We start from the raw sequence: 1153433 nt of genomic DNA on the forward strand, positions 1-1153433 counted from the left end.
AAAACAAGAATGTTGATCTAGGAATCTGCTCATATCACATTTCCACAATTAAACATAGATTGTGAGACAGCACTAGACAATCAATTTCACTTTACACTGCCTCTACTTTCCAAAAAACCCCACGTGGACATCTGTGTCATCTTTCGTGCAGTTGACAAAGACAAGAATTTCACTGGCTTAGGAACGATAAATAAGTAGGTGACTCATTAACACTAAAGTATTTTTTTTGTCTGCCAGAAGAAATGGAAACTGATCAGTCAATCAAGAAATATCAAAAAGACGACTGGATTTTCATCCATTTGTAGGGTTGGTCATCATCTAGTAAAACCAGCATTATTTACTTCTTCAGTGAACCTTTGCATACAGAAGACAAAACCTTTGGTTTTGATTACAAAAATGAAGCACAGAAAAACATTTAAATAAAAACCTAAACCCTCTGCAATACATATTTCGTACTGCCAAATACATATGCAACCATTTGGTGTTTCCTTATTGCTATAAAAAAGCAATTTATGGAAAGTGACTGCTGACGCAAAAAAAAAAGCCAAACAAAAAAACCAAAACACCACTGAATAACAAGAACCACACAAAAAAATGCCCATAAGTCCCCCATTGAATCACAAGCTCACCATAAAAGATATCATTCTCAGTTTATTTACATTCCTAAGCATGAACATTTATTTTCCCTTATTTCATTCAGAACTCTTCTATAACTAAGGCCCCAAATCGACAATCAATAGAGTATAGGCACAGAAATTCCCCTCCATGCTGCTGTTAGCAAGACTAGAAAGACCTATGACTTGATCCAAAGTCCAATGTCAGTGGGGAGTTTTTCTACTTCCTTCAGTGGGTTTAGAAAGGGCATCTGAGGTCAGCAAATTGCACTCCTTATTCTGTCAGAAATTCCACTGAGGCAGTGCAGTATCAGTCTCCACATAATTACATACATCTTCTTCCTGAAACTGAGGTTAGTCACATTAATCGTATTTTCATGAGAAGATGACTTTTGGAATCAAACTAGCTTTGTAAAATAGAAATAAAATACATACTATACATCGGTTATGGCAATGTTTTGCACTACTCTAAAAAGATGCACTTTTTAGTTTTTAAACTTTTCTATTACTAGAGCTGGAGTTGTTTATAAATGACTCAAGAAATGCCTGTCAACACTCTTATGTTTCAGTACTGACTCTTCTGTTATACATCAAAAGTAGTAAGAAATAGTAAGCTCCTCAGGCTCACCTGAGGCAATGCACTTAGGAACATACTTTGAAAATAGAGATGGATTTGTATCTATATTCAATTAAATGTTTTTCTCCATTTTTTAAAATATCAAATATACTGATAAATTACATCAACACATGATCCAAATTTAAAACAGACATAACAGGGAAACATTTTCATCATTGGTGCAGTTATCTAGAACTTCAATCATGGGCTACTAGAAAATATAATGAAAGAAAAATCATAAATAAAAATAATTTTTTCCAGGGATTTTTTCCCTCCCATATTTGCAATCTGATAATAGTAGCTAAATAAATAAATACATAAAAGAACATCATCCACAAATACTTCTATCAAGCATAGTTTCAGATCAATCTTGAATCAATGGTACAATCCCAAAAGATTAGAATATATTCATCATTTGCTGGATCGAGATTTGCAGCTTCACAAATCACACTGTATCAGCGGTACTGAGAATGTCAGTCTCTGTTTTCTCCTGTAGTGGCTGGCTCTTCCTTTAATAAAATGCTTAACTGTTTCTGTGCACATGAGAGGAAAAGTTCCAAACTATGCAGATTTCTCTGACGGACAACTTGATCAAGCTGTTGAAATAATAATAATAAAAAAGACAGATCAACTTTAAGAAAACCTGGAAATAAATGCCAGGGTTTGTCAGCAAAAATGCAACCATATTCAACAACAAAAATTCAACAACAAAAATTCAACAACCAAATGCGACAACAAAAAGAGCCTAAGTAACTTCTATGCATGCAATTTAGTAACAACTTTTTAATGAAGTATTTGAGTTTCTTCAAAACAAAATTTACATAAGGCTAAAAGTAACTTTCCAACAGCTGTCAGATTCTACACAAGAAATTTGAAAAAACTAAACAGCCTAGCTGCCACACTAGATAAATTCTCACAGCATCTTTTAAAATTGCAGCTGTTACTTTTATGAAAGATTCTGCTTCTGCTTTAAAATGAACACTACATACAACTGCATATTCAAAAATTCAAAGTCTACTGTTAATTTAAGTGGCAGCATGTTTAAATAGTTCCCAGAGGAAAAGTGGTAATATTTTCTGCCTACTTTGTTTATTCCAACATTTTATTGGAGTCCCCTAATGTCAAACAATGTGAACTATATACTTACTTGCAGTAAAGACAACGGCCCTTTCTTTCTCACCAGAAAAGATAAGAACACAATAACAAGACTTGGTAGGTTATGTCATATAAATGACATTAAAAAATGGTTTACTGAAAGGTATTTGAATTTTCTTAATAGCATAACATTAATAAATAAAATGCACTGCAGAATTCCTTTCATTTGAATTTTAAAGTTCAAATGTCAAACAAATAATATCACAATTGAGAGATGTTTTCAACTTGACTACTCTTTAATCACCCACAATTTCAACTAAATACACATATAACAATAACATAGGGTGAGGCTGAAAGGTAGTAGTACAAGGCTAATAGGACATAAAAGTTATGCCATTCAAGAGAAAGGAAGTAATGGAATTTGGAAGAAGTCCAGCTCCACACTTCTGTTAAACCATTGTGCACAAGTCCATAAGCAATGTCTTGAACTCTGTAACACCAGCAAAATGCTAATGTGAGGCCATGTGGCCCTAGCAGACTAGAGCAACCAGTCTAGCAGACTGGTGGCAATCATCTGCAAATGGCCATATTTTGTCAAAAAATATATCGTGCCTCATGTATCTAGCACTCACAGCTTTAATTATAGCTTTCAACAAAAATTCTGATCCTATGGTATCTCTCTGCACATACATGCTCATCATTCAGCAGTCCAGCTAGTTGCTAACAATCACTTGAAAGGACATTTTGTTTTATAACAGATATACCCTTTTAAAAATATTAATACAAGGCAAAGTTAGTGATACGTTCCCACTTCACTTTGAAAATGCACTCAGGGTATAGCTACAGTGCTGTGATTGAATACACAAAGGAAAACATCTTTATGACCCTGTGCTTTGCTGCTCCTTTAAGTTCCTCTAACATGCAAAACCAGGCTCTGGTAGTTTGAATATTTTGGCATTTTGTTTCAACAGAGATGAATGTGTCAAATCTAGTCACAAGCAGAATACACACATATTTTTTAGAAGCCACACAATCATAAAACTCTCCTTCAGTAATATGTCTGCTTGTACTTCTACTTCTGCAAATTTCCAGCTGTTGTGCAAATTTTTGCTTCTCTTAGCAAAAGCAGATATTAGTGCTCCATACATAGCCTGATGTGAACCTAGCCCACTGATTTACAACGGATTTTAAAGCAGATCTAGTTCAAATAAATTTCAGAAAAGTCTGCTCTTGATATATTTAAGTAACAGCTGCTACTGACAAGAAAATGAAAGACTTAGAAACAGCAAACTAAGCTCTAAAGAATCTGTATCTAGAAAAGACAGTCTGGAACAAATGAACAACATAAACACACTGTTGTGATGGTGCATTTCTTCTGATTTGAAAGGTATCTTGCCTCCTTCCTCTCCTCTGGTCCAAAATACAAAGAACATTTTGCATGGGGAAGCTTGCAGATGTTTTTGTGCTTGTGACCCATATTTCTCTGGGGAATGGGCAGATACAGTGCAATTCACATAATATCATCTGTTACCTCTTAAGAAAGAACTTGAGAAACCTCTTTCTCTAAACATATTATGTCATCAAATTCTGATGCTTCTGGTAGATATATCATTTGGAGGAGCTTAGCACGAAACTGATTTTCAATGGTTTCCTTTTATTGCATATTATATCATCTGTACTCCTAGATAGTTCTTTATTGAGCTTTGACCAAGAGCTTTGGCTAAACTCTCCATTTTCTTTTCTTGCAGCCTTTCCTTGCAGATTCTGCTTTAAAGAGATCAAAGTAGCTCACCAGATGTGTGTTCTAATATGCTGCTGTTAACTTTCTTTACCAAGGCAGCAATCTCAAATTGTATACAGTTAAATTTATTTCACCAAGTACTAATGTAAATGTTTAATGTGTGTAGTGATTGGCTGCAATACGAACAAAACAGAATTTCTTCAGGCTTGAGAAAGATTTTGAAAGTCTCAAATGAATTAAGTACACATTTGAGGAGTCTTTGTTGAACTCAAGTGGTTAGTTGGTAGTCTCCCTTTGTGCATAAGAAATGTTTATTGCTTGTTAAAAGTTTATGTAAATTCAATAACATAAAAATTCAGAATTCAGTTGCCCCTTGTCCGCTCAGTTTATGTATAAGCTTTGCCTTGAGCAGTACATTTTAAAATTTGTCCATGCTACAGTAAATGACAAAACATTCTGAAAAGACTTGGGATCTTCACATAACACAAAACGAGAAGTAGGAAAATTATGCTGGCTTTGAAAATGGTACATTTGAATGTATTCAGAAGGAGAACATTCCCATTAATGGAGAAATTGACTGGGAGATAGAAACAAATCCAACGAAGCTTTGTTATATAATTTATTGTTTAATGAAGTGTTAGCAATGGACACATTTTTTTGAACAGTGCCTCAACACTGCTGTGCTTCTGCTTGCATAATATACCATGAGATGTGAAAATATGTAAGTAAGGCATTTTAAATCTTGTTTTTCTAAACAGTCTTCCCTCTATATTTTTAGGTCTTGTTCACTTCATGGAATGATCTCATTATTTAAACAAACATAAATGGACATCTGGCAAATTCAAACTGAATGTGACTCATATGCAAATGTAATCAGTATGAATAACGTATTAGGGACAGAGCATTCACACAACCAAACCAACCCAACTGTTCTAATTCTATAGATTCTGAAAAATACACCATGTTGGTCCAGATCTACCACAAGAGGGAAATTTTCTACATCACACCATCACTGTTGTTATTACTAATCAATGTTTCTCTTCCACCATATGAAATCTATCCAGTTCAAAGTTCCCAGTTCCGTACATTGTGTCCTATTGGCCCAGCTTTAATTAGCTCAAAGTTTCAATGTTCCTGAACTTCATTATTTTAAGTTACTCAACAGTATCTTTTTAACTCTGTAGAGATTTTTTTTTTTTCTTTAAAGAACCAGAAGTTGCCTCTCTATGTACTTGTATGGAACTTACTGAGGAACTGGTGATATAAGATTTGGAAAAGCAGTTCCTGAACACCATAGGGTCTATACCACTCCTGAAATTCCCACAATCATTGAGAGACATTCATTGTCCAAAAATGAGCTGATTCTTGCAGGACATTCTAAGACATTCACTGCTGTTTTTTCCCTTCTGTTTAAACCTTCAGTCCACTTTTGAGGTCTAAGTGTGACTCCACTATCCTTCTGGCAAAAGATGACTGGATGAGACTCCCTGTGGGGTTCCGCCTCAGTCATATCCCTAGACCACCCGGAATGATGCGCCTTTGAGCCATGCAAGGCATGCCCTGAAGGGAGGCACAGGCCTCAGCAGAACTACTATCACTGGATGCAAGAATTTGACTTGGGAAATAAAAAGAAAGGCTCACACATAACTGTGCAGAATACTGCCACCAGGTGACTGCTTTCATCCCAGGCTGCTCTATTTTACTTTAAGTCAATCCATCTTCCCCTGTATCACTTCATAAACCCATAGCTCAAACCAAAGTTAATAATTATTCTTAGCTCTACATTTTCTTAGCTTTTATCATACAGCTTAAATTTTCTGTAAAATGGAATGAAAGTCTACATGGCCGATGCCCAAAGTAGAAAATAATTTCTTACGCAAATAACGGAGCATGCACATCCTCCGTATTTTCCCCTTGTAATACCTACCTGCAAATAGATATATTTTCATGGCATATGTGCTTAGCTTTCTCTATTGAATATTCTCCAACCCATTAAACATTTCAAATTGCTAGAAGAGAAACCCAGTCAGAACTCTATAAATAACTACTATATGTCAGAATTATATTATCCATTACTAGTAAATAATAAAATATCCTATGGAAAACATAATTTCAGGTTTAGCACTGAAGATTTAAGGATGAAATTCTGATCTCACCATAGTACAGATATGGTTCATTATTAATCTCACTGTGGCCTGAAGTTCACCCAGAAAAGTGAAGAAAGCAAAAGTAATGTTACATATGGCTCTTCAATTTTGCCTTTTGTATAAACATTAAGATGTTTAAAAGTGTATTTTTCAAAACTATTTCTCAGATAATACCATTTTCCAACACCAAATATATTTGTAGCTGTAGAAAATGGTAGCTACATTTTTACAGATATGTATCGAAAAATTCACCTGTACTTCAAATGATAACCTGATGTTTAATGTATTCAAATGCAGTTCAGCTCACTATTCTGGCTCTGCAATACTAACACAAGTAAAAGTTGCAATCTTCTTTGTATTATGAGATTCAACCAATACAATGACCAGAGATTAAATAAGAGCAAAGATGTTGAGTAAAAAGTTTTTAATTTTACTTTTTTTACCGGTATTTTTCATAGTTGATCACACATATGTACACTGTAAAATAAATAAAAAATAAACATATCATAATTTAATGAAGCAGGGCAGTTTCCCTTACAGATCATAAAATCAGAAAGCTTTTGAGTCCTGATGATTTCTTATGAAACTCATGCAAAGAAGTACATCAAGAAAACATTCTAGCGCAGTGATATCTATGTTTATATTCATCCATAAAGGGGCAATCAGTGGGAAGAGACTTCAAATCCTGAAAAGTATCCTTGTCACTCAAAGAAAATCATGTTCATGCAAAGACAGGAAATTTCAAATACAAAATGAATGTTTTGGGGAATTGAAAACACAGAGATTGATGTGTAAGAGAATGTGTTCTGAAGATAGAGTTTGGCAGGTCTAGATTAGTGAGGTTGCTATAAAGGCTTTCCATTTATTTAGTGTTTACAAGTACCTGCTTGTTAGCTGTTGAATAGGATTCATTGCCAAGGTAATTCTTTGAAGTTGAATATTGATTAGCCAGAAGTAATTATTTATAGACATCATCATGGCATCATTACATTTTTTTCAAAAGACTAGTAGTATGAGCTATCCTACATATTTCCTGTCCCCTTTCTAAGTAATGTTCAGTAGAATGGGGACATTTTAACAATGTAGGTAAAAGCAATCGAGATTTTGTTGTAATATTTGTCAAAGTTTACCTTCTTTTATTTAGTCTTCATTTCTCTACGTGTTTTCATTACTGACAAATATACCAAAGCTTTGTCTATGCGCTGTTTGCAAACTAACTATAACTAATTTCTATTTCTTATTTTTCTATATGGTTTTGTATTATATGAATTTACTAACTAAATAACTTTTTTTAAAAAAACAGTAAATATAAATTAAAGAACGATAATAAACATACTTCAGATTATGATTTTTTCATTATTTCATTAAATGTCCTCCTCTTTGCAGAAAACTAATATAAGCCTAAACTAACAATAAAGTGATCTTACATTCTTCCATGAAAAGACTCTGGAATAATTTTTCATTTTATTCTATAGTTCTAACTTAGCATTGTTTGATGAACACTTAGATGGATATATCCATGGAGAACAGAACACTAGTCGAAAGTGCTGCTGATGAAAGACTGCTTTTCTAAATATTAATGTACTTAATAATTAAGGACTAGAGGAAAAAAATCGACTCCTTTTGAAATCAGTGGAATCAGGAATATACTTAAGTATAAGGAAGAACTTATTATGACTCTTCATTTGTTCATGCACGTAAATAATTTACCAAAAAATTCTGTCAGTGGCACTCATTCTTCTGTGCAGGGACTCATTCCACATAGCCAATAATATGATGTTAAAAATATACTGGGTTGCTTATGGAGCAGTTAATCCAGATGTAACGCCACCACTTGGTTAGAGTCAACCATTGATGTTGCAATTGAATTCACATTTAGGTATTTCTGTTTGGCCTAATTATATGTACATCTGTAATAATATGTAATATTTTCTTCAAATCATTTTAGCATCAGTCTTCATTATAAAATACAGTTATGGTCCTTCTGAACAATGGTCTGAACTTCAGTGCTAAGTGAACAAACGACTGCATTTGAAATCCGTAGCCACTTTCTACACATTTTTAGAAAAAAATTATTTCTGAAAAATTGTGGGTTTTCCTGTATGATTAAAACCTTAGCTTTCACGGACTCCTCCTACCCCCATTCACGGTGCGCAATAATCCATTGAAATGGACTATTGCAACTTCGTGTTAGGATTCTTCTCATATACTGTACTGGATATTGGCTAACAAACTCAGCGTTCAGCAGAACATTACAGTGTAATTACAGATTCATAAATGTATTCTCATATTTTGATTGGTAGATGTCCCTCTTTGAGGAAAAGTCAAAGATGAGGGGTTTGTTTGGTACAATTTTTATGATGTATAGGTTTTGTTGGGATTTTTCCCCACAACTAACCCACACTAGTGAATGAGCCAGACATGATTCTGAAAAATTCCATAGTTGCAGAGGTTCAGCTATATGATTATATTTTCTAGTAAAACTATGGGCTCAGAACTCTTTCCCAGTGCACTAACATGAACTTCTCCCCATAGATTCAACAGAAGGCTTTAAAAAATTCCCTAGCACATTAAATAGACCATATAAAAAAATTATTACCTTGAGGAACCTGCAAATCTGTGAGTTGGATGAGGAAACAATGAACTACTTCCTCTCATTTCTGTAATGGATGAGAAGGAAAACAGATCCATATGGTACATATGTGTAGCAGAGCTTATTTTAGAGTTAATCCCAGAACAGGACATTTTTGTCTGTCCACCTGTGAATTTCTACTATTGATAATGCTTACTAAGTATATAAAAACAAGGTTCTTCATGGCTGTAATTTATACAGTATCTGCTACACATTAGAAAGCCATCAGTGTTCAAGACTGAACCTCTAGGAAAGAGTGATGTTTAATAAATTACATTGCCATGTGAAAATGTTTCTTTCTCCTTAAATAAATAATGCTGCAACTTCTAAACCTTAAGGATTTTATGCTCTGAACTTGATCAGTGAAACCATTAAAATAATACCATATGTTGGACACATCTTTAAAACAGATTTGCCTAGTTTGCTGAAGGTGGTGGGAAAACACCCTGTCAAACCTCTCAGAATCTCCACTGTCTCCCAGCTGGACACAGGAATGTAAGAAAATACTAACTTTCCTTCATATAAATAAGAGAAGGAAATTTGCTTTCAATCAAGGAAACTAGTTGAGTGCATAAAGGAACTAAAAACAGTTGCAGCACCTGCTCAGACTACTGTAGAAGGTGAAAAATGGGCATTATCTAAACCCACAAAAATAATAATGGAAATATTTATGTGCAGAAACACATGAGCAACCTCTAGGGTGACCCACCTACTTAACAGTTTAGGAACATAGGATTCCTTGACCAAGTTATTCATAGACTATTGCCATACACTAAATATATAGTTACCATAATTGCTGCTATAATTGCTGATTAGTCTAGCAATCAGATTCAGCATACTTAAGACAAACATACAGAAATATAGGCAAACAGTACTTAAGCATCTGAATATCTTATACAATGAAATGCACTTGTGTAATCTTACAAATTGAAGTCCTGAAGCTGCAAACTTTTGGATGCAGGCAAAACTTTGACCACAGTAGGGCTTCTCCCACTATTAAAGTCACCCACGTATATTATGTGGGCAGAAATCTCATTGATTTTTAAAGTTTCCAAAACAAAAGCTTTTGCAAAAACTTGTTGAATTTGTAGAAAACAAGTGTCTGTCTTATGGCTTAATATCAGACAAATGGAAAATGCTGATTAAATATAAGAAGGAAGTCAGATTTTTTTAATACTGATATTTCCCTTCCTCCTCACTGTTGAGGAGTGAAATTCCACTGTGCATCTACTGATATGCACAGCCTTTGACTGTTCTTTCCAAGATCATAGGATTTTATAATGCTGACATGAAAGCTACAGGGAATTGTGAAGTTGTTAAAATTCACTTCTATTTACAGGCATTGAAACAAAGTGCACTCTGCCATTTGTGGTTCCATCTTATGAGGAAATCTCTACTAAAACACACGCTATCTTCAGTGTCAATATGCCCTGCTTCTCTTTCTAAATAAAAAAAAAAAAACCAACAACCTACATCACCACCTTGTAGCCTTCCCTTGTTTAATGATTGAAGAGTATTAAATAGACTACTTAAAAATTAGGAAAGTAAAGATCAGTTCCACTACTAAAATAAATAACAAAACAATTAAATTTGGTACCTGTACATTAAATGAAAAATGCATATATTTGAATTAATAAAGGAGTAGAACAGGGAATTATTTTGCATACTGTTTCTAATGATTTACAGACTACAGGCTGAGTAACGCTGGCTTAGACTGGGCTGGTTTCAAATAAACCCAGCTTCCCACGTTATGCCACACAGGACCAATTCATATTTTCCTCTGGGCAAGATATTTTCTACTGGTTGTGAGAACGAAAAAAAAAGCAAGAAACTGTTTGAGGTGGACACAAATCACAGAGATACTGATCTTCCCCTATTTATTCAAAATACTTTTATGTTATCCCTGTTGATACTCAGCATCTTAACTCTCATTATACTTCTGTGAATGCTATTATGTTTGTTTTACAAATGGAGCCATGCGAGTGAATCTATGCTGTATGTCTTCCTGAGCAAGATCTGATTCTACCCAGCATGGAACTCAGCAGTGTCTGCAAAATCTCTGAATGATAAATGGTTAACATTTGGTTCTGGCAAGCGTCTGTATAGCGTCTGATATACACTAGATTACAGTCCCCACAAGGCAGGCACAAAGCAGAAGACTAATCACAACGTAACTAAGGGCCAAATTCATCAGATCACCTCCTCCGATATGGAAGAAGGAGCTAGAGATATACAACAGCACCTAAATAAAGGAATTGTAAGCGACTCAGACTGCTTTCTATCCAGGCTTGTCAGATCCTGAGTCCTCATAGACGGTAGAAGTTCTTAATAGTTTGGGGTTTTTTTTAATCTTGAACTGTTTTAAGTACCCAAGTCAGTCTTAGGCACCATCACATGCTGTTTTAATATGGCTACAAATGACTTGGCAGAGATTACACAGGGCTTCTGTGGAGCTTCATAACCACAAATTACCATCTCTCCAGGAAAGTGCCTGAAGACTATCAGACTATGCTTCCTGGAAAGCCCTGATTGCAGGGTTGGGTGCTAGATCTGGTACCAAAGATCTGCTTCATTTGTTAGTATGCATACATGTTCCAAATTAATCCAGGGTAAGCATGTTTGGTTAAAAGCAACAGCAATCTTCCCACATACAAAAATTGCTATTGTTATCAAACCAAATAAAAAAAATATGTTATCTGATGGGCTCATGGTGAGTCATGCTCACAGAATTGCCTTGCAGTATTAAGATGATATCTACAGAACAGGACTAATTAAGCCTAATTGAAAAGCAAACAGCAAATAAAGGCATTAATAAGAACAATATTTTTTATTACTGTGAGAATGTATTTTACACTATCAGGGAATAAGTATGTAAAATAGAAATAATCATTGCATTATAAGTGTTTGCAGTGGATACAAACTGAAAAAACTACCCTAATAATGTGCACGACTGGGCAACCATAGGGTAAATCTTTCCACAGTTGTGTAACTGTTATTCCATTGCCATGAGTGCTTTTTAAATAACTATCTCTAATGTGATTCTTCATTAATAGGAGATTCACTAGGAGCACAATTTCCTTGCCTCTAAGAAGAAATATAACAGGTGGTTAATAATACACATCACAGAGAATCACTGTTTTAGACTGAGAGGTGAAAAACAATGTTATATACAAAGCTGAAACTACAGATAATATAAGGAGTCAGACTGTAGTTATTCTACTTAGCTATCAAGGAGACTGGAGTTATATCATGATTATCTGAAGGTTCCTGTGAAATTGTGATACTATATGCCACTAGCTATTTCTAAAGCAAGTGTCCCCTAACAACACACTGGAGTTTAGTACATACTGAAGTAGCATGAGAAAAATCCTACCTCTTAGTTTTGAGGAACACTTGATTTAACAGTTTTCATTTTAATGAAACTTTAATTATAAGATGTGACAGGATGAAAGAGTATATACTTGAAGGTATAGGCAAAGATGATACCACACGAAATACAGATATCTTTCTAAAATTACCATTGTAGATTAAAGTTGATGGATTCACACGAAGAAATTCAACAAGGAAAATCAGCCTTCAGTGAATCTGTGATAAATTTAGCGTTAAGTCGGTGGTAAGCATATATATGCATTAAAATAAGTAATTAAGCATTAAGGTCCAGGGAACAGAAAATTTATTTTCTACTATTCAGATAGGCGTTTTTGAGATCACACTTAATAATGGACTTCTCCTTCAGTATTGAGAGGATTGCAGCTTTTGCAAATGCTTTTCACTGAGACACATTTTACTGGAAACCTCAGTTTGGAATTTGAAGCCAAACTACTGCAGCAAAATTCAGGACAGCTGCTGGAGAAACACTTCATAAAGCTGCAGCTACAACAATGTCATCAAAGAAAAGACCACCTTGTTTCAAAACATACACAGATTGAGTACCCATGGCTCTCCACAGGTCATCACTTACAACACCACAAGCAGAAGACTCTAAAGGAGGAGGAAAAACATCACCAGCAAACATCATAATCTGCAGGCTTTATGCTCTACACAACTCCAAATTACTTCTGCAACTGCCAGCCAGTGGAGACTTCTCAACAACACGAGTATAGTATATTCCCCAAGGCAGCTTCCTTTGGTTACTAGACTAGCTATTCTGCTTCTTCTCCTGTTGCAGATTTGTATTAAGGCTTTGGAGTGAAACAACAACATCAAGGACATACAACCACAAATAGAATAGTAGGTTTTTTACCTTGGCAATACCTTATTTTACATTATTAAAAAAAAAGACAAGAAACTGTTGCTAAGCAGGGTGGGGCAGGGGGGAGGGCAAGGAAGGGAAAAAAACACTTGACCAAATAATGAGTCAGTAGTCTGCAGCCAAAGCAGAAAAATAACATATATGCATATTAAGTGTGTATATATATATAAGAAGTCATTGAAGCATCTTGCTAAATTTCTAACGCATAGGTAAAGACTGCTTAGTCTTTTTATCATTCACACTGACTTGAATACAAAAAGTAAACAGGAAACCACATCATGTTGCTTCATCTATCTAATCTTACTATTACTGTAGGTAAAAAAATTTACTACTTTACATGTTTCTCTAGCTTCATAGACAACTTGATTAAGTCTCAAATTTTGATCCCACTAGCTTTGCTGCAGGAATCCAATTGCAGGAAATAATCATAGGAAAGATTCATCAAAACACGTATGGGTAAGGCCAACTTTCCCATTTACTTTTTAAAATCAAAGTTCAGCAGAAGGGTAAAAACAGTAAAAGAAAAATACATACCTGAAAAATAGAGCAAAGAAGCTGCAAGATTTGGGATAAAAATAGCTTGAAAATTTCTGCATATAACCAGTTCCGAAATGTTTCCATTAATTCCCCAGCTAAAAACCCAACAAAAAAAGTAAGCAGATAAAACTACTGAGGTTAAAGTATCTCCACATAAAAGGACTTGGGTGTAAATGAGAAGCAGTACAAAAAAACCAAACAAACACTGAACTCTGAATATTCCTCAGCTGTAGCAAAACACATTTAGGAACAGAATAAACCATCCTTATGCACAAAGTTATCTACTCATTTTATTTGTGCAGTGAACAAAAGAAAAAAAATAATTCCCTCTCAAAACTGTACAGCCAAGAGAATCTGTTAAGTAATGGGACTTTGTGGTGGCCTTGCAATTACTCTAGGCTTATCCTATCCTCGTACATGGACAGAGAAATTCTACAGACTGCAACTTTTTTTTTTTTTTTTTTTTTTTTAATTAAGATACATGTGAGTTTTGGATCTTCACAACACAAATCCAGAGACACAAGAGTGTCCTTGCATGTCATGGACACACAATGGAAAAAGGGCCTTCTGTATTCTATCCTTGTCTCTTTTGGGCTCAATTCTAATGTAATTAGAATGGTATCACAGAAATCCAGGGATGGAAGAGACCTTGACCCAACTTCTGATCTTTGCACTGAGAACTCACAGTAATGTCAACCAGAGTGGAACAATTGCTTCTTCTCTCTTGTAATTTGACAGCCTTGCAGGTGCATGCCAAAATGCCTTTGCTGAGCACGTCCATCATTAACTTTCTAAGACTCTTTAGGATCCCCTTGGTGCCAAGAGAATGGTACAATAGGGACTTACAGAAAGCCAAGAAGCTGACCTATGACTAAGAAAATAAAATCGCAGATGATTTGCTTAGTTTTAATTAATCCAAGTTGATCATATTGAACTGATTAAACTTTGCACCTAGTACAAAGTAACATGGATTACACTAACTTAAAAAAGAAAATTTGTAACTGTTGCTGTGTTACCAAAATAGCTAATTATACATACTCAAAAATTCTGAATTAAGAAATGTCAGTGAAATACAAATGATTGGAATACAAATTTGGTTGCAAGCATGTAGATGAATTTGAAAGAAAAAGACAGCAAATGAATAAAGGTTTTATTTTAATAGGAATGACAAAATCTTCACCAAGTTCTCCTCCTCAAAGCATTCACTTATTCAGTCTAATAGAATATTAAATGTCTAACCTTCAAAATTCAGCTGACCTAACTTTCTCACTGGGATGGTAAAATAAGGGTATTCATGTTCATTCATACACAAGGATCCATAGTTTTTTCTGTTTTTTTTTTTAATTAGCTTCTTTTAGTCAATCTAAAGCTCTCATGAAAATGCTTATGGACAAGAGTCATGAGTTGCATTAAAAATGAGTAATTCCACACATCTAATTAAGAACTTTGAATTTTTTCTCTACTTAATCTCAAAACAGATTTGAGAAAGTTGTATAGAACACAAAATGACCAATCTCAAAACAAATGATTTGGTTATAATTCTCAGATTTCCAGAAGTACAGTACAAAATACTGTTCAATTATAACACTGAAGGATGAATCAGGAATAATACAGGAGAGCCTCACTTACAGGGGACAGGAGGTGTGTAAGGACGCATCACTTCCTCCTGTCACACACAGCCTTCCTAATGGACAACAGAAAGAAATATGGAAGTCTCTTCTGTTTCCTTATCAAATATTTGCAGAATAGAGGGACCCTGGATGACAGATGTTGTACTTCCTTGGACCTCAGGTGTTGCTTAATTACCTAATGATGTGAAAAACAACACCACTATCCACTGATGGATACATCTGGGTGACATTAGTACACTGCACACTGCAAATCTTTATTAATGTGAACAGTCTATATCCACAGAGCAAGCTGAATGATTATGTGACTGCAGACCAAATCTAAAGTTGATATACCTCTTACAGTAATTATAGTAATGCACATTGGGTTAAAAACACAATACATCTAAATCACAAGCAGTTTTGAAATAGTGTAGTAACCAGTCATCTCACTGTTGAACATTATAATTCATCCTGTTATTTTTTCCCCTTTTGGCTTTGATAGCACAATATTTTCTCAGCAATAACACCACTTGATTTCAGTTTCAACTGGAATCTTGCCTGACTAGAGAGTACAGGTATAATCTCGGTCTTTGTAGCTTTATACAGTGAGGCACAAAAGGATATATGAAACAGTTTTAACTTAAAGAATTTCAAACTCTGGCAATTTTACTCTAATGTAATTGCAAAAACCGTACGATAGATTATGTATGTAGTTTCAACTAAATTGCTTTCATCAGCATAAATGATTATTCAAGGAGTTTGAAAATTATAATTTTGGTTATTTAACAATTTCCTTTGGATTTTAATGAGTCTAAGTGGCAGAGAATTGTATTTTTTCCCCTTTCCATTTTTAAAGACAGAGTACTATAATTTCCAGGAAATTAAAAATTCTCTTAAATGCATGATGTTTCAGTATTGAAAAGTGGCAGAAAATGCCGTAAGATCCTCTGAAGAAAAATGGCTAACAGGATCTATAGATTGAAATACTATATTCCTCCATCAGAAACTACCATTTCATTTTAATACTTATAAACAATAATTTCAAAGCTTATAGAGACTTAAAAGTTCAGGAAAAAATGCCAAGCTCGCTTCTGTATCCCATGCAGTACACTGCTTCAGTATGCCTCACTCATAGAGGAGAAAAAGGAGAGCCAGGTGCACCAACTCATCTTACACTACAACTTTACATAAATCTCTTATTTAATCCTTTGGATTTATACTGCTCTTTGAGTTGGGTAAAGGAGCAGTGTGAAAATGCTCCTAAAGCCTCAATGTAAATGTTCCTTTAATCCTATTAAAGCCACAAAACAGGCCCAGCTGAGGGAGCAGGAAACTGAGCTAAGGAACTCTCAGTGACCCTATCACTACTGTCTCTCTTGGCACTGACCTGTTGGTCACAAGTTCATCCTCGGCATGGCACAGATGTTCTGACATCAGGCTGATTCAGGACATCAATATGTGGACCCCTATAGCACATATGTATATACAAGATGGTGTTGTGTTTTGTAGTAACATGAAGTTTTGCATTGGTAACTTAAAACTGAATTATTAAAATAGTTGATACAGAAATAGAAGACAGGATTAAATGTTTTTAAATGCGACTTTGTTGCATTACACAGAACTTCATGTTCCCCAAACATGACATTGAATTCAGCCAAAAATGATACAGCTTTATTGCTTTTCTTTTAAAGTCAGAAGAAGGGGAAAAAGTTAAAAGAAAAATACTCAAGGTGACACCACACTTTAAAAACTGGGAAACTGGTCTGTTAAAATGTGTTGGTGGTAACATTTAGGGTTTGGACTCTCATTAATGTGGCCCCAGGGAAAATATAAACACTCTTTCTGAAATTAAATCTTCAGTTTGCCCACCGCAGTCTTGTTTTCAGATTCAGCTGCTGGCACTTCAGCCTGCAATTGAGGCCTTGCATCAAATGCCAAGCCAAACATTCAGGAACAAGAATGGTAATGACACCCTATTTTGTTCTAAGTCATATTAAAATATAGCAAGTATTAAAAGAAAAAAAAAATCACTCATTTGAGATTAATAACTAAAAAGACACTGATTTTCATAACCTCTCCCACTTGCACTTGTCTTCAAATAATAAACCTTCAGAAGAAAGCTGTGCTTGATGCTTGAAATCAAGCACACTTGCAAAACAATAACACGTATCAGAATTCTGATAACAACTGGCTAACGCTGAAGGGCATAAGTTTTACCTACAAGAGTTCAAAAATAAATTCTCTGGTTTTGATGCATGATTTTGCAAAGTGACTTAACATAAATGGATCAACAAATGAAAGTCACCAAAATGTAACACAAGTTTTTCAAGAAGGGTCCTTCCTATTCACAGTGATAAGATATACTAATGTCATAACTGTTACTGAAACATTTCATACCAGCATCTGTTTAAGTTCTCTCTCTTATTCCCACCTTCTTTTCCTAAATACGCTGCATTCAAGGTGAGTGTGCCGCTCCACCTATTAGTTTTTCCCTCTCTCTCTTCTGAGACTCTAGCAGTAGCCTTCTGTAATCCCACAATGTAGATGAATTGAGAGTACCACATGAAATGTAAGATATACCCTCTGTCCCAGGTAAGGAATTGGGATCTCTTGGCCAAGAAAGGAATGGTCAGCCCTGCCTATCCTACCCCCAGCTTCTATAATGTCCCATGATGCATAGATACTATCCCCTATATGGGAAAAATCACAGTCTGGATCTACATGGGATGTATGGAGCATCTTATATAACCATTGCTCTAATACACTTCTCCCACATGGGAATCTGAGTTGCAAATTCATCTGACTCCAAGAGCAGACTGTAACTGTGACTCAAAGCAGTGATTAAAGATAGCTTACCTGCCACTGGAGAAATGGAAAATTTGTAGAATGTGAAATTACCAATTTACCAAAGAGACAGAGGAAAGGGTGTGCCAGGACTTCTAACAGGACTCATTCCACTGCTAACTCACAGTGGTCACCTGAAGAATGTGAGATTATGATCTACTCTAGACTGCTACCCAATATACTGAGTGAATTTCAAGCTTTTTTTGGTCTTTATTTTGAAAAGTAATCATTAAAATCTGCTCCGCAATATGAATGACAAAGTGTGACCAAGTAGGTGCCAATTCACGGCCTAGCCTACATCACTGTGTAGAAACCTCCGACTTTCATTTGCAGACTTCCTGGATTTTGATCTGACAGCACTGGATAAGCAGATGCTGTGTGCTTGTTATGCCTTTCCTGAAGTAAATAATTGAAAAGAAGGCAGAGTGCTGGATCCTTAATACTGTTCTCAGCTATAGCTGAAAAGGGTTGGCAGCGAACACTTTTTAACCATGCAAGCACATCAGTACTCAACATGAACCACATCAGCACTCTACTTGGAACCATAAAGTCAACTATATATTTTAGAAACCTGCAGATTATATGTGTACAGTCTAGTTACTGAAGTTGCTGCAGTAGTTTATAGTAACAGTTATTTTCTGTTCAATCCAAGACATTAGTAGGTATTTTAGAAGCCTTTCAAAGCACGTCATGTCACATTCACATGTAGTACATTTCTGAAAGGCAGGTAAAGGGTTTCTTCTTTTACTTCCACTCATCATCATGCCAGTCAGTTGTATAAATATATACTTTACTAGAAATAGTGAATAATTTTGCAAGTTTACTTCTGAGTTAAAAAAAAAAAAAAAAGACTGGATAGGCACAGTTGAGAAGTTTAGGCAAAATAAAGTAAAAGAATTAATTTATAATCTAAACGTGATTATCACCCCAAGAATCTGAGCTCTTATAGTGTAATTATCCTGGACTTAAAGCTACATTAAGATTCATGTTTCAAGAGGAGATTTTGCCGAGTTGCAATGGTTACTGCCAATAGATGTATCACAAAAGCAGATACCATCATGCATGCATACAAGCACAGAGAGGAAAGCAAAGGTGCAGTCAATGAGAAAATGTCAAGGAATTCTCAGCGAAATAAAAGCTGAGAGATGTTACCTATGTAATAAATGTCTAGAAGGTAACCAATTTAATAATTTCAGGAAAGACAAAATATAGATAAGCAATAGCTGAACTCTGTGTCAACTCTTAGTTGGACAGAAAGCCAAAATGCTATAAAAATTGCTTTAATTGTAATGTGCCACAATTATGATAATAAGCTTGAAGACTGATGTATGGGTAAGATGAAAATGGTTCCAGCCTTGTGACACTTGCTCAGTGGCAGAAACACCAATTACATATATAGATTTTTCTACAGGGATAATGTCACCTTTGAAAGTAGAAAATTAAAAATCATTAACAGATATAGCGAGAAAAAACCATAGACTTTTATCTGTCTGATAACAGGGGCCAATAAGCCATTGTTATTTTCTATTAAAGTGATGTCTGGATGTGTCTTCTGGTAATAACATTGTTTTCAAATTACATTTTACAATCACAGTCAGTTTCAGCTACCAGACAGACATCTTATTTCTTTTCTACTGTGTTGATCTTCCCCATTAATTTGATCTAATTCTTAATATAAAAAGGGGTATAAAATACAAGGTCCTTATGAAGACTATATGACCTATATGCTAACTAAGGCATTTTTGCCGATATTGTAAAGAACTAAAACATTATTTCAACTGCAGCACTCATATATGTAAAGGGAGAACTTTTAGTCTGATTTGTTTAAGAAAAACTTCATTGACCATTTTCTGTGATGATTTTGATGCATAACAGAGCAACTATGTAGAGGTACACATATCTTCTCATATGTCCAGCCTTTAGAAGTGAATTACAGACAGTTCCTCAGACAATTTGTACAACTCAAAGGCATTTGCTGCCTCTCCTCAACATGGTGATAAATCTAATTAAAGTGAACATTTACCCTGAATTTCAAGCATTCTTTTGCAGTCTTCACCTTCAATAATTGAATGCAAGATATTAGTTTTCACCACAAAATCTTCCCTTAAAATATTAAAGAATGATGAACCTTGTAGACAGAGGCATCTCTCTCCATATCTTCCAAAACTAGCTCTTTCTGAAAAAGTTTGAGATGTCTTGTCAAGAAATGTTGCTATCTTCACTATCTCAAATTATTTTTTAACTGATGAATGTTATTTGAAAAAACAGCTCAATCCTTAGAAGATTCCCTAACAAACTCTGGCCTGCGCCAGTATTAAATGTGCTCTTAAGGAAGATCCACTCTTCCCCAGGGAGTATGAACTGAGATAGGAGGTAAGCAAATCTGAAAATCTAGTTTACAAATGAAGAATGAGTGGGCATTTATACTTAATGTCTCTAAAGATTATTTTGAGAGTGATTTTAATGTAAGGTAACATTTGTTTAGTATCAGGAGAAATACCAGCGCTTCTTTTCAGTTTTAAGTCCTTTCATTACCTTTTTCCATTTCTATTATTTTACTTTACTAATAAAAGTGAATTAACATTGGTTAATTCTTTGGTCCTGAATCTAAACAAAGCTAAAAATGCAAAATCAGAATTGAAAATACTTGTAATAACTTGTTTCACAGTAAAAAGGAACCCCAAAGATATGCAAATTTTACATAATAAAGGCACAAAAATATTCACTGCCCTGCTTTGTTGGACAAGTTCACAACTGTTAATTAAAAGCCACATGCAGTAACCCCAACCCACAGAGTAAGTTACTTTTTGCAACAGAAGTCAAAGGCATAAACCTAAAACAAGACTATGTCTGACATAACTATGACAATATCTAGCCATTCATATTTGATTTCAGAGACTTTATAGGTTCTTTAGCACATCACTACCCTTAATACACCATGCTTTTCTGAACTGACTGATAAGTCAGGATACCAACCAACACCACCTTTAAAAAAAGGCCTGATTTTGTTTTAACAAAGGCCTGATTTTTGTTAACAAAGTTAAATGCTTCAGTTTCTGAAGTCAGAAACTGAAATCTCAACTGGAAATCTTGGTCTGAACACTAAATACATGGTAACTTTTCTGCATTGAATATTTTTCCTCGTCCACTTCTATGGTTTTTACTGCTCTTAGTTAGCCTGTTTCCTTTATTGCTTTTGTAAAGAAATCCTCCTCCTTCTTGTTCACTCTCCTTTCTGCACTGTTAGACAATTTTGTTTGTTGGAGAAAATGTGTGTTAAACAGCAAAAATAAGACTTGTAGTTCCAGACACATTATTAATGGAATCATCTGCCTATAATAACCTTACTCAGATTTTAGAACAGTTACATGATGTTGACAGTACATATGGAGAATCATTAATAAAAACATGTAATTGATACTTGGGTTTAGATTTTTCTTTTTTATAGAATACTTCAGTTTTGTTTTGAAAATATTAGATAATCCTAGACTCCTCTAGAACTCCAGGTCTTTTAAATTTTCCCTGATCTACAAGCAATAAAAACAATCATCTGTGGTGCCAGCAAACAACAAGTATTGAACATAAACTACTATTACATTCTTTTTTACAAGCTTATGACTCAAATTATAGCCAGGTGATGGGAGTTGAGAAGGCAGATAGCTTTGCAGAATATCCAGTCATCCATGTATTTCTGATTTGAAAGAATACAATAAAGATATTCTCTGTGAACACTGCAAAGAAAATACTTCACATATTAGGAAAAAATCTACATAGATAACAAGGGTTATAGCAATTGTAACATAGATCATCTTCCACAATCTATATTGGTAAAAGTGCTTTCAAGATAGATTTCATAGGCTTTGTAGCTGAACTACGAAATCAAAGGTAAAAAAAAAAAATCAGTTCTAGAAGTGCATTCATGATAAATCAAATCTGTATGACTATGTAATTATGAAATGTAACACATGGAACTTCAAAAATACTGAAATGGGATTTTGTACCATAACCAAACCCAAAAAACAGTGTACCATATAGAAGACTACTCAAAAGGCCAAAACAAAGGTCTAGTTGTTTTCTTCAGACAAAATAAAGATAAAAAACACACTCCACAAATCTAGTACAGTATTAAAAATAACCCTGATACACAAGAATGGCCATGGAGGAAATTAGTGGTGTTAATCTGACTTACTCATAGATATTTCCTGCTGTCTTGGGTATAACTTGATCACTATTTTTCTTCTCTTAAAAAGCATTGTGACTACAATTTATCTGTGCGCAGAACGAAGCGCACAATTCCCTCTGCAAATGTTAAAGACTTGTTTCTTTCCAGAATAATCCCACTGAAACTGGGAAAATGTATGACTTGCACATAAGGTACAGCCCAAGATGAGCTGACCCTCTATAAATGTGTGTTAACAGGATAAACTCTAGTATTTTCCAGATATTCCAAGTCTTTTTCAGAAAAGAGCAAAAACATTTCCAGTTCTTCTAGTTACACGGTAAAAAGCTACGCTGACTGTCCTAGCACATACCAAGACCCCATAGAGGTAACCTCCCACACATCCCGCTGGCTGGACAAAACTGCACAGAAAGCACCTGGTCAGGGAAGCAGGAAATGGGCCTGGAATTCTAGTTTCCAAAAGTAATTGTATTATTGCCAAACTAAAGGAATAATTTCTCTATACAAAGCCAGAACAGAAACTTGCCAGCTTTTTCTTCACTTTACAGTAAGACAGACATAGCTTATACCAGCTTGCCAGTGATTCTTAAATATAAATAAAATACTGTTGTTGAAATAGGTCCTTAGTTTCCCTAATATCGGAAAAAATGTTCTGTTAAACACTAAACCCCAAAAATATCTCATTTGGATATTTGCAATTCTGAAGTGTGCACTTATATTTTGGTAAATATTAGTCAGAGAAACACAATGTTTAGTTATGCTTTCTTCTAAAGGTTATGAGGCACAGCTGCACAAATCATATGGGAACACACAGTAGTACAGTGAATTTCATTACAATGGTTATATCTTTGCTCCCAGCTTCTGTCCCTTAAATCAGGATGGGAGGGCATTTATGACAAGTGTCTGTGTCTTTCAGGGAAACATGGGCTGCATAAAAACAAGTCTGTCATTCAAATGATTACTCAAGTCCTAACACGTAAGCTTTCCCCTGTAGGCCAAAACATGCCCTTTAAAGTCAGAGCGAGCTGTGTACAATGTAGCAGACAAAATGTGACTCCTTAATATAATTAGTTTTGTTGTCAGAAAACAAGCAGTAAATTTTCCTGAAGGAAGATGAATGTCTATGTAAATAGGAAAAATTAAAATTTGCTTGCTGGCTGGCTATGTGGGTAGTAGTTCAGGAGCTACAAATATAAGAAATGCTTACTCTAACTACTTATCTCATGAAGTAAATCTTTGTCATTTAGAAAATTTCTTTAAACAACCTATTCAGCACAAGATTTATTTGGTAGAAAACTTTCTCTCTTGTGGCTTATTTTCTCCTATGTACGCCAACTACCAGAATTTTTTTTTTTTTCTCTGCACAGCTAATGGTCACAAAAATTAAAAAGTACATAAATAATAGGCACAATATTAGAGTACTGCATTTTTGTCTGCTATAAACATTCAAACTATAACATATTGAATGAATTTTTTTTAAGCCCTCAAAAGCAATGAATATGCAGTAAACTACTGAACTATGAGATTTATAAACAACTTTCAATCTGTAGCACTGACGATAAAAATACTGGAATTGGACAACAGAATACTTTTGTAGACCTCCATTCCACAAAGATTCCTAACATTTGTGTGACTTTAAGAGTTAACAATGCCTAGTTTTTAACAAAAGACAAATGACATTTGCAGATTATGTAGAAGCCTGAACACTGTCCAAGTTCGAAAAAAATATGAAGCAGAGCAAAGAATTTCCTGACCTTTCTAACAACAAATAATTGGAAACAGATCTTAGTTTGAAGTACAGTAGTGACCAATTAACTGCTTTGATCATTAGAATTTTTATAAGACACCTGGAAATATTTTGGTTTTTACTTTTATTGACTTCAGCCTCACTCAGTTTCTGGACAGTTTACAAGGACACTGTCAACGTGAAAAACCACATTTCTGTCTGAAAGCTTCCTATCTACTTGTAAGTAACCCTTAAGGTGACTAAAACTGAAGTGCATTTGTAAAAACAACTCAAAACACTATGCTATTTCTCTCAGTTTGCCTACTTTTCACTTACTGAACATAAGTGAAGGAACAACAGGAGACTGGAAGGCGAATTGTCTTACTTTCCTCAGTTCAGCGTGAATCAAAAGAGTGGCTAACTGCTGCACAATGTATGAGTTAAGTTCTTCCTTTCCCAGCTCTACATCTTCACTGATGAGGCAGGTATTTTAGAAGTTGTGAGACCTTACTTAATCTGAGGTAGCACTGGCAGAGAGGCAGGCATACACAAAACAGGTAGGAAGCAAGTATGATGGTGATATTCTTGAACTTTCTCATGCAACTGAGTAGTAGATACTAGGAGGAACTAAAACTCAGCCTGAACTCTCTGGATGGCATTCTAGTCTGTACAGATGTCTCCTCTGACAGACATATACTTGCGTAAGTCAGTATTACACAGCAGCTTGAAATTGGTAATATTTAAATGATCTGATGTCCTGAGTTAGGAGCCTAGAAGAACAGATTCTTTGAGTGACCAGTCTCCAGGGGGAAGATACCCTTTGGGAGCACAAATATTCCTTGAGTCTATCTCCTGCTGTCATAATAAAAGAATTTTACTGCTTTTGGTTTTTTTTCCCTTGTTCTTTCTAAGGAAAGCTCAATGCAGCACTGTATATTTTCCTCTGAGTAAGGCTGCCTTCTGTGCAACTTTCACATCTCAGAAAGGAACTGTATTTTTTCAGTTGTGGCACTAAGCTTATAATGAAAGTAATTTTGAAAACAGCTCCTGGGAGGTATTTTTTACCCTGAAAAAATCCTCATTATTTTCCACCAAAAAAAATTGGTGTAACACATGACAGCTACAGAGCTTGTGGGACCCACAGCATGGGTAGCATGAACAGGGAACCAAACAAGGATAACAACAGCAAGCTCTACTTGCTGCTACAGCTGCTGACCAAAAAAAGAAGACAGCGGTGAGGCTGACAACTTGGAATAATATCAAGTGCATTTAGTCATCTAATCTTGCTATGGCTCTGTCTCTTCCACTGAAAATACACAGAGTATATAGAGAGTAAAATTATTGAATTCATAGGAACACTTATGGTAATCCTCCCAAACACAGGTTCGTAGAGTTGGTCAGAGTTGTTATCTTCTCTTTCAAAGTAAATCTCATTTACATTGCCTAACAAGATGTATGTTTCACAAAAAAATGTATTTCAGGAAAATATAATATCTAAAACAGGCTGTCAAACTGATAAGCTTTTGACATTGTTATTTGTTTTCATTCCTAAAAATGTTTACAGAAATACTTTAAAGTAACATTTGACTCTCCTGGCCTGGATGATGTACTGAAGGCTTGCATATTACAAGTAGTTTTTACTTTTAAGTATCAGGTTTTAATTTCATAATTTCATTTTTAAAAAGTCTTAATGAAGTCCATGCATGTATTACTTCATTACATGAAAGCATAATGGACTTATTAAGAATGCAGTTCTCCAAGCTTCCTGAGACAATTAAAAGCAGAAATATTTGCAATTAGACCTTGAGTCATAATTTAATTTTTAGCATCCTACCACTCTTCAAAAATCCTTCTTTTTTTTCTTTTCTGGTAGACACAGAAGAGTTGATTGCACATATGCCAAAATAAGAACTCAAATCAGAAATGTCCATACTTAGTACTGAGGCAACAAATGGTACATGAGGCACAGGTAGGTCCTACGAATGTGGTAGGTGCTGCTACTACACTGGTCCCCTTGAGGAAATGGAAAACAACGAAGTGCCTCTTTTTGTACTTCCCCATGATGTAGCACACAGCCAGTGGATTTGGCATTTCTTACAGACATTACTTTGGTTTTTTTTAAAAAAAGGTACAGTCGTGTAAATTATTTTTATTCTCTATTCACTTTGTTTTCATAACAAGAACATAAGAATAGGCTGTACACAACATGTCGGTACATGTCAGACCAATGTCCATCTAGCGCAGCATCTATCTTTACCAGAGGCAAACAGCAAGCACCTAGAAAAGAGTATAACAGGACAAGCATGCACTGACGCAGTTACTACCTTAGCCAGAGCAAAATACGTTAAATTGCATTTAACAGCTCTTGATGGAATTTTATTCCAATAAATTTATGTAGTTTGTTGTTTTTTTTTTTTTTTCTAAAATAATCATTTAGGCTTTTAGCATCTACAACGTCAGGTGGCAAGGAGTTCCATATTATGGGAAGAAGTATATCTTCCTGCTTGTTTTGCAGGTGACATCTTCTAACTGTATTTACTAGACTACTTTATAATCATTAATGTCATATCTAAGGATTGTTAATTGCAGAATTTCATTAATTGTATGATGAAGTGTGCAAATGCAAACATGTGTTTGCATGCAAACAGAATGAACTGTGTCATCAGAATACTCTTTTGTATCGACCAAGTTAGAAGACAGCAGTTTTGAGGCTTCTGATAAAATAAGATCACAGGAACCTCTTGGAACAGACATAACAGCACCTAGCTTAAGAGACAAACACTTCTGAATGTTTGTATTTTTCCTTGGTTTTTATAAAGAATACTTTTACAATATGATATCTAAACAAAAACTATCAACATGATGAAGGAAAATTGAACCGTGTCCACAAAGCAAGTAAAAAAAGTATAACTTTTACTTAAGTGTTTCAACTGCACAAAAGATCAGGTCAAATACAAAGTAGGGGGTAAACCCAAGACATGCTCTTGTGTACTGCTGCTTCATGAAATATGCAGAAAACAAAACCATATGATGGTACTTTTTTTTTTTTAAACAAGAAATTCCAATAAAATTGAAACTAATGGAAAATATTAACTTGCATCTTTGCAAGTGCCAAACATCTGTTTCGGAGAAATCCCCTCTTAAGTATTTAAACAATGTCTTTCAATTAAGATGAGAAAAAGTTAGAAAAGTGCTGAGAGTACCACTAATATTGCAAGATTTATGAGTTATTAATACAACAATGGTAATTTTGATAGTGTATCTTTAAATGTAAAAATTAATATCAAGCAATAATTGCTTTATGAACACTTTATAAAGAAACTGAGACATACCTAGTATTCCATACTTTCAGAAACAGAAATGGTAGCAATTAATTTTCAACCTGTCTTAAAAAAAATAAATCATATTCTAGTTTGAGTGATTTTTTTTTTTGTACTGAACCCCTCATGTTTGTGTTTATTCTTCTCTGCAGCAGCCATGTTGATTCAAATGATCCAACAGGTACCAAAATAAAGTGAATGAGAATTTGAACGTATTGAATATTAAATACAACTAAATCAAGTTCCTCTTGTGACCTAGAAAAAGAGGAAATAGAACAAAATATCCAAAACAAAGATATGTTGCAAATTTGTAAATAATACCAAGTTCCTTAATATATGGTTGGTATGCTGAAGGCAAGGGAAAGATTAAAAATCATTCACAGTTAACTTTATGCTAAAATGTAATTTAATGAATTTTCTACTTGAACTTTCTCTGAAAAGCAGCTTTATCCATTCAGTTGGGAACTAAAATTGTTGAGGGACTAAATGATGGGGACTAAACAATTGTTGGGGACTAAAATGCATTGAAGGACAGCATCTGTTATTATTTTTGAGATTGGCTTCAGTTACGTTAAATATTTAACATTGTTGCCCTAGTGCATGGTTCAGCATTTATAAAACTAGCTCTATATGGTTCTGGCAAAACATTGGTATTTTAAAGATTAATATTTTTCATTTTAAATCTTAACCATAAACAACTAAATATCAGTCAAAGGTTAAAAAAACCATAGTTGTAAAAAGAAAAAAGGTGTGAAGAAAAGTGACCTACAGAGAGGACTACCTGGCTCCTATAGAAAGATCCTTTTTTAAACATAAAATAATTAAAACAGAATAATGATATATAACTAAAAATATAAAAATAGAAGGGCATTTCAGATGACACATGGAGAATAAGTTTTAATTTACCTTCAACATAAAAAGGAAAAAAAAATAAATCAAGCAAGACGTGCTCTCACCTCAACTGAACTGAGGTGAAACTAAGCATGTGATTGATAGATACTCAGTGCAACACATCTTCATGCTCTTCTACTTATTTCAACCTTTAGTCTCTAAGACAGCAGATCCTATATACCCATTCGAATTAGTCAAATTTCTCTCAAGCAAATTTTCCTACAAAATTTAGATATTGGAACAGAAAATTCTAGGCTAAATATAGGTTTTTCAATAGTTTTCCAGTGTTTTGGAATTAGGAAGAATATAAGTTAGAATCTCCTACTCCTCTTGGCTTATTTAAAAAAAACCAAAAAACAAAAAACCAGGTTTTATACACTTTATACATGAAAGATTGGTAGAAAAGATGTCAATAAAGAAATATGAAAAACTACAGGAAACAAAAATTTCTGCACCAGGATATTATTTCAGATCACACTGGATCTAATCTATTCCAAATTAATGTGAAGTCACTCTTTCAGAACCCAGTTCAATTATTTATTTGACACTACTGGAAATAATTATTTTAAAACACAAAATGCACAGTACTGTAGACATGAAAAAGTCAACCACAGGAATGGAAAAAAAAATTAAGCATGAAGAGAAAATAGTGCATAAATGTCTTGCACAAAATCTAGTATGACTAAGTAACCATAAAGAGAAAAAAATCCAAGCAATTAAATTATTTGAAATGTCAAATGACCCCATAGTAAAAACCCCAAAACGGATAACTGAAAGAGTAAGAATTCCTGTTAAAAATCTAGGAAAATTCAATTAAAGTTCTACATTCCAGGATAAAGCTGACATTTTTGAGGCACTTGTATTCACACAAAAATCAAATGGGACTTTTACTGTTTATTTAAAGGGGTACTGGATAAAGCTCCTTATGCAAAAAGGGTCATAAAACACTTCACTGATGATTACAGAAAGAAATTCCAAACAATTCCGTATGCAAAAATAATGAACAATTACACTAAGGCCACATTACAGAATAGAACAAAAGTTAGAAAGGCGAAAAATCTCTCAACTTTGTGACCACGTTTTAATTGCTCTGTACGGTTGCAGAACAAACTAACACAAAATTATTACTACAGCATTATTTTGTCTCCTAATACTTTTACGGATATATACAATGGACAGAAATACCAACTATTGGGAAAGTCATATCTGCACTGCTAGGACTAAATGACCCTCTACTAAAGAAAGCAGTAAAGAAGCAGAAATGAGAAGTGGTTGACCTTGTGACCAGAGGACTAGGCTAGAAAATACGTTAGGTAAAAAAAAGGCCCATGCTGCCAAAGATCATCCTGGCCCCTACAGTATCTCCATCTGAACGGCAAATTCATGAACTGACCGATTCCTAATACAGCTCATGCCATAAATTGGAAAAGGATTACTCTAAGTGCTTCAAAATGACACTTCTATGACCACTTGGGAAAGGAATTATGTATAACGGCAAAAGATTGGTTTGATAATGCAGAGTCCATTCTAGTCTTATAACCTTCCTATTCCAGAAAATCTAGTTATAAATAAAAGTGCTTTCAGAAGCCAATGTGCAAAATCAGAGAATCTGACACAGAATGAACAGAACACCCACAGCCATCACTGCATGTTTTTTAATAAACCCTGGACTTGTGAAATACCATATTTTAATCAATAATTACTACATTGCTGGGGGACTTTTGCGGTGTATGGCTAAGCTATGCATTCTTGCTTCAGTTCTCACTGATGAAAGACTAATGAGAGACTGTGGTAGAAACTTTAAGTTCTCTTTTGAATCCTGGGATGCAGTAGGTTAGAGTGTTTCAGAACATGTACTTTATACCTGTTAGAATAAAGATGGTTTGAATTTGAACTTAAAAATCAAACTTCATATTTCCTACTGTTCCTCCACTCCCCTACAAGATTTTAAGTTTACTAATCTTCATCAGGAATGTGTAGTAAAAAAAAAAAAAAAAAAAAAAATTAGTAGACTTATACTGGCAATAGATTTACCACAGATTTTTTTACTGGACTCATTTAGTACTTTCTGATTTTGAGGAACAACTGAATTGGTCTTATTTTGTTTGTTTTTTAAATACACAATTCTGCCAGAAAAATGAAGCCTGCTTGCATTTCAGTTGTCAATCTTAAAATGTGATACACCCTCCTCAGAATTAATAAATTTAACAATAACTGTAACATAGCTGCATATGAAACCGTAACTGGTCTTTTCCTGGAACTCACCAAGTTTACATTTGTAGTTTGAGACTTGAACTGAAAGCAGCAATTTAAACATTAAATATATAGCAGGGAACTGAGTGTGAGACCACTTCTACATTTTCTTTGTCTGAAACTGAAATAATTTTTGTGGCAAAATTTTACAGTTCACGCTATCTGAAGTAAACAGGATCAATTACAGTGCATAAAATAAAGTATGCAAACATATTTCTGTAAGATCAGGTCTACAAGGATATTTTCCACTGGATAGTCCATTTGGACAACTAGACCAAAAGGTAACAGGTAATTTACTTTTCTTTCACATTTATTGCAGGAGAATACAGCATGAGTTTTTCCCCTAGCTACTGTACAGCAGACCTTTGGCTCATAATAAGTTTAACGATACTAGTATATGCAACCAACAGGAAAGAAAAACAAAAAATACACAGAAGCTAATTAAGTATAAATATTAATAATATAATGAATGCCCATCTTTTTCTTTATTCTATATGCAGTTATGGTATATAAAGCCTCACAGAAATTAGTAAAGGAATGTATAGGCAGTTGGACTAGAGACAGTTGGACTAGATGATCATTGTAGGTCCCTTCCAACTGAAATATTCTATTCTATTCTACAATTCATATGGAAACATTTACTTCCCAGTATGTTTTACTGCTGGAATGCAGTTGGATCCATGCACCATTTCACTTGCTAGAAACACAAAACAGTGTGTGACTACCCAGCTAAAATATTTAAAAAAAAAAAAAAAAAAACTTTAAAAAAATCCCAACTCATTAGTTGTTGGCATTGAAGATCTCAACTATCTCATTTGAAAACATTTAATAGACTGGAATTCACTGAATTCAATCTTTTCAGACTTTTTGAACTATTTAAAAACTTTTTATTGAGTTGCTTTTCTTGTTTTCTATCTGCAAATTAATTAAAAAAAAAAATCACCTCAGCCAGTCATATAAAATGTAAATATCTTTCAGAAATTGTCTTCATAGAACAGCAGGCACTAAACTCAACTGCATAAAAAGAAAAATCTGTAGTTCCACATTGTGAATACAAAGAAAATGTCAAAACATGGCCTTTAGGAACGCTTTCGTTACTTCAAAATAAGATTAAGAAGCAGGGAAGATGAATATACTCCAAGACTGATTTTATTTTATTCAGATATTAATTTCCTGCTAATTTACCATTTATCTTCAAGCTTAGTTCCTGTTCAGAAATTAACTGTTACTTCTGTAAATCAGCTGGCTTGGCTTCTCTCAGACCAATGGCTTCTGAAAATTCACCTTTACTATCTTATAACAATTCTTATCTTCCACTCCACAGCTTCATGGACTGGTGCATCTGGTACAGGCTGCACCTTGTTTTCTTCACATCTTGGATCAGTGAAAGGAGACAGAGCATAAGCAAATGACTAGGGCAAAGGTGTTGTCCAAACATTACACAGGAAGCTAACATACTTCTCTTGTTGTTCCACTCACGTATTTGGAAAACTTTAACATACCTACAAAATTTCAGTCAATCTTGTAATTACATTGCACACAGGAGCAAACAACAAACGTCAAAGTTCCTTGGAACTGCTTACACTACTTGCAATTTGGGACAAAGCTATGTTTCTATTCACTTAATTCAGCACTAGCAAACTGAAGCAAAGAGTGTTCAGTGAATGGGCCAAAGCCCCACATGAAGTCCATGCAAACTGGAGCAGGGATGGGCCTAGCCTGTCTTTATATTCCTAACAGAGCAGGATGTACCCATTAATCAAGTCTTTAACCAAAAATATTACAAAAGCAATACAGTTCTACAGGTCAGTGGTAGGACACTGCTATGCCTCTGTCTCATAGTCCAGGGATCACAGTTTGGGAATTGTAATACTAGGCCATAGTTTACATGACATTAGACTCTACTTCTTGCCCTGATCTCCAGGTAATAAATACAAATATGAATGTATACAGACGCATACATGTAAAAGCCTACATACAGACATGCAAATGTATGCTACCACATCTGCATGATGTTTTAGCAAAAAAACCCTGTTAACCCTTAAAAAACCCCAGAGCTGTTCCACCTAATAACGGGGAACCCCTTCACGTACATTCAGTATAAAAACGAACACCAGAATTTTTAAAGAATTAATGCAAAAAGCTGCTAAATGCTTCCCAGTCCAATCAGTAACACAGGCACAGTGAGCCTCAATGGCTGGCCTATGTGATTTATTGTATCTTGGGGCACTTAATATGCTGGGGCCTGTCACAGTACTGGCCATTTTCAGAGCAGTCAGATGACCAAAGACCGCAATGCAGGGCCAGAGGTTATAGGATTATGAACATTAGGCAACAAAAGACAATACTGACAAATGAGTTGGTGAATCTTGAGCTTACATCAAAATGGATAGACTTTGAATACTCATGGACAAGTTCTTCCTTACTCTTTGCTCAACTCACTCTAACTAAACTGAAAGATTTTGCTTCCCTCTACATCCGTGTCTCATGGATATAGGTGGCACACAATACTGCGCTGTATCCATGCACTGGATACAAACCAAGAATAACATTTATTTTCATGACAAAAGTGAAAGTAGTGGCTTGCCATTTAATCGTACTTCAGTGCCTATCTCCTTTTTACCTGTGTGCTACACTTCACCTCTCTCCCATGATTTCCCACCCCACTAGCAGGAAGGTAAAGCATTGTTTTGCCTTCCTGATACTAATATGTAAACATGGATATATCAATACTACATGGTCAAATATACCTTCAGGAAATTAATAAAGATAACTTTCTGGACATAATGTGGATGTACCTTTGCTGGAGAAAGCAAGTCTGGCTAATAGCTGTAGCAAGTGGATTCAAATTTGACTCAGAAGAATTCTTCAAGGTGTTATGAATGTTTATATAAACCTCCACAAGTTTGATAGCTATGGAAGATGTCTTTGAACAGCTATGACAGTCTTATTCTATTTCAGTTTTGAATCATGCTTCAGAATGGTGGTGATTATGAAATAATCATGAAATAATAAAGACTCAAAGTCTTGATTGAAATTTCCTTCACATCTTAGATATCCAGGTTCTTAAGCTGTTACCTGTGGCAACATAAAAACCCATTTTTCTAGTATAAAATTCTTCATTTAATACAGAATAGAGAAAATAAAACTAAGATTGCAGTACATATGTTGCACTGTTACCGATATTGTGTTATATATCTTTAAAAACTTGGGATTGTATTTGAAGTATGAAAAAGGCATAACCAAAATGCATTGCCCATCTTTCATTTATTGCGTGAAAATGTATGTTGCCATCGCAGTTTCTTTTTTTTTGTTTTAGCTTGCAGTGTCCTTTAATCAAAGGTGAAGAATTGCCAACAAATTCTCCGCTAGCTTTAGAGACTTTGGCTTGAATACAGAGCAAGTTACGTTTGTTCTTGTCTTACGTTGGACATTTAGCACGACAATATTGTTGCATTACTTTCCATTTCCTCCTCTTAATTTTAATCTTACCAACCTCTCATTTTTAGTATTAAAAAAATGCATTGAAGTTTGCACATGAGAAAATATGAACAAAGAGACTATAAATCACTTTTTGTTTCACTGATACTGAATGTGACTCATTTGTGGGTAACAATGTCAAACATGTATAAAACTACTTAGTTTAACTCTGAGTTATTTATCTGTGAAAGGCTTTGAAATACGGTGGATCTATAAACACCCTAGGTATGGAAAAATTTTATGCATATGACATTAAATTATTTAGATAAGAATTTTATCAAAGGCAGGACATTTAGTTTCCTCAACTCTAAAGAATTCCCATTGAAAGATTACTGATCAGGAAAGAAAAGGGTTGAAAAGTGCTGTGTAAGGACAAAGGAACATCAATTACTTGCTTTTTGCTAAGTAACTTTCTACTAATTCAAATAATCCCATGCATATGTCCTATATACTAAGTGACTGTTAAACTGTACATAGTCTCACTGATACGCTGGATACGTGGTTGGTAAGTCGCTGTACACTTAAATCGTATAGCGTCTTGGCTCTTCAAAAGTAACCACTATTTCAGTGCTAGCATAGCTAGAATATAACTGAAGTCAGTTTTGGAACTGCAACAGGAGATTTTTATGGTTTACTTTCAATGTATATGTCATGTTGACACAAATGATTTCTACAAATCATTATCAAATCAATCTATTTTTGAAAAGACTCATTCACAATCAATTCTTTCTAACTCGAAGTAAATATTTACTATTATACATAGTACAGTATAATGCTGGACTACATTCATAATGTACTGCAAAACTTGTGGGATTACCAGATCCAACTTTTATAAACTGTTATAGAAATTATTATAAGAATCCAAGCACAAATACAACAGTAAATGCTCATTAATATTTTAAAATATTTGTAGCAAATATGTAACTGGCCAAATACGCAATTGATTTTCTTAAACTGATATCACAACTACTATACTTTTGCTAAAAGAAAGCTTTACTGGAATAAATGACTAAGCAAGTTACAAGCTACTTTGAAAACTGCTATATACTACATTTACCATGAGGGATGAAATGTACTTTGTACTATTACAAAATAAGCTGGATAAGAATCTGTTTATGAGCCTTTTCCTGAAGCACTTAACCACTGCTAACCAAGTACAAATACTGTTGTGCCCATGTCCCGTGGTTTGAAGGATTCTACAAACTTATTTTCAAAACAAGGATGAAACATATATGGTGTACACTACCTTTGCAAGTGTGCAACAGGGACTCCCCCTGTCACTCAAAGAAAAAAAACATCACTGAATCTCAGCCAGGAAAGCAAGGCATTTTCCCTGAGTTCTTTCTAGGAATTCCTTCCATAAGCTGCTATTTTTTAATATAGTCCATAAAGTATATTTATTACTCTGACAGGTGCATGGGCTTTGACCAAGGTCCATTTACTCTGCCTCTTATGTAATCATATAAAAGCTATTATGCCAAATGATTTGGAGTTAAAAACATCTCCACTCTCAACTTAAATACAGTCAGACTTTATAAATCTTATGCCCGAAAAAGCTAGCTGTCCTTATATATGATTTTTTTTTTAAATGAATGAAGATCTGCGTCAATTGATCAATAAGGGAAAAAAGTTGACTGAAATACTTTGATATTCAAGAATTCTATGAAATGAATGGAAACGATGCTCCTACTATATAAACCAAAGAGGATTTTGTTTCTTTGAAGATGATATTTTCATTGTTTCACTGATTTGTGAAAACTTCTCAAGGACAAGACAGATTAACAGTAATCAGACAATGGAATGATGGCAATGAGCTCCAACTGTGTGTGTAGGTGGACAGAAAATGGAAGAAAGTCTTCATTGCTGATGAAAATGGAAATCTAACAGATTAAGGACAGATGAGTTGCTATTGAAGTGCCTGCAGGAAATTACTGTCAATTCAAAATGGTGTGATCTAGCTGTCAACAGTGAGGAGTCTGCATTAGACAGACTAGATGATCCGCACCAGTGGTCCTATTAACCAATTTATTTATGATACGAGCTATTTTAATAGTAGACCTATTTTCACTTTCCTCACAGCTTATCCTTTGTAAATGACCAACTTCAGATATAAACCAACTCAAATATCCTTATGGATCGTGTTTTGCCCTGGACTCTGTTTAAACGTCTTTGCCAATAAGACCCATACTGCTAAATGGAAACTTCTCCATGCACAACATAATGGAAGAGAGCTCATCCAATACTAATCTTAATTAGTAGTAGAGTGAAACTTCTGAATTTAAATCCTATTTCCCATAATACTATTCAGCCCATAAAATCAGGGAATAGAAGAGGACCAACGCATTATTTCTACTTCCTTCTCAGGACAATATTATGAATTAGATTCAAGCTTAGTGATTTTGTTTATTGAGAATCTGAAATCACTGAATTTGATCTTGGGCTGCTACCACCATATGAAAAGGGTTTTTTAAATTATTTTTTTGTTTTTATTTTTATAAAGAGCCTCAAAGGGGAGAAGTGTGTTAATTTTTTCTCCTCCTACTAAAAGCAAGTCAAACCGTCTTTTAAGTTACATTTTACTGTTTATACACAAGCATTAAACTGCAAGTATATAGCATTAACAGAATACCTGAAACCAAGTTTCAGTACATTACAACATTTCATAACAAGAACAGTGCACTGGCTATAAATCACGCTCAATAGAATACCAATACATTTTCAGGCTGTCATATAATATGGGTTGATAGGAAAAGTTAATCACCTTTGTGTGCATGCAAACTGCACAATAAAGTTCATTTGTGAACATAAAATAGCATCTGTTATTGATACTGAAATGCTTTCAATGAACTGAACTCAGATCATAATTTGAATTTGACAGACTGCATTTATGCCCCATCTTTAAGTTACTGTAATAAGAAATACTGTAAATGTCAACCAATGTATTCATTTCTGCTTTTTTGCTCTTTGGCTTGTGATGAACTTAAAATTCTATAAATATATATGAAGAAATATACCATAGTAAGAAATTGTTTGAAAAAAGGAGTGACAAATCTGAGACATAACTCCTGATTCTATTTTCTTGTGCATTTTAAGACAGGTTTCAGGATTAATAAACTTCACCAATTTCTCACTGCATAAAGTGAAACCCATTAGCCACTGGTAACTCACCCTTTTCTGCTCTTTAATATATTCCATCAGTTCCTCTCTTGTCCTTTTCACTGCTTCTTCGATTGCCTTTTCACTTCGTTTTTGCTCCTCCATTAATGCTTCCTTGACAATTTCCTATTTAAAAGGAAAACATGTAAGTGTAAATATTAAAAGTATTTCAAAAACGTAATAGAGGTCATCCCTTTCCTTCCTACTAAAATTTTATCATGACCACACTCCTTTCTCAATGATAGTTATCCTAAATGTATGCAATATCTTTACAAAAATTTATAAATTCAGTACTTTAATCACTAAATGGCCTAAAGAAGAGCAAAATAATCACTTTAAAGCTCTGTTAATAGATACATAATGTTCTCTGAGAGCAGAAGAAAAGAAAGCAATACAGGTATTACATTCCAACAGAAGCAGGGATGTACTAGTACTAGTTGCTATTAATAGAACAAAATAGAATATTTCAGTTGGAAGGGACCTACAACAATCATCTGGTCCAACTGCCTGAGCACTTCAGGGCTCACCAAAAGTTAAAGCATGTTATTAAGGGCATTGTCCAAATGCCTCAAACACTGACAGTCTTGGGGCATCGACCGTCTCTCTAGGAAGCCTATTCCAGTGTCTGACCACCCTCTTGGTAAAGAAATGCTTCCTAATGTCCAGTCTAAACCTCCCATGGCACAGCTTTGAACCATTCCCACACATCCTATCACTGGATCCCAGGGAGAAGAGATCAGCACCTCCCTCTCCACTTCCCCTCCTCAGGAAGCTGTAGAGAGCAATGAGGCCACCCCCCAGCCTCCCTTTCTCCATATTGCGTGGCTGCTCAGAACTTATGTAAGGGCTGTTCTAACATCACAGTAAGCAGAGTCCTAATGACAATAAATCTGTTTCCAAACCTTGGGAATTGCCAGGGACGTTCTGTACACAGCAGTAAATAGCAACAATGGATACCCCTCCCCCCAAATTAGCATTACCCTACTTCAGTACTAGAAATGCATCAGAGTAGAGAAAGCCAGGAACCACTTCTTAAAACACCTCTATCACCTCCAGTACAACTTGTGTAAGTTACAGCTCAGGAAACAACTTCCTGGACCAAAGTCACTGTCCTAAAACTTAAGTCTCAGCATCCTAAAGCCACTCATGACATAATAACATTATTTAGCCAAGTGTTTTGTTTCCAAAATTCAGGAAAATGAAGTGACAAACATAAGATTCGAACCATACAAAAATGTGACATTTCCAGAAAACTACAAAATACCCAGTAAAAATAATCCTACAATGTTAAATGATTTGGAGGTGAGGCTGAGAGGGAGACTGGGAGTGTCTCAGAGATCAGGTAGTGGCCTTTGCAATTCCTATGCTTTCGTGCTAGATACTCAAAAATGGAAGCAGCAGAAACACCAGTAGTGCAGCTGCAGAATGAAGCAGGGATTTGTGACACACACTTCTATTAACAGTATCACCAAGCTTACTTAATGCATTCACATTTAGCATAAACAGTAAGCTGTAATCAGAATTTCATAGGATGAAATTTATTTTTTTTAAATAATAAAAATATAGCATATTTGTATTCTTTATAGCTATTGAGAAATATACTTCTTCAGAAAAAAAAAAGGTTTGCGTTGTTTTTCTTTTTTTGGCAAGAAGCTCCACAGTGCTTCAAAAATACATATGTGAAATTGGAGAAAAAAACCCCTGATAACTGTTGCAATACTCATAGAAAACGTAAATAATGTTGTTACATTATTTTTTTCTATGGGCCAAAATTCACCTCCCCTGTTACTGCACCACAGAGATAGCTGAACTGAGGATCCGGTGCATAATAAAGTAAATGGGTAAGCAAAACAGCCATCGAGGCCATGTTGCAGCTGCTCTGAGGGAGGGTTTGGAGGGCAGCAGATGGAAAAGAAGAATCTCAATTTCCCCTCTAAGTGCAGACTTTCACAAAACTCAAAGCAATGCAGCCATTGAAATTAAAAAAAATGGAAATAATGGAAAAAACCTATGGTTCAAAAAGGAACACACCAGGACTTCTAGTGTATTTATTCACATATATGATTTTTTGTTTAATCAAAACTTTTTGAAAAGGAAAAATAAATATACATGGACCATCTTCCTTATTACTGTTCGCTGATTAGACATAACACTGCGTTACTAGCAGGTGCTGAAAAGATTTGTCTATAGGTTGCTTTACTGCAGAGTAATACAGACATTTTATGATACATATTTACAACTTGGATTTCTGGGAGTAGGGAATGTTGGTCTATTCTTTGGTTTGGGTTTTGTTGTTTGTTTTTTTTTTTACCCCCCCCCTTTTTTTTTTTTCTTTTCTCCTCTCTCCCCGCCCCCCCCCGCCAAGATCTCTACTGGCCAAGGACCAAAGATCTAAAGAAAGTTCAAACTGTTTCTTTTGCCATATGCTACACTATCAGATATCATCCATCATCCATTATTAATGAAATATTAAATCAGAGTAATGCCTACTAAGCAACACAGTTTGTACACAGAAAGTAAAACTAAAAAACATTTTTCACCACTTCAGTAAGAAAAAAGATAAAAATCAAGGACAGCTTAATTTATTTTTTTGATTTAATTATTCACAGGCTTTCAGGGTCTTGTCAAAATGATTGAGTCTACCTTGTACATACACTGTCAGGCTGAGAAGAATTCAATTACTTTGCTGCAGTACTTAAAGTATTCAATTTAAAGTATTCGGTTAAAGCATCATACTTATTTATATGGGAATAATGACTAACATAAGGAGAAATACATAACTTTACGAATGCTTGTGAGATAGAATGACAATCATTTTATTGCTTTGTTTACCGGTTTAAGAAATATTTGCCAACCTACAGTGACACCTGCTTTAAATACAGAATCTCAGAATGCTAACTTATGCATTTGGTGCTTTACAATTCTGTCTTCTTTGCAGAAAGTATTTTTGCAGGAACTCAATGGTATTGAATGGATTCACTCTGGAGGACAGGTGGAATTCTAAGGTTCTGAAAGTAGAAGATATTTATGAAATTACATAATTCATCTGTACATATAAGAGTGGCATTTTACCATATGCTATTAGTGTACAAAATGAAGAATACCACCACCGAATTGGACCAAACCCCATTTTTTTTTTAAAGACTCTTCAGTGGAAGTGTTTCAACTGAAAAAGAAAGTGTTATTTCTTACCTTTAGCTATTTACTCCTTTTCAGCCAAAACTGAATAGTTTCTGCAAAACTATACTTTCGCTATCTTTATAACAGAAAAAGTCTAAAATCCCAAATTTGAAATGCGCAACTATGTAGTCCCCATTGTTCTGGAATACAGCAAATACGAAAATCATAGTTGTGAAAAGTCATTATCATTTTTTTCTATTTTAATTCAGTTTACCAAAGACAAATCTTGAGACAAAGGTCTCTTTCACTACAGAACTCCGGCAAGACTAACAGAAAAAGTAGCGGAAAGTTACATATTATAGAAATATGCTGTTGTCATAATTATATTCTCATGCCAGTTTAATTTGTCAAGAGGTCCCAAAATACTGTCTTTTATTCGAACGGAAAAAAAATCCCATCATTTACCCCATTAAACTCTTCAAAGCAAATTACAGAACTGATAAGGTGCTATATCGTAATACGTAGAAAATTTTACATCAGTAAAATACTTACAATCAATTAAAGTATGTAAACTTTCTTTGATACCATGCTACTTGAAACACTATATAAGCAAAAGTCCAGAAAACAATACAATTAAATTCTACAAGTCTATTAAAAAAAGCAAGAAAACAGAAACCACTAGCAATACTTTTATGGAAGACTATTTTATTACACCAAGATTAAAACAGAAGAAACAAAATTGGAAAGAATTCTTTTTCCATTCAGAATGGCAAGTTCCCAAAATTAAGACCCGTATTAATTCTCTGAAGAATATACAGTTACGGGTAACAGTGAAAGCTAAGTTGTATAACATCCTGTTGAGGCAATAAGCAAAGCGTACCATAACTATGCTAGTTTTTACTCTTTGTTATCAATACTTATTTCAAGAGCAAAAAGTTGTTAAAAAAATGTTATTTTCTAACATCGTATACCCTTATTTATTTTACCACAAGGAACAAAAGATTACTGATTACTTCTATACTATTAAATGAAAAAGTTGCCTTAACTTTTTACTTTTTTTTTTCCTTTGTCACATTCATAATACTTATAAAGTAAGAGTTTTATGAAAAGGAGATTCAAGGGTCCTCTTAGCTTCCCTAGAAATTAAAAAAAACGGAAGATTTAAGAATTCAGCCAAGTCCCTCATTATTTTTCAATGCCTCACTCTACAGCATAAATGTTAGTTTTTCTATATATTCCCAGCATCCAGCAGTTCAGAAAAAATTGAATAATCCTGAATCTGTGGATATTCCAAAATCCCAACATTTCAAAAAGCAAATACTTATTCCAAAAGGTACCAGGAATAGCTAGTATGTTGAACAGCTATTCCCATTTCTTCAATCCCTGTGCTTTCTTTAGTCTTATATAGATTTTCTAATTACACAGTGGATTACTCAAAATTTGCGTGAGAACAACTGCCATACCACATACTAAGTTTAATTTTAAGTGAACATAGTAAACAGAGCTTTACTTTACTAAAGCCTTTGACACTGTTTCCCACAGCATTCTCCTGGAGAAAATGGCTGCTCATGGCTTGGACAGGCATACTCTTCACTGGGGAAAACACTGGCTGGATGGCCAGGCCCAAAGAGTTATGGAGAATGGAATTAAATCCAGCTGGCGGCCAGTCACAAGTGGTGTTCCCCAGGGCTCAGTATTGGGGCCAGTTCTCTTTAATATCTTTATCAATGATCTGGATGAGGGGATCAAGTGCACCCTCAGGAATTTTGCAGACGACACCAAGTGGGGCAGGAGTGTTGATCTGCTTGAGGGTAGAAAGGCTCTACAGAGGGATCTGGACAGGCTGGATGGATGGGCCGAGGCCAATTGTATGAGGTTCAACAAGGCTAAGTGCTGGGTCCTGCACTTGGGTCATAACAACCCCATGCAATGCTACAGGCTTGGGGAAGAGTGGCTGGAAAGCTGCCCGGTGGAAAAGGAGCTGGGGGTGTTGGTTGACAGCCGGCTGAATATGAGCCAGCAGTGTGCCCAGGTGGCCAAGAAGGCCAACAGCATCCTGGCTTGTATCAGAAATAGTGTGGCCAGCAGGACCCGTGATAGTCCCTTTGTACTTAGCACTGGTGAGGCCACACCTCGAATACTGTGTTCAGTTTTGGGCCCCTCACTACAAGAAAGTGCTGGAGCGCGTCCAAAGAACAGCAACGAAGCTGGTGAAGGGTCTAGAGAACCAGATCTCTATGAGGAGTGGCTGAGGGAACTGGGGTTGTTTAGTCTGGAAAAAAGGAGGCTGAGGGGAGACCTTATCACTGTCTACAACTACCTGAAAGGAGGTTGCAGTGAGGTGGGTGTCAGTCTCTTTTGCCAAGTAAAAAGTGATAGGACAAAAGGAAACGTCCTCAAGTTGCGCCAGTGGAGGTTTAGATTGGATATTAGGAAAAATTTCTTCACTGAAAGGGTTGGCAAGCACTGGAACAGGCTGCCCAAGGAAGTGGTATTTAAAAGATGTGTAGACATCATGTTTGGAGACATGGTTTAGTGGTGGACTTGGTAGTGTTAGGTTAATGGTTGGATTCAATGATCTCAAACATCTTTTCCAACCTAAATGATTCTATGATTCATCTACCACATTCTAGTTAACCAAAAGAAGTACTGATATATCTTCCAAATATATAAACACTTACTACTTCATAATACAAAATTAGTATAGGGTACATAATGAAACCAAAACTGAAATCTCACTATTTCAGATACATATTAACTATACTTATCATCTGAAAATTATCTCAACAGTCACAGTCTGCCATGACAATGGTAATTCAACAGACAGATCATGTAGCCATCAGACTGGACAATCTCATATGACTGTAGACAAAGACTTGTACTTTAGTGGCCTTCATCCCAACAATTGTATTTACCAGACTCCTGGTGATACTCCAGAACACTTATTTTTGATGATTACTTATTTTTGGCAATTAAACTTCACCAACCATGCTCTAGGATGAATCATATGGTTCAATTTCTCTGTAATTTGAATGTCTGTTTCTCAACTGAGTTTAAACATTATCCTGCTCGTTAAATTCAGGAGAAATGAAACAGTACAAGAGAACACACAGCTTTCTTCCCAGGCTTACGTCTTAAAAAACAGACACTACAACCATGAACAACACTACTGAACTGGCTGATTTAGTTTGCACTGTCCCTAACTCCCAGCTCACAATGGGCAAACATAGACCTCTGTGTAACAATGACAGACCACTCAAGACTATCAAAAGACAGCTTTGCTGTGGTATCAGTGAACTGGGAAGAAAACTCCTTTCCGTCCAGTTTTCAGAAGGCTTCAAAGAGCAAACATCATACAACACCCAGTCCCCTAGCCAACTCAGTCATGTATTTTTGCCCTGTCCTTCGAACTAATCAGTGATACTAGTTTTTCCTTCTGTGAAAAGAATCTTCACTCCTTCTTCTATATGACCTTTCACAAAGTGCTCTCCTCTAAGTTCTCAAAGTCTTTGCTCTATTCCTATCAGTCATTACAGTAAATTATCAACTGATATGAAGATTATTTAAATTCTGATATTACTTATTACTACTGTTTAACAAAGTCTTAGCTGCATGTAGATCCTGTCAGCGTATGTGCTTATTTTTCCTTCATCTCTTTCTTTGCTCTTTCCTGTTATATCTACATTTAAATTTTATTCTAATTTAGATTTTGGTTGCAAAGGTAAAAATTTGCCCTTAATTCATCTTTAGCTAGAAAGGGTACAGCATTATCTGAGGCTCTTAGTGTTATTTTAATAGATTCAAGAAAATGGGAAAGCCCAGTTTCCCATAAGAAGCTGAGGAAGAGCACTCACAAATTGCACTTGAGGTGCAACTCTTTCCTCCCCCCCCCCCCTTTTTTCTTTTTTTTTTAATATCTGATCAGAGGCTGGAGTACTACATCATAGTCATGAAGTTAGCTTCTTTACAGGACTTTACATATATGTGCTTGACACCAGTTAGAAGATTAGAATAACTAATAAAAAAATAAAATAAAGTTATTCAAGTACTCAATTGACAAATCATATTCAACCATATATTAGGAATCAGAACCACATAATCACAATATATATATCTGCAGGAAGACAGAAAGAAAAAACAGTGTACTGTATATACCAGAGAACTCCAGTCAGTATTTAAAAAAAAAAGCCATACGATGGTTTGCAATTTTATAGGAAAATTCTTTTGTTTCCACACAAGGATCAGGTGGCAGTACTAAATTTTATCTAGGAAATGCAACCACACACTGCAATGTTAGTGGTTTTTCAGAAAATAGTAACCCTCAAATTATAATGTTTGTGGTTATAAACTACTACAAACCACTCCTGAAGTCAGACATGGTTAAAGTCTGCATGCAGTGGACTACTCCTCTTCCAGACTTTGCAAGCATATTAAAAATAAACTGATTTAATGGCAGGGATCTGTTTCCGCTCAGTGCTACTAGGTTGTGTGCTTCCTCACACACTCAAGATTACACAACATTTTCTTTTAATGAAAAATGCTTTTCCATGTCCTTATGGAATCACCATGGTCTCCATAAGCACTGGACACACTAGTGTTTCTGCAAGGTGCAAAAACATGAACAAAGTGAAACTGAAAATAATGGTCCGCTATCCTCTTGAGAGAAATGTAAGCAAACACTCCCACTGAAAGTTGAACAATATGGTAAAGGCAATGGAAATTGGAGAAGATGTCCTTTGAAAAGCAAGTTCTTCTCCAGCATATTACGTGATACTACATTATCAATAGCCTATTTGGGTATGAATCATGATAGTGAGAAAAAAATGCAACAACTTCTTGTGTGAATCCACAAGATATTGAACATGAACAGCAATGTTATGATAGTCCAAGCTTGTTGCTTAAAAAATATCTTTTATTCTTCCAAACATTAACACTCTCCCACCCAATCAAAATCCTACAAAGTCTAACAAAGTTATTCCTGGAATTGCAATACTGAATATGCCATTTTGCTGGGTACTTCAGAAACACAGAATAAATAGAGTATTTCAAACTCTGCCTCTGCCATAGGATTCTGTAACCTATGTATACAATGAAACAAATAACAAATGGACAAAGAAAGATTGATAAATCGATACTATTCTGTATTCCCTTAACTGGCAACGCACTCAATGCTCTGTATATCACAGATGAGAAAAGTTTTGCGGATGTATTTAAGGAAGTGAAATTAATACTGTGTGTCACATGGAAATCCTCCCAAGTACAAAAGCATCATAAAAGAAGGGAAAGCAATACCAATATCATGAATATTTTATAGGTAAAAGTTGATCTCCTAGTAACAAATACTATAAATAGAGTGAATAATGATGAGAAAGAGACAAAAACAAACTCTGAAGCAGAGACAAAAAGCATTCTATAGCCTATTTAACAAAGAAAGAGTGTTGGAAAGCCCAAAGTAAAGGGCTGGAAAATGATCATTATGGCAGTATTCTGAAAGGACAAACTATAATTGTTAAGACAGGAAAAAAAGATGCATTAATAAAAATAAAGGAAAAGTGGAAGCTTGGATGAAGATTGTACCTATGTTGTTAGATATGATATGTCATCTCTTACAGATGCGATGACTAAATGACCAGCAACATGTAAAGAATTATATTTATAATTAGGTCTGAAACAAAACCATGATATAGTCCAGAATAACAAGCAACATGGTACCAGAAAGTATTTGGAGAGTAGGAAAGAAGAAAGGAAAAACTGAGAGACCTACTGAACTTCAAGTGACAGCGATGCATTCATAAAGTGATATCAAAGAGATTTATCAGTGTGTTTAGTGTAGACAGAAATAGCGCTCAAAGTGGGCATTGAGAGAGAAATGAGTTAGGCTTCCAAATTCAATATGAGCCAAGAGGCAATCGTGCACAGAAAGCATAAAGCAACTATCTAAACCTAGGGAGGCAATAGTTCCTGATCTTGCTAAAGAAGCATAATATCATGGAGTACCACAGAAAACTACTGCCAAGCAGCTACCCAGTGGTATCTTGCCTCTCTACAACATAGGGGTTCTCAAACTAGCCTATCTCCTGCCTTGACAAAATGACCAGATCGCCTGTTGCATCACACAGAACCAAGATGCAAGTTCTGCAAGTTACAGGAGGCACAGATCATTGGAAAACAGCTCTATCTTACAAACAGTATGATGATTTCATAATAAAGTTGTAGGGAATATCATAATACCATGTAGCACATCACTTAAAGTGGTAGAAGAAGAAACAGATTTTTGCACCATCATCATGGGAATAGCAGTTGAATGTTTACACATAAGCAGTTCAGGAGAAAGCGTATGTATGAAAGAGATGAACAGACAGGATAGAAAGAGATTACAGGAGATCAAAGGAGAAAAGTTCTGCAAGGACAACCCTGAAAACTACTGTGTACAACAAATTAGGAAAATAAAGACAGATAAGTAGATTCAAAATATGAAATTCATTCACAGATTTCAAAATCAGGAAAGGCGCACGCACTTGCACTCAACATTCTCTATTTTTTTAAGGTAAGGAAACTGTGGTGCCAATAAACAAAATCCCATAGTTTTGATGGTCTTATAGGGAATGTATATGCAAAAGTAGTCTTACTGGACAATAAAAAGATAACGTGAATGTATAATCCCCCATATATTTTCTTTTTTCCTCATACTATCCTCCAAAATATTCATTATACACCTACTGATTTGACACACAAGAAAAAAAAAGTGTTTTTTACAGATTATAGGGCTAAGAAAGGGCCATTCTACAGCTAATAAATCTGACTGAAAGCTAGAGTGGGAAATAAGTTTTTAGACACATTTTTTTATTTATTAGTTCTTCTAACCTTCTCAAATACAGGGCAATGATGAAAAAATATTTAGACAAATAATAATTTTCAACAAAATTTTAATAGTTAAGCAACAGTAGAAAAGAAACAAAAGCCAGTTCTTTAAGTATACAGCCAACGCCTTCATGTTTTCATTTACTTATCTTTTGTTCACTTACATATGACTGGGTGTGGAAATCCTTAAGACATTCGATACAAAATTGATTCCAGCTTGCCAAAACTATCAACAGAAGCACTCCCTCAAGCAGATGAGCATGAATACCAAAAAAGTTTTAATAATGTAGCAGGCAAGTAGCCATTCATTTTTTTAGGATTAAGCACCGTGTGTTCTAGACATTTTGCTTTTACCTTGTAAGCAATGGCATATACTGGTATTCATAAATTCATGGAAAAACATTAAACATACTTTAAAGCCCATACAGTACAGAAGAATCACATTTTTTTTCAACTATTTAGATGTTTGCCAGTAAAATAATATTAATACATTCCAAGACCATAAATTACAAATTTATTGTTCTGCAAAGAACACCACCACATGAACCCTCAGGAGTGTGAGCATATTCAATTGTCTTGAATGCTTAGAGATTTACTCAGCAAAGACTATTGGGAGGTTCACTTTTTTTTCCCCCATAAGTCTTTTAGTTAACTTTTCTTGCAAAAATATTTTTTCTTTGTATATCTCAGTATATCTCTGTTGTGGCTTGGCTGAATGAAACACTGCAGCCTCAGTTTTCCTGAAATACTTTCCCATTGGTAAGATCATTTTGCCTTAGTGCCTTTGCTCATGTCCAAGAGGAAGCTGCGTTTATGTTAGTTCTTTTAATAAATTAAAGGTGCTTTTTTTTCTAATTATTTGCAGTGTGCAGAACACTTGAGTCTCCAATGTATCTGCTCTGTGGATTATGGCAATGATGAACTCAGGCTCTTTTTCCCTTGAGAATTAGAGTAAACTACAGTAGATTATACACAGTATTTTAAATTTAAGCCTTCAGGAAATGGCAAAGGTGATTCTTTGCTTCAAGTGCTTTAGGAGAGTTATTAATTTCAAGCTATGACATGGACTTAAATTTCCAGGGCTCACCCCGCAGCTGCCAGCTTTCATTTTACTTTCAATGAATTTTCTTTAAAACAAAAATTGTGGTGCATAAATTCTCTTTAGCTTCTTTTGCTACTTCTCTCCCCTCTTGATTTCACCTAATTTATGTAATTATTTAGCTTTGTAAAATGATAACAACTATGATGCAGAGAGCTCTGTGCATAATAGCATTATAGCTACAGCAGCTACTGCTACAGCTACTCTGCATTGCCCACTAATTATAAATACAATATATCATCCTTCTATTTTATCCAAAATTGTATGGATCTCACCATCCTATATCCCCAAAGAATTTTTGGATTTTAGGTTTTTCAAAGAGTAAAAATAAGTGGAAAGAAGATGACAGGGGAAAGCACTGTCCACTGTTTTTTCACTGAAGTTTATAGTTGTACCCCAGGAGCTTCACTGCAATTTTGAATTCTGGGGAAAAACCTTCTGCTTCAGCCACATTATCTGTTATAGTTTCTCCTTATATAGAGGGTAACTACTTCTTTATTCAACTAAGTGTTCTAGAAAAAAAATTCAAGTGGAAGAATTTCACCAAGTATTCTCTCAACACTGACAACTACCAGACATATTAAACTCTCCTTGCAGGGAAGTTGCCACTGTAATAAACGCCATAATGTATCAAAAATGGAAAAGAAAATACTGGAGACATGCCAGGCTACATCTAGCCTGCTGAATATATGGGTTCCTCATCTATAATGACTTTTCAATGTGTTGTAAAAGCATCATGAGGTTACTGTGCAAATTAACATTATCTTTAATCAAAAGACTACTCATTTCTTTGAAGAAGGAGAGCTTATTCTCCCTGATTTAAAATGCAAGCCCATCCTCTCCAAAACTAAGAATCCTCTTCTGAATTAAAAAAAAAAAAAAAAAGATTTCTTTTATAAAAACACTAAGCACCTGGATAACACATGTATAAAACCTGACGATGATGCCAGTCTCAACCAAAATGAAAGTCTTTTGGACTCCTAATACCTTACAGCCTCTTGAGACAGTGCTCTAGAAAAACTTTTACCATTTCCTTGGTGGTGTAATGTATCTCAGTTATCCCTTCAGAGTCATAAGGCTTCAAAGAATAATATCTTCAATTTAATTAAAAATCCCATGTCTCTAAGTAAAGACCCCAAGTCACTGGAACAGTCAAAGTTTTCATGAAAACAAATGCAATATTCATGTTACTTTAATCCTTTAATTTCTTAAAAAAAGGAGAAGGGGGTATGTCAAGGTTGCTCCATCAAGCCGAAACGTTAACTCAGTATGTCTTAGTTCCTACTTTCACTATAAGTTTATCTTTACTCTGCTGTTTCATATTTGGTAACAAAATATTTGATATTAATCATGAGCTATTTATTAAACTGTGCCCAAGTCCCGAGATTTTTCTCTGGCAATGTTAAATTAATAAAATAAATCTTATATAGAAGTAGCATCTCCTTATCTGCAGACTCAACATCTATCTGACTGAGGACAAACAATTTTTTAGGACTAAGTTTTGTCAAGCATGAATATCTAACAAGTAGAAGCAAGCTGCACAAAGCTTCCAGATTTGCATCCACTATGGCTCTCCTTTCTGGCCCCTCTGCAACAATGACAACAAAAAGAGTCTAAAAAAATACCTGTATCATCCCTGCACAGTAAACATTCATCTTTACTTCTTTTAAACAAATTATTTAGAAGATGAAGGGAAATCTCACGACCTGATTCAGCAGAACTGCGATCTTCAAAGCTTTATTGTTCTTATACTAAAATTGCCTGACCGAAGAAATGTTAACTAGCATACTTTAAGGTTTTTTCCAATTGCTTTCTCATATACAACCAAGCTCTACAAGGTCCTTCTAGTGCACGTGTTTAAAAACTGGTGAAAAATATAACATCTTATATTTTATAAAGAAAATTAGTGGATAGTAAATTCCTCCTTTAAAACAAAGAATCAAAACTCTTATTTTCTGGTTTAGAAGGCAAAGGAGAAGCCAACAATTTTATACCATTACGACACAGAAATCTATTTTCCCTCATTTTCATCACTTAAATGTTTTACAGATACACAATGGTGCTGCAGTTTTTAAAATATGTCTTTCCCATCTAGTTTATCAACTCTTGCCCCATGCATATGACAGTATCCTTTTCCCTAATGGTTCGTCTAGTTTTACTTCTCAGTGTTTTACATTGATGTGCGTCTTCTCTGTTCTTAATTTATAGCCACTTGGCAGAAATTCTTTTTCTTAATGTCAGGGTTGTAGATTCTTGGTTATGATTCTCAGTGTCTGCTGACACTGTACCCTAGCTTCTACTATCAGATTCACAATTCTCTTGAGGTCCTGTTTGGCTGTCAAATTTGGGGTCTCAATTTCTTCTGTTTTGTTCTTATTCAACTCTTGACACAGACCAAAATATATTTAAACCATATAGATTATAAAGTGAGCTTGTATCTCAAAGAAAATTATAAAATTTTGAATGTGTTCAGATTTTTCCATTAATTATTCCTAGAGTTACTTATGAGTGCCATGACTGCAAGTCATTCTGCCTCACCTATTTGCAAAGGCTACGCTGACCCTTTCTGATCTTTCAGTTTTGCAGACTTACAGTATTAGTGAAGGAGAATTCCTTCTCTTTAATACTATGCTTAATTTCTTTGTTGTAGTTCAAACCAGTAAAGCAAATCTCTTCAAATTAATTTACAGCAGAATAAAGTTAAATTTTAATCTAGGTTTCTATGACAATTACTAGTGTGAAACAAGACTGAAAAAGACAGAGAAGTACATACAAAGATATCTTTTCTTTCTCACACACAGATTATTTCCTCTGGTGATAAATTGAAGAAGATAAACTAAGAGAAGAGAGATTTTGTTAAAAACAAGTCAGGCTTCTCTTTCTTAGTATTATGTTCCAAAATCATGTGTTAGTCAGAAAGAAACTTCTCTCTTGAAATAACAGTACTGCTCTTAAAGCTGCTCTTATATGTCTGATACCAAAAGATTATTTTGCATGTTCACTTACATTCAGCTACACTCAGTTGTTTCATTCCTTGGTGCTAAACATAATAATAGTATGAGGTGACAATTTTGAAGTAGAAAGCATGTAGAAGTATACAGCACAGCATAAAGAATTAAATGAGGCAAGCGTTACACGGCCACAATTTTACTTTTCATTGTCTAAAATATTAGACTGTATGTTTTGGCCATTACAGAGCTGACTTGACAGATTATGGTGTCTAAATAATTGCAAGACAGTTAATAGTGCAGTTATAGTGCTTGAAAGAGAAATCTTATAGTAAAAAAATATAAATAAGAAACAACTCTGAGTGGAAGGCTCTACCCAGAAAAATTAATGTCCACACACAATCTGCCTGTAGTCCCAAGTGTTTTTCATTGCTAAACCAAAGTCACATCTAACACCATATGTAAGCTATCAGTTGGAACATTAGCTCTGCAGGACTACTTTTGTTGTCAGACAGAGAATTTTAGTAGTTGTCCTATGTTTATAATAGCAATGGCCTAAAGGAGGCAGGCAAATTCTTGGCAGAGCTAACAAGTGAAAATTTCTGCAAGAAACAAATTTCTACATGAAAGTCTACCCTCCCCAAAGAATTTGTACTCATTAATCAGAGAATAAAGAGTGTAACTTCAAATATGCTATATATTTACGTGACAGAATTTTGGAAATCTCAAGAAAAATCTGCATTTTCCTTAATTGAAAACAGATTAGGTATTTGAAAAATGAACCTAAAGGTTCATTTTCTCAAAGGAGAAAACATCATATAACTGAATAAGATAAATTATTCCTGTTACCATCAAAGTTGTCAGAGCTATTCAGTATTAAAAAAGATGGAATTAACTAATGCCACATGACTACATCAAGAGCAAGATATTTACAGGAGAATTAATCACAACACTCTCCAATACCTCAGTGCTACTCACCGTCACAAGTACACCACTAGAAACTCCAACACTGTCAACTACTTGATCAACTAGCAGCTTGAGCTGAAAAACCTGTCCTTTTGAAAGGCCTGAGTTTCTTCCTCAGAAAAGCACTGACAACTCAGTATATTCTTTGTCTGAAAGAATAAATTTATCAATATTAAACTTCTTCTAATATCATCCTGTCTTGTGACAACCTCAAAGGCAATATCAACAACAACAAGAAACTCTGGCAGTACACTCCATAGGGAAGGTAAACCTACCCTGAGTCACTACGTCAACTTAATCCACCACTCTCCCACCCCTGAGATATTTTACACATTCCCCAAATCCGTAAATATAGAACCCTGGCCAACCTCATGCATCCAGCTACAGGACTCCTTTACCAAAAATCTTCAGGATTCATCAAAACTCTCCTCAAACTTCATTACCATAGTCATCCTCCTATTAATCTCTTCATGTTCCACAAGCTATAAAATTGCTGTCTTTTTCTTTACTGTAGTAAAGAACTACTTTATTGCTCTCCCTTCTATTAACAGATTCTCTATACCACTGGTACCAATTCTCATTCTGGATAGTCTAAATGATTTGTATCTAACTAAACCCTGAGCAATTGTTCTTAGCCTGAATTTAGCTTTGAAGTCAGCTGCTTATCTTTTTGTTGTAAAGAAGAGTTTGAGCACCTGAAGGCTTATCGGTATAGTAAAGTTACAGTCTTGAAAACTGACATCTTACCACTTGATACCTTTACACTCAAAAGAAGTAAAAAAGCTATATACAAAGTAAAATCATTCTATTTACCCTAGAAATGTAAGCAACACAGTATAATAATGGTTTAGCATCAAAAACCAACTTATTGTGTAGTTGATTAGGTATGAGATTAATAATTCTGTTTAATGCTAGAAAGGGAAATGGAGTCTGTTTCCAAAGAGTTGATTTTTAAACTTCTGTGATATGCTATTTTACTTCTATTTTACTTCAAATTCTGAAGATCTTTTTTTTGTTGTTGTTGTTATTCAGGACATAGAAAATACACAGTAACATCAAATTCCAACACCCAAATGAAACATATCTTGTTTAAAATTCTTAAGACTATAATATTCAAGTACACCACCAAGAAATCAGTGAATTTACAGGCTGTTCCCCCAAATATTTCCAGCATCAGAAACTACAAAATTCCACTTTCAGAAGAGTAATTTAACTGCTATTATAACATATTTCATTTGTAATTCCTACAATTGTTAAAAGCAATGTTGGGAATGTCCCTCTCAATTTGTGTTAAGTGACATACAATTATCCTTATAGAAGCACCTCTCTAAAAAGTAACTCTAGAAACATTTCTGGTTCATTACTGGTTTAGGTTTCCAATTTTTTTAATCCTCTCTTTATTTTGTACATATTCTATTTTTTGTCTTAGAAAAATATCTTTTTACTAAGAGACATAATGGCATTCCAGCAGAATAAGGAACAAATGTAACATCTTTTCTTTTCCATAGGTATAAAAAAGAAAAAGTCACCTAAACTGTCTACAACATAAATGCCACCTAGCTAGTCATCTTGGGCTCCTTTTGAAGTCAGTGGACAAAACCAGGCACTTACAGGGCATGATTCATCTCATTTCAATATATGTACCTGAAAAGGCCGTAGGAATTTTGTTCTGTATGTGCCAACCTCTCTCCATACACATAGTCTAGATGAAGATAAACTAACAAGATCACTGTGCATTGCAAATATCAACTAGGTGCAGTGATGAATGACAGATGTCACAAGAAAATCTACCACAACATTAGGAAGACATTCAAAAGAAAAAATAAAATACACAAAGCAGGTCCATGGAAGGATAAAATATACTAACTTGATCATGCTTTCTTTGCTCTTGCATGGCTTCCCAAACAGCCTGGGCAATCTTCTCTTTATGTCTGTCACGTTCTTCTTCCCACATTTTTCTTTCTTCTGCATGAATCTTCTCCAAATTTCTCCTCTCCTCCTCTACTGCTTTCAGAACAGCCTCCTGCACTACTTCTTTTTCAGCCTTTGAAACGAATCAAGCACAAATAAATGACCAAAATACCTAACATGGGTGCCTAACTCATATATACTACTACTTCTAATAAGATCTATGAGCTGACAAGATATGGGACGTGAATATTTTCACTTCTAAACTATGAGCTTACATTTATCTTAAGGTGCTACCAAGCAGGTATTACCACTGGACAATGACTTTGTAGTTACAGAAAGAAAAAGAAAGTTACAAGCAAGGATCTTGAATTCCCACCTACTGAAAGCACAATATATCATAACTAGTTTGCTTAAAGCCAATACAAAAAACATGCAGCAGAAACCATGTAAGAGTCGGTACATCATGGGCCTCCCTACACTGCTTGATATTCCCATATATGAGATATTCCTGCTTTTATCTACAAGTATCTGAAGTCCAAAACAAGTCTGAGCGCTTTCTGTGGCAAAGTAGCCAGCACATACCTAAAACAAATGCATCTTCCCTCCCAAAGCTCCTTAGCTATGCATTCTACAAGAAGTACTTTCACCTTTTTTTTTTCCCAATGTTTATATTCAACCATTACATGAAATCACCAGAAGACACACACTGAATTTCAAGTAACAAGGACAGCCCTACACATGCTGAGCAACACAAATATATTTATCAGCAAGACAATCATTGCATAATATCTACAAATAAATAATGGCAGGCTGAAGTTCAAAATAAATGAAATGATAATATAGCTTAAACAACTGTGCTAGGTAACACACATCACTAGTTTTCCCAGATCATTATATGCAACTGAACTTTTGTACTGGATCCTACATCAGTATTAGAAATGAAAGATAGCTTAACATTTACAAAATTACTGTCCTAACCCCAATGCACTTAATAATGAAATAGACTGAAGAAATCATATTTTAAAAAATGAATACTCACTTTTAGTCAAACATCAACTTAAATCATTGAAAACCTGTTAAAATGTCCAAATTTTTTACACGATTTATAAAATAGTTCTGTCCTCATTGAAAATGACCATATTTAACAAAAGTTAAATAAGACACAATGCTAATCGTCTTAAGATCATCAGTTGACCCTGCTACCTAGCTCTTCAAATCAAGGTGTATTGATGTTGTTCACTGAAAGATCACGAAACCAGATATTTAGGCAACACCAACAACTGAATGCAATATTGTGACTTGTTGCTATAAACTAATTCAGAGGCTATCTGACATAGAAGTTATATAGACTATCTGTATTAAGGCATAGGATATAGCAGATATGTTCATGATTTATAGAACTAGCTTCTTTTAGACACATATGAGAACACAGAGTTTGACAAATTTAGGTATGAAAAAAGAATGAGTTGCTGAACTTGACATTTGTAATGACACACATGGAACCCACATTGCATGTCTACTACTTAACAAGAGATACCTTTGCAGCAGCTGCCACAGCCTCCTTACTTCTTTGTCTTTCTTCATCCAAACATTTGTCAAGCACTTCCTGTAAATGTTATGAAAAATTAAAGTGGAATACACAATAGAGGAGTGGCTAAAAATCATTTCAAACAGTCAAAGGGCTTGAGAAAGCTTCCTCTTCCTGTTAATAATTGTGACAGGATCATTCCCAACGTACTCCATGGTGCAGATCAGACCCCCTTTTTTTTGTAAATAAAAGCAATACCTTGTGTTTTTGCGACTGCTGCATCAAAGCTTCTTCTATCTTTTCTGATAACACTTCCTTCTCTGCTTCCAAAATGTCGAGAAGTCGCTGATGCTATTGGGAGAAAACATTCATATCTGTGTAACCACAGTCTGCTAGTAAAACAGACAAAAATAACTCATCCAAGACACTTAGGTTTGTCAGTCGCTTACAAAATGACTTAAAATGTAGATTCAGTTAAATGACATATACAGTACTCCTTTAATTGATTTCATGTCATGAAAAAAACTTACAATAATGAGAAATGTTTAGCTTCCTGATTATCTAATACTTCCTAATATTCTTCAGACCGAGAGGAAAGAAGTTGAAAAAAAAAAAAAAAATCACTACATAAAAACAATACTTAGAAAATTTATAAAGATGGTCTAAGCAACACCACACTTTAAACATTTCATTTAAACAGCCGTAGAATTTAAATTATGCTTGTACTACCTCTCAGTTATACGTATAGAGGGCAGAAGGCAAACGTATTTTTTTCAACCCTTTGTGATACTACGAACTTTGAAAGCCAGGAAACAAGACTAAAAGAGAATGCTGCTTTCTTCTAATTTTCTTGTAATTTGAAACATTTTTTCAGGGACAAAATGAACTCTGAAGTGATCAGGTAGTCTATATGTAGACGTATAATCTGTCACTGTTCTTAATCACAACTCATTTATCTGTTTTTCACTAAACTAAGTAAAGCATTTGAAAGATGTGGGGTTTGTCTGTAAGAGCTAAGCTGTTTTCCAAAACTAAAAATTATTACTGGAAATTATTGATGTTGGGTATTTGTCATGAGATAATTGCTAGCAAGTCAGTACACTACTTTATTTGTTATTTAAGAGATGATATATTACAACCTTAAAGCATAGTATCAATACATAATAATATTTTATAAGATCACCAAAGGAAAGCGTAACAGCAGTTTTATATTAATAAAAGTGTATATAACGAACATAAAATTTTTACACAAACACTTATGCAGGCAAATACCCCTTTCACCAGCATTTCTAAGAAACAGTCATTTCTGTTTCATGAATTTTATTATGTTTTAATTATAAATGTCTCTAATGGCAGCTAGAAATACATTACCAAACTGCAATACTATGTTCTGAAAAATATTTTTTCATTTGAAGAATAGAATAGAAAACTTCTAGACTGCTTTATAAAATAAAACACCTATCTGCCTTTCCAGGATAAACATGCAAAGAGGCATTTCCTTGTGAATTTACTTAAAATAGGTCTGAATGGAGCAGACATATTCTAATGGAAAACACCTGTGGAAGGAGTGGTGAAATTCACATCATGGTTATACTTAATGATGTGTAACTCACTTTTCTTGTGGACTCAGTATTTTCAGACACGAGCTTTAACTATCAGGGCACTTATAGAAATTATTTTTTCCCAGTAACTCAAAGGTGAAACAATAAATGGATTTTATTAGTCAAATGATCTCCATGACTCTTTGTTCGACTGACTGCACAGACTACAAACCTGTTATTTCACTTTCATTTGAAAGAATGACACAATAGAAGACAAACATATGCAAATATTTTATCAGACATATGCCACAAATCAAAGTTTACTAATGTCAATTAAAAGACTGAAACTTTATTTGCTTCAGTCAAGAATCAGTAAGGGACTTTCTAAGGAGAGCTCGTTAGAGAAAATCACCTCTATCTTTAAAACACCTACAGTAGAATGGCAGTCAACTTGTTCAGCAAGATTAGAATTTCTAGTGTAAGACTTGCAGGCAGTTAATTCCCATTTGACCTTCAGACTTCTAGGTTAGATATCTTTCAAGTTCTAACATCTTGTTCTGCTTCTTTTAAGTTGCTATAATGGGCCAGCTACCAGATGTATTTTACAACATTCTCCATGGGACTACAATTTTCAGCCTTTAAACTTCAAGGCAGTTTTAGAAATTTTATTTTACATACATGTATAAGAAGACATTCAAGACCATCCTGGAAGTCCTGAAACAATGCAGACATTTGCATTAGTACAATATAGAACACGTATACATGGCCAATGGAGACAACTAACATCTATTCTCCCTGCAGACAAAACAATTTCATGACTACAGCCTTCTGCATGACCCTAATCTCACTACACAGCAGTTTACTTTCCATAAACCTGTGGTAGACCTACAATCCTGAAAAACACAGATAGCAGGACCAAAACTTTTTTATCATACAGAAACCTGAAAAGTTCTGATCTTTAATACATCTCTGAAGTGAAAAAATGTATCTCCTTCACTGTGAAGAGTGCACAGCTAAATCCAGAGATCAACTCTTTGTACAAAAACGAGAAAATGTTATGCCAGTTAGTTGTTACAGTAATAAGGAGTTTAACAACACCTGGACAGATCAGTTCCATGGAGATACAGCATAGAAAACAAATGGAAATATAGACAGCAGTATAAGATAAATCAGTTTGCTTCTTCTGGAAGCAGAAAGAGAAGTCTTTAAAATACAATATACTGCTTTTCTTTGCCACTTTAACTACAAAAAAGGGTGCCTACTAAGTAAACAATTACCATAAAAAAGAAAGCTGCTGTGACTGCCATTTGCAGCACGATTACTTTGCTTGAGCTTAGGATCTCTTATTTCCTTGGTAGATTAGAAAATCTATATGGTATCACATTTTGAGTTTTATAGAATTCACAGAAGTTCAGTAAGAACTGTATTAAGAATTGTATCTGTGTATAAAAACACACTAGTTCCTATTTTTCAAGATACTAGAGGTAACTGTGAGCACATTTAGAATACTTTCAAAATAAAAGCTAATGACTTCTGGCATATTTCAATGCAACCTCTTTTACATTATATAGCATCCCCATTTCTCATGGAAACATAAAATTTATAATTTCAAGATTGTAAGCCTCTTGTGAATAGCTTGGCATGTCCTTTGCTATTATAATGTAAACGTTTATTCATGTGGAATAATCCTTCCATAAATGGTTACCTTCATATCGGAACTTCCAAAAGTTCATATATCATCACAAGTGTTGCAACAGCTGTCCATACAACCCAGTAAAGCAAATTCTCTTGTACTAGTCCTAGAGAAATACCTTGAAGAACTGTTTATTTGGCTTCAGAATTTATATTTGGCCAAATAGTTTTCTTTTTCAGAGAGAAACGTACCTTAAGCTGTTAAATTACATAAATCATATAAAAAGAAATAAGTAACTGGAAATAGACAAAGCAGAATAAAATATTATGTGAACTGCTTCTCCCTGAAACAGGTCTTGAGTCCAGAAAGCCCATATTGCATAGTTAGCGTAGATACAACAAAAAGGATGAAAGCTTCCATTCTGCATGTAATTAATAAGAAATTTAATTACTTATCAAGAACTTTTATTTTTTCCAAGGTACTGTGCCCCACATTAGTATCAGCCCTCATATGGAGCCATGGAACCTCCTTGAAAGCTGTGCTTATTAAAATGATGTAAAGTGAGCTCAGTGGTATTATTAATCCATTTTATAGAAAAGAATGCACCACCTTGTCATCTGAATTCCTTTTTACAGAAGCACAGATCTTTCAAAGGCATACTCAGGTATCTAGGTTATGCATAACACTTGAGCAGAAAATGTGGGAATTTATGGATAGTAAAGGTTTCTGTGCATTCACTCTTCTAACAGTGATCAAGGAAAGTTTAGCTATTTCTGTATAATGACAGCATTCTGACAAACTTTGAAAAAAGCAGTAATGCAAAGGAAATGATTAATGAACGTATGAACAGAATTCCAAGCTGTTAGTTCAAATGTCTCTGCACAGCAAGCTACTCTAACCCCTCTGGAACTAGTCTTTAAATTAGGGCAACCAGCTTTGTACTTCAGATTTAAAAATAATCCATATACCTTCTAAGTAGAAGTTATTATATAGAAGCATGAGGTACATTAAGTTTCTAGACATATGCAGAATGACTTTGGACTCTGGTACTAAATGGCCACAATGAACTTTATATACAGTCAGTGCTTCCTCAGTTGGTCTTTCAGATGAAGTTATTAAAGGGAGTTGAAGGTTAAAAACATATAAAAGGTGACAGTTTCACTTCAGCACTTATACATTTGAGAGCTTTCAAGTGCTCTTGTATTTCTAGTTAACAGGAAATAACAGGATGTTTTAGGTTCATTTACTTGGCTTGTAGATTTTTGTTCAGCTATAGTAAAGGTCTCTTAACAATACAGACCACTGCTGAATTAAAGATCATATACACTGAGATAAATGCCTACAGCTAAGCAAACTTACCTCATAACTCCCTCCCCTTCTCAACAGGAATAAAAGCTATAGAAAGGATGCAAGTTGAATGAATCTCATTCAGCATTTCCAGTTTCCACAGGTAAGAATTATGAACATGTTCCTCTCTCTGTTAGACAGTATTAAAGGAATAAACGAAGAGTGTCGAGACTTAAGGCACCACTCTGAGCTATCTATACACTGAATTTTGATTCCCAAGGATTGTAGAGGCCACTTTCTCTTAGGCTTATCTGGACGTCAAAGTTGGAGGTCTCCTGGTAATTGTACCTGTCAAGAGGATATTGCCCATGCTTCAACAAATAAACCCAATAAAAGCTTTAAAGAATGATCAGCCTCCTGTAAGTAGGCTAATGAGTTCATCAGACCTAACAGTCCTATGAAAAATAATCAACTCTATTCCATTTTTCCTGTGAAAGTTATGATGGACACCTACTTATGGAGCCTTACGTTTGGAAAAAAGCACCTAACCCACGTAGACTATAAGACAGTGGCCATCAAGTTTTTAAATGGAAGTTGAAGTGACGGTTTCCTTTATTAATCAACAATCAGAACCAGAAAACAGGTAAGAAAATTCTAAACATGTTGGGGCTTTGAATCCGATTATCCAGCTGTTATTAAACAAATATACCTTACTGACTTTCTGAAGTGCAAAAATGGAAATTGATGAAAAAATATGGCTACAGATAATCCACCACCCCCCCCGCCAAAAAAAAAAAAAAGTGTCCTGAACTGGAAATATGGTGCATAAATCAGTGTGAGGCCAAAATAAATCTCACTGAAAACTCCACTTTAGTGCAACAAGAAAGTTTTCAGCCAGTGTAAGTTTGCTAGGTTGCACATTCACATTGTGCATGTTATCTATGAGGCACAGTAGACAGTACAACACTATGCAGAGATACTCAGCCAGATCTAAAAACCTTTAGCTTAGGTACAACAAGTAGTATAGCTCTTTAATGCATCATTTTGCCTGAACTAACTTCCATAGCCCAGCACCCTCACCTAGCCCTCTTTCTGATAAAGCTATAATTTGCTTCCTTTTATTCCTTAGACAGGGACTATAGGGTTAAGAGTGCAAAATTCTGATGTGTAAAAATCCTGAGGAGCAAATTGTAGTGGGACATGATGGTCCAATGTGACACCATAAAATGTTTTCCAATAAAAGAAAAAAACCTAAACATTTTAGAAAAGTGGTATTCCAAAGTGGAGAAAGATACTAATATTTCTACCCTACTCTCTGGAAAGGAGCAAGAGAGGGTCAAGAAGAGTCTTCTGAAAATCAAGTTAAAACAAAAGGCATTCAAAAATAGGTTATAATGTTTTCCTCCCTGCAAGAAGTTCTCTAGGCAATGGTTCCAAATGAAAATCGTTTGATGTAGATTCAAATATAAATACAGAGGTCCTGTGGTTTTTCTTGATTCCTGTAAAAAAGAAATCAAAAAAATCTTTCTTTTTTTCCTGGAATGTGAGTCATAGAAGACATTGTAAACAGATTTAATCACAATAGCAACTAGTCAGTATTTTTTGTTATTTTTATATATTAAATTTATTTCTGAGGAATCATGACATTTTTCTTTCAGGTAAGCATCTTTTGAAGGATTACATAGTATATATTATAATAATTCATGGAGTGAATGAAATAATGCAGGATATGAGCTATTTTACAGCTAAAATGCTGTATTAAAGTATTAATAACTAATTCTAATTTATTACAGTTATAATTCTTTGCATATTCCTATTAATCATAAACTGCAAATTTAAAGAAAAACAGAGAATAGGGTGTCTTGCATGAATTGAAATGCATTTTAAAAAATATAGACAGTTTCTTCCTGGGCCCTGTACTGTTTTATTTAAAAAGAAACGAGTACAGGATTTCATCCACAAATGATGATGCAATTCTGTTGCTACAACAAATAGGCATCCAATTTATGTTTCTGCAGATTGGTTCCTTCACAATATTGAGTAAAGCATCATGCATGGATCACCAAATTCAGGATGGATAAATTCATTCTGTTAGCTGCTATTCATAGCTTATGTAAAAGTAGTCAGATAATCATTCAGAAACAAAACAGCAAACAACATCACAGAACAACCAAAGTTGATATGAATGTCCTAATATTAAACAGAAAAAAAAAAAGCTTGCATTATTTGTAGTATCACTGCAACAAAATAATGATATTTCACACTTTCACAGATCTTTCATCTGAGGAAACAATTTTCATACACGAATGAAATTACACTTGGAACCTTCTTTTAATGGCATCATTCTGAAAAACAGTATATTAAGACATACGTATGTCTAATTCACCCTCAGTGAATGACCAGTTCTTCTTGTAACAAAAGTCTACTGAATTTTTTAATCTAATGAAACTGCATTGTAGTTAGTAGTTTAACAGAAAAAACACAGGCATCATAAGACTTTCTCTCTCATCTCCAGTTTTTTTTTTTTTTTTTGTACCTTCATTACATATGAACATAGAACAATCCCCGTCCCTCGAGATTTGGGAAAAAATATCTTCAGAAACATTTAGCAAGTGTTTCAGTACTTCATTCATCAGCAGGAATAATAAACCACGGGATTGGTCTTTTTAAAAATTCACCAATTCAAATTTGTTCACCTATTTTAACAAGAAAACTTCTTAACCCACAAAGTTCTACTTTTATTTCTGTCTCTCACGAAGGAATCTAACGGTAGGAAGAAATAACACAAGTTGCGGGAAACATCTTTATGGGAGAGGGAGATGACATAACAAAAATACACAGTTATAGCATTATGATTTTGTAATGTTACCAAAATATGCCCATTTCTACATCCTATTCAAAATTTTATCCTGAGGAAAAAGGCAACCTTATTAAAACACTAATAATAGTTTTCTGCTCCTGTAGAAAGGCTAGCTATATTTAACAGCATATTCTTTTATACTGCACCTTTTCTTCACTACTGCTAAACTATGCCTAAGTCAAATGACAAGATCTGGTAATCATAACTGGTTTCCTATACTGTCCTCACTATCTGTGGCATCTGAGTGTTTGGCAGCGCAAGGTGGAAAATCTGTCTGAAGAATTCCAACATCTGTTACATATTTCCACTTCCTCAAATTATAACTTATTACTGCATGGTTGAACTGTATCTTTTTGCCAGTTTGAGGTCCAAGAGGCTAACAAAGCAGCAAAACTTTTCTAAGAGAAAGCTCACGAATCAGCAAAACATTATTAAACCAGAAAAGTTAAAACAATGAAAATATAAAGAAAAATAATAGCAGTAATAAAGTAATTAAGCCTATACTTGTACTCAGGGTTCCACTCAGCAGTATACAGACAGCATGCAAACTGTATAATTTGAGGCACATCAGAGGCTGAAATTAAGCTTAAAACATTTTGCTGCATATGTGCTTCATTGTTTTTATAAATAAAGTAAGAAGCTATACAAAGTCATCTAATAATGAAAATACTTTTCTCAGAAAGTGTACACAGTAATAGAGACTATTAAAAACCCCACGAACTTCAAGGTCCTAAGGATAGAGATAAGGAACTTCAGTAAAAAGATGAAGGAAAAAAAAAAAAAACAATTAATTAGCCCCTCTGTTTTTGTGATCTAATTCATTTCACAGCCTGTATGAGTTCTCACAGAATTGCTCCATCTCTCAGGAAAAATAGAAGGAAATGAACTCCTAAAATATGAGCAATATAAACAGCAAAATGTTCAGTAATGGAAGATAGCAAAACAGAGGAAAAAAATAATTTTTCAACAATAGCTGAGAGAAAAAATTGAGGAGAACAATCATACTATATTACTTAGTTGTTCAGTATTGACAAGAGTTGATGATATAAATTCATAACAAGTAATGAAGATTGTAAGGAAACTTGTTATATAAGCAAAAGGCAGAAAGCAAAAATCACACTAAAGAGCTACTTTCAAGTGGAACTTGACAAATCCAAGGCAGCAAATGCAATTTCCAAATAAGATTTTTGGTTGAGACTCTGAAAGTATCCTGGCTGAATTAACAGTGCAAAGGGACTGCAAAATCATCCTCTAACTAACTTGCAATAGTGGGCAGATTCAAATGAAGTTAGAAGACTCTGGTAAGGATTTACATTTTTTTCAAAAAATAGATATGCCTTTTTGGATCTTAGCAATGTAACTTTTGGGGAGGTAAATACTAAGCAATACTGGATACAAAGTCAACACATACAAAACCAAAACACAGAGTGAGGATGAATCAAACTTTTTCAAGATTTAAGGAAAACAAATAAAAAAAAAAAAACCCACAAAAAAAGCCTTCCCTGCACAGGAAGAGCTGCTTCTTGATCTTTTCACTCTAATTCTCTCTATATACACAGAAATCAAGGAGGTATTTTAAATTTAGGAATAAGTGACTCAAATTGACAACAGGATTCTAATAAATACTTTTTTTCTCCTTTACATAATCAGGAACTACCAGAGAATAAAGAAGTTCTGAGAAAGTCTAACTTCACTCTTGGCAGAAGAGTGGCAGACCCGAAAAGACACATCTAGATGAACCATGTTTAAGGATGAGAGGTTAGGTGCAAAGTGAATTAGATGAAAATGTAATGGGAATGACTGATACGAAATACTTCGTTTTGGAGGGAATGAATAAACAATTATTCCCACAGCAGCAAACTGCAAGATTTCTGAGAACTGAGAGGAAATGCTCAAAGAAGGGGACATGATAAATACTCTCAAGAATTTCCAAACTTATCATAGTTGGAATTAATGAACCAGAAAGGTTATGTCCACCACAGTCTTCATTTTTTCAGTCTGCAAGTCTTCAGGATTATTCAAGTCCCTACTACTCTCACTGCAAAAATTGGCTACTGTCTCCTAAAAATGCAAATATTCAAACTCTCTAAGAATCTAGTTTGTATATGCTCCCTTCAAGATCAAGCACTAAATAGATTTCACAATTACTACCATTAGATGGGAAAAACATAGAACCTCTTTTGTTTACAAGAGGGGAAAAAATAAATAATCAAAGTTCATAAAATAAGCATTATTATATAAACATGCTGCACATTATGAGTAGATATAAAAATCAGATTTGAAATAATAGAAAATTATACTTCCGACTGTGGAACTAAGTTGCTGAATGAAATAAACGTTCTCTGGCATACAAACAATCACTTGCTACACAAGACAAGTACTTTTTACATTTGACATTTTAGGAATTGTCGGGGCACTTACTGGTACTCTTCACAGAAGGCTATGCAAAACACATCAAAATGTATCATCCAAATACTGGAGAAGGTAAGGTATCTAATCACATTCCAGCAGCTCATTACTATTGTCACACCAGTTTTCTGCTTGTCTACAAGCTGTTCTTGGAAGCATCATACACTTCAAAAAACTGAGTTCTAGCAAATGGAACTTCTATTCTGACTGACCTTTCAGCACATTGTTTTCAAATTGAAGCTAAATCAGTACTTCTCTGAGCGTGTCTCAAAAAAAAGGGCACAAGATTTCGTGCACCATCCAACAGATTTCGAACTACTATTTATCACAGAAATGACAGCCAACATTATGATAGAGTGGAAAAAGAATTAAGGACATGAGCCTAACTCTACTTATCTTAAATGTTGCTGCATCTACAAATGCGAGATTTGTTTCATAGCTTCACAAAATCATCATGAAAAATATCAACATGCAAAAGTGCAGAGGAAGCATTTAACTGAGTTCTTTCCTTTTTGTGTGACACTTCCAGTACTGTTCTGTCTCAGCAATTACACTAGCAGCTCCTTTGGCTTCTTAAACTATGGAAAAAATTTCAGCATAATGTACTCTATACAAAGGAAAACTGCAGGCCACACATCCTTAAGGGTTTACTGAGTAGAAGAAAGGAAGTCCAGCCCAGGAAAGGAATATGCATGCAACTGAACTACAGAATTAAAGACTTCTATTCCTTGTCTGTCTTTATTCTTCTTTTATATAAATCAAAATGGAAAATATGCAGACTAACATAATTAAGGACCACAGTAAAATATATCCCCCTTAACTACATCCAAGCATGAAAACACTACACAGAGTGTCCAGTTGTATCTCTCTGACTGATACTGTTTCCTCAGGAAGGCATAGAGAGAAAGAGGAATATTGTCAAGTCATAGTTTAGAGACAGAAATGTGTGATCTGAGCCTCACTTCACATATACTTCAACTGCTCTCCATCCAAGAATACCTGTTTCACACTGTTTAGAAGACAGTAAGGAAGGAGACCATCAAGGTAAGGAAAGAAAAGTGCAAGATAAATAAATAGAGGGAAAATGATTTCTCATAAATGAGAAGTGATTTGCTGCAGGTATTTAAGATTTTATTTTACCTTAATACACAGATCATTGACTGTTTTAAAAAGAATATAAAAATCAACCTCAATATAGTCTACATTTTTAACACCATCTACTTTGATTGAATAGTGAGAGAAATTTCTGATACATCATCATTTCTAGGGCTTCCAGTGAAAACAGGTAATTCCTTTTACATTATCATGCTCATGGTCTAGCAACCTTAATGAGAAAATTCCTTAGAATATCCTAGTCCTACATAGTAAATACTTTAAAATAACAGATGTTTACTTACTCCATCTTTTTATGGTGCCTTTTATGGACCGTGCCTTTTAAAGTTACTCAGTTCAGAAGAAAAACCTACTTTGATGTTTGAACATACTACTTCTATTTACACATTGGAAAACAGGGGAAAGCCGAAAGACACTCTATTCCACATATTGAAGTATGGAACAGCAGAATATTGCCAATGATACCTGCCTCTGCTAGCTGCATCCAGCCCAGGCAATTGCTGCTCTTTCCCACTAAAAATCGAAGTAAGTGCACAGCCTGCAGACCTTTTCCATGCCTCATTTATCATAAAAGATTGCTAGCACTTACTAAAGAAGGTAGAACTATGACCTAAATTTGTCAGTAATCTCAGAGAGAGATAAATTTTACTGTCAAATGCCTGGTTTGGTTTTGGGTTTTCTTTGAGGGTTTTTGTTTGTTTGGTTTTGATATTCATACTTTACAAGATACATATTGTTCTACCTCATGTGGCATCTCCCTTCTAGCACTGAACAATACCTGACTATACTGAAGCACTTTTATTAACTTGCTGTTATATGTGCCTTCATTTTCTGAGCATTAAAAATTTCTATTCAAAAGTTTATCATGTTTTTCAGTATGTATTTTCATACAGCACATGAGTTAAACCACAAGATCAAAGCTGGTGTTCATTTTCAGGAGGCAACATCAAATACGTTCGTGCCTCAGAAAAAGATAAGGATGAAATTTGTGATTTTCCAACTTGTAATAAACTGATATGTGTTTTCCAATGACATTTTCTCTGATATCCTCAAATGCTAGAAATGTACAACTGACATGCATTGCTTTCCTAAATATTCAGTATATGACGTAACTGATTCCTGGCATAGAGAAGAATTCTCATTGTCCTGTTCATGATGAAGGACACCATGACCCTGGTGCCCCTGAATATGTCACGAAAATGCCTGGCTTGCTTTTTGAAATGTTGATATGAGAGTGTATTTCCTTCAAAAAAACCCAGCAACCCTAGAGATTGTTCCCCAGGAAGCATCCATTACAGTGATCATCAATTTCTTTGAGGGAACTGGTCCTTTGAACACATTCCAGGAAAGGGGGAAGGGGACCTATAAGCTCCAGACCTAGGGGACATTTGAGATCAGATATTCAAGACAAGTGACATTAATGGACTAAGGAAAGGGTAGATGTAGAAATACTTGGCATCTGTTGGCAGTATCTGAATAGTAACTGATACTGCCAGCTCATCTCTCAAGTGTTTGTTTCAAAAGCAATGGATAGTGATAATGATTAATACATATGGACACTTCACTGAGAGGCAGTTTAGTATAGTATGTCAGAGTATACTGAACTTCAAGCAGATTAAACTAAACTAGAAAATAGACTAGAACTTTCTTACTTTAGGATTGGTGGGGAAGGCATCTGTCAGAAGGGCCAGAATAGAAAATGGCTCAGAACTTTACTTTGGAGAAGTTTCTGCAATTTTAGCAATGTCCTAAACCGCAGACCTATGGAGTTAGATCTAGTAGAAGAGTACAGTGAAAAGATAACTGACAGACCTGAAACAAGATATAGAACTGAAGACAACTTGTGTTGATGGGCTGATGGTTCCCTCCTGTAGATGATGTTACCTATAGCTAGCCAGTATGCTGCAAAACCTCACATATAACAATCAAAGATGAACTGCAGAAATTTGTCCAGCAGGAAACTGAGATAGAACCATAGAACTAGGGCTTTCACATCTTCCCCTATCCTGGAAGATACAGCCTTGTACACTGACAGCAGTATGGTACCTCTCTAGACAGACTTTTAACATGCATTTCCATCACAGGCACAACACCCTGATAAAATACAGCTTCAAAATCAGAAACTTAAATAAACTCTAACAATAGGTTAAAGACAAGCAGAGAAAAACAGCCTTTCCTCCTTCTCAAAGAGATGCTTTTGGGAGGGAAGGCTATCGGAATTTGGGGGGAAAATGGGATTAGGAGAAAGCATGAGAAAGGATTTATTACATGAGATAATCTTGATTTTCTGCAACTGGAAATAAAACAGCAGAAAATTTAGCAGGAATGGCAAATGAGGACAAAAAATTATGTGGGTTGACGAAGTTTTACATGGGCTTAGAAGTTTGAAGGCAAAATATTGCTTGTAAGGCAAGCATATTGGGGGGGGAAGAAGCTATGTTTGTGTACAGAACATACTTGCACTGTGTGATTACTGCTGCAGTAAAAAAAAAAATTCTTTACAGTGATATAGATACTCATAAGTCTCCATGTAAAGGTGGATATGCATGTACAATCCCGTAACACAGAATAGTAATCAACTTGATGTATAATCATCAGTAATCATTTCAGCAATCTTAACTGTTAGCACAGAACAAAATCATTTGAAGAAAAACAAATGTTAAACACCAAAGCATATATTTAAAAATAGATGTATTCAAAAAGAATAAAAACATACTACACATTTCTCAGATCTCTTCCAACAAAGATTTATGAGTGAACAAGATTTGCCAGTATAAATCCTATCGTATTAAATCTGGTAGTTCTACCATAAGCACTCACACTTGTCTACTTGATTAGGCTTCAAAATCTCAGTTTTATATTACAATTAAAGGTGATAAACCTTGATTGACTTGAATGAGAAATGACTTGGAAGTTTATGAACAAAATGTAAACCTTCTCTGGGATCCAAAGCGGATGCTAAATTGTGTTAAATGTAGACATGATGTGAACTGGGCACTGTTATGTCATAAGTACTCTCTTGTCCTACGACCAAAAATAGGTCCCTTACATTGTTGGGTTCTCCCCAGGTAAATCTGAACCTCTTGAACATGTTTTCACATTTCTGTCTCCACCTTTTGGTTTGCGATGCAAATGTAACAGATCACAGGAGCAATATTTTTGCTCAATCTGTAAGTACACCCCCCAAAAAACTTCCTGTAATTCTTCCAGATTTCATGAGATTCACTCCTTTTTAACATTCAGAAAATGATACCAAGTCAGTAAACAATATGTTCATTTCAGAAACACAAAACATTTTCTTAAAATTCATTTTTTACTTGCTTTTTAGGCAGACCTTTATGGTAAGCATTAAATAACTGTAATTCTGTGCAATAAACTCCTCATTCATGATGGAATCGATTTCTCAACTATTACATCTTTCCTTCATACTGTTTATACAGATGCTTATATATTTAATACATGTTTGCACTAAGTGTTAATTGATATGGTCAGAACAGTGAAATGCTCATAAAACACTGTTGGAAATGGTGGAATACTTCAAGTGGACTTTTGATGTATTTAGGTCTCATATATCCCAAGAAAATTAAATAAACAAACTATTATCCTTTGTATTTTTAGTAGAATTGTTGCTAACGCTACTTAAAAGGTAACTGTTAATATTGTTAATTGCAATGTAAACAACTTCAGGATGCTATTAGCAAATTAGCTTTTTTTTTTAAACTTATGTACTAATGTTCATTATTATTTTGATTGAAGAGCTGTGCTTAAGTCAAATCAAGACATTTTCAATAACAAACCAGGTTTACGCTGTTCAGATACTCATCAGTAATCGATGTGATTCCAAATACTTGCTATGCAGTGTGCTTTTACTCAAGTCATGTTAAATGAGCCAATATAGGCCTATTTATGTATATATATTTCTGAATATTATGTAATTCCTCATAGCTAGTTTTTTATTTTTTATGTAAGATTTCTATGAAATAAAAATAGGTTTGGACAACAGACGTTTGTGTCTACCATCTAAGAAGCATCAAAAAAATTTGGAGCAAAAATTTGTGCAAATCCTGTACAATCAAATCCTGCATTTAACTACATAAATTAAAAATAACTGCATGTTTTCTCCAAGACTACAGAAAATGGCAGCTCTTAAAGGAGTAAGTATTGAGTTGCTCTGAGACTTTTTCTCAGTGCTACACTCTTCTGGAATCTGTTCTAAGTAGGTTTAAATGTTATAAAACACCTTTGATCCCAACAGATGAAGAGTCATTATTTATTTTGTATTTTTAAATACTTGTGTTTACTGTTATGCCGAGGACACAAGAAGAAAGATGTATTAATTTTCTTTGGTGATCATATAGGTTAATATTTTTTCAAACAGAAAAGAGTTGAAACTAAAAGAAAATCATAAAGATTTTTGTATGTGCACATCCGTACCTGAGCATTAAGAAGTTCTTCACATTTGTGAGACTGTTTTTCAATTGCTAGGATATACTGTTTTTCAATAGCTGCTTCTTGCTGTTGAACTGTAGATTGTAGCAGTGCCTGCAAAAAGAAAGTACAGAATATTCAACAAAGATATAACTGGGATGTTTACTGGTAACTGCAGATCTACTAATACTTGTGTATAACCAGAATGTGGAATGCTGTTATAAATTTGGAATGTGCAACTATTAAAGTACCTTTCTATGTAACACTACCTTGTTTTCAGTCAGGACTAAAATTTTTGGATCTCAGATTTCTTATACACAGTCTGCTTAAAAAAGAGCAGCACAAAGAAGATAAAGAGGGAGAGTATTTCTGTCAAATATACTCAGTTTAGTGGGGCCACACAAGAAGAGAAGCATACGAAAGCTGCTGAAGAAAAAAAAAAAAAGCAGACATATTTCCCTGGCTGACAAAACTCCACATCCTCTCGGCACAGTGTAAGATCCCATGGGCCAAGCATGATCTTCACAACCACAAGTCAAGTAAAAGCAGATGGAAATTCTGAGTAATTACAACATAAAAGAACGCCCCCCCAGGAAGTTCACACTCAAATGTGAAGCAGTGGAAGTCAAAGTGTGGAAAGTCAAAAGTACCAAGACAGTAACAAAAAGATGATGAAATTAGGAATTCTCTGTGTGTGACCATGTGTGCATGCACACATGTGTATTCCCACGCACTTGAATGAACTATGCAGAATTTCCAGCATCCGAACGCAAAATGAGAAATAAAAAAATTTTAAGATATATGAAAAACCAAATTACCATTTGAGGAATTACATTCAGGCTTCCTTAAACAATGATGGTATTTTAACACAAGATTTACTTAACTCATGCTATGCAAGTCTTTTTCCCTAATATTATAAAATATTCATGTCACTTTCCAAATATTCATTGGGCTATTTATACACAATGTAGCAAACTATTTTTAACTAGTAATCAATATAGTGAAGTAGTTAAAATTACTGTGTAAGTTAAAACAGACAAGTTTTATAGAAAACAGACCTTTGGCCCAAATGCAAAGAAAAAAATCCCATCTTTCAAACAATTTTTATTTCAGAGATATATTTACTTCATGGAACATAACACATACATTAAATACAATTTTGAATACTTTTAAAAAAACAAAAAAGTGTATAAAAAAAAAATCTTCTGGCAGTTTTTGAACTACCTTTCCAAATTTTTCACTAATTAGCCTCTTATGCCAAAATCAGTGTTCTTCAGTAACGCTATAGTATGGTGGTAGTAGTTTTCAGCACAGGTTCAGAGATTTAAAAGGTAAAAAATGGTGCTTAACATATACTTTAATCAAAGTGTAAGAATACGTTTACTGGTATTTGCAGGGGATTTAGCTAGCCATAAGTTTACTTTCAAAAACGCCAATTTCTTTCCAACTAAATTTAGTTCTTTTATTGATATAAATTCAGGCAACCACAACAACTGAAATCTCAAAGAAGTATAACTTCTGTATGTGAAACTTTATATGCTAAATCCTGCTGCGTAAAAACTAGAATTGCCACTTATCACAGGCAAAAATTAAGTCTGTACTTTGGGATATGGAGTTTTTTTGCCTAAACTATTGTGGCAAGAATTGTTTCATATAACTGGCACAAAAGAAAAAAAAATTGAATTCTGATCTTAGGGAAAACAGTAACAGAATGGTCATTAAGTTGCAATGCCGTTTCTCAGATAGCTTCTTGCTCACGCCAAGGGTTGAGTCACTTTACGCACTTTGCTATGCAAACTTAACTGGCGACTGCAAAATTCCTATTAAATGGTATAAAGAACTTTCAGTTTTCAAGGAAATAATTATTATTCATTGGATGGCATGTAGAGGTTGTTAATTTTTTAAATTTATTTTATTATTATTATTATTTTCTTTAGAAAATACATAAAATTCCACATTCAGAAACAAAAGACTTCCTTTTCTATCATACACATTACTAATATAGTTTAAATAGTACCACAGAATTGATCCTGTATTTGACTATTCCACTAGTTGGCCGAGTAAGGAGACAGAGAGGAAAGTCCCCCTGTGTGGCACAGTGCTTCAGAGATAGCTTCCATGTTGTGCCATAAAAAAATCTCCAGACAAAAATCTTTATTTTCCATGGAGAGATTCAGTAGATCAGCCGGTCAAACAGGCCTTTCAAATACAGAATAAATGATTTATACCAAGGCACAAATCTTTTCAAGTCACTTAAAAGAAGATGAGGTGTGTCACATAATACCCTGAAATAGCAATAACTCCTTATTATAAAAATAAGATTTCCCCTTTCAAGAGGAATCTGAAGATTCTCAGAACCTTATGGTTTTAAGATATGCTTACAATCAAAACAGAATGCTGAGTTCTAATTTATTTTAAAGTGCAGAAAAATATTTTCTCATGAGAATAAAAACTATGTTCAGGACTGATCATAAGTAGTACTGTCAGATAAGGCACTTCTATAAAACAGAAAGTCTACTCTTCTGAAGTATGAACAGACAAGTGTCAGAGAACTGGCATGACTAGACAAACATACCTTGCCCTTTAAATTGTCTTTCATTATTCTTCATTTATCATTGAAATCATGTCCCGTATTTAATAAATTATCAGAAATAAGGCAATTTTTAAAATAAAATAAAAGCCAAACTTGACAATTTCCTTTAATTCTAATCTAACATGCAGTTGTTGCCTAGGACACTCCTATGTTCATTGCATATATCGTACATCTGCCTGGCTCCAGCTGACTATAAAAAGTAAATATGAACATAAAGATGTCATAAAACAATGTCTTTCCAAGACTGTAGAAAAGGACAAAAAAAAAGAAAAGAAAAAAGAAAACATGGAGTTAAAAAATGAGGTCATTTTCTTCTTTGTCTGATCACAACCACCATTTAAGGTTTCTTGATGGGGTAAATATAGCAGAGATGCATGACATCCATCCAAAGCTTTTGCAAAATTCAAGATAATCAACTACTTAAATTACTAATGAAAAAACCTAATTTACTAATTAACTACACAAAAACATACATTTAGCTACTTGATGATAGGCATCTCTAACTCTTATAGTTACATACTTCCTTCAGTACAATGATACTAAAAGTCTTGACTAATTGCTATTCTGGGCAACTACTTATCACTGCTGAAACACCACTTTCTTCCTTAATTAATTACACAATTATCCTGGTGGGCTGATGTTCCATAGATCTGTGGCCACTGACCTAATATCAAGCTGGCATTCTTGAAGCAGTCTCCTTTTAATAGCTCATTAAATCATTTCAAGTAAGGTTACAGCAGAATGTAGCCTATGGCATCTGTTGCATGAAGTCAAAGGGTAGGATTTCAATATGGGTGCTCTTGGTAATTCATTTCTTCTTCTATATATTGTGCAATGAACTTCCTTGACACAGGGTGGCAAGGGTCATCCTGTACCAATAGCCAGTTTCAGGACTGTGATGGCAAGAGACGTCAGTCTTGATGTGGATCTGTTTCTACACTCCTATCACATTTGTTGCCTCAGTCTACACTTGTTATAGTCATAAAGGAAGTGGTGAGTTCAGATTTTCAAGATTTCTTTATATTTTTTAACTAGTCTTTACTTCTTTTTGGCTTTTTTTTTTTCCCCTCCTTCCTCAGCACAACACACTTCACAAACCCTAACTACATCTGTCTTTAACCATAAGTGAGGTCGCCTTTTAGGTCTTTACTAAAGCCAAATAAACAGTCATCTTTTTCAGGCAGTTACTAGATCTTGTTTTCCCATTTGTAACTTCCTTGGCTTTCAAAAAATCTTCTGCCTCCCAATCACTTACGTAAGTTGTTGTATCAGGGAACAGTTTAAAGGACTGTGGTACCTTAGATAAAAAACTACTTAAAGCAGTTTGCTTAAAATTCAAGTACAAAGCCATGCATGAATATAAGAATGAACTGCAGCCACTATAGTGGCTGTATAACCATAGTTATGATCGTAAGTACATCATCATTTGAACTGATGCCTTTCCACTAATCAAAGACAGAATTTACAAGGCTTATGTACGAAATAATCAAAGTATATTTAGGTATAATAAAATAAGAATAGTAACATCTGTCCTCTGACTCCTGAAAAGAAAACGAAAAATATCACCACAGCTCCAAGTAATCAGACAAACTTATATACATGGCCTTTTAACATTTCCTTCTTCCCCATATCTCATAATACACTTTTACCATTACTAAACTGAGCAAAAAAACATTAACAGAGAAAACCAAGAATTAATGTCTACACTGACATTGTTTTACTAAATTTGGTTCAGTTATAATTCATTTTCAACTCGGCATAATCTTCTTAGCTAATCAAAGCTAAAATTCGGTCACGTATTAAGCTTTAGACTTTAATCTATATCTGTTTTGGCTCGTAGATCAGAAAAAGAAAATGATAGTAGAAAGTAGCACTGAGAAAGTTATTAGGGGAAGAAAAGGGTGCCAAATTAACACATCTATATTTAATTCCTCTAAAACCAGAATTATTCCAAAAATTACATGGACTTAAGGTATCCAGTGGGTTTTATTTGGTCAAAAAAACCTGGGACAAGAATAAAATACCTCCTATTTTAACAATTAACCTAGCTCAGTATTGTCAGTTTCAGTATTGTCAGTTTCAGTATAGGAACTTAAGATGACTCAAAGAAGTGACAAGAAACTATCAGAGTCAGATATGGAATAGCAAACCTTTAGGTCCCTTTCCAAAATCAATCAGGTATCAGATGGATTACAGTCTGATGTACAGTTGTATTTTCTTCCTTTCAAAAACAAATGAAAGAAATCATCATATGCTCCTCTCATCTTATCAGGACTAAAACCAGTGGAATTTAACCAAAAAGGAAAATTAGGAGTCTGCACTCTGCCTCAGTCCTGATTTTCCTTTCCCAGAGAATAGGGCAATGGCTCTTGAACCACTACAGATGAAGCCAAATTCTAAGCTCTAAAATTTCAAAGATTTGTTGATTATAGTTCTTATTCTAATATCCGTGTCTCTAGATTCTTGCCAGTAAAGCAGCCTTTATGGTGCAAGGAATAACAAAATAACCTTGCAGAACCTTGCAGTGGAGGGTGGAACATGTTCTGGTGTCTGTAAACTATATGGTTTAGTTGTATGATAAGGTAGTTTAAATACTACAATTCATTTGGGAGTTCTATCTTCTACTTGCTATTTTGCCACTTGGAATAATTCATATTCCCAATGCACATTATACTCCATCACCAAACTGTTATGTTTTCTGTTCGTTGTTTCTGGACATATATACATGAACAACTTTGTGGAGGTTTTTAAAGAACAAATTCACATGGTTAATGGGAAAGCTAAGGAGTAACATGCATGCTTACATTTAACAGTAACTATATACGGTGTGGCTGCTCCAAATAACAGGACTTGCAGGATGACAATGACAGCAAAGCAAGTCTTCTTCTGAAGCTTAAACTATCAGAAATATTCCAAACCATTCAAGAAATCCTGCTTCTTCCCTCCTTTCTCATCTCTCTCCTAATCCAAAAAAAGCTATCAGAGAATTGATCCTACTTTTCCGTCACTAACCAAAAATGCTTGGTGGCTTCTGACAGAACAAAGAGAATGAAACCCCTTAAGAACAAATTCTCTAAAGAGTCTTCATACCCATTTTAGTTTTATATATGAATGCTTATAAAAATCACAGAAACCATTATTTCCTCAAACCGTTATCAAAACCTTCACATATTTAAATGACAGTACAAAACATTTTTAAATTAGTTTGCAGAAAGATTAAAAGTGAATCCATCTTAATTTTATAAATAGGACTTTTACCAAAACAAAACAAAACTAAGTAAATTAGTCCCTTGTTTAAGAGCTAACCTTAGCTTTAAGTTTCATACATTAGAATAACTTCGGAAGACCCTGAGTTGAAACTAGATCCAAACTTCATAAGAACTTTATCCATAATCACCTTGGGGTGTCCTTAAGGGAATACACATCTTAATTACTCTATTGCATACTTTAGCAATGGTCAGAGAATTAAGTAGTCCTGGAGTCTAACTGACAGCACACTACATGTACGGTAGGAACACTAGAGAACTGCATCACTGCATATAGACTAGAGATTGAAAAAACTGTACTGTACCCAATCTGAGAAGAAAAATTTAAAAATCAGAAAATATAAATGATCACAAAATTTTATCCTTTATTTCTACAGGTTGTGTTATGTATAGAGTATTAGATGCTTTCTAAAATCCATCCTCATCCTTGGAAAGGCAAAAGTGCAATGATTATTGTTTTGCCAAAACCATAGCACAGACACTCCGACCCATTTTTAATGCAAACCTATTTGCCCAGCCCTAGCGCATACTGTCTTCATTCTATTGGCAATAGAAACCACAGCTGCTTGCCCAGAACAGGATTTATTGTATGGCCAAAAGCTAGAATTTATGGGAATTCTTCTTGAATTATATAGCCAAAATATAGACTGTTACCCTCAAATTCATCCCAAATTCCCTAACAGTAACAAATTACCAAATCTTTTTCTCTCAACTCCCTCTTTTTATGGGAGGAAAAAACTAGTCAGGAAAAAAAAAAAAAGGCAAGAGGAAAAGCAGAGCAGAGTTTATTATCCCCTCTCATCTCTTCTGAAAAACAGAATAAAAGCAATTCCAATCCATGCAAAAAACAGACTTCTCAGATGTGTAGTATTGTTTGAAAATGTTAAACCAACTCACATGAAACATCAGTATGAAACATGCATCATGATGTACAGGCTGCTGCATTATGTTCTATAATGTTACTTAAAAGCACTGCATCAAAACCCTTAGTCAATCCAAAAGAATATCCTCTCTGCTCAAGCAATATCCTCTCAATATCCTTTCCCCTGCTCAAGCATCATTAACTTGCTTAAGTAACTAAATACAAGCCAGTATATCAAACATCATCTTTAATTCAAAATTGCTGAGTCAGGATGTCCAAAACAAGTCATCTTTAAAAATAAAGCTACCTAGTGAAAAGTATAGTTACCATACCACTTCAAACATATGAACTATATTAAATACCAGCATTAGCTTCAGCAACAGTACATAAGAATTTCTATGCTTCATAGTATTAGACAATGATTTACCTAATTCAGCATCCTGTCTCCACCATTTCTACTACTTTTCTACTGCTAATTTCTACTACTTTATTTAAGGGTAAAATATAATTAGCCAATCGTTGAATGATAAAACAGAGCAGAGGACACAATCAAAATTCTTTCCTGACCCTTAGAGAAGATATATTAACTCAATAAAACGTACTATTTGACTGGTTGTGTTATAACTCTGTTATTAGCTAGTACACATACTATATAAATAAAACTCTTCAAAAGATTTTTGAAAACGTCTTTTTCAACAGAATCCAACTTATGCACTTCAGCCCAAGATACTGTATATTTTCAAGATCAGGCTATTTTCAGGTGAGCCTCCCTTTAAGTGAAAATGAAATATGTCCATTTAGGTGCTATGGAATAAAGCGGTTTTTTGTACAAGTGAATATTAACCAAAATGAAAGCAATTAAACTCCTGCTTAGGTCAGAGTCAACTTGCAATTTACAATGAAGTAGGTTCTAAATGAAGTAAAACAAAATGTTGAGTTGAATTTCCTGAATTGTTTCCACTCGTAGTCATAGTGTGCTACCAAAGCTTTAAACAGAGCTCGTGCTGTGAAATTTTACATATCAAGTAAAAAAGTATTTTCTGTGGAAAATTCTTCTCATAAGTTATTCTTTACAAAAAGGTCAACACATTTTGATGTGCATCAGGGTACGAAGAAGCTTCATGGTTTCATTAACCACTGTCCTGTTTACAGTGTGAACTGAATTTTAGGTGTTTCAAAGACATAATGTAAAAGATATTTGCATCAAATACAAGAACAGAGCAATGTGGTTTTTGTGAAGTGGTATAACAACTTCAGTTTCATTTTCAACTGCTTTTGGTATATCAGTAATGATCAACAACTTACAGTTTGAATACTATGCTCAGTTTACCTAGGTATCTCAGTTTTACTGGCATGGAAGCTTAAATGATTTATTTTCCACAAAACATTGTTCTCCCAGACTCTTGCCAGAAACAAACTGTAAACTCACTTTTAATCCAACCTTTCAATTATTATAATATTTAACACTGTATTTATTGTTCTATAGTCAGAATCACATATAAAAAGTCATCCTTACTAAAAAGGGAGGGAGAGATATCTTGTAATTTTTACAATTACTTTTAAAATATCAAGATGCTTTAATCAATAATAAAATATTTTTGATAGCCAGATCTTTGGAAGATTGAGACTTGATTGTACCTTGCTTTTATCAGAATTCTGTAGAAAGATTTTAATAGTAGCATCACTGTTGTACATGAGTACTCCTATACTGTAAAAATGACAAGGAATCTCTCCTTTTCTAGCCATCAGCTCTTCATGACAAAAAACAATACTGTATTATATTCAAGGCCCGCTTGAATTCTAGTGCAACTTACACATGGACAAGTATAGAAGTTGGAAGTGAAATACAAGCCCTTGCAACAACTTTTGAATTTATCCTTTTCTTCATGTGTCAGGCCTTTCTGAGCCAGTATGTCATCTTGGAAACTTAATAAGCTAAGCTGGGGTTTTAAAGAGCTGAGAACTGGCCGCATTTCAAGAGTTTTCCCTCCTCACTAGGGATAAACTATGTCTAAAAAAAAGATATCCTGATTCTAGATTAACTTCTTTTGTAATGAAATCTTTTAAATTTTCATTTGTTTATTAGAGGGTAACCTTTCAGTTCAGAGGTCTATTATTGACACAAATATTTAAAAAAAAAAAAATCTGATGGCCCCCACATATCCCGTACTTTGCAAATCTGTCTGTCCTTATGTTCTGGAAAGCTGAAAAAACCCAACCACCTAACACTGAAGACTGATAGACAAAACTCTCACTGTAGGAAGGGCTGGAAAGGACTTTGTATCTTGACATTAATTTCCATAAAAGGAAACACCTTTTATTTATTATATAAATAAATACCATCAAATAAATACACCTGCCTGTAACCTCATATTCTTTAAAGCTCACATTAGAGGATATTTTATACGGTGAGAAATATAAACAAAACAGATTAAAAAATCTTAACTCGTCTATTTACAGAACTATGACAATTTCAGAACAAAAGATTGATTAAACAAGCAGAGAAAAAATCCTTATGTTGCTTGCGGTAAATATCTGAAAATGTGACATGATCCCACAAGCATGATTTCCAAGATCTACATTTACTTTTCTTTACTGTAGTCAATTACGAGGGATAAAAGTTTAAAAAAATAATGACGTGAAAGACAGAAATTAAACAAAATTAGGTAAACATAAGGGGAAACTTGGCCTACACAGAACACTAAGTTCATTTTTAATTTGTTTTCCCATGTTTTTTAATACAAATTTCATACTGTGTTGTAGATGGTTTATTTGTTGAAAGGAAGATAAGAATGTGAGACGCTTAACAATGGCCAAGGTTTTTGAGGGTTGTGCTACAAAGTGCCTAATGGTCTCTGTTAATAGGTTTCCCAGCACATTTGGCAAGCTAATATTCCAAAGACAACTGCAATAATTCTAAGGGCTTTGGTATATACAGGTCCTTGAAATTAGATCATTCAGCATTTGACTTCTTGTGTAAGCTCCATTTTTGACACTGTTGTCATATTAAAAAGGACCACTCACAACAGGGGTAGGAATTGAGAGGGTTTGGTCTTAAACTTGAATGCCTGGTCTGCCTAGGGATAACATAATAATGAAAGATCAACGTGGAGAAATATTGTCCCTTTTACAACAAATAATTCCCCAAAATACAGGAGAGTGATTATCAGAAAGTGTAACCCATTTTCAAGCATAGAAAAATACAACAACAACAAAGTCTGCTACAGTAAGTCTGCAAGGAGCAATAATTAGCTCTAAATGTAAGAAAAATGTGAGCTTTTGGTTACTAACTTGATGACCTTGTAGACAGAAGTGGAAAAAATCGCAACTCTCTTTTCCTTTGTATGTCAAAAGAAAGGCACTTTCACAAATCTACCAGTAGGAAGACTTACATATGCCGAGAATACAGAAAAGGCAAGTAGTCAACTCTTTTTCATTGTTGTTCAACCCAGAGTTTCAATGCCTAATTTAGGGGATTTGGGGCTTGACGGATTCTGGGGATTATTTTCTGGGGCTAATGGATGAATGGTTCATAATCTTTACATAGCTATCCTTAAACAACCAATGATGGGCATTAAATTCACTCATGCTACAACTCTGCTTGGAGTGGCGTTACAAAATTATAATTGGCTGGTATCAGAGAGGATTAGTCATAATTCCAACAGTCACGACTGCAACAGAACCTAATTTGGGCCATGAGCAAGCACTTGATTGGAATAATCTGCACCAGTTCATTTTATTAAAACCCAAGGAATGCAAAATAGGACTGTATTCATCACAAGAAAGATTTTCCTTCCTATGCCTTTTAAACAATTCAGTAGACTTGCTTAGGTGAATTTCCACATTCAAGGTAATTTGGGGATTAATTAGATAGTACTTACAAAATCTACTGAAAATGGAAATCACTTCTGCATATAAATGATACGTATTAGTGTAACACAGTCTTCAATAAAGACGACATATTTCAGCACAAAATTAAGCATGGCTAATCGTAAGTGAATTAAGAGAGTCAAGGAATTCCACAATTCTGTATTTCACTAAAAGGACTAATCAGATTTACTTTACATTCTTAAACAAATGTAGGACTCCTTATTTGGTTATCTGACTACTAACTCCCAACATGTCTGATAAATGTAATAAATTCCTAAAGACATGAGTAGTTAAAAACTCCCCAAGATGTAAAATATTACTTTTACAATTACAAAGTCACATTTGATTAATTTACTTAAGAAAAAAAAAATCCTAACCCTGTTCCATATTGAAATATTAACCATGAATTAACATTTCTAAAGAATCCATGAGATTATTTGCTCAAACAAAACTACAGAACAGTTTTTGCCTTCACTGAATCCTCTGATGATTCACTGTTATTCCTTTTTTTTTTTTAAGTACATGGCAAAGGGTTTCTTAAAAGGTTTTTAAGCTATAAACCAACAACCAAAAAAAGTTTGATTTTTTTTAAACCTAACAAACTTTTTTTATTTTTCCCGCTACCCTGAAGAATACTTGCTGCATGTTTGCAGACAAGGTTGCTTGCAGTATTTTACTCGGAGGCTGGCATATCCGATGTTATTTCTCCTCAGAGTACTGTGATCTCATTGACCAAAATATGGCAACTAACCACATGAGGCAACATGAAGACTTGTATGAAGTAAATTCATGCCATGCTTCCCTGGTATTAAAGAATGTCTTTATATAACTTGAATATAAACAGTCTATGAGAAATAATATGTTAAATATAAATATTGCTGAGAATCACAGTATTCAATTAAATCCCTAATCTTTTGTGCCAAATCATAGAAATTGATAAACATAAATCTTCTTTTCCAGATGGTATATCAGATCTTCCCAGCTGCTGTTGACTGGTAAAATAGTTTTCAAAAAATCAATATGGCACATTAGTATATTCCTTTACCCAACTACACATGAAGAAATTATTCCTTAAAAGGGACAATATCATCCATGCAAACCTCTCCGTTAGCTCACACAAAAGCATTAAGATGGTGAAAAATCATGTCTAGAAAACATACAGAACTTTCATTCAATACAATAAAATTGTTGCATTTCACAATTTGTTTATATTTTCAGAAATAAAAAAGAGGAAACATAAGCACAGCAATTACCAATAGCTCACTGGGTTTTCAAAATATAAGCTCACATAGAAGCAGCCAGATATTTTATACACATCTAGCACAAAACAGAAATGAAAAATGCTGATACGCAACATGTTCAGTGGCCCATTCAAAGTGGGACAGTCCGAAGAAAATTCCCATTTGAGAACTTCTATTGCAAAGTGGTCCTCAAAGAAGTAAGGGAAAAGAAACGCAATAATTCTCTTCCAGAATTGAAATGAGGGAGGTATGGAGAAACAGGACATCACAAGTGGCCATGCTTAACTTCTCTCAGGAATGAAAACTTTTGAAACTTTTTTCTGGATAGGTTCCCTTTAGATAAAATTAATATAAATTGTATTGATGGACACAGACATATTACTACAGATAGTCCAATTTCAATATTAGCTAGAACACTACTAACAGTTATTAGCAAAATTATTAAAAGGCTTTCTTATTATGAGTTGTTGCAAACATGTACAATGACTAGAATTACTTTATACTTTTCTGCAGCCTACGACATGGGCTGCCTTCAAGCAGAGGTTCCTAAAAGCATCATCAGGTCCCCTACAGAGTGGTGCTCTCTCAGACTGGGAACTTGGTAGGCCTACCTTACACGTGAGGAACAGAGTCTATAAGCCCCATAGAACCTAATTTAAAAAAAAAAAAAGTTTTGCATAACATTAAGATCCCATATTTTGGAGCAGACTTGGAATCTGGCACAGATAGCTCTCCTTGAGCTGCAGATCCTGACACCACCAGAAAGAAACACACATTGCACGTAAGTTTTGGGTATTTGCTGAAAACAAACCAACCAACCTGCCTACCCTCCCTAAGCCCTGAGGAATTTTTATCATACCCTTCGAGGCAAATTAAACATGTTTGTGCTTAAACATAGAAAGATTTAATGAACAATGGATTGGACAGTCCTACCTCCATAAGCAGCTCTACAAGGAGTCTGCAAAGATGCAACATGAAACAATTCCTTACATACACTTGCACCAGCAACAATCATGTGAGCATCAGCATGGGGCACCTTAGCCCAGTGTTCAGTTCATCCCCCAGCCTCAGCTCTGTTTATCAAAAGTGGCCCCTGAGCACTCACATTCCAGGATGGATTGCTACAAGACAACGCTGTGACATTTCTTCTCTCTTTACCAAGGGAAACCTCACTCCCTTACATGGAGTCCTTCTGTCTCTGGCATTCCTGCTTCCAGCAAGTTTAAACCATTCTGCAGTTGGGCCTTCTTGCCCTCCATGCCAGATCATTCCTTGGTCACAAATTACTGTTGCTGAGCACTTACAATTTGAACTTTCCCTTCACTAACTACATTGTCAGATTTGTGTTCCCAGCTCACTGTTGCCCACCAGGTCTTATGTCTCCCTTCTCATTCTCAAAACCAGCCTTTTTTCCATTTCCCATTATCAGTTTTTTCCCCCCCCGTCAGATCTTCTTTACCTCTTTAAGTCTAATTAGAATTCTTAGCTTTACCTACTCCTTCCCCTAACTTGATTCAGTTTTTGTCCTCTGTGCATTTCTTACTAGAAAGTTTCCACAACAGTACAAAAGACACAGATTTATCCTCCATAGTAACATCCAGTTTTTTCATCTTATCAGCTGAGAGGAACTAGCAAAAACATGAGAGAAGAATTACAGATTCAGCCTTATTTCATCCATAACTCCTTCTTTTAGTGCTGTGCAGATAAAAACCTGCTGAATTGCTCTGTGAGGCTGCTTTCCTGCAAGTGCGGTTTGTTGAGACTGAGGAGGTCCAAAATGTGGATATTTGATAAATAATCAAACCCAAAGTTTACCACAATTAACTGAGCATTTTTGTTTTGTTCTGGTTTTAAGTTCAATTACTGAAAATGGCTAACCTACTTTATCTGAAGTTTCCCAAAGTGCAGAGTGAGAAAACATGTCATGCAAAATTTCAGGCCAAACAGTCTAAATTGGAAGCAACAAAAAAGACAGTCTTAAAGTGAAAGAGGTTGAGCAACCAGAACAAGCAGTACTGAAGAAGACTGCATGTAGTGCATACTTATATACTATTACAATAATATTATTTGGAAATTGTGTTATCTTGGCAACTCATTTACCTTGAATTCTTCAACAATAATACTCAAGGCTTCATGTCCAGCTTTTCTCATGTCTTCTAACTCCTGCTTATGCTTTTCCTGTACAAAAACATGGAAAGATTATATACAACATAGGCACCTGACATAACAATTTTAATTAGGAGAGTAAGACCAATTATTTTCCTCATTTTTGGTATCTTTCATGAAGAAATGCACACATCTTGGCTCTTTAGATATTATATATATGCTCAATTCAAGTTGGTTCTAGTATTAAACTTATTTTTATTTCTTAATTTTACTTTATTAGTCCCCAGATAATTCTAAATGGTTCTCCAACTTTTTTTAATATTTTCTTTGTTACTCTGATTTTTCTGGTTTCTTGGTATACCTGTGGATGGCAGGACTTCCAAATCACTCTCCTAGTAAATGTTATTTACTGCCTATATTAATAAAAATGTTGAAATAGACCAGTAACAGATTCAGCTTCCTCAGAAGAACACACCCTTCTACTTATTACATAGCTCCTTTTTTATCTTTTTTTATTCTTAAGGTTACCAAGAAAGTGTTTTTGCATAAGACATCCTGAATATGTTTTTCAAATAAAGCTCTACTCTTTATTTTTTATTTTATTCACAGTATTATGTAAAAATAACATGGACAGGCACATTCTAATATTTTTGCCTTTACATAAAAATGCTCACCTATAGTTTGCTATCTGAGTCTGTAATGTGAACACCTCATTAGATTCACATCAGCATTTCATGCTTATCAATGAGCAGCACCACTTTTTCAAATCACCAGTTAGTAATAAGATGAAAAACTTTCCCTCCTCCCTCATTCTTTGCTTCAGGGATCTGTTCTTAAATCAGCTAGTACAGCAGGTCATAGGTGCTTTAAATCACCTTGGAAAACGTGCAGAAAACAGAAAGACATTCATCACAAATATTACCTTGCAGTGATTACGGGGCAAAACTATACACAACTTACAGTACATATTTATTGCTTTTTTTGATGGAATTCAAGTGGAAATTAATTAATACAATTCTACATTTTCTAAAATCTGTATGTTACAAACAAGCAAAAACTAGTGTCTAACAAAGTATGTTCAATTTTATTATGAAAGGCCATATAACACTATTAAAAATAATCAGCTTGTAACTCTATATTTGATTAGAGGTTTCTGCTTTGTCATTCAGTTCCTTTCTCCTGAAAGGGTCATCTCAGCAAAAAGTTTGAAATTATAGCTATACAAACTTCTTATCATTGGCCCACATATAATGAGACATTCAGATTCTCTTGAATAGAACTGTGTTTTGTTGTGAAGTCCTGCAAGAACAATTGATATGAAGCAGAAGAATTGAAGACAGAAATATTTTGACATGTAAATAAACTACTACATCAGATAACAATGCACAACATCTGGGTACATCAGTTTAATCACATTGTGATGCATAGGTACCATTGACACCACAAACTAGTTAAACTCAGATGTTATATATGTAAAAAAAAAAAGTGCTAGAAATATTTTTACAGTACAAAACTACAGAATTGGTATAAGGAGGAAAAATGTGATCCAGTGCTTAATTCCAAAACTTCACAAATCATTAATATGTTTCCTGTGAAAAGTGAACGGGGCGGGGGGGAATGAGAAAAATGTAATTACTATAGTAGCATATCCTGGACTCACAAATATGAAAAAAGAATTATATAGAAAGAGGAAGTTAATGGTCACTAATTATTCTAGCTAGAAAAAAAGCAAAGCAACAAAACCAAAACTGAAGAGAAAGCATTCCATGTTGAGAAAAGCCTTTAAATGAGAAGAGCTGAAACAGTAAGATTTCCATCTAAGATCTGTCAGAACTACCTTGAACGCAACGATGAGACATAGTGGATCAACTGTGTTGATCGAGGAAGTAACATATTTCATTCTGGTAAAAGTACAGTGCCTCTCACTAGCATTACCACGCAAATCAAGACACAAAGCAAAAAATACAGTTTGTCCTCTTACAATAAATCTCTCAAGTTTTTCAGCATTAGTGAGTTGTTCAAAGTCACTGTACTAAATGCAAACTGGTAACACAAGTTGAAGCATCAACACCAAGGTATAACTACCAACATGAAGATTCCATCCAACATATTTTAGAGTACTTACTTTCTTAAACTATTTCCTAAAGTAAAGGAAAAGAGTCATCAGTAAAGAACTAATAGCAAGGTATCAGTTTTGCTTGTGTCAGGTCTAGCAATCAATTTCTACAACAGAGGCAGAAGAGAGAATGAAAGGCCTTTATTACAAGCACACAGACGAAAAGTTTAAGGTCACTTTGCAATGCTCCTTCCAAGTAAGGGCTTCATCCAGTCTGATGAACACTACACTGCCTTTTTTTCTGTGTCTATTTGCAAGATTTTTCAGCTAAGACAGCAGGCCTGTAAGTTTATTTCTTTTAACTTGTAAGGGTGCATTTCAATTCTTTTGATGATGGCTAGCCTTTTCTTCTGGAAGTCTGTAAAATACTGTTTCAAAATCTTATAGATACATCACTCAAAGGAGTGTGTGCTTGGTGCTCGTAATATCCGATAAAGAGAAGACACAAAGTCAAAGTAACACATTTTGGAAGCGTATGCATTGATTTACTGTCTAACAATGAAGATACATCAAAGTTCCTGAGTTTCATGATTTGGCTATGAACACAACAGAAATGTTCCAAGAACAGCAGCATACTCATTTGGTGAACAATGGTCATGTCAGTTCTTCACAAATCCTCGATAAAATATGCACTTTCCATAGGAAAATGAGTTTAATGAAGTGACTTAACTACTCTTAGAATTATTACTCTGCTTGTAAGAAAGAAAAGGGAAGCTCTATGAGAAGTTCTGAATGGTGTAGACCTGAAATTAAAATGTAATCTTCAGATTTCCTATCAAAGAGAGAAGAATTTTGTGTTTTCTGGCTCTTGTAGAATTCTCCTGCATGGTTTGCATGACTTGAGAGAGGTTTTTAAAAAACGTTGTTATTCCCTTCCTTTACTTAATAAATGATTTTAAGAAAGGAATCAAACATGAGTTGAAAAATTTGAAATTTAAGTAAAATCATCTTCAGAGGACTTTCACCCCCTCCTCTTGTGCCTTGTGATGGACAGAATCTCACATCAGAACACTCACAGTAATTAAACGTAAACTTGGAAGACAGAGGGGTTTATTTTATTTTGTGGTCAAAATCTTGATGATCATTCCAGAGAACATGAGGCATTCTGTATGGACACAGTATGAAAGTAACAGGCATTTCATTGCTCAATGGTTATCAATGTTTCAATTTTTTCCATTTAGTGACTCTTATATGAGGAAACATGTCATTGCAAACAATTTATGCATAAGAATACATGCTTTAATGCTACCAAATGTATGTGCCTTCAGAAATAAGTCAAATAAAACTTTAACGATAAGGATGAGAAAATGGGATAGAACTTTGAAAGTTTTCTTACAATCTAAAATCCAAGTGACTCCAGACTCTTCTTTTGTTAGGCCCCTGTCAATCAAACCACTGCAGAGGCAGACGGATCAAAATGCCTGGTGAGCTTCTGAGAGGTGCAGTTCCCAAGGACACCGCTGGGCAGAGAAGCCTTCTGACATGGCTGTGACAGCAGGCAAGGTTACTGACCACCCACCATCCAGTTGCTTGTCACTGCCTGCCAACTGCGTTAGCTCTTTTTAGATCTTTTAGCTGAATTGCTTCCTAAATCATTTCAGTCCAAGTGAACCATTATTAGCATAACAGTTTAAACAGGTTTCTTTGCTGACATCTGACATTTTGACAGAAATGCAGGGCATGTGTTTGCGCATACTGGGAAGTGTAAGGGTAACACCTCTCAGAGTACTATGTAAGATCCGCGATAAGACTATTTGTGAGATCTGAAGGGGGAAGAAGAGAAGGTAAAGACCTCAAACTTATTTTATTTCATTATATTTACTTACCTTTAAGTTGATACATTTTTCTGCTAACTTTTTAAGTGGCAGACTGTCTTGAATTGTTGGGGAAAAATGCATGCCACCCACAGACTCTGCACAGATTCCCTACTAACCTTCCACTCTGGCATGCCTACACGTCACACGTTGTAACAGCAATAAGTGAAAGCATATACAAGAAGGGAAGAAAGAGGCACTTGCTGTCTCACTTCCTTCTCATCTAATTCAAAGCAAATGCAATTATTCTCATTATCAAAAGTGGATGCTCAGAAAAATTTTGTGTCAGTGCTCCTAACACGTATCAAAAACAGCATCAAAAAGAGACTTGATACTGCAAATTAGGGCCACCAAACACAGCCACCTGAAAAGGAAGCAAATGGCTGCATATCAAAATATCTTTTGATAATAATCAGCCCACAACAGTAAACACCATAATAATTTCACAATCCCAGTTCTACAGCGGGCATACCTAACTCCAAAAAAAACCCCAAAGTTTTTTAAAATAACTGAAGAAATTAATTTATATCATGCCTCTTGAATTTATGACATTTTCTCCACAGGTATTTTTTTTCCCCACTGATTTTTCTCTTGTGATCAAAGCAAAGGAAACTTAATTTAATTCTTCCTCTTTTTTTATTAGGTTATCAATAATCACAATTTATAACATTAAAAAAAGTTCAGACCAGTAATACACAGATAAAGCAAAAGCCAGTACTGCAAAGAAGCACTATGAGATCACATTTATATGTGGGGGAAAAAAAATGATAGAAGAAATAAAATCAGTTCAGGAAGAGATCCCAAATTTTTGCCCACTTTCACAAATAATCAAATATGCTCCATAAAATAAAATCCTGTATTTTGGGGTCAACTGATATTATGTGCTTTTTACATTTTACATTACTTATTCATAAACCTTGTTTAAAAAAGAGTCAGGAAAAACATGCCAATAAAATGGTAAGTTAACACAAAGCACCCACGTTTTAACTCTACAAATGTTTCTGTAACACCTGTTAAGAGTCTTATATTACTATATATAACATGCAAGCCAGTTATTTGAGTTGATGACTGCCTATCTTCTGTAAGGCTGTGGTATCTTCAGAATTAGCTGCAAGTCCGAGCCAACATCTTAGAAAGTGATGTACTCTCTTCCCTCCTAATATCTGTACTAATGCAAAAAGGCAAACTGTAGTTCCCTGCAGGCAACTAAATTAGAAGACAAATTTCAAATCCATCTTACACAGTTTTGCCGTATGCAATTACATCATTAAGACTCTTCATATTGGACTCAATTCCTCCATTACATCAAGATTTTCCTCTACACAAAAATTATCAGCTCTTTTTTTCTTTCAAAGCATCATTTAAAAAAATAATAAATAACATTTAGTATCATAATGATTCTGTTAAGAAAGTGGTAACTTCTCATTTGAAGATGTAAATTTCCTCCAATTCACCCAAGTATAGAGAAAAAGTAATATTACTAAATACAACAGAACTAAATCACTGAAAAATTGAGTTAAACATGATGAGAATCAGTTCATAATGACTAATTAATATACACACTAGAGTGTGCTATTGTATATAAAATACAGATTGGTCACTATTTCTGTTCATGCGAAATAAGAATGTGAGCTCTCCAGAACTAAGACACAGGAGTGCCTCCAGGTCTTATACCAAAGCAAGTACTTTCACTTGGTCATATCACCAACATTCTAGTGAAAGATACAGCTGAGAACCTAAAGATAAGGATAAACATTTTTATATGAAGGAAAGAAAGATTTCAGATTTCCCTATATAACAAAAAACCCATGCAGTATGCGGAACCTTAAGCCCACCACAGGAACCAAAAACATACTATCGTTTATTTTATACAAGTAAATATCATTCCTACCTGGAGTATAGAACAATAGAAGACTTTGAAGTGAATAATGAAGTGAGGTAGCAAACAAATTTTCATGAGCAATTTCCTAATATAGTGGTGAGGACATTTCCTGCTGAGTTAGAACTGAGCTGAGCCAGAACTGAGTGAGTGTGAACGGACCAGTCTGCTGGGAGACATTATGACTGATTAAATGTGAAAAACTATGTAAAGGAAATAGTATGGAAGAGCCTGTACATGCCCAAAACTGAAGCATAATTATAGTTCCCATACCACATGTAACTAAACTCTTCAAGTATTTGCAGCGTATAACATGCATCTCTACCCCGTCACATTTAAGTGTGGTGGGTTGATCCTGGCTGGATGACAGGTGTCCACCAAAGCTGCTCTATCACTCCCCTCTCCTCAACTGGACAGGGGAGAGAAAATATAACAAAAGGCTTGTGGGTCAAGATAAGGACAGTTTAATAAAGCAAAAGCAAAGGCAAAGGCAAAGGTCACACGCGAAAGCAGAGGAAAACAAAAGATTTTATTCTCTACTTCCCATCAGCAGGTGATGTCCAGCCACTTCCCTGGAAGCAGGGCTTCAGTACATGGACCGGTGGCTCTGGAAGACAAACATAAATAACGAATGCCCCCTCTTCCTCCTCCTTTCTCCTAGCTTTTATTACTGAGCAGACGTCATATGGTATGGAATACCCCTTTGGTCAGTTTTGGTCAGCTGTTCTAGCTATGTCCCCTCCCAAGATCTTGCCCACCCCCAGCCTACTGGTGAGGCAGGGGAATGTTGGAGAGACAGCCTTGATGCTGTGCGAGCACTGCTAAGCAGTAGCCAAAACACTGGTGTGTTATCAACACCCTTCTAGCTACCAATACAGAGCACAGCACTATGAGGGCTGGTATGGGGAAAATTAACTTCATCTCAGCCAGACCCAATACAAAGACATTAATATTGTGTGAAGAACAACTACAGTTTGTATCTGCAGATTTATTCTACAGGATGTATATACAGAGACTTTCCACTGAGGAGGACGTTTAACAAGAAAAACAAGAGCTAACGCACACATAGAGCAATCTGTTAATTAATATTAAGTGTTCTTAGTAGTAATATACATTTTGCTAGCAAAACTGTATGATATGGTAAATAGCACAGTACATTTGGCTCAGGAAGCCTTCTCTGACTGCCTTCAGATTTCTAAAACATTATATAGATAGTTACTTCTTTGGGATAGGGCTACAACTGTGCCAGGGCATCTTATACCACTGATGCTTTCCTACTTCCCCACATAATCTAAATGATGTGAAATAATAGCAAGAGAAAGCAAAGAAGAAAGAGCAAACAGGAGAGCAATCCTAGGGAAGCTGACAAAAGAGAATGCTTCCATTAAACACCACAGTAAGCATGAAAGGAATTCTTATCTTCATTAGGACATGCTCATGTCTTATCTCAAGAGCATCAGTCTTCAGATTAAATTAAATTCCACCATTGTTCATAAAGAACAAAATATTAACTGGGAAAGGGTTGCCAGCTGTCATCAATAGCTACTGATACTGAAGCCAGTTATAATGCCCAACACAATTTTATATACTACATATATTTAAAATGTAGTAGTATTTATGTATTACTCTACTATAGTATACTATATTACTATATATAAACATGTATGAAAAAATATACAAGGAGAGTTTTCCTTCTTTCTCTAGGTAGGAAACTGACCTGCAGACTGCAAAGGGACAAAAAAAGACTGCAGAAGATTAGGTTAACCCAACGAGTAGGAAGTCAAGCAAAACTGCCAGGAGGCCTGCGTGGATGAACAAGGAGCTCCTGGCAAAACTCAAAATCAAAACAGGAAGTATACACAGGTTGGAAGCAAGGACATGTAACCTGGCAGGAATACAGTGACATTGTCCGAGCATGCAGGGATGAGGTAAGGAAAGCCAAAGCCCAGCTGGAATTGAATCTGGCAAGGGACGTCAAAGACAACAAGAAGGGCTTCTATAAGTAGAAAAGACAAAAGGAAGGCTAAGGAAAATGTGGGCCCACTGCTGAAGGAGATGGTGGACCTGGTCACAGAGGACACAGAAAACGCTGAGGTACTGAATGCCTTTACTAGCAAGACCAGCCTTCAGGAATCCCAGAGACCAGCTGAAAGTCTGGAGCAAGGACGACTTACCCTTAGCGGAAGAGGATCATGTCAGGAAATACTTAAGCAAACTGGACATAATTAAGTCCATGAGGCCTGATGGGATGCACCCACAAGTGCTGAGGGAGCTGGCTGATGTCATTGTGAGGCCCTCTCAACACTCTTAGACTGATCATGGCGATTGGGAGAAGTGTCTGAGGACTGGAGGTAAGAAAATGTCACTCCTGTCTTCAAAAAGGGCAGGAAGAAAGACCCAAGGAACTACAGGCTGGTCAGCCTCACCTCAATACCTGGGAAGGTGATGGAGCAGCTAATCCCGGAAACCATCTCCAGGCACAGGAAGGACAAGAAAGTCACCAGGAGTAGTCAGCATGGCTTCACCAAGGGGAAGTCATGCTTGACCAACTTAATCACCTTCTACAGTGAAATGACTGGCTTGGTAGACGAGGGGAAAGCAGTGGATATTGTCTACCTAAACTCCAGTAAGGTCTGTGACACTGTCTCCTGTAAGATTCTCATAGAGAAGCTGTTGAAGTGTGGGCTGGAAAAGCAGAAAGTGAGGTGGATTGAAAACTGGCTGAACCACCAGGCACAGAGGGTGGCAATCAGTGGCATGAAGTCTATAGCTGGAGGCCAGAAACTAGTGGTGTACCCCAGAGGCAAATGTTGGGTCTGATCTTGTTTAATACCTTCATTAATGATCTGGATGATGGGGCAGAGTGTACCCTCAGCAAGTTTGCAGATGACACCAAACTGGAAGGAATGGCTGATATGCCAGACAGTCAAGCTGCCATCCAGAGGGACTTGGCAGTTGGAGAAACAGCCTGGCAGGAACCTTGTGAAATTCAACAACGGGAAGTGCAAAGTTCTGTACCTGGGAAGGAACGACTCCATGCACCAGTATATGCTAAGGTCCACCCATTTGGAAAGCAGCTTTGCAGAAAAGGACCTGAGGGGTCCCAGTGGACAAGAAGCTGAACGTGAGCCAGCAATGTGCCTTCGCCACAAAGAAGGCCAACGGTATCCTGGGCGGCATTAGGCAAAGTATTGCCCCCAGGTTGAGGGAGGTGATCCTTCCCCTCTACTCAGCACTGGTGAGGCCATACCTGGAGTACTGTGTCAAGCTCTGGGGCTCCCAGTACAAAAAACACATGGACATACCGGAGAGAGTCCAACAAAGGGTCACAAGGATGATGATGGGACTGGAGTATCTTTTACATGAGGAGAGACTGAGAGAGCTGGGACTGTTTAGCCTGGAGAAGGGAAGGCTCAGGGGAATCTTATCAATGTATATAAATACCTGAAGGGAGGGTCCAAAAAGGACAGAGCCAGGCTTTCTTCAGTGGTCCAGATGACAGGACAAGAGGCAATGGGCACAAACTGAAACACAGGAGGCTCCGTCTGAACACCAGGAAATACTTTTTTACAGTGAGGGTGATCAAGCACTGGCATAGGTTGCCCAGAGAGGTGGTGGAGTCTCCCTTCTTGGAGATACTCAAAAGCTGTCTGGACACAGTCCTGGGCAACTGGCTCTAGGTAGCCCTGCTTGAGCATGGGCGTTGGAGTAGATGACCTCCAGAGGTCCCTTCCAACCTCAACCATTCTGTGAACTGCAATCATATTTATGAAGCCCTAATCTACTAGGTATTAACCACGAGGCTACTTGTTTTTCCTCAAAACTTCCACAGAGAGTACTAAAAAGAATTTGCTATTGTAATACAAAGCAAACAGCAGTGGAGTGCTGCATATTTATGGATGTATCACAGGTGAACTCTTCCAACGGACCCATTGCCTACAGTTCACTACAGCAGATATGCTGTTTTCCAATATTTATTCTGAACACAACCTTTTATTCCTAGTTTCAAACATGAAACTTCAAACCTCACAGTGAATAGTAATCAAAACCACCATTTATATTAACAAAACTATAATTGAACTAAAGATACCTTCTGCGCCAAAAATTGGTAACATTTCTATCTGCAGCTTTGTTAACCTTTGAGAAGTAATCAACATATGTTTTAGAAATATAACTAATTGAAATAATGCATATTGAATTTTCATAGAGTTGTACTATTCATAACACATAATGATGTTCATAGCACATTCCTAGAGGATAGCTTTAGTCTTTTCATGGATGTTTAAAAACCCAAGACGACTACAAAGAAACTTGACACTCAGTCCAATAGCTTCAAAAGCATGCAGGCAGAAATTCCACTTAAGCATGAATAAAAACTTTCTATGATTTAATTCTAGAAGATATAAAATAACAACTCATGGCATCATTGTATGTAAAGACTCTAAGATTAACATACCTTTGAAATTTTTCCAATGTAATAAAAGAACAAATTATTGTCTTCCTTCCTTGTTTTTGCAGTATAGAAAATAAGTTAAAGTATAATGTAAACAATCCTATTTACTACAAAATCAACAGAAAAAGAAGTTACATCTTTATATTTGAATCTCCATTTCATTTTCAGTATCTGAACCATTTTCTTTGGCTGCCTCTTGATACAAAGCTCAGGAAGCAAACAATGGTGATGTACTTACCTCTTCTTCCAATCTTAACTCCTTTTTCGATTTGTAAATACATTTTGGAACACTAAAAACATTCCAAAGTAGACATACTACCTGAAAACCAGCTGATCAACAGCTATTTTCCCATCAAAGTACAAGCAAAGAAGCTCCAACACAAAGTGGTTGCCTTATTTATTCAGAGCTACAAATGCTTTTTCTTTGTTTGTTTCCTGAAGACAATGGATGAAGGGTATGATGTGCGAGTTGAACAAAAATGACAGAACTTGCAGGACAACCAGAGACAAGTAATCATCTTTTCATCAAGCTGTTGTATTTGGTCCATTAGAAAGGTGACAAGAATTTAGATCAGAAGACAAAATGAACAACAGTTTGGGAAACTGAGCATCAAATCAAAGGAGTTTGGGATAATACAAGTGCCAAGAAAAACAGGTACTGAAGAAGACGACAGCAAAGCCTTATATAGACTTGCTTAGCTGAAGATCTGCAAGACAAGCTTCTCTTGACCTTGTTGTTCAAAAGAGGTTTATGAAATAAAATTGAACACTTGTCAGTTAGACCATATCCCCCAACCCAGAATGCCAACTGCGTCTGCAACTTACCCTACCATTTTCCTTGCATCCAGAGAACGGCTATCAAATTGTAAACTTCTAGATCAAGTTGTTGGTTATTTGTTTTACATACCTGACAAATTCATAAATAATCTAAGCGGGGGGGGGGGGGGAACCAGTCCAAAGAGACACAAGTTACACCTTCACCAGAGACAACAAAAAAGTAAATGAAGAAAGCAAAACTAACTTCTCCCTTATTTTAAGATACAATAGTACTACTATGGTTTCTGAAGGAAAGGGTTTGTTGCCTAACCTCAGAAAAATTCCAAGTAGAAGGAAGCATCTCCCACAGTCCAGAAAAAGGTACCCAAATCACAGATACACAGATTTTATAAGAAGTCCTTCTCACTTCTTGTACTGTATCTTAGGGAACTAGTCATGCAGTTCCACATTCTGAATGACTATATTTTGCGTACTGTAAAACCTCACACAGAACACAGATACATTGCATAGTATGAGCTCCTATTCTAATAAGGCAGATATATTTAAAAACACCAAAAATGTTATATTCCATGCAACAGTGATTTCAGTTTACAGTAACTGATATTCTGAATAGGTTAACATTTCAAATACTGCACTAATCAGATTTTTGGTTCAGGCATTCCTGGCCCCGCCCTTAACTGCTAATGTCTTTTTGCTGGCAATGAGGTAGGCCAGATTGGAGTAAAATATTCCAAATAATTCAGCCTGGGGAGTATCCCCTGGATTTGAGTTATGACTTTAGTGACTGGGAGTGGGCTATTTATTTTTCTCAGTTTATGACCAAGGTATTAAATCACAAAATCACACAATCATTCAGGTTGGAAGGGACCTCTGGAGGTCATCTAGTTGAACCCCCTGCTGAAAGCAAGATCAATACTGAATTCAGAGCAGATTGTTCAGATTCTTGTCCAGTCAGACCTTGAAAACCTCTGGGGATGGAGATTTCACAATCTCGCTGGCTAAAACATCCCAATGTGTATCTTCATCACAAAAATATTTTTTTCCTTATATCAAGTTGCCACTTCCCTTGTTTCAATTTATCACCATTTCCACCCATCCTCCTGCTATGCATCTCTACAGAGCCTGTGTGGCTCCATTTTTCTGACAACCTTGTAGGTATTGGACATCTGCTTAGGGTTCCCCTAAGCCTTCTCTTCTCCAGGTTGAGGTCAAGATATACGATGTCCACTGCATCCCTCTCATCCACAGTCTAGGTGTTTCATCACAGAAGGCAATCAGGTTGGTCAGGCATAATTTATCTTTTGATAAATTCATGTGGCTATTCCCAATCACCTTCTTCATGTGCCCAGAAATGGCTGCCAACAGCACTTGTGCCATGATTTTCCCAAGGACCAAAAGGCTGGCAAGCCTGGATCCATACATCATCCTTCTTGTCTTTTTCCAATAATCAGAGACTTTCCTCAGTCTCTGAGTTGATCCAGAACCCTCTCATAGTGACAGCCAGCTCTCTCATCACCTAACCAAACCAGTCTGCTCTCCTGAACTCTGTGGTCTGAAGCTTCTTGTTTTTATAAATGACGAACTCACCTCTTCTTCCTCCCTGCCTTTCTAATGAGCTGATATCCATCATCCATACTAGCGATCCAGCCACACAAAGTACTCCAACACATCGCAGTTATTTCAACAATGTCGTAGTTCAGACTCTGCACATGGAGCTCCAGCTCCTCCTGCTCGCTTCCCAGATTGTATGTATTTGCATATGCACATTTGACATGTGCCCCTGAAAATCAATTCAATTTTTGTGTTGCTTGATGAGTGGGAGTCTGGTTTTGGTTATTCCTTTCACCACCTCCCACCTCTGAGGTGACTGAACTCACATTTCTTAAAAATAAATAGATGTTAAACTCATACATGAGACAAGAAAGATAATCTTGCTTCCCTCCCTTGCAAGCAACACATAAGATGGACAAAAAGAGATAACAGTATTTAGTTCCTAAGTCTGTGTTTAAGAACTTTGGCTTGATTAGCAAAGATGATGACAATGTCTAGTTGCTTGTCATCAATGAAGTTCCAGTTGTACAGTATTTGCAACAAACAAACAAGAAACACACACCCCACACACACCCCCCCCGAAAAATCCCTCATACTTTGGAGCCTAGATACAGACCTAGACATCTAAAGAGCATTCCCATGTGAAAACTGTAACATGCATTTATTTATTTCTCTATTTTACTTACTGTGAAACACTGATGTCACTGAACTAAAAGCAAAACTACTTACTCCAGAGGAGAAAAGTTACATTTCTGGGGGTGGGGTAGGTGGAAAATCTAATAAATCTATTAAAAGGATGATATATTTAATCTATTCTCTTCCTCTAAGCAAAGAAGTCTCTTAAATAAAATTGTTGATTTTTCATAATTTAAGCTAGAACACATCAGATGTAGCATTCTGAAAAAGTCAGCAATGATTGATACCGCCTTAAGTTACTTATAGGTAACTAAAAGTTATTATAATGTTGGGGTTTAATTAGTTTTGTTTTGTTTTTAAATTTAATTGCAAATTGAAAAACACATAGACCTGCTAGATTTTAAAAATTACAGATCATTAGGCTATGTCATCTAATCCATTTTTTAAAAATGTTACTACTGTAGAAATTGACCACAAAAGGCAAATAGATTCATATAGATAAATATTCAAAATTTTAAATCTATAGTGAAAACAAAAAAAATAGACATATACCCATGCTTTTCAAAAGATACTCTAAGAGGAATAAAATGTAAGATTCTTGACAGCAATGTGGCTGTTTTATTTATGTTACACACTCCACTTAATTCTCAATCTTGATGATATCAACACTTAAAAAAAGAAACTGTGAGAAATATTCTTTGAGAAACAGTACCATTTCTTTTTTAACAGGAGTCAGTCTTCTTGAAAGCAAAATAGCAGAGCATTAATTGAAGGATGAAACATGAAATTGGGGACAATGTTACAAAAAAATATTTAAGTCAAATCTGGCCTTCAGCTGAAACCTTTATTTACTTCAGTTGAAGCTGTACATGGATATGCAAAGAACATTCCCACTATAGAAAGTCTTCAACAAGGAAATAACTGAGGGGGGGGCGGGGGGGGGAGAAACCTGCCTAACAACTTCTCTCCTGCCCAAACAAGGAACAGAGATAAAGTGACATGAACACAATTAACATGGATAAAATTTAATTTTTGTCGTCTTAGAGTCTTTCCATTTCCCATTGTCTCAGTTTGAGAACTGCACTCCCATCCAAGACTTGCACATACATACCTTTGAGGCAGTGATTGACTTTTCCATTACTGTATCTAACACTCATTGACTCTCTAGATCTTTTTCACTTTGCCATTATATTGTGTCTAGAATACACTCTTCCCCCCCTCACTCTCTCCTTCCATCCAAGGATGGTAAAACCATGGTTCTCATCTCTGAAATTTTTTTCTTTGGACAACAGTAAGTCTCTCCACAGCTCCCTTCTTTAATCTATTCAATATGCTGCAGTTAAAAACAAACAAAAAAAACCCACAGGAAAAAAAAAAAAAGAAAGAACAGAGATCACACTTTTCCCCCACAAAATCAAGAGTAGGACAAAATAACAACAGCAAGAATCCTCCTGTTGCTGAAAAAGTGAGAGGGAGAAGCAAAGGGATTCTAATTTGGACACAAATATCACTTCCTCTAACTCTACAAACTAAGACCATACATATGCCACCCCTTTTGAGAGTCCCTTGGTTCCTTTCTACAAGCCGTCTAGCAGTGATGCAGAAACAAGCTCATGCTTTCTTTGTTGTATAAGACAAATTAAAAAGTAAATAGATTTTAAAACACTGTAGAGCATTAGGACTGAATTTGACGGAAAGCTTTAGCTGTATTTTAATTCTGTCTGAAAATTCTTAGTATTTTACACTATATCAGAGCTCCCAGAAATTGGCTAATTCAGATGAGAAAAATCATGATTAAGACAGGTTTGTGTTCTGAGCAGCTCCCTCTTCAGAGGGGCACAAACTTTGCTTACAGTAAGGCTCTTGGCTAAAAGTCTTTTCAAAAAGTGAAAGCAAATCCTGCTGGAGTATAGCCTTCCTCAACTGGATGCATGCAGATTTATTAAGCATATGTAAAGGTATTTAAAAGACTGGAGGCCACATTTAAAAACCTAAAGTAGTGCAGCAGAGATTAAAAATACAAAATATCAAAAAACAAATAAAAAATTGTTTCTTCCTTAAAAAAATACTATTGGGTTTCTATTGTGTAATGGAAGATTCATCAGCTATGGCAGTGATTGGTATATGATAAGATAATTTAATTGGTGGTGACAGAATAGGAATGTGTTGAAAGTTTATGAAATACTGTCATAGGAATTGCAACATGTCTCAAAGAGTTGCTATTTTTATTTAGTAAATATTCAATTCTCAAAAGAATGTGCAAGTAAAGACAGAACCTTGATGTAAGAAGGGGGGCAAGTGCCACGAGATCCTCATCCATGTGAGAACTATCTCATCAAAATATTATGCAAAATATTAGATATCTTCAGACTACTCCTGTAGTCTTTGTTACAGGATAGCTACAATATCCTCCTTCTCCCTGCATGTGAGATGTCCACTGCATTTTTGGCTGAATACCATAAAGCCCTAAATAAATTTCCTCAGTTAACACTGTCCCCATATTTTTAGTAAATAACAACAGTATAGGATATCTAAGACCTGCTTAATCTAGCTTAAAACAATAACACTGAATGTGGTAAAGTGATACATGGCTAAAATTAATCTTTATAAGCCATGGATCTAAGTCCCATTCACTGAAGCAACTTCTCGCCACTCCAACTGAATGCAGCTGCTTTCTGGCTGGTCATCGGGGAGTTCTGTGCAGGTAATGGAATTCCCAGGTGGCAGAGATATAATCACATTCCATACGAAACCCAGGAATTGTTCTCCTCTAGTGACCAAAATCACATTTATCTCTACTTACAAGGGGGAAATTCCCAAATTAAGCAGATCCAATGGAAGTGATAATAATAGTGAAAAATACCCCATAAACACTGGAAGACTCAAGAAGGAAGGAAGGAGAGTAAAATCTCCCTAGAAGCAGCTAATTTCATCATAATGTAGTACTGATTTTCTTGTGTTCAAGCCAACGTGTTTAGCACAACTCACTATTAAAAACGTCAGTGAAAATTGCAACTGCTACATAAAAAGAAGTATGAGATTAAATATTCCTTAACGGAAACAAGCATCAAGTGTTTTCTTACAAAAGTAATTACAAAAATTAAACTATCATAGAACTGTAATAATATCTTCTTAGTAGTTTTAAATAGTAGTTAATAAATAGTACAAAGAGTTGTTTCTGGGGTTTGGGTTTTTTTGGGGGGTGTGGGTTTTTTTTTTTTTTCTTAAAATATTTCACAAAACAGTGCCACAAAATCAGGCAACAAACTGAAACACTGCCTGAAATTATGGTTTAGTTCACAACAACGGAAATAGATATCTCCTTTTCTTCTTTATCACTAACAAGAAGGCTCTTCAATCATAAAAATGACTTTTCCAGTTATACAGTTTGAATATAAGGGAGGTGCAGAATATTTTTCATTATTTCTTGCTTATAAGCTCAAACTATGTTTTTCCTTCTTAGCTTCCCTGAAGTTACCTAGCCTTATTTGAAACTCTCTACCTAGCAGATGAATGGAAATTCACTTTCAATGACACACTCACTTCTTTCTATATACTTATCTCAAAACTCAGACTTTACCCTCAGCCCTTTGAAAACCTAGCACAGGAACTTGTATTGTTCTCCCTACATAAAAAGGAACTATACTAAGCGCAGAATTTCTAGCTGAAATTATTCTTAATATATAGAAAAATATTATAATACATGAAGAAATTCAAAATTGCTCTCAGGCCCTTATCACAGTATCTTGCGTTATTTTTTAAGCATTAATCAGACTTGCAGTTTCATATTTTAAGTTAAATTTCATTATGGTATTTATTTCTGGAAACTAATGTTGATCATCCTAAACAATTATTTGCTTGAGGATGCTTAAATTTGTATTGCATATCCAAACCCAAAATAGTCTGTCTAGCAATACATTTAAGTAATAGGTTTATTTTTAAGGAATTGCATAGGACTAGAAAAGTCTGTTTTATCTCAACATCCTTCAGGTTTAAGAACAGATGTTCTAGTTTTCATTAGTATCAGTTTTCTTTAAATGATAAAACTTCAGCCAAGAAAAGTAAAAAGTTCTCAGTAGTTTAAGTACATGATTATTTTAAATGTCACATGCTGTTCTGGACCTTTTAAGCCTTTAATGAGGAAAAAAATTATACAAGTCTCAGCAGCAAACTTTTTTTTTTTTTTTTTTTAAGAACAGTGAAGTAACTAAAAGTAATTAGTGTCACTATGGTTATCTATAAGCAGAATCAAAAATAATCAGTGTAAGAATATACACTAGAAAACTGCCTTGACCTTATAAACACGTATTTTTATTTGAAGAAAAAAAATTAAAAATGGAACAGCAATCTAGTTATGTTGGTATATAATTAGAGCTGATTTTTACTTTCCCTTATCTCCTCCATCTCCCAAACATTATTTTATCCTTTAAAATTTCTCATCATCAGATGGAAGTTTTAAAACCTTGATGATATAAAGTTGCTATACTTATATTCTATTGTGATCACTGCACTAATACTTTACCACTGTAACTGCTTTCCCAATATCAGGAGCTATATAAAAATGACCTGTTACAGTACCTTTGCAGTAGTTTACAACACTAGTTATTTGTTGAAATTAAGATGCTATGCATTTTGCCTACATATCACAATTTCGGCAGTTTACTCAAGTAAAAAGAGCCTAAATCTTAAAGGCTTTATTAATAAGGAAGTTTCCAAGTTAACAGAGAATGTATGAGTAAATTTAACTTTGACACGTAAGTCACAAGAGTTTTTCTTGGTTATGTATTAACCTCCAGTGTATGAATTAAATTAGAATACATTTATATAAATAAGGTTGTTTAATACTTGACAAATTATACATTTCAACTGACCAAACTGTTCCAACACCAAGTGTGTACTATATATAAATAAAATTTAATACAGATTGAAGTAGTAAATTTAAAGGTGTTTAAGTAATAGGTTAATTAGGCAATAAAATTTTCACTAATGTAGTAAGCTGTATTCTGCCACCATTCATAGTTTATTAATGAACTATGAACCAAATAAGATGATTTAGCAGTTAAAGGGCAATGAAGAGACAACTCTTCAAAATTGTTCCCAAAATATCATCCTAATATTTGCTATGCATCTTATTTGTCCCAAGTATATAAACATGAAATACAAAAATGCTGTTAAAAGTATTGACTAATTTTGACTAATATTGGCTAAGATTCAGTATTTTGATAGTGAGCAATGGTCAAGTACTCACAATAATTACACTGTCTCAGATGCCTTACATTGAACACAAACAGGACTCAAGTGGATCCAGAGACATGGAGTTGCTTTGGCATGGTTCCCCACATTTTTTAAGAAAGTGCATGCCAAGTAACAGATAATTGACCTAGAAGCATTGCCTGAACAGTACAATTATCCAAGTTCTACTCTACATGGATTTCTCAATTTTGAGTACATTTTGCACATTACCATTATCCCCCCAATAATCCAACAAGATACTATTTTTACAAAAGTTAGATCCAGTGAAAATCTTGATGAGACAAGCTCGGTGATAAAGAACTCCAATTCATCAGTGTTAAACATATTTGGACATTTCACAACCATCTCAATTAGAATTTCCATATTTAATAGAAAAAAGAAAAAGATGAATCATCCTGAACACACTCACTGTGAATGTACAAATGGAGATGTGCAGTAGCTGTGATGGACTTGTGACACACTGAACATAAATTAGTCAATGCATTCAAATAAATCTAGGATACGCTGGCATAAAACAGGTCAGGCCAATCAGAAAGCCATCAGTACAGGAATCTTGGTTCCAAAAAAACATTTTTACTTCCACATACTTACACACTAGAAAAATGAAAGTTGTCTAAGCACAATTTCTTGCATATCTTTAAAACCAGAGAGCCAAAGGAGGCACATAACTATAAAAGAATAAATGGTAGGCACACTATGACTGTAACTGAATACTACAGTACAAGGCAAGTTAGGCATTCAAAGCTGTTAAGTAACAGCACAATAGCTTAATAGAGGTATATTTTGAACACAGTATATTTTTAAAACAAAATTAGCATGCTTAGTTTTATATCCACTCTTCTAATTAATCATTCTAAAACAAGACAATAAAATAATTAATAAAAAAAGAATTTAAGTTTAAAAGGAAAGCATAAAGGCAAGGGAGCAGAATCTTTTCCTAACAGAAATAAAAAGTTATTCTTCCTCATACTGTGGAAAAATAATTTAGAGGAAAGACAACATCAAAACTGGGGGAAAAACAGGCCAAAAGATAAACAGCTCTGAAATTATTAATAAAATAGAGACTTTGAATAAAAATGAGTGTCTGAAAGAAGAGTACATACAGTAACATCAAAATTTTTTAAAAGGTGAATAAACAAACATGAGGTATCTGGCACACACTTGAAAAAGAGGTGGGCAAGGGATTGCTGCCATATCCATAAATACCTTTAACAGTTTAGCAAAAAGATACATTGTTATCTGTGGAAGTGCCTTTTCCAAAATCCCCAATTTTCAGTGTTTCACAATTTTAAAACCTGCTGTGACCTGTGAAATTTCCTGGAATCTCATTTATAAATTTCATTGTAGGTACAGTAGATAACAAAAAATAGGTGTGAAAAAAGTTATTAGCATTCTGTCTCCTCTACGTCTGCACCTAAAACCAACCTAAATACTTTCTTAGAAGATGGTATTTAACAGGATGTCATACATTAGTTTTGTAAGAAAACATACATTTTCTAGTACTCCAGCCACAAAAAGCACCTACCTCCAAGACCTGTTTCCAGTCTCCTGCAGAACACCTTTTCCAGAATCATAAACGCACTCTTCTGGAAGGAAAGATCAGGAAGGTGTGACAGGGTGTTGCCTTTTATGTGAGAGAGGAGTTGGAACGCACGGAGCTCTGTTTTGGGGTAGGTGATCAGTGAAGAACTTACGGGTCAGGATTAGCAGGCAGACCAGCATAGTGGACATTGCTGCATCTGCCTGTAATAAACCAGATGGTCTACAGGAAGATGACATAGATGAGTCCTTCTTCAGACAATAGGAAGAAGCCTCACATTCACAGGCACTGGTCCTCATGAGGGATGCTATCCACCCCAGTATTTGCTGGAGGGACAACACAGCAATCCAGGAGATTCATGGGGCACATTGATAACAACTTCCTAACACAGGTGACTGAGGAGCAATCTCTGAGGCACTCTGTTGGACCTGATACTTAAAAACATGGAAGGACTGTCTTGGGATGTGAAGATCAGTGGCAGCCTGCCTTGGCTGCAGCAACCATGAGATGGTGGAGTTCAGGGGAGGTGAAGGAGCAGGGCAAAAAGCAGGATCACAACACTGGACCTCAGGAGGGAAGACTTTGGTCTCTTTGAGGGTCTGCTTGGAAGAATCCCATGGGATACAACCCTAGAAAGAGGGCTCCAAGAGAGCTGGTTGCTATTCAAGGATTACCTCCTCCAAGGTCAAGAATGGTCCATTGTGACAAGCAGGAAATCAAGCAAAGCCAGCAGGAGACCTGCACGGATGAACAAGAAGCTCCTCACTAAACTCTGGCATAAAAAGGAAGTGTACAGGAGATGGAAGCAGGAACAGGTGACCCAGGAGGAACACAGAGCTGCTTTCCAAGTGTGTAGGGATGGGGTTAGGAAAACCAAAGCCCACTTGGTTTTGAATCTGGCTAGGGACGTGAAGGGCTACAAGAAAGGACTCCACAAGTGTGTCAACAGCTGAAGGAAGACTGGGGAAAACATGAACCCACTGCTGAGTGGGGCAGGGGCCCTGGTGACAAAGGACATGAAAAATGCCTTCTTTGCCTCAGTTTTTACTGGTAAGACTGGCCTTCAAGAATCCCACCCCCCTGAGACCCAAGGGAAAGTCTGAAGCAAGGAAGACTTAAACCCTCAGTGGAAGACGATCAGGTTAGGGAACATTAAAACAAAGTGGACTTATTTAAGTCCATGGTGCCTTAAGAGGATGCAGCCACAAGCACTGAGGGAGCTGGCTGATGTCATTGTGAGGCCACTCTCAATTATCTTTGAAAGACTGTGGTGATCAGGGGAGGTTCCCGAGGACTGGAAGAAAGCAAATGTCATGCCTGTCCTCAAGAAGGGCAGGAAAGAAGATCTGGGGAACTACAGGCCCATCAGCCTGACCTCAGTCCCCAGGAAGGTGATGGAGCAACCGATCCTGGAAACCATTTCCAGATACACTAAATACAAGAAGGTGTAGTCAGCATGGATTTATGAAGGGAAAATCATGCTTAACCAACCTGATAGCCTTCTATGATGAGAGTGGTGGATACTGTTTATCTCTACTTTAGCAAGGCTTTTGACACGGTCTCCCATAACATCCTTACAGACAAGCTCACAGAGTATGGGCTAGATAAGTGGACAGTGAGCTGGACTTCAAACTGGCTGAATGCCTGTGTCCAGAGGGTTATGATCAGTAGCAAAAAGCCCACCTGGTGACGAATGGTGTACCCCATGGGTCAATACTGGGGCCAATACTGTCTAACCTCTTCTTTAATGACCTGGATGATGGGGCAGATGCACCCTCAGCAAGTTTGCTGGGAGGAATTGGTGATACACCTGATCACCCTGCCATTCAGTGGGTCCTTGACAGGCTAGAGTTTAACAACGTGAAATGCTAAGTCCTGCACCTGGGCAGGAATAACCCCATGCACCAGTACACACTGAGGGTCAAGTGGCAGGAAAGCAGTTTTGCGGAGAAGAACCTGTGGGCAATGGTGGACAACTAGTCCACTAGTGTATTGACCACACTACTCAGCTTGGTGTCAACCGCAAACTTGCTGAGGGTGTACTCAATCCCACTATGTCATTAATGAAGATATTAAATAGTATTGGTCCTAGTACGGACCCTTGAGGAGCAACCACTTGTTACTAGTTTCCATTTGGACATTGAGCTGCTGACTGTAACTCTTTGGATACAGCCATCCAGCCAATTCTTTATGCATCTAATAGTCTATCCATCAAATACGTATCTCTCCAATTTAGAGGCAAGAATGTTGTGGGAAACTCTATCTCAAGAGGTCCCTTCCAACTGCAATGATTCTGTGAATGAAATAAATGTTTCAGATGGAAGTTTTCTACTTCATCACAATTATTTTTAGAACAGTCTTTTTCAAACTAAGAACTGATATATTGGGGAAGCAAAAAGCTCACTATAAAGCATCATAGCAAAAATATAATGTTGACATAACTGTCAAATACCATCAGATGTCTTCTGTGAGTCACTAACCTTTTGACTGATATTTATTAATTAAATAAAGTAGCACTGAGCTTTCATATGTGCTTCACTGCTAATGTTGAAATCAAAAGCAGCAGTTGCAGCTATACACCGGATACCATTTACTCCAGGCCAAGACTCTGAATCAACTGTAAGTCTGCAGTTTCCATTAAGAAATGCAAGACATTTTCAAATTTGAGAGATTTATGAAGATTCTCACGTGAATTAGTTAATCAATTCCCATTTAAAATCCCAGATAGATTGTATTAAAATTGCCTACATTATTTCTACCATCCATGTGTGGGAAAACTGAAATAGTCATTAAACCGGTTCAACACAGCTAGTGTGCAAACAGAAGCAGTTACGTTTAACCTACTTCAATAGTTCAGAAACAGAAATAGGAAAGACAGCAAAACAGTATGGTATTTTTGCTGTTTACACGATCCAGATATGTCAGTCATCCCTAAATCTCCAGAGCCAGCTCAAGAAGAGAAAATCTGTTTCACAACCTATGGTTGAGTTCATACTTTCAACCCTCCTTCCCCAATCTGAACTGAAGTTAAGGTGAAATTATTTAAAACCTAATTGAAACTGTAGCACAAAACTATGCTTTTTTTGCTATAAGCATTCTTATACACTATCACGTTTCAGTAAAAGAAAACAATAACTCTTCTCAAATTCATATGGAGATGTTGGGGGGACAAAATATCTCAGAAAAGCATAAATAATTTCTTCCTTTCAATTACCAAGTTCACAGATTTGTTGTAATAAACACACCAAGGTATACTTAGCTTGCAAACAGAAGTAAATCTGTCAGCCCCTGCTTCATCAGTTTCTCTGGAATGGAGATAACCTTTGCAGTAAAAATGATACAAAATTAATTTCAAAGGTGAACTGCAGTTTGAAGAAAGCGCATAATTACTCATGCCGTACTTTATTTGAGATTCAGTATAATGGCAACAGACAAATTCTTGGATGTTATCTTCCATCACTATCATCATTTTTTTTTCCCCTCAAGAGCTACCCCCCCAACAGAAAAATTGGTCTCTTTATCAAAACAGGATAAAGACATATCTGCATGGGGGTACGCTATATTTACTAGAGTATTAACACACAGGGAATACTTCCTCTAGAGAAAGTTATATCTTCCAATACAGGATACAAAATTTATTCATCATATGGCCAACTAGCATTAGGAAACATGACCATTTCACCCTGTCACTTCAACCACAAGTGCTTCCAAGAGCTTGTTTTGCTAGACATCCAACTGCAAGATTGCTTCTTGAAATTACTTTAGGAAATGAATGTTCATACAAGGCCAGAATTGCTTACATACATTAAAAGCATAATACAGGGGTCTTCCAGAACAGGAAGCCTTCTCTCTGGGATCATCTATGTTCATTCCAAATACGCAAGCTTTGACACCTTCCCATTGTCAACATGAACAGGCCTATTATTCAAAGAAGATATGCATTTCAGATTTCTCTCATGTGTTCTCAGGTTTCAGCCACTGAGACTCCTCACAACATGGACAGCTGATGGATCACATATTGTAGGTCTACCACTGCCTAGAAATGGACAGTGTTCCTGTATCAACAACAAAACAGAGGCTGGGGAAGTTAGAGACCCCAGTTCATTCTTCTCTCGAATGCTGGTAAGTACCCATATTAGAGGCAAAATTATACTCCCAATTTGTCAACACTGGATAAGAAAGGAAGAGGTGAAGGCAGACAGAAGGCACAGAAGGGCTGAGTTTATCCATTAGGTAAGTAAGGTCAGGAACAAGTGGAGAAATAGAAGCAGCAATAAAAACAGAGAAGGAGGAGGGGACAAATATCCAATGATGCAGGGAACTGGGAAGGAAGAGGTGCCTCAGGAAAGGCGCAAACCAGAAGAGTTACCCCTAACTCACAGTCACCTGTGCCCTATGCACACCAGCCATTCTGCATCCAGATCAGTGCCACATGGCATCACCATTATAGGACAAGGTCCCTTAGAAGAAGTACTAGCCCTTGGACAAGATCACATTGGGAGTAGTGAGGAGGGGTGCTACCTACGATTAACTTCCCACTCCTCAAACCCTATTAGTACCTTCTGTTCACTTTTAACTGCTGTCCTCCTCCCTTTCTTGGAACACCACTGAACTTTCAGCCCTCCAAACCACAGCTCTCCAAAGCTGCTCTACCCTTCTCAGGGACCAACATCCCTACTTACTTCTGGAACATCTTCTGTCATCATTGCAAAACTGAATTTTGCTATCTTCAAGACAAAATTAGTTACCTTGTTTCTTGTTCTTGGAATCGCAAAAATGTAATGTCAACTGTCCTCCAAGAGAAATTATTTTCATTATAGGAAGTTTAGCATGTAACCACTAGAGCTAGTATTTACTTATTCAGCCATTTATTTCATTAATATTGAGATTACTATGACATTGTTTGAATCTAAAATCAAAGATCTGAAGATACATTATGAAATATTATGATGCCTAATTCAATTCTGAAAGCAAGAAACTACATGTAGTGTGGTGGTGGGGCAACAGTTAGGACGCATCATTTTAAATACTAAAAGAAAGAGGAAAAAAAAAATCAAAAGGATCCATACACATAAAATCAGGCATCATCACATTAAGCCACATTATTTAACATTCCTTTTTCAACACCTTGTGAATACAAGCAAATTTTTTACATGTATTAAATGCAATTTTTGAGATTCATATTATGTTCAGTCCTAAATAAGTACATCAAAATCACTGTTTGTACAATTCTACTTAATTTAAAGGCAAAATTGTATGATGAATCTAGCATTAACATAAAATTTTAATTCTTATATACCTTACAAAATATATTGAAGTTTTGAAGCATCATCTCCAAAAACAAGAAGACAGACACAAGCAAGTATGCATTCTGTTTTATATGTGTGATATGGGTCTAATATACAAAAAAAACCAAAATTAACAAGCAATATTAATCAGAATAGAAATAAACTCATCCCTCAGAATAGATGGGAAGAAACTAGCCCAACATCTCACGTTTATCTTTTCCTGTCTTTACTTAACTGCACTTAGTCTTTTCCCCATAATTTGAAGCTTTATAATTTAATGTGACATTTGCACAGGTACTCAAATGAACAATTCCCCAAACATCAACAGTTACAGAAATAAATAAATGAAACAACATCTAATACCAGCAATGATTGTACTTAGTTTACCATGCCATTTAATCCCAGCGAGGTGTTACTGCATGACCTAGTGAAGTTTCTTTGGATCATTATGTACTGATCTGTCAATGTTTTCTTCAGTATAAGTTTCCTCTTACCTTTCTAAAACATCATTTAAACAGGGAGTCTACCTGACCTGCTTTTTTTACACACAAAAGTATCATTCAAAATGAAATTATAGTACTAAGCTAATTAATTTTTAATTATGACTTCTTGCAACAACAGGAATGTTGCTAAACAAAATAAGCACATTAAAGTCACTTTTTCAATAAAAATTTAGAATATATTCCCTAAAAAAAGGTGGAACAGAAGCAAAGGATTCAAAAAAAAAAAACAAAAACCAAACCCCAACATTTTTGGTGCTTTCAAAACAACTATAGATTAGTTAAATTAGAAGAACAGATGTAAGTTGCCAAAAGAAAAAAAGAGTCTATTTCAAAAAGGATCACACCCCATCAACTATATTGTTCTTTAAAAAAACAGCCTGCTTAACTTCCAGAAAGGGTTGATGATGGGAAAAAATGTGTATAACCACAACTAGAATTTTCCAGCAGCAATGCAGTATTACTTCAAATGCGACTGTGTGGTAAATCAAAGAAATAGCAGAGGAAAAGTATGATTCAGTTCTTAGTGAATCATGAAAAACAGTTGTCTGTAGATAGACCAAACATCAGAAGACTTATCAGCTAAACAATCTGTCCAAAGAACTAAGTTCCTACTAAGAGTGCTAGAACCCAGGCACTATTTTCCCTTCTCAAATTAAATGTTCCCTCTCTGATTTGCAAATAAGAGAACTTCACATACTAAACAGGAGTATTCATTTCGCTATTGATGGTTTTTCACTATATTACAAATTGGGGCTTGGTAGTTTTAAAATGCAGCATTTATTCATTTCTCCAACATATTGCAATGGGGCTGCAGCAGAATTTTAGATTTATAGGATTAGAATGACCATTAATTCTACATTATAGTCAAAAACATGTATTACCTACTAGCACTAAATGTCTGGAAAATATGCAGCACCTCACATTTAGAGAAGAGCTGAGGTGTTAAAAGTTGAGATGAATATATATGACTATGTGATGAAAAAAGGGAAAAAAATAAGACTGACATACCAACAACAACAACAAAAATCAGACATACAGTTGCACCTGTTTCCTTCCTGTTTAAATAAGCAAGGAATTATAATGCTAACATTGCATTTATGCAACTTTATGGTTGCAACACTGCACACAAGTCAACAAAACTAAAATTATACTTCCAACAACAATTTTAACTGAACTACATTTTGTATGTAAATAAGTTAGAATTACAGTATGTTATTCTGCCTCTTAAATACGACAAACACTGAAGCGGGAATGTGGGAATCATAACTCTAATTTTACCAGCTTGTATCAATTGAAGATCTCAAAGAGACCTTTGCACTAACTATCCAAACAACTCTATCATATTAGTTAATAGCAATTTGTTTATTCTACTTATGAACCCACTGCTGCCCCTTGCCTGTCTCTGGTTGTTGTAGTAACATATGGAAACAACATTAAGAATGTAAAAATACTACACACTGTTCAATCTTGATTTTTGAAAGATAATTTTATTTAGATGAAACACAGAACTCTACCTTTCTCTTTTACACAAGCATTAATGTGGCAACACTCCATTGTCCTCCACTGGTTAAATGCTAACACTATACCAAAGACTTGGAATTCTGCCCCACCCCGATTAGGAACAGTGATTATCACTCCCCTTCAATTCTTCCATTTTCAGTACTACCAAATTAAGTATAAGGCTTTTTTCACACCTACAATGAAGAAAGTTTGTGACTAGTCCAGAACACAATTCACTTCATCAGCATGCTAAACCAACTCAGAGAAAACACATGTAATATGCTTTATGTTCCTACCTTGTCTTTCAAAATATTTTTTTTATATCAAAAAACCAGAAAGCATATTTTATTGAAATACTTGTGGCAACAAATCTGCGGTAACATAACTGTCACCCTTGACTGAGGCAGAAATCAATAGGAAACGAGCTGGGGGGGGGGGGGGGGGGGGGGGGGGGGGGAGGGCGGGGAAGAATTACTGGCTTAGTTGAACAAAGGTTAATGAAATCTCTCTCAGAACTAAGCACAGTAACTTCACAAAAAAAGAAGAAAAGAGTCTAATCTAAATATCACCTTGTTAAAGATCTGACTGGCTCTATTACCTCCAAACCACCTTTTGAGAATTCCCTATGTCACAAGTGCCATAAGTCAGTTAATTAGTAAATATAAAGTTGCATGAAATAATGCATGTTGATGTAAAAAGCAGTTAGAACCATCTCATGAGGCATTCGTTTTACATATTATACTCAAATACTAACACAGAAATTTCATTTAAAAGGATTTAAATCAACGCACAGCTACAGCTTACGATGCCAGAATCAGTTCAGTTGGAAGTCTTACTCTAAGAGTTCCCAAAGCTATGCCAGAGTCACCACTATAGTCTGCTTTTAAGCTTTTCAAGTCAACAGCACTAATAACCAGCTGTTTCTACTGGAAAAAGAAATGCTAGCGAGACAGACATCTGTACTGTGTAGCTGCCAGATTTACTCAGTGTGTGGCCACAGGTGTCGACCCTAGTGTTGTAGGAGCCAAAGGAGAAAGACAAAAGGAATTGGCATTAAAATCCGTACTAACAGAAGGCATCCAATATTCAAGTTTCATAAAAGTAATTTTAACTGTCAGCTCTTAGAAGCATGACTCACTTTTCTTCTCTGATTTGATGCTGGCTATATCCAGAAGACAAGAGGAAGTACATGAGTTTTTCTACAAAATAAGTTAAAGGTTATGACCCTTTCATTGCCATTCTTGAAAACTGTAGCACCTGACTCAAAGAGGTATGATACAGTCTGATACTTGCAAACCTCAGTAACATTTCCACTCCTTAAATACTTCTGCTTGAAGAGTATCGTGAAAGTATTAAAAAATAAAATCCAGTAGTTCTATTGTCAAGAGTTTATGATGGTCATTAACTTTAGCCAGTATGATACTCCATAAATCAGATGGTTTTTAAGCAAATGTTATTTTTATAACATAGCTAAGCAAACATTTCTTTCATTGAGTAGGATGTTACACACATAAACAAGAAAAAAAAAAGATTAGATGATTATATTACCACAAATTCTAGGAAGTACTGCAGCCGGGAATTCAATACAAATTATTACAGCAACCCTTAAGTACAAATGGGAAACAATGCAGTAGCTACTTAAAAACCATCCACAGCAGCAAAAAAAAATTAAGTGAAGCTGAATTACCAATAAGAAACTTTTGAAATGTTGTAAGTCTGTAGCATTTAGTTTGTCAACTTGTTGCCCTACAACAAAAGGGCTCGTGAGTCGAGACAAGGACAGGGAGGGATCACTCACCACTTATGGTCACAGGCAAAACAGACTCAGCTTGGGGAAAAAAAAAAATCAATTTAATTTGTTACCAATCAAATCAGAGTAGGATAATGAGAAATAGAACCATATCTTAAAAACACACCTTCCCCCCCTGCCCCTCCTTTCTTCCCGGGCTCAGCTTTGCTCCCGATACCTCTACCTCCTCCCTGTCAGTGGCACAGGGGGGGCGGAAATGGGGGTTGTGGTCAGTTCGCCACATGCTGTTTCTGCCGCTCCTTCCTCCTCAGGGGGAGGACTCCTCACACTCTTCCCCTGCTCCAGCATGGGGTCCCTCCCACGGGGGTCAGCCCTCCACGAGCTTCTCCAACGCGAGTCCTTCCCACGAGCTGCCGTCCTCCGCAAACTGCTCCAGCGTGGGCTTTCCCACAGAGTTATGGCCTTCTCTGGGCCCAGCGACTTGCCCCGGCGTGGGGTCCTCCACGGGCTGCAGGGGAATCTCTGCTCCACCATTAACCTCCATGGGCTGCCGGGGGACAGCCTGCCGTCTCACCACGGGCTGCAGGGGAATCTCTGCTCCGGCACAACTCCTCCCTCGCCTTCGTCACTGACCTTGGTGTCTGCATGGTTGTTTCTCTCACATCCCACTCCTCTCCTTAGTAGCTCTTCTTCCTCAGCAGCCTTTTTCCCCTTCTTAAATACGCTATCCCAGAGGCGATACCACCGTCGCTAATGGGCTCGGCCTTGGCCAGAGGTGGGTCCGACTTGGAGCTGGGGAAGCTTCTAGCAGCTTTTCACAGGCTGCTTCTAGCAGCATCGTTCACACATGAACTATGTTGGTTTTTGCAATGGAAGCAATTTTAATTCCATTGTCTCGCGTCTAATTACACTTTACAGATTTTTATTATGCAACACAAACTATTCCATTTCAAATAATTGGCTACAGCTACTCTAGAACATGTTAAGTCATATTGTTAAACACACATCTACTGCGCAAAGTGTTGTTCTTTTCATCTGTTCTATGAAATAGATCATAATAAGGATGAGTGATCCGAGTTACAATAATGTACTTACACAGGTGGGCTAGTAAACCTATATTCCCACTAATGTCAAAAGTCAGGCTCTGATCTAGAGAACTTAGAAATTCTTTAAATTCAAAAGGCTTTGGAGCACGCCTGTAGATACTTAACAGAGTATTTGTTGGACATAAATATACTTTATACAAAACCCTCCTGAAAAAATGTAAAATATTACAAGAAAGAAATTACCTGGAGCATGTTGTAATGATCTTGATGTGAAATTACTTTTTCTTTTTTGTCCTTCAAGAAATTCATTTCTAGAATACTATGTTTTTCCAGTAAATATTCTAATTCCTATAAAGTTTACAAAATAAAATATGTGAAGTTACAAACATTTGTGTATTGTGAAAATACAGATTAATTATTCCAACTAATTTCATTTCTGAAGACTAAGACATGTGCTATCATAATATACACAGAGACAAAGGGTTGTGCAAGAAAACTCTGACTGCAGTCTTTAAATTGAGGCAATATTTTCAAGAAGCATAAGGTATTTAAAGTCAAAGGCATGTCCTGGAAGGCATGTCCTATGAGAAGCGGCTAAGGTCACTGGGTTTGTATAGTTTGGAGAAAGGGAGGCTGAGGGGAGACCTCATTGCTCTCTACAGCTTCCTGAGGAGGGGAAGTGGAGAGGGAGGTGCTGCTCTCTTCTCCCTGGGATCCAGTGATAGGATGCGTGGGAATGGTTCAAAGCTGTGCCAGGCGAGGTTTAGACTGGACATTAGGAAGCATTTCTTTACCAAGAACACTGGAACAGGCTTCCTAGAGAGACAGTCAATGCCCCAAGCCTGTCATTGTTTAAGAGGCATTTGGACAATGCCCTTAAAGCATGTTAATGCTTTAACTTTTGGTGAGCCCTGAAGTGCTCAGGCAGTTGGACCAGATGATTGTTGTAGGTCCCTTCCAACTGGAACTATTCTATTCTAATTATTTCCATATTTTTAATAGCTTGTTCTGTATTTCTGCACATGAAAAGCAGCATATTAAATGTACTTTTAGCAAATGGTTTCACTAAGAAGGCACAAATCCCATTACATACAACCCTTACGATATCTAGCTACATCTCCAAAAGGAATAAAATTTTAAAATATTCTGTGATCTTGCAGAGAGCCAGTCTAGAAGCCTGCCCAACATGAACTAATAGAGAGGAAGGAGAATGACACTACTGACAATAAACTTCAAAATTATTTGCTATACAAAGAGCTAAAGATTTTTATTTTTTCTTAATGCAGCTGTTGCTCCTACCAAACTCATTCCTACTATACATAAGTTGTTGGCACCTTTTCAGTTGTTCAACTATTTCTACAGCCACACAGGAAGCCAGTATAGAAACAAATGACCTGCCAGAGCACTGTACAGCTATTCAAACAAAGGCACAAGTGAGAGGGTCATAAGGAGGACAGAAAGAGCAGGTCTGCTTAGTTCAACCTGCTTGTGGATGAAATAATAAAAACAGTTCTTGAGATTCAAAGTCTTTGATTCAACTGTAGAGATAGAAACTGATTGTGCACCACTTCTTGAATTCAGAGCCTAGCTCTCAACCCATCTCCTCTTATAGTCTGTATTCATGCTTCCCTTCCAGCCCTTCTCTATACACTTAATTCCTAGCAAATCAATCCATTCCAGACCTCCTCACCTTTGGCTCCAGTTACTCATCTTCATTTTCATTTCCAACAAGCCATTTCCTCCTTCCCTAGCACACCTTGACAGCTATCACAGTATGAAGAATAGCAGAAACTAAACTTACTTTCCCATGCTTCAGTGACCTTTTGCTAACTCAGACACATAACTACAGGCATAGCCCTGCTTGGTACTCTATCATATTCAGGTCAGAAGAAATATGAAGAATTTAGTCACCAGAGCTCCCAGAAAAAAAAAAAAAAAAAGAAGAAAAAAAAAGAGTGTTATGTGTTATGTTCATAAAGATAGACAAAAACACTTTCAACTTCAGTGACCACACACTCACTCCTAAAACGTGGGGGAAGCACTATACCTTCTAACCACACGGCTTCATGCTAAGAAAACTTGTCTTTTTTTTTTTCTTGTTTTTTTCCCCCTCCCCCAGGAAATTTTTTTCCCTGAAACTTTAGAAAAATTCAGCCTAAAATAGACACCAGACTGGGGGGGGGGGGAGTATTTTGGCTAAATTTGGCCAATTTCTCTGGAATTTGGCTAATTTCTACAAAAAATGCATTGCAAATCTCTGCCAGCTCCAATTATATTTAAATCCTATATAAATGACAAACATTTTCATTAAAAAAATATTCATACCTTTTTAATTTTTAATTTTTCTTCTTCAGCAGTGCAAAGCTTGATTTCTAGGTTTGCAACAGCTTGTTGAAGGTAGCTCTTCGGTTCATTTGTTCTCTGTGTCTCAGCATCAATCAAAGCAATGGGTGATGTAACTGAAGTCTTGTCTTCAATTACATTCAAAGAGGCAACTGGAATATCTGCTTGAACCTAATTCATACAAGAAACAAAATGGTAAAGGAAATGGTAAAGGGAATCTAACATTCCAGTCAAGTCAAATTTCATTTCCAGATGACATTACAGAACTTAAGAACTGTAAATGCTAAGGTTACTTTTTTGAAACCACACTTCTCTGAAATTGGCCACGCATCCTCTCATATGGAGGATGTGCTGGCCAAAAAGAAAGCTCCAACAGTGGAACAGTAGCTAGTAATTCTAGATGCAGTCACATCAATCCTTCCGATCTCCTTGACTGCTTTTCAAGAATACTTTAGGAGAAGGCTTTAAGAAGGAGGATGGCACAGATACCTCAGTTTCCAATGAGGTCAAAATACTCAAAAGAGGTGAAAAGAGACAGAAGTGAAACTGAATCATCTGCCTCAAAGCATCAGGCTTACAGGGAAACAAATTCTCCTTGGATTAGTCACTCCATGTTTTCACCCAATGCAGACTGCAAACAGTAGCCATGGAAAGGGAATACAGATTTTTTGTGCTAAAATAAATATCTCATCTTGAGGCTAGACCAACAGAAAAAGAGTAATTGGGACATGTCTACAACATTTACTTAATGCTATTTCAGTGAACCATAGAAGTACAAAAACTGAAATGGAGGCTTCTACAATACACAACCCAAAACAGATGAAACACTGATAATAAGCCTACATTTTCAGAAAAGCACAGAAATAAATTAGGTGAGGTTTAAAATATTTTGTGGTACAATTAACAAAAGTCAAAGCTTTTTTTTTTTCTTCGAAAAAGAAAAAAGGCAAAAACTTGTTTATATCACAGCAAAGGAACTTCAAAGGAAAAAGCTGGTAAATTAATTTCAGCTGCCACTTTTTCAACAACAATTTGAAAGTAAAGAGCACTTGAGATTTGGGGAGGGGTGGTGAAAGGAACATCTCAATGTGTTTATTGAGAGGTTTGACTGATCTGATTTAATTCATTCCCTTAAGACCTCTTAATCCAAGCACTCAAATAATAGATTGACTTTTCAATAAATAAGTATCTCTCAAAGGATTCAAAGAAACAAACAAAAATAGCTGAGATCTTGACTGTACATGCATACATAAGATCCAGTAAACAAAACAGCCAGAAAGTGTGCTCTGAATTCCCCTTCTGTAAGGAGCAAAGAGAAGCTAGATGTGCTAATTCTACTTCTGAGTACTACTTAAGATTAGAGTCTGGCAACTGCCAAAAATTGTGATGTTGGAACCTGAAACATTGAAGTTTTTTTAACATGAAACCTCAAGAGGCTCTGGAGATACAATTACAGAAGAGTACAGCTCTCCTAACATCCTCCTCTAACAGGTGTAAGAATATTTTATTACAGTTTTATGCCCACCATTTTCCTTTTGTTTTATCCACAAGTGCAAAGTCTGATCTCCATTTCAAAATAATGTTAAAGGACCTCCTTTCAACTCCTTTTCTCCCTTTAGTAACACTTGCTAATGTTGTATTCTTTAGTTTGTATTATTTCCTGCATTTAAAAAAGAGAGTTTATGGAACCATGAGTCTGTCAGTAGCTGACCAGAACAAGATGAGAAAAACTGAAATATGGCCTACAACTAGAATTTGCACACGTAATTATTCAGAAGTAACAAAGTGTATTTCTTATTTTTAGTAAGATTATCTAACCAAGTGACTTTTTAGTTTTAAAAAAATACAACTAAGCTTTAGTATTCTGGAGTATCCAAAGTGCTCTTTTCAGAGAACGCACAAGCTAAAGTTGCTGGCCCAGCTCAAACAAGAAAGGATACAGGTTATTCACATTTCACTGTTAGCCAAAATCAAAAAGGGTAGGATCTGTTGTGGCTGAAGAAAAACATATTTTGATCATCCCGCCAGTAATAGAAATTTACTTATCAAAACATTGTCAGAGAGGCAGATGAAGAGCTTTCAACACAGAAAATGACCCTGGTGAGCATTAGTCAAAAAAGAAAACAAACACTCCCCCCTCCCAAGAAAAAAAAAAAAAACAAAACCCACAACTTTTGGATTTCTAAGAAAATTTCTTTGGTATCATTTGCATCTGGGTACATCTCTTGTTTACTTTTTACAGGCTTTCCCCAGAACATTAGGCTGGGAAGAAATACAAAACAGTAACTAATTCATTACTAAGACTGAACTATTGGAGCTGTACTAGCCACAGTCTTTCTGGAAGTGTGAACATACAAATATTGCTCAAAGGAAAACCAATCAGAGTCAGTTTAATCAAAACAAGTATTTTGTACAAGTTGTTTAAATAGCTTTAGAGAAATGCTTTTAAATGGTCAGATTATGGAAATCTGACTTAATCATGAAATTCAGCTTCCGCCATGAGTAGCCCTAGGACTTGATGAGACTACCTAAAGAATAAGAAACCAAGTAAGTACTGAAAATGGGAGGGTCGCAAACTAGCCCAAAATATTGATTGGTTCAGAGAAAGACAAGAGCATTTTCTAATTCAAGTATATACTGCTATGCATCCTGAAACAAGGAACTTTACAATCAATAAACTTGTTCAAATAGGTGTCACTGCAATCAATGGCAATAAAAATTCACTTGGGAGGGTAAATCTATTTAATTCTCATCCACAGCAATCTAGCATTCTTGTGCTAATCTCCAGGCAGAAATTCTTTTCCCTCCCTTGCTCACCTAATCATTTAGTTAAAAACTAAACGATTTCACCCCCCAAAAAGAAGCTAAGATCAGTTCTCAGCAGTATTGCAGCCACAAGAAGAGATCAAGATCACACAACTAGGATCGTGTCAGATCACAAAAAAAAAAAAATTAAAAAATCAACTTTAAAAGTAATGAGGGAAAAAAAATAAAGTAAAATAAAAACTAAAATTAATTTAATTACAATTAAGTAGAGATTAAACGTTAATTCTGTAATCCTAAAACCACTTGAGAAAACATACAAGTATGACATATATGCATAGCCGTAATCTTTACAGCTTTAACAGTAACACATTTTTTTGAGAGAACCTTCCTGCTATGTTTCCTACTTTCATGCCTAGCACTATCAGCATGCCTTTAACTTTTAATAACTCTAACACACTTATCTCTCTTGCAGTCCATACCAAAGTAGTATGGTGTCTCCCAGTTATCGGATTTAAACATAAGTTAAAAATTATTTTACTTCTAAGTCTGTATCACAGAAATCCATGGACCTTTTGCACTTAAAAGGCAATTCAATCTAAATTCGCACAGAAAAGATACAATGCTAAGATATTTAATACATCAGGTTCCCATACTGAAACACAAAAATTGCGGTTTTACCTGTTCTTCAAGAACAGCTGGGTTTATAACATTGTTGGCTGTTTGAATAGCTGTTGCCACATTATCACTTGACAAACTGAATGAGTCAGAAGGAACCAGGCAGGAAGAAGGCACAGAGTGCTCCAGAAGAACATCCGGAGAGATATGGACTTCAGATACTAACACAAGAAATAAAAACAGAAAACACACACACACACAATATGAAGAAGCATTCAAAAATTGTTTCTGAAATCTATACCTAGCAAAACCCGTCACACTAGCAACAAGTATAGTCATACTAATGTAAGGTCATGTACCTCTTACAATCTAATTGCACTGAAAAATAATTCCATACAAATTTCCTGTATTTTTAAGCACTGTCAACTTAAGGACTTTCAAAATTGTACGGTCACACTAAATTTAGACTTGTAACTTACACAGAGGTTCCACAAGACAACTGCCATAAAAAGCAACAGTTTTAACTTTTGTCTCTTTCCATTCACATAACCTTTCAGCTTCAGTATGATCTTTAATCAGTTTAAGCAACTGTAAAACCATACTTACCATTTCCTAAGTTTTATAAATTTTAAAGGTAAAAAAATCCTCAGCTGTCTTAGAAGACATATACAAACAGCTTACCAAGACACATGATAAAAGCAGTTTTACATTTTATAAGAGATCAAAAGATAACAAAGTAAATAACTCTCTAGCTAATAAAACTTAAGTGTAATTAATACTGGAGTGAGAGCTCTTCCATAGCAATTTCCAGTTATGCCATAAAAATCCTCAACAGTGAATGACCATTACCAACCCGGCACAACAGAAACTTGAGCACTTTTATGAAATATTCAGACATAAACTAAATAAAAAGAAAGGAGAAGAGAAAGCTTTGCATACATTTTTAATTTAACAGCAAAGTCCTGCAACCTTTGATATGGTCAGCTACAGGTATGCCTTTGCAGTAGACAAAAAAGTATATCCAATTGCTTTAGAAAAAGCAGCTCACGTTATCATCACAAAACTGGTAAAATGTAAAAGATGCCACTAGCCCGGAGTAAGGCTCAGCCTCTCAATATCACTGTTCAATACTGCACAAGTATACACACACAGTGCAAACAAGTGTATACATTGGCCTAAAGGCATTCAAAAGGACACACTAATCCTTGAATCCAGGCGCTCTGTGTCTCATCTTCTTTACCTCCCAGTTCTAGGATTCAGGTTAACATTGAGGAACATGCAAACCTCATCTAACAAAAAGAAGAAAGAAAACAGACCACGAGACAGAAAAATATCAGGATGCTAACTGCAGCAATAGTAGATTTGGACATGTGGGGGGAAAAAAAAAAAAACCACCCAGCTGAACAGAAAATGGAAACTTGGATGAAAAGCCTAGAGGACAGTTCTTCAGCAAACAGAATAGGAACCAATTTAGGTAACCAGGATAAAACAAAAGACTGGGACACAACTACATCTTTAACTGTAAACTCTTCTCCAGAATTGGAAATGGGACTTTTTAGGCTTCCTTTATGTACCATAAGATGTCTGTGAAATGCTCCTCCCCTTCCAAATGTCTGCTTACAAAGGCAGCTTCCTATAAACATTACCTACTCTGTTAGTTCAAATGACAGTGAGATGACAAAGATGATGACCTTTTTGCTTCTAAAAAACCAGTGAAGTCTCTGTTTTATGCTATCACTTAACACCCTGAATTTCAGTTTGAAATCAATTTCCAACAGATGGAAAACCAACTAAAAATAATGTACCAGGCAATTCTGACTGAGCAGACAAGCTGTTTCTCTTACTAAAACTGTCAACTTACAAGGAAAAAACCTAGCATGACACTGATCCTTGTGGTGTTAGCATTCATTCTTTGGTGATGAACACCATGGTATAGGCATAGTTCACATATAAATAATTTATCACTAAAGTAAAAACAGAAACTGAGTCTGGATACAGATGAGGAATGGAGACTCACAGAGATTAAAGCTTAAGGTATTCACTTATTTTGGGGTATCCAATACTAGACATAAGACTTTGTTTTTCAGATAATACAGTTCTGTGTGGAACCTTCTACAATCAAATTGAGTTTTCAGTGATTCCAGTTATAGTAATGAATGCTTACCATTTTGAGGGGGAAGAAAAAACAGAAACAAAAAACCCACCTCAAGTTGTCAAAATAAAGCCTAGGAAATGAGGAACAACTGGTGACCACCCCTGAACACTGTGGTTTAAAATTATTCAACTAAATACATGTCCTTGCAGAAGACAAGAAAAGGCAGCAACTCTCCAAGGTATCATTCAAATATCTTTTTTACAAAACCTTCTTTTCACTTTCAGCAATGTCAAAGATTCATAAATTAGACATTCCTAGAATTACATGTGCTATGTCTGTAATTCAAGCTCTCTTAATTCATTCCTCTTGTGTATATACTGAGCATTTTAGTTCAGCTCAAAATTCACTTATGAAGACAACCCTTCAATCATTCCTGTTTACCATGCCTTAGTTATCATAATGGAACAGTTTCAGAACCCCTGAAACAAAAACTTGCCTCTGATAAAACTACCTAACTGGACTCCAATAGCTAACGGACGTTCAAGTCCACAGGACCAGGCTAACGCTAGTCTGAAATAAAACTCCTGAAGCACATCTAGTATGGATATTGGCTTTTCAGCACCACTTTACAGATCCTCTCCTCTTCAACTGCTGCACCACCTGCTACGATACACAGCCATTCTGATAATAATGACGAAATATTTTTCCACAGTATCCTGCCCTGATGCAATATATCTCCTCTAACTTCTTCAGTAAGCAAGGCAGGAGTCTGATAGCTCTGATGAATTTTCAAATACAACTGTCATTGTTCATTGATCAAAGCTGCAGTACTATAACGAAAAGCAGCATGTACTCACTTACAGGTATATCAAAAATCTTATGCCCAAGAAGGCTGAAATAAGATGCAAATATAAGTTATTGCCAGAACTATACTTAAAAAAAATCTCATAATTTCTGAACCCTCAACTTCCCAATATTAAGAATATTCTATCATAGGTTTGTATGTAAGAACTGACAAAACCATGCAGTTTGTTAGTAGAAGCAGAGATCAGTAACAGCCTGCAATCTTGCTCACGCAAGAAAAATTCTATATCTTTATCCTAGTAATGAACCTCAAACAATTTTTAAAATCATTGGGGGATCAGAAATTCTGAAAACAAAACCAAGTGGATGAACACGAACTGTTAAATCAACATTCCATGTGAGTCGTATACTTCATACTGAGCTTCAGAATGAAGAAATTAGATATGAAATATGCCACTGAAAAAATAAACGAGTGACATTTACTAACTGGATGTTATTTATATCCAGCAATTAAGAGATGATACGTCAGCAGGGCTCTGAGCAAAAGACCTATAATAATTCTTTGACATACTTTTGTAGAACGTTGCAAACTACTTGCAGCACAGTTTCCCTACATGTAGGTTTCGGCTGTTAAAAATAAAAAACACAAGAAACAAAAACTAAATTTCCATCCTCTACTACCCATGTCTTCGACAATACAATTCAACGACCCTTTAAATTATACTGTATACACTGTAAAATGTATCACTGAACATTTTCAGTTAAAAGTAACATTCAGATAGAAAGTTTAAGACTGGTTTTGTGTGTCCAAATTTCAGTGATCTGCTTAAATCCCAGCCCCACAGACGGTTGCTCAAGCACAACTGTGAGAGACAGGAAACCGTATTCTACAAGGCAGGAATTTCTGTCAACTGTAACGTCAGAGCTAGAACACAGGGATCTACAGCCTGCATAGTGCTGAACAAGCAGCTTAAGAAAAAATAAACTGTAAATTACTGTATCTACAAACATCAACCAATTTACTTTTGCCAATGCACAGCAAACCAGCATACAACAGAATATGTCAAATGCATTCTAAAATACATAACAAACACCCAATAAAATTAACCTACCATTGTCTGTGAAAAACAACTTAATTTATGAAAGAACAACAGAATCTGTTCCAAAAAAATAAATCTTCTTTTCCCACGAAACAAAAAGCAACAACTAATAAATTTAATTCAAAATAGACGAAGTATTTCCTGTACTTACACTACTTTTAGCTCAATGTAAATGGATAACTATTAGAAAGGGTTAAATTGCTTAAAGAATGAGTGGAGGGATACATTAATACATATCAATTGACACCCAGCATGCCCATAATAAATGTTGTAAGAGTCTCAGTATGCATAGCATTCTGCAAAGCTGTCAGAGTTCTAGTAGTTTCCTTAGCAATTTCTCCTTTTTTTCCCCTTAGCAAATTTCCCAATTTTTCTCTTTCCAAAACTAATACTTTTAAACACTGTATTTGCAGATCACTGATTCACCAGAATGAGGTGCATTTCCACTTCTGTTGGGGAATTAGAATTAGGATCAACAGGTAAATGTCTACATTATGCTGAAGTTGATAGCAACCTCTCTGTTGACTTCAATGAGCATGAATGTCCTCCTATCAGCAGGAAACACTTGGCTGCTTCTCTGCACGTATCAGTTTACAGCGGTACATCAACATATAGAGAGGAAGAAAAACCACTCTAATGTACTTTCAAGATGATTTCTTATAGTTCACAGCAGAAAGCTCTTCCCCACATTTTATTCTTCCAAAGCCAAACTATTCTAGAAAATAAATAATTACATACACTATTCCAACGTCTTAAATCTAAGGCCATATGGAAATACTAATTTTATTTCCTAACTTCTTGTTTAAGTAAAACTGATATACAGCTACCAAAAGTTTACAACACTGCAATCATTTAGTTGAACCTCAGAAACAATTCTTTCAGTATTCAATGACTACACAACATAAGAAAACTGAGAACTCACTCCCATCAGTTTTGTTTTTTAAAAGAAATTGGTTTCCAGAAAACTGCCAAAATATTCAGTCAATATGACTGTCTTTTAAAGCAGTTTGGCAACTGTAAGGAAGAGAGAGAAGAGTTATGTAATCTAATAAACATGCAACAAGACAATCTTTTAACCATATGTAAATTCTAGATAGCCAAATCTGAAAAGTTATATGACTTATTTTCAAAGCAGCATACCCCAGGTAATGGAAATGTTAGCAAACAGAAAACAGGACCATTCCAGAGTTAAATGAGGCTGTATACCATTATCAACAGAGACGTTTGAACCCTGTCCAATCACGGCAAGGCATGAAACCAGTTCCCTCCAATCTCCTTAGAGATATATTAGTTTTCTACTACTATTTCCCACCCTTCCACCACCCCTCCCAAGTCAAGATGTTAGTATTCTGCAGAAAATCAAAATTCATTATGAAAAGAAACAACTGCAAACAACCATTTCAGCACATCAGCTGAAAACAGCACCTTTCAAGCCATGCAGATGTCTGCTTACATGTCTGCACACTAACACAGATCACCCCATCTCATATTGTATAGACTTCAAAACATCTGTTCTTTCAACGCTGCAAACAAGACCATCAGAAATACTGAATTCTTAGTTGAAACATGAAAAATAGGATTTGCATACATACAGTCCATCTGCATTGTTAATGAAAGAACATTAGAACAAGGAGAAATATCTTCTCCAGTAATTTGGAGGATGTTCCGTTATTCAAGCAGGCATTGAGAATTCTCACTATCACACCAAACATAAAACTTGGCCAAATTAATCCAAAGAGTAAATCAAGAGCTTCAAAATTATATATGGTACCTCCAGATCTTCTTACAGAAGGTAAGCATATTGACATGACACAAAGCATAGAAAAGATTCCCAAAAGAACTTAATAAATAAACAAATAAACAGAGCTCCTCTGACACACCTTTGCTCCAGGAAGTACAGAAATAATGTTTCAGTCAAAAATTAATAAGTAAAATAACCTTGGGTCAATACAGACCGGACGCCACATATAAAAACTAACAATTTTTCTAATGTATGTGGCCAAAGGATAGAAGAAAATTAAAGAAAAGTGTTACCCTGTAAGCAGCCAAACCAATGAAACTTGGGAATGCAATATGGCTCCACATTAAGACATTTAAACTTACCTGGTTACATGAGCATTACAGTCAGCAGAGACTTAGTCAATACAACTGATGGACACAAAGAAGCTACTCAAGCTCACCCTAAAAGCTGAATGCAGCTTTTTGGCGTCTGAATAGCTCTCCAGTTCATGGACTGAACCAACTACATTTCCATTAAACAAATGGAGGTCACCTAGGTCAGTGAAATTACAATGTTTATACTTTAGTGCTGGCTTTCATACAGTTGTGTTCTTGTCCCCTAGTTCTTTTAGTTCCATCATCTCCCATGGTCCTAGATGGGAGCTATAGGCTATAGCTCTTCTAAATCTCCAAATATGGTTTCAACACCAGACAGCTTTCTATAGAATCTACACCGACTGGATTCAACCTTCCTTTTCTCTGGTAAAGCATGAGGTCAAACTCTATCATTACTCAGTTCCTGACTAAAAAAAAAGAAGTGTAATTAACTGAGACTATAAACAATTTCACTAAAACTAAGCAACATATTCAAAATCTAGAACAGCAGAACAGGGACTGAAAGCAATAGCATAAACCTCATTTCCTCATGAAATGAAGCTTAAAAAAACCCCTCCACCTCATCCACAATTAACACTACCATGAATCTGGCTTCACCTAACACTTGTAAACAAAATCATTCTGAATCCGCACAGCTTGAACTAGAAACACCTGCTCAAACTGCATTTCCAACCCATTCTCAGATGGGAATTCTGTCTTAATTTCACTGAAAAAGCATCTCTCGCCCTGTTTTGTTTTGGTTTTTTAAACAACTTCTGTTTTACTTAGAACAATCCACAACAGATAGATTCATGAGGCTCCATCCAAAACAGTGCTTCTTTGGTGAACATCTGCTTGGTTTTTCCATCTGCGCCATTACATGAGCTCCTTCTGATGTCCAGAGAAGAATTCCTTCCAAAATGAAACACTGACACAGCATGTAGAGACCCAGATCCCGTTCCTACTATTCACTATAAGCAACAGATATATTATTCATAACGTTAGAAAAGCAGAGATAACACCAGAATCTGTTGACATGCAAGCACAGTGCTAAATTTCAAGATCCTCCTTACAGGCATAAAGGTACACAACCTGACACCTACAGAAGTGCAAGAAAATTAACAGTTTGTACATCTCTTCTTCAGGAAGGAAAAAAAAATCCTAAAACAAATAAATAAAAAAAAAAAAAAGTAGGCACTTCAACATTCCAGTACACACTTACTGAATTGCAAACTGACATCAGCTCTTAAAACCTTATTTTTATTAAGTTGCATAACAATGTGCTTCTACTACTAAGCATCTAAAGAAGAAACAAAGCAAAACTGACTTACAAATAATTATTTCTTTCATTGAAGTATCTTCCTTATCAGTTGCAAGGACAATTCTAGAGTCTAAAATACTTGAGAGTTACTGTCTTAAATAAAAAAGTGTATCAAGTTACCCCCACTAACATCTCTGAAGTCAATAACACCACATTCAGTTAGATTTGGCCAATGTATTAAAAAATAGCTCAGTTTAAATGTTAATATTAATGTTCAATAAATGAAATTATTTGAGAACAGCATAACTGTTACATTTTTTTCCTCAAAAAAACTAGGTTATGAATCCAAAGAGCAAAACCCCCTGAAAACTGTCTTACAATAACAAACCAAGAAAATATCATGAGTTTTCTGGCCAGCCATAATTATTAATAGTTAGCTTCTTTGAATCTCTTCTGGGAACCAGGTGGACTAGTATTACATAGAATATGCCATAATTAATTTCAGAGTTCTTAAAAACTTAAATTTTTGTTTTCAGTTCTGAACTATATTTAAGTCTGAGGCTTAAACATAAGACTTAGTACTCCATTACCGTTCTTAGAGAGATCTCATCTTTCCAAAGAACAACTTTTTATTACCAAAGTGTTTTGTTGTGGTTTTTTTTAAAACAGATTTTCCTCTTTTTCAACTTTACAAATACATTTACTGAATCCAAGCTAAGAAAACACTGATGTTTGAGTAGTTCCCTCACATCTCTCCAAAGCCCAGACATTGGGCATACAGTAGTGATTCTTTTTAGTACTTCCTCATGTTAAGGCTAAAAAGAAAAAAGGAAATCCATCACATATATAATGACACTATGTAAGAAGGACTACTTGTTTCTACCTCAGTTAAACAATCAGAAGGAATAGATCCAATACAACAGGCGGTTCTTCGGAATTTGCTAACAGTAGTAGCAAAGACATCTAAGTAACAGGACTGCACAAATGCACGTTATTTTTCTTTCGCCACTTGCTCATTCCTTCATACTCATAATGCATACTTTCTCACAGAGCTAAGGTCTTCAGACCAGCCCTACTTTCTATTTCCATGTTTATACAGCATCTGGTATGATGGGTTCTAATTCAAACTTGCAACCATGAGAGATAAAAAAATAAATAAATTTGTTCTCACTTTTACCACTTAGAATAAAACTAGTGTTTTCCTGTTAGGTGACACTGCTCGAGAAGCCTAATAGAAAGAGGTGCATGCTCTCTGGTAATTGTCCTCGTGGAAGGGAAAAGAATGGAATAATGTTTCTGCTGTACAATTCTCCCTTTCTGAACCAGCAACTACAATTAATAAACTTTATCTGATTTGAAGTACTACACAGAAAAGACTATTTGCACATACCAATAAACATTTTACCATACTGTAAGTCTACTGAAAAAGTGAAATCAACATTCAAAAAGATAGTAAGAAGCCCAAGACAAATTTCAAGGGCAAAATTGCTCACTGTAATCAATACTAGGGCCTTAGAAATAATTTCTGATTTCTGCCTGCACGCTGAGAAATACTGCAACAGGTTTCACTGTTTTGTTTTATAACTTTTTATATCTTACTGTCATGGTTTAACCCCAGCCAGCAACTAAGCACCACGCAGCCGCTTCCCACTCCCCGCTCCCAGTGGGGTGGGGAGGAGGAAAGGAAAAAAATGTAGAACTCGTGGGTTGAGATAAGAACAGTTTAATAACTAAAGTAAAATATAATACTAACAATAGTAATAATGAAACATAATAATAATAATAATAGTAATGAAAAGGAATATAACAAAAAAGGAAGCGGGGGGAAGCAAAAAAAAAAAACAAAAAAAAAAACAGTGATGCACAATGCAATTTCTCACCACCCGCTGACTGATGCCAGAGCCACGATCCACCCCTCCCAGCCAGCTCCGCCCTGTTTATATACTGGGCATGACGTTCCATGGTATGGAATATCCCTTTGGCTAGTTCAGGTCAGCTGCCCTGGCTATGCTGCCTCCCAGCTTCTTGCACACCTGCTTGCTGGCAGAGCATGGGAAACTGAAAAGTCCTTGGCTTAAGATAAGCGCTACTTAGCAACAACTAAAACATCAGTATGTTACCAACATCATTCTCACACTAAATCCAAAACACAGCACTGTACCAGCTACTAAGAAGAGAGTTAACTGTCCCAGCCAAAACCAGGACACTTACAAACATCAGATATGCAGGAAATTGATGAGATGAGTAACATACTCCTCCTCCATAAAGTTCACCGAATCTTGGGTGCATATAATGGTATCACACTCCAAATTTATCAAAATCATCTCCATAGCACCATAACATATTTGAATTTCTGACATTTTTCAGCAAACCTTACTGACTGACAAATTTCTAGGGTAAGACAAGAACAACTTATATATAAATAACATTGGGCAGACAATTCAGTTACTTCTGTTACTAAAAACATTAACTTACAAGTCAATGCCTAACAAGCATTTTGATCAATCCTATTAAAATCTTGCCTCTTGCAAGAAGTTAATTTATTCACAGCAACATTTGCATGAAAAAGTCACGTAAAGAATTTACAATAACAAAATATTCTGAATGCAAGGGGTTTTCTTTTAATTTTGAAATACCTAAAATATCTTGGTATCACCTACCCTAAGACTTCTGTGTCACTTACAAATCATACAAAAAACTTCTGTGTTACTTACCAATCATTTAAATTCTACACACCTTATTAGATTTAAATTAGACTTCATGAGATAGACACCACACAGCTATAGTGGATTTAATTTAAACACATTCAAATATGCTAATATATTTAAGCAGTATTTTTGAATAACAGTCAAAATGACAAGATGAATAATAAAGTTATTTGGGAAAATATAGTTTCCTTATTATTTGTTTTCCTTTATTTCAATGAGAAATTGTCCTGGTTTCAGCTAGGATAGAGTTAATTTTCTTGCTAGTAGCTGGTATAGTGCTGTGGTTTGGATTTAGGACGAGAATAATGTTGATAACATACTGATGTTTTAGTTGTTGCTGAGCAGTGCTTACACTAAATCAAGGACTTTTCAGCTTCTCATACTGCCCTGCCAGCAAGCAGACTGGGGGTGCACAAGAAGTTGGGAGGGAACACAGCCAGGACAGTTGACCCAAACTGGCCAAAGGGATATTCCATATCATATGATGTCATGCTGAACAATAAAACTGGGGGGAGTTGGCCAGAGGATGGCAGCCCGCTGCTTGGGGACTGGCTCGGCATCGGCAGCCCGCTGCTTGGGGACTGGCTGGGCATCGGTCAGCAGGTGGTGAGCAATTGCATTGTGCATCACTTGTTCTGTATATTCTTTTATCATCATTATTATTATTTTCCCTTCCTTTTCTGCCCTATTAAATTGTCTTTATCTCAACCCATGAGTTTTACCTTTTTTCCAATGCTCTTCCCCATCCCACTGCAGGGGGGGAGTGAGCGAACAGCTGTGTTGTTTATCTGCTGTGTTGGGTTTGTGTAGTGTGGGAGGGGCTACAAGGGTGGCTCCTGTGAGAAGCTGCTAGAAGCTTCCCTGGCTCCAAGTCGGACCTGCCTCTGGCCAAGGCCGAGCCAGTCAGCAACAGTGGTAGCGCCTCTGGGATACCCTATTTAAAAAGGGGAAGAAGACTCCTCATGGGTGAGAGAAAGATGGAGGAGGAGGAAGAAGAAGAGCTACAGTAAAAAAAGGAGGAGAGAAAGAAGATGGGAGAAGAAGAAGAGGAGCTACAGTGAGGAGAGGGGTGGGATGTGAGAGAAACAACCATGCAGACACCAAGGTCAGGGAAGATGGCAGAGAGGGAGGAGGTGCACCAGAGCAGAGGTTCTGTGGTGAGACGGCAGGCTGTCCCCGTGCAGCCCATGGAGGTTAACGGCGGAGCAGAGACTCCCCTGCAGCCTGTGGAGGACCCCGCGCTGGAGCAGGTGGCTGGGCCCGGAGAAGGCCGTGACTCTGCAGGAGAGCCCACGCTGGAGCAGTTTGCAGAGGACTGCAGTGCGTGCAAAAGGACTTGAGTTGGAGAAACTCATGGAGGACTGACCCCCGTGAGAGGGACCCCACGCTGAGGCAGGGGAAGAGTGTGAGGAGCCCTCCCCCTGTGGAAGGAATGGCAGAAACAATGTGGGATGAACTGACCACAACCCCCATTCCTGCCCCCTGCACCGCTGGGGCGGGGAGGAGGTGGAGGTATCGGGAGCAAAGCTGAGCCCGGGAAGAAAGGAGGGTGGAGGGAAGGTATGTTTTTAAGATACGGTTCTATTTCTCATCATTCTACTCTGATTTCGTTGTTAACAGATTAAATTGGTTTCTTTTTCCCCAAAATCGAGTCTGTTCTGCCTGTGACCATAACTGGTGAGTGATCCCTCCCTGTCGCCTCGACATACGGGCTTTTTTTGCTGTATTTTCTCCTCCCCATCCTGCCGCGGGGAGGAGTGAGCGAGCGGCTGCGTGGTGCTTTCTTGCCGGCTGGGCTTAAACTACGACATCTACCGACTGGGTTAAACAACAACTAATTATTCTATAATGGATGAAAGCCAGTAGTACCAGAAATAAATAAATAAAAACATTTGAAGAACATGATTTATGGAGAGCTCGTATTGAGACAAATCCCTGTCTTATTTTTAAAACTATAATTAGTTTGCATAATTTATTCAGCATAATAATATAATAACAGGCAGAAATCTTTAGTTCCTGACCAAAGAATAAAATGTGGGTTGTTTTTTTTTCCTAATGCTGCTGAAGTGATGTTTCTTTTTGTGAAAGCAGTGAAATCTAGACTAAATTCCCACAACAAAATCAACTGCCAATCAGTAACACATCCTTAATCTTTTACTTCCACTGATATTGTACATTTATCCACTATAATTTCTTAAAATCCAGACAGGCACCAGGCATTTGTATAAATTAATAAAAGTAGCTCCATAATGTTTCAGTTTCTGCTTGAGATAAAGGATGTGTAGTGTATTTTCTAACTTTAAAAACTGTTTAAGTAAAAAAGCAACTAAAAGACTTTATCACAAAGAAATCTAATGGAGGAAGAAACACGTTCAAGTCCTATTAAGTTTACTTCACGTAGGACCGCCTCTCACAGGACCTCAACCTCTTAGTTGAAATGAATGACATAGCAATATATATATATATAAAAAAAATTATTATTTTTTGGTCAGAACTCTATTTGCAGTGATATATAGTTGAACCATTTTAAGTTATGTTAGTTAGTCTGAATGCCTGGCTCTCAGGATCTTCATATCCTTTTCAGTTGCTTCTTACCTTCCTCCTCTCACTGTCTTCCCCCCCATTTATTTTTTAGATGCTTTTCCCATCATTTGCAACAGACCTTCCATACTCAAAATTAAGAATATCCTTTGAGTGAAGAAGCTCTGTTTCTTCACCCCATGAGATGCCAATCAGCCTTTCAACTGGATAAACTGTACTTCTCTTTCATTCCTCAAGAAAGTTTAACTTTGAGAAGTGCAGCTTCCCAAAATAATTACTCAGGAACATTCTTATGCTAGGTTTTCACTGCTACCTATTCTTTTATTGTATATATACACCCTTCTGGGTACTAATATGTACAGTGAATACAGAAGGACAGCAATACATTATTAAGAATTTTTATAGTGATTTTATCAATACCTGTAGGAAATGCTGCCCAAGCAATAGCAGGGGATGTAGTCGGCTTTTCACCATTTCCAAACTCGTAAGTCTCTGCTGCCTAGAAACACAAAAAAAATTGTTACCTATTTTACAAAATGCTATAAATTCCTTTAAAAATAGTTGAACATAGTTAAATTTCAAAATTAAGTCATCCAAATAACATACCTCAAATCCTCCAAAGTCATCGTCATCCATCTTTCAACTGGTACTAGAATATAGCAGAAAACTTGATTTAAAAACAACAACAAAACCACTAAATTGTTATATCCCCTTTACTCATAAAATAGCAATAAAAACTTTGTAAAACCAAAGGTATGGTGTTAGTTTTAAAGGACAGACTCTGGTAGAACAAGTCACTGTGGTCAAATCCTAAAAGCCCAGCAGTATGAAGTAATACAATGCTCTGCGCTGCAGGAAAATGGGTATATTTCACTGGCCGGTCTCATATGAGAAATGTGCTGATTTTATGATCAACTAGGAGTCAAAAGACAAAATGACTTATGTATTTGTACTTCAGTTACATGACAGATGAGTAGAGACTTTCACTTGGATACAACTGCTACTTAGCTCATCTATGTGCTTTTCACAACCTCATCACCTTCTCATTTAGAGATGAGTATTCAGCCTTTCATCCAAGTACTCATCTCCACAGGTTACCTGAAGTCTTCCTAATTTACAAGTTCTACAAAAGATCAAGGGACCTTAATAAGAACTTTTTCACACAGAGGATGCAAGGGCTAGAACTGCAAGATCTCTCTTAAGAAGCACTTTTTTATTGATCAAGATAAATGAAAAAATTGGGTATTTTACGATGGAATTTGAATATCTTCAAGGGAAAAGATAAGCACTGCCCATCAATATTGTCAAATATCTTTTGAAAGCAAGAATGTAGAAAAAGCTTTCCACGATAGGAAAACTGAAAGACAGTACTTTAAAAGCTGTATCTATTGCTCTCAAGTATAGCAGTCAAGTCCCCAGTACCTCAACAAATGGTCGTGAAAACAGCAAATAACCTAGTCTGGATATATATATATTAAAAAAAAAAAAAAAAAAAGGCCAGGAAGTAGGATTTCTGACCATCAGATTCCAAAATGAAGAATCTTCTTCATTAGTAATGAAGACGATCCAATTTAATGCAGTCACGATCTACCATGTACTTCATAGTTTTGTGTTTACGATTTAAAATATAAAAATATTTTCCATTGTTAAGTTGCTTTTCCAAATCAGCACTGTGATTAAATCCAAAAAGATTTCCTGCTTTTCCCATCTCTTCTTAGCTGTCTGGCAACATCAGCACAAACTGCAACTTAGAAAAAGACTGTGGTGAATTTCTGGAAATTTTTCTGCTACCACAGAGGTCCTTCCCTAGGTTTCATGGAGGGGCTGATTTAGATTTTACAAACTGATCAGCATTTTTGAGTTGTAGCCCTGAATTCTGTGGCATTTTGATATATTTATAGTTAAATTGCAGTTCCTTTTACAAAAGTGCAGGATAAGTTACTCAGCTAATGAAAATAACTCAAGATATACATGGCTGTTCAAAGAAGGGTATTATATGTATTTAAAAAAAAAAAAAAAATCATTCTGATACGTGAATGAAGGATGATCCAAAAAACTTTTAGGGTCTTTATAGAATGTCAAAATGTTTGTAAAGTTAATTGACTTCAGTTAAAATAGACTACAGGCTGGAGAAACTTTTGTTACTGTGAAAGCACATGCTCAGAAAAAAGGAATTCAACGGGTTTGGAGGAAATCTCCAAATTAAAGTATTAGAATGTCAGAAGGGGACACTTTCAGTTTATATCCACTGCTGAAAATCACTACCAAGAAAGACTTCAATTCAAACACACATCTTCCAAAGTTTAACAAATTAATTTCCAAGTTCTTACTGATGAACTTAGTTCAAATCACCACTATCACAGTGTAAGCAGATAGATTTGGTTAAATTAAAGAGTTTTGCCCAATATTCACATGTGGTATAAGAACTAAATATCTTTTTAGGGACTGCAAGGGGTTTTGCTGGGTTTGTGTTGGTTGGGGTTTATGCTGGTTTATTTTTTAAGAGAGAAAGAAGGTAGTTGGGTATTTTTCCCATCACTGTTAACCTTAACCAGTCAAACATTCATGCATTTCATTAACATTCACAGCTTTAATATATAACTCAAAAAAATAACACATGCACACACAAATGATGTGATTTATACAGGTACTGCAAAATGCAGCATCCAAGTAGCCATCAGAGCAGTCAGTTGGAGAAAGAGAGGCTTTAGAAAGGCAAATAGGTATCTTATCTATACACTATGTATCACATCAACAGGTCCTACAGGCTCTACTCAAAGTTACTTCAAAGGACCACAGCAGATTTTCTCCCCAAAGAGCAAGAGACATTATTCTCATCGTCTCAGAATTGGTTATGTCTCAACTGGAGAAAGTACATTCCATATTCAGCACTATGTTTTAAAAAGACAAACTGGAAGAAGTTCAGAGGAGTACAACAGGAATTAAAGCAATTTTGGAAAGGCACACTAAAATGGAGAGGCTTTTTTTTTTTTAATTAAAAAAGGTAAACATATCTATAAAAAATGAAAAATAATGTTCTAAGCAGTGATTAACCACTTTCATTTATCATCAAATGCAGCACTGGCATAAGGCAGTAAACAACAGAAGCCTCTGTAGGCAAAACGTGTGTTAAATACTAGTGAGGATTTCCAGGAAGGCAACATAAACCCCTACAAGAAAATTTATAAGAACCTATGTATACATAAAACAGAAGTAGCTTTTGATAGAGAAAAAGGATGTAGGGCAGAAGAAAAAATGAAAACAACCTGTTATTGAATCCATCATCTTTGTTATTACATTTCATATACAGTTTTCCTAAGTCTAGTAACTATCACAAGACTACTTTGACCTAAGATTACTTTACTCCACAAATTTTAACACAGACATTTCATGGCTGTAACAGCATGATTAATCTATGAATTATTCCACACATCATTTAAATGGAATAAAAGAGAAACAGACTCCAAGCAAGCCTCAGTAGTATCAATGGTGTTTTCACGCCTAACTGCTAATCCTCCAACTTCCAGTTCTTCGGAGATCCCACAGGAATTCTAGGCTAAGTGATTCTCAACCAGCTAGGAAGTACTGTTTGCTATTTGGCTATGTATAACATATATTCATACATGTACACGCACCTCTCTTTTCAAAGACAAAGCTAAGTTTTTAGTCCATCAAAAAGAAATCCTGATTTGTTTACATGCTTTTTTTGCTGTAGGCAAAAAAAAAAAATATCAGAATGAAACTGGCAAACTTAGCATGTATCACAAGTAAGCAGGAAGCAAATTAGGATAGAAAGCATGGATTAAGTCCTGAGGGACGCTGACATAGGGCACTTCAAAAACTCAAAGGCTGAGGTGTTCTTTTCAAAGAGTGTTAGTGCAAGAGCTCTTACTAGGAGATGTCTTTTTGGAAAGATGTTTCTTCCTGCATAAAAAGAAAAGGGTGCTTTGTGCAAGGAGAAGGGAACAGGGCCACATCAATGTTTTAAGAACTGTTTAGAAAAAAGTTAATCAAGCCTATTTTTAGCTAGGAGTTTTTCATAGCCCTCAGAAGTACACGTGCATTTAGCTCTAAGCAATGTTTGAATAATTTGTTATAAACTTAATTGATAACAATGCCAAAAATATGACCAAATACACAATTTCTCAATTCCACCCCTTATTCTGGCGATGGAAATGCTTTTCTGGTAGAAATAAAGAGCAGAACTAGCCTAACACCTCACATAGAACTGCAAAAATTTTGGGAACAGCATTTTTTAATCAATCATCTATTCCAAAATGGGTAATCAGACTTCTCTTTCCTCACAGACTAGGAACATTATTTGTGGCACCGGAATAGGAAAGAATACATTAAGTGCTGACAATCTGCAGAATGATTTAAAAAAATAACACAAAAAAACTGAAACAACCCACACAGTCTTACCATGACTAAATGTGGTCTCTTAAAATATGCCTGATACTGGAATTAAGTAACTGTAAAATTGGGCAACAAGAAGTCAACCTCAAAATTACAGATTCATAGAAGTTATGGTTGGAAAAGACACAGTAGGTCACCCAGTCCAGGCCATTTCCAAAACATTACAGTTCTCAAGACAGTCATGTCCTAAAAGGCTTGAGAAGCTCTCCATTCACACTCCTGTGAAAAGAAGGAAACTTTTCATGGATCACAAATATGTAAGCCACTGCATTTTCAGTAGATTTTATCAACAAGTTTGTATTCATCAAATCATACAATAATTTAGGCCAGAATTCAGACCATGTCATACAATCCAAGCTCCTGCTGAAAGCAGGGTCAACACTGCATTCAGATCAGGTTGCTCAAGACCTCCTTCTCTATAACAATGCATGATGAATATATTCAAGCACAGACAGCTGTGCATATCTGAGATGCCTGCAAGCTTTTCTACATAAAATGCAGTCACCAAAGCCTGACCATCAACTTAACATAGGTCATGAGAACTTTGTGAAATGCACTTACCTAACAGATATACCAAAATCATGGTTTTATATACAGGAAGATCAGGAGCCATTCACAAGGAATAAGACAGAAAAATGTAAGCTGGGAAAAAAGCCCCTCTTCCCCATTGCAACTGTTAAGAGAAGGAATGTTGTAATCCCACCAGAAATCCCAGTATTCTTCATATCCAAAAGGCAAAAGTGGTACAGAGACCAAACAGTGAATTAAGGATTCTTCATTCACTTGAATTCTTACTAACCAGAGTTAGACTTTTAAATTAATCGAGTCCTGATCTATTACTTGATAAATCAAATATAAATTTGCCTCAGTAATAAAGACAACTAATTTTGCCAGGTACATTCAACTGGATGATATATTACTTGGACTGTAATTTTGAGTAAGCAGCTAACTTACTTGCAGAATTTTGTACATTTTAAAGGAACAACTTACCGAGCATATTGCTGTTTGTTTTGTCAGAACAGTATGTGTGGAGCTGGCTGAGGGTGGGGCTGCTGCACTTGTATTTCTGGCAAACACCGTTGGTGGTTAACCCCTACCTATGACAACATATCAGTTTTACTTGCATGTTTATGCTTACTAAATGACTTATCCAATGTGTTCAATCTAGGACAGGCTTATTAGCTGTTTCTTCACCGGACATAACATAGACCACATTATTTGAAGAATACATCTTTGGCCGAAACTGCAGGCTCCAAAAAGCCTATCCAAAACAAGCACGAGATTAAAAAAAACAACAGTAAAATAAAATAAAAAAGTAGTCATTTAGAAAGCATATATACTGGCAATACCTTTGTGATAAAGAGCTGAACAGATGATAAATTTCTGTATCACAAAGTTCTAACCAGCTCACATGCACTTTTCCTCATGGCTCTTCTGCCAAAACTCCAAGCACCTCTTAGCACTTTTAAAACAGGAACAAACTTTCTTCATTTTACCCAACTGATGCAGACTTTTCTCCTGATCTATACCAATTACAGCTGCAGGATAAGCATGTGGCATCTTAACAACTAAGCTACTAAGCTTAGTAGCTATTTAGTCTTTTAATTAGAAATTTCTGATTAGAGAATACACATATCCCAAAGGATACATAGCCCAAGAAAGACCAGAATATGAATGTACAGCATAATGGAAACTAAAATAAATTTAGAGCATCTGTAAAATTTTCTAAAAAAACCAAAACTTACATTTCTCACTTCACTCCTGCTTGAGATCTCAGCACTAAAAGTAACCTGTTTAATAACACTTAGACCATAAACAGAGGAATACTTTTCATTTATTGTGGCCAGGAATTCAGTGGCATGAAAAACAATATAAAGATTACCGAAGACCACTGTCAAAAGAAAAATTAAACAATAGCTACTCACAGATTTTTTTTTGTTTTTTTGAGATTGAGGAATCCTAACTTCCCTTCCTAGCAGTAAGGCTAAATTCTTGTAGCATATCTGTCCAGTATAAATTTCTAAAAACGGTCACTGTAACGAGGTACTGAAATGTAGACGAATTTCATTTCTTTCTTCAAAAAGAATGAAACAATATGATGCAGCAATTCTCAATCCTTCAAATCAATGGAGAGTTCAATCCTGTTAGTGTTTTATTTTTCTAACTTCCAATTCTGTAATTTGCCTCATAGCAATATCTTGTTTGCAATGAAAAGCTTCTGCAGACTTTTTTTTTTCCGTATTAAAGCAGCTGACTATACAGTAAAATTGAATGGAAAAATTTCCTACAAAGATAGTATGACCCATGTGGTTAAAATTCACTTAGTGGTTTATTATTCAATGAATAGAGTTTACAGTCTTGTTACAGAAAAAGAGTATTCTGTATTAGTTTTAACGGGAAAGCTCTTAACAGCTCCTAAATTCTGCATTAAATTTTCAGTATTTATCATCTGTACCTCACAAGGAAAGTATACAATTGAGCAAGGACTATCATCACAAGACCATGAGGACATGAGACCAGAGGGAAATTTAGGACTGTCTTTCAATTTGGAAAATCAGACTGCATTAGTAATTACAATAAACATGATTTTAAAAAAAATAATCTTGGAAGTAACAAAATTAACACAAGACTTCTATAAGAAATTAAGAGTTTGTGCCAAAAATATAATAAATTTGTTATATAAGAAGAAATTAGGCTAATTATTTCCTCAGAGATACTCGAAATTCTTCAACTTAAGAAATATGTTACTTCAAGTGCTCATAAATGAATCTTGGATAAGCTATGATTTTTTAATGATATCTAAAGATATATCTATAAGACTTCTGGCTGGAATTAAAGGTAAACGTTAGGAAGACCTTTTACGAAGACATAGAAATGCAAGCTTTTTATCATTTCAGAGAATGAAATGCCCAAATAAACTTGGAAATTCAATTAAGTTTTCTACTTTTAGAATGGTGGGGGGTTTTATGGTTCTCAATTTTTGGTTTGGGTTGGTTTGGGGTTTTTTTAAGTCATTTTTAACCACAATACAAGGCAAACACAGCTTCAAAATTTTAAGAAAAAGGAGATAATTAACTACTTTGGAAAGTACCATTTAACATTATTCGAACCAATGAACTGTTGCCAAATGCATATAGCATCCACATCTCTCTATATTAAGAGATGCAAACTTTGATTTCATGCTACATTAGAAAAAGAAAGCCTACTTTTTTTTTTTCCGTGAAATAGAGCATCTAAATCCCTGTAGGTATACAAACTCGTCTGTCTGTACATGCCAGTTGTTAAAGAAGGTGGTTAGATGAGGGGACTGAGAACCTGTAACATCCAAGATGCAAGGCTGAGGCTGAAACAAGAGTATTTTTCTTCTTCACTCAAACAACGGCCCTTTATCTTTCAATCAAGCAGACAATACCACCCCATACAAAGTTGTTCAAGGGCTGTATGCCCTACTCTATCATGAGATAGTGAAAATCAGGCATCACCAAAATGCCAATGTTCTCCATCATGTTACAGTGTTTAGTCATATAATGAGATATGTAGGAAATCCCCACCACCACAAAGCAGTATGCATAATGAAAGGCACAATAATATGGCAGTTAGCACCTATATTTGAACACAAAACAGAAGCATGCCCAACCACATATTAAAGGAAGAGACTTCGAGGTTATGGGGAAAAAGATGACAACACAGAACACATCACAGCAATCTTCCCCTGGGAAGTGAGGCTGGTTCATTTCAATCCCAGTATTGACTTAATACACTTACTAAATAAAATACCTTTTTAATAAAAAAAAACAACAAAGCGAGCACATGCAAAACCACCTATTTTACAGTAGTAGTTGCTTGTATTACAATTGATTCAACTGAAATCCATGGGACTTTTAAGAAAAACGCAAGTCTGGCCCTTTGTAACTAATCCTTTTCCACAGCCCAAGTAAACCAACGCAATTGAATATATTCAAGGAATCACAGAATAAATGTAGTTTGGGAAGCATTTCAGGAGGGCACCTGATGCAACCCCATCTAAAAGCAAGGCCACCTTAGACACTATATCAGGCTGTTTAAGGCCACATACAAGTCAAGTTTAGAATATCTGCAAGGACTCCAGTCTAACAAGACAACAGCTGTCAAACACTAGAGCAGATACCCAGAGAACTGTCTTTTCCTGTTCACCTTTGTCATCTGTTCATTTATCCATTTATTCTGAAGAGTCTCCAGAAAGTTTCAATGCTTAGAGATGAGAACAGCACATTAAGGAATGTGACAATAAAAGTCAAGGATAGATTTACACAAAATAGATTATGTAAAATAAAAATAAATAGCTAAAACTTCTGTCAATTCCTAAAGTGAATTTAAGAATAAAAAAAAAAAAAACAAAAACCAAAAAAACCCCCACAACATACACCCCCCCAAAAACAACCAAGAACAAAATTTCTTTTACCACTTAGTCCTTTTCTCAGGAAACACCCCCAGACCAAAAGATCCATATCCTGTAAGAAGCATGTAAGATTCTATATCCTATGATATGATATTTCATACCTAGCTTCACAAGTAATTTTGAAATAACATTACTTACATGTAACAGTGCTGCAGTGGCAGCAAAAGCTGTAGCATTTGAATCAGTTTCACGTAACAAGAACATCTTATGCAATCTGCAAGACTTCTATAACTGCCTTTCCCACTTTTATTTAAAAAAGCATTTTTAGAAGAACAATGAACCACAGCATATGATTAAACACCAATAAATATACCTTTTATAAGCATCATAAGGGTGACAAAAGTTTCAACTGCATAAAATCACAAAACAAAACTTCTTCTTTAGTTGGATATAGTCCTTCTTAAAGAAATTAGAATAAAAATATTCTTTACAAATCATATTCTCATCTGAAAGGTACTGAGCTAATATGAGCAAAAATCTCTGAAATTCCACAAAAATAGGTATTAAGATAATCTGCAAAATCAATTCCACAAAAATTTCTGTTTTAGAACTTGTGGGTCCTCTTCTTCAGTATACACTTTTGCCTTTTTTAAACAGTGCTTAAAGCAAGAAAAAGCAATAAAGTGAAAATGCCAAGTCCATTTCACTTCCCTAGATCAGATACAGCTTCATAAAAAAGAAAGCGAGAGTTCCATTTTTACCCACAAGAAGAAAAGGGGCTCTGATAGCTCCTACCGAGAAGGCAGGTACTGGTTTTCAAATTCACCTAAGACATAGGAGAGAAAAAAACCACCACAGCCTTGTGTGGAAAATGCATTCAAGAACTGGCAATTCCTCAGACATATCCTAGAATAAACTGACATCAGAAAACTACCAAAACCATGTTCTGTGAAATCTGATCTCTGAGAAGCTATTAAGAAATATATTTGTAAAAGGTATGGTGCACTGAAGTAATTTAGAATGGTATTCTGTGAGTGACAAAGAAGAAAAGGATATAGATTGTGAGCAAAATAAATTACTAGTGGGGAAAAAAGGTGCAATATTAGATAGAAACTGCATGACTTTCACTCATTGTTCCTGAACTCTATATATATGTAAAATCACCAGATACGTGATGTGCATTTATGTATAGGAAAGAATGAATATAAATTGGGCGAGAAGTGCTTTCTCCTAGATCAACAAAAAGGTGCAAACCCTAGGCCAACGTCTAAAATACTACTCTGCTTGTGATTCAGAAGTAATTGCCAAGGTTGACTTCAGAGTATTTCCTGAGGCAGAGATCTACCACATGCATGTACCATTTTTGTCTCTACACCAGACCACAACCCATGGACCACATGGGGATTCCATGCGTAACCATAAGTACTCAGAGGATAGCATCATTCAGAAGAAAAGACTTTGCAAGTATGATAGTGCTACTTTTAGCACATTTTCAATTAAAAGGCTGAAGAGAGAAAAGGTCTGTATACTTTGGCTTCCAAATGTCTTGGTCACTGAGATCTATCTATGGCCAGGGGGAAAAAAAAAAAAAAAATCTCTAACAAGACAAATACAGATTTAATTCCAGAAGGTTACCTATTGACATGAGTAATTACAGTAACACATGTACTTCTTGACTGAGAATCTTTTTTACATTTTTGCCCATGATTCTTTGTCAGCTTCTGCCAACTTTAAGAATTTTCCACTTAGAAAATACCAACTTTTTCATTCTAGATATTCAAAGATGAGTTCAAATAAAACGTTATCAACTTCAGCAGCAGTATTATATTACCATATTATTCAGGTTATTTCTTTGTCTCCAGAATCTGTAGACACTTTCTGAAGACTTAATTCTAACAACTTCAGTAACTCAAGATTTTATAGAAAGTCCTTCCGATGTCTTCAGTCTTCATAATTGGTTTCTTGTGACCAGAACACGGAAAGACTAGTTTTGGTTTCATTATAAAAATAAAGAATCACACAGTTAACTAATTTTTAAATTTCTCTAATGTCCCTCTATAAACTTTCTCTATCACAAATATCTTTTTACTTCAAAAGCCACACACATTTACAAAATGTACATAAACTGCTGTGAGAAGCCTGACAAAGCTGATCAATTCAAACATATTGTGCTTTCTGAAGGAAAAACCTCTTCCCTCACCAAGCCTTTTCCCCATCCACCCCCAAAAACTCCTCAAAAAGTAGCTTGAATTAAACTGGAATTAACATTTCTGTTATGCACTGCTAGGCAATACAATATATCTATAATTAATCAACATCAAGTCCAGATCAACAATCTCTGTAACTCTTCTTCAGAATAACGATAATCAGAAGCCCTGTAAATTAGTTTGTAGTCTACAAAAGGTAAGAAAAGCGTGACTTGTCATCTGCTAACTAGGTTACAAAGATCAGATACCAACGGCCCTGCAAATGTCTTAGCAAAAGTGACCACAGTAGGCTAAAAACTAACTCTCATATTTAAAGCATTCTTATTGTACTAGAGACCATAAAATTGGACACAGTCCTCTAAAAGACAGAGCCAGGCTGTTCTCAGAGTTGCACAGGGATTAGGACAAGATTCCTAGGACAAAAGTTGGAATAGTGAAAATTCTGATCAGATATTGGAACAGGCTGCCCACAGACATTGTGGGCTCTTCATCCCTGAAGATATTCAGAACTCAACTGGACAGGGCTCTGAGCCACCTGCTCTAACCAGACCTGCTTTAAGCAGAGGTTTGGACTAGAAAACCTCCAGATGTCCTTTCCATGCCTGATCGATTCAATGCTTTCAGTTTTATCCAGAATAGTATAGTAAAAAAAAAAACCAAACAAACACAACAATCCAGAATCATAGAAGTAGAGGCTGTAAAAAAGCAAATCCACCTTTGAGATTGTTCTTCAGTTGAACTGTACTAATAACTACCAACATCTGCCCAGGATCATTTTAGGATTGGGTTTGCTAATGACAAATGAACCAATTTCAAGAGAGAAGCATGAAAGAGAGAGTACCTCTAGAAATCTTCACTGTTGTAAGAGGGACAAAAGTAGCGAAAACCTAATGAAATATTTTCATTATGAGTTAAAAAAAAAAGAAAGTCTTACATAAATCTCTGTACTCAACAGAGATGTTTCTTGAAGAAGGCTGAGGTAAACTTAGCATTAAGAAAAAAATCTTGACAAGAAAGAAAAATTGCATGGGGACGTTTCTTCTCTGGAAGTAACAGAAAACTTAGTTAATTCATTAATTTGTTCAAAACCCTCCCTAAAAATCATTAAAGTACATGATTTGACAGTGAATATGGTAAGACATCTACAAATAGCAATTCTTTTTTTCAAAAAGAAAAGTCTAACGTTTCATAATTAATGAATGGCTTTTTGAGCCGGTTTTAGTAGTCTCAGTCTATATCTTCCTCTTGGCCTTGACAGATATAGTGCTTTGCTACTCAGTGCTTCCCTCTCAAGAGAAGAGCTGGATATCAGTTCCAGACAGTTCATGCAACTGGGCACTCCAACTATATGCTTAATTTTTTTTAAAGTGCTTATTCACGTAACACAATCTTTTTACTTAGAAGCAAAGAAATTAATCATACAGAAACATCCACTGTTAAGGGTTTGGGAATACTAGGACAAACAGTGGTCTTTCTTCTATAGTCCATGTTTGATAAACTTAAGAAATGGAGGGTTTAAAAGTAAAATAGAAGGGTCATAGGTATTTCAAATGTATTTCCACTTAAAATATTATTAGGCTTCAAGAACTCAGACTAACAACTGAAATACTTCTGCTTCTCTATTCTTTTCTGTTAATATCCAATGTTCCTAAATGCAATCAATTCTTTTTACTCGCAAATCACACTAATGTGTTTTACTAGAACTTAGAAAGAGGTGTCTGTATAATGAAGGGAGAAACTTTCCAAGAGTAAAAACCACCAAGTTCTGCCTCAAGGGAACTTTGTCACAGAATTAGATATCTGAAAATAAAAGGTTTGACAGAATCTTAGTTGGAGCATCATAGCAACACAATTTAATATAACAACATGTCAAACAAAAACATAACTCTTTGAATACATGCTCATACGGATGTGTGGTAACTTGTACAAATAGATGTCAGTAATGCTAATAAAAGAGTGCTCAAATCCTTACATATTAAAAAGGAATATATCCTTTATAGAAAAAAAATTATTTTTAAAAAACCAAGAAACAGGATAATACTAGATGATGCACTGCCTAGGAAAATTTGGTGCTGAGTGAATCACTGATTCTAAAAACCAACACTACTTCCACTGGAAAAAGAATCTTTCACGTAAAGAAAATAAAGCTTAAAAATTCAGTAGATCACCTTGATATGTAGTTAAAATGAGGCTTTTTCTCTTAATTAAAAATAAAATAAAATAGTAAAGGTCCAAATATAAAGGATGCTCAGTAAACCTGGTAGTTAAATAGTATGAAAGGGATATTTTTTCCTTTAACTTGTGTATAGACAGTTTGCAAAAACTGCAAAATGTCAGAGTTTAGAGAATATTATTCTATCTTTATATTAGAAATGCTGACAGGTGACCATGGATACATGAAAAAAAAAGATCACTAGCACATAGTAACTCTATTATGCAAAACAGGATGTGATACCAATTATACTAAATAAAAATAAATAGCATTCCTTTATTATTACAGTATGTCTCCTAACAGACAGGAAGACTCACTTTTCCAATTAATAAAACTCCTCCCCTCAGCTTCCTCCAAACCCTGGAAGTACAGTACTTCTCACAGGGACATGGTACTAATTTGAGGCAAGAAAAAAATATTAACCTATTTCTCTGACATGAGATGATATTATCAAAAAGAATAAGAATTATGTCTCAGATTTTCAAGTCTTAATGATTTTACATTTTACAGTTGCTAGTCTTGAAATAAAACACCTCAAATAACCGTAATAATATTCTTCCCCCTCCCCCCCTCAACCACCTACTGGAAATTCATATTCTATGACAGTTTAATCCAAACACTGAAATAAAACATGACTGGTCATTTTAAAAACTTTTAATCCTTTGTTTTGCAAGCTCTGGATATACTGTTATAAGCAGAAAAGACCAGGCATTACTCCTTCGCGCACAGAAAGAAGAATGCGTCACCATTGCACCTTTTCCTCCCTTTACTAATAATTGAAAAGAAGACTTGATGTTTTGTTCACACATCAAACAGATGATTTTGATTTTTCATACTCTCCTAAAGAGAAGGTTCAAGTCATGGAGAAGCAACTCAAGACATGATTTTAAATGCATTTTCATATGACTTATGAAGCAAACTGGAAAGGTTTCACATTGTCCAACTCCCAATCCTTAAACAAGTAAAACGAAAATGCTAATTTGCTTTCCAACAGAAAACATTGCTGCCAGAATGTCTGTGCACATTATCTTTCCTTTTTTCTTATTCATTTTTGGTCTACTCCTACCTAAGCATGTAACACAACACTTTCATCACATGAACTTTGACTAAATGGATATTATCATAATTGTATGTTCTCTGTTGCAATCAAGAAAAATATATTTACTTCTCACGGAAAAGGCTGACTTCCATTGATGCCTTTGTAATATGATGAGGAAGCTAGGAGCAGAGATCACAGATCAGGCCAGAATGAAAATGGGATTAGGGCTCAATACCTAAGTCCTTTTCAATCAGAACACAATGCTTTAAAATAATTTCTTTCTCCAAGTTGATTCTTTATACCTACTACGCATTTCTAGAATACTCTTCTTCTCTAGTTCCAAAGTTTTTGACAAAGATGGGTAGGCACTACCGTGCCCATTTCAGAAAGAGGAAGACATTTTCTAAGAGGTCCTATATCCAGCAAATTATCAGGACATTTAAGTAATTTAAGTGCCAAGTATGTGATGAGGGCACTGATATCAAGAATATTACTCATCAGTTAACAATTAAGGAAAAATTATTTCTCATTCAAGAGGAGTTAAACTCCCCCCACCCCCAAACAAACAGGCAACAACATACCAGCCAGATTCTTCATCGATCCTATAATCCATTCAATTTTGTCTCCTTCCCTAGCTAGCCTACAAAGCTAGGCAGGGAGCATGACAGGCACACCCTAGAAGCACAAATCCAACAATTTCTTTTCCAAGATCTGCACAACTTCTCAATTCTATTAGCAGTTAAAATATCATCATGTAACAAGGCTTAGCAGGCAGATCCTTCCAGAAATAGAAAAAAAACCCAAAACATATTCTGCTATGCCACTAAGCAGACATTGATCACCTTCAAAATGCCTCTGCCTTCAACAGTACTTCTCTCTGCAGCAATGATGGCATTGATGGCAATGTGGTATTAGAGGAGTAAGGATATCCATCCCTGTATTACACTAGCAAGCACACACACAAAAACCAGATAATTCATAAAACATATATTGCCTCACAGCTAAAATGCAGAATAAATTGGATGCACAAAGTTTATGAAGTATAGGCAATATATGCAGACAAGCCTCCATTCATCACAGTGTGCCTAATTCAGAATGCTCCACATCTTCCCAGTCTAATGGAAACTAATTGTTCTTTCTCTCATGTAATTTATTTTAAATCACAATTCTGTATATCCTCCAAGACCTCTGTTAAACTGGAAATAAATGCATGCCCTTGGAAATAAACACATGCCTAACAGATATTCATCCTAAAGTATAAAACTACCATGCATGTAGAATACATATACAAGAACAAAATAATAACAAACTGTAGTGGACATTTATTTATTTATATATGTATATAGTGAACTTGTATATAATATACATGAGAATTCATGGAATTATTTAAGTTAACAAGGATCTTACATATTCACAGAGCTTAATAGCTTTTGAAACTGGCACTGTTTAAAGAGAACTACTGAAATTTATCCAAAAATTACTATGCAGAAGTGATCCGTTCTAGCAACACTGAGAAAACAGGCAGAACACTCAGGTTCCAAAGAGTAAACGATGCGTAGCGGTATCTTTGAACTACATTAATTACTGGGCAATTACATAGTCTTTAGTCAGCAAAATTCCTAATGAAGACAAGTTTTGCTTGACTAAAGTCAGCAAGAAAAAGCTTGAATATTTGAACAATAACCATTAATACCCTATACTTACACTCAATAATAATAAAAAACTCAATGCATTTAACAATTAAAATTTTCAGGTAATTACTATAATTTCTGTAGAGACTTTAAGAAAAAATTTATGTGAATGGACAACTTCAGCTAATCCAGTCATTTTCTAAAATATCAGATTGTTAAAAAAATATTAACAGAAAAATCACAACTATTTTCCTTCACTCATTATGAGTAGTACGTGAGGCTACTTCTATAAATCAAACCGCTGTTTTCCCAGGACAAATATTGCTGAGTGCACAACTTATATGGAAAATTATCATAAAACATTTCACTAAATAAGAACAAAGAAAATCCTTTTCTAATCCAAAATGCCAAAATAATTCTAAGAAATTCAAGCCTAGTGCAGTTAATGAGAGCAGCTCAGAACACAGCCTAGCTGCCTGTCACCAGGATACTGAATGGGAGGTGCAGTCTGCCAGAAGACCATAACTAAATTCAACTCTGCAAACTGTTGGTCGTCTTTCACTCTTCCCTCACTTTTTTATTTAGCGTGTGGTTCTAGAATTCAAACCTAATGGAGGAACTAGGATTGGATTAATAAGCAAGAACTATACAGTAGCCCCTGCTATAACAAAGATACTGCCAGTGTTCTATCCTTCATCTCTTTTACTAACTCCAGATGTTCCACAGTCATTTATAGTTTAACCAGGTTAAATACACATGTGTGCATTTTTCCATGGAATCCAATGTTGACATACAATTAAATAAATTTTCATATTTTTAAAATAAACTCTTATTTATTATCTAGACTTCTAAACTAGACACTGTAATCAGATCACAGTGTATTTTACACTATGAGGAAATTTGAACAATTTAAGCATAGCTGCTACCCGAAGACAACCATTTAAAATAAAAATGTGTTATGTTTTTTGCAACCACTTTGTTAACTTTTTTTTTAAGAAAAACAATTCAGATATGTTAGAAAGATAATAATTTGAGTGTGTGTTTTATATAGACCATGTAGATCAGCAGTAATAAAAAGTGACTTAAATTTTTTTTATAACTATTTTTGAGCACTCTCACTACTCAGTATTCTTTACTCAACTTTGATATGCATCCATTTTACTAAAATGTATCTTTAATACTCTTCACATCACTATAACTGGATAAATTAACTTCCTAAATCCTTCTTAAACACACTCTGGAATACATTAAGGCAATCCAGCAGGTCAGTATCTTTACCCTTGTAAAAACATTTTGAAACCTCTTATTGATAAGTTCATTTTCTAACAGTATTACCTTGGCCCCTTTCAAATGCATGACAAAGGTGGTTTACTTCTAAAACTGTGCACTGAAAGTATTAAGGATTTATATGACATATTTTCTGCTTGCTATAATTTAAAAAAAAAAAAAAAAACCCAACTCATAACTTTGCTCAACCATGCACATACCACTGGGGCAACATATGTGTGTTTGTGTGTATACATAGAGAGAGAGAGAAAGCGCGCACACTTATTTTCAGTTAGTAAAACAAAAAGCATCTATGTATACCAAAGTCTTCAGGGCACACAGTCAATTTAAATTTAATAGTTTCCAAAAATAAATACAATTTGTCTCTATTTTTGAAATTTTCAAGCATATTAACTCCTGTCTCTTCTTTTAAAGAAAGTATGGTTCTTAAACCAATATTGCTCTTTCAACCCCAACAAAGGGTAAGTCAGGGCTCTTTATAAACATTAAAGGCAGTTCATGCATGTATTGATAAGGATAACTCCAACAAATCTCAGGTATCTTTAATATAAATAAAGTTAGATAGCTGTATCACACACTTTTTAAGCACTTATTAACCAGAAAAAAAGTATACACAAAAATCCTAAAGCAGAAACTCTTTTTTTATCTTCTAATAATAAAATTAATCTGATCCTGGAGTATCAATATCTCATTTTATCATTCATCATACAGTAATTAATATTAAATTTCTGTATGAATCATTTTTAAGTGCACTGTAACTTTTAAACAAAAGTACTTTTAAATTCAGTTTCTGAGACTCTTTCCACAGTCATTTTACAATGTTCCTATACATTAGTGCTAATCAAGTGTGCAAGAACTTGGGGGGGGGCGGGGGGGAGTAAACCAAACTGTTTAAAGTTTCCCATGTAACAGATAGAAACATGAGAAAAAATTGAGAACCCACCAGCAGAACATATTACAGGCCACAAGACTTCACTGAAAACCAGCATTTCAAACTAAGTACAACTTTTGTTCAGTCTATAGTTGATCAGCCCAAGATCCTGATTTGCACACTGGCAGCTTACAAACTAAAAGCAAGTCGACTGTGGCATGTATATCACATGGAAACCTCTTTAGAAGCTTTGCATTATTTCAGAAGTTGCACCCCATGGAAAGTCCTTTTAAAAGCTTAACTGGCAAGTGTATGCTAAAATATTTTGTTTTCCATCTAAAACGACACTAAATTCCAATCCTCAGAGACAGGATTTCCAGTTTATTTCTCTCCATACACACATACTAAACTCAAGAACTGTAACATAGGAAAGCGTTGTTAAAGTTTTGAAAAAAAGAGTAAGCCTAGTGCAAAGAAGTTGACTGTAGGTCTCTTTCTCAGAAATTAAAAAAAATAAAATCACTGCCTTGTGTTCTGCGATAAAGATATTTAAGTGAAAACGTAGGTATTTAATATAAAAGGATACTAAAACAAATTCAAAGCAATGCAATTCCAATCTTTCTCTCAAGCCCACCTCAAGATGAATGAAATCAATCCTAGCTGTGTGTTCTGGCAAAGTATTTAATGAGGAAAAATTCAACTGTAAAGAACTATAAGACCAAATTTTGGCCACAGTACACAGAATATCAGATAGCTTTTATCTACATTCACCTTATTCAAAAACCTTAAGATGACATGGAATGAACTTATAATTATTTAGTACATTATTTAGTATATTTAGCAGTTATTTAATATATTTATTTATTTACAAGCTAACAGAACTTGAGAATCTAGAGCATGTACAGAAAGCACTGTAAGCAACAAAATGTCTTCATGGTACTAGATGACAGGTTTCAAACAGATCTAACTCTATAATCAATATTTTCCTAATTACTTTTTATATGTACTTATTGGCGTCCCCCATTCTATGAAAACTTCAACTGCAATTAAAATAAGGAAAGACGGTTCTTTCTTATTCTTCTCCTTACAATGTATTGTGTTCAAAACTAATTTACAGCCAAATAATTATGCTGATTAAAAGTAGGCTCTTGCATTGGCAGCATGGTTCAACACTACCTTCTTATTTACCAATCAATCAATTCTGTGCAAGAAATTACACTGTAGCAAAAACTAAAGCAAATACAACCAAGAACAAGCAGAGCATATAAGTAGTCTGCTGACTTCTTTGGCTCTGAAACATTTGAAAATAAACCATTCCATAGGACCTCTTTTCCTCTAGGAAAGCAGAAGAGGAGTGGCTTAAGAGTGAATTTAGCATTTGTCTTTACTTGTCAAGGGCATTTATACATATTTACATAGACACCAAGACTATTTCAAAAGTATATTGTTAGTATTGACTTCTAAATCAATATTCAAAGCACTTCAGTTTTGGTTTAGCAGTTTTGTACCTCAATCTGGCTAAGTCTGCCATTACCACTGCAAACTGAGCTAAGGATTCATTGTCACATTCACTAAATAGCCTCTAGCTGCAAACTGTCTCAGAGGTTTTTCAGAAATATTAGCAGAAAAGCACAGCCAGTGCCATTTTCCTTTGTATAAAAAGCTACCTTTTTGCTGGCCTGGAAGAGAAGAGAGTTGACTAGCAATGAATAAGTACTATTTTCATGTCCCCTATTCAAATTAGTTTGGTCGCTCAACTATCTACAACAACCTAGCATCACAAAACCATTTCCAAACCTTTGGAAGTTTTGTATTTTGAATCTTCAAATTTTAGCTGCAGCCTAGCTCAATTAATCAGTGTCATCTATTACAGTTATTACCTACTCTCTCACACACATTAATTCTCACAGATAATACTTACTTAACATCCAAACTCACTTACTTCTCTGATCTAGATGGTACTCTGAATATAAATTTCACCAACTATTATACCAAGGGATGTCTTCTAGCAAGCATAATCACAACTGTTCATCTCTTCAACACCTAACAACTTTATGTATCACTCAGTAACAGTGTCTTTTAAATACAACCTACACTTGTAGCAAGGCATGGCTTTCATGTGCCTTTCAAAGGACTGTGATCGGACACAAACATCTGTAGGAAGTAGATGGTAAAGCATGATACACAGTAACTTAAATTAGTTATACTGTTCTTCATAGCCCATACCTTGCAGATACCATCACAATCAGAAGCAGATTAAATCCGCAACCTTTTAGTACCTTCCTCTACTGCAGGGGCCAGCAGTCAGAAAAATAATACCCACATATTCAGCTTGAATACACAGAACTAAAAATGGAAAAGAAGTTTGCTCCTTGGACAAAGTTCTCAGAGGAGAAGAGCATGAGAAAAAAGTTGTAACTGCAACAGTGATACTACCTGTTGACCAATGTCCTCTGTCCAGGCTTAACTGCAGCCTAATGACACAACAAAGAATATGCTGCCTGGCTTAGCAGACACACATTAACTAAGGACATTGACAGTCCCTTGCACAAACCATCAGGAAATTGCTGTAGAGAAATATAATACGTAAACAAATGTGTTAGATGAACCACTCAGAAAATTTTTTTTTTGTGTCAAGCCTCCCCATCCCAGCTTAGGTCAATACTTACCTGTTTCTACCATATGCAGTTTTATTTTCCTAACAGGTCTATTATCAGTCAATGAATTCAGATTCCTAGGTTTTACCCATTATAGCCAAAACCATATGCAGAAGATTAGGCTAGTTTTCTGACAGCTCCTTTTCCGCTAACTTTACACCCCAGTAGAAAACAGAAATCTAAACAATGTACCAGTGGGACAAAGGCTCGTTTTATCTTGAATTATTTCACTTGAATACAATCCCCAGGGAAGGAGATGAAAAATTGCTTATGAAATTCTAATTTTAAGGCTGGTAACACATCGTTACAGAGAACCCCTTCATAATCTTGTATATTGAATTCAAATTGTTTATGAGTTGCTGCAATTGGTTTCTGCTTTTCAGATGAAGAGGGTTTGTTTGGTTGGTTTTTTTAAATGTTAAACTACTTTCAGGGCTAGGTTAAGCAACCTGTTTTGCTCTGCATTTAAATGAAGTAGGGGATTATATTCACTTTTCACAATTGGGTTAAGAGAGTAGCCACCGTTAACCGAAACTGAAGTCTGCTGCTGCTTAGAGAGTAGAAAGGCATAAAACATTTCAAAAGTGCACCAGTTGTCCTCAGTTTTCTCTGATCAGAGAAGACTATGCAATGTATTTCTTCCCTTACCTCTAAACTTAAGATGTTTGAGGACACAGGATCTTTACCTTACTGAAAAAAATAATTCAGGAAAAACCTCACCGTCTTCCTTTTCTTTGTTAGAATATAAAAGCAACTGAAACTGCTAAGTCCTACATCAGGTGTGCCTGGAGCTCTTCACCAAAAATACACATAAAAAGACATTAAAAATACAGTCTTAGTCCCAGCTGCTATATCACTTCCGCCCAACTAAACATGTACTCAAGTCTGATATCTTGGCCATAAGGAAGTGACTACTTTAAATAATGCCCAAAAAAAAACCCCAAAAATCCCAAACAAAAGCCACCCAAAGATAAAGAACACTGAACAGCCAGTCCTGAAACTTTAAATTTATCTTATAGCTACTGACAAAGCAGCAGTTCGATATTAACACAAATGGAAATCATAGGTGTGTATGACCTGGTCAACTCCCCAGCTCATTTTACACAAAATAATTTGTCTGCTAACAAGCTAGACTGAATTTGGACCAGTGATTTTGAACTGATAGATTCTGGACCTCCATCACTATTGTCCCCAAGGCATTCTGATCTGCCCTACCTTCACCCTTTTAAAAGATCATTATAAACGTTCTTAGTAAAAAACATACAAACTGCAACACTTCTAAAAAACTTCGGATGGACACCAAATAAAAATCAGTGGTTTGTGCTAACAGATCAGAATGCATGCAGTCTGTTTTGCCTTTTTTTTTTAAATAAGGAACGGTATGTTCATTATCACAGATTTTGCCTTAAAAAAAAAAAAAACAAGCTGTCAATAGTGAAGATATTTTCTAAAGTCATCACTGTCTTAGAAAATGCTTCTCTCTAAAGTCAGTCTGTAATTCCCCTAGAAGTGAAGCACAGAAAGTTTTCCCTCCCACACAGAAGATTATTTTTTTTTAAACAGGACTGTCATTGGCCGCAAGCTGCTACCACATCACAGATCAAATCTTTTCCATTTTCTTACTACTACTCATACAGTAATCACAAATCTAATGTGGAAAAGGAATGAAAACTGACTTTCAAAGACCTCAGGTAAAAACACTGCCTTTCTGAAATCCAGGCATTCCAAACAAGGGCTGCTGTACCAAACAAGGCAAAAGGTATACCTACAAGAAGATAAAGACCTGTCTCAACAACAGATACAACCCAATCTGAACATCTAATTATAAAATCATATTATAATCTGTTCTCACCTTATGAATAAAACACATTTACAAAATTCCAATATAAAATTATTCATTCTATTCCATAAAAAAGAACTTCCATTTGATAGAGAAATATTTATACCTTCTGCAGTAACATTTATCTGGTTTCAAATATTGAGAACATTTTCATCACAACCATTTTATAAAAACTCAATGAGCATCAGAAATACAAAAAAAATCAACTTAGAAAACAAACACTCTTAGAAAGATTTGAGTCCCTTAATTATTTTTCAGAACAGGATCTGCATGACCACAATGACGATATGATCCTACTAATGCTTTCCCATATCTCCACAGGCTGTTAAATGCAAATTACAGTCTGTATCCTGCGCCTTTCTAACATGAGTGGCCCTATAAGTTTTAAAGAGTTTGTCAATTGGCAAAACATTTTTTAATTTTTTTTTACATTTAGTTAAAAAAATAAATTAAATAAACATTTTAATAAAAATTAGTAAAATGTTTAATTTTTTTTGTTTTACATTTCATTAATTCATTATTAGTAACTTTAATGATAGATAAAAACATTAGAAAAGCATACTGGAAACAGTGACAATAAGTACAAACTCTGCAATAACAAACTGAAAAACGAAATCCACCAGACTCTCAGGGAACAACTACTAACTCTGTGGGACTCCATAACCCATTTCTAAAATGGAGTCAGCTCATCTCAGAATGAATTTCTGTGGAAAAAAAAAAATTAAACACATTTTTGCCTCCTTTACATTTTTCTTAATGCTTTACCATATAGCCTGAATCAAACTGGGATCAGTTTATATAAGCATGTACTGCAGAATCACATTGCCCTGATGTTACTGTTCCCTTTAGATGCTGACCTAAAGCCAAGAAAAAAAACCATTTATCCGTTGAAATTGCCAAAGCTTTAAGCTTTCTTCAGCATTACAGAAGATGTGTCTCACGTAAATATGTGGACAGAGAATTCAGGAGCCCAATTCTTCATTTGTAGGAGGCACCTACACACCATAATCTTTAAGAATATACTTTGCCCAATGAAGGCGCAAGGCAATCCCTGAGCAATTTCCAGTACTTTAAAAATAGCCTTTACAGACTGTAACAGTAATCCTCTGCAACCAGGCCCAGGGGGTAGTTCCTGACAGAGACACCCCCTGTACATAATGAAAAGCCCCAAATAGTACCAGGGAAAGATGGGCCCCAACCTCAGCAAGGATTAATGACGAGATTTTCCCAGGAAGCAGGTACCTATTCTGGGTATGTAACAACAGATGAAGCGTCTCTAAGCCTGCTCACCTTCTTACAGATTTCCCCTACCTTCATTCAGTGTGCCCAAAAGAACATGTGCAACAGCAAGCATGTCTACTAACAGTTACTTTCTTGAAAAGGGTAGCAAATATTTGTCATCCCTTTCAGCTCACATTTATTCAGCATCCTCACCCACAGCTGCATCTCTTCCCCAGAGCGTTCATAGAATAAAACAGAATATTTCAGTTGGAAGGGACCTACAATGATCATCTAGTCCAACTGCCTAACCACTTCAGGGCTGACCAAAAGTTAAAGCATGTTGTTAAGGGCATCGTCCAAATGCCTCTTAAACAATGACAGGCTTGGGGCATCGACCGTCTCTCTAGGAAGCCTGTTCCAGTGTTCTTGGTAAAGAAATGCTTCCTAATGTCCAGTCTAAACCTCCCCTGGCACAGCTTTGAACCATTCCCACGCGTCCTCTCACTGGATCCCAGGGAGAAGAGAGCAGCACCTCCCTCTCCACTCCCCTTCTCAGGAAGCTGTAGAGAGCAATGAGGCCGCCCCTCAGCCTCCCTTTCTCCAAACTAGACAAACCCAGAGTCCTTGGCTGTTCCTCATAGGACATGTCTTCCAGCTCATAATATTCGTATTGAAATAAGTATGAAATTTTCATTACATTTTCATACACGTTTATCATCACTTGAAACAGATGATTGTAAATTGTATATTTTTCTGCTTCTATTCAGATCAAGACTATAGTGCCTTGGCATGGCTGTGTTGTCACACAACAGCTCTTAAGAATGCAATACTTCATAATCAGAGTACAATTCTTCAATACATACAAAAACTGAAACACAACCAATAAGCATACTCAAACATTGATATTCTCTGTGGTAATGTCACTGTGAACTGCTTTTATAGAAATAAAAAGGGATTTAATGTGATGTGTTAAGTCCTTTGTTGAAGTAAAAGCAACAGCTCTAGTAATAGACTCAGGGCTACAGCCTTGAAATTAGTAGTTTTCCAACTGGAAGAATTTCAGTTTGGATGTTTTGTACCTTAACATGTGCTTGCACACCCTATATCCTTTGTTTCCAAAGGAAAAAGTTTTTAATATTGTCAGCCCTTAGTGCCAGTTTCGAACTGTATTCCATGGACTACAAGCAATCTACTCTCCAGTACAGCTTGCTTTGCCCTGTACAGTATCTGCTACAGCCTTATAATTCAAAGGTAAGATGAACAGAAGCAAGAGTCACAATTTGGAACCATCCTTGCTACCAGCATAATTATTTAACAACTACTTCCTAAAACAAACAAACAAAAAGCCCCAACCATTATTGTTGCATAATCACCCAAAATTAGTTTACATATGTGCACAAAAACCTGCCATCTTTTCCAGAAGGACTCCACTAAAATAAGAGAAGCAATATTCCTGGAGTCTAAAGGCGGAAGAATTGGACAAGACCTGACTTATGTTTCACTGCACCTGAAAACTTGCCTGACTAGTTAATATTGGAGTTAATGTTGGAATGTTATCAGATAAGGAGATTCACAAAATTAGCTAAAACATTCAAATTTGGTTCTTTGATCAAGAAAAGTGCTGAATAGGTGAAAACTTTACATTCTAAAACTATTACCAGAGTTGCTAATGGGAACCTTAAAAATCAGAATTTAATCCTGTATCATTTTCAGCAAGTGGAGGTTTTTAAAGCCAGTGTTCCATAAATTGCCTGAGTTTTTAGATCTTTTTTTACTAAGTTAGCACCATAGTTTGGACATGTTTGATTTTCTTAAAACTAAAACTTAAACTTCGTGCAAATATAACAAGATATATTTTATATCGACTGAAATTAGCAACTTAAACTAACACCATTTCCAGATTCTTCTCTGAAAGACATACAAAAACTGAACTGTGATCACTTTAATGACAAATAGCAAAAACTGCTTTTCTTATATAGGCATTATACAGGCATGAGAAACATTTTTCTTTCTGAGGATCCAAAACACCTTTATAAATATTATGTCCATTCCTCTAGCTCTGTTTCAAAGGCTTGAAAAGTTTACTAGACAATATCTGTAACAAGGTGATCAACAGGAAATATTAGCCTCATGTACGCAAACAAAAAGGCAGACAGATGCCACATCCAGCTGCTGAAAAACTACAGAAGAGTTCTATAAAAATGCCTTCCTTAAAAATCTCTTTAGGAATACCCATCACCACTTTAACAAACAAGTACATGTAAAGTAATAAATTTAATTCACTTTCTTTTAATTCAAGAAGTTCTTTGTGATTGCTTAAAAAGAAATTTATGGGTACATAATTCTGCTTCTCCAACCATATCCTATAATGGAACTTGCATTTTTAAGCCTTGACAGAACCCCCAGAATTCATTTCAGTCACTCCAAAAATAAATGTCAACTGAACAATGTAAAGGAAAAACAGCTTGCTATGTCAGAAAAGCAAAATTCTTCATGTTGGTCAATCCCAAACTCTTCAGGAAGAAAGAATATGAATCCGACTGTATGTTAAGGAAGTTTAGATACTGTTTTATTCTACATTAAGAAAATTACAAATTACTTAATTCATTTCTGTAAAAATAGCACCACTTCTGAAGACTCAGGTCTGGAAAGCAGGTACCATCGCTTCAGGGACACAAAGGGATAAAGGAAGATTAAGGTTGCAATAGGCCTTATCAGAAAAGCTAAATCCAACTTTAAAATTTAAGGTATTTATTTTTACTAACACAAGCAAGGGTTATTTCCACATAAATCTTAAGTCTTCAGAAGCATGAGATAACCAAAACGGAAAAACAACCCCGACCTCGAATTTCTGACGCATTCTTATGATTATAAATATCAAAGTAACAAAGCAGTGAAATGTGACAGATGTTAGAATACAATGCCTGAAAGTCACCTTGCAATACTTTTTAGACAATCTACCACTTAAAATGCTCTTAAAGGTAGATTTAGTCTGCATGACTTAAAATTTACACTGTCTGCAGCCTGAAACCTCTAGTGCGCTAGGGAAAAAGCCCTACGAAAAAGAAAAAAACATAGCTGAAAAAGTAAAGATTGGTTTAACAAGAGTTTTTCCCTTCATTATTAAGATCAAATTAGTTTTACATAAGCAGAAAGAACTTTCTTGTAAGTGCATTTAAGCATCAAAAACTGCACAAATGGACAATAGCAGATTACAAAACACACAACATATCACACCATTGCAGACTGAAACAATCACCTTGTGAACCTGAATGGACTCAAATGAACATGGGCAAGAAGGTATTGTGAACTTTACATTTAAAGATTCACAAAAAGCTTGTTTCCATCACACCACAAACTTTTTTCCATTTGGTGTTGCAAGCTTTCCTGGAAGTTGGTTTTCAGTAAGCCAGGAGGAATCAAGCCAACTGCTCAGATACACACCATACTTAGATGTCTCAGCAGTTCTGTAAACATTTGGAGAATGCCAGTTATTGCCCTTAAGATTGCGATCCAATTGTTCCTCTGGACCAGAAATATGCATTATAGCATAATTGTATTTTGGCACCTACAAATCTATGCAGCTATTATCATCCTGAACATCAGCCTGACACCACATAAGCAGCTAACATTGTCTAGACGACATATATTCTTCACCAAGCTCTAGCAGTAGTTGTGTCACTTGGAAAGAAATGCAACAGAGCTGGTCTAATAGTCCATGGTGTTCAAAGACATGCAGAAAACAATCAAGGAGGATGTAATTAAATGCAAAAGTACTTAAACTGCATTGAGAGTTTTAGTGAGACACTGACTGATCAATATGTCTCAAAATCCTTGTGGAGGTTTATGTATGAACATCACAGATGCAAATGTGTCACCAGGTATACTCAAGTTTTCAACCGTTTCTATCTCTAGGTAGAATTAAACTGGAAGGAAGCCTTAAACTTAATTATTAGCATTGGTCAGAATAAAGATTTGGATAAAAACATGTCCAAAGGTGACAGGCTCTATTTTAATGTCCACTGTCTCAATCTGGTCTGTCCAAAATCCACCTACCTCCTCAGATGAGCTACAATAAAATACCATCTCAGCTGTAAGGCAGAAAGAATCAGCATGTGGAGGCTGTGATGTCCCACACTAACAGCAGAAGGCATTATTGGTGAAGCTACTCACAAAGACACATTGAGGCACAAAGCATATAAGTTACTCTACTAGTCTCCTGTATTTAGCATCCAGGCGTCACCTGTTTGAACACCGCTGTGATTTTCTTTCAGATCCTACCAGCATGGAGTTCACTACCGCACTTGTTAACAGACATTGTCTACCCTGCAAACTCTGTTTGAAAATGGTCAACAGTCTGCTTCCTGTATTAGTGACTGAGAAACTGACATCCCCAAAGAAAAAACAATGAAGTACTAGAACGCTAGCACCAACAGTTACTTGGACATTCAAGCCATGCATATGGAGGCACTCAGAACAAAGTCATCAGTTTAAAAAAATGTATGCAGAAAGGCAAAATCTGAAGAGCAGGAGAAAGCAAAACAGCCAGAAAGCACTGAGAACAAAAACAATTAAGCAAGTCTACAGAAACAGGTGTTCAAGCACTGTGACAAAAACTACCCAAAGCTCCACTAAAATGCTGCAGTAAGATGGCAAGAAATGCATTCACAATGTGTACTTGATAGGCAAAAAGAATTGCAAGAAGGAAAGGAAAATTGCTTGTAAGATAAACTATAGTCTCCTGACAAGAACCAAAGCTGCAGAGAAAGTTCATCAAGGGAGTATCCCAGAGCAAAAGGTTAAGCTCAGGGGCTGAGCTATCAAGGATATAGTCAACCCTATTACACATACGAGAAGCTTCAAACCCCAAAATGTTTAAAGACCAGATTTATAGAAAACATTTTAGATGCCTGAAGATTCAGATAGATTTTCAGAAATACTTCAACACCTAACTCCATTTATAATAACAGATATTGGGCACACAAGCACCTCTGAAATATCAGACTAGGTATTTCACCACAACTTAAGATTCCAGACAATGTTTGAAAATTTGGCCATGCACAGTTTGGCCTCAGAAGCGGAGCAGCAGGGAAGTCATAGCCAAGATTTCCAAACCTCTGGGCTAGAGAACTACTCACAAGGTTTCTCCTTCCTGTTGACAGGGATATCAATTTTCTGGTGCAGGGAAGGAAGGCTCCTACTGTTCCTCTAAACTACTTTTAAAATCTCCTTTTGTAGCCACCCTCAAGTCACATCACTAAGAACAGCCACCACAGCACACGGATATCAATACTGCTGGGCCGTAGCTGTGGCACAGGTAGGGCCTGGACCTGAGGGCAGCACCGGAGGAGTCAGGCAGACGAAAGCAGGCCTCGCAGAGACAATCACCTGCAGCAACTGCTGCAGCCAGGCTCCACCACCGCCGGTATCAGGCCAGCTCCACGCCCCGCAACCCCGGGGAGGGGAGGGCGATGAACCAGCTGGAAACAGCGCCTGCCTCCCCCTGCTAGGCTTACTCGGCGTGGGTGGGCAGCCTCTACAGAGGAGGGCGGGAGGCGGCTTCCCCCCTTCACTTCAGCCCGCTCCGCGGCCGCCCCTGTCAGAGACCCCGCGGCCGGTGGGACCGTCGGCGTTCCGAGCCTGCCGCCACCAACCGCCGCGCCTCGCTCCCGCGGAGGCAGAGAGCGCGCGCGCCTGCCGTTCAGGGCCGCCCCCCGCCCTCCCCGCCACGGGAAAACCGCCCCCACGCGCGCGAGCCGGACACGCACGCAAGCCCCAGCCAGCACGGCCTCACCCGGATGTGGATTTCTACGCCGCTCCCTCCGCCCGCCCGGCACCCCGCGAGTCACGTGGTGTCGGCCCCGCACGCGCGCGTGGGGAGCCGGCGGTCGCTGATTGGGTGCCAGAGAGGGCCCGCGCGGGGGCGGGCGCGGGCGCGCGGGCGCCGCCGGCTGAGGCGGGAGGAGGCGTGCTCCCGGTGCCGGGCTGCTGTGACCGCCGTAACTGCCGCTCGGGGCCCAGCGCCGGGGCACGGGGCGCCGCCGCCGATGGGTGCCTCGGGGAGTGGCTGGTCATCCTCGGACGGCTCTCTGGCCGCCACGGCGCCTTATTGTTCCTTACCGAGCCAGTCACGGAAACCCGACGCCACTGGAATCACCGGCTGGCGCCGGCCCCTGGATGGAGCCTTTGCCTCTTGGCCTTTGGTTCTGCAGTCAAAACGAAGCTGCTCGCCCTGCCTGCCTGCTGACCTTAGGCTCGTTGCTTCAAGCTTTGTCCTCAAACGGCAGCTGCATGTTTAGTTAGCACCAGCTGCCACCCTTCTGCGTCATCACAGAAAAGGAATCAAGAACTGACTGAACAGTGAAGATCAAACCACCCCCCGGTCTGGACAGAAGGCGAAGATAAGCTTTTGGGCAGTTGCTTGAAGGTGCTGAGAGGACATGGCGTAAACTGGCAGAAACTAAGGCGGAGCATCCAAGTCATGAACGACATACCATAGTGTGATGAACTGGGGAAACTTCACTGGTTATTTTCACTACTGAACCTATCCTGTGAACAAAACAGTTTCAGTATCTAATAGAATAGACGCTTATTTAATGAACAGTGCATTAAAAGACATAGAATGAAAACAAATTAGCATTATGGCACTGGAATAGTACACGGCAGTAATTTTCATATTCCGTACTACATGAAGAAACAGAAAATGCAACGGTTTAGGCTGTGTGTCCCATTACACCTGACTGCAGTGTTCCCAAAGGTGGCAATAGAACATGATTTTTTTTTGTAAATAACATATACACCTTTATCAGTCTTTTTACAAGTTATGCCATGCATTAAAAAAAAAAAAAGGCTTGTGCCTGAATCACTATAAAAGTTGAAAGTTTGATGGACATTTCTGAAACATTCATCCTCAGCAGACAAAAACAGCAATTCTAAAGGCTCTTGTTTTCTGCATTCGTTAATCTTCCACTGCAGTATTATCCCAGCTAAAGACCATTGTATAAGTCAGATGGTAGAGTTTCTTCTTGGATGTACAAGGGAAAAAAAATCTTAAGAGAACCTTTTGAATATTCTATATTAATATGTGGACATTCAAGAAGTTCTATAAAGTTTTAGTGAGTAGTTATCTCATTGTTTTCTTTAATACTAAAAGTGAAAATTCAGATTCTCAGGACTTCAGGAGATCCTTTCCAGAATGATGTTCAAACACGCTGTCAGGCCAGGACTGCCTGCTCCTGTTCCATCAATAAACTGAAGATTTCACTTTTTTGACTATCAAGGTATTATTCTCTTTGTACAGATTAATGCAAATTTCTATTACTGATTACTGAAGGCAGTAATCCTTAAGTATGTTATGTTTATAATGAACGTATTCTGTTTTGCCTCTCTGCAACATGTTCCTTTTCTTTTTTAGAGTTTGCCATACTGTTTTTGAAGAAGGAATAAGCATATTCTGGGAAAAAAGCCAAGAAAAAGTAGCTCTTACCAAGCTAAATTAGGTAATTACATTTTCACTGTGTTTTTAAGGCACAGCTGTATCTTTTGGGTTATGAGAATTAGTATATAATATACTTAACTTTATACTTTTCTTCTTATGTAAGGGAAAATATCCCTTCAAAATGCAGACTTGTCTAATTAGCTCATTTTCTCCATTTTGAAAATCAGTAAGAGTAAATGCATTGCTTATTATAATTTTAATTTTTTTTATTTTTCCCGAGTTTAATGGTTTATAGTGACCATTATCAGATGTCTCTTACTTTTTTCTGTGTCAGAATTTGGTAGATGACAAAAAAATGAAATCACTTCTATTTTTATTTTCCACTAAAACGATTACATTAATATTGTATCTCAATACTTTTCAATACTATTTTAATGACAGGTAATAAGTATCAATGAAAGATGACATATAGTTACTCAATTTTCTCTGTGCTAAGAAAATGACACCACTAATGCCATTCTCTCAGTAACTGAAGAAGTCTGATAAAAAATATGCTGTGATTTTGTTAAGTAGATACGCACTAAGATTACAGTATCTTACAGAGTTCCTTGAAGCCTACAATCTAAATAGTCACTAATATTCTAAGACTTTTTTAGTGTCTGTAAAAATTGGGTGTGCAACTTCTATCTGCATGTGTAGTAAACTAATACTAGTCTAGAAAACAAATTCATAAACTATTAAATGTATGTTTCCTTAATTTAAAGTGCTCAATAATTCTTGAAACAGTATGTAAAAGTATCTTCTATCCTTAATTCATGTATCGGCATCACAAGAGAGGAAAGTGTCCCTAGTATACTAAAACAGTTCCAAAAAGAAATCAAATATTAAGGTTGTTTCATGGATGATAATGTTTAGCTTGTCCAAAAATCAATTTCAACATCGATTATGCACAATTCAGATTTTTGTAACACAAGCCTCTATCTCTGGTTGTTTATTTTTTTTCCCAAATTAACTCAAGTGGGAAAAGTCCTTCAAGTCTATAATTTTCTAAATATCTGTATTTTATGGTTTCCTTGGGGTCTGATGTGGTTTTGTTTTGATAATCATCTTCCCTGCTGAGTTGCCACACTGTAGCCCTTGAAATATGCTGCTATTGGTGAATCTACTTCGACTTTTACTTCAGCGGACTTGTGTCAAGGGACTCGTCAGTTAATTTTGAAAATCTCCCTGGATAACGCCTCTTATTTTTTAGGAATATTTCCTATTGTAATGCACCCCAAGGAAACAGAACAAAAATTTTCTTACTGTCTAACACTGCAGTTCATTGAATACCCCAATTTGGACAGACCATCAGTATAAATTGTTGGCATTCTTGCAAAGTGGTACTTATTCTTGACAGCCACCATATTTTGGGAAGCTAAAGGATGAAGACACAAAAGGAAACAAGAAAATCCATTTGTCTCACTCTCAGATGCATTCCCTGAAGCCTGAAATGGACAATTTAATAAATGTAAATTCAGCAAGTAAAGAAAAAGCAAGAGGAGGAAACACATTGCAAGCTATACACTGATTACAGTTTTTAAAAGGAATCAGGAAGTAGAAGCTGTATAGGAGGCTTATATTTGACTTAAGATTGAATGTAGCAATTAGCAAAAGGTTGGTTGTTTATGTTTGGTAGCTGTACTGAACTTTATGTTTCTCTCTAGAGTTTTATGAAATGAAAAAAGACCTTTCATAATACTTAGATTACTGAAAAACAGAAAGTCCAGTATAATTGCACCCAAAATAGTTTGAACCAGTCTAAGACCAAAAACTTCTTAATTTGGGCTGAATGTTATTGTTATGTCTCCTAGAGAGCAAAGTTTATAGAGATTCCTGTTAGTTCTGGAACTTTTTTTTTTAATTGATTCAGCCTTACATGGTAACATTAGGTGGTTATAAATAAGTGGGTAATACCACCCTTCAGTATAGCAGTTTGTGTGGTATGAAGCCAGTCATATTTGTAGGTCTTCCAAATCAAACAATGTTTGTAATGTTATTGGACTGGATGCTTTTTTAAATCTTTGTAGAGAAATAAGAAAAACTCTGTTGAAGAAGCGTGGTTTATAAAGTAGATATGGATTGATTTACCACTATTAAATGCCATCATTAACCTAAAGAGCTGACTTCCTTACTGAGGGAAATTGGTAGTATAACTGACCACAAAATGAAGTATTCACTTTACTTATTCTGAAGCAGATTGAGACAATGGGACGTAGGACAGTAAGCTTCTTTATATGAAAGATTACTATTTTAACACTGTGCCATTCAACATTTTCAAATACAGTCAAGGCTTATAGCATCTAAGGTCTTTATGATCTGTTGTTTGGTGATCAGCAGGAAAGAATGGACCAAGTTCAGCTTGTTAGCAAGCTATCATTTCCATGATAAGAACCAACATACTCTCTCATTCTTGTGGTCAATATTAGGAGCAAGATCCGAACAGTTAAACAGTTTGAATGAGCAGGAGAAGAAAATACTGTGTCAACCCTGAAACTAGCCATCATATGTAGAATAATTTAGTCTGTTTCATCAACTTAAATCTCTGATTTCTGCCATATTGAGGTCACTACTCCCATCACCACCTAGTTCAGTCCTCACTCGTATTACCACAATTGGCAATAAAGCAAAAAGCATATTTGTTGCTAGACCACAATCCGCCTCCTTAGAAAAATTCTGCCACCCTTTTCTACCCACTAAAAAAACCCACAGTCAAAGCATACTACACTTGTTTGCCTTTTAAGGTTTTATAGGAGAAATCATGGTATAGAAATCATTACGATTTCCTTTCAAGAAAATTTACTAAAAAGTAGACATTTAAAGCTCCTGCTGTTAAACAAAAAGCCTGCTATAGAGTGCCTTTTTTCCCAACCTATTGTAATATATTTCTCCTTTTGGATGACAGTAGCAGAACCCAGAGGCCAAGTTCTAAAGTGTTTTTTCCCATTTATAGAATCTGTCTATTGGCAAACGCTTTAGGCAGTTATAGGCAGAAATGTAAAGTTTTCTCCAGGTTCATCAAGTAGGCATTCTGATAAAGTATTGTACTGTACCTGCCATCTCAAGTCATGCAATCCTGTGCATGCAGTGAATTAGTAGTATACACTTTACTAACCTTCTCTAATTGTTACAGCTTTTATGCATCTAAATAGACACTGTACTAGGTGAATTGGGGTTTTTCTGGATTGGGTGTTTTTGTTTTAAATATTTGGTCCTGCTGTTTTTTAAATGCTATGGAAGTACTTTTGAATTTGCAATCAGTGATCTGTTTTTCAGCTACTGTTTTCCAGGATTAATTGATTTGTATGTTAAGTGCATTTGTATAAGCAGCAATGCTACACTGGAGACTTCTTTGTGAAATCATGTTAAAAGGTTTAAGACAGATTTTTGATTCACAAGAGCAACTCTTTTTAAATCAGTTTTTGCATACATCTGCAAGAGCAATTTATGAACAGTGCTCGTCCTTCAAGTGGTATTTTCCTACAGTATTTTAGTTTCCCTTATTTAACGTTAAAATAAATAAATATTTGAGTTCATAGAAATTCTAGAGAAAACAATATTGCACAAAGAAATCACCTAGTTAATCACGGAAAACTGCACAAGTGCTGGGAGTTTGGTTAAGCTGTGAGGGAAATGTCCAAGTAGTCCTTTTTAAAGCCATTACAAGCATACTTGCAGTACTTTAAATCAGTCAAACCTCGTCAACAAGAACTATGGCTGTATTCTTCAGCTGGTAGCTAATGTACACACATTTTGTAGGGATTTGAAAGAGTGGACAAACAAGGTCCATAAATTTTCTCAACACCAAGTTCAAGAACTCTGAACTTTACCCAAAACAAATAGTTTCTGAGGACAAAAGTATTGCCATTTGAAAAGAATTCTATTTTTCCACTTGGCTTTCTTAGAACTTCAGTATTCAAGACTTCTATGGATCATTCTGAAACGTAATTTTATTTCTAATGTAATCAGTACCTTCTCTGCAAAGTTGCCAAGGTACATAAAGTTAAGCGTATGTTGTGGGTTAACCCCAGTAGGAGATAAATTCAATGGGGCAAAAGTTTTCCTAAAGCTTTTGGTTCTCTTCCTAAGTTTTTGCTGTGTTGTTGTTTTTCTGTGTTTATTTTAATTTTTAATAAACACATGAAAAGAAAAGGACAGGCTTTGCAGCACTACTGGATTTGTCCCATCAACATGGTTTTGTGGAGACAACCTCAAGGAATGAGAGAGCAGTTAAATCATGCCATTTCACTTACGTTTAGTACCTCTATTCAGAGTACCAATTTTTGAAAGGTAGAGCTTTATCATAAGGATTTTGTTTGTTTATTTGTATTTTGCTAAAATTACAGAGAAAATTTATAATAATAAGTTTGCTGTATTAATAGCAACGACTTGATACAGACATTAAGTAATCTAGGAAGTCATGCAGTCAGTCCTGAACTTCCCTTAAGCAGGAACTGACACAATTCTCTCTAAGCTATGGAAATCCAGAGCTGACAGTGTAAACAAATGTGTCCTATGAGGCATCTGGGAAACTTAGTTTTGCTTGCAGTTTTACCATAGGTTTAAATTCTGGCATTAGGACTCAAGAATATGAAAAAATACAGCCTTCAGAATCATTCACCAAACATGGTACAGGTATTGCTTTACAATATCAAGCACTTTCTTAAATGATGCACAGTAACATGTGTATCTAGCCTATACTCATTATTGACCTTAGACTCTTCGGCAAGATTTGATATCTCACTGCCCCCTACCCCAAACCATAGAAACGGTTTGCAAGATTTTAATCAATAGAATCTCAGAAATCTCAGGTGGATGGTCAAACAACTAAAAGCTAGGCACAGAATTTTTCAGAGAACTTCAGTGAGCAACTGTCCCAATTACTGAGTCAGGGGCTAAGCCAGAAGGCTACAAGTGAGCAAAGACAGGATTCTGTAAACAAAGTCATCATCTGAGCATCAAAGAAGGACAAATCCTGTTGTTTTTGAATGACTACTTTGGCATTGCATGTCCTATAGTGCAAAGCATGACTCTAGTACAGTAGATGAACCAGATGCAGTACCACAATAGTCAGTCCTGGAATCCTTTCTCACCAGATTTGCTGGAACCAGGTACTGCATTAGATTGGTCAGCATATTAGCATATCATTCCTTATGAGTAATTTAATATCCACTCTTAAAAATAACTTGCAGTAAGACCTAATTGTATTGCAGATGAACTCCAAAAATTATTCCAAGAAAGTTCCTTACTATCTCACATTAAAACCTTCAAAGTAGCCTCTTCAGAATCCTGGAGTTATTTATAATTGACTGTCCTGGTTTCGGCTGGGACAGAGTTAATTTTCTTTTTAGTAGCTGCTATAGTGCTGTGTTTTGGATTTAGTGTGAGAATGATGTTGATAACACTCCGATGTTTTAGTTGTTGCTAAGTAGCACTTATCTTCAGCCAAGGACTTTCCAGTTTCCCGTGCTCTGCCAGCAAGCAGGTGTGCAAGAAGCTGGGAGGCAGCAGAGCCGGGGCAGCTGACTTGAACTAGCCAAAGGGGTATTCCATACCATGGAACGTCATGCCCAGTATATAAACAGGGGGAGTTGGCCGAGCGGCGCGGATCGCGGCTCGGGAACTAACTGGGCATCGGTCAACGAGTGGTGAGCAATTGCATTGTGCACCACTTGCTTTGTATAGTTTAATTCTTTTAGTATTGCTATTGTCATATTATTATTATTATCATTATCATTGTTTTTCATTCCTTTCTGTCCTATTAAACTGTCTTTATCTCAACTCACGAGTTTTTTTCCTGATTCTCTCCCCCATCCCAGGGGTGGGGGGGCAGTGAGCGAGCGGCTGCGTGGTGCTTAGCTGCTGGCTGGGGTTAAACCACGACATTGACTATGACTTTGTTCCATTTGAGACAGATGCAGGCAAACAGCCAGAAATGTTCTGGAACAAAAATTCCTCAATTACTTCTCTTTGTAAAAAGTTTGTATCCTTTTCTGAGTCCTGGACTTTGTCAGCAATGGTGGCTGCACCCGTTACTGTTGGACAGCTATTACAGAGGGAATGGCATTCTTTCCACTGGCAGTCAGAGGGGACTGACCATTCCTTTCTTCAGCAGTAAACCAACAGTGTCAGACAATTGAACCAAATGGGAGCCCTGAAGGAATTTCAGTCTGGTTTTATGTATCCATGTCTAGATATAGTCAAAGATCGAGTCTGAAATTACAATACTAAAAGGAACATAGATTTCTGTTCCACTCCTGTTTCCTGAATGAAGGCATATTTTTTCTGTCTCTTCACACTAAAGTTGAGGGAGAATGATCTGTTTCTGGAATTAGAAGCAATCAATCATTTTTGCTGGTTGACCACTTACAAAATAGCTACAGTAGGGATTCATTCATATTAGAGTTCAGAATAATTTATTTAAAAATGCAGATAGCTGAAATGTAGCAATGGACAATTACATTTCTCTTTCAGTCCTAGATAAATTAATCTCTATTTTATTAATGAAAGCAGCTTTAATGCTGCTAATTGAAGTGGTTTAGCCAAGAACTTACATCACCCGTGTAGTTGTGTTTCATTATGGAAGGAAAAAAAATTGTGGAATGAACACCTGAAATAGTAATTTTTTCTTATATTACTGTCCGATACAGAAAAATCATGACATGCACATAGCAAATGTTTTGTGTAAATTGCATCTTCTCATTGTGCAACCACGTGATAAGCCCTTCTTTGGAATAGCATTGTAGTAATAATCGTCGAGCAAATAGGCAATTATTATCCAAATCCTGATTATTTATCCACCTACTGGAGCTTGTTTTTCCATTAGAAGCACTCCCAAGTAATCCAACTGCTATGCAAAAATTTAATTAAAAACATAAAATGATAGTTTGACTAGATATTTTTAGTGAAAATAGATAAAGGCTCAAATGTTTGCTAATGTGAAAGTGTAGCAAAGAAACTGCCTGACTAGCAAAGAAACTGCCTGACAAGCAAAGGAATACAAGTAGCATTGAAGACTTTTGACAGTCATAAACCACATTATCACCTTGGGGAAATTATTACAAGATACCCTTTAGTTTTCTTTTAAAAATAAAAGTTCATTGGGCAAACCTGGGAAGTTGATGAGCAGGTTATAAGTGCTCCCAACTCTTACTGCTTTCAGTGGAACAACTAGCTGTTAAACACATTAAGATCTGGTATTATCCTGCATTTAATTTTCTTATATTGATTTGCTCTTTTTTCCTCAAATCATAGAATCATAGACTAGAATCCTGGAATGATTTGGATTGGAAGGGACCTTAAAGACCATCTAGTTCCAACCCCCCCACCATGGGCAGGGACACCTTCCACTAGACCAGGTTGCTCTAAGCCCCATCCAGCCTGGCCTTGAACACTTCCAGGGATGGGGCGTCCACAACTTCTCTGGGCAACCTGTTCCAGTGCCTCATCACCCTCACAGTAAAAAATTTCTTCCTAATCTAAATCTAAATCTACCCTCTTTCAGTTCAAAACCATTAACCTCTGTCCTATCACTACACTCCCTGATAAAGAGTCCCTCCCCATCTTTCCTTTTCCCTTTAAGTACTGGAAGGCTGCTATAAGGTCTCCCTGGAGCCTTCTCTTCTCCAGGCTAAAAACCCCAACTCTCTCAGCCTGTCCTCATAGGGGAGGTGCTCCAGCCCCCTGATCATCTTCATGGCCCTCCTCTGGACCTGCTCGAGCAGGTCCATGTCTTTTTTACGCTGGGGGCCCCAGAGCTGAACACAGTACTCCAGGTGGGGTCTCATGAGAGCAGAGGGGGAGAATCACCTCCTTCAACCTGCTAGCCACACTTTTGATGCAGCTATCAAGCTATTGCCACTCCAGAAAAAAACCTGTTGACCATTTAGCAAGTATTTTAATTACAAAGACAAGATAAAATGTTTGTTACACTATAAACTAAGACTGCTTGCATCTTATCCTCAAAAAATGCCAATATAACATTAGAAATAAACCTCTACTTATAATCTGCCAATGGTACTTTAAATGCTTGGCAATTTTTACCAAAACAAGCAATTGAAAAAATGGACTGTTGGCTTTCTGGTGAGATGTTTCAGTTGGCAAAATTTGATGGCCACTACTGTTGATGGTTTTCATTAACCAACATTTTCATTTCATTAATAAGCAAAGGAACATTCACACTGCAAATACATTCACAGCACCAGAAAGTTATGTCCCAATATTTTATATTATCATACCCATTAAAATGCCAATATTAGTTGCATTGAATTACTTTGGGCAATCAAGGAACTTATGAGAAAGTACTGAACACCTGGTATGGCCTGAAATGTTACAGACTTTGAGAGTTTACTTGCAAGATGTTTGTGAAACAACTTATGCATATATACAAAATTTGCATTTCTCAGTTGCACGAACTATTATTAAACCTTTAAAGTAGTGGAAACATCTGTCTTTTGAAAATACGTATTAAGAAATGTGTCCATATGTTGAAAAAATTAGATGAATATTCGCAAAATTACTCAGGAGAATTTTGACCTTAATCCATTGATCCACATTTTAGTATACTATATACATTATAAATAACATTATTTATTAGCATATTATAATGGAATATCACAACAGTATATTATTTGAAAAACTGAAGATTTTTCTGATTTATTTTGAGTTGCCATGTATGAGAGAGAGTAATTGGTTTTACATTTAAATAATTTAGACAAATATGTACATTTCTTAAACATGGAGAAATTAGGCCTGTACTGACTTTCTTTTCCAGATTGCATATTTGTTTAGAAATAGAACTTCTACTTGGTAGAACAGTAAACTGACATTAATACTTAATGTAAATAATGTAAAGATTTTGAAAAGTTAATTTATATACTACAAGTATTTTTTTAAGATACTCATTTTGGAAAAACACAAATAACAAAAGAAAAAACGTACTTAGAGGACTGTACTTGTGAAAGTAAATTTACATAGTCTCAATACAACATGACAGATAATTATGGCAGAGATTAAAAGGAAACTAGTTTTCAGTTTTCTGATTTTGTGTATTTTGTGGACTTGATAGAATTCCATACTTAATCAGTTTTATTATCCTCAGTCATTCATCTTGCTGTTTGCATGGCTCTTTCACACAATGGTCAGCAAAGAAATATTTAGAGAAAGAAAATAATAGTCTGGAAGAATTGGTAAACATGCTAAATTACATTTGTAACTCATTTTTAATCCATTTCATTGGCCAGACATCAAGATTTAAGATGCCTGATCCTGAATGACATTTTTCTCTTTTTGATAGATAAAAAACACTGCATTGCCATATCTTCTTTTCATGGCCTTCACGCAGATAGCTAGAATAGAAAGTTCTAAACTATGGTCTGGTGATAATTGGTGTCATCCAATGCTAAATCAAATCAATTGTTTTAAAATCAACTAAATCCTTTCCATGTACTTCAGTGCACATGGAATTAACCTTAAACTGGAATAATTTAGATGGAAGATCTTGGAAAGCATTTTTAAATTATATGATAGCCTGTATCATAGATATATTAAAGGAAGTTGTCATGTATGTTAGGTACAAAAATTATCCCTCTGCTTGTTTCTGACAAGCTCTCTACAACTACCTGAAAGGAGGTTGTAGCAAGGTGGGTGTCTGTCTCTTCTCCCAAGTAGCAAGTGATAGGACGAGAAGAAATGGCTTCAAGTTGTGCCAGGGGAGGTTTAGATTGGATATTAGGAAAAATTTCTTCAATGAAAGGGTTATCCAGCGTTGGAACAGGCTGCCCAGGGAAGTGGTTGAGTCACCATCCCTGGAGGTATTTAAAAGCCGTGTAGATGTGGTGCTTAGGGACATGGTTTAGTGGTGGACTTGGGAGCATTAGGTTAACAGTTGGACTCAATGATCTTAAGGGTCTTTTCCAACCTAAATGATTCTATGTTTCTATTCTATGACATGGTTTTCAAAGATGGAATAATAAATTGAGGTGAAAAGAGTTTTCTAACTACTTCTTGGACCAAAAGTAGCAGATTACTATTGGACTGATGCCTTTTATGAACAGTTGGAACAAGCACAAAGTATCTAGTAAAATTCTATGTAATCTCTCTCTTGCTGTGTTGAGGAAATTGTTTGGCCAAGATAGCTTCCTATAATGTGGTAGGTACACACTCAAGCTAATGGCACAAAATTTTTTTAAATGTCTGAGTAATACAATAAATATGTTAACATTTTAGGACGATGAGTCTCATAGGTTGCCAAAACCTAATTACTGGAAGTATTTTATAAATTTAACAATATAAAATATTTTAAGCAATTATTACATTTTATTTATCTCGGTAGGGAAACCGAAATAACGTGTAAGTAAGACAAAAATGTCAATAAGACAAGATTACTCTAATTCCAGTTTAACTGAATAAATAATAAATCCTAAACAATCTAAGTAGTGGCAAGTAATTTAGTTCTAAAACATTTTCAGTTTTGATCAATTCAAAGTCCTGTAGTACAGATAAGGAAGGGTTTTTTGAGACATTATTTTGAGACATATCTTGATAATGTCATCTTCATTTAATAAGCAAAGACAGACCAACAGTTTCCATAACTGGAAAACTAGACCAGCTATACAGTAGATAATATAGGAGTCTTCCGACAAGTGTAGGTCATATACAGACATCATCTTTCAAATACCTTTGTCAAAATGCCACTAAACAAGTCACGGCAGCCCTCACACCATGTAGGTTTCAGCCAGACCATGTTGCCAAATGTCTTTTGTGTTTGTATTTAAAGCTTATACTTTTTAAATGTTGCACTTTGTGTAATTTATTTATGTGACTAATTATTAGATGAGGTACACAGTAAAGTGGAAGTTGTATGTACAAAGTATCTGCTGAGCAACTTTTTTGATATCTGAAAATACTATCTTTCAGTCTTTTCCCATCTGAATTTCGATTCCTTACCCACAAAGAGTGGAGTAGAGCTTGAGCAAAACACCTTTCAATTGCTACCATGGGGTTTAAATCCCTCTCAATTTTCAATCAGTTTGACTTGACTGTTATTCTGTACTGTGGACACATTACTGTATCATTGCATAGCCTCAGGAAAAAAAACCCTCATTTTATGCATCTGTGATCCAGTCACGAGTCATTCTTGTCACTGCACAACTTTGTAGCGAGGCTTATTGTCATCAATACCATGGTCATACTACTGTCAATTACATCATTCTAAATTGTCTACAAATCTGGCCTCTGTGGTACTCTGTGGGAAAAGCTAACTTACAGAAACTTCAGGAATTTTTCCTCAGTTATTATCAGAATAATTGAGGTTGGAAAGGACCTCAGGAGATCACCTAGTCCAACCTCCTGCTCAGGTCAGGATTAACATCGATTTCAGATCAGGTAGCTCAGAGATTTATCAAATCAGACCTTGAAAACCTCCAAGGACAGAGATTCCACAACATGTTCCAATGCTTATCTGTCCTCTCATTTTCTACTGTTCTGCTAAAAAGCTCTGGAAAAGTCTGTTCTCTTTTATCCTCATCTGTCAGCTTTATAGTCTTGAAAAGCAGAAATCCTATTGGAGCAGATAGGCTTTTAAAAAAGATGCACCAGAGAAGATAAAATTTATAAAGCAACTGAGGTAGAGCATTGCTACAGACATTAGAACATAATGAACTGAGCTTCATTCTCAGTTTTCTCCTGCTAGTGCAGTCTAAGATCAGCACAAACCACTCATTACCAAGGAGAACAGAGAGTCCAATCTGATATATCTTATGCCAAATCACAACCTTCTTACAGTAATGCCACATCACCAAAGTTTTTTTCCTCCTGTGAGTACTGTAGAGTGTCCTTCCTACCCAAGAACAGACAGGCAAGAGTAGGGGGAAGCAGCAGGAGGGGAGCCAGGAGTCTGCTGCACAAGAAACAGAGAGGAAGGAAAGTGGAACATTATGCAGGGATGTCACTCATTTTCTGAAACAGCAAATTTGATTGACCGCAAAATTCAAGCATTCTTCTTGACACTACACAACAGCGTTAATCTGAGAACAAATTTGCTTGCTGTGCATTTTCCCTGCTACATCTCATACATAGATGCAACAGCCACTCTTCAAATGTCGATTTCCTTTGGGTTTTATATTTCTCTTACATTCTTTTATTGTTCTCTCAGGATCCTTGCTCTTTTCTATTGTTTGATATGACGGTTATTTAAAATTTTTGATCTCCATAAATAGATATTTCCATAGGAGTGTGCTTCAGTATTGGCAGATTACCTATACATATAAAAAATGTAAGTGCATGAGGCACAGGTAATGGTGACATAGTGACATCCTCAAGACTTCTAGAATGCTGGGGTGGAAGGGCAGGCTAAGAACCTCAGAAAGACCCTCCCAGTATCACCTACGTATTGGTTAAACAGCTTCTGTATCTCATACAAAACCATGTCTAAGACTGCCCAATATTAGTCAGATTGCTCCAAGGGAATCAGTGCTGCTTACTGTAGTGCTAGTTTGTGCAATACGGACTTCCAGAACACTAATGACTCTTCTGTTGACCATGGTTCTGTCAACATTTGCAGATTATATATTAAGTGACTGGAAAAAGGGAAACATTGCACCTGTTTTTAAAAAGGGTAGAAAGGAGGACCCTGGGAACTAGGGACCTGTCAGCCTCACCTCTGTGCCTGGGAAGATCATGGAACAGATCCTCCTAGAAGCTATCTTAAGGCACATGGAGGACAGGGAGGTGATTCAAGACAGCAAGCATGGCTTCACCAAGGGCAAACCTTGCCTGACCAACATAGTGGCCTTCTATGATGGAGTGACTACATCAGTGGACAAGGGAAGAGCTACAGATGTCATCTATCTGGACTTCTGTAAGGTCTTTAACATGGTCCCCCCCAACATCCTTCTCTCTAAGTTGGAGAGATATGGATGTGATGGGTGGACTGTTCGGTGGATAAGGAATTGCTTGGATGGTTGCATCCAGAGACTAGTGGTCAACGGCTCAATGTCTGGATGGAGATCACTGACAAGTGGTGTCTCTCAAGGGTCCGTATTGGGACCAATACTGTTTAATATCTTCATCAATGACATAGACAGTGGGATCAAGTGCACCCTCAGCAAATTTGCAGATGACACCAAACTGAGTGGTGCGGTTGACACGCCTGAGGGACGGGATGCTATCCAGAGGGACCTGGACAAGCTCAAGAAGTGGGCCCATGTGAACCTCATGAGGTTCAACAAGAACAAGTGCAAGGTCCTGCACCTGGGTCGGGGCAACCCCCCGTATCAATACAGGCCGGGGGATGAAGGGATTGAGAGCAGCCCTGCAGAGAAGGACTTGGGGGTACTGGTGGATGAAAAACTGGACATGAGCACTTGCAGCCCAGAAAGCCAACCATATCCTGGGCTGCATCAAAAGAAGCATGGCCAGGAGGTCAAGGGAAGAAATTCTGCTCCTCTACTCAGCTCTGGTGAGAGCCCACCTGGAGTACTTGCATCCAGCTCTGGAATCCTCAGTACAAGACATGGACCTGTTGGAGCGGCTCCAGAGAAGGGCCACAAAACTCATCTAAAGGCTGGAACACCTCTCCTATGAGGAAAGGCTGAAAGACTTGGGGTTGTTTAGCCTGGAGAAGAGAAGCCTCTGGGAGACCTTATTGTGGCCTTTCACTACTTAAAGGGGGCTTATAAGAAAGATGGGGACAGAATTTTTAGTAGATCCTGTAGCAAAAGGACAAGGGGTAATGTTTTTAAACTAAACAAGGGTATATTCGGACTAGATATAAGGAAGAAATTTTTTACAATGAGGGTGGTGAAACACAGGAACAGGTTGCCCAGAGAGGTGGTAGATGCTCCATCCCTGGAAACATTCAAGGTCAGGTTGGAGGGGGCTCTGAGCAACCTGATCTAGTTGAAGATGTCCCTGCTTATTGCAGGGGGGCTGGACTAGATGACCTTTAAAGGTCCCTTCCAACCCAAACCATTCTGTAATTCTATACTTCTAAGTACTGATGCTGTTGATACTTTGTGCAAAAGACCATCAGTAATGGTACTTTAAACAGCTTTAGAGTCACCAGATTCTTATTTAGATCACTAAGATCCAGAATCTTTTTCTTGCCACTTCCCTGACTTGAATGGAATTTTAGAGTTGCATTGTTACAGAGATAGGTCCTTTGCTAGGGACAAAAATCATTGGGGTCTTCCATACCAACCTCTGAGATCCTATTTGTATTTTTCAGGTCTTAATGAGTCTCATGGAATGTATTTCAAGCTACAGTGTTTGCTTCCAGCACCTGGTCAAGATCATAGGATTTCCATTCCCTCAAGGTTCTGAGAATGATGCTATAGGTGTGTCCATATTAGCATTTTAGTTTAGATCATGAGTGTGCTTTTGAAATGAATCTCTCGAATCTCCCCACTTACAGCACTTCAAGTCACATCGTGGAATAGTCTTGGAACACGAGCTGAATTCCTTTTGAATGAAACTAAACTGAAAGATGCCTGCCAGGTAGCGCACCTGATATCCCCAGCTGTTAATAATTGTTTGGTGTATCAGACCAGATAGAGCTAGTCATAGAAACATAGAATCATAGAATTATTTAGGTTGGAAAAGACCCTTAAGATCATCAAGTCCAACTGTTAACCTAATGCTCCCAAGTCCACCACTAAACCATGTCCCTAAGCGCCACATCTACACGGCTTTTAAATACCTCCAGGGAAGGTGACTCAACCACTTCCCTGGGCAGCCTGTTCCAATGCTGGATAACCCTTTCATTGAAGAAATTTTTCCTAATATCCAATCTAAACCTCTCCTGGTGCAACTTGAGGCCATTTCCTCTCATCCTATCACTTGTTACTTGGGAAAAGAGACCAACACCCACCTCGCTACAACCTCCTTTCAGGTAGTTGTAGAGAGCAATAAGGTCTCCCCTGAGCCTCCTTTTCTCCAGACTAAACAACTGCAGTTCGCTCAGCCACTCTTCATAAGACTTGTTCTCTAGACCCTTCACCAGCTTTGTTGCTCTTCCTGGGACACTCTCCAGCACGCAGTAAACACACTGGTAGTAGTTGTCTGAAAAAAATCATGGTTTTGCACCTCTTGCCTCTACTCTTAAACAAGAGTCTCATAGAAGCAGTTGTGCTGAAAAGGATCTGGGAGTCCTGGTGGGCAAGAAATTGAACATAAGCCAACAGTAGGCTCTTGTGGGGGAAAAGGCCAACTGCGTACTGGACTGTATTAGCAAGAGTGTTGCCAGTAGATTGAGGGGCACTTTTACACAAATCTGATTTTATTAATTGGGATTAATGGAATCACTGAGAAGTTTCATATAATAGTGAACTCAGACCAGGAAAAAACTACGCTAGCTGCCACTGCTGACATTCAGTAGGTACTTTTCTGTTATGTAGATTATGAGCTAAGTATTAGGCCAACGCTGAAATTTTCTTCATTGTGACAAAATGGCTCCACTGCTTTCTTTGTAGCTGTGGATGGAAGATTTCTTCTTCCAATGCCCCTGAGCAAGTAATACAGCATAATGGTTTTGTGGCCTATAGCTGAGATGGAAACAGGACTTGAGTCTTAAGTACAACAGAATCAGATCTTGTAACACATAATCACCTCAAATATTTAGTTACTATCAAATGTCTGTGTATTGCTAAAGGAAGGGGATTTCTGCTCATTTGTTAGAGAATGAATGAATGAGTCTATTGTTAATTAGAATCAGATTGCAAAAAGTGTTTGCATTCGTATGAAGAAACTTCAAATTGAAAAGTCACTGTTCAGTCTTGCCCACAGTTGTGTGCACATACTTTCTAAAATCAGCAAGTGTTGGCTAGCATTGTAGCAGATAAATGACACATACACGTGTGTCTAGGGGCAAGATTGACCCCACAGGCTGTAAGATTTGCCACCACCTAACTTTTCACATTCCATAGACATGGTGTGGGTAAACCTAATTCACACTAATAAACGTGCCTGTACATTTTAAAATTCTGGTAACATTATTATAAATGTTCTTCTACATAGTTTAAACACCTATTTATAAAGCAAAATGTGACTTCCATTTCTATGTACATTTTCTATTCACTCAGGTTTACTTTGTGAGGGTTTTTATTTAATAATGGTATTCTAACTAGAATTATAGAAAATTCATTTTCAGGCACATGTCAAGGAAATTAACAAAGGTTAAAAGATAGGGTTTTCCATCAGATAGATAGTTGTTTAAATATCTGTTTTCTATAGTATGATACCTATTCTCTTGTACTTTACCCTTCTGATATGTCTATATTTTTGTGTGTTTCTTGGAGATATGAAAGATCTGCAAAGGTACAGCCTCTGGAGTTATGCACAGACTGTCCCGATAGCTTATGTTTAGACTCATCCTAGGCTCAAACAGTTAGAGAATTTTCACAGGCTAGTTCACAGTAGGAACTTGGACTTGCCAGTTATTCCATATGTGCTGCACCTTTCATGACAGACCCTCCATCTCTGCTCACCACTGCAAACATCTGCATTATGCCTGTGTAGTCAGCTGGATTTGATCTACAAGACCTTCAGTAATGGTCTACAACTGAAGCATGTATAAAATACACATCTGTGGCAAGGATATTTCCAAAACCAACCTTCTGGCTGGCGGATTAGGGGCCGATGCCTTATGGCCTTACACCTTGAATGCATCATGGAGGCTGTGGCCTAACTTGCCTATTTCACTTGCAGTCATGCAAGTGAATCACAGGTGCTCAAGAATTATGTCATGTGGATTACATCCAGTCTGCTTGTCATGGAACAGGCAAGTGTGTCCCTGCAGGGCTAGTTGAGGTTGCGTATGTACAAGTATAAATTCTTCGGGTTTTCATCTTGTAGTTGTATTCTCCTGTTGCATCCAGATCGGAGTCATATTCCCTCTGTAGCCTTCTTTGTATGTTGGCTAGAGATTTGTTAGAAGAAAACCTTTTCTTCCTTTAACTATTTCCAGTAATTTTATTTTTCTCCTAAGCCCATATAGTTCCCTTCTATATTGTTATTTACTAACCCGTTTCACGTAATAGCTACGTAATTATATAAGACTCTCCCAGGAAGCAAAAGTCTGTTTCATGCCTAACCGATTTTTAGTAGAACACTGAGATTATGTTGATATTGAGTCATGGTGGAAGGACATGGCAAGCTGATAAACTTTTGGAGGACTGGAGCCAGGACAACTTAATTCAGCCATGCCCATTGCCTTCTGTAACAATAGAGCTGAAGCATAAATCAGATCTCAATCCTTTGTTCTTGTTCCTTCTCCAGCATTGAGTTTCTCTGTCAGTGAGCAAGCTGGCATATGCTAAAGTTGAGTCTGAACATGCATTAACATGTAGATAATCAAGGTGTTACAGGAACTAAATTTTAAGCTTGAGATTGTGCAAACATGACAGTGCAGATGTATCCCAAGGAACCAGGGAATTCTATGCTCCAGAACAGAGGCTACTGACAGAAAACATCCTTTATTTAGGAGGTGACTGTCATTCTGAAGCCCACTGACACATTTCAGGTCTATTGCTTTGTTTTAGCAGGTATAGTAAGAAGCCATCAGAGTAATTATGTGGTACTGATTGAATCTATCCAGCTTCAGGAACACAGGACCAAACCTGTTCTTAGTTTTGGGAAGGGATTCATTCTCAGGGATTCCATCTTGTTTAGAGTGGGTTGGTTTTGGCTTTTCTCCAATAAATATTGTGAGGTTTGACTGAAGTTTCTCTTCAGTCAAAATTCACATTAAAAAAAAAAAGGCATTCATTAAGCACATTCTTTTGAAACAAATTATGAGACTACATCAACACTGCCAGTTATGATTCTTTGGTGAACCAAAAGATGAAACGAGAGAAGAAAACCCTCATGAATCATGTGTTAAGTGTAGACAGTGTCTGGCTGTGAAAGATTGTCAGTGGCAATCATGGCTTCTTATCAGGGCTTTGAAAGGAGGGGAATTATCAAGTTATGATAGTCATACCGTGGATATTCCCAGATAACTGTCAAAGGTATAAGGCAAGTTTTTTTAGGGAGAAATTACATACGATTTCCAGAAATGGGTAATAATCTTACTCTACTGAAACTGAAGATTCTTCAAATTACTCATCTTCTGTATTGTTTGCACTACTTATCTACAATTAAATTTTTTTGTTTTTAAAGATTACAGAGCTGGGTAGTTGAAAGAGGCCTTTCCCTTTACAGGAAAGCAAATACCCTGCCCACAATCCTTCAAAAGATGCTCTTCTTCTATGTAAGACTTATAAATAAGATAAGACATTTGTAAGACAGACAAGTAGTGGCTAATGATACTAGAACTGCTGTTTTTCTGTAATTAGTTTGTCTTAACAGCATGGAACCCAGATAACATTAATTATGATTAATTAGTGACCAGCTGATTATGCTGCCCTGATCAACCTCAGTGATCAGCTATCAGTGGTTTAGCAGCAAATAACATAGTGCTGTAATAATGATTATATCTACCTACACTTTAAAACATTTATTTACCGTTAGATATGTTTCCCTTACAAGTTACTTCAAAGGAGTGCTATTCTTGTAGACAGCTAGAAAAGCAAACATTTGATGTGTGGGTGTGCCATAATAAAGATATTTTATATTATTAGACCATTCTCTAGCTAAACTCTAGGGGTTTTGAGCTTAATTAAAATAGATAATAAAATATGCTGCTGCAACACTAGTAAAATAACTTCATTTTTTTCAAAGGGAGGGGAAGTGCTATTATGCTAAAGAGGTATACTGTCATTCATAATGCATTTAACATCCATTTGTATGTAATTACTGTCCTTGACTGCTTCTACAAGTCTTTAAGGGAGCAGTGAAAGAGAAAAACACTATCAAAACATGGCTATGAATCATTATATTTAACTTAATTAAATTATAGGATTTCAAGTTCATTTTAGAAGCACACTGAATTTCATTGGATTTTGCATATGGCACATTTAGCTTTTTGTTTCCCCTGGAAGACAAAATAATCAAGCAGTTTATGAAATGCTTTAAAACAAATCTGTAGTTCCCTGCAGTTTCCTGCAGCAAAATTGCAGTTTCCTTTTCTGAACCTCTTTTCTATTTTCAGTGGGTGTGTTATCAAGTTACATTTCATTTTGGATACATGAAAACAATTTTAGCGGCTACTTTCTACCAAAATAAACAGCAGTAGAGCTAATTTGCCATAGAATTATCTACTTAGCCCACCCTGTTATCTGTGTAGAAGATGTGTCTGAATGGCTTCCGTAGAGCTTGAGAACGCAGCATTTGTCTGCAAATATTTTAGTTAAGGTTTTAATTGAATATAAACATGAACTGCGTGAACTTTGGCACTTGAAGAACTCCTGAGAAAAAGCTATCACTAGTAACATAGGACTGTAAGTACTCATATATTGTAAGGATATTGCATCAAAGCTGCCACTTGGTAAGCATATCAGCCTTCCACTTCTATCTTAGAAACCAACAGGATGCTATCTAAGTGTGTTTAGCCAGCTGAAAGCTATCAGAGAGTTCCTCCAAACAAACATTGTTTGAATTAATTCGTTATTTCCAAATGAGTTACATTGGCAAGGTATAAGGTAACATGGTTTAGAAAAATAAACCTAAATAAAATGAAAACAGAAGCAGCAGAAACTCAATTTGAGTCTTGTATGAACTCTGTGTGGATTTTATCTCATATGGTAAATGACTGGAAATTAGAATTAATATTCTAAGGAGAAAAGGTCAAGACACAAAGGAAAAATTTTAATATAGTGGAAGCACCCATTAAATCTTAGTTAAGTGTGGAAGTGAACATTTGGTAACATGTCAGTGAAATTGCTATACCTTATTATATAGGTGTTATTCAGTTCTGATAGTACTACTGGCATCTGTTTAAACAAATTTCCTTTACATGTGAGACCTGATCCAAAGGCCAACAATATCAATGGGCTAGTTATCAATTCTGTGATTTCTAAATGAACAAAGGTGAAGATTTGGAGAAGCTGGGAATATTAGCTGATGATCAAGAATGAATGACTGAAGAGCTCATGGAAGAAAGCAAGCCAAGCATTGCTGCAGTCGAGGCAGTTGGGTTCTCTGCAGATTCTCCAGTCCTGCCTTTTCCAGTTTTATTTGATACATGGTATTCTCTGATAAAGCACTTGTTGATCGGAGACTACTCATGCTGGTAGCTTTGAGATATGAATAAAATGGGGCTGTGATAATAACAGGAAATTGCTTAGGTACAGATTACAGATTGGTTTTTTTTAGAAAGCTCATCACCATGGGATCTGATCATGTTCAAGATCTATTCTCAAAACATTCTGTAAGTTAAGAAAATGCTGCCTGTATTTTTCAAATGAAGGGGTGAGGCTCATGAAAAAAAGGTGAGGATGCTGATAGGTGAGGTTTAGGCATAACTGTGGAATGAATCTACAAGTCCACATTTCCTTCAAGGTATTTATTCTATGCAGGTACAGCTCATTTAGAAAGACTTTGAGCTCTGATCTTTTGAGCTGCAACTTGCAGAATCAAATCAGTAAGTAGTGCAAGAAGTATGGGAGGTGAAAAATATGACATATCTCCCTTTCTTATTAAAAGAACATTAATGTGGAAGAGGTTAATGAAATGAGAAATTTCACTGGGCTTAACTGATTTTCTGTTTGCTTGTAAACTCACATTGATGCTAAACATTAATTTGTAAAACCTATACAAATACTTAAATTTTGAAAGGTTCACTGAAAATCATTCAGGTACTCTGAAAGTCACTACTCATTTCTTTTTAAGAAAATCATATTATTTCAGTATTTTTCATTTGGTGGAACCTATTGGTCAATGGCTAGACATCTTTAGCAGTCAATATATACTCAGAGTTCAGTTACTGATAAATATGTAAAAGCATGTTTGTCAAGAGCAAGACACAACATGGTCTTCAGGACCTTTTTGGATTTTAATTACATCTAGTAAGCCACAAAGTTTTCCTCTTCTCCATTTCTTTGTGAATTACATTTTTTCATGGCCATGAAAGTAGACAATACAGATGCATCCTCAAAATGATCTGTAAGAAACCATCTGTTAAGAAAAATTTGTGTTTGGTTTTCTTAATTCACAGACCCATACAGACCAAATGGATATTTGTCCTTTTTTAAAAAATCTTTGATCTTCTCCATATAGCATCTCCTACCACAAATAGATGAAACTTAGATACAAAACTGTTTCCAGAAATGATTAGGATCCCTGGATGAGAAATTGTGTTCAAACATTCTTAAGCTATTAAAATCTACTGTAATCTGTTTAATCTGTTGATTAAAAATTGCTTCTTTCCTCTATCTAGAAATCAAATCAATGAAAGTATGTTTTATTTTGGTTTGCTTTGTTTTTTAAATGATATTATTCCTTGTTTAATAATACCACAAACTGGTAAAGGATTAGTCAAAAAAGGTTGAGAGAGCAAGTTAAAATAAACAAAGAAGAAAGAGGTGTAAAGTTGTATAACACAATTTCCTTAAAGTTGTTTAAACACTGTTATGCCCCTTTAGGCCTATTTGGAGTTATACAGCAGGTGCTAGAGAGGATTGACCCCTCAACTTCTGATTTACACTAACCTTTAGTCTAAACTGAAGTCTAGAGGGAGCCCGAGTTTCGTTTAGACATTCCCTTGATTGACCTTATCTGTATTTATCTAAAGAATAGCTCATTGTCCAAGTTATAGGCATGCCACTTCCTTTCCCTGCAACATTTTCCCCCCATGAAATCCTAGGAGCTCCAATTCACTAGATGATAGAAATGTGTGATCACTAAGTTTTCAGCAAAACTGTCCCCGGGAACAATCTTAGTATAAATTACTATCAGAGGGATAAGAGAACAGGTTTCCAGTGTCCCCTTATCCTGCCAGGTAGTATCTCCATTATTTTTTACACTTTCAGTCTTAAAATATCTCTCCTGTGTACAGACTAGATAGCCATGATCCAACTACTGAAGAAGCCAATTAAATACTTCACAAGCTGAGAAAAACCTATAGTTTCAGGTAATGACAAAGAAAATTGTTCTATGCCAATGCTGTAATTATTTATCCAACCTTTATAGACATGATTGTATGTCCACACAGATTTTACATACCACTATTTTTCATACCATCAGTAATTTAAGAATTCTCTGGTAACTAATTGTAAACAATTTATCGAGCATGGCATGTTTATAAAATCTCCTTCCTTTCTGGCTCATATTTAGTATTCATTCACTTTCATCAACTATTAAAAAATAAATTTTGGAGAGATCTACGTCAACCAGGTAAATTCTATTAAAATTTCCAGCATCTTTTCACTCTAGGTCATCTCAGTTTAATACTGTTGCACATTATAATCTTCCTTCAGTTACTGTGGAAGAGGAAGTGCATAGGTAATTCCATGTCGTCTGGTACGTATACTGTGGTAACAATGTGCATCTAATATTGAAGAAATAAAATAATTAGTCCTTTCCTGCATATGCAGGATCCCAAGATCTCTGGGACCTGCATATATGTAAGGCAAATTTTCATGTTAAATGCTTATCTCCACATTTAAAGAGGTAAAAAGGGGCTTGGAATGAATGACCAGAGTCATTAGAATTGTACTCAGCAACTAAAATTGTAGCCGATCTTTTTTTTCTAGTCAAAAATTGTGAAAGCTTCAGTTTGACTGCTGCAAGTCTTACTCTTCAGAACACTGGTTTGAGTCATATCTTTCTTTTTTAGACAAGTTAAAACACATTGCATATTGGAATCCACATATTTAAGCATATTGCTGCCATCATATGGTTATATACTTATTTGTCAGAATGGTATAATGAAATCAGTTCTCCATTTTAAAAGAAATACTGTTATGTAAAGAAGTATAAAGTTGCACAATGAACTAGTAATGAGTGCAATAAAGTTTCTAATCCTTTTTCATGTTTAGGCTGTAACAGCTCTGCCTGTCTCTGAATATGAAATACACTGTCTCCTGAAGCTAAATGAGTAAGATGATGTTCTGTGTGATCCATACAAGACGACATAAAGATAATGTACTTAAATATTAGTCAGAAAAAATACCGTGGGAGAGAAGTTAGTGGGAGTTTTGCCTGAGTAAGGAGTGAATAAAAACTAGGAAAAGCTGTCAGAACGTATCCCAGGTGATTACAAAAGCAGTCATATCTGTGTGTTACAGTATGTTAAATCAAATTCAGTCTTACTCCTTTTGTCTCTGATCATCTACTTTTTGGAGCTTCTTAGGCAACCTTCAGCAATTAATATGTTGGCTGTCCCTGACTGATTTTTAAAAATGACATAAATTGTCTTTTCAATCTTAGGCCTATATTTGTGCTGGCAGGCACAAGTCATGTTGAAGCAAACGCTCTTTCCTTTCTGCTTGCTTGTCCCATAGAGATCATAAGCCTAGCCAATCTGACAAACACACAGTAACAATGTGGCTAGTAAAAAAAAAACAAAACTGAAAGGATGGGATAGGAAAGGAAGAATATACCCATATGAATATATTATTTTAAAACTTTACTTGGGTAGAGAAAACTAGTGCTAAAATTAATGCCATTTTTGAACACTTTTGGAAATAGTAACCATCAGTATGATGAAAACTGTCAATATTTGAAGACAAAATTGCATTTTTTCTTTTAACTTTCAGTAGTATAAAACCTCACGCGATCAGACCTGTTCAATTTACCTCAGATCATCCAGCCTGCATTAATTTCTACAACATATTATTTACTTTGAAATAATTCTACAGGAAGTGACAAATCTGTACTTACATATTTGTACAACGTTAACTTAGGGTTAAAATAGCTTATTCATAGTGTTGTAAGAAATATAGCTAAGACAGCTTACTCAGCCACCATAAAATGGATTCTGACCCTATAATCATAATAGAGGAAAACAGCAGAAGAAAAAGGGATAGAAAGGACAATAATTAAATATTCTGGTCAATTAGTGTAATGAACTTTACTAAGTTCAAAAAGATGTGTATCTTCCTCAGCTATAAAACAAGGATGTATCATCATTTCCAGGTGAGCTTCATTGTATTGGTCCAAAATTTCAGAGCAGATCAGCAAAATGGTATATTCAATAGAGATTTTAATCCTAAGTAAAACTGCCAGACTGCACTAGACAACAAAGATAAACCTAGTTCTCATATATATTGAAACAGATGTTGAAGGGATGTAACAGTTTTATAAACATGAGTTTGGAATTACTACATTGCTCATGAGTGATGAAATAACAAGTGCAAGTTCTCATAACTATGCAGGGTTTTATTGATCCAAAGGAAGAAATGACAGAAGAAAAAAAATCTCTACAGTGGTGTTCTCTCCCTATAGAAGGATTTCTTTCACCTTTTTTTTTTTTATCCGTGGGCTTGCAATATGAAAGTGGTTTTGCGCCTTCTGTTGCCCGAGGATGCTCACATAGTGGCACAGGCCAGAAGTCTTCTGTTTCACAGGTATCTTCAACATTTGTGTTTAATAAGACTTATAGAAAAGCAGAAGAGGAAAAATCTAAAGTCTCTGGCTATCCCTGCCATATATTATACAAATAAAAGTGAAGTCCCAAATCTCCCTCGAAATTCCACTTCTGTGGCAGCCAGCTGCGTACTACTTCTAGCATACCATGGAGGTCAGTAGAAAAGGAAAATAAGTAATTCCAAAGCTGAAGCATGCTAACAGAGGATACTCTGTGGCTAGCCTTCTGTCTTTCAAGTCAAGAAAGATTTAGAGTATTTCCACTGAGACAACTGGTGGTGAGTTGGCACAAAGAGACAATGTGTTTAGTCAGGTCACAAGAACCCAGGCACTCAGGGCTCACTACCAATACCTTAGAGCCAAAACCAATTTCTTATATTCCAATTAGGAACCATTCCACAGCAGGGAACACCAGGGGCATATATTGCTGCTACCAACAGCAACTCTTCTTTTGGTATTCTGTGTTTTGTAGGATTTTGGATTGCACCTTGTATAGTTCACTTTGAAGTAATCCAGTCCTGAATTATGAAAGCAAGGATCCTAACAGCAAATTTCACAGTCAAAGGCAATGTTTCAAGCACAGACAATACAGCATTTTTGGTAGCTTCTGCTACATGATCAGAGAGCAGCTGGTATCCAACATAACCACAGATCTGCAAACGTAAGTAAGAAATAGTGAAACAATGAAGGATTTAGTGGTTTTACAATTCAGTTACTATGCCCAACCATGCCATCAGTTTAATCCCAGTTGCACTGGATGAATCAGCAAGATTTCATCCTTCTGCAGTTTCCCCAGACTTTTGGCAAGACACTACTGCACTGATTGTTAGAGGAGTGATAAAATTGTGATAATATCCTAGAAACAATACCTGGATCCTATTACTCCCACTCACCGAACAGTCTCAAATATACATTGAACAGGAAAGATGACAAGGCAGATCGCCAGCATCCCCCATCAGAGTGCCTTAAGGGGAAGGAAGTGAATTTCACACAAGACACTCTGGGAAAAGCAAATTAGGAGAGAAAACAGCAATTCAAAAGCAGTGTTCACAACTGTTGTGTAATATGAAAATCAGTGAAACTTGGAAGAGAAGTCTAGCAGTATTACCATAGACATACAGTCATAATTCATTCTCAGATCAATGGAACCAGTGCAATTTCTGTCCCATACCCATGCAAATAAAGGGACTGAGAAGGATCAAGGAGCTCTGAGATAAGTAGATCTTTGGGAATTTTCTTTGCCACAGGCTCTGCTGTGATTTTAATGAAAAATAGAATGCAAATAATAGGTTGATAGTTAATCAAGTCACTCAGCATCAAGTGTCCATTGTTCTTTGTTAAAAAGCCAGTTATTACATATATCTCACACATGTAGAATTGAGTTAAAAGGCTTAAAAGATCATGTAGGATTGTGAAATCATAAAGTACTCAAACTAAGGGACTGTCAGAATTTTGGGTTACCTTTTGTATATCCATTGATAACATGAGATTAAAGACCATATTGGTTTTTATTTTCTCCAGGGGAATCTCTGTCTCATTGAGTACACAGGGTGGACAGTCTTCAGTTAATGAACAGGCATGGAGCATCTATAATGTTTTTTTTTTTCAGTATGTGAGTTTATGCCCTGTTTATTGCAAACTGTTGGATCCATGATGTAAAACCAGAATTGCTCATTTCTCTCTGGCTTTTTCTTTAATATCCATGTCTACAGTTTATGAATGCTTCACAAATATTTGTGGTATTATTTTCACAAGACAATCTCAGGGAACACAGTATTATAGGTAGAGAACAGAAGCACAAAGATCTCAAAGTCAAAAGTTTTCACTGATTGCATGGGTCAGATCGTGCATGTCTGGGAGCAGATCTTTTCAGAACGTAAAGAATTATCTACCACTTAATGTGCTCAAAGCACAGGTCCCATACATGTCAAATATTGTCCTGAGCTTTAGTCATTTCTATAGATCAGGCCTAAGGCAGACACCTAGAAAATGGAGAATATGCTTACTGATCATCTGGGAAAGACATTTAAGTCAGCTGTCTGTTATTACATGGGAAGTAGTAGAGTCTCGAAGAGAATCCTCCAGGTCAGTATCTGATAGCCGTGAAGACATTCTTTCTCTTACACTGTGTTCTCTGCCTTATGACTCCCTTTGCCTTGGACTTCTGCTATAGCTAAAATTTCCTTCATTATACTGAAAAAAAACTGGGATCTTGTGTATAAATAACTCTTTGACTATGTAATTAAAGATGATATTATGACTATGTATGTGGTGGCCAAACTGAAGGCGCATAAATAATTCTAATATGGGCTTTTCATAAATGTTAACATTTGACTTTACGATCGTAATGCATAGTTCTCATGTAATGTTTTATTTCTTCTTAACTTTTTAAGAAATGAACTGGAAAAAAGTACTGTATTCTTGCAGCATGTGAAATGTCAGCAGGATTGGAATCTAGATCCACTGTACTGCTTTGTCCTACATAAACTAATAGAGTAATTGACTGCATGATGACTAACCGTTGTCTAGGTGAACCAGCACAACCAGAAATAATACATTTTTCTACCAAAGTAACAACATGATGCCTGGTAATTCCTGGTTCCACTCAGGACTGCATTCTGCAGTTTCATCTTTCCAGTCCCAGTCTTTTTGCCTTCCCCTAGGATTTTTTTATCCCAGACTTAGTTTCCTTGTACAGCTACTGAAAGACCCAGCTGACATTCACTGGACAGTTGTCCAGCTCTTCTTTCTCCCCTCATTCTTGCTTGTCTACATGCAGCAGACTGGGAATGTCTAAGCCCAGCTTTCCTGCTAAGCACTTTAGCTGTAGCTTCAGGCAGTTCTAGGTCCGAGTTGATGAAAATGACTGCTTATCAATTTGTTCTTCTCCTATGCCCAGACCTCACCACTATCTCCCAGTGTCTCTTTCCTTCCTGTCAAAGGCTGGTTCAATTCTACTCCCTCCTCCAAGCTCTCACAACTTGACCCCTATTCTTCTCCTCCCCATGTATTCAAACATCCTCCTTCCCTCTCCCTGCCTTTCCTTTCTAAAGGGACAAAATATTTTGGAGTGTCTCTCCAGATACCTGAACCTGACCTGTATGACTCACACAAAGCAATCCTGGCAAATGAAAGAATCTGGCCACTGGTTTTCTTTCCAGTGCATCTCTGTTTCCCATAAGATCTGTAAATAGATAAGCTTAGGGGTTTTTTTCCCCTATGCATTTTGATCAGCTGCTTTCTTGTTTTACTACAGTTGAGCACTATTTTAGTTTATCTGTTTTCAGACCTGTACAGAACACTTACTATGCTGTGAAGTGGATTATATAAGGAATAAAAATGAATTCTCAATTAGATATAATCAAAGTTTGATTTCTGCCTCATGCTGTAAGTTTGAGCAGGGCTGGTTCTATCAGTCCTTCTAGTCCCCACCCTCTATCACTTTACTGCAACGAGAATAAGATTTTACATGCTGAATAATTGTGTGTTAAGTTAGAGGCAATGGAATGTTTTGCCATTATGGGATTATGTTTATACGGAGGTGCAAAGAACTCCCACACACAAAACCTGGTGATTAATTGGGTATTGTGGGTGCTTGATGTTTTTAATTTAGGCTTTTAGAGATTAGTAAGCCCTGCCGCCCTGTGGTAAATAACCTTTCTTCATCACAAAATAGTAAGTATTCCTAGCTTTTGAGCCTAGATACTGCTTAATTATGGTTTCATTTGAGAATTAAAACAAAAGAAATGTTGGACTCTGTAACTAGGAGCATTAGCCGCTGCATTTAGACCAATTTTCAACACAATTGAACTGAGTAACTCTCCTTACCTAATTTTTTTTTTTATTTTTAAGTGAATGTAGTGTTATTCATCTGCTTTGAAATGCTGTATGTTGTTAAATGGCTGCATTTCAGTGGGCTTGCTTTATGAACTCGGTTTCTTTCCAACAGCAAAAGTCTATGAACAGCTGGTTCTCAGCAACAGGAAGGCCTTTTGGAGAAAGCTGGGGGCAGAGAACGGAAAGAGATGTCAAAGGTACTCAACACGTTCCTCTCCTCCAGGGGACCAGCCAACTCACCCTAGAAATTGCACAGCAGAGTGAGAAAGCATACTGATTCACTGTACATCCTGGGCAGTCTTGGCCAGAGCAGGTTCTGTGGGACCCCACCCCTTTTTTTATTCATGGCAACATCTAATTCGCTTTTGATTGCCTTTCCACATTAAGCAGATGTTTTTATTAAGCTCTCCAAGGTGACACACAGGTCATTTTCTTGGGTGGTTACTGTTAATTCAAAATCCAACAATGTGTATTAGTAATATCCTTCCAACACACCTTATTTTGAATTTTCCATCATGAACTTCCTCTGCCATTGTGCTGCTTAATTGCCTAGGTTTGTCTTAACTAACTTAAACAACAGCTCAGTTAAATAATTGTTACTTGTTAAAAAAATAGTTCCATGGCAGATCTTGCCACCATGCTGACTGAGCCCTTTTTCAGAACATTAATGAATATAGTGAAGTTCTGTCAGTGTTCTGCTGCTAACCACTGCCATATTGAAAACTGACTATTTTATTCTATTCTGTTTTCTTTTAGCCATTTTGTGATCAAACTCAGCTACACCTCCCACCTTACAACTTCTTAGTTTCCTTACTAGCCTCTTGTGAGGTATACTGTCAAAAGCGCTTTAAAAATCCAAATAAATTATGTCAGCGAAACAACTCTTGTTCCTCGTCCAGCTGAATTCTCTCAAATGTTCTCTGAAAACTCTCAAAATGTACTAATCTAATTCAGAAAAAGAGTCAGGAATGCTAGTAAATTATGGTTGATTTATTTGTTTTTAGTAGTTGGCAATAACTGTATTGATGCTATGTCTGGCCCTAAGCCATTTATATTCATGTCAGAAAAATTAGTAGCATTAATTGTTGCTCTGGGATTCCACTGAACCCCAAACAGTTTCCGGTACCGAAGGGAGGCAAAAAGCTCTCATTGCGCACCTGGTCTGTCTGGGAACTGTGTGTTCAAAAGTTCTGGGCAGTAGTAGGAATGGAGGTGCTGGAGGTCAAAGAGCACTTTTAGAAACTGGATGAGGTCACAACTCTGTGTGAAGTGAGTCCCATCACATCCCACAGTGTCTGCCTTCCTGCTGCCAGAAAGCTTTAATTGATTCCATGGAAATCCTGTCACAGCTGACCTAACCTCTTCGCTGCCAGTTTTATATGTCTGGGGGACAGGAAATATTTTTGGCAAGGAGAAGACAGAGAACATGCTGAAGGTAGTAGAGAGAAAGCACGATCACAAAGGGCTGAAATTATTTTATTGGAGTTTGTAAACTGACTGGGGGGGGAAGTAACCTGATTCTGCAAAGATAAGATGTTAGATAAGGATGATGGTATGATATTTATTGCTAAGACATATAGTAATCTTTATGGAGAATGCCTCTTACTGTCTACAGGATTAAGTTCCATTCAGCCTTTCAGCTTCCAGTATTGAATTGACATTGCACATCTCACCTCAAGGATCTGGCCTGGAATACCAGCATCGCATCAAAGTGATCTGAAGAAACAGTCACAGTTCTTTCTTTTACAATTTCATTGTCACTCAGCAGTATGCACATTTGCTCAATAAACTTTCCTAGCTGCACCAAATACATATATTCTAAGCAAAACTCAAAAGGGAATAACTTAATGTCATGGAAATAATTACCAGAAAGTCATGTTATGCTTCCTGCCAGTTCACAAGAACCCTTTTTTCCAAAATGTGAATGTTGTATTGCTGCTTAATAGAGTCTAAACTTCAAAAGAAATAGTGAAAATCTCTCTTTTATCTTCGCAGAGAAGGACAGCAGCACTGCCATACTGCCAAGCTACAGTCTAGAAATGGTTTAAACCAAAGTGTATGGTCCAAACACTTTTAAAAACTGTAAGGTGAAAATTCGCTAGACTGGGAAACTGTTTCATATACCTGTAGTTTTGGTGATATCAGGAAACACCTGCTCTCACATTTCATATGTTTGCAGTTCATATTAAGTAAATTTCCCTGCAGATGGAAAATGATCTTTAATTTAATGTAAATTTGGATGATAAGCTAGTCAAGTTTCATCTCTTTTGGTTTCATCTATCACATCACTGAATCGCTTATGGAAGCAGTTAAAAACGTGTGGGTTAAAGCCTGGCCTCTCTTATGCTAAGGGGAGTTGCACCATCAATTTCTTTTGAAATGGTATTTATCGGGGGATCAGACTTTGAGTGATTCTTCTGCAGTGATGTCAAGCAGGAGCAATGCACTGAAGTTCTTAACATAATGCTAAAGCAAAGTGAATGAAAACGACTGCAAAGCACAGCTGTTGACTCAGTGGCATTTCTTTTTTTGACTAACGCATCTGTAGCTTTGTCAATAAGAAGCAGGATAAATTAGCGTTTGTTGAAGTATTTGTTACCCTGTGTTACACATTGCTGGCACAGAAACTGAAGTGCCACTAGTTCTAACAGCTAGGCAGTTTAAAACCAGCTTGGGAACATCTATGTCATGCTGCAAGCAGTAGCTACAATGGATTGTTCAATGTCTTGTATCTCTTTTATTCTTGTTTTAACATAGACTTATTTCATACAACGCATGGCCCACAGATGGCACCTGAAAGTACAGTATCTGTTCCAAAAGAAATTCCAGGCTCATTTTTTTTCCTCATCTTCTTCCAAGAGAAAAAAACACACATACTTTTTGTGTGTTATGGCCTTATGTAGGACACCACCCACAACCTCACCCTTTTTTCCCCTTCCATGGATAATCTTTTCACAGGGTGGAGAGGGGATGGGATGGGATGGGAAAAAAAGAGTTGCTTTCATGTTTTCTAGCAATGATTTTGTCTACAACTATTTCCTTCTTGACTTCTTACTCACTGTTTATGAAATTTCCCTGTACTTTAACAATAGTATTGTTGCCACAGCTGCACTGATTATATTTCCCTAACTTCTCTCATTTTGGGGCTTGGAATCAGTGTGGTTTGTTTTCATACATGGTAACTTGGAACAGCCTATAATAACATTACAGAAAGCCTTGATAATATAATTGTAATGTGCACACACACTACTTTCTCTGCTTTTTTTGACTCCATGATCAAATACCTAATTTGTTGGGGTTTTTTTTAATATTCTGTCTACAACAAAAAGTAAAGTGCTGATTCCAGATAGGAACATTACAAAATGTAGATCTTTAATAAGCATATTAATAAAGGGTCAGTGAATGTTTTAAGTATTTCATTGCACAGCCATGTATCTCTATGTGGTTTTTTTTTAATCTGTTATATCCATTCTCCTCTTTAAAATAAAACAAAAATACCAAGAAAACCATTCCAAATGTATAACATATTTTGATTAGTTTTATTTTAGGTTATCAAAAATCTTGTGCCCTTCTCAGCTGATACACAAAATAAAGATTTGGTTCTTGTTTATGCTAAAACCTGTAGGAGCACTTATGCAAGGCAAAGGATCCTGACAGTGCAGGGTTCATCCCCACTCTGCTGAAGTTCACCCTTTGAACTTCAGGGCAAGACCCTCTTTGCTGGAACACCACTCAATATTCTTGGTGTCCTTAAATAAGAAGGACGTATATTAAATATGTCAGTTTAAAAAGTCCTTCATTTGCTGGATTATCACCTGGAGACATATAGGTGTATGTAATGAACAGCTACTGCAATCAGCAGTTCCCCAGCATAAAAATATGGGTTATGGGACATTCATTCAGACATATTAAGTAATGCAACAGGACTGTCTCACATTTAGATTGCATCAGATACCTGTGCAAGTCTTAACACACTGTACACTTTCCATTGTTTCCAGGGCTGATTAGTGCTGACAAAAGATGGCTCACTGACAGTCAGAGACACAAAAATTCCCTTAACCTGCAAAACACAGACAGGATGAAATGTGGAAGTCAGGACATCACCCTCCTGTCCTGCTTTGCTGCACAGATACTCTCAGAGAGTTTTAAGGTGTTGGGGCAGAGCATGAGTGATAGCGCACATGTTCTGGGTTGCCCTGCTGCAAGCCAGCCACTGAGAGAGGCACTCTGTGACAAAAATCTTGAGCAAGCAGGGCAGGCCCCTTGTTTACTGCAAGCAAGACAGTAGAAAATATCTTCTAGAGTTGTCCTCCATTAAAAAGTTCTCTCTACAAAGACCTATACACTAATGTCACATAGAAAAGTAAAAGGAATTGGACACTAATGGTATTCCATTGTTACCACTGAATCAACTAGTCTCAAACAAATAGCTTAGAAGCAAAGCAGACTGTTTTTTTATTATTATTCCATTAATTATTCCATTCCTCATGTTCTACATAATCCATCCCAATTACAATATTTTTCCTAGCATGTGGGATATAAATAAGGTAGTTATTAAATCCAGAGTCGATGAACAGCCTTGGCTGTTTGCTTGGCACCGTTTGCTTTTATAGATGTTCCCTATACGACAACTTCTAATGAACTAGAATTGCAGCATTCATGGTTTCTTTTTCTGGTATCACTGCATATATTTAACTGATAAGAAGCAGGAGGCAGCATGCTCAGATTCCTAATACATTAAAGAAGAAAGTGAATTTAAAATCCAGAAGGTGAGTTTTTTTGCAGCTCCCTAGTAATTGCTTTTTGGCAAATTATGTTTGAAAGGAGAGCCAAAAACCCTTTAGAACCAAGCCTGGGAACCAGATTACATGTTTCAAGGTTAATCAATGCTCTCATCATCAAATGCTCTCATGCATTGTCTAGCACATGCAGAAAAACCTTAACACAATTAAAAAGTAGGACTATCTGCACAGACCGCAATAGATTTTTCTCTCAAATAAGTAGACGGTTAAAAAAAAATAAGTGTCTGATGTTGAAAGAAAGTGTTTGCACCAAACAAATTAGAGAGGTCATCAGTCAAGACTGTTTAATACTAGTCAAAATAGCACCCTTGCAATAAACTGGCAAATTGAACATCAGTTTAAGTTATCTTTTGTTGTGAGCATACAAGTTATATATGCCTAAGGGAGTCTGTTGTAACTTGCATATACTTAAATCTGTGTCAGATGACGTTTTCATTTTATTTTATGAACAGTTTTCTATTTCTCTTCTTTTCACAGATTAGCTTGCCTCTTACCTTATCAAACATGTTTGTAAGCTACCAGATGCATGTCTGAAAAGAAAGCTGGTGACTGCAAGCTAAGGCCAAATAATAAACCTCTTGCGAAATTGGTGTGATTTTAAGGTATACCTTATACAAAGTTGCTCGACTTTTATTGAAGTCAAAAGCTTTCTCTTAATATGGCATCAAAATTTACAACTGTCCTTTGAATGCACTACTGGTTTTACTCCAGTGGAAAAAATCCCAAGAGCCACATGTATGTTACACTTGTAATTTGAGTATCAACCAATTGTCATGAGGTTTGAGCATAGCCTCGGTTCTCCTGTAAGCTCTGAGCAATTCATTTCCATATTTCTCTTGTTGATCTCTATTTTTGCAAGCATCCGTGCTTCCTGGCTTCATCTAATATTAGAAGCAGAAATACTGAAACATGGCAGAGGAAATCATATAGATTTGTCTGGAAATACTACTATAATTTTTTTTTGTTTCCTGAAATTTCAAAATGCATGCCCAAGAAATTTGGGAAATGTGTACTTGCTTAAGTACTTTCATGAACCTAAACTACCAAACTCTCTGATACTGACCAACTGGAATAACATAAGAGAATTCATCCAGTAGAGATGTTCTTGCAGAGGTTAATATTTAGGTCAAGGGGCATGAAGATCTCATTCCTGTTTCTTCCTCTTCTGATGTGCTGAAGAGAAAGCCATGTGACCTCTCTAGGCTATGTTCTGTAACTCTGATGTTGAGAAGTCAGCGGAACTATTGCAAAATAAGGTATGGCTCAGTGTGAATAAAAGGGCATCAGGAAGTTTCTCTTTACCACTACATTTTTAAAGGCATTCCAGCACTTTGATTCAGTGAAAGTTAGGTACCTTGGTCCCTTTTCTACTCCCCAGCGTGCCTCTCTGAATTTTTGGGTAATTACACCACTTAAAAGAAAACATTGATATCTTAGACTTTGGGGCTGTAAATATTTCTGCATGTGCTCAGCTTTAAGCACATGAGTTGATTCATTTATGTTACTTGATCCCAGATCTAGCAATTAAGAGGTTTATGCGAAGATATAAATATTTGCAGGTCAGGAGTCTTATTTTCCCAAAATCAAATATTTAAGGGATTGGGGGGGGAGTTATGGATTCATTTGCAGCCTTCTTAAAGTGTGATGTGATCCTCACACACAGAAGCAACATCATTTGGTGTAGCTCTTAAGAAAGGGGTTCAAATTTGAACTCAAAGGTTCTACATAAAAAGGTAACAACTCTTGCTATTCCGTGCTTCTGCTTAATGTTAAGCAATTAGTTGTATTAGTTTATGTCTGTAACAGGTCACTTGGTGAGGAATACCCTGCTTGCTAGTCAGCCTAAAAGGAATATTCTCCATATTTGTCTCTTTTGATAATTGAATGTATTAAAATAGTTACCACATGATAACAGGATTGCCAGTTTTAGAATGAAAATGGCTACTACAGGGCAAGGAAGAAATGTCTTTTTTAATCCATATTACTGCTGAGTCAGTCTAATCTATGGCACAAGATGGCTCTTATGCTCATATAAATGAGTTGGCCAGGGAAATATCCTCCCCCTCACATTACAAATGTCTATCAACAAGAAAAAAAAGGTTACCTAATATGTCATTCGAAGATCAAGTCAAGATGTTCCAAGTATATTGTTTTTTTCCACTGAAAATGGGTTCTGAGTTACTAGATCGTTATCTTTTCCTACATTGTTTTGGCACTCTGTCCAATATTAAATGTACATTTTGTTTTCTCCAGAAAATACATTAATAAATTTTAAATCTCTTTTCTTTATAGCTGTAAAAATTGCACAACAATTTGGCTTTGCAAAACAGTGAACTAGTGCTTTGCATCTTTTAGTGCTTTACCTCTGTACCTGAAAATATCCTTAGGAAAGACAATTGTGCAGTCTACATTCCTGCAATTACTGTATATTATATTTAATTGGAAAGAAGCAATCTACTGCTTATTTGAAATAGACATAACACACTTTGTCAGATTATTTTGAAGCACATACACAGAGAGGTTTTAATTTTTTTTGTAAATTGTAAAGACAGAGAATGGCATTTTCATGAAAAGATAGGTTTAGATTTCCCAGGAGGACTGTGAAATGTGGAAATTGCTAGCAAAAACTTTAGCCTTTAAGAAATAGTCACAATGAGTAACATGTCTTTTGCTTTGCAAAACATGGGGAAGCAGGTGATGTTCACACAACCTAGCAAAGAGGAATTAAATTGGAACATCTCTCTATGAGAGAGGATAATTGCATTTTAGAGAAGTTTGTGCAGAGAAAAGAAAAATCTGAACTGACTCTGTTGTATGCTTTTAGGAGGATACTATAGCTACTGCTGGCAGCCTATGGGAAGCTTGACAGTCACCTTAATCAACGTTCCTCTGTATTTCACTATTCAGGCATCCGGGCTTCATCAGGAGAATGTTATGACTCCTTTGCTCCATCATTACCATTTACCTTTGCCAGACTTTCCTCTATCAAACTATCTGTCTTGTATTTTACACTGAAGGAAGACAAAAGCCAGGGAAGAGTCTAGTCACTAGAAATCTATCTTATTAATCTCTAGCTTGTTTCAACAGGAATCTGCTTTCCAATAATGTTACCACTGGGTCTCGTTTTTTCATGTCATTTATCTCGCCTGTAGCAAAGAATATACTAGAATTTAGACATACTACAGAGGTAGATCTCTCAGAGCAGCTTGCAATACACCAAAGTCACAAAATAATCTTGACTGATTACTTTAGAGCATGCTTCTTTTTGAAGAAAAGCATCATTCGTCTGTGCTGTCTTTATCAAGTTAAGGACAGTAGAGGCAACTGGTATTTTGATAGCTACGTTTTTTTCCTTCTTTGTCCAAAACAACGTGGTTAATAGTTCCACCTTTCTCCCATCTTTCCTTCACTGATGTAAAACAGCACTGGGGGATCTAGGGTGGTCAGGCAGGGTAGTGATTATATTTTCATATGCCATCAATAAGCATTAGTTCTTTTTCTGGAAAAAGAAAGATGGTGAAAATTGGAGATGTTAAGAAAACTTAAATACTTCTGTAGTACTGAGAGTTTCCTCAGACATACCCCACATTGGGTCTAAAAAACGTAAGGAGAGAGGGCATTACTCAGCCCAAACATTGCCAGACTACCTGCTGCCTTGCAGAGGGCTAGCTTACCATCAATAAGTGAGGGCTTAACTTTTTGCTGAAGTCGTCAGTTGCCGTTACACATGGATATGAATGTAACTTAGTAAATAGGCTTAACTATTTTTTTTCCTACCTGAAGAAATATATATTAAGAAGAATAAGTCTCTCTGAGAATTTATGGCACCTACCCCAAATGGGTCTGACAAGAACCGTTGAGAGATCAGAACTCTTCCACATGCACATCCTTTCTACTCCATATCTGGTAGAGATCTCCCCTTGGCTGCATCGGGCAGATGTAAGATGAAAGAAGATACAAGACTGTATCTCCTTCACTAATTATTTGTGTTCTAGTCTTTCTCGCTACCCCAATGAAAGGACAACTTGCAGAGGAGCCATGAACACAGGCCTTCTCCAGGTTCTGGCTGTTTTCCAGCCACATGGCTACCTCACAGGCAGCCGACGTCAGTTGGCAAATTGATGTATTTGTGCATTTGGACATGAGATACAGAGAGGGGTCTCACATGCTCTGGAGGACTGACTTTGGACATATCTAAGGCTGTGATTTCAGGTGGGAAATACCAAATAGGTGATTTTAGTTTGAGGAAGGAGATTGTTCTTAAGAAGCAATGCAAGCAATGCAGTGCAGTGATTTCAGGGTTTGTTTTTTTTTAACTCCAGCTCTAGTTCAGATATGTTTATAATAGTGATGGAGTAGGATGATATCTGAGTAAGAGACTCGTCTTTGTTTCCACATCTCCTGGCATGGATCAGGTTTTCAGGAGTTCCTGTTCCAGCACTGTCAACACTGGCCTCATCTTCAAGGTTTTTTAGTCCTTCATGACGATCATGGAATATACTACTCGCTCGCTCTCAGTTCTGTGGGAGGAAGAGTGAAATCAGAATGATAAAGACTGAAGGGATATAGTAACAGAGACGTAATGGTAGGATAGAGTGAGGAGAAAAAGTAGAGCAAATGTTAGATGCAAGAAGCCTTCACAGTGGAGTGGGAAGGTCTGTGGAATCACAAGAAAGGACTTAAAAAATAAACAAGTTTGGAATATTCAAAGACATAACGAATTAGATTCTAATAATTAGCCTAAGGAAAACAAGCCCAAATGGGGGAAAAAAAAAACCAACAACACCAAAACAAAAAAACCATCCCCCTACCCCCCAAAAAAGCAAGGACTAATAGCACAGCGAGAGTAGGTTATCTATAGCTGTCATGCCATGTAAGTCATGCTGCATACCTTAATTTGCATTTAATATTTAAGAAATAGTGCTAGTTTCTAACCCACAACAGTTTCCTCCTTTGCTTGGAGGGGGTGGGTGTGGTATGGCCACTCATCACCTAAGATCTGAATACTTTCTGAACAGAATCAAAAACAATAGTGAAATTCAGAGATTTTCTGACATTTGCTTAGAGTCCTAAGGTAACCTAAAACACTTTTTTGGGTACAAATTTTACTTTTCCCACACATCTTCTAAATTTAAGTGAGGAGAATCAACATCCCTTATAAGACCTCACCTCCTTTTTTGGCTGCAGATATTATTATTATTCATTAGTTATTCTACTCCAGCAGCTCTCTGATGGCCCTTTCTATGAGATACTTCACGAACACAGAGCCCTTGTCCTAAACAGCTTCCAATCACTGGATATTTGGACTAACCCCAAGTAACAAGGAAATAAAACCACCACTTAGAACACTGATGAAATTCAGAGCAGGAGCGCTGGTATAGAGTCATTATCAGATTTTGCCCCTAAGCCTGCACACATATCCATGATTACATTTAAATACTTTTAAATGAGATAAACTTCTATAAAATAAAATCAGAGAGAAGCTTTTTTCGAATGGAATTAGGACCCATCCAATACTGAAACATCTAGCATGCCTGTATCTTGACAAGTATTTCATGATTGGTGTACAAAAAAAGCTTTCATGTTACTCAGAGCATCTTAAACAAGAAGGACATCAGAAAATAATAGTAGACTTGTTCATATTAGGGCAGAATATATAAACCACAGTATCTCTGTGAGGAAATAGACTTCCTGTCTGCTGGTTTTTGTGTGTCTAATTAAGTACAGATTTTTGGCTACTAAAACATTTTTCCAGAGGTACCAAGAAATAAAATCTAAACAAGTGAAGTAAAGCCATGAATGGATAAATACTGTGGTACTCCCACAGTAAACCTGGAAACCTCCATATGCAGGTAAGCCCAGCTCTTCTAACATGGCTATTTTTCAGCCATGCTATTTCTAACAAGCTCTTACTTAGCTGTCCTGGAAAGACCATCTCTAAGCAAGTGTTGTCTTCACTTTCATGTGCTCAAGAAAGTCACTGCAATTCACCTTTTGATCTTGTAACTGGCTCCATTTAAAAAGAAGTGTTTGTACCAAGCAGACAATCACGCAAGTGTCTCCCAAGCCACCTAGCTGCTAAAAAAGACAGAAGGGATAGAAAGGGGCAGAGAGAATGAATGGAGCAGAGAATTAGGATCCACAGTACTGAAGACTGAGGTTCTGCCTCCACTTTGTGAATTCCTAGCCAGGGCTCCATGACAGCAACTACACTCAAGTTTGCTCTCTTTAATTGACTGACATCACATGGTAGGCTGTACTGTATGACTCCTGCAAAGAGCTACGAAGGGCGCAATGTTGCCTGGTAGATCCACACAAGTTCCTGTGCACTTTTGACAGTGGGACTTTCACTGCACACCACATTCCCGCAGCACTTCTGCACATATATTTTGATCCATAAGTAAGGAGGCTCACATAGCTTACAGCAGAATTTTCTGCAAGTCTGTTCCTCCCCGGAGCTTTGCCTATGGCCCTCTAGGCACATCTGACTTACAGATGAAGCTGGGGGGCTTATATGCAGAGATTTTCAGTGATGAGGAACTGGCAGTGTTTCTTCATGGTGTTGTGGGAAGCTGTGGGGTTTCCAAGGGGGCATGCTATATGTTAATAGCTGACATAAATCAAAGGAAACAATTTACACACATTTTAATGGTACTATAAAACTTGGGAACTCTGCTACCAATCCTGACCACCATCTACTGGCAACTTATCTATTCCATTCAGATAGCTGTAGAGTACTCATGCAACACATAGAGACTCCCTTTCCTGGCTAACAAGTAACCACCTTCATTCCCTTCAAAATAGTTGAAGTGCTTTTTGTACTGTTTTCCTTGCCCTCTCACCATGCAACAAGGACACCCTAAGGTAAGAAAAACTCAGTGAATAGGTCTCCAGAAGTTGATTACTACCATTGGCTGATGGGATTATTTCTTATGGAAGGAAATGAAGCAGCAAACTGGCTCAGAAAACATCTGAACTCACCAGTACCTTTTCCAGGAACTCACACAGAACCCAAAGCAAAAAGGCTTAAAATACTGGAAATGGCAGTAGAAAGCCCAATCTTGGGAGATTCTCACTGAAGTTTCCGAAAGGAAGAGGCTTACCAATGAGGTTGGACTTGATTTTGCAGCGGGATGTGTGAAGTGAAACATACAGAACCTCAGACAGGAGACATTTCTTTAATCCAAATGATATAATGACTATTTTTAGAGTTTATGCAAACTGGCAGATCAGGGATATATTTAATGCTTACGTTAAGAAGTCAAAGGATGCTGTCATAAAGAAGGAAATGATAGCAAGGTCCTTTTCTTGCTAGTTAACCACCTCTCAATGTTCTGGGACATCCTTGCAGACCTTGCTACAGCAGCATAGTGTTTTATCCTGTTACACAGTTTCACAAGGGTCAGTTACTACTGTTGCTCCTTAATGAAATGTAGTAACAAGTAGCTGCTTCTTAACTCTTCCATTTCCAAATCCAATTTCTTTAGAATACGATGTGCTTTAGAATGAGGTAATTTCTCACTTTTACAAGACTTTCACAACTGGCTAGAGAACAAGTTCTTAGATGAAAGTTTGCCTTGCTTGCTCTATTGATGGACTGAGAACTTCATCACATCTCTAGCTCTCAGTTTTTACAGATGGGAAAACTGTAAATAAATAGTTTATCCTGAAATTTGGAATTTATCTATTCTGCATCCAGAGGACATCAACAGGAGAGCAGTCATAACAGCCAAGCTACTAATTTCATTTTCAGATAGGAGTAAGTTGAGAAGTTGGATACAAAAACATGGGATTTTGAATACATGTGGTTAGTGCAAGAGTGAAATAAGATGAAAGATTCATCTTATTCATCTTAATAAATGCAGGGAAAGCCACAAATAGTGTTCTCATATGCTTTTATTTTTGAGCCATGGGCCTAAAGGGTATTTTTAATGGAGAGGAACTAAATCATGCTTGTCCAATGTATTTTCCATCAGCTTGAAGTTATATATCACTGTGCACATTTACGTGTATTGAATATTTCTGCAATATCTTTATGGCTGATAGCCAGTGGGATTAATGGAATGTATGAAATACCAGAGAAACTGTGTAGGATGAATCCCTAAAACAAAAGTAAGAAAAAAGGGTGGTCCTCTGAGTTCAGTTTTCACTTAATCTACTGAGTCATTTGGTGACCTTGAACAAGCAATCTGAACTTCGGGCACTGTGGTGAGGCCAACTGTAAAGCAGTGTAAAACCAAACGTGGAAGATTAATTGCTACAAAAAGAACTGAGTCATTTTGGTAGGATAATACCCCCTAAGCACCCCCTCTGCTCATCAGAAGAATCCTAGATAAGGCAATACACTAATATGTGTTTCCTTGTGTCTGTAGTGATCAAACTCGGAAGAACAGTTATTCTTTGAAGGTATTTGCCAAGCCATACCGAGCTACTTCCTCCCTCTGCAGTGTTTCTTTTCTAGACTTCTCCATTGCCAGATTGAGTTATAGGCTCAATGAAAAAAAAAGATACGTATCTACCACCAGGCCTTTCAATGATTCCAATTTTTCTAAGCTTGGGAATCAGAAAAGCTATTTCAGAGGAAGCTAATCACTAGGTTCTGAGCCTATTCCGAAAGCAAAATTTTGAGGTTTGAAGGGTTCCTCTGGTTTTACTTGTTTTTGATTTTGTTTTTTAATGTCTGTGAGGTGAGCCCAAGGCCAGACTGAGGATTGCATCAGGAAAGTGGAAAGACGAAGAGAAGAGAGAAAGAATGGCCTCAGCCCTAAAATAGCACTGTGAAGGGCGTTTTACTTGGAACTTTCTTTCAGCTGACATGAGTCAGGGTAAGAAAAAGATTTTAGTTCAAAAGTGTAAAGCTAAAACAGAGCATTTAAGGCCAGATGTAACACTCAGATCTATTTGGTGTCTTGAAAAAAAATGAGGTTCCACCTGGACCAGAAGTTTAATGTTTTTTTCAACTTCAGAAACATTTGGTTTGTTTTGATGTCTTTGACCCTGGATAAGACAAAGGCAGTACACAACTCAAGACACACTCTGAAAAATAAAAGGAACTGAAGTGCAACAGCAGCTACTGAGTTCTTTTATTCCTGGTGAGCTGGAAATTTCAGGAAAAGCCAGTTTAGAACAGTGGGTTTTTAAGCCAGGCTTCTGATAATCTCTGATGTCCAAAGCCAATGCCAGTGGGAATTTTCTAACAAAGCCAACCAACAACACTGAAATTTTTTAGTATGATGTATAAGCAAGAGACCATTCCTTTTTGTCCAAAAGCTACAGTTTCATCAATGGAGCTCCTTCAGCCATGGCTTGTAAACCAAAGTAGGTTTTTATGCATATTTTCACTAAGCAAAACAACATAGCAAGCCTGGGAGCCACATAACCATGGCTGTGCTCTATCAGTAAGAAAGAGGTTTGTCTGAATCAATACTTGCAATGATGCGTCTTAGGTCTACCATGTACTCAGAAAATTCAGTGAAACTATCATGTTACCCAGACCAAGTAATCCCCTTCTTCCACCAAATTGTCTGTCACAGATTCAGATGTCAGTGCATAAAATTGACAGCAAGCAACTTGCATATGAAATTTCACCTAAACTTCAATAGTGAACATCCTTCCTCCAAATGCAGAAATGGGTGGGAAAAACAATGCCAGCATCAAGTACATAATGGGAAGAATATAAGTAGGATCTTGGGCCAAGTGATGAGACCCCTCATTGATGAGGAAGAGGAGGATTTGTTACTTATTCATTCTAGTTGTTTGTGTTTCTCATATGCTTTTATGCAACTAGAGTTGATTTTCAACCCTAAATAACTCTCCATAGACTAACCCCAGCAGTAAAGGGATGTTGGAACAAGTGTTCTCAGAACAGTATCAGACATATACCACAGTTCCTTATTATAAAAATTAATGCTATCTCCAAGAGACTGGCTTCTTTAATTAAGATGACTTGTGTGGATGAAGTGGTCCACTGGCAAGTGAACAGATTGATAGTCTGCTAATCACTTTCCCTAATTCATAATTCTAACCACTATGCTACTTAAACTGTATTTCATATTTGTACTAACATTAAATGGAAAAGAAGGGGTGAGGGAAAAGGAAAAACAAGTCTTTTCATCAGGCAGGTTTGTACATGCTTAGCCAGCTCTTCTGTTCTGGTTTTAAGGCAGAAGAAAAAAAACACTGAAACATAAAGCAGTGTGGATTGTATGGAAAATTTGAGTCAGATCAAGTGCCTGGCCAACACCACAAAATGGACTGGAGACAAATCTGATAATTAGAAAAAGCAGTGAATAACAAAATAGTTTTGACTCATGCCATATCAGGCAGACTCTGAAAATTCTCAGAGGCAACAAAACAGGATTTCATTCCCCGCAGCTTATTACAGTTTTATGGTAGAGCAATGCCACTGATTTCAGAGGCATTATACTGGTGTAATACTGGAGTTGGGAATTAAGCCCAAATTCACCTTATTCTGCCATGACAGTTCATTTTCATAACTATTTACTCAAATTGCACAAACAACCAGGTAAACCAGGAGTGACCACACTTACGTCAATTTTGTACAACTGACATAAACAAAATTAGAAACACTCCTATTGTATTAATCTGATTTACAGTGCCTGGGATTTGTTTTAGTTTTCTTTTTAGACCAACTGGCCAGGGTAAACACATATGCTGACCAGTCCACAGCAAGGGTGGGATAAACATCATGACCATCACATAAGGGATACCATATAGGGGTAAGTATGTCTGATGCCTGTTTTTCATCTCCTGCTGCCACTGCCACTGCCAAGTCAAGCAGGTAGTGGAGGCTGGAAGGCACAGTGAGAAGGGCTGGAAAAGAGAAAAGATTTGCCAGAAAGTAGTCAAATAAGAGCAAGAGAAGAATAATGCCTGTGAAGGAACCAGGGCACAAAACAAGGACAATACCAGGTAAAAGAACCCAGGAAATAGCTGGACCAAGCAGTAAAGTGGAGAGATGAGGAAAGCCTCCAGAAGAAGCCAAAGCTGAGAAGAGATGAAGCAGGAGGAGCTATGAAAGGGGAAAACAAGTACCTGAACAAGAATCTGAAACGAGGTAAGAGGATGCACAACAACCTCATCACAGCTGTTGCGCAATGTATTTAACTCCATTCAGAGAAGCAAGATGACAGTAGTCATAACGAATATAAGTACCTTCACTTTTCTTACCTGGATACTTTAAATGGCTACAGAAGATTAAGGTAGTCTTTAGAAAGCAGTTCTGTCTGTTACACCCTTTTTACATATAGCATGATTGCTGTTTCTGCCTAAAGAGAGTCTGAGGAGTTATTGGAAACATCCAGTGTGGTCTTACATGGCTCCATTTTTTCATTGGAGGTATATGAGGAAAGTCAGGTGAGCAGAGAGTCAGTTTGTGCTGTCCCTCTCCCCAGAATGTTTGATTCTCATGGGATTTTCAACTAGATTTTCTCACTTCCCTGAATATTGATGAACAGCAAACAGATGGTTCGTGCAACAATTCTAAAACATATTTTAAACAGGCCAAAATTCACTTGCAGGAGTTTGTGGAGTGAGGAAAATAAGTGTGAGATACGAGCCTGTGAATATCAAGGTCAGAGAAGAAGGAGGAGAAGGAGGTGCTCTAGGCACCGGAGCAGAGATTCCCCTACAGCCTGTGGAAGAGACCACAGTGGAGCAGATATTCCCTTGCAGCCGATGGAGAAGACCATGTCAGAGCAGATTTCCACACTGCAGCCCATGGAGGATGCCATGCTAGCGCAAGTTTATCTTGAAGGACTACAGCCTGTGGAGAGGACCCACAGGGGAAAAGTGTGAGGAGGAAGCAGAAAGGAACTGTTATGGATTGGCCTCACAACTCCCCACTCCCCATCCCTTTGCACTGCCCTGGGGGGTGAAGATGTAGAGGATTTGGGACTGAAGGAGTGAAGTTGAGCCTGGGAAAAAAAGGAAGGGGGTGGGTTTTTTAATTTTTGTCTTTGTTTCTCACCATCCAACTCGATTTTTATTTGCAATAAATCAAATTAATTTTCTCCAAGTCAAGTCTGTTTTGCCTATTGACAATAACTGGGAAGTGCTCTCTCTGTATTTATCTCGACCCACAAGCTTTTTCGTCTTATTTACTCCCCCTGTCTGCTGAGGATGGGTAGCGAGAGAGTGGCTGGATGGGCATCTGGCAGCCAGCCAAGGTCAACCCACCACAGTGATACACATTTTTATTTTGCCACCCCCTTCTTCATCTCATTTCCTTTAACTTCCTTCCTCTCTAAGAATACTGAAGCCTAATAAATAAAGAAAGGTACCTCATGATGTCATCCACAATGACTCTGCTCTAAGCAGCAGGTTAGCTGAATGAAATAGCCCAGTATGTAAAAGCTAACGGAGATTTTGAAGAAGAGGAACACTATCAAAAATAAAACATAAAGCAGAAAATAACAAATATCAAATAAAACTTTTCTCCCTTTGTGATTCGTGTGCTTCAGTTGTTGGATAAAAGGGAAAGCCTTGTTTCCAAATAAGCCATAACTAACAGTTACCTGCAAAGAGCTAAGTACTTACTGCTTGTGTATGCTCATTTGCATAGCAAACTAAGCAGATGTAGCAAAGCTCTCAACTTTCAAACTTTCATGTGCTCTTCTGCCATCTACATCATACATAGAAGCAATGCCAAATTTGAATAGAGTTTTGGTTCAGAATTAGGGAAAAAAAAAAGAATAGAAAGCTTTATATGGAATTCAGCAGCACAAAATTGGATCCTTTTGAAGCTCTACCTTAACTGCCAATGCTGAAGTCTTTCTATGACCAGTCTTCTTTTGAAAGCATCAGTAGTGCTGAGAAAGTAGCCACAGGAATTACAAAATTCACTCATTTTAAACCCTTTGGTTTCTGGATTTCTCCATGGCCCTGAAGCTGTTGTCAGAGGCCCAGTCCACTGAAGGTGTTTATAGGTTGACTCTAGTATCAACCCTGTGGCAGCTTCATTCGTCCTACATATTCTGATTCTGATTCATGATGCTTTCAAGGTTTCAGTTCAGAGCATGATATGCCTACAGCCATGTTAGGTTTCTTCTACCTGAACTAACCTGAAGTAGGTACTTCTATCAAGTTAACTAATGACTGAATGATTATCTTTAAAAAAATCAATATTTTCCATCAGCTGCCATAAAAGGATATCAGAAATGTATTTTTATTCCTATTTCCAATTATTCTTCGTTGGATGACAATGCTGCTGTAAACATTTTGCTGGTGTAGGATCACTGCTAATAATTTAGGTAATGACTACAGAGTACCGAATCATAAATTGAGAGAATTAAAACCATTCAGACCTCCATTTATGAAGATCATTGCCATTTCTCAGTGATACAATTATCTACTAACTTGCTTAAACTGCACAAAGACTTATGGCTGAAAAACTGATTACCAGCATACGCCTATGGTTCCTTATTCCTAGACGGATCTCCTTATATGTAGTGAACTTTTTCTGAAATCTTTAAATTCGCTGTCCAGAAGCTGTTCTAATGCTGTTCTGATGTTCTAAAATAACATTTTTTTCATGCCAGTCTGTGTTATTAGAGAGTTCACTTAGAAATGTTTAACGAGCTAGAAGAATCTGCATCTGCAAAAGAAACACAATGTTTGTTAAAATACCTTTTACAATTAAAACAATTTGAAAACTGTTTAGCAAGCAGCTATTTATTTAAATAAAATCAGTTAACTCCAAAATTAACCTGGAATTTTTTCCTCATTTGTGCTTCTGCCCTTTTTTGAATCTCTGTTAACTCTTCTATAATAAATTATCAAAACAAGAAAATTTAAATTAACATGAATAAGTCGTGTGATCATGTGCTTGTATTCTCTATATTTTTTATGTAGTCATATATATGCACACATATTTCTATAGAAGAATTATATATACTTTCATCTGTAAGTGACATGCAATGTCTTACACAAAACAGGAAAACTATGGAGTCATAGTTTTAATCTCTCCAGTGTCTGAATCTTGGACTACATTGGTTTCATGATGTGTAGTAGTTCTACACATCAGACATTGACAAATATTATCAGTGTCATGAAATTATCAAAACTGTTTGACTTTATTCTGATTTGGATCAGAAACTAAACGTGAAAATTCTACATGAAACAGAAACAACTACAAAAACGATTATTGGAGAAAAGTAAAGTTTGAAATCTAAAAATGCTCTCTGAATAAAAGCTGTCCAGATTTATGCAATGAACATTACTCATGTAACATCCAAAACTCACTGAGGTCACTGAAATTGTGGGAGTTTTTTCACTTATGTCACTAAAATTTGGATGACACCCATAACACTCTATTAGCGTCTATAAAATGCTTTAAAAATAGATGATGTAAGGAAAATGGTCAGTTGTGGAGCTTTTCTTCTCATTCTTTGTGCCAGAAGCAAAGAATGTGTTTCTATGTCAAGAGGGTTTTATTAACATATGTGAGGGGTAGATGGAAGCAAAGGTTTTAAAAAGCAAAGACATTGTACTAGTCTGGAATCAGGGATCACGGTACAGAAAGTGGTTTCTTTGTGACTGGAAGGACAAGTTGTACTAAATGGTATAAATGAGGTCCAGTTCACTATGAAGAACAGTAGCGAAATTAGGTTAATTACCATTTGTGATTTGGCACTATGGCACATTTCAGAATCATAGGAACTTCTGAAAGAGGCAGCATTTTGCAAATATTACTGTACTATTCAGATTCTTGAAATATTGCAGCCTTTTACACGTTAGGCTGTATATTCCCAATGCAGGAAGAGAACTTTGAATCTACAGCTACTGGTACGTCAAAGGTAAAACAGAAGGTGGAAAGAGATGGCTTCTGTAGACCCTTTATCCTCAGAAATCCATAGCTTTCTGGTATGCATCTAAATGCTGAAAGGGCAGTCATACCTGCAAAAGAGTTTCTCTGGATATAAAGGCAGCAAAGAGGCTAGCAGAACTACTGAAGACCTTTCCTTGTCCTGTCTTGGCTCCTGACTTCCTCATCTGTCAGTTTTCATTCTCAATACAGCTGTAAATGTCTGTCAGCTAGAGAAGTACTTCATCCAGTCTGTGAGCTCCTTATATTGTCTAATGGCTAGATATACTACAATGCCAGCCCATGTTCTAGGGTAGATAACACTTCTTAATCCTGCTCATATGGTCACAGAAACTGAAAGGCAGTGTTTATAATAACCTCTACAGCAATTGCTTTAAATAAACTGAGAAAAATAAAACCAGTAATCCTGCCCTGAATCTATATTCTACTTAAGTAGAGACAAGAGTTTCCAGATTATTCTTGGGGCAGTTTTACGCCATGCAGATTTTCAGTGCTTTTTAGAGATCGTATTTAATCTGGTCAACAATATTTTGGCTTTTTAAGGTATGTCTAGTATATAAGAAAGCTGCTGAATTCTGATCTGTGACACTTCTGCTATTCTAATCTTTAATCCTCACATGGCTTTGCTAGAGCGTCATAATTTTAACCAACAGCTACATTAGCTGCCATTGAAGAGTCAGATACGACCCGTGGATTCTCAGATGGCTCTTTCTTACATTATAAAGAAAAACGATGCACAAACTGTATACATATGCCACCCATGTTACTACTGCTTTTTTCAGCACTTTGTTTTTGCTGCTTGCTGCCATTTCGGTTATGATTCAGTGAACTACTTTAAGTGGATGGTTCCATGTGCCCAGCTGTGGCTTGACTAATCTCAGTAGAGCTTTCTGTTGCCATGAAGATCTGTTCATCTGGATCATCTTAGAGGAGATGAGGCTGAGAAGTACGTAAGAGCCTTACATGAAGATGTATCTTTTCCTGGAAGTTTGTAAAACACATAACAAGTTGACAACCTGGTTCTACACGGCTTCTCTGGAAGCTGCAGCAGTGCAAAACCCAAGAGTTATGGAAATGGAACCATCTATCTGTCCAAATAGTTACAATTATTAGGCATGATTTCTTTTTTTTTTTAATACTAGACGTTTGCAGAAAGTCAAAACAAAACACTTTTCTAAAAAAATTCACAACTGTCAACTTTGAAAAAGTTGCCAGAAGGTGGAAACGTGGAAAAAACACTCTAAGGTCTGTGTCACCTGAGACAAGGAGATTTATGAGAGTAAGATAATAGAGTCAAGATGTTCCAAGTTCACCTTCTCACTCCTTTAGCTACCATTCTATTTCACTAATGCCCAGCATTAACTGAATATGTTAGAAATGTTATCTAATTATGCAATACAAAATCTTAACATTGTTTACATTGCATTGTTTACAGATGGTAACTTGATTGGAAAGGACAGTTATGATGACGTATAAAACTAAAGCTAGTAAAGTGAGAATTGAAAAGCTGAACGTTTTTGATATATATTTGCACAACCTTTCTTCCTACCAGTTGTTTCCAAGTTCTGGTTAAAGCACCTATTTTTATTTCAGCTTAAGACTGGCCTTTTTCCTGTACAGAGATTGCCAAATGTGACAAACCATAAACTGTTTGTCAGCAATTTAGAGCGTGGTGAACACGGTGCTCCATGCTGAGTTTATGGATGACTTACGCTGACTGCTCTATTAAAGAAGTCTGTACTCAATCATTTAATCAATTGAAAAGAGAAACACTTTCAATTTTCATGTGATCAAGCCCACAGTTATGTCAGACTGACAGCAGTATTTGGCAAGAAACTCTTCCTTCTCTTTGGAGAACTGTAAAGGAAAAATGAAGCAAGTTAAAGAGCAGGGCTTTTTTCATTGTCAGTGAACAATGGAAAAACAAGGGTGAATTCTATGCCTGAGATACAAGAATGACCACAAGGGAGTTCTAGATGAAGATACTCTGCTTGCCTCAGCTAAGATTGGAAATGAATTCTTAAATAATAGATTAAAAATCTATTTCTGGCATAGAGTGTATGGAGATCACAGAAGATGCCATCCATAGAGGATCACCCTGGAATTTTATAATGACACTGTTGGGACAGGTCTGTAGTTGCAGTTTGTGACCACTCAGCACAGACGCTATCAGTAGCATTTAGACCTCAAATCTTTGTGTGCTCGTTTAAGAAAACTCATAACTGGTACCCGGCAGTTTCAGTTCATTTACTGATACAATACTGTAGCCTGCTAGATTGCATAAGTAAGTACAGCTGTTTTACTGTAAAGCAAAAAAAAGTCTGGAAAAGTCTTGGAATAAAATACCCTGGAGCTGAAAACCTTTCATCGGTTAGCAGTAATATTTTAGACTGATATTTTTAAAGTATTTCTGTTTACCTATCTGGTTCTTCACATTACTCCAGCATATCCTTACAATTGACTTTCATTTTATGTTTCCAGTTATACCTTGAGGTCAGAGTCTGATTTATTAGCTTGTCCTAAATAAAAATTGAAAATGTTTGGCGGCTGGAGCCTTTCGTGTTTATGCTTCACTATTATGGAATCAGCTTCTTATTTGTATTAGGAAATCAGAAACCAATTTTGTTTTTGAATCAAAACTGAAGAGGCATGTGTTTGATGCTGGTTTTAATTAGGTCAGATCTGTGAAGTTTACTGGGACTTTTTCTGAATGATGATGTAGAAAAACTGTTATGAAAGATCATTACCTTCTTTTAATGATTAGTGCATTGTCAGACCTTTGAAAACATAGAGCAATCTAGAAATCTCAAGCATTTATTTGCATAAAGCTTGTTTTATGCAGGAGGAGGGGGTGAAACGATACAAGAACTCTAATACATAAAAATTGTATGAAATATAGCCCCTTAGTACATAGATGGAAAAGTCTCTGTAATTCTGGGTCGTTCTGACACAAAATTAACCTGTCTTTACAAATAAAACCAATATATCAAACCTTAGCAAAACCTTGCCCTAGATCTTATCTTCTTGTTAGCTACCTCCACCCCTACTGACTTCTCTCCTCAGAAGATTTCCTGGCCTCTTGTTTTTCTCCTCAACTTTCCTGTTTTTCTGTTGGTACAGAATTGAATAGTATTGAACAGCTAGAAAGTCTTGCATGTGAACCTAATCTGCTCAAGTACTGACTTGCAATTTCAGCATAAAATTTTTATCTTAGAATTTAGTACACATGTCATTAGGGTTAACTTTTTTTTTTTTTTTTGAGAATTATTCCACCCTTACTGGTTGATGATCCTCTGTGTGGGAGTCAGTGGGCTTTCAGAGGAACAGAAAAGAGAGAAAGAACAGTGGCACTCACATGACCCCAACACTCCTTCTCTCCGCCATTGGAGAGAAACTGAGTTGTAAAATAGATGTCCAAAGGCTAACTAAAAAGGATCAAGTAATGATAGTGAATAATTGCTCTTTCTGCTGTGGAAGGGAATCCCCATCCAACTTTGCAACTGCTGCCAGGGACTTGCCTTAAGCTTTCTGTCTTCTTGTAAGAGGGGAAGTGGAGAGACTAATGACTAATTCCAATAAGGTGTTTACCTCCATTTCTGCTACCCCATTTCCAGGCATTAAAGCTAAAACAAAATTTGCTTTCAAGGTAATATACTTCTCTCTAGCTCTTTTCCAATGCAGGGGTTTTTTTAGCCTGGAGAATAAATTCTTTAGCCCTTTTCAGAAAGCAGCCCCTCAAAAGAAAAGAGTGATTAGACCTGACAGAGAGCAATGTTAAATAGAAATGTAACATATAAAAAACAGATGATGAAAGAAACAGCTGTCACTGGGCTAGACTAACTAAGCCCTTGCAAAATGGCCCCAGGCAGGCCTTGCTGGGAGTATACGAGGGTATAAACTGAGCTCACTGAATTCTCTGAATTACCCTTTCCTTCTCCATGAGAAGCTGTAATTGCCTATTGGAATCATCATCGGGTGGCAGCTGGTGGTAGCAGGGGGGAAAGGCAGAAAGGGGAAGGAGCTCCTTCAGAGGGTGCATGATGTACTTTTGCTAAGATCAATATTTCAGCTTTTCACCCCAGTGCTTTTTTTCAGCTGAGGAGAATAAGCCTCATTGTTCCCAGGCTCTCATTTAGGTTTGGTGTAACTCAAAGACTGAAGTTGGTGTTTTCAAAAGAATATTTGAAGTGTCTTCTGTAGGCTGTGAAATAAAAAATGACTCTTGAACACTAATGTCCTCTCCTTATGCAGAAGGCAATTGCTACATATGCAACAGAAGTCTAGCCAGGACTGAAAACAGCGAAGAAGAAAAAAGGAATCTTTTACATCCTACTACAAATTTCCAAGACATCCATTCACCCAGCAGAAGTGTGTTTATTTTCACCCTCCTGTCTTAACAAGACCTACAGGAAAAAGCTGAAGGAGACTGTAGGAATGATGACAACGTTTACTCATGGAAGAACATTGTTGGTAACAATTCACAAGGAGAGAAAAAAAAAAGAGCCCATGGTAAATGCTCTAGACTGAACCATGTTTTGGTTTTGCTAAGCTCTACATGCAGCTAGACCTGGCTGATAAGGTCAGAGAACCAAATGATGTGCAGTATTGTTCCAAGATGCCAGGAGCAATGGCAAAAGTACATTCTTCTCCTAAGAAGCCATGATAGATGGGTGTTTATGAAAGATTTTTGGATGCAACATGCATGCCCTGTTTCTTAATAGCTTAGTATTGCCAGTCACTCAAGTACAGCAAAGAGGTCAGCGAAAGGGCAACAATGTCATTTCAGAAAAGTCTACTGAGCTTTGTCTTCCTTGCTATCATTTTGTGACATAAGCTTTTGGAAAGAGAAGCGATAGCTTTCACCAGCAGCTTACTTGCAGCAATGGCAACTCACTCCCTTGCAGTCGTATGGCCATGTTCCTTATAACACTAGTCACACATCTGACATACACAAACAATGTTGAAACCATGGAAGTTAGTATGTACATATTGTTTCTATAAGCATGTGTGTATGTGTATAAATATGTACATGTATGTAATAATACTTATATAAGTAAATATATCTAAAACTACTGACACTGAACTTTTGGACTGGAGTGAGCTGTGGCAAAAACAAGACATCCAAAAAGCAGAAGGCAGGTCTTTGATTTGGCCTCTTGAGGAAGGAGACAACAGAGTATTTAATCCCTTTGCCCTTTCTTGCCCTGAGCTCACTGCAGTCAGAAGGGTGTGCAGACTCAGGCATGTTATGATTCATTCTGTATGTGTCATCTGGTAGAACTTAGCTGTAAATGCAGCAGTCCAAATTACCACATAGTTTATAACATGGCCTAAAGTGCGATCTATACTATTCTTGCTCCCTTCTTTTCCCCCTTATGGCATGTTGTAGAAGTTCTCAGCAGTCGGAGGAAGACAGGTGATCATTAAGCCTACTGGAAGTAGGTAAGTAACTTAAGGTACAGGTATTATCCCACTCGTGACCACCTGACAAAGGCTCAGTTTGTTTCCCATCAAGGACAACTAAGATATAAAACCAGATCAAAGATTTCTCAAAAGAATAAATGAATGCCCAGCCCTAATTCATGACAGGAAAATTATCCTGTCTAATGCTTACTTCCTTTCATTTGGTTTCTCAAGATCTTTGAAAAACAGCAGCAGTCAGTCTGCCAAAGTAGAGGATGTACCTGTAGGATAAGAAAGAAAGTGATTCACGATCACCCAACAAACTGAGCTCCTAAAGGCCTCATGAACCTGATCCAAAGTCCATGGAAAGGAACAAAATCCTTTCCATGACTTGCTGGATGAGGAGTACTGAACTAGTATTCACATTCTGTTCAATATCTGGTTCTTACTGGAGAAACAGAATAGCAAAATACTTGAACAGAATACCGCACCAAAGCACAGTGCAACTGTCTAGCCATTGACTCAGCCTCTCAAATTCTGCAGTTTATCTCAAACGCTGGATTAAGCTATGCCCTTAAACTAGGAGCCTGCTCTACTGTGGCTTGCTTTCAGGTATCTGAGTTTGGCCTCAGTTCTCACTAGCTGGGGTTCATTAGCCAGGATCAAAGAGCTGCTCTTTTCAGCTTGAGCTTTGGTAACCACAGCCTAACCACAGGTAACCTTTGGAGCAGCCCACATTGTTCCCTAGCTAGCTGGTGCTTCAACCCTTCATCTGTAGCTTTTGGTTCCTACTGTACTTTCAGACTTTGTCTTTTGACATCAGACTTAGACGCTTTCTGATTCCTGCTTCATTTGTTCCATTTCCTATTTCTGCCTTGACTCTGAGCCTAAATATTGTGAATTAAAGGGTTCTTCTTCCTTTCATGATTTATTTCTGCTGTCTTCCTTTCAGCTGACACCTGTATGCAAGGGTTTTAATATTTCAAATCAGTTCACTGTTTGCCAGGAGCCTTCGAAAAGCTCTACATTTGCAGTGGTAGAAGACTTTTCATTAACAATGAGCTGAAGCACTCTGGCACAGCAGTGGCAACAGGCTCAGGCTATGTTTTTATTGAGTGACAGATATCCCTTGAGCAGAGAAACAGTGGGACTATGCCTCAGAGTGCCTTAGGGAGAATCTTTCAGCAATACTATCCACTTTAGAGGAACAGAGATTGGCAATTTAAGCACTGATATTTCCATGGTTTTCTCTAAAGAAAAATGAAGCTGATATTCCCAGTGAAAGAAGACAGTCTGAGAAGTCCCAGTAGTGAACGTACCTATTTGTTCACAGGAGCTGTGTGACACAGGGAGCAAAAGCATACACTCCCTCACCATTGTTTTGACAATCCACTTGAAATTTGCCATGACAGACCACATCCAAAGAGTAAAAGAGTCATTTATTCCCCTTGCTCATTAAATCGTTGTTTTCTCTAAGGCTGCCTGTGGAGAAACTAGCTGATTTCAGCATGGATCATCTTATTTATGGTACAGACAACTTTGTACTAGAACTTAAATAACTTCTTGCAGGCTCCCAAATAGTTGTGAAGCAGTGCTTGATATAAGAAAGGAAGTATCAAAACAGAGGTGAAAGCTCTCTGGTCTTTTGATAGACATAATAATCCATCATTTTCTAATAGGTGCCTTTAAATGCTGTTTTAGATTCCTTTCCTCCTTGAATTCCCAATCCCACTGCTGGTTTCTAAATTAGACTGACATTCTAAATCCGATTGTCCAAATCTGAAATACTTCAGACAGATATCTTCTTCAAGTGTGCAGTACTCAGCGTCTTTGCAATGGTTTCATGAGCATCTAGAAAAATTATTTGAATCAGATGCCTGCCTTTATTTATCTGCCTTAGGAAAGAAAAGTCGAGTTGTTTACAATAAGTAAGTAATGGCCAAGCACTAGTGTAACTGGTCTGCAACCAGTTAGAAGTCAAGATCTGTCTGCACTTAGATGTGACATGGACTTGAACATTGCCATTTACAAGGTACAGTTCAGAGTTTATAAAAATGCTGGTTCAAAAGGGTAACATTGGAAAATCCTCCTTGCTTTATCTTGAAATGTGATCTTCTAGTCACATGGCCTCAGAGAGAAGTGAGGCACACTCATTCTTGAAAAATTGTTGCTTATTTTCATTCCAAGAGGGGGAAGTCAGGGCTGACATATATCTCCAGAAGCTGTAGTAAAAGCTTTCAACTGGTAGGACTAACTACAACTTTGTAAACTGAAGGTGTTCTTTCCCCTCTCATAAATAACTGATATTCTTCCATTCCCTCTCATACCGTAGTATATAGCAAACCTGGCATTTCTGGTTGCACACATAAATTTGCCCTTCCCTATTAAATCTTTCTATTGACTCTCTGCAGAGATTTTTGTGGCAGTATTTATTATGCATTCTGTATAAAAATAAAATGTATTTTTTTAGTATTCTTAGCTTTAACCTCAAATCATTCTATAATGATATTATGGGTTAACATGAATAAGCAAGTCTAGTTATAATTGTTTCTACTGTTGACAATAATGTGTAGTTTATACATCCTGAAATAAAATGGTATATATTGCTTCAAGGACTCGTGCCAAGCACAAAAGTAAATTGTGTCACCCCTTTAGCAACAGTGGTTCCAAGAAAGCACTTTTATGGATTTAAGTTATGTGTCTAATTACCAGAAAAAAGCCCTTAAGGCCTGTGTGTTTAATAAACCCCAACCATTCTGTTTCAAAACTGAGTACCATAAAAATGGAACAATATCCCATACCTAGCATAGATTGTACTTAAAGAATGATTTTATTTATACTTATTTCATATTAGGAATCTATCTCATGCAAAATAATTTTTAAAAAAATCACTGATATTTCTTTCAAAATAAAAGTTCTTAAAGGTCTATTCAGCTTCACATATGTTGAAGGTTTATGGGTAGGTCCTGCTCCTGAAAACGTCTGCCCATGGGTGGTACTACTCAACCACAGAGATTCAGTAAGGTAAAAGAGTTTAGCCAAGCAGATCCAGCAGCAAGTTAAATCATCAGCTTCCATGTTATAAGCACACACATAATTCCTTGAAATTCCCACAAATGATGACACTGTGAAAGGAAGTATGGACAATAACAGCAAAAGCTGTTTAGAGGACTCCATTAGGCGCTGCCTTACCAGCCTGGGAGGGGGATTCCTTCCCAAGCTTCCAGGCACACATGGGAATTACAAGTTCACTGCTCTGACTGTTCTTCATGTGCAACTTATTTGTCAAACTATAATGGGACTAGCTCCACAAACTGACTCAAAAGATAAGTCTGATCGGTCACCTCTCTTCTGACCCTCTCTGGCTTTCCCCCAAGGTTATTAACTCCTCACAAAGCAGTCTTTCATTGATTATATCCTTTACAGCAACCTCCTTCCTTCCCCCAAAACAAAGAAGCACAATCTATCTGGTCCATGTGACCACAGATTTGAAGGAATTATTTTTTGAAAGATTAAAAAAACTATATAGAGTGTAGGACTGGGTAATGTGTTGATGTAGTAACAGTCTATGAATAGTCAGAAATTTGTGAATAAGGTCAAAGATATAGCTCCCATTTCTAGGACCTGAATGGTGCATGAAATACCTGACTTATAATCTCTTGATTTGTATTTGCCCTCTCCAAATGAGAGATTGTTTTAATTGTGAGAGAAGGAAAAGAGGAAAATTCCAAATTTGGGAGAAGTGACGATAAAGAAGAGGAAGTGGGGAAATTCCCAAAGAACTGTGCAGCAGTAACCCAGGGCCACTTCCACAGAGCCATAGGACAGTTGAGGTTGGAAGGAACCTCTGGAAGTCTCTAGACTAACCTCCTGTTCAAAGCAGGGCCTATTTTGAAGCTAGATCCAGTTGCTCAGGGACTCATCTGACTGAGTTTTAAAAATTTAAGGAAATCCAACAGCCTCTGTGGGTACCTTTTCCAGTGTTGCGCCTCTCTCAAGTGAATACATTTTTCTTATGTCTAACCAGAACGTCCTTTGCTGAAATCCCTTGCATTTCACTGCAAAAGTTTGAGAAGAGTCTAGTTCTATTTTCTTTATAATCCTCCTTCGGGTAATTGAAGACAAAAATGAGATTCCCTCCCATCCTCCACTTAGTCTTTTCTTCTCCAAGGTGAACAAATCCAGCTCTTATAGCCCCTCTCATACATCATGTGCTCCATGGACTAACTGCAGTATGCCAACATTTCTCTTGCACGGGAAGCCCATAAAGGGACACGGTACTGCAGGAGCGGCCTTACAGGGGCTAGGCAGAAGGGAGGAACCACTTCTGTTGGCCCACTGGCAACACTCTTGCTAATACAGCCCTGAATGTGTTTGGCCTTCATCATCACAAGGACACACTGCTGACTCAGGTTCAACTTACCACCATGACGTCTCAGACATTTTCTGCAGAGCAGCTTTCCAGCCAGTGAGTCCCAGCCTGTACTGAGGCATGGAATTATCTTGTCCCACGCGCAAGTATCTGCATTTGCCTTTGTTGGGCTTCATCGGGTTTCTGTCTGCCATTTTCTCCAGCCTGTTGACAATGTGCTGAGTGGCAGCCCTCCCCTCCAACACATTACCCACTCCTCCAGTTTGGTGCCATCTATGGACTTTCTGTGGGCACACTCCATCCTGTCAGCCTGGTTGTTGATGAAGATGTGGAACAATATCAGCCCCAGCAACCAGCCACCAGTTGATCTTCAAACCTCTCACTGCTGCCCTTCGAGCATAACACTCCAGGCAGATTTTTACCTACCTTGTAGTCTATATCCAGTCCCTTCTGCTGCAGTTTACTAACAAGCTTGCTATGGGAGGCTATATGGAAAGCCTTGCTGAATTCAAGGTTTCACCTTTTGTTGCTTCATCTCAGTGTTTTCAAGTTCCCTGTGTGAACTCAGCCACAGCGATACCACCCCAAATTTGGTATGGGGGTGGGAGGGAGTGGTTAGATACCTAATAAGAGATAAATGTTTGAGCTATTCTATTGCTTAGAAAATTTGAGACATGAAGAATAACTAACAGCGGGCATTGCTACGGACCTGCCAGCATACCTTTCTCTTGTATGGCAGAAATATCAATTTCTCCAATCAAGCCGAACTGTACAGCAATGAAGACAGATGACTTCTCTGGAGACACATAAGCATGTCTTTCTTCTGAGACAGATCTATTTAAGACAGAGGTTCCTCTCCAGTCTCAGGAGGTAACAGTTAAATTCATTAATTCCCTGCATGAGTTCCCTTTCCCCTACCCAGCTGCATATGAATTATTTGTGCCGAGTCTGGTTATTCCATCTAAGTGTAAACCTTAAATTAGAATAACTGAAACTCAGGAAGGATTATTATCTCAGGCCACAAAAATAAACATTTCCAGCTTTTTTGTTTCAAGACTTACTCTAAGCTTTTTAAACACAAAGACAATAACCCTGAGAGGCCATATCTGACCTATAAACTAAAGGCTGTAGTGAATTAAGTGTATATTTGCTTTGTTCTGCAGATGTTAGAAGAATTGCCCACAAAATATGACAGGTTCAGTTACTTTTATCTTAGACAAATGTAATGAGCATCTGTTTTGATTTTTCTCAGTCATTAATATGATTTCCTTTTAAACTTGATACTAGCCGCTTTATACAAGTGTGCAAAAGTTGTAAACAGCCAAAGATGAAGCTATTCCAATGCTGAGGAACATTTATTCATTCCACTGTTATCTTTATAGTAATAATACCAAAAAAGTCAGGAATATTTCAGAACACAGCAGGATATTTATGTATAAATAGGGTCCTATTTACAGAAGTATTTTATGTGTCCATGTAAATATTATATACAGCATATGCATAAATATATGGATGGTGTTATCCTCACGGTAAGCTTAGAATCATAAGATAAACTGCAGAACCATGCACTAAATAATATTTATTACATGGCTTCACAATTTATTATGTGCTTCTGAACACCTCATCTGGCCTTTCCCTACTAACCTGCCTCTTCTGGGACTATTTCTACCATTCCATACTTCTCAGCACCTTCAAACAGCTGTTCTTTTCTCTCTGGGCAATGTACCACAGCAAAAAGCTTTTTTTCTCAGAAGATACATCTGTAAAATTCTCATTCTTGCCTCTCAGCTTATTGGGGTGAGATAGGCAGGCGGCACCACTAACCTCCTAAGAGGTTTCTGAACCCAAGTGCCAGCACAGCCTAGTTCTCTCATCACTCTTCCACTCACACACCAAGATGGAAACTCAGTGTCATCTCTACTGCTGAATACTTGTCAGCAGTCCACAGTGTATACACACAGAAGGAAATGGAGGGGCCATTTGTCATGTAGCCACAGAGTCTGGACTCTGCTAAGATGGGGATGTGAAACACCACAATAGGGCATGCTTAGTGCTACTGAATGTAGCACAGAAGGGTTTTGACATGTTTCCAATCCCCCCCTAAAAAAAAACCCCAAACCTCCTATACTATTCAAACTGTGGGCTGAAAAATGCCTGTTCCACAATTATAAATCAACCAAATGTAAACTGACATTTTTGGAACCCACAAAAGGCACCTCCCTAAGTCCAGATTTATCCTTCCAGGAAATTTTCAATCATACTGTGAATGATAGAAATATTAGGATGATAAAAAAAGGATAAGTTTATGTGTGCTTGCATGCATGAAGATGCAACAGTAAATACCACTCTTCTAACAACAAATACAGTGAAGAAAAAGCACTAAATATCTTCCCAATGACTTGTGATGCAATATCAGCTCTGGCATTAGATATTGCATTTGTTTGCCTAGCATTTCAAAAGCTCCTGGCTAGAAATCCTGACCGCATGGCCATTTTCAAGTTTCTTTGTTCCTTATCTTTGGTGTAAGGAAGGCTCATTCAGCTTGCTTGAATGCACTCAGCTGTTGTGAAGAGGTACCATTTTTTCCCCCTTTAAACTCCAGTGGATCTTGAGTATAGCTCAGAGGTAAAATAAAAGATAAAGAGAAGGCAGGGAGATAGACAAGTAGCAGGAAGATGGACAGAATAGAGAAGTCAAGGGAGCTAAATTCAAAATTTGGCAATATGTTGCCTACTAAACTCCTGTATTTTGTAGAAAACATAGATCCCAAAATACTCTTGCTTAACATTGGTGGAAATACATAATAAAGCCACTGGTCTTCAGGGAATGTATCTACACCTATAAAGGTCTTATCAGTCTTATTGTGATAAAGCCAAAGAGGACCCTCAATGGATGAAGAGCCACTATGCTTGATTTCTACTTATAAAACAATAGAAATAGACCCAAACTGCATTGCAAACAAAAATTTTCTGATATGCTATCAGATGTCTTAAAAAGCCACTTTAAATTGTTTCTTTGTATTTAGTTGTACACTAAACATCTTTTGTGAAGGTGTTGCTTGCTTTCCTTGCTCAAATGACAGCAAAATAATGTAAGGTAAGATGTTAGGATTGTTTTAAAAATTGTCTAGTAATTTGCTTTCTCCTTTGATGCTAATAGGCATAATTGAGACATTATTTATTTAGTGAAATATCTTTCAGCATACTCTGTTTCCTTCAGTTGAGGCGGGTTTTCTTCAACATGTTTATTGCATATGGCATGGATTTTGTTTATTTGGGACAAGTACAGTCTCGCATAAGGAGGCAATCTGAATCAGAATTGGGTCAAAGGGAAAAGATTGTGTAGTATTTATTTGTGTATTTGTTATGGTTAATTACTTTGGCATTACTTTTCATCTGTATGGTTTTTTTCTTTATATTAAACTCAGTGTGTAATAACTGCCATCTATACCAGCCACAATTTGTAATTATGCAAGTAATCATGCTTATTGTTGAGGAACAAGGAATATATGGGTTGAAAGATCAACAGATTGACTGGCACAGATTAACTACCTGAAAAGGCTGTGGTTCTTCTGCTTTAACACATATGGGACAACAGAAATATATAATAGAAACCTATATAATGTACAATATATAATCCTCTCCGTATAGTCTAACACAAACAGTAACAGTCACGACACTCGATTTTATGTATCAGCATAACCGGTTTAGATTCTCAAGGGAAAAACTAGTATTTGTTTGTGATTATGTCCCAGATGATAATTCCTCAGAAGTTTTATAGGAATGGTAAAAATACTTCTTTCCTCCCTGCCTACAAAGCTTTTTTTTCTTTAACTGGGGAAGTCTTGTAACTGGTCTGAAGTGATTACAGGCTGATATACCTGTTAACTGGTTGTATACTTGACAGGAGTTTGAAAAGTCTGGAATGTGAAATAATGAACCTTCATTTTAGTAAAAATGTAAATACAAGTAGCTGAACCAGGATCCCAGTCCTGCAATCAGATCTATGCAGGTGGTCAAGTGCTCTTGATATGCCTCTGTGGAGGAAAAAAAAAAAGTGGCTTTGCCATTCAAGTTAACAGGGCTCTCCAGACAAAGAAGACACTTGATAAAGAATACAATTATATGATCAGATCTTCTTCTAAGAAGCAAGACAATTTTTCAATGTGTTTCATGTCATATTTCACTAGTCTGTGGATAAGACATGGAACATAAGAATATATCTTGATTCTACTTGGACCATCCTTAAGATTAATAAATGTTACTGTGACGAAAAAGCCTATCGTGTCATCTAGGGGCATAATTCCTCACTGTTACAGAATGCAAGCCTTTTGAAATAGTTCTGACTAATCAAAATTTTCAAGTTAACAATCAGATTAGTGAAAATAGTGGCATCGTAAAGTCTCTGTTTTAATCACTGGCAAATGTTACCTGTAAACACTGTAAAACCTAACAGCTGTTAGGGCAGACCAATGCTACTACAACTTTTTATGATTTATAACTGTAACAGGCCCATTCCCAGAACAGCCAACTTGTTTTAATGAAATGTAGCTTTCAGTTTCATACTGTAAAGCAATCAGCCTCTTCAATAAATTATAAATTTTTTGGAGTAGAGACTTAAATTTCCTACAGGGGGTGTGCTGAAGGAAACATATCTGGAAAAGGTATTCTCTTCCCGTTAGTGGCACTGCTTATGTGAAATTAGTAAGAACGTAAATCTTTAGACAAGTTTAGCAAGCAGATTCCAATTCTTTGTATTGAACTTCAGAGGTTGATAAGAACAGAGATGCTACAATATTGATGTTTCAAATAGCCATGTGAAATGAGGAAGGAGAGAGCAATATCCAGCTCTCTCTCTCTTTATAAGGACTTTTGACTGATTGTTATCCAATGATTTACACAATTCCATCCACAGAAGTCTTGATATACTGTTTCCAAAATTCACACTTAGTTTCCAGACTTCATTCATATTTAGCTTCATCACATTAAAATGCTATATCTTCAGGAACATGTTCTTTCTATTAGCAAATCTCTTCTCTCCATGTAGGTGCGTATAATCTGTTAACAAGTCTTTCCAGATCATTCTTTTTGTTAAACTGACCAATATGAGATCCTTTGTATTTACTATTCATCATTCTCCTGGCTCCTTTCTGAACCATCTGATTTATCAGCATAGTTTTTGATTTCTGGCCTAGACATAGTGGCTGTGTCTGGCCTCCGCTGCTAGAATTGCCTTAGTGAATGTTTCCAACCTGCCTCTGGTGGCCTCTGTCCCCCAGCAAGCCTCAGGCATGACAACACTGCATCAAAGCTGAGTTGCCCTTGGGAGTACCTACTGCTCTGTAAATCCTTGCAATACGCTGAACACAGACCTTCTGGCACTCATACTTAGTAGTCTACTTTGTCTTCAGCTGCTAGGTCTACTGCATAGCCCTTTATATGAAGTCCCATCCAGTGCCATCCTTCAGCATTCACAGTGCTCTTGTTACCTCAGTACACTGCAACAGGACATTGGCACCAAGAAAGCACACCGAAGAAGTTAGAGTCTTCACAGAAGGTCAAACAGGGGTACAAGCATCTCAAATACTGTGCTGCCCTGGCCTCTTCCAAGGCCACTCTTTCATATGTCAAAAGCACAACTAGGTTGTTCAAGGTGCTACCACCAAGCTGACATTCACCGTGTCCCAGTAGTTGTGGTTAAATATCTAGCACAAATATATAACCCCACAGGCATGCTCATACAGACCAGAGGTATGGCAGCTGGGCATTGCCAGTGCATTTTGCTGTAATCATTATGGAAGTCTTTGTTGGTCACATGCTGGCAGGTCTGCCTGTGAGTGGCTGCTCATCAGGAGAGCATCTTGCCATTCAGCACACTCAGCTCTGCAGCAGCCTTAAACAATTCATATTTGCTGTATGTCAGAAGGGTCCCCAAATTATTCTAACTATTCTAACAATGCCATCTTGCTTCAGAGTCAGAGTCTATGCATCTCAACAATCTATGCTTCTCAACTGCAGCAAGCTGGCTCACCTTTTATAAGGCATTTTTTCCCCCCCAAACCCAGGCCCCATTGTTGGTATCATGTTTTAAACCCTGTGGTTAGAGGTACCTGTATGTCTGCCAATCCTCTGCTGCTTTTTGTTTGTGGGCTTACTGTGACAACCCTGACACCAATGTGTAGTGCAGCTTGGTCCTCAACTTCTGTCTATTGACCTCTGAGTACACCTGTGGAGTCTTCAAGGATAGCTGTTGCTTTCTAATGTTGCTATCTAAGCAACATTAAGCTGTTATTAAGCTGTTACTTAATCAGCTGGACATCAGCACGGAGGGCACTGGTAGGATCACAGTGACCTGTTTATCTTCTCTCTATAATCCACATGAGGATAGCAGCAAACCTGTCCAACCTGAGCAAATAGTGGAAGTTTGAGTGCTTTGGAGATCCTCTGGTAGATGTAGCTTTGCTCAAGAAAGGATTTTGCAACATGTCCTGTATGTGCTGGTGGGCTTGCCTTCGCCTTTCTGTCATGGCCCCATAACTTGGCTCTGCCTCACCTCTAGACTCTTTTCTCTCCTTCTTCTCTCTCCCTACAGCAAATTTCCCTAAGCTTCTCCATACTCTCTCCTCCATTGCCATGATGTTAGGAAGCAGGTTAGTTGCACTGCTCATACCACAGTTTCATGCTTCCTCCATCAAAATTCTTCTTGGTTTGAAAAATGTTTGCCACCTCCTGGACTCTTTATTACTTGAATAAAACTGGAGAAAAAGATTTGCTTCTCATTGCCATCCCCAGCTTAGAGAACATGCTTGACAACACATCACATCATTGACACACACAACATTTGGTTATACCGTCAGTGTAATTCTTTCAGACATGCCTTCTTGCAAGTCCTAACCATGGATAAGGGAAGGAAGAGCTATGATTCTGCTTTGTGTTCAACATGCCACAAGGTAGGAAGCATCTTACATATCTGCCAGATAATAAAATCATCCCAGAAGATGCGGTCTTCCTGCTTTTCAGTCACATAGACCTTGAATATTAATTAACTTTACTTCTTATTTGAAAGCAAAGTGGTAAACATGAATATTTTAATGTATTTTCTGTTGTGCAGTTAGATCTGCATTTGTGTTTATTGGTTTTTTTCATGAAAACTGGGTTTCCCCAAAATCAACTTATTTCCCCTGAGAGAGAGTGGACAGTCTCTAGAGGCATTCCCTGCCTGGCAGGTCCTTGATTTCACAGGGAGCAGCCAATAGTGGCAGGCACATCTACCTCTGCCAGTCCTCAGGTGAGTTTCAAAACAGCTGGAGGCAGCTCCCGCACTCCTGAGATCCCAGTTTTCATATGCCTCTCAAATTCAAACAGCAAAGGGGCTCCCTCTTTTCTCAGCTCTAATATCATGGGTTGGGGCGGGGAGACTGCATCAGACTTCACACTTACCAATGTGGATGCCCACAGCTTAAATCATATGGGTGAAGAAAGTTTCCTAAGACTTCTAGAATATTTTCTCAGTAGAACTAGTGTATAGGATTTAGTGAAAAGGACTGCTGTGAACTCTGCAATCCACGTTACCATTCCTTAGTAAGGACATCTCACTGGAGTTCATAAGAAAGTCCACAATATCTCTGTAAATTTAGTTAAGATGATACATTTTAACAACTTTCCCTACATAACACCTGCAGCCTCAGGGATTCACAGGTTTATCTCACTCAGCAGTTGTTAAATTCTTTAACGAGTTGCAGTAATTCCACAAATCAGTGGAACTTCTATACGTGGTCTGATGAAACCACCAGCAAGGCAAGGTCATATGCTCCATGAAGTCCCTTCTATGAAAACTACTTTTCCAGTTACTACTAATTGCTGGAAAAGTGGAGCAGATGAATTTGCTCCTAGGCCAATCTCATACTGTGTTTCATATATATGAAGTCTTGCTCTCACTTCATATTGCAGGTCACCACCCAATATGGAGGTGTCAAGGACTCTTTTTATTTACACAGCCATTGTAGACTGTAGCTAAGGAGTTCAGGTTCAGGAATTTCCACTCTGAAGATCTGATTCATTTATGTGAAACATTCTTTGTGCTTATAGATGAAATTTATATTATTATACCTTTTTTTTCTTACTTGAAACAAGGTGTGATGTAAATGGCTATATTAAATGTCTTTTGCTATTGTACAATTAAATTTACAATCAATGTGTATATTGTTTTATAATGCATACAATTGTGCCCAGTTTTATACACTGATGCTGCACAATAAAGTACTGTTAAGTCTAAGAAATTCTAACAGTTGTGGGACAGATGTTTGTTGCAAACCCCTTTCTGGATGACAATATAAACATTTCCAAAGAAAAACACATTTTGTAAGAGTCAATACTATTCAGTTGCCATTAAGCAACACAATAATTATTATAATAAAGAGCGTCTTACACCAAGTGATCTTGTGGTTCTTAAATGTCTCAGTCTTGCTTTAGTAGTTAGAGCCAAATTCTGCTTCCACTCAAATCAATGGGGAATTCTGCAGACTTCAATGAGAAAGAGACTAGAGCCTTCATCAGCTGCAAAAGCCATTTCTTTGTGTATGGTAACTCTTCAAGTATCATCCCTTTCAATTATACACTTACGCAAACTTGTAGGTTTCCTAACCTTAGTCAAGCAGGAAACACTACCTCAGAGGACTTAAAGATGTCTAGTAATTATCTTCACTGTATTTTTACTCTTGAAGCAAATTTGAACCCCTCCATGGCTCATAATGCAGTTTTGAGACCTTTTGTTGTGAGTCAGTGGAAAGCAGCAACATCTAACTTTTGGTTCTTATGTGCTGCACTTTGCTGATTACATTTCTAACATTCAGTTATTCATTGAAAGAGTTAAACTTCTATAGTCTACCTGATGTAAAACAGAGGAGACTTTATGTCTGGAGAAATGGCCCAAATTCAACTATCATCTCAATAGCAGCTCCTCTCTGCTGCCCTCCCAAAGGAATAGTGATGAAATGCACTTCTGCTCATCAACGTTGAGTTACACAACAGAAGTCCGATAAACCTTTCTACATTCTATGATTTTCATACATTAATGAGAGGGTGATGATAAGGTATTACAACATACGCGTGCAAGACTGGGCACTGTTTGTTACGACAGAAGGATTAACTAGATTCGTTAGAAACAATCTAACCTCTCCCTAAGAGAAGAGCAAGCACTTAATTAGCATGATGTGCCCAAGTATCAGTCACCACCTTGTAGATTTACAGAGCCTGATGCTTGTGCAGGTACAGCAGTAATTAAAGAGCCAGGCTTGCAAGCTGGGTAATGTAACAAAGTGATACCACCTGTGCATTGGCCAAAAAAGGAAATATGTAATACAAAATGACCAGAATTACTTAGAGATCCATTTTTTTCATCATCTGGAAGTGGAGTTTGTCTGTCCATATGCTTGCCTTTGAGTTCAACAAGAGACAAAAAATGAACTGGAATGTATTTCAGCTGGAAGAAGATGTGTGGGCGGGCTAGGGAACTTTGTTGTTCCTTAGTATTCACAGGATTCAACAGAGGGTTGGTAGCATCAGATCCAACTGTACTACTGTCCTTGGAGCTGGCTTTTCAAAAACCAGTATTTACCAAGAGATGCTACTTCGGAGGTATATCAGACCTACGATGGTAAAGTTTGCTCTGTTTTCTCACTGCGATTAGCTTTGCCAAACATCTGACTCCTTAATGTCAATCAGCATATTTATACCATTTTCAGAGGGCTGATTAACCCTTTTATGGACATTAAACTTAATTCAAAAGCAGCTTTAGTCATCAGGTAGTCTAGGCAGAGCACTAGTACTCAGCGTACTGGAATCTGATGAGGTACCCTAAAGGCTCTTTCTTCTCTGGTAGAGGTGCTGCCATGGGGCCACAAGGTCACATCAGAAAAATTTACATCTGCACCTTCTGCAGGTGCATTGGTGGTGTTCATTGTGTACAAGCAAAAAGAAATGGAAGCTCGCTCAAGAATAAAAAATCTCTTGAGGACGAGGGACTAGACTCGTTGCTGAGCCAAGAAGCTTTTGTGTGAAAGAGGAAGTAGGGAGCAATGGAGGGGAGGGGCATCAAATCCAGACATTACCTCAGGCATTAATGCCCTAAGGGCTAGCTAGAGATATATTAGCATGTTTATAGAGGCAGATTAAAATCAGATTTCACACATAGATATCTAGCACACCAAGGGTTATGAAAATCGTCCTTGACTGGTGAAAGCACAATAGCATAGTCGTTGGTTGCCCAGCAAACCTGAGGAAGCTTGGCTCTGATTCATGCCAACAGACAATAAAGAAACCACACAATGAACAATTGCTTTTGTACCGAACTCAGATCTTTTCCCCTCTGAGGAAATCTTCTCAAGTGAAGGAGGACAAGATCTAAAGGGTAAGCTTGTAGTTACACAAATCCACCCTATCTTTAGGTACACCTCAGTAAACTATTACTCAGACTATGAAACCATGCGTTCACCTTCTGTGCCTTTTCACAGCAAGCGTTAGATACAGTCAACCACTTCTTTAAGCCTTTGAGCAATCTTTTTTTTTTTTTCCCCAGTGCCCTAGCCGAATATGGTGGGAATGCCGACATGACATTTAGTATGCAGACAAGAGCCAGGATTGCATGTGCCTTGACCAACTGCCAGCCCAGCCTGCTTGCTCTCTGAGCTGCCCAGACCAGAAGCAGTCAGTGACCAGAATGTGGTCAGTGCTGAGCTGGAGCTAACGTTGCTGTGCCAAAGCTAATAACGCTTCTCTCCCAGCTGAGATAATGGAAGCTTCATGGTGGCTCAGAGAGCGGCTCTCGGCAGCTTGGAAAATACCACGTAGATAAACCCAGTGTAGCTTTCAAAGAAGGCAAGAAATGTATGTGCTTACAGGCAGAAGAACAGGGCCTTTACATGCCACCTGTATCTCCAAAGAATTTAGCACGTGTGATGCCAACCAAGTCGCTCTAGCTATCTGAACTCTGTCTCACTCCAGCAGTCATGCATTTCCTATTATTGACTGCATTTAAAACACTCTAGCATGCAGATCTGGGCACTCTCAGTGAAGCAGTGAATCAGTAACTTTTTTGCAGTCTGGATCTCAGTTATGCAGACTATTAGAAACTTATTAGGCAAAACTAGCCATTTCAATGCTGTCTCCCAAAGGAACACTTTTGGATGTTTTCCATTAAATAAAATGAAAAGGTAATATTTCTTCTTTGTGTTTTTATGTCATTCCAGCTCAAGGATACTCATAATCACGAGTCTCACTGGGGCCAAAAAGCAGGTATGACAATGTCTTGAACTGTAGGGACAATATTCATGTCCCATAGGCAAGAAAAAAGAGCATGTTACTATCAAATTACTGAGTGTTAACAAAATTATGCATGTATGGAGATGTATTTACAGACAGTCATATCACAAAGCTTAACTCAGCTGAAGCTTAGGGGAGCATCAGTGAAGGCAATGGAAGCACTTACGTATGGTTAGATGCACAGGAACACTGCATTATAGCTATAAACTATCTGACTATACTTTAGCCAAAGTTTTATTATTAAGACAGCATGTTAGCTGACTTCCCCTCCTGTTTTTGTGCTCTGAATAAATACATTTATTAACCCCATTCTATACTGCCTTCAAGTACACTGGATCTTCTGTGAAGAAAATACAATAAATCTGTGCATGGAGATTTGTGTAGCTCTGGCATACTAAAAATAGGTCATAAATGAGTGACTCCCCATAGGCCCCTTTCACTACCTAGGACCAACTCACTATAAAGCACCTTACAGAAAAATTGTCAGGGGATTACACATCAAAATGTTAGTAAAATCATACAAAAATAATCCTGGAAGAGGCCTCGGGGTTATATAGTCTATCCTACTGCCCAAGACAAGACCAACCAACTTAACCTTGACTGAGGTGTCTCCAATCTCTTCTCATAGTCTGTAACCTCCCCAGCAACTCTTCTTAATATTGGAAAGATTTTTCCTAGTATCCAGATTAAACACTCCTCCCTCCAGTTTGGCCTATTACTTTTAGTCCTATCCATCATAGACATAAGAAAATAAATTATTCCCTTTGTCTTTGCAGCAGCTTTTTTATATATCTAGATGAGCTGCCTCATTTTTTTTCTGTAGACTATTCATTCAATTTTTCTTTACATGACATTTTTTCTAAACCTCCAATAATTTTTGCTGCTGTCCTGTTGACTTTCTCTGCCTGTGCAGAGCCAAAGAGAGCAGGAGATGTAACATACTGGTTCACACAACCTAGTAGGACTTTTGGTTTTTTTGCAATTAGATTATTATTGACTTATTTTCAATCTGTAACATATTATCTATGGCACCTCTGCAATCCTTTCAAATGCCAAGTTTATTTCATTCTTCAGAAAACATTCTGAAGAATTTTCTCCTCTATTTTGAAAGGTGTGGCAATAGATATACTAATTTAATTTCAGTCACATGGTTTGCTCCCAACACACTAATCCATCTTCCTTAATATAGGAGATGGAAACCACAAAAAATTCTGATATTCTTGTAGGAGGCTCGGCTTGGGCAAGGTTCTGTTGCAGGCCACAGATTTTGTACCTACATGTACATATATATATACACATAAACATTTAATTATCTTAAAGTTTGATAAATTAAAGCCCTCCAGGGTTAGATAAGGGAACTTTATATCTTTTCGAAGAGGGAATTTCCCAGCATCCCAGTGAAATGCACAACTGTTGCTTCCAGCTATGTAAGGGCCCAAAATAAAACTAATTAAAGACTAAGAAGACCAATGTAAGTAAAATTCCTCTAAAAATAACCAAAAATAGCCTAGCCTGAAAGAGCTGTATTATTTTATTCTGCTCTTGAGTTTCACATGTATTTACAATATCTAGGGTATTATATGCTCAAAATAGAAGAAAAAAATATGTATTTCAAAGCTTTTTAAAAATTCATTTTTGTAATTTGTGCACATATTTACAAATTTTTTAATTACTCAGCTGAGATTATCTAGACACTTACTATTGCTTATTCTCCCTGATCCAACCTTAGATTTACCCACATACTTGATCATAGCATATATGCAAATACTTTACATAGATATTCATACATACAATTGCTTTACAGGAAACTGATGTGCTACAGGTAAAATTTTCTGAAGTGCTGAAACATGAAAACATGAGTATTTTGAAAACATAATCCAATAAATTTCAACATGTGCAAACTCCAGTAGCATTTCTCTGGGGACTGGTTCTTCTGGAAACACTACAACTAAATGTATATACATTTTAATCTGCCTTTTGCCATACTAGGTATAAAATGTTTCCCATTTCTCTGGTATGCCATCTTCACAACTGCCATTTGCAACCCTGCAGTTTAGTATGGTGTGTCACTTTTGCATGAGCACTTCTTATTCATAATTAACAATTGCATTCCAACTTAGTACTGTTCTAATCTTTTCCTCAGTGACATTTTAGGTCTTTACTTTCTACCTCTCTTTCCTTCCATGGTAATTTTAGCAATTTATACAGTAGAACTAAGAATTTCCAGCTGCATTATATTAGTATCAGTTATTAAATTATACTAAAGAATGGGGTTCTTTAAACAACAAAAGATTTCCTTAGAACGGTGCATCTCCAGCTTTTGGAAGCACAGACTATATCAAAGTATCTGTGTACTAATTTCACTTTGCAACTAGTTAGTGCCCACAGATTTCAATATGCAACTGAGTATATTTCACAATCCTGTAAGAAATATTCATGGACTATAACTCATCTCAGGCAATTAGTCTCTTCTTTTTTTTTTTCTTTTTACACATGAGTTGGAAAGGATGTGAGGAGAAAGCAGAAGACATGAGAGTAAAATCAGACCTTCAGCATGAGAAGAATGTACTGAATTGCTTGTAACTTTTAGTGACAAAACAAAGATAAAGAATAAAACAAAGAGCAGGATCATAGCAAATATTCTCTAAGCTCTGATGTTTCCACTTACTGTGTTTGAGGAGCAGGACTAAAGATATTAAAGTCTTTCTGTGCAGTACATCCTTTCAGAGATTGGAAAAACTGTTAGCCTGGCTCTTTTGTTTTGAGATTACTTTCAGAGAAAGGTGAAAATAGAAAAAAACCCAACATGACAATTTATCTGAACCATGGTGAATATCAGGGATGCAAATCAGCTGTTCTGTCTTTAAAAGAGTTTTAGTACAGTGCTGCTGAATGAGTTCCATAATGGTTTGCTCTTTTCAGTACAAAGGACATTTAGGGTCAATAAGAGAAAGAGTTAATTATGGTAGATCAAATTTAGCAAACAGTTGCTCAAAGGCATCTCCAGAAACCTTTCAGAGGGAAAGGAAGTGCACAACAGAAATGTAGTACCTTACTTTTGTCTATCCTGACATACATTGTGTTTGAGGTGTAGCTTCATCCACTTCTAGAAAAGAGACCTGACCTCAGAAGATGATTTGGAAGGTGAGAGAACTGGGAGTCAAGAAAGTTTACTTGAACAGAGACCTGTCATATGTTATGTCTCCAAGCTTAAACCCTTACTGAGAGATACTTGCATAGGAAGCAAGTAGGGTAGGAAACATCTAATCTGTCCTGCATATCAATCAATCCTCCCTCTTCCTTCCCTCCCTTCCTCTCTCCTTTGTTTCCTTTCTTGTTCCAGGTTTCAATAGGATAGAGCTGGGAACTTCTCCAATATGTTTTGAAAACGAACTGCTTTGCTCAGTGATCATGAATTTCACACGGAGACTGCAAGGTCCAGGAGCAGATCCCTGCCTTGCTTACTTCAGATCAAGCTCTTGAGCCTGGCTCTCTGGTAGGAGCCACGTGGTCCAAGTAGTCTCATCCTTCCAATCCTTTTTTCTATTCCTCTTTCAATTTCTGAGAATTTTTTCCTGTGTCAGATTTCCTCACAACTGATGTAGTTCCATGGAAAGGTTAACTTCAGCAGGTCAGCATTTTCCATAAGCAACAAAGATAATTCTCCGCTAGCACTGTATATGTTTCTCTTGAAATCTCTTCTTGGATAAAAGATATTCTCCCTGTGACTCCTTGGAGGGAAGCTTTGGGTTTAGTTTGTACAATTACTTGGAGTATGGGAGCAGAATTTGGCCTTTGCACCTGAGTGGAAAGGAAGTCTGCAGCAAAGTACTTGCCTCTCTTGAATAATACAGCTACAGCTCTGAACTAACAGTGTCTTCATTAACCAACAAGTCAAGCTCCAAAATTTCTTCTTGCTCCTCAAACTTAAACACTGCTACAAGGAAACATCCCTTCTTTTCTTCTGCCTGCAAATGCCATGCAGAAAGGTGAGGTAGCAACAAATGGTGAACATACAGGTGAAGAGAAGTGGAGATTTATTTTTTTTGATGGACAAGCTGACAAGAGGCAGTGGCAGTGTCAGAGGAAGAAGAAAAGCAGGAAATCTGGGAAGGATACCAAATCCTTGGGATTGTATTCATCCAATTGCAAGCAGAACTTACCTAATAGTACAGGAAATGTATTGTGTAGAAATCCCATTTATTGCACATATCAAAGTGAAGTTGCATCAGTTATGAAATTTCCCATACCACTATCCTATACTCATTCAGAATAGCAATGACTTCAGCCATGTTTTAAGAAATAGCCACTGTGATGTTTAAAAACTTTCACAGTGGCAAATTTAAAGGGGAACTGGATTACTTCAAAACATGCTAACCCTTCAATCTGTATTACAGCCACTTGAGCATTGAGCAAGCTGGACAATAAAAACAGTTTTCAAGCCTTTATTTTAAACGGTGCTCTAATGTGTGGCCACAGCGTTAGTCATGTTCTCCCAGTTATCAGTCCCTAGGAAATACCTGTGCACATTGTTACTCAGTTCTGTATCTCAGTTACTTAGTTTGCTAAACCATTTACTACAGAAAAAAAATGGTGCTCTAAGTTTCAGTTCCTACAGTTGGTTTCTTCCTTGATACTGCACAGAGGTATGCTTAATGAAGCATAGAGGTATGCTTAATGAAGCATAGAGTGAAGCATAGATTAATGTCATTTTATTCATTCAAGGAAATGGGCAACTCCGTCTGCTCTGACTGAGATTAAGTGAAACAGTGACAGCAAACCCATATTGCTAGCCCATTTTTTATATAGTGGGAAATGGAAAACATAAAATACAAAAAGGATAACAAACCTGCAATAAATCAGGACGGTTCTGAACTCAGCCTAATAAAAGTATCCATTAAGTCTTTTTTTGTTTCCTTCCAGTCTTTTGAGTTCACCATGTACTAGATTGATGAAGTCTGAGCACTTATTATTACTTTATCAACACATTCTCAGAGGGGAAAAATAAAAAGATAAGGGGCATGAAACAAAAATAAGTTTTCTACTTTTTTTATTTATATCACATTGCACAGTTAGTATACTTCTTTTGTTTTAAGGAATTAAAAGGTTAAGCAACATATTTAATGCGTAAGGAAATAACTTATTGGATTGAGCTCCCTTGAAATATGATAGATGGCAATTAGATGTATTCTAGCCTACAGGATGTTATGTTTTATTCATTCTCTACCAAACAAACTCAAGAGTTGAAAAGATATGAAAGAATACATTTCGCAAAGCTAGCACAATCCTATGTGAAGCTAATCTTTTCTAACAACCTAACAATGTTATCCAAATTGCCTAAGGTAAAGAATGAATACAAAGGGAGAATGCACATTATGTTTCACTAAAGAGAATAAATGTTAATTTAATTAAATAAAAAGTCTTCATAGTGCTTTCAAAGTAACCACAAATGTAAACACATTTAATCCCTGGGAAAGTGTCTATTATAGTAGATGGTACATCTCAGCTAGTGAAACTGCAATGGAAATATGACTGGAGCCTTCACATGGAAGCAATACTGACCCAAATCCCCCTTTGCAAAGACTTGTTTTGACCCCAGCTTCTGGAGTTTAAAATTACCACCCTCATGTCTCTGCCATGACCACGGCGCACTGCTGTTGTAATGCTTGACAGGAGCAAAATCTCTTCTCAGTTACATAAAGCAATACCCATACTTTTAAAAGTTATTTTGAATTAGCCCTTATGTATCTGAAAGCCAAATATGACTGTATATCTATAACACAGTAATGATAATTTTTTATGTCAGAGCCAAGACAATACCCACTGGTTCTAGAAATCTGGTAAATGTCCTTCATTATATTCCAGTTTAGCAAAAATGACCCAGCAAAACTTGGGTGAAATGCATACCTGTGCAATGGGCCAACATAATCCATTTAAGTTCCATTAAATATTCAAATCCAGTGTGAACAGAAACGATACCTTTACTTAATATGCCCTCTGTGTAGGGATTTAAGCAAGAATTGCTAAGGCAAACCACTAGAGGAAACATAAACTTGACTTGGACAATCACAGTTTTTCCTTAGGTGTTCCCTTTCCTTTCTTTTTCCAAAACATTTTTAGTGTGATTAGCAAGGACCAGATGTCATTATCTTTATTACTGCTATCTCTAATTTGGTGGGCCCTACTGATTCTCTCAACTGTAGAAAATAATATTTCACAAGGTGCTCTGTACACCCCTAGAGTCACGAATGTAATACTATGCCTGTCTACACCCTTGCAGAAAGCCTTCAAAGAAGAGGGTGAAAGCGCATGTGAACTTGTCTATGCACAAACGTGTGAACACATACATGAGTGAGCAATGCTTGTTCCCATTGTCATAGCAGGCTATAAGACAAAGAGTTATTTTCCGTCATTTCTTTAAGTTAAATCAGTGAAGTTACATGTGTCTATGGCATCTTAGGAAGAAATACATGGTGTATGAAAAAAAAATTAATTTAAAATGTTTGAGAATTAAACAAATAAAACTGATCAAATGACAACTAATAAAGCTCTTTAAGAATGGGAAAAAAATCCATTAAGAGTTAATTATAATCAATAGTAGCAGCCATACTGAAATTTCTAGGACCTTCTGAAATGCAAACAATGAAAGGCAGCTGTAGGTTACCTTCAGCACTTTCCCTCACACACAGACATACACACATTTTACTAATGTCCCTTGACTATTACTAAAAGCAAACAGATTTCAAAATGAATGCAAACCTTATCTGGTGGACAGCAAAATGTCATTACTAATTTCTGCATTGTACAGCTTACAATGGGCATCTTATGCAGAAGGACATTAAAGGGTAGTGGACAGCTCCTTTAGCACCCTCAATAAATCCACTCCTGGTTATCCAACAGTGCACGGGGCTATCAAATATACATCCTTTCTAATGCCTTTACTTTCTAATAGAATAGAATCATTTGGGTTAGAAAAGACCCTTAAGATCATCGAGTCCAACCGTTAACATAACACTACCAAGTCCACCACTAAACTATGTCCCTAAGCGCCACATCTACATGTCTTTTAAAAACCTCCAGGGATGGTGACTCAACCACTTCCCTGGGCAGCCTGTTCCAATGCTTGCCAACTCTTTCAGTGAAGAAATTTTTCCTAATATCCAATCTAAACCTCCCCTGGGGCAACTTGAGGCCATTTCCTCTCGTCCTATCACTTGTTACTTGGGAAAAGAGATGGACACCCACCTCGCTACAATGTCCTTTCAGGTAGCTGTAGAGAGCAATAAGGTCTCCCCTGAGCCTCCTTTTCTCCAGAGTAAACAACCCCAGTTCCCTCAGCCACTCTTCATAAGACTTGTTCTCCAGACCCTTCACCAGCTTTGTGGCTCTTCTTTGGATGCGCTCCAGCACCTCAATGTCTTTCTTGTAGTGAGGGCCCCAAACTGAATACAGTATTCAAGGTGTGACCTCACCAGTGCTGACTGCAGGGGGACAATCACTCCCTTAGTCCTGCTGGCCACACTATTTCTGATACAAGCCAGGATGCTGTTGGCCTTCTTGGCCACCTGGGCACACTGCTGGCTCATATTCAGCCGGCTGTCAACCAACACCCCCAGGTCCTTTTCCACCGGGCAGCTTTCCAGCCACTCTTCCCCAAGCCTGTAGCATTGTATGGGGTTGTTGTGACCCAAGTGCAGGACCCAGCACTTAGCCTTGTTGAATCTCATACAATTGGCCTCGGCCCATCGATCCAGCCTGTCCAGATCTCTCTGTAGAGCCTTTCTACCCTCAAGCAGATCAACACTCCTGCCCCACTTGGTGTCGTCTGCAAAATTCCTGAGGGTGCACTTGATCCCCTCATCCAGATCATTGATAAAGATATTAAAGAGAACTGGCCCCAATACTGAGCCCTGGGGAACACCACTTGTGACTGGCTGCCAACTGGATTTAACTCCATTCTCCACAACTCTTTGGGCCTGGCCATCCAGCCAGTGTTTTCCCCAGTGAAGAGTATGCCTGTCCAAGCCATGAGCAGCCATTTTCTCCAGGAGAATGCTGTGGGAAACAGTGTCAAAGGCTTTACTGAAGTCCAAGTAAACAACATCCACAGCCTTTCCCTCATCCACTAAGTGGGTCACCTTGTCGTAGAAGGAGATCAGGTTAGTCAAGCAGGACCTGCCTTTCATAAACCCATGCTGACTGGGCCTGATCGCCTGGTTGTCCTGTACGTGCTGTGTGATGGCACTCAAGATGATCTGCTCCATAATGTGGTGTTTTGGACTTTCTCGTTGTCATAAGTTGGATCACACATACTTAGGTACTTTTTCAGCACTACAGACGAACAGCAATGGAAGTCTTTATTTACAAAAATTTCTCTGCTTTATCTTCTAGGCTCAAAATAGGCAACATCTTTTCACAGAAGATACCTCTTACTTGTTCTCTTTTATGCCTCTCGGTGCTGTTCCATGCTCACTGAAAAGGCTGAAGCTCAGCAGTGGCAGACCTTTTCTAGGAACCAAGAAAACTGAGCAGGACATTTTTCCAGCATCCTAAATTTTGCATTTGATCATGTTCTGAACTAAGTGAAACACGACTGCTCCACCCTTCACCTGAGACAGGGAGTTAAATGCTTCCTTTTGTCAAGTTTGCTAACATGTCCATATAAATCAAAGTGGGTGCCATCACCTTGAGGGAAGTGTTCACTGTCCATTTCCTTTGAATTCTGACATTTTGCACTCTGCGGTAAATGCAGTAAAGCATTATTAGTGGAAAAGGGAACTGGGCACAGTTTCCTGAGGACTTGAGAGTCCTGAACTGGTCTGAAGTCATGCTGAAGTTCAAAAAAAATGTGAAAAGGGAAAGAAAAAAAGGGAAGAAAAAAGGAAAATAATAAATGATAAAAAGAGGAGAAAGTGGGGGAAAGGGAGAACAAGGTGGGGAAAGGGATGAAGGGTGAGAAAAAGTGAGAAAAGAGGCAAAAAGGAAAGGTGGACAAAGAGAGGAGGGAAGCAAGAAAGAGGAAAAATGGAGAAAAGTGGGAGGGGAAAAGAAAGAGAGAGGAGGGAAAAGGGAAGGAGGGAGAAAGACTGGGGAAGTGAATGAATGGCTAGAGTTCCAGTCAAGACGAGATGTAAATCTGTAGAGCTTCAGGTCTCACCGGTTTTAATGTTTATGTATAACTATTTGTAGATCTTGACTGCTCTTTTCTCTAGTGCACCAGTTTCTTATTCTTTTAAAATCAGTACACGTATTAAAGCATTGCACAGTCTGGGAGTCAAAATGAAACATAAAGCCCTTATCAGTCACCAAGGAAAGGGGATTCTTCCTGCTGTAAAAACAAGATGCCATTTTGATAGCAGAGCTTCTGCCTAGAATACAAATAGCATGTAGGCACCTTCTTCATTTTTCCTCAGTCAATTAATTATCACGTATGGTTTACTGGTGAAGGCCGGTCATGTGAGGAGTCCTCATTTAGCCCTCCATGGTGTTGTAGAAGAAATCATTTCTTTCATCGTATCTTTCTACAAAGTGTTGGTTTAGAATATAACCTGCCAGAAAATTTAGAATGAGTTCTGATTAGCCCAGTACAACTAATTGTAAGCAAGGAAATATCTCTGTATTTTTATTATATATTTATATTGTTAAATCTCACTTAAATCCTACCTTAAGTTTATTTTTGAGAATCAGGTGTTGCATGAGCCGCCTTCTGACTTTCAGCACAGATATTAATTCCTTTCTCAGTGCTAGCAGTTCAATTCGCTGCATTTTAAATGTTATTTATAAAATGGTTTCCTTCACATGTTTATCTTCATATACATATGCAAATGCACACACATTTATAACTATAGTAAATGCCAAACATTAAAGGAAATATGCATTGATTAATTCTTAAGTGTGGCCACAAAGCAGAGTTTCAAGAGCGATTAGTTGATGCAAAGACTAAGACTTGAGAAGACAAAAGCAGAATTCAGAAGAGGTGTGGCAAAAAGGAATAAATAAAATAATTCTCCCAGACTTTCATGTGGGTGGACCATGGCCAGAGGCACCTCATTTCCACCTCCTCCAAAAAAAAAAAAAAAAAAAAAGTCTTCTGAAAGCAAATAAATACCTTAACAGAAATCAAGACTCAGCATGTATCCATTGACCTAGCCATGAAAACTTTAGCAATGGCATGGTTTAATAAGCCTATCATATACTGGTTTTCTTTTCCTGTTAATAAAGTTTGATAGATTTTATTTAAATTGTGTAAATGTTAAAAGAAGTTATAATTGGCATTTCAAGAGGATTCTTCACAAATTAACCATATAAAGACACGGGATGATGGGAAGGTGGCAGGAAAGTGAGAACTGTACAACGAAGACCTAGGATTTACTATCTCCCACTCCTACTAATTTTCTTTGTTCAAAGTGTGGGGAACAGTGATCATACCAAAAATAAAGGAAGCTAGCAACCGGCATGTACTTCTGTGCTGAAATAGCCATGGCAGCATTCACTGGAATCCTATAATTCCCCATTGTATTAGGAAGGTGTAAAATAATAGTGCAGACCTGGTATAATTATGACAATTGTGTTTCTTCAGTGAAGTATTAATTCTGACGCTTTTCATAAGGCTTTTTTTTTTTTTTGAACAGTGAGTAATGTCCCAGACCATACAAATCCTCTGTCTCCATCACCTCTTTAGATCAAGATTTCTGTTAGGACACATTTTATATTTAGCAATAATGATGTATATAGTCACAGGAATCCATGAATGAACATGGGCAGACAAAGTTTTCCCCTACAATCATGCTTGCCTGGGCAAAGAACCTGAATGTAATAGAGCTACATAAAATTCTTGTGCTACATGTTGCTTGAAAGTCAGGTTTTTTCAGCACAGAGAAGATGGCATGTGTAGATAGATATTTTCAAACATACCCTCATTAACACACCAAGAGTTAGTTGGAAATGGTTTCCCTCCCCTTACTTACCATCTGTTATCACAGCATTTCCATAACCTAAAACCCAGCAGACTGAGGAGTACTGCTGGAAAATTCCCTTCCCCTTGAAGGTGTAGATTTCACTCTCTGCCAAATAAAATAAAATAAAAAAAAAAAAAACCAAAAACAAAACCACCAAACAAAAAAAGCAGCTTTGGACCTCACCCTGTACATCTGGATTGAGGATATTGGCAGATACTTCATAGGGATGCAGAGCACCAGTAGCCTGCTATTACATTCACAACAGCTGGAATTGCAGACCCTAATTTGGAGTAATAATGTAATACCATAAAGGCAAATGCTTATTTGGGTTTGGTTACAGCACTTCAGCTTTCACAACATCTGACCCCACCCACACAGAGAGTTTCATCTTACAAAAATGGGGATAAGCCCTATTACCTGTATAATTGTGTCTGTAGACATCTGCGTGGCTTACATTTCCAGATTATGTTCTGGTAATAGTTCTTCTAGACGAAGTTCTGTCCTCTTCAAGGCTTAACTGTAACTTCAGCAACCTGTTTGTCAGCTCTCTTCTTAGACAGTCCACCTTCTAAGACCAGCTCATTTCCTTGGTATCATTCCTTCTCCTGTGGCCCCAATCCCCTTTTGATATTTTGCTTTGCTACCCTCCCCAATGGCCTCCATCCCTCCAGTACTAACTCATTCCACAGTAACAGCAGACAGCACGGTCCTCCAGCATGGGGACCATGTTTAATATGGCAGAGTGAACCCTTCTGATCTCACCATCACTTTCTTAACAAGGGGCTCTTTAGCACTTGAAAAACACCCTAACATTAAAAGCAAACAAACAAATATCTTCCTTGAAATTTTAATAGCTCACTCAGTGGTGGTGACAGATGTCAGATTGACACCACTGGAGAAGAGAGTTTTCAGTGATGCATGCACAGGTTCTGGTTAGGCACTGATAGTCCTTTTTGCCTCCTGTGCCACCCCCCAGACCTCCCCTCATGAATACAAGGTGGTGCTGAAGCCATCACCTGGAGAGAGCACCTTGAAGAACAGTGTAATCCCCACGCCAAATTAATGCTTAACTTCCTAGTGGACACTGCCAAGAGAGGTGCCAGTCTTGATGGTCTTTGTAATGTAGATACCTGCCACCCACTGAGAGCCAGACTGAGAGACCATCAATTCATAAATTTATTCTATTTATTTTATGACATCACATCAATTAAACTTCTATTCCGAAACCTTGGGTTGTAGCTGAAAATACCTCCAGGCAATACCTTCACATTTAAATTAAAAAAATATCTCACTTCATCTGGCTTCTTCTGTTCCTTCTTCCCCCTCATTGTATCTCGGAAATGACATACAACAGAATGAAGGAGTATGGAAATAAACTTAAAATCATCATTTTAGACATTATCCCAGCAGGTGTGCATGTTTTACTTGGAATTTATTAGAAGTAGTAAATATTGCTAACTCAGCTCTGCCCATCTTGCTGCAAACTCTTTCTGGCCAACTTATATTCAGCATCCCATTGCCACTGGTGGCAGTGGACATGGCTATCAGAACCCACTATGGTAGACTCTAAGGAGCTAACACTTTCTAGTATTGCCTCCCAGTAATGCTTTAGAGTTGTCATAAAAGCTTTTATATTTTATTTATTTGAAAGTGTATTAGCAAGCAGCAGAACAACTTTACTCCTGGTAAAGTAATGTTTTGGGCCCCTTTCTGTTTCAGATGCAAATCACTTGGCCTAAATAAGCAGCCTGTCACAGCTGAATTTCATTACTCATTTCCTGTCATTAAATTAGATGAGATTAATAAATAGAAACTGAAAGACAGTCAGCCAAATTCAGCTCTCCAGTGAAACTCATCCCCAAATGAAACTTTGAAGAGACCCTGGTCATTCACTGCATGTACTATGGGGTCTTTTTTGTTCATTGTGGAGATGCTCAAGTATAGTGGTATTGCTTCTCCTAATCTCTTTGCTTAACTCCATTTGTCCCAGACAGGCATCCCAGTCGTATACTTGTTAGGAAGTACTCCTAGACACCAGGCAGGTTTTGAAATAAATAAGAAGAGAATCTAGTCACACAGCAAAAGCCAGACAAATTAATGACATCTCAATGAAACATGATAGTCATCCTGTCCTAATGAGGCCAGAGAGGAGAAAATATTCACAAAGAGAAGCACCAAGCAGTCTACACAGCCTTTGAAGCTGTTTTCTCTGCAAGGGTATCCTATTCCACACGCCCCACTAGAGCCCATTCTTCTGAGGTGCTGACCTGAAACTGTCCCCCACATCCCTGTCTCCCTACTTTCCTCCTCAAGATTAGACCACTTGGTCAAGCAAAGTGAGCATGTGAGAAAAGCTGAAAGAGAAATAAAAATCAGACTGCAATTGACACTTTGCCCTGAATCTGATCCTGTTGTGCCTGGGCATGGTGAGACAGAGGAGACTGTTATTGTAGTGGGAGCTGGCACCAGCCCCTGTATGTAAGTTGCCTGATGCTTTCCATTATAAGATTATTGCACTCAATTTTTGAATAACGTTAACACCTCTATTGTTTGTCTTTGAAATCTGGCAGAAGCAGGGATTGCCTTAGGGCCAGTGTCATGCCTTTCACTGGTGCTGTTAATAAATTCTGACTTGGACAAGTAATAGAGGTGTTGAAAATCACCATTTTTTTACTGTATTTTCCAGAACTCAGAGTTATTTTGGCAACTAGCTAAACCCCCCAGAGATTTAATGCATCTGCCTTCATGCTGCACCTACAATATCTCCATGAATGGCTATGTCTTGGGCTGGTACAGACAAAACGGCTCTGCCAGTCCACCAAGGGGACTCATTGTAATAGGCACTGGATTATAATGGCCAGTGTGGGGACATGTTATGGTGACAGCTACATCAGGAAACAAGGAAGGAAGAACAAGTCACTGGGATGAGAGATCCAGAGTGTGGGAGCAGTTGATGAAGAACAGAGATCAAAATGAAAGGAAGAGGGAGGGTTATGGGCAAAGATGTGATGAAGACATCACTTCAAAGGAAAATTAACTCAAAGAAATAGAACTCACTGTACATCTCCCTCAAATGTCCAGTTCACATAGGGAATGACCATTTTAATGAACTGAATAACCTGTTTCTGTTTGATGACTCTCAGTTGGAAATTGCTTGTGTTTTTATGCCTGGACATCAAATTTTATCAATGGAGAATGATAAATGACTGTTAGAGTAGAGCTTTTTTTGTTACATTTATTAATTAAAATCCTGCAACTAATGTGAAATGACATACATAATGACAGAAGGCTGTTATTATAGTTGCCATTTAGCTGCCATCCAAAGGTAGAGAAACAACAAATTTACAATTGCATTCTGTAAACCTATGTATTGCAGACCTTAATGACAGGAAAACATTTATATTTTCTCACAGGAACCCTGTGTCAATCTGGAAAACAAGTTAGCTCCTAGTCACCCTGAAGATGTGGCAACTTGAACCTAATACACCAAAGGAATTTGGACCTAATACACCAAATGCAGAGAAAAAAAAAAAAAAGGAAAGAAAAGAAAAGAAAATAGATTGAGGGAATACAGCATATCTCCTTAGGTCACGTATGTGGTCTTAGTTCCCTTCATTGGTTTAAATTTTTGTGCTTAAAGGTAGACCCCAAAACAGTGACAGAGAGTGATGGGGAGGAATAGAGGAGCACAAGGTTACTAGAAAGCAGTGAACTGTGAGGCGGTCACATTGCTGATGGAAGGTGGAGGCAATGGCAAACCCTCAAGGCATCATGAACGAGGCACAACGCCTATGCTGAAGAAAATGGGAAGCAGGGTTGAAATCTGGTCTGCTCTGAACTAGGCAGAACTACTGCTTTTAGCTCAATTAGCCACGTAGCTGAGCATCCTAGCACAGCCCTGGGGACTCACATCCACCTTCAGCCTACATGCAGTTTTCTAACCTTTGTCTTCCCAACATCCGAACAAGCACTGCAGTTGCACTTAGAGTGCTCCCAGGCCCAGCAGTCTGGCACGCACTACTTGTCTGCTACTGTCTTCAAAATTGAGGAGCTCCAGCACTTCAACTGTATGTTTCCAACTGCAGAGTCAGTTATGGAGTTGTTATAACAGAAGTTATAGTAATTGAGTGCTACATCTGGCTTAGCTAAGATTTCTAGATATGATGATAGCCTGCAGTAAGGTTTTGCAGTTGTTCAGCAGGGGTTGAACACAAAGCTTTCCAACAAGGCAGAAGTAAGAGTGGCCTTCTTTGGCAGGGGAGGGGAAAACTCTATGCCTATGATTTCCATGTCATCTCTAGACCCATTTTTATAAAAATCTCAAACTCAGCATGCTGTATAAGCACAGATTCAAATGACTCTTGTGAGGCCTTCTGAACTTCCTCGGTCTATCTAACAAAAGGGAAGAATTCTGCAAATAAGAGTGTGGAAACTAACCATACCCATTCCGGCTGAGACTATTAGGATTACCTCTGGGATTACTGTTTATTCATTTCCCAGCAATGCTTACATATTAATTATCTCAAGGCAATGTTCCAAAATTTTTCCCAAGGGGCCGTGTTAATATAACTTTCCTGAACTACTCTTTTAGTCAGTATATGCCAAACAAAGGCTGCACAAACATTTGACAATGTAGAGGTAAGCTCTTTTGTTATACAAAATTCCACAGCGCCTGTAAGTAGACTAGGAGAAGATAATGTTCATGTCCCACTTAAATGCCTCTTGAGGTATTGTGTCTTAATTGCACTGCAGCTTTTGATGGGTGTTATACTCTTTTTCTGTGTGTATTTTCTTCAAATATTACCAAGTACTGCCACGCAGTGTTGAAATGCTTTTCTATTCCATCCCATTTTAACAATAAGTAAAGTTACAATATCTGAGACAGAGCCATCAAAGCTAATAGAAGTCATTCCTTGGGCTTTAAATCAAACTCATGTTGAGATTTGCAAGTTATATTTTAAGTCTGCACAGTATTTTTGAAAGTTCCTGGAAGAAGGGTGTTCTGGAAAGAGGAAAAATCATTTTAAGGTGTAGCTGTTCCTGCAGGATAAATTATTCTTCAAGAATAGAATTGATAATGTAATTCTCATAGAACTGTGTACAACAAAATAAAAGAAACCCCAAACCCTCCAAATCCAAAACCAAAACAAACAATTTGTTACAATACACATTAATCACAGTTTCACAACATAACAAAACAGTCATTTTTATAATTATAAATTAATTTTTTCCATTTAGCAGTCAGAGCATAGCGGGAGAACTGAATCAGTTATGACATGGAAATAATGTTCAAATAAATATATTTAGCTTTGGGGAAAAGGCTTGTTCATCTCTGCATTAAATGTAGAATGATTAATACTTCAGCTATTGTTTTAATACCTAAAGGGCGACAACTACTATTTTCCCATTAAACGTTAGTACTGACTCAGCGTGCGGTTATATGAGGTGTTCCTCTTTGGATGTGTCAACTGAAAAGGGAGCCTACTGCAATTGCAGCGCAACTCTGAAGTCAGAGTAAATGAAAAGAGGCACGTAGTCAGAACCTGATGATGTTGGTAAAAATCTTTTTTTTCCCTGTCAATCTACCTTCCCATTCAATGTCAGTTTTGTTTTAAGATATTATTACTTAATCATACGTTATAGTCACACCTGTTAATCTTCTCACTCACCAGTACTATATACTGCTAGGTGTGTGGCATACTGGGAGAAATCAGGAAAACCTCACAATGGATGCTTTCGAGGTGCAGACGTGCAGTTTACAGAAGTACAGTTTTGCATTTTGGATAGTAAAAGCTAAAGTTCATTTAAAGTGGATTTACTGAGAGAAAGGAGGGAAGGAGAAAGGACTTTCAGCTCCCTCCAGTACACATTGGTTGGTGTGGTAAATGTTTCCCTACCACAAGATACAGTCCCAGACATGAGGTTTCATAACCCCTTGCCAACCCTTTCTCACTAACCAGATCAGTCCCAAGTCCTCTCCTCCTATACACATTTTTAATCTTGGATTTTCAGTTGCTTAAAACTTTCCCAAACCAATTCACTTCGGGAATTGGGAACACCCTGTGCCCACGTTCTACCAGAAGGCGATTTCTTCTTCAGCTTAGTTTCAGTCTGAGCAAATCTCATTTATGTGTATCTGCACTCTCAACTCACATGCTTCCCATATGTTCCAAGTAAGGTCTTGCACTCGCATAGCTAAAAATCACAACCAAATCTGTAACTTTTGCATGTGGATACCTGTAAAGGTTCCTGCATCTCCTACTGACATGAATAATGCTACCAAATAATGCTACAAATTTCATGGGACAACTCAAGTAAATGGTGTAACTGACATCCACCCTAACAAGCCAGAAGCTAGGAATAAAAGAATACCCTAAATTAGGAAAAAAATAACTAAAAAGAGACAGGAGAGAACATGAATGTAGTGCAGGGCTGTAAGGCACTCAGCACCAAACCACAACTCTGTTGAGCAACGTGTGAATTTATGTCAGGTTCTCAAAAGTGGAGTGAACATAAACAGTATACCTCAGCTGTTTACCTCAAGGAGGGTCTCCCTAGACAGAAGAGCTTCCTGTTACTCCCCAGACTTACTGCTGTTTGCAAATAGATAGGTCTACATATACATACATATATAATGTATATATCAAATATAGGCGTATGTACACATATGCATATGTATACTATATACATGTAAAATAAATATTAAAAAATATTTTTTCTATTACATACAAAGCACAACCTATCTAGACACATGTATATGTATATATGAATAATCACATTTTCTTTTTTTATATATTGGTCCCATAAATTCAGAGGATTAGTACGGAGCAACCTGAAGTATAGCACTTCATTCCATGCCCACATCTCTCTGTGATAAGTGGGCTCCTCACGAAAGTTGAGCTTTTCCCCAGCAAGAGACAGCTTAAAATGCTGAACATGGCTTTTTTTCTCTAGCCAGACCACAAAACCCTTTCTCAAGAAAGAATGACCTCATATCTTATTAACCCGAGCACAAAGTGAATGAGCTCACACACACACCAGCATAGACACACACACACACACACTAGCACACATATACACATGCAACCAAACAGCCAAGCAAAAGCTAAGAGACAGACTTTTAGGAACCGGACTTCCAAGGAAAGGTAACTAAACATGGATTTTGGAATCTAAGTTCTTTTCTAAAGGTAATGCCTGCTGATGGTTCTTCAAGAGCTTTGAAAACCATGTAAAGAATTTGCAGACTTGTTTTATATTTTCTCTTTTTTTTCCTTCTCTTATTTGAATCTAACAGGCAAATAAATAAAAAATCCATATTTGCCATCTCTTTGGGTTGCATAGAGGGGAAAGCAATTTGATATTTTCTTTATAAATACTCCAGTAGGGCAGAATACGCAGAAACCATTCAGGACAAGAAGCACTAAAGCTGCATACAAAAGCTGCAGAACAACAGTAAGTAACTGGACATTACTGTGGAAATGAAATACTATAAATATACGAGGGAAAAGCAATCTGAGTTCTGCATATTCATACATGGTGTGTTTGCACTCCTTGAATAATTTCCTAATTCTGATTGTCCTTTTTTGATAATGATACAGTAGAAGTGGAAAAGATACAGAGCATAACTATTCTGAGAAAAACAACTTAAATTAAGGAAAGGCTTGCACAGGAAGAGAAACGAAATGGACTACAACTTCCCTGCTGGAAAAAGAGATGACAGAGGAGAAATATAATAGGGTCTACAAAATTATGAATGGCAAAGACAAGATGAGCAGAAAATGACTATTCCCTATTTCTCATAACATAAAAAATTAGGGAGAATTCAGTTCCCTCCGCATTAAAAACAAACAAAAGGAAGTACTTCTTCACGCAACATAATAATTAAACTGTGGAAGTCCGCCACAGGATGTTGTGGAGGCCAGCACTGTAACCGAGGTCAGAAAAGGTTTTAGTAAAACTCAGGAAGAATAAGTCTATTGGTGGCTATTCAAAATGATGGTACAATGCATCTGCCAGTCACTCTGTAAATCAGCGATTGCTGAGAGATGGGAGAATTTAACTGGAGATGATTCACTTTATATTAGCCTGTGCGCCTGCTGCTGGCCCCTGCCACAGGCAATCCAATGGGCTAGCTGCACCTTGATCCTGACCTAATATGGTTATTCTTAGCCTCTATGAAACCTTTAGATATCAAGGTCTGTATAAGTGTAGGTCCTATGAAATAATACACATAACAGAGAACTATGACATTTTCCTTTCATTTTCATTGCAGTGTAATACCCTTAAATTGATGAAGAGATGAAGTTACCAAACACGTTAACATGAATCAGCAAAAGACTTCCGAATGTATGATATGGGGTCATTTTTCCCCTTGATCTCTATATAGTTTCACTTTTTCCTTTCTTTTGATATGTGTGCATGTTTTAACATGTGAATGCTGGTTTAAAAAGGACTACTTGCAGGCTTAATGCTAAGCATATGCTTAGGCCGGTTTGTATCATTGATTTCATAACTGTAACATCATCAAAGAGTTGGCTTCTTTATACAGTTAACAAATATACAGTATAGATTAATGCAGGGCATTGTGTGACCTTAATGTTCATTGAAGAGGCTAATACTGTCTGAGGCCGGGCATGCACTAGAAGTTTTCCATGTAGTCCTGCAATGCCTCTCAATCCTGACATAGGTTCCAGCCCTCTTAGTATTTTAGCCCCTGTTGTGCTTGGTTCTGAACCAGAAAACTCAGCAGCCTTTCCTTAACTCAAGCACTTCGGTAGTCTCCGTGAAGTCAGTTTGGCTATTTGTACTTCCTACGTGCTTTGTTTTCTCATAGGTCTAGTGCACAAATCTGGCTTTCACCACACTTTCTGTTCCACTTCTCTGGACTACTTCAAAGTATGGATTTTGTAGCAGCTGTATCTTTGTTATTCATTAGGTATCAAGATGAAGAAACCAAACTCATGTCAACTTATTCAGGATGTTAGCCAAACTCTCATGAGATGAAAAGTCAGTCAGGGCATAACTAAAAGGGCACTGTCCCAAATTCATAATTTATTCCTAACAAATCCTACTGCAGTTTTCTTAGGATTGCCATAAATTTTCAAGGATCAACATTACTTCTGGAGGGCAGACTAGCTAAGCAAGAGTCTTATATGAAAAATGGGAGGGATAAGTGGTAATTTTTAAATTGGTTTCCTTTGAACTTCTGCAAGCACTTTATTCTGTTACATTCTTCCCATTTGCATTGTTATGTGAAAAGTTGGTAAGTTTTCTGCCAGCCTGTAATCCATAGTAGCTGCTCATATGTAAAACACGTCACACTCCTGACATGTTCGGAAGTATCACAGCCCAGTATAATATTTGGCCTTCAAATTTTTGTTTTGCAACAAGAGGACCAACAGTCTAGATCAGCAAAAGCGACTTTGGTTATTAGAGTTCGGACATGAACTTGGCTTGCTAATGCCAGAGAAATACAAGAGCCTCCTTTCATGCTCTTAATGAAATCATTAATTATGTCAGCAGCTCAAACGATACATCTCCAAACACTTTACACTACTTTGCAAATGGGTAGTCACATAGAAGTCTTAGAAAAAATATTCTTAAATTCTAAATTCATAAATTCTAATCATAAATAGATTTCTGGTTGCAGGGATTTGTACAGTCATTTTCTCTCATCTTATTCTGCCATACTGCGACTGAAGATTCTGTTATTGCTTGTGGAAAAAAAGTAAACTGAACAATATATCTATACATTGTTGCCTTGTTGCAACCTAAATGAACTTCCTGAGCCTGAAAATTTGCCATGCTTCTGATTAGCAAGGAAACCATCTCAATAGACTTCTTTCTTTTTAGCTAAGCATTTACTGTACATGTGACCCTTGCTATATTTCCTATAATTACTAAATAATTTGTTTTGAGTAAATAATCAACCAGTTGACAATACTATAAATAATAATTAAATTCTTTATCTTTATTTAAGTATGCATAGCTTCATCTTTTAAAACAGCCTCCATTACAGAAATGAGCTTTTATGTATGACAAATAAAAACAGATTTCAACCCTTAAAATCAAAAGTGGCCTTGGGGAAAACTGTTTCTAACCGCAGAGCTAGAATAATGCTGGCTGTGCTTTACTCTGTAGTACACTTACAGAGACAGAGAACTTGTGAAGTAAAGCAAGGACCAACATTCAGAGTCTTTTTGTTAATCTTTCACATAAAATATATGATGTAATTCTTTATTCCAAGAAGGCCAACTCCACCGGTACTGTTTGTTTCAGTAAACAGTCATTCATTGTCTTTCCCACATCACTGAAAGATGGATATTATCTGTTCTGTGATGGCATAAAAAGAATAAAAAGCATAGTAGCATGACGAATAAAGCAAAATAAACAAGATTATATAAATAAATCAAAATTAATACATTTTGTTACAAAGTCTGTCATTATGTTTATGGCTGAGCACTGTATTCACATGCCTTGTCACAACATGATGAAACTTATAATGAAACTTCTGCAAAAGAGACTGGAAAAAAACCCCAGTATTTCTTCACACAGCAGTGTTTTCACGGAACCCTGTACATGGAATTTTTGGACTTAAAGGTGTGATTACATAATTTATAAAGTGCTTCCAGCAAGACCCTGGAAATAATGACAGAAATGCAGAAAAACTTCAGATATGTCCCCTGGCCAATATTCTTAGGGAACCTTCCAGTACAGAGGATAGATTAAGCAATCAGCTTTAACTGGGATTTGAGAAAATGGTTTCAGGTCAGTGAACTGGCTGGCTTGGTTTGGTTCTTTGGAGCAACTTGAAAGACTCAGTATCTTCCATAAGAATTATTTAAGGAGGTAATGTAAAACTTAAGATATTTCTAAAATAGGTATGATAGCAGAGGAATACAATCAAACTGTACACAAAAATAAATAAGCCAGGATAGAAAAGCTTGGGGATCAGGGTAAAAAACAACTGTAGGAGGCAAACTTATTACCAAAGTGAGACATCCACAAAGGACCATGATGGATCTGAGGGATTAAAAAAAAGAAAGAAAAGACATACTTTTCATACTAAGGTAAAAGTTCGGGAACAGGAAGACTGAAATATGCGATGTTGTAACCCAACTGAAGCTGATTGAAGTTCATTATAAGAATTACAGTATACAAGCAAAATTACGTACCTGTGAACTTTGCACTTGGCAAAATATTTCTGTCCTACACTAATGGGATGAAATAAGACAGAGAAAGCCACAGCATTGTTTTAAACACGCTGTAGTTCTTCCCGTCTTTAAACAACCCATACTTGATAACATTCCCATTTTCTTTCTCCCCTCAAATGAGGAGGCATGCCTTTTGCAACACCAAAAAAAACCCCTAGAATCCTTCTAATACTATTCACAGCTGTCTCTAGTTTGACTTCTAGCCTCTTCTTTTGACTAATGCAGCTCTCAGATAAGTTTCCAACCTCTTTCACTTGGCTAAGTCCCAAATCTCCTCCTCTATCCACATCCTCATAAACTGTTCAGTTCTTCTGTTCAGCAACACCCTGTTTAAATTCCACATTGCACTGGGCATTGTGTTTCATTACGTTTCTTTACTTGGCCATTTAGAACCTTATCCAGATGATCTTTCCTCTTTCCCCGCTTCCCTTTCTTTGGACTTTACACTGTGCTGTCGTTGAACCCTTCCTTTATGATTATTATGTGTTTGCATTACCATAACAGCTAAGAGCTTAACTATGGACCAAGACCCACAGTATGAGGCCTCCCTAAACACAGAACCTTTATTCACTCTCAAACTATCTTTAGGATGATGACATATGAAATTGCCTACATCCAATTCCATCCTTTATTCCATCTCTCATTTGTATAGGCTTGAGCTTAAGCTAAACATAGTTAAGATCTCAGCTGAGCTCTTCTCCAAGTCCACACTCTTTTTTTACTATTTCTCCCTGTTGGTAAGAGTCTTGTCAAACACGCAATCCCTTGCGTCCATGGTTCTAGATTTTGATTTGGGGGGTTTTTTGAGGCATTTTGATGCTTCCAACACGGCTTATACCCAAATATTTTCCTCTTTCAACATCTCCAGAATGTATCCTGAATACAAACACTTTCACCTGGGTGTTTCACCTCTGCATCTTAACCTTCAGCCATTGCAAGTTGTTCGCCACCTGATCTGCTCAAAGAATTGCCCAAATCATCCTCTTTCTTTGCTAGTTATTTCAGTCCTACAATTTGTACCATTCATGGCCTTCTGCTTCCTCCCTCCTTCTTCCCTAAAATGACCAAAAAAAAAAACCCCAAAACCCCACCACCACCACCTTTTACCCCTCCCTTTAAATCTTTTCACAACTGAACTGCACCTTACCTGGCTGTTCAGTTCTTGCCATATTCCCATCTTCACTCTGCCAGCACTGCCAGTTTTCCCTGCCTGTTCATCCACATCTACCTCACAACCCCCTGTGCCTTCTCCCCTTGTGTGCCTTACGCCATTAAGCCACTTCCTTACACACCTTTAAATTCCACCTGAAGCTTTATTTCTGCCTTGACGTCTAGGAGTTACTGCCTTATAGACAGTGGGCTGGACTGATACAAAGCTAGCTGAAATGGATTTGGGTTTATTGTTATCCCATTTGTTCTCTCCCTATTTGCTTTTTTTGTTTACCTGTTGCAACTTGTGCTTAAACTGGATTGTTAAGCAGAAGCTATTCTTGTACCACAGGACGGTATAGCACCGAATGCAGCAGAGCCCTTATGCTCATTTGCAGCCTGTAGATGCTATCTATTGTGCAAAAGCTCTGTAGAACATGCATGGGATCTCGGAGGCCCCAACGCTTGGCAAAACTTAACAAGACTGTCTTAGCTCAGCTTTTGTGTGTTTATGGAAAAAGGCCCTAAAATTTAACAAAAAGACGTTGTTTTGTGCATTCTTACATGCACATTTTTTCTTTTTTTTATTTTCAGTAAGTGTATTTTGAGACATAACAAGTAAACAGCTCACACAAGCCTGGGCCTGAAGCTGAGCACCTGCAACTTAAATAAGATCATCATTGTTCGAGTAGGGTTTAAATAATTTAGTACAAATTGGCTTTCCTATAGGTGTTGACAAGCACATCATCACTACTTACTAATGAGTACAGGATTCCAGAGGACTGCACAGATATCACACTCCTCCTCAGACTGCGCATGTGTCCCTCGAAACAAAGTATTTCATAAACAAGCACCTGGAGACCTTGATTAAAAAACACCTGCTCTGAAGCTGTTGGGAGGACAGATTGCACAGCGTGCAGATGGCCTTCGCAGCATGGGTTGCTGATATTTCTGATATCTGTAGTCACTGAAGTAAAGTTTGTTTCCCTTCCTCCCCACACAGACCCGACCTTTTGTGCTGATAGTTTCATGAAAGGAGTTTATGAGCGTGCCCTCAAAGAGGTGGTTGAGGGAGAGTCTGACACAGTCTGACAGTGACTGCAACCATGGACATGATGAGTCTAACAAACCCTGCTTCTGTGACAGGGCAGACTGTTGTTATCACTGATTACCTTTTGGCCTGATATTGCAAAAATAGTGATATTTGGTGAAAAGAGGATAAAGGCATCCCAGGGGTATTTAGTGATAAGCAACCATCTGATAAGCCTCACCACCTGTTGCACATTTTTTCCCTATTCATGCCTGTGACTCCGTGGATTGTTAGCGAAAAACCATACAGATTTCATCAGGTCTGACATTCCCCCCTGAGTCCTGCAAGCTCTTTCTCTCCATACAAGTGGGATCCCTCAATTTTAATGTGAGTTTTTCTGGTCTACTGGTCCTGGCGCAATGTTCTTGTGGGAGTTTCAGTGCTGTGCTTTCAAAGATGGAAAATAATAAAGTGAGGAAGAGCTCTCTCTGGTCTGGGCACATGTGAGGAATTTCTGCAATGACTAGGGCCTGAGAGGGTCTCTGAAAAGGACTGGAATAGCCACATGCTCTGAATGACTTAACTCTTTGTGGGAAGCCCAGGAGCCTTTTCTGTCTGTGTGTATGCATTATTTCAGAACCGATACATCACTCAGGGCTGGAAGCAAGAAGCTTGTCACATTTCCATGCTCAGCTACTGGCCCTTTCCAAAAAGCAACATCAAGCAGGAACTTTTTGATTACTTCAGGCATGCTTGTCATACTGCAGGTGCAAGGCTTATTCAAGAGTGTACAGTCAGCCAGACACCAAGTGCAATACTCTGACGGGGCAAAGATGGGAAAACCACTTAAAGATTTTGTTTCTAATCTGGTAGTCTGCAAAGCAATCAAGAAATTGAAATATTTCCAATAAAATAGAAGCCAACCCCTTGCTGCTATTCTGATCTACAGGTTGAAATGATGACTACAGCCTCCTTTTGTCAAGGCAGTGTATTACAACCTTGGATCTCAGTCCTGCCAGCATAGCAACCTAGAGTTCCTTCCTAGAGCTGTCCTCAGCCTGCACTAAGTATAGCTTGCTTTGTTTTTACATGCGTTATGACTACAGAGGCCACCCCTGAGTCATACGGGCTGCTCTCAGAAAACTCTCCCATGTGTCATTCCCTCACTTGCCAGCTCAAGAACCTGTACAAGACTCAAGTCACCTCAAGGACTCAGAAGAGAGAGTGATTTCAGTAAGGGCAGCAGAACCCAGGAACCTTGACTGTCAATGTCCAGTCCTGCTCAGAGCCAAAACTCTAACTCCTTTTCGATTTTTAGCAGAAAATTAGACCTTGCCACCTTGGCTTACTAAAGCCAAATATTGCTTTACCAACTTTTTGGCACCTTTACACTTCCATCTCCCACAGCCACTGAAATTGCTTCAAACATTTGGCAGAAATAAAGTAGTCAATATTCCTAAAAAACAAAAAAACAGCTTTTAGAGAGAACCATTGATAGGGCAGACCAAACACACAGAGTATTGTTTCTGTTTTTAAGAGAGATGAAATCTGGAGATGAAGGAGCAATTAACTTAATCTCAGTGTAAGACAAGGTGTTAGAATGATATAAGAAACAGTTTAATCATCTTGGGATAAACAAATAACAGCTAGTATATAACTTTTATAGTTGATCCTTATTTATTTCTAAAGGTTAATTGAATTTTACATTTGATAAGCTAGTAAATTTAGAACCCTAACCTGCAAGGGTTAATTGAAGCTTCTCTAAAAATGTGCTTGCTCACATCTCCTGCTGTCCAAGCTGATTATGCACCATGTCATGGGCAACTCTGCAGGCTACATTTCACTATGCATGGCCTGCTTAAAGCAAGTCAGGTGGTCATTCCACCTTGCTTATTATAGCTTAGGCTTCATACCCTATGGAGCATCATGTCTAAAAAAGTAACCACACTGTGAGATCAAAGAACATTCAAAATTTGGAGAAAAGATGGCCATGTAAGATGCTGACCACCATCCAAATAAAGTGAATGAAGAGAATCAGTTTGGCTTCAGTGAGAGCTGGACCAGATCCCATGACTTCTGGGAAAAGTTTAAAGATGCAGTTTGTTCCACTGGGTATTAGGGATATGAAAATGGATAATTAATGTGGTATGAAAGGAGAGAACACAGGATCATTTTACTTGCATAGGAGGAAAGGAAGGAGCAAAGCACATCTGAGTCAAAGCAGAGGATGTACGTAACGGTTCCAGTCATTTCTGTTTTAAAACAAACAGCAAGAAGCAGCAAAGTTCCTGGAAGGCAGACTGGAGATTACCAAAAATAATTAGATTAATAAAACCAAAATGCATAAACCAAAGATATGTATTTAAGAAATGCTAGCAAATAAAGGCTATGCTCATGGTAGAGCATGTTACGGTACCGTGCTGTCCAGATTCACAGGCATGACTTCAAGCTTCACACGAACAGATTACTTCCATCAGCCCAGGTGCAGAAAGGCAGCCTGTCTTCTGAGCTGAGAAATCAAATGAGGCTAGATATGATCCTAGGTGCAACTTTCTCTTGTGTTCCATTTGCTAAAGAAATAGAAAAAAAATCAAACAAAACTAATATCTAAGGAAAGCATACCTTAACCATACTAGCCCCGTGTGCCCATGGGGAAGGACAGAGTCCTCCTTTTTTCAAAATAATCTGCAAACCTAAACCTAAAGAAAGTATGTCTTAGCCACACTAGCCCTGTGTGCCACCAAAGAAGGAGACTCCTTCCTTTTTCCCAGCACACCACTTCTTTGCACAACTTGCAATTCCCTGCCATTGTTGTATGATGGCAGTCTGGACTTCTCCTTGTTTAACCAAAAATCCCAGGCTGCTCAGAGTAACTGTTAGATGGGAATTTTTCCTTAACTAAACATTCATTTTTCACCCATTGGAAAATATCCATTCATCACAAATGTCATCAGAAAGGTTTTTAGGTCTGGGATGGAACTGAGAGAAGCCAACAGCCCAGGGATTAGGGCTCTGAATCAGAGAAGGGAAGGACTATGAACTCTGGTGTCCCACATCCCAGATGAGTACACTAACCACTAAGCTATTCCAAGGCAGGAGGTGAGTCTGTCTCCTCTCAGAAAAATGTCTAAAGGGCTGGATTTTGTTCCAACATAGTGCAAAAACAAATTGCAAAGCTTCTTCCCCCCCCCCCCCCCCGCCTTTAAATTGAATTCTTGTTCTCCAGCCAGCCCAGCTTGGTAATAGTTTTGTGTAAGTTAAATAGACCAGACACGTTTGTTCCTGTTGGTATTTAATAGATATTCCGTCACAAAAAATGGAACAAAATAGAACAGCCCAATCTATGTTAAGAGATATTTCAAGCTGAAGTCAAGACCAGACCTAGAGAGAGGCAATTTAACAGCTTAAGGTTTCAGAGCACTAAATGAAAATACATACATCATTGAAAGCGTGGTTACCATTAGCATTTCAAGTGCCGTGAACATTTGGAGCAGGTATGTTTGTAAGCCTCCCTCCAACAGGGGTCTACAATAGCTGCCTGTTGCTTCCAGGTTACTTACCTACAGAGTAGGATTCAAGTGGAGGCCTTATGCGTAGAAACGACACGGATCGGCGAGATCGCTATACCTGAGGAGAAGGCAGGGTCCGGGAGCCGGCATGACAGGGCGTGAGGGCCTGCGGGCCTGCGCCCCCACCTCCTCCCCGAGCCGGAGTCGGAGCCGGACCGGCAGCGCCCCGCCGGGGCCGGGGCCGGGGCCGGGGCCGGGGCCGGGGCGGGCGGCGGGGGGCGCCCGGGGGCAGGTGGCCGTCGGCGGGCGGGCGGGCGGAGCGGGGAGCCGGGGCCCGGCGCCACCATGGACAGCTCACTGGGGCTCACCGGCCCCGCCGCCGCCGCCGCCGCCGCCGCCGCCCGCTGGAGCCCGTCCACGCTCCGCCGCCTGCGCCGCCGCGGGGTGCCAGCCGCCTGCACCGCGGGGCTATAGATAGTAGTAGGGACAGGCTTTATGAATTAGTAACTGACTCTTTGCCCTCAAATTTGAAAATTATTCCTTTCGGTGTCTACTGGATTCTAGGAACCAGACAGAAGATTTGGCAAAACCCTCTTCAGTTCCACACAGACTTTTTTCTCCCCCCCCCCCCCCCGCCTTTCTCGAGCGCGTTAAATTAAATGCATATTGTCTAAATAAACCGCGCATTGTGTCAATAGCTGAACTTGGGGAGCTCCGGCCGCCTCTCGGGTGGGAGAGGCAGCTCTGCTCAGCTACTCCATCATTGTTTAATAAAGGAGATTAACGTGCGCAGATGGAGTGCCACGAAACGTCTGGGTCTTGCTGGTGGGGAGGAAAAAAACCGGTTTTCTCTCTCTCCCCAAGCAATCTTTTCACCCAATTAGAAGATTACACCACGTCAGACGTGGACTAAGGAGTTTCTCATCCCTGACAGCCACGGAAGAGTCAGAGAGGAGGAAGGCAACGTTTATGAGAACTGGGGACAGCAGAGCGCACCAGGGCTGGGTTGCGGGCAAGAATGAGTATGTGCTAGAAAGTCTGCCTAAATCTGCAAGCAACCGCGTTTGCTGCTAGCTGCGTAACAGCCTTGCTCTCAAGACCACCCTGGGAGCTTTGAAATAAACACTGGGACTTCGCACCTCTCCTGCACAGAGCTGCGCTCGCTGGCTTTGAACCTTGCTAGATCACAGGGGTTGTGCAAGTCCCAGGGGATTTCTGGTCCTCGCAGGACGAGTCCAGCAATCGCTGTTGCGCCGCTCCCTTCCCTTCCCCGCCAGACTCTCAAGCAGTCAGCACGCCTGCGTTTTTTTGCTGAACACCATTTTTTCCACCCTGGGAAGACTGGGGAGGTTAAACTCCCCGTCTGAACCGAAGCCCTGGACGAGTGCAACTGAGGTTATAGAAATCCGGGAGGGGAAATGACGAAAATGCTTTATTGTGAATAAAACAAGAGGGAGGAGGGAGAGGCGGAACTTCACAAAGGTGAAGGATGGGAAGTTTGCAGAGCTGAGGATTTAGCCTGTCTCTGAGCACCGGGCGGGGGGGTTAGTCATTATTTCCTTCTGTCTCTCTGAGGCTGCAATGGCACCTCCTCCCCAATTAGCTGAACCTGTCCCACTTTGTCGGCTTTTGTTTCGGGGGAAGGTTTCGCTCCTGAGCAGTTTTTGGGGGGAGCCCGGTGACCCACCCGCCCGCAGCCCCTGGCCCTATTCCCCGCTCGGGAATTACGTGCCAAACCTGGAACAGGGACTTATCTTCCTAGCCAAGCTCCCAGGTCAACTTCCTCGTAGGAAAGCTGATTTATGCCTGTTTATACGTATGGAAAAAGGAGGCAGAAGCCAAGCGCGGCATCCCTCCAAAATCTCATTGTCTTTGAGGCGGGAAGAGGGGAGAGAAGGGAGGCAGAAAACCTAAAATGATAAGGTTTGCTTTGTCGCGGCAGGGAGGGCTCGACCAGAAAGGCAAACACAAGAGTTTTGCCTCACGTCCCCCCGGCTGAAGCCTTTTCCAGGTCCGACAAAACGACCGGTCCCTCCGTGGCGTCCCGGCTGGGAAAACAACCCGCCCGCCGCAAGCGCCTCGCCTTGGCGGGGAGCTCTGCAGTAACCGAGGCCCCGGCAGGTGAAACCCCAACAAAACCGTGGCTTTTCCCCGCTCCTAAGCACAGGGCCAGCCGTGCCCGGGGGCGCCCCACGCGCGGAGCGATGCCTCGGCACAGGTGTGGCCGAAGCATCGCTCACACACCTGTGCCGAAGCATCGCTCCGCCGGTCCTTCCTCTCGTCCAGCCTCATCTTCTCATCCCCCCGAGGCCAGGGGACACCTGGAGCTGGCAGGGAGGAGCGGCCGGGGGCCAGCGGTGTGAGATGCTGCAGGTGGCTGGCGGGTCCCTCCCGGGAGCCGCTTCCCCGGGTGCGCATCCCCCGCTCCGCGCAGCCGGCGGGGCTCCATCCTGCGGGGAAGGGGGGCGGGTAGTGGGGGTTTAAACCCTTGTTGAGGGGATTTTTCGCCCCGTCCTGCTACGGAGGAGGGCTCAGGCTTGCGGTGAGGCTAGGTACCAGGAGGAGTTTGCTCACGGGTTAAGCATTTGTGTAGGTGGCGGGAGAAAAAGCGCTGCGCCGGTTGTTGCAGATGACAAACAGCCTTCAGCGGGGGGAGAGGGGGGAAGGGCATGGTATCATGGTATGATAGTAAGTCTACTAAACGGGTTTGGCACTACTCAGTTCCTGCCATATTAGCAAAGCCATAGTTGGGTTGTATTTTTTTTCTTCTCTCTCTCTCTTTTTTTTTTTTTTTCCCCTAAGCCCACTGAGGCAGAGATGAGGTAAACTCAGCCATAGGAAGGTGGTTAGTGATGTCACAAGTTTGGTCTTTTCAATAAAAGCAATAGAGAAGGGTCTCCCTCACTATATATATTAGGAGAAGCTTCTGTTCTTCATAATAAAAAGAGCAGCAAGGGAGAAAAGCACCTGCTTTTAACACCCTTTATTTAGCACTAATCTGTTGCAGGTAGAATAAAAACTCTGTAGGGCTGGATTTCTTTTGAAAAATATTACTTTTTTGATTTATTTCACTTTTTTTTTCTTTTTCTTAAGGATAGAACATAGTTTTGGAAGCGATTGCTGAGAAGATCAACCACTGTTGGCCAGGGTGATCTCTGAGAGGCACAGAGGGCTGTAACTCAAGGAAAAGGTGAAGTAATAAATTGTGAAGAAACTTCAGTATTCCAAGTTTATAAAGGCTATTTATTTTTCCTGAGTCTGTAAGGGTTGGGGCATGGTTTGTTTTTTTTATTTATTTTTTTATTTCTGGGGGAAAGGAAATTCTAAAAATATTTGATGGACGTTTTACCTTTAACATGAGCAATAGACCTGTGAGTGTGTGGGGGCTGTTTTCAGGGGATCTCACAATTATTTTTAATTAGTCGAAAGGGCAGTGTAAATCAAAGAAGCCTATTAGCTATACATTTTAATTTATAGCCTACCAGGTGTTCAGGGAATTTATTTACAGCATAAACGATTTAATGTTTTCAGCATGATTTCTATTTCAGCTCTTATGTTTTCGGTTTTATTTGCCTGCGTGGTATGAAATTTGGCTAAGGAGCTGGGCTTTTAAATTGTGGCAGCAAGTGTCGTTTAACGTAAAATAACCTGCAGGTTGAAAAATGGTTTGCTTTGCACCTAAACTTTCTCCAGAAAGCGTCCCTTAATAAGGGGAGAGGATGAGAAGGAGCAACCAGCCGGCACGCCTCGGTGTTTTGTTGCGGCTTGTGAGGGTGTTGGGAAAGCATTTGCTGTAAATCAGGCTGTCAGTGGCAGAAACCAGCGACCCCTCCGTATCTGGGGGCAGCGGCGCTGCCCGCGGGCAGGTCTCTCCGGGGAGGTTTCGGCGGGGCGCGGAACGGAGCCCCGCGGAGGGTGCGCGGCCGCGGAAGGATGAGGGGTCCCGGGATGCTACCGGGACGGAGCCGGCGTCCCCAGGTGTTCGTTTCTGCCCGCCTGGGCAGGGCCACAGCGTGCGGGAGAGCCCATCCTCTGCCGTCAAACAGGAGATTGGCTTGCAAGGTATTTCCCTTTCGAAGAGCCGCCGGGGGGTGGGGGCGAGGGGCGCACCAAACCCCCCAGGCTTTCTCCCTGCACCTTACTTCGTAATAGCCGGGGACAGTTTCTTGCGCAAGCAGGCTGTATAAAGGGGCGGATTGTGTTACCTTTGGTTTTTACATAAGTGTTTTCGTGTGATGGAAAAATTCGGTCCCTCCGCCGGTGGGGGTGCGGGGCTGCCGGGGGGGCGCGGGGGCTGGCCGCGCTCCCGCCGCCCCGGGCGCCGCCGCCGTTGCCCCCGCAGCCCCGCGCCGCTGCCCGCCTCGCACGGCAGCGCAACCTGACACAGACATTTGCAACGCCCTGGCCAGACTGACGGAGGGCGAAGAGGAAGGCGAAAGAGGGAGAGGAGGAGAAAACTTTCCACTAATTTACTTTTTTGGCCAGGAGCGCCTGTGTTCGTAGACTGCGAGTCCTTCCCCCAGCCCTCTCCCTTCCCCCCGCCCCCCTTTACTAGCCTACAATTAACATCATTAGGAATCAAACCTCCAGCTAATAGGGGAACTGCGACGAACAACGGTAGGTGTGTGAAAGGAAAGGCGGCAACGATCCCAGATGGGGCTTTTGGGCTTGATCTACGAAGTGCCCACACTGATGGGGGGGATCGCCCTTTCCACTGTGCTACGGCAGGGGAGGCGCTGACCTAGGAGTAAACACAAAAAGGGAGAGGTGGCGGCGGGGGGAGGGAGAGAGAGAGAGAGAGAGGAGCCCGGCTGCAGAAGATGCGAAGAGCTTGGCCGGAGTCCTTAGGGTCTGCTGAGTGCATGTGCTGTCGGGTGTTTCCCTTTCTTCTCTCCTTTTTGATTCCGGTCCCGGGAAGCGCTGATCTCTAGTCTCCTTTTTGGCTGTGGGTATCCCGCCCGGGCTCTCGCTCTCTCCGCACATGTTCCTAGGGCGCCATCTCTTTGCAAAACCCTCCGTCCTCCCGCAGGTCTCCCAGAGGCTGCTTCGGAGCGTGTGAACATTGCAGGCTCCAGCCCAATCCAACCTGCGGAGCCAAGCATGCTTCCCAGCCCCTGAGCCTCCCCGGGCTACCGCTCCTCTTAGACCTCTCGGGCTCTCCAGCTAGGCAGCGCTCTTTGCTTGAGTTCCCTTTCCTTGTCACAGTTGGGGACCCAACTTTCCGGAAGCAGAGGACGTGAACCTGACCTTTTTTTTGCAGAGGTATACTTAAAGACAGATGTAGAGATGCATCCCCCGCTCCCCGCCTGAATCTGTGTGTGTGTGTGTGTGTGTGTGTGTGTGTGTGTGTCCGCGCGTGTGTTTACAGAGAAAAGGGTAGCTGAGCTGACTTTTGGGAATCTTTCCTTATCTGCAGAGGGCTTCTGTAACATAAAGCCCTGAGACAGCGGCTTAGCGGACTGGAATTGAACAGGGCTCACGGAGAGAAATGGATGCGCTCTCTAACCCGATTCAAATATGAGCTAGATGATTTCTTAACTAATATTGAGAGAGATCTTGCCTCCGGGAAGCGAGAGGCAGAGAGAGAGAGAGGAAGGGAGGGAAGGAGGGAGGGAGAGGCAGACAGCAAGGAAGGGAGAGAGACGGAGCGAAGTTTGGAAGAAGTGAGCCGCTGCCGAGAGCTCAGAAAGTTTGTTTTTCCTTCGCAGCCTCGGAGCTGGTAGAGCCGAAAGCGGGGACTGCTTGAGGACGGCGCTGGCGCATGTGTCCCTCGGGACTGATCTCCCTTTCCTTGCAGGTTTTAAGACCCGGAGGATACAATGTTCACTAAACTCTTCCAGCAGTGGAGTTTCGCAGTGTTTCTGCTGAGTTATTCCGTGCCCTCTTACGGGAGATCGGTAGAGGGGATCAGCCGCAGACTGTGAGTTTCTCTTTTTTTTTTTTTTTTTTTTTTCCCCCTCGCTTCGGTGATGGTGCGGGTGAGGAGGGAGGTGGCCGCCCCCCCCCCCCCCCCGGGCCGGCAGCGCTGGTGCCGGCGCCGGGAGCAGGCCGGGAGGTTTTGCAGCCTCCAGCAGCGCTCCCGGCGCGGCTTTGCAGCGGAGCGGCTCCGGGTTACCTGCCCCAGGTGCTCACTGGTGGTGCCTAAGCGATAGGCAGAGGGCCTTTGGGGCAGGGAAAGGGCGCTTTTCAGCCGTCTGACTTTATAGAGCCTTTGGGAAGGAGATGTAAAAGCAGAGGGTCCCTTCTTCCGAAGGGAGCAGCAATGCAGCTGTGTGCTTGTTCAGCATGTGCTATTGCCCGTGCACCTTTCTGCGCCCTGGGAGGGTCCTAGCAGGGAGCATCCCGTTTTAGCAAACTGCTGTATGTTACGCTAAATAACATATACTTCTTTGGCACTGGCATGGCGCCAATATTGATAAGGGTAGGGGGGACATGCAGTAGTGAGGGCCATCATGAAACCGAGGTACTGAACAATTTCTTTGGATTTCTGCCACTTCAGAAAAAAAAAAAAATTCCAAAGGGAGTCCAGAATCTGACTTGGAGGCAGAAGCATATTTGTTGATGAATGATAATGTAACTTAAGAGAGTCTGTTCAGGAAATGACCTTTTTGCTCCTTCCAAAATAATCAGCATGGTTTATACTAATACCCCTACGCAAAGTACAGAAGAGAAGCCACTGGGCTGATGTAGGAGCAGCTGTCTCACACATCTAACTCACTGGCTTTCACTGGACTTGCATCAGATTTTCTGAGGAAGAAACACCTCAGTCATACTGTGGAGGGCTGTATTGTTACTAAGTTCAAAAGGAAGTCAGGTTGGAGAAAGAGGGTTGGAAAATCCAATCACAACTTATAGGGAAACATGACACAGCAAACAATTTCAGATGGGTTTCCTTGTAAATGTTTTATTACATGCATAAGGACAAGATCTCCAACTAGCACTTCCTCTGCCATTTAAGCAACAAAAAAAAAAATCCCCCAGGTGAAGTGACTTCAGACACACCTAAACTTTGGCACCAGGCAAACAGCTATTACAAATCTCCTACAGCAAATTGTGTAGAACATGTTATTGCTGATAATGCTACAGTGTATTCTTCCCAGTCCATTAATGCTTAGCTGTTTTGTACTCCTGCGAACTATTGTTGAGCTATTTCTTTCATGTGAGACCATTTTCTTCTCTTTGGATATAGAGGAACCAAATTTCAGTTTCAGAAATAAAAAATGAAAATAATTGAAGTACAGTCAAATGCTGTTACTTTCTTGGCTTGGAAACTCTGAATTGGATCTAAGCCAAATTTGTTGTTAGATTTGCTAAGAAATAAGCTCTCTCTTTTTGAAGTTAGCATTGTTCTAACACTTGTTTTTAAAGGTCAGGGTTAGAGGTCTTCCCAACATCCCCATTCCGTCCTGACGGGGGGAAAAAAGTGGAATCTAAAAAGTCAAAATGCATTTCTCAGGTCCTTCTTTGCTATGGCATGTAAAACACACACAAGAAACCAGTCAGCTGTCAGTTATTGGCATTCACGTAGTTTTGTTTGTGGGTACAGCACAAACACAGACACCACACTCAAACATGTGTCCTGTTTTAATATCACCACAAACCATTCCTAGAGTTAATGGTTAATAACTCACTTAAGCCTAGAGATATTTTTTCAGTCAAAGGCTTAAACCAGTAACGGATGAAAATACTGAAGCACGTTATTATAGCCGTGCAAAAATAATGAAAATGACATAGGCCTGATTCTACAGACTTTACTGAGGCAAATCTCCCATGGAAAGCAATAGCAAATTGTCCCAAGAGAAGATTGCCAGACATATTATTTGTTATAGAAATGCTTTAGCTGCTAAAGAACTTCTGAGAAACCCAGTAATGCCTCAAAGTGAAATTAGATATTTTTATCAGCGTGCCCAGACACTGCAGCATCATGTCCTCAGATCTGTTCAAAATATTTTTCCAAACTCTGAGATAGGTTGAGCAGCTTTCGCTCCCTTTGGAGCCAGTGGCAAGGGCACTCAGTCTTGCAAAATCCAGACAGAGTGCTGACTGAATCCTTTCCAGTTATTTTGCTGAACTTATGATCAGACCCAACGTGAATAGTCAAGGATAATAACGGTTAAATAAGAGCAACTGTCTGAGACAGAAAGTTGTCACTTGAAGAATGTTGCCTCTCAATGACGCTAGATATCGAGGGAAAAAAATGAAGAAGGAATGTGCCTGAAAAGAACAGCTTATCTGGAAGTACATGAAGTCAGGATAGTCACATGTCATGGATTTCTACTGTTTTCCTCATAATGAGACATTAAGTCTTGTATGTGCACAGTATACTTGGATACAGTAATTAGTTTGGACACTCTGGTCAAATACAAACCATCAACATCCTTCTTTCAAAAGTGCCTACCACATGTAAGCTTAGCATTTACTGCACTTGGTTTGGGTACAGACACTTTTTCCTTGAATGAAAGGTGCATTTTATAGAAGGATGGAAGGGACCTCTAGTGGGTCATCTTAACCCTAACAGGCTAATATTTTTTTACGTATCATACCCAATATGTGAATGCAATCATTCCAGTTTCCATTGCCTTCCTACTCTGTGTGTGTGGGTGAGATATTCTTGATATCTCCATTATGAAGCACTTCTTACATCAGCCTTCTTGGGCAAGCTATTTTTCCCCGATTTACAAACACAGGAGTATGAATAACTGAGGCAGAAGGAGGCAGAAGGTCAAAGAGATATGTATCTACCACATCTTCTTTGTTTTAAGGAGATTTTTGATCTAGAGCATACAAAGGAAGTTGGTAGGCAAAATGTAATCCTTAAGCCTGGCTGAGTAATAAAAGTCACGTGAAATGTAACACTACGTAATGTTATACAATCATCTGGAATAGCAGAATGTTATTTGGGGCCAGACTTGATGCTAAATATCATACAGACATTTAAACAGAAATCCACCCTCTTTGGCACACTAACCCCTCACACGTCAATCCCTGCATTATTTTGGAAATGCACGCTCACTCAAGATGTAGATCTTGTAATGCTCTTTGACTGCCTTGTGTGTACTGGGCCCAAATCTTTAGGTTTCAGCTCTGTAAAATGGAATAGCTTTTCAATCAAGAGTACTTTAATAACAGGCTTTAGAGATTCAAGATTTTGTCACAGTGGGTAAATTGACCAAATACACATTACAGGATTAAGGCAGCTTTAGGTTGTCTGTGATAAAAGGAATTATCCTTGGTAGTTTACAAGAGGCAGTAGGAAAGCTTTGCTCATCACGAGACATACTGTTTTAGACTCAGTAAAGCACTGAGATTTTGTATGCTTTTTATAAACTAGAAGAGTGAAAGGAGAACTGCATTTCCCATGCAAATGTACTGGGAAAATAGATTACTGAAGCTAGGAATGTAACGTGACCCACAATGGACAGCTTGACAAGCAGCACAGAAGTATGCCACTCAGAGGAGTCCAAGATGCTAGTTTTATTAGCATACTTGCAAATCAGACTGACCTTAATGAGAAGGTTGTTAGAGATGGCTGTTGGAGAGCTTCAGGGAGTGCACTGGTCAAAAAAATTCTCCTGGGGGAGATCTTGAGCTTGCGTTAATGGTCACAGCTGCACTGAAGAGAAAGAAACAATATGGGTTCAGCTCAGTATTATCACATTGCATTTTTGCTTAGGGACATTGAGCTGAAGGGCATAAAATATTTGCCCTAAAGCCTGAAGTCATCCAAAACTGATTTTGGGACGCTTAAAACATAGACAATGTTTGGTCAAATGTGTGCTCACAAACCTGAGTATATCTAGGCCTGATTTTGAGCAAGTATCCCTACTGTATGACTTCATGCAAAAACAACAGTCTTCTTTCAGTCTTATTGTGGAATGGGGGAAAGCTGCTGTTTGAATTTTACACTGAGTAATAGAGATGTAGTATCACTTGGACCCATCACTTGAACCCAATACTGAAAAAGTGCAGCTCTACAAAGACAAAAAGCAAAGGGGATGCTCTTAAACCAATGCTACTTGAAGTTGCCAATTTCAAATAGCTCTACTGTTCATCAAACCACAAATCTAAAGAGTTTGGCTGAAGGGACTGAGAAAGGTAAATTGCAGAACACGCCCAATCATTTAGCATACTATCTTTATCCACCACATTTTGAAACCTGGTGACATAGCAGGGTAATTAGGGATGGGACGGAAGGAAGGAATGTTCACTCGCAGTTGTATGTCTTCTCCCATTTCACCCACATACAGAAACAACTTCTTATCCAGCTAACTGACCAAATGATTATACGACAGGCAAGGCAGTGAATTCATTTTCTTTGGCCACTAAGAATCCAGTCACATGCAGTACCCTGATGCAAGATGAGAGGATACATAGCCAATCTCTGCACACTGAAGTAGGGCAATTGGAAGGATAAACTGTATTATAGCATTCATGGGAACATAGCTAAAATCCCAGCGTGCACTCTTTCTGTGGTTCACAGTGCAGCTGTGCATCTATCTTACATCAAGGAAAAAGCATGTATTTTCTCACAGTTATTTGTTATCCAGGTGCCACTTGTATCTTCTTTCCTCAGAAGTTTCATACCTTCTTTGCCAGTACAACATCTCTAAAAGGCAGATAGCTAACCATCTCCCAGTTCCTCGAAAACAAGGCAGAGGTTAGTGAACCAAAAGGTCACAAACTCTGGAAAAGTACCGGAGACCCACTCAAACAAATCAGGATGCTCTTGAAGAAGATCCAGTGAAGAGGGCTAGTGTAAAACTCAGAGAGCACAGCAGACAAGAAATTTGGCCCCAAAAGTTCACGCTTAAAGGAATACTAGAAAGGCATCTAAAACCATAATTAGACACAACTGGCCAAGCAGTAAAATCAACAGGAGTGGCCGAGGCTCGTGTCTGCTGATGCTCAGAATGCCTCTCTGGATAGCTCATTGTAGACTGAAGTGCCTATGTTTTAGGCACCCGAATTTGAACAGTTTTCCATTACGCTCCTGCAATTGCACTTATTTAAATTTAGAAATGAAATGCACTTTCATGTACTTATTTATGTTTTTGAAGTACATGACTGAGCAGAAGAAAATTATTTAGAATGATGTTGTATAAACACTGCTTCCGGCTTCAGTGCAAGTACTTGTTATTCCCTCTCTTGCTTGACAGTAGTGCTCCATTATCTGACCCTTTAGTTTTCCTATCTCTGACAACTGTCTTCCTGCTTTTACTGCCTGAAGTGTGATATATTAAGAGTTGTAATGCTTTCCTAGAACAGAGCAGTGACTAATCCAACTCCAGGTCCAGTGGTGTGTGATCGGTCAGCTGAGAATTATTACCCGCTTAGGTCTTTCCCTTCTCTGTAGGGAGCAGCTACTCTGAGAAGCAGGACTTGCTCCAGCAGTCTGACTTAACTGGATGTCTCCAAGCCTGAGAGCTGGTACACAGTCACTGTGGCCACCAAATGCCAGAGGAGAGAGGAGCTCTGCCAAGTACTGGGCAATAACCAAATCCTAAATATTTTTTTTCCCCCTCCTCTCTTCTCTTTCTTTAGCAAACGGGCTGTATCAGAGCACCAGCTATTGCATGACAAGGGCAAGTCAATCCAAGACTTACGAAGAAGAATATTTCTTCAAAATTTAATTGAAGGTGTCAACACTGCAGAAATCCGTGCAACTTCAGAGGTTTCACCTAACCCTAAGCCTGCTACCAACACGAAGAACTACCCTGTCCGGTTTGGTAGTGAAGATGAGGGCAGATACCTAACTCAGGAGACAAACAAATCACAGACCTACAAGGAGCAGCCCCTGAAGGTATCAGGGAAGAAAAAGAAAGCAAAGCCTGGAAAACGTAAGGAACAGGAGAAGAAAAAGAGGCGAGCCCGCTCGGCTTGGCTAAATTCTGGCGTGTACGGAAGCGGCGTGACTGAGAGCCCACTCTTGGACAGCTCTGTTACTACACATAATCACACTTTAAGGTAATTCTGCTATATCCTTTGGGGGGGCATACCATATATTTACTGAAATTGTTATCCTTTGGTGTGAGAGGCCAAGGCCTCCCTCAAACCTGGAGTAATAGCACAACTTCATGCTTGTAACTGGGCAGTGGCTTTTCAAGCAGTGCACAGTCTCAAGGTGCTTTCTGGAGGTAAGTAAGTACCCTTTCCACTTTGCACTGGTGACAAAGTCTTTCTTTCCTATGACAAACAATTCAAGTAAACCACTTATTGCCAAAATGAGCTTCCTGAAGGTGAGTGAGTAGTAAGTAAGGTTATTTCTGCAAAAAGAGAGCGCATCATAGCCATTAAAATTTCCTTTCCTGTTTTAACTGTAGTGTCTCTCACATCAGATCTTGGTCCCACACTTGGGCCTCAGCAGATTGAAAGCTTTGAGTTTTATTTAAGGCTCTGCATCTATAAAATGGCGAAGTTTTCTTTCCTCCCTCTCAACGCCTCCCCTTTTTGGCAACTTTCCTACCCTTACTTTACAGTTTTTCATTTTACTGTTTAACCTTAGGGGAGAACACGGAAAATTTCTCTCTTAGTAATATCTGCAAACAACGCAGACCAGCCTTTCACCATAAAATTTTCCCTGCCATTAGGACTTTTTAATTCAGCTCCATCTTTTTGCCAGCTCGTGAAACAATTACGTTGCTGCTGAAAAATGTTGAGCATTGCTTTTGGAGAGAGACGTGCTTCCCTCATGTATGACAATGAAGGGTTTTCAGGGCAGTGGCAGGCTGGAGACTTCAGCCTAGGTGCCCCAAGCGACTCATCTGCTTGCAGTCATCTCAGCTTGAGTGGAAGTCTGCACACTTGCAGACAAAGCCAAGGAGTCCACTCCTCAGTTCTCAAATGTTTGCATTTTCAACAGCAAAACCCCCACCCTTTTCTCTCCTCCTCCCCTTCACTTTGGCAGAATAGAGACATAAGAGAAGTGCCACTTGCTCACAGTAAATCCCTTAGAAAGAGACATCAGTTGTGGGATTTACTAAAATCCAGTCTTGGTTTAAGCTTTACAGCCCACAGTTTGCAACGTGCTCCATCGCCTCAACTTCTGCTTGCATCTACAGGAGTTACCGGCATTTGGGGGTAGGCATTCAGTGTCCCGGACCACAAACCAGTTAGCATGTCTGTAGCAGTTAGTAGTGAAGTAAGAGAGGCTGGTTTGTCCCAGCACCTTAGGAAAGGCATGCTCCGAGACTCCAGTCAGGAGACGCCCGATGTTGCAACAGATATTAAGGAACTGTGGTGGCCAATACATAACGCCTATCTTCGGCACACAGAAATCTTGAATGTAGGGAAAAAACATCCTAGGGCATTTCAACTGTTATTTCTTTTTCTTAGTACTCTGTCTTTAGTTGTATATCCAATGGGATATGTAAAAGAATTACAGGTACAACCCTGCTGATTTTCCTAGTTCAGCCTTTCTGTTTCAAGTATGGTTGGATGGCTGAAGGTGGTCAGCTTTACTGTGGAGTCCAGACTGCTGAAGGTAGTCCAGCTTTACCCTACTGATATTATTGCCCAAGAGAGAGTATTTCTCCAGGGCGAAAAACAGATTCCTAAAGAGGGCCTATACTTTAGATACTTAACTGAAGATGATTAAACAAAGAGAAGCCATAAAACAGGAAAACAAAATTCGTCCTTCAGAAACTGCTAGTATACAAGCTTGTGGTTATCCCAGTAGGCTGGCAAAAGATATAATTTCTAAACTTTAAATGAAAGCAAGTCCCAACTCCCTGACATGTACTTTAGATAGGGGGAGTCAGGTTCAATGCAGTTGTCTATGCGGTTGTTGGCACAAGGTGGGCAAGCACATTTTAGATGGAGGGATGACAACATCTGAGTAAGGTTGATTCCTCAGCTGTACTGAGCTGAATCAGGAACTTCTACTCTGTCTGCTGGTGGGGGGCAAGGAAGGTGTATGCAGACAGGATTTCCATAAGCTACACCAGTAGAAGCTGCTTTTGCAGCACCCCTAAGGCTATCTGCAGCTTAGGAGAAACATCATTACAGTGAAGAAGTGGGTATGCACAATGCAGCAGGGTAAAGGTCAAGGAAGTGCACAGATAAACTTTAAGCATGCTTTTCACTGTATCTTTGTGCTTCTTTTCTGCTCAACACACTGAATTAAAATCCTCATGACAATTCCCTCCGCCCAATCTTGATCCCCAAATTTTGGGTTTAGGTCAGAAAAAAGACCAAGAATAATGTGCTCTCTAGATCTTTTGACTTACTACAGTGAGTATCTCATAAAAGAAGCCAATCTTGCAAAATCTGAGACCAAATTACAGAAAGCAGCTTGCAAGTAGTCATTAGTACAGAGCCCATTGTCAAGATGTGGCTTAGCTTAAACTCTAAAACAAAGCCTAAAATCCAAGCCAAAATGAAAATGTCACCCTCTTAAAAATAGGCCTGTGTAGTGCACACACACATATACAGTCGTGCTGTATGAATTGCCTGCCATTATTATACATATTGTAATATAGCCTGAATACACCCTAATACTGTTAGTTAATTATTAAGGAGCTTCATCCTAGCATTTCCATTCCAGGCACTTAAAAAATTCTTTCTCATGGACATTCCAGTTATATTCCCATTCCAATTCAATTAAGCTGTTATTACCTAATTTCCTAAGAAACCTTTCAAATGAGTAAACTCCCTAATGTTAAATGTAGTCTCACTTTCAATGTGCACATAAAAAAAACCCTCTTGAACTCTCAAGGATTTGCTTTTTTTTTTGTGTCTTACGCCCACACACGTCTGCCATGTGGAACGCTACCCGCAGCTTCGGTGATCAGTCCAGCAACAGAGCGAATCCCGCTCCATCCTATAGCTTCGCATTCCAGCCTATAGCTGTTTCCCAGGGAACCGATGTGCATTACAGAAATGTGCCGTTCACAGGGACAGAAGGGAAAAAAGCCCAACCCTTCAGCATTTCCTGCAACACTGCTAAGAAGTAACTTAAAATTATATTGTAGTATAAGTGATATACTGACAGGATAGGAGCAGGCTCTGCTTTTGTTCTCGTGCCTTCACAAGGAAGGGAGGAGTAGAGGACTCACATCAGGCTGCCAGCATCCCTTAGAAAACTCCCAAATCTTAGGACTGTATACAGCTGACAGTTTCAGCTTGGGCTGAATGCAACAGGAGTCAGAGCTTAACACGATGAGATGCTTGTCTTCTTTCAGGACCAAGCTCTTTGGCTCACAGAGGGAAAGTTTCAGGATTATAGTCTTCGCATTCATTCAAACACTTAAAGAGACATGCTGTCAAGGGTCATTTCAAGACCTGAGCAGCCTTTACTGCATGAGTACTGCATAGACTCATGTACATGACACCACAGAAATATATACCTCTAAGATGAACAGACCCTCGTCTAACAGGTGGTCTATCAGTGGGAAAGACAGAGCAAATAAGCCCCATGGAACTGTTTTAATCAGAAGCCTGGCATCACACCCAAGCGGTTAGCACAGCAGGGGCATGATTGCTACAGTGCTCAATAAGGACTTTCTTCTTATCTTCAAAACAAATTTCTCATTTCTCGAACTGTATTTTTTTCTTTTTGGCATTTGGCATATTTATTACAGGTTGATACAATTTTTCTACCTGTAGCACTCAGGAATCTTCTTGCATAAGGCTCTAAAGAAAACTAAAGCCCCTTCCTATTTCTCTGAGTGTACAATACAGTGGAATAGATGGCCTCAGTGTCGTGACAAACTGCCGATCTTCATACTGCTAGCTGAGTTGCATTGAAGAAAATATAGTAGAAGTCTTGAAAAGATGTCTAAAACAGTAGCATTGTTAAACAGGTCCTATTATTGCACATGTTTACTAGCAAGGCATACCCGTTATAATCTGTGGTACTCGCTATCAATTTTATGTCCATGTATTTGAAGTGAAAATTAATTTTTCTATTTCTTCTGTCCTTTTTTTCTTTGCAGGAGGCGCTGACATTTTCAGCAAGAGATTTCTGGAAGACATATTGCAGTATTCTGTAATAGTGAACATATGGGAAGTATTAAAATATTTATTACCTGTAAATATTGTAAATGCTCAGAATAAAACCTTTTCCCCCCATTGCTCTCTGAAACTGCACATTTGGTTATTGTGAATTTTCCTTTTTTTTTTTTTTTTTTTTTTTTTGGCTAAGGCTAAGACAATTATTATTGTCACATTTACCGTAATTTATTTTGTTGACTGGTGTATTTATTTTGTGAACGTATCTTGGTGCTGCTGACTTTCTATATTTTTTGTAACATAATGCACTTTAGAGATACACATCGAGTACATTGATAACTGACATAAAATGTTCCTGTTTTGTGGTTGACTTCAATGAATGCCTATGTACCATTGTTCAAACTGATTTTCCTTTGTGCATGTATAATAGCAGTATTTTAAAATTTGTAAAGAATGTCTAATAAAATATAATCTAATTAAATGACTCAGAAGGATGTGTCCTTTAGGAATTTCAAGAGCAGGAACACTATTTTTTTCTTTACTACATTTGAAAACTGTTTTAAATTTAATGTGTTTACATTGGTTCAAACTCCCACATTTTCACATTAGCTTTTACTTAAAAATCACTCAGAACATATTTTGTTCCAGTGCTCTATTTCAAGTCAGCTAAGTTGCTGAACAACCTGGAGGTACTGTCATATAGCTCAGACCCCATTACAGGGAAAGCATGATTCCCAACCTTTCCAGCCTCCAGTCCTGCAAAGGCTGAAGCATTACACTCTCCAAATGAGAGGATGTGAAAAGCAGCCCCAGGGGATGCATCACTTCCTACACTCTTGGAAGGTGCTCACACGTCACACTCTGTAGTCTTGTTCAAAAACAGACAGATGCTCAGTGTCCTCGGCTCCCACCAACTTTACTCAAAGATGCAAATGTCTACCACATGAGTAGAGTCTCAGCACTTTGCACTTTGGGACCACCTTATGTTAATGTGAGGGGGAAAAAAAAGAGTGTTTCCTGGGTGAATATATAAAGGAATGAAAAAATGGAAACCGCAGTATGTGACACATCACTAGGTACTGTTGCATTGCTTGAATAACTTTTCCCCTCTCCCACCACAAAGATGCCTCACATGGCTCTGTTTCTGAAAAACATCTGCATTAATTTTATTTCTGTCTTAAACCCATAGACAATTGCAGTTAAGGGGGAGACTACCTTCATTACTTCATGGCTGCTGGCTGAAGAAAACAACAGAAAAAAATTATGATCTATCCCTTTTTTAAAAGTGAACATATGAGTCCTGCTTCCTATCCCTTTTGCTACCACCCACATGTTAATCACATCAGCTGCTGTGGGGGCAACCTGAGTAAAGGAGATGATTGTTTCACGGAGATATCTGTACTTTGTAAAATCCTACTGAATTTTCTCTGTCTCACTCCTTTAACATCAGCAACATCAGAAAAATACAAGCTTGGAAAAATAAATTACAAATCCTGGGAATTTTAAGATAGTTCTTGTAATTGTTGCTCCATTATGTAGTTGCCAAGCTTTTCTTTTTTATTCTTTTTTTCCTTTTTTTAAAGTGCCATCTTTTTCCATTGCCAAAATACAGCCATCATATAATAGAAAACAGATGTATTTCTGCTCTCTACTCAATCTTGTAGAAAACTACCTCCAAGAAGGCACTAAGAGCAAGAAAACTTGAGAAAAACTTACCCATTCTCCCCCATCCACTTCTCCAAAGTGTGAAATTCAGTGCTTCCTTATGTCCAGTTAATTACTACAGCCACAAAGCACATGCATATCATTTCGTTTTCAGATGAAAAATATTACACAAGATGAAATGTAGCACAACTTCAGGGTTGCATTAAAGAAAAAAGGCATGGTTTCTGCACATTTTCAACTTGGCCTCCTTGTACATCCTGCCTATTTATAGTATCCAGCTAATGCTTGGATTTATACAACTGAAGTTAACTGCAATATATTCAGAAGACGATTTTGTATCTCAGGATTACCAGCATATCCCAGCTGGAACTAAAACCTAAAGCTATGGTGGGCAGAGGCAATTTATCTTCGTCAGAAAGGACGATCCTTGGCAGACAGGGGGCCCAAAGAGCATAAAAAAAACCCCATACACCCAAATGTTAAACCTTGGCTCCATAGAGTTGGCCACTTCATAAGAGGAGGCCTGATTTTGAAGTGCCTCCGGTCTCCCCCATATCTTTACACTGTCCATTCAGGACTCAATTTTTTCCTAGTTTCTATATGTAAAATTTGCGATTGTAGTGAATTTAAGCAAAAGTCCTGTTTTTCTTAAAGATCTTTACACAGGCCTTATAAAAGCTGTCTATGGATCCTGTGGTTCACAGACTATGGTTTGAAAGTCACTGCTGCAGACTGTTGGATTTAACTGTGCAAAGCTGAGTGCAAGTTTTTTTGAGCGCTCAGCTTTGCAGGAAAATAAATCCTGAAGACCCCTATTTCTGAGACAAACTACAGCAGCTTTGCATTCCTAACTGTGGGGGGCTAAAATCTTCCAGAGATTTCAGTTGCTCAGACAGTTCAACCCAAATGATTCAATTTGTCTCAAAGACCCTGCAGTAATCAGGACTTATCCTGATGTTTTCTGATACACATGATGTCAAATGTAACAGGAGGAAAAAAATGGTGCTAGAGCTTCAACCTTTGCATTGTATAACCTCTTGGAAGACTACACTTTTACATTCATGTATGTCTGCCCACTTGATGTTCTACATGGCACATGTGCACACCTAAACATGCCTAAAATGGACACCATTATGGGTAAGGATGCCCTCCAAGAGTTAGGAAGTACCAGAAGGCAGGTTGCTCATGCAAATTTCATTTGGCCTCTTTGCTCCCACATTACAGTCAGAGCTAGGATTACACAATCAGATGTTACACTTCTTACTTCTGCCACCTATTTTCTCTTCCCTCTCTCTCCTCCCATCTCTGCTTCCCCATCCATGCCTCATTCCTTTTCCTCTGCTGAAACCAAAATCCAGCTCTCGTCTTTTCATCCAGCGTCAGCTGCCCTGTACTCTCCTTGGCTCCCTGTTTCTGCTCCCACCATTTCTGTCACCATCCATCTACTCACTCCTCCTTCCCTCTCCACACCCCAAGTCCTTTCAGCTCTGTTTCTCCTGGTCCCCACCATCCCCAGCAACACTCCATCTTCCCTCCTCTTTGGCCAGCTAATCCCAGACCTCACCTCACCCACGTCAGCTTCCTTCACCAGTCTCCTGGCTCAGCAAGTCCTTCCTCCACACCATGGCTCACAGTCACTGACCTTTTGTTTCTCCAAGCTCTTCATCCCAGCTTTTCTCCTGGTGGGTTATGCCGTCCCCTCAGCAGCCACACCAGCTTCCTCCTGCTCTCTACCCACCTGCCAGCAGGAAAACCAACCAGAGCAGAGCGGGGAGGCTTCCTCCTCACTGTTGCTTTACGCCTCCCTATCCCAGTGCCTTTTCCCAATTTCCTGGCTAAGGAGGCATTGTGGGGAAACTCTGCCTTTGCCCTCATAGCCTCTGAGCATGAGCCTGCTCAGATGGCAGGGTCTGCACTCCTGGTGGAACATGGGACCTGGCGGGTGGTGGGGTACCTTTGGTTGTTCAGTAAGGGATGTGCACTCAAAGTCTAATCATGCACAGGAGTTGGACCATGATCAGTGATGAAGGCTTTTGCTGATAAAGGAGCCTTCATTAAATCAGTGTGAGCTTTCAGAGGGTTACAACATGGCCACGTGTTTTTCAAGGTGATAAAAGAGCATTCCCCATGCAGAGGATGCACTTCCAAATTTCCTTTTTTTCCCATGACTCACAAAGGTGCTAGGGCTTCTCAGAAGAAATTCCAGAATATTTTTAACATGGATAATACAATGGGTTTTCCTTGTTTTGCATTTAAAAATGATATGACTATTTTGGCTGAAATTTTCTAAAAGACAGTTTACAAGTTTTTAGCTTGAGACGTCAAAGATGAGTCAGAATTACAAAGAAATGAAGCCAGGGTGTCATAATAGGAGATGGTGGACTACCTCAGAAGTGCACTGAACAGCAATCCTGCCTCTCAGATCCAGCTAACACAGTCAGAAACATTGTCACTGCCCAAGACCTCCAAGGGGAACCTACATTTGGCACCCCACTGCTGCTCTGGTTTTAAAGTAGTCACCATGTTTACTACAGAACTTAAAAGCTGTTAAGAGACATCAAATGATGACAGCTTTTCACAGCAGCTACCCTGTGCTAGACCTCAATAACAGACCTTTTTAGGCTGTGTGCACTTGGCAGTGGTAGCTAACTAACAGTAGAGTTTCACTCACAGAGTTTGTTTCGTGGTCCTTTATAAATACAGACATTCATTTGGCATTCAAGACACACAAAAAAAGCCAATGTAGTTTACGCCTATACTATGAAATGACTCTGTGCTCTCAAGGAAAGGATTTCAGGCACAGGAACTATTTGGCTTAGTTTTAGGCATTCACCATCTCAACATGTGGACAGCACTATTCCCAATACAATGCACCTACAGTGTAGTAAACATGAGTGTTCACTTATGAGTAAGTGCCCTTGATCTCCTGAGCCACCACAGAGAATTTGGCTCTCTTGCAGTAATTCAGAAAGCAGAGGAATGCTGGCTGTATTTAGTTACAGTCTTTGAGAGTTTAAAACATTTTGTTATTTGGTCATAATTTACTGCAGAGAAAAGGTGCTGGAATAGTTTCTCTGGAGTCTGAACATCTTTATTTAATTACAAAATAGATACAAGTAGAGGAAGCACAAACTACCTTTTAAGCACCACACCACGATACCTCCCATAATAAAATGGAAATCATCAGCGTGAGGAGTCAGGTCATGTGAGCGACAAACTCATTAAAAAGTATACATTTTGTGCTCTACTGAGACCACCACCAGTTTCTTCTAAAGGCTTCAAGAACAAAGCAGGGAAAGAGGTACGTGCATTCACCCTCAATTTTAACAACGGGAGCACTGCGACTCCTTGGAGAAGACATTTTATTTCTTTATCCCAGTTATTATTCAAAATGGGGTCAGACTTGCCCACTTTTCTAAAATGTTTCGAGCTGTACTGAAAGCTTGGTGCAGAAAGGCAAAACATTATTGTATAGCCTGCCCTCCCCACCCCTCCACCCCCCCGGTTTTTGTTGGTGGGTTGGTTTTTTTTTTCATGGTTGGTTATCCCAGTTCTTTCACTCAGGCTATAAATATAGGCATCAGATAGTAAGTCATAGGTTTCAGTATTCACCCAGATAAAGGTGACCACGCTTAAAGACAGTTTCTCATCACCCGTCCTCCACGATGCCCCTCTAGACATTGACTTCAGTGGAAGTTATGCACACAACTTCCCACGCAATTCTTTGAATATATACCCCCTAGAGTCCTCTCTTTTAATTGGTTTCCTGGACTCTTCTCCTCACAAATAATTTTTTCCTATAGTTAATGTTAACTAATTTACTGTGGAAAATATCTATGATCTAACCCTCTCCATGCCTCTCCTTCTGAATGAGTTAGCGATCCAACAGAGTGGTTTGCAATGCATATGCCATGGACTGTCCTTTTCCAGCAGCTGGATCCTGTTCTCTGACAATGCAGGTGAGCATCCTCTACCTTACTGGGTGCACTGCTACACTAGAGTACATGTTTGGACTTTAGAAAGCATGTTTAAGACTACTCTACGTATTGTGGACAAGCTTCCCTTAAGAAAAAATTCAGAAAATTTGAAGAGATTTTTTTTTCCCAGTGGAACTACAAGGTAAGCCCTACACATGCACTAATGAAAATCTCTCATTAGCAGCAAGATATTGGAATGGCCTTTCTTGCCATGACTGTGCATGTACAAGCATGTTAGAGGTGGGAGGGATTTGTGAGGATTAATGCCATTAGAACGACATTTTATAAGATCTGGATCACTCAAACAGAAAACTAGGGCACAACAAAAGGAAAAAGTATCCCACCTTGTAACCTGAGTTTTCCAGTATGTACCCAAATTTTCCATTTTGTCACTACACTGGAGGAGTGAAGAAGACCTACTCTGATATATTTCAAGTTTTCACACTGTTAGTCACTTTATCTGTGTTCAGAAACTTATTCGTGCCCTCTTTCACCCTCTAGTAGCTGAAAGGACACAAGCACGTCAGAGTAAATCACAGAGTGCATTACTCTGGTCCAAATAAGACCAATTCTTTTCCCAATAAGAAGAAAAAGTCACTGTATACCACTTCATCAATGGTTCAGCCCTGCAACCAGATCAACCCTCAGCCTGAAATGCGAACTGCCCCAAGGCTCCTCTCATCCAGGCTGGGGCTCATAGGAGTGGTGACTCATCAGTGTGAGAACTGGGGGTATTAGTAACCAATTCCTCAGTCAGGCTTTTAGGCCAGTCTGCTTTTGCAATTCTGAGACAAAACAGGGAAGATTTAGTGCTTTGCTGTACCCACTTAAAATGTCTACAGTTTTCAATGCCAGCAGGCAAGAAGTGTCTGTAAATAGACTCTTTTCCTTTCTACCTTTTGCATCACTCCAGTTCCTGTTCCAATAATAACCGAGAGAGATTTACCAGGAAAGCACATAGACTTATTAAATTTTTCGTAAGACAAAATGGGCTTATCATGCTTTTGGGAATAATGATGAGTCTTCTCATTGTGTAGTGATGACATTCCACTCACACATATGAAATCACAAGAGATGAAGGACAAGTCTCCTTGCAACTCACTATACCAGAAGTTAGCTTAAATGTACCTCGGGTTGACAGGCTTACTTTACAGCCTCAAGCAGTTTGAGTCCAATACACCAATATGAGTCCCACGATTGCTTACAACCAATAAATAAGCAAGGATTGCATGGTCTCCTTGACCACAGAGGGGTTGTTTACATACACGAGTGCTTGGTATTACAAGCACTGATCACAGAGAGGTCCTACATGTTTGTTGGATATAGGATCTATCAGTTGCACACAGCAAAAGCGTGACAATGCACAGACTCTGCAAAGCTGATGTACTCCTGGGAAGAACAGGGGCAGAGCCACCACCAGCGGCTGGGAAGATCTGAAGGCTCAACTCTCAGTACAACTGGGCAGCACAGGACAGCGTTACTGACAATTACTTGGATGACAGTCAGTTCCAAATGATTTGCTGTGAGGAATTGGCATCAGTATAAAAACTTGACAAAACTTTGGGTTTTTAAGTGTGAAAGATACAGAGAAGCTGTTCTTTAAAAGGCCTCTTCTAAAGTAGCCTAGCTGTTGTGCAATGGCTACAGGAAGTTCCTTACAGGACAGAGTAGATTTGTTTATATTTGAAACACCCGATCATGAAATAAGATACAGAAAATGCTATCTACATTAATGAAATGCAGCTGACGTTCACTGATTTTTTTTTTTTTTTTTTACATTGCACTTACTCTCACATCAGGACTCCGTAGGGCGAAGCAGATCCAGAGCTCTCAGCTTTGCTCAGTTTCAGAGACTCACTATTGGCAAGAGAACAAAACTTTAAATAAATATATCACAATCACTATGACTGTATTCGAGTTATTCAGATAATGATAAGATGACATGGGTTAAATACTTGGAGTTAAGAGCAGCTCTAATGACAGATGATCCGTCATTTATATTTAATCCATTTAAGAGACGTTTTTATCAGACAAAGATCAACCCACTGGGACCATTAATAGTTACACTTATAAAAAAAGCCAGCAGCCAGAGACCAACAGAGACAGACATAACAAGAGTTAGTCTCACAGTCCAAAATAATCAGTAAATTTAGAACACACTTATATGAACAATTTGCTGTGCATGTTATTTAAAGAGCATTGTAGTAAGAACATATGCATGCATAATGAAAAACAACTACAAGGATCTAATTAAACTTCTCTGAAAAAAAGACCTCAGGAAAATGTACGGCTTATCCTAGGTGATTTTAACACATTAAGAGGAAAGAGTGCACAATGGCAAGTCACCTGAAGCTGGGAAAGAGCAGTCCATGATGTGCTCTTATTTGTCAGAGCCTAGGTAGGATTATGTGGAACAATCTACAGTGGTATACACAATGTCTGTTAGGTATTGTGAAAGGAATGCTTGTCTGGGTGCACTATAAACACCCTGCAGAGCTTTTGTTGATGTTAGCAGGAGCTATCCTTGGGACCAGCGCACATGCATCAGACGTGTTGCAGGCTGTGCTCATCATCTGCCTCGTGCACAGGCAGATCCACCTTGTCTGAGGGCAGGCTCTTCATCCAGCTGGAAAAAAAATATCAGTAGCTAGCACATAAACCAGAGGTTGATCTCACACTGGATTCTTGGGAGTCATCTTGAATTTCACCAATATTTTCCCTTTTGCCGCTAGACAGGGCTAGCAAGAATGAGAAAGATCTCACAGCAGATGAGATGCATAGCTAGCTCAGAACAAAAGTGAACACCGCGGGCACTTCCAAGCAATGAAATTTATGTGTAAATTTTCCCTGATACTGTTTTCAACAGCAGACTACAAATTCATTCATGGTCATTTTCTTTAACACTCAGACTTCTGCTTTTTTTTGTTGAACTTGGGCAGGTGTGTGGGGGGATGCTCTAGGGCTATATTCTGCCCTTAATCAGGCAAACCTTCCATTGAGTTCACTGGTAGTTTTGCCTGCATAAAAATATTCCCAAGGGCCCCTTGGAGTTTGACAGTATTTGACTTGTTTTCAACACAGTTCCTCTTCTAGTCTATAATGATCTGTCTCTTCTTTGCTTACAGAGGTGTCTCAGTCATAGCCTCTGATGCCCTTCCTTTTCATTCCCATCCTCCAGGACTGTCCCATCAGCCCGCTTTAGAGTACAGATTTATATGCTGTACATATAAGGTGAGCAGGCTTATAGCTTCAGAGCTTCTGGCACAAGGTACAAAGTAATAGCAACAAAAACACTGACATATGCAGCTGTTTCTTTAAATAAGGGAAGGCCAAGCAAGGTGACCACTGCCAGCCAAGTCTGAATGTATAAAGAGAACCACTTCCAGAAAGAGGGCTCACAAAGTTCTTGAAAGTGGGACCACCTCAGAGATGAAGTTAGTCCCTTCCCCTCCCCCAGTCTTCCCTGACCTGTTTCAAACTTCAGCAAATCAGTTTTTCCAAGCCTCTCACCCACTCCCTCCCCTTGAGCAGTCTGATTTTTCTATGTGAACATTTTGGCAGATCTCGGAACAGTTTTACTCATTCATTTAATAGTCACAAATAATGGTTCTGTTTCACCAGCTAACTATTTCACCGTTCTCACAGATGCATGCCTTTCCTGCACGTTCAGTGAGGAGGAATCCAGTGCCCATACAAGCAACAATAATAATAATCTGATTAAAAACCTGATGCGTTCTGATTTCTTCCCTTCAACAGGTTTTGCTCTGTGGATGTTTAAAAGAAAAGAAAAAAAAGGAAAAAATTAGCCCAATTTCTGTAGGACACAGCATGAGGGACATAAATTAAGAGAACCACTGGAGGTCACTGTGACAGAAAAGGAGAAAGAGTCAGATGAAAGCAGGACCTCCAATGCACCAGCCACCCGTTTGAGGTGGTGGTGGTGGCGGCAGGGGCTGAAAGGTTGAGAGAAGAGACTGCATCTCCAGTCTGACTTTACTGGAACTTGGGGGCACTGGCTGCAGAAGCAAGGCAGGAGACGAGGCTCGTGTCCACATCAAAAGCTTGAATTCTGACCAGGTTTTCCTCCAAAGAATCTCAAACTTTTATCTTCTGTATGTGTTTACAGTCTTCAATCTGACTGTGAAGTGTCCTGCCCTGCTCAGAGCCTCCCAGCTCTGCACCGCGCTGAATAGGAGCTTTTGTAAAAAACAAAGTTACGTTATATCTTACATATATAATACCATCTTGCTTTCAGAAATACTGTTTTTCCCAGCACCGAGGGAACTTTAACCAAAGGCTGCAGATGCTTTGCCTCTGCCCCAGCTGGCAGCGAGGCTTTTGCGCCCCAGCCCTGTACACAGCGCATGGGACTCATTCCTGAAAGGAGAATCACACATCGGTTACAGGGCCGCCGGCTCTCCAACCTATTTCCAAGAACTGCATAGCTTGAAATCCTTATTCGCTTTATTAATGTATGTGTAGGAGGGAGGGAAGGAAGCGCGGCGGGGGCGAGGGGGACAAGGCAAGAAACATCACGCTTTTCAAATGTAGGGGCTCATTTTCTCCTTTTTCCACCCTTCCCCCCGCCAGCTGTTAAATCCCACGTTTCTCCAGCGATGCCTGCTGCCTCTGCGACAGAGGTATGCACAGCAATCATCACTTGCAATGGCTGAAATCACTTGGCTGGACGCACAGGAGAAGAGGTTTGCAAGTTCATTTGGAATAAGAATCCAAAAACCTATACAAGCTCTTTTTTTTGCCCTTTAGAGGCCCACACTTTAGCCTGCAGCTTCATTTCCACCCCATAGTCTCTCTCTCAGACCAATTTCTGCTGTGCCCTTAATCCAACCTGTTGCCCTCCATAAGTTTCTGATAATTTCACATTCAGCACAGAATACTTTATAAAAGCAGAAGAAAAGTGAAATATCTGCTATCAAATAAAAGAATGAAAATGAAGCTGCAAACGCTACATCTTGCAAATGATGTCCCTTCAAGAGCAGCTTTCCTTTCTGCCTTGTTTTCTGTGTATGTCTGCATGTATTTTTGACTAATAACTATGCATACATGCACATGCACGTACGAGTGTGTGTGGGAGTGAGAGCCAGAGAGCATATAAAGGGTATTTGGGGATTCTTTGGTTTTGGACTCTCACACGCAGTTGGGGGAGGCAAGTTATAAACATATAGGTAGATCCAAGAACGAATACTTTAATATTTGCAGATCTTGATGGCTGCCAAATGTTAGCATTTCAGGGATGCATATTCACATGCAGCTGGCGACACACGTTGGAAGATACCCAACATTTTGCCAGTTAGGTTCCAGACTTGAAATATCTCAGCAGACCCGTATGTGTATCTTAACACCGAGTAGGGAATGTTTCCCCTTATTCTCCATACTCATTAACTAATAAGCAAACAAAATGGTTTGCTGAGAATAGGAGAATGGAAATAAATCCTTTACTAGAAATCCTGGCCTTTTAGAAAGAGCAAGTTATCCTTCCCAGGGCCTCCAACTCAACCTGTTAGCTCCCTAACCTGGACAAAGACACCAAAGCTTATTAGGCTCAATAAAAATCAACCCGCAGTCATCCCCCTTTGGGACGCCTCACCTTCATGATACTTTCTAGGCATTTGTGCTAAACGGTTCATTGCAGCTGGACTTTTTATTTAATTTCATTTTCTTAAGGCTATCACACAGCTCCAAAATTCCCCAGCTTGTTTACTGCTAGTCTCACCAGTAAGCTGGGTGCCAGTTTTATTTAATTTGTTTTTCCAGTGGCAGCAACAATCTGTGTGGAAAGCATAAACAGAGGGAAAGAATCTGGAATCAGCAAATGGTGTGCACAGCTGCACACCATAATTTCTGTTAGTGAAAGTTTTAATTCAGCTCATCAGAAGAAGAGCAGAAGAGTTGGAGGCAAAGAAGAGGTGGAGTAGTGGAAGAAATACAGCAAGAGGAAACAGTAAAATCCAAGGCAGCTGGAGAATCTTGGAGTCATTATAATTAAGGCCCAACAGGTTACATTTTCTCCAAAAAAGAAGTCAAAACCAGAAACCAGCCAACAGGTCTTCAGGAGGGATTGCTCAAAGATGTGATTCTAAAATACATTGTAACGGAAACAGGAAAATTGCATTCTGCCTTCATTTCTGCTGCAGATAAGAACATTTCACCAACACACAAAATAAGGGGGAAAAAAGCCATAAGAGGAAGAAAACTACAACAATCCAAAATAGGAAGTAAATAAATTTGAAAACCAGAAGTTAAGAAGCATTACTATTGGAGGTGAAATGTCCAAAATGACATTTCAAACCCCTCTTTAATAAGAGTATGACAAGTAAATGGTGAAGTTGGAAACCATGGCAAAAAGCACGTGTAAATATAGAAATGACAAGAAAACATACCCATCACCTGTTCCTCAAAGGCACCACACAGCAGCCATTATTGGTTGTAGAAGCAAGTTAGCTAGTGAACAGACTGAATTGCCAATAGCTATACTTTGAAGTAATTAGGAGAGGTAATGGAAAAAAGTATAAAATCAATAGCGCTATTTAAACAGAGTGGAAGGAAGGAAGAATGTTGCCAATTAACAGTCAGGAAATACCATTTCAGCCTATAATTAGAACAAAACTGCAAATGCTCAGAAAAGCATCTTCAGCATTTAGAGGCTCGTAAGTGAGTCAGGAGTAAGAAGTATGGCTCCTAGTTTGTTTCTGGCTAAGTATCTTCTGATGTCAAGTCTTTCCCTTTAAAGTTTTTGTACTTTATAGACCATCACATTTTAATCAATCCATTCATCCAGAGGGATTCTGTCACTTGCCTTGCTGACAGCTTATTGTAGACTATGTTCATACCTCCACGGTCATAACTGCCTTTTATGCCCCTACTCGTGAGATACTATTAACTGGCCCGTGTTCAGAGGCAGGGGATGATCATGACTTGCTATTATTAAGACTGAGGTCAACAGAGTAATTTAATCCTCCGTGAGCTTGGATGATTCCTCCACCCCCACAGCAGGTCTGTTTCACAGGAGCATGTAGGCTTTCATCTGACCATCCATCTTGTAATTTTTTTAATGTCTGTGTTTGTGTGAGCTTGGGGAGGCTTCTACAATGCTTTGGGCTGCATTTGAATGCCCAGTACATCTAACTGTTGTTTCTGGGTAAGATCTAGTCATGTCACTGCTTCCAGATGAGAAGTTCAAAACAAAAGCTGTTAGACCAAGCTGGAGATGACACAGGTGGAAGGATTTGGAGTTACCACCAGGAGCCATGTTTCATCCTTCCTTTGTGAGACACTGCACTTCTGTTCGAGGAGCCGACAGCAGCAGCAGTCCTGCTCTTCTCCTGGTGGGTCCTGAATTAGCACCGGTGTCTGGATGGGCCTCCTCTTCCTCACAGTCCTTGCTTTCCTGTGGCTGATAAACCTGCCAGGAGGTCACCACTCTTTTCTCTTCCCTGGTGAGCATTTATTAACAGCTAGCAGAAGACAGGGAGAAGAGAAGAGAGAAGGCGATGTCCCACAGCTATAACCTCCCAGTACAACACTTTCTGCCCTCATCCCCTTTCCAGATAACAGCTGCAACTGGCCTTGTCAGGCTCAGATTATTGTGCAAATAATGCTTCTTGGCAGCCATTTAAGCGCTTAATTGACTGCAGATATCAGCAAATTGCTTGTTTTGGTGATGGCATTAGTACAGAAGCACAGCATGCTTGTGTTGCATGTACTCCACAGCTACCTGCTGTCTGTGGGGGCAACTGGAGACTTCAGCTTAACCTCGGCTTAGGGCAGGTACTATCAGGCTGGTACCCATTCATATTTTAAAGTCTGCCTCCTCCCCTGCATAACCTTCATCAGCTGAAACAGAAACAACCCAGATAAACCACACAATACTTAATGGAAGAGCCAAGGACCAGGGCCATGGTTACATGCCTACTTTAATTAGACATTGGTTTGTGCTGCATCAAAGGAACAGTCCTGCCCACACTCATCCTTGTTCCAATGCTAGAGTTTATGCAGCCATGTGGCAGAAAGATTAGGCTGAAGAATAGTGCTAGTGCCAGCACAGGAGAGGCAGAAAAAAATAGTAGCCAAGGGTGCGATGGAGGGGAGGATGGCAGAGATATCCCTTTCAGCTGCATAGATTTATGCCAAATTAAAGTGACCATTCAATAACTGGGTGAGATCTCAAAACATGTGATTGTTGAATTTGTTCAAGAACTGACATATTCTCAAGCTTTTTAAAAATGTTGACAGCCCTTGCAATTTTCTTTTAATCCACCATCACACGATTGAAGACTTCTCCCTTTTAGCAGCGGCTGACATTCATATTAATGAATTTAAAAGAAAGAGTGTTAAAATATATATGTATAAATGCCTGAGTACCAGATGTGCAAAAAGAACTCTTAAACACACAAATAAGTACAATGAATATAAAATAAAGTCTTTTCAGACAAACAATATATTTTTTTTATTGTGTACTTTAAAAGAGTTACAGATGAAGCAAACAGTGAAAACTCTATCTGAGTTTTAGCAAAGATTTCAAGGTATTGCTATTGAACTTTATTCATTTATTTGAAAATTGACTTGAACTTCTATACTGTCAGACTGGAAATTGGCTGAAAGACCATAAACAAAAGGGCAATAAGAAAGACTGCATTTTTGTCACAGCTGTCATGTGAGTCATGGATTTTCATGTGCTTTCAAAGTATCCGTGACTTTTGACATTTAGGGATTTTGCATGTGGGCTGGTAAACGTGATGGTTAAAGAGCTGAACCAATTTCTCTGAAAGCCTTGAGTTCTGCCAAGTTAAACCCTAGACTGCACGGGAGGCTAATAGAGAGCAGGAGCTCAGCAACAACACTGTGGTTACACAAAGGATCAAACCAGTGAATTCTCACTGAGAGCTTTAATTCCTCCAGGGATAGAAAGATTTCTCTTTCCCCACAACATTTGCAGTTAGGTTGAATTTGCAAAGGCCAGCTCTGGCAAAACAATGACTGAAGCTAAACGGCTTCTCACAGCAAAATATGGCATGTTAATTACTTGGGGGAAAAAAAAACCAAAACACAAAAACAAAAGAAAGAAAAAAGAAAAGAAAGAAAACAAAAAAAAAGATGCATTACTTATGACAAAAAAAGCACTTCTTCACCTGCATCCCTGCATCTGTCACGTCTCTCTCATGACACTTTTGTAAAGTTGTAATAGTACTGAGTCAGACCAAAGATCCGTCTGGCTCAGTACCCTGTCTCCAACTCTGGCCAAAAGCAGATGCCCAGGGAAAATTACAAGCAAAAGATACAGTGATACTTCCTTGGAACACTCTTCCAACTTCCAGCAATTTGCAGTTTAGGGACTTTCTGGTTTTGTATTTAATAGTCTTAGTAGATTTTTCTGCCATGAATTTGCCCACACAGTTTTTGAAGCTGTGTAATTTTTTCTTGAAGTTACTGTCACTGAAGATTAACCAGAAAATTCAGTACTAAACAATGATACTAAATAAATATTCAGAAAGCACAGGCAAACTTGCCAAAGGAGTTGCCCTTGGTCCTGTGGTGAACATTCCTTTAAAAAAAAAGGAATGGGGAGAAAGAAATCTTTCTATCGCTCCATCAATTGCCTGGTCACATAACCAGTACGAAAAAGTGGTCGAGTATCTCAGGACACACTAGAGCTAGTTATACACCAGAACTTCTCTATATACAAAACATACGAACGAGAAAAAAAGATGGAAAAATAGTGTTTACAGTAAGAGATGCTGTGAATAGCTATTATAGCATGGAGAGAGATTTCAGACAGACAGATGATGGTTTCCTTAAAAAGCAATGATCAGTCTATTCATCCTTTTCCAACTGCACTTGTTCAAGTAAAAGATGAGTTTGAAAGGGACACTGAGTTTTCTTCTCTGCAATTTTTTTTTTTTTTTTTTTTTAATTCAGCCAGGGCACTCAAGGCTTAATTGATCCAGCCAAAAGTCTTAGGACCTGTTGTTCCTCCTTTACCTTCTGTGCTATAAACAAAATAGCAGGAGCTGGAGTATGGTTGATAAACCGTACACTTTTGAAAACTCCAACCCTGAAAGACCTTACCACAGTAATTCATTAATTTATCATAAGACTGATAAAAAAGGCCCTGTATCTTCCTCGTAAAGCTCTCCCATTTTGTCAGAAGTGGAATCCTGTGCACATGCGTCTGTACATAAAAGCGTCACGTTGTCTGCTCTGACACGCCAAGTTCCTTGCAGGAGAGATTATGCACTCCACTAGCAAACATATCAACTCTGATGTCAAATCAGTTAGAAACAAAATAAGATTACTTTTTTTTTAAGGTGACATTTTATTTTCATAAACACAGGTAAGGAGAAAATCATGGCAATCAAAAAATCAAGCTGCAGAAAAGATTCTTATGGACATTGCAGGAAATCTGTTGTACAGGCCTTTAAAACCAGATAAATTACACTGAGCAAATTAAAATTTTGCATTGAAACTTAGTTTTTGAAAATGCCAGGGCAATTACATGTCCTTGATTTGCATGCACAATTATAGCATTTATGCATACGAAGGAATATTTGTAAGGGGAATTATTGCAATGACATACCAAAATAAGGCACTTGGTATGGCATTGGGTATTATGAAAAAGCCAACCCCATACAGCTTCCTTATTCCCTATATCTACTAGTCACTGTGGATACAATAAAACTCAGAAATAATCATGTGCATTGAGCCAGACCTGTGGTGTAGAAGATGTCAATTGAAAGAAGATGTCAATCTACTGTCTTGCAGATGATGTTTCCTTGGCCTCCAGAACCCCACAGGCCTGAGACTGCAGCGTTGTGGTCCAGTTGGAAACCCATCATGGAGCAGTTTTGCCCAGCTTTGCCTGCTTCTGCCATTCAGAAATCATTAGTCAAAATAAAGAAAGGAGTTTCTTTTTTTATGCTGCTTTCTGAATCTATTATTTATCTTTTGATATGAATTATAATATATTAGTTTTCTGTTCCTTATACAAATCACTGAGACCCATATAGTGTCTTTAGTGCCTATATGATAGACAAAAAAACCTGCTTCCCATTCAGTGTCTGCTTTTAAGGCTACTTCCCTTTAATGTTTTGTGGGTTTGTGTGGAGTTTTTTTTTTAAAGTACACATTTTCTATCTTATTTTCTATCAGTTCTTATTAGGTTAATTTTTATTTCTAATGTCCTTGATCACATCCCTTGAAGAGGAAAAGAAAGATTTTTCAATTACTCCTGCTTCAGTTTCATAAACCGTAGTGGCCCATGGGAATTCCACAGTGCCATCTACTGCAAGGTACTAGAATAACTGATAATGCAACACGTTTATTTCCAGTTGATCTTACCTTCCTGACTTGTTCCAAGGTCTCTTTTCCTTCTGCGCAGATCCCAGCACATTTTGTTACCATGCCAGTTTCTCTGGCTCTCTTCTGTGCTGTACTTGTGGTCATAGCATTGCACTACTTATTTCCAACCCCAATTTTACCATTCATATTATTATTTTTTTTGTGGTTTGTTGTGGTAGAGCCATGTTGGTTTCTGAGGCATGACTATCCCCCCTTGCCAGATCACTGGCATCATCTTTCCTTCAAGAATACCTCGAGAAAATTCCCTTCAGAGTCTGCCTATGATGATTGTTCATTGGCTAAAGGGTGAGGTGAGAGATTCAAACCAAACAAAGCACTAACATCCTTCCGGAGGGAGCCAAATATGCTGTCTCTGCAGCTTCTGCTGGCCTTGGAAGCAAGAGATCGGGAGAGAGAAATATACCACTGCTCTGAGAGCAATAGAGCAGAGCCTGTGTTGACTGACAATCTGAGCATGGCCTGGCACAGCTCATTGCTTAGCAAGGATCAAAGCAACTAAGGTTCACAAGAGCGATTTTTTTCCTTTGACACTGTGAGTTGTTCCATTAAGGTAAAATTTGGAAGCCCAATGCTTAAGTGGGATATAAGTGGGCTGTAGAGGCCTTGGGTTAACACTCTGTGATGGTCTGATTTTCAGGCTTTCTTTTTGTTTTAGGGAAACTTTAGGGTGCAGTGAGACACAGTAAGAAATGTTTATCAGTTAACATAATCACCAGCTGACAACATAAACCCATATTTGGAATAAAAGTTTCTTCAGTATCTCAACAGTTGATTAGCTTTAATATGTGTTACAATAAAAACAATATTAAAAAATGAATATTTGATATCATCAGACTCCACTACACTCAGGCAATTATTCTATCCTGCATAGTTCTGTTGATGGGTAGATCAAGGGAGCTTCATCTTTGACCATGGACTATGTAGCCAGAGAGGCACTTACCTAGCACTTGCCTAGAATCTGGCTAGATTGTATTAAACTGAATGCTCTTCACTGCAGCTGCCAGTAACTGTAGTCTAAAAATCCCTGTAGAATAACAAAAAGGAAAAAGAATAGAACAGAATGGGGAAAATATTAGGCTGCAAATCGCAATATCCCTCCAAGACAAAGTAAGGCATGTTTATTCCCCAGACCAGTTCTCACCTCAGATCTGATTGATTACTGTCATGTTCTGACCAGATTTGAGAGATAATAATGAATTACGCGTATTATGTAAACACAGTAGAGAGAATGAAGTATGGTTATCTATTTATGTGTTTCTTTAAATTATAGGCTTTTGTGTACACTGGTCATATACAAATGTTTGAACATTAGTGTATGTTCGACAATTCCAGGCAGAAAGATTTCCTTCATTACTATAAATAGATCTGTAGCCTGTTAAGCACTAGCACAGTCATTAACAAGTTATGTTTATTCTCTGATCAGAAAATAGATCTACCTAGCCATGCCAAAAAGACATCGATATTTCTAAAATTAGGCAGGGGAGGTCAGTAATCTTTTAATAGCACTGTTAAAAATTGGCATCCTAATTAAGTTATGAATTACAAAAGGTTTTTCAAGCTGGAGCTACTTGCTCAAGGACTAAATAGATATATAAGGAGAAATTCCTCATTGAGTCTCAATTCCTTTCTATACAAGTAATGCCCAGGAATCTTGAGTATGGATTGATCCCAGCTACGTAAGTGTCTTGAGAGCTGGTTAGCTGGTTAATAGGTGATCTAAGGAAAGGGTAATTGTAAGTGTGGTTTTGTTTTATTTTATTTCTGTGTGTCTGTTTTGTTAATCTTGGAGTAAGAAGAAATTAATTCTTTGCTTTCGCTTGGGTTTTTTTTTTGTTTGTTCCATGGAAAGGGCAGTTGGCAAACCACAGAGGAATTTCAGCAGAATTAGAGTATTCCTCAACAGGGGGGACAGGACCACGGCTGTAATGACCAACATTTCCAAGGAATACTCGAGGTTACTGAGGAGGTAATGAGGTGGTTCTTTGCTAAGCAGTATGGAGGCAAGCCTGGTAGTGCTGCTATTAGGAATTGCTGTGGAACTGGGGGCCTTACCAGGCCGCCCCCACAGCAGGACAGTGGCTTCAGCACCTGAGCCTTGATGGTCACTCAGAGTTTTCTAGCACACACAGAGGAAACTGGATGGCGTGACCCTGTTTACCACAGTCCTAAAATGGTTTTTAAAGCATTTTAAAAAATATTAAATTACAGCATCCTACCCTAAAACAAAGGATCCCCTTGGAGTGCTGATGGTCCACCCCTGCAATTCAGTCTAAATGACCACAAAGGCCACTCAAGCTCCCCCCTCTGCAGAGGAGTGCAACTTGTCATTGGGTTGGGGGCTATTTTCCCATGCAGAAACAACATCCTGGGCATTATAACATATGCTCAGTTCATATTTACCTGATCTATTAGAGGCAAAAGCAGTTCTGACAAGAACAGTAATTACAAGAATGTAATGTTCATTTCTACAGAAGGCACGGTGTCTGCATGTCTGGGAAGGGCCCAAGATGCTTACAGCATTTCTATTTTCCATGCTGTGGTGAATTTGGAACCTTTACACAGCTTAAGACAGAATAAATTTCACTCCAGCACAAATCTCTTGATCATTTCTCCTTCAAATGTGGGAAAACAACACTGAGAATGTGGAAAGTGTAGAGCACATCATAAATCCATGGACACAGGAACTCAGAAAGCTGCATAAGGCACATAAGGTCTGCTATAAAGGAAGCACTGTGCTTTCATATTATTTTCTGTTTAAAATCTACATGTGTGGTTTGGGACAAAGGTCTTTTAGTGTGGAAGAAAGAAGGTTCAGTGTTTTTCTTCTTCTTCTTTTTTTTTTTTTTTTTCCTAAAGAGAGGTACGTCTCTGGAGAGACAGTGGAGAGATATGCTCCAGTCCCTAGCAAATGCTGCTGCAGGAAAGGTGAAATTTTTGAAACCACAGAAATAATACTGAGGAGAATTCAGCACCCAGGATATAGTTCATGTCTGAATAACTAACAGGTGTTTAAGCAAAGATAAAGGTTTGCATGCTGGCTGTCATTTGGTGAGTTTCATTACGGATTTCTGATCCTAAAATTGGGGTGTCTTGAGGAAGTCTTCCTCCACCACCTGATCCTATCAGAAAGCATGCATGTTCTTTCCCTCTCTGTTCTCAGGAAGGCAGAGTGATCCTAACAGACTCACTCTGTTGCTGCTTCTATCTCAGCAGTGCTAGAAATGCCACCTGCATATTCCTACTGCTGCTTTAGAAAACAGATCCCTGACACCGAAGAAGAGTTTATATATCTGTGTAGCCTGGTTTCTTAGGGCATCTGACTCTGTGTTTCACAGAGCCTGGGAAACCTTGAGGTTTCCTTTTTGCATCTTCATATGCTCAACATGCCTGCCCTTTTCCTTGTCACAGATGAAATGCAGAATTAAAATCCCCAAAGGACTTTAAGTACACATAACCTAGACAATCTAAAAACAAATTGTAGATGAGTCATCTATTTAATGGAAGAAGTCAAATCATCAACATCAGCTGTCACAATGAATGCTACTAACTCTATTTTTGCTAGCATATGCTCTATATTAGGGAGGGACATAGAAGCTGAATTTTGCAATTCACATTCACTGTGCCTATCAACGGCAGCAGAGTTTAGGTGGGTCTCATCTCCCCTCACTTTCAATCTTTACACAGTAGATTTCATTCACTAGCCAAATGAGTCACTCCGAGCTCCCTTGATAAACAGTGAAGAGAAAGTGGCACTTTTAGAGACCCATTTTAGTTGTCTAGCTTCGGATGGGACAGATTATGCTCTAGGCATCATTAATTATACTGATTTGATCCTGACTGTAAATGGAGCCCGGTGTGACCAGTTCAGATATGGTCTTTGATACTGCAGCCAGGTACACCTGGATGAGCTCACCCTTTCATACTTGAAGCAAGGGAGATGTAGTTCTCACAGTGCTGCTGGCTGCAGACTCACACAGCTTCTACTAACTTTGTTGTAAAGTTAAATGAGAGATAACTGAAGTTTCACGCATGATGAAGCCCAAGTTTTGCCCTCATTCACACCAATCAAACCTCAGAGATGGTTCCCAACACAACCATGGAACAATCACCAATGGAAAAAAGTGGTCATGCAGTGGAAATGCACCAGGACAACATTCTGCTAATAGGTTTCTAACCTTTCCTGAAAATATACATCAGGATATATTCTCACCTACCCTGTGAAACTGTCAAAGGAGTATCAGTAGGACAGTTATAACCACAGTGTGGGGTGACTGAGCTGGAACATCTGAGACCCCACAGACCTTCACAAGGACAAAACAGCCTGAAGCTCAGGTTGTTTTAGGAGCAATCTGGCCTGACTTTTTTGAAAGAAATCATAAGCTTCATATTATCTGTGGCATCTTAAAACCTTTTTTCCTAATTCAGCCTAACTTTCATCATACTACATTTTCCTTATATAAATGCACTTTTTGCTCATTCAAACAAGTGTTTTAAAAACTACATGCCTAACAAGCAAGATTTCTAATCCAAATAAATCTGTACAGTATACAGTATAGATATTTGTTTGTAAATTTTTGTTAAATTGTGTGTTGCAAAGGAAAAGTAAGATAATATTTTCCTCAAGGGAGGCTTGTTTAGGTGCAATGAATTTAAAAAGTTATTATTACTGCTTTAGGAAAAAATTATTTTTGCTTGTGGCACAAACATACAGAAATGCCAGAGTGCAACAAGAACTAAAACTACATGAAAGATTAATCAAATTCATGGACATCACAAAGACTGTTTCACTGTTCTTTATGCAGATATTCTACAGCACTGCAAATTGCAGAGCAGTGAGGTAGCTTGTATTTGGCTACTGCTGCTCCTGTGGGCTGCCATGGGAGAACAATTGCTCTTCTCTGCTCCATAAATGTGGGTTTTCACAAATTGAGGGACTGTAGAAAACCCAGGTTCCCTATTCAAAGAGGTTTGTTTGTGCTGTCTTTCATGCCTGGCCATTTATGATTCAGAGTTACAGCCATCCCAACAGCATCTCCCATTGTGAGAAGCGAAGTCCTCAGTAGGCTCCACAGAGGATCAATGAGAAGCCCTCATATGCATGGGATTTTGATACCAGTAGCAGCCATTGTACTACCTGATTCCAGGCACCCAGTTCCCCTGGGGTCCTTCTACAGGTGCTGCTGGAGGTAGTTATGTCCCCCTTGCAACAGCCTCAGGAGAATCCTGTCACCCTTGTCTGTACAAGGAGTCCAGGGACACCGCTAACTTAACCAGCTCAGCTCAGTTCCTAAAACTGGACTCTCCTAAATATTTTCATTTGACTTCTCAGCAAAGAGAGGAATAAAAGCTGTTGCACAGCTGTGAGGCGCCAATTTTCTGGTGGTCTACAAGGATCTGACTGTTCATCATAGTGCCATTTCACCTCTTTTTCAAGAGATTTGTAGCAGAGAGTGATCCAGGAAGGCAAGATCTCACCCTAAATTTCTACATGTCTCTGGATTCTGAAAGAAAGCACAGTGATGGTGCAGATACCAGGATTAAATGGATTTATTCATCCTTGCTGATATTGGATTGGAAAGCACTTGTACACACCTTAAGATTCACCATTAAGATGATGATTATCTTCAATTACAGGTAAAAAGCTATAGCCACAGAGCAGATAATGACAGCAGTAAGAGTAATTGGGCTATCAATGTCTTTATAATACCTGTGCCTACACATAGACATTTGCCTACACATGTACAGTACCTTCTGTGACAAAGCATCTTTAATTCTGCATAAAGTCAACACGGGAGTCTGTGTCAAACAAATGTCATGGTCTCTCACACATGCAGAAATTTCTAAATGCTAATGCAAGCTTTTATTGCATTGTGTGTAAAGAGGGAAACAAACAGATAGCGTATTTAAAATTCTGCCTTAAAATCCAGGCAGATTCCAGCAGGCACCACAAACCTGTGTTAGCACTGCAAGCTGCAGGAGACAGGGGGTTGTATTGAAAAATTTTGTTCTACCATACCATGTAATAAACAGCTCTTTAAAAAACCTCTTCTGGTTACTGGCAGTGTAGGTAGGAGAGCTAACCTCCCACCTACTGGAACTCTCTCAAATCCATGGAAAGAATATCAGTGATTTTACTTTGGAACTGGCTTTAAAAGCCTGCATATCTTATATAAAATCAAAGAAGTTGCCTTTCTGTGAGACAAGAGTATATATATTGTCAAACTTTTCTGAATAGAGCTGGCTTGTTTTTCATTGAATTCATGCCCATCAAATATCTGAAGAAATTTGTTCCCGTGATGAACTTTGTTATCCCTAGAATCCACAGTTAACCCCTACTGAGAATTGCTATATTTCCTATAAATTCTTAAAAGTAAATATATTTTTTCCTAAAACTGTTACCAGGTTATCATAGTTGACTGTCCTCTGTGGTTTTCCAAGGAATCTTTGGGATCCTGTATGGAAAAGTACGGTGTGTTACATATGGAAACATGTTTGCAGTACGTACTGGGCTTGGAAACTTCCATGGCTTGGAAACTTCTTGACACTGAAGGATTTATTCTATCATCAATAGAAATAGTAGATCCTTCTGAGAATCTTTCATGGATGTAGGCTCTTTGGATCTATAAAGAGAGTGAATTTTCATCTCAAACAAGTGCCCAGCATTAAAATCTCCATCTTGAAAGGACAGAGTGAGTTTTAATAGGCATTTCAGTGCCAAGACATGTCAGTCAAATTATTATTGGCTCTAGCTGCACTCTCACAAGCTGTTACATTCTTTACCTGCAGCAGAGTGGCACTCAAAAAGGTGCAAAATTCTTCTTTGCTTTTGAAAACACCAATGAAAGTTAAAAAAAAAACAAAAACAAACCAACAACCCAAACCCTCCAATCTAGTTCACACAACTGAAAACCTCTGATCTTCATACAAGAAGGGTAGACCCACAAACTTCAGTAGGAGTATCCTTTGAGAGATAGACGTCCACAAAGCCAAAATATTTAATAATTAATGTGAAATCCATAAAAATATCTGATTCCTGACATAAACTGAAATAGACATGAATTTTAGCCTTATTACTCCTGTTACCACACATACATGTGTGTGCATGTACGTACAGTATTACATAAAGTTGCACAAGTTACAATAGTCTCAGGCTTGCTCTTATCCCAGTTCCCAATTTTTTAAATCATAACTGCATCTTGCAAATAAAATCAATCATCTCACTGAAGTGTTACATGGTTCATATATTCCCAGGATGGGAATTTTCTTTAGAGAAAATGAACTACATTGAGAAGAAGGGGAAGGGGGAGAGAAAGAGAGGGAAGGGGAAATCAGAATTGTTATTTTTAGATCACAATGTTTTGAAATGTGATCTGCCCTTTAGTCTAAGATTTCCCAGCTGCCCTGTCTTCTTTTTTTTTCCACTCTTTTTTATTTTTTGTGAGGGAAGTGTTGAGACAGGAAGGAAAATCATATATACACAAAATAGCTTTGTTTAGAAACTCTAAAAGTGTGTTTGGCCTTGCAGAAAAGAAGTCCTATATGAATTTGGGGAGTGGAGGCTAGAGGGTGTTTTGTGGGGAATCACACTGCTATGTAATTACAGATCTTGTATATGTATAAACAAATTCCACCTTAAGATCAGCAGAGAAAAGACTTGCTTATTTGTCTGATGGCCAAGATAAATTAAACTAGAGCAGGCTATAAATAGAATGAAGAAGAAACCAGAAAAAAACTGATGGCTGAGAGAAAATGTTCCTCCTTGCAAAAGGGTTAAAGCTCTGCTTACGAACTTTGCTAGACCTGCTATAAGCCTCTTTTTCTTTGGACTTCGTAAGAGCTATCATGACACAGATCTTTCCTGTAGAGCTTTTAGACCATCCCTTGGGCATGCTTCCAAATGAGTGTCAAAAAGTTTAATTTCAAGACTAGGCTCAAAGTGCGTTTCAGATAACATGAAATGACAACGGCAAGAAATTCCACAAACAAAAACCTGCAACCATTCCTTGCCTGTGTCCTTTTTTCCAGGTCAGGAAAGTACAGCCTGTTATAGTTCCCAATCTTCCACAGCTCCAGACTCAGCTCACTGTGCTGATCCACGCTTGCTGTGACAGTCTCTAAGGGGTGATCTGCCACCTGAGAACTTCCAGACACAACTACATCATCTGCTTACAGCTCTCCCGCCTCCCGACATAGAGCTGGAGCTGGAGCCAGGCGGCAGGAAGCACCTGTAAGTATTTTACATCCACCAGGGACAACACCTCCCAACTTGCAGACTTCTCATCTGGCCGAATACAGTCAGGGACCTACCCCCTCCTCCTCAGGTAGCCAGAACCCTGGCCAGGGTGCTTGTAAGCGGCCACAGCTAATGGGATGAAGGCATTTCCTCTCTGCCATAAAATGCATCATTTACTATCACAGCCTTTTTCTCCATCGGGAATGGCTGGCAATGGATATTTGCTCCTCTCACCCTTCCTCCTCTTCTCCCTCCCTTTTTCCACCACCCCCGCACATGCTAAGCCCCAGGAGGTTTCACAGGAAGGAAGAAGGAGGTTGTACGTTGTCTGAGAAGGGTTTATAAGCTGCCCTTCTGGCACAGAACTAGAATCAGGACATTGTTTAGCTACATGTCTGAAGTAGAGGAATAGGCACGATGAAGCTGGATGCCATTGGGTGGTTCACAACGAGTAAATTAGTCTGCAGTACATTAACCAGCACATCACCACAGCTGCAATTCTCTCTCCCTTCCTCTCTGACTTGACTATGCCAGGTAATATCCTCACAGCTACAGCGCAATGCCGAATGTACTTTGGATTATTCCATGTTTACTGCATAACACAACAGTTTCTGGAGATAGAGCTGGAGACAGAGCTGGAGACAAGGCTACCTACGTGGTCTGGGGTCCATCCAGGAAGTTAAGTCATCTAGTCAAGATAGGAGACAGAACCAGAGACAAGACTACCAACTTGGTAGCTCAGACCAGAGCCAGGATCAGAAACAGGGCTACAACAGAGGCCTGGTGTCCATCCTGGAAATCCACTCAGCAACTCAGGACAGCAAGAGACAGGCACATCCGCAACACCCCTCAGGCACTCTGAGGGCCCATGACTGAGCTTAATGGAGCTTGTGAACCGATGGGCAGGGGCCGCATGGATGGAGGCCCTAGGTAAGGCTGGTCAGGGCAACTAAGGGCTTTTGGTGCACTCAAGGCCCTGACTGCTGTAACTTGGCAACAGAACTTGTAACACAAGGGAATTACTGTCCTTTAGTAATCTAGTAGTGCTCTGTCCCGTTGCTCAACTCACCTCAGCACACAGAGTCTTAAAGGGATGGTCCCTCAAGGGATTGGTAAGGTCGGTAGATCCACATATTAAATTTCCAGATAGTAGTTGTTATGCAGATAGCTAGTGCTTGTCCAGCTACCTCCACCCAAGAATCCAGTAGTGCACATGAAAGAACCTAGCATCCCTATGCAGACACCCAGATCATTAGGGAGATACAGTGTATTTCATGTATTCATACCTTGCCCTCTTTAAGAATAAAGCTGTGAATGGAGTACAGAAATCTGCAGAAGTCTGGAAATAAAAGAAGCATTTAAACTGGGTTTCTCAGCCCTTTATCCTGGTCTTTGAGATCAGCACATCTAACATCTTGACTGGCTCCTTGAAGCCAACTGGAAGAAAAGCATCACTTGCTTTTGTTTGGGTTCAGCTAGACCTCTTAGTAACACTTGTGGTTACATTAATCATTCAAAGCAGTCAGAATGTTCTCCTTTTTTTTAAACTCTGTGAGATAAGACCATCAGATGCTCCTGCAAGCCTATCTGAAGACACCGTATCTCTGCCTGAAGAGAGCCACTCTTTAACCCTGTTTTCTAATGTAACATCTTTACCAGCAGTACTGTCTCTCTGCTCTCCTGCAGCCTAAACATAGTTTTGCAGTCTAAATCCAAAGTTCCACTTCGGTACAACCAGGCATTCAAAGTTTTAATCTTAATCTTCAAGTCTGAGAACAAAAGCCCTCATCTAACTGGTGCCATTCCCAGTCAGAACCACCCTTGCTGTATAGTGTTCCATTTTATAAACTCCAGTCCTTGAGGGCAAACAGCTAATTGTTTAAATGGTGTTGTGCAAATATTCTAGAGGTGAATGATCCCCCAAACACCTGCTGCTGTAGTTAATGCCTGTGCATTTACTTCTAGCCATAACATGCATATGTATAATCTGTCTGTGAAGAAACATTACAGAAAAAGTTTTAAAAAGGCAAGAATGTTCAAGCCACCTTCTTCTAGCTTTTCTTTACCAAAACGACAGAATGAGAATGTGCAGATAAGTGTGATCTCAGACCAAATGGTGAGAGGATTTAATTCCTTTTAATATATTCATGTGTCAGAAGACACACATACATAATGGAGGGCTTCTATTTTGTATGGAAAAGTGGCCATGCAGTGACTGGACGATAAATCACTTCCCAGCCTCGACAATTTTCTGTGAACAAGATTTAATATAAGGCAGCCCACTGGCTGTGCTGCTTGCCTCCCACACGGGCTGTGGAATCCCTCAGAAGCGGAGGGTATCAAAACCAGCGTGGCAGCCCCTGCTCCACAGTAGGGCTATTGACCGTTCTGGTTTGCTGTCCTCCCCGCTGGCACCAACTTACTCGGGTGCCCCACACCCTGTGAAAGCATCCCACAAATGGCTCAGAGCAATAAGCAAGAGCAGAAACGAGTTCTTTCACAAGTTGAGATGGCAGTTTATGCCCAGAAGGAAAAGAACTGATAAACCTCATAATACTTTAACATCACAAGTTAACTGCAGGTATTATTCCTATTCAAGTGCTTAATCCTACCCTGACTCACAAACTGTTTGCCTCCATGTCCCACAGCAACAAATTCCACAGGTTGATTAGATGCCACTTTAAAGTTCACTGCCTTTCAAGTGCTTTAAACACGTAGTCTTCATTTTACCATGTTGATCCAGCATGAAGAGATAAATGGAAGTGTCCAGTTAATTACAACCCAGTCAGCTCTCATCCTAGAAGAATGAGAGCTGGCCAGGTAACCAAGAGCTCCTAACGGCAAGGATGTTCTTAAACTAAGGAGGTAAGGGCTGAGGTTCCAACCACCTAGATGGATGTGAGAAATGACAAGGAAAGTGAGGCTGGGTTTTCTGAAGTGGCCTACCCTTGTTCCCAGAGAAATTTTATAACTTTGTTTAGTGGGAGCACAGTGATATATTGGAAGAATCCTCACTTTAATTAACACCTGAAATCCAGAAGTTTATTCCCTCTATCAAAAACAAGTTAGGATACTATCATAAATGTATTTTTCTGTCAGAGGCAAATCAGGTCCCACAATAATCAGTGTATCTGGACCTATTTGGTTAAGAAGGAGCATTGCAATGGTGGTTTAAAAACTTAGAATCAGTATGTCAAGTTCTTCAGTACAACAACTCCTGCTCTTTTGCTCAGGTCAGTATGTTCACCTCGCACGAGTCTGCAGAAAAACACAAATATCCGTTAGTATGCTTTTTACCATACATTTTAATGTCAAAAATACCAGTTCCATAAAACCAGAATTCTTAATGGGAACACGTTAATTTAGAATAACCTTGTATCACAAAATCACTTCTAAATTTTGAATGGAATTTTCTGCAAAGTTTAGTTTCAGTAATTTGACACTCACCTGGAATACAGGCCAAAACCTTGTTTCATTGAAAAAATACTTATTTATTTAAATAAGCAGGACTGCTCTGAGATCACAGAAAGACTAAGCTACAGATCTTCCAGTAGACTCACAGCCAGCAATCATCCAAAATAAACTATAAGTATCTAAGTCTCAAAAAAGCAGAACAAAACTCCAGTGGAGTGTTAGGCCTAGCCAGCCACTGTATAGTCAGGACCTGGGGGGGAGCCTGAAACAGATTAAAATTATGCCATTTTAAAGCTTGGTAGAACTTCTTTTTTTCTTTGTGCAAAAAAATTAACAAGGAAATCCTCTTACCGTGTGTCAGAGATTAGACTGCCTGGGAAGGAGGAAAACCAAGGACTACACTGATCTGAGACAGGAGAGAGACACACAAGAGGCTGACCAAATAACTTCAGTGTAGATGATACCTGTAGATTGGGGCTGTCAGCTGGGATATAAAAAACTGGATTTAAACCTCTGCTAAGTCATTCTCTGCCAACCCACACAAGTGCCCTAAGTAGACTGCTCTTAGCTGTCCCAAGGTGTCTTTGCACATGTGTGTGAAAATATTTTACAAGGTCTTTCAGTTTTCCTTGGCCTCGCCACTATACAAGTAAAGAACCTTTCTTGAACCTCAAACACTTTCACAGGATGAAGCACTCATCTTTCTGCTGTTGAAAGCTGTGCACTTTTAAAGCTCAACCTTCTGAAAATTTTGACACAAGGAACTGGCTGTATTAGTTCTGTAGAGGATTCTGCTATGCAAATGGTCACTGAAGTAATAAAATCATCAAAGCAATGCTAGCTATTCAACAATGAGCTGCCATTTGTTGCCAAAGAAACACTGTGTTGAATGAAATGCATTTAGAAAAACATTACTACAAAGGGAAAACATGAGTAATCAACTTAAAGCAATGAGCCATGGAAGCATGTTTTATGAAATGTCTTCCGGACTGTCTCAAAATATTAGACATGCTGACAGAGATATCAGAGAGATTTTCTGTTATTTCTTATAGAGGTGGTTTCAATTTCAGATCCATCACCCCAAAACTATTATCACCTTGGTCTACCTGTCACGTTAAGTTTTTGAATGGAGGAGACTGAAAGTCTGAATGTCATGAGAGAACCTGAAAGAACTTCATTCCAACCAACATGCTCATGGTTATGCCTTTTTCTGGGTTTTTTTGGTGGGTGTGTGAATGTCCTTCTCCGGTTCTTCCACATGACTTCCTCTCCCTTCCTTGAAGACAGAGAATTAAATCCTACTCCTTGCACCATATAATACAGGCAAAGAAACTCTCATTCGAGTACAGAGAAGGAAAATTACATTTCAGGAACTTAAGCTGAGCTCTCCAGAATGATCTCCAACCTTGAAGCCTCTTGTTTTATTAAATCCATAGACTTGAAATATAACATAGCCTAACTGACTTATGATGAACCAAAAATTCAGTTTGCACATAAGCAACTTTCTTTACGGCATGCCATATTCTGCACGGAGGGTTGCAAAGTAATCTGCTGATAGTGTGGGCTGGTACAAAAGCAATACTTTCTCCAGCAGGAGCAAGAAGACAGCACAAAAGGAACTGTGCCTCTTTAAAGCACACATTTTTTTCCCCCAGGTGCTCCTGGAGTTACACAATTTTGGTTTTGCTTAGGTTGAGAAAATATACTGGGAATCACATAGAAACACACTGCAGGCCTCATTAGCCTGCTTGGTGATTTTAATAACCTGCAAATACTTGATTAGGAAAAAATATCTCCTTACAAATGAAATTAAGGAGATATACAAGCAAGTCTGGTCATATTGGCATTCCATATATCGGCATACAGATGTGATTTTGGTCATCTGCATGGAATAAATAAGTGTATTGGCATGTTCTCTATCCTATACAGATAAACAGTGCCTACAGTATCAACACCAAGAGGCCAAGAGGCACGGAAGCTTGAATCCATCGCATTTGCCTTTTTTGTTTCAAGGGTATAGGATGAGTTGCGAGTTTAACAAAGTACATTTTCAAGTAAAACATGGAGGCAAAAAGAAAACACAAGTGGGTATGAACTCCCACCTGGGCCTGGAGCTTTCTTGATTAGCCAGTCAACAGACCAGGGAGGTAGAATAAAACAAATAAGACCTAATCCTCTTACCCTTTGTATCTTAATTGGCTGTGAAAACACAGACTGCAAAACACTCATCAAAAACACTGATTTACAGCAAATCTTTTTCTTTCCTTTTCATTTTAGTTTTTTTCCATCTTGTTTCAGGCCTTCTTAGCTAATTTAGGTGTCAACCTACCTTGTAGAAATGCTGTCAATTTTATGACATTGTTTCCATCAGAGTGTGCGCTTTTCCATTTTGACGACCCTCCTTAATAAGAAGTGTCATTAGAATTAAAACACTTGAGGCTAGGATTGTGTCTAAGTATATCCATTACTTTTGCTCGAGGAAAATAAACTGGTGTTGTCACTTGATAGGTACTTAATCTATTACAACAGGATCTTTTTTTTTCCTGTAATTCTGCTTTTACTGACTGATGCATATTCTCCTATGACACTTTCCTGGAGAATTTTTCCTCTGGCCATATGTATTGGTCATCAGCAAAGAAACTAACATTCCAGGCATGTGGCTGGTTCTAACACATTGCAGGCACAACATCTGAACCCTTACCAAGCCATCACGTCCATTCTGTAGTGCCATCATACCTCAAGGACCTGCCCTACCTCCTCCGAAGTAACCCAGATGCTAATCCAGATAGCTCTGAGGACAGATGAGTAGCCAGCCTATCAAAATGAAGTGAAACAAAAAGACACGTTCATCTGACCAAATCTTATTGCCTAAATACTCTTGGTAGAGAGCACGCAAAAAGTCAAGCAATTCTAGATGTGATCTTTCTCCTGCACTTGGAGTGCATCTGAATAAAAGGCTTTAGTATGACCTTTCTGTTACTACCCACCTAGTTGAAGGCTACAGCCCAGGGAAAGGTTGTTGATAATACAGACACATTTGACAATGCCTAGAGAGGGATGATAGTTAGAATTGTGGACCAAAGGACAGCAGCAGGGCTAAATGGAGATCCACTATTCAGATCTTTCATTGCTTTTCTCTCTCTCTCCAAAACCCTTCATTAGAGTTCCTTTCATGCTTATCAATGACGTGGGAATTTTACTGATATCCCAACAGTCCACTGAATGCACTCCACTTCTTGTTCCTGTACCAAGTGGAGCCCAGCCCAAAATTCAGTCATGCCAGATGCAGTATTGTCTCCTAAGCGTCTCTGAATGGATTTAGGCAGCTGAGGGAGACGGATTATTCCAATATTCTCATTACACTCATGCATATTCAGTGCCGCATGGTCACTCTCAGGCATCCAAGAACTATGAGTAAGCACTCTGCTGCCACACAAAATGGCGAGATTTAGTTTCTTTGAAAACAGAAAAGAGTAACAGCGGGTTTTGTCCATATTCAGTTTTTAACTCTCACTAGCTCGCTTGTGATATTTAGTTTTGCCAACTCCTGAAAAATTTGTATAAAGTGACCTTTGGCCCCAGGATCCCCTCATGAATTAATTATGCACTCCTTCAGCCCTATGACAATTCTTCAGTGCCCAAAGAAATCTGCCCTTCGTGTCCACTACACATCTGCTGTTTGTGCATCTGCAACAGATCTTCATCTTCTGACCAAACCTGGGAATGGTAGTTTCCAGAAGATTTCTCTACATCTTACTCAATGCCAAGGCAGAAGTAATTACCTGAGAGGTATTTTGTCCCATTTATTTCCTGGAATGGAAAATAAAGGAGGATGGTGAGGAGGGAAGAGAGAACCAGAGTGTAAACTGACTCATTTTTATGTATAGTGATGGACCCAGCTCAGCTGTCCTAAAATAGCGGGTAGTTTCTGTTCCATTCCCTTCCCAGGAAAATAACATCAAATGCTGTCTCTCCTTTAGATTCTCTGGTAGCCTGAGCAAAATGAATAGAGGAAGGCATGGCTTAGCCTCCTGCAGAAACCCTCACTGACTGCTCTTCCCCACAAGGCAGCCAGTCAGAAGTGTCCTGTGAAAAAGCCAGCTGTAGACTGCAGCTTGGCACAGTTACCTGACTGCTAGCAGCAGGGGTCAAAGACATATGATTAAGGTGAGAGGTTCACCAGCTGGCACTGCTGCTAGAATGAGCTCAGAGACCAGGGCGGCTCCAGATGGAAGTAGTTGCTGATGGTATTAATAAATCCTGTGCTTTCTGTCCAACCCTCCAGCTCCATTCTACTCCCCAAATATCCAACTAGACTAAAAAGTAGATTCGGGCTTCTTTGCACAACTCCAGTGATAGAAAGGAGCCAACCCTGCAGAGTATTCTTGGCCTAAGGAACTTTCCGGAATGGCCAAGGGAGGGCATCATGACCCAAGGCTCTCCCAGCCTTTGCATGACAGACATGGCTGAGGAAGAGGCAAGTGCCTTGGGCCGAGGCAAATTAATTTAGTCTTGTGGCTGTTCCAGTTCACCTTGAGCCAAGCGGGGATCTGGCCTAGCTGGGAGTATCAGCATGTGGCATAAAGCCAGCTGTGCCATCCCCTTCCCTAGGGCTCCAAAGTTGGAATTCAGATTTTATTTGTCTGGGTTGCTGTGCTCCAGCATCGCTAGGCCGGACATCTTTTTTAGATATTACATTTTACATGTATGTTTTAAATAAATAGCCTGTATTTTAGGAGCACTTAGCCATAAGTATATAAACTGCTCTGAGGTTTACCCCATTGGAATTAGAATGAACCTAATTCATAATTCAGACATCAGGCTAGAAACAGTTCAGCTTCGCTCCACAGACCTATAGCTTGATGTCTGAACTGCCCACGAGACGCCCTCTAATCCCAATAGCTGTAACCTAACCTCAGAGTGGTTTCTAAACTTACTAAATAAATATACTTTTTAAAGAGGAATGCACCATATTTATTAGGGTTTTTGCTCCGTTCAGGCAGACTATCATTTTAGAGCTGTTCCTGTGAGAGAGGCTGTGGAGAGACACAACTATATTCAAGAAAAATTTCAGAGCATACTTCTTTTTTTTTTTTTAAAAGGAAAAATCCAACCTACTCTATTTAACTGAATACAGAAAGTATCTGAAGATAGAAATTCTTAAGCTATAGAGGGCTACCTCCCATAAGCAGTCACCCATGCAAAAACTCTTCTTGCATGGGTAGCCATACTGAATTCACTATGACTGCCCACTTCGGAAGGTCACCAAAGAATGGGCCTAAGCTGTCTACTCTTGTGTTCATTCTTCAATCAACATCTTTTTTGCGTGCTCACACATCGTACTCAGGTAAATAAAAAAATATCTTCCCAGTTAAACTGGAGTGACCACATTTGGTTTTTCATTGAAGTGTGTATTCAACCTTCACTCCCACTTTATATCAAAACCTTGTTCATTACAAAGAATTATAAGTATCAATGTATGAAGACAGAAAAGCTGAATTTTCAAAATAGCATTTTTGCAAGAAGAAGGAATACATTAATAGCATGAAAGTCTGGCTGTCTGATCAGATCATGGCTTTCAGATTTGATCTTCATTGATAATTTTTCAACTTCACTCAACACTTCGTATACTAGAAAAGGGCTGTGCAGCAGGGACTTTTCTGAATGCCTTAATACCACAAACTGTATCTGGTCAGTCTGTCTGCTCTCCATGTGTGCCTGGCTTCACAGCAAATAAATGCCAGAAATAGCATTTCTACAGGATTTCCAGTTCAAAAGCCACAAGAATGCTCTTTCTCATGGTATGGCACTGTGCAATAAAATGGTGTCATCTGGAAAATTACAGTCTTGGAAACAAATGTTTTTCCCTCTTCACTGATTTAAATCATCTAAAAATAGATGGGTTGTCACATAACTTTTATATTTGTCAGGGGAGCCCCTCATTTCATCTTGTGACAGAACAAGAAACGTATCCTGTAACAAGACAGACAGATCTTCCTAGGGAATCCCGTCGGAATATCTTTTTTCTTTAATTGTGCAAACTCCTCAGAAATAAAACCTGAGAGCAATTCATCAAAGGTTGAGAACCCATTCAAGATCACTCCAAGCAATGATTTCAGAGAGTATTTATATAGTACAAATTTAGGGGGAGAAGGAAGGAAATGTCACGGACTAAACTTTTCTTCAGTTCTTCTTTCTGTTTTCTTAAGTAAGACTTCTTAAAATTGACTCTACGTAAAAACAGACTGTTACATTTGTTGGCTGAGAGAACCATCATCTTAATCCGTCTCCCTGATCAGCACAGCTGAGCCGCTCTTGAATGATGTTTATCTCTTGACCTCAAAAAACAGGAAAACCTAGCAGGTGAAAGTCATGGAAGAATTTAACTTAAGAAACCAAGGCTTCTCAATGTTCAACTGATCAAGGAAGAATCCTTTTGGTTTTTAACTAGGATAACAGCTCAAAATTATTAGGATGGATTATTTATTGTTTAAGGAAGGTCACCAAACTATCAAATCCACTGGTATGTTCTTTCCTATCCATTATTTCTGACTTCCTTCCTCAAACTTCCCATAAAAACAGCTTCTCAACACTTTTGTCACCATTTGAAGCCAGTGTAAGCACAGATGTTTTTGAAGGGGTTTCAAAACATCACCTGCTCTTCCTAAAATCAACCAGTCACGGACCAGCAATAGTTCCAGTCTCCATGTGCTTGCTGACTTTTGCAGAAGCTCAAAGAAAAAGCATGATCCCTGTTTTGAAAGTGTCTTATTCCCATCTTTTTTTGACCGTTTTTGCATGATCAGCAAAAAAGCTTGAACTATAAACTACCTCATTACAAGTCTAGCTCTTTATTTCCATCTGACAGGATTCATGCTTTCACTATTAAGAGTTCAAGGGTTCAGGCCACACTGATGGTCTGAAGCTGTGCAGACACAGAAACTCTGGCTGTCTCTTGAATACTACATTTGCAATTCTATATATAATCTATATCACATCAAGGATCAGAGATTCCTTAAAAGCAAAGCAAGCAATAAATTGCAGTGTCTGAATGTGTCTTTGCAGTTTTTAATGACTCACTTCTGAGAAATGATGATGATGGAGAAAAGAACAAGTTTACAGGTAGAGAGCAGAATATCAATTATCATGACTGGCATGTTAAATTTCAGGTAATGAAAGCGCATTGCAACAATTAAAAAGAGCGTACATCAGTTAAAGGCTGAATTGTTTTTCTTCTGGTGAAAATCCTGTAATTACCTCTTTCTACCCTACCAAACTGATTTATGCAAGCAAAACTCCAATACACCTTACAAAACGTTTAGCCTCTCTTTCTCTTAGAAAAGGATGCTGTTTTCTTCGTTGGCACCTAGCTTTCTGATAGCAGCTCTATACTAGTTAGTAATAATATACACTACAAATTGCCCTATAAACTCTAGAACCAAAAGACATATTAAAAATTAATTTTTCTAAGTAAGTGGGAAAACCTGTCATTCCTCAGAGCAAAAGTCCTTTGCTGAAAGTACTTCCTTGCCCAGCCCCAATAATTAACATCTCCTGGACTCAAAAGAAAACACCTCTATTTGGCACACATAGAAGAGAGATTTGCATGCAAGCTTTCTTCCACATACTTTTGTTCAACAGCTGTATACAAGATCAGGCAGGACAGGCACATGACATGCTTTCACATGAAATACACATGTGAGCCATAAGCCTGCTAGAAATTCCCAGAACCACAACATTTTACTTGTCATATTACTTGGCTTCATTCCTACACTGATAGAGTATCAGCTTCAGAGACTCACTAGGAAAAACAAGCATCTTCTTACATTTTGGTTTCAGGCATTTGGTCACCCGCATTAACAGCAATATTGTAGCCATGTTTTAATCATATATCATTATTTTTCTTCATCCGTACTTATGCTTTCTGAAAGGTTACCTGGCAGTTATGAGCAGCGGACATATCCTTTGCTTACAGGTGACAGCAAAACAATGGCTGGTGACAGTTCCAACACAGGAAAAATTGCCCCAAAAACTGTGTGGAAAGAAAGCTCTGATGACCAGATTTTAAAAAGTAATTAAGCACCTGAATAAGCAGGCAGACACCTACCAGGATTTTTAAATGACTAGATTTTTAATCATCTAAAAGCTTTTAAAAATTGAGTCCCCTTTAAGAAATGGAAGATATCATCAAATAAGCCTAAGAGCTTGGTTACTTTTTGTGAATATTCTTTCTGTTTGACTGTGTTCCTTTTCTGCAGTCCATCTGTAATTGTGCCTTGGGGCATGTCCACTCATCTGGGAAAGACTGACGGCAACGAAGTAATGAGCAAAAATGGTGTTGCTAAAAGCTTGTGAAGGTCAAAGCACTTCCACCACAGCTTCCCACCCTCCCAAGCCAAAACTCGAGAGTATTTGTGCAGGAGGACAACACCATTTGCAAAAGCAGTAGACTCAACTTCTCAGCCTCTCAGAGCAGCATAGCTTTGGAATAGAGGGCTAGGGATGACAGGAAGAAAAAGAAGAGACATTGAGCCATTCCCTGCTCCTTGACCTACAGCACAGAGCCCAGCCCCAGCTTACAAACTTGAAATCATCCATAGAGTTTCATTGCCAGATCCCACCTCATTCCTGAGCTCCTGCAAGGTCACCTCTTTTCTTTCTGCCTTTCAGTCACTGTGACACAAGGGCTCACCATCTGCACGAGGCTGAAGTAGCAGCAGGACTGGTAACTAACTGATGGGAGGATGAAGCTCCAAGCTGGCAGACAACATCAGGATCTCCTAGAGGGCAAAAAGGAAGAAATTGTGAGAAAGAAAGGAAGTTCTCTGCCACTCTGAGCTATTTTCTTCACCAGAAGGAAATATCCGCAGCGGAGTAAACATATCAGGTTGCATAAATCAGCACCAAAGAAGCTACGTGTACAGGTGGACCTCGAAGTGGATGGAGTGCCTTTGTGAGGGGCCTTTCCATGAAGATCAAGCGCTGGATTCAGTTGGGATTTTTCCGGTCAGAGCACGGAAATATCTCAAATGCAGATGTTACATAGTGTCAGTCACAGAATGATATTGTGCTAGCTGGAATTTATGAGCATTTCTGAGAGTAGCCACACACACACCATTTCTCCCTGGAGCAAACGGCTCCCTGCTAACAAACGTTAGCCTGAGGGCTTCCTGCAGGGAAAAAAGGAACATAAGGTTTGTATCGGCATCAGGAAGGGAGCTGCTGTTGTCCATATAAGTGTCTAAGCATTAAATGGTTAGACTGAGCTTGTATCTTTATTTTTATTCCAGGTCCACCATAATCAGCACAAGTCTCACAGCACTGAATTGCCACTTCATTTCCTAATACAGGTTACTTTAAGCATCATGACATGCTGTGACAGCACTGAGCATGCTCAAGCAGTTACTATTACTTGGAAAACAATATATTAAAAATGTATTTTAATTATGGGGTTTTTGCATCTGCTTCACAAGAAAGGCTGTAGTCTGAGTTGTAGATTCTGTACCAAGTGTTCATATCAGAAGTATTGCTACTTCAGAAAATGCTGTTCCCTACTTATTTGAAAGCAGGCATCAGTCTACTCAAGAAAGTCAATAACTACCTTATCATAAGTCCCTACTGGGCTGACATAATTTTGTCTTCATGTAGGCATTGTTGTTCAATAACTTAGTGCTTGCTACCAAATTTAAGATTAAATATATATTCAGCTCATGTCCACACACATCCTGCCAATGTGAAAAACCATGTACTCTAGAAAAAAGCAGAAGGAAAGAGCATTAAGCAGCAGGAAGAATCCCGTACCAAAATAAATGTTTTGCTCATTAGGTTATATTTTTGTCCATGTTACTGAAAAATGGAAACAGCAAAATGCAGCTTGTTACAACACTTTCAAGCTTTCTGCGTAATTAGATCTCCTTGAAGAGAGGTATGCTAGTGAAGAAATGGCTGAAATTTTCAGAGCATTTTCAGAAATCTAGAAATATGTTTAACCAGTGGTGGACTTGTCTGTCTAAAGAATCCGAATTTATCAGAAATGTCAATCAATAGCTTATAGTTTTGTAAATTTTAACTAATAATAACTGTTGCTATGGACAGACCAGAGTCCACTTCAGCTTTCAGTGATGACAGTGAAGGATTTGATATCTTTTAGTGGGAACATGACTAGGCCATGAGGACCACATTCAGGTGGTCTATAACCCACTTAAGTCCCTGTGCTTACTCAGTGGAGAAAGCCAAGCACCTCTGAAGGCCTCTGAACTGTGGTTCAGGGGACTGAAGTAAGCTAAGGATGGAAACGTTGAAAAACAGCCGATAGGAAAAAATAGGCACAGGCACTCATGGGATTTAGGCTGCCTGATTATGGCCTTAGTGTGTAGGCACCTTGCCATTTAGTTTGTATGCATATTTCTGCAGACTGTCAGTGCTTAACAGAAGTCTTCTCTTAATTGTCTTCTTTTAAGTCTCAGGGACCTCTGTTTCGGAGCTGCAGTACCAGAGTTGTAGCCCTGCTCTTCCAGGTGCCTGGGTTGTCAGTTGCTTCCTCACAGGTATAGAAAAGTTAATCATTTTCATAACTTAAAAATAAGAGAAGTGCACACTCCCACACTCAGTGCAATATTACTGACCACTTGAATGTTTTCTGAATATTTGCAACAGGCACTTTTTAAATTAAGAGTTCTTATAATTGTTTTTAATACATACTTGGATGCCTTCTTCTGTATATCTAATAAAGATCTTTTGGACTAAAAAATTGGGAACAAAGACAGACCAGGGAGGTTTTCAAAAGTAGAAAGCATAAAATGTAAACAAAATTTACATCACTGGAAAAAGAGACAATTCTCTTAAGAACTGCAATGGAGACATTCATTGTTGGTCTCAGAACTGAATTGGCTAACCTTCAAGAAGCAAAAGAGACTCCAAATCTGGTAAAGTGACTCCTCATCCTGCATTCCCCCAACAAAATGCCCCCCTGAACTCAGAGGAATTTTCCAAAGGAAGGAGCAGAGGAAGAGAAAGTTTGCCAGAGGTTACATAGGGAATTTGCAGCAGAGCCAGGAACAGAGTTAGCTGCTTGCTAAGGAGTTAGATGCAGGTCCTATCCATTAGACCGCAGCAATCTCCATATTTAGTTAGACCAAGAGTAAAAGCCGTCAAATAACATCCATCTCCTCACTTTCCTAAAGGCACTGAGATTTCCAGATGAAAAGTATAACATGTGCTCAAAACATTACTTGCCATCCTTTTCAGAGATGAAGCTGTGCAGGTTTCTGCCCCAGCTAAGGATTAAAAACACAGCACGCCATTTTTTCGGCTGTATTGTATTTTACTGAGTTTTATGCATACCTTTTTGCTGCGTTAGGTAGAACTCCTGTCTTCTCCTCGCACTGCCACAGATCTGTAATGGAAACCAGAAGTCATAATCTGACAGCCTAAGGCCCGCCTTAGCCTAATGATCCCCATTGGCTTGTGCCACTAAATATTTAGAGCCAGCCAATAGTAAATACTAGGGAGAGGGATTTAGATGGAATTTAAGCCTGTGTGAACACGGTCTAAAGCGATGATCTGAAAGAAAAAGTTAAAAAGTATGTCTCCTGCTGCGGTGAAGATAGCTATTGAGTCTTGAACCCATGCCATCACTTTGAAACAAAACTAAGTCACTGACAGCAATAAAAAAGGGGTTAAAAAGAGCTAAGCTCTTCCAAACCTGTATGTAACTTTAAACCAAATATTAACAGAAAAAACCCCTGGCATTTAAGTTGGCACTTAACTCTAGTTAATGAGGAGTTCAGATTTCCATTCTAACCCTCTTTTTCTGTTGCTTGTAATTTTCTCAAATAAACTCCATTTTGGGCTGAAATTTTCCATGCTTGAGATTTTTTTGGAAAGTTTATACAAAATCAGTTAACAGTTTATTTATGTTAGCACTGAAAACAAAAAAAGCCACACAAAAAAATTTTCCGTGTATGTTCTGATCAGACATTTTCTGCTCAATGAACTCGAAATCAGACACAGTAAGGCATTTCTAAACTTTGCTTGTATGCATCATTGACCTCAATAAGTTTAGGAAAAAAACCAACAACAACCAAACAAAAAATCCTCAAGCCAAATCTGGACATTAACAAATTTAGTGTTATAAGTCTTTTAAATTTCATCTTCAGGATATAACTTAAGTACTTTCTGTCTTTCAAGATGCAGTGGGAAAATTTATAAATACTTAGAATGGCATCATCACCATTAGCCTAACGATGTTCATTGGATATGTTCACACAGCTCTGAAAGGAAGTTTTAAAAGTGTCTGTTAGTATAATATGCCTTATATCCTGCCTCTATGGGTATATCATGGACTGCATATTTTTTTCAGCAATTGAGTTAAACTTATCTGAGAGTGTGCCAACCAGCCTTGTGGACCTAGGCAAACTGAATTCCACTTGTAGGGGCTGTGCTTTGGCTGCACCAGTCTGCAAGCTGTCTGGTAAGTCCATAAATCTAGTTTTAATTATCTTAAAGCCACTGATTTCAATGGGAAAAGATAAGGTCCAGTAGTACAAGTTCTCTGAAGTCCTGCTCTCAGAAGCAGTAAGCCTTCCCATGTGTCAATAATTCATCCTTGAAGACTGTATACAAAGTCAGTGTTTACACACTTCAGTGTGGTCCTTTTTGGAGAAGCAAATAAGTTTTTCAATCTAATTCATCAAAATACCTAAACACATGCATAACTATATATATATTTATATGTATGTATACATACATATATATATAAAGGATATATGTTAATTGCCTAAACGTACTTTACTGAAAGTGGTTGTTTCCTTGCTGACACGAGGTCAAGAAAAAGATGCCAAAAATACAGTCTAGAAGAGATTTTGGTATGGCAACACACAAGACACTAGCTATGCAAAACACTTTGAATATGTGTGACATTTCTTAATGCAGACAACTAACCAAAGCAAGATAAATCAATTTCTTACTGGCAATGTGTAATATCCTTTGTTTTATTCACCACTAAAAATTTTGTTATTAATGGCTGGGTATGTTCAGCATGCTTGTGAAGAATGTATTTCAATCCCCCTGATGAACGATCTATACATAGACTAAATAGCTTATTTCCACTGAGAAATCTTGCTAGTTAGTAACAACAAAAAAAGAAAAAAAGAGAGGAAAAAAAAAAAGAAGAGGTCATTACTTGCAACCTCCAGCAGTCAGGAAGAGTTCACTTCCTTTGTATTGTACTTTCTTACTGCAGGCATTCCATTTCTGAGAGAAAAAAAATCACAAACGTTATTCTCATGAATGAAAATTCTGTACTTCATTGTAGACTAGTCTGTATGAAGCTTCTCTCTTTCTCTCATATGCACCGTGATTAAAGCCTCATTTTACCAGTGGGAATACTGAACAGAAATATCACACTGGACACAATTCACAAATTAAGTTACTGGGTCATAGTTACACAGAGCACATCAGTGGCAGTATCACAACCTTGGCACTAGTTCAGCTAAATACTTAAGCACACATGTGGCATAAGCACAGGCATTTTTGCTCAACTTTTCTGCTCATGCAGATATTCTGTTGTTTTTAACTAGGAATCTTATTACAGTATGTCACTGAGCAGTTTGGAAGAAAACAAAGGGGAATGGTGCTGCCTTTGGGTAACCTGCTTTCACAGTACTAGTAAGTAAATGATGTTTGGCAAGATCTGATGTGAGGGAAATGTATTAACTCAAAACACAAAAAGCTCCTGTAAAAAAATCCATATCAACATATTTTGCTGCCTTCAGAGAAAAAAAGAAAAAAACAGGCAGACTGTCTGAACCACAGACTCCCCTCAGTCTCTGAAGCCCACAGACACACACTTTGTACAAATATATGATCTTATATACAGACACACAGATACTCCCCCCCTTTCCCCTACTACATTGCTGCCATACTTACTCACAAAGGCGGTATGTAGGCTGTACATAGTAAATACAGACACTATAACGTATCTTGGCACACACAATATTGAGTGTTGGCACAGACACACATGAGGATGTGCACATTATTCCTGAAGCCAAGAAGTGAATAACACATTAAGAGGAAGCAAAAAACCACCATATTCTCTTTACATTAATACTACTTGACACTTCCAATGGGACCTTGAATCCAAGAAACTAAAGCTTTCTCCAAACACAACGAACACTTCAAGTGTTCTTGATAAGCACCACTAGCTCCATTGCACAGACAGGAAAGCTGAGGACCATGGAAGTCAGAGTAACTGGTTTCCCTCTCAGTGTAAGCAAGTCAATGGCAGGGCTGGAAATAGAAGATTAGACTCCTAATTCTTCATTCAATCATCTCATCCTTACAAGACATTCTCACTTGACCAGCTGAATGCAGATCTGAAGCAGTGTGATGCCCAATGGTTACCTCCTATGTCACAGAGCATACCCAAACAGGTGGTAAACAGCACGGGCAGCAGTGGAGTAGTGATTAGGACACAGGAATTTTGCCCATGAATCAGCCAGTCCTGGATCCACAAAGTTTCCTTTGTTCTGCAATTCCTCCCACTCTATATCAGCTTCTAGTATGGGCTGAACTGGAAGAGGAAACACCTCTTAAAGGGTTGGGAGAAGCTCAAAGGATCAGGGAGGGGGACAGGGAAGGAATGCACCTTATATGCAGGGACCAATTTGCTCAACTCTGCCCATCTAAACTGCACAGCTTCCTGACAGTTCACAATAACTGTACTCTGCTCGCTCCCCTCACACTGCTCTGGAAGCACCAGCTTCTATTCATCCACTTTTCTTCTCACATGTCCTTCTGTAAGCCTTACGTGGTAGAAGACGTGGCATTTTTGGTACCTAGGAGAAATACATATGACTATGAAAAAATCAGGTATTAGCAACAGCACCAAGACTTTTAATAAATAGCATTTTCCAGCAACAAAATATGAACAATTTTCTTTCTCTCGATCAGTTTTATTCTGTATCACAATTTACAGGTTGTAAAATACAGTAACATATCTAAATGGGTGTTTAAAATTCTTTATTTACCCACTCTGGTTGATATCAGCAACTCCTTCTTTACTTCATCTCCTTTCCTGCCAAAGATTCTCCACATTGCAGCCTGAATCAGGGGTGGGAGAGGTAAAACTGCCAGCTCAGCATTTACTGCAATGGCAGAAACAGTGTGCTGGTAGCAAAGATGATATTAGAAGATCAGGAGTTCAGGTGGAAAAGGGTTGGTATTTTTCATGGTGGACAATTGCCTGGTGTTTCTTGTGCCATATTGAAAAGTAATAAATTTCAGTAGATAGTATTTATTTACAACAAGTCATTCTGCTTTCAGAAGAGAAAAGCTTTTTTCCCCGCCCATCCTTTTTAGGGATATATTTCTACGCACGTACCAGCAAGACGGCTGTACATCTAGTGGTGGCAGTGGTGGGGTGTTACCAAAATGTAGTGCCTGTACACCTAGTGATATGTAAATTACTTCATTCTGGAGATGAGGAATGGTTGCTTAATTCTGAGCATGTGAATGGTCCAGCATGGAGCAGGTGCTGCTGGTGGGCCACAATGCTACAACACAATTCCCTTTACTGTGGTGGTTCCACAGAGATTGAGATTGGCTCCCACCTCTGGTATAATATCTAGTCTACTTGAATGGATTACATGTCTGTTTGGGTGTGGGACAAACCACAAATTGGGTACTGAGGCACCAGTTCACTTAAGCAAAAAGAAATTTGCTGCTGAAGTCACTTTATATTGGTGGGTTTCTACAGTACTTAAAAACTAAAACTAAGTAGGCCAGCTATCATCTAAAGCTCCAAACATGATAAACAAACAGCACATGGATGCCAAACTTTATGGGTAATTAGTTTATTAAAGTTAACATGCTTGTTCACAAGATGTAAAGTTAAGCACATGCCTAGGTCTCTGCAGGACCAGGACTAAGCTGTTGCATTTCGAACAAAGCTGAGGGGTCAGCGTGGGCCACAGCAGTTACTGAGATCCAAGAACAACAAAGAGATCTCCTGCTACTTGGGGATCCTTGCTGAAGTCAGTGCTCCGATGCCATCAGATGCAGATTTAGCCCAGAAGAACCCTGACACTGAGATGAGACCCACACACAAGAATGTCTGTTAAGTTGATGTTTTTAATTTGTTCAGGGATGGAAATCCATAGTGTCACAGAGAGCCCCGATGTCCCTTAGTGGAACAGGCAGTTAATTCCACATTACAAGAGGTCTGCTTGGAGACTTGAGGTCAAAAGGGCTCCTAAAAGGATTTTGTCTCGTAAATGCTGAATGTTTAAGTTATGATTAAGTCATGTTTATCCGTTAATTGTGCAGTAAATAAAGCTGTGGCTTTAACCTTCCAGTCATAGCACGGCAGCGTGTTAATTAGGACTGAGAGACGGGCAGCCTGCCAAAGTTACGCTGTATGGGAGGCTGAGAGGTACAATTTGGTTATCAGTTATGTTGACATGTGCTGAGCGTTATGTGGTCACACTGCATACCCAACAGATCTAGCGCTAGCTCTCCCGGTTATGAAAGGGCTGCTGTTTGAAATATTTGGCTCTCAGTCAAAGTCTCTGAGTCTGAAGATCAAGAGTTGGTTGTTTGTTTTTTTTTTCTTCCCTCTCGTTTCTATTAGTTTTTATAGATCCACTTTCCCACTTAGAGGGGGGTTGCAGAGGGAGAAACAGACTGACTCATATAACAACAGTGTATGAGGCAAGGTTGTGGGGAGAGGGAAAAGAAAGGGTGTAAAGATTTGACTTGCAGCTCTGCATCTATTTACTCTTTTCCCACTATTTCTAACCTCAGCCATTTAACAATACTTGCAGCTTAGTCCTAAGATGGGACTTGAAACTTTCCCACGGGTTGAACCTCCTTGGATTCAGATATCTGCACAAGCCATTGCTAAACATTTACCAAAGCTGCCTACTTTCAAGCTCCCAAGATGTTCCTAGAGCACTAAATGGAGATACAGGATAAAGAGATGGAAGGGACAGATAATTAGGAAGTGTGAGGAGGAGAAAGGTGAGAAAAAAAAAAGTTGGTTGTTCATAGAAACACTGTTGCAAAAATGGTTCCTCGACAGAAAACAGAAATCTAAAGATTCTCATGTGAACTCTGCCATTTGCATCTGCATCTCAAATTTCTGCCACTCATGCAAGTACCTTTTCTCTGTACCTCTATTCCTTCTCCACAGCACATTTCTTATGAACTTGTCAGGATACTAACACATAAAAATCCTATGATCTGTTACAGTAGTAAGACAGTTCTTCAGTCCTGATTCACCAACCCAACTCACAAACAAATTGCGCAATCAAAATCCAAGGAAATTCTGAAACAAAAAGGAAGAGATGTCAGTGGCTGAAAAATTATTACCTGGTGGGGAGGAGTGGATGGATCTTGAAATAATTCAATATTGTGTGGTTTGTTTTTTTCCTAGTAGTGTAGATTTTTTTTAAAGAGACCATAGTACTTGAGATATTACAGTCCTGCAAACAGAGCTCTAGACTAGAACCCAGGAACTACAGATCTAGTTCTCTGTTCTGATTCATTATGTCACTTTCTGCCTGTTGTCCCCTTGTTTTTTTCTGTCAGCAATATTTGTTATAATAACAATCAATATTTTATTATAAGCTTGTTGAAGAACAGATTATCTCTTGCTATTTTGTTTGCAGAATAAGCACAATGAAAATATTAAATCCAACTGTAGCAGAGAGTGATTTTTCCATAAATGCATAGTCTCTGTCAGAAAACACAGCTCATTTAATATTTATTCTCTACATACATTAAAATAATAGATTTGCTTTCTCATTCCTCCAACAACGAATTATCATTATATGCCCGCTGTTTGCAGAGTAATGAATGGGATTCTATCCAGATGATCCTCAAGCAATAAAAAAATGTGGATGTAACTTGTTCCAGTATGAGAGCCATCACGTTACTTACGAAGAGTTTCCACCCAAGCTCCAGAAACCTATAAAATTGACGCAAAAATGCTCACTATGCCATTCAGATGAGAACATCCACATTAAGTATGTGGTAGTATCAGCAACACCAGAACAACATACATAGACCTATTTCTAATTCATTCAAAGTGGAAATCAACCAAAGGGAGGTTAAACACCTTGCCTGGTCAAACAGCAGGTTATTGGCATAGATTAAATTAGAATAGAAAATTCTCCGATCCTCATATTTGTCCTAAATCCACTCAGTTTTGTTGGCCCAGAAACTGCAAACTGGATGCAAGGCAATTACTTTTATGTTTCTCACTTTTTAATCACCCATAATAGGGGCTTTTTGGTCTCTTTCAAGATAAAGCTTGAAATCAAGGACAATCTCTCTTGCTATTGTTTGTCTGTCAAGGATATCATTTTTGGAAGACAAATTCCATGGACTATTTTGACAGTGCAAATTACTGTAGGATCCATGCAAAGAATGAAAATCAATTTCTCATTCCCCAAGGGTGTCTCCACACATGGGCATATTAAATTAAAAGGCTTGAAGCAAAAGGTCCCTTTTACTTCATCTTGGTACAACTCTTATTACTTGAAAGAGATATTTTGAAATACCTCACGCTTACATGCAGTTATGCATGAGGGTTGCAGACACAACTTTAATTGCTCCCCAGGACCTTGCTTTGAAGTGATGACTCACAAAGAGTATTTTGTCAAGCCAACTGTGCCGTAAAAATATTAAGTGTGGTTTAAAACAGTAAAGGTTTTATTATCCTGTTCACTTCCTGTCATGAAGCATTGCATTAAATTGTACTTTTAAGGGATTAATGACCTATTTGCTTCATTCCATGCTGCATCTGTGGTCATAAAAGCTATAAAAGCCATGTTATCAACACCAGTGTGAATGAAGATATTGGAAAATCAGTCAAGCACAAATATATTCTAATCCATAGTATTAATCCAATTGCCTTTCCCTAGGAGATTTTTTTAGTGTTCCCTGGTGACCTTGCAGCATTGTCACCGTTTTGTGGGCACAGTCAGGGAAGTTAAATGCTTGAGAAAGAGAAAACAGAGAAGCAAAATCTGAACCTATGTTATATAAGTCTAAAGCCCTCTCACTTATGAAAGACCATACAGAAGCATAGAAAATGTCCACATCAACACAGAAAACAAATAGCATGATGTGTCATTACCACAGCTGAAAACAAATTCAAAACTATGAGAAACATTCAGGATTTTTGGTTTTGTTATTTTGAACAGACACACTACAAGACTGAAAATTAATCCAATTTATTCAGTAAGAAACAAGTCTGCAAAATAAGCTCCGTAAAACAATGATGACTTCTTAAAGTTTTTGTTTATAAATAGAACCGAGTAGATTGATTTCTTTGCTTTTTGGCAAATACCTTATTCACAGTACTATGTAGTTCTGGGAAGGCTGAAACCATTCATGAAGTTGTGCTGAATTTCACAAATACTTTTGACTAAAAAAGATTAAAATGTAGGAAGGTTGAAATGTTTTGCACTAACACTAATTTAAATATTTCAAAGTTTTATTTCAAAACAATATTTTCACTTTTTAAAAAGCAGAATTTGATAAAAAGAAGTTAAAAGTAAAACTTTTCAGGCAGACTTAAAACTGGATCACATTTTCAGTATCACAACAAACCAAAAAACCCATTATTTGTATAGCTTAACACATATCTTTTTTTTTAGCTATCAAATTGTCAACCATAACAAAACAGCAACAGACTGCTTCATACTGATATACTGATTGCCATCTCAGTGGATCTCACACCAAGTTGCCACCACCCACAGTAATAAGGACACTAGGAAATTAGTACAGTACACTTATAAACCAATACACTGATGAGACATCAGTGAAAAACACTCTACGTTCACCACCAGCAGAAACTGCACAGCAGAGGAAAGGAAGGTCAGGAAAAAAAAAAGAAAAAACAAGAAAAGTAGAAACAAAAAAAAACCCCAAAGTCCTGTGTTGTTTTGTTGTACAGTGATACAGGAGGATAGGTCACTCAGTCATTGACACCCTCCATATGTGACGACTTTTACCTCTACACCCTCAAGTGCTTTATTGGGAGAGGGGCTGTCACAAATTGGGGCTCCAAGGCTCAGCAATTTTCTTAACCCCACACAGCCACTCGGAGAGAGAACCTACACGAGAACCCAGCTCAGCCAGTTCCCAGTCTGGTCCCTCATCAATGGACCTATTATCTACACAATGCAGTTTTTAACATCTTATATGAAAGACCCATACATATTAAGACGCATGGCACTCAATTTATTTACCTCAGAAAGGTGAAGAGATTCAAAAATTCTGACTAGTGAGTAATTTGTGCCAAAGTAAGGAAATAAATGTGAGCTTTTCTTCCTTCTAGGTTATCTTGTTATTTTTAGTGACAGCATGCAGTTACTGACAGAAGAAAATTTGAATGTGACTCTGCAAAATATTGAAAAACATTTGAAGACACTGCTCTCACGAGCTGAATTGTAAAAGGGGCCATCTCTAATACAAAGTGTATATTTAGTAGATCATTGCTTATGCATTGCAAATTAGGTGAGTTCTTTCTTTACTTCACCATTTAATTGTAAAAGCACTAGTGTTGCAGAGAAACGTATGACAAGTTTTCCTTCATGTCTGTGTTCAGAAAGCAAGCGGGGGCAGTGTCACTGGTTTCTCTCTTGTGAATGAGCAGGGCAGGAGTGCGTGAGCACCCACGGGGGGAACCCTCTCCCCTTTGGGACACCAAAAGCTGGGAGAAACAGAGGTTTCTCTGTCTCCAGTTTGGCTGCTATCATCCCTGCACACAAGCCAGCTATCCCAACATGAGTAAAAGCTGACCTAGAAGACACAGTGGGCAAGGAAAGCCTCTGCTCCTCTGCTATGATTTCTTCTATTCTTCACTCTTTCCTTTGGGAGGTTTCCATAAGTTCTATTCTCTTTCAGCATAAGTGACACTCCTCTCTCACAAGAGAAGAACATGTAAATGTAGGTACATCCCCAACAATCCTGTTATTTTAACACAGTGGCTCCATCAGACATAAGATCTGGTAGCCAAATTCGTTGCAGCGAACCAGGAAACGCTTGCAAACTCTTTGCTTTATGCAGGTGTCTGATTTTATTCTGCAAGTAATGGGCATAGGCTACTTAAGAATGCCTACACAGGCTCAAAACTTTGTTTAATACTCCATTAGCACACACAAAAAAAAAAAAAGAAGAAGAGTGAGGAGCATTTTCAAAACTATTTCCAAGGTTAACGTTTCCAAGGTGGTGCAATTTACTATCATCAACTGTGTGTGGCTTAAGAACAGCTTGATACCTGAGTGATATTAGAAGCATAGGTATGTCAAATGAACTGGTTCCTTGCCTTTTGTACTTCCCTTTTATTTCTCTGATTTTTCCTCTCTTTTAATCTCTTTTTTATTCCTCTCTCTTTCTCTTTTTCTCTTTCTTTTTTTTCTCTGATTACCTTGGTAATCAAAGACCAAGACCATTGCTCATCTATTTCTCCCTCCTTTCTGGACAGTCATTGTGCCCTCTTACTGTATATTTCAGAACACAGAAGAAATCTATAGTTTACTTGGACCAACAAGTTTGGGATATGCAGGTTGTCCATCATGCAATCGTATCCTTAGGAAGCATTGACTGCCAAAGAGGAGCAGCCTTCAGTAGACAGCACATTGAACACCCAGACGCCATACCCATTTCCAAAGCTTGGATGTAGACCATCCATCAAGCGATACCAAATGTTATTGATGCAAATGTTGATACAGGTTGACAGTAATTTGCCAGAAGTTTTGGCTCTGTATAATTTGAATTGACTGTACACAGCTCTGAAAACTATTGGAAACAGAAATCTATATATACTTTACAGGTTTAAAACAAAGCCAACAGTTTATCAGGGAATGCTCTGCATTAAGGAGCTTTCGGAGATGTTAAAGAAAGGCTTTTGTCTCAAATTTCTAGGGAGAAGCTAGGGAATTTTTTTTTGTAAGTTGTTTTCTATAAATTTTGTGTGCTATACCCCTAAAAATCCCAAATGACCATAAACTTCTAAAGCTTTCAGCCAAGACAGAGGTGGGGAGAGAGACAAAAAAATACATGCCCACAGCCACGCACACACTTTGGGAAATGCACATAGAGCATAAGCCATAGCACTAAAAAATCCATACCAGATCAGCTCATCTAGTGTCAATGAAACTAAAGCACATCAAGATTTATTATTTGATTAAAAGCACTCGGGGAGCAAATGCTTGTATCTAATATTACATTTCTCAATTACTCTGATATATTTGATATTTATAAAAATGAAATAATTCTACATACAGGGAGAATAGAGGTAAATATAGGCTAATATAATACTGGCTGTTGATTCTGATTGACAGCTGTGAAGTAAGGCCACATATGGTGGTTGAAGTTTAAAAGGATTTTAAAATTAGAAGTAGCGTTTCTGAGCCTAGTGCTGAAAAACCCTGACATTTGCAGTGCTGGGAGCAGGCTGTGAGAGGGATTTCTATCCTGGTTTCCCACCCAGAAGAATATATTTACTGTTCAAACATTTTGAGGCAGGCACCCATGGAAATCAACGGGAACTCTGCCATTGGTTTTAATGGGAGCAGAATCTGTCCCTGTGTGTAAATATGCAGCAATATTTTTTTTCCTCTGACTGTTAAAAACCACCATCACAACTGGATGGAACCTGGTTTTAAACATTCAGACATGGGGCCTCTTTACCGCAGGAGTCTCCAACGATGTCCATCCTTAACACCACACCAGCTGCCAGCTGAAGGCTCTGAAATGCTGATTTTAATCAAAATCTTTCCTTTCAAATCTAGCTTACAGTTTACTCATAGCGCAAAAGTGCTTCTCAGCACTGGAATTTTCAGGATGCGATGCTGAGCCAAATACTGCAGGCACAGCTTGCTCATAAGACAGCAATCTTGTGGCCCACCTTGGAGGCTGTAATAGGGCTACTGTACTCAGCCTCCCACCCTTGGTGAAGCCCACTAATAACATCTGTTTTATAGCATTCACTCCTGCAACCTGCTAGTTCCTTGGCTCTACTGCTGTCATAGAGAGGATGTGCTTTACTATGCTGCAGGTCTGGTGGAAAGTTGTCAGACTTCAAGCCAAATGTAAAAGCAGCCAGTGCTGAATAAATGACTTGAAGTGCTTTCTCCAGGGACCCCTTCCAGGTCCCAGATAGGCAGATTTGGCCAGTGTTTGTAGACAGTCTTGCTCAGAGGCAAATTAAAAATCAAAATACAGACACCGTTTGAAAAACATCGAAAGCTAGACTCAAACATCCACCATGTATTAAGACATTCTTATATAAAAATAACCACAAGGTTGCAAATTCATACTTTCCTACTTGGTGAGACCAACTGCAACCAGGAATAAACCTGGAAATGTGTGGGGCAGACTGCGGCACTGCCTTCAGAGAAAGCATAAAACTGGAGGTGGAAAGCTGGAGCGAGAAAAACAAGACACTGTGAACCAGGCAATTGAATTGAGCAGTGGGTGGCACATGGGGTAGGACCCTCACCAGCGGTGCCCGTGGGAGTTGCCCCACTCAAGTCGATGGAAGCAAAGCAGGACACTCGCCAACTAAATACCCAAGCTTTAACTGGGTAAGAAGTCCATGGTATACTCAAAACCTGACTCACAAACACAAACTAAGTACGCTCCTCACCTATTGCACTGGCTCTGCTGTGACTGAAGCCCCCACTGCAGTTTAGGAATCTGGATACCAGCCCTCGGTACCACAACCGCAGCAAGCCATCCTGCTTCTGCTGTGCAGGGGTGAGAAACGGGAGGGGAAGGTTTGCCAGCAGACTGGCAGGATCCTGAGACCCGGGTCAGGAGCAGACGCAAGGTAGGGCTTCTCCGCACAGTTCAAACTGATAGGACAAAGATCTCCAATTGCCATGTGGTTTGACAGGAGAGACCAACACCTTTTGTTCCAATAGGGAGCCATTAGTAAATGCCACCTCTCTTATTTTGTTATTGGTTTTTTGTACATCCAGAGCATTAAGAAAGCCTGCACTCCAGCTGGACGGCTTGGCTGCATGAACGGCTGTGCTGACACAACCGAGGGGACAGGGCACCATAGAATGAGTACAGAAGAGCTGTAAGGTGGGAAAAGTGGAGAGGTGAAAAACTTCAAGCCAGTTTTGCTGCCAGACTTTATCTCAGAGAGCTGCTACCTCCGACAAAACTAGCTATCCATCTTTCAAATCATCAATGCCTTCACATGTCCCTTTTTCTTGTCAGTCTCTTTTTAAGATTCTCTGACCGGCTTTATAGCATGGCTATGTAAGTGATTTATGGGCACAACCGAGTGGGTAGTGTGCCGTGGTACAGGGGCAGGAACATGCGGTGAGGGCTGTAAGCCATGACTGCCACCAAAATCTTGATACTGTCAGAACACAGGCTGTGGTTGCACACACATGATTTTGGCAGTAACCCTGGCTTCTGCAGACCACGCTCGCGAGCACCCAGTCATGCCCCAGCATCGCACCCTTTCTTGTGCTGGCAGCCTGGCACTTTCCAAATCTGAACTGCCTCATGACACCATGAGAATGGTGGCAGTCAGGAACGACTTCGAAGCAACCATGCAATCCTTACTACAGGAGCATGTTTACAGCTATCACTTTCCACAACACAGAAAGAGTAAGCTCAGCATATATCTCCATGAACCTCCTTTTACATCCTTCTGCTCTCCTTCACCGGTCATCCTGCCCTATAGCAGGATCATATATCACAAGTCATCTCCCTTTTCACAAATCTGGTTATCACTGCAGATCTTCAGAGATCCAGGAATTGATAATTCTGCCTCTTTATGTGACTCCTCTTGCTATATGTGACTCCTCTTGCTATACGGGACAGCCAGAACCATTGTGAAACCTTACAGGTCTCCCCTAAGTGCACTTATGACAGTACCACTGTGTTGATGCTGACTGTGGTTTGGCCATAGCTTGGTCATCAGCTTATCATTGCGAATCCATGCCACAATCGAAACAGAACATCCTGCCAGTCAGCATTCTATCAGCAACACCATCTGATTCTTCTTATGCAGCTTATTCTCTATTTGATCCCAGTCATGGTGATTACTTTCAGCTACATCTGCCTAGTTCTTTTCCTGCACAAAAGTCCCATGATGTCCTTGCTGAGTTACAGGAACACCCAAAGAGCCTCTCTAATGAAGCTGCTGCTACTTTCTCAGTGTGCTGGCTTCCACTGTACATCCTAGAGCTACGTATCTACTGAGAATCTTACGATCATGATGACACTTGGGATACCTTTCATTTTGCCTGCACTGTTCTTCAATATTTTCATCCACTCATCAATCTTTTTTTGTATGTGTTACTGTCCCAATGATACAGAAGCAGCAAAACAAAGAGAAGCCTATGCTTCCATTAAAATAAAGTCCATCCTTACATCCATATTTTAACAGAATCTCTCTAAAACACTTTATACCTCAAAGTTAAAATCTTAAATAGGTTATTGCAGGATGTACTGTTTGTACAGTTATCATAAATGTTCTCGTATTATCTGGATTTGGGAATAATTTGAAATGTGTTAAAAATGCTAGTGAAGGAAAAAAAATAATCCCCTAAGCAGTAAGGAGAAGGTCAAAATTTGGGGCATGTTTCCAAACTGATTTTTAACATAATCTTCAGGGAACTCAAATCCCGCTGTGAGACAATATTGCCTGCTTTAAAATGTTTGCTTATGCACCAAAAGTTAAATTCTGCCAAACAACATCACAGCTTCACTACAATGTAGTGGTGGCAGGAGATGTTGTTCGCAGCAACTTATTTTAATTATCGTCTTCATGAGAAAATGGTGAAAACTTGAGTTAGGAGACAAAAGGAAGAAATAGCCTGGAATTAACCACATTCTCCAGCTGTTTAGGCACCACAGAGTTTTCTAGGGCAGGCAAGCCCTTTGAGCTGTTTAAGAGCCCAAATTTGTACTTTAAAAAATAGCATCAATCTTGTTTCTTTTATATTCATTAGGCATTGATAGTGCTCTTCATACTGTATCATCTGAGTGTTTTTGTGAGTGGGTAAGTTAAGAGTAAATTTCTGTAACCATCAGGAAAGGAGATGGAAAGAAACAATCTCTTTCAAAGCTGAAGCAAGAAAGTGAAGATACTTTTCCTGTGCTGCCCCAGTTAACCACACAGTTACTAGACATCAAATAATTAGTCAAAGTGGTGGTATTTTTATCTTTCTTGAAAGTTTTTCTAAATTTGAAAAAAATAAAGCAAAGCTTCTCAAGCCCTTTAATGCATAAAAGAGCCTGAGAACCCCAGAAGATGCAAGGAGAATTTCTTAACATGCTCACTCACGAACAAATTGCTTTAAAAGGTTACACATGAAAGTCCTTTCTTCAAGAAACTGCTAGGACCCCATGTCAGTTCTGGAGTACCTTTATTATTGAAAAGAGCTGCCAATATTTATTATTTCACATCCAATTTGTTGTCATAAACAGTTCAAAAGAACGTGATTAGCTTCACATTAAAGAGACTTCACCAGCAAGCCAGTAAGGGAACAGAGAGCGCCAGGGACGCCAGAGCCTGGGGCTTTGCTCTTGGCCCGTTGGGAATGCTTTCAAATCATACAGCATCAGACAGAAGTAGTGCTGGAGGCAAAAGCAGAATAAACTTAAAAGTTAAACAGAGTGTGACCATGCGTATATGTGTTATTATTGTGTCTTACTGGAGTGCTGTTATCGCAAGCCTATAATGACATCATGATAAAACCACAGGCAAACACATCATATTTTTGTAAGTGATCTCTAGTCTCTGGAATATTTTGACTAGAGGGGAAAGCAAAGTTGATCTCCCATCTTCCACAGCTAACAAGAACCGATCTTCTCTGAATTTCCTTTGAAGACTGTACAGTCCAGCAATAAACATGTTTCATGCAATACATGTATCTTTAGTTGAGGAAAATCAGAGTCCTACCTTTAAATACAAGAGGTGAAATGGAAGTGTAGGACAGGGAGAACAGACATACAGTTAAACCCAGGATACAGTCACAACAGTGCTAACACAAGTGCCAAAAATGCCAATAACTTATTGCCCTGGGAACACGGGATTTGAGAGGCCAGGTCATACCCTGTTCAGCAGTCTGTGCCTTCCAACCCTGCTGGTGTGCTTTAGTGCAGTTTGGCTCTCTCCTTAAACAGGGAATTATTACTGTTACTGAAACGCCTAAGAACAGAGATTTCCATTATGATCAAGAGCTGCATAAACATACAGTTAAAATAAGCCTCCACTCATTGAAGCTTTTTATTTCATACAAATAATCTTCTAACAGAGTCAAAACCATGTATTTATTCTAGATAACAGATGCACCGCTATTGCAAAAGCAGGTTGTGCACTTGGTGTAGCACTTAGTATAGCAACACCTAGCAACATCTTCTCCCCCCAACCATGGGGAAGTCTGCATCTGTGTTGGAATAGGTTAGATAGCTACTCAAATATTTACTAAAGGAAATGTATTATACGATAAATGTTTATAGAATGCATGGTATGCTTCTCAAAAGCAGTACACTAAAACTGTGGAATAAGTGTGTTGGGTTTATCCTAGGTATATAAGTTTTATTTTTTGAAATGTTCTTAAACAATGCAAAGTATGACATTTTTATAACATTTGACAAATGGGAGTTGGTGTCAAAATCACATTTGGAATTGTAAGTTTGTGTGGGGCAGAGTACATGCATCATTAAGTCATTAAATCCATCTTACCTAGGGTGTGTAGAGCCATATAAAATTTGAGAATTTATAAGTTTTTATATTTCAAATGATAAGATTATTTTAGCTTCTCTGTATTCTATGTGCTGGAAGTGTTAAGTTTGTAATTAGGCATTCAAAATCAGCTTGAGTGAGAGGGACTATGTGGAAACGGATCTCTTTTAGATTAAACTTCCCATAAAGTTGAAGGACAAGCTTTGCAGAGATAACAGTGTAAGAAAGATTTTTGGAGCAAGGGCCTGGATGAATGTGTACACAGACTCATCTATACACATACACAGAGACCAAATGCAATGAAACCACAACCTTCCTACAGACTCTCACCAGCTGGACAGCTGAAGATATCACAAACTCTGACACAAAAGGTACCCTGGCGCCATGGATACCAAGCAACTGTTTTTCAACTGAAAAAACCAGCAGAGCTGGTTGAAACACATACAGAAAAGGGAGCTTTCACTCCTAACTTCACTGGGCTGCTTCCACCAAGGCAGATTAATTCCTATCTGAGCCTGCTGAGTAACATTTCTTCATACCAAAAAGCCCTGAACGCTATGCAACCCATTTGACCCAGCACAGATTAAACTGTCAACTATCTGGAAGAAGTCCACTGTGAAACACTTACAGGGTTATAGGGAAGGAAATACATCTTTGCCTCCCCCATCCAGCCACCTCTTACTACTTTAAAAAAACACTCTGTGGTGCAAATTAATATGATTCAGCCTGAGACTTCTGCTGTGGGTACTCCATACTGGCTCCTTATTCATATAGCTCATCTGCAAACCATGGAGATTTGTGATGGCAAAGCCTGGGAAATGGCTTTTCTGAGGTCACCAAAAAAATACTCTGCAATATTCTACAACCCTGCCAGGTCTTCATAGCAAACTATCAGCTAAATAATTTTCACAGTTGTTGGCAGTTCTGGGATTCCATCAGTGTCATAACACATGACATCAAAACTGATATTTGTTCTGCAGAGTTGAGTCACAAATTAATAGATTATTCCTTCCAACAGAATGGCAGTTCTAAGTGAATAATGCTAAAAAGTGCAGTAAAGAACTTTGGGTCCTAAATATTCCCTAACGGCTACTGCTGTCAGAAAATAATGGAGAGATAGAAGTGCAAGGCTGCCCCCTCTTCCCAAAATCATCTATAACATGCAAGGAGTTTCCCTGCCACAGAAAACACAAGAGATGGGAGAGGAAATGGAAGGGTGAAAAAAGAAAAGACATCTCTCAGCATTTGATAAAACAAACTCTGGCTTAAAGGAAGTACAAAAATGGGTGGATGGGTAGACAGACACCTGCACAAAAGCAGTGTGCATCCAAAACCAAAAGTCTGTTTATCACTTTGTTGTACAGATATAGACCCTTTATTTCCAGGTACTTCCATTTGTCTGTCTCTTCCTCTGAGTATGCACTCCCTCTCTGTTGCTTAGCTTAATGCTTAACTAAATCAACACTGAGTGGTTTTCCTGCGTCACGCTATTCTTGTTTACTGACCACTGTTCAATAGCGCTTAATGGACAGTACAAATACAATATATTTTGCAATCTCTTATCTAGAATACATTGCACAAAAACTGTGGAGATTTGAACTGGAAGAACCGCACTTCCACACTGGCAGTGAGGCAAGTGCCTCAATATTTCTGTCCGGATAACATGGCTTGAGGGAAGCCTACCCAATTTAATTTGTTCCATTGAGCAAATAGTGCTTTCAAAGTTGCAAAGCATTCAAAAGAGGAAGATACAGAAAGCTCGTTAGTAAAATTTACAGAAACGGCTCAGTGATTGACTATAACTTCTAGATGCCTAACCAGAAACACTTTCAGAAAGCACTTAAGCACTGAACTTACGAAACATGAGTCCATCCTGAAGTGCCTGAAATTTAATGCCCCAATGCTTAAGGCATTGTAATCCGTGCTGAAAAACTTTCACCCCTTTTTTCCAAGTCTATGTCTGTGTCACGTACCTGTGAACACTGCAATTACCAGTGTACTCTGTACCCCAATTCACATTTGCATTGCACCAGAACATTTTCTTGATATTTGTCTTCCTTTACTTTTAAAGCACAAGCGCATTTTAATTCTGATAAAAAGGCAGGTAGATTTTAGTATTACTATGCACGGTCCACACTTGCTACAGAGGGTAGAACTCAAATCCCAAACTTGCTGCCTCTGAAGAAAATCTTGTATTTCTGTTAAGACCTCCCACAGAAATCAGGAAAGAATTAATGGGCTGCTGAGTTCCTAATACGTCCCACCCTATGGCACCTGAAGGAAGTAGGTGTTAGACTGGCAGGGAAGAGCTTGACAGGTTGAGTATCCAGCTATTAATGATGACTAATCGAGAGGCCTGAAGCCAAGGGAGACTGTTCCCAATTAAAGCCTCCCTTTGGTGAAGAAGGCCTGGCAGAAAATGAGTGATTTTTCTGGCTGCCAGTGACTTAGGGGTCCCTGATCCCAGATGGGATAGAATTATTTGCCTTTTTTTTTTTTAATTCTATTGACCATTGGAGGGGTGAGGAGTCCGCTGAGTGTTGGGCCCAGAAGGGGTGAAAGAGTTTATGTTCCTGCATGTTTATTTTGGACTTCAGGGGCCACATAGAGAGTTGAACTTTTTATGCAATGCAGCTGGTAGAAGATCTCTCTGATTTGAAGGTGTTGGAGGGTAGATGGATCAATGTCGTGGTTTAACCCCAGTCAGCAACTAAGCACCACGCAGCTGTTTCCCAGCCGAAACCAGGACAATCAACCAAATATCCAGAAGGAAACAATGTCATAGTTACTATTACATTACGCTGCTTGGAAAGGGGATGTTCTAGGGGCATTATGGCTACACTGGTCAACAACAATCACTCCTCAAAATCACAGACAGTCTTTACAACTAGTCTTGAACAGCTAGTTCAACCCACTCTGACCGACTGCCCTAATGAAACCATGGTGCCAGTAAAGCCCATGCCCAATTCCCTGTAGATAGGTACATTTATACCAGGTTGGTGGAGAGAGAAACACTCTTGTTTCACGAGCTGTTTTGCAAATATGCAGGGGACACAGCATTAACAAGATTCATTTGAATACTCTGGTAGCTGAAACAGATTTAGAGAAAAAACAAGGGAATTAATACACAGGAAATGCAAGTTGAACACTCTGATTTGGGGGTGTTATATGTAGACAACTTGGGGTAAATATTCTATTTTCTGAAAAAACACAGTTGGATTATCCCAAATAAAGCCTGACAAAAATTTTTTGGCTTAAGCAAATAACAAAAACTAGTTACATATACAAACTGAAGAGAGAAGGGAGTATTTTTCCTGGGAAATTTGCCAAGACATAAGAGATTTGGGTTCAAGTCCATCTTGTTCCTCAAGGATTTTAACTCACTACTTGGGACACACCCTTGTCTTTCCTATAAAGGTGTAGCCCTGAGGTGGTTTGCTCTCAAACAGTTCCTGGAGCTGTTTCACCTTGCGTGGAACATCAGCCAAAGTTCCAATCCTTGTGCAAATAAATCTTTTGTATTTGTATATATTGACAATGTAAAACAGGAATGATGCCTGTCTGTTCCACATGACCACACTCTGCATTTTGTTGGGTATGGCATTATTACAGCATATGACAGAAGGATCCAAATGCCTATATACAAGGTGGGTTTTTTTTCTGAGGGGCCATTGTGGAAACAAACAAACAAACAAACAAAGAAAAAATCTCATAGTACCATGATCTAAAGTAAAACATTTCAACCTCCCATACCACATTTCTTGGTACAAGAAAACATAGACTGGGATACATAACAGTGCTTTGCTGCTCAGTCATGAAGTATCAGCAATGTTTTCCCACTGACTCCCCAATAGCATAATTGCAGACATGTTCAAGTTCTCCCCAGATATTCTTAGGAAAACATCATTCTCCTGACTACTTTAGAGCCAGTATATTTAAAAGACTTGTCTTAGCTGAGATGGACAACTTCACATTGAAATTCAATGCAAAAAACACAGATGGGGCATATCAGAGATCATACTGTAACAAGATTCTCCAAGTCTTCAGTCTATGCCTCTTCTTTCATCAGCCAGTTGTACAGTTAACATCTCCTTCAGATTCTTTCAGAATTATCTAATTCACTGAAATATGTGCCTAATTCAAAGCTGGTTCTTTTTATTAACATCAAAAGGCTTTGGATCAGGCCCCATTAAAAAAAAGTCTTTCTACAAGCCTGTTATGCATTTGCTGTTAGGTACACAATAGGGCTTCTGTGATTCCTCTCCCTGCCTCACCTATCATTATACATACGTTAGCAGATAACATGTCATTAAAGAGTCATAAATGTCAGTCAGAGAGTCATCCAGAAAAGCTGAAGGAAGGTTTCTTGGTCTGCCAAGTAGTAGTTCTGATAAGGGATCACCTGCCCAAGCATTGCATTCCTACCGCACCACTGACATTTTCTTCCAAATACACAGATGCCTTGCCACAAATTATTGTGGTTGAAAGGGTTTGAGTTGCAGGGGGAGAATGGGAAGAGGGAAAAAGGAGTTGTTATTTTAAAACCATTTAAAACTTCTTCTGCCTGCTTCTGCATTTGAAAATTGCTTATGCCTGGAGGTTAGAGAATGGCTGTTCCTAAGCATCTGTTTTCTGACTTTATCTCCACCCCTACCACCCAAAATCATATTTTTATGGGCTTCAAAGCAGTTCTCATCAATCGATAATTTACAACTGCAAAATACACATTCTCAAATGAGACAGCTCTGGTCTTCACAGTAAATCAAGGCCCTACCTATAAAAGGGCAAAATTTCCCTTACAGCCAACTAAAAAGGCAATACAATGTGATACCAGACATATATAATATCCCTAGTAGAAAAAGAAAATTATAATAGCAATATCCAAAGATGAAAACAGAGCCCTTCTAACATCACCTCCCAAACCACTGTTCAGTTGCAAGTTTTTTAACCTCAGTGAATATTGTAAATCCTGAAAGTATTCTAAGTTCCAAAGGAGACTAAGTAATGCCACTTCTTACATTTCAAACCTTGCATAGCTGAAGTAACATCCTTGAAGAGCTAGATAAGATTTCCCTACCCTTACACTGCATAAATCTCTTATATTGTGAAAACTTGCTAAGTACAAGAAAGTACTCAAAATTCTACAGAATCATTTTTCAAAGCATGACCAACAAAAGCAAACCAGAAAGTTTATTGGCTAAGTAATTCTGAAGATGCAAGAACTTAAATTAGGAGGATTCTTGGAAAGAGGATTTTAGGTTTTTCTAATTGTAGAAGGTGAATGGAGAAAAAAGGTATCTTTCCTTGGAAAACATTATCTGAGCAAAAAACAGCACACAGAAGACATGGATGGATCTGTGTATCCTTGGATAAGTCGATGGGGTATCACAAAGGGGACGAATGGGAAGATCAAAACCTACATAGCAGTTAATTTTAATTTTGAGGTGTAATATTCCCAGGAATTCCCTACAGTAGGGGTCTTTATCACTTGACTTGTACTTGTTTACAGGAATCTTGAACAAAAAGGGTTGGGTATAACTCCAAAAGAGACAGGCGGCTTCCAGCATAGAGGAGGTTGAGAGTTGCATCAGAAATCTGATTTCTGCAGTGATTTGTGGACTTACAGTGTCTCATAAGTCAAAGCTGAGTTACTGTACAGTAGAAGCAAGTGCGTTAAAGGTTTGTCCTGGGAAAGGAATTTGGGACTTGCAGTACAACATAAGCTATTATACGATCAGCTTAGCCTCATCCAAGAGTGCTATCAGTTTGGGGTGCTCATAGAGGATAATATCATGATCAGGGCAAATGTGGGGCAGCATCAGACCAGCATGTTGGCAGAAAAAAGACAGAGCTGTGGCTGGGTAAAATCTTCACAGGCAAAAGACGGTGAGTCAGAGTAAACTAATTTCTGAAAATTATTTATAAAGGGTGTCTTATCACAAGGCACACCCTTAAAAACATCTGGAAAATATCAGAGAGTGGAAAATCAACAACAGATCAAATAATCATAGATTTCAACTGAAAACCAGAGTGAGGGAAGGAGGATTCAGAGAGTTTGCATTCACTGCTGAATCTTAAATAATGGTATAAGTACCAACAAACAGGTGCTATCTTTGCCCAGGTGCTGAACATTTTTCTCTCCTACTGAAGCACATATGAGTTGAAGATGTGCAGCACATCATATAACTGGATACCCTAAAACTGGACACTCTCTAATCTGCCTTCCACTAGAAAAATACAGTAATTGCAGTGACTCCTTTTCTTTTATAAGAGACAGTTTGTATTTCAGAAATGAAATATGTTTCACTCTTCTAATTACAATAAAGAAACTGAAACTTACTTTAGAAAATACTGATATTCATAGGACATAACAACATATGTTTACTGATAATGTCAATGCTTTTAGAAAAAAATCCACATACCATATATAATTGAGATAGCAATTTTAAAGCTGTGAATGCATGATTCCTATCAGTTCACAAAACCCAGACTCCTTTTCCAAACTCTGCTCTCCTTTTGGGGAAAAAAAGACAGAGATTACACTAAAATAGGCTCTAAGTTGATTAGATAGAAAACATACTCTGAGAATGGTAGTGTTAATATTGTAGAGAAAGATGTTTAAACTTTCTGTATGTTACAGCATTTGTTCTGGTTCCTAAGACTTACTGTGGGGATGGGGAGCCACCCTTCGGTCATTATTGCAAATGCAAAATCAATATAACATACCACAGATGCTGACGGTTTCTGCCCTTTGAGGAGGGTTTTTGGTAACCACCTATAAATTCATTGGCCATACTGACAGAAACTCCAAGGATCGTCTCTGGTTTAACACCATTTACAGTATGTATCTTACCTTACAGGGACGATAGAGATGAGTAATCTCTGCTTGTGTAGGGGTTTGAGCATTTTACATGATAAATGTTGTCATTACACTCCGTGCCTTCCGTTATCTATCACATTACTGACGCAGATCAATTTCCACAAACTGAATGTCTGTAGCGTCATTTCTCACTAAAATGAGGATTAAATGAAACAAAACATTTGTAGCTTTGTAGATTTCTCTTCCAAGAGCCCAAAATTTAATAAATGAAGAGGTTCAACGTGAATTACAAATTACTTTACTTTTTCATCATGGTGATTGACAATCACAGATCAGTGTGAAAAGCAGACTAACAAATAGAAAAGACCAACAAACTGCTACTATATAATTTCAGCAAAACAGGCTGGACACTGATGTAGAAAGGCAAAATCCTCAAAGAATGGAAAACACAGATATTAAGCCCAAGAAAGGTCAACTGACAGGGTAGAAAGGGAAACCTATGGAAACCGGCCAGGGAGATTAAAGTTAAGCCCCACACAACTCTTATTTCACATTGAAAACCACAAACCATTCCCGGAAAGGAAGAAACTATTATGCTCTCTCTTAGCCTTGATATGAGCAACCTTCTTAAACGCTTCTCTATTTTATGAGAAGGGACTAAGTTCCCAGAGTTTTCCATTTACTCATCCCTCAGGACTTTGCAGGCTGTTGTTCTTTCTTTCGACTTGGGATCATCCTCTACCATAGTCAGCTTTTGCTGGTCAGTATCAAGTGGAATCAGTCCACGAGACAGAGAAGATGAATAGTGGATATGTAAGCACTGGATAACCCAGACACAGCAGGAAAGTAGCAATTTTGAATTTGGATACAGACTTGAGAACACCAAGACTAAGAAACTTAGATGAACTACAGGCTATTAGGTGACCAAAAAAAAAAAAAAAAGAGAAAGAAAGAAACAGACTGGAAATAGCCATCAGTTCAAAACAAAGGTAATTAGCAGAGACCACAATGAGATTACTAGCTGCCTTCTATCCCACCACTTGTCATGAAGCAGTTTGAATAATCAAGTAAACAGTTACAACAATGAGAATATATGTACTTCTTCACATGCTCAAGATGTCTTACAAACACTACGCTACTACACCAGACAAACCATTTGTGTTCCCACAAGACGAACGTTCCTGCTCACGTGTTACATTTGGGGATGAAGATGCAAGAAGGTGAAGTGATCTCTCCAAGTCCACATGGTAAGTTAGAAGTAACATCAGGATAACACAGGAATTTCCAGTTGATCAGACTGCAAGGCCCCTTGGTCTACGCTTGTATCATCGTCATTTAAAAGAAGCTTATTTGTCCTTAAGTTAAGGACCTTTTTCCTCCCACCACCAAAGAGAAGAGAGCACACCGAATCAATGAACAACAGTTCCATTGGCTAAAAAGCAGCTTTTTAATTATTCTGCTAGGACCTCTCAACCAGTTTTCCTTGCCCCAAAGGGCAGAAGCTGCCCAGCAGTGTCTTAAGTGAAATGTTAAAGTGTTAGAAAGAAAATGAAAAGGGCATGAGACAGTCATTACAGTGTTTGAGTTTTTTCCTGAGGTATGGGGGCCATCCACATTGCATACTTTTCTGTAATGAATTTTGTTTAAAAAAAATTCTCTTTATTTCAGCCTGTAGTGATACAGTCCATTTAGATTATCACAGTCTGGTGCTACCACTAAATTCAACACCAGTTTTGACTTGTGATTGCAGTACTGTTAGATGTCAGTATATGAGGAATTTGCACCATAGATTCACAAAAGGGTCTGTATTTACAGTCTGAGCCATCTTTCTCTTCTACATTTGAGCAGGTTCTCCAGATTTTCAAGGTGGTCACTTGATCACTGGAAGCTGAAACCAACACGTAGATAAACCCAGTGTGGAAAGGCCTCTTGTGAAAAAGAGTAATCACACATAAAAGATATTGTCATAGCTTTTGGAATTATGACTGCACTAAGAAATGAATGTGTTTGAAAGGACTTGATGAGATATACCACATTGCAAATCTGAGAGTGACAGGTTTTCACAGTTCATTTGCTAGGCAAGAGAATGCCGCAACTCAGATGTGACTCCCTCCACCAGTATCGATCTGAGTTGACTTATGGATGACTGTAGGGTACTGAATCTGAAACTGAAAAATGATGGAAAGCAAGTAACATAATGTGACTGAGATAATTTATCATCAGACAATGACACCCTGCTTATATTTATTCTAAAACACTTCCGAAAGAAGAATCTTATGAAAGTCACCTTATTTCTTCATTGTAGAAGAGCCATTATTTGGTCTGATACTGCTGTCAAAACACAGCAGCTGCTCGATGCATTTTGTTTTCAAAGGAATAAACACTAACACACAGACATGGACTTAACTAATTAGATTCACGCATACAGCTGAATGGTAGACACTAGTTTGGGCTGAAGCATAATGTACTCTGCCAGGCTGCAAAAATTCCACTCAAAAGGTAAATCTTGGACATCCAAAATACCTTGCTTCCTGTCCGCCTGTATCCTAAAAGTGTTCAAACCCAAATGCCCTCTTTCTGGACAAGTTTCCTGGGATTTTCTGTTTGGGTTGCTATGCATGATCGGAAGCACCAAAATTATGCACCTAAGCACTGAATGTGTAAGCGGTAAGTGGCAAGGCACTTCAAGTCTGATGATAGCTCTTTTAGTCAGCACTGATTTCATTCAAAACCATGGAAAAGCAGGGAGTTAAAAGGACCTTGAGGGAACCATTGCTGCCTCCTCCTCCTCTGTACAACAGGCACCTATCTTCAAAAGAAGATTCAGATTCCTGAATTCCAATGAAGAAAAAAAAAAAGACATCTCCACATACTAGAAACCTGTTCAGGTGAATTATATCTCTTGTCTTCTCATGTGGCAAAACAGCTGGTGAAGAACCAGCATCCCTGCAATGTGTTCAGCATATGTCTAATCTGGTTATCTCTCCCCTAAAGGTAGCTGCAGTGAAACCTTCCCATGGTGACCAAGACCTTCTCCTTTTCATGTCGCGAGGACACACATTCCATACCTGAGCAGGTGCCTTCCAAAGACGCTTATGAACTTGTCAGCTACAAAAAGAAAAGGGGCTGATCATGACTATAATTCTCTCAGGCAATAGGCAGAAACTGGGAGAAGCTCCCAGAATATCTTTTCCTGAATCCCCACAAAGGAGTATTCATGGTGACCATCTTACAGTGCTCTTTGTAGAGACTAACAAATCTGGGTGGCAAACTTGAGGTAATCTCTATCAAGCTCCTGGTAACACAAGAAAGAGCCAACATTCATGTGCACCTGATTTGGGTGGTGTTGGCAGGAAGTCATTTACATGAACAAACCCTTCCATACCAAGTGATGGATGTCCTGGATGACTGTTATCAAGCAGGATGTGCCTGGTGCAGAATCACCATTGCATATGCTCCTGCACATTCTCCTAACATGCATCCTTGTTGCCAACTATAATTTGATCTTTAACACTCAGTACTACAGAATACAAGGTAACTAAAACTTAAAACCTTTCTGAAGATGAGCAAATTTCTCCATTTGAATTCAGAGCCTTTTTACCTCTATCTTAATAGTAGCAATAAACACTGCCAACTTCCATTAAAGGAGCATCTAGTATCCAGCCAGCAACCGTAAGCCTCTAGGCAATTCCTCCCAGTCCCTGGCAAAGCATTTCATTACAAATAATTCAAGGAAGTTCTTATTTCTTGATGGTACCCCAACTGCCAGCACCTTTGAGAATCTCACTTGTTACCATAGAAGAGAGAAAAATGTGATAGTATAAACAATTTTAAACATTGTGCATTTGACAGAACATAGTTTGAGAAAAAAAAGTATTTTAAAAGAAATCATACCCTTTGTGATTTTTATTATACATATTATTTACTTTATTGAATTATTTCCACTTTTACCATGTATACTTCTTGCTCACCTTCTACACTGTCTATTAAGAGGGAGAATAAAACTAGACTGATCAGTTTTGCCTCTGGAATTCCTTTATCAGTTACCAACACAATAATGTTATGTTTAAATTGCAAACAATATCTGGTGAAATTTTAATCCAAAACAATAAAATTTTTAAACTAAAATCTTAAAACTGTTTCTGGAAGCATTTCTCTTAATATTGGATTTTGCAACTTTTTTAAAGGACAGAATCAGTATTTTATGCCTATGTTATGCAAACACATTACATTCTGAAAATGGAATTATTTAGAGGGAGCAGTATTTCTTCCAAGAATGATTAATGAGCTGAAAAGAAAAATCTGATGCTGTTACACTTCTTGCACATCAGGCAAATACATGGAACAGATCAGCATGTTTTGTCCAAAGGCTGGAAAGCGTCTTAGTGATTCCCAACTGTCCGTAAATATATTATACTTAAGAAAAACACGGTGCTCCAAGCTTGTAGATAGAGTAATATCTCTACTCAATATATAGACTCCATCATTGTGGAGAGTGCAAGTCAAGTTAAGACCCGATTTTGATGTGTTCTCTTTGAGGTAGAGCCATTCTTTGGTAGCAATGTTGTAAGACTGCACAGTTAACACGTCCTCACTTTGGCTGGATTTTTGGTTTGGTCCAAGTTCATGAATACAACCCCCTACCATATATATAGTTTCTTCAACAGAGAGCATCTGTTGTTTGCGAACATGGACATCACAAAGTTCAAAGTTGGTCCAGGAATCAGAAGTGGGACAGTACTGCAAAATGTTCATATTCCTATCTGAAACAGAGGAGAGATATTTACAAATAAATAAATATATTAGAAGGTACTCATGGAGGAGGATTCTTCCTCCCTACAAACTGTATCAGCCATTATTACAGATTGCTAATGTATTACAGTGCAAAAGCATAGCAGACCAGGGAAGAAATATTGATTATTGAGAACTGCAACTCTTTGCCCTTGACAATAAAGGTTGAACGTTCTGTTCCTTTACAGAGGGAAAAATTAAGCTACTTCTGGCACATTACATGATGTAAATGGTCTGGGGATGCAGATTTTAGCAGAATAATCCCTACCTTTTAACTTACACTTTTAATTTTGTCTCTGATTGATATGTAAGAATTTTTTATGAAAAGGGAAATGAAGCAATATTCTGCTCTCCAACAGTGATTACAGATGAATCAAATTACAATGAAGACAGTATGCTTTGTTAATGGCTGTCAAGTGAAGATTTATCATCCAAGCTTAACTTTGATACTTTGCATTTCATTCCATAAATCAAAGTTTTATGGAATAAAATTCATAAAGCTAGTTACGTTTCAGCAAGTGGCATGGATGACCTAAGGGTACATGTTCAGTACCTTATAAAGAGAGCAGCAGACATTGTCAAAATCATTTAAGAACCAGGAACTCCATGCTCCAGCATCAGACAGAGGCACAGAAAAAAGCTGAAGGCATATCTATACTTCAGTTACAACTCAGTGGATGCATGTGTTTGCAATACCGTTATTCTACAAAATTATCACAATACCACCCTGATTTATGGTGCAGTGGAGACCCTGGCTGTGTCCAAGGCTTCACTAAATTAACAGAATGCACAGGACTCGTTAGCTAGTAAATTCGGTTTCAATCTCTGGAGACCTGAGCTTAAATCCAAACTCAAGTGACAAGCGGCAACAGGTTTGCAGACTCCAGCCTGGTCTTTTAATAAAATCTGCTCCATATTACAAGTCTATCCTGCATGACGATCTCCAGATGAGCTCCCAAGTGAAACGGCAGACGGTGACATACTGACAAGTTATGTAAGGGCACAGGTATAAATAGCCGTAAATATAACTGGATTGTCATGAATGAAGTGCATTAGCAGCATGATTAGGGAGGCGCTGCTATAGCATTTGCTTGCACTCTGATGATTTTCAGTCATTGTTTATTACTTTACATTGCCTTCTTGAATACCTAATCCACTTTAAATAAAGGAAAAAAAGAAGGAAAATATCATGGCAATGCTCTATGAAATTGCTGATCAAAGCTCTACAAATAGATGATCTTTGTCTACAAACAATGTATCATTCTCTGACTCATTTTGGGGGGGGGAAATCCCAATTACATTTCTATGTCTATCTATAGCAGTAATCTTTCCAGGTAAAAAGTGCTATGGTTTGAGAGGGGGCATATGAAATGGAAGTCTATTGTGATATGGCCCTCATTTGCTCAGTCCAGGGCCTGGGTCTTTTACATTCACTGAAACTAAAAAAAAAACAATACAAAACACGAACTTTATAGTGCCTGACATGGAGTTTCTATTAGGATTTAGGTTCGCAAGTGAGAGCTGAGAACTAGAAGGAGGGTCTTTATTCAATAAGTGTCATTATAGTTTACAGTGGGAAATTCCAGATCCTACCATCTTTTGGAAAGTGCAGTCTCAGGAGAAAGCTCTACACAGATCAAAAAAATAGCCCACAAAACCTACCAAAACTGAGGTATATGCAGAAATACTAAAAATAAAATAAAATAAAATAAAATAAAAACTTACATATTAATTGCTACATGTGTTTTATATAGTGAATGTAGTGAAATAGCAAATGAACCTCAGTGCCTCTCAGATAGTTAGGCCTTAACACTCTCCGACATCTGCATAACTTGGAAGGTGAACCACCAGTTTAATTGCAGCAGTTCTGGTTTCTAAGTCTGATAGCTGTCCTAAGCCAAGGTGTCACAGAAAAACTGATTGTAGACCCTTGTTCAGGAAAGGATCTTTATTTATAACAAGCACAGGTGCTCGTTGTCCTGAACAGTGTTGGATTTAAACATAAGCCTAAATGTGCTAGTTATCCACTGCTCACAACTTTATACTGTTTTACTATCCTGTTTCCATTAAAAACAGCTTTTAGGAAAAGACCTAGGAAAAGATCTAGGAAAAGACAGAGGCCTGAAGGTCAGTGGCAATCCCCTCAGGTGTGGAAGAAGCAAGAGGTAACTCACTGACTATCCTCCTTCAGTTGAAACCACAGATAGTAAGTACCGAATAAGGAGCTCGACACAGGGCAGCAATCCTGACTACACACGCTTTGTTAATGAATTTTAAGGGAATAGGATCTGCATCAGCAACATGCTGATCTTCCTATCCATGACACCAGGAGTAGGCAGACTGAAAAAAGAACCGCACAAGTGCCAGAAAAGGAACTTGCAAAGTGCAGGGGATGTAGGAGAAAAGCTGGTACTCCCATAATCTTGTAGCACTATTAACCAAATCAGAGCTTTTTCTTCTTATCTCTTCTTTCTCTTTCTCTAGATAAAAATGACAAAACCCTAACTGTGGTCTCTAGAGATAAGTCTTCCCATTACTCTGTTTCAGTCCCTTCTCCTTGTTCTCTGCTCTATTGTCTCAAAGGATGTTTCTCCTTGGGACTGACTTCTCAGCACAGCAAGTGTTGTGTGCCAGATATCTTTCAGTCCTAGTGCCGGCCATCAGGGAGTGCAATGCACCCCAACAGATCCTTTAGTGGGATGACCAGAGGACTGGGACTGCAGAGCACATCACAGCATGGCCCTCCATATGGACACAGGCATGCCGATATCTTTTGTTTTCCTCAGTCAAGCCACCAGGTTCTGGGTCAGAATGGACCAGACAAAATGCTTTTGAAGGTTATCATTATCACAAGGACCATGAGGGGTGGAAGTGTGTCCTTTATAAACCTCATAATGATTCAGAGCTAAAATCTGCTCAGACACTAGAAGGCACGGTTTGTTCTAATGTCAGTTTAGCTTTGCTTGCAGTACTCTCTGTAAAAGCTGATCTCTCTTCTAATTTTATTCTCCATTTGGAAAAAAAAATTAAAACTACTGTGGTCAAATGAAGTGGGCAAAGGCCTAGAGATAGGAATCCAAATTTAGGAAATCCTGGTAAATACTGAACATTTGACATGAAAAAAAATTGACTTCTAAAACTCTGAGAAAATGGTATTCCTCCCAAAGAATGGCACTATGTGCTTCAGGAACGAACAAATGGGAGCTATTTTTACATGGCTTGCTTTTCCACTGGATAAAGAAAAAGTAATTGTCAGGGGAGAATGCAACTTCAAATCCTTCCCTCTGTACAGTATCCTCAGAAAACAGGGTATAGAAAGGAAGTAAGTAAAAAATGTTGGTTCTTGCTTAACCTTTTGATTAATTATTCAATTAAGTTATTTCAGCACTGAAAATACCTATAGGTTGAATTTGCCTGTGAAACACTGAAATGCTATAGTGAAAGGATCATGACATCTATTAATACATGAGAAATAGTAATGCAGGCAGATATTTTCTTCACATTTTTCCTTTTGACAGTCTAAAACAGGTATTTAAAAAGTAAACAAAGTGTATCTGTTGAGACCTCTCTTTCTACTGTGTGATCAAAATCTAAAAAAAAGTGGGCTAAGCTGGGTGCTGAAGTACCCATCAGTCTGTTTCCACTGAATAATAGAGCCCCAGGTCCATGTAGGCCCTGGAAAACAAAAAATCTGATTCCTCTATGACAGAACTAATTTTTTTTGTTTCATTTGTCAATTATTTTCTACCAGTGATTTATTTCTACATGTTTTAATGAGTATTATGCAGCTTTCTACATCAGTTCAAAAGATTCTTCTCCCGAAAAAGAGAAGAAAATGATCTGGGCCTTAGAAGCAATCAGGTTAAAAAAAAAAAAAGTAAAAGCAAGCTTTCTACCTCGTGTAGTGTACCCTCCGATAACATAGATCTTGCCCTTGCATTCGCAAGCTGAGAATTCTGCAAGAGGGTTTGGCATGGATGCGACGAAATTCCACCAGTCATTTTCTGGGTTATAGCACTCCACGTTGGAAAGGGATTGACCACCAATGGCATAGAGCTTTCCATTTACAGCCAAAAGCTTAAAATTGGACCTGAAAGAAAAGATTGCAGCATTGAAATAGGTTGCATAGATGTACAGAAATATACGGAAAAGAAAGTTCTTCCTATCCAGGCTCCAACATACTCATCATCACTTACAACTTGTACCATCACTTCATGTATTACAGCATCTGAACTCTTCTGTGCAAGGCCAAATTCTGTAATTACACTGTAATTACGTAGGACAGTAATCAGTGACATTCTGGATGTTAATGATGTTGATGCTGAGACTGATGAATATTTTATTTTGGATTTCAATCTGTCACAGTTTGAGATCTAAACGTTTAGTTAACTAATGTGTTCAGTAGATATCTCATTTTTACTAGGCTTTTAGTAAAGTACCTTTAGTAGAGAAAAACGTATTATATATACACACAGTCAAGGATATTATTTTAGCTAAAATTGCAGAAATTTCAAACAAGACTTGATGAATGCCTAAAAATTTGTACTTGTCTTAGTCTGTAACAGACTCTCTTTAATAACCCTCATAAACAGAAATTTAAAGCGTTACACACTGAATCATGTTCTGCAAAAGAAGGAAGAGAGAATCTCCTGTACCTTGTTCAGCATTAAACTACTAAATACATCCTCCATCCCACTGAAGCAAGATATATCTGTAAATTAATGTTTCACCCATAGCTGAACAAAATACATTGCACACCACAGGCAATGCCCTGTTCTTTTATTTCTTATTCTGTTCCATTATGCTGTTATATTTCAAGCATGGCAAAGGGCAACTTTATAATTACTGAAGCGCAAGAAGCCTTGTATCTTACACTTTTAAGATAATACAGGCAGAAACAAATGGTCTATGGATATTAAAGGTGCAAGTCTGTAGGAAGAAATTGGGGGACTTGAAGATAGACGGCTTGCATGCTCAGCTATTCCTTCCAGCTATGGAACCTGGTCTAATAAAAGATGAGCTCTTCCTCTCCTCAGAAACAGTCTCATTGCCTAGAAAGGTTGTTCCTTCTATACTGCTGAGCCAAATTGAGATTTTACCATGCAGTATCCCAATTAACTAGATGTGTGAAAGTCACTGGAGTGCACCAGCTCAGCATAAAGCCAAACGGGGAACTGCGTTATGTCTGTAAAACCGAAGTGGCGCTTCAGACTTGCATTGGCCTGCTGAGCAGTAAAGTGAGTTTCACTCTGCATGAATCCAAGATTCAAAACTTACCGCTAAGTAGTTTTGCAGGGTTTTGTCTGGACAAAATGAACCCTGCCTAGCAGCAGACTGCCCTGCAATTTCTTTTTATTAAATATATTTGGAAAAAGAATTTGTTTCCAGATGGAATCATTTTGTTCTTGTCATCCTGATATAGCTTTGGAAACTAAAATGCTCCTTTGAAGGAATTAATTGCTTTTTATTCATTTTTTTTGCTGACATTTACGATTAGGTCACTCTGTTCATCTCCTCTCTACAGCAATTATGTTTTCCATCTTAGAGAATCCAAAATAACATGGCACTCAATAGTGGGTATGAAATGAGGATAATTACTTGCAAAACATTATGATTTTCAAAGTAATGTACCTGTTTCTAAAAGTTATGGTGGGAAAAAAAATCCACAAATTAACAAAGGGACAAAACCACAAAATGTAAATGCATTTTCCAAGCAATCCTTTAAAATCGAAAGTATGTTAGAAAGTCTGTAACTCTGTGCCTATGATGGAGATTGTGCAGGATTTTTGGCTTATAAAATGAGTTCACACGCACACAGATAGCGTTTCCCTATTCTAAGATCTTCTAGCAACTTTTTAAACATGCTAAAAGTTCTGCCACAGAGGACATGAATTAACTAAGCAAGACTGTAGTGTCAGAACATTAAAGAATTCAGGTTTCCTAATTCACACATGGTTCTCTAGTTACCCTCTAATTGTAGCCTCTTACTATTTTATCAGAATGGAGGTAATTTATCCAGTTTTTGCTTGATGGCCTTCATATCACTGAATTGTTTCTTGCAGCATAGGGAAAACTATCCAGTGAAAGATGTACAGCACAACTTTCAATTTCAATTATTCTGGGAGGAGGCCACGTACATTTGTGTCTGTCATTTAACCACCTCCAACACTTGTTAAAATGGATGACATTCAGTGGAAGTACCTCGGATTTATGGAACCCATTAACTGTAAGGTTCATTTTACTCAAAAGTAGCTGTAAGTATCCATCAGCGTACTTTATATGAAAGTTTGGACAATGGCTCAATATGTTATGAAAAACTTCTGCCATTCACCTTTCCATGCCAATAACAGCAGGTGTTTTCATGGAGAGTGAACATTAGGAAATATTTAGTGTATTTTTACACTCTTTTAATGTGTTGGAGCAGCTGGAAACAAGGAAAGCAAACATTGAGCAACCAGCCAGCTCTCCACAACTAACAACTGTTCCATGGACTACAGCTTGGAAACAACGGAGCTGAACAGTCTGTCAGATTCAACTGCGATATAACTCCACTCACACCCAGTGAGTTATCTAAACTTGGGGGATCAAAAGTGCTTTCCAAATGCCAGGCCTAGTGCGTATCCTTCTTGTTGGGACAAGAGCGGGTATGAGCTGTCTTCTGATGTCCCTTGTTCCCTCTGAAAGGAACCCCAGGAACACAAGCAAGAGCGAGCTGTGGAGTTTTACCATAGTTCAAAATATATGTTTCATTCAATAAAGACAAGTGCAAAGCACTATATGTGAAAAGGAAGAAAAATATAATGCACAAATGCAAAGGATCTAGGGGTCAGAGTGCATAGCTTTCTGAATACAAGACAACATTCAACAACTTGCAAAAAAACCTGCATTGTTCTGGATTGCATTAACAGCCATAGATGTATCTGTAGGAGACCACTATGAAAGTGGCTATAAAGAGGACAGCAAGCATTCTTCTTGTTCACTGACAGATATCATTCACTTAGTATACCACAAGAAAAAGTTAGCATAGATATTAGAGAGGACTTCCTGATCAGAGGGGTGGCTAAACATGGGAACAAGTTACCTGGGAGGAAGGAGGTTGGAATCTACATTGCTGGACGGTTTCAAGAACAAGTTAAATGTGTATTTGCAAGGTAAGCATGGTCCTGCTGTAGAACAGGAGGCTTGGACTAACTAACCTGTGGTTCCTTCCTGCCAAATGACCAACTTTAACCTTAAAATTTCTCACAAATCGGATGATTTCTTTATTCTAGAGTTAAAGCATTTACAACAGAAACGAAGAATCATGAAAGAACAGTTACAAAGGCAATTCCAAAGCATTTTACATTTTTTGCATGAACCACTTTTTTTACATTCCTTATATGAGTCTGCAGAGCACACTGCATCCAACATTCAGCTTTGGAAGCGTGTGATACATTTGTGATAAATATGACATTAATATTTCTAACTTAAAAATTTTTGAAAAGTCTATTTTCCCCCAACACAGAGGAATTTTGAGTGAAAAAAAATATTTTAAAAAGTGGAAAGAAAAGGTCTCATGAACCACTACCATTCCCCAGGAGCATCCTCTCCTATATTTCTGTAAAGTCCTCAGAGTGGCAGCAGTTCAGGCACAGATTGCTCACAAAAACCATGTTCCACGTGCATGTGTATAATCCCAGCCAGGGGCTTACAAGGGTCTTCCAAGCCTGGAAGATTTACCTGCCATGAGTAGGAAGGTTCTGAAGGAAAATAAAAGTGGAATATACAGCTGTAACTGGCACATGCAGTAGAAATCCTATGAGTATATTACTTTTAAATAGCAAATTTCAACTGACAGCTTCAATTTAAAGAAAAGTATGGAAAGGTATTCAAGGGCATTACTTGAACAGTACCCAATGAACTTTGTTACCTTCTCGTCCCCAAAGACCACAAGTGGTCTTGGGCAACCCTTACATGAAGTTTCTTCCACAAAAAAGTCCAGGTCGTTCTCTGAAGACATCATTCCAAGTACAGCAATATCCCTAGAATGAAAAGATCTAGAAACTGATCTGTTATGGACTATTTGTGACCAGCACTAGATTTAGTCCTCAGATAATGAGAAATTCCAGGCTCAGTCACAGGCTTCCTATATGAGCCTGAGCAAATGATTTTATCTCCCTTGTGTATGCATAAATAGGGAATAACACCTGCTAAAGCTTAGGTGGGCATCACAAGAATAATATACAGGAGGTACCTATTGCGAACAAATTTGAAACTACAGTAATAAGACCTCTACATCTAGAAAGAAAGCTAACAGCTATAACCTAAACCAGAATGACTGCTAAGTATTCAGTATACACCTGATGGCTTTTGTCTTCTACTTAGAAATAAGTTGGGACTATTTCATCTGTGCATGTGCAGAGAAACCCAGCATCCTGGGATTTTATACTACAATAAAGGAAATAATCAAAGATAAAAATATCATAGAATTTACAAGGTTTGTTGAGGGCAGAGAACTTCTTATATTAACAGCAAATCAGCACAATTATTTCCATAACTCCTCAGCTTTCCCTTGAGGCCAACATATGCATCCATTCATATAGGCCAAATCCAGATACTCTGTTGTCTGAAGTCAAACCAACTTCAATGGGAACCAGAACCTTCCCTCAAGGTATATAAAAAATTCATCCCTGGGATGTAATTATATCAGCTGACATAAATTCATTTGGCAGACAGTCACATGACTAATTCCTAAGCAGCACGCTGGGCAACTGCCCTGCTTATTTTACTACAGCATAACAAACTAAAAATACAATGCTGAGCAAACCGCAGATGTAACTGCACCACATCTGTGCGGCAGACAGGCATCAGTGCTGTTTGTGTTGAATGCAAAATCCCTGATCCTAAAAATCTCCCTGCTGTTGGCTCCTACAGCACAGGCCATCCCTTCCTGAGTTCTGGCCACAAAATGTCAAGCGGGTCATCAGAGAGCTGAAATGTTATGTCAGATAGAAAAAACAATAACTAATAACTTCAGAGTTGAGACTCCATGAAGATGTTAAAGTCAAAATCGTGTTTTGTGAAGGGGTCAGCAGAGTTTCCATGAAAAAAACTTCCCCTGATTATCATTCAGGGAGCAACGTACTCACTTGCTGCTACCTTTCAGTCTAGGGGCAGATGTAATTCTGGGTTCTTCTTGGCCTACAACAACTACCATGACATGTAAGAATAGAGACTATTCCAAAAATACCCATTCACATGCTACTTTTCCGCACTAAATGGCCAATGTGAAATACTATGTTAAGGAATACCTTGCTGTCACCTGTGATGGGCTTCAGGATTAAGTTGGTATGGCAGTGCAGTTGAAAATAGTAATATAAGGAGAAAATATCCATGTGTTTATTTCAGATATAATGATTACATGTCCGAGAAAAAAGGGAAAGTGGGGGGAAAAAGGCTGATCTAGAGTTTGAACAGCCAGGTTGTAAGGTGAAAAAAGGGCCTCGAAAAAACATTTTTTAAAAAAGCCCTCATTCGCCATGCTGCAGAATGATCACACGTAATAACAACTCTCTTGCTATACACATCACACAAACCAGTGCCAAAACCTCATAACTTGATCAACATGGGACTTCTATGTTTAAGTTAATTTCCACAGGAGACACTGTGTGGGCTGACACCATCATCCTTTTCTACCGAGGTCAATGTGCTCTCAATTGTGCTCATGTAGGCAAGACTGCTGAAGCGAGGTCGGCTAAAACATCTCAGTTCCCACAGTTGCCTCGGTGAGGAATGCTTATAGGCTCAGTCTTTAAGAAATATGTCTGTAAGAAAAGGTGTTTGCAGTGTTTAAAAGCTAAACACTCATTTTACAGAAGAAATTTTTCACACCACCATTCCAAGAAGCCAGAAATACTGAAAAAAATTGTTACTAATCAATTCCGATGACTGACTATGGAGGCAATCATTTCAGTGAAATTCTCACAATACAAAAAGTGGAAAAAAAAAAGGGTGAAATGGGAAAGAACTAATTTTAGGTCAAACCCCTGTTTTGAGGGGTTTTAGCTGGCGAGAGCTACATAGAGACTGAAATAGAGACTACAGTTTTACTACTCAGATACAAAGCATTTATGCCAATGGTTTAGGTCTCTGCATTTGCTTTGAATTTACTGGATGGAGAAGAGAATTTCCATTCTATAGTGAATTTTGGCCTCTGTACTTGTTCTTTTTCAGTCAGAGAAGATAAAAATTTAAACACTTTTTCTAAAATGGAAACAATGAGGAAGTTCACAATAGAGAACAGAAACATTTTGTTTCAGTGAAGTAAAAGGCTTTGTTTTGACAACTCTGCAGCATGATTAAGGTAGAGTAGCCACAGCCGTGGCCAGGGAGATGGCCTCTCTTCTTTGGTCCCCCTCAAGGCTAGCTCTTTATTATTCTTTCAAACGTAAATTATAAAAGTGTTTCTGAATACTAACTTAAACATAAATGTTAAACAAACAATTCAAAAGGATAAAGAAAAAAAGCAAAATGGTCAAAATGATGAATGATTCCCAGATCCAAATATTCTCATAAAGTGAGAAATTTCTCACAATCTTCCTGACATTTTTCTAGTGAATATTTCACTGAAATGCAGGTCTACAAAACATTCAGATTTTTATGAAAGTACAAACCAATGAAAAATTGCTCCAACTAAGTTTTTTCAGCCATCTCCAGCTCTGAAAGATTGTACATCCCTACTAAGAGCAGGAAAACTTGTCGCTTACAGTACTGGAGCTAAAATATACCACAAAGAAAGTAGGAGAAGAATTTTATCTTTGGGTTTTTTTTTAAATCTTTGTTATTTCAAAGAGAATTTCTACTACCAGTGAGACAGCTATTTGGAGAGGCTGGCTCCTTGTATACTGCAATTTAAAGGAAAAGTGGGAGCCCACCACCATTCCACACCAAGGTGAATGATCACACATGGTGGAGGGCCATAGCACAGTCCTCGTCTGCTGACGCCTAGCTCATGTTCTCCCACAGCTGAGGCCTTAACCACCAGCATTTACGCAACAAAGTCCCGTCCCCCTCACCCTTCCCTTGCCACAGCAGCTCCCTGCTCCATGCAGAGGGGGCCCTTAAGCAGGAGAGAGGCAGCAGCATTGCGCTGCGTTGGGATGACTGTTGCTGGTAAAGACCACGTTTGCCAGGCCTGTCTGGTGGCGTGCTGCCAAGCCATCGCCAAGCACCACAGTCCTTCCCACCACACGATGCAAGAGACGCGGGTGATTGACGGCACAGAGACAGGTCTGAATCACTTCTCGTAAGGCTGAGTCCAGTCAACACCACGTGACTCAACAGGGTCTATTTTGACAATATACATGGACACACGTGTATTTCAGGGAGCAAGGGTTACCTCTTCTGGTTCATTGAAGCCAGCTGACTCCATTCGTTTAGGCAAGGGTTGTAACAATGAGCCGCCGAAATCTCCTGGCTGGTGATCCTGTAGCCCCCGACGATGAACAGGTAGTTGTCCAGCATTGCTGACCCGTAGCCTCGGACGTTCACCAGATCAGGGGGCAGGTTGTTGGCCAGGGGGAGCCACCTCTGCGCTTCATCATCATATCTCAGCATAGACCAGGGGGCTTCCACCTGAGGGTGACAGCCTGGAGGCAGTCCCAGGGAGGAGGCCCCCATGAAGTCCCCAATGGCCACGAGGGTGGCAGTGCCCCTCATCCGCCTCTCCTTCAAGTGCTGCTGGAGAGCATGGGGCAGGAGGAGATGTGGCCGGGCATCGGGCCTCCGCAGCACCTGATGGTAATGGGTGGCCATGAAGTCTAGACAGGCATCGTGCAAGTCCTGGAGACCGTAGACCTGAGCCAGGCGGTGCAGCTCGAAGCAGTTGCCCAGCCTCACCTGGGAGAGGAGCAGGCGGAGCAAGGGGGTGACCTGCAGGTAGGAAGCGGCCTCCACCAGCTCCTCCAGCAAAGGGGGCTCCTCATCGCCCCCCTCCTCCTGCTCCAGCCTGGCCAGGCAGGAGGTGTTGATGAAGTCCAGCACCAGCTCCAGCCCCAGAGCGCTCAGCCCCCCGCGCAGCAGCTGCTCCTCCTGGCCCTGCCCTGCCTCCCGCATGCCCGAGCGGTAGAGGGCTCGGAAATAGTCACTCTGCTCGATCAGCTTCCTCTTGCACACTGGGTAGCACTTGTCCCCCAGCCGGATCTGCACCACCTCCTCCCCCGCACCGGCCCCATCCCCTTCGTCCCCTTCCCCCTCCTCTTCCTCCTGCCGCCGCCGCTCCGCCAGGGACATCGCTCACCCCCTCCCCTGGCTGCACTTCAGCCCGGCCGCTGCCGGCTTGCGGGCAGGCTCCTCCTCCGCCCCGGCGGCCGCTGCCGGGGTGGGAGGAGCGCAGCGGAGCGGAGCGGAGGAGCGGCGCCGGGCCGGGCCCCGCCGGGCCGGGCCTCGCCGGGGGAGGCGGGCTGGGCGGGAGGGAGGCGCTGCCGCAGCTCCGCCGCCTCCGTCCCTGCAAGGAGAGAAGAAGGGGAAGGGGGAAAAAAAAAAAACAACAACACAGAGAGGAGAGAAAAAAAGCCCTAAAAAGGCAATGTTGAGCGCTCGGGAGATGGCCGGGCCTCTCCGCGCTGCCCGGCTGCCCGCCGGGGCCATCAGCGCCAAACGGGGCTGCAGGGCACCCACACACCCGCCCGCCCGGGCCCTGTGCTGGGGAGGGGGGCATTTTCAAGCTCGTGTGCGTGTCAGGGAGGCGATCAGAAAGGCCAAGGGCTCGGCTGCAGAGCGCGGTAACAGGCAAAACGCGCAGCGATTCCCCCGCCTCCCCCCCCGGCGCTGCCTGAATTGGGCCGGGATCGCAGCTCCAGCCGGCAGCTCTAACCTCTTGCCGTAAATGTACTTCTGCATCCCCGGAGAGGGGGAATATTCTCGAACCACATACGCAGGGGGAAAAAAAAAAAAAATAAAAGGTATGTGTACATGTATTCGTGCATAGCCAGCGAGGAGGAGGGAGCACTACAGTCAGCCTGATGCCACAGCATCTTGACACTGTGGCATTCACTAACAAAAAACAACAAAAAGGATCACCTTGCACGTCTAGTGCAGCAGTAGGATTTAGGAACGGCAAGTACGATACATAATTCTGCTACGACCTTCCTGATTCCTCCTGCCTAAGTTCCTCCGTGTCTCAGCTCCTGGTTTGGCATATAAAGATACTATATAACCTGTTCTGCTACTCTCTCTGTTCTATTTAAACTGAGCTCCTGCAATAGGACATCTAGGTTATTCTTGAGAGCGATCTACATACCAGGGCCCTGAGTTTGTTTGACATGAACAAGGAAAGAGCAAATTAACGACTGAGCATCTTGGGCATGGATGAAGTGACTGTTTTGCTGTTTGCTTTGTTACATTCTTGAAACATAATGACAGTCCTTTTTTTAAAAAAAAAACCTGCTGAAACAGATGAGGAAGTCTGCCATCCTGTGTATTCCTATATGATGATGCTTAATATAAAGACTTTAAAAAGGTATTTTATATTTTTTATCTTTATAAAGATATTTCCTTCACCTTGTGTATTGCAGATCATAGAAAATCTTTCCCCTTAGCAGTAATGTGACTCATCTCCAGTTATTGCAGATTGCTTAGTTTTCAGACAACTCTCTGTTTCCACTACTCAGAAGGGATCATTTCCCCCAACTATTAAAACTCTTTCAGAGTGGTATTAGGCTGTTTCTTTTCTTTCTTTTTTTTTTCTTCTCTTTTTTTTTAAGGAAGACAGGGTTGTTTGCTTTTTAGCATTTCCTCTGTGAAATGATACTCTCTCACTGTTTTGTTGATCTTCAGCTTCTTAACTCTAGCCCATACAGATGACATGAATGTCAATCTCAGAGTTACAGGTGTCCTTTTCTGCTGACTTTTATAAAATCATTTGTTGAGGTGAGGTAGATTTCTGTGCATTTTTTTTTTCCACCTCACTTCAAAGCATTTTCATCATCTTGCTTTTGAAGGTCCCATTTCATGTTCTGAAATCCTTTTATATAGGATTTCAGTGAGTTCCAAAGAGCTCTCTTCAGCAGCCTCAGTCCCTAGCTAGGTCACTCTCACCTCTCATTTTCTCTTTCCTCCTAATGAGTTTCACTGTTTGCTTGTTTTGTGTTCCTCTTTCATTCTCCCTCAATATTTAATTAATTTTCAAATTCCACTTTCCTGTCTTCTGTTCTTGATGAAGCATTGCATCATTTGGCTTTTCGAGTTTCTTACACCTAGCTGAAGCTTGAGTTTGAGCACTGGCTGTTTTTTTCTCCGCCTCAGGTTCAGCCTTGAAAAGATCATCACACACAACAAGTGTCTTACCACTTCAGCAGGAATCCAACCCATATTTCCTTCTTGTACTTTAATTCCCATAGGCAGACATTTCAAGCAATTGTAATCATTCGTACTCCAGAGGTAAACAGAGAGCTCGCGTTTGTCGTGGCCATTAAGCTCCCCTGTTGGAATACAGTATGATTGCCAACACGGTGGTATGATTGCCATCTTTAGACATGTGTTTTGGAATCTCGTATGTTTGATGTATTGGTAAGTTAGCTCCTAATTAGTGAGTTATTTTTTCCATGTAGTCAGTTCTGATAAGTTCTATTCCCTCAAAGTGTTGACACCGCAGCCTGGATAGATGGAATATTTCTTCTGTTGCCTTATGTGCCTTCCTGTTGCCTATGTGCCTGCACCTGCCACTCTGCCAAGGATTTCAAGTCCATCTTCCTCCCAGTCCATGAGGTTTTTAATAGACTGGATCAGTTCTGTCATGTACTAATAAGTATTTTCTTCCTGCCAGCAAACTTTTGAGAGCACTGACTTCTATAGCTGTCATCAGGAGCTGTCACACGCACAAGGGGTCAGCTGTACTCTTTGTTGAATGGCCACTTCTGCAAAAAGCCTAAATCTGTTTCCTTAACCAATTGTTTTTAGTAGGCTGATTGTCAGCTATCTGTGCTTTATCCAGGCTTAGGACTGGGCAATTGCGTTAAGTCAGAGCATGCTGACAGGGCAGTTCCCTTGTTTTTTGACTATGCTAATCAGTCAGTTTGTATGGTGTGCTTATATAGTACTTACACTGCAAATGCACCAAGGCAAGGACTACCTTTTTGTTCCATATTTGTAGGGACAATTTCATCTGTCTCCCAGTCCACAGCTATACTGTTTTATGCTAAGATCAATAATACCTATTATTATACTGGAATCAAAGAAAAGGTCTTGCTGTTTCACCAGCAATCATTTTGGTTGATCTTAAGAGAGTAAGAAATGTATTTTCCAGAGTTAAAAACGGAACTCTAGTGCTAGAGCTACAAAGTCAAAATGTGTAGTTAAGAGCCACAAAAGACTTGCATGATCTTTGAAACAAATATGAAAGACCATCTATCACTCTTTAAGAACATGCTGAAGCATGAAACAACATGAAAACAAGTTTGCATCATGGTAGGTATTAACTGAGTGCGTGATAAAAGAACATACCGTGAAGAACAAGACATTCACACACAGAGGAAGACAAGGGTAACTATGCTCAGCTTTTCAATACCTAGCTTTTAGAGTTTGGCTTCTGGAGCAAAATGTTCCAGCTTGTTTTAGATAGTTCAGGTCTCTCTTTACAGTGCCTGAGAGACAAATTTATCTCAAGGAAAAGGATTCTTAAGTCCCAACAAATGGAGCAGGAAGGCACCAGAGAGTGTCAATAAGGGCTCTCTCTCTCTCGAGATGGCCATTTCTGCTTGGGATTCACAGTCTAGACACTTTTTCCTGTGCCTGGTGCCTGAACTGTTTTCTTGTAGTTAATGTCTGAATTATGTCCAAGGCTGAAGAGAGATCACTTTTCTTTTAGAAGGACTTGGAAATGGAAGAAGCTCTTTATACAGCAGCTACATTGTAATAGACCATTCAACCATGATATGGAAAACCTAAGCTTCTGACCCTTTCTCTGCCTGGGCATACATTTCTATAGCCCTCTGACTTTTCCAGCATAGCAAAAGCAAGGAAACACAGAGAGTCAGGAGGAGCTACTGCTACAAAGATAGGAAAAGCAAAGCCAGAGATAACTAGGCAAAAGTAGCACTCTCTCTCTGTTTTGTGTGGAACTCGGCTCATGCTTCCTGACTGGAAAGAGATGCGTATAGGGCTGGTGCAAGCCTGCTCTGTGTGCTAAGACTGAAGCCTGCTTACACTTTAGATTCACTTCAAGTATTTAACACTGCTTAGATTTACTTAGAAAACCACAGCCACTTGTTTTTCCTCTGTGAACCACTCAATGGCTTTGTGTGGTAAGCTGGATGGGTCTCCTGACTGGTAAGGTCACAAGACACAGCAAAGGGGGGTAACAGAAGAGCCAGTGACTGGGAATCAGAATGACAAATGTTTTTCTTGGCAGGAAACCTGGTTTACATATATATATGAAATATAGCCTGAATTTCTTTGTGGGTCTAACCCAAGATCACACAAAAAATCTGCAGCAGAGGAGAACCAAACCCTTAAGCACCAGTACAGTGCCTAAAGGAAGACTGCAGTGGTTTTGTGTTTGTTTTAGGTAAACCTTCTCTTGATTCAACACAGAGACACTGCATAATACATGAGAACCAGAAAGTAACACCAACTTGATTGCTCTAAGGAGAGGACCACATAGAGGGAAAAAAACAAAGGAAAAATTGAATTCCTTTCAGCCTTATTAGTCTAAAATATGAACTGGAACTGAATCAGGGGATATTTAAAATCTATATGCTATCTAATATAAAATATAAAGTGCCACATTCTTCCCTCTGAGACGCCAGGGAATTGTACTGGACTGCCAGGGAACTGTGTATTGAGTAATAGTGGAATTAGTCAAAAGAGGAATTAGTCTTTTGGAAAGGATTCACCAACTGCTGCCATTGTTTAGTATTTTCCTTGTCACAGGATACAAAGTAAGCATCTGTGGAACATAGGAAATATCCTGCAGTATTTCAGCATTAAAAATATCAGTGTTCTAAAGGATCTTGGCATTTCTGAGAGGAACTGACTGGAGCATAATTTTATTTCAACTGAAATCTCTATCATTTGTGAAGGATGAGCTGCTAAATAAAGGTAATTTCTTTTTTCAGATTCACAGCCAAAAAAAGCACTTCTTACCCAATGCCATTAGCAATGCTATTCCAAAAAAAAGCACTCCTATTTCTAATAGCACTTGTTTAGACTTTATTCCCTATTATTTTCTGTTTAATTTTTCTGCTTTTGATGTACTATTTAATACTTATTCCTTGCAACAAATGTATGTTCTAACACTACGGAAGAAATACTTGGAGTGGTATTTTTTTGGAATACTGATTATTTATTATCAACTACTTAACCCTGCTTTAGTCAGATTTAATGGGCGATTAATACTAAAGTGTGTGCTACTGAGCTCTCTCTGGGCAGCAAAAAGGCTGTTCCAATAGTCTGTGTGGTAGCGGGCATTCTCTGTGGATCATGAGAAAGTTCAGTCACCAGACAGCAGAATGGAGGCATGAGCGTGTAAATCGTTACAATGGCGTTCAATCTATTCCATTTTTTCTGCCAAAGACCCAGTAAGGAATTTCCTTTAAAGTCTCTCAGGTGAAGTTAAGTGTTCCCTGACAAAACCTGAGCAGGGGTCAGGCTGCTGGAGCGCTCGGCCTGCTGCTGAACCTCCTGTTAGGAATGTTTGTTCTGCACAAATGCATCGTGCATCCGCAGCCCAAATCTTCTTGTGTAGCTCTGTCTAGATAACAGTAAACTGGGTGCTTTTAAAACAGTATATATTTTTAAATCCTGGTGCAGACAGGCAGAGCTGAATTTTAGTACATAATAACTAGGTAAGATGAATGGTAATCCACATGGAAGACTCTCACTAAGTATCCAGCTGTATAAAATTCATCACAATATTGAAACTCCATCCCCTTGCCTAGTTTCAAGTTCTGTCATAAATCAGCATTCATTCATTAGTGTTTGCTAAACATTGTGCCTTTTTTCATAAACCTTGACTCAAGTTTATATGTATGCCAGTAGATTTATATTTGTATAAATCTAATCTGGCTAAGACTTCTGTTGCTCTTTGTTTGAACACACAGATTCCAGCCTTCGTGCAGAGGTTTTACCAGAATTAGTCTGAAGCCAAGCTCCGAGAGAATCTGAGGGCCTGGCAGCCCCTTTGAAACAAGGGTTTAAAAAATGGTTTGCACAAAGTCCCAGGAACAGAAACTGTAATATTTCACCTCTTTTTACCATGTTGCTGGGATGGGGCTGAAACCAGAATCTTGGACCCAACTGTCGCAAACCTTGGAGAAGGTCAGATTCATTAAAAATTTGATATATTGCTCCAAACCAAAATCTGACCACTAATAGCTGTTTTTGACAAAACGGTTCTCTCAAAAAATGCTGTTTTGTTGGACTTAAGACATTTTGCAAGAATGTTTTGATTTCAAGGAAATTTTAAAGGAAAAAGAAAGTGAGCACAGTATTTCAATAATGTCAAAAAGATTTGCTTTGATATTTTTTTCAAAGTACTTACATTTCATTATTTCATGATTCATTACATTAGTATTTCATAACTTTTATACTATAATAGAGTTACAGTGACATATTCTGGCATTATCAAAATACTTAGCTTAGGTAAAATTTTAACCTTAACACTGCTTTAATAAAGGGAAAACACATGTACATATCTAAGAAAAACTAGATAAAGACAATTTCAACACAGGCCTGCAATTCAATTTATTCACATGGAGCGCAACGCAGGCACAGAGCTCCACTGACTTCAGCAGAGATTATTAGGGCTGACGTTGCATGGGATTACAATGCACATTTGATTAAATAAGCTTAGTGATGTTCAAAGGAGGACATAGGCAGGTTCACACCTCACTTGGGAAACTGCAGGCTTTGGTCTCACTTCTCAGCTGGTAGTTGTCATCTTTCAACTGCTCTGTCACAGACAACCTAAACCACAGATGATTTAAGCTAACATGTTTGACTTTTTAACTGTAGCAGAGAAGTGCTTTACACAGTTAGCACTGGTCTCTTCCCACACCGGAGACAGGCTGGGTCTGCGCTAGCAGCTATCATTCGCTGCGTACTTCTGCATCATCATGGCAGCATCAAGGAATGTTGCATTGCCGCATCTGGGCCTCAGGGGGTATCTCTCACTTCTTTCTTATAATCTACTTGGGAAAGGGAAGATGCAGACAGGAGGCCCAACTGTCCTGTCTTGTCTAGTCTGCATTTACATGAGGGATGTGTCCCTCTCTGATCGTACTGGCTTAACCACCACTGACAGTGCAGAAGAAAGGAGAATCAAAGAAAACAGGCACTAGCCTTGGCTGGGACATAGCAACCAACACCACTGTCTCCCATAGCTGTTCAAACAGCATAAATGCCCAGGCTTCAGCTTGACCCCAGGACATTGACTGTCCTCCCCCAATAGGGCTGAGAGGGGACTTCACGACATTCAGCAGAGAAGCACGGGACAATAACAGTGTGGACAACAGAGGACCCATGAACAAAGCCAATGTGCAGTGTAGTTTTAGATGCGCTGATCTGACTACAGAATCAAAGCCTTGGCATTTTTAGTCCTTTTTGAGAATGCTTTCCTGTACTACATAGATCCTCTTTCTGGTCTTTACATATTCTGAGTACTAGAACCATATATTCCATATAAGCTAAATATAGTTCCAAATATCAATATATATCTGTTACTTTATAAGGAAAAAGTGTCTGGTTTTGTTTATATTTGGCAAAAAAAGAGTTAATGCCTGATGATGAATCCTTTGTGCTAGGAAGCTCTTGGATTGTGCCATTATCACTGCCAGGCCAGGTGGAAAACTTCAGGTACTGTTTCTGTTTCTAAGAAGAATCACTAAAAAGATCATTCTCTTCCTTTGTGGCAGGTACATTTATATCTCTTTTACTGAAAGGTCTGCAAAGATATCCATGTTCTCACAGAAAACAGGCAACTGCCTTTTTGTTTTCCAGGAAGAAATTTGAGAAGACCCATGAAAAGAATTACTAAATAACATGAAGTGCTGGTCTGATACTGGCCAGAGACTCCTTACTGACAGTAAAAGTCTCTTGATCCCTCCTTGCAGAGCACATGCAACAGTCGGTCAATGGTTTGCAGGTAAGACTCGGGTATTTCCTTCTTGCAAAATGTTTGTGATTTAAAACTTCAGCATTAAATTATATATATGCATTTCCCATAGAAAAGTCAAAATGAAATTATGGGGAAGCTGGCAGAAGACTCTGAAATGTAATAGACAGAACTTTTCAGTTTTTAAAGGAAATTGCCTAGAGCAGACATTTATTTACTTATGTATTTCAATCTCTCTATATTTCATTAAATAAAAAGTTTCCCTGCAGCTATTTCTGCTCTTACAATTTATTCAGAAACAAAGAAGGGAGAAAGAATGACAAGTAATGAAAAGGAAAAAAGGCTGCTTGGTTGAAGCACACAACAGAACAGAATAAAAACATGAAGGTACTAAGACTAGCAACGTGTCTATTGGCAAACAGTGGTGAACAAAGAGACTTTAAATATACATTGAAAACACATAGATCTGTACGCAACAGGACTGGTTACCCAAGCTTATTTTTGCAAATACATAATTAAATATTATGCACAGTGAGTACCCTCACTTACTGTGTTTGGTGACTGCCTCAAAGGAAGTAACAGGTACTTGAGAATTTGTTACTTTATTCAAAACATGATGCCAGAGAAAGACTTATTGAATAGTCTGAAAGATGCTTAGATGCTCAGGCATGTTCACATCCAGTCTCGCACTTTATCTTAACGTCTGGACAGAGCCCCACTGAAAGCAAAGAAATTGCATGGTATTTCAAGTCCATCTAACTGATTGTATAAATGTCCACTCATTTCCAAACTGGGGGCCTTGTTTTGCAAAACAAACACCAGCTATAATGACTAAAGAATTAAAATGAGTTTGAGGCTCCTGCCCTCCATGTAACTGATCTATACTTCATGTAGAACTGGGGAAATTCTTTGATTCTAATCTTGAAGGAAAAAAATGCAGTCTAAAATATTTTTATATATTCAATACACAATATTTTTATTGCAGACAACCATATTTCTACCTAATTCTCTCAACCTCACTATATAGTCCATTGAGTTTAAATCAACTCATGTATTATAATATCTTAAAGCCTTTCTGTATGAAAGGCATACAGAAGTGGGAATCAGGGATCAGACTGGGTCCTTTTAAGAAAAAAACACTTGGGAGTTTCAGGTTTCAGACCAGGTGCTTGAAAAATTGCCTCCCTATATGCCAACTATATTTTCTTTCTTTCACTCTCACAGGCCTTTTCCAAGCTTAAACATAAGCAGAAAAACCCATACAGACTGATCAATATTCTTAAACTTATTAGGGGCAGGACTTTGATTACCTGTCTGGTCCGGAGATGAATGCAGGTTACAGCCTTCTCCAGTCATATTCATCTTTGCAAATAAAATCATATTATTCTTGCAACCAAAACAGAGTAGGGAACAAATTTACACCTCTGGCTGGCAGACAGAATTAGGTAGTTCAGTTTGTTAGTGAAGAAGGAAACTATATTTGCAGCCCCCAGATAATTCAAGAAGCGTTAAGAAACTAAACTGAGCTGTTTCTTCTGTGTTGAGTGTAATAGTGCGCCTGAACAAAGTGGCAGACCTACCTGCTCTCAAGTGACTGTACTGCATACTTTCAGAGCTGAGGTGAAACAATATGCTGAGCTTACCATTATTCACCCCATGTTAAGGCTGTCTGCCTAGTTTGGTCTTAGAAGGACAAGAGACACAAACTGGGGACCAAAGAAACAAGTTCTCTGAATGACTAAAACCAACCTGTGCCCTTTGTCTCTCAAAAACTATCTCATTTAAGTTAGAGAACAACAATAATAACTATTATAATCGTATGTAGCTCATAAAATGGCTGCTTCCTTCCAGCAGCTGCCCAAACAGCATCACGGGAATTGTTTGGAAAAAGCATCCGCTGGCTTATGGCCCTGGCAGAATTGGCAGTATCCTCACCACTCAAGAGATTGTCTCCTAAAATGCTGGTACAAACTGTAGCGCATCCATGGAGGAGAAAGCGCGCTGACTAAACCCATTACATTGAAGAAATGGTTCTGCTGGTGGCAATAGCAGAAGTGCTGTTGGTTCTGGGTTTGGCTGTGGAGTCAGACTCTCTCTGCTCACCCACCACCTTTTACAAGAACTGCTGGATCCGACGCTTCCCAGGACTTCTGATTGACCTGCAGGAATCGCAAAAGAGGGGAGCTCAGGTGCTGAAGATTTATGCAGAAGTCTCACCCCAACAGTGCAGCAGAACCTGCTGCCTTCTGAGGAATGGTGAGTGTTTATTATCAAAATTGTGGCATACATTAAAATTTACAGCACAACATATGAGGAAAAACATTTTGGGTAATTTTTATATAAACATTCCTTTATTTGAAGAAGAAATAATGCCCCCCCCCCCCCCCCCAAAGGATATATGTATTTTTTTGAGGCAGGAAAGCAGAGGCACATGGTAACTGTTCCCCCATCTTCAGTCCCATAGAAAGGAATTTGATAATCTGAATTTTTTAGAAGACTACACTAGAACCACAGGAAAATCTTAGGGTCTGCTTTCAAATTTTAGAACTCTGTTACAAAGCTTGTGGGCAATGCCAACACTAAAACAGTAACTCTTCAGTATCCATCACCATCTACTCCTGTAGAGAAAAATCAGTGACACTGATTCCAACAGGACTCTTCTTCATGCAGTATGGTACTAGACTAGGACATGGTGAGGGGGAAAGGGGAGGCAACACACAATTTGTCCTTCTCTGAAATACAAGAATATTCATTTTCTTGAAGAGCACACTCTCTTGTTCTGTGTTTACACCATGTTTCTGGTGCAACCCAGGTATAACGTTAATATGAACAATAAAGTTATAGCAATAAATAATAGCAGCTATTCAGCTGGCAAGCCCTTTTCCCTGGCCTTGTAAACTCAGACTCAGAATAAAAATAAGAAAAATCATTGCTTGTCTTAAGCCCAAGACTATAGTTTCTCTGTGTCACACTGCATTGGTACACTATAGGAGTATATTTTAGGAGTGTACGTGAAGTGTGTGTCTGTGGTGCCTAAATTTGACTGCAAAACTACAAGACTTGAAAAGTTTTGGATATGGAGGATGGAAGTGAGGTACCAGTTACTAAAAACAGTCAATATAAATTTTGATGAAATTTTGAAATTTGTGCAAAAATATGACCTTGACAACCTGACACTGACATAACTAATGTAACTGCCAGCAGCATTCCTGGGAAGAGTCAACTTCTGTCTTAAATATTGTAAGGAAAGAACAATTATATACATTTCAGCAATGTTTTTCCTATTTGGACAACTAACTTTTTCTCATAGAACATGGAACTGGATACCTTACAGAGATAAGTAATGGTAACTTGGAATCTCGTTTTTATAATGTTACATAGCTAAGCACAATCTTACAATCTTACAATCTTAACTAAACTTACAATCTTAACTTTCTTACAATCTTAACTAAAATTGAGACATTAGATGGCATTTCAAAGATACGCTTTAAATCAGCTTGTGGTTTCCTTATAAGTCCAAAGAGACAGATGTAGTCACTACCACAAATACTATTGCCAATAAATGTCCTAATTAAGATTTCAAGAAATGTGGATAAGAAGTTTGATAAGAGAATTTTCTTTGCTGGATTCTCAATAATAGCAGTTACTGAAAGCTAATCTTACAAGATAAAAAGAAATTTTGAAGTAATTTAAAAACAAGAAACAAAATGTTGTTTATATCTCCTCAAACCAATGCAAGATGTCTTATAGCATACTTTTAAAGTATTTTTCCTGACCAAAGAACTATCATTCCTTACAAAAAAACAGGTTTGTGACTTATTTTTCTTACCTGATTTTATGCAATAAAATCCATCACAGATCCCAAAGAGAATATATCCACAGAAGCCAAGTTCTTCAGATGAGATTTTTTCTACTATTTAATGTTGTTTTCATAAAGCATGCAAAGTTATCATTAAAATGAAAAACATTTATAATTATGTTGTGCTAAAAACCAGAGTTTCTAAGGGCAACAGAATTTTGCACAAACTTGGAAGACTGGAAAGGTTTCAAAGATTTCACTCCTCCCTTCAAACAAATACATGTATTTTCAGGTGGTTTATATATTCTTAAATAAGATAGTCTCTATATCAGAAACCTGCATAGTTTTCATGGAACACACTGAAAAACAAACATAAAATATACTATTAGCACAAAACATCCATTCTTTGACAAAATCCAGAACATTGTATACCTGGGTCTGAAGGCAAGGGTGCATACTGCTACATGTCATGCAAGTGAAGAACAGTTTTATGTCGGAACAAAAATCATCAATGAGAACAAATATCTGAAAATTGTGATTTTTCAAACAATTACTTCAATAATACCACATTGTTAGTGTCTTCAGAGTGTTTAAGAATCCTTGAACAAAAGATATCACAGAAAAGCAAGTACTACATAGATATTTCACAGAAATGTTTGAAGGGCTTTGTCTTTTAAACGGTTAACTTATGCTAAAAATGATGCAAAATGTTTGCTGATGCCTAGAAATATTTCTATATTCAGAATTATTTTCTTAAAAATAGTCACTGGATTTTAAATTCCTTTACCCATAGAAGCCGATGTTTTTTATGTATCACCTGTAGAAATGCCTGTAGTCCTCAGGAAATACTTCAAAATAGTTATGCACTGGCTAAATATGCTTCTCTAACACAACAAAATGTTTCTAATCTTTTAAAGAAAAATGTAAACCAATTGGTATATAATAAAGCCAGAGTTTTCTATAATCCCTGTAAGATTATCACTCTGTCTTCCACAAGTTATGTTCTTCTATTGCTTTGATAATCATAACCTTCTTTGTACCAGTCATAAATATCTACTCTACGCTCAAGTTCCTATGACATAGAACTGGAAACTGATGAAGCCTAACTAGAGGTAGATATAGGACATGAAAGTGAAAGAAAAGTTGCTGATTATCATCTTTGATTTAGCTTTGATGACAAATCATATCTTTACCTTGCTATCATTAGAGTTTAGGATCCCAGTTTTACTTGTAAATATTACTGTTTTCATTTCAGCTAGGCAGACAACCTTGATCTTTATATATAAGTAGCTAAAAACCACAAGACAATATAAGTTCTGTAACGGCACTTCTGTCATGATTTTTTCTTCCATAGAGCTGCTGAATTTGTATTGTTCAGACAGACAGAGTGCATTGTCATTGCAAATTTCTATTTAATTAATCGTATATATTTTTTGAAAATAATGCTTCTCTCTTAGGGCAGATAAGTTCATTATGATGGAAAAAAACATTTTCAACGTGTGTGTTTACTGTGTTAAATCTATGATGCAGTATTGAGGCTACTAGATGAAAAATTACAAGTAATACAGAAAAGATAGTAAGCACAGGTTTAGTGTATTTTCTTCCTTTTCTCATTTGTAGATAGGTTAGGGATTTTTTTTTTTTTTTTAGTTACACATAAAATGGAAAGAGTTGCATGACTTTTTCTGCTGTTCATTGCAGAAGTATTACAAATATTTTCCTTACTTATAAATGTAAGAAAAATATTTGGAATAAATACCTAAGTAAATAGAATACACTTATAAAGCCCTGCCCTGCCAATACATTTTTAATTGCAGGTAGCCATATTAGTTCAGGTATGGAGGTTACATTCAAGGCAGGTAAAATGAAATAAATAAAAACCCAAAAACGTCGTATGACTAAAACAAAAACTAACATTGATCCTGCTCCAAGCACATTGATATAATAAAATAAAATTAACTTTTGACTTGATATTTTGACTTGATATTTTGATGTACTGTAAGACTGAAAGAAGAATCTTTCCTTCTTTTGATATAGTGTGACTCTAACCATAAGTATTTTAGCATATATTTTCAATCTAAATCTTAAACCGTTAGGATTCGTGCATCTATATACTTTTGAAAATTGGGTTTCAGTGACAAGTTGTTCGGGCATTTTTTCATTATTGCTGTAGCCCTGATTTCTGATGTGGGAAGATAAAACTGAACCTCCAAACATAAATGAAGAATTGTCTAAACTACTCTATTCACAGAAATACAATAGCCCAAAGGCAAACAAGGAAAACAAACAGGAACTGGCAGCAGGGCAGGATGTCACTTACTTATTGTAGTTCAGGATGGTTTTTTAATAGTCTGGGTGAAATGAATGGTTGCAGTCCAGTTTCAAGTAGACAGGTATATTACACATGAGCAAACACCTCCAAGTTGTCTTCCTTGATAACTTTACTTTTAGAAATGGTCCACTCACTGCATCTGAGACGTGAAGGAAGGGAACTGGTAGGAGGACTACAACCTAAAGCATATGATTTTATTTAATCAGATACACATTCAGAATTCACATGGCTATTCTATTCCTTTTCTCCAGATGTAAAATAAGAATATAATTATAAGTAGTTCTACCTTTCTGACTGGATGCTTAATTAGTTTGCATGATAATGACAGAACTACAGATTTAAAGTACTATGGAGCTGCCCAGTATTAATGATCTTCTGATGTTAAATAACATAGTAACATGCAAAATCCAATGGTCATTATGCTGATAAGCTCGACTTTATTATTTCTGTATTACAGTTTCCTGCAATCTAGCAGTGTTCTACCATGGAGCCATTCATGAGAATATGAATTGCCTGCACATGTCTTGCCCAGCATTGGAAAGTTGCATACTAAAGGCTAGAATCAATGTCATTTTGTACAACATCACAACAGGTAATTAAGCATTTCATTTATAAAGGCTGAAAACATAGCAACTACAGGAAATGTTAAAATTATACTAGGTCAGTTGCTGTGCTAGAAGATCTTCTGAAGTAATATGCAATGCTAAAAAAGCATAAGACTTTTTCCCTTTTTCATTAATGTACCTACTTCTGAGAATACTTCCCCCCTTTCTTCCATTCAGTATGGGAGAAAGGACCTTGAAGGTACACCCTGCTCTCAAGATTCATGCTCTGAGTACCTCATCAATACTATGCTTGGGGAAAATACCGTAGCAGATCTGAGAGACTGAGAGGCGAGGCTGCCACAGCTCCATGTCCCCAGATCCAACCAGTAGCAAGGCTGAAAATGTATTCCCATTAGGCACGTGCATAAAGAGCAAACATACATCCCACAAGTATATATATATACACAGCCAGCCACATAGGTAACACAGACAAATGCATAAAGCAGACACACGAACGCAGGTAGCACCAGGAGCCTCATCCTGCTTTTTCTGGCTCCACAGGATGGAGATCTGCTAGCGAAAATATGTATACACACATATGTACAATGCGAATTCCCCCCAGCAGCTAGGCTCAGATGCTCAGTCTGCCGAGTCTGGACCCCAGTCTCCCCAGTTGCTGTCACCCGGACGTACGAACCCCTGAGGGCACAGCCCCCCTCCAGTTGCTGGTGCAGACTGTCACACACACACACACATACACACACACACAGAGCTTGCCTGGACTCCCCCACTCCCCAGTAGCCTAGATCCCTCCCTTTGCTCACCTTTGGTTCCTTCCCTAAGCATCCCATAGTAAGTCCTGTGCAATCCCAAAATGCACTTCCCTTGCATACCATAAGGTATGACCCTAGGCAGTGACACCCCCAGTCCAAAAGGTGTTGATGACTATTATTTGGGCTCCCCAACCTGCCATTGTCTCCATGTGCTCCTTTTGTGGGTGAGCAGATGAGCTTCTATCGCCCAAACTAACATTGTTTATGATTTAATAGGGATTGATCCAGATCTTCTTATTTTCGAAAAAGTGACATCCAAAGAGCCAAATACTCATTCCTCACCAAGTAAACACGAAAGGCAAAACAGCACAAAGACCACCGAGTGGGAAAGATGCCAGCATCATAATGCCACATCAAGTTCTCTTCTGCTCCAAGCTCCATCTTCTACCACTAGCCACGGCTTAACAGCAAACACTTACACCTCCAGCACAAGCCTGACGGTCCAAAAAACTGAATTTACTACTTATTCCAGGGCAGAAACTTTTCCACCAGATGATCATTTTGCTCAGAGGACAAGCACAACTTCAGCAAGCACTAGGTCAATCACCAGCTCAGACAAGAAGACTGTACACTCAACTTTGATATCCAAGTCTGCCGAGGTATTATCCCACGTGCCCACTCCTCCTCGTCTCAACAGCAGTAAGCAACACTTAAATGAAACCAAAGGCTACAGTGGTAGGAATTATACTTCGGATAATGAGGCACCTGCTCGGGAAGGCGCATTTTTGGGTGTCTGGTTGATTCCTGTTGTTCTTTGCTCTTCTCTCATCTTCCTTTGCTGTTGTACTGTTGCTTTCACAGCAGGGCGTTGCAGCAATAGGAGAGGTCAGTATAAGCCCATAAGGAGAAGAAGAACAATGTCAAGACAATGCATAAAATATACTACTGTCAAAGGTAACTTGTAAAATAGTCACCATTCTTGTTTTGGAACAAATAGCTTTTTAAAAATGAATCGTATATACCAGCTTATTTCTTTTACAGAACCAAAGATAATTTTTTCACTGATGGTTTCAGAATCTTTTGGTTGTAAATTGATTCTCGACAGATGAAACACAATTCCCCTATCTCTTTAGGTAAGAAGTACACACTCATAGCTCCCACTGCATGCTCAGAGGTGTTCGAGCACATTTTGGTTCATAATCTGACCCAGACCAATGCCTAACCAACAGTATACACTTTCCGTAACTTAAGAGAGCAGATTCACTGCAGCTGTATGCATCCTTTCTCCTGACTTTGAACTAACCTGAGAAAATTAAGTGTAATCAGTAAAACTGACTGAAGTTTTATGGTGTCATAAAATCATTTAACTCTAATCATCCTTTAATTGCATCAGATCTCATTGTTTCTACAAAAACTGTCAATTTCTCTCCAAGTTCTAGATTTACCTTTTTCCCCATTTATCCCTAATATTGAGACAAAACAATTTAGCCAGCACTCTTTAGTTCTTCAGAGAAAAACACCAAAAAGAACCCAAGTCCCCCAAACTACTGAGTTCCATTAACTCATACCCAAACATCTGATCATTCAATCTTTATGCTTTACTTTTACCCCACTTCTAACTTCACTTTTCTGATAACAATCACTTCAAATGTTTTTCAAGCCCCTCCAGAAAGACCTTCAGACTTCAACTGCTTTTGTAAAGTTACTTGCTCTGCAATGCATTGGCAAATCCATTCTCTTCTTGGCTAAGGAAGACACAAATGCAGCTAACGTTTGTTCATGCCTTGCAATTAGCATCAATCTGTGTTGTCCACCTTGACTTGCTTTTTCTTGCCCACTCATATTTATCATTTACATCATTAGCTTTTTAAAATAGGGACAGTCATTTAATGTACGTCACACAGGAATACACAAAATGTTTTGAAAGCTCTATAAGTTAGCTTTATAATAACCCCCCCTTTTTTTGTTTCCTCATCCTGTATACTCTATTCATAAAAGTGCTCCTCCTGAATACAAATCAAGCGACTAGATCAACAAGGTCGCAAGGTATTTCCTTGCCTTACCTTACTCAGGAAGTTTGCTTAGCAAAGCAAACATTTTCAACAGTAACCAGGATTGTTCTTCCTCTTTTAAGCTTGTTGATGTCTCAGAGTTTCTCACTTTCTTCACTTGCTGTAAGAAGTTTCTATTTCCCAGACATGTGTAAACGTTATAAAAGGAAACAATAAAAAATAAAACTGATCGTCATGTCTATGTGGCAGAAAATTATTTTAAAACTAGTAAGATCCATGCAATGTTCAAAGACTACAGGGATGAGGTTGTAAGGCCACATAAATACCTAATTACAGTTGAGCAGGTTGGTTTCAGAGGAAAAGACCTCTCTAAAATTATATTTTAGCCCACATTGATCAGCACTGTAGCTTAGAAAACTGAAGTTTAAAAAAACCCTTGTTTATAGTATTTAATTGACCTTGTATGCTAATTTATATGTAATACAAGAGAGATTGACACAGGATAAGAACATTTTAAAGGAGCGGGGTTATTTAATCAGTTGAAATAACACAAAAGAAATTTCTTCTTTCTTAGCTAGAAAAATTAGAATTAGGTATGATTTGTTTTTAAGGGCAGTTCTATGCTTATAGGTAAAGTGATACAAACTCTAGAGATGTACCCACTGCATGATGTACTTTAAATTTACACAAGCTGGCTTTTATCATCAACTTGTACTTTCCTAATTCATCATGTGGCTGAATCTAGCACATAGTTTAACTATCACTAAAACTAAGAATGATGAAACCCCAAGGGCTCTTCTGAGTTAGAGGAAGTTGACAGGTATTCTTTTCCAGGTTTTTAACACCAAAAGGAAAGGAACTAGGAGAAAGGAACCAAGATACTCTATATTGTACCAAAGGATGAACGTGGTGATATTGTAAATAAAGAACGTATGTCTCACGTGATGTGCTCATCATCCTATGGTAATCTTCATGGATCTGACCCCGAAATGGAAAAGTCTCAGGTCTGACTCATTTCATTAGGAAACAAAGGCACATGTATATCAGAGGAGGAACTCGGTTCCTCAACCTGTAGATTACTGTGATGTGCTTTATATCCTTTCTCCACAACTTACACTGGAAAGGGTGATGTCCACCAAGACCGTCAGTATGCTCTTTTTTAGACTAGTAGCTGTGGACCATGTGGTTCAGGATTCTTTCTGTACAGTGCTCTACCAACCACTCTCTGTCAAATTCTGAAGGAAACGTTCATGGCTCAGCGAACCACCTTTCTGTTAAAGACACAAGGAGGCATAACTCCATTTATAAAGTCTTAACCAGAAAATGAAAAGTTTGCAAAGTTCGTGTTTTGACGAACATGGTAACGTTCAGATGCTTCACACATCATGACAACCTGATCAAATACATTAAATAAACAAACTGATTAACCACATGCTCCAAGTCGCGGTACTTTTAATCTCACTCAGTACTGATGACAAGCACATTTTGTTATAGGATTCTCCCACAAAACACTTCAGCCAGCATTGTCACATCAATTTGCAGTGAAAGTGCTTTTTAGATTATTTTTTTCTCCCCATAATTTTTAAAATCATGTAACCAAGGAAAACACATTTTAAAACCAACTTACATCTAAAATGTAAAGATATATCAAAAGCAGATCTAAAATCCAGCTAGTTACCTTTCTGCTTGTCTATTTGCTACCACATGAATAAACATCCAATGTAATGCAGTAATAAGTAAGTGTCTGATGAAATTGTCTCTTTGTTTGACATGGTCAAAACAATCAACATGGTGAAGTGTATGTTCGCTGCCAAAGAAGGGCTCAGCAAAAACTGCACTTTGAAGAACACTGCATTTTTATATGACTAAGAGTTAAAAAGCCTAAACCTAAACTCAGAAACATACTTTGTAAGAGAACTAGATCTACACTCTGTGATGCCTTTCTTCCAACTGAAAAGAGCCATTAAAATTCTGCTTGTGTTCACTTCATAGTCTCAGTTGCTCCCAAAGAGACGTTACTTGAGAAATTAAGGCATTTCAAACTGCACAAACTTTCAAGACCTTGCAGCACTGAATTCCAAATATAATTTCTCCTGAAACTCAGGGAACATACTAAAATTATTATTGCTACATAATTGCATGTAGTTTTTAGGATACAGAATTCACATGCAGGCAGCTTAGTCCAATACAGGTAGAAAAATTATGTTCAGTTTACTTAAAAATTGCCCCATAGTTTCAGCTGGATAACGTGTTTCAATTCTCTTAGCCTAGGGTTTTGCCAAGCATTGCTGAGTATTAGTCATCTTCTATTACAGAGGCATACACATTTTGTGTTAGAATTAGTTGTTTCATACTCTGGATTTTTTTTTTTATTTGAATAGAAATTTATTTTTTATTTTCCAGGTTTTAAAGACAAGAGAGTACACAACACTTCTTTCTCCCCGCTTCACATAGTAAGATTAGCAAAGATTAGATAAGATAGTATCCATTCTTATCCTGACTCTTCTTCCTATTCAGGCTGGGCTGCTACCTGAATGCCCCACAAAACATCTGCTGACAGTCTGCAGTGCTGCAAACTCAATAGTGCTTGGCCTGTTCCAGCCTGTTTAACTCTTCCTTTGCTATAAATGATCCTCCATAGCAGCCTGATTCAAGAACAAAGAAGAAAAGCTAGTCTTAAGGGACAAATACTACTATTGGATTTGCTTTTAAAAAAGGAAACCAACTACTAAAAAAGTGAAAACTTGGTATTCTTACACCAGGGATGTTGTATACCTACAAACGCAAAGACTAGCAAAGAAATCCTTTCACTAGACGGGATACACTCCAACGTGCCAGAAACACAAATCTCTGCAAGAAGTCATTAGTTTTAACAGAAAAAGTCACAGGTAATTCTGCTGATTTTGGCTGAGATAGAGTTAATTTTCTTCACAGTAGCTGGTACGGGGCTGTTTTGGATTTGTGCTGAAAACAGTGTTGATCACACAGGGATGTTTTCATTATTGCTGAGCAGTGCTTACACAGTCAAGACCTTTTCTGCTTCTCACACCACCCCACCAGCGAGGAGGCTGGGGGTGCACAAGAAGTTGTGAGGGGACACAGCCGGGACAGCTGGCCCCAACCGACCAAAGGGATATTCCATACCATATGACATCATGCTCAGCATATAAAGCTGGGGGAAGAAGAAGGAAGGAGGGGACGTTCGGAGCGATGGCATTTGTCTTCCCAAGTAACCATTACGCGTGATGGAGCCCTGCTTTCCTGGAGATGGCTGAACACCTGCCTGCCACTGGGAAGTGGTGAATGAATTCCTTGTTTTGCTTTGCTTGCATACGCAGCTTTTGCTTTACCCATTAAACTCTCTTTATCTCAACCCATGAGTTTTCTCACTTTCACCCTTCCAATTCTCTCTCCCATCCTACTGGGAGGGGAGTAAGCAAGCGGCTGTGTGGTGCTTAGTTGCCAGCTGGGGTTAAACCATGACAGTAATATACTATTTGCTTTCAAACAGGTGTTTTTTTCACCTCCTTTTACTCTCAGAAAAGTAACTTCTATCTGATCATTGATCAATTGTGTAATCTGCAGCAAGTCACAGTCATCCCTCGTGTCTATGGTTTCTTCATCTCTAGATTAGTGACTGTATAGTGCACTTAATAGCACCTTGATGCTCCTTTGATACTTACCCTCAATATTATGTTCTGTAGAATCGTATAATGGAACTAGGACCTCAATACTCACCAGAAAAAGAAAATGAGACAGAAGTGAAAATCTGTATGTGTGTCCCATGCACAAATGCTTCTGGGGCAGGATGGAATGACTAAAATATATAAGATCATGTTCTGGAGAGTCTTCTTGGTTTGTTCGCATATAGAGAAAAAAATAGGCAGGAAAAGGGTTATATAAAGCACAGTAGCAGGACTATTTTATTACAGACTAGGAGAGTCACAAGAAAATAAATACATACATTTTAAGTATAAGGGAAAACAAGAAATGGGTAGAAAGATGGTTTGTCCAGACAGTACATTGATTTTTAGGCAACTGTCCCTTTATCCCTTACTTGTGCTTGTAGCAATGCCATGCATGAAAACAGGGCAAAATATGTCAAATCCAGTCAGGAGCATAAATTAGTTCCCTGAAGACCATGAGATTATCTGTAGAGGTTTACCAACTCTTCACACACAGCCAGTCACATTCAGGTCTTAGGGTTTGGTGAAGTTACAAGTAGTTGTAACATCTGCTCTCCTTGCCAAAGACCAAATTACGTCTCTGTACAGGCCTTATTGTCTAATCTGAGCAAGAGATTATGCTTAGTGTCTGACAACCCTTCTTTAAAGGGCAAAAATGCGATAGAACATAGACAAACAACCTCAAGAAACTATTTAGCAACACTTTGAACATTTCACTTCACAACTAGCACATTGTTTACTGAAGACATCTTATCCAAGTGACTACAGTAGTTTCTACATGCAAAAAATTAGCCAGAATACGGACAAAGCAAGTTCTTTTCCAGTTTGACCAAGTGCTAGATCTCAACCTTCCTTTGGAATGTTTATATGGGAGATAAAAGAAAGGTTAGTCTCCTCAATAGCACCAGCGAAACTATGCATCACAACTATTCCAGATGGCCAAGAACTTAATTCGTGAGGCTTTCTTCCATTGGAGATAGCTTATTTTTCCTTGCCGTAAGGAACTTGCTTTTCCAGTTTGCGGGGGCAAGTGTTTGGATTTGAAACAAGACATCTGCTACTTGGAGGTTAGAACAGTGACTGCAAAGAAGCACATATAGTAGCCTTCCTGCTCAAGTTTCAATTTGTGATGGACAGGGCTGCCTGAGGTCAGGGCTGTCATGAACTAGCTCCATGTTCCTCTTGGACAGTAAATACCAGTAAAAGAATTACCTATGGAGACAGCCAATGCCTCTAGATATTATGTGTGGTTTTTTGCTCCTCCTTCCTTTCAAATTTATGCACCGGGGGACATAGCCTGCTTCTTGATTTAAGTGTTATCTATCTACGTTTCTATTTAGAAGTAATGAGCACTTCCATGTAACAAGAATGTACATACACACAGGTATGTATAGAGGGATACACACCTTAGAGTCATGCATTTACATTCTAATGTACATGATACATTAATAAGTGACCATTGCTAAGGATGTACTTATTACTGCGCTGTAGAGTTGCTTAACCTGTAAGTCTATTACTCTTTAACTCTTCACTGTTTTTAAACTTCAGTGCAGGTTTCCAATGAGATGGTCTGCAAGAGTATCAGGACTCTGCAAGAGTACGCAAGTACAGGAAAATAAAAATGTGTAGTTCAGTTCATAAAAACACATGCTATATTATACATCATCAAGGCTGGGAAGACTCCCACTGGAGTTAGGATCCCAGTGTTCTAGGTATTCTACATAATCACAGAGAAATACTGCCACCCTCAAACACAAACAGTTTAGAGGGAGAAGCAGAAAAACAGAAAGAGAAACATCCAAGATGACAAAGAGCTCAAAATACAATCCAGGCTACCTTTGATCCAGTCCACTGCATTACACAAGTTCTGTACTGTAACATATAAACCATTAGTAAAAATCACAAGTGTAACTCTCAATTTTATATTGCCTTTGATTCTAGCAGCTTGATTGGGCACTTACAGGATTATAAAGGTTTTTAATTTTGCTCGCATGTTTCTTAGCAAGGAGAGGAAGTGAAGATGACATTGAAAACCAAGGCTGGAGGTCAATCTTGCAGATTTCTAAGGCCAGCTGGCCAAGCGTTCTATAGCCATAGGGTCATTAAGCCAGATACTACTGGAAAACTGCTTAGACATAGTATAAATGGAGACATTTTAGTGCCCTGGCACTCAGGAGACAGCCACCTTTTATCCTGCCTGTATTTCTTGAAACATGTATAGAATGTATATAAGCTAGGCTTGAACACTTCAGAGGGAACTCTAGAAGCCTGTGCATTTTAGGTTTTCCATGAATTATCTGTGAGGCTAATGAAATGCTAATACAATCAAAATGAAAAATCAATTTCCTTTGCTGTGCTGTTCTTTCTACCAGCCATTATTATTCGTAAGTCAAATTGTTAGTTTAACTACAACTTTCATACAGAGTTCTGCTTAGGTCCATTTAAAATCTATGAAGAGCAAAGGAAAATTAACTTGTCCTCTGTCGCAGGGAGGATTTTATCAGGTGCTCATATGCCTGACGACAACTTTATGCAGAAAAGCAAGCTTATGGGATTTTGGGTTTCTTAAAAACATTTAAGGGCATTACTCACGACAGTCTGGTACAAGACATGCCACTGCAAAACAGAAGTTAGTTACATATGCTTGCTTATGCAAGCACTGACAAAGCTAATTAAGGAAACAAATTTCTCTTGTGTACATACTAGAACGAAACCACCTTTGGAATACAGCCAGGCACAACTCCACCATCCATACCGTTCTGAGTCAAACTGCAGTTACTGCCTCAGTAATTTTGGTTTCATGGCTGTTCAAAAAAGACTAGGAATTACACAGATGTACTATTTCAAATGAGAATTTTAAATGTTACTCTCATTATCCCTGAATAAAGGAACAACCTGGTACCAGCTAAAACTTTCCTCATATTAAGCTTCTGCTAAAACTTCACATTAATACAAATCTAAAAGGAAGGACCACTAAATAACCAAGTTGGTAAGTGCAAAATCGGGATTACACGACAAGCATTTTCAATCTTAGCTACAGCTCTGGCAGATTCGTATAGGGAGTAAAAAGCTGCATTAAACTCAGTCTCCTGCCATATGAAAACAATCTCTACCTAAGAAGAATCCTTCCAAAACTGACAATATTTTGGAAATGGGAATACATACACGCTTTGGCTGTATGTAAACACAAAACAAACAATGAGAAATCCTAGCAGTCAGTGAGTCGAGGCACACAGAACACTGCAGAAATCAATTCCCTTCAGTTTTCAATGTCCTTATTCTTATGCTGTTTCCTCTCAACGAGTTGCTGGCAGTGCCACATGCTAGGTTCTTTTACAGGTATGCAGAATCCTTAAGTCTGATGAATAAAAACTCCCTCTGCCCCTTCCAGAAAATGAAGACTTTCCCTCTCAGCTGAAATCTTAGTACGCCAGGAAGGTACAATAAAAGCAAGAATAGAGTTATTTATGTCCTTTCAAGCTGATATTTTTAAGTTTTTTTTTTTCCTTAACTGTGAGAGGGCAATAGAAATTGCCTGTGATTTTTGCATGTGATTCCAGTGTTTCAAATCAATTCCTTTCAAATACAAATTACCAAATATAAGATAAACATCCATATAATTTCTTTCTCTGTGCTTCACAGCAGTAAGCTGGATGCTACAAATGTTTTTTTCCTTGAAAAGTCTGGGTACATTCAAGAGACAACTCAGCAGGCCTCAGGGTACCAAGACTCAGTCCATTCCTATTTAAGTTATATACTCGCCTCACTACTCACCAGCTCTCACTTTCAGCAACTCTCATCATTCTTCCTTTCCCATGTACTTTGGTATCCTGTCAATAACTGCTAGTTCACCTTCCCACGACCATCCCATTTTCTACTGTATTTTATTCCATCATTTTAGAGACAGGTATTTTTACTTAGGGTATTTGTTAGCCCTCATGATGACAACTGAGAGAACCTCACACTGCTCAGTGTGCTTCAACACCTCTCCAAAAGTTAAACTACTTAGGTAACATTATCTTTATTTTACAGATAGGGAGTACAGATATAGAAAAATCTGAGTGACATTTCAAAAGCATTTAGAAAGTCTAGAGCTCTTAACTTTCACACTCTTAGTTAATGGAACTGGGAGCCTAAGTAATTTCATTGTTTTTGACACTGTTGCTCTAAATTATATGCCAAAAGAAGTTGTGTGAGAAGTCAGAATGTGATTAAGCAGAGGACGGAACCAGGATCTCCCAAGCTATGAAAGCACAGAATAGAATGTTCAAGTCACCAATATGACTCAAAACATACTTTATTCAAAGAACAAGATTCATGGACAGGAAAATTATATTTACAAGAAAATCCAGGGGTAAAGAAAAATCTGATTACTATTGAAATTAACTAATCATCAAGTTTCATATTTTTGGTTAAGGTTCTGAATAATTATATATCCATATCATACAGAAATATTAACATAGTAGTTCAATATTTCCGTAATAATCAGGTGTACCTGCAGAGTCTGCTCTCATGGTAATGCTTGTATATTCAATAGTTTCTTCACAGATTCCTTATACTGAGACATGTTATCTTCTGTTTCACCTTCATTTTTAAGTGCAGTTACAGAGTTTCTGTAATTCTTAACCACTTCAGATGCAAGGAGCTCTTCCTTAGTTACATTACTGACATTCTCTGAGGCTTTTATTCGAAGTAGTGTATCCAAGGCATTTTTCTGAGAGCAGCTATTTTCCCAGATATACTCTTCCATGTCTTCCTCAGTCTTCTCGCTCTCCCACATCTCAGTTTTCTGAAAGAAAATATACATCATCTTAAAAACTACTCAAGACTGAAACAGAGCTACAATAATTTGAAGAAACTTATCTCTCATACCAATTCACTTTAAAAATTACAGTAGTCATGGAAGGTATTTCCCCTCCTCTAAAGTACAAGGCTTGGAACTCAAGCCTCAGAGTTCAAAAGGTGCCTGTATGCTGTACATTTTCTGTGCAGAATGAGTCTCTTTCCTCCCACTTCTCAAGTTCTTTATGTATCTGGCAGATATAACTAGACAAGTCAGAATGGGAAGAAAAGCTTATGGGCTATACATAATGAATAACAAAAAACCTTGTAAAAGTAATAATTTTAAATAACCCTAAATGCTCAAGCTTTGGAAGTAGCCACCTAGCCATTATGTCCCTAGCATATGATTTTGGTGTGTTTACATTGGCTATAAGACGTGAAGTGAGACAGCTCATACCAAGTAACCTATGATGAGAGACAGCAATCCTTCACCATTTCGGAAATGTTTTAATTGTGACTCATAAGGAAAAGCACCACCAATTAATCTACTTCCTCTTCCTGCAAAACAAATTGCTCCTCAAAAGAATCTCTATCCACAAGGTGCTAATTTTTACCTAATTAGTGTTGCAAGATTAGACAGGATCAAAAGTTGAACACAGACAGAAGACATCATCCCAGTGCCTGTAAATACTTGGCTTGTGCAGTTTTTCTTTATAAATTTCATCTTTGAACATTTCACCAATTCAACAGGCCTTCTTCTAGCTTCACAGACTGTTTAAGGGATATTTCAAATGTTCTAACCTGCTATTTTTGTATATTTAGTTTTTATTATACTTTGGTAAATATATAAGCTTTGTAGATATATGTGTATTTTTATATATTGTAGATTGTATATTTAAAATTATTTAATACTTTACTGATGTAAACAATATATAGCATCCTTATATTATTTCAACTATATAAGAATCACAATTTGAAGTATTTTTGGTGGTCATGTTTTTCTTACAATTGTTGTAGAAATCATGTCTAAATAAAACTTATATTTCTCTGGGAGCAAGTCCAAAGAAACATTATAGTAAAGCATTTACATCATATGGATTTTCTTTTTTAAATCCATTGCCAGAAAGTGCTCTTCAGTAAATTTTTAGCTATGCTATGCAGAATCCAAATAAACCTGGCAATCACGGGAAGGCTGGGGTTTTTTTTGTTTAGGTTGGGTTTTTTTTGTGGGGGTGGGAGTGGGTGTTGTTGGTTTTTCATTTGTTTAAAGTATTCTGTCCACTAGTCGACAAGCTTGCTGCAGTCAAACCACAATATTTAATAACCTTTAATTAAGACACAAGAGTCCTTCCCCCCCCCCCCCCCCAACCCTGTGTGCCTGGGTCCGCCTATCTGAATGTAAAAATACTTTAACAAATGCTGCACCCTGCACCTGGTAAATGGAATCTCTTGTCTTTTAAATCTCTGAGTCCAAATGTTTAGTCAGAAACAGTGATTAACACTCCTAAAAGGCTCATATGACTGACATTAAAACCTGGACACAATACAACACAGAAGTAAAAGAACCTCATTCAATTTCTAAAGGGAAAAAAAAAAAGGACATACTGTAGCCTGTATTGCTAAAACAGTAGCGGAACAAGTGGGTATAGTAAAGTATTCCTTGTATGTTTGAAAAATACTGCAATTCAATGTGAAGATTTACAGTTTTAAATTAACAACATCATCCTGTTTTACATATCCCTTGTTTATCCGCATAATGGCTATCCAAGACATTTTTTTCCTAAACTCCAAAAGAATTTTAAAGCAAAAGCTTCTCTCACAGGGATAGGGTTTCTCAAGAGTAAGGGAATATGGGTATCGCCCCTAGTCACTCCCTGGACCAAACTCATGTTTGAAGTTCAAACAAAAGATCACTGTGAGGCCTTTAAACACCTTTAAGTTATAGCAGAGACAACAAGAACTAATTACAGTTATTACATTTATCTCTTCAGGAAAATCCTTCTCTGCACACATTAACTTACAGGATTTTGGAAATGCATGCTGATAAACAGATTAAGATTTCCCTATCTCCTTTGAGTGATACAGAGCAAGAAGATTTTAAAGGAGGCCAAAGAAACTGTTAAGTATTTCTTTCTTGGAATCCTTCCCAGCAGAATGGTGTGTCAAAATGGATTTTAAAATAAAATCTGACTTCTGGGGGGGAACGAAGCAGGAAGCGATTTGACAGTAGGGGGAGATTTCAAAATCCATTCCTCAGCCCTGCTACAAGAAGCCAGTATCCATTGCTGCAACGTTGGTGGCCGTGCCTCAAAATGAAAAGTTATCCTACTGTACGCAGGTCCAGACATACATCACAAACAGGAAACTGAACAGAAACCAGATTTTTGCAAACTGACTGTATTGAGTGAAACTTAAATACCTTTCCAACCAGATTTACTGCAAGAGAAAAAGTGAATCTGGAATTAGATTTTCATTTGAAAAAGTACCCTAGGTAGACAAGCACCCATGAACTCTGAATAGTGGAAATGTTACAAGCGTTGTAGCCTCAGTTTAAAGTGTTATGAAGAAAACTAATGAGACAATGAAAGAAACTTCAAAAATGAGGTCTTCATCACTCAGTTTTGTTCACTGATTATTTTTGTCCCTGCAAATTTAAAATGTTAGTAAACATTGCAGTAAGAGTCTTACAAATGAGAATAAAACTGAAAACAGGAATACAAGTGTGGCATTGTGTAACATTTTTCTAGAATTCTCACTTAGTGAACGAGGTTAAAAATCAAGAACGTATATTTCTTCAATGAATTCACTAAAAATGACTGCTTCATTCTATCACACATAAGACAGAATCTCAGTATTAACCAGCCTGGCTGAAGATGCATTCAGCTGATAATTTCAACTGTATCTCTTACCAAAACTTCCAATAAGAACCGCAAAAAAAAAAAAAAAAAAAAAAGAAAAAAAAGACAGCTACGCTAGCATTTTTCAAATTAGTGGGTACCTTCAATCCAAAGAGGAGTTGCCAAAACAATTACATACTTATTTCTGGATATATTACACCTTTGAACTGTACTATTTAGTTAGCAACTTGAAAAGAAATACCAACATCAATTTGTAAAGAGACAAAATATATTTGTATCTGATGAGATTGGATACAAAAAATTTTAATTGCTTGGTGATGCAGAATAGGTTAAAACACATTCTTCTGAATGAGCAGAACATTATTTTCTAGGACACAGCAATGGCACACAGGGCAGATAAGACCTCTAGAGCATCAAGGAAAACCAGGAGAAAGACTGTGAGGACTAAACATTCTGGTAAGGTACAAACGTAAAACAGAAAGTGAGAACAAGCAGAGAAGAACGAACAGAACTTTGCCTCAAAAAATAATATTGGATGTAAGAGACGCTCTCATACTTAATGATACTCACAGGCTTAATCTCTGGTTCTGTCACTAACTTAAGAGTGCTCAGCAGTGACCATCACCTAGATCACCTCTTTCAAAAATGAGGACAACACCTAATTTCTCTGGGCTGAAGTAGCTCCATGTATTTTCTGGAAAATCCAGGCTTCTGAAAGGGTCATTTGTAAGGTATTTATCTAACTCAGTTTGTTTTCTGAATGCCGATCAGATAAGATTCTGATCTCATCAAGAAAGATCAGTGATATTAAGGGTCCAAATCTTTGATGATTTTCTGTTCATTTTTTTAATATCTATGTCCCATAAGACTTCATTTCACTCCAACATTTAGACTGAAAACTAAACAGCTGTAAAAATTATATTTATGCATGAAAAAGGAGCCTTGTTTCTCCAGCAACTAGAAACATGCGGCTTAAACACAAGGTATTACAAAAAGCCTACTACAGCCTGAAATAGTACAAAGAAAATTTTTAATTCAGCCTTTTGCTTGAATGTTCATCCTTCGTGGTTCCAACCAAGAGGTACAAAAAAAGTTTAACCTTCTTGCACTACAATACACATTTCCTGTCAGCAAAACTCTTTCCTTTGATTTTAAATGTTTGAATTCAGATCTTCAGAAAAAGTTTATTAAATAAATTTAACATCTACTATGCCACTTAGGTTTATCATTTCTAAACTCGCACAAATGATGAAGACTCTTTAAAGTTGTTAGATTTTGAGCACTGGTGAGTGCACAATGAAATGTAATACATACTTCAAAACAAAGTATATATTACAACATTTAGAGACCACCCTTACTTCAGCCTCAGTTTGCATTACTTAAACCATATATAATGACATACTGAGAAAGAACACTGTTGTAGAAAGGGCACAATTACATCACACTTCATTATTCTAAGATCTCAAAGTCAGAAGATTTACACTAAGCAGTCTTCAGTTATACTAAATGGTGCCCAGAGCTCTAAATCTCTCTCTCCCAGGTACATGCGCTAATCACTAGGCTATGGCCCTCCTTTTCAATTCAATGAATCTTGAATGTTCTTCTGCCCAGGGAGAGAGTTTCAGCAAGACTTAAGAGTGTCTCCCTCCACCTCCCATTTTAACTCTACAACCCGTGTGTCATAACACCCTGAGTGTTCAGAACATGAAGTTAAAGTATACTTTTGAAACCTAAGTAGCCAGAGACCTGCTTAGGTTTCAAAAGTGGACTCATATCCTTTCACATATTTTAGGCTGAATTACAAGGTAAACTCCTACTATGAAAACTGCACAATTCAACTGTTACTAAGTTCTACTGGCACAACCTGAAATGATAAAAATTATGCTTACGTGTAATAGGTTAAAATGACTGTAGATGAAAAAAAGATAATACAATTTAAGAGTTAACTGAAGTCTAGAGAAAAGCTATACAATGGATTTTAGGATTATCACCAATGGTTATGTAAAGATATTCATTCAGCTGCATGCATACACAGACTCCCCACCCCACCAGTGCCTTGCAGTTGAATGCTCTACTTAAAAAGGAATGCAAAAGCAATGTGGGACACTTTCCTCAAATTCATTCAAACTAGACAGCTTTGGAGTTCATAGATAAATTTTAGTTAAGCCTCTAGTGTCACTCTGTCTGTCCATTCTTCAGTTTTTTTCCTTCCCTCACCCTTCTGCTTCAACTTCCGTGTCCTTTCATTTCAAGTACTATTAACATCTACAATGCAAGCACAATGCAAAGAGATGCACCCAGAAGACCCTTTGGCTATTACTGTACATATTCAGCAGCCACTTTCTACTTATCCCTACTTCTATATTCCTTCTTCCTCACTGTTCTTTTTAAGTCTTGAATCTTTTTTATCAGACTCCCATAACTACACTACTAGAAAAAGCAAGAGAGAGTTCAGAAGTGTGTACAGCATTACTCTACTGTTATTCTTAGTATGTCAGATTACACCTCTTACTTTAAGCAATACACTGGAGAATAGAAAATGCAAGGGCAACTTTTCACTAATCTTTCAAGATTTCAGCTGTGTAATGCAGAATGATATCCTCCACTGTCCATCACGTTGCATTTGTGTATGTTGAAAATCACGTGGAATTGGAGCAAGGAAAATTGCTGCACCTTTTTGTAGTCTTGACTGGTTTAAAACAACTGTAAGTTATTTCCTCCTTACTCTACCTTTTTCACATTCCTCCCCTTTATAATGACTATGAATGTTTTTCCTTACTGGAAAATTAACTTCCTGCTCCACTTGTTTCTCCTTCCTGCTTTCAACTCATAACAGAACTTCACTTGTTAGTGATAAACTATTAATCCGAGCTGAGTGTGAAGAAATCAGTTTATGATCTTTTTAACCACTTGAGGGCAGCAAATCCTTATTCTTTAAAAACCACTTAGTACCATAAAAATACATTCAAGTTTAGAGAGATTTTACAGCACTCAAAAGTACCACGATTTAAAGGTAGCAGAAATACAACTGATTGAGCTGCTGTTTAACAATCTACCTAATATATCTCACCCTTTCATTGATTAATTCAATTCAGGCATAATCATGGGGGATAATTTGAAAGGAATCACAGAAAAAGTCCAAAGAAGGTAAGTTCAATTCTTACCAGATGGTGCAAGTCACATATCTACTGAATACATTCTGAAAGCTAATAAAACACAAATATCTGATTAATAACCTGAAAACTATTAAACAGGAGACAAAAGATCTCCAAGTATTTTTTAAAAAAGAAAATAAATTAAGTTTTAAAATCTGAATGTTTAAAAGATAACTGAACTCATGGGCCTGATATCTATCTGCATTTATCAAAACTAAGGTGCCAAATGCATCAGTCTGGGATCTTCAGGTACACTTCCTGCTTCTTATGCATCTCTAAGTAACAAAGACTACAACTAAATTGAGCTCTCCATTAGATTTAGGCAGACTCATTAGCCAATCTGTAATTCAAACAGGTTGAACCAAGAACACAACATGTAGACCCCTAATTAATACTGCTCCCACTGTTCAGATCCATCTCAAGAAACAGTACACTGTCCTACCAAGCAAACACTATCAATCCACCGATATGCTGCCAATATTCTGAACAGCTTCCCATAGTTGTTCTGCTTTACAGTGTATCTCATTTAAGATGGATCAAGAACCAGAGGATGAATTCATGTTTTTTCTCCTCTCTTCCTTCACTTCCTCTATTAAAATGAACAAGCAAGAATTTTTTTTCTGCAAGAAAACAAGCACTATAGATTCCCTTTGCCAAAAGCAAGGGTAGCATTATCTGCTACGGGAATGCATTCTAGAAGACAAAAGAAAATCATCACATTTATTTCTTCAAAATAAAGGGGGTTTATTTGTTCAAATACAGATCAAATACCAACTGGTAACACTGCACTGTGTTTTGGTAAACTCTAACACAATCCTGAAAGATTCTGAGCGCCCTCAGCTTTTGCAGAATTCGTCAAGTCCATTGATGGCATTTCTGTGTGAACACAAGAAGACAGGAAAGACAGTACAGTTTCAAATGCAAGACTACTTTTAACTACCAATGCATAGGGGTTATGTAGCCCAAAAGGCTACCCAGTAGTATCCCACTTCTCCTACAAGTAATCACACAGCTTCAGCTGCTTTCTCCATTCCCAAGTCATGAATGTACCTTTCTGCACTCCTGCCACCTTTGTCAGCTTCTTCATCTTAACTTTATTCTGACCATCTATGAACAGTCTGACAATTCTTTTCCCCTGTCCCTCCCTCTCACAGTGTGGAAACTCTGCTTCTTTGTCTAACACTCACAAAACCAAAACAAAACAGACATACATTTACTCCTTTCACAAAAAAAAAAAACCCAAAAATTAAAAAAAATCAAGTAAAGTTGCTCCTTCCTTTCAATTCCTTCCCTCTTTCTTACTTCCCCATGCATTCAAAAAAGGGAGCTCTTCCACACATGATTATAAAAAACACCTGAACTTCTCTGAAAGCTTCTCTACACCAGGGTCAATCCTCCAACATATCTTCAAAGCATTTCACAATCTGGCTAGTCTGTCTTCTTGCATCATCCATTGACTGCGAGCAGGTTAGAAGAGACAAAAATGCTAGTCAGTGCATTAACCTATCAACATGCTTCCCTCGCTTTGGCTGTGGTACCTCTCAGAAACCAGTTTGTCAAATTTGATTTGGATAACCTTTTATTCACTTATTTAAATGCAAACAAACTCTCTTCCCCACATCACAATCCAAGAAAGAAATCCATTCTTATCAATATATTCAGAGCCTTGAGGCAGAGCAATACCTGTACCAATTGTTGGTAATCCCCCTCTCTTTCCTTTCTATTTTGTCTGCACACACTTGTTGCATATTTCAACTGTAACTCCATTACAATAAGGACTCTTGCAAACTAATTCCACCTGAGCCCTCTAACTGCAATTGCAACAGAATTAGTGAGCTGTAGATGCCCTGGGTTTTTATTGAAGCCGAGACTGGAAAAGCATACAAGAAAATTTGTAATACAGAGGCTACTGTTGACACAGTGATAACTTTTGTCTTCTAAGCATGCATACAAAGAGACAGACAAGCCACAATTAAACTCTTCATACTCGTTACTTTAAGAATAACTTTCTGCTGCAAATGCATCTCTACACAATGGAGCTTCATAGCACATAGTTCACCACATACCCAACAAAAGCACAAAGAACTGTCATTCTTTTAAAAAGGTTTCAGGTTCCTACTTGGATGCTCTAGTTCGTAACTGTAATAGAAGAATTATGCATCATTGGCAATTAAAATATAATTACACTTGAAATTACATTTCCTGATGCATATCTGCATACAATTTTTCCTTTTATATATTCACATGCTTGCTCATTCAAAAAATTCAGTAATCCAGTTATTAACATAAATTATAGAGTTATGCCATTTTTAGAGAGATAGTAGGCAAATTTTTCAGGATTGAGGGCAAAATTGACATGTAGCCAGCTTTCCGTTCACTTAGCAAGAATGGAACACTGTCCTCATCTTTTTACTGAATTCCATCACACACATGCATGAAAACACAGCGTGGCACTACTCTGCTGGGAAAGTCATCAAATCTTTCAATTAGTTCTGTAAACAGGATTGATATTACTGTCTACATGGAAGGCCAGTGCCTGTCCATCCCCCTCCAATATTAAAGTTCATACAAATTAAAATAAACCACACATTGTTTGCTTATGGTTTACAAAATGTATCCAAACTATCTTTCAGCAAGTTATTAAAAGGCATTACCACTGATCACGGGGAAAAAAAAACCACAAAACAAAACATGTCATACAAAATAAAAAAAACATATCTCAGGAGACCATTAATTTTTCATGGAAATCAAAGACAATTACAACTGATTGATGAATTCATCAAATATTAACATGGAAGGTGAAAGGTAATAAAAGGACAAGAGACTTGTGCATATTCAATACACACTGAACACTCACGTAGCAATATCATATAGCCCTGTCTTCCATCACTAAGTAATGCTAGAGCAAAGGACAGATGTGGTGTTCGTCTGGAATTAATAAAGTGAGCAGTGTCTAGCTCTCTTGTCATTGCTTAATACTGGAAACTGATCTGTCATTAATTTAAGATTTGTAATGCAATGTCATGCTGTTGGGGAGAAAAATATCCATGTGTACAAAGCACTTGAAATCTAAAGTAAATGTATCTTTTAAGATGTTAGTACAAGCTGAATTTAATTTGATGCACTCTACAATTACAAAACCTATCCTTCAAGGTAACTTCCAGTGAAAGGCAAATATAGCTCATCCTCCTTATTATGTTTTTTATGTCATCACTGCAATGATCAAAATCAAGAACACTGAAATTCATAAAAATGCTAAATATGGAGATTTAATTTAAATACTATAGAACAATTAAAAACAGTAAGTGTGAATTTTGGTAGCTAATCAGCCACAACATTTAAAAGAGTACATCTATGGAAATACACTGATGACGAAGGCTTTCACTGTCTGTCTCAAACAATGTGACTAATAACTTTGTTTAAATGTAATATGTTAAGTTATCCAAAACATAACCAGGAGTTTTCAACAATAATTTCATTTCAGACTGCTAACTCGTTTTCTGTAAAAAATGGATGTAAAATTGTTGAAGGCAATACTTATAACCAACACAATTAACCACAAAAATACAGGAGACAAGTCTGAAGAATGCACTGTAAAAGAAAGATCTGTGGTCTAAAGATATCTTATTATATTTAGAGGACTACTTAAGAATTGTAGTAAATTATCAGTAAGTTAGAATAGTATCTTTAATACATTGACATTGGTTATTTCACATGTATAACCATTTAACAAAAAATGAACTACTGGGAAAAATTCCAAATACGCCATATCCTGAATGATTACAGAAAAGTTTATGTTACACTTGCTTTGGTAGAAATATTTATCTAAAGAGTTACAGTAATTTTATATATTTTTCAGGACACTAACTCTGATGCAATGAAATCCTAAAACTAACAGAAAGTGGGGAGAATGTCCCTTTTCTGAGCAAAAGGGAGCTCAGAAAAGCAGCCTAAGTCATCACTCCTTCCAGCTTGAGGCAAGATTTGCGAGCGAGCATTTAAGAAGCAGAATACTTCCAAGTTACAGCCATGGTTTACCGCAGCCCAGGAAGAGCCCAAGAAAAGACAGATTCTAAGTAACAGAGAAGAGTTTGGAATCAGGCACAGTGTAGATACTGTGCTGTATGTTAGTTTTCATAGCTTTAAAGTCAGTAACACACCCCTCTGCTTTTTTGGAATAGACTTGTTTTATTATGTTAAACGTGGTCACTGTTAAAAATGCGTAGATAACAGGTGATAATCACAGAGTACACCATTTCTCTGGATGCACTCAATTCATATTTGAATATCGTGCGTAGGCAGCCCAGCATGCTGCCAAACTAAAGGTACATTTAGGAATCCTGAGAATTAAGGTGTTTTCTGCTAGGCTCAGGGTCAGTTTTAGGCTCATTGTTGTGAGAAACAAAGTATTGGGAAAGAATCTCTTATTAAGGTCAAAAACCAGAGAACTTCTGAAAAGAGGCAAACTATGTACACAAACAACAGAATAACACTTGTGAAGTTAAAGAAATGCACTCTAAGTTGACTGGGGAATTAAGATTCAAACATAAGCAACTTACCTTGGTTGAATTTGAAGAAAAGTGAGGTGGAAGAGGAAAAGAATCTAAGATAATTTACTTTAAGCTGCGCACAGTCATGGAACTTTTTGTAAGTTACGAGAGTGCGCGTTAGAGTGCGTGCATTAGCGTGAGTTATTCATAATTGCTTACCCAAGATTCATGGTACAAAACTGTGAGGAGGTGTATGCCATAATCATAGTTCTGTCTTCTTAGCGGACACCTGAAAATTCATAAACAAAGCTAGTCTTTTTGAAATCAAGCCACTGTAATATATCTTTTGAACAAAATGTTAAACTTACCATCAAAATTTCTGATTTGTAATGTAGGGAATATTAGGGAAATGTGTGTTTGATTCACATGCATTTCTGAATTATACATCATCAATAACAACATCATAAAGGCATAAGTATTAAGAACATGGAAGAATGGGCATCTGCAAGTCAGTAGGAAAATGTAGAAAATGCAAGAATTTACAGATCTTCAGGAAAAATTAAAAACGTCTTTGCCCTCTGTGCCAAAGTGGAATCCAGCTTATGTTAAGTCTGAACTCCCTTAAAACCTGATTTATTTTTTCCCCCCCCCGACCTGAAGGGAGGAGGCTGACTGGTGAAAACAGCCAGGAAATACAGTTCAGAACAGGAGATCTAGCCAACAATTTAAGAAGAAAAGTTTAAGTCAATGTGGCTGTAAGTCAAAACAGGATCACCAGTAAAATTTGTTGGGATAAGACATAGTCCTGCAAAAACAGTGTATTTCTTAAAACTAGTCATAAAAACCTTCTGCTGAGAATTTGATGACAATCTCTTCCTCATGCTGATCAACCATAACCTCCTGTCTTTTTCTTACAGTCACCTCTTCCTGCAGGCTCCTTCACCCCCCCTTTTTGATGCAGAACAAATTGAATCATGTGAGATTACATCTGAGACACTCTAAAAAACACTCATCTCAATGACTATGGACTATGATTATTCTAGCAAACAAACTTTAAAAAGGACTCAAGCTTTTGACTCGTATTTCTTTCATAGTGAAAGAGCCTCTGTTTAAAAATAATCTAAATACCAGCCTGGAAAATCCTGTATTAGAGAAATGGATACTGCTCAGAGCTTGGGCCTCAGAATTTACTAAAAATAAAGTGAAATATTCACAGGTACATTAAGAGTTTCTTCTGGAACACAGCATGAGACCATTCAGATGCTCTAGAGGGTAAGCTCCTTTCAGCTAACCTAATGTTTTAGCCACAAAATAAGTCTTGCTAGGGAGATGAAACTGTTGGTAGCACAAGTGGTCACTAGTAAACTACACAGATTTCCAAGTCTAGTTGAAAGAGACATGCACAATTTTATCCATTTTTTATTTATTTTATGTAGAATAAAACAGTATATCATACCGAAGGACAGGAAATTTAAGAAGGGAAAAAGAATTCTAATGAAAACATGCAAACAGAAAAGACTACCAATAATGTTTTTCAGACCACTGAAAGCAGCTGTGAATTAAAGTGTATTGTGAATTTAGGAATACATATGTATTCTCTTCAACACTTCAGAATTCAACACAGAAAACACGTGTCTCCAATGCAGCCTTCTGAACATAACTGTAAATAACTACAGTGATTTGTTTATATCTAGAAAATCAAAAAATTGAGAAATGTCTGGTCACCAATGACATTTTTCTTGCGTGAAACTCTTCAGATCATTGTTAAAAATAACAGAACCCAGGGGTTCTGCTGGAAAACATGACAACTACTTTAAAAGAACATTTGAGACTTCTAAATACAGAGCTTCAGTTACTAATATTTAACAAATATTGTACCTGTCCGTTGTAATTGTGAGCATATCTGTATTCTTACAGTACCGCTCTCCTACAAGTTTAATGAGCTTCTTCTTTGCATGGTCATCCATATTCAGGTTCGAAAGTTTAACCTTCAAGTACAAGAGAAAACACCTTTAATTACTTGGATAAATCCAATCTCTGCACTCTAAAAATATTTTGAGATAGTTAGGCACATCTTTTATCAAGAATTAAAAGGATAGCTATTAAGTATGCATTTGCAGAATTTCTTCTGATTGTATCATGTCAGAAGTCTTAACACAAGGCAAATATAATCTGAATATTCAAACAATAAATTTCTTTTCATCCAAATACCGGAGGGGCTGGGGGAGAATATTTCTACTCAAAACTTTTTTTCAGAAGAAAGAGCTGTCAGTTTAGTTCGTAGCTGTATTTCATATTCACACGTACTTCATATGGAAAAATAATTTTTTTTTTTTTTTCAAATACAGATCAGTAAGGTTAATACTAAGGCATATCAAAGATATTTATTACAAGCATCCAAAAGAGGAGGAAAGACATCAATTCAAGAGACATCAAATCAGATTTCTCAAAATCATTACTGGGAGATTAACAAAAGTATGCAAAGATGTACACAGATAACAATATAATGGACCAGAACTGTCTGATCTCACATAATTGATCAAACAATAGTGTGAATGGCTTGTCTTCTGTTCCAATACCAGAAAACCCACAAACATAAGATATACAACTAATAACTAGTATTTATTTTAAAAAAACTCTAAGAAGTTAGTCTGAAGCTAGTTTCTATATGCAATAACAAGTATGAAAAGTAAAGCAAGCTGGTTTTAGCTATCTGTTTACACAATAGCAAATAAGAAGGCTGTGAACCTTAACAGTCTAAAGATACATAGTGTTTGAAACATAAGTTTCTATTAAGTGAGACTTGCTGAGGAATATTAAAAACATGAAGACATAATAGTAGCCTCTTACTAGTTTGTCCACTGTTTGTTTTTCCTCTATAGTCTTTCCACTGTGTCATTGCTGTACTAAAGAACTGTTCAAAAATCAGGAAACCTGCATCAGAAAAAACTAATAAAAATTGAAGGACTAAAAGAAATTAGAAGCTTCAAGAAATATCAGGGAAAAAAGTACTACCTGAAAAGAAAAAACTCTACTACTAAAAATAGAAAATTGAAGTATTAAACCTAAATATGACAAGGGAGGAGACAACAGGATTTCAATACTGAAACTTCTAATCTTGAAAAAAACCCTAACATTCATTACTCCATAGATTATATGAAAAATGTCTCCTTTTTAAGGAATTACATGCTCATTTACTATGCATGCCTGAAACACTGGTGAGCAGGAGCTCACCTAGCTTTGTTCCCTAGCTCACATTTTGTCAAGTTTAATTCTATCAGACCTGCTAGGTGCATCCAGCCTTTAAGGCAATGGTCAAGCTGCAAGAAAAGAGCTCTATTCTTAATACCGCCTAAAACGATCATGAACAATCACTTTTGAAGGCACTATGCTTCCCAGGATCCCTTACGCACACAGCAACCCCTTGTAAGGGTCTGGCAGCTTGCGCTCAAGGCTACCTTACATACAGTGCCCTTCCATACAATGCAGCCACGTAGCCTTAAGTTAGTGGTGACAAAAAAAAGAGCTATGAGAAGGTTGGCCTGCCCCACCCTTACTGAGAAGCTGCATCTAAGCTGAGGCACCCAGCCTCAGTCTCTGCCTGAGCCACAGCACAGCTATATCTGGGCCTAGCCATAGCCCACAGTGACCCAACCCTGATGCACATCCTTGACATCCTGGCTTGACCTCACCTACAGCATCGCTATGGATTGGCTTGACAATCACCAGACTGTTGACTGATCCTAGTTACTGTCACCAGACCTAATCCTGATCCACTGACTTGTCCTCCCCCTTCAACTTCAAACTTGCCTTCTCATTATGAACTTGCCAGGTGATTACTGGGCTGTTGGATGGACGAGGTTACTATTATTAGACCTGTCCTGCTCACCTTGCTCAGATAGTAGCTGCACCCTTTTTGGGGAGGTCACTGCCCCTGCCTGCCTTACTGCCCCTGGATCACCTTCCCTTACAGAACACCCTACCCTCACTGTTGGCTGGCAATGCTCACCCAAATTGACGAGAAATACCATTTTGTAAAACACGTTTTCTTAACGTTGTCTTTCTCTAACACTCACAGAAAGAAAGAATGCTCCAAACTCTAAAGGGTTTCAGACACAACTTTCTGGCAAGCACACAACTGCTAGTGCACATAAGCACTTTATGACCATGACTATCTAAACTTAATGGGATACTCCAGTCCAGATGTCCAGCATTACCTTGCTTGAACCAACAATGCAAAACAATTTTATTGAGTAGTACTTTCTGCACTGTCTTAAAAGGATGGCATTATCATAGTTGTATCATGCTGCCTTCATATAGTGTGATCATCTGAAATTTATTGTTCAAAGAGCTATGATTTTATTCCACATGACTTGCTTTTCCTATAAAAACTAAACAGCTACCTGGTCTGTTGCTTATATTACAGGATCACAAAAAAATATGTTGTTCTTACTAATCCAAAGTCACTTTAAAGTGAAAAATATGGCTACTTGCTTCAAAATGGGATAGCAATTGGACAGCTTATAATTGTTAGCTGGAACGCTACAGACTATTTTTTGTTGACCTTTAGAAAAGTTAGAGCTCCACAAATAACAGCAGTTGATTTAAAAAAAAGGCTCATTTTACATCCTGTAGTACTATGTTGTCTGGCACAATGCGGACAATTCCACCTGGGAATAGACTAGGATAAATTTAATGACAACAAATACTGGCATTAGGCTACAAGAGATCAAAAATTAGCAACTCCAGTATGATACCTGGTAGAAAAAAGGTATAATTTTTTAATTAAGATTAAAAAGGTTTAACTTTTAAACAATATTTAGAAAAGGAAATCTTATCATGAAGATCCACCAGAGAGTTTATCACAGTCTGTAACACAGCACACAGTAAATGCTCTCTCATTGATACAAACTCAACCAGTATCTGACCCAGTGCCATCTGCTTTCACCTTTAAATCCTTCTCTTCCCGCTCCCTAGGCAGATTTTGTTGTCAGAGGATTAATCAGAGAAAGAATTTATTAATGAAGTCTGGGATCACAACACCACTAACTGAAAAAGCACATGGACAGTTGTTCCATTTTTGTCTCCCACTCCAACCCCTCCTTTTTTTATATACATGCATAATACACATCCACATAATGCCTTACAAGTACCAAGACCAGTTAACACTAATGGACAGATTTAGATAGGATAACGCAGACATGCTTATTTGTGTATCGTTTTGAACCATCCTTTCCACTGCAGCATAGCCAACCCCTAGTCCAACATCTTGTGTCTCAACAGCCACATTTAACAGAAGACATTTATATGTAGTAATGTTTTACACAATTTAGAAAGCAAGAACGTCACATACACTCACCACCTGCTGTTTTTAATGGGAGGAGATTCAAGGCTGTTTGAGCAGCTGAGCTCTTCCCCCTACCTGTGACACCATGCCCAGCACTGACCTGCAAATGTCAGTATTACTCCATCCGAGACAACTGAATATGGGAGCAAGGTGGGTCCAATGTGTGCCTCCTCTGCACACATTCACAACCCAGCATGAAGTCAGGGGCTTCTGTTCTCACAGATACATTCCATTTCATTTTATTTCTAATGCATACAAATTTGTGAAAACTTGCTTTTGACCATGGATCTGAATTAGGAGACAAAAGGCTAAAGTCTAGTATGCAATGACTACAAAAGGATGGTGAAGTTACTGCTAACAGTGGTGTGAAATGCGTATTTAAGTCAATGACAGACCAAATTAAATTTCAGCCCAAAAGGTTTTACAACACAAAGGGAAAGTGGAGACTCCTACAAACAAAATGAACTACTACCGTTCAAAGCTGCCATGATTAGATGTTATATAGGTGTTATGAGCATGTGGTATCATGCAGTATTTTAACTTCTATACCAACAGAGTAAGAACACAACTATCACTGACCCCACTGCTGCTGCTGCTATTAAGATAGGCTCAAGTCTCATCTCAAAAAGTGTGTTCAAAAGCCACAGCACAATCCTAACTTTACTACCATGAGGACAGGCAAGCACTGGAACAGGCTGTCCAGAGAGGTCGTGCAATCTCCAGCCCTGAAGATTTTCAAGACCCAACTGGATAAAGCCCCAAGTAACCTGGTCTGATCTCATACCTGCCTTACTTTGAGCAGAAGGTCAGACTGGAAAACTCCTGAGCTCCCTTCCAATCTCAAGTATCCCATGATCCTATGATCATCAGAAGGCTGCTGCTCCTACTGCATACACATTGCAGTATGTATGTACTCCTACACATAGATACTGCAGGCCTACGGGCTTGCCAACTCAATACTTATTAATAGTGCCGCATTCATATGACCTATCTTTCAATACTTGTGCACTTCTAGGGTCTATAAATTAGCAATGAGAGAGTCTAAGCAAGACACTGAGTACAAAGGCACTTACAGCCTTTTCTATAGGTAGATTCTTAAGAAGGTACACTATTTTGTTCATATCAGAGCTTAGTCTTCATTTATAAATACATATCCATAACCTTACAACCTCATTTCTAACATGCTGCAATATACTTAAGGAAATCCACTGCTTTTTATTCAGACATTCAGTAAACCATTTCCCTCATTTCCTTACAACATATCATATTTGCACATGTTTTGAAAAGAAAGCCAAGCATCTGGGTTTTTGAAACAAAGGCTGTTTACCAAAAATACTACTTACTCTTAAAGTCACCACTCTTGCTTTGGGATTACGAATAGACGTCCCTGCAGAAACATAATCTATTGTTTCAATTTCAATAGGAAAATGCTGTTCACATTTCTCATCACTGTCCAAAGCACTTGGCCATTCAGTGCAGAAATCTGTATAATAAAGAGAAAACACTCCAAGTAATATCTGCCGGGTTGCTGGTTTGGTTTTTTTTTTTTTTTCAAATTTATTGCAATGTATCTTTTTGAAAGTACTATTTATAGAAATCATACTCATTTAAATAATGGCAGGGTCTCTGCTAGACTTGCTCCAGTATTTCAATGCCTGCCTTTCTTTGTACTGGGTTCCCCAAAACAGGACACAGTACTCCAGATGCAGTCTCAAAATTGCCAAATAGAATCATAGAATGGTTTGGGTTGGAAAGAACCTTCAAAGATCACCTAGTCCAACCCCCCTGCCATGGGCAGGAACATCTTTCACTAGATCAGGCTGCTCAAAGCCCCGTCCAACCTGACCTTGAATACATCCAATGATGGAGCATCCACAGCTTCTCTGGGCAAGCTCTTCCAGTGTCTCACCACTCTCATCATAAAAAATGTCTCCCTTAGGTCCAATCTAAAGATCTACCCTCTTCTAGTTTAAAACTGTTGCTCTTTGTCCTGTCACTACAGGCCTTAAAAAGTCTCTCCTGTCTTTCTTATAAGCCCCCTATATACTGAAAGGTGACAATAAGGTCCCCCTAGAGCCTTCTCTTCTCCAGGCTGAACAACGCCAACTTTCTCAGCCTTTCTTCACAGGAGAGGTGTTCCAGCCCTCTGGTCATTTGTGTAGCCCTCCTCTAACAGGTCCACGTCTTTCTTGTACTGGAGACCCCAGAACTGGATGCAATACTCAACAGAGGGAAAAGAATTAATTTCCTGAATGCGATGGCTACACTCTTGTTAATACAACCCAGTACGCAGTTAGCCTTCCTTGCCACAAGGGCACACTGCTGACTCATGTTCAACTTACAAATGCCCGCCAGGCTCCACGTGGCCTTTTCTGCAAAGCTTCTTTTTAGCTGTTTGGCCCCCATCACATGCTTGTACTGCTGCATGGGTTATTCCATCCCAGATGCAGGACTTTGCAGTTGCCTTTGTTTAATTTCATGAGGGTCCTTGCAGCAGATTTTTTTCCTGCCTGTTGACATCCCTCCGAATGGCAGCTCTGCTCTCCAGTGTGTCACTTGTTCCCCCCCAATTCATTGTTCTCTGAAGACCCGCTGAGGTTGTGCTCTCTACCATTATCCAGGTTGTTACAAAGCATTGTTTCACGTGCTTGGAAATGGCTTCCAGGAAGGTTTGCTTCATAACCTTCCAGGGAATGTGGTGAGGCTGACTGACCTGCAGTTCCCTGCATCTTCTTTCTTTGCCCTTCTTGAAGATGGTCAGGCAAAAATCTCCTGTTCCTCCTGGGTAGTCTTTACCTACTTCCACCTTCTGTGTATTCCTTTTTGCATCTCAGGTCACTCAGGAGTTCCCTGCACACCCATGCCATCCTTCTGCCACACTTGCTCAACCTTCTGCACACTGGAATGGACCATTCTTGCTCTTTTAAGGAGGCTGAACTTAAAACATCCACCAGCTCTCATGGGCCACTTTGCTCCCCAGGAGAGTCCCCCGTGAGATCTGTCAAGCAGATTCCTGAATAAAACAAAATTACTCTCCTGAAATCCAGACTGTAATTTCACTGTCTTGCTCACTTCTCTCAGAATTTTAAACACCACAGTTTCATGACCACTGTTATCAAGGATGCCCCTAACCTTGACATACTTGACAAATTCTTCCTTGTTTCTGAATAACAAATCCAACAGAGCATGTCTCCTAGTCAACTCATCGATCATCTGCATTGAGAGATTGCCTTCAATACACTACTTGCCTTCCTCACTTCTCTCAAGATCTTAAACTCCACAATCATCTTTTCACAACCAAGGCTGCCAGCAACCTTGACATTGCCAACCAGTTCTTCCATACTTGGGAGCAGCACGTGCAACACAGCACCTTCCCATAGACAGTTTGTCCAGCATCTGCATCAAAAAATTATCTGCAACACACTCCTGAAATCTCCTAGATCACTTCCATCCCATCCTGTTACCCTTCCAGCAGATGTTGAGATGGCTGCAGTTCCCCATGAAAACCAAAGCTTGCAGTTGTGGGGCTTTTTTCAGCTGTCCATCCACTTCCTCTTCTCAACCAGGCAGTCTGTGACAGATGCCCACCAAGACATCCTTTTCAGCTTCTCCTCTGATCCTGACTTTCAAATTCTTAACCAGCTTGCTACGCATCTCATCGCAAAGCTCTGCATCTCAGCTGTTCTTTTGGGTACACATCAGCTCCTCCTCCACGTGATCCCTGCCTGTACCTCAACCATACAAGCTTTCACTCTGCATTTCTGTGACTCCTCAGACTTCTAATTCCTTCTGTTTCCTATGCTGCATGCATTTGTATACAGGTCTCTTATCTCTTCTCATACAGGCTGAGGGGAGACCTTATCACTCTCTACAACTACCTGAAAGGAGGTTGTAGAGAGGTGGGTGTCCGTCTCTGTTCCCAAGTAACAAGTGATAAGACAAGAGGAAATGGCCTCAAGTTGCACCAGGGGAGGTTTAGATTGGATATTAGGAAAAATTTCTTCATCAAAAGGGGTGTCAAGCATTGGAACAGGCTGCCCAAGGAAGTGGTTGAGTCACCATCCCTGGACGTATTTAAAAGACACGTAGACGTGGCACTTAGGGACATGGTTTAGTGGTGGACTTGGTAGTGTTAGGTTAATGGTTGGACTCAATGATCTCAAAGGTCTTTTCCAACCTAAATGATTCTATGATTCTATCTCCTCCCTGTCCCCTTGTGCCTCCACTTCTCTTTGGGCTCATCTCCTCATTAGGTTCTCCTTATTGGCTTGCTGGCTGGCAGAGATGCTCTTGGTCTTCATTAGATCCTGTATCTCCCCAGCAGACCTTACTCTCACAGAGGGTTTCATTTATTAATAGCATTTTTTTTTTTTTTTTTTTAAAAATGCATGCTGGAATGGTGACTGAATCAACCCTGGTTTAATCACAGATAATCTTCCAAGAACTGAGTCACATTCATCACTCACCTTCCTTTAGACACTAAACTACAAATTCTCCAGTACAAGCAGGGCCTAAAGGAAACGTAAAATTAAAGTCTTATTGGTGTGCTGAAAACCTCCTAAGACGTATCTGCCTACCACCTGTATGACTCAATGCAGCAACAAGAAAGCATACAATACTAGCCAAAGCCTGACAAATAACCAGCTTCAGAGGTGGACCATGTCTCACCTTCTACTTCATCACACACAGTTACATTTTGCATTGTCTTAAAACTCCAAGAGAGATGGTTTTTAAAAACAGAAAAAAGAAAAAACCCGACAAAACAAAAAAACCTCTCACCTTTAAGAGCTGCACAGTGTTTCTTAATTGCAGGAGGAGTAAGATGCAAAAAATTGGGAATCTGAAACAGACATATTAAGAGTTACCAAAATAATAGCTTTTTGTCTGTTCATACATAAAGGGGCATTACTGAAATCTGATTACACTTTTAACATTTGTTAAGGTAGTACAATATACAGGTAGTATAGCTTAATAAAATATTCAGATAAGAAGACTCTTCTCAAGTCTGATTTAGCAAAAGACTTAAGTTAGCCCCATTACAAAAGTCACAGGCATGATAAACCTAAAAAAGTCTCCTGATTTGCTTCATTTGTTACTTACATTTGTATTTGTTACCATTTAATTTAGAAATTAAATAGAGCATTATCCTATTTAATAACAGAAAATGGTATCCAATACAAATATTCCAATCAAAGCAGTAGTCTTAGAGAATAATAATTTTAAAAGTTACCACACACCAATGGCACGTGTCTTACCTTTATAAGTTCTAAGTTGCCTTCTTTTGGTGGAGGTACTCCTCTCTTCACTGGGTAACCCATTCGAATTGGGAGAGGCACAGAGGCAGGTTTGAATGCAGCTGCTGTTGGATAAACACTGCTCCAGTCCTGATCAACAGCCATCCTCTCAGTTCTTGGAGGTACATGCTAATAAATTGAAAATGATAAAAGTTTGATAGGAGATGCTGTTTTGCGAGACAAAGCAGGAGCAACACACACAACAAGTTATTTCAGGAATAAACTCCCACAGCTAGAAATTTCAAGACACCTTTACATCAAAAGTTAGTGCTTATTTGTAAAGGAATTTTTAAAAGATAGCCTCTCAAAGCCTGGGTAGAAGGCCTTTCCCAATCTTTAATTGCATTTTATTTCAGAAATGCTTAGAAAGAAGAACCTACCATCTTCTTGCATTGTGATAAATCAGCATGGGGAGGAAGGGGAATCAAACCAGTATTTAACTGCAAACTCTATTTCCTAAAGTGCCTAAGCATTTGGTGGGGGGCAAGAAAATGAGTTTCAAAATTCTGGAATTCTGAAAGTCTGAACAAGTTCATATTAAAAGAAATAGATATTAATAACTCTGAAATTACTTGCTATAGAAATTCCAGTATAGGAACAACGTATTACTATATTGCAGAAATAGCTTATATACTCCAATAACTGAACAAGGTTTCAGTCAAATGCTTTTGCGGCGGGGGGCGGGGGGGGAATCAAGTCACTTTCCCCAAAACCTTAATTTTTAATTTAGAAGGGTAAAAGACAAATGGATATATGCAGTCAGCTGGTTTGACTGCTTTGGTGTATCATCAAATCTGCTCTTGGAAGTTAAACAGAAATTTAATACATGCCAGGTCCACTTTTACTATTTGCCTTTAAAAATCATAACACAAAATATACTACTTTTGAAATTTATGTGTGGAATAAATAAGCAAGTTCTCAGTGACTGAAAGTTCAGATATCAGTTTTAATTCTACTGTGCAAGAACAATTTCACTTACGCACAATATCAGACTTTTTAATTACGCCAGAAAGCAACCACTACAAATCCTGTAAACTCATACTGAAAACAACATTAAAACTTCTGTTTTTATTTTAAATGCAACTTTAAGTTACTTTTAAAATCTGCAGTACATTGTTAATGTTTTTGCCTTTATGACAACATAGACTGAAAACAGCCAGGAGATTAAAGAAGCTAGGTGCTGGTCCTGGAATAGTCACAGTGGATTGTTTCACCAGGTTTTGACTGCAGAAGGCGTTCCTGTACAAACTGTTAAGACATATAGCTCAGAAAACCTTTTCAAACACCTCTGAGTTAACTGCAAATAGTTTCAGTACTTACTGATCTTACAAACTGTGGTGTCCTGCCTCTTCTCCTTGTTGAAGCTGCAAGAAAAAGAAACATTTTCAGTACAAACTATTACATGGTTTTGTGGAAAAAAAATTGCAGCATAATCATGTATGTTTTTTTTTTTCCTTTTACAAAGATAATACACTAATACTTCCCAGTTTTTACGTGGAAGAAGATCAGATACTCATACTGCACATTGCTCATTTAGTTTTTGAAACTTAAGATTAAAAAAAAATCTTGGAAGCCATTTCATCTGGGTCTATCCTAGAAACAACATGCCTAAATGTATTTTGCTAGCATCATTTATTCCAGCTTGATGCAGGAGGAAAGAAAAATGAGATGAGTGAAAGTACACTTTTCCCTTCATAACTGTGCTTCCTTTTCTCTTTCCCACACGGCTGTTAACTCACAAATCACTCTCCACCAGCGGTACAAGGCAGCTAAACCTAAGAGTTCACTATTACCAAAAGGAGAATCCCATGGCTCCATCCCTTCCTTCTGACAGCACAACTTCACACCCTCTTCTGTGCCACTCTCAAGCTCATCTAACCTCTGTATAAACAGCACATCGAACTGTTTTTCTTCTTGAGCTGGGGATGGGGAACAAACCAATGGGTTGGTTTTCTGCCATTTTACCATGTTGATCTGGCTTATTGAGCAGTCCCAGAGAAGATGCAACAGAAAGTGAAATAGTTTACTCCCTTTAGCAGGCCTGAGCCACCATTTGGCTCAACTTGTAAGCCAACTGGCTTCAGCTGCAGCTGTGGTGAGGGACTCGTAGGGATGCATGAAGACACCAAATACCACTAGATTTTCAATCTAAATGGAATCTTCACTTTCTTGTCTTCATTTCCTCCCCCTCCTCAAACTCTAATTTCATCACCTTCAACTCCGCCCCCCTCCAAAAAACAACACGAAAACAATGTGGCCTTTATAACAGTCAGACAAATGAAGGTGAATCTGATGACATTTATTTTCAAGCGTCCTGTTCAAGCTTGGGAGTTTTTTGTTTGTTTTTTAATTTTTGCCACATCACAATACAGTATATATTTACCAAAAAACATTGCATGGGATTTAGGAGTGGATGTTTGGGTTCTTTTTGCCTCATTAATTTGTCTCACAACCCTATCCCAAGTAAATCTTGGAAAAATTTGTGAAATTCACAGTTCTTTTGTTTTCCTTATCTAAATATTTTATGGATCCAATACTGTTTTTTCTCTTCTTGCTACATAAAAATTTAAACTGAAGAATACATATGGGGCTCTGAAACAGCTAATACACAGCATTCTTTTATCCCTTGATCTGCCATTTTTGTGGTACTTTCACAGACACACTTCATTCACACCAATCTTATTATTTGTTACAAACATCTACAATTTAGGGTCAGGACACCTTTTGCTCCTGCAGTGCCACAGGCCCCAACGTCATATATCACTTAAAGGCCCTTTCATCAACATAGCCTGCTCCTGAATCTGAAGATGACAAATGCCCACCCAGCCTTTGGAAAAATGTTGGTACAACCCTGACCAACAGTTTCCATTTGCACTCAGAACACCCTGAACAGCTCAGCTTGAGGCCAGGCACGACATGACATCAAATGTTTAACACAAGTACACGTCCCTTAACAAACGATGAAATTCTTATTTGGAATACCTAAAACCAGGCAATGCACCACAGGTCCACTGTACCACTGTAATCCTGAGCTGAAAATCTGTCTAGCAAACACCAATTTGCTCACATCCTTCTTCAGACTATTCACAGTATTTGTGTTGCCAAAATCTGTAACCTTTACCATAAATATTTTTTTTAAAAAAAAAACAAAAGCTCTCCAGCAAATACTTGCAACCAAAACGTCTTTTTCAGAGCCGCCTGCAGCCGGGAAGGAAGGAGGGCCACGGGCCTGAGCTCCCCGCCCGCTCTCATGGCCCCGCCAGCCGGGAGCCAGGCGCAGCCCGAGGCCCGAGCCCCTGGACGGCTGCACCCCTGCCACCACCGCAGCGTAGGCCGGGCCGCTCTCACCTTCTCTCTGCTGGCCTTCCCTGCTGTTCACCGCAGGCACGGAGGAATAAGCCGCGCCGCCGAAGAGAGGCGCGACCACGACCCTCCCGCAGCACCGGGAAAGCACGGCCCAGTAACCCGCACCGGCCCGCACCGCCCCACCGACGGGCGCCATCTTCGGGACCTGCCGCGCGTAGCCTCCCCCGCCAACCAACCTCCCGGCAGGACGGAAGCCGGCTCCGGCCAAGCCAGTTGGAAAGGCGAATCGTAGCAGTTCCCCGCCCTCATGGAGGAGGGGAGCGGGGGAGCACTGCGGCCGGCGAGGGGAGGTGCGGAGCCAAGTGAGGCGCCCGGGGCGGGACGAAACTCCGGCAGTGATCTTACCCTTACCCCCTGAGAGGGGGGCGGAGGGCGACAGGGAGGAACGGAGAGCGGCGTGGCGCCGTGATTCCGCCATTTTAGCGTCTGTAACTCCTGCGCGGGCTTTGGGAGCGCAGCCGGCCTCCGGGCCTGGCCAGGGCCGTGGCCGTGGCCGGAGGGGTGGGATAGGGAATTCTGCGGGTGGCTTTTGCCGGAAGTCAGTTGCTTCCTCTCACAAGTGAAAATAGAACTTCAGTCCCTGCCTGCTCTTTGTATCCCCAAAACAGGGACAGGCTCTTTCAGCGACCCCTGTAAGCGAAGCTCCGTGGATTTTTTCAGCAGAACGCAAATGGGTTCACCCCTGTCATACGGAAACAAAATGATCATGCTGTTATGTGTGTAAATCTGGACTAGATAGTGCTACTTTTCTTTAAGCTTTTTTTTCTGCTGCTCAGAACCTGTTTGGTGCAGGTGTTAGGGTTTTTTTGTAGCAATATACTTGTATCCCGGGCCACGTCCAAGAGTTCCTGGCTTTAATCTGTTTCAAATTACTGCATACCCATAACATATTTTACCCTTTCATTATTAAGATAGCTTCTCACAATTACTTCATCCACTTTAACACAATTGTTGGTCAGAATACATTCTTACGAATGATGGATAGTGCTTAATTACTAGTGCTAATTACAATATAAACCTTTCAATTACAGATTTCCAGAGGATTTTTATTAATTTTACAAATTTTGAATTACGGAATGTCCATCCCATTGTTAACAGCAGGTGGAAAAAGGACGAAACAAGATGTGATGGAATTCTTAATAGCAGTGTCTGATAATTGCTCCAAGCTAAGATTAATTAATTGAATTCTATAAATCTTTAAATTCTTAAGAAGTTAATTCTGAAGTTAAACTGTCCAGAGATCAAAGATAGCTAGGCATCCAAGTGAGGATTTGGGCTTGGGTGCCCGAAGAGGTTGAATCTATCCTGAAATACAAAATTGAATGTTACTGGTAGTAAGATGTCCAGACACACCTCTGGAGACAGAGAGTATATATTCTTCATGCTATACACATGGGATATATAAAATTGCACTGAATGTCATATAATACGTTCAGAAATATCCCTTATAAATAATAACTGCTTTTCCAATTTAAAAAAAATATGTTATTGCATCTTTATTTTCAGAATATTTGTCAGGCACACCCTATTGCCTTCACAATGATGTCATTGTCAAGGTCGAGAGAAACACTCTGTGTTTATGCACACCTACGCTCTTATTTATATCCTCATGACAGAAACCTTGCAAGTCAGTTTATGCACATGAAGACAAAATGGAGAATGTTGTTAATATGTAAAGTTTGATAAATCTTTGGTTTACATTAACCCTTAATATAGTTAGTGAATTTTACAAATGCTAAGCGATGACTTAGGCAGCCTTACTGACCTTCTGAAGTCCTGCTGTATGTTCTCACTAGAACATTCTTACTTAGAAGACACTCTGAATTTTATCTTATTTTCCACATTAGGGTAACATAAGAAGAGATCTTTTGTTGTTGAAAGCATGTAGTGCTGGTAACAGAACAAGATCCAGCCGCAGGTGATACGTGTTAGCTAGGAGTTGCTGTTTCATGACTTCAGCATGGGTCACTTGCACATGTTGCATTGCAGTATCAAAAGTTATTAATTTATTTTAAAATCTCTTCAAATTTTTCCTGCTTGTCCTAAAAAGAATCCAGTTAGTCACAATTATTCTTTAAACATCAGATTTTAGTAGAATGGTCCACATTCAACACACCGCTGCTTGCGTTAGATTTTACTCAAGAAAGTGAACATCCAGTTGTCTACTTCAGAAGGGTTTTTTTTAAAGAAATGTTTATGAGATGTTCTAGTTGCTAGAATAAACAGCTCTCAAGAATCCCAACCTCCTTCAGAATACTTACTGTCGAGGCAGCCTCTTTTCTACAGCTACTTTTAAACAGATCAAATTGTGTCTCATCACAGATTTCTTTGTTTAGATTTCTTTGACTCAGCCAAGCTATACACAGTCCCAGATTTCCAAAAGGTGCACAAAACTGGACTTAAGTGCCTCAGATCTAGAGTGTCTTTGGTGAACTCATCATATTCAGCTGATTCATCACCATGTGTTATCACTTATTTGTATTAGTGATACTGTGAAAACTGCTGATGCTACAGTAATAGAGAATTATATGAATAGGCTGGGAAATGCACTAGAATGAGCAGGATCTCTGCAGGCAACGAGGTTTGCTCAAAATCTTCCATCAGGACTCTTTCTCCATTCCATCTTGTCTGGCTTCTCCAACAAATGTATACCTAAAAAAAAATCCAGTCCACACAGTCAGAGCTGATCTCTTATAAAAGAAAAGCAGAAAAAAAGCCCTGCCAGGACCCTTATTAGCAGGTGCAAAGAAAACTGTTTAAAATAACATATTTCTTATTCTTTCCAGGATTTGAATTATTTGGTGTTTGCATGACAAGATATTTTAGTTCTTCAGTATTTCCTCTGCTCTATTTGCTTATTTCTCTGTGAGGACATAAGTCAATTTTTCTCATCATTATTAGCCCCATAATACTTGAGAAAGTAATGTTATTTTTTAAATTGAAGAGTGAAAGAAAAAAAGGAGAAATAGATGCAGATAATAAAGGTCCAGTTTTCCTATAGGTGACCATGAGACAAACCATGAATGCCATACAGATACAGTATTTTTCAGTTTTTCATACACCATCACTAGTTATTAAAAATTGCTATGCAGATAAAATACTTTGTTTCTATTTATTATAGCTGCTATTTATAACTATTTTTGGCAGATGTTACTGTTCAATTAATACATGCCTGCAGTCATTTTTTTATTTAATCTTTTTTCATCCTAGCAAGCTTTTCCAGAAATGTTAAAAAAAAAATAGTGTAATCTGTATTTTTATAATTAAACACTTCATCTGAATGGTTTTTCATGAGCAATAGCTTAATTCTATCACAGAGAAAGTAGTTAAGATTAAACAGATAGTCCTAACACTACTGCTATAGCGATCCACTTACAAGTACATTAACTTGAAATCAACAGACCTGTAGACTGGCCTTACAAAATTACCTCAGGATATGTTCTTTGTATACTTCTTTAGCATACAAGTGTTCTTCCTTTATTTTGAAATGCACACACATTTTGAAAAGCATTTCCAGTTACAGTACAACTGCAGCCACTTCATTTTTATTTGAAACTATGATTTTGCATAAAAATGGTATATGGGGAAGAAGAACAGATGTTATTTAGAAACTCAGATAAGCAGAAAGATATTGGAGATGTTAGATAAGTGCATGTTCACTGTATGTAGTTAAATCATAGATCATGTTACTACAATTTTCCTTCCTCTTTCCATTTTTGTGATTTCCCATCTTCTTAGTGAAAAAACAGCATTTACAAGGGCTCTGTCATCTTTGTCAATTGTAGCTAAAAGATTATGGTTCCTCTTTAATTTTCCCAGTCAGATTCAATTTCACATTGATCATTCAGAAAGCAGAAATTTACTGGTGAAAGAGGGAATTTGCTTCTATGATTGAATCCCACCCCTGGTTAACATTCTGAGTACACAGAGCAGTGGCACGGTAATTACCACATAGCTGTATACCCTTCTGCCTGTACTAAAGCTAAGTCAGCCTGGGTTAATTTGATTGCTTGGAACACAGTGGGAAGGCACTTGGCCAGCCTCTTTGCAATCATGCTCTTCAAATCTATGCAGAATAGATTATGAATACTGAAGCCTGACTTTATGGTCATGTTGTACATGTGCACTGCGTGTTACATACTCTAGAAGCAGTAAAGAATTTAGAACTACCAGAGAAAGTAACAAGACAGTTGTCTTAAAAAATTACAGGAGATGGAAATAAGAAATAGGAGATTTCTTGCTGAGGATATTCTCCATTTTGGGAATGAGGTGTATCATTTCAGAAGAATTACTGCAGACTCCAGATTAGTACAGAAAGAGAAGGTAACGTGGACCTGTTACATTAAGAATTTCAAATTTAGTTTACTTCTCTTTAATATCAGCTTGATAATCAATTAAACGTTGTATAAAAGAGCCTACAGCCTACAGAAAAAAGCTTTGTGGAAATCTTTAACTAAAATTAACAGAATGTCTTAACTGACTTTTTAAACTCGTACATGTAAATGTAAAAATGTACAACTGCACTTATCCTTAAAAGATCATTGTCATCTTTCCAAACTCTTCAGTTATAACACACAGCTCCTATGTAAAAAGTCTCTCCTGAAGCAATAGTTATATTTTGATCAATCTTTTCAAATATACTTGTAATAAGCATCCACTTTTAATAGTATTCTGTTACAACATCAGTACCAATAACAGTATCCTTCTCCTCCAGTGCATCACTAATGATTTAAACAAACCCAATAAAACAATGCTAGGACACTTAATATAATTGAAGATAGGAATCAAGTAACAGTTGAGGTTCACTGTATAAGAATTTATATTGTCTGTTATTATTTGAAGGCTCTCCGTGACTGCTATCTGATACCTCTTCATTAATTAGAACGGGTACGATATTTCAAGCAGTAATTTTGTCTTCCTTTTATGCAACATAAGCATATCAACAGATACTTTGCCCTATGTGGTAGCAGTTTATTTTAGTTCATACAATTTATTTAGTGTTTTTATTCTTATTTATCCAGGTATTAAAAATACTATGTGTTTCTATGAAGATATATTATGATTATAATTAGTTTAAGAATTCTGCTGACCTAGTAAAGAGCACTAAACTTAAAGACCAAGCACACCTTAAACTGCACACTGTTCTCTATTGTCCAGGTAGAATAACATGAGATCAGCAGAATTTGGCTTCAGCATTGTAAAAAATAACTCTCATGGAATGCATTGTAATTATTGCTTGATTTACAATAGCACCTAAAATGGCAGACAGGATCAGGACTCTATGATGCTGGCTTTCAATCAGCATATAAAGCCAAGTTAGAAAATGCACTCTCATGACATAAACTTCTCTTTATTCTCAATATTTCAATTTAACAATTCCCTTCTTTCCAAGAGCCTACTGAAATGACAAGATAATTAGCAAGGTTGCATACTTTGTCACATTTGTTTCATCACAGTGCATGATTATTGCTGTGCCCAATGAGGTCAAGAACAATGATGCCTGAAGCCATGACATCACAGAGTTATTTCCTTTCTGCTATGGATCTCTCAAACTCTTGAATATCGGATCTCATTTTGTTGGGCCCCACATTGTCTTTACCATACAACTATTAACCAAACAGATCCCTGCTCTGTGCAAATGAGAGCGACATACGCTTCCATAGCACATACAGCCCACAATGGCATTGGCACAGCATCTGTCTAATAGAAATTAGTGCACTGAAACGTAGCTGAACTATGGTGCAAAAGTCATGGAATTGAATACTTTTCACAGTTCCTTCCTACAGAGGAAAACGTATTCCTTTGTCAGCTCTTTCCCCTGATTCTCCAGCTTTTATCTCCCCCCTCCTTGTAGTGGGAGACAACATAAAGTAGCAACAGGATACCAAGTTAAGAGACTGAAGCACAGAATATGTATTCTTCATGGAAAAGTGAAATTTATCCTGAAAGATTGTGGAATGATAGTTAAGCTACTCAAGTAATTTGCTTATCTGAGATTTTTCACACTAAAAATAAAGAAAGATAGGCTGAACATGACATCCTTGCTGAAAGGGAAGTAGAAAAAAATGAAAATGTGTGCATTTATTAAGAGATGAGCATTGGACAGCTGTTGACCCAGCAGAACTCATAAAAATGAGATAAAAACTCAGAAATAAAGATTCTGAAAATTCTGATGGTTTATGTGAGAACAAATGGGTGGATACATTCATTCCCACCACCACGTTCCTTCTTTCAAGTATAAGGAATATCAAATCTTGCCTAGAAGTAATATGCTGGTCTAAGCGTAATTAATATCTAAGATCTTTAAGGTAATTAATAACTAAGGTCTTTTGTGAAATAAGGACAGCATTGACGTAGAAATAGATGTTTTACTTAACTGGCAACATACAAGAGAAATTGCACAAAAACAGAGAGTTAACAATGAATAAAAATAATTATTTCTGTTGCTTGTCTCTCCTCATCCTGAACCATATAGCAATTATAAATTTGGCAAGATAAAGAGGTAAAATATGTAACCTTAGGAGGCATTCACTCATATCTTCGTAATGTAAGGATTTATGTGCTGTTTATAACTAATAAGCTCTAAAGTTTTTAAGTCTGCTTTGGAAATGTTCCCTTAAAAGACAAGCTGTTCATAATACTAGTCCAAAGGGAGACAGGTGACATTTTGTTCTTGGGTTTCATCTCGGTGAGTGAAAAGCTTAAGTGTTTGTATCTGTTCTTCCTGGACAGAAACCTTGTAAGGCATCGTGCACTGCTATCATAGGTGCCCCAGCTGGCCTTTGAATGGGTTTATCATTGCTAAACTTGGTTGAAATCTAAGTGGAACAGGCAGCTGCCTGTTGTGGCAGATTGTGGGGGGCAGGTAGCAAACTGTCTGATACAGCTTGAACAGATGGGGGGGTCTCACCTGATCTGAATGTCTCATGTCCGTCTTCTGCCTGACCTCTCTAACAAAGTGATGATTTCACACGTAGTCCTGAATGAGCATCAGATAGCACCAATTTAAAGAACATGTTTTCAGAATTTCCATTTCAGTTTTTAGTATTCATAAATGGTGGCATATTTAGAAATAACGCATCACACAAAACATTTAAGCATTTTACAGGGTCAACATTTGGGAGCACTGTTCTCCTTTAGTCACAGTGCTGCTACCTGTGCTGTCCCATGCTGTCTTGGTGCCCCGTTCACTCGCACATTTCTTTGCATCAGAGATGCTTCCCATAGTGACATTCAACATCCCACAGATGCACTCACCTTGTATAAGGACACACTAGCCCATAGCTCTTTAATGATGTAAATCACTGATTTGAGAGTAAATAGAAATAAGAACAGGAGCTCACAAGTGTTAGTCCAGATGCTGGCCCAGTTTCCCAAGCAACCTAATCCGAAGAACCATTTTGAAAACAGGAATTCCCTTCTTTTGCCAGGACTAACTGAAGAAAACCTTATACATGCACCTTGCTTGCTTGTGGGGGGCATGATCTGGGAGCTCTTCTGCATGTCAAATGCTTTATACATTTCTGTGGGAGTTTAACACGATTAAGGTTGCCTCTTAGTTGACTGCTGGTGGTTATATGTAATTTGCAGAGCGTGCAGGAGCTGTGGAGGGGAGGTGGGGGCTCGCTGGGCGGGATCTCTTTGCCCTCTCCAGGGTGCTGAATCCAGTGCACGCCATTGAACGTGCTCTGGAAGGGAATAAGTCAAAGTGTGCTTTCAATATACAAGCTGTTGCGCTTTCCCCCTCTTGTCATTCCTGTAGGCCGAGGACAGCCGCAGGAACTGTGATTGTGGGCAATACCATTGGGTGTATACAGTGCTCTTATTATTTCCAGACCGAAAACCGCATCCTTCAAATGAAGGCACTCTTTTTGTCAACAGATATTTTACATTGATATCCTTCTCACCCTTCCCTTTGGGTTGCATCTTCACCATCTTGCCCAGTGCTTTAGTATGGAACATTTAATAGTGTTATTGTACCTGTCACTGCAACCAGCACTTCTTCCCTTTTCATTGCACAAAATCGCAGTTTGCTTGGATAGAGTGGATGGTCGGCGTAATGGAAAAAAAGAAACAGAATAAGCAAAAGGAGGAATACCATATAGTTGGTTTCAGTTCGGGATTGCTATATGTCTGTTGTCAGTAGCTTTTATTTGTAAAAAGCTGGCTATTTGTCTCTGTCTTTAGGGTCAAAGGTTGCTGAATAGCTTTGTAACCAACCAGTCAAAACCAGCATTAGAGACTTCCAAGAGAAAATTTCAGTCCATATGCTTGCAATGTTGATGAAATTTTAAAAAATGAAAAGGATGTGTGTGGTAGGAACAGATAGACAAACTGATCTGGAAGTTGCTACTAGTTCCCCCGTAATGATAATGTGAATTAATTAATTAGTATTTCCACCAGGTGGGTAGAATTTGTTTAATTAGAGTCAGCATAACAACCATATTTTAAAGTATAAGATCTGGCTTAGACCTTATACTAAGATCTGGTATAAGATCTATACATGTATGATAATACTAAAAGACTGACATTTTCTTCACAGCTGTTACTAATTTCAGGCATTTCTTGAAGAACTTGCATTTTCTGTTTCATTTTTCCAGGAAAACATTTTATTTTCAGTTTGAACAGAGAGAAAAAACCTGCATAACTGAAGGAGTCATCTTAATTTCTTACAGCAATTCCGTCACGGAAATGAGAGGTTTATAGAATTGTTAGATACTACTCTGGGTCAAGCAGTCAGCCTTGTAGACTATCTATATTAATAGTAAAATAACGAAGCAGTGCCAACTTGCATAAAAGGCAATTTAGAATTTCAAATCTTCCCCCATCTAGTAAAATGCTACAATATATTTTACTTGAGAAGCTTTTGGGAGTGAATGGAAGCCCAGTGTCACAGTCTGCTGGTTTTTTATGTACCATCCTTCCGATATCATAGTACACAGGTCATGATAATCTTAATTTATCTTCAGCATGTCCTTGCGAAGAAGAATAATGGTATTGATGGTGCACATTACATGGATTGCAAAGTGCTCTACAGACAACTGAACTACCTAACATATTTGCAAGACAGGTATTACCGCATTTTCAATCTGCAGTTCAAAACCGAAAAGTACAGGGAGTACTGTTACGTGAACTTGGAGCCACTATACCCCATTGGGTCACCAGGCTGGGAAGCTCAAGCAGAAAGCAAGGGTTGGCATTTTGCCCCTTACAGGCAGCCTGGGCACAACCAGCTCAAGCCACACAACATACTGAATTTGTGCCCTAACGTGATCATTGCTAAGAAAAGATTCTATAGCTAAACCAGAATGGTACATGGCACTCAGCAGTGTCTAACTTCTAGGTATCCAGTTCTGGAAGTGGAATTCACAAACCCAAAGTGGATGTTCAAGAGCACTGTATGCAGAAAGTTTAGGTCCTGAGAATAGAATCTGAAATGAACAGAGGAGCGCAGGAATGTGTCACAAGTCTCATCTATGATTTACCATTCAAAATCTTTTCTAGCATTTGGGTTCCATATTATTCCTTTATGTTTCTTGCATAACTGATTGACGCTTTTCTTCTAAAATACAACCTGCGGAGGAGACAGTGATGGTGATATCAATGGAAAATAGATTTGGTCCTGTGTTTAGGGTAGTTTCCTGGGAAGTGTCTCCTTGTCAAGAAGGGGTTCAAATCTGCGTCTCAAAACCAGACATTTCCCTGTGCCTCCCCATCCCGGCCTTTTGGCTGTAAGTTACCATGCTTGCTGTGCCTAGTGCTAAATACAGTGCTGTCAGTGTGGGGTAGATATGCTCTCTGAGCAGGTGGGCTGCATCAGGCACATCAAGATTAAACATGAGATGAGAAGTGAGCCCAGCCATAAAAGCCACACTTTTGTATATATGCAGTTGCAGGGCGTTATATGCATATATAATTTTACCAATGAAAACTTCAGCAGTTAGACATTCCTGAAATCATGCATTTCCATTTCACATAGGTCATAAATTAGTTAGGTGACTAATTGCCTTTTGAGACTTTGACCCAAAGATGTGATATACTACATTGGGGGGGGGGGGGGGGGGGGGGAGGGTGAAGGAATGAGTTCATGTCTTCCATAGTTCAGTCTAATAAAATCTTAACACTAAATCATCTTTTCCTTGATCAAGAAATAGGAGTCAGATGCTCTGGGTTCTATTTCTGCAGTGGTTTCAGACCTGCTGCTATTATGTTGAGTTTCTGCATTTGCAGTAAAGCTGGATACTACTTTTCCCTCAAAGGAAACTTATTTTAAACCTTAAAATATCCAAGATAATTATTGTTTGTTTGGTTGGGTTTTTTAAAATACTTTTTTCCCTATATACTTTGGCTAGTTATTTAGAGTTTGAACAATTATGTTCAGGAGAGGTCAGAGGTGAGAACAGACAGCAATTTTTGCATTTAGGAAATTACTGTCTGGAAAAGTTAATACAGCAGAGAGTATAAAAGTATTAATTGATGCAGAAAGCATTTCAAGGACAAAGCATGAGCAAAAACCTGGAGAAGGATTTCTGTGGCTCCAGTCAGGTATTAGTCCTTCTCAATGGCTCACCTACAGTACTATCTGGAATACAGTATTCAATTCTGTGCACAGTGTAAACTGAGACACACAGCATCCAAGGGCAATGTTCTGGAGGGGTTGATTTTTAGAGAAGTAGAAACATAAGACTGATCAGACTATGTTTATCAGAAAAAGAAAGGAACTAAGAACATTTTTTTTTCAGTGGTATGGAAATAAAACTGGGAAACTAAGCAAGTAACTTTCTGGGATAATCTTTCCAAGGAATGAGAGGTCTTAGCCCCATGAACAATTATGATAAAAGTTGAAGACCATGTACAATGGCAACATTCCCCCACTGCCAGAACAAAAGATGAAATGGTTACCTCTGTTTCATTCTCGGCCACATCACTGTGGAAAAGCAGGAAGGAACGCATGTTCAGAATGCTGGCATTTCGGACAACAGTCTGATTTCTGTTACAAAAGGGAGAAAGAGAGAGAAAGAGCCACATTCACTATCTCCTTCCCAATTAGAAAGTTCAACAATAAAATGAGGAGCTTGATGCTGGAATGGTTATGTTTGGGATTCTCTTCTTCCCAAATTAATAAAAAAAAAAAAAGAGCCGTAGTTCAGAAAGGCAACAACAATAGAGAACTCTCATTTTCCATTACTTAACATAACATAATGAAGTGCTGCTCTTGGCTTGCCAAAACTTTGATGGAAAAAACCAAACAACTGAAGCTGCCTTACTAGACTTACTCAATATGAAAGCCTGCTGCAGAGCCTCCAGCTAGCTACAAACAACACCTAATTCAGTCTTTTAAAAGATATGCAGTAAGGAAATGTCACTTTTAACCCATTGCAATTAAGTGTATGCAGATAAGAAAAAGACCGGAAGGGAAAGGAGAATGATCCTCAGCAAAATTAAGCTGTTGCTTACGATTGCTGGTTTTGACAACAGGAAGAAGCAGAAGTAACTCCTCTCTGAAATCGTCAAAACTGTTCCCCAGTTCTTTTTCTGCCTTTTGCAAGGGCAGCCATATAAGGCAGATAAAAGGGAGGGACCCTGCCTTGCTCAGGGTGGGACTTGATAAGCTGGGGGCAGAGTTGGGCAGCAGCTCCTCTCCCTGCACCTATTCAGGGAGTCTGCTGTGTGGAGCTGAGGGAGCAGCAAAGAGAAGGAATAGAAGGACATGTGACAAGAGAAAGCAGGTACTGTTTGCCAGCTGGTTTCAGGTTTTTCTGTGCTTTGTGTCTGACTCTGTGGGATCTGCTGTTTTGACTAAGCAGGCTAGCAAATGTGTTTCAGGTAGCTTTGTTTGCAACTGGTAGGTAGCCAGCCTTTGCTACAAGCACTTGTCTAGGTAGTCTCAGCACCCTAAAATGAATGATATGGAGAGAGTGTACTTCTCATAAGTGTTTCTTATGTTCTTGTTGTAGATTGACTTGGATGAAGGGCTTTGTGTTTTAACTTTAATGTTTGGTCCCTCCAGCTTTTCATTGTTCAGAGAACTGATGGGGGAAAGGAAGTATTTCTTTATCTGCTATAGGACTAATGTAGAAATGCATCAGTCCTCCTTACCATGACCGGTGTTAAGAAATGAGCACATTGTAACGAGTCCACTACTCCATGTAAATATTTTGTGGAATAACTTAGAGGGCTCTGTTCAGATGTACTACAATAGGAGTTCATCCAAAACACATGTGGATCTTCAAGCAATAATAAAAAATAAGCTTCATTTAAAAAGAGGGGGTGAAGGCTGAAATTCTCTCTCTCTAAATTACTCTATTCTGCTGAGGCTAAAGTAGCTCAAAATGTGGGTGAGAGTCTTCTGACAGAGGAGCAGTCAGCTGCAACTCCTAGGCATGTGGACGTTATATTGCGGGTAACACAGTACATTACAATATGACATTACAGACATAATTTTGACATTAACATCAGCAGTGCTTTGAAGTTAAGTCACCTCTCATGATACTTTTAATATTCTCATATTTTCATAATATTTTCATATTTTCATTTTAGCTAAGCATTTTAAATAAGGAAGCTTTTCATGGTAGTTTGTAAGAAATGAGGCAGTACAAAAAATGACACTTCAGAAAGGCAGCTGCTCTCAATCTCACAAAATGATTAATATTGCTGCTAAGTATCTATGTATTAGCAGCAATTTAGGTCTGCCCCATGAAATATATATTGATCTATAAGAGCCTTATTTTCTATTCTGTTTTCTCAGGACACTTCAGGAACTGCTCAGCTTAAAATAATGTCGTAGGATCAGCTCTCAAGACAACTCTGCTGCTGTACTAGTGTTGCACTATTTAAATACTTTCAAGCTTCCTTCTTAACAAATGTAACTTTAAATCTTAATCTTCTGTCTTCCTCCAGAAGTCTTAACCTCTTTCCTTTCCCAGCCTCCTGTTACTTCTGGTGTCTAGCAAGTGTCATTGTCTAATATGTTTTTCTGATTTAGTTTCAGAGGCTGGGAGTGACAGCAGGTGACAGGCTGACAGCTCACACTTGTGTCACAGAGAAGCTCCGTGATAACAGCAGAAAGTCTTCTTATCAGCTGCTGGAGAACACCCTGGGCAGGGAGGACATACAATACTTTCTTCATGATTTTAAATATCAATCAGAGTTAGTAATACCTGTGCGTTGTTACAGAATGTCCTGTGATAGTGGAGAAACTGTTGGGCACCCCATGTATAACCGCTGTGGACAGGTTCAAGGCTCCACTTCCCAGCTTAGCAATCTGAATGGAAATAGGAAATCTGCGGTGTTGCTGGAAGTCAGGGGGAACTTAAGCAATATACAGTATTCTCCTGTGGCACTGGATCCCAATACCCTGGTGAATAATGGATCTGGGATTCCCCGCAACCCTGAGGAAGGCACAAAGGCTGTAGCTTTGACAGAAAGTGAAGCCCGCAGGGCCTGTACACCAAAGTGTTTCCATAGCCATTATTTAACTAAAACTAGTACGCAGGGAGACGTCTACAACTTCCTGGAGAGGCCCAGTGGATGGAAGTGTTTTATCTATCATTTTACTGTGTAAGTACCTACTTTTTCACATAATCTTTGTTGTAAGAAAAATCTGAAACTGTCCACTTAATCAGCCAGAAATCATAGTACTTGAGGTCCCGGGCTGAAAACCTGTTGCATGAGTAATCCCACTGAAAGCAAAGGAAAAGCCAGTTTCTCAAAGGATCAGCTGCTATATCCATTAACATTTCCAGAGGAGGGCTTTTTATTGTTCACATGATATTTGTCTTCAAAGATGTACACTGTATATTTGATATTTCTGAGGGGAAGTCCTGTATTCTTATGGCAGTTCTTATTGCTGCCTTAGCTGCTTTACATTTTTCTAACTTCAGACACTGCAGTTTTTAGCATGAGATGTGGAAGGTTCAGCTATGATCAGATACATCACATTTTTAGAAGTCCGTTTTGCTTGTGCTGAAGTACCAAAACAAGTAATTTTTTTGGACAAACATATAATCCTAACATTACTAATTTGAATTAATTTACAGTCCTGAACACATAGTACAAATTTAGCAAAAAGTTTTTCATTATACTGTGTATGTAGTACATGCAAGGAGGAAATTAAGGCTTCCATTTATCCTTGTAAAACAGTGGTTAATATATTAATACAGCTGTTACTGTTTTCTTTGAGCTGCTTATGGTATCTGTCAAGTTTAGCAAGACCTCAATTACTGTTTTGAATGCTGCTTAACACAATGATAATCTGTCATCTTAGCTGTAGAAAGGGTCCAACTGTGCTCTTACTGAGGCAAGAGGAAGCTTTACTGGCTATGGTGAATGCAAAATGAGCCAAAAGTCCTTGCTTTTATTACAAAATTAGCATATGTCCTAAAGAAATGCAGAGTGTTGAAATTATTCTGTTTGTCTGATGAACTTTTCTATGGCCTGACTGCATTTTGGAAAAACCATTATCAGTTACTGCAGTCAGGAACTGCCCAGAGAAATGTATGGTAATTATAAGAATGAATCATAATGCTTCTATTTGGCATAAAATAGATGGTCTTATTAATACTTGCTTCCTTTCACCCCTCAAAATCATATATGGATTTTTTAAAAGGATTTTTTGATTCATTAAACTTTGCCAAGTGAAAGGATAAGGCCTCTTTCAAGGACTATGCTTATAGTATATAATAATGCCTAAGGCTTAAACAGATGTAATTTGTGTAGATTTAAATATGTGCATAGTCATGATTTAAGCCTATTTGAGGTTAGGACTTACTAATCTTGCTAAAATGCGTTTGTCTCCTCATCTGTGTTGCTTTTATCTCAGACTAAGGTTGACCTTTAATATGTACTTATGTTCTGTAATGGGCATTAAAATAAAATAAAGAAAAAAAATCTATACACACCCCCCCCACTAGAAAATTGGAGAAAATACTGGTATTACTAACAGAAAACTTCTGTTTTTTTAACAGTACAAGGATTCCTAACTTAAGTGAAAGAATATGTAAGTTGGCCTCTTTTTAAAAGCTTTTCCTTTGAGATTGCTTGAAAGGAAACTTTTTAAACATAGTTTTTGGCCAGCATTTTGTCTTAAGTATATTTGTCCTAATAATTATCCCAGTAACTATATGGTGTGTTCATTTATATAACAAGTTTCTGTTTTGGAAAGAACATACTTAACTAATAATATTTAATGTTGTAAAGCATTGTTAAAGCAATAAAGTGCTAATCTAAAATACAATTAATCTTATAATGGGAACAACCTCTAATTTATTTAAAAAAAAGTTGCCCGTGTTATATCTGTGGTTTTGGGGTAATTTATGTAGAGTTGATCTGACGATGATGACTATTTTCATAACAAATCCAGTTTTCCAAGTTTGTAGCTGATATTTATGTAGCCTGGAGGAGCTGGATGTGCCGCATCCCTTCATTGTCCTTTTGTCCTTCATATGCCACAAAGACCACATAATTCATGTGCAAACTTGTGGGAAGTGTCTGTCCAAGAGGGACTGGAGTCTGTTCTGATCTGGAGCCAGTTCTGCTAGAAAGAATCTAACTTTCCAGAAACAGGCAAGGTGAAGGAACAGCAAGTGCTCCAGGAGGTGACCTTCCTCTTGCATTCTGAAATTACCAAGATAATCTCATCTCCTATAACATTTGTAGTGTGCCTGATACTTCAAGTTTCTTTTAAGGGAGTAAACTCATGCTTCTTAAGGAACTTTATAATGTGTGTTAGAAAAGGGAATTATTTTTGCCTAATTAAATCTGGAATTTCTGTTATTTTAGTGGAGTTATTCTAGGCTACAATTATGGTTTCAAAACAAAACGTTTGAAGGGGTGAGTGGGTTTGCTTGAGAATTCCCCCTCCCAGTCCTGAAAACCTTCTCACTTAGGTAATTTTCAGCTTCACTGAAAGTACTGTGAAATCCTGAAATCCCCAATAACAGAGTAGAGGATCTCACTGACAAGTTAGAAAGAGGAGAGGTCTTGAGAAACAGCTGTGACATCCAATAGCAATACATTGATCCTAACCAACCAATTCTTGTGGCTATGTAAGAGCCTTAAAGTATTGGACATCAATATATGTTAGAGTCCAGCTGTTTGCCATATGGTCCTCAGTCCAGAAAAAGAAGCGTGTGCCTGGCTTGAGTTTAGAAATCAAATTCAGCTATGGACTTGCTTAAATCACATCCAAATGCTAAGATATTAGGGTATAACCCTCATATTTTATCTTTTGAATGAAATGTACAATATGTATTGGTGATGAGTTATGTGTGGTAATGAAGTTACTTGGCAAATCCACGCATTTAAATCATTTAATTGTAAGTGGAACCTTATTTATGTGATGAATTTATGTTTCTGAAACATATATATGTTTAATTACAACGGGAATGGCTCAATTATAGTCTAGAATATTGTGTTCATTTGGCTAAAATAATGTGTTCACATACATGTGAACTGAATGGTGAGGGGTGAAGTCAGACGGTTTTCCTGGTGGTAAGGTTATTGACCCCTGTTTAGACACCAGGTAGCAATGATCATAAACCAAAACCAGAATCCAATGTAGGTGCTCAAAGTGCTAGAATGTAATTGTGGTGGGGAATATTACACTGCCAAGTCTTTGCAGGCCACCTTGGCCATAGACGAAGGGTGGAGAAGATGATCCAGCTTTTCTGTCATCTTTGTAGAGGCGAAGAACCGGAAGTAGGAAGGCGTGACTCAAGCCTATTGAAAAAAGAGGATCACTATATGTGCACCCACATGCACTCACACACTGAAGTGGTGACTGGTAATAGAAAAGTATGGTTTCACTTGAGTTGAGGGAGAAGAGGTAACTGCTTGCTATCGTCATGTTATTTTGTTCTGTGAGTGATAGAGGCCACCTTGTGTCAGCCTAAGGCTATGTCTACATCACAGTGCAGCCCTGTGCTGTACAGCTGCACTGGCTCAGGTTTCAGGAAAAAAACAACTGAGTTTGCACAGGTTTGCATTGAGGCTAACTGGCCTTATATCTCAGCAAGCAAGGTGGATCCATAGCACTTTTTCCCCTCAGATACACCCTGTTGTTTTTACTCACTGCAGTCCAACTGCCTTGTCCTATCTTTTCCATTTCTCTGGAACATCCAGTGACTTCTAATTTTGGTCTTTCCAGCTGCTGTTGGCTGGGTAGCTGAATTTTTCAGTTAAAAGCCAGAAGCTTAGAGGGAACCGGGGTGGGTAGCACTTGGACTAAGAAGTGCAGAACAAATGGCTACACTGAGTCTGGTGCAGAGGAGAAGCTGGGACCAAGAGGCAGAAGGCTAGATTGGATTCTCATAGAAACTGAGACTGGTGCCAGTGATGCTGAAACTAGAGGAAAAGCAATACAAGAGCAGGCTAGCTCAAGAACAAAGAGAAGCAGGAAGGACAAAGAATAAAGGACTAGCAGCTTTTGGAGATCAGAAGGCTGGATATAGGCACAAAGAGCTGGAACTGTGGGACAGCTGAAAATGGTCAAGAAGCTCAGAGAGCCACTGGGAGGAAGAAGGAGTAGGAGATGACAGCTGGAAGCTAGGGGAAAGAGGGAGCATGGAATTCATGACGGGAGAAGGAACCTTTCACCCGTAGGCAACTGGTTTGAATCTCATCCAAGGCAATAGTGAAGAAGTAGTAATGACTGTGGGGGGGATACAAAAGGAGCTGTTGGTCTCAGTCCAGTTCCTAGCGAACGGATGTCAGCATCACCGCTGGAGTTAGCACAGCTGGAAGGCTTGCTGGCAGTCAGTAGAGAAACCACAGGCTGGTTGAAAAGGGAGGCAAGTCTAAGGCAAGAGGGAGGCCCATGAGAGGGACTCTTAGATTGTGTTCTCAGGCCTGCCACTTTCTTGTCGTGTAACACTGTGGAAGTTTGAGAACTTGCAGCTGTTCCCGGTTACTTTGTGCTGGTTTGGCCACTTGTTAAATGAGTGTTAGACCTTGCTCTCATTTAAAAGTTAGACCAGTCTTTATATCCCATAACTTCCCATGGGATGGGGTGAGCTGATCTAGCAGCCCATTGCTGACAAACCACCTCCAGTTTTGCTCCCCTCATCCACCTTAGCCGTTCAGCTTGCTCCTGCCAGCTGTAGTTGTCCTTGGATATCCTTGGATAGCCTGTTCAACTTATTAAGCCAGCAGAAACCTAGCCCAGCAGGAAAAGGTGGATGGTCTTCTGTCAGGTTATTAATACATATTCGGCATCTTGGAAGTACTGTCCGCTGTTGTTCTCTTAGTACTCCTAGTGGACCATAATCACCTATTAAATTTCATATAAAATTGTACAGAATAATTGCAAAGTAACACTGCAAATCATCTGGCAAGTACTGCAGACCACCTGGTTTGACTGCAAAACATTTCACAAATGCAGAGTTTGCCTAGCAACAAAGTCTGCTCTCCAGGCTTCTTTATGATTTACGGGGAAATATCTCCTCCAAACGGTGACTCAGAGAGAATAATGGCTGTTGCTCTGAGTCATTTGTAGGGGATGCTGTCTGTCTCTCTGTTGACTGCATGGGAAAGATAAGGAGAATGTCCTCCCTAGAATATGGTTTCACAAGAGCTGGTGTAATAGTTTACCAATACCAAAAGGGAAATGTTCCCTCTCTCACCTTCCCTTCTTCTCTCCTGGCCACACATTTCTCCTGCATAACATGTGCTGCTTCTGGCACTTACTGTAGCCCTCGGAAGTTAAGTCAGCTTACTGTAATGGCAGAAATCTAGCCCAGCAAGAAAGCGAGTAGCTTTTGATACCTTAAGGAGTTACAGCATGTCAGCAAATGGTCTGATGGTGCTGGAACCAGTACTAACCAGTTGGCCAAGACTGGAATGGGATGAGGGAGAGCTCTCCTTTTTGCCACCAGAGAACGGCAGTGTCGGCTCAGTTTCATATGAAAACATGCCCTAAGTTTACTTTGTTACCCCTCTCCTCCTTCGGACTGACTCCCACAGCTTCTTCATAGAGGGGCACACATGCACACACACATACATGTTCCTGGCAGCTTGTTGAAAAGAACTCATCTAAGGAATTACTGCTGAGTAATTTAAAAGTGCATGATCCTTACAAAAATATGGACAATATCAATAATGTCGCTAACTTAAAACTTTGGGAGGAAAGTACAGAAGATCAAGAACATGTTTGTAAAATGGGGGCTGGCCAGCTAAGGGTTTTTTCCTTTAGTAAGGAAACCTAATCAAATTAGATAAATATCTAATAATTTCTATAATATCTATAGATTAGATATTATATCTATATATAGCTATATCTAATTATCTATAATACCCAATAATATCTAATATTTATTAGATAAATAAAAATCAAATCCTTTTAGATTCTATGTACCAAAGTCTGTGCCACCATGAGTAATACAGAAAGAAGAGAGTTCAGATTATTGGGACAAATTAAAAATTGCGATTTTTTTCTTGTTATTGTTTCTCTTCAAACTTGGCTTTCTCGATTTTTTTTTTTTTTTTTTTTTTTTTTTTTTTTTTTTTTTTTACTTCCCTCAACTTCATGTAAGGAATGCTGTAGTCGTGTTCTGTTAATGCAATTGAAGAAGTTAAGAGCCACCATTCTGGCTGATATTCCATTTTTGTTTGACATACAACTGCTGCTGATGTAAAGAACATTGAAAGGCAAAATTATAAGGGTCTAGTGGTTCCTTTTAATGACTGTGGGGCACTTGCCTGCGTATCTTTTGGTTCTTTGAGTGTAGCAGCTCTCAGTGAAACTAAGTATATATAGCAAGTAAGTTAGCATAGCGTTCTCCTGCTTCTGTTTTTATCTGTAAATGGAGCCTATAGCCCATTATTTATAACTGTTTATCTCAAAGGGACCGTCAAATTCCCATTTCTGTCCTTTCCACAATTATCTCCAGAATGCAAGCAGATATTTTTCTTTTTCCAATGATGTGATTGTAATATGACCAACATGAACAACAACTCAAGTTCAGAGTAATTATAAGCATATGACTGCTTTCGAGATTCTGTTTTTGACCTTGATGTCACAGCTTAGGTCTGGACATGATGTGCTTTCATAAGGTTAAGCTAGGGGCTTTTATTATTATTATTATCATTGGGTTCAGAGTATTTCTTGCCAGCATAACAGTTACTTATTTGGACATTTTACACAGAAATTGAACTGACAAATTTTCCAATTTAGAACTACAGTAGCTACTTTTCATCTGTATATTAGCTACAGAGAGGTACTAAGCTGATGTCTTGTCTATGATGATAAACTTCAAGTACCAAAAGATGAGCAGTATTAAAGGGAAGAAGCTCAAGAACTATTAATTTTATTAAAGTGGAATGTTCATCTTACTGCTTAGGGTTGCATGTTCGACTGGATGATATGGTGGAATGGCTTAAGTTGCTAATGGAGGTGCACTAGTATTAAACGGAATTGTCTTTAGGATTCTGTAACGTTCCAAGATTCGACTGTTCTAAAAATACATGGGGACAGTTATTAATTTTTAGCCTCTTTTCCTAAGGAAATGAGGTTTCTGCAACCACACTGTCTGAGTGCGTCTGTCTGAAAGTGCCTTACCAAAAACTTTTGAGCCAGTTGGCAAGTTTCAACTAATATTGACAGAGGATGAGACATGTCAGAGATATTAAGTTTCTTCACATTTTGTTAAAATAAGCATTTGGATAGAGGAGAGATAAATTAATAACCCCAAAGATGAAAACACTTCACTTTGAGCTCAATTAGATTGTTTGGCACCAAAGAGTCTTTTCAGGAGAGAGATGTTACGAAAGTTTCTGAGGAAGAACTTTGATCTGAGTGTACTTCACTTTAGGCACAGACTAACCTAACCACAGGGCACAAAGCCACAGGCTACGTAAGTTTTATTTTCATTTTTTGAAATTATTGATGACTTTTTCCATCATTTATGTAAGAAATTCAATCCATCTTATTCTAGAAGCTCAATTTTGTAATAGACTGTGCAATGAATATGCATTAATGTCCCCACAGGCTAATGTTGTTTCTATAGTGAAACCATTTGTTTCTATAGTGAAAACAAATACTGTCATGTGGCATTGATACGGTGCTATTGATGGAATTTGGTTACGCTTTTGTGGAAAAACCCTCTGTTCTTACAGAAACCAGCGAAATAACAAGATATTCCTTGATGTTAACATTACAATTGCTCATTAACTTGTGGACTCCACATGGTATCAAATTCAAGAAGAAAAGCGTTTCAGATGTCTTCATGATAATCAAGCTGGCATTAACTTATTACTGGATATATTTGCACAGCGTCATTATATGCATTTTTTCTTTCCTTTTTTTGGTACTGAACCTAAGAAACATTAATTAATGTGAGTACTACAAAGAGGTTGGTGTTACTTTGTAAATGGTGGTAGTAATTTCCTGTCCCTGTGGAGGTGTGTCATAGATCACATGCCAAAACCTCCTGATTTTTTTGTCTCACAGTCAAGGTCCATGATAACTGTATCAGAATCATGAACACTGATGATGAAGTCATGATGATGAACTGTTTCTGTCAATGTTTAAAGAACTGATTAGGTCTCTTCTAGAAAGTCCTAGTGATATAGAATCAAAATGGAAGCTTGATTCCTGTGCCCAGGGAAAGAGAGGACATCTAGACATTCTGGTAAAAAGACATATGGAGATAAGAGCAAAAAAGACAAACATAGTAGCACAGACATTGGTGGAAGATACAGGCACTCAATTGAATCAGGGAGCTTAAATCCTAGGAATGTCAGGGCACTGGAAAAAAGGTTTCTGTAAGATCAGTGCTTCTGGTGATTGTAATGGATGCACGAATGTAATTTGTCAGTTCTGGACTACTGCCAGCTAAACTCAGAGAAAAGGCAAAATCCAAATCTTAGTGCTCTTTAAAGAGCAGCAAATGTGTTAGGCTGTTAAATGCTTTGAAAATGTGAAGTGCTCATTACTAATAGGAGCTGTGGATGTTTTAAAAATAACATATATTTGGGCAGTTGTTTCAGAAAGTTGGTTTGAAGTGGGAGATCTTTTTGTATGTGTGGCTCATGCTGTGATTTGAACAGCATAGGTGTTAGCTATTGATTCAAACTGGTTTGTGATAGTTTATACATATGCAGGTGTAAGGTCTCAAGAAAAATACAGAATAGTAGTGTGTATTTGTAGATTACTTTTTAAATTTTCTAGGTGTTGTAGAAATATTAGCTAGTTACTTCTGATTGGAGCCAGCTGGACAACTTCATGTTACATGCAATGAGGCTATCAGGCATTTCTGGATGCAATCTAGAATGAGCTGAAGAAAAAACTGAAAACATATCCTCAGTATACCCATGTTATAGGTGGAATTTTCCTTTGGTTGAGGGCTTCAAATCCCTGAAAATATTTTATTCTGAGGCAAACCAGAAAGTCAGATATGCCCAAACTCCCTGCCAGGCAGGCTGCCTGTTAGTAGAGTCCAAAGCTAGGCAAGCTTCCATTAAAACCTGTCTGGTCTCCTTTTCCAGTACTGCTGAAACCAACGCATTCCCAGACTACTTTCTAATTTTAACATATCAGTATTTTGAGGAGAAAAATTGTTCCTTTACCAAAATTTCCAACCAGCTCTAATTTGTGTGTGATCACATATGCATAAGCACAAGGCCTTCCGACAAAACATTAAGCCTTAGGAGCCTGGAAATAGATCTATGAGAGAACTGAGGGACATCAAAACTTGCCTACAAAGGCACATGGACAATCTTGTCTTTATGACTTAGTCAGAAGCTCCTTTGGATAACAAAAATATGTAAGCACCAGGAATGAGGTTTTATTCACACTAGCAGGAATGTTTTCTAGAAGCACATGGCTATTCACCATAAGACAGTATAGTCCCATTTAGAAGAAAGTGAAGTGCTTTGTGGACTCTGGAATGAGAATATCTTGTACTTTTATAGCATGAAAAAATGGAAATGTTCTCCTTAATTTTCCTGCCACAAAATAATCACTTAAAATAAAAAGCAGCCCATGCCTCTAGAGCCCCTCAAAGAACTTTCTGTTGACTAAACTCATTTATTCTCCCTAACAACAGGCTGTCTTAAAGCTATCGGTCTCCACTGGACAACTCTGTAGTCTATCATCAAGAAAAAAGGTGAAGCTCCAATGGGTGTAGTTGCGCATGAATTTACTTGGACATATTAGCCTCGATCCAATCTCTTTTTCTTGTAATTTAACTCCAGCTGAAGAAACTGGATTTATTCTCTGCTAGTGTGTTAGTAGAACAGAACATTTTGGCTTCACATCTTGCTGGAGCAAACAGCAGATAGGATAAAAACGTTATCTAAGAAATTAAAAAAAAAAATAGGTTTTGGATATAATTTAAACTGGAGACATATATAAGCCATCTGCAATTATCTAGCTGAAGGGCTTTCATATAGTGAAGTAAGTCACAGCAGCTCAGTTTTGAGGAAGGAGCACAGCAGGGGAAAGACATGTCTGGTTGTGTTAAAAACATCAGTGACCCATGATCAAGGCATCTAAATACTACAGAACATAGATTTCAATAGCTTTTCTATAATAATTTTTGTTGATTTTCTTTTACTATAGAGCTCACGTTTTTCTAAAAATGTTTTCTTCTCTAAACACAACTTTGCAGAGTCAATTAAGTTTGGCAAGTACAAAAGGCCACAAAGCTACTATTTTGTATTTCATTGCCAAGGAGTATATCTCTGTCTACCAGTTTGTAAGTTTGTCCCCTCCTCACCCATCCCTTTTTTGTTGTTCAGGAGATAACATTCCCACAAGCATCTCATATATCAACACTTCAAATACACTTATCTGCAGTCGATAGACACAAAAAAACACATGCACAGATAGTCTTTGCTAGAAATGGCATTATTTGATGCAAAACTTAAAAGGAGGACTGGTTAATACTTCTCCTTTAAGAGCTTTCATTAGGCTTGTCTTCCATGGAAAATGAGATTGTTATAGCACGACCTTGAAAGAGTTCACCCTTGATAAAGTACTTGACATCGTTTTGCTCTCAGTGTTGTAGTTAACCTCCTAGTTCCAAGTGTTTGCAGGCTTCAGTAGAGCATGCTTATGGCCAATTAATCTGTTAAACAGAATTTGTCCCTGGCTACAATATCAACAGAAACATGTTTACAGTTGCACTAGCTACTCTCCAAAATATAGCAATGTTTAGGAAGATCAGGACAGAGAGGGGCACTCATTTGTAATCTTTAACCCCAGTTGATTGACTGTCCAATGCACCAGTGCTGCCTATTTAAATTTGTTAACGCATGAAACAGATTTAAGGATGATGGTTTAAAAACACTGATGAAAAAGTGGTTGTATTTTTTTGAAGGCATGAGGCTTAAGGAATTTAGAAGAAATCAAGAAATGCTAAAATTTAGTGTACATTAGCAGGACCTCTCTTGGAAAAGCATGGTACCTCTATCTTCTGTTGGTGTGAACTGCATTAAGTGACAATCCAAAACCAAATGAGAAATTCTCAGATAACCCTCTTTCCTCTAATAAGTGAAAACTTTTTTTTTCTTTTTTTCTTTTTAAAGAGAGAGCGAGGAAAAGTCTGCAAATAGGTGATTAGGGGTAAGTTTCTGTCTTCAGAAAAGTGAAAAATTGAAGAAAAAGAAAGCCAGGTGTTTTGAGAGGAAATACTTCTCTATTTTTAGCAGCTATATGGTAGAAAAGGAAAACAGTATTTGCTGAAGTAATAGCTCAAACTATGGGTTGACATCCTCAGGAATCACAGAAAGACTCCAGGAGAACTACAAAATGCCAGAAAGCAGCACCTCAGTTCTTTTAGGATAGGAAAGAGTAGACCACCTCTACTAGTTGGTAATTATTTATGTCTCCTCCTTATCAGCTCCTTCCCTTTAGGAACTGAACAGCCATCAACCAGTGTGACTGTTTGTTGATGTGAATAACTACTTGCAAGCAAGTAAACAGTTACAACCTGTTTTCACCCCCTTGCAGCACAGAGAACTGCCCTTTGCAGGAGAGAGTATGGGTAACAGGGAACATGAGAAAGCCAAACTGGCAGCTGGTGGGGAAAGGGAAATTGCCACATGACAAGCTTGAAATACTTTCACCCCAAGCCAGCAATATTAAACTCATACCCATCCACTTACCCTACCCGTAAGTATCCCAGAAATCTAATCAGAAATATTTAGGGAGACCCAGGATCTGGTTGTCACTTGTGACAAGTTGGCACTGGTAGACTTTGCCATTGCATTTTGAGGAACAGCTTGTTTCTCAAACCAAAACATGAAGTGAGACCTAAAGACAGACCAGTGGTATTTAGTGGTGAGTCTTGCTAAGGGTTTGTATGTGGTACCACATATTCAACTATTGTTCTGCTCTTTATAGGGAATTTGGCGCTCACTCAAGGTTTTTTTTCTCCAGTATGTTTAAAAAGGTCATTGGTTAGAGCTATGTTTAACATCCCAGAGGCTGTTACGAGCAATCCACAAGGAGGTTTCCTGATTGCCTAAGAGGCAACAGAGCTGTAGCTTGTTGGGTTCTGCAGATCAGTTGGCAATTAATTAAGCCATTTATCTTTAAGGTTGGACTTGTCAAAGCTAACCTGCATTCTGATGCATGGCTCAATGACAGAGATAGTAACCTTAAAAAAACATGAAGGCAGTATACGCTGACTGCTGGTTTAAAGATATCAGAGGGAGAAGAAAATGCCGTTCCACTGTATTGGAGAAAAAGGTGCAAAAGGATTGTTTGTTTTTGTGGGAGTGGATTTACTTGGGGGGCAGGGAGGACTTGACCTTTGTTTCCGCCTCTTGTCTCCAGCATTTTTGTCGTAACACAGATACCATGTACTCACCCAGCTCAACCCCATGGCTTCTTTCCAACAGCCTGTGGTGTGCACTGAGAGTATAAACAGCTCCACTGCTATGGCAGGGTCATCACCAGCAACGGCTAAAACCTGTCTCTGAGGCTGCTATGTAAACCATGGGTCCTGAATGGCACTTCAAGGATCTCAGCTCCAGCCCTTTCCTGCCTCCCCCTCCAGGACACATATATCCAGTGAGAGGGGAGAGCAGTCCCAGCTTCTTCACGCCGAGGTTGTGTCCACTCATGAACTGCTACCTGTGTTAAGTGAAAAGGAAATTATATACTGTAAGATCACTGCCTGGAACAGTACCATTTTGGTTTTTGTATATGTTTTTATATCTACCTTAAAATGCTCCTGTTACTTTTTCCATCTTCAGTCTATCTGACTCTGGCTGATAATACCAGAAACTGTCCCTTATCTGTTTCAAGTTCAATTTATAAACACTTCAAGTAAAGAATGGGAAGACGTGCTTTCATGTTGGTTGTGAGGAGTAGTAATTAGGTACTTGCCATTCCCACTCCAGCGGGCTTTTCTGTCCTCATGGAGATGACAGACTGCAGCAGCCCACAGACTGTACAGCAAGGTTATTAGAGCATCTAGGTCCTCTGTTTGGGATTACTTGGAGAAAGGAAGAACAGATGTGTTTGAAATGTAAAGCATCGCTAGTGGAGGAGGTTTCCAGCATTTTGGAGAGTTGTGATCAAAAAGGAGCTCTTGGTATTGGGAAAGCCTTGGTTCAAGGCACCTCTTGCACTCAGAGGAACCTGTCTTCTGGGACTCAAAACTGGATGGTATAAGACTGTCACAGAGCCTGGAGGAAGCCAACAGAAAATTATCATGTTAAGTGCATGCCTGAGCAGTAGAACTGAGAGTCTTGGTTTGTTCACTACTTTCAGCTGATAGATAGTACTGGAAAGACAGAGCTTTTTACAGAGATTATACACACTAGAAAAAAAAATTGTTTCTGTATTCTGGATCTTCTGTGTAATAACTAATGCTGTATATGCCTGCTGAACAATTTTTTTTCTTCATGTTATTCATGGAAAGAATGAAACGTAGATAATCTTATACAGTATTTCCCAGTGATACCTGAAATGTAATGGACAATAAAATAGAGTTTTTGTCAATGCAGAGTGGTTTGTTCCACATACAAAGGACTGTGGAACACAGCTGCAAAAATGGCACTGTTGCTGAAGCTATTCATTTCCATACAGTTAGGGATTATTTTTCAGGCTTGCATCCTGCTTTTCTCCTTTTCTCAAACTAGTACCACTGAGCTCATGTTAGTCATTCTGCTGTTGTCTGAGTGCTGGCTCAGAGTCTCACTTTGCTCTGCACAGAGCAAGGAAGAAGCTTGTACTCCACATCAATACATGGTCTTGCGGGCTTCCTTAGCCTTCACTGTTGCTCTGTACTGTCAGATTTCCCTGCAACCTGGCACGTAGCTCTGGCTCCTCTGTATGGTTCTGTGGGACAACACAGGGAATATAGAGTGCAAGAAGTGTGCTGGTCAGGTGGTGGTAGGGAGGGTACAGAGCAGGATGCAGCTGCAGGCAGGTAGCAGCAGGAGATGTGGAGGGAGATGCTGGGTGTAAAGAGAAACTTGAGAGCAGAAATGCTGCTTTGTTTAACATCTGACAAGAGTGCACAGCTATTGGGCTGCAGGCTTCCTGAGCTGCTCCCTGAGGACATGTTGCTCCACGACATGGCAGCATACATGCACTCACTTTAAACTAGCTAGATCAGATACTGCTACCACAGCAGACCAGAAAGCATACCTAGCATTTTAGGCAGTTAACCTGTGCTGAGATACTCTGCCATCAGCAGTCCCCAGGCTAGCCAGTTCAAATCTAGCTCAGGTGTACCTGTTTCAGCTCCAGTAACATTTGTGTAGACATGCCCTGAGGTGAATTGGGGAAGTAATCACACATGTTGCCAGGGCACTGGGCATACCAAAAGGCTGACCAGAGCAAATACAGCCTGTTGATGTACTCAGAGCCCTAAGAGCAACCCTCTTCTTGTCAAGGCGTGTCCCTGCACTTTGCAAAGGTCTGGTTTTGGAGGGGAACTTGTAAAAAGCTCTTGTTTTAGCTTCATGCATGTTGTCCACCAGTTCCCAGGAATGTTAATCTGGTCCATAGCCCTGCCAGTTGATGAGGTACTGAAGCTTTCCACAAAGTAATCTAGTAATCAAAATCTGCTTCCCATGCTATTCTGGCTGCCCTTGTACCATGACTGCAGGCCAGGAGTGGATTGCTGGTGGAAAGTGGGTGATGAGGCATTAGCGGGAAGACCTAATGTACTGGGTTGATCTTCATGGATCATGAATCTCAGGGCAATTAGAGCCTGTTGGTGCCCTCAGAGCCCTGACACATCCTTTCCATTGTTTCGGGTTCTCTGTAGATTCAGATGGACAATGGCAACATGTAGTGTATTATTTTTAAGGTTATGTTTTCAAGTGGGAGGTTATGGAGCAGAGCTGAAGTCAGGAGCAAATTCTGCTGTCATGGAATCAGCATGTTTTACAGATTCTGAAATAGTCATTGCAACATACAGGCAAGACATTTTAATTTTTAAGTTTTTTTTAACACATCAGGAAGTCAACAGGTAATTCTCACTTTTCTCTTTTATGGTATGTAAAAATACACAGCACTTAATTTGAATATGAGCTCTCACGAGCACAAAAACTGACCTTTGGATACGGAAAGCTATAAACACCATCTGCTTCTCAGGATGCCTTTGCTAGTAAGAAGCTTAACTTTATTTTGATATATTTGAGTGTATTTGTGTTCATCACCCAAACTGTTTACAACTAATAACACTTTCAATGGTTCTATTTTGGGATTCTTACCTTTATTTTATTTTGATATTCAAGATAAAAATGTGAATCCATTTTACATCTTTCTTCATGTACTGATTCCTAGAATCAATATTACATTAACAGTACAGCTATTTAAATTTAATTATATATTTTTTTAACTTTCACTGTTTTAACTCTAGAAACTCAAAAATAAGATAGATAAAGAACCCTCCAAGTATTGTTAAATGTTTGTGATTTTTTAGTCTCAATAAAAAATTCAAGATATCAAAATATGTTTTTTTGGCAATATTAAATTTAATAATTTATCCTATAATCTTAATTTTTAGGAGTGATGACCTTTTATGGTTATAACAGAAACTAAAGTGAGCTGCAGGTATTACCTGCAAAACAGGTTCCTGTTGTCTCCTGTTTGGCATCTAAAATGGTGTCCAGAATTCGCTGTCTCTGTAGAGAATAGCCATTTTAACTGCAAAAACAGTGGAAAGATATGAGATGAGAAAACACACCATGAACAGAAAAGAATCTTTATCATCAAAACAAGACAACAGAAGCACAAGCAATTATCAAGTGAGCAAAACCCCAATCGACAGCTTGAGGCACTTCAGTCAGAGATTTTATTTTGCCATGGCCATTTTACACATTAGCTTCCCCCTGTAATCCTCCATCATAGCCCTTTGCCAGGAATTACTCTCCCTTTGTATAGAGGAAAATATAGTGCTCCAGTCCTTTGACCAAGTGTATATTATATGCTTAGAAAGCTGTAAAAAGCATCAAATAACAGTTCTGAATGGAAATTCATCATGGTGGGAACCCTTTTATTGTATATAAGCAGACCATCTTAAACAGGTTACAAAAACTAAATCTGGCATATCTCTTCTTTTCCTTTTTGCCTTTTTTCCCATCATAATGAACTGAGATCTGAACAGTCCCCAGCTGCTTTCTTCTATCTGAGCCCCACTCTTAATTTCTTAAGAATCTTCTTAAGTCAGGCTTGATTTATAACATATTTGTCTGTCTCTCACTCCCCAAAATACTCCCATTTCAAATGAATAATCACATGTTAGCAGTCATGCAGTATTGGCAAAACTGGGTCAGATCATGGGATTTGTGCTTTCTCTCACTAATACATCAGGAAGCAAAATGATCTTTAGCAGTCTGGGTGATCTGCTGGTAATATGTTCCCTAATTCAGCTCAAGAGGTAGATGTGCTACAGTCACTCAGATTTTGTGTGTGAAGGAAAACATATTCCTGCTGTGGGCTACAACCTATTTTAGAAATGCCTTAATGCAGTGGTAGCTAGAGAAGCAGTATTTTTATAAAGGCTTCCATAAGATTGCTATGTAAGGCTTTTCTCTCCTGTGTATGCATGGTGGTTTCTATTTTTTTGATTAGAAAGGGTTGCATATTCTCTTCAGATGCTTTTTTAAAATACTAAATCCTTAGGTACCAGTACAGTTGGTATAGTCAACAATTAAAATGGCTGTTCAGCAAGAAAAAACTTAGACTAACCTACATTATGGTAAAATCACAGCTGTGAAAAGTGATTTCTAGGTTCTGGTATATAACAGTACAGATTCTACCAGGCAACCTAGGAAGAGTCTCCTCGTTAATCCATGAGATATTTTGGAACTAGGAGGACACGATCAGCCCCAGATCATGCTTTCACTTTTGTAGCATTTTGTTGTTACTCACTTAGGAAAACTCAATTCACCTTTGGTGTAATAAATAGCAGCTGCAGCCTAAAACAGCACGTAAGCATTCAGTAAGCACAGTTTCATATCTCCCTGAAAGGCTTCAGTATAGGACAGTGGATTTAAAAACAATTCTACAAAAGTACCTGTTTCAGTGCAGTTTGAAAGCTTCACATGGAAGCAGTAACACAATGTTACAGGGCAGAAAGGGGATCAGTAGGAGCAGTTAGTCCTCCCCTGCCTGGCAAGGAATGGTTTGATGCTGTCAGGACTCTGTGGGGACCAGCAGCTCCCCAGGGCCTGGGAAGCATCAGGGGCTCCCCAGGGCCAGCAGGGCAGGACCTTGCAGCCAGAACCCATCACACAACATCAGCTAGGGAGCAGGGCAGGACGAGGGGCAGCCAGGGCAGTCCCAGCCCCAAGCATCGGGCCTCTCCCTGGGGACAGGGACAGGCTGCGATCAGTGCCCACAGGGCCTTGACAATTGTCTGGGTAATTATTAGCAGTTTTAATATCTATTAACACTTTTTTTCTCCCCACATAAATTGCCTAGCTGGAAAATAAATATGGTCTTCCTATCACATAAAAGGGAAAAAGCACTGAGATTGGGTTAGGATTTACAACTGAGGACACTTGATGGCTGCATCTTTCAGCCAAGGTGGGCTCAATAAGACGAGAACTTTTTTTTTGTAAAACACAGCTTTCTCTGGTGACAAATTGCTTGCAAGAATGCTGCCACTGCAGTTTACCGCTGAGCTGTGCAACAGACCGATACCTGCAGCACATGTCTCTAATGCCATAGAAATTATTGTACAGTCTTCTAAACCTGTTGTTTCTGTGCCAGAGATTTCCCATGATTAGAGATTACTGGAACAACATCTGTACTATCAGTGCATGGCTTACTGGTTGACTAGGTGAACTGCCTTTGAACTGAGCTTGCTTTCTTTTTGGATTTTTTTTCTGTTGCTGTTCTTGCTATTGGTGATTGTGAGGAACTTGATGCCCTTACTTACTCATTAGTCTGCAGTTGTCTTTGACTTTGTCCTCACTGCAACTTAATCTGTACTCACCTCATGTGAGCTGCTCTCATGCTTATAGTTCAGTTGCTTTTGCCACTGCTTAGCATGGCTTTTTATCACTTGGACAAAGAAACCACTCATTTCCCCATCATGATGTTAGTTGCTAAAGTTTCCTGTGCTTTCTGGCATTCAGGCTGAACATCAGGCTTTCTGACATAACCTAACGTTTCTATGCCAGGCTTGTTATTCTTCCAGGTTCCAATAAACAGGCTGTAACAATTTCCCATTTTTTGGAGTCAACGTCAAGAGTCTCAAGCCTATCCATCCCTACTTTGAGCTGTCTTGGAATAACACAGTATGGTAGTCTAGTACTGCTTAGAGCTGATACCATCCTTGCCTGCCTTGCTCTGAATGCCAGTCTCAAGTGTGTCTTCACTGATACGTTTAACTTTCATATGCTTTGTAGGTATCATTCTGTTGTGTCATGCAGTTGACAGAAGTGAGAAACATGGTCACTAGATGTGGGCACTTCAGTGCTTGAAGTTGTTAATGTAGTGTACAAAGAGAAAAACTTTCTGCTTGACATTACCAGGAGGGTTTTATTTTACAATTTGGATTTGGGAAAGGAGATTATTGAAACTGGAATATATCCAGGTGCTCTGAAGCTAACCCTTCCCCTCTTGCAAAAAGCAAGTCTTGATCTTTTATGACCAAAAGTGATCAGCAGTGATTCTACATTTCAAATAAATGCATTTTATATGAGGACGTGATACTTTATCCGTAGAATGTCCAGCGTATCCTGTGCTAGCAAAATGATGCCTTTGTTATTCACTGGGAAGGAGTGACACTCACTGGCCAGAAATATATAGTGCCATAAATTAAGTGAATTTAAAGGGTCTTTTGAATGGTTTTAATGTGTGTTTTGGAAATGGAAAAAGAGAGAGAGAGAGTCTCAACATATAAATACAGGAGGGAAGCAACAATTAGCTGGAAATTACAAAACTTGCAGGCTGTATTAGCAGCCTTTGGACAGTTCTGGGTGCCTTAGTAAATAAACGACACCAATTGTCCTCCCCTATACATCCTTATGCACGTACATCTTGGCACTTTGCATCACCTTTTGCTCGATTTTTTTGTAAACCTCTTTTTGTAAACCTCTTTTTTTTGAGGTTTACAAATTTGCTTACTTTTTCTGAGGCCTAATAGGAGATGTGATTGAAGATGTAGTGATAACACCTGCAGGGTATGTAAGAATATCCAGTTCTTCTCTTTGCTTAACTTAGAGTAGATAAGGAGAAAAGGTGTAAAGTGCACTGTCATCCTCAGTATCTTGATAGACAATATTTAGAAAGTGAATTACCCCTGGCTTTTTATTTGTTACTAGTGAGGGCAGTAAAAGAAGACAAAGGGATTTTGAAAGGAGGTAATTGAAATGGCAGGGATCTGGAAGAAATTAAGGGGCTGTACTCAGAGGAAGATTTCCATACCTTTTTACATGCATTTTGCCTAGAAATAAGATCTGTAACAATGGTAGGAGTGGAACATCAGTCTCATAAAAAAGATGAGAACCAACAGACCGACTAGTTTCAAGAACTGCTTGGTAAATTTATGCTTGAATTGTTTGATGTGGTTATTTCAGGGACCAGCAAAGTTCCTGTGTTCCCATGGCTATTGACTGGAGGATGGTCTGAGCTTCCAGAGATCCAAGTTCTATATGCTTTTGACACTGTCCTGATGTATGGACAAGTCTGTTCACCTCTTTGTGTTTTTCTCCATTTATCCATCACTGGGATTGCTAATTGGAAGTAAAAGCTGTCTGGATAAAGAAACTGCCTGATGGAACACAGCATCCAGCCGAGTGGGGTACTCAGTGCTTGTGAGGGCTTCTGTGTATTAATGTACTCCTCTCATATTAAATGTAAGAAGAAAAGGAGAATCTTATAACCCTGGTTACCTTACTTTTATATCTGGATTTTTTTTACATGGAAAGCAGTGCTACTGTGTTAAGGAAAGGCTCAAATTTGCATATTCCCATGCCTAGACTTTTCTAGTGTTGGACACTGGCAATACACTTATGCTGTAAACTCCTTATCAACTTGCTCTTTTCCATTTGACAAAGGCTGGCTTGTGTTTCAGTGTCTCTTCTCAACGCTTTGCTCTGGTTTTCCTTTTTTGGAGTATCACCCTCCAGTAATATTGCCTGCGGGAAGAAAGTGGGACTTTTGCCCCCTCTGCTGGCTGGCTTATCTTTGGTCAGCGTAGCGGCTCATTAAAGCAATGTATGAGTTTTATTATGACTTGGACAGATCTCTGTACCCCCTATAACATACCACCTTTTTCAGAGATAAACATTTGGGGCTGGAAGTAAAACTGCTGAATAATATGCTCGGCAACTTCTGTATGTTGAAGTGAAAGAAGTAGCAGGATTGGGTGATGGGCTGTATAACTAGTAAATTGTGAGAATGTGGCTAAGATCTGTCCCGTGCTAAAAGCGCTGCTAGCCTTGACTAAGATGTGTTATCTGGATCACTTTTCCCTTTCAGCCTTATTTTTTCTAAAGACATTTCAGCCCCGGGTATTTGCCATTAATGAAGAACTAGAAATCATGAAGATGCCCACCACGAACACGTTTTTCTTTGTTAACACCATCAAAAGCGGTAAAACAGCTTCCTGAATATGAGAGACTCAGACAAATCGAATTTTAATTTTCAGTAAGCATGATATACATGTTTCTCCTTTGGCTCCTTCTCTGCTTTACTCCAGGCAGTGCAGGTTTGGCTTGTTCTTTTACACAGTGCTGCTGAATGTTAGGCCTTTACCAGCTGGCTCTCAGCTAAGACAAGGCCAATGCAGGGCATACTCAGGAACACAGTTCAAGAGAACCAGATAGCAGCTAGGCATCAGGAGAGGTTTACTGAAGGCATCCAGAAGATTGTTGCCCTTTGAGGGGTTAGGTAGGAACCTCAAAAAGCTTGCTTCTTTAGGTGTGTTAATCTCCTTTGAGCAGTTTTGAGAAAAAATACTGAACTGTTTCAAATTCCCCTTTGGAAATTAATGCAGTATAATTTTTATTTATTTCTTAATTCTACCAATAGATCAAGATGTCAGACCCTTGGGATAGAACCAACAGCCCTGAACTGTATGCCTAGGTAAGAACAGGTTTTACAATCTGAAGCTGCCTCCTTACAACTAGGTGCCTAAAATAATTCTCCTATGTCTGGCCCAGTCTTTCTAATTGGTGCTAATGACTAGCTCCTGCTGCTTCTGCTTAGGAGCTAAAGTGTGTGCTTGGGCTTAACACCCTTCTGAGACTGAGGAGATTCATACCCACATCTTCCACCTCTCAGGACAACACCCAAACAATCTGGCTAGGAGCCTGGAGTCACAGGCAGAACAGTCTCGAGCGAGGGAATTCTGAGGGATTTGTTGCCAAACAACACAAACTTCAGATGACTGATTTGGTTATTGAAAAAAAGAGACCACCACAAACAATCAAACACATTAAACCCCCATCCTCCCCCATCTCTGGTCTCAACTTTCTGTATATTCAGTGCAGGTTACACTCAATTCATCAAAACTCTTCCATAAAGATGATGGGCACTGTGGGAGGTTGAGGTGGTATGTGACCATTTATTCCTGTCACTCTGCATAACAATCTCTTTCTGCTGCTCTTTCCTGTGGGTTTGTCAGGGTGCAGCAAGGTCAGGGCTGCTCCATGACAGGGAGCAAACCAGGAGCAGAGGCTGACCCCACCATAAGCAGGGACAGTGTCCTCACCAACAAGGCACCTGTTTTAGTCCATAGCACCCAAGTAGAGCGGGCAGAGCAGGGTGCTGATAACAGGGTCCATTGGCAGCTTCAGACAAGTTGGACTGGGAATTGACCACATATTTACTGTGATTTGTAGTAGCAACTGAGCACTGGAAATAAAAGCTACCTGCAAGAAGAGCATACAAACATTACAGTTTATGATACTGGTTTTCTTAATCATTCTTCTATTATATAGCATGCTAAAGTCATCCTTCACATGCACTTTACTCAATTTATACAGTTCCTTTTCTATTATATTCCCATTATATTTTTTAAAAGAAAAAAGGAAGACCATTTTCTGTTTTGTGTTAGATAGGAGTAATGTTTTAAATCCTAAATTTTTATTTGTACTGAAATAAATCAGCTAGATAAAGATATGAAAACAATTTAAAATGTTTATTAAGGTGATGAAAACAAAAAAGTACTGTAGAGAATTACCTTTAGGCATTATAATAAACATCAGCATTCTGTCTAATTCCTTGTGAGTTACAATTTACAAAGCTGGAAAGAATGGCATTTATTATTGCTTCCTGTTTCCTGTAGCATGCATAGTGAAATTGCATGTCTGATTTTCAAGGGTTCAGTTTCTGAATCCCTAAGTTTTCCCAATCAAATGCTTTAGACTGGTTAGTCCTTTACTTCTGTAGAACCCCCAAACTTATGTGATAAGCATTAGTGATATTTTCTTTTTAGTTATCATCTTACAATATTATGGTACCATACTTACCTGAAAGCATCTGAAAATCTACTTTACAGTAATAATTGAAACAAAATACATAGCGGTGGATAGCTGTTCTTATCCCAGCAGAGCTCACAGTTCAGAGTAAACAGAGAGGAGCCCTTATCTTTGCAAGCTCATCACCAAAAGAATTTAAAAAATAGATCTATCTAGATGATCTTTTTCCCTTCCGTTTCACAGTACTGATTTACAAAAAGCCCACAGCCTTAATTGTTTTTGTAGTAACTAAACTTACACATGAAGTGCCTGGGCTGCCAGTGTAAACTCTCTCACTAAGGTAGCTACTATTTCAGCAAATTAGAGATGTACCATTTGCTACCCATCACTTAAATGGGGTTTGAAGGGAGACTGAGAGTTCAAATAAATAACTTTCACACTTGTAGCTGACAGAAATAGTTAAAAATAACTTAAGAACAAAATCTAATCACACAAATTCCTGAGATGAGCATTACACAGAATTGTCCTGTGCAGATTTGGTTTTCCGCTTTATAGAAAACAGTAACTATAAAGTATATGTACTTTGACTAGTTTTGACTTCAGTAACTACACAGTAATTATGCTGTAACAGTAAATAATTGGTAAAGAACTTTTTAAGTGCAAATAGATGTCAGAAACCTATGCAGGGAGAGGATGCTAAAGAAATTGAGTTGCCATTAAGTGGTGGAGAGGAATGGAGAAATTAGCTAGAGGTGATGGGGAAGGAAAGTCGGGTGAGATGCTCATGGTTTCCAGTGAATGTGCAAGGCCTGTGCTAGGTGCATTGTCCTTCCTGAATGACCCCTAAAGGGATGCAAGAGGAGTAGGAGCAATAGCTGTCATCCAGGTGACATCCTTGTTCCAGTTCTGGCAGTGGACAAGAGCCATCGGAGGGCCTTTGCCACTGCTGCACAGTATGCTCAGCCTTGTGGGTAGATGTTGACTGAGCCATGGTCAGCTTCCTGAGGGAGCTGAGCCCGAGCTGGTGGGGATGAGAGGTGATGGCCATCTTGCAGGGTCATCCGTTACTTCCTCTTCTTGGGGGAACTTCAGCCATGGTGACACGTTATGGCAGTGGCTACCAGCCCATCCAAAACCATCAGCTTGTCTTGGGATGAGTTGTCTTGGATGGGCTGCAGGGCTGCTGCAGCTTGGAAGATGCAAGCTCGTTTGTCCCTTGTGGTTTTCCCCACCTTGCTCCTCCTCCTCTTTGTGTCCTTTCTCCTCTCCCACAGTCACCCCATCTGACTCACAGCTGCCAGAAACCCTTTCTGAGCAGGAAGGGACACCAAGATTCCTGTGGCAGTCTCTGACCACCACTGGAGGCCCTTCTTGTAACAGCCTAGAAGTGGCTTCAGTGAGATTGCTGGTGACACCAGGAGGCCATTACGATCTCATGCATGGCTTGATCCCCACCCCAAGGGGAGGGACATACCTGGTTCTACCCAAAGTGAGGTTGTGGAGTGGACGTTGCCCCACTATGGAAGGGCAGGGGGCTGATGGGCTGAGAACTACTCTCCTTGGGAATGTTCCTGTGGGCCATTTTCCTTGCCAGAGAGAAAGGCTGCTCCTGCGTCATGGGAAGTGCTGTTGGCCTTCCCGTGCATGTCGTGTGCTCCAGGCCTGGCCCCATCCTGGGGACCCTCTGCCAGAGTCGCTCACTGGTGTCCCTGCCTGTAGGCACTGGGGAGCCCAAACTAGGGCCCAGCCTTCCCAGCACATAGTGCTGAGCAGAGAAGAGGGCTCACTTCCCTCAACCTGCTGGCCACGCTCAAATGCCTTGGGAAACATTAAATATAAATGTGCTAACTTGGCTGCTTGATATTGTTGAACTAAAGACTCGTTCATATTCTTTAGTCTGCAAAAGTGTATAGTTTTGCTTCATCTAATGGCTGATTCTCCAATTTTATTAAAAAGAGTCATATGCTGAATTTGGACTCCATGTTGGTTTCAAGAAACAACCACATAAAAAAGATGGGGATTTTATCCTTTTTCTTTTTTTAACCTAACCTTTCTGGTAAGAAGCTTGTTTGCTTCAGTTTCTCTTGCATCATGCTTTCCCTTTGACTTCAGATATTAAAGCGCCTATTCTGATAATTTTCAACTCCTTTTTTCTTCCATGTTTACAAAGCATACTATGTTAATTGTGTGGCTTTCCTAATATGTTCTGCTGAGAATCTAGAGAAGAGAAGAGTAAGTGAGAAATCCTGGTATTTACAGAGATGAAAGGGAGTTTCAACACCATACAGTAAAGTGCAGCACTGAAAATTCTGAGTTAATGACAGCTGAGTTAGTGTACCTATGCATGGAAGTGTTAGATACCGTACGCAGGGACTAGTTTCGGACTAAAAAGTAGTATAGCCCAATTAGCAGAGCATTGCACCAGATCAAATCATAGTGTTCCCTAAGAGCTAATAATTAGTTCACATATTGAGCTGTACTAACACATATTTCATTTATGCTATTTGAAAAGCCTGAACACGGATGGTTCCACCACAGTGCTGGTGTAGTTGGTATTGTCTTGAAAGTTTCTTCAGTAATCTATCTCCACTAGGTGGTATGGACAAGTCCAGTGATTTCCAGCAGCATAGGTTTACCGTGTTATTTCAAATTTGCATTGTGCCTCTCTGACTGGGGTTCAAATAAATAAATCCTAGATTGCAATTAACATTCCTCCAGGTTTGCAGTTACAAACACTTGATGATAGTACACTTACATTTGCTACTATTTTAGAAATTCTGTATTTGTATCCTATATCTCTTCTATCTTTTAATATTAATTCCAATTACACTCATACATGAATTATAATTACATTACAAATAAGACTTTTAGAGCCTCTTGAAGTGCACAAGGAAAGAAATTTTTCAAAAACTTATTTGAATACTTCCATATTAATCAGATTATACCATTTAAGTGCAACAACACACAACAGCAGATATCAAATGGAGCAGTTACATAACCAGCTTTCAGATACTGTCCCCTGCCTTCAGCTCAAAAGGAACTAGAAATACGCCACTGTCCATGGGTGCTGCTAGAAAAAAACAGTCAGTTGATTAGGAACTTGGATAATCCATGTTAAAGGTCAGTCTTAATAGTGTGGATCAGGAAAGGTAAATACTGAAGAAATGCAAACTTGATTCAGAGACAGTTGTACATGTCAAGCTCTAACTACTACTTAAGAAATCCAGTTATTAATGGTGGCCCAAATCTTCTCAAATCTCTACTTGTGGATAACAGTGACAGAGCCCGTCCAAAGCCATACAAATGGAAGCAGGATTTTTTTATATCTTCAAATCCAATTTTAGGCTTGAACAAAGTCAGCTGTTGTCTGTGTGGCAGCTGAGAAACAACTGTCTCTCTTTGCCTGTGTTAGCACGTACATGCAGTTGACTTGCAGTGTGTGAATGACCAGACCAAGCATACCAGTTATGTGAATGAGAATTGTTTTTAGTGTTCATTATCCTCTGTTCAGTGTTCCTGGGGATCCTGAGGTGGTCTAAAAATCTGAAGCATTCCTACAAGAGGAAAAGGAAAGCTGAAGGGCCCTTGTGTACCCATAGATATTAGCATTCTCCTGTTTTCCCTGATTCTAGTCATGGTTTGAACGTGCTGTGTAAAGAATATTGGCTCAGTATATCCTCCATCCAAGGCAAACATGTATTCTGGGTGTTTCTGTACACCAGTAGTTCTTTGCAAATGCTAAACCTGAATCTATCTTGTGGGTAGCTGTCATGGTTTAACCCCAGTCAGCAACTAAGCACCACGCAGCCGTTTCCCCCTCCCCCTCCCAGTGGGGTGAGGAGGAGGAAAGGAAAGAAAAAAAGTAAAACTTGTGGGTTGAGATAAGAACAGTTTAATAACTAAAGTAAAATATAATACTAACAATAGTAATAATGAAATATAATAATAATAGTAATGAAAAGGAATATAACAAAAAAAAGGAAGGGGAGGGGGGAAGGAAAAAAAACAGTGATGCACAATGCAATTGCTCACCACCTGCTGACCGATGCCCAGTTAGTTCCCGAGCTGCGATCTGCGCCACCCGGCCAACTCCCCTCTGTTTATATACTGGGCATGACGTTCCATGGTATGGAATACCCCTTTGGCTAGTTCAGGTCAGCTGCCCCGGCTCTGCTCCCTCCCAGCTCCTTGCACACCTGCTTGCTGGCAGAGCATGGGAAACTGAAAAGTCCTTGGCTTAAGATAAGCGCTACCTAGCAACAACTAAAAACATCAGCGTGTTATCAACATCATTCTCACACTAAATCCAAAACACAGCACTGTACCAGCTACTAAAAAGAAAGTTAACTCTGTCCCAGCCGAAACCAGGACAGTAGCTTTGTCTCCAGTCTTGCACCAGTCCCTGTCTCTTGAACAGACCTTGGACCTATGTTACAGTCATGTCCCTTGCTGTTCTTGCCTGGGCTTCTTGAATGGACACTAGGCCTGCCTCCCTACCTCACCTTGTATGACAAGGTGATAATCACTGAAAGGCTGATGGAGCTGATTGCTCTCACCACTTCGGCCCTCCTTGGGTATTGCAAATCTGTATCCTGGTGAGTCAGGGGATGGCCTTGCCTGTGCTGTTGTCACCCTTGGTGCCTGACTTTAATGGAGTAGCCTCACTCTCACTGCTCCCTGACATCTGTGTATATATACACAGATATATAAATTCTATAGTGTGTGTAGATATATATAAAGTGCATCAGTGAGTAAATAAGTAACATATTATGCCTATTTGTATACTCCTTTATATCTATACATGTACTTATATTTATTTTCTATATTCTATATTCCATATTCTTGTATTGGGTTTTGGTGCCCAGGCACCGGCAGCAGTGGCTGCAGGGGCAGCCTCTGTGAGGAGAGGCCAGGGCTGCCCCGTGTCAGACACAGCTGGTTCCAGCTGGCTCCAGTGGACCCACTACAGGGCACAGCTGAGCCCCTCAGCCACAGGTGGGGCGCCTCTGGGAAAACACATTTAGGAAAGGCCAAAACCACAGCATAGGCCATGAGGCAAGAGGGAAAAAAAAAGTGTGAGAAACAGCCCTGTGAGCACTGAGGTGAGAGGAGCAGGAGGAGGAGGTGGTGTTGCTGCTGCTCCTGCTGCTGCTCCTGCTGCTGCTCCTGCTGCTGCTCCTGCTGCTGCTCCTGCTGCTGCTCCTGGTTCCAGAGCAGAGATTCCCCTGCAGCCCCTGGAGAGCCCACGCTGGAGCAGATTTGTCCTGAAGGGCTGCAGCCTGTGGAAGGGCCCACACTGGAGCAGAACAGTGTGAGGAGAAAGAAGGAAGGGCAGAGACAAAGTGTTACGGACTGACTGCAACTCCGCATTCTCCATCCCCTGTGTCGCTTGGGGCATGTGAGAGGGAGGGAGGTAGGGAAGCTGGGAATGAAGGAGAGGAGTTGAGCCTGGGAAAGGAAGGGGGGGGAGATGTTTTAGTTTTCTTTGTTTCTCACTATCCAAATCTATTTTATCTGGCAATAATTTAAGCTAATTTTCCCCAAGTTGGATTTGTTTTGCCCATGACTGTAATTGGTAAGTGATCTCCCTGTCTTTTATCTTGACCCACGAGCCTTTTCATCTTATTTTCTCCCCTTGTCCTGTCGAGGAGAAGGAGTGAGAGAGCAGCTGGGTGGGTGTCTGGCAGCTGGCCAAGGTAAACCCACCACAATTCTATAGTCTATAGGCTATATAGTCTATATATTATGTATATGTATTTCTATATATAGAAACCTATGTACACACAAAAATGTAAATGAGCAGCCGGTCAGAGGGTGGTCTGAGGTCATGTGGGTATGATGGTTTCAGAAAAATGGCAACCATCCAATCACAGAGAAGTATGAAAACATGTGGGATATGACATAAAAAATGTGGGTCTACGGGTATATCATAGGCAAGAGTGTCCCGCTCTGACACCTTTCTGACGTAGACAGGAACAGGCAAGTGGTCCTATCAGCCAGTCACAAGGCAGTCTGTGAAAAAGTGGTGTATGGTGTTCTACAAAGTGGCAACCCCTGGGGGCAGAAATAGGTGAAGGGAACAGACAAGGTGTCTGGAAGATGGACAAGACTTTGGGGCAAGTGGGACACATGGTGGGCAGTAGGGGCAGGGCTTCCCCCACCATTAGGGTGATGGCACCTGTCCCTGCTCATGCTGAGTCAGGGTTGTCCTCATGCTGCTTTTGCCCTCTGCCAAGCTTCCTCTAGTCTGTCACCTCTGTGCTGTACCCTGGGGCCCCATCTGTGTGCACCACCCCAGGTGTAGTCTGGCAAAAGGGAACCATCACTGCCCTTCACATGCTGGCAGGGCTACAGGGGATGCAGCCCAAGATATGGGCAGTCTTCATCTGATGTGGGTTTGGGCCTGCCCCATACTATGTGCAGGACTTGACATTTGTTCATGTTGAGTTTTATGAGATTCCTGTAGCTTTGTTCCTTAGCCTGTCCAGACACCTCTAACCAGTGGCTCTGCCCTCAGGTTTATTGACTGAACCCCTGGTTTGGTGTCGTGTGTGGACTCAATGAGGTGCATTTCATCTCTTCTGGAACACTGATAAAAATGTTGACCAGGGCAAGTCCCTGGATAGACTTTTAAGGAATTAATCTTGTCACTGGTCTCTAGGTTGAACATGATTTTTTTTTTTCCCCTTCCTGATAAGCTCTTCCTCCTATATTTTTCACGTAAAATCTACCAAAAGCACACTAAGTGTAGTTAGTGTGTTATTTCTGTTTGTTGAAATCTCACAATTTTAATAGTACAACCACCAGGGCTGTTAGTCTGTCATTTGCTTTGAAGTTCTTGAACTAGCCTTGTCAGTAGTGTTTATCTTCTTCAGAAGGATTTCTCATTGGAAAAATGTCTCATCACATGCAGGACTGTTAAGGTTTTAATTGCTGGTTTGGGAGTTTAGGAGTTTAGATACAGCCTCTTGGCATGGAATCAGAGGAAATGACAGCTGGAAGAGCTGCTACACAAGAAGGAATGTTTCTGGCTGTTAGTGGAAGAAATTTCAGTTTTCTTACTTTTCTCTTGTTTTCTGGATGACCTTAAGAGATGATGAAAACGGTAGTGCAAACATATCAGAAGTCTGTCTTTCTGGTTTGTCCATCAGAGTTCTTCATACATCATTTATTTTCACCAATTGTTTAAATGTTTAACATGTTACCAATGGTGGAAAGATGGCTGAGACATTGTACACATCAAAGTAATGGGTATTCTGCCAGCATTTAAGCAACTAGGATTCAATTGCACATTTTGTTTTCCAGTTCTCATGAGACTTCAATTTTGCTTTTGTAAACTATTTTTGGGGGCAGGAGTATATATTTTGAGACTTCTGAATTTTTTTCTTGATCTGAATGGTGATACTAGAAGTATTGTGGTAGTAGCTGTTTCTTCTGTATTTACGTATGTTTTGAATTTATGGAATGCATTTAATGGAACATTTTTCATTGAAGTTACTATTCCTCACTCCAGTCATATGTCTAATTCTACTTTAATGAATGCATTATCAATTATGGTACCTTTCTACTGCAGCACATAAGTTATATAGCAATCAGCGAAACATGAAACATTCACTATGAGAAGCTTCTATGGGAAATTATACTTGATAATGTGAGTTTTAGCTATGATTTAACTGTGTTCAGCACTTCTGTCATTTTTATTCCATGTTTCTTAAAAGTTATTGAATGCAAAATGATGATATTCACTTGACTTGGAAGAACTGATTAAGCACAAACTACTTGTGATGAAAAAAGTTATGTGAATGAGAGAGCTAAAACTAGATCTAGATTTACAGTTCAACTTGATGAGTCACTAAATACTGTCTTCTTTTTACAGATTTCTCTTGGTGCTGATTTGTTTAATATTCAGTGTATTGTCTACTATAGAGCATTATTCTGAATTTGCCACTGGAACCCTTTTCTGGATGGTAAGTGAACTTTTTTGGGAAAAACTCTAGTCAGTTTGACTAAATCTAAATTGCTTTAGGTGAACAAGGGAGATAACTGTTAAAAATCCTCGTGCAAAGCATGCTACCAGGACATTTAAAATACTACCTGCTTTCATTAAAGGAAGGTTGTAGTTTAATGGGGGTGATTATTTTCTAGATCTGTAAACTATGAGGGTACTTGATAGTTTAACAGTTTTTATATACTTGTTTTTCATAAGGTATGAAACTACCCTGTGGCTCTTACAGTGGACAAATGGTGTTCATCAGTCTTATGCAGTGTGGAACAGGATATTCTATAGGCAGGAATGTATTTTTAAAACATATCTCTTCTAAGTCTTATGGTAAAAAATTGGCCAAGAACCATGCTCTTCAGAAGTATCTGAATCTCGGGGGTAAGTGATTTCTGTCAGAGTACTGTGCCAGTATATAGAACAGGAAGGAAGAGCTCCTATCACACTTCTGTGTATCAGTGATTTGGCTTTGAAGTTGGTCCTTGTTAACTGTTGTGGCTGTTAGCAATCCACTAGGGTGTCGGGTTCTTCTTAGGCATACATTAAGTTTTGTACTTGGTATTTTGCAAAAGCATGAAGATATTGTGTTGCTTATCCAATATCCTTTTCTTGCTATTAGGATCTTAAGCAGTAATTTAAACAATAGGTGTTGTGATTGATAGAAAAATCTGCTCACTTGGAGGTATACAGAGGTGGCTTATTGTTTTCACAGCAGCCAGGGAACAATTTTTTTTATCACGAGACTGAGTGGCTAATTTACAGATTAAATGTACCTGAAATGTGTTACCAGTCCTGAGTTAAGTGTCTTAAAAATGTGAAATCACATCCAGCAACAATCTATAAACTGTTGCAACATACATAAAATATTTTTAAGTGTTAATTTGAAGTAGGTGGGAAATAAAAGTATAAATAATTTGCATGAGGACTCTAGACAATGTTCTATCTCTGTTCCCCCCTGCCCCTCTTCGCCTGTAGAAAGTTAAGAATGGAGATGAAGCATCCTTGATAAAAATGGAGTAAATCACTTTTAAACAGTTGCTTTCAATATCTGTATTTTAGCCACTCAAATCCTCTGATCTCAATGTGTGATAATCCCAGTATTCTTATCGTAAATTCTTTTTGCTAAGTGGTGACTTCTAATGTGACGGATTTGGGTTTTCCATCTGGTTTGAAAATAAAAATCAGTTACTTGTTTGCCTGTGGCTTACACTACATTAGTATATGCAGCTTTTGCGTGCAATTGACTAAGCCATCATTAGGGTCCCTGAGTTATTTTGGGATTTTGATTAATGTTAATCCTGTAACAAATGTTGCTTGGCCTTTAAGCCATATTCAGTGTCAGGCAAAGTGCAGTATTCTGCCAGTCATATGTAGTCTTCTTATACTCACTGAAGGATATAGAGTGATTATAGGTCAGTATAACCACCACCCGAAACAGTAATACTGGCAAGGATTCAATGCTTAGCTGATTGTTTTTGAGTAGATGGTATGTGCATGTGCAGAAACTTATTATTGTTGGACAAAAAATAACTAAATGAAGACAGATATGTGGTTCACATAGTGTCCGCATAGCGTTGCCAGCTATTTTTAAGTGATGTTATCATCTAACAAATGAATCATGCATAGTCAGTGACAGTGCTGGAACAATTTCTTGGCCACCTTGTGAGGCCTTACAGCCTTACCCTGGAGGATACCTCTCTTGAGTTTATTTTCCTCCCTGCTGTTTCCTGAGCTTCCTTCCTAGAAATGGCCAGCACAGAGGTTAGCTGTTCTGCTGGCTACTGTAGATTCACTTGCCTAGAAAGCATTTGTCTTAAAACTGTGAGTCTTAGAGTTGCTCTGAAATAAATTCACTTCAATTACAACACTTAAAAGATTGCTTTTAGAGCTAATTAAATTAGTTCTCTTTCATAGAGTTGTGAGGTTTCTTGTTTCTAGTAGCTAAATGGTTAGACTTCTGCTTGGAGCACTTCTCCCCACCCTTACCTGAAGGAATTTCAAACTGCATCTCCCATTTTACCCGGGAGAGTGCTAACTCCACAGAAGCCTGGAGATCGTTACTCTCTTTACTCTGTAGTAGGTCATTACCCTGATCTACTTCATACCATAGTTGACTGTTTATGTAACCAGAGAGAGTTTCTCTCACCAAAATATGGAAATACTTGCCTATGTATCTGCCTTCCATGCCACTCTGCTCTCTTGAAAGTGTTTGAGAACAGTGGAGACTGTCAGTATGGTGAGAAAGAAAATTGGACCAAAGCATCTATTGGATCAAGTTCAAAAGGAAATTGACTTGTTTCTCTCCTGATTGAAGGAACCTGTAATTCTTTGTATAGCCCTGTTAGTGTGTCAGTAGCAAATAAACACTAGTATGTGATGCTTGTGGTACTTTCCCGCTTGTGGAAAAGCTGCTTTTCATTGTACTGAGGTAGATTAACAGTTGGGAAGGATCAGCTTCAAAATTGTAATGTTGAAAGTTGGTAAGGCCTGACAAGAAGGATAGCATTTGATGCTTGTAGACACTTAGATGTTTTTATATTTTCTTAGACAGGGTGAGATGATGTGCCAAATACAATTTTCGATAATATGTGTCACTGGGGTGGATATGGCACATTAGTAACAGATGTAACTGCAGATGTGTCCTAAGCCACTAAAGTCTTGGATTTTAAAGACTTAATTTTTTATTGTTCTTAATACATCTGGGTGGTGTAAGATAATTTCTTGTCAAGTGTGAAACCTATCATCATTCAGACAAGCTATGTGAGTATACCAAGGAGAGAATATCATATCAAGAAGGCCCTCCAAAGCAGTGTTTGTAGTTTGAATGGAAAAAGGGGGCTGAAGAAGCAGTTGCTGGAAGGAACTTACAGCAAAAAAAGTCCCAAACCCTTACTCTCCTCCCCCTGCCCCCCAAGCATATGTTTTCAAGTCTCTGAAAATTCAAGTGCATTCTGGAGGGAAAAAATATGACTCTTTGGCCCTGCGTTTGAATGTTAAGGCCAATCTGTCATCTTTGAGACTATTGAAGATGTTGCATAGCCACAGCTTCTGATACAGGCTGATGCTCTGCCTCCCCAAATGCTGTAAATTGCTCTATTTGATGTCCTTGCTTGGGCTTAAAGGAAACTTCTGTTCTTTGCATTTGTGAAGAAAAGACAACATGTAAATCTCCATCTGATCATCATTGTGTTAAAATCAGTTTACTTCCGTGGTAGTAGGACTGGTGAAATTGCTTGCCTTGAACTTGCAAATGCTGTCATTTGAAGGAGGTTTTTGTTCTCATACTACCAAATATTCTGTGTGTTCACTGCCACTCTTAGGAGGGTTTTTGCCAGCTCTGTCTGAGATAATCTAATTTAATTTTTCCATGTACATACATTGTATGTCTTTGTTAATACCTGGTTGGTTTTTTTTCTCCTCTGACTGTTTAGTAAGCCAGCAAATGAGGGAAGTGACAGTGGCATTGGCACAATTAATCATGCTGATAAACACGAACAGAATAGATAATGAAGAGCATAATTCCTCCTGAATTTTTCATACCTGCAGAGAGAAGCTTAGAGTTTCAAATAGTGTTTAAAATGGATCACAAGACTTCTAGGTAGAACAACAATGTACATGTTATTTCACAATCCACAAAGCTTAAATGCACTTGCAGCTGGTTTTTGTTCGGATTGCTACATGTAGTGTGGTATGAAAAGGAATCTCTAGTTTCCCCTGCTTTCCTTGGTCCTGGATCTGTACTGTTGGGAGCTTTTTCACTCGTCTATCCATCAGTATTTAGGATCTGCTGCATGAGAAAGTTCTTGTACAATGTCTGGGGAAACAAGCACAATGGAACAGGCCACAGTTGTGAATGAAGTGTTTGCAACACATAAGGCAATACTACATTACCATCTGCCTTCTAAACTTGCACTGCCTGCCCCTCTGTTCAGCTCCTGCAGATGTTAGAGTTTTCCAAGGAGGAATGGCAAATAGGGTTTTCCAAAATAATTGTGGCCACTCTAGTTACAGATTGCATAATGGGAGAGAATATCATCTCCACTTGCCGTAGTATGCAAATGCTGGATCTCACAGAACTCTGGAACCATGTGCCTTGGTGGTTTCTTCTTTTTGTACAGTCATAGAATAATTCAGGTTGGAAGGGACCTCAGGAGGTCGCTAGTCCAACCTCCTGCTCAAAACAGGGTCAGTGATGAGATCAGACCAGGTTGCTCAGGGCATTATCTCATCGAGTCTTGAAAACCTCCCAGGATGGAGACTGCATAGCCTTTCAGGGCAGCCTGTTCCAATGCCTGACCGTCCCTCATGGTGAAGAAGGTTTTCCTTATATCCAGTATGAACCTCCCTTCTTTCAATTTTGGTTTGTTGTCTTTCGTCCTTCTGCCATGGTCTGTTTTCTTTCATCTTCTTGCCATGCACTGCTGTTAAGAACCTGGCTCCATCTTCTCAGTAACCTCCTTGTATGTATTGAGAGGCAGCTCAGAGGTCCCCCATGCATTCATTTCTCCAGGTTGAACAAGTCCACTTCCCTCAGCCTCTCCTCATAGGGCAGGTGGTCCAACACCCTGACCACCTTGATGGCCCTGTGTGGAACTTGCTCCAGTTTATCAAAGTCTTTCTTGTAGTGGTGGAAAAAAACAGATGCGGTATTCTAGGTGCCATCTACTGAGTGCTAAGTAAAGGGGGATAATCGCTTCCCTCGTTCTCCTGTTGTTAGCTTTCATCACTTCCTTGCATTTAGAGGAGGTTGTCTTTAAAGACCTATTAGCTATCCTGAGCTTGTTGACCTGACAGAGCTGTCTCCCATGGGATCCCACCTATCAGTTCCCTGAATAATTGGAAGTTTGCTCTCCTGAAGTGTAAGGTCTGTACTCCTTTTAGGATCTTGAATTACATTATTTCTTGGATGCTACATCCAAGACATTGTCACTGATTATTATATCCCCAACTAATTTTTCCTTGTATATCTGAACAGCAGATCCAGCTGTGTTTCATTCCCAGTTGCCTACTCAATACCTGTATCTAAAAGTTACTCCTGAAACACTGCAGAAATCTCTCAGATTGCTTGCATCTCACTGTGTTGCTCTTCAGATAGGTGCTAGCTGAATTAAAGTCCTCTATAAGAACCAGGGCATGATCTAGAAACTTTCCTGAGTTGTTTAAAGAAGACTTTGTCTGCCTTCTTATCCTGATCGCGTGGTCTGTGACAAACTTCCACCATGATGTCATCTTTAGTGGCCTGTTGTCAGATCATGATTTGGTGCACTAAGTGCTTAATACCTGGCTTCTGGAAGAAGTCTGTCATGCCTCTTTTAAGTCCCCTGTCTGATGTCCCTGTGCATTTCTTCCAGTATCTCATGCCCTAAGAGAGCAGCTACTGTCTTAAGAAATCCTCCATTTTGATCACCAGAACAAATTGGCAAAACTGAGCAGCATACTGAGCCAAAAGAGCAGCGTGAGGGATGACTATGCGCAGTTCTGTAACTGGGACTGCTGAAAAGAGAGAACTTACTCTATTGGATACTAAAAACAAGTTTCTGAAATAATTCTGCCCAGGGTGGTGTTTATGAACTTGAGATACAGCCTCACAAATTAGCATGCCATGCCTGAGTACCAGAAGGTGGGTAACCAGGGTGTATGGTATGTTCTAAGAGTAACAATTTGAGGCGGGGGGGGGGGATGTGGCTTTCTTACCTTTTTGTGGACCACATGGTGAAGCCTATTCCCAACAGGCATGTGAGCATCAGAATTTTGAAACTGGTTTAAAATTCCTTTTAAAAAATGGATTCATACTTTTGGTAAAAACAGGGAAGAAAAAACCTGTTAAATAGCTGTCTTCCCCCCCCCCCCCTTAATTACTCTCTAGACACTTTTGGCACTCATGGAGTTATTTATCAGGGTTCACTTGCCTTTTTGATAGCTTCTTCCAAATACAAGTCAAGAACAGTGATTATGGGATTTCCTACAGCCAATACTTAATCTTGAGTCAACACTGTTCACTTTCTGTCTTTGATAGAATTGACTCCTAATTATTACTTGTGTTTATCTTCTACCTTCCCAATGGTTTTCGTAAGTGCTCCATAAATACCGTGTGACTGACTGCAGAATGAGTTTGTGATTCCTGCCTGATCTGCAGAGCTGCATCTGCATGCACTTTTCTGACAGGAACCTGGCTGTTGAAGAGTGTTCATCTTGAAGAAGGCAAAACCTAACAGCTGTCTTTTTGTTCCACCATCCTTACCTGTTGCTTGTTATTCTTTTTTTAATGTAAAATTCTTTCAAAATGCATATTCTGAGAAATTAAGAGAACAGGCATAGTATTATTTCTTTTAAATTGGAAATCCTACTTGCTTGAAGTAATTTCATACTTCAATTTTTCACTGAGATATTTACAGATGGTTTGGTAATAAATAATTAAAAGTAGCAAAAGTTAGTCTTTAAATAATAGAGTTGGTTTTAATCTACTTGTTCTTAAAATAAATATATGCACTTTTATCATTACCTTGGATTCCTGTCACAGGTCAACTCCATTTCCATTGACCATATTTCCCAGAGTTCTAACCATTTGACTTCTTTTTGCTTTCACTTGTTGAAATTTTCCCTGTGAGTTCAACAGATCAATCAAATCAGTGCTGATTGCTTATGATGTCCTTCATTACAAATTCTGCTTACTTAACTGTCCTTTTTGACTTTTAATATTTGTAACTTGTATGTAAGTCTTCCTTTTATACTCCTTGTTCTAAGAATGATCTTCTAAAATCTTATTTACTCTAGTGTTTAAAGTTTTGCTTCTTCTTCAGCCACTTTCTTCTCTGGGAGGTCATCAAACTTACGTGGACATGTCTGCTTCCTGATGTATAAAGCTTTCTTTCAGGTGTGTGTGCATATTATACAACAAATCTATGTATTTTCACTAGTCGGTATTGTTGGGTGGTTGTTCAAAGCAAAGAATGTCTTGATCTATTCTTAAAGTGTTGCTGATGTATTAGCACAGACTTTTTCCATGACCATAGGCAAACCTTGAAGTTGTCTGAGTCCAAGATCACAGTAGCTAAGTGACTGAGATTAAAAATAAAAAAAGTGTTTAGGAGTATTTTTACTTAAAGTTTCCATGAAAATTATTGTTTTTATTTAAAAAATTTATGCCAGAAATGGAAAAAAATACTAAGTTTTCAGCAAACCCTGCATATGCTTATATCCATCTATTTTTTCAGGCTTCCTTCATTGTGTCACTTTTAGGTAACATTTTATCCTTCCACTTTGTCTCAAATTTTAATTCCCTAATATATACAGTTATAATTTTATCTTACTCTAAGATGATTCTATTGAAAAAATATTTTTAAAAAGTTGCCAAAGCCTCTCGTATAGGCTTTTGCCTATACAGCAGGAGGCTGTAATGTTTTCTTAATGATCTAGTAGTTTGTATGCCAGTTTTGATTTGTAAATGACATCTAGATCTTTAAGGATATGGCATTAAAAAATAAACCATAAAGTGGGCCAGGTGTAATTCCTCCTTTGAGGATTAATCTGAGTGTTTTCACGGTTAGAGGTCATATATTTTTCTACCAGGAGAGGTCACCGTGGTAGTTTACAAAAGACAGATTTTTATTTTTATTGTAAAAGACCTTGCAAAAAGAGAGTTTCTTAGCTCGTGGGAGCAATTTCACTAATTGTGCTGTTCTAAAAACAAGAGCAAAATATTATTATTATCATAGACATGGTGTTTTTACACACTATGAGTAACAGAACACATTAAATCATGAATTTGTATAATGACAGTGTTGTAGGGGAAAGGGAAACTTTTCACCGTTTTAATATCTTGATGTTAATTACTTTTTAAATTTAAGAATACCAAGAGTGTTCTTGACTTTGAGAAAATAGAATGTTTTTGCTATAAATCATATTGATTCAACTTTGTTAATTTGATTTCTGCTTGTATGTCATGATGTATTTAATGTTGTGGTCATTGCAATTAGAATGAAGGAGGAATAGGAAATGTTGTTTATCTTAATGTGCTTTCCAATTCAGAGCGCATAATTCAAATGTGAAATCACTGCAACATTTTCAGGCTAAGTGGTAATGGCAAAACTGTGTAGGAAGTGATGTGCTGGATTGGACCACAAGCTTAGTTATTTCAGTGTTGTATCTCTGATAGTGGTCTGTTTTCAATGCAAAAAAAGAAGACTTTCTTACAGAACTATTATCTGTTAAAATAGGTAAAGCACTTCTGAGTCTTTTCTTTTGCTTTCACCAGGGGTCACTACATTCTAGTCATATTCTCCTGATGGGTGGTTTCCTACTGTAGTTTTCTCAGGCTTATGGGATAAGACTTTAAAGGGCATGTGCTGTCCTAGAAGCTTTCTGCAGCAGAGCCACAAACAAGGTGGATAGTCTTAGTGTTTCAGCTGAGATCACCTTCCCTGTTTCAGCAGGGCTGGATCCTGGATTCCAGTGGTTTTTCTAGATGAGCTCAGCTCCTGTGGTACCTCTTCCTTTGGGAGACACACTTCATGGATCCGCTTTCCTCTGACGTGTTTCTTTGCTGGAAAAAGCAACAGCATATCTTCCAAACACAGTAACACCTGTAGTTCATAGAGGTACAGTACTAGAAGGTACACAATACCCTCAAAGACTCTGTTTTCAGGGTCCTCACTTGTTGCCTCTATTGTAGGCCCTCACTGCCCTCTCACATTGCTTGGTTGCTAGCAATCCTCAGGTAGTGACTACATTTAGTATGTAGCTTTTATTAACATTCCTCTGTTTGCAAATCCTGTTGTAGAAAAGGCTGAGATGTAAGATTAGGAGCTCCCACATCAGCTGCTGCTTAAGCTTTTCAGGAGAGAGGCTCATGCTGTGGCTGTATTTAGGAGTCAGGGCTTAAGGGGAGGATCTCATGAAAGAGTTTAAGGCTGCAGATGGATCACATTGTTCTGTGTCTTTCCTGAAGTCACTGCTCCATTTTGGCTTTATATAATGATTTCTTCCACATCATATGCCATGAACACATCTTCCTGCTGTATACATAGGCTAGGCTTCTCAGAGTACCTAAACTTCAGAGTACCAAGTGATAGTTGGCTTACTTAAGCCAGCTAAGGCATGTGTGTATTTAACTGCTGTTTCTGAACTGGACCTCAGGATGGCTTTACTTTTTTGAAAGTAGTGAGTTGATGACACCATTTTCAAAGTGTGTGTTTTTAAAAGAGGACACACTCTTCCCGTCTACAGTGGAGGAGCTCTCCCCTTCCTTTATTTTTGTCTGCTTTTGTCCCTTCTCCCATTTAAGCTATGTAGTCATGTCATAAAATGCTGTGTCATCTTTAATCTGTTAGCAGAATAGAAACGAGGCTGCATAGTATATAAGCTTAATTTAGTCTTCTCTATGATTTATGGTGAAGTGTATGTGTTCTAATAGGTTTAAGAGCATTTTCTCCATCCCATCAAAGCAATCAGAGTTAGAAAGTAAAAAGTGGTGGAATTTTTATCCATTTCCTGCTTTTGTCCCAATTTATAACTCTAAATCTGTGCTTTGCCACATGGCATTAGCACTTAGGGCCTTCTCCAGGTCTGTTTAATAAAGTGATATGTTGATAGTCTAATACACGAAGTTCACAGGTACTCCTCCTGCTGGCCTCACCAGATCATTTTTTACAGATTATAATGGATTTCTTACAGTTAATGGCATGCAGAGTAGGTCCCATAGTATTTAGTGGCATTTTGTGATATTTGTGTAGTGTATATTGCCTGTGTAACAGTAGGTGTTAGTGAGGTGTCCAATCCCTTAAAGGCACTGACAGGTAAACTGCTTCAGTAGAAAAATACACTATTTCTTTTATACTATGGAAGAGCCAGACTATGTTAGCGTAGAATACATCTGAATAAAAATAACCACATGACTCAAAAGTTTTTGCTCTATTCTTTTATTCCTTGTAAACCTGTGAGAGAGAAAACAAGAGGAGGAATTCCTGTTTCTGAGCTTCTTGTTGGTCTGTGGGAAGATGAAAAAATATATCAGGAATATTATTACAATATAAAACATTATTAAAATAGATATGGAATATTATTTCATGCATTAAACATATTAGGAAAAAATTTGAGTCTACAAGTCTTTCAACACATTCCATAAGCTTACGTTGTCTGCTAAGTGATCTTGCTGAGTTGCCATAGTCTTTCTGGAATCAAGTGTAACTATCAAGCTTCTCGATGTGAATTATAATACAATTATTCTTGTGGGTTGTATTACCTTGTGGGTTGCCCTGATGCGGTACAGAACATGTTGTGTTGGATGATTGCTGTGTGCTTTTCAACTATCTAAAATAGAAATCATTATGCAGTAAGTATGGCTGGGACAAATTAACAAAGGGCCAACTCATAATACCCTTAGTCAAATTTTAGTCAGTTCTTACTCTAGCTCTATAGAGTTTTCTGTGCAAAGTGGTTTCAGAATGTGGCCCAAGAGACTAAAGAAACATTTCTTACTTGGGAGTGAGAGGTAGGTGGAGAGGTATATGCAGGATTTTTCCAATTCCTCTCCTTGAAATTTTGAGACCCTCTCAGATCAAAAGGTTAAGAAACATGGATATAATTATTTACAATTCCGAAGTGGATATTCACATTGGATAGATTCCACTCCAGGAGCAAAGCTAAACCCTTCCCCTCCTACTAGAGGTGGTCCCTTCAGGCCAGGCTTCGAGACATGCTGTTGGGGAGCTGGAAGGCTGCTGCGGGGTACTGGTGAATTTATAGAGAAACGAAGCACTTCAGGCACTAACCTCTTAAATCTTCTTGATTCACTATTTGATTGTGTTTGCCTTAGCAGTATCTTTCTGAATTAAGCAATTCTAGAAAAAAGTCCTGCTCAAAAATAATTGAGACTGTAGTTAATTTTCTCTGTAGAAAAATTGTTGCCTGCCTAAATAGAATTAAAAAGTAAATCTTCCTCTCCAACTCACCCAACTCACTTGAATGGTAGTTGTCACAGGTAATGTGACTAGAGCAGTGTGCTTCCCTCATTAGCGTACAGCTTCATTCTGTACAGGAAATAGTAAATGTCGATAAACTGAAAGATAAAGATACTCCTGGTATGAAGTCAGCAAATTCAGTGTATTTATCAGGCATGCATGGAAACGTTTTTTTAAGAAATGTTAAACAAATCCATTTGTATCCAAACAACAGACTTTTAAACATTAAGTGCATTGGTTTCATCTAAGAGATGTAAGTCTGAAAAAGCTAATGATACTATAGGACACTTAGCAGCATTTGGCATCTTTTCTTCTGTATATTGGATAGTATATTTTCACATATGATGTCTGTCATCTTTATAAGAGCAAGCATGATGGTAGGAAATAAGTATTTTCAGTATCCGTAGGTTTTCATACCATTTGAGTAACTATTAAGCTAAACAGGTCACTAAATTGACATTTTCAACTCTAAGAACTGGAAAATCTTGAAGACAGGTTATCAGATTAAATTTTGGACATAAGTACACGTGTGCAAACATTTGGACTATTAAACCTTTATGCCTGCTTCTGAGGCTTCATTGTTTTGAGCTGCCATTCCTTGATTGAATCTTCATGAGCACACACTATTCATTTAGCCATCCCACTTCCTCCTTTTACCCGAGCACCTAAATATTCCAATAAAAAAAGTGAAGAGAGCCTTGTGTGTGCTCTCCACCTAAAACACAGCTGCAGCTGAGAAAATACTCGTCTTTTTCATGTGTGCACTTTAATCACTCCAGCCGAACTCCTTCCCTTCTCCTACTTCCCCCGTGCAGTTATCCATAACCGTACTGGAACATATTGTAAATTCCAGGCTATATATTTCATTTACACACGCTCCTGTATAAAATGTTGATTTTCTGTGTTAATGTGAACATTTCTTTATTTGGTCATCAATGACATTCTTGGGTAAAAGTTGATGGCTTTTCCACAAGTGTTTCTTATTTAACTGTTTGAATTAGATACGGATGGAAGTTATTTGCATACGTATTTTCCTTTAAGCTTATTTTTTTCATATTTTTAATACAATTAATAAAATGGAGTTATACTAAGAAGAGCATAAACATGATTATGTATTATTTTACGATTTATTTTGTGGGGGGAAAAAAAAAAGACTTATGCAGTGGCTAGACTTAAGAAAAAAAACACAAAGGTGAAATGCATTTAAGGGCTTCCACCTGACTGGGAAAAGAATGTATTATAGGTGTGCGTTTTGTTTTTTTTTTTTTTCCCAGATAACAGGGACAAGCACAGAATAATGGAATGCTGCTACTGTCTTTAGCAGAGATATTAGACAGTACAAGCCCAGTTTAAAATCTGTAATTATATTATATGTCAGTTCTTTACAGTGGGTAGGCAGTTACTGCATGCTGAATGCTTTCCCTAGTATTACTGTGACAATTTGAATTGCCAAGAGTATCCTTTACCACTAACAAAACAGGAAGGGACTAATGTGCGAGTGTGAAGAATCTGGTCCATACTATTGTTTCCTTACTCCGTGCTCCGCTTCCTGGAAGATAATTTGAGTTGCAGTGCTGCCTAAAGACCCTCTCTGCTGGTACATTTTTCAATACAGTGTGCCTCTGGCTGTGCCTCTGGAGCAGGTTCAGTGCCTGAGACAGAGGATGATGCTCTGTGTTTTTCCACAGCTGTCTCGTGATCCTTCAATGGGTCATGGCAAATGTCCTGACAGTTTATGGCAGCTGTTCTGTTCAAAGAATATGCAGCTTTGCTTTCCCTTTCTTTCCTCATAGGAGTTCAGAGAAGGGCTGCTGAGAAAAATGGAAGGCTGACACTCAAAGCTGATTGCTAGATAGAGTAGCCAAGGGTATTTATTAGCTCTATTTTGATCAAGCCCGATGTGGCTCTTATTTTTTTGAGGTAATGGTTTGTTCCTACTTGTTATTTTGGTTTTGATTTCATTAGAGGAGTTCATCCCTGGCTTTCTGTTGATGCCAAATGGCTTTCCAGATTTATGAAATCTGCTGAGAATCCTCCATCATGTATTTCTTCCTTCACCACTTGCAGGAGAAGGGGAAAAATATTGCTGGGATCCTAAATAAAAAAGTTTTGTGGGATCCTTGTGAGTATAATCCCATTTTGAAAGCAAGGGTTCTGGAAAATTTCGGAAAGCTGGAGAAAGTTCTCAAACTGACATATAGATGGATGTAAATCATCAGGAGCATATTTGGCATACTATTTAATTTGCGGGGGGTTTTTTGCAGATTTTTTCTGGTTCATGTTTTGTCCACAACTTCTCACCATCTTTTGTTGCCATTTTGGTGAGAACAAGTATTTTTTCTGACTCTCCAGAAAATTGCTGGTTTTTTTTTTTCTTTACCAGAAGGTAAATGTGAGGCAATAAATTTAAGGTTCTGAAAAGTGTTTATGTGTATAGGAGAAAAAGGAGGCAGGTTAGGGCTTTTTTAAAGGTGAATTTAGTGAGGTGAAGCTTGATCAGCCTTGACAGCCCTGGAAGTGGACGTCTTCTGTCTTTCATTAGAAGTATACACAACAACAGTGTAAGTTTCATAATCTTCCTTCTTTTTTTTTTTTTCCTTTTTGGAGGGACCACCTATAGAGCTGTGATGTTTGTCCAGTTTCCATGCTCTTTTGGTCTTTGGCCTGTCTGAGGCTGCCAACAAATGTGTTAATTGCTGTGGTTTTGGTTATGTGGACACCTCTCCAGGACAAAATGAACTGAGATCAGTAATTAATTTCAAATTTATTGAAGAAGTAGGTTCCACCTTCTTCCTCCTTCCTGTCAACAATTTATTTTTTCTTTCCATAGACTGTGCAACCTTATTGACTTCAGCAGGGTTTCCCAGACATAACCGAGATGGGTTCTTGTTGGTAGCTGAAATAAAATCATAGGTTCTGGATTTTGCCTTGAGAATAAAATACCCTTAGGCCAGATATAGTTTTAATTTCAGCTTTTAAAAGTACCTTCAGAGCATCATTAAGGAACAACCTAAGTCTAAGAGGTTCTTGCTTCCTCAGCACTTACCTGCTTGTCTCCTTTCTCCACAATTTTTTACCTAACTGACCCAGTGATTCTAGTATTCAATTTTTGTAGAAATGATTCTTCCACTGCCATCAGTGTTGTCTGTTAGGACTGACATTGAATTAACTGCCACTGAGTGGCAGAAGCATGCTTTTGATGCAGTTGGATGGCACGTTTGTTTTCATTTGAATTGCTATGGATATCTTCCCTTGTCAAAGGGTAAGTTACCAACACTGTCAACAAAATCACATAAGCTATGCTTTCTAATTGTGTTTCTTCCTCTAAGACTGTGAACACATGTATTTCTGAGGTGGAGCTCAGTGGAGCTCAGCCATTTTAGTCTGCAGACAAGGACGTGGAACTGTTTGCTTCAGAAATGCTCTTTCAGTTCAAGCTTTGGTACTAGCTTTCTGCCTAATTACAGAAAGAAGTGCTCATGACTTCACAGTCTACTGCAAAGGTTCAGTGCTATTCATCCAGAAGGTCTTTTAAGTCTATATAGACAGTGTTCTGCTTCCTTTGGTGAAAATAAGAGATCCTTAATAAGAGACTTGAAAACAAATGCTACTGAGTGATGATACCAGGAACCCGCTAAAAATGTAGACAATTTAATAAATGAGAGAGCATTTTGCAAGATTTCTGAAATGCAAGAATAATTTTCCTTTGCAGATTGTTCTTGAATTGTGCTTTTCTTGAATATTATGCTTGAATAAATGTTTGCATTTAGATTTCAGACAGAGCACAAACTTAGAAGTATTACTTGTATTATCTAGAAGCTCTAGATAATACGTTAATTAAAAAAATCAAACTTGTGGAGATAATTTGCCATGTATTTTCTTGTGCTTCTGCCTTGAAACTTTGCTGTAAACTTTCTTAGCTTTCTACTAATTCTTGGTTTTAGTCAGGCAGAAAGTGCCATGAAAACAGAGAAAGACTGTGCATATTTTCTTGGTTCTCATTCCAGGCAAAACAAGGAGGTAGAAGTGAATACAGAAATGTTAACCTAACTTTGTTAAAAATCAAAATTGAGGTGAAGTTTTGCATATTAGTGTAGAGTTTTTCTTATCTGTTTTTTGGCTTTGAAATATTTTGGTCGCTTTTCAACCATTCAGAATGTCAGTTTTAAAGACATGTTGGTATTGTTATTCAGTTAAAATTGTGATTTAAGTGTGTTCGCTTTTTGGGTGCTTTAGAATTCCCCAGGTGCAGATTGCAAGCATGTTTAAGTTAAAATACAAATATTTTCCAAAGCTGTAATTTATGTAGTAGGTGTTTGGTGACTCTGAGTTACTGCATACAGTTTGGGTTGGAACAAAGCCTAGAAGCTGTATTTCGGTTGAGCTAGCATATTGCAATGGCGGAGGAAAACAAGGAAGGAAAGAATAAATATCTCAACAAATCTGTCCATGTTGTGTTCTTTACTAATCTGCTTTCTTTAGAAGTATCTCAAAGTATACTGATCCTTGGTTATGCATGAGTGCTTTACAATATAGAGGGAAGCAATGTTAAAATATAGATCATTCATTTATTTTATGTGCTGTATATATACTGCTCGCCTCAGTTGCCAAGGCGAGCAGCTCCGGTACTGGCATGATCTGCAGCAGAGCACTCTAGTACAGTGCACGGGGCTGGGGGGGGGTCCTGAACTGGGGAAACCTCAGGGGGAGCCAAGGGACCCGCCAGGAGCCCGCAGCTCATGTGACGGCAGCTGACAAGACCTGGACGGGGCCGAGCCCCCCCGCCTAGAAAAGAAACCCCTAGGGAGCGCTAGCGACCAGGGTGGGCAAACAGGGCACGACGAGGCAGTTTGCGTGCAGGAAGGGCGCTGTAGCTCTGCCGGCTCGACCGGGGAGCAATGGTCTCCACCTGGCAGAAGGCTCTGTCCCCTCTAAACTCTGCACCCACCACGACTGACATAGCTTCCCAGACCACTTCCCTTGTGGAAGGGCGAAGTGGTGATTGGTGGCTGTTTTGGTCACAGACCACGAAGCAGCGGAGTTTCAAAAGCTGGTGATAGGAGAAAAACTGCCAGCAAAACTTTGATCCAGGATATGGGGAGAGCAGACTTTGGGCTGCTGAAGGAGCTAGTTAGTAAGGTCGCCTGGGAATCTGTTTTTGAAGGTATTGGGGTCCATGAATGCTGGTCACTTTTTAAGAGCCATCTCTCAAGAGCATAGGAGCAGGCAATTCCAAAATGTTGGAAGTCAAGCAAACAGGGCAGAAGGGCGGCTTCACTGAGCAGGGATCATCTTCTAGAACTTAGGCGGAAAAGGAAAGTGTACGGACATTGGAAGCAAGGACAGGCCACACGGGAAGACTACAGAGATGCTGTTCGCCACAGCAGGGAGAAATTTCATGCGGCCAAAGCTTGATTAGAGTTCAAGCTGGCCAGCACTGTGAAGGACAACAAAAAGGGCTTTTTTAAATACATGAATACCAAGAGGAGAATTAGAGATAACATTGGGCAGTTGCTTGACGAGGTCGGTCACCTCACAAATAGGGATGTAGACAAAGCAGAGACATTTAATGCATTCTTCACCTCTGTCCTCAACACCGATGATGGGCCCTGCGAACTCTGGAGCCCTGTGTTGGAAGACAGTGACTGGGGGGATGGTAAACTCCCAGCCGACCCTGAACTTGTTCAAGATTTGCTGCTCCAGCTGGATACACATAAATCTATGGGGCCCAATGGGATTCATTCCAGGGTACTGAAAGAGCTGTCCGATGTCATCGTGGGACCTCTCTCCATTATTTTTCAACAGTCTTGGGAGTCTGGAGAGGTCCCAGTCAACTGGAAGCTGGCAAATGTTGTCCCAATTTTCAAGAAGGGTAAGAAGGAAGACCCTGGTAATCACAGGCCTGTCAGTCTCACTTCAGTGCCTGGTAAAATTATGGAGAAGGTTATTCTGGGAGTTACTGAAAAACACTTGAGAGACAATGCAGTCATTGGTCATAGCCAGCACGGGTTCACGAGGGGAAAGTTCTGCTTAACCAACTTCATTTCTTTTTATGACAAGGTCACTTCTAGCTGACGAAGGGAAGTCAGAAGTTGTGGTGGTTTTGGATTTTAGCAAAGCTTTTCATACTGTCTGTTCACAGTATCCTTCTGGATAAACTGTCCAGCACACAGCTAGATGAGTCCATAATACGTTGGGTGAGCAATTGGCTGATTGGTCAGGCTCAAAGGGTAATAGTAAATGCGGTTACATCAAGCTGGCGGCCAGCCACCAAGGGGGTTCCCCAGGGCTCCATTTTAGGGCCAATGCTCTTTAAAGTTTTTATAAATGATCTGGATGCAGGAATCAAATGTACTTTAAGTAAGTTTGCCAACAATACTAAACTAGGAGGAGCTGTGGACTCCCTCGAGGGTAGAGAGGCCTTACAGAGAGATGTGGATAGACTGGAGAGCTGGGCAATCACCAGCCATATGAAATTTAACAAGAGCAAGTGCTGGATTCTCCACCTGAGATGAGGCAATCCTGGTTATACATACAAACTGGGGGATGAGAGGCTGGAAAGCAGCCCCGTGGAAAGAGAGCTGGGGGTTTCGGTTGATGGCAAATTGAGTACGAGTCAACAGTGTGCCCTGGCAGCCAAAAGGGCCAGCCGTGTCCTGGGGTGCATCAAGCACAGCATAGTTAGCTGGTTGAGGGAGGTGATTGTCCCACTCTACACTGCACTGGTGCGACCCCACCTCGAGCAGATTAGGACACCTCAATATAAGAAGGACATCATACTATTAGAGTGTGCCCAGAGGAGGGCAACCAAGATGGTGAAAGGCCTCAAGGGCAAGACTTAGGAGGAATGGCTGAGGTCATTTCGTTTGTTCACCTTGGAGAAGAGAAGGCTGAGGGGTGACCTCATTGCAGTCTACAGCTTCCTCAAGAGGGGCAGTGGAGAGGGTGGTGCTGATCTCCTCTCTCTGGTGAGCAGCGGTAGGACACGAGGAAATGCAATGAAGCTGCGTCAGGGGAAGTTCAGATTGGACGTTAGGAAAAGGCTCTTCACTGAGAGGGTGGTCGGTCACTGGAACGGGCTCCCCAGGGATCACCAAGCCTTGACAGTTCAAGGAATGTCTGGATGATGCTCTTAGTCACATGGTTTAGTTTTAGGTTCTCCTGCAAGGAGCAGGGAGTTGGACTTGATGATCCTTATGAGTCCCTTCCAACTTGAGATATTCTATGATTCTATTATTTTGAATATATAAAAGTTGACATTACACTTTCTGGTTTTATGTTTATAAATTCTGTTTCATGATCTAGAAATATTTCATATACTTGTTAGTTTTAGGAATGATATGCTTGTAGCCTCCCTCCATTCCTTATTTTTAAAAATTTTAAGCTTCGGAAAGAAATAAAAGAAGAAGAATATTGTGATTTTTCCCTATGATATACTGATGGAATGGAGCTTAAACCATCCTGTTATTCATGCAAATCACATTCAGGAACAGATTATATCTCCCTTTTACATACTGGCTGGCATACGCATATAAAAAATGAACAGATTTGGCACAATCCTTTTTATTACATATTTCATCTCAACAAGCTTATTTGTATTAGTAGTAGCAATAAATTAGATGTGCAAACTGTAGTCTATCTTTTAATGAAAAAAAGTGATATTTTGTCCTTTTAATTCTGATTGATAGGAAATAGTTCTGGTTGTGTTTTTTGGTGCTGAATATGTGGTCCGATTGTGGTCTGCAGGCTGCAGGAGTAAGTATGTTGGATTCCAGGGAAGAATACGGTTTGCCAGAAAGCCAATATCAATTATCGGTAAGATGTGAACTCTTTTTTTTTTTTTTTTTTTTTCTTAACTTTGCTATTATCATCCGTTTTAAAGTAAAGATGTCAACTACTGCAGAGACCATATTGCAATTCTGAGCTATGTCTATCACTCAAGCATTTGTCTGCTTTGTGAACCTATGCAATTATTTCTGGATTGCTAGAACTGAACATTTAAAATATGGCTGTGAGACACAGACATCAGCTTAAGAAAGGCAAAATTGTAAAGTGAAGAAATCTTTACTAAATCTGCTTGTGTAATTGGAGAAAATTGACAAGATTTTGAACACAAAATACTTCCTTAGGTCTGCTGTAGAAAGCAAACACAAAGGTGAGTATACATTGGGAAAAACATGGAAATGTGCAAAGTATAACTCAGCAAAAATTTCCCTGGGTAGTACTAAAGTTAAGCAGTTTTAGATGGTTTGAGGGACTATTGTGGGTAGCATCTCTGGAGTAGGAGAGAGTTTAAGGGGAGAGATGACTAACAGAACCTGTGGAACAGTGAAGGATTAATAAAAGGTGGTGTTCGGACAAAATTGTATTAGACAATAAAATCAGCATTTCTGTTTTAAGCCTGTTATTTTCTATAGACTCCAGTAGAGCTGCAAATTTTACGTTACTCAAACATCAACTCATTGAGTTTTAAATAGAGCAAAGTGGAAGAGGTGAAAAGGGGAGAGAATGAGCTGATGTTTCCTTAACAATCTGTGACTTTATGAAACTTGGTGTAAAAACTCAGGAAACAACGTATTCTGTTATACATCTAGATGTGGGGAGTAAATAATGTGACAAGATACTGTACTCAGTTTTGGGTTATTGAGAAAGAAGTGTTTCATTACGTACAAAGAAATTCTTCAGCTGCTTCTAGAGCTGATCTAGTTTCATGATCTAACCTTGAAGTCTACAGGTAACTTTTTGCTCCTAATCATGTTCTTGACTTCTCTTTCAATTAAGAAATGCTTTTTAGGTAGGCATATTAGAGTACACAGGTGCAGGATAAAATGTGGCAGTCCCATTAAACTGTGATTTCAACCTGACAGTGGTTCTGTATACTGGTATTGTGCATCTACCACAGTAAACTTTAATGTTTGTATAGCCCTTGGAGAAGACACAGTGGTTTTTGTTAAGAAAAGCTAAGAATGACTACAGCTGGTTGTGCATTCAAAGGTATCATCAGTGCTGTTTTTACATTTAAAATTCCCCTAAGAATACAATACATTTAAAGTCAAGATTTGTTTTTACATATCAAATGCAGATGGAACTGTGTCTACACTAATCCAAATAGCTAAACTTAGGAAATACATTTGCTGTGAATGATAGAATCATACTGACTCATCCTATCATTTTCAAATCAACCAAAATAAAATACAAACACTAGAAAAAGAAATTAAAGGATTAGAACAGAATGTAAAAGATAAGGTATTAATTTTACTTTTGCATTAACACAAAAGTCTTTATTTTAAAATCAGAAAATATCATTGAAATGTGTTTGATATCAGAGAGATTTCTTTTATGGGTTTTTGTCCACACTAAAATTCGGATTAATTCTTAGAAAGTTCAATTTGGGTAGCAATTTTGAACTTTAGTTTCTCCCATTCTCTTTCCTTTTTTCCCCTCTCTAATTGTAAATAAAAATTATTTTGGTGCTTATTACCAGAAAGAGATTTAGTAGTCAAGCCTAGTTATTACTTTCTTTTATAAACTTGTTTAATATTATTGCATTCCATGCTGCATAAAATAGTATGCAACTTCTATAACTGAGGAAGGAAAATGTTAAGATAGAACATGCTATTTCTTGAATAGTCTTTTAAAATTTTATCTAAAATGGAAAATGATGCAACTTCTCTACCTTGTAAATCAAAATTTTTTGTTTCTTAGGTAGATTTTCTAAAGTTAGCCTAATTTTTCTCCTCTTTACAGACAGATTATAGGTGATTACATGTAAGTGAGAAAAGGCAATTCTATAATTAAAGAACCTGTCAGGAGACATAGATTGAATTCATTCCCAGCATACCAAGAATCCCTAGAAAAATCACTTTGTCTCTCCATGCTTCTTCATTCCCTAGTTCACAGAATGAGCATGTTTAAAAAGTGTGCAGTGCTCATGTACTATGGCAGCAGCAGTAATAGTGATACCTTTCCTAAATATTGATTTAACGTTTCCATTACTTACTGTTTCAGTAGGGTTAGGTTAGGAGCTAAATGCTTCTGAAAGTCCCAGCCTAATTAGGGTTTTATGAAAGACAGGTACCAAGCACAGGCAAAATCAAGAGAATGTCCTTTCACAACCTGTTTTATCCTTGTGTTATTGTTGCAGAAAATGTCACAAAGAACCAATTTATGAATTAACTTTTGTTTCTCCTGGTTTTGACAACATGCAGTTTGAAAGACATAAGGGGAACATAAGTTACTCGTGTAAAGACCTGAGTCCACATATGTGTGTCCATCTCATATTGTCCTTAAGTAAAGGACAATAGAACTTTATTTATGAGCACCTTTAATTGGTTATGTATACAGCTCTGAAAAAGCATCAGCACTTGGTATGTAAAGCTCCAGTTACCTTGTATAAACCTAATTTATGAGGTGCTGATAGAACACAAAAGTTCAGCAAAAAAGAATGTGATGTATATCAAATTCAAATATGTGCATATAATCTGTTTAATTTAAGCCCTTATGGATGTCATATTATCTCCAGACTACTATGAACACACCTGCAAGCTGAGGGCTATTTATATTCTATAAAATGCTATGGCAACTAAAAATTAAAATACAAATATTTTTACTGTTTTAAATTTAAAAAGGATTAATTGCTTTTAATCACAAAGTTGAGAATTGCATGCTAGAAAGTAAACTTGTGAGAACATTAGAAACAAGTCAGCAATTTGCTTAAAAAAAGCAGTACTCAGGTAAGCTGCATTGTAGGTGTTGCTATGTGCTGTGCTGAAGTTTATGCATAACTAAGTAATATTTCACTGGCAAGCTGATTTTTTTGATAAAAATGGCAGCTGTTTGGAGTTTCTCAAGGATTCAGAAGATAAGAGTAACCCACGGGGACAGTGGACTAGCAGTGGACGAGGTTTTCAAAGCTGTGTACTACACATGCTAAATGGCAGGGAATGTGATTTATGTAGGTCTGTCGTCTACATATGTAGTGCACATATTATAGAGAAGATGCTATGTCATTTTTGTCTCTCTACACCTCGTGTATGTATAGACATGTTTGCAAACATGTAAGTAGGTAGAATGTTTGAGAAGGATAACCACATATCGCTGTTTATAAATTACTGGAATTCAATTTTTAAAATTACAAAGGCTTCCTGACACTTTCTTTTTTGAAAACTAACATAAATACTAATGTAATGCTAATCTAAATACTAATGTTTGTTAGAGTTGAAAAAGTTATTGAAACAAATGTTGGCTCTTTATCCTGATATTTTCCATGCCAAGTGTCTGCTTCAGTTTGAGTCTTGTGGAGACATTTCATGCAAAATGTTTAAGCTGTTCCTGAAAAAGGCAATTCTGGCGATTTCTTATGGAGATGCACTAGCACTTCCACACTTTGAAGCAGACACTTGAAACTTAATGAGAAAATAGCTTTTTGATTGTCACTGAAAATCAACTCCAAGCTGACTGACTAACAAGTCTCTGAAAAATTGGTAGCCTGTTTATGCTTAAAACGCCCTGCTAGAGAATGCTCTTATATTCTTCAAAGATTCAATCTGCAGTGAGCCTGCACAATTCAAATTTCAGGTTTCTCTGAGCAGGAGTGCTGGGGCTGGAAATGGAAAATCTGTTGAATTTGTTTTTATAGTGCTCTTCCTGAAACTGCCCAGGGTACATGGAAAGAGAAAATACCAGGCTCGAATGCTGAGGTGAAATGGCAGGGTAGGAGGAATGGACTGGGACATACAGGCTCAGTGAAATGACAGGAGGATGGACGCTGATGTAAGGGTCTGGGAGAATGTCATGGTTTAACCCCAGCCAGCAACTAAGCACCACGCAGCCACTTCCCCCGCCCCGATCCTAGTGGGGTGGGGAGCTGGAGGGAAAAAAAAAAGTAAAACTCATGGGTTGAGATAAGAACAGTTTAATAACTAAAGTAAAATAAAATACACTACTAACTAATAATAATAATAATAATAGTAACGAAAAAGAATATAACAAAAAAAAAAAAAGAAATAACAGCCAAGAAAAGACAAGTAATGCACAATGCAATTGCTTACCACCTGCTGACCGATGCCCCAGCAGCGATCTGCCCCTCCCAGCCAACTCCCCCCCCCCGTTTATATACTGGCATGATGTTCCGTGGTATGGAATACCCCTTTGGCTAGTTTGGGTCAGCTGCCCCGGCTATGCTCCCTCCCAGCTTCTTGCACACCTGCTTGCTGGCAGAGCATGGGAAACTGAAAAGTCCTTGGCTTAAGATAAGCGCTACTTAGCAACAACTAAAACATCGGCGTGTTATCAAGAGTATTCTCACACTAAATCCAAAACACAGCACTGTACCAGCTACTAGGAAGAAAATTAACTCTATCCCAGTGGAAACCAGGACAGAGAAGGATGTGTAAAGAGATTGACAAGCAAGCAGGAGGTTGAAGGAAAAAAAGTAAGGGCTGAAAATACATGGGATTGAAAGGTGGCAGTGTAAGGGCAGAAAGATATGCTGAAGACCTACAGTGTAAAATAGGACTGTTTGAACCAGTAAACTGGGATTAGTATGAGAAGCCTAAAGACTGGAAACTGGCATGAAAACTAGGAACAGAGAAGAAGCAGAGATAGAAGAACAGGTTTGGGGGGGGAAAAATGAAATACCTCTACCATATAGAACACACTTTCAGAAAAGTGGAAAATACAAATGAAAAATCTGTGTTACTGTCACTACCTGATTGAAACTAATTTCCTAAGTGTCAGACTTTTCCTCCTTCAGTGCTGGTCATCAGATGGATACGTATATGTCTGATGATTTAGTAAGGACATTGGGAGCATCATTTGCTTAAGGGCAAAGATCTGTATTATGATGTGATGGGAAGAAAACCCTCCCTAAATTCTGAGTGTTTACAAATGTATGTATGTAGAACATACATGATAAAGGAATGGCATAAAAAAATTTGGAAGGTCAGGTACTCAAAAGTTAAGATTATCCCAAAATGGAAGCTCTTTCTGCAGCCTTAACTTATCCCTCCCTATATTTATTTTCATTTTCATAAATGTACAATTATTGTAGTACAGTCTTTAAACTGATTGAGTGCTATCCCTTGGGGAGGAATCCTGCTTTTACAGCAAAATCAGACTGATACTGGAAATTAATCCAAGTCAGAGAGTGAAGGATACTGTTGGTTGTAGAACTGCTGCAGTATTTGTTGCAGCAAATACATGGTTGTGAATGAGGCAGGAGAATGTTTAAAGGAGAGGAAAAAAGTTACCCTTGTTGAAGGCAACTGTTTTTGCCTCTCAAGTTGGATTCTATCCTGGATCTTGCCTAGGCATCACATGGAAACTCTGTGGCAGTCATTTAAATCAGTTTTCACAAGTGTGCCTCATTTTCTGGATGTCCAAATGAAGACTTTGAAGTCAGGTTACAGAGGTTCTGAGCTCTCACAGCTGCAAGTGAAGTCAGCAGGCGCTGTTTTTTTTGAAGTGCTATATAACGTTAAGTGCTCTAAAGAATAAAGTACTGCCTGTTTAAAACTGGCAAGGAAAATTTACCAAAAATTTTCCTCATTCTGTCTACATTTGCTACCCATTTATAATACTATCCTTTATTTTCTGGTTAGAATTTGGAAGTAAAGCATTTAGATGCTCTAAAGAAGATTACCACAGAAATGCCCACAAGGAAATTAGAAAAAAGTCTTCTCAGAATAATGTTAGAGTGGTGTTCAATAATTAAAAGCAATAGACCTATTCACTGAAATAAGTGATAAGAGAAATAAGAGAATAAGAATCTTATTTCTCTTATAAGAGAAAATAAGGGATGCTGGCACTATGAACACAATCCATCATTTGCATTGTATAATGCTGGAACTGTGTGAACTGTGTAAACTGTGGAGTAGTGGAAAAAAAATGGAACTCTGGAAACAATTATTTTTTCATACAATTAAAGACTGTATCACAAAGTAAACCAACAACTGATTCTTTTTAAGCAACCTTTGTTCTGACAGTTCTCTAAACTTTGAAAGCTTGGCTTTACAGCTTTGATACAATTTTAAAGCTAAGTGTATGTGTGTGTATATGCATATGATACTTGACTTTATGCATTTCATTATTGATTGAAGCAAACCCTTACTTTCCCTCTTAAATCAAGAGCCTTGAGCCAAAATGTGCATTCATTTCTAGGGTGTATACATGCCTTTGCCCTTGTTGTTTTTGTGGCAAGCTGCCTGATCTGCCAGGATCTTTAAAATTTCCATTATTAAATTCATCATGGAAGAAACTGTAGTCATTGTTTTTTTGATGTGAAACTATTACATTAACTTACTGCCCACCACATTTCAGCTAACTTCATTTCTTTTTTTTAAAGTGCTTTCCTCAGTCTGTATTTGTTGTGTGTTTCAGTGCTGAGAGTGAACATTTAATACGTTCTTTCTTTTTTTTTTTTTTTTAACAGATCTAATTGTGGTAGTAGCCTCAATTATTGTTCTGAGCATAGGATCTAATGGACAGGTGTTTGCCACCTCTGCAATAAGGTATGTTCTTCTAGTGACTATAGCTTTTCACAACCACAGATGTTATTAGATGTATATCTAATTTCCCAATTTCCGAATTAGATGTATAAGTAATTTTCCTAATATAGGAAATGTTATTATATTGAAATACTGGACAGTGGAAGACTGTGTGTTATTGTGCTTGGTCACTGGTTGGGAAACAAGAGTGCAGAAACAAGGCATATGAAGAATGGTGGGAATACTGAAGCCAAGAGGAAAAAACTAAAGAAATATTATGTCCTGTATAAAACATCAAACGGCTCTCTTTCTGAGACAAAAGAGTATTACAGAACATTGGTTTATTTAAGAAGTAATCCAGACAGCACTTAACTCGGTACTTGTTGAATATGAGTAATTACTTTGTTTAAAGAGTAATTATACTTTGGTGGATTTGTTTGGCACAAGTAACTCATACCATACATGAACCAGAAACATTTGATGTCTATAGTGTTTGTTCAGCTTGCATCAAGTACTGCAAGCTTGTTTTGGGAAGTGGATAAATAGAAGAAAGGAATGATATGCAGAGTAGGTGTACTTCCCACTCCTTCTAACTTGCAAGATGTGCTGCATGTTCTGTAACAAGCCTCTGATTTCCAATGCAGTCTAATCACTGGGAAGTGAGAATGTACAGTACTGTCCAAACTGTCTAGCTGTGCAGACAAACACTGGAGGGAACTACATGTATGAAGTATTTTTAAGGTAACTATTACTATAGAACATTAATCCTTACATGATGATAAAGACTCACACAGGCAGCATGAATGTGATTTATCAGTTCATATAGAAGAGGAGGGTGAATGTGAAAATTCCAAAGATTTTGTTTAATTTAACTAGAAGTGTAGGAAGGACTTTAATGAAAAGGCCCACAGTGTGTTTATATGTGAACCCAGGTGTCTTTGGGCTCAGTGCAGCCTTTCCCAGTGTTAAATTATACAGTCACTGTCCTACAACTCAGAATGCTTTCTGCCAGAGAAGCTTAACACATGTCTCTCCAGTGTTGTTATTGCCCCATTGAAAAACCATCTGGGTCAGGCAAGTCTTAGTCCCATCAGGTTTCCTCAGAACTGTGATGTGAGTGGCTGTTTTTGAATGAATGAAGGAATGAATCTCATATCCTTGCCTTTGCTTTTGTTGCTTGTAAGGTATAACGTTATGGTCCTCTTTCTTTGGACCTCCCTTAGATCCCAGCAATCCCAGAAAACATGGGTGCACGCATGTTAGGTTGTTTTCTTGTAGAATGAAGTTGCAAGCTCCAGACCCACCAGGTATGACAGGTTGACATTTTGATCCCTGCAGCAACCAGTGAGAATGAAACCTAGTAGCATTGCAGAGTTCACAGCAGAGTCCTATAGCCTTCTGTCCTTACTGTTTAAAGTTCACCAAATTGATAAAAATGGTCTTCTTTCCAAGCAGTTTCTTTTCTCTTTTCAGAGGAAACAGGTTGTGCATGTTCAGAGGCTGTATATCTGGAGTTTCTTGTTCACTGTCTTGTTTTTTAAATCTGTGTTTGTAAAACTGCCAGCCTATAACATGCATGTGAGCACTTGGCAGTAACATAGCCGTAACCATCTCAGATACAACAGAGACAGGAAAATCAAGAACTGCCATTAGGTCAAGGCATCAAGAGGTGTGTCTAATAATTGTACAGGGGAGCTACATGTAGATCTCTCCCCTCCTGACATAAGCAACCAATGAGCTATTATATACGTAAGTCTATTGGTGCTCATGTATTTGGTAGTCTTGTAACTCTTCTTGGACTCCTGTTTTAATTAACAGGTTGTAAGTGGATATTTTAAAGATTCCAGCTAATTAAAATAATTATTTCAATGACATATCAAAGAAATAAAAAAACATAGTGTTCATATACCCAGTCACTGATATGTGATTTGATAGTCAGGATTATTGTGTGCTTTCCAAAAAAATGACAAGCATTTGATCGTTTGACTGTCAGCTGTGAAAGCTCAGAAAACCTGCTTTCTGAATAAAGGAAAAGTTGGGTCTTTCAGAAGACAGTATGCCTTCCCAGTCTGAATAACACCAGTGACTGAAGGATAGCACCATGCTGAGTTTCCTGCCTGTTGGTGTAACCCAGAAAAATGCAGCCACAGTGGAACTGAAATAAGAAGATTGAATTAAAAAAGCAACACCAACACCAACAAAAATTTAAAGATAGCTAAAAAGAGCTAAAAATACTTCTAATGAAAAATTTTCAGATTGAATTCAACATTCATCCTTTCCTGCTCTTCATTGTTTTGTTTCAGTGATAAGATAGTAAGATGAGTGTAGGCAAACAAAGTTCATTGTTGAAAGGGTGACTAGAATGAAATATTTCCATTGAATAAAATTCTGCTGAAGAACCATATGGATAATTATTTTTCTTTCATTGAAAATATTTGGAGTTTATGATTCAGTTATTGTCCTAAAATCACATAGGACTGTATGTATTTCCAATTAGATGATTTCTACAACTTACACAAAAAGGACTTCAGTAATACCATATTTGATTGACATTCTGCTTTTGGCAAATAGAGAAAAAAGTTTGCTCATATTTATGTTAGCAAAGCTTGAAGCACTGCTCTTGCTTGGAAAGGAAGCATTTGAGAATCATAATCAGGTAAAATATGCAAGTTTCCTCTGAGTTTGAAAGCATATATTTTAGACTATTTTTTTTCTTTTAACTAATTGTTGTCCTAGTCAATATTTCTGAATGTATTTGAATATAATGAAATGTGATCTAAACATACTGTCTGCTGAGATGCCTCAAGTCTAAGATGCAACCCTGCCCAGGGGCAATGCTATCACAGTTCTCTAATATGGCAGTATGTTAGTGAACATAGTCAACTATGTTTAGATAGAGCAGTATTGTTCTCAATCATGAGTTTTATTTAATGTCCTGTTTTTCTTATAGGGGGATCCGGTTTCTCCAGATACTTCGCATGCTTCATGTGGATCGACAGGGTGGCACCTGGCGACTATTAGGATCAGTTGTTTTCATACATCGTCAGGTACTAGATCTTTAAAGATCCCCAGCATTTTGTTTACTTTAGTATATTCTTTTCATGGACTTCAAATTGTAGTCTGGTTTAAACAAACAGGTACTGTTGCAAGAGAAAAAATACTTTAAAAGTCCATCATGTGTTTCTTTCTACTTTTAAAATGGGAACACTATTCTTTACTTCAGGTTAGTGGCTAACAGGGTATCAGCATCAGTATTTTTTTTTTTTGAAATTGTGTGGTACTCTTTGATGTTATCCTTCAATATAATTTATTAAATGCAGTTATGTGGGCTGCCTTTCATATTGCAAACACTGTCCACTGTCTTCACAGAAGATGTGTTTCTATCTTGGTTGTTCTGTGGAAAAACAAATACTAGTGGAAAAGCGTTGATAGAACAAGTCAATTATTTAAACCATTCTATTTTCTCTGCCTGAATAAGGAGTTTTCTAATCCATTCTATAAATGAAAATACTAACTATGTTATGATAATATGCAAGAAAAGGTACTTTTTCAAGGGTGTAGTCACAGAGGTAAACTTGGCTATAAATAGTTATATGTCTGTTAAAGCTTTGAAACAGTTATTCTGTATAAAAGTTTATTAAGCAGGAAAAAGCTTAAATGTTTTAGTGCAGACTTTTAAAAATTTCTAGTTGAAGCCTTCTTTTTGGGGTTTCATGGAATCTCTTAATGAAAAGCCAACTTAACTTTATGAACATAATAATAAACTTTTATCATTAGCCTTTAAATCTTGCATATCATACCATACTGTGGAGGGCTAATACTGTGCTATGAATCTTTACATCAGACTTGTAAGAGTGGTTTTTTAACCTACTCTTTATGAGTGTAGATTTGTTCTTCAGTTATTGACAAATAGTTATAGATTTCCACACAGGCATTGTTTCATTTGCTATTTAGAAAACTGCTGTTCTGGGGCAGAGAATGGGAGGTACTTAATCCAAAAGATTAATTTAATAATAAAAGTTACTTTTCTTCCCTTTATTTTTTTTCCCCCAGTACTGTAGGAAATTTTATGTCACGATGGCTGTGCAGCATTGATGCACAGCAAAGTGCTGTAGTATAAAGCCTACTTTCATCCTGTACAACAGGGTGAATTTTAATACTCCAAGTCTGTGTGGTCTTCATTTATTATGGTCACATTGCCTGGATATCTAGCTAGGGCAGAGCTGATATCCAAATATACATTCTCAACATTTGCTAACCTTACTGACAGAGGTGTTGGAGAGAATTTTTTCCTGTGGGTGTTCAGAGTTTTAGTCAAGAGTCTGGAAATACTATATCTCCAAAGTATAACACTTAAGTCTTAGCTGTCACAAACATAAATAAGTTCAATGATTTAAAAGGAAAATAAATTTCCTTGGAGAAGTGAATTTATGAATAAATGCACCTGAAGTTCTGCTAATCCAAAGAAGTGATTATGATGATATATAAAACTCTACAGATCCGTAGTACTTGTCAAAGCAGATCACCCACTAACACATTAATAAAAAAAAAAAAATCAAACACACAGTTCTATATTGACATTGGACAAGTGTAGCTGAAACCCTAGCATGGTACCAAACGGAAGGGAAAATGGAACCTTTATTCCTGTCCAGTCTCTTAAAGAAATTTTTGTTTAAAAAACTAAAACAAAACAAAAACACCTCAGCTGGTTTTTCTTTACAGGCAGAGTACAAGGTCCTCATTTATTTGTTGAGTTTGGTACTCTTTCAGAAAAAATGGGACCCTAAACCATTAAACAATGTGAGAAAATAATTCACATCTTTGTGACCTGTGAAAATAATAAGCACGTGGACCTCTGTGGGCCCTGAAGAGCTTACTAAAGTTGTCACCAATGATTTCCATGTGTTTTGGAATTTTACATATAGCTGTATTAGCTCACTCAGGCCCAATTTGGCTAGGATGCTCTTCTATTTTCAGCAGGTTGAGCTTATACAAGCATTTTTCGCCAAAAGCAACAAAACATGAGACAATATCACATGTGGTGATGGAAAGACATGGAAAAATCATGCAGCTTACTGAAAAACTGCATTAGCCAATCCAGCTCCAGCTTGTATGCCTCTCAATTAGTTTTACTTATTCCTCACCTTGCTTTGTGAGGTCTTCTACTGCTTTGAGGAGGGAGTTACTGATGAGTTGTGGATTTGGGGTTTTCTTGTATTTTTCCTAAGTGTTGAATTTTATATTGTGTGGTCCTTATTGTAACTGAAAATATAAATCTGTCTAAGTTAAAAAAATGTGTTGATTCAAGTCTCTCAATATTCAAATTTACCTGTGTGCATATTTGGTTTTTGTTCTTGCTCTTTCCTTTGCATATGTGTATCTGAAAGTCCTCGCTGAAAACAGTCATTTGTATTAGGCAGCATTCTTTATTCTTAAGCTCTTATCTATTAAAAAATCATATAAATGTTAAATTTTAAGGCCTGATTTCTGCAAAATGCTCTTTGCTTTGAGATCACGTATCAATTCATACTATTTGACACTAGTAGACACCAATCTATCCATATTTCTTGAAGCATGTATTATTTTAAAATCTTCTGCGCTCTCTCTTAAATGCAGTATGTATTAGATTGCTGCCATTGTTCTTAATAATTAAATGTAGGCATGTAGTATTTTGTCTCTCTATACGTATGTAACATGGAGTGACATTTAGAGTAAGTCTAAGGCAATTACATTTTCATCTGGGCTTTACTTAAAGAGAGTTCAGTCTTTAGATGAATAGGACTGGAGCTGAGAGTTGCCAATGGTGAAATAAGCCGAGTAGTTCTGTTGGTATTTCAATCGCTTTGAAAGCATCTCGTAAGACTATGCATAGCACTTCTGAAAAGCATATTTTTCTGCCTGCTTCTCAAAAAGCCAGCACCTAACACAGAAGTATTCCAATTATCATCCACTCTTTAATTCTGTCCTCTGAGACAAAATTAAAAGAAAGCAGTGATGGCCATTCCTCAATAATATGTAGAATCTATTAATATCTGAGATGTAAGCAATGTGCCAAGTGTAACTAAAAGATTTCTGTTGATGTGGAAGGAAGTCACAAATCTACTAGAGATGAAAGCAGAGTGTTTTCTTTGTAAGCAGGCAACTAGAATTAGTCTCTGTTTCTGTTGTAGTTTTCTATGGATCACTGAACTTGCAGTCTCAGGTGTTAAACAGTTTCATCTTGCATTGTAAAAACATTGTGTAGGCAAACCAAAAAGTTGTGAAAAATTAGAGAAATGCAAATAGTCAACTATAAATGTAAACACAAGGAACTTTTCAGAGCAATGAAGTCATAGCTACAAGTACGCAGTGTACCATTATCATTAGAGAAAAACATGAGAAAAGGATGGTGACCAGCACAGAAATCTGAACTACTGAAAACCCAAGTTTTATTTCCTCTTTCAGCTGCTTTGTTTAGCAAACAGACCTGCAAAAAATTAAGGCTTAGATTAAAAGACTTGCCCATGGGCAAAACTGAATACTATCAAAATTCATTATTTAGGTCATTATTAAATGATTAGAGGAAAAAAAACCTGCTTTGCTTTGTGCCAAGATTGCTTAAAAACTTGCTGAACCTAGATTTTAATTAGTGCTATAGCAGAAGGAAGAGTATGTATAGTTCCTGCTGCTGAATACAATTACTAGCTACCAGGGTTACATTTTCCCAAAAAAGCTCTTACAAGGAAATGAAAAAAAAAAGACATAAAAAAAAAAAAATCTGAAGGAAGTTTGATGATAAAACCTGAACCTTCCCTCACAAACGGTTTAAGAAACATGGGTAGAGTGTTACAGAAAATCTGTGAAAATCTGACATACTTTATAAGTAGAGGCAATCCTTCTTAGGTTTTAATTTTAAATTTATCTTGTGGGAATATTTTAATTCCTGTATTGGTTTGGATCCAAGGAAAGAAAAATAACTCTGTCAAGAATTTAAGGAAGATGCCATTGAAGATGTAGTATGACAATGTTTCATAATAAAGATGGCTAAATCTTAAGATGGCAAAGAAAATAAAGGAATGATGTGTTAATTATTGAAGCATTGTAAATGTTAAGTAATTAAAATAAGCTATTTTCCTGACAAGTAGGTGAATATCTCATTTGATTACAATGTAGCGCTGCTTTTATAAGCTTTACACATTTTTGCATCTGTGACACCACACATTTTGGCTTGCTTAAATGCTCAAGCACATTTTTCCTGAAGACTGTAACAATCCTGTATCTAAGTCACATCAGTTCTGATACAACTTTCCTATCCAAAAATCTATAAACTGGTACATTCACAAGGACTGTATCATGCACTAACAAAAGTGCCTTCTAATAAACTGGCCTAGCCTCAAACAGTCTTTGTTTTTCAGGACTGAAGTAGACGTTACACCTACCTAACATTTTATCTTAAGATTTTATTTTATCTTAACATGAAACTGTTAAGGCATCAATATTCAGTCTTAAGCAATCTAAATATCAAATACACAAGTTCATTGCTTAGATATGGTGATAATCACAGGACATGGTTGTTATTTCTTAACTGTTATTTTAGCGTACTGTTCATAAAGTGCATTTCTAAAGCTGTTTTACTATCTTTAAAATGTATTACCATTTGGTATTTTGAGTGGACAGTTAAATGGAATGATTCCCATTCACAAGACATAAAACGGAAGAGATGTCCTACTCTACATTTAGCTGTCCAAATGATCTTCTATAAATGATGGCTTCTTGAATTCTTTAGTCTGATATGAATAGAAAACAAGTCACTGAACTACCTGTTTTACTGGAAGCAAATTTCATACCTGAAATATAACTTATTAATTTTTCTGCTGTGATACAAAAAAAATCCAGATATTTACAAAGTTTTACAATGACAGAATATATGTGATGTAAACCTTATGCACTTGTTTGCTTTCTCTTTTAATAGGAACTCATAACCACGTTGTACATTGGATTCTTGGGATTAATTTTTTCATCCTATTTTGTTTATCTTGCTGAGAAAGATGCCGTTGATGAGGATGGAAAGACAGGTTTCTCCAGCTATGCTGATGCCCTTTGGTGGGGTGTGGTAAGTCTTCACCAACAAAATGCGTGCGCAAACTTAGTGCACCAGATTTTCTGTCGAAGTTGTGATCTTTTTAAAAAATCTGGCATTTCTTTCTTTGCAGAACGTATTTCTGTAGGGAAGCTCAACAACCTTTTAAAAAGGGTACAAGAAAAAATAAATACAATTAAATTATTTTGGTATTAAAATTTATTGTGAAAGCATGATAGCAAGTCCTTAGCAAAGGACATTGAATGTTTACAGATACAAAAATTCCACATTGAAATCCACATTTCAAAAAGAGTATAAATACCCTCCCAAAACCTATACCACTTCTTTTAAACTCTACTTGGTTATCTGCAAAAGGTGCATAACTTTAAAAGTATATTCTATTTGTGGAAGTTGGGTTAATGACTCTATTTTTTTTTTTTTAATCTTATTGTGTAAAGCTCACTCTGTCAGTAATAATGCAGACCTTGATGCAGGTTACAGGTTCCTGTTTTTTTTTTTAATAATTCCATGATTCGCTGTAAAGATAAATAGCTCCATCAAAAGTGGCTGGCAAAGCTTCACAGATTCATCAACTACTTTGGATATCAATCATCAGTCAGTGTCTGTGCAAATCTTTGGTGAAACAAAAAAATATCATTAAGGGGGATCTGGGATTTTGAGAGCATTGTGGTAATTATTGTGTGCGTGCCCAGAATCAGTTGGAAAAGGAATAGATAGCTATGAACAGAATAGGAGACCAGATTGTTTCTACACTCCCTTCATATGACTCTTCTCATTATGTTTCTCACTGTGACTCATGCTTTCCTTCCTTATTAGCTGTTGCACGAACCATCTCTTCCCTTGTGGTCCCTTTTCCCCACTAGAGAACCTCATATATTTTATGAGTTGGCTGTCTCATTATAACAAACCCAAGGAGATCCATCACATCAGTGTTAGTGACAAAGAAAAATGAGAGGACTAGAACAGATGCAGAGCCACCAACTTCCAGAAAGAGAAGGATATGTTTCAAGAGTGATTTGAAACGCAGTAAACTGGATTTGTTCTTAGATGATAGACTGGAAAAATGCCAATATAGTTATTGGGCCATAAACCAATTGTTTATCTGCATCCAAATAAACTGGTGAGTAAGTCTGGGAAGGCAGACAAAAAGTTCCTAATAGATATGTGTTTCTAATCCTTAACTTAGATGCTGCATAAGCCTCTACTTCAATGAAGTATACAGAAATATAGATTATATTACATGTAGCCTGAGTTACCACTTTTTAAGTGGTTCAGTATAAAAATATTTTAAACATTAAATTCCTGTCATTAGGTTGTCAGGTATTCATTTCATTTGCAGAGTATCACCTATGGCCGCGCCAAACAGTACAAACCAAGAAGAATCTAGTAAAAAAGAAAAATCTGCTAAATGGCCAGATGGACCTGATTATCTAATGTGCTGGGAAGAAACAAAACCATGAACTAGCCCATACAACAATCACTTGTTAAAGTCCTCAATAGACATATGATAAAATTTTCAGAACATAAAACCTCATGGTTATAGACATGAGATAACCTCTAGCTAGTGGAGGAAAAGAATAAATGTCCCAGAAGCACAGATTGTGCTATATTTTAAAAGCAAAAGTAAAACAATTAGGGTGTAATTGACGTTATGAAAGATACCCCATGTCTACTTTAAGAAAACAAACCGGTACACAGGCTCACTTATTCTGCTATTATTTGAGCAGTTCAGGTCAAATGTCAGTGTTCAAGTGACTGAACGCAGTGGAACGCAGCTACTGTTTCTGGTTTTTGCTAATGGTCTAGCTGAATAGTCTGTGAAGTACATCTAATTAAAAGTGGGGCTGCTTGTGGGAAGTTCAGCAGCATTAGGGGCTCCCATAAAAGTTTGTGCTAGTTCAGCTAAATCTATGAGAAATGTCTAATAAATTTTTCTAGCATAGTGAAGTTCCAAAGAGGTTTGTAGTAGCATGTGAATTAGAATGACACCAGTGAAAGAAATGGAAAGCATATAGTTTATTAATAAGGAGGTCTTAATTTAATATGTAATCATTAAAGGATGGTGATTCATGTTTGCTCTGCACAATGTCTTTGGTGTTTCATAAAGTAATTCCTAGGCCTGTAACTGCAAAAGGCCAGAAATGGCCAATTCCAGACCTGAATGGAAGGGAAGAAGACCCCCTGATCAAACTCAGGGGAGCAAGGTACAGTGGAAAACAAAAAAGGATTTTCAGCAATCAGTTTGGGAACTAGCTATGGTTTTTAGCATCCAGTTCTGCCCATGTATATTCATGCATGGGTTATTCCCGCATGTAATAAAACTTCCATGTGAAGCCAGTGTACTTTTTCTACCTTTCCTTCTTTTTTATTTTTTTAGCTCTAGTTACCCAGAGCTGGCTTTATGAGTTGCATTGAATGTCTAGATATGGATTACAAAATATTTTTAAATGCTAGAAGCAACAGCCTTGATTTGAATAAAGAGTAAAGAATTAAGGTTAGAAAAGTCAAGATGTGTTTATACAAGCATATTTTGTTAATATTTTGAACTTAAGGAATTTAAAAGGATTTCAGCTATGAAGACCAACAGATAAGTTTAAAATGTGCATTACTTTACCTTGTTGAGATAGATGACTTGGAATCTGTATTTCAAAGTGTATGTATATGCTTTGCAAAGTGTTCAATGGGTTTTGTTGTTGTTTTCCAAAACTTGACTTGTTTTGTGTAATAGCAAGATAAAATCAGCTTTGTCTTTCTCTAGCTGTGTAAGGCACATGAAGAACACTGTTTAAATTGTTGTTTAAGCTTTTCAGACGTCTAGGCCTCCTCAGCATTAGTGAGTCACGGTGCAGGTGCAGTTCACAGCTGGGAACAGTGACAAAGGACAAAGTGAATCAGTTTCTTTTTCTTTTCAAATCTTCTGTAACATAGAAACACAGATGTGGAGTTACTAGGGAGTGAAATTTGATTTCACTTTTGCCTTTCAAAACTGAACCATAGGAAAAAAATCTTGGTAGCAAGTATTTGAAAGTCTTATGTGTCTGACAAAAACCACAGAGTGTATTATGGGTAACATTTTGCTTTGAGTAGAAAGTGCAAGCTTGCTGAACTTGATACAAATGACCTGAAAGGTTTAAATATGAAGAAAAGGGAAAATAAAGAATGAATGAGAGTTGGAATTAAATGCTAACTACATTTGCCCGCTCCGGTTAAATGCAAGGTTGTTTCACCTAGATTTGGCAGGCGCACAGATTAAACTGCAGACATATCAAAGGCTTGTGGTATTTTATATGAAGCCACTTTCAGAAGTTATAACATGTTAGAACACATGCAAAAGCATTTCCAAAAGCACTGTCTGCCAGAATTGCAACCCATGTCACAGCAGTTTTTCTGTCCTTTCTGGGTATTTTTTCTTGAGGAAAGAAGGGCATGTAGGAGGCTTCTCTTCTGTTGGCCCTTGCATGCCCGTCTCTTGCTGTTGGTAATGCTTACTGGTTTTGCTGCAAACTGGACTATTCTGTACCATTGAACTTGAGTTAAATAGTCGTTCCAGTAAATTGGTGTTAACTGGCAGAGGTATTTGGGATCAATTGCTCAGAATTTCCAGTAGTAAACTTCCATCCTAGATGTAGCAGTATGGACCCCTTTATATTTAATATGTTTTTTGAGGTGTGCAGTTCTGACTCTTCAAACTTCAAGACACCTGCCTATCTTAAACCATGTGAGAAGCTCTGTTGACTTCTACTAAATTAGAGTTCTTCCTTTTTCAAAGTGTACGTATATGTTTTCAGAGCCTGTGTTAGAGCATGTGCATACTAGCTGCGATGTGCCATAGTAAATCTATGTTACGAAGGAGGTGTCATTTTCCAAAGCCTAGTTATTAAACATTCTCTGAGCAGATAACTAATAACTTTTGGATATACAAGTAGAAAAAGATTCTGGTTGTGATTAAGAAAGCCAGAGAATTACATTATTTATAATCCTTTCCACATACTTCAATGAACTAATTAGATTACCAAGAAGGAACCCTCTTAATGTAGCCAGGGAGAAACTTTCTGAGACATGTTCAGGCACCTGCAGGAGTCTGCCAGCCAAATGCCTGCTGTAGAGATGGAAAATCATCTTTTCTGTGGTTACAGCTTTCATGCTGTCTTCCATGGTAATGCTAAGGCAGCTCAACGTTACTGCAGTTTGTTTTTAAGTCCTGAGTGCTGGAGAACTCCAAAAAAAACCCCAAAACAAAACAAAAAACCACCACCACAAAAAACCAAGAAGCCTTTCATAAGAAAAAAGAGAGGAAAAGGAAGGGAAAATCCCAGACTTTAGGGGGTCATCTGGGTGCACTGAGGAGCTGAAGTGCCGTTAAAGAAACACTGCTTTGACTTCCTCCACTTCCCACTAACACATCCTGCATTTCAAAGTTGAATTTTGGGGGGTCTGGTTTAATTTTGGGGGCTGGAAAACTCATCTATTTGTACTGCTGGTAGTACACAGCACCTGAGTCACTTCATGGGCAAGCCACATTAAATCTGGACAAACACCTGGCAAAATAGAGCTCCTGCTGAGAGCAGTTTGCAGTTCAGAATAACAATATTCATTAGAGGATATAGATACTACAAAGTTGACTTCATCAAGTGAGAAATTCATGATGAATAAACACAAGCCTAATTTTTTTTGAACTTGGAAAAACTCAGTTTGATAGTAGTTGGTCACTTTTTCCCTGCAAATCTTCCTTCCAGGTCTCTGTAGAACTGCTCTGAGAGGAGGAAATATGTTCTTTCCATGCCTTTATTGCTGATATTTTCTTCTGAGAAGCCTGTTTTTGCATAATATCTAAGTATTTGTCAGCAACTTTTCCCATAAAAGGCAGTATTTCCACATCTTCTTTTGTAGTCAGTGTAAATTTACATATTCTTTTAAGTCTGTTTTGGCTGTATTTCTGCTACCATTCAGGGCAAAGTGAAGGGAGTGGGACTGGGTTTAGGGCTGGTGCTCCCAAATAGAAGTACATTTTTTCTATTTAAAGCTCTCCCCAGTGGTTGGTATTGGTGACAGAATTCTTCATTTCCTCACCAGAAGCTTTCCGCTTCTCAGGGGTACAAGTCGTCTTTCTCATACCATTTTGTGGCAGTGTCAGGGCTCTGATTATGCTAAAAAGCATTAAGGGCTCTGACCAGCCACACTTGGGGCCACCCCCAACACCCGTGGCCCAGGGCCTCTGTTTAGAGTCAGCCCTGGGTACTTATTTCCTGCCTGAGATGTGTTGGAGGAGAGTTGGTCTCCAGCTCAGCCATGGTCTCGTGATCTGGACCTCAACCTATGGGCTGACTTCCATACTCAACCTCAGACTTACCTCATCACCTTGATGTTGCTGTATGATTTAGACTCTTTGTTGGACACAGCCACTGTCTGTGAGTCTATCCTGCTGTGGGGCTGGGCCCAGGGTAGTGAGGCCCCTGACTGGCCAGCTGTGGGATTCCCTTGGCTTGCCTTGGGTTCCCTCCTTGGGATCACCTTCCGTTGGGGAGCAGCTGGCCCTTGTTACTGTTATCTGGACTGTTGGTTGGTTCTGGCTACTCTGTCTGCATCTGTTTTGCTTGGGTGTTGTGGGACTTCGTCCTAACTGGGGAGGCACTGCCCTGTCAGCTACGTTATCTCCCTTGACTCTGGGCTCCCCGTCCCTTAGGGAGTACCTGGCCCTTGCTGCACCCTGATAAGCAATGAGCAGATCCAGGTACAGTAATATGATGCATCCTGTGGCTTAAACACAATTTTGAGTGGCAAAGAACTGTATTTGTGGTGGGAGGAAAAAAAGCTGAGCACGGGGCTCAGCTGTATTTAGCTCTTTGTCTACTGGCATATTTACTTTGGGAGATAATGTGTCCTGGAATGGTTGTGTGTTCCTCATCTTGCTATGAAGATTCAGCTGGGATAGTGTTAGTTCTGTCCCTTTTTTCTTTCCTGCCAGCACAGGGCATATCTTACCCTCCTGCAGCCAATGTCTCTGCCTGACTGCAGAGTCTGGCAGATGTCTGCATTGGCTGTGTGCAAGTGAGTGCTTTCAAGGCTTTCTTCTTAACCCTGTGGAACTATGTCTTAAAAGCAAAAGCAGAAAAACTGCAAGCCTATGGTTTCAAGCCCACGGGGCCAATCCTTGCAGTTATGGGAGGGTAGAAGCAGCCAGCTACAGACTCTGTGAACAGTCATCCTGGGTCCAGACTACTGTTGCATTCAAAATAGTGGCCAGTTGTGAATGCCTGCTGAAGACTGTAAAAACGGGATAAATCTGCAGTGATGTTTAGCATACACCTGTGGTGTTCTTATACACAAATCCAAACACTGTTGATCCATATGTATCTCCTGATACTTCTCCACTTTTTTTCTTTCTTTCTTTTTTTGGGCTTTTGGGGAAAAAAGGTACTGCATTGCAGTGAATCAGATGTTTGTTTCTGGCCTAGGTAACGGTCACAACAATTGGTTATGGAGACAAAGTTCCCCAGACATGGATTGGGAAGACAATAGCTTCCTGTTTTTCAGTATTTGCTGTATCTTTCTTTGCTCTGCCAGCGGTAAGTAGAACTTGGATCACTTTATTAAAGTGTCTGTCTGACTTGGGCTCACAATTAGGTAGTTTTAAAAGGGTGCCTTTGATAGGAAATAACGGGGTTGGGTGTTGCTTCAGAATGTGCGCGCACACATCCTCAAGTGTATGTTTGTGTGTCTGTGCACACACACAAATGAATGAAACTGCTCTATCTTTACTGCAGACATTTTAGAGAGATGTGGCCTAGAAAGGAGGTAAGAATAATGTTCGCTACTCAGAGAACTGAAGCTATTCTGCGAGGTAAAGAGAAAGAGAGGGTTTTTATCAGCATGTTGGTGCCGGAGGTGAAACTTCCTTTGTTTCTGCTGTTTTGTGATTATATAAGAACAATTTGGGGTCCTGTGAGGAGAGGAACACTGCCATGAAGCAGAGGTCTAGGAAACTGCATCTGCTTTCCTACATGGTACTATAAAGCAACTCTGGGCTTTTTGGATCTTCAAATAAATGAATGGGGGGAAAATAAAGACAACATCATCAAAACAATTAAAAAAGACAAAGTATTTCTTCAGTAACTATCAGTTTTAACAGAAATGCTGAAATTATAAACCATATCTTTGGCTCCTTTGCTCAATATGCCTGGAAAATCAAACGGGGTGCTGGCTTTAGTTGTGGGGATTTTTTGTGGCAAGGAATTAAAAATAAGTGCAAAGAATAGCTGTAGATCAGTCATGTGACATTGTCATTTGCTTCTCCCACCATTGTGTAGGGTTGCCTTCTGACTAATGTTACCTGTAGCTCACAGCAATAAACACATGCTGTTTATTGAAGTTACATGATACCAATATCAATGTGCTCAATTTCAGATTTATTTATTGGAATAAATAGTATTCTGTCACTGTAGACATTTGAAAACTCAGAACTTTTTCTAGGAAAGTCTTTTATAAAATGTCTGTTTATTTCATATGCTAAGTACTCGGGTTAGTCATGTGAAGCCACATTGGAGTCCGACCAGTAATTTTGGTTATGTTTAGGGTATTCTGGGGTCTGGTTTTGCCCTGAAAGTACAGCAGAAGCAACGTCAGAAGCATTTCAACAGGCAAATCCCAGCTGCAGCTTCTCTAATTCAGGTAAGGCCTGTAAAAGTAAAATGCTTAGGAGAGTATTGGAGAGGGAGTGTGGCCTAGCAGGTAAAGTACTGAGAATCACAGTTACTAGACTTTGTTATAAATCTATAACTTGTGTTTAACCACTTTGTCTTTTTGATCCACTTCAGTCACTAGAGAGAATTAGATAATTGCCTGTCCCCCTCTTATGAGTGAGCATAGGAGGTTTTACTAACCTGATATTCACCGGCATAAGGATGCTAACTGGATGCAATGAGTCTATTTGGTGAAATAGTAAAAAAATCTTTGTTATAATCTTTAATTCCTAACTTCCTTTTTATATTCCCTTACATCCTGTGCATCTAACAAATCCTGAGGTGATGAATGTGTATACATATACATGTATACACACACCTCAGTTTAGAAAAATGTTCCAGCATAACATTCTATATGATAATCTAAAGAATGCAATAGCATGGTGCACAAATACTAAGATGTGGCACACTGCAGAAAAAGGGAACAGCAGTATTCTATGATGCTTGTGGGGATTCACTTTTATGAGGGTTGTTTAGTTTGGGGTTGCTTTTTTTAATGTGGGCAGGGTTAGACCCCAGCTCCTACGGAGAATGCTACAAAGAGTGTACTTAAGATTAGTGTGTGCCGAGTGTATGTTTCCTGGTGCAAATTACACTCACCACAGTTATATACAGGGAAAAGTGTGTTTTATTAGGCATGGTATTGTGTGGTATAGCAGAGTGATTGCAGTCAGAACTCTTTGCAGCATGCTTATATTGATTGAAGATTTTGCTGTCAGCTTGATTTGCAGCAAAATCTGACTTACCTATCCTGCAGGACAACAGTGACTGCTTATTCACTGAGATTATTGGGTTTGGATTTTATTATAGACTCTGTGGCGGTGCTACGCAGCAGAGAAATCCTGCAGTTCTACAGCAACATGGAAGATCTATGTTACATCACCGGTGCAAAATCCCAAAAAAACACCAGCGCCATCTAGCCCTAGTCTGAGAAAACAGGTAACGAAGACTTGGCAGAGCTCTATTCTGTTCTTGCTTTTCATTTGATTGGGATAACTTGCCAAAATGCTTATGAAGTGTCCAAAGAATTTGGTGATCTGAAAGGCGTTTGTAATGGGACATTTGATTGTTTTTCTCATGCCACAGCATGATTAGTTTAGTTTTCCTTAAAATATTCCTGAGGGACAAATGTCTTCTAATTTTAAATTTGCCCTGATGGTCAGACAGGTGCCGATTCTCCGTTGTTTTATCCCCTTTGAAGTCTCCTCTACCTTCTCAAAGGGTAGTGTAAAAGTCAATGATGACACTTTTCCTGTTTTGCATTCATTTTGCATAGTAGTTCATACAGAAAGAAAGGAGAAAGCTAGTTTAAAAATTTATGTTCACATTCAACATGTGGCTGACAGTATCTACGCTTTTCTTGCTCAAGTACTTCTCTCCATGGTACTTTTATTTGGGGCTGTGTGTAGAAATTTGGGCAAATTCCTGAGCTGTGGCTGCAGTAAAGTGGAATAGTGTTTGTCTACATAGGTGGGATTGCATAAACATAGTTATGTAGTTTCATTAGCAAGCTTGCCTAGCCTTCAGCACCCCTTCTGGAAAAGCCCAGGTCTGCAGCAGGTCTAGCTCACATACTCAGGGCTTCTAAAGTGATGTCTGAGGCCTGGTTTTAGGCAGTGAAATCCCACTGATGCCTGTTGCCCAGAGGAGAATTGCAGTACAATTTCCACACAGCACGTGTAGAAAGCTGTATTGGCATGACCTGTGTGCATGTATATGTTTTGGTGTTACAGCAGTGCAATCTGCTCAGTGTTGAGCAGAGCGTAACTTTGCCATGAGACTAGCCTCTTCATAACTAGAGGCAGAAAAACCAGGAGGAAAGGGGTAAAGCTGAAGTAAGGCTGGGTAGTATGTGTTGCTGAACAGCAAGCAATCCATGGTGGGAGAGCTGGAAAAAACAGACAGTTTTTAGTGCCCTTAGTATTTTCCCCACTGTTTTCTCTAGTGAGAGGGATTTCCCTAATATATTATTAAACCTGAACTTCCCTGTGAACTGCTAACCCTAATTCAAGAACATAGTAATGGTTCTTTCATCTCTTACCAATGCATCATCTTCTCTTGTCAAAGGAGAGTAGTTCTTTCTCTACCTAGCCTCTTATTTTAAAGACTTAAGTGTATATTGATCATCTTGTGCATGTTGTAGCATTTTGTTCTCCAGAGAGTTCCTACTTTCTTTTCCTGCTATGAGAGCCCATAATCTTTGCCTTTAGAAGCATTTTGATGCATGGTAGTGCATCCACTGTCTACAATAAGCGCCCATTTCTACCATTTTTTGTGCCTTGTTTGGTTAATTTCAAACATGCTTTTGTTTAATTGTTGCAGAGATGAACAAAAGAATGAATTCCAAAAGACTGAATGCAGACTGTAATAAAATAAGAATTGGTTTACTTAGACCAAGTAGCATTGTCCCATTTGTGAATATATTGAGCCTGCAGCTGTTTGTGTTGATACATGTGAATACTTGTTCTCTCTGATGCTTATCTCTGCTAACGGCTTAGTGGTCACATCAGAGGCCAGAGAGTTTTGCAGAATTGAGTGCAGTAGCCCTATATCTTGGCTTCTTGTCAGAAGGTTACTGGAGCATCAGGCAAATTAAAGTATGCCTCTTACCTTTGTTTTGAGGTGTGTGAGCAGTAGAACCAGGAGGGACTAGAGCCAAAGGGTAGGTAGACTGGAAATAAATGCTATGTTGTGAGAAGTAGTATTTATACAGCTAGGTGGTGGCAGCATCCAGGAGGCAGACAGCACAGGCCATGTAATCAGTGTATGAGTGGCTGTTATGTTGGTCACTTCTAGTCACAAAGGTAGATGGAGACCAGCCTTGCTTGGAACGAGTTGAATCCAAACCTTCATTTTTCATTCTTATGTACCAATTGTAGGATGTTTATTAGGTTGCCTCTTAGGCTTCTAAAATCAGGAGAACTTCAACTTTGGAGGTAGGAGAATGGATTTGTCTTCTAATGTGCCTAATTCAGCCTTTTTGGTAAAAGGTGAAATTTTCTTTAGTTGAAAAGGCTGCACAGTGCCTAGTTCATAATTCAAAGTCTATGGTTATGTTTAATTAGAGCTTTAGAAAGATGTTACAACCAAGCTGTTGTATACTCAAGTGATTAGTGTTTTGGGTGCCTTGAGTTTTGGACCCAGTTTGAGAAATTTTACTTGAGACCTGATTTTCAGAATGTGCTAGGCATCTTCTCCTGAGAATCAAATTCTTTCTAGATTTAAGTTGATAATTCAGAATCAGCCACATTGAAAACATTAACCAAGGTTGTAACAGTTTCACTGAATTTCAATTACACTCTTTTAAAAAAAAAAAAAAAGAGAAAATACAACCTCAAATGAATTTACTGTATAGCGAAGTTCACATGTGTACTTTCTGGTTTTGGTAGTATCTTCTGATATCATCCCATTTCCACTACCACAGGCTAGAAGATACAAAAGAAAAGGGAAACTAGGCTGTGGCAATGGTTCTGCACCTGTAATAAACCCAGGAGAGAATGCCTTGTCTATTCCACAGATCACTTATGATCACATTGATGAACAAGAAGACAAAAAAGATGTGTCTTTCTACATTGATGAACCAGGAGGTAATTTACTTTTATGTTCAGGTTAGCGTTTTTTTAAGAGACAATGTTAAAGTGAATTGAACTGATGAAGGGAAAGTTTCTGTGAAAAAATAATTTTAAACTAATCAGTAAAGCAAGATGCCTCAAACCAAGGACAATTACATAACAAAAACGGGGGGACACAAATTAAAGGAAGTCTTTAGATTCATGTGGTGTGAACATCAAAAGAGCTTTCTTTGTTTACCAAAGTTAACTCAGTTAAGATATTGGATATATTGTTAATTCTACTTTTTAAAATTATCTCAGAGGTGGATGGAAAGCTTCCTTAGATCTACCCCGCCTTTAAACTTTACCTCATATAGAGCCTGAAGGAAGGAAAATAAAACAGGAAAAATCTTTACTTTTTTACAGCACTCTTAGACATTGTGCAAATAAATTGTGATAGGAACAGCTAAATATTTTTATGCCTATGTCAACAAAGATGTTTTGATAAGTGGGGTTTTTTCTTGCTTCATTTAAAATATTGTGTGTTGCTATAAGTGACTGTTGTATTTCAACCTGGAAACTGGCTGACTTTCACTGCTGAGCTAAGATACTCCTTTGTTTGTAAAAACTCTTTTTTCTTAATTAAATTTGTACTGGAAATGTGGGTATGAAATAGTATTGTTTACTATAAAGTGAGGGGTTTTTTTTAAAGCTAACTTTTCCACCTTTGTGTTGATTTCCTTTGTCTGATAGCGTTGGGGAAACTTGTGCTATTTCTGGATCTGCTAAATCTTTAGCTCAAGGGGAGATTGTTTCCTCATAGTCTGAGGAGTTATGTTCCATACCTAGAGGCATGCAAAGCCTTGCCAAGTTAACTGAGGTATCCAAAGATGCTGGCCTTAGTCAAAGGTATGCTATCGTGTGGTGCTTTGGCTTAAGTTTTCATCTGTCTTTGATAAACCTGAACATCAACTCTCTATAAAATTGCTACTCTTATGTGACATTGAAGCTGACACACAATTTCAGCCTGGAGACAGTGTGGCTGTAGTCTTGACATGATGGTTTCTCTAATAAAAAGTACTCTAAATATTTTTGCCCCCAGAGGGAATATGTAGGGTCTTCTGTATTGAACACAATCAAAGGTAGGAGTTTCACTTAGTTGCTCTGACTTTACAGAGTTGCTAGATTGTATTGTCAACGCAACCTGTGTCATCCATGCTAGAGCAGTCAGTCAGATGTGGAGTAGCAGGGATCTGAGAGCTGTGGCATATTGAGGCGCAACTGTAAGGGGTCGGAGCATCTGGCTCCCACAGGGATTTAGAAAGACCTTCAAGCCTCTGCTTCATGCAACTGATAGCCATGAACTGCCATTGTGGGAGGAAGAGTTTCTTTCTTCCACTGATGGAGGTTTTCATTACCCCTCATGTTCTTCCTTATGTTTTATAATCTTATATAAATCTTGTATCTGTCACTTTGAGGTCAGAATGCTTTTCAGCAATGGTGGTATTTTAATTGTTGTTTGGCATTTCCAGTGCTTTTATAGGGTTTGGGGAAAGGGGATAAAGGGGTGTGATTTATAAATAAAGTTGCTACTTGAACTACATGTCTCTTAACAGAGTACTATGTTCATTCTTGCACGTTTATTAGAGCTGTGCAGCTTCCCTTGCTGACCATGTAATAGCAGATTTTGCGGAGTGTATTTTGATATTGTGGTATCAGTCAGTGAAGGACAGAAGCAGCAAAGTGTTGTGTAACTTGTAACAGTACTGAAGACAGTTAAGATGTTGAGGACTATGTTGTCTGTATTCATGACTCTGCCAGTGCACATTTATTCACTTAAGCTATGTTCCTTAAGCGTCCATAGTCAGCCTGAGCAAAGCTCTGTGCATCAGAGGAAAGAGATTGAAAAGACAAGCCTGTATCTTTTTCTGCATGGCAACTTGGTAACAGAGGAAAATGAAAGAATTTTTCCACTTTTTCTGAAAATGTTTTCTTGTTGTACTTTTATTATAGCTGGTCTAATTTATTCTTGTTCTGAGACAGCCATGCATATTATTCTCTTACCAATTAAGTTTTATCTATTTTTCATTTTCTTTCACATTTTGGCTTAGCCAGTGTCAGGGGTAAGTCACACTTCATTTGATTTTCTGATTCATTCCTTCTGTTGCAAAGCTTCCAGGAATGTAGTTGGCTAACTCAATTGCTCAATTGACTGAACATTCTTGACACCTCTCAAAAGTTTAAACCTGATTTCTCTCAGTGAAGTTCTCATTGCAAGAATTAATAGGCTTCTATTCTTGGGAAGTGGAAGTACTAGGCTTCAAGCCTGTAAATGGGGGTATTTTTTTTCCTCTCTTAAAAAGCTGAAACTGGAAAAAGCAGAGAAAATAATAATAAAAAAAAGCAATTGAAAAGGGCCATGCCAACTTCTTTCAGTGTTGTTATAGTGGAATATTTTATTCATTGGTTGTGGGGGCTGGATGTTTTACAGATGATGGCAAACTTTGAGGTTGAATTAGATCACTTTTATAGGCCTGACCTAGGAGGAGATCAGGATGCTTTAAAACAGCTCTTTTAGTCTGCTGCTCTGGTCGGATGTGAGAGAGACTGTAGGGAGACCTGAAACAAATGCCTGGCAAGTGCAGGCAACAGAATAACAGTCCCACTAAGAAAATTCCTTGTTCTGGGCAGAAATAGACTGAAATTAAGTTAAAATTTCCTTGAAAAAGGAGAGATTTACCTTAATTCAGGAACTGCATTGTGTGAGCACATCTTTTTCATGAAAATAGGGGTTTTTCTTAGGCTATCCTGTCCATATATCCATGTCCACCCATCATCCTCTTGGCTTGCTCAAAAGTTGCTTAGGAGGCATATCTTTCAAAGCTAGGCAAAAATGCTTTCCTCTTCTATATGAAGAAGGTTTGAGAAAAGGGAAGCCTTTTAAAGCCTATAGATATGATTAACATTAAGGTTTCTGAGATACTTGTGTATGTGTAATAAAAGACATGGATAGTGCATAATGTAGAAACTAAATCTTTACATACCTAAATGATGGAATCTTGAAACAAACACTTGATAACCTAAAAGGAAAACAGTTCCTGACTTAGTTCTGCACCATGCATGGGGTTTTGTGTGTGACTAACGTAGAGTGCTCTGTAACCCTAAGAACTTGACCATCCTTGCAGGAACGGAAAGGCCAAAAGTCTTCCACAATAATAGGATTTTTTTGTTTGAAGTCAAACCTCTCAAAATGAGAAAGCTATTTAGAAAGACATTAAAAAGGAACAGCTAAAGCAAACATAGATTTAAGAAAAATAATTCTGGAAAATAACTGTGATGCTGAAGATACTCTACTGCAGTATATTCTTTTCATGGATATCTATTGCTTCTACTGAGGAACTCTTTCATACCAGGGTGTATGGTTTAATTTTTTCATGTAGTGATTTAAAACCCTCAGTGACTTCATCCTTACCTGAGATTATAGCCATAATTGTTCTCTATAGTCTTGAAATTGATCTTTACCTGTACTTCTGTCAACCATTGTGTACATACTCCCCTGCAGCAGGGTCTGTTATCAGGATGACAAGACATGTATGAACTCTATGGCATCTTTAATGTTCCTGTAAGATTTAAAGAAGGCACTCAAGTATCAAGATGGTAGTTACTTATGATACCAAGAGTGAGTGGCAGGTCATAAAGACTGATTCCAATGGAAGAAAAACAAATAACATTTGAGTGTAACTGAAATCTTTTTACATGCACTTTTCATCTTCAAATAACAGCTATTCACTGCAATGTATGCTTCTCAATGAACTGAATAGCTGTTTCATAATGCTTTTTATTAAGGAGGAAAAAATTATAAAAATGTGAAAGTTTTTGGACCTTGAAGGTCAGCCTCCTGGGACATCTCCAGCAGATGGAATATATTATTCTCTGTCAGTTATTGTAGGTTGTATACACAACTCATTATTGTAAAATTTGTCAAAGTCACAAGACTCTCACAGTGATAAATCTCTGCTGGGGTAAAACCAAAATTCCCTATTTATCACTGTGCTGTTCTGTTTGCTTTTTGGAGTTTCTTGCATGCTGACATATTCCTCCCACCACCACCTCCCCCCCATATTTAAAGCAAAACTGCACAAGAGTAACTTTTCACCAGGAGGGAAGAGAGAACCATAATTTTTGATAACCACCAGAATACCTTTGTAAGCTATCTTATATAAAGTGTGTAATAGCGTTAATGTTGATTTATTCTGTCTGTAATGCTAGTTTGGATGCTGACATTCCAGAATTCACCTATCTACTAATGGGTTGGTTGTTTCTGGAAACTGGTTGCATTTCCATTGGGAACAAGGGCTGCTTTCCCTCAGTGGTGTAGATGGATTACAATCTGCAGTATATATAAAGAAGCAAACATTTTAAATGAAGTGGATTCATAGATTCCAGTGCTGACAAGCTGAGTGAAAGGTGAGAAAAAACATGTGGCTAAAATTAACAGAATAAAGCAAACACCAAAGCTTTTGAGGGTCTGCATAACTGTCAGTAAGTCAGAAAAACATAAATATAAAGATATGCTCTAAATTAGCAAGAGAAAGTATCCAGATACCATGCTTCTGAAAAATGTCATGCTCTTAAGGTGAGTTTAGCAGTTGCTGGTGGTTTTGCAGTGAGAATCTATATTCAGCATAGGGCTGTTTGTTTAACTTCTAAATTTGTCAGTCAGTTCAGGACTTGTAGGTACTAATGGTAGTTGCCTGTGAGTAACAATTGTAGAAACATACCTGTATGCCTCTGCAGAGAGTTTTCAGTCTTTGCTGTTTCAGCCCTGGCTGTCCTGAGTGATAACTTTCAGTGAATTCTGTGGTTTATCTTGCATGACCAAAATGGATGGTAGAAGTGGGGGTGGGGATGGTGTAAGGGGAGATAGAGGCTGAGAGGAAGAGAACAGCTGCCTCTACCAAACTCACTCTTACTTCTGATTAAATCAGGCAGCTTTTGAGGTTTAAAAATTTATTTTTGTTCTGCATTTATTCAACTCCCTGTTCTGCCTAATTTAGGACTAGAGTTTCGATCACCAGTCACACCAGACTTGAGCAGGGACTTTGTACCAGATGGTCCCAGAGACCATGGGAGTACATAGTTAGAGAACGTATTTGCAGCTCCCTCAAACTCTTTCTTATTAGTTATATCAGTAAAACTGAGTTTAGACTTTTTTGTCCAGAAAACATTTTTGCTTCATCAAAGACAGTACATTTAGATGAAACTTCATTTAGTTGAAAATGTTCCAACTAACTTCAGTTGTGATGTAAGACTGAATTTAGCTGCTCAGTAGCAAAAGAAAATTTCTTTGCATGGTAGAGAGACTTTATGATGACCTTGGCTTAGGATAAGCACATGGTGAATGACAAGTTTGTGCTATAGAGTTAAAAAAACAAATGAACAACAAAAGTCCTGTCCACCATGGACTAGTGGCAGTGGTGTTTTTGGTAAAGTTGACTGTTAGAACTGGAAAAAAAGACAATATCAGCACAGCGGGGGGGGGGGGGGAATAATAATTACGAGTTGCAAAGGAGGGCATACCCCAGAATAGGATGTTTTGTTGCCAAAAATTAATATCTTCGGTAACTGTTAAAACCTTAAAAATCTAAAAAATTAGAGAACCAAATAAATTGTATTTGAGTCAACATGTTGCCTAATAATAAAGCAAAGGCAGCTTTTTAAAGTGAGATTAAATTGACCTAATAAATTGTATAGTTTTTGGTAAGCTATTCCACAGTACTGATGTGGCCCTGATCATTTTTGCTCTTGGATCCAGAATATGCATTGTGATAGTCTTGCTGTGTAAGTCTCTGGGCAAGAGAAGGAAGGAAGAAAATCCAAAACCCTGTCATAGGGGTGTCAAGGGAGAATTCAACTGTTGACCATAAAGACAGGAAATCAGTTTTTCTTTTGTTATGTTTGAGCAACCAGCAGAATCTTCTCACAATACAGGACCTTGTGGGGTTTTCCTGACATCTGTGTCTGAAGGAATGCATTGGACAAACCTGTTATTCAGCTAAGTCTTCAGTAGCCTTGGTGCACAAGGTGGGAGTGGAAGTAGAGGAGAGACTGTTCTACCTTTGAGTTGTACTGCTAGAGATTTGATTAAAAAATATGAAAGACGTGTTGGAGAGTCACCATAAAATGATAAACTTAGCCAGCCTTGGGAAGAAGAGAGAAGTGAAATAGAGTTATTGGACTTCAAGAATGGAAACTCAGAGTTAATAGATAAGGTATGGTAGGAAGCAAGACTAAGAAGTGTTATGCTCAAAGTCTTCTTTAAGCAAGAGGAAGCATATTATAAAAGTAAAACAATAATTTAGTGCTAGTATAACTGAAATCTTGAGATCTAATCGCTATTAGTCCAGATCTAATTGTTACAAAAAAGAATCAAATGCAATATGGCTTTTGCATATTTAAAAAGTTGCAATGATAGTAAAAATACAATTAAAACTGTAACACATGCTTCTTAATTTCTACCTGTTTTCCTGGCGTTTATGCTCATCTGGGTCCTAAGGTTTCATTTGCTGCAGGGGCAGAAGGGGAAGTGGTACAATGAGTTGTTGAAATCTGGTGTCCTTCACAGGGAGGAATATGACGTTTGTGGTGATAGTTTCTTCTTCCTCTCCTGGGATCCACTTGGGGTCACTTATAAATGTTTCCTAACACACTTCTACATATTTCTTCATTGGTGTGCAGCTCCAGGTTTCATCTGAATTTACTATATATGTTCCCCTTTATGTATGTTTGATAGAATTTCTTTGTTCTCTGTTACCCTTGAAACCAGTTTTGTCCTGCTCCAGGACTGCATTTTTCTTTAACTGACCATTAGTGAATTGTTTATAGCTGCGGGGTCTCCAGTGCCAAGCCTGTGCCCCATCTCTTATCTCATGCCTGTGTTCCTATACACTGCATCCTGTGTTTCCACTTTTCAAGGCCTCTGGTATTCTATCCAGCCTGTATTTCTATAAATTATGTCATTATTTAGTTGTAAATATATCATTCTACTAGAATAACTGCTGTTACTACTGTAGATATGAAACTATGGTTGTACGACACAAAGATAAACAAAAGTAAAATAAGTTAGATATAGACACCTGGTCAATTAGAGAAATTGCTGTCACAGCTCAATCACTTAAAGTCAGGCCAGGAAAAGTTTGGACAGAGCAGGCCTGAGAAGCCTCATTCCTTAGGTGTCAAACTCGGTATACAGCTTGGGCTCTGTTACTAGCAGTGCTAATACAGGACAACACAGAAGAATTCAGGAGACAGGAGCTCCTTAGTGAATTCACATGAATATCCCAAGCTGTCACTTTTCCAAAACATAGAAAAGATAGGAACAATCTGGATAAATTGTGAGCTTTTTTTAATGACCTAAACTTGAGATGAAGACCTATGCAGAATGGAAGTTTGGCCCAATTATTAAACATAAAGTGTAAAGACAGCAATGATGTCAGGAAATGGTTAGTGCTTTTTTCTTTTCACTGAAAATTAACACTGAATTTGCTAAAATTGACACTACAAACTGTGTCACTTGCTATTATTCAGCTAATGATTTGGTGAGGAGCAAATCAAGTCAGAACAGAAGAGAAAGGATTGGGAAAGATATGCTGAAGTCAGGTTGCTTTTAGTTATTTGGGCTTGCAAAGTAAATAGCTGAGGAGTAACGGAGTGATCAGAAACAACCTGAGAGCCACTGATAGGAGGCTGGTAAGATGCATGGGTCTGTAAAAGGGCACACAATGCATGCTTTGAAAGGAAGGGAAGGAGGAATTTCCATTCCTAGGAAAGCCCATTTCCTAGAAGAATGCTGGAGTGGTCAAACTATTTGTAAAAAAAACCCAGACAGTGCAAAGGAAACAAGTAACAGTGAACATGAATTGGTCAAGAGCAATCATGTCAGATCATATTTTTCTGTCATGTGGCAATGTGCGTTGTAGATAGAAGAGAGGCAGAAGACAGTTTACATGCTGATTTTAGTCACTCTTTGCTGTCTCATCCTTATATGTGCATAAACACAGGATCTGGATTATGACCTAGAAAATTAGCTTAGGCTACTGTAAGAGGGATGAAAACTTGTTGGAATATGATACTTAACAAAATATTTACCAGTGGTTCACTGTTTAACAGAGAAATGTGTTTAGAGAGGTTTCTGAGCCTGATGCTATCAAATAAGCCTATCAGTGGGTCAGATCATGGACTAGAGTGGAATTTTTATTCAATATGCAGTTGGTATCAACTCAGAAGTGGCTGAGAGCACTTTGGAAGTCAGCCTGTGGGCTTGTAAGCCTCCCACAGAGGCAGCAATGCTCATGCAATTGGTTCCTGTCTCATGTTCCCCTGCTAATCCTGTATCTCACTAATTCACTGCAATGATCAGTCTCCACACTTTTGATATCAAGTACAAAGGCAGCTGCTTGACCTGATCTCTGGTCTGTTAACCAGCTGTTTATGGTACATGATGCCACAGTGTGGAAAAGATAACCCCCTCACTGCATAGCACTGGGGGATGTGTTGCGCTCAAATGAGCCCTTGTAAGCAGAGCCTTTTCCAGTACAGCATAGCACTGCAGCACCTGCCCTTCTTGAGGTCATATGATCCAAATTATTTTGGGGAAGTGAGGGCAACCTTGGGGGGGGGGGGGGTGGGGCAGGGACGGGGGGAGGAAACAAGAGCTGTTTGGGATTTAAAATTTCCCTTTTTATTAGAGGGCTTGAACTCTGGTTAAGACCATGATTTTCTAATTCTGTTCTAATTAGTCAAGTAATTTTAATATTAAAAATTATAATGCAGATTGTGCATCAGGAAATGGGAAACTAATATATAAATGGAGATTACCTGGGGAAACAGTCTATGAAACTTACCTTTAAAAACACAGGTAAGTATGTGCTACACAATTTGGATTTTTCTCACCACTGCTACTTTAGAATCTCATCTTTTTTTAAATGTTTCAGTGAGGTAGCAACAGTCTCGCTCCAGTGCAGCCCAGAATACAGAATATGTGGTCTAACATGCCAAAGACCAAACTTCAAACAACAGTAACTTAATTTCAAAATGCAAGGTACATCTCCATGCAATCCAGTGGATGAGAAAAGGGAAAGGGGGGTAAAAAACCCAACCAGGACTCAGGCCAGTGGTGACATACAGAGCAATTGTAGTACTGTAGACTGTGAGGTTTCCATTGCAGTTCACTAGTGACTGTATGGAAGTGAAGGCCTTTTTGAGCCACTTCAGAGCCTTCTCACTGAAGGTGAGAAGCAGGTATTTCATCTTATAAATGGGAATAAGGGTAATTTTTTGCATTCCCCCCCCTTTTTTTTTTGTGTATGCGCACTGGTTTCATAAAAAGCCAAGGATTGTCAGCTTTTGCCTCAAACTTCTTTCCACAAAAGAAACAGAGGCAGCTAGAGACTGTTAAAACGAGAATGGAAAACAATGACAAAGCTCCAGCATGTAGTAGTAAGCTGTTAGACTGCAATGGAAACCCCGTTTTGGTGTTGAGGCTGTATGTAAAAGGCTTGTCTCCTGTTGAGGAGGGAGTGCTGCATGAGTCAGTGTTCCCGGATTCTGTTCCTAGCTCTGTTACTGATTTGCTATGTGACCTTGGGCAGACAATTAACTCACTGTGCTTCAGTTGCGTCATCTGTTAAATGAATATAAGTCTTGTCTCTGCCACAGAGATATTGTGAGTCCTAATTGTTTATGAAGTGTTTTTAGACTGACACAGCATTACAGAAGCAAAGAATGCTATTAGTCAATGCAGTATTAAACATAGGCCTACACATTTGTTTATTGTTAGCATAAACAAGGAGGAGTGGTAATCAGGAATGTCAGCTTTTGCAAGAAGAGAAGCTGATTTTTGCAGAAAATGTAGTGAATACTCTGTGGGGAAAATAAGATGTGATTTAATCCAGAATGTAAAGCTACTTTTTAGCAACAAAAATTAGTTCTTTCTGATAGGAATGACAGAACATTATTGTGGGAGATCAGGACATCATGTTAAAAAAAATTATGGCTTTTTTAACTGGTTCTACTTAAATGCGGAGTAGTAAACATACTTCTTTAAATATACTTTTTGTTTTGAATATGTGAGTTAATATGGCTTGAAAAGCATGTATTTTACATATTTTACCTTTTATGTCAGCTGGGAAAGCTGAAAAGATTCTAGAATTAAAAGTAAAATAAATTCTGGTTCTTTGGGGGAGGGGTGTGTGTGTATATATGCAACACTGACCATTACTTGAAAAATGGAGAAGAAAAAATTGTGTTCTCTTTTTTGGTTCTAGTTCCCTGTTTATATACCCAGGTGTTAGCCACTTCCTAAACAATTTTAGTTTGCTTGATATGTCTCTTTACATAGCACCCTGTTTGCAGTCTCATAGATGCTTGGAAAATAATTTTTGTATACAGGGATGCATGGTGTTCTGTCCAGATTTTCCCAACCACAAATCCATGGGAATCTTTGTTTTTACTTCTGTGCTTTGGAAATATTTCCATGCACCATCTGGAATAAGTGCTGTGATGGAAAATGTGGCCTGTCAGCTTGCCTAAATATATATGCACAAGGGACTTTTACACCTTTCTGTCAGTTTAATCCTATCAGGTGTTAAAAAACCTCTGTATGTATGAGTGTAAATAGAAGGAGAGAAGTCCAAGAAAAAGCTTTGTTTCAACCTCCATACATGGTAAAAACTGACACATTCCAGTCAATGATCTTTGTTTTTTGCAAGTAAAGGTTCAAGAACTCTTCAGAGGGCTAGCTAGACATAGTTAGGCGATCCCCACATTTGAAGTGGTCTTGTTTGCTATTACGTTGTGAACCTTCACACTTGAATAACTTTGAATTTATGGCTGCTGCATCTATTGCTGGCTAAGATTTTTCTTTCTGCTGTTCTCATGAGTGTTATGTCTGAGAACCTGAAATCAATGCACTTTGCTGTCCTGTATGGAATGGAGTTATGGGTCATTAGGGTGATGCCAGTATTGCACTGAGCCATGATCTGGTCTAGTGACACTTTAACGTTTTCCTGTTCTATTTCTACTTACTCCAGTAGAAAGTAGTACATGCAATGCGAGTAGCTCTGTCTTAGGGATGTACATAATTGAGGCATTCCAAAGAGATGATTTTTTTATTGTTGAGCTTCTTCCTGTTAATTCTGATCTGCATAAGATCTGACAGACTGGAGGTGAAAAGAATTAGTTGCTCTGAAGACTGTCCACAGTCTCTGTTAATCATGAAAACCTACGAAAATAAGCACTGCACTATGTGTCTGCCAGTTAGAGGTAGTCAGAACTCTAAGAGTATTTTTTCATGACTATTGCAAAAAAGAGAAGCAGCTGATTGTCATTTACTTAACCTTGCTTGGGCTGAATTTATTCAGTGGAAAACATCTGGAACTGATTCCCGTTCAATTTGGAGTGTCCAGTAATCTGCTGTGTACATACAACTGGTGCACCTTTAGCATTAGAATACTTGGCTAAACAATCTTTTGCAATATTGTTATCTTTTGGAAAGAAAAGAGGAAGCAACAGTAATTTCCTAATGAGCAAACATTTGCAATGTTCTGTATAGGTTGAGTTGTTCGTTGATTTTGTGCAGCTGTTGTATGGAATCTATTGATCAGAGTTAATAAATTTCTAAGTGAGTGAGACTGCTTATTTGTATTGATTAAAATTGGGCCAAATTCTGAACTCTTTAGCATTGCTTGACTACAACTGATGAAACAATTTGACCTTGTTACTTTTTTGATAGAATGCGATATTGACTTATGAGCAAACTTTGAGGATGTAAAAAGCTTTTGCCTATGGTCTATGAGTGGTTTTGCTTAAAATTCTTAGTCTTTCTTGCAGAATTAGAGTGTTGGACTTTTATAGTGAGCTATTGATATCTGCTTTTCAGCTGACTTTTCTGTTAAATAAAACTAAAGGAATCACTGAATTGGATAGTAATACTGGATAAAATGCTAACCATTGTTAAAAAGCTACTCAGTGGGAGATATATGGAAAAATAACTGATGCATTTAAACAATGTTTTGTGTGGACAATACATTCCTTCTTTACAAGGGAAATTTGGCAAAACTGGAATATACACTTTTTTTAATATAAATCCTGTTCACTTGCAGGAGAACACTTCTATTTAAATGAACCTCTTTGGAAACCATAAGTGAGTAAATGTATCTCTGGGAAAAGCTCTTCCTTCTTAGTGTTCTCCAGAGAAATTTGCAGTGAATATCCCAGCTGACTTGGCAATAATTTCTATGGGAATTCCTCTAGGGTAAGGCCCACAGAGGTGGGGGGGAAGGGTGATGAATTACTTTGGACATCCCTTCATCTCTGTTTTATCCCCTCTATTAGGGAGTTCTCTTGCTTTTCCTTCCATGCTAATGTAGATAAGACTCCTATATGGCACCCTCCTGTCTTGTATTACGAAAAAATACAGATGTGGTCAGTGCTACCCAACACAGCAGAAAAGTAACCAATTTGGAAATATAAAGCAGCACTGATGACTTTTAAATATTGTTTTAATTATGTATCATTTTTGTATTAAGCATCTTCCAGCAGTGGCAATCCACCATTAAGGAAAAAACCTCTTGGATTTCCTCTCTTTCATTCTTGCTATGGTCTGTAGCATGTGGTCTCAGCAACAAGAGAATTGTGTGTAGTTGGCATGGACTTAGAAACTCCTCTGTAAAAGGAGCAGAATATTTTTTCCATCTTTGAATAAGGTGAATTATGGGGAGAGCATCTGTAATACAACTCTGATAACTAATTCCAGGAATTCTGGCTTGCACACAACCTGGTCCCGAATCTGCCTCATGGGTATGTAAACTGCAACCATGTTATGACCCTTTGAATCCATTTGTGTTCCTTTAAGTATTATATTATGCTGAGTTCTCAGAACGTGATTCCAGTTTTCAAAAAAATCTTAAGCAGCATAATGCCGGTATTTGTTGCTAGTGGCTTTTTCATTCTGTTTTTAATGGGCTGAATCAGACCATGGCAATGGGATACTCTAGACCTGGTTGTACTAACTCAATTAAGATCCATTTCAGGTCAGGTTGACCTGAATCTATCCTAGATTAGTTTGTGCTGAGTGAGCCATCATGAAGCAAGTGTGTGCTGGCAGCCCTAGATAGAAGTCTACAAGTTTCTCTTGCTGTTTATTTGAAGGGCTCAGATTTGCTGCTGTTTCTATAACCTCCTAAAAGAGAGAGCGAGAGTGCACTAGATTTTGGTGTACACGGGGGCCCAGCAGCTTAAGGTTTATAGGGATGAACTTAGACAGCCTGATGAGCAGAAAGTATATGCAAAAGTACATGCAAACTTGCCTTAGCATAATAAAATATTAGTGTTAAATAAGACTTTTCCTTTTCTTTCTGGAGAAATGGTATCTCTGGAAGTTCTGTGGTTGCACTGTTTCTAATAAGGTAAAATCACATTCATAAAACAGTAGGCCTATTCATATGCCATATGAATGACATCAATTTTGGCTGATAGAGATCTACTTGGATAAGATAGTGATGGCTTTTGAGGGGAATTACTTTGCTTGGTAAAGATCTTCAATTTACATTATTTGCTATCTTCTGCTTAAGTCTCCTTAAAGGGATAAAGGTGTTCTTTGCTAGATAAATAAATGCATTAGTATATACCAAAATCAGACATGGACTGGCTGGAGTGGAAACAGCCTGGGGGGAAAATATTTCTTGAACCTCTCTTACAAATGGAGAGCAAGGCAATTTAATTTGGAGTCCATAAAGTCTGTGTCGGTAGCAATTTCTAAAAAAAGATTAATTTGAACAAGTTCACTATTTTCTGAATTAAATGCTTTAAAATAGTATAAGGCTTATTAAGGAGACCTCTGATGCTCTCTTCTTCTACCTCCTTCATCTCCATATCTCCCCTCTCCAGCACTGAAAGGACCTTAGTGTGTTCCCATTTCATAGGATGCAATCACACATCTACAGTCTTCTCTCTCCCTCCCTTCATTTAGGTGCTGCTGCAACTGGGTCACGCAATTGTTCTCTACATGAGACGGAATTGTCTGAGAGATTTTTCCAATGTTTATCTTGTCAGCTTCTCTGCCAACCATCTGAAGAAACTATGCTGCAGGGAGATAGGACGTCTTAGCTTTGCACATCCTCCCTTGTGTAGTGCAGTTGTTTCCCATCTCAAATGCTAACATGTGGCTTTTTTCCATGATACTCTCTCCAAAGGAATCAACATCTTAGCCATGAAAAAATGAAGGAATTGTTGTAGAAAGGCTCCCTTCAATTTCTGTGATCTTGTCTAAGCAGTTGCTTTTGCAACTGAAAAACTACTCCAGGCTAAATAATGCTGCTGAATTTTGTCTCCATGCTGCCAGCTTGCATTTAACCTGTTGAACTGCAAGTAACTGAGTAGATTGGCAGTCAGCACAACATATAAGGGCCTCGGAGTGGAACAGGAGAACGCTAAGGTTTCAGTTGTGAATCTCTTGTAATATCAGATGAGAGTGATGGTTAGATCTGGGCATAAAAGAAGCAGGTCCTTGTCAAGGAGGTGATTCTGTGCCATGCTAGCAAACATCATCATTATCATAACCTTTTGCAAAGCCAGAATGGTCAGTACTTTGAATCAAGCAGCACGGTCTTCCCTTCACTTGTGACTTCAACTTAATTTAAATCTGTTTCTCAGATGGAAAAAGGACCAAATCTGGATAAGAGAACACCAAAGCATTTATAGCTTGAAAGCCAACTTGTAAGGCATGGGTTTTGGGGAGATTTGGGGGGGATTCCCCAATAGAAAAACATAGTTAATGCTCAGAACAAGAAAACTGCACAGGAGCATTGATGAGAAGGGGGGGGGGGGGCAGGGGAGGGAGGGAGACAGATGGGGAACAATTGTGTACAACAGTCAGTAGCCTTTATGATGCCAAGAGTCCAAATGGCAGTGAAAAGCTTGGGTCTTAATGCTTTAGGATTGTAATAAGTCTTCACATTATCCTCTCAAAAGAAGTAATTTGCCTCTTGGGCTATGCCTTTGTTATTTCCAGAGTCTGTAATACCTTCCTCTAAAGGTTTATTGGAATAAAATTCATTTTACTTATATCCTGCCTTTCTAGGGTTGTGACATGGTGCTTCTAGTGTTGCATTTTTTTGCCATAGCAATATTAACAGTGTTTGAGGCCACTGCATGAATTTTCCATTCACTGGGCAAGTGCATGTTCAGATCTGTACTAAAATCAGTGTAAACAAATTTTGACGTATTCTCAACTCCATGTGAACAGATTTACTGAATAAGAGGACACATCAAGAATTCTTGGATACCACTTCAGACTTGGGAAGTCCCACAGCTGCAGACCACAGGAAGTTCTCTGTGAAGCTAGCACTGCATATTTGTCCTGTCCTTGTGCATCTGCTCTTCACCTCTGTTGGAGACAAGGCAGTGCATAATATGGTTCTCTGTCCTAATCTGTTGTTATCAGATATTAGGAAAATCCAGCTGTATTTTCTGTTTCAGCAGTTATTCAAAAGTGCAAACCATTCCAGGATGGTATGTATATGTTTGCATTTGACCATGGAATCCTGCTACCCCTCCACTTACACTTACCAAAAATATATATGTAGTGAATCATCCATTTTGTCCAGATTTAATGGATGAAGCAAAATGGTTATCACTTCAAACCATGAACGAACGCTTGAAGTCTTAAATATTCTTTGTAGCCTCTATATCTGGTGTTTGCCAAAGGCAAAGGTAGAGGCAGAATTACTTATTCTATTCTAACCTAGTCTTTGAATGCAATAGAAATTGTTTTGGAACAAAAGTGCCTTTACTTGTCTTCAAAACTCAACCTCCCTATGGCAAGGAGCTAGTAGCCATGCTCAGAATACAGACTCAAGTCAGGTGTGCTCTTGGCTCTGTCCACTGGACACAGGCGTAGTAATACAGTGCTTTTCTCAAAGGTCCTTCTTAGCACTTAGGCAACGGCAAAGGCTTGTGAAATCTATTGTGAGGAAAATCAAGCTGAAGGGATTCAAGGAGAACCCTTCAAGGTAGTGATGAAACTATCAAGTACTTGATATTCTTTCAAAAGGAAGCAGTATTCCTTAGCTGTCTAAAGTGCCTTACAAAACAGTGTTTCTGATGAAAATGTTTGCCAGGGCTGAATTTTTTTTCCCACAAGAGAAGTTCAGTCTTGAGCAATCTCTTTCTTATTTCAGCTAAAAATATATTTGTTAGTTTAATTTAAAAAATCAGATTAATACTTTTCTGTGAGTTTTTACTAGCTGAAAAAATTTACCCAAGGGCTCTAATAAAGTTATTCTATAGAGACACTTTTATTCCAGTTATCATATGATCCTAGCATGTATTATAAGACAGAGGATGGAAGCTGGGAATCACTGTTCTTCAACTGAGTTAAGACACTGAGTGGTATCTGAATCTTTCATGCCACAGAAAACTGAAGGGAATATTCTGCAAGGGTAGTCTGTGGTTTACCTAGCAACAAATAGCAGAACTTCTTTTAGTCAGTCAGTGGTACAAAGAAGATTGTCCTAATCACATTTGCAGTTTGTCCTCTTGACAATGTGTCTGTAAACCATTAGTGATCTTTAGAAAACAAATTGCACTTGCAGGTTTTTTTTTAGTTAAAAGTATTTGGTTGGAAATCAAGACAGTATCATGGAAGTTGTGATTTTTATTTTTTTTTTTTTTCTCCCCTGCTGCCTCTGTTAGGGTTGTTCAACATCTGTAGCTGTGTATGCATATAAAAATGTTGACTGATAAATCACGAGATTAATGGCATTAAGATTGAGAATTGAGCCATGTCACTTTCACACATAGCAAAGATGAATTTGTGTCTTGGTCCTCAGTAATGTGGCTTAAAGAAGCACAGATGGAACCAAAGCCTTGTAATTGGACTGACAGGGTAGGAAAATATGTTTCTGTTGTGATTTGTATAATATTTGCTTTCTCTGAAGATGCTGATCCCAGTCAAGTCACTCCTCAAATTCAGCATTCATCCAGATATTTCTTTGGGATTGGCAGAATCTACAGCCAGTTCATAATGTACTGACTGTTGTATTCAGCAATCTCAGCACTAGCAGTGATCTCAGTTCTCTGCTTTTCAGGGCTTTACTGCACGTCTCTTCAAGAGGAACACTCTTTGCTCCATGGAGATGCATTTTGTGGGGAGAGTGGGTCAGTCAAACTGAGAAGTGCAAAGTGTGCTTAAGAGTGAGGTTTTTCACCCTCTTTTGCATGCAGGTCCTTTGGTGGAGGGAAAGATGAGATGTGGTAGAACTGTGTGTCTCATTACATCTGTCAGTGTGGTTCTTGCTGTCACTGTGAGTTTTCAAGCAAAATCATGGCCTGCTGCCAGAGGAGAATCAAGGTCACCTTAAGCCTCAAGAACTACAGGACACATTCAAATGTGTTTCCACAAAGCCATCGGTAAAGAAAGACTTTAGGCCTCTGATGAGGGCATGTGTCAACTTAGAGTTGTATCTCAGTTACAAACATCATTGTTCTCTTGTCATGTAAGCTTTTTGTTGCTATTGGGAGTGTAGAATACTAACTATGCTGGGTGTTCTAAAGCTAATACTTTGAGTCTCAAAATTGGATTAAAGTTATGTTTTATTTGTAGCAGCAAAAGCTCGGCATCTTCTTTGTAATAAAAATAAATTTAAGCGGAACTTAAAAAATATTCTAAGTATTTCCTAACGGAAATTCTGAATAAGCAATATGAGAAAGTGGGAATGTAACATTAATAATGAATGCACATACTGACTGAGCTCTGAAGTACATGGTTGAAGACCCCATGAATTTAATTTTAAATAAAATGCGATCAGTTGGTTTGCAGCATTTCTAGGAAGATAACTTATTATGAGGGGGTTTTGTGCTTACAAGATATTACAGTTCAAATTCTGTGATCTGAAGATCTGTCAGTCAAAATTTTTACAGTATTGGGTACATATAACAATGACTATTTTTAATTCATTTTTTAATAGTTAAACTTTTACTCAAATTACTGCCCTGCCTAAAATATCTTCACATTCAACATTTAGCACATAAGTATTCAGAGCAAATGTATTTGAAATAGGAAGGAAACATTCCCATAAAATGTTGTTTCTTTTCACCTGGAATGTGCAAGATAACAGCTGGAGCTTTAGGCAGGAGTAGTTTTGATTTAGTGCAGTCAATAGCTACAGATTGTTTTGATGAACTTGTTTTGAGTTTTAGGACAAATATGACAATTATTTTCTCTAGTATTAAGATTTACTTTAATTTACAGCATTTTTCTGGTCAGTACGGAATAAACAGATTGGTAACAATGTTGTATGTCTTGAATTAATGATTAACTGCTAGTCAATGGGAAATTGTTCTACAAGGGTTTGATTGTGTGATGCGAAGGACTGCATTAGACCAGCAAATAAGTGTGGCAGATTTCATTGAAGTGATAATAATTGGGTTTTGTTTTCATGTGAGTCAAAACATTGACAACAATTCAGAAGATGTTTCTGATTTTACTGTCACTGCAATTTGTATGTTTTGACCATTAACAGTCATGAAAAATAAAAATGTTTTCAGACTGGTTTATTTTCTTTAATAGCCACACTAAAACTGTACTTACTTTTTAAAATAAACATTTTTACTATAATGGCAGTTCTGAATCCCATAATGGAAAGTAACTCTATATATTTATATTACATGATACATTCCCTATGTGTAATTCTAAGAGTTTGTATGTGTTAAGAGCTCTCCCTGCAGAGCTAACAAGCTGCCAAATTACATTTCACTGGCTATTAATTGTTTCATTTTAAGGTCAAGTTCTTCTTGTCCTTTAAAAAAAAAAAAAAAAAGGCAAGCAGTGGAGAAGGATCACTTTCAAAGCTATTTTTGTCTTATTTTTCTTGACTGTTCTTACTGTATGTTTTGTTCTTCAGAATAACTGAACTAACAGTCAAGTATTGCTAGCCTTAAAAAGTCAAATGCATTAGTATTGGTGACTTAAATTTAATCTTGGAGAGCTGATCTCTGAACATATTCACAAGGTGTAGATGGTATCTCCAACTCAGAAAATGTGTTCAAAATATCTGTGGGCACAAGGATTGTGTCAGATAAGCAAAAGAAACAGAATGAGGCTTCAGTTAAGAGAAAAAGGAGATACTTTTCAAAGTTGTAATGAGTCAAAATACTTTGCTGTAGAGTATTGAGAAACATCGTTGTTTTCTTGACATCATTTGAATACAACTTGTTTTGTTAGATGCTTTCCCAAAGGTGTCCAGTTTGCATTCCTCCTGGACCAGTTGTGGCAGCATTTGGGCCAAACATATGCAGGAAAAGTAGCTCACTGCTGACAGTAGATGTCAGCAACTTATTCTGCGCTGTTTCAGCCACTGAGTGTTAATGGCAAATGTAAACTACTGCAGCAGAATTGGAGCTACTCTGCAGAAAGCTGTGACAGCAGATTTGCCCAGTTATTGAAATGTTTAATGCAAGACTATGTAGTATTAAGCTAGTAAACCTGCAAAGAGAAATAGGAAAGGAAAGATATATAGAGGTTTGATCATGAAGTTGAATTGGCAACATAAACATGTTAAAATATGTTCCAAGACAGATTTTTGCTAGGAGATGTCTGAGGAGATGAGGTACCTGCTCTCCTCACTTGAAGGAGAACCTCAAGGGCTGGGAAGTCTTTAGGTAAGATAAGTAGATAGGTGCTTTGCTTTGGACAAACGTTCTTTTTCCTATTGATGTCACTTACTGTCTTTTTCCTGGTGTCACAATCCTCCTGCTACTGCCGTGTGGCACAACTTAATAGCTGAACTCTGTCTGCTGTGCAATTCACTCTGTGGGTTTCTCTGAATGCTCCTCTTCCCCAACCAACCAGGAAATCTGTTTTCCAACTTCTTTGCCAGACCTTACCCCTTATTACCATCCACATCAACTGCGTACATTTGAGTTTGCAAGCCTGCTTTTTTTTTGTGTTTAGGAGAAATAGCTTTCATAAGAAAAAAGGCATTATTTTTTTCAGGAACAGAGCCCAAGAGAGAAGAAATGTTAAAACAAAGATGTCAACGTTCACTTCTATATCCAGATAGAAACCTGGGAAGGGCTAGCTACCTGAGATACACACATATAGAACCTGTATCTTAAGAGATGAGAGATTTCTATGGATGATTCAGGTTGAGAATGAGAAACCCCTCTAGGGTTCAGTTATAGGCTGCCTGTTTCACTGGCTTTCCTTGTCTTTGGGATTTTCTAGTCTGTTTGGCTCGGTAAGATGGAGGACAAAAGTCCATAGAGGTAAATTTCGATGTAACAAGTAGAGGGCAATGTAACAATCTAAGGGCATGTTATGCACATGCATGGAAAAAGGTATCTGGCTGGCAGAGTTGTATGTCCTCCTGAAATGCTGTATCCTTTCTCCTGTGAAAAGCAAGAGGCCAGAGGGAAGCATCCAGGCAGTTGGACCACATACCTAGCCATGTAGTAAATATTCATATTGTTGTCCAACGTGCAGTATGACTAAATGATGATGGCATTACAGCTTAGTCTACAGCTTAGTCACAGCTAGCTGCACTTAGCACTGTTTAAAAAAAAAAAAATCACATCTGACTTTTATTGGAGCAAACTTTAGCTTGCTATTCTGACAAGGAACTGAAAACAGCTTCCTCTAGCTTTTTATTGTGGGTCATTCCCATGAGGTAAACTGAAAACCAATCCTGGGCATAATACAACCAGAAATGTAAAAGTTAAAATAGCTAGATTAGTAGCTCTTCTTTGTCACTTAGCTCCATGTTTTCATTAATGCTTTTAAATGTCTATTGATTGTGCTGTGGTAAAAATAATTAATTTGCTCAGATTAAGTTGGCCAAGGGAAATAATTTCTTAACTTAATGCTTTTGAAAGGGACTGAACTGAGCGCAATGAAAATCATAGCTTGCTATCTGAACAGATAGTGAGTGGCACCAACACTGCATGCTTCTCTATTATGCTCCATTAATCTCCAGTTCTCTTCTGACAGGTCATATTTGTGTATGAGGAGGTACTTACAACTTTGTGCAATTGGCCCCTGACTACTTTTCTGAATCTGTCAATAAACCTGCTTGTCAGTTAATGCCAAACATTACACAGATTCAGTGGTATGGGTGTTTGCTCACTCTACAAGTTATTTCATACAAAATATTGAGCTAAATATTCTAAGCCAATGTTTCATTTAAAGAAAATAAGTTAATTTTGTGCTGAATGTACTTTTTCTTAAGTAGATGTCGTGGTTCAACCCCAGCCGGCAACTAAGCACCACGCAGCCGCTCGCTCACTCCCCCCTGGCTGGGATGGGGGAGAGAATCAGAAGAGTAAAAGTGAGAAAACTCGTGGGTTGAGATTAAGATAGTTTAATAGGTAAAGCAAAACCCACGTGCACAAGCAAAGCAAAACAAGGAATTCATTCACCACTTCCCATGGGCAGGCAGGTGTTCAGCCATCTCCAGGAAAGCAGGGCTCCATCACGCGTAATGGTTACTTGGGAAGACAAACGCCATCACTCCAAATGTCCCCCCCTTCCTTCTTCCCCCAGCTTTATATGCTGAGCATGATGTCATATGGTATGGAATATCCCTTTGGTCAGTTGGGGTCAGCTGTGCCACCTGTGTCCCCTCCCAACTTCTTGTGCACCCCCAGCCTCCTCGCTGGTGGGGTGGTGTGAGAGGCAGAAAATGCCTTGACTCTGTGTAAGCACTGCTCAGCAAGAACTAAAACATCCCTGTATCATCAACACTGTTTTCAGCACAAATCCAAAAGGTAGCCCCATACTAGCTACTGTGAAGAAAGTTAACTTTATCCCAGCCAAAACCAGTAAGTAGACCTATATTTATGATGCTGTAGAAAACTTTTGGTGGGTTTTTTTTTTGTGAATATGTTGCATCCTTCTTGTTTGCTACGTCTTACAAGGATGTTCAGGCAGTCGGGTAGGTAACAGCATCTTCATATGCATTCAACAGTATGTTCTATTGTTTTCTCTCTGCATGTTTTCCAGTGCTGCATGCCTTTGTGATTTTGAATTATGTGTTGGTATTCATTTACATCTCCGTGCTGTCCCATTAGACATGTAATGAGTGGTTGTGGTTCCATGGGGTGTAAGTCAGTATGTAATTTGGCCTGCAGGCTTATCTAAACAAAAGAATGTACAACAAATAAAGTCAGCATTAGTGCATTTTGAGTGCTGATTGTTTCAAATCAGATACACAGGAAACCAGATGTTGAAGTTTATCTAAAACACTTGCAGCTGAACATGTAACAAAGTACAGCAGCAACAGTGCATGGCACTTTTTGCATATACTTAAGAATATGTTTGCAGCAAATACAAATTTATTCTTATTTCTCAATTCACTTTTTCAGATGCTCTTTTATTTCTGTTCTGCTAGAAAACTACTGTTTAATTCATTTTGGTCTGATTCTGCAGGTCTTTTGGGAGCAAAATCAAATTCAGGGAGAATGTACAAGAATTGCAGTATTAGCCATGTCTCTAATGACAATAAATTTAGATGCCTAAAATTAGGTACATAAAGTGGCTTGGCTTTTTTAACTGCACTGGGCACTTGTAGCTCTTAGAGTTGTGTATGGGACAATCTGAGTATTTGGCATTTGCAGATGGCTTACATTTGAGTACCTAGTAAGGATTTAAAATCCCAGCTTCAGTTGTTCAGATTTCTAACACTTTTACAGAAAACAAATAAAAATAGCTCTTTCTTATTTAGACTAGTACTGAGTACACTCCTGACACTTTAGTTGCACAATAGTAATGAAGAAAAGCTCTCATAATATAACTTTCATAAAGGCGTTATTCAGTCTATGCTAATGATATGTTTTGTTGTATTCTTCCAACATGACTGCTCAGATGAGCCTGAATACCGTTTGGCTGCTGAGATGAATAATAATAGCAAGTTGAAGAGGTTTTTAAAGGCAGGCTGGTGGTCAGGTGTCAAACACTTACAGGTGCCTTGGCTTTCATAAGCCATTAAGTTTCCTTTTTTGCTGGGGAAAGTAAGGATTTGAAAATGTCTCGGTCTAGGCCCCAAAACAGTTTGCCTCTCTATACAGCTTTAAAAATACTGCATTTTGAGCAGTGAGGTGATATGAGTTCCTGCCACAAGAAAGAAGACAAGAAATAATGCTGTGATCTCACAGGTAGTTCCTCCCTGTGGATAAAGGAAGTGTAGTCATCCCATGGATTTTCTGTCAAGGTACAGCCTTACATATAAAATTAAACAAATCATATATTTACTTCATAGACATTTGTTACATTGAGTAGTGGAGCCTGGTGTTATGAGAGAGTATGTTTTAACAATTTCTGATCTGAAAGTGATTACAAGACAGTGACACTGAAGGAAGAGATTGGAATTTACTTTTAGTCTCTTAAGCTTGTTTTTTATAATGTTCTGTTTTAAAAACAACCAACCAAAGAAGCAAAACCCCGAGAAAAACAGAAAAGCCCCCACCCTTACTTTCATCTAGTAGAGGAGACCTTATCCTCATCAGCGTTCTCTATATGTTAATCTTTTTACTGCTTTGAACACCAGTTTAGCTTACCTTTTCTGTCCAATCTGGCCCTTCTCCAGCCCAGTGTTTTTACATGCAGCTCTACAGCTTTCCTGGTCATCTTTATCCATCTGCTCTATGAGCTCTCCCCTGTCACCAGGCGCTTGGCATTGTCTTCACAAAATCTATTACTTAACAATTTGAGGAATAAATATTCATGCGACAGGAACTGTTTTATGTTAAACTGCCTCAAATTTACTGTCTATTTCTATCCGGGTGCCTGTGTGTTCCCAGTTTAATTTGCCAAATATCTCCTTTCATTCAAGTTCTTTGGTGTTTGTGTTCCTAGGAGTAGCAACTGCAGGTACCCTTCTCTGTAACATAAGCAGCCACTGCAATTCTCTGCAGACTTTTGTAAAGTAGACTGTGTGGGAATGATATGAATTATCTTTAAATTTGTGTTTGCGGTTTTTTTGGTGAATATGAAAAAAACTCCTAATAAAAACAGTAAGATGGAATTATTTGCAATAGAAGAGACCTGCTTTTTCTTTTTTTCAACTTCTTTATCTGATAAGAGAATAGTGCAAAATCTTCCTGGTTATTTTGTCCTGGCATTGGTATGCATTGCCTATTTGAAGATGACCATTGTAATGGGAACCATGTGCAATCACATTTTCTACTGCAGTTGTAAATTGGGAGTTCACTTTTTCCCCATAGTGCAAAGACACAAGTTAGTGTAATATAGATAGGGAATCTAAGGTTAGATAAAGCTAAGCAGCATTGCAAAAATATCTCTGGGTTACATTTCAATATGTTTATTTTATGTTCTCAGCATTTTAGAAACTGGCACTGAGGGCAAAAATAGAGGTATATGAAACTTAGCTTTCCTTTTGCTGTTTCGTTTAATGAGTTAGTCTGTTTCATGGATTCCTAGGTCTAGGTATTCACTGGTATTTATTGCACTGTGGTAGATACTATTCTCTATTTTCAACTTGCTGCTTCCAACTGTTCATGCTCAGAAAATATTATATATTTTATAACCAAATAGGTACAGCTTCTTCATATTCTGAGTAGTAGCACATGGAAAGGAAGGATGGCTTCTCTTCTCTTTCCCCTTCATATTTCTTTGCCTCTCCTCCTTGCTATTCTGCAACAACAAAAATTAGGCATTCATTCCCATAAAGTCAGTTTGGAAAAGGAAAACTTATTAAAATAAATATAGAGAGGGAAGATATAGTTGTTTTGGCTTGAGCTGCAGCTGTTACAAACTTACCGTATGTAGTAGCTGGACCTTACAACTTTGAGTTTTATTTCTGGAAAGTATCACTGCCATGTGTTGAATGTATTTTAATGCTCCACATTTCCTCAAAATGAAAGCATTATCATGAATGATTATTATGAACTACTTCATTGCTCAGAAGCTTATGGCTTCTTGACATTAAAAAAAAATTTTTGTTCCTTTTTGTGTGATTTTTGGGAATTTTGATTTATGACTGAACTAAATGAGTTTTGGAAGTTCACTCAGGGAAAGTGACAGTTAACTTCAGAAACCGAGTTGGTTCCAGAAAGAGTGTTTCAAATAAGAAGATAACTGCTCACAACTCTGATAGTCACCTTAAGGACAGAAAATATTTGGAACAGAGGACATGTTACTTACATTTACCATTGACATTAATGTTTGCTTGTGTGGACCAGAAAACATTATTAATGGGTTAATATTTTAAAGCAGAAACACACAGAATTAATGCGTGATAAAAGCATAAAGGGATTTAGTATTAAATAGCTTTTATTATTAGGGTTACAAGGATAAAACAGGTATTCTCTTGTGATGATTTAATACTTCACAAAACATGAACCTGAACTGATTGAATTGAGTCAAGTGGCTCTGAGAGTAGCAGGGAATCTTATAATATCACCACCCAAATATTACGAGCCTCAGAACTGTGATTTCTGCTTTAACTTGATATTTAAGAGCAGCACTTATAGGGCAAGCTCTTCTTTCTCTTAATACTTGTGTAAGCTAGAGGCAGGTTTTTGAGATAAATCTAGTCTGTAACCAAACTGGCAAAAATTATCCTGTCCACAGATCTGACCACATGGGAAGCATGGGAGGAGAGAGGGGAAGTAGGGAGGCACTTTGAGACATGACTCAAATACTTAGTTTTATGGAGCTAAGTGCACAACTTCAACTAATAAAATGAACTATGGGGTATATGTTACAGAACTCCTGTTTGTATAAAGTACATAATCACATCATCGCCTTTTTCAAAATGTTTGTAGGAATGAAATGTACTACTTGTGGGATGAGACTGTCACAGATAATCATAGCAACGTCTTCACCAAACAGAAAATTTGCATGCTTTTACCCTACATAAAGAAGGAACAGAAGCTTGCCATGCTTATGTAGGTAACCAAGCACGGGTTGAGGCCATTAAGCCCAGGATTATATTCTACATGTCTCTGCAGAAGGTCCATGGTCAAGAGAAGCAGGGGTTCCAGGCACACCCTGCAATGAGCTGTTCTGCAGCGCTCAGCACAGCACCCACAAATGGGAATAATGAGAAAGTGAAGGTTTCAGAACTGGCATGCTACTGCTGTCCCTCTTTTCTCATAACTATCATGTTATGGATCAAAGAGCCATCGTATTAGTGAACACTTCTAAGAAAAGGAATTAGCAAGCCAAATGTAAACAATTAGGGTTTTGTGGTTTTTTTAAGAACCTATGGATGCAGTTTGTAAACAGCACTGTGATGAGACAGAGATAAGTTTGATAAGGCAATATGGACCAAACCTTTAAAATGACAGAAATAAAAAATAATCCCACTTCTTATCATGACCAATGCATTGCAGTAATTTTAATATCTATCCTGTGCTATAGAGGAGGCAAAACCCCATGAATTAACTAGGTCCTTCTCTTACCATTTCAGCAGGCCATTGTGTAGTAGGAATTGATAGCAACACAATGTTTTCCTTTTAATTTGATTATGCCTTACATGGGCACAGTGACTTAACTCTGCCTTTGGCCGACTCTCAAATTCTGCTACGTTTCTATGAGGAAAATCTTACTGAAGTTGAAGCCAAAACTCCCCCAGTTTAATTTTGCAGATGTGATCATGTGCAATGTTACTTCTTTAGAGATTGAAGGAACCTATTCCTAAATCTTTGTGTGCTTCCCAAAGCCATACTTCAAATATTGGATCTATGTATCTCAAGACTTTGTCCAGAAATAAGGCTACATACTTCTCTTACAGAAAAAGTCTTATCAGAAAAAGTGCAGAACTGGCAGGTCTCACAAAATAAAGCTCCTCTAGAGCAACCAAAGTGTTTCAGTAGTGCTGGTAGAGCACAGAAGTTCATGTTCCTAGTGCCAGGAAGATTTGGTTTTCCCCTGGAAACATAGTTTAATTGTGATTAAATGCAGCAGACGTAAATAAAATAGCTTTGTGATTTTATGTCCTTTAGCAGCGTTTAGTTATGTCATTTTATAATTATATCCATAGACTTCATTTTCACTCCTTCCCATTTATGCTATGGCTCTTCCAATAGTAGGCTCTGATGTTGTATGCTTTTTGGTATTTAGCTTGAATGTAGTCCAGCCAAAGTGGTGCTATAGAATTAACTTGAGATTTCAACAATTTAGTTTTCTAGGAGGCACGCTTTCTCATTTCTGTCACATGGGTTGTTTTTTTTCTTCTTACCCATCACAGCATATGCAAGTGACACTATTTAGTCTTCTATTTGTTTTGTTTGACACTTAATTTTAGTGGTTTCCCCCCTCCACAAACATGTATCTTTTTTTTCTCCCTTGAATTTATATGCATCATCCTATGCATTTTCCAAGTTAGACTCTGCCAGCTCATAAGCGTATGTGTGAAGCTTTCAAGAATGATCAGAATTAAAATAGATACAGAGCTTCCTTAGAAACTGTTAGGATCACTAGTAGTCATGAAAAAAATTTCTATTTCAGATCACAGCAATTTAAGCTAGAGGTACTTCATAGCTTTTGAACAAAATAAATATAGGAAAAGATACTGAAAAGACCTTAAAGCAGAAATTGCTTATGAATATTGATGCAGCTGAACTCAGAAAGGCAGGTACATGTATACTTCACATTTATGGTGGAAAAAGTCAGCCCTATATTTGATGGAAATGAGCATTGAGGCTAGAGCTTTTTAAAACTTCAGTTTTCATCAGTTATAGGGCTAGCTGCACTTCTCTGTTTTTTGCAGTCTGTGAGTGAACTCCTTCATTCATTGGCCGTCATATGTCTTCCCAATCTGTAATAAAATTTGTAGCTTTCTAATGCTTGGAACACAAGCTGAGCTACAGTACAGCTTTGTATCCCTCATGGTTACCCTACTGAGCTGACTGCATTCAAACACCTGAGGCTCTTCCACAGTCCATTGGAGAATTTCTGAACACTGGTGAATATAGTAACCAAATAGAATACTTGAAACAAAAGTGCTGCTTATATGATAATAGCAATAAAATTTTAAAGAAGGGTTTTAGAGAAATTAAAGTATACATATCAAATAGTATTAAATGAGGAAATGAAAGTCAGATTGTCTCTATCATCATGCCCACATTGAAATTGTGGGTATGGTGAATCTCTGCTTATAGGAATACAGTCTTCAAGAAGACAAGCGTTTCTTGTAAGAAGTTCCTGTGTATTTGAACTATGTATGTGCACATACATATTTTTGTATGGCATATGTTATAAGCATCAACTTCACCAATTCTGACAAAAAAGAAAGCCATGTCTCATATTAGAAACATTTCTTTAATCTACTGCATAGTATCTTAAGCAAGGGAAAGAGCTTGTATATGTTGTCTCCCTAATGTATTATGATTTCTTTGAATTATTTGTGCAGTGAAAAGACGTTTAGAAGGGAATACCCAAGAAATGTCACGGGCCAACAGCTTCACTGATGACATTGACCTTATATCAGAAGAGTCGCCACTGCCAGCTGTATCCAACGTGGCACAGTGAGTGGAACAACAATTTTTTAATTGATAATACAAGAGCTCATTAATGGTGAGGGACACTTGCCACTGAATAAAAGTATTATTCTTTGGCTGGCTGCACTTGAAGTGATTATAATTTTGATCTTATTTAACTATATGTGAACATTTCTACAAAATGCAAGTTTAGCTTTAAGTTTAATGGAAGTAGTCAGACACTTAGAATGAGAAGCATTGCTCTGCAACGGGTGACTTGCAGTTTCAGTGTCTTTGTTGTTTTACTTTTTAAGGCAGCTGACAGTTCCTGAGATTGAGTTTTACAGATAGGTTTATTCTTTGTAGAATTCTGAATCAGTTTGAGCTCTAAAGCACTCCTAATATGAATAATGTATGAATTGATTGGAAACATAAATGAAATAGACATTTATAGATAAAGCCTGAAAATAGAAAGGCTACATTATGTGTAATGTTTTGATAAAGTAGGCAGACTTGTAAGGAAATGATGTTCCAAAAATATGAAAGTAAAACTGTTAAGGAGATGCTGAAGGTATCTGGATTGACCAGGATAGAAAATCCCCATTATCAGTGAGTTCACTGCAATTGTTGAATGATCTCTCATGTTGCTTGCATTTGGTTTAGCAAATGTCTATTTCTTGAAATAAGCATAATAGTATCTTCATGCAGGACACCTCCATATTGTGTTTTGACAGGATGTTGAGTAACCTTCATGCTTTTGTCCTATAATGTACAATTCAATTCCAGTGTTGGGGATGGGGATTCTGGAGTGAATTTCAAATGTGAAGCAGAGCATTAAAGCATACAGCAAGGCCTGGATGGACCAGAGCATCCAGGTGTCATACTAAGGCTTTATCTTACATGCAGAAACTGATAAAAACAATGCTGATGAATAGAACTCTTGAGTTAGCAGTGATATATGGCCTAAAGGTATGGTACAGCTGGCATAAGCTCATGAAGGTCTAACTAGTTGTTTGGATGTTATGTTAATGTTGGTGGAAAACTCGCCTGAGTTCACGCTTGCAAGAGAAAATATGGAATCGTCATTGGAAAAATTCTGTGGTAAATATCTGAGATTGAAAAGAACAAAAATTGTTGCTTGCCTTCTGATAGAGAAAAATATAGGCAATGGTGTTTAGGATGAATTTGAAAGCAATGTGATTACAATCTATAGTGTGATTGCTTTTAAGATGTTTTCTTTCACATCATATGGTTACTTTCTTTCCAGGTAACTCACACAGATGATCTGTCTACTAAATCTATAGTAACTATACTATTCTTTTATACAAGATGTCCCAGTGCTTGTATTTTCCCAACATGCTATATTTTGGACCATCTTTCAAATAGAGAATTATATATTTTTCCATTCAAATTGGTCTTTTTTTTAAATCCGCATGGTGCAAGCACAGGATTTTGCATTTGGAAAGAAACGGTTCTAATCTTATTTCTACTATTTAGTGGATGAAAAATGGTGGTATTGTATGTTTTTCTGTATAGAGGACCTTGCAAACTGTGCGTGCATTTCTAGCTCATATTAGAGTTTAAATGCATTTCTCTCTTGTGTGGAAAGTAAGAAAAGGAATAGTAGAAAGCGAACCAAATACACAAATGAAAAAAATTTAAAATATGAAGAGTATTTGAAGTAATATGCTACACGGTTTAAAGTAATATACTATCAATTCATTAATTCCTCTTGATGTGGATGGCAGGTGCATATAAACAGAATGATCTTGCAATTAAATATTGCTAAATTAATGATTATTAAATTCTAAGACCCACTATATATAATGTACGTATAAATTTTAGCTTCTGAATATTTGTAATGAACTTCAAATGTACAGAAAACATAAGGTCAAAAGTTATAGATGTAATATAAAGTTATAAAGGTACTATGTAAAAACAAAGTCAAAACACCATTTCATGTAGTTTTATGCTTCTAAAGTCAAGCATGCCAGTTTTCACCTTTATAACTAATAATCTTATTTTGTATGTGTGTAATTCGACTTAGTAGGATGCATTAATTTAAGACTTGTCCTGATTCTTGAGTAGACATGTAGTATCTCATTATTCAAATTGTGAACTTCATTGGACAAGCACAGAACATGATGTATTTATGGATCTTGGTTTTAAACTGCCATTTCTAATGCAAACAATAAGATATTAACACTGTATTTGCCTGTTATGCATATGTCTTCTACATGAATATTAGATATAATTAGTGTGATTATTTGTCTTGCCTTTTAGCAGAAGTATAAGCAGGTAAGTCTTCATGTGTGCTATACTTGCTTTGGTGTGTGAGCTTTTCAAAGCAGCATGGCTTTTGCTTTGCACTTAGTAGTGTATTCCCTACACTGGTGTGCCTTGGAATTTGTGACAGGAATTTTTTTTTTTTTTTTTTTTCTGTTAAAGGTTCCACTTTTATTCTGCTTGTTTACCTGGCTAGAATAAACAGTTATTCTGTTTGTTCACATAGATGTTGTTTCATGCTCTGGAGTTACATACCAGTTAGACTCTGCCCCCCCCCCGCCCCCCCCGCGCCAGAGTAAACTACATAATGGAAAGTGGTTTTATCTCATTTAGGAATAACATGCATTTGATAACTAGTGTGACAAATCTTCATCCTAGAGTTACAATGCAGTCAATCAATTAGACAAAAATTCTTCCAAGAGTAGAATTCAGCCAGAGGTGTATATATATGCAATGAACCTTCTCAGTTTGGAAAGTAAGTGAAAACATGGCTTTCACGTAACAGTTAATGATAGTATGCTACGATGATGACAGTTTCACATGGAGCACTTCTTTGTGAAGTCAAGCCTGACTTTGTCAAGCTGCCAAAAGGCAAACTTTTCCTTGTCTTCAACAAGCGTTATGAGTTACAAAATCAATCTCACAGAACACCTTTATTTCAAAGCCAGTAACTGGTCATTTTTTAAACTTCGTAAGCTGCTATGTTGATTATTAAACATGAAATGTCAGGTCTACAGCTGTAGTGTTTTGAGGTTTTTTTTTCTGTAATGTGAACAGTAGATTCTTCTGAAATCCTCTCTGCTAGACAGATGATAGGAGACATGTTCTCTGATGACAGTAACCTTTACTTTTGGCCATACTCTCTTCAAAACTCCCTTCATTGTGTGGGAAGGCAGATACTGTCCCGGGAGAACAGAGTTCCTACCCTTGAGCCACGCTACCTTGGACCGATATCTGTTGCATCAGTCTGTACATGTGCATTAGTCTCACAGTAACCAAAGTGGTTGCTTGGCAAAACCTATCAGGCTGGTTGGAAACTGGTGATACTACCATTTAAGAATGCATCTTGAGTGGAAGCAAACCAGTTCGGTGGGTTGCAGCACTGCCCATGTTTCAGTGGTTAATACATTCAGAATTAGATTTCTGATGTTAGTGATCCACACAAGCTTAGAGAAGGTATGCTGTCCTGGTAGAAGGTGGAAGGTGTCAATAAAAACAAAACCAAATAGCAAGCTTGCAAATTGAGCTTAAGATACCTTTCTGTAGAAATATAGCTGGTTTGGATCCTTTAGATAGTTGGGATGATGTTTGTTTCCAGTGATCTGGGCAAAAATGTGGAAAAATGCAACCTCCTGAGCTAGGGAACAAAAGCATCATGTTCAGTATGTAATTCTGTGGTTGTCTGAAGTTCTTGCTGAATATCTCTGGCCTAGGCTCTCAGCAGTAAAAATCTCATGTGGTTGCTGACCTGACTGGAGCTATGTTGTTTTATACTGGCCGCTTCTGAGGTGTCCGAAGAATGATGTTGTTAGAGATTAATCAAATCTGACAGATGAAATAAATATGTTAATTTCAATCAGTTGATGAGTAGTTCTGTTTTTAACAATAAATGCTTAGACTACCTTATTGCCTCATGTATTTACCCACCCAATTTTTCAAATTCTCTGCTGAGCAGTCAGGAGATGACTCCATCAGTGCATAGGGAGACCATGAAATGATGTTTTGTCTGTGCTTTGAAACTTAGAAAAAAAACTAGCGATTATATTTGTCTCATTACAGCACATTTGCTTGGTCCTCAGGGTTAGTCTTCTATATATATTGGTAACTATCTAAATTAAGTTATACATTAGGGAAGGTCTAAATCTTGAGAATATTACTTCTAGAGCTGGAAAGTTCGTTTTTATCACTTTGCTCTTTCCTGCTAACCTTAGCACTTTCTTTATATCAGCTGGGTTTTTTTGTGGAAGATGTAAAATCAAACAATTTGTAGATGGATCCATCATCCAATTTGATTCAACATAACGCATAGTGCCACTTCTTTCCCCATGAAGTTACGTCTTGAAGCCCCTCTTTCTTCCTAATTTCCTACTGTATGCACACAGATGTTCTGACAGAAGGACAGAGGACCTGGTATATAATTAGGCCTGCTTATAAAAATAATACATGGCAAATTCCTGTATCTCTGTAACAGATTGTTTACGAATGAAAGAGGCATGAGATTACTCCAAATGGCACTGATTAAGCAAGTGACAGGCTGTGATTTCAGCTTTTTTTTTGGTAAGTCTTGTCTCCTATCCGTTGTTGGCAGGACTGTTTTATCTGTCTGATGCAGCCTGTCATGTATCACAAGGTCTTTGAGGAAAAGAGCTGATGCTATTGAGGTCTGTAAAATAAGCTGTAAGCTTGCTAATTCTTGAACTGTGTCCGTAAACAACAAAAATGCAAATAAAACTTCTCAAAGCGCGTATGAATTTGGTAAGGGACGAAAGGAGGAGAAATACACATCAGAATGAGAGCAGGGACAAACCTTAGCGGGTTTTTGATCCTTCTTCATATCCGAACATTTAAGGCCAGCCACTCCCAACAGCTGGTTCCAACCAGAAATTATAGTTGTGCTTTACCTGTGTTAAGTGACACAGCCTTTGAGGATGGGTATGTGGCTTGATTGACAAGCAAGGATGTGAAGGTTCTTGAATGCATCCAGAGGAGGGCAACAAAGCTGGTGAAAGGGCTGGAAGGTATGTCCTATGAGGAGAGGCTAAGGACTTTGGGCTTGTCTAGTTTGGAGAAAAGGAGCTGAGGGGCGACCTCATTGTTCTCTACAGCTTCCTGAGGAGGGGGAGTAGAGAGGGAGGTGCTGAGCTGTTCTCCCTGGGATCCAGTGATAGGACGTGTGGGAATGGTTCAAAGCTGTACCAGGGGAGGTTTAGATTGGACGTAAAGAAGCATTTCTTTACCAAGAGGGTGGTCAAACACTGGAACAGGCTTCCTAGAGAGGTGGTTGATGCCCCAAGCCTGTTAGTGTTTAAGAGGCATTTGGACAATGCCCTTAATAACATGCTTTAACTTGGTCAGCCCTGAAGTGGTTAGGCAGTTGGACTAGATGATCATTGTAGGTCCCTTCCAACTGAAATATTCTATTCAACTAAAGTCCTGTAGGCCTGCACTAACATACTGTTGCAGCATCAAAACCCACTCTCGAGGAAGAAGAAGAAGAAACAATAGCATTGTTCCTATGCTGAATTGTGCAAATAGTGTTTGTCTCTTTCTGGATTCTTCCTGGCTGCACTGGAGCTTTGCGAGAGTAAAGGAGACCACTGAACATAACTTTAAGCCTTATTTTTTTTATCTCCAGCTGGTCCTATTGTTACGCAGTTTGTGATGACAACAACCCTTGGCCATGAAAATATTTTCTGTCATACACACCAGAGTTAACCTTCCAGCAGGAAAGAGAGAATTTGGCCAATAGACTGTATTGAAAGATTACACCAACCTGGTCCCAGATAGCACAGTCTCAGGAAAAATATACACAGCACCAGCTTTAGAAGCAGACATCCTGTTTTTGTTTTTCAGAGTTCTGTGGTTTAAAGCTGTGGTGTTTAAAGCTCTTTACGCTGTAAGGAAAAGCAAAAGTTAGAAATTCTATATGTCAGCGTGGTTAAGCAACTGTGGTTGAGTATGCATTTTGTAGCTCACTAAGGTCACGTAAAGGTAAATGTCAGTTGGTCTCTTAGCAGAAAGCAGTGTAATGCCTGCAGTTCAGCAGTCATCACGTCAGCTCTCTTGGGAGGAAACCTTTAGAAGGTGAGATCCGCATACAATGACCATCGTCAGTGGTAATTGCCATCAGCTGAACAGCTGTAGTAATAACTCCTCAGCTGGAACAGGCTGCCAGCGAAGTGATAGCTACACCTGTTCCCCAAGGGAAAGTGGGGTCTTAATTACTTTTCATGGGTTGAGAGTGAGACCAACAGTTGCTCTTCTTTCTGAGGCCCTGTCCACAACAGAGTCAAATCATGTTAAGGAACTGTGGGTTTAATACAATTCTGGCTAAAACAATTCTATGCAAAAGATTAGAAAGCATTTACGTGCTTCTGCCACATTCCTATGTATTAATCTATGTGTAACGTGGCTGTGAAAATGGCTTACTATTTCAGTTTGAGGTCTTAAAATGGTATAATAGAAGCATAGAGATCTGAATGTGGAAGCAATCAGATATCCACCATTCTAACCTCCAATTTTTTTCTTTCAAGCTCGTAGTATGAAAAACAGCTCTTTGATTGTACGAGGGAGATCTTATCTGCAAAATGATTAGCAGAACAACCCAGCATTAGTATGTGGTTATTGCACAATCAAAGGAAGTGGGAATATCTGCTTTAAAAAAAAAAAAAAAAAGGAAATGGCTGGTTGCCATAAGCTATATAAGAACGCTGAGGAGGGGTGAAATGATAGATCTGAGGTAAGGCAATGGCTGCAAAACCTCAAGGCCTACAATGTAGCACTTCCTTCTAACAGGAGAAACTGAGAGTCCGAGGGTGAGGATGACTGAATGCCTTGCTCTGTGTCATCATTGGTGAATCCTGATGCAAAAGGAGTATCACAAATTAATCTTCAATGAGGAACAGAACCTTCTGTGAGGATGGAGGCTTAATGAGGCAAAGAAGTTATTCTTGTCTGTTGGTGTCTGTGCTGCCTGGAAGAAGAGAGCACTGAAGCTGCTCCCCACTTCACCAGAACTGGGGTCTACAGAAATTGAGGGGGGACACTTAGCACTGCTGTTCACTGGAGTGGAAAATCCCACCATTGTTAGTAATCCATGCAACTATAGTCAACGGAAGATGCTTCATGATTAGTCTTGGCATTTAGCTTTTCTCCTTAAAAGCCAAGTTTAGGAACAGTGTTGGGTTTTCTTTTTTTCTAGTGGAAGTAGTTTATCATAGGATTGGCAGATATGAAATATGACTAGTTTCCTCCATTGCCCACTAACACAGAAATTTTATACAAAGTGAATAGAACAAACTAAAACCTATGCTAGGTCTTCAAGCTTCCATTAGATGTGCTCAAATAAAATGGTGCTCTATGCCCCTTTTTAAGTCAGCACTTGAAAAAAGGGATGTTAAATCCATCTTTCAGCTTTATTTCAGCCTTCTAGTTCTTCCCTCTATCTGTAGATGGCAGTGAAGGTTTTATCAGGGACTTAATATTTTTGTGTCCTTCTTTGACTCTGCTTGAAAATCCAACAGTGTGCAACTCTTGACACAAAGCATGTTTTCAATCTTTTTGTGGTTTTGGTCTATCTGTGCAAACACCATTTATCTCTGTATTTTTATCATAACTCTTATAGCTTGTTGCTTTTAGTCTTATTAAAGAAACAGTTCACCTTGTCACCAGCAAATCTATCACATTGAATATCATTAGATGTAGTAATTAGACAGTAACCTTGTGTAGGATAATTGAATCTACTGAAAGCTCATTAATAACGCTTTTATTACTAAGATAGTATCCATAGGGTCCTTCATCATCAGCTAGATCTGTTGTACCACCAGTTGTCCTTTTGCACATGTTCATGGATTATTTTAAAATACTGTTGTTCTTAATTTTTGAAAGCATGATCAGGCACTTGATGTATCATGTAAATATTGCCCATATTGTCCCTGAGCTAATATAGGTATTGGAGAAAGTTGTGCAGCAATGCTGGCCATCAACCAGCTAGTGAAGGGAATGGTATTATAAAAGATAACGTCACCCAAGAGGAGTGGGTTGGCCAAATGACAGCAGCAAGGTTGGTCAGAGTACAGAATATTCCTGAATATGTTACAGTTTGCCTACCATCACTGCATTTACATTTCATCCATATTTTTGAAACAAGCATAAAATGAAGCGAGAGGGAGAGACAAAAAACTAGTAAGCGGGAAACCCATGGTAACATGAAGGGAGGGCATTCATATATATCTTGTTTCCAGCTTTCTCATTGTGCTGTTGGCTCTTGACACTTATTAATCCTCACTCTCAGGTACATCTAATATAGGTAGTACTGGTGCAACTAATTCTGTCCACTGCACTCAAAAGCATTATTAATTACTTCAAAGAGAAATTCAGATGAGGGTCTGTCATTTCCGAACTGAAAAAGGTAAAATAGTGAAAATTCAACAGACAGTAGTAATTGCTAATCTGGTTGTATGCTTTTTACCACTATAAGGCCTCGTGCTAAGTTACACTTTTTAGTACCTCCTATTTTTGTATTGTCACCTCTAATTTCAAACTCTTTAAAAAGGCTGCTTCAGGATTTATTTCAGCACCCAATGTATTTTATTACCATGTAATATGAAAGCAAGGCTGGCATTAGTATAAATTGGTGCCATTATGTAGTAACCTTTTCTAAGAATTTGACACTCCTTCTGAGGTTTTTTTAGGGTTTTTTGGTTTTTAGTCTGAAGAGTAACTTTTCAGAGAATTTTTGCTCTTATTTTTAAGTGAGGACATTTGGCCAGTGGAGGGCACTGCACTATAACGCAATGAGAGACAGAAACTCGTGTTTCAGTTTTCAAAATCCGATTTGTCATTTCAACAAACTTGCTTATAAACTTAATTTATAAGCATCTGAATTTCCCCGATGTTAAATTGGCAAGTTGCCACACTAAGGAAAAATGCTACATGTACTTGAACATCAATTTAATGAGAAACTCAACCAACCCCCAAAGGCTCAACTTGGTATTGTGGTTATACTTTCTTTTCTGGAAAACAGGCTATTGTAACAGCCCACTGAAGGTTGTCAAAATATAACTAAGTGCATATATCATGTAAGCCACTATGCAACAAATGGTTCAGATCTGATGGAAAAGTCTGAAATAAAAGGTTGTTTTGGAAACAGAAGCTTCTATAAAAACATGACATTTCATATAATTAATTTTTCTTAATGAGTTTTCTAATCATTTCACAGAATTGTAGAGTAGGGATAGAATTTTTCATGAAAGAGTGAGATGATTCTGGGATGTATGGGTGCAAATATCTGTCTTGTATAAGAAATAGTTTACAAAGAATGTCTCCTCAGATCAAAGTAAAAGACTCACATGTGTGGCTTTGTTTTACTCAGAAATTATTATTTATCTCAGTAGCAAGTTAGAGAATGGAAATAAGGCAACTCTTTCATTTGTTATTGAAAAGGGTGCAAAGAGCTAGACTGCATTCCTAGTCTTCAGTACTGGCATGTTTTGCCTATATGTGTGAGGATGAAACTGGTAAAGGGAGGAATCATTTTATAAAGGCTTTGTTTGGACTTCATAATTTGTTGAGGTTTTCAGTTAAAGATTCATATTACAATGCACATAATTGTTCCCATCGAGCTCCATGACACTTGACACTATTGATAACTGCATTTATATGCTTCTGTGATGAAAGTTTGAAAGACGTAATGTTAAAGTATGTTCTTTGCTGCTGAAGATGACAGTACAAGCCTTCTTATCAGATCACTTCAGTCTCTCATTGTTACACAAAATAAAGTGCCAAGCATGGTACTCATTTTTCTGAAGAAAGAAAAAAAAAAAAAAAAGGAAAAACACGATGATTGCAATGCACAGAGATGTGTGACTTTGTCCTTTACCATGGCATAGGTAGAAATAAATGAGCATATGTTTTCTTTTAACCTTGATCTCGTGGTTTTACAATAGTTTCAGCTTCAACGCTTTTTATGTGAGACTAAATTTGATGTATACGAATCATGTATATACCTATTCTAGTAAAAGGCACTTTGTTACATTCATTGTGTCCGTTTATATAAAGTATATTGAGAGAAAGGAAAAGCACAGTGATAGGACTTCATGGTATCTGCAATGAAAACACATAGGTCATTCCTGATTTGGTCTATCTCCATCCACAAGCCATGTCACAGCATGTCTTTGGTATCGGCAGCATTCAACAGAAAAAATACTTTAGAAATTGCATATACCAGTTGTCCTTCCTTTTTGCTTCTGCAGTTGCTTCCCTGGGCTGCTCCTGTGACAGAAAGTAAGGCAGCCCACCTATCAAATCAAAAGCCCACCCCTGCTGGTGGGGAGTGTATAAGCAATTAGTGGGGAAAAAGAGTGGAGAAAAGCTTGAAGGCATGAAGGCACTATTTGTTTTCCTAGGAATTCAAGTTGTGGCAGTGGAAGGGAGAGCTGGGATAAAAAACTAACATTCTTTCTAAGGCAGGGGGTATAATTTTTACCTTAATATCTAAATGTTACACTGCTATCCTTCTGAGCATTGTGTTGACAGCACATCCTTGCAAGCCAGAATCCTGCCTTCTAGTTGAAAGAGTGACTTTTCATCTCCATAGCCTACTTAAAAAGTGATGTTGGCTGTTCCTCCTACAGACATTATTTCTGGGGCAGTATCAAGCAAAGAAAAATGCAGAAACTGGAAGTGAAAGTTAAGGGAGCTCAGCGTTGTTAATTGATAGGTTGTGATGAATAGATTAGAGGAAGAAAAGAGATAGGAAAGAAAATTTTATTACAGATGTGGAGAACAGTTATGTAGTTAGGGAATGCTGTTTACGCGTGATTTTTTCGGTATTTCATAATTAACAATATTATAACAATCTATTTAAAAACTTTCAAAATAACCTGTAAAATAATATATTAATCAAATTAAAATGGCATAATTTGGTTATGAAGTTTCATAGTGGAGTCTGAACAAAAAAAATAAAACCCTGGAGTTTCTAATTTATTTCTAGCCAGAAAGCAGGTAGACTGTCCACTTACCCTAAGATAAAAGAATGAAGACTTTTTTCTGTGTTTTTAAGTGCTAATTTGATGTTTACTAAGGGGTGTTGCAGTCTTGCCTTATTTGCTAATCTCTGTACAATCTTATTCTGGAATTACTAGTAAAGTGCTTTTCCTTATTGAAATACAAATAATTGTTCATTTCATTCAGGTGGCTTTTATAGACTTTTGTATAGTACAATATAGTACATAATGGAGCAAGACATATGCCTACTTTCAATGCATTAAATTACACTGGAGTTCAGATGGCATGGCTGAGTTATTGAAGCTGCTTCTGTTATATGGGATGGAATTAAGACTATGGATCATTTATGACAGCTCCAAAAACACCTCTCTCATAAAAGTTTGAATTATGTATCTTTCAGAATGTCTTATTGATTTTTTTAAAAATATATTTCAAAGAAAAATCTTACAAGGAAAAATAAGTTCTTTAGTAAAAAAAGGGCTGTATGCATCTTCATTTCATTATGCATTTAAAAACAATACCAATTTCGTTTCTTATGTGACTACTATGAGACTGGTCATTCAGCTACAGTAAAAGTGCAACACGCATTTATCTCCTCCATATTGCAATTTTTTCCACTAAAATCAAATTTAGATGTTTTGCAATGAGCAGGCATCTCCATCTAATAAAACTACCTTATTGTGTACAACAAGAGTGTTCACAACAACAAAAATTAGTATTAATTTGAGAGATTATCCTGTATCTGCTTATGGCTATTTTCTTGGGTAACCCTACCCACATTGAAGGAATATATTCTAGGCCTGATATTTCACTCATTTCTAAATGTATATAATACTTTGGTTTTATGTAGATAACATTTTGCGCAAAGTTTTAAGGCAATAACCAAATGCTCGTTGCTAAATCAACAGACAATTTAACTTAAATCCTAGTTACCTCTATTTCTGTGCGTAGGAGATAATAGACATTGGTGCAGCCAATGTTCTGCATCGCAACTAATGTACATCTGTGTTTGACTCTCTAAAGAGGGCTGATACATATTGTTGCTTTGGTCATTTGACTACTGTGTTAACCCCAGTGCTTGGAAGCTTTATTTTAATAAGTTACTTTAAGGAAATTTAAGTGATAGAAATTCTTTAACATCTGTTGGTTCTTCGTGGATTTCTCAGCTCTGACACTTTCACAGCTGCACATGTAAAATCTTTCTTTTTATAGGCAAAACTTGATTAACTCAAAACGGGACAATGAAAGTTACTTTTCAGGTTGGATACACTGAAATAGATGCCAGACAAATACCAGTGCCAGTTGCTTGTCTGCTTTTTTTTAGTGCACTGTAATTTGGAGAAGCAATTATACTCTCTCTTTTACTTCAGATTAAACACCCTATCTCCAGGGCTGTTTTTCCCCATCACACAACAATGCTTTTAGATGTTATCAGTATGTTCTCCAAAAACTTTGCCCTAATTGCTTAGCTGTTTGTTTGTATTGCTAAGACAATTTATCTCTGGTCTCTGGGTCAAAATGAATGTATCGGACCATTACAGTACAGAAAGCTTAGTATGTGGGCACTGAAGCTTACAGTCATTGCACGCTATATTGAGTTCTGTTCCTCTCATTTCACATGGCTGTTTTGCTTCTAGCATGCTGTAATGGCATTTTTCATAAGTTACTGATACTTATCTCCTCTGGTTTACGTTAGTTAGACTGCCTACACCCAAGGACTAGCAAGAATAGATAATCTTGATGGCCTTTTTTATTTAGTCAGCTGTCTACAATATATGTGGTGCTCATTAGTATTAAAATATGTTTGAAAACAAAGCTCAAAGAGCTAATAAAGTTGTTCTTGTGCTGATTTCTCTTACTTCATCAGTTGCTACTGAAGGATCCCCTCCAATAGGTTCTGTGACTTGTCCCTGTAGTAATGCAAATCCAATAATATGATGTAATTGGTATTTGTTTTCTTGGACACAACTTTGCTAGAGGTTTCCACATGTTCCTGTGCTTACTTAGCTATTTTGTTATTTTAAAAAAATTACTTCTAAACTGAAATGTGTGGAACTTGCAGCATTCACCAGGCATTTCAGATAAACAAAGCATATACTCTTCCTGTGTTTAGTTCTTTTCTTACTCTTTCTAGCCTGTGGCCGCAGTAAATTTTATACATCTTCATCTCAGAATTTCATTATTTGTGGAAGTTCACATGCTTTCGCATCCTGACAAAGAATTAATTTTTTTTTAATATAGGAAAAGTTTCACTTTGATTTGTATGCATAATCTTTTATGTCCAACTTTGAGTGAAAGGCTTCTATTAATCTCATGTTATCCACCCGCCAAGCTCTGCTTAAATTTTAATTTAGAAAATGACCCTGTTAGTGTTTAACAAGCACTGGGCAAGGAGAACTTGCTAGCCAAGGAACTGCTATGGTACCTTCAGGGTTTTGACTGCAAGCCCTTTGTTTGGTCCCTCTTGCAGGGAAACCCAAGGTCATCTCTAAATAAAATAAGGTACAATTTATTAAGCTAGTTATCCCTGCTGCTTCTAAACAGCACTGCTGCTGTCAGTGAGGGAGAATTGCTTTGTGGCCTGAACTTTGATGTCTCAGCAGCAGGAATGGGCTGAGCCTGTGCCCTCTTCTCCTGTTTCCCCCTTTTCCCCCAGCAACACTGGAGGCACAGGAATAATGGCTGTTCCTGAGGATCGGAGATCAATTAGGTGGAGTGTTAGGTGGTGAGTGCAGGTTCTGTCAGTTGTGGTAGAGAGGTGGACAGGAGATGGGGAGCTCATGCCTGAAAAGAGAGGAGAATAGATGCAGGGAAAACAGCAGCAGTCTGGATGAAGATTAAAGGGACCCTCACTCTTACCCAGAGCTCCCTTGCACATCTTGCTGACCACTTCAGAGCTTGCTCTGGCTCCTCTCAACTCCCTTTGTCATCTATAACCACCTCAACATCTCATTAATCCCTCTAGTTTCTCCTCCTCTTCTTTGTAGGGTGGGAGTAGTGTGTGTGTGTATGTCTGGGGAAAGCCCTGGACAACAAAATTTGACTTTGCTCACTCTGCTGAGAAGTCTTGATTGAGCTCTGACTTCTATTTAAATGATCAAGCATCTGAGTTTTATCTCTCTAGCTGGTCAAGAATCTGAGTTTATGCATCCTCAGAGGGCCTTAAACTTTTCCCAGGAAGAATGTCTTGCATCTGGAAAACTGGGAGAAAAGTCTTTATCTTTCGTTATCAACACATCTCTTCAGCAACATTGCAGCAGGTCCCTGCTGTGCAGATGTAATTGATAATCTAGAATGCAGGGTGTATCCCCATTCCCTTCAGATTTACTCATTTGCTACAATGAGCAGTCAGCCCTGTATGTAGTTGATTAAACACGGTTTTAGAGGCATAATCATGTAGGTAGCTATTGGATTTCTGTGAAACAGAGTCTATGACTCTGTCTCACAGAGGTCTCTCTTTTCTATGCTATTATGTTACACCTTTTTAGATTTCTTTTGTTGTTTGTTTGCCCAGTTGTGAAAGCTCTTAACCAACCTGCGTGCTTGAACCCTTTGCATATTTACTTGGAGTCTAAATTTAATTTTATCACTCATACATAGTATTAAAACCTGAAAATTAAGTTAGAATTATCCTCCTGCTTACTTTACAGCAAGTCTGTGTGTGTGATGAGTAAACACACTGTGGGTGGCCTAGGGTAAAATAAAATTTAAGTGCTTGTTCGCAAGGGCAGCTTTCTTCACCTTCAATAGATAAACACCTAGCCATGGTTTAGCAGATTTTACTAGTTGGTTTATTTGACATGAGAAACAAATATCCCACAGATTAATGTAAAACTTTTTTTTAATTATTTTGGTATTTTCATAGGCATATTGTAAAGTTTTCTGAGTCCTTTAGTGCTCAAAACATGAGTCTTATTTTTGATGTTTGGATTAAAGACTGCCACAGCCTGTATCTCAGACCTCTGTAACTAAATTGGAAATAACAAAACCAAAATATATGCCCTTACCTTACCCATTCAGTCTTTATCTCAGAAAAGTATTACACAATAAAATGCTAGCAATTGAGGAAAAAAAAAATCCTCATAGTATCACAAAGTTGTCCTCTTTTTGAATTGTATCATTTGAGCACCAGTAATGAACATTTCTAAAATCTCTGATTTTAGCAGAGGAATTGTGATGCTTTAATGCATGAGCTAATGAAGAACTGGAGCTGTGACCAAGGTTATTTAATCTTATCTTTGCCTATTCCTTGTTCAGTAAGTGCTTATCTCTTTCACAAATAGAAGAGGCATGAGCTCATTATAGAATTTGCTATTCAAGACATCACCATTCCCCTCGCTACTTCTTGTCTGAGATGGCTTTTATTCTTCTAGCACTGTCTGAGCAAAGTTAATATAAGTATCAAAGTTTGACAACAGTTATACTTCTCCCTGGGTAAGGGTTTCTGCTTGTTCATTGATTTCAGTATTCTTATTTGGTAACAAAGAAATAGCATAGAATTGTCTGACAGTTCAGGTGGGTGACTTCACCTTTATTTCGGAAATATCCTTCACAGTAGTAGCCACAGCCTCCTTATCTACCTGTTTTAAAATGCCTTAGTTTATTGGGGGGTAGGAAAGTGAAGGAAGTAATTTAAGTTCAAGGTCTTTTGGTTTACACTGTTAGTTCTCATTTGAGTTCTTTTATTTAAACACAGCTGGCCTCTCTTGGACTAGCAACCAGCTGTGCTCTGGCAGATGAAATGTGTAGTCGTGCTGCCAAAGCCAGCAATGAAAGTCTATGGAGTCAGGGAGAAATCTGAGGAACTCCTTGACATGGGATATTAAATTGGCTCATTCTCAGAGTGCAATGGAGTAACTTCTCCGTGCAGGCTCTGGACTCAAATTATTAAATAGATTGTAAACCATGGTGTTTACACACGAGCTTGTGCTGACTGTGAGCTGCAATCCATGAGCTATCTGGTTGCAGTCACTATGTAGGCAGGTTCTGAGGGTCATGTGTTTGCCTGTATCTGCTACAAAGGTATGACTTCAAAGAGGACTCGCTGTGCAAAGGGATTGGGACTACTGCACAGCAACCTGTGGAAAGACACCTTTTGTACAAGTATAATCCACAAAGTCCAAATCACAAATGGGAAACAGGTTTTGGGTCGTGTAGTTTCTCCTTTGATATTATTGGAGTATATAAATTTTGTAATCCTCAGTGATGCTGAGTATGAGATCTGTGAATGTATATTTTTCTGTCAGTGATATACTCTGATATTCAAGTTTAATCTTCCCTGTCTTAAAATCATCTGTTAGTTTTGAATAACAAACTAACAAACCTTATCTTCATTTCCTTCCAATGATTATGGACATATAAACATAGTGCTTGATCACTACTTAGCCATGTAATACTTAACATGTTTGTTGTAATGTTCTGACAACTTGCATTTTCTGCAGTTCCCATCTTTTTTCCTCTTTTGCACATGCCATGTTGCATGCTATCTATGGAGCAAAGTGAAAGGGAATTTTGGTCTTTAACAGCAAAGGACGTTAAAATTGTTCTAGTATTAATCATAGCTATGGGACCCTTAGCATTTTATTTTTTAACTTTAATCACCTGACTTTTCTTATGTTCCTTGATGGCAATCATCTACAAAAATGTTTGACATATAAAGCAAGGTTAAATTTTGGCTAAAGGAATTATTAGTTTGAGACAACAAGAAAAGAAGAAAAATCTGGCATAAGAAAACATTATAAAAATAGTTTTTCTACTTTTCTGTTTGTAGGTCAAAGTCAAGAGAACTTTCAAAGACTGATGTATTAAGAAGTTTTTGGGGGCTGGGAGTTACAAGGCTAGATGACTGTGGGTTTACCCAGACTTGTACCTATATACAGTAAAATCTTTTATGATTATAAAGACAAGAAATGAGCATTATCTTAAGGAAGGTTCTTGTTTATGTCTGTCTGTTCTTAGTCAGTAGCACGTATTTAAAACAGTATCTCTCTGGCATGAAAAAGCTTTTATTGTCTAACTGCTACAGAGAATGATGTTTTCCAAAAGCACAATTGTCAAAAGTATGCATGTAATGTTGTGCTGTAAGTATTTTTAGGGGGAGTAGTTAATGATGCTGGCAATGTGTTTTCTTTTGGGGAAAAAATGCTGTAACGCATTGGCAAAAATTCAAGTGAATGACGGTAGAAAGGTAGAAGTTTGTTGTTGATTTGCCAACAAAAATGAGATGTGACCTTTGTGAACTAAAGGAACATATGGCCACTTGACTGAAAATTTGAGACTGGTTTTGTTTGTGCTTTTCTCCTTTTCCTATACCAAGAAATGCCCTATAGGAATTCCATATGTTTGCTTAGTTCTTTAAGTTCCTTAAAGAAAAAAATTAAGCTAATTAGTGAGATTCTCAGCTATACTATGTACTTACCTTAGCCATGCTAAGGGAAGAATGTCAATTCTTACAATCTGTCACAGTGGTTAACGTTTCTTCTCTACTTATGTCCAAACTTACTATGCTCATTTAGACAAGCCCTATCATATGATCATGTCAAATACTTTTTAGAGTACAACAGTTGCTGTAGCACTTGTAAAGGGGTAGCATACTTTCTGATCTTCATTTAATATACTACTGAGCTTGATTATTCCATGCTTGGGAAGTTCAGTCTCTGCTTCATTTTACCCATTCATAAAAGTACAGAGTATGTACCTCAGAATTGCAATGAGATTGCTGCAAGCTCCCAGATTCCTGCAACATATTCTGAGATTTTCAGCTGAAAAATGACACTTTAAAAAAATCACTAGGTAATACTCCCGAGAAAACGCAAACAAGTACTTTTTTACTAATCATATACAAATGGCCATTTATCTGTGTGAAGATGAATTCTTTCCATTGCAAAGGAAGATTGATAACACAAACTGCGCTATCCTTTGGAGCAGAAGCTTACTCTTCCACTGGAATTTTTAATTAATAATGATAACTGTTGAAATAAAACACAGGCCAGTGTAGCTTCCAAATACTTTTTAATATTGCTACTTTCTTTTTAGAATTTAATTAAGAAACATGATACAAGAGGACTAAAATGGGAATAGGCAAGGGAAGTAAAATGACCTGTTAAAAATCAGCTGTTTAGTAACTGGTAACAAAAGAGGTTTTTAAGAAAATTCTATTAAGTCTGAATAAACAAAAGGAGTAGGGAGTGCAATTACAGGTGAACTATAGTAGAGATAAATGAAAGATAGGACACTTTGGACAAAGAATAATAAAAAGCCACAGGGGTGCTTATTTTTGGGGGGGTTGTTTGTTGGGTTTTTTTGAGCTCACACAGGTTTCTTACATAGCTCACATGAGAAGGATGAATCAGAAGCAGCTTTTCTGTTTCCTTTTTATCCTTCAGAAGAAAAAATGATATGTGAAGCTTTCTCTAGGTCTAGTTTTGTGGAGGATGTGGCTCAAGAAAACTAGTTCCTCCAGGCAAAAGAGCTGGCTTGTTGGGGAGTCTCCAAAAGCACTTAGGGCAGCAAATTGTTGGGAACTTTGATGTAGTTATTAAAAAAAAAAAAAAATTTACATCAAAAAGTAGAAGCAATATTTAAACCAAGAACCTACCATCAAGACTCTTTCTCGAAGTTGTGAGTAGATCCCTCTGTTTCTCACCAAATGCTTCATTTTCTTTCACTAGCTCCTTTCCAGGTCTTCTTACCAATATGTTACAAAAATCCTGACTGTTTATCACTTTCATGGTTGTGGTTTCACAATCGATTCAAAGTGATCTAAGACTGTACTGCCTCCAAAAAGGTTTGTCTGGCTCTTCTCTCAGCGCTCCTGCCTCTCTGCTTCCGCTTTTTCCCTTTTCTCAGCGCTAGATATTATACAGGTCACTTATCTGGTTAAATACCTGCCAAAGACCCAGTAGAAGAGGCCGAGAGTACAGAACGAGAAAATAAATCCTTCATTAGCTTGGGACAATTCCTTACTTTGAGAATATAATGAAGACAGAATTTTTTCCATGTGAGCTTTCAAGGTTTATGGAGCTACTCTTCTTAACTTAAACTTTTAAAACTCTTGGCCCTCTTCTTTCACTTTACATATGGGCACATTAATGGTAAGGTCAGCCTTCTATTTGCCTATGTCTGTAGCTGAACCAGGTCATAATACACTGATCAATGGATGCCACTGAGATGACCTACAAAAGAAAGTGAAATTCAGGCTGATATGTTTTCCTATTCCTTATTTACAAAGTTCTGTTTAAGGATAGTAACGTGAAAATAAGCAGTTACATTTGAAGCATGTATTCCAAAGCATCTTGTTGTATTTTCACTTAAACATCAACAGATGTTTAAGTACAGTGCACGCTTTAAGAGAAACAACTTTATATCCACCGAGGGAGTGGGAGACAAAGAAGCAACAAAATAATACATTCAGCTACAGTATCATGCATCAGATTTATCTGCAAAGGATGGTAAGACCATTTTATAAATTCATCAACTAGGGTATTTTAAAGAGAAAAATCCAGAACAAAAAAGTTCCATTTCAGAGAGTTAAATCAGACATTTGGCCAAAATGGAAACACTGTTCAAAAGAGAGAGTGAACAAACAGGGATGTGCCAGGAATGACTGGACAAGGAGCGTGGGCCAAGGAATAGTATGTGTGCAGGAGGAGGGCCAGGGGTTAGGAAGAAGACCCATTCAACAATGCACTGAGTGACAAGGAGTAATCTGCATATTTATTAGACTTAAAATATCCCTCTTTTCCCACACCCCTCCTTTTAAGCAGCAGTGGGAGAGAAGCTGTTTTCCAAGGCAGTTTCAAGGTACTTCAGTCCTGCCTCAGAAAGTATTAACTTTCTTCTTGAATTCCTATTTATTTTCTACACAGCTTTAAGATGGAGTTTTGCTCTGCCACAGTTTTTTTGGATCTTAAAGGGCCTGGGCAGTTCTGCACTTCTTCACAGCCCACTTGGACTTGCTGACTGACCCTGTTAATACTTTCTTTGTGCCAGCTGCTTCCCATTATGATAGAGGCTGCAGTATAACAAGTATTCATTTTTAGGATGCTGGTGATTTCAGGACTGGAAGAAGGATCCATTACTCTTGCAGTAAACATATATTTTTAAAGGTCAGGTTGAATTAAAAACTCTTATTTTCCTCTTGTACCTCCCTACTATACCTCAGCAATAGTAAATTCTCCAGTCCCACCTATGGCTCTCTCCAGGGATGAAAAAGAATATTTGGTTTTTTTAATGACATCATGTTGCATTGGCCACGACCAATGCAACAGAGGAAAATCATGCATGTTTACTGATTGTATTGTGCACTTCCCATATCTGCAGATAGTTGTTGACATGGAGGCATGTTACTGAGTAGTGTCAGGCTTTATTTTTGTTTCTAATTATAATCTGCTTGCATGTATGTGCATAGACACATTTTTAATTTTGAAAACTGAATATAATGCTAGTATTGGAGAGTTGTGTTTCCTGTGTTATGACTGCGGTAGAACTTGCTGTGTTTGTTCCAAATCCTACACTGTGGATGGGTACCTACACCTCCTCCGCAGAGCTTCTATAAAAGTTCTCCACCTAAATTATGGGTGCACGCTGAAAAATGACAGGAAAATAGTGTCACATTAAGTTCAAGGAGCTTGCAGATCAGGTATGAGTGTTTGGAAAGAAAACTTCCAGCCTTTCTGAATTAACTAGGCTTTTGGAAGTAAAAATGAGTGATTCCTGGTTTCAGCAGCTGTTAACAAATTTTGCAGAGTAGGTTTGTAGATCATTCTTGTAAATGATTCATAAGGGAAAAGTCAGTAAGATCATATTTTGCCTAGTTATATTCAGTGATGCAACAGCAAATTCTTTCTTCACCCAAAGTAGGTATGTCTGAAAAAATGGAATGGGAAATTGGATGTAATTTTTTTGTGTTGTTAAACAGCTACACTTCAAATGTACTTGCCTTGTAAATGCAATTGACTTGGATATGGTGATAAAATTATATATTTTGTCAATATTTTGCTAATGCTGTCTTTACAAGGTAACACTTTGTTCTTCCTTTTCCTCTGCTATTCATTTTGATCTTGAAATACAAGATGGCTTGCAGCTGAACAACCACAACAACCACAACTCAGCGAAGCTGTAGTCACTGCATCCCCACTGTATTCATGTTCAATGAAACATCTGAAAAAGCTGCTACTTCATATATTGTAACGTGTAATACAGAACAGAGCAATTGCGTTACTGGGAGATGGCAGGAAGAACAAGCTATTCCTTCTCAAGGAGAAGCACACATTCACTTCAAGGTTAGGTTTGGAACATTTTGAAAAGCACATTGTGGCCCCAGTTAGAATAACTGTACTAGGAGTGGCTATGAGAGGCTGGAGTTCATGAACTTAAATGCTTCCAGCTCAGTCAGTGTAAGAAGCCTGGAATGTGGTGATATCATGGGCAGTTTTGCCAAGTGACTTACAGAAGTAACTTTTTGTTGTTTGATGAATATTGTTTGCAGAAATCCTTTCATACTTTGTGACATCGCCTTTAGATGTATTCAGCACAGAGAGCTCTCAAGATCTCATTTGCAGAATGTGCAAATGCTGCCACCCCGGTACTGTTTCCTAAGGTCTAAGCTGGTATGCTTGATTTGCTGTCGTCCATTTGCTATGACTTTCAGTCTGAATTTTTTGAAAGATGTGGAAACAGAGGAAAAACAAATAGATCTGACAACTGCCAGTAGTATCATAACTGAAATATAATCTTCAAAACCACCTTCTTTGTTTAAATACCATCTTTTAATGATCCCTAAAGACATACCTCTTACCTGTGGGCCATTCTGGTGCTAGGCAATCTGTGTTTCTTGCTGGATTCCTTAGAGCTTATCTGCTTTCTTTTGGCAAGTGACTGTGTATGTCACAGTCACTAATCTTGTTAAACTTTGAAAAAGAAAATTAGACTCTCACTTTAAATGTAACACCATTTTTTTCCTGGTACATCTTTCTACTGCATTCCCCAAATATGCTTAAAAATCTACAGGGTTGTTTTTTTTTTTCAGTCACACTGATGCTTCATTTCTCTTTTACAGCAAGCTAGCCAACAACTGTGATTTGGATCACGTTGTGAGGTAACTTTAAACCAGAAGTCTGTGTACTGCCAGCAGTGCTTCAGTAGTATCGTAAAGGTCAGTGTAGCTACCTGCCCAAGTGTCCTCATCTTCCTGAGCTGAGTTTGCAGGCCATAAAGAGGTTTATTCTGTCTGCGCCACTGCCTCCACCCTAAGCAAATGCAAAGGGTGCTGGGATGAGCAGTTAGCATGGAACAGACAAAACTAGGATAAAAGGTCAGTCGCCTGATACACTGGAGCTCAGCTCCTGGTACCACTACTCATCTTGTCTCTCTATACATCTCAGTCATGCTCCAATGATTCATGCTAGCATACATAAACCATCTGAAGATATTATTAAAGTTCTTTGTTCTTTTTACTTTAACTACCACATTTTCTATAAGATGTGGTAGAAGAATACAACCTTTCCTGGTGCATGCAATGTGTATTTCATTTTGAATGTATGTTTTTCAGGCTAAGGACTGAGCTTGGTTTTTCAAGAACCTAACTTTTCAGGGCACTTGCATGTAGAGAAAGCAGCCTGAAGTGCTTGTCCCTAATCATGCCAAGTACTGTGAGATTTCTGAAAATCCGAGTTTTGGTTATAACTAGTGTGAGTTCTTCTGAAAATCTATCTTGAACCCAGTTGCTGCATAAGCAGGTAACCCAACAATTAACATCTTGTTACGGTTAGAATTATATGGAATACAATAGTGACCTGAGCTTTCCCTCTGCACACATACTAGACTTAGCCCAAAAACTTCCCACTGCCCAGAAGCAGATACACCCACTGCACTTCATAGAATAAGCCACAGACATCAAAATGCTTCTCATGGGGCTGTGTTCACAGTGAGCTAGTCAGGTATGTCTAACACAAATGGGAGAAAGCAGCACTGGAGATCATAGAAATAAATGTTCCTGCAAGATTTCCAGCCTAGCCCAGACAAAATGTGTTCCACTGTATGAGACTGATTATTGGTTGCAATGATATTTTAAATTTAGTGACTATTTTTACATGGTTAGAATCTTTCAAAGTAGGGGAAAAAACCTTTTAAGTACAAATACTTCAGCCTGATAGAACCTGTGTATTTCCTTGTTTATTACAAGAAATGGCAAAGCGCTTTGGGGAAAAAAGCTCCCACTTGCAAATAAAATACTCTAGCACTAACTTGGATGTTAAGAAAGTTTTCTTTTTCATTTACCACAGATGTTGTTAAATTTTAGCCAACTTGGAATTTTATGGACAGCAAAAAGCTTTCTTTTTTCTTTTTCTAACATGGTACTAGTTAAATCAACCCTGGCAAAGATAAAGCAAAACATTGACACACAAGCTTGGAATGAACATATTCAGTCCCTTCTCGTGCAAAACCCAGCAGAAACCCCAAAAGAGTTATTTTTAGCTTTTGTTTTCTCCCAGGATAGATAAATGGAATCAGCTGTGACAGCGACATGATTCACCAGCATGAAAGAGAGACTGATAAAATCCAGAACAAACAAACAAAAGCAGAAAAGGGTTTCAGGGAAAAGGGAGAAATGGGTTTATTTTTAGTTTGAGTCCATAGGTTTTGCAGAGTTAGGATTCCTCTTTCTCCCACCTCTGCCCTGAAAGTTGAACAACTTTTAGACTAATAAGCAATAGGCAGGAGCAAGCTCTGTTTATGCTAGTAGAAGTCTGAAATGTACCAGAACCCTTATTATTTCTTTCTCTTAGCCCTTGCAAATATAAATTAAGGCATAGCAGGTTTTTGAAGGTATCTGTCAATGATTTAATATTTTCTAATATGACTGCAGAAAATTGTTTCCTTCTTTGCATCAGCAATCAAAATATTACAGTTTGGGTAGCTTTCCAGTAACAGAAACTTGTGTTTCTTATAAGGCAGAAAGGACATTGGGCTGGTGACCAGTAGTTACATAATTCAGTTTTTTCTGTATCTTAAAGATATGCAGCTCTGATACATTTCGAGTTTAGTACAGATGGCTGGTGTTAAAAACAGAGATATTGCATGAGTCTTGAACCAGAAGCTATTAGAAAACGATGTGCAGTGTTAACTTTTTTAAAGTACAAATCCCTCCAGCACCTGTATTTCACCAGACATTCAACCACCATCACTACTGGTTTCTGTTTACTGTAGTTCAGTGTGTCTGTGTGTAAGCTCAAATTGTTGCTTTGTTTTCAAGTTCAAGTGTGTGCATATTTCTTATTTATTCATTTTTTTTCTGTGGGTAGGATTTTTCTTGTGTTTAGGGTATGATGAATTTCAAGTGAACTCAAGCACATTAAGGTGTTTGCATGCAACTTTGCAGAATATATTGGTGTCTGAAGATTTGTAAAGCTTTCATAGCAAAACTGTGTTTAAGTTAATTCTGAATCTGCTGCCTTTGTGTGAAAGCATAGTTCCCAGACAAGTTTCCCATGTCAGGTTTTGCAGAAGTTGTCCATTTTGCAGTTTTGTGTGGCTGTGAGATAAATGCCTTTTCCTTTTTCCTCTCTATTCCCCCCCCCGCCTCTGTTTTCCCCCGTTTTCCTCTCTTTTTCTTACTTGAAAGTAGCAATATGGAATTGGTGCTGGTGCGTGGTTTGATTAAAGCTTAGCCCTCTATGGGCAGGAGTCTCACAGGAAAGCCATTTTGAGTACTTCTTTGAGGGAGAGGCTACAATGCTTTATGAGCTGGGGGAACAGGAGAGATTTCTGCAGACAATGCAGAGAGGTACTGAGCTTGTGTGCAGAGAAGGCAATTTGACTCTGCAGACCCACAATGGTAACAAATAATTCTAGGCATGGCTTCCTTGCATTTTCTCCAGAAAGGGTAGAGTGAACTTCCCAGCAAAAATAGTCAGTAACTGGTTACCGGTCTATTCAAAAAGCAGGGAGCCAAACAATATGTGAATTAAATTATGCTCTGTATTTAGCAACCATAGAAACTATAGGCATTTGAAGTCTTTAGAATAAGGAGTGTTCATATCAAAGGAGAATCTTCCTCCCTAAAGACTATATTGTTAGAATTTGAACATGTTTTCCTGACAGACTTTATGTAGTGATTGTGGACCTTGTTATGTACTGTAAAACTGTCAGTGCTGTTGTGCTTCCTAAACATCAGGCACTGGTTTAATGAAAGCTTACCTGTATGCACGTTTCAGGAGTCTGTGGGTGGTAAGTGCAGCATCTACAGATTTATGTTGCTTCATCCTTGTAATAAATGAACAGCTTGTTTTCCCTCGAGTAGGTGACACTCAAGTTAACTGTAACTTTATGAACAAAAATGGGAACAAACTGTGGAGTTTCTTGTGAGAATCAGAATACTTACAGGAGTGTTGTGTGTAGAATCTCTTTCTGGTTCCTTGCTAGTGGCAAATAAGCATAGGGAAGTTTCTTTTATGCATTCATTTTACCTCTTCAAATTATCTGGTTGTGAGGGTTTTCGCTTTCAAGCTCGTGAATTTTGGAAAAAAGATATACTAGTTCAGAAACTTGAGAATTGTCACAGTGAAGTTCTGTGTTCAGTGAGTGTGTAGGTAGGCGAAAGAGACGTAACCAGGATGGTGTGTCTGTCTTAGCCAGGGTGCAAGCATAGTCTTCCTTATGTCATAAAACTGAGTGTACTAAATATGAATAATCTACTGACATTTTATCCTCTCTAAATATTGGTAGGATTTACATACCATAGAGTAGGAAAAGATGGAATAAATCTTTTTTAGAGACAGATTGATGAAAGAAGGTCAGAGCTCAGTTAATGCAGTAAATTGACTGTCATGATTTCAAACACATTAGTTATTCTTATATGCGAGTATAAGAATATGTAAACTTATAAATATATATAATAATATATAAACTCTTATAAACTGTTTTGTCTTTTCCTTATTCATGGCTTCATGTCTTAAATGTGATTTAACGGGTCTTTCTTCAGATAGTTGGAGCTGTAGAATGTTAACAACTGATATTTGACAGAGACCTGAGTTCATGCTTACTGCTGTGGCTGGAGGATATTGTCTTCTTGGGAGCATTCTTATGGGAGGACAATTTTATACTGAGGCCATTTCTTCCTCTCTTCTTCCATGCAAGTATCTGCTAAAGATCCCTTGGAATTTTTTTGCTTTCTTAAGCATGAACTTGGTACTCTGGTCTATAAAGGCTTTGAAAAATGGGTCCTGTGTATCACCAATGGGATCATGTGAATAGATTATTCAGAGTATTTCTTTTTATTTACACAGCATTTTTAGTAAGCACATAGTAGCATATTTAAGTAATCTATTAAAAATAGGTTGTGAAAGGTGTTCTGTGATACTCCGATGCCACTCTGTACAGTCAGCCTGTGTAATAATCTTCATATCAACTTTGTGAGGTAAAGAAAATTTCTACTGACGACTTGTAACAAATCCTATTCTAGCCTTTGCTGAAGATCAAGAAAAGTATAGTACAGTACAACGTGTACTCTGCAAGAAGGCTATGTCAGAAGATTTTGAGATTTTTCTAGGATACATGTGTGACTAAATCTTTGGTCTGTATCAGCTATCTTTTCCTTTTGCATTGATACTTAGTCATTTCTGACATAGTGTGACAGTGTCTGTCTTTACATGAAATTCTGACACTTTCAGTTTTGGTTTTGTGAGTTGAATTCTAGAAAGTTTTCCTCCTTGCTCCTATTATTTTCCCCTCTGAAAATAAAATTGTTTTTCAGAATTTCATGCTTATAGGGCAAATCAGTACATTTCATCACAAAATTGTGCTTTTAGCAAACTCATGCAACTTGACAGGCTTTTTATATTTATATTCCCCTAGTTTTTCTCCCCATTGCTTGTAACTTCATTGTTGCAGTTCACTTAAAATTTGTCCCTGAAATATCTTTTTACCAGTAGATGGCTGTACCGCCTGGCCAAAAGCCCATTTAAAAAAAAATAGCTGTTTCATTTATAAATATGCATATTCTGACTTAAAGTCAAAGCAGTAAAAAAAGCACACTGAAATCTGTCTTACAATCTAGTCCACTTGGCTTCCATGCTGTCCATGAAATCCTTTTTCAATAAGATGAGCACGTAAAAGTTCTACTCTCACTGCTATTGTAATTTAAAAACATAAAAAAGTCCTACTACAGATTGTCACAGTTCTTGCAAGATAACAAATACCATATGAGTTTCCATTCTGCTCAGCAGAATAAAATGGATCAAGTTTAAGGCAGAACTTTAAGGCACAAAGTAGATCATAAGTTGTTACATAATGGTCCTAGTAATTAAATGTTGAGATTATTTTTTTTAAAACCATAAATGGCAATCATTTGAAAGGCCCATGATAATATTTGTTTAAAAATCTATGAAGGCAGTAATACTCAAAGGGTTTTATTTCTCCAGTGATCATACCAACTAAAACCCGTTGTTGGTAAAAATCTTTCTATCGTGTAGATCACATCTGCTGCCACAAATCAGAGAGACTTTTCTGAAATAAGAAGAGAAGACAAAATAAACACAGGAAATTGCTGTTTTTTCAAGAAAGCTTTAAAAAGAAGCTGCATTATGTCACTTCAGAAACTGTGAGTAAAATTAGCAGACTGAATATGTTTGTTTTGGTGACTTTTCACTTCCTTCAATAATTAGAACAGTCATAATACTACTCAATAAACCAACTCATTTTGTGAGATACAGTTCTGTACAAACTGATAAAGTCTCTAGCAGGAAAAAAAATGGGTGGAGGAAGGGAAGATTTTTATCCTAGAGTTTACATTTTCTGTATTTTTTCTTGATCACTGTACTGAAGTGACAGTGGCAGAGAAGTATGCAAGAAAAACAAGACCCCAGTTTTTCTTTCTTTCTTGTTTCTAAAGGCCATATAGATCAAAATGTATGCCTTTGTAGTGAATGATATAGTAAGCCTTCTGTACCTGATAGGTTCACCTGCACACACGTATAAAATCTATATACTAATTCGTGCAATAGATCACTCAAGTGCTCTATACAGACCACTGCATTTCATCTTTAGGGAATGTCTTCACTGGTAAGTTAACTTGTGTTTTCACCTTAGGTTTATTCTTAATGTGCCCTACTCTATATAGGTAGTAGGTAATAATTCTCTTCACTCATCTAAATTTCAAATTGTTTTTCTGTTTTCTTCTATATTATGCTATTGTGGATACAGATATTGCATTTAAAATTCAACAAACAATAAAAGCAATATAGGACATGGTGTTGAATATTATCTTTTTATAGACTTGTTGCAGCTAGCAAATACTGCCGTAAAACTGACTTGGAGCAGTAAAAAGTTCCAATGGCCAAACACAAGCCTATTTTACTGCCTTGATTCCTAAAGGGGAGTAGGGGAAAAGTCATGCTAATTTTCAATTTGAGAAATATTTCCTCTTCTGGTTAGAGCACAAAAAAGGCCACTCAGTTCCTGGGTTCTTTTCCTGACTTTGACACCAATTTGTTGCTTAGCCTGAGCTTTCTGTTTACTCAAAGGTGAGGACAGCATGAAAAGAGTCCATAATGGAAATAACATCAACTGTCTCTTCTGTAAAGTGTTTTGAGATCTATTGGTGGAAAAATCAGGAAAGATATGCAAAAAACTAGTTATTATTTTAGTTCACCTTGACCAGGTAGAATAATATTGTAACGAACTACAAAGAGTGTTCAGTATGACACTGCCGCAAAGTTTACAAGCACTGTTCTCATGAAACTCAAATGAAGAAACTAATTTTGTGTGTGGTTTATTGGGGGTTTTTTTGCCAGTAGATCTCAAAACACTTTACAGAAGAGACTGCTGATGTTATTTCCATTTTGCAGGTGGAATCTGGTTCAGAAAGAGGGGATGTGTCCTGTATAATTCACCCAGTGGAAGGACTGGAAAGGAAATGCAGTCCTTCTGGCCTTCCCAACTCACAGAGGCTGTGATACAGGGCCATATTCACTCACCATGAACAGTTTCCCTTGTGTTCATTCATTCTATTTTTCTCCCCCCTTTTCTCTCTGCTCTGAGGAGACAGCCATTCAGCAGTGGAAAAAAATTATAAGGGAGTTTCCTTCCTTTCTAATTTTCAAAAGTAGGCCTGTATCTTTTTCTTTTGCTTGTAAATTGATCTAAAACTGCTGGCAATAAAAGTAACTAGACTCATACAATGTCATCTACGTATTATCTTGGTCCCCATTTGTCCTATGTCATCCAAGTAACATTCTCACCAGATAGGGTCATACCAGCTTATAAAGAACAATTATTTTCTTTTCACATGGCCCTTCAGACTCCTTAAGTAGTCCTGTGGGAAATTCAAAATTCATTTATAAAAACAACGAACCAGATTTCCTGAAGATGCTGCAGTGAAGTAGAATGCTTGCCTTCGCTGTCCACAGCATTTACTTTTCTTTCCCCTTTTGTTTTCTCTGTTTAAATCTGCCAATGCTCTTATAAATGTAAGCAGCACCAAACAGTACTTCCAAATTCTTCACAGAGAATACTGCTGTAGTAGTACAGTGTCATGGTACTGGCCCTCTGCTAAAAATCTGGCCCTGTTGTGCACAGCTCAGCTGCACTGTAGCACTACCTGTTTTTCCTGTTGCTTACCTAGCCTCTCCATGTCAGCAGCAGGGAGGAGAACTGCAGCTGCAAGGCCAGCAAGAATCTGTCACATCTGGGAAGGGACTGTACTGGGCACCAGGGTAGGATAGGGAAGAGAAGATGGTACCAAACCGAGTACCTTTTTGTACTACAGCAATCTCCAAACAGTAAAGCATCCTGGGACCTGTTCTGGTTCCTCAGCCATAGAAAGTGTGATGACAAGTGGGATTAACTGGAAAAAGGTTTGCCCCATCTTCAATTTTTTGGAAGTCCTATGTGCTCCTTTTCCAAAAGTGCAAGAAGGTCTATGGTACTTGGTGATATTGTAGTGCTTTTTTAGCGGGAATTGTGAAAAATTTCATATCCCTCAGCATAAGCTTCTCCAGAAATTTACAATCAGAATTCAGGATAAGTAGCATTATCCACTCAAACTATCAGTGTTGTTGAATGCACAATGCTGCCAGCTTTCCAACACACAGTGCTGTGTACATATGGTGGAAGAATAGTCACCAATAGCATCAGGAACATGTCCTGGATCTACAGTCGTGCAACAGGAGACAAGTCTTTCTACAGCCTGTAGATTGTCTTTTAAGAAGTGATCTTTGAGATGGAACTCTGACAAATATGTACCCTGGTTGCAGTGCAACATCATGATGTCATGTTTAAACTGTAAGCCAGGTAGCTTGATGCAGGCGGTTGTGCTGTGGGTGTGCATTATATTGATTTTGTGGAAGGGAGCCATGAGGAATCTTATTTATAATACATGAGATGCACTCAGCCTAAACACAGGCCAGAGTGTTTCATCTGTAATTATTGCAGAGGAGTTGCTTGCTGTTGTGTATTCGGTGGTCCAAAAATCTATCCCAGATTCTCAACTGGTGTAAATTAATACATCTCTGTTAAGTTTGGGAGCGCTGCATTAATTTAGACCAGCTGGTCCAACATGTGAATGAGTGACAGTTTACACCCATAGCACTCTGTTAGCAGTAGCAGTGGTTGCTGCTGCTTTGTACCTCAGCCTTTGCAATCAAGTTGCTTCTGCCTTTTTTTCTCCTTGCTTTGCTCAAGGGAGCAATATTTTAGACACATAGGCCCTAAATGCAGTTAATATGAGGATGATAAATATAGAAGAATATCACTATGGTAAGAAAACTAATTGAATTTGATCAGAGAATAGCTGAGTTTCTTTTCGTTTCTAGAGAGAGTCTCTGGTGTAAAATTTGGAAAGGAAATTAACTTTCTTACATGTTTTCCATTTCCTTCTAAGTTTGAGAGTATAATTGCTAGTACAACTATAATGTCTTAATTATTTATAAGTTTTCAGAATAATATTTGACATGAGTACAAATAATTTTGGAAACATTGTGATTTTACATTTTTACAGAAATGGAAAATATTCTGGGAATATATTACATTTGGCTACCAGAATAATTTATACAAGGTTGTATAATTTTTGTAAGGGTGAATAGTGAGACGGGGAGGCTAAGATCATAATGTTTGTATAGTAAGTCAACTAAAGAAAAAAAGAAACACAAAAGAAGCAGCCATTTAAGCAAAGACCACCATGCTGAACAACAAATATCCACACCGGCTGTTCTTTGAAGTCAGACACTTAATGCCTTTTATGTCAACAGAAATCAAAGGGAAAACTGAAGAACTGAACTAGAAAGGTTAAGTTGCACATTGGTCATGGCATAGTCCAGTATACATTGCAAATGTACAAAAAATGCAGAAAAGTTTTCAAGCTTTTTTTTTTTTAATGAAACATTTTTGGTGAGTGATTGCATGAGCAGAGATTCTTAGCAAGAGCAGGCTACAACTTAATGCTTCCTTTTTCATTTCCGATTTAATGTCAGAGAAACTGATTCCCAGTGCTAAAGGGTCAGGAACTATTCACAGGCTAATGTATAACTCTGTGTGAGTAAGGGAGGCACAGATTTTCTTAAATCTGTTAAGTGAAAAGCAGTGGAAGACCCGGAGGTAGAGATGTGGTCTCCTGAAATGAAGCCATTGTCATTCTCCTACGCTTTAGAGTCATCAGTACTGTTTGCATTCAAGATACATGCTGATGCAACTATTATTCGCCCATTTTCTTTGCTTAAAATGCAACCTTTGTTTTCTTGACAAGAGTAATGCAGGATGTTAGTGATGCTACCAGATGCCATATAACAAATGACAGAACTCTAAATAGGAAAAGAAAACCAGAAAATTGGATAGTTGAGACTTTAAATTTGCTATCTTGCAGCCTGTCTACATGTCTTCTAGATAGAATTTTGAAAGCATATATATTTCAGAGAGAGGGAAGTACCATAGTTAGTTTTGCCTGTAAATTAAACCAAGTTGATGAAATTATGAAAAAAAGTTAAAAATGCAGAATTTTTGTGATTTAAAATGGATATAAAAAGACATAGCATTTCACATTCTTAATGATTTTTTTAAACAATTACTGTCTGTCTACTCAGAGAAATTATGTTTTCATATGCTTCATTCCTGCATAAAAAAGAGCTGGAAATAAAAACTGGTTTATTTCAGAAATGTATTTGTATGGTTAACTTGACTGCCTATTTTGTTGGCAATTAAATTCTGTGCTTTAAGCATTCAGTTGTTAAAAAAAGAAACAGCATGCAGCCAGTATAAGGTGTGTAGTTAAAGCTTGCTTTAGTTTTTCCCAAGCTTTCATAAACAATCATCAATGAAGAGAAATAGAGTATACTTGATAACTGAATAAGGTTCTGTAAATGCACATACTTATTGATGCACACATGCGTGAGTGCAAGCATTTAGAATTTGATAGTGTTTAAAAACTTAACTAAGCTGTCTTTTGCTTTTGAAAAGAACCTAAACAATACATTTGTGCCAGAATTAAGGTATCAGTTTCAATATTTGTGTTGAATCAGATCCATTTGTTAAATGTCAGCTCAGCAGTTATTGACAAGAAAATCATCACAGGACCCACTTTCCTGGACACGAAGCGTCAGCCTGAAAGTATTAAATAACATCTGGCAGTGACCTGCACTTTGTAAACCATATTTTTGAAATCAGCTTAACATATTTTGTCTAAACAAACCAAGAAATTAAGATGCAGAGGACAGAAAAGCATTCCAGCTGCAGATAAAAATAATTGCTGAAGTACTATCAGGAGACACCGCGTAATTGCAGAAGTGTGACTGAGTGGAGGCAGCAAGTATTTTGTATTTTAACTGTAAAACAGGACATCAGAAAACAGAAGGTCTGTAATATGGTGCTATCATTAAAAAAAGGTTCGGTTAAGCAAGTATATTGTACACAGAGAAGTGCTATGTTTGTTAGAATGTGTATGGAAGGAACTGAGTATAATTAGACTTATAATAGGAGGTTTTGGCTCTGGTTCCGCTCCGTTTCAAAGCCTCAACTGTTCTCAACTGTTCTTGAATCCTTAATAAGTTAAGGAATGAGTACAGCAGAGGAGAGAGCAGGCAGAATCTGTTGTAGCAGCTTGCCCACACCAGTTTGCCAAAATCTAAATAGCCCTTTAAAAAAGGCTTATTTTTTGCTGATGACATCATTCCTGCCACTGTCAAAGTGTGACAAGTCTTGGCTTGCTTAAAGAAGAAGAAAAAAAAAACCTTTCTAAAATTGACACTGCACAGATTTAAAACACATACAAGGACTACTATAAATGTAAGATATTTATACCCTCTTTCCATGCTATGAGTTTTCATTCAAGGATAGTTTTTTCTCAAGCATTTTGACTTTGTAAATCTTTGACAATGCATTTTAAACATCCAGTTTGTTCTTTGTGGTTTTGTTATGGCTGCCTTAGCTTAGACATTGGACTGTTTTGATACCAGTGACTACAACCTGCCTTTTTTCGATTGTAGTTAATCTTGAGATAACTGAAAATGTCTGTATAAAGACAGGAAAACCACAGGTGTTTCTGGAGGTGATCTTAATGCATATTTTCCATAGTACCATACTAATCTTATCTCTTTTTTCCTTCTGATTTCTTATTTCTTCTGATCTGAAGCTTTATGGAGAAGATGCTTTATGAGTGTATTTTTGAACATACCTATTATTTGCCATTTTAAGCATTATCACCAGCTATGAATTGTACAATGAATAATTAATGTTGAATGGCGACCTTGAACCTCATAAAGCTGATTAGTAAGACAATGCATCTGGGAGAACAACTTTAAGACTGTGCTTGTAAAAGAATATCAAAACAGCTTAACACAGTAGGGAAAAGCCCCCTGGAGCCCTTTTAAAACCAATTGCCTACAAACACTTCTAAAAAGAACAACTCTGCAGTGGAAAAAAAGCATGTATAAAAATCCTATGAAGTTCAGAAAATAAAACAGCCTTTATACTTAATTGTAACAGAGATATTTGAAGTTAAACACTGCATAACATTATATAGAGGGTATGGTCACCCAGAATAGAGCATATTTGTCTTCTTTCTAGTTCAGATTGTTACGGCACAGTTGTTTTCTAGTTCACTGGATTCTAAACTTATTAATAAACAGGGACAGTACACGGCTTCACTGATACTTCAAAGCAGAAAATATTTGCCCTGGTTCCCTGTTGCAGAGGCTGTTGACATACTGCTTATAAACCCAGGCAAAACTCTTATGTTATTATTGCACACTGGCAAAGCTAAGTATGATGGAAATTTCAAAAATAACTAATCTTTTTTTTCTGAAAAAAATAATGTGCAATTTTGAGAATTTTTTTTTATTTATGTTTGCACATTCTAGTGCTGTGGCTGGGAGAGAGGAGTGAGTCTTTTCCTCAAAGTTCAGATTGTCTGAAAGGACTAGGTAGTTATAAAAGATCGGAGAAAGGAAGCACAATCTCTTTCAAAAGCCAAAGAGATGTAGTTCAAAGCCTGAGATGCAAAGATATTAAGGAGCTTGCCTGAGATTACGAAGGAGCTGTGTGACAACAAGCCTGAATTTACCCGGAACTGAAGGATTTAAGCTTCTGAATTAGACCAGCTGGCATGGAATAGGCCCCTGTGTTACATGACAGAGGAGTGAGTATGTGCAACTCCTTTAGTTGACCAGGAGTACATCTGTCGATGTCTGACAAAGCTGGACTGGTCTCAGGCAAAACAGTTTTAATCACAAGATCAGTCCTTCATCTGAGTATCTGTACTCAGTGAGTCAATGGAGGGAGAATATTGGTTTTATGGTTGAACTTCATCCGTAATGGTATTTATGAAAACATGGCATGGTCCAGTTGTGACTTACAGCAGCTTTAAATCAAGCAAATCTACTCTTCATTTTGCTTTTCTAAACCATGTTATATGCCCTAAAATATAGACTACATAATGCATATGTTAACTTTGTTTTTCTTCACAGATTGTTAAATCTAGGGTTTTTGATGATTTTGGATTTAAACATTTTAAAATATTGTAGACAAATTTAAATGAAGAAAAAAGTCAACATATAAACAAAATATTCTGATTTTTTTCCAGTCATGGTTCACAACACTTTTGAAGATCTTATTCCAATTTTGGATGATTTCAAAAGAAAAATCTTGAAAAATTTCACAGTTTGGAAAAACATCTGCTGCTCAACCTTAGCCTCTAAGTAATCAGGACTGCTTTCTTAGAAAACTGAAAAAAAGCCCCTACACCTTCAGTGCAACCAAAAGTATGCCCAAATTTGGCCTGGATTTTGTACGTAGTTTATCAGTCATGAGGATTCATTCCATGGCATCATTTAAAATCTGTAATATTCATTTCTTCATTTTAAAAATCACTAAAAAAATAGTTAATCTGAAAATGATGCAAAATTTAGATTGGGATCAATCTAATTAAAATTATTTTTATACTATAGTGTGTAACACAGTATAGCGTTGAATCGCTTTCAGGTAGACTTCCTTATATTTACTGAATTGGTCTCATTATGGAGGTAAAAGCAGGTCATGTTCACTAAAACCATATGAGTTCTGCACTGCAGATCTAACAAGTTTTAAAAATCTTTGTATGATTTTAAAACATGCTGGGTAATTTTGCCAGTATAAAGAAACTTTCAGTGGTTCAATTTAATACACTCACTAATCATATATAGCTATACTTTATAAAATAACAATTTGCTGAAGTTACTATGGATTATCCACAAATGGATTAAATGTTTTTTGTGTAAGCTTATTTTCTATAAATAGATTAATATAAAATACTTTTAATCCTAATTTAAATACAAAGCACAAATAATTATGAATCTGTCATCAAATCTAAACTGAATTTTTAAAGGTATTTAACTTTTGGAGTGTTTTAGTTTTATACTTCCAGGGCAAAGTCATTCAAAATTTTTTTAACCAGTCTCTGAAACGCATGAAGATTCAGCTTACCAAATATTTGAATGTAAAGTAAACTAAATGACATTAAAGCTATTTGTTTTAATTATGAATAGAAGAATCTACAGAAGGATTCACAAGGAATTCTGTCCTCAAATAAATGATTTGTCTGTCTTTGTAGTGTGGAACTAGAAACGACCCTCAGATTTGTGCAAGTTGCATTTGTACTTTTGTGCCTCACATCTCAGGACAAAATCTGAGCAGTTTTCTAGGGCTTGATCCTGTTGGCTTTCTGTGACACAACACAGGGAGTACAGGGTGTTGAAGACTTGCACCTGTATGTTTGGCACATGCCAAACCACCAAAACCTTAATATATTGTATTCTGAATATGGGAGAAATAAATTGGTAATAGGTAGGATGAAATCCCTACGTGCTGCACCAATTTTGTTTTGAAGGCTTGAGTGAGGCTTAGAGGAGATTAGTGGCCCTTTTACCCCACATGGGTAAGTTTCATTCTGCTTAAATGTTAGCTAGCTTAACTGCACACCTCTTTTTATTGTGTTGGGGTTTGGTTTGGTTTTTTTTCCCCCTCAAATACTGTACTATCAGCCAAGAATAACTGGAGGCTGAATTCAGGACTGCTTTTTAATGCTTTCAAAATATTACAGGAATGTATCTGATGCTTTTTCATACTAGATTCAATTTTTTTTTTTTTTTGAGGCACTTAGTAAAACCAACAACTCCCTGAAAGCAGCAGCATGCTTGTGCTGGAGCTGCACAGAACAAAGGTTTTGAACCCAAAACCAAAATGCTGGGCTACAGGAGAGGCTGCCTGGCAACACTCCAGCTTCAGGCCTGTTGCCATCCAGAAAGTTCATTGTGTCAATGTAGGCAAGTTTTGTTCCACTTGTATTGCCAAAAATCCTATAAATATCAGAGCACTTTGGCTTTTCCTGCCCTGAGCTTTCTGTGTATTTATCAGAGCTCTTCATCTCCATTTTCTTATTATTTGACTGCTTTTCTGACACATGGACTTCTTATGAATGACATCTTCTTTGTGTGTGTGAGAATGGGTAACACTTTTGTAATTTAATGGGTGAAAATGTACGTATTTTTATGTACATTTTTACTATTGCTTTTTCTTATGCATTCAACAATATTTTATAAGCAGGTTTCAGGTGGAGTGACAGAGAAAAGGGATAGCTACTAGGTTAATATCTCAATTCCACCCTGGCTCTTAGGCTTACACTGTTCCCACAGAAGGCTATAGCATGGGCTGAGAGAGGAGAGTCCTGTTTGGGCACTCATTGGGTTACAGTGACATTAAAGGATATTAATGGCCTTACAGATCTCATGATTAATATCTATTATCATGAAGCAGTAGACACAGAGAATTCCCCACATGAACTTTATGAAACTCAGTACCTCTCCTTTGTAAGTTTATTAGGGTGAATACAGGAAAGATTTACATTCAGTCTACAGCCTTGATGATAGGTATGTGGATGATTTCAAATTCTCCCTTGTGTGGTGCAATTTGATCATTGTGCTGTGCCACCAACCGTTTGTCCAGCTGGTAAAAGACGTTGTCCTGAAGGCTTTCAGCATCTCAGGTATCTGGATGGAGTTGAAGTGTAGGAGAAATGTTTTACGCTTTGCAGCCTATTCTGAGCCCTCTGCATTGCCTCATCTCATACCAGTTCCTCTTCCTTGTGGGGCCAAGCCCTGTGTGAAGAGCTTTATCTAAGACTGTGAGTAGCCACACTCTAAAATGACAAAAACCATTTTGAAATCTGATTGTGTGTTTGCCGAGGGATGTCTGTGCACGTTCTTTGCCATGCACTTTAGAGCAGCCAAACACCAAAATGTACTTGCAAAGTGGGAAAGCATGAAAGCTTGCATCCTCTCATCCAGCCTGGCAAGGTACTGCTCAAAACTCCACCAGTTCTCTTATTCTTCAGTCCCTCAGCTTGAACCAGAAGTCATCCTGCTTATGTAAGGCTAGTGAAAACAGATAGCTGCGCTCCTGGGGAAAAGTTGTAGGAAATTTGACAGTAAAGTTATTGAACAAGGAACTAACCTAGGTATGTCAGACTTCATGAAATTTTAGAACCTGTATTGTTTGGCAGCATGATACAAGCATGGCCCCTTATAATGGTGTTTTATCGTGAATTATCTAGTGAGAGCTGATACACGATCATGCTGCTTGTTTTACACAGATCATTAAGCAACTGTGAGATCAACAGTGGCCTTGCACTGGAATAGTTTCCTGTTTCAATTATCACAGCTGCATGTTTATTCTGAAATATTCAGGTTCTGAAAATTAAGCTCACAGCTTAGGTCTACCACTTGCCACCTTAGCAAAGTAGGAAATTCTGTGGTTTTGGACTCTGTGTTGTGACTTGTGTTTTATTTTTTACATTAATTGATTGCCATCACAACTCATACGGATCATTTATAGTGGTTGGTTGTGTGACATTACTATCAGTTTTTCTTTGCTGTCTTGGAAAAGTCATCAGACTTTGGTTTGGGACGAGTGACATGTCAAAGTCACAGTATCTATTTATATTCTTGCATTATTTCCAAAGAGAAAGAAATGGAAATCAAGATTTGAAAGCTATTAGACAATAGCTGTACTATTTAATGTTAGAATACTGCAATCTTTCATTCCAAATTGTTTGATTTACTAAGATATAAGACAAAAATCACTTTAATTTCATAGAAAGAGAGAAGTCTTAGAAAGAGTATCTCATACACTTCAGTAGTTAAATCACAAAATGCATATAGCTCTTGTAGATGAAAGATTATAAATTAGTCTTGTACAGTGATAGTTTTATAGTTTATAGATGAACTGTAATATATAACTGTAATTTATAACTGTACAACATAGATGGTTGTACAGCTTATCGTTTTATAGAATAATTGCAAAGCAGTTTCTCAGAAGTCTGTATCATGGAGTTACAAGGAGCTAGGATACAGCGGTGATGATTTGCCAAGTAGATGTATTATATACTGTTGAATGCAGAGATAAAAATGCTCATCTTTGCTGAGAGGTAATGAAATGGACTTTCAGATGAATATTGTTCTGACAAGGCAAATATTCAATGTATTTCTCTGCTGAAAGTCCCAGTCTTTCCCCTCAGCAATGCAAAGTGCAGAGGTGACAGAGAAGCATCCAGGCAATGGGAGGTACTGAAACTACAGAACAGCTTTTGTACTCCAAATAAAAATAAAAGTGGGTTCTTTTCACAGTCCAGCCTGATGTATATGCTGGCAAAATAAATCAAGTGCTGGCCGGCTACAGATAGCTGGAATACTTTCCAGAGAACTCCATTTACCAGGAGTTCTGTAACTATCCAGACTATCAAAAGAGGGGTTTCCTATGAAACTGCGTGTGACATGGGAAGCAAATTAACGTGTGGTTTTATTAACAAAGATTATCTGATACTATATATTATCATGTTATTGTTATTCTAAAAATTACTACCCACTAAGTGAAAAATGTCAGAACAGATTGGCAAGGAATGTCTTGTGAGTATGAATGAACTTAGCATGTGCCAGCCACGGGTAGGTGGAATGTGCCACTTAACAAATTATTCTATTTTTAGCACCCTAACCTTCTTCATATGCTTTCAATCAGGAGACGAGCCTTATGTATGTGAGGCGGCCAAAACAAGCTGCCAGTTGTGGCCTTTCCATTAGCTTTCCATGGTTTTAGTTTGCAGACCAAACGCCGAAAAATCCTGCAGCAGCTGGCTGCGGAGTGCTGGCCCGTTTGCTGTAGCCATGGTGTGGAATTTCTCTGTGTTGAGTATATTTAGACAGCAGCACACTTACAAATGTGTTGTAAAATTGGACGCCTGCCGGGGGAGGCTTGGGCCTCCTTGGTTTACTTACTAAGCCTATGTTTCAATGGAGAAGCAAATTTGATTTTTCTCCCCCCTCCCTCTCTTTTTCTTTCTATTTTCCCTCCTCCCCCACCCCTCCTTTGCTAAAGAGGCATCAGTGACTGGTGAGAAGAACTGACCAACTTGACCTCCTCTCCCACTGGTGGTCATGAGAATAATACGGGAGGAGGTCAAAGGTTAGCTTTTGAATACTCTTAGGAGCTAATTTATTACAAGGAGGGAGTTTCACATTGGCTGAATTATTTTCTTGAAGAGAAGACCACACTTGAGTTTGTTTATGCCTTGTGTTCATTGGGAGTTCTCTTTAGGAGCCTTTCTATGCACCTGTGCGGAGCACAATAACAGCCCTTTTCTGCAGGGCGGAATAGCCGACAGCCAGTAAAAAAAATGGGCTAGCCTGGAGCAGAACCTGGAGGTTATTTGATTACAGAATGTAGTCTAGAGAGTTTTTTTCATTGTAACTCCTTTTTTTTCCCCCTCTTTTGCCCTTATCCTGTTGCTGGATATTTTTTGGCTGGTGGAACATGGGGAAGCTCCGATGGGGGAGGAAGGAACGAGGGAGAGCACATTTGCACAAGCATCTTGCTGAGAAATAAAGGCACAGATCCTTCAGGAAATAAGGATCTGGCTTACTTGGAAGTCAGTAATAGTAAAAGCTGCTGTTCTCTCAGTTATCACTTCCATTTGCTGTTGGGATGCAAGAAAATGATATATTCTGCTTGCGTTTCTAGTTGCCTTAGCTACCTAGAATACTGTGATACCTTATGACTTACGAGTTTGGAAATTATTTGCCTAGATTTAAGTGTCCTGGCTACACTTGGTCTCTGCTGCTCAGCTACAGCCCAGCAACCTACTCTCTCAGTCATTCCTCCTGGTTTTGTACAGTGTCTAGTGATATCTCCAACATCACTTACAGGCAGACAAGGCAGCTGTGGCTGCATATTCTATTGAGACTGCCATTATCCAGAAAATCTTGACCTATTGCAGTGATTTTTCTTTTTATGAAACAACCTCTAGCCTTTGTAGTTTAAAGAAGATCTGTTGTGTGTTAGGAGATGCTGTATCTGTGCACTGAAGTCTGTAACTTTTTGCCTGAATGTTCTACTGATTTAAATTTGTCCAGATTGTTGGTGAAAAACTCTGAAAGCCAAATTTATGTACACAAAGCAACTTTCTTTTGAGTGCCATGGGATTAGGAGACTGAGCCTGCTCAGCACCGGAACCTGGGTTTGTTGAGGGAGTTTTACATATTCTACATTTCCAAGCACCAGGGCTAGGTAAGGCTCAAGCTTTAAATGTGCTCGTTAGCTTTGTCTGTGCAGGCAAGAGGGCTGAAGCCACTTTGGGGGGCTTGAGGAATTATGTAGTTCCTGGAGCTGTAGTCAAATTTAAGGAAAGCAGACTTTCTGCCCACAACATTTCTTCCTCCACCTGTAGTTTACATTTTGTCTTAAATATTAAGACATTTGCCTGTTACACTTTTGGAAGGATATTTACAGCCATTTAGCAGATATTACTGGTAAACATTTATACCTGTTATGTTATGTGATAAAAGGCTCATCTCCACACAAACAGACACAACGGCAGGCAGGGGCACCCCTATAACCCAGACAGAGGAAGGAGCCCCCACCTTGGTCTCTCCCAGGGCTGTTGCAGGGGAGCATCAGCCCCATGGTCCAGCATGACCCATCAAGATGAGAACATCTCTCTGGGCAACAGGCTGAAGGTGCCACTGCCTGGGGGTGTGGGACTTCTTACGATGTGCAGGGGAAGAGCATCTTGGGACTGTACAAAATTTACTATGGGTTGTTTAGTGGAGGAAACAAAGGTGGAGAAAGGGGGAGGCATGGAGGTGGTTTGGGGAGAAAGAAGTATGGAAAGTAGAGGGAAAAGGAGAGAAAATGGGTGGGTCACATGTAAGCTGTTGCTTCTCAGTACACCTGTCTGGCCATGCCCTCTGCCTGATTAGCACAGTCTGTCCTGTCTTCTTATTAAACTCCACTCTTTTTTGACAGACTCTTTATTCTGCGTGCAAGTGTGCGTATAGAGGTCAGCAACTGGAGTCAGACCACAAGTCGCAAGGGCTGTACATCTGTGGAGTCCGCAACTGGAACAAGTGAGGGTTTGCAGGTCAGTGTGTGATCGCTAGCCAATATGAAGCCAGACTAGCCAGCGAGTAGCCTGGGGAAGCCAGGTAGAGGCCAGAGGGTCTGTGAGTTGGCAAATGTAGGGATCAAGCTATTTATGATGGAGACCGCAGGGCTTGAGGGTCAAGTGAGTGTATGCGTATGTGCCTCTGTGAGTGAGACAACTGGAGATGAGAGGGTCCAAGGACCAATTACTGAGTAGACTGAGTGTCTAACACCAGTTAATGGAGGAATCTATAGTGTGTTTGTCTGTGCATCTGTTGGTGTCTGCAAGGGTGGCGTCTACCAGCAGCTGGAATGGGCTGTGGGCCTCAAGGGCTTCTATGTCCAGGCCAGCTACCAGAGAGATCCATATTGTATACATACGTATATGTTTTCCTGTAATGGACCTTCATCCTGGTCAGCTAGCGAGAGGAACAAGATAAGGCCATTGGTGCTGTTTGCATGAGTGTTTCTGTCTGTGTTGATCTGTGTGGCTGGCCACGCATATATGTATATATTTGTTGTATATATGCATGTGCCTGCCTACTGGGAATACACCCCTACCAGTTGAACCTGCTGGCGTGGAGCTGCAGCAGCCTTGCCTCTCTCAGACTTCTGGATTCAGCAACTGAGGAGTTTGTTTAGTATCACCTGAAGAGGGAGTGAATTGCACTGCTGGGTGCCTGGCACTGACAATAGAATAAAATCTTATTTTAGGCAGAACATTATCATAATCTGAGCTGTGATGATAAAACCACAGACCATAGTGATGAAACTGAAAGGAAATATGTACATTTTTCTGTAGATCTGGAGGGAAGAAAAAAAAAAGACATTTTTCTATGCTCTTCGAACATGTGGAGTCAGTGATGAGTCCCACAGACTTCAGAAGACAAGCATCATCCTGAAAAGGGGTGGACCCAGTGGTGGTCTAGTAACAGGAGAAGTTAGATCTTCTCATTTCCGCCAGTGCCTCTGACCAGCATCCTGAGCCAACTGCTTTTCATTCTAGTTACATTGCCCTGTGAAATAGGAAGACATCTGAGGAATGATGCTGTCTGTGCTTAATGAAAGGTTGTAACTGAGCATGTGCTAACTATTGCCCTGGTGGTGCTCATTCCACATGGTAACACTTAGGCCTGCCCTTTGTTCTCCCTCTTTTGTCCTTCAAGTTATAAGATCTGCAGGCCAGAAACTGTCGTCTCTTCCACTTGGACTGTGTCCACATCTCTTACAGCAGTATAAATGGTAATATCTATCTGCCAGCTGAGATTACCGTTCTGTGAGACCAGTCGAGACTTTGTAGGGCACTACTGGAGTGTAAAAAGGAGAAATGGAACTGCATCATTGTTGTGAGCAGCAGCCTGTTACCGACACCCAAGCCTGTATTAAAAGTGTGGCTCTGCTTTATTATATATTTTCTCTGCTGTTTCACATGCTGTTGGTTTCGCTATGTGAAGTGCTGTCTTTTGTGTGATTACAGAACAGTCATTGCTGGTTCACTGGGATTCAGAAACACATTGATAAACATAATCAATGTAAGCAAAGCTGAGCAAACCTGTTCTAAGTGCGAACTGGAGTTAAGCAAGCAGAGTCGATGTAGTGCCTGCATCACTGCTGTTGGGGAGCTGGGGTTTGGCGTAGCTTAAGGTTTTGACTTCAGGATAACTTCTCTCTTTTGGATTGGATGAAGTTTACTACCTGCCAAACTTGCTTCCATTTTCTTCACAAAGGAAGGAATTTTTGTGCCAATCCAATTCAACAGCCAAAATAATACCGTGTTAATAGATTATGTTGATATATAAATTTTGCGGAGTGAAGCAGCACTTTCATTACTGCTTACACTAAGTGGAGCCTGGCCTGTTTCAAAGTGTTCATGTGTAGGAGGTAAAATGATATCTAAAGTTTCGGCTGCTTCCTGAGAGAGTTGTCAAACAAGGATCCTGCAGTGTTCTCCAATCTTTCGTTTCTGATCAGCAAAGATATACGTACAAATGTACTCCCTGCATTTGATTTCCTTAGAGATACAAAGTTGCAGGCTCAGTAAACCTGAAAGTTTGAAATTAAATTGGTTGCAATTTATATAAGTGTTTAATATATAAAAGCTCTAGTTCTATACAGAATTAAATCTGGTTTCTTATTTAATTAACTAACCAGCAAATAATTACATACATCATCTCATGAGCATACTTAACATTTTTCTTGTTTATGTGTAACTGCATTCTGCTTTATACCCTCCTGGGAAGATTTTCTTTCTTTTTCTTCCCTTTCAAAATACAGACACTTCAGCAACTTAGCTGAATTAAGTGATAATGAATATCAAATAAAGTTGATAATCTGTGATTTCTTTTCTCGTATATGTTAGTGACATTGAGAGTCTGTATGGACTGCTCACATCACTTTTCTCTATTTCCTTTGTATTCCACTCAAGGAAATCTTGATTTCTAGGAATGAACTTACAGCTTATGATTGATAATAACTTTTCTAGTGCTTCAGTGTTACGATGTTTTGCTGAAACACTGTGAAGTCTGGTAGACAGTAAGATTCTTCACGTCTATTCTACTTTGAAAATTCACATTCTTCATTTTGATTTATAATCTCTTAATTATTTTTAGAATAAGCAATCTGCCAGACTGAAAATTGTGAGCAATGAAGGTCAAGATAGACTTTATGATGGCTAAAAGCTGTGTAAAAAGAGTGAACATGGTCATTTTATAGTAGGTGATCTACCCTATATGACCCCAAAGCTTTAACTTGTGTAGTTACAACTGTAATCCAGAAGCTGATAATTAAATTATTCTTCCTGGAATTTTGTTCCTTCACAAATAAGCAATATCACACCACCTTATTCTCAAGCTAAGTGTTCATAATATTTGACAACCTAGGGAAAAGCAAGTATGGCTACATTTATTTATGTTTGGGTTTTTTCCTTAATTCTTGTAAAGACTGCTTTTTGTAAATTTGTAAAGAAAAAGAGGCAGCTTATTGAGCAGATTTTAGTTATTTATTTACTACTTCTAAAGCTTTTAGAAAAGAGGGATCTACATGAGTAAACACTGTGTATACACACACACACAATCACCAGCCCTGTAAAAAAAATTTTTTACCCTCTTCTAAGGGAAAAAGATGCATTTCTGCAATAAAGAGTCAGTAAAGTGGAAGAGATTCAAAATTGTGTCTTCTCTACAGAGCTACTAGTTGCTTAGCTGATGTGTCCCTAGATCGTATGCTGAAAATATCATAGTTCTAGCAGCCCCCTTTGGTCTGGCAGAGATAGCTGACATTAAAGCTTTGAGTGGGTGAAGGCTATTTGCAAGATCTCCTGCTGAGCATGCTAAGACATATATTGTGGGGTAATTTCTGGAGTTTTGCCAGTTGCAAACAGGGGGCCCCCAACAAGCCTATTAAGGTAGGAATGAGGTTGGAATGCCACACTTTGCTGCGCTCTGTTTTCCACTGTCCCTGCTCTGCTGACCACCAGAGTAAAAATAAATAAGGGGAATTTCTTTTCACTATAATGTCTGCCATCCCTTATTACATGTTGTAATTTATAAATAGTTCATCTGATTAACTGTGATTTTTTTTGTTGTTTTGTTTTTAATACTTATGAATAAGAAATATTTTCCCATTGACCTCTCTCCTTGTCTCTGCAAGTAGCAGGACAAGATGACATACATCCATTTTATTTTGTTATGAAGCTGTAAATCTTTATTGGCCTTTTGTTGATGTAGTTTAGGAGGATCAGAATTAAAATGCAGTTTTTACATACCACTGTAATGTTTTTAAGAATGTTGTCATTGGAAAGTCCTGTCAGTCTAACTCATTTATGGTTCAGTAAAGTGTTGTATCTTGGTTCCCAGGCCTCAGCTACCCATTGTGAGACTGATTTTCATGTGCTACTGTATCGTGGAAAGTGTGGCTTATGACAGAAATAGAGTTGTTGCCTTAAAATTGGGAAAGGCTACTGACTTGCCATAGTAGTTACTGACAGTAAGGGATTTTGGAGGTTGGATGTGGGTGACCAATAAGGAGGTTTTCTAAAGAGAAATGTTCTTGGATATATTAAAACAATAACTTTATAGGTCTGGAGCAGGGTCCTTGCAATGTGGTATAAAGCATGAGATGCAGAAGTTTGGAAAGGGATTTTTTTTTTTTTTTTTTTTACAGGTTGTTCATCTTGGAATCATTTAGCATTAAAGTACTCTACTGTATGTTGCACACAGATGTGGTTTAACGCACAAACTGAATAGCCTCTTGCTTTTTTCTTGAAGGTTTCAGAACTAGATTTTATAGTTTTTGGCAGTCTGTACCTAGAAGTTTCAAAATTGTTCTATAAGCAATATCTTGTGGTCATAAATTATCACAACCGTTTTAGGTTTGTAAAAACGCTACATAAATCTCCATGTAAGCACAACAATAAAAAGTGCAAATGTGTTTAGTAATGTTTCTTGGGTCACCATTGCTCTGAGTTGTGTGTAACAGTACCCTAAAAACTACAACTGGAAACCTATCTTATTACCTATTTGTTAACTCCCACCATAACATACTGCAGTAGTAAAATCACTAAGCTTTGCTGTTTATTGCCCTTTTGATATGTGGCAACATAAGTGGACCACAGGCACTCCAAGATAAAACAGGAGGTGGCTTTTTTCAATATTAATAGTGCAGATGTCAGATCTTTGCCTCCTTGGAGCCAACAAACCAAATTTGATTGTTGTGGGCTTTCTGGGAAGTTGACTTCATGCAGCCTCTGGGTTCCTTATTTACTGGTAGAGAGAGCATTGCTCAACACATGGCTGGCATCACTCTCAGTCATTTTGGAAGAATATTATCTAAATGGCTGAACTGTTATTGGAAACATCCCTGCAAGTTCAGCTGTACTATGTGCTTTATGAACTTATAGGAAAACATGGTTCTTGCTTCAAAGAGCTTATAATGAGGTTCAAAATGAGGCCCACCACATCAAAAGAGAGATATAGTATAGGAGGGAAGGAAGACAGAAGGAGCTGAGGTGCTTTTGTCCAGTGGGACATAGCAGTATCATGCCTTTAGTTCCTAACTGGTTTAAGTAGCTCAGTTTAAGAGTTTTAATTGTGGTTGCTTCAGCCAGTCCCCCTTTCCATGTGTGTGCCCCAGTTTGCAACAGAACTTGATCTGAATCCAAAACCTGCTCTGCTTTCCTTAGCAGAACCGTGACCCAGATACATCAGCAGCTGAACAGCTGCAGAGCACCAGACTCTGCTGGTGAAGGAAGGCTTTAAAGCAACCAATCTGGAAGTGCAAGCAGCTGGATAAGATTTCTGTTGTGTACCTGATCTACTGCTGCAATTACATTTCATATTGTAGCTGCAAATAAGTTAATAATAATAATCTCCCTGCATGCATTTTTTCACACAGTTCTCTAGTCACCTTTTAACTTTACATAAATGTTATATTGTGAGGAGTATGGCAAGGTTTACCCAAAGGATTCTCATTTTCCAAGTAGTTAGTGAAACAAAATGTAACATTGTGTTCTTCAGTTAATGATGGTGCCAGGATCTCCTTGCAAAAAATTGACTGATCTGCAGAGTAGGTAGGCCAGATCATTGACGGGGTATGCTGCAGGAAAGAGTGAATCTTTAATGTATCTTGGCTTTTAAGATTGATAAGAAATACAGAAAGCAGATTGACTCAAAGGGAAAGAGAACTTTGGATGACTGAAAAAGGTGCAGTAGGACTGTTGGTTAGAAAAATGTCTCTGTGTGATTTTTTTTCTGGACAAGGAATATTATTCTATATGACTGTGGGAAACTGAGTTCCAAGTTCCTCCAGCACAGTCAGCAGGGCATGCACCCGAACCTGGGTCTCCCATTACATACTCAGTAAATGACATAGCAGGTAAGGTATTAGAGTGGACATGTTCTCTTTTTTATCAGAGATTTCTTCCTGAGGCTGAGAAACTTCCCATATCACAACTGCTGTGAACATACCCTTTAGAGATTTTTGGTTTCAGCTCATGATGGTTTCTCACAAAACCACCACAAAACATATTTTTTGAAGCTCTGTTCCAGAGGTGATGGTTGTGGAGGATAGGTCAGTGTATATATACCATGGATGCATCTCAGCATAGAAAGAATTGGTGCATCATCCTAAGCAGCTCAGAGTAACTTTTCCTCAATCTCTAGAACTGGAGGCTGCACATCCTAGAATAAATGGCGTAGTTAGAAATTGATGTAAAGTAAAATTCACTGAGACATAGACCAAAATCTTTGCAGCTGTCCATTTTGTTCTACTGTTGACAGTAGGCAACCCTGTTGCTCTATGATCCCAACACCCTCATGTTTCTTATTCCTTGAACTTTGGTGAAACCCTGCATACTCAAAGCCTCACACTGTCAGTGGCTCTTTATGGCTAGCTAAAACCTGTTTAAGAACAACTGAGTGTGTTCCTGTTGGATTTACTGTGTCCTCACTGGCAGATGATCTTTCATCCTTGTCTGTGTGTCAGTGCTTCTGAAACTGCAGTTGCTGCAATACTGTTTAGTAAAAGCAGACCTGGAGTAGAGCTATTCAGATAGCACAAAAAAACTCAATCTCTTGTGTAAACAGTTCACTGACTGCTGAAATATTTTGCAAGCAATGTATATTGCAGATACTTTTCTCCTCTTCTAACTATTTCTAATGTAGAGAATTACTCAATGTAGATAATTGTCTTGCAAAAAGTAAAATGGAATTGTCAAACCTTCCAGCTAATACTAGCTAGTAGTTGTTCTCTCTCACAATTTGGTTTGAAACAGGACCCAGGAGATAAAAACTGCCAGCAACTTGACTGCATTGACAGCTTCTGTTTGTGTGTTGAGGTGAAAGCTCTGGCTGTCCTGTACCTCTGGCCTGCCCAGTTCTAGGCTTGGCCATTCATTGTGAGAGTTTGTGGGTTAAGTTCAGCCATTGCCATATAATAGTGTCACAAACCCCCACCAGGTCACTTTACAGACGTCACTGTATGGAAGGGCTAAGGTGAGAAGAAAAACTCACCCTTCCCTTCTCTTGCCCCATGCACTGACTGATCTCTTTCATTCCCAGGTAAAGCAAGCAGATGCATTCCCTGCTTTCCACTACTCCTCAAAAGAGAGAAAGAAAAATTATGTCTGGGAGTGGCTGGCAAGAAGAAAAAAAGTAGTTTGGAGTATGTTTAAAGCAGAAATTTAAACCAATATGCACCTCAAAAGATGCAGAGGGCGCTCAGACACCAAAAGAATATGTGCTGCACTGAACTTCGTTTTTTAATTTGTGTCCCTGGCATTCTGTAAACTGTCTTGCATTTTATATTTAAAATTACTAAAAAAGTGATTACACCTTCAAGTGAAGATGTATATCCGATCAAGTGAAAATCCTTTTTTCTTATGTTGCATAAACTCCAGACAGGATGCAAGCGGTGTTTCTAGGGTTTGTTTGCATTTGGGGAGGGAAGAGGGGGTTTTTTGTTGTTTTTACAAGAATGAAAGCTACTCAAAGGAATATGTAAGGTAATGTGCTTTCTTGAACTCCAGAAATGGCAATAATAGTTGAATGGTATTTTAAGGATGAAAGCCAACACACATAGTATACAAAATATTCCATTCTTTCTTAGGTATACCCTATCTAAAATTATGATAATGTTATGCTTGGAAATGTAAATTGTTCCTTTGATAAAATATTTAGAAGAAGATAGGTTTGTGCATTTGGATACATAAAGCCAAAACACGGCTCCAGTATTAATACTTGGCCTAAGATTTCCTGACAACTATCTGCAGTACCTCAACATCCCCATGTAATAATCAAAACTGCCTTTTTCCTTTCTTCTCTTAAATTTAGACTTCAAAACCTGGCTTGATTAAAATAGAGGCATCTTGGCTTTCTTACTTCTTTCTCTCATATATTTATTTAAGCCAGATTTTCAGATGTGATCAGCATCCAGCACTAAGAAATCTGTTGTTTTGTGTTCACTAGGCATTGAAGTGTAAGATTTGACTTTTTCCAACTCCAGTTATCTGTGCTGAGTTTCTTGTTGTTGTTTGTCAGCTTTTTTGAAAATGTGTCTTTGAATATGCCTCCATAATTAGAGATGGTATATGGAGCAATACCTAGAGTGAAGAGGGATTCAATTCCCACTCTCATTTTCATTTTTTAAAATGTTCATAGCTTTGCAAAATGTTTTCATTTAGGCTGAAACTACCCACTTCTGTTGCTATGTGGAAGAAGCATTTTCCCAAAACTTAAGCCTGTTTAAATTTGTTTTTCTGGCTGAGAAAAGTACTTTGCCATATTATGCATACAAAGAAATACACATACATAGTACATTTTAAGTTGCTAGCTTTTTTTTTTTTTTAATTTATTTTGAATCTTTTTTACCCCACAGGATTTTGGTGCTTTGGAAGGGTCATAATCCCAAGTCATACATCTTAAGAAAATCTGTTTTGATATGACTACATTATAGGGGTTTGATGAAAACAGTTTGTGTGTGCACACCGGCCTTTCTTATACTTTTCCCCTCTTTGATCTTTGTCTTTGCAAAGATCACTCACCATTCCATTGATCCTGTGCATATAAGTATAAGTAAGCTGAGTTGATTTTCATTTGTGTTTGTTGAGCTGACAGATATGGTCTGCAAGGTGAGAGCGGACTGCTTTTGTACTCTGCAGCCCATATGTATATATTCTAGTTACTAACATTTATTTCATAGTTTTTCCACAAGCTATAATAAGGATTTTGTTTAAATGAATATTCCATATTTGTGGCATGTGAAAGAATGAGAAAAAGGCATTACTCTAATGCAGCTCTTATGTATCACAGTTGAACTGTACCAATCATACTTTCATGGTTTCCCAAGGAGACAAGGTTTATGAGATCATCCTCTGTGCGTGTCTGTTTTTGTCAGTCTCCTCTTCCCTCCCTCTCCCTCCTTCTCCCTCAGTCCTCACCAATAACTTTGGAACCTACTGGCCAAGTTCAGTCACATTTGCTAGAGGAGGAGAAGTCTGAAATATATTAAATTCCTAGAGGTATGAATACTGGCAGTCAGGTAGTGGAGAGAAACTCAAAGGAGTTGCCCTCCAAGGAGGAAAAGGCTTACAGTGTAAATGTAATCCTTGTTAGAGTGCAGATAATCCACACAGGGGCAGCTCTAAAAAAAGACATTGTTTCATGAGTTCTACTGATTGCAGATATGTTTGGTTTTAGAGTACTAAATGCTGTACTTAGCATCAGGATTAATCACAGAAGTGCTATTGTATAGGAAATTTATGAGAATATTTTGCAGTCAGACATTAATTTATTTTCTTTACTTATTTGCACACTTCCTATGTATCTGACACCCAGCCAACTGGTGGATGCATACACACACACTCTTCATCAGCCATTCAGGCTGAGCTTTGAGAGGTCAGCTCTTGACTGTTTTTGCTTCCTTCTGTTTCTACTTATAAACAAAGAGTAAGGTGTATTAACATGAAAAGTAGCTACTTTTTACAAAGCTGTGTAGTAGGATATGTTGAAAAGGTGAAGCAGTTTCACTATGGCTCTTACTCCTTGGAAGGTAACTATGGTACTGAATGCTCCTGCAATCCAAACCCATCTTCTGTGGACATAATATGTTACTAGTATGCTACATTTTCCTCTTTTCTCTCAGGTGGGAGGAAAACTTGCCTCTTCTCCTATGTAAGTCATTGATAATACTCCAGGTGATTCTGTGATGGCAAGCACAGGCCCTGGCTGAGAGTAAACTATTTTCCCACTTGCCAATGTCATCAGCTCCAGGAATCAGTGGATGCATCCAGGGTGGCTCCACGGACACCACTGCAGAGTGGAGTCACTCAGGCTGTATGCAGTAGCCATTTGCCCAGAGTTTTTAAATATCCTGCAACATGGGCTGCTAGACTTCCAGAACTAGTAAGGATGGTGATAGTATGTAAAGCAATGCAGGAGAAATTATAGACTTGAAATAGGAAAAATTTGGACATATTTACATGGTTTTCAAAGGCCCATATTTAGGATTATCTTTCCAGGTAGGATTAAACAATGACAACAACTGTATGTATGTATACACACACACGTATATATGCATATATATTATATTTTTCATTTTAATGAACAAGCTACATAGAATACTCTAATTTTCACTGTCTGGTGTTAAAGTTTTCTCTTTTCTCATGTTGCCTGTACGTCACCAAACTATAGTAAAAAGGCCTGGCTATGTGGTCATGACTCACTAGCAGCTGATCTCAGCAACTATGCAGTCTGGTTATTATCTCAGAGTTAAAGGAGGATTTTTATGCACAGAGCTGTACTTTTTGATATTTAATATTTCAGGTCTCATTCCCACTGACAGTCTGGAGCAGACAGGGGTCATGACTTAACTTGTCCATGAAGTAAATAGAACACTATTGATGCTATAAAGATAAGTAATATTCATTACAAAGACCACATTAAAGTCATGTACTTGAAGAGGCAAGTGTTTGGAAACAAGGGCACGCCAGATTTATAATTGTCTTTGTGATATTAATTCAGTCACTACACACATAAGCATAATGATCAGAGCTGGTTGATAATTCACTAACAGACGTTTTGTTTATGCTTCAGAATGCTTTAAATATTTTAGAATTCTGTAGTGACATAGTTAATGAAATATAAAATATCTTAGCAAAAAATAAAAAAAAAGACATCTGTTTCCCTGTCAAAGTGATACCTTGGCAAGACTGAAACAACACTATTTGTTTCAGTAAGCTGCTTATTTCAAATTGGTATCAACTAGGAATGCATTCTTTAATTGTCTGGCTACAGTTTCATTAATGTGTATGCAGTAAATGCACAAGAAAGCTGTTTGCATGTTGAACTTCTGTACTTCTCTCATTCAGGGTGGGATTCGGTTACCTAAATGTAAGTATCTGTTGTCATTTGAGACGCTAAGGTATCCCACCTGGCTCCTGGCTGCTATTTCTGAAGGATGCAAGTCCCTAATCGATCTTTTCTCCTGTCTGTAAGCCCTGTGCAAACATTTCAGATGCCTTATAGTGTCTCAAATGGCACTAGTGCTTACACATAAACAGTTAACACCACACTTAACTGACTTCACAAGCTGGAAAATATTTTTAAAGTGGAGTTGTATGTATAATAGTGCTAATATGTAGATTTTGTCACATTAATGTTAATCCAAATAAGAACAGATCACTTGTATATCAGATGTCAACATCTTTAAGTAGTCTAGCACTGCAAAATTTTGTTAAATGGAACAAGACATGTGCAGCAGGAAGAGGAAAACACAGTACACAAATGTACATAATTGGACTCTGTGCTCCCAGGGAGGTGTGTGGGCTCATACATAGTGAAATAATGTAGGGCAACATCCTTGTGAAGAGAACAGTGGCAATACTGATATAAACCAAAGGCCTATCCAGCTTCTGTCTCCATCTGTGGTCAGCAGCAGATGCTTAGAGAAGATCATAATCAAAACAGGATAAGTGTACAGTGCTTTGTACTTAAAAGCCCTCACTAGGATTCTGAATCCTTCAGGAATATGTCTAGTTACTTAAAATTCATGCAGTCACTTTTTAAATCACTCTCCCATTTACTCACCCAAGACCACTATCTACTTTGCAATCAAATATATAGCCATCCCTGATTTACTAATTAACTTCTCAGGAGGATAACAGAATATTATTCACATTTCTGGTTTCAGCTTTTGGTTTTGGACCTACAAAGAATTCATAATAATTTGCCCAAAAACTTTTGGTACAGTATTTCTCGATTTACCATCAGACGTTGGAGCTAGTCTAATTTTTCAATACTAAAACAAAATGCAATACTTTTTTTGGTGAAAGGAGAAGTCTAAAAAGCTGTGGAAAGATTTCAAAGCTTTCCTTTCAGTCTCTTTTTTTTTTTTTTTGACTGTATCTATTCACCATTTTATGCCCAAGCAATGGCATAAAATGCTACCTCAAAATCTCTAGGTTTTAGATATGTCAAAATACATTCCTTGGAGTGTTACTACATGAGATGTATTTATTGCAGAGTGATATCCAAACACAGTTTTTCTTGAAATCTGTGAATCATAATTATTAAGCTGTTGGATAAAGGATGAGTTGAGTTTGCATGTTTGTATTCTTCTCAGAACTACCCTTCTAATTTGAAGGCAAGGAATTATAGCATCTCTAACTTGCTTTGGGAGTTGACTAATCAGCAGATTGTAGAAGACGAGTATAGCAGGCCACAGACCTTTGGGAGGTCTTCAGCTCACAAGCATTATGTTGGATTTGATTTCAAATCTCAAGGCCTCTTTGAAGTCACTAATGCAGCAGCACTAGCATGCAGCACTGAGGTCAAGGCATGGAAAACTCTTCATTACTGGCTACAGATTTTTGTCTTCCCTGCAGGGACAAGTTGCTCTGAGCTAGCTAGTTACACGACCTTATTTCTTTGGCCTTCTGGTACAGAAGTTTGTGCGTGCTGGTCTGAAGCTGAGCTGCTAAACTGGTTAGTTCAGCTAATTAGTTACCAATACTTGAAATGCATTCAAGAGCAGAGAGAATATACAGGAGGGGTGAGAGTTCATCTTCTTATTGGGTATGAGATCATGTTATTATTCAATAAAATTGTTATTTTGCAGCCATGCCTGCCTCAGGTCACTGAGTGAGAGAAAAAATTAATTTGCAAAAGTCAGTGCCTCTAAAGAGGGACATAGATAAACCATGAAGTTCTTAAACGAGTTTTTATATGTACCCAGAGAGGGAAAAAAACAACACAAAACCAGGGAACATGAACCATGTACAGGTTTCTACAAAAGAAAGTATGTAGGATGGGGACTCTGTGCTTGGTAATTCAGCTGCTGTTGTTATGTTGCCTTTCAGCAGATGGAGTTTTGCCTACTTCAGATGTTTTCACTTTAAAACCTTCCAACTAATGTGTCTCTTTTCCTCATCCTTATTGACATAAGAGAAGGGAAAGGATAGGGGAGCTCTCCATCTATTTTGAACTACTTCAGCCTTCATCGTTTCTAGTAGATAAAATTTCTAGTAGATAAATTATCAACAAATGCAGTTCTGTTTTAGCACTTGATTAAACACCCTGATTTCAAACAGCAAAACATACTAAGGTTTCTGGTAATCTTTTGAATAATTGCTTATCATTATCAGAGTTTAAAATTACTCTTGGACTATAGTTTGTACTGAAGTTTTAGCCTTATTTTGCACTCCCTTGACATTCTGAGCAATAAAGGCCTCTGCATAGGTACACTTGCACTGTACCTTCTTTCCCACTTATTCTGAATGAACTACAGGTTAATGTAAATGTCATGTTTTCATAGCCAGGTAGTAGGTTTTTTGCCCCCAAACCAGATTCCATAGAGGGGTTTTTGGTTTGGGTTTGTTGGGTTTTTTTTTTTTTTCTTCTTCAGAGACCTTGGCTTTGAATTGTTGATGTTTTCCATTCCTTTCTGAAATAAGATACTGTATGCATTAAAAGACAGAATAAAAAATATGATGCTTTGAAACTTTGCTCTTTTCTAATCCAGCATATCAGTATTTGCTTCTATGTGTTCAGGATTTATATTGACATTTCCATCATCTAAATGAAGTTCCAATGTTTTCCTTAATTCTTACAATAAAATATAAGGCCTTTGATAAAGTAGAGGCTTTCTGCATTCTTCTCAGATGATTGGCATACATTTTCCTGTTACACAGTATTCTATTATTTTAAATACTAGTGTTCATCTCAAAGGATTTCTAACTCTCAGACCCATCCTCAGGGTGCGTGAAGGGCAACAGAAAGTATAGATATACAAACAACAAGTGAGAAGCGGAAAGGTTTTTGGGGGCAAGTATACAAGAAAAAGAGTGTTCTTTTTACGGTTTGTTGCCAAGACCGACATCATACAATTTATTTGGTTAGTTTAGATTTCCCTGTTAAAAAACTTATTGACAAAAGATCAATGTGTGTCTTTTCCCATTAAATTTTAGGAAGAGTTTGCCTGAGCATGCCACAGTATTTAGTAATCAAATAGTCATTAATAATTCTTCTTTTCTGGAATTCATGGAATTCTGACCCAACAGATTTTTATACAGATTTTGTTATCCATGTTTAGATGACTTCAAAATAAAATATTTAAATAATTAAAACACAATTTTAACTGAAAGCAATTTATTAAGATCTAAACATTTGGTAGGCAAATATTTTAACTAACATCAGTTGTTGTCCACAGGCATGAATGTGTAGCTTCCGTGCAAGGAAATCCGAATAGGCAACTGTAGAGATGGCTCTTCATCTGGCCCTTTCCTCTCCTTTCCTTTCTCCTCATTCCATGTTGTTGAGGAGCAGGATTCTTCAAAGATGTTTTAAATTCCAGATTGCGTAATTATGAAAGTTTGAAAAGAATCAGGATTGTGGCTAGATAGTAGTTTTGTGTCTGCTTTGTTAGGGAAGTGTTTGTTTTTTAGATGTTCCTGGGTCTGTGCTACTTCTTGGACTCCCCATATCTTCATTACTGACTCTCAGTCTTCATTTAGTTAAGCAACAAATCTTAATGACTAGCTAAAAGTTAAAATGTTTTGTCACAGCCAGAGCTTGTCAGCTGTGTGTCTGTAATCTCCTGGCTAGATGACTACAGTGTGTTCTACAAATGGAAGACTTTGGAGAGTGCAGCAGGAATACGTAAAAGCCATTTTCCAGTGGCTACCCAAGCTATCCACTGCTTGTGGGTACCTTGTTTTCTGAACTGCTTTTGTTTCATAAATCTTTCTGCATCCTTACAGAATTCCTGCATCTGAAAGGACAACCTCAAAAAGCAACAACAAAAAAAACCCATATAAAGTCAGAGCAGCTGAGCTATACAAAGGTTGATAAGCCAAGTGGAGTCTGCTCACAGTGTTTATGCTTACTTAGAGAGTAGGTAGTTCAAGTGACCAGTGACCATAGATTGATATATTGTTTGCTTTCCTCCTGAAAGCAATATCTTGTCCTAGTATTTAACATCAGCTGTTAGCAGAACTTGGATTCAGACATGCAAGTTTAGGATTGGCCTAACTCTGCTTCCATCTATGTATATTCAGTCAACATTTCTAAAATCCCTCCCTAATGCAGCATACTTATTTCTGTAGCCTTAACTGAGGGCAGGGAAAGAGTTCATTTATATGGAGTACACACACTATTGTAGTTGTGACTAAGAGACTACCCAAGGTGATCTTTGTAAGGGAAGGGTAGTTTCTTTGCTTAAGCTAACTCATAGAATTAAAACATAGGGCAAAAAGTCCCCAGAACTTTCCAGTACAGCATAATCATCTGTTTCCAGTATTTCTGTTGGTCAAATCAAAAGGTGAAATCTCTGTAAATCCTTGTCTTGTTTATATGGAAGTAAATTGTGTGTACTATTTTCATCCAACAACTTGCAATACTTAATAGATGAGCAGTAAGGAAAATAAATTTTTTCCATTCAGCTGTCCCTTGGCTTCTTTCAAGTTTTGTTTTTATTCGACAGGAAGCAAATCAGAAACATGTAATTTTTTGTGAGTACAACAGTGTTTCTCTGTATTGAGCAGTTAATCAAAACTTGTCTGAACACACCGACTTTTTCAAGGCACACACAGAGCATTTTACTAATTACTGGGAGGTGCATATCAGTTGATTGTATTTGACCTCATTGACAGTAAGAAGAAACAAAAAAGTCTTAATTGAATATAATGCTTGGACACTATTAAATAATTTTATAGTCTAGAAGTTTAATCAGTTAAAACCACTGTGTATGTAAAATGCTGGTTTTTTAATCTTATTTGTAGATTTATCTCTTCAGCATTCCCTCCAGACTCTCCCCCAAACTCTCATACAGTCTTTGCCCAACCCTACCCTGACCAATTTTTTGCAAATGACTCAAAACCAAACTCTTATCCAAACTCAGAAAACCCTGTCAATGTTGGTTGTTTAGATCTTCAAAGTTTCCATTTGAAAATTTTCAGCTGTGTGCAGATGGTTCACAAAATGTCCACAGGAGACTCTAGAAAAGTAAAATTCTTTTCCACTGGTTTTGTAAATGTGTGTAAAGTTAGAAACAGAGTTTTGATTTAGTAGGTCTTTAAAATTACAATAACATGCCTTCTACAAAATTAAGTCCCGATACAGTTTTCATACTGGGCACTTGCTGTTCCCTACAGGTCAGTGCCCACTAGGATACACTGTTCAGTGTGTTTATAAAAGGGAAAACATTGCTAGTTGTGAAAGAGAAATGGTGTCTCAAGAATTAGACAAATCACTGCATAATTTGCCTTCTGGAGGTGCAAAGGTAACTTATACATTGCAAGAACAGAGAAGCAGCAGTGGTCTGTTTTTGCACAAGCTCTATAGATGACCACAGCATGTGTATTAGAGAAGAGGAAAGATTGGGGTTGTGATTGGAGCTGTGGCTGCACTTCTCAGCTCTGCTACAGACTGCCTAATATCGAGTCACTTACTTAGAACTGTGCTGAGACTACAGGGTATCTTACTTCAAGACCATGGCCTACAGCTGCCATGGGCTTGAATCTTTTATATGGTCAATCAAGAGAAGTAATCAAGGCCTTAGACCACTCCTTTTCATCAGCCATGTAAGTGCTTTTGAGTCTGGATAGCATGCTGGGTTGATTATTGCTTTCCTATATTTAAGCACACCGGAAGAGTCTATAAATATTGGAATTAATATGTATAATATATTTGAACTCATGTTATGATTTCATTGTTCAGTGTGAACAGAGTTGCTGTAGGGCTTATTTTTGTCCTTTTCAACCATGCATATGTAGCAGGATTGGACAAGGCATGCTTTGATCTAGCTTGCATTCACATCAAACCACAGGCTTGGTCCAGAGGGCTTTTGTTTGTTTGTTTGATGGGGGGAGGCTTATTCTTTTAGATTTCTGTGTACATTTTTTTGAAACACTGGAATCTTTATTTTTCTCTAATGCAACAAACAGAGATACATTAAATCCTAGCCTATGTATAAATTGGCATGGGTGTGAACCATCAAGGCGTTGGGCTTAGACCTATGTGGGGAATTATTTTGTAAACAAACTTGCAAAACAGAAAGGTAAGTTCCACTGGGAAAGTTAAAAATAAAATAAAATAATGTTATTTTGCCTCAGTTTTCCTGAAACAGAATATGTGCCTGTGTGGTATTACTTTCTAAACCTAGTTTCAAGTGTAATGCCATAGAGAATGTTCATAGACATTGTTCTGAAGTGATTTATCCTTTAAATCACGGCTGTCTTACTGCCTGCCTTCATCTGATCCTAAAAGTATAAATGAACTCCAAGGCTTTGATCTGGAAGGTTCAAAACTCAAAGGAGATTTTCAAGGGCTTTGAAGTTGAGCTCTGGAAGGGACAATGCACTGTGCACTTATTCACTGGGGGACTGCTGTCATCGTACAACCAAGCCTTTGCCAGTGTAAATTTATCACAGTGTTTAATGTAGCATTATTACATTAGTATTCATTTTTGTTTAGAGTTAGAATACAGAATAAAGGAGCTTCTTTTGCTGTTTGACTCCATTTGTTAATTGAGATAAATATACATTAATTTCTTCTGGCAGAATTTTTCAGAATTAAAAAGTAGTATCTCCTACTATCACCCTTTCCACCATTAAGTAAAGTTCTGAGAAACTGTTCAGAGAGATTCTTACTTCCATCAGCAGTTTTCACTAAATGACAGCAGGCAAGAAAAATTGATGTAGAATTTAAAAAAATGCCTTGTGAAGGCCTCTTCCAAATTTAGAAAATGCCCTGCGCCCTTCACTTGTGATCACATAGGCAAAATGCTGTGCCTGCAAAAGTTGTGATGAAAATTACAGAGGCTGCGTGATTACATGTTGCTGCGGGGTGGCATTTGTAGAGTCCAATGAGCAATTGCTGCCTAAAATGACAATCAGAATTCTATGACTTTCTTCTGATATAAACTTCTGAATTAGAAATATGGGTTACAGCCCATGGAGATACAAAGTGACTCATGTGGCTGAGCACACCTTCACCATTAAATCAGCAGGCACTGAAGATATCTCTGGATCTGAAACTACTATCAGAAGCACAGAGTAGGATACAAAAACACTATGTGAGTTTCCCCAGATAACTTGATAAACACATCTTGGTTATTCTGTCAAAAACTTTGGTGTTTTAGTTTTTGGTCTGTGCCTTTTAGGTTGAGCTGTATGGTACCTCATTGATAACATTTGATTGAAACCACTAAGCTCATATCTTTCATGACCTGAACCAGATTAAAATAGAAGCTTTTGCAGATAAAAGGCTTGTAGGTTTATCTTTTCTACTACCTACTCCAAAAGAGCTGCAAACTTCTTTCTGTAATTTCATGGTCCTTTTGTTGGAAATGAGTATCATGAGACTGGGGATAATAGCATGCTGAGACTGGCTGTTTCAATAAAGACAGGATTATGATGATGAGGTGCTTTCCTCCCCCCCACCCCCCCGTCCTTGTCAATTGGCATGATTAATAAACAAAAGTCAGCTGGCATGTTCATCTTGATATTTCAAGTTGATACTGCTTTTTTCTCACTCCTTGTTCATGAGTTAGCTATCCTCCAGCATTTGTAGCTAGGAATAACTCATTTTATGAAAGTCATAGATTTTGTTCTCAGTGCATCAAACAATTCAAAAATTTCCCTAGACTAACTCAATGATCACTATTCCTTATTATGGAACAATTTCCTGGTCTTTGCATGCAATTGTTTCTTAGGCTTTTATATTCTTCCTTTCAGAGTTTCTGTTTGCTCACAGGTACGTTATAGCCCGACAGGTTAAGTTTAATAATTTAGTTCCTGTTGCATAAAGACTTGTGTTGTAGCCACCATCTTCCTACCTGATAAGTGGACTGGATCCTTGGCTTGCTCCTCTGTTACTAAACTTACTTGGAGCAATGGGTTGTCAGCCCTCATCAGAAAATATAAGTGCTTTTGGGAGTGTCTGTGGTGCACTATCCTGTCATTTCAGGAAGACATGAAAGTCTAGGAGGAAGAAGACTATTTCACATCTGGTATTTCATTCCCTTTTTGCAGCTTTGCTTACCTGTCATACAGCATGAGTGAATTTAAAGCTTATTGGTAACTGCCTTAGCTGCAATTCCCTATACATCTTATGACAATAACCCAATCAGCATACATGGATGTGATCTATGTAACCAGATTAATGAATTAGCTATTAGTCAATGGGTGCTTAAGAAGGATAATTCTTAAAAAATATGACATCATTGTTTGGAGGCCTAAGAAACATGCTGACCCAAAGAGAGTGCAATCAATAATACTGCAGTTTTAACCAGTCCTGTGCCTCTTAGGTCTGTGGGATCCTCTGCCTGTAAGAAAAGGTCTTTCTGCATCAGCATTTCAGTTCAGTTTAGGAGTGCTATTTGAATTGTCCCCATTTACTGCACTTTAGTATGTATTGTACAGCACTGTCCAAGCATGCAAATGGATTTATTTTGATGAAGTAAAACAAGAAGATGAATCCTAGCTGTGAACAGACCTTTAGTTCACAAATCTAGACTAGATCTAGCCAGAGGTAAAAACCCGACATGCATATACTACACATCAGTTCCCTAGCAGAAAATCTCTTTACAGATCTAATCCCTTTTTGCTGCCCTACTTGCTAATGTAAATATAGCAAAAGTGTAGCAGGGTAGAATACTTTTCCTAACGTATTCATCACTGGAAGTGATTGAATTTGCAGTTTAAACCATTTGTGGCCAGAAGTTTAGCTGAATGTTTGTAATGCTGAAGGAGAGCCTACAGAAATGTTTATCTCAGCATTTCTCAGGATATTAATGCTGCTTGGAACACAAAATAGGACATTGTGCTAGATACAGAACATTGGCATAAAAGTATATATTCCTTCAAAAATGTTACTTGAGGCATACTATATTATTTTAGCAGTAGTTAATTAAGCCTGGGAAAGGTCTGTCTATGCTAATCCACACACTTTGTGTTCAGAATGGTGTTAATCACTCTATTTTTCCATTGTTGATGACAGTCTAATGATCAGTGGTGTCTCACGGATGAAATTTTGTTTTGGTTCAGTCCACCTGATTTTCTCCAAGTTTAATGATGTCTTGGGGTTTATACTACATCACCACTGCAACTAGACCTTTTAGGCTAATACTAGTTTTGATAAGTAGCAAAAAACAGCTGTCTGAAAGTCCTGCCTCCTTGTGCTAGTTCGGTAACTAAGAAATATGTAACTGTGTGAATAAACATACAGAATGTTATTATCACATGTGATTGCTATGTGATATTTAATATATGATGCTTACATATATAAGTGCATCTGTGTATTTCAAAATGAAGCTTACATGTCCTCCTACATCACACTACAAGCCTTTTTTTTTTTCTTTCTAAGGCAGATTTTGAGTTTCTAAACTTGATAACTTTCCTATCAATAACAGAGTTTACCAATAGGAAAATTGTTTCCTGTTGGTCTGGCATGCTGGAAATACACCAAAGCAGAAGTCCCTCATTTCTCATTGTGTCTAAGTGCAGATTATTTTGGTGCAGGATGGATGAAAAGAGGGTTTAGGCCTCATTTTCTTGAGCACTGGCAGAACTTAGCCTTCCAGCTGCCATGCAGCTCTACTGTTTCTCTCTGGCTCTTCCCAAACCAAGGAAGGGCTGCAGAGAGGAGATGTAATCAGGCTGCACGTGGATGATGAGCTATGCTGTCTCTTCCCCATCCAGGCAGCTCCACACTGTGGGAACAGTCCCACATCATGAGATCTGACACAGGGATGTTTAAACCAGAGTGGAGAGGAGAGGGCTCATCCCTCCCTGTGCTGCCCCTCCTATCAATGCTATACCCAAATCCTAGCTGCATTAGGAACCTGCAGGGGTGCTGTTGCCACAAAAATTCTGCATGATCCTAGGACCCACGGACTGCATGCGTATGCTGGCTGCAGACACTTCCATGTTGGAAAGACATGGAGGAAGAAAAGCCATAACTTTACTGAAGATTTTTTTCCAAAAAATTTTTATTGCCACCTCTGTTATGCTCCTACATTTTCTCTTTACTTATGTTTCTTTTTGTATTGTAATTTTTCCTATATAATTTCCTCTTTTAATTAATATTATTATTTTTGTTACTCTGATCTGAATACTTTCTTTATAAAGATTTTGTTATCTGTCTTCTGTATGCATACTGGCCAAGAAGTAGGGATGCTTATAATGTTAGATTTTTATTCTCCCCAGGGTGTAAGAGTTGTGAGTAAAAGAAGTTAGAACTGTCTTTAAACCGTAAATAATCACTACAGGTTGTCACTATGATTTAAAGTAGATATACTGTAATCCTCTGCCAGATTATTCATTTGTCCTTCATGAGGAAAAGAAAGACAATTTGAGAAAAAAAGAAGGCTTATATTGTATCCAAGGAAGCTGACTGGTGATTTGGGAATGAATATCATGATTTGGAAGGAAATTAGACAAAGGGTTAACTGTGTAGTTGTCTAATCCATACAAAAATAGATAGAAAGTGGTATGTTGGCAGAGGTGGATTGGTGTGCATCTCTGATGTACTGTCAGTGTGTATTGGTAATCAGACTATCATATTTGTGATTATGAAAGCCTAAAATGTGTGTTAGAACATACAATGAAACCTTTGAGTATATTTCCTAAAGTTAATTGAAGTTTGTATGGTTGTTCTGTTCAGAGGCTGGTATGTGTGTAAACTGTATAGAAAAAGAAGGTAAGGGTTTGTAGAAATCAGTGTTCATGTTAAAGTGGGATTTTTCTTTTGGATTGCAAATGTTCTGTGCTTGCATATTAGCTTGCCAAAGGTTGAGTCCTAAAAGCTGGAAAGACTGTCCTGACATTTAGTTTAGTGTAAAAGATAACCTTTAAAGCCACTGCTTATATTTTCTGAAGTAAATCGCACAGAATTTTCTGCATAGCAGTGATTAACGTGGTTTATTTTGCAACAATGCTCAGCTATCTATCTCAACCAAAGATTGGGTGCAATTGCATTGGAACATTTCTTCCCCCCCAACTCCACAAGGATCTTTCCTGGATAGTGCCTACATGTGGAGTTAATTATACTGATGTTAAGTAATGATAGTATTGACATTCTCCTTGAAACACAGAGAATTATTTCTGAACTTTCCCATTTTTTCATACTTCGAGGCACAAATCATGTCTACAGAGTTGTACTCGTGATTTCCATCAAATTTCAATGTCTGCTAATTACCACCTCAGGATAGAGTTTAATTCTCAATATCTTCCAAAAGAAATTTCAGTTAGATTCCATAACTCTTCCAGTTTCATATAACAGCAGGACAATCTGCATGAGTAAACAGACGCCTCAGAGATTCCTATCTGTGCATGGCATTATTCTCAATAAACTACTCCTGAATAAGCTCCCTTTGTGGGCACTCTTATTTTCAGCTTACTACTACTTTCCTTCTGTGAGTGAATTCAGCATAGCTTTACCATTTTATTGTAAAATTAGAAATAAATTGAAGTGCAAGAGAGATTCCTCTATGCTAAACTGAGCATTCCTTAATAAGTTTATGCAACAATTTGGCGTTTCACTCCTCACTCAGTGTTGTGGTTTAGGCCCAGCTGGCAACAAAGCATCACGCAGCTGCTTGCTCACTCCCCCCGCCCCGGTGGGATGGGGAGGAGAAGATATAATGAAAGGCTCGTAAGTCAAGACAAGGACAGGGAGGGATCACTCAGCAGTTATGGTCACAGGCAAAACAGACTCGACCTGGGGAAAAAGAAATCAATTTAATTTGTTACTAATCAAATCAGAGTAGGATAATGAGAAATAGAACCATATCTTCAAAACACACCTTCCCCTGCTCCACCGTTAACCCTCCATGGGCTGCAGGGGGACAGCCTGCCGTCTCACCACGGGCTGCAGGGGAATCTCCGCTCCGGCACACCTCCTCCCTCTCCTTCTTCACTGACCTCGGTGTGTGCATGGTTGTTTCTCTCACATCCCACTCTTCTCTCCACTGCAGGTTTTTTTCAGCAGTCTTTTCTCCTTCTTAAATACGCTATCCCAGAGGCACTACCACCGTCGCTGACTGGCTCGGCCTTGGCCAGAGGCGGGTCCGACTCGGAGCTGGGGAAGCTTCTAGCAGCCTCTCACAGGAGCCACACCTGCAGCCCCTCCCCTGCTACACAAAACCCCACCACACAAACCCAACACACTCAGGCAATACACTATGGTTCCTGAATGTGAAAGGCTGAGCTAGATTTTTAATTTACTGGTTTAAGTTGGAAGTTGCTTCCCAACATGAAGTGTGGAAGTGTTTCTGTATGTAACTTACCAGCTTTTAGATATCAATGGAACATTTTTCACTAACTTACGTGAAAAAATCCAGAAAGAAGCAAATAAAATATTAGTATTATAATAAAGGGTTTATTTTTCTAATCCATTTCAATAGTAGTTGTACAACAATGTGTCATATAAGATTGTTGAAGTTAATTCCTGAAGCAAAAGTAAATAAACTGAAGCCAACACAAATAACTTTAGTGTATTTTACTAAAGAAGTGGTTATGCAGAACCTCTTTTTCTTTCCTTTTTTTTTTTTTTTTTTTAAATAGAATCTGCTCTCCGTTAAACCAGAAACTCATTTTTGCTTGGGTTTTAAAATGAGTATTAAAAACTTGTTTTGAGAATACGATTTAGGTCTCTATCCTGATTAGATCTCAATTCAGAAATGGGATTTATGCATTTAAATGTTAGCCTTTGTTTGAATTATGGTAAGAAAAGATGTTTTCCTGAGTTGAGCTTTCTCATATGGTCAAATTATTTTCACAAATGGCCTGCTAATGTACACGTGATTTAACATGTTCTTCTGACTAAAGGTTGCACACTTAGGCTCTTACATAGCAAAAAGCTCTTCCAATTTTTGAATCGGCTACTTGAGAAGGAAGTTGGGAAACACCAGGAAACTCTGGAATTTTTCCTTCTGAGATGATCTGTTTCCTCCCTCTCGCCCCTGTCTACTTCAGAGTAATAGATTTTCTGAAGTAATAACAGATGAGTTCTTACAGAAAATATTTCAGAAACAAACAAGTCAAGCTTGAAATAGCTTATTGAGAGTTTACAACATGAGCATATTACTTATAAGTGGCTAAATAGAAATATCCTGTAATAACTAATTCTCTTACATCGTTTTTGATGCAGTGTGTGGTTGAAGGGTTGAACTTACACTATTTTATGATAAACAAATAAAGTGACTAAAATTTAGAGTAAGTAAAACAAAATTGTTGACTGTTTAAGCCAAGACAGACACAAATGTTTAAATATTTTAGTTGCTTTAATTATAGGATTTTTAACTTGAGATGCATATTAAGAGTCTTGTTTTCAGAAAGTTGTGGGTGTCCATGCTTTGAAAATTATAAGCTTTTTCAAAATCAGTTTGCCCAAAATTGCATACAGGTCCAGTATGACCATGCTATTGTGAATGTTGTCATTAGTATGCTGAAGTGTATGAAGTTTTGACAAAGAATGTGTTTCAAACCATTCAATACATCACCTGTGTTTACAAGGTACCTCATGCTTTGTATTGCTGAGCTTAAAGTAGGCTCTTTTTTAGGTTGGGATTGCTGGTGGCTGGCAAGTAGCTAGAGACTGGCTCACTTTTTTTCTCTGCCAAACTAGGTCTGCTTTAGAATTTTTGAGTTTTCTTGGAAATTTTCAGATTTTCACTTAGGCATGTCATCAAAACTTGCCTGCTCTTCTGCTAGATTAGTTGAATTTGTTCCTTTTCAGTTCTACTTGGCTAAAGTGAATTCAATTGCCGCAGCTAGTTTTGTTTTTACACAAGTTGTAATTTTCAAGTACATGTGAGTACATGTGAACACACATAAAAGCAAAAGTCTTGAGTTGTAAAACACTGTTAGAGACTGTTCAAGCTATCCTTCCTGGACTTCCACTTTACTGCTGTGTCACATCACAGCTTTGGTGCTTGTGTGTGCTAAGATTTCTCAGTCTTGATAGGTTATGTTAGTGATTATGCCCACAGCCCTTTGAGCAAGTTTCCTAGAGTTAGGCACTCCATGTGTTACACCTTTCAAAAGGCAGCCCTACGGCCTAAAGTTTCTCTGGTTCTTTGGGATCAACACAGAATCTCAAGATAATGCACAACTTTTCTGAGAAGTTTCTGCATGGGATATTAGCCTTCCGACTTGCAGTTTGCTAGTTCAGAAAATAGGTGATGGAAAGCAGCATATTGCGTACTTTCTCCCACAAATAATTGTACTTTCCATAGGTTGAAAACCAACATAGTTCTTGAGTCAATGGAAATGTCTAAATCTAGACAAACAATAACGAATCTTATGTATTCTTCCCTTTAGTGGTTTTGTCACCAGTCTAGAGCCTTTTTTAGGTGGATTCAGGTTTTTGAAGTTTTACAGCATCATTGTCCTGAAGGCTATAGCTTGTATTCTGCATTGTTGAATCTTCCCAGCTTACCTTGTATTCTCTCAGTTGGAGTGACTCTGCAGTCACACCAGAAACTGGTACACCAAAACCTGTTTTTTTCTTCCCCTCTCCTCTCCTGAGGTTCTTATATGACCCAAGGAATTTATTTCTGAATCCATTATCTGGCCCCTGCCCCCACCTTTGAAAAACTTTTTTCTCCCAGTGACAACTATCATTGATATCAAGTTTAGGCTCCCTGTTGCTACAGGCCAAAATATGCTAGGCTGCTACTGAGAGAAGTGATCTTGTCCTGGCCCTATCTATTAGTTCCTATTCTTTTCCTTAAGTTGACTGCAATACTCATGCAGCCATCTGGTGAACCCAGACCACAGAACTGATACAACTGAAAACTCACTGAACAAAAAAATAAGCTGATCAGTTTTCTGTCTTATTTAAATAATAACTTTGTAATATTAACCAATATGTATAAATTGGTTATACAGAGACAGATTCCATAGCTCATCAGAAATGGACACAAAATGGACATTTTTATGGTAAAAATAGGATTTATTTTTCTCCCATTACAATAGGAATTTAAGGTACTAAGGGAATCCAAACACTAATTTCCTTTCTAGCTTGCGGTGAGCTAACACTTTGATGTTACAGTTATTTGGCTAATAGGGGAATTTAACCATTTGGCTATTAGGGTCAATAAGAATAAGTAAGAAACTTAAAATTTACCTTGTTTTTACATTATTTTACTCTCACAGGAATGATACATGCATGGATCTTTTCATTGTTAGTATTTGTGTTATAGCTAACAGAGCTATTGCTGTACACACTATTGGAAAGACATGGAAAATAACGCTATTTCAGTGGCATAGCGCATAGATTTTTTTTTCCTGACTGACTTACGCTAGTAAAATAGAGAGGAAAAAATATGTATATCCAACTTCTCATTTAGTGTGCAGCTCTTCCTTAATTTCTACTTGTTTTTCTGTTCACTGTCTGTGTAACCTCGACTTCTTAACTTCACAAGGGGTTTGTACTTTTACCTTTTCATATAAGTACAGTAATTTAAATAAAAATAAAAATATTTGAAGTATAAACTTGTAAACAAAACAATAGCACCATTTTCAACCAATTCTCTGGTAGTGAAGTACACGTTAAATATGTGCTATCTTGCAATGCTACATATTTCACTATGATAATAGATATGTCTTTTAAATAGAAATGTTAGGGTTCTGAACTTTCATGTGTAAGAACACATTTCCATGGAAGTCCTGCTTACAGTGGCTTTTAGGTAGGATACTTATCATAGTTTATAATATAGCAATAAATTCTCTATTCCCATCACTACCAAATTTGCCAAAACACAGGTTCATCTAACAATCTGCAAAAAAGTGAAAATGTGTTAACATCAACTTGAAATGAAATGTCTTGGGTTTCTATTACTATCACTTTTATTTTTATGACAGTATTTAAAAAACTTGATATCAGGTTTCAGTTTCTCTCAGTAAAGTAGTTCATTACCTCTTTTATCTAACCTAAGTTTAGCATCTATAAATTAGTTGCCAAATAAGTATTGTTGTAATATTTTTTTTAGAGAGGCAGTAATAGGAAAATGCTGCCCACTACAAAGATATAGTATTAGTTGATAAGGCATTATCTACGGCAGACTTAATAAAAGGTTAAAACATTGACTGATAAGTTGTTAAACAATTCAAGTATTGTCCTCTTTGGAGTACTTTTAGTCTGTTACATTTCAAGTATAGTTAATTTATCCTATTCAGCCTATATTAAAAAGTCAGTTTTACACTGAATTCTGAGGTCATGGTTATGTGTAACCTTCTCGGAAAACAACAATGGAAGTGATTCAGGATAAACAAGTGTGGAAAATGCTGTTCAGTGGATTTTCAGTTCTCTGTATTTTCAGTAGATTTTATGACTTTATGAATGTATAGTGCTGTCCATTTAAAAGAACTTTTACTAAGTCTGCAAGACCACAAATTCGATATGGTATTCCTGGCATTACATTGTTTGGCAGTTCCTTGACATTTCTGATGAGTTTTTCAAAGGATTGAGTTGTAAAGTGTTTTTGGAAAGTGTGAAAAGTTCCTCGCACATTGTCATTCTGTTTGGATGTGAATCACTAGCCACACCAAGTTATTCTTCTCGCACTTGGAAGCTGAATACAGAATGTGTAAGACATAAAAATGATACACACATTTTGGTGAGTGCCTTCTCCTGTAACTTAAAAAGAGGGCATTAAAGTTTGCTATCAAATGTGTTGTGTGGTAGAGGAAAAACGCAGCTCCTAGAATATTTTAAAACTAGACTACAGCAAATGATGTGGTGTGCAGGGGAGGGGAAGAGAGTGTGGGGGAAGAAGCTAAAACTAAGAGCCATTAATCATGCACTGGACTTCAGAGAAATTTTTTTGCAAGTAAAGCTAGCTCTACAGTAAACCAGCTGTAGAAATGAGTTTAAAGTCCGTGAAGACCAAGACCTACAAATCTGCCTCTGTCCCATAGGGTCAAAGGGCACTTCTCCTGCAGGCAGAGCTGCAGACGGTCCCATAAATGCAGGACTGCTGCCATGACACAGAAAGATTGTCATACAGAGCAGGACGGCGAGTGAAACTTTCTTCAAGCCTACACAAGGGAGTTGGGAAGAAAAGATTGAAGTGGATAAGTGTTCTCTCTGAAAGCATATGCATCTAAGACACTTATTCACAGTAATTTTTCAAAGCAGTATCTCAGATTATTTTATCTGGCCTGCTAAATGATGTGATTTGAAGAATTTAACGAATTGCACTGGGATTCTGCTCTTGGCCTGTGGAGACAGGCACAGAAGTTTGGTTACATGAATCCAATTTTATTTTCAAGAACAGAGAACAAATTAGTTACCAATAGGACTAGCAGATAGATATTTGATAATATTTAAATTTATTATTTTTTGCATTGAATTTTCATTAATAATTGTAATAAGCCACATTCCAGTGGTCCTATCTAAATGAGTAGTGATACTCTCTGTAGCCAATGATTGAAATGTACCTGATTTTCTTTATATTTTAAGTAGAATGTAATAAGCACTTGTTTCATATTATCATTTTTGGTGGGGGTAATGGATTGTAGAGTTGATTCTCAAATGTTTTGAGTGATCACTTAGGAACTCATAAATTAAATGTTATAACAAATGTAGATATATAGACTCTCCTCCCCCCACTCAGTACCAGGCATATTTTAGATTAGATTGAGAAAAACTAAAAATATTTAGGCAACAGATAAACTCACTATGCTCACAGCACGAACCATCAACAGTGAAGGTGTGTGTGTGAACCAACACATGAAACATATTAGGGAAGAATGGTTTATGGAGAGTCATATCAGTCTTGCCTAAAAGTGTTATATAGAGATAGATTAAATAACCCATTAGAGGGCCAAGCCTCCCAAATATGTCTAATGAAATATGAACATGTTTTAGCAAGTTGTCATTTGACTGAGATTTAATTCCAATGAAACAGTTGCATGTGGAGCAAAGATCAGCCAATGTTTGAGCTAAATGCTCTTTTTGCTACTGGCACATCTGAATGAGTCCGTTCTTCAGGAAGGCCACACAGTGGAAGCTCAGCTGTCTAGCATGCTGCACCATAGCATTCCTGTGTCACCCATAGTGTGGTGTTCTCCCTATCAAGAGTACGCATTTGATTTGCCAACGGATGATACGGGAAGTGGAAAGGATATTCCTCTTCTCTGAGTTTCAAAATAGCCTTTTGTTGTGGGCTCAAACTTATTAAGAACCTTGTTATTTAAGAGCTTAGGAATAGTCGTAATGGATCAGACCAAAGGCCCCACTAGCCCAGTACGCTGTCTCCAAATATGACCAGGAACTGGCCTCTAGGAAAACAAAGAAGAAGCAGGGAGAGTAAAAAGTTGTCAATTCCCCAGTACTGCTTCTGGCATCAGCAATTTATGGCTCGCTGCCTGAGCCAGAGTTTGTATCTGGGTACCAACGTTTGATGTTACTAATGGAGCTGTTCTCTGAAATTTGCCCTTTTTGTTCCATTTCTATTTGAGCCTCCCCCAAAACATTCATGGCAATGACTTCCACAATCCTGTTGAACCATTGCTTGACAATTTCACTGACTGCTCCTTGATCCTGTCATGTACGTAACACTGAATAATTGTTGCTGCTCTGCTTTCTCAAGACTATCTATGGTTTTATATACACCTATCATATACCCCTTATGATCTTTCTTTCCAGGTAAGGAAGCGCATTGTTTTCTAGTCTGTGTTTTTACTTTTTATAGACAAACAATTTCCATTACCCATTATCATCCTTACCTTGCCACTCAATTCCTTTTCTAGTTCTCCTGCATTATTTTGACATTATTTGGAATTGCATATCAGTTTATTAAAGATCTTGTGACAGGATCACCAGATCTCCTGTTTAAATACTGTCTCAAAATATTCAGGGTCCATTTCCTTCAGCACCTTTATTTCCTGTATTTTTATTTAAGAAATAAAAATCCAGGTAGATTATTATGCTCCCACTGCAACATTCAATGATGCTCCTTTCTTTGTATGTTGAAAGTGTAGCTTTCTGTATGATCCACAGTCAGGGTGGGAAGGGATGTTTTAGTTGCAAGTGAGTGTACACCCCTGTGTCATGTTCCCATAAATTCAAAAATTCTCTCATGAAAAAAGTATAGTGCCTGTTGCCATCATCATTTATGCTTTGTAGCAGACATAATTCAAATCAGATTCCTGTGAATGAAGTGGAGAGGTGTCAGGTGGATTCAGTGGGAGGGGGATATGCTGCTTTGTTTTGTATCATCATGTATGATACAAAAAAAACCTGGCCCAAAATATATTGATGTGAGAAGATTTAAGGAGTAATACATGATCTTGGAGTGAACAGGGTTTTAAGGTTAACATAAGAATAGTGTATTTTTCTGGAAACTGAGTGGAAGACTGCTTTATATTTGAATTTTATTTTGTAAATGTTGCTTTTAACTTGAAACAAAAGATCTCTAGAAGATGAGAGCCCTTCTAAACTCTGTGACTTTCAAAGGGTAGCTGGATAACAAGGATGTGTTCTCAGTGTTGAGCAGTGCTTCATTTGCAGTGTTGTGGTCTAAATTTCACAGTAGCACTTTTTGATTTCTAACATCTGTGGTTTTCTGATATAGAGGTTCTGTCTGATTTCTGCTGGGTCACCTGAAGCAAGTGGTGAAATACTGGTTTCTCACTTTGCAGTAGAGAGAAAACAATCCTAACAATCCCACTTTGGGAAGACAGAATGTATCAGATGATTAAAAATCTTTAAAATTGCCATCTGCTAAATTCTTTGACTCTAAAGGAATAAGTTGCACACAGCTTTGTTTCTTAGCTTACTATAAACAGTGTTTAGAACTAAAAGGCTGGTATAAACATGACAAATGTATTAAATGAAAGAGGAGTATTGTCAAACAAATCAACTTACTTTCACTTCAGGAATTACCAACCAATAATTCCTTCTGTGTTTTAAGAGGTTTTCCACATGCAACAGTTCTCAAGTACCAAACCTATTTTAAACTGCTATCCCTGAATGCAAGCAAATGGGAAAACCTGAGCCAAGAAGAAAACTCAACAAAAAGAGGAAATGGCTTTTGATGAATTTACTGGCATTGCAGTGTATGTCCTAGTGGGAAAGCAGAAAACATCAACAAATCTTTTATTTGGTTTGAGCAGGTTTGGGAATACAATGTAGGCATTTATTGGAAACAAAACCACAATATAGTGGAATGTAATGTTTTAGTTGTGTTTTCCAAAGTCTAACTCTTCTTAACCACCTGGTTCTCATGTATATATTTCTAAAAGAGTAATAGTCCAGGAATGAGACGTAACCACAGTTTTGCAAGTGCTTAAGTGTTAAGATTTAATTCTTGTGTCACCTGATGATCTCTATTAATTGAAAAAGTTACTGCATCAGAGTTATACCACCTGTTGAGATTAGTTAAAGCGGAAGCCTGCGGCCTCTGTCATTGTAGCAGGGCTTATGATGCTGGACTTTGGCGGGGTGGGGGGGGAGTTGTTCTGGTTTTGGTGGAAATTCTCATCTTTCTTACCAATCTTTTTGAATAAATGCACCTTGAGATTATAGGGGCTTTTTTCCCTTTCCTTTTGTGTTTTTAAAGAAGCTGGGGCATGTGGCTCTTTGTCCTGCTTAACTCTTGTGTTTGACAGCCAAATAGACTGGGTCAGGAGGGGATGAGTGCAGAGGACTACTGAAGATTTGAAGAACTGAAAGTTTGGTCGAAACGTAATAAATTTGGGTGGTCTTCTCTGGATGACACATGGGAATAAGCATTTGAAATGTGACTCATTTTCAAATCAATAAAAGGGGAAAGAAGGTGGCTCAACTTTATAAGTACTCTCACGTTTTTCATTTTCAAAAGCAGCAGACAAGATTTTAATTTGCAGCAGATTCCTCTTCATAAGAGCACCAGTCCAACACAGACTGTTCTGAGCTAACGGTTAAGCAGCTTGAAACAGTTAATTTTACAAAACAGTGCAGTAATGATACTTTTCCCTATCTTTTTCCAGGTTCTTCTTCCTTCTCTTTCATCTACTTAATAATGAATGAGGAAATCTCTCAGAGATTTCCACATATATGGAACAGAATATTTTCTATCAATTTATATACATTCCTTTTTGTATTTTGGAAGATGAGTCTTTACTTTTTTAACTGCATTTAGATGCATGAAAATCAAATGTAAAATTTATCTAAGCTATTTGATTTTATTTTATTGTTAGTTTTACTTAGACCATGAAAAATATGGTGGTAATGAGCTCATGTGATGTGGAAAGTCAGTCTCCAGTGAACTAAGTAGATGTTGTATACATAACACTGGAGAACAGAATATATTGCACATAGAGCATCTCCCGTGAAGGACAGTGTCATTGCATTGTTGGTGAAAAAAGTGCTGCTTTTTCCTTCTGGAGAAAACTGGTGCTTTGAAAAATAGTGCTTGGTTTCAAAAATGCAAAGGAGGAATTTCATGCTGTGGATAAATAAGTGAGTTTTGACTGAATTCTCCTTTGAAATGGTTGGGGAGGAAAGCAGTGGCAGTATCGAGGACAGTAACTTTTGCCATGGAAGTCTCTTCTGGCAAATTGTCCAAGCTTTGGTGTCTAGAGGAAATAGTTGGTGCTCTAGGGCTGATGGCCAGCTCTACCACCATAGGAGAACTGTATATTAGGTGCCTGATCTCCCTTCCTAAAGCACAGGAGAAACTTAGTGGCTCAGAATAAGAGTCATAACATCCAGCCACTTTGAATGAAGATATGACTGAGCAAGGCAAGGCATAAACTTGTATCCCAAGGCCCTTTCGGCCTAATTCTGATACAGAATACATTTATTTTCAACCAGACACAGTCTGGAATCATCTTTTACAATCAAATGCTAAAAGATGAGTTTTCAGAAGGATAGATGGCCTATTCATTTTTCTACTGAAAGAGAAGAAAACAGTACCCACTTTTTATATGACAGATTACTGATTAAAACATTCATGAACCTGGTTTCAGTTCCTTTATCAGACAGAAATGGTTGAAAGCCAGAACTTCCACCTACTGGGAGACCACACTAAAAAAAAAAAAATAATAAATACTTAAAATCAATCATGAGAAAACAGAATAGTGAGGAGTTGGGAGGGGAGTGTGTTTTTCTTTTTGAAAATGTTCAAAATCTGTTTATGGGGAGGGCAAACTATTTAATGGATTTGCACACAAGTGATACATGTATTTTTTAGTCAAATGGGCAGTAAAGCTAACTCAGAAACATTTAGAAGTGAATCATTATACTAGAAATTTTATGAATGCTGAAGCATGTCAGGTCACTCAGAGAGCACTAATCAGGGCTGTAAGCATATTACAAAACAGTAGGAGTGAAATTAGATTACATTCAGTTCATACTGGTCATACCAAAAGCAACACTTGACACTTTCTGCAATTACTCATTTGTGTCACTTCTTACAAATGTTTGTGATCAGATATAATATAATATATATTTGTGGGTACAGTAAGGATTTTCCCAAAGGAGACCTTTCCTGATGCTATTGCAGTAATTCCCTAGGGTAAGCATACCTTGAATACGTAACTTTAAATTCGATGCAAGAGTGTTGTTGGAAGATATTTTCCAACAGTCTGTTATGGATTGACTCTCTCTTCCAGCTGGTAATCATATGGTACAGGTCGTTGTGTGTCGTCCCCCCCCATTCTTTCTTCATTTTATTGCAAATAAGATTGCACATTCCTACAATAGTTATAGAGTTGCTATTTTCTTGGCTTCCTCTGCAAGCATTTTTTATTGTTTAGTCTTACTCTATCCCCATATCGAGCTCAAATAAAGAAGAAGAAACATTTGCCTGAACTGCAGGAGTAAATGATGACCTGCTGGAGGCAGAAAAAAAGTGAGTGAATGTGTGCATGACAGATCAGAGATCATCTGTGCACTAATATGTCCTCTTGAATTGTTGATGGGGATATTTACTGTGCTTAATCCTTAAAAATTATTTTGCTTTGCTCGTCATTAGGTGTAGAACGTCATGGTGGGGAGCAGTAGCTAGGAGTCAGTGAAAAAAGCAAATTCAGGAGTTAAAATTCAGAACATCAAGACAAGGCTCAAAGGACAAGACTTTTCCAGAAATGCCTTTTGCAAATGTGTGTGCAATGGTGTCTCTTGAGGCTTTATCTTCCAACATAGCAGGGCAAGGTCCAGGTACATGCAGTTGGCTGAAGTCAGAAATTTCATGGCTTTGTCAGATGTGATCTCCCACTCGAGTTTCTACACTAGGGAAAAAACACCTCCTGATGCTAAGTCCTTCCCCTTCTCCACCTCAGCCTTACTACATCCTGTTGGTGAGGGGAAGGAGAGGTGAAAGGAGTTAAGAATGCTCTTTCGATGCTCTTTCCAAATCCCTAATAAAACTTTTGCCTCTTCTGCTGTAATTTCTTCCATCATCTACTACCCCAGTAGATCACTAAAAATTTTCCTTTAGTGAGGATATGGACCCCTTGTTCCAACATTAGGATCTGCAGCTGCCTAGCTTTTCTCCCATCTAGCTAAACTGGATGACTGGCTGGTGGGACCACTAGGGTTGCTCCCCTTCATTTACCACATTGTTGATTCACAGCTGGAGTAAAGACACCAATGTTTATGAAGGCTGGTATCAAGAGACAACAGAAGAATGGGTATTTTTTCAACAATTCATGTTCAGTGCAGATGATAGAAGGTAAAGGCCATATTGTTATTGGCAATTCAGCCTTGGTCCTCTAAGGAGAAAGAGAAACCTGAAGTCTCCAAGGTACCCTTCAGTATTCTGCTCCTCTCCCACAAAGGATGCCAGTAATGAGTACATAACGTTAGAAATTCCCTAGTAGGTCAGACCATCCAGCCTAGCCTTGCACCTCCTGAGAAAGGCAAGAGAGACAGCAAGAGGTGCTGTTTAGACAGCACACACATATCTTGGCCACTTTCTGTGGTCCTTTGCCTTCGTGCTGCCCCACCATTCAGAACTGCTGAATTAAAAATGTTAGAAAAGTACATCCTGAATTTTTAGTAACGGGTTTGTTTTAAGTATCTTTTGTATATGTTTATGAACCAGTTCTCTATTTTATGTAATCTTTTTGAACCTGCTGATACTTTGGACCTCCACAGCCTCATATAGCAGCAAGTTTCAGGAGTTCACTTTCCTCTTATAAGGAAGATTTTTAAAATTTCTTTTCAATTGTTCTTCTACTTGTTTCTATGACTGGCACTCAGTTTTAGGAATTGCAGGAATTCAGACAGTCGAACTCTGTATTCTTTGTTATGAGTTGGGAGTAATTTAACATCTGTCATAATTAGCAGTCCTAAATCCTTTAAGGAAAAAAATAAAGGCAAAAATCAATCTGTATATCCATGCATCTAGGCCAAGAGAGGAAAAACATTCCTTTTTCTTTTGGGGGGGGGGGGGGGGGGGGGGAAGGAATTCCAACATAATTGCATTTGAGATACATGACTGTGAAGTTAAGACTACCTCATACTCCATATGCACAAAAAGAGGGAGTTAGGATGGTGTGATAAACTTAACTGTGATGTTTCCTGAGTTTTTAGTGTTAAATTCTCTAGGAGATTTATATGTTTGCAAAAGGGGGAATGGAGTAAGAATCTGAACAAAGAGACTGAACTCCACCTTCAAAGTACTGCTGCAATTTGGAAATTAGAAAATGGAGTATGCAAATCAAAATTGATTCCCAAAGATCGAGGCGACGGACTGCTCCTTCAGTTAAGGCTATTTTCATACTAGATTGTTAATTTCAAACATCTGCTGTTTAAGTCAAAATAGGCCAGAGAATTAAGTTCATTGGTAGTGCAGAAAATGTTAAATCGAGGTTTTTTGAACTACATCTGTCTGGAATCTAATTGTAATTTCAGCCGGCTCTCAACTGTAGCAATTTGATGTTAAATTAATATGTGGTACAGTTAAGTCAGATATCAATATATGAATGTAGTCAGCATGCCAGCTGGATGAAAGAGGGACCTGTGTCTAGAGAGAAAAGTGATTGTTTTTATTTTCCTGCTATATCTGTTTAAATTTTAAGGACTTTTTTTTTCTGAAAAGGACAAAATGAATTTTCCTTTTCATTTTAAGCTGATTCAAATAGGCATCTAAGCTTTTACCAACTTGCACACTAAGTTGATGCACTTGAAAAATTGTTAACTCTGATTTGAGCTTGCAAATAACAACTTAGGTGGTTTTATTTTGACTTTTGCATTTTAAATGTGTGTTCAAGGTTTTTTTTATTTCATTTAATTCACTTTTCTTAAAACAATGCACTATGCAATGCAAAGTTTCCTGATCGTGATCATGATTTGAAGTTTAAACTAATTTTTAATACCAATGCCTTCAGTTCTGAACGCTATTTTTTCCTTGCATTTATGACACACAAAATGCTGATTAATACAACTGATTTTAGGGGGAGATGTTGGGAATAATTAAACCCTCTTTTTCTTCAGCTTGCTTAAGTTTTTTGCATCACTCTTATCTTTTTTCTAGCTCCTGGACAAGCATTAGCAATGCGTCATCTTCAGTTTGGCTGTGGTACGCTGTGGTTTGCTGCCTTGCAAAAATATCAGGTCTCACAAAACAAAAGTGTGTCTTTGTACATACTGGTTAAAAAAATATGCTATGATTTCATTTTTACTTTCACCAAAATGAAAGGTCTTTGTGGCCAGTTGTATGCAAGTGACAGCTCTGTCATTAAAATGGAATAACCCTGGAGAGGTAGCAAAGGGGAAGTTGTTTGAAAACTGAAACTTTATGGTCAAATACTAGCTAGGAACACTCTGTCTAGGGATTCTTCGTGCTACATATAGATAGATATACAGATTTCTATCTTTAGAAAAGAAGCTGTCTGCTAGAATTCAGGTTTTAATATCAAAGGTGACTGTTTTTATTACAGCTTTCATGCTACAGTATAGTTTTTATTCCAAGCACGATTACATGGCACTAGTGAATGATGGGTTTACCTTTCATACCCATACTTCTTTATTTAATTAGAAAAATGGTAATGTTTCCTGGGTAGTGAATGTTTTATGTAAGTATGGAATGCAGACATATATTCCCACAGTTGCAGTTTACTTTACAATAGCACATTTGGCTTCTTTTAAAAAAATGACTGACTTTTACTTTCTTAAATTTTTAATTCTAAAAGGTTGAAAATGGGCAAAGGAATGCAGAGCACTTATGTTATGTCAGTATGTGACTACTCAAACATTTGTCATTCTTCTTACAAGTTCTTGTTTTTATTGAGAATACTTTAGAAAAGGCTTCCAGCAGATATGTATATATTCATTTGTGTGACCATATATATGAAGAGAGAGTGACCTCTTTAAAATCCTGGTGTTAGCAGTGGAATAATAAATTACCTATTTATTTTACCTCCTGAAAAATAAATCCATCATTTTCTTATGTATGCTCTAGGCCTCTGCTGAGTAAAAGCAGTGTGATGTGAATCCCATCCAATTTTCTACCAACAATTATGTGCTCTTTCGTTACATTTCCATCAGGTCTGAAATAAGCCTACCAGGTCTTTAAATCAGTTCTTTGAAATTCAGGCCACTTACATTTAGTGTTGTGTATGACATCAGGAGTTTAATTGAGGCAAGGCAGTTAGAAATGTGTGGCAGTGCTAATTAGTTTTAGTGGTGGAAAAAACTTTCATTCAAAGCTAAATTGCTTTTTCAAAAGCGACAGTGGACAAATAGCAATAAGCATCCAGCAAAGTGAGTTAGGACTTTGTCAAAATGGCACTTCTCCTGGTGCCCAGTGCAAATGTGCAAAGAGCAATGGTGCATGGCTTTTACATCAGTGAGGGCAAATAGTTGTCTGAGATTCAAACTGTTTCAGTTGTCGAGGGAAGAGCACATCTCTTCAGAAAAAGACCCAGTGGTTTTCTTTCAACAGAAGGAAAAATGCAACCTTCTCCTGATCTTAGCCACACCTCCACATGACATTGTCTCTTGTGACATAGGTAAGCTCAGGAAATATGATCCACAGAAGGGTACTGGTGTGTAGATCTGCAAAACTGCTTGGGAAATCATACTCTGAGAGTAGGTTGCTGTGGGTAGGGCAGACTATGAGTTAAGATCAAATTATCTTGTAAAATGGAGAAAATTATTGAGGAAAAAAACCAGGCTGAAAACTATCAGGGACAAGTTTACAGCAGTACACTTAGGCTCAGATGCAAGAATGATAAAGTGCACGAGTAAAGAAAGGACGGAGAACAGGAGCAGCTTTATAAAAAAGGGTACAGATGTTATTTCAGTACACAAGCAGAGCATTAGTCAGCAATGTCACGCTATTGCAAGAAAGCAAATACCATCTTGGGATGTATAAACAGGAATGTAACTTTCAAGACACATAAAGTAATCCCATAAAGCCTCAGTGGGAGTACTGTGTCCAGTTTTGGGCAACATGTTTCAAGAGAAAAATGAACGGACTAAGAGAGACTCTAATGGAGAGCAATGAAAATAATCAGCAAACTAGACAATATGACCTGTGAGAAACCTATACTTCTACCTAGAGAAGGGAAGCTTGACAATGAGTATGAGGTTTTTAGAATATACACAAAACTTGTATAAGGAGAAAGGAACTGATATACACTCCATTTCCTTGACAGATAGGATTTAAAATATGGCAAGATGGATTTAGTAGAAATCTCATGAGAAACTTTCTGATTGTAGGAGATGCTCTAAAACAGACTGTATTGAAGGTCTTTGAGAGGAGGCTGAGAGAGGCTATGTATCAGAAATGCCATTTATATAAAGCCTTCTGCCTTAGGAAGAGGGATTGATTAGATATGTTTCTGAAGCCCTAACCAGGTCCAGGATGGGATGACACTAGTGCAAAAAATATTGTTAATTGGGATTGTGGCTGGCTTTTGCATAGATTTTTGAAATGTAAAGGGTTTTTTTTCTCTGCTCTTTCTCAGATACCTTATGTTTTGTTTAGAAATTATTAATCATCTAACCATGAAGGGTTTGAAATTTAATTCTATGCATCTATGCATATTATGCAATTTTATCAGAAAATGAAGTCTGTTAAACATGGCATTTGAACTGCCCTTAGCAGTTGTGTTTAAGACCTCCCAATTTTTACTGCTCTGAGCACAAAAACAGTAAAGGGGAACTTTAGGATTTGAGAGAGTTCATTTTCCTCATATGATTACTAAACCTTATTCTGTCCTGGGGGAACAGAGCCAAAGGTAGCTGTAGATGCTCACAGCTTTATTGAAGACACAGTTGTTGCATTTAGTGAGGAAGTAGTTCATGAATGCTTTATTTCCAGTGCTAGACTAGATTTATTCCAGCAGCTGGGAGCCCTGTGGTGAGACACCCATCCACAGAAGCACATCACTGTTACCCTAACACAACAGAGGCAGACACAGACCACCCAGCAATATCTGGGTTTCAGGGTAGTGCCACTCTTAGGCTGATTCTTTCCCTTCAGTGCTCATTTTTAAAATGCTACCAAATAACCTGTTGGAGGAATCTCATCATGATGACTCAGAAAAAGTTAAATGGTCTAGTTCTGAAGCCACATGGGAGTTTGTTTAGTAGAAATGGTTGAAATAAATCAGTCTGAACTGGGGGGTTTTACCTGTTTTAAAGGAAAAAATTGGGCTGTGTATTTTCTCCACTCTCCCATTCTGGACTCTAATCCATTCCTGAACAGCTCCTCCTTTTTATGTTTAGCTGTCACCTAACTTTTTACTCCTGAGTTTTTTGATTGCATTTTGACACTTTTTCATTGCATCCTAGGACACCTGGTAAATTCTTGACTGGTGCTCTCTGTTGAAGACTTAGCAAGTGCTAGTATCAGCTTCCCAGAAACCTGTAGCATTACACTCCAGGTAGCTGGTCCAAAAAGGAAAAAAGGTGTCTAATGGAGGAATATAAATAGAATACCTATGGTGTATGGTATACTCTCAGGTCTGCCTTTTATTCTCGTTCATTGTGTGCACTGCATTCTCTGCAATGGCAGTGATGGCTTATGTTGGTTTCAGACCATTGTAATGGACACGCCTAAACATTTGACACTTGCTATTGTTCTACCACATTCTTTCTTCTATTGTGTAGTGCTTCTTTATTAGAAACAATCCCATTGCTACCTGTTGCCTCCTGTGTGACATATTACTTTATCCCAATGGTAGCCAGTCTTCATGGGACTACAAGCACATATTCTTTGTATAGCTGAGAACCATGAGATGCAGTCCATGTACCTTGGAAGTGTTGAAGAGCATTTCATGGATGAGAAATGACATTTGCCACCCCAGGATTTCACTGCTCCACTGTAGCCCTGGGCTGGCTGGGTGTGCACCCAGGAGATCAGTCTTAGCTTACAGTGGTGGCTCACCTCTGAACACACAAGGGTTGTGGGTTACCCAGGAGCCAGTACAGCTGCAGTACAGGAGGGATGGTTCAACTGCTCAACTCCCTATGTGGCTCAAGGGTCAGAGGCTTGCTGCCACTGCAGTGCAGCAAGTTGCTGTGCTGTGGGTTTGGACAAGGACTTAACAGGCTAAATCAAAGGAAAACGTAGCCATTCTGTCCTGAGGGGAGGTATCTACTGCCCGTTCGGACAACAGGTAATTAGGGAGAGATATCTGGTGTATTTGATATTTCTATAGACGCAGTAGTTGAGATTTTGGAGGTTTCACAGCACTTAAACCACACGAAAGGAAACCATTTTTAAGTGACACTGAAGCAAGCTCACACTGCAGCTGAAAAAACTTTGGTAGAAGCCAACAGCAGCTTGGTTTTTCACCAATAGGTGTGTACTGATTTAAATCTCTAGCTAACTGCTAGTCTTTTAGGTTTTTTGTGTAATCAGGCGTCATTATACCACTCGATGTAATACATACTGCATGCCAAATTGTTGGCTATCTGCAGAATAGCTGAAAAACTTTCAACTAGTTTTCTACAATGATGAATCTGTTTGTACAGTATTGTTTCTTCCTGAAATGTGCACAAAAATATCCACAAAGAAAATATTAATGCCAGAAGATTTCCTGCCTCTTGTGGCTAAGCAGGGGCAAACTAGAACAGTTCAAGGTCAGACAAATAAGTATCTTGAAGTACGTGGGAATACACATTTCATTACCTACACATTTTCCATACCTATATATATGTGTGTGTTATTCTTCTTTTGTTTTAGGAAGTCATTTTTTCTTCCTCTCTTGGAGGCCAAAACATGTAGTCTATCCGGTCTCATTTTCTTGTGGGTGAGAATGTTGTTGTCAGCTCTTTTAGCCTTCCTTTTCCCCACTCGCTTCAGTAGATAGGTGTCAGATGTTTTTTCACTGGTGCCCACCCTCCCCACTGTGTTGTAAGTTAAGAACATGTGTCCTGGTAGAGAAATCATTAGATTCACTAGTTTTTAATGTAGAAGTCCGTTTATATAGTAAGATGATTTCCATGCCATATGTTAATAATAAGTTTTGGGGTTTTTAAAAAAAAAAAGGAACAAGATTAAAAGAAAAACTAAGACTTTTTTAAAAGAAACTGATGGTTCTAGTTGACCAATATTCTTTATGTTGTTGATGCTCTATGGGTCATTTTTGGTTCGTTTTGGCTTAGAAGATGGAATTAGCCTCGTCAGCTTCATATTTCTTCGTTGTCTTTTGCTTGCTGAAAGTCATGACTTAGCAAGGAAGTATTGTTTCAGCTGCCAGCACATGAAGTAGACTTTAGAAATAAAATCTCTCAATCTAGAATTTTGGGGGCTTTTTTGGATTTGCCATTAGAACACTTCTGTCTGTATTTCAGCTTATGATCTTTTCCTGTTTTACAGAACTAGATATAGTTTCTTTTGAGTGTTTTGTATGTAACAGCTTACTTCACTTCAGTAACCAGCATAGTCTTCTGTGTCTTTTGTAACAATTAAGTCAGTTTTTATGTCACTGCAATTATTTGACTTTCTGTGCAGACTCAATAACCTTAGTTAGCCTCCTTTGGGGAGACAGATGATAAATTTCTTTTGTCTTCTGAACATACAGTTAACTTGCTTCAAATCTCCCTTTCTAACAATCAGTCAATCATTCTCCAGAGCTCCAGATGATGAGTAACTCCAAATAACAGTATCCAATCACAGTTGTCTAGGATGAAAGGCAAACTATTTTTGTAAGAAAAAACAGAGTAAGCAGTCGTCTCATACCTTTACACAAAAGGACCACATCCTCTCCCCTGCTCTGTGTCACTGCATACCCATACATAGGTGACCGGTGAATCCTTTCATCAGCTATCAACTCTGATGCCCCATGTAGTCACAGAGCAGAGGAGAGATGATGAGTTGGGACTGCAGTGGCAGTGGGTGCTGTTAGTGAGTCCTCAGCTCAAAGAAGTTGCAGCTTTCCGCAACTTTTTTTGCAATATGAAAAAGATGTCTTTGACACCTTGGAATCTGTCCTCTAATTCTTAGGATTGCCAGCACAGAGTATGACCACATGGCTGGCCAGGTCTGCATATTTGTGTGTAATGTCTCATGACATGTCTGTTATTTTCCTGATTTTCTGCTTGCTGCAGTTCATCTGTGGTATTACATCAAGCTTGCTTGTATGGTAAAAAAAAACAACCTTCTAGTAATCTGCTTATTGAGTTGTAAGATGAAAGATTTTAGTGGTGTATTTAAACTCATGTTACTGCTTTTGTATATCATGGCTATTTGTAAGTCATACACTATTCTGCGCAAGCTGTTCAATATATTACTATTTGTTTCCTGTCCAGTTTTGTAACTTCTAATAAATAAGGGAAAGATATATTTCACACAGTCTGAATTATGTTCTGAATCTCAATATGAGATAGCAATCACAAATGAAATACGTTTTATTTTAAACTGTACTTAAAGATATTGTAGATTGTTAAGAGTGCCTGTGGCCATTGTGTAGTATCATCATGTGTTGCGGACAGTGGTGTTACAAAACCTCCACTAAGATTTCAATGTGTGAAAAGATTATGGTTATGGATTGTTGGTTTATAAAAGGGAACCTTCATTCCTAAAGGAAAGCCTTATTCTTTCTAATCCAATTAACTCATATTCCACAACAAAAAGGTGTTGAACTTGTATGTTAGCAAGCAAAGGACTTAGCTGTTTATAAAATTCTGGCCCCAAACCCAACATTAATAAGTAAGCCAACCTCTAGTCAAACTGTTAATATTAATAATTTGTAAAAGTAAAGAATAGGTGTTTAAACCTCCAAAAGCAAGGGAATAGAAAGTTAAATTTGAAACCTTAGCTTCAGTCCCTTGCAAAGTGCTTAAAACTGCAACACACACATAGTCATATGTTGTACTGGGAGAGGTATTCTTCTCTTTATACATATATACATAACTGTACTATTGTACATTCCCTTTACCGACAGAAAAAAATGTTTAAAAATATTACTTTTTCTCAATTAGAACCTGAACCCAAATTCTTAAGATTGAAAAAAAAAGAACAATGACCCTTCCCAAAACCCACCTTCCTTTCATTTATTAGCACTTTTTGCCATCTCCCATCTCATCCCTCCCCAAGGTGTTTCTGCTCTGACATTTAGCAAGTGTAGACCAGCATTTCATAAGAGAATCTTTTATTGAGACATCTTAAACTCCAAATGTGTGGACAGATCAAGAAAGATCATAGCTTAATATGTTTTTTTTTTTAACCAGCCTCCAGAGTTTCTACTGCCAGAGTCTATGGGTCTTGTCTTTGGAAGTAAAGTTCCAAGGTAAATACATGGAGGGCTGCAAATGCGTGATATGTAGTTACTGAATAAAACTAAATCCATTTTTATTCAGTGTAATGAAATCTTACTCAAGCTTAGTTAATACATTTGTTAATATTGGTACATTGATTTCCTCGCACTGATATGAAATGAAGGCTTCAGTTACTTATGCCAACAACTACCAGTCAAATGATCTTATCATCCAGTCATGGGTAATTTTGCACTTGCTGCTTTCTGATTTACATTACAGTGTGGTGATTTTTCTCTCTAAAGCATTTTATTGAGGTTGTTCCTTAACCCTTATCTCTCATTCCAGACTTTTTTATGTTGGGATTAGTTCTCTCTTAATCCTGAGCTGCTTCCAGCACATTGGTCTGACATCCTGGAAGACTTTAAAGTTATCACTGAAGCCAAGTTTGTCTTAGCATGACTAGGTCTCTCTCTGCTTTCTAGGCAACATCCTTCCACTCCAAACAGCAACACCCTAGATTTATCTATGCATTTTAGGTATTTTCTTCATTTTCTTCAATACCTCCACATCTCAGCTGATACCTCCAGTGATATCTAACTGGGTATTAATTTCATGCTTCTTCCACCTCCTAAGGCCACCAAATGCTATACTAAGATGTTCTGGGAAAAGCAGGATGCTATTCTTCTTTTTCAGCTGCAGATTTTTTTCCCCATGCACTTGATTAAAGAGTGGGTATTTTTAAGCATCAATTTAATGGTGAACAATGTGCAATATAATCCTAAACTACAAGTCACCGTGAAATGACCTGAATTCCATTTGCTCAGTCAAAAAGGTCTCACCTTCACTGTAAATGCTGGATGTGAAGATCTACCTCTGATCTCAACCTTCAGAAGTGTAGACACCTTATTTAATGATCTAGTTTTGGCTTCTTGCTAGAGAACGGCGAGGCATATTTGGCACATTGAATGTGGGTGTCTCATTCACACAGAGCAGCAGAAACTTTAGTTTTGTTTTAAAGTTCATTAAGATAATACCATAGAGAAGCGTCAAGCTGACAAAATGGAGCTGTTTAGTAGAAGGTAGCTGGAAGTCTTGGACCTCTTGGAATAAAAGTATATTGTTTCGAACATAACCACCAATTTTTATTTTTCCCCATATCCCAGCTCTCAGAGTGGAATGTCAATCTTGATGACAACATGTTGAATCCAAACATCTTGGTTTAGACTTTCATATAGCCAACTGATGCCTTTGGTCAAAGTATCTCTGACTTGAAACTTTTGCTGTATCTAACAGAGAGATGAATAAACAGCAAGGAAGGGAAGAGGAAAACATTTTCAGTCTCTGGATTATAAACTGTAAAAAAAAAAAAAAAAGCGAAGCTTCCCACTCCAGTTTTTAGGGAATTTTTTAGACTGCACTGGCCAAATTGGTCTGTTGGCAGGAAAAATAATCATCTGCCACTTTTGATTTTGAAATAAATCCTACATATCAGAGGTTTGGGGAATAGCTGTCCCTGACATCACTTTAAAACATAGTGTCATCAAGCTTCAGAAATCTTCATAGTTAGAAATAATGGAGCCAAGATCACTTTTGGAAGAATCATACTTGTTTACAAATGAGGCAGGTTATGTATTTTGTGATGAGTCTGCAATGTTAAGCAGTCTGTATTCCTGTGCCTTCAAAGTACACTGAATGAGTGTAGTAGAAACAGGGTCCTGCCAAGCATCTGGTAAAGAAATCCCTGCTTAACTTTCCAAAAAGTGTAATGTAGGTCTATTAATTTGCATGTGCTACACTATACATTAGAGAGGCACCTGTATCTTGAAATTCAGTACCACCCTCACAGAGTAGCTTAGAGCTAATCAGAGGGTGGTAAAAACAGCACTTTGTAAAACCTAACTGGACATGCCCAGAAGGTGATTTAGTGCACACTGTTACATGTGAGTCCATCTAGAGGGAAGAGGAGTTGCATAGGGGTTGTTTGGTTTGGGGTTGTTTTTTCTGTAAAGAAGAAAAAGAGGATGGCAAAGCCTGCAGCAAATTTTCCTTACATGAGTGCAAGAACTCCTTTCCCCAGGGGTCTGCTTTTAACTAGCCACTAGAGTTTGCTGTAGCAGTGGCAGAAACCTCACAAATCTGTTATGAATAGAGTGCGCTGTGTACCATCACTGCCTTTGAATAAGAAACAGAGTTTAGGGTAAAATGTGGATCAGTCAAATGGCATCACTTCATGCCAAGTTTCAGTCTAGTGTTAATGTTTATGGCCTCTGAAAATTCTGTTGTAACATAAAGGCTGCCAGATTCTTAAGTTCAGCAGTGTTATTGGGCTCCTAGTATAATACAAATGTTTTCTTTCTTCATATGATTTATGGGCCTGTCTCTGTATCTTTTATTTTTCTGGGATCTTGGGTAGTGAAGCAGAGTCTTAAGCATGCCAAACCTCTAACTGACAGCTATCTCACTGGTACTAGAAGAAGGGAGATTTGTTGGTCGGAGTACCCAGCTGACCAAAGAAAATAGCTTACAGTTGGCATTGACAAAGAAAAGTGCAGTAAAAATATCACGAGTCCAAATATGTAAACCACAGACAGTTGAAGCCAAACCTGGGACACATAAATGGTGCAACAGTTTGGACCAGCACTTTTTCCAAGCAGATAAAGGAATTTATATAAGGTAGAGTTGTTAATTTTCATGCTCTGTAAAAATAAGCAGATCTTGGAAAGCTAAGATTTTCTTTTTTTTTTTAAAGTGAAGTCATTGACAAAATGAAGTGCTTATTACTAAAGAAATGTGTGCCAGGATTCCTTAAACAGTGCCATTAGTAAGGCAGGGATGATTACCCTGCTGATACAACCAAGACATAAATATATTGAAGACATTAGGTAAATTAGGAATTTGTAATACTATAACTTAATGTATGTGCCAGGATACTGGAAGCAGTCTGCTGTTTGTGTTCTTAACTTATAAACTGTGAAATGCAATTTTGCTTTAACATGTGCAGTCCTGAGGAAGAACTTTTTTTTTTTAAACTTGTGCTATGTATCAAAGATACTTTTCATTGCTTGTTAATACAGAGTAATTTCACACTATAGAAAATGAATATATTAGTTTTTTTCCAACTGGTCATTTTCAGCTTTTATTCTTGAAGAAAGCACTTTTAGCTGTTGTACAACTTCTCTCTCATATTTTCATGCCAGCTTAAACCTAGCTTGACCTGGCACCATTTCAGGACACACATTTTTATTCTCTGAGTTCTTGCTGCTGGAGCTGTTCAAGACTGAGGTTGCCAATTTAGTGTCTGTTCACTAATCACTTTGAGCCAAGTCTGACCCAGATGGTAGTTTTCTTTCCCCTCAGAAATAAAACTAAATTTGTTGAGGAATAAGAGCTGTGTCAGGTTTATAATGATGTATGATGGTGTCATCAGGATCTTTAGAAGCTTGTAAAAAGGTATCCACCCTCCATAGATCTTCTGAACACAGAGGAGTTTAAAAGCGTGATACATGGTTTTGCACATGTCACAATACAGAAAGTATGAAACCACAGTGCTTTGAGCATCAGGTGTAAGCAGAGTGGAATGTAGTTGGCACTGTAAACAAAACAAGGCAGAAATGCAGCTTCCATTCTTCATGAGGTGTGTAACAACAGAAAGTATCTATTTTCATGCCAAATACTGTAATATTTGGATAGAAGGAATCATTTTGAAAAGTTATTTTGCATTTAAAACTTTAAGGGAGATGCAATGTTACCATCAAAAATTACAGGTTTGTTCTGAATCTAATTATGTGCCTCTTTTAGCTTATGGTATATTTAAGTGACATCATAACAGCATCCTTAATTTGATTTCAGTCCTTGAATGTTATTTAGAAAGAAGCTGATTGTAACATGCTACTGACAAAAAAGCTTAGTTTCAGGCTTTTAGTTGTGAATTTTTCACAGATGTTCTTGGTTACCTACTTAGGTGAGTGGAAGGCAGCAATTTGTAGCACGCCTGAGTGGAAAGGAGAAATATGACTGTGTAACATGATCCACTATCCCTGACCAGCTTGACAGTCCTTTTCTGTTGTTCTGCGAGGACTGCTCCAGTGAAGAATGAGTGCTTTCTGGTGTTTTTCAGGCTTCTGCTTCCCCTGCATCTTGTCCATGTTTCCACTGTTTGTGCAGAGGTTGGTGTGGGAAAGCACAGAGCAATTTCAAGTCCAAAATTTTGGGAGAGAATAAGCAGTGCAAGCCAAACTCACTGCAGGTGTGTGTGTCTAGTCTTCACAAGATCAACCCTAAGATCAATAAGCAAAAGTCTTGTCCCTCTAAACCATCAATTCCCAAATCAAGCTCTTAGAGCTTTCTCTTAGTGATGGACTTCTACAACCTAAGCCAGTGACTGTTGGTGGACTTTTCTGAAGCCTTCTGAGAAATTTCTTTTCAAAGTGTTGTTGCCATGGCCATTGAGAAAACCCAAGTCCCCTGTCAGTGCTGAACCTGACACCAGTGCCAGTAGCTTTCTCAACTTTCTAGGTCCTGACTACTACTAAGACTTCAGGTTGATCTTGTGGCTGGTTTAGTATCCTTCGCTGGCTTTAAATGTTGTTTCTCTGAGGTCCGTTTACTGATCATTACCTGTGTTTTTACCCAATATGCTGATACAGCATTAAGAGGTATTTCCTTTATATGGACAAATAAATAGGGAATGCTGCTTTTTTTCTGGGCTCAACTCCTTCCTCTGAAAAGAGCAGTCAACAAATCAGAATGCTAATACTAACTACAGAGAAAAATATTAATCAAACAACAGATTGTTTTAAATAAACCTAATTTAAAATGTAAGGAAATAATACAGTACCCTGCATACCCCTAGCAATGACTGTACATCTAAATCACTCCTGCTTATTTACACGGTATCTGTGGTTTCTGTCAAATATTTTACTTATATAATGTAAATAAAGTTTAAATATATGTTTAAATGTGTGTGTATTTAATTTAAATATGTATTGTTATGTAAATACGTCATTTACATTATGGGATAAATCTCCATTTGTTTTGAAACTTTATACTGTTGTTTACTGTCATGCTTACCAGGCTGTTTTGCTTTTAGAGTAGTTCTATGCCACTACAACATTAATGTGCATTCTAAATATTGTACTTTTATAAAATTCTGTAGCTAAGGAGTAGCGTAAACAGATAGTTGGAGCTTAGTAAAGGTAGGAGTAAAACTGAACTCTACTCATTCCCATCCCTCTATCTTTAACCATGAAATCCATACTCTCCCCAAAATGGAAGAATAGTGAGAGAGAGGCTGAAAACTAGGATGTGCTGATGGATTTCCTGTGACTTTGGTTGGAAATTGGGTGTTTATTTTTGTAAATTTCATTTAAGCAATAATTACAGAGATAAAACAATTGAGCAGATCTGATTTATAGAACTTTCAAAAGAGCCTGTGGATTGCAAGCACTGCTTCCTACTTCTTTAATGAAATTAAATTGCTACTTTTGAGCTTGGAAACTTTGACTGTGTTTTATTTGTATTGCCAACAAGTTTTGCAAAAATTGGTTTGCATTCCTCTTTGTTCAGTATTTCCTAGGCATGTGGAGGAGTAGGCCTGCAGCAGTACTGTGGAAGAAAACTAGTTGCGGAAGTTTTGAATATTTGGGAGAGGGATAAGAGGCTGGGAAAGTGTGGGAGATCCCAGCCTGGGTAGCACTCATTTTATTCAGTGTGGTGTGGGAAAGTATGAAAAGGAAGAAGAAGAGAAAAATCAAAAATACATATTCTGCAATGCACTTAGTGGAAATTTTCAAAATAAAGCCAAACTTTTCCACTCTGAACCTCGTAAGAGGGATATGGACAACTAATAGACTAGTATTCACTTGTCAATGAGTGCTGGTAGTAATCCATTTATTCCTACAATAGCTGCTGTGTTTTGATATTGAGTAGCTCTTCCGGGGTTCTTCAACCTATTTCAAGACAATCTACCATGACTTTTTTAGGGTTTAATATTTACTTTTTTATTGTTATATTTCATTTACACTAAATTTACTCAGAGTTTCATTTCATTTTTTGAATTTGTTTAGTTTTCAAAAAATAATTTTGAAAAATGCTTTTGAGGTTTCTGTATAATGAGAACATGATTCATATGTTATACTCCCATTAGTCAGAAATTAGTGAAACACAGAGTAAAAGAAAAATCTGCCCCAAATGGCTTACAGTTGAAGAAGAAAAGGAAAGCACATAACAATGTGATCAGAGGAAGAATTGGCAAAATTCTTTTATAGCAGATATTTCTTTCCTATTTGATTTCTTCCTTTGTAGTGGGGTCTGCTGTGCAAACTACATCAGAGATTTTTGTATTATTATTTATTTCTCTCTTAAATCCATGTTTTAAATAACTCTCTTCTCACCAAGCTTTCGCCTCTCTATTTGAAACAATTGATGGTTGTTTTTAATCTCATGTCTAGCTGTACTATTGTATTTATATCAATGGAAAGGCTTTAGAAAACATGCTGATAGTGCAGATCCAAAGTGATTGACATGAAACTAAGAGCATGTGGTTGCGTGGTTCCTGTAAGGAGCAGACTCATCTTATCCTCTTTTGACTCTGCATCCTTCCTCTTCCCTCAGTCTTATACTAAGACTGATGTGGTGAGTTGAATCTGTGCTGTGATCCAGTTGAAAACTACTCACGTTTTTTTTTCCCTTTTGTTTTGTACAGCCAGTTTTCTCATTGAGCCAAAAATGCTGTCATGCATGAGCTTTAGCTGACTGCATGTCATCAAGCTCCATTTTAAAAACAGCAGGTAGGAATCAGTTACAGGCATCAAGCTGAGGGTGATATTACCCAAATCCAGTCCAAATTAGTCTTTTTCTCTCCTTCTAGTTTATAGCCATCTAGAAGGGAGGGAATATTGGGCAGGAGATAGAAGTAGGAGACATATGCTAAAGTTATTTTTCTTTCAGGTGTTTCAAAATGCTGAAAGGCTTGTGCTGGACATCTTCATGTACCTTTGGACTCTCATAGTCCAGTTTAGGCCTTGACTGGCTTTGGATGGTTCTTTCCTTAGCTTTAATTAGGTGCTGGTTTGGTTGCCTAAAATCCAGGGATACTCTACTCCTTCCAAACCATTACATTTCTGTGAAGTACACAAATGAAAAAGATGCAAGTCAATTCATCTCAGACAGCAACAAATTGTTATCGTGTGCAGCAAGCACAATGGGCTGCAATAAAACAGTAAGTGTATTGAACAGGAGAGACAAAGTGTAATACTTCTTTCAGGGGGAGACAGAATTCCACAGACTGATGGATTTTATGGATTCATTGATCTTAAATAAATGTTCTTGATTGCTGCCCCCAGTAATTATTGTGAATATGCTTTTGATATCGGGCATTCTGCTGTGTTAGATCTGAATAACAGTACAAGCAGTTTGGTATTCAACTGACGGCTTATTCAAATTCCCCTGTCCTATGCTAGGACAGTCTGGTACAGAGTCTGGTACAGAGTTGCATGGGCCAGTTTCTCTTTGAGCATGGCCAGTTTCGCCCCTCACGAAATCAAAGGAAGATCTCTCTTAGAGCTTGAACTCTCAGACCTCTGTAACCTAGTGTGCAAGTCTCAAAGGCCAAGTGTAGCAAACAACACATGGCAGGCGATGGACAGGACTTTCCTTGCTAGGCCCTGGTACCTATTTGAGTATCTCAGGGTCATATTTTATATCCACAGTGCGGTAACACAGCTTCCTTCCCTTTTTATAATCCCCTGGGGCAGAGTCAGCTGGTTGGTAGATCACAGCAGAATTTGCAACATGATTTCACAAAGACCAGTAAAAAGTAACTGGGGGACTGAGCAAGTCTCACGGTCAGGGCTCAAAGCTTTGCAGACCTGGAGTCTTGGCTAGTGAAAAATAGTTATGCCTTCTTGTCCATTCTAATTTACCTTCTTTGGGGAGAGCAGAAGTCTGGGACCAAATAGTAGTGCAACTGCTACTCCCACTAGGGTGAGAAACGTCTGAGTCTTTGTCACTGTATTGCAACTTTGGTTAAACTTCCTCAGTCTGGCAAAGAGGACACTAGGGATGTCCTCAAAGTCTGGCTGAGAGAGTCTGTCGATCCATTTTAATTTTAATGACAAATTTCTAAGGTGCCATGTGCCAGGGAGTAATCTTTTTGTTTCATCTGCATGAATCAATTTTGCCACATTTCTAGAAGTGGAAAAAAATAGACTGGAAAGAAGATATTGTTCATTTTCAGATTAGGCAGGATAGAGGAGAAGGAAGGAGGTGCTAAACTATGTGGAGTTCCTCTTTTGCTAAGAAATGCCTAGAGAACGGGAAAACTAGCTCATGCTGTGCACTACATCAAACCAGTATCAAGTGATTTTGATGTATTCCTGGCTTTCCTCTCTGATACATCAGCAACATGCACATGAATACTGCAAACAGCTATACTACTATTGTGCGTGTGTAACAATCCATATCTGTGCTTTTTAGTGAATTCTTTAAGGCAGTGGCCATTTTCTCTTGTGTTTTCTTTTATCCGTAACATCTACATTAAAGCTGGACAAAATGAAAACTAAAATTCTTGGTCAAAGAAAGATAGAAAGTTCCCTTTTGAGTTTAGTCATGCAACAAGCGTGCTGCATTAAGGAATGTGGAGGAGATTCTCTGAACATATGTCTATCCCAACTGAAACCAGGACAACATACCACTGTAGCATGGAAGAAGCCCACAATAAATGCAATAACCTGTTCATTAGTTTCTACCGTGCATGAAACTCTTTCTTGCCAATTCTTTTTCCACTGTCCAATTGTATTAACAAAGCACAGAATGTTGAAGGGACCACAGTATATGTCCCGGATGCAATCTGCAGCATCCCTAACAGTTTTCATCATTGTTTTATTCTGTGTATGAGCCCTGCCATAAAGTGCAACACCACTGGCATAAATTAAGCAGTCACGTTGTGTGCTGCCAGCAGAGGATGGGGAAGGCAATTAATATCTGTGAACACTCATATAGCACTTCTCTCATTGCCCCTTTTACTCATGTGAAAAGAGGAATCAGTGCAGTGTCTGTAGTGCATCGTTTATCCTACATGGATCATGTAGCTATTATTCTGAATATACAATATGCTCTGTTCTTGTTTGGTCAAAATAAAGATAGCAAAAACGGCAGCCAGACTTCCCAGGGACAATTCTGCTGTCAGTGCTCTGGCTAAAACAGCAGTGGCTCAGCACTTTTTTTCCCTCATCAGCGGCCTCTCTGTTTCCCAGGCATGCCCTGTCTTCATTTCTAGTATAAGACTTCGTCTGCATCCACATGGTGGAATTTAAGTGGCAAAAATTCCCACTGTTGCTTCTGCTGGTTCAGCAAAAGAGATCCTTTGTCAGGTAGTTTCCAGCATTTCTGCTGCTTTTTGTTGTACCACTTTGCCCACCACGAATGTAAACACTTCAAAGTCCTTTTATACCGGGACAGACACTTAGAGATCACAGCTTCAAGTCAGTTTCACTGTCTTTTTCTGTATGCTATGTATTTTGTTCTCTCATCTATGTACCTGCATGGTTATGTTGCACAGACAGTAGGAATTATTTCATGTTTTTTTGCCTCCTGATTGTGTTTCTTCTTATTCTTTTCCTTTTTAAGATGCAAAGCAGTAGTCAAACATGCTGCATTACTTCCGCTAATTTCTTTATGTGATATCTTGCCCCATGGAATTCAGTGGCAATCAAGTAATTGGATTCAGCAGGGAGCCTTTCTATGGGATCTGATAACTCCTTGTAACTTTTATATATTTCAGCAAGAAGTTTTCCTCTAAAAATATTATAGCTGTAAGAAAAAAGGTCTTATTACTGTTCTTTGTTTTTAATGCACTATAAAAATATGGAAGTCTGCATACTAGGCAAGAGCTCATTGCACAAATATGAAAAATTATCTTTTGCTCTGAACTTAAAACCCACAAGAATGATGCTATATCAGTGACATATGTTAAGTAGTCATTGAATTGTTCACAAGAAGGTTGTATGTACAGAATAACCTTCCACTAATACATACTAATTGTTTTTGCTAATGTTATGTCTGGTGGCTGATATTGCATATTGCACAAAGAAGTTAGACTATCTCAGCCCAGAAATGATTAGCCATGCAAACAAGGCAGAGACCAGAGAAAGGGTTCTGACACATAAGCAATGTGACTGGTGTGATGGTTCTAAAAGTCTTACACTTATACTTTGGTTAACTAAAATTTCCTGATGATCCAGACACTGGTTCCCGGTACCTTCTAATATATATTCAGGTTAACATCTTGCAGTGCCCAAAAGTGTGCTAGTGGCTGAGCAGTCCAAATAAATAGCACAAAGTTGCTGCCATAAAATGCTCGTTATCTAAGCCCCTGATCTTGCAGGCACCCAACCACATACATAGATTTGCTCCTGTGAATGGCTTCACTGATTTCATTGGAACCTCTTGGCTAGATAAAATTATACACTACTTAAATGTTTAAAAGTTCAGGACCTAGACTGAACATAGTTTGACTTAGTGGGTAGAGGGAAAAAAATACTGGGAACAGCAATGATACGGCATTATATATCACCTTGTTAATTTTATTATTAATAAGATATGGAATTGAGATACCTGGATACCTGAACATGTTTATCTCTTTATGGTTTAAGCTTTTTCTCATAGTTTAGAAGAGGCTTTAGTCTGATAGATTTTCTTTTGTCTTCTAAAAGTTTTTTGACAAAACTATTAATAAACCTACTATCAAGGGATCTATTTTATTTGTGTATATATTAAACATTTTCTGTAACTTTATGAAAGCTGGGGGAAAAAATTAGGGAGGAAAGAGTACACACACCTGGGTAATATATCCTGGGCCACTATGAATATAATTATCTTCTGGCCTGCCTTCCTAGGCAGTAAGACTTAGGTGAGATCACTGTCTTTTGTCTGTTAGTATTTTCTCCTCAAAACTTTGAATCCATGGTAAATTTCAACCAAAAATGACAAACATACAACTATGCTCTTGCATGTTTTGTGTAGATCTGCCACTGGTGGAAAAGGGACCTTGAAGTTAAGGCCTCTACTGAATGAAAAGCAAAATGTGGCTGTTGTTAAACAATCTGTTTCATAGGAGCCAGCCAGTCAAGTCAATACAGGCATATGGTCCCCAAGAAACATATGTAGATCCAGACCAGCCACAATGGTTGTGTCTCTTGGCTGACGGAAAGCCCCTAAAGGTAAGAAATTGTTACAATGGAAGGGAGAACGTGGGGCACAGAAGACAGGAATTGAACCTTTATTAGAGACTGTCCATGAAACAGGTGGTTTTCATGTAGTTATACGTAAGCTCCAATTTAAGGGGAGTAGGTTACCTGCTTTACAAATAGTTCATATATACGGAGAGGTCATTTGTTTGTTCCTCTGTTCACTTTCAATGATCTCAGGCCAGATGCAGGACCTTATTGTGCCTCTTCAGTGAAATTAGATGCTCTCCACACACAAAAGGAAATGGAGAAATGCAGTGGTGATTGAATTCTCATCATTCACTCTGACCCAGCAATCTCCAGTCAGATAAAAGTTTTGTAGCCTCCTTATAGTAGTGGCAGCTGAGAGAAGGGCATAGGATTCAGTCCTATAGTTTGATCCTTTAAACACTAACCCACGTATTTTGTTCCTTTCTCTACTCACACTCTGCGAACAAAATGCAAGTAGAATAATGTAACACAGTCTATTAAATCCTGGTGATACAAGCAGCTGGAGAACATGGTAGCTGCAGCATGAGATAGACAGATAAATCAACTTTACTCCTAGTGCAAGTGAATGGGGGAAGAGGAAGGAAAGTAATTTAATACTACAGCAGCAGAGTAAGTCATTCAGGTTCAATAGATTACTTTTATCAGGGCCACATTCATAGGGATACCATATGGCGAGCTGCTGTAAAGAATGACCCCACCCAGCTCTGCATATGGTACCCACCATTTATAATAGATGTTGCTAAATGTTTATTAAGCATTATTAAAAAGCTAATGTTACAGCATCCCTTCAGAGGCACCAAAAGCCAGGGTAAGATTACAAAGATGGCAATATCCAGCTTTCAGCCACTTTTTTGGTAAGCATTTATATAGCGTTATTTCTATAATAACATAAAAAGATTGAACATGTGTCAGTATACATAAACGAAGATTTTTGTGCCAACTTAGGAATTCTGGCAACAGTACAGACACTAACAGGTGACATTTGTCATTTTGAATGCCTTTATCAGAAAAATACTTTTCTTTCTTTCTTTGTTCTTTCCTTTGTGAATGAAGATTGTTTGATTTCAGCACATGCTGGCTGAGATAATAACTAGCTTACAGTGATAAGAGGGAGGAAGCGAATGATAGTCTTTGTTACTTTAAAAAAATAGCATAGCTCACTGAAACTTTTGGACCAGTTTTTTGTTGGTTTTTTTTAAATGTTCAAATGTGCAATAGTACTCAGCGTTGAAAAAATTGAGAACTGGCTGTGTTGATTAAAAATGCTGAGTGTCACAAAGTGGTCATGGTCAGTCTGGAATCCTGATATCAGGTTGCAGTGTTTGCATTGTGGTGTTGTCTTGAGTAGATAAAATATGCTGACATTGCCATTTAAAACACGTCATGATGAGTCCAAAGGACTGGCTCTCCAAAAGAAGGAGAATCAGCCTGAGCTCTGAGCTACATAGGAATTTTGATCTCTGGACTTTTACTCAGCTTCATCCTGCTTTCTCATTTTCTCACTCTTTCTTAATTTCTGACTCCTAAGAACAAGAGGAGGAACTCTGTGTTTGCAAGGAGGAAGCAACGTTTTTTATCTCTTCTCCTGCCTTGTTCCTTATGCTCCTCCCATGCCTTTCCAGGAAAACAAATACCCTTCTGAAACAGTGTTCTCACTTTCCAAGAGCTGGTTAGCACCAGATTTCCAGAAAATGATGACATGAGTAGTGGTTTTTCAACATCTTTTAGTTTACAGATCCTAAACATTTTCCAGTGGGTATGCAAAATTCTTTAGAAATTTCACAAATACACCCAGCATAGATGAATTTGCTTTCCTTTATGACATTTCCTAGCCTCTTATAAATAGTCTGCAGACTCCTGGTTTCTGCAGGCAACAGCTGGAAAACCAAGGAGCCATTATAATACCTCTGTGTTTCATCTTGGACGAGAACAGCTATGGATTTGAGTGTTCTGCTTGATTGAACTAAATCACCTTTCTCTTAAAACAGTGGCTTCTTAGAAATACTTGTTCAAATCATATTATAACTGGTAATCATGAGTTAAATTCTGGCTATATTTAAGTAATTTCAGGTCTTCCTTGATATCTGAAAGCACATTTTTGTCATCATGTTGAGGATAGAGACTGAAACCTGCTAGTGTTAGGGCAGAACAGTGGAAGTAACGATCTAGCAAGGGGGCATCTTGCTAGGATGCTAGGATCAGGATACTGCTTAATGACTACAATATCACCATTGGTGTCTTGAAATGTGAAAAAAGACCAGTTTTATAACTTGGTAGAGAAGAGCATCTGTGTTCTTGAAGGATACAATTGATGCTGCCATGAACATTTTTGAATGAGATGTAGTTTTGAAAGGTAAGGTATAAGCTAATATAAGTAATCTCTTAGACTTTTAATTAAGATAAAAATCCAAATAGCTCACTCATTGCCTACTCTTTGAAGTGCTTTTTAATGTTAACTGTATTTTTATGATCTTTTTGGCACACATGAAATAGTGTTTATATAAACATTTAAACAAATGATCTTTTGTTATTTTTTACTAATTAATGCAGATGGTTTGTTTTACTTAGATGAGCATCGTTTGTTATTTTAGGGAGAGTACCATATTTCTTGTGTATGGGTAAGGCTGGCTTTTCTCATCTGATGAGCAAGCCCAGGTCCATGCATTTTCAACAGCAGAAAAGGGGAAGAATTGAGTGCCCAGAAGTCTTCTCTGTTATGTGTGCCTATATCCAGCTGTGACTCAAGGTCCTAGTTAAAAGTGTTGGTTTGAAGAGGTGGCCGTTGGTAGTCCCAGCTCATTCTCATCTTGAGCCTTACACATCATACGTCTGCTGCCCTTTTTCTTCCAGTTACTTGTCCCACAGCTTGCCAGAGGTCTGCTCCCACTGAAGTTTTCCATTCAGTCTCCCACATAACTGCAGCTGCTAAGTACTTCTGCGTTTTCCTGGTCAGCACCTGCTCCTGACGTTTCCCCAACACTATGCATCTGCCAGCTACTGATACTCACACCTTCCCTTTGGTCACTACAGTCAGCCTCCCCCACTCCTTTTGGTCAGCTTTTTCTTCAAGAAACTAGGTTCTAAGCATCCACTTCTGGTAACGACTTAAGGACTTTGGGCAGGAGGCCTATTCCCTCGGATTCTTCTCAAATGCCACCTTCTCCACCCCAGCCCCAATCTAAGTGACCCTCTGCTGAACTCACTCAAGTTTATCAAAGTTTTCCTTTGGGGGGCCCAAAAAATGGATGCAGTACACATTCATACCTTTGGCTTCAATTCCCTATCTAGCATCACCCCCTTCCATGAGTCTTCTGATGCCGTTTCCCCCTACATCTTCACAGGTCACTTTCAGAGGGATTCAAAGTCAACTGAAGCCAAAGCAGTTCTTGCCATTAAGTTTAGCAGACTTTGTACCTTGCTTTCAGTGAAGACTGTTCAGCTGGGGAACACTGGTGATGCATCACGCCAGCCTTCTTCACAGTATTACTTCATTTAGCACGTGGCTTAATGAAGATTCTTGATTCTTGCAAGACTTGAGGAAACCTTGAAACGCCCTCTGAAAAAGACTCATCAATGCTCTTGCAAACTGTTAGTAATTCTGACTTAGCCCTGTGTGAAACCTGTTTGAGACCTAGTAAACCTTCAAGGCTCTGAAATAATCCAACAAATATTAGACCCCACTTCAAGTGTCATCTGCCTAGTTGGGATGTTGTTGTTACATAAGTTTTCCTTCAAATCTGTGAAAGTTCTGACTACAGCACATCTGCTGACATAGGTCTTCTTGACATGTTCTTACCTTACTATTTTATTAATTGTTGTCCTGTTTTTCTTTGGTGTGGGACTTTGAAGGACTAGAGATGACAGAGATTTCTGGGAATTTTTTTTTTTTAATATTATATTATATTATCAACTGAAGTAAAAGTCAATAGCAGCTTTCAAATTTTGCTTCCCAAAAGTATGTTTGGAAACCAAGCTTTAAAAATACCAATTTTTCATGCCTACAGCTAAAAAATTCCTTATCAGTTCTACTTCAGGGCTGTCATTTTGTAGCAGCAGTCTAGGAAGTAGGTTTTGACACTTCTTACATTTTAACCAGTGTTTTCACTTGCTCAGTTTACAGAACAAATGCTTCTTGTAATACAGAAATAAAAATGCACGCTATCATTATTCACTTTACTCATGACATCCTGAGATAGATAAGTTCTAAACAGTTCTAAAGGAGTTGTGCTGTATTTAAATAGGAGATAACTGTTAAAGGCTTGCTCTGCTGTATTTTTCCAGAGTTTCTGTTGCAAAAGAGACAGAAATACTTGATGGTCTGAGTTGGGATTTGAATATTTCAGCCCATGACATTAGAACCAAAGGTGAAGGTATTAGTGAACAGAGCTAGTGTTTTAGGGCAAAGGGCAACATATCAAGACATTACCTAACAAATAAAAATGGAATCTTTCACCTTATTTGTAAAAGAAAATGGTGAAGATTTACTTTTTAGAATGATTGTAACACACATGTAGTGCTGTTTTATGTCTCCAGCAAAGTATAACAGATGGACTGTGGGTTTATTGGGAAAAAAAATGTGCTGAAAGATTTTTATTATGTGAGAAAGAGAGAACAAAACCCAAGGAAACATCTGGACAATTAATCTCTCAAATCTTTGTATATAACATGAAGAAAATTACTCAAATATTAGGTCTTGCTCAGAAACAAATTAACTATTGTTAGCAAAGCACAATGATTTACCATCCTACATGTAAAAAGATCTTTGTAATTAATAATTAATTGATGCCACTTTGTTCTTCACCCATGGAAAAATAAAGAACAGGGAAAGCAGCATGTTCCTCATGAGGTTTCTGCTTTGTCATTATAAAGTGATGAATCACTTTCACCAAAGCTGAACTGATCTGTCATCTTTCAAGGAAGCATATGTCATTATGGGGAAAATGGTTCTTTACCTATTATTCAAGTCTGCATGGTGTCTGATTACTAAGATGGACCTAAACATCTGGTAATCATGCCACCTCTTCCTGACATGTGTATGCAATATGCAGTTCTGCTTTGTGGTTTTTCGTGTGTGGAGGGTTTTGGTTTTTTATTTTAAAGCTACACATGACAGGTGAGAAAGAAATAGGTACTTTTTGTCTGGGCTAGTGAAAAATTATCTTTTTTGAGAGAGTAGATTACTGTTTAAACTAGTGTTTCTCAAAGTTGTTGTGCCATTAAGCTGTTCTAAATGAAAAAGTTGAGGCCTACCATCAAGGCCTGTGTTTCTCCATGTGTTCTTCTGATGCAGTGCCTTTTCTGTGACAGCAGCAGTGGTACACTGCAGAGAGCAGTCATAGATTAAAAAATTCATATGCTCACTTTTGTGCTCTTAGTTGTGCTCTTAGTATGTTGATTTCCTCTCCCTCAGCTTTACGTATTTTAGGAAATGGGAAAGAGTTCCTTTCATTGGTTTACCCGCCTATACCCTTTGAATTCTGTTTTTGGCTTCCCCTCCTAGCAAGCCCACTGTGGGTTTACTAGTAGATATTCATGCAAACACTATTAAAAATGTATACTTTGGCCTTTCTCCTCTTCTCCCAGCCAAATAAGAGTACAGATATTTTGCCACACAAGTTCCAAACAGTGGTGTCTCTGGGCTAGTGTCCCATTTCTGTCAGTAACCATGTGACTTGCAAAGCAGAAACACTAAGGAAGGCAGTCTGAGCAATAATCAAACCCCAAGAATAAATCATTCTCAGTCTGCAGTCTGACTCATGACCAAAGCTGGAAAATCAATATCCTTTCTGAAACTCAGGCTCATTGTTTGTGTTTAACTCGTGCTACTGTATGTCTGGATGTTTAGTTGCATATATTATTTGTCTTTAAATCTCCTTTGAAACTCATTAAACTCCTGAATTTGCTTTTATCATTTTTTAAGCGATGAATGAAGAAAACTGTCTACTTACAGATTGAAGGAGGAATGTAGGATTGATTTTATTTTTTTTCTTTTTAGTCAATCTAACAGATAGGAAAACCTCTAAATACACAGGCTTTTAAAATAGTATGGTTCAATCCAGGGTCTTAAAAAATGTAAGTATTTCTGATATCCAGAGTTTAAGTGCCCAGTATTTGTATGGATCTTCCCCATCCAGTATCTCTGTTGCCAAATACTGTCAAAAGATATTGAAAATTGAGTGCCTTGGTGGCAAAATATTTTTAGTCAGACAATTTAAAATCTAGTTTTGGTATAACACCTATTTCATGTCAACTCCAGTACTACTGGACACGGCATTGCTGATTGGGGCTTCTTGAAATAAAATAATGGCAGTTATATGTTAGCATAACATCCAGCGTCTGGTGCCAGCAAAAAGGTTGAAACTTAATGAAAGGGTAACAGTTTTCAAAACATCTTGGAAAAAGTTCTGTCATCATATTCAGCAATATATTTTACTTTGTTTTTGTCTTATATGAAGACAAAACAAAATGCAAAATTCTTGTAGAAAGATGTGCAGGGGAGCTTCCCTCTGGGAATGATTTGTTACTTTTTGAGTACTGCTGTGAATGATGGTCTCAAAAGAATCAAAGAGGGTTTCTGATGCTCTCACCAGTGATTTAGAAAAAACCAAGAAAACGCCTTAACTACTTTTATTGATTCAATGTGTGTTTGTTTATTTTTTCTTTCATGACTCATATTTGAAATGACATTAGTAAATATATTTAAACAGACAGTGTCTTTTGACTGTCTTCTGTATTTTGGTATTTAATTCTTCAGTGTGTACTTACCAGATATATCTGACAAATTAATTAATATCAGCCACTAAAGAATAAACATTTCAGGCTCTAGATATTTGTACTGCCATCGCCTTTTGTGCTTAACAGAGCTGCAAATTAACTGAGATTAGCATAAGAGTTTTCATTTAAGATAAATTTGTTCAATAGCATTGTACCATGCTGAATGTTATCCTCTGCAATGAACTATTTAATATTTACTTCAGTCGCTGTTCACTGAAATATCCTGAACTTTACCAGGAGTATATCTATCATCGGTGTTTCACCAATTCATGCCTCCCTGGGAATAATACTGTAAATTAATTTTTAATATCAATATTATAAATTAATGACATAGCATGAAGATAACTACTTTCCCTTACAGATCTTTATTTAAGGAGTGTCAGACCTCAGAGACAGAAGGTTTGGGGTTTTTTACCTTGAATGATACTTGAGTTGCTAGCTGAATCATGGTGGTGCTTGTGCTATTTCACCAAGGAACTGTGGCAAAAAGAATTTTGATGGCCTAGAAGCACCAAAACGAAAGACCTTGTTTTGGAAGAAGGAAAGTGATTATGTTCTTCTGGGTTTTGGGTGTTTGTTTTTTAATTATTTAGGGAGTGGTAATGATATCATTAATTAAAAGAAGCAACAGGAAAATTGTGGACAGCTTTTTTAAAAAATAACTCATTCAAAGAACAACCAGCCTTCTCTCAAAACACAATAAGAAATGTAATAGAACTTAAAAGTCCAACCTTCCTGTTTTCTAAAGGATCAGTTCAATCCAGTTATTATATGTGAACCTAGTATGTTTGCATGCCATAGCCATGGCCAACCATAATCAACTTGGAAAACTACAGAACCAAATTGCTTCACTTAGATCATTCTTAATGCAAGCAAAATTACATGTATTGGAATGCAAAATGGATTCCACAAATTAAGAGGTAAACTCTTCTTCTGTTTATATTTGCCTAATCCGCATATGCTCTCATTGATGGTCAATTCAGTGAAAACCAAGGGTAGGAATACAAGCAAAACCAGAATGACATGGCAAGTTGAGGGTCTCCAGGAACTGGGCATGGCAATTGCTTTCATCAGTACCATCTCAAAACCCATTTTCTCCTTTAAAGTGTAAGGATGTTGGAGTCTCATTTGCGGCACCGGTGTTACACTTTGAAAACAGATGTTTCTCCTCCCCACCTAAGTGATTTACTCTGTTGCAATAAAAAGCAAATTTCGTAATTTATACTATACACAAATTCCAACTGGCAACTTCCAGCCTGCAGGTTCATTGCATCTGACCTAACAGTAAGGAGATGAATATTTTCTGCTTACCTCAGTCAACATAACATAGCTCAGCAGGAGGTGCTACTATCTCAGAAGGAATGGGTGGCTGTGGTAGCTCACCAGTGTAGTTACTGCAAAGTGATGTTCCTAGCAGCTCCAGCAGCTAAAGCCCCTTCCAGCCAGAGCCTTTCAAATAACGTTTCTTGGGCAGCTACTGCTCACAGTGCTGGGACACTTGAGGGTGGTCAGACACCAAGAAGCTATCATTGCCTCCAGTTTGTCCTGCTGCAGTCCCTTTGGTCACTCTCCCAAGCAAGTCCAGCAGTGAAGACTTGCAGAACCTCACACACCTCCCCATGTCAGTCAGCCATATTGCAAAGGAGTTTGGATAATTCACCCTCCTGCCCCCAATGTGCATCACCCTGGCCCAAGTAGGTACCCTCAAACATGATCATTCCAAAGGCATTCAAAAGGTTAAATTGTCATGGGAGAGTTTTTCTTTTGCTTGAATCTTGTTTGGTTTTGGCTAAATATGAGAATAAAAGAAAACGATGGGTCCTTTTCAGAGCTTCATATTTTTATTTTTGTAATAACTTGAGCTTTTACCTTTGAATGCGTAGTAAATGATGTACATGTATGTCCCTCTTGTATGACTGTGTTCCTTTTCAAGGTGAAGCTGATAAAGAGTGGCAAAAGCTTTGGAAAGGTCACATGTTATGTCACTAATAGAGCCTGTTGTCACTGCGGAACAGTGGCTTTTTTTTCCCCCTCCTAGCAACTTAGATGATGTCTTCCTTCTGAATTGAATTCCCCTGTATGTAATGTATTATTTTCTTGACTTGTTAGGGACATACATGAAACCTAGTGATACATTTTCAGTACCATGAGCTCTGAATCAGGCATTTTATTATTCACTGGTAGTAAACTCAGTCTCTTTTAGCCTGACAGTACTTCTAAGTCAAAACTGCTTGTTTCACTGCCACATGCTTTAGTCTTCAAATTCATGTTGTGTAGTCTAGGTTACAGGCATCTAGATGTAACATTATCTAACATGTCAGTATAGTTCTTTTGAAAACATGATAGACCCTTTGTTGTTACACACATTTTGTATAATAAGGAGAGGGTGTCCAGTTCCCTATGTTAAGTAATGGCAGGGCTAAAGCTGCTATCACTGAACAGAAGTTTCTTTTGATGCTCAGTGAAACAATACAGTCCTGTCACAAGGACCTGACATCTGCAGCCTGTGTCACGCCTTTTGTCCAAGTCCCTGAGAATTGCGCTTGCAGACTGGGAGCAAAAACAAATTAAGAATTCCAAAGGAATTTCTATATATTCCACTTGGAGTACTTCTAAGTCATTTTTCCAGTATGCCACCTACTAATTTTCTCAGTTTCACTAAGTATTTTTGATGTTGTCCTTATTAGGATTTCTTTTTCATGCAAGTTACTTGTATGAGAAGTATTTCCTGAACCCATTTTTGGTTCTGTTTTCAGATAAGCTTTTGCATCATAGAAGCTCTGCGGAGACTCAAATGAGAGAAATCAGTTGTCTGTACTTGATTCTTTCTTGTAGTGGCAGAGTGTGTCCTCTCAGGATTCTCAGCTTGTTCTCACAATTGCCATGGGATCTGATAGCAATTTTTTTAATGTAGTTAGTGCTTATAAATGCTGTGCATTTCTTTTCAGCATATTGCCCATAAATGCTATATTTGAAGTGAAAACGTTGTATCTCTTGAGTACATTGTGTAATACAAAACATATTCAAGTCAGATATGATTTGTTGTTTATGTTATGTTCTATTGTTTCTGTAATTCCTATTTGCTCTGACATTGATACGCTGTACTCCAGTATCCATTGCAGTCAGAACTGTACAAATATATAAAAATGCTACCTTTGTTAAAGAGCCTTTTTCCATACACCTCATTTTGCAGAAACCCATTCTCTTGCATGAAGTGAACAAATTCTTTTAGTTTGAAATTCTTCCAGATATCTCTTTCCTGCATGGACTTTAACTTTTTATTGTTGCAGTAAATCTGGGCAGCTGCATCAAACTAATGTTATTTGTGTGTGTTTTACAAATGCTTTCATACACATGTAGATGGAAAATGCATAATTATTACATATCAAAACTGGCATTAAAAGGACATCAGTGGTTCAAATATAATAATTCAGAAGTTGGAGTTTCACATTATGTCCAACCTCATGAGTGTAACGCAGTCTTTAATTGCAGAATCACTTAATATTTTTCAATAGGATGTTTGCCTCAGGCTGTATTACAACGCATATTCTTAAGGGGTGCTTACTCATTTCTGAAAGGCTTGGCTTTGACACCACAGTATTCCCTTGACAGAGGTGCTTTTATGTATGTGTGTGTTGCAAAATGTAATTCCCAGTAACTACGATGTCCCGATCAATCTTCTTTGAAGCTCATGATCAAATTTCCATTTATCTCAATGTTGCAGTTTTGGGTTCCTAACAAGTGTTGGTAACTGGGCAGTTTCTAAAAAAAATAAACAAACAAACAACACAAGCAGCCCCCTCTGCCCCCCCCCCCCCCAAAAGACAACCAAAAAAACCCCAGCAGAGAAGTCATCTACTCATAACACATTCAACCTGAATGCCTTGGGGTACTGAGTATAACCTGCCTGCCTGCCTGCCGGTTTGTCGGTGTTGCCCAGGTAGCACACAGGGAGGTCCCCAGTCTCACAAAGCAGGTGCGTGTGTGGAAGTACACTTGAAGGAGGGATATATTCACAACTCCAGCCAATGCAGTCCTGGCACCTTTGCATTCAACTTGGCCTCAAAAACGGATTTATTTGCATGACACAGAAATATAATGTTTCAACTCTTGTTGAAGCTCTTCTTCCATTAAATGAAAAGAAGAAGGACAAAAGAAAAAGAATAGATGGTAAAGAGCTTTCCTTTCTATTGTAAGGCACTCTAACTGAATAGGAACATGTGGTTTGAATTGCCAGAGGGGAGGTTTCTTCCTGTTTCACACAGCTGAAGTCCAGAGTCATTTGAATCCTCTCTTGTGTTCCAGAAAGATAAAGACTGACTGGTAGGTGCAAACTGTAGTTTACTTCTGTAGTGGCAAACAGGAACTGTTTGGTTTGTGTTGTGTTTCTTCAAGCTAATGAGTATGTTGAAGTCTGAGAGCTCATGGGATATGACAAGGGGGAGTTGTGGCAAGAAAGACTGGACTCTGCTTGGAGACAGATTGTGATGAGGAGCAAGGAGCAGACACTCACTGTAGTAATCAGAGGGGACTGGGTAGAGTTTGCTGCCACTCAAAGTCACCAATTTCATTAAACCGGGGAATGGAGCAAGAATACAGTAGATAGGGGAGAATCTTTTTTGCTTCTCTCTCTCTCTGGCTTAGCTATTTTGTGTTTCTATTTCACAGGTATCCTGTTTTTGTTCCAATGGATGTTAGTCTTTTTTTTATTTTTTAATTTTTTTTTTATTTTAAAACCCGTCAGACATTTGGTGGGGAAGTCACTATGATGGGAAAGCGTTGGCAGAAACATCCCAACACTCTGCTGTCTATCCTTTGTGTATGGGGTTTTTTTTAGCATAGCCACTCTGTACCCAAAAAAGATACAAACTACAAAGAACTTTTTTCTTTCTGCCACATTACAGAGTATTAATTACTAGGCAGGGCTGTGCTTTAAGGCAAGTTACTTCAGAAGCATACATCTGTGTCGTAATGTGCCCTTGTTGTGAAGCTTCACAACTTTTAGGAATATGCAGATTTCAGATGCCATGCCATGTTTTGAGAGTATCCAGACAGGCACTCAGTAACCAAAAAACCTCAGATCAGTGACATTTTTAAAACCCTTGGGCATCATTTTCTCCTTTTCTCTGCCCATGGGCACTAACGTGCTTGTTTCTATGTGTACTGGTGTCAGTGGAAAAGTGCCAGGTGTACTCCACTCAAAGGAGTATCTGAAAGCCTTTGAAATAACCTAAGCTGTTTACTTTGTGTTGTAGTATCTTGAGACAGAATATAATCTTCCATTCTTACTTTTTAATGTGAAATGTCTCACTCATGCAGAAATTATCCTGTAAATGGCTTGTTTGCAAGCTCTACTGGTATAAGGTGCTGTTCCCACTTACATGACCAGCGCTTCCTGAGACAACTAAATCTGTTTTATAATTCCAGGCATAAGGTTTTTTTGGCACAATAGAACTTAATTTTTTATTAAAATTCCCAAAAATCACAACTGCTACTGCCAATTTATATCACTGGGAAACTGGGCTACTCAACCATAATACTTTCATATAAATGCATTGGCTTAGGACATTTCTCCCTTGGGTTAGGCAATGTGGATATAAAGTCTAGTAAGGGTATTGAAGAAAAAGAAGTTTAAAAGGATGTTTAAAGTTAATTTGAGATGAAGCCTGAACCTCACTTTAGAGGAGGTAAAAAATTGGTTAAAGGATTTTATGTTTCACTTCTGCCTGGAAGATTGGCGTAACAACTAAATCTTAGGTGTTTGTTGTTATGCTCCGTTTGCCACCAAGCTGAAACTTTGGCTTTCAGCCTCTTCCAAGTTATTGTGTTGGAAAGAGTCAGCTGCCTTGTAACGGACATCTGGGTAAAGCTCGAGGATTTTACTGGTAAGGAGATGCTAGTTGGTGCCTTGAACAGCCTACATGATAAGTGAGGCTGTTTTGATTTTGTTATTTTTTAATTTTTACTATTGATAGATTTTTGGTAATGTGAATGAGGTGAACCTCCTTTTTCTCTGCCGCGGTATGCTGCAAATTAAAAGAATTAATAGTCTAGAGGTATGTAACCGTGTGTGTACTGTCATATTCGTGTTTTCTGTGGGATATTATGTATATTAATGAGCTGGACTCAGTTTAGTTATCACTTTATGAGCTGGTCAAGGCCAGATCCTCTCAACTCCCATCAAGCAAAGGTTAATAGTAAACTGACGCTGATTAGCTCATTGGTCATGTTTCTTCATGGCCAACAGTATTTCCAGTTTTCAGACTAAGCTGTGATATAGGGCTGTCCTTTGTGAGATGTCCAGAAAAAGGAAAACATTTCCAGAAGAAGAATAGATTCTGTATGGGTGTCTGGCGAATTTCCTTGGAGCCACAGCCTGATGTGATGAATGCTTGTTTAGGACCAGTCATTGTCTGTGTCTGCTAGGTAAATGAAGGAGGAAATTAGGGGGGACCTTGAAAATAGAAGGGAAATCCAAGAGAGCGATGTGATATCTGGTGTAATGTACATGCCTCTTACCCTTACCATTTGTCAGTATTGCTTTTCTTGCCCTTTTTTTTTGGGGGGGGGGGGGGGGGGGGGCGGGGGGGGAGAGGGAGAAGTGTGTTGTATACACTGAAATACTGAATACGTTTCAGTTACTGACAGGACATGTTGGAAAATCATTGTCTGCTGGAAAATCCCATGTCTACAAAGTCTACTTTTTCCATGACAAAGTCTGAAATATTGCCAAAACACAGCAGGAAACCCAAATTGCAGTATATTGTTTCAGGTCAGGTTGGTGCACATCAGAATTTAGTTGACTGGATCGCAAACATTTAATTTTAAAACAACTTACTATACCTGCATTTTCCAACCAGCACGTTTCCCTCTGAGGCCTGAAATACAAGCTCCCTATGCCTCCTGAAGTCTGAGCTGACCAGAGGACCTATTTCTGCCATAAAATAACAGTTTCCCCTTTAACCAGTCTTCTTGGTAGTGCATCATGGGGTTACACAACTGGAATTTATTATCAGAGATGTAGAAAGCCTAACATAAATAGGATCTCAGCTGGACCTCCTCTATGGCAATGGGAAATGCATTTTTAATATTGAGATTAATTCATCTGAAGTGTTTTGTGGCAGCTCAATAAATTGAAATGAGATGCTTTTGTTTAAAAATTATTGAAATATATGAGTATTGATAGTGATAGAAATGCAAGTAAAACTGCCTTTGGCATCCAGAAACTGTCTGTGCAAAATTTTAATTCTTTCTGGTTTTCTTGGTATTCAAGATCACCTTGAAAGTGTGAGATAAAAGAAATAGAGAGATAAGCTTTACCTGACATAGCAGCAATCTCCTGAAGGTATATTGACATAGGTTTGAAATATCAAAACTTCTCAGTGCAGAAAGGAAGTCTGAATAATGACAATGGATGTTAAAATTTTGGTACAGCATGGTTAGCATAGTTGTGATGTAGGGAGTCAGCTGAGGTTCTTCCTTCAGCCAATGATCCACCACTTACCTTATAGCCTACTATTGCACTCCTCCAATGCAATTCCTATTCCTGTATTGTACACGTGCTTAGTAGTTATGGTACTGCCACAAAAACTGCAGTGTTTAGATAATGACGTCTGGGAGAACACATGTAGTGAATCCAGATGAGGAAGTAACCTGAGTTAGCTCATTCAGTCATATCAGATAAAAATTAATTACATGTGGTCAAGTCAAAGCAGCAACTTTTGTGAAGAAAAACATAGCTGAATAAGACAGAGATGAAATGTTAGTTTGTAAGCACTTCTTCATTGCATTTATTTCCACACAGATGGTCTCATATTGATACAGAAATCCGGAGACCTTCCTGAAAAGAAGGGCAAAACAGTATATCTCTCTAATCATGTTGCGGAAATTTAACACCATCTCATTCCTCTCATCTTTCATCTTTTAGCATGATTCGTTCGGTTCACGCATTTTGTATTAAAGTTCAATCGCTTTAGTAACATAATATTGGTGTCCGACTGCCAAAGCAAATGTAGGGTACAGATTTTCATTAGCTAGACCTCCGGAACCTTTTATTTGATTAATTATTCTAAGGCAACAGAAGAGTTATGTGAAAAAACTTTGCATGCTCCTTTTACCGCATGTGCTTACCAGAGGAACTTGGGGGGGTTATTTATATATTGTGGTAAAAAATTACATTAGCACTTGCTGCCCCAGCAGACTTCTTGGGTTTTGTTAAAATTCTCCTCTGATTATCTGTTGGCCCTGTGCAGTAAAATATAATGAAGGGCTTTGGGAACGTTTCAACACATGAATTATCAGTTTTATACAAAGAGCTATCAGTGGGCAGGGTGCTTACCCATTACGTTGGAAAGACTGTGGCTTTTGTTCACACGGTAATGACAGGCAATTCACGAATAGCCAACAATACAAAATCATAACATTAGCCTGGAGTTGAGCAGATATATTACCACTGCCAGAAAGAATAATTTTGATGAACTGTTAAAGTCATTATTCAGTTCCATTACTCTGTCATAGCATCCATTCAGCCTGTGTCTAGGTTATGTTTGGTTTGTTGTTATAACTTCTGTAGTGGAAGTCAGCTGCAGTGTAACCTTTGTCAATAAAAGACCAATACAAACAGTTGGGTTTTGTATGTTATTAGCCGTGTTGTCATGGACTTTTTGTTTTCCTCTCTGGTGGCTGCTGAGGTCAGACATCAGTCTCAGGGCAAACAGAAAAGCGCTATGATGGTGTAGAGATTACCTCATTAAATGACTATGCGCTATATTAATAGTGGCTTTGCCAATGTTACTTTAGATAAACCCTTGCTTTTTCTGTCATAGTCATAACACTGAAACACTTCCTGTTAATTATGAGCTTCCATCGACGGTGCCTGTAGAACAGGCAGACAAAGTGGACGTGCCACTAAGCCTATTTCCTGGCTTCTTGTTTGATGTAGGTTATAATTTGGTGTTACGATGACAGTGGAGTGCTACAGAACTGTGCAAGAGAGAGGTGGGGTTTGAAAGGACAGAGGAAGGGAAATAGGAGTGAGTCGGCTGTTTTTCTCTTCCTGCCTCTTCCCACTTTTTGAAAGGGTTATGCTTGAGAAGCAGTGAGCTAACTTAAGAACATGGTGTTATCCTTGACCACACCCTTCCCATGGAAAACCGTGTGTCAGTGCTGCAGAAATCCCTCTTTCAGCTGTGCAGTTTGCACAGACTTCACCCATGTGTATCCTGGGATAACCTCTCAAAGGCAGTACATATGCCCTGGTAACCACAAGACTCCCTTATTGTAACTCTTTCTTAGTTGGGCTTGCAGCTCGGCTCCACCACTGCACTGGAGAGAGCTGAGAATGCACGCCTACCTCACTGGGTTGAATAGCTGTGATCAAATTACCCCTCTGCCTTCTTTATGTTGGCTCCCTGAAAAAAAGCTAGTGGTTTGATTTTAAAATTGGCCTTTAAGAAAAGAGTCTTTAGCACAAAGAGGTGTTTTAAGATATCCAAGACCTGCTTTTTTAGAGTTTTGAGATGGTATTCATTTTAAAACGGTTTGAGTCTCGCAGCTTTGATTGGCAGGGTAAAACCTTTGCTTTAGTGATTCTTGAGATGTAGAATTTATTCCTCTTGGACAGCTGCCTCGGTAGATCCTTTAAGAAAACAATTCTGAAAATCTTTTTTTTTTTTTTTTTTAACAGGGTTATTTTCATCTGGCTCTTGTATAATTTTCTGCCCTTACAGTAAAAGTTGTCTATGTGGCTTTTAATATATTGTTACACTTTTACAGTCTGTTAAACTGCATTGCATTTTAATTGGGTAGGTCTCCTCACTGGGGTTGGAAAGATTGGTAGAGAAAGGCATTCCAGATATAAAATGATTTAGTTTTGTAAACTCCTGTTGTCACATAATAACTTTTGAAAGGATCACTTGCCAAAAACTTAAATACACCCCCTGCTGTAATTCCCTTGCCTTACCTGGAGATACTCCAGAGAAGAATTTTGACTACAGCTTTAACAAAAGACCAAGAAAAAAATGAAGTTGCAAAAACAAAAGTTTATCTTGTAACTTATCCTTTTGCCAGTCTGTTTAAAAATGATACTGTTGTAATATTGTTAGTTTAATGGTTCTTTATAATTACCCTTTGGTAGTTTGAGAACAATATTTATTGAACTCTGTTTTCCTTCTATTCTTTGACCTGGATTATTTATTCTTGTGTTGGTCATACAAGTTGCAAGATGCAGGCGTTTTAAAATAATTTCCTTCTTTAATAATAAGAGTCTTCATTACGTAAAAATTGTGAAGCATTACATTTATTAAGAAGTGCAACAAAAGACACAATTTTAAATGTTCATTTTGCAAGTACCTCACAGCAAAAAAAAAATTGCATAGTTCTACTATCAAGTATTATCTAAACATTAAAATTTAGTATGTTCTCAGAGTAAACACAAATCATTCCTTTCACTCCAAAGTCGATAGTTATTTGATTTTTATGAAGAACTCTTCTTGTCATTTGAAACAACATGAGCCATGCTGTCTTAAGGCATAAGACAATGAAGTGCAGTCCCTCATTTGAAACAGGGATATTGGTAACAGCCTTACAGCACAGTGGGCAGACATTGGATGTGATAGATCTACTGCATTGTGCATTGCACGGCCGAATCCCACGTGGAGTGAGACCACATTCACGGCACATTAATGTCTCCGTGTTTGTGCACATACTCTGGTTGTGCCTGCATTTTCCCCACGTTTTTCAGGATAGTGTTTTGTGAGAAGAGGAAAGGGACAATTAATTTTATCACTAATTAAAAAATGAACATGACCCCCTTATTTCTGTTTTTACCCATCTGTATAGTGGTGCCAAGGCCCAATAACTGAAATCAAGTCCATATGGCGTTTCAAACTCTAAAGACTTTCTTCCTCACAGTAAGCTCTTCCCAGTAATTGACTGTGATGAAAGAAGGATGAAAAAAGGACATTTTGATAAATCGCCCTCACCAAGGAGAGTCTGAAAGTTCTTTTTGCCAGTTGCATTGACTTTAATTTTTGAACTAAACTTTGCTTGCATTTCAGTTACTCGTTTGATCATTAAACTCCCAACTAAGGTAGGCCTTGGAAGACTTGAATTATAGCAATACTGTTAAGAATCTAGAGATAATGTCTTTTTTTAAAAAACCTGTAAACCTTTGGCAAAGCAGTTAGGCTTTTGTTTTAGATCCAGGACACATTTTGTAAGGCAGTTATGAACTCCACATAACAGATTCAATTTGAAAAAATTATCTACTTGCCTTTCTAACTTTCTTATTTTCCTTTAATCTTCTAGTTCACTGCACCAACATTTGCATCCTTTCTTTTGTTTGTAAGGATTTTTTGTAAGGTCTGTGTGACTCAGATGGAACTAAGGATGGGCTTTGAAACATCATTCCATCCCATAATATTCTCTGTTTCCAAGTTAAACTCCACTATTTTATTATAAATATACAGTGGCACCAAGTATGATTCAGTTTAGCTGCTGTAGTTTGGAGGGCATTGTTGAAAAGCAATTGATGGTTTAAGTCAAAACACAGAAAACACTATTTGCTTTCTTTTGCAACCTGACTCCTGTGTCATTTAAAACAGGACTTGACTGACTAGGTGAGGTAGGGGTCGCATGACGTATCCTTCAAATAATAATACTCTTCTGGTGCATACACTGTGACCTTTGCCTTTTAGCATAGACAATAAATTTGCTTCTGATAACCTCTCTAGCTGGGCATAGCATGGTCTACTGAAAGTATGTCAAATAAAATGAGTCCTTTCTCAGTCTGGAAACCAAAATGGGAAGCCCGATAGTTGGATAAATCAATTCTTTCATACACCTAGAGGGGGAAAAAAAGGACCAGGAGCTTCTGACACATGCATCTGCAGCCTATAGATTTTTCTGCATTCTGGGGATGTGTGAGAAGTAATTTAATGTGCATCCTTCTTTACTTTCATATTGGAGAGAGTTACAGGATGGGGAGAGTTGGCATCTTCCATTTATTTCAGCTATTGCTGGAAAGAAGTGTGCCAAAAGTACAAGTTTTAGGCTTAGTGTGGCTGTCGGTCCACTAGGCATCTCTTAAACCAGTCATCTAACCAGTGCAGCAAAGGCAGCAGTCCTAGTTAAACAAGATGCCGGTATCTAAACTCATTTAAACTGCTGTTTTGTCAGAATATGCCAGTTCAAAAGCTACCATTTCATCTAGGAGGGGGGCCTCTGGCTGCCTACCAGTCCATATGTACAAATCCTCAGCTTCCGTTATCTGCCTGTGTACAAGGCAGGACCAACTGCCCTGGTGACTGTCAGGAATTAAATGCCTCCCCAGACGCAGAAAGGATGCCAGTGGCCACTGTGAAGCTGCTGCATACCCCCATAGAGATGTTGCGGCTGTTGAGGATGGAAATGGTGCCCAGAAGAAGCTGCATCCTATCGCTGTCTAGTCATGGTGGCTCTTTCGGTGTGCTGGACTGACTTCTTAAATAGTAGGGACAGCTGAGATAGGAGGAGAAGGAAGAAGGGTGAGGAAAGGAACTGGGTGGGAATGAAGGAAATACAAGGGACTCCCAGGCTGCGAGAAGTCAAACAGAGAGTCTAGAAGTGCATGGTTTGGGGAGACTAGGGCCTTGAGGCACTGAGAAAGGCTGTGGTATAGAGGGAGTCTAGGCACGGAGGATGTGAACTAGTGGAGGTTAGTGCACCTGTAGTTGGTGGACATAAAGCAGTGGTGGACAAAGCTGGGTAGGAAGGATCTTGGGATTCAAATATTCTGGCATAGAGGTCAACCAAGGGGGAAACCTGAGAGGAGGATACTTGAGTGGGAAAAAGGTTTTGTTGTTGTTGTTGTTTTGGGTTTTGTTTGTTTGTTTTTGTTATTGTTTTGTTTTGTATTTGAGAGGGGCCTTCTATAGCTGAAGAAGTTAAGTTACTGTAGAAATAACAATGAATGTTGTCATACAGACATCTGAGAGTCAGGTGTGTTTGGTAGGAAAATCAGCAGCGTCATATTAGCAGCACTCCCAAACTTCCTCTCTTTCATAGAGCACCTTTTAGCTGGGAATCAGAAAGTACTGTATAAACATAAACATATATGGATAAAGGAAGCCTGACCCATGGGAATGTTTGATTTTTTCCTGAGATCACACGTTGAAGCCTGGTGAAAGAATCAGGAAGAGTGCCAAAGTTTCCTAATTTGTAGTGCTTTGTTCTTGCAAACAGACAGTATCTCCTGCAGGCTGTGTGTATGCTGATTGTATTTATTGACATTTGCATGTACACGAGTAGGAATAAAATAGAATTAAATCTCTGATAAATCTCTATTTATTAACATATTGTCTGTGAGTAGTGAAACTAACGAAGCCTGGTTTCCTATGGATTTGAATTTCATGGCTGGACTCTGATGTCCAGTAAAATCTAAGTTCCAATTGAAGCTTTTCTCACAGCTGGGGTATTTACAGAGCATCTTGTGTGCCTGGATTCTCTAGTGTCTAATAAAAAGGGAGCTTATTTTGCAGTTCTTCGTGTTCATGGGGCACCACTAATGGGGGCTCTTTTTTTTATCTTCTTTGCCTCTTACTTTCATTAAGTTTATTAGAACAAAACATAATTGTGATCATTACTCCTCTGTCAAATTGGTTTTAAAAGTCCACCTCAGGCATGCTAAGATGGAAAGCCAACAAAGATGTAAAATGATGCGGAGTGTATGATCACTTTATTTTCCTTAGGACACAGGGCTAAAAACTGGGTTAGCCTTTCAAGCATCATATTGTTTTCTTTCTAAGTAAAACATGAATAAGCACTGGTATTTACATGATGGTGTACAAAATGGAGATAATACTTTAATATGATAATATAGGTTGCCATCAAAGCCATAAAAAATGATTAGACTGACTGATCATAATGGATATAAGTGCCTCAGGACTTCTAAGGAGAACAACAAATCCCATACCAGCAGGGTCTGCGAAGACAGGCAGAAATACTGGAAATGAGAGAGTTGATATTATCCAGAAGTAAAAGTGATTGAACAGTCAATTACTTCTAGAAGTTGTTTGTTTAAACATTTAACCACTGCTAGCATTTAGAGTAAGTGCTCTAGCTATCCATCTGTGAACAAATAACAATGCTGCTGTATGCCCCTCAGCCATTAACTACAAACCCTTAGGACCAATTCCATTTTTACTCTCTTGAATCCACATATTTTTGACAAAATAGCAGTAATAATGTGGGCTGTAAATTGCACTTGGTTTAAAAAAAAATTAAACTGCAATTTAGCACAGCCAATGAAAACATTTGTTTCACAAGTTTAAACTTTCCCATGGGAATGCTGGAGCAGCCCTTCTGATCTCTCTGTGTGTGTATTCAAAGGAAACATCTTTACAATACAGATGCTTGGGAAAACATACTGGAACGTAGACATTGCTTCTCAGGATAATCACAGAAACACAACAAACTTGCTGGTGTTTGTTTGTAGTTAAAGGTTTAAAAAAATAAAACAGCAGATTATGTTTTTTTATCTGTGATTTACATGCCAAGGGCCTCATTTTTTTCTAAACATGAGTAGGCATAAGCAAATCTTTGTACACCAGCAGTAAAATAAAGAGGTGAGCTTGATGTCTACAAGGGCAGTGGATGTGGCTGCTGCTGCTAAGTCACTGCTGGATCTGGGCCAATTAGATCAATGTCACCTCCCACAGGTCTTATATGAGTAGCTCCAAAGAGACAATGGAGGAAATTTCTATCCACTTGATGCTTAGGTAATATGTCAGTACTTAAGACATGACAAATCCATAAGAATTCTACTCCTACATCTGTGCTGGACATGATTTTGTGTCTTTCCGTTGTAAAACCTTCCTTTCTAAGATGGCTGGATAATACTTGACAAAAACCAGGTGTCTTTCCCTTCAGGGCTTGGTCACTGCTGGATCGTATCTCTGCAATGAATGAGCTACAGTGGCTCTGTTGAGTAGATTGTGGTCCACTTCACATACATCTAAGCACCAATCGATCCTGCATATTGGGGGACTGGCAGGGGGACAAAGCTTTCATGTGGTATTCCTAGCCAGACTGGTAGAACTAGCTGGTGGAAGTACCAATAATGATCATCTTCAGAACTTGCTGAAACTCTGGCATCGGCTCTCCTACCAGAATCAAATGGCTTTATGTCATTTTAAGAACTCGTGAGAATCAGTAGGTGTTTGAAGTAGGTGTTTGTCATACAGGAAAGTGTAGTAATCAGTTCAAGAATATCCCGTTCAGTATTGAGTGAGCTGCTAGACTCAGCCCCTGTGGCAAATGACTGGATACTATCTGTCAAAGGTGATGAAACATCTCCAGACTGTTTTGAGCATTTCTTTGAAATATCTTGCTGGGGCAAGATCTAATCTTGCTTGCCGTGATACCTAAATTAATCACCTACACAAGGTGATATGAATGTAGACTATAGTTTATTTTTTGTGATTCAGTCTTGAATTATGATTGCCTTATCATGGTATTTTGGCTGGTCTTCTAACTTGTTATGGTGCTGAGATTCCTCAAGGGCCAATAGTTCAGACCTGTCTTTTACAAAGGCTCTCAGGATTGTCCTGCTAAAATTCCTAACACTTCCAGTAAACTACATTTTGCATTGCTGAATAAAGCAAGTGGACTTTGATACTGTTTTCCTTCTGCTCTGACCTCGCTGTGGATTCTCAGTGAGTTCAGTGTCATGACTTCCTTTGGAAAAGGTCATGTTGAAATCACATTGCACATCCATCCTAATAGCAATCTCAGAACATAACCTAATTAAACTGCTAGCCTTCTTCCTACATATTATGTATGTGGTTTTGATATTTGATCTGTGGCTATGATAGGACAAAAATTTTAGACCATCTTACGTCCTTAAGTGGATCATAAAGTGGTTTTCTGCATGAGAGTGTGATCTTTCTCTCTCAAAATGTCAAAGCAAATTTCAGCTATGGCACAAAGCAGTAATTTAGTATAGTACCTTAGCCACAGTTAAATATGTGGTCTCAACATATGAGTAGACCTTGATGCTGACTTTAAAAAGATGTTCAGTCATGACTAGAGTAATGAAGTTGAATACACTGATTTCCACTGCCAAGTTCATCCCAGAGAGAGTCACATAATTGCATATTTGAAGAAGAATACACTTGCAGTAATGGATTGCTCTTTGAGATGATGTAATCAAAATGGATCTTCAACACGGCTTTTAGTAGGCTTTAGAAATAGAGACTTAGACTTATAATTCTGAGAGTTATGATGGAAATATGCGAAACAGCTTTTGGACCTTTATACAGGAACAAGAAGTTATATGCATGATCCCTGTTAGCACTGCAGATCAGGAGACTACAATCTTGCCTGCTTTGTGTGCTCTTAGGGTAAGATATGCTGTGGCTACAGTGTTTCAAAGATGACAATTACTGTATGTAAATGGTGTCTTTATTTTTGTTACAGCTAATTGGGTGCCTGATTTATAATTATCTGGAAAATATCTGGTGTTCAAAACTAAATATAAATCTAAATTCCTAAGAAAATTGCATCTGCTGTAGGAGACAGCAAGATAGCTTGATTCCCCAGAAAAGTTATTTGGATAGAATCAGAAAGAATACAATGTTCTTTTCTTTTTTGCTTCTAAGGTAACTAAGCATTCCTGAAGATAAACTGTGCTTTAACCATTCATCATAGCCAGTTCTTGCTTAATCAAATTAACTATCACAGTTTATTATAATTTTGATTTTTTTAACATTGACAGAAACCATTGTTTATTTAAAAAAAAAAAAGTGAAGCAAATCTGGCATAGAATAGCTAAAGAGACTGAAATATCTGACTCAAACAGCTGTCCACAGGCATGTGTCTTTTCCAAATACCAGCTGCTTCCACTAAGCCTCTTGCCAGCACACCTACAATGCAACAGCCTAATCATGGCTTGTAAGAGCAGCTATCCATGTAAATTGATAAAAACATTACTATACCACTCTCTTCCAGTAATAGTTCAGTTGAAAAGTTCCAGCTGTTGGAGGCAAAAATATTCTGATTAGGACAATGTGGTGTTTTTCTAGTTCCCCTCACTTAGCAGTTAAGGGTATGTTGCCTTTAGCAATATTTGCCTTTGTTCAAGGCCTCCTGACCTGAGGGTTCTGTTTTATAGTGCACTCACGACCTCTCATTACTACATATACAAAACAAGACATGGCTGGAATGATAGAAATACATCTGTTAAGTGAAAAAGCTAAAGGACATCTTACTGAAGACTTACGTATCCTAAAAATAAGCAAACATCAATGGAAGGGGCTGAAGATCAGCTAAAGTGAAGCTGACAGTGGGTCTGGCATCCCTTACTCTGAATGAAGTTTTAGTTTTATATTCAGACTGGTACACTGGCAGTTCCTTTTCTGAGGCATGCAAAAGCCATGCTGCTGTATCTGTCTACACAGTTGATGTTCATAATAAATGGTTATGTCAATCACTGTGGAAACTCCTATATCTTACTGTTCATACCCCTTGAGCACACACACATTCGGAAAGAGAGATCTATATATGACCTCCACATACTCCTGTGTCAAAGGAAGTTGTATTTAAGCAGAGTTACTTTTTTACCGAGCTAATTTCAGAATTGTTTTATTTTAAAAAAGCCTTTTGAGAAACTTGATTTAAAGGGAATGAGCTTTCAGTCCAAGTAGTGTCTGTATCCAGTGATATCATCAGAGTAATGTCATGGGTTGCAGCATCTGGGTTTCATGACTATAGTGCAAATATCACTGAATACCACATTTTATAGCATACACGTGTGTTGACTGTCTTGGTAGTAACTTAAACAGCATTAGATATGAAATGGCCATTTTTACTGCTGACCAGCAGTTGTTCAGGACACTAAGAGAAATCACTGTGTGTGTAGAGCCAAACACTTCTTGGAGGTGCACAACAAAAAACCAAGATGCAGCAGACAGGACTTGCAGCCAAGGGAATTTCCAAATATGCGGAAGGAAAAAGCTCTTCACATTGAAGGTGATTAAGCACTGGGAAAAGCATCCAAAGAAGATGTGTAATCTCCATCCCTAGAGATATTCATATCTCAAATGAGCAAGGCCCCAAGCAACTTGATGTAATTTGAATGGGAGGTTGGACTGGGAAATCTCTAGAGGTCTCCTCTCTTCCAGCCTTCAGGGTGATTCTGCATATTGCAGCTCAGTGTGGCTGCTTGCCCACCATTTTGGCTGTGTGGCAGGTATAAGTTGCCTAATCTAGAGGACTTACTCTATTGCAATGCTTGAACCACACTTTTAACACACTATTAACAGAAGGTGCATCCTTGTATATAACAGTGGAAGAGGCCCCGAGAAGAAGCACATTATTTACATCGTACTTTCTTTTTGAAAACTCACTGCTTTCCAGCAGGGAAACTGGAGATTCTTATCATACTTCTAGGGGCAAGAAACCCCCAAATACTTCACATTCCATTCCCTAGGAAATCTGCAGTCTATGAAAGCTAGATGCATTAGGAGTTGTATGGCTGGACTATCTTTGATAAAGAGAAAAAAATACAAGAATTGTGACCCCCATCAGGAAAAATTGAATTTGCATTTCAAAAGGCTTATATGATTTTTCATTAAGAGCATGGTATCACTAAACACATTAAAACTGCATGCAATAATTGACAAAATACTGAACTGTGAAAGACTGAGCTATTAAGCATTTAAGCTTCTTAAATGCATAATATTATAGCTTGGAAATTAACAGTAGTATGAGCTAGCTCCTAGTGGCCTAGATAAAGTCATTGAAATGTATGGCCAAAACTATTTGTATAAAGGTAGCTGTTGGAAGTATATTGCGTCCATGTCATGTGTACCTAGAGAAAAAAAATTCTGTTTGAACTTCTATAGGAAGCAATATGCAGCCTTTTGACCTCAACATTTTAAAGCTAGGAATTCTGAGTCATTGGTAATGAATAAATAAATGGCTCTGACATTTTCATTAAAATATGTATTTAGAGGAGAATTTTAAAACCAAATATTGATACCATTGAGTCTGTCTTATAATGCTGACCTGATTGTGACATTTGTCATGCTGCAGCTGACAAATTACACCAGGTTGGAGGTGATCTTAAAAGGTTCAGCATACTATTAAAATGCATAAATACTGACCAAGCTCTTTTTCTAAAATCTGAGACCAATTAAGAAACTGTGATAATTTTGTTAGAATCTTAAGATCAATTACCTAGGAGGAAGAGAGGAATATAATAATGATGATTTTAGATATCTAAAAGGTTCCAGGCTTTATCGAAGTACAGAAACACTTGGAAATGATCCAAGTATCTCTGAGTGTCCCACTGTTAATTATTCATGTCCTGGGGAGATGCTGGTAACACCAAAACAAGTGACCAAACTGCTAATAAGCACCATTTTGTCTTCGTTCCACATAAACTAAAATCTGGTTTAAATTTCAGAACTGCATTCATATGTTAGAATAAAACAGGGGTGGTTTCTCCAGTGGGGTTTTTTTGTTGTTTGGTTTTGTTTTTTTTTAACCGGAGAGCTCAATGTGTGGAACTCCTAACATCTTCAGCAAAACAGCTGCTAAATATGAATAATCTAAGGGAAGTTTGCTTGTTTATGGGATTTTATAGGAAGGTTAGAATACAAGTTTCTATCTACAAAACAAATTAGAGAATTATTAATGGTAAGGTAATAGATATGTTGTGTTGTTATGACTGAGTGCACTACCTGAGCCATTAGTAGGTAGCTCATATTACTGTTAATTTCTGAGATACGGTGCAGGGAATGGTTGCGTATTTAGGAACCTTTGATGTGATTGAGCTGTGTGATTGTGTGTGGTTAAGCTGCATTAGTGAAGGTTAGGTTTGTGAGAGAAAGAGTACAAGCAATAGCAAATTTTTTTTTTTTTTATAGACTCTGCATGTTTCTAAAATGATTCTTGTATACCTGTATATCTATTGCTGTATCTATATACATCCCTATTCTGTACTTAATAAATCCAAAACAGCATAGTGTACCGTAAAAGATAAGTTTCTGCTGGGTTAGGACGTTCCCCTTAAGTTAGTTATGGATTCTCCATTTGCAGCTAATGCTGTTTTTCTGATCTCATGCTGGATGAAGATTCACCTGCATGATCTGTGTGCCTCAGTTGCCTGCTCAAATGTAGGAAGTGTACGTTGCTTGCGAGCTCATTGTTCTAAGTATTACAGCTTGGAATTTCTACTGTGTAACACTGAATAATGATGCCTTTTGAAAGGTGTTTCCAAGATCCAGATATGCCACTAAGACATACCACAGAAACACTTGTGATACACAAGTCATTTTGTAAGATATGAGAGCATTGAGGTATGATGGGCCCTTTTCCTTTGTGAAATAACTTCTCTGTTCTTAGTACTTTGAAACTTTTACTTATTTTATACTTAACCAGATTCTAATACTTTTTTTCACTTGGCATTTTAATCTGCAACTATTCCCTCTGACTTCAGTTGTTGAACTGGCAGAGTACCACCAAGATGTTTAGGGGACTGGAGTACATGACATATAAGAACACACTGGCAGAACTGGGTTTGTTCAGCCTTAAGACGAGAAGTCTCAGGGGAAACCGTATTGCTGTCTGCAACCACCTGATGGGAGGGTGTAGAGAAGACTTCATCTCAGAGGCATAGAGTGACAGAATAGGAAGCAACAGATCCAAGATGGACAATGGGAAATGCTGGATAGATATGGAAAAATGTTTTTTCATCATGACGGTGATCAGACACCAAGACAGCTGATCATAGAGTGTGGAATCTCCGTCCTCAGAGATACACAAAACTTGATCGGACAAAGCCCTGAGCTCTCTGTTCTAAGCTGGCCTTCCTTTGAACACGAGGCTGGATTAGATGACCTTTGTGCATCCCTTCCAAATATTAATTATTTTGTGATTCACTGGAGGATTTCTGAAGCAGTGATCTTTTATGAAACAAAGAAAATCAGCAGTTAGCTTAATATGAGCCATTCAAACTTACTGAGGTGCTGTGGAGTAGGTTGTGCATATTTTGGAAAGTGGTTGTGTAGCCACTGTGAACTGGTACCGTGTTTGACCAGGAGAAGTTCTTGCAACAAAAGTCATGGATGGCTCTCCTGTAGCCATCATAAGATGCCTATAGTTTCCTTAATGTTTCAATACCTAGAACATTATCTAGAAGCCAATTAATGTATTTTTAATCATAAAAAATATTCAGTAGAATATTCTACTGATTTATCTTTATTTTGGAGGCAACATGGAGAGATTTAGCATATAAAATTGCCACATTAATGTAAAAGCATTTGGGTATGGAATATCAATTAATTCATGTTTTTGTCTTATGCTGCAATGTGTCCATGTAATTGTAACAGTATTACTGCACCCATGTTCCTCCATGTTAGTTATTGTATGATTAGCCATCAGTAAAGGCTGGATCTTCTAACAGCATCTGCAGATCATTGTGCTCTTACTGCTGATTCCCAATATTGCAGCCCTTGCAATTAACTGGAAGGAGCAATTGCAAAGAAACTCCCATTTCTGCTTGCAGTCCTCAGCCTAAGCGTGTCCTGGGCTCTGTAGAAATACTGTCTGCTTGGTAAAAATGGAATCATTAGATTATTGACATGTTGAGCTGTAAGAAATCTCTGCTGAGCAACTGTAAACTCAGGTCTTTCAGAGACTTATAGTTGGGTCAAATTTGGGTGATTTCTTGGGAACAGCAAAAAGCACATTGCTGACAGATGTGTGAAGCTTCTGTCAGGCATTAGCTTTTTGCTTTAAAGCAAGTACTATTAGCTCTTTTGACTGCACTGTTACTGATTGGACAGAGGAATCTTTTTTGAAGTACTTTTGTTTGTTACGTAGACATAAATGCTTCTTTTCTCCTGAAATTCTCAGAAACTATTGTATAATATTTGCAAAGTTGGTAAAGTTGCAAGGAAATAAAATTAAGATCTTGTAATGATAAATACCAGGCAATCTTAATCATAAATTTTCTAGCTGTATGCCAATTTTTATGCCAATCATTCTGTGTTCTTTCTCATGATGAGCTGGATTATAGATAATTCTCTTTTTAATTAAAATATATTTCTGCTAGAAATGATCTGCTTGGTTATAATTGCAAAGACATTTCCTAAATTTGAACAAGTGTTTATATATTACAGTTAATCCAAATACATGTTTTGAAAGGACAGCTTAAAATAGCAAAATCATAATATCATAACTCACAAATTAGAACAGTCACAAGGAAATGCCATAATCACAAGATTAGCTTGAAGATTTAAGTGAGGTCAGAGACTTGACTCACCAGCTGTGCTCTGACTTTTTTCTGAATTGAGAGAACTGTGTATGGTTGCACAGAGGCAAATAGGATCTGTAAATTCATCTGTAATTTTTATTCCATTCTCATTTTTTGTGTGGGCTACTTTTTAGCATTTCTGGTTTACGATAACAGTAGTCACTATCTCCTACTATTAGTGCTGTTGTGCATTTATTACAAACCTGGTTGTTGTTGGTATATAACTTTTCCAGAACAGTATGCTAGAAGTTAAGAGTTTCCATTCCCACTCAGCTGTAAAACACTTTTTGTTGCTTTTCTTTGCTCTTTTCTTATGTAGCCATTGATAAATTAAAGGAAAGGAAATCATTGCACCAAAAAACGTATGGAGAGAGGAAGAGAGTTTCCTTATCTAACATCACTACTGTGCCATTGGCTGTGGCTTATCAGGTATCATAAGCTAAGTAAAGCTAAGCCTGATCATTACTTGACTGAGAAATCATGAGGGAAATACTAATTGTTTCAGGAAGTAGCGCAGATCTTTTGGTTGAAACATCCTTCTTTTGAGTTGCACTTGTTCCATTACTGCGATTGAGTGTTAGAAGTGCATACTGGCACTGGAAGTATTCAGATGAGTTTTGAAATACAGATCCAGTGAAAAGATCAGAAGCAACATTTTATACACTTGTATTAAGCATGGTAAAAATCTGGTGTCGGTGTCTGGCACTAAAAAATTCAGACATCTTTGCAAATGTGTTAAGTGTCTTTGTAGTCCAGCTGGCATCTCTTTCATCCAAAAAAGAAGTGTCACAGTCCAAAATGCAACAGAACACACCTACGGTTTGGCAGTGATTTTTCTAAATCAAAGGTTGAAGCAGATATTTGATTTCTGTTATTCATTCTTACCATATCTTTCACAAGAAATGCAACGGGTCTTAAATTGACTGCGTCTTAAATGCTATCAATCATGAGAATTACAAGGTTTATAAATAGATTTCCACAAACCTTGGTATAATTTCTTAGCAACAGATGAAATCAACATTTAATATGAGTCTCAGATGAAGACTTTATATAGGCCTAGATATTTCCTGAAAGGAGTTCTCCCTCATTATGTAAACAGCTAGCCACAGGAAAACGAAAACTTAGGCTTATAGGTTACAAAAAATACTCTTTCATGTTAGGAATGATGTCTTTAGTAAGCATCCTCATTTAGCTTAATGACCTTAACATGAATGGTTGATTTCAAGTATCTGGCGGTATTGGAAACAAAAGTATTTTAACTAATGTTCAGCACACATGTTTCTAATGGAAGTACATATTCTTGCAGTCTCACTGCTCTGAAACTTTTGATTTATAAAACCAGGCTCTTCAGTTATGTCTACTCACCTGCTTATTTAAAGATACATTTTATCCCACTCATAACTCAAATTTAAATCATGGCCTTCACTAAAAAGGAAAGAGAGGAGCACCACTTTTCGCTTTGGAAAGGAAAAACTCTGAAGAGCAATTAGTAGGGATCTGCAAAGGAAAACTTTATACTCTGCTCCCCTGTGCTTTCTAACCAAGCCAGTCCTTCCAGTTGGCAGTAATCAGAGTCCTTGTGGACAGATGCAGGACAGACAAAAAGGACTGAATGAGTCACAGTGATCACCCTTCAGTCTTCCCTGTAGTGGTGGACATGCAGGTGGAGTCCAGTTCCCATGGCAGGGCAGTACTTATCCTCAACGTAAACTGCCCTAAGCTCAGCATGGCACAGAGGTCTGCCTCCTCGAGTTTCTCTTTATTTAGGCAAGAGTAAGAATTTGGTCCTAGTATTGCCGGAGGTTACTGTTCAGAGGTTATCTAAGCCTTGGCACTTCAGAATTTTGCATGATCACTACTCTACCAAAATCACAATGTGATCCAAGCACTCATCACTGTTAATAGTGGTAGAAAGTAGGACAGTTTCTACATGCAGTACACTGGATTGCAAGAACAGTGTTGAGCCCAGCCTGTGAGCCCTACCATGTTGCCAGGATTGTGCAGTCCTGTTCAGCATTACATTGGTCAAAGAGCTTTTGGATCAGAGCTGACTTGCACCCTAATAGCTGAGAGGCTGGGCAGAATTAACTAGTATCAGTGGGCATCCCCTCTGTGTGGCACGCACTTTGCTGGTACATATATTATTTGATCTTCAGCCTTTTTTAGTATTTCATGAAGGCAATTATATGGTCTCAAGGACTGGAGTTTCAAGAAGAAACCAGACATGCAATAAAGTATTGAGATCTGGAAACAGAAATAATACTGTACATCAAAAAAGAATTTAATACCGTTCGTTTTGTTACATCTGTACTATTGAAGGTATTCTCTGCTCTGTGCTGGGCAACCTTTTAAAAACAGTTGTCCAAACCCACAAATAAGATATCAGGTCAAATAACCCAGAAATTTTGTTACTATTTTTGTTTAACTTCCTCCTTTGATAACTACCCATCACTTCTCTGTTCAAAGTTCATGGAGAAAAATTTTCATCCATGCAGGGGCTCCATCAAGTGCAGCTCCTATGACAAGAAGCAACCATGCAGTTGCATGTGGTTTGCACATCAGCATGTCTCAGAAAACGTCCTGGTGCTCTCAGGCAAGCCTGAGGCCCATGCTTCAGTTCCTGTGGTGCGATGGGTTGGGGTTTGTATGCAACAAGGGCCGTGTGGTTCCAGATCGGGATCTGTGTATACTTAGCCCTTTGCGTGAAATCTGTGAGTGCTGCTTGGATTTAAAAACTCTCAGTGTGTAAGTGAATTATACTTCAGAATGTGTAGAGTATCAAACATTTGAAGCCAGGAAGATTGAACTTTTTTTTTTCCCTTTTAGAACAGGCACTTAAATACATATTTTTTCTTGAAGGTTTGGCAGGCACAATGTGTATAATGTAGGCCTCTGGTGAAATCCAAGTCAGCTGATCAAACTCCATCTTTGAAAATGCAGTAAAGTAACTTTTTGGAAAGGCAAGATTTTTAATTCTATTTAACATGCATATAGCAAGATAAGTTAGATTTGCTAACTTAACCCAGGGCAAATAATTTGTTCATTGGTAGATACCTCATGTTTATGACAACACAGAAAACTGACATTCAGTCCTCTACCTACAGAGTTTTTCTAGCATTTTTCTGTCACATCTGGAACTCTTAAACCGTAACCTCCGTCCTCTGGCAGAGAAGCAGAAGTTCAGCCAGGTAGTGTACTGGCCACTTGCATGAGAGAGAAAAGTTGCTTTTGGCCTCCAAGCACCCTTTTTTTCTGTATATGAGGAAGAGCATGTCCATCTTCAGAACAAGGTGATATTCTGAATAATTCCTGTGTTCCAGAAACCAGCTACATTTTCAGCTGGCTACTTTATTTGCGACTGTGACAGCGTGGTAACAGAGTGATTGTTAAAGTATTTTGCATGGAAAAGGTGAAGGAAATTTAACAGATACCATGAAAGGGGAAAGCCTTGATTTTTACATGTCAGCTAGGAAGTGAGGATGATGAAGGCAGCGTTACTTTAATTTGGGAAGGAGGGGGGAGTGGGTTTGGGGTTTCTCCCCCCCCCATTTTCCTGGATGCACTACAAGTTCTCCATGGCAGACTAATGACTTCTCTGACCTCAGGTTGTGTCTCTCCAATTTAGGCTTATTACAGATAACTATCAAGCCTTTTCTCCACGTATATAAATCCATAATTAACTCTGGTTGCAGCACAGACTGTTAGAGGACTTCTGCCTTATAAGCCTGTCAAAGAATTGAAATCCCTTAGAAGACATTGTCCATTTAGTCCTTAACTTCTTATCAGTGGCATTTCCTGTTAGCCTAAATACATCCCCAATTAAATCACATGCCTCAGCCTTGAGCCTGTTTTACTTAGGTAGTTTCTACTGCTCAGTGAGCTTTCTTTCTCTCTCCTTTTTATTCATTCTTTTTAAAGAAGGATTTTCATACCTGAGAAAGCTTTCAGACATGCCAGACATAAATCCTGGCTGCTGTGGGGTGATGCAGATCTGAGTGAAACTGCCTTGATTCCACAGAGAAGGGGTTGGAGGGATTCTGCCTTTTCCATCCTGTCTTTTGAGCCTGTTACAAAAAGATTTGACCACTAAAAAGAATAGTGGGTAAAAGGGTGTCTCAGGTGCAAAGGGCAGTAGGTCTGTGAAGTGCATGTTCCTGTGGAAATAAACCTTAAAGAAAGCAGAAGAACAAGTGTAGTGATTACTTCTAGGCAGTCCCAGCAATGGTGACTCCCCAATTCTTGACTAGAAAGAAAATAATCTCTCCTCCCCCTTACACATGATTAGTTTCTTGAAGGTCTGTTAACAAGGTGACAGCATCATTCTTTAAACAGAAATGATTTTGTTTGTTTTTCAAGATTTGGCTTTCTGTTCATCTAATTATTGAAAACATCAGTGGAAACTTCGAGCTCTCTTGCTTTTTGTGCTTGTGCTTTCCCACTTGATCCAGTTGTGGCAATTCTGAATTGGATCAATACCATTAGTACAGTTATTTTATGGGTGACAGATTCCAGTGTCTCAAATCCAGGACTGTTACTCAATGGTAGGATCAGGCAGAAATAGGAGTTTGTAAATTGTAGGACTCGGCTGTTAACCGAGACTTAAGAAAAAAAGTAAAGGAAAGCATGATTTCTTCATTTTTATGTGGGGGTTTTTCCTTTTTTTTTTTTTTTTTTTTAAATTTGCTCAGTGTCCAAAAGATTCAAAAGAGACCTGGGAAATGTCTTGGCAGACCATGTGCTATGCATATATCTAGCTATATTTCCTATTTACGTATAACATGACTTGGCATTCAAAATATTTTAGGTGAAATGTTATGCCTTCCTGCTTTCTTTAGACTACTGGAATTTACATCACTCAACTCTAATGGGTGATGGTAATATTTTATTAAAAAAGCCATAGTTTTGAAAGTATATTTCTATTAGTATGAGAAAGACACCAGCAGTCTGAAAAGGTACATTTAAAAAGACACTGATAATTTTGTCTCAGAGGATGCTTGAGTTGTCTGTGGCAATGGATAGACATCCCAACTGTAGACCTCTACATGTAGTATTCTTTCTGGGATGTCTGTCCTCTCTCCACTATGAGTACAGGAAGAATACTTGTATTTACAAGAATCCTCTTGAATGACTACTCATGAGAGCAGAACACAGGGGTATGGATGACGTGATGTCTATTTTTCAGGTCTACAGTACCCACTTTGACGTTGTCCTTTTAATTTTTTTGAAATCTTAACAGACAGAATTCAAATGAACTTTTTGTTAGGTTTTGTTAGGACAGGATTGTCCATCTGGCTCTTTCCGTATGACCACTATTAAAACGCTGGGGTCAAGACACCCTGTCGTTCTTATCTTTCTTCTCTTGCGTTTGAGTGAATGATCTCTTTTATACCAGGATTGTTTGTGAAAGTCTATAGTTCTCAGGAGCCTTTTTCTTTATCCTGCTTTTCCTGAATTAAGGACACTCCATATGTTTTATCATCAAGAATAGATGCCATTCACATAACCATATCCTCCCATGAAATGAAAGAGAAGTTTCAAGCCATACAGAAGTTATTTACAACTTATTACATATCTATTTGAAAAGAACTTTTCTCATTTGGTATTTTATTACAATTTTTATCATGGAACTGTAGTGAATTAGAATTCCCTGATGCTGGCCCACACCATTGGGAGTATGGCTGACCTATAATAGCTTGGTCTGTGATCTGTTGTTGTCTATGTTTTTTCCCAATAGACTTGTAATACGGTGATAATAACAAGATTTATTGCAATTAATGAAATGTACCTCTGTGATTTATATTGTTATAAATGAATTATTTTTAATTTCAGATACACATTTGGAATTTCTCTTGCTGTTATAATTTTCTTACTCATCTCATTCTTACTCTTGGAATTTTCTTATTATTGTAAACTTTTTAGGTTATAAATTGGAAATTAGAAGCTCTTTGCTTTTTTGATCCTAGAATATATTATCTGAGCTATTTAAAGTTTCCCACAGTCATTCATTTTCTTCACTGCCTTTCTTTGCATCTTGTGCGCTAATATGGTCCCTCATTTGGGCCTTGAAATATAAAATTACACATGGATAGGAGGAAGAAATGGGATTTTTTCCTGGATTTCAGTTTAAGACAGCTGGCAGGTCTGCCTCTTCTCCTGTTAAAACATAATATTTACTGTCCTAGCATTTCATCCTCAAGGGACTTTTTTATTTAGGGGAGAACCCAATATTACCCTCAGCAAGGACACATAAAGCCCAGAGCAATTTATTATGCTAACTGTTTTTCTTACTGAATTTCAAATTGCAACATTGTTGGCTTTCTTCATTGGGGAGAGGGGATGCTAGAGATTTAGTTACAGGGTTTTGTTTGTTTTTTGCCCCTTAGGAAAATTCTGGGCTGAAACAGTCATTGCTTTCATATAGCAAGCCTAATAGGTGTTGCTTAAAAAAATCCTCTTATGTCAGTGTGTCTAAGATGAATTGGTAAATTTTCATAAGAACCTCCATTACCGCAATATGTTTCCTATTTGACTAATGTAGTATGTGTAGATGGACAACTCAACACTTAAAGGAGGTAGACTCTTTAATGTTGAAAGCATTACCCTTCACAGTTTGGAAAAAAACAGAGTAAGCCTAACTTTTTGCAAGCTTTGGCTTTCAAGAGCAAACATATACTCTTCATAAACACTCTATTTGCACTGCAGGGTGTCTGAGACAGCAATAGTCGCAGGGATCAGAGCCTCACGCAGCTCAGACTAGTGGCATGCAATTTATGCAGTCTGCTCTGCTGGCTCAGTTTGCTTTCTTTATCTCACATCTTTATTCTGCCTACAAAGATGTACAGTAGGTGGAATCTGTCAGGCATGAAGCCAGCAGGCAATGTGAAAGTGGAGACTGCTGGCGTCAGATTGATTAAGCCTGTGCACGTGTCTGTAGAAAGGAGACATCAGGTTTAATCACTCTGCCTGAATTTCTTTCTGTTCCTTTCTCTTGTAGATAAATGTCTTGTGCAGATCACAGTGGGAGCACTCCACTAAAGTAGAAGAGTAATGAAGGATAAAAACTTATTATCTTACCCCTATTGTTTTGTTATCAACAGAGGTGTATGAAGTGTGTACATCTTAAAATAAGAATTTCTAACACATTTTCTGAACTTTTCCTTATACAGCATTCGTAGGGAATAATAAATGTTACATATGTACTTAAGTATTTAATAGCAAATTTTTGGAAACATCAGTCTCAGCATTTCTCAGTTTATAACTTTGATCTTTGTTTTGTTTACTGGAGAGTACAAAGCAGGAAAGTATTTTGGTTATAAGCTCTTTTGAGAGAAACTGAATCCTTTTTTAAGTACATGTATATTTATTTTTATTGGTTTGCAAATGCAGAGTGATTCCCAAGTCTGCAAAGCCTTAAGGTTGCAGTAGAAAACACAGTGTATATTCATTGTGCAAACTGACAAGGAACTGCCAGATAATGAATTTGCTACACATTTTATTGTTTAACATTTGGCCAACTTGTTTGAATAGAAATGTGAGTGGGAAAGAAGATGAAGGAAAGAAAAAGCCTGAAAGAAGAAAAGGAATGTAAATAAAAAAGTGAAGGAAAAATTCACAGTTGATCTGTGATTGAAATTATTACTGCTAATGTCTTTCAGAGTTATCCTCAGTAGTTAGAGTACGTATAAGTTGTGGTTTTTTTTTTTGTAAGTGCTGGCCTATGCTACATAACATAAATTGTTTCCTTTCTATGTAGTAAAAATAACATCCAAACACAGCAGTTGTTCATTATTTCTAATCCCTTGGTTGAACAGGTATCAGAATCCCCTACATTTGTTATTTGAAGTAAGGGATTGAAATATCTTAAACCAAAAAAAAATATTCTAAATTGGACCTTTCAGCCCTATGCTTTCTCTAAGGTGCTTTTTACTGTATTCAGGCATACAGTATATAATGTCTTCCATGTATCTTCAAGGCTCTGTCTCTATGTCTGCTGTGCTTGTGCATTGTCTCTTTTTTGCTTCCAAGGTCCTGAACCAAAGTTCTTTGGAGACTTAAAAGAATATATAACTATTCCCAAATAGTTATACTATAGGATGTTTGGGTCTTTGTTAAGTAGGGGTTGCCACAAGTTAAAGGAGACCGGAGGCAAAATACAGCCTCTGGATACAGCAGTAATAATGGAGTGTTTTACCCGAAGAGGAAGTGTGGGATAAGAACTGAAACAGACAGGCATGCAGGATTTTAATTTTAACTTGCAGATCCTATTAAGTCACAACTATTTGGCTGAATGCCAAAGGTTGCAAATTAAAAGGATTGAACTGAACTGAAACTCCTTTGATAACATCTAGGATTAACTATTGCAACTCTTGTTTATTGGTCTTCTAGAAGACAGTATAGGTAAACTTGATTTATTCAAAACTCTGCTGTTGACTCACAAAGTAGGATGTTTGCCCAAGAGATGAAAACAAAGCGCTGAGCACTTGTGGTTCTTAAGGTTCCCATGATGTATTTGCAGAAGCTGAAGGTGTTAATCCTGGAGGCCTGGCCAAACTGCTGCTTGAATGATTGCATTGTAGATTTTCCTTCACCTCTGGTGCAATTGCATTTGGCTCTGAACTTTATTCCTAGCCTTAATAATTCTGTAATGTTGCTGAGTTTTGTAAAATACTGCTTTGCTTTGCTCATTGTTCTCCGTGTATTCAAGGCTCAGATACTCCAGCTTGGACCTGTAGATGTGGCATAGTAACCATTCTTCCATACTTTCCTATATCAGTGGAGCTAAAGCGGGACTCTTTCATTGGGCTTGCCTTCCATTCTTTGAGCTGACCTTCATGTGCAAAGTCTAAATCACTTATATATCCTAGTGCTACAAATATCAGAAACTGTATATCAGTTATGTGTAGATAGACCCTCTAGTCACAGAGAATCTCTCCTGTGCTGAGATAGTTCCTCACTGCATGGGACTTGATGCTGAAGAAGTATTTTCCTCTCTTGTAGGTTGGGAATTTACAGTCCCACTTAGCTAGGCAAATCAGTGTCCTTTGCTTAAAATGTAGTCATTGAGCTTGATTACATTTTTTCAACTCTGTTTCCAAGAATCTGTGTAGCAGTGAGTTACATCAGTACATAACTGGAATAACAGAGAACAAAGAGTTTTTCCCATATGAAAGGAGTGGTAGTATTGTATTTTATTCAGCAGAATGAACATCTTCGGCAACTAGATGTGGTTCCTTGTTGCTACAGGTACAAGGTCAGATACTTTTATGAAATTATTTGTGAAAGTAACTTTTTTCATCCTCTGCCTATCTCTATGCCTAAAAAATGTACTATCTTTGTGAAATGTGTTTCCATACATTAGCAAATGCCATATTTTGGACAAACATAAAACTATTTAATGCTGCAATGATTGCTGCTTGCAGTCGGTGAAACTCTTCCTCTCCCTTTTTTTGAAAGCACCCAATTCCACTTACATTTTATTTGATTGACTTCTTTGACCTGCACTGTCTACACTTGACATCTTACTATGCTGGAATTTAAATAACCTGTGCTGTCCTATGAAATTAAATCAAGACTTGCATTGGCAGGCACTCTCATTGAAGTAAACCTTTTCCCTGATTTGTCTTCCATTGCTCTGCTATGTGGCCTAGAAGACAGCCTGAAATAATGAGAACTAATCATCAGTTGCAGGAGGAATCTACCCAATTGTTTGTTCTCCCTTGGGCTAATTAAGCTCTGATTTTAAGGCAAGACATTATTGTGTTTCAGCTTGGCATTTATAAACCTCCATTTATTTTGAGGTATGATGCAATAGGAGATGCTATAGGTTAAGCTTGACTGTTTTCATTAGGTAAAACAATCTCTTTTTTTCCTTCTTTTTTTTTTAGTGCTGACCTAGTGGAATGCATTTTTTGCATTTTTCTTGTATGTTTTTTTTACACTTTAATGTCTTAATTACAAAGTGTAAGACTTGATCAACCAAGACACCACACAGTTTTTATGAGGGAGTTGGGCTACCTAGTTAATGAACGTAGTTTACAGGTGTAACTGAAGGTTTTAGTAGCAGCAGCCAAATGACCATCCACCACAGCACTAATTTCAGGTTGGAATGATTAGTAAGAGGACTATATCATTGAAAGCAACTGGAAAGTGTTTACATTGCAATGTTAAGCACTTTGGGAATTATACACGTGTACAGTTACTCGGGGATATGGAGAGAGTATTTTTTTCTCTGTGCAATTGCTGGAACCATTTGCACTCCATGCCAGCTATTTTAAGTTTGTCTGTTAGGCACCGTCCAAGGAGAGGAAGTTTTGATATGTCACCACTGCCTTCTTGCAGACAGGTTTTTGGGAAGCAGGTTACTATTCATCACAAGTGCATAATCAAAAATTAAATAAAGCATCATAATTCTGGTAAAGAAGCTTTTTGACAGCAATGTATTACAGTCATTTCTGCTATCTTTTTTCCTTCAGAGAGTATGAATTAGGATTCAAGGCAAAGGTTTGTTCAATGTAATAATTGCGCTTTCATAAAAATCAAGTGGAATCTTCATTTCAAAGTTCATGACAAAGATGGTCCCGGTTCAGCTGGATTCAGGGAAAAGGTTAGAAGAGGATGGGTGAATGGCAGCTCAGAAAGTCAGCACTGACTCAGTGGCCTCAAAAAGTAAGCGTAAATTAGAAATGTGAAAGTATTAGAAAATAATGCCTTTCATAAAGAAACTTAGTGAGATTTTTCATGACAATGTTCAGTTTCTAGAGAGGCAGGAAGGCTGAATTATTTACGTTATTGTGTCATTGTTTTCTACATTTATGCATGTTCCTTTATTGAAAAGTTATTCCTTCTTTGCTTTGATTCGAATGGTTGGTAAATGTCAGGTGGCAATGGACTCCACAGAGACCATAAAATAGAACCATAGAATCATAGAATCACAGAATGATTTGGCTTGGAAGGGACCTTAAAGATCACCTAGTCCAACCTCCCCGCCATGGGCAGGGATACCTTCCACTAGACCAGGTTGCTCAAAGCCCCATCCAACATGGCCTTGAACACGTCCAGGGAAGGGCATCCACAACTTCTCTGGGCAACCTGTTCCAGTGTCTCATCACCCTCACAGTAAAGAATTTCTTCCTTACATCTAATCTAAATCTACCCTCTTTCAGTTTAAAGCCGTTGCCCCTTGTCCTATCACTACATGCCCTTGTAAAAAGTCCCTCCCCATCTTTCCTGTAGGCCCCCTTTAAGTACTGGAAGGCTGCTATAAGGTCTTCCCGGAGCCTTCTCTTCTCTAGGCTAAACAACCCCAACTCTCTCAGCCTGTCCTCATAGGGGAGGTGCTCCAGCCCCCTGATCATCTTCGTGGCCCTCCTCTGGACCCACTCGAGCAGGTCCATGTCTTTCTTATGTTGGGGGCCCCAGGGGGGACATGCATTACTTACAAGGTAACTATCTCATAATGTTAACAAGACTAGGTCCTGGATACACAGGCTTTGGAGAGAAGAGCGGTGCTGTGGAAACTGGGGGTTGAATGAGGTGGAATGCTTTCTTTTGGTCAAGCAACCCCCATTCAGTAGGGTAACAGATGAAACAACATGCTTCAGATGCTCCTGTTGGATAGCTTCTGAATGGAGTCCTTGACTTTGTAGGGTACCTAAAAATTCCATGATGATCTTGATGGAAACATCAAATTCAGCTGTGTCATCAGACTCCTATTTAAATAGTTACCTCAGATCTGCACTTCATTCAGATGTCACAAAATCATTGTGGCTGGAATAAACCTCAGAAGATAATCTAGTCCAACCCCCACTCAAAGCAGAGTCAGCTAGGGAGGCTGGTCAGGGCCTTCTCCAGTTGGGTTGTGAATATCACCACGGATGGTGTCATGGTTTAACCCCATCCAGCAGCTAAGCACCACGCAGCCGCTCCCTCATTCCCCCCGGCTCCCAGTGGGATGGGGAGGAGAATCGGGAAAAAAGGTCAAACTCGTGGGTTGAGATAAGAAAGGTTTAATAACTACAGTAAAATATAATACTAACAATAATAATAATGAAATATAATAATAATAATAATAATTGTAATGAAAAGGAATATAACAAAAAAAAAACCAAGAGGGGAAAAAAAAGAAAAAAACCCCAGTGATACACAATGCAATTGCTCACTGACCGATGCCCAGGCAGCAATCCGCCCCTCCTGGCCAACTCCCCACAGTTTATATACTAAGCATGATGTTCTATGGTATGGAATATCCCTTTGGCTAGTTCGGGTCAGCTGCCCCGGCTATGCTCCCTCCTAGCTTCTTGCACACCTGCTTGCTGGCAGAGCATGGGAAACTGAAAAATCCTTAACTAAGATAAGCGCTACTTAGCAACAACTGAAACATCAGCCTGTTATCAATGTTATTCTCACACTAAATCCAAAACACAGCACTGTACCAGCTACTAGGAAGAAAATTAACTCTATCCCAGCTGAAACCAGGACAGATGGAGACTCCAGAACCTCTCCAGACAACCTGTGCCAGTATTCAACCAGCCTCACAGTAAAAAAGCTTTTCCTTGTGTTGAAATTGACTATCCTGTATTTCAGTTTGTGCCCATTGCCTCTCATCCCTTCACCAGAAACCACTGGGAAGGGTATGGCTCCATTTTCTTTATACCCTCCCATCAGGTATGTATACATATTGACAAGATCCCCCCAAGCCTTTCCTTCTCAAGGCAAATTCCTCTTCAAATTTTCCCATGCTCTTTTACTAATGTTGCAATGCAGTTACAGCGTGGGCATTTTAGTACAAAATGTGTGTTCTGTACCTGGTTTTCACTGTCCATGGGGTTCTAAAACCATCCCAAATTAAAATGTAGAGTACAGTTACCCTCAAGATACTGCTGGATTAACTTCACCGATACTTCCAAAATGTTTGTTAGATGTGCATCTGTCAGATACTCTACTGAAACTTCTCTGTTCTTGCTGGCCTTTGATAAATTATTTCTGGCCATCTGCCTCCCTTCCCCCAAACACTCACTACCATGTGGTGAACATGCTTTGTCCTTTGGTTTGTCTGTTCCTTCAGTGAGTCTGCATAGACCTCTACACTGAAGGACAATCTCTCTTTCCATCTCACATTTGTAGCAATATTTCTTCCAGCTTCCACACTACTTCTTCAAGTGTTCATCAGACTCTTATGAAACTGCATTTTTTTATAATTCTTCTAGCTTTTTGCATATGCTTTATATGCAAGAGCTTATGTGTGGCATATGTCCTTCTAATCCTATGCGTTCCTTAGGCCTTCTAGGTATAACATATCTAGTCCTTCACCCTGCTTGCTGGTTTTGGCTTTTACAATTAGCTCCATCACTTTATTAAAAAAAAAAATCAAATATTTAAAATGTATTCATTGTTTTCAGCAGTTTGTTTAACATGTGTTGTTTGAGGAAAATTAAAATAGTTCTCATTTGGATAGGTTCTCAGAAAATAGTTCCTGTGAAATAAAATTGGTTTTCAGTATTTTAACCACTTCATAATCTGACTTGTCACAGGGCAGATCTGTAAGTAGAGGTACTAATGGCATCATGAGTCATCTTTGCCTGCATAGGCACTCCTTGGTGGGAAAGTTTAAAAAGAAAATACATCTCAGATCAGGGAGTCATGGCTCCTCCTGTGATGAGTTTTTTCAGACACATGTGAATTTGCTGTTGTACTTAATGCTGTTCTGAGTTTTATATATTCTTGACAGTATACATATTGCTGTATCTTTAGAAAATAGGATTACTGTGGTCAAGAGGTTATATCACATGTAGACAGCTTACTTCTACATTTGACCTTGTTCTATCCCTGTTCTGGGAAAAGTTTTGTAACCTCTTTTTTCACCTACAAAATCAAGATAATAACACCAATTTTGTAAAGTTCCTTAATGCCTGCAGATTAATATGATTATTGTTAGCTAGAACTAGAACTGATTTGTGTATTTTTTTAAAGGAAACTGAATGATAGTGGTTTTATTTTGGCAGACTAGAATAGAACTGTAACTGAAAGGATAAATAAAATAAAATTCTCTTGAAAGATGTTGGCCACAATGTAGAGTCAAGAATCAGTATATTGAACCCCATAAGAAGTCCAGTAACTTTATTTGCAATTTTTACATATTCATGAACAGTGCTATATGTAATCACCATGAATTGTGTAACATCTTACAGTTAATGAGACTGATAGCACCCGGGCCAGACTGGGTTATGTTGATGGAGGTGGTCTGTGCTCACCCCAGTCCACCCTGCAGGAACCCTGAACTTGTTTTCAGCCATACAAGCTTACCTTCTGCTCTCTGTCGCTGGAATTTAATGAAGTTCTCACTGCAGTTAGTACACACACACACACTTCCCTTTGGCAATAGCCAGACCATAGGTAATATAAATCACTGAGAACACAAGAACTGACTGAAATTCCACAACTAAAGGGACGATGTGGGAAGCTGAAATGCAAATTACTTGTTTACTTTATTACTTGCATTGCCATAACATTCAAGCCTTTTTCTGGAAATTCCTCTGTGCTGGCTGTCACTTAGGGTAGCCAAGCTCCAGGTGTCACAGTCAGATGGCCTCATCTGCCATCTTTGCACGGGGAGTGCCTGTTGCATGGAGTATCTCCAAAAGTAAACACAAGTTCTATGGAAGGTAAATAATCTGATCTTTCTGAAGGAGGACAGTAAATATATTTGCATTACCATATTCCTTTATGTTTTTAACTTGCCCTTGGGTTGTTCTCCAGCACATAAACATCTCAGAGAAAGAGAGAGAAACTCATCAGTTTAAAATGGAGCTATCAATACTGGAGTGGTTCGTTAGATGGTCTGCTAGAAATTCAAATATGAAGAAACACAAAGGATACAAAATAAGATCATAAAATCATGAGCAGCATTGAAAGAGCCAGTATTTCTAGAACCTTTGTATTACAGGCAAGTGAACTACATTTAATCACTGTATCACAAACTGAAACAGGAATGATATTCTGACATTGTAGTCTGGTAAGAGAGCATGCACTGGCTAACAGGAACCTTGACTTAGAAATTTATGGCATTCCTAGGCCAGCCAAGTCCTCATTTTCTAGGAGAAGAGGAATTTCCATTTTGGGACCTGTATTGCTTCAGCTCCCAGCATGAGCAAGATGTGCTTGTTATTTGTCTCTCTTCTGAGAATGTTCCTCCCTCTGTCCAGATTCAAAGGTAAAAGACTGCCACTGAAGCTATAATTCAGAGAGGCACAATTAGGATATAGCAGTGACATTTCTGAGATTAAAACAAGAGAAAAAGGGATTGGCTGACCAGTGGTAGTGGGTTATTATATTTTCATTGATAGCATCCTGGTCTAAGTCTATCTCATGTTACCAATTTACAACACACATCCAGTTTACTTGAACAGATAATTATTATTCCAGTCCCAGTCTTCATTTTTGGATCTTATTCTCAGGGCCAGGCTAGTGTACCAGTCAGCCTTGGGGGCACTCTCAAGGGGAGATCAAGGACTAAAGTCAACCATATGGAGACAAAATTATCCTATCACCACCTGCCTTAGGTGTGGTTCCTTCCAGTCTGAGCAGAGATTTTATGGGGAGAACTCCAATGTCCAAAGTTATCAACACGGCACATTTTAGCAACAGGAAATCCCTGCTCTTTCTGACATATGCAGTTTTATCCATGTCTGTGTCACCATACATTCCTGAATCTTCTGTATGCCTTCCCTTAGGATCATGCAGAGTGGGTAGTGATGGCATTTTCTAAGGCTTGTTTGAAGCTTGTGAAATCCGTGCCCTTTAGTCAGGGATTTAGTTAGCTCAGAGGTGGGGTTTTGCTTTTTATAATTATGCCACATTCAAGACTTGAAACAATTGCTTTAAGTTTTATCATGCTCATTAGGAGGCCCTGTGTTTCAAAGATGTTATCAGGTTGTATGACATCTGTAATTACTCCGTAATATCAGCCTCTGCAGCCCTGCTGAAGTATTTTGATTTTTTTTTTTTTCCTCCCTCACTCAGTCAGCTTCCTGGCTGTGCCACAGTGTGTCACAAACAGCCTGTTGTTATAAACACTGCAGAAACAGCGCTGCACGCAGACAGCCTATTGACAACTGAGAGGCGACCCAGAAGATAATTACTAACATTGCTTGGGAAAAAAAAAGCGTAGCCAGACAAGGAAGGATATGTTTTTATGAAAGCAGACAGTCTTAATTCCAAAATTAATTGTGTCTCCAGCCACTGATAATTAAAGGGGCGAGGGAGGGCTGAAGCAGTGCATTTCCCTTTGTTCTGTAATTTACCTTATCAGAAAAATGTGCTCACATGTAACAAGACAGGTTTGGAGGATGGATCATCTGGCTTTGCTTTGGAGATGTAAGCAACAGTGAAGGAATGGTTTAGAACCAAGTGACTGCAAGGAGATTTGTATCCGCCAGGCTTTAAATGGCTTTAGGTGACAAAGAAGTATCTTCCTGCATTCATTCCGAGTAACATTAAATGTGGTCATATCTCCAGAATAGCACAGCTAAGTGCATGAAACCAGCATCAGCAGACAGGGCAAACCGTAACTTGTTAAGTCTGTCAGCACCTAACCTCCAGACTGTGAAACAGATTACGGAGACAAAGAGACCATGCTATTTAAAGTGCAAAGCAGGCTGCCAAAAGGTTTCTAGTTTTGCTGAACCAAGTCAAAAGAAGGTGGTAGTCAGGTGTAGAGCTGATAGCCCGAGGATACATGGTTTTGAGTTTTCTCTTTGGCACATTGGGAAAATACATCCTTTAGGATAAGGAACAAAGCCGGAAAGATTCTGTAGTCAGTTTTGGAGAGCAGAATTATACACCCACTGTATCCCTTGCTTCACTGTTGCGTCCATCCTTGTCTTCACACCAAAAGGGGACTGGTAGGTGCTGCTGTGGAACAACACTTAGTGCTACATGGGGAGTTTATATGACTCCTGCAAGTTTCTAAAGTCATACCTCCAAAGAGCTCTTGCTGTTCCTCAGTTGAGAGACACAGCATGAGTTCCTGTTGCATTTCAAACCATGCACACACATAAAATAGAGCTGGCAAAGATTCAATCTGCACATATATAATTGCTTTATTTAAAATCAGAAAGTCATTACCAAAAAAAAATCTCAAACTTTTTGCTTACATTTAAAATAGTAGTTCACTACTGCTGTGTGTGGACAGCATTAAAAGAATGCAACATGCTAACTATCATTTCTGATAAATACAGCTCTAAAAATTATTATTGGACAGTTAGCTGAGAAAAAGGGTCTAGAAGTGTTGGGAAAAAAAGAAGAAGAAAAAAAAAAGAGCCTATCTTTCCACATCTTTCTGTTCCTGATAGCTGTTTCCTCAGCTGGACTTTCTTGTAGTTGCAAATTACAAAATTCAGTTTTCCATTCTGTACAGGTTCTCATATCACATTCACTGCCAGATCCGCACTATGCAATGTGACTAACTTCTGTCACATGTTGTTTGTTAGCTTGGCACGTTAGCCCTGGCAATATTCATGTCCATAGCTCTATAAATTGAATTTAGTACAATAACACTAGTGCTTAAAGTCTGAAATGAAAAGCAGCCCAGTATCAGGAAGGTGTATTCAGTGCAGTACCACACATGTAAAAATAATCTGGAGGGGTGGAGGGGTAGTGCTCAGAACAGTCACTGAGAAGTTACATACGAATTCATTCTCTCACTCTCGTGACTATTTAGTTTGATACTGAAATTGGAGGAAACAATGATCCCAATTCATACAGTCAAGTACTTTAACTTGGCTGATACAGTAATTAGTATAAACAATCCTCATGTAGATTTAAAGACATGTGCACGTTCATAGACGTGTAAGGGAATCACCACTTTAACAGTACAAGGAACATTTACAGTGGCACAATTATGCTTATGTGAAGGCTTATATGCATATAAGTATTTCAGTAAAAATACTAGATCCTTAGCCAGATTAGTTACATTGTGAAAAGCAGTAAGAACGAATCTCTCTTGATATTCATCCCCAACAGAAATAAAGGCCAGAATTACACGAGTGTTTTTTGCATTTTGGAAAAAAAGAATACAATCAGAGTTAGGAATAAATCAGATGCAATAAAAGGAAAGAGATATTTTATAACCATACCCTTTCTAGTTCTTGTTTTTAATGCCTTTATTTTGGTATGAATTTCTATATTGAATTATTTTAAACTTACATCTTACATGGTAGCTTACATCTGCCATAATGCAATAATACAGTATTTTTCCTCAAAGTAGTACTTGAAATTGAACTGCCTCCTTTCCACAAAAAAAACCACCTTAAAGTTTCAATGATTTTAAACATGAAAAAGAGAAAGCAGTAACAGTGATTACAGCATTTGAATCAGATATGTTGATTATTTCATTGGAAGGAGTGCAATCCTTATGATGCATGAATGCTATCCTTGGCAAAGCCAAAAAACTTGTCTCAGATCACAAAATCTGCTTTTCTGTTGTTGCAAGTAACGTCACTCAATCCAGTTCGTAGTGTACCTCTATAAACTCTGTGAAGTAGGAACTGTGTGTTTTTCAGCATGCATGGCATTCTCTCTTTTCTAGAGGCTGTAATACACAATCATACCAAAACTGCAACAGTTTTCTTCAAATCTTTTTCTTTAAATACTAGATGACAGAAATGTCTCTTGGTCAGCTAATAAGAAATTATGATTCCTGAGGGGAAAGAAGGTCAAAGCATTACATTTTACTAAATGGATAAGCATTTGTTACATTCAGGAAGGTCAGCCTAGTATTCAATGTCATTACTGCAGAAACACAGTGTATTTAATTTAATCAGGGAATCAGGTTTCTTCCTGGGTGAACTCATCTACATCCAGTGCCACAGTGAACCTTTTCACTAACATTTTTAAAAATTACTAATGATGTTGGGTACCTAAGCTGACATCTTAAAGAAACTTGATGTCTGGAAGCTGTGGGTCATTTGTCATTAGAAAAAATATCCTACTTCAGGTTTCCAAGGGATGGAAAGAACAAACATGTGTCACTGGGTTTTAGGAAAAGTGCTGTTTCAGCTGTGCATAGGTACTCACATGTTCACTTCTAAACAAACTCTACTGTGTAACCAGTGAAAAAATTAATATAATAAATACATGCCCTTCAGTAGGGATCATATTAGGTTGTTTATCATTTGGGTTACTGGACACCAAGGTGTCATTGTGCTAGACATAATAGAAGACCAAAGAGTGTAAGACAAATGACACAAGAGAGTAAATATTAACCCTGTTTCACAGCAAAGGAATTGACTCATGAGTATGCTTTTGCAATCCCAGAGCTGCCCACTCTTATGACATTAATTGCCTATCAAACTTATGCTGACCCAGACCAGACTCTGATAGAATTAAGGTGTCCGAGGCGTCACAGAACTGAGCCTTTTCCTACTGAGATTTTGTTGACATTGCAGTATTTGAATAAGATGAAATAACGCCGCCTCTGTTGCAGAACTCTCAGCTCCACTGTAGAGCATGCAGGACACGCATTACCATGTTGTCATGACAAATTGCATACATGTGATTATGCTCTTTTACCATGGCTGTGTCATTATTTTAATTCCTTTTCCTCAGTAGTGGGATAGAGCATTTACACATCCTTTGGATCATTGTCAGGCTTTAAATTACTTGTAACAGCAGTGGAAAATTAATATTTTACATCTTTTGAAAGAAGGTAGCAGCTATTTAGTAACAAATACCTTCCTAATATCCACGTTTAAAGTATACTCTGCTTTTGTTCTACGCTGTGTTCAATATTCTTTTCAAACGTCTGTCCTGGTTTACTTCCTAAAACTAAAGACACTTCTCTGAATCAGCATTTTAATCTCATGTTGCCTTGCAGTAGATTTTAGTTTGCAATGAATTTGCTTTGACTCTATAGACAGGTGTTTTGAGTTTGCAGAACTGAAACACTAGGTTTTTTAGCAAATATTTTGAACAAGTACTGCAACTTGTATCTATCAGAACTAATCCTTGGGGTCTGGTGGCTCAGAGGAGTATGAATGTTACATTATCTAAGCAGAACTAACTGAAACATTTGCAGTCATTCTTCAGTTGTTTGCACCCTATTACATTATTGTTTTATTATTAAAAAAGAAGTATTTGATACTGAGCTTCACGGAGCTCAACAATAGTTTATGGATTACTTACTCCAAGATATACTGAAAAATCTTACCACGCACTCCATAAGAATAGCAGAATCTTTTCTTATGGAGGACTGGCCAAATCCTGCAAACATTACTTACATGCTGTGTGCTAGTAAAATATTGTAATCTGCTTCTGTGACTGAGGTCTGACTTAGGGCAACTGAAGATACTACTCTTCTAAAATAGGAAATCTACTTATAAGACTTCCAAATAATTTGTTTCAAAGGTATTTGTCTTAATGGATTAGATTTACAGTCTCCAGAGGAAGGTGAAGAGTGCAAAGCCATGCATTAGTTTTCATTTCAGATCCAAATCTAATCTGGCACAGTAGTTTTCATTCCCAATGGTTTTGCAGATACTAGGGAGAAGAGGGTTTTGTTTGCTTGGTAGTTTGTTTTAGTGGAGAGGCAGAGCTCTGCATAGTGAATTCAAATTTACTGATAATAAGATTTCTTTCCTTTACAGATTCTTTAAAAGTAGTTCAGGGACAGTGAAGTATTTGCGTATCACAGGCTAAAAATTACTGATTTAAAAGGCTCCACAGGTTAGGCTGTGTTGCACTACGGTGCATGATTGTTTTGTAATTTTATTATGACCTGGGCAATATTTGATATTCTACTAAGGGAATACATGGGTAGAAATTGGGAATACTGTGGATAAATAGGTTAGATTGTAGCTTCAGCTTTTGTTGTCTTTTCAAATATATTTCAGGTGAAATGACTGTAGGGAAAAAAATCCTGGAAAATGTGACATCAACTCAACAGGCGTAAAAGTAGAAGGCACAAAAATGAGTTCTAAACTAGTTAATTTAAAAACCTCTAACAGTGTCTATCTTCTGATCCTAGGAAGGTTGGTTTGTAAGGCTTCGGGTTGCTGATGATGTGTGTATCGGTAGGAGGAACAAAGTTTCATGGGCTGGTATCCCAAACTATCTTTTAAATAAAATTGCTATCCAAAGGAGGAGATATATATGTCCTACAATATAATGCAAGTTAGAGAATCAGTGGATTAAAACATAGTTCCAGGTATAATAATATAAAAGACAATGAATGGAAAGACTGTGACTGAATAGATTTCCAGTGCAGTTGCCTAGCATACATACATCAGCTCATTTCTGATGAAGTCTTATATGTAAAATCACCTTACTCCTCCCCGAAGCACATTTCACAGCATTCTTACATTATTTTGTAGGCGATGGTACACGTCGGTGTCGTTGACAATTGCTATTCCTAACAACTGGATTGAAATACATTTCAGATGTGACCTCTCAGTCTGCTTTTGAGCACAAACCACTGACAGCACAGATGGGGCTAAGGTGAATAATTGTTTAGGATTATTTTTAAACATAGTTTTGATGGAATTGGTTGTCTGCTCATTAATCGTTTTTACTCACTGGTCAAAATGGGTCAATATAAAGCAGTATGACATGTGGACGTTTCTCAGAACATCAAGCATAGAGTAATAATAGTTTTCTACATGTTGAAATAGATTAAAAATCTAAAGTCTAAAAATCTAATCTCATAGTACGACTTCTAAATTGACATTTTAACTATACCTATTAATGAAATATGACATGGTGGGGCTGTTTTTCAGTTTGGATTCTAAATATAATTTGAAGTTGATGCAGAGAAACAGTAGATAAGTAAATAACTGCAGCTTTTCTGCCTTTCATAATTTACTTATAGATCTCTTATTTCATCTAATGAGCAGCACAGCCAAAAGTTCAGCCAATATTGCCATTCCAAGACATTCCAAAACTGCAAGGCTAATGTAACAAAACGTTACATTATTATGATTAATTTTAAATTCTTCCACATTTCATTCCAAGTTTTGAATCTCAGACATCGTGCCCGCAAGTTTTTTCTAGAGCCCTGGGAACTGGACGTTTCACCTAATGAAAGCATTAATTCCCACATAATCCCAGTGGCATGGGGTTCTGAGAAGAAAGTAATGAAGTATCATGAGACTCTCCATGAAGTCACAAGAGTAAATTTCATTAGTCACTTCAGAAGTCTAATCTCACGCATGTAAACAAGCATGTTCAGAATGAGTGCCCGAATTTGTTTTTTATCTGCAATATTTTATATACTTCTCTATGGCACGGGTAGTGTACAGACTACTTTTAAAATTTGGTGCATTCACCTCCCAGGAATTCTCTGAGGCATAATTCCTGTTTGAAAAAGGGTTTCACATCTCAGTAAAACATTTTCTGAGCCGAAAATATGATTCTGACCATCAATGCTGTGGTCCAAAATAATTTGTCCCATGCTTTGAGTTAGTGTTTGTTGCCAGATAGCATGAATATATTTTTATGACCTTATTTTTATTATTCGTTGCTGAGTAACCTATTGTTTTGGAGCCTAGCAAGAATCCAGTCAAATCCAAGTGTTTGCTAATGACTATTTTGTTAGATTATTGACCCCCCTCTGTTTCGTCTCTGTCTGTACTAATAACCAATTTTCAAGAGATTGTTTTTTAATTAATTCTGCCACATGATGATTAGCATTGTCAAATATTTAATATCTGCTTTCAAACTGTGAGAACTAAACTTGCAGATTTTTGTTATTGCTGCTATAAATCCAGTGAGTTCCTGACTCGACGGTAATTCAGTTTTTTCTGTGAAGACCATGAGAATGTAATCACTTTCTGCAGGTGCTGCTTAAAATAGGTACATGCATAAAATTTACTCTGTTCTTGGGAGGATTTTTTAATATGTTTTCCCATTCCTTTAGGTAGAAAGGGAAATTAGGTGGGTATCCATTGCAGTTGGCACTCTGTTCTGCAAGCAGAATATGTATCAATAGTTAAATGTTGAGGACACCTCAGTCCAGTAAATGAGCTTGTGACAAAGATTTTAAAGATTATTGTTATTTTCCATTAGCCATTTTTTTCCTGCTGTAAATAGACTCACGTTTCATCTACTAGGAAGAATAAAAAGCAGATTTTAATTTTCTGCATATTTATAATTCAGTGTTCAACAGAAAGTCATCCCAATTTAGGCACCTAGTTTTCCAGTTTCTTCAGTAATAATGGGGTTGCCAGAAGGAAAATGGTCATTCTGTTGCTCACAGCAGAGCTCTAGGGTTTTGAGAGCTAAGTGATCATGCCACTGGGGCTTATTTTCTGGGTTAAAATTACCTAGAGCTGTGCATTATGCAACCTCTGCAGATTTCCAGAGGAATTCTTTAAATTAATTGGCGGTATAGTTTGGCCATCTGAGTTTCTGGAGAGAAAGGATTTAATTTTTTAAACTGCCTTAGATGTTTTAAATTCAGAAAGAAAATGGCCATGATTAACAACTTTGTTATGAAAAAGACTGTAATACTGGTTTAATTAAGCTGCATTTCAGATTCCCAAGGAATAATCTGGCTTTCAGCTTCTCTTCCCTGACCTGAGCACTTTCCTGATATGAGCTGCCATTTCATGCATATGCTTTTGAATGAACAGTGCTGGAAAAAGTCCCACTTGCGCTGCACATGCCTTTTGCTCTGAAACCTTAGCTTGGATGTGCTGATAGTTTTGTTTCCACATTTGCCAACAGAAGCAAAGAACTGCATGAAAACCACAGAATATTAAGAAAATAAAAAGTAACAAAGCTGTACAGCTTTTTTGTTTTGCCTTTTTTTTTTTTTAAAGAGAGGAGCAGGAAGGAACGAAATAATAATGTCTGTAACAGGAAATCCCATCCTAAGTGTTAGTGAAAAACAACTTCTTCCTCCCCCCAACCACTTTGCAAGAGAGGTTTCAGTCCCTTGCCATGTCAATGGCAGACATCGTTGGAGAAAGCACAGTCAGCACTTTAGCATAAAACCCCTGAAACAAACCATTAAGTCACAGAGCATGCTATCCCAAAGACTTGGAGGGCTGAGGTCACTGAGGTCATGGTCCTAATAAGGGAGTGTTTTAATTGGTTTCTACTTTTTCTCCCCTGACGTCCCTCCTTTCTCTCCCTCCTCCCCTCCACCAGCCTTCACACCTTTGATCCCTCAGCTGCTGTGATTCTGAAACTGTATGGAGAAAACTGCAATTATACAAATATCACCATTACTGTGACACATTACAGATAGGGGGAGCACAGGGCCTCCATTACTAAGTAATCCTGTAAATTGCTTAAAATAACAACGAAGAGCACTATACACTTTTCTCATCCATTGTCAGACTGAAATAAATAGGTCTTTCTTTAACATGCCTAATCCTGCTAAACAGTACAAAATCCTATTACTCAATGAATTATAAATCCTGCTTCAGCACCTCATTTGTCCTGGAGTGTTTCATTGTGAAAACCAGAAATTCAATACCTTATTTTAGTCACACAATCCCTAGCATGACTGATTTTCCCCCTCCCTTCCCCCATCCTCTCCTCCCATGTAGATTGTGCTCAATAAGGTTTATGTTACGGCTACTACAAACCCTGGTGAGGAAAGTAAAGACAGCATTAGCCTGTTTAAAAACCAGCCTGCACATTTCTGTACCTACATTCTCACTGTGCACTTTTGGAAGGTAATGCAAGACAGATTTAAGACCTTGTTAAGTTCATGTTGTGATGAACATCTGTCAAGTCACATTTCTTCTTCAGGTGCACCTATAATAGTAGTATATCTTTATTGTTTTCCCCTTACTTGTGTTGTGAAACATGAGTCTCCGGAGATGCTCGCACTTTTCACCATTGAAGCCCTATGTTCACCAAATTTCTGCGACCTTTGAAATGCATCAAATGTGCATAAAGCAGATTAAGTTACTTAGGGTCTTGTCTTTGGTAATGTTGTAGTGCAGCCTGCAGAAACCGCAGCTCCCAGTGGGCAATGCCTCTCTCCAGTCCCTGCTGTGGCTTGTTACTATTCCTGCAGCAGAAATGAGGTAGAGCCGTTTCAGGTGGTGTTGTGCAAATCAACAGTCAGTGTCAAGTTCATGAGACCACCATGAGAAAATCGCTTTAGTGCTGAAGGAGAATTGGGGCACAGAGGAAGAGGTTTTTAGTAAATAAAACCCTTGTGAAAACCAGCTGAGAAAGAGCAGGGTTAAGTTTTATTCATTTTCTTTGTTTTGCAAACTGTGGGTCAGGCAGTACCTGGTGATACAGGAGGAAGGGGAGGAGGGAAAGTGAGAAACCATACTTCTTTGCCTCACACTGCAAGGATTTGATACAACCCAGGGTCTAGCTCCCTGAAACTGTCTCAGAAAGTTGATTAAATGTGCCTGGAGTTGCTGGGCGTGTTGTGGTGAGGGATAGCATACAAGACAGCAGCAGCCAGGTCATTGGGGCTAGAAATCATCCATTCCTCCTGGAGGTGTGTTAGCTGGCTTTGCTAGAGTTCCTTCTGGGCTCTCCTGCTGTAACTTAGATCCTTGTTACCCTGTCCTGTTTGGGCCTCTGGTTGTAAAATGACAATCTAAACCTGGGAATTTGACGGCTTGTGTTTCAGAATATGTGCCATAAATATCTCCTATCTAGTCTGAGATCTGTTTTGTTTTCTTGCTATCTCTCTTGCCATCTTGCCATCTCTAAATACTATTTAAGATGTGGTAAGTATATTTAATTTAACTAGGCCTTTTAAATGGAATTTTTTTATAATGCATGACCACATTTGTGTCATGCCTGTCTCTGCATTTAATTTTTTTAGGGCTTTATGCAATAAAGAATTCCATTTCTTTTAATGAGTATATTTTCCCCTACCTACAATACATTTAAAAAATAATCTTTCTGTGTCAGTTCTGTTTTCCTTATAAAACCCAATACAAGCTGCTCAGGGATATATTTTGCTCAAAAAAAAATAAACTCCTTGTCATATATGGTAGTCGAAAATGAAACATGGAGATTAGAATCGATCAAGCTACAGTCAGAAAGTCTCAGAAATTTTGCATTTAGAAAATAGTCTTTTCCTATCATGTTTTATTTTTATGGTGTTGCCCTTCCGCACCAACAGCCAGGATTCAAAACAGTTGCAGCACTATGAAGTTATTAAGTTCCCTGTTCTGAATATGGCTGAGCATACATCTTTATATAGCTGCCTGTCGAGATTGGCTGTCCTATGAACATCTCTCTTCTGATTCTTCCTTGGGACAGACTGGAGGCTTCTCAGGTGCCACTGGATCATCATGGGTCTGATCACACTAGGAAAGACAATTTGAGGTGTGGAGCAGATGGGGAAAATGAATGCCTGCTTTCCCCAAGCAACCACTGCAGAGCAGGATTTGAGGGTGGAGCAAATTACTGTTCAGTAATGATTGGCAGAGGCCATTTTTTTCAGTGATGATTTATGTGGGACCCTGAGGTTTCAATGCAGATGACCTGTGAACTCAAAGTGAACCTAAGCCAAAGCTAGGATTATGGTCTAAGTACTAGGAAGATCACCTGTAGCTATGTCTGATTAAATATTTCAGATGACACGTCTTTTTGGTTGGACTTAAATTGTTCCTGAAATCAGGTTGAATTTATTTCTTTTGGCCAAATTAAAACCAAATAAGATTATTTCTTTAAGGTTTTTATTAATTAATTTTATCAGTACTAATATGAACATTTTGACTTAAATTTTGACTTTGACATTTTGACTTACATATTTAGAAATATATGTAAATTTTATTTTAACAAGTAATTTCACAGAGACATGAAACATTTTTCTTTTTTTGCTTAGCCCAGCAATATTCATACCTGTCTAAAATGACTTTCCCCCCAATGCATCATGTTATAGACTCTAGAGTTATCCTAAAAATCCTTGAAATTTCTGAATAAACATTTTTGTCTCTAATGATTCATAGCTGTTATCTAAACTATGAGATGATGCTTCCAGCAAGTCATCAAGTAGACCAGTCAGCAAATGTATCATCGTAATCTCAACCTACAGTCTTGACATAAATCTGGGAAGTACAAACATTTAATGAATTCTGAAATAACTTAAAACAAGTTACAACTTTCATCTCTCTTCCTAAAGGTACACAGTTAAAGCTTGGGAAAAAAAAAACCCCAACTATCAGCAAACAAATTTTCCTGGTGATGTGAAGAAACCAAAAACATTGAGCATATTGGAGGGGAGCAGGGGGGAAGAGTGAGGGTGTGCAAAAACTACATTGTTTCAGAAACAAGAAAAGAGGATGCTACAGCTGTAAGAAATGAACACAAAATAAGTATTCTCCATGCTGATACTGATCAGAGGGGGAAAAAGTCCAGATTGAGAGCGCTAAGATTTTAAGATTGTAGGGCAAGTATTTACAAAAGACTTAGGGGACAAAAAGCCACATCTGCATCCTAAACTATGGAGTAACAAGAGTTATCTCATTACTGAAAGTAAATTTATGCATTTAACGTTTGACATCTTGTACATTAATATGATTCAAGACAGTTTTACTGTTGATGCACCTTTTGTGTAAAGTTCTACAGGCAAAACTTACAAATCTCTGTCTCAAACACTTCATGGTTTGAGTCCTCAAAATTTGCTGGTCCTTTCACTCATGAGTAATGTTAGATATGTGAACCAATCCCCTTGAACTCAGTGACACTCAGCACACATCAGCTTTTGCTGGGTTACAGCCCACGCAAGCAAGGATACGAAAAGATGGGGGAGAACAAAAATGCTCAGTATGGGGAATCGGTAGCGAATGCTACAAGGAAGCTGAGCTGAGCTGTGCAGGGCTGCACCTCCAATTACACACAAAGAAATTTACGTTTTTCTTTTGTCAATCAGAATGTTTGATTGCTTCTGACTAATCCTTTCCTATGTGCTCTTTCCTTCTATTTCGGTCCACGTTGTGTTCCCACAAGTAGAAAAGTGTCATTTCATGTGCTTTTGCTGCAGTGAACCAGAGCAAAGCCTTTGTTTTCATAACATGTTAAACTGTATTCTTTAAATTCTTCATTGATTCTATTAAGCTTTAAAAACAGCCCTTTCCCTCTCCCTCCTTCTCTCCTCCCTACCCCCCCACCAAAAAAAAGGAAGAAAAGCCCCCCAGTCCCCCTAGGCAGTGGTCTGGAATGATTGGCAGGCTCTACTCAGAAGAGACCCCTGGATCCTAATAGCAAGGGTTACTGCAGGTCAGGATGGAGGCTTATTTACAGAGCTACAGAGGGGCCCAGGACTGCAAAGATAGCAGGAGGTACTGCAGGGCACTGGAGCGGCCTTTGCACAAAGCTGCACGGCAGCTTGGGGAGAGAAATAGCAGGGAGCTCAGTGCAGGTCAGAAAGGAGGTCTTGGCAGAACCTTTTGGGAGCCCCGGGACTGGAGTAGCAAAGGGCGTCACAGGTCAGGACTGAGGTGTTTTGGCAGAGTTACACAGAGGCCCAGGACTGCAATAACAGGAGGTGAAACAGGTCATTGGCATTGGCAGGGATGCGTGGGAGAAAGTTGTGCAGAAGCGCTTGCCTTGCTTTAGCTGAAATACTATTACTTCTACCCTTTAACGAGTGCTCTATTTACCCCTAAATACAGGAAATAATTCTTTCTAAAGCCTGCTCCTCTGCAGTCTTAAAATGGCATTTTACATATGGGAGAGAGCTGATATCACAACTACAACAGTGATCAGATTTTGCGTTGTTACATAATTACTAATTTAAAAACAGAGCAAAACTGAGTTTTCAAAGGAACTTGGGACATTTGGGTTTACCAAACTCCCAGGCTAAAGAGACTCCACAAAGTCTGCAGACGACAGGAGAAGAAGTTGCTGTGTAGATTCCCTTGGGGCTCAGAGCAATAGCTAATAAACAGACTGAGGTCTTGGGTATCAGACTGTAATCTGCTAACTCTTACAGTAATGCATTTGCACTATTTATGAGGTTACCCACGTGTGCTTAAATGAGGTCATTGTACTTTCCAGTAATATATGTTAAAGAGAGCATAAAGTTTACCTCTTCTTGTAGGAATATTTTCTTCCAGCGATACCAGGAGTTTGTGAATATTTGTCTGAGCTGCTCATCAAAATAAAATGAGAAATTTGCTTTGGGGGAGAATGTAATTAGAAAGAAATAAAGTTAAGAATTGTATGGCTAGGTCTAGAGCTGGTTAAATTGTTTCCCCCTCTTCTCTTTCCTCCTTTTTCCCCCTTCCCCTGAGAAAAACAGTTTGGGAAATATTCAAGTTATGTAGTAAACTCTCCTAGATTGTATCGATTCTGTCTTTGTTCAGTAGCAAACATTTACCTCCAGGAACATTTAATTTCATGTGACTAATAAGGAACAAAAAGGAAAAAGGACTGCAACTTCACAGTTGGTATATAAGTCTACTGAAAACTATGTATTTTACTACATATTAGGTATTTACATATCCATTAAGGGGTTGAAAACATGCTGTTGTATCCTGTCATACTTAAAATATTGAAATCCAAGTTTCATGAACAATAGGCACATTAAATATTTTGTGAACAATCTGCTATATGAATAATAGCATAAATATAAAATAGTAATGGCATCATTAGAGCAGTGAGAGAGGATATATTTGAGATTACTACTCTGTTGGAATAGGTAATGTAAAATATTCTCTGCCCATCTGTGGGCAAATCTAAATGTAGTATTTTATCTCAAGTTACTAAGTTGGTGTCCTTAGCACAAGGAGTAAATTATTTCCCCAAATTTAGATTAAAAAAAAAAAGTTACAGAGAAAAGACTAATCTGATCTTCTGTCCTGTTTCAGGGATGTATCTGAGTTTTCATTCCACAAATTTTCTGGTTTCCATTTTGCACGGGGTGGAATTGTTTCCCTCCCTTCCTCTCCTACTTGCTGCCATCAACAATAAACCCTTGCACTGCAAATGCCAATGTGTGCGTGTAAATGAATTGCTAGAGACCACAAATTCCTCCAGTCCACTGGCTGAAATGCATCGCTGGATCCTATCACGGGGGCCCCATTTTGTGACTGAGGGCTCCAGGTCCTGTAATATTCAATATAATAATATACAGGGTCCCATTGAAATATATCATTGAGGTGGCAACTGAAGAAATGTGGTCATCTGGTAGATATTCCTTGACGCATATGACAAAAGTAGACTACTTGCTTTAGAAGCACTCCCATTGCAGTTGTCTAATATGGTGACATATTCTTTGTAATTCACTTTGCTCCTTGCTCATCAAAATGCTTAGTCCCCTCATCTCTCATGGCTTGAACCATGTGACAAATGCTTGAAGTTCTTGCTTCTGCTTTCCTGCACACTTCAGTACAAATTCCTTTACCTTCAAGAGAAAAACACCTAAATAACATCTCTTCTGACTTTTCTTGCCTTTCCTATTCTTGCTTATTTCTCTTTACAAAACCAACGCTTTTTTGCATGATCTGCTTCCTTCCAGGCTGGGTACCTCCTCTCTGTTCCATCATGCTCCCATCCTCCTCTCTTCGCTTACATCCATCCAGATCCCTTTGCTTCTCAGAATCCCCCTGGTGATAACTCACAGCAATAAAAATGTCATATCCCTTTTGCTCATTAGCAGATCTACTCTGCAGAGGCATGAGCCATACGCATTTATCCTGGAGGGTATTTGGTATTTAAGCCCTGTCTTTACATGGGGCTCTTTCTCTTTTGCCAATGCACGATCCTGTACTTGCAATAGGAATGCTTAGGCATAGCTTGACTGATCTCTCTTAAACAAGCATGACTTAAGACTGTATGCAGCAGGTGAGATTGGATCGCAGTAACTGGTACAGAATCTCTCACAGAGTGCAAATGTTGGTGAACTGTGGTATTGGAAACTTCTCCCACACCCAGAAGACTGAGTGCCTGGGTAGACATGTAGGGTGACAAAACTGACCATGTGACAGAAGTAACAGTGAAAATGGAAAGTCACTTGACTGCTCACCTTTCTTTCAAAGACAGACCTGTGTTCAGAAGACTGTAAGAGCAAAAAGAGGGGCAATCTGTGATGGAAATAAATTTTAGCAATACTGAAAGAGGAACGTCGGCATAGTTCTAATGCATTCACATTTTTACTAGGGTGTGCAATTAAATACAAGGATTCTATTTTTGAATATATGTTGTTAATGAGGGACTGGTTTAAATAAGCTAAATATGCATTTATAATCACCAGGTTCACTACAAATGCTGTAAAATGCCAGTTTATAAACACAGCTGAAACATTAAGTATGCCTCTGCATTTGAACACACAAAATGGTGTACCGGGTTACAAACACATTTTCCTTCAATTGTTTGTGTCTGCCATCACAGCACAGTTTATTGTGATCACCATTCAGAACAAAATAGGGCTGAGAAAACTACTCTGTTTTCTTTGTAATTTTTCACCAACAGTTTTAACTATAGCTAAAGTACGGGGTCATCCTTTAATTCCCTGATTTCCTAGGCAAGAATACAATTAAACACAGTTTTAGCACCAAGTAATATTCATTCCATCCATTTTCAGCATAATGCTCAACTGCATACTTAAATAAATTGCTTTGCTGAGTAACAAAGAGGTTATTCTTGTCCTTAAGTGCTTTGCTGGACTACAGACTATATCCCTGGGCTATAAGTAGTCCCTGCAGTGCAGATATCAACAGATTCTGCATTTTTTTAGCAGATATGAGATGAAAACAGTAGAATGCAAACATACATATAACAGGAAATAGTATAGAGTGTAGATAACTCATGCGAAAAAACCAAAGACATGGCAACTGTGTGTCACTTCATGGTCATTTATAACTATTGTTTCTGTGGTTCCACTGTAAAAAGAAACAAAACACAGACAGTGTTACTGCACAGTTGTCAGATTGGTATAGAACCACAACTCTGGCAGATTGAGATTTTAAATAAGTAATAATTTAAAAAGAGTGGATATGCAGTAAAATAAGGCCACATATTGTACATGGATTTTGTAAAAAATTATTAAAAATTTTGTAAATATTTTATGTCCTTTTCAACATTTAACAAGTATGTTTTGTAACAGAACTAGTTATACCCATTGGAATGATGCTTCTCAGTACAGTATTAATCATCAGAGCTATTCCACAGTTAAGACATTCATATCGAAACCAGTATGTCTTAAAAAAGAGGAAAATATTTATGAATATACAGAATCCTTTTAATTTTATTTATTTATTTATTTTAGCTTAGAAGGCTTTTATTCATATGAGTAGGGAATTTATAGTTATGAGGCTTAGGCCTCTATCCATCAAACATCAGTCTAGGTTTGCAAGAAGTGCCGTTGAAGGCAATAATGTAATTCATGTGCATGAAACGGAGAGTGAGCAGGTCTGGGCCTGAATAAGTGACTCCACATGATATATTTGTCTCTAGGAGCCGTCTCTTTCCCTTTTTCCTTTGTAGGTATATTTTTACACTATGTAAAAGTTCAGTGAAGTATTTCAGACATGGGATGGGAAAGAAAAATCTCTGCAAACATGAATCAATACTTAATTGCTACTAAGAGGTATGCAAGTGATTAATATTGGCAAAATATTAAGCCTCAGTGCTATATTTCAGTAGCCAGAGCTTGTCATGACTTGCATGGACCAGCTCTGCAGAGCACAAACCTAGGGCCATTTCACAGCAGGTTAAATGGCTCTTCTTTCTTTTGTCCAGCAATAGTGTACATGCCGTTGGTCAGGTACAGTGGAAGATACTCACCTGTGCAGGCCACACCAATATCATGCTTAATTTCAACTCTGACATGTATGTTGCCAGCAAGTTCTGGCAGAAAGGGACTCCTGGGCGACTTGAATTAGAAAACATCTCTACTACCTTCAGCTTTAAGATTTCTTAATAATACAGTCCTAAGCAGGTGCTTAAATTGCAATGTTAAAAGTTTGATATATTTAAAAAATCTCAAGTCTCAGTTTTCCTCTTTGTTGGCATTCAAGAATTGGCAACCCAAGTTAGCCTGTTCTCCTTTTCTTTATTCTCGTTGAATTTCCATTTCTATTCTCAAGTATAAAGTAGCACAACCAGCTGCTTATTTCCACTCCTTTGCAGAGGAACGTTTATTTACATCTGTTCACTGAATTGAAAAATTGCAAACTAAATTTCATGGTATAGATGATGACATCCTTCCAACTGATACCATTTCTTACAGCTCACGTGTTTGGCCCCAATTCAGTAAAACGTGGTAATAAGGACTGACGATCACTAGGAACAAAAAAGTCTTCATTTCTACCTGGAAAAAAAGTCTTCTCTCTCTTCATTAATGGCAGATGGAAACTATCCATCCATTACAACATATCACTCACTGCCTCTCTGATATGATATAAACCCTCAGAAAGACAGTGTCTCTCTCTTTTTCATTCCAAAGGTCAGAAATCTGGTATGTGAACAAAAAGGTAGTTAATATTGAGCAATATAACTGTGAGAGCAGGTAGACCTACTCAGAATACTAGCAGTCTTTAACATTTGATCTAATGATGCAAAAATTTTGTCCTAAATGTCACATTAATTCTAAGATTCCATATGGAATATTTGACAGTTGTTACTTGAGGAAAGAGAGAATTTCAGCCATCTATAAACTGTGCTTCATTCTTTCCCCTTTTTCTCCCCATTCCCACACCAGCCCAAGTATATTGGCTCAAGAGATCCTCCAGCATCTGCTCCTTTTCCTAGATCTTCTCCAATGCCACAGAGATCCTGATTATCGTTATGCTTCCAAGTGTACTATTTCTTTTTTTTTCCACACTCGGCACAAACGGTATATGACTGTCCTTTGTAGAATACTTCATTCTGTATCAAATGGAAGTGAGTTTCAGCATCTCCCTTGTTTAGGAGCATCTTAAAATCTAATTTATGCCTTTTGAATTTTTGGTATCAGGCTCAGGTCTGGGAAGAACAACATGTGGGAAGCTATTCTTGTAATTAATTGTTTGCTTTCTCTGGCTGCTCTGAGAATCTGTTCTTTGTCCTGCATATCTGATAATGCCATGACTCTAAGGTTCTTTATAGACATAGTAGCTAATGTACCTTAATGCATTTATGTTTCAGAGTCTTCAGATGGGTTCCAAGCTGTGGTCTTATTAACAGAAACCAGAGCAGGGTGGAAGCAGCCTTCCTGATAACCACACATTCGAGGCCTCTCATTCTGACTCTTCTCCCTTGCTTTTTCCATGACCTCTCCCATTCCACTCACAACCCAGCCACAGTCTAATCATCGTTATTACAGTAACAAACATCTTGCATTCTCTAATCTATTGTTTCTAATCTCACAATTTGCGCTTGTCTAGAATGTCACATTTATAAACACAGACAGAGTCCAGCGCCTTCTGTTCCCAAAGCACAGGCATCCACCATGTGAGTGAACAAGGAATCCTCTTACACTCTAGGAGATTTAGGGTTCTTGATTAAGATAACAACAACTTCCAGGTGTGAGGTGCTGGCTTTATATGTGGAGCAAGGGAGTGTTAAACTTAAAATGCAGTACACAAACAGCAACATTAGATGAAGTCACTGTTATTTTTGCCCTTTTGACATACTTGGTTTAAAATCAAACAGCAATAGGCTCGTTGTAGCAGAATCACAGCTAACAAAAAGTACCACACAGACTGGCTGAAATGCTAGACATTAGAGGGACCTAAGAGGATTTAGCCCTTCTATCACCATCTCTCACCAGCATGATTCACACCAACAGGACTGCTGAAGCCCTAAGAACATACTGGATCAGAAGTCCATCCAGCCTAGTCACCTGCCAGTGATGTGGATACTTTGAGAAAAATAAAAGAAGAGGTACCCAGTGATACTTGCTCAGCTTCCCAGCACCTGTCGCTTAGAAGTTCCTCAGCTCTCAAGCAAATATTCATTCTATAGGTGCAGTAAGATGCATCCAAATACATGTTGTACAGTTAGTCTAGGCATGTTCAATTAAGTCTTGAGACCTGAGGTGTCAGGTTTCCTGTATGTGCACTGGTGTTCCTTGAAAAGCTTACAAGTTAAATACTTCAGGCCTGCTGGATATGAAGCTCAGCGTGCCTGGCACATGCATCAAAATTTCTTTCTAGAAGTCTGGTACAGATAACAAACAAGAGAAACAGAAAAAGAGAACAGAAGATCTCTCTGCTTGAGGAAACAACAAAGGTACTAACTAACAGCCATGTTCACTCCTATCAAAGCAGGACTGTCAGAAATTCACTCCTACCAAAATGACTCTCGGCACTGTAGGGAGCTGTTCAGTCTACAGATGTCACTCTAGATACCTGGTCATCAACCATTACCAAAGGTGTATCACAAACTAGGGTTGTCTTGAGCCATGGTGATGTATGCATCTGAGGTCAAAGAGATCAAACAACTATGACCACAATCATCTTACCACCTTCTGCACAATCTAACCCAAAGTGAGAAGATCTAATATTAGCCAATAATTAGCAGAATCATCCATGCTCACTGAGAAGTCCTCATTGTTGGCTTCGTCCAGTTTAAGCAGATGAGAGGGACAGCAAGAAAGGGAAAGATACGTTGCACACATGCCAAATGGACAAAGTGAGGGTGTAGGAACAGTGATTTTCACTGAAGACTTACAGTGCAATTTCACAGAACTAAATAATGAGAAACATCAAAATAAAACTAGTGAGCTATAAAAGGTAGTCAGGGGAAAAAGTAAGACAATGAAGAAGAGAATCATGCAGGGCAGGCGAAAGTGAACATATGATGGGATGGAAGAGGGGGTTTTAAGCAAGTGATCTTTTGTCAGCAAAAGCAGAGAACGTAAAACTAGAGAATATCATGGGATCATCAGAATGGCAGCTGGATGTCCTTATCACTCATAACTATAACAGCTTTTAAAAGGGTGGAAAAATCCTAACTGAATAACCATTCCTCTATTTTAATAAAGCATCTGACTTTCACATTCAGAGGTTTCATAATAACCTCTGGCAAATAAGTGCTAATGGGTTCAGTTTTCATATCTGCACTTCAGAGTGAAAAAAGGGTCAGAAATGAGTTGCATTTTTCCTCTTCTCATTTAAAAGAAGTGATATTTTGACTTGTAAGGAGCCAAGTGCAGTTCACGTGCTTAGTTTCCTCTGTGCTGCACATAAAAACAGGAAAAGCCAGTCTTTTGGCTGTGCTTCTTTTTATTGTTGGTTGTTTGACATGTTTTTCTATTACAATTCACAGCAGGGAGCGTTTATCTCCTTATGAAAACCAGTTGGCCCATTGTTAGGAAAGAAAGCTGCACTTCCCCAATAGGAAGTCAAGTGTCTCTACAGTGTCGTAGAAAGGCATTCTGCAGTTGAAGTCAACATATGTCAGTGCTAGGAGACTATGTGCACGCAGCACTAGTGCTCCTGTCTTTGATTAGGACAAGCAAGTTTCCCCTTGCACACGTTGGGAAACGGTGGCACGCACAGCGGGCAACAGCAAATCCAGTAGTAGTCCCACTTCCCACCTGTTAGAGATGGGAGGAGGTTTTGGTAACAGTGCCTTTTGTGCAACATTAGCTAGCAGAAGCTGTGAGGTTTCTTTCTTTCTTTTCCTGATGTCAGTTATTTTGAAGGAGATGCTTAGCCACTCTCTGAGAAATGTCAGCTCTATTCACTTAAAAAATGCAAATATTGCACCTTAGGTTTTTCTACTTCCTCTTTTCTTCCAAAACAGTAAGAAATATAATATTGCTTTCTGTTTTATTCATATTCTTTTTTTTATAGTCCTAACATTGAGACCTCGCTTTGCCATTTTTTTTCCCCCAAATGCAAATTCCTTAAACATTCATGTGTGATAGTGCCCAATTATTTGTGTGGGCATTTCTTAGAATTTACCTTCCTGTTCAGCAAACACGGTAAATAAGGTGTTTAGCTCAAAGGTGTAAGTGTGACAATTCAAAATTAAGCCATGGGCTGGTTTGCTTCTACCAGTCAGTCTTCTGGCCAGTGCTTGGGTGACATTACATCTTTGAGAAGACCTATTAGTTACATTCAGTCTACGTTGAATAAACGTGACTTCATCTGTCTAGATCAAATAATAAAATGGATTTTAAATATCGTCCAAATCATTCATCAAGGATAGAAAGCTCAGTCTGTGTGATATTTCAAAATGGGCTTCAGTCAGATCTCAGTACCTACTCTTATCAGCAAAATTCAGATCTGAAGTCAAACTTTGTGTTTGCATAATGCTATTGTCAAAATCTGAATCAAGAATAGGGAAAGTCAGTTCTTCATCTTGATGTATATTGTATGACTTGGTCATATATGGTAATGTTTAAAATACATAATTTAATTACTCTACTTTCTTTTTAAGTCATTATACACAGTGTATTGGATAGTTATAGTTTGTTTATTTATTGGATTAATCAAATTATTGTGTAATCCTGTATTTATTATTATTAATATTACTCTTGGATGAGTATTTGTTATTATACATGGGTTACAAGCTAATAACAATAGCTTTAAGACTAGAAAGCAAAACAAAGATAAAACATAACTGAATTCTCACCTTTTAAACTGCTAGTACAATGCTTCGTTTTGTGCACTTGCCTTTTGGGCTCAGTTTGACCTTTGTAAACTACATAAAATTAGGAGACCAGACTCAAGAGTTCATATTCTAGCATCTGCCTTGTGGGCTGTAATTTTTTTAATACAGTCTGATTTTTACTGGCTCTTCAATGGATATGAAGCAGTTGTTTTAGTGCAAGGTATTTAATGTGCTGTCAATTGCCTTTGAAATTTGCATTGTTCCTTATTGCTTTTGTTCTTTTATTAAGTCCTTAAAAATTCAGTGTACTAGATTAAATCTGTGGGAAAAATATTTATACCAAGAGATCTTACAAAGATAAAAAGCTTACTGAATATAGCTCTTCAGTTCTGGCTTGTGTAAATACAGGCAAAACAGCAGTACAAGAAAAATAATTGGTTCTAATGAAAAAATACAAAGCAAACAAATTCCAAGTAGTGGGGTATTTTTGAGTTTGTTTCCCTAAGATTTTAGAATTCCATATAGCAAGGAATATAAACTTCCTCATCAAACTGTATTAAAAGTCCAAATTATTTCAGACTTGAATTCCTCTGTTCTAGTTATTTTTATCTGAAATTATGCACAACTTTGTCCATGGGTAAATCATCTAATAGTATTAAAAGCTACGGATATCCAGCATTTCAAATATCCACTCACATATGCTCCATTGTACAAAAATAAAAAAATTTTTTGGTAACTTTTGACACAATGTACAGTATTTTTAAAAATTATATGCCCTCTTAATTGTGCAGTTTCCACACAGTTTCTTGTTTATAAAGCTTACATTGAGATAGAAGTGACTAATGTTAGGGACTGAAGTACTCCTGTCGATAACTCTCCGAATTAAAATAGAAAAGGACCTAGAAATCTTTGGAATATTTAGATGATGAAGGCATATTTGGGGACTGTATCAATACAAATCATATTGTAAGTCTAAAATGTTAAGATTTAGCTTTGTTGATCAAGGAGTATAATCAATACAAGGGTTCAGCGCTTTCCAGGAGAAGAAACTCATTCCCTGGCAGTGGATAAATTCCAAAAACATTTTGAAAGGGAGATCAAAGTGATTTTGCTGCCTTGCTAGGTTTGCATCCATTAGCAGAGGTTGCTTCTAAAGAGCAAATACTTGCCTTTGAAATGGAGTAGACTGTCCCAGGTATAAGTTGTCTCCAAAAATGTTCCCCATAGAGAAATACCAAAGATATCGTTCTGTACCTCTTATTTCAAGTGATATTAGTTTGTATACTAAATCATATCCTCCTAAAATGTATTTTAGGAAAGAAGTATAAATAATTCCAGCAAGGCCACTTAATCTGTTTGCTTACTATCTGCTACCTCCTTCTGAGACTGCTTTTTTCCTTGACATGAAAAAATAAATGAATGGTTCTCCAGGCATCAATAGATTCTTCCTTCTTCTTAGAAGCATCCCTTGGAAGGAGCTAAAAATTCTGCTGGAGTCAACAATAAAATTCTCATGTACTTCAGCAGATGAGTAGTTCATACAGGATTGAAATGGGAACCCCTTTTGAAAAGAAACCCAGGATAATGGTGAAAGGTCATTACACGTATTTCACTAGAGCTTGAAAAATAGAGGATCCTCTTAAAGATAAGGTTAATAAAAAACAAGTTATTGGTGTCATTATGAGGGACAACTGGGTGAAATTTCACTAACAGACACAATCACTGATAACTGTTTTCTGCCTCTCAAATCTGTTAAGCATCTTCCCATTTTGAAAATAATAAAAAAAATCTGCTATATCACATATAACAAAAATCAACTATAACAGGCTAACTATAGGTCCCTTTAACAGACCCAGAGTTGATCTTCAGCCTTCAGTTTGTATAATTGTTCACCTACATTCATTTTTATTGTTGGTTTTTGCCTGCTGTATTAACTATGCATTAAAATTGACTGTCGTAATAGAATCTTTAATAAAATATCCAGTAAAGCTTCTCACGAGTAAATCTAATCCCTCTCATATTTGTCTAATTTGGTTACATCTTCATTGTTGCTATTGTTATTTTTTGTAATGCAATAGCATCTATAGATCTCATGCAAGATCAGGGGCTCGCTGTGCTAGACACTGTATAAATAGAAAGTGAGAGACAGTCCCTATCCCTAAAACACTGCTAGTCTAAATAGAGCCAGTAGGAAAGGAAGCAGAAGCATGGAGCGCTAAAGTGATTTTGCCTGAGGTCACACAACAGTTCATTAGTAGTTTTTGGGAAAGAAGCTGGTGTTTCTGCTGCCCTTCCAAAATCTCTTACATACACCTCTCATATGGTGATTGAAATTTTCTTAAACATTTCCAGTTCTAATGTTGCCCTTACCTGGATTTGTGTGTAGTGTGCTGGTGATCTGCTTGCCACAAAGCTGATCCCTGCTTTTGTATATTAATGTTAACAAACTGTAAAAGTGGCATTAATTTTGTCATAAAAATCCAGCTTCAACAAAAGGGAAGCCTTTCTTTTGTAAATTACTGTTTCTTATAGATAATAATGTTTTGCCACTGCTGGGGCCTATTGCACAATTCCAGATAATGCTGCTGTCTGAGCTCTTCCTCCTGCTATCCTTGCTCTAAACTCACTGCACGCAGATGTGGCCACTGGTACTGTTTTGGTCAGGTAGAAGAGCTAATTGTTTTAGGATGTCCTGAACTGTGATAGACCTGAACGTATCTAACTTGCAGTGCTAATTGAAGTCACTTATATTACTTGATTTTGAACCATCTTCAATATGCCTTAGCATCCCCAGTAAGATTATGTTGTTCACAGGTACAATTTCATTTATTATTTTGTTGGTTCTCTAAAAGAATTCTAGTCAGGAATTAAGGAGAATATTTTTTTTACTGGGATCATGTAGTGTGTTGCTATGATATTGCACAGACTGTAGATAATTTTGCATGTGTCTATTTAATGATGATTTTCAGCTCGTTTATGTGATATTGGAATACAACTTGCCAGCCTGCTGAGCCTCTGGTATTATTATTACCTGATAACTGGAGATTCTGTACCAAAGATTTTCAAAACTTGAGCAACCTGACCTAACTTTGACATAAGCCCTGTACTAACAAGGGATTGAACTGTACTTCCAACCTGGATGAGGGTACGATTCTGTTTTTAGTGGTGACTAAGCCGCTTCATTCTCACACTTCTTTTATAGCTTTGGCAGAGCATCGTCTAATTCTGAGGGAGTTTAATGTTACCTGTTCTTTCAACACAGCACCTACAAGTAGCTTAACCCATGTTTTTACTTTGCCCTTTTTGTCTGTAAAGAATGCCTGGAAGATAGCTGCAAACTCAAGGCAAGTCCTTCAGCTTCACTTGCTGGGTAGACCCACAACTTTATTTCTTTGGCAATTTAGAGAAAGCACTGACACTGCTCACATTTCTGCGTTCTGGTAGGCTTACCAATGTTCCTCACCTTGTCTTCAGGGACTTGAAAATGTGTTGCATAAGAGGTGCCATACCTATGTAGCAGATTTATAAGCCTGACATAGAGGGAGAAGGGTATGCTGTCTATCAATTGCAGTCTTGCCCATTCGCTCACTTATGAGATGTTGCTGGCATGGCAGCTTCCCATGTAAGCAGGAAGTTTTCTGACGAAAAACTTCAGAAGAACATTTTCTTTAGAAACACTTCTGTCACTGCCATGTATTCTGTTCTCTTTTTTTCCCTCTCTCATTCTTTTTTATCAAGAAAGTTTGCATGAAAAGGAGACCTTTTTTATCTGAAGAGTGCATCGTACTCTGGTAACTGTTCCCCACCTAAAGCCCTTAATTGTGTCCGCAGTAGCCGTTTGTGAAGTCTCACACAGAGGATTATGCCTTCAGGTGAGCAACAAGCAGTGGGAGCAGATGGAATCCCAGGAAACAAAGATACCATTCTCATGCAAATCCATCTCCAAAAGGAAGGAAAAAAAAAAATATTCAATGCAAACACTCCTTTAGTGAAACGTTATGATCAAGAAGTCAAAGGCACAAAAGCCAGAAGTTTCAGCAGCAGGGTTTCCACAGCAACTCTAAACTTGTTGCATTTTTCATGACACTTCTAGCTTTCATGTCTATCTCCTATCCTGATTTGCTACTGTGGATCTGACAGATCTTAAAGTCTGAGAAAGTTAAAAGTTTATATTCTAAATTTCTGACACAAAGCCGTCTCCATTTAGCACCATGGCTTAACTTTGCAAACTATAAGCATGTGTATGTACAAAAAAACCCTGAAGTTAAGTTTCTCTGGGAACTCTGAGTTGAGCTATCTGACTTCTGCAGGTCTAAAAAACATCTACAATTATGTTGCATGAATAGAAAGCTTTTGTACTAAGTTTCTTCTTCAATGCTTTTGTTTTTTCATATAGTGGGAAAGTATATCATCTGTTCATTGCAACTTCTTTTGTTGTTCATTTAGTTTGCATTCAGCTTCTTGGACAAAAGTAAGGCCTTTGAGGGCAGAGGAAACCTAAAGTAGCCAAGATCACTAGGAAAAGTCACACAGACATTTATCTAAATTGCTAGCCTGTCAATTTGGTACAAAGTTTACTCTTACATTGAATTTCCCATGTGCACATTAGTTCAGACTTTTAAAAAACAAAGTTTTCAATTTTCTTGGAGCTGAGTCTGCAATGTACTACCATGTGTGAAGAAAGGCACACCCTTGGTTGCTTCAGGTTTTCTTCAGAGTTGAAGCTGGTTAGTAGTTGAACTATGTGGCTAGTCCATCTTTAAGTGTTTCAGTCTCCCACCTTTGTTAATTCAACCCAGGCAGTTAATTTTCCCACCACCTTTCTTCAGCTGTAAGAATGGGCAGTCTATTTGGTTTAGGATTATTTTAAAGGCTGTGCAGTTACCCAGATTTTAAATGAATAAAATTACTGAAGCTTCCCTACTGTGATGCTGTTTTAGTGCACTGTATTTTCTTTACATAAAAAAACCATAAAAATTGCAGTCACCTGAAATTATTGCAAAAGGCAAGCTAAATCAGGTAAAAGAGACTGTATTAATGAATACATTGTAAAGTGTGAACTTTCTCCATTCTCTGCTTAATATAATGCAGTAGGTAATATCTGAATATATTTTCACTCATTCTGAAAACTCAAGCAACCCTATTATAATGCATAGGCATAGAGGCTTAAATTGAGTTTGTGAAGGTACCTAACATATGGCATTTCCTAATCTTTCTTGATTGATGCTACCACTCTAATATTACTTTTAAAAATTTTATCAGTAATTTTTATTTCCAGAATGTGTTTGCTGTTGTTCAATAAACAAAAAAATACCCTCACAGTAATGGCACAGTGGCATCTTATGCTTGATTTAAGACTAGTTGTAAAACTGTTTTGTGGGCCTTCCTCTCTTTATGTCTCCACAGTCTCCTGACAGAGATGTGTCCCCACTCTGTATTTCCCAGGGGCATAAATATAACAAAACAAATGAATGAAAAAACAAAATCCTCTAACATCTATTGGGGAAGTGTGTGCAGGAAATAGGTAGGCTTCATATAGCCCAAATCAGAAGTGGATAAGCATTCATTGCTGAATACATCATGGTCTTTTCTCTTTCCTGGCTTACCAGACTCCATTGTATTGGAAAACAGGGAATTTTACGTAGAGATCTGTTATTTAGAGATCTGTCTCAAAATCGGGCAATGTAAGTGTGATTGCTGGTGTTCTTGATTCTTTTGTTTTGAGGAACTACTGAGATGACCCTTAGATTGCTGTGTTTAGAGGTCACACATATGAACTATAAGAAAATAGTGTTAAATCTGAAAAGAAGAACAAAAATATGCCCCCTGCCCCCCCCCAAAAAGATGCTGTAAAATTGACATGAGCCCAATATGCATGGAGTTGTTGCGTGCTGCTGACATGTGAATGAGAGGAAGAAAAACTATTTCCATCTGCTGGGCAACATGCTAACGCTGTGAAGGGAAAAAGTATTTGGGCACATCTAAAAGATTCATAGGGATTAGTAAATTGCTGGTGTAAATTCCTAAACTTGAGTCTATGCCCACAGACCATGAACTTCTCTGTGCTGTTCCCCTGGCGCCCATTATCTGAAACATCCACTCGCCGCTGGGCGGCTACTGAGCGTCTGCACCACTGACACCTTTGAAGGGAGATTAGCAACCAGACATGAGGGATTTCTGCAGAGCAGACCTGCAGAGAAGACTAGGGAACAAGCTTTGGCAACAGGCATTTGGAGGTGGTCAAGGCCAGCCAGCGTGAACAGGGTGGGGAGCAGGGGCTGCAGATGCACGATGAGGAGCATACTCTCGCGGGAGCTGGGATCCGGCCAAGCGGAACAAAATGCTGTGAGTTAGGTGTGAGGTTTGCTAAAGAGGTGTCTGCAGGTATGCTGAGCATGTGGTAAAACTAATTGTGAGCTGGTAGTGATTCAAGCTTACCTGACCGTAGGTCTTTTGGTGGGGATTTAGAGAAGGGAGAGGGGGGGAAAACAGCTTTTCATGAAGACACACAGGCTCTCCCCCTGTGCACCGCCTAGGAAAACTGTTGATATTGTGCATATGATTTGGGGGCTGTTTGGAACCTTCCTGAGGCAAAATTACTGACATTAAAGGGACTTTTGTGTGAGCAGAAATGGTGGTGCAGAACAGGGCTCTTACTCAGCTACCCAGGAGGCTTCCACAGTGGGTGGTAAGCCATTGGGAGTCGCCAGATGGCCACCGAGCTTGTGATTAAGGTGTTGGGACACCCAAAGGAGTATGTTCGAAAATATATCTTAGACCACACATCATTCTGAATACAGCATTAATTTTCTGTTTTGTGAGGAGTCAGATTTATTAACAATTTGTATACTTGAAGCTTTGTGTGCTGGGCAACACACCCTGCTCTCATTATTGTTAATGGCAATAGGAAATATGCACATAACCCCCCGTGTACTGCCTACGCAATTTGCCTCTAACAGTATAACTTTCTAGAAAACAAAATTAAATCATATATGTAAGAAAAGAAAATGCTTACATCTTGACTTTATTTCACCTTAAACCTCAGTGTTTAAAAAAATGTTACACTACTTGGTATTAATCAAATCAAGCTGGTTAAATTTGCCTTTTAGATATCTGAAATGGAACTCTGTTTTATAGCTTGAAATATTGTTTTTTAGGAAGATAAAGTTGTGAGAACCTTTGACTGATCTGTAGTAAAATATTTTACTGCAATTTTATTTGCCTGAACAAATATTTTTAGAACATTAACAGAAATGTATGGCATAAATTTCAAAGCCTATCGTATAATTTCATGTACAAATATTTATATACATGGTCCCAGGGAAGTTAAAAATGTAATGTTTTTATAGAAAATATACAATACAGCATATACTCTCCATACAGTATATAGTATCTAAAATGGGAGAAGAGAGAAGTTTCTTTCAGTATCTCCAAGAAAATAGCTTTCACTTAAAATGCAGCTGATATAAATGTTAGCAAACAGAAATTTTATTTTGTAGTACTGATAAGCCAAGAAACCCAGATATAGGACTAAGGAGATGCTTTTGATGGAGATTAGATAATATCACAGTGACTGCAACTGTAGGAACTCTGTGTATTACAGGGGATAGCCTTTGCCTTTACTCACTAAATCTTCTGTCTCACACATAATCCAAACCTATTGCTTTTCACAGTGAACAGTCATAGGCTGCTACTCACTGGGTATGTGAGGGGAGGTTTGCAATGCAAGTTAAACCCAGCTCCGAGTCCTTAATTCAAGCCTTCACCCAACTCCTGCTGATGTTGTTAAAACCTAAACCTGAGTTTAAGTCCCTCTGACCCTCAACTAGAAACTTGCCAGCAGCCCTGAGTTCAGCACAAGGAGATGAGTCCTACCTCCTAAGTAACGTAAATAATACTTAGATAAGTGAGCTTACAGACAGCCAATTCAAGTACCCTCATTCTCAAATCAGTGCAGGCTGTTTTCACTGCTGATTTGCCCTCCTTCCCTGCCAGATGCAGTTACAAGACAACACTTGGTTCTCAAACCTGCCGAGCTTCACCTGTTTATTCACAAGCTGTCAAGTGCCTGCTGTAGCATGCAGAGTCACCGAGTTGAGGTAATAAGTCAGTCTGAGGCTGAGCCAACATAACAGCTCACCGCTACTGACAGGGGCAGGTCCTGCTCCAGCTGCACACCCCTTTCTTCCCTCCTTTACCGATCATCGTGTAATATTGTTCTGAGCCAATTCAGATAGCTGCATCAGCCCAAGAGCAGTCTGACAAAACCTATGAACTGTTTCTGCCAGGTCAGTGCAGTGAATTGGCTTAATGAGCCTGAGGAGAGGAGGGGCAACTGCCTTTCTTAAAGGAAAAAAAGAAGTTTTGGTAGAGTTTTCATATAACTCTAGTACATAACTAGCAGTTGACTGAGAATGAGCAGGACCATGGCTATACACAAAAAGAGTAAGAACAATGTGTTAACAAAGCCAAGCACAAAAATTTGCTGTCCTTCCGTCTTACAACCCAGTTAGGTTGTACTAGTATAGTGTGTCACAGAGCAGCAAGGTCTGGCTGCTCCCTAAGGGAAGGTGAGCTGGGATCCACGGGTGACTCCAGCATGAGCAGTGCCCTCACTAACAGGGTGTAGACCCTCAGGGTCCAAACAGTGGGCAGATCTGGGGGCTAATGATGGGTCCATTGACAGCCATAGGCAAGGAAAGAGCCAGGTCCAGGACCCAAAGGAAATGGAGTTGGAGACAGAACTGAGGACAAGGCTACAATGTGGGTCCGAGGTCCATCCAGGAGACAGGACCAGAGACAAATGCACCTACATCATAGCTCTGGCAGGGTCTGGGCTGAAATAGGGCTCCAGAGCCCATGGGCAGGGGTGAGGGGAGGCCCAGGTGAGGCTAGTCAGGGCCACTAAGGCCTCTTAGTGTCCTCAAGGCCCTGAAACAGTGATGACCTTCATAAAGTGATGCTGATTAGGGCTAGTCAGTCAGTTAGGAGGGTTTTGCTATATGCTAGCATTCTTTTTGTTTAATTATCCTGTCTGGAAATGCACATTTGGACACAAAAAACCTTTGTCACCAAACCTGGCAGGTGGACCCTGAGCACTAGGACAGTGGGTACATGTCTTGACAACTTGAACCGGTCTACATCTGAGCTACTGCGAACCACCTGTTCCTCCTTCCCCTCTCTGTCCCCCACCATCCACTGCTGTCACCTGCCCTGCAAAGGTGATTTTGCTCAGGGAACTTATCCAACAGAAAATGGTCTTTTTTCCTCCCCTTCAGGGTTAGTTTTCTGACAAACCGATGGCCTGACCTGAGTCAGCGTGCAGCTGCAAGGTCCTGGGTGCAAGCAGGCAGTGAGATCTGCTGACCATGCAGGGAGTAAGAGTGCCTCCTCTCAGGAGACATGGTCAAAGCTTGACCTAAGATGATCGTGAAACACCTGTCTGAATTTTGGCTTGTATTTTTAATATCAATTAAAAACCTGTTCAAAGGTCCCTTGAAGTTGCAAGAGAAAGGCTACTTTGATGTATTCTGTGACATTCAATGGTCTTTGGGTATGCTCCTGTGTTGTGTTATTTACCAAGCAGCTATGATTCCTTTTTTGCAAATTGGTTCCTACTGTGTGACCAGGTCAAATGCTGTCATCCATTGCGGTAAGAGCTGTTGCAGTTTTAATTCTGATGCTGATATTTCTTTAACCTTGGTGTGTGTTTATTGATCATTAATCTAGCCAACTGTTGGATTTTTATACAGGAATTACTGTAAAGGTAAAGGCATACAGCGAAGTTAGTGCTCTTGCTAGGAATTTGAAAGCAGTGGAAGGAGATAGCCAAGGTCTGTCCAGGACAAACATCTCCTGGTACTCCATAGATACCAGGAGATACTCATATTCACATGAAATCTACAGCCTCGGAGCTGGGGGGAACCTACTTCTAATTTTTCACAGGACTGCTTGAGGGTAACACTAGGTTATTCCTAATGATTTCAAGATTTCAGCTTGTGATTACTGTTGAGTTTCTTTTAAATCAGAACTGAACAGGCTAATCTGAATATACCTCTTACTAATGAGTTCAGGACTGTGACGTTGGGCAAAAGAAATAACCCTAAACACTTTGAGGACCATTAACTTTAATGTTTGCCTGGTGACGAAAGAATAGTCCAGGCCATGTGTCTGGGCTTTACAGTGTATTTTTTTTTAGTAGTGTGATGACTTTCATTTGGAAACATTAAAAGGTTCAAAATTAGTAAGTGCTGCTATAATGCACACTTAAATCTTGTATGGAAAACATCTCAGTTTAATTCCCATCTCAGTTTTTCAATGGCAAATGTTAGAGGACAGAGCAAAGCCTGCATTATATAAGCAGTTGCTGATTTTTTAAAAGTATTTATACTTCTTACATAGTCTGTCAGAGTAGTTGCTGGTTTGTTTATTTCCCCCCCATATAAGATATCAAGGTAACAGGGTTTGCTTCACAAACCCAGGATTATCTCAAATAATGTTCATGATGCAGTCTGATTTTGTTCCTGAAGTCTGATATCTACACCTTTTTACATTCATATTATTTTTTCAATACTCTGTAGAAACTTGGCTTCTCATCTGATTTTTCTGTCCCTCATTTAAAAATCCTGCATTTGAGCACACTTTTCTTTGAGAGGGTTTATTTCACCTCTGCTAATATTATATGACTCTATTAGTTATTAATGCAGTTAACTCATAAACACAGTTTAGGGGGTACTGGCCTTGGAAGAAGTTTCCAGGAGACCAATATATCAAATAAATTCTGAAGTCCCTTGACCTCAGGATAGAATTACAGGTTTATAATTTACTCAACACTTACATGACCCGGAGAACAAAGGATTGCCAAGTCAGTCAAAACTAAATTACTCTTGACCTTAAATTAGTCATTTTCATGCTATTAAAACTATAGCTAAATCGCTGTTGAGATTATTCTGAGCTTATAAATCAGGTTTGTATTTTTCCATATTTATGGTCACAACCTAGAACTATACATATACTTTAATGCATATTTAATTATTTTCTGAAAGTTACCAAACAGCTTAACTCATGGAAGTGTATTAAGTGTGTTTATTTATTATATATGTGTGTTTCCAAAATGTCCAGTTTTCTTGTAAATAAAATGAATATATGTAATATAGATCAGCAAGTTATAGCTGATAAGGTGGAGCAGTAAGAATCCTGTAGGATGATGCCAGCTGCCTATTACTGCTTGAGAGATTCTGCAGTCCTTACTCGGGTACAGGATCAGCTCTATCTATGTTCAGCAGCTGAGGCATGACAGAGCAGTATGTATCGCTGACAACATACATTGTTGACGATATTTGTCCCACTTTGCAGACATGCAAAAATAGTGAGGATAAATAATTGAAGAACGTTCCCTCAACACCACTTTTAATTGCATAGTTAGGGTACCATTTTGCAATCCTTAATTTTGAACATAGCTTGATGCCTGTCTGTAGCCCGTGTAGTTCAGTGAAATACCTCATGTACAGAATTACTTAGATGTGGGTTTGCAGAATCAAACCCTTCATTAATTCTGATCAGATCTTACCCTATGCAGGTATTTCTCATCAGTCATTTGGGAAGTTAGCTAGTTCCTCCTTCTCTAGGCACTTCCATTAAAAAGCTATTTTTGAAGGTGTAGGAGAGGTATGTAGGTGCATAAACACTTTCAGGGTTTAATGCTATGGCTGCCAGGAATGGAAAACTGCAGTTCTACAATGTGACCTGAGATATTTCAAAAACAATATGCAGAGTTACTATGTTTTTTAAAACTTCCTGCGCATTTTCAGTACCTCAGTAATGCAAAAAGAATTTTCAAGAGTCTCAATAGCCTGTAATAGCTGTGTCCCCAGGATGCCTCATATAGAAACACAAGTTGATGGGAATTGCTTTGGACAGAAATAATGTCTTCATTGCAGCTTTCTGAAAACTTCCATCATGTCAGGCAGACATGAGTTCCTTCAGAGTCTCTAAGCCAGAAGGAAGCATTTCCACACTGTGTTCATAAGCTCAAAGTTTGAATGCATTCTGGTTTTTTAGACCATCTTAGGTCTTGACATAACATAGACTAGAGCTGCACTCTGGTCAGCCAGGAATACAGTCTTCAACAGGATGCTGCAGTCTTGATTTAAAGACTGTCACAGACAATTTATCACAAAATTTAGATTAATGGTTAATTTGTATTTGCTTAGTAGAAGCTGGTCTTGGTGATACTGGTTGACTTCGTATGTCCACCAGAGCTTAGCTGAAAATTAATTTTTTTTTTCCATTGCAGCTTCTGATCCAAATATTTGAAAAAAATATTCTGTTTGGTTTGAATGAAAATGAACATTTTTTCATTTTTTTTTCACAAAACTAAAACTGTGTTTCCTGTTGGATTAAATGCTTTATTTGACTCAAAAAGAAATCTTTTTCTCCTGCAGACATGCAAAAATAGCAGAGGATCAGGATTACGAAGCTCCTAGAAAATAAGGTGTCCTTCTATCTATTTAATATCATGATGGATCCACATTGTGAGAGGCTTAGGTTCAATTCTTTCCTCCGTTTGAAGTCATCTGAGCGTGTCGTTCCCCAGAAGCATGCCCCACCACCAGGTCACAGAATATTCTGGGTTTGGAGGCCAAGACCCAGCATCCCATTCATGCTCTTCCACTCCAAAAAGAAACACCCACAGAGACAGGGACTTAGCCTTCTCCCATCAGCTAGTGAATGCCTTAACCATGAGGCTGAAGAGTTGCTTACGTTCTTTGGCTTGGTGAATATTTAATTATTCCATACAAAGTGGGGCAAGCCTAGCTGAGAGGAGAATGGCAGAGCCTCAGGTGCCAAGGCTCTCTTCCTCGTAAGTGAGGAAGAAGTAGGAGAATGAGGAAGGTGTTAGAAATAAGAGCTCTAAAGAAGGACATTAAACAAATCCTAGGTGGATGCATATTTTATATACTGGTTTGTTAGATAAAAACCATCTTTCACAGTTCTGTGAATATTTTCCCTGCTATATCCCAGTTCCTTACATTCTGAATATGCAAATAATTGTGTGCTCACCTATGTTGTTATATAAAATTCATGATGCATTGAAAATATGTAATTCAATTCTAATAAATGTCCTGAGCAGAATATTTCTCATTCTATCAAGAATGGTTTTTAGATTAAGAATGCATAGGAGCTAATAACAGATGTAACATAGACATATCCTAACATACAAATATGTATGGATGCTGGTTTTGAAGAGCTGTTTTCTTATTTTCCATTAATCTTTGAGAACACTAAAAATTAGTTCTTTATTCTGTCCTTAGCTCTCTGCATAGTCTGTACAAGTTAAAAGGCCTGAGGAGTGTATGGTATCGAGGTATACATAGCCAGTTTTGGTAGCCAGGAATGGAGTGGACTGTATTGTGCTGTGGTTCAAACAGAATGTTTTCCCCAATGTGCTGGGGAGACAAGCATTCTCTCTGTTTGTAACAGAGAAAGAGCTGCTTTAAAGACTCTGTGTTTGAAACTGTTCATCTCTTTGACCAAAAATTGCCACATAAAAAAAGAAGAAAAAAACCTATCCTGGTATTTATGAACTATTTGCCTGGATCTGTTCCCCTGAAGAAAGGTATTTTGCTTCAGATAAGTGATAGTATCAGGTTAAGTTGATTATCACTTGTGACATTATATAATTCAGGGAAATTATCAGCTGTCACTAAGACTCAACTGGTTCACCAGGTTGTTAGACGCATGTGATTATTCTGCTGAGAACAAATTTAAAGATGGTTTTGGGTAGTATAAAATAGCTTTATTTCCCCTACAGTTCTCACAGCATGAGGCTTGAAAATTTGAGAAAGAGAAAGATTGAAGTGATGATAATATGAATTTTAAGATGGGGAGAGGAGCTTAAAACTTGAGATTAGTGGGGCTTCATGGTTGAGAAGGCTGGTAATAGGAGAGATGAACTGTTGTTTTGTTAAATGCGAACGAAGTACATTGTGTTCAAAAAATGTTCCTGTCTGATTCCTGGTTTGTCAGCCTCTGCTTCATGTCATGTGAAGTTAAGTATCTTTGATTCTTGGAGTGTTATGTAAACATTTGTTGATTTCTATCTATTCTGGTTTACACTTCTGCCCTGAGGTTTGCTTTGAGTTTCAGGTTTGGGCAAAATGAAATTGTCAAAGTAAATTCACTTTAAATTGCAGTGTTTCAAGTGGTTTTGCTTCGAATCCATGCCAAACCTCAGATTTTGCATAATTACTTTTTTGCATAATTTCCAAGCAAAAAGATAAATTGTGTCAGGCTCCTTTGGAATGGGGTTGAAATTTATAGGTTTATGAACTTTTAGAAAACTAAGCCTGTAATTCATTATCAAACCAGTTCAATATTGTGAGGACTGCTTGGAAGACTGGAGGATACTGGGAAAGTTCTATATAACAGAAGTATATTGGAAGAGAAGAAGCATGTCCTTATTTCAGCTTCAAATGGACAGATAGTCATGACCTATTTCACATTTTTGAGCACTGAAATTTTGGGCTTGAGTACATCAATACCTGAGCTGCTGCCTCATCTCTGCAGTAAATTCCTTCAGATCCAGAAAAAAACCAGTTGCTCAAGGACAAGATAAAGCTAATTTGAGGCAACATCTGTATGTCTGTTCCTTGGATAAAACAATAAATTCCACTTCAGTGGGAGTCTTGATAGCATCGTTCCCAGTTTTTATTTCATTCTTACACAAACTTCCAAGAGGAGTTCTCAGATTGTTGTCAGAGAACAATCAGTGGAAATGTGTCAAATGAAATAAAGATCCCTTTGTTTTTTGGGGTTTTTTGTTTGAACATTTTTCTGTATCTAGATCATAAAAACAGCCTTCAGCATTGCTGACATAATTAATTGCTCGTATTAAGTGTTCTAATTACAGCAATTCAGGTGGTTAGCCACCTAAATGAGTGCATAATTATTTAGAAACACTTTTGATTGCAGTACTGGCATCCTCAAGGCCCAATTAAAAAAAACCCAAACAAAACACACAAAAAAATAAAAACCCAAAAGGTTGAGACTTCGAAGCACTAATATTAATAGCTATTATCCTGTTAACTAGATCACCTCATAGGTACCCAATACTATATGGATATCTTTTGCTCTATCAGTTCTTCATTTGCTAATAATTTTCAGTGAACACAGACCTGATGATCTTCCAAATGGAAGAAAATTCTTTAAAATGGAGTTTTTCCATGAGAAAACTTTGAGGGGGAGAGGGAGTTTTATTAATTTGATTTTATAACAGAAGGAGTTAAAACAAAATTCATTTGATGCAGGCACAGTTCAGAACACTGTGATTAGTGGAAAATTGTCAAAGTTAAGTCCGTACCAATATTTGAACTGGATCTGCCCAGCATGGTCTACTGTTTCATAGGATTCATAGCATGGATGTGCAAATAGTACCCTGTAAATCAGTTTACATCTTCTCTAAGGCATGTGGTCTTCATTCTGCACCAGATGATGCAGTGTAGAGTATATGTCTTCAGGGTAGAGTCCCAGTTACTGGGAGGAGAAAGGGCATAAACCACATAAAATGCATTAATTTTATAAGAGGATAAAATATTTCCTTTTTGGAAACAAATGTGTATTAAAATGGGACAAAATGAAATGTATAATCATTTCAGGCTCAAATGCTTTCAGAATCTTTTGTTTCATAATGACTTTTAAAATATTTTTCCTGTGAGTTAGGATGGAAACAAAGACAGGAAAATCAGAATTCCCCAGAGCATGAAGACACAGATTTCCTCACTTACTTTGAAAAAAGAATTTTTCCTGTTCTTTAATAGTAAGTCACGAGCAATTGGTATATCAACACTTTCCTTCTGTTCATCCACTGCCTGAGCTAAAGGTCTGCCAGAAAAAAAAATACCAAGAGATAGCATCTTTTCCTGAAGGTAAAGAAAAAATGCAGTCTTTGAACAGAAAGTAGTTTCTCAATGAGCAAGTGAAATCTCTTGAAATAAGTAGCTCACAAAACTTCTGGTTTCAGTGATAGTTTTGCACAAGTGATGCTTGCAACTTTTAGCAAGGTATTTATTTCTGTAGTAAACTATTGATAAGCACTGCATATTCTCAGTATTAGGCAAGTGAGTCCTGTAAGATTTTTATGCATGTTCTTACATGAAATATAAGGTGGAAAAATAGTAAGTGTCTGTGGCCACACAAAGTTCCCTGTGAGGTTCTGTGAGTATGATCACTGTTGTCTGCAAAATAGTTTATGAACACTACAATTTTTAAAAAAGGAAGGTTATTATTTTTGTCTGATTTTGAAATGCCAGTTCCTCTAATGGCAAAGCTTCTTTCAAAGCTTCCTTCTTTCTTGGCACATGGATTTGTAGAAACTGATGTTGGAGCTCAAAAGTGGGCTGTGACTTGGTGATGGGAGTTCACAAGGCCATTGTGAGAATGTATGTGCTTTTGACAAGACCTTTGAAAGGCAAATTTGAAGGTGCTCAGATAGTAAGTCAATTTTAGAGCTAGCTTTCGAGAATCTTTTCTGCTGGTATAAACTGGTTGTTGTGTACAAAAACTTGATACAACACAGGGGAGGGCAAGGTGATTTTATTTTAAAATGGCTAGTTTCAGTGATTCATACTGTCATAATCACGTACTCACAAATACAAAGATGTATGTACCCAAGCAGTCTGTCCACCATGTCTGTGTCCCAGCTGCACGTATCTAGGTAGGCTGCTCAGGATTTCTTGCAATTGCGTGGAGGGCCAAGTAAGGCTCTCTTGAGTCTTCATCGTGTCTGCTGGGATCTCATCAGGATGGCAGCCAGGTGCCACTGAACCTTTTTTGCCTTTGGGAGCTGACAGTGAACAGGATCTTTTACCTCTGTGTGCTCTACCACCTCTGGCAATCATTAGGATTTATTCTCTGTACTCTGTCTCCTTACTAGGGTGTCTTAAGACTCCAGCCCTGTTCTGTATTTTCCCACCATCACCTCTTAGTGGCTAGAGTCCTTTTTCAGTCTAGACGGAGGCAGTTCCTGACTGTAGCTGTTCCTTTGTGTTCCTGAATTGGGTATCTTCAAAAGCTGCTCATAAATGTGCTGTGATGTTAATGGTCTAGGTCCCACAAGCACCTGCCATCCTTATAGGGCTTTTTGTGCTGTTTTTCCCTTTCTGACGCTTCCACACGCAGACCTTCCCATTCATTCTCCATTCCTGCTAGTCTAAGCATTTCCATTATGAATCTCTATAATGACTGATAGCATGACTTAAACCACAGGCAGAAAAAATAGTGACAAAATGTTTTAGGCTTTCAGTCTCTCCTCACAGTTCCCCAGAAAGCTGTACACTCTTCCCTGCACCAGAGCCTGATCTGCCTGCTAGGCCAGAGGCAGTATATCTGGCACCGCTGAAGGTCCCTGGGAGAAAGGGCTGGAAAAGGCTAAAATTGCTGCTACTCCAGTTGGAGAGAGGAGACTGGGAGCTGAATACTGACAAATTTAAATAAAAAATAAGGCACTTTTTAACAGTATATAAAGGTCTTTATATCAAGGCCAGATGCCTTTCTGGAAAGTTACTTTAGTCCTACACAAGGTTTTTGGCTCAGGGCAAGGGCAGCTGTGTGAAATGCAATCCCCTGCACTGTTGAGCAGGTCACGTTCATGACCTAATGGTCCTGTTTGGCTTCAGATGCTGTGGATGTCTTGCATTGCTGAGTATCTGGTGAACAGGGAGCTAATTCCCAAACAGATTGCTCAGGTGCTCAGAAGAGGAGGAGCAGAGGTTGTGAAGGTGGAGAAGGGAGAATGCTTTGGAAAATAGCCTCTGCTTAGGGGGTAGTGACATGGCAGTTTACCCCAAGCCTGCAGATCAGTCTCCCTTGTTCCTTATCATCATTAAGGGAAAAATATATTGTCACTACTCTTTTTTTCTGCTGAGTCATTCTATAAATAAAATACATCTTCATTTGGGACTGCTAATTGCCTTAAAATCCTCAGTGAAGTAAGCCTCATGACACCTCCACGATTTAGGTTTTACACTTACTTTACAGACATATAAACTAGAGCATAGCCAGGTCAAAGGACTTGCACAAGATCACCCAGAGAGACAGAGGGCAGTTAAAGCAATCAATTCAAGAACCCAGGAGTTGTGTTTCCATAGCCCCTGCTGTAACTACTAAATCAGAAGAGCTACTAAGGAAAGATCCTGCCAAAAGCCACCGTTTTTTGTTTTTTAAAACCACAAGGAGCATTTTGCTCAATTCCACAGGGTCTCTCCCTAGTACTTGGTGCAGATCAATTAATTACTTATTTTTTAAAAGAAATATAAAGCCTTGGGCAGCCCAAAAGCCACTGAAGTTTTAATTCTCAGAACTATTCCCTGACTTGACTATTATCCAGTTCCTATTCAGGCAAGATAGGAATTAAGATTAATGACCCCAAACAAACTGGTATTTCAGAGAATCAGTCTTTGCCAGGCATTATATTCTCATGACAGAAAATCATTGAGGCATAAATACAGCGCTCAGTCATTGGTGTATATTAACAACACCACGTTGTTCCCATAAATGCTGAATACAGTGAAGAGGAAAATGAAGTCTTAAAGTTCATTAATTTGGGTTGTGGCATTTTTTAAAGTGAGCAAACCAGAGCCCATCGAATAAGGCTGTACCATTCTAGTTCCCCCTGCATCAGTGTGAAGGCTATTCAGATTCCAGAAAGGCATCTCCTCTGCTGGGAGGTTGTTTGGGCTTGGTGATGGCTGTCTCTGCGGTGCCTTTTACTATCTAGGCATTCAGTTCTGTTGGCATTTTTTAAAAGGCAAATTGATGAAGACCAAGTCTTAAAGAGAGAGAAGTGAAAAAATACCTTTATCTGCTAGGATCAGCGACTGTTGTAATATGTGGGGTAAAAACATGTCATTGTCTGTCGGCGTTTGTCCACCTCCCAGTAAGGTGGTTGTGGCTAGAGTCTGTTTTCTAAGCAAATGGGAATTGGCGTGGAGACAAGAGCATTTCACCTATCCTGGGACCAGAAGTAGTCATGGTACAGCACTAATACAGGAAGTTATTGTGGCAATTTCTAGAAGCTGTTTGCTCAGAAAAAAAAAAGAAAATCTTTCTGTATTCCCACACTGAAAAGACATCCCTATGACATCATCATGTTTGTTCTGACACTGCAGGAAGAATGGAAGAAATAAAATGGCAGAAAAGAGACCAGGCACTTTTATTTTGCTGCCAACAAAACATAGAGGAAAGATGTAACCAAAATATCCAATGGTTACTTTAGTTCTCAGAGACAGTTCAGCAGATGAATTGTTGTTCAAGGGCAGTTGGGCTCCCAGACACAAGAGCATTCTGTAGTAAGCTTAATTACTCATTTTAATTATGCATTTTAATTAGCAAGGGACTAACACAGAGCTTTTCTCCCACTTTCTCAATAAACCCACTTTGTAATATTACAGAACAAACTTGTAACGGAAAACTCCAACTGTCTAGGGTTGAGAAAAAGAACTCAAAGTTCAAGGGGTTTTCTTCCTCATTAAATCACATTCAGTGAGCAGGTTACATGTACCTCTGATTATTTTCAGGAGCTTTCTACTTTTTTTATTCTGTCCATGGACAACATCAAGAAAACACCCTGCACTGCTTCTTCTCCCAGTGGTCTTTCCTCTGCCAATATATTGTCTTGCCAGTTGCTCCCTATAAATGATGTCCTAGTTCTTCCTCTTCTAACAGTTTCTTCTCAGAGCTGTTCTTCGGGCCCTGCGCTATCTGTCTTCCCTGCCCCAATCCCTAGGAGCACTGCTGTAGGAAATCTGCTTTCTTTCTCATTCACTTCAGGGAAGGCCAGGTTAGAGAGGCAAGTAGAACCAGAGGCAATTGCATTCTGGAATGAATTTAGAGAGGCAGCAGTGTATATGGTGATGGATGGATGGAGATAGCAAATGCCACAAAATCTTCAGCAAAGTAACCAGATGCCACTTCTGTACTCTTTCCTACTTTGCCTGGGACTGTACCTGCTGAGGAGGGATTTGCAGAATCTGCAGCATTCTTTCATAAATTGAGGCAGTCAGCAGAGCTTGGTGAAGCCAAATAGGCCTCCAGGCTGCTCTGTTTTGAGAGAAGCCAATCCTAATTTATTTATAGTTTTGAGCCAAACATGGGCTTGAAAAGAAAAGGTTCAGATAAGGATATGGTTAGAATAGAGATGAGGTAGGTTTAAGGTGGGATTGTGATTAGGAATAAAGGGAAAAATAAAGTTGTGCCAACATTTTCTGAAATGTTCTCTCAGGTTTCAGTGCAAATGGCATCTTAAAAAATTTCCATCATGTAAGTGGTGGAAATTCTCCAGAAGTATCTGTTCTTCACAAGGCTTTGATGAAATGTTACAAGACTGGAAACCTCTTCTGTTACATTTATGTTGTACTTCTCTGCTGCTCCTGGCTTGGGGTAAGCTCTGGAATCAGAATCATCACTTGACATTTCCAGGTGTTTGCATGTCAGATTCAAGCTGCAACCTTCTCTTAACTCAAGTAGTTTAAAAGGCTCAAGGCATTTTGTCTGGCTTTGCTTAGCTGAAGGCAATACTAATTTTATTTTCATTTATTGGTAGGAAGATTTTTTTTTCCATTTGGACATTGTAACTTCCCTCAGTATTTAAAACATATTATATAAGCTTCTTTTCTTTATGGTTCTTGTGATGAGAACCATCTCTCTCCACCACTTGTCTCCATCAATAGAAGGTCCACATAGTGCGTATGACTGCATATGCACTAACTGCTGCACCTGTCTGTAACAAACTCTCTAATTTTACATCCTTTGTGATTTATGTTTTCCCACCCTTCTTCTCCCTCAACAACTTATGGGTGCATGCTATCCATATGACAGGATAATTACACAGTTTAGCTACATATGAATATAGGTGATATTCATCTCTGCTAAATATTGCCCTTCAGTAACAGTGGGAATCTGCAGTTTAATGAAAAATCTTGCCTCTGAAAGTGAGTGACCTGTGCTACATGCATCTGGAGACAAAAAGTACCCTGTGATGCCAACATTTCATGTTTTGTATTGATTCTGGTAATGCTTTCAGTGCAAATTAGGCTTGCTTTATATTTTACCTAATAAAATATTAGCCCATTTGAGATAATTGTACATGAGAAAAATTAAAGTTATTACTGAGAATCAAAGTTCTTTCCCAGAAACAGCCGGAAAGTGAATACTCTTAATTAAATGTGATGGGAAAACAAAAAGGGAGATGGAGGGCTGAGCTTCTCAAATAACTTCTTTACATTTCAGTTGCCATCACTGACCTAGTCACTGTTTGTGCTGGCTTAGAAACTAATGTCAAGTGAACAACTCCAGAACAGATCATGCTGTATGTTACTCTGGGCAGGAGTTACAACATTATCCAATGATCGGTATTAAAATAGAGTTAATGTGACTTTATATGTGTTTTCCTGCTAAGCAATCAAAACGTAACAAATGAATGAAGCTCAGCAGTAATCCAAGTACTGTAAGCCTGTATCTTCAAACTAGTTTTGCGAATTGGGACAGAGAGCTATAATTGACCTTGCTGAAGTGGCCTTTATTTTCCACAGTTCATGATCAAAGTAGTTGCGTTACACTGAATAACTCTTCTAATTCACGACACCTGAATAAACGGCAGGAAAACCAGCCTGGAATGCACATTCCACTATCTGCAGCCATCCTGCAGCACAGCCTGAATGAAGTCCTTCCCCTTGTCTCCACACTGAAGTGAACTCTAATGATTAAAAGGCTTCTGGACTGAAAGGTGCATCACACTGATAACAGGCTTGTTTGGAGACTTGAACTGTGCCTCAGCATGGCCTGGAATAGTTGTAACTTTGCCTCGGTTTAGGATCCATTTCCATATCTGTTTTTCACTTAAAATATTCCCTGGCTGTTCCAAAGCACATTCAGATGAGTGTTATCAGACTCCATACAAAAGAAAAAGAAAAAGAGTAGGTCTGAACTGGCCAACACAAGCTTTTGACAAACAAAGTGGTATATAAAAATAAAAGGAAAAAAACCCCTGTAGGTTTTTTAGTTTCCAGAGTTGCTTTGGATTTGATCATCTCTCTTTCCTCCTCTAGTTCAATTATTTTCAACTGAAAATGTTTGGCTTCTTTGGCTTAGGCTACCACCTTTCTGCAGTTAAAAACAAAAAAAGTCTTAAACGCATCCAAGTGTTTTAAGCTAAAAGTAGTGTCTTTTCACAGAGCTGTCTGAGCCACAAGCAGAGGTCCAAACCTGGGGCTGCAGTGCCTCCTTGGCACACAGCCGTCCCACCAGGTCTGCAGCCACATAGGCATACTCAAAACCTGCAGAGGGGAAGGTCGAGTCAGCCAGCAAAGAGGGGCCCCTTTCCCCCTCACCCTCTAGAATAGTTGCCGGAGAGTTACTCAACATTGGATCAGGGTGGGGACTGCTTGTTAACATATATGTTCCAGGCCCTCCACCCGCTCCTCTTTTTCCCTGCCCTACCGCAGTGATCCAACAGCCCAGGAGTCCATAAGCCAAACTAGGAAAGACTCATTGTAATTAAGGATAGGTTTGACTGCTTTTAAAATTGAGCATCCTGCTGAGCAATCAGTTAACACAGAGGTAAGGAACACATGCTGTTTTGCAAATGGGCCCAAGGCTTGGGTCCTACGTGAAGACATGGTTATAGATGATGTCAGTGTCATTTATGGAACCAAGCATATGTTATTTCAGTAGACATTTCATGGTATCCATTATAGTTACAGACGTTACAAGCTTCCATTAGTAATTTTTTTATGTGCTCATAACTTTCCAAAACCCTGATCGCTTCTGTTCAAATGTCATTTTGTTCTCCTTTACAGTCTTTTGGGGGACGGTTTTAACAAAACCTTCTTACCTGTTGTTTAGGATACAAGATGGGAAAGTATGCTGCTGTTTGTCAATAAAACTCTAATCATATTCTTTTGAGCAACACATACACAAAAAACAACCTACCCAATAGTAACACCCCACCTCAGCATGGACCCCATCCTTACGAGGTCTAGCATTTATGCTTGGTTTTATGGGTAAAGCTTTTAAACAATTTAAATAATTTTTTAATGTACTGGACAGTATCTCCTTGTGTGTGTGTGCCACTGCCCTCTGCTGCACAGAGGCAGGACAGCTTGGCTGCTTTCATAGGGGTGGAGGTATGGTCACCCACCAACCCATATTCCTACTTAGAGCAAGTGCTCAGGTCCTACTGACTTCATTTGGGAGCTGGAGCTACGAAAGTAGTTAAATCTTCACCTCCACGGGAGTTAGGCACCATAATACCTGTGAAGATCTGTCCGTTTCTGTCTTCTGTCAGTAGAAAATGCCATGTGGAAAGAGTGTGCAAGTACAGTGTCCACTACGACCCCCTGGGTTGTTGCTTCTTGAGTTGCATATCTCAAAATATCTAGGAGGTTTGCTGCAAGCAGTGTCATGTTTCTATTGAGCATTACTAAGGCATGACCTAAAGCACCTCTGGCCTTTTGTTCTCTCCTGTTGTATGTTTCTGGCATGTAACAGACACTGTCAAGGCTGAAAAGGTTTTGCCTAATCCAAGGTTTTGGGCTAAAATATAAGGCTTAACAGGATAAATGTATTGGGCTAAATACAGGGATAAATGTAACCTGACCAGTAATAGCTGTAATTATCTATTCTGGACATCAGTGCTAGGGAACTATGAAAATCAGCTAAAATCTCAAAAAATGTTTAGGATCACAGTCAGCCACACTGCCACAACCCCCCATCAGGAAGAGAGCTCTGCTTACTATACAGAGCAGGGAGTTTAACTCATCTAAAGCTGCTCTCTGTCATCTAGAGCTGCTATGCTCCTTATGGATTTATTGAGGCAATTAAGATAACACATCCGCATATCTCAGTCGATGGGTTTGCACCTTTTCACGCTGTCTTTTTTCCATTAAAGCCAGATTTCATGTATTTCTGTCCCTCAGTTTACTACTAGTGACCATCAAATCTGAACAGTAACTTAGTCCTTTTTCAAAATTTCCTCCCAATGAGATTGGTGAGAATTTTGCCAGTTGGAACAGGCCAATATCAAGTGCTTTTGAATTATAGTCGGGTGATTTTCCTTGCTATATTTCACAAATAAATAACTTTTCTCTCTAAAAATGAGGCCTGTTCAACTGTGCATCAGGTTCCAAGAGTCAGCCTCATGGTTTTGGACACTTAAACTTGATAACACTTTGGAAAAAGTTCATCGCTTCAGATTTCTGCTGAAGGAGGGGAATTAGGGGGAAATTACTGCCTTGGTTTGTTTCCATCTCTGACTTCTTTAAGCTTATCTATTTGAGGCTGTTTAAACAATGCATGAACCATCTCATATGGATTACCCTAAAAAAACCCCTCTTAAGTACATATATGAAGTCTCACATCATTTAGAGCTAGGGGATAATTTCAAGCATTTATCTTAACTGGTACACAAAAGAGGTAGGCTAAACCCTAAACCTTAAATTGTGATTCTTTTCTGGTTATAAATATATATATATATATTACTTGTACTTTCTACAGACAAAGATTTCTCTATCAAGTATGTGCCATTTACAAGCAGAATGTTGTCTCCATTCTAGTCACCAGTCACAGGACCTCTGCTGGGGCCCTGAGTGTCAAGCTGAGAGCTTTTCTTTCACCATAATAAAGGTCCTGTAGGCTAAACTACTGGTAGTCCCTCAGTGACACTTCTGAAATCCCTTTGATGGGCTTACACAAATGCAAAGATTCATACTTAGCAATGCTGTTGAGGGTATACAACAATGACTGTTCTTGAATTGTGCTCACCCTGCATTGTCTTCAGTGTGTTTGCATGTGTGAGTGTATATATATGGATACGTGCATGAATATATATAGATATATGAAGTGTGAGGATATATGTAGTATAGACACCTGAGTTTCACACATATTTGTGCATGTATTTAATATTAAACTGGGACTTGAAATAGAAAGAGCAAGAAAAAGCTACTGGAAGCTTATTTTTAAAACCCTGTTCCTATAGCTGTAGTATCTCACCCAATCAGAAGCACTAATTTTGTCAAGGAGAAATTATAAAAATGAAAAAAGATGCTAGTTCTTAAATACAAACCTTGTTTGTTTAGCTTTTATTTACTTCACTTCAAAATAATACACTGTAATCTTCCTACTTTTTAAAGACTTTATCTCTAAACTGTGGCATCCAAGTAGGTGGCCTACCCAATACTTCCTTTTCCCCAGTCAGATACACTGGGAAGAGGCGGCAGATTGTGTTTTCAGGAGACTTGAGAAACTTGCTGGCAAGCTTTCCTAGGGTTATCATCACATGTCAAAGATGATGTCTGTGTAGAACATAGATTTCCTAACAATGCGGCTTCCTTGGAAGGAAAATTTTGTTTTCTTTAGTTCACTCATTTTGAATGAATGAAGAAGTCCATGGGGAAGGAGTCAGTCCTTAAATAAATTACTTGTTCTTGTAATTACCATATTCCTGCTTCCTCTCTACCCCTCCAAAATTCACCATAAATAAGAGGGTGCGGTAATTAATTGCCAGCCAAGTGGCACAATTAATGTTCTGCAAATATAGTATCCTCTGGGTGAAGTGATATTGCTAAGTTATAATACGTCCAGTTCTATGTTTGAATACCAATACAGACAGCCACATGCACACACACACGTGTGCCGAGAGGGTGTGTGTTAATTTTTTTTTTTTTAGATGTGATACTTCAATTTTTCTTTCCTTCTTAGAGAATTCAAAATACTTTTTAAAGGACTTAATTTCTGTGCAATAGAGCTCATGGGCAAACACTCAATAAATGCAAAATAAGGAATGCAGTCATGGTTCTAAAAACATTTCACATTCTTCAAACTGATGCCAGTTGTATGTATTGACAGTAATCCTGTCTAATCCCCTCCACATGTATTATCTTTGTATACCTGCTTTCATTGTCTCACTTACCAGTTTTTTATACTTAGAACCACAATATACAAGAGGGTAAAGCAACAGAACAAAATACACGTGCACACACAGTGTCTTATGCTACAATTTTGCATTGTAGACATAAAACATGTTTGTAGATTTTGGGGCTTAGAGTCAACATCTTCCATTAAGACTTTTTTCCTACTTTTTTTTTCCCCCACTGGTGTACAACTGTGTTTGTCTTTCTTGGCAGATTAACTGAAGCACATCGAACAGCTGTAAAAGTCATCAGGAGAATGCAGTATTTTGTAGCCAGAAGAAAATTTCAGGTAAGCAGCACCATTAACCATAAGTACAATTTGTAAGCTTAAATATATGACATTGAAAGTGCTCTGAGAGTGAACTTGTCTTTGTGCATGCAGTTGTAATAAGTCAAAGGTACTGTTTGGCTGTCGGCCTTATACTTGCCCTATGTGGATTTTTTCATAGCATGGGCAAAACTGTCAACTGTCCATGGGTGTAGTACGATACGAAAACCTTCTGAATTTGTGGAGTCATATTTATTTTTCAGTTCTCTTTTTTACTGCATTTGTTTTTTTGGGGTTCTGTTTGTTTGTTTGTTTTACTATACTGACCAATATATAAACTACTTACCCATCTACTAGAAGAAGTGAAGAAAAGACTGTTGGAGTGTCTGCTAAAATATTGTCACTGTCTATACTGATCATCTAACAACTGGTTAGAGAATGTTCAACTAATTGCGTGCTATGCATAGCTGATAGATCAATAGACCTTACTTATGAGTACTATGCTGTGTAAAGTTGCTTTCACATTTGTGGCCCACATTTCCAAATTTGTTTCCCAGAATGGGACAACATAGAAAGGCTGCATTTTATAAAATTGTGGAGCATCTGCCCTCTGGAAATTTGCTGTCTTTATGAAGTCTTAAGTTAAATTTCTCAATCAGGTTACAAAGTGCTCAAACTAAGCGTGCTGCATTGGAAAAACTGTCTTATTTTGCCTGTTTACTAAGGCCCATTATGATAAAACTTGTTTGTAATGTGATTCTGGTATCATCATTCTCATCACCCATGTGCTGGTGATGCCATGGAAATGAATAATTAACTTCTGGCCTGATTTTCAAAGCCCCTGTTATTTCCATCTGAAGGTTCATGCTTTTTTGTCCAAGACAGTCCACTGCAAGTTAATCAACTTTCCTAATCCTTTTGAAGAGGTTTTAAAAAGATAAAGCAAGAACCTAAATTTCAAGCAAGTTTGATTAGAGCTGAACACTTAATTGTAAGGGATAGAAGTCTGAGATAAGCTCACAGCGCTCAGAAGACTCTGAATTAGGGCAGACAGAATAGTACATACATTTCCCAAGCTCATGCAGAAATGTATCTTCAGATGACCTTACCTTATGAAAGAAGACTAGGAGAAGTCAGTTTGTTTAACTCAGCAAAGAACAGGAGAGCAGGATTATATTGTAAATACACCAGAGAGATAAACACTATGGGAAATTAAAAAAAAAAAAAAAAAAAAAGAAAAAAGAAAGAAAATTAAAGACACCATTCCTGGAAAATAAAATCAGTATATAAGTGAGTTAGGATAAAAATTAGGATATTTCAAACCACCAGAGACCTAATGTTCTGGAGCTGTCAGCCAATAGCAGTCATGCCAAACCTTAAAAACTGAACTTGATCAGTCTATGGAGAGGATTCTGTGAGTTGGTGTTAGTGATAGGGAAGAAGAAGATGGAATTATCTTCCGTTTTTTTCTTTCTTGGGGCTGTGAAATATAGCTTATGGGACTCCCCATGTTAATTAGATTTTGGAAGTTCAAAGCCAGGTAACATAATTTTAGTTTTCTGTTAGGAGCTCTGAGCACACTGGATGTAGAATGCTGAGCCCAAATGGCCAGGATTTGGGATTATGGACAGAATGGACAGAATGAAAGTTAAAGAAGTTCTTCAAGTTCTGCATTTACCAAACCTCCCTGGAAGCCCATTACCTCCCACCTTAAGTTGTATTATACTAGCATTTCCTAATAAAAACATGACAAGAGATTGTGCCAAAGTTTGGCAGGACATAAGATGCATAGATCTAAAGCTTTATGGGAAAAGAGGAGTGAAAAATGGTGAAAGTTGGAAGGATGGTTTTACTATGCTTTAGAGAGGACTCAGGCAGACTGCGGTGTATAGTACTTTGCAACTATAGGATTCAGAGCTGATGATTTGGTGAAAGGGATAACAGATAGAGGACTTCTTTTGAGGGAGAAAAGAAATTTCATTGGGAATGAGTAGAATTAATTATGCACATAGTAGCCCATGGGGAAAGGAGGTGGGGGAAAATCCCCAGCACATCTAGGCTCTGCGCCATGCATCGTGTTTAAATAGAGAGTGTCCAAAGGAAAGGACAGAGGATTTAGCCAAAATGCTCTCAAAGCACCCCCGCTAGTCAATCTAAAGAGTGATACTGGCACTGTTTCTCTGGGTGAAGACAATAGGCTGCTTTTCTGGCCAGAAATAGTGATGTGTCAGCGTCTGCAAAATGTGAAGCTAGGGAAGGCAAAAAAAAAAAAAAGGCGATAAACTGAAAGCTGAAACCTCCCTCCCCTGCAAAGTCTCTCTTCTCACAAATGCACACAAACGTACACGCACACTACCAAAGCCATGAACTCTTCTGAAAGTAATAATGCAGGTAAGTGCTGACGGCTGAGAGCAAGGAAAGCATTTTATCACGAAGAGCTTTTGCTTCTTCATTCATTTTAGAGGATTTGTTTCCATTCCAGTTCCATGCTTTCATTTGAAATTTCTAGGATCCTGTGGCTGCCTTCCAAGCATGACTCCAGCACATACTGTAGGTGTTCAATGCATGTGTGCAGTGGTGCATGCTAATGGCTCTGGCTGAAGCTGTGACAGAGTGGAAACAGACAACAAGATGACTAATGAGCTGTTTTCAGTAATTTCCAATTACTAGATTTGCAGTTTACCTTTCTTTTTTTTCTTCTTTTCTTGAGTCAGAGCCAAAAAGGAGACATCTTGCCCCACATTTCCCATAGGGGTTAGTATGGCTCTGAAAATGCTGGTATTTTCGAAAGGACATCATTTGCGTTTATTCTGACACACACACACATTAATTTTACTTGATAGTATTTTACCATGCTGCGCTTTTTATAATCACATCACTTTATGCATATTCTCTAGACTTGTTTCAAAATTCTGCCTTAGCAGTTATAGCAAGAAACCAGAGCTTGGCAGAAGCATGTTGTTTCTCATTAGAATGGGAATAAAGCTGGGCAGATGGCAGGTTTTTAGCGCTCTTGCATTTTTTATCTGTCCTTTTTTATTTATTTGAATTGCACCTTTTTTCCTGACCTCGTAGGTATCATTAAAGACAAAGAAGCTCAAACAAAATCTACATGCAGCACTCAGCAGGCTTATGCAAAGCATCTGTCCTCCCAGTTACTTAAGCAATAATATTTCTGTCACCAGACATCTTTAGTCTCTAGAGGCATTTGATTCTGGGTCCAAGTGTTATGAATTGGGCCTATCTCTGTGGTTCAGTCCTCTGACATGATTAACGTATGGTTTTGGAATGAGCCAAGAGATATTGCACATGATAGTCTTAGATAAATTATATATCTTGGTTTTGTGTTTTTTAAATACTCTGTGAAGGTCTAATATTTTGCTCAGTATGAAGTAACATGAAGACATGACTCTAACTGACAGTAATGGGAATCATTTGGCTCCATCTCCACAATAAATATGCACTCCTACAATGCCTACATATTTTTATTCATTGCAACAACCAGTGCAAAATGGCAAGCAAATAACCTCTGGAAGATAAAAAATAGAATGAAGTCCAGTCTGAAATAAAAATCAAGTTTAAACTATACTTACCTTTCAATTTCATGTATGACTCCTTTCACAGCAAGCTCGGAAACCATATGACGTCCGTGATGTGATTGAACAGTACTCACAAGGACACCTCAATATGATGGTTCGGATAAAAGAACTTCAAAGAAGGTAGGCCCTGTCTACCTCATGAAATATTTGATTTCTCTGGTGCCAGCTGGCTTTAGGAGAGATGTGTACTTAATGAACAGTAATTGTCCAAAATTGCAAGCACAACAGGGAGTACAATATCTACAGGATTTAACTTGGAGTCATTTTTAACCCTTTTTATGACCAAGTTTACAATTATCCTTTATCCTCCTCTCCTCCTCCTCCTCCAAGTGAAATTAAAAGAAATTAAGGTGCATGCTGTGAAGTTTATAGTATGAAGTGAGCTTTTCTGCCCTCTTCTTAGAAAAGGAAAACTTTTCAAATAATGATTTACCTTTCTGTCCCCTCTCTGTGGTTCTCCACAATTGACAGCGATCTGGTTCGCTTGTGCTCCCCTCTCTATCTGGAACTTTTCCCTTCCCACATTTCTCCATGCACATGCTTTCTCCAAGTTTGGGGAAGGCAGCTGAAATATTTTGCCACAAAACTATTCTCTTCTGTTTCAGCACAAAGTGCTTTTCTCTTTATAAATTAACACTGTGGACTGGGACACCAGACTGAACTCCTCTGGCCCTTAAATGAAAAGAAAAAAAAAAAAAACTTCTATTGAATGGAATCTACTGTGTCAACATATATAGATATTAAATCTGCCTGCATGAGATTCAAGGAATAGTTGCAAATGTTATTAAGAAGCCATTCTGTTTGTATAGTCTTTGTTACTAGATTACATATGACACAGGAGAACTATGTTTTAGTTACAACATGAAAGTCTAAGAAATCAAATATTAGTACTCATGAAAATAACAATAATAATATGGTTTGATTTTGGAAAAAACTCTAAAGAACTAAACTGCTGACTGTACATGCAGAAAATCATGCTAGTCTCATGTTTTTACTTGCTTTGTTTTAGGTTTAAACCTACTGTAAATTCTCACGTAAATTATGCTGCTATGGTTTTCCTAGCAACAGAGTTTAAGTTGCTTGATAATTGCACTGCTGGTAATTCTCTGTTTGCTTTTCAGATTGGACCATTCCTTGGGAAAGCCAGGCCTTTTCCTCCCAGGTATAGTGACTGCATTTTATGAAAAATTATTAGCTTCATAACTTTGTGAAAATACCCATGGCTGCAGTAATATGGATTTATAATCCAGCCAATTATGTATTAATATATAATTCTGTTAATAAGCCCTGGAACAACTGTGGAAAGATAAATACCTCGCATTCAGGTGGTAGTGGAGTAAATGGAAATTAAGAAAAAATGTTAAAAATGTGTATCAGTGCACGATGAGTTGGAAACATATTGCTGGAAACTTTTCCACAAAAATATTCTTTCTAAATCTTTTGTGCTGGGGTTAGAATAAATGTTGGTTCCACTTAAAAAGATTTCTTCCTTTCTGAACAACCTACGGATTTCAGTTTTGGAAAGCTCAAAGGAAGATCAAGGGTACCATTCAGGAAGAACTGGGATAGCCTTGAAAGCTAGAGTGATAGAAGTGTTATGAAATTCAATCATAAAAAATGCAAGATCAGGCATGGGGAAACTAATAAAAAAAATCTCCTACATGCTAATAGTGGTGAACAGTCTGGAATGTCTGAGAAAAAGAAAGGCCTGGTCTGCTAATTAATTGTAAGAAAATGTCAACTAAATGTAAGAAAATGCTGTGATATATCCATGAAAAAATTAGTCTGATCCTAGGATCAGGAGAGAGATTTTCAAGACACACAGGGAAGTATACATGTCTTTGCACACGACTCAGGTAATGCCTTATGTGGCATATTGTGCAAAAATTTGATTCCACGTCTTTAGGAAAGACTAACTGCAACAAAAATAGGGAAGAAATACTAGGATCACTAGGGAAAAGGAGAACCTATTCTATTAGTGGGAAACAGAAGTTTGGTCTTTTTAACCTAGCAAAACAAAGGGCTGGAAAGGGTTGTCTGTTAATTCTGCAAGGGGAGTAATTACCTGTGAGGCAAAAGGAATACATAAGGGAAAGGTCAGTGCAAGCAGAAGAACAAATCTTTGTGAACTGGCCATAAATACATTTAAGCTGAAAATGTATGGCCAGGAGGGAAGTCCCTGGCCATGCACAGTGGTGAGATTCTGGGAAAACCTTGTGGTGGGAATCATGGAGATCAGAAACCTGAGTGCTTGTATGGGAAGGACTGAAAGAAGTGTTTATTTTTTATTGCAAGAGGTTGACTTCAACTTTCCAGAGGCCCTGTCTCATTCTCTGAACCTACAAGCTCAAAAGTGACTTAGGAACTGAAGTCCCATAAGTGACTTTGAGCACTCATGGGCATAAGTGTAACTGGGGTTGCCAAAGTTATTTCAGAGCCTTTAAAAAATGCCGTATTATCAGTGGTTAAAATGGCTTATACTATCAGAATGAGGAGCACATCTCAAAACACATTTTTAACATCTGATTGCTGCAGAAGGCTTAGTAGTACAATCCTTTTTCCCTGTAGCTGAGCTGGTTTTGGACCACAGGAAAATAATCCGTCAGCTTGAATACATCTATAAATATTTATGCTTGGGAATTCATTCCACAATCTGCAAGCTAAATTTATGGAAAAACTTTGCTTACCTCCAAGAATGTATTATTTTACTTCAAATGTAACATTACCAAATTAGAACTGTAATTTGTGCTCAAGAAGACTAGTATTAAAGGCACTTTTTGTGAAACAGCTTCTTGTTTCAGAGGTGAGGAATAATTAGAAGTGTTGGCTGCAAAGCAGCTAATTGTGAAATAATGTTCTGAGAAGTTTGGGAAGCTGAAGATGTTCAGGAAGTTTAGTCTCACCAAATGTTGGGTCAAAAGGGTCATAGCAACTATTGGGAGGATCTTAGGTGGGTCTGTGGATTTAAACAAGTGTTCGAAATGTTCAAGTGTTGAAAAGAGTCTAAAGTACCGAGGAAGAGCCATGGGGTTGTGTCTATGATTGATTCAGTCCTGGGCAACTCATATGCAAAGCCTACACTAGAACACTGGACAACAGAAGCAACATGAATGATCTACCTGTAGGCCTGAGGTTACACAGCAACTTGCTGTACAAGCCACGTCCTGGAGAGACAGCCTGCAAATACAGCCCCAGATGACTGGGGGTGGGGAGGGGAGTTCAAGTCAAAATCTGCCACGTTTTTTATCATTCATTATCATTTTTTATCAAAAATTCTTGCTTTGATTTAATATGTGGAAAAAACCCACTGGCTTCCAGAGATAAGTTGGTTTAGGCTCATCTTCAGAATTCACGATGGATAGTCTTACTGTGGAGAGCATCACAGGACTTCAGCTATATTTGGGAAAGCCATAATCTGTGCTCTGGAGAAGAATATGGCATCTGTATCCATGCAACTAGCTTCCCTTGTTAGTCTTTTCTTGCAACATTACTGCTGAATAGCTGCTTTGAGACAGCTCTTAGGTGCAAAAGCATGGTGGCCCTGCTAAGAATGATGTCTGCCTCCACAGCATGCCAACTCTACAAAGTTGTACCTCTTGCAAAGACATATGGCTCTGCCCTCAAGTGGACTGAATAGATACTGACTGGGAAAGGTAAAATGGTTGTTAGGGATGCACAACCTGGTAAGCTCAGTTATGGGTTGCAAGACTAAAACCAAAAGTTATTTGATCGAGTAGTTATTTTATCTAAACCCTCCACAAATCCAAAAACAAGATAAACAGTTCCAGATAAATGGTCTGCAGAACGAAAACTAGTTGATTAGTCCCAGCATTATCCAACCCACTAATAATCAAGTGATGAATAGTGATGCGTGGTTATAGTATTGGTCTGCTTTGGGTGGAAACAGACTCTTGCACTGTCCTCCTCCTCTGGAAAAAGAGTTCTTCCTGAGTTTTCCTCAGAATGGATGGCTTATTCTACATTGAAAATATATTTTCAATATGATATTTTTCCAGTTCAAAGGCATTGCTAAAAACCTCATTTGTCAACAATATGGGTGTTTCCTCCAGACTGTGTTGTTTTTGTGTTGATGGCAAGCAAAAGAGAAATGACAATGCAAAGAAAAGTAAACTGCCAAGGAGAAAAACATGAGAAGAATTTTCCTTTCCAGCTCCTTTTTTTTCCTGTTTTATTATACTCCCATTCAAAGAATCCTAAGGTCTGATTCCAAGCCTGTTGAAATGAATGGGAGTCTTTCCAGTGACCTCAGTGGGTTTTGGATCAGGCTGTTACTGAAACCTTGTTGTCAACTTTGATAATATTATATGAAGTAATTGCAATGTGTCTATAGTATTATTACCTTTCAAAAGTGAATGATCTCATAAAAGATCCAGAATCTGAACTCACTGGAAGCAATTATTGTTATTTTTCAAGTTAGTTTCTCAAAGATAAAAAGCACTAAAAGCTGTGTTAAAACAAGATAAGGATACAAGAACAGAATAAAAGCTGTGCTGGGTCAGACCAGTCCTGACTCCGACAGCGCCAAAAGCAAGGTGCTTTGGGAAATGTATAAAAAAAGGGCATGCATAAGCCTCTAACCTTCCTGTAAGCTTTCAGCCATTTGCAGATCAGAGACTTCCTGACATGGTTTCTGTGTGTTTAGTAATCCTAACTGGTTTGTCCTCAACAAGCTTGCCTGGTTTCCCCTGTAAACTTTTAACATCTGCGATATTTTGTGACAAGAATTTTCAGGATTTAAGTTTCACATACACGTATTGTGAGGAATCATACCTTTCTGCTTGTTCTGGTCTTGGCATCTACTAGCTTTCTTTGAAACTCCAAGGATCAGGAGTGGACTTAAAAACATGAAGATAATGAATGAATTTTCCAAAGACTTGAATCCCATTTTTATGAGTATACCCAGAAGACTGTGTCTTAGTTTCATTGAAAGCCCATCTCAGTATTCCAGGTAACGCAGTTTTGTAAGATGAAACAAAGATTCCTGTAATAGTAAACAAATCCCTTAATAATTGAAAGTGTTGATATAGAGGCAAAGCATATGTTCATAAAATTTATTGAATTAACAAAGCAGACACTTATGTAATGGTACAAATAAGAAGAGTGTAATACTTGACCTTCACTACACATGATGGAGTTAATTGCTTTTGAATGCAATTTTTGAGACTTACTATAGTTTTTCAGGGGCAAAGGTGAAGAATAATGTCAAGGTAAAACAAAAGATCCACTGTTTGGGTTCAGAAAAGTACACAAAAGGCTGATGTTTATCTGCAGTTCATCTGAACCTCTTGGGTCTGCATAACACAGGTGGGAATCCCTGGAGAAAAAGGCTTTCTTGTAAAATTTTGACAGTTCCATTGTTTGCTTTTTTTTCCATTAAATGCCACCTAAGCTTTCTGATGCTATTTCCTTCCCAGCTGTTAAGAAGAAGTTGGGTCACAATATATTTTAAAGCATAATAAATATGCTTAGTTTAATTTTTATCTTTTTCAGTCGATTAATGTTTGAAATGAGAGATACCCATATTTCTGCAGGAACTGATTTATTCTGCCCCTCCTGGAGAGAAAATCCATGGGAAATTGGTCAAAAATAAAACCACTTAGGACATTTTCTGTAGATGTCAGGTATTCACAATCTTGTCTCTGAAAGTTCAATTCATTACTGGGGTTGGTCTACCTCAGTGCAAGGAGCCAGCAGAAATATCACATATATCCTACTTCGAGGGCTTGGAAAATGCAGCTAATTTACTGTTCATCCAGGTCCTCCTAACAGTATTGAATTGCATTCTTAATAAAAAGCTAATAAAGAAGCTTGCATTTCATTTTGAATTTGGTATATTAATTGTTTTATACATGGTATAATGATAGTGTGTCTAAATCCTGCCATCAGCACCTTCTGGAGGAAGGGCAGAAGTGTGATGTAGTTCATACCAGATTCAGTGTATATGGCTTCTCTCTAATAAATCGATTAGATTGTTCCTCGTGAGCCACTTGAGCAAATTGTGTCATCTCAGAGGCTGGATAAATGAAGCAGGTAGGCAGAGAGACCTTTTGTTTAGGGCTGTTGTATTTGTTGAAAGGTGATTGCATGTCTTTAACCTGGCAAGTTACTCACTGCAGCTAGATTTTTGCAACTTGAAAAAGCTAGAAATTTCTACTTTCAGTGTATACTGTTGAACCTTCATCATGGAACAGTTAGCTTTATCACAAAGTTTTCTGTGTAGCAGTACAGCCTTCTAAACTAAAATATTTTGGTAGTTTACTTTTTTAATTTTCTTCAGGCTGTCCAAGGGAAATCACAAGTGCCTGATCTAGGACTATGTCTTACCTCTTTTGAATTTCTTCTACCTATCAGTTGTAAAAGCCTCTGGCTGACAAGAAAAGAGACTCAAGTCAAAAGTCATGATGCCTAAGGCAACTTTGTTATTTGCTATTTTATGGATCCAGGGTTTAAAAGGGCAATCCTGACTTGCGTTTTCAGAAGCACACCTGGTTTATAAACCTAAGAATCTAGATCCTGCCATAAGCTCATCACAGTTTTCCCTACATAGAGCTTTTACAGAACTGGAACAAATACAGATCCAGAAGGCTGTAGTTGCATTGAGTTAGACAAAAGAAGTTAGTGGTATCTCTTCTGCTATCCTGCTTTCTGTAGTCCCAGTACTGAACTTGATATAATTTGCTGAGGTTTGAGATGTCTTTAGCAATCTGGAGTATCCTGGGTGTCACAATGTTCAAATTCCTCATTTTCTGCTTAAAAAAATTTATGGCTTTCAGATAAATTTTAAAATTTTTGAGTTAGCTCCCTTCTAGCTGTACACACCATAAAAGTAAAAATCATGGAAGGACTTTTACTCTGTAAAAGCAGAGTGGATCGTTTCCAGCTTTTATCATTTTCAGACCATCTCTCTGCAATTCGTTCACTGTCCTAATGCTCCCCATAAGTATTTTTTCTAACCAAAGAAAAAAAAATATTTTCTTAAAAGTTTGGTATATTCTGATGAGATGGAGCACACTGATTGAGTAAAAAATTAAGATTATGGTGCTTTCCCTCATTTGATTTGCTCTTTTCCTCTTACTTGTTTCAGATGGTAATTGCTGGTTTTTGTAAAAGAAAACAAACTTGAATAACAAGTAATATGTCATTTATATCATGTGCTTCCATTTGGGGAAGAAGTTGGGGATGGCCTTTCTTGTTTTCTCAACTGGTGTGGGGAATACCTAAAAATTTTTAATTTTTTTTACAAGGGGCATCTCTTGCTGTTCACTAGAAAAAGAGATGGGACATCTTTGTGAAAATACTAGGAAATAAATACAGGATCATGTTGTTGTGAAAGTAGTATGGTATGTATACTCAGGAAGGCGTAGACTTTCAGGGAAGAAATTTATATATTAATAAAGATGAGAAATGGACTAGATGACCCAAGAACTATTCAGTCTCCTGAAGTATAATGCCTATTGCTTATATATTAGTGTTTTATCTGATTCAAGTCTAAGTATATAAAATGATGGGTTTGTATCATACCAGCCATGTGATACAAGCTTGTTTCAAGATTTTTTTTTAATTCTGAGCTAAAATTTGTCCATATGTATTTTCATCCAGTTATAAATAATTGTGCCTCCTTTCATGATGATCATGCATGTTTCCTTTGTGTCTGTGCCTTTCACATATATGTACACAGTTACTGGATTGCTTAGCTGGTCTATCTGTTTTATTGCAGATCAACACAAAGAACAGACAAAACTCAATACTAAAAGAAAGTTATTTTGGATTACAAAGCCAAGAATGTAAAAATTAAGACATTTCAGATTTATAGATAGCCATGCAATCTTTTCAATGATGTAAAAGCAAATAATCTAATGTAGGAAGTCTAAAATCATATATCTTGAAAAGAGTCGAGAGAGAAAGGATAAACATGCGATAGAAATCAACTGTACTAGAGCAAAGTTATCTGAACTTCTGCCCACCCCTCTTACACATTTGTATACGCTATTGCACCATTGTATACACACCCCATTTACTTTTAAAGGTGGTCTTTATTAGAGGAAAATGCTTGTAAATTAGAACTGAATGCTGATTTAAATGAAGGCTAATAAGAAATGGGAAAGACTGCAGTCTTTTGTGACTTATACAGCCTGTATGCCAATAAAGGGGTGGACATGACACAGCTACGTGCATGTATATCATTCTTTTCGATTCATCTGATAGGACTGCCACATGCTACAAAATAGCTTCTTACTGCTTATGTTTCCTATTTTCTTGTTTTCTGTTCCACACCACATTCGAGAATAACTAAAATAGGAAACATTATTAACTTGGTTTGGTTGTTTTGGTATGTCTTGGTGATTATATGAAGGATGTAATTAGAGCTGGTGAGGAAATTATTATTATTTAAAAAAACCCAACACCTTATTGGAATATTTCTTCAGGTTTAGGGGGCTTTTTGGTTTTAGACCTAAACAAAAACACTACCTACCCACTGCTGTTCAAATCACATCCCAATTTAGAAATCCTTAAAGGCATGTTTTTTTCTGGTATATACTTTGAAGGATGATAAGTGTCTACATATTTACTAACTAGAAAGTAGACTGCAGAGTAAATTATTTCATTTTAGGCAGAGATGAATACATAGATAAACTTGAGCCTCAGCCACTTACATTTTAAGAGATTTCTGTGGTTGTGAACTAATGAATGATGAACAGCACACATGTATGAGCCAAGCTGTCATTTATTTTCTGTCCCCGCACAGTGTCCTTGAACAATCTTTGAATTTTCTCTTCTTATGGTATTTATTCCTGCGGGTTCTCTGATGAAACACTTCTCCTTTCTAATGCCTGCACAGAGCTGCCAAGGGTCCATGACCTTTTTAATATTCTAGGTGGTCTGTAGAGAAGAAGGAAAGCAAGGAGAGTACTCTTGCCAGCACTGCTTTTTGCTAAAGTCTTCTTCTAAGGTTGTGACGCATACAGTACAAGTTACCTCGAGATGAACTTTTGCTGCAAATATATCACTAAACATATCACACTAGCAAACATACACACTGGTAATGGTAATGGTAAAGCAAGTACCATTCACCGAGAAATGCAAGAATGTGAGTTCCCTGCAGAATGAGCACACATAGAGGCAGTTACGGTGGACACTGATGCACTGTAAATTCACATCTTAGCCTGCCTTCCAGTAAGCCCTTCACATTGTGCTCATGCCCTAAGCAAAGTGGACTTAAATAGCTTTAAAAACCAAAGCTCAGCCACTCATAAAAGTGAAGTAATTTATGGAACAAACAAGGAGTAATTACTCCAGCCCAGTATTGGAAATACAGTTTAGTAGAGAAAAATGTGTCCAACTTCCATTGACATAGGCTTCTAAGTTACTTTAGTATTGGGGGGTGGTTTTTTTCTTGTGAATATTTTCTCCCAGCTCAGAATATATGTGGTTTTGTGCTTCATTCCCTGAGAAATAACACCCCCAAACTATGGCATTCCTTTGTGATTGGCCATGTAAACACAAAGAATAGACCCCATTTTACATGTTTTTCAATCTTGGCTCCCAGTCCCACCATTTGCAGTGTGCAAGTGAAACAAATTGCATAACTGGGCTTTAATAACCAGGTCTTATAAAGGCTAGGAGGGAAAATGAGGATGGAGATGCAAGGGCTTTTCCCAGTGTCACTCATTTGCAGAGAGGAGAAAGATCTCTGCCACTGCAGCCCTGGAACCCCTGGTAGTGCTGCCTCCTACATCTACAACCTCAGTTGAAAACTATTGTGATTTCTTTATGTATAGAAAGTGTACATTGCTCATGTCAATGATATTCAAAATGGGGGATATGCCTAGGGAGCATGCCTATTCCATCTAACTACATGCAGTTAATTGAGATAATTAAACAAGGAATCAAGTTACCTCAGACACTATCTGTAGTCCTTCATGTCCACAGACTACCTCTACCAAGGTCCAGGTTGCCCTTTAGACTAAATTAACCATGTTAGTTAGACAAATTAATTCTCTTCTCACCAACTACCCTCTTTCACTTCCGTACACCATGAAGAAATTCTTTCTTGTTATGTTCATGTTATTTATACTACCCTACTATTACCAGCTTCTTTTTTGCTTTAAATACTATAGATATAATTCTTAGTTTGAGTTTATTCTCCACCTAATGAATGTCCCATTTTTATTCTTCTTTATTTAGAAAAAGGGGTAGACAAAGGATACTACACTGTAGGAGCCAGACTGATCCGGCTAGAGGATAAGGTAAGTGCATGAAAGCTTTTTTTTTTTCCCTGAGTAATGATATCTGATCTACAGACGTGCAAGATAGTATCTTGGCATGATTTACTTTAGAATTACAGGGCACTATAATAAAGAATAATATCCTGATTTTTGTAAGGGAGTTGATGAAGTATCATGTGCATGTTGTTCAGCATTAACCATTTACCTGCCATACAAATTTGGTTCTTGATTTTAAAAGAGACTACTTTCATGTTGAAGCCAAATCACACATCTTGTAGATAAGTACTGTGAACTGACAAGGTGTTTGTCATACAAGAATTAGTGAGTTAAACAGAAAGGCTAGTATCAGGAGTCTTTGCAAATAGCAACAGTTGATATCTCAGTTAATAATCTTGAGGTTCTTTAATGTTTACTGCATTTTTTCCCCTGTGCAGTTATCTTTGCATCAGTTCTGCCCCTCCCCCACTGTCTTCTCTCCAAGAATATGTTCATCTTTGTTATTAATTAGAGTTACTTAGAAGTATGCTTGAAGGCCAAAGCTCAGTGAGGCTCTATTGTTTTAGACCTATTCCAAACATCCTCAAGAGATTTTCCCACTCAAGTGATAACAAAAATACAAGTTTGCTTAAAACTAGGAATCTATTTCTCTAATAGTTTTTTGGTGAGCTCTCTTACCTACCCGTAAAAACTGGTGTCCCTCGAACAGTGTGCTTTCTGTGGACAGTAGCAGCACAGTAGCTTTGGTATCTGGTATGATGTAACAGCCAAGACAAAAGTCCATCTGAATTTAACATATCCATTGCCTATTTGTATCCTTGTCTTACCCAAACTTGTCATGCAAATTTTCTTTTCATTTTTTTCTGGGGAAGCGGAGTGAGAAGGAAAGAGGAAGGAAACTTTTCATTATTCTTAAGAAGAACTGTGCATCTTGCCAAAAAGCAGGAATTGAAATGAAACAAATAATACAATTAGTCCCTCTCTTGCCTAATATCTAATGATCATTGCTAGGACAACATTGGAAATATGTGACGCTGTGATGTCAAAGGACAGATTTTCTTTGACTTTTAGCTTTCCTGGACAGTGTCAGAGAATGAGCTTCACAGACAAAGACAAATTATCTCAGTTAACTTTTAGAGTGGATTAGTCCCTTGTGCAGACACACTCATTTGAAGTGAAAACGGCTTTCGTTCAGATTACCTTAATTCACTGCAAAAGAGATATATTGCTCTCTAGCCTCTGTATATTCTGTAAATTCATACCACTAGTTCATGCAGATTTCTTGAATATGCATATATAGAGAAACCCACAATACAGATTTGAAAATTTAGCAATAAAAGTATCTGTGACAACAGTTCGATTACTTTGTGTGGGAAATATTGCTACTATTGTAAATACTTCTGGAAGCAGTTGTTCATAGTCTCCTGACTGCTCCATATTTATGAAGAAGAGAGGTCAGAAAGTTGTTAATGTGTCTGGCATTGGTCCAGCTTTAGCACAATATGCTGTGGATTTGATAACTTTTTATTTCAAAGCCTTAATTAGAGTACTGCAGAGGTATCTTGGTGTGAGAAGAGGAACATTACAGGAGATGCCAGTGTATGCAGTGAATACTGCAGTGACTGATCTCTGTTGCAGGTATCTGCTTATCATCTGCCTTTACAGCTTAAACCTGCTAGAAAACTGAACTCTACCTGATTCAAAAAGGTTATCATTTTCATTAATACTGCCTCCGTGTAAGTGCTTAGAGATGATGAAGCCACATGGTTTCGTCTTCTCATGTTAAATGTCTATTGTAAGCATGTGGTAACTAGTCTTTAGCAGGGATTCACAACAACGTTCTCAGAACAACAGTCATGCAAGTTAAAAAAACCCAATGGTATAGCCATCTTAACGTCATTTAAGCATGATCTAAATATAGTTGGCGCAAGCTCAAACCATTAGTGTGGGCAAGACCTAGCTGCTATTTTGTTTGAAGAATTAAACTGTAGTGCTTTAACTGACTGCATATTGTATGGGAACTGGTGATTTCTATCTCTCTACTTATTGTTCTGGAGAAAACAAATAGAAGGGAATAAAAATATGTCAAGATATCTTCATAAGATGACTCTATAGAAGACAGTCAGTCATTGCAGCTTCCTTTTTGTTCTCAGACCAAACTACAAATGTAAAATAAAATGCTAGAGTCTGATGGGACCCAGGGCATTTGTTCTTTCAGTACAAATTAACCTTCTTTTAGGTGTACAGGGCTTCATTCCCACATTCCTGCTAAGAAAGTAGACACAGTGCACAAAAAGGGCAAACATTTGTTGTGTTAGTTTGTTCGGGGTTTTGGTGGTGTGAGTTTGTTGGGGGGGGGTGTTGTATTTGCATCTTTTGGGCACATATGCTAAAACACATACGTTTACATAGTGAAAACAAAGTTAAGCTTCCCAGATATCTCTGTTTTAATGGGACAATAGAAATGACCGCATCCTGCTGTCAAACAGCTTCCCCTAAACTATTTTCCCATGTTTCATGAGCTCTTCTGCTTTAATAGTTCACTGTGTAGTAGCTGCTGTGTGCCCAAATGTGAAACAATATGGGAGTCAGGAAGGACAAGCTGGGTTTCAACCTCTGAGGAGAATAAATGAAGCAAGGGCATGTCTGACATCAGGCTCCAGCTGGTGGTGAAAAATGATCTCCCCCTTGGAACTAGAAAACCTTTGGGATCAGCCTCTTCCCCCTGGAGAAATTATTTTAACATTCAGTCACCCAGTATAGTCATGGCAGCCTCCCAACCAAGTGACACATCTGATAAAATGACACATTTTTGAACAAAGGCCAGTTGGTGTAGACTGATAAAAATGCAGTGTGGATTTGAACATTTCATCTGCTTGAAAATCTGCATCAATAAGCTATTAGTACACCTCTAGCCCAGACTGATCTTTCCCACCCGCATTTTCCAGTTCATTTGTTCTAGTTTTTTCTCCAAAAGGGAGTCAGAATGTAATTTACCCATTCAGAGCTGTGCGTTGTTCTGCATAAAGCCATAATTACTCTTTTTATAAATTTTGAGAGAGGGAGAAGCGTACATTTCTGATGGTTAAGATGAACTTCATTCCCTTGAGAGGTTTGCTACTATTTGAGCTAAAATGTGGGATTTGCTGTGTAGAAGGGCATAGGCACAGATCTCTGAAGTGGTTGCTTAGTGATAGATAAAAGCTTTGAGGAAAAATGTTTCAAAGGTTCAAAGATAACAACCTTCCATTCATGTGGCACGAGCAGCATTGTCTACAGCCTCTCTTTTGTGACCATCCGGGCTCCGTATGTAAGTTTAAGGTAACAAGGAAGAGGTAAGAACAAGTTTGTGTAGGATGAAGCACCATGAGAGTCCAGCATAAAGCAGAGTTGAAATACACTTGTATCACTTTGCTTTTAAGCAGAAAAAGAAAGGGATAAAATGTATGGTGGCAGTTTCCAGACAATATGTAAAACCCTTTTTCGCAACATCAGTGCTGTGTAAGGCTTTACTCCTTTCATTAACATGGCATGTTGCATAGTGTAAGTTTACCCGTAACACTTTTCAACCTGTTTTTCCCTGCGGAGGGTATAAAAATCTTATTTTGTTGTGGTCAGCATAATAACCTAGTGTGGTTCTTTTCATAAAAACACTGAGATGTTTAGAGAAAGAATGGGGCTTCTTTCCCAACACGTGATGTGTGCCATTTGGCCGACCCTTTCCTTAGTTCGATGGCAGGGTTTAATTTTAAATTGCGGTATGTAGCCATTGACAGATTCTTTTGAAATGTATTAAGAGGGAGATTGGTTCCAAGATGATGTTCCAGAGCTGGCGTTAGTTTCTTTTCAAAATTGTAAACTAATGCTTCTTTATGATGAAATGAGTATTCTTTCTTTTTTTTTCTTTTCAAAATTAGAAACAAAAATCGTGGTGTGCTATGTCAAACTGCACAGCAACCTATAAATAAAAACAGGAGAGAAAAGAATCTATAAATGAAAGGTTAGACGGGACAGCTGTGTTGTCTTTGAAAAAGAAATCTATTAGGTATTTTTATAATTATATGGCAGTCTTCTTTATGTGGTATTTACAGTTATGATTTACGTCCATATTACCATAACTATTTCCATACTTGTAGACAACATGTGATAATGCTGGGAGCCAAAAGCAACCATTTGGTAGCATTTAAAAAATGCAGAAACACTAAGAGAAAACAGGGCAGTAAAGCAGAACCCTTCTGAGCTTTATCCATCTGCGTAATGCGAGCCAGAACAAAAGTGTCGTCCAACATAAACAAATGTAGAGGTTGGATTGTGGTGGTAAACTTTCTCTTTACCAATTTAAACACTCGTTTTAAAGTTGGGAGCTAAAAAGATGGGCTCAGAGAAGAGTGGTATTTTCCTACCATCTTATTCCTACTGGATAACAAAGGAGAGATGGATGTTAGTGAATCTGACTCCTGCTGTGATTACATCAGGAGTCATTAAATAGTAAATTATTTATCATGACAGTGCCTGCAAGCACCACCATAGTGAAGGCCCTGTCAGAATTTCCATTATAAACCCCTAATTTGTGGGTGGGGTGATGGGCATAACTGAACTGCATTAAAAAAAAAACAAGGGAAAAAGCTGAAAATTGGTGCACAATGAGTCAGTTGCAAAATGAACATGCTACATTTTTGAGGTTTCAAGAATGTGTCTGAAATAAACCCAACAAATGCATTTGTTAACAATAACATATTTTGGCACTAAGGTGTTTGTGGGTTGTTTGCCCCCAGTTCATTAAAGATTGAGTCATTCCATAATATAAAGCTTTTCAGAAGGCTTTTTGCATATGGGCGTTATGTGGAATTTCTTAGCTACTAAAACAGGCTGATAGCTCTTAAAAGTAGCTATCCAAGTTGCACTGCCATTCCTTCCTGTAAATAGAAAATACGTTTCATCCTGGCCCTCTATGTTTTGCAAACATGCATGAACACTGCTGATTTTCGGAGTATCTCTTCTCAACACAAATGTGTGTAAGTCAATAATTAACATAGCTAATGTGACTTGCAGTTACTAGTATATCTCTTGTGAAGAAGGTGTATTGCTTGTTGTATGTGTTCTTGGAGCATGCCATGTTCAGTTCAAGGAGATGGACAGGAGGTTCACAGGGAGAGATGCTATGAATGTGTATTTGGAATGGGATGCCAATAAACACAGTCAAAGCCTGATCTCATTTACTCCAGACCACTCCAGCACAAATCCATTGATTTTGCACCATACCCATGAAGTCATTAGATTTTTATTTTTAAGCTGTTGCCTAATTAAAAAAAAACGCCTGATGCTTCAAGCCAAATTGTGCTTCCGTTCATGCCAGTGGAGTTACTCAGGATTTACGCAGGTGTAAATTGCAGCAAATTTCTTACATGGCTTTAAACAAGATTCCAGCTCATGTCTTCACATCCTGCTCGACAGAAGTGAATTGACAGAGATGAGGTGAAAGCAGAAATGGGGACTCAAAGAGTTCAGAATTAATCTGAGTGAAATCATATTTTTCATCTATTATGTCTAAGTGAATTTTTGTGGTATGCTGGGGATATAAGGTACCTTAGACCTGACATTGTGCATGCATTCTTGTACTAGAACATCAAGACAGGTTTTTAATCTGAAAACCAAGTAATGCTGATTTAACAGCTTAGATCTCAGCCACACAGCTTTTCTACTTTGCTAGTTGACTTAATGCAGAGAGCCTGGACTTCTTTTGACTCTCTGGGACGGTTTTATGCTTCTCAGATAAACCTTGTTTAATATGGTTGAGAGGGAAAGGCTGGTTTTGAGCTGCCTGGTTGTGATGGTAATGTCTGAAGGATCAGGCAAAAATAAGACCTAACTCTGATACGCCTTTCAAGCAAAAGGAAAGAATAGATAGATCATATATTCTGAAGCATATGTGAAAGAATCCTGCCTGAATTCTTCTCTTATGGTTCTTGTTATGGAGCCTTATCATATGTGGTACTTGGTAGCACCCTCCTATTATTAAGGTTGTACACCACTTTCCATTATAGAGCTCTATTTTCGGTTGCTTACATCTTTGCCAAACTTTAGCCATCTGGGCTGAAATTCTCCAAGGCAGATGTCTGCCTCAGGCTGAGATTTTTTGGAAAATTTATGTCAGTGTGGGTCATCCTTTCTATATCACAGTAACCTGACCCACTGTGAAGATTCTCCCAAAAGTAAACATAAAAATGTTGATGGAAAACACTTGAGCTTCTTCTAAATTTGAGCAAGAAAATTGGACAGAAATGGAATATTATCTGCCATTCTTGAAACCCAGAGGCCTGATCCAAAACATAGTGAACTCAGCAGGAGGCTTTCACATGGATCAGGCCCTGATTTTTAATGGGTGAGGGAGCAAAGAGTTTTGCATAGTGAACATTTGCCAAAACGCAATTCACCACCGTAAATCAAATGTTAAATAATTCCAAAGCCCAATAAATGAGCATGCAGATGGCACTGTCTGCTCCCCAGTGATTGCACTGACTGTTGATTAGGATCCAGCTTGAATAGTTCGATCTCATTTATAGCAGTCTCAAGGATTGCTGTGATTAGGCAATTGGTGCAATCTAGTTGCTTTTCTGTTCTCTTGGCTGAAACTCCTCTGGTGGAACCAAAACCACCCAGCAAATGCTGCCCGTGACACCTTGGAGCATGCTGGGGTGGGGGGAGGCAGGGGCTCACAACCATATGCTGCATAGCAGCCTGAAATCAGTTTGCAGCTACCTTACATTTAATAAAAAACAAGAAGAGTGTTTTGCAGAAGATGTACTACTCTACACTAATGCTCCTTGAGGAGAGCACACAGATTAACTGTGAATACCAAGGAAGATAGCAACAGCAACATGATTTAGGGCTGCTGGTAAATAACGGAGCCTTTGGGGAAGGGAATCATTCACGGGCTGTTACAGTATTGGAAATCTAATCCATATCGATGTGCCTGGGCTGTTTAACCTGCAGGGAAAAGGTCCTGGAAATAGCAGTGTTGACCACAAAGGCTGTGGTTGAGGGACCCTGTCCACCTCTTCCTGTTCTCCACCAAAACCTTCCCAGCATCACAACTGGTTTTAACTGAAATTGGGAAAGGGGTCATGAGCTTAGATATGTTGATTTCCTGTAAGTTTTAGAGAAAATAAGTGCCTGGGTAGAGGGCAGACACTCTGTTAATTCCCCTGCTCCCAGAAGAAAAGACCGCAGTGTGAGCGTGGCTCTTCTCAGGTGCCAGAGAGTCCGGCCACAAATGTATAGGAAACAAAGCTCTGTTAGTTCTGTTGCTTGTGAAGCAATGAAGCAATATATTTACTATCGCTGGGTGAAAAAAAATATTTTTACCTTAAGAGTATTTTGGAGATCTTGACAATTTTTTTTGATAAAAAGTCAAATCCTCCCACAAAGAGCTTTGACCTGAACTTCCAAAGAATAACAGAAATCAGGTCAGCTATAAGTATTTTGCTTCTATCTTTTTTTAATTTTTAATAGGTTATTCCAAATTAACTTGGAGTTCTAAATGATCGGTCATCCTGGTCCCCAAAACAAAATGCCTTTATTTAAAATGTAAAAATGGAGTATTGCAACAATTCTTCTATCCTGTTCAAATTAAAAAAAAAAAAATTATAAATTCATTAAACCTGTCTTTTCTTGTTGACAGCTTTTTAAAAATTGTTATTTTCTAGTGGAAATAAATTTTATTTGAACAGCTTTTATGACCTCCAATTGTTGCCAATGTTAATTTAATTTAGAAAGCTATTTTCAAAAATAGATTTTGTAGCTGTTCTTAGTTGGTTATGGCTGTATGCTGCAAGTGATGCCCTCTCTACAGACAAGTTGAGAATTTTCCTTTGGAATATTTCTCCATCTGAAAATGACAATTTGTTTCCAATGGAACATTTTTTGAAAAGGTGTCACATTCTATTGAACTGTATTTTAAATCATATACTGAAAGAAAGTGTTTCCAATTTTCCACTTCAGAGCGACTTTCTGAAAATCAGAATTGGGGTGAAATAGTCTGATTTTTCTCAGCATTTCAGTTGAACTGATTTGTTTCTAATTCATTTGTTTAAAATTGTTATTATTTCATTCTGGTTTTGAATGAAAGACATTCCTGCATCATGAAGAATTCACAGAGAACACAGAGAAATTTTCTTATAGGAAAAAGAGTAATTTTCCTCTAGTACTCCTGACTTCAGAATTGCTGTGGTTGTTTCACCTACCACATTTTTCAGATCAGTAATTTAAAGGGCAGTTTTAATATTATTTGAATGCTGTGTAATATTGACCTCTAATTCCTCTTGATCCGGGGAAGTACACTGGAAAACCCCAGATTTACATGATTCAAATGGTTACCAGAATAGCAGTTGGGTTTATGTTTCATGCAAGAACTGTGATGCTGAGTCAGAGCAAACATCTGTTTAGTCCTGGAGCTATTCTGTTGCTGCTGATGGCCAGTATCAGATGCTAAGGGATGGACTAGAAGAATAGATTGAGTCTAAATTGCTATAACTAGTCTCTGGGTATTTGCAATGGATTATATATAATAAGCAGTATGAAGAATACTGCTGTACAAGGCAAGTTACAGGATGACACAGCTCTGTAAAAGAAAAGAAAAGAAAAGAAAAAAAACCAAACGAAAAAACGCACCAAGATACAGTGGAGTACTGTGGCAACCTGCCCTGACATGTTGGCTGTATCAAGGGAAGAAAATTTTCACTCGACGGTTAATTCGTATAAAGGACTTCATATAAAGGCTTATGAGGTAAGGGAGAGAGAGATAAAATGTCAACAAACTGAGAAACTCTTTTCTCCCTATACTTACCACTAGGTTGTTATTTGCAACACATAGCTTTAAATTTTGTGTAGCAGGAAAATAGTGAGCAGATCAGTAATACATACTCACTTCTACAACATAATTACTTTTCCTACTAGTAAATAATGTTGATAAATTATATTCATATTTTTCTTGTTTAGAAGTTTGGTTTTGATTTCAGTGATGTGTTCTGGGGTGTTTTAGTAAAACACGTTAGTCAATGTGTCTGTTACACACTGCAGTCCTTCGAGACGAGAACAAGGGGACTGGGTTCTGAGTCTGAGGAGGTGAAGTGGCGTAGAGTACCTCAGATCTCTTCTGATCATGTAGGTACAGTGCTTAGTTTATTACAAGCTTGATCCTCGAGTGTATTTTTATGCAATGTCAGAATACAATTAAATAATACTAAACCACTAAGCAGTTTATCTAGGGATTTATTCATGGTCTTGTAGTTGAAGAACTGTGCTTTTTTCTTTATCAGCAAGTGTTTTTCTGCAGGTTAAAATGGCTTTGTGTGGAATGGTCATGACTGTGAATAGACTGAAAGAAAGGAAGCACGGTCTGTTGGCTCACACACTGAGCTCCAGCTTCAGAAATCCAGGGTGCTCTGCCAGAGAACCTCAGCCCAAAAGCAAACAAGACATAGTCTCCCCCTCTATAAAACAATACTTCGCTACTTCAGTTACTATAAGGTACTGAGATACTATCATACAGGGAGACGTATAAATACCTTATCTAGAAGTATGTCACGCAACATCTAGAGATATTCCTCATAGCCTCAAATACTGCTTTCTTAAGAGTCCAATACCCTTCTGTGGACTAAGCGATCCTAAACATCTCTTCTTTAATCTTTCTTTGAACTTAAAATGCCTGTCTCTGCCCGTGAAGTAAACTATCTGCTGTCACATCAGGCTATAGCCAACATTCTCAATTCTATGGTTGTGGTGCCATAAAATATCTTGGGATCACAGGGTAATTCAGCTTGGAGGGGACCTCAGGAGGTTGTTTACACTGCAGCACCGCACCATCTCTGCTGTGGGTCTAGCATACTTCTCTAGTAATATCCTGTAGCTTGTAGATGAAGAAATAATCACTAAAAATGTGCTGACAGGCTTTGCTCCTGTTTAAGGGTCATCATTAAGTACCAAATTGGCAGGTCTGTGTTTGTTTCTGAGACCTGCAGCCCACCGTTAAAGTGCACATATGGAACATGGCAGTGTCTTGGGCCTCGGTGTTTTCAAAACCTGACAACTAGATGTACTGAAAATTCTGTCATATTTTCTCGTTCGAAAAATACTAACAAAAAAAGGAGGCTATAACTGACATAAAAAGAACTGTTTTCTTCAAGAAGTGAAGCATACATCAATGGCATGTAAAGCAAGTTTAACAGGAACGGAAAGTGGCCAAAACAGTGTCATTTAAAATGTGGACTAGTACAGAGCCATGCTGTTGCTGCCAGGTCAGGTTAAATGTCTGATCAGATCTCCATCTGGATTCAGGATCTGGCTCACACAGCTTTCCTGCCTCTTCAGGAGTAAAGATTGCAAGCTATCAGCTCTGCGGTAATATCACAAGTTTCCTACTACTCTGCGTGTTTCTTAAGGCTTCGGTATCTGAAGACATGCAATTATGTGAGAATTCTTAAAATTGCTCATTTCTAGCCCTCGCTGTGGAGATACACATGAAAAGCAGACACCCTGAAGCCTCAAAACTCAACAAAGAAATAGGATGAACATAAAATGTATGGCGTGTATTTAAAATGTTAGGCTTTTTAAGACAGTCTAGTTGTACTGATTGTAAATAGCTCTAGCAGACACTGATTTATATTGCTACACACCGTCCAAGGGAGGCAGAAAAGCCAGCTGGAAGGCCAAGTAAATGCTCAAAACTAGAGCACCCTGGCCTCTGCCACTGTAAGTACATTGCCAGCTGCACTGCAGCTAGGAAGTTTAACCTGAGTTCAGGTATCTCCCAAGCAGCAGACACTGCCATGAGGACATACCCTAGGAGGCAGCAGAAGCCCATGTTCTTTCGTAGCAACTCAGAACACATCAACCGTCTTTAAATTTCCTACTCTGCCTTGCCATGAGCTGCTTATTAATGTCAGTTTTGTTACTGACTTTCAAGGTGCTTAGCAGCTGCAGCCTTTACATGCTTTGCACAACTTGTCGCTGTATGTATCTGGAGAGTTTCTAAAGCCACAAGCAGCAAGTCTTTTCGCCTGTAAAAGGCTAAACCTGTAACCTATAGTAAGATTGAGTGGGTGCCATACAAAGAGCATTAACATCTTTGTGCAGTGTTCAGTTTGACTCAGTATTTGCAATCAAACAGAAGAAATAGCTGTTTTCTCTGGTCTTGTTTCAAAAATCTGTAGTACCATAGAAGGAGGATGGTCCTTGATGAGTACCCAGAAACTGAAGCACAGCTGTCTTTTCCCAGCACCACCACACATACCTGAAATTAGTCTGGGCAAGCCAGTTAGAAACCATTTTTTGAAGGGCAGAAGGACTATATCCAAAGAGTATGCTCACCATAAAGCCAAATTTATAATTACCATATAAATGGGATATCCATCTTCAGAAATGAATGGCTAGGTAGGCAAGACCACAGTAATGCCCTGAGGATATGCATTTCTGGGCCCCCCTTAGCTCTGACCTGTCCATTCACCCTCATCATTAAATTAGTGGGCAACTGCCTCAGGGTAACAGCATGCGTCCAGTGTGGGGGGAAGGCAGCTGGGAGGCTGGGGAGATGGCTGGAAGATGAGGTCCGGGCAGGAACGTGAGGTTGGGGAAATGGTAGTTTGACAGAGAAGGATGGAGGTGAAACATGGAGTCACTCTTGCTGGATGTAGAAACTGCAAACAAATTAGATTTTCTTACAGAATTTTGGAGCCTGACCTCCAAATCATGCTTCAGGCCAGATTTTGTTTGAGCCTGGTCCTGCAGCCTTGCATGACTCTACCTTAGTCAACATTTTTTTGGTGTATTGTGTATGTTAACTGGGTGTGCAGTTGTACGGATGTGTATACATATATATATAGCTCTGATTTATATTTTGTATTTTTGCATCTACATCTTCTTTTTTTCTGGCTATCTTTTACATTTTATGCATTTCAGCCTCCATTTTTTAGAGTCTGAAAAGCACTTTCAGCACTCTATGAATACTGAAGATTGTTATAATTTCTGACTGGAGCTTTTGCTAGGTACTCTCAGCTGTCCTTCTGTAGCACATTCTGAACTTGCTATCCAGAGGAAAAAAAATCAAAACAAAACAGTGTTTCCGATGTTGCGAGCAACATTTATTTCCAGCCCCAGCTACAGGGTAACTGTTACTGTAGGGATCAGTGCAAGGGGGTCAGATCCTAGAGTCCCGATGAAGTTTTATCCTGAGTTGGGATTGCAAAAATAGACTTCTGATCCTGTGGTAAAACATAACTGCTTGGGGGGTAAGATACTGAATGGTGACAGGAACTGCTATAAAGCTAACACAGCTTTAATACATAGGGAATAGAGTACTCCATATGCTGCTGTGTGATTTCCTTCTTTGGTTTGGGAGGCAAAAATAAACTGCCTGTATTTGGAAGGTAATTTTCAATCCCCAAAATATATTTTCTGCATTTACTTAATTTTGCTACATGGTTAGGCAGGCTGACCATAGCTTGGACTGACGGGAGTACCAGTTATGTCATTCAGCAGAAAACTCCCTTGTGTGAGCAGAACTTTGTTTCTCCCCGCTCCCCCCCCCCTCCCCCCCCCCCCCCCCCCCCCCCGGGTATACATACAGAGGGAGGTCACAAAACAGAAGTAAGCTGTAGCCAGCAAAGTTCAGATTTTGAAATTAAAAAAAACTATGTATACTTATTAGAATTTCTTGTTAATGAGGTCATTTATATCGGGGCAGGAAATGTACAAAATAGCACAGGATAGAAAAATCTAGACACTGTAAAACACGCCAACAAATTTGGCGCACGCATTACTCCCTTAATATGCCCCCAATGTAATCTATAGATCCCACAAGTGACCACATTCTGTTTATGTGTGTAAAAACTCCTATATATGTAACACTCGTAAGAGTAGCAATTTTACTAGTGGGAAAAGATTATTGTGGTCTTTTTATATAGCATATAGGTTTACTTAGAATGAGTCCTTGTAGAAGAATGCAGAACCATGAAAAACTGTTAAAATGTCATGATTATATTAATTTCATATTTAAAGGAATACTTCACTTTAAGTTATGGCTCCAAAATTACACTGCTCATTCATGATTTTTTTAATGTATAATTGGCTGCCTCCAAAAATGTCACAGTAGGAGGAAAAAAAAGTTCATTTTCCTTGGCGTGTATACTGTTGCTATTCCTGTGTTCATTTGGCTTGGCTCGGGTAATGAAATGCTGCAGTCTGAAATAACTTTTTATATGTTGACATGTGCATTTAACTAGAATAAGCAGGCAGAGTGGACCAAGTTGGATTCAGCAATGAACAAAATATATCTTGTATTGCACCTTTTAATATATCAGCCTACATTTATGCTTCTTTTTCATTTCTTCATTGTAACGGCGTACATGCACCTCCTAGCTGCACACAGCCTCAGCACAAAGATGTGAAGGATGCTAGGCAGCAAGTTAAGATTAATGGGGGGAGGAGGGGAGAGTAAGAAGAAAGGAAGGAAACTGAGGGATACAATTTAATCTCTTGAAGATAAAGTTGAGAGGGGATTACTATTGATCTGTTGAAATTTATTTAGCCAAAAAAAGCCTGTTGTTTTCCAGAGCAAATAAATCTTTGCTCCTTTGTTGATTGTCCTTTGGTCTGGACTAAGGAGACGTCTCTCAAGTCTCACACATGTTGAGCTGGACTCTTGAAACCTCGCCTCATGTTCCCCCCTAGCCTGGCCTGAGTCTTGTTCATTTCTGGGACTGTGTTGAGGCTTCCACTGAGCTCCAGGTACCAGATTTGTCCTGCCAGTCTGATCTCTAAATCACTGACCACTGACATCTGCGTTTGACATCCAGCAGCAGGAGAAAGGCCATAGTTCTGCACTGCAGGTTGCAGGTATGCTGCTGCATGCGGCCATACTGGGCAGCGTTTTCCCCAGCATGTCATATCTGCTCCCCATTTCATCCCCAGCACATAGCTTGGCACACAGGTCTCACCTGCCAGGAGGCACCTGCAGGTAGCCAGAACTCACCAGCAGCAGCTCTGAAATATGGATGATGCTGATGTTCAAAAACATGCGGCTGGTGTCTTCCCATGGCCAGCATCCATGAGTGCTAGGTGTGCACAGATGACAGCTTTGCTGCAAAGCTTTCCACTCTGGGGCTGCAGGTACATGGCACAGAATAGTTTACTGGTTCATTGCACATCTCCGCATCTGGGGCTTTCCTCCAAGCCCAGCTCAGAGGATTGTCCCATAGTCTGATTTGTGGTTACGTGACAGCGTCTAGACCTTACACAGAGAAAATCCTGAATGCTCACAGGGGTTTAGCACAAGTGCTTAAAGGCAAGGAGACAAATAAGAATCCCAATGAAATTTTGCAGGCAGTCCCATGATTCTGAATGTCTGTTTTGCTGCCTTAGCTACTGTGGTCTCATACTTTGCTTTGCTTTCTGCATTTTCACTGGTCATTATTTCTGGGGAGAAAAAAATTCTTCTGTACCCACCGCCTTGCACTCACATGGGCCTGACAAATAACCACAGAAGAGCAGATAGCTGTGCAGTAAGAGAAGTGTGTCTGTGAAGCACACGTTAAAGATCAGCAGTGGGTAGTTCTGTGCTTGTTTTGCAAACTAAGCAAAAGACACCTTATTCGGTTATAAACAGGAAACCTGGGCCAAGTTTGTAGAGGCTCATGCCCAGGGCCACTCCCTAGAGGAGCTAAGGCTCGATGTACTTGTCAAGATGAAAATCGTGACACACCCCGTGACTTGCACATTGTTGGGACCTGTTCCTAACCGCATCTCAGCAGGGCTTTCTAGTTTTTATATGTTAAAATTTTGTGTGCAAAGAACTAGGGGTCAGTAAAAAAAAAGAAAAAAATCCAGGTCAAAAATTAAGCATAAAGGAAACTTAAAAATCTGTTGTTTAGCGCCTGCTGCACTGAAGTCTGCTGCATCAGTCTAACAGCCTATGACAGGAGTGCCGAAGAGGCTGGGGTTTGTGGGCTTTTTGTATCATTGTGTCAGTTTTGTGCCTCTGCACCATTATCACAATGGAGTTGGAATAAAGCAAACATGGTATGAGAGGGAAAGAATAGAATTCAGCATCCACTTTACAGGTACTTTCTCGTCCAGCTTTCTTTAGATGTAATCTTTTAGGTAGATATTAGAGGACTGTACACATACCAAATTTGGTATTTTAAAAAGAAAGTTTTTACACTTCATAAAAGTGCCATTCAAATTATTTTCTTTTGTTTCTTTTCTCCTTATTCAACCATCTTGCTCTCATAAAAAATGTTAAGTAGAATTTTACTGAATATATCTTTGAAAGTTACTATTCATCTGAAAACTAAGAATCTCAACCTGCATGGCTTATGTGCATGAGATACCTACAGTGAAAGTTTGGAATGAGCACATAAGCGTTCATCATAATTGCTAGGCTAGTACTGTGGAATAGCATTTATACAAAGTAATGCTGATTTTATGGGGAGATACTGTAATGCAGAATAGTGCAGTATAGGAAGTGAACTAATAAACTATATGTAAATCAAATGAAGCATAAACTGAGTGACCTCAGAAGTATATGTGTAGTTTCAGTGAGCTGATGTTTGGAAATATATGTTCTACATGACATCTATTGATCTTATAAATAGTTTCTGTGTTTAAATCCCGAGGAGATATTTATGTTTGTGCCACAGTTACTTCTTTTAACTTTTTCTTCAGTGGGAGTAAAGATGAAGATGTAAGCTGTTTTCCAATATCTGCGTATTCTGTTGATTTGTCCCTGTGATATACCTGATACTGTGGGAAAACAATGATCTTTTATTGTGCATGTGTTGACTCATTTATTAAAAAAAAAAAATCAAGTAAGACTTTAACTGAAAATGCTCAAGAAACTTAATTCTGAACTCCTTTATTCTTATTTCCCTCCATGCTCAAAACTGCCATCAGGACCTGAGGAAGTGATGTCCAGTTTTAGAATTAATCAGCTTTTTTGTTTCTCTTTTTTGCTAAGTTTTTATCTGTCCTGTGGTGGAGGACAAATATCACCAACATGAGCTGTTTTTTAAAACAGTTTTATAGTTTACAGCAATATAGATTTTGGCTTCTATGTCATTTGGGAGAAGTGTTCAAGTGTAGTATTTATCAGCATTTAAATAATCTGAATTTTTCACCTTTGTCTGCACACATGCGTTTTAGTTCTAAACCCTCCCCAGCCTCCACCCCCAAACCATTAATGAAGTTTGTTGTTCTTAAAATAGCAGTTCTGTTCGGAATACCTGATTGCTGGGTTTCTGTTGTCCTTCCTGCCTCGCTACATTGGTAAAAAGAAGAAATGTAAAGAGCAGTCCATGTGTCCCTATGTTCAATAGGTACCTGTGTTCCCCCTTGGGTAGTCTCGCAGCCTTCACCGTCCTGTGGCTGAGGAACTCAGCTCCCTGTTTTAGCCACGCTGCATTTAGACCTCTCTGTTACAAGCAGCAGAGACTCAATTGATGGGGACCGTAAAATGGCTGCATTTCTTTTTGAGCTGAATGATTTATTTATTTATTGCTTCTATATTTGTTTATTGCCAGTGTCAAATAAAAGATTGTACTTACGGCCTTCTCATCTTCTCCCAAGTGTTGCCTGCACACTTCGCTGGCACTGCACAGAAATATTTCCCCCTCTAAGTGCACTTGCTGATTCGAACTAAATCCTCACAGGCAAACTGCAATGCTACTGGTACAATGTCATAATATTTCATAGGTCATTTATAAATATTATTGCCAGGGCAAATAAATTTCTCCAGAGTACTTAGTCTACCGCTAATAAATAGTTTATTTAAGCTTGTAAGAATGGTGACATTTCACTTTGAATATCTTTGGCCTCTTAAAAATTGTTAGTGCAGAGAGGGAAAAAGGGAAAAATAAACTGGAAAAAATATGCAGCAGTTCTTTTGATTTTATTTTTCCTACATTTTAGCTTACTTAAATGGGCCCTCTTGTCAGACTGCATGTCTCTGTGTGAAGCAGGTTACAGTGTTTGTTTAATGTGTATTATTTAACATCTCATTTAGTATATCATTCCCTCTTTTTTTTTCTTTCATAGCTGCATACAGCTGAAATAGTGTTTGAGCAGGTTGTCTCTCATCAATAGTGGTAATTAAATCCCTTTTGCCACTTTTCCATTTTAGAGTAAGAATTATGGAGGTGGTGGTGGTGTTTTGTTTGTCATTTTTTGATGTTTTGGGGTTGGTTTAGATTTATCATTGTTATTTGTCTTGCTCTTCGGTTAAAAATGTTGGGGATCAGTTGGATTTTTAATAGTGATATGGAGAGATACAGAGACCAGAAGGGGGACAGGATTTTCTAGCATCCTTGTAACCATGTTAAACTTTTGTGACAAATGCTAAAGAAAAGAGGCACTGTACATACCTTTCGGAAAAAATGCAACCCATTAACAAGGAGTGGTGGGGACACGTGGCTGCCAGCGCTGCATTTTGGACAATAGATAATGGTTTCTTGGTTGAGTTTTTGCAGTAGGGGTTGTTGGGGGGGGGGTTGACAGCTCAGCAAAGGTGTTAAGTCTCAGCTCTTTTCATACAACAACTGAATTCATGTCAAGAATAAATGCCAAAATATTCTTTCATGTGCTTCCCATAAAATGTGCCATTTTGTGAAGGCTCAGGAGGAGGTATAAGGGAGATGATTTTATTTGAGTATGTGTGGGAACACTATATTTCTATTGCAATCATCCAGTATGGAAAAAAAATAATGTTCCATTGAAAATCTCCAGTGATTTTTGAAAACAATCCTGTTTAAAAATGGCAGTCCCTGCAGCTCTAAAGATAGTTAATACCTCTTCTGGCAGATGACTCCATGCCAGTTTCTGCCAGATGACAAGCCATGACCAGGCACTCTCCAGAAACTCTGGGAACAGGCAGGAAAAAAACCCAGCAAACTCCAAACAGATACACGAGGGGAAGCATTTTAAATGAAGGGAGTCACCTGGAACTTGGTCAAACACTTCTGGTGTAAAGAGCCTGGAAAATTTTGTACATACCTCAACCAAATCCCACATAAGACTAGAGGGAAGGGAAACAAGCCTCCCATGTGCTCTTCAGATGACAAATGATGGGGTTTCCAAGAGCAAAGCAGGAAATTCTCTGCACTTACTTACAAGTTTATGACAACACAGGTGTACTCTCCCGCAGAATTTGACTTGCACATGATTTTGTCACTTAAAGAGATTGGGAGGAGAGGATAGCTCTTCTGACTTGGATTTCTTGGTTATGATACTTGTGCTAAAAGATGGACTTCCCCTCCATTCATGGTTTTTACCTCAGAATACCATGAGCTTGTCTTTTTAGTTTCCTGTGTATAAGATTTTTTTTTTTTTTTTTTTTTTTTGGTCTCTTGGAAAATATCAGTTGATTCTCAGCGGTGGTTCCATTCATTTCCTTCCCAGAGGCATTTGTTCTGAGGTTCCTGGTTGGTTTAGGCTGTGGTGTCTGCCCATGGCCGCTCTAGAACATTCATCTTGATCCCCAATGAACAATGAGGATGGCATCGAAAGGCAAAATAGGAAGTTTCACTGGTCTGTTCGACTAAGTGTCTTAATTAAAAGACAATAAAAAGACAATTCATTTTCAACCAGATTTATAGAGATGGCTAAGAAAAATATGGTCTTCAGGTCCAGTAGTCAATAAGGTTGTGGCAATACAATCTGTCTGAATCACTTTGGGAGAACTTGCACACACATTAGTTGCAAACTTACTAGATAGATAGCTATACTTTTTGATCTTCCATCTCTGGGAAAGTGTACAGGAAAGGGGTAAATGTCTCCAAAGCATCAACATTGAAATAGCTTCAATGGTAAAGCTTTAGGATAGTTTTGCTGTGCAAAGACATGGGATAGTCTGCACCCCTAGGCTCCAAGGACAGATCTCAGGGTAACTGAGTATCCAACCTGAGAAGCCTCTGTGCCGACTCCTGGCCACTCACTAACATTTTCCTCTGAAAATTTAAAACTTTGTTCCTCATTCTTAAACGACCCCACAGCTTCTGGAGGGGCCATGGTTCAGCCAACACTTCTTCTGCACCTATATTCTTCATTCTCCAAGGAGGGGGGAGACAGGGAAAACGACTACTGCAAACAGCAGAATTACCTTCCAACAATATCTTCCATATTTTCTAGGGGTTTTATTACAACACTACCTTAGTCCCTTTCCTGACCATGCTAATGTAGGAAGGAGAGCCTTGCAGGAAGGCAGGATGCCTTCCAGCTGTTGATTTTTATCTTCTCTATGGTCTTCAGGGCATGCAGCAAGCAGCATAAGGCATTATGTGTGTTTAATATCAATGGAGTATTTTAGTTTAGACTCTTTCCTTTATGGGCTGCATAAAGGCACATTTTGTGAGATTCTAATTTCACTCATAAAATCCCTTGCTAGTAGCAAGCTGCATTCTACTCAGTAAAGCTGTCAAAATTGCCAGTTTCAGCTTTGATCATAGTAACAAATCTGTTTGACCCCAAATTTTCAGAAGTGTCCCTTATACAGAGGGGAAAAATCATTGCCCTTTCCAAAGGCAGACTCCAAAGCTTAGGGAAAATTATGTTGTTGCATGCAAACATTTTGACTATTACTGACCTTTGCCAAAAGAAGCAGCTTGAAATTTAACTGATTAGTGAATATGACAGCCCCTGGAAAATAACTTCTGTGTTTGCAAAGGGTGTAGGGAGATCAGGTATATTTGCAAAATGACTGTTTAGCCTTTTTGCATGCATAGAGCTAATTCTTTAGATTTCAGTGGTGTAACTGAAAAAAGTTAGATTTTGGGATAAGTAGGTGTTATATCTTGTGTGTATGATAGATGTTATCATTCTGAAAAATTACAGATATTTAAAACTGCTGAATACCATTTCCAGATATTTAAATGTGCTTCAGAGAAATAACTAATATAAAGCAGCTTACATTTGTGTAAGCCCAGATGGGCCTGGAGCCTGGCTCTCACCTGCATGAGATCAGAGCCGAGAAGCCTGGCTGGTCTGTGAAGGCTCCTGTCCACAGCTGATGGAGCTGAGCCCCTGCGAGCGGCTGTTAAAGGTTTCACTGCAAACTGTCAGAAGTCTCAGTTAAACTGGTTGATTGAACAGGAAAGTTTCCTTGGAAATGCTGTTCAGCCTATCCAGAAGTGGAGAAGGTGGCTCTCCCTCTGAGGTACCTCTCTTTCTATTAACTGCGGAAAAAGCCCAGATGACTGGTTTGAATTAGACACCCAGCTTTCACATAGCTGACATCAAATGGGATGCATCCTAGCCATCTTGTCTGTAACCAAGCTCCAAACAGTGTTTGATGCCTTATTTCTTCGTGTGTCCTAGCATGATGTCATTTTCTGGCAGAGACAAGTCCTGGGAAAAATATGGCTGAATGTTTCCACCCCAGTGCAAGCCTGGTAGCACGCATGGTGTGCAGTGTTGTGTAACACAACTCTTCACCTTCTTGGGTTTCAGATTCCATTACTGCTACAGCCAGTGCAGCTGCACCAGTGCTGAAAAGTATTAAGAGTTTTTCCTACTGAGGAAAAGAAATAGGACTGAGGCAGTACAGGGTCGTGGGCAGGAACTGCAAAGAAAGTACACTCGTCTCTCCTTAACAGCCTGCAGGAAAAAACAAAAACGATATGTTAAGATTTGATGAGAACTGGGTGGAGGTAAAGTTCCCAAACTCTTTTTTTTCTTCTTTTTTTTTTTTTTTTTGCTAATTGTCTGTACATGTGACCGGTGTAAGTGAAAAATACTCTGATTCACCCAGAGAAGAGTAACATTTTTCATGATAGTAAACCAACACTCTATAAATACCTATAATCCCAGGATCTTAACCTCAGGGACAGCATGGCAAAAGCAGTTTAGAAATCTTATGTTCAGTACTTTGTCAGAACAGTGCTTTCTTTCTCTCTCTCTGAGTTTTTAACAGACATCTCAAGTTGAGATGACTGTCAGCACTTTCTTCTGGTAAGACACAATTTTGCTAAATATATATTCTATGTGTGTAGCTATAAATATATACAGACATAGAGTATATACTTTCTGTAGTAAGTCAAGTTCCATTTCTAGTTCATTTTCTGATTTATTCGGTGTGTATATTGCTGTAAATGTTGCTTTATTTTTATTTGCATATGTCCAGTTGTGAGAGATTTTGTGACATGATTTTACACATGAGTACTTTTTCAGTTCCTATGCCTCTATAGCTGAAGAGCTCATTTCTGTAACTTGGATCTCTAGCTTGGTTAGGGTGCAGCAGCAAGACTGAATTTTGTGTTTTTGAGAAGCAGACTCTGTGCCTGGAAGCATAATTAAATTATCTTTAAAAAAAAATCAAACAAATAATACCCCATTTAGATGAGTAATTGTATGCTTTTATAGAATGAAGGGGTTATGCAATGAAATGAAATCAGAAATAAAGTTAAAGGCAGTTTAAGGATATTCTTTATTTCCCCAAATAAACGTACTCGCATCTGTGGAAGTCAGTGCCACACAGATTATCAAGTGGAAGAGTTTTGCAGGATTGGATACTTTATGGGTAGCTAGAATACATTATTTAGAATTTTCTCAAAACCAGATGTATGCCTCATGCCTCTTCGTGCCTCAGAGCCTCAGCCTAACCACTGTATGATGGATTTAGAAAGAAATTTCTGCTATAGCCAGGTCATCCCTTATAACTGTCCACTAACAATGCCATCACCTCTCTGTGAGACGTCTTTTTATCTGACCCAGATGCTAGACCCTGTTTTCCTTTGGAAAAAAATGCCCACAAGACAAGCAAGAACCCTTTAAATGCCATGAGACTAAAACTTCTCTTAAGTTCAGGATAAACCTGCCAAAGACAAGGTACCCCGACTTTACACTCTGTAACTGAAAGCTGTCTCTGAACAACAGAACAATGAATGTAAAAACGTGGCAAAGAGTGAAGGAGCTCCAGTCGAGTTAACTCCCTAAAGTAGAACCAGACCAGCATAATCAAAACAGCCTTTTGTGTTTTTTGTAATTCAGAAGACTGTCTGAAATTAAAAAAAAAAAAAAGATTCTGTTTAAAAAGATATTGCTGGCTTGGGCTTTTTGTATTAGAGGACAATACCCTAATCAAAAAGACAATTCACTGTAAGCCATTTTAACAAAACCGTTAACCAGGTTGCAGATATGTTTAGCCAATGATTCTTCATGCTTTTCTAAAGAATCAGATGACATTCTCAGGTGCGGCTTATGGGGATCTGAGGGATCTGTAAGTATCCTGTTCAGAAAATATGCAGCTATCCTGAGTTCACAGTGAATATCTAAGATTTCTATGTATAAAACTGAGGTCTGGACAGCGCTGAGATCCTTTCTACCTATGGATTTCTCCTCCTCCAGAAAAAGGAGTGGAAGGGTGGATGGACAGGTACAGAAACCTGCAGCTGCACTCACCCACCCTAAACTCTTCTCTATTTTATCTTTATCACACAGTTCAATCTCTAGTATTCTGCAGAGTGCTTCAGCTCAAGAGATTTTCCCTCAGAAATGCATAGTTTCCCCCCTGCAACTCCTCTCCAACACACGCTCTGACCCAGTTAAAGCAAATCCCCTATAAGCTAATTCAATGACAAAAAAAAACTTTGTTAACACAGAGTTAAAATTGCCCAGTGGTTTCTCATGCCTTTCCAAAATGCCTTGCTCAGCAAAACTCAAACCTCTGAAAAAACAGAATATGAGGAGTCCTGGCATATACCAGCAGAACCTTAACTGTGACCCCCTGGAAGTCACAGTCCCTGGGAGTTACTGGCATGCTCGCCAGATGAGTTTACTGCAGTAGGTGTTACTGAGCCTGATGCTCCAGAACTGCATGTGCTATCAGCAGGCGAGCTTCGATCTGCATTTGTTTTTATTTTGCTTTGGGTTTTTGACAGTAAATTTCCTGTATTTTAAACAGGGTCAGAGGAGCATTTTGATAGAATTTAGAAAAAAATGTTTTAGCTGTCCCGTCCCTTTCATTGCAGTGAGCTCTCTACCTGATACAGGAGCAATGTATGTCTTATCTTGGCATTTCTGGGAGTTCAGACAGTTCCCCCTTTCCCTGCCATCTCTCTTAGATCTTAGCACACTTAAAAGGGAAGAATACACCACTGGCAGGCTCCTCGCACTTGCTGACTTTGCCAGCCACTTCATCTTCCTCCAGTTTCTCTCCCACCACCTCTTTTTGCACTCCTGCTTTCCAACCCCAACAGTCCCTCTCCAGGGCTACACTCCTCTATGTTTTTACATCACTCTGTGCCCTGCCTCCTCTCAATTCCCCCACCCCAACAGTCTTCCAGTGAGCATTCACATATGTACTTTACTTTCCTCTTGCAAATGTATTACATCTCCCCAGCAAAACCCCAGCTTCCTGAGCAGGAGTTGGTTGTAGCTATCTGCCTGAGGTTCATCACGTGTCTTTTATTGAGCTTTCTGGGACTGGCTACAGCTCACCTTCCAAGGCCATGGTATCTACACTTGAACCATGTGGGATCTGTCACAAAAGGCTGCTGGAAATCTTACCCCAGTGTTGTGTTTATACACATTGCAATCTGATTTAGACTGAGAGTGTTCACACACTAAGTGCCTCCCATAATAGCTTTATCATTACTTTTCCAACAGCTGGAATCAATGAGGTCAGGTAAGGAACAGTCGAGCCATGATTTGAATCCTAGGAACATTCAGAATAATCCCAACACAAATCAAACCTGCCCCTTTGAAGACAGAACAAGAGGGAAATTGATTTGGAGTGAAGATTGGATTTTGGGAGCACCCTACTCACATTATTTCAACCTTGTCCATGATGCCAGCAAATTGCAGTGTAAGCTAAATAAGTCTCAAGTTTTTTTAGGCACTTAAAAATCAGCCCAATTTCAGCCTAAATTTTAGGGCTTTCCCACTTCAATTATAGCAAAACCAGAGTTCTGCTACAATCAGCATTTCTCCTGCAGTCTACTTGTGTTAAAACATGAAGCAAGAAAGTGATACTGTTATTGTTATCTTTTCTTCAAAATACCTAATTGTTCATATACTGTGGTGAAGGAGGGCTTTAAATTAACCGCAGTAGATACCTCAGTGGGAACAGAGGTGTGAAATGCTTTGCAAAATCAGGCCTTGTGTTTGAGAATACTCAATTTCTCACAAACCCAAAACGATTTCATGGATAAAAAAGTAAAATCTTTAAGAAAACTCTATTTCATCTCAACTTCTTATACGTGAAGTTATACAAGGAGCAGTATTCTCAGGCATAGTTGTGATATTTCTTAAAGTAAGAGTACAGTATCGGCTCTTTAGTTTCAAGATGGAGCATTGCCAGATCCTTGAGTTTTAATGCTGATGTTGGTAAATAATGTACAGTTTTTGGCTGACCATACAGGTACAAATTTGTGGGTTAGACCAAAAAAGCAAGGCCAGCACACTGACAGAAATTGATTCAAAGGTAGACTCTCTAATAGTTGTGCTCTTGTTCCAGTCTTTCAGTCTGAAATGAAAGCTCAGTGCCCTTTTGATTTGAAGCAGAGATTTATGGTTAATTATAGCATTTCCCGTGATTACATGTTTGTGCTTCAGTAACTGCTAGATGAGAAGGAAAGTTGAAACAACTTTAGGGCTAGTATGTTGCTCTACCAAAAGATATACATTCAGATATCTCAGCATGGGCCCTTCCTTATTTCCTTATGAAGGAGAATACATGACAAAAGTTACACACCACTAGTCCTTCAGAAAGCTGGCAGCAGGAGACGATGGTTTCCTCCACTGCTTCTGTCCCTCACCTTTTCTTCTATAGGCAAGTCGTTCAACATCCCCATCTGAAAAATGACAACAGTGGTCTAGGGTTAACAGTGAGTTCAACTCATCCAGACTGAGTTCTGCAGAGGTAAGACAAAATATTTATACCATCAAGAGCACATAAATTTGATTATGAAAATGTAGTCAGATGCCCAAAATTCTGCTGCTGTATATGGTTGATAGCAGTGCTGCCTTGGCCAGGCTGAACATCTAGGCATCTCTCTAGTGCCTAAAACCACCTGGAATTCTTGGAGGAAGAGGCTTCCCCATCCCTTAAGACCATGTGGTCTGTGCCAGCAGAGTCCTTGGATAATACTTCCCACACAACAACAACTCCGAGCTCAATACGAAACAACAGCCAGGGCCATTTTCTCTCAAAGCATAACTGGGGGAGGCAACGCTCATGTTTTGCAGATAACTTCAGGGCTTAGAGTACTCAGGGAGAAGGTGGGAGACCTCTGGACTCTGGTCTAGGGAGAGGAAATCTGAATCTGATTGATACCCTAATAAGTGAGCCGGTGTGGAGGGATGCAGGAGTAATGGACTCCAAAGAGAGGCAAGATGAACAGGACTCTGACACCCTTGCTCGCTGGTTATGACACCCAGATAGAAAGATGGGAGGTCTGAGCTAAGGGCCCAGCTCTCTGTGCCATTTCTTCTTTTAAAGCTAATGAAAGTGCATTTAAAAAGCATGTGAGATTTTGTTAATCAATAAAGTACTAATTAGTAAAATACTGGAGAGCCTCCAACCGAGCCTGTCTAGTATTCATTCTAAGTTTTTCTTTCAGAAATCTAAAATCCATTGCAATTATTTTCATGTTTTATTCCTCTTCAGTTCTTGTCTTTCCATGTTGTATTTAGGAACTTGGATAACAAAAGTCTGTGTCTGTTCGTACAAAATGTAAAGGAAATTTTAATGAAGTTCAGGCAGGTAAACATGTCACATAGAACTGAGCAGTCCTGGCTAAGAAGGGTAACAGTTTGTTTCTAAACAGATTTCTTCAGATTTTCTGTTTTGGGGTGAAAATTCATATAAAATGGCTGCTTGAGGTTTTGTATTTTACAGCCACAGCATGCGGTAGTTGAAACCAGTGTTATTTCCAAAGTATTTTCAGCATTTGGGGAAAGTCTGAGTGACAGACCATGACACCAGGCATCCCATAAAGGCGCTGATGTTGGCTTTTACAGTAATTCTGCTGTTTATTCAAAATGTATGATTGCACATTGCACCGTAAGTATAATGTTAGTAAGTTCCCATCCTTGTTTCATAATCTGCATTATAGTTGCCTGAGGAGCTCTATTTAAAAGAAGCTTTGTTTACTTTCTTAACTGAAGGCTCCTATAAACAGTATATTTTTCTTTTAAATTTACGCACAAGGAGAATATTAAAAAACAAACTACTGTGCCAAATGTTCAAAGGCTTTTTCTTCCCCCAGCTACTACTTTTATGACCATGGAAACATTGCTTTTGTTTCAGTAGAAAAGCTAAAGTGAACCTCAATGAACTGAAAACTAAAGAACACATCAGATTTTAGATATGGGGTAACTAAGTATAGCTATAGCTGTACTGGAGATAGAGCAATGAAATACAAGTACGCTTTGGAGATACTCAGTAACTAAATTAGAAGATTAGGATCACACAAGCCCTTGTTGTGGTGGAATGCCTGCTACGTCAAAATGAAAAGGAAACTCATGTCAAAATTACAGAATTTGTAAAAAAAAAAGGCAACAACTTCAAAGTGAAAGGAAAATGAGAACAACTTATGCCAAACCTTTGAAACGTATAGGATGTTTTATTAAATGTATGTACTAATACATGTTCCAAAGTAACAAAATTTTTCAAAAGCATACATTAACCTGCACTTAGATAGTAATTCTCCTAGTCTCAAAGATGGCTGGAGAATGCCCAGCCTGGTGAGGAAAAAAGGCCATTCATTCCTCTGGAGATCGCCATCTGGGACTGAAAGCAGAGGGATGCAAAGAAAGGAGTACTTTAAAGAGCACACAAGCGATGTTCATTTAAGCCACTGCCACCAGAAGGGAGGTGTAGAAACTGAGTTCTCTGTTATAACTAACGAGAAGCTAGATTTCAGGGCCTATTGCAAACGTGTGATCAGTTGCCTCAGGAGAGGAACAGTTTTTCCATCACCACCAAAGCTGAGGTGTGTTTCAGGTCCACACCCAGAAGAGCCAGTGCAGTGACTAGGCTAGGCTTCCGCAATTAATACAGGACAGGTGTTGATTTCATACATGTTCTGAGCACCTAATAAACACAGGTGATTAAATAAATTAAAGTGATTTTGCAGATGACGTCCTCTGTTGGAGCAAGGCAGGGAATTAGTCAACCTAGGATAGAATTTATCAAATGTAAATTTAAGTCTAAGCTAGCTCCCTGTATTGTCAGTGTAGGAAAAAAAAAAAAAAATTGAGGTATAATTCATCCTAAAGCATGTGTCTGATACAAGTCAGATGAGTCTTTCTCTGGAAGTACTTGTTTCTCTCCATTGACTACTAAGGGAGTCTAGATGTCTAGCTCAAGTGTAGAGGAGATGAGATCAGTCCCGTTCCTCATGCCTGGTGAGGAGATATGCTTTCTCTCTCCTATTAGCAGAGGGTGATGTCTTCCCAGTGATAGCTGAGACCTGGAGGGAAAGGGTGCCTGGGGGATGGCAGTCTTTAACCAGATGGAAATGATTCAGAATACAGTCACAGCCTGTCCTGAACAAGTTATTGCTGAGATTAATTAAAGAACATTGCAGTCTAATTAATCCTTATCCTTTCTGTCTTGGTTGCTCAGGACATTAAAGTTAGTATTTTTCTGTTCCCAGATACATTTGGTGCATCAAAATCTCACTATGAGATGTAAGCACTCGTCACAGGCTTGAATTTTGCTCTTGAGATGTGGTCCTCACATGATAGTCCTGTGATCTTCTCTATTTGCATTAGGCTCCACAGCAGGCTGCGGAATAAGGCCTTAGTGATATTTATTGCTGGTAAAAGATTGCTGGGTACCTTCACATGAAACTGCAAAACAAGATACAAAAAGCAAAGAGAATTATTTTAAGCTGACTTTAAAAAGAACCAAGTACTATTTTTAGTGTGTTTACTACTTGTCAAAGGGATTTTCTGTTGTCTGAAACCCAGACCACTGAGGTTTACCACTGCTTGTATAACATTTTTTCAATAATGCTGTTCCTTTTTAAATAATTGGTATGGCTTCATATGGCTTTAGAAGCCCTCCTCTATCTGTGCAGCCTGGAAGGGAGGATTTACCCCACGGTGGGGGTGAGAGAGGGTGCAGTTTCTGGGTCTGGCTTTGAGGTCAGCGAGGCAGGTGGAGCTCCTATGGACTTCATCGGTCCCTCTGGTGACAGTTAGGCCCAGGACTGTTTTGGTTTCACTGAAGCCTACTTAGTTTCCTGGTAAGGATACATTTCTAAATATAGCTCCTTACATTGGATGCAGGAATGTTTACCCACGCAAAGTCAGGCAAGGTAAACACTTTTTTTTTTTTTTTGGTCAGTATCTTTTTAATGGAAATGAGTCTTGAAGTATATTTGGCATCATCTTGGCATGCTGGAGGTAAATACAGGGACTGTCTTCCTTTTTTGATATCCGTTATTTCAAATTTTATTTTCACTTGGAAAGGGGTGATTTAGTGATCCTGCATTATAGATGTGTCAGTCAGAGTGGACATTGCAAGCTCTGTGAATTTTGCATTCACCTTTTAAATAACACAGCCCTGAATGAATCTGTTGACAGAAGCTGAGCAATTTAAAAATACGTCTGAAAGTATGGAATGGGATTATGACAGAGGGCTGTGCCAGAAAAAATACAAGTTCTTACTATGCTGTTACAGTTGCTTAAGCACACATTAAATGCATAGTTTGCACTCTCTTGCTCTCTTTCTCTCTCTTTCAAAGACGAATGTATTGTGAAGTACATTTATTTAGGACTGTGCCATCACGTTAATTCAGCTTAGATTCTACTGATGGATTTTTTTTCATTCCTCCTGTTTATTTGTGATGAGCTCTGACTTGAGATTTGACGTAAACTTGTCATTTTGTTAACATAAATGTGATCTAAAAGCTATTTATAAGAGTGGTTTACCTGAATTCTTTAAACAGGAGGATAAATTTGTGACCAGGCTGTTATTTTCTTGTAGGTTACAATCATCTCATCAGCTAGTACTACTGTACCTTTGAAGAGCAGTAAAGACTACTCTTTGCCAGTCATACTGAAAAGGTTGTTGTGCCTTATCACTCTTTGTGGTATTTTCTACCTACTTTTGTGTAGGGAAACAATCTATTTTTGGTACAAAGATGGAGGAAAAAAGAAAACCTTTGAAATAAATTGTTGGCTTTTTAAAACTCAGTGTCCCTTCAGCAAGCTCTCTACACAGGACACACTAGTGAAAAGAAAACATTTGAACATTACCCAAAGGAAGAATACAGTCGTCCTGGGGACACTGCCTCATTTACATCTTCTATCAGTGCTGAGACATGGGTTTCAGCTGAGTCCCCGAGAAATGTGAATTGACAATACCGCTTTTTTGCTCATGACAGTTTAATGACTGCTTTTATGCTGTAGAATCAGGGAGATATACAGTAAATTTCAGCACAGAGGACCCTTGGCCCAATATTTAGTCTTTTTTTCAGAGCTTGGGTTTCTCCACTGTTGCAGATAGGCAGAGTTTTTATTGAGTCTGGCCCTAAATCATGAGATTCAAGAAGAACAACGCCAGTGGGAAAGGGAGGACCAAAGCACCACTCACCAAAGCAACAGGTTGTGCTTGGCAAAGAGCAAGGTAAAAATATCGCAAGGAAAATGGACCTCTCCCTCCCTGGAGAGCAGCAAGTGCCTCTCTGCCACGGTGGGCTCAAGCTGCCAGTAGGGTTTCCCCAGCAAGGCCATGAGCACTGTGAGCAGCAAAGCAGCAGCTACTGGTGCCTTGAACGGAGAAGAAAGGCAACTCCCTACCTGCAGCTGACTCAAAACAGTTTTGCTGTTCCTCCCCAGCAGGAAACACACAGCCTTGGGCTTCCTCTCAGAGTCCCACCTCGCAGGTGTCCTGCCCCACCACGAGGAGCCTCAGTCCCAGGGATGGGTGTGCCAGGAAACACCACCAGCGATAGCCAGGGCTGTGGTGTGAGCACTTACCCACACCCTTCATCTTAGCTCTAAGCACTCTCACGAGAGATGGTGAGGTATGGGATTACTATGATCCCCGTTTTCTAGCAACCCCAAGTGACTGGCCCACAGGCAAACGGGGAGTCAGCACCGGAGCAGTGATTTGGACCTGCACTCTCCTAGTCCTTGACACCAGTGCCCTGATCCACACCCCATCCTGTGGCCTTGCACTGGCTTATTTCTCTTCCTTTGAATGATGCATAATAATTCCTTTGAATTAGTATCCTAAAAGAAAATTAATGTCTTTTGGTAAAAGCAGGTGGATTATGACTGGAGAGAGATCTAGAAAGAGAGAAGGATACCATGAGCAGGTCTGTTAATTTCTCCATACCCTAGTGCCATTTCTATAAAGTGAGGGTCCCTTTAACTGCTGCAGGCATGGCACAGGTGAAATTCTCAGTGCTTGCGAAGCAAGTGTGCTTTGCAGTGATGATAACCCTGTACTACAAACTCCATGCAATTTGGTGTGACAGTTGCTTTTGCTCTTTTTTTTGGTTTTGTTCTTTTCATAATAGATGTTTCCATTCATAACTGGTTTCCAGTTGCTGAAGCAGTGAACATCACTGGTATTCAGCTCCTGGGAAACAAATTGAAATGTAACGAGGGAGGAAAAAAATCAGGTAAGGTACAATTTTGTAGTTCAAGCTTTCCAAATAGAGTAAGAGATTGAAAATTCTTGTACGTATGATAAGTGTGTATCCCTGGCTAATAATATATATCTCCAGGAGAGTTAAATGGAAGCAGAATGCTCCTTCAGAAACAGATTTCAGCCTTAAAAAATATAGTAGTATCTGTAGTCTGATACCATATACAAAATTTCACTGTTGCAGCAAGTTTTGATCTGCTTTTGTTGTCTGTAATGCCAATATCTCCCTTATACAGAGGTCAGAAGCAACTTAGTATGTACTCTAGTGTATTCCTTCATTGTACTGCAGTAGTATGTCAGAGCCCCAGTTATGTGCAGCAACACACTTTACTAACACATGGCAAAATGCAAAAAGAAGTGGGGTCATCTTGTGCCCTCCTTACTCATGCTGAAGGTCCCTATCCTCTCTGAGGAGTCCCACAGAGGGACCCTCTGTTTCCATAAAGAGCTGAGGAGCTGAGCAGCACCAGAAGCAGCCAGATGAGGGGGTGGGCAATGTGTATCTGAGACTTTGTCTGGTGCTCTAGAAAGTCTTGCTAATGGGAGATCCTGGAAAGACATTTGAGTCATGCTGCTCACACACGGTGAGTCACGGGGATGGGAAGTCACAGACAGATGAACCTGGTCAAGTGTGGGCAGAGTTGGGGGAGCTCTGGATGAACTGGACTCTCTGGGAAACACAGGCCAGCTCTAGTTTACATGTATGATAGGCTCAGTGCTCTCTCCATCCATAAGCCACAAATTCTCCTGGGCTCGTTTGTGTGACATCCCAGACAGTCAGCTGCACAGACATTACTCCAGTTTGGTGGATATCCGATCTCACAAATAAATGCTCTACACCAGCAGTCCTAATGGTGAGAGGGGAGAGGGCTAACACTGCTTGAACTCCTTTCTCCGCTTTCCTGCTAATCCTGCTTTCCTGCCCAGCAAGGGAGTTCTTGGGGAACTCGGCAAGAGTTGGTGACAAAATGCATGGCACCATCCTACCAGCACTCTGGAAGGAAGTGTAATATTGGAAATAAAAATAGAACAATTGATTTGTGAACTGAGCTCTACATTGACACAAAAAGGGTCATTGAAAGGGCTTTGCAAAAAGTAAAGAAGGATATTTGAGAAAGTGCCCAAGTTGCAGAAATCTTAAACAATGGGGTTTTTACTGTAAAATACTTAAGCAAGCCTCTTGAATCATACATAGTGCCGTGACAATGCATGTCATCTGTTGACATACAGAGAAAAATTGAAACACATTCAGACTGGAGCTATTTTAGGCTATTTGTTATAAGCCGTCTGCTTGGCTCAGGCTATGTGTTTGAATCACTGTAGACTGCCTTCTTCCCCAGTCAAGTAGCCGTGGGTTTGGCAATGACCTCCCTCCCACAGGGAGATAAGGCAGTTTGTACCATGTCAATGACCAGAGGCAGCCACAAAACATTAGGCAGGCTCCTGACTGTCGAGAAGTTGAAACTGCTTGAAAACAGCGGGGTCAGTCTGCTCTCAAACACACTGATATTATCTCATTAGTGGTGGCATTTACTGCACAGTACAAGGAGCAGAAAAGGGAGTTGTTAAAAAAAAAAAGCAAACAAATAGTTACAGTATATGGAATCGTTAGGCAGAGGGAATGTTATTCACATGTGGGCTTTTTCTTTGTTAAAGAAAGTAGTTGTTCCCATGGATCATATACAAGCAGCAGATTATCACTTCCTTATCTTACCTCCAAATAATTCTCCTTCCAGCTGGCAGGGAATGAAGGCGTTTTACCTGAAGCTCAGTACTTGTTTGTAAAACTTTTTTTTTTTTTTTTTTTTTTTTTTTTACAAGCCAGGAAATACTGTGTTGCTTATAAGGTTCGGCTTTGGGAATGAGAGGCAAGCCCTACTGTGGAGCTCTTCTCCCCTCTCTCCATATTCACCTTCTCCTTACTTCCATTGGACAGTTTTGCTGTCAGCTCCTTTACTGCCGACTATAATGTCATAAATTTAGCTTTGACTTTACTGTGGCATTACAGTATAAAGATTCAAGAGGAGACCAGCCAAGAGGATAAAAATACTAGACGATAAACTCTTGAGATTAGAAATAGCCTTTTTATTCTTTATCTGTCCAGCACCTAGCCCAGTGGGTGCAGGACCGGTGCCTCCCCAGCCACAAGCACGGCACATGAGTAATAACCAGGCAATCCCCGGGAGCCAGCAGGAGTGGCGAGAGACGTGGGAAGTGCACAGGAAGCTGTTTTCTTCAGCAGCACTCTGATATGTCCGGCAGATATATTTCCACCAGCCTGTAAACATGGTCACAAACACATGAATGTTTGAGATGTTTTCACGACAGGACCTCGAAATAGAGCTGCTTAACACCGTCCCTGCTAAGTACTTCAGGATGGGCTTTGACTTGCAGGAACCCCAGGCCGGTAGCGGCCACATGTGCGCCCGGCCCTGCGAGCTGTTGGCATGTGCGGTTCTCACAGGCTTTGGGGGGCACTTGTCACATGAAGGCTTTGCAGGGTCAGAATTTTTCATTCCCGCCGAAAGTGTGTATTGGGATAACTTCCTCAGAAATGAATCCTTCTTTTAGTCAGTGATGCGTACTCTCTGCTGTCATGGTACTCTCAGTTGTGACCAGCAAATCAGTAAGTCACACAATCTGCTAGGAAAGTTATCAAAGTTACCCTCCTGTAATAAATAAGTCCATGTGGTATCAGAGACAGAGGCAGAGGAGCTTTCAAGAGAGAAGAGAGCAGCTTACAGGAAATCAGAGACCAGGAGTGTATAGTGGAAGAGGAAGCTGGGGAAGGGGCTCTGAACTTCCCTTTGTATACACATGTTGCAGCTGTATCATGGGGGATTTTCTTTTAACAAGTAAGCGATACACATGAAGATCTGTTTTTTTAAAAAACAGAAGAAAATCCTCAGGTTTCCAGAACACAAAATAGTTCTTAATTGTGGTTTCCTAAGATGTATGTGTTATTTGGCAGATAACATAAAATCTGTGCATTCACTCTGAAGAATTTTCTGTCTGAGCTCTGTGGGTGAATTGTACTTTCTCGGGTAGACTAAATTATATGATTTAGTTTATTGCTTGTGTACAGGTGTAGTTCTGGCTCACATAAGTTCATATATACAAGTGCTAAAATTACAGTTTCCAAAAAATGTAAGGGGAAAAAAAACCCTGCTCTTAATTTCTTGACTGTTTTGCTGAGGTAGTTTTCAGAAAACAAAACCAGAGAGGAGTATGCAGAAAACCAAAAAGAATGTGTTGAAAGTGCAAATGCATACAGATACAAAAATATTCTGGGACTTGCTCACCGGTATGGGAATCTATAAAAAGACACTGACTTAATGATTTGCACCTGTTAGAGTGGGATTTGATGCAACTAAATTGTTCAGACAACTTTTTTTCCCAAATTGCCGATTTCGTATGTTTTTTAGATTGATTTTTCATAAAATGCATAACAGTGACTTCAGGCTGCATCCGATTCTGTGATCTACTGGGGGTTGTTATATTAAAATAAACTTTCAAATAGTAAGGCTCCTACTGTGTTTGTTGTCATATATAGGCACACTGCTTTATAGCACTAGAGGATTTAGTTTCAGACAAAGTAAAAGTGCTTCTAATGTAATAGAAACGATACAGGCCAAGTTGTGAGCAAAGAAATGTATATTGAGAAAAGAACAGGACAGGAATTACACTAACAAACACAGTTGCAATTCAGTACCAACAGAAAAGGTTTTGCAGTATTTTTTGACTAAGGAGTGCACTTGGTCATAACCTTTTAGGGTAAAAGTTATCTTTCAAATTTTTGCCCTGAAAACCAGGAGATAGGTATATGGTGAGAAAAAATAATGCAAGTTACAGCCTGTAATGTATTTTTAAAAGTATTATCCACTTTGTTTCAGAGATGCTGTTGGTAAAATATAAATTGTTTATGTTTTGCTTCTGTTTCTTACAATGGACTGTATTTGAATAGATGTATATGGTATAGTTAAGATCTTTTTCTTTTGCACAAGGTCACAAATACAGTGTACAGAAAGTTGAGTATGAGCTTACTGGGAAAATAACTTCTTACATGCTTTCAGAACTGATATCCTTACGAAGCATATTGTTATTCTGGCCTCTGCACAAATTAATTTCTCTTTCCTTCTTTATTTATTTATCTATTTATTTTCTGTGCCTGGGACATGTTTACACTAGGTAGCTATTATTAGATACATAAATGAAGTGAATGCAAAGGGGCTTTTTTTAAATCACTACTCGAGAAACTCTCTGGAATATAATCAGCTGTATATCAGATCTTGATAATTAGAGACATCTGCAGTTGGTTTGCAAGAAGGCTGCATGTTTGTTGTTCTCAGGTATTCCTATGCATACCTGGTGATATGTCACCTGTAAAAAACATTGAGACTTGCATGTGAGGGCATACAAAAGGGTATGAGGAATGTAGTTTTTTTCCTATTCTTGCATAGTCATTTCTTCTTTTTATAGATTGGTTTTATTTGTTATCATATGCCATATTTATCTCACTGATAAATTAATTCACTCTACCCGTTTTCCTGTTTGATTTCTTTGTGAATGAAAGTGCAGTCTGGCACAGATAACAGTATAGCTCACTACATGTGTCTGTGTATTAAGCTGCCTCCAAATGGACCTGTAAAGACAGTTAGAATACATTGTTTATAGGTGAAACTAAGAGTTATTTGATTGATCTTTCTTCACAATACTGCAAAGGGATGCAGTATTAGAGTGGTGAAAGAGTCGCAGCCTGTCTGGCAAATATCCTGCAATTTTAATTGTACTCAGACAGGAAAAAATACAAGGCATTTGCTGCAGCTAAGTGAACAATCCAAAGTGGACAATGTATTTAACACATTAAGGTTAGGAGTCTGGGCTGCATCATGCCTTAAGAGCTCTGCTCAGGACAGCTCCAAGAACAGAGACAAAAGTAGTATTAAGCAACCCTCACCAGTCCTTCCCTCAGCACTTATGCAATCTTAGGCACAGCCTTTTTTCACACTGAACATCAGCCTGGGTGTGCTTTTTGCACAAGTAACATGATGGAGGTACAGAGACAGGCATGTGGCATTCAGGCTACCTGGGAATTCTCCCAAAAGCCTCTGTAGACTGAATCTTGCAGCCTGTAGTTCCTTTGCAGCATTGCAGTGAACTTCTCTGATCTTCTTTTACTTGTGCAATATCTCTGAGTAAACAGTGATTTCTTTATACATATATCCAGTCTTCTGATTTACCCTACAGTTAGCTTTTAGAACTTTTCACTGTGTGGGTTGATCCCAAAAGCCCTTTTTTAAATTGGCATTTATTAGCTGAATCGTCTGGCACCATTTCCATTCTTTAGTTTAGAGTGAGAGTAGAAGCACTCACAGAACAAATTCTCAAATGCATTTCAAAGTTGTTTTTCTGTCATTTGTGGTGCTAGTGCAACACTGGAAATGAAGGGAAAAGAAGCATAAGCATTTTTTGTACAAATTTTGTTACATTTATGTTATTTGGTCTTGCTGACACAAATCCAACAGTTCAAGAGGTGCAAGGGAAAAGACAAGCCTAAAAGAGAGGCAGGAGTCAGTTGGTCCTTGGGAAGAGCAAGGTGTAGCTTGTTGTTATGCTACTGTTTGACTTCCACTGTTACTAATCCACTCCAAGAGCAGAATTAAAACCAGAAAAAGGATATGTCAATGACCAAGATCATGTCCTTGAAAATACCACGTACAGTATTGGTTTTCCTTCCCATTCACCCACACTTCAAGAAGATTGAGGAGCCATGAAGACTGAAATTATTCAAAAGCAACTATTTGATTTTTGCTGCTTTTTATTTTGACATTTCTATGTTGGAACTCCTTGACAGGAAAAAACATTTTCTAAAAATCAGACATCATACAAATATCTCAGAAGGAGAGGCATCAAAACTGCTGCTCACTTTTAAAACTAAATTCTTGAGCATCTCTGAAAGAGCAGTTAGTTCAGAACCAGAGTTTAATGTGATATTGGAAATCAGCCTGCTTTCTACTAGGTCCCCTGACATGAAGATAGTTCTAAATACTCACTAGTGAAATACTGTTGATAAATAATAAAATGATACAGTTTGTCTGATAACATTTGCCACTATATCCATAATACCCAGAGTACTTCTTCTTTGCATTCAGAGAACAGATTTTTTGCTTTGAGCTTGTTATTCTATTTTATTATAAATCACAAGGAATTAGGGAAGATTCTGGTTGTCTGAAATACATATGTATAAATAAGCAATGAAGGGCAAATTAATTGCCATGTATTACAGAGGAGGTGAGGGAAGGTAATGCTCTTCTGCAACATATATCATTTAAACTTTGTTGATAGGTGTATATACACAGAATATAAATAACAGAAAAATCTACCCTGACATCGGGCATAAGCTGGATATAATATACAGTGCTGTGTGCCATTAATAATACTAATGTTTCAGAATTAGAAAAGGTACAAAACAGAATGGCCAAAACAGCCTGTGATAGGGAGATGGGAAATGAATTATCAAGAAATATTAGCCAGAATTAAGCAGCATTGATAATAGGAGACTCTAAAGAGATATGCCGAAGACAATACTGAAATGAAAGAAACAAAGAGAATGAATCACATTAATCTTTTTAAGATAGTCACTAATTTGAAGAGTCTGGGATCTAGGATAGCAAGGGGGTGACTCAGAAATGGTAAGTATTTCCGGCACATTTATTTAGTGTTGTTGAAATATTGAACAAATAGCTGAAGTCAAGAGCAACAAGTCAGGGGTTTAAAAGGAGCTGGTTTGTTTTCTTTTTGTGAAGGATTTTTGAGATTACATTAGCTACATATTTGAACTTACAATGATAAGTTCTAGGGTGATTTGTATTTATTGGGGTTATAAGGGCAAGCCTCAGTGGACCATATGGTATTTTTACAGGGCTGTTTCCATAACAAAAATGGCACAAAACTGTATTAACTTTTCACAGATTGATAGAGAAACAAACTTTCTAAATAGACATGTTTGTTTAGAGAAGGGTTTAAAAAGGACTTGGGGTGGGGAGAATCTCTGCATGTTTTCTAATCAAATGTGTATCTATAGGTTTGAAGTTTTAATTTGGGTTTGTATTTCCATTCTCATAAGAAGTAGCTGAGAAAAGAGGCAGTGGGAATAAAAAATACAATTAATAACAAGGAGCAAGAAGGAAGGAGAATAAGGAAAGAATGTGAAACAATCCAGAGAGACCCTCGGGGGGGGGGAAGAAAAGAAAAGAAAGGAAAAGAAAAAAGAGAGAGAAAATTCTAATGTCCAGATAGTTTCTACAGGGCAGGATGGGAGCAAATTCACAGCTCCCTCCACCTTACCAGACTTCGTCATGTCTTTAGTTAAAGTTTCTTTTCCAGCTGAACCCTCTTTCTTCTTCCTGGGTACTGTAATTTGAATGGAATATTTCAAGCTTAATTCTCTGGAGCTGGCATAAAGATATACATTTGCTTCTAAAAATTAAACAAAATTTTAAAAAGCAGATACCGTGATAAAGTCAGATTGAGTGACTTAATGTAAGCGAACAGCAATTTAATTTTGATTTACTGGAAGCATTACGTTTCTGTTATTACAACACAACATTTTGGGTCTGTAAACCACTGATTACTAGAAGGTGGGAGGGTACAGCAGGGGAAAAGATCATTTTTATCTTCTTCTACACTTTCCCCTATTAATCATCGTAACAGACAGGACACTGGGTTACATGGAGCATGTGTTTGGCCCAGAATGGCCAGTTCTATGATGTATGGTTTTATGAAGTGATGAATTCTAGAATGAAAGTTTCAGTGTGTTTATTTGTAATAACTGTTTTTTTAACATGCTTTTTCAGTTACAGTAATGATTCCAATTCTGAAAATTGAACAAATGAAAGAGAGAAATTCAGAAAGTTTGTTTTACATGAAAAAGGGCTAAGCTGAATTTCATATTGGGAGTTAACATTAAGTCCTGCCTATATTACAGAAAAGACTTGCTTAATTTTCATGACCTGAAGTTTCTTAACTAATATGAGCTAAATTCATAACTCAGACAAAGCAAACTGTTTTTTCATTAGCTTATCAAAGTGAACATGAGGAGATGTAGCGGAACTGTTACAACTCATATGTATTTTACTGGTTTTTAAACATGTCTCTTAATATATGAGTGTGTCCAAGCCAGGGAAGGCACAGAGTAGTAATTAACAGCAACTATGGCATATTGACATCATTAGTCTTAAAATTTCGGGACCTGTATTCTGAGACATATGTCAGAAAAAGGAAACAAATGGAAATTAAAATATCTTGCAGGCATTTATCTGTGGCTGCACAGTACCTTAAAAATGGTCTTCTAAATAAAACCTGCACCGTCTCCAGGGGCCCCAGGTGTCCTAGCCCAGCCCTAGCCATCTCCAGTGGGATACCCGTGATGTGGTGGCAAGCATTGCCCACCAAATAAGGATAACCTGAATTCAGAATGCCCACAGACCTTATCCATCCTTGTGACAGGTTCCAGAAGGGCCTCTGTGGTCACACAGTGCTATGGCCCCTCGGTGCCCCCAGTAGCTCATTCCCTTCAGTACTCCATCAAGTTCACCCTATGGCTGTGCTTCACCACCAGCTCGTGTCCTCAGGTGAAGCTGGACTCAAACATGGATGAGTCTGCCCTTGATAACAAATATGGATGTCAGTCTCCACAGGCAGTGTAATAGGAAACTCTGCACCTTGAATGAGAGTAGATTAGTTTTCTGGTCCACTTGTCATAAGTATTGTTTAAGACAGGTGCCTCTACATTATCAGAAGGGAGTTCAAACTGCTTGAAACCCATCCTCTGTTGTGCCAGCTGTCCTTGATTGTGTTAACCGAGTTTGTTATCTGGAGTTTTTGGTTGCAGTTATTACAGGCAAAGGCATAGGTAAGCATTTCTGTGGAATGGCTGTACTGCAGGCCACGGGCAGGATAGTAAAGCATCAGGCCAAAGGCCCTGTGACTAATCATGCCCCAGAAATATGGTGCTGAGAGAGGAAAGAGTCCTAAAAATGCAGGGCCATGCTCTGAGCCTTTCCCAATTATTACCAATAAAATGTAATATCAAATAGCAACCAATGAGAATGCTCTATTTGTGACTTAGGAGCTGAGATCATCATAGTCATGACATAGTCATCACTGCCCACCAAACATCAGCCTTATGTAAGGTTTACACAAGCTGCGATCTGGACCTTTTTGGTCAGATTTTGCAATGCACTTCAAAGTGCTTTGGATTAGGACTTACAGTCCAGGTTTCTCAGAGGGATTTTTTGGCACCAACTTTCCAACAAAATAAATGAGCCCCTATTGATATTCCTAAATAGCCACGTAAAAAGTGTCTCCCTGTTGTAAACTTTCATGCATGTTCTGAAGTGCCTATGAAAACAGGACAGATGAAATTCAGACCAGACTCTGGGATAGTAGGTTACTTACTGCAGGTCAGCTTTGTACCTTAGATGTACAGCAAAACGCAGAGTGCCTATCTTCACTAACCCAAGCAATAGCCTTTACCTCCAGGTCAGTCTTACCAGATGCACACTAGTTTCCAAAGGGCCTAAGCACCTAAACAGCCTTGCCAATCTCCGACTAAATCTGTGTGAGCCTGAGGAGAAGCACTTTGCTTTAAGGAAAAGCAGTCATCCGATGAAGGCACTGAACTGGTGCTGAGTAGAAATTAGTTCAGTTTCCACCCCTAACAAGCTGTTTATTCTCTCTGCACATCAAATCCACATTATTAATTTTGGGAATAATACATCCTTTCTCCCACCCATGGTCCCTGATTTTTAAATCGACCGTAAGCTCTTTGAGTCAGGGTCTAGCCCTTACTAGATGCATTCATGTAATCCACTGAGATCGAGCTGTAGAAATTGGTCCAAGACACCTTCATAGACGGAGAAAGAAGCTGAACACTTACACATGCTCACACTCCAGCACATCCATCTCCTGCTGCAGCCTCTCTGTGCTGCTTTGCCTTGGCTCTCAGCACAGTAAAGGGTGACCCCAGGAAAGTACTGGGTGGCGTTAACCCATTCACCATCCCTATCCAGTCAGCAACATGATTTTTAACGTCTGACTCGCTCACTAGTTGTTCCCGTTTACATCAAGAAAGGTTTGAACTTTTCTTGTGGGCAAAGCCCAGTTCATCTGGGGATCTCCACTCTGCTCCTGGAGGGGAACCAGGGCTGCCCTCAGGCAGCACAGCCTCCGGTGTGGGGCGGTCCAGTTTTGGATGGGGGCCATGCATTTTTGAGAGGAGACGTCTCCAGGCTTGCCTTTTCAGCACAAGGCATGTCGCTGATAAGGCAAGCAGGTGGCTATTTCTTCCTGTGCTCGTGTGACTGAAACCAGGCAGCAGGCTGGGTGACCACAAGGCAGAGCAAATTCTTGTGCCCGAGAATAACCAGAAGGCAAACTGCGGAGAGGGAGGGGGGCTGATGGAAGAGCTGGCTTTCTGGGCAGCAACAATTTGTCCAAAATCCCTTCATAGATGCAAAAGAAACAGCCCTGCCGCCACTCCACCTCCTAATAATTTGATGTCTGTGTCTGCTGGCAGCTAGGAGGCTTTTTTTTTAACTTTGCAAGAAAAGGAAGGTAGGATTTTAGCAGAATCCTATTGCAAAGTGTGTATTTCTTCTTTGTCTTTCCTTCTCCCTGCCACCTCCCCCCCCAACAAATCCCTGAGGTCAACATTGTAATAAACAGCAGGAAAGGCCCAATTTTCTGCACCTGTGGCCTTGTTTGTCTATATATTTCTATAGGTGAATGGGCACTGGGGACACAGAAAGGAAGTGAATTCAATGGATTGGTTTAAAAAACTCAGCATGCTAATCAGCAGGCACTCAGGTAAAATAGCTTTAAAACCCTGTTAAAATAGACCCAGAGTGAAACACGGTGTGTAGCTACAGTGCATGCAGCTTGGGGTTTTTTTGAATATAAGAACGTGGCATTGTTAAAAATCAGCCTCTAGTCAAGTAGCTTGTTATTCGGGACACAAACTCCTGCACCTGAAATCTCTTACACAGAGCAGAAGAATGATTTTGGTTTTAATCTCTTTTTTCATCCCATGAAAATTTAGTGCTGACAAAAGGTACTAGACTAGCAGCCGCAGAAAATGAGGCGCTTGTTTTCGGAAAGAGAACTGCCTCAGGCACTGTGAGCTTCCCTGCCTGCTCTTCTCCCTGGGAATGCTGCATGGGAAGTGTCCAGCGCCTGGCCTCGGTGGTGAGACAGCCAGCAAGGGTACTGTGTTAGTACCAGCGGTACTAACAGTGTTAGTGATACCCACAGGATAGGAAACGTCAATAGGACTGAACCCCTGCCCACTACGCAGGCTGCTGTCTTGCAGCACAGGAAACCCACCCTCTGCCCCTGACCCGCTCCTTTGCTGTAGTCCAAAGCCATGATAAGCAGTAGGAGGTACGTTTTGGTGCTAACTCCAGAGTGACACTAGTCAAACCAGGAGGGCAAAAGCTTTCCAAGTAGACTGTGTAAAAATCTAGCAGAAGGGAGTAAATATTGGTTGCTAACAACCTAGACTGGACCCCAAGTGGTGTCAGGAGACTACGAAGGAGGTGCAGGCACAGAAGTCTGCAAGGGCTGTTTGCGCACTGCCTGGCAGATGTAGGCAGAAGGCAGGTGGGCGTTTCCTCTTCACGCTACGTCTGCCTTTACCACAGAGTCATTCGAGTTTGGGAACCTGGACTAGCCTAGTGGAGCATCTGCCCCGCTAACCCCCACTTGAGCTGAGTCATCTCTCTCTCTGAGGGTAGGTGGAAAGGAATAAAAACATTTTCTAGTGCAATGTTGCTCCAAGTTCCCTAACTGCGTAATACACTTTTTTTTTCCAAACACTGCTTTATGTGCAAAAGCTTCATATGCCAAGAGGTGCACAAATTCTCTCACATTTGGACTGATTTATTTTCAGAGTCTTTTTTAAATGTCTAAGGGGAGTGATTTGTGAAGTCCAAATACTGCAAGAATTGATCTTCTCCTGGTATTTCAGTTCCTGGATGGTGGATGTACTGTGAAAAGACCAGATCTCAGGTTGTTATGGCTCCCTGAAGGTTTTGAAAAAGCTAGTTAAAAAAGGTAAACACAAATGCAAAAGCCAAACTGTTTGCCTTTATTTGGGTTTACCACTGGGTTATTTCTGGCTCTGTTGTTTATTCAAGTACCTCCTGAAAAGTTGTAGTATCCGCCCATCTGAATACATGCTCGCTTGCACTCTGCACTGCTGCAGAGGAGCAAATTCAGCCCATGAAGCACTTGTGTTTAATTTATTTGCAGTGTGAAAAATTAAGCCTGAAATAGAAAAGGGCCTCACTGAATTTTTTTCCTGATGCTACTCTCCTGAGGTCAAGTGGAGCTCCAGCAAGGATGTATACTGTCTATTTCCTTATTTTCCCAGGGGCATGGGGGTGTGGGAAGGGAACCTTTGCTATTGAACTACTCCTTTCAAAGGATACTGTGGTTTTAGACAAGATACCATTGGTAGAGGGGAAAGAATTTAAAATGGAGAAACCAAAAGCAACTCATTAAAAAATGATCAGGTCAAAGCTCAATATAACGTATTGACAAGAGTCCCAAATAAGTGTTTAGATTAGATTCAAGGAGAAGAGGACAAGTATGAGTTAGTTGCATGAATAGTTTGGTTGCTTTTTGACCAAAATGCCATTTAATGCACAGTCTGATGTCTCTTCACAGTTAGCCTCAATAGTTTGGCTGAACACATGCGTTCACAGTCGTATATGTGTACTTAATCTCAAATACAAATACTCAACCACGGATATGTTTGTTCAACCCTTTGTTGACTCTGGTGATCAATTTTGAAGCCTAAACACTGGTTAACAGCACTGTAAATAACTCAGAGGCAGCTGTTTATTTACTCGTGATATTTGTCAAGTATTTTTATAAAAACAGAGGCATAGGATTAGCTTTGTATTGCTTCTTTGATACCGGAAAGAGATACCACTCACCTGAGTTTGTGTTTAGCAGGAACTATCCTGTCTGCTCTAACTGGTTATTCAAACATTCTTCTCAGATTGAGAAGCACCTGTGTCCTGACTAAGGCTCTTTCCCAGACTTAACATGTAGCCTTGGACGAATTGTTTCATCTAAAGAGGAAGCAATGGTCAGTTGGTCAACACATCAGTTTGCCCATCTGTAGATTGAGGATGACTCCTAGTTACAAGCTAGACATGGGTACTATCTTTAAACTTGCAAAACACATGACTGCATACATGCTAATAGTTTTGGTGTGTGTGATCAGACCAAGTAGGTTGGAGTCATTCAACTGATCAGCAAAAATAAGATAAAAAACAACCAACCAGCTAACAGAGATATCTATTTATAGATCATCCTCTCTGTTTAACTAGGAGGAGCCAGATAAAATAGTCCTCCATTAATTTTGAAGTGGACCAAAAAGAAGCCTATTTGACATTTTTCTCCATACCATCTGACTGCTTGCTCTCGCTCACCAAAGCAGACATATCCTCACCCTACGCTTATCCCAGATTTCTCTCTAGCACAGTCAGCTCTAACAGCACAGAACACCTGTATTGTCTCCAGTACTTCAGCAACAGCCAACAATAACAGTAAGCAGCTGGATGTCAGAAAAGCCCAAATCTATCATGGTATAACACACTGCATTGCCTTTGCAGCAATAAAATTACTGGTGGGTCAGCAGAAACAGCATCCAGAGTTAGTTAGATCTTCTGTGGAAGACGTTTGAGATGACTTTTGAATTGCAACATTTTATTGTTGTTATTTATGACTTTGTTAATAATTCTACTGGTAAATTCAGTTTACAGCACATGGCGTGACTGTTATGTCACTGTGTTCCTAGAGCATTCTTAACAAGCCTCTCACCGTGCTTTGCAGGCATTAACTATTTAAGTCTATGCAGTAGTTAAGGGAAACTGTAGGGACCACTTCACTCATTGCTGATAAGCAGCTGCCAGTGAAGTGACTCTACATAGCTATTTGGCAGTGCATAGCAACACTAATCAATATCTGAAGACAGGACATTGCTGTATTTCTTCCACCTGCTGAAAAGAGAAAGTGCTGTTCTTTAGCCTGGTGTTATTATATGCATTCATTGATATGGGGGAAGGGGGATTTTTTTTTATCACCATGCTTTAGAAAGAGTTGTGTTTATCCTTAAAAAAAAAAGAAAAAGAGAGGGAGATTAAAAGGTAACCTCAGCTTTTTAAGTCCGGATTTTTAAAGCTATCTCCAGTCCCTACAGCAACTAATTTCAAATTTGTAGTTCAAGGCTGTTGGTCCAACACTAAATAAATTAGTCTGGAAGAAAATCACAGAGTGAACTTGCTCCCACTAAAATAATTTTGCATTTCTTCATTCGTGTCAATAGAATCAGAGCAGATCTAAAATTCTGATCTAGCTTCAAAGTCTCCCTAGGCTTAAAGACACCCTCATGCCAAGGTTTCATTTCTCAGATTAATAGCTTTATAATAATATAGTTTGATGGTAGTCTATTGCTTGTTTTGGGGGGTTCTGGGGATTGGGTTTGTGGGGTTTTTTGCAACGCTATTTTCGGTTCCTGAAAAAATTAGGGAGGAAGAGGAGCTATTTAATATGATGAATACCATATTGATGCTGCAGTATCTTTAGACCTTAGCTGAAAAGAGCCTAGGTCAAGAAATTAGAGTGCTAAAAATAATTACTTCAGTAGGTGGCACTATTCCCTCTGTGTCACGCCTAAGTCAATACCCTTACATGGTGCTCTGGGGCTAAAGAGCTGTAAAGCGAAGAACCCTGTCGGTTGTGATTATTGAAGACCACTCGTTACCCCTCCCAGCAGTGGCAGTTGCTCGTTCTTATAGTCTGATCACAAGACAAAAACGCAGCCTACCTTCCCTCTCTCTTTAAATGGATGAGACGTTTTTGTTTGGTAGGTTGGGTTTGTTTGAGGGGGGAGTCCTGAGATCCTGCTCTCAAAGTATCACGTATTTATGTGGTGCTATTTTAATAGCTGGTCTGTTCCAGCCCAGAAAGGCTGCAAAATGATAGGTCAAGTATCTCTCTCATACGCAGACCGAGTCATTCTTCATCTCTAGCTTGCAAAAGGCATTGTTTAACTTACTGCAGTGGTAATTACAATGATTTAAAAGCAAGTTCAGGAAAGGCTCATTCTTACTGTTAAATAATATTCTGTTAGAAATATACAGTCTGGTAGTTACAGAGCTCTACAACAGTGCATAAATACCTGCCATCCTTTCCCACAATACATTCATATGCAATTGCAGTTTAGTCACTTCTCATAGCTGTTAAGCAATATAAATTAATATATGGTTGTAGCAATTATTTACATGTGGCTTCACTTTACACTGTAATGTAACATTGGATTAGATTTTTAGGATAGCTGTAGAAGTCTTTTTTTTTTCTTTTTTTTTTTTTCTTAAATAGTGTATTTATTTTGCTTGGCTTATCTTCTCTCTTGCTTTGGTGATAACAAGCAAGCACAACTGTAGTGCAAGATTTGTAGAGGATTCCTGTGTTCACTGAGCATACCTGAAAGCAGAATCCTCCAAATCAGATGTCTATATAATATGGCTGCAGTTCTAAAGCATCTTTGTGCATCCAGTGGTAATTGTGCCAGCCACAAATAGCACTTAGACCAGGTATGTTGTGTTTCCTATAAAGCAATTAAAGAGGAAGGATATTGTTTAGGAAGTGGCTAGAGAGCTTCTCAGTCAGGGAATTCCCAGCTAAAGAGATCCAGCCTGGTTTTAAACCTGGTCAGATCCTGGGCTTGAATCTAGTTCCATAGGCTTTAACTGAAATCCCTTTTGCTTTTCATTCCCTGTCATTCATCTGGAATGCAAGTTTAATGCTAATTTTGTATGTTGGGGCAGCATCAGAAGGCAGTAGTTAGGAGTCAACAGCATCAAAGCAAATTTTCCGTAAATCCCTTCTCCCTTTGCCAAGCACTGTTAGGGCCATCTTCTGTCCTTAATACTCTGCCCATGAACATTCCTGGGTATTCACCACATAAGGCTAAGAATAGTTCAACCATTTAAGGGCCTAAGCTTACACACAGAGCCTGTATGAGTAAAGGATTGCTGGGCTGGATCACTGTTAAAACATTCTAGCTGTCCATGTTTATCAATAATAAGGTAATAAAACAACACTATCTGATTTCAGCTTTCTTACCTTAGCAAAATATTAGTTCTTTGTCAAGCTGAGGCTTGGTTCCTATGCACAAGGAAACAGAGGTTTGTGTAATTACCAGCTCTCTGTTAGGCTTGGTGATGATACTTAACCATAAGTCAAATATTTGTGTATTTTCTTAATCTAGCTTATCCATGTTCAGACAATGAATGAGCATACAATACAATACGATATAACCAAAAAATTCAATAACACAAGAAATTACTTCAGCAAAAAAACCCAAATCTCTAAAGGGAGTTTATAAATCCATTTGTAAGTCCAAGCCTCCAGTAACATATTCATGTATCCTTTAAGATACTAAATCAATCTTCAGTGTTTTTCTGCCAGATGTCTGGATTCATGACAGGAAGCACTTGAAGAATTGATGTCTGCCTGCACTATCACCAGGGCTGTGTCTTTTCATTGCCACCGTGTAGCTTCAGTCTCATTTTCCAGTAGATGACAGACCATTTGCAATATCCTAATGATGATGGTAAGCCTGAAACTTTTTTCTCCTTTCTCCTTTGCTACTCCAGTATTGTGAAGCCTAACCCACTTCAAAAGCATGAGATTTAAAAATGAACACACTTACAGGAGGCTGGATGAGGGGAAAGGGGAGAAGAATTACTCTGCTTTCTACAAAGTCTTCTGGTTTTGAAGTGTGCAGAGTTCATGTTGGAAACGTTCCTCAGCACTCATAAGAGCTTTCTCTTATGTTTATTTTGAGGAAAAGAGATTCTTGTACTGACACCATGGTTCAGGAGCAGAGCTGTCGAAAATCGTGAATATTTTTAACATTGCAGCCTGATTATCTATGTTTTCCTAGATAAGTACCATTTTCATAACTAAGTATAGACATAAGTATCTAAGTACCACAGAACAGTGGTTTTCAGCTTATGATCTGTGGCTCCATAGATGACTTATAAGGTGGCCACAGAAGCTAGCGGGGAATACTAAGTATGTAGTCAGGAGGCTTAAATTCTTTACACACAAGTCCACACCCATACCAAAAAAAAATAGTGGTCCATATATTGGCAAAAAGTTTGAAAACCTTTGTCCAAAGAAAGACATGGAAATAGAAGAGAAGGGAGGCATATTCAAGCAGATTGCAAGAGTCTCAGTGGTGAAGAGACCATGGGTATGTCTCTTGGCAGACTGACACGCAACACAAGTGGCTTTAAATGAGCAAGCCCAAATACTGGATGCTTTCTAAGGAACAGCCACATGGAGATTTGCGTGGGCTCATTGGTGCTGCTAAAAAAGACAGCGCCTTGGACGGGGCTTTGCCGCAGCTGAAGTGCTTCTGGTACGAATGGAAAATAACTTCAGGCTTGCCATGTAGAGTTCCCTCCAAAGGGAAACTGGAATAAACTGCTAATCTGTACGGAGTCCAGATGAGGTGAATGTAAGGAAAGGAAGGGCACACCAGGGTGAAAGGACTTTTCAAGAGCTGCAGCACAGGTAAGAAGCAGAGAGTGAGGCAAAATAAAATTGTGCATTAAAATGTATCAGTGGACGTCATCTGACCGGTTCTCCCCACCCCAAAGCTGTACTTTGATCTATGTCTCAAGCCTATTTGTTACATCAAATGGGTCAAGGAAAGGAGACAAGATGTTTTCCTCAGCATTACGTACTAAAGCCTAATTCAGAAAAAAAGCCTTAAAATAAACTTGTAGAACTATTTTAATGACATGTTATTAGTAAATTGTTCCTACTATGTCATGACAGAATAAAAAATAAGAAAAATCAAAACCCAGCTGGTAAAAAATTACTTCCTGAAATGAAAAAAAAAAAAAAAAAATGTAATATCTTACTGTTTCTTTTGAAGTCAACACATTTTTAAGTTTTTATTTGGGTGAGAACAGAGCTTTTCATATGACAAGTGGTCCAGCTAAATTTTTCCAGCAGACTGCTGCTCGTTGTGCAGTATTTCCACAGTGCATAGAGAAAGCAGGCACTCTCTATGTGTCTGTCTTGAACAGACCTCAAGCTGGGTTAGCAAGGGGCACCTGCTGCAGGCAGTTCAGGCTGTATATGACAGGATCGACTCTCCTGCCTTCTCTCCTCACTGGAAACAAAGCAAATTAGGCACCTAAGTGCTTCAAGTTATGCAATATTAATCAGGGTTGGGATGCTCTCACAGTCCTTAAACTAATGCCCCCAACACATGTCCATGTGGGAGGCTCACAGTGATATGAAATAGTCCTGCAATACTCCCACGGATCTATGTTTGGTCCAGCAAGCAGTGCTACGGTGGCTGACTACCTCATTTCTTCACAGCAGCATTCCCAGGTAGATCCCGTAAAGCAGGGTTTAGCCTAGGAGGAGCAAGGCTGCTGGGGTCTGTACGTCAGGGAAGAGGACAGGTTTCCCAGACCAGCAGCCCTGGCCAACTCTCTTGCACTAGGCATGTAGATACTTCGGTGAGTTAAGTAAAACCCCGCGGCTGTGCGTTGCTCTCGTGTTAAGCAGTCAGATAATACCAGAAAAAAGCCAATATAGCCACCAAAAAAGCCACCCCAGATCATCTGAATGCTTCCCTTTCTCTGCCTGATGCTGGAGATCCCAGAAATTGTGTTTTGTCTGACAAAACCAGACACAGCTCAGTCTGATACCTACTCAAAGCTGGTGGAACAGTGTCCTCACAGGGACTGCAGTCCACAGAGGTGCCCCCCCGACAAGGGTCTCAGCAGGATGGGACTGTGCCACGGGGCTGTGTCAGGAGCAAAAGGAGTCACCTCATGCTGGATGGTCTCTGAGGTTGCTCTGAAAGGAGTGACCTGAAACGCTCTTAGGGGACTCCACTGGCTCCCTACCCTGAGGGCAGCCGTACCTACAGTATCGAAAGATCAAACACAAGGAGTAACTGATCTGCCCCCTTTCTGTGTCCCTTTATGCATCAAAGCTCACCATTTCGACGGAAGCTGAGTGGGTGAGTGGAGTGGGACTCAGGAATTTCAGCAGAAATTATGTGCTGTCACAGTCGCCCTGCCTGAGTGTGTGTATGTATATATATTTTAAAAAAAAGGTGAAAAAAAGACATTTGAGATGAGCTCCTAGGAGCAGTGGTCTCCAATATCATTTTTCCTGAGAAGAGGCTGCGGTATCTCAGCTTCCTTATGGGTTAAAGGAAGAGTTCCCTAAGAGCAGAGAGCTTGTTTCCTCGTTTCTGGCCATCCAGAGTTTCTACGTAGAGGAAATACTGTATGTTTCTCTCTGTAGCATGATGGGAACGAGATGTAAAGAAAGATTGCACAAGGTCTGATGGAAGTCTCTAAAGGAGGCTGGGAGCTCACTGTAACTGGACAGCAGACCTGAAGACTGAGGGCTTATGCTGTTCAGCTGGTCCATCACTAGGAAGGAGCTGGCCACACTCTTGGGTATGAGACCTTCCCGCACGTGGAGTCAGGCTGAGCAGCTGGGAGACCAGGCTGGGGAGAAGTACCAAGAAATGTTTGGTGACTGCTTGGTGGCACCAATGTCCTGCCCATGCTCTGGCATGGGGGATTTTGTGGCTGTCTCCCCATTTTTGTGCTCATCTCAGGTTGCCTAGTGTGCAAAAGGGTTTCTTCCAGTCCCACTGTAAGCCTCTCACAGTCCTTCTCCTTCACCTGCCTTTCACTCCATGGCATCCCCTGCCAGAGGGAGACACGGGTGAGGTGGGTTTGTGGCAGGACAGGGCAGCATTTGCAAGAGATGACAGTTTCTGTGATAGGCACTGCGAGGGGGGTGCCCTAACGGGGGGGCTGTTTACAACGTGATACCTCAGCAGCTGCTTCAGTCGCGGCCATGAGCTGTCAGTGCTTACGGTTTTATGGCACTTTCATCACCATCTGTCACTCCTTTAATGGCATGGTGTGTGCATCTTGCCACCTTCCCCCTGCCACCCTCGACCCCCCCCCGCCACACGCACACACGCACATTGAGGAGCTCAGCCATATGGCGCTGAGTAAGCCATGCTGCACGTCCTCTTCTTCTGGGTCCATCTTGAGGGACTGCAGGGGACAGTAGCTTGACAGAGTGGCCCAGGTAGCCCAGACTTATGGCATAGGAGTAGAAAACAAAATATTATCGTACTAACATGGGAACTGTGGTCTGTCCCCAGTTCCGTCTTCATGGATGTGTCTGCCATCCTAATGTGGGCTGTTGGGCAGTGGTGGATGTTTGGCCTAGTATTCTGCAAGAAAAAGTAGCCTAAAGGTTACTCTTTGTTTCTACTTTATGCTAAACTGAGAAAGAATAAAACACACACATACACATTTTTAAATAGAAGTATTTGTTTATGTATACATAGACACACCCCAAGGCTTAATATCACACCCTTGCCAAGGAACATATGTTATTTCAGCTTGACACATTTTAATTGCAAAATCCAGGATGTTCTTTTCATTCGTTCAAAACAGAATAAAACTCCAAGTGAGCTGTAGCAATCACAATCCCTGTGGCTGTCTTCCATCACTAGTCTGTGTCCGTGCCGTGAGCACATGTGGTTTGAAATCAAAGCCTTCTCGAGCCTTGGAGAAGCACCCCCAGAAAGCAACGAGATCTGGTTTGCCATGCCTTAACTTTCAACTCATGGAGTTTTTAATGCCTGTAAGCTTAATGCTGTGCATTATACTGTTATCTGCATTACCTGGGGGGGTTTGAGAGAGAGTTTGTGGCTGAGAGTAAACTTCACTGTAGCAATCTTTTTTTCCTCTTATGTGTTCCTCTGATTGGTCATTTGATTATAGTGAATCCCCAAAGGCTCATGGATTAAAAACAAAGGCTGGTTTGTAAGTGAACTTGCTGTTGATGGATTAGGGCAGTGTGCCGGCTGTAACCAGATCCACAATACAAGTTCATTCATTTGGAGAGCAGCTCTCGACTCGCATTACACTCTCTCTGACTCGCTCTTTACCATCCAGCCAGTGAAACTTTACACCTCTACGATTTTATCACAGCCTCAGTTCACCAACAATGTGTGTCATGCTGTGAAAAATATAACTATAAATCAAAGTCCTACATATGGTGGAGTGGTAACCTTTCCAAAGATCCTGTTTTGGAAGCCGTCGCTAAACAGATTTGTTTGTGTGTGAGTGTGTGTGTGTGATGCATATACACATATGACAATCAAAGGCTACCACAACAGAGCGCTCTTATTTTCTAAGCTGACATTTCACAGTATGACCCAAAAAAGTTCGTTTTGGAGCACAGTGCAATATTTGTGAAATTAATATCAATAGACACCTTTTAGATTTTCACTCTAAAGCCAAATACATTCGAGGATGATACATTTTTATATCATTAGTTGGGAGGCAAAGCAAAGCATGCCCACATTTCTGTGATACGCAGAAGGGAACTTTCACCTCTGATTTTTTTATCTCCCTCACTCTCTTTGGCTCACGTGCCACTCTGAGCATTCCCAATCCTTGGAGAGTGCGATCTTTAAGAGCTGTCATTACACTTCTCAAGTTTGACAGAAGATAAGAAAGAGAACAACTGGTTTTAATCATGACAGATTCCAAGTCCTGGAAATCTTTCCAGAAGTTACTCCCAAGAGCTGACGTTTTCTGAAGCCCCTTCTCCTTTCAGCGCATGTGTGCATATTCGCACAATCCAGAGATCCTCACCTCCAGATCTTTTTGCTTGCCAAACACTGTCCCTAGTAGACAGGAAGACTAAACCATGATGTACTTTTGCAAATTATGCATGATCAACTATTTCTATTATGGAAGGGAGCCAGGACTAGGAATGCAATAGCCTAGCAATGCAAAGCCCCAAAGAAAAGTAGTCAAGCCAAGACTGTGCTGTGCAAATGGCAGTTCTGCCTGAGGAAGAAAGCCCCCTCCAAGGCCCATTTCTAGTCAGTGATCCTGATGATTTACACAAGTCTCATCTGCTTCTCTTGCCTACAATTAGGTAGTGTCAGAAATCTTACAGATATGCTTTTCCTGCTTTTACTTCTAGGATCTAATATATAATAATATGTATAATATCCTTTGCATATTTCAAAGGGAAAACCAAGGTCCAGAAAGATTAGTTGACTTAGTAAACTGGAAATCTGTGGCAGAATGAGTTGTGAGACAAGCTTTATACAAATTTGACTTTCTTCTGGTGCAAGAGCTTGACTCTGCCATGAGGCTGAAGTACACTGTGATACTTGCTCTTCCCCTGAGGAGGTGATTTACACCAGCTATGGGTTTAGCCATGCAAGAAAAAATAGCAAAATTCAGGGAAGCTCTTAAGTTCTGTATGACTGCTACTTCTAGGCTTTCCCCAGCGCTGCCCCAGTTTCCTCTTCTGTTATGCATCGGTTCTGTGTTAGAAAAAACAAGACAGACCATGCACTACCTGCACAATTATCACACAGCCTTAGCTGTCACTAAGGCTTTTTTGCTTTAAGTCTCTGAAACTTTACAGCACTTTCTTCCTCATTCCTTTTTAAGTTTCTAACAGACATGGAAACGAGACACAAACAAGGTCTGAAGAACAGCTTATGAAATATTTTTAATGAACAACCCGCTCCTCTGTGTTTTATTGCCTTTTCTTTACAAGAATAGATATTTTTGTATTAACTGTTGTTGATGTTCGTCAAAATTCTGTGGAAAAACCTTCTTCTGGTTTTGTCATCCACAAATTTGACAGCTGGGAGGTTGACTGTTGGAAAATTAATTTGCTTTTTTAATTTTTTTTTTTTTCATTTTTATCATTAGTTTTTCACAGAAAAATAATTTCTTGCCCTGCTGCAAGCTCCACTGAAAATTTTTAAACAGATAAAGTAATGCTGAGACAGCAGTATGAACCAGAGTTTCTTGTGCTGCCTCATGGCTGGATTTGGCTGGTATTAACGGTTCACTTGTGTTTTCTCCATAAGAGAAAAAAAGACCTACTGGAGTAAAGACATAGGGAGTGAAATATGTTCCCTTTATCTGCCTTGATAGTACAACTGTGGAACAGTTTTATGGAGGAGAGGGAGGAATCTCCCTTCTCTGTGTTTTGAGCTTAGTTTTAGGTTACTGAAATTAAACAACATTTTATTACTTGGCTTAGAATTTTTTATTAGTAACTTCAAGCGTTCACAATGGAGCCAGTTTTAACATTACAGCAATCTGCAATATTCAGGCTTGTCTCCACTAAGAAATTAACTGCAACCATGGGTCATATAGTAAGAAGAAAAACAAGGGGGAAAGAGAAAGCATAGTGCATGTTTGGAGTATTTGAAAATGAATGGACAAACCTTCAAGCATCAATACCTTTTAGTTGTCAAATTAAGCCTGTGGAAAAGCAATGGTCTAGAGTAACCTATCTGAAATGAATTATTAAGTAGTCACAGCCTCACTCGAGTTCCTGTTGGACCCGCGTCTGCAGGATGGTATGAAAACCGCCGTCACACCTGGTACCCTTGTTGCCATTTCCAGCAGCAGGGTTCAACAACTGAGTGACTGCAGACCAAACCAAGAGTCACTGAAATCAGGGGTAGACTTTCCTGAGACTTTGGCGACCACCGGACATTGTCATTTCCAGAGATGGCATGGATTACACAGCAGACAAATGTTACCTATATCTCTTCAATCCCTGTTCTGTGGATGAATAGATGTGAGGTGTCAATTGGATGTCTCCCACCAGGGCCACATTCAGTGCTGAGAGAGACACACACTGTTGACAAGTACTGCCTGACTTGGTCAATGCCTTTCGATAGCTGTCCTATCGCAATGATGCCTACTAGTATGCTTTACAGTACAAGACATAGGACCAGCACTTGCTCAGACCAATCCAAGGACACAGCTGAGAAGACACAGATAATTGTAGGTTTAAAATAGTTGTATTTTCTGTAATGCAAGTCTTGTATTTGAAAAGGCTTAGAGTTGTTGATAGATGTGCTGGTGTGGGTAAGTGCACAGCTGCCAGCTGCTTCAGATGAAACATTGCATGAAATTGTGCCATTTATATAACTCTTGTTTACAGACTTGGAGCACAAGGATAATCGTGGTTTTATATGAAATCACACAGTCAACCTATTGGGCATGCCTATGTTTATGAGAATTCTGCTGACACAAGGAAATTGAGTGATTTTTAATCACCATACCTGGCGTTGAGCTCTTTGGAATTAGGTATCAGGAATGTTTATGCGATATGTATTTCATATGCCCTTCAAAAAACTTGTGTTTCCCAGAAAAACTGATTTAGATTTGTCACTGTTTTCAACCCTGCCTAGGGAATACACCACAGTTTATCTCCTCATAGTACTTGAAGATGATCTCATTCTGTTTATCTTTCTCTTGTTTGTTAATTTTTGAGTGTTAATTAGTTCCAGACATCATTTTTCTGTTCCTTCCATGAGTTCTATCACAGATTTGTAATTAAAGTTATTGTTATTTATTTATTGCCTAGATCCAGACAATTACTGGTTGAGTCTAACACCCATTGTGATGCACTTTAAACATGTGGCTTTGGCTAGGACAGTTTGAGAGGCCTTTTTTTCTGCTCTTTGCAGAAATAAGGCTGTCAGACCTTTCAAAAAAAACCCCCATCTTCAGTCAAATGGATACATCTACTCTTTATTTCTTCCATTCACAGCGGCACGAAGTCAGACTTCACAACATACTTCAGTTTGGAGACCCTTTCATTGTTCAAGCAATTTGGGATTACCTTTGATATGTCCACCTTATAAAACTTCTGCCTTGATTTCACTGCGCCAGGATTTCATCAGGATCCTGCTTCTTGGCCCAGTTCCTCTGAGTGTATCACGTAGGTAGGGAACGTGGAAAACCACTAGCCCATCTGGAAAATTGACCATTCATCTTTTTAGAACCTGTTTAGACTCCAGCAAAGATAGTTGAGCTGCCCTTTCCTTCCAGATGAAGGAAAATAAAGAAGTGCTGAGCCAAGATCTCTCTCCAAATATGATTTTGCTTAAAAACCTAAAGAAAACCTGAAGTAGTTCCTCTCACTACTCCATCTAGAAATCCTTAAGTCTTCTGTATTTTATTCAGTTCATGGCTCCCTACAACCACATGGTTGTTACCATGTTGTATAACATGCAGCATTAGAAGTCATCTTCAAGTTGCTTCTGTATCTCAGAAGGTAATGATCTGCACCTCTGGAGTCTCCTTTTGCTCTGGCTGCAACTTTCTGAAGCCCAGTGGTGTGCAGCTGAGTAACAATGGAGATTTCATACATAGTCACAGAGGAGAGAGCGGCGTGAGCTGAAAGCGTTACTTCTTTTAGTGCCTGCTGTCTCTGTATTTCTGTACTATACTTTTCCCTGTCTTGACTACCTAGGTATGATATTTAACAGAAACTTTGAGCTTGGGCTTATCCATACTCCCCCTTCTAGAGGAGGAGTGCAACTCAGCTGATTCTGCTGATGAGCTGCCACATTTAAATATATGTAATGTATATATATAAAAATATATCAAATGATATAGTTATATACATATATATATATATGTTACTAGTACCTTCCAGAACAAACAATTAGCTACAACTCAACATTAAGTCTTTTTCAAACACCTAGCTCTTGATATTACACATTCTAAACAAACTTTCACATTTAAAAAAATCCAGATCTTGGAAAATGAACAGTTAAGAGGTCCGGTGATTTTCTCTATTGCCAGGCAAGCCTGTGTTACTTGCCATCATTTTTCTTCAAGCTGCTGCTGCCGTGCAATGCCCTAAAGTTGTTTATAAATGTACACACACACAAGTACCTACAACGATGAAATGAAGAGCCATAACATTTTTCATTCTGTTATTAAAAAAGAAAAAAAAAACCCAAGAAAAATATATGTGGGATACTGTTACCACAGAAACAACAGTTTGTAGTGCCATTTAAGATGTCCTAGGACACCTCAGCTGGCCTCTAGCCTCTTTTCCAGAAGGGCACAGGTCTTCAATACAACTTGTGTCATGCCTACCAGGGTAAGAGATCTTAGATACCAAGGGAGTCTATAGTGTCTCTAGGCAGATATTTTTAAGCACCTTTATCACTGTATTTGTCTAGGCAAAGAAAAGTGATTTTGCTTCTAGCAGGTGAAAATTTTGCAGGTATTTTGATAGGACTTAATAATTGCCATACACAAAGAAACCTTGCAAAATAGCCCAGTAGAGTGTAACAGATATATGAGATCAAGCTTTCATCATCCTATTAACAGTTTTCTAAGAGCTCTGGAATCAAAATGTTCCCGGTCTGTATCCATTCCTACTCCACCCCACTCAGCACATGCATAAATATTTTTTTGGAAGTCCCAGGCTTCCCAACCTTCCCTTGCAGAAACAGAGGTGATGACTGTAAACAGATAAGCTTCCCAAACTCAAGGGGGAAAACAGTGGGAGAATCTGTTAGTTTGTAACAGGCTTATTCTTACATACAAAGATACTTGCAAGATTCATTTCATCACTAGGAAATGGCACGAAGAAAATTACTACAAGTTTTCACTTTTTAAAATATTTTAAAGTAAATAAGGAAATATTTAAAGTAAGTAGGAAAGTATATAGAATGCAGAATATCAAGAAGACACTGAAAGCAGAAAACTATCAACTACTAAATTGCGTAGCCAGTTTATCCAAGGATAGCTAAAGCAATGATGTGAAAGCAATAAATGATCTTTTCCCAGCTAACAAATCAGTCTGTAATGGGTGAGGCCAAGTTCTTATCTACACAAGAAAACAGGGTTGTGCCAGCAGCTGGGTTGATGAACCAGTGCCAAATATCAGCTAACTGAAAGTATCTTGACTTGTAAAATGTAATCAATGCAGGCTCATTCTGGTGCCGGTTAGTCCCTGCTCCAAAGAATTGTGGTCATGGTGAGCTGATCCCCTATGGATAAGTCTTGCTGCCATTGCAGTTTATTCAAGTTCAGAAATGCTGTTAAAGAAGTTTTGTCTTCTCATGGACAAGGTCCATGCTGCACATCTTGCTCTGGGTTGTGCACACAAGGAAGGCCGTGCTGGAGATGCTCACAAGCCCCACTTGGCTTCACTGCTGTAAGATGGCTCCCCAACATGGCCTGTTGTCCCACACCATGTCAGTTCCCACATTTCAGTCTATCTCAGGTTAGCAAGAGCTATAGTAACCAGCAAAGGGGCTGCAGGGTGGCCCATGTAGGGAAGACCTTTGGCAATTTCGCTACTGTTGCTTTTAGTAGGAACCATAATATCTGTAATGACATTGTTTGTTTGACTGCCATCCTGCTCCTGAAGGACAAAAAGCAGCCACTGAATTTGATCTTTATAATCAAGCGTGGGCAAGATTTTACAGGTATTCCCTTTAGGGAACAAATCATATTGGCAAATCACTATCTATGGCTGTATCTGTATTATTTGTGTAAGATCAAAAAAAATTCAGTCATTGGATTAATCCCTCTCACACCTTTCATGACCCCGAGGTCTGTTGCAATGCTCCTGTAATTGCACAATTCTAATTACATAGGTGCTGGTGATATCCATATGATTGAAAATGCATTTTTTCAGGACTCTGAGCACAGAATAGTCCTGCGGCGAGGGCATTAACTTAATTAAGGATTCGGGTTTGGACTCAGCTTTCAACTTTGCTACAGAACTTTTGCATGACATTGAGCAAGTCATCTAGCCAGGTTCTCCTCTGTAAAATGTGGATAATGAAAACCTCCTTTTACTCTACTGGAAGTATAAATGCTTTCACTGTTGAGAACCCTTTCAAATTATTCTGATGAAAGCCAGGTACTATTACTAGGATGCTCATGCTGATGTCTCTTGTATTTGTTTGCTAGCCTGTCTTCTAAGGTTACTGAAACCTTTCCAGAATTCTGTCTAGTTTCAAACGAATACGTTAAAGAAAGAAAAGGAAAAAAAAAAAAATTTTAAAAAGTGCATAGACAAAGGGTTCCCCCTGCACATGAGCCACAGAGCCATTTTATTTCTCTCAAGTGTGGAATTCCCAATATTTCAAGTCAGGATTTCTGAAACAATCGGCTTCCTTGGATCATCTGTTTGTGTGCAGCTCTACTCCTTCCCTCCCCCACCACCAACTGGGAGAAAACCGAACAGAAATCCTCAAGCTTAAATATTTCTTTAGCTTTTTCTAACACTTTGTGACCCCATGTGAACCCTGTCTTGACCCTAGCCCATGTAGGGTCACGACCTGCAGTTGGAAAACACTGGCCTAAATCTAAGATGTTAGTCGGGCTGCTTCTCAGAGGTGACTTGACAGCTGTCCACTTCTGTGGTTGTGGTGCACACTTGGAGAGGATGCTCAAACCTGCCAGTCATGAGATGCTGTGTTTCGTCCGCATCAGGCGGTTTGTCCCATGGAGTTTAAGGAGGAACAAAGACCACACAGCACAAAAATGAGGTGTCTGTTTAAGCTCTTGGCCTGCTATGATTCCTGGGGACCTCAAGCTGTTTTCCTCCTTATTTCATTTTTATCCTGAAATGGCTCAGATTCTAAGATGAGATAATTTTTTTAACATGACAGTCATTTTGCATTGATTAGACATAACATCCCAGAAAAAAGAGAACTAGATATCAGAAAAAGACCCAAATGAAAAGAGAGCATAACATTTACAAGAGGGCTGTGTGTATTTTGGATGTTCTTTGAGAAAAAGATCTGCAGAGCTGGCAGTAGCAGTGATAGGTTGAGTCAGGAAGAGCAGAATGCAACAGAGGCAACCGGCAACTGAGAAAATGAGGAGTGGATGGTGGTAGAAAAGGAAAGCACTGGAAAGTACATAAAAGAAGCATCACATGGAGCAGAAGCACTGAAAAACATATTAACATTGCCATCGAAGGGAAGAAGAGACATGGGAAGGAAATCATTGGGAACATGTTGCTCAAGGGAGAGGGAGGCAGTGACAGTTGATTTATTTTTGCTGAAGAGCAAGTGTGAAAATGTTGATGTAGAACTGACATAGCTTCCTTTCTTGGCTACTCGCTATGCTGTTGGGTCTCAAGCCTCCATACGCTAAGCTGGGAGTGACTGACCTGTCAAGCATGGGTATGCCAGGTTATATTTTTCATTCTCAAATTAGAGTTTATTGGTGCAGGTAGGAACTCAGCTAGAACCTGGCAGTGGTTGGTATCTCTCAAATAGACAACATATTGTCTCCCACGTATGAAGCCATTTCTTGCCCCTGTGATAGGCAAGAAATTCTCAGGTCTGTTGGTGTCAAAATCAAAGAAATGAGAACTTCGCCTTCTCCCAAATCCATCTCCTGATGTATCACTGCTCGTAGCTCCTGAACTGCCTTGTCCTCGCTGCTTGCAATTCAAAATCCTCGCTGTTTGGCCCCAGTGCTACCAAGAACAGACCTGTGCCATCAGTTCCCCTGAAGCACATTAGGTTGTTAGCGCTGGTTCTTTACTTGGCTTTTCAGGCACATTTCCTTAGCAGAGTGTCCTCTGTGTTATCGCTTCCTGGAAATGGGCACTCGCAGCCAAGTACAGTTTGTCTTAGATCTCCAGACTGATTTGGACTCCAAGTATCCCCAGGAGCTTAAACACGTCTTGTTCCAGAAGTGCAGGTGGATGGCTGCTCTGGCTAATATCCCTCTTCAGGGACACCTGACTGGCCATAGCTGATGATGAGCAGAGAGGCTGTGCCCAGGATTCTGAAATATTATTGTTCTCTCTCTGTGGCATAAAAATAACAAACTATAGAGGATGCTTACTTCATTTTTCTCACGGCTCGACAGCATTATTTGGATAAAGATTGCCCATGATCTTTATTTTGCAGTGCTCTCTTGACTTCTGAACTACGGATATGTTCTGGCTAAGCTTAACTTTGGCAGGTACCTCATGTAATCCAAGCCTCTCTGCCCTCCTCACAGAAAACCCCTGTGCTTCTCACCCCCTTTCTTCCCTCACCCATAGCTTCCTGTCTGGTTATTTTGTGTCTAGGAATTTTCCATTCGCTGAACATCTGCCTGCTGAAGAGACATTCGGAGAACGAGTTATCTTAAACTTTAGTCAGCTTCCTTAGCAAATCTGTTGTTTAGTCAAAGTTCAATTGTTAACTCTTAATACCATCCATTGTCTTTGGTGTGTACGTGCTAGGGGTGCTGTCAGAAGAAATGGCTACAGCAAGACATGTTCCCTGCTACACCCATTTTCATAGCTTGCTTTCTTATATTAGTCCAAGTGTATGAGTGCCATAAACATGTTTCTCCAAATAACCACTTCAATTACTGTGTCTTTTTTCATTTTGTACAAAAGACCATGTTTTCAGGGATATAGTTGGTCACAGCATCAGGCAGAGGGAGTCTGTTCTGAGAGAAAAAAACTGTTTTCAGGCATGGTTTATCTTGAAAAAGAGAGTAATATGTGGCTGTTATTTTTTCCTTTGAAAATTAATAGTGCTAAAAAAGACCAGAATTTCGGGGTAAAAGAGGCACTTTTTGCTTGTCACACATTTTTGGTTCTGATATGACCTGACAGGGAAACTAATATGTATCTAGTTTAATATAATACATAGAGAGAGAAACAAGATGCCTTTGGTTAGCAAAATTTATTGCAAGAAGATAAAAGTCAAGACCTTAGCAAGATCCAGGAAGGTTCAAGAGAGTGTTCAAACGGTCTCTGCCTGTTCCATAGGATTAAGCATCACCATTTGATCCCATTAACTTCACAGATTGAGTTTCGTATCTCCATTGTACATAGGACACAAATCTGAAAGTGGTCCCAACAGATGCAAAGGCACTTGTGTTTCCATGGGGTTACAATTCCAGGATTCATACAGTCTTCACCTGGTAGAAGCACTAGAAAAAAAAAGTTTCTGAAGTACCTCTCTGTAATTGTCCCTAGCCATTGCCAACTTTACCTTTATTGGCATGATGAGGAGTCTATTTTAACCATTTCTCCAGGGAACTTTAAGACTCACTAGGATGTTAATAACTTTGATTTTAAAAATATCTTTTTACAGTCTTGGTCGTCTGCCTATTTCTACTATTTTCTCTGAGACAATGTGCCATTTTCCTTATTTGCCTGCTCTTGTAAATCCATGCACAAAGATATACGTAATATAAAGAGAATGTGAAAAAATCAGAAAAAATATAATTTGAAAGAAAAATAAAGGCCAAACAGCTTTCAGGATTACCAGGATTTGTGTATACATTAACAGGTTGAAATATTCTATCAGGAAGGAAATGAAAAAATGAAATCCATATATGTTTGCATATTATGAGAGTGTCAAATAGAGGGAATTCAGTAAGAAATCCAATACCCTTTGTTAGGTGAGTGTATTTGGTAAATCATGTTTTATAGTTGAATATGGATTAGACAAGCCATAACTAATTTGTCAGATTTTGACTGAATGCCAATATTTTTGTTACATATATGACATTTTAATCAACTTCATCTTTGAACTGAAGGCCTATTGGAAAAGGAATTTCTATCTGACCTGTCATTGCTTTTTAACAGTGAGCAAAAAAGGAAGAATGAAATGATCTAGAAGCAAATTGCTAAGTTAGACAAAGTGTGGTGAAACATAATGCGATAATCAAATTGGATGTTGAGAAGGAAATAAAAACATTTCTCATGTACCTGATTGAGTTCCCTCTGATATACTGTGATTTTCATACACTGTGGGGTAAGTAAACTGCTTAATCAACTTCCCCTTATTGCTGCAAAACACGTGATATGAATGGTCTGCTCATGATTCATTAAGTCCTCTGAAAAAGTAAGGGTTGATTCAAATGCCACAGCTCTGCCTTGTTAACCTCGTTAGTACTCAGCAAATGGCAATGAGCTGAGAAAGAGCAGAGCTCATTTTGCAAGCACCCTGATTTACAGATCCCCCATGCAAGGACACTATCTTTGGAACATTTATTACAGATGTCGGAATCCTAAGTCTTTAATCACTGTGTTGTTAATTAATACCCTGTTTGTTACTGTCACTGGTTGAATACTGGATGTGCAAAATTCCACATGTGAAAGTACTTAATGTAATCGGGTAATACATTAGTGAGGTGCTGCTCAGCTGTCAGTCTGGTGGAATGTCAGGGGGTGCCAAGAAAAGCATTGCAAGTTAAAAAAAAAAAAAAAAAAAGAAAAAAGAAGAAGGTGGGAGGGAGAAGGGTGAGATTGTGGGTAAGATTTTCTTCAGACCTAGCCAATAAGGGGCTACCTCTCCAGCTAGAAATGCTCAGGCTCGCCCCTTGAAATTGCACTGCACTGCCTTCTGTTGCTGGTGGGGTGTGATTTCTCTCTGAAGCAACCAACTGTTGCACAGGTGTACTATGTGCTGCTGACTGCACAAACTGCTTCTATGGAATAAATAAGAAACAATACAAAAGCATGCATGAAGGAGAAATGTCTTCCAAACAGATGACAGACTGTTTCTGGGTTGAGGAACAGTTGCCAATTTCTAATGTTGTTCTAAAGAGAAGGATATGCTGAAATGTTAAATGTTGATGTGCAATATTAAGGATCGTGAATAATTCAGGGGTAGGTATTTCTCTCAAAGAAACAATTTCATATTCAGAGTTAAGAGGAGGTGGGTTTGCCTGTAAGCATCCCGTCTTTCAAAATTATGCAAGACGTCTGTGTGCTCCATGTTCTTTACAGTGTGGCCCCACGCATCCCACTTCCTCTTGAAAAAGGCGTGCTGTGCCAACAGAGAGTGTCTATGAGTTAGGAACTGAGACCCCTGCCAGAGTCCAAGGAGAGGGGTGGATGCCCCTTCTCGGAGCCATTTTGAGCAGGAACCTAAGCTGAGTGCTCAAAATCATTCCCCAAAGAAAGCCATTTCTTTCCCTTGAGAGTACATAGGGAGAAGCCGGACAGTTAGGGTGAGTGCATAAATTAGTGCAGAGGAGAGGAAGAATGAATGCTGTTTCATCCCAGCAACAGTCTTTCATTTTGGTGGTTCTGATTTCTGGATGGATTATTCTATAAAGCAAATAAAGGCAAAATAAGATTATTTGCAATGAAAACCTAAGGTTGTATTGCAATGTTCTTAACAGGACTATGGCTTCAGGTCTCTGGTAACACAATGTTGTTCACCCTTTCACCACATTACTTATCCTCAAAAGGGGTGCAATTTTTTATATGACTTCTGTCATATATTAATGGTAAGCCAGTGAATCTTTTAAAGGCATCCAAGAGGGAGCTGGTCTGTGCAATGGAAAGTCTTTTACCTCATTTCTAGAATCAAGCAATCACATTATCTGAGTAACATATTTACCCAAGGCTTGAAAAGCTTATTTCTACTGACAAGTTCTTACTACAAAAAAGTGGGTGAAAAGGAAATTTTCCTCTGTGTATGTGTTTGAATGTCCACATGTAATTCCATAGTATCAAGGCAGATAGCTCTCTCTTCTGTATTTCATTGTTAATGACTGATTGAGAAAAGGAACAAGACAATCTAAACTGACTTGATAGAGGAATTAAATATTGTTGAAAATTTAACTGAATTTTCCAAACTCTTAACTGTGATCTTCAGATGGAGGGTAAAAACTGTATAAAATAAATTCATATGGGATGTAAACAAGTGCTGCGGTGGTCAATTTAGTAATAGCAAAGCTGGCTTTTGCACTCTGGTTTTGTGGGGCTTGGGGGCTTAAATTTTGCTTTTGATGGTTTTCAAAGCTGTAAAGTGGTCAAAAATTAAACTTGCTAGCTGTCATGATATGGTCGGTAATTTTCAGACAGTAAGAATGGCTGTGCACAAAATACACCTGAATAATATAACAATTGCTTTGCATTATACTAATTAGACATAGTTAAACTGCATCTAAAAACTTACATTGCTTATGACTGCTCTAGCCTCATCTTATGTTTCATCCATTCAGCTCAATGGCATTTATTTCTTCCATTTCATTGCCTTTTCATTTTTTAAAATCTGATCAACAAAAGAAAAAGTGACAAGGTGTGGTCTAGACATTGATAGGCACAGTGCTATGCATTTTAATGAAAAGAAGTTAAAAAAAAGATGATAAAGAAAGTGAGAATGGGGTCAGGTGAAGAGCCCCGGGCAAAAAATCAGAATGGGAACCCTGGTATGAAGGAAAAGAGGAAAGAATGGGCAGAGGTCTGGGCACGAGAGGAGCAAGAAATAAACCAGCTTCCTGACAGGGGGAGAAGATGGAAGCTTCTGGTAAAGGCAGATGGGAGAAATAATGACTGGATGTCTTTCCTTTTCTTTTCAGTTACCATCACCATCTGTTACTGATAATTTCTCTGTTTTTGAAGAAGAGCTGGTACAGTAAGTGAGCCAGCCCACCAACATAGCCAGCAAAGGAAAAAGAAGAGAACAGGTTAGAAGAAAGGGAAATGCAGGGGGGTTTATATCTGATGGTAAACACTTTCATCCTTCCCTGCTGCTGGAATAATGCATCCTAATTTGACATGACTATACTGGTCACCAAGTTCATGCTAGGGTTATATAATCACGATCTGATCATTTTTCTTAAGTGCTGCTCAGCACAGAATCCTTTTATGTGGATAAAGGAAAGCAGCTATTCTTTTTCTTGTGATTTTTGGCTTGGGTTAATAGAAGTGTCAGCCAAGAATAAAAATACCTTTATAATCTTTACCCTTTTTCCCTACAACACTTGTGAGTTGTACTATTATTTCTTCATTGTCCTTCTATCAGCTGAAACAGAACTTGGTGTTTATGCCTCTGTTGGTTTAATAGTATATGGCTTTTGTTCAAGTTTATTGAAGCATTCTCCAGAAAATGAGTGTGGTCTTCAGATTGTGCCTGGCCATACATGAATGGCTTTGGGTTTTTTATTTGACCCCTCTCTACTCGGAGGCACTAAGCTGGAACTCAGCCCCATCTCATTGCTCCACATCTGTGTCATGTGTCTTCTATGACTGACAAGGTCTAGATTTTCTGGGAAAACTGGAAATGTCTGCAGGCTGTGTGCAAAATACCTGAACTTCAGTGACAGATTTTCTGACAAAATTAGGAGCACTGCCTGCCAGTTACCCATCTACTCTTCCTTTTCCAACTCCCAAGTTGTCTCTGTGGAAGAGGCTGTAGGAATCCTTAGAGATGTGTGTGTTGAGGGAAGGGGTTATGGCATTGAGGGATTTTATTGCTGTGTAGAGTAATCCTTTCTCAATATTGTATTAGATTTTTTTGGTTTTATGTAATATGGCCACCCCTGTGGCAAGGAAAGACTCAGTTACACAGAAAGTCCTTGCCAGTCCTTCTTTTGCTATAAATGAAACGAGGTAGTAGTGCAGCCACCATGCTTCAAATTGCACTTGCAACCTCACCTCAGGATTTAAGTGTGCTTGGCTCTGCATTTGATGGGAAACTTTAAAGGTAAATGATGCTGCAGAAAATAGCCTTGCTGGTGTCACCATCTTCTTCATGAATGGAATTGCATTGGTAGGAGAGCTGAGCTCTTCTGGAACATATGTAATTTGAGCACTCACTATTCTGTAGTTTTAAAAAAGCCAACAAACACTTTTCAGATCCTAATTTAATTGACTGTAGTCAATTTGTACAGACTGTGTTTCATATAGTTTGGCTGGTTGTAGTATAGCCTGTATTTAAGCTAGAACAGGTGGGATGAAGCATTCCTGGGAAGCTCCCATGCTCACTGATAATGGAGGGAATCTGGAAGGATAACTTCAGCTAGATATCTATTTTCCAGATGACTGAGGTTACATGAGATGGGTCTTATGCGTACTGTTTTCAGCTGTGGTGAAATATTTGTTGTGATTTGGGTGCTATTCATATGAATGACTAGCCACAGAAATCTTGTCTGTCTCTCTTCCTTGAAAGTGTACTACCTGTCTGCGTATGTCCGTCCAAAGAGCAGAACCAGGTTTATGTGAATTTTACACACAGGATTAGTAGTTTTCATAAGAACTTACTGTTATCTGACTGTTGCTTTAGCAAAAGAAATAGGTGTATAGTAAGTACTCGTACAGCTGTAGAGCTGTTGATATAAAAACACAGGATCAGCTTTATTTTGCTTGGGTTTTACACATATGTTGTATTTAAATGCTTGCTGCAGAGACAGCTGTTGATTTTCATTGTGTGCTTTCTTGGTGGGGATTTTTTGGATTTTAAATTTTGTAACCAGCAGCAATGCACTGAATAGACTCTCCTTTTCTGACAACAGTGTTACTATCTGTACATCATTTCCTTTCCTGTAAAACAGAGAAAATGAGTGCACTGCATGGAGGGCCTCTGTGCTTCTGCCTAGGGTTGGATATGTCTCAAAAGGGCTGGTTTGTATCTGTGCTCTAGGCAGGTGGTTTGCTCACACACTGCAAACCCAACACATGCAGGTTATAGTGGACTTTGTGTAATACACAACTTCGTACAATTCAGCTGTACAGTGCATACGCAATGAATCCATCACTTCCAGAAAATATTGGCTTTACTTCATGGATGGAGAGGGAAAAGGGTAAATCCTGGAAAACGGGGAGCTATAATAACACATCTTTCAAGGGTGTCCTTCGCAGATAAATTCAAGAATGTTTGTGGAGCAGTCTGACGCTAGGTCAATACATTATTTAAGAAAAAAAAACACTCATGAGGAAATGAATAATTTTCTATTTAGTGCTGGCTTTAGATGATATGCAGTAAATAAAGGCACTGAGTAATTTGTATAATAGGAATTGTAAATAGATTTCCCTGCGCTGAGCCCCATTGAACTTTTGCACTAAATGAGGCAGTGTTCCTGTGGAAAAAAAGAGTGTATGATCATGTAATTAGAGACTCTCTCACAATTAATACCCACAAGGAAGCTGAATTAAGGCTGTGGTCAACATTAACTCTGGCACTTCCAAACTTTTGAATGTCTGACTTTGTGTCTGCAAGCTTTTCAAGATTTCTTTGAGTTTTTCAGTGTAATAGATGTTTAAAACTAATGATCCAGTGATCTTAGCCTGGTAGGGTAGAAAAGGTGGCTGGGATTAATGTACTGTGTTGCTTTTCAAAGATTTAGGATATATGGTAATTTTAGGGAGTTTTACTACATATTTATAAATGGATATACTGCAAGATGACCAAAATTTTTTAGCCTTCAATAAGAGTTAAACCAGAGAGTTGCCTAATGCCTCAAGTAAGAGTTTGGTTAACTCTTTTAAAATGTTTTAGTTCCTAGCATCTAAAATGCCTAGCCATTTATGATGCCTGTTTTCTTTAATGTGTGGTCTGGGACAAGACTGGAAGAGAAAGTCATGCTGTCTCTGAAGCTGAGAATGGCTACTTAGCATCCAAATATGTAATTAGGGAGCTTTTCATGCCTTTTTAATAAGTTGTAGTCATTAGTAAATTGCCAGTCTCATACCCCTCAAATGATTCAGAGCCTTTAAACTTGACTGGACTGGCCCAATTCCATGCAGAGCAGATGCTTTTTTGTCTCATTTCATTCTTTCCCTTTTGTTAGGGGCTTCAGCTGCAAGGAGAAGAAAAATGCTAGTTGCAAATAAAAGGCAGAACAGTGAAAACATAGCTCCTCTTCTATGCCAAAACAAGACACAGAGATTTCCCTCCTTTGCCTTTCTCCGACTTGAGAGTAAGTGCTCTGATACTGCGTCACCCCCTGACTCGTCTAGGGAAAACTGAGATAAATCATAGATCCTGCATAAATACCTTTAGAATTGTATATAGGGTTTACCTACATGGACCCTGAGGAAAAATAATGCAAATTAACAAGAAACATGAAAGTGGATTAAAATGCATTAAAGCTAAACTGCATGATCTCATATAGATGCTGCTACTCAAAACTACAATGACTTTAATTTCATCAGGATTAATTGACCTCTAGTGTAAGTTCAGGCAAACAAAATAAAAACATGTTGGCTCTGAGTTAGAATGCTTATAAATCAGTAATCACATTTAAATCCATTTCTTAATTAAAAAAACCTATTTGATTAATTACAAAGTTATTACAAATGGACTTTTAAATTAGGTTGGTCACATGGCATTAGGCTGGCATTTTAAGTTTTAAACTGGATTATTTATATGGCATAATTTACTGAACCAGAAAGTCACCAGGTAGATGCCCACAAACCTCTACAAATCTGAAAATGTCCCCAGTGTTTTAAGACACTCTGAGTAGAACCTTTTGAGTCCATTGAGTTCATTTTGTTTTGACTTTGGCTTATGGTCTACAATAAGGATGAGGAATCGCAGAGAATGACTTTCCCTTATTGATTTCTGAACCATATATGCTCAAAATACAGCAAGCTATGCAGCTGTGTCTAAGCTTACCATCTCCCTTCAGGTACATTTTTTGTTTCTCATGGGATTCTCACAAGCAGATGAAATGTTGCACCAGCACAAAATCCTATGAAGTCTTAAGGTAGTTACAAGAAGTGATTCACTCATCCTTCTATCTTTTTTTTTTTTCTGTATTCATATATATGTTTGCACCGAGAAACTTGGCAGTACTTTAAATTAATAGACTTCCAAGACCTTTTGTCATCCTCTCAGGATGTTCTACATGGATGAACGGAAGTAATAATCTTGCTGTATCATTTTTAAATTTACTTCTGCAGATTTTTTCCCCGTCTCATCCTGAAAGTATAGCTAAGTCAGGTACTATTGTACTTGTGAGATGAGGGAAAATAATTAGCTATCATTCTGAAGACAATTGTAAGAACTGTCTTCAAAAAAGTATGCTCTGAAACCACAGAAGTCTATGGATTTACATATCCAAAATGGGAGGGAAACTTTTAACTTCTAATATTTTCCAGGCTTTGAGACAACTATTTTAAGATATATATGAAAAAAAGAAAGATATTCTTGAGATAATGCAGAAACCAGCAAACACTATTGGTGCAGCATCATATGACATTGCGCTGAGGACCTAAAGTGTGGATACCTTAAAGCAGATACTTTAACAACCACCAGACTGTGGAAAGTAGATGGTGTCTTTTGGTCACGGTTTCACTGTGTGTGATAGATCCTATAGAGTCCATTCAATTTTTTTCATGCATACATCAAATTCACATTCTGTTCAGCAGACCACAGGATGCATTTCAAGATATAAGCTGGGCTGTGTTGCCAGTGTTATGTGCCATACCTCATCACTTTCAGTGCATTTTCAGGGCCTGTTACTCCTACATTAGAAGAGGGTTTGCCCTCAGTATTTGCAGCATGAAAGGAGTCTACATAGAGGCATGAGAGAACGCAGGAGAGTTAGTAAGCTCTCTCGGTTTTGAATGTGCAGCTGCTAAAGGAAAAGCAAAGTAACTTCCAACCTATTGAAAACTAGTCAGATATAATATACATAGGCCAAAGAAATATGCACAAAATGCCAAAGCCATGAAGAAACGGTTAAATGGGACAATAATTTGGCTAATAGTGCATATAGGCTTTTTTCAGTGTCAAACAGATGACTTATCACTATATCCTTGTCCAGCGAGCCCAGCTATCGTATCTAAGGGATGGGTATGCTCTCATAGGTTAGCTAGGGCTGCCAAAGACGTGGTTAAACTGGAGGCTGCCACACATGCATAACTGAGAAAATATACTTTTCTGATACTTGAAACTTCTGGCCAAAACATAGCTTTCCTTTTAGATCCTGCAGGATCTTCTTTTTCTTTAACAAAAGCTTTTCTTAAGGGAATTAACCTGATAACCCTGGGTTTATTCAAAGAAGCTCTAGAGAGTCTGCCTGTTAGAGAGAGATGCGCATGTTCAAGTGATATGTATTACGACGGCCCCTTATTCTGGGGAGAATTTTACCCAAAACCTGAGATGGGTATTCCAGCGCTGGATGTTACTTGGTCTCTTTCCTGGCCTTTCTTGAGTCACAAAATACTTGTTCAGCCATTGCAATAATCTAGAAATCATTTAAACCCTTAAGATCCTTCCAGCTGTGTTATTTTATGTGATAACCCACATAGTTTTTCACGTGCTGTCTCCATTTTGGGTCTGCCTGGAACCACTCTCCACAACCCCTGCAGCCCCATCTGTGTTGCTGTGGAGAGCCTTCAGTCCACACACTTCAAATCAGGCAACCTTTTGTGGTCCTGATGCAACTCTAGACCAGACAGCTGACATAAATTCCAACTGTCCAGCACAGACCCAGATGCCTGGCTTCAGCTACAGGCTCTCCCAGTCAGGCAGATTAACTGGTATAGATTACTCATTGTTTTTAATGTTCATCTCTATCTAAACCATACAGGCATGCGGCTTTCGAGAAAAGAAAAAGAGAAGAATTAAAAATTTCCTTTCACATTACTGGAGTCTAAAAATTGTACAGTCCCACTATTTCTACCCTTCCCACTTTTAACAGCCACTTTTTTGTCTTGCTATGTGCAATGTGTATGGCACATGGTAAATTCAGAAATGACCTACAGTAAGGCCCAAGCACTTTTCCTTGTTCTGCATCCAGTCCCATTTCTGTCATGTTAGATAAGGGGATGAATTCAAGTGGGTGTATGGCAGCTTGACCCCCACCACATGGTTGACCTCTGTTGAGTACATCAGAGAAGTTTTCTGAAGATACTGTCCCCAGTGTACTGGCACAGTTGCCACTTGGGTAGCTGAGTCACGCTTTTTTCCTTTTTTTTCTTTTTAACTCTCAAAGTGTGAACATTAATTTTTCATTTAAGTCACCTTAGAAAACAATATTGTGGTCACTCTCACTGATTTCTAGGTGCTAAGGCAGGCCTCACTAGAGAGATGCACAGGCTTCTCCAATGGAGGTGAGGCTTCCATGAAAGGAAAGCGATATGAAGCTACGATGATTTTCTTGGCTTATTAGTTGTGCACAGTGGGTAGGGGGCAGGGAGGAGCAGCAATCCAGGGAACAACAAGGAGGTTGAAACAAATGTCTCAGGGTGGCAGGTGAGGAGACAGTTGCTTAAGTATGTAAGTCAAACAGGAGGAAAAAGTTGTGACAGCGAAGGTTTGGAACCAGCGGTCTACACGAGAGACCGGGAGGTGTGGATAAGGTCACTGAAAGAACATGGCAATGCAGATAGATAGAAATGTCTGTTCATGGAGCATGTGATCCAATTGCTGTGCAAAGTGGTTGAAGTCTGATTCTAGCATAACCGTCGTTTAATTAGCTGCACTCTTGAAACTAGAAAGGGAAAGTAGGAGAAGCGAGCCGATGTCAGGAAGCAGCGGGAGTGGGGAGAGCTGCAGCAGCGCAGTAAAGCCACAGCACAGCTCAGACAAAGACCCTGGGCGAGGGCCTGAGGGTAAGCGCAGCTCTTCGGTGAGGGGGCCGGGCGCTTTCTCCCGACGGGCTGATCCAAGGCAGCGCAGCTGTGCCGCACCACGCCGGCCTTGTGCGCAGGTGGGCCAGGCCCCTCGGAGGGGGTTGCCTGCAGGGCCACTCTTGAAAGCGAGGAAGCTCAACGAAGTGCCTGCATCCTAAAATCAGTATAATGAGAAGATGCTAATTTTTTTCTCTCTATTTCAAAAGATGATGGGGCAGCTCAGAAAGCCTCGTATTTAGAAAGAAAACAGTCTACACAAATTACATTAAACCTTTCCTACTTTAACCAGAGCAGGTAAATTGAGTGCTTATACAAAGGTTCCTTGACTCATTTTTAAGCACAGTTTCAAGTTTTACTGGTATAAAGAGACACATCTGGAACTTTTACTAAGAATGTATATTCATGTCTACTGAGGTCACAGCTTTACTAACTCTATTGATCCGTACCAGCTGGATCTTAGTTTCTGTTGCTCAAAAACAAGTACTGCTAGAAAATGCACAGGAATAATCATTGTGAAGTGTTACAAAGAAGGCGGTCTGTGTACGATCCACAGTCCCACTCTCTGCTATCTCTGGGGACAAGCCTCTCAGACGAACAAGATCTCTTTCTAATTTTTTTGCTTGCTGATGACTCACAAACCTGTTGAAAAAGACTTTGCCTGTCACCAGTGCTGTAATCCAAGTGGAGATCAGTAGCCTAGACAGCCCTGTTTCTCAATAACCACTTCCTCTCTGGTCCCAGTGATCACTGATAAATATCAAATGGTGGGTGTAGAACTTCCTGTCCCATTCGCTACTGCAGCTTTTATGGTGACTTTGTATTTTCAGATCCCAGGAAAATGTGGGCACCATATGACAGAACTGCCAGTACAAACATGAGATTGTTGGAGAGCCAACCTAGAAAGCATAGTTCAAGGTCGTTACATAAAGCACTAGTCTATAAATCCTATATCCTTGACTGATCTATTTGTCTCATTTTGCCAGCACAGGGCTATTATTACACATTTAATGATAGCTTCTTGTAAGCTGCTTATGAATCATATCCACACACACCTGCTTAGTTATTCCTGCCAGGTCCCAATACATTATTGACAGAAGCAAAATTGATCTTTTCCTGTGGACACATGTTTTCCTCTTAGCTCTGAGCTTCTGCAAGAAGGGAAAGGGGCAGAAGCAGTGTTCCAGCTAAAGCCAAGTGAAATGAATTGAAACTGGGGACACAAACTGCCATTTCCTAAACTCTGGCAGCCTCCAATCAACACAAAGAGTTTTGTCTTCTAGTTATTTTTTATGGCTCTTGTTTTGTCTTTGAAAGGGACAGTTTGGGAAAATCTGGAGTTTTTAGGAGAAAGGTTTTGATGGGCTCAGAAGCATGCAGTGGAATCAGATCACAGCATAATTTTCAGGCTGTCTTCACTCATCTCTCTCTTTCTCTGTGTTCCAGTAACAGCAGTGGCAAATGGGTTTAGTTCTTACAGGTCTGTGATTATCAGAAAACCAATGCATGTGTACTGGTCACAAAGTTAGTGCAATGGTGACTCTTAGTTACTGAAAAGGCAAGATAAATTTCAGACACTGGCTTTCTGTCTCCTGAGCAGAAGGACCCTGCTTTCTCCTGCAAAGAAGTTAAAGAGGAAGGGCTAACAATTTCAGGCCTTTCAAAAATCAGACTTTTTGTTGCGCTTCTTAGAAGCTGTGGGGCTGACTTCAGGCTCCTCATTCTGTTCTTTAGGGGGTTTTTTCCCTCACATGTTACTGACCAGTGAAATCTTTTGGTGGATCTTGACTAGGTGCCTTGTACTTCCTTTGAAATAGGAAATGAATAAGACATACAGTTCATCCCTAACTTGCAGAATATTGTATCCTGCCCTCTCACACCTCTCCTCAGTGAAACTTCTTCCCCTCAGAAGAGAGAAACTGCAAGGTCCTCCAACCCATCCATGTCAAAGTCTCAATGCCTTTCTTTCAGGCTCCTCTGGATGTCATCTTGGCAACTACAAAATGAATGGAGAGGCCTGCACGGAAATGTGTTTGTTTTTATAACCCACCTAAACCTGCCAAAAGATTGAGCAAAGCTATTTTTCTGTCATGTATTTGTCTGGCATATATTTGTCCATGAAATTCATATCCAGGCATATGAAAATAGAGTTGTTACTATATGTAACAGTTTGTGCAATTCAAGATAAAATATGGTTTTGTTGGCTTGTTTCTCTTGAGATGATTTCAAATACAATGGATAACTGAGAGAGGAAAATCCAGTGATTGCACCCATGGGCTGGATAGCAGAGTTCTGCCACTTTGGCAGTTTACAGTAATTCAGTAGTGTTTATGACGATAAGAAAGCAATTTGGTGAAAGTGAGGTAAAACAGCTAATACAGAGCAAGATAAAACTGCAGTTAATTCAACCATCAGGAAACTAACCACTGAAAAATGGTCCTGATATGTCATTTTGAGTCAGTCCAGGTTGTGATTTTACTCAATCCACTCCTTGTTTAAGTTTCAGTGCTAAAAAGACCATTTGTCAGACTGTCACTCAAACAAACTTTATGCAACAGATACAAAGCAACCATAGTACATTGCTCTGGTGTAGCAAGACACAGAGGCCCTTGCCAGTAAAGTTTTTCTTATACTGTTTGTATTTCATCAACCTTTCCAAAAGATAAAGATGTGATGTTGGTGGGAAACAAAATCCAGTAGTCCAATGATGTTTATCAACTGCTTAGAGCCAGAATTGTATGAGAAGTCAAACTGAAAGTGAGTAAAGACAATAAACAGAATGACAGATGTACTGGCACCTATTTGCATGTTATTTCAAGTCGTTGACAGGCTGGGATATAGCCTGTGCATACACAAATGTGCTTTTGCCCTCACATTTTTGCCAGGCATTCTCTCTGCAAGCAGCAGTGTAACTCTGGCGCCTACATTCAACAAAAAAAGCAGCTCATGAGAATACTGTGTACCAGAATACTGTTTACAAGCCTTGTTACTTTTCATAACACATCATCAGCAAATAGAGAATATTAATCTAAAAATTTCTAGTAGATTCAGTCATCAAGAAAATGCTTCCATTTTGGATGAGAAATTGAATAGGAGACCTACAACAAACAGTCCTTTAAAAACAACACGTCTTTAAGACTAAATTGTGGGGGTTTTTCCACTTTACAGGTATCCACACTACCACCACTAAAACTATTACATAAACATTCACTGCTGTGAATAAGTGTTTCGAAACATGATTCCTAACCGGCATTAAAAAAAGTGATCATTTTGGAAAGCAAGGCACTATATGCAAAAGTCCACTGGTGACAAAATAGAATCTCCTCTCCTTTTCCACCAGCCAAAGGCTGGAACTGACAGAGAAATAACTCTCTGTTACTGGAACTAGATATCTGATGTTCTGAGAAGAGAGAAAAAACGTGTTATGATGTCAGGTAATTTCTCAGTAGAGAGGAGGAGGACAGCTAAAACCTGGGCTGTAAGCTTGTCAAGTTTTTGGAATTTAAGTCAAGTAACTATGGGGCTAATCCAGGTAATATTGATATGAGTACAAAGGCTCCCTTAACCAGTCTATAGATTAGGAGTTGAATTTTTCCATTACTTCATAAACACTCAGATCATGAGGTTTCTGCTGCTTGGTATCCCCCATTGTCCAGTAGGAGAAGCTGGCTCTGATGATAGATGGAGAAGGCTGCTTTTTCACGTTTTTAAGAACATATGCCTTCTTATACATACTCCTACAAAGCTACTCAGCAACGGGCTTTCTGTTTAAACTTCCTTTTTGATTTTCAGATTCTTCTAGTTTTGCATCTGCTGACTACATCGAGGGTCAGGGAGGGGTTGTTGTTTTTTTAAAGTCACAGAATGTAACACAATTGAACAAGCCATCTCAAAGATACTGTCAGATGCATACTACTTGAAACATGAAATCAGCACAGTGGATTTCTAATAAGGAGACCAATTTAGGATGATCTGAGTGAGAACTGTTGAAGCAATACAAACCCACAAGCGAAGATTCCTTCTAAAATCCCAGCTCTGACATCAGCTGCACAGTGGAAAGCCATCGTGCGTTATGGTGGGATTCATTTTGCTTAATTTTAGATGTCTAAATATCCAAGAGAAATTTGTCAACAGGGCTTCCTCTGTAGCATCATAACACAGATGGTAGGCTAGGCAAAATGAACTGCTCTTTGGAAGTGCTATGAGAGCTATGGAAGTGCCATGAGCTCACTGCTATGAGAGAGAAGCCTTACGAACATGAGGCAGGTGGTGTCAACACTTACTTCAGGTTAGAAAACTCTCTTCACATGATGTTTTCAGAGCTGAATCCTACCCCTTGTGGTGTAGCCATGCTGCTGTGGCAAGTAATGGCAGCTGGAGATGGTCTGTAAAATTTAGGGCAAGTCCACACTTAAAGCTTTTAATGATAGATTAATATTCTTCAGAGGCATGAGGTTATTTTTGACAGCACTTACCCTGGCAAAAGTCCTAATGTAAACAAAAATTGCCTGGCATAAAAAATGGGGTTCTGTTGTTGCTTTTTTCTATTTTGCTCAGGAAACGGGTGTAGGTTGTTTGGGCACCCCTTCCAAGTAAATGTCTCTTCAGTGCAGGAGAAAGTGGCACCTTCATTGATGTGATGGGAAACGCAGCAGCATGTGAATCATGTCCTGGAAGAAATGTTGCTCTGGGCTGCATAGTAGGGAAATGACCATACCTAGCACTGGGGCAGGCTCTCTTTTGCACAGGATTTCCTTGGCCTCATACCCTCTTGACACCATTCAGGCCACGGTCTCTTTCTTGCTCCGTGAAATTGCAACCAAGATGCATCTGGGCAGTGGTTTCTAAGTCAGGGCAGGCTGCTATATCTGGCCTATGGGTCACAGAGGAGAGCAGCAGTCACTCTGTTCTGCACACTGGTGAGACACCTAGCAAGAGAGGAGTGCAGACACTTATTAGAGAAGTGTCATGCTTAGTGCAGGGGTTTTGACAGGCCTGCTGCAAAAGCAATCTTCGCCTGATATATCCTAAATGGTATAAAAATGTCATCACCCTCTCTCACAAACACAAAGAAACACACAAATCATTTTAGCCTACAGCCAGGAGTTTTAAATATGGAAGTGGACAAGCTGCACGAGCCCACCTTCTGTAAACTAGGCCTTCCTTTTGGTCTCAATATCTCCATCTCCCTTCTGTGCATGATAGTACTTTACTTCAGAGGTGCTGCAATGACTAGTTTATTACTGTTTGCTAAATGTTTGCAAGATTAAATGCAATGTGTAAGAGATACATATTGTGACCTGACACACGTGTGGCTTGGTTATGCAAGATGGGCCTATCTGGGTTCTTCTGTAAAGAACAAAAACCCTTTGATATTAGAAATTGCTCGTTACGAATTATTATTTTATTCTTTTTTATAAAACAGTTCTAGAGTAATGTGGAAAGTATAACCTCTCCATGTTCTCTGGTTCTCCTTAGTCCTGACACATCAAAGCAGCAGCCACGGGGAGACATCTGTCACTAGTTAATGTCATGGTTATGGAGGTAGAACCTCCTCTTCTGTTTGGGCCAATGTGGTCAGCCCTTTGATGGATGTGTTCAGCCTTCATCCAGTTTGATCACCCTGTGCAGCCCCTTGTTCAGATCTGCGTGTGAACATGAATGTCCTGACCTGAGATCCTTTTTAATACAGCAGGGATCCGTGATATAAGCCATCAAAGGAAACCTTTGATCTTTTGACTATCTCTTAGTCATCTGCTGCACAATGCAAATAATAATGAAAACAAAGCTAAGGAGCAGAGCAGCTACATTAAAGAATCAGGCTTGTTGCCGGCAACGAAGCTAATCACTGAGGTTTTATCCTACCATCAGACTCAAAAAGAAAGAGGGGGGAGGGAAGAGAAAAAAGAGCTGTGCTCAGCAGTGAAACCTCTTTACTAAACTGAAATATTCCAGGAACACTGGTTATTTTATGTCAGAAGAGTTTATCAGAGACACAAACATGCAGCCACTCTTTACAGTAGAATTTAGCAAGTAATCCTTATTCCAGTGTATTTACTGTTTCTTTTTTGGTGTAATTTGCACAGAAATATGTATGAACATCACAATTTGAGTATTGCTCAGTCTCAAATTAAGTTAGTAGTACTGGAGTCTTCACTGCCTTTCCTCTACTTTTTTTTTTCCTCCCGTTCCTTCCCCGCCTCATAATAGGCCCTTGGGATGGCAAGCATGTTGATTCAGAAAGTGAATATATCACTTTAGGAAAATTATATCTGAAAAATGTGAATCTCTTCGCTGTATTCTCATTTGATTTTGTAGCATTTTCTGAGACCCAGAAAACCTCAAACAAATGTGTGTGACAGCTGGAGCCTGAAGAAGTGTGTGCGTGCATATGCACGTATGTCTGCATGTGCGCATGTTTTTCTGTCTGCATGTGCTTTTGTGAATATGCTGAAGGATTCTTTCAAGCTCCGATGGCAAACACGTTTGTTTGTATACATTCTTTCTCTTATATTCCTCTTGCACATAATTCTTTAGCTTAGGTGAAATTTTGATCTGACAAAAAGCCTTGAAGTTTTAAATAATTTATTTAGTAAGTGAACAGAAACAGCCTAGAAACACCAGGAATTTTCCCCTTCTGTGTGTGCTATCAGTATCTCTGAGCTCTGCTCAAACTGTCAAACTGTCTCAGAGGTTGAAAAAGTTATACAACTTCTACAGCCCATTTGTAGTTTCAAAACGGGTCGCTCTTCCGCCAAGGCAACCAAGCTGGCACAGCGGGCCAAATAAATAAGTTATAGCTGTCAGGCCAAATAATCTCCATCACCTTTGTGTTGGTCTAAGTGAAAGCTTAACTCAAATACTTGAACCTGTGTAAGAGGAAAGATTTTATAGGTAAAGAGACCAAATTAACTCACAATATTGACTTCAGTGGACAGATACTACGACAGTGTTGTTAAGTACACAATCTTAATTTCAGTTATTCTGAACCCTAAAGGTTCAGGAAGAATCTACACCTTTGCTGAATACTGAAGTTAAGTGAATTATGAGGTATTCTGGGGACAGAGAACTTTGTAATAAAATCGAAGCTGGAAAGCTCCAAGGATAAATTGTGATATGGGACCACAAGCACGTTAAGGTTGATGTAAAGAAACTTTCAAACAAGGTCAAAAGTAGAGTGGTGCAGACGGGTTTGCATCAGGGGAAAGAAAATCACTTTTTTGGGAGGAAAAATTGCTGCAGGTCATAAGAAAAAGTAAAAAATGCTAACTTTTCTTGAATGAAAATTTAAGAACAACCTCCAAGGACAGAGGTAGCAAATGATGCAACAGATTTGGCCAGGAGGAGAGCAACAGTAGATAGGCACCCTTGACAGGATGTCAAGCCAACAGGTAAACAAGTTGGTCAAAAGGCCTGCCTTTTCCAAAAGTTTGCCTGGAGCCACCATACCGCCGCAAACTGTCTCCATCTTAACAAATCAAACTTCTTCCATAAAAAACCTACTCCATAGAAAAATGTATTATCAGCACTGATCTAAACTGATGAATGTTGCCTACTTTCTTTAGAGAAACTCTTATGCCTGTACATGTGAGGCCAGTGAGCTTAGTTTGTCAGCCCATGTAGCTGGAGTTTCACATCAGGCAGCAGTGCTCCCTCAGACTGACCTCCAAAAAGGACTGCTGGGCTCTGAGCAAATTTGACCATCCTTCAGCCAGAAGGATGGAGGATCCCTGGAGAATGGGAGCTATGGAGAAGAAAGAAGATGCAGGTGAAAGAAGTTGTTAAAAATATCCAGGGCTCTATCACGCTCAGGAAGTAGTGCGTTAGAGAGGAAGGCAAACAGAGTTCTTAGAAAAAGCAGCTCTAAACCTTTGATTTATAAGACCTTTCCTGACACTCTAAAAACAACAAGTGAGGGACACTACCTACTATTTTCTGCTCTGTTTTACACAAGAGATTCAGCATAGCAAAAATAACAGGCACTGTGGACACTAAGAATGGGTATTTTCTGTAATGTAACTCACGGTTGCTATACATTAGCATCAGAAAAAACTAGCCCTTTTACCTGCTAATTATTCACAGACAAGCCTAGACTAAGGGTTAGCAACTGTCATAAAAAAAATAGCCTGGTAGATGCCATTTCTAAAAGGTGTCTCCTTTAAATTATTTTTTTCCTTTCTTAGAGGATACGAGGGAGACAACTGTTTAGTGCACAGAGAATAACTTTGGATTTGCTAGATTTGCCAGTGCAACCATGTTAGAAGGGCCACAAGCAAGTTTACTTTTACAGCTGGATGAACCTGGGCAGACACTGAAAGTGTAGGTGCTTTGAATTTTTATTGTGGCCTGTCTCACAAAAGCCAGAGCAGTACAGAGGGGTTGACAACACCATCATTTTTCTTAACTGTAGCTGAAGTGGGAGGCCTTCAAAAGACTTATTGTTGTACCAGCGTTGAACCCTCAGACTGTATCCAGAGGACTTTAGATTGATTTTATTTTCATATATGCATGCCTTCCTGATTTTGTTTTCCTGTCTTTTTTTAGCACGGTAGTTTTTAAGTAGTTATTGGCAAGGGAGTGGAAATTTTACTTAAATATGCCATTGGTGGTATTTGAAAGGAAAAAATAAAGATATTTTAAAAGACCTGCTTGAATAACAAAAGGATTTTCCCTTTTTTTTTTTTTTTATTAACATCCATAAGCTTTTTGTTGTCTCTTGCTCCTTTCCTTTTGGACTTAGACTAAGAGATTTTTTGTTGTGTTTACTCTTACTAGCTTTTGTGCCACTTTGCTTTAATTTCTCTGTGTATTTTTAGCAAATCACCATCTGTACAATTAATGGAAAAAGCCATTTTTACAGAGTTTTTGAAAGTTATTGTTTCAATTGTGTTACAACACAAAGATAGCCCCTGTCCCAGGGAGCTTCCAGTGTGAGACTTAAACAAAATACGGCCACTAACTAAACAGACTCTGAATCTTTCACAAAAATAAAACATTGGTTGTCAGAAATAATATATAGAACTCTTTAATATGAAAAATTGCAAATCTTCAACTGACCACATATCCTGCAGGAGTAATTATGTCATTTCAGAAGAAAATAAAACAGCCATGTTTTGTCAAATATAAGACATTTCACACACTATCAATTTTACAGATATAAATACCTAGGGGCATGCACAAACTCTATGATCACCAATGGCAAATTGCCAAGTGAGGACAGATTCATTAAACATTAGAAGTATCAGGCACCCACCCAAACCCATAAATTAAAATTTTAAGCCTTGAACATTATGCCACTGCCTACAAGTTAAATATGTTTGGAGACATTTTTATGCAGCCTAATTAGAACTGAATGGAAATCCCAGTTAATGTATGACGTAGCTCTTCCTTAGTGTAGTTTTCTTGGCTAAAATCAGTCTTAAAAGAGTCGTATTCCTTTCTGCAACTTGTTGCAGCTAAAAGAAGCTGGTGGTAAACTGGGTCCAGAAGACGTTAGGAAACTGCTGCAACTGGATGGTTAAAACAACCCCAGTCTGTTTAGGTTAGCGGGACTGCCAGTAAACCTTTGTAGTCTGCAGGCAGAAAGAGTGAGTTCTCAATGAATATTCTCAATAGCAGTGACTAATCTTCTTTGAAACTAGCTCCTGTCACCAGATGAAATTGTCAGCAGGCTTCTGCAGCTACTGTTTGAGCAGCCAGTCTCTATTTACAGTTTGAAAAAGCTACGTGCATCTCGGCAACCAGATAAAATTAAACTTGGAGTTTCAACAGCATGGCAAGCCCGAGCCTCTTTTTCTCATCTTGCTTACTAGGTTACACCCACCCACAGCAGCTACCAGGAAAGACCTTTGTGCACTGGACACAGCAAAGAGAATAGCTTGAAACATGAGCTGCTTAATTTGCCATCTAAGGAAAGATTGTGCAGTTTGGTCTATAATCTTAGTTACATTAGGGAGTTTAAAGGTGAAAAGCAATAATGGACTGTTGCTCTCTTGTAGTGGGAGAGATGTTCATTCCCTTCAGCTGAGCTCAGGCGTTATCCATAAGGTACTTGGTATTTCATCCAGCTCCAGATTTCTTACTCATCCTCAGTTACCACTTTGCTGGGTGCCATTCCATAAGGAGCTTGCGAAGTGTTGCTCTCAGTTGTGGTCTTTTTCTCCTATTAATCAAGGAATTGGTGTGACTGACAAAGATTCCTTAGTGTTGTGTCAAATTGTCTCTTAGATTTAAAATTACAGAAATATACACATTTTTCTTTCTGGTTTTTTTAATAAAATTCAGTCTGAATGTTAGGTTCTGGCCAAAACACCTCAGTGCCCTAAACTGTAAGGCATAAGAAAAAAATCTGGTCTCCATAATTTTGAAATATTATACAGAATATTCTCCCTAATATTCCTTTCTGTACCACTGTGTTTCTTTGCGTGCAAACGATGAGTTTCACAACAAGGCTTCCTCTTGTTTATAGCTAGCAGGTAACTATGCAGTTATGCAAACCGAAGCATAGGCAGTGATAGGAATAAAGTTAGACCAAGCAGATCTGTCATGATTAAATTATGGATAGCAGCTTCTACATGGTGGAGAGCTGATTCCCTGCTCCCCTAAATCACAGCTGTAGCCAGAAGAAGGTCCCTACTCCAGACAGGAGATGGCGGAGGAGCTAGATGCAGTGCCAGTGTAAGTGGGATGCTGGAAAACAGCATGACCAAGAGTCACAGTCTGGCAGCTTTTGCACCAGCACTGGTGCTCATGCTGGGACTAAACCCAGGTGCTTCCCCTTTTTTTCTCTCCTCTCCTTTAACTAAGGGAGTGCTAGGTAGTGATAATATTTTAGAAGTTACAAATGGTCTCAGCAATCCAGCGATGAGTGAAGTACTCTTTTGGTCAAGGGAGTCACAGAGCAGAATGACAGTTATAAAGTAATGAATTTGCAGCAATTATGTTTCTCATCTTGATTCTCTCTTCAGAGATAATGATGAAAGGTGGTGGAGGTAGAGTACACAGGATGAATAATTCATTGTAAAGCATATTCACAAGTAGGTAACAGCAGCAAAAAATCTCCACTGACTGTTGCAAAGATCCTGCAGGGAATGCTGATTGTGGATCATTTCTGTGAAGGACTGGATATTAGTGCTTTTCATGGTAAATTAAGGTTGGGTTACTTGGCATTAGCTCTGAAGTTCAAACAAAAGATAAAGGTCCCTTCAAAAATAACACAAGGAATTATTTTTCTTTTCATGTTTTGTTTTGTTTTATCAAATTAATAATGCTCATGCACTCCCCATTTGCCCTGTGGCTATGATTCATATGTGTGTCTATGCATAAATGAGAGATACAGGGTCTCAGAATTTACCACAAATTAAAACAGGAAGGCAGATGGCAGTCTTTTATTCCATCTGTATTTCACTTAATCGGCTACTCTTATCAGAACTGCTGCTTTGGAAATCAGTGGTTCTTATTTGTTCTTTGCAAACTAGAGACACACAAGCTGCTTTTTTGTGAATATTCTGCTGGCTGATACATATGCAATACCTATCTATATGTAAGAAAAGTGAAAGAAAGTGAAATAACCTAAAAACATTTAGCATATATTAGCTAGGTTTAACAGAAATACTTTGCCTAAAGATAGACAAGTCTGGGGCCTTAATTTTCCTCTATTCGAGCTATTTTAAAGGAAAATGTCAGTGGAGTCACCCTGATGTAGGGAGTGAAGAACCAAATCTTATGCATGAATTAGTAAAGTCTCAAATTAAATGAAGCTGGGGGGAAACAGAGAGAGAGAGACCGGCACTTATGTATCCATTCTCACCAGTCTGGTAGCAGAAAAGAAAAGAAAAGAAAAGAAAAGAAAAGAAAAAAAAAAAAAAAAAAAAAAAAAAAAAAAAAAAAAAAAAAAAAAAAAAAAAAAAAAAAAAAAAAAAAAAAAAAAAAAAAAAAAAAAAAAAAAAAAAAAGAACAATGAAAAAAGAATGGCTGGCAGGCTGGACACTGTCACAGCAGATTTGTGGAGTTAATTTACCTATTTTGCAGGCATGTATTTTAATAAGATTTAATGAGCTGCTGAAAAGAGGAGTGCTGCTTTTTTTCGACTGATGGCAGTAAGATGAAAACAAGCGGCTTTTTAGAATGACGTTAACTAGCACTTTAAAAGTTAATAGAGCTCCTATGAATCTGTGTTGGCAGCACCTGGAAGAAGCAGGTGGGAATTCCACTGAGATAAATGGCAAGCCAGGGGCAGAACAAAATAATAAAGTCTTATTTGCAAGATCTGGATACAACATCAGTCCTTCTGGCAAAATCTTTTTCAAAATCAGTAGAAGTATTGTCTGCAGTGAAAGGTAAAAAAAATATTTTGAAGAAAATCTGGGACTAGTAAAATGTTTATTGTATTTCAAACACAGACAGTTCTTTTAGAATAGTATTTTTTAATTTTTGTAACAAAATTTCAAATCAGAAGTGTGACAGGTGAAGGTACATGTAAGCCAACCACAAGAAACATCCTTGTTCCACGACAACTGGAGCTCAGTGGCCCTGGGTGTTGGATAATGAGTTTTTCGGGATCATATCAGTTCTCTGCATCGTAGAGATCAAGAGAAGGAAAGCATGTGCATAAGCAACATGTCCTAATTCAGCCCTGAAATACTTATGTACTTCCCCTGCCAATTACAGTGGGAAATGCACACCACTGTCCGCTGAGGGCTGAATTTTGGCCTCTTGCTTGCAATCCAAAACCAGCATAAAGGTAGAAACTCCTTTGATTTCATATGTTCCTTCTGAGACTTGTTTTGCAGTGTGCTGAAACACAAAGGTTCTGCTTTTCTGGTTTGGCTGAGCTCCTTAAAGGGCAGCATCCAAAGGGAGTGATAGCAGCAGCGGTGGTTTTCAGTCCCATGTGTTAACTCATCGAGCCTGATGCCAGCTGCAACACTGTATGCCTGGAGGACAAGAAGCCAATAAGCAAGTCTTTTGACTCTGTCCCGCAGGTTGTTCTCATCAATATGACAAAGGAAATGTGGCCTGGGTATGTCTACGAAGGGGTGGCTGGAAATCTAGGTGAAAAACTGTATTCAGTGGAAAATTTTTTGGGGAGCTCCAAAGAGATCTCGTACCGTGCAATGTTTACATTAATGATCTTGGTGACAGAGGAGGAGAACACATGTCTTGAATTTGCAGATGACAATTTGGGAGGGACTGCAAGTGTGCTGAAGGACAGGATTAGAATTTAAGTTGATCATAAAGAAATGAGCTGAAAATATAGAATGCATTTCAGCAAAAACAAGTGCCAGAAACTACACTTAGCAGTAATCAACTGCAGGCATGAGGAATGGGAATGAATTAGCAAGACAGCAATTCTGCAGAGAAAAGCTTGCAAGCAGTGTACCGGATCCAGGCTGAACACAATGCCAGAAATATCATGGTTTTCAACACAGGCAAATGCCAGCCTGGGATGTGTAACCAGGAGTAGAGACTGATTGACATGTGAAATAATTCTTCCACTCTATTTTTTCTAGCACTCATAAATCTTTAGATCAGGGTTTGAGTGTTGTCCTCGGTACTGTAGTTTGGGGTATTGGAGAAAGCAGAGGAGAGAGAGGGTATGATCAAAGGTTTTAGAGAAATGGCCTACAAAAAAAGTGACTCATCTCTGGTAATTTAGTCTGGAAAAGGGAAGACTGAAGGAGGATCATGATGCCATAAGTACATAAAAGACAGCTAAAAGGAGGAAAAGGATGTTCTGTTCTCCGTTTGCATGCTAGATAAGATAAACTGGAGCAAGTAATATGCAGCTAAAATACTCTTCACTTTCTAATGACAGAGAAAATGAAGACCTGGACTAGATTACCTGGAGGGTTGTAGAGATCTTTAAGAATAGGCTTGATAAACATGTACCAGGAAGAACAGGGGTGCAGCTGACCTGCCTTAGGCAAGGGATGAGGTGGGTGACCTTCCAGCTCCGTGGTCCTGCCACCGGGTTAGGCTCTGTGATTCACAGCCCACTGCCAACAGCCTGGAGGGGCTGTTACAGAGCGCAGCTCCGCTCCAGCACTTGCCCAGCCCTACAAGGGCTGATAGAGATTTACTTGGCAGGAGAACAGGTGTCATCAGGCAGGTTGTGGCTTCTACGAGCTGCCAGGACATGGACGGGAGTCAGCCTAAAATGCCAGTAATGTAACAAAGAGGCTGAAAGTAGAAGAATTCAGATGACTGTCTGTAGGGTGAGGTGCCAGATCCAGATGTTGGGCAAAGCTTTGCTCTGTCTCTTTCAGTCTGCCTTATCTTCATCTTCTTTCAGTTTGCTTTCTCTGCCTCTTTTATCCCCTAGGAGAAATTAATTTTGAATGTTTTTGTGCACAAATAAAGATCAGTGGCTTGTGGTTTTCATAACCCATCGCGTTGTGGTATGTCTTTGTCTGCACATCACAAATTCCAGTAGATAAGAAAACTGAATAAATATTTCATGTAAAAAAATGTACCACAGAAAAGAGCTAATTAGCTGGATTGATATAAGTTGTTCTGTGACCCATGAAAATATGTTAGTCATAATGCTGTTCTTGATAAACTCCATGCAAACTCATTCAGCCATGTTGTCAAGGTAGGAAAGGGAAACGTGAAAAGCAAGGAGAGGCACTCAAGGTAATACTAAAAGAAAAGTCAGAAGAAAGATTTTTGTCTTAAAGCTATCCCACAATGTCTAACTCGGTACTCCCAAAAGCTGCTGACGGCACCATAGCCAAAGTGGGTAAATAGCCTCCCAGAGTTATGAAACTGGAGTGGTGTGATTTGTTCTGCAGAGGGTGGAGTAAGAATGAGGGCAAGGCTTGAGGTGTGGTTTTTAAATGGTGCACTTAAGGTCACGGACCGACTGGCTCCAGTCAGATTATTGCCCTTATGTCTGCAGACAAGCCTCTTAATAGTATACCCCGCCTTTAGAAACTGCGCAAAGGAAAAACAGTCCATCTCCAGGATAATGTATAAGATTCAGCTACCCCCCTCACCAGAGAGGACTCAGCATTTTGGTCTCAGAATATAATTCTTTATTGAGGTCACAGAAATGAGGACTTTTCTGTAATTGAAAGGTGAAGAGTGGAAATATGTTTTTAGAAGAAAGAAGAGGGGTGTGTAAAGGTTCCCTTAAGAACATCTGTGTGAGTGTGCCTGCCTATTTGTGTATTCCCGTTCATTTAGCAACCAGCAAAGTCAGGCTATGCACAGCATTTCCATACTGGAAATCTCCTTTTAAGGCCAGGCAATCTGCCCTCCTGTAGTTCCTTCTTTCCTCCTCCTGTGAAGTCAGGCTTCAAGGCAGAGCAGGGAGCAGCGACAAACTACACTCCCTTGGAAGGCTTCTGGTGGTTTCCCCCTCTGTGGCATTCCCTGCGGAGTAGAAGCCTGCTCCTGTCACGAGCCTCTCCTGAGGAACTGAAATACCTTAAAGAAACAACAGTGCCCCAAATCTGAAAGTAAGCAAAATAAGCCACCATCTTTTCCCTTTACTATCTCAAGCAGAGACTGTGTCTTGGCAATGAGATCCCTGTAATGGGAGCCCTGTCCATGCTCCTGTCCATCTTTTCAAAAGTGTATCTCTGGCTCCAGCAGAGTTGGGCTTGGTTTCTGCTCTACAGTTTGACAGATCCCATAAGTGTAGTGGGCTAATTGCAACCACAAGACTCCTTCAACCTTCTTGACTACTGAGTGATATCCCCCACATCTCATTTCTATGAAAAACGTTATTTTACTGTGCATTTTGAAGTAATTTGAGTAAGTTGGTGATGTCTTGAGATTGTAATGGATTAGAGGTCCTGCTTCTGTTGTCAGAGTGACAGATGGAGTAACATCACATGCCAATAATAAATGTAGTTTCTGGATGTCATTTGCTTTAAAATATTTGTTTGCACATGCACGTAAACAAGTACACACAGAAAAATGTCTTTAAAACTTTTGGACTAGAGCTTCCTCTCTTTATTTCAGTAAAAAGGTGACAATTCTGAGGAAAAAGTTTTGAGCGCATAAAGAGAGCGGGAATGAAATCCTCAAACTTTTTTCTGTGATGTCTACTAGATTTTTGTCTTCCGTAAGTTTAGGTTTCTCAGTCTGCTTTTAGATCCAGTGTCTCTATAAAGCATATAGAATTACAAAGTTGGTCATATCAGGAGGAATAAAACTGGCAGCTTCTAATGAAAAGAAGTCCTTTATAAACGATAGAATCCAGTTTTACGGTGCTTTTCAGTATGTAGAGGAGTTTCTCTCCTGCCTAGGCAGTGAAGTTGAACAGCAAGCCAGGCCAGACATCCGACATTCACACGCTTGGCTCCTGCTTCATGTGCGTAGGTGCACAAAGCCATGCCTTGCACCTGCACTGCAGCATCTTCCCCTCCCCGTGGCCTGACGCAGCGGGTGTAGCCACTTTACATTGCTGGCTGGCTTTGCCTACCTCCCTGTTGGATGCTGTCATCCCCAGGCACACCCGGTGCTATAGTCATCCTCGCCATCTGACTCACCCAGAAGTGCCTCGCTCACTTGTCAGGTTGGGGTCCTGCCTTGCAGGGACCTAGAAACCTGCTGGGGCCTGCCCGAGCAGCAGAGGACCAGGAAAGAAAGGCTCTCCCACCTCAGCTGAGCTACACTGAATGGGAGGTAAAGCGTGCCAGAGGGAGAGGGTGCAGCAGGTGGGAAGATGAGGCCAGTGCTGTGGCTCCCAGCTACACCGCAGAGCACCTCCCTGGGAGAGCATGCTCCCCACTGGTGGGGCTCAGGGCACCTCTGGATCCTAGCCCAAAGCTGCTCTTCTCGGATGCTACCGAAATCACCTCAAATTTGGGATTCAGAGTTGCTAGGGACACAGAGTTGATGTCTGTAGCAAATTTTGGAATGATTCCGGGCTGAGATTTTTAAATTCATCTTATGGCTCTGGACAGTGGACTGTTAATGTTTTTCAGCAAAGACACGCCTCAGGCTCCTTGGCAAATCCTGGCTGTAAGAGCAAGTGCAGTAACCTGCAGAAGGCTATAAACTGTGTCTTGGCCATGCCACATGTTTTATTTCCATTTGAATTTCCTCTATCCCTGTATTCCTATAATTTCACCCTGTCTTTTGAGCACATGCGAGAAAAAAAATACAAACCCCAAACTAAAACACAGTGTTGCTCCAAGGAAAGCAGTGATTAGACTGTGACTGATTTGAGGGGAAGTAGATTCCAGAGAGTAGGGTTTTATTTTCAATTTAATTTGATATTCACATTCACCAGGACACAAAGTTTCCCCAAAAACATACCTTCAGAGGAAACACTAGTCAGCATTTCCCTGCTTCAGGGAAGAGCTTAGCTTAATGTACATAACAGTTTTCCACTCACTGCTGGTTCTGGATAGTGTCATGTTTGAGAAGGCACCTCATACCATTTGCTTGTCCTTTAAACAGTGTTATTCAAATGAAAGTGAAGTCCAAAGAATACTTAATTAATAACAATAATTGACTAATGAATACAAATGAATAACGAATGATGCAATAAATGGATTTAATTACAGTCACAGTTAAATACAATGTCAGCACCTTTCTGTGGAACATGGCCAACCCACAAGAGTTTTGAAATCACAAACTCCAGGCCAATATTTTCACACTGCTTATTTCAGATGCCTTTTTGGGGGGGACCCAAGCTCAAGATGAAGTAGTGCAGAGCACTTTTTTGCAGAACAAGGGTGCTCTGGGCCTCCTAAGTCAGGTACCAGTATGGTATCCTGAATTTTGCATTCCAGAATGAAGGGTCACCAGTTCACCTTTGGGAATCCTAGGCATATGTTGAAGCAGGTGCCCAGCCTACTAGACTGTGAGTGTGGTGTTGTTTTTTTTTTTAACAGACATAGACATGTTGAGAGTCCGGTTTAAGTTTGTAAGACACATCCATCCCATTTTAAGCAGCTGCAAAGTTACAAAGAACGAGTGCCTGTGTTTGGTAGGTTAAAAACTCTGCCTGTGGTTAATTCATGCCTCAGAGCTCAAAGCTCTAAAAGTGCTGGGTGGATCGTTGTGGTTTTTCAAAATTAAGGTGTTTCATTCCCCATAGTTTCTCCTTCTTTGTGCGTCATCATTTTCAAAGCTTTTATGGCAGGCTTAAATTTAGAGTCCTTGTGGCTTTGTTGGGGCACCACCTTTACCCTATGTGGTCACAATTTCGTGCTTCCTGTCTTGAAAAGATGGTGCCAAGATGGGTGGGGAACTTCTCAGTGAGGTAACCAAGGATGGACAAAATAGCATCACATATCATTTATTTTCCGATTTCAAGGCAAGTAGATAGGCAAGAAGTATGCTTAGGTAGCTAACTTCATTCAGAAAGAATGGGCCAGAGTTAAGTGAAGGCAGATGTATTTCATGATCCCAGTGCTAATTTCATGTGTTGGGGGGAGTAGTCAGGGATGTATGGGTGTGTAAGTATAGTGAGATAGATAGATAGATAGATAGATAGATAGATAGATAGATAGATAGATGGATGTATAACATACCAATTATTTCCTTGGAACTTCAATTGCACTGTCTGACATGTAATTATATTTACAGGCCACCAACATTTTCCAACCCCGGTATCTAAAGTTAGCTTTCTAATTTTATATCAAGGTTGCTAAATGAAGGAGGCCTAAGCTTTTAAAAAATCAGTAGGAACTGCTGCCTGGTCAGCCCTTCAGGAAAGCAAACTGTTTCTACAGGCAGACAACTATGAGTATTTAATTTAGGAATCCAGCTTTTTCTGCTGTGAAGAATAGTATCTGGCTTGCCTGTAGACAATCTGTTAGTGCACATCATACATTTCTATGTAGTCCTAGCCCTGAAAACGTGTTTCCTAGTAAAGGATTAGGGAGACAACTGTTCTGTGAAGCAGCAAACCACTTTTCGACCACAATGATAACACAGTTCATTTCACGGTGTGGAACAATTTCTACTTAAACTGCAAAATACTCTTTTTTCAATGGTTGTGTGCTCCCTTAAATGTTGTCATGCACAGAGTGAGGGTCTGAAAGATATCTGTAAGAAGATTTTTTTCTTTGACTTTCTTTGGGATATCATCTCTTCCTATATTTCCAACATTAGAAATGCCATGGATCTCCAGCGTGATCAGCATGTCTTTACTCTGGAGCCCTGTCACGGCCTCTGGAAGACCAGGATGGGCACTGCGAAGCCCTTTTACAGATAAGAGGGAATTTAGAGTTCTCCTCTAAATAGATATCTCCTTAAATATCCATTTGGTTTTGCAGTTTACAAGAGTTTTAAAACAAGCAAAGAAAAAATGTGATTAAAAATGGCCTGTGTTCTAAAATGGTCCCTTATGTTACGTCCAGCGGTTTTTCAGTTGTCATGCAGGACAGGAGAGTCGCATCTCCATTGCAAAGGAATAGATGTGACATGTTTTTACAGCGCTCTGAGGGTTGAAAGCCTGAAAAGTGATTTGTATTATTGCTGCATTTGTAGGGCAAAGCTCTGCCTGTGTTAGTCATGCAAAACTATGGAAGGAAGGGTTTTTTTACACATAAGATTTTGTCCACAGTACCAATTAATTAAATGAAAAACAGAAGGAAGACACATTGTATTGTCTTTCCAGATACAATTACCTTGTTGACTTGAATTCAGTTCAGGAAAGTGCATTATTAATAAAAACCTACCATGAATATGAAGCAGATGTCCTAATCTGATACAACTGTAACCTGGAAAGAGAGGTTGCACTGAAGTGATTCAGTGGTAAATGAGGTAAGAGGTAGAATAAAATATATAGCAGATAAGAGGGAAGCTCAGTGGCTCAGGCTTTGAGATCTGGACTGTTACCCAAATATAAAACCCTAGTCTCATGATTGATAAGATCATATTATTCTCCTCTCTGGATCTCTCTATTGGCATGCTCTTGTGTTCTGTAGCAAGTCCCTTTTTATAGGACTCTTTGGCCATTGCCAAAGTTCTCTTCAATCTCAGAGGTGAAAAAAAAAAAAAAACCTGTAAACTTTTTTAGCATTGACTTTTGGGTTGACAGGAACCTAATTTGTAATAAAAACTGCTTCTGGATAAAGCTTATTTCTTTTGAGATCTCCACAGATATCAGCCCATATAATAAAAGTACTATGAACATCTAAAATAGAAACGGCAAATGAAGCTCAAAATATGTACAAAGAAATAAAAAATCCCAGTATCAAGCTTTTGAAAGTGATCAAGTATTTGGGGCACATTTGGTTTTAGTGGTTCTGCAGAAGACTTCCTAGATGCACCTAATTTTCAGCACCTGCCAGTCATCCCATCCCCACCCCCTGAAAATGACCAAACACAATACAGACCTTTTTTTAAATCAAATACACAGAAGTCCAAGTTACTTCAGAAGCTGTGGCCATAATTTCCAGCATTTTACGGGCTGCAGTATTTGTTTCTGCTCTTTGCCTGTCTGCTTAGACTGCAAGACCTTTGAAGAAAATAGCATGCTGTCCTTTGTGCTTTATACAATACCTTGCACAATGTTAGTTAATAAACAAGCATGCAAGCAAAATAATAAATTCCATTTAAAACATGCAGAATATTTGAGGCTCTAAATATCTTTTTAATGGGGTAGTGGTTATGGAAGAGTCTGTTTTACAATGCATGTGGGTCAGCTGCAAAATAAGAAAACAAAGGCCATATTTGGATTCATTTTGTGGCTCTGATCCACGCTCCTTTCATTAAAGCTCCTTCCCTCCTCAGCCATCTCTTGCATAAGAAAGAGACAGGGCAACCTGGAGGATTACAGAATAACAGAATCTGAAGGGAGTTTGGGAGACGGTGGAAAGAATAAACAGACTCGAATGTCAGGTTCTGCCAAGAAAGCACCTGGAACAAATGTATTTTTCTATTATTGTATGCTAAATGGGTTCGCCCGAAGAATTGCTTGGAATTTAATAGTGGCATTTCCTGAGGAACAGGTTTGAAATGAGCTTAATCACAACCAAGTGATACTTTGCTAATTTTGAAAAGGCAGATAATTATTGGACATTTCCGTGGGCGTTTGAAGGGGTGGGGTTTTGGAGGGGCTTGGGGTTTTTTTTCCAGTTTAGAAAAGAACGAGTGAAACCTCGTGAACCAGATGTTTCTTCTCAGATTACAGCAGCCTGCTTGGTCTACATGTACAAAATGGGAATAGGCCTGTTGCAGTACCAGGTGTTATATCTAACATATAGCATTACTGTTACTATTGTTTATACAGTAGTCCTCTAGCTGAGTCTCAGGCATGCCATAGGCTTACACTACCATGCCTAATATCTACAGGAGCGACTATGAGAGGGCTCTGAAACAAAGTGCTCTCTGTGTTAGAGAAAACCCTGCTTTAAGCTACATCAGCAGGGAGGCACTTAGGCTATGGTATCACGATGTAGTCCAGCACCTGAAATTTTTGCCAGCTTGGATTGCAGTTGCTGTGTAGAAGTCTCAATTGAGTGCTACAATAAATGGCTTAAGGTGAAGAAATTGCATGGGTCAGTGAATGTGAGGTAACTTTACTGTGACTCAAAATACATATTTCAGAGCTGTCTAATGTTTAAAAGTTACAGTCTGAAAGTAGCAAAAACACAAACAAGGGAGGAAAAAATCCAACAGAGCATCTACAAGCAAGCCAGACTGGTTTTCTTTATTCTTTACACCCCCATCATTGCACCTACAAAATGTGTCCGAAGAGAAAGACATTCTGGATACTTGCATACTAATGTTCATATACAGAACTACCATTCCAAGTGTTTAAAACCCGTAAATTGGACTGCATTTTTATATGATCTCTGCTTATCTTTTAAGCTGCATCCAGACTTTCAAAAGTTACCCAACAGCTAGCATCTCCTGCTTGTTGTCAGCATTTGCAAAGAGCGCTCAGCATTTACTCAAGTGCTTACACTGGAGTTACACTGTCTTGAAAAATTCAGTCATTAACATGGGTGCTTAATGGTGGTCTTGAAAGTACAGCTGGCACTGCTTCAGACAGTCTGTGCTGTGACAATAGGTAGCTTTTAAATTCAGAAGCAGAATTTTCCTAGGCCAAACATTTTTAGGGACACTTGTTTTATCTTGTCAGTGCTTGTTCGCATGGTAAGCTATTTATGAAGCAGAAGATAACATCAACGCTATAAACATATATTTCACTTGGAGGAGTGGTTTATTTTCCACGAATACATTCACATACGCAATCTGGCTAAAGAAAGCAAGTTGTACACAACTAATCAGTGTTAAAGCAACAGTTTTATTCCATAACTTGAGAAGAAAATAGCTGAGTCGTTATCAGCTTTGAGGGGTAAAAAGACATCCAAGTTTTTTCTGCAATATAACTAATAACCATCTGGGTTTTTTTTCTCCTTGCTCATCCTCCATCTCCAGGTTAGAAGGTATTGTCCAGACTTTTAAATGTCTATGTTCTTCAATTTTGAGGAACATAAGCCATTCTTTTAGCTACAGGATATCCTTAAGGGGGCAAGAATTGTCCAGACTTTACTAATACAGACCAGACTTTATTAATACAGATTGCAGCTGACCAGTTACTGGGTAGAAGAAATGGGGAAAATAGAAATAGTTGGGTTCTTGCTGCCTCTGAACAGAAGACAGATGCTTAAATATGGAATTAGGAGCCTACCTGTACGAACCTTCTTTTAGGGGGGAAAAATCTGTCTAAATTTTTGCAGGTGTTGATCTCCTTGAAGAAGTCAGAAGTCATTATAAGTGACTGATTTACTTATACGAATTGTTATTACAAGTTTCCCATTAACATGTTGATGTTATTGGTTGTCCGAAGTTCATATTCATCCATACAGCCTAATTTTTTCTAGGAACGAAAAGGAGTTTATCTCTGAATGGCTAAGAGAGAGAGAGAGACAGTTTTTACTGTTTTCTTTGTGATGAGTTAGCTTAATAATGCTCCAAAGGAACAAGAGAATGGCAGTTCTAGATCAGACCAAAGGTCCAACTAGGCCACTACCTTGTCTCCAACAGGGCCCAGCAGCAGATGCCTGGAGAAGAGTGTCAGTGCATGGCAAATATGTAGTGCTATTCCCCACAGTATTTTCCCAGCCTCCAGCAATCTGCCCTAGAGAACTTCCCAAGAAAGACATGCTATCTTTGTATTAAATGCAAAGCTCTTGCTGGACCTCTCTTCCATGTCTTTGTCCAAGCACCTTTTGAACCTCTGCTAGCTTTTGGCATCGAGAGTGACTTGTGGCAATGAGGCCCACAGTCTAACTGTGTGCCACCTGGAGTGCTCTTTCTGTGCTGCAAACCAATTATTTCATTTCATGCCCCCTTGCTCTTGCATGGTGGGAGGCAGTGGACAATCCTTCTCAAAGGCATCATGTTGAAGGGGTATTGATCACAGACCTGCCAATTCTGTAATGAAGCTGTGGTGAAGTGGCCAGAGTGTCAGAGGTTGTCTGTACTCAGCTGTTCCCAGTGCTCCATCTCCGTCTGAAGAGAAAACCTGGGAGGTACAGGGCACTTCTGGAAAGCCAACTGTTTCCAGTTCCTTGGTGGAAGTTCAGCTTTTTGACAGTTTGCCCATGGTTTTAACTGCTGAGCAGGTTTGGAAAAATGGTAGTTAAGGTGCTTTTTTAGTATCTTGAACACTTGAAGTTCTTACCAAAATAATGGGAGCTAAATATCCCTAAAAATCCATTTATATATTTAAATTCTTAAAAAGAGAATTAAATAACATGACTTTAAGTATTACATGTTCTACAAGAACTACATCCTCAAATTTTATAAGGGTAATCTCTGCCTCAGAAGTTTTTTCCTCTCTTGCTGTGGTTCACCACACAGTTGCATGAACACAAGAAAGGGTGTAAGACCAAGTGGGACTGAGATCACCGTGACATGGAAACTGCATCGTTAATGAGTCTGTGTGTTTGTCCCACTTTGAATTCCTCTCTTTTAAGCATGGGTGAATAGAACAGTACAAGGTTTTCTGGAAAAAGTTGTCCCTGCCCTCTACAGCGATACGAACACTTTCCTGTTTTGAGTGGAAATAGTTATCATGGGATTACAGCAATCTTTTTCATAGCTGCCTCACACTGTGGCTCCCAGTCATTCTGTATTGACCAGCATTTTCAAGCTTCCCTGAGCTTTTTTTTCCCTGAACTTTTCCAACTGGAGAGTTCCCAGCCTTTTCCAGAAACTGTTATCATTAGTTCATAAGTGCATGACCTACTACACTTCTTTTCTTCTAATAGTTAGTTCAGTTCTTCATGTATGACAGTTTGATCCTTTGCTGTACTGGCAATATCCCAAATTCTCGTCAAAAAGTTTGATTAATGCGTTCCTGTGCATTTCTATTATTGTGCCAAGACCATTCATGAAAATAGTTGAAGAGATCAGTCCAAAAGCTAATCCTTTCACTAGAGCACAGGAATGTTTTTGCTTCCAGCTCCAATGTGGTAATCCCTATTGTGCATTTGTGATAAAGACGCATCTTTCTCTTGACCCCAGCCCTGACGCAACCTCCTCGCATAACTCTTGAAGTTGGCTGCAGCTTTCGGTACTTACGGGCCTGGCTGACAACTTCCGCTGTGATTGTCACAGCATGCTATTTCCATGGCCCCACCAGAGAGAAACCCAAATTGACGCAGGCCCCTCAGGACAGATCAGCAGTCAGAATGATGTTGCGGCTAGGCCAGATAACTTTTCTCCCATAGATTTATGTTCGCTGGTCATCTGGTAAAGATGCAGAGTTCTCAGGTGAGAAACCGTCTTAGCAAGGTCTTTGTCCGTCAGAGAACAACTGTTCATGGGTCTTGAAAACACCCACAAAACAACTGTCAGCGTCTGTGCATGCCTCTGTGTGTGCTTGTCTAGCTCTTCTCTGCTTCTTCTCCTCCTCCCCGCTCTCTCTTTAAGTAACTTGTCTTTCAGGTGACTCCTTTTATCCTACTCTAGGGATACACTATTGAAAGTTAATGTCAAATGGACGGTGCTGCCATTGTCTCTGAAGAATAGTGGTTTCTATCAGGTAATGTGCTATTCAGTCCTGAAGGTTTGTCCCACTCCAAGTAAAACAACGAGATTCAAATATCTCCAGGCTTCTTGTCTCTAATCCCAAGACAGGACTTTAACGCATTCCTGTATCCAATACACCACACTGAAAGGCAGAAACACAGCAAGCATGCAAATTTAGAAAATACCTCCATGTTTTTTACGCTGTCCAAATCTGTGTGCTCCGTTTCCCCTCCTGCCTTTGGCACTGCAGCTGATGCCGTTGTACTTACTGAAAAATATAGCAAAGTTTTTGTTCTGTTTTATTGTATACCTACTTTATTTTTAAGCACAGAAGTTTTATACTTATTTTCCCTTTTCTCTTTTCTATTTATATGGCTGAGGAGCTCTTTACCATTTGTTTTAAGGCAGTTGAATTTTCTGAAAGAAGTTGACTGGGAAATTTTCACAATAGCCCTACAGTTGTAAGACAGCCCTAGAGTTGTAAGACACAGTTTTTCTTTGGCAGATCTTTTCTGAAGATGGATGCTTTTCTCCATATTAGGAGGATCTCTTATTATTTTTGCTATCCTGTTTTAAGATAGGGTTAGCTGTGAAATCCTCCTCCAAACACCAGTCTGACACAAGTTCCTGATAGCTTTGTGTACCTTAATTCAAAGATAGTCTAGGTTTCCTCCACTCAAATCCTAGAAATTCTCAGACCACTTTGTGTCACTGTTTCCCTAAGTTCATTGAAGTTTTTCCTTCATTATTTATAGTTTTAGTTTGTTTTTCCTTCTACTAAGTTTAAGGTGGACTGAATCATGAGCATTCAAGCTAAGGTTACTTCTCTGAACAGTTTGTCTATCATTTCCTCAAGTACCCACCAAAACAAAATCTAAGATAACATCTCCTTTTGCTGGTTCCACAAGAGTAGCAGTGAAAAAAACCTGTCAGGTACCCCTGCCAGGAACCTCTGGTCTCTAACATTATTGGTAGAATTTGTTCTCTAACATATTTCTGGAAAGTTACAGTATCACAACATAGTACAATGCTCAGAAATGTTTCTGTTTCTACTAGCATTACATAGATGTTTTTTCATACCAAAATGTGACTCCAGCCTGTAGCCCAATTTTTTTCCCATTTGAAATGATGGTGACCAGACAGTCACAGATTTGTTTCTGTTTATCCATGTTATCGCTCTGTTAATGTACAGGGCTACCCACGGCTTTTATCATTACATGTGTTTTTGTGGAACAGCAAGTACTTCCGGCAATGGTGTTTTGATCATAATCCCTATTCCAACCATAGTTAGACCAGTTTGGGGTTATTCCTGCAACAATATCTTTGATGTCCTGCACCAGATGTTCTAGTTTCTTCATTTCAAGATATGTCCTCTCCTTTCTGTACAAAATTTCGTTTCTACTTCCCATTGACCATACCTATCACTATCATCTGCCTGGCTGCTGTTCTGATACTTATGCTCTGTCCATCTGTTCTCCCTTGTTCTTTCAGCTACTGTAATACCCTTTATCATGTGTGCTCTGTGGACTAGGACCAGGCATGGAGACCACATATATCTCCTCCAGCCATTGCTCCTTGATTTATAATATAAAGCTTTTCTTTTCCATTGTCACAGATGGTCAATTCCTCTTTCCTGCCCCCCTTTCCTGTACAGTCTCTTAAGAAACCCATCTTGAAAAAAAGGAATTTTTTGTCTCTCATAATCCCAAGAGTAGTCCATCCAGACCTGAGCCTGTCTTTACTGGCGTCAAAAAGGGAAGTAGGTAGCAGTGTACTTGAATGAGCATAACTTATTATTTAAAACAAACTTCTCTGAAAGGAGTTATATGGAATTAAGATATAATCTTCTTGTTTGTTTGTAAATGAGCTGTTTAGCTCATTTTACAAATACATGGTGGCTGCTGATTCTGTATAAAAGATTATGCAGTTTGTCTTTGTTTCTTGGAAAAGTTCTTCACTTAATTAGACTGATCTTCAATAATTTGAGGTATGGACAGCTAAACAAGCTGCCACATGTGCACAACAATTACTGTGCTGCTGCAGGTTCACACCTGAATTTACCTTATACTAACAAGCTTATCCTTCTTAACTCTTAGTGTAATATTGGACATTTCAATGCACATCCTGGGAGGATATCAAATAGTCTTGGACTCTTGGGAGCTATAGGAATACAGCTAGACAAATATTCATAATAATTTTTAAATGGAATTGTGTAGCAAGTTGGCTAACTGCCATTGGTGTCTCATTGAGATATGCCCTTAAAATTTTAATATAGGGTTTTAACAGATTGTATCATGGGTAAAATGGTAACAAGCTCATTTGGAGACCTGAGAAAGTTTTAGTGTCAAATCTCTTTGCCCTGTCCTTCCTTAGAGACCTAAGATCTATGATTCTTACTTGAAACTGCAGGTCTTCTGGCAACTTGTTGATGGAACCTATTACATTTTAACAAAACCCCTGTATTACACATAGAAATTACAGTGGCCTTTGAGAGATTTTGGAGGTCACACTCATTTCCCAGAATTCAGAACCAGCTTTGTGTAATAATTTGTAGTGATATCAGGAACTAAATTTTCCAGGCTTTAATTCTTCCTTAATAACAAAAAATCCCAACAAAAAACTGCTTAGCAGCAGCCCAGTCTGAAGAAAGTTTGAACTACCAGACTGAATACTAGTCAAACAGAAATCAGTATTTCTGCAATGGCCAGATTATAAAGTGCTTCAGCAGCAAGCCTCAGTTCTGGCGACAGAGATGTCTTGGATTATAATAGCAAAGTACATAACGGTAGCACAACTGGCTTGACTAGTCACAGTATGTTTATTTTTATGACAGTGAATGCAAAGTATTCATAATATTTTTCATGAGTAACGCTACGTGTCATTCACAAGGAACTTAACTGTGCTGTGTAGCTGTTGCACAAGCTGCATACGTTTTGACTTATGGGCCTGTCATGATGTTTACTAACCTCTGGTTGGACTTTATCACTTCTACATAGGAAGGAAGAAGTGAGAAGGAAGGTGACATTTCTGAAATCATGCATCTGTTCAGTGGGTAGTTTTTATTGCCACTTTACCTAGCCCAGAGAGCTCAACGCAGCTAGAAAGACAGTGTAACCGTCCCCCTCAGGGTGGCCCAGAGCCAGCAGAGAAGTTCTTTGTCACCCCCATCCACCCATGATTTTCTAACCTAGCAAAAGGTGGGACGGACAGAAGGGATAAGTGACCAGGAGCTGCTGCCTTTCAGCTCCAGCAGCAACCGGCTGGAGCCAAATGTGGGCATGCAAGGCCCAAAGTAGAGCTAAAGCTGTGCTGCAAGGCTGCTCGGCACCAGGAAGAGCCGTCGGTAAGAAATAACCCAGCTGTGCAGCCACTTGGCCATGCGAACGCAGGGCTGGTGCAGCTGGAGCTGCATATGCTGAGTGACTTGAGGCTTGACAGCATCAAAGCTTTCAGTATGTGAAAAGCTTATTTCTCTAGCTGTTTCTGATCCAAAACTTGCAAATTCATGTGGTTTTTTCACCACCAATCTAGCTAGGAGTCTTCACTGTATGGACGCCAAAGAGACTCTCAAGTATTTGCAGTATTTATATAAACCAGAATATTACAGATAAGTGGCTAGAAGAGAGATCAGTCCATCCCATGTCAGGTACCTGTTTCTACTCTGTTCAGTCAGCCAAGTACTGAATTTTAAAAAAACGGAAAAAAACCTCTTACGTAGTCCAGATTGTATGAGCACAAGTCACCCAGCAGACACCGGACACTGCCAGAACGACCCAAAATTCAATTTTGAACTTACCGCTTAAAACGCCAAGAAAGCCCCAGAGGAGAAAGAGGGAAATCTTTCTTCAGTCTGTGTATATATTGTAAGTGAAGAGCTGATTTGAGGCTTTTAAGTTATTTGCTCAGAATGGGATTCTATCTAAAAATATTAGAAAAAGGAGACAATGAAACCGAAAAGCAGCATATTCAAAACTGATAAAAGGAAACGCTTTCTCGCAGGGTGTATAATTAGACTACGGGACTCATGCCTGCAGGAAGCTGTTGAGGTGAGAATTTAGCACTATTCAAAGAAGTGATTAGTGTATGTATGTGGCTAATTGTAATTTCTGTAGACAGAACTAAGAAGTGAACGGGACAGAAAACCCAGAGCACGGCTGCCTTCTGCAACATTTCTGCAGCTCTCCTCAGACGACTTTGATGCTGACTAGCGTCAAAGACAGACTAGGAGTAGCAGGAACTGTATGGACCAGTCTGTAAGGTGGACCTTACAGGGAAACCCCAAATACACTGTCTTGTACATGCGGAGAAGATGGAGGGATCAAGGACACCTGAGTTTGTGATTAGTGAAGTACACAAAGAAAGAAATAGTATGCATGCTAAATTGTAAGTTTGATTTAGAAATTATTTTTGTTTCAATATGGTGACAGAGGGCTTGTATTTAGAGGCAAAAGCACAGAGCAGAGATGGGAGGTGGCTCCATCAGCATGAGCGTCTTCCTTAGCCATGGGTCATACCAGCAGTGAGCAAAGGAGCAAAGGTAGTGAGAGGTCTGGAAGCAGTCACCTGCTGCTCGACTGCTAGATATCACAGAACGTCATAGGTTTGGACACAGGTTTGCGTCCTACCTGCTTTGCCTTCCCATTCTGCTGTCTTCCTTGCTCCCATTCCTCACACGTAGTTTAAAACTGTTTCTGGTTAAATTGCTTACTTTGGACCTGATCTTGCAAACTTTTGCGAGTGGACATAGTGCTATCCTGAGTTAAATGTTTAGTCTAGTGGGCTGCAGAGTTGGGGGTTGGATCCTGGACTTGGCTATGCACAATCTGCTTCAGAGGTGCCCCACAAGGGTGCAGCAGCCCACCTACACACTGCTAATTATAGGACCTTAAAGGCCTGACAGGTCTGTTTACTGGGAGGGGGCTAGAGGGGCTTTGTTCTTCCTTCTCCCCAGTTAGTTTCTCCCTCCTGCTTCCCATGTGCTTCACATTTTTCCCGCACAGCACTATGGCTTTTCTCCAGCACCTCCATCCTACATGCCAGATGCAACAAGCCAGAACGAAGCATCACTGCTGGTGGGAGCCATGTGTACCTCTCCCCAGCTGCAGCCCCCACCCCAAGCTGCCCCATATCTCCCTCCTCGTCTGCCTGCTGCTTAGATCAAGGTTGTGTGCAGCTCTGGGCCTGGCCAAGTCTCCTTTTCTCCCAAAGGGATCTGTCAGCTGTTCTACAAACAGGAATACTTGGGAGGGAAGAGCTTTCTCGCTGTGGGTAAGGGTGGACAATACCTGGCCCTGCACTAGTTTGTGTGAGAGAGAGAAAAGCAGGAACAGTAAGCTGTACAGTATTGGGAGCCACCTGACATAAACTGTGATTTAGACAGACTGCTATAAAGTCAAAAAAAGTAGTTTAAGTGGAAAAAAGAGTCAAAGCAACAGAACGTCCCAAGAATAAAACATGAGGTTTTTATATTTTTGTCGTGGTTTAACCCCAGTCAGCAACTCAGCACCACGCAGCCGCTTCCCCCTTCCCCCTCCCAGTGGGGTGAGGAGGAGGAAAGGGGGGGAAAAAAAGTAAAACTTGTGGGTTGAGATAAGAACAGTTTAATAACTAAAGTAAAATATAATACTAACAATAGTAATAATGAAATATAATAATAATAATAGTAATGAAAAAGAATATAACAAAAAAGGAAGGGGGGAAGGGAAACAAAAACCAGTGATGCACAATGCAATTGCTCACCACCCACTGACCGATGCCCAGTTAGTTCCCGAGCCGCGATCCGCACCTCCCGGCCAACTCCCCCCTGTTTATATACTGGGCATGACGTTCCACGGTATGGAATATCCCTTTGGCTAGTTCAGGTCAGCTGCCCCGGCTCTGCTCCCTCCCAGCTTCTTGCACACCTGCTTGCTGGCAGAGCACGGGAGACTGAAAAGTCCTTGGCTTAAGATAAGTGCTACTTAGCAACAACTAAAACATCAGAGTGTTATCAACATCATTCTCACACTAAATCCAAAACACAGCACTGTACCAGCTACTAAAAAGAAAGTTAACTCTGTCCCAGCTGAAACCAGGACAATTTTATAGTCCTAAGTAACTCTGTGTCACAACTACAGGACTTTTAGGAAACCATGACTTTTTCTTTCTTTTCCTTTTTTTTTTTTTTCCCAATCTTGCTTGAGTATTGCAGCCAATAGCTTTCAATTAACTTCTTTTACTGCTCCCATCAGTTGCTGGCACCTAAACAGAAGGATATTTAATTTTTCTGAAATGTGAATGGCAATTTGGTAGGAATAAAAAGTCAAAGTGAAGCAAAGGCTTTTCAGCCTCTGGCACATCAGCAATACTTTATTGACTCAAGGGGTCTCTGCATTCAGCTGTCAAAATGGTACAATGACTATTATGATATTTCTAACACAAAACAACACTGAGGGCAATTTGCAGGGCTTTGGAACATGCAGTAAGCAGGTAGGCTGACATGCCCACTGGATCTATGCAGGCTTCTTAAAAGCCTTGCTGTGCACCAGAGGGTTTGTGAGTTTTTTAAATGAAAGGAATGCCTTGAAATTGTCTTCTACAGATGGTATTAAAGGACTTGATCATAAGTTCACTGCAGTCAGTAGAGAGACTCCTACTGATTTCAGCATGCTCTGAATCAGCCCTGCTCCCAGTATCAAAAGCCCATTTTAAATGATGTCATCCCTTACAATGAAAATGTTAGTGGATTATATGGGGTGAGCTCAATTCAGCCTATGACAACCTTCAAATATACGACGTCTCTCGTACTATGTCTTGAAACAAAAACCTCCACATGTACAGGCATGCTTCTTGAACCTGATCTACCCCTATGAAAATAACAGTTTGAAAAATCTTCTTGAGCTTTCATTAAGAGAGATTCTCATGTTAAGGGAATGTGGACTTGCAACAGCCAAGAAAAGGCGGAGGGGGGGAAGACAGAGAATGGAGCAGAAGGCAGAAAAATAAAAGAATGCTTATGAAAATTGGACAGAAAAGAAGCATTACTAGGTTTCATATATCTCCCTTTTCTAATCTATAGTAAAGTTTTAAAATAAAATACTAGTGCAGTGTTCAAGTAGAAAAATACCTTACATAATATGAAATTATTTTATTTAAAAGAATATACATATATCATTACATTAAACACTATTTTCCTGTTTTTCCCAATTGTTAGGAAAGACAAGAGAGTAACTGATACTCTGGTCAACTGAAACCAGGTGTAGGAGAGTCATGGCTAATGAGAGGGTGTTTAGATTAACTTTGCAACTACGCTACTAACTAAAAGACTGCCCTTAAAAAAACTACAGTTTCTGAAGGAGAAATATCTTGCCTTTATGCTGAAAAGTCTTTTAATAATCTTATCTTTACCTGAGAGAAATACGATTAAATAGTGAATTATAAAGGGAATCACTATCGTTGAGAACTCTTTTTTTTGCAAGGCTGCAAAAGTCGATAGCATTCCTGCATATACACTTCAGAAAGAACGTGTTTTAAGTAACCTAATTTACACTATATCACTCTTCAGGTTTTCTTTCATGTAATAGAAAAATTATTAAAAATAATAGGAGTGGCCAAAATAATTCTTTTTATTATTCCCTTGATTTCTGTGGAATTTTACCAAGAATTGAGTTGTTCTTGGAAAACCCCAAAACTTGATTAGGAGAGATTTTAATTAAATTAATACCTATAGAAAACCTCTGATACTGTTACAAAAAAAGCCCCTTCATACCTCTTTGAATGTAAAGAGACTTTAAAATTGGGTGTAAATGAAGCTGTAGTGTAAATGAGAATCAAAATTACAGTTTATAATACTTCATGTCCCACTTGAGCTTTCCGAGTAACTTTGTGAATTGCCTGGAAACATTGGCTCAGCTGTACAAATAACAGGAAGAACCATCAGAATAAGAAGAATAACAGAGAGAATATTAAGCCAGACACTTGAGAAGAACAGAAGTTTTATTTTTAGCTTTTTAGCTGTAAAGTTTTATTTCATGAGCCACTTCCTTTGAATAAGCTTGGCACACCTTTTGCAAGTGATGGCTGTGTGAGCAGCCCCCCACCTTTTGAGAGCAATGAATGAGATAGGTAGTCAGGATCTATTTTTAGTAGCCATGCACTCAGAGACAAGAATGTGTTGGGTTTTTTTACCTTTGGCAGATTCAAAACCTCTTCTTTTATCCCAAAATGTGGGAAGTCAGATTAACTTTGCAACATTTATTGTGCTGTATTGCTGAAAGGTGTATCTTCTTTAAGGCAATAGAGAATCTAGGTAAAAATGTGAAATAAAGCTTTTGAAAGTTCTTCAGAAATATTCACTGGACACAGTATAAATAGGCCTGTGAACTGTGTTGCACCTTTCTAAAATCCCAAGGGGTTTTTTTGTAGTTGAAACAGCTCTTGTTTCCCCCAGGAAACCATTAACATCTCCCCTTGCTTTAGGGAAGTGTCTTCAACATCTTCCCCTCCCATTGCTCCCAGTGCTTCACGTCACAGTGGCCACAGTCTCAGTGTGGAGGACTGGGTGTTACAGTCTACTTCAGAAGTACTAAAACCAGTGCTGGACAATTCCCCTCACTCCAGACTGGTGCAGACTTTTTCCTAAGCATAGCAATTCAGCAATCCTTCTACTGTCTAAATGTACTGACACGGAGGAGACAATGAGACACTGAAATGTAGATGTGGTACATGGTAGTACCAGGCACTCCTGCTTGCCTGGGAGAAATACTGGCTCTTCTCCAGGAGCTGGAGAATTTGCACTTAGCCTCCAGGAAAAGACCTTCTTGCAACCATTCTCATGTTTAATATGAAGAAGTGTTTCCACGTGTTACAGTCAGATGTAATGCACTACAGCTCCTAGCATCTCAGTGTTTTCTTCATTTTAAACACCCACTACTTAGATCAGCAAGGAGACCTAACCTTAACTGTAGTCATGGTGAAAAGCTGCACCGCACGCTCAGTTCCCAGCTGGTGCCTGCAGTGACAGCTTACAGTGTGATGTGCAGGTCCGTTTGGGCTACCTGTGTACGTGGCCATCAAGTTTTGCCGCTGTTTGCAACAAGTGGAAATCTTAGCTGCTGCGGCAGTACTACTAATTTTTCAGCCAAGCTTCCAGAGACTTCAGTGCTCTTTGGAATTTGGCCCTTCCTCCACAATTTGGCTGTAAATTAATTTTTCTATCCAAACGACTAGCCAAGCAGGGCATTGTTCAGGTCTTGAACTTGGTCCCTGGCACAGCTCCCTAGGCTGTGAGAAGGAGCGCTGCACATTGCTCCTCTCGAGCTTCCTCTGAACTTCAGAGCGTTTCCAGATGGATGGAGAGCTGCCACAGTGCAGCAAGGAGAGATTGCGTGTGGGAGGGGGACTCTGGAGTCCTCTCCACCACCCCAAAAGACACAGCTGGCTTTAGCCTTGACTATTCCAGCTTTTCAAGAAGGGCAGCCTTACACGAGGCTTAATTATGGGGGTTTGTTTTGTTTGATTTATGACTTGTTCTGTGTCAAATCAAATAGACCTGTCCTCTAAAGCTGGGCTAGCAGCTCTCTAAAACTTTCTAATGGTCTGGCATGGCAATTGTTAACAAGAGGCTGTGATTTACTGCATGTGTTGCTGCCTTCTCTGCCTGCTGTGATAAACTCGAGCACTGTGCAATTCAAACATGAAGGCTTAGGAAAAGTTGGGTGACCTGTGTTGAATGTGTAGATGCAGTGGGCAAATCTCAGTCTGCTTTCAGATATTCCCTGTTGTACTTGGACGCATCCAGAACCCCAGGCTTCACATTTGGATCTTCTTGGGCATCCTCAGGAACCACCCTGAGTGTATGAACACCAAGCTTTCTGAAATATAACGAGTCTAGTTGGATAGCCTTTACAGAATAGTGGGCCTTAGCAGGGTTCTTGCTGAATTTTTTTGGCAGCCAGCTGAATCACATTTAATTAATGAGTTCTAGCTTCTCTATAAAGTAAATTTCCTGTTCTTTATTTCTTTAATGTAACAAAATGGGATAGATCCTCAATTGCTAGAAATCATTGCAGCTCCACTCACTTTACTGGAGCTTGACTGGCTTACCCCAGCTGAAAACCTGGCTTGCTGGTCTCTGACTTGTACATATTTTGCTAAATTTCCTCTTTCCTTTCCACTTCTACACTTTTTCCTTCTAGACACTTTTTCCAGCACTTTGCGTCCTTCTCTCTTTTAGTTTTTTAAAACAACCTTCAGCATTTTCTTGTTTTCCCTTCCAGTCTCTCCCCATAGCTCTCTTAATTTTTTCCTTCCCTCCCATTGCTTGTGGAGGGAGCCCAAAGTCTCTGTGGTGCATAGAAAAGTATCAAGAGAGAGTTTGGTGCAAAAGGGGCTGTATGAATCACATTGTATGTGCAGGTGACATCATTACACAAGAAAACTTGGTTTTTTACTTATATCCAGAATCTTGTAAAATCTTCAGTTTATGCCAGCATTTTCTGATGTTCCTGTTTCTTTTTTTTTTCTTTTTTAATAATAAAGGCTTTTTTCCCTTGTAGTTATTCAGTATACAAGAGTTAGTTGATGATGGTGTCCACAAGAGTATATTTTCCCTGAAGTTAGTGCAGCCAAAGAGAAATACGTTAGCTAGACAATGAGAGGAGATAGTTCTGTCCCTTATATCGATATTCAGAAAATGACCAGAAGGGGAAACTCAGAAATGTCAGATGAAAAATTACTTACTGTGTCATTCATGGCTAGTGGACAGGCTGATCTGTGGGACATGCCTCCCTAGCACGTGACTCTGTTCAGACACCTGTATGAACCAGCCACCCAACATTATACTCTCCACTCCTTTGAATATACTTACCCAATACACCCCATATACTGTGGTTTTACTTCTTGAAGTCCCCCTTGATTCAGATTCAATACTATGACATGGATAAACTTAAGAAAGCACAAGGCAAATGCAAAGGTAAGACAGACAGACTCTCTCTCTCCCACTCTCTCTGCAAAGGAAAAGCCTTAATCTGAACCTGAAAAAATACTTAAGTATGCATGCAATTTTACTTGCTTGAGAAATCCCATTAAAATCAGTAAAATTAGTTGCACAAGTGAAGTCACAGCAACAGACAGTGCTGCTGGGGCACCTGGCCTTTTAATATGAAAATGGAAGAATAAAATTGGCAGGAAGGTGATGGCTGAGAATTTTGACCTGTTAAAAATCCCTAATATTTCACTTAATAATTCTGGGGAAGACTGTTGTATGTTTTCTCCCTAAAACTTTTACACAGTTGAAAGAAACAAGATGCTTAAGTCCACCAAATATTGCTTTAATCTTTGTATTTGCTTGCAATGCTTGTCTCTTTTCCCATTCTTAGTTTGTTAAAAACTATGGAGCTTGGACTGGTTTTCTCCAGTGATGCTTTTGCCCTGATGGAATAAAACCAACAAAACAAAACTATCATTTTTGCTCCCACTCTGACAGTAAATTAATTGCATGTATGATCCTTGTTAGTCAGTTTTTTCCTAGTCAGGAACGTCAGGGCTCAAGAGAGCTGCCCTAGTGTCATGGCTTGTTCCGAGGATTGGTTTTCCCCATGCTTCAGCTTCTCATCTTGAAATGACATTACACTCATCACTTCTCAGCGTCACATGCCCAACGTCTCTGAGTGCCCTTATAAACTTTTATAAAAAGCAATTCTAACATTAGCCATACAAGGTAGCCTTTTGCCTTTTTTTTTTTCCCCTTTGGCCTTCCTCAGAAGCTTGAAGGGAGAAGGAAAGAGAAGAGCGAACTTGCGATGGCAGAGTTTTATTTCCTATATTCCCACTGCTGTTCCTTCTTGTCATGTCCAGGGCTCTGCTGATCACCATATCTGGACTTAAGATATGATTTTCCCCCAGATCAGGTTGGCAGAAGTTTCTGCCTGCTTTTTTGCTCTCGCTCTTGATTTTCTTGCTTCGTTGTTTTTGATTTGGGGAACTCTCCGCTCTTTCTACACAACAGGGATGGGTTTGTCTGCTGGTATCAGCTGGACTTGTCTCAACTCTCTTCTTTTTTGAGACTGCAGAGGTCTTGAGCGGCGATGACTTTTCATCTCTCCTGTTTTCCATCTGTGGCACATAGTTTAATCCCCTGTGTACTTAAAGTGCTGTAGTCTCACTTTCGTCTTTGAGCTTAATATACTGGTGTCCGGGTGAAACTTAATGGGCTGTGCTACACAGGAGGTCAGAGTAGATGATCTAGTTGGCCCTCCTGGCCTCCAACTTTATGAAGCCTGCCTAACTGATATTATGTCATAAATCAGAAGAAACAAATGAAATGAGAGACCACAGTCTCTCCTACACACACACCTGCTGACCATAAAAACTGGGCAGGGAGGGGTTGAGTGATGAAGGGATACAGCAGCTTTTACATAGGGGTTGCCAGTTCAAATCCAGCCGTGGATGACTGAAAGTTTTTACTGACTGGAGGATTTGTAGCAGCCTTTGTGAAATGAGTGGGGTAGCCTCCGTCCATTTCCCATAAGCGTAAAAAACTCAACACCCTTTTAATAGCTCCTATAAATTGGCATAGGATCTCCATTTTAGAAGTTTTATTCATATCAGTGTAGGGGTACATTGGCTGAATAGTGATTTTCCTTATGTTGTCAACTGGTTTGGGGGGCAAACAAGGGTGTTTGGTTTTCAGAAGTGTCAGCTTCCCAGAAGCCACAAATTCTTACTGAAGCGTGCTGAGCCACACTGCCATACGGAGAACATAATAAACACAGACACTCCAAAGCACCTTGTCATGTTAAGTTCAAGTTCTTAATTTCTTTTGTTTTGAATATATAAAACTTTCACCACGAAAAACAGCTTCGTGGACATTTTCTCCTGAAAATATTAAAAAAAAAAATAAATAATTGAAACAAACCCACAAAAATTATTTTCATTTTCAGACTAACTCAAAAATTTAGAAGTCCCACAGTCAGTTTCCCACCAGGAAAAAAGTATAGCTGTGCTCATGCTTCTGCCCTTGAGCAGTCAGCTAGTCCATGCAACTTATTTAAGAGCCTGAAGTAACAGTATAAAAACAGACAGTCCCACACTGTCCAGTCGACGTTCATGGGATGTATGTAGTCACCAAGACAATTCATCCATCCCATGCCTTGTCTCTGGCTTTCTCCTGGGGCCCAAGAGCCCCTAACTTTTCACATACCAAGCAAGACATCACAGGGTCCATGGGAATGCTGGCAGGCCTCCAGCCTATACCCTGGGTATTTCCAAGCATCCCTAAGAACAAAGGCTGACAGAATAAACTGTTCTGGAGATGACAACCTGTTTTGACTGTCCTCTTTCCTAAGGACTCTTCAGAAGAACTGGGAACACTGAGCACGTCTCTAGAAGCAGTCAGATATATGTGCAAATATCTTGGTACACTTGGTAACATGGGTGAAGGAGTTTCTGAAGGGGCCTTCACCTACAATTAAAAGAAACTCTGAGGCCAAAGTGCTTAGCCAGTCAGGTTGGACCACACATCTAGTGAACAGGTCATTTTTAGGGATACAAACATGCTGGAATTAAATTTTCAGCATGCAGCAACTGCTATCCTCATTTCTTAGTTCAAGAGCTCATCCTCCAATGTTCTGCCTGAGCTGAAATCTCCAAGGGGGATTTCTGGATGGTGGTGTTTTCTCAGAGCAGCTTCAAATAAATTTCAGTAGAGTAGCCATCCCCTATCCATGATAACAGATTATTACCAGTTAGAATCATAGAATCATAGAATGGTTTGGGTTGGAAGGGACCTTAAAGACCATGTAGTTCCAACCCCCCTGCCATGGGCAGGGACACCTTCCACTAGACCGGGTTGCTCTAAGCCCCATCCAACCTGGCCTTGAACACTTCCAGGGATGGGGCATCCACAACCTCTCTGCGCAACCTGTTCCAGTGCCTCACCACCCTCACAGTAAAAAACTTCTTCCTCACATCTAATCTAAATCTACTTTCTTTCAGTTTAAAGCTATTACCCCTTGTCCTATCACTACATGCCCTTGTAAAAAGTCCCTCTGAAATACTAATTTCAGATTTGGAAGAGACCACTTCTTAATTTGCGGACGTTTGTGTGACCTTGGATAGGAAGAATGGACTAAACAGACCTATATGGTTCATGAACAAAAGCAGCTCCATGAAATATCTGCCCTTAAGTTTCTGCATTACACTCACTTACTGTGGCTAATAATAGGCATATGTTATTCTACATACTCAGAGTACAGTACAGAAATTATTTCACAAAGATGCAACTCTGATTCTCTGGGTATTTTCTGTATCTATTCAGTAATAGAATAGGCCATTACATGAGTTAATTGTTCTTGTGAATCACTCTTTGTGAATCACAGAGATAACACAAAAACTGAATGCAACAACACTGCAAACTCTGGCCAAGTGCATCCTCAGCAGACATTTAACTCTTCAGGCATATGAGTGGTTTCATCCATATATTGCACAGCACTAAGAAACACCCTCTGCCACAGAAAGACTTTTGAGGACTTTTGAGTAAAAACAGATAACTGGGTTCTGGCGAACCTCTTTCCCCCACCCCCAGTGGCTCCATCTTTGAACTTGCGTCATTTCACAGGCACTCGCAGGCGGCACATGGATAGCTTGCACAATAGGTAGTTCAGCCCTGGCATGCTGCAGCTGTGCTTATTTGGTCCACAGGTGTTCAGTTTTATGTCGACTCGCCAGCCAGCTGCAGCCCAATCTGTCTATTGTCTCCGAGCGGGGCTGGTGGGGGTCAGGAGAGAAGCATATCGCTGGCAGTTGTTGCCCCGAGAAGGGGAGAGAGTAATTCTGCCATTAATCCTTCCCAACCGGCTCACCCCTCGAAGGAGCCCAACCCCTGACCGTGCAGCAGTGTCGGAACAAGAGAGGCTCTGCGACCCGCGGCGCTTCTGCGCCCGTCTCGGGTGGTAGGTGACGACTTTATGGGCACAGGTGCCATTGTGGTGCCGAGCATTTCCCCACAGAACACCTGCTGCAGGACCCTGACGGCTCAGTGATATATATGCAAACATGAATCTCATTGACCAAGAGTTGAACTCTAGTAAAAATCACTTTATGGCCTTCTTTGTGACCATTGCAATGAATCCAAATTTCTTCTGGCTTTTTTTTTGCTCAGGCGAATAGCTCCCAAACAGCAAAATAAACACTTTTCTCTCCTCCTGAAACTCAGCTCTCAGCTCACGCAGTGTGAAAAACCACACTAAGGAAAATCATGAAGTGGGTGACTGCCTGTCTTCCCTGTCAGTTTAACAGGCCTGTATTTGAGAAGAGCATATTCTGGTAATAGGCACTGAAGACATGCACTGGAAAGCGCTCAGAAAGTCTGAATGTAAACTTGAGACAGCAAAAAACAATTCAAAAATTATTATTTCTAGTACACCTGAATTTCCACTTTCATCCCTAATACTTACCACAAACCTCATTTAAGTTAGGAAATACATCTTAAACAGATTTTCTTTTTTCTTCTTTTTTTTTAAGAGAACAAATCATAAGGAAAAAAAATTTTGTAAACTAGTTTCTCAAAACAACTTGACTGATTTGCAAACCCTAGTCACCTATTACTTCACCCCTCTAATTAAAACCAAATGAACTTTGCCAGCCTTTCTTCCTGTAAGAATTAAAGCGTTAATGAAATTAGGAGAAATGTTAAATACTGTTACCAGTAAGATGGCTTTGTTGTTATACATGTCTTTCCCCATCAAAACATGTTTTATATAGACACCAAAGTTCCCACAGTTTTTTGATGGGTGTTTTGTCTCCATGCAATACTACTCATCTGTGAGTTATATTTCTTACTTGCAGTACAGACTCTGCTGTGGAAAGCACACCGTTCTTGCTGCATCCATGAATAAACAGGCAGGCACACACTTGTAAAGCCACTATGACAAGTTAATGCACAAACAACCCTCAGGCTTGCGCCTCCCCTTTCCAAAACAAGCAGTACTTGCTTATTTTTATTGTTCACATGCAGATGATTCCCTAGCATTCGGAGTCCTTTATTTATGCTTACCCTTTTCTCTCAATTCATTTTGGACTTTAAAAATTGCACTTTGCAAGACAGTGTGGTCCACTCCTCTGTCAGAGTAGAGATGCTTCATTTGTTATGTTCATTTTATGAGAAGAGAGTTTGTGAGCATTTTCAGTGAAAACTGGCTGCTTGTGAAAAGTTAACAGCCTGAAAACTGAATTCATCTCCTTATTTACAGAACTGGTCAAACAGATGCAGTGTCAGCAAAGATAACAAGTGTCTGTACAAGTGTGTGACCCAGGAGGGTTTCTTATGGATGACAATTTCACAGGGACTGTTCACAAAGGCATTTATTTTATGAACTCACTCTCTTCTCAAGCACCCTAGCACTCCTGTGTATACACAGGATACATCCTCCAAGGATCCTTTCTTAAATGCTTTATAGGAAACTCTACTTAAAAATTCGTATCTTAAGTTTTTTTACAGCAGTATGGGAGCCTAGTGTTTTATATGGGCAGTGCCATTACCTTGCTGCTTGTAAAGCACAGTGAAGAGAAAAAAAGTCGGTGAAGGCACAGGTACTGTGGAGGGAATGGCACCTCTATAAGCCTCTCTGCTGAAATATCCCCCCATTCTGTGCTGGAGGAGGATGCAGCTATGTGCGCCCATACAGTAACCCGCAGGCTGGGGTTGCAGCTGGAACAGAGGAGTGAATTCGTTGCATACCCATCCCTGCCTCCGCAGAGCCAGAGGACTGTAGGGCTGGGCAGTGACGAGGCGGGAGTGGGTAAAGAATTTTTCAGCAAAAGATGCTTTGCTCGACAAAACACTGACTTACCACAGACATGATCTTTTGTTGGAATTTGTAACTGTCAGCAACTTTAATGGGGAAGATTTCGCCAAGTCCAGGGAAGGATTTCTGCTCAAGAGAGCAAGATCTGCCCTGGCAGAGATGGCACAGGCATCTCCAGGTTACTCCCTGCCCCGGCATGAGCTTTGTGCCAGGGGAGGGAGAAACTGGTGCAGCATCTCCTCGAGGTGTGGAAGACTCACATTCAAGTTCTTGCTTTAAGTAAGATGTGATTTCCTTTACAAAGATGGGAACTTTTAGCATCTTGGTTACTATCATTGAACAAAAAAATTATTAAGAGGTCTTAACAATGAAGATAATTCATAAGTGAGTGTAACTGATTCAACAAGGGAGTTTTGCATGAAGAGAGTATGCATTTTGTCAGCTCTGAAAAGGCCAGCTGTTCAGAGCTCAGCCATATTAATCATCTCTTCACATCCTTTAATTTGTAATTTGCAGGAACTGCAAAGGGGGCTCAATACCAATGCAAAAGTCAGGCTATCACTTCGGACAATGAATTCATGTAATCTGTATATCAGGTAGTGTACGTGTATAGTAATGTATATGTGTATAATGCTTTAAACAACACAGGGAGTCAGTAAAGTGCATGCAGTTATGTCTAAGGTGTAATCTAGAGATGTGATTGCAGCATCTGCTCTAACTTTAAGCTAGATTTGTGACCTTGTCCAAGACCCAGTGCCTCTTCCTCCAGCACACCTTTGCAATTAGTGCTCCCTGAACTTCATGCCCCTGCTGCTCCACTTGCAGTAGTGAGTGGGGCATCTTTAGGATTGCTTGGATGCATCTGTACCCATGGTCATATCTCTGATTGCAATGGGAGCATACCAACAGGGCAGTTCCTGCTCTGAGGAGCTCACAGACTGTTACAAAGGTGTGGAATACCACCAAGACCCAAAATGCAAGGTTAGAAAAGAGAAAAAATTAATTTTGGCATTGTGTGACAGTCTCTTCCCTGTACTGCTGCTGAGTGTGATCCTGGACAAAATGTCTCTTCTGACATGTTCCTCACCTTCCTCATCTGTACAGTGACAGTGAAAGTGCCTTCCCTCAGAGCAACCACAGTCTTTAATTTTTAGGGTATAAAAAGACCATCCCAGAACTACCTGGATATAAGTACTTGTTCCAATGGGTTAATTATTTGTGTCACAGGGTGACCCAGGAGTACAGTATCTCAGGGAGAATGAGGAGAACTTGGCTGGAATGAAGATTGCCAGTGCTCCCCCAAGCAGATCCCAACCCAGGGAGGCTTACAGAAACCTCGCTCTGGTGTTTTGGCCTTTCCTTAGCTCTGGTTTGGCTTCATTTCCCCAAAACATTTCTGAATTATGTAATACCTTCCGCAGCTCAATGTTTTTTCTATGCTATCATCTTAATTAGTGCACTGGGTTGGCAGTTTGCTGTGTAGCAACTAATTGTAATGAGCTGATCAGGCACCAGTTAGAATTGTCTCTTATTGATCTGGGTGCCAGATTCAGAGTCCAGCAGCTCCCCTGGGTGACCTGTTTGCACGGTTTTGCACCCTGAATATAGCATAACACAACACAGCAAAGAAGTGCAAGGGAGGTTCTATCATCCTACATCATCCCAGGGTTTTCACTAGTTGTAGTTATCAGGAAATGAAGTCAGTGTGTGTATTAGATGCCTACCCTATTTTGGCACCTTAAAAAAAAAAAAACTGCCAAAATAACTTTAGGAATTTGGCCTTGGGTAAAGGCCAACATGAAGTCAGTTGGCAGAGTGAGAAGGTGTACCGAGGCCTCCTGAGTCGCAGGGTGATGGCTTAGCCATGAGTCTGCTCTTCTACACAAGGTCTGTTGGCACCATATGGCTCCTGTGTTCGGCAGATAGTAAATCCAACCACAAACAGAGTTTTGGAGAAATTAAAACTGTTCATGAATCCGCTTAAATTTAGGAATCCGTCCCAGCAAAAGTAATGAGGGAAGGGTTTTGAAAATATCAAGAAAAAGCAATTCAACATTTTTAAAAATGCAAATGTGTTGCTTATGGAAAGCTGAAATGTTGTGTTTCATCAATCCTGAAATGAAACTTTCTTTTACTACAAGATGACTTTTTAAAAAATCAAGCCGTATTTCATTAGAAACAAGGGAAGGAGGGCTTTAAAGGGATAAACATCCCAAAGCAAAATGACACATTTCAAATAAGCCCAAAAGAAAATGTTAAAGCTCCTCTATTTCATTATAAAAGTCATAAAATCTCAATACCTTGCAGATTGCACTCCCCACCTTGGGTCGCTCCCTGTGATATATCTATGGATTTTGCCAGGATATTTTTCAAGACCCTTCTCCCCTCTCTTGCACCACTTCCCTCACAAATCCAGTCCTTTGCTCACCACCCTACCAGCTCTCCTCTGCTGACATTCGGTTTGTTCAGTTATGTATTTAAAAGCAGAGCAAGCTGCCAGTTTGCTGCAGCTCTGAGCTGGAGCTCTTTGAAAAGACCCACAGACAGAGGCTGACTGAATCAACTCCCTGGGGATGCTGCAAGTCAGCAGACTTAGCCGTTAAGCTGCCGGGAGGTTCAAGTGAGGCTGCCCATGGAAAAAAAATTAAAAAAAAAAAGAAGAAAGAAAGAAAGTCAAATCAGAACTGAAGCTGGGTAAAGTCAGACTGGAAACACTTCAGACAATTCCTGGAAAGTAAACAAAGAAAAAAGAAGGAAAGAGAAAAAAGATATAGGGAGAGTCTCGCTGTTGGAAGCTATACATGGGGCACTCGGCCATGGTCCTGATGGATGTGTTCAGATCATACTGTAGACTGACTACCTGGCATAAAAGATACTGAACTTTTCAGGTGTTTCCCACTGAGAGACAGATGCTGGGGGCCAGCAATGCTCAAATGTTGGATAAAGTACATTTTTCTGAGGACAGGGGAGTGTCAGAGTGCAAATCTGCTGCAAAGTTTTAGCTGTACCAGGGAGACCTGCAATCTTTGAGAGAAGCTCTCTCCACAGGCATGGAAAATGACTGCTGTCTGCTCAGTGAGGACACAAAACAACGGAGGAGCAGCCCGAGCAGCCCAAGCAGCCCAACTAATGTGGTGGTTATGCCCCTGTGCAGCTTTGTCCATGAGATTTTGTGTAGAGCCTGCACAGCCTGGTGAATGGAAGAGCTATTGCTACGTGCAGATGCTACACATCTGCTACATGTGCTCATGGCTCTAAAGGGTTCTTGGACCAGGTTATTCCTCATAATGCTGCTATTATAATTTTAAATGTCACTAAACACTGGCTTGGAAGCAAAAAGTATCCCTTAAGAACCATTCATAAAAATGCATGTGTATGGATCATGAAAGTAATATTTCAGCTGCAAGCTGAAATTTCCCAGAGAAACTAGGCCTCTAAAAATAACACTTCTTTCCACAGTATTCTATTATAACAATTAAGACTACAGTTCCACAGGAACTGCTCTTTAGCCTTATCTCTGCCTAGCTGCCTCCATCAGGATAGGAGCTTAGTGTTTAAAACAGCAATACGCAGTAGCAATCATTATATTCTTTCTGGGTCATTGCTTGTCTGTGCAAATGTGGCATATTCAGAGAGAGAAATTAAAAAAAAAAAACACTCCACGTATTTTTTGCTTTTGATTCAGGAGCTTCTCTGTGGCAGGAACGAGTTCAGCCTTAGCTCCTGTGAAACCTTCATATCTAGCACTTACAGATCTGCCATTGTGGGTGGGCAGTCTGCAAAAAGAGAGGAAGGTAGCCTGCATGTAGGAAAGTTGGTCCCCCATGGCTGTGGCGGGGAAGGTGCTCCAGAAGTCCCAGGGAGGACTGTCAGTGATAGGATGGAGGCTCAGATGGGAAACAGTGCAGGGAAAGAAACATCAGGACGGTGTGTATCCTGGTGCCCTGTGTTACGAAGCTGATAAATAGCTCTGTCTTGTCATAAACTGATCTTTCAACGCTGTTTGACTTCCTTCCCAGATACTGTGGGGAGTTTCAGGAAAAAGCAGAGCCAACACTGAAACCAACAGCAAGGTGCTTAGCTAATAGTGAAACTGATTGAGATTTCATTGTTACCACTATTTGGTCATGAAGTAAAACTTTTGATATCACGGAGATAGAATCATAGAATCACAGAATGGTTTGGGTTGGAAGGGACCTTTAAAGATCATCTAGTCCACCCCCCCTGCCATGGGCAGGGACATCTTTCACTAGGTCAGGTTGCTCAAAGCCCTGTCCAACCTCACCTTGAACACTTCCAACGATGGGGCATCCACAACTTCTCTGGGCAACCTGTTCCAGTATCTCACCACCCTCATTGTAAAAAAAAAATTCTTTCTTATGTCCAATCTAAACCTACCCTCTTTCAGTTTAAAACCATTGTCCCTCGTCCTGTCACTACAGGCCCTGGTAAAAAGTCTGTCTCTGTCTTTTTTATAAGCCCCCTTTAAGTATTGAAAGGCCACGATAAGGTCTCCCTGGAGACTTCTCTTCTCAAGGCTGAACAACCCCAACTCTCTCAGACTTTCCTCATAGGAGGGGCATTTCAGCCCTCTAATTGTTTTTGTGGCCCTCCTCTGGAACCACTCTAACAGGTCCATGTCTGTCTTGTGCTGGGGGCCCCAGAGCTGGTTGTAGTACTCCAGGTGGGGTCTTAGGAGAGCAGAGTAGAGGGGGAGAATCACCTCTGTCAACCTGCTGGCCATGCTTCTTTTTATGCAGCCCAGAAATCCTGGGCTGCAAGCACACATTGCTGGCTCATATCCAATTTTACATCCACCAATATTCTCAAGTCCTTCTCTACAGGGCTGCTCTCAATCAATTCATCACTCAGTCTGTACTGATATTGGGGATTGCCCCAAGCCAGGTGTAGGACCTTGCACTTGGCCTTCATGTTTGGTCATCAGCAGCTGGCCTTTATACTTGGCCTGATATCTGGTCATCAGCAGTGGAGAAGGTAGGAAGTCCAGCATGGGTCTGCTTCCCTTGTCTATGGAGAAAGACAGAGGTCCTCCTCTGGAGCAGCAACTGCCACCTGTCATTCAACACCAGCCTAAAATGTTCCTATGTGTTGTCAGCTTGTGAGTGGCACTGGAGAGCATTTTTCATGACATTTCATTCAGCTGTGGTATATTTGGAGCATACTGAATTGTAAGGGTAAAAGAATACCCAGAATGCAGTTTGCAAAATATGTGATGCAGCACTATAATACAGGATCACAGAATCACAGAATGGCTGAGGTTGGCAGGGACCTCTGGACATCATCTGGTCCATCTCCCTGCTCAAGCAGGGCCACCGTGAGACGGTTGCCCAGGACCATGTCCAGACGGCTTTTGAATATTTCCAAGAAAGGAGACTCCACCACCTCTCTGGGCCAGTGCTTGTTCATTTTCACAGTAAAAAAGTGTTTCCTGGTGTTCAGATGGACTGTCCTGTGTTTCAGGTTGTGCCCATTGCCTCTGGTCCTGTCACTGGGCAGCTCTGAAAAGAGCCTGGCTCCGTCCTCTTTACACCCCTCCTTCAGGTATTCGTATACATTGATAAGATCCCCTTGAGCCTTCCCTTCTCTAGGCTAAACAGTCCCAGCTCTCTCAGCCTTTCCTCATAGGGGAGACGCTCCAGTCCCTTCATCATTTTCGTGGCCTTTTGCTGGACTGTTTCTAGCATGTCCATGTCTCTCTTGTACTGGGGAGCCCAGAGCTGGACACAGTACTCCTGGTGTGGCCTCACCAGGGCTGAATAAAGGGAAAGGATTACCTCCCTCAACCTGCTGGCAATACTGCTCTTAATGCAGCCCAGGATACCATTGGCCCTCTTAGCTGCTAACGGCACACTGTTGGCTCACGTTCATCTTGTTGTCCACCAGGACCCTCAGGTCCTTTTCCACAAAGCTGCTTTCCAGCTGTGCAGCCCCCAGCATCTCCAGGTGCATGGAGTTGTTCCTCCCTAGGTGAAGGACTTTGCACTTCCCCTTGTTGAACTGCACAAGGTTCCTGCCAGCCCATTTCTCCAGCCTGTCAAGGTCCTTCTGGATGGCAGCACAACCCTCTGGTGTATCAGCCATTCCTCCCAGTTTGGTGTCATCTGCAAACTTGCTGAGGGTCAGCTGAAATGGCTCCCCTAAAGCAACTACTTTCCCACTCAGCAATGTAAGGGTCAGGACACAGCACCAGATGCTGAGGCCTGGGTAGGCTCATGCATAGCTTGTTGATTCACAAATGTAGGTGGGTTAAACTCAGAGGGTCTTCAGCTGCTTAAACCATAGCAGTTGATGTGGGGATCAGACACTCCTACCACAGGTAGTGACAGGCTCAAAGAGCAGAAGCTCATCCATCTCTCTGAGCTTAACCTGTTAGATATAAGTCACAACTCTCACACAATTGACATGTTTCTTATGTCCCCCCACGGATAGGTGTAATTCTATCCATGCGCAGCTCTGTAAAATAGCTTGCCATCCCGATCAGTGTCTTCTGTGCCAGGCTGATGGTTGGCTTCTACCACAATTTAGTCACTGGCTGGATCTAGTATATGGTTTGTATAGGTGTGTATACATGTGTATGTGTTAGATAGGGACAATGGCCCTGCGGCATTACAGCTGGAGTGCCTGACACCTGGTGGGACCCCAGACTCAGGTGTCCCAGGAGACAATGTGCTCTCTCCTTCCAGCTGCAACACCTGCTTCCTGATGGCACACAACCTACCGCCTCCCCTGTTACATGGCCCTGTGTAGCAGCCACATCACCTGTCTCATGATATTGCATCTCGCACAAGATTTGAGAGTCTGACCACTCATTTGGTTCACTTCTCCTTGGGCATTTAGAGTACCCATAGCTGAGGCAGCGGCACAAAACCCCAGGCAGAAACTCTGCCATGCTGCACTCCTTGCCAAGCTGTCAAACTGCAGCCCTTGCTGTTGTAGATACTGGCAGCGATCCCTATGCTAGGGCTTGCCAGAGGCTTGTGAATGGTTGTCAAAGAATGAGGATGCCCCTCAAGATCAGCAGATTTATGATCTGGGAAGTCAAGTCAAATAAAAATTGTGCATTTCTCTGCCACAGCTGCACTGCCTCCTTTCTCTCTCAGCAGGTTTGCAACTGCAGGCCAAACACAGTATCATCCTTCTCTCCTCTCTCCTTTGGCAGACATTTCCATTTGGTACTCTTGAGGGGTGCAGTAAGTGTGGAGCAACTTTGTTCTTGGGGACTGCGGTTTTTGAGTGCAAAGTGGAGAATGTCCCTATGAAAATTTATCTTGGAGCTCAGTTACCTTGGAGAATCTGCTCCCAAATATCCTCTGATTCAAAAAGTATAAAGAATGTGTACAGGTTTTGGAAACAAGACTTTAGGGTTTTTTTATGTTACTATTAACTTCCAGCTTTCAGTATCATCAATTACAGAATGGAAAAGATACTAACTTTCAGTGCTATAAATTAAAACCTAGAAAAACCTTGTGTTTATTGAAAAAGTAAGGATGCCTGCCAAAAGGGCTTTCTCTCTTGAGAATACTGAAGGTCTTAAAGTACATCTGTATGATATCCTCACTGGGTCTGACAAGGGAAAATAATCATGGAACATAAATACCTTTGCTTTGTCATATCATGTCAAGCTCTGAGAGATCTTTGGAACATTTACATGTTTAATAATAGAGGTTGGCAACTTAAAGACCAGTATGTCTTCCAGCCTGGAGAAAAGCTAGGTTTTCTATGACTGCAGCATGAAGATCCTTCTTGGCTGAAGCACTAGTAGCAAGTGCTGTAAAATAGGACATCCTACTTTAACACTGCTAGAAACCCTAGCAAAGCAGGGTAGACTAAGGTAAGAGTACTCTGCACTTGAAAACCAGTTTGGCATTTTGCCTGAACACCGCTGTTCCAGAAACAAATAAATTCCAGATTGTGCAGGGAATGTTTTCTATGCTTTCCTAACTGAGGAAGAGGCATTTCTGCATATGATAGGGAGAGGGAGAGTTACTTCCATACACCAGCATTCCCTGCTGGCTAGAAAGAAAACAGCAAGTGCAATGGCCAGCCAAAGGAGTTTCCAAGAAACAGACAGCTGTAAATCCTGTCTGCAAGGCAGGTATCAAGAATGACTGAATATAAAAACAATCTCACTGTATATAAGGGAAGTTAAAAAATTATTCTCTTGGTTCGTGATTTAGTTATCCACCCCAGATTCAAGATGTGCTCAAGGCCCAGCAGCAGATTTGGAAGCAGAACTTGAGTGTCCAAAGCTCCCGAGTGGTTTGAGCTGGGATTTGTACCACTTGCCAAACTCACATCTAGATTTTGGCTTTGCTCCTTCCTCACCAGTCTTCCAAATTTTCAAATACAGAATATGGATTTGAGCACATTCCTTTCTAGAGTTTCTGATTTCCCTCCTGTATCCGGGTTAAAACGGGTGTAGCTCCATCAACTTTTAGCTAATATTGTCAGTATCAGAGAATGGACTCCTGGTTTTGAACTTGTGTCCTTGCTTTTAAGCAAGATGCATAAGAACTCTGAAATGTGTATAAGTCAATATATACTCATTTACTGTGATAGACATAGGCTAGTATTTAGCATTTAAAGAAGAGAAGCATGCATACTAAACAGAAACTTTCAGGTTTAATATATGACCTCAAGGAGCCCAAGCTGAGCATCTGCCCTTTCCCATTCATTTCATCCCTTGAACATCTTACCTGAATAAGACTTTAAGGATGCAGTCTGTCCAGCGCAGTGTGCCCATATGCTTTAACACTTGGCCTTCAGATTGAAAAGGGGGGAGTGTCCTGTCCTAATTTTGAAATTACACTGTCTAATGTCTTCTGAAAACACACATCACCTCTAACACTTTATCCATTCACTGAGCCCTTGGCAGGATTTTTGCACCTTCATTCCGCTCTGACTGGGTGTTCTGTGAAATGCATTAAAGCTCAAAGCCTTCTGAAGAGCCTTTCTTCCATTTAATAATATTTTTTTAATAGCCAAGTGAAGGAGCATTTAAACATTTTGATAAATTATAAAATAACAGGCTAGAAAAAGGATTCTAGGTATTGTATTTGGGTTACCCTAGCAGCTGTTCAGTATTACTGAATTTTTACATCCCCAAAGAAGTCTTGCTAGGGTTGGAGGCAAAGAAGTATTTCTGAGTAGTTTCCTTTTTTTTATTTTACTGCATATGGTGTCCTCCAGGTGCACAGGTCTGAAGGTCCCTTTTTTGGAAAAAGTACGCAGCAAAACCAAGAAATGATGCCAGTCCTTGCGTATGTTTCACAGGTGGTTTCCAAATATTGTCATGGTGGTTGGGAAGCAACAAAGGTTGAGACTGTTTTCAGTTTGTTCAATGTTGTATATTCATTTTTCTAGCTGTTGAGTAAATTTGCTCTGAAGAAATTGTTCCTTTACTGCTTTAGCTGTATCATCATTATTTCATATCCAGGTCAATGTGCTAACATCAGCAGACAGAAGTTCTCTTTATTTGGCAGCTGTTACACATGCACACAGAAGTTCATGGATACACGTATGTGCTATCTACGGTTATGCTCAAATCTATACATGTGTGTTTGTGTGTGTGTGTACATTATACATGTATGGATGTGATATATAAAATTTTAAAAATTGTTTCACACTGAAAAGAATACAAGTGGATTTCATGGTTGATCAAGTTTGGTTTAACTCATGCTTGAGGTGTGTTATCCACTGCATTTTCATGAAGGCAATCTTCTCTAAGCCTGGATTGTCCTCTCTCTAAAAATAAATATTTGGAAGGCACTTTATAGCACTGATGTTCTAGTTCAGAGTGTCTCACACAATTTAAGTATAGGTTTGCTTCAGAAAACTCACCAAGTCATACCTGTGTTTGGATAACAAATGTTTCACCAGATCTCTTAAGGATTTGATCTAATCATTTTACTTTCTGTAAAGGATATTGATTTTAGGCAGTCTCCAGAATTTTTTTTTTTTTTTTTCGTCTCAGTACAGTGCTGGTAGGATCTGAGAACCTGGTAGCTTGGCCTTGCAAAAAAAGGACTTTTTTTCAGTGCAACGTAAGTGCAGACTAAGGAGAAAAGGACTAAACAAGAGGAGGGGGATGATATTTTGGGAGTCAAGGATATCTTTTGTTGAAAAAACTTCTATGAATTCATACCTGAAGCCTGATTCTTTTCTCTTTGATAGTGCAGTCAGATGAGGAACTCCACAATATGAAGATGTTGTCAGTCAGAGGAGATTCAGGGTCACTCTTTCAGTTGGTTCCTTGAGCATCTCTCACATGAAACTGGGAGGTGAGACTATCTGACGGTAGTAAAATAACAAGAGTCTTCCTTCTTCTGGGTAGCTGGACCATCATGTGAAGAGACAGTCGTCAGTCATTTCATTTGAGAAATGTAGCCATAGCGTCATGGACTATAAATTACACAAGGTTCAGAAATCTGAAAGCATCTTCTCTTCCAGCCTTGCTTAAACAACTCCCTTCAATTATTCTTTCTTACTATATAGGTAATAGTTGAATTTTCCTGGTGTTTGGGCTTATGTAATAACAAAACAAAAAGCAACTAAGATGGCAAGCAAACATCTTCTTCCAGCTACAACCGTTCGAAGCCAAAGAGATTACCGCCTCTGGCTACTTTTCATTGCTCCCATTAACATAAATCTTGGCCCATTCCCATATGCAGCTATGCTGCTCTGATGAGCACTTTCCAGCTAGCTGCAGATTAAGAGATACGCTGCAGTGGGGCAGTGATAAGGAGTTAGGGGAATGCAGAATTTAATACCCTGCATCCAGAAGAAGATGCAGGGCATCTCTGAGCATAGCTGAGTCTTTTGCTTTTTTCCTCCACTAAGTAGCTTCTAGCTTCTTTGGGCTGCTACAGAGGAATTGTGCAGTGGATGCCAATGTGTATATTCATCTTCAGATGTGTATATTCATTTTCACTAGCCTGCTAGCAAGAATCAAAACTTCTAGTATAAACACTTTCAAGTGATCACCACACGTTCTGTATTTTTTTCATAATGTCATCAATTGATGAACTAAGTAAGCTGGCATAAGAGATCTAAGCTAGTGTCATGACTGAGGACAGGGCAAGTGGAAAGCCCTGGAGACTAAAGACCCTTGCTCCTGGAAAAGGCCTTAACCAAGGCTCTGCCATTGGTCATAAACCAGATTCTGCATGTTGTGTGCATGTGTAAGAAGAGATGGTCTCTGTCCCACACAGTTTACAGCTTGGCAGTCATCTTCAGTAGTTTCTACCAATCAGCCTGTTTAACACCATAGAAAAGAAAACCCATTGTGTGGTTGTCAGGGGTCTCCTCCCTCAAGAAACACTGTTGTTATTTTTTTTTAAATGTCATTTAATGCACTCCAAAACCAAATATTTGTTCTTTGAATGCATCCTCATGAGCCAGGAATAAACATCCCAGAGTGATTAATGGCAGTCCATGTGGGTGTGGATTTGCTGTGGGCATGCACATGCACACCCACAGGCTCGCACACCCACACATTCACACAAGCCTGGTAATTGTTTGCATACTTAGTTGTAGAATTTTTGGCATTTGGATGTTCTGCTAATTTTTTAAAGTGCAGATACATTTGAGTCAGATTAGCAGAAGCAGCCAAGGAGTCATATCACTCTCTCATCCCTGAGACATCTGTTCTTAAATTTACTTGGAGCAGAAGTGAAACACAGTTACAGACTTCTGTTTAGTGAACATCCAACATAAAATCATCTTGCTAGCAAGCCTACAGTTAACCTAGCAGGGACAGCTCAGGTCACAAGACAGATGGATCATAGAGCTAGGTCTGAGAAGTTCAGAGTGCTGGGGAGTGAATCCAGGGAGTAGCGATTGCTTGTTAGTCCCTCATTTTCTTGGGCTTTAAATTCACTTGCAAACACATAAGTATGCTCTATGCACATTGCAAAATGAGTAATTTGCAAAATGACTAAAATTTCCAGTCATTTTGCAAAATTATTGTTTCAGCCAGTCATTTAGTAAAATTACCATTTCATTAATTTCTCAAAATTTGGCATTATTTTTCTACACGTGTATTTCTACAAAACTATACAGTCACTTACTTCCACTCTTGAGAATATTTTGTAAAATTATTTAAATTGTCAGTCGTTTCACAAAATAGACGTATCTCTCATTATAACTGTGAAATATATTATGGGACCTTTAAGGCTATTAGGAGGATTATTACATAGTTACTACGGACACGTCAACAGCGTATTTCAGAGTATTCTAGTTACTGGAAAAGAAACCTTTTCTCTGAATTCTTGTCCATAAGCACATGCAATACTTCCTTTTTAGTTTTAGGTGCACAGCAGCTTCCTGAACTGGTCTGCCACATACGGCATCCCATCAAAATGCTTTGCAGTGCCGTAGAGCTTGGATCCCTGGGGACACTGGAAAGGGAAGTTCAGACCTGCATGAATGGGTCAGATGATCCCTGTGCCCCCCACTTGTTGTTATAGACCCAAACGTGTTCTCCAGAGAAGAGAAGACTGTTACGCTACTCAGGATCTCCTTGACACAGTCTCTCACAGATGATTTTACTGCTCCTAGCAGTACTGAGCTGTCATGCCAAGTGTCACAAAAAGACTCCAGCAGTAATACTAGCCTTTTTATAAGTGTTCTAAATCTTGTACATGTAATGTGGTTGTGGCTAGGATAACTTCACCTTTGTAGCATTTCAGGTGATACTGGGGACACTTCTGGTGCATCAGATTGCCCACGATGCTAGTAAGTCACAAAGGCCTGAAGCTTTTAGTCACTGATTTCATGATATAATTATACCTTTATTTATGTGTATATACATATAAGTATACACAGGGTTTTCACAGCCACCCAGATTACAAGTCTGAGCAGAAATCTGCCCTGGCCAAGTGCTGAGCAAGTCTCCCTTACAGTCAATTAACAAAATGGGCAAGTGAAGTAATTTAATATCTGAGATATTTAATTCAACTAGTAATATTTTCATCTAAACTACACTGTGGTGTTTGTGCTTCTTTTTAATTCTTCAGAGTGTTGGAGGGAAGGGGAGGAGGAGGAATTATTTTATACCTACTGAGCAACCATAATTATTAGCAGTTTCGCTTCTTCTGTTCAGCATAAGTTTTCAGCATGATGTTGTGAGTTGCAGTGGTTTTTCCTTATGTGGGTTTTGTCTGTAAGAAGAGAAGGTTGTCTAGCGCTGTACATATGCATCAGTCTGAAAAGGGGGAAATCCTGATCTTTAAAGAGCAACGTAAAGGCAAATGTCTATTGCAGATTGCTGTGTAATGGGAGAGGTATCCAAGTTACCTTTGCAAATGCAAACTTGGGTCAAAGTTGGATGCAGCCACGATGGGCAGCCTCTTCCCTTTCACCTCGCAAAGTAAGGGCCCCGCAGCAACTCAGTAGTGATGGGTGGCTTCGTCTCCCCTTCTTTCTCCCCACACCACAACCCCCCCACCAGCCTGTTTGTAGTCAGATGACCTCTCTACATTGCTTCACACACCCAGCATTAGTTATTTAGACCCAGTGTGGAAATATTTATACTAGATTACAGGCTCTAGAGAGCCCTACCTGAGCACCATCAGACACACATTTGTCCAAACAGGACAACCCAAAGAACAGATACTTGGTGCTACACTGAACACCGGAGGGTGGTGAGTTTTTCTTACAGGCTTGGATTTGACTTCTACAGGCATGTGGACCCTTTCCGTCAACTTCAGTGGGATTTTAATCAAGCCTTAGACAGGTGAAAAAATGTCATCTTCTGTGAAAACATGTGCTTTAACACCCAGGTCGTGCAAGTATTTCCATATAAAGATGTGCTTCAGGCATGTAACCTCTGTCAGTTGCAGTTATTCAGTAGGCGGTCCCAGAACTTGCCACATAAATGTGTGCAGGACTGGGGCTCTTGTGATGCTCAACAGTAATTGCTTGCTTGTATTTGTGCTTTTAATTGCTATTTGTCACAGTATTTAATGAGCTGCTTTCAAAAATTAAAAAAATAAATACATTGTGCATTGAATTTTCTTTCAGTTTGGAAGTGAAGCAAGTTGCCCTTCTTTTGTTTTTTCAACACTAAGTAGGCATTAAAACAGAACTGTCCCTAAACATACAAGTATTCAAAAGAAAATCAAAACCAAAAAACCCTGAAGGAAATACATCTTTCTGCAGTTGTCAGCAGATACATTAGGCTTTCTGTGGCAGCCGAAGGACCTTCTATCCCCATCAGCTGAAATTCCATTGTCTTATCCTTTTCCTTCTTTTGACAAGATCTGTTCCCATTGAAACAATTGGAAAATTTTCATTTTACTTTCCTGAGCTCTGTATCTGTCAGTGTTGTCCCCCTGTGAATATGAGGACTTTTTGGAGTCTGTCAAAGAGATATACTGCAGGCTGAAATGAGAAAGATGCCATATGTTATTTGGGTAGAGTAGCTTATTGTCTTACAATAGTTAAAAAGAGTTATGATGGGGTTTTCCCCTGATGTTATTTAAAGAAGAAACAGCGTTTGTTAGAGACAAGCCTTTGCCAATATATACTTTCTAAACCATAAAAAAGTCACATGGTTTTATCTTATTCCCATTGAACATATTTTTTCAAAGCCAAGAAAAGAGCATCCTGACAATGGCGTACATAGCTCAGAGTAATTGTCCTAGCGCTCTTTGTGTCTTGGTGCACTCCTAAATAAGCGTTGACAGATGTTGCAAGTAGTTGTCATGAAGATAAGAAAGGGGGGCTGGTTCAACAACCGAGAATAAATCTCATGTGTTTTAACTACATAAAAGAATCAGAGGCAAACACCATGCACAGCTTCTCTCACATATTTTCTGAGTGGAATCACTGAAGGATTGCCACAGTTACATAGCTGAAGGTTTATCTTCTAACGCAATGGATAATGCACATGAAGAGTCCAGCAACTAGGCTTACAAATTAAAGAGGATTATTATATTGGTGGTGATAAATCCTCAGTAACTTCAGTTTGGGACAGCAGTTCTGTATGCACGGACCAAAGCAATGCCCTGGGGGCTGTAGAGACATCAGGCTCCCCTGAACATGCATGGCAGGTGGAGAAAGAGATCCCTGGAGCTCACTAATACTTGCTGATATAATTGACTTGCACCATTCACTCTTTTATGGTTTTGATTTCATTTCACACAGACTCAGTATGTCTGTTTTTCTGTTTATCTGTTCCTCCTCTGCATTATATAAAGGATAGATTGATTGAATACGCCCTTAATAGGATAGACATGTAAGATCAAAGTGTTAATGAGACTTGTTCTCTCTTGTTAGCAGTGGCAACAAAAGCCAGTAATTTAGGATCATTTAGCATTTTATGAGTGCCAGTCTTCTGTTACTACAAAATTATTCAAGGTACCCAGAAATATAATGACTGTGAAGAGCTTCAGCTGACAGGGTAATAAAATAGTAGACTGAGTTCAGAGTCAGTAAATGCAAAATAACATATAATAAGAGGAGAAAGAACCCTAAGAATTTCTGTACTGGGAAGTCCCTACATGAGCAGCTAGCACTCACGAGGGAGACCTTGGAGTTCTTTTCTACAGTTCTCTAAAAAAGCCATCTGAGGCCAGCAGTGAAAAAGGCATTTGGGAATTACTGGGAGAGAAATGAAAAGCGAAGAGAAGATGTATTGCATTATACTGCAATATAAATCCCTAGTGACCCCACACTGTGGATCTTGCATGCAGTTCTAGAAAGACTATGATAGAACTAGAAAGAAAGTACACCTGGGGAGCAGGAATGGTCAAAAGCATGGGAGGTTTCTGTACAACTTTTTATTGAGTAGACTAGGACTCTTCAACCTGGAAAAGAGGCACTGGAGAGGGACAGAGGATCCATCGGATCAAACATAACATATGGAAGAAGAAGGAGCAATGACCATTCCCTCCTTCCAATTGTACAAGAAATAAAGGACAGCAAATGAAAACAGCAGTTATCAACTTAATCAAAGGAAATACCATGTTTGTGACTAACGTGTTGAACTCACCATTGCAAGATAGTTTAGATACGCATAAACAGGTTCAAAATAGTAATGTAGACAAATTAACAAAAGCAAGGTGTATCAACTGCTCTGACAACGTGGTTACAACCTTTGGCCACAGTTTGCTGGGAAAATAAAATAGGGAAAGCAAACTCTTTCATTGTCTCTTCCTGGATGTGGCAGATACAGGATGTATGTATAGATGGACCTGGGATATTATTATATCCCCGAAAATGTGCTGTTGTATTTTCTTTCTCAGATTTATCTCCTGCACTCATGGGCTTTTTTATCAGCAGTTCTAGGATTTGCTTCAGGCTTGCAATGTGAATGCTTGTTGAGTAGGCTGTGTTAGTTTCTATACCAGACATATTCTTCTTTCTTCCTCCTTAAGCATGTCTTGACCCTCATTAATTAACAATATTTTATTCACATGCACTATATGACTGATAAAGTACCTCTAGGCTACTCTAGACTTAGCATTTTCTTCTCTTTCTTTTTGTTTTGATTTTTTATATTGTATGTTCTACACAAGATGTCAGCTCTGCTAACTTCAAATATATTCTGCAGTCTATTCTATCCATCTGGCATCCTCTTCTCCAAATTAGCATGGTAATAGTACATTTTCCCCTGGGATCATAAGTAAAACATGGGCCTTCATAGATCTTTTGTTGCATGGAAATATTCACAGCTCGATTTAAGATAAAGACCAACAAAACATGGGGGGCAGCATGGGGGCGATTCAACCTGTGTGTTTCATTAAATGTGACTTATTTTTAAGATGCATATTCACTAATCTTTTGTGGGTATAGAGTTAGTCAGGACATATAACACAGATACTAAATGAAATTTCCTATCATTTCCTTTCTGCATCAGAGGTTTCAGAGTAGCAAGTGATCAGCAGCAACACGGCTTCAGGTTTTCCAGTGTAACAACTCTCATTCCTACCTCTAGGAGAATAAATTGCCTTATTTTAAAATTTAAAAAAACAATAAATAGTTTTGGGGAGGATCTGCCAAATTCCCTGACCTCCTTCACAGCTGGGTCTCAGTAAGAGTTTTGCTGGCACAGTTCAGGGGGTAGGAACAAGCAGGGTGCATGCTTGAAATATCTTGCATTACTGCTGCCACCAAATCATGTCTCTCTCTCTTCTAAAAGAGTTATCAAATCAAAGTTACCAAAATATACTTATAAAATTATAAGATGTCAGACATAATCTGCATCCTTTTCTAGCACATCTAACAAGAAAATTGATTTAGTTATGTCGTTCAGACTGGAAGCATCTGGTAGTGGCCTGTGCTGGAGAAGAAGACACCACATTTAAGGATTTACTAAGAGAAGGATAGTTTTGGTGACTGGAGCGTGGGTCTGGCATTAAGGTAGCTGGAGCTGTGACACGGGCTTCCCGTCTGAATTTGGGAAAAGCTCTAAATAACTCTTCATTTTTTATTTCCTATCGATAATAAGGGCGTTCATGTTTCCTTTTACACTTCACTAATCTTGGCTCTGTAAAATGTTTAGGACAAGTGAGTGTTTCCACAGCAGCCAGCATAGTGTTTATGGATCACTGATTGCTACCATAAGGAAAACACTAACGCTGTGACTTGCTATGCCACTTGTTATAAAACAGCATTACATATACTGACTAGAAACTAATAGGATGTGGCTGAAAACTCAGAAAAAAATGCCTTTCTTCTCTACTCCAGAAATTCCAGTATGAAGCCTTACATTCAGATAGAAATTTAAATACCTTATTAGTGCAAAGTGAGGTGTCTGGGGGAAATAGGAATAGACTAACCCTCCAGGTAAGACACCTCATGAGGAAAATGGGGTGAACCCAGCTAAGGCCAAAAGGCAAGAAAGCGTAGCAGGCACAGAGTGACAAACAAACCAGTTCAGAAAAATATTGACTGACCAGATGAAACAGTGTCCTGGGATCCAGTTGCAATACCTGGAGGTGTTTCTTTCACTCCAGGTCCCACACTAAGAAAGCATGTGGCCTATTTCTAGGCAAGCCCCCAACCAGTCCTAGTGCCAGGTGAGAACATCAACAAACAGCAGCTTCCACTGCTTGCTTTTTTTCACTTCTAACCCTTCTGTAACTGTTGTGGATACACAGGCAGCATGCCTATTCAGGTCTTCACAGAGGCAAATTGGCCTATAAAAACGATCCTCTTCATTCAAGGTGGGCTCTGCTTTATGCATCATTGGGTGGCTTTATTGCTTTCCCTTAAGCTAGCCAAAATAGTGAAAGGGACTTAACTGTATAGCTCTAACCTGTCCTGTAGCTACTCCACGTTGTCCTGGTACCACATCTTTCTGGAGCAGAGGTGGCAACTGGTACCTATGTGAGGTTAAAACAAAGCAATCAAGTGGAACTAAGTAGAATTTCAGGAATTTAAGTACAATACAATATTTGGCCCTACAATGATTCGTGTTTCACCAACACAAGCTTCCTCTTCTATATCTCAACCTTGAGTTGAAAATAATGTATTTTTCATTCAGTCTGGTAATTTGCACTGGTGTATGACTTTGAAACCATCCCAGCATTAAGACCATATTAATGTATCTTGTTACAAATATGTAGTGAATTGAAGATATTGAGGCAATTTTTAATTGAAGGGGTTGAGGCAATATGACAGTTGCCCTAAAATGTCAGCATAAAAACTTTAATCGTTTTGTAGGGAGAAAAGAAACTTATGGAAAAAATATTTTCAACTTCTGTATTGTTTTAATTTTTGTCTTCTGTGAGCCACCTTTTAAATTGGCCCATTACGTGAATCACCTGCCTTTAGTGACACCTGAAGCAGGCATATCTACTTGTAACAAATGCAGCTGGTAAGGTACACGGTAAGCAACCGTGTCCTTGAGGAGGAGATTGATTAAGCATTTTTCAGCACAAATAAATGTTATTCTACCTCCTGTGGGAAGTTTGTTTACTTACAGTGATGCACAGAAATGTATTTGCAGTTTGGGCTATCTAGAGGCCAGAGCAACTTTGCCCTGAACAAAAGCAGAGAAATACTCGATTTTATTTTCTCTGCCAGAACTGATTTACCAAAAATGGTGGCTTTGTTGTCCCAGAACTATTGCCAACTTTGACCCAAATCTGTGGAGATAAATGCTGTTGGAAAGAAGTACAAAGATAGAACACAGATATAGATTTACAGAGCTAGAAAAAGAAAATGTGAAGCTTATCAAATAGCTTAGTGATTAGAGCATTCCTTTGCTGTAGGCAAGACATGTTGATGGTCCTTGTGTGGTAAGGCTCATAGGCAGCACCTCCCTCCGTAGACTGCACCTGGCAAAGAGAAGGGGGAGTTTGTGACAATGGTGACAATGATAATGATACACAAATGGAGACAGTTTAAGACAGCTGCATCAATCTCTCAGCTCTAGACCCTTCTTTTTTTGTTGTTGTTTTCCCAAGTTTAGGGAAAGATGGAAGCCCTCCTCCTCCTGTTTTGCAAGATCAACTGCAGAAGAACTATGTTATTTTTATTACATACATACTCTTTTAGACTTAAAATGGTAAATGCACCTATACCAAGGCTGGAGCTATCTAGTTTTATTTCTCAAGGACTCTCAGATAGTAGCAAATCCTTCTGCCTTCCTTGTGTATGCCACCAGGCAAGTGTCCGTGAGCCCAGTGCTGTGGGAAACCCATGAGCCAAACCAGCTGCAAACAGTGGCCTCACAAACATTTGATTGGGAGCCCTTCTCTGGGTGCCCAACAATCAGTTAGCCTTGCAGCCTCAAGCAGCAAGGATAAGTATTTGTGGCAGTGAATTAGCTACTGAAATACCAAAACGTGTTTCAAGGTGTCCCTAAAACCCTTACAAAATAAAGTCAAAACAGCAAAAGGAAAACTATTTTATTCTTCCAGTAAAGGAGCTAGAGGGTTACTTGAATTCAGAAAGAAATAAATTGTAATTCTGAATATAAATTACATATTTTGAGAACACTTCCTACATTAGATTAGTCCTTTCTTAAGACAGAAGGGAGAGTTTGGTTTCCTTGGATTCCTTCTTTGGAAAGGGTTTCTGTCACATCAAATTTGCAAAGGCAAACAACAGCGCTTTTGCATCTTTTTTTATAAATCATGCTAAGTTCATATCAGGCACATGTACAAATCTACTGCTTGGCATTGTACTCTGTACTTGGAGTGAGCCACGTGCCATGGGTGTGTTCAAGTGAAAAATACTGTGTTGATTTTGGACACATTATGCTTATATAGATGCATTTTGGCCTGTGTGGGCCGGAAGAGAAAGCAATGACCTGAATAGCCAAGCATGAATCTCAGTTAAAACATTTACACAGCTGAGACCAGGAATCTCTCCTGTGCATAGAAAAAACAGTTGAAGCTGTGAAATGCTTTCCAACCTATCGCTGCCTGGAAGAGCAGCATGAGGGAAGGCTGGTCTGGAGATTACATTTGGAAGGACAGAGAGATGTTTCCATTCCCATCACTGGCTGGTGCACAGCTCTGGTTTTTCTTCTTCCCTTTCGTTGAAGTTGCTATCTATCAAAGCAGAGCAAAAATAATCATAAAATATTCTGAATAAGCCACTAAGTTTTAAATTTAATATAGTGATAGAATTGCTTCTGTAATTAACTTGTCCCTCCTTTTTTGCCAGAAGAGTTTGTGTTTATGTTTATGTATACATACATGTACATACATGTATGCACAGATACACATATACTGTGATGATGAGTATTAGGTTAGGGCACTTCAGACTTTCCTCTAGAAATTAACCCAAAGGAGGAAAAAGCCTCGCAGCAGACAGTTCCTGTGCATCATGCAGCATTTGGGGAGCCCAACATGGTTTGAAAGAATGAAGTGGCAACCTAAATACTCACATTACAACCAGGGCCTCACGTACTCTCTGCAGTGTCCTTAGAGAGGCTGCAGGAGATTTTTAAGAGAGCTCTTTACTCTCAGTGGATTTGGATTCTGTAGAAACAAAGGCAGTTGAAAACTTTACGTCTTTTATTTTGTGGAAGGCCAGCACCCTTTGCATGGAAGATAAATGAAGCCCTGTCACTCATTCTCTCAGCAGCCATCCTTTGAGGGGATGTGACAGCTCATGGAAATGACCCTGCACAGAAAGGCCTGGGAGAGGACGAGCAGAATGTCTTCTCAAAACTAAACCACCGAGGGACTGCAGGGTACCACTTTAGCAGTTGCCTGAGACTGTTTGAGGGTGGCCAGTAGAACAGCCCTGCCTTGCTCCCAGCCATGAGTCCCCACCACATCCCTTGTGGTGGCATCATTAAATCACACAGCTGCATCACCCCATTGATCCGTCTGGTCATTTCTGCATTACCTCTGTGTTTTGTAGGGTTGCCTTTCAGCCAGAGTGGGCCAGAGTAAGGAATCTGTGCCTGGAAGTGGTGGAGGAGAGCAGGTCCGCTCCTGTCACAGTAGCAATGTGGTTTTAGATTGACTCAAGCCCCGTGTGAAACTGCACTCATGGGCGGAAAGAACCCAAGCAGAGGCTTGGCCAAGAACACTACAGTTAAACCTCCTCTATGCTTATGACTAGCAACAGCACATTTTTAGTGCTAAAACACTCGCTTTTATCTCCTGGATCTGACTTTTCTCTTTTATGCTGAAGTAAAGACTGTGCAAAGTAGTTGAAAATACAGCCATTTCTCTCTTGCAATATTCTACCCCTACGAACATGCTAAACACTGAGACAGCACCAATTCAAAGTGCCAGCTACGAAGTCACTAATGCAACTTTCTGAAATAAATCTTAACGCTGTCTGGAGATCTCCCATCCAAGTATTAATGAAGCCCAGCCTTTCTTAGCTTGTGAGCTTCCACAGCGTAGCTGTTGCAAGCCAACCAAAATGTTATCTTAAACATACTTTGAACCAGGGTAACTTACTGCCCTCCTGTCTGTGCACTGTAGTTCAGTGTGTTGCATTACTTCAGATGTCACCAGTTTCTGTTCCAAGTATAAAGAGGTGCTCTTCTTCAGCTCTTCTTTCACTAATAGAAATTTGCAGTGCAATGTACACACACACAAAAAAAAAAAAAAAAAAGGAAAGAAAGAAATGATTGCTGCACAGGCTTCTAAAAAGAAAATACCTCTCAGACAATAGTCATGTTGCTTCATAAACTACAGAAAGTCTTTGAGATACACTATGTTGAGGGGATTGGTCTGAAGAGCCAGTAAGGAAAATTGTGACAAAAATATGTTAAAATACATTGTGTGATTCTCTAACTCAAATATAAGTATTTTGCAAATTCTGTTGAAATGCATAAAGTTAAACTTATATAACTGTTCTCAAAATATTGTACATAAGAATTTAGTTACTCCCATGTTTTCAAAATGAAAAGTAATACCCTGTTATTTTTCTAGCAAATTCACATAAGATACTGGCATTATGGAGAAAGTCAGTACCATGTATCTTAAACTGCTTTCATGAAGGATTGTGTGTATAGCAGTGAGGAGTGGGAAAACGGTATGTCTGTCATGAGGGATTGTATAATTTTATTTGGGTTTTCTAACAGCTAGCATGTGTTACTGACAACACAAATTAAGTGTTCACTGATGAAACGGAAGGCAGTAAGAAAAATACAGATTTAGTAGAACACCATATTTTTGTTATTTTGAATAACAATGATAACAGGAAAGTCAAAGAAACTTTACAAAGGAAAACTGACCTTCAGTGTTTCCTAGAAACATACACCAGAGAAAACCACCTAGAAATGACCTCTCTATATCAACTTATTAGTCAAGACACATTCAATTATGAGTGCTAAATGTGCATCAGGCCTTGTAGTCTATCTAATAAACCCTGCCATCTACACAATAAGCACAGATAGCTGTACCCGGCAAGAAATTTATCATTGCTATAGTGTGACGTTACTATAGTTGCGATGTTACTATAGTTGCAAAGTATGCAAAATATGCTTAGGATACAGTGACATAGTATTACTACAGAATACCGGAAGGCAAACACATGAAATATCTGCTATATCTCTGATATTGCTCAGATTCTTCCCATCCGCAGTGTATGTCATGTCAGTGCTGGACTAAGAGTCGACATGGCCGTTACCGTCCCCTGTTTGGCATGTTTCCGCCTACCTGGGGAGCTCCTATTAAGGAAGAAATAGTCGTGGCCGATGAGTCAGCTCTGCTGCTATTGTGGCTGGTAGGATCAAAGGAACAGATGAGCTCCAGGAAGTTTGCACGCTGCGTATGACACAACACAACGCAAAGGCTCTTCGACTTAATATAATGTACCACTAAAAATATACTAGTGTTGTAACAACTCCAGAAAATAGCTAGCATACACAAATCTAAAAATATTGGTCCTATTCTCTCGCCACAGGATACCAATCACGTCAGTGGGAGCCCACTTAAAGATAGTGGGAAGTCTACGGGAGTTACTCACATCCTGCATGAGTCCATGTCTCCTTGAAATCCGCAGCCATTCCTTTAGGACTGCTACTTGTTGTTATTTACCAGATTGTGACATTCAACTTGTTTATGCTTTCCCGTTCTCTTTCAACTCATGCTTTTCCTTAAGAGAAATCATCTGAGAGTGATTTAAGCTTTGGTTAAAGTAAACTTAAAAGTTTGGGACCCCATGGAAATAAAGCCCTAGGAGTGATGACCTTTCTAATTTCTCTCCAATACCCTTTTATCTCAAGGCAGTGCTGTTATTGAACATGTGTCCAAGACTGGTTTTCACTGCATTTTCTTTGGGGATGTTTTCCTTTTTTTCTTGAGACGTCTCAAGAGCTTGGTCCTGAAACAGCTGACTTCTAAAGCAGTTTGGGTTTGAGCTGGTATCTTTTGTCTTCTCTCTTTTAACAAATCCTCAGTGCTAAATATGGCTGTATATAGAATATTGCCTTACTTGCTTCTGTGGGTGTGTATTGCCTCTTATATTTCCCATGTTCAGACACACAATATCTTTTTTCATCTGCTTTGCTTTCTGCAATCCCAGACAGCAAAACTAGTCTCTGTTCTCAATGCTGAAAACATACTAGTTTGCTTTCTAGGTAAGAAGCAGTACACCAGAAGCTGGAAAATTAAATCACAAAACATATATCCCCCATTTGGCATGCCAAAAAATTATAGCAACTGTAAAAGAACCATTATAACAGTATGTAAAACGTACCATGTCATAGTACCATTGCTCCTGTTCAGAAATAAATACACTGTCTTTGCTACACTTTAAGGGAGCCCTTACATACAGAGGTTATTCTGTTGACTTCAACAGAGTCACTTCTGGCTATCAGCAAGACACAACAGGCCACAGTTAGGACTTAATGGAACCGCCAGAAGCCATTCAGTTAATGGTACATCATTTCATTAAGGAAAAAAGTCCCCTTATAAATAATTTGCATGAACTTAGTGTCCTACTGGTTTATGTTTCTTTGGTGCTCTCCATTTCTAGGCAATCTGCATTGCCACACAGTTGCTTAACCTTAGATTAGGGGATATTATTCTTTTCCATTAACATTGGCTCAGTTTCTGCCCTGCAATATTTTTCATGCAACTGTTGCTGAAGTCAATAAGGTTACATTGCTGCACGAAATGACACAGGATCTCATTTATTATATTGTCAAGATACCAGCAATAGCCTTAAAATTATAATGCTTTTATTATACCTCGTCAGTATGTCTACTGACTTAATCTGGATATTATAAATATCATGCCAGTAGAATTTCCCTTGAATGATTTGCATATTGCCAGGACTTTCTATTTTAGATAAGGTTTAGTAGGTTATAAGCCTTCTGCTCAATGTTTTCTACTGGTCTAAAATGATAAGCAGTAAGTAAAAAACTGTATAATGCTGACAAAATTCTGGGAAACAATGAATGAAGCTTTGTTTCCAGTGCTCTTCTCTCTTTGGAAAACTAAAACAAACGGTTGCAAAAAAGCACCTGAGAACTAGTCTCCCCACGTGGATGTGACTCAGGTAGCTGACTTACATTGAAATAAATGCCACAAATACCAGGTCTGCTACTCACCAACTCACAATATGGCTGTGTCCTTCATCAGAGCAGCCGTATGCTCAATTAAAACATGTAATTAAAACTGGTCACAACAGAGAAAGTATTATATGCCATCATAGCCCCTGAGGACAGGTAAACTCATTGAGACGTGGATAGCATTGGGAGGTGGGAGGGAAAGGATGGTGGGACAGATTAAGATGTCAGTGTGGCAAGAAAAGGATACCAGCCTCAGTAGACTATGTCAGCTTTTGCTTATTCGCTGTGTATCCTGTGTTCTTCTGCCACTATCAGATGGATAGGAACAGGTTTCTGTGCTTTACTCCTGCAGAGCTTTTCCACAGCTTATCAAACCTTTCAGCAATTCAGATTACATCCCTCCTCTGTCCTTCAACCACTAATGTAACACTGGATTGCCTTTTTCTTTTGTTTTAATCTTTATTTCTGTGAAGAATGATTTGATTTCCAGAAACACACATCTTCTTGATCAGTTTTATCATAAGCACAGCAGAATGTGTATAAATATAGAAGCCTGTTTATTTCAAGATATTTTTTCCACACTGCATCCGGTCAATGGTTTAGATTAGAATTTAGAGAGTTGAATGAAAACAGGGCTGGGGCACTGGATCAGCTGTTAAAGGGTGGGGAAGGAGCGGTCTTCCCATTATTTGAATTGTCTGCCTTCTTTACGTAAATTAATAGCTATTCTCCAAACAGTAAAAAAGTCATCAGTATTTAGCAGCCAGTGGATTATTTTTAAATACCTAATCCAAAAATTATTACCTCCTTATTTTTTTGAGAATGTATGTCTCATAGGTTTTTCCACAATCACTCAAAGATTGAATTTGGGATTTTCAAATATATGTGCTATGATTTTCCTTAGGTGATTTTTATCTCCAGCTCACATGGACAGTTACTTTCTTGAAGAAACCAGAAATACCTTTGGGCTCAAAGGGCCTTAATTTTATCTGTTCATCCTTGGGAACATACTTTGAGTTTACAGAGAAAGGAAAGAATTTACCATAAATAAGGTATATCAAGATGATCTATTTCTTATCTTACTGGTGTTTTGAGCAAAACTACATAGACTTCACAACTCCAGATGAAATGGAAAAAGTTACTAAAAAGAAAGGAAAAGTCACAAGAGATTTAGAATATGCCTTAACTCTTTCTTCAGCAGCTACCCTTAGGCACAGAATCAGAGGAATGAAGAATAGGAGCAGAGGCCTTTAACACCACCTGAAACATTGTGTGTATTCCAGGATCACACATACAGATTTGAGAATGACAAGGCTTTCATCCTCACTCCGCTCTACACGGGATCTCCAGGAAGACAAATCCTTGTGGTTTAGCCTTGTTTGGACAGGGCTCCCTTTGATATTATTTTGGACCTTGATCAAGGAGGTCTAGGGTCTCCAAGCAAATTTTTTCCCCCCAAAAAAAAATTTCCAACCTGAGAAATTGCCAAGTGCTTCCTCCAAATTTATAGATGTACTAGCCAGACAACTGTAAACTAAGCCTCCAGGTTCTGCCGTCTTAGCCATCAGATAGCTGCCAGCATCCCCAGGTTCATCAATAGCTAAAAAACCCTTCCCGAAAGCATGACTACAATACACAGTTCTGATCCCCACCCATTTCAGGAGAATGGAGAACTAGAGAAGGCCCAGCAAAGGACACCAAGGATGAGCAAAGGTGTGTGTGGTTCCATCACACAAGCAGCATAGAAAAAGGATGTCTGGAAAAGACATGATTGAGGGGAGATATGGGAGAAGTCTCTAAATTCATAAACGGGAAGAGATAGTCACTAAGTTTTACAACACAAGCAACAGGGCACAAAAAAAGACATTAGCAGGTTGGGGGGGGGAAAGCTCTGTGTTTTATTGGGCATCATATAGAACTTCGCAGAGCGTATTGCCATGGGACAGTGAGGAGAGTGATATTCGAATAGGTTCAAAGAGACACTGGACAAATTCACGCCGGAAAGCTATATCAGTAGGACATGACTGTCCATATTGAACATCCAGCTCAGGAAGTCCCTGAAGAGCTGATTACCCAAAATGGGAGGCCAAACAAGGAAATGAATAATGTTGCATATCCTCAGTTTTATACTCTCCCATAAACATCTGCTGCTGGCCACTGCTAGAAACAGAAGACATGCTAGGTGGCCATTTGATCCTCTGTACTGCATTCCACCTCCTCCTCCTTTTCTTGGGGCATATTCTCCATCTTTAAAAAGATCATCTTTAAAACTTGTAGAAGGCCTGTGATGCATTATTCTTTTCTTAAAAGCAACATAAAGGCTGTACAGATCTGGATAAATTAAGACACACTTCCTAGTCACACTCTGCTGCTCTTCCCTCATTGTTGGCTAATGTTCCTTGTGTATTACACCAGTCTCTTCTCAAGATTTCAGGTCACCTCAGATTTACATGGCTTACGTTGTCCACCTTTGTCTTGCAATGAGATTCTTGCAGCTTTAGCATGATCCTCCCCTATAGGCGTATGCCTCTTTCCCCTTCCATCCTCCCTAAGACTTCGGTCTCTGCAAGTCCTTCTGAGGTTTACATGCTGACTCGAACACCTGGCTCCTTCTCCTCCCTCCTGGGAGGCACCCGCTTCTTCGAGCCCTTGTTCTCCACAGAGAAGTTTCAGAAAAATGTCTCTAACCAGGGAGCAATTGCTCCTTCATTCCTCCTGAGCCTCGTACAACCCAAACACAGGCACCCATTAATGCTGAGTCTGTTCCTAGGCAGAGGCACTAATGGCATTCACTCCTCCCTTAACCTATAGAGTGTCACCTTAGAGCCTAGTAAAAGGGTATCACAACACTTAAAGATAAAAGCAGTTCTGAAAAACAAACAAGAATATATATGTTCCCCATACGAAATCTAAAGTATAATCATCATCATACAAACCTAAATCTTGCCCCTACTTGCAGCAGCAATACATTGTATTTGGGCATAAGCAGTTGCTATGGGGCCTGATCCAACTCCCACAGAAGTCAGTGGGAGCCTTTAAATTCACTTCAGTGGGAGTGAAGCCTCAGCACTTGGTTATTTTGTGAACATTAAGATTATATGCTCTAAAAATGATGCTTTAGTTTATATAGATATAAAACCAAGCAATGTCAGTGACAGACTGATTCTTGAACAGGGGCCCTCAGTGCTACCGTATTGAAAATAATAAGTACAATTCATTGCAAATCTGTTTGTTATTCCTAGTGTAAAAATAGATCAGTCCAGCCAATGGGATTAACCACTCCATTATTTCCTGGCTGGTTTCTTTATTGTTGTTGTTGTTGTTTTTAAATAGTTTTCCTGTTCTGTTGTTACAGATGAATTCTGGTAAATATTTATTCTTACACTTGCCGTAAACATATTCCTTTCCTGGTAGGGCACCGCACAGCTCCAGATGTGCAGAAGTGAACCTTTTCAAAAACAAAGGGGGCCCCAAGTGTAGCCACACAACAGACAGGGGGCAAAAGGCTTGTTGCATCTTTGAGAAGTTGCTGCGTGTGGCTTTGCTGAATGCAGCCGTCTCGGATCTTAGGGATGTTTGACTTGGCCGCAGCTGAAAAGAGTCAGGATGAAGAAATACAGACAGGAAAAGGGTAAAATCTTGCCTCTCGAAAAGTCTTGATTAAGTTTGAGTGTGTTTCTCCTTACACCTACTAAGATCAGACTCTCTGAGCTGAAACTGCCACTGTTCATACCCAGGCGTGTCACTGTCCTTTGGAGGGGCGGTGGGAGTGTGCCGTGAGTGTCGTCTGCGCGGGGACCTCTCCCAGCCCCTCATCCCTGACATCAGGGCAACCCACTGAGTTGAGCAGGAGGGACCCAGGGCGCAGGGCAGGAGCTGTGGGCAGCCTGCGGTACACAGGGAAGGAGCTGTGAGCATCCTGGGGCATGCAGGGCAGGAGCTGTGAGCACCCTGGGGCACGTAGGGCAAGGAACTGCCATCGCCCCTGGGGTGCTGACACCAGCCTTTCCCGCAGCAGCCCTGGGCAGGTGGAGCCGGTGCGCGTACACCGAGTCCCTGCATGAAGTTTCTTGTGTCATTAGCCTCACCACCAGATCTGATGCCCCAAAATGCTTCACCCTCCCTCCTCTCCCCATCTACTGCTGTTCATCTGAGGGCCTGCCTTCTTTCCTGGCTAGGGCCATTCCTGCTTATTACAGCTCTGCTCCCTTCAGCAGTCCCACTTCTGGCACTGGGGAGGGATCACTTGTCTTGCAGAGCTTGCTGGCTGGGCTGGTTGCCCAAAGGAGCAAAAGCTATGTTACCCAAGCAAGTCATCCTGCACAGTATCCAGCCATGTGCTGGTGACACAGCATGTGAACAAGTGCAGTATCACTGCACTGGGGTACCCACAACTTCATTTTCATCAGCTTACCTGGTTTCTCCTATCCTGACAATGTGCCTGGTCTTCTCGAAGGGAAAGGGACCAGCGTCCCACTAGAGAAATGCGTGCTGAGTTACATGCACCCAACTGTGAGAGGATTCGGGCTGAAATTGTGTTTAACTCACCAAAGAAGATAAACTCTTCCTTTTGCCTTTTTGTGACAAATGAGTAGCACATTAACATTTGCGGCCAGAACAGACTTCCAGGGCCTTTTGGGTGCCTTGAACATAACTACCAGTAGAATCTGAGTAGCAGCAGATCAGAGCTAGCATCAGCTTATGGAGGTCAAGCCCAAGATGTAGCCACCTGCCCCCTCCAGACCTGGCTGAGCAGGACTGGCCTCACTCCACTGGCCCAAACATGAAAGTCTTAATCCCTCATGAGTGTCCTCTGCAAAACACAGGGACCTAAGGAGGCAACCCACAGAGATATGTAAATAAGCGTTTGTTCTTGACACAACTGAGCATATTAATGAGAAGAAAAAAAAAAAATTCCCTGCCTTCGTTATTAATACGCATGACTTGGCTGCAGAAACCTAATTTTTTGCCTAAAAAGGGAAGCAAGGTCAGTGCCTTCTCTCAGTGGTATTTCTCCATGTTTTCTGGTGCCTTGAAAAACAGCAAAAGCCAGGTGGAGTCACCCCAACTCTAGGCAAATATTATACCATTGTTTGTTATATGAACAAAGTGGCTGGCAGATGACCTTCTAAACATACCTAAGTTACTATTTCCTAGTGCATATACACACTGAAGCAGGAAACAGACTTCCAGAACATGAAAGCAAGATTTGCTTGCTTATCTCATTGTATTCTAATGTGATTTGAGGCAAACAAAAGACAACTACGGGCTTTGTTATCTTAATTATTCTGTACAGCCAATATAGAGCAGGATCGCAATGCATGATTAAACATAACTCTTATTGGCTTGCAAATTATTAACATAATTCCAGAAATTGCACATAATTCAGGAAATATTTTTCCTAACAGCCTGTCCTGACTAAGGACAGCTTTGTTCAGACCTATGTCGCATAATGGGATAAGAAGAGATCCACAGATAATATTCGCCTGGTATTCAGGTGCTGCCTGTCAGTTCTGCACATATTTTCTGCATATCTCTTAGCTGGGGGTTTTGGAACTGATCTGACTATATAAATAGTTGTATTTTATGATATGCAATGAAATTAGGGTTCAGTGCAAAGCATGTGGGAGTCCTTCTACAAGTCTGGATTTGTCCTATGTACTTACTCTAACACTTTTTAGAGAAGCTAGCAATGAAATACTGTGATACTCACTGAGTAACTGTGGGGTTTAGGAGCAGAACAGTTTGTGCCTTGTCAGGCTGGACTGTTTTAAGATATTTTGTTTGCAGGTATTGAGAGTTACAGTCTGTCAAGTATTAGTTATGAGTCAACTAGAGCTTAATTTCAGCTAAGATGGAGGAAGATGGGCGATAAATGGAGAAAAACTGAAAAAAGCTGGATGAATATTCGATTTTTAAAAATGTGAGAAAATTCAAATTAATCTGAGAAGATCTGCAAAGGAAAGATTAAATTCTGCCAGCTCCAGTCCTAGAAATAATCTCTGTAAATGTACCAAACTAGTCACATGAGCCAAATTTTACTTGCAGACTCTTTCCTCAGATGTATTCCCACCCTTCCAGTATTTTTCTTTTTAAATATTATTTCCACTAAAAAGGCTAAAACACATTTGGCTTTTCTGATTACACATACATGATGGCGTGATGCATTTTGATGATGTTTTTTCAATATTCATGACAGACAGTCCCACCCTCTAGGCTGTAACTCCCTTTGATTTCAGGTGAGATTTTTGCCTAATGATCAGGCCCTGGGGTGTTTGGCTCATCAGTTGCAACGTAATCAGCTAAGAAAAATTTGAATTGATAAAAAGTAGGAATAATGGCACAGACTGCTGGCATAGCAAATACATTTCAGGGTGTATGGGTAAGAAAAATCGCTCCCTCAAAAAAAAACAAATAGGCAATTAATGTTGTATATGCTACTGTGTCACCCAGTCACAATAATAGACTCCAGGAGGGATTCAGACAATGATGTTGTCAAATGTCAGACCAGTCCAGCAACAGTTTCAAGTTGCTGAGAGAGAGAAAGTTGCCGAGAGAAAGTAAATTCCCAACATTCTATGGGACTGAGTCCTCAAAGAGTTTGTGTCCATGCAGCAAGTCCTGCAGATCTAGCACAGACCTTTGAAATCAGCTCCCTGTGCCTGGCCATCTGTGTCCCAATATCTGCGGTCACCTGAAGGCACCCCAGTGATGTCAGGTAGATGCCACATGGGCTTAAGGATAGGCCAGTAGGGAGACCACTGTAGCAGCGGTTCACAGATAATGGACCACTTATGATACTCAAAGTTGTAGACCGGATGATCCAAAACTGGCCCACGTAACTATATGAAACAACTACGTAGTATTTCCAAGGTTTGATGAGAAAGGAGCACCATGGTATGAAAGAATTTTGTAAGATGCCATTAACTCATCCGAGGAGCTGAAGTCCCCTGCGTTGGGCAAAGCATCCCCTGACTGAATGTCTAGACTTAACTAGTGTGAACCAGCGAACCTCATCCCAGTACATACACTGCATCTCTTAAGTTTGAGCAAGGTTTCTCAGTGAAGTCTTTTTGGATAGCTTCTAAATTCAAGTCAAAGACCTAGAGGAGAATCTTCCCAGGGAATAGCAACAAGTAATCTTAATGAAGCCAGATGGCATAACGTATAGCTTCCCTTCTGTTATAGAAATCTTACACAGTATCAGAAACCGGTTATCACTTTTGTAATAAAATGTTTTCTGCCCAAATGCCGGACAAAAAGCATCCAGTCTCTGAGGCTGTTCTAAGGTGGTTTTTAGCCACCAAAGCTCCTGGTGTTTCTTTAGAGCATTTTCATTTTCTGAACAGCATAAATGATGTCACTTATTGATTGCCAAACCTATTTCATAATTTCAGTAACCTCCAGGGGACTGATTAAATCTGAAATACTTTGGCCTATTTTAAAGGAAGTCTAATCGTGTTTTTAAGTCAGCCTTGGAACACATGATTCTTTATTAACCTAATAAGCCTCCATTATCCCATTCCCAAAGTTCTATTCAAGCCCTGTATTTAGTGTAAAGTACCGTGCACTGGTTAATTAGAGCATATTATCTTGGATGAAAATGCTGAATCTTATTCTGCAGAGTCAGTGCTTGGAGAATTTGTTAATACGCTGCGTGTACCCAGATTGGTTCTTATCTGAGCCTTGGCATGTGTTAGCAGCGCAATTACCTACTTGCAATTGCTGCCTGCTACTTGGCAAAGGGGAATGCTGAACAGAGGGTTATTTCACTAAAGATAGAAAGTGACTCATTTTGATTACTCAGTCATGTCCTCTCCTACTTATGCATGCACAATGGGAAAGTCTGATGGTACCAGAGAAAAGAGAAGCAGCATGTGTTCAAGTCACTTCTCTTATTCACCATTTAGTTGTAGCAAAACTAAAAAGCCAATAATTGTAATATAACAAGAGCTAGTAATAAGACATTTCACCTTTGCACATTTACAAGGCAAATCTGAATTTAAAGGGAAATAACAAGTTGAATATGGCAAGAAGTAAAGGATGTAGATAACTCAATTTCATTTTTGTTTACCACAGTTTCCAGTCAGCTTGGCTTTCTGGTCTTTGTCTTTCTGTTAGTGTCACAAAAAGGAGAAGTGTTTTTGTCCAAACAGCATCCTGCTTTAAATTAGTGTAATACATTTTACACTAAAAGTGCATTTATAAAATACGCTCTTCCTAATCTAGGCTAGGAAGATTGAATAGACAGTGTATGTTGGTCAACATTTGTAAAGCCTTCTACTGACTTGGTAGCCCCAGTCCCATATTTAAGTGACCCAGGCCTATGGAAGTCTACTGAGACGCACAGACTTTCAAAACTATCTCTTACAGACATATTCCATTATTTTAAAAGATTTTTTGTGAAACTGCTCACCAACTATGTCCCATTTTCCTATTGAAAAAAGTATTATTAAATTCAAAATTTTGCAGCACTAAAAACTGTATTGCTAAAAAGTCAGAAGTAAACTGTTTGCCTCTACAATAATCTATTCTGATTGACGGTCTGCTCATTAAACCACTGTTATACCTTTTCAATGTTAATTAATTTAGTAATGCTCCCTTAATCTAATGCAACCTTATTTCAAACATTGGGAAACTATTTCCATTAGATGTTTCATTTTATCCCCATAAGGTTTAGACTAATGGTGTCATTCAAAATGCATGCATATTTGTGGTTATACATCTGACAAACTTCTGACAACAGCACATTAACGTAGCAGCAACATTTAAAATGAACATTGAGACAACGCATGTCATGCCCTCCTATCACACAGCATACACAGTACAGATTTTAATCTGGAAAAAAGACTAATAAATCTCTATGCCCTTCATGATTTTAAAATAAAATTGTCTATTTCAGCTCTCGTGACATCAATAGTAGTACATCAAATAAAACTATAACAGTTTCAAAACCATAAAGTAAAATCCTTCAAATAATTTTCTAGAACTTTCTGAAATGAAACCCTTTCTTAAAAAACCACGTCAACCCTGAGTTACCAGGAAAGCCCCCTCAGGCAGTGACTACACTAATGATACACGCTTCTTGACCTTTCACCAGTGTGCTGTGGCTATCCCAAAACCTTCTACAGTAGAGTTCACGCCTCCCACTGCTGAGACCGTTTTCCTCACTGTCTGAGTCCCGACTCCCAAGTCATTCCATGGGTCTTTTGTCCCTGCTCCTTGCAAAAAAACACATGATCTCTCTCTTCACCCTTGCCTCCCATGAGACTTCCCACTCTGAACGGTGTTCGAGATGAGGGATGAGACCGACTGACTTGACACAGAGCAGCTTCCAAACCAGGGAGCATGAATGAGGCTTGGAGCGAGGACTGAGGGTTGAAGCCACTCCCAGTACTTAGGGTGACAGTCAGGCTGCAGTGCCAAAGGCTGAGGACCCGTGCCTGTAACATTTAAGCAGTAGACCTTTCCTAATGCAGTTTACTTTGGCCACAGTGCATCGGAGCACGCTCATGAAAGCAGCACAGCCCGCGTAGCGAAGGGGACCATGACTCCCAACTGGAAAGGCAGTGCTGAGGGGCAGGAGGCAGTAATCCTCATGGCAGCTTAGCTGCCACCACCAGAGCACATGGGCTGAAAAGCTTTGGGCAGAAAGAAGAACTTAAGACACTTTCCAGTAAAATAACGATCAGAAAAGCTTGACATTTTCTCATCTCAATTGAAAACAGTCTTCTTTTAGGGAACAAAAATTGTTGACCAACAAATTGCCCACATTGTTACATTTTTCATTAAACAAAACCTCTGATCACTGTTTCAATGAGACTTTAAATTTACATGGCTTTAAATTTCCTTTTAGTACTCTTTCTTTACCTAAAAGCTAGTTCCCAGTGGAAAAGTGTAACGGTTCTCTGCAAATGAGAATATTAAAACATGATTTCAATAAAAAGAATGCATAAAATTCTGCCCAAATGGATACATTTGAACCTTTCAGAATGAAAATAACTTCAATAATTCTATTTTTTTTCCACGAAATGATTTCCCCATTTTTCAGCCACCTCTAATTATAACAATAACTTGCAGGTGTTTCCTGTTAAGTTGGTAATAACTGTGTCCTGGGATAATAAAACCCTTGGTTTGGCCCATTTATCATATTTAAATTATAACTTAAAGGTGCATCCTGTTTACAAGGTAATAATTATATATGGGACTAAACAAACTCCTCTGGAGCCAGTCCAGTCTATTGTGTTATGTTGGACTGGAGCATGGACTTGAAGAAACCGTAAATGGATAATGCCATAGGTAGTAAAAGTTGACTCTCCCCCCTTCACAAAGAATGCAAAAAAAAATACAAAAAAAAAAAAGTTGGTGTTTTGCCTATATTAGGAAATGAACTTTGAAAAACTAAACAGCTTCCAAAATGAATGATCAAATGATCTTAAAACCTTAGCTGATGGCCAGACGACTCAGTCAAAACACACCTATCCAAATTCTTTAGGGTGGATGTCAGCACAAGATGTAAATGCACAGGCACGCATCCCCCATTTTGTCTTCCGTGTCCTTCCAGCAGGTCTCAGGCCCCTCTTTGAACGTGATCCCCTGACTGTGAGGCAGCAATGCGATAGCCCCGTTCAAAGGCCACTGAACTCAGCCTCCCATATTTCTCCTTGCTCTGTGTGGTGGCTGGGATTTTAAAATATGCCCTTTTTTGTCAGGAACGAAAACCTAGAAGGTTTAAAAAAAACCAACCCTGGGGAAGGAGGTCAGCTATTGAACTTGCAAGTCCTCTGCCAGACAATTGCATTACAATGAGATTTGTTTTTTCATGCAAAGCTCTCCACCTTGCCCCAATCCCTTATACTGATGCGGGACCAAATTTCCAGCTCCTTCCCCAGCGTCAGCTCCGGTCGGTGCTTTCCACCTCAGTTGCTTAACAGCCTTCAGAACCTTGTGCAGTGGGACAACAGTCATTCCTTTGTCGAGGTCAGGGCTTAGGGGGCTGGGGAAGGAATTTGGCTTGTCCTGTGTACATAGGAAAGTAACAACTTCAGCGTGAAGCACAGAAAGAGATACTAGCATTCAAAAAAAACACTAGAAAAATAAACTACAGAAGCAACTAGTGCATTTGCTTTGTATTGTAGCTTTGCTTCAGTGTTTCACTGTTATTTCTTAAGAGCAAAATAAGCCCCAAACATTTTTTTTTTTTTTTTTTTTTGCTACATACTGCACAGTATGAGTAATTCAAGAAGAGAATAAAGGCCGGCATTGTATAGCACACTTTCTTATGCGCACACAAACCTCCTTCCAGCTTACTGAAGGAATCAAAGGGTGGAGGGAGTGTCTCCAGCGTTTCATGTAAATGACGTCTTTTTTTCTCCAGTTTTAATGCCACCATAAACTCAGTGTGATGAAGCATTGATGAATAATGAGCCCATGACACATCGTACTTTTAGAACAGCTCATATATTTGGCATACGCCAGGCCCCATTTGTGTCAATTTTTTTTTCCTCGACTTGGGCACGGATTTGTAAACACTTTTACCATAACTAAGAAATGCAGTTTTATTTTCACTCCTCGGGCAAGCCACACTGAGCAACCATGCAGCTTGCACCAGTTGCCCTCTCTCTTTAGGATGCTGCAAGGCAGTGAGGTTAGCTCTCGCCATCCGAGCAGGTGCAGCGCGCTTGCAGAAGTCGCTGCCCTGTCAGGCCAGTGGCCACCCTCCGCTGGGAGCCACCGGCGGGGCTGATGCATCACTCTTACCTCACCTCACCAAGCATGTAACTGTCATCTGCCCTGAAGTAGAGTCGTGATGGCACTGAGTAGAGAAATCAAGACATCCTTGTGAAAAAAATGCAGCTTCTTATTTGTCAAATGACTTGGAGGAAGTTGGGTTTTTAACTTGCATTTTACTGAGAAGAATGCCCTTTTTTGGTATGGTGTTGTCCTGGGTTTCTTGGTAACAACTGAACCTGTAACTTCTGGATTTAAAACCACCTAGGAAAGAAGCAGTAGATAAGTCATAAGGCACCAAGTGTGACCCAACTGCCAGAGGGGGACAGGGCTAAACTGTCATATGAGAAATTAAAAGCCCTGGTTGTGGATCTCCTGCGGCAGAGGTGTTTCCATCCACATCTGCCAGTCCTACCCCTGCAGCAAGGTCTGTCGTTTAAGGTGATTTCAGCTCTCCCTGACAAAAGGGAAGATCAGAGATGATCTCCTGGCACAGACGTACTGGAAACCTTGATCTTAACTTCTGGTCTGGCCTCCTAAGGATTTGTGTTCAGCTGGCGATGTAGATTTCACCAGGTGAGGACACCCCAAATGGGGAGGCAGAAGAAAACTTAACAGTGCTAGAGGCATAGTATGGGCAAGATGTTTTCCCAGGAAAGGAGGAGGCTGGACACAGCCAGCAGTTTTCAAGTTCGGCAAAAAAGCCCATTATGTAGACGAAAAGGTCTGCTTGCTTATTCTTCAGTGTAAGAGTACCAGCAGCATAAAGTTTTGCCTTATAAAAATCATCTGTAGTGTCCAGCCCAGTCTGCAAAGTTTTCTTTCATTTCATTTGCTTTTATCACTTTGCCTATGTTGAGGTACGGGACAATATTTTTTTTTTAAACCTAACTTTTTCCAGTAAATGCTTATAAGTTTTCAAATATGAAAAAGGACTTCTCCCTACTCTCCAGAAAGGTCCTTAATTTCTATAATTGAGGCTTTCAAAGCAACATAAGGGAATAGAGCATAAAGAAACTACTTGAATCTTCATTGCTTTGAAAAAACATGTAAAAATAAAAACAGTTTAAAATCAGACCACTTTTTCCCCATGGTTGCGAAGAATCCTATGCTTTCTGCAAGGCTGTTTAAGCTGAAAGAGGTGACATCAGATATCCAAGCTGTCAAAAAGATCATAAGGAAACCTGGATATTGCTGACAAACCATGGGCGTTCCCTTCATTTCTGAAGTTATCAGCGACCCACATTTAGGACCACACATGACACTAGCACAAACAAATGCCATTTCTTAATTACATTACGCTTATTTCCCTGGGTGACAATCTCTCCATGGGCGAGATAAGCCCTGGCTACGCAGCACAGATTTCACAGCACTTGTGCTGGGAGCCAGTCGGCTGTGCTCCGGTTGGGGTTTTTGGGTCACGTGCAATTCAGAAACCAGGATGAATCAACCCACTTTATCTCCTAAAAAAAGCCATTACCAGCAATTTTCTCAGTTTCGTAACAAAGCTCCAGAAGGTAAATGAGCCAGTTTCTGACATCAGAACTGTCTCTTTTTTCCCCTCTTTCTTCAGGCAGGTTACACCGAGGATTTGAAATAAGGAACTAAATGAGTTTCTTGAAATTGGGTTTTCCTGGCAAAAATGTAGCAGTGCTATGGAAACCACGTTGATTGAAATTAATTCCTCTGGGAATTAATTTCTTCTGGCAGAAATAACAGTTCCTATAACTTTTATCAGTCTTTTCATGCCAATAATTTATATTTAAAAACTTATTTAAAGCTGAGGTTGTGTCTGAGGCTAATTATTTGCTTCTAGAAACAGATAAAGCTAAAAGCATGCCGATAATCTGCTTCTAATCTCTCTGTACCAACCTCCTTTGGCCCCATACAAATCTTCTGGTCAATGATAAATTTGGCAGCTCTCTTTTCAGTAGTGGCTCAAACTCAGCTGATCTGAATACTCTTTTTAAAACAAAAACAAAAACAACTCCTCCTTTACAAAATACACGGTCACTATTCACTCCATGCTGCAACTGGTTAGGCTGAAAAAGGGTTAAATCCCAGTTTTGCACGATCGCATTGAGTGCTCCCATTTTATTTGCCTCCTTGATTTTATGTCAGACACATGCCCGTGCTGAAACTACAATACAGTCAGTGTCTGGATCTCTGACAAAGATTAGGCTTTCATCCCTGTTATTTATGTTCCTCCTCAGAGTTTTTTAATGGTTTTTAGCAGAGAAAAGTAACAGTCGTTGCTTGGGAGTGCTTCAGAATGACCCAGAACTTACCATCATGCAGCCTTTTGCGGGATATTTTGGGATCCAGGTTCTGGCTGTTGCTCCACGGGGATCTATGTCTTTTCAGGCAGGTTTCCAGTGACTGGCACAGGAAATATAATAGTCTGTAATAATAATGAGCAAAATTCTACATTCACCCCAGAGACCGTGGCTCAATACTTTCAGAGAAGCAGCAATCGAGTGGCAGAGCTTTGCAGGTAGACATGGAATGGTGTCACCGTCCTGTCACCATGCTGAGCTGAAATCTTACATGCTCTGGCTGATGTGATCAAATGAATGTTTCTTCCACTAGATTGCTGCTTCTCTGAAAGTAAACATGTAAGATTTCAGCTCAGCATGGCGACAGGACGGTGACACCATTCCATGTCTACCTGCAAAGCTCTGCCAGAGGAGTTGTCTATTCACCACAGACCTTAAGCTTTGTCTGGATCTGAATCCAGACTAGAGGAGTTACTTCTCCACCTTTTTTCTTAAGACCTTTTTTGCAAGGAGTTCCTTCCAGAGCTCTCTTCAAGTCTTAGAGAGCACGCAGAGAGATTTATATCTCCTCCTGTGCTCCACCCCTGCAGCACTACTTGTCTTGAACAGCTTAAATAAGGGGAACCTTGAACTTCTTTTTCACATGGGATATGTTAGCACTAGACACTGAAGTAACAGTTTTTCCATCTCTGAGTATCCTTTTCTTTAGTCTTTAGCCATCATCCTCTGCTAGACAACATTTACATGTTTTTTTCTTATAAAAGTGTCTATTAAAAGTCACTGTTTGCCAATGGCTACCTAACATTACACACAGCATCACACACAATCTATTTTTCCTCATAGTAGCAGTTTGGCAAGGAAACACATCAGATGGTTGATAAACAATCATTTTATAGGAGTGACAGAAGTAGCCTCAGAACTTACCGTTAGGTCTTTGGTTTACAATGTAAACTTAAAATTTTCCCAGAAGATTAAGGAATTCACACACATAGTAAACTTGCCGTTGTCATTTGTATAAAGATTTGAAGACAAATTAGTAACTGTCTGATCCAAAGTCCACCGAAGCCAGTAAAGGCTGTAAAGAATCAAAGACAATAAAGATACGGAAGAGTACTGACAGCCAAGATGTTATTATCCTTTTTTTTCATAAAACAGTTCAACGAGCTCTTTCATTTATGCTCCATGGCATACAAATAAACATACCATGACACATTTTTCTGTCTTTCAAAAACAGTTTAACAGAATAACATCAAATCATCAGTATCAATCAATCCATTAATTTCAGCTGAGTTATGTAAGGAACTAACTTTGTACTCAAAGACTTAGTAATCTGAGACTGCAAAACAGTACCCTGTTAAATCACAGCTGCAGAGGGAGAGACTGGGCTTATGATGAGCAAAGCAAGAATTAGCAACTTTCAACTGTCCAACATATTATGAACTTACTTAGATTTAACGTGCTTACACTGCCTCTACACAAGCCATAAAGTACTCTGACAGCAATTACATATGCAACTCAGACAAGATTATCAGGCAGCCACCAGCACATGAGAGCAAGTGGTATTTAACCAACAGGAGGTACAGTAGCCCCCGCTCCTGCTTCCCCCATGTCTGATTCCAGTTTTTCTGTCCAGAAATCTTGCTCAGCTGAAAAAAACAATTTTGGCCATTTGTCTGGGATAAGATTGTAAGTCTTACAGCCAAGTCAGAGCTACTGCTACAGCCCATACAGGGACACCTACAAACCTCAGAGAAGTCTAGCCATGCATTTGCAAATCACTGGTGCAGTACATGCACAGGGTAAAGTCACTGCATAAGTCACGCATGCTTACATCTCTCTAGGAAATCCCAGAGAGAGAGATAGGAGTCCTGCCCTCAACCCTGTCCAAAACAGCTTGATTTTAGCTCTCCTCCAAAGCCTAACAAATAGATGGCCTTTGTCTGATGCCCTGGAGGGCAAATGCAAGCTAATAAAAACTTAAGTCCACACAGATAACATATAATTGTAACTGGTTTTTAGGTAATGGTCTTCCAGGCTATCTCATTATTCTCTTTGAACAGGCTTTGAATTACGCTTTTTCAATTTTAGATAAAAGTGAACCAGTGGTTTTGCAGCATTAGCAAACTAAGTTAGATTGAATAGTTAGAATTAATGGGCGCTTTGATTTCATCATTTCTCTTTAACCTTGAAACCAGCAGTCAGGCAGCAAAATCATTTTTTCCCTCCTCACATTTTCTTTCTCCAGCCATCTTTCTCCATTCTGCTCTCTCAGCCACTTGCTTCTAGTTTGTTCCTGAATGACTAGTTATACCAGGCTTTGAACATACTGCTTTTCCTTGACTTCTAATTCATGGGTGCTCTCTAGAACATCAGCCCCCACATCACAGTATTTTCAGTATTTAAGTGTGAGTATTTGTAATCAGGATGAAGTCAAAATATTTCTGTTGGTGGTGACACAACCAAACACTTGTTCTGCCTGTACTTTTTTGATCGTATTCTGAATCCATTTTAATGGCCATTAGTGAAACTGCTCTGTTGTGGAGTTTGAATGAATCATAACAATCTCCATTTACCTGCTGAAGGCAGGAACACTCACTTGCCAACTTGCTTTTGCTCCAGTGGCTTACATGAAACAGAAGCAATCTCTGAGGAGCTCTCACACATGTTCTCCCTTACCCTCAAGCAGGTATGGCACCCCAAGCAAGCCTAAATCAGCCGTTCCCAACCATGATGGACCAATGGGCCTTCGGCAGTCCTGAAATGAACTTAGCCTCACATAAAACTAATGAGTCTGCAAGTTCTTGGTTAATATGGCTATCCAAGACAGCTGTAGATCATGCACCCAGCCTCACCAAGCAGTCTGAAAACCACTGACCTACAACAGCAGGATACCTAAGTTTCCACTGTAGAGGCCACAAAACTCCTGGTGGAAGGAGAGGACCATACATCATAGCTCCACTAGACCTACTAGTGCAGGCATAATACAGACAACTTAAATGAGCACACAGTCTGATGCCAACATTACTGCAAATAAAATACGTGCAATAAATGCGTACGTGATATGTGCAACGGTCTGGGTTATATGAGTATAGTATATAGACTAGATGTGTCTTTTCATTCATTTATTGCATAGTTCACACATGCTAGTCCACCTCTCAGCCCTCTGCTTTGGACCAAAGAGGACACAAATGATAACAGTGGTATAAGTTGCCACAAGAGCAACATATGGTCCCAATACTATCTTTTGCAAGGGCCCCACAATCCCTCTGCTTCTTTGTGAATCTCACACATTCTTCAGAAGATGTGGGAGGAATCACAGTTCACCAGGACAACTCCTATCTGGTGTCAGGTGAATTGTCACATAGGAAAGCCCTTTCTGTGGCCAAACTCCTTGGCCAAGGGCATTCTGCCAGACAGCTGTACACCAGTGATAGCCACTGAACCACCTCAGCCTGGTACCCACCTCTAGGATGCTCTTCCAGGCCATCCTTGTGCCAAGCGCTGCAAAGCAGCTGCAGAGACCTGTTGGGCTCATGCCTAACCTGCAGCTATGTCCACAGGGCTGCGCAGGCTGGGCTGGTGGACCAACACATCACTCATCTGTGTTACTAATCTGACAGCAGGCCTACAGGGCTACCTCTGGTGCACTCCGACCGATGGTCTTGCAGAGAAAGACTCAGCACCCATTCCAAGCTGTGCTTGCCTGCCAGAGGAAGAGTGCCCGTCCTTTCGTGCTTGATCCATTGGCCTTCCTCTAGCCTAGCTGCCTTTGCTGAAAGATGGAAAACTGCTGTTGGACAGGCAAGGCAAATCCAGGGCTCACACAGCCCCAACCTGTCATTCAGTAAGGGCAGGTGGGATGTGTAGCCAGCCCTTGTTTAGATGATAAGCAGAAAAAGTGTGAATGGTAAGAGGCATGTCTAAGGGAATTTAAAGCCTACCCAAAGGCTCAGGTGTAGGAAAGGTGAAACCAGCATGGCTGTGTTCTTCTCACCAGCACCGTTTTTCCTCCCCACTGTTTATGATTATTTACTAACTTCCATCACCTAGGGGAGAATTTGGGGCAACAGTCAGTGACCCCTGAAAAGGCTGAAATCTTTGGGCTGTTTATCAAATTTCAGCTTGGCTTCCCTTTACTCCTCTTTTTATTTTTCCTCCCCAATATTTACTTGAAAAAGTGTTTTGGCAGGATTTACAATCCACAAAGCCCTACAGAATTGGAGAGAAAAAAAAAAATCTCAGGTGCTACTTAAGAAATTCCTCATTTCTAAACCTCAGTGGATTAAAGTTTCTGCCCTAATGATCTGTATGAGTGCTTTTGTGTAAAACTTTGAATAACTGTATTGATTACATTCTGTACAGTACAAGTCTCTGGACCCTTATTCTTATTTTTCTTTTCTAAAAAAGCTTCTATAAAAGACATACAGTACCAGAATGGATTAGTGCATTAGCCCTTGCCTTTGCAGACTTACTTGCAATCCAGACAGGATTTGGATGAAGAGAGTCTTACCAGGCAGGATCATGCTTCTCAATGCAAAATACTTCCATACTGAAAAATGGAAAACATAACATTTAGTACAATTCAGCCTATTTGATAGCCTTTTCTGTGCTGAGGCACAGGGACGGCTACAGAAACAGCACCACCAGTCAGCACTAAGATGCTTCGACAGAGCTGTCTCAGAACTAGGACAGTTTTCTTAAAGAGCTTTCTCAGCAGAAGAGAAAAGAAAGTACTTTGGTACAGCTGAATGGGAGACTCCAGCTGGCATAACAGAAGTTACAGGTGAAAAATGAAGTTTATTGGCAGAATACTTGGGTCTGACTGAAACAGCAGCACAGTTCCCACAATTTTCTCTTTCCTCTGACAGTGTCTCCATAACTATTTTCTTCCTGATGTCTCCCAACATAAGGCTCTCTCACATAAGCAAATAGATGAGAATGGGAATACAAGGTTTAGTTTTAAAATAACCTACAGGACCTTCACTCTGTTTTTAGAAAGGAAACTGGATTTCTGTCTAAAACCAGACTCTCCACCCTCCCTTTCTACCCTTCCTTGTCCTTTCCACCTGTTTAGATGTTTTCACAGTGGGATAACACATTCATTCCCTCCAGACCAGGGCTCAGCTGTTAGGAATGGAAAATAAAACCAAAGTTTGCAGAGTATTTTTAGCCCAGAAAAAATAAAGCGGTTGCAAATACCGTACACCCACCAGCTCCTCCGGCTTGTGGAGATCTGTGCCCAGAAAGAAAGGAAACCGCAAGACCAGGCTGAACCCATTGATTTGATATCAATGCCAAGTATTCTGGAGTGACTCACCCAACAATCCCACCCTTCTTTTTCTGTCTGTTTAAAGGTGCCCTCCCCAGAAGTCACATCACCTGATCTTTCCCATCTTTGTGACACTGGTGCTTTCACTACCATATATGCACTTAGCTGGCCTCAGCCCATTACCCTCATCCCTTTGTACGAGATAATCTGTTGATGACTGGCTAATCAGCAGGTTGCAGATGGGTCTCCTGTTTCCCTCTGATCTCACAAATCTCGAGGGACTGGCCTTCTGAGAAGAGACAGTGCGTAAGGGGATACAACACTAAACAGATGACACATATTTTAGATCCACCTAATGGCTGCTCCTGGTTTCCAGAATCTCCAAATGCCATTTGTTTTTAACAAATGGCCACACAAGCTGTGCAGATGATATTTTAAAAATGTCTTTGAAAGGGCTGACTTGCCTCCAATGGCATTTGCAGCATGTGTGCCCCTGACAGTAGTCCTCCATGCTGTCAAGCTGCTCCCACTGCAGGTAAAAATTAAGTATTCTGAAAAAGAAATTATAAACTGACAACAAAATGGGTTTAGAGAAAGCCCATCCTGAATGGGAGAGGTGATTTAAGAGCCAAAAAGAGGAGGATCTAGATCTCACTAGCAACTATGTTTAGGTCTGAGCATCCTTGGACTGTGAGCTGTAAGTAGAGTTTATGCTTAGATTGTAGCAAAGCAGTGATTTCTTCATTGCTGCATTGACTGTGCAGCATCTTGTATGCAAGAGCAAGACAGGATGCTGGCAAAACTGTCATAAAAAACTGCTGAAAGGAAGTTATAAATCCTGAAATATCCTTTATGCAAATTCTTCCAATTTTCTGTTTCTGTCCCAGGAAAATCTGAAGATTTTGTACAACTGTCTAGGACATCCCCCACTGCACATCTCAGACAGGCCCCCTGTAGAGCAGCAAAAGGCATCCTAGCTCAGCTTTGCAGCCTGTACACAGTGGTCATATTTTTAATATGAAACAAAACAGCACAGGGCCTGTTCTCCTGCACTTATGCCAATGGGCTCAGCACAGTTCCCACCCATCCTATTTTACCTTCCAACACAGAGAAGTGTTTCCATACCCACATATTGTCTGGGAGGGCAACAGCTGGCCCAAACAGAGCCAGCACCATGGTAGCAATTTAACAGTACGGATGACGAGGTGCCAGGGCTTAGCCCTGTGTTATGAGTACAGGTGCAGCCACTGAGCCTGAGGTGTGCCAAGTGTGTGGGACCCATCGCACACACCAAAACATTGGAGCAGTGCATGCATACTAGATCTCACAAGGACCATACTTATTATGAAGGCATCACAAACAGCTCAGACATATAATTCTGTCCAAGAAATCCTGGAAAGAAATACGGCAACTCCTTTGGGAGCCATTGAACTCTCCTCCTCCACCTCCATTTACTTAGTCATCATCAGCACACTGTTATGGGTTCACTTAGTTGTAGGAGTATTCCCAACAGACCTCCTTAAAAAGCACTTTCTATTTAAGACTGAAAAGCAGCTGCTGATAATGCTGCCTTAAGCTGGCCATTTTGCTTCTGGCTTCTATAGGTTCCACATTTTTCCTATCCAGCCAGCACAATAAGCATTTTAGCTTCCATTGTCTGGGATTTCCAAAAATGCTCAGCACTGACCTGACTGATCTCACTGTAACCAACACTAAGTGTGGGGTTTTTTTCCTCTTCTTTTTATTCTTGAAAAGATGGAGCATCCGCAAATAAAGATCATCTGCAAAGTTAAGGCCAGCACGCAGGTATTCCAGTAGCTGACACACTGCTACATGAATGCTGACTATTTACAGCAAATGTAATCTGAGTTTATCTTCTACAAAATCTTTAGCACGTTATTTCTGGAAGTTCAAGTTATAACTGCTATGATTTGCAAGTAAGCAATTCAAGGAAACAGTTCTGTTAATCCGTCCAGTTTGGGGGGGTTGGAGGAAAAATATATTCCTGAAGCTTTCAGTCCTTCTGCAGGGAAGTGAGTAACATATGCTTGGAATTATCTATTAGCAAGTGTTGTAACCCTCCCCACGTCTGGCAATATTGCTGCTAATATAGAGCATAAATTCCTTGGGCATTAGGCATTTTTTCTTTTAGTAAGTCTCAGACAAGGCACCCCCACCAAGCCAACCAGATTTACCCAGCCTGGATCCACGGTGTCAGTAAAGAGCCATCTAGACAACACTGTTTCAGGACTGCTAGCCTCTCCTTAAAACTCACCAATGCAAAAAAGAAATCACAACAAAAAAGAAAACATTAACAACATGAGCCAGATTTTTAAATGGCAGAATCTCTGTTTATCAAAAGATATCTTTTAATTTTAAGCAATAGCAGTCTAAAACACTGGCTTTCAGTCCTTTTCCAGTTCTGTGAACCCAGGGGGGCAGTATCCACTGAAGGCTATGCTACAGTCAAGGACACAAGCCTACAACAAGAAGTCCTGGTTTTCTCTTTTTAAGCTCCAGGGAGCCTAATAACAAATCTGCAGACCTCAAGTGAGTCTACCAACCACAGCAGAAAATAACTAGTGTGAAGTAACATTAGCAAAAATCTGCCTACAGGTCATCAGAGAGGAAAGCACAAGTTTCTTCAAGAGTGACTTTTTTCCCAGATGGTCTTTCTGAGCAGTCTCACAAAACCTTTGGTACAGTTTTCTGTTATTTGCAGGATGGAAGGGAAAAAAACGGGCATTTTAGTCAAGGCACACATAGCCAAAGCCCTCTATTCAAAGTCTACTTCCACTGAAATTATAGTGACTCTGACAGGACCAGACTTCAGCAGACACCAAGTGCTTCTGAAGAGTCCAGTCTTCATGCCAGGAAAACTGGAGAAGCAGTAAATTTTGTAACTTATAACAAGAGCACTCTGGATGCTGACTGGAGCTCAGATGTTAGCATTTTTGTTACACAACACAAGGAGGATACACTTCATAGATGAGCATGAACAATCTCCATACATCTATTCAGCAAGATGTGCACTTAAATACTTACTTACAGCTGCTAAAAATCTAATTTTCCAAGAGCTCTCAAAAGAAGTTTAAGGGCTACTGAGCCGTGACTTGGATGTCAAAAATGGTATTTGGAGGAACCTCAGTTGTTCTGTGACGGAGAACAGATTTTTATTGACTTACCCTAGATAGACGGTTGAATCAGATGACTGCAATTGGATTTCTGCTTTCTTGGAAGCCGGGCATTTGCCTTGGCTCGCAGTAACAGCTTCTGGCTACCTGGTCCCACATGTAAGCAGGTAAATAATTGACAGATGGTTTTCTTTATGCAGTTAAGTAATAACTTTCAACATTATGTCAGGAGAGATTAGGAAGCAGGGAAAAAATGCATTGAAGAAAGTTCGGGCTTAAGCTGCCACGCTGTTGTTACCCAGCATCCCCACCACGCCAACTGCAGCAGGCAGATTCCGTAAGCGCCTAAAGGTGCTCGTTATAGAGGGTGTTTACAGGTGTGCCATTATCAAGTACTGATATAAAATACTACCACGGAAAATCGCATTTAATAAGCTCCAGCTGCCTGTTAAATTAAAACAAAATTCCTGCAGCAAATAGTCAATTTGAAAAACAAGCAGTAGTAGGACTGAAACAAAGGAGCTGAGCATGAAAAGAGCCTTGACTGAATCAAGCTGCAGATTGGAAAGTATATCAAATGGATGTTTTCCTAGTTTTGCTTTTATGCAGATACTTGCTCCTGCCAGCACAAGTAGCTGCTGAGACCACAGCCTATCTTCTTTTGCCTTTGTATTCCTACGTGTGCCCCTAGACTTTGTTTCTGCGAGATCGTAGGCTGTATCACGGTGCTGGCTTATAAAACTCAGTAGTTTGCAGAGGTGTAATAATGTGTTTTATTTAAAAACAGAAATTAAAACAGAAATACAAACACAAACAGCAAGGCCTGGCAGCCTCTTTCCCCTCCCACTCCGAAGAGCTGGTTGTCCCGCTTCCCCTCCCAATTTTCTGTGGGCTCAGCACCTCCCCAGCTGGCAAAAACTGGGGCAATTAACCCTTTCTTCCTAAGGCCAAATGCTAACAAGACCTAGCTGGCTTCCCTTGACGGAACGAAAGAGCATCGATCACCAGAGCTGCAGGGCTGTGCACTGCCCCATCAATCTGCAGCAGGCACCCGTGCATTTCTCCTCTGCTTGCACAGCACCTACCCCAGCAGCCCCTGCTCCGTGCTAGTTCTCCTTCAATAAAATAAAATAGCAAAATAAATACAGCCTACGTGACCTGAACGGCTCTTAACTTTCACCTCATGGAAGGGAAATCTGGATTGAGAACCTACATGCTGATTTTCTCATTTATTTAAGGAAGACCCAAAGGGACTATCAATTGTAGAAGAGGGCAGAGAGACTCACGCTGGCTTTAAGTGAACTGGTTTGGGTACCAGAAGCAGCACAGCTCTGTCCTGGATAATTCACTGTTGTTGTTTCCTGCCTAAAGGAAACAGAACCTGCCTTCTCTCTCATTTTCTTTTCAGGAGGCCTGGCACATCTGGGGCTACCATAAGCCCAGACTTCATTTGTTTTACAACAGGATTCCAGTAAGTGCTGCCCATACTGCCCATAGATAGTGAGCTTTCTCAAAATGCTTTCCCAGGGCAGGATAGGATTTTTGGCCATGCCCTTTCATTTCCATTATTTTCCATGGCTGCATAAAAGATTTTAGACTAGAGGTGTGTTTAGTTTAGAGGGCCAGTGCTGTTCAGAAAGGATGCTGGGGACCCTTCCACATCTGAGACAAAGGCTTTTTGTTATTCCCACAGACTCCATTGGAGTAACAGGCTTGCATCTTCCATCAAAGCTGACTAGCGATGTTTTATTATGGCTGTACACCAGCGAATCACAGCAATGAAGACTGAATGCAATTTCCATTCTATCATCTATGAACACAGTTTTTTAGTTGTTCATGACTCTCTCAATCAAATTTTACTGGATCAAAAGTGTCCATTCTGCTCATTTTCGAGTATCAGGAAAACTGGCATAGCTTACTTGTGCTTCAGAAAACAAACAAGCAAATGCATAATTGTGCCATAGATGCCAACATAAACATTGCATGTTTATTGTAAAGGTCAGACATACTGGCAATAGATTTTGAGTATACTAGTGAAATGTAAAAAGCAGATTAAGTATGCAGAAAACTGGTTGAGTAGCTTTGAAGTTGTGACAATAACCGTTTTCACACACAGTAAAAATTTCCATTACGTTTCTTGGCTTGATCTAAATTCAGGAGGCTGGATGTTGCACACTTGGTAGAACTTGCTAATCAGTTTTTTTCTGTTTTATCTGAAGTACTTTTCACTTTGGGGGCAATTGCGAAGCAAAATAGAAACAAAGAACAGCACACTCTAAAGACATTTAAGGTAGTCAGGAACAGTGTACTCTTGGAGGCAAGACTATCCTGAGATATGAGCAGAGCTGCCTTTTTTATTTCCATGTTTGTCTTCACTGAGGCTTAACAATACTTTCTAAAAATCTCTTAGGGCTTCATAAGCTTGTTAAGTCTGTCACCTCTCAAGGTGACCCTCTCATCATCAAATCCAACCTGATGGAAGTTTTAGGTATTTGCTGAGTCTGTATAATGTGTTCCAGCTAATCATCTTTCAGAAGATTTCACTAAAAATTTCCTATGCCATTCAGTAGCTTTACATCTTCTCCCCCGTTGTTCCCCTGGCAGCAGGAACGCAGCTGGGACTGCCAGCAGTGGTGAGGCTCTGCTGTCGGGACTAAAAAGACCCTTTACAGACTGCATAGAGTCAAGGGGTCCATGGACTACATTTGTCAACATTCTTTTTTTGCTGTTTACTTTCACAGTTTGCAAATTGATAGAGCTGAGGGCTTCCAGAAACTTGTCCTAAACTGAGTCCCTCCAAGTTAATTCTTAGTCCTGAGTCCTGCCCTGTATTTTCTTTTAGTGGTTGGGCATTCCCTTCCAGCCAAGATGGTAGAAAAGAGGTAAACCTTCAAGCATCTTTCCCTTTTTAGTGGGTAGGAGAGAAAGAGTGCAACTCTGCAGCAGCAGCAGCACATAACCTCTCAAATCCTCCGGTCCTCATGACAGTACAGCTGATGAGGCTGACAGAGGCAGAAGCAATACCACCCAAACTCATGGGTCCATGGACCTCATGCTCCCTTGCTGGGTTTGATAGAAGAATGGCTTAAAAGCCCCCACATGCCACCTCCCCAGACAGCTTGGCCAAAGGGCAGGTCAGACTGAGACAGTTCATTCCCTTCTCCTTGATCTTTCCCTTTTCCTTGATCTTCAAGGCTTCACAGGAAGCCTTTGAAGCAGTGCATATAAGGGCAAGAGCTGCTGCCTTAGGTTTAGATCCTCACAAATTACATCCATCTTTTACCCAGCTCAAGATGTTCTGTTGAACAATAGACACAGATACCAAAGACTCATTAAGGCCCTTTTCTCCAAGCACCAAGTTGGAGTATATCCAGGTTTTCAAAGGCTGAACATCATTTAGCCAATCTGCATCTTCTAGAGCATCTCAGAGGCAGACATTTAGCCTGTTAGCCTTAATATTCCTTGAAGATTTCAGACATATGGCTCCTGACCATTTTTCAAATGTGCTTCAGATTCAATCTGCAGAAAAAAATCCAAATTATTCCTTTCTCCAGGAAAATATGTTACAATACTAGTTGCCCTCCCAGAGCCGTTTCATATTTCTTTGAACTTTTTTGTTAAAAGTAGGAGAAATAGTCTGTAAAGGAAGAGGGCTACATTTGATTTCCATTCATCTGAAAGGGTATATTTCAAATGTTGCATAGCATTTTCCAACATAATTAATAGAACAAGCTAATATTTCTTTTTGCATTCATCTTAAGAATTTATTAAAAGTGCCAAGTGATAATTTGAACATGGATTAGGCCATCAGCATCAGAAAAGAAATTCAAAAGTCTGGGTGGGAGATTTTGAAGGACAATTACAATTTATAATCTGTGATTTATAAATTGTGATTTATTGTGATTTATAAACTGTGATTTATAACCTGTGCCTATTCTGTTATTGTGTACTTTGTTTTACTCTGGTATCTTCATCTTGTTCAGTCTGAATTTAATACATGTCATGAAACCATTTGTTTATTTGCAAAATTTGCTGAAAATCCCTAAGTTAAGTGGAAACAGCATTATGGTACTTTTGGAGAATTATGACATTAGATCTTCAGAGCTCATGTAATAGATGTACTAAATGAACTTAAAAGAGGACTTGCAAAGATATTTCCTGATTGCTCATTTTTTATGAGAGCTGCTCATATTAGGGGTCTTACAATATTTGTTTTATTATCTCCAGTTTCTTGTAACCACTTTCAGCTGGGATTCCATTTGAAACTTTGATCATTCTTGGAGATGTATGGCAGAATGAAAAGGAAATATGGCCCCTAAGAAAGAAAATGCTTCAATAAAAGAAAATTCGTTCTCTAGGTGGAGGTGTTTGCACAGACCATAGAAAGTCAGATCTTTCAGTTAAGTTTGGATTTGGACAAATTGTTACTGCCTGAAAATCATTCCCACTTGATGAGAGACCTGCGAGCAATAGGTTAATGCATCAAGTCCAGCTACTAAAAGACAAAGAGCTTCAAGACTTTAAAGTATTTCCACTGTTAATGCCTGTGTTGGTTTCAGCAGACAGAAAGTAACTCTCCCGTGTATGCAATAGTGGCTTCAATAATTTTGAACAGCATCAGTGTGGTCTAAGAGAGTGACAGCCATCTTCTGTTTTGCAATGGGGACTGCAGGGGATAGGACAGTCAACACCAGTCTGCACAAAAATAAGATAGTTGGTAAATATTGGGGAGAACATTACTCAGAGAACAGCTCCTCAGGTTCAGCAGGGCTAGACGCGGGGACATTTACTATGTTACTGGGTCTGCCATCCTGTTCACCAAGGCTCCCATCCTGCAAGCACACTGACCTCAGAGGACATGACATTATTTAGGGTGCTGTGTTATGGTCTAAGGCAGAACAGCCTCCTTCTGTTTTGTCACAGTTTTAGATCAGCATAAGCTGACTACAAATCCCCACCTTCAGGTGCAGAGGGGTTGCTGAGTCTTTACAAGATGCTTCAGATCCCAGTGCTAGCAATCTGGCAGCTCTCACCAGTCCAAAGTCACTTCCAAATCATATGTTTGGGCACTGCATTAAATATTAGGCTTTCAGTTAGCAGTAGCATAAGCAGAGCTCTCTCTGTGCTGACTTTCAATTTTGCACTGTTTCCCTGTAGCCCTTGAAACTGAACTTGCACCAGCCCACCAGCCAAGTGGCGAGACTCAATTTTATCCTGTGCCTGAGCTCCTGACTGCCCACTCATTTTTTGATCAACCAAAAGACTATTCTTGGGACATTGTGGGGGTAGAAGAGACTCCTTAAAAGATTTTATAGCATAGCGAGAGGATCACTGCAGCAGAGCTCACCTGTCCCTTCATCTGACCTGCACTAACTGGGGTAAGGTGGGAAGGGGGAGGCAGATGCTGAGAGACCACAGTGTGTCCCTGTGCTTGCTCACAGGAGAAGCATCTCCTTGGAGGCTAGCCCCAGCCTCGTCCACCACCTGAGGAAGACAGGAGGGAATCCAGCCCCTTCATAGCCATTACGCACATGCTAAATAAAACAGCAACTTGTGACATGAAATTTGTCTCCCTAAATAATTTTGTTTGGATGTATTAACACAGCACTGGCCAGAGTGCAACCCCTGCCAAGCCCTTGCCCTCCCTTTCCACCATTCAGCCTCCGACAAAACTAATGTTAGTGCTGTTGTAAGTAGGATATCTTAATGCAACACACACACACAGGATCCCTTTAGATTCTGGTTTATATCTTCAATGAGAACCTTGGCAGCTGTAAAAATATATTTTGATCTGGTCACTAAGCTAAAGATTTTTTTTCCTCTAATTTCATACACAGTTATTAAAAGAGCCGGGACTTTTGGCAGTGACATTGCGCAGTTGTGTCAGCTAATCCCTCCCCCTATACACAAGTTAAAAAATGATTAATTAAAATCCATCCTGGCTTGTAAGATTAATATATTTAAACAATTTTAAAATGGACATGCTTTTTGTTGTTGTCTGCTTTACAATGTGATGCTTCATCAGAATGAAAGTGGAATGTTAACAGGGCTAGGATGTTAATTACTTACATCTGATCCCCCCAAGCTCAGTAACTAGCTACAAGCACGAGCATCTGGAAGTGACAAACAGATTTTTACAAGGCATTACACTGAATTTATCCAGTATTAGTGGCTGGATATATCAGCGTGTCTACATCAGCTTTTTAACTTCGGTTGAACACAGTGCTCTTCATTTACTGCCTTGCACTCCTGGGCGAGCGTTGCTGGGCACTGTTGTACAGCTGGTACCATTTGATCCTAGGGGCGATTTCATCATTAGCACTGGGAGTCCCATCCTGTGGTTGCCATCTCACTAATGAGTACATAAACCACTTCTTAGGGCTGGGTTAGGGAAGGGTAGCAAATACTTCCGACTCTTCTGGTTTGCAAGTTTTAAGGGAATGCACAAATATAAAATGTTTTCTGGCATCTGAGCACCTATCTGGTTTGCTGCTGCCAATGCTAGTGCTGTTCTTTCCAAGAGTGATAGTATGAACCCTTGTCTGAGAGGCAGGACTGGAGCAGAGGTTTGGGAGACGCTGTGTGCTTTAGGTGTGTGAGAACACGGTTGGAGTGAGAAATGAGATGCTTGCAGTTGGGGAGATAAGGGTGTGCATTTAGAGCTCTAGTTTGCAGGGGGTTGTGCAGAAGGAGGGTTACATGGGCTAACTGGAAGCTGGGGTATGGAAAGTAGGAGGGTGAATGGACATCCTAGAAATCAAAGGGAGCTGCTGCTGCCATCACTGGTGGTGGTGCGGACACTGTGTTTGGGACTTCTGCATTTGTTTAAGTACTCATAGAATCATAGAATCATAGGTTGGAAAAGACCTTTGAGATCATCGAGTCCAATTGTAAACCTAACACTGCCAAGTCCACCACTAAACCATGTCCCTAAGCACCACATCTACACATCTTTTAAAAACCTCCAGGGATGGTGACTCAACCACTTCCCTGGGTAGCCTGTTCCAGTGTGTGACAAAGCTTCCAGTGAAGAAATTTTTCCTAATATCCAATCTAAACCTCCCCTGGCGCAACTTGAGGCCATTTCCTCTCGTCCTATCACTTGTTACTTGGGAAAAGAGATGGACACCCACCTCGCTACAACCTCCTTTCAGGTGGTTGAAGAGAGCAATAAGGTCTCCTCTCAGCCCCCTTTTCTCCAGACTAAACAACCCCAGTTCCTTCAGCCACTCCTCATAAGACTTATTCTCTAGACCCTTCACCAGCTTCGTTGATGTTCTTTGGATGCGCTCCAGCACCTCAATGTCTTTCTTGTAGTGAGGGGCCCAAAACTGAATACAGTATTCAAGGTGCAGCCTCACCAGTGCTGAGTACAAGGGAACGATCACTTCCTTAGTCCTGCTGGCCACACTATTTCTGATACAAGCCAGGATGCTGTTGGCCTTCTTGGCCACCTGGGCACACTGCTGGCTCATATTCAGCTGGCTGTCAACCAACACCCCCAGGTCCTTTTCCACCGGGCAGCTTTCCAGCCACTCTTCCCAAGCCTGTAGCATTGCATGGGGTTGTTATGACCCAAGTGCAGGACCCAGCACTTAGCCTTGTTGAATCTCATACAATTGGCCTCGGCCCATCCATCCAGCCTGTCCAGATCCCTCTGTAGAGCCTTTCTACCCTCAAGCAGATCAACACTCCCGCCAAACTTGGTGTCATCTGCAAACTTACCAAGGGTGCACTTGATCCCCTCATCCAGATCATTGATAAAGATATTAAAGAGAACTGGCCCCAATACTGAGCCCTGGGGAACACCACTTGTGACTGGCTGCCAACTGAATTTAACTTCATTCTCCACAACTCTTTGGGCCCAGCCATCCAGCCAGTGTTTTACCCAGTGAAGAGTATGCCCGTCCAAGCCATGAGCAGCCAGTTTCTCCAGGAGAATGCTGTGGGAAATGGTATCAAAGGCTTTACTAAGGTCCAGGTAAACAACATCCACAGCCTTTCCCTCATCCACTAAGTGGGTCACCTTGTCATAGAAGGAGATCAGGTGAGTCAAGCAGGACCTGCCTTTCATAAACCCATGCTGACTGCGTCTGATCACTGGGTTGTCCTGTACATGCCACATGGTGACACTCAAGATGATCTGCTCCATGACCTTCCCCAGCACTGAGGTCAGACTGACAGGCCTGTAGTTCCCCGAATCCTCCTTCCAGCCCTTCTTGTAGATGGGTGTCACATTTGCTAACCTCCAGTCAACTGGGACGTTCCCAGTTAGCCAGGACTTCTGATAAATGATTGAAAGTGGCTTGGTGAGCACTTCTGCCACCTCCCTCAGTACCCTTGGGTGAATCCCATCTGGCCTCATAGACTTGTGTATGTCTAAGTGGTGTAGCAGGTGGCTAACTATTTCCCCTTGGATTATGGGAGCTTCATTCTGCTCCCTGTCCCTGTCTTCCAGCTCAGGGGGCTGGGTACCCTGAGAACAACTGGTCTTACTATTAAAGACTGAGGCAAGAAGGCATTAAGTACTTCAGCCTTTTCCTCATCCTTTGTCACTATGTTTCCCCCCGCATCCAATAAAGGCTGGAGATTCTCCTTAGCCCTCCTGTTGTTGCTAATGTATTTATAGAAACATTTTTTATTGTCTTTTACAGCAGTAGCCAGATTAATTTCTAGTTGGGCTTTGGCCCTTCTAATTTTCTCCCTGCATAACCTCACAACACCCTTGTAGTCCTCCTGCGTTGCCTGCCCCTTCTTCCAAAGGTCATAAACTCTCTTTTTTCCCCTGAGTTCCAGCCAAAGCTCTCTATTCAGCCAGACCGGTTTTCTTCCCTGCTGGCTCGTCTTTTTGGCACATGGGGATGGCCTGCTCCTGCGCCTTTAAGATTTCCATCTTGAAGAATGTCCAGCCTTCCTGGACTCCTTTGCCCTTCAGGACTGCCTCCGAAGGAACTCTGTCAACCAGGCCCCTAAACAGGCCAAAGTCTGCCCTCCAGAAGTCCAAGGTAGCAGTTCTGCTGATCCACCTCCTTACTTCTCTGAGAATCAAAAACTCTATCATTTCATGATCGCTATGTCCAAGACAACCTCCAACCATCATATCAACCACAAGTCCTTCTCTGTTTGCAAAAAACAGGTCCAGCGGGGCGCCTTCCCTAGTTGGCTCACTCACCAACAGTGTCAGGAAGTTATCTTCCACACACTCCAGGAACCTCCTAGACTGTTTCCTCCCCACTGTATTGTATTTCCAGCAGACATCTAGTAAGTTGAAGTCCCCCACGAGAACAAGGGCTAGCGATTGTGAGACTTCTCCCAGCTGCTGATAGAATATTTCCTCTGCCTCTTCATCCTGGTTGGGTGGTCTATAACAGACTGCCACCATGATATCTGCCTTGTTGGCCTTCCCCCGATTCTTACCCATAAACACCCAACCTTATCATCACCATCATCAAGCTCTAGACAGTCAAAACACTCCCTAACATACAGGACTACCCCACCGCCTCTCCTTCCTTGCCTATCGCTTCTGAAGAGTTTATAGCCATCCATTGCAGCACTTCAGTTGTGCGAGTCATCCCACCATGTTTCCGTGATTGCAACTACATCATAGTTTTCCCGCTGCACAATGGCTTCCAACTCCTTCTGTTCATATGCCCATGTACAGCAATTGCGTGCATTGCTGTAAATGCACTTCAGCTGGGCTACTGGTCCCACCACCTTTTTGCGGGGAGAAGCCCTAATTCCTACGTGACCGTTCTCGGGTGCTTCCATGGTTTCTAACACATCAATAACCCTTACGTCTGTGCTGCCACATGGATCTCCATCCCCTGCCTCCACTGAGATGGCAGACTGAAGGGCCTCGCTAGCACACCATGCCTCAAACTTTGGCGTGCCGCCCCCAGGCTTATCTCTAGCGAGCCTGGTTTTATCCCTTTCCCCCTTCAAATCTAGTTTAAAGCTCTTTCAATGAGACCTGCTAACTAACTCCTGTGCGAAGATCCTTTTCCTCCTTTGAGACAGGTGTACCCTGTGTGTCACCAGCAGGCCTGGTGTCATGTAGACTGACCTATGATCAAAAAACCCAAAATTCTGCCAGTGACACCAGTCTCAGAGCCAGGTATTGATCTGCTGTGTCTTCCTGTTTCTTCCCTCGTCATTCCCTGAAACTGGAAGGATAGATGAGAACACTGCTTGTGCTGCTGATCCCTTAATCAGTCATCCCAAGGCCCTGAAGTCTCTCTTGATTGCCCTCGGACTTCTTGTAGCAACTTCATTGCTGCCTACCCGAAAAATCAATAATGGATAATAATCTGAGGGCTGTACCAGGGTAGGAAGCTTTCTCTTCACATCTTTAACCTGGGCCCCAGGGAGGCAGCAGACTTCCCTAAGAAGTGGGTCTGGTCTGCATATCGGGCCTTCTGGTCCCCTCAGAAGAGAGTCTCCTATGACAATGACCCATCTTTTTTCTTTATGGAAGCAGTTTTGATGCAGGGCGTAGGCTGACTTCACCTCAGCGACACCTCCAAGCTAGATGAACCATCGTCCTCGTCATTGTTCGGTTCCACTTGCAAAGCCTCGTACCTATTATGCAAGGGCACCTGGGAAGGTGGGGTAGCCACGGAGGAGATGCGCCTGCTGTGCCAGGCAGGAACTTGTCACCATTCCCCCTATCCGTTAAGTCACCGCCTTCAGCCAGGTGGAGAGAGGACAGGGGATCCTCTGTATCATGCATCCTGTCTGCCTGACAGGCCTGTCCCAGGGAAGGTAGGGTGCAGTTCCAATAGTCTCTCTCTGTCTTGGACTCCTTCCTTGATACAGAGCACTATGGCCGTACTAGCCTTGGTCAGTGTAGCACTAGCAGCCTGACCTTGTCATTAACAAAGGTATTTCCGTGGATTTAAATGGGCTTTTCGTAGGCATATCTAGAACTAGAAAAGGCTTCAGGCACCCAAAATAAGACTTTAGCACCTCCCACTCAAAACAGACCCAGGACCTGCAGCTTTGTACACAGAAGTGTACAAACGTACTTACATCTGTGCTTCGGGGTGTGCCCAGCAGTGCCTCCGTCTTGACAGGACTGTGCTGCTTAGTGTCTGCCTCATAGTTAAGCCCTATCGTGACCACAGATGTGGCATTTTTCTACATATTTCACACAAACAACTCAATTCATTCAGCAATCTCTGAGCAAGCCCATTGAATGATGCTCTGTATGAAATGCTGTGGTCAGTGTGGCTTTCCTTCAGAGCCCGGAGGGTGACAGCGGTGGCATGACTCCTGCTTTAACAATGACGATATTCCTCCGGGTACAGGAGATCTGACTTCAACTCCTGGGGGGGGTCGGGCATATATTTCTCCCCTCCAAGTGTCACACTCACTGGGCTATTCTGAGAGGGTAAGGTCACTCCCAGCCTTTCTGCTCAGCCTACTCCACATGACCTCCAGCAATGAAAGATGCATTTAGCTGGAGTCCGTGGGGGCACAATTTCTTTCCCAGCTGTGAGAGCAGTCACCACTAGAGATGCGAGTTTCTATCCCTCGGGCAAAGGAGAAAACTAACCCCTTCTCAGTGGGTGCCTTAACCACTGGGTGCTTGCACAATCAGGAGCTCCTGTGCAGCCATTTCTGATTAAAGAGGTGGCCCTCATGAGGTCCTTCAGAAGAAAAGGGATTTCCACCTGATTTCAGGAGAGTTCTAGGTTCTTAAATAAATAAAGAACAACAACAACAAAAGACTAATGCTTAATTTTTTTAATCTGATTGATATCAGGTGTGCAATATAGCCATATTAAGCTGTGTAATTCAAAGTTTCCCTTTCCTGACTTCTTGTGGTTTGAACTACAAGATAGCAGAGGGATGACTAGGGTTTTAAGAAAGCTTTCATTTTTAACTCTATGTATTAAAGAAAGAACATTAATATGTCGATGTAGCATTAAGGATATGAGCACTTAAAAGTCATGCCTTGTTTCTGTGCAATTAAATCTGCTGTCACAGCAGAAACCTTTTCTTCCTCCTCTTGTCTCCCTGATTGACATTAGTTGTCAACTGTAATTTAGTGGCACTTTTAAAAAACCTACAGAATAGACAAGTATGAGAACTTGTACGTACCAACAGAAGAAACTGAATAGCTGAATCAAGGGCTACAAGTATTGTCACTATTTTCATTAATTTGCATTGGATACTTTTGAGTAATCTGAAGAATCAGCATTGAAGTGAACAAGGTTGCTTTATATGCCAGCATGTGAATGCATGGGAATGTTGGGACATTGGCTACAGAAAGGATGGCTATTCTGCAGCTTGGGACAGCTTACTAGACAGCTGGAGGCTGTAGGTCAACATTTAGTTCTGTTTGTTGTTCTTCAGAAAAGACAAATGTCTCTTCCACCAGTGTTTTTCCCTTTTAATATCCAGACGTTTGGTACCACAAAAAAGAAAGTACTATTCAGAACAGTATCTTTGCAAACAAGAGATAAAGTAAATGCCAAGCCAAGATGCTTTAGCGATGCCGACATCTTCAGATCAGAAAGAGAGGACTAGGCCAGAGGCAAGAAAATCTGTCTCGTCTTTCCACCGCATGACATTCAGAGAAGTAAATGAATCTGGGCATTTTAACGTCATCAGGTTTTTAGGTTTTGAGCATTTGTTGCAGGATGTGCTCTCAGGGAATGAGGAAAACTGAAAAATAGCCCCACAAGATGAAACTATCTCTAGACTCACACAAATAAGTGTGCTAGTAAATCAAAATGTCTTTGTGTTTAGAAATGGACTTGTAGGGAACACAGCAGTTGCAGTCATTATTGCAAACAACATATAATCATTTAAAAGCAAGAGGTGAGGTTTTGATGAAATTCATTTGTTCTCAATCGGCTTACTTGAAATCAAATTGATCCCAAGTAAACTGTCTGAAGTACGGACTCTGAAGAATGGTGCCGGTTTGCTCATTCTAACAGGGACTTTGGCATTAAAATGAGTTCTTAATATTCAGCATTTAAGGACCCTCTGGAATTTGTAAATGAACATACATTGCCCTCCAAAAATTTCAAACCCTTGCTTACCTTGGACTAGATACAAAAATCATATCTACAGTGTTTACCACTAGTGTGTGTGCACACACGTGCACAAGAAAAGTCTTCTCATTTTGTGGCTGTAGGGTGAAAGTCACTTGAACTTTCTTTTAACTGAAGATGAAACTTGAAGTTATGAATATGGGTAAATTTATCAGTCAGTTCTGTTCCATGTGAAGTCTGAGAGACACCTGCTTCTCAGTTCCCTGGAGCTGGATCAGACTCTTGGGTGTTTGTACTCCATACCTTGCCTATGGACCTCCTCATGTGGGTACTCAAGGGCCCTTGCCACCAGCAGCAGAGAGTTTAATCTTGGTTTACCAGATTTAGTCTTGGCACTGTGGGACAGCACAGTACAAGAAATGAAATCAGTCATATACTAGAGTAGATTTTGTGCTTTGCTTTGCGGTCTGTCTACAGATACCTGGTTTTCTGGCATTGCTCATAGTTTGGCCTGACCTGAGAAGACAGGTAGGTGCGGTAGTGACCTCTTTTGCATGGGCTAGAGGATGGCACATCCACTTTGATTTTTGTAATTACTTACTTTATTTGGTATTAAAGCCAAACCCTACAGCACATGCCTATGGAGCATACCAGGAAGCAAGCATACAGCATTCATTTGCATAAGACAATGGGGCCCCTGTTAAAAATACAAAGAAGCTGCATCAGAATAAAAATGAAAGGTTCACCTAGCAATCCTCTGAACACCAAGACTCTGCTGCAGAGCAGCCAGGCAGGTAAGGTGTAGGGTTCAGGGGATCTGGTTAGGGGGCTCCCATCTCTTGTATGCTTTGAGGGATTGCAGGGGAGAGGGTGCAGAGAGTGGACTATATAGGTGAGTTTTGTAATGAAACTCTAAGACTTTAGATTAGACTCCACACAGGATTTATTTTTCATAAATGCCATAAGCAAATCCCATCTATCATCACAGAAGATGTTAGCGACATCAGAGCTGCAGGTTCTGGAGATGTCACCTGAGAGCGCTGGACTCCACAGCCAGTTCCCTTGCTCAAAATGGGCCTGGGACTTGTGGTAAGCAATGACAGTGACAGCAGCACTTGTTGGTGGCTTTATCAATAGATGGCTCCACTGGCTTAAATCTTTAGGCTGCAAGCAAAGGTAGCAAGGCAGCACTTTTAGTGCGTAGCATCTGTGCTCTAGTGAGGTTCTAGGCTTTCCTACAGGAAACATGCTTAATTAGGTACTTCATCTAAATGAGCAGAAAGCACAATAAGGAAAGCAAAGGAATAAAGAAAAGCAGCAGCCATACACCATTGACCTGTAGTGGCTGTGACAGAACCTGCAGTAGTTCACATCTCTGTCTGAAGGGTGGATTTTGTGGCAAAGAGAAAGCTACACTCTGTGTTACAGATCAACATAAACCTGTAACTCTTCCTGCCACCTTTCTGGAGAGGCACAGCCAACTGCTCGCACCATTTGCATCCAGCCCAACATGCTATGCCAAATGCCAGTCAATGGTAAAGTCAAGTGATACTGTTGAACAACTACAAGGAGTCCATTGTCCCCTTGGCCACTTCCCCTTCAGCAACTGAGCAGGCTCTTAAATGTCTAGGAGTCATTAGCAGAGTAAACCCAGGCAGGACAGCTTTGCAGCAGGTGGTGCCACCTGTGGTTGCCTAATCCTATCCCAAGCAGAGAGCGACCACCCAGTTGTAGAGGCGGTCAGGCACTGTGTGCCGGTGAGTCAGAGCCATGAATGAAGTGAGTTGGAGCCCTGGCTCAAAGCAGAGAGTTTACACACTGGAGTTGTGCTTCTCTGACAGTTGTATTAATGTCAGGGTAAAACAGATGTGAAGATCCCATCCTGTTAGTTCTTCTCTTTTGGGGAAATACAGTTGAGATGCTTGCTGGCAGGCTGGTTAGCTAGCACGTAGCTGAAGTTTTTTTGTATAGATGTGATACACACAGTTGTGTGCGCTCCCTACCGAGTCATCTGCAGCGAGGACTCCATGCCAGCTTCCATACATAGACTGAGCTTGTAAGGAGGCTTCCTTTGAGAAAGTTCACGCTGCAAACTATCTAGCAAACAGTTGCACTGGACACAAGTACTTTCAAGAGGAAGCACTTTTTAGCAGCGTTATCTGTGTGTGCATCCAGTTCAAACTAATTCTCTAATAGCTTCCTGCATTGTGACCTGACCACTGAAAAACATATAGTAGGGCCCAATTGCCAAATGGCTTGGGCAGCACTACACTCTTTCAGTGAATCATATGATTAGGAATCGATGGAAAAGATGTTCTTATTTAGCAGCTCGTAAGAACTGGCAGGAGTCTGGACTTCAGCATCTCAAATAATGAGGCTCTTAAATGATGCTACAGGTTCTCCTGGTAGTAGTAGGTGCATTGATTCATTAAGGCCAAAACAAGAAAAGGTGTAGTTTTAAATAACTGGCAATAACTTTACATAGACATTTGAAGAGCACAGTAAAAGAGTCCCTCTGGAGGAACTGAACATAGGAGTCCCCATACTGGATATTAGCATTTGTCCCGCTCATTCAACAGTATCCAGCGCAGGGAGGTCTGTGTACAACTTCTGAAGGCTCAACAAAAGATAACTGAGAAAGCAAGCTATTCTCATGACTTCACTGTGCAGGAGTCTCCACTTCCACTGGGAAAAATTTAGATAAGCTTGAAAACCACTACTCTCATCCAGGAGAAAACAGAAGACTTTAGATGGGTGAGAAAGAGCTTTTCCATCCTGCCAAGTTTTTTCAAGCTTCCACAAATTTCCCTCATTCATGTTGAGTTGAAACTGAGACCTTTTGAAACGTTGCATGTCAAAAAAGAAAGCCAGACCCCAGAATAATCAACAGGTCTGAAATTAAGGCTGTCAGCTGGGACGTGGGAGGCCCAATTCAGCTCCCCGTGTTCCCACCCCACTTGGGAGTCAAGGTTCCCCAGTAGTTCTTGGCTGGCAACCTAGGGGGGAGCTTAGTTTTTCAAAGCAATGAATGCTCCCTCAGAACTGGCCTCTAGGTTCCCAGCTCCCCTGCAAACTGCCAAAAAGCTTGGGATTTCAGGGCATCTGGCTCTGCCAATGGAGCTGCAAGGAGATGGTAGCCTTTGCACCCAATTGTCGTTAAGAAATGTGGTTATAAATGAAGTCGACTCTTAGACCTGAATCCTTCTCTGATTTCTGGAGTAGAAAATGGCATATTGTATCAAAAAGAGAAGTCAGCAAAATGTTCTGATCACTTGGAAACAATTTCTGTCTTTAAGACATAGCAGGTTGGAAAGGGTTGGTTTTTCAGTGGCTTTATTACTTGCCTTTCACTTCATGGTAGAAAATATTGATGGGGTCCAAGTGAGTACAGGGGAATTAGTAGAGCCTAAATTTATGTGACAGTGAGAAAAAAAAAAAGAAAAAAGCATGCAGCTCATTTGTTTAATGGGATTTCAGCGAGCAAAGTGAACATCTAAATCAGATGTGTGCATTTTACTCTGTACTAGGACATGCACCTGCAAGAAGTGTTCTCAGGGATGCAGATGTCACAGATGGGGGTATGGTATATTGTTTCCCAATGGTCTGGCATATCTTCACATTCAAGGCCACCGCCTATGCCTTTTAATTTCATTGTGGATGAAAGCACAGGCATTCACCAGGGCCACGTAGGCTCAGAAGGAAGACAGAGGAAACCCTTTGATATTCAAAGTGTTCAAAAATAAATAAAATAGATTTTGCTAAATTAACGATGACTTATGAATAGAAATTATAAGAGTTAGCTTCTCTGGAGGCCTGTGGTAGTAGTAAAACCAGTATCACAAAAGAATAAAAATTAAAAAGGGCCAACTTGCTCCTCCAACACGTTACAAAGTTGAAAGGGGCCATTAACATGGACTGCAAGCACAGACCGTGCTGCCAAGCGTTGTCATAATGAAACCAGCAAATACACTAATCAAGGCGAGTATTTGCTTAACAAATAATCATGCAAAGTGGGTTGTTTTATTTGGGATTTTGTTCCTTGCTAATTCTCCCCCCACTGCCCTGCCTGCCTTCTGAGCACTGCAAGCCAATTCAGGCTGAGCATGAGCAGAGGTGACTCTGTTGACTTGGGTAGGTTGTCCTGCCATTAGCCCTCGCTTGAGTCTGGGAGGCCGGGCCAGGCCATCCACCGGTGTGAGCCATGGTCTGGCATTGCCACTTTCCATTTTCCTCCCTCTGACTTGACAACGTATCAAAGCTGAAGCCTCAGCTACTCCAGAGCCTCATGATTTTAAGACATCGGCTTTTAGACAAGCAGTCCACCCTTCCCAGACTGTGACCAGCATCCCCTAGCCTAGGTTGGCTAGTCACCACTCCCTCTCCTCGGCCAGGCAGAAGTCACCAGGAGCTGGGCACCCATCAGTGAGTTCAAGGGAAGTTCATCCCGTTCGAGTCTTCCCCTATTCCACGTCCTGTCAGTGAGTCCGGGCTTCATTTAGTCATAATCCATCCCAGCCGCACACATGGCTAGGAGGGCTTTTAGATTTCAACGTCTGGGTTTCAACGTTGCCGCATGACTTTCCCATTAAGGAGTCGGGGAGAAAGTCCAGCTTGTCTGCTGGGAGGGCTCAGCCCTTTGCTGGCCGCTCCCTGGCAGAGCGGGACATGCCGTGGCTTGCCTTCTTTGGAAAGCCCAGCCATCCTCAGGCGCAACGGGGTGAAATAAGGACAGTTTGCTTTATCTTTAAATTTCCTTGTTTTCTTGGGCACCAGCCAGACCCTTTGTTTTTTGAATATAGTTGTTTGTGGTTTAATTTCCTTTGGGTTTATTTTCTTTTAGTGTTATTATACCAGCAAAAACTCAGCTTCTCACTGGAATTGTATAAGAAGAGAGACAAGATGGAGTGCAAAAGCTTGATGAAACTAAATGGTTTTCCCATGAGATCTTGCAAGGTTGTGCAGTAGATCTCACACAGCAACTGGGAAATTACTGTGTGCCACCACTACAGGACAACCTGTCCTTAATGGCATTGGTGGTCTAACATGTACAGGCAAGAGCCAGAGGAAACATGGTCTTCATCTCCCTTGTTCTGCCAGACTCTGTTGAGGCCCCAGAACAGGGCATCATCCTGAGGACTGCCTGAGCTGCAGCCCTCAGACATGCCTAGGTGTGTTAATGCTTGCTTCTGATATTCTGCCAAGTCATTGATGGTGAGATCTTTCCTTGGAAAAGACCTGGCAAACAGACCATCAGAAATAAATCATGGGAACATCCAAGGAGCAACTCAGGCTGCGTTTTCCTAGGCAGCAGCGGAGGAAGCCTTGGCCACCTTGTCCCACCCTTGCACCATCTTCTGCACTGTGCCAGCACAGGTGTTCATAGGACTGTGCGATGAACCAGGTCGGGGAACTGATCCTGCTGAAAAATAACCATTTTTGTTTTCTGAATTCTCTTTCACTTGCATCAGTTTCCTCTACCAGTTTCCTGTGTAGCCACACAGACAGCTATGCGGGCCCGCAGTGTGGCAAGCAGAAATAAGTGTCCACAGGTGCAGGAGTGGGGGCAAAGAAAGAGCTGCTGAAGTTGGTTTATGAAGTTTGCATGCTGAATGTCAGCTTCAGCCTTGGAAAGGATCTGATTTTAAATTGCACCCAGTGGCACACCTAATTAGCAGGCAAAGCCATTATCAAGTACACAAGAAAATCATCACGAAATAACCATTTGCACATGCGAATGTATCAAAAATGCACATCAGTGGCGTAACTGTACAAGTGAGTTTTGTCCTGTTGAGCGCAGATAGTTTTGAAAAAGATTCAAGTGTGAGATGCAAAAGTCAACTCTGATTATCTCAAGGGAAACCAAACATAAGGACAAAAAAAAAAAATCTCTGACAAACAAACCTCATTATAGCATTCCTCTCAGTCATTCTTTTAGTGTTTTACAAACTGATGGCCCTGCACCGCAGGCCTAGAGAAGGCAAAAACTCCCATGGATCTCAAAGAGAAATGTTATAGAAGTTCAGTTTACAAGAACCATGCCAGAACAATATGAAAATCACTTTTCCCACCACTGAAATGCAGCCACCTCTAGCATGGGATCTGCCAGACTTTTAACAGCTCACAACTTGGGCCAGAGAAGACATTTCCATTCCACAGCTGAGATTACTGTGCAAATAAGACGTTATTATACAAAGAAGGAACACTATGCCCTCTACGTTGGTGCAGATGTGAAATAGAGAGGGAGCCCAAATCCTTCAGCTACAGGAATGGAAGCACCTCCAGTGACACTGGGTTGCCAACCATCACAATTACATTGCCAACAGACTTAATTGCAAGTCTCAAGGTACTTGGTGGACTGGGGTTGGGATTAGGGGTGGGGGCTAGGGCACAAGTTCCTGGGGGGAAGCGGTTGTGCAAGAATCTCAGCTTTCTTTTGACATAAGAAGGGCCTTCCTTGTCCATAGGACTGCAGAAAAAGGTCTAAAAGCTCTACGGCTCGAGTGCTCCAAAACCAGGAGGGACTTTTTTGTTACGCTCCTGAAAAGCAAGCAAAAAAATAAAACTAAAAACCCTCACAGTTTCAGAGACCTTAATGAAAATCTGTTAACCTTTGGGTTGCAAGCCGACTAGTGCAGTTTCAGTGACAGTAAACTGTTTATTCAGTCCCAATACAGAATTTTCATTGTCTCCCCTGCAATGGGTGGTGGCTGAGCTTGCCCACCATCTTCATACAATCCCCCTCCTGTATAATGGCAAATGCCCATCACCCTGGCGTTTGGGCTTGAAAAGGTTTGCAGGTTTGTTCTCCATGCTGAACCAAGGTGTTGCCACTGTGCAGCCCCTTTCCCTTTCTCCTCCTAGGAAGGAAGCCAAGTTACATTTAGAGGTGTTAAGATTTGAATCCTTGGGGGAAACTTGAGAGCAGAGAAGGGGGCCAGCCTTTGTGGATGGACAGCATCTGGACAAAAAAAATTGCCAGGTATTTCTGAGAAAGAACAAGCCTCAGTTTGGCAAGCCTCTCTGTCCTCTGGATGTCTGTGCCTCTTGTTAAATAAAGCTGTATTTCTGCACCCAGGGCAGCCAGTTACCTTTGCCTTTGTTTCCGATTAGTATCAAACAGTTCCTGTGTCGGAGATGGGTCCGTATCTCTGAGCTCCGAGGCTCCCATGGTCCTCCAGGAGACATGTTCCCATTGCCACCCTCCTGCTGACAAGGACAGGCCCTCCAAACCCAGGCTGCGTACACCTTACCAGGCCAGTGGGGCTGCCAGGCAGTGACACAGCAACCTCCCTGCTCACCCAGGGCTGATCTCTGCTCGCTCAGCCTTTGCCATCCCCTCCCTGAAGGTGGGAGCAGAGAATTTCCAGTTCCAGTGAAATAACACCAAGTCCCTCTGCTAAGATTTCACCAGCAAATAACGCCCATCCTCCTTTTCTCCTTTCTTTGCTCTTCTGCTTCTCCTCTCCCTCCTCCTCTTTCCTCCTCAATTATGAGATGCTGCTGCTCTTTTTACTGGAAAGCAGCAAAGGAATAAAACGCCTGTGAGTTTCAGCAGGCAGCGTATCATGAATCATCTGTCCCAATAGATAAAAGCTCCACCGGACTCATCCAGCGATCAGGCATTTTCTCAATCCACCCATGTCTCTATATGTGGTGATGTGCATTTCCTGATATCTGCCTGCAAACAGGCAGATGCCCTTTAGGACCCTAACCCTCAGTGCCGTTATCCTATTCGGTTAGTACCGAAGCCCGATGAATCTGCATGTTCCTCACTGGAGCGATTTAAACTGCATGCAAACCCACGAGATACTGAGAGCGCTTTTCAGTGGAAAAACACATGCTTTCAAAGTCTCCCAGCCCAGATACCTAGAAAATCCCCTGGCCGCTGGGACAGTTGCTCAGAGCACTGCAAAGTCATCATCCCCTTGCAGGAAATATGTTTTTTTCTTGCTGGAGGAGGGAAAAGGGGAAGTGTGTGCTGTGGTCAGGATTAACCCTGCCCGCTCTGCCCCAGGCTCTGCTGGATGGCGGGGCTGGCAGGTCCCCTGGGCTGTGCATGCACGGTGCCTCCCAGAGTTGCTTGGGTTGCCTTCCCCTCCTGCTCCCCACAACCCTCTCTCCCTGCTGTGGTGCGGCAGCAGGACAGATAACCCAAGTCTCAGAAACGCTCCGTTTTCAGGGAACGGGATGGAGTATTCCCAAGCGATGCTGCATCCGCACCTCTCCGTCCCAGCCAGCACACGCAGGCATGGCAGGGCACGGCTGCTCGCTTTTAACCGAACCTGCCAAGTTTAACAAAGATGCTGCCCTGACGTAGATGCAATACCCACACCGTTTCCCTGCCTTGCATTTTGGAAGAGGAAAGGTGTATTCAGAAAAGCCCAGATACTACAGACCAAGATGGACAGAGGCTGCTTGCAGTAATTTTTCTGTTAGTTAGTTTACAGTTACAGTTAGTTTCTGTTCTTATGGTCTCTTAAGGGCAAATATAAAGCAGGGGATTGCTCTGGGGCAAAAAGCACACGGCAGTATAGTGCATATGATTTTGCAGTGTCGTTAGCACAGTTGAATTCACCTCCCCAGTTGATGGTATCTTTTTCTGCAGTCAGGCTCACTGATGGGGTAAATAGCTGGAACTGAGTCTCTTCTCCCAATATTTGCTTCCCCACACCTCCCAGGTTTCTTTGTTTTAAACCAAAGGTTCAGATGAGTCAAAGTTAGTATTTGCATAGCACTTCCCCTATGTGAAGTGCCCATATAAAGCACATAAGTATGATAATTAAAGGGCAGCATGCTCTTGCCTTGTTTGAACACCATATAACTTCTCACTAGGAAGGTGGGAGAAGAAAGGTGACAGTTGGGGATATTTCTTGATTTCCTAGGGATTTCTCCAGATTCCCTGACATTTTTAACCTCCTTTTTCACAAGCTAAGTATCTATTTCATCCCTTCACATTCTATCTATCTTTTTTTCTTCCCCACTGACCCTTAAATATACTGGTGAACACTGGGTCACTTGCAAAGCTATCGGGAAAGGTGGAAACTAGATGACTGACTCGTTAATCGTTTCCACGGGGTTTAGCTGTACCCTGTGGAAAGCTGTTGCTTCTGCTTAGAAAGCTGGTAAGTGGAGACCCGATTTCAGGTTTTCAGAGACGTTCAATTTCCTTCGGGAGGAAATAGCCAGTAGGAAACCAGGAGAGATGAGTCCTTGCTTGAATTTAATTATCGAGGAAACCATATTCCATCACTGGCATTCGGGAGGCTGTTTGTTTTTTTCTCATCTCCGCAATACTGACTAAGCCGTGCTTTGTGGTCAGCCTCCCCGCATTGGATTTGTTTTCTTTTGGCAGTCCCGATCCTGCTGGCTGACTAGGGAGCCTGGGCCCCTTTATTTGTACTAAAATGGCAGAAGGGGGAAAGGGAGGGGAGGGAATTTGCATCAATGGTAAATCACGATAAACTCTCCCTGATACTGCTTGCTATTCTTGCCTTACGCACATTGCCCTGCAAAACCTTATAAGAGGAGGGGGGGAACCAAACCCCAAGAAGCCGCCGGGCTCTAGAAAGCCCTGAGCAGAACAGGCTTTGCAAAGCCGCCGTCCCTGAGACCTGCCTGCTCCCGCAGGTAGCTGCTACGGATGTTGGCTGAATCAGGCAGCTTGGAGGAGCTGGCAGAGCTGCAAGCGCTAAACACCCCCCAACAATTTTGGTGCAGGACTCAGTCGTTTCAGTCTTAACTCTGAACCCATTCACCGGAGCTCAGTGTCCGGCAGAATCAGGCCTATCTTTAAAAAAGCAATGTGTTTTGCCAGCATTTCATGGTCAGTGTATACAAAGAAAAAAAGGGAAATCCTGCAGTGGGGTGAAATGCAAAGAGAGGCTATTACCATAACATGTAGTAACGGGTTTTTTGGGGGTTTTGATTTTTGTTTTGAACATTGAAGAAATAGACTGAGCAAGCTGTTTACCACATGAAACAAAGCCGGACCGGGATATTTTCAGGCCACTAAACTTGGATTTCAGACAGCCAACTTGGATTGACATACTGGATGAGCTACAGCCGATTGGCATGGAGAAGTGAGCAAAGTATGCATCTGTCCTGGTGCCAACTTAGGCTAGGCTGCCGTTTTGTTTGGTGTCTAGAGAGCTGGTTTTCGTAATTAAACCAGCCTTCAAACCCTTTTTAAATAAAGCTGAAGAAAAGAGGAACTGAAAGGGATTCCTCTCGAGCGTATGCACACTGCTCTAGCAACTCCTGCACCGTTTTCTGTGCAGTCCCTGAAAATGTTTCCTTTTTTTTTCTTTTTTTTATTTAATACTTCCCTAGTAATACACACACAGACACACACACACACACACACCCCCAGCATGCACCGACGTGCAACACCACGCCGGGTCAGGGGCAGAGAGGCGCCGTCCCCCTGGGCTGAGCCGGGGAGAGGTGGCCGTCCGCTCTTCCCAGGGGAGTTTCATCCCCAAAATCGCGGGTGCTGCCCCGAATTGTGCAGCAGCAGCAGCAGCAGGAGCAGCAGCAGCAGCAGGAGCAGCAGCAGGTCGCTGTACCTGCACACAAAACCACTGCCAGCGCTGCAGCCAAACCGGCTGAACGGAGTACGAAATGCTCTGTTCTGTCCCAGGAAAGGGGGGGGGGGGGGAGTGGCTTGTTTTCGGTTTTTTCCCTTTCTTTTTTGTTCCCCCCCACCCCCACCCCCGGTATCAGAGCCTGCAGTGACTTTGATTATATTCACCTGGTGGCGTATGAATTGAATCCTAAACGTTATTCCTGTTACAGAGAACGCAGGTCTGGGGTGGGGAAGGGTTAAGCCGCGTTCAAAATTTTGTTGGGCAAATAAAAATGTCATTTTAAATCGTGAACGAAAGTGTGAAAACTGTAGCCGGTTGCATTGTTAAACCAGGCAAATGAGAAAACGATAGGTGCCGTAAGTGTTAAAAGCACGAGCGGAAAGGCAGGGCAAGTAACTTGAACCTGCGCCCATCGAGGTGGGTGGGAGGTTGGGCAGTCCCCCCAGCAGTCACCCCGAGGTGTCCCCGGACCCCTCTCCTACCTTGTCAGACGTGGCAAACGGCCAAGAGTTTTTGCCTCTTTAAAAAGTGCGCAAATCTAGTGTAATTGCACACTTTGTCATGCCATGTTGTTGGTTTAAGTCACAGATGCTTGGGATTCAGGCTTTTATTTGCCGCTGTTGCTGAGCTGATTTAAAAAAAAGGCAATTATGAATGGGACAGCGGAGTGGGGAGGGATCTCTTATTTTTATCGATTTTCTATTAATTTTCTTCCTTTTTAATAAAAACTTGAAACTAACTTTAATTCCTTAGAAAAGTATTTGGTTAAAATAAAAACGCTTTCAGTAAAAGGCTTTAAAAAAATCAAAGGCTGGAAATTTAGGGTGTTAACTGCACTTCGTTTTTAAAAGGGCAGTAGAAAATTCTGAATACCTTTTAGATCACTAAAAACAAATCAGTAAGCAGTATAATTCAGTCAAAACCATTTACAGAAAAATTTTTCAACCCTTCTATTATTTTACTATTGCATATCCAGAGCTGGATAATTTACCATTTCAAATGACTAGCATACATGAAAAAAATTGTGCAGCAAAATAAAATCTCATTAAGTCCTTTGCAAAGACATTATTTGCATAGAAAACAGTTTTGTGAAAACCTCTGGCTGAATTTCTCCGTGGTGTTGATTTCCCAGGAATTTGGTCACGAGGAATGCAGGTTGACTCACTGAGGATGAAATACAGTTAAAATCAGTTTTGAGGGTCAGCATTCACAGCAATCTGTAAAACTACATGCTCTGCTCTGGAAGCTGGAATTTGCTTCATGCCATTTACAAAACTCCCTGCCATGCCTAACAGCAGTGACCACCGTGAGCTGGCTTTCACACCAAGCAAGCTAACTTCCCAGCAAATCATCCGCCTTTACCTTACTCTCGTAACGGCGGACATTTGAAAAGGGCTTGCCCCCTTGCTTTCATAAATTTTGCACCGCTGCTTTCTCAGTACAGTGTAATTTTCCTGCTGGCATGTTTCCACCTTGGGATTTTTTTTTCGCTCCCTACTGACACAGATCTCCTGCCAAACTCCGGCTCCTATCTCAACAGCCTGGGCTTCCTACCGCTGCAGCAAAATGGCAGCGCTCTTTGTGACAGATGACAGAAACATTTGCATTTAAGAGGACAACGGGGCAGCTATGGTGGAGGAGCTTTGCAAAAATAATAACTCGTCAAATTTTTGGCAACGCTTCAAGTAAGCGTTGCCTATTGTCAGAGCCGAGCTTTTCTGAAATCTCCTCTCTTCTGAAGTGAGATGGGCTGCAGCCTCGCTAAGGACATTGTTTCTATAGGAGCATGACCTTTAAGTGACAGTATTTTGCCTGGAACGTATTTAGGGCGGGTTGTGCTGGGTGGTGGCTCAGAAGCCCAGTGTGCACAAAGCAGTCGTGGGGAGGGATCCTTCTCGGTGGCTGGGCCAGCTGCGCTGGGAGCAGCCTTCCTGAGGGCTTGCCCCATGCAGCTGCGCTGGGGCTTGCTCACGCCCAGCTACAGCAGTGCAGAAGTCCAAACAGCCATCCAGCATCAGCACTTCCAGCTCAGGAGGGACAAGGGCCAGGACTAAGGTCTGTGGGGAATGGACAGGAGGGCAACAGGCACCCTGCGGCGGCAATGAGTTTGCTGCAGAGTTAGCTCAGGTGTTATGGTTACTCCAGCAACCCTGCAAAGTCATGTGCAAGCATCAGCCTCTGTTTGGTGTTTCATTAACAGCTGTGTATTGCCAAGACAGCATTTGTTTTGTGCTGCTGGGAACTGAGGTGCTCCCCTGATGACTTGTGGGAGGGTCGGAGGGAAGTGGGGGGGAGAGGGAGAGGTAGTGGGAAGGACCTGCAGCCTTTCTGGCTGGGGGATTATCAGCATTCAAGTGACCGCTTTGGTCATCTCAGAGAAGTAGACACACTGCTAGCTGGTGTGAAGGGCAAATATGGACCATAAATCGTCTCAGCTTGCACGGCAAGGCTGTGCGTGAAGAGGGAAATGGCCTTACAGCATCATCTGAGTTAAATCCTAAGCTGACATCAAGGAAGATTTGCCAAAATACCTGCGCTTGTCCTCCCAGAGACTGTGTTTTTCACAGGCAAGAGCACTCTTCGGCAGAGAGCCCTCTCGAGCCCTCCTGCACAGCCCTGGCCGTGGCTGATGGTTTCCCAGCCACAGCTTGACCTCATGACTGTCTAGGAGATCTGAAGCATTTGCAGCTGACCTTCCAAATGAAGGTTTAATTTATAGCCAGAAGAGTCCTTCCTCCTTTTGGCTTCTTTTCTTTGAATCCCCACTCAGTTTGAAACCCCAGCTCCCAGCCCTGCACACACGATGGCTGTGAGCAAACCCGTTTGCACTTGTCCTTCGCTGCTGGGTGACTCAGCACGGGGAGCAGAGCAGAGCTGCTCTCTTGCAGCTGTCCCTTGGCCACTGCCGCTCAATCAGCCCTTTGTCATTGGTCTGGGGACAGCAGAGCAAGCGGGGCAGGAGATGGGAACAGAGAGAAGAAAAGAGAGAGTGAGAACCCACGTATCCAGCCATCAGTGCCACAGGAAAGCTGGCTTCCTTAGGTCTGCACTTCCCAGAACCGCTGCTGCCATAAGCTCTGGTTAGCTCCACTGATACGGGCATAAACACAGTTTCACCACTATTTTCCTTGTCAACCTGGCAGAAGCTAAATCAGCGAAAGCATAGCATTTTTGGTAAATGATGTATTTCTACTCAGAGTGCTTGCTAGGATAGCTAGAAATTTAGATTCATCCAGTGACACATGTAATGTTGTGGAGCCTTCAGTAATACAGTGTAGGGCTTTTTTTTCTGCATTTGTATATGGCATAAGAAGACCACGTCCCATGGCTTGAGCTCCTCTGCTTTACGGTATTACAAATCAGAGATTATAATACTGGCTTCTGGATCTCTTCACAGCTAAGCCACAAATTATCTCTGCCACTGAATCTCTCATTGCTTCAGAGGAAGATATTTCCCTGCCTAAAATAGTGTGAAAATAAACCATTGCGATGTGTTCATGGTGAGCACAGTAGAAATTAATGGACTCGTGCTTTTAAGAATTAGACATTAGTTTTTTTCACAGGAAATATATTTATGCTCACTTTTTGTGTGCATGGTGGGATGTACAAATAGAAGCTTCTGTGTGCATAACAGCTGCCTGCATTGGGCATGCCACTAAGCATTTTGCTCACAGAGAGACCAGTTTATGCATAAAATAGCCCAGAGATAACACATTTCACACAGTAAGGACCATTTATGTTCCCTCAGCAGTCCTTTGGCTGGCATACTTGACAATACCAGGCATCTCAGAATCAATAACACCTCTTGGCACTAAAAAGTCCCGAACCCAACCAAAACTCTTTTCTTTGATGATCAGTTGGACAACTATAAACTTGTGGGAAATGTTTTGATGTCTTGCCAGGAACAGATAGTTTTTCTTTACTGGCTGATCTCTTTGATATTGTATTGGGATCTCAAGAACTTTTTTCTCTGGAGGGCTTTGAGAAAAATAGGTCTTGTTCTTGGACTCTCACAATATGTCCTGCAGGGATTAAAATAAAACTTGTTTATAATCTATTGCTTCCTGCATTGAAGGGGCTTGCAGAGTCTGCCAGAAAGCACTGTACTTTGTTGCTATTGCCACTGTGGTTTTTTTACATAGTAATTTCACCTAAAGCCAGGCAGCAGAATCAATAGCCATGGTTAATGGCAAATTATTGAGAGAGTTATCTCAGGATTAACTCGTTCCTGTATACAGGACTACTTCTCATTAGCAACATTTAAGAAGTGCTGGTTGTTGACCAAAAGAGTATTTTGCTGCTTTGATTTTCATGAAGTTCTCACTTTTCCTATACACACAAACCCCAAAAACTAGAACTACTCAATTTGAGAAATCTGAAGTAAATCAGCTGATGGTAGCAGACAGCAAACTTTTTTGCAGGCTCAATGGTCTGTTATCTGAAAGGATAACAAGAGTAGTCCAAACCCATTAGATGAATCAGCAATATGAAATCAACTTTGCTAGAACCAGCAACAAAGAAGCAATTCACAACAGATCAGTGTGGATGTGCCCAGAGGCTTTGAACTTAATAATAGCAGCTGTAAAATAATTTTTTTAAATCAAAAATCCCCCATTTTTCCCAACACACCAGCATGTCCACCTTCATTTTTCCCTTTTCTGTGAATGAGTAGTCCTGGAATCAATTTTGGATGATGTGAACCATAACCCTTAAAATCCTTAAATGACTGCTCACATCTGTATGACTTCCCTTCGCTTGAAAGGGCTAGAAATGCAAATGAATTAATTTGCAGGATGAGCTTGGTGCAGAAAAATGTTGTTTACTTCATTATGTTTTGAACAGTCCATGGTTACCCCCTGCTTTGAAAAAAAGGCAAAAGCCATATGACACCAGAAAAAATTTCAAGACCTTTTAGCAACTACTGAAATTAACCTGATGAACTCAACTCTTGCCACAGGCAAGGTAAACAAATTGACCCTATGACTTACACATATCTTTGCTTTGCATGTAAGTGGAGGATCACTGGTGTCAGGAGTTTCGACAAGAAAACTGAAGCTCTGTTTGCTCGCAGAACAGTTCTCTTCAAAAGTGAAGGACAAAATAAAATGGCATAAGTAATCAGTACAGTGAGGGCATTTCCATTTTAATCTACAGATCTGCCTAAGTCACTTTGACTTTGTCTTTACAGCAGAATTTGCCTAGGCATGGCATTCTTGAGTTTAAGCCTCCAAAGTCTTAAGCAGTGCTTAAGTCTAATTGCACGGTTGTGCCAACAACAGGGCCACACTAGGTGATGGACTTTTCTGTGAGGGTACATCCCACAGCCCTGAGCATTGTACTGAGGTATTTTCCAAGTTATTGTGGAATACTTGCCTTTTTCCCTTGATCTGTCTGCAAAAGAGTAATAAACCAGAAAGCTCTGGTTTGACGTGTCCTTCCTTCCAGTGGGCACCCAGTTGTTCAAGCTGTTTACCTTCATACATCTCTCTGGACACGAGCACTGGGTATGTGATGATTTGGCTGGAGGCCACTTCAGCCCTACCTTGTAGCCTTGAGAAGGCAATGGTGGGCCTTGCCTAGCAGCTCACACAGGCTGAGACATGGCAGAGCAAAGACATTTGACATAGGTTTTACCAGCTGTGGACACCCCAGTGCTGACTCGTTCTGGACCAGAACAGCACACACAAAACCGTAGGACTGTATCAGCCTGCACCCTTGGGTTGATCAGCTGTGGCTCCAGAAGTTTGGGAAGCATGCCTTAACCCTTCAGCCCCAGGACACCCCAGTGGGACGTCAGTTCAGGAGGGGCTGCCATTGCCCATGAGAATTTGGCTATCCCAGAGCGTCTGTGGTTGGTGGCTAAGTTGTCTGGTGTTGGCAAGCTGCCTCCTCTTGTGTAGTCATCATGACCTGTGAGGCAGCTATTGCTACGGTTTGTTGGCAGGGTGTGTTGCTGAATTAACAGCAGGAATAGAAAGAATGACGTTCCTGAAGTGTACTGGAGCAGCTGATGGCACTAGTGTGTCCAACATTTGTCTTCCACCAGCTTACAAAGTATGTGTGAAACAGAAAGGACAATACCAGTTCATTATTGCATGCCTAACCCTAGCTGCAGTAGAGATCCACAAACATTCATAATACAAGGTTCTCTGGTAAACAGTGGGATTTCAGAGTATTCTGGCATTTATTCACTCATGCGAGAGGATATTTGTCTCTCCTCTAAGCTGTAACTGTCTGCATCTGTTACTGATCTATATCTGTCCTGATTCCTGAAGCCACACCTTGAACTAGAAGTCAGGTTTAACTGCACCCTAAAGAGAGGTGTGAATTGTACCCATGTAAATGAATAAATGTAAACCACATAAATTGCAACATGGCTATATACTGTACATTCAGCCAGCTGAAAAGACCATGTTCCTCCCTACTGCCTCTTCTGGGATCCACCCTGCCTTTTGTGTATGAAGGTTATCGCCATGTGCTACAGATAGCATCCGCAGTGGCAAGGGAGGGAGAACTTCCAGCAGCAATGAGCTGAATATTATGCTGGTTTGCAGGCCTATTGCAGGCATCTGACAAGTGCACTTTCTGCAGCAGGGACCCATTCAAGAGGAGCGGAAAAGTCAAGGGTGATTTGTTCTTTCCTCTGCTTTCTTTGTGGAGAAAAATGTGAGCAGCGCAGTTCACCTGTGACTACTGTCATGAGGTTTTGTGTAAAGCTTTGGTATCATCTTCCCATCCTCCCAAGCACCCAACTCCCTGTAAGCAGGCACTTCATTCAGAACCAATACCAGTATGTCCAGCCCAGATCCCACCATGCAGAGAAGAAACTAAGTAGAAAACACCACGGCATTACCCTGGGTGTCAACAGGACCTTTCCTCAGGGCTGTAACAGTGAGAAAGCAGAGGGTGTTGCTCTCCATGCTCACTCCCATGCCTATGGGCACGGATGGGTGCAGGGTCCGGCCAGAGCTGGCTACAGACCCCTGCTTGTGTCCCCAGCTCCCATCCATAGCTGGGTGAACAATGCACACCAGACCTTCGCATGTCTTAAACCATGACCTTGTATAGCTATTTTTCCACACACAAACATTCTCATTTTTCTCCTGCTTGTGTTTTTGTTGTGCTCTTCACATTGTTTTTCTGTTATTAATGTCCTTTAGTTACACTGGTAATAGCTAGGTTCCTTCACTGCAGACATACTTTTCTCCTCTCCCCAGAGGGTTTGTGGGCACGGTGAGGTGGGGGGCAGAGCAGTGAGAGGTACAGCCTTCATAAATCAGGAGGCTGAATGAGCTTTTCCTAAGGTAAAGGCAATGCCTCAGTTGCTGTTTCACGTAAAATAGATATTTCAGACTGTGATACGTAGGGGTTTGTTTCATACGCTGGAGCTACCTTCAGGAATGAATCTTCCCATTGTATATAAAGCCCATCTAACTGCTGAGAAAGAGGGCTTTTTAAAAAATGCATTTCATCATATAATGTTTACATTTGCTTTACATTGTTATAGACTTACTGACTGTTTGGCAGCTGAGACTTTTTAATAGTTCTGTTTTTCTTCTTTTTTTTGAAAGCTAAAGGGATCCTGTCAGATTTGGAAGGGCCAGGAATTGACCTATTGTCTCTATTTGCCAAGTCTGTGTAATTCCTTGCGCAGGATATTTTCATAAACGAATGCCTCAGTAAAGTTGTCTTAAAAGGAAAAAGAAAAAAAAAATAAAAGTGGCAGGAGCCCAACACCCAGCGATAACAAACACATGCAGCTCAGCGGAGTGGGTGAGCAGCCCCTCCGTGAGAAACCTCTGGGCAGCTCTAAGGCGATGAGTAACCCCCGCCATGGCCATGCCTTGGCAGTCAGAAGCCATGAGTCAGCCCCCCCCTTCCAAATTATAAGGGGGAGGTTGGCTTAAGAGTCCTTAGGCTTTAAAAATAATAATACATGTGGGGTTTTCTTTTTTGCCCGCCTTTCTGATGTTTGGACCCTTGACTATACATTCTGCTCATGTTTTCCCGTTTCTCTCACCGACCGTGTGGTCCAGTGCAAAGTTACATCATTTTTTGTAACTGCAAGCTGAGGTTCTCATCTAATCACTTCACTCCAGGAGCTGGGGCTTAACAAACAATAAATATCACAAGCCTGGCAAGGAGCTCTGAGAGCTCGCGCTGGTGATTGCTGCAATAACAAACTTGGATGTTTACGCAGTGTAGAAAATAGACGCAGTGAGAAAACAGGCTTCAGTTTCAAGATATAAATCTTCCCCATTGTGAGAAATAGCTTCAGAGAGCTGTTTGTTTTAATTAATAGTTGCAGAATGGTGAATAATTGGGATAAAATAACTGGCCCAAACCTTCACCTAAATCCTAGAAGAAAAAAAAAAAAGACATGACAAACTTCTTTTAAGATATGAAATTTCCAGCTAGCTTGTGGCTAAACATTTTCAAGTAAGAACTTATAGCTAGACTCCTGAGCCCAGTTTTAAAGAAGTAAGTGTCCTGATTTTAAATCTGGCTGTTCATTTAAGTTCCTATATATAGATTTAGGAAATCTAACTTAAGGCTTCGTTTCTAAAAAATGTACCTTGGCCTCTTCCATAAATATATTTTTATATTCATATATATATATATATATAGTCAGAGAGATGTATGCATGTCTAAAATTCCTGGCTTCAGGCCTTGACTTGGTAGTGAAAAGAATATGTGAGGAGGTTTATGAAAAATAAATCTTTGCATTCCTCTAGCACCTTTCACCTGAGTATCTCAAAGCAGTTTACATCGAGGAAGAATTATGCCATATAGGGAAATATTTTTAGCCCTGCTCAACCCTAGAGGAAACTGCAGCATGGAGCGGTCCGGTGACTTGTCCCAGGTTGTCGTGGTGCATACGATGGGTTTTCTGACCTGACCCAAGCTAGGGAGTGCCGTCTGTCTCCGGGGCCGCCCTGTGGGCTGCTGATCCTGCTGCTGCCCCCCAGCACCTTCGTTTCTCCACTCATTTCTCACATCCCATCTCCCTCTGCATTTTGGAAAACACGGCCCTGACCCCACAGAGTTTACGGGGTAAATAGACACGATTTCATGTGTGGGTGAGAGAGACGCTAAGAAAAGCGGTTGTCTTGCCAACACCCCCTAATCACTTTGCTTACGTGTTTTATGTCTTTCCCTCATTCTTTATCTTTTTTGTTTATTTAGATTATAAACTCTTCAGGCTGGGGATCCTGCCTCCTTCTTCTGCCTTTACAACACCTACCACAGCGCAGCCCCGAAGCCGGTTGGAGCCTTGCGCTGCTACCACAGTACAAACAATAATAAATAAAACCAGGACTGTGAAGAGATTATAATTAGAGCTGTGCAAAACTCAGCAGTTTTGGTTTGCATCGGTTCCTCCCTGCTGAGTCTACATTGTGTTTTGGATTTGTATGCAAAAAAACCCAAAGCAAAACTCCCAAAGTGCCAAGTGTGGCCAGGTCTGGGCTCAAAATCGTGCACAAACCAGGGTGTTTTTAACGGTTCCTCCTTGAAATTATAAATCTGCCAAGGCTCAATCCAGGTTTACTGAAAGGTTCTTGAACCTTTGCAGATTTTGGGGACCAGCCAAGTTTTCGGTTTCATTACAAAAGTCTCTCTCAGCTCTGCTTAACATACTAATTGCCACACCACGCTGCCCTGTGGCTAACAAGAGGATTTAATCTTCCCCGGCTGCCCGTGCAGATCCACTTATGAGCACCACGGCCAGCTTTAAAACCATATTTCAGATTGCAGCATTCGCTGGCGGTGCCCAACTGCTGCGGGTAAACAGAACCGTGTCCGAAATCCTGTACGGAGGCGTTTGCTCTGCCCCAGGGTATAGCACCGCAACCGCCTTCAGCTGAGTAATCCCTCGCCTTGTTCGCCCGAGTCCTCTGGGGAGGCCATCGGGAGGGAAACCATGAGCAGGAGGCTGGGGGGAGGCACGGTGTTTTGGCTGGCAGCATGGATGTGCAAGCCTTCACTGTTACCCCCTTGCGCATATGGGTCCTGCTCCCCTCTGCCTCTCTTGTAAGGGCTGGGGATAGAGGTGAAGGGCTCCAGCCCCAAAATAGTGATGGTGGTGCTTACGTGGCCAAATGGCCCAAGGGTGGTAAGTGGGGCAACACCATGCACCAGGGCCGAAATCAGAGAGGCAGGGAGAGTAACAGCCTCCCCAGACGGGGGAAAGCCCTGCACCCAGGAGATGTACATGGGGCTCCACGTGGGGCTAGCAGGGTATAGGAGAGCTTTTTAAATAGCTGGCTGCCAATAAATGCATTGTACAAAAGTATTTTGAATCAAGCCACTTCCACTCCCTGCCTGTGACAGAGCAGCAGGCAGCTAGTGCAAAGCATGGCAGCTGCTCTGGCCAGGAGAGAGGAGGTGCGGACATCTCCCCCCATCACCAGCAGAGGAGGGGAGTACCAAAATGACCCTGCCCATTATAGGGCTCAGCACAGTGCCAGCTATGGCCTGGTGCCCCTACCAGAACATCCAACATCTCAGGGGAGCAGAGACCTCCTAGCTCCTGGCTTGCATGTCTCCCAGACTTCTCCATAGTCTGTGCAAGTGAGGCTGGCTCCTGGGTCTCCCGCGCTGTCCGGCTGTGCAAGACCATGTCTGCTTTTGGCATATGCTAAGTCACAAGTGTTTGAACTAGAGCTGGCAGGAGCTTTTACATTGAAATGCACCTTCCCTAGCAAAATTTGCAGGATCTGCTGTATTACAGAAAGTCATATGGATTTTGATGAACTTTTTAGGAACAATAAGTAAAAACAAGTGAAGATTTGAATGGAGGTATTTCAGTGTTTTCAAAATGAAAAGTTGTGGGGACATGTATTTCAGTGATTTTGTCTTCTGCAAATTATTAGCAAATAATAAAGGGAAAAATTTAGATTTCATGGCAAAGAAATTATTTGCTTTTACCCAGGTTTGACATGGTCTGAGGGTCTGAAGGATTTTTTTTTATTTTGAATCTTTTTGCAGGATAGAAAATCCACTTCCTTATTAACAGTAATTAAAACCTTAGTTCAAATTCCTAGAAAAAAGCAGTTGCGTGCCTTACCATAGACATTTCAGCTGACTACACCAGAGGTAAGGGAAAGCAGGGCCAAGAACCTCAGCTTTTTTGATAGGGTGCACAGTGCCTCACCTGGAGCACAGGATATGACCCCAGTTCACTTAGGGCTTTTGCTTTTTCCCTCTGTTCCTGTGTAACCTGCAAGCAGTAAAAGAATCATTTAAGCATGGAGGAGGAGGCATCCATGGCCCTGGGATCCAGGCTGGAGGCAGCCTTCCTACGTGGATAGTCTTTGCTGTGCTGCACAGCTCTCCTGGGCTTGCTCCTGAGTCTAGCCAAGGCTGGACCATGGACCTGTATAGCACAGGGAGGGCAGGAGGGTGCAGCTGGGACAGGCAGGACCATGCCTTGCAGCAGCAGCAGGGCTTAAGCACTCTCTTTCATCCTGGTTTCAGGGCTGGGTATGCAGTGAAGGAAGCCAAGCACAGTGGTCAGGCAGCCAAAACCAGAGCCCCAATGTCATGGATTCATGGTGATGGTCATTTTTGGTTTACACTATACTGGTGCAGAAAGACAAGCACCTAGTCACAGCTGGGATTTTTAATATGCATTAAAACATGAAAGTGAAAGCTTTCTAAAGTATTAATTAGCAAAAATATAGATATATTATTTTCCTTCTCACTGATAACTAGTTCCATATGGAGTTAAACAAGCTTGCTCTGAAGAGACGAGAAACATTGCAGAACAACAAATAACCCAGGCATTTTTAAATATGGCTTAGACATATTATAGATTATATTGAGTTAATAGAGCAAAGTCATAGTTCATGGTGAGTAAAAGTAATAAAAGAGCAAGTAGATGTGAAGCTAAGCAATTAAATCTGTGGGGTTCTCGGTAGTCCCAACAGGTACCTATTTTATTAATGAATTTTAGCTTATTGACCTGAAAAAGATCTGTTTTCCCCCACGGCAGAAAGTTGCGTAAAGACCTCCATGGCTTCCCAGTTCTACCTCTAGAACCTCAAAAAAGCCGGTAACCTAAAATCTTAATTAAACTGCAGCACCAGTTTAAATTATTTTACTAAATGCTGGGACAGTGAAATCTCACCAGGCCATTCTCATATTCCTACACCTCAATGTTCATGTTAATACATGTCCCTTTTTATTGCTGTTCTTTTTCTCTGCAATGATATACAAAAAAGAAGAGACATACAAGAGAAAAATGATTGTTTCTCCAAGCAAGATCTATTAGATTCTTCTCCCCAGCAGTATTCCCTGCAGTATAAGGCTAAAGAGCTTTAAGAGCGATAGTAGGTATAACCAACTTTTTTTTCCTTAATTAACAGTGCAGTGCCTTGCAACAGAAAACTGAAGCAGGTTTCTGCTGACTTAGCATATGCCTCATGAGGAAGAAATCTATCTGGCAATTATGGCTTTGCGTCTCCCGCCCTGTCTCCTGTTGTTTGTATAAGACACCGGTACTTCTGCCACAGGCTTCTTCATACAGCTGTCCTGTCAATGCCAGCTTTCATAGGTAATCCATCTAGCTCAGCAGAGTTCAAATAAGACACCTCCCTTTCTTTACTTTAATTAATGCTTTATTTGAGTCTCCCCTGGGGATGTAGCCATGCTGATTTTTCAAAATTCTCTGTTATTTTTCAAGCACAAAAGAAATGGAAAATGTCCACCATTGAGATTCTGGATTCGGAAAATCTACTTTACTCAGTCTCCTATTCTCAGTCAGTGTTTTAAATGCCCATGGACCTCTCTTTAGCCACAGAACATATTATGCAATTAATTCTCTAGCTTGGGAAGGAGAAAAAAGACAAATCTAGTCAAATTCATTCTCCCTGCAACCTCTTCTGATGTTCTGCATCCACAGTTACTATAGCTATAGCCAGTTTATGTACTGATTTATGCTGTCACACCCCACATATTGCTCAGACCCTTCCAGGTGCTAAGCAATCTCAGCTCAAGTCATGAGCCGTTTCTTGCTGCATAGTTGCTTTTCCTGCACAGTTTATGCCTGTGGCTTTTGCTGATTTGGGACCGAATGCTGTGGCTTGGTATGACTGAACAGACAGACAGACACCCTCAATGTCAGGTCACTGCGGCAGCAAAACCAGACCAGACAGTCCAGAGTCCACCCACTCGCCGCGACTTTTTCAAGACTTCATTAAAAATACATGTGTGGCAGTGCTGTTAATCAGGCCTGGTATACACAAGCAAGCTAGTAAAATGCATCAAATGACAGATAAGCCAGACAGGCTAAAACCTAAGGGTTCAGCAAAGCATGTTTGAATCAGTAAGAATCAAGAACTGCTACACCCTCAATCAGCACTCTCTGATAATATTTTACTTGCTTTGGGTTTCTGTGTTTTAATGAGCAAACAATGGTGTTTTGTAATCCTCATGATTTAAATACATAACACCACGTTGTGCTTCTGTAGCTTCTTCCTCAAATTGCGTTGTGTGTGTTAAGCAAGGCTTGCGGCATCCTTCAAAGGGTGTGAGAGTTTCAGCAAACTTGTTACATAAAGGTGACCCTAGAGACTTATCCCATGCAGCGTAGAGAAGAAATAAGGGCAGAAGTTTTCATTCACCCTTTTCAACAGCGCATAGTACAAAGGTACAGTTTTCAATTTCCAAGACCCTTATGAGTTAGCTCCTATGAAGCTTACTTCATCGCTTTCACTGAAATAGGGCACATCAAAATGAGTGTCCAGGCACAGGTTCCCCTGGAACAACGAAAGGCATGTTGTAGGCTTGATTTCCTGACATCAGCACAAATCTGCACGCAGACCAGCCCTTAGTATTGCTGCAGGGCTTGGCTAAAATGGTATGACGATTCTTTCACAGAGCTGAAAATAGAAGCCCAGACGGTGGCCTCCCAGTGACACCCTCTGATCTCCAGACAATCATCCTTCTGCTTCCCGATTAATTTTTTTTTCCTGTCATGACCACCATGCCACGCTTCCAGCCTTGCTCTGCCGTGTCCATTTCAATCCTCAAAGAGCCAACAGTAGGAAAGACAAAGGAGCACCACCATCTTCTCTCCTCCTGTCCTCTTCCAACAGAGACTGATCTTCTTTTTTCCAATACAACTTACTTCCTTCCTACAGCCAACATTTCAGTCCCCATTTTAGATTTCTCCTATGTTTTGTAGGCCTGTGTCTTCTTGTTTTGTACCAAGACTCAAATCTATCCAATTTCATGTGATTTCATGTCAGAAAGATAAGAAATGGCAGATTATTTGATCCATGTGGTTAACAAATATTGATGAGGCTCATCCAGGAAGTGACTTGTCCTCAATGCAAGAAGGCTGTGCTGGGGAGTAGACTGGAGCTTGGGTTTATGATGTCCTGGTCTAGTCCTACAAGAACTGCCTGGAACTTTTCTAGTACCTACATGTCTTGCTATCTAGATCGCCATCACCATAATGCCTGTGCTCCTCCCAATAATAACACTCCCTCTCTCCCTCTCTCTTTGCCTTTCTTGCCAACCTATAAGAAAAGATGCACTGATAATTTGAAGTAAAGCTTTGTGTGTGTGAGTGTCGATGGAGGGCAGTTGTGTATCAATACTTGTGATAAGGCATATAAATGTTACCTTGTCATACACAGTCCATCACCTGTGCTAACTAGATGCTACCTTAGCTAGATGTTGGGTCAGTAGGCCTGGATTAAGGGAATTCACCCACTGATTTCAGTATCAGTAAGTAATCCTTGCAACTAAGCTGAGAAGAAACAAACCAGCTGCAGCAGAGTCCAAAGTGTCCTCCCCATTACAGGAACTGGTGAAGCCTCTCTACCCATGAGGCTGGTGGGGTTAGATTTTGTTCTCATGGTGGAGATTTAATAGAGCTCAAAAAAGCAAAAGTAAAGGCAAAACAATCAGAGTGTAGAAGGCTTGATACCACCTCTTCAAAGGGTTAGGTGAGGCACAAACACTGAATTCATTGCACCCATCTAAAATGCTGAGCTTATCACATCCATCTAGTGAAAGGCTAAGGTCACTTCTTTCTCAGTGCTCCTTTCACACCATTTAAATACTCAATGTTGCATTTTCTTTTTCTTGTTTCTCTCTGTCCAGTATTGTTTAGAGATTTAAAAATTAAATTAATCAGCATCTTGGAGCATAAGTTCCAAGGTTGCTTTATTGTGAAATTAAGGTGTGACTCACAATAGCTGCATATCCACCTTTGAGGCTGGACTAGCTTTGTTATTTTTGTGTTGTTTCTTTCCATGCTGGTTTTGCAGCAGGACTCGTAGCCACACAATATAATGAGCTGAGAAATGGCAGTGCGTCATCCAGGGTGTGGCTGAAGAGCGATGTCGCAAAGAGAGATGGCAAGATTACAGGGAGGATCTGAGCAGGATCTGGAGGAGAGTGAAGAATGAAAGGTCCTGCAACAACAAAAATAACCATTTATGTATGTAAACCAGGAGAAAGAGAGTCCTGCAAAGTCTGATTTACCTACTGGGGGACAATCAGGGGCAAAACCCAAACATTTCAAAGCACTGGCTACAAACAGACACACAGGTACATGTGCAAATAGCTAAAATGAGACAAACTCCCACAGTAGTTACAGCACAGCCCGCAGCCGAGTGCTGCTGCGTAACGGCGGCTGTGGAAAGTTACCGTTGTGTCCACTCAGAGAGTGGCACCACTTGAATTTCTTCAGCTAGAAACAAGTATTTCTGGGAGCAGTAGAAATTATGCTGCCTGGTTTCCTGTGGCTCTGTATTTTGTGGTTGATTATCCGAGGCTAATAAGGGGCAAGAGCTGAATAAAGCTTTTCCTGTGGTCAGGGCATCCTGTGTGGATTCTCCGGGGTCTAATAATACCGTTAACCTTCCTCTTCTGCCCTTCCTTCAATGAGGCGCTAATTTGGATGTCTGTCTTCTGCCGGACTTTCAGAAATCTGTCCAAACTTTTTATCTGTAAGGACTCTGACTCTCTGACAAATGTGTCTGAAGCTGGCCAGCTTACTCCAAAGCTGCTGTGGCAACATATACACAGATAAATCATCAGCTAAACCTCATTTGCTTAGGAAGCGAGGATTCATTTAAAAAAAAAAAAATCACACCTTCCCCGAAGCAGTAACACTGCTAACATAATCTGCGTGCTGACCAGGCCTGCTTTAGAAACCCAGGGCTGAACTCTTGAGAGTTGCTTACTGATTAAGCAAACGGCATCTTACACCAGAAGCAGCAACCACAGACACAGGTCTTGCTGCAGAGGTTCATCAGTGCAACTGTGGCATAGGAAATATAAAAATATAATGCTCACCAAAAGGGTACCAACAGGAAATACCCCAGGAACAAAGTGCAGAGGGATAGACCTTTGTGTTTTCATTTAAACAGGAAAGGTAGATGGAAACCAAAATAAATGAAGCTATACTTAAAATAAAGATTACTATATTCTAGGCCACCAAAGGTTATAACACCTGACCTAAGAATGGGCGGGGATGTTTGGAATAAAGGAAGGGAGGCCTGGAAAATTGTGGACTTATCTAGATAAGTTTCATGGAATGAAAATAAACAACCGATATCTGCTAAGGGGTACACGGAATAAGTCAAACGAGACAGTCTGGTGGTTTATATATTTTTTTGGTGTTCATGGAAAATTGGGTCTGCCAGAACAACAGGCTGTCATGGAAGTGAGCTTTGTGTAGCGTCTACTCATGTACCTGTTTACCTGACCTTTGAGGTTAATGGCAAAAGCTCCCATTGACTGAAGCTGGTCTTTCTGCGCTGTTTGCACCCTCAGCAGAACAAAGCGAGGAACGGCTCAGTGTTGGGGCAGGGAATGCTGGCAGTTGGCTATGAGACATTGACATACCACAGTGAGATGTTTCCCTGTGTACGTGCCACCTGGCAACCTTGCTTTGAGATACAGCATCGTTTTAGGATTGAGGCCAATTCCAAATCTGTTACAACTCATCCCAAAAACAGTCAGCTAATGGGACCCTATTCATCAAAGCCCTCTTGTTGTTTTAAGAGGAGAGACAAGCTGCTAGTTCTCTGCTAATATGAGTGCCAAAGTCATTTCATGAAGGATGCCATGGCAGATGCCAATTATCACTCCTCAGAGACTTGAAAAATGGTGGTTTAGATATATTTCTGTGCATATGTGTGTATGAATACTTTAGGAGACTCCAAAAGCTTATCCTAAAGGTATAGTCTTGCAAACTGTTGACCATTCTGGCTCCAGTCCAGCAAAGCACTTAAATATTTGGTGAAGTCAGCAAGACTCTTTACATGCTTAAAGCTAACACATCCATAAGCACTTTGTTGGACCAGGCTCACAGAGGCTGCACTAGAGCCGCACCTTGCACAAGAGAAATCTCCCCAAGCTAGTCATGGTCTTTATGGCTGGTGTGGCCATTTGCTTCCTCACAGACAACTACCAACAGGCTACATCAACATTTGCATTGTCTGGCCGTGCTAAAAGAAAAAAAAGTTTCAGTGGCTTCAGCATTTCACCTCAGTGAAATTTCTCTAATGGGGACAAGCAAGGTGAGAGGGAGGCAGTTTTGCATGCAGTGCTGTAGAGAAAAGATTTCCCTTCCCAGAATCAGCAGTCTTTGGACAGCAATAAATCCACTCAGGGACATGCTAAAAAATAAAATTATTCCTAAAATAAACAATTCAGACTTCGAACCGTACGATAGGCAATTAGTATGTTTGAATAATTGGGTGTAACTGTAGGCAGAGAGAAGCTACAAGACCAGATGTGCATATAAAGCTAAACATAGGTTTTACAGGATCTAATCAAATCAGTCCACCATCTGGTATGAGAAGAAAAATCATGTGACAGACCTGGTCAACATGAGAAAATGGCACGAATTTCTGGATAACGAGCTTAGGCTAAATCAGTATGTTACACGAGTCAGAAATGGAAGCATCCATAAAATGGATTGCACTAGTTCAACTAAACCACATCTGATTTTACTAAATTAATACCATTTTCTCCTATGAACTAGACCTTAGGTGACCTATCACAGATAACAAGCTGGGAATATTCAGAAATAAGTACATGCAGGTAGAATAGCTCATGGCAGACAAAGGTTCACATACACTCTTCTCTCCCTACAAAATAAATCCTACCCATCGGACAACTCTTTTCCAAGCAGTTGGTGTTAAAGCCCTCAAATCAAGTGTTTCTGAGTCAGAGCTGCAGCAAATGGATCCTGCTTCATTTTAGCTGCCTTGGGAGCCAGGAGCTGCAGCAAAGGCTGGAAACAGAGCAAATGGTAGGGTCTTAGGGGGACACGCCTACGTGGTGGTAAACCTGCGAGCCCAGAGTTGGGCCACGGTTCAGTGTGAAGTGAAGGGGTGTTCAGTGGGCTGAACTGAGGACTCTGGTGGTTTGGAAACCGTGGGCTGGGACGCCGGGTTTGCATGGCCACGGCAGCTCTGACCCCAGATGTGGTTGACTTTGCAGTGTCAGCTGGAAAATATCACATAACACCTTGCCGAGACTCTGGGAATGCCCTTGCTCGCCTCCTGTGGCCCACTGTGCTTTGGTGGCTCTTGGTCATCTGTGCTTAGGTTTGCAGTTTGTTGTGGGATGAGAGCTGCATGTCGAGGAGAGGAAGCCTGGATGTCTTGTGGGGCTTCCAGAACCAAAGCACCCATCGTACAGCGGTTCCGATAACAGGGGATGGGGCTCAACAATGCAGTGTCCCTTCCAGTCCTCCACCCCTGCCACGACACCTTGGGCTGTCCTGTGGGCACAGCTTCATAGTTTTCCCCACCTGAGTGAGGCAAACGGGAAGCCAAAGTCAATCCAGCTTAACCAAAAGCAGAACTGGCTGTTGCTCCATGACATTTTGATTGGTAACACAAATTGGGCTGTCTTCTCTCCGTCCTCCATTTCATGCTGCATCCCCGGTACCAGCAGCCCAGACATGTTGCAGACAACTGCACGAAGGCTGTACAGCTCAGCCATTTTGATCAGTTCATGTAGGACTGCTACAGGCAGGAAGAGAGCAGAGCCTTAAGGAGGTGACGGCAACTTTATTTGATTTATGGGGTTTAGCTTTTCATAAAAAGCTCCACCTACTTAGCAACATATGAACATGTTTGTGGGTTTTCAGTGCTCCAGCAGACCATCTTCCCCTTCTGCTACTCCTCTGGAAATAGTTCAAGTCAGTGTGTTGTGCACATAATTGATACTGGCTTTCCCAACATCCAGAAATCATATTAAAAAGATAGGCAAAACCTGGGGGGAGGGATTTTTCTGGCTTAAAGTGAGAGGATTTGGGAGAGACCCTGTGGCTACTCCAGCTGAGTTTTCCACACATGCATTTTGTTTATGGTGAGTGTGTGCAAAACATGTCAGAAAAAAGCTCTCAGGGGAGTTAGGAATCTGTCCAGCATGTGGCAAATCCCCAGCACGATTCAGCCCTCCTCCTCCATGCTGCTGCCATTCCTAGGGTCCCCTTCGCCACATGGCATTTCTGCAGCAGGAGCCCACCGAGGTAAAAAGAGGTATTTAGAGACACCAGCTTTCACAAACAGAGGCTCAAAAGCAACCTCAAACAGCACATAGGTATGGAAAGCCAACCTGGTGCTCAAGGTGAGGGGCAGGGACACCCTGCGTCCCACAGGTTGAGTGACCCAGTTCCCCTTCATGGCTTGCTGTGACTCACTGGAGCTGATTGCAAGACATTTTGTCTAACAGTCCTGCATGTCACCATGGAGTCCAGCCCCCTTTCACAGGGGGATGTTAAAATGAATATACATTTCAACACTCCTTCAGCTCACTTCATAGCCCCAATAACAACAGTGTAATATTTTAAAGTGCTTTTGCAAGTCTCCTTTCTACAGGGCAGTTGAAAGGATATAAAAGCATTTTAACAATTTTATAGATCGTCTCCAGAGCGCTTTTGTGATGTGGGAGAACAGAAGTTTTGTTGCCATTTGGCCGTGGACAGCTGCCAAACTCACCTGTCTCCACTGAGCCTGCGAGGGCCATATCACATCTCTCTGGAAACTCTGCAGCCAGCCCTGGATGGCTTCTCACTTTACTCAGCCGAAAAACATGTTGCACAATTTAACCCTTTGCCCACGCGCTTGCCTGGGTGTGTTACTCAAAACCGGCAACTCGTTCCGTTTGGGCTTAAGGAAAGTAATAGCTGCTAGGTGGTTTTGGAGAAACCTAAACCCAGGACTGTCTTGTGAAAAACCTTCACCCATGTGAAAAGTCTTGTAACTCTGCAAGTCATCCTACCGACTTCAGTCAAGCCTTGAAGTGTCCACAGCTCTCCTTTTGTCACTCCTTAATCACAGTTAACCAGCCTCCAAATTTGACCCCCTTTTAAGAGGCTCTGATTCGACGAGGTACTTAAGCATTTGTCTTTCTGACTACAGTTTCAGCAGTCTAGTTGCATGTTCAAAGTAAGGCGTATTTTAGAGCATCTGAAGCCAGAAAGTGGTGGCTTGAGCCTGTGTACAAAATACAAAGCTAAGGATTAGAAGAGATCTGCCACTGACCACATCTTCTTATGGGTCACTTAATTTTGCAGGGTCCTGCTTCTAATCTCAAAAATGATCATTAACGCCCCCCCACCCCGTGTATATGGTTGACACAGGAGAACTGAGCAGCTTTGTTTGTTAACGTTCAGGAAATATTTGCAGATCCTTGTGTGGAAGGTGTGACAGTGTAGTGTAATCTACTCCTTTATGTATGAATTTCTCATTTTCCCTCCCTACAAATGAATATTTACATTCTCCACCCTCCTCTTCTCCTGGAAAGAAAAGTGCATAAAATTATTCCCCATCACATTCTTTCACTGAGTTGGCAAAATACAGAGAAATACAGCAAGTTTAAATGATATGGAATATGCAGGCATAGCTTATCTAAGATCAAGTGTGCAGATCAAAATCAACAAAGCCTCACAAAAGAAAGCCCCAAAAGGTCTTTCATCTGCCTGATCCCATTTCCCTGCCTACACCTCTTTTTATCCTACTGTAATGTATTAGTTCTGCTTTAGTTTCTGCTCTGCGCAACATTTCTGCTTAAGAAAGATTCTGTTGAGTCATTACCAGCATCAGCCAAACAGGCTTTTCAAGAATGGAGGAGAAAATAAATGCTGTGGTTTTTAAATTAATTCCATGCTGCTTAACCCTTAAACCACTGGTGACTTCCAGACTTCCAACCAAGTTAATGCTGAGCAGAATATGTAGCTGTTGTGCCCGAGATGAGAGCACTGTCAGTGCTTCTGTTGGTGACCACACTAGAGAGACCTGCCACAGCAGCATCGACCACTCTCTCCTAGCAGCTCATGAGATATGGGAAAAGGCAGAGATGCTACTGGCAGCATGGGGTCAGGCTGGCCAGGAGGTGGCTGCACCTCTGCCGGACACAGCCTCTGGCAGGGTCACTTCCCCTCAACCAAAGAGCATCAATATCTATCTACTCGAGTTGCTGTTCGACTGTGACTCATCGCAAGCCAGGCTTGGCACCAACCACCCCATGCCCTGGGAGGCTGCAGTGAGCAGCCCCCATCCTCCCATGCCCACACGCCTTGCCCTGCTCGCCCTGGTCACTGCTCAGGCAGTGCCGGCCATGCACCTGAAAGCACCTGGGCAGAAATCGTAGTGAAGGGCTATGCCATCTAACCCATGCCCTAAATACTCCCTCCTTGCTGCTTGAAAATACTGCCTCAGATAACCTGCACCCACACCAAAGCAGAGGCAGGGAGAGGGGCTTTTCTGCTAGAAGATAGTAGTCATGAAAGTAGAAATGAGAGAGAGACGAGCACATCTCTCCCTCCATGAGGTAGGAGAGATACTCCAATCCTCCTTCCCCCAGCAGGTTGTATATAGGAGACAATACTGGTTGCCAAAATGATATAACTTGAATAAGCTCCTGGTACCTTGAGGTTTGAGGGGACCCCAGGGGAGCCAACACTTGGAGTGAGAAAAGGCAGAGGAAGGGAAAGCGGATAAGGTGATTTTCTTTGCCTTGGTTTTTCAAGCAATCTCAGCCTGCTAAACTTTCAGTCCATGCTGCCAATAGCTATTTCCAAAGTTATCTTTGCACAGAATAAGGCTGGAATCCTTCTCTCTCTCATTCTCTCTGTCTGCCTTTCTAATGAAAGCCCAGTTTAGATCTGATATCACTTTAAAAGGTTTGCTATCAAAGTTGATTAGACCCACTGGGACAGATTACAGTTTTCAGAGGCTCAGAGTTTCACAGCAGATAACTGTAAAGTGAACCATCCAATGTTCTTCAAAATGCTCATTTTTCTTGGGTTCATCTATTGCACAAAGCTGCACTGTATTCAAGCATCATTAGAAGCGATCCCAGTTGCTTACATGATGCTGGCCACAGTTCTGCCTTTAGAGCAAACTAGAGCAGTCAACAGTCCCCAGCCTGTCCCACTGGCTGATGCTAAGGTGAGTGGGATGCCATTTGCAGTGAAGGCAAGCCCTACCAGTGCAGCGGGATAATGCCTGCTTGGCGCTCCTAGAAAGGCCAGAATTTCAAAAAAGCAGTAGGAAGTATGAGAGCACAGTCCCTTTAAAAATCCAGATTTGCCTTTCCCTGCTTAATAATAATAATAACTAGAAAAGACTCCTCTGCCTAGGGACTATGCCTGAGAAATCTCAGCTGGAAAGCAAAGAAATGAGAGGAAGGATTAGCATGTCAAGCTTCCTATAGACTGGTTGTTCTTTTTTTTAATGAAGTCATTGGTATTATTATGTGGTTTTTAGTAGGCTATCCTCCTAACAATGCATGGGAATAAACACCGTATCTGGTAGGATCTCTGACTGTAACATGTATCACAGAGGCATCTATTTACAGTGTGAAGGGAGGGGAGCTGTTTCATTTCCCAAGACAGTAATGGAAAGCATGATGTCCTACAACTAAGGGTGGTGAAGCATTGGGAGAGGTAGTGGGAAAAAACGTTCACGATAAACCAAAGAGCAAAAGAGAGTTTCAGGGTAGATACTTGCAGGATGCATCATCACCAAGAGAAGTTGGCAACCCTGGGAAAAGGCTGAGAGACAAAATGGCTGACTCAAGTGGTCAAGTCCTCGAGCCACCAACGTCTTGTCTTTCTGCTGCCACTTCACATGGCTTTACACCCTTCCCTGTGACTTCATAGCATTATTCAATCTTCTAGAGCAACAGGCTAGACAAAACTCAGAGGAGCTGGTGGTTCTCAGATGCCCACGCTCCCTGCCAGGCTTTATACATCCAGAGCTTTTGGCCAGTGAATGCCTCTCACCAGAAGCATGTGCAACCATTTGACAGCTTGTCTGCTTTCTGATTCCTTAACAGGTCATGCAGATGGACCAGAAGCTAGATGACATCCTGAACACGCTCCAGGCTCAGTTTGGGGATCAGCCACAGGCACAGATGTCAGGGCCAGCCACCCCACCTGTCAGACAGCTACAGACAACCTCGGATTCCCCCTCAGTGAAGTGGAAAATTTGAAAGCCAGAGGACAGCCACATGTCACCCTCTCATTCTTTTATGTCCGGTTATTTTTAAGCCTTGGTGTCTCAGGATTCAGCTGTGTCGTGGGTGAAATGAAATATTCTGCTGCAGTAGATTAAATAAAAAAATGAGAAGAAGCAGCAAGAAGCCAGTCACGACCCTAGGAGAGCACATAAGTTTTGCACCTGTTTTATTAGCCATCGGTAGCCTATGGCGGTCCCATGCAGCTACCCCCATTTAGGCTGACTGCACACGCACAGGGTGCACTGTTGAGGTAAGCATCCAAGCAAGGGTTAGGATGACCCATTCATGGGCGCGGAAGGGGAAAAGGACTGCTTTTTTGGCATTTAATCACTAAGTTTAATGCTCACAGCATGCCCAAAAGGGGGAAAAGAGCCAGCATTTGAACATGAAACAAATGGAAATCAGTGAACAGGAAAATTAAACAGCATGTTTTGACTTCTACCAAGCAGTGAGGATCACAAGAAGGGCAGATTTATATGCTAGTGCGAATGACAAAGTAAAGACAACAGGCTACTGATTAAAAATATGGAAGTGTACACAGGCTGGTTGACATATGAAAGACTGAAGCAAAGACTTCAGCTAATTAAAGCAAAGGGTTGCAAATGAGATGAGATGCATGTTGGAACAGACAGGCAAGAGAGATAGTATCTGCGTAGGCTTACTGCACAAGAACACTGTAATAGCTATCAGCTACGCTGATGACTGTTATGCAAAATGTTCTCAAGCTTTTACCTTCATTCAGCGGCGGTTGTTGACTCCAGTTGCCTTAATTTTAACATAAGAAACCTGTATGGTAATTGGCTGTGAAATATCTGTAAAGCTCGGTTCAAGTCACTGAGTAACAGGGTGCTGCAGGAGGGCTGCAGCTGTGATTGAGAATGGCAGGGTTTCTTAAAGAAAACAGAAATGCACATACTGTTGATGAAAGTTAATCGCTGTTTAAATAAACTGCTGTATATAATTTTAAATGCTAGAATTTTTTTTCCTTGTAATCTGGTTGTAAATCAAGTGCATATGCTGGCTGATATACTGTCACTGTGAAATGGATCTTACCTGGCACTCCAGAAAAGGGACAATACAACACTGTTGCTAAATATGTAAATAATAAACCAAGCTAAAAAGGGTGCAGTGTTATTTACTTAAGTCTTTTTAATATATTTGCATAACCAACCATTTGAATGAGCAGAAGTCTGCAGAGCAAAGGCCTGATTCCTGGGAAATCCTAAATATATTCTATTCCCACTCATATCCATGGAAGCAAAGCCTGCACTGCATTTAAAAGCAACCTGAAAGACTGGTCCCTTAATAAGCATTTATTTGGACCAATGACTGGTCCATTTCAATGTAATCAAATTAGCTTCTAACTATTACCTGTCCCTTTAAAACTCTTTCCCAGGTTTGTGTGTCTGGGAATTCAAGCTTGGAAAGAGCACAATGAGACTGATTCCAATCTTTAGATTGCAGGCGCGTCTTAGACAGAATATTAATGATGTGTGAGAGGCAATAAAAAAAAAAGCAATGTGGTTTTAATTAAATCAGCTGACAAGCCGCCGTTCCATCTTGTCTGATTACTACAGAGTTACTGAACATGACCAAATACAGCATGTAACATGGGAAAATGGTAAATAATCATTGTCAGAGCACTGAGTTGCTCCTGACTTTCAGTCAGGGTCATGAGCTTCTGCAATGGTCCTTCATACAACCTCACTGACTGGCCACTCAGAGCTAAATGGGCAACTGGACACCAAAGGTAGGTACCATTTCATCAGCCACAGGTAAAAAATCTCACTGGAGATCCCTCTGCCACAGAGGTCCAGAAGACGGGCAGTGCAGCTTTCAGCAGAAGGGCTCAGGGACTTCTATGGCAAACACAAGGTGAAACTTCCTTCTGGTACACTGCAGATATTTGTGCGAGGGGTATGCGTGGTCACTGGTGGACTGAGAAATGCAACAGTATTTGACTTACTGACGAGTCTCAATAGAAGTGTTAAGGCATTATACATACAGTAACACCTACTACTCTGAAGTGCCTGGAAAGTACACTAAACGCCCTTCCCCAGAAAATTTAGTTAAATAAAATACAAGCGGTCTCAGCTATGGAGAGTGTCAGAAGGGATGAGTGGGTGGGAGGAAAGGATAAAGAGGCACACAGTGGTCCCTTCAGAAAAAAAGGATGTGTGCCAGTATGTGTGCGTGTGTGTGTGTGTGTGCACGTCTTTTTTTTTAAACACAAGCCAAAGTTTCCCCAGCAAGTCTGCAGTGAGGCCAGAGCCTGAGCCTTTAAGGGTTTGAAAATCCAGCAGTGCTGGCCATCCATCCACTTTACAGCTGGCCACTGCGAACACTGCAGTGTGGCATAACATGTTCAGACAGCACCATCAACACGTGACCGTGACCATTACTATTGCCATGATGGAGAGATAAGGGAGTGGCCTGAGCAAATTGCAGTGAGGAAGGAAGAAGACTGGTGGGAGACACCCATTTTCACACCATATGTTGAGATTAACGGTAAAAAAATAAAAGCAACATAGCTTAGCCTTACTTAAGCAAAACTCCACACTCACAGCTAAAACAAGTGTTGCCATCTAGCAAAATCTTTCTGATTGCCCGGGGGTAAAAGTACCCAGGAGTAGCACTGATGCAACCATCTGGTAATACTACCTGACCCTTCTTCTTAGCAGAGGTGGTTTTGCACAGTGAACAGACTGCATATTAATACATTTGCATGTCATGAGTATTTTGAGTGCCCCTCTACCAAGATGTGCTATCAGCAAACATTCAGCAGCAAGCTATGATTTTGCAAGGCAAGAACTGACTTCTACCCAATGTGTTTTTGTCAGGCCTTACCATCCACTAAGCAGGCAGTAACAGCATCAGATCTATGTCATTGTGTATGTAGCAACAATGAAATGGAAAGAGCAGGGAAGAAGCATAGGGATGAGCTTCAGGAAGCTCCAAAGCCCTGAGGAGTCCTCTTGCGATCACAAGTCCTATGAAGTCATGAGATGATCTAGTCCATCAGGGCATAGTATCAGAAGACCATCAGGTGCAGCATGGCAGGTTTTGCTAACTTTGCTAACTGCAGTATGGATTTGTTGGATGAAACACCACTAAAAGTGTCTTCTGGAAGAGTTCTTCTAAGGGAAACTTGTCATAATTCTTGCATGTGATTGGAAAGAAATTAAATTTTTCATAAAGTTTATATGCTCCCACAGTTTACTTCCTTGATCCAACTACCTGAGTTGCCTGAGCTTACTCTTACAGGCTGGAGTCCTCCAGGGAATAAATATGATAGCTGCAGAGGAAAGTTTGACTCCTATGTGTGCCATTATTTAAGTAGTTATGTGAAATCCTGGTTGGAAGATTATTAGTAGAGGTCTTATCCAAAACTCTAACTTCTCTCAGGTTCATTAAAAGGAAGAGAGCAAAGGTGGATTTACATGAAGAATTCTGCCTGTGCATTATCTTTCTGAGAACTGTGAGTATCATAGAACCATAGAATGGTTTGGGTTAGAAGGGACCTTTAAAAATCATCTAGTCCAACATCCCTGCCATGGGCAGGGACATCTTTCACTAGATCAGGTTGCTCAAAGCCCTGTCCAACCTGACCTTGAACACTTCCAATGATGGGGCATCCACAACTTCCTTATATACAATCTAAATCTACCCTCTTTCAGTTTAAAACCATTGTCCCTTGTCCTGTCACTACAGGCCCTGGTAAAAAGTCTGTCCCCATCTTTCTTATAAGCCCCCTTTAAGTATTGAAAGGCCACAATAAGGTCTCCCTGGAGACTTCTCTTCTCAAGGCTGTACAACCCCAACTCTCTCAGACTTTCTTCGTAGGAGAGGTGTTCCAGCCCTCTGACCATTTTTGTGGCCCTCCTCTGGACATGCTCTAGTCCATGTCTTTCTTGTACTGGGGGCCCCAGAGCTGGATGTAGTACTCCAGGTGGGGTCTCATGAGAGCAGAGTAGAGGGGGAGAATCAACTCCCTTGACCTGCTGGCCACGCTTCTTTTTATGCTACTTAGGATACAGTTGGCTTTCTGGGCTGCATGCGCACATTGCCGGCTCATGTCCAATTTTACATGCCCAAGTTCTTCTCCACAGGGCTGCTCTCAATGAATTCATCACCCAGTCTGTACTGATGATGCGGATTGCCCCGACCCAGGTGCAGGACCTTGCACTTGGCCTTGTTGAACTTCATGAGGTTCACATGGGCCCACTCCTCAAGTCTGTCAAGGTCCCTCTGGATGGCATCCCTTCCCTCAAGTGTATATCAGCTGCACCACTGAGCCTGGTGTCATCCGCAAACTTGCTAAGGGTGCACTCAATCCTACTATCTATGTCATTAATGAAGATGTTAAGTAGTATTGGTCCCAGTACAGACCCTTGAGGGACATCACTCATCACTGGTTTCCATTTCGACATTGAGCTGTTAACTGAAACTCTTTGGATGCAACCGTCCAGCCAATTCCATATCCATCTAATAATCCATCCATATCTCTCCAATTTAGAGATAAGAATGTTATGAGGGAGCCTATCAAAGGCCTTACAGAAGTCCAGGTAGATGACATCTGTTGCTCTTCCTCAACTGATGCAGTCATTCTGTTGTAGAAGACCACTAGATTAGTCAGGCATGATTTGCCCTTGGTGAAGCCATGTTGGCTGTCTCTAATCATCTCCTTGTCTTCCATATGCTTCAACATAACTTCCAGGAGGATCTGTTCCATGATCTTACTGGGCACTAAGGTGAGGCTGACTGGTCAGCAGTTCCCAGGGTCCTCCTTATTACCTTTTGTAAAAATGAGTATGATATCCAGTGTTCCCTCTCAGCAGTGGCTCTAACAGGAGCCAAAATTACAGAAAGTATTCCCAGGGAAGTCCATTTGTGTGTTTTCATCTCCATTTCTACTAACATTAGCACAACGATGTTCATCCTATTAATTTCTCCATGATGGGAGTCCATCACACACCCAGCTGCTGACCAAAGAGTACATTCAGCAAGCTCATTCCTACAGCAACTCTTCTTGCATCAGTAAAATAATAATAATACCATGAATTAACATGGTCCAATGAAGTTATCTATCTGCACTGTGCAGCCAGGTCTGCAATGGTCCTACATTGTCTGTTGATTCAGAAAAGACCCATAGACCAGGCAGCCAAGGTCTCTCAAGGCCACAGTATCAGCAGGGGTGGCTGTCAGGAATGCAGTTTACCAATGCATCAAAAGACAAAAGTACAGGAGATCAAGTAAAGATTAGCTATTTATTTTCAAAAAGATCACATGTTTTTCTACCTGATCCAATTTCACTGTGAAGATACATGGTGTCCTCCCTTACTAGAGACATCGACACCAACCAAAACAAGATTTTCCACATTCCTTTTAATAATGCATGGCATCCTGAAGCCTGCTGTCTGCCTGTGATGATGCAAGACGCTCAGAAGTCATTACAATAAAGCCTGAGGGGATTATTTTCTCATTTCCATGATTACACAGTCAGTAATATTATCATGAACCAATCTTATCTCAAAATGTATACCCAGATCTTTAATGACAATATTTCTGAAGTGATGTGTGGGATTAAAGTCCTGCATATGATAAGGCTGCAGCAGTGAGGGAGATAAAAAGTTCAGCTTTCATCAGCTGGGGGCTTTCATTCCTGAGAAAAGGTAACTGTGCCCCCAAAACAGCCGATATGGGTCACAGATCAGAAATCTGCTGCCTCATCTGGAACACTCTCTCCATCTCTGGAGAGTAAAAAGTGAGAAAAGACTCTCCAGCCACAGCTGTCCATTTCAGAAGTGGGTCCATTTAGTGGCCCTGGAGGTTCTCCATCCACCTGCCTTGCCCTGGCATCACCAGAGGAGCCTGTGCTGGAAGTCCCTCTCACCTCTGTAGGGCCATGACTAAGCTCCCAGTTCCCTAGCTATGGAGAATGAGCAGGATTCTTTTGGTGCCGCTTTTCTCAGTACCTCAAGAGGTTTCCTCTTCTCGCTGATGTTTCAAACCTAAGCCCTGAAGGGTCTGTACTCGTAAATACATTTAAGATGTGCTGTATCTCATGGAGCCCTAAATGGCAGGGCTTGTTCAGCACTCTTCCGAACAGTCTGAACAACATGTCTAAAAAGAAAAGCATGTTTTAGGGACTAAAATGCTATCGAGTGAAGAATCTCAATAATCAAAATTGCATTATTTAGTATTCTGGAGTACATGCTAAAATCATTGTAATGGCCCAGGAAAAGCATGGTGAAGGGCCCAGGTGGAGATCTCTCTGGGGCATCATTTCTAGCTCGAGCAGAGCCCAGCCAGCAGAACTAAACAAGACGGTACCGTTCTACCTCTGCGGTAGGAAAAGGTTTGAGATCCTCTCAGCCTGCCTGAAGAGCAACCTCTTTTCTTAGGGCAACCTCTTTTCTTAGTCAAGGGACAGTCAAAGGTAGCTGGAAGTATTAAACACTGAAAGAGAGAAAAAAGTCTAACTAACTTTTTTAATCTCCTGTTAATGGTCATTATCCTTTTTCTCACTGCACACCACGTGCTTTTCTAACCTGCAGAGAACCCTGAGCTCCGGATTATATTCATGTTATCGGTGCTGGGGATGTGCATGTGCTCTCTCCTGCTCTCTCCTGCTCTCTCCCTGTCATACAGTAAACACTGTCTGTCAGACACGAAAGAGTAAAACAGCAAAGAGCGTCTTCCCTACAACGAGCTGTTTTGCCAAAATACTTACTATGTTGTGTTTAGCCCTTATTATGGTTTACAGTGGCTCCCGAATGACTCCGTAAAAGTACAATGTCTCTGCTTAGATTCCTGGCTGAACACCCGTTTGTCTCGGGGTTTGGATTTGGTACATGTGGGTTTGTGAACAGAATTTTAACTCATCTTCGTGATGTTATTTGATCTCCCCCTGGGGTGGGTGGAGCTGCGTGGAAGGGACCGACTCAACGCGAGCGCTGAAGGGAAGAGGATTTTTGAACTCTGTGATTAATGTAACTGCTGTAGCTCATCTGTCCAATCAAACTGGCAACAGTTGTTCTTTGTTTAACCAAAGAATCATAATTTTCAAGAACAATGCCTGCTAAGAATTTGCCTGAGACTTACCTCAGCCTTAGAGGGGAAAGAAAATTCACATTTCAAAAGTACCTGTTGAGCACTTCTTATGCATACCTAAATTGCAGCTTTTCTTCTTTACTGCCATGTACCTTGAGTTGTCACGTCTGTTGTTAGGAGAGCCTAAACATAGCCAAATAGCCTAGTAGCATTTTACACCTACTTTACCTAAGGACCAAGCTACAGAGAAGCAAAGTCCCCTGTGTTTCAAATGAAGCAGCTTCTGGCCAACTCACAGGTTATAGACAACCCTCACCAAAAAGGTCTAAGAGGCTGTTTTCTTTGCCCAAAGACAAAAGAAATGCTCAATAAAGCATGCCCTGACAGATGGAAATGCTTACAGCAGGATAAGCACGGCACTGGATGTCCATGAGTACCACTTGCTCCCAAGATATTCAGAGTTCTTGAGCAGCAGAAGGGACAGGAGCAGGCTCTTGCCACATCTCCTGGCCTCTGCTTTGTCAAGTGAGCAATGATTTGCTTAAGACTAGTCCAGCTCGTAGTTCAGTCATCTCTGACACCACGGGTGATGTGACAGCAGGCAAAGGCAGTGTGTCAGTTCCTCTCTGCCTACAGCTTGCCCTTTGTCATCGTCCTACAGTGCAACATGAAGCTACTCCGCTCCCGAAGTTTGGTGACTTGGGAGACTTTGCAAGTAGCTTCTGAGTTTTGATCCAAATGACCTCAGCCCTCCTTATGGAGAGAAACTCTTACCATTTCTGATGCAGAGATAGATCCATCCCATGCCTAGTCAGTAGAGCCCTTCAAGTAGCTTAATGTTTGTGGTGGAGGGGCTGGGCTTTATATCATCAAGATGTGGGGGAAGAGGAAGCACCCGTGCACTATTCCTGCAGCAGAAGAGCAATTGCCTATGCAGTGTCCTCATTCCTTTTGTTTTCTTTGCTGAGAATTTTCCCCTTTCTGAAACACTAAACAGCTCATTTCTTCCAAGCTAAACAAATGATTCTGCCAACTACTGATTTTTTTCTCCTTTCTACTTCTAATGGTTGGTACTGTAAGTACAAGTTTCCCTTTGTTTGATAGCAGGTCAGGAGGCCAAGAAGAGCTAGGGACAGCTCCTCTGACACATCAATACTGTGCCAAATTCTTCAGTTTGGCTACACCATGAGTGTCATCACTCTTGGATTCCACCAACCCCGCTGGCCAACTCCCAGGAGGCTACTGCTTTGGTCAGAGACTAGCAGAGTGCAGTAAGAGACCAACAAAGTCTCCATCCTCACAGCCACATGTGTCCCTTTTACTGTCCTGATGCTTCTTCTCTTTGTTATTATGTTATTTCCCACACAACAGTCCAGTTAAGCCAGTCTTCCAGATTAGGAAGGCTATTGCATTAGTAAAGCAATAGCAATAAACTTCAGCATCAACCAAGATCTAGTCCAAAGGGCTGCAGTTGACAGCCTACAGTCATTCCTCTCCACGGGGTTTACAAGGAAGAGCATTAGGGACAAGAATGAAAATTGCTGCAGAGACACAGACCACTGAGAGGTCATGTACTTGATGGGTCCGTGGTCAAAGCAGGCTAAATTCAATGCAGGTATGAATCTAATGGAGTCAATGGACTTACACCACAGATGAATTTGGCTTGATTTCTCTTACCATGTGTCTGAATAAACAGTTGGTAGGTTAAAAGAAGAGCCAGTTTCACTAACCTTACTGGAGCTCTGAATTAGAGTAAAAATTTTCCAGTGGCCTGCAAAACCCATATATCACAATGCCAGATAGTAGTTTTTATTCCATGGAAAATGCATGTGTTTGGAAACAAATAGAGACAGACATGATGGAGGTGCCCGATGACTGTAATCAGTTTTGCAAATGACATTGCTTTGAGTGGGTTCTCTCAGATTCCTAAGCTTCCCTTTGAGTTTAATGTATGAATGAACACAAACCAAAAAAATTGAAATTGCACCAGAACCTGCACATTCTGCCTGACTTGGGATCAAAGTCTGAGATGGTTGCTGCATGTTCAGTGCTGAATTAAAATGGTAAATTATTGAAAATATGTCAGTAATTATCAGGTGGGAAAAAAGCTCCCAAATTATCTGGGCCTTGCCCATGTACCCATTTTGTAAAAATAACATCATTTTCACTGACAATATTTTGCATGACGCTGAAAATTAAGTTGACAGTGGAACTGTTGAATAAGCATAAAACCAGCTTATCCCTTCAAGCATAAATAGCTGAAGGAGTGGTTTGTGGCAAGGAATCACCTATGACAATCATACTCTTTCATGTCCTGGGACGGAGCTGCTCGGTGTACTCCCCCCTCCACCCAACCCACTCTCCAATTTGGGTGAAGTCATGTGTTTGGCCTTCAATAGGCAGTCCTTATCTACATGACTGGTTTGGAGAAGCACTGCAGCCCTGGAGCCTCGGATCGCTGGAAATGAAACAGCAGGCTGAGGCTGCATAGCTTCTTCTGGCTTCTCCTAAAGTAACCTGGAGCAGGGAGTGAGGGGGTATGAGGGCTGACTGCTCTGTGTGAGGAGGGGAGATGCCCGGGCTGATAACAAGGCCAGCAGAGGCCATGGTCTCACCAACAAGGACTCAGTGCCACAGGACTCAAGCAAGACCAGCAGAGCAGGTTCAACCAAGTGTTCCGATCACCTGCCAAGTCCACGGTGGTGAAGAAGGAGGGAGGTCAAGCTGGGAAGTCAAGGCATGGGATCAGGCTCCAGATCAATGGGGTACATGGCACGGGCATGGCTGCAATGCAGCTGCAGTGTAGCTCAGGCAGGCCCCAACAGGGAGAGCCCCTCAGCTTAAAAGCAGCTCCCAAGTGAAGCAGGGGACCTGGGGGCATCCTCCAGACCTCTCCTGACTGCAGCTCCTATTAGCCAAACCCCCGGAAAAGGGGGAAACGCGCTCCGTGCCCTTCCCACCACCGCCATCCTGCACACCCACCCACGTCGTGGCACGGCGCCGGGTGCCGGGGGCAGGAGAGTGGGGATGGGGGCGCCGGGACAGGGGATGCCCTGCTCCCCCCCATCCAGGCAGCATCGCCCCCTCCCGCAGGGGGTTGTGCGCTGCTCTCGGGGACTCAGCAGTGCTGTTGAAGTGGGGTTATGGATTCCCCTGCAGGAAAGAAAAGCTTAAAACAAAAGGATTATAAAAGTAGCTGGAAACTTGGAAAAATGCATACAAAAGAGTAGGAGGAGCTGGATGAATAAAAAGCCCCCCGCGCCCAGGTGCCAGCGAGGTAAACAGTGGAAAGGTTGGACGCAGAGTGCTCAAACGGCTTTGCTTTCATAAAGTGCCTTTTTTTTTTTTTTTTTTAGACTTTTGGTTCTGTTTTTCTTCTTTATCTCTCCCCAGCAGCCGCTGACAGATGACCTTTAAAGCCCCGGAGAGCCGCACCAGCAGGTGATTTACTAACAGCTGTGCCAGTCAACAGACCGGAGGAGGGCAGAGGTCGCCGCCGGCCGGGGCTGCCCAGCGAATTCAAGGGTGGGATTTAATTAAAGAAAGATGCATTACACTTTTTATTGATTTGTGTGCGTGCGCGCGTGAGCCTTTTCTTTTTTTCTTCTTCTTCTTTTTTTTTTTTTTTTTTAATTTTTTTGTTCCCGCTCCCTGCACCTGGACATTTCATCCTGGATGTGTCAGCCCGGCCAGCCGCGCTCTGCCTCCTGCCCCCCCCAGGATGCCGCTCACTGAAATCCCATCTCACACTTGCAGAGGGGCCTGGGAACAGGTGGGGAGGAGGCAAGCGGAGGGGAACCCAGCAGCTGACGGCGCACAGCGTCCCTGCTCGTCCCTCGATATTCATGGGGTGCTGGATGGGTATTTTGGGGGATGCTGGGGTTTTTTCCCCTCCACTCCTGCAGTAAATCTCTGCCCTTCTTCTGCCTTCCAGATGATCCATTAGGAGAGCGGAGGAAAAGGCATCAAAAGGACAAGTTGCAGTCTTTTCATTTTGTATAGGACCGAGGGCTTGTCCACTAAAGACAATGGGCATTTTTGGAGCAGCAAAATGCAGGGTAAAATGCATGTTCAGTGGCTCTGTATTCACAAGCCAGTGTAATTCATTATTTTCACTCATGCATCTGATCCCCTTTTTTTGCTAACTCAGATTTTTATTATTACTATTATTCTGCTGTTATTTTTATCTGATTTTTTAAAATATAATACTCACATATAAACAAATTTCTGTTCAAGCTAGAACTAGAAATAAGTGAGTCTTTAAAGACCTAGTGCTTCAAATGTGGAAATTCAAGTAAGAGCAAGCTCAGTACTGGTGGACTTAAGTCACAACACTTTTGTTAAGAGCAGAATCCCATTGTGAAAGAGCACCTGCAAATCATGAGACCTGTTTTTTGAGGGCTCAGGACCAGTGATGAGACCACCTTTCCCAAAGAGCACAGTGCAGGGGACGCTGACCTGTGCTGGGACACAAATAGCACAAGAGGGATGGCCACACACTAAGTGCTTCTGAAAACTGGGCCCCGCAGTGACCTCGAATACATTAGACAATCCTGTTTGGGGCCTCTCCAGATCTCATCCAAAGTTAGGAGAGAGCCTCCATTCTTAATTTGATTATATTTAGGTATGCATTTTATCCATTACGTTGACTGATTTCATTAGCCTGAAATGGCTGGCTAATAAATTTGCAGGACACTGCAAGAGCTCCAATCCAAGAAGTCTTTTGTATGAGGACAAGAAATATGCAACCTTAAAGAAATACTACAGGAATTTTTAAGGCAGTATCTGATAAAATTCTTTTTCTATTTGACTTTCCCAGCTTGTGAGATTAAAAAGTGCAGTGACCATCTTGCCTCACTCTTACACAGCGTTGTCCTCTGCTCCTCACAAAGTAGCTCCTGGATCAAACTGAACACTTCTGCGGGGCTAAGGCCATGGCTTTTAGAAAAGCTTCAGGTTTGCTGTCAAATCTTTCAGTGATGGAGAATCTGCTGTTCTAGTGGTGAAATCAATCTTTCTCAAAATAAATAAGATTTTGTGCTCAATTTTATCTAGGGGCACTTTTCAGTCACAGAATCTTATAGGGAGGGGTCAGATAAATTAAGAAAAAATCACCTTGCTTCTTTTCAAAGGTCACTGCCCATACAGACGTTTTTACTAAATCACTTAGAAGCAGTCTTCCCTTGAGTAAAACACACAGAGCTTCTGACAAGTCTCAACGTAAGGCAGATTTCCTATGCTTAAGATCACTTGGTGAGCTTTTTTCTGAATCCTTTCCAATTTTCCAAGCTTTTTTCTCTGCCTTGTTGGTCTCTTTCCAAGACATGGTGGTTGTCATTGGCCTGGAAATTCATGTGACAGGTTAGCTTTCTATGGACCTAGATGCTCCAGGTACAGCTGCCAAATTTCACTTAAAAGCGTTCTCTACTGCTTAACCTGCCTGGGCTTAGGTATCCAGTTGCGATGCAGTCAAGTCTTGGTGGGTTTCAGGTGGCTTCCACAAAAGGCAAGAAGGGGCAGCCACATGCACCAAAGACAAAGGAGGTTTCAGAGTAATCAAGGTTCTGTGGGTTCCCGTTTCCCTCTCACTCTGTTTTCTACCTATTTGTTTTTATATCCATACATTGACGGCAGCCATTGTCCATAGGTTGGAATTCTGCAGCCCTAACTTGAGGCAAACTCTCTCCAAAAATGGATGTTCTTGGCGTAGCAGACTGGCCTGGAATGTCTAGATCTAAGCTAATTACACATCCGTCACAGACTTCCCGTCATCCCGCCAAAACTGGGATGCCTGTGTTTGGCTGAGCCTTTCAACACAACCAAGGCATCTGTACGTCCAGTTCCCTTTAAAATGCATGGGAAATAAATATCCAACATCACTATGTGGTTTTGAAAATCCCCCTGCAATCTCTAACCCTCACTTCCCATCTGTAAAACAGGAATAACAGCAATTCCTACCCCATATCTGCTTTATCAGTCTTGTCTATGCAGACCACAAGTTCTATGAGACATGAACTGGCTGCTACTAAATATAGGTACAATGTCTAGCACAGTTTTTATTAGAGTCCCTAGCCACTACAGCTCCATAAATATCCATGTTGACTTTTTCCAGATTAAGAACACATCAATGGGAGCTTTGCTTGAGTAAGAACTGCAGGATCTGGCACTAGTGCTTTTAAACCCTAATAGGAATGAGAGAGTCTGAAGCCTCTTCCAGCCTCATTCACTGGTATCAATGCTTTTAATACCAAGTCAGCTGTTGTGACACAAAGGGTATGTTTCTCTTGGTGCTGTTTCTTGGAACTGAAGAGCCCTCCTGAAGTTTTCATTTTCTTTAGTGAAAAGCCCTGCTATGGTAAATCATCAACTCACCAAATTTATAGGAGGCACAGCACTTGGTATGTCACGTCTCTGAGCCCAGCCTAATGATTCACTTACTTATGCTTTTGTTCCTTTGCTTTGTAGTTCTCTTGATTTCAGCAACTGTCTATCATTTTCATGTGGCTTGCTGGCTAGAATGCCCCCTACTATTCTAATAATCATTGCCCTGCTACAGTGTTTATTACTGACTGAACGGCTGCACAGACTGGCAAAATGACCTGAGCTGTATGAATTTTCCCTCAATTCTCTGGGGCCTCACAATTCTTGAAAGAATGTAAAGGAAGAAAAAAAAAGAAGTTTAGTTATGGGGAAAGGTCAAAGTCAAGTTTTTCTGAAATAGCAGATTTCTTCGCTGGCTTCGGTGTCTCTGTTACTGAGCACTCACCACATCACCTTCAATATTCAAAGAGCAGCTGTGAATTTGCCATGTGATGAGAAGTGAGCCAGGTAATGTTTCACAGAATATTGTGCATCTGTGCATCAAGAGACCGTTGCTTACATTGTATGTGCTCATCCTCTTACAAAACATGCACCCTGGATAGGGTCCCAACATGCTAGTGACTGCCTGGTTGTTTGGGTTGTATTTGAATTGAGGTTTGTGGTAGGTGCAATGTAAAAAAAACCAAACAAACCACACATACACATACAAAAACCAGTGACCAATACAAGATAATACACAGATGTGTAAATAACTGTGGGAAGATTTCCAAAACACAGACTCTGTCTAACTTTTATCAGTGGTTTGTTTTCCCTCTGGCTAAGATTCTCAAAAGTGGGTGCCTAAAGTTAGTTCCTCCTGGGTAAAAGCTTCAAAAGCATCTTAATAACACAGGAATCTAAGTGCCTAGTAGAACACTTCTTAAAGGCTCTGGAAAATCTCAGCCCTCCATCCACATCTTTAGTGATATGATTTTTAAACGCTCGGAGCTCACAGTAGCTGCTATTGCAGCCGAGGGCGAGGATTCTTCCAAGGAGCCCGAGGAAGTGGGACATCCATCACACTTTGTCTCCTGGCCTGACACTTTCCAAAAAATCACACCTAATATGGATTTCCATGTTCAACACAAGTCTAACCTTAAGCCTCAATTTTTTTAAATCCTGGAGTCAGTTTCTATGCCATGGATGCCACACGGTGGCATTTGTATTTACAAATCAGACCACAAGTACTGTTGTTTTAGGGAAGATTTCACAGCACTGTTATTCCCATATCCACAGCCCATCATTGCTGTCAGATGTGCTAGCTTTAGGCAATAGGGGGTACAAAGGGCACCAAATAAACAAGCACAAATTCTTCTCTCATGCAAATTTTATTACAGCTTTATGAGGGGACTGTAAAAGATTTCTGTGTCTAGCTGCTTCTTATGGAAAGAGGATTTTTTCCATAGTACTAAAACAAAAACAAAAACAAATTTCACCCTGGGAAGAAGGGCAGAAGGACTCCTGGCACAGCTATTTCAGAGTAAGCTGTTCCACACTCCTTATTCTACAACAGCTCCCCATGAAAGACATAGAGCAAAAGGCATTTTTACCTTCTAGGAGAATTTCACTTACTGAACAGGCTAGCCCATGGAGCCGAAATCACTTAGCAAAGGAACATCAAGGCCTGGATATATCACGTGTAACTCTAGGTATGCAGTGTCTAGCGCAGGAGGCTGGATCTCTAGGTTCTGATTGCACCTAGGGGAGAACGTCGGCTCCTGAAGGCAAAGCATCCCTTCGTGGAATAGGTACTTCAGAAACAGAGGAGGAAGCGACCTTTGCCATTGCCTAGCTGTCTCTCCCATGAGGACAGAGGGAGACAGCTGAAGTAAACCCAGGCCAAGGAGTGGAAGGGACCAACACAGCTACAGAAACCCTGGCAGATGCCAAGGGAGAAGTGTCTTCAGAAGCACTCTCCAACCACGCTCCCAAATCACTGCTGGTTACAGGAATGGAAACTTTGCTGCTGACAAGGAAATCAAAGAGAAGCAGTAAAAAAGTCAAAGGCACAAATTAAATCAATGCAAAACCTCTTCATTTCAGCTAGACCTAACCAAGCATTTTACTCATTGAATTTAGCCTTGCTCTCATTTCCATATGGGTCACCTAGAGGTTATGGCTTCCTAATCTTATGTATCGATCTCATGTCTGAGCTGTTTTCAGGATGGATCATATGTCTCTGCACTGCTTGTCAGCCATTTGTTATGATATCAAAATTCATGCAATCAGTCAGCTTCACTGTATAGAAGGTCACACAGTATATCATTTTTGGTCCCCAAATGAGGTTTTCTGATGCAAAAAAAAAATCTTTATTCACAAGGTGACATTTCTCCATGCAAGTAGTCTCTATTGTTAACGTAACATTTTCTGTTGCTATTAATATTATTGCCAGTAAGCTATGCACTGTGGAGCGTGTACAATGAAGAAGAGGCACTTGAAGGTCAGAAGGAATCAATACTAATGAAAAGTAAACATACAAGTCAGGGAGGAATCACAAACCCAGCTTGAAGCTAATTTGGTTTTTTATTCCAGCAAATATGCATGGTCGCTTTTGCATTGTATTCACTAAGTTCTTGTTTGGAAGTGTTGTTAGGAACTTTTGAACTTGCCACTGTATCGTCAGCCAAACATCTCTTGTTCACCAGGGCCCCAATGCAGTCCTAATTCAAGAAAATGGCAAATTTTCCTTTGCTGTCAATAGGGGATCTCCTAATGTCCAGTTTCCTAAGGACCCTACAAAAGACACCAGCCACATTACCTGCAGCCTCCACACAGAGTCATAAGCCCTTTTCCAAGCTATCATTCTGCTTAGATGTAGAGCATATCTTCCACGTACTGATGTGCTTCATGCTAAATATGGAACAGCAATCAACATCTGTGGAGAGTTCGTATTTGGCATGTTTACACAAGTATTTATTCCTCCTTTGTCTTCAAGCAACAACTACTACATAATATATTTGGTATGATTAATTGTGGGAATGTTGCTCATCCCAGCATAGCATGACATCTCCAATTACATGACATCTTTCTCTCATTTGTAAGGGAAGAACTGATTTTTGTATCTTGACATGTTTATCATTGTGAGGTTGAGCTAGTTATCTTATATGGGCCTGCTCCCTAGTTCTCAGGGTTGACAGATTATGGTGTCACATTAAAATCACATATGCCTTGTTATTGCAGCTGCATCTTGAAAGGAAAGCAAATAGAGGAATCTCCACCACACAAGAGCTGTAAGACGATGTTTTGTTCAATGAGCCAGTGGTTTGCAAGGTTGTTTTAGGCTATTATAATTTATACAGTTATTTGGTATTTGATTTTCCCAACATTTTTTTAAATCTCAACAATGGAAAATTTAACACACATTTCCATAGTCCTGCATGAGCTTCAACTGATCAGAAACTTTCCCTGTGGGTGGGATTTGCCTCACCTAATTTGAGCCATCTATTTAAAAGTTGGGCATCTGCTCTAAATTAAGCACTCAGTCTTAGTCACCAGTGACAGACAGATGCTTCTTGAGAGATGACTTATCCCACCTGGTTTCGACTGGAAGTTTAGAACAGGGAGTCTAGCACCCTTGCACGTGGATGCAGAGCAAAGCAAAAAGAGGAGCTGTTGTTCCCAGGCAAGGCTGCTATTACAACCCGATCAGGACTGCTCTACTCAGTAATGGTCATTCAAGGTGAGGGGTGCATTACAGAGGAGACATCTAAGGAGGAGGTAAAAATTCAGATATGAGGGAAGTCTAAGGATTCAATATTTTTGCCCAATTTGTAGTGAAAAAATGCATCTTTGTAGCTCTGCTTCAAAAATTGCAACATTTTTGTCTTCAGGATTTTTCAAATGCATTAATGCAAATATGTATTCAAAAAAGCTCTCAAAGAGCTATGAGATCCAGGCTAAAAATTCTCATCCTGGCAGACTCCACAGCACTTTATACAAAATTCAAGACACCAGGCAGCATGAGAAAACTACTTTGAAGCACATCTCTAGACGTTATGTTTTGAGTGGCCAACTTAGCTACTGAAGCACAGGTGGTGCAGTTTAGCTGGGGCTCACACATCAGAAGGACCTAGAAGTCCAACTGAATAGTCATGGAAAGAGGGAAATAAGCCTCGGTCATTCAATGAACAGAGCATTCCTTTCACTTCCTCACAGCAGGACTCCAGCCAGTATAGCTATTTAAAGCAAGGTGCTGCTTGCCTGCCCTGGAGTTTGCATCTAAATGGGTGTATGCAAAGGTCCACATGCAGTTTAGTTCATGCACTAATGAAAATCTGCCCAGCAACTTGGATGGGAACCTAAAACTGTATTTGTTTCTGGAGTATAGAACTTATTGTTTCAGAGAAAACTTAGGAATCTGAGATTTGGGAAAACACAGAAGGTCAACATGATGGTCTGAGATAATTTTCACGAACATACAAGAGGGCTTCTGGTGTCCTGATAGTGTTTCTGTTTGTGTAGATGTTTTATTGTCTCTGAGAAGAAGTGACCCTTTGCACATACTCATTCAGATTTACTATACTTTGAAAAACTATTATTTTCAGGAGGTGCTTACAGTCCAAGACACAAACGTGAAGGTTTCTTCTAGATGCACTTGAACAGAAAAACAGCTCCACATAGAAATTGAGGAGGCCGGTGTTCTTATTTACAAGCACATGGACGTTTTCCCTCACCCTACTCATTCCATAGTTGCTTTTATTGGTGAAGGCAGAGCTTCAGAGGCCAAAACCAAGTGAATGTTCAGTTCAGTAATTGCTGAATTCCTCAGCCTAGAAACTGTATTCTGTACAGGCAGAGCAATGGACTGCGTGAAACCTCTTTCCATCTCTGCAAAGCATAATCTTCTGGAAACACTACCTTGTGTTTTTCATTATAGTTATTGGTATGATAATTACTTGGTTATTAATACTTAATGCTTGGCTCTTGCAAACAGTTTCAGCTCCAGCGCTGCTGCTTTATTTCTGCTGCTGTGGGAATGAGAGGGAAGAATTGGTAGTCCTTCCTTTCAGAAAATGGACCTGCAGAAATTCTATCCCAGCATATAATTCTTTGGTGAACTACCCACAGGGTAGTTGGAAGACCAAGTCTCTAATTTTTCATTAACCTGCACTTGCCACTGGTAAGTGTGCAGTTTCTTAAGTTGATGATATGTGTATAGACACAAAAAAGCAAGACACACACATACACATAGGACTAATGCTCAAGGCAGCAGCAGCAATACAGGTAAGTTGTCTCTTCCATAGCTTACAATTAAGGGTTATCATTAATGGACTTGGACAACTTCCTAAAAGGACTAATTAGTGCTTTACTTGGTTCTCTCCTCATCATATTTTTGTTCACCCATGCCCATAGGATCTCCAGCTGTGTTAAGCAGTTTTCCAATTAATAATGCATTTGAACTTAATAGTCCACATTTTCTGACTCAGCCATTTTTCTGCCTTGTTTATTTAGCTGACTTACAGCATGTAATTTCCACATATTTCTCAGCAGCTGGAACCCGCTGAATGCTGCCACTGTCCCTGAGCAAGGGCTGCCTGGTACCCTCCATGTCCTCTGTGGGAGCCATTGTAGCCCTCTCTCCGTAGATGGAGAGGGACTGCCTTTGTAAACGTTCACCACCACATTTGTGGTTTCTCTTGAAGTTTCATGGTCAGCCCCTTCCAGTCCTCCCCTTTCCTGAAGGTTTTTTTTGCAGTAATGACTCAGCTGTTTATTTTCCTCTTCCTGCTTCTTCTTTCATTCTGTGAGCAAGCCTCTTCCACCCGCTGTGCAGTAGGAGGAAGGTGAGGGCCTCTTCATTTTCCCTCATGCAAGCAGGAGGGGGCAGGGAATGACTGAGAGCATTAGAGAAAGAAAGGGGGGAAAATAGCCTGTACTCCCAGGCTTCTTCCTTCTAGCCCTCAGAAGAGTCCCTTAGGAGAGTTCATCTCACTGGCCTTGCTGGATTGCCTTCTCGTTCAGTGTGCCCTGTGCATCACCTGTTCTCAGCTGGTCGTGGAAGGAGAAAACAAAAATATCATGAGAGAGGCTAGTCTCATGGCCGAAACCAGAAAGTATGTATCCCAAATTAGAGGCTCAAACTGCTCAGATAGATACACTCCTGAACCAGCCACCAACCCTGCTGTCAAACCAGTCCTTCCCCAGTTATTTGGAAGAAGCCACTGGGGACCTTGCACCAACCATTTCGTATGTCCTCAGGAGAGGAAGGTTACCCCTAACTTGAAATAAGGAGTGTCATAAAATAAAATAATGCATGGGAACATGAACCACAAAAAAGACAAAAATGCAGTGAGTACAGTGGCTCCAGCATACCTGTTTCAACTTCCACTGGAGTAGAACAGCAGAGACGAGTTTTGCAAATCCCTGCACAAAAGCTGCTCTGTCCAATTCCATCACCTGGATCAAAATAACATGTGAGGGATCCTTGCTAGCAAGCACCAGGCAGATGGGCAGGTCTCAGCTTAAAGCCCACTGCCAGCCCCAGGAAAGCACAGTTAAGAGACACCCTGTTTTCTTCTTTCCGCAGTAGCTCTTGGCATGCCTAAGAAAAGAAGATGCTTTAACACAGCAGCAACAGTAGCACTAAAAAGAACACTTGTGTGTTAAATCATCAGGAATAAAACAATGATAATCCTTTTCTTCTTTGTGTTCTTTTTTGTTTTCCTGCCAAATACCAGAGAGAACAAAATAGCAGGTTTTTTGCTGCGCAAGGCAAACTTGTAAAGTCAGAGGGAAAACAAATCCTGAGCAAATAACTCAAAGCAAATAGCCGGAGGAAGTGAGGGTGGGGAGGTAGGCAGCGGGAAGACCAACTGATACATTTTCACCGTTTGCTGTATTAAGCCTTGAAGTAGGAAGATAAATGAAGAACAGACATCTCCATAATCAAGAAATGCCCTGCTTGCTTTGGTGAACAATGAAATGCTTGAAGTTACATCCCAAGCCTAAAACTGCCACTAACAATCCACAGTGCAGCTCCAGACACTTGGGGGGCTCTCACACCAAAACATCCATGGGACTGGATCTAACTGGGGAGGAAAGCTTGTGCTTAGAGCTGGCTCTAGCTAATCTAAAACACAGTGATGGATCAACTCAAAATACTGGCTTTACACAAATGCCTACAAGTCAAGATTTTATGTTATAAACTTTCAAGACAAAGAAGCATGTGCATCCACATAGCCAGAAGAGTCCACTGGTTTTGGTGGGACCACAGTTCTGCCTAAAGCTACCTCCAGAGCTTGGGGATGCTCCTGAAGACCCATGTCCAGTGGATGGTCAAAATAACACATGAAGGGATCTTACCAGACCACTCTGGACTGGCAGGAAGGTCTCAGCCTGGCACCCTAGAGACAGGACCCGGTCTAATTCAGTGTGACCATGAATACGTCAATGCACTTACAGTCTGGTGGCCAAGCTCAGCAGGGAGTCTGCATAAGCATTATATTTCTTCCCTGCACACACTGTGCTGGGAGTATGGCAAGAAAAATACCATCTTACAATATTCACCAAGGGCCAGACTAGGACACACACATCTGTTTTGGATAAAAAGCTCCCCCCTGGGCTGACATCGCCAGGATTACCTGATGCCACCAATTTCAGAGTAGTAAAGCTGAGGGCTTCTCTGCAGGACTGGGGCCATGCTAAAAGTGACAGAGGGCAAGCATTGGCAGCCAGCCCTTTCGGCATCAGTGCTTCATCCCCTCTGGGCTAGGACACTGACTACTCTGGGTGGTTCTCCGGACCTCGGAGCCACGCTGGGAGCGGAGGCGTGCTTTGTTTTCCATCCCTGCACGCATTCCTCTGTGAGAACAACTCCTTGAGGCCGAGCCAAGCCAGCATCTCTTGTTCTTGGACTCTCCTACCATATTGGACTCTTTATCAGGGTATTGCTTTCTCTCCTTAGTTACTCTTAATTTGAAAAATGAGCTCCAATCCCCACCTATTGGCACACAAAGGAACCTTCCTCTTTCTCCTTAACCCTGCTTTGACCACAACAGCTGCTTACAACACAGAAGTACCTACGTGCACATACCACATAAGTGAGTTTTCCCCCTCCTTCCTTAAAAAAGCAAGGTGTCTTCCCATGCAGCAAGCTGAAAACCCTGCCTGTTTAAAATACAAAACAGCAGCAAACTGAAAGAGACCTGGAGAGGCCACTGCCTGCTGTAATAGGATTAAGGGCTATATCTCAGGCAATGCTTCTGGAATCAGCTGTTTCTTATCTGGGCTTCTTTGTAGAAGCTACGATCTCTTTGTACCAGACACTGTTACTGGGCTACCTAACAAATGCTATTTTTGGCTGACCGTACAAATGCCATATATAAAACCTGAGTTTCTAGGAGGAAAGCTACTTTGTCACTGAATAGCCAAAATGCAGGTGCTTTAACTGGTGAAATAAATACAACTCTCCTTCCCCAGCCTTTGCTAAGGAGGCTGCCTCAAAGAGCACCTCGCAATTTCTCCCAACTCCTCCATGCCATGCACCAAAGATTACAGTTTTTTACCACAATTAAGTCTCTGAACTATTTTGAAATCCCACACAAAGACAGTCCGGTACAACAGGCATTATGCACACATGCTTCCACATGCCTCCTCTTTACTACCAGGCACACCAGTATAACCCATGCCATGTAAACTTGTTCCCCGATGGTCTCCCAGACACATCTGTTTCCCATCATCAGAAAATGACAGCTCTTATGGAAAATAAGCAAGTGGGCTAAAAAAAGTAGCATAAAAATGACTTCTTGGTGCCCTCCTCTCTTGTTCTCCCAGAACAGCCATTTCTCCTCCACCTAATAAAACACCCAGACAGCTAATTATCCCTCTCATCCCTGCAGTCAACACATTTTGCCCTACTGAGAGGCTGCTGGTTTCCAGGAGGAGCAGTGGAGAAGAGGACTACAGAAGACATCCCTGCCTCTCCCTCTTTCCAGAGCTGAGCGTGGTCGCGTTTTACACAGCCATCGGTCCCTGGAGCCCAGGCCCAGTGCAGAGCAGGAGAAGAGATAAGGATAAGAAAGTGCCAAGATTTTCAGTCCCCCTTTTCTCTTCCTGAACTCTGTGCTTAACCTAATTTTATGAACTGAGCTGGGTGACTTTCATAGGCAAAAGCTGCCTGCACAATGATATCTATTCCACTCACTCCCAGCCCTTTTCCTCCACAAGAGCCGATAACCATCTCTTGCAATTCAATAGGCTTCATATCGTCTCCAGGAAATAATTGAACCCTTTGTGGCTTTCAGAGCAACATTTTGGTATTTTCCCTGGCATCAAAATACTGCTGGATTCTGTTTAAATGGAAGAGATGGCCAGTCCGCATTAGCTGGGGGAAGAGAAAGCCAAGAGGACAAGTCAGCTGCCTGCAAATAAAGAGGGTGAGCAGGGCAAAACCAACAGTTCCCAATGGGAAGGACCAGTTCTTTCACCATGTGTTAACTGGCCTCCCTCTTGGCCTCACCCTAAATAATAGATGCACTGGGAGTCTGAGCCAAAACCCGTTATTTCAATGGGACCAGTCCCCCACTTCACCCCATATTAAAATAACCTGACATGTTTCTGTTCTGGCATGGGTTTCCCCCTCTCCCCTATCTGCTACAGAGCATCATCACCATCACACTCCTGCAAAATAAGTCATTCCAGCTGATACAGAAATCCCAGATGACATGCACTTTGTAAGGAAAAGCTAGAGGAAGGAACTGGCCAGGCTTACCAAAGCCCATGCCCGAAGTAAAATTAGCTATTTATATATCATTGTGCACTTGTCTGGTGCTCTCCAGCGAGTTTGTTGGGTACAGGAGATCCCTGGATACTGTCAGCCTGAAACTGGAGTCCCACCCTGTAAAACTTTTCAAGCAGACACAGCCTCCTTACTTTAGGTGAAATACCTTCATCTGAACAGTCAACCCACAGTAGTTAATGGGATAGCCCCCGTGATGGCTGTGTACCATTACAACCATTGCAAAACCTCCGAAACCTTTTCTATGGTGATATTCAAACACATTCCTGCAGGGCTTTTACATGCCACATCCTTCTGCCTGCCTGCCATTGATTTCGTGCCCTGTCTCCTCACTTTAGTGCCCACAGACTTCTGCTGGAAGCATTAATGAGAGCAATGTGCAAACAAATGTGGAAAATAATCTCTAATGCTGCAGGCTCAGAGGCCAGCGGAAACCAGAGGATGTTTTCTGGCAAAACAGCAGCAATAAGAGCTGTTCTCTAAATAAATAATGTCTCGGTGCATACAAGCTTAGCACTAGCAAAGAGACCTTGGGCTGAAGGCTCTAAGTACTGTTTCTTACCCACTTCGAGGGAAGCACTGATGCACAAGCTCCTACCGTTAAGCCATACACCCAGATGGGCATGGTGGCCAAAGTTCACTCAACAGGCAAAATTTCAGGAGTCCTCACCTTTCCTGTTGCCTTGATAAAGATGCTTCATCTGGCTATAAAGTAATTAACTACTATTGTCTCCATTTTACACAGGAGGGAACGGTACCTCAGAAAGGTTACAGCTAAGAGCCTTCTCACTGGGCACGCAGAACAGAAGTACAACGAAGCTGAGAGCCTGGCACGACTCCCAACATGAGCAAAACTCTATATAAGCCTGACCTATATAATTCCAGACCATCTCCTTGGATCACAGCTCCTGGGGGGCAGACCACAGGGATGCCCTCCCGCTACCAACCGCTCACATGCCAGCTGGCTCTGCCCTGCCAGGAAGGACCAACAGTGGCCACCAGTGTCCTGCCCCATGGGGCCAGCTCCTGCCCACTCCCTGAGCACACCGTGCCCCATGGGCAGCCCAAAGCCTGCCTGCACATGGACATCACACCCCGTAGGCTTCTCCCTTTGCTCCAGCCACTTGGCTCGGCGCAGCAGACGATCAAGAGCTCCTTATGAAGCACAGGGGCCGCTCAGTCGCTACCACACCTTGCGCAGAAATGTTATGACAGTTGTCTAGGGGGTTGTTACCACTGTATATCACACGCACTGGGGCTGGTGAGGCGGAGGAAGCCAAGACCAGCGGCCCATTTGTTGCCTGCCCTGATAGACATCCTATTGATAGCTCCATCTCACACTGGCAAAGCCCTTTGTACCACTCTGGGACAGCTGCTCCAATGCCAAGAATTCCTTGCAGGCCGGCCAGCCCTCGTGGTGCTACCAGGGAAGCTCCAGTTTCAGCAAAGAATTTGATGGTTGTCTGGCAAGTGTATAAATCATAAAAGTAGCTTTGTTCTGCAACACTTCAAACCTTTCGGGCTTTCTCGTATGGCTGAAGTTTGCTGGCACTTGCTGTTCAATTTATATAAGCTAAGCTGTGCAAACTCATGCCTTTCCAACCTGTAGGCAGCCTGTTATACCACACAGAGATGCTGCCCTGCTACTCCAAGCTGCATTTTGCTGACAGCAGGGCCTTTTTGGAAAAGGTGCAGCCACTTTTTTTTCAAGATTTAATTTCACAGGAAACCCAGCAGAGTCCAGGCTTTTAAAACCAATTCCCTTAAATAAAATCAGGAGGCTGCATCCAGGCAAGACCTGTGCCTGGGAAAGGAGACCCAGAGAGCAAAGCTCTCAGTTTTCCTTGAAACAACTGCAGCCCAGCCAGCAGCAGAGAGAGTCGTCTTACCCTGGGAGATGGGGAGGATGCAAGGCAGCCAGGGACTGTGGCTGCGGGAATTTTCCAACCCGCAGGTTAAAAAATGGGCCCGAACAAAGAGGACTTCAGACACTTCATGCTGGATTCCCACAAACCTGTAAGCAAAGTGCTACTGTCCAAAAAGTCACTGTGAAAGTGCACTGTATGGGTAAAGAAAAAGACCCCACTATGCCTGTCCGCAGTACACGGCATTTATTGCCCAGACAGCCCCTGGCGGAGAGGGCATCGGCAGGAGCGGCGGCAGCCAAGGGTGCCAGTGCCTCCACACCCATGGCAGCATCAGCAGCTGCTGCCTGCAAAGGAGAAGGCGGCACGTGAAATTCCCTTTGTAGACACGGCCCAGGGCAAAGGCAGCATTTGAGTCTCTGAGTGCCTCCAGCAGAGATGGAATGGGGGCAGAAGCTGCCATGCTGAGCAATGCTCCCACCCTGTACCCTATGCCACAGCCAGCCAGATGGGAAAGCGCCATTACGTGGGCAGGGAATGGGTGTATCCCAAGAGGGGTGGGCCAGGCTTTTATCTGGTGTGAATCTACATAATGCCTTTGATGTTGGTGGGTCTGACTGGTAGGTTGGAGCAGGAGCCCTGTGATAATAAGGTGAAGCCAGTGGAACCTGCTCAGACACTCAGCTCATTTGAAAATCAGGCTTTTTATGGGGCTGCTGAGCACGGAGAGCATCTGTGCAATGCAATATGGGGCTGTGCAGGTACTCAAGCCAGAGGCAGCTAATAAATGAGCAAGGAAGAACTGGAAAGAAAAAGCAAAGCTTTGGTTTTCAGCAAAACCTCCAAATTTCTTCCCAATGCAAAGCATTGAGTTCTGTGAATGGTTAGAAATCTCAGCCATTTAAGCCTTTTACTCAACCTAGGTCAGGTGTTTCCAAACTGTTCTTAAAAAAAACCAGCTAAATACATGTGATGTCAGGATAAGGACTGCATAAAAAACCAGAGTTAACATCAGTGCAGGCTCAACACGTTGCCCTTCTCCCCTCCTCGGTAGCTGCACCGCTGGACTCTCCCATCCCTGCAGGGTGCCAGAGCTGCTTGCTGGGCTGCGTTTTCATTTTCTGCCACTCCCCAGCGGTGCAGGCTGTGGCACAGACCTGCTATAGTTTCTCACCACTATGCCGAGGTGAGCCGGGGGAATCAATCAGTATAACTGGGAGGGTCAGTGTCAGGGCTCTGATGGACAGATCAAGACCCCTGAGCACCCACATGCTTGGCTCTCTGACAGCTGCAAAGGACCCTGTGGGCAGCAGGACACATGTTGAAGATGCCCATGATCACACATTCTCTTTACAAGTGATGTTTAAAGGCCCTGTGGATCACGAGAGTCCTTGGGAAGGATGATTTTATGAAGTCCTACCCTACATCCTAAGGGCCAAGGGAATCTGCGGGTTGGAGTGAAATGAAAAAGCAGTATCATTTGGGATCCCAGATGGAAAAATTTGGGTGGGGAAGAGACGTATTTCAAAGCTCAAGCTATGTATATATATTTATAGATGTGTCTCTATGTATGTATGTATATACATATGCCTCTCTTTTAATCACTGAGATATACAAACATGCAATGCACACACATACACACACATGCCCACGTGTCCGTCCATTGCCCCTTTGGTAAGTGCAGCCCAGTGACACGTTACAGCTTGCTGCCCCTGACCTCCCTGGAAGGTCAAGACTCAGCCTGTTGGGAAAATCGACTGTCCAAACCAATTAAAAGACTGTGAGCATGGGGATGAAATGAAAGCAGAGACTGCAAAATGCCAGAGTTATTTTTACAGCTAGTTTCCACTCCTGTTGATCCCCAATCCCCGAGCCTCCGGGCTTGGTGCAAAGCTGGGAGACCGCAGTCCCAGAGTGCTGTCACCCCTCTTGTGTTTGTGATGTCCATCCTGCCTTGCTGATGGCTGGCAGCGGCACCACTGCCATGTGTGCATCCCTGCCTGTGTCATCTGTGACACGGGCAGCACAAGCCATAGCCTATCACCCTCAGCAGGAGATAATAATTTAGAAGTTTTCACTGGCCAGACCATTCCACCTCCCTCCCTCCATCCAGAGTCTTCCATACCAGACAGACCATTAAATGCACTACTGTATGCAAGGATGCACTGGTACTGAATGTTTCCCAATTACAAATATCAACATGGACAGACTGTTTTACACTTACCAAGGAAAACACAGCAAACAGACTCTTGGTTTTCCTCTCATTTATCCAAGATGTGAATGAGCACTAACACCACTGAAACCAGTCAAGTTACATCCCCAAGTAAATGAGATCCAAAGGGGCTCGGGATCTCAAAAGGGGCAGTTAGGGGCACAGAAAAGCTCTAAAGCTAAGGAAAGACCTAATGGTGGAGGCAGAGGAGGGGAGGAAAAATAACAAAGCACCTACCTGCAGGCCATAAGAAATGTTTCCCACAGGAAATTAAAACTCGTAAGTCATGCGTGCCCACCTAAGCCCATGCCAGGAAGAAGAAATAAAAGACTGGGGAAGGGGAGGGATTAGCAGCTGTAGCAGGAGCAGTACTCAATAACCAATGGTTTGGACTCAGATTTCAAAGCATCAGGACATTAGCTGATGTGGAAGGGGATGGGAAGACAGTATTGTTGCAAGGCTTTGGCAGCTGGAGCTCATGCCAGCACTGTGGACCCGTGCAAACGCTTCCAGATGGGTGATGTCCCGACTCAGTGTCCCCTCATTGGCTTGGGCACCCTGGGCCACGTCTTGCACACAGAGCGATGGGGAACTCTACCACCCCACAAATCCCAGGGCAGAGGAGGGGAAGAAAGGGCCGTTGGTTTGCAGATGCTCCTGGCTGTGGCTACAGGCCCTCCTGCAAAGAGAGAGGGGAGGCGGTGGCTGTAGCAACCAGCAGAAGAAGAGGCTCACGGGTAAACAGCAGAAAGGAGAGTGGCCAAAACCATGCAGAAGACTCACTGTGCATGAGTGGGGGACCTGCAGGAGGGCAGGAAAGGGTCAGGGAGGGCTGTGAGGAGGATGGACACATTGTGCTGCAGGAGAGGGCATTTTCTGCAGTCAGTCAATGGGCTACGGCAGAGGAAACACGTTCATATGCCTTATAAACTATGAAGGCCAAAGCAAGTTTCCCCAGGGGAAGCCCCTGCTTCTTCCTGCAATGTTTCCCACTAGGGTTTTCAGTTGTTTGCTGCATTTTGGTTTTTTTTAACATCTCCTTCCTGAAAGCCTCCCATTTCTAACCAACACCGCATTACCACCAGCTCACAGGACGAGGCCTTCAGTGTTGACCTCTGCCCGAGGCTGACAAAAAGGCAGAAATGCCTTTGCCCAGCTGCTGCTGCTTCTCCACGCCAGTGGGGAAAACCAAGGCTTGCAAGGAGCAGCCCTGTTAGGACGAGCGGTCACTCTGCAGGACGGGTACATCAGGTCTGCACCTCTTTCATCCATCTTTTTGGAGGCAGCCACTGGAGACAGCCCTGGACTGGCTGCAGGGGGATGGTTGTCCTCCCTGGGTGGCCCGGCCCAGCCGTGCCTGATTGCCCTGTCTGGGGACCAGCTTTTCTCAGTTCCCTTTGAAATCTTATAGTCTGAAGAGGACATTTCTAGGCTTTCTCGTTGATGGCTGTCTTTTCATCTCAAATGTGACGCCTGCCACTGAAGCTCTTACGGAGGAGGCCTCACTGCTGTGGAGAAGGAAAGGAGAGATACTGACACAGCTATTGTAAAGAAGGAGGAAAAAATAGTCCAATTGCTTTTGGTTTTTCTATTTTTCTAACTTTTTGGTCATTTAATTAATCTCCTGTTCACTTTCTAATTTCTCCATGTATTTTTCCTCTGTAATTGTTTGGGTTTTTTTCCCCCTCACAGACCTGCTCATCCTCACAGCACACCTGCTCCCTTGGACCTCATCTGGAGGAAAGTGAATTACATGCAACTTTGCTTTGTTTCTGGCAGTGTTCATACCTATACAGCACCTCTCCAGATTAGGGGTGAAACCTCTGTCCTAATCACAGCAACTGCTAAAGCTCAAAAGGGGACAAGGGGAGCAGCATTTCTGCTGGTCCTGAAACAGCCAACTTCATCAGACTTCTCACAGAGAGTCCTTTTCTTTTTTTCCTCTAAACTTAAAACAGGGAAGTTGATGCACTGGAGTCCCTTGAGGCTGATGTTCATTCCTCTGCCAGAGCAGGCTGGAGTCAGACCATGGCAGACACAAGTGCGTGGTCTGATTCTGGACTGACTCCACTGCTGCCTTCTGCACCAGAAAGGACATCCCTAAAGATGCTCTGCCTCCACGTGTCAGCCCAACCCTGGTTTAGGCAGGACAGCAAAGCTTGGCTCTCAGGCCCAGCCAGAACCCAAACTGTGCTAAACACTGCTATTACTGACTGTAGCTTTCACAGTGTGGAAACCTGAATCTACAGAAAACAACCTGTGGAAGAACCAAGCTATTTCACACAGGCTTGCAAAGCTTGCCATCAGGTGGAAATGACCTCTGATTGATTGCTGTCCAGCTGGACTGCTCTGACCCCAGCACCTTCCAAGCAAAAGACTCTCCCATATGGAGACCTCAAACCATCCCAGCTCTCTGCGTGATTATTTGTATGGGGGGTGCCTGGTGGCACTGCTTGGGAAATATAGTCACTTTCAATGAAAAGAGAATCCTTGCATTTAACAGCTACAGGAAAAATCTACCCAGCAGAAGACTTTTAAATATTTTTTTCTGAATATTCATGATCAATTTTTTCTGGCTCACCTGCAAGGGGGGATATGTCTCATTCACAGCGACAAGGAGCATCTACATGCAGCACCCATGTTGAGTGCAAGTATCTGACATGGCACTGGCCTTGAGCTCCTCTATCAGCATGACTCACTCATGGACACCAGAGAACTAAGAAAAAAATAAAAAGGTTGTTTTGCTTGTGCTTTGGAAAATGCTTGAATAGAAAAGAATAATAATTTTTTTTTAAATTAAGAAAAAAAGAGACCACAACACATCACCACATCCCATGGACTCCTAGACAACATTCTGCAGGGCCTCAAGAAGAAGTAAGGTCTTTGTTCTTAAGCTGGTAAGCTGGACTCAGCAAGGCAGGCCACATTCACGAGGCAGGCCAGCACACTCCAGCAAACTGCAAAACTTAGCAGCAAGTTTGCTGACTGATGGGATTCACAGCACTGAGTTATGGACTTCACCGCATCCACGCCTCTCACAGGGATGGAGAAAGCGAAGAGAAAGTGAGAGGAGAGGAAAGCTAGTGCCAACAACAATCTAGTATGTCTACAAGTGAGACAACTGGCATCCAGCTCCCAGTCTGAAGACTAGCTAAGGCTGATGATACACAAGTGCTTTGATTTCTGGGGCTGAGAAAACCCAGGCTTGAGCACCCAAAAGCCCAGGTGTCACCACATTCACCTGGCAGAGACGGGCCAAAGTCCCCTGAGGCAGAAGTAGGACTCGACACTGGATTTCTGACAGCCTCCATGAACACCCTCCCAGTGAGGCTGTGGGATAAAACTCAAAAGGGCACTTCATGTGCCCTGCGCTGTGAGTATTGCACATATCTAGCTGTAGGACATGTCTGGGATGTTACCAGCATAAACCTACCGTGGGTCTCCAAGCAACACAGAAGTGTGAGGTTAACATGCATGAGTGTTTGGGTCCTTCTGTGTTCACTATGTCCTCCTAGCAAACAACCAGCCAAACAGGTAGAAGAACAGTAAAACCAAGGGTGGTATATCACATGCATTTATTTTTAAACATGGGAAAAGATGTACGTCTCCTCTTAAAGTAATATTTTAAAAATAAAACATCCTCTGACTTCATCATCACAACTATGTATTTTAGGCAGGAGTTCCCACAGTGGGAAAGACTCAAGCTCCACCCTGTTCAATATCCAGAGGCTTCATTATGTGCACATTAGGAGTATTTGTCTAGTCTTGGCTCTGATGTATTACCTTCACAGCTTTCTGCATGAAGAACACCTTAAAATTTCTGATTTTCCCAGGGTGGAGATAATTTTCTATATTCTGTGGGATTTACCTTCAGCATGGCTCAGAGTCTTGAGGCTTTTTACCTTACTGTATCTCAGCTTAGCTTTAGCCAGAACCTGTCTGACTACAAGCTGTATTTTATTATGTATTTTTGTTGCTAACTAATTAGGAGTGCAGCTGTAAATAAGAGATACAGGGCTCGCTCTCTGCCAGATTAGCAGTAAGCCAAATAGCACTTTGTCAGCAGCCTGAAGCTTGTGTCTAAAAGGCTGAAAAGAAGATGCAATAAACCTCTGCCCTCTTCTTCAATAGGAGAGTGAGGCCTAAAGAGGTGGCAGATCTCTCCATTCAGCTCGGATGTTTTGACCTGAGCAGCCCTCTGTTCTCAGGAAAACAGAAACTGGCCCCTGGGAATCAAAATGTCTGGGGCTGTCAGGGGCTTGGGCATGAGCAGGCTGGGCTAGTAACCTGCAATGGGCCCAGAAAGCTGGAGCTGGGGCTGGAGGAGAGACTTCTGCATCCAGGCTGGAGCAGGCTGGGGGAGCAGAGGGACCATTCGCCAAGAGAAGAAAACATGGTCCACCTCTCCGGTGAAAAAGCAGCAGTGGCAGGGAGCCGAGCTTGAAGGCAGCAACTTTGAACAGGCAACCTTGGAGCCAGCTATAATTTTTAATAACCAATTTTATTGAACCAGGCCAACACGCTCATAAATAAATAAGTAAATAACTAACAGCTGCTCTGAAGTTGTACGTGAGGTTTTTGTGCTAAGGATGGAAGATGGTGACAGGATCTGTCAGGACCAGCTCGAACTCATGCAATGAACTTCACAAGTAGGGAGGCGATCATTAGGGGAACAAGTAGTCTTCAGCCAAGCAGGAAAGCCTACTCCCGCTGAAGTCAATGAATACTTCTTTTCACTTAGTCCTCTTTTCCCTTTACCCCTTCACCCATAAACCCAGTGAAAGGCCAAGCATTGAATAAGGCCCTGTTCAAATCATGCTTGAATGGGATGGGAGTTTGCACTGCACCCCGTACAGGTGCAAGACTAAAATCTTTGTGTGAACAAGAGCTGCAGAATCAAGCTCTCAGACCCCAGCTGGCACACCCCATTTCTGGGTTTCAGAAGCAGAAGCCTTAAGCCTTGCAGGAGTATCCTGCTGAACGTGTGCTTTCTAACAACCAGAGCAAAATGCTCAGGGACCTGATTTTGAAATAATTAGGAAAAACTACTGAGGAGAAGGAGGGGATATTTACTTTTTTCCCTAGAGTTATTTATTTTTTAACAACACAAATAGTCAGGACTAGGGACATTTTTTAAAGACCATTCCTCCCCCTAAATGATGCCACAACATGCTCCACCAGCTGCATCAGTGTTGCACTCTTCTGAAAAGGGGCACTATGTCAGAAAATTACGAATAAGCTCCAAATGAATAATTATTCTTGCAAATAGGCACCTGTGGCAAAATGAGACGTGCAAACCACCTGCATTAAACTAGAGGGGAATAAACCAGGAGCCAACCCTGAAGGGCTTTGAATGGCTCAGCAGAGAGTGCTTACAGCCTCTTTGGCGGGTGCTGCCTTTGGAGGGTGAGTGGGAGGGCTCTTAGTCCCAGAACACTAAAAGCAGGCAAATTATCAGGAAAGACACCACCACTTCAAACTTTCACGCCTCTTACCGCGCCCAAAGCAGTGTACTTATCTTGATTTGCCAAAATCAGGTTGTTACTACAAACAGCCTTTGCTCATTCTTGCTCCATCACTGGCAGGTGAAATAAGGCTTTGGCACCAGGATGAAGTAAGCTGCGAGCCACAAGAAGCAGAGGACACCTAGCATAAATCCAGACCTGCTTTGTGGCTCAGCCAGACCACATCTCACACCTGGGGGCAACAAGCAGGCCACCAGCCATGGTGAAGTTCAGGAAGGCTCTGCAAAAGCTCTGGTGGCCCTGAAATAGGGCAACAGCTTCTCTCATTCCCACAGAGACCTCCCTGCCCCAACTCTTTTAGTACAAGCAGCCACCTAAAGCAACTCCTACTGCAATTGGCACAAATTATCACACACAAGAACTGAAAGTCCTGTGGCTTGGAAATCTTACACGTATGTCTGCGTGTTGATGGCTTGAGTATCCTGACAGAATAACATGAAGTTTCTACTGCTGTTACTCAGGCTATATTGGCACCAAAAGGTACTAGTGCAGAAGCGACTCATCCTCTGGAAACCTACAGATAAATGCTGGCTTGTACTGAAAACGGGAAGGAAACTTCCATGGAAATCGACCTTTCTTCTGCCCTTTAAACACTCCTGCCCGAGATGACGTGCCTGCCACCCTACAAAGACTATCCAGCCTAGCATGGCTTGATCCAACAGAAAATGTTATTTCTGTAGGATGGCCAGCCACTCCTCCCAAACACTCATTCTGGATGGATCCACTCTCGAACCTGCAAACTAATTTTTATGTATATGTGGTTTTTTAAACAGCATTTTCAACTCTGTTTAGGAGAAGGGGGAAAGCAAGAATGGAGGTCTTCTTCCCCCTTGCCTTTGCCCTGTAGCAGAACCCCACTGCAGTGTCAGCACTCTCATTACAATATCTCATTATCAGGCAACTGGAAGCTTAGAAGACAAATGGCCAGCTGTTGACAGGCCAAATGTGAGCCTCCGGTGAACTCTATTATCCCCACCTTCAGGACAGAATTGGCATCTGAATCTGACTTCTCCAAACTATAGCTGTGCTTGGGGGAAGGGCAGCTTCAGTGGCAGCACAGGAGTGAGGGAGGAAATGGCAAGCCTGCACTGATTGCAGAGAACAGCCTTACAGGCTAGTTCATTTCCAGGTTTGGTAGCTAAACACACAGTGACATGTCTTTGCGATAGCTTTCCATGCTCTGGAAATGCGTTGTCTCTTCTTTGCACTTTGCAAGGGGGCATCCATGCCTGGAAATCCCTATTGTGGTGTTAGGATTTCATCTGCAGCAACAGCAGCTGTGTGAATTTTATTAGCAAAGGCTTTCGGTCTTTAATAGTTTCCACTGAGAGAAGAAAAAAAAGAGGCAAAAGAAAACAACAATGCTGTGAAGTGGTTTGCTGCATTCATGTTCTGCAGACCATATGCATACACACTGGCAGGCAGCATGGCAGGCGGGACTTTACTCATGACGTGAGTTGTGGTCAGCAGAGGAAGCTAAAAAAGGAACTCGGGGTTTCTATTAATTGAATGGGGGGGTATGAGCTTACAGGAATCTAGGATGTATTGCTGCAGATTTACACACAGCACAGGAGATGTGTGCCTCAGAGATATGTAGCAGATCACCAAGAACAAGCAGTCCTGGAAACTGAAAGCAGCTTCCAAGAAATGTTGAAGGTCTGAGCTGCTATTGCTCAGCATTTTCTAGGCAAACATGGAAGAACTGCACTTGCTTTCTTGCCCCTCTGGGATGTTTCAGGTATCAGACACGGTTCCCCCAAGAGGGAACAAAGACGAAATCAACCAGTTGTGAGCTGACAGCACAGAGCAATGGGGCCATGTCTCCACATGCAGCAGGGATCCTGCACCCCAGCTCCCTGGTTGAGGGGTTTCCTGATGCTCCCTACTCACCTGACCCTTGAAGGTCTCAAGAGTTGAAAGAAAGAAAATGGACCAAAATTGGCGGCTCATCCCCTGGTTTAAGGAATGCCTTTGACCTCCCCCCAGCAGAACTAGACTTTTCTTTAGGTACTAAGAAGACAGTCCATGGGGTTTTCCTGTTTGTAAACATTTCATCATAAGAACTTCCTCTTATCCTTCTCGTTGGGGTTAATAGTTATCTCAGTAATAGCTGGGAGAAAAGAGCACGATTTCTCATGAGGATCACTGTGTTTGGAGATTGATTTATCTGTTTGGAACAGCCACCATTCTTCACAGCCACAATTCTCCTCTTTGGAAATCCCCCTGAATTTTCCTGAATTTGTTGGGGAAAAAAAACAGTACTGCTGTTTCCAAGAACTAGTGCTAGTTTCTGTAGCATCCTCATGTCCCCTGAGTAACACAGAACTTCCTCCTGCATAAGAAAAAGTCAATCACTCATTCTCACAGCAATTCTGTGGTCCAGTCCAAAAGCTAATTGCTTTCTTAGTGATGGCAGTGAGCCTGAAGGAGTTTTTCTTCCTTTTTTTTTTACTTACTAAGACATCATTTAATGCTATTGTTCACCTTAAGAAGGAGTCTAGCTCCAAGAATGAATGCTGTCAGGCAAAGGTAATCTTGAACCTGATCAAAATGTCAAATTTGGGATCAATATCAGCTGCACTCATTTATCATTTGTACTGTGATATGAGTTACATCCATATGAGTTTTAGGTTACAGATCTCAACACCTCTCAGGCTGGCCACTGCGAAAACACAACATGAAAATGATTTTTTTTCCTCTCTGATGAGCTTGTAATCTTCACTTCTAAGGGACCGTAAAATAACTGTGAAGGGCCAAAGATGGTCAACAAGGCAAAATTCTCACATCAGTTGGGTTTGGGACTGCTTAACAGCTAGGGATGATACACAAAACAACAGAGAAACCCAAGAAGCTGTTGTCATGACTTCAGCCTCAGGTTGGCCAGGGGACCAGCTTGTCTTGCATCACATCCACTAGAACCTCAAGATCTTGAGCACTGCGCCCTCAAAACCCAAACTCAGCACCTTACCTCCTAGGGTCACAGCTGGGGCAGGGTGGAAGACAGCCAGTCCTAATGAAGAAACCCTTATTCCTCCATCCCTACTGTTTCAGGCTGTACCGATCCAAGATTCCAGTTTTGCTTTCTTCTCTAATTACATGTGAAACCAAAGCCCAGGAAACCAGAGTTATTTCAGGAGAACTTACCAACAGCTTCCCCATGGACCCTACAAAATTAGAGTAGACCACTACCTCTTTCTATGACTGCCTGTTAAGGGAAATGGTTGGCTCATGCAATTGTCATGTATGAAGAATTAAAACCCCATTCCCTACAGATGGAGAGGGCAGAACATTACTCACGATGCTGCACATCCAGAATAGTGACCTACCTAACGCTGACTGCTTTACTGCGTACGCTTTCCTTTGCTGCAAATTATTATCTCATGGCACATGTCACAAGAGTACAGGTGTTTTCTCCCAGTGTCTTGGCCAAACTCCAGTAATTACATTCCCTCTACCTAAATTCCCTCTGCAGATTCAGCCAAGCACAATCATTAGGTCTCCTTTGCCAAAGTGTTCTCCTGTGCAGCGTAAAGCAGCTGCCGTACTTCGCACCAGAAGCAGCTGCATTTAAGTGCAAGGAAACTGAATTGCCTTACAGGAGTGTGAGAGTCCATAAAGCGGGATCAGATCCTTGAAAGCAAGAGGTGATTTTGAAATGCAAGACTTTGAGATTTGTGCCCCTTCCACCATGCTCCATCCCCACTCAATGTACCAAAATGGCTCAATGAGTGTTGAACCCAGGCAGGTTGAGCTGCCAGCTGGGTCAGGTCCAGGGCCAGGAAGCATAAGGGATAGGGCCAGGATGGAGAACTAGCAAGGGCTGGGCCCTCCACTGATGGGGACAGATTTTTAGGTCTGAGCCGGCGTGGGTGGGAAGAGGAGTCATGCACAGAGCCCAGCCTGGGCGCCTGAGTACCAGGAGACATGGCAGCAGCTGCAGAGAGCCGAGCTTGCTGAAAGCGACTTTTTAACAGCCAGCTCAGGAAAATGGTAGGATTTTAACAGCCAATTCTACAAAATGGGCCTGAAATGCCTTTAGCACAGCCCTAGCCCTAACAGCATCCAAGCTGTCCCTGAAGCCTCCCCTGACCCTGCTCTGCATTTAAAATGAATTCCAGGGAGCATTATAATCTGGACAAAGCGGAACAGAATTAGATTTAGGAGAGTGCAACTAAGGTGACTGCCCAGGGCCCGAAACTGGAGGAGAGCCCCACTAATCCACATTAGACAGCAGCAAAAGTCAGCCCCTCCAAGGGGAGCAGGCGAGAAGTGACCAAGTCCTGCCTTTGCCCTGTGCCCCCAGAGTTTAATGCCGGCTGTGCGGCGAGAGAAGCGGGGCTACGTCAACATAAGCGGGAGAGGCGAGGAACAAAGACCCCACACAGGATAACAGTGAGGTGACTTAAACATTTACAGCCTCACTGCAAGCAGGGGGTGAGGAGAAGTCAAGTTTAGTGCAAGAAGGCAGTAAATTTCCTGTTCAAATCTGTACATCATGTTTCCCAGAAGTAAAGCCACTATTTTCAAAGCCATCCGGACTGGTGTACAGGGCAGTGTCTTGGCAATTGCAATCTGGTGCTGTGGGCCTGGTTTCTACATTTGCAGGCGCCGCAGACAGTGTCAGCCTAACTTTAGTGTGAGCGATTCTGATTGAACGAAACCAGTTTTCAAAACCTCATAGCATCATAGCACACTCGTGCTCCTGGGCACATCTCACCAGCCCTTTGTGGAGAAAAAAAGCCATTTGGAGCAAAAAAAGCCACCAGAGAGGGGGAGAAGAGCACGGCAACCACCTAGCTGACTAAGGTCAGTGATGTGCTCCACCAAACGGCACCTCTCTAGAGACACAGAAGCCACGTCGCAAAACTAGCTCTGGGATCGCAGCAAGAGAGGAGAGCATTGAGAGCTGTGAGCAAAAGTGAAGACATCCTGGTTTCAGTTCTAGCCACAAGAACTGAGTGAACCTGAACCTGACCCAAATTACATGAAGATATTTGCATCACAATGAAAACAGCGGGGAGGCTGGTGTCCTGCCTCCCCCACCCCACCCCCTTCCCCGGTTTTCTGGAAAAAAGATTTCTATAGCGCAAGGTTTTTGCTCAACCCACCGCTTCCTCATTTGTCCCCAGCTACTTCTCCATCCAGGGCCATAAGGGCTCAGCCGAACCCCACGGGTCCAGGATCCCAGCCCCAAGAAGAACGGAAGGACTCCAGCGCCCTACTTCCACCCTCGCTGCAAGTGCATGGGGAGGGGAAACTAAGGAGGAAACTACTTCTCTTCCCAATTAGCCAGCAATGTAAACTGGCCAGCCAGCGAGGGAGAGCATGAACTGCCCACAGGGAAAAGGCATCATCCCTTGTGCACCCAGGCTGTCTCCGAGCCAGAGGCATGGCTGCGACAGGATCACTGGCTAACCCCAAACAGCTTCCCGGGAAGTTCAGCACCTTGTTCAGAGCAGCTTGTAAATGCACCAGCCACTCCCCGGCTTCCTCCCTCCCTCAGACAATCTTCTGGTCCTGCTAATTTGTTACTTCCTATGTAAAAGCCTTTTCTTCCTGCATTCTCCCCTTTCTCCAGAAAAGGCTTCTGGGTTAGGTTTCCCAAACCTGGTCTCCTGGGTTCCCTTGGCATGCAGTTACTTCTCTGTCCTTCAAGGACTTGTCACCAGGACCTTCTGGGGGAAAAAAAGGTAACTACATTATGTTTCTTTTCCACATATAACACTTCACTCCCTTGCCCCCACCAAAGAGAGAAAGGAAATACTCAGAAATATGCTCAGCTAGCTGTGTTTTCAGCAGTATATGAAACAAAATTCTCCCGCAAACCTTATCTCAGCAAATGTACATTCATTGTGAAACTTCAGTTTCAAGAGAAAGATGTCCTTGCTAAGAGGTAAATGAAGTGGAAGCTGAAACGAAGTGTTTCTCTCTCAGGTGTCTATGGTCTTCACATGGCATGTCTCGGTACCTTGTGCAAGTGATGGCTGGAAGGATGTTAAAAGTGTGTGCTACAGGGTGGCTGCTTCCAGGGGTGGACTTTGAGCTGGTGTAAGCCAGCACGGCTCATGTCGGTTACATGGGCCTGGCTGATTTACACCACTGCACAGGTGGTTTTCACTGCTGTGTGCTACCCTAGTGCGGCAGGGACAGTGATCCCAAGCCCCTCAATGACACTTTTGTGGTAGTCACTGTCTAGCACTGCTACCTCATTTTCCGTGGAAAATGGCAAGTTTTTTTCCCACCAGGTGGGTCACTGGACCTCAAGGTGAAATGCACCTGCTGCCCCTGCTGAGCCTGGCGTGCAGGGAGCATCTTCTGAGGAAAGTCAGGTCCCATGGGCAGAGCAGAAGAAAAGTGAGATAAAACAACAGCTGGTTCTCTTTGCTTTCCTGCTTCCAGGTGTGGCAGTGGTGGTGTTACTCAATCAGACTACACCAAATCACGTCTCTGAGATGTGTGCTTATATCCCCCTTTCTGTCATACTCTACTGCATGCAGAGGCTTCTTGCTTGTAAGAAAGAAGGAAGAATAGGCTATAGGTAAAACACCAGCTTAGGGCAGGTGAGACTGGCCCTCAAATCCTTGTCCAGCAACACACTTCTTCCACAGCCTCGAAAATAACCTACAGGCAACAGGTCTTTGGCCCTCAGAGCAGGTCCCACACCGCTGTGGCAGATGCCTGCCTTCCCCCTCACCATACAGGGCCACAAAGCATCACTGAATGGAGGTCACACACAGAACATGATATACGGAGACATCTTAAATGCCTACACAGCTCTTGACGCGGGTTTCACAGCCCCACACACACATGGAGACCCATGACATTAGGCCATACATGCTAAGTGCAGATATGTACCTCCTGCCCCAGCCTCCCTGCCCAGTCTTCTTCTACAGTCACACTTCATCAGTGGCACTGGACCAGGACAAGGAAAGAGGCCATCTCATCCTAGGCAGGGCTGATGGGACCAACCTGGGCAGCTGTGGGGAGGCCATGCTGCAGAGCATGCTCTGACCATAGTAAGGGAAGGGGACGATCCTCCTCTCCGGACCAGGCAGTATTGCAGGCAACTGGCTCCCAACCACCTGGGGCAAATGGTTATGTTTTGTGGTACTCCTGCATTATAAATAAAGACCTCAAAGGACTATCATGAGGATGAGCACATGAAGCAAAGCAATGCTTGTTGCAAAATCACAGCAATTGAATGCCTCAGGCACCAAAAAGGTCTGATCCGTCTGTCACTACTGATGTACCTGTCTCTTACCATCATGGGCTAACACCGAGAGATCCAGTTACTGCTACGATCAACCTTCTTACATATCCTCTGTGTCGGTGCCTGCTCAACACTGTCCCATGTAACGCTGCCACAGCCCACTGAGCGCTGGCAGAGAGGCATGGGAGCCCATCAGCGCTGATGCCCAGATGGGGAAGCAAGAGGGCAAAAATTGGGAAACAAGAGCAACCCTTCCTGTGTTGTTGTGTTTCTGCTTGTGCAAAGAGGAGGAAATGTTTGTAAAGCCCATTTCCCAGAATTACTTGTCCCTGACTGCAGGAGGTCCTGCCAAACCTCCTGCAGGGACCTTCTGCCTGTGCACATGCAGTGCAAGGGTCATCTGTGGTGCCTTTGCTGAGTACCATTTATCTAGAAAAAGGACACAGACAGTTTTTAACTGTGCCAACACTGATAGTGGATCACAGTGGTTTTGCTCTCTTGACTTCTGCACAAACAGCAAAACATCCCATCCTCGTGGCATAGCCACCAGTTTCACAGGCTTTGCTGACCGGCATTCCCAGAGCACTTGCTCCTTCCACTCTTCTTTCAAGGAAACTGTAACACCACATAGATTTCTTACAGGGCTTGGCACAGACTGTTGGACATACAGTCTCAGTAAAGGTTTTGAAAAATAACTTCCAGTGAGTCACAGACACATGACTTTGCCTAGTCTCCCATCCCCACCCTGGCATCGTCCTCCAGCCTTGTGTGCCACAGTGTCAGAGCAAGTCATCTCCCAGGCCACAAGAAATGTCTAAAGAAACCGTAGTGCGGCGACAGCAGCTATTTCCTAGCTCAGGAAGCACAAACTTACGGGCTTTTTTCATGGTAAACAGCTGCTTCCCCACTTGTGCTGAAGAAGTCCTTCCAAAGCTTTTCTTTTTAACTTCTGTAGCAAAATAAAATGAAAAACAGAGACAAATGTGTGAGGCTGCCTTTGATTTTCTGCAGTGGCAGCAACCAACCGGGGGGGGGGGGGGGGGAAGAAAAAACCAAACAAACAAACAAACAAAAAAAACCAAAAAAAACAGTCTTGGACTATACTGTTCGCCTGGGCAGAGAAGAATGCTGGAGGTGGTATACGCCAGGATGACATCAGGGGAGTGATGCAACTGATCTGCGGCCAAGAATCCTGTGTAGCGGGGAGCTATGCAGCATGTATATGGAGAAGGGTGTATATTTTTATACATAAAATTTGCTGTTCGGAGTACATACACCCAAGCTGATGAGCGCAGATGGTAAGCTGCATACTTTGCCTGTGTGTATCAGCTAGGTGGAGCGGGGAACTCTGCGTATCAGAGGTCACCCAACACTTTTGCATGAGAAGAATGTGTTTCAGTTTGTGTTCAACTTTGCCAAATTTCAGCTGTTTGGGCTGGATTTTTTCCATACGTGCTGTCTGCCCCAGGCTAAGTGGTTTTTGGGAAAGCTTCAGCAAAATGGCTCAGTTGCTTCTCAGCACAAGGCTAGGGGAAAAACACATTTTGCCGCTGTTACAGACTATACATATGAAAAGAGCTGTTTGGGGGATCCTGTAATGGCTCTGCACACTGGAAAAGGAATATGGCATTTGTGCAGTCAAAACCAGGCCTCCTGCTGCCCCTGTGTGATTTTGTCAAAATTAGCCACGTTATAAGCTTTCCAGAAACCTCAGTCTGTGCAGGCTCAGGGGAGAATTTTTAGGGTTTGAAAACTATACCTGTGTGCTTCATCCATGAGCCTGGACCATGATGGAAAGAAGGGAGAAGTCTCATTTGAATCAGGGGATGGGGGGAAACGATGAACAAACTACGAGGGGACTCTTCCCAAGCTCTGGGCTCTCCAAAAGCTTCCAGCTCACAAAAGGTCAGTTGCTGCCAACCGGCCATTGCTGGAGAAGCAATGCCTCCAAGCCCACTAACATCGTTCCTACTCATATGCGTAGCCTCTGCTTTTGTCAAGCATTGTACAGCATATCTTCCATTAACAGTGGCCAACCATTGCTACAAGAACACAAAAGGAATGGGACTATTCCTTCAGAGTACACGTCCCTCTGGAATGAGAACCGGTTCCCTGAGTCTCCACTGATAGCAAAACCTACTGGGGTGTACATTTCCTTCAAGGGATGACTCCAGAGAGAGGCTAGCCTGGAGAAATCTGCCCCAATGCCTCTCTGGCTGCCTCAGGAAATATGTTCTGGGAAACCAGCTGACGAACCAGCCTGGGACTCAGGAAGGTCCTTCGCATAACACAAACCCAGAAATGGTTCACTTTGGGCAGTTTGATTTCTCTTTCGCTTTTTCTAATTTAAGAACATTAACTGTATATCCAAGAAATTCTAAGCAGAAAGTGAAGGTGACAAAGCCAAGCCTGCAACAGTTAAGAAATCCAGAATGAAAACGAGCTTGTGCTTGACTCTCTTTCCTATGCACTTTTAAAAATGTGTTTCATGTGATGTGATCAGGTATCAACATCATGAAATATTCCTTATACTGCTTTGGATATTTATTGCAAGCAAACAGAAATTAAGCTGCACTGATAAGCCCCTATTCAAGCAATTCAATGGGACTATCCTCACAAGTGACCACTGAGTTTCACAATTCAGCCCAAAATACCTATACTTCAGTAAGTAAATAGATAGGAAGGATAATTAGTGTAAAGAGCTGAGCCAGGCGCAAACTTCCATTACCTTGACAAAGAAATACCTAATTTATACAAAAACATCATGGTAAGAGCAGGAAGTATCCCATCAACTGATATAAATCACTCATTATCTCATCCTCTGGCCCTAATCCCATTCAAAATTAGAAGAATGCTCTAATCAGAAACTGCAAGAAGAATGGAGGAGGTAAAGGATAATGAGATGGTTTTATGAGGAGAAGTAGGTTGGCACAGAAACATGTTACAAATCTGAGATGAAGTAAAAAAAAAAAGCTGGAATATCTTCTTGTAGTACATACACTCATTTTTCTACAGAATTAATAAAATTGTCAGAAAGAAAAAATTGATGTGAGCATCTTAAACACCAGCCTTCTACTGATTATTTGAAAACTGCTTTTTGCTTAACCCTCTTTCTAACAGGTTTCCCCATCCAACATGATTGGAACAATATAAGCCAAGCTCCCTACTTTAAAAATCCATTAATTGGTAAAGAAAGGAGGAAAACATGTGCTATTGATTATGTAATTTATGTGTTATGATATCCTGGTGGGCTGACATGTTTGGTGGTGACCTTAGCCTTTGAAATGGTGGATTATATAGTATAAATCTGCCTCTAGGAGTAGTGGACATTTTATAGAGAAAATCTTTCTATTAATATGCCACATCTTACGAATGCTGAATGTTTTTTTGGTCCAACCTCGAAAGAGGAAAAAATAGGAGGACTTCTGCAATTTTCTATCTAAAACAACAAGCCAAAATCCCTCAGTGGCATTTCTGCAGATGTTCCAGGCAGAGAAAATTTGGCCATTTTATCTCCACTCGAATTAAAGTGAGCGAGCATCTGGATTCCTTTCTGGAAGAAAAGATTTACACATTTGCTGCTATGAAAGGCGCATAAGGTGGAGAAGGCTGTGTGGTTTATATATCCAAGCAAGACGCTGTTTTTCTCCGACAGAAAAATACCTCAGTTTTTCCTTTCCAGTTAACCGTTTCTCTGGCCATGGCACTGCTGTTATCTACTCTTCCTTGCCTTTTGGGAACATCTGGGTAACCGTTGCCAGTGTGCTGCATTAACAATATCAGAATAACAAATCTCCTACAAACGGGTCCAGTCCTCTGCAAAATTTCAGGCTGGTTTCCTGCAGAAATGAGCCTTATGCAACCATACAGCGTGTGGGTGGGTCCATATGTCTCCGGTTATCTGCCCTTCCCCTTTGCGCTCCCAGGAGCTTTTCAACTGCTTAGGAAATTTCCATCAAATGTGACAGAGGGGCAGTTGTATCCAAGTTAGTACAAACTCTCGCACTTTGTGCAAGCAGGTGGCAAAGGAGAGAAAAGAAACTTTAATGATGCCCCCAGTGATGGACTTGCTAAAATAGCAAAAAACCACCTCGCTCCTAATTAGACATCAGAGACCCTACACGACAGACGGCGAGCAGGCTTATTTCCACCTATAGCAGAACAACTTGCTCAGTGGGACATGCCTATTTTTATTTTTAATGTAAGGGAACCTGCAGTGAATGTTTTGATAGACATAGGGACAGATCAAGAAAAAAAAAATCACCAAAACTGTGTGTGCTCCTTCTGCAACGCCTGCACGGTTATCTAAGAAGCAACAATCTTTTTATTCTTCATTCCATCCTCACCTCGACTAATTTTGTTCTTTAATTATGACTCCTGGCAACCTTCAGTACAAATGAGGATTTTCCTCCTTTAGGTAATGCATGTTCTTGGCTCTGAGGAGGAGGCTTGTCTGTCAAAACATTAGCTGCCTCTTTTATATGTTAAGTATTAATTCTATTTATCTTCGAATTATTTTCAAATACTGGAGGCATTCTTCCCTGTATTGGAATGCAACAAGTGCTTAATTTCAGGTTTTCATGTTATTCTTGCTCAGATATGAGGCCAAAAACGAGTAATTAAACTCTCATTTAAACCCCATTTCCTTTAATACACCTATTCTCTTACCACACACAGCCTCTTTACTAGCCCCATGCTCTTTCACAGGAGGCAGGAGCCTGCAGCCCATGGGGACAGGTATAGCCCACAACTTCATTTCAGATGGCCTGTAACCGCATTATTATTATTCCACCATTTACTGGGTAACACTAAGGCATGTGTTAATGTGCGGCAGACCAAAGGTGCTCAAAAGACTTATTTGTCCCTCAGCAAGGAAAGAATTTCTTGTCCCTGATGTAAAGGAAGGAGTTAATGGCTTACCACCACCTAACGCAGAGGTCCTTCTCCCCTGCTAGGTATGCCCAGTGACAGTCTTCACCCACACTCACGTCTGGAGCCATCGCAGGTCTATGCTTCCAGCAGAAAGAAAACGAAGGGTTAAATCTGGAGTGGTCCGAGGAAAAACAAGAGACAAAGGTGGTTTGTGTGCTCTGTGCATTCAGGGCCAAAATCAGTACTAGTGTCCTGGCAGTGTAGGTCCACGCTGACCTGCGTGCTAGCCCTCCAGCACCTCTGATGGCTATTGGCATTATTCTTCTCTTCTACCGAGGGTGTCTCCATGTGAGCCAAAGAAAGAGAGCTGCAACATCTCTCGCTGACAAAGGCATCACTCCTCTATAAACTGAATGAAACCACCACCTGGTTTTGTTCTGCTAAAGGAAGAGGCAGCGGAGGGAACGTTGTCACGACCAGCCTGCTCTAAACTCCCACTGAGACCGCAGAAGATGCGACTTCAATGCTTTGAGATACCCAGGACACCAAATCCTAAAAATGCATTTAAGGCACTGCAAGATGCAGGCAAAACTTAGGCAAGAGGCACAAAAATAGAGCCCTGTATCCACAGCAACACACGCACACGAGAAGTCAAGAACTCTAGCGTGCCACTTTTTTGAGGCCCCAGCAAAGCTCTCCCCAGGACCAAGGATGGATACCTGAAGAGCAGAATGCACTTCAGAAACACTTTCCTACACTCTTTGGAAGGGAAGGCCTCCACGCTTTCTGCCTTGTGCCACCTTCCCGTTTTCCCAAGGGGCAGCCCGCCCTGCCGTGTGCCTGAGCAAGGAGCGCAGCACCATGGTGATGAATCCATGTTTTCCATTGCGAGGAGGAGCATGACTCACAGTCCCCGTCATGACCCAGTGACTTGTGGTATCCAAAGCAAACACAGCTAGCGAGGCTTTTCAACAAACAATCAACAAAATCCTGCTAGCTGCAACAGTCCACCCCATGAAACGCAGCAGTTTAAGGTTTTTTCTCACTTTATCCCTTGCCTCTGCCTTCCCCCATTCATTCTCAAAGAGGACAGTCATGAGCAAAGCCTGCCACACATAACCTCACCTTCCCAGCCAAGATAAGCCTGGAAGAGGCTGTGGAGGCCTGAACAACATCCTTCTTGGTTTTCATCACATCTCCCAAAGCCTGTTGGATAACACTGCTAGGAATATTCAGAAGGAAACTAAATCCTCACCTCCTTCAGGAAACTACTTTGATTTTAGTAATCCCATCTCCCATTCAGAGGTGGGGAGGGAAACAGCTTTGCACAGGGACCATGGTGAGCGATACAGGAGCTCCCTGCTATGCCGAAGAGGAGACTTAGAGCCTGAGCTCCAGCATCTGGGCCACCTTCACAGCCACCAGTTTCATCCTGTAGCCTGACAGGCTCCATTGTCACTTGTCCTGAGTGACTCGGGAGGCTGGGAGGAGGAGGAGGAGGAGGAGGAGGAGGAGGAGGGAGGAGGAGGAGGAGGAGGAGGAGAGCAGGAGAGCAGGCAGTGACAGTCCTCTGGGCTGCAACACCAGGGATGGGAGCCAGCTGAGTTCAGCATCCTCAGGCACCATCAGGGAGGGCACTAACACACCACCTTCGTCATCGATGTGAGAGGACTTCAGGCCCTTGCCTCATCCCCACCAGCTCACCCACATGCCCAGTGGTCCACTGCACATAAACATTGCAGACAGCTGGTATCAGCAAAGAATCTAGGTACGATTTTGCACAATTTGCAATGAGTTTTTAATCTTTGCTGATACGATCTTCAAGAGTAGCAACTGGCTTTGCAGTATCTGCCAGTAAGGAATGGGTATGAAACTGCTTCATTCTGGCCATCAAATAGCAATCATATGTTAACGGCTTTCAGTTTATTCCCTGCGGTACCTGGTTCAGATTTGTGAAAGCAGGAAAACTTGCTAATATGTTTTCAGATTAAATGGACCTTTTCTTCTCTTAATGTATGTGCCTAAAAATAACAGGAGTTGCACAGTCATGTCAAGAGATTAAATTACCCTGAAGTCTGCAGAGGGATTACAGCTGTCTGAAAACAATACGTATATACTTTATTCAGCAATGGTGTGCTTAGTCAAGACAAATTTGAGTGGTCATGAAGACTGCTTTGTTTCTCTATTAGTCCAGTGCTTGTGGAACGCTGCATAAAAACACAGTAGTGTGAACCACCTGACATCCATGAACAAGTCTGTTTTAGCAATCGCCCTGTACAAAGCAAAACCAAAAATCAGTAAAGCCACCTGGCAGGTTCCAGGTTTCACTTTCCAAAGGGCTGTCATACACAGCAAAGTGTACAATATACAGCCATATACATCCATACCTAAACTTGCCTGAAAGTTTATATTATAGAGCCATGTTTTCAGTAATATATGATCCTACCAAACTAAGTAGAGTGACACTTTCCCTTCCTGAGTGTCTTAATTCTCATTCTTTGCCCCCCTAGTAGTATTTGCAATGTCTGAACCAGGTACCTAGACTCTCACGTTAATTCATAAGGGGAATTACATGCCTACAGTGGCACCTGCAAAGCCCAAATACAGGGAGGATGAAGCTGCCTGACCCGGGCAATACCTCATGAGAAAGGTATGCCTGTCACCCTGCCTGCTTCAGCATTTAGTCCTGTAGAAAGACATCCCCTCGCAGGCAGGCAGCCAGCCCTGCGTGCTCTCTTTGAGGAGGCCAGCAGTGGCAGCACCCTATGAGTCTCCAATAGCTGGGTGCATATAGCATGCCTACCTGGTCCAGCACCTCCCAGGAGTGACACAGAGGGATACCTACAGGAGGATCTCAGGGGAGCGAGTCAGCCACGCTCAGTACTTCTGGGCAGACCTTGACACCTCAGCACCATCACATGTAAAGTAGGTACTGATGAACTCGAGGCACCTTCAGATATGGGTGACAGATGACCCAGAGTTTTAAGGACAGATAGTTGGGATTTAGGCACCCAGCATGACAAGTCAGGCTCTGGCTCCCAGTTTCTAGCAGATTTACCTGCAGTGGTGGTGCCACCTCCCTCCGAGCCAGAGGCAGCCACTCACGTGCAGGGGGGATGCAAGCTAGATCCTCAGGAGTGACAGGGAATAGCCCTGAATATTAGCACAAACCGCCAACAAGAGTGGTTTTGGATTCAGAAGTCAGCTGCAGGTTGGATGAAAAGTGTAGAGAAAATAAGGACATATTGCAGAGAATAAAAAGACATACTGGATGAGGAAAAAAAGACTAGGAACAAAAGGTGGCAGGAGGGTAATAAAAAGACATTTGAGCATTTGCAGGACTCGGTGCTTCTCTGGAATGACTCAGCCCTGCCCAATAAGCTCACTCTAATACAGACAAAACCTACGCAACATGCCACCCCATCCTACGCTGGAGGCAGATTAGCCTGGACTTGAAACTCTGCCTTTACCTGAACTCCAGCACAGCTCAGAGGGGTAGCAAGAAGATTGAGGGGTTGGTGCCAGGCAGGGAAACAAGGTCGACCCTTCCCAAGGACTTCAGGCCAGGAGGAGATTAACACAGAGCAGCTCTTTTATGCCTCTGCTTCATCCCCACTTGTTGCGTATTTTCAGTGAGAACTGGCTGGTGGAGCAGCTGAACCTCCATCTCGCAAGCCTTCTGCCAGCAGAGTCCCCTCTGTGAAGGGAATTTGCTGCTGCCCATCTGCAGCCAAAATCTCACCCTATCCGTTGATACTCATTTGCCCAGAAAAGTTCACTTCAAAGGCAACAGCTGCTCTTCAAAGAGGCAACAAATCGCAGTGAAGTGGAGAATCAGTGGCCTCCCTGGCCTTGGCCAGAGCTCCTGCAAGGCTTTGGAGGGGCTGTGGCCCAGATTGCAGAGATAAGCAGCCCAAATTTGAGGGAAGGGGCGGGGGGGGGCAGGTTGTTTGTAAATTTTCTTAAAGAACGAAAACCTTTACACTTCCTTTGGAAAAGCCCATTTGTCACTTCTAATACATTTCGGTGTAGATTTAATATGGAGTGTTATCTACCTCCACTGAGATCCCACAGAAAATACTGATGGCCATCTGTCAATTCTGAGCATCCCAGTAAAACTACAGGCATCCAGCCTCTGGTGGGGTACTAATGAAAAAGTGAAAACTGCTTTTTTGCTCCTCATCTGACCCAAGAAATGCCATAATTCTTTGTGGCTGATGTAAAAAAGCAGAAAACAATGTTCAGATTCTTCAGCATAATCCAGGTGTCCTCAGTTTCTTTTGGTCTTTTGAGATTGCCACCCTGGGTTACCATCATGTATTACTGAAAGGTCATACATGACAATAAATTATCTATCTCCAGACAGAGAGACACTCTGGGAGCCTGGAAAAACTCCATCATCTCGTGTGCTGTCTTACATGAGTGAAAAAGGGTTTGTCATATATGAGAAAACTTTACATTTATCAGGCTTCAAAAACAATGCAAACCAAAAAAAACCCCATCTATTTAGATTTCACGTGGGTTTTGTGTAGCTTCCCTGCCCTGGTTTTGTTCACTGTCCCCCCAAAAAAGAATTGCATTTGATCAAAGACTTCAAATTCATATGGTCCCACCATCTCTCTCCCTGTACTCTCCTACCCTTTCTTACAGTGTACCTAAAACAGTGACTGCATTCCCGTATGGTTACATAGGACCCGTGTTCTGCAAATAAATGCCCTAATGAAGAGCCTCATCGCCACAGAGGTTCATAGGCTCAGTTCAAAGTACTGTGATCATGCTCTCAGTGGGCCAAGGGGAACAGAGACCATTTTTGGTTTACAGAGCTTTCCCAGAGAGCATCACAGCATCCTCAGCACTGAGATTGTACCACGGAAGGCCTAACGGCCAAGAGATTTCTGCAACATCACAGTTTTTCATCTCATCAGACAAAATACTGACTCATGTATCAGTTTTATCCTCCATAATTTCTCCACAGTTACAAAATGTTGGTTCACCAAACAGTTTTTTTATTCTTTTTAAAAAGGCACACATAGTCTACAGAAAGAGGAATTCAGGGCACTGAATTGTTTAGCCAATGAAGAGACAAACTGAAGAGCAAGCACAAAGCACTCTTACTCAAAGCGAGTATTCACAACACTCACTCGGGGCTTCACGCAAAACCCATGTAGGACATCCAGGAACTGGGAAAGAAAAACCCGCTCAGAGGTATCTGGCTGTTCAGTTAAAAGCAGGCTGTCGTGATAGTAGGGCCCAGTTTGTATGTACTCAGAGGTACAGCAGGTCTGTCTTTCACGTGCCTGTTTCCTGCCTCAGTAGGGCTGCCACCAGCGCATCTTGTCCTTCCTAACTGTGAAGTGATGCGGCGCTTACTTATAAAGCACCACGATGACACAGCTTCATACCAAAAAGCGTTTCCCCAAACAGCAGTTCTCTGCTGCATGTTTATTACTTCTCAGTGCTTTCTCTACCAGATATGTTTCATTTACTAGAAAAATGTTTCTCTTTTCTAGCCCAGATAGGTTTGTAATACCACCCACCTGACCACAGCATCTGAGCAGCTTCCAGAATTGCATTCAGCAACATGCCTAACATCTGTCATATGTGGTTTGCTTGCTTGCTCTCATCCTCTTGCCCAGGGAAGGTCTGTGTGTTCAGTGGCTTGTTTCACTTTGGCGTTTTATTTTTAAGGTGCTTCTGGATGTTTGCTAGAGAAATGAGCACCAGGAAGCATACCTTAAATGGAGAGCAGAAAGGAGTAAGTCTGTGATTCTCCTTGGGGGAATTTCTGCCATTTGATCTTGGACCGGTCCTTGAGAAATCCTCTGTCTCCTGGACAGACAAGCTTACAGGTTCCCCTGGATCTGAAATTTTTTACGATGAGGGTGGCGAGACACTGGAACAGGTTGCCCAGAGAGGCTGTAGATGCCCCATCCCTGGAAATATTCAAGGTCAGGTTGGACAACGCTCTGAGCAACCTGATCTAGTTGAAGTTGTCCCTGCTTATTGCAGGGGGCTTGGACTAGATGACCTTTAAAGGTCCCTTCCAACCCAAACCATTCTGTGATTCTATGATTCTATCTGAAAAGAGGGGGTTTTGAATATGATCCTCAGACTAGAATTCAGATTTTTTATAGACAGGAGATGTTCAAGCCACCGAGCACCTGGAACATAAAGACAAAAGACATGAGCTTGATGCAACTCTCCTATTCCAAGCCACTGAGATCAGAAACACAGGGCAGGTTTCTGTCAGAAGCAGCTGTGATTCCTTAAATCCCATTAAACCACCCATACAACCTGGTCAGCCAGCAAAGCCCTCTGTGACACCCGCACTAACCACTGGGTATGAATGAGGGACGTGCAAACTGCTCCACTGCTGCCCAAGAAAAGAACCCAGAGACCCTCTTTCTTATTTGTGCTGAACAGATTAGCTAAGTAAAATACCATCAGTATCGTTGTTTTCAGACCAGAGCCACACTTTAAGGTGAGACTCACAGGTAGGACATGATGTGGTGGCACATATTTCAAATAAATGGGGCAGTACAAATGCAGATTAGATGGGGCAGTAAACGGCACCAGGAGAGAGTGATGTGCAGTAAGCTCTAGACAGCAGGGGCATGCTTTTAAGTTAGATTTTAAATGAGCATGACAGAGGGCTTAACTTGCTACTGTGAGGTTAGCTGGGCTTGGAACCTTCCACCTCCTAGGACCTGAACTGATCAGGTCTGTCAAGCTTTTCTTTCCACTGGGACATGAAAGATCTGGATAGAGAGAGGAAGGATGAAAGGAAAGAAAGAAAGAAAGAAAGAAAAAAAATGGGCTTCTGTACCTAGCATCTGGGACACTCAGCTAAGAACAAGGAGCCCCATGTTCCAGCTCCTGCCCAAATGAATTCTGGACAATACACAGTGAATCTTTCACTCTTTTTTGGAGGATGGCGCAGCTCACAAGGACAGCAGGACCCAGGCAAGCCAAGAATGCAGTACCCAGGACACTCTCCAGAGAGAAAAGAAACTTTGGTCCCCCCAGGCAGAAGAGGTAGTTGATGTCTCCAAAATAGTGGGTGCTTTCACCACTCAGTGACTGGTAAAAAGGGAACAGATGGGGAGGGTGGAAGGAAAGAGCATAAAAGGTGGCCGTGGAGCAACTGCTTCTTCCAGTGTCTTTTGAAAGAAAGCAAGTGCTTTTTCTATAGAGATCTGTTGGGAAAGGTACAGCGAGAGCACCTACTACACCGAGCTGTCCGAAGACATGCACAGGGAAGGGCTGTCCACCAGGTGACAGCTAGAGCTTTTACCTTCCCACAGGTCCATCAGCTCAGAGGCCTCTAAAAGGCTGCCTGGCTGCGGTGCCCTCTCCCCTTTACCGTGATCCTACACCATGCACAGACCACAGACCAGGGCAATAGCTGGAGACAGACTGACGGCAATCCGTGGGGTAGACAAGCAAGGCATGGACCTGGCCATGGGACAGGAGCAATCACAGGAGCTTCTCACTGCAGGTTAGGATTTCACAGGGACGGCAACAAAGAATGCAGGGCCTGCAGCTCCGCAAGCCACTGTTGCACCTTTCTCTGTCTCTGCATCCAGTGTGCCAGGTTACTTTCCTACAATAAATGAAGAAATGTGACTCGGCAGATCTCTCCATAATATCTCCATGATGGAGATCCCCTGGCAGACAATCCGGAAACTTCAGGCCAGCAGCACTAACCTCTATTTCCCTAGCCAAGCAGCTCTCAGGTCATTTGTGGAGCAGATTTCAATGGCCGGAGATGTGAGATGAAAGCTGGAAGGCAGAGCCCTGGGCTGCAGTACCAGAGATTGCCCAGCACCTTCTAGCAAGCCTCATCACCGTAAGACGGACAGCAGTTGTCCCATAGAAGGCTTTAGTTTTTGCTTTACTGCAAAGCACAAGGAAGACACTACCAGCTCGCAGGCTGCGATTTCATGGTAGTGCTGCCAGCTTGCTCATTCCCACCCACTGTGCTGGTCGGGTTGTTAGTGCAGCCACGTGATGAACTAGACCAGAAATGGATCCAGCTGGGGGAAAAAAAAAAAAACAACAAAGAAGGGAAGGTGGGAAACCTCTGCCAGATCCATTCCCTGATGCAGTTCCTCATGTAATTTCACCAGCAATGCCAGGGGCAGGAATGAGTGGGCTGGATGAGGAAGGAAGGGGATGCCTAAGCCAGCGTTAGAGCAGTACAGACTCAGCTGTGAAACTACTGCTTCCATTGCTTTCAGCCAGACCGGCAGCTCAGGACTTAAAGGCCTTACACTCCACAAACAATGGCTCACCCAGCTCCACCTGTTTGCAAACACCAAGCCCTCTTCTGCATTACTTGTGCTCAGATAAAGATAGCTTTGCTAGAAAAAAACCCTATATACTAACTTTTCCCCAACCCAGGAAGATAAGCATCCACTGATTATTGACCCCAGGTATGGCCCAGGAAGGAGTCAACATCTATCCAACTGCCTGACAGCAGAGGCAAGATGCTAAACAGCACTGACCCAAGAGAGATGGTTTCTGAAGTCATCCTCACTGCAGTACTACACAACCAGCTGGGAGGAAGAATAGAAAGAGAATAAAAGGCAACTGAAATCAGTGGAGTGGATGAAAACACCCTGCTGCCTTGTCCTCCAGTACTGATAAGCCTCTCATTCTCTGCCATGCTTCAGTGCCCAAGGTTCATCCCCTCCTAAAGTAAATAAGCTACTTCACTTACTACACTGAGCACTGTCACAAATTCATGTGCTAGCAATTGCAACTGAGTGACTCCCTACATGCTGGATTTTTTAAAAAGAAGTGAAAACATGAGAGGTTGCTTCTTAGCTTTCCTTGGCAAATGCCTGTGACCCAGGAGGAAATTTCCAAAGCAGGTGAAATGAAGGCGAGCGAGAAATCCCACCGGCAGCAGACCCCGCTCGGCCGAGGTACGGCAGCAGCTCTTCGAGCTGAGCCAGTAGAGGTCTCTCTTCCACTAATCCACTAATAAAAATAAATCAAACATCTATCTATATTTGTCTGCGTGCGCATGTGCCTTCCCTTCTGATCCCTGGTCCCCAACTAGAATAAAATAAATACAGCAGGAAGCCAGCAGCTTGGATGGGAACAATTTATCACTTCGCTCCAGGAAAAAAAAAAAAGAAACTTTGTGGTCTACCAGGTTACCAAGACTCCAGGCTTCACATCTGGCAGGAAAAATGTACAGTATGGTCAGTCCCAGACCTCCAGCTTCTCTCCCCAGGGAAAGTGAGGACCACAGCTGCGACTGTGCTCACTGGGGCACAGCCATCTGCTTGCAGAGCTCTTGCAGGCTGCCCAGGTAGCAGGGGGATATGGAGCCCTTTCTGCACTTGCAGGTCCCTGGTTTCAATCTGGGTAGAGCCAGTCATGACAGAAAGGCTTTATCAGGCAACGGTTGGTTTTTTGGCCTCCATGTAAAGGACTGCTTGGTCTTGTGGAGTAGCGTCTGGAGCACACAAAATAGGGCGTCTGCCCACGACTGGAATCCTTGCTGGAAGTCTCAGATGTGAGGCCAAGGATAAAATTGGAATGAAACTAATGTTCCTGCCTGCTGGCTCCTCCAAACAGCTGCAGGCGCAGTAGGACGGCCAGGTATAAAAGCCTGAACTGGCACAGCCTGTCTTTGCGGATAGGGAACGCTAAACCACAAGGTGTGTTGCTCCGCGCTTCCACCCAGAGCCGGCTGGCAGGTGCCAAGCTGCCGAGAGGCAGCGGGGCACCCCCCTGCCAGCGCAGCCTGCCACGAGCACCAGCCCAGGTCAGCGTGGCTTAGCTGGGCCACAAACCGGCGCCTTCTGCTGCAGTGACACCAGTACCGGTGTCACCAGCTGTGGCCATCCACCGCGTAATGCGCTAGAGGCAGCTGCAACGCTCCCTTTTCCAAAACCCAGAGCCAGAGAACTCCCCCCGGAGCCCTGGGAGGTGGCCCCCACCGGACCCTACAGCACCTCAACAGCAAGCAAGCTGCTTGTGCCCTTTGCTTGTGGAGAACCTGCGGATTAGCAAGGTTTATTAAGACGGGGAGGGCGCACGCAGCCAGGCCCAGCTGGGGAACAGGGGGAATCCAGAGGGTTTACCCCAAACCCCACTCCCCGGTGACAGCAGAGCATGGGAGCGGCAGGGAACGGGCAGGAGGCAGAGCTGTCCCCTCCCCAGTGCCAATGCACAGGGCAGCCGCACTCCACTGATGCACAGCTGCACCCCTGGTTTCACCAAGGGAGAGCCAAAAAAAAGGCAAACCGGCTTTATCTGTTTAACTCGAGTATATCTCAATTGTAGACAGACGTATATGAACATGCGTCGGCTCCTTGCGAAAGAAGGCAAGTTCAGTTAGATCACATCTTGACTGTGGATTAGGCCGAGAGAAGCTGAAGGTGTTCTGCTAAAGGAAAGCCACTTTGGGAAGCACGCCAACTGTGGGACAACATCCGTATTTCACCCTGGTCCTCTCCACCCGTCCATTCCTTTGAACCTATCATGCTTCCATATTGCTTCTCCTACGCAGGGAGCTGCAGGCTCTAAACCCCCCGAGGCCGGGACGCTGTTCACCTGCTGCAATGGCAGCTCGGGGCTGGAAGCTGACCCTGTAACAAGTAACAAAGGTCCCCGTCTATCACAGGAGACCTGGGAGCAGGTCAGCTCCCGACTTTGTTTTCACCTCAGCAACATTTTTTGTCCACGCTGCTAGAGCGAGACTTTGTCCTCTTGCTTTTTCCTCCCCGGGAGTCCCAGGGGATGCCCAGGCACCTCGCCACATCTGGGCCCAAGGAGCGGGGGGGAGAAGACGAGCGAGGAGGGGGGGCAAAGCTCTGCGGCGAGCGGAGGTCCTTCACCTGTCATTTACCAGCGCTTGTTTTGCAGCACGAGGAACCTCCTTTGGGGGGATTTTTGTAGCTGCTGTCAGTTTCGGCTTGTTTTCTTCAGGCAAAAATAGATGAAGAGTGGATAGTCTGATGCTGGTTTGTTTTTAGGCAGTTGCACTTTTTATGTTCTCATATTAGCATATTTTTTATATTTATATTATCATTATGAATTTTGTATTATAGGAAAAAATACATTTGCTTGCCTTTTAAGTAAAGTGAATTAGGAATTTATTTTTTTTAATTAAAAAGAAAAAAAGGGGGGGGGGGGGGACACAGAGAAGAAAAACACGCTCCCCTCTATTTTTTGCCTAATTTTGAGTCTTGCCATGACTGATGTGGGCAAGGCAGAAAGGAGGCAGGGAGAGGAAAGGCACGCAAGCTCCCTGGATGGAGGAGGTGGCCGAGCCTGGGTGAAACATGGCCAACCACAAGTGCAGATACTACCCGCCCAGTGCGAAAAATGCCTTTTTTCAGCTCAGTAAGTAAACGAAAGATCAGGGTGGGGGAGGATCAGTAGTAAGAAAGAACAGAAAGTCTTCAAGGTTTTTCCAGTAAAATCAAAGCACAGAAGATCTCATTTGGGGAAAGAAAAAAACAATTCATACAATGTACTCTAATTATTTTACTGCAGATCACACATTTTGTTAAAGCCATTATACTGTGAACATCTTCTTTTAGTGGGTATTTTTAAAAAGAAAGAAGTAACAAGAGAATAGTAGATTACTTTTTAAATTTAAAAAAAAAAAATTTAAAAAAAGGGCATCTTAAAATGAAAAGTTGAAAACACCGAAATACCGTAAGAAGATGTTGAAACAAAACATGTTGACATTTCTGAAGTGGAATGCTTTCTTTTGCAAATGAAATTCAGTGTTTCTTCGGGTTTTTTCAGCTGAAGCTACTCAGACGTACAGCTGGGTACGGATGCCGGAAAACTTCCGTTTTCCCGTTAACTTCCCCGTTTGAGGAAGAGCAGGCCAGTTCCACGTCCGAAAAGCGGCGGGCGTCCATACCGACTTTCAGGACGCGTTGCTACCACTGTCTCTTCCAGCCAAACGTCTCCACCGAAAAACGGGTCAGACCCACGACCACACCACTCCCGCTAAGGAACCGGTCACACCCTTCCCCGCCAGCACGGGAACACGCGCCTTCACGCGAGGGAATGCACACCCTTCCCCGCCGCAGGCCTTGGGCGCCGTGCACGGCCCAGCCCGCGCCCGCCGCCTCCCACCCCCTCCCCCGCGCCGGGCTGTCCCCTTTCCGCGGGGCCCAGCCCGGCTCCCCGCGTCGCTGCGTTGGACGCCCCTCGGGGTCGTGCCCCACGGCGAGGTCGGGAACCCGCTCAGGCCCACAGCCCCCCACGAGTGGGAGGGACTCGCTCCCCTGCCTGCTCCTCGCCGCGGCACGGCACGGCACCGCCGCGCGTGCGAGCGTCCGTGCGTGCGTGCAGGTATGTGCGTGTGCACACGCGCCTGGGTTTAAGTGCCTGCGTGCGGTGGGGAGCGCGCGCCGGCACGCCCGCGCGCGCGGAGGTCTGCGCGTGCCTGCGCACGTCCGCGCGGCGGGACAGCGCGCCCACCCCTGCGCGTGAGCACGGCGTCCGCGCACCAGCTGGCAAGGGCCGGGGGAGGGGTGGGGGGGGCGTGCGCGCGTGCAAGCGTGCGCACATCTGCGTGTACGTGTGACCGGCGGCCGCAGAGATGGAGAGGCAGGGACGGAGCGGCAGGCTCCGCGCGCGCGCTCCCGCGGCTGCTCGCGCGCACCCCGCGGTGCAGCCGGGGCGGCCGCGCCTATTGCATCAGTCGGGGCGGGCCCCGCCGTCAGCGCCGGGGAGGGGCGGGGCGGGGCCCAGCCCACACAAGCCGTTCGCCGCGCACGAAGCGCGGCCGCCCCGCCCTCCCTCTCCCCGCCCCCTTCCCCCTCCCTCCCTCCCTCCCCCCTCTTCCCCGTCCCCGCCGGGCCCGGGGAGCGGCGCCGGGCGGAGGGAAGCAGCGACGCAAGGTTGCCTCCAGCCGCCCGAGGAGGAAACGCTGCGACGAGGAGGAGGAGGAAGGGGGGGGAATAAAATTTTAAAAATTCATCCCGCCGCGCAGGCAGGAGGCCCGGCCCGGCCCGGCGCAGCCCCGCGCCCAGCGCCACCTTAAATCTCCCCCACGGCCGCGGCGGTGCGGGCCGCTTCCTCCCGCGGAGGCTCGCTGGGCTCCGCCGACGCCAGGCCCCGCCGCAACAACAAGCCCCGACCCTGGGGGGAGGATAACGCACTCCCCCCGGCCCCCCCTCTCCCACCGCCCCGGGGAAGGGGGCGCGGGGCGGGTTTGAGCGGCCCCCCCCTCGGGAGGGGCGGCGGGGGGGAGTGTTGCCCCCCAGCTTCTCGCTGTGCTGCCGGCTCGGCGCATCCCCCCGGGGATCAGCCGGGGCAGGAGGCGGGGAGCGGGGCGGGCGGCCGGCGCCGCTCCCCCGGGGTGGCGCGATCGCGGCGGGTGCGGCCCCAGGTGAAAGCGGCCGGCGGCCGGGGCGGCTCTCGCCCGCAGAGCGAGGTGAAAAGCCCCACCGGCCGCGACGAAAAAAAAAAAAAAAATTAAAAATAATAACGTGGTTGATTTTGCAGCCGCTCAAGAGGGCAGATCCAAATCCCACATGATAGAGCAGCAGGCTGGACCCCGGCCGCCGCCCTCGCCTCCCCCGCCCCCGCCGGGGGGCTGCAGCGCCGGCACTGACCTTGCCCCGGCCGCCCCCCGCCCCGGCGGCTCCCCCCGCCCGGCGGCAGCTGCACAAGGGGAGGTTTCGCTTGCGCCGGCTCGGGGAGGCGCCGCTGTTTATTTTCCATCATGATCACTTTGTTCGTGCTGGAAAAAAAAAACACAATTTTTTTTTTCCCTAAATTTTCGCGAGTGTTTTCCACGTTTACCGGCCTGAATTGCACACGCTCTCCCGCACCTCCCCCCCCCCCCCCCCAATGAGGCGGCCTGGACTCAAGCGGGGGGGGGGGGTAGGCGGGATACCGGAGCGTACTGGGGGAGGGCGGAGGGCAGGGTGTTCAGCAATCCTTTGCAGCCGGAGGAGGAAAAGTCCATCGCAAACACTGCCCGTGCCCGTTCCCTTTCCTCGACCCCGAGACAAGCCCAGGGTGCCATCTGGCCGAGTCGGGGGACCGAGACTGAGGCGGGGGGAGGGAGGGGGGTATGTCTCCCCTTTTCCCGTCCCTCCTCAGGGCAAGGCCAGCACAAACCCGTGTTTTCGGGGAGGTTTCAGAGCGAGGGCGAACCGAGGCGCGGCCGGGATAAACAACAGGATCGCGTTGCACCGGGGGGGGGAGGACCCGGGCGAGCGCTGGGTGAGACTCGCACAGGGTTGTTCCCCCCTCCCCGCCCCCGTTTTATTCATTTACGTGTGTATTTATTTCTCGCAAGCCCTAGGGATGAAAACTCCTCTCCTCCGCATCGCCCCGGGTGGGTGGGGGGCGGAGGGCAGCGGGGAGCGGCTCGGGGGGAGGACGCCCGCACCTTGCCGGCCGGGCGCGGCGATCGAGCGGCTGCGGGCCGGGCAGCTTCCCCCACCTTCCCCAAGGCTCTCTGCACCACGGGGATCCGCGCCCCGACCCCCCTCCCTTCCCGGTGCCATCCCCTCTCTCTCTGGCGGTGACCGGCCCCCCGCGCATCCCTGCCCGGCTGCTGCCCACCGCGCTGCTCCGCGGGGCGGGGGGGGTGAGGGGTGGATAACGCGGCGGTGGTGCGGTCCTTCCCGGGACCCCGGTTGCGGAGCCGGGCGGAGCAGGCGGGCCGGTGGCGGGTCGGCTCGGGGGGGGGGGGGGGGAAGGCCGCTGCCGCGCCGGTGCCTGCACCAGCATCTGCTGGGACAGGGGTGTACGAGGCGCCATCTTTGTTAGCAATAAACGCTGCCGTGGGAGAAGATACACCGGGTTTCCATGCAAAGCCGACGGATGGGAAGGGACTTCCCTCGGGGAAGGGGGGGGGGGGGGGGGGCAAACCCGGAGATTGGGTGGCTCTGTGGTCCAGAACTGGCAGCGGTCCGGCCCAGGAAGGTGCTAATTTGGGCTCGAGTTTTACGCCTTACGAGTCAGACGACTGCGAGAAATACCTCGAGCTACGTATTTTTCTCCCCCCCCCCCAAAAAATATTGTGACAGAGGAAATTCCACTCTTTTGCATTAAGAGGGCACATTATTCCCAATTATCACAGAGAAGAAATGATAGCGTGGCACTAAGGGAGAAGAGAGCGAGCTGCATTCCTTACTTTCACCTGCACTGGAGACACAGGAAGAGATACCCAAAGGAAACTTGCTGTTATTTCTTGAAGGAGCCTTATTTCCTCGTGTGCCAGGCTGAGGGAGGTTGAAACACACACTAATGAAGAACATATTTCTTATATATGGCAGTTTTCTTTATTGATTGCTTGATGTGAAACAATATCAATCTGGATTTTTTTTTTTCCCCACACATAACAAAAAAAATATTAAATTGGCTCAGTCTGCAATCCTTTAAGCACAGCCATATTAATTATCAGAAAAAGGAAAAAAAACCCAACAAAAAAAAAAAACGAACAAAAAAAAACCCCTAAAAAGTCTACCAAATAGAGCATTTACAAATGCACAAAAACATGCCACTTTGGCTTTATGGGGAAAAATATTGTCTTCTAGATTAAAAAAAAAAAATCTTTTAACATAAATAAGTTAGTATAATTTCTCAGTGTCTTTACAGAGTTATGTACACAGGTACACTTCAAACTTTTTTTTTATTTTTACATACAGATACACAGGCAATGTAGAAATACTGTTTAAAGATGTAGTATCCCTTTTCCCTCACACACAAACACTTCAGGAAGTGGGTCAGATCAGAAAACAATATTCAAGATTCAGAGCAAAGGCCCTCCAGATCAGTTTAAAAAAAAAAAAAAAAAAAACACCAAACCAGGAAATCAGGCAATGTAATGACAGGATGATTTTACATGACTTTTACAGGCATTCAAATTTGCTATATGGATCTGAGGTCGGGGGGGGGAACTTTTGCTACTACATAACGGAATCATCACAGCTCCCACCTCTTCAGCTTAATGCAGCAGGAAGAAATTTCACTAGCGGCCTATAATGATCTGCTCTGAGCAGGGTTACCACGATGGTACATTAAAAAAAAAAAAAAAAAAAGATAAAAAAAAAAACACAGTGGACCCACATAAAGGGACAATACATCTTTAAGTAATAAAAAAAACCTACACTGCTTCTCTTCATACATTTCTTTACTTGCTAGATTGTGAAAGCAAGTTCCAATCGGTTCCAATCTTCCACTCCCTCCCCCCTCCCAACAAAGTTTATGTGCTACATAAGGTAAAAACTATATACACAGGTAGTACAATGAAGCAAATAAGGAAACACCTAATTGCACAATGCTACATCCAATGCTTTTAGAGGCAGGTCTTTTAAGAGTGCCTAAAATTTTAGTGTTATTGTTTGCTTTTTTTTTGTTGTTTTTGTTTTGTTGCTGTTGTTTTTTCAGTGCTTGTACAGGACCTCCACCCCACGGAGATCGGCGATATGTATTTTCGTTTCCACTACAACTTTACATCTTCCTCGCTTCATCGCCCCCCGCCGCACCCGATGAACGAGGACACGCACATCCTCCGCTCTGCAACGAGGGGGGGGGGAGAAGACGGGGAGGGAGAAGGCGATTAGAAAACGTCGAAAAGAAACGCGATCCGCGGCGCAACCGGTTCAAACCGACACCGCATCCCAGGGGCGGGCAGGCCCTGCCCGGGCGGGGCCCCTGCGCTGCCCGCCGCCCTCCGCGCCCCGCACGCCCGGGGCCGCGCTGCTGGCACCCCTGCCAGGCCGGCCCTCGGCGGGGAAAATGAGGGCGGCGGGATCCCTTCTCTCCGGCCCGGGGCTCGGCCCGCCGTCCCCGTCCCGTCCATCCCCCCCCCCCCCCCCCCCCCCAAACAAGCGGGCGGTAGTAGCGGCATTTGCATAGCCACGCATGCTGACGTGCTCCGCCACGGCTCACCCCAGCGGGACTAATTTGTTGCAACTTCTGCTTTACAGCTTAATCTCTTTCTGCACAATCGCAAATCGTGTTTGTAAACCTCGCTCCTAACCTCGGCTCCGAAACCGGCGGCGCAATTTACCAACTCCCTCCGCCCCAGCCCTCGCCTTAAAACAAAACAACAAGGGGGGGGCCACAACCCAGCTCCCATTAACCCGCTCTCTTCCCTTTGCCAGCGTCCAAAACCAAACCAAACAACCCCCCCCCCCCCCAAAAAAAAAAAGAAAAAAACCACCTTGCCTAGCCCTGATTTTAAAGAAAGCCCCCGGATTCCCCTTAGACCCAACTTCTTGACTATTTCTCCTGGGGTGGGAGGTCGCCGCGACGTGCGACGGCAACGCTGATATTGTAGGTGAAAAAGCATGGGAGGGGGACACGACAGACGGACACGGGACACAGAAAGCCCCCCCCCCCCCCCCGAAACCCCTTGTAATCTGACATCATGCACCAGCCGCGTTTGAAACTCCGTCCCTCCACACGCACGGTCCTTGGGAAAAGGGCCCTCCCTGCCTCCGGTCCCGGTCCCGGTCCCGGTCCCGGTCCCGGAGGAGGGAGGGAGGGAGGGAAGGCAGGGTCGGTCCCACCGCGGCGGGGGCTCCCGCCGCCGCCCCAGCCCCTGCCCCTGCCCGGGCGACGCTGCGGAGCCCGGCGCTGCGCTCCGCTCCTTGTTTTGTTCTTTTCAAGCCCTGCCCGTCCCACCCCCACCCTCCAACACACACCCATCCCCGAGCGCTCGGGGAAAGCCACCCTTCCTCGGAGAAAAGACCCCGCAGCGAGCCCAGAGGGGCCCAAAGCCGCCCTCCCCCCTCCTTCCAGAAGCAGGATACCCACTCGGTCACCCTTTCTTTCCCTTATTTGCATCCTAATGCCAGACCCTAAAGGGAACCTACCTAAACGGTTTACGTTTGATGTCTTCTTGGGCTTGATTTCTTGGGTGTTTGCTCCACTGAACTGGCACTGGGGGAGTCTTCTGAAACCTCTTCTTCTGTTGTGTTGGCTCTTTTATTTTGAGGAGAGGAATCTAGGAAGGGAAAATTAAAAACAAGGGGGAGGGGGAGAAATAGGTATTAAAATATTTTCCTTCCAGATGTTTGCTCGGCATCCGGGGGGGGTAGATGGGGCCGGGGCGGGAATATTCCCGGATCCCCATGTCGGCTATCGTGAAAGCGAGCAGGGGGAGGGGAGATGGGCTTCTCTCTAGGTAGGAGATCCAAGTTTCCTGTTTTCGGCTAAAATCCCTGTCCCTCTTTTGCTTCGCGTGAGCGTTACGAACCTCCTCCCACCTGGGCAGGAGGCCGGGTCCCCGCAGAGGGGCGGCGAGGGGACGGGGGGGGGAATGATTCGCGTCTAAGGGCTTTTCCTTGCAAATCATCTACCGGCTCCCATTTAACGCGGGACCCCCCCTGGGGCCGCAAACAGCAGCTGGGCTTTTTTTAGGCGAAAGGAGGCGGGGGGGGGGGGGGAATACACCAAGCCGGTGCCCGGTGGGGCACAGCCCACCGCGGCCAGGCCACGCGTGGCACGGGCGAAGGGGCCGAGAGCCCCGGCGCTGACACCAGCAGGGCAGGCGGAGAAAAGCGCTGCCGCTTTCGCAAGGGTACGTTACCATCGGTGGCAGGTCTTTTCCTCTGCCCAGTGCACTGCTCTGCAAAGTCCGTCTGATTTTCAGAAACATCAGTCTTTTGATCTACACAGTGAGTGTCCTCTGAGATTCCCTGAGAACCGACAAAAACCACGGTTTGGCAATTCCCGTTTACATCCAAGCTCTGGCGGCCGGCGGACTTGCAGACAGTTTTCAGTAGCCTGGGGGCTCTGAAGTAGAAGTCGGGCGAGCTCCCCTTCTCCACGGCTTGCCACTCGTACCTGCCTTCCAGCGGCTTGTGATTCTGGAAATCGAAATTCCACTTCCTCTGGCATGCCTCCTCCATCTCCTGGCGGTGCTTCTTCAAGTCCCTGTTTAACTCTTCGTGATTCACCGGCCCGAAGAGGTTCCTGCAAGCTGACGGCTTCGGGTACTCCGACTGCCTGGCTTCCATGCGCTCCAGGGTAGGGCTCCCATTAGAAATACGGACGTTTGACATCTCCCCCCACCCTCTTTCTTCTGGCGGCGGTTGTTTTGCTCGCTGCTCTCCCCCCCCCCCAGCCGCCGCCTCCTCCTCCTCCTCCTCTCCGCCTTTTATTTCTCGGCGCTCGGCGGCTCTCCTCCGCGCCTCCTCTCCGCGCTGCCCGGCTCTCCGGCCCCGCCTCGGCCCCGCTCGCCCTCGGCCCGCGGAGAAGGGGCGAGGAGGCGCCCTCGCATAAGCGCCGGCCCGGGGATGAGCCCCGAGAGCCGCCGCCGCCGCCGCCGGGGAGCCCCGGGCGGGTGGAGGAGCGGTGCGCGGGGGGAGCGCGCAGGCGGGGAGCGGCGCTGCCCTCCGCGGCCCCGGCTCCGCGCTGCCCCGCCGGTGATGGTGATGCCCCCGCCGCTCGCACCGCCGCCGCGTAGTAAAAGCGAGACGGAAAAAAACAAGGGGAGACGAGCCCTTTTCTCGGTTGCCCAATATGGCGATTGAAGGGAGGCTGACGAAGAAGAAAATGATTGACAGGACGAGTCTATTTAAACAGCCCGGCCGAGCCATTGGTTACGGCGGCGGGCGCCGCCCCGTCGGCCCGGCCCTACCTCGCCGCCGCCGCCGGCTCTAAAGGTGGCCCCGGCCGGGCCGGGCAGGGCTGCCGCCCCTCCGAGCCGCGCCGTGCCGAGCCGCGCCGCGCCGTGCCGTGCCGTGCCGTGCCGTGGGGGAGGCGGGGGACGGGGAGCGGGAGCGATGGAGGCGAGGGGTGTGGGAAGGCACCGTGCCCCCCGCTCGCCACCTCCCTCCGCAAAGCCCGGGCCCGGCGGGATTTGTGCCCACCGCCCCGCCAAAAAAACCCACCCAAAAAACCCACCCATCCCGTTGCTCGCCCGAGAGGCCCGAGTAATGGTGGCGGCTGGTTACATTTTGACGCATTCCTGTGACGGGAGTCTCCCACCGCTCTGATTTTCCCGGGTCGGGCTCTGGCGGTGCAGCCCCCCGAGGTCCGGGGTTGGGGGCAAGCTCGGGGATAGCAGGGAGGCTGTACCCCCAGGACATGCAGGGGAGACCAGCACCCTGACCCCACAGCACCCCGACCCCACTGGCTGCAGAGCCAGGCTGGTGGCTCCCAGGGGAGGGGAGGATCACCTCTTGCTGCCTTCTCAGCAGGGAAAGGACTAGGTGAAGAAATGGCTCTAAAAAAACCTCTGCAGGGATTTCAGATCTCAGCAAGCAGGGGAAAGAAAACAAAAGTATTTGGTTTTGTCCTGTTTGTGTACTCGGAAGATTAGATGAGCCAAGAGTCACAGCCAGGGATTTTCTAAGCAAGTTCCTCGGATAGCCACAGCAGGTACGGTGCAGATAAGAGCAACACAGTGTCCTCCTCTCTGCCATCCTTGTCTCCAGCCCCTTCCACCGCCATCTTCCCTCACTAGCCAGGGCAGCCCCCTCAATGCGTTGCAGGACACTGCGGGTGCTCTCAGGTGCTGAAGGTTTTGACTTTTCCAGGGGCCCAGATCCAGGGCCTGAATCTTCTGGAGGGCTGGAGGCTCTTCACACCAATCCCTCTGGCCAGGTCTCCTCTGCAAGCAGAGCAACCCTCTCCAAATTTTGCCTCTGGGGGGGCCGCACCAGTGACAAGCTATCTCAACAAGGCAGAGGTCAACACAACTGGGTTTAACTGGCTGAGAGAAAAGTCAACTGATTTGGCCTCGAAGACATGGAGCTTTCACCCTGTACTGTACTTACACACACAGACTCACTCTGGTTTGGGGTCTACAGTTTTGATGGGCCACTGGAACCTTGGCTGCAGTTGCTCTTGTGAATTGATACGCTAAACTCTGCACACACTGGAGACGGACAAAACCATTACACAGCGCTCAAGCCCAGGACACAGCAGTCTGCTTGCCTCCATCAGCCCCGAGGCAGTAGCCCCCTGCCTCTGCTCACACCACTCACCCGAGTAATCTCAGTATCACCAGACTGGAGTTCAAAAAAATGATGTGTGCAGGCAAAAAAAAAAGAAGAATACAAATGAGACTGGTTTAAAAACCACAAGGTTGAAATAAAATATTAGCCATGTTATTTTTATTTGTTTGCCGGGTTTTTAGCACTCAGAAGTTGTTTTCCAACTCCTCTCAGCAACCGCAAGTTCTAGCAATTCACTTACAGAAAATTAAAGCTGACATTCTCATGTCTGCAGAAGCTGAGACTTTTTTTTGAAGTTGCAAGTCCATGATAAAACTGCGTCAGCTGGCAAAGCGGGGCCTATTCATCTGCTTTATTTGGAGGATTTCATCTTCGTTTCTCCAGGCTTTCCTGTCTTTGACTTCCATAGCCACCAGCAAGGAAGTGCCATTTCAAACTTCACTTTCTCTGTCAGGTGTGGGACACTTGGCTTGTTCTGTTGATCTACACAAGAGAGTCGTCGTAGGCTAAGAAAGTGATCTGCAAAATATGTCCAGGGACTCCCTGAAGATGCCCAGGGCTCACCCTGCTGATGGGGGCCTGCCTGCTAGTAACCTGCTGAATGTCCCACCAGTGACTCCTTAGATGAGGAGTTCCCAGTCTCTGCTCCCTGGGAGTCACTGCTTGTCTCCTGAGTCCACAAAAGAAAGGCAAACCCCTTGTCGGTAGGATTATGACATTGTACCAGAGTAGAAACACATACTAGGGAAAAAAAAAGGGGGGGGGGGGGGGCGGGGGTCCAAATATTAGAAAAGACTGCATGCCCCACAGGTAAGCAACTAGGAACACAACTGCAGTGCAAAAGAGCACTGATTTATCTGCAGCCTTTGGAAAAGAAGAAACAAGTTACTGTAGGACAAGAACCTGCTTTTTTTTGGTTGTCCTGTTTATACCTCCCCTAGCACAAGGGCCTGGGACTAAACCCCTGGGTGCTGTACAAGTATATTGAAAACGAATACTTAAAGCCAAAGGGGGTGGGGGGCGCGAGTAACTTAAGCCACTGATGGAAGCAAAAGAGAAAATGAAAGAGGAGTGGTCGGCGCCTTGGCTTATCCCTCTATTCCTTCTCCTCCATCACCCCCCTTTGCACTCCGAGGGGCTGGGAGGAGGCAGGGGGTGTACCCCCCGCAGCCGCGGTAGCTCCGCGCCTTTCCGCGGGCAGCGCAGCCCCCAGCCCGCGCGGTCGGAAACGTTGGGGTCGTGCTGGGACAAATGATCAGGAAAGGGGATAAAATTAAGGGAAAAAAAAAAGAAAAAAAACCCCAAACAACAACAACAACTCCCCCCCCCCCCCCCCCCCAGGCAGAGCGGCCCCCCGGGGGTGGGGGGAAGCGGCTGGAGCATCCGCATCCCTGGAGCATCCGCGCCCGTGGGGACCGAGCGCGACCCCCGAGGGCGGCCGGCGGCCGCCCTCGGGGGTCGCGCTCGGTCCCCACGGCCCTTTCAGCTTCTCCCCCCCCCCCGCCCTGCGGTGCCGTTTCGGCAATCCACCTTAAATCGCTGCGGCTGCAAAGGAGAAAAAGGCTGTGTCTGCAGCGACCTTGCCATGATCTAAAGTGTTTTGTTTACAGTCAGGCACCCCCGATGGCTGCAGCAAATCGTGAGAGAGGCAGGCGCCCGCCCGTAGTAGCAGCGAAGCGTGAAGAAAAAAAAAAAAAACACCACCAAAGGAAAAAAAAAAACAACCAACACAAACCCAACCAACCCAACCAAACCCCAACACCCTAGAGAGTCCCGGAGTAAAGCTCTGGAAAGATCAGAGCGCCATCGTCTTGCAAAAGAGGGGCACAGCAGCGGGGCTGCGGAGGGGAGGCGGTGCGCGGGTTTGCGCGGCCGCGCAGCGGGGTGGGGATGAGGAGGGAGGCGAGCTCCGAGAGCGACCCCAAAGCTCTTGTCTCGAAGAGCCAGTTTTTCCTCTCTCTGTTGCCGTTTAAGCTGAAGATGCAGCTAGTCAAAGATCGGAAGAGAGGATTAGAGAAAGAAAGGAAAACAAACAACAACAAAAAACCCCCAAACCCCAACCAAAACTTGGAGGAGTGAACCAGGAAGGAGGGAGGAGTGTTTATAGGGAGGTCTGTGGGAGGAATGCCCTGGCTCTTCTAACAGCCTCCGAACACCCTGTCCCCTCTCTTCCCAGTACCCCGCTCCTCTCTCTCGTTTGGGCTTTTCCACTGGCAGAGCTGCTCGCTGTTTTTCTTTCCTCCAGAACCACTTAGGCAAGCTTCCCATCCTCATTTTGGCCACCCTCCTTCCCCAGCACTTTATAAAGTTGTCAAGCAAACCAGCAAAGCACATCTAAGCTGCACACATAAAGCATCTGGGTTGTTTGGGATTTTCAGTATTCCCTTGCAAATAGCAGGGAAATTGGGGACAATGCCTGAGCTCCTCCAGAGGATGCATCTTCCAGAGTTGAGGATGAAGAAGGCAGGGGCACGGCATGACCCATTTGAGAGCCAGAGGGTTGAGGAAGTTTGCTTCTTGCCCACCTCAGCTGTTACTGAGTTAATGCTGTTTCCCCACACCTCCAGTTTTTCAGGCAAAACACTAATTTCCTCGAGAGATGTGGGGTGAGGCCGCCATGACATTCAAGGCGCAGGCCCCAAGAATTCACCTGAGCGCACCAGGGATATTCATGATGTGCTTAACAAGGAGCCCTTCCCTTCTGGGCAGGATCAGGGCCCAGTGAGGTTCAGCAGCTGAGACCGTCAGGGAAGAAAGAGCCATTTTAGCTTACGAAGGCCCTGGGATATCATGCAGCAGCACCCTGTACCAGAGCAGTGCCCGGGGGGGGGCTAGGAGATGCCAGCCCCCCTCTGCATGCCTCGCTGTAGGGGCAGGGTGTAGCAGCTCAGCAGGCAGCTTCCCCGCCGGGGAGCTGCTCCCACTGCCCACCCTGCCTGCAACCCCCTTGCTGCAGGCAGGAGGGCTCAGCGCGGGCAGGAGGCAGGTGTGCTGCCCACGCCGCGGAGAGAGGATACAGCCAAGCGGAATTTAAGACCTTTTGCTCATTTGATGTAAACTCTAGAGGGAGCCTAAGGACAGAGATCAGGCCAGCGTCAGGACCCGGCCTCCCTCCTGACAGCATCCCCCCGGCCCCGGGCTGCTCCCCCAGGCCCTGCACTGTTGGGGGGCTCTGCTGTTTCCCTTGCTGCAGGTGGAGAGCAGTTGTGCCCAGGGGTGTGGGCCCTGTCACACACCTGCAGAAGCCTTGGATGGGATCAGGGTACGAGGATCGGTTCAGGGGATTTTGAGTCCTTGAGAGGGTGCTGGCTGGGGGTACAGCTTAGGGGTGTCCTTAATGGGATTTGTTTTAAAAAGCAGGTAATATTTCAGAACTGCCTTCTCTGCACTAGTGCAAGGGGTTGGACTATCTCACCGTGCCGTAGGCAGTTATGTCTGCGGAAGATACAGGTTAAATTATTAGCACTGGAAGTTACTGATTCTTTTCTCTCTGGAGCTCTCTGCTTGTCACCACCCTTCCCTTCACTTGGTAAAGGAGCAGTCCTTCTAAACGACCCTGATTTTATCTCAGGGAAGAATCTCCTGGTATGGCTCAGACCACTTTTTTTTTTCATTTTCCCTGAAGTGCAAAATGAGAGAGAGCTTAAACTGCTCTTGAAGCAGGTGAAGCTGGGAGTGTCCTATAGCCAGCAGCGATGCACCCTTCTGGGTAATCAACTCCTCCATTTTCACACCAGGGACAAGGAAGAGGATGTTCACATGCAGTCCCTAAAAATAAACACACGCACACTTACGTTGAGCTATCTCAGCAAACACCACTATTGTGGAGGTGAGGCTTAAATCAGTAAAATGATTACTTGCTGTAAACTGGCCTAATTTCCCCAAACAAAACACACCATATGAACAAAAGCATTTTCAAGCCAGTATAACTCCATCTGTCTAAGACTTCCAATTTAATACATCACATATCCCTTGCCACTTTGTTAGAATAGCAAATTTTTGACATGAGAATCTTAACTAGAGGCTTCTCCTGGCAGCTAAACAGCCCCTTCCCTTCCCTTCCCTTCCCTTCCCTTCCCTTCCCTTCCCTTCCCTTCCCTTCCTTCCCTTCCCTTCCCTTCCCTTCCCTCTCCCCCTTTCCCTTTTTCCCCTTTCCTTTCCTCCAATCACAATGCAAACCACATAGAATATTCTCAGGTACAAATAAATTGGACAAAGCCCTCTAGTTCGCTGTGTGGTTGACCTTTATGGCAAAATGAAAGGCCCTTGCCTTGGCAGCAGCTGTACCTCAGGCTGAAGACAAGCCCTGCTCAGGTGAAATACTTCAGGGAGCTCCGGCTCCAGGAGTGCACCTCTGCACAGACCCCATAAAACATCCAACAACACTTTACCCCCTCCCCAGGGTAGGGTGAGGATTAACTGCTTCGTGTTTGTAAAGTCCGCTGAGTATAGAAAGTGCGATGCAAGAGCTAAGTAGTAATAATGATGATGAACTATTATTGTTACCATGAGATTAAACAGTATTCCAGCCACTTGCTCCGCGACCTACACCTTTAAGAAAGTTTCTCAACAGATGAATTATATTCAGTGGAAATGAGTTGTTCTATTTTTCTACAAAGCCTGAAGTGAACCTTTCTGGGAAGGGGATGATATTTTGTAGCAATGTTTTCTCAAGTACAATTCTTTAGGTTCCCAAGTGATGACACATTGTACAGCAACGCTCTTGGCACAAGGCGTTCATCTGTGAGAAGGGACACTGGCCCCATTTCTTAAAGCCATTCATTAAATAAAAACACCCTATGTCATATGTTATGTTCCTCTGAAATGTTTAAAGTTTTTAGCGCATGAAATCATATGGTGCCTGGATATTTTTTTTTCCAGAATGCAGCACTAACCTCTAACTCAGTTACTGAACATTGTTGGAAGAGCTTGTTATTTTTCGTTAGTGTTGTGTTTTGTTTTCATTGGGTAGGATCCCAACTTTATGCAATAGGCTTTTTCAGAAATACAGAACTATGTAAATGTGATGCTTACAACTGACCACAAAGAGGCCGCTCACCAAAAAAATAACCCGACACAAAAACATCTGCATCTGTAAGAATTTGAGGTATTCTGGGTGCCATTTACATGAGAATCTAGCCCAGCTTTTTTTTTTTCTTTTTCTTTTTTTTTCCCCCATGGGCTATATTAATTGCCTAAGGATCAAGAGGTCTACAAACATCTTCCTTATATAAACAGAGGAACTGGTCTGGCTACTTTCTAAACCCTTTAAGGGAGATGACCCATCTCACATAGCAAAATGATGGCATTAAGTAACTGATTACTATCAGGGCTTGAGATCTGAGTTCTGGTTCTGGCTTCCCTGGGTCATGTTATGCACATTGCTGCAACTCTTGGCACCTACATTTCTCCCCTCACCCTTTTCCTAATCTGTTTAGACTTTAAGCTGTTGGAAACGCTCTGTTTGTACAGCACCGGGTACAGTGAGACTTCAATCTCAGTCAAGGTCTCTAGGTGCCAGGGTAATTACAAATATAACAGCACCCATTATATTTCAAGCTTACCACATCTTGTTCGTGTTAATCAACCCAGCAAGGGAATTGTGCAGCTCCAGGATGCAAAAGCCAGGGCATTAACCCACGGTAACGTGATGTTATTACAGAGAAAAACTGAAAGTGGATTCTGCAAGCATCTGGCAACAAGAAAATCGTTATGAGGTAGGTGACAGGCACTTCAAGACAAAAGAAACCTTGTCATCCCAGTGACCCCACACTGGAACCAAACACGGTCTTTTGTGGGATACCACTTAGGAAAAAAAAACAACCCAAGAATTGTTTCTAAGTTGATCTTCTCATAAGCAACCTGCATATCAGGTTCAAAAGGATCCCCCCCTCTTCTCAGCCCTCTAAGAATTTGCAGCCCAGTTGCCAGTAGCCAAACTTACAACTCCTTGCTCCTCCCCAGAAGTGCTCTACCACCATCCATCCCCACCAATGGCAGTCCTGCCAGGGCAAGAGCCTGCTGAGCCCAATCACTAACGGGCTGCCATCAGTGCTCCTTAACCCCGTTCATGGCTGATCTAAACAAGCCATGCCTAAAATAGTAGAATAAGCCGGCAAGCCAAAAGGCAAAAATTATTTCACTGAAGCCCGTCTATTGCAAAATGCACTGGGGCCACGATTTCAGTTGCTTATGAGAAAGATGGAAAAAGAGAGCCCTTGTATTTACCAGCATGTGTTCTGGGTTTCCCTCATAAGGAGTTAAACATTTCTCAGAGCAGAGGCCTAATCTGCTGTGTTTTTTGACTCTAACAAGCTGCCTGGTTACTCCTTTTGTTCTGGCTGCCAGCAGCTAAACTGGGACATCTATTCAAAGACAAGTACCTGAAAGCATCCCTTTAAAGGATTTGTCACCTTGTTATCTCTAGTTTGAAAGGCTTTTTGAGAACAACTTCCACTCAAAACATTTGCAAATCACAAAGTTAGCACTGCAAATATTGTAGTTTATATTTAATAGCTTACTTGAATGACAACAACAAAACATAGCTGATACTATGAGAGGCCCAGGCAATTCTCCTTTTCTGCTGCTGCCCTCCGCCCCAAGTCTGCAACAGACAGGTGGGAAATCACAGAAGCAGCAAAAGCTATGGTCTGACTCAGTAACTGCTCTTCGGATCTCTATAACGAGGTCCTAAAAAAAATTATTCTACTCCTGGTGGTCTCCAGTACTCACAAGCCATGTGCAACCTCTCAGAACTCCTTTGCCCTTCCCAAACAACCAAAACTACCAAAAATTAATCCAAGCCCTCATCTGGTCACCCACACATTGTCGGTGTCTAAACACTTTTTGAGCCTACAGCACCCCGTCGTTTCAAGAGAGCCTTAAGAACCTGATAGCAGCCAAAGCTTCTCAGGCCAGTGGGGAGCCCTTTCTAACATGCTCCTTGCAAGTCTTCAGAGCAAACTATTAGACCTTGCTAGACCCTTCCTTTCGGTTGCCTCAGTCTGCTGTGGTCGGTTTGCTCAGCCCCAGAGTTAGAAACAAAAACCCCAACTCTCAGCACTCAGCAATCAAAAGAGGCTAGTCAGCCACCCACCAGGCCAAATTAAGCCTGCTGAGAACTCAGGGCCAACTCCTCAAAGGCATTCAGGTGTCTAAGTACCTTTGAAAACCTGTCTCTAATACTCTAGAAGATGGTTGGCAATAAGCTTTCTCAGGGTGCCTGGTGGGAAGGTGGAGGTTGGGCTCTAATGAGTACACAGCTCTGAGGGTGCGAGGTCGCTTCAGGGTTTTAATAATGCTGAGGTTTCCAAACGAATAAGTGTTGGGGTTCTTTTTAATGTCTTCTGCTTTTTGAGACTTCCTCCTTATCCACAGGTACCAGGAACTCATTCTACTGGAAAGAAAAGATTCAAAACTCTCTAGCAGTAGCACGGCTTCAGGACCACCAGCTTTAAGACAAAAAACTAACTGACACAGCAAAATAATGAGACGTGCTCACACTGGGAACCGAGGTCCACTTTAGCTACATAAGTGAAGGGCTGACTTCAGCTCTGAACATATGATCCGGAGAAGCATTCGGGAAGACTTTACAAAGCCAACTAGCTTTAGTTCAAAGCTGCTGAAGTCCTATTTTCGGGAATGACTTTAGCAATAGGGCACCTCAAATTCATTACAATTGTGCAGACTTCCAAGGTCATGTTCTCAATAATAATTACAGCAAGATCATGTAGCTACATCATTTTGCTGCCTGTCAAAACTGTTTTGATTTAATTGAATTGATTTTAGGTTGGTACTACCCCTTCTGTGGATGCTCCTAACAACATTTTACAATAGCCATTTATTTCTTCTTACAAATTGTTTACTTTTGCAAGGGTGATTTAGTGGAATCTTTCAGTGAGAACAGCAGTATCTACCACAGCTTTCTTGTCTCCCTGCAAATTTGGTAGAAAAAGCTGATGATAATGCTAATAAACTGTTTTTCTTTTGTACATTCAAATATCAGGCATCTGTAGCTTGGGCCCCGGGGGCTGGTTATTTCTGAACAATTTTACAGAGTTTGTATTTAATTAATAAGTAATTTGATTCTTTTCCTTTTCAGCTTCTAACAAGCGATAACAGCCTATACTTCAGAAAGTCAAGTATGATGCTTTCTTTTCCCCAGTAAGTACTTAGCTCTGGGCCTGGAAAAGGGCCAGAGCACACAGGGACACTGTTCCACAGTAACATTCTGTACCTTATTAAAAAAAATAACAACAACAACAACAACAGCAGCCGACTCTCACATAAAATAAAATGTCTTTCTTTTCCTCCTTCCCTTAACGCACAAATATTCATTTATTCATTATACTTTCTGTATAAATGCCTGCACACATACACATGCACACTGGCTTTTTCTGCTGAACAAATGATGTGTTAAGATGCCTTGTATTATTTTTATGAATTTAGTTTGGCTTACATCAAGCTACTGTGAGAGATCTCCCATCTCAAGGTCTCTGGGACAAGGGGTTTCTGGGTGATTGATGGTTTGGATTACTTCAGTTTGGGGGTGCTTCTCTTAAAAAAATCTGCGCAAACCCGTTGCTTTTAAGGTGTCTCATATTGGGCACCTTAAAGCTGAGAGACCGCTAAGTCACTCTGGAAAATATTGGCCTGGAAGACTTCACCCATCTGTGCAAATACACCACAATCCAATTAAACTGGCAGACTTTGCAATTATTTGCAGATTTCCACAATCTGGCAGCAGCAAGCAGATACAGCCTATATTGCATAAGTGAGTTGTCGCAAGCCAGCGTGCCCCGCAGCCTGACAGAGCTCCCCAAAAACCTGGAGGAGAAGTGGATGGCATGGTGTGGTCTGAAGATGGGCACGCACCGCTCCTCAGCTTCAGGGGGGCTGCAAAGGGATGGTGTCCAGCCCCAAAAGCCTGGCGACCCACAGCTGAGCTCCTGGCCCCGGCTCCAGCAGGGCATGGTTAAACATTACAATTTGCTGCGTGATCCCCTTCACAACTTCACTACAATGTCACAAAGCCGATTTAAGAGGCTTCCGCCCTTTGCAACCCTTGACCACTCGTTCCCACCTCAACTTTAAGCAACGTCTTTAAAATGAAAATGAAAAGTAAGAGAAGAAAAAAAAAAGATTGTGCGGGAGGAATAATCCAGATGATTTTGCAGCTCTGCTGTAAACAGTTGCACTTTCACAACTGAGGAAGAGGGAAATGGAGGCCAAAAACTGGTCTTTCCTAAGGAAGAAAAGAAGATACTAAACTCAGGAGTAGCCCCAGGACTATTTCCCCAACCTGTCTCAGCGTACAGCCGCGCTAATGCTTGTGATAGCGAAGGAGAATGAGGGTTTGGAGAAGAGGGAAGGCGAGCAGGATGATTTCTGTGGCAGTGCCCCATCAGAGCGTTTGTAGGGGCCCGATTCCCGCTGCCGGACAGACGAGGTACTCAAAGGCTCAAAAGTACTTAAAGTACTTTGAGTACTTAGGGTACTCGAAGACACTTTACATTCAAAGAAGCAGGATGTTTGCCCCTAACAGCTGATTTGAAACAAATCACATTAGTTCAAGCTTCAAGCTTTCTTAAAAGCTAGGCCTAAGCTATTTAAAAAAAAAAAACACAACCTCTTAGGATCTGCTTCAGTGTTGTATTTTCTCCACCATCACCATTTCCAGCTGCACATTTTCACCTTGATTTCACCTTCCCCCTCAGCAGAGTGGATGCTGCTGTTTGGCAAGCCGTGGTTTGAGCTAGGTCTCTGAAGTGCCCCAGGTTAAATTAGCAATAAAGGAGGGATAGAGAGGGTTTTTTTAATACTCAGTGTAGCTCCCAGATCTGGTTCACAGTGCAACCCCACCAACAACTGTGTTGGCAGGACCCACAGATTAATAGATGGTAGAGCACGGGAAGGCACCGACTCTTTTGGCCACTATAGCATCCACATGTGGCCCCAGGTGCCCAGCCACGGACGGGATTCCCAGTCCCCGCCTGGCCTCGATGGGTCCCTGCCCCGCAGACTGCGTTGCAGACAGCGGTCAAGCTGGTATTTCCATGCAACATGAGAGGGAGATGTCCCAAAGCAAATAAGATGTTTTCACTAGCTGTGAGGTTGCTGGATCCCACTGCCCTCCATGATCTGTGTGGGCATGTAAGGAGGAGGTCCGCTGAAGCCAGCACTCTGAGCAAGGATCCAACTAGGTAATTAATAGGAAAGGCTGAGACTAAAAGCTTTGGCCTGAGACCTACCACTCTCAAGGCCTGCGATAGTCACCACCTGTGGCTGCAACAGGCTCTCCTGGAAACCATGAAACTGCAACAAACACCAAGCTCTGTGCAAGCCTCAAAACCCACTGGAGGAGGAGATGAGGGAGGTGAAACCTCGCTGCATTGCAGTAGCCAGCCTGTTTGGGATACCCAGCTCAGTCAGGTGAGTCTGTGCCATTTCAGCAGCCGGCTCTGGGCTGCAAGGGAGATAGATGCTTATTTCTTCTCAAGACTCACAGCCATGAAGGTGCCCAAACTCTTCCTTTCTGGAAATGAGGAGGAATCAATCCTTTCAAATCATGGCTGTATCCTCTCCCACAGCATGGAGCTCATACAGCACCCCCATTTCAGATCCCACCTGCACCCCACCCAATAAGCTCTCCTGGGCCACCCAGCCTGGGGCTTCCTCATTGTCTTTTGGGGTTGTTTCATGTTCAGGGCCTGAAATTTAGGTATTTTTCAAATGGATATAAATGTTATTAATTCTCCGTCTATTTCTTTGTTCTCATATTTAATTATGTCATGCAAAATGAAAATATTTCACCTGAGGAGAACTAACAGACTCTAAGATAAGCAGTTCAGTAGTCTTGTCTGAACCTCCATTTAAAAATGGATTCAAGGAGGATGATGTTCTAGCCATGTGGTGTAGACATCTCCATAGAAACAAGGGAGAAAATGGGCAAGAAACTGAACGAAAAAGCAGAAAAGTTAAAATAAATAGCTCCTAGAGCATCCTTCTCTACTTGGTTTACACAGCTAAGGCTTTTAATCCGAAGGCTTGGGTAGGTCTCTATAACTGCTGATACACCCCCTTTTCTTCTTATTCCTGTAGAGTATCTTCTTGCCAGCTCCTGCATCACTTTCTGGGAATAAGCTGAACTCTTCTGGCAAGCAAAAGATCTCATAGTTTGTCAGCTAACAGTCCGTGGAGGTGCAATTAGCGTTGGCTCCTCATTTCTGGGCAGTTTCCAGTGGTCTGTGAAAATCATAATGGTCACAGAGGACAGGATTCAAGTCACCTAATTTTAGCTGCCTAATACGGGATTGCTAGTCTAAACTACTCACTCCCCCAGAAAATGGAGCACTATCAGAGGACAAGTCATCCCTCTTCCCTTGGACACCAACTCAGGATAGGTGAATCACCCTCTGGATATGCCTGTGTCTGTCCACTGTCTACGGAGAGTACCTATATGTCTAGTTCAGGCTGGATGCGAACTTCTAGTCAGTCAAAGTTAAGCAAGTTGAGTCCTACCCATAGTGCTGGCATCTCCCCATGGTTTCCATTTGCAGCAGTACTGTAACAGATGCTGAGAATATATTAAATGCTTTCCTAATGTCACATTCCCATGTCTGCAATCATGGTAATTGCTTCAGTGAAGTTTTGCAATTGCAAACGAGCAGGAAGCCATCTGCAAAGGAATCTGTCTATTAAGATGTGGCCCCTACTCTGAAAGTGCTTGAAAAGCCCCAGCACATTTCCTGGGCTAAAGATAAAAAAAATAAAGGTCAGACTCCTGCAGCAATATGGAAAGTATCCAGAATGCACTCCAGTGATCCAAGGAATAGACTGACTTTTGCTTCAGGACTGTGCTAATTAAATATTGCTAACTACATCTGAATAGAATTAAGTCTAATTTAAGGCCCTTTCTGAGCTCCAGGGCAACGTAGGCTTGTCCTAAAAAAAGAAATTACCGACTGCTGACAACAGGTGTCAGCAACAGAAGCGGCTGAACCAGGGCTGAACGTGAATTAGCTGCAAGTGTAGACAAGGACAAACTAAGTTCAGCACTGTTTCTGCAGCCACGATGAAGACCTCACTGGAAGCATGGAGGAACATGGGGAGCAGAACAGATACGAACCAGAACAGTCCCAAGTACAGCTACCCTTGTCAATGCATGCAGATAACCAGCGCAGCTCTAATTTTTGTGGTGTAGATAAGGTTTGTTTTAGCACCACACATGCCAAAAGTACCTTAGGTTCCTGTAGGAGTTCTTGAGTGGCAGCCAAGGGGAATATTTTGCAAAGAGAACTTGCTCCCTTCCTCTTACTTCTTCCTCCTGCCCTGCAGTCCACAGGGATTCCCTGAAGGAGGGACCGGGTGTTTTGCTTCTCTTCTCCATTTTCCCAACCTCATTTCCCCCACGCTTCTCCTTCCCTGTGTCCTCAGGTGCGTATGCCCTGTACACCACACTGTACATCCTTGTTAAATCCAGCAGGAAAGCTACTACAAAGGTCTTCAACAAACAAGAGGAGCAGAACGCCATCGGCCCCACTGGCCCTTTCGCTGGCAGCTATTTTGCTACCATTTCCCTCTGGCTCCCACGCCGTCTCTCTCATCGTGTTTCTTTAGCAACATCCCATGTCTCTTCTTCTCCCCCTTGCTCTTTTGCTTTTAAATACACATTTAAGATGTTTTGTTTCCATGCCCTTTCTCGGTAATTTATCCCATATGTGTGCATGACTCTTCACATGAAATGCTTTTGCCCAAGCCCGTCTTTGCAGCCAGTTTTTTATGTTTTGGTTTTATTTTTAATATATTTTTGCCGTCATGCTCCTTTTCTCCACTGCTTTCAAAACCAGGCCTGTTTAACCCTTCCGACTGCCCTTCCCCACCTCCACAAGTGCAAACATCAATTTGATGTGGCCCCTCATCTTCAGTTCCCTGTCCATATACTGTCTCTCCCTCTCCATCAAGAAAGCAAGAAAAACGGGTTTGCAGTTGGTATTTGTTAACAGAACAAAACCTACAGGTTTAAATACCTCTGGGCTTGTTTTTGTTTTGGTAAAAAGAAAGGGTAAGGGCAGGACTGGCAGCTGAGGACACACACCCAGGCTCCCAGCCTGAGCTGAGCTGGGCACCTGCTCTTCCGTAGGCACGGGGAGGGAGAAGGGAGCAAATCCAGACCTGGTGAAAGGAAGGGCAGTTTCATCCATTTCAAAAGAGCCACACCCATTTACACCCACTCCAAATTAACATCCCTATTTTAATTTACCTTCATACCTCCTATTAGAGTAATTTCTCCTCTGAGTCCCATTACGAAATAAAAGTTTTGCCAGGGGTTAAGGGTGTTGGACCAAGCTCACAGGCCTTCTCCATTTATAAGTATTCAGCACTTTCACATAGGTTAGATTTCCTGTAAAGGAAGGAAAGTAAATTTCTGCTCCTGATTTGTGACGAGGCTGTATAGTGGGCTGTGATCCATACCTGAGCCCAGAATAAAAGCCTTCAATTCTGTATCAGGAAAAACAATTATGCATATGCTCAACTTTCCACTGACAGCAAGTAGACTTATAATATTGTTTGAAGGATGCACGCACTTAACGCTGCCTTCGGAAAGCTTAAAAGAGTAAAAGAGAAATCATGGCAATGGGCAGAAATTGGGACCATCGTTGGTGTCAGTGTGGAACTGATGCAGCCATCTTCTTGGACATCCCACATCAGGAAGACTTACTTGCCTATTAGATCTTTTCCATCTCCACTTTTAGGAGCTAGGGGTATCTAGCTAAGAACCAGTCAGAAAGATTCACTGAGGGAACAAGGCTGTTGCTACAAGGCCACTAGATACCCCTGCTTTCCAATAGGATTTGCCAGTGCAGATGAAAAGCCTTCACTTGGAAAGGATGAGTCTGAACTCATTTGGGTCTGAACTCATTCAAATTGACCAAATGTGTTGACTACAAGTCTAATAGCAGAAAACTTTTCTAAGGGAAGATGATTCACTTGGACCTGAGAGATCACCTTCCGTGCCATATTTTACTCTCTTTATGTTTGGGTTTTTTTTTTAAATACAGTACTCAGATATATCAGGGTGTTTATCAGAGGGAATTCCACTGGGAACATGTAAGTTTGGGTACTGAGATCATACCACCAAGCCCTGTTGTATGCTAAAAGGAACCAGTTAAACAAACACCTAGATGTGCAAAGGAATAATTGTCCATCTGTTTCAATACCTAACTGCCAACTCTGCCATTCACCTTCTGCCATAATTCCACTTAGGTTAAACACTTGCATGCGCTCTACCCTCCTGATGCGGGGTGGTGAAGACTGCAGAGACCAGCTCCACCAATTTCACAGGGCACTCTGGTTTTTAAAGGATGGTGGACTTTTCTATGATGAATGTTCCTATTCCGAACAAATGTTTATACACTGGCATGCTGATGATGACTGTAGTGAGGCTAAGGGTCCCAGTCAGTTGAAAGGTCCATCTAGCCCAATTTCCTGTCTCTGACGCTGGCCAAAGGCAAATGCCTAGTGAAGAATGTAGGAACAGGGCAAGCCCATAATGCTATTTCCCAAGAGTATTCTCCCAAACTCTAATGGTTTGAGACTCAGGAATTTCCTGGTGGTTTTGTGTTTAATAACCCAGGATGGATTTCCCTTCTGCAAACTTGCTCAATCACCACTTGAGCCTATGTAAATTCTTAACACCCACATCTGCTGGCGACGAGTCCCAGGGCTTCACCACACCTGATAGGAAGAACCACTCACCCTTGGTTATTCTGACACCTTGACAGCTTCTTTGCTTTGTACTGGAAGAGACAGTGAACAATCACCCCTTCCAAGACATAAATGAGTTTCTAGGCTTCTATCACAGATGCCCTCAATCAATCCTCTCCCAGGCTGAAGAATTAGGGAAGCTTAAAAGAGCTGGCTTAATTAATTGTTGCTTATAAGCAAGCCGTCCCATGCCTTGGATCACCTTTGTTATCCTTCTCTGAACATTTTCCATTTCTGCATGTCTTTTCTGAGGTGGGAAGAGCAGAACTGCTCATGGATGTGGGCACACCACAGATTTGTACAGGGGCAGAGTCAAGATTTCTGATTTGCTCCCTAAAATGAGACGAGGTCTTTGACCCCTGCTGATCCCCGAGGTGGTTTCCTGTATTACAGCCCACAACTGCGTTCCTCCGTGACAGCGGCGAGCACTTAGCCCATTTTCTTCCATGTGAGGCAAGACCGCTTTTTCTCATATGTATCACTCTGTTTATCCACAGTGACACTAATAACATATCCATGCTGCATGTTCAGCCTAAGGTGCTCCTTGCCGCTCTTCCGCTTTCACATACCCTCTTCCTAGCCCGGTGCTCCTGCGCAGCTCGCTCTTACTTTGGCCACAGAGCATGCGATAGAGTTGCAACTTGGAGGGCTGGCTTTCATCCAGGTATCAAGCCAGAGGCAAGGAGGCAATATGCCCAGTCCTGGGGGGGTAACAGTGGGGATAACTGTCAAGTACAGGCAGAACCTCAAGCTCAGACACCCGCTTACCTGACCCTTTACACATATCCCTGCTCCTCACAGCCAAGCCAAAATGAACCACTTCTGACCACAGCCTGTACTCTTAATTGTAAAGGCAATTGATGGCTCATGGACTCTTCCCTCCTCCCTGACAAATGCTGTAATAAACAAACAGCAGTGGTTAGAAACCTAATATTTCAACCTTTGTCCCATTACTCTGCCTACTTGGGTCACTGATTTACTTCAATGATTCTTATTACACACTAATAATTTTTCTTGCCATTTGCACTCTTGGTTGTCTCCTTGGGTCAAATGGCGAATCCATTAAAATCAGACTGACTGCACAAGAGACCACCCAGCTCCCGGGTAGGCTCCTATAACCCCTGCTCAGCATCGCTCAGCTACTGCTGTACTCTTTAAGCGCACATACAGCCCCAGGACCAGTGACTCTGGCTGAGAGCTGTTTTTCCTTTCCCTGCTCCCGAGCGTTAGGGCTGGGGGATACCTCTGGTCACCTGTGAAGAGGGCAGGTGCACAGTGCATCTCCAAGGATCAAGAGGAAGACCCAGGGAGGGCATGGCACAGCACTGACTAGACTTTGCTAGTCCAGAGGGGCTGAGGAGCCAGAGAGACCTGAAGCATAATCTGCCTCCCTCAACCCATTTAGATAGCAAGGCTTCTACAGAGAAACCAGAACTATAACCAGACATACAGCAAATCTAACATGTTTAAAAAGACTTCCATGGTTAGGCATGCCAAAAAGAGATACTAAGATAGGACCTAAAGTATTTGCGATTTGTTTCTCATTCGTGTCATAGGCACATGCTTTATATATGTGTAGAATGACTACTCAGTTAATTTTACAGTGCACATAAACATGAACTACTTGGTACAAGATCCATTTTTATGTGAATGTAAAACATGATTAATGAAAGAAAACCCAGATATTGTAAGATATTTCATCTGTACCATTTCAAAGTGAATCTGATAAAAGCCAAACAGAACACAAATCTGTATTAAATTAAAGCACTCCCACCACTCCCTCCACCCCTACTCATGAAGTCATTAAAGTGATTTGGGGGAAAAAATGTAAGCTTAGAAAATCAGTTTATTGCTAAACTGCAGGATAAAAAAAACGCAGTTGCAAAAAGAAAACTCTCATTGACTTCACTGGGAGCAAATACCACTCTTGTTTCTTAAAGCCTCGTAGGTTAATGCCAAGGAATTTGGGACAAGAATATAAATCGCTTTATGCCTGCATGTCATGGGCTGTGTCATCTAAAGTCCTCTCTCTACCAACCTATAATACATACAAAAATAATAGCAGCAAAATAAGCTAACCTAATTTTTGTCTATTATTTGTATTACTAGAACCTATGCTTTGCCATGCATTTATTGTCAGTCTGAAGGAGGGGGATTAACGGTAAGGTGATAACGTTCGGCTGTTCATAAAGGTTCTTAGATTGCCTTCCTTACACAAGTTCAGATGTGCTTTACTACGAAAAAATTCATACAGGATGAGAAATCAGTAAGAAAAAAGGTAGCAGAATGTGACTTGCAATAATTTAGGCTCGTCAAGTTTTGTGAAGAGCCAGAAGTCATGAGCAGTGGTCTTGTGGTTGATTGCTAGCCCGATGCTGACAATATCCCTTGAAGGCACTCATGTAACAGAGTGCTAAATGTGTCTGAATGACAGAAAACTAATCTAAGGAACCAAGAAACACTCCGTGGCCCAGAAATGTAACCACACACATCAGTCATTTCCGAAGTGAACTGTTGGGTCAGAAGCCCTTAGGAAGAGGTGAAGCCCTCCAGAGGCATACTGGTTGCTCAGAGCGGCCACTGAAGACCCTGCTCAGAGGACAGCATGAAGCAGAGCAGTGCCCCAACACATGGCACATACTGCAAGTGAGGAAAATATGGAAGATAATTGCTGCTGCAATGATTGAAACAGACCCAGGAAAGAAACGGAAAGAAATGAGACACTGAGAGGAGTATGCAGTGAGGAGAACAAATGGCCCAACACTGTGAAAAAAAAGACACCTCTGGTATATCTGTTCTTCCACAGCACTGTGCCGGTGGGCCTCATCAGGTCACAGGATCCATTGCAGACAGGAACTGCTGATTGCTGTCCTTGACAGCTTTCCACAGGGACATCTTTCCAAAAGGATCTCCTCTCCACTGGGATACCTCCTGTCTTCCAACTGTGGGCCCTTCCCAGCATTGCATCGATCTCACTCAGCAAGGTTTGACCAATGATTTTCAATTATACTTGTGTTTATTACTATTCACTTGGCTCACAAGAAACCTATAGAGCCCCTGAATGGGAGGGACGACTGAGATCTTTCCACTGTCTTTAGTTCTTTCTTGGGCCAAGGGGGAGTACTTGTGGCATGAGAAGAGACAGCCTCATAACATGAACAAGTCCTATGAGGAGCGGCTGAGGGAACTGGGGTTGTTTAGTCTGGAGGAGAGGAGACTCTATCGCTCTCTACAACTACCTGAAAGGAGGTTGTAGCGAGGTGGGTGTCTGTCTCTTCTCCCAACTAACAAGTGATAGAACAAGAGGAAATGGCCTCAAGTTGCACCAGGGAAGGTTTAGATTGGATATTAGGAAAAAATTCTTCAATGAAAGCGTTATCAAGCATTGGAACAGGCTGCCCAGGGAAGTGGTTGAGTCACCATCCCTGGTGGTATTTAAAAGACGTGTAGATGTGGCACTTAGGGACATGGTTTAGTGGTGGACCTGGCAGTGTTAGGTTTACAGTTGAGCTCAATGATCTTAAGGGTCTTTTCCAACCTAAATGATTCTATGATTCTATAAACTCATAACTGCTCTTTGAAGATCCCTTTGCAAGACCCCTTTTTGTGAAGATGACCGTTAGAAGAATAAATGAGGCATAGGGCCATAGCACACAGCACTTTTGAGAATTTTGGAGATTAAAGTCATAAAGAACAGCAGTCCCTAAACAACTCTCCCTGCCCCCTCTGCCCATGCAAAAAGGGCTTTTTTCTTTATTTCTTTTTAAATTAATTAGCGTACATGAAGAATATCTCAAAAGAATGCAAAATAGTCCCTTCCTGAAAAATCCATGGTAATTTCTGGAATTCACAGATAAAGGTAATTGAACATTAATTTCAGAATTTACCCACAAGATTCAGCGACAGCATGTTTTAAAAGTTATTATGATACCAGATGCAAGGCTAGAAACTTAGCTTGGTTAAATTATCCTGCAGATTTCAAAATATTTCAGACCGTCTGCAAGAAAGCAGAAGAGATCAGAACCAAGTTCCCAGGGAGGGCGCACAAACAATGACTCAAAAAGGAAGTTTGTGAAATGTGGGGAAATACTGGGTAATTACTTTTTGGGTTTGTTTTGCTTTATTCAAAACAATTAAACAAGGGAACATGAAAAATAGAGCAAACAGCAATAATGAACTTAGCCTGGACTAAGTTCATTATTTATGAACACCTACCACCTCCGCAAAATAAAACAGACAGATTTCACTCCAGAAAACCTCTGTGGTGAAATGCAGGAAGAAGTACCTTGAAAACTATGACCAAAAGGGAGAGGAAATCGTATTTTATTCAAGCACTAGCCTGACTCGCATCAAAATCAGGGAAAGCTCTCCGTCAACTTCAAAGGGAGCTGGACGCAGGACAGTAGATGAGAATGACCTGCAAACTAAGGTCCTCCTTCAGCCTCTCTTGATAAATTCCTCCAGCCCAAGGCCGTGCCCTGTCCAGGTACCACATTTCTGTGTCAAAACATTGCTCTCCTTTATATAAAGCATGGGCCTGTGGCATGAGGATGAAAGGAGCAAAGCCGTGCAGGAGTTGTCCCAGGCACTAGGTGTCACTCTGAACTGTGGGGGAACGGGAAGAAAAAGGTAAGGAGGAAAACGAAGACCACGAAGATGACACTTCAGTCGTAAAGGTGGGACAGAGGCGAGCGGCAAACCTCCGCATCAGGAACCTTACGACTGGGTGTGCAGATGCGATTATAAAACCAGAGATGCTGTTCAAGTGGCAACTCAAACCAGAAAAAGAAGTGATTTTAGGAAACAGAGAAGAGACAGGCTATGGGGACTGACGCAGTCTGTATTTCTGAAGCACCAGGAACCGGCCCAGCCAGCTTTTCCCTTCAGTGGGGCTGAGGGGAAGACCTCAGCTGACGGCAAAGGGCAAACCAGTCTTTAAACACAGATGTCAGCAGCAATGCTCTTGAGATGGTGCGGGATAAAAGTCGATAGTTGTTTCCTTGCTTAAGCCAAGCCAGAGAACTGAATGAAAATATATTTTCCAATTTATTTTCCACCTCCCTCCCCATTCCTCCCCGAACAGTAGCAGGAGGATCTTGCCACCCGGATTTGCACTGTCCTTAGGAATGCGTGCGCCTATTTTTGGATAATTTGGAAACCTTTGGGAATATTCCTTATTAATAAACACACTTTCTATTTTTTCCCCTGTATTCCCCTGTGAATTTCCTCATCTTCCTTTGCCAGCTATTGTGTATCGAGCTATTCATGACCCAATAGCAAGGCAATCCCTGGAACTCCAGGAATCCTAACCTAGCGAAGCACTTAGCACACGAGAGGGACATTATTCCCTCGACCTAAAGATCAGTTGTCTCTTCACTCAGCTCTAGGCCTGCAGTGTTATAGTCAAGCTGTTTTGTCTGGAAGGCAGAAATAGGGGAACCTCAAAAGGTTCTGCTCAGAAAACTCTTCAATCTGTTGTATAGGGGACAAGGACAAGAAGGAGGAACAAGTTCACATGAGTCTTTTGCTGTTTACTAAAAATACTGCCAACATGATGCTTCTGATAATTTTGTTTGCAGTACTAGTCCAGAAGGAGGAAGTGCAGATGGGTGAGGAGATATAAAAAGCGTTTGTTTTTCTTCTCCTTGTGACATGTTGTGTAACTGCAACCCTGGAGAGACCTGCCAGTGAGGAGCATCATTAGGGTCTGCTCCGCCTTTCCCAGGTGGGTACCCAGGGAGAATGCAATGTGGCTCACCTTGCCATCCCACTGCCATCCTCTCTGAGGGGCTTGAGTCTATGATGAAGTTATAATTTATTTTCCGTGCCCATCCAGTCCATGGATTGTCAACCTACCTAGTCAGTTATCCACTGGAGACCAGGTTAAGCCAAACAACATCCACTCAGTAGTCTCCTAACAGCTGTCAGATATCAAAACTATTTTGCCCACTATGATCCTGTGCTATATTTAAATTAAGATAGGGATTCACTGCAAAAGTAGCTCAAGTAATCCGATTTAGTTTTGCTCAAGCATGAAAGTTTAAACTTAAAAAAGTCAAAAGTCTTTATCCTTTTGAGATACTCAAAACTCGACTGGACGTGGCCCTGAACAACCTGCTCTAGCTGACCCTGACAAGGCATTTGGGAGAGGAGTATGCCTGCTTTTCTGCACATGCAGCAGAAAACTGAAGGAAGACAGTGCGGGACTATAAGGATTTTAGTAATTAAGACTTCATCATCCATATACGTAGGATACATGCTAATGACAGTAACAACTCAGCCTCTCTGTACCTGCCAGCCAGGGCTGAAGGTACTGTCACACTTGGTGGGGGAGCTCATATGTGGAAACCTTGGGGTTAGGGACCACATATAGATTTCAGCCTGAGATAGCTCTGCAGTAAAGTCCTAAAGGTGAAAAGCTGTACTGTCCTTTACAAAACCTTTGAGCCTAACCCTTCTACCCAGGCTGTCTCCCCTCTCCTCACAAGGTATAAGCAAAAAAAACCCCAACCAACCACAAAGAAACAAAACACCGAAGAGTTTGAAGCTTAAGAAAGGCAGTTCCTGTGTTTAAGGGACAGCACTGAGAGTGAGGAAAATTGAATCCACTCCTATTTTCTTTGGAAAGTCACTGCCCCGCTATTGTCTTCACTACACAAGGGGCCTCATAACTAACAGAAATATTTTAAAGGTTAAACTAAGTGATGTTTGGTAGGTCATTTGGAATTCACACAAGAAAGATGCTGTAGGAGAGCTAAGCACTGTGATGCACTCAGGGGTTGCGTGGCAACTGGATTTTAGGCCTTTCTATGGCATGCTGTGCCACCCCCACATCTCTGCCATATTTATCCTGACAACACTCCTGTAAGGCAGGGCAGTCCTGTTTACCCATCAGCTCATGGGGAGGAGAAACTCAGATGTCTAAGTGATGTGCCCAAGGTCACCCAGTGACTCTCCAGATCTAATGCTCTTGCAACTAAGCCTTCCTTCCTCTTGTCTGCACAAGAGATTTGTCTCCCCCGTCCACTGCAGCTGCATTAGGGCAAGTTTCAAATGCAGACAAGCAGAGAGGCTTCTCTCATATAACCATACAAGCAATAGGACCTCAGTGACTCTACCAGTGGAAATTCCCAGTGTAGATACTGACTCTTTATATCAACCAGTTCGTACAGGACTCTGTGCTAGCTCTGTTATCACTCTGCATCTCATTCAGGTTTTAGGCTTCTATTTGACACCAAGTAGGTGGTAATAGGGGCAAAGTACAGTGCTGTGTGCGGGCTGAGGCACTCACCAGTGTAAAGCTAATCTTCCTGAACAGAGATGACTTGTCCGAGAACTTGCCTTGCCGAAAGGTTCTCCTGGATTTGCATTTATTATTTGCCACTCCTAAAGGATCCCCAGTGGACTGACAGGATCACAAAATAGGAGGTATAAGGCAAGTGCCATAGCAAAGGTCTTTGGCAACAGGAGAGATCTTGTTTCTGCCTGGAGCAGCTACTAGCTGCCACAGGCAGCCCAGGGGGAAGCCGTTTTGCTAGAGCTGTGATCTCACACCAGAAAATCAGCTATTATTTCCTAATCCATCAGTACTAAGCAGGTCCAACACACTGGCTGTCTTAAGACCCTTTGCTCATGATCCCCTAAGCCATACTGCTGCACGTTGGCAGCACAGCTGTGCACAGCTCTACGCTGGCCATCCAAAAGCAGCTCGTTGCAGGCAGGTCTCAGTGGCTGCAGGTGCTGGGCCTATCTGCAGACAACTCAGAGGTTGGGCCACACCTTCCTCTTGTGTTCCTAAAATGCCCCATAACAAGTACGTAAAAAAGTTGACTGTAATCCGTCAGCTGAAAATCAGATATAGTTAAGCAATCCTGAGTATATTATCAGCTACTGCAGAGGCATGCTGCTCAATCCTGCATTATTTAACTGGTGAAATTAGTAACATATCTTTCAACATGGAATGAATATCGCATTACCTGGTAAAGCTGAGCAGTGGAAAGTGGTCCATAGCGTTCAACTTCTTCAGGACAGGAAGACTTGGAAAGCACTGTGACCCCCAAGGACAGGAATACTGTTAGGATTTCTGGAGGAAACATCAATGGGATCTGGGGGGGGGGCTCTGAAAGGGGTGGTCAGTCTTTCCCCCTCCCTCAGTTAAGCCTCTGCTCCCCACTTAGTCTGCTCTCCATGAGGCCAGGATCTGTCCCTGGGAGACTTCATTTCATGGTGGAAGCTGCACCTTGATGCGTAAGCAGGACTCTCGAATCATCTCTCTGACAAACCGGTACTTTGCCAGCCCCACAACATCCCCTACCCCAGCCCCCAGCACTTAGGCTCCACAGCTCTGCCCTGCTTTGGCACCTCATTAGGGGAAGAGAAGAATATTGCCAGGCAGGGGGATAGCAAGGGGAGCATGGCCTGCCTCCAGGCTTAGCCCCCCGGCACTGACACAGAGAAGACCTGTAGAGAGCTGGGACCTGCAAAGAAGGGGCAGGGCTGGAGGAAAAGGCACAGAAGAGCTGGGGAGCACGCTGCCCTGACATGTGCCTTGCAGAGCACAGCCCTGTTCCTTATCAGGGATACTGCAGTGGTATCAGCAGCTGCTCATATTGCTGTCACTTTTGCTTCAAGCCAAGGTACCCCCACACGCACTGCTGCCCCTAGCTAAAGGTCCTCCACCACCACGCCTGGAGCGGTTGGCACGGCTCAGCAGTGGCACCGCAGTGCAGACTTGGTTGAAGCTCCTGAGCCATCACGCCCACGTGATATCACAACAGCGTGTCACCACCAGGTCATGGTTTGAAGAGGGAGCTCTAGTTCTGATCCTTAGGTCTGTTGTATACATGACTGATAAATCACGCTTTGCTTTTGCTGTGCAGGAGTGTATGTACTCATATACCAGTGAAACAAGGGCAGGGAGTCCTGCATCAACCAAGTCAAATAATTTCTTTTCCACTACCGATGCAACTCGGTCAGGGAGTCCCCATTCTCCTGACTCCTCACACAGCACGTGTTGTGGGGTCTTCTCTGGGAAGTCTGAAAGCAGGGGCAAGACTGCAGCCTACCTACCAGCCATACCTCAAGGGAAGAGAAGAGCAGACATCCAGGGAGAATCCCAAGGCACACGGGCTGCCCACAGAGGACTCATTTACTGAAAGCACATGGTGGGTGACAGATGGCTGCTTATCTAAAAGAACTGATCATCAGCTGATACTGAATTGCAACCATGTTTTAGTAAGCTCACTGAGTAAACGGACTTTTCTTTGTTTGATTTCAAACCACCTGTGGCTGCTCTGAATTTCCATTGTAAACTCTGCCTGACACAACAATGCCATTATTCACACAGGCATTGAATATTGAATCTGGCCAGGTGGGGCTTATACCATTAGCTTTTGTGTTTGCTTGGATATTACACATGGTCATGCAAACTTTAAATCCAATGGAGATACAAATGCAACTGAAGTACAAAACCCTAATATGGTTACGTGCTCCATGGGAGCAGGCCACAGGTTATTGATTGCTGGCGTGAAAAATGCAGGACACTTTCCGGGGAAATTGTGCTTGGCAGCGTGCAGGGAATTTCTGGTGTCAGAAAGCTGAGTCTACAGCTAAGGAGATCCCCAGCATTCAGTCTGCACTGATCAGCCACTGACGAGTAATAAAAGATTCAACCTAAATTGGTAACTCCCAGTTATTCCTGTATATGTATACGTGCATGTATACGTATACATGCACGTGTTTGCACTAATGTACATGCAAATATATATATATGCATGGATGTATGCATTCTTGTACATGCATACATATATATATGCTTAGACAACGCATTTGATAAATAGCATGATCACCTAGAACCAATAATTAGAAGGACAAGTACTTTGAAAAGACATACAGTAATTCATACAGGAAATATTCTATATAGCCTGTGCTATAGATGAAAGCTATGGTAGAATCTTTATACCAGAAAAGACGGGGTAGGCCAAAGCGCTTACAGAATTTAGGCACTGGGATCTTAAACCACTGAATCCCCCCTTTCCCCTACCCCGCTATCTACCAGGCAAGCTCCTCAGTGATCTACATTTCTGGCTCTGGCCAGGACGCGGAGACCCCAGGCCCTGACAGGCGCCTGCCTCAAGTCCAGCCAACTCCAGAGCCTGGGCTGGGAGGCTGGTCTGCGGCATCTGCTCAGCAGGGACGTGATGCCTGTATGCCAGCTCAGGATCTCCACTCAGTGCAGCATCTGCCACCACTGCCTTTTCTAATGAGGAGGACAGTAGACCCTAATGTGAGTGGTAGGAGCACCTCCCAGATGTGATGCCTAGGTTGTCTTCATGGAGGGTTAAAACTATTGCACCTTCAGAAATGCTGTAATCACCAGCCTCTGTAGGCTTTTCTGGACATGCATCTTCTCTTCTCCGAAACAGCTGTGTCAACACAAAACATTCATTTAACCATCAAAGAGCTGAGAACTGAAATAGTGCTCTGGGGTAGTGACTGGTGAATCCTATGCTCTTTGTCCCAGCCCTAAGATTATTGCTGATTTTTATCCACTGAAAATGTATTGGAAGGTACATAAGGGCTAGAGTAGAAGTAATACACAGGAGCAGAGACCAGATCAAGGGCTTTCCCTCCCCAGAAACTACCCTAAGGATTAGGCTACAGAAACCAGCTCTACCTGCTCTTTTTCTGTCTGCAGGAGTCTGGCATCCTCTGGTGCACAGCAGCATAGCTCTAACAAGATATATCCTCCTGAAACTTAATGTTTCTCCAGACTTAGGACAAATCTGAACCAGTTTGGTGTACAGTCTGCTCATCACCAAACTATAAGAGGAGGCTCCCACTGGTGATGGGTTTGAAAACAAGGTGTACTGTGTTTTGTGAGATATTCATGCCACTCTGCTTCATTTTTGGATCTGCTGGAGCTTAGGCAGGAGTTAGCCATTAAGCAGCTCAGATTAAGGCAAGCACTCAGGGAGCTTTTGGACATTTGTGCTGAGAGATATGTGTGCATGTACTGTGAGCAGCACACCCAGAAGATCTCTGACACACTGAACTTACTGAATATGCACCACACAAATGACAAGCATATATGCAGCAAACAACTGCTCCAACCAAGCTCAGAGGCATCCGGAGATCTTAGTCCAAAGTCCTCAGATTTCACCTGGGTAAGTGTTTCAGCTGGAAAAAAGAGGGCATTACTGGGGAAAACTGGACAGGCAATAGCTGTATTTGCAGGGCAAATAAAGATGCTTGCATCCAGGACAAGATGGCTGCAGGGTGGAGGGGTTTAGATCAAAATCTAAGGTTTAAGAAACTGAATTGTATTCATGAACAATCTCCTAAATCTTTTGGGGCTCTGGCACATATTTCCTTTCCCAGTTTTGCAATCTTCTCCATGCAAATTTTTCAGCTGGGGGAAGGAATCAATTCACTTTATTTAAAGCCCTCAGTAAGGGTTTATACGTGTGACAAAAAATGAAATTTGTTTTCTTAGCTATACCAGCCAAATGGTTAATTCTTTGGTAACAAGGCTTCTTTACAAGACTAACACGGCTTTTTAAATGGATGTTCTAGGTTGCATCAGACTTACTGTTAAGGACCTGGTTAACTAGGAACCCTTCCCATGTGATTACAGGACAGCAGCAGAATCTGCTTTGATTTTTTACCGTATGTACCATGCTCCATACACACATATTGCATGTGAAGGCCACATCCCGGTCCTGCGGTGCTCTAACTCCAGCATCACGGTACACACGGAACAGGAGCAGCAAGAGACAGAAGAGAATTAACCTTCCAGACATGAGCAGCACCTCACTAAAGTCAGCTGAAGAGGCTCTATTTGCAAACTATCTGAAACTAAGGCTCTTTTTCAACAGCAAGTCAGCCACCTCCAGCACAGGTGCCAAAGGCAGCACGTGGCAGATCCTGAAGAGCAGCAGAAAGACCTGGTGCAGGCCAGATGCAGGAGATGGGGAAGCTGTGCTGGGCTGAATCTCCCGGGTCACGGCTTTGGCAGAGTTACGCATCCAGCCGGAGCCACAGCCTCTCCCAGGGTTAACACAGTGTCTTGGCTGCCCTCATGCCCCACGTCCCAGCTTCTACTCGCTCTTTCATACGAGAAGGAAAGATGCAGTTGGGCATCTTTGTAAGGTGGCTCACTCCACTTTGGAAACTCTCAGGCATTACCACTGAAGTGACTCACCCATGGAAGAGGAGTTGAGGAAGGCAAGAAAAGCTCAATGGAGGCATTGAATGGGTTGCCGTACACATAGCCTAGAGGTCTGTGTGCCCCAGAAAGCTCTCAAGACTTTCTGTATGTCAAGCAGATGAACAAAATCATCAGTATTTCTGTGATCCTTAGCTTCCCGAGGCCACCGGTGCACTCACGGAAACAGCTAGCTTCAGTCTGCTCCTAATGCAGACTTTTCTCAATACAAGACAGAGAAGGGATGGGTCAGCAAGGGAGGATTTTTTTCACCAACAGAAAAGTTTGTAGTTTGCCAGGCTTGTAGTAAACATAAATTAACAAGCAGGTCATGGTTCAGACCCTGAAACTTTGCAACAGCAGCTACTAAAGAGTAATGGTGGGGATTTCCCTTGTATGCTGAACTGTAGCTATAATTAGACCATTTAGATATTATCTTCCTAACAGAGAAAATTGCTCAGCTCCACAATGCCCGCTACTGCTGATTCTGGAAGTTCCCCCATACATTTATTTACACAAAATCAAAGATGTGAACTGTTCTCTTTGCTGAAGCAGAACTCCCCCGTGCTTCATGGGATCCCTACCCCAAGTAGTTCAGGATTAGCCTTCTGGATACTGGGAATAAGAAGATACTTAGTTATTTACATCTTTCTCCTCTTTCCTTCCCCCTGTACTTCCATCCCTCAAGGACTTGCTCTCTTTTGAGTGATGAGCTGTAAACAATGCAATATACATTACAAATTGTGAGTGCAAAGAGGGTGGGTAAGTGTTTTGAAAATATGAAATACCATGTAATCACTCCCTTCACCGGTACCAAGAAATCCCTTCAATTCCCAAACAAGCTGCCAATTACTGAATTTACACACAACATGGAAGGGCCAGATCTTCCTCCAAGCTCCTTTAGGCAAACAGAGGATGGCCGAGGTCTAGTCCAAAGACTTATTTCCCAGCTGGGTTCCCCACCCCGTTCCCAGCGTCCCTGGGCACTAGCATCTTTGCTTGGGACAGCCTTTCATCACCTTACTGTCCCACTCTCCCTGCAACAGGGTTAGCCTGTTTCCCATAGGATAGCACTGAAAAATAGCATGCATAACAGCCTGAACTCACTTCCAAGGAAGATTTGGTTTGCATGGCGTTTAGGCATCATCCTGTCAGCTACACTCTCAACCTGTTATTCCGCCTGCCAGCAGAGAAAAAATAGATGCCCATTTTTAGCTAATTTTCATATTAATGAGAAATATTAAACCCAGGAGGTTTGAATACTGTTGCCTTATAAAGGAAAAATGTCAAAGTTTTTTAAGGTGGCTGTTAATGAACACCTTGCATGCCCGCTGATCTCATCGAAGTAACATGAAAGGAGACTTTACCCCACCTCCCTGGAAAGAAATGCAAGCTGAAGTCATGCAGATTGCTTCAGGCCATTCTCATCTACGCTGCAGCCCTGTTCCATTGCAGGCAGCTGGGTCTGTATCTTCTCGGCAAACTCACTCCTTTCAGAGTTGGGAAAACAGAATGAAAGAAAGAAATACCTTGTCTGACAGCTGACGACAAGTGAATTTGAAATTGTGTCTTGCTGTTGTCAAAAAAAGGAGTGTTTGTAGAGACATACCCTTTACAAGGTCAATCTTGAGCTCATTGCAGGATGAGAAGCCTAAAATAAGTATTTTTTTCTTACATCACTGTTACCGCTGCTGAAGGTGTAATTCTTTGCTTTGCATCCTGTGCTAACAGACTCTCAATCTCTTTTCCAGCTGCTGGTTAGACCCCCAGGAGCTCCTGGTGGGGAAATACTCAGCACTGACCAAAACAGAAGAATCCAGCTGAGGTCAATACAGAGAAATGTAAAGAAGGATGGCACCACTGGACAGTGGCTGCTGGTTTCTAACATCCAAGCACTCACAGATGCCAGGAGGCAGCTGCTGTCACACACCTCACGTTATCTGCTCACTTTAGCTGTGCAACAAACTGCTGCGCAGTCTGGAGGGGAGTGAAGACAGGAGAAGGAGGAGTGCAAGGTGTTATAACAGGACACTTTTATATCTTTCCCATGGCATGGCATTGCTGATTCTGCAGACTTGGGACTCACATTAGCCTAAGCAGCATGTGTGCACCCCTCCAAGCTCTGCAAAGGTCTTCACACAACGGCATGAAGCCACTTTCATTAACCTTTACCCCAAGGAGGGGGAAGCAAGACAGAGCCAACCCACGGTGACAGGGCTCCTGGGGAAGCCAGGAAAGGAAAGGCATGGGCAGCCCCAGAAAACTGTAAAAAGGATCAGGATATTCCTACTATGGAACAATTCATGTGTGAATCAGTTAGGAAAGAGTTGAGATTTAAGGTCTGTCTGACAGACAGTTTCAGCAGAGGTTTAAGAGAAAGGGTATGCCTGGCTGGGCAGAGAGGGAGGCTGTGGGCTACTGCTTTGAGGAAGAAGTATTATTTTGAGTTTTCCTCTGTACTAAGAGGCAAAACCAAAGAGAAGTGGGCTCCCTCTTGACTATTCCTCGCCCTGGTGAGGGCAGCTCATGGCTGTAGCATCACTCTCTGGCTGAGCTTTTGGTTCCCCATGACCTCTTGGTGAAGGCTACAAACTACCATGTTGCAAACCACAGGAGAAGTTTCTCCTTATTTGACATCTTCTGCCCTCTCACAAACACCTCCTGAGGAGTCTGTGTGTCTGCAGAAATAAGCATGACTTGCATCTTACCTATGGATGTCAGGAGTAATTTCAGACCACTTCTGACATTATTTAGTCATCTGAAGAGGCCAACTAGATGTATAGCAATGCTGCCATCTACATATTTGGATACTTAAATAACTGCAGCCCTTAGGCTGCGTACGCATATTCTCTTGTAGCTGCAGCCATGCTTGTTAAAGAGATTACGACAGCCTGTCCACAGCTGCTCTTCAGTCCCCTGCCAAAGCTGCCAGCCCCCCAGGTCTGCCTGATTATCTGTCGGCATGAGCAGTTCCAAACGCATTCCAGCCTAAAGGAGAGGGACCAGGAAAGACTCACTGCTTAGACCATTTCAATTAACCTGGTTTATGTCAAATCAACCCAAAGCTTTGTTCAGGACTCCGACCAAACCTGAATTTCTTTGGCGTTTGGAAAAAAGTTACCACTTTTACAGTTACCTCAGCACTTGGTGTAAAATAGCAGACCTCTGATCTAAACTCTGCTAACCGAAGCTGTTTTTAAACCTGGAGAAGTTAGAGCCATTTGCACTGATAAACTAGAAACTTGCTTTATAACGCTAGAATGCTATAGGAAAGTTTGTATCATGGTGTTTCCAGGCTGACTGCAATTACGATGTTTTCTTAAAATTTTCAGCCCTTAGATGACCGAACCAATTCTTCACACTTTTACAGCAGTATAAATCAGTATTTACTACACTTGAAGGATATGAGGTTAGGTTCAGTGCACAGGATCCCAGACATGACATTCACCCGTTGGCTCACATTCCCCAACAGCCAGGGACATGGCTCATGCATTTAGGCAGTGTAGCACCACAGGGGTTTTCCATACCGTTATACCATGTATGAACTGCAGATGACAATGGCACTGCATACAGGTAGTACTATAGATAATGCTGGAAAGAGCCATACCAGAAGGTAGGATTCCCAGCTACCAACACATCACTGCTCGTATCACACAGGCACCAGACGTCCCCTGCCACGTGATCTTATGGTATTTCCTTGCTGCTCTTGAAGATACCTGAGAAGTCTGATTTAGCAAAACACAGGACAATCAAGTCAACTTGATTCTCCACAGCTTTGCATTGTAGGACTCTTCCACCTTGTATGAAGCAGATGTAAAATAGCTGTTCCTTGTTATTAACTCTGATTCCCCTGACCTTTGAGGAGCAAAGGAACCAGGCTGCTGGTTCAGGATTCTGAGTGGGATACAACTGAACCTTTTAAAAGCCCCCAGGCTGGCAAAAATACTACTTTATCCTTCCTAGCGCTGGGAGCTACAGGTCAACCAAAGAGTTGGAAAGCCCAAGTAACAGCTCCAGCAGCTCTAGCTGGAGCACATTGGCTATTCCCCTCCTGGAAAAACACTCTTCCTCTGAACACTACCTGGTTCCTTTCCCCATGAAACTCTGCCAGGGAGGCAAACTATAGTGTCCCTGTGGTGACCTAACCGCAGACAGGACATGAATTGTGCTGGACAAGTCATGGGGACAGCCCCAATGGGAACAGCAAGGGAGATGTCATGCAGGTGAGGGCTGAGGGGGGCTAGCAGAGGTGTGTGTGGGCTCAAAATGGCGAGTGCAAGAGGGCTGCAGGGTCACACGGAGCTCCGTTGGGGTTCGGGACTGGGAGAGTGCGGGAAGGAGAACAGCACAGGTCTCAGCTTGGGGATATGGACCAACCTGTGTGAAGCGCCCATGACTGGGATGGCTGGGAAAAAGAGTAGGAAGGAGAGAGGAGAGCATCAAAGCCCAGGAAAGGGGGGACAGGGGGTCTACAGGGCAGAGCTGGGAGAGTTACAGGGGAAGCTCAGAGGTGACAGTAAGGTATGGATGGGGAGGAAGATCTAGGATAAGAACAGCACCACAGTTGAATTGCAGGACTGAGAGTACTTTGGGGAGGTCAGCTGTGCTGACGTGGGATGGCAAGGAGCTGAGGGGCAGGAGCCAGGCTCATGGGAAGAGCCAAGAGACTGTTGTGTGTAGTCCAGCCATTATGACTGTATCTACACTGCAGCACAGACGCTTGCTGTTTCGCAGTCCTGGTCCTTCAGGTGTCCGGATAGCCTGGACCTGTTAGAGGAGGCAGCAGCACCCTCCCAGACCAGGCATCCTTTGCCTGGATAGCAGGGTGCAAGAAGCACTGACAGGCATTCCCAGGTCCTGCCCTGAAATGAGGCAGGCTGCAGCCTGGGGTTTACCTTGTTTAAGCAGCTACAATGGCGGAGACAATTAAATTCTTTCCTCCGTATGAATTCAAATTTCTTCAATTGGCAGAAAAGAACGAAGCAACCAGAAAATGTCCGAACAGAGCTGCAGCCAGTGCTTTCCTGTTTCTGTCTAAACCAGGTATATTCCTCTGCTTGGGTGACAGTAATGCAACCATGACCAGGGAAGCCAACTGCTGTACCTGTCAGGGACTCATTTACTGTAAGCAATGCTCATCAGAGAGAGGGCTCTAGAAAGGTCTGTGTCGGTGTGTAACTGCCCTTTCCCAGCACAGCATGAGATATCCCTCATCAGATCCCTTAATTAAAAATGAATTAGAAACAAACCAGCTGTACACATCAGTCTGCAGTGAGGATTGGAGAGACATGTTCTGATTAACACTCACCGAGATGTTCTTCACATTCACATAGTGAAGACATGCAGGTGACTCCTGTTAGAGTTAACAAGATTTATATATGCCAATAGCCTTTGCTTGCCACCTATCCTGGGAAAAGCATAATAGAAAATAAGGCTCTGGACTGTCAGACAGAAAGAGCAGGCAGAGGGAGGTAACAGGACATAGGCACCTCTTGTCCCTCATCAGCATCTGCTACGAAACATGCTAATGAAGTACTGACTAACAGACATGAAACCCCAACTGGAATTGGGAAAGAGCCTTGTGTTTTATACCAAACAGCTTTAATGCTCCCCTGCCTAAAGGAAGCCCAGCCCATACCGTGAGGGAATGCACTGAGGCTGAGCCAGAGCAAAAGCATCCCTCCTGCTCCTCCCTTCTTCTGCTCAGATATCAGACTTGGCAGCACAAGGGACAGGACTCCAGTCAAGCTCCAGAGAAAAACCCTCTCTCTGTAAAATACTGCGTGGTCTGGAGATGAGGAGAGAAGCTCGTCTGCCTTGATGGTTGGCAGGTCCTCTTCTTCACCAAATCTCTTTCTTTACTCCACCCTTCATAAATACTTTTTTTTAAGGGAATAAGAGGGAAAACACATTTTTTTAAAAAAAGCCCTCTTATTTCCCTCAACTTCCAAATAAAACCAAAGACAGGCAAACACGAGCTGGGACACCAAACTTCATAAGAGATCTCCTTGCTCCCAAACATGCCTCTGGCTAAGCCTACCGTGAAATCACACAGCAGACTTCCCCTACATGCACGCACACATGCACAATCCTGTTTATAAAAATCCTCTACTCCAGGAGCTCCTGAAAGCAGCAGCAGAAACAGTGACATAAGGACAACCACCGTCTTCCCCTTCCTAATATTTTTGGTGTGTTCCTCCCACTCTTCCCCCGTTCCTTCAAAGACAACTGTGGTGTTGTTGAAAACCGGTGGCTTTGCTGCTCCCCTCCTAGCTCTCCAGACGTGGTTGTGCCTGCTGAGCCACCACTATCAATCCTCTCTTTCCAGCTGCAAGCCTTGTGACTCAGATTCTCCAGAAAAACCCTTGGCTCAGCATCATAAGAAGGAGGGATTAAAACTCATGAAAAATGAGCCCGTACCAGCCCTTTTTATAAGTCTCTAATGGAGGGTCATATGAGCTGGTCAGACCCCCTGCCCTCCCCTTCTCCCCCCTTCCCCTTCTCTGATTCTCCTGTTATTCTTGGCATCAAACTGCTGGGCGTCCCAGCCGGGGCACTTGGATCGGGAGAGGATATCCCATTCAAAAGCCCAATTCCCAGCGTGGCCTTTTCCTGCTGGAAGCAGTTGTAAAATTTCTTTCTTTTTTTTTTTTTCTTTTCTTGGTACAGTTTGCCTGACCTACATATTCCAGCATGCTGTGACTTATGCTCTATTGCTGACCTACATTTTCAAACTGAAAAATAAAAACTCCGGGAAGACATGCTAGTAGATACATATGGGAAGCAGGAACCCAGCCCTGCAGGGAGATCTCCAAGCAGTTGCCTGAAAGCAAGGCTGATTAAGCAGCTTCTTTTTATTCCCCCCCAATCCCTTCAGCCCAGCTGTTTCTACTTAAGAACCAAAACAAAACACAGATCTCCCGCTAATTCAATTTCAGATTGGGAGAGATTTTGAACAAATCACTCAGGCTGCTCTCGACTGTTCTCCTTTACCCATAGCTCATCCAAAAGTGGAGGCCCAGCACCCCCAAAGGGATTTGAGCTCCTGCCACCCCCCGGGAATTAGATGCCTGGCTGCTTCCAGGATCTGAACCCTCATGCGGTGGCAGAGCCCCGTGAAAAGCATCACTGCCTGCTGGGCAAACGCCTCCAGCCCCATCGGTGGTGGGGAGGGCAGTGGGCAGAGGTGGTGGAGACCAAGCCAAATGCTGTGGAGGAGGCACCAGGAGTGATCTCCCCGGGCTGGAGGGGATGGACACAGGGGTAGAAAGAAGGGGGCTGGAGGAGGACAGCTGGAGGAGCACAGCCCTGCCCTCGGCCTCGCACCGTCCCTCGGGGTCACCCCCCTTGCTCTCCCAGCTTTAACTGTCCTCCTGGAGCTGACGGGCCACCAATGCACAGGTCTCCCCATCCCACCTCCATCTCTCAGTGCCAGCCCCATGTCTCTGCCTGTCCTTCATACGCTTCTCCTTGACAAATCAGGTTTAATATAGCTAAGACCAAACACGTCTTCCTTCCTCCAAAACCCTCCTGTCTTTACTCACCTCTCTCCCTCCACTCTCCGTTGCCGCTGACCACCCTAACCCTCTCTCTGTCGTGCAAACTCATCGTCCGGGAGCTAACAGATTCCTCCTCCCTGCTTTTCCTCCATTCATCAAAGGTTTTTTCCATAGCACGTACAAAATTCAGCCTTGTCCTTGTTGCTGCAGCAGCACAAATGCCCAAGCCATTATCTTCTGTGCCAGTATGAAGAGCATGTTGATCTGGCACCTACACATCGATCCCTCCAGCATCACTAACAGCTGCCAAATTTGGTCCCTTTTCTTTAGATCTGAGAGAATATAACCCACAGTGGCTTCCTCCATGGGGTCCCCACCGACCACTGCAGCAACTTTACACCTTCTGTCCCTCCCTGCAAAGCTCACTGTTTATCTAGCAGAGCCTAAAAGACAAACTCAGACTACTAAAGAATAGGGCTCAGATGATAGAACTAAATCGTTAAATGATAAGCATAGGTCAGCCCTTAGCACAGAAAAGTTACCAGGCACTATGAAACAATCTGATAAACCGAATGAGACGGTCTAATTTCCAGAAGAAATTAGATTTTCTCAAAATCAGGAATGAAGAGGAAAGTAGCCTGTGCATCTGTCCACTGCACTCTCCTCTCTTTTTCCACTGAGCGTGAGGAAATGCTGCCACACAACATAAAAAGTCAGTTCCCGCGACTTCAAAGCTCCTCAGCGCTTTTTAAAGTCATGGATGCAATCGTGGCCCCCATTAACTTCTGTCATCCATCGGGTAACTCGAGAGCGGCACTTGGTACACTCTTGCTTCAGCTGCGACGGCCTTGTGCAGGGCGAAGCCGTCGGTACCCCCTACGATGACGGGTGGCTGGACGCGGGTGCGCACAGCTGTTTTCCCTTTGGTGGGATTTTCAGCAGCAATCGGCACTGGCCAAAAGCTGCTCTCTTCCAAGTCCAGGAGAACAGTCTCTGGACGTCAGTGGAAAAGAGTTATGCCAATATGCCTTTCTTTTTTTAAAATCCCCATAGCAATAAAATATTATATCCATGTATAATGTGTCTCTAGTGAACAAGATGCACTTATCTTTGCAGATATATGAAATTACTCACCGCTGCTATCATTGTACTTGCTGCTGGCCATTAAACTGTGGTCCATAGAATTCAAATGCTGCTATAGCTTCACTACATAACACATGAAATATTTAAAGCCTACGAAGCCAGGGAGCCAGGGGCACAGACCCCCCTGAATTACAGCTGAGTGTCTAACTCTCAAAAACCTTATTGGCAACCACAGTTGCCATACCAATTTCAGGCAATGGGGTCTGGTTCTAGGCCACTTTCCACCACAGATTTCTAACAGCAATTAAAGTACAGTTGAATATCTGCTTAAGTATTCCAATGTATTATTTATTTCTGTGCTAGTGATCTTAGATGGCTGGAAGGTCAGCAGATGTAAAAGTGTACAATTCAATGGACTTCCACGTAGGAAAGATGATTTCTGCTGGCTGAACATCTGTACCTTGGGCTCTGTAATTCATTCTCTTTTTTTCTTTAAAGCAATTTCTAAGCAGTTATGTGCTACAGTAGTACACAGCAGTATCATTTAATACAACAATAAATACAGTTCTAGCCTGAAGGAGGCTGTTAATAAAAAGTTAGCTTTCTTTTCAGACTTTGAAATTGTCTTCCTTCTTTTCCCAAGGCATCAGATCATAAATGTTTTACCACGAGTCATGTAAAGGCTTTATCTTATCATAATGCATCCCTAATGGATAGTATAGCAATTGGTGCTTAGAGCCAGAGTATGTAGGGGCTTCCCATTGCTTCATAGACACTGGCCATGAGTCCCCATTGCATTGCTCCAGCCAGGCTGGATGGACCACTGCACTGTGAGCCTACGGGCTTCAGGGAAGTGGAAGTGGGACTGAACAGGGTCTCTTGAGTGAACCCAGCAGCGGGGAAGCAACCTCTAGACTTTCCACAGGAAAAGAGACCTCGTCCTCCAGAGCGCTAAGCTCCCTCAAATGCTCCTGGCTCCAGTGGGAGTCACCACTGCATAGCATCCTGCAGGACACAGCTTACTGTTCAGGCCCCAAAGCCATCCAGCACATTAGCAGCTTGCCTGTGTTTAAGCACACAACAGTCTCCTCAAAGTCAGGGGGACTACCCACATACTCCAATCGACATATTTGTAGGAATGCTTTGCAAGGTTGGGGCTTTGCTAGATGTGATGGGGAAGTTGGGTGGTCGGGGCACCAGACCTCTCTGAGCTGAATGCCACGGGGTGCATGGTGAGCGCCCATCCTCAGGGACCCATCTCGGCAAAACCAGCAGAGCCTCCCTCCTCCTTCCCATTCCCCCAAAACCTAAAGAGGCAGAGGGAAGGCCTTGCCAAACAACAAGCCCAGAGGCTTTTGTACCAATTCCTAGTGCTCAGCCATTGGGAGCTGGGGGAGGAAGAGGGCTGCTTTATTGGGTTTTGCTACACAGAAGGGAGAGAAAAGCCAGCTGCTGTTGCATTGCTGGTATGCTGTAGACGTCGGCTGTCTTTCTACGGAAGCCACATGGGCTACAAAGAAATTACATATTCCTTCTGGAACAAGTCCTAAACTAGCAGCAAATTTATTGCAGGCTTACGGCCAAAGCAATGTGATGTTCGAAAGCCCCCATTTATTTCTCAGAGGTGAATTGCTTTTTATCTTGATTAATTTTGTGTTTACAATGAGGGTTCATATGGGCCTCTGAGGATGCAGATAATTTCTGTTCACGTGGATATTCGTATCCCAGTTTCTAATGCACACATAGAGTAACCTGGCACCAAGTCTTGTCCTGGGTAGGAGGACAGGAGATGAAGGGATCCAGCAGCAGTTTGGTGTCACTGGTGAGGAACTGGTTAACCACAGGAAGGATCCAGAGCTGGCACACCACAGTGGGCATGCAGGCTAGCACACCAGCTAGCTGTGTGCAGCTAGCCGTGTGCTGCCGCACGCTTGCCTGCTCTGCTTGGCATAATGTGGACAGGGCCTGGGTGATGGCTGTGCCTCCAAAGCACTCCAGCACCTGCAGCAGCCTGAGACAACCTCTCCTGGGCCAGGGAAGGGGGAGGTTTTGCATGCTCAAGCAGATGGGCCTGTCCTCGAGCAGTTACCACAAGTGGAAAGGGCTCTACCCCAGAACAGGGGGAGATACCCTCAGTGCATGCAGGGCACAGGGAAGGACTCCAGGCACCACAGGCACAGCTAACCAGCAGATCACAGGGGAGCCAGGACTGGGCAAAGCCATACGTGCAGGGATGTAGAAATCTGAATTTCTAAAAACAGCTTTAAAATACCTTAAAATTAAAAAAAAAAAAAAAATTAAATTGGGGTATTGGATTATCTCTCCTTCCACCCCTGCCCTATCTGGTCTCACACTGTAGGCAGAAAGGACATAATTTTTTGCATGGGTGTTCAGGGATGGATTTCAGAGCCTGTTCCAGAAACAAGAGACTTGGTTTGGAAATACTGAGTGTGCTCAAACATACTGCGATTGCTAAGCAGTCACCTCAAAGGAGGAGAAAGGAATTCACCTACAGCAAAAAAGCTGTGCCATGGGGATGGCTGGTTTTCCCTCCTGGGCATATTTCTAAGGAGAAATCGGTGAGGGCTGAGACTCCTCTTTGAGTTCTGTCCTTACATTACACCAACCAGCCAGGTCTCCTGCTGAGACATGCTCTTCTGCCATTCATTTCCTGCACCAACTACATAAATCCCTGCATGATCGAAAGTGTTTAATGGGGACTTTCCTTGTGAGTATTTTGCGGTGCTGTGGTTTAGCAGGGCGAGGAGGCAAGTACTGCTGGTTTTCTTTCCCTCTTTCCCCTTACAATATGCCCCATTTTAAGAGACAGTGAGCACTTTCAATCCTGCAACACAGTCCCCACTGAATCATATGGGCAATGAGAGGGTATGGTGGGGCTAATGTGGTGCAGTAGTGAGGCTGAAGGGAAACACCTTCACAGTGGGGCCACCACCCTCCTATCACAAAGAACATGTGTCACCCAAAGAGGGAATAAAGGAGAGGGCTGAGCCACTTTAAGAAATCTTTGCTAAATAAAAACCTGAAACAAGGAAAGCCATGGCTATACCAAGCCTACATGATCTGCAAACATCCAGGAAGGGGGCAATGAAAAAACAAAAGGACACAGACACCCCAGCAGTGGACTGCAGGGATTTAATGAGCTAACACGAGGCCAAGCAAGCCATCTCAGGGGCACAGTGCAGCATGAACACAGCTATATGGTTTCCATACCCCAAACACAGCCAGGCTATTGCAAGGGGAGCACAGGCATGAAAACAGACAGGACTTGGCTCCCCTAATCCACTGCTACCCCTTGGACTGGCTGAGCAAGCAGCACCAGGTCTCAGCACCCTCCTCTCCCCTAAGCCACTCCTGCCCGGGGTGGCACCACCTGCTCAGACCTCGGTGACTGAAGGGGGGCCGGGGAGGGCATAAAATACGAGCAAATGAGGGAGGATGCAGAGAAGGGAGAAACCTGGCGATGTGAGGGGAAATCTGGAAATCTGTGGTGGTCCTAACCAGCAGAATGGCTGACCAGTTCCAAGATAACCAAAACGCAATGGCAAATTTTGCCGCTCGGAGATTAACTCCCTCCTTTTGCTGTTTATTTTGAAACCTCAGCAGCTTTGAGTATGGTGTTTGTGAAGCCAAGACCAAGTCAGGGGAGATCCCAACCAGACAGGAGGGTTGTAAGAGGGGCTGAAGAGTAACACGTAAGGAATGACAGGGAAACAGAGACACAGAGTACCTTTGGTCAAAAAGTAGGATCACAACAGCAACAAGATCAACAAAATCCCCCTGAGTTCTGGCTACAGGGTTGAACCTCTGTGTTGTGACACCCAAGTGAGAGTCAACTAAGGAGGCCGTGAATCTGTTTTCTTTGCTTGATCCCAGACCTGTGCCCCCACAAACTGTGGTGTCGATTCCCCAGCACCTCTCTGGAAGTCCCTGTGGGAAACCAAGCCACCTCCAAGGGCCATGGCAGCCAACTGCTAGGACTCAGACATGAGCGGATCACCTTGTGGGACGGCCACAGCACTACTAATAGCAATAACCAGAATAGCCTAGTACCACAGCAAGTGCAAACAGGACCTTATATGGTTAAGGATCTCCAGTTGCTTCAAGCTCCACAGCTGGGACTACCAAAAGGAGCCTAAGTGAGCTGGACACCCATACTCTACTGAGCCAGGGACTATCAAGGGCCTGATTTGCCCAGCCCAACCTCCCCTTATGCACTACACTTAATATTTCTAATGACCAGCCACCTGTAAAGGTCTGGAATCAGCCCACTGGAGAGACGAACAAGGATCTGGGCAGAGTTTAGGACCTACCCCAGGGCTGGGTGTCCCTATCCTTGCACATCTACTTGTCCAGCAAAATGGCCACTGATGGTCTGGGAGAAAAACTGGTGGTCTTTGGCTAACAATGCCATGTCAAACCCCAACTCTTAAGATAGCGTTAGGGGATCATAAGAGTAAATGCAGAATAGCATGGAGATTAATCTTCCACAGTTTCATGCAAAAGACTACTTAAGGATCCCTTTGAGAGAGATAAGAAGAATTCACTTTAGACACTCTTGATTTTCCAAAGAACCTCAAGGAGACCTCCAGGTTTTTACCCTATTCTTATGCTTTTGCTACAAATAGCAGGGACTGTTTGGTGTCAGGTGCCCTGCACAAAAAACAGAGAGACCTTCTTTAAAGTTAGAGGGTTAGAAATCAGGAATCTCAATCTCTTTCTTGATCCCTTAACAGTAAGTGACCCAAATTTCCAGAAGCGCTGAGCAGCCATGGCTCGCACGGCGGAGCCGAGACAGAGTGCTACACGGTCTGCCAGCAAAATGAAGTGAGCCACAAACCTGGAAGCCCAAATGACCCATTTTTTCACAAATCATGGTTTCCTGACCTGGTTGTTCATGACTGCAAAAAATTCAAGTGTGGATCCAAAGCTTGTGTATTAAAAAAATCCAGGCTGGAAAATTCACCATGAGAATGTGAACAGAGAGAGTTGAGGTTTTTCCAGCTCCCCCCCCCCCCCCCCGCCCCGAGATGACTAATGAAAAGCTTTCAGGACACCGAGGGAAAGAACTAAGAAAACAACAGTGACATGTGACACAGCAGTCACATTGCACAAAACTGATGCATAGCAGTAACCCACAATCCTCCTTTATAGGTTGGGAGGGAGCAGGTGGCAAATGAGCCAATGTTTTGATGCTGTAAAGGCGCTCAAGTGGAGCAACAATCATCAGGCTCCAAGAATGTCAGCAGGCTCAAGCCTCTGTTCAGCACAGCACCGAGAGGGTGAGGTCTCTTGCCTGCAGGCTATTGAAGCACAACATGTTTAAGATCCCCAAGATAAGTAAACTTGACATTGCCTTGTTTTGACTGGAAAGAAGCCTCCAGCATTAGAAGCAGAAGTGGTGAAAGAATGTATTTTCTTCTTCCACCTCCTTCCCCATCCTGTAATCTGTACGAATTTTGGGAGCCACACATAAATTTTCAGCACTTCGATACGCTGTAAAATAACACATCAGTACTAGCAAAAACCTGAAGTAATGAGAAATGAGAGAAAGGCTCATTTCAAATCAAATAAGGGAGAAATCACAATACAATTTCTGGGAGGATCAAAGGAATATTTATGTCATGCTTATGATAATAAAAAATGTGCACTTATAAGCCTTTTGGGAAGCCCTTGTTAGTCACTGAAACTGGCCATCTGGCTGGCTTGATTAATGTTTTTCCAGAGATACCCCTTAACAGGATTGGATGCTGTTTTATCAGTCAACACAGAAGTAAAACAGCCTTTCCAGAAACACTGCTGACCACACACAGAAACAACTGGAAACATCCACTTGCACTTGCTGGTGCTCCACTATCTGCACTACAGACCTCTCAAGAGCCTTCCTCAATACTCAGGGCCTCTCAAGTACTTCAGTCTGCCATGCCCAGCTACGGGAAAGGAGGGAGGAAAGGGCCAGCTGGTGTAACAGGTCAAGCTACGGAGAAAGGCCACGAAACTGAAGTGCAGGAAGGGAGTGTGCAAAGAGGAGAGAACCCCAGGAACCACAGAATCCCAGACTGGTTGAGGTTGGAAGGGACCTCTGGAAGTCATCTGGTCCAACCCCCCTGCTCAAGCAGGGCCACCTAGAGCCAGCTGCCCAGGACCATGTCCAGATGGCTTTTGAATATGTCCAAGAAGGGAGACTCCGCAACCCCTCTGGGCAACCTGTGCCAATGCTCAGTCACCCTCACAGTAAAACAGTGTTTCCTTCTGTTCCGATGGACCTTCCTGTGTTGCAGGTTGTGCCCATTGCCTCTGGTCCTGGATGGAGTCAGGATCCTCTTTGCGCCTTCCCTCAGGTGTTTGTACACATTGATAACATCCCCCTGAGCCTTCTCTTCTCGAGGCTAAACAGTCCCAGCTCTCTCAGCCTTTCCTCATTGGAGAGATGCTCCAGTCCCTTCATCATTTTAGTGGCTTTTTGCTGGACTCTCTCCAGCATGTCCATGTCTTGTACCGGGGAGCCCAGAACCGGACGCAGCATGCCAGGTGTAACGTCACCAGGGCTGAATAAAGGGAAAGGATCACCTCCCTCAATCTGCTGGCAACACTCCTCCTAATGCAGCCCAGGACACCATTAGCCTTCTTAGCTGCCAAGGCACGTTGTTGGCTCATGTCCAACTTGTTGTCCACCAGGACCCCCACGTCCTTTTCTGCAAAGCTGCTTTCCAGCTGTGCAGCCCCCAGCATATACTGGTGCATGGGGTTGTTCCTCCCCAGGTCCAGGACTTTGCACTTCCCCTTGCTGAACTTCACGAGATTCCTGCCAGCCCATTTCTCCAGTCTGTCCAGGTCCCTCTGGATGGCAGCACAACCCTCTGGTGTATCAGCCACTCCTCCCATTTTGGTGTCATCTGCAAACTTGCTGAGGGTACACTGTGCCCCATCATCCTGATTATTAACTATGTTGAACGGGATCGGGCCCAGTACTGACCCCTGGGGTACTCCACTACTTACTGGCCTCCAACTAGACTTCTTGTGACTGATCACCACCCTGTGGGCCTGGCCATTCAGCCAGTTGTCAATCCACCTCACTGTCTGCTCATCCAGCCCACGCTTCAACAGCTGCTCTATGAGGATCTTATGGAAGGCAGTGTCAAAAGCCTTCCTGAAGTCAAGGTAGACAATATCTGCTGCAAAGACAGGAACACACCTGCAGGTAGTAGCAACAAACACCTCAGCTGTGGTGCAGTGCTGCAGCCACTGTCCAGCACATCCCTTCACAGGATGCACTGCTGATCACTGGTCCCAGGAATCCATGTTTATGGGTTCACATATGCATGCTACATGGATGGGGTCACAGAAGATGCTATATGGGGTTGTGCAACAGGAGAGAACCTGCAGCGCTGAACTATCTGAGATGCACTCTGAGCTGTGGAGAAGTGTGAGATGAGAACCAGCTACATAAGCCAATGCACAGCATCATTGCACAAGGACGATGCACATCGTTAAAAGCAACATTAAGCACTAGATATGTAAACACCATGGCTGACAAAGTTAAGAGGTGAGTGACAGTCTAAAGTGGCATGTAGGGCAGGGTTAGGCAAAACCATACTGGCTCATCAGCAAGACTGATGCCCAGGACACCTCTGTCACCTGAGCTAAGCATCAGGTAGTTGAAAAGATGCCCCTGTACTACCTCCAGATGGAACACGCTTCACAAGTTTCACAGAGACTTGTCAGCAGGGGAGAATCGGAAACTCTGGTTCCCTTCCAGGCTTGAGAGGCTGTGCTCCTTGGACAGATATTTATCGCAAACCATTACAGATGAGCCCCTTCCTGCGCTGTCCTGTTTTATCTCATCCATATTTCTGGTTCCCTGTTCCAGGCCTTTTTTTCCCAGTTAGCTAAGGCACACCTCTCATCTTTCTGTTTCCCAGCAAGACAACCAGATCTCCTATCTCTACTCCCACTCTCCCTCTGTGCTCCTGCTTTCACTGGTCCTCTTCCAGTCTGCCTTCTTTCCTAGCCTGGCCACCAGTCAGCCTTCCACTGACTCAGCTTCATTTTTAACAACCTGCTCATATTCACCACCACAGCCCCTTAGTGCTGCTTGATCCATGCACTGACAGCACAGCACTGATGCGCAAAAGCCGGATCCCACCCGAGAAGCTGTGGGTGTCCTCTCGCCTGTCCCTCAGTGTCTGTTTCTTGGTAGGGATTGCCACCACACGCCAGGGAAGAAACCTGGGAGTGCCCTCTGTATAGCAATGGAGCAGCAGCCATGGGATGAATATGGAGAGCTCTAAGCCCACGACAAAATGTGGGCTTAGAGGTGGTGTGTGTGGCCATCCCAATCCGAATGGTCAGTACTGGAGCAGCTTCACTGTGAGGTACGCTGGCAGAGATGCAGTGCTCACACAGCAGAGGCAGTGTATCATGCAACACTAAAAATATCAAACCCACAACAATTTTGCATTCAGACATTCCCCCACTCTCCCCACAAATTAGTCAAGTGCATCAGGAGACAATAGCTGTCAAAAACCCACTCCCTTCTCCGGTCTTTTTTTCTGCACCCCCTACCTCTATAACAACAACAGCCTGACTTCCCTTCCTCTGCATGAGAAACAGTGCATTATTCATCCAGTGAAGGATAAATTAAGACCATCACAGAAATACTCTGCTTGCCTGTAGGTCTAAGCTTTCTGCCAGACCTCAGTGCCACTGTCAAAGCATGACAACATCCCAATAGAGATAATAATTAATTAACAATCTTTCACACTCTGAACCTTTGAATTTGCATAGCTTTCTGACTCCAGGAAGCCAGGATTTTAGCAATGCCCACACCATCTGTCTTTTGTCTGCAGAGGAATTTATCCCTGTTTTCAGACGCCAGCAGGGAAACCGGCTCTGTTTAGCATTCTCACCTAGCTACAGTCAGTACGCTGTGTGCTGCTACTGGAAATAAATGTGTGCGTCTTGCCTAGACTTAAGAGAAGATGCTGCGTGCCAATTTTTTTTTTTATATTCCATTGAAAAACATGATTACTTCAAATCTGGGGAATGTTTTATGGAGACTTCCTTACTTGGTAAATAATGCTACATCTGCCTTGTTTATTTGTTGAAAGAAATGGCAACAATGGTTTAAATGCTTAATCCAGAGGGAAGTGGGAAGTTTCCAGCATCACACCTAAGTCTAATCTCCCTCTGTATCGTGTTTTTTCCTCTGTACTGCCTAACATGCTGGGAGTGCTCTCGCATTACAGACTTTCCTGACGGATAGGTCAGACAGGAGTGCGGGAACCGTGGGCTGGTGGAAAGGATTTGGGATGGGATACCAGAGAACTGAGTCAGCCCATTCCTGGTCTGAGCGTACCACTTGAAGTAAACCTCTTCTCTTGGCTGCCTCTCAGCTTCCTCATATAAGCAAAATGTGGGTAACGGTCTTCCCTGCTCTTCGCCAGGTGCACGGAGCTGTAGGGATGAAAAACCATGTCTCCTGGATAGTGACCCACTACTGTGGGAAGACAGCACACCGCAGTCTTCTGCAGTAAGAAACTCACAAAAATTTGGGGGAAAGATGGAACCAGAAGCAGGAGGAGACCCAGCTCGGTCCCTGGGGGCAGGTAGTGGGGTGGGAGAGGACGAGAGAGCAAGTGTACGAAGGAGAACGGAGAGTACAGAGCAGGAGGAAAGCGGGACAAGTGGGAGAGGACATGCCATGTTAACAGGCATCTGATGTGGCTGTTCATATAAACAAGGGTTAATGCAGAGGAATTAACTGGGGAGCAAGAACCACAGAGGGCAGAAAAGAAGGGAAGGGACCTTGGCTATTCACGCAGAGGCCAGTTTGGGACTGGTTTTGTTTGTGAATTTTCTCATTCTTTGCCCCATTTGGTTTTAAAAAATCCCGTCCTCGTGATTTCCCCTGGGAAACTAGTCAACAATATAACAGCTGACAGAACATCTTTCCTGAAACTGAGACTAAACTTTCCTTTTGTATATCCTATATCCCAGTCTTTGGCTCCTTGTTACTTACGATGTGCCATGTGAAACACTCCCCCCTTCGCCTCTGCCTTAATGCGCTTGAAATGCTAGCAGGCTAGCCTAACCTCCCCTTACTCCCTTCTCCCACCCATCATCTTTTAACAAAATGATGCTGATGTCATTTCGCATCCATCTCTTCTGCTCAGTTGGACAGGGAGCTCAGGGACAACACTGAAAGAAGCATCGGTATGGTATTTCCATCGCATACCCGTGCTAATAAACTGATACCACCACCACTGCCGTGACGTTTTCTAGCCTGAACAGTTAGCTGAATGTTGTGCCTTTTTTTTCTGTTACGGGGAAAAACTGGCTTATGCTTCTCTCTTCTACTACAGAGCACGTATACCCAGCCTGTAACCTCCAGACACACTATAGGAATGAAAAGGCAGCAGATGGTGTCTTTGCTCACAGTTTCTAACCTCCTACCTAGCACTGAGACAAAAAGCTCCCCTCCTAGCATTTTCTAAGGGTTAGTCTAGCAGTCATACTTCTGTGCCTGTTTTTAATCTTCCCTGACACTTCTGCAGCAATGCACATGCCCCCAAGACTTAACTTGTCCCAGCTGAGCCGTTTCAGAGTGCATAATGTGAAAACAGGATAAAAAAATCTGCCGTCTCCCTTGACGGTACAGGCTCACTTCAGCCCCTGATGAAAGCATAAGCTGTACGAAGAGATGTCCAGCCAACTGGCTAACTGCTTCAGCTGGGAACTAGCCAGAACTAGGAGCAAACATTTAGGCTGGAGACTAGAAAATCTACCTTGTGAAGGATGTTACAGGCCATTGTCTGGGCTATCGCCCCTAGAGTTCAGGAGAAATGAGGTAAGTAACTGAAACAGGGAAACTGAAGTAAAAATAAAGAAGTCCCAAGAAAGGTCCTAATCTGATTAATGTTGTGTTTGGCTCCTGACTCTCTTCTTCTCTTTCAACGTGTCAGGCGATGGGTTAAGGGATGGGAAACTGATCCTGAGAGCTCTTTTTGCAGCTGAAGCCATTAGGGTGTTTTTTTGATGAGCATGTTCTGTGTGGCGTAAGCGTTCATTTGTGTCTCCCCGAGGAGGAGGAGGGAAAAGAGGGAGGGCTTGTGCCCTGGTCAGCCTTCGCCAAGCTCCTCTCCTCCCTCTGCTCTTGCACGCTCTGCCACCCTCAGGGGGAGAGAGACAGCTCATTTCCAAACACTTGTTTCATTCAAATGGCTTTATTTTTGGTAATGCTACACCGAGGCTGCAAGCAGCTCAAGTGGCGGATGGTGCTAAAACTCTGTCCTGGGCACGTTACCAGCTGGAAGGATATCACAGGACACTAGCCCACCAGGGAGACAGCAACGTCGGCATTGCAACACCTGGACAGACCGATGCTTCATCCAGCCCAGCGTCCTGTCTCAGTAACCAGCGCTAGATGCTCCAGAGGAAGGCATAAAACACCTACCACGCACCTAATGGCGTAGCATTACGCAAGGAGGAAAGCTCTGCTCTTTCACCTGCTGGCCATCAGGCACTGTGCTGAGGCACGCAGACTTCAAGCCCTTGTCATCTCCCTCTAGCCAGCGTAGCCACAGAAGCAGCTTGGTGACCAAAAGCAGGCCTGCCCTGGCCCCAGGTATGAGCAAAATTGCTGGAAAAGGGCCAAAATTGAGCAGAGGCTCTCCAGTGACATCGGTACTGGCCCCAAGGGGAGCCCCGACCCATCTCTGAGTACCAGGTCTTTCTTCAAAGACTTCACAGACCTGGGGCTGCTTTGATGGTAGGGAGGTTACAGAAGCCTTTGCTCTTCTGACTGACCAAAACTGAGTGCCCTCACTAGGAAAAAAATTTTAAAAATCACAGAACAAAACAAAGCTCTGCATTGTGAGCTCCCTCCCTCACTATCAGGCCTCAGGTGATGCTAGGTGACCATCCAAGCTGGCCCCTGCAGTCTCCAGCTGGAGGCACTAGGCAGCCCACCACATTGGAAAGGTTGATCTGTTGTGTTGGATCTTTTCTGTTTCTCGCAGTCCCTAGCTTGTATGAAACAGCAGGTCACCTCTTCACCATGTACTTCTCTCCCTCCAGACCCTTTTATGCTGACCCATCCCATCCATGCTGGCTTTGGGGAATTCAGTTTCATTCCCAAGTCACTCAAAGGCCTAATCCAAGCCACGGTGAATGATGGAGTGCAGTACAGTCCCTGAACTACGACCTTTCTTGGGTTTAACCTGTCTCCTATGTTTATATGGCACATTTTGCTCCATCCCACATAGTAAACAGCCCTTAGCAGAAACTCAATACATGAGAGATACCACGTCTACTCTGCTAAAATACGACCAGCTATTAACTGCAGACATAATGACAAACAGAGGTGTGATTAGAGCCACAAACACTGACCAACAACTTTGAACCCAGATCCCATGCTGGGGAAAACGTATTTTTAACCAATGCTTTCTACGGTGTAACAAACACTGATCCTTGCCTTTTTGGCACTATGTGTAGTAAGCAGAAAAACACATAATTACTGGATAATAACTACAATGAGAACATTTCCCAGAGTTTTAGGTCAGAGGAGAGGTTGGAGGAGGCCAGGTTCACCACTCCATGTCAAGTTCATTTCTTCCTCAGGAAGCTGCACCATACTTAAGAACTCAAGTTGTTCTCTGTAGTTTTCAAACAGCCGTGAAAGACCTCCTGTGCCAGGCCACCTTGTACAAGCCTGGCTGCAAGACAGGGTCCGCCACCTCAGGTCTGCACCGCACCATGCTAACATGGATGCACAGCTCACACTGTGAGGCTCTCTTAAAGCCCACGCAAGGCTCTCTCACGCAGGCCTACCATGGAGTCCTACCTGAGTAAATGCCTTTCCAGAGGTAACTTGCAACCCAGCACACTTTCCTCACGATGAGTCAACTTCTCCCCAAAGGGCACTGGCAGCATGCGCACCAAGCACCCTTATCGCCAAGGGTTTAAAACTTCATTCAGAGAATTAGTGCTGCCCTAAATTGCCCTATGCAGCATCTTAATTATTATTTAACTGAAAAATGACTTAGCTGTTGAGGTTGCCAAAAAAAACATTGATTAACATTTAGATAGGCTTTTTTGTGCTATTACGGGTAACTGTTTGCTCAAGCACGCTTTGGTCTTACAAATCCATGATCACAGTTGAACAGCCTCATTTTAGTTTGAATGAAGTTTGCAGTATAGCGCAGCCCACCTTTACTGCTAACAAAACAGAGGTAGAGAGACACAGGCAACATCTACAACGTTAAGTGATACAGGGTCAGGGACCATTCTCTGATTGCGAGGCTAAGCGGCACACGCTGCCTACACCCCCGCAGTGTAGCGTTTGGCCCATTGAGCCCTGTATGGTACTCTTATGATCTCATTTATTTATTTTTCAGTTCAAAGTGGGAAGTGCTGCACATCCTGGAGCATGTCATGAGAGCATGTACAGGTGTTTGAGGGTGCAAAGCCCGCTGAGGTAGGGTGGAAGAACTGTGTTGCATGGAGGGCACCAAACTTCACGCACTGTCATCCACAGTGCTGATCGGAAACGGCCCTTGGCACGTGGTCCCCCAAACCACAGCAGGGCACCACCTCAAAGCATGCAATCTGGCCCATGCTAAAGCCAAGCCAGGTGTCCTGGTTTCAGCTGGGACAGAGTTAACTTTCTTTTTAGTAGCTGGTACAGTGCTGTGTTTTGGATTTAGTGTGAGAATGATGTTGATAACACTCTGATGTTTTAGTTGTTGCTAAGTAGCGCTTATCTTAAGCCAAGGACTTTTCAGTTTCCCATGCTCTGCCAGCAAGCAGGTGTGCAAGAAGCTGGGAGGGAGCAGAGCGGGGCAGCTGACCTGAACTAGCCAAAGGGGTATTCCATACCATGGAACGTCATGCCCAGTATATAAACAGGGGGGAGCTGCCCGGAAGGCGCGGATCGCGGTTCAGGAACTAACTGAGCATCAGTCAGCGGGTGGTGAGCAATTGCATTGTGCATCACTGTTTTTTTTCCCCCCCCCCCCCCCCTTTTTTTTTGTTGCATTCCTTTTTATTACTATTATTATTATATTTCATTATTACTATTGTTAGTATTATATTTTACTTTAGTTATTAAACTGTTCTTATCTCAACCCACGAGTTTTACTTTTTTTTTCCTTTGCTTTCCTCCTCCTCACCCCACTGGGAGGGGAGGGGAAACGGCTGCGTGGTGCTGAGTTGCTGACTGGGGTTAAACCACGACACCAGGGAACAAGCTAACACTTACGGACTAGAGGTGACCAGGAATGAGTGATACACTAGAAGTTCATACCCCAGTTTGTGAGAGCAAGTAGTAGAAGATTTAGGATGACCATGACCACTTGTGTCCCCCATAGGGAGACCTTGGTCACCTTATGCTCCTCAGATCTCACAGGCCTCCCAGACAAACATTAGAGACTGAGACACTCTAACTTACATCCTATTTTTCATGGCTTCATGCCCATATATACATATATACAGGATGAATCAGAAAAAGGAGGCACAGGGAGCAGATAACAGCCATAACATGCTGCATTTGTCATATTCTTAATCAGCTGCCATTTTTGCCTGCTCTCCAAAGCGAATGAGATTTATCCTCATCCACCCTGCTGTCAAACCTCCCCTCACAGCTTCGGAATCTGTTGGCACGTTTGGTAGAAGGGAAGAAATATCAAAGAAAATGATGTTTTCACAAGTTTTGTGAAAACTGGCAGCTGAATAAAGGAAATGCACCCCAATTAAAGTGCCAGTGCAGAAGGTAAACAGAGCTCAGTCATGTACTCTAATCTGGCAGCATCCAGCTGGTCAGGCAAGGCATGCATAGTTTTAGCCTTGCCGCAGACCACATGCTCGCTGGGCAAGAGAGTGGGCAAAGGACTCAAATCCTTAAGAAGCAGGTTCATCGCTTCTGATGCTTACGGAGCGTTGGTTGCACTGGTGTCCATCTGAGAGAAAATGACCGAAACCCTTTGGTCTTCCCACATCCTTAAGGCTCCTACCAGCTTTGGGAGAGTGGAAAAAAAGGGGAAAAAAATACTGTCAAATTTAGAATCACAGAATGGTTGGGGTCGGAAGGGACCTTTGAAGATCACCTAGTCCAACCCCCCTGCCATGGGCAGGGACATCTTTCACTAGATTGGGTTGATCAAAGTCCCATCCAACCTGACCTTGAACACTTCTGGGGATGAGGCATCCACAACTTCTCTGGGAAAATTTGGACGTTGGATTGGAAACAGACAGAAGCTGTGGACGACCTCTCGCTGCAGGATAAGCACGGGACAAAGCCTGCCTGGCAAAATTTCCCTCCTTCTACCACTTGACGCTATTGGCCCCGAAGTGACCTTTGCAGCTTAGTGAGACTCTTTGGATTTCCATAATGATTAGACTGGTAGACACCCCGAAAGCTTTCTTTACAAAATCAATTTATATAAATTCATTTTCTCTATATCTGCTGTGTCTGTGAGACTCTGCAGAACTCACTGGGAATATCACACAGTAGCTTCCACCCTAAATAATGGGTTAAATTCTGGATTACAACATTGAAAGTACAGGCAAAAATAAAAGCATTTTTAAGAAAGGAACAAAAATGCAAACTACAGCTGACATCATTCCCCTATTCCTATTTTATCCTGGTCTCCTGAGGAAACAAGGACCTAAGTAGTCAGGCTGTTTGTCTGGCGGTTCTCCCCTAATCACTTTTAAGCACATGGCTCAATATCCACCAGCTCTGAGGAGCAATGGGTCATGCCAGTGTCCAGGCCTCCTTGGGTACCGTATATATTCCTGATGTGCATGCTCTTTGGTCTGACAATGGCTAAGATGTTGCATACTCCTTTACACGGTATACCTAACAGGTAATGCCTAGATCTAGATTAGATATAGCGCCTGCTGCCCAAAACAGGAAAAAAGAAAAGCAAAGGCTCAGCAGCACTGTTTCCATCTCCTGCTTACACTTTTGACATTTCTGCATGGGAGTGAATGAAGGCAGAAGGAATTACAATATATAGCTTAAGACCTCCTCTCCAGAAGTACGCTATTAATTCATGGAACTTTGTTTTGTAGTCTTGCTGCTTGTCACTTGAGAAAAAACTGACCAAAAGGCAGGCATGACTGAATTTTATTGCCCAAAGACTGAGTGCCAAAATTTGATTCAGGGGTGGCACAGAGCAGCTCCAGGCACCCCCTTCAAATACTCACAGTCACAGGGAAGCCCTGTGTCCATGGCCAGAAGCGAACAGCAAATTCTCCTGCACTTTTGCCTTTGTTTGCCTGATTCTCAGCTGTCCTGCCAGAGAGCATGGGGAGAGCAGGGCAGGTTCGTGATGGGCAGCGCTCTCTGCCTGCCTTTCCCGTTGGTGTATGAACTCTCCTCTCTGGCTCTCTCAACGTGCAAGACCATATGGGAGGGCACCAGGAAGCACCAAGCGCAGCACCAGCAGAGAAGCATAGGAGGGAAGGAGATGTCGATTTGGGTTGACATCTTTCACCTAAGTTCTGCTTTGCCGCGTCCTGCCACTGCCCAGTAAACCTGCCCTGGAGGGTCACCAGCTCTGGCATGGTAGCGCATTATCCCTAACTTCTTGCAGACGGACCATCCCAGTCCTTCTCCAGCTCCTCTCCACCAACGTGGAGGGGTGGGCACAGACACCACCGCTCCCCTGAACTGCCTGTGCTACACTGGCAGGGTGGGGGTGCTGAGCTGACAGACCAACCAGCCAGCTGATACCACACTTCTTTATAGGAAACCTATCCTTTCTCTGTTTCTCCTGCTCTCTCAGCCCTCCTCATCCTCCATCATGCAATACTGAATCCAGCTAGAGCACAGGGTTGTCTTACCTATGCAGCTCTGGGCACCATGAACTGCAATTTGGGGGTCCTGACCATCCCATGAGCAGTGACTCCCTCCCAAGCTGAAGCCACCTACACCACCACTTCTCTTCACAACGAGCACCCATAGTAACCATCCTCTTTTTCCTCCCTGCAGAGAGGGCTCTCCCCACCTCCCTCCCAAAACAGAGGCTCCTAGCTATGCTTTTGCATTTACCACCTCTTCATACAACCGTTTTTCCTTTCCTCCATACAGTATCAGCTTTCCCTGCACTAGCATCCATGTTACATCTGCATAAGTATTTTTGATATTTATAGCAGTAACCTTCCTCTTTGTTTTATACATATGCTTTCTTTTTCAGTATTTGTTCTTGCTCTCCCTGCTCAGGGATATGTCAACAGGCAAAAGGTCATGTAACTGCTCCATCTCTAATACGGGGTGTACTTGCTAAGAAATATACTTAGCTATATTTTCTATATGCTAACTAAATTACACAGAGTATCTTTCTCACTCTTCAGAAAGTAAAAGTAGCTTTGTTTCAGTAGGTGAGGAACATTGCAGATATGACAACTAATGGAAAACTTGTTTTCTGGGGTGGAGGGGGAGGAAAAAGTCTGGAGTTTTTCTATGCCCTCAATATCTTACAGGGTCTAGTTTCTGTGACTTAATTTTAAATGCAGTGTAAGAGGATAAATGGAGTGTGAAAGATTGTCTAGCCCTCAATTTTTCCTGTGTTTATGTCTGGGTTTTATGTTATAGTCAATACTCCTAAGCCTATTTGAAAATTAATCTCCAGTGAACAGGTGAATAGATAATGGAGCAGTGATTCTTCTGCCTCCATTTATCTTTTCACTTACAGAGTTAATTGAAAATAGGAACTTACTTAGTTACATTTTTCAAGGCACACACTATTAGAGAGTTCTGGCGTCGCGCAGCAATTCGTCTTTTGGTTCACTGGCACTTCATAAAGGCTACAAGTTACAGAAAATACAAGCCCTTAGCTTTGCACAGAGACCAGAACTGATATAATAATAACATAGCTGTCACTCTTCACATTTATCACACTTGCCTTAAGTTAACAATCCTTTCCCACCAAACCCACCATCATCCTTCATTTTTCTTGAGTTTTTGGTTTGAGCTGTCACACAATGTCCAGGAATACAAACACTGTATTTTTTATTATTATTTAATTCTTATTGGTATGCACCAAAATAGGAAGCTGCAAAACTCTACACAACCACAACTAAAAAAAAAAAATCTTTGTAAAGATCTACTGTGTCGGTGCCTCTGCCTTTCTTAATCTACTTTTCCCACCTAGAACCATAACGGCAGCATCACATCTCAAAGTGCCGATCCTGATGCATCAAAGGATATGGACGATGCAACCAGTACAAGACTGGAAGAGAGACATACATACGGCCTTCTTTCTGCTGCAAGCCCTTGCGTCATAACGTTGTCTTCTCCTGCTATCGGTGAATTGCAAAGCAGTAGCTCGGTATCAAGTTGAGAGCGAGAGACATCAAAGGATCAGTGATCTCAGAAATTCAGAATGGATGGCAAGCCTAACTCGGAGAGTAATCCTTTGGAGAGTAATCCCCGCTGCAAAAAGCACGTTGCAAACCAAAAGCAGAACCTTGAGAATGAGGTGATGCTTAAACATGAATTGCCTTTATAATCTTATGAAACCTCAGATTGTGATTTGAAACAGCTAAAAAGATGATTCACAGCATTTGGCACAAATATATCCACGTGCCTAAGATAAGGCACATGATTACACGCAGCTATGCCAGAAACTGTATTATTAACTTGACCTTCCCCAAAAAAAAATAAATGCAGTAAGAAAACCCAGAATTCTGTTTCCAAAGAGTTCAATTTTCTGTGAAAAAAACTGAGCCCTAACATAAATGGCACTGCTACTTCCCTAGGAAATTACTTTACCTAGACTACAACAAAAACAAATGTCGCCAGCAAAACACACAGTTTCATAGTTTGTGATTTGACAAAGGAACCATCTCGAGAAAAAACTGCCTAAAACACGAGGCTTTCTTAAAAGATGAAGGACAGCCAAAAAACACTTTGCAAGATGCAACAACATAGATAGAGGCAGGTTTTCTTAACATCCGAAATTGCCATTAAACCTTAAAAAAGAAAGTTCTCCTTTTGCAGCCTCGACACTGAAATGCTGGACTAGTGCAGGAGCACCTGCAGTGAAAATGGAGCAAAAAGGGTCTCCCTGTTCCACAGGTGGGGGGGCTGAGGGGGGGATTTCAGTCATCTGCCGGCACCCAACGCTTGCTGTCCCAGCGGAGCTGTTCCCCGTGTTAGGGTACGACAGTTTGCCATTGGGAGGTTTGGGTGTGCGGCAAGGGCATGCAGGGCCACAGGTCGGGGCATGTAAGGATGCTATGAGGGGCTCAAGGGAGGGTTATATGGAGGCTGGAAAAAGCTATGGGCTCCTCTGATGGGAAAGGCTCAACATCGTCCCCACGCCACGTGGTTAAGCCTGCCAGCTTCTGCAGCCGAAGGCAGAGAAGGCAATGACATGGCCAGTGCTACCAGTGGGGTGCATCCCACCCTCGGCGGGGAGACATGAAGGAACATCACCGGGCTCTGCTCTGCCCCCCATCCTCGCTGCTGGGTTTGGCTGCAAGAGCTCTGCCGCCCGGAGGATGTGGAAATGCAAAATGCCGCATCCAGTTTCCCCTGCAAGAATTTAAAGACGGCTTTGAAAGGAGAGAGATAAAGCAAAGTTTTGGCATTGCCTTTGCAGGGGTAATGCTCAGGGGTGGAATATGAAAGTATGGTGTAAATCTTACATGTTGGGGGTGGAGGAAGATGGGAAAAAGGGCCCCGCTGCCTGAATTTAACAACAGTCATGTTCTCATAGAATTAATATTTTTATCCCTTTCTCAGCCGAAATCTTCATATTTCTGATCATTAATGATATTTTTCTGCCTGGTTTGTAAATAAACTAAAGAAAACCATAGCCTTTCTCCAGTTCTTCCCTCTCTTCCGGCTCTTGAACATCAGTATAGAAACCCAGAATAAAAACAACCAGGCCTTTCAAATTCAGAAATGGAAACTCCAAAGATGGAGTTCCTCCAACGCTAAAAAAACCCCTCCCCGCTTCTGCCTGTGTATCATAACCTGAAAAACGGAGTAAATAGTACAGACCTACCTTCCCACAACGCGATTATTCAGCCTGCCTCACAAGTCTTCTGAGAGCAACTGGGAAATTAAAACATAAAACCACTTTACTTCTGTAGAAATGCTAAAGACTACTAAAACTCAGGAAAATAAGTGTCGATTACGATGATATATAAATGTATGTGACCAAATCTGGCCACAACTGTCAAGGATCATAGCAGTACCTTCTTCATACCTCCACTGACGTAGAACACGAACTCTCCCCATGCACTCACCACAAGAGTCATCATCAACGTCTACAGGCACCCAAGCTTGGCTTAGACACCCACACCTGGAGGGGCTCAGGCACCCCTGTAGCACCTCACCCTGCCCAGACGCTCAACAGCCCCCGGCCCAGCTGCCACCGAAATCCAGGAAAATACTCTCAGCACCTTCCCACCTGCGGCGGAGGGGATGCCGTCAAGCTGCTCAGCGTCAAAGCCCCGCCAAGCGAAGCGTGCTGCTGCCTTGCCACAGACACCTCCCTGGGGGCTCTCCTTCGGACACCTGTCTGCCGCTACACCCCCGGCCGACCGTCCCTCCTCCGCCAGGCGTGAGCCCACCGCTCCCTCCGTGCTGAGGACTGCCCGCCGGCGCGTGCCCGCCGCCTTAACCCGCGAGGCTGCTGCTCTGCACGGGGAACAACCCCGTGCCAGCCCCGGGACCCCGGCACAGCTGTCCCGGGGAAGGGCTCCGGGGCCCGAGCTCCGCTCTCTGCGCCCACCCCCAAAGGCGAAGGCCTCGAAAGCTCCGCTCCGCGCCGCGCAGGCGGGACTAGCCCCCCCCCCCGCGGGCACAGCCGCCCGCGCCGTCGGGGACCGCGGGGCGGCGGCGGCGGCGGCGGCGGCGGCGGCATCACGTTGCGGCGCCACGTGCGCCGCCGCCTGGACGGGCGCCCGCCCCGCCCCGCCCCGGCGGCACGTGAGGCGGGGGCGGTGCCGCGCCATGAGCCCGGCGGCACCACACGGCCCCGGCCTCGGCCGCCTCCCCTCGCCCCCCGCCGCCGGCAGGGAGGCGGCACTCGGGACGCCCCGCATGTAAGTGAGCTCCGGCCGGGAGCCCCGCCGCCGCCGCCAGCCCCCGGGGCCGGCAGGGAGCGGGGGGCAGGGGGGGAGCGGAGGGGCGGCGGGGGCGGTGCGGGACAGCCCCGGGGGCGAGGTTGCCGGTGCCGCTTGGTGTTGAGTGCGCACCCCCCGTTGCACGCTCACGCCCGCCGTGGGTGTAAGCAAGAGGCGGGGCGCGGTTGCACGGGGGCCCGAGGGCATCCTCGAGGAGCAGAGCACCGTCCCCGCCGCCGCCCGTCCCCGTAGCCTCCCGGCGGCGCATCGCGGGGGGGTTCGCCCGGCAGTGCCAACACCGGCGTGGCGGGGGCCTTGCCAGCCCCGTCCCCGGGGGGGGCCGCCGCTGCTGGGGATTACTCCCCGGTCCCCCCGGTCCCCCTCCGCCGTGCGCGGGGCGAGCTCGCCCGGGACCGATCCCCGCCGGGGGTGGCACCGCGATGAACGCCGCCCGGGCACTCAATATCTATTGTTGAAGGTTATGACAAATAAATCCCGTTCTTGCACGCACCCCGCCATCCCTTTCACCTCCGCAGGAAGGGGCATGTGTGCGGGGACAGATGGTGGCACTCGGCTGTGCTGCCAGGGCAGCGAGCACCAGGGGAGGCAGAAAAGAGGTGAAGGGGTTTAAGGCAGGGATAAGGGCTGTGGCTTGCTCTGCATCCTGAAGGGACAGGGAGACCTCTTTTTCAGCTATAGTTTTAAAAAATAATGAGTTAAAGGTACCTGAGCACTTGCCACAGGCAAGCGGTGTGTCTGAAAATAAGATTTGTAGATAGCAACTTTCAGTATCAAAATTATTTAGGAAACAGACCTTCACTGAAAGAATGAAAATAAAATATCCACAGCATTAATTCCCTTGCTTGTTTTCCACTGTTTTTTTAACTCGTGCATACATAGGAAATTCAGAAATGTGAGGTAACATTTCTCTGATCCTCTGAAAGTTTCATGCAAGAAGCAAGCACTGAACTGCCTAGGAAGCTTTTGTTTCTTTTCAACTCATTCAAGCTAGCGCTGAACTGGAGAGAAAACAGAAGTGGCCACTGCTAGTGCAGAGCTCCAGCCTTCAGCATTTGTCCTGCATCTTGGCTCAGTAAGGATGCGTGTATAGGTACGAGCTTGACAGAATGGGGTTCACGGCTTGTTCTTAGGTGGTGCAGAAATCATGGAATAAGAGAGAAATGACCCTACCAATAATGTTTTTGCATTTCAGAAACATTTCGGTCTCATTTTACAGGTGTTCTAATACACCCACGTGACTCCGACTAAGCTGTGGGAATAGTGACGGTGCAGCTTTGGAGCCAAGACCTGGAAAGCGTCCTGAAAAAAGCAAGGAGCCGCATCCTGGTTCTGCTGCGGTAAACTTGCACTGACTTCTGTAGGGCCAGGATTTCACCTTGGATGTGACCGTGAATAATGGAAATGACAACAGGCAGTATATACACATGATGTAAGTTTAGAACAGTTAGAAGCATTTGTGATTCATGACATAACTAAGCACATTAGGAGAAAACTTTCCATAAGGAAAGGTTATTCTATAATTATCCTCTCTGCAGGCTTTTTATCTTCCTTTGAAACACCTGGAATTAGACAGTCTTGAAGACACGGCACTGGATTTGCAGGCTGTGCTGGAATAGGCATAATCAATGACAGAGCAAGGCAGAGTCTTTTCTACTTCATTCCTATGTGATATTAAAATGTGCTATTAGGAAAGGCCATAGTTGTTTGATAAATACCTTCTTTCTTCCTAACCCTGGTTCACTGACATCAAACAGTCAGTTCCTAGTATGTATGCGGAAAGTTTCTAAGAAAGAGGCATATTCCTGCAAAGCACTGTGTGACCTTTCCTTAGACCTTTTGCCTTTTCCTAAGACCCAATTGCCTTTGAATGAACTCATTTTAAGCTGCCAAGGGCTTGGCACCAGATGAAGAAGCAGCAGAGGTGTGATTGTTATTAGCTATAGTGACAGCTGACACCGCCAAGTATCCCGACGGCTAAGGGCAAGGCTGCGCGCAACCCGGGAAAAGTTTTGGGGATTCTGGATGCCACCTAGAGGATTATCCTTGTCGTTGTGCTCTCTGCTGCTTTTCCTCAGGAAAAGTGCTTTTCCACCTTTCCTAGGTGCCGCGGGGAGCGAGGAGCATCTGGTGGGCAACTGCCAGCTTTGCTTCCGTTGGCAGCTGAGTGCTGAAGGCTCACACCGAACGAGCTGGTGTAACCACGCAGCACAGTGCAGTACCACCGATGGGACCTGGCTGGGGCGCAGGAGGCACTGTAGTCCCATCAGACCTGATGATCAGCCCCAGATGGTGTCCCAGACCGAACAGGGCTACTCTTTCTCCCGTCCTGGAGCTCCATGGGAGACATCAGCCTCCAGAGAACCACACCCAACATTTGGAAATCAATCCATGCTCTAGAAGGGCAACCCAGACCTGGCACTCTGGTTTAATTTGCTGTGGCTGTGGGCCATGCATTTGCAGGACGCTGATTCAGAGGTGCTAAGGGCAGGGAATAAGATTTATAAATGGATGCAGGAGCCAGTCCACCTCTTTGGACCACTGCTGCTCAGGTGTGTTATCAGCTGCAGAACTGACGTTCAGCTTCCACCTAGGAGGAGGTAGTTGCATCCCTCAGTATCTGAGTTTTCTGCGGCAGACACTGTACAGAACCATCTAAGTGCCAACGCCACCCTGTTGCTGACAAGCTCTTGATACCGGAGCCAACAAGTGACATTCTCAGAGTAGGCACTTGGGGTGTGATTGTGAGGGGATGCTCAGAGTTCAGGTGAATTAGATACAACCCTGCAAAGATAATATGGCGGGGTGGTTATACCAGTCGCATCTGGATTTGCATCTGCTGCAGCTGAAGCACCCTTTGGGATGTTGGAGACCATGCCCGAAGCTTGAGGTTCTGCAGGAGCTCTGCTGCTCTGACTATCTGCATTATCTGTAGACTAATCACCAGTTGACCTTTCTCAGCTCTGTCCCCAAACTCTTTATGCCCTTCAGAATTCAGTAGCGCAACAAATCCAAAATTTGGCTGTTTGCTAATGTTTCTCTGAGGTTTCTTTTTAGCCTGTCCGCTGCTACGCATTGCAGCTTGTGAGAGGGGCTGAGTTTTGTGGATCCAGAGAAAGAATTGAATGACTGTTTAAGATCTCTTTTCAAGCTCCTCCAGAAGTTAAAGACCTGGTGCGGGAATTAGTTGGTGAATGTGTTTGGTATATTTATGCCCGCCTCGCCTATGAAATCTGCAAAATGCCCAATTTCTCTTCTCAGTCTTGCCATGTCCCCACCTTACCTGCCAGAGGAGGGTGCAAACCCCATCTCTTCTGTGCCCATGCCAGCCTACCAAATGGGAAGTCCACCTACTGATGCTTGATTGGGATATGCCATTGTAGGAAAGACAGTGTTTTTGTCTGTGACTGGGACCATTTCTCAGGCAATTGCTTCATGGAAAGGGAATGAAAATGTCAGGCAAGAAACAGGAAATTGCTCTGATCATCTTTAGCTTCCAACTTGGCTGACACTGCAAAACAAATGGTAAGAGTAGTCAGGAAAGAGATACCGCCTTCACTGTAAAATTTAACATGTTTTCTGTACTTTACTGATTGCCATCACCCTTTGTGGTCTTGAAAATTCTCCTTCTCAGGCCCTTTCCCTTGTTTAAGGTGATACACGTGGCCGTTTTCGCCAAGTACCACTTCTGTGCTTTCTGTCTTTTGCCGTACTACCTCAAGGGATGTTGTCCACTTCCTCGTGCGTCTGTCCCCTTAGGGCAAGCCCTCGCTCAGTGTACACTGAAATAAGGGTGCACAAAAGAGGTGAGGGCTTTTCACTCTTCCCCATCCTTCTATAGACACATCCTATAGATGGGAATTCTCATTCTGGACTGGAGGTTGGGATAAATTTCTTTCAAAATAAGCCAAGATTTCCTGTAGCAGGATCGAAAGTATCTAGGTTAACTGCCACACTCCCCTTAAGGAGTATGCAGTGCCCACTAAACTGAGCGTGCAAAGGGTGGCTGATGGTCTTTCTGTCCTTGGCAGGGAGTCGCTGCTGTATACAGTCACCGGAGAGCGGCACCAGGGAGAAAAGATGGAGTGGAGGCCGGGGAAGACAACCCACGCCCGGAGGAACCTCTTTGGCCCCGTAGACCACGAGCAGCTGCGGCAGGACTTCCAGCATATGCTGCGCAACAGCGTCGAGGGGGCCCAGCAGAAGTGGAACTTCGATTTCCTCCAGGACACACCGGCGGAGGGGCTCCTGGAGTGGGAAGAGCTCGAAAGGCCACGAGGTGCCCACCTTCTACCACAGCTGCGTGGTGGGAGATGCTCGGAGACCACTGCAACACTTGAACTGGCCCCTGGGCAGGGAGGACAAGAGTCACCACTTTGCCCAGGTGGCACTGACTGAGAAACCCAAAACTCCCAAGAAAACAAGGGGCAAGAGGATCTCGGAAGGGAAGAAAAGAAGACAGACATCTTTGACAGGTGTGTGAGACCCTGGTGTGGCTCAGATGATCAAATCTGGTCCCAGCAGCTGCTTAGAAATTCTTTGACAGGCCCATAAACCAGTGTTACTTTAAGAAAGTACAACCCTTCAAAGAAGCATCTGAAGGAGAAGGAAGGCACACTCTAAACTGATGGGTGTGGGGCTTGTGTTTTTCAAAGGTGCTGTGCCACAAAACCCCTCCAGGCCCTGGAGGTCTGTTTAGGACTTGTCACAGTCAGAGCAGTAAGATAATGACCACTTCTTGTGGGAGGATAGTTGGGATGGTTAGGAGGGCTAGATGTTTAAAAAAGCAGTCTAAGAAAGGCAGTGAGGTGATTTCTCAAGCAGGAGCCCAGCAGGAAAACAGGATTGCCCATCAGATGGGAGTTTTGGGTTTTTTGCTTGCTTGTGGGTTTGGCTGTGGGCACCCTTTCCCGAATGCAATAAGGAACACTGTTCAGCCAGCTAAGTCTTAGGAGGAAGACCAGAAACCAGAGAAAGCAGCCAGGTCTCCTGCTAACTTCAGCTTGGATATTATACTCAGTGAAGGCATCCAGGAATTTTCAGGGCAAATCAATCTTAAACTTGGCCAGGTGGCAGAAGGGGCTAGGTTTTCAAATGCCTCTCACCAGGATTTGCTGCCAGGAGTGGGTTTCAGCATCCATAAAAGAGCTTTAGGTTTTTGAAAGTCCTCAGCATCCTGCATGCTAAGCTCTTCTGAACATCTGGCCCCTCACTTCCTCTTCTCAACGGGATTTGAGCTTGTTCGAAAAATCTAATCCTGTTTATTAAATTTCCCTTGTCCATATTGGGGTTTTGGTTTATCCGAGACTGAGGTTTTCAGGACATAGACCAAGGATTTTCTTTTGGGAATTTGATGTGAGACATCAGCTTGAAATTGCCTAGAAGATAATTGAAGCTAATGTTTCAGGAAACACTTTCTGAACAGTGATGTTGATCTCAGTTAAGTCAGACAATAGACTAATTTGCTATTTGAGGGTTTGAAACTTAATTGCTAGCGAGAGGTTCAGGAAGAGGTTGGAGATTAATGAAGAGTGGAACATTGCACACTGGAGTACAGAACAATGATATTTAATGAGTGCTCTTTTCTTCTCCAAAGCACTTTACAGCCATTAACTAATTAACAGTATAATTTACAGGTAGGAGTACAGAAGTGTAATTCAGAGCACAATGTTGTGATGGTTTGAGGGAACTGCTGTTCAATTGTAAATCTCTCACTAGGTGTGTGGGAGTAAATTATGCAGATATTTCCAGGGGATATTTTTCTTCCGTTTTGTTTTCCCCAGGCAAGAAACATTTCATCAGGGGATGTGGAAACCAAAATACCACACTGCACAGTTTAACACTTTCCCACATGTGTTTTCATAAGAGAAAACACTTCAGTCTAACAACAGTACCCTTTTCCCTAAGGAATCTGGGTGTGCAAGATGGGCCAGGAAAATCATTTGCAGTCTTCTCTTTTGGTGAGGCTTGGAGATCAGTCCCTCTCTCAGTCCTTCTCTCACAGGCACTCACACACACATCCTTCTTATTGCCAGCTGAAGGATGCATTAGAAGTTTCCCTCTAGCTGCAGCAACCTTGTCCCTCTGGGCATGACTGAAGTAATCCAGGCAAAACTGAGCCAGGGAAAGTCATACCTACTGATACCGTCTGACCCCACACTTCCACCCCTTTGCTCATCTTCTGCCATCCCGTAATGGAAGGTTAGTTTAGAATTAGGATCTGAGGTTGGATTTGAACCCAGTTATCTGCGTTCTGCTTTGGTTAACAAGAACACTGTAATGCTTTACATTAAGATCCAACAATATGCGTTTAATTTAGACTTTCAAAGACAGCTGTGGCCCACTAGATAAATATCCATATATTAAAAACCAGCCATGGGGTTTTGTGGACATTGGCGCCTCCAGAGGGGAAGGAGCAGAGGTTTTCCTGCTGCATTTGACTCCTCAGACACGCAGAGAGCGAACCAGTACAAAAGCAGATTTTTACTTCTGTCTCCCAACCCTTTTATATACACGCACTCCATCTCCATTCTCTCTTTTTCGTTGTGAACCCAGTGTGGTTCTGCTCTGTTTTCTAGGAGAACCTCAAATAAAAAAAGCAGCTTAGATACAGGCTATAAGCCTTTTTTACTTTTTCCTTTTCTTTTTTTTTCAAGGTTGGTGAACCATGACAGCTCTTCACTCCTCTTCTCTTCCAAACCTTTTGGCTTGCCTGAGTCTGATACACTTAGACCTTGGCTCTCCTGGGAGCCATTCATAAATCCTTGCCTCCTTTGCTAAAGGTTAAAGAGAGAAAATTGGTAAAACTCCTGTGTTTTTGCCAGCTGGTCTTACTTCTGAAGCAGATAGTTCATGCAAGATGGCTGGGGAGAAAATGGGCAGGAAAGGAAAGCAGGTATTTAGGTAGGTATATTTAAACAACAGAAACCTTTCCCTCCTGGGTCCCTGTGGCCAGGCTTTCCTACTGACAGGCTGCAGGCAGCATCCTCCTCACTACCTTATTTATGCCAGTGCAAGTGCTCTTTAGGGTCCCTTAGGCAAACCAGCCAATTTCCATGGACTCTGTTCAGCATCTTAGGTGGAGGCTAGACCATCTGAATATGGCTCTGGGGAATCTGCATCCCCCTGGCTTTTAAGCGCCTCTGTCAGTTTTGAAACTACGCTCCATTATGTGGGCATCTGAGCAGTTGGGCTCTTGCTGAAATTCTTCATAGGCAGAAATGGGAATACCGACTATTTAAGTCTTTTCTGAATTTCATCCACTAAGCATAATTCCTAATGCATTTCTTTTCTCCAAATAAAATGGAGGATAGCTATATAGAAGTATTCTAAATGGAAGAAATAAGTACTAAGGATTACATTTGGTAATGGAAGCTTTTTTGTCTTACTGCTATTCCTTTCCTGTGCTGCTCCACTGAGAGACTACAGCGGGTTATAGTAATAGCAGGATTTGCTTTTCTACTGAGTTAGCAGTGCATGCTGCTGCCCGGGAGGATACACTCTCCTTGGGATCACGTCCTGCTCCAGAAGTTTAACTTAGGGCTAGCTCAGGTACTGCTGCGTTCCATTGCACTGTGCCATGCAGACGTATCCTTAAGGAAGCTGGCTGCAGGAATCTCATTGCACAAACTTGGCTGTGAAAGCCTACAGAATTCCAGTCATCCCGCCAATAATGTTCTGCATTGAATTTAATGCAAGACTTTATGCTGCAAGAACTTGATAGTTGTTGCCAATTTTGACTGTATAGAAAGCTCAGGTTTAAATATCATGGAGCCCGCATCCTCAACTGAATTGGAGCAAATTCATTGCTATGAATACAAACAATTTATGCCAGGTAAATCCCATGAACTCTAAAGATAAATAATCACCTAGCTTCCATTTCAGCTAATTCTGCCCTATGACCTGAAAAAAGTATGTATATTTTTGTGTGAGGGTGGGAGGCAGGAAAGGAACTCCTAGGGAAACTCCTGTGTTGTAGTCACAGTTCTGTAGTTAAGGTTGATTTACGTTTGCACCTGAAACAAAAATTCAACCACACGTACATATGAAAATGTAATGGATGTTCTCCCCATCAGCCACAGTGCTTACTCTCTGAGCAAAGAATTAGTTATAATTCAGTGGTAGTGCAAGGTTTTATGCAGTCCTCCTTGAATCTGCAGTTTGATCTAATAAGCAGAAATGAAGTGCCCCATATATATAGTTATTCTGATGTTATTTTACAGAGTATTTTTTGTTACTTTTAAGGATGAGAAAAACCCCATATTTCTGTCCGGAAAGCACTGCAGCAGTGGATCTGAAAGTTGGAGTGAAATATCACATTGCTCAGTTTGCATGAGGGGGTCCAAAGTCTTTTGATCTCAACTGGATAAAAGCCAGCACATTTCCTTTGTTTTGCTTGGTATTACATAGCTTTATGTGGAACATGCTAAAGGTATTAGTTTTGTTCATTTGTGAGCCATAGAGAAGTCTAAATGACTTATTCAACACGAAAACGAGATTTGAGAGATTTCTTGAAAAGCAGCTGTTATCAGTGTCAGAGCCCTAATTCTGTTTACCTGTTGTTCTCCAGATAACTACTCGGCAAAGAAGCAAGTCAAAACGAATATGCAAGCTGCTGCAAAGAAGTCAACTTCTTGAAAGCAAGGAGAGGATTGCTCTGCTCTGGAGAGGTTGAAAACATCTGCCAAGCTTCCTCAACCTTCAAAAACTGGGTGTGCAGGCTGCGGACACTTAGGGACATCCCACAGAGATGTATTCCTGACAGTAGCAGTGAAAAGAGAAAATACTTTCATTGGGATGGGGTCAGGCCAAATCAACTGGAATCACTTTGATGAGAAATTACTGGCCTTAAAAACCACTGGTAAGCAAGTTTGGACACTACAGAAATTGGCTAAGGCTAGCAGTTTAACATGCATTGAAAATCACTGTACGTGAAGTGGTAAACAGTTAAAAGAACTGTATAACGTGCTTGGACAAGTCACTGTAGAGTTGGGGCCTTTCATATTGCCACGTCTTTACGTACCTTCTTTTTTGGTTTTAGCAGGGACAGCTTACTAAGTTTCACCATCTCAGCTTTACAGGTCTGACACACTAAAAACAATTCCCAACCCTTTCTGTGATTTTTTTTTTTTTTTTTTTTTTTTTTTTTTAGGTACAGAATTTTGTGCTTGCAACTATTCAGGGCATAAGTAACAGCGCTTGGGTGCCAAATGCTGGGATGTAAATGGAGAAAGCTGAAATTATTTGGGAACTTTTCTATTTATATCAGCAGCCATTTTAGCCCTGTATGTCTGCCCTGCACACAAGAATTAGGTTGTTCAACTTACATGTTATGGGGAGAAATCTGCAGATATATTCTTTTATCTTTCAAGTCATTCCTGTTCCCAGCTGGGCCAAATCCAGCATTTAATTTGGATTGTGCTGTTCCATCTAGGTTTATGAGTTTGCATGGTGAAAACGAAGATAAAATTTGCTGTGCATTTGTCCACGGTGTTTTAAAATGCCTGCTGCTTGTAAGAACATAGTAAGAATGAGGGAGATGGTTTAGTTGCCATTTTGTGCTTTTTATTCATACTACTAATCTTTTTATAAGAAGAGAAAGGGTATTAATAACACTGAAATGTTACACGTGCAACAATCTTGGTGTTGCGTGGACTGTTTTTCTATGGCATTTGTTAACATATACTTTTCCATCACCTACTTTTTATTTCCCTTTTTTATTCCCCTGCCTAGTTGGGATAATTGAAATTTTACAGCACGTAATAATCAGCGGGTAAACCAGAAAAAGAAACCTATAAAACATACGCTCTAAATTATACTGCTGCATATGGCCTTAAGATGCATGCAGTGTATAATGAACTCGTTTGGAAAGAGCCCTGTAAATGTCGCGTTTTTAGAATGACATGAGATGATGGACTGCTGCTTTTTGTCTCAAATCGAAACAAACTAAGGTTTCTCTTGGGTAATGCAAATTAACGTGCTCGTGTGTGTGTCAGGTGTACACATGAGAAGTGGTGTAAGCAAGTCATACACCCTGCATTACATGCAACATTAGGAGGGTTTAGTGTGTTTCTTTTTTTCCCATTAAGAGCAACAAGTGTTTAGACATAAATAATAGTTGGTTTTCCCTCAAATGGCACAAGACAGTGATTTCAGTCTGCTTCTGTATGCTGAAATAAAGATATTCAGCAAATTGCAGGGTTGGAGCTGCATGTTTCCAGCTACATGCAAGAGTCATGAGCTGTGATTTTTCTCTCTTGAATTTTTGATTTAGTTAAGAGCAAACCTTGCTCCAGCTGATGTCAAAGGGAGTTTTACCCAAATGAAGCAGGATGAGGGCCAGCCTGGCAACTGCTGCTCACAGAGCCTTCAGTGTGTTTGTGGGCCAGGCCAGTCTGTTACAAGCTTTTCAGCCCGTTGAAATGTAGCATAAAGGTGTGGGACTGGGCTTTTTGTATATTTGGTTTTATTTTTAAACTTTGCTTGTGATTAGAACAGTCTAATCTATTTTTCTTTTTTAAAGTGTGGTGATTTTCTCTAATTAAGAAAAATTGCACAACTGTTTCTCCATGTGTTTGTGATTTTAAAGCAGACCAATGACACTGCGCACCTTTATGGTTTGTAGCAAGGTTACTACTTTCTGACCAGGATGGCATGAGCTGTGCATAAAAGCCCTAAAGTCAGCCGTGCATGAGGTTGTCGTGAAGTAGCTGAGTCTTTTTTTTTTTTTTTCAAGGGGAAAAGGGATGCTTCCCTTTATTAGGAGAAATAATGACTGTCAATATACTGCTGTCCCAAAGAAACAAGAAAGGATTTTTTTTTTTCATATTAATTCCAAAACAGCTCAGTGCTTAAGCGTACATTTAAAAGGAAGTATTTGCCTTAAATGCTTTGTAATCGGGACACTGTAATGTCATAGGAATTCATAAAACAATTGTTTAAATTATCAATAACACAGGTTTTGGATTCCGGTGCAGATACTGGCCTTAGAGTGGAATTTCAATATATTCAGACTGAAAGGTGAAGACCGTGGTTGAACATTCGGCCTGTCCATGTTTATAGCATCTCAATTAGCTGTGATTGTGACTGAAGTTCAGGGCTAGGGTAGAAAAGAGTTTTCTGCTGATTAGACAAGGTGATGTCTCTCTGCTTGTCAGTTATACGTTTGTTAATGGTTTTTGAAGTGACAGAACATTGGAGATGAGGATACACAGTAACACAAAAGAAGGGGGTGGGGGAAATACTGTTTTCATACAAGTGTTTGCAATTAGAAATTCTTATACCTGTACCAGAAGGCCTAATCCTGCCCTGGTGTACGCTATATTACAGTTCCACTGATCTGCAGTGGAACTACCTTGATTTACACCAGAGGGGAACTGAGGCTGAGATGTTTTGCACTAGTCCTTTTAGTTACTCTACAGAATAAATGGACAAGCAGCTAGCTGTGTAAAGCCATTGCCTCCTTTCTACATACACGGGTTTTAAAAGATAAAGAAAAATGGTTTCTGCTATAGTTTTTTGTCTGTGACAGCCAAAAATAACAACAAACCTCTGATTAGTGTCCAAGCTTCATCATCAACAGGGTAGATAAAGTATATCTGTGTTTCATTACCATGCTGATGGAGAAACAGTGAAACATGGAATATTTCGTTATTTTGTTCAACTTGTGAATTGCACTTTCTTGTTTAACACAGTATGCACAAGGTGATATGTCAAGTATGTAGCAAAGCTGTAATAATAATATTTTTTTAACAGTAGGTGGGTCTAAAACATTCCCATTCTTTAAACGAGGCAGCAGACATGATTGAAAAAGTCATACACTGAAGCTTTGGTCTGCTTCGTTCCCTGGGCATAAACAGTGCGTTGAACATACCAAGTCTAATCCTGTAACAAAGCTGTTGAGGGCTTATTTGCTGACCTATGAGTTTAATAGGCTCCAGGGGTCTATGGCCATCCATCAAACCCCAAAGCGGCACTTTCTCATAATGAGAAGCAAGGGGATGTGTTCAGACTTCGGGCATTAAAGACAGGGTAGCAGCACTGGTATAAGGTCTTGTGTGGCTATGTGAGGATTACACAGCAGAAGGGAGACTGCAACAGGAGCCCACAGCATAACGTAACCTCGGCATGCTGATAAGTAGGTACAGCTACATCTGCCTGAGCCCTCTTCCTTCCCCTTTTTTGAATATAAGCTGCATGCGTGACTCAGGGCCATATATTACTCAACAGCCACAACCTGGCTTCCGCTGATACCACGATGTGACCAGCATATACATTAGGGAAATCAGGAGTTCAGCTTTTTCCATCCAAGATAAATGTGTCCCGTGTGCAACACAACCTGAGCTGAAAATGGGACAGAGCAAGTCCAGAACACTCATTTTATGTTTTGTACAAACATGGAAATAATCTCTCAGGTATGGATTATTTCATTAAATTCCTTTCAGCAGCAACTGGAGAAGGTTGTTTCACTTGGGCAAAAAAGCCAGGAAAAGAGATTCTCCACATGCTTCTAGTTATTTTCAGGGTGATGCAAGTACAGCTTTCTTCTACTTAAAGCAACTTCTCTACAAACTATTCTGAAGTCCCCTTCTGTAGGGTAGCGTTGGTTTCCTGGAGAAGCTATCAACTTGCTATGGTAGATGCTTTATTATTTTACCATTATCTTTTGGATCCTTGTTAATAGGCTTTGGAGGTGGGCCTTAATATCACAGAAATGTTTGGCTGGAAAGGAACCTAGAAAGTCACCTACTCCATCCCCCTGCGCTAAAGCAGGATCAGGACTTGCTTATTCCAAAGCTTGCAAACTGCTGTGAGAAATTATTTGCTCTGCTCACGTGGCAAATCTCGGGGGTAGCCAAGGTCAACAACGTTCCTCCCAAGATTCAGAGGGTCTGTGTTATACAAGATGTTTTCTTTCAGGTATTCATTTTGCTTTGCTTGTTTTGTTGCAATGCTGTAGACCCAGTTGAATTCCGCATAAGCAAGCTGGTGTGTTGAACCGTTTGGTTGTCGGATGTGGATGTTTGCAATGTCATCAATAAATGCTGGTGCATAATTACGTTTTAATAGCAGAAGTTGAATTTTCTTCTTTTTAGCAGGTTGCTCTTGTTTTGTTTCTGCACTGCTCTGACCTGGCATCCCTACACTGATCCCCCTGTGCTGTTTCACTTTCTACAATTCATCACTTCCACGCACAAAATACTGGCTCAGGCTGTGGGGTACTATAAGCTAAGCTGACCTACAGCCCAGAAAATGTGTTTCTGCAGTGGGTATTTCATGGTTTCCCACTGAGGTGTCACAAACCATACAGGAGGAAACTTTTTTTTTCCCCCCCTTTCTTCATTTTCTGAGATTTTTCTGCTTAGGAAATGCTGCCTCTCTTACTTTCAGCAATCTGTTCCCTTGGCAAGAAATATGACTATCAGGTGTTTAAAATTAAAGTTGTTAAAATTAAATTTGCAAAGGCAGGAGGGTTTGCCCCAGTGTCCTGGACATAGTCCAACTTTGGTAATTACGTCTCGCCTAACTAAATCCTTCTTGCAGTTTCATGGCGTTCTTCCTGTCCCGCTGAAATCTGCTATGGAGAGCTGCTGTGACATGACATGTTAAACATCTGCTGTGTTTTTACCCAGAAGTGGCCATGCTTCAATAGGAGATGAAGTGATTTATAATATATGGCATGCATACACACAGATTTTTTTATTACAATTACTTCTACTGAACTGGAGGAGCTGCTTAGGAGCAGCATTTCTGAAGAAAAATCAGCTCAGGAACTAAATATGGATTTAAAGGTCTGATTCTGTAGGTCCCTCTTTCAGATGATCTTTTCCAAACCCATCCCTTTCTCTTATAAGGAGGCGCTGAGAAGTGGTGGGTTCATGTGATCAGCTGTGTTTATAGGATAATAACCTTCACGCTGCCCATTAATCCCCTCCATAAAGGCAAGGAGCATTCCAAAGCGCTGAGCAGCTTCAGCGGTCAGGGGGTAAAACCAACACATATGCACCTGCTAAATAAATATTTTCCCCAGCTTGGTACGAACGTGACATTTCTTCCCACACAGTTACGTCGGCGAGAGGCCAAAGACAGTAGTTCGTCCCCCTGCAAGGCCGGTGGGCCAAGGTAAGGTGGCAATTGGAAAGGAGTGCCCCAGGCAAGTGTTTTGCAGCACTGACTGGGGACGTCTAGTGGTCCCTGAAAGAGGATCCACGTACCAATGAAAAGCATTTTCAAAAATAAAAAACCATGCACATTCTCACCGCATAGCAGCGAGGAGGCAAAATGGAGAAAATACACAGATGTGCACAGATCAGCCCGATGTTTAGCTGCTGTAAATGAAATTGTTGTGGCAGTGGTAATATAATTGGTCTGCTGACTCATTTTCCTAAAAATTTAGGTCATCCTTGCATGAAGAAAGTGGAGAAACACTCTCATGATCCTACTGGAAAAGGGAAACTCACAGGATCCGGGTGATGCATAGCACTTGCTTCTGGTTTTAAAGAGTCAATTTTACACCTTAAAATCATAATATTATAGTGAGCAGAAAAACTTTATTATGAGTATTTTTAAATCCCTGTCTCAGATATGTCCTTGGAGGTGGAGCCATGCGACTAAGTATATGATGAATGAAATCTCTTTAAAACTCTGTGATAGGAAAACTCCCATTCTAATTGTTTCAGGTCATCTGCATCCTGCATTTTGTTACACCGGGTAATAGAGACCATCTGTCTCCCTTCTTTCCAGTATATGGATTTATATCTGTGTGCAGAGCTATTTTCACTGACATAGTGCACAGACCCTCCCAAATGTGTGTTAAGAAAATGTGTGTACCCAGGAATGGCCAACCTTTCTGACCTTACAAGGCACATATCAAATTCTTCATACGGCCAAGAACCACAAGATGCACGTTTTGGCGTGTCGGGGAAAGTGGGGAACTCCAGGAATTAATGGGAAATGCCGGCAACTCCCCTTTGCTCCCACCAGTCTGTCGGGGCACCGGGCTGGGTCCCGGAGCAGCACTGGGATGCTGTTAGCAACAGCAGCATCTGGCGCTGTCTTCCCTGAAGGGAAATGAGAGACACTATCTGAATCTCTGTCCTTTTATAGGGTTTTATACAACCTTTTATACAACCCACTCATATGCAGCTGTTGTGGCCATGCAGACGTGTGCACACAAAATCTCGCTAGCAATATCAGGACCCTGTGAAACAGTGTGTTGGGCTAAGAGAGGAAGGATAGAGCTGGAGATGAGGGGTGGAGAGGCTGTCAGGCATTTGAGCCATGTAAAAAGAGCATCAAGATGTCACCAGCCTTTGGGGAGTAATAGTTTATTTCTGTTCTACAAAAATTTGTGGGGTTCGGTGCATTTCCCCTTGGTGTCAGAGTAAAAAGCTGCAGTGAAATTTGCCTTTTCTTAAAACACAGGTTATTTAAAAACCTACATGAATTATCAGCTGGCTTGTCTGGCTGCAGGACAGTGGGGGCAGTGCCGCTCGGACAAGGGCAGCACCAGGGGGAGCGGTGTACCCCCCCCCCCGCCCCGCCTCCACAGCAGGCACCACCTCTGAAGGTTTCTTAGCCAAAAAAATGGCAAGGGCATTATTGAGAACTGTAAATCAAGCACAGTGGGGATAAATAAGCTTTACAGTGCAGCTACATTAAGCTACAGCTCCCCCTTCTACGAATTCACCTTTTGCTGAGATATCGCAATAGTAGACTTTAAAGGCAGCCAAGCAGTACAGCACATTTCTTCACTCAGATTAAAAGCATTGTTTAAATTCTTGTGGCTAGACAATTTGTCTTGTCTTTTAAAAAAAAGAAGCCATACTAAACAGCGAAGCAGCGCAAAGAGGCTGGGATATAGCATTGAGAGACTGCAGGGAATTTTTAGCTTGCCTGCTGCAAATCAAGATCAGCCTTTTTACCTTTCCACAATCTTTCTCCCTTTGTTATTTGCAGTTACCATGAAATCTTGTTCTAAGATTCTCTCAGATGTTAGAATTAGATAATGTCTCTGGAAAACGGTGCCACGGTCTGGATAAACATAGCCATGAATAAAATATTTTATGTTACGACACCTTTCATCCAGCAAGATTCCAGGGCAAAAAAAAAAAAAAAAAAAAGCACATATTTATTATTTAATAAATAATAAAATGTTTATACACATGTTATTATTTATTATGTATATTTATCCCTCTATCACTATACAAATATATAGAGATACAGGTGTATTTGCATCTTAGACACAAGGACTTTTTTGCCCGATACAAAGCAATCCTGTTCCACGGGTGAACCGGAGCAGCAGCTGGGTAACACATAACACTCGCATTGCCTTTTACGTAACAAGGAAGCAACACAAGCTCCTCCTGAGAGAGGGGCCTTGCAAAGGATACATCACAAGCTCCCCCAGGACTGCCAAGGACCAGGAGGGCATCCATCACAGAACACGATTTGGGAAACACCTGAGGTAACATGGGATTTTCTGGTGGCCAGCAGCATTTGTTTGCATCCTGTCCCAAACACATCAGGCCAGGCTCAGCAGAGGTGGCCATGGAGAATACCTGTGATGTTTTAGGGCCATGCTGTGATTTCCCTATCTTACTGCACACTATCAGGGAAAGAACTGGCTAAAAAACATGGGCTGAAGGAAAAACAGAATGGGGATGTTCACATCTGAATTGTCCGACCTGGAGAAGAATAGGGTTGATCCCCAGCACCAAGAAGCCTGGTGATGTCAACCTCAACGCATCTCCCATGACTGTTGTACCCCAGGCAGTGGAGAAGGGGATGGGTACAATTCAATAGACAGTACGTGTTCACGGGCAAAAGAATATCTGAACAAAAAAAGGAAGAAGCCACTTGCCTATAGCCAGAGGAGCATCAGTCTCACCAGTGAAGAGGAGGCTTTGCCATGAATCCCTGAACTCCACATGTTCACCCAGCCATGCACTTGCCATGGCGTCAATAAGAAGACTATAACATGATTTTCTTGACAGCAAATCGTTTACTGTCTCCATGTCAGTCTGTAACTATTTTCCTGTAATTTGACATGGGAAGAAACCATAATTTGGATTGCTGAGGTATTAACCTCCTTTCATCTGCAGCCTGTTTTATGAAGCAGATCCATGCTAATGACTCAATAATATATACGTAAACTTTGGCATCTCACAGGTCAGAATAAGCAGATACATCCATACAGCCATAGAACTCATTTAATAACATCAGTTGTATAAAATGCAAATCTTACTCGTGCCATTTTTCAGTCCCCACCACGGAGTTCCAGCAGCGTGACCAGTGCTCAGCAGAGCTGTAGGATCCATCAGCAACTTTGCAATTCCAGATGCCACAATTTGCTTCAGCCCGCTTCCACCTTTTTTTTTTTTTTAAACAACTTCTCTTAGGGAACAATAATGAGATCGTCTGATAGTTTTGTGAAGGTGAGTGTCTGATCGGTGTCTGAAAGAGAGGAAATGACAAAGCACCCAAGTTCTTGTTCTCACAGAGCAAAACATAATTTGCGGTGAGTGTGCTGGTTCGTTTTTTCTCAAAAAAAAAAAAATCCAACTGAGGGTTTCATGCTAAGTGCAAATGAGCAGACTGCTCTGCCTTGCATATTTGTACATGAATCCAGCCAGTGGAAAAAAAAAAAAAAAAGACTATTGAAGGCATTGAAAAAAAATAAAATCAGTGCGTGGAAAGGGGCTTAATACATTCACAACGTTATTTAGCTCTAACAAAGAGCAGCAACCCCAGATGACCTTCTGGCTCCTATCTCCACCCAAGTTCCTGGCCTCTGTTCAACGTCCTGGCAAAAGTTGCAGACATCCGCAACACAATGCCAAGTAGCTGTTTTGTCTGTAGATATGTAACAGAGATTAGCCGAGTGGTGGTGGGGAGCTGCTACGCATAAACCAGCACCTCCGAACAGGGAGCTGGCATCCAATTCCCACCAAAGAGCCTTTTTCCCAGCGGTGCCAAGCACCTCCTCAAGACTTCGGTGGCTGGGTAAGAGAGAAAAATTTCCACCGCTTCAGCTCATGGGAGGGTTACGCGTTGCCCTCCCCAGCCCCCTCCCACATCAGTGCCCAGGCAACTCTTTCATGTCAATGATTAACTCGATGGGACGAGGGCTCTGCCGCCACGTGAAGGATGGATTGAGCGCAGGGCCCATTACATCATACCTTTCTGATGTGCTCAGCCATGGATGACTGCTCTGCCTCCGATTGCAAGCTAGCAAAGCTGACACTTGAATGGAAAAGAGAATGTAACCCCGTGCACATGGCTTGTTAACACTTCCCGTGTGTGATCACTTTTAAAGAGACGCGTGAACTGTGCCCGTAATGGAAACGGCTTTTGTTTTCCCATAGTAGGCTTTAAAAGAAAAATTTCATTTTGACCTTAAATACTTTTTTTTTCCTCCCTTTTTCCGCCAGAGATAGGAAACAGTTCTTTCATGTGTTCAGAAATACAAATTATGATTGGTAGAACATTAGAGTGCAGAAAAAGCTTTTGAAAGAGATCCTGGAGGAGCAATCAAGGCAGATTAAAGGTTAGGGCCTGCACCTAGCCAGCCAGTCTCCTTGAGTCACACCCCCAGGCTCTCGGGAGTTTGTTTGTATTTTCGTCACAGAACCAGCTAGACCTTCCCAATGCAAAGTGGGAAGGGAAAAATGCTGGGCTCTCCTCCTCCTCCTCCTTTTCCTCCCCCTTCCCCTTCCCCTCCCCCTTCCCCTTCCCCTTCCCCTATCCCTTCTCCTTCTCCTTCTCCTTCACCTTCACCTTCGCCTCCTCCTTCTCTTTCTCCTTCTCCTTCTCCTTCTCCTTACTTATGTATGGGTTATAAAGAAAACATCAGCTATTAAACGTTGTGCTTCAGCATGTGTTCATTATTACCATTTTATCCTTTTACCAAGAGCACTGTGACTGGGGAATGACTGCAAAGAAAGCTGCTCAAAAACATGTTAATTCTGTATAACGTAGTATGTCCAATTATATTGTATTTTATAGAATATGTAATAATTATGTAATATGTTATTAAATTCTTATTGTGCTAATATGTCAGGTGAATTTAATAGCAGGCTGTCATGAGAAATCAAGCAAGACAGCATGAGGTCTCAGTTAAGCCCACAGATTGAGTAAACACCTTGGGTTTGTTAGGAGAGGCGGCCCAGGCTGTCTGCCATGGGGCTTTGCTTCCTGGCCTAGCCAAGTTACAAAACTTGTCACTCAGGACCATCGCTGAGAAGCAGAAGAGCCAGAAGACAGACACTTTGAAGAATGTTTTTTTTTCCCCCCGATTTTTTTCCCCCCTCTCAAAAAGGGGCTCTACTACTGATGACTGGATCCGATGATGGCATGGGAAGGGCACACTCTGCAGTGCATCAAAAATACTTGGCAGAACCCTTGCTGTAATCATTTATGCTTTGTTCCTATGACTAAATAAACAATATCATATAAGAAAAGGATAAAAAATAAATAAAACACATTCAGCATTGGCTACTGATTTGTAAATGGAAGTGTGATGGGTGCCAAACTCACTTGGCTCTTCAGCCTAAAAGCATAAGTAAACAGAGCATCATAGTTTGAGGTCTGATCTAAGAATGGGGGGAAACCAAGATGATATAGCAAAGGGGTCGTTCAGAGAGAGCAGGAAGTGGGCAGAGCTGCTCTCCCTGCCCCCACGGTCCTTCTCCTCCACCTCTGGAACAGGTTGGGATTCATCTGGCAGCGCAGCTTCGTGTGGGAGGATGCTGTGCGTATACGTTCCCTCTGGGAATAATTAACCAAGGTCAACATTGCTGGATCCTTGGATGGGAAACTGTCAAGGAAAACACAAGCACTACAGAAAGTGATGCTGGTAACTCAGTATGTGGGAAACCATCCCTGAGTCAGAGATGAACCGAGCCCTTTACATAGCACTAAGGACCTTCGTGGCGGTATCATTCCTGGTCGTTAGCTTTAATCTCACACTGCACAACATCTACGCTGCAAGCCCCTGACGGTGGCTCCAGGCCCTGGAAACTCCACTGAGGTTTTGTGTCTGAAGCCAGCTGCCTCGCCTGCCCTCTTCCCTGCCTCCCTCCTCTGCGTATTTGGCCTTTATTCAAGCAGGGGAAGTCCAGCATCGCCACCCTCAGACGCTCTGTTTCTGACCTCCAGGCACTCCAGCATCTCCCTGTCTGCCTGTGCCGCACCTCGATAGGAACATGGCAGGCTGGTTAAGCAGATTGACCCCACAACATGGGCAGCTTTAGTGCGGGTTACTGGGTGTTATCCAAGGTGGACACAGCAGCTGTGATATGAGGTGAGGTGAGGTGAAGTGAAAGCACGTGCAATTCCGGGTTTTTTCCACAGCAAATCAGCACATGGTAGTACATACGGGGAAAAGCTGCTCACTTCACTCTAGCTGTTTGAGAGCAACTTCCAGACTATCTCAAATAGCTCAGCAAAGACAGAAAATGGAGATCCTAACAAGCACGTGCCATTGCACTTTTCACAGAACCAGGCTTTTGAGACTCTGAACCATTGGTGGACTGTAATCTTGCCTGCTCAGCCCTCCCCTGCTGAACTGCTGTTTGGGGTAGTATCCACCACACACATTGCATTGTACATCAGGAGAGCAAGCACAGCCACTGTGCTTTTGCCCAAGAGATAGCAGCATTTTGTTTTTCGGAGAAGTGATCTGTATCCAGTGTGTAAAACGCTTCTGAATCCTTTGAGAAGGAGGATGTCGGTAAATGATTTCTATCCCACTATTGTAATTCCTATCCTCCTCATTTTTTCTCCAGTTCCCTGTACAGTTGAAAACCCTTCTTCGTTTCTTCTTCTGAACAGGGATTGCCTGAGTTTTTTCAGCTAATAATAAAAATAACAAATGCATACTGGAGACTTGAAGAGAGCTGTGCTTGAGAGCACTGATATGTTGTGAAGATGAGAGGGTGAGAGAAGAGACCTTTGGCCATGATGAGACCCAGATGTCCCATTCCGGATGTGTCCAGCAAAGTTACTGTGTCAAGTCTTTGTTTAAATTGGGTCCCACTACACAAGCGTATTTATTAGCATAACAAAATTGCAATGGCCAAGGAAAGGAAAAAATGACTTGCCTAATGGAAATGAATTGTACAGCATAACCTGGTGGTACATAGGACTCTATCATGGTATTTAATGTCTCTCCCCATGCTGAAAGAAAGTCTTGACACAGGCGCCAGTAGGTCTGTAGAGCCATTGGTAGACAGCCAGGGCATACCATTTAATGGAAGGACATCATTAAATATGCCTTTATTTTTATTACTTTGTAATATTATTATGCAGCTGAAATAAATCATAAGTTGTTTTTAGTGGGATTCGGTCACAAGCCACAAAAGCAGTGAGCTGGGGGGCTTGCTTCTCAATCTCCCTGTAAGCAACCTTCTGTACTCTCTGCAAAGAGCAAAACTTTCGCATGAGGGTCAGCCCATGATCTTTTGCTCTTTCAATATTTATTAAATCCATTAATAAATAAGTACAACTTCTTGAACTCCCAGGACCAAGTTCTAGGCTCCTGCAGCCCAAGTCTGCAGGCAAACATGAGCTGCAGAGCCTCCAGACCAAACTGGATGGCTCGCTACTGATTCTACTCATCACCACCTCACTGGCCCAGGGCAAATATGTGCCAAAGGAGGAATGGGAGAGGTCTGGTGGAGGCCAAAGATGTTTCAGCTATCTTGCCTGGTTCCTGCATAGCTCCCAGATCCTCTCCAAAATCAGGAAGGTGCAAAGGTGCTGCATTCTCACCTAAGTGGTAAGCTGCAGTGCAGCATCAGTGAACTGGAGAGGGAATTTGGCTCAGCCTCCCGCAACCAGATGGGCAAAACATGAAGTCTTCAGGCATGCAGCAGAGAAGTTAAAAAGGAGATGTGAAAATCTGTGCTTGGACCTTCACCAAACTGACTGATTGTCCTAAGAACCCACTCCTCACTTCTGTACCTCAGCAAGGATGCAGCACATTGTTTGATTTTAAATACGATGGACATCCAAAGCTTTTCTACACAGTCACTCATTTTCTTATCCCTCATGCAAGTAAGAACTTTGTGGTGCAAAACATTCTGTAGAAAAACTAAATATGCCAGCGGGAAGTTATTACCCATCATGTGATAATTTTAGCTTAACACATTTTGTGTTTACTCTACTCACAGTCCCCTCTGAAAGCACTGCTAGGTGTGCAAGCTCTCCTTTGAACACTTTTCTTTTTTATTTTCGTTTATACATGCTCAGATTATTTCAGAGGCAGGAAGAACGGCAGATCATGATTTAGAGAGTACTGCTGAAATACCGGCATTACTTGTGTAAAACACCCATTAGTTCCTTCTTGTCACCTTTAAGATGCCCTTTTTATTTCTTTTTGTCAGGTAAATGTTAACAGGAGGTTTATCATTAATCACTTTTGTGTTTTTGTAAGAGTTTATGTTATTCACATGAACAGCGTATGTTGCAAGACTCCTTTTTTCACTATTTAGATACAAATTATTCAGAGCTTGAGTTTTGGCTAAGCTGAAGCCAAACTGAAATAGATAAGCTCTGCCTCAAAAGGGAACTTCAAAAGGCTTCAGTTTAAGTCCAGTTAAGATACAAATATCACCTGCTTGGATACTGAAACGTGTGCAGATCAGAGAGATGAGTTATTGTGCTTCAGGGTCAAGAAGAAACATTAACAGTATGATGTTGAATTTGAGGAGATCATTCAATTTATCCATTGCATATGTTCAAAAAAATCCTTATGGCCTGCTCTCTTCTGCAGTAAAGTTGTATCTCATTCAAGCTTATTCTTAGTGTGGCAAGGAGCAAAAGGTGGGCCCAAAAGTAGATCTTATCATCTGATGAACAAATGTCAGAAAGAAGACAAATGACCGCTCTTCCAAAATTTCAGCCCATACTTTGACACTCCTGTGAAAAGCACTTCTTTTTGCGACCAGAAACAAACTGGAAGAGCTCTGTTATTTTGTAATCAAAGACTGGTTAATAACTTGATTTCTACAGAAGTGGCATCCCCGATGACTTCCATGTGTTTCTCTGTCAGCAACACATAGCTCATGTTCACCATGTAGGTATGAGCAGCAGCAACAGCCACAGAATAGACAGGATCTGCTCAGGAGATTTTCTTTCTAAATGAAAAGGGGTTGTGGAAGAGACAACTCCAAGTAACGTCTCAAAGAGAGACAGTAAATCCAGGCCCAGTTGCTGACTGGTTCTGCTACAGATCTCTCAAATCATCTTATCTCACTGTGCTTCAGAGCACATCTCAAAGATGATAACTCCTTCATACGGCCACAGTAGGAGGAAGCTATGAAGGGGAGGGAGGACAGCTGGGGTACAGACATAGCCCCTCCAATAGCTCCCAAACATCAACATCATGAGAAAGCCTTCAAAAGGAGAAGTCCATAGGCAGAAATATTCAGCATTGCACACACACACACCCCCCACACGCACACTCTTCTTATTTGCATTTGGGACGTGGATTACAGAGGGATTCTGTTCATAAACCTAGAGGGACCTGTGCTCCTAGGCCTGTCTCTTCAGAGCACTAATTCCCCCCTCCTTCTTTTGCTATGTTTGCCAGTGGAAAAAATTAGCAAACCCTATTTACAAATATTTTTGCTTCTTGGCCCTCTGCCTAATGCTGCGCTATTAAGGCTGTCGTTGTTCCACTAAACAATTGCCAAATGTTTTTGCATGCATGCATTGACTTGCTTTTGAGTTCAGATATTCTTTTTCCACCAGCTGCCACCCTTTGCTCAATTCAAGGTGAACGCTCTAGACTTCAAGCTTGTCAGAAAATTTCCCCTTTATTACCCCACTAAAATATCCTATCCCAGCAACAATGGTAAATTTCCTCTACTAAGACATTTTCCTGCAAACAGTTTTTCTGTCCCAGACTCTCCTTTCATGATAGAAAATGCTCTGCTCACATTGGAGCAGTAAGCCCCAAAGCCTTACACTTACATCAGATGAGGTCAAAGAGGCTGTAGCCAGTGAGACCTCAGGGGAATTTGGGTACCCAATTCCAAAAACTGTGTCCTGGGGAAACATTTTCTCGGCTGGAGCCTGATCCTGGAGACAAGTAATCTCCATTTCTGCATGCCCAAAGATGTCTGAGCAGCTTAGTGTCTAAGCCAAGTTACGATCAAGGAACAAAGTACTTCTCCTCCTCTTTTCCCTGAGGCTCTTGACCTAGTAACCATTCTCAGAGCATATTTTCAGGATTCTCCTCCCTCCAAAAGGCCGTGGTGGCCAACACTTTCTTTTAAGGTACAGAATGAAGTAGTGGTCCATGTTCGCCTTCCTGCCCTCTTCCTTTTTCTTTACACCCCTGTTGGTTAGATCACTGGCCTAGAAAGGTGGGTACCCGCTTTCCCTTGTCTCCATCTGCAGGGACTCAGTCTCCTGGGATGCCCTTAAGGAGCATCTGCCATCCAGCTGGGGACCAGATGTCCAGCTAGCCTCGTTCCTCACCACTCCTGCTGAACCTGGGCCAGCATTGCTCAAATGACTATATTACTTATGCCCCGTTTGAAGGATCACTGCCATAATGAATGAATTATTTCTTTCTGCCTTTTCTAGTTAGTGGAGAAGTCTCTCAGGTTACTCTGTGCCTGTACAGGCCATTTTGATTAGGGATTGACGCATTAGCGTCTGGTGAGCAAATAGCAAGGGTGGTGGTAATGCTACATGCTTCGACACATGTCATCAACATACACAGCCCATGGATGGCCTCTCCTTTCTGTTGTACATCAGTTTGATACTCTGACAAAATACAGACTATACACACAAATTTTAGCAAATCCATCAAAAAAAAGAAAGTTCACAGATGCTCATTCACTCTTTTAATTTCTGTGCAAGTATATTCATGCTTCTGTGTATGGTGTTTAGTCCCAAATGTAAGGGTGATACAGTTTACTAGCATTTCAACAGCAGCTGAAACAGCCAGTGATAAATGGATGTTGAAGAGCAGTCAAAGAAAGCAAGTTTCATATCTGTAATTGCAAATGGTAGCATGGGAAATGTGATTCTGAAAAAACAAAAGGAAGATTTATGTCTCTAATGAAAACAGCTCCAATGTCAGATACAGCATAACTTCCCAGACAAGATAAAAACACAAGAATTATCTCCAGAAATTACTCAGTGAAAAATTCTGAATAACAAATGCAGTTGAGAAAATTGCTCAGACAGTTTGCAAATAGGAAAAAAGGAGGACATAACAGATTTATTAATCATTACGATTTATCCATTGAGCTTTACTAGCAATGCAAGACAAAAAATTAAAGCACAGCCAAGATTTCCTCCACACTATTTGGTCAGTGAACCTTCATCCTGGCCTGAGGCACTGCTGGTTTTAGGCCAGTCCTGCCAAGCTCAACGGTGTTTCTAGGATCATGAAGTGCCGACACACAAGATCCAGATGGTCTTCAGGAAGAGCATTCCACCAATTGATTTTTGTCTCTGCTGTTGAAAACTGATGGTATAGGAGATATCACTGCAGACACGTAAAAGCTTGTCTGTATAGCCTAACCGAGCTAGTTTACGGTTAACCCTAAGAGTGAAGCTGAGCCATGCAGCCTTTAGTTCAGGCAACCACACAGAGCGCAATACTTTGAAGGACCACTGACTTCCATCCCAACCACTCACCAAAGCCCAATGCTCATCCCTTCCCCGCTCTCATTGCTCAGGCTGGCACATGTGGCAATCACACCTCTTCCTTTGCTGTGTAAACATGTCTTATATCATTGCCGCCTTCTTGGCCCTCCGGTTTGTCACCACGTCCAACTATACTGATTTAACCCTACATCTGCCCTCAGGAGGGAGGGGACAAGTGAAAATGTACTCCTTTTATTTGGCTGTTCAGTCATAACAAACACTAAGCAACCGATCACACTTCTCTAGACAGAGCCTTGCCTTTTGGGGTTGGACGAAGATGTTTTTTCTCCTGAATTCCCTCACTCTCGCTTGTCAGACACTAATGTGAATACTCATCTTGACCAGAAGGATAACAAAGCTTGTTGTCCAGGTGTAAATACATCCGGTGGGAAGATTGCAACATGATTAATTAAGCTGGATTCTTCCCATGCTGGGCACTTCCTAAGTGCCCACTTGACGAACACCCATGCTGGGACAGGCTGTGAAGAGAAAGTCTGGAGGCAGAGCCACAAGGACTATTAAGTATCTTGGTCTTGACCATCCTGTCCATCTGTTCAAACTCTGCTCCAGGACTGTGTCTCTAACTAATCAGTGACAACTTAAGACACAAATTTGTGATCTTTAGATTTACATTGAGAAAGTTTATGATGTTGCAAGAGTCAGTGACAGTACACTGGAATCGGGCAGGATTTAAATGCTGCTTCAGAGTCACAGGAGCACAGAGCCACCCAGAGACTCTTTTTATTATATTTCCAGATCATGTCACAAAACCCTAAGATTGCAAAGATGGAGAACATTTTCAGAATACGTGCAAAATCTGCTTGGGTCTTGTATACCCCCTGTGAAAGAAACACAGTCAGTCTTAGCAGGGATTAGAATTAAACCTTATTCTGTAGTTAACTCTCCTAGCCCGGCCTGAGTCGCCCCACTGGGACCAACTGCCCTTAATTAATGAAAAGGAAGCAGGGAGATAGATACCCACTTTGCCAGCTCCATCATTAACTCCTTTTTATGGGTGCTGCCAGACCCTGCACGCATCTCGGGCCAAGTCTCCGTCACGCCCAAGAAGTGGAATTTAACCTTCCTGGTGACCTAATCGTGGCATCATCACAAACGAGGTCTTATAACTTAGTGCCTTAGGGCACTGAAGCCAACCAGCCGGCTCATCCTTTGTGTTTCATTTCTTCATAACACGACACTGGCGTAATTTCCTCGCTGGAAATGGAGGTGACTTAATGCTTTAAGAACTGGGTAAAGCTCTGTAACCTCTCTCCAGCTCCATTCAAGCACTCTTCCTAACCCTCTGGGGTAAAGTGGACTGTGCTGGAGGCGGTTCAGTCCAGTTCGACAAAACAACTGTTAAATACCACCAGCTGTTAAAAACATGCTGCTAGTGAGCCCCTGCTCCATCCTTGCTGCATCCTCGTGCTTCCTGGACTTGGGCTGTGCACCACTTCAAGTCTCCCTTCCTGAATCCCTTAGGGTTACAACCAAGAAAGCTGCATCCCACCTTCTCCGGAACCAATGTCCTTTATCTTTCTTGATGAACGTGCATCATCTCTGTATTTTAAGGCTGAGGTAGAGCCCAGAGACCCAAATCAGGCTAGGTGCTGTGAGCACATAGCCTAATGGAGCCTGCCCAGCACAGCTTGCAATGTGATGAAGCAAGGCAAACAAAGACAGAGGGGCTGTACACTGGCAGCATGTCTAAGGTGCAAGTCAATGCTGCTTTTAAATAAATCTTCCCCCTCCCTCACAGAAACGCCGTGTCCAAGGGTCCCCTGCAGCCCTTTTCAACAACTTCATAAGATACATCCCACCACCACATCCCTTTACAGCATTCGCTTTTAAACATAGCCCCAAGGCCTTTTATTACTTAAAAAACAGAACGTGAGGTTTTGTAAGTAAATGACATCATTAATTACTTTCCTTTGCAGGAGGGGAAGGGGTGAAGTCTGGGGAATCTGCCCACAGCTTAAGCACTGGTCTTGTGGTCTGGGATGTTGCTACCACTCTTTCACGCTATTTTTTTTCAGGCCTAAATCAATCCCAACCCTCCGTTACCCTCCACACTCACATCGTTATAGAGCCCAAAATGACAGACGATCATTCAGACTAACTGGCTGGGAACACTTTTAAAAGATTTTTTCCTCTGCCAGCCCAGATCACACAGTAGCTGTATACATGAACTTCCACCATCAACTATTAGCTGGCTGTGAAATGGGGTGACCACACGATGTACCCCAGCTAGCTACAGCTTAGTGATACAGCACAGCATTAAAGCAGAATTGTAGAGTGCCTGGGATACTTTAGCATATAAAACACTTCCCACCAAATGCAGCTCAAAAAAGGTAAAGCAAAATGAAAAGGGCACAAATGGCCACGAGTGAAGCATTAAATCAGCTGGTTCTGGACTCCTTTTTCAACATTATTACAATGCGGTTTCTGAAACAAAAAGATTGTATTGAATTAGTGCAAGTGGAAAATGGGTTCTTTGACTAAGAAAAAGCAGGGGGAGAGGGGAGCTGTGTGGGAAAGATTCTTTTAAATAATCTTTTTTTTTCCTTAATTGGAGAACTGAAAAAATAAATCAAAGTTTGGCAAAATTTTGTCAAAACATTTCAATAGCCAAAGCCTAAGTTCTGGCTTTAGTTCACTCTAGAAATGACAATACCCTCTGAAAAATGTCAATAATATGAGAAAAAGTTATTTTTCTTTTCGTTTTCCACAAAAAAACCTCGTCGTCCATGCAACTCTCATTTCAGTCTGTACAGGTCTCAAGCTCCATGGGCAGATATTCTCTCCCTCAAATGACTCCCCTCCACTAAAACCTTCCTGGGGAAGGGAAAACAAGACAACTGAATGGGAGAAAGAGAGGGGCAGTAAAGGAGTCCCAATGAGGAGCAGGACAGAAGAAAAGAGGATGACAGTACCCAGCAAAATGCCAGGGAGAGAGCAGGAAGGGTGGAAGAAAGAACAGGATTTTTTTTTCTCCCCCCTCCCGTTACAATAAGCTTAATCTTCTTTTTTTTATCTGTTGTAGGAAACCCTTCAAGTGGTAAAGACAAGGGCTGGGAAGGGAAACAGAGTAAAGTGAGTTGTACAAGGTCACAGCCCATTTCATCCCCTGAAGCCAAGTCCACACCTTTGTCCACACTACTTCAGATTTAACTGTCATTTACTCATCTCCTGCTGTCCTTTAGCTTCCTAAGCAGCCCGTAGATAATGAGATGGCAATGAAAATTTTAAGTGGAACTGATTTAGCATTGCAGCGTTTGAGAAAGTTATAAGATATCAGAAAGTATCACTTTAAAATGCTACAAAATCCATTGCTCTGGGGATGTCTGGCATGCAAGACAGAGGACAGCCTCGGTTCTGAAAACTGATCTGCCTAGCATTTTCATGACACAGATACAGAAAGCTAGTAGCCCACACTGCTCTTTGGTGTGCCAAGAGAGATGTAGTATTTTGAAAATGCCTACCCACATACAATAGTTTAGAGAAGAGCTGTTTGGAAACAGAGGATTCAGGAGCGGGGAAATATTTGCAGAAAAAATCATTTTCTGTAGTACATTTCTTTCAGAATGCAATGGTTAAACAAGCCTGTATTAAAGAAATTGAAGAAAAAATTTTTCAGAGACCCAAAATGGATTCACGCACCATTTTGTTTGCAAAATATTACTTCTTCCCTTGAAAATAAATGTCAAATTGGGGTGGAGGTTCTTAGCCTGTGTATAGTATTGACTACTTCTTCCTTAATATGCCTATGCAATTTATCCTTCAAGGTGTCCTTATCACAAAACCATCCAACCATGCCAAGTAACTGAAGGACTATGGATGAAAACAAACACAAGAGCTGTTCCTAGCCCATCCCCTTCTCTTTAAAGCTCCCTTAGTCCTGCCTGGGCTCATGGGCAGCAGTCCGACACTGCTGCCACAGAAACTCCTCGCAGAGCTGCTAGCAGAGCTTGTTGGCTGTCAAAGATCTGTCTTGGATGCTACTGCAACAGGTCAGAGCTTGGAGCACGCTAGGCACTGACTATGTACGAATTTTTTGGAGGGCAAGGAGGTTACAAAACCCCATCGCCACTTGGCTGCCCGGCTGATCCGGGTGCGTCCCCACAAGCTCTGGTGGCTTGTGGCGCACGTGGGTGAGACATTTGCTTTGTCTTTGCCTTGGCCCTGTGAGCACATGGCGAATGTCCCTGGTACACCGGGTTCCTGCTGGAAAGGGTACACTCGCTTGTCTTGAAAGCTTGGCAAGAAGCGGCGGTGAGCTGCGGTCATTTGTGCCAAGCTGAGCTGAGTGACATGCCAGTGGTGCTGGTGCCCAAACCTGTGGCTAGGGGAAGAAATGAGGCAGCAGGCTCTGCTGAGGACACCATCACCCCAACAGCCGGGGTGATCCTTTATGCCAGGGATAGCCCCGCTCAGAAACCAAGCTCTTCTTTTCACCTTTGAACAGTCCTTTGGCAGTCGGAGACCTGAGTATTTCAGTATACAACTTCTTGAGTCCGGAGGCAGTTCAGATCTGGACTACGGCACGCGGACACCCTTTTGGAGCTGTAGGGCCAGGGGACTGTGTCTGGCTCAAGTAGAAATCTTCTAAGCAAACTTACTTCTGATTGAGTGGTTCCAGACTGCAAACCATAAAAACCTAAATCATCCATTTAGCCATAGAAAGAATCATAGGAAATAATACTTTTTAATGCTTTACAAAGAGCTGTTATTTAACTGCATTTCCCCCCTTTTTCTTTTTTTCCATGAATATTGCAGATGAACATACATTTCCCAAAAAGATTTCAGTAGGTTTTTACAGAAAGTCAATTTACCACTGCTGACTGTGGGTACTCTTGGTGGAAATCTCAGGGTTGCACCCATGTAACCATGTAACAGAAATGACATTTTGACTATCTAAATGCTTGTAGGCAAGCTACAAATAAATGATTATTCACAGAAATTATGGGCAGTATTATTTCAAACAACAAACACATTCAAGAACATCCAGGCAGGCTCACAGATAGTTTGCAAACAGAAAAAAGGCCAAACACTTCCATTCAGTTACTTGCTGTAGATTATTCACGCAGCTCTAATAACAGTCCCCTGTCTCCATGAGCCTGCATCAGATGTGGTCCAAAACTGGGACGGTGGTGAAAGCTCCCGCTCTATCATTATGAAAACCCATAGTTGAAGCTTTTTTTGCCCATTCATTTCTACAAAACAAAAGCAAAGGATGGGATTTTCTTCACAGGGGTTGGTTTGGAGTTGCTTCATGTCAGTGGTATGCAGATATTTTCACTGTGGTTTTGCAGGATGACCAGGAACACCTGTTAACTTTAAAAGAAAAGCACGAAATCCCTGCAAAGCCATTCTTTTTTTGTCCTATAACTATCTGTTTTTTACGTTATGACAGCAAACACAGCTTGCAACTAACGTTGTTTGGAAGCTGTAAAAACATACTAATTGCTGTTGATCGGTGGCTGGTTGCACAGTGTATGATAAACGGCCTACCAATGGCTACACTTAACACAGCCACCAGGCTCTTGGCCAAACATCCTCAATGGCTCACAGCTTCCCACCACCACTCCTCAGAGGTGGCATCCCCCTCCCAGCTGTTTCCCCTTCCCTCGCTGATGCCATGAAATACTCCCACACCATACTCAGGCCTCAGCCAGCTGGGATGCACACCACAAACATCCTTCAGGCAAAAGCGTTAGGCCCTCTCTCCCGAGGTAGGGAGCTGAAAAAGAGCCCTGCCAGCCCTCAGGGGTGCTCAGTGGGGCTGCTCTTGCTGCAGGCAGCTGAGGATATTGATTTCCCTGATTCAAGCCCATCCTCTTCACCCTTGGTATTCAGCGTGGCTAAAGAAACTAATTTGGGCTGGTGGTATGCACTGCTATTCACCTTGAAATGCTCCTGTCTTTCTCCTAGAAATGTGGGTCACATCTTCACACTTTCTGTGAACCAGAGAGTGGTTTGATCTCCTTCAGCTCAGGGGTTTTCAACATCTACATGACTGTCATTTATGGGTCAGTTTGGGAGCCGGATGACCATACTACCGTAGCCCTGGACCCAAACTCACATCACTTGATGTGCTCTTCACACCAAAGCAGTAGGGCTGTACGGTTTCTGTGCTAGCTCTAGTTAAAGCCTGGCCTACTCGGAGATGCAGAGCACCCTCTGACACAGGCATTGCCTGTAGGGGCCTTCTTTGCTTGAAGGATTTGCTAGCGTGCCTTAATTAAATGCCACTCCATCGGCTATCCCAGCTGAAACCAGGACAACAGGTCTGTGATTCTTTGCTACAAGAAATAAACTATGATGCATCTGCGCCGAGCTCTTAAACAGATGCCTCTGTGCTGCCAGCCAGCATGCCGACAGTGCCCTGAGGGGTCTGCCCATCAGTGCAGGCATATGAGGGGATATGTAAGTCATCTGAGGTCAAGTCAAGGGTGCACACTTGTCTAAGTCAGTCATACAGAACTTTAATTTATTTTTTTGGACTCACATGGGTGAAATTCAAAGGCATCCCTGTGCTGCATGTCAGCTGGGTTGGTAGAAGAGAAGCACAGGTGCATGAAGGGCTGACAGAGATGTGCCCTGCCTCAGCCAGCTCCTCTGCCGAAGGAGCATGGCACCTGGGAGGCACTTTGGAAAAATGCTGTTCACCCTGGTTTATCTAAACAACCCCTCTGTATTTCTTCTGTTTCTCATACAGCCCAACTCAGTGTGCCGACTTTACATGTTATGTGGGAGAAATCCATGGTAGTTCTCCATATTCAGGAAGGAACACCATGAAGTCATCTGTGTCTGGGCAATGAGCCGCCTGCCAGCCCAGGTAAGAATGTCCATGCAGGTTTTAGCCCATAGGCTCGGCCAGTTCAAGTTCAGAGAGCTGCCGTGGTCAGGTGAGGAGATCTGGCGTGCCTGCAGGTAAAATCAAATTGGATTACTCTAGAGGGAACCAGGCAGGGGCTTCAAGGTCCCTCTTTCCTCCCACCTGCATTTTGGAGTATTTACTGTCCTGCCAGGACAGCAAGTGCCCGAGATGGTCATGCCTGTAACTTGCTCTGATCAAGGGTGAAACCTCTGCAAGGAGATCTATCCAGCAAGGCAGTCACACTTGCATGGATGCTATTATTTAAGGGTGGAAACTCTGCCCTATTCAATTAGGTCGTATCTGTACATGAGACAGAGGCTCACAAGCTGTTGCTTGGATTTATTACTCTGTGTTTCTGCAAGAGGGGATGGTGACAGAGACTGGGAAGTGCCCCATGTGCTCCAGCAGACCGGGCAGCACCATTAGAGAGCACAATTGCTTGTTCTGCAACAGGTCTTTGTAAACGATAGAGCAGGATGTGTTAAAAACATGTTAACTTGCTGAGATTCATCTGAAGTCCCTGTTAGAGCTAGTCTTTTACCAGCTGGCATGTTTCAAAGAGAATCAAATTACATGCCAAATTGTGTTTAAAATCATAGGCAGGCCAATACATTTTCTAATAGGGTTTGTTTTCTTCGCTCTTACCTGCTGGAACAGGCAAACCAGTTTTAGCTCGAGTTGCAGGGTTACTGTATCAAAACTCAATTTGGGAGCCTATAGGAGACAGGCTCCTCATTCACTGCAAAGAGAAAAAAAGGGAAGAAATGAGGAAAACAGAAAGGGAGCTCACAGGAACATCATGTCTGGTGCCTTGGGCTGGGGCTTCACCTCCTGCCCGCTACTGACCCAGCTTTTTAGTAATTGCTTCATCTCAGTTAAGTCATAGACACATAAACAAAGAAAAAAGACCTACCTGAAAATATTTCAGACCCTGAAGTTCTGGGGTGAAGAAGCAGGAACAGTTTTTCACTACATACGTCACCAAAAAAATGGTTGTTTGCTGGTTTTGTTTTAAAGCCATCTTTGCTTAACGGTTACTCTCCTGAACAATGAGCAGGCATAAAGGCACCACTGCTATCTATCTTCTCCTCTGCCTCTTGGCCTGGCACATGAACAGCTTTTGTTGAACCAGGGCTGGGCACATGGGCTACTCAAACACAAAACTCTTTGGAAAACAGGAAGTTTCCAAAATAAAATCCTAATTGTTGTTGAAAAAGAAATCTGTTAACTTGAGGAGCAAATGTTTTCACACAATGACTGTCACAAAAATGAAAGTCTTTCAGATGAAAGTTAAGAAATGTTCGGTTTTGACCAAAAATATTTTATGAGGAAAGCAGGCATTTTCTAAAAATACTCATTAAGCCAAAAGCCTGAGTTTTCAGTCAAAAAATTAACAGCGAAACAGCGAGGCACAGAAAATTCACATTACCCTCCAAATATTCTCCTTGTGTGTCAAGAGAGCTGGAGATACAGTAAAATGACCTGTAAGATCAGCAGTAATAGGTTAATATTTAACACAGGGAGGCCTTTCGGGAACTGCCATGTAAGAGAAACACCTCCCTCCCCAGCCAGCACACACCAGCTCTTCAGTGGTGAAGCCAACGCCAGGCAGCAGGATGTTTGGACAGTTTCAAAGTACTATAACTACACGAACAGCAAACAAGTTTGGACAACACAGACTGAGTCTATATGGAGCTCTCCTCCTCCATCGCTTCCTTTTGCCCGAAGAATGACAGCTGCCCCAGGGATGTGGTGGGAGAGCTGAGTTTTGGAGCACAGTGTCACAGGGGCAGGCTCTAAGTGCTTCATAAACTGCATGGGCAGCATAAAATATTCAAACATCCACACATGGGGAACCGTGTGATGTTGCCTAGCCATTCCCAGTCCAAGCAGCAAGCTCAGGGTCCCAGAGGAGGGAGGAAAAGGAAAGCAACCTTTTCTTTCTGAGCTGCATTAAGTCTGCTCCCTTCCTCAGCTCTAGGACTGAACACAAGGCTCCCTCTGCTGAGCCTGCCACACAACTGTCTGCTGGATCCAGCATACTGAGATGATTTCCAAAATATTCCCACCTCCTGCACCTTCATCTCACCCTCTAGGCGGGTGGCAGGCCATGGAGGAGCTAGAGGAGGACCTCTTGCCCTTCTCCACCATTGGGGAAGAAAGAGCTGGAGGCACAGAACAGGACAGCACCGACTCCAGGGGGAAACTTTCCTCAGATAAATGTGTATGTGCGTATGTGTGTATTATACCATGAACATTTACACATCTCCAAACTCTTATTAAAGATCATTGGTGCAGTTTCACTGAAGGACGCTAGCTCAGTCAGCCTCCGTGTCTGGCCTGAGGAACTGCCAGCAACTGCTCAAACACTCCTGTTAACAGCAGAGATGCTATTACCAAGAGGGATACAATGATCCCTCAGTGTCAAAGCAGGTTTTGGAGGCTTCTGTATCAGATGCAGAACAAAACAAGTGTTGTCCCAGCTGGAAGCTGAAACATGGTATGAACTGATAATTTTATTTTGGATCACCTTTGTGATTTCTCCATGTTATTCCAGGAAAATATTAAATAAAATGTAAGAATCACCTGTTGTATATGCAGAGATCTTTTTTCTCACCGCTACATTACTCCTCACTTGGCTACACATCTTCTTCATAACTGTACTCTCCTGGTCTCAGAGCCTTATATGTCTACATATCCTCCTTTTCCATCCCTCTCGTATCATGGCTTTTCAAAGCGCAGTCCTTTTTCCTCACTAAAAAAAATATGTCTGCCTTCCACCTCCCAAAGTACATTCTGATCTTCCCACACCACATGAAAAAACTTGCAGTTACACCATCCCTTCCCTGTTTCCTCCTTTAACCATGCCCAGGTCTTCTGATTTCCGTTTCTACCAAGTAATCTAACTAATCTCTGTAAGAAAAATCTCATGCCTAGGTTTGCCAGGAAATTCACTTGAAGCGTTAAGACCCATATTAGACCCTTTCTCTCCTTAAGTCAAGCATTTGGTGCCCGCCAGTTAAGTGGATTAATCACATGCCTTCTATAGGGTACAGTACAGTACAGTAAAGCTCCAAAGTGCTGTTGCCTGTAAGAGCACTGCTGCAGGACCCCAAAGTTTCTGTGACCTGTACTCATCCCTCATGCTCAGAAATGTCAAGATACATCTCCAGAAGATGCTGCAATTTTTTATTATTTTTTGAAGGCCATTTGAGCAGACAATGGATTCCTGGTATTTTTTGACAGCCTTCCTGATACCTCTGTTCCTCAGCTCCAGACCTTCAGAGCTCAGTGCTGTAGCAGCGGCCTGTCTGTAAGCCAGACAGTTGTCCCCCCAAAATGCATCAACACGGCTCCATAACCAGAGAGGCAGGTTGGGAGCAGCCTCTTTGTCCATTCCCTGCCTCACAGCCGGGCTGAGCAAGTCCCCTCTGTCTTTAGCCCTCTCTCACTCTGTTTCCAAAACATACACTCTCTTGTTTAAAAAGCCAGCTCTGGAAATTTAATAGTAAATAGTAACGTTCTGCCTATATGTTTTGCCACCACAGTAATAAGATATCAGAAAATATCACTGTCCCTGGGATATTTATACTGCCAGCATGGCTGCAAAGTATCCCTGTCTGTATCTTAAAAAAGAGGGAGCTGAGGCACAGAAGGATTAAAGGCTAAAGCTAGACCGCCTGCCGTGGCACCTGTAAAAGACATATATATGTGATGTCTAATTCGAAAGACCTAAGGAGTGTTTAGACCTCCTGTTCCCAGGGCTGCCAGACCTTGGCTCCCTGCAAATCATTAAAAAGAAGTAGAGTTGTATTCAGTTCCCTTCTCTGGGTAACTAGCTTGAATGTTGTGTCACAACATAACACCTCACTCACCATATAAAAAAGTTGTCTCCTGCCTGGAGAGCATGAGCTGAGAACCTCTCATTGCTCCTGTTAGCCCAGACCCCAGAGCTCATCTCCCGGTGGCCAAATGATTCCCCATAGGTAACATAGAGAGCACTGGCAGGGCCAGGTACAAAATCCCATCTACCTCTAACTTCATCTGTCACTGCCACTGACATTTCATTAACTCACCACCTCAGAAACTGGGTTTTGCGCAACTGAATCACATCAATCACCCTGCTGCATGCAGCCACCTCCAGTGCAGAGCAGAGCAGCTATGCAGGACAATTTGACTATACCTGCACCCACTCAATTACTTAGTCTGGATCTCAAAACATAGTTGCCATGGGCTTCACAGCTTGTCTCTAAAAAGCAGCTTTGTTCCCTAACTGTGTTTATCAGCTGTCTTTACAAGCCAGCAAAGTTGTCATTTTTGCAGGTCAATCCAAAGAGGGTAAGAACACAGACGCTGGACAAACGTCCCCATCCCAGGACATAATATCTCCATTCCTACTGCATTTTAATTGTTTGAGTTAGGTGTGATACAAGTAACTTGTGCTGTAGCCCTGGGACACCAGTGGGTGATTATTATCAGCTTCATTTTACAGACAGGCAAACCAAGGCCTGTGAGATGAAGCCATCTGCCCAACACATCACTGTATCAGCAAAGTCAGGATGGGGTGAATTTGTCTAAAACACCTGGGGGGGCTTGTCTATAGTACTAAAAAAGTTAGGAGCTCAGTATGTTTTAACCAGTCACAAAACTCCCTCCTGCAGCTTTCCACGGTGCACAGCCAACGTCGATGAGGTTACTCTGGCTCACCGAGGAGAAATTCCTCAAACACTCCATCTCTCTGTCACATTACTGTCCTTGCACTCCATCCTCCGCTCATTTGTTTGCCACATATTTCCTCTGGATTTCACCAGGGTTTTCTCCGTGCAGGATGCCCGGGAAACAGGCTGGTGGCCCTGGGAGCATTGGCTGGAGCTCGCTGACACCTACTGACTGAAGCAAGGAGTGCACAGGGGCTGGGGAAGGAGGGGAGGAGGCAAGGCCAGGCTGCCTGGGGAGGCTCCGGAGTCTCCATCCTTGGAGATATGGAAAACTTGACTGGACTTGGCCCTGGACAGCGTGCTCAAGGTGGCCCTGCTTGAGCAGGGGGTTGGACCAGATGGCCTCCAGAGGCCCCTTCCAACCTCAGCCATTTGTGACTGTGTGAAGAGAGGAGGGAAGAAAGGAGGGAGTGAAGGAGAGGAAGGAGAGGAAGGACAAGGCTTCTGGCTGCCAAAGGACCAAGCAGAGCCAAACGCTGTCAATGAGGCACCTCCCACCTCTGAATTGATGAACACCTCACATGTTCAGCCTCAGAGGGTCCAAATTTAAACAGTCATGAAAGGCTGACATGCTCATGTACACCCAGGGCCTTGCTCTTCTGTAACCGCAGAGCCTCCATGCCTGCTGTCCTCCTCCTGAAGTCCCCCGTATGCGCCTCTGTTACAGTCCTGTCCCTTTCACACCACTGTCCCACCACCAGTTATTTAGCCCACAAGAGCCATGCCCTGCTCTCAGGCACTGCAGGCCAAAGACATCTTCCACAAGCCACTGGCAGGCAGTGCATACGTGGGCCTGATTCAGCATCCCTGTAAGGTAAGTGCTGTTAAACTTTACACATAATGGCTGACACACAGATTGTTTAACAGCGTCTGATGTTACAAAGACCATGTCTTTACGTTAGCATCCAGAAGCCCTTCTCTCCTTGATTCCCAATGTTTTGGTAGCCCAACTCTTTGGTGTTGTCGTGGTTTAACCCCAGCCAGCAACTAAGCACCACGCAGCTGCTTCCCCCTCCCCACTCCCAGTGGGGTGGGGAGGAGGAGGGGAAAAAAAAGTAAAACTCGTGGGCTAAGAACAGTCTAATGACTAAAGTAAAATAAAATACACTACTAACTAATAATAATAATAATAATATAATAATAATAATTGTAATGAAAAGGAATATAGCAAAAAAAAAGAAATAACACCCAAGAAAAGACAAGTGATGCACAATGCAATTGCTCACCACCTGCTGACCGATGCCCAAGCAGCGATCCACCCCTCCCGGCCAACTCCCCCTTGTTTATATACTGGGCATGATGTTCCATGGTATGGAATACCCCTTTGGCTAGTTTGGGTCAGCTGTCCTGACTATGCTTGCTCCTGATTTCTTGCACACCTGCTTGCTGGCAGAGCATGGGAAACTGAAAAATCCTTGACTTAAGATAAGCACTACTTAGCAACAATTAAAACACCAGTGTGTTATCAATATTATTCTCACACTAAATCCAAAACGCAGCACTATACCAGCTACTAGGAAGAAAATTAACTCTGTCCCAGCCGAAACCAGCACAGGTGTCTTGGGACCAACCTATGTCACAGCAGAAGCACTAAAGACAAACCATTTTCAATCCCTTCTAATAAGGTTATTCATCCTTCCCATCTACGGAGACTTGTACCTAACAGGTCATGTGCATCTACATGGATTTCAGGCACATCGCCTGAAAAAATGTACCATCCAGTGTAAGTAGAAGGGTGGGATTTAACCTTAAAAGAGCAGAACGCTCACTCAGGTATAAGCACTACAACCCAGAGGCAACTCTCATGAAAGGTAACCCCTTTCGTCCCAAGACACAGCTGTGCACCAATATGTGCCATAGCCAGGTGTGCTTTTGCTAGCAAGCCAGAGCCCCACATGTGAGAGGACAGCTTTGCCAGCTCTTACTGCATTAACTCGAGTCTCACAATACCTGGCGGTTTTCTTATCGTCCCGCTACTGATATCCTGTGGCTGCTTTCGTTTTAAAAGATAGGAAGAGAGCTTTTAGCACTCTCAGGGTTGCAGTAAAAGCCTGACTCAGGCATTTAGACTATGCTGGGGGAAAGAAAAAAAGGTACAAATTGATACCTACCTTTTAATCCTTTCTAAGCCAAATTCACAGTTTAAAGGAGGGCTAAACACTTTAAAAGAGTAAAGTTTGCAGTGTTAAATCTACAGTCTTCTACAGCAAAAAAACCAGACACTTAATCTCCCTCATTTCATGAAAGAGCCCATTAAGGATACTTCCTTCTTCTCCTCTTCTCTGAAGTACTCACATGCTAAATGATACACAGGAGAAAGTACAGAAAAAAAGGTCAGACAGTATTAACAACAACAAGGGAGACATCTGTCTCAATTTTCCTTTCCAGAGACTTTTAAAATTCCCATAATTTCATTGCTACAGAGCACCAGCTAGCACAAACCAGCGCAGCACCATCGATTTCAGTGAAACTTTGGTTCATTTGCAGACCAAGGCTGGGGACCCTGGTATCAGCAGATGTTTTTCTAAGTGATGCTGGTTTGGAAGAAGAGAAATAGCATCGTCATCAGGAAACACACGCTGAATTTCACCAGAATATGTAGGCCCTGGGTAGTGTGAGACCTGGCTTGCTGAGGTGAGGCAAGTAGTTAATTTCATGGCCCCAGCACAAGGTTGCCAGCAGCGAGCTGGGGCGTTATAGGTTTGTCCACTGCTCTTAAAGCCAGTACGCACATACACAGCATGTACAGCGGCCATGTGGCTAACGTGCCATTTTTATTCCAGAGGTGGCAACCCTAAACCAGCCTTAACTATAAACCTAACTATATATAATGCATTTTAATCTGCTGCAAGTATGGTCCCTCAGCACCAACATACTTACATGCCCAGCCATTTCTCAGCATAAGTAATACCTTGCTTGGGCTTCATTATTCCTCCTATGAACTTCACATCTGATAAGCATTAAAATCCAGTCAAAAAGTAGAAAACCTGCTCCTGCAGGAACAGTCTTGCCCTCTGGAGTGATTCCTCGTGCCTCTTGGCTCCCCTTCCCAACTACAAAGCTGGGGGAGGGGAAGAGGCAAGAGATGCCAAATTTTACCCTCAGATGTTGATGTTAGCAGGATTTGCGTATGAGGACAGAAGTCAGCTCGGTGTCTTCCCGTTCACAGCATTCAAGGTGTCTGTTGAAACAGGCATGCCTCTTGGTTCACCTACTGCTCAGCTACAATAAGCCCAGTTGTGATTTTTTTGTCTTGCTTATGGAAGCTCAAGTAGAGCTGAACTACACTGAAACAGGCAGGCATACGACAGTGTAAATGAGAGCAGAGTCTGGGCCTCTTTTATAAAAGCAAATCCATAAATTCCTCCGAAAATAGAGAAATGTAGTGTAAGAAGCCAGCCCCAGAAATGCTACTAGAAAAGAGGAGAAAGGGTTGGTTGGAGCTGTTGGATTTCATTCTGTCTTGATTGAACTTTTCCTGAAACTCTTCATCTGCTGCACTTTTTCACATAATCGCAAGGCCAACTTCTGCTCTGCAATATGACAGATTCAGTCCAAAGTTACTTTACTTATTTCAGGGCGGTTACTCCAGACTTAAACTTAGCACAGAATTTAGCCCTGTTTGTTTAACGTATCACCACCTCCCCAGCTTGCCAGCTGTCACCCAGCATAGCACATTTGTTTAATCTACAACTGCTGTTGTCTTGGCATTCCTTCACTAAAAATCCTCCCTCACTGAAGTCTCATTATAGCGATGCAGGCATCTCTGGCCCTCGGTGGCCAGCAGACGCAGGTCATCAGGAGTGGCCTGGAGACTTTTAGTACAAGGAATTTTGTGAAATAGGGAAGATAAATGAGACAGCAAGGCCTCCTGAAGAGCCATCACCTTCTCCATCCAGTCACTGAGAAGTCCTAAATAGGCAATGCAGATGAAAAATAGGATTCAGGGAAGCCTAGTTGTGGTCAGCACTGTCATTGCCCAGAGGCTGCGCAGGCACAAATAGCTGTTCAGGCTCCTGCCTCTGCATTGGCAGTCTTGAGTTCATGTCGCGGTTTTGGCTGTGATAGAGTTGATTTTCTTCTTAGTAGCCAGTACAGTGCTGTGTTTTGGATTTAGTGTGAGAATAATATTGATAACACACTGATGTTTTAGTTGTTGCTAAGTAGAACTTATCCTAAGTTAAGGACTTTTCAGTTTCCCATGCTCTGCCAGCAAGCAGGTGCACACGAAGTCGGGAGGGAGCATAGCCGGGGCAGCTGACCCAAACTAGACAAAGGGATATTCTATACCATAGGACGTCATGCTCAGTATATAAACCAGGGAGAGTTGGCCAGGAGGGGGGGATCGCTGCCAGGGCATCTGTCAGTGGGTGGTAAGCAATTGCATTGTGCATCACATCTTTTCTTGTGTTTTATTTATCTCTTTTTTTTTGTTGTATTCCTTTTCATTACAATTATTATTTTTTAAATTGTTATTGTTAGTATTATATTTTATTTTACTTCAGTTATTAAACTGCTCTTATCTCAGCCCACAAGTTTTACTTTTTTTCACCAATCCTCCTCCTCAACCCACTGGGAGGGGGGAGGGGGGAGCAGCTGCATGGTGCTTAGCTGCTGGCTGGGGTCAAAACACAACTGTTCAGCTACCCAAGGGATGAAGGCAAGTTCCTCCAAACGGCAATGACAAACAGCTCAGTTGGACTGTTATCATTCTTTGATTTACTAGGTGGGGCTTCAAACTCAGGCACCTAATTTAGGTGTCAGAATGGGAGGAGGTGTGAAAAAGCCCAGTGTGGAAATCCCACTGCCTGGTGGCTCTACCTTCTCCCTCCAGAGCACAAAAACCATGGGGGAGGCTGATGGACATCTGCAGCTTCCTCCTGGCACGGAGAGCCCGAGGCCGCAGGAGGGCAGCATTGATTTTCTTTCCGAAGCGCCGTGTATGGGATCTCAGATAAGTTCATTCTTCAGGGATGGAGCTTTTTAAAGAGCAATCATACAAAACTGTTGCGGGTTTTTATCCTGGTGAAAGTGTTAAAAGTTACAATGGAGTGTCACTAAGAACGCATAAGTGCAGCCTTGGCAGATTTCTGGTGCACGAAGGCAGCATTTCTTTTCTGGTTTATAAATCATTCAAGTCAAATTCACGACGGTGGAGCCTTCTTGACCAGAAGGTTGGGACAAGGAACAGGTCCCTTTGAACATCACTGTCTCAAAAGCGTGCTGACTATGGACAGTAAATAACAATAACCACCTATGGCCACTGTTTTCTGTGTCTCTTTGGAGTACATTTCTCTCTTGTACAGTTTTATGCATATGAGAATTTTCTCTGCCATGACTGTGAAAATCTAATGGGGAGACAGGCAAGAGGTGGAAGACCCGGTAATGTGCATCCTTCTCTGTCCTTCCCCAAGGCAAGCTGAGAGCTGCCAGGGCACTGCTAGAGCCGTTCCTAAGAGCCGCACACTTCTGTGAGCTCTCCCAGCTCCTAGCAGCCTTCAGAAAGTGGCTCAAGGAGTAAAACCAGAACCTGTCCCAGGAAGGATTAATGACCTGGGTGCTGAGCTGACGCTCCAGAGAGGAATTTACATCCTGACACAAGCGCCTCCCCACCAAATCCATCTCAGGTGCTCCGTGAGCAGAAGAGGTCATCCTGGTTATCATCACCTCCCAAAGCCTGGCTGCCCCCCAGCTTGGCGCAGAGTCAGTGCCGGTGTCCCCGCAGCCACCCCCAGCTTCCTGCATCAGCAGGGTCCCCATTCAGTTCTCGCATTGACACTGGGATTTGGTATGCAGCTCCTGCTTCGCCCAGGGAAGACAAAGGGCCTGAGTCCAGCAGCGCCGCTGTGGACACTTCAAAGGGGTGACTCCATTTAGGCTCTTCCCAGCGAGATGATAGGATTCAAGCTAAGCGCTGGAGTGCTTCACAAATAACCTCAGAGTTTATTGCACAATGAGGGGAAAGAAATTACCATATCTGTTCAAGTAATAAAATCTGGTGTCCCTAGTGAGTGACAGATGATGGCTATTTTTATAATAGACACACATGATAGCCTCACACTCATTTTTAAGAGCAAATTCAGAGGTGAGAGGAAACAACAGCCAATATGTGGCAAAACCTGGTGTCCGTTCTCAGAGTTTGTTTGTCATTTGTTATATTTTTGTTTGAAATCCGTTCCCCCTTTTTTTTTTTACAATGGTAAAGCTAAGCCAGAAAAGAAGTTGGCTTTCTAACGACACATTATGCTTCAGCCACAAGGCTTCCTATCTCATATTCTCCCAGAAATATATTTCACAACTGAAGTAACATTCAATCCACCAACCGAGTGTTCTGCAGATGTCAAAAGTGATTTGAGTTTCCAAACTTTGTGCACAGCTTTCTGACACAGAAGTTACTTGTTTTGCTAGTTGAGATTTATAATAATATGGCATTTATAAGTAGTTCATAAAAGACTGATGGATAAGCAGCATTTATCATGGCTGCTGTGAGAACATCAGTCAAGGGTGTTTTATCAGTTGTTGTAAGCAACCCTTTGACCTTTGGGCTCTGTAAGAATTGAGTCATCAGTTATTAACCCTGTAATAAGTTATTTATATAAGTAACTTTAAGATAAAGCCTGACCTTGCTTCCTTTGTGTAACTCAAGCAGACAGTTCCAGAGTAGGAAATTATTTCCCTGCTGAAGTCAGTGGGACTCTTTTTATTGATTTTAATGAGACTGCCATCAGGCTGAAAGCAAGCATGCCTGTAGCACTTCTTGCGTGTATTTTCCTCACTAAAGCCATTTGATTGCATCTTTTGGAGGGAACAGATGGACCTGATTTTCCAGCCACCATCGTCAGCCAGGCTTGACCAGAGGGGTGTGAACAAGGATAATTAGAGCATACAGAACTCCTAAGCCCTATGCCAGATTTGCTGAACGAACTCCATCATAGCACAGGCAAGCATCTGCATGTTTAAAAAAACAGCATGAGAAAGAAAGTACGTAAGATGAGAAGGTCACTGGGACCTCATGTGAGTTCAAGCTGTGTAGGGAAGTCCCTGGCCCTCCTTCACTGAAGCAGAGTGTCCTGGTTTCGGCTAGGACAGAGTTAATTTTCTTCCTAGTAGCTGGTATAGTGCTGTGTTTTGGATTTAGTAGGAAAAGAATGTTGATAACACACCGATGTTTTTAGTTGTTGCTAAGTAGTGTTTATACTAAGTCAAGGATTTTTCAGCTTCTCGTGCCCAGCCAGCAAGAAGGCTGGAGGGGCACAAGAAGCTGGGAGGGGACACCATCAGGACAGCTGACCCAAACTGGCCAAAGAGCTATTCCATACCATATGACATCATGCCCAGTATATAAACTGGGGGGAGTTAACTGGGAGGGGGGATCGCGGCTCGGGAACTAACTGGCATCGGTCAACGAGTGGTGAGCAATTGCATTGTGCACCACTTACTTTGTATAGTTTAATTCTTTTAGTATTGCTATTGTCATATTTTATTATTATCATTATCATTGTTTTTCATTCTTTCTGTCTATTAAACTGTCTTTATCTCTCACGAGTTTTTTTTCCTGATTTCTCATCAGGGTGGGGGGGCAGTGAGCGAGCGCTGCGTGGTGCTTAGCTGCGGCTGGGTTAAACACGACAAGACAAGCATTGACTATAACAAGGCAAAGATTTTATGAAAAATATCTGAAAATAGCCAATGCATTAATATGTGAACATGTAAAAATGCTTATGGGAGTGTTTCTATGAGGAATCTTTCCAGTTTAGATTTCCTTCCTGGGAAAACTCAAGAAGTCCACATTAGTGATTATTCAAAAAAGTAAAATGTCCTTTTTCTTTATTTGCCTAGGCCAAGTGAGGAGCATGCTTTCTATGTTGACCAGGTCGATAAGGGCTCAATCACAGCTCTACTGACATCTAGCATTTCACTTCTTTTTGCTTCTGTTTCCCCAAGCATAAGACAGAGCTCATCAGAATTTGGCCCAGATCTTGGAAATATATTTAAGCATTACTCTCTTCAACATAGCAAGCCTATGTTGGAAGCAAAGCTACCATCGCATTTTCAGGAGACACTTCAGTGCTGAAGGGACTAATTACCTTTATTGCCTGCCCATAAGGCTTGGTGCCCTGAATGCCTAGTTCATTTTTGGCTCACTGGGTAAAAAATTATGTAAAAGTCTTAGCTGGGTGAAAGATGCTGAGGACTAAGGGCTACTGTTTAGCAGGATGTGGCAGGATACTTTTGTGGCTACAGTGGGTCTGTGTGTTGTAAGAGACAGCTCTGTGATAAGATTATTTGTTTAAATACCTGTATTCCTCGGGCACCTGCCCACGGCACTGAACCAGGCAGACCCCTGTCCTGCTGTGCCAATCTGTAGCACACATTCAGGGTTGGACACAACCCTGATGTGACTAAGGGGGCGTGCAGCCAGGGCATGTAACCCAGCAGCTAAAGACCATCTCCTCCTCACCCTCCATATCCCTGTAAAATTAGACCTGCTCTCAGGAGGAGTATTACATTTTACAGTGTTGATGTATAGCCAGTTCCCTTTTCTGCAGCCCGGCAGAGTGATGCTGCTATAATGCTGGGTTAACACTGTGGGAAACCAATCCTGCCTATTGATAAGCTTGTTAAAATTATAATGGGGATAGTTCTTCTAAGGAGAGCCATGGAAGCCTGCAGTGATCCAGTCTTCTTATCTGAAGGTAGGCAGATCAAAGCAATTCACAGATTTGGGGTTTGGTGGGGGTTGTTTTGATTTGGTTTGGTTTAAGGCAAGCTCACATCACCAGTTCTGGTCTACACAAGGCCCCCAAACTAAGCTGTGGTGCTCTGACTCACTGTATCTACAACAGATCATTTCTGTCACCTCTCTCCTGCTAACCCAAAGAAAAAAATATTGCTCTGCACCAGGAAAGTAAAAGCTCTTTTTTTGCCCTGCTAAGTAGAAGGTAGGTACCTGGACAACCCAAAAAAGATCTCCCATTCAGTCATGTTCAATCAGGAGTGTGTATCAGATTAAAATAATAAATTTTGACTCCATTTTCCTTCGTGCTGGATTATCCACTCTTCCTGTGCTTGCCATAGCATCCTTTACAGCGCTCCCCCCTGTTTAGGATTCCTTGACTGGCATTGCCAGAAATCCTTTCTGTCCTGATCCTGCTGACCTGACTTTGACATCACCACGTGATTGGAAACTGTCCCTGAATGAGAGGCACAGGGTCAGTGTCTCCAGGGAAATTAGTTCCTCTTTAAAGCAGGTACAGATCTTACCACTGCTTCTGAATGAATACTTCAGCATCAGTTCTCCCTCCATTTCAAATATATGCACTAATTTCAGAACGTAGGAGATGTGGCAGCCACAGACACAAAAGTCTGACTCATCCCAGCTGCACTCTGTGCATGTAGGTCACATGAAATGTCATCTATTAGAATGCATAATACAGTATATTAACTTCAAGGGCCAGTGAATGCTGCTTTGCATGCAATGCTTGGGGAGGAGACAAAGAAAACTAGTTCATATTAAGCTTTGATTAAACAGAAACCTAGACGTTCCCCCACTTTTCTGAACACAAATAAGAGTGAGTCATATTTCCTCCGGGCAACTTCATATTTCCCACACCAAGCAGATATAAGATGTCCCCAGAGCTTGTTATCCCAAAATTTCACTTTCTCTTCATGGGTCTGTGCTCAGACCTTACAGGGGTCTGAGCACAGCTAAGCAAAGCTATGGCTTTAGCTCAGCTGTGGGACATTTCTCACTACTCTCTGAACCACTGTTGGGATTTAAACAGGTGAAAACAACAAACAAAACCAAAAAAACCCAACCCTTGATGGGCTACCCTTTAGGGGCACAATTCCCACCAGACCTGAAAGTCCTGAGGGATCCTGCCTGAGGTATACCAAGTCACCAATCCATCCCTCAAACAAAACCAGGCTGAAATGCAGCATTCTTAAAGAACATGGAGTCATTCACACACCAGTCCGAGTTCCCAAAGTCCTGAGCCAAGTTCAGCCCTAGGACAACCAGTGGAGACACGTTTAACTGGTAACAGGTTGAGCTTTGCCACGTGGCTTCAGTGGAGTCACCCTGAATTTAATCCAGTGCTCCTGAGCAGAATTTGGCCCAGAGAGGTTAAATGATGTATCCCAAACTGCATGTCTGAGGCATCAACCAAGGCAGGAATTTAAGTCTGACTTTTTCTTGTGCAACTGCACTGCTGCCTTCAGTCCCCCAGGACTAGTGACCCTTGTGTACCAAGCTCCAGAGCTTGGTCCCACTGAACAAAATGGAAAGGCTCAGGAAGGATCAGAGTTTGGCCCCACGAATAAATCACAACTCTTTTCCCACTGCCTGACCCTACAAACACAGACTCCATACGCACCACGTGGAGTACCTCAGGCATAATGGTCCCAATACACAGAAGGTACAACGTGCCATATATTTTGGTTTGCACCTATTACCTCATATCTCTTTGTATGATTTATTTTTCTCCCTCCTCCCCCCAAGCAAACTTTCTAGCACTGAGTGCACAGAACGCCCCTTTGTCCCCAGTCAGGCGTCAGTTGGGGGACCTGACGTCTCTGTCTGGGTTTGTTGCTGGATTCATTGACAGGAATAAAAGCTTCTTTAATACCAGGAATATGACAGATGTCGAAAAACGAATCTGAGATTTACTTCCAGCTTTGGTCAAACAAATGCACAATTCAAAACAGATCAACGCTGGGTGAAAATTACTTTGCCATGCGAAAGCAGTTCCAAAACAATCAACAGCAACAGTGGCTCTGGCAACAGTTGACATCAGATTTGGGATAACCTGGGTTGTTCAGGACAAACTTGAGAAAACACTTAGGTCTTGTCAGAGAAACAAGCCTCCAAATAATAAGAACAACTGATGTTTCAGGCTCTCTGGATATGCTGAATGAGGTGTACATCCTCACCCCTCTTCCAGGTTATCAATACCAAAATGATGTACCTGGATTTTATAAAGGCTTGATTAATTCAGCAGCCACTAGAGCAGATAATGCGAGCTAAGCTCATGAGAAACTTGTATCACTACATATTTCAAGCCTTGATCCCTATGTCTATGTGGCAAGAAAGAGGAAGTGAACCCCTAAAACAACTGTCAGGTTTTTATGCCTTCTTCCAAAACATTGTGCATTTACCACTGCCAAAGGCTACATCCCTAAATTACAGGAACGATCGAGTGAGTCAGTCCAGCAGTTCCATGTCTCTGTGCAACACTCCATCAACACAGGTGTCAGGTAACCTTCCTTCACTCTCCTTCACTGTCAGTGAAACCAAGTTTGAAAGAAGGTGAAAAATAAGATTATCTTTCTCTGACACTGACAATCACAGGGAGGAAAACAGTAAAAAAAGAAACTTGCTGGGAAAAATCAGCAGAGTTTGAAGTACAGAGTGTGAAATATCTGGAAATTAAGCTGGTGTATGGTCAAGCTGCCATTACCATTGCCATTCTCTAACTGGGCAAGGATGTATTGTAAATGTATCTGGAAAGTCACACTCCCACCCCAAACTTTATAAAATTATTGGCTTGGTTATAAAGATATCTTTCACTGAACCTCAGTACAATACTTTCTCCAAGAGTTTTCCCAACCTCCAACTGTTCTGAGCTCAGATGATTTTCTGAAAGTGATGTGGCTTATTGGTTTAGGACATTTTAGATCAGTTTAGCACTTTTCCAAACATTTGTTCAATCTCCCCTCAAAATCACATGAAATTCTGCACCCACAATGTCCTTTGGCAAGTAGCCCCATAGAGCTACACCCACGCTTCAAGGAAACACCCCCTTCTGCATGTTCTGAACCAGATTCCTTCAGCTGACGCCCCCTTCCAAGTTCTTCTATTGGAAGATGAACAGACAGTCCCTATTCACACTCTCCATGTAATTCAGTCTGTCAAATCTGCCCACACCTTACCCATTTCTAACCGGGCAAATCAGTCCTAGTCTATTCAAACCACTCTTTGTATAGAAATTATTCCATATTTCTGACTTAATTCCCAGGATACCTGCTCCACTGCATGTAATGTAGCTTAAAAATATAAAATATAGGAAACAAAACTATACTGCAGTAATTACTTTGAAAGAAACCCTGTTTATTTCAGTATTCTTCCTTGAAAGTAGACTTCAATAGGCACTGCACTTTTCCTCCACTGCCCTAAAGACATCTAATAAAAAATCATAAAAATATACTTCTCCCCTGAAAAAATGGGGAAATCAAAGCAAAATATCCAGCCTTTGAGTCAGCCTTTGTTGGTTCAGCTTGCCCGTGCACCTAATGAGAAATCCTGAAACAGCAGAAATCCTCACACCAAATAATTTCCTTGGTTAGCTCACAGGTAGAAAGTTTGTCAGGACTAAAATGATACATTCCTTCCTTAAACTTACAGTGTAATATAATTTATGGAGCCGTTGTACTTCTGTGGGACAAACGTTTGTGAGAGACTGCTCATTGAGATTTGGGGAGGGTTGTTATTACTCTGCCTTGCTTAATAAGCATATGTGGCAGAGAACATAAGGAAACGGTGTCAGTGCCATTCCCCATAAAATAAAAAAGCAGGTGCCCAGTGCTAAATGGGGGGACCAGACAGTCCGATTGCTCTTATTTTCTTGACGAGTTTCAGTATCTACACGGGAATTAAAAAAAAAAAAAAAAAAAAAGAACACAAATTCCCAGAGGAAGCTAATTAAATATTCTCCCCACCTCCTTCTCCTTATTCATTCGCTCCGTTTCTTTCAATTGGCAGGGTCCCATGGCGACCATCGCGGACGAAAAGCATCCTCTTTAGCAGCCGCACCTCGCCATAGCAACCAGGACGTCAGCGCCGGCAGCCAAACCCCGCAGCAGGCCGAGGGGCGGCAGTGCCCCCCGGGGGCTGCCCTCCCCTGCCCCCCCCGGGGCCTTGCGGCGGGCCGGGGCGGGGGGAGCCCCGCCGCGGCGGGGGGTGGGTGGGGGTGGGGGGCAGCCCGGTATCTCCCCCCCCCCCCCCCCCCCGTCGGGGCTCCGGGGCGCGGGCGGGCGCCGCGCCGCTGTCCGTGGTGCTGACGGGCCCCGCGCCGCCGAGCCCCGACGGGGCGGGGGACGGGCATCCCGCAGGGCGGGGGGAGGAAGGAGAAGGGGGGGGAGATGGGGGGAGAGGAGGGCCCGGGGCGGCTGGGTCCTGGGAAGGGGCAGCCACATGATCCGCATCCCACATGACACGGAAAGAAACGGGTGGCAGCAGCCAGCCCTGCGAAACGTCATTTTTTCCTCCGCCAAAGAAGAGGGGTAGAATACCCCATCCCTCCCCCTCAACCAGATTTACAAATATTCGGGCAGAGGCAGCTACAGATGTGAATATACTCCGTGGTTTCCAGTATGATTGGCGCCTTCCCAGAGGTGCCTTCACTTGGGATAACAAACAGAGAAAGGACGAGACCAGCGCCTCTGGGATTATGCTTTGGAGCAGGTATGTGGATGGATAGTGCTGTGCTGAACAGTGCTGTGGCTAAAGGGATAGTGCTCTTTGCAGAGACAAGCAAGATGAGCTTTTCCAGTCATTTATCTTATGTGTATTTACTCATGTGCATTTAAAATCCTTGGGTTTTAGCAAGGAGGACTCATTCCTCAGGAGCAAATGCTCTGCAGGGCTTGAATTTTAAGCTGATTCTGCTGAAAGCAGAGAGGTATGTAGAATTACTGCAGAATAACTACCTATATTTTCTGCACAAATCTACATTCTGTACATCTATATTCATTATTTTTAAATTTTGCCACTTATTTATCTTAAAACAATCCCCTGACATGATCAGTTCGATGAAAGCAGAAAATTACTTCTGCTGAGACTGAGCGGACCAATCTGCCCATCTGTTTTTTGCTATCTCTAGATACATTCAAACAGCTTCTTCCTTCCTTGTGTTATTGCACTAAAACAGCTGCTTTTGTATTTTTCAGTCATTAATTTGAAATCATCCTTTCTGAAAGCGTTGTCTCCCTTTTTCTGTGTGGGTGCCTGCGTGCAGCTACTTAGGGAAACACCACAGGCATAGTAATCTTTGCTTATCTGTAGCCAGCAGAGGCAAGAAGGCTATTCTGGTTTTGCTAATTCAGGCACATACTCTCTAAGAATGCATAGCAATATTTTTCATTTATCCAGCTGGCTTCCAGCATGTCAAACAGTATGTTGGCTCCACAGAGTAATGGAGAGGTAAAACTGCCTTCTGCTTTCAAAAGGCCATTTGTGTGTATGAGGCAGGATTCATAGCCAATTCTTTCTGGCAAAGATTTTCAAATGTGGTTCTTGAAGATTTGTTGTTAAAGCCACTGTTAATCACTTAAACAAGTGGCTTGGTTTGCAGAAAAATTGGGTGCCGACCCAGAGGCATCCTTAAAAGCTAATCTTTATTTGGGTGTCTAAATATAGATTTTTGGAAGCTTGATTTATGAGTTTATTTAAACATTCTGGTCTCAGAAGAATCAGTAAGGGGAGGAATTTCTATACCTTAGACACGTTTGGGGAGCTCTGCTCCTTAGCTTAAAGTAAGAGCTTGCAGACTCTTACTCCCCCACAGTTCTCCTGTGAAGCCTCTGTTTGCAAAGCTGTGCAGTGCAATTCCCCCATCTGGGTCACACCATATGAACTCCATCTGCATTTTCCTTTGCAGCCCCACCAGGCATCCTCCCTCAGGTGTTTAACAATTTAGAGAGCAATTTCAATCAGACAATGCAGAATAACCCCCTAACATCCTCAAGTAGAGTCTGCTCCCCCTCCCCACCACAAATACAGTTCTCCCAGCACCAAAACATGACGCAGCGCTTGTGTGTTTGGGATTTCTCCATTCCAGCAGCTTCCATCATTCCCTAGACTTTCCCTCAGACAGGCAGCCAACACAGTTCTTGCAACTGGCTCCCTGCCCAAGAAGACGTCTCCTGTTCAGGGGTTATCAACAGGCCAGCATCTTGCCTCAGTGGCTTCTCCTAGCCTGCTTTTGTCCTCCCTGAGCCTAGCTCAGCTGACACATCCCTTCGAACAATCATCTCTGCATCAGGCATTTCCAACCTAACTATGGGCTTTGCATGGCCTTCAGCCCTCCTGGCTTCTCCAGCAAAGTTAGTATAGGAAGACTATGAAATGCTCTCACTAATGGCCATATCCTCTGACGGAGGCCCATGGGAACATTCTCCTACTTACTGCTCATTCAGGTCTCCTCCTCTTATTCCTATCAGACAAGTCCTCCTGGAAGCGTCTTAAGATCTCTGGCAACTCTATCCCTGGCATGATTATTAGCCACCAGTGCCACCCCACTCTCTGTCACTATGTCTGGCACAGGTGACCTGTGTCGTGCAAGCGCTAGATCCACATTACTGAGAAGGGTCAAGAGCCATATGACAGGCACTCTCACATCCCAGCACAAAAGTTTGTACCAGTGCAAAAATCGTGTTACCATATTAACTTCTTGTGTGCTGAGAAAGCAGCTTTCACAAGATTTAATATCAAGAATTCATTTCTATATGACCTTTTCATATAGAAGCAACAAAAACCCCCTACGGTTCTCCTAGGAGGAGAACTTGTGCTCACTGCTAGTGAGAGGGTGAGCTAAGCTGCCGGAGTCCTCACTGAAGCTGCCGGCACATTTTCCCTGCGGGGGAGAGGACATTCTGCAGGGAGAGGACACTCAGCGGGGAGAGGGTGAGGATTTCCAGGAGACGGGCAGAGAAATCAGCCAAGCGTGAGATTCACCACAGCTTATCTGTCAACACCCACCATGGCAAACCAGCCCTGGTAAGCATTGCATTCCTCACGTCAAGCAGAAGAGCGTGCTGTGTTGTGGGCAGGGCCTGGTGTTGCCAAAAATTAATGTAAGCGTGTGGGAGAGCGCATCTATTTTTTTACCTCTGAATCAGGAGAGAGTCCAGCCTAGTCCAAGGACAGACTCAATCCCCATTAAGGAAGGCAAGCAGCCTGCAAAGGTATATTTCAAGCTTCTCCACACTCTTTTTGGACAACTTCAGTAGGTGGAACCTATTTTGACAGCAGAGTTGGAAATGAGGCTGGTCCCTCTTCTCCTTGCACCCACTTTTTCATGCCCCCACAGTCACACTGGGCAGAGATCTGGGTTCTGCCATCATTTTTAGAACAGTGCTAATCTAGAGTTTTGCCTACTAGTCACAGCAGTAGGAGGATAGAATAAAGCTCTGAGACACTTAAAACTTGGTGGGTCTTTCCTTTGCGGAAGAAGAGTTACATCTATAACAAACAGGAGACTCATAACCACTGTGTACCTGTTTGTAAACAGTGGGTTGCACTCATTATGCTCATGAGGTACTAGCCAGAGCACCGTGCTGTGTGTGTCTCCTATGATTAGCCAGACCAGGATATGGGCAAGAGCAGAGGAGACACATGGAAGAAACAGGCAGTCCAAAGGTCATGGCAAACCCAGCAATTCATTTGGCACAGCCCAGGTCTGTAGAAGGAAGGCTGTGTCCTCCCTGGGTCTTACAGATGACCCTATCCTACAGCTACTGGAGGATTAACTTCTCACTGCAAGCAATCCTGCCTATCTCTCCAGAAAGATCATCGTTTCTACAGATCTGAGGGTTGCAAACTCCACGTGTGCTTCAGCATAGCCCTGGTTCAAGAGAGTTATACCTGTTCCTTCACTCTGCAGATGCTGATGAGGTAAGGGCGTCTATCTGGGTAGTGGTGAGCACAAATCTGGCTCATATTTTACCACTGTCTGTCCCTGAACCAGAGCATGGTGTTGGGTATAAGTGGAATCTGCAGTTACTTTAAGGGCTCCTTCCCACCACCAACAGAGAATAAACACAGTCTTAGGTGCATGAATAAATTACTGGGTCTTAGCAACTTACCTCAGGTTAACAGACCTACAGTGACTGCCTGCATGTCAGTGTTAACCCATGGTAAATATATGAGAAAAATTCATTGACTTCAGATGCAGGAAAAAGCCATTGCTCTCAGACCTTTAACACCACAATGAGTTTCAAGAGATGGCACCGTCTCTTAATGACACTCAGCTAACATGCAGTAACTTGTGACTTATGCATAGTTTTGAACCCTGAATGTTCATGACAATCACGCCCCATGGATTTGCCCTGGGCCAGGCCTCAGACCCAGTGCTACAGGTCTGCAGTTTGGAGTAGTTACTCCAGATGTGAGCTGATAGACCCAGAAGCAATAGATGGACCCTGTTCTTGGTCTAGTTAGTTGCTGCATGGCTCACCACTTACTAAGCTCAGTTAAAAGGATAAAGCTGAAAAAGGATTATTCCTCAGGCAACCAATACAAGGAATATAAATTGGCCCCAATCCCAGCAAGGGTTGCAGTATTATATCCTTGTTCTCAGCTTTAATATCTTGTTAAAATAGCCAGGAAAGAACATGAAGAGTCAACAAAGGTTGATGGCAAACAGACTGTCTAGTTGCCCTTACTTTCCTCAAGCATACAGCAGAAAAATCTTACTTAGATTCATGCTCATGCAGTAGCTGAGTATAACGTATATTCTTTAGATGTGCTGGAAATTAAGAACATTTCCTACCTTTATTTGATTCCATCCATATTTCCTGCTCCCATGACCTCACCCTGCAATACAGGCTAGGCTCTCAGATGCTGATATAAGATACAATAACGTGTATCAACTTACATCATCAATTCAGTTCAGAAGCTTTTACCGTAAGTTGAGCTGAGACCACAGTGGCACTGAAAGCTTCATCCATGAAACAGCCTATCCACACTTCTAGTCATGTCATCTTTAGCTACCCATGCTGCAGAACAGGAATCTCCACCAGCTGGGTAGAGCCAGGGAGCAGGCAGCAGCATATGAGATATGAGTATGGATCTCAAAAGTTTTATTGCAGTCAAAACATTTTCTTCTCCTGATAAAAGAGGGGCAGATGTTTTCTATCCCCATGCACTGGAATGCAGACAGTGAGGAAGAACACACTTCACCTCAAGAGATTTTCAAGCTTTGCTCAGAAGAGCTGCCCGGAGAATAGAAAAGCTTTCGTAAGAGGAACAGGGCGAATAGCTGAACATTTTAATGAGCACTAGACCAGAGAAAAGAACTGGCGGGGAATCTGTGCGCTTACAAAAGCATGTGTATCTGCATTCCTCCACTGGAAGCAGAAGTGCTAAATGGGCTCAATATGCACACAGACATCTCCACATAGCAAGAAATGGAGAGAGGTTAAAAGGCTCTATGCTTTTCTATAAAAGGATTATTACATTGAGATGATGCACGCACAGGGTATTTAATTTGAATTTAGGCAGGGATGAATGTCACCTTCTAGCATCTTACACCCAGACAAATGCTCCCCCATTCTGATTCAATTTACTCCCACTTCTAATGTTGATTAAACTCAGTTAGATGAAGCATTCCTCTTCCAGTCTGGCAGCTACTCCTGAGATATTCTTCAGAGAGGGACGTTTATGGAGTAAATGACCAGCTTAATGTTTTTGAAATAATTTGCTGGGCCAAAGCTTGCCTACTGTTTTGCAGTTATGATGCAGAGAGGTAAAATATGTTGAATAAAAAAGCCCCTCTGCTAGTGCCAGGTTAAGTAATGTACAATGATCTGTTTCTTTAGCTACCTTTTTAATCCTAAAAAACAGTGGTTGGGAAAAAAAATGTTTATTCTTTTGATTAAACATTAAAAAAGCCATTTAATGCATTCCTTTCCGAACCTTATTAGGTTTTACTCTTCCAAATTGCAATGGACACTACATTTCTAGACAGGACAGCAAACATGCAAACACATAGTAACTATGCCATATGGGCTTTATGCAACAGCAAAGTAGATGTGGCAGTGATTTTAGGAAGTTCTCGTGGCTCAAATACTTCATCTCTAAGTAACAGATCTGTTTTGGAGAGTTAGCAAGAATATGTTTCCTTTGCTATCAACCCAAAGGGATAACCCTGAAAATGGAGTGTTTGGGCCTTCAAACTGCAAATTAAGGTCCATAAAATAGGAACTGTGGCACCAGGAAATCCCTCTTTGATGATTATGAGTCACTTCACATGCCCTTTTTTTTCCCAAGGAAATGCACAAAATTTAGGGTTTTAAACAGAAATACAGGAAGTTCTTATACCAGTTTTAAAAGGATTTCCACTCTAAAATGTTCAAAAGAAAAAGTGAGATTTTTGGCACTGCTGCATCCATGCAGACTCACAATTACTAGAAAGTAGCCTTTCACTCAGCTCAGTGTTATATAGGTTTAAAGGGAAAATCAAACAAAAGTATTTTTGTTATAAAAACGTAATTAGGCCTCACTTATTTGCTATGCATAATTTTTACTTTTTGTGTTTCTAATACCTGCTTATTGACCTGCAAGGCAGAGGGAGATTAAATAGCTCATCGCTATTTTCTTATGGATCTGATATTTGCAAGTTGAAGAGTTCACTAACACTTAAACCATATTTCAGTAAATGATGCAGCAAATGGGGACATGAGAATTGAAGATACATAATGTAGCAAGACACAGAGCTTTTCATGCTTGTGTGGCCATTAGGAACATTATTTATAATGCAGAAGTTTTTAAGTCTCCACTATAAAAACCAGACTTGCCCACAGAAGAAAAAGATGTGCTAGGCCATAGACACTAAGGTTCTTAGTGCTAAATCAAGGCATGATTCTGATCTCAGTGCCACCTAGGAAAAATAGAGTTGAATAGGGATCCTTTAATATGAAAGAAAATCAGCTTCTGGTCTATTAGAAGGAAAATAGGAATGCAGGCATCTCAGAGCACATTGGTTAATCAGATAGCATTTACTTTAAAAAAAAAATAAAACAAGTAATAGCTGTTCAACCAGAGCAATCCTATGCTCAGGATAGTTAAAGTCCATATTATTGCACTTATATTTTCACCTGGACCTTGTGGGCAGAGTGCTGTGTGACTTTTTGGATTTTTCCAACGAAGAAAGAATCACAAAATATAGTATTACTTGCACCTGTGTTTGGTGCCTCTTCTGTTTTACTCACAGTGAGGAAACCACCACCACCACCAGAGACATATAACCGAATACTCTAGCTCTCAACACAAGCATATGGTCTCCGGTGAAGGGTGGCACACGGGAAGGCTTCTCCTGTTCAGGTATTGGCCCCTCTGTTAGCAAAGCTCCAACACAAGACAGCTGGATACATCTCTTGCCATTCTCCTTCCTGTCTTCTCAAAGGCATGTTTGCAGATAGCCTGAGTTCTCCAGTAAACAGTGGTTGGGCCGACTTTTGGGCAAAATGCAACAGAAAAAAAGGACTATTTGAGTGCTATAACCCTATAACTATTTTTGGGTTTACCCACCTGCATAACTAAATGTCTCAGGTCCGAACAGACATGGACAGCAGATTTGGCTCACCAGCAGAAATATCGCAAGAACAGTGTTAGCGAGTCTGCATATTTTAACAGCTTAGGAAGGTCATTTCATTCTTGTACCTGACTTCCACTATTGTTCAATACTGGTCAAGCTGTTTCATCTGGTTATTCTTCTACAAAGCTTAATTTGTGCAGCTGGCTATTTTTAAATGGCACATACTTCTGCATGGCAAGAAGGCAAATTAAGGAAGAAAATTAGCCCATAATGTTCTTTTCTATCTGGTTAATAGGCTCCACATGTATTATTCTATTACAGATAATTCTAGCATGTAACTTAGCAGGTTGTACTGTCAATGCATCCTGCCGCTCTGCCAGAGACAGCAGCCCAAATAGCCTGCAGACAGCTGATGATGGCAGGATATCTTCAGGGGAGCAGATGAACCTGAAAGAGGGTGGGGAAAGGCAGGCAGGACCTCTTTGAGAAATCAGGAATCATCTGCCAGGCAAAGCTACTAAGAAAATGATGAGGGAAGGCAACTAAGGATGAGGGGAAAGCGAAGGCCAGGCTAGGCAGCACCCACAGCCCTCCAGCAGAAGACAGGACAAGGGGCAATGTATCATCTGCAGATGGTGCCCCCTTGCAGGTGGTTGGCAACTCAACCACCACGACACCCGCTTCTGGGTCTCACTACTGATGTTCCTGAGTGTTATTTTGACAGGAGGGTGCCATGCAAAGTTCCTTGTTTAACATGCCCCACTGAAACAAACCCAGTTGTTGCTAGCCTCAAACTGCTGCAGCTATGAGTCCAATATAACCTGAGTCGTGTTTTCAGCTCCCAGACACTACCTGCGTGCGAAAGCTGCTGAATAAGGCCAGCTCCTTTGGGAGCAGCGTTGGTGACTCACGCGTTGACCCACTTTCCAATGAGGCAGAGTCAGCGACTGGGCACGGTGCGAGTCATGGAGGAGAGGCGCGTCGGGGTCCTGCGGCAGCCCAGCTGCGGCTATGCAGACTGGCTGTGTCCATGCAGCTGTGCCGCGCTGCTCTCAAACACACTCTGCATTTTCAAGTACGCTAAATCTATGCCTGTGTTGTGCAGCTGATTGTACATCAAGCCTGTTCATGTGAAACATGCAATGTTATATTAAGTGCAGCTAATGAATACAGTCTAAAATGCTAGAGGAAAAAAAAATATTCTCTAACCACATCAAGCAATTAATACATCTTTTCCTCTTCCACATCTGACTATTTTTTTGCATTGCAATATTGAAGATGACATCCAAAACAGCGCAAGGAGCAAGATCCTAAATTCATCCAGTGGCTTTGCGCTTTGAGGCTGCACTCTGAGTAGGCAGACAAGGAGAAAGTAATTGGTGATAGATGCAGAGCTAGAGTAGGCAGAGCAAAATGCATCAGCAAAACACTGAAAAAAACCTCAGAAAGCAAAGCTGGCAATTTGGGTCACTTGGAAAGCTGAGGAGGATGGTGCTGGCTTTTTGAACTTGTCCGTTTGGCTTCTGGGATGAAATTTGTGATCTTCTGGTCATTAATTGAATCCTGATATACCTTGCACAGTATCAACACCCTACAGTTAAGCATTCACACAATATACCCACAGAAACAGACTTTCTGTTTCTAACGAATAAGAGGCTTTGCATGTCAAAACCATGACTGAAAGGACACGTTTTGGAGCATCAGCCCCCGGCAAGGTGTTTGTATATGCATAACCACTAATATCAAGTATTTTTCCATTTTAACCCTGTGATACGCTATAACCAACCCAACCACCTGGCTAAAAACAAGGCTGGAAACTCTAGCAATATCTTCATTCTTGTCTCACTCCTCCTTAAAACAGGAGGTCACAGCTATCACATACCGTGGTGTGTACCATACGTACCACAAAGGACCACCTACAGTTAGATCCAGAAGCTGTATTGCAGTGCTAGCTCAGAAATACAGAGGTCACTCGAGCGTCCAGGCAGGTGACAAACACCGTCTCAAAAGCAGACGGATTCTTGATTGTGTTGGCATTAGGGGGGCGTTGTAGTCAGCAATGAGAGTCCACCTTGCGTGACTGCTCTGTGCTGCTTCAGAGAGGCAAACACTGAGGGCCCCCAAGTTCAACTACCATCCGTCTGTACTAGTGAGCTGTTTGGCACCTAACAGAGCCTTCATCTCCTTTAAAGCCAGTTCCAACCTCTTTTTTTTGCCTCGGGCTCACCCATTTGGTGACGTTCGCTACCCGGCCTCAGAGCCGTGAGGGCTACGTGTTACCAGTGCCCAGGCAAGGCAATGTCTGTGCAGGGGACGGAAAGAAGGGGGAAGGCTGGCAAGGGGGTGGCGAGCAAAGAAGGGGACCTACTTGAAAGGAAAAGAGAAAGGGGGGGACTGTAAGCTGAGCCGTTCGCCTTTAAAAAGAACAGGGGTTGGACTCATCTGGCAACCCCCGCACCCCCGCAAACCCGCACGTCAGGTCGACACAGGGCTGCTGAGCTCAGAAATTTGGCACATCCCAAGGCCGAGACAAAGGGACTGGGGCCCTTCCCGGAGCTGGGCAAGGGCTTCCCCGTCACACAGCTGTGGGCAGAGGTTCCGTGTTGCGTGTTGGTGTCAGTTGCTCATGGCAACCCTTCAGTTGCCCCTTGGGTCACCCACAGACCTGCAGAAGCTTCAGGTCGGCGGAGGACGGGCTCCGCGCGACAGCCGGGCTCGACAGGGTGAGCTGTGAAGGGTCAGACTTGCTGCTTGGGAGGTCCTTGAACCAAGGTAAGGACATCGACCCTCTCCCCGGGTTTTCTCCAGAGCATAGAGATCCTCAACAGCTGACGGCGTCGCATCTAGCGACAGGTCAGCCGACACAACCCGAGGCTCCACTGCTGGAAATCCCCCCACATCTCAGCTGCATGAGGACATTTACCTCCTCCCCACAGTCCGCCTTCTCAATCAAAACTCTGCCGTTGATAAAAAAAGTCTTCTGCAGGTTTTGGGGGGGGGGGTTGTCGTGCCACCGTGTTCTCAGGGCGACAGAGGGAAATGCTGCCGGTGATGGGGCAGGTAACTGAGGAGGCAAGGACGTGCGGGGACCGCGTTGATGGTCAGGATAGACTCTTTAAGAGAGACAGCGTCCAGCTCGTGACAAAAATTTCCTCACTGTGGAAGGGCTGAGGAAGATTCACGGTGAGGAGCTGGCACCCAGCTTGGTGCCAGTCCTGCCACTCCGCAGGTCTTTCCTTTGCCTTCAAATCCAGACCCCGCTTACCTTCCAGAATTACGTCCAGAAACAAAAAGAGTCAGGGATATTAGGGCTATTAACACCAACGTTACTAATGATTGGGATGGGAGCAGGGTTTGGCTGCTAGCGTCCCTATCAATGAAGATGGCATTATCGTGGAAACCATTACTTCCCATGCCACCTCTCGGTATAAGAAGCACCTCCTTTGTCTATCTGCTTGATGGATTTGTGTCAAGTCAAGGGAGCAGGGACGCTCTTGGTCTGCTGTTGTGCCACTTGCACGGACCCTGGGAAGCACAGCTCTTTTCTGGGACCAGCCCGGCGTATTCCGCTCACTCAGTTTGCAGGCCACCAGCACTGGTGAAACTGCACCTCAGCCTCTGTCTGTGAAAGGGACTTTTATCTCTCAGAGGACAGAAATGCCTGTCCTAAAATAGTCAGGCCACTCATAAAAATCGGCACGAAACTTAATGGCCTCTGCTGTACCACATAGTCTCACCGTATATTTCTGACCGTTTCTCTCAAGTCGACTACTTTAAGTAGTACGGATACCACTTCAAATTATCTTCCATTGGTTAAGGTAGGTTTTTCACACCTGCTTGTTAAACAGGACCTTTTCTCTTCTCTCTTTCTGCAGCCTGAGCAAAAGACGTGGCCGTGTTTGCCCGCAGCATGGATAACAGCAGCGGTCCTTTTGTTCTCCCTACCTTATTGCTCCTGCTGCAGAACAAGAGCTACCCCAGAACCTCCACCCCTCCTGCTGGCTACGAGACGACGGAGGCACCCATAGCACTCAGCTCAAGCAGGAACCACACTGTCTTGCAGTATGAGCTGAGGCCGGGGGAAACTGCAGCAGCCAGCCTGGTTTGGGGAGCGTTGTGGCTGGTTTCCGTCCTCGGAAACTCCCTCGTTTGCTTAGTGATCCACAGGAGCAGGAGGACGCAATCCACCACCAACTATTTTGTTGTCGCCATGGCTTGTGCAGACCTTCTCATCAGTGTCGCAAGCGCGCCCTTCGTGCTGCTTCAGTTTGCCTACGGCAGGTGGGCGCTGGGGAACGTCACGTGCAAGCTGGTAAGGTACGTACAGTACCTCACCCCTGGAGTCCAGATATACGTGCTCCTCTCGATATGCGTGGATCGATTCTACACTATCGTCTACCCCCTGAGCTTCAAAGTGTCCAGGGAGAAAGCCAAGAAAATGATTCTGGCCTCTTGGCTCTTCGACGCTGTATTTGCAGCACCGGCTTTCTTCTTCTACGGCTCCAACAGCGACGACCACTGCAACTTTTTTCTCCCCAGTTCGTGGGAAGGAGCCGCCTACGGTATCATCCACCTCTTGGTGGGGTTTTTGATCCCGTCCATCCTCATTATCCTCTTCTACCAGAAGATCATCAAGTACATTTGGAGAATAGGCACCGATGGCAGGACTGTCAGGAGGACAATGAATATTGTCCCAAGAACAAAAGTGAAAACCATCAAGATGTTCTTAATGTTAAACTCGGTGTTTCTCCTGTCCTGGCTCCCTTTTTACGTCCTACAGCTGTGGCACCCGCAGGAAACAGACTACAGGAAGAGCTCCTTGGCTTTCCTGGCCATCACCTGGATCTCTTTCAGTTCTTCAGCCTCTAAGCCAACCCTCTACTCCGTGTATAACGCTAACTTCAGAAGAGGGATGAAAGAAACTTGTTGCATGTCCGCCATGAAATACTACAGAAGCAACGCATACACCATCACCACCAGTTCCAGCATAGCCAAGAAAAATCACGTTGGGATCGCAGATATCCAGCTCCGGCCAAAACTGTCACCAAAGACTCCATCTATGACGCTTTTAACAGAGAAGCAAAGGAAAAAAAGCTTGCCTGGCCTATTCAGTCCAATCCTCCAAACACGTTCGTCTAGCTGGCTTCACGGCGTTTAAAAAATTACAAGGTACCCCCAGAACACGGAGCTTTCTCTCAGTTTTGAACCAATGTATCTTTACATATTTTTAACACAGCTTTTAGGGAAGAAAAAGAGATGTTTTATTTTATTAAATGCCTTGATTTTGATGCGTCCAGTCTATTTGATTTCAGTTACGTTCTGCTTTTGGGAACTGCTCTCCCTGAACCACGAGCATAACCTTTTTACAAAACAGAAAAGTTCTTACACTCTGTCGGGAAAAAAGGGAAAGAAAAAACACTGCTCTTTTTAATCCCTGTACCTTGGCCACGGTGCGTAAGTGCCTAAATCCACCCAAAGCCACCTAGTCTTCCTTTCGTTATGTCCCTGTCAATACCGTTGCACTGGGGTTTTCCTTCTTGTTCAGACCCCACGGGTAAGATGTCCACATGTGGGCAACGCTGGCCTAACTCTGAGCCCACTGACATCCGTGCTAAAACGCCCACTGCCCCGGTAGGGTCAGCATCAGGCCAGCACTGAAGGCTTTTGCATCTTCGTCGTTGCGCCTCTCCAGAGGTCTCGTGGTCCAAACCGCCCGAGAAAAGTCCTCCCCTTGGTCTCGCCCTCCCTGCCTCCTCTCGACCTGCTTCTACACCCACCCTGCTCCACCCACCCAGAAGCCAGGGATGGGCACCACCTGGCAGAAGACCTGCTGATCAAAAGGGGCCACAGCTGTACCAGGCACCCAGGGACTCCTCACGTCTTCAACTTAGGGTGTCTCCTGGCCTGAGTCCCTTCTTCTGAGCTACAGCTGGGGCACCTGCAGCAAACAGTGGGGCTTCCCAAACAGGAGCAGGAAAACCAGCCCTGCACTCACACGCCTGCCTGACGGCATCCTCCCTGGGTGCATGTTTCAATAGGTCCCTAACAGGCGTCCCAGAGGAGATAAGCTGGCAGGGAGCTGTGGCTGCAGGTGGAGCCGGCTCCTGCCGCTATTTCTCTGCCAGCGCGGTGAGCAAACAACCCAACGGCACCGGCCGGGGCTTCGGTCCTGGTGGGAAGGGGAACGGCACCGGCCACGCCGGTCGGGGAACAGCGGGGAGAGGCAGGGGCTCCTCTGCACCCCCTTGCGCCCCATGATGGTGATGTGCTCGTGAGAAACGGGCACTGGCGCCTGTGCGTGGGGGACACGGGCACCCACACGCTGTGCCTGCAGAGGCTGACCTTCGGCTCCGCTGGCACGGGGCGCGAGGCTGCGGGGCAGGGCAGGGTGGTGGGAGATGCTGGGCTGACAGGGCAGCTGGGCCAGCCCGACGTCCCAGCTGAACAACGGGGTAGGCACCTACACCTTGCGGGCAGGTGTACCTTGGCTCCACCACCTTGAAGCATTTGCTCTGGAGGCAAATTTGGCTTGCTCCGTCGGGGATGTCGGTCTGCTCCTAGCATGAGGACGAGGTTACAACACTGGTAGGTCCCAGAAGCTGTATTGCAGTGCTAGCTCAGAAATACAGAGGTCACTCGAGCGTCCAGGCAGGTGACAAACACCGTCTCAAAAGCAGACGGATTCTTGATTGTGTTGGCATTAGGGGGGCGTTGTAGTCAGCAATGAGAGTCCACCTTGCGTGACTGCTCTGTGCCGCTTCAGAGAGGCAAACACTGAGGGCCCCCAAGTTCAACTACCATCCGTCTGTACTAGTGAGCTGTTTGGCACCTAACAGAGCCTTCATCTCCTTTAAAGCCAGTTCCAACCTCTTTTTTTGCCTCGGGCTCACCCATTTGGTGACGTTCGCTACCCGGCCTCAGAGCCGTGAGGGCTACGTGTTACCAGTGCCCAGGCAAGGCAATGTCTGTGCAGGGGACGGAAAGAAGGGGGAAGGATGGCAAGGGGGTGGCGAGCAAAGAAGGGGACCTACTTGAAAGGAAAAGAGAAAGGGGGGGACTGTAAGCTGAGCCGTTCGCCTTTAAAAAGAACAGGGGTTGGACTCATCTGGCAACCCCCGCACCCCCGCAAACCCGCACGTCAGGTCGACACAGGGCTGCTGAGCTCAGAAATTTGGCACATCCCAAGGCCGAGACAAAGGGACTGGGGCCCTTCCCGGAGCTGGGCAAGGGCTTCCCCGTCACACAGCTGTGGGCAGAGGTTCCGTGTTGCGTGTTGGTGTCAGTTGCTCATGGCAACCCTTCAGTTGCCCCTTGGGTCACCCACAGACCTGCAGAAGCTTCAGGTCGGCGGAGGACGGGCTCCGCGCGACAGCCGGGCTCGACAGGGTGAGCTGTGAAGGGTCAGACTTGCTGCTTGGGAGGTCCTTGACCAAGGTAAGGACATCGACCCTCTCCCGGGTTTTCTCCAGAGCATAGAGATCCTCAACAGCTGACGGCAGTCGCATCTAGCGACAGGTCAGCCGACACAACCCGAGGCTCCACTGCTGGAAATCCCCCCACATCTCAGCTGCATGAGGACATTTACCTCCTCCCCCACAGTCCGCCTTCTCAATCAAAACTCTGCCGTTGATAAAAAAAGTCTTCTGCAGGTTTTGGGGGGGGGGTTGTCGTGCCACCGTGTTCTCAGGGCGACAGAGGGAAATGCTGCCGGTGATGGGGCAGGTAACTGAGGAGGCAAGGACGTGCGGGGACCGCGTTGATGGTCAGGATAGACTCTTTAAGAGAGACAGCGTCCAGCTCGTGACAAAAATTTCCTCACTGTGGAAGGGCTGAGGAAGATTCACGGTGAGGAGCTGGCACCCAGCTTGGTGCCAGTCCTGCCACTCTGCAGGTCTTTCCTTTGCCTTCAAATCCAGACCCCGCTTACCTTCCAGAATTACGTCCAGAAACAAAAAGAGTCAGGGATATTAGGGCTATTAACACCAACGTTACTAATGATTGGTGGGAGCAGGGTTTGGCTGCTAGCGTCCCTATCAATGAAGATGGCATTATCGTGGAAACCATTACTTCCCATGCCACCTCTCGGTATAAGAAGCACCTCCTTTGTCTATCTGCTTGATGGATTTGTGTCAAGTCAAGGGAGCAGGGACGCTCTTGGTCTGCTGTTGTGCCACTTGCACGGACCCTGGGAAGCACAGCTCTTTTCTGGGACCAGCCCGGCGTATTCCGCTCACTCAGTTTGCAGGCCACCAGCACTGGTGAAACTGCACCTCAGCCTCTGTCTGTGAAAGGGACTTTTATCTCTCAGAGGACAGAAATGCCTGTCCTAAAATAGTCAGGCCACTCATAAAAATCGGCACGAAACTTAATGGCCTCTGCTGTACCACATAGTCTCACCGTATATTTCTGACCGTTTCTCTCAAGTCGACTACTTTAAGTAGTACGGATACCACTTCAAATTATCTTCCATTGGTTAAGGTAGGTTTTTCACACCTGCTTGTTAAACAGGACCTTTTCTCTTCTCTCTTTCTGCAGCCTGAGCAAAAGACGTGGCCGTGTTTGCCCGCAGCATGGATAACAGCAGCGGTCCTTTTGTTCTCCCTACCTTATTGCTCCTGCTGCAGAACAAGAGCTACCCCAGAACCTCCACCCCTCCTGCTGGCTACGAGACGACGGAGGCACCCATAGCACTCAGCTCAAGCAGGAACCACACTGTCTTGCAGTATGAGCTGAGGCCGGGGGAAACTGCAGCAGCCAGCCTGGTTTGGGGAGCGTTGTGGCTGGTTTCCGTCCTCGGAAACTCCCTCGTTTGCTTAGTGATCCACAGGAGCAGGAGGACGCAATCCACCACCAACTATTTTGTTGTCGCCATGGCTTGTGCAGACCTTCTCATCAGTGTCGCAAGCGCGCCCTTCGTGCTGCTTCAGTTTGCCTACGGCAGGTGGGCGCTGGGGAACGTCACGTGCAAGCTGGTAAGGTACGTACAGTACCTCACCCCTGGAGTCCAGATATACGTGCTCCTCTCGATATGCGTGGATCGATTCTACACTATCGTCTACCCCCTGAGCTTCAAAGTGTCCAGGGAGAAAGCCAAGAAAATGATTCTGGCCTCTTGGCTCTTCGACGCTGTATTTGCATCACCGGCTTTCTTCTTCTACGGCTCCAACAGCGACGACCACTGCAACTTTTTTCTCCCCAGTTCTTGGGAAGGAGCCGCCTACGGTATCATCCACCTCTTGGTGGGGTTTTTGATCCCGTCCATCCTCATTATCCTCTTCTACCAGAAGATCATCAAGTACATTTGGAGAATAGGCACCGATGGCAGGACTGTCAGGAGGACAATGAATATTGTCCCAAGAACAAAAGTGAAAACCATCAAGATGTTCTTAATGTTAAACTCGGTGTTTCTCCTGTCCTGGCTCCCTTTTTACGTCCTACAGCTGTGGCACCCGCAGGAAACAGACTACAGGAAGAGCTCCTTGGCTTTCCTGGCCATCACCTGGATCTCTTTCAGTTCTTCAGCCTCTAAGCCAACCCTCTACTCCGTGTATAACGCTAACTTCAGAAGAGGGATGAAAGAAACTTGTTGCATGTCCGCCATGAAATACTACAGAAGCAACGCATACACCATCACCACCAGTTCCAGCATAGCCAAGAAAAATCACGTTGGGATCGCAGATATCCCAGCTCCGGCCAAAACTGTCACCAAAGACTCCATCTATGACGCTTTTAACAGAGAAGCAAAGGAAAAAAAGCTTGCCTGGCCTATTCAGTCCAATCCTCCAAACATGTTGGTCTAGCTGGCTTCACGGCTTTAAAAAATTACAAGGTACCCCCAGAACACGGAGCTTTCTCTCAGTTTTGAACCAATGTATCTTTACATATTTTAACACAGCTTTTAGGGAAGAAAAAGAGATGTTTTATTTTATTAAATGCCTTGATTTTGATGCGTCCAGTCTATTTGATTTCAGTTACGTTCTGCTTTTGGGAACTGCTCTCCCTGAACCACGAGCATAACCTTTTTACAAAACAGAAAAGTTCTTACACTCTGTTGGGAAAAAAAGGGAAAGAAAAAACACTGCTCTTTTTAATCCCTGTACCTTGGCCACGGTGCGTAAGTGCCTAAATCCACCCAAAGCCACCTAGTCTTCCTTTCGTTATGTCCCTGTCAATACCGTTGCACTGGGGTTTTCCTTCTTGTTCAGACCCCACGGGTAAGATGTCCACATGTGGGCAACGCTGGCCTAACTCTGAGCCCACTGACATCCGTGCTAAAACGCCCACTGCCCCGGTAGGGTCAGCATCAGGCCAGCACTGAAGGCTTTTGCATCTTCGTCGTTGCGCCTCTCCAGAGGTCTCGTGGTCCAAACCGCCCGAGAAAAGTCCTCCCCTTGGTCTCGCCCTCCCTGCCTCCTCTCGACCTGCTTCTACACCCACCCTGCTCCACCCACCCAGAAGCCAGGGATGGGCACCACCTGGCAGAAGACCTGCTGATCAAAAGGGGCCACAGCTGTACCAGGCACCCAGGGACTCCTCACGTCTTCAACTTAGGGTGTCTCCTGGCCTGAGTCCCTTCTTCTGAGCTACAGCTGGGGCACCTGCAGCAAACAGTGGGGCTTCCCAAACAGGAGCAGGAAAACCAGCCCTGCACTCACACGCCTGCCTGACGGCATCCTCCCTGGGTGCATGTTTCAATAGGTCCCTAACAGGCGTCCCAGAGGAGATAAGCTGGCAGGGAGCTGTGGCTGCAGGTGGAGCCGGCTCCTGCCGCTATTTCTCTGCCAGCGCGGTGAGCAAAACAACCCAACGGCACCGGCCGGGGCTTCGGTCCTGGTGGGAAGGGGAACGTCACCGGCCACGCCGGTCGGGAACAGCGGGGAGAGGCAGGGGCTCCTCTGCACCCCCTTGCGCCCCATGATGGTGATGTGCTCGTGAGAAACAGGCACTGGCGCCTGTGCGTGGGGGACACGGGCACCCACACGCTGTGCCTGCAGAGGCTGACCTTCGGCTCCGCTGGCACGGGGCGCGAGGCTGCGGGGCAGGGCAGGGTGGTGGGAGATGCTGGGCTGACAGGGCAGCTGGGCCAGCCCGACGTCCCAGCTGAACAACGGGGTAGGCACCTACACCTTGCGGGCAGCTGTACCTTGGCTCCACCACCTTGAAGCATTTGCTCTGGAGGCAAATTTGGCTTGCTCCGTCGGGGATGTCGGTCTGCTCCTAGCATGAGGACCAGGTTACAACACTGGTAGGTCCCAGAAGCTGTATTGCAGTGCTAGCTCAGAAATACAGAGGTCACTCGAGCGTCCAGGCAGGTGACAAACACCGTCTCAAAAGCAGACGGATTCTTGATTGTGTTGGCATTAGGGGGGCGTTGTAGTCAGCAATGAGAGTCCACCTTGCGTGACTGCTCTGTGCTGCTTCAGAGAGGCAAACACTGAGGGCCCCAAGTTCAACTACCATCCGTCTGTACTAGTGAGCTGTTTGGCACCTAACAGAGCCTTCATCTCCTTTAAAGCCAGTTCCAACCTCTTTTTTTGCCTCGGGCTCACCCATTTGGTGACGTTCGCTACCCGGCCTCAGAGCCGTGAGGGCTACGTGTTACCAGTGCCCAGGCAAGGCAATGTCTGTGCAGGGGACGGAAAGAAGGGGGAAGGATGGCAAGGGGGTGGCGAGCAAAGAAGGGGACCTACTTGAAAGGAAAAGAGAAGGGGGGGACTGTAAGCTGAGCCATTCGCCTTTAAAAAGAACAGGGTTGGACTCATCTGGCAACCCCCGCACCCCGCAAACCCGCACGTCAGGTCGACACAGGGCTGCTGAGCTCAGAAATTTGGCACATCCCAAGGCCGAGACAAAGGGACTGGGGCCCTTCCCGGAGCTGGGCAAGGGCTTCCCCGTCACACAGCTGTGGGCAGAGGTTCCGTGTTGCGTGTTGGTGTCAGTTGCTCATGGCAACCCTTCAGTTGCCCCTTGGGTCACCCACAGACCTGCAGAAGCTTCAGGTCGGCGGAGGACGGGCTCCGCGCGACAGCCGGGCTCGACAGGGTGAGCTGTGAAGGGTCAGACTTGCTGCTTGGGAGGTCCTTGACCAAGGTAAGGACATCGACCCTCTCCCCGGGTTTTCTCCAGAGCATAGAGATCCTCAACAGCTGACGGCGGTCGCATCTAGCGACAGGTCAGCCGACACAACCCGAGGCTCCACTGCTGGAAATCCCCCACATCTCAGCTGCATGAGGACATTTACCTCCTCCCCACAGTCCGCCTTCTCAATCAAAACTCTGCCGTTGATAAAAAAAGTCTTCTGCAGGTTTTGGGGGGGGGGGTTGTCGTGCCACCGTGTTCTCAGGGCGACAGAGGGAAATGCTGCCGGTGATGGGCAGGTAACTGAGGAGGCAAGGACGTGCGGGGACCGCGTTGATGGTCAGGATAGACTCTTTAAGAGAGACAGCGTCCAGCTCGTGACAAAAATTTCCTCACTGTGGAAGGGCTGAGGAAGATTCACGGTGAGGAGCTGGCACCCAGCTTGGTGCCAGTCCTGCCACTCCGCAGGTCTTTCCTTTGCCTTCAAATCCAGACCCCGCTTACCTTCCAGAATTACGTCCAGAAACAAAAAGAGTCAGGGATATTAGGGCTATTAACACCAACGTTACTAATGATTGGATGGGAGCAGGGTTTGGCTGCTAGCGTCCCTATCAATGAAGATGGCATTATCGTGGAAACCATTACTTCCCATGCCACCTCTCGGTATAAGAAGCACCTCCTTTGTCTATCTGCTTGATGGATTTGTGTCAAGTCAAGGGAGCAGGGACGCTCTTGGTCTGCTGTTGTGCCACTTGCACGGACCCTGGGAAGCACAGCTCTTTTCTGGGACCAGCCCGGCGTATTCCGCTCACTCAGTTTGCAGGCCACCAGCACTGGTGAAACTGCACCTCAGCCTCTGTCTGTGAAAGGGACTTTTATCTCTCAGAGGACAGAAATGCCTGTCCTAAAATAGTCAGGCCACTCATAAAAATCGGCACGAAACTTAATGGCCTCTGCTGTACCACATAGTCTCACCGTATATTTCTGACCGTTTCTCTCAAGTCGACTACTTTAAGTAGTACGGATACCACTTCAAATTATCTTCCATTGGTTAAGGTAGGTTTTTCACACCTGCTTGTTAAACAGGACCTTTTCTCTTCTCTCTTTCTGCAGCCTGAGCAAAAGACGTGGCCGTGTTTGCCCGCAGCATGGATAACAGCAGCGGTCCTTTTGTTCTCCCTACCTTATTGCTCCTGCTGCAGAACAAGAGCTACCCCAGAACCTCCACCCCTCCTGCTGGCTACGAGACGACGGAGGCACCCATAGCACTCAGCTCAAGCAGGAACCACACTGTCTTGCAGTATGAGCTGAGGCCGGGGGAAACTGCAGCAGCCAGCCTGGTTTGGGGAGCGTTGTGGCTGGTTTCCGTCCTTGGAAACTCCCTCGTTTGCTTAGTGATCCACAGGAGCAGGAGGACGCAATCCACCACCAACTATTTTGTTGTCGCCATGGCTTGTGCAGACCTTCTCATCAGTGTCGCAAGCGCGCCCTTCGTGCTGCTTCAGTTTGCCTACGGCAGGTGGGCGCTGGGGAACGTCACGTGCAAGCTGGTAAGGTACGTACAGTACCTCACCCCTGGAGTCCAGATATACGTGCTCCTCTCGATATGCGTGGATCGATTCTACACTATCGTCTACCCCCTGAGCTTCAAAGTGTCCAGGGAGAAAGCCAAGAAAATGATTCTGGCCTCTTGGCTCTTCGACGCTGTATTTGCAGCACCGGCTTTCTTCTTCTACGGCTCCAACAGCGACGACCACTGCAACTTTTTTCTCCCCAGTTCGTGGGAAGGAGCCGCCTACGGTATCATCCACCTCTTGGTGGGGTTTTTGATCCCGTCCATCCTCATTATCCTCTTCTACCAGAAGATCATCAAGTACATTTGGAGAATAGGCACCGATGGCAGGACTGTCAGGAGGACAATGAATATTGTCCCAAGAACAAAAGTGAAAACCATCAAGATGTTCTTAATGTTAAACTCGGTGTTTCTCCTGTCCTGGCTCCCTTTTTACGTCCTACAGCTGTGGCACCCGCAGGAAACAGACTACAGGAAGAGCTCCTTGGCTTTCCTGGCCATCACCTGGATCTCTTTCAGTTCTTCAGCCTCTAAGCCAACCCTCTACTCCGTGTATAACGCTAACTTCAGAAGAGGGATGAAAGAAACTTGTTGCATGTCCGCCATGAAATACTACAGAAGCAACGCATACACCATCACCACCAGTTCCAGCATAGCCAAGAAAAATCACGTTGGGATCGCAGATATCCCAGCTCCGGCCAAAACTGTCACCAAAGACTCCATCTATGACGCTTTTAACAGAGAAGCAAAGGAAAAAAAGCTTGCCTGGCCTATTCAGTCCAATCCTCCAAACATGTTGGTCTAGCTGGCTTCACGGCTTTAAAAAATTACAAGGTACCCCAGAACACGGAGCTTTCTCTCAGTTTGGAACCAATGTATCTTTACATATTTTTAACACAGCTTTTAGGGAAGAAAAAGAGATGTTTTATTTTATTAAATGCCTTGATTTTGATGTGTCCAGTCTATTTGATTTCAGTTACGTTCTGCTTTTGGGAACTGCTCTCCCTGAACACGAGCATAACCTTTTTACAAAACAGAAAAGTTCTTACCTCTCTCTCTGTCGGGAAAAAAGGGAAAGAAAAAACACTGCTCTTTTAATCCCTGTACCTTGGCCATGGTGCGTAAGTGCATAAATCCACCCAAAACCATTTATACTTCTTGAAACAGACAGCCTTTTTGTGTTTTTGCAGTTATCAACCTCATTTATAAGGACTGTAATGAGTCTATGTGTGGAATATTGATGTATTTTCTTAATTTCCATAGTATTGCCCCGACGTACTGTAGCACACCCTCAGAAAACAGAGATAACAATTTATCCACAAAATGAGGTCAGCACTATCATCCAGTTGGTGAATTCCTCTCACTCTGCTGGATCAATGTGCTCCTGTGATCTTGAGACATGTAAGGTCCAGCCCAGGCTCTTGGACCCCTCTCCCGGGAAGGTTTCAATTTTGTCTTCTTACAATGTCAACAGGAGAGTCCCGCAGGGTTCAGACCAGAGGTCCATCCATCCCAGTACCTTATCGTTGACCATAGCCATTAGTGGGTCCTTGAGGATAGAGTGTAGGAAGCAGGGAAGCTACCAAGAGGTCTCCTGACACCTCCTTCCAGTCTCCAGCAGTCACTACTAAAATTAACACCCTTCACAGGGCAGGTGCCAAAAAGTGGTGCCATTCAGTAAATCTGGAGCAGGTCCAGAACGGACCTAGTCACGAAATCCCAACGACGGGTCAAGCAGCCCCACTCTGCTTGCTCAGGCCCCATCTGAGCAGATTTCAAGAGGATTTTGCCTGAGAATCAAGGATTTGACCTCTTCTCAGTTGAGGATCTCAAGCAGTTTCTTCCTATTCTCTATTTTCTTCTCAACTAGCTCTGACAAAGTCAGTAGATGGTGAATAGTTGATCCCCACCCACTCCCTCTGTGCCAGTCTTGGGTTTGTAAACATCTATCATGTATTCTCTCAGTTATTTCTTTTCCATACTGAAGAGTCTCATCCTACTCAGTCATTTCTTGCACAGAACCAGCTCCAGACCAGGCTCTCCTTGGAGCACTCTAATGTAGCAGCCAGGGCATGGCCAAGCATCCTCAAGTCCAGACTACCAGCAGGCATTTCACACTCAAGTCATCCTAAAAGTGTTGTGGACACTTTGATCCCAGGCGTTAAACTAGGCAATAGAAGACAGTAAGCAGGTGTCGGCTATCCCTCCGCATACTCCTATTTCAAAATCTCAAGCTCCCCGCTGTATGTTTGAAAGCGACATCCTCAGCCACAACCTCCTCAGAGAAGGATTATTTTTTCTTCTGCTTTCAGAGCAAATGTGGCATAGCTGGGTTCCTGTTCGTGCCCGGGGCCTGAAAGTGCTGCAGTAATGAAAGTTAATAGAACAAAAGCAGCAAGTACTACAGGGTGTATTGAACACGCTTGAGTATCTCCCTTTCCCGTCAGCAGGGAGCAGAAGCACACGTGTGCTGGAGCCCCAAGCTGACATCCTCTGAAGAGACTCTCATGCTGGCAATGTGGGTGGGGAAACTCCTTTGTTGAGAAATATTCCTGCATGTATGGTAGAAAACTTCCTTCCTCCTCCTCTACCACATGAAGTATGGTTGTAAGAACCCTTACTGACTGTAGGAACACTTTCAGTATGTATTTCACAAATTCAGAAATCCCCATTAAATAAGGATCTGATATTTCTCATTAAAGCCATTAGCAAAAATTCCCATGAATTGGGAGGAGAGAGGACCATGAAAATGAGACAAGACCAATATTTTCTGTGTGGTTCATGTTCCGAGCAGGATGTTTCTCCCTGAAACATCACCGTATGCTTAGTTTTTCTTTGCCACTTAATTACCTCTGACACAGTAAAATCAGATTTAGGGTAAGCAGGCCAGTCAACTTTGCAACATTATTTTTAATGTTGGGTTGCGAGACCGAAACCAAACAGTCGCTCTTTTCATTAGTAGTTTTATTAAAGAAACAGGACTGAACAGAATGAGCCCTGAGGTTACAGAGGAACACAGGGTCATGGTTACCCACCTCCCACTGGGTCTGAGTCCAGAGGGACCCAGGACAGTTGTTCCTTCAAGTCTACATGAGTGGGAGTGCATGAGGCAGCCTCGTTATCTGGGCATCACAGACAGGACAGACCATAACAGCCACTGTCCTGTCAAGGTGTATCCAGAGACGCTGTAGGCGGTGAGTCCTTGTACAGTCAGACCCCAAAGATGTTCCAGTGGATGTTGCCTGTGCACAGCCAGCTTCCAGCCTGCAGATGAGGAGCCGGTCTCAGACCATTACGGATCCCGAAGGAAAATACTGCTGCGGCCACCACGTGCAGGAGCTGCTGCCTTCAGACTTGCTCCATTGCTGAATAGGAAGGGAGGGAGAGAGGCAGTCCACCCCTAAGGCGCTAGCGCCATGTTGCAGACCCGCAGTCTGCCAGATGTCATTTCACATACAAAGCCCAAAGAACACACCAGCGCGTGTGAAACCACAGAATTCTGCGCAGCTTTCCTCTTGTGAACTCAATCGTGTTTCCCCACCTCCCAGAAGCTGTAAAATTACACAAGCTGGCCAGGAAAAGTCCAGGACTGCCATGACAGAACAGCTAGGGACACAATGCCTCCAGGCTGACACAGTTGGCAGTTCTGTCCTGAAATCACAGGCCTAATGGGCCCTGCAACCATGAGTGAAGTCTGGACGTTGGCTTTCTTAAACCACCTTTCCATATCAGTAAAAGCCCAGTCACAGTTGTATCAGAGTAAGCGTGAATCTGCTTGTATAGCGTCTTTTAGCCAAAACTATACTGGTAAAAACACATTCTCACTAATATAAGCTGCGTTTGAACTTGGAGGAATTTGCCTGTGCAGCTGTCCCTTTACGCAGTTATACTGATAAAGCTTCCTGATTTCTACTTCCATATGACACAGCTTTCAGTATAGTTAAAAAAATTATCCAGAGCAATCAAACAAAACCCGTTGCTTCAATTGCTAGCTAGCAGACAGATCCCTCGGTCTGAAAAGCCAGCCTTCACCACGCAGCACAAGCGAAAGGAGCGGTGATGTGCCTATATGTCAGGCACATACATACATGCTCACTCCTACCTCCTTCCTTTCCCTTTTTCCCAAGTCCTGCCAGTCCTGTCTATCCTTTATCCCATCAGCCGTGGCTGCTGACCAGGCTCATGCCTCGGTGAACACCGTGCTCCTGGGAGAGGTGCCTGAGGAAAGGCTGCCTGAGCCGTCCTGGCACCTCCAGCCCTTCAGATGACACCAAGCCACTGGCAGTTTGGTGCTGCCACTGTGAGAGCTGAAGACATCATGCTACAGCAGTGCTGAAGATGGAAAATATTGGGCAGCTTGACAGTTGAAATGGCAACTACCCCATGCTTAGGGTTGACTTCGGAAACCTGTAATGAAATGGATGGAGACTGACAAGTGCTGACCTGGGGCCCAGAGTAAGGAGAAATCTTTTCCACCCCCTCCATCATTTTAAGACAGGTGATGGATGGGTTTGATAGCACCAACCGCCAGGTACCTCCTGGTCTGCCAAGGCCCCAGAGGTGCCAGAGACTCAGGAGGAAGATCATGGGTTATCTAAGCAAGAAATGGAAAATGCTGCAGGATTTGTCCGATCAATATAAACAAATCTCTCCGCACTCCCTCACAACTCCTCATTGCCCTCTGATTGTTTCAGTGATATATCTAATGCAACAATAAAGTTAATGAGGGTGTGGGAAAATAACGGAAGATTGGTGAGGAGGATTATAAACCCACTCAAGTGACCTGCAGCTGAGGTGTAGAAAAATGCATATATCACACTAATTGTTATTTAGCCTTGTGTGTTGGACAAGTAGAACATCTGTGTTTCGATAACATAAGCCTGTGATAGAGGCACCCTGTCGAACATGCTTGAGGTTCCTGCCCTGCTGTGGGAAAGATCAAAGCACAGGGGTAAACTACGCCTGCGTGAATCCCCGAAATACAGGTGAAAACAGCAGGTTCGATGATCCTCTTGCATGGACCGAGCTCCGCGGCGCCTGCGTCCCTGCTTGTGTGCCTCTGCCTGGGTGCTGCTTCGGGGATCCCCCGGTTGGCGAGGTAACGAAAATAAATTTGCTCTTTGCATTTCATCCGTGGTTTTGTGGTTGTTCCTGCGTCCTGCCTGTGCTGGCTCACACAGAGGGTTGAGGAAACTTTAGGACTAAACCAAGTAATGCTACTCAGATAAAGGCACCTTGAAGAAACACACTTTAATGTCAGAATAGCTAGCAACTGCCCCTGGGGCTTCATATAGCTCTCGAGACACACCTGTACCCCAGAAAGGTTGGTTAGGTGCCTGGGATGCCAACCACTGCTCCTGCGTGGGTATGTGTGCGTGTCCGTGAGCACATGTGTAAGCGAGGAGGAAACCAGTGTGCAGACATGGGCTGAAGCTGGCAGAAGTTATTAGGGTAGGTTTGGCACTGCGCAAACAAAAACTCCTGGTTCACAAACACATCTCAACCCTGTCTGCAAAGGAGCAGTTCTGGGAGAGAGGACTCCTGGATCTCCAGCCCATCCACCCCTTAGTCTTAAATGCTTTCTGTGTAACAACATGACACAGTGCCAGCCATTAAACATTTTTTTTCCATTAAGCGGACACCTGTTAAGTGGAAATTCCATCATCGCTGTTTACTTTTGCTATTAAGTGGCTTGCACTTGGGAATTACTATTACAAATTGTCAAATTATGTCCCCCATTTTTATTTCAGCAAAAAGTTGGATTTTTGGTTAAACATATTTTAAAAATTTCCAGTTGAGGGGTGGGGACTAGTGAGAAGCAGAGAGACACACCGCTTGAACCTATTTTTCAGCCAGCCTCCTGGAGGTGATAGCAAGGTGGCTATCACCCATAATTGGACTTAAGACTTTCCATATGCCCAGTTAAGAATCCCCCAAGTTTTTTCAGTCTCCTCAACTCAACCAGTTTGACTTCAGAATTAATTGATGTTGATTTAGGAGTTGGTTTTCCAAGGTGTTGAACGCATGCCATCGATTTTAGCTGAAATTCTGAGTGCTCAGCCTTTCTCAATATCAGATCCTTCCTGTTTAAAAGAACAAAAAGCAGATCTGAAGTTTATTAAAGCCAGACTCATACACTCAAAGGAAGGGTTATTAGCCCCCTAAGTGATTCTGTAAGTTAATATATCTTTATTAGTTGGCTCTTTTCAACCTAGCAAGTGTTGTGGAATAGGCCATTATAAATTACATATTCTTTATTTGAACTGGCTTCTAGTAAAACATAACACACCTACTGGAAGATTGTTACATAAATGTAATAGATTTATTCTACACTACAGCTAACACACACACAAAGTCTTCTTTCAGTTTTCTCATTAAACCAGTCCCTGGATAAAATTTAGAAGTGGCATAGACAGCAGGTATTCCTTTGTGTCCAGCATCTCAACCATTTCAGACCAGCTCTTGATTTGGTCCTACATTTGCAGGGGAATGGGGGGGGCGGGGGGCAGAAATTACATCACCAAATAATTTAATTTGTCCTCGTCTCATGCCCGGCCAGACACTAGCTTTTTCACCGCATGTACAAGTAAGCAAGAGACGCTTTTGTTTCCATGGTTTGGGGAGGAGGGACTGATCAAGGACTCATTTTTTTGAGGCCATGTAGAATTAGACAGCAGAGGCCACATACGGATGTGTGTAATTACCCATCTTATTTCCAAAGGCACTACAGCACTTCTCTTCAGCCCTGGAGATTTACCGTCTCCACTGCCATACATACTCTGCAGAGTCCCTCTCCATATTGATCCAAATACAGGAAGGAAAACAATTAAGTGATATCCAGAGTTAGCAAGACTTCAGATTATTTACCAGTTAGCTGTAAATGCAGCAGGAGTAGCCCTGATTTTCTTATTAACTTGCACCACTGCCAGGAGCTGATCTGCTGTTCAGGCTTCTGCAGACTCTGAAACAGCTCTTGCCATGTTATTGACTTGGCCTTTCATATTAATCCAGAGCATCTTTCTCAGAGTGAAGTCTTGAGGTTGTATATTTTTTTCCTTAAGAGGAGAGATGTTGGGGATGTGGCCCTTGGCCCTCATACCAGGAGCTGTGCTGCCAGCACCAGCCTATGGCAGAAAGCATCAAGTTTTCAGAGCTAAACCATGCATAATCTTAGGACACCAGCAGAAGGCAGCCACCACTTCAGTACAGGCCAGAAAACAGTCAGATAGACATATAAAGAGCTATTTCAAAATATTTCAAGGGACGGTGATGCAGCACAAGGTGGCCCTCCACAAATTGCTCTTGAACCTAGAACAGCACCTCTGTAAGTCCCACCCGAGAGCTCCAGTCCTGGGTGTGATGACAGACACACTGCATTTCTACTACCACTCCACACCACTGTTCATCACCCCTGCACAGGGGCTGCCACCCACATATCCTAACACTATTACTAGCCAGCTTCTGACAGCCAAACAATGTTTTCGATGGCCAAGTTACCTAGTTGTGTCTTCAAAGACCGCTTCCCACTTGTTGATCATGTCAACTGTCCTGAGATATTCCTATCAAGATAACAAAGCATTTGGAGTTTTGTCTTCAAGGGAAATAATTATCTCTTTCCTCCATTAAAAAAAAATCTATTTATACTAGTAAACACTTTTAAAATATATTTGAGTATTATATTTCTGGTATTTTATGTCATTGTGGAAGTTTTGCTTGAGAAAGGACACAGGAGGAATGTCTTTGATTGAAAATGAACCTTTCAGCAGTCTACCAAAACTCTCCACAGATTTAGCGCAGTTGTGAGAGTGTAAAGGATGTACTTATCGCAGTGGCTTTTGTAGTATGAGCAGAGCGTGCACGGGACATACAATACCACCAACCTTGCACAGTTCCAGCTCGCACTGCACATATGCAGAAGCAAATTCAGTGCAACCTCATCATTAGCACGCAGAAAGTTTCCTGGGAGGTGGTACCTCTCTTTAGTCTTCCCAGCTAAACTCCTGCTTGGTGAAGGGAGAAACAACGATCTGTACAGAGAAAAACTCCTCGCAGAGCCCAACTACCCACCTGCCACACTAATCTAGAAATAAGAGCATTCCTCACCCTTTACAGAACACTCTCTGTAACTCATTCCTTCCATCCAGCATTTTTCCCTGTGATTTCCTTGTGATTGCAAGACCAGTAGCATTCTCACCTTAGTTCTCAGGATGACTTTCTTCTAAGTTTCCCTAAAAACACACTTAGTTCTCTAAGGCTTTTAACTTAAAATAACAACCCTCTGGCTTAAAAGAAACATAGACCATTACTTAGATTAGGACATCCTATTCACAAATATCTCTTAGGAGGCACCTGTGAAACATCACCACAGTGCCAAACCTTCTGCTGTACACTTGCAGCAGGAGAGTTTATGTAAAGAGGCTGCAATCCTCATTTAATTTATATTCTCATTTAATTTATAGACAAACTTCAGCTGGTAAAAATCTGGCCTTTAAAACTGATAACACATGAGAAAGTTTTCCAAATATTATAGGGGCAGAGGCTGTGTAAGAAATGAGTGGCAATGCTCCTATTTCCAAGCCAAAGACATCAAAATAGAGTATTAGGGTTTCAAGCTCACCTGACTAGACTTTTACCATTCACATATTCAGTTTTAATTAATACTGCTTTCAGAAACCACTTTCTCAGTTCAGGTATTTTACAGAATCTCTCAGAAGTGCTAGTTGAGAAAATAATCTATTTTTCATCTGTTCAGAAATTTATCACATGCCATACATGTATAAAACTCCTTGAAGGAAAAGGTTTTTCCTCAACCAACATAACACAGCTGTTAATTTTGAAATCCCAGTGTAAGTGAGCTGTTGAGTTCAGCTTTACAGAGCAATCTCCAGACTCTTCAACCACTCGGGTTACAGAGAAGTCTTCTCTCTTAGATGGACTCTGGTCAAAATTGATCCAAAATGGAGAACTGGAACCAAGAATCTCTCAAGCTTTTGGGTACACACAAGCTCATTTTCAGACTTGTTTATCACCAGCCTGGTTCGCTGGGGAACCAGGGCTTATGCAACTGTGTTTGCAGTCAGTCTGCATCAGCAGCTTATGAGTCCCTTTGCCAACTCCAACTCAATTTGAAAGGGAAGTCATACAGCTAATGCAATTTGGACAACTAACAAATCTAGGGCTGATCGGACTAACCTATCCACTTGCAGGGGAAAGCAAAAGAGACCTCCATCACGCTTTTTGTACTCTGGGAGCAGCGCACCAGCCAGCCGGCACGTGTGCTTGCTCACCAGTCAATTTGCAAGCGTCCCTGAAGGTCAGCCACAGCCTGGCTGTCTCCTACCCATCAGCAGGGCTCAGGGAGTCCAAAGGGGGGCAGCTGCAGTTACTGAGCAAAGGAAAAGGAAGAGTAAGGCAAAGATCACAAACTCAAAGGAAATCAGACTGTAGGGACTTTACCAATGGAACAACTTGCTTTATAGCCACAGAGTCAAAATCCCTTCCCATGAGATTTCACCATGCAAACATTTCTGTAATTTCAGTGTATGAAAACAGCACAAGCATAACAGAATATATTAGCGTTATTAAAGCTAAGATAAAAGCAAAAAAACAAGTATGCTATATATTCATTCTTCATCCAAACGTTGGAGCAAAATAAAAGGATGCTAGCGATGCTAGCTATGAGCTTCTGTATCATTTAAGTGTACGGTTACAAGTGATCAGGTTGGAGCAGTTTAAGAAGTTTCTGCCTTTCAGATGAGAAACAAAAACTGACGCTAAACAGGCCCAGTCCAATCAAAGCCAAAGGAAAATGAGTTTGTGAAAACAGTCCTTCAGTGGCCCCAGGAATATCAGAAATACTCTGACACAGGTAACTATTTCAGTCTCTACAGGAGGGAGCTAAAGTGACAATTCTCTACAAGAAAACTTTGAATTGAAAAGAAAAGCTGGTATACAGGTAGGAGGAGAGCTTGAAACCCTAGATTAATTGTTTAATGAAAAGCAACTCAAGTTCCATTTTTCTTGGGAGGGCAGAAAAGGAGTTTGCAGGGGTCCAGGCTTCCAAGTGTCAGCTACCCTCAGGACAAATGATTGCTGCCAAGCATAGGCCCCACACTTGATTCTTTCTTGTAGTCTGATCACTGCAAGAGAAACGCTACTAGCTGAGTTTGCCCTGCTCCTTGCTATAATAAAGTTGTGACCACAAAAGCTCCCAATGCTCCTCGGAAGGCTAGGGGTCAGCTCCCAAAACAGAAAAGAAACTGGAGTGCGTCAGTATTGATCCTCCACTCTACTCTTACCATCTCCACATAGAGCTTCAAATCAAGCACAATAGAAAAATGGCATACGTGGAAGAAATTATGCTTAGAAGCATCCTTGACAATCCCTGCACTTCTTCCCATCCTTTCTAATTAACTTGAAATTGCTACTTTATAAAATTCTCACTGATGTCTGAAAACAGTTATATACTAATGAAGACAGGGAAAAAAGAGGTTTTACAGTAACAATCATTTTAATCCATGTTAACCAGTGATATTTAAGGTTACAGCTGGTGATAGTATTTCTGGCACACCAAGGCAAAGTTGTGTTAATAACAGGCACATTTGTTTTGTTTATAGGACTTATTTCATGCAAAGAGCATAACTCAGAAAAAAATGCAGGGTGAACACAAGCAACCACAAGAGGCCATTCATCATTCTGCCTACGTTTTTTTATTAATACATTCACAGAACTGCAACTGTGCTCATTCCACGAGAGAGAAGTTCACGGCAGAGGGATTAAAACAGACAACCTTTATCATCGTTCTCCAGCTGTCAGTCAGCCTTTTTTGTCTGCCAGCATGTGTAGACAATATCAGGTCCATTAACAATGCCACTCCTTTAGCGGCATTGGACTGAAACGATGACAACATTAAGCTGCTACTGCAAAAAGACACAAGATTACGTAAATCCAGAAAGCTGAAATAGTTAATTGGCTGTTTCTCAAACACCCGCAGCAATCCACTTTGGTTCCATTGGTATACTAGTAATTAAAAAGCTAATTGCTATTGTATTTTGGAAGGCGAGAAACCCTAAGAATAAAGTCATGAGAAATGCAGCTTGCTGAAGTGAGAATGGTAACGCTCTCTGTTCTCATCAATAGATCCCTGCACTATAAGCGAGCTATCACCTTGTGAAGGTTTACACAAATACTTGTCACAAGAGTAATGAGCTGATCAGAAATCTAGGTGGTACCTCCTTCCCCCTTCTCTATCTGAGATCCCAGACAGGATTCGAGCTTTAAATGGAAAACTAACACTGTTATTCTATTTACTTTGATGAAATCTCTTCTGGCTGATGTTCATGAGATAAAGGCCCTTGGGCCAAAATTTTCTCTCTCACAAATGAATTCCCCTCTAGCTCCATAGAATGTTTCAGGTATGTAAACCCAAGCTGAACTTACCCTTTTGTTTGAAAACACTGTCACTGATGAAAATGCTGGGCAACCTGGAATTTTACAGAAATACACGTAACAGAATAATCTAAAACTCAATGTTTCAAGTGAAAGAAGACTTACAACGCTGTGAGTAGCAGAACCGCTTCAACGCATGCCCGCTTCTACAACTGGGCAACGTTGTCATTGCTGTCTGCTGCTGCTGCCTGCTAACAGCGTTGCCTTCCTCCTGATCATACAGCTAAACAGAAGAACGCCTGAACAAGCTAAAAACCGCTCTGGGGTGAGCCGATATCAGCACTGCTTCCGCTAGGCTATGCGGAGAAACAAGAAGTGGGTCCTGAGCTACAAAGGGTGATGATACTATTAAGAGCTTGCAATGCAGGAGGGGTATTTACACTGATGTTACCAGGAGCTCAAAATGCAGAAGGGGTATTCAGTGTGAGTCCGTGGGTGTGGCACAGCGTGTGTGCAGAGGCAAAGAGAAACCACTGAATAACTCATGGTTTTATATAGTCCTCTGGAAAAGGAACCCTTGACAGCTTTTGAAAATAGCTGCCAGACCACTTAGGGAAGAAAGGAGATTCACAGAAGACTCTCTTTGCTGGAGGGAAAAAGGAATGCATACCGAAAACTGGGAGATTTCAAAGTACTGCTTAGGGGAGAGGAAAGAAAAAGCCCAGAAATTCAAAACAGAAAACACTGACCTAGCAACACGGCAGGATCTATGTTCAATAGGGAGCAGGAAAGAATTGTTCTTACCTCAGCAGGCATTCAGAGCATACCACATATGGAGATGGTGAAGTTGGAAGACGCTGCTGGTATGCTCTACCACAGGAATATGCAGCATTGCTGTCGCCGGCACTGTATAACTTGATCAAAATGTATTTTGAAAGTTGCCATGAGAAAGAAGGTATGGAAAAAGTCACCTTTCATAGCAAGCTATTTCTATTCACATTGAACACCCTGTCTTATGAAAACACACATTTTATAATCCACTTGTAGTCTTCTACTCACAAATTTATTTCAGCATCAGAATACCTATCAGCTGCAGCTTAGTTAAGAATGTCACCATTACGCACCCTAACATACAGAGATCATACACAAGAACTGCTTGAAGCAGCAGTTAGTGTTAGTAGCGTTGATTAAGCCAGTGGTGAGTTACAGGCAGACACACAAAAAAAGCACTAATTACGGAAGCAAAACTTCCACCTCCCAAGTGCTTTTTATGGAGGAAAAAAAGAAACTGAAAGTCAGTCGTTTAGGTTTTTAAAATTTTTTTTTAATGAAGTGTTGCTGAAAAACATTAGCTGAACAATGACAACATTTTCTAGTTACAATTTAAAGTAAGATAAAGAAAATACAAATAATGGTATAATAATATAAAGCAACAGCCTTTGCAGAAATTGCTTAAGGCAATGACTGTAACTGACACTACAAATTCTACTTCTATATCTACATATACAAATCTATACATTCCATAAACAGAGCATCAGTTGAATTTTAGTCCACTGATGCGCTATTCAGTATGGGATACCTCAGATTTTACTGTGGATTAGAAGCTTCTGTTTTCTCATACAAATTCACAACAGAGTCATGCAAGAAATTCAGTTATTGACATAACTTACAGAGAAATTAATGCTCAGTGGCACTACCAGCAGGACATTCACAAGTACATGTGTTTTGCCTTGCTTACCTACAAGAGGGATTTCTACATCAGCCGATCCTCTGTCACTCATGCTGTAATTCTTAAGCATAATGAGAAGGACTAGGGTTCTTATTTCAGCTTTTCCTCTGATTTCTCTGCATTTTTAGACTAGTATCAAACATTTGGTCCTTATATTAACAGTAATTTTATAGCTAATTATGAGATTATGATTTCTTGGAAAGTAGCAAATGGAACTATGATGCCAAATCTTCTCCATCTATGCCAGGAAGAACTAGATTCATTACTGATGTAGATTAATCTTCACCCTAAAATGAAAAAGGGAAAAAAAGGAAAAACAAGTCAGTCACAGGCTCTCTCACAAAGCTAGTCAGGTTTCAGCTGTCAAGAAGGAGAAAAGCTTTTTGAAATTTATCTAATACATTAAAAAAACCAAACACCTCTGATGTAAGTTATAATAGTCTTTTGAAAAGCACTTAATAAAATACAGATTCTTTGACAAACACTTATTATTAACAGATTATGAAAGCAGACTGATTTTTTTTTTTAACATATAATTACAAAATGTTCTCAGTTAAGTGACAATTCGATTAAATGTATGCACTTCATTTTTCAGGATTCTATGCACAAAGCGTATATACAGTATATAAGCATATAAAAAGACAAGACTTATTGCATGTTTTTCTTATGAAGTTTCCACTATCTGGTAAATCCTTGGGTTACATTCTCCAAAAGGATTAGTGTAACTGTACAGTGCTTACTCCATCAGCATCAACCGAGTTCAGTCTTATTACACCTTACTGTAACAGAGTTCTAGCGTTGCTGTAGACACCAAATACTACAGACAGCATTTTTTGAAGACTGTGGATAGTTTCCAAGAGATACCCACCTTTAGCTGGGCAAATGGTTCTAGCTGACCATTAGATTTCCACGGCAAGTGGGAAAATGGAGCATTTCCACGCTTATTTCCTTTCTTCACTGTTTGTGAGAGAGAACCAGCTGCACACACTCACTGCAGGAGAAATGGGTGGAAGGCTGTACCCATCTTACACAAAGAGAGGGTAAGACTAAACCATCCTCCATTATTTAGGGTACTATATGAGACTCCTGGTCAGAGGACCTGGTTGTATCACTTCTAGGAGCCACCTCAATGCAGATGAAGATGGTAAGCATTAGAGTATCAAACGAGCATGAGCCACAAACATTTCTGTTAGTTTTCAAGAGGAACTGCTAAACTCCAAACTCCAAAGTAAAGGACTCCCGGAGATCCATCTAAGGCTAGAACATTTATAACATAGCACGATCTGCCATGTGATGGAAGCCAGAACTTCATCTAATTAATGATTGTTGCTGGGAATCCTACATTTCATAATGAACTACAGCATCTAGAGCAGGTTGGAAAATTGCAGTTAGAGCCTCTAACTATGTGTCACATGTATTTTGGCTTGCAGGACAAACAAGGAAACCGTTTAAGATGATGTAGGCTGTAACATGCTTCCTGTCCCATCTGCATGAAGCACAAAAAACCTGTTAGGACATGGATGCCACTATTTGTGCCACAGAGCTGGGCCCCGGCTTGCCAAACAATCCTGTAATGCCAACTGCTGGCTAAGCCAAGAAGCAGGAGCCTCCGTGATGGGGAACAGATGAAAACTGTTGCTCATCACAATGAGAAATTCCAACTTTTCATTTCCTCCATAAAAGAAAACTTAACTCCTGAGAAGCTTCTTGTTTAGTATCACAGAAAGCGAAACAAAGAAAGAGTGCAGGGAAGAGAGCAAGTGGGGTATTTCTGGTGAGATCAGAGCTGCATTTGTCACATTACCTAGTGCTGAGTAGAGCTGTTTTGGTCACACATACCTAACTCCTCTCCATGTTTTCTACATCCCTGGTTCAGAAAGACACGTAAGTATACACGTAACATTTGAAATATATGTTTAATTACAATACATAGTTTACATTTGAAACTAGACTGTAAGTCTAATTCTAACCAAAAATAATATATTACACTTCTGCCATGATCATGTTACAAAATCCAACTGCAAGGTTCACAGAATACAGTTCTGGACATCTGGCCTAGTTTTTTTTTCCTCCAGAGAATCCAGAAAAAGGACAGGCAAACATTCAACATAGACAAAAATCCCAAAACTTATGGGTTGGCTTTGTTGCTATCTTTCAGGACAAACTGCAGTTCAGAGCTTAAAATACAGGGGGGGACGACCCCTCATATCCTCCCCATCTCTGCTTCAGTGTTACTTAACCTTTCATAATAGTTTTCCATGTCTATGCAACATTTCTAGCAATTGCTAATTAAGTACATGTGTGGAGGGTCTAGAGAATAAACTTAAAACCATGCCTTAAGGATTAATGTATGAGTGCTCAGAATGGAATTCTGAAAACAACTGTGCTGTACACTGAAATACGGCACTTTATTATTTTCAGTGCTTTCGACTAATCATGAATTGAGATAATGCTAAACAGACCCAATTAGTTCAATAAAAAAGAAGGCAACGTTCAGTCTAGCAAAGTCATTCATTGTAATATTTATTCTATGAAACAAAGAAGAAAACATAAGATTAAAAAATGTTCCATGCATTTCATAAAATACAGAGAAAGACATTGTCACAAACAAAACAGAGAATAAGCAAGCAAAAGCCCCACTGAAAATCCCGAGAGCTCCACTATCCACATTGCATCATATAAATGCAAAAAGCATATATAGAGTGGTCTAAGGGAAGTGGCAGGTTATCTGTCAATATCTGGGATGAGTAAATCAGCCCGCAAGACTTTTGCCATTACCTCTTTTATCATAAAACGAAACTGATGCAACTTGTTTTCCCTGCTACCAGTTCTCGGCATTATCTTTGGCTGGGAAACCAGGATAGCACAGCAGAAATCATATTAAGTTGCAGTCTAGAAAGATACTAGGGCTCAAAGTGTAGGTAGATACAGAAAGATAGTAGGGCACAATGGGCAGAAGGAGATGGCAGTTATTCCACTGCTGAAGTAAGGTGGAGGGACACGCTTTAACTATCTTACTGGGAGCATGGGGGGTGGGAAATACATCCTGCAAAAGAAGTATGGGCAGAAGAGGGAATATATCTAGTACCTCTCTTAAAGAGTCCCAATAACATAAAAGACATGCTGCATTACAAACGGATGCTGAGAGCAACATCTTTCTTTAGGTTACAAATTACATTACTATAAACCTTACTGAAACCTTTTGATCCAGTTCCTTCTCCTCGACCTACAGTACTCTATTTGGCTTTAGCAAAGCTGTTACGAGATCCTCCTCTTGCTTTTATTTTACAGAGCCTCTCAGACTCCCACAACGGTTACCAACCACATAACTACCGACCACAAAGCCAGTCTAATTCTGGGCTCTGACACAAAAGCAGCCCCCATCTCTTATTGGGAATGCTCAAAAGCTGCCATAGCTGTATTTGGGGAGGGTGGTGTAGAGAAAGGAAGAACAAGGCTCCGCTTACATAAACACCTATTACCCCAAAAGCCCCACTCCATGCAGGCTTAGGAACACCACAATCAAAGAGTTTCGTGTGGGGAGGAGCAAAGAGAAGACAGCGGACTGGGATCCTTCCCCCTGCATCTGGGGATGCATCCACTTCTCTCACAACAGCATTCTTCTGCTAGCTACCAAGCTATCTCTGCTGCAGTGCGGAAGGTTCTGCATTGGCTTCCTGTGAATGATGCACCATGAGGGAAGATTGTTACAGTTAAAAATGTGGTTTTCATGTTGTTTCTTAAAAACGTAAAGGTAGGAATTCCTATTTTTTTAAAATTTACAGTAAAGTGTAATTTAACCTGTAGCATGAAGTATTACAAAATTAGAAGATGTGAGATATAGAACGGCCCGTTACTACATTAAGGTGTAGTAAGGTATTGCTACACCTTAACTCTGTTCCTTTGTATGTACATATCAGGAATATGACTTTATATCACATGATCTTTTCACCTTTCAATCCCCACAAGAACCTTATTTCATTCCCTGGACAAGCACAAATGAGGCAGAAAGAAGACTCCATAGGAAATCCCAAGTCCAGCATTTCTCACTTTTGAGTGCTTGCAGCTAGAATAATGTTTTCTTGATGGAGTTTTTAAAATTTAATTATGTTTTATGGGCTCCATTTACCTTGCATTAGGAAAACAGAAAATGCTGTAAAAGATTAAGGTCTCAGGTCTTCACAGGTCTCCACAGGCCTTGGCGAAACACAAAGACTGAGTCTTCTTTTAAAATAACTGCCCAGCTTCCTAGCTAGGGTAATTTCTGTGTTGTCCATGTAAACATCACACAGAGTCTTTGTACCACCCACTAAGCTCTTTGCTTCAACCAACTATTTGTGCCCAAAAGCACATCCTTATGTTTCTTCCCACACCACAGCCATCCTCCTACACCACAAAAGATGTAACAAAATAGGAATTAATCATAGGCTGGATACTTACAGGGATTGCTGCTGTTTGCTTCTGTCTTCCCAGCCTTGGCAAGTTTGGTTGAGTTCTGCTGTGCTTTGCCTTGCTCCTCTCCAGTTAGCAGGGCTTTTATTTCAGAGGGGATTTTCCCTTGGTCCATCGCCATGCACCACTGCTTGTACTGAAATATGCAAACACATCAGGCATCAGCAAACTGCCAGCATCACATTAGCAGACAAAACAGAGCTGTAATCTTTACCTTCCGGTATATTAATTTAAGGTTTGAATTTACTGGGCTGAAGCCTCTTACAAAACTGCAGAGCACTAACGAGCTAAGCACGTGTCCATGGTTGCATACCTGGCCCCAGTAAATCCTGTTTCAGTCAATAAACTGCTACTCAGTGGCAGTACTAGACACAATACTGTAATTATTAAACAACACGGAACACTTTGTACATTTTCTCGCTGCTGGCATGCCAGAATACCGTTCCAGTTCATGGCCTATTAAAAACAAATATTTCACATGACTCTGGGGCTGATTGACTATTAAGAGGTCCTTTCTGATTGTGCAAGGCACAGTTACAGCACATGTGCCTTATTCCTAGTTCCCTCATCTTAAATTCTTCATTGGCAGACCCTGAAGCACACCGAAAAGCCTGTGGTCAATTGGCTGACTTTCCACCCAATCCTAACCCTACTCGCTTGTGGCGATTAGGCCTGCCTATCCAAACAAACCTAGTGCAAGGTCAAGGCAATATCCTCAGCTCCAGTGAAATTTCAATGGCAGCTCAGTATCACTGAGGACCTGACTGTACTTCCAGATGAAATATTCTCTTCAGTTAATGCAGCTTATTTGGCCAAGACACCCATCTTATACGTGATGGAACACAGGACAGCTGTGCAACCATCTACACAGAGTGTATGCTACAAGAATCAACCTCCCCAACAGAGACAAAGGTCTGTGGGAAGCAATGACACACTGTGGATATATGTTCCCCCTTGATATTTTAACACATTTCTTTCCACCCTCTACCTCTTTCTACCTCTGTCAGGGTTCTCCAAAACAAACATTTCAAAGACAGACTCATATGCAATGGCACTTTCTTTGCTTGCTTCCAGTTCAAAACCAGCAAATAACTTACAACATGAAGTTCATATTCAACACACAAAGTAGGCAAACAGCTGAATGCATCTGTTACTGATGTTTTGATACCTTATGGCTAGCCAAATCCCACTCTCAGTCACAGTGATTTCGAGAACAAATGTCCATGAGGACAGGTCCCAAATAATATTGAGGGTTAGGTTAAATGACAGTTTCTTACCATTTCAAGCTCTTCTCTGAGAGCGCAGATGGCTCGCTCTCTGCTTGAAACCAGCTCTTCCAGGTACTGGTACCTCAGCTTCTTCCTGGCTCTGCACTCTCTTGCACTCTGACGACTTCTTTCAAGTTTTGCCTTCAAGTCTATTTTGGCTGGTTTACGACCTCGCTTGCCCGGTTTCTTTACCTTGCCTCCAACCACCTGGAAAGGAAGGGTACAGTAAAGATCCTGTTCTGCAAAGGTAATGCTGTAACCATTTCATTGTGCCTACTGGGTGTCTCAAGTAGAAAATCTTGCATATACTTTCACTGATTCTGGAGCAACAGAGGAAATAAGGGGGCTGATGTATCAGTGACGGCATCAAAAACAAAAGGGAGGGATATGACTTCATAGTGAAGTCAGTGCTTAAGCAGTCCTTCTGTAAATGCTACTAATCTGATTTGGAGGAGCTCCACAGAATGGCTGAGGTTGGCAGGGACCTCTGGAGGTCATCTGGTCCAACCCCCGCTGCTCAAGCAGGGCCACCTAGAGCCAGTTGCCCGGGACCATGTCCAGACGGCTTTTGAATATCTCCAAGGTGGGAGACTCCACAAGCCCTCTGGGCAACTTGTGCCAGTGCTCAGCCACCCTCACAGTAAAAAAGCGTTTCCTGATGTTCAGACGGACCCTCCTGTGTTCCAGTTTGTACCCACAGCCTCTGGTCCTCGTGCTGGGTACCACTGAAGAGAGCCTGTCTCCGTCTTCTTTATACCCTCCCCTTCAGGTATTTGTACACACTGATGAGATTCCCTGAGCCTTCTCTTCTCCAGGCTAGATGGTCCCAGCCTTCTCAGCCTTTCTTCACAGGAGAGATGCTCCAGTCCCTTCATCATCTTAGTGGCCTTTTGCTGGACTCTCTCCAGTGGCTCCATTTCTCTCTTGTACTGGGAAGCCCAGAACTGGACACACTACTTCAGATATCTAGGAGGGTATCTGGGACATTGAGGAGACAGAGATGATAGTCAACTTGTAGTGAAGCTGTTTTAATATTACCAACAACCCCTGCCCTAATACTTGCCAGCTCTAGAAATATTATATTATGGAGTTTAACACTCCAATTTGGAAGGAAAAAATATTTATTTATATCAATATAAGCCAAAACTTGGTTTTGCTGCAACAAAATTACCAGAGTTTCAGCCTACGATGAAGGTGATCTGAAGATGAAACTTGTCAGAATTATTCACTAGCCATCTGAGCTTCCTCAGTCCCAATTTCTTTCAAAGGAATCTTCTGAGGATTTTTACTAAACAGGGAACTCAGTTACACTGAGTCCTACCTCTGCTGCCTCTATTCCAGTTGTACCTAACCACCCTGGCCATGTTTACCTTCAAAACATTATTACACAGCCTGGAAAACTGTCTCCTGACACCTCCTCATGCACCCTATCCCAGTGCCTAATTTAGATCTCCCTTGCAGAAATGCAACCCCCTAGTTTCTTGTCCTATGGAGTGCAGATTTTGCAATCATTTTCCCCTCTTCTTCATGGCTCCTTTTTTACAGGTCTGAAAACTTGTCTTGCTACAAATAAAGAAAAGGGAACAGTTTCCTCAATATTTACTCTATGCTTCCCCACCCAAATATTTTACTCTTAACATGAGAGCATGGCACAAGAAAGTCTTAAATATGGTCCAAAACTTAGTACACTGGCCATCAGGTAGTATTGCCCTGTAAGCATTATGCCAGCCACACCCCCCACCTCCCCTCTGAAGTGAGGATTTCTCTTTATTTGCATTCTGACCACACTGTTTGAATGGAGGGAGTGTGGAGAAACACACCTAACACACACACCTACATACAAGAATTTCACTGCTGGCTTAGTGTTTCACCATACTGTATACAGATGGAACTTTTTCTAATAGGCAGTGTTCAAAATATCAGAGTTCATCATAATAAAAAGGCACTTTTTACTGTGTGATGCTACAAAATAAGTCAGCTTTGACATTCAAAGAAGTCACTTGTTCTACAAACTTAGCAGGCTGCAATAAAAACAATAACATAGTGAACTGACGTGCTAGAATAAAGAAAAAAAAGGATTATACAATTAAGCCTATTCTTTCTTCAGAAAGTGAGTCAACAAATCACAGGCCAACATAATCCTACCCTCTCTATATTGCCTGCCTGTTCAGGAGTAGCTGCCTACCATAAGCAAATGGAGGAACAGAAAGTACTTAATGGACATCTAGTGATAATGAAACAAACACAATACATTCAGAAAAGCAAAGGAAAAAAAAAAAATCAAGGAACTGCTGAACACAGTTTGAATAATCCATTCACTCCACCAAGGTGCTCTCCTTAAGATCTCCTAGGTCAGACACTATATTCACCAAAGTAGGATAAAACTAACCAGTCATGGCCAAGGGGGAAAGAAGCTCCAAAGAAAGGAAAGTGACTGTCCCCTTTCGGGCATGACAAGCACGGCTCTGTCTGCTCATGGAACCACACTCATATTTATGCGTGGTTTGATTTATACTCCTAGCTCAGCAGAAGTTAGAAATACACATCGTCTTCCCAGGAGGGGCTATAGGCACTCACAATTTGCTATCTATTATTAATTGCACTTGAAAGATTTCTGGATATTACATTATACACTACAGCCAAAGTACTTAAATTCTCAAAGACTTTTAGCGCCTGAGGCTTTTCTGTGCCAGTGCAAGGTAGTTTAAAGCAAATCTTTGAATTCAAGAGCTAGATAAGGTCTTGTAGAGACATACACTCCAGCTCTCTTAAAAAACCTTTGCCACTCTGAGTTCTGACCCTCTAGAAGAGTGAGCTAGCACTTAAGGTCGGAGTCTCAGCACACCACATACTGCCATATGAACAAAATAATAACTCGAGTCTTAGTCCCACACAGGAGCATCACAGCCATGCCCTTTCACTGGAATGTCAGGCAGGTGAATAGTTGCTACCACGCTGTTTCTCACAAGAAGCAAATTAAAGCTACTGGCAAATAGCACCCAACCTTTCCACAGCCAGCATCTTGGGCAGGCGCTGGCAATGAAAAGCACTCGCAAGCAGCACAGCTTCACAGCAGTTAAATCCATCCAACACCACAATCTCACAAAATAATTTCTTTTTAAGGACCTGTTATTTTAAAGCATCTTGTGTATGTTTATATGCAGCCGGTGCCTTTTTTAAGGTAGGGGTCACATCAACACAGAAAACATACAAAGGGCAAGGGAGAGCGGATCTTTATGCCAGTAAGATATCGAGTGAGTTCATACAAACTCTGAGTTTAAGGCATGTTTTTACAGACAGATCTAGAGATGTGGACATAAAACAGTTAAAGGCACTTTGCAGTCTGCAAGGAAATTAGATGCTGGTGTAGACTGCTTTGCACATTGCAAATGCATCCTGGATCCATCATTATCAATTAACTGCTTCCCCTTTCATCACTCTAGAGAGCTTTCTACAGATAGGTGTACCAGTTGCTCTCTCTCCCCCAAGATCTTTTACCACTGCAGCAGCCCTTTCCTTCTTATGGGAAGAAAAAGGCTTGTACCTCTTGTGTCATTGCTTGCCAATGCTCTAACCACCAGGACTACAGAAATAATGAAAAGCTTCCTTCCCTTTTAACTCTGACTTTAAGCAGCAAGACCCTAATAACCTGCCTTCACACCATCCCAAAAGACTCATACTGTCTTCGTGGCTCCTGAACTGGAGTTCACCATACAATCAGGCATCACCCTGCACAGCTAGTTCAGTAAGCAATTTAATCAAATCCTGCATCCTTAACAGTTTTTCCTCGCCAATATTTAGAAGCTCCTGCTGTAACCTTAAGCAACCCAGCTGGGGAAAAAAAAGCCTGATAAATCCTTTGCCACCATCCCACATTACCATATCTCCCTGGCTTCTAGTCATGTTTGCCTACTCAGTTGCTATGCTGATGTGACAGAAAGACGACAAAGCAGAAGTGCTAGTTGATGTTGAACATGGCAGCAGACCAAGAAAAAACAAGCAAGCAAACATTTTTTGTTCCCTTTGTATTCCTCCGGAGTTTATAAAGGGAAGTGATCTATTAGCATTCAGCAGTAGGGATTTGGTTTTTTTCAGGGAGTCACATGCAATCAAGACCCAGAACAACATTAATCACAAAATTTGTCATAGAAATATTAATGACATGCAGTTGTCAGAAATCTGACCAAGCTCCTATTTCAGTTCACTCAGACTTCAGAAAATAGAAAAGCATAACTCCCTCCCTTTTTAATACAGTACTTAGATCATAACATCATTCTTGCCTGGAATCAGCGTTCAGGTACAAAATTATTTGACCTGGAATTGGAAATAGCTGCAGTTACTTGCCCTGATATAGAAAAAGCCCTCAGATTTCTGGATTTTTTTTATTAGAGGGATTCAGCAGATCTCTACAGAAGCAC

General features: G+C 40.4%; 12 protein-coding genes and 1 long non-coding RNA gene across 19 annotated transcripts in view; 7 read left to right on the plus strand and 6 right to left on the minus strand.

Annotated features, from left to right (window-relative positions):
• Positions 1-651: 651 nt before the first annotated feature.
• On the minus strand, positions 652-162503 carry CCDC91 (coiled-coil domain containing 91). Of its 5 annotated transcripts, none has more exons than XM_050915090.1 (13): positions 162445-162503; positions 133776-133818; positions 133590-133668; positions 120630-120787; positions 117168-117356; positions 115086-115190; positions 84731-84808; positions 70805-70912; positions 55786-55878; positions 55537-55605; positions 53956-54132; positions 37107-37220; positions 652-1826 (listed from the first exon to the last, which is right to left on the minus strand). In XM_050915090.1, exons 2-13 carry the CDS (start codon positions 133803-133805, stop codon positions 1704-1706), a joined length of 1323 nt encoding a protein of 440 aa, XP_050771047.1. In that variant the 5' UTR covers positions 133806-133818; positions 162445-162503; the 3' UTR covers positions 652-1703. The 5 variants fall into 5 exon arrangements, with proteins under 5 accessions (XP_050771047.1, XP_050771044.1, XP_050771045.1 ...); XM_050915087.1 differs by lacking the exon at positions 162445-162503 and adding an exon at positions 162317-162375; XM_050915088.1 differs by lacking the exon at positions 162445-162503 and adding an exon at positions 162067-162107.
• A 101903-nt stretch (positions 162504-264406) lies between these two features.
• PTHLH (parathyroid hormone like hormone) lies at positions 264407-277396 on the plus strand. The gene is made up of 4 exons (XM_050913011.1): positions 264407-264493; positions 267101-267223; positions 272845-273267; positions 277236-277396. Exons 2-4 carry the CDS (start codon positions 267123-267125, stop codon positions 277243-277245), a joined length of 534 nt encoding a protein of 177 aa, XP_050768968.1. The 5' UTR covers positions 264407-264493; positions 267101-267122; the 3' UTR covers positions 277246-277396.
• Positions 277397-344662: 67266 nt separating this feature from the next.
• On the minus strand, positions 344663-357527 carry KLHL42 (kelch like family member 42). Its single transcript, XM_050912093.1, has 3 exons — positions 356635-357527; positions 349154-349347; positions 344663-345229 (listed from the first exon to the last, which is right to left on the minus strand). The coding sequence occupies exons 1-3, from the start codon at positions 357525-357527 to the stop codon at positions 344778-344780; spliced, it is 1539 nt and encodes a 512-aa protein (XP_050768050.1). The 3' UTR covers positions 344663-344777.
• A 9846-nt stretch (positions 357528-367373) lies between these two features.
• On the plus strand, positions 367374-373760 carry MANSC4 (MANSC domain containing 4). The gene is made up of 3 exons (XM_050915170.1): positions 367374-367602; positions 371935-372069; positions 373072-373760. The coding sequence occupies exons 1-3, from the start codon at positions 367374-367376 to the stop codon at positions 373758-373760; spliced, it is 1053 nt and encodes a 350-aa protein (XP_050771127.1).
• A 6144-nt stretch (positions 373761-379904) lies between these two features.
• MRPS35 (mitochondrial ribosomal protein S35) lies at positions 379905-407993 on the minus strand. Its single transcript, XM_050910197.1, has 8 exons — positions 407768-407993; positions 405740-405783; positions 404381-404548; positions 403905-403965; positions 400469-400608; positions 395657-395766; positions 393998-394067; positions 379905-383282 (listed from the first exon to the last, which is right to left on the minus strand). The coding sequence occupies exons 1-8, from the start codon at positions 407919-407921 to the stop codon at positions 383004-383006; spliced, it is 1026 nt and encodes a 341-aa protein (XP_050766154.1). The 5' UTR covers positions 407922-407993; the 3' UTR covers positions 379905-383003.
• An 11509-nt stretch (positions 407994-419502) lies between these two features.
• Positions 419503-936653, plus strand: LOC127026228 (potassium voltage-gated channel subfamily KQT member 1-like). Its single transcript, XM_050911412.1, has 18 exons — positions 419503-419514; positions 420771-421345; positions 451503-451593; positions 470272-470398; positions 477015-477093; positions 480020-480116; positions 485021-485161; positions 491605-491715; positions 492722-492817; positions 493699-493827; positions 496313-496475; positions 524870-524984; positions 527220-527234; positions 714472-714547; positions 718151-718245; positions 719247-719287; positions 728332-728393; positions 936343-936653. Exons 2-18 carry the CDS (start codon positions 420963-420965, stop codon positions 936496-936498), a joined length of 1977 nt encoding a protein of 658 aa, XP_050767369.1. The 5' UTR covers positions 419503-419514; positions 420771-420962; the 3' UTR covers positions 936499-936653.
• LOC127026315 (uncharacterized) lies at positions 878837-889683 on the minus strand. The gene is made up of 5 exons (XR_007767740.1): positions 889485-889683; positions 885503-885579; positions 881955-882105; positions 881043-881155; positions 878837-879018 (listed from the first exon to the last, which is right to left on the minus strand). It is a non-coding gene; the product is annotated as an uncharacterized LOC127026315 (long non-coding RNA).
• A 60777-nt stretch (positions 936654-997430) lies between the features above and the next one.
• CDKN1B (cyclin dependent kinase inhibitor 1B) lies at positions 997431-1000374 on the minus strand. Its single transcript, XM_050913351.1, has 3 exons — positions 999900-1000374; positions 999184-999314; positions 997431-997879 (listed from the first exon to the last, which is right to left on the minus strand). Exons 1-2 carry the CDS (start codon positions 1000372-1000374, stop codon positions 999193-999195), a joined length of 597 nt encoding a protein of 198 aa, XP_050769308.1. The 3' UTR covers positions 997431-997879; positions 999184-999192.
• Positions 1000375-1058850: 58476 nt separating this feature from the next.
• Positions 1058851-1068056, plus strand: LOC127028134 (cyclin-dependent kinase inhibitor 1-like). The gene is given in 5 exon segments (XM_050913925.1): positions 1058851-1058907; positions 1060166-1060378; positions 1062978-1063212; positions 1063214-1063421; positions 1067516-1068056. Coding segments are annotated over 4 exon segments (516 nt in total). The 5' UTR covers positions 1058851-1058907; positions 1060166-1060373; the 3' UTR covers positions 1067584-1068056.
• Positions 1068057-1120428: 52372 nt separating this feature from the next.
• On the plus strand, positions 1120429-1121666 carry GPR19 (G protein-coupled receptor 19). The gene is given in 2 exon segments (XM_050914745.1): positions 1120429-1121545; positions 1121548-1121666. Coding segments are annotated over 2 exon segments (1227 nt in total). The 5' UTR covers positions 1120429-1120437.
• Positions 1121667-1125088: 3422 nt separating this feature from the next.
• LOC127029150 (probable G-protein coupled receptor 19) lies at positions 1125089-1126327 on the plus strand. Its single transcript, XM_050914791.1, has one exon. It carries the CDS (start codon positions 1125098-1125100, stop codon positions 1126325-1126327), a length of 1230 nt encoding a protein of 409 aa, XP_050770748.1. The 5' UTR covers positions 1125089-1125097.
• Positions 1126328-1129744: 3417 nt separating this feature from the next.
• LOC127029140 (probable G-protein coupled receptor 19) lies at positions 1129745-1130983 on the plus strand. The gene has a single exon (XM_050914781.1). It carries the CDS (start codon positions 1129754-1129756, stop codon positions 1130981-1130983), a length of 1230 nt encoding a protein of 409 aa, XP_050770738.1. The 5' UTR covers positions 1129745-1129753.
• Positions 1130984-1142868: 11885 nt separating this feature from the next.
• CREBL2 (cAMP responsive element binding protein like 2) overlaps positions 1142869-1153433 on the minus strand; it is a 16756-nt gene continuing 6191 nt past the window's right edge. The window contains exons 2-5 of one of the 3 annotated variants that reach the window (XR_007767841.1): positions 1149025-1149222; positions 1147736-1147883; positions 1144164-1144286; positions 1142869-1143582 (exon numbers count right to left, since the gene is read on the minus strand). Coding sequence is in view for 2 of the 3 variants with exons in the window: in XM_050913756.1 (XP_050769713.1) it covers positions 1143578-1143582; positions 1147736-1147883; positions 1149025-1149222 (351 nt within the window). In the remaining variant the exon portion in view is untranslated. Of the gene's footprint in view, positions 1143583-1144163; positions 1144287-1145801; positions 1146973-1147735; positions 1147884-1149024; positions 1149223-1153433 lie in introns of those variants that run through there. The other 2 variants (XM_050913756.1, XM_050913757.1) reach the window with 2 other exon arrangements.

This window comes from Gymnogyps californianus, chromosome 1 (genome assembly GCF_018139145.2).
Source record: "Gymnogyps californianus isolate 813 chromosome 1, ASM1813914v2, whole genome shotgun sequence".
NCBI lineage: Eukaryota > Metazoa > Chordata > Aves > Accipitriformes > Cathartidae > Gymnogyps > Gymnogyps californianus.

Bases quoted from the DNA above. Each gene is read 5' to 3' on its own strand.
- CCDC91 (XM_050915090.1), bottom strand. From the start codon at position 133,805: ATGGATGACGATGACTTTGGAGGATTTGAG. The intron at 115,191-117,167 runs GTATGAATATTT...TAAACTTTATAG, and splicing joins AAAAATTAAAAATTAAAAAG to GAATTAGAATATTTACTGGA. The intron at 37,221-53,955 runs GTTAGTATATTT...CCTTTTAAATAG, and splicing joins AGCAAAGAAAGCATGATCAA to GAAATTGTCAAGGAAGCATT.
- PTHLH (XM_050913011.1), top strand. From the start codon at position 267,123: ATGTTCACTAAACTCTTCCAGCAGTGGAGTTTCGCAGTGTTTCTGCTG. The intron at 267,224-272,844 runs GTGAGTTTCTCT...CTCTTTCTTTAG, and splicing joins GAGGGGATCAGCCGCAGACT to CAAACGGGCTGTATCAGAGC.
- KLHL42 (XM_050912093.1), bottom strand. From the start codon at position 357,527: ATGTCCCTGGCGGAGCGGCGGCGGCAGGAGGAAGAGGAGGGGGAAGGG. The intron at 349,348-356,634 runs GTAACCCTTGCT...CTTTTCTTTCAG, and splicing joins GCTTCAATGAACCAGAAGAG to GTCCAATTTTAAGCTTTTGG. The intron at 345,230-349,153 runs GTAGAAAGCTTG...CCTCTGTTTCAG, and splicing joins CGGAGGGTACACTACACGAG to ATAGGAATATGAACATTTTG.
- MANSC4 (XM_050915170.1), top strand. From the start codon at position 367,374: ATGGTTCTGCTGGTGGCAATAGCAGAAGTGCTGTTGGTTCTGGGTTTG. The intron at 367,603-371,934 runs GTGAGTGTTTAT...TCTGTATTACAG, and splicing joins CTGCTGCCTTCTGAGGAATG to TTTCCTGCAATCTAGCAGTG. The intron at 372,070-373,071 runs GTAATTAAGCAT...ATGATTTAATAG, and splicing joins TTTGTACAACATCACAACAG to GGATTGATCCAGATCTTCTT.
- MRPS35 (XM_050910197.1), bottom strand. From the start codon at position 407,921: ATGGCGCCCGTCGGTGGGGCGGTGCGGGCCGGTGCGGGTTACTGGGCC. The intron at 405,784-407,767 runs GTGAGAGCGGCC...TTTTTCTTGCAG, and splicing joins GGAAGGCCAGCAGAGAGAAG to CTTCAACAAGGAGAAGAGGC. The intron at 404,549-405,739 runs GTAAGTACTGAA...TCAATTTATTAG, and splicing joins CACCACAGTTTGTAAGATCA to CATGTACCTCCAAGAACTGA.
- LOC127026228 (XM_050911412.1), top strand. From the start codon at position 420,963: ATGTCCTGTGATAGTGGAGAAACTGTTGGGCACCCCATGTATAACCGC. The intron at 470,399-477,014 runs GTAAGATGTGAA...TTTTTTTAACAG, and splicing joins AAAGCCAATATCAATTATCG to ATCTAATTGTGGTAGTAGCC. The intron at 480,117-485,020 runs GTACTAGATCTT...CTCTTTTAATAG, and splicing joins TTGTTTTCATACATCGTCAG to GAACTCATAACCACGTTGTA.
- CDKN1B (XM_050913351.1), bottom strand. From the start codon at position 1,000,374: ATGTCAAACGTCCGTATTTCTAATGGGAGCCCTACCCTGGAGCGCATG. The intron at 999,315-999,899 runs GTAACGTACCCT...TTCCCTTCCTAG, and splicing joins GAAAAGACCTGCCACCGATG to ATTCCTCTCCTCAAAATAAA.
- LOC127029150 (XM_050914791.1), top strand. From the start codon at position 1,125,098: ATGGATAACAGCAGCGGTCCTTTTGTTCTCCCTACCTTATTGCTCCTG.
- LOC127029140 (XM_050914781.1), top strand. From the start codon at position 1,129,754: ATGGATAACAGCAGCGGTCCTTTTGTTCTCCCTACCTTATTGCTCCTG.